Genomic DNA, 1,153,433 nt, shown 5'->3' with positions numbered 1-1,153,433 from the left:
CCAGATGAATGGAAGTCTGTGTTTCTGAGGCCGTGCATACCCTCCATTCCTCCAGCATGAACTCTCTAACAAGTAACAGCAGAAGTGCCTAGGGAAAGAGGCTCTGGGTAACCACAAAACGGATTTTCCATCCACCTGATTATCTTTTTTTTTTTTTTTTTTTTTTTTTTGATTATCCTTTTTTCAGGATTGTTGAGATAGAAGTTTAAGGTGTACAATGTAATGATTTGGTACATTTATATATTGTAAAAAGATTTCTTCAATAGGGTTAGTTAGCATCTCCATTACTTCAAATAATTACCATTTTGCGTGTGTGTGGGGGGGGGGTAAGAAGATATGAGACTTACTCTTTTAAGTAATTTTAAGAATATAAGACAATATTGTTAACTAGAGTTACCATGCTGTACATTAGATCTCCAGAACTTACTCATCTTGTAAGTGGAAATTTGTGCACTTTGACTGACTTACTCCTATTTTTTACTCACCCTCCAGCAACAACCATTCTATTCTTTGATTCTATGAATTCATTTTTAAGAAAATATTCTGCATGTAAGTGATATACAGCCCTTGTCTTTCTCTGACTTATCATTTAGCAAAATGTGCTCACGTTCCATTCATGTTGTCTCAAATGGCAGGACATTCTTCTTTCTCATAACTGAATAACATTCCATCACATATGTATATAGATATCACCTCTTCTTTATCCATTCGACTATTGATGAACCCTTGGGTTGCTTCCACAGCTTGGGTATTTTATGAATAATATTACAAAGAACATGAGAGTGCAGTTACCTCTTCAAGACTCTGATTTCATTCCCTTTGGGTATGTACCCAGAATGGGATTGCTTGATCATATAGTAGATCTATTTTTAATTTTTTGAGGATCCACCATACTGTTTTCCATGGTGGCTTTACCAATCTACATTCTTACCAACAGTGTATAATGGTTCCCTTTCATCCATATCCTTGCCAGCATTTGTTATCTCTCTTTTTTTTTCATAATAGCTATTCTAACAGTTTTGAGATAATATCTCATTGTGGTTTTGATTTGCATTTCCCTGGTGATGATTAATGTTTCCATAATGATAGATTGAATATATATGCATCTTTTTATGTGCCTGTTAGCCAATTGTTTGTCTTCTTTGGGAAAATATCTATTCTGGTCCTCTAATTCATTTTTTAATCAGATTTTTTTTGTTTTTGTTTTTGTTTTTCAGTTAAGTAGTATGAGTTCCATATATATTTTGGATATTAACTCTTTAGCACATAAATGGTTTGTGATTATCTCCCATTCTGTAGTCACCTCATTTTGATGTTTCCTTTGCTGTGGAGAAAGTTTTTGTTTGATGTGGTTACTCTTGTTTATTTTTGCTTTTGTTACTTCTGCTTTTGGTGCCATATCCGAAAAATCATTGCTAAGACCAATGCCAAGGAGGTTTTTCCCATGTGTTTTTTTTCCCCTAGGAATTTAATAGTTTTAGGTCTTATGTTTAAGTCTTCTTCATTTTAAGGTAATTTTGCATTGGGACCCAGTTCTATTCTTCTGTATGAGATTATCCAGTTTTCCCAGCACCATATACTGAAGAGACTATCCTTTCTCTACTGAGTATTCAAGCTCCCTTGTCAAATGTTAGTTGACTGTATATGTAAGAGTTTATTTCTGGGCTCTTGATTCTGTTCCATTGGGTTACTTGTCTATTTTCATGCCAATTTTCATTTGTATAGATTTGTAGTACAGTTTCAAATAAGGAAGTGTGACGCCACCATCTTTGTTACCTTTCTCAGGATTGCTCTGTATACTTGGGGTCTTTTGTGGTTCCATATGAATTTTAAGATTATTTTTCAATTTCCATAAAAAATGTCATTGGATTTTGGTAGGGACTGTACTGAATCTATACGCGATTTTGGGTAGTATGAATGTACTAACAATATCAATTCTTCTTATTCATAAGCATGGAATATTTTTCCATTTATTTGTATCTTAGTCAATTTCTTTCATCAGTGTTTTAGTTTTCAGTGTGTATATCTTTCACTTCGTTTTGACTTCTTGGTTACACTTATTACTAAGTATTTTATTGTTTTTAATGCAATTGTAAATGCAATTACTTTATTTCTTTTTCAGAAATTTTGTGTGAAAACACAACTGATTTCTGTATGTTGGTTTTGAAACCTGCAACTTTACTGGATTTACTAAATAGTTCCAATAGTTTTTTGGTGGAGTCCTCAGAACTTTTTTTTTAATCTATGATATCCTGTCTCTTACAAACAGAGACAATTTTACTTCTTCCATTGTGATTTTTTTTTCTTGCCTAATTATTCTGGCTCAGAATTCCATTACTATGTTAAATAAGAGCAGCGAGAGACTTATTTCTGATCTTAGAGGAGAAGCTTTCAACCTTACCCTACCGAGTAGATTTGCTGTGGACTTACTGTGGATGGCTTTTAGATATGTTCCTATTACACTTAATTTATTGAGAGTTTTACATGAAAGAATGTTGTATGTTGTCAAATGCTTTTTCTGCATTTATTTAGATATAATTTTTATCTTTCATTCTACTAATGTAGAATGTTACATTTATTGACTTGCATATGTTGAACCATCTTTGCACTTCAGGGATAAATCCTACTTGATCATGGTATATGAACCTTTTAATGCTCTGTTGAATTAATTTTGCTTTGTTATCTGGGTAATCTTGGCCTCATAAAATGAATTTTATGATAGTGTTCTCTTCAAGTTTTTGGAAGGGTTTGAAAAGGATTGGCATTAATTCTTTAAATGTTTGGTAGAGTTCACCAGTGAAACTATCTGGTTCTGGCTTTCTGTGTTGGGAGGTTTTTGATTACTAATTCTCTTTATTCATTATTGGTCTGTTCAGATGCTCTATTTCTATTTCTTCATGAGTCTTATTAGGTTTCTAGTAATTATTCTTTATTCTAGGTTATCCATTTTTTGGCATATAGTTGTTCATACGACCTTATTTCTTAGCTTTTATTTCTGTGATATCAGTGTAATGTCTTCTCTTTCACTTCTGATTTTGTTTCAGTCCTCCCCACCCCACCCCACATTTTTTCTTTTGTCCAGCCAAGTGTTTATGAATTTTGTTTACCTTTTCTAGGCTTTGTCTAGCCAAAAGTTCATGAATTTTGTTTATCTTTTCTGGTTTTATTTTGTATTTCTGATCATTTATTTCTGCTGTGATCTTTGTTATTTTCTTCCTTCTGCTAATTTTGGGCTTTGTTTTTATTTTTCTAGTTTCTTGATATGTAAAGTTAGGTTCTCCATTTATAATCTTTCTTGTTAAACTTGTTAAATAGTGTTTTCACTATAAAATTCTCTCTTAGAACTGCTTCTGCTGCATCCTGTAAGTTTTGTCATGTGTTTCTGCTTTGGTTTGTCTGAAGTTATTTATTTCCTTTTTCCACCCCTTTGTTTTGTGCCTTTCTATGGCCTTAAAGCTGAAGTGAGTTTCTTGTTGGCAAGATGTGGTTCGGTCTTATTTTTTTATTCATTGAGTCACTTATGTCTTTTGGCTGAGAAATGTAATCCATTCACAATAATAGTAATTATAAAGTAATTACAAAAATTATAAAGACTTCCTAATGCCACCTCATGGTTTTCTGGATGTTCCTGTAGTTTCTCTGTGCCTTTCTTTTCTTGCTGCCTTCTGTATGCTTTGCTTTTCTTGTCTTTATGTTTTGTGAATCTACTGTAGGTTTTTGCTTTATGGTTACCATGAGGCTTGCATAAAATATCTTACAGCTATAGCAATCTGTTTTATGCCAATAGCAGCTTCATTTTAATTGCATACAAAAACTCTAAAATTTTACTCCCCCTCCTTTTTGTTTCTGGTGTCACAGTTTATCACTTTTTAAATTAACAATGACTCTCCTGGCCACTAAATATAATTATAGATGTATTTTTATTTTTTTAATTATCGATTTAATTTAACTTAATTTTTTAAAGATTTTATTTATTTATTCATGAGAGACAGAGAGAGAGAGAGAGGCAGAGACATAGGCAGAGGGAGAAGCAGGCTCCCTACAGGGAGCCCAATGTGGGACTTGATCCCAGGACCCTGGGATCACAACCTGAGCCAAAGGCAGACAATCAATCACAGCCACCCAGGTGTCCTGAAATTGTTAATTTTAAATCTTCATCAAACTTGATCTCTCCACAGCATTAATACTATCAACCTCTCAATTCATTTGAAAATATTTTTCTCCCTCAACTTCTGTGACACTATTTTTTTCCTATCTCTCCACTCTCCTTTTTCTAAGTCTCATATAGGATAATTCTCCTCCTCCTGGCTCCTTCTCCTGACTCTCAACTGTTAGAGATTCTCTCAGCTTTTTCTACATCCTCTTCTAAATTGCATTTCCATGTTTAGCTTCAACTACCCCCCATATGAAGATGATTCAGATATTTGTGTTTCCACCCAAATCTTTCTTCTATGTTCCATACCACATACTTGACTATCATATTCCATTTATATGTCTTAAAGCCCAACTCACACTCTGCTTCCTCTAAGTCAGCCCTTATCCAGTGTTCCCAATCTCAGTGAACGTTAAGATTATTTTCAACTGTTCTAACTCTCTGAAGAAAGTCCATGGTATTTTGATAGGGATTGCATTAAACGTGTATATTGCCCTGGGTAACATTGACATTTTCACAATATTAATTCTGCCAATCCATGAGCATGGAATATTTTTCCATCTCTTTGTGTCTTCCTCAATTTCTTTCAGAAGTGTTCTATAGTTTTGAGGGTATAGATCCTTTACATCTTTGGTTAGGTTTATTCCTAGGTATCTTATGCTTTTGGGGGCAATTGTAAATGGGATTGACTCCTTAATTTCTCTTTCTTCAGTCTCATTGTTAGTGTATAGAAATGCCACTGACTTCTGGGCATTGATTTTGTATCCTGCCACGCTACCGAATTGCTGTATGAGTTCTAGCAATCTTGGGGTGGAGACTTATTTTAAGATTTGTGTGGAATCAGAAAAGACCCCGAATAGCCAGGGGAATTTTAAAAAAGAAAACCATATCTGGGGGCATCACAATGCCAGATTTCAGGTTGTACTACAAAGCTGTGGTCATCAAGACAGTGTGGTACTGACACAAAAACAGACACATAGATCAATGGAACAGAATAGAGAATCCAGAAGTGGACCCTGAACTTTATGGTCAACTAATATTCGATAAAGGAGGAAAGACTATCCATTGGAAGAAAGACAGTCTCTTCAATAAATGGTGCTGGGAAAATTGGACATCCACATGCAGAAGAATGAAACTAGACCACTCTCTTTCACCAGACACAAAGATAAACTCAAAATGGATGAAAGATCTAAATGTGAGACAAGATTCCATCAAAATCCTAGAGAAGAACACAGGCAACACCCTTTTTGAACTCGGCCATAGTAACTTCTTGCAAGATACATCCACGAAGGCAAAAGAAACAAAAGCAAAAATGAACTATTAGGACTTCATCAAGATAAGAAGCTTTTGCACAACAAAGGATACAGTCAACAAAACTCAAAGACAACCTACAGAATGGGAGAAGATATTTGCAAATGACATATCAGATAAAGGGCTAGTTTCCAAGATCTATAAAGAACTTATTAAACTCAACACCAAAGAAACAAACAATCCAATCATGAAATGGGCAAAAGACATGAATAGAAATCTCACAGAGGAAGACATAGACATGGCCAACATGCATATGAGAAAATGCTCTGCATTACTGGCCATCAGGGAAATACAAATCAAAACCACAATGAGATACCACCTCACACCAGTGAGAATGGGGAAAATTAACAAGGCAGGAAACAACAAATGTTGGAGAGGATGCGGAGAAAAGGGAACCCTCATACACTGTTGGTGGGAATGTGAACTGGTGCAGCCACTCTGGAAAACTGTGTGGAGGTTCCTCAAACAGTTAAAAATATACCTGCCCTACGACCCAGCAATTGCACTGTTGGGGATTTACCCCAAAGATACAAATGCAATGAAACGCCGGGACACCTGCACCCCGATGTTTCTAGCAGCAATGGCCACGATAGCCAAACTGTGGAAGGAGCCTCGGTGTCCAACGAAAGATGAGTGGATAAAGAAGATGTGGTTTATGTATACAATGGAATATTACTCAGCTATTAGAAATGACAAATACCCACCATTTGCTTCAACGTGGATGGAACTGGAGGGTATTATGCTGAGTGAAGTAAGTCAGTCGGAGAAGGACAAACATTATATGTTCTCATTCATTTGGGGAATATAAATAATAGTGAAAGGGAATATAAGGAAAGGGAGAAGAAATGTGTGGGAAATATCAGAAAGGGAGACAGAACGTAAGACTGCTAACTCTGGGAAACGAACTAGGGGTGGTAGAAGGGGAGGAGGGCGGGGGGTGGGAGTGAATGGGTGACAGGCACTGGGGGTTATTCTGTATGTTAGTAAATTGAACACCAATAAAAAAAAAAAAGATTATTTTCAACTGTATAAATGAGAATTCTAAGACTCTTTGTTGACACTTTCCACTCCATCAAACCCTTATATCTACAATCACCCTGATAATTCTCTTTCATATAAATTTCTTAATTTCTTCCATTTCTTCCTTTTTCATTCCTCTTTCTTCCCACTCCCCAAGTCCAAGGTAACATTACCTCTGGTTTGCAGGACTACAATTATGTATTAACTTTTTCTTCCCCTGAGTTTATTTCTAGACACTCCACTCTATTATTCATACTGCAACTAGAGTGACATTTTCAAAATGGAAGACTAATCTTATAGTCCTAATGTTTAAAACACTTCAATAGGTTTTCTTTGTATTTAGCCTGAAAAGTAAAAATTTTAATATACCTATAAGACATTGCAGAGTCCTACCCTCCCCTGTCTTTGGAGATGCATCTTTAACTTATTTCTCTCTACCCTGTTCTCTCACCTTCCATCCCACTGAACTCTAGACACACTGAGCTTCTCTCACTTGCTTGAATGAATGTTCCATACTTTTTCATATGGCATGACCTTGTGAAAAATCCTCACCCTCATACACCCTAATATAATCTAGCCCAGTTAACAGATTGGCAAAAGCCTCAGGAAGGCTTTCACTAATTCCCTGACACTAGATGATCTTAAAGCAACATGTACTTTCATTTGGGTTACTTGTATTTGTTTCATAATTTTATCCAGGTATGTTTTCCCCAGTAGATTGCAATTCTATTAGAGTTAACTATGATGTCTTCTTTATTCACAGCTATGTCCCCAGATCCTGCCTGGCACATTGATTAATACATGATGAAGCTAGATGAACAATAATTTATTGAGTGTTGCTTGTGTGTAGACACCACAGGGGTCATATAAAAATATGTTGGGTATGGCTCTTAACCTCCAAGAATTTGCTTTTTGGTTTAGGAAATAAACATAAATAAAAACGAAAACTAAGTACCACAACTAAATATCACACAAAGTAATTCACATCTAATGCTGTAACATGAGAGGTCACAACACAACTTTAAAATAAAATAATAGGATGCCTTCAACATCCTACTTTTCATGCTTAGATGCACCCACAAAATCTTCTTTTTAAAGAAAACTGACCTAAAGATGGTTTGCCAAAAAAATATAAGAAACAAAATATAAGAAGTAAGATATTTATAGGTAGAATGATCAAGTGATACGTTATAGATGAAAAGAGTCTTGAGCTTGACATTGAAAGATAGGAGGGAGTTAGAAAGCCAAAATGGAAAAGATGGATACTTCTATGGAAAAGAATGGAATGAACATTACTCCAGAGGCAGGCTAGCTTGGGGGGATCAGGATCAATGGTGATGCCCTCCCATTATCCCTTTTAGGGCTCCAACTTTCTGTGGAAATGAAGAAAGACTATAATCCTAGAATGTGGTAAAAGCCAGACTGTGGTAAGATAAGAATTTTAGTAACTGGAAATCCTGAAACAAAGCTTGAGTGTTATATTTCTGTAAGGTACTAGAAGCACCCTTGCTGCATGACTGGAACGTGGGAAGAAAGGTATGAAAATCCAGTGGGCTGGTTTTAAAAACAAATTTTAAACGAGTTGCAAAGTTGTAATCTTATTAGTGTCCTGAATTTTAATGAGGTCTTAGAAATATCAGCACATAAAACAGGATGTGTGTTTATTTCCCTTACTAATAAGAGTTATTTTGTGCCTTCAACATCCTACTTTTCATGCTTAGATGCACCCACAGAATCTTCTTTTAAAGAAAACTGACCTAAAGATGGTTTGCCAACAATCCTTAGAAATTGATCCCTCATTTTGAAAGCTATGTTTTTCTTGAAACATCATCCCTAAAAGAACAAAGTTGCATATTTGGCAATACCAAACACAAACATATTACTTTATCTGTGAAATCATCACTGCAATAGAAGAATTAAGAAATTCACAATCTCTTTTACAGAATTTCCTACATTTGAAATGCTAATGTGAACTGATTTATAGCATTTCTGTGGATGTGTACCAATAACAATATCAAGCTGTGTTACTAGATCTCCAAATCACAATATTATCTAGACTGAAAATGATTCAATATTCAAAAATAGACTTTTGTTTAATATGCTCTTATCAAATTAACACATCACATAGTTTTAAGAGTCAAATGTTTCCACAAGGCTTGTTTTGAAAAAGATCAATTTCCCTGCCACCCCCAGCACCATGCTTGTTTCCTGCTACCAGAGACATTCACTTAATTGCTTAATTTCAGATTTAGGCATTAGCTATTGACTTCCAGCTATGGAAGATGAGAATCTCAGTCTTTCAATCTCCTCCCTCCACCTGGGACCCACCACATTAGAATGTAGGCATATCGTAATTTGTGTAGATTCAATGTTTATTTCAACTATGCAAAGCAATTTAACCCTGATTCATATGATAGATGGTGTCATTTTCTTTTCTGCACAACCTATTGTCTTTCCTGGAGTTAATAATAGTCTTGTTTATGGCTTGCTTAATTTTTAAAATTAAATTATCACTATTTTAAACACAAATGCTCTGTAAATCATTTAATCCCTTTCTATGAAGTAAAACACATTTGGTGTTCTATCCATTTCAGTTTTGGCAATATTTACTCCTATAGCCTTCTGACTTAAAGGTAGAGAATAGCTGTCATTATAGAGTCTTTCTGTGGGATTCTCCTTACTTAGCTCTTCAGTTGAACCCTGTGCTCTCTGGACCCCTTCTTTGTCTCCCTCTTTCTTCTTTATTAATTCACTTTCCTGAATATAACTTGGTAACTTTCTAAGAAAGTATGCTTGATGCAAATATTTTTATTTATTTCATGCTTTAACATAGTTTATTTTCTTCACATTATTTGGTATAGAATCCTTGTATGGAACTTATTTTCCCTAAGAAAATTTTAAAACATTTATCCACTATCTTTGAGATTTCATTGGTGGTGTTGAGAAATCTAATTCATTTTCATTTCTTTTTTTTTTTTTTTAATTTATTTATTTATTTATTTATGATAGTCACAGAGAGAGAGAGAGAGAGAGGCAGAGACATAGGCAGAGGGAGAAGCAGGCTCCATGCACCGGGAGCCTGATGTGGGATTCGATCCTGGATCTCCAGGATCGCGCCCTGGGCCAAAGGCAGGCGCCAAACCGCTGCGCCACCCAGGGATCCCTTCATTTTCATTTCTTATCATTATCATGAAATCTTGTCTCTTGAAAATTGATGAATATTCTTTTTTGTCCCTAAGATCTCATGACAATTGTCATCATAATGCAGATCTCATATTCCTCATTGTTCTTGGTACTCAGCAGAGTGTCTTAATCTGAACATATGTCCTTCAGTTCTGGAAAATATTTTAAAACTATTTCTCTGATAATGTTCTCCCCTGTTTAATTTACCTCTCTTTCTGAACTGGCCCTTTAATTTTCTTATCTTTCCTTTCTTATAGTCATCACATCCCATCCCCCACCCCTCCACCTTTATTTTGAGAGAAGAGTTCCTCAGCTTCATCTTCCAAAGGACTTTTAAAAATTTCTACTACCACATTTTTAATTTCCAAGTAGTATTTTTTATTATCTAAATATTAAACTTCAGCAGTGCTGTGCCCTTATTTCATAAAAGCAATATCTTCTCCTATCTCTCTATGTTTTCTTTTTTTTTTTTTTTTTTTTTTTTTTAATTTTTCTTTCTTTTCTTGCAAAGTCTCAATTTCCTCCAAGGGCTTTTTTCTCCTTTTTATATGATTTTGTCTTAGACTCTAATAGTAGGTTTCCTTCATTACCTGGTGATTCCTGGCTGCCTGTGCATAATGAAAAGTAAACATTTGCCAGCTGATGGGAAGCTCTCTGCCCATGGTAGGGCTTCTTCATTGTTGGGTTCATTATAAGGTGGTCTGGTTGGGCAATTAGGATAGAGGATCCAAATGTCATTATCTTTAGATCTTTTTCTCTTGGGCTAATTAAATTTAATGGAGAAATTTCTTCCAATTTTCTATGTGGAGGGTAAGAGTGTAGCTGCCAGTTTTCTGGGAGTCAAGCAGTACAAAAACCTGGGAGGACTTCAACTTTCCATTTGTAATCTTTCATTTGCTATCTGAACTATCGATACAATATGCTTACTCTCAACCCTATTTATTTGCCACAATCTCTCCATTAAACATCTTCCAGAAAATAAATGTCCCATCTTCTGTCAGGGTGAGGAGGCACAATTGGCCAGCTGAATATAGTGGAAGAATGGATAAAGGAGACTAAATAATTTATATATGAGCTTTCAACCAATCTCCGTTTTAGCACCAGCCTCATACACTCTTCTAAAAGTGACTATCAGAGTCACTTTTTGTGGCTTTCATAGGCTCTGTGGTATAAATAGTTTTGTTTGTTAGTGTTTGTCACTACTGATTTGTGATATAACTTTCTGGCAGATGCCAGAAGTCACTTATCACTCATCCATTTGCTTGCCAGCTTCTAAACGTAAAGGTGTTCTATTTCTTTCTTTTTACTTTTTTTTTTTTTTTTTTTTTTTTTTTTTTTTTTTTTTTCTTTTTACTTTTTTTTGGGTATATGTCTTTTTAGGAACTCCCTTTTCTACCGTATTAGTAGGATTTCAGGGAAGAAGATGTAAATAAGTGTGTCCAATCTGTCATTTCTGGGCCTCTTGATTAGCTATCTCCTCATCTGTATTGATGAGAGTATTAATGAACATTTTTCAGAGCTCTTGCAAGGATTGTATGAAATGGTTATGTGTAGAAGCACCAAGAAATGGGTATGGCATGTTATAACAGACACTCAGGTACTTATGGTCCCTTCCTTTTGAAGCAGTAACCACAATCATCTCCCATCCTATTTTCTCTTTCTGGCCGCCTCATCCATTCTCCTTCTGCTGATAAACATGCTGAAAGTCAGAGGGATTTATATGAGTTATCCAAAGACATGCAAACCATTACTGTCATAGAGATTTAAATATTTCCCTTTCTTGCCTTTTTATTGATACATATCATTCTTTTTCAGTCTGAATCCTCATCTGTAAGGACGTTAGCATTCCTTTTTTAAAACTGGGCTTGTCACTTTCTCTAACAAGTAAATAAACTACAGCCACAAAATATGATTATACAGATGGCCCAAAGTGCCATTTTTATGTCCTATTCAAAAGGAACTATAATTGATCAGCCACGGAAAAAACTAGCTTTGTCATAACTGGCCCTAGATTATCAGCAGTTACCCTAAACAACTCTCAGAATTTACACACTTTTCCACAAACCATTTAGGAATGTAACTATATCTAAAATCATATCCTACAACACGAGGTGTTCAATTCCTGCTCCCATATCATCAGTCTGCATACTGGTGCCAAATAGACTGGGTAAGTCTATTTGAGGAACTTCACAAAATAGATCCTCAGGTCTCATCTTCAGAGAATCCAATTCTGGTTCCTCTTGAAACCTAAATTTTCATTTTAAATGTTTTTGGTTGATTTGAGGTGCACCTAGGTTTAGAAACCACTCTGGCAGAGTACATATTATCTACATAGAGCAGAAATATAGGGATATTTTCCTCATGGATCAATGAAATGTCCAAAGATTTTGAAAGTTTCTAGTATAGCCTTCTGTTTAGATGGATCCAAAAGATTGTTTCAATGAATTTTCTTCTTCATCTTAAAAGTCTGAACATGTTCTCTAACCCTGAATAACTGAGCAGAAGCAGGAGCTGAAGCACTAACGAAGGCACTCATGACCTTTCAGCATTACCATATTCTATAGCAGCTTTTCTGACCAAGATGAACACTGTGTGCTCTCAATACACAGATAAATTTGCTAACAGCCTTTGCTGCCAACACCTAGGAATTATACCTAGAAGGAGTTCTGCTAACTGCTGGAGATAGTCCTCGGACAGAACATGTCGGTTTTTCATGAAAAGTACCATCGACTAAAGATTGCATTTCACCCAACTTTTATACATTTTATTGTTGTAGAAATTACATTTGATAAGGTGTTCATGGGGAAACAAAGAAATCAATGAACACTTCCTCTACAAAAATAAAGAATTTCACTTGAACAAGAAAGTGTAGGTATGGAGGAATCATTATCCTAATGTTTTTTTTTCCTTATGAATTCAACTTTCTTATAAATTCATGTGTATTTAGCATAAAGTCCATATGGTGTATTTATAGATGTTAAGCTCTAAATGAATGCTTCAAATGGAATCACAGAATTTTACTGCCAAGAAGAATTAAAGATTATGCAATCTACCACAAAATCCTCACTTTATTGGCAAATAAACTGAGGCTCAAAAAACCTAAATGTCTTATCTAGAGTCATACATCTAGTGGTTGACATCAGAACCTATCTTCTAATGACTGGAGGAATTTTATGTCCCCCACATCACTGTTCCTAAACTGTGTTCTTAAAAAAAAAAAAAAAAAAAAAAAAAAACACACACAGATGTCCCAAAAGATGTTACTAAGTGTTTGGTGGGGCAAAACGGTATATTAGTTTGAGTAAATATGTTTTGAATTTCCACAAGGGGTAACTATGGACAGGCTTTCCTAAGTGTTTGGCCACATACACTTTTAGCCATAATGACTATTAAAATTTCACAGGGGCTCACAGAATATTTTGGGAAATCCCATTTCTTCTCTTTGGCTAAATTCTGTCAACATTGCTGTGTAATTGTCCTCATGGAGGCTATGGTACTAAATCATCTTAAATTAGTGCATATTTTTTCTTGTTCCTGTTTGAAAAGTCATAGTGAAAACTTCACTAGTGACTAGACAAGATATTGTACTAGAGTTCAAAGATGTAACACTCTGCCCTAAAGAGCTGTAGCAAGACCGAAGTTTTTTGGAAGAATATTTCTGTAGTTTCAAATTCTAAACTGGGTTTTCTGTTGAGGTCTGCAGGGGGCGCTACATTTGTGTATGAGATCAGGAACTGTGTGGTTACATTACGGTAGCCACTTTGGAAATTCTTGACCTTGATCTATACAGACTATAGCTACACTTGCTTTAACTGTGCTATTATTACTTCCATTCCCCCTATTTCTATTTTACCTTTAATGTGCCTTGAGCTCCTCAGATAAAAGGATTATCAGAAGTACAAAGTGTTGTATTATTACTACAAGCATAAAACCTCTTCAGTTCATCAGTGAAGGTTTGGACCATTGACTAAAGTGGTCGACATTTTTTGAAGTATGCTACCAACATATTTCTGAAGACTTATAAAAATGTTGAAGGACACATATAGAAGTATATCCTGTCTTTTGAATGCTCAAATGCTAGTTTCTAGGATTATATGTTTAGTTTCTCTAAAGATACTTTGAATGTAACTTTCCCTCCTTTTCTTCCTGAGAATGGAGAGGAATGATTATGTCTTCTCTCTAACAGTAGTTCGGCACATGGTAAAAGTTGCTTCTTTCACAGACATTGACAATTTCCATCAGGGCTGCCATCAAATTAGATGGCCATTAAGCGAGTTGGAGAGAAAGATCTGAAAGTATTTGCTTACTTCACTCCTTCTCAAATGAATACACATTTTCAAGAACAGGCTAGTTAGCACATTTTAACTGATGAAAATTATCTGAAGAGTGTCTGTCTATGAAGGCCACACAACTCCAAAGAACCACTGGGATCGCGGGGAACGTGCAATAATCATTTTTCAATCTATAAACTCTCACACATAGAATGTCGTATTCACGTTCCTTTCCCAGGTACCACTAAATGCCAATCCCCCACGTAAGAAGGTTTACACACAAGTTTTTCTTCCTTTTTGCTCATTACCATCAGTCCCTCAGCATTGATTACCACCATATTTCTCTCTACTTCTTAGCACATTCATAGTTTACCATTTTACAAGGGGGGTATTGTTATCCCCCTGGTTTTTCTTTTTGAAGCTAAGCTAGTTTTATATTCCAACCCAGGTTGTAAATTTCTTGACGGCAATTACTGTCTTGTGCTTCTTTTGTATATCCAATCATAGCACAGAGAACTTCAATGGAACTCATAAATATACATTGGTTTTGATTTCATTTAAGAACAGAGATAATGGGAAGTTCAAATGATAAACCAAGAGGAGATATTCTCAATCTTTGAAACCAATTACAGAAATTCCAGATTTCTCCTTTTGAGACGGGTTCAGTAACACTGATCCCTAGAATAAGACAGACAAAAAAATGATGCAATGACATGGATGCCAGGTAGGGCCCTTGGATGGGTTAATGCAGGTTAAGGTAGCAGAAGAGTAAGTGATTTACAATACTCGTGTTATATTTTTCTCTGCAGCTCAAGCCTTTTTTACCACCTTGAAAACTTCTCCTACATTCACATTTCATTAGAAAAAGAAAAAAAAAAACCCTTTTGCATTAAAGAAGGAAGAGTGACAAGAAATTTTAGTTAAAACTTTGATCCTGGCTATTTTCCTTAGGGGCTCAGGGAGCAAGCAGCTTCTTATAAACTCACAGGAGCTCTCATAAGCAGGACAGTTTTACGGTGGTCAGGGTGGTCAGAAAACAGAAAAGAAGGTCTTGCTCCTGTGCTTCTACCCAGTGCAGTAAATGGGGTCAAGTGACCCCACTTGAGATTGGGGCTGGAGAAGATAATCGAAGGAGACGTGTGCAAGCATAAAGATAACACTTCAAATAAAATTTAACGTCATGCCATAACAAAATCCAGAGCCAGGAAACCCAGACGTTGTGTCTTGCTCTCTTCCCAGTGTATTTGTGAGCCTGTGTCTTTCACCTCTCTTATCTTTAGCTTCCTCAGCCACACAATAGATAATGGTAGTGATACTTACCTGAGAGCAACGTTGTGAGGTAGGACGAAAGATAGATTTTCATGGTGTAATGAACTCTTTATTGACAGATGGATGAATGGACCGATTATTTTCTCAAATACGGCGAAATAGCCTACGATAGAGAAAAGAAATCGTATGCTCAAAAATGTAGAAAGGAGAATGTTCTCAGGTACGCCATGGCCATGCAATCAGGTGGCATCTAGAACTTCTGCTCAGCAAAGGCTTGTACAGTAGGAACAACAGTTCTGTCCCAGGGACGCAGAACCAGCCTAGATCTTTATTACCTTTATCTTGGCCACCCAGCAACAACCCCCATGGCTCTGCCATAGTGCAAGCCATTATGATCTTAGTATTTATTGAAAAAGAACTTGTAGGCCTTGACAAGTGGAATACCAATAAACAGAAAAATAGAGGGTTAATCCAGGAGATGAATGAAAAAGCAAATCTATTCACCAAACATAGTAGCGGGAAGGTAGAGCCCAGAAACTGGAAATGCATGTAGTATTTATGAATCACAGGTCATAAGCAGTATAGAGATATACGGATTATGGGGAGAGAGGGGGAAAGCCTCAGGACTCAGACAAAGGAAGAAAAGATATTATGCACCCCGTTCCCTACACCAAGACAACATGTGGTAAAGGAAATCATTTTAAATTTAAATTAGGCTCAAATTTCAAAGTGCTCTGCTTGCTTTTTTATGCTGCTAAACGTGGAGACTCAAGATAGAAACTTTTTAAAATTTTATTTTTACTTCTTTAATTTCTTAGGAAATACCTTGACAATCCTTTTTAGTTGTGAAGGACGAAGTTGTCATGGTCAGAAAGCTTATCATTTTTCTGTATAAAAGAGGAACATAAGCTTTTGAGTTGTCTTCCGGAAGCTCCATAAAGAAGTTGAAGGAATCCCAGAGAAACAAAGTGGTAGGAGAAATGGTATCTTAAAACAGGGAAGAGGAGGTCCCAAAGATGGAGGCTGTAAAGTGGGGGGATGGTGTAGTAAACATTCGTTTGTTTTGCATGCTCAACATCCCATCTCTCTTTTATCTGTTAATGTCTCCTACATGGCACAGGATCCTAATGGTGTCCTTTAGAAAGAATCTTCCATTCTCTCCACCTCTTCCTGCCACTGCTGCTACTACTACTACTATCACTAATACTAGTAATAGTACACACACACCACATCGACACCAAACATAATGGCAAGGAAGTGGCCTAAACTGAAATTTGATATATAAACATCATTACACTTAATTCCTGGTAACCTACCTCATACCCAAATGCCTCCAGATGCCTCTCCCTTCCCCACCCCCCCAATTTTTTAAATGGCTGCATGCTTTTTTTTTTTTTTATAAAAAACAACATTCCAATCTAAATTGCAAATGATATCTTACAGTCCTCCTGCAACCAGGAAGTAATCTGAAGGGTGACATATTTTCATCAATGAATATTCTCTTCCCCCAACACTTTTTTCCAACTGTGTTATCACTTATTGATGGTCCTTGGTATGTACATTTTAAAAGATGTCTCTCTGGTTTTATTTTGTGTTCATTTAACATTTATTATTTTCCATGTTCTGTCCAAAAGTCTGAACATAATAGAGCATGTCTAATAGAGTACGCTGATTTTTCTTTAGAAAAACAGCTCTAAAGACTTTTTATGAGTCATCGGAAAGCTCCTTCTCTCAGATCATTTATATTTTTAATTTCAATCTTGTTTAATTCGAGAAAATATCTTGACATTTTGTTAGAAAACATACTGTTTTCCTGGGATATCAAAAAATTAAATTTCAGCTTTATCTGCCAATTGAAGAACCAGGAGAACATGCCCAAATTTCCTTTTATAGGTTCCTAAGATTTGAGGACTCTATTTGCATGAAGCTCTAGTTAAATCTACAGCAGTTCTGAGTACAGAGGGGAATGTAATATGATCAGAGACTTGGGTCCTACATTTTTTGGCACATGCATATCAATCAAAATCAAAACATCTCTACACCCTCAAAAAAAATCAAACAAAAGAAAAATTCCTAATAATTTTAACATTTAGCATAAAAAACCTCACATGGAAAAGGCTATGCATAACTTATCCAATGATGATTAGACTATGAACTGTACATGCTTCAATTCATTATTACTCTCAAAGCTTCATCAAATAAAATTATTTCAATAGAAATCAAATCTTCTCTGCCTGTAACTTATTTTTTCGGACACAATACCTCTATTTTGTCATTTTTAACACCAGTTAAAAAGTGTAACTTTCACAAAGAACATAATTCCTAATATGCCACAGTGCATGAAGTCTGTTAAAATGTTGATCACCTCATGAATTACACATATATTCTTGCAGTGGGTCTCCTTGCCTCTATTCTTTTACGAACCTACTCTCTTCCTAATGAATCTTTTAAAGACACTAGTTTCCACATTTTATACCATTGCAGGAAAACATCCAATAGCTTGTCATTGCTTATAGAATCAAGCTTAAATTTAACATTGGGACAACTTAGTCCTTTTTATCTCACCTCTTCTCTCTAATCTCACTTTTCCTTATTCCTACCAAAATGTCCTAATCCTCACTTAGACAGGACACTTTACCACATGCACAGGCAGATGTACCTAGAAATTAATGAACTTGAAACTTCGGGACTTCTTGCTTCTGCGGGAACCTGAAGGGGCCTGACCTAACTCTGTTTTCATAATTTTACTTATTTTTTTTTTCCCTGAAGAGACCTTCACAAAGAACTTGAACTTCTCCGGACCATATGTTAAACACATTAGTTCCATTGTCTTGTTTGAACAGAGCACCCCTAGATTTTCATGCTTTCCTCTTCCTTCTGCTTTTCACTCTTGACATTTAAATCTCCTCTTCAAGACTCAAATCAATTCTTGTTTCCTAACATGAAACATCTCACAGTTACTAGGACCTTCTGGCACTATTCTTTTATATTTCTCCTTTTTCTCACATTTTAAAATAATGTGTTACCATCTTGCTTTTTGTGTGCTCTTGTAAGCCATCTGAAATGCATTTGGAACATGGATAGTATATGTATATACATATCTACACACATAGATTAATAGTTTTCACAACTCCAACTAGGAATTTTGCCTATACCATGTACTTGGTTATTTTGTACTACAATGCCTTTTTGTTCTCTAGACAAGATAGATAGATAGATGATAGATAGATGATAGATAGATAGATGATAGATATTTTATTCTAGCTCAGGTAGTAGATAAGAATTCTTAAACTAGTGCTAAATAATCCACATGGTATTTGATATGCCATGAATATTCATTTTCTCACAAATTTTTAGTACGTACCAGCTACATGGTAGGTAATATACTTGGCTATAGTTTGATAATGACTACAAATAATGAACAGACATGAATCAGTGTATGAAGTGCTATCATGGGAGAGTCACACCTTTATTGAAAGAGCACTGGACTTCATTTCCTGGTTAAACAGGGATAGAAGGGAGCCACACAATGGGATTACACAGAGAGTATCACGTTGTCCATGTTTTCCATAGGTTTTGTTTTCGTTTTGTTTTTTTTCCATTTTGAACCCCATCCTAGAGGAATTCCTCTTGCGAAATGATTAAGAAATACCTTCCTTCCCTACTCTGAGGACTGTGAACCTGAAGGAAGGAAAGAAGTGGCCTATTGACAGAAGACTGCTACAGAGAAAAGGCAGCCACCAAGCTTTAGATCACAGAGAAGGAGAGCTGTTTTGTCTCAACTTTAACAAGTACAATGGGGAAAAGAGAAGAATTATATTGATTCATTGATTTCATACTTATGCTTGTTTGTTTGGTTTGATTTTTGTTTCTGTGGAGACTGGCCATTTAAAATTTGCTGGTAGTATTTGCTTTCTGATGGTAAAGATACCAATTTAACATTAGAAAAGAATTTTTTTTTTTTTTTAAGAAATCAGTAAGTGGGCCTTTTAAGTCTCAAAAATGTAAGGCAAATATCCATTCATGGTTCTTGGAGAAAAGTGTGGTGGCACTATCATCAGAACATAGATACTGTAGATATAAATATTAACTATTCTGTTTAGAATAGTTTGGCCAGATCCGTACCATTATTAAGGAAAGAATACACATTCCATTCAGAGGATATAACCAAATACCTAGTCAAACCAGGGGTGTGGCACACCTAGATATTTCCAAGTTCTCTCCTTCAGGAAGGAACATTGGCATCTCTTGGCATTGTTCCCACTCTGAAGTTTCATGTGAAGAAATACTTGAAGGAAAGATATACATTTCTGTCAAGTCAAAAATCTATGCTTTAGTTCTGCTAAGACCTGTGCTGGGTCACAGATAAATGGGGTGGGGAGGGGAGGGGAAAGAGACTTCATTTGGGGCTGAAATAGTTAGTTAGTTCAGAGCCTGAACGCAGAATCATGGAGACATTTGGACATTTTCATCAATGAGAGTTAGGTAGGGCTGCTACTTCTGAAAATCTGCTACCTACTAGGTCCACATCTAAAGGCTGGTTTGGGGCCACTGAGCCTAAGAATAACTACTTCTAGGGGGAGTCTAATTTTGGTCTTCACTGTACTTCTGTTGACTCAAATCATTTTTGTTAAGCACAGCATACTGGCTTGAACTATGCTTTCAGATTTTAAAGATGGGGTCTAAACTCACACTTAGACTAAATTTTTATAAAGATTGAAGAACTGTGAAAAGACAATAACAAAATAATGATAATATGAAGTGCTCTGAAATATGTAAATTTCAGAAAAACAATGGCTAATAGAGATGACAGTGACCCCAAGACAAACGTGTAGAACATGTAAAGTATTTCTAAGGGATCCAATAAGAGGGGCTTGGACTTCCTCAACATGTAGGATGAAATCCCCAGACCACAGTTTGACTATTTTTTTTTTAAAGATTTTATTTATTTCTTCATGAGAGACACAGAGAGAGAGAGACAGAGAGAGAAGCAGGCTCCATGCATGGAGCCCAACGTGGGATCCCATCCCAGGTCTCCAAGATCATGCCCTAAGCTGAAGGCAGCGCTAAACCACTGAGCCACCTGGGCTGCCCCATAGTTTGACTATTAATGGCAGATTGACTTGTTTTGGAGTCAGAGGCTATCTGATAGCATATCAATTTTCCAATAATTGACTCATTTATCTTCTTGTTAATAAAAAGGACCAGGATGCCTGGGTGACTTAGTCAGTTTACTCTTGGTTTCAGCTCAGGTCATTGACTCACAGGTCATGAGATCAAGCCCCAGCTTGTGAGATCAAGCCCCAAGTCTGAGTCCAACTCCTTGCTCAGTGGGGAATAGGTTTGAAAGATTCTCTTCCCCAACCCCTCCCCACCTCAATGAAATAAATCTTTAAAAAAGCACACACACACACAAAAAAAAAAAACCCCACAAAAATAAATTAACTAAAAGGATCATAAAGAAAGAAATAAAATGATTTATGCTTATCTTATGTGATGTTTAATCTTATATATCAACTTGGCTGGGCCACAATGCCTAGATATTTAATCAAATGTTATTCTTGATGTTTCTGTGAGACTCTTTCTGGATGAGATTAACATTTAAATCAGTGGACTCTGAGTAAAGCAGATTGCTCTCCATAATGCAGGTGGCTCCTATCCAATCAGTTGAAGGCCTTAATTGAACAAAGATCGACTTCCCCTGAGCAAGAAGGAATTCTGCTAGCAGATTGCTCTTTGGGCTTAAACTGAAATATTGGCTCTTCCCTGGGTCTCCAGGCTGCTGGCTTACCCTGAAGATTTTGGATTTTCCAGCTTCCATAATCACATGCATCAATTCCTTAAAATAAATCTCTATTTATACAGGTCCTATTGATTCCTCTTCTCTGGAGAGCCCTGAATAATATGCCAAAGTTTGAAATTATGGTAGTTGTTAGCCCTGCTGCTAAACATTACTGTTTAATGTAAAATAAAGAATCATATATATTAAAACACCAAATTTAAATATACATTTTTATATAGTATTCTAATGTGATTAGTGCCTATTTGTGTATTTGTATAATATAATTCTTTAAAGTTGTCCATAGACTTTATCAGATTAAGAAAAAAGTTTTCCATGTCACAATAATGGCTAATAACCCCTGGCTTAAAGGCATCAGAAAACCTGAGGGGTCCAGATCTCAGAAAGTAGGATCAGAAGAGTAAGAATAACAAACTGAATCAACTTTCTTCATGATGCATTTGTCAGTTTTTAAACTTCACAGGAAGAACATAAGAAACTAAGGATAGGGCAGCCCGGGTGGCTCGGCGGTTTAGCCCTGCCTTCGGCCCAGGGCCTGATCCTAGAGCCCCAGGATCAAGTCCTATGTTGGGCTCCCTGCATGGAGCCTGATTCTACCTTGGCCTGTGTCTCTCCCTGTCTGTCTCTCTGTTTCTCATGAGCAAATAAATAAAATCTTTAAAAAAAAAAAAAAAACTAAGGATAAATTACCTGAAAAGCTGAGCAGAGCTTCTGACTATCATATGATACCAGAAAAACAAAAATTATTTTTCCTACAAAAGAGAAAGGGCTCTGGTAAGACCCTTAGGATCTCAGAAACTGTGGAGAGCTGTCTTAGGAAAGGAGATGAAGCAGAGGTAGATTGACTGTTACAAAGATTAAAACCCAATTGTCCGTCAGTTCATATTTTGATTGAATTGTACTGATCTACCCTTGCTCTAGATATGCAGAGAATAGGGTATATAGTCCCGGGGGCAGAATGATAGAAAGATAGATGGATGGATGGATGGATGGATGGATGGATGGAGAGATAATCCACAAATGACAGATAGATAAATTTTTTATACGAAACGTCTGTTAAGTTAAAAATGATCAAGCTTCCATACAAAGACCAAAAGGAAAACAAAACAAAAAAGATAGTAGAAAGAAACCCATAGGTGACGCAGAATTTGAGATAATGACATAGAATTTAGAAAAACTGTAATTAACATGTTCAGGAAGATACATGACAAGATGAAGTATTTCAGGATACAAATTATAGAATTGAAAAATACAATATAAAAATGCAAATTCAGTAAATAGGTTTGATAGGATATTAGATATGCAAGGGATGATCATTGAACTTAAAGATACATGAGTAGGAAATATCAAGACTGATGCATAGAGAAAAAGAAAAGATCGAAAATACAGAAAGAAGTTTTTTGAGATATCTGTGAACTGATGAAAAGTTCTAATGTATAATTAAAATATTCAAAAGAGTATCTTGACAAAATGAGGCAGAAGCACTATTTGAAAAAAATAATAACTGAGTTTTATTCAAAATTAAGAAGAAAACATCAAGACACAGAATGCCTATGAACTCTGAGCAGAATACATACAGAAAAAAAAAAAACCATACCTAAGGACACAATTGTAAAACTTTTAAAAACCAAAGACAAAGAAAAAATATTTAAAATAGCCAGAAAAAAACCCACATTTCCTTTAAGAGAGCAATGGTAGAAATGACAGCTAACTTTCCAAAAAAAATGATGGAAGTGAGAAAACGATAGAATACTTGCAAAACTTTGAAAGAAAGTAAGTCCCAATGTAAAATTCTTTACCTTATGAAAATATCCTTCCAAAGTTAAGAGAAAATAAATAGCTTCAGACAATTAAAAAAACACACAGAGATAATTTTCCTTGGCAGCCTCACAGTTATTCTTCAAGCAGAAGAACATGGCATAGACAGAAACAAAGAAAGAAGATAACAAAGAACAATGGGAATGGTAACTATGCTATATATATATATAAAACTTAGATGGCACAAAACAATAATAATGTTCTGTTGGGTTTAACTGTATTTAGAATTAAAATGCATGACAATAATAATATAATAAAAGGCAACAGAAAATGGAGTTAAATTGTATGAAGGTTGCAGCATCATCTAACAGCACTACAAGTATATTTATATTGGATTCTAATGAATTAAAGAAAATGTTATAATGTCTAGGATTACCATATAGGGATAAAAATTTTTTGAAGAATAAAATATCTGGCTTATTTTTCAAGGTAAATAAAGTTAAAAAATGAATATAGAACAGGTGTGAAAAGTAGAAAACAAATAGACCATAGGTAGATATAAGTTTAACTATATCAACATCTACTTTACATATAAATAAGCTACAACTGCTAGAACAAAAAACATAAACAATCAGACAGAATTACAAACAAAAACAAAATAAAATTATGTCCTCTTCACAAAGGCATAACTCAGAAAGTCTAAAAGTAAAAGAATAGAAAATGATACACCATACAACCACAAATGTAATCTAATGCCACTATATTAGTATCTGTCAAGTTTAGATTATAAAGCAAAATCATTATTAGAGTTAAGGAGGGATATTTCACAATGATAAACATGTCTATACACCAGGAACAGTAGGAAACATTTGCACACATATAACAACAAAGATACAGGATCCCTTAATAATTTTCCAATATAAAAGGAAAAGTAGAAAAATCCCAATAATATTGAGAAATTGTAGCACACTTCATTTGAACACTAATAATATTAAAGAAAATTTTAAAGTGTGAATAGATATATCATGTTCATGGATTGGGAAAATGAACAGTTAAAACAGAAGGTAAACTTTCTGAACTTGAGGGGATCCCTGGGTGGCGCAGTGGTTTAGCGCCTGCCTTTGGCCCAGGGAGGGATCCTGGAGACCCGGGATTGAATCCCACGTCGGGCTCCCGGTGCATGGAGACTACTTCTCCCTCTGCCTGTGTCTCTGCCTCTCTCTCTCTCTCTCTCTCTCTGTGTGACTATCATAAATAAATAAAAATTAAAAAAAAAAAACTTTCTCAGCTTGATCAATGGATTCATGTTAATTCTAATAAAAATCTTAGCAGATTTTTTTTTTAATGTGTATTTGTGTGTGTTAGTGGTAGAAGAAGGGAAGAGTCAACACACTGTTTTGAAAATTTATATAGGGGATCAAAAGAGGAAAAACAAACTTAAAGACGAACAGAATTGGAGACAAATTTGAAGAAGATAAAACATACATACCAGATGCCAAGATGTATTCTAAAACAGCAGTAATTAACAAAATGTGGTAAGAATAGACAAACGGGCTGATAGAACACAAGAAAATCCAAAGATTTCATGCCTAGAACTATCATTTGATTTTTTACAAATGTTACAGTGTACTGTGGTTGAGATAGAATAATCTTTTTAATAATACTGGATTGATTAGATCTGCACATGGAAACAAATGACTCAAGCCATGGTTTCTATGTTTAAAAAGAAATTAATACCATATAGATTGTGAAGCTAAAAATTAAAGAGAAAATAAAACTTTTGGAAGAAATGATGAATTTCTTCTTGACCTTGAGAGGTAGGCAAGGGCATAAAAACACTAAGCATAAGGAACAAAAACAACAAAATATTAAATTTAGCCATATTTAAATTAAGACCTTGTTCTTTCATTAAAAGGTACCATAGAGAGATGACAAATATCCACAAAGTATAAGATATTTACATGTTCAGCAAAGTATGCATGTACATCCATCCCTTCCCTGCAATCCTTTAAATCAATATGAGAAATGTAGACATCTTAAGACCATTCGGCAATCGTGTAGAGCTTCACAAAAAAGGGCAAGAAAAATATGAAAGGGTATTCAATAATATACTTAAAAGTTCATACACATACACACAAATTTTGAACAGTATCAACAACAGTAATCATAGAGGATATGCAAATTAAAATTGCAATGAAATATATAAATGTCCACCAGATAGCTAAAACTAAAAAGACAGGTAATACGAGGTGTTGACAGTGACCTGGAGCAACTGTCATATATTGGATGGAGAACTCTCATATTATATTACAATTGGGAGTATAAAAGGGTACAAGCACTTTGAAGAACTGTTGGTAGTACGTCCTATGATGCAACAATGTCTCTCCTGGTTATAGACATAATAGAAATAGATCACCAAAAGGCATGGACAAGAATGTTCATACATTAATGATCATAGTAACAAAAGTATAATGGATAAATAAGCTATCTAGTAATGAGAATGTCCAAACATTGAACAACATGGGTGAATCTTCCAATTACAAAGTTGAGTTAAAGATGCCAGACATGGGACGCCTGGGTGGCTCGGGGGTTGAGCCTTTGGCTCAGGGCCTGATACTGGGGTCCGGGATCGAGTCCCACATTGGACTCCTTCAAGGAAGCCTGCTTCTCCCTATGCCTGTGTTTCTGCCTCTCTCTCTCTCTCTCTCTGTCTTTCATGAATAATAATAAAAAAATCTTTTAAGAGGAAAAAAAATAAAGAAGCCAGGCACAAAATAGTACATATACTATGATTTCATTTATATAAAGTTCTAAGAACACCAGAATTAATATACGGTATTTGAAGTCAGAATACAGGTTACCTTTGAGGATGGGAAGAGTAGCCACGTGTTAGTGGTAAGGAAGGAACATGATCAGGGTAGTGGTTAACACGGGTATGTTCATTTTATAAAAACTCATCCAGCTGTACATGCTTCATCCACTTGTCTATAAGCCTGTTATAGTTAAAAGTTCACAGACATACACAGAAAATTTGAACAGCCTACACATAGTAAATACTCAAGAAATGTTATCAATTATTATTAAGGGCGAACATTTGAGGCACTAATTCCCCATGCTGAAGCTTGTGAAAATTGACAGTGATGGCCTGAGCCAGAGTGACTGCAGAAAGACATGAGAGGCAGTATGCATACTCCCAACAGAAAAAGATGGCAAATGAGTAATGGACTAGAAATACAGAATGTGTCTGGGCAGCATATTTAAATATTGTTCATCTCTTTTCAAGGACCACACAACGTTAGAAGAAGGAAAGAATAATTGAACAAAAATCATTAATGTATTAGAGTTCCAAAAATCTCTCTTTATATGCTAAAGAGAGCTCTGGCCTTTGCACTCTTAGTTTGTTGTCCTCTTTCTTTCCAAAGAGGATTCTTCTCTTGCCAGATGGTTTGCTGGTTTTTTATAATGCAAAATGAGTACAAGGAGAGGAAAACAGAATTTGGGAAATAGCAGATTAAGGAGAGAGGGGGAGTGGAGGGATAATATCCAGATGGCATATGTGTCCTCTGTAATGTGGAGATACAACTTGGAAAGATTTTTTCCTCTTAGAAAAATTAACACTAAAAAAGAGACAAAGTGAAATAAACCAAAGAATTCATCAATAGCTAATTCAAGAAAATTTTTCATGTCCAGAGTTAAATATCCAAAGATGTCTAAATTCAGAAGACTATAAGATAAAACTGCTGAATAAATGTCACATGGTTATAAAAGTAGCAGACACATATCAGACAGTAATCTCTAAATAGACAGCACAGTAGACCCCAGATTTATCAATATAATTTTTCTAGATAGAGCAAAATTATAGAGAGTTGCTGAAGCAGCATCCCTAATAGGATTTTCATCAGTTGGAAGTAACAATTTGAGATTGGGGCCAAAGCATTATAAATAAGCTGTTGTAGAAACGAAATCTTTCTAGGAGCTTCCTCCTTCAATGCTGGGGAAAGGAAGGAGAGAGAGAAGAGGTCTCCTTTGCCTGCATGACCCCATGTAGTGATGGAGCGGGGTACCTTAGATGGATCCAGAATGAATAATCACTTAAGGCTACTGATGTGGTGGTTTCACCTTGACTCCCTCTGTCATTAAGTTACAGGTTTCTAAACCCCTTATTGAAATGGGTGCTCAATCCCTTGGTAAAAAAGCTAATCAGAACCCCATATCCTACTTGCTTCATTCACCTCTATATTCCTTCTTATGAAGCCATGGAAAACTGGAGCAACAGGGCAAGGTGGGGATTACCTCCATTTTTTTTTTCAAGACAAGCAATATTATGATCTCTTTAAGTACTGTTGACCTTCCAGCTATAGATATCCTTTGACCAAAATTGTGCACAGTTTTGATATTCAAAAGTGCTCCCAAGTATCAGAAAATACATAAGAGGTATAGTTTTCCTTTGTTTTTTTTTTTGTTTGTTTTGTTTTTTGTTTGTTTGGTTTTTTATTTCCTCCTCCATGGTAAAGGAAGAACTGAAAAGGACAATGTGGCAAAACGTCTAAGTCTCCAGAATGCTCTCTCAGAACACAGCAACATATTCCACTCCACTGGGATAGGATTAAGGGTTTTGCAGCTCAACAAATAGAGTTGAGGAATGAAACATTAGTCTCCACAACTGTAGCCACTCCCAATATTGAGGAAGTACTCTCTTGAAAAACTTCCCTTTATCTTGAGAGAGGATGAAGTAATCTTTGCTTCTTCCAGAAAAGAAGAAGCTCTAGTATTTTGCCATAAACACTAACCTCCTTAAAAAAGAAAAACAAGGGATCCCTGGGTGGTGCAGCGGTTTGGCGCCTGCCTTTGGCCCAGGGCGCGATTCTGGAGACCCGGGATCGAATCCCACGTCAGGCTCCCGGTGCATGGAGCCTGCTTCTCCCTCTGCCTGTGTCTCTGCCTCTCTCTCTCTCTCTGTGACTATCATAAGTAAATAAATAAAAATTTAAAAAAAAAAAAAAAAAAAAAAAAAAAAAGAAAAACAAAACTCCTCTGTTTTGTTTATATTGGTTGGTTGAACAGTGGCTGTTGAGGGTAGGAATCAGTAGTTTTAAGCCCTCAGAGCATTAGTTTGCCCAATCCACGGTGATTCCTTGAATTTAAGAATTCAGAGTAGTTGAAGTCATTTTCTTGTTTAGTGTGCTGCTGTGATTGTAGGACAAGAAAACCTTCATTCAAAGCCCTGTAGAAGGAATGAATGAATGGTTCTCAACCTGGAAAAATTTTGCCTTCAGTGAACATCCGGCAATCATAAAAGCTATGTTTGATCGCCACAACCTCAAGGGTACTACTGGTATCTAGTGGGAAGAGGTCAGAGCTACCACTAAAGATTATATAAGGCAATGGACGCCCCTCATGGAGTTTTTTTAGCCTAAATATCATTATTGCTGAGGCTGAAAAACTGGGCTAGAACATCCCTCTATATTTATGTCTAAAGTGAAATCTAAACAACAGATGTTTCATGGGAATCTGGTAGTCCTATACATTCCCTATCTGTTGGCCAAGATGATTATTCCTAAAACACAATTAACAGTATTATATGGTTCTAGGGTTGCATGTTTATTGTTCTAAAATTTCTATGTAGTTGATTCCACTGACTTCCTCCAAATGTAACCACTGACTTCCAACATCATCATTTATATCTCCAAATGCAACCTATTTCAGGTCAATAAACATTAATTACTAAAATTCCATTCATCTCTCTTCATAAGAATGGCTTTCCCAATTTTGACAAGTCACCGGAATCTGATGATAATCTCAACAATCAGATGGATAATAGGAAAGGAGAATAATCCAATAACTGTACCCCTTTCACACTCTTCAGAGGTGCCATCAAACCAGCTTAGTTTATTGTTTCACAGAGACAAGTAACTGTAAAACTATGTAACTACCAGGGCAGGTGGAAAAGCAACCTGGAGGTCAAACAAGCAAATTGACATAACACTTTAAAATATGCTGTTTTGTCAGGGTGAATGACAGTTCTGTTATGTGCATAAAATCACAGATTTATCTGAATGCTAAGTTACTTGTCAAGGAGTCATTTTACCTTTTTTTTTTTTTTTTTTTTTTTGCCTTGTGTCATGTAAGATTCCTTGAAGCAACTAAAAAAACAGCCATAATCCATTTGATTTTCTGCCTTCCCATGAGAAAAATTTTGACAGATGATAAATAGCAACTGCTGACAATCATCAATGCGAAGCTATCATGCTTTTACATTAAATACAAAAACAGAGTTGTAAAGTCACAAGGGATAGGACTTTTGACACATAAGAGACAAATATATAATCCTCAGAACTAAATCACTGTTGGGATCTAAGCAAGTGCAACAAAGCACAGCTGCTTTTAGAATCTCACAAAGTCAAACTAAAGCTAACTTTGATATCTGGAACGTAATGCATGTTCCAACCCATGTGCCATGCTCTTATCCAGAAGCTCGAGTTAAACTTGCAAACATCACTGAATGTGTTGCAGAAAGGAAATAGCCATTTTATCATACTGTCTCTTTTAATTAAGGCCAAAAAGGAGACTAGAAAACAAATAAAAATACCATAAAACCTAGTTAATTAGAATAGAAGGGCAATTCTGAGGCAAAGGGGTTTGAGTATCAGGTGTCTGTATCTCATTAAACCTGTACAGTAGCTGTGCATGTATGAACCTTCAAAGAAAAGCAATAAATTGTCCAGATTACTTGTCAATATGAGGAAATCATCTGCAAAGGTTACATCCTTTATAGTCTACGCTGCTCCCTCTTCTGCTGTTGACAAGTAATCAGAGTAGTTCACGGATCATTCTTTCACTTATGGCTTACTTGTGGCCATTTAGTGACATTCACTTCAAGTTATCTAACCAATTTAGCAACCTACAGTACCCTTGGGACCCAATTTCCACCTCAAATTATATATATTTTTGTACTTTGGATTAAATGACTAATTTTAATGAAGAAATTTTATCTAATAGGCTGGGGAATAGCACTTATTTCAAATTTCATGCTATTCCAAATGATCCTGGTAACAAATTAAAAAGTTTTTATAGCATACTGTTTATTTACCTAATTAGTAATACACTGGCCTTTTGGCTTTTATCTAAGCTTGTTTTTCTCTATTTGGCCTAATTTCCCATGGGAGAATAAAGGTGAGGTAGACAGGGTTAGAGAGATCATTTCCTATTCTCCAATCTCCTTCCTTTTTTCTTCCTTCTACTTACACACACACACACACACACACACTCACACACAGATTTGTAGCTCTATATGGATTACAATGCTTAGCAGAGTCTCCATCGCTGAAAATCTGTGAATGGGGCCACAGTTTCAGAAAAGGGTTCCGTGTTTTTTAATGTTTTCTATACCTATGAGATTTTTCTACATTCATTTTACATGTCCACATCTCTAATTGTGTATTTCAATAATCTAATCACAGCTTCCAAAACCAACCACTTTTAAAGGGATAGGTTATACCTATTAAGATCACACATAAATGAAAGGAGCATTTACATGAAAGTTGGCAGAAGTGATGATGATGGTCATGAGAACCGTGATTCCATTATGCACTTTACATATATGGTTTTATTTAATTTTTACAATAAACCCATTGGGGGAGAAAATACTGTCTCAAATAGAATTTAAGGAATTTATTCAGGTTTACATATTTAGGAATTAGCAAAGTTGAAGTATGAATTCTTTTTTTTGGCTTACTTTTGGTCATTGATTCCATTCAGTGCATTTCTCATAGAAAATGCACATTCATTCCATTTCTCACAGAAATGGTGAGTTTAACTACTTTCATGTCTTTTCATATTTTTCACAAAGTTTTACAGTATCTTTCTTCAAAAGAATAAAAGAATGCAAACTTTCAAAGTTACACAGGTCATGGAACACAATTAAATGAAGAATGATGGCTTAAGGAATACTTAAGTTTTAAATTCTTTATATTTCTTTATTTTACCTTTTTACTAAATAATATTTACTGATATTACCTTTACAAGCTTAGCCTTTGATGCAAATATATATGATAAAGAAAAAATATATATATATATTTTTTTTGGTTTTTCACTCCAGCTAATTTTGGGCAATTATGCATGCAAACTTTGGAATCTAAGATGATGAGAACTTCAGTAGATTAGAACTTCAGTGGGTCTTACTAGGTAGTGGGATAAAAACATCAAGAAGCATAAACCTCCATGGTTATTTCAGGTGAATGAAAATGTCTGGGATTAATATTACCTTGAAGTAGACCACAGAATCCTAAGAAAGTTAAAGGCCCTGAAAGCCTAGATAATACACACCTACAAAAAGAAGTACTTATTTGTATTCAAATGTAAATAGAAAAACATACAATGACTTTCACATTAAACCATTAACTTTTAAGCAAAATGAAACATATGGTTTGAATAAATGTCGGCCAAAAGTGATAGCCAATACTGATTATAGTTTTTTTTTCACATTAACATTGAATAGATGCTATAACTAATAAAGTTGCATGCTTTTATGCACGAATTCTCAGAAATAGAACAAGTGAATGAATCCATCCTAGAACACATCTTAGGATCATTTATTTACCAAGTGCCTTACATAGTAGATGAAGTAGATTTTCCTCTTGTTGTAGATCAAAGCAGAAGACCCTTCTGTGAAAGGCATCGGTATTGTCAAAAGTCTTAGTTTTTTATCCTCATTTGACCTTCATTGATTATACTGAGAGGGCCATCAAAGTGAAGACATTTTTTTTTCAAAGTACTCTGTCATAACATCTCTTTCAGCCTGATCTTTATAAACTACATAATATAAAAGCAGGAATACTATGATATCTGGATGATTATCTCAGGGATAGAAGCATGAATAACTCTAAACCATGTCAGCTGCCAGAAATAAATAGCATCCTAGCCTATGTAGGCTGCTCTGAGGAAAACACCTTGGACTGGGCGGCTTCAACAACACACATTATTTCTCACAATTCTGGAGGCCAGGAAATCCAAGACAAAGACGCTGACAGAGTCAGTGTCTACTGAATGCTTGTTAAATGCTGCTTCCTCATAGAAATACAGTCGTCCTTTTGCTGCACCTTCACATGGCAGAAAAGGTAAAGGAGCTCTCTGGGGTCTCTTTAATAAGAGCATTAATCTCATTCATGAGGGCTCCACCCTCCTAAAGGTCCCATCTCCAAATACCATCACAAAATATGAATTTGGGGAGACAATATTCAGTCTGCAGCATATGGCAAGGTAATTAAGAAATTAAGTAATTTCTCCTTTCACAATCCCACTCTTCAGAGGGAACATCCTAATAAGAAATCTAAAATCGGGAAATAATACTTGTATAATTGGGCCATATCAAATAAATGTCCTTATTACCTCTTACCCTAGCTCAGAATTAGGAAAAAGGGGGAAATCCTCTTGCATTGCAAAGAAATGGGAGTGGGCCTCACTTCCTCACAGGGAAAACATTTTAATATACCACAGTTATATTGAGGGCTTCTGCCGTTTTAATTTTATTTGTCTAACAGAATCATATTTAAAATTATAGGAGACAAATCAAATTAGGGCAATTTCTCACCCAGTTATAGAAAGTTTAAAAGACAATTCTCCTATCTATCCAAACTACAATGCAAAATAAATGATGTCCCAGTACTAAAATGTTTCACTAGATTTTATGGTCTTGCAACTCAGGAAAAGTGAACTTGAGACATCAACTCCTAAGTAGAGATCACAACACCTGTTACATCCTATTCCTTCTGTAAGAATATTCCCTGGTGTTTATGAGAGGAGGAAAATGGGGCCAGTTAATTTGACTAGTTCTGAGTACTCATAAGGCTAAGGTCAAAGGTTGAGTCCTAAACAGACCAGTTAACTTCAAACGAAGAAGACATCTGTTCTTCAATCACATATTATGCCTCCAATAATCCTGGCCAGCTGTCTCAGGAACATTTCAATCACAATAGGGATCAGTTGAGACTGTATAGATAGTTTATTGGTTCAGTGCAAATGTATCATCACCACAGGTAAAAGAGATCAAAAGTCAACACCCCGCTGATGATCTGTTAGCAATTTTAATGCACAGAAAAATCTTCACTTATTTTTTAGAAACTAAAATTGGTTCTGTTTACACAATGCCAGAAAAAGCATCTATTCAATGAATGAAAATCAGCTACAATATTTAAACACCGTGTGTGGGACAAACAGTATTCCGGTGTTTTGTATTTTCCAGCTGTCATGATGACAAAGCCTTCCTCTTTGTCTTATACCATTTGTTTTCAGTTGCATTCAACATTTGGATCAAATTGGCATTTGAAAAACCTCGGAAATGTTTATTTATTCCTTTTGCCAAGGAATAAGGCAGGTCATTCACTCTGTGACAGATGGACAACAAAAGAATCAGAGAGTTCAGTGACTCACCCAGAGAGACAGTCTATCAGCAAAAGCATGACCTGGGTCTCTAAAACACAAAATTTGTATTGTGCCTCAAAGGTAAACCATCCGCTATTTAAACACATTTTGAATTTGGGATATTAAATTATCCCTGAAGTCTCATTGTTTAACGTATTTCTGAAGACCTGATAAATAATCATAGTTAGAAGAGAAAAACATTATTATAAACCTAGAATTATTTCCAATACACCTAGTCCTTATTGTCTCTCATAGCGTTATCTGTCATTGTCTTCTCAAAAATATTGAACAAATGATACCAAACAAATCACAAAGGGTTTAAATTTTGTTTTGCTTTCTCATCGCACTGTTTGAAGCTAAGTAAACCAAAGATGAGTTCAAATCTTATTCTCTCTCTCTCTCTAAGAGGGCCAAAAAGTACTGGCAAAACCCTTAATTTCATTCTAAAGTTAATTAGAAACAGAAAGAGAGAATAAGTAATATAGCTCTGTGCTGGAGAAAAGTCTAAGAATATGTATTGACTTCCTAGAAATAAGGGGAAAATTAATTCAGATTATGGAGACTATCTACTAAATCAATTTGCAATTTTTATAAACCATTACTTTTAATTAACACTCCGATAACAATCTGGTAACTCCGGATTGGGAGTTTACCTAAATGTTAGTATTTCTGTATCTGATTTCTGGTTCTCTTCAAATATAAGGTCAATCTCCTTGATCATTTTATTGAGTGTGATGTGATTCTTCTTATCTGCTCCCAATATATTTTTAAGCACCAGCAATGTATTAGACTATTTTGCAGTTTTGATCCATAGATCATTTAACTCAGATTTGGGTAGTTTGTTAAATGCAACCATCTTCAAATAAATCCAGCTAAGTGCTTATGTGGCCTTAGTGCACTAGGTAATTCTAATGCGTATTAGCGCTACCTGCTTTTTATGGCTTTCTGGGCAAGAAGACAAAGAAGGGCATTCAAATTTCAAATGGCAAAGCATTTTAAAAAAAAAAGCATTTCCTCATATCCATGAAATACCATCTTTTGACATAAATGTTTTGGTCAGGTTGTGGAAGAGGTTAAGAGGGTGTCTGGAGAAAGGAGAAACATAATGTAAGTTCAATATTTAGTTACTTTTTTTGAAGTAATATGACTCTGAATTTCCTCATAAACACCATATCTTTGAGGAGGGCAACTAAAATGTCAGCCTCAATGAAAGGAACAATTATTTTTTATTTTTTTATTAAAAGTAACAGTTATTAAAATATAAATTACTAACAATGTATATTACAGCATAAAAATTTAAGCCTCTTGATTTAAAGGTATTCATGTATTTACAATTTATTAAACAAACATTTATTTGGCATTGAGGTTTAAAAAGATTAGTCCTGGGCCAGGAGCATAACAGATGAGAGAAAGGCTGACTCTGTCCGCCAGTGTTAAGAGAAACCTGAGATTAATCCTCATTCTAAAGCTAAATACTCTCCCTTATGCCCAGAATTCATTCTACTCTTTCATTAACCCAAATAGAGGGGACTGACCCACTCCCTTTTCATATATACATCCTTCATTTTCTACATTTCTTTAAAAAAAAAAGATTTTATTTATTTAGAGTATGTGCATGTGTGAGCAGGGGGGACAGGGAGAGGAGAGGGAGAGAGAGAACCTCAAGCAGACTCCACGCTGAGTGTGGAGCCCCATGTGGGGCTTGATCTCATCACCCTGAGACCATGACCTGAGCTGAAACCAAGGGATGTTTAATGAACTGAGCCACTCAGGCGCTCCCGTATATTGCTTTTTATGAATTTTTTTTTCTCTCCTGATTTGCTCTTGGGGCTTCTTCTTTAAAAAAAAAAAAAAAAAAAAAAAAAGGATTTATTTATTTGTTTTAGAGGAGGGGAGAGGCATAAGGCAAGGGAGAGAGAGAATCTCAAGTAGACTCCCTGCTGAGCATGGAGCCCAACTCGGGGTCAATCATGACCTGAGCCAAATCAAGAGTCGGATGCTTAACTGACTGAGCCACCCAGGCAGCCTGCTCTTGGGACTTCTTGTAATCTAAACATTGTAAGACATGAGGCCATGCAATGAAATTTACTCCTGATTCCATATAAGGTGGACCACCTTGTAATGAAAGATGGCACAGCTCTCCAATTCATTTTAGACCAAATTATATTTTCAGTGAGGGCAGGCACCCCTGTACCGCCTATATCCTTGTGTTCCAGAGCCTTGAGTACTATAGGTGCTAAATGAATATTTGTTAAAGATACAAATGGATGAACTCTTACAACTAATGAAGTGACAAGACACAGAACACCGAGATAAAATGTTCGCCCTATTCTATATGGATTGTTATCCTCTTCCAATCTTTCCATTGTCTTCTTCCAAAGCACTTGTTCATGGCTGTTTAGAACCCTTCTCCTGGTTAGACTTATGTAATTGTAATTTATGACTCTATCTTCCTGATTAGGCTGTGATTCCTTGAGGGCAAAGAATGCAGCCTCCTTCCTCTATTTATTCAGCTGGTACCTCGGAGAATGCCTCTCACGGGGTAATGTTCAATAAATATTAGAAGGAATTGTTCTGACTGGTGTGTACATGTATATTACAGTTGGCTGAATTGAGGCCCATGTTTATAAGGAACAAAAGAATATCTAGGCATAATGCTAGGCAGTTTCCACATATTATTTCATTAAACATCAAAACAATTCTCTTAAGTAGGTCTCATTAAACTTGTTTCATGAGAGATTCGGAGAGGTAAAGGAGTTTGACTCAAGTTGAGTTAGCAGTGGCAGAATGAAAATTCAAATACAAGTCTTTCCATCTCCAATGTCAATGCCCCTTCTACTATATTATGCTTCCTCTGCGTTTGCCCTACTGGTGTGTAGCACAAAACTAAACAAAAACTTCATTTTTTAAAAAATACAGAGGTTATATCCAGGGTACTCAGCTTACTGCTAACCAATATTGCAGTGCTAGATTCTTTTGCAAAGCTTTACTAAGGGTTAAATTTATGATTTAATCAATTTTGCATCATTAGTAATGATACTTCAACCACCTTCCTTAACAAGCTTTTCTTTTTCTGTCTGATTGACACCTTTAGTTAGAAAGTGTTTCCTAAAAAAAAAAGAAAAGAAAAAGAAAAGAAAAGAAGAAAAGAAAAGAAAAGAAAAGAAAAGAAAAGAAAAGAAAAGAAAAGAAAAGAAAAGAAAAGAAAAGAAAAGAAGTTTCCTAATTTACATTTTCCCCTTTTCAATTTCAGGTCCTTATCAGGCCAACCTTTCCTTGCTGTCCCTAATAAACCTCTTGGAGTTCACTTCAAAACTCCAAGCCTAGCCTTCTATTTTAAGGCCACATTTGCTAAGCTGGATAATCATTCTTCATGAATAATGTTCTATCCTTTAAATTTTAGGTTCGTTGGATTGCCCTCCATCCTCCATCTGTAATTTCAGTGATGTTCTTTCAAGAAAATAATATGGTGATTGGGAGTGTATCTAGCATACTATTCCATGGTTTCATCTTCACTATGACCTGCCAAAATAACTTGGATTGATTTAGAATCCATGCTGTACTAGTCTTCTTCTCTTTCTTAAATGTTTCTAAACCTAGACTTTGTCACTCTATTTTTACCAAAGTATTTTGTAGTGAGATCTTTAATATATTAATACACTTGCACAATAATTTCCCCCCATCATTTTCTCAAGCCAGAGTCTTTAATTTTCATTCTGGCCTCTATGATTGTTTTCTATCCCTGTACTCATTACTGATATATGGGATCATAACAGTCATTTGGACTCCCATAAACCGATTATACAAAACATGATTATGTTTACTCTGTTCCTCAGGATTTTCTAATTCTTAGCTAAAAATCTGTGTTATAAATAGATTTGGATGTTCTGAAAAAATTCCTTACCTAAGGTCATTTCTATACTGCTAAAAAGATACTTAACACAAGCACTACTAATCTCACTATATATCATGTAGTTTTTAAAATCCGTTTTATTTATGTATAAGTTTGATATGTTTTTTAAATTCTTGATTTTTTAAAAAGTAATCTCTGCATGTAACGTGAGGCTCAAATTTACACCCCCAAGATCAAGAGTGGCCCACTCTATCAACTGAGCCAGCCCAGTGCCGCAAGTTTGATATATATATATATATATTTAAATACAGAGAAGTTTCTTTGAATTTAATCTTTTGTCCCCTATTGTACTTTTGTTTTGAAATTTACTACTCTCAGTTATCTTTTCATTGATCTGCTATGTCTGCACTGTCCCATATAGCCATATGCAGCTTTTAAATTTAAATTGATAAAAATTAAATCCAGTGCTCCATTGTCACATGTACTTACTCTCTGTCATGCTGGACAGTGCAGACTGTAGAGCACTCCCATCATCACAAGAAGTCCTTTTAGACAGCACTGCCCTAGAGAATCTAGAGACCCCAACAGGGACTATCTCTCTCTGAAGGTTCTCTCTTAGTACCCTGGTATTACACGGCAATCCATAAATGTTTATTCAGTTTATTTGTCCTAGAACAATTAGAGTTAGTAAGGTTGGATATTTTAGATACCACCCACTTTAGTCCCACCACTTTAGAGATGATGGTATTCAGCTCAGAGAGGTTAATTTATTTCTTCAAAGGAAACCCCAAACAAGAATACTAGTCTCCTAAATTCAAATCTACACTGCTCTTTCTATGAATTCACACTGAATTCTTTATGAAATCATGAACTTCATGAACCTCATGTTCGTATCAAAAATCACAAGGACACTCAAAGTAAAAAATACGGTAGCAGATTTGAGAAGCAGAATTAAAATCACAGACATTTCTGAGAGGCAGCCATTAGCCTTTAACTACATGGTAGCTACATATCAAACAATATTAAAATTTTTTTGAATGTATGAGCATGTGCATTATTGGTACTGTTTATTGAGAGGTGTATAATTGCAGATAGAGGTAAGGGGGGAACACATGCATTTATTCATTCAGCAAACATTTACTGAGCATCTGCTATGTGATTGGCACTGACTATATAATCATTAGCAGAGCATGTGGCTAGGCAAGAACTAGCAGTTACCAGACTGCAGGAACGGCGGACTTATAACTAAAAATTGCAAAGCAGGATTGTAAATACTGCAGTAGAAGCCAATGTGGAATTATGTAAAAGAATCCCAAACTCATCCATGGAGAAAGTCAGAAAAAAACTTATTGGAAGGATCCTACATTCATCCATTTCTTCAACCAGCAATGAATTAACACAGAGTAAGTATGTTGATATGGTAAGGGTACTGATATGGTAAGAGAGCAAAGAGATGAGCAAGCCAAGACCCTACCCCTCTCTGCATCCTCAAACCAGCCTAAGAGCCCACATTAAGGAATATAGTGTCAGAAAAAGCAAAGTTTCTTGAGGGGTCTACCCGAATGCTAAGATCCACTGTGACCACCATTTATCTGTCACTGACCTAGGCTATCCATCTCTACACTAACCATGTAGTGAGAGTGGCTGATGAAAACAAGTGTGCCAAAGATGCCACTGAATAACCACTCAGCTTTAGAAACAAAGCGTTTGGGACTTCTGATCCAATGGGCAGGACTATTGTTTTAAAAGTTCTTTAGTTTATTCCAAGAAGCAGTAATTCATATGAATGCTGGCAGGATCTTATGATACTTGTAAAACATATGGAATTTGGAAAGTATGTGATGAGCATTATGTGATTATTATATTATTATTCAGTGTACCATTATTTCATGCTTTTTAAAAATGCAGCAGTAATCCATTTAAAGATTTTATAGCAGGGTGATAAGGACAGTGTTCTAAGTTGATTCTGGTATTACTAAATTATACATTACCAAATGTTTGGTAATTGTCAATTACTTAAATCCTGGACTGGGTCTTTCCACTGGTTTTCAAGGTGACTTTTTTTTGTTTCGTTTTAATACCTATAAATCAAGGTAGGAGATTCTGAAATGATATTTGCTGCCTACTTTTGAAAGGTCTTTTGATGATTGGTGGGTTAATATCTATAAGTACACTGCAATAATTGCATATAAAAGAGAAAAAGGACTTCAGAAGAATTAGGCTTTCCTGGGGAGTTTTTTCCCAGGATCTTTTGTGTCTGTGTCTGTCTGTGGGTGTGTGCGTGCGCAAGGCGTATGCATGCACATGAACATACGTGCATGTCTCAAATTCAAGAATATATTAACACCCTTCAGCCCTCTGGTAAGATATTGTCCTCAATGAGTTATCAAAAGTATTCACTAAAAATTATACTATTTGTTACTTCCTTCAGAATTCTAGTGAGTAATGCATTTAAACTAATGCTCTGTCAAATTTAATAGTTGTAATTGCCTAATTATCTGCTCTAGTGTGATGGTAAAGCCTTTTTAACATCTCACTTCCCCCTAAGGAGAATGCATTGCAGTTTCTAGAATACTACCTTCCTCTTCTTTGGGGAATACTCAAGCAAATAATTCATTTTGCTCTCAGCTAAATAAACCTTATCCCCTTCCTCCTCAATAGCTGTTTTTTTGTTTTTGTTTTTGTTTTTTGTTTTAGGTGTATGTGGTTTTTTTTTTTTTTTTTTTTTCATTGTAACTTCGCCTCTCTTCTTAGGTCTCAGCTATACAAAATGTTTTTAAGTGGATTAGCATTCATCTTCATAAAATGTTGTTCCTTTTATGTTCTTTGGCTTTGTCGATTACTTTTATGGTATTCCTTTCTAGTGGGTCATTTTCATCTTTACCTACTTCAATATTACATGTCTAGAAAAATGTCTTTCATTTTCATAATATTTAACACTCTTCTTATCAACTTCTAAAGATTTATGTCACTTCACACAATACAATTAATTACCATACATGACCAGATGACCTTTGCACTGAGATAAATCAATTTTTAAGTGAGTTTATTTTTATTTGTCTGCTTCGATTTTTATACAATTTTAGCTCAGTGAACTCGGTATCTAATTGTAACACACAAAGTAGATTTTCATGATGTTATTTTTCACCTCTGACCTTAAAACTGGGCCTCTGAACTTGATCTTTCACTAGGTAATCCATTTGGAGATCCAATGGAGTATGTGCAGCAATTAGACAAAGATGTGGTAGACAAAAAAGGATGCCATCCTGCACAGAGGAAGAGTGTCTCTTTTAATAAAGGATTCAGGAAATTGCAAAGACATATCCATAAAGCTAGAAATAACAAAGGGTATGTCCAGACAGAGGTAGAGCTTTCCAGGTATTCGGAAGTCCTGCACAGAGGAGTAAGGACTTCTAATAGTAGGTCTGTGTTATGATCAACCGAAAGTCAGTCACTAATGCATGTCCAAAACATACCAGAATGTTAGGTGCTTGACAAGGTATGACCAGCGCCAGAGGCTGGGGGAGCTCACTTAGGCCCAAATTCAGACATATTTGAAATCTTCTGCTGTCATCTAACCTCAATTTTATATATGTATTTTTAAAGGGTCAATTCAGCAAGTAAACTATCTTTTACTTCATAAACAAATATCAACATCAACTCAAACTACTAATTTGGGACAGTATTTGATCATTTAAACAAACACAGGCATACCCAGGAGATGCTGCAGGTCCATTCCAAACCATTGCAATAAAGCAAACATGGCAATAAAACTAGTCAAATGGGTTTATTGGCTTCTCACTTCATATAAAAATGATGTCTATACTATAGTCTATTAAGGGTGCAGTAGCATTACACCTAAAGAAACAACGTATGTACCTTAACTAAAAAATAGTTTATTGATAACAAATGTTAACTACCACCTGAACCTTCAGCATGTAGTAATAATCTTTTACTGGTAAGGGTTCTTACCCTGATGTGGATGGCTGCTGGCTGATGAGGATGGTGGTGGCTGAATGTTCATGTGGCTCTGGAGCATGTGATGCTGTTTGATAGCATTTCACACAGAGTAGAACTCTCAAAATTAGTCAGTCCTCTCAAACCCTGCCACTGCTTTATCAATGAAATTTATGCAATATTATAAATCCTTTGTTGTTGTTTCAACAATCTTCACAGCATCTTTACCAGGAGTAGGTTCCATCTCAAGACGCCACTTTCTTCACTTATCCATAAGAAGCAACTCTTCATTCTTAAGTTTGCAGCCATTCAGTCACATCTTCAGGCTTCACTTCTACTTCTAGTTCTCTTGCTTTTTCCACCATGTCTTGAATGCCTCAAAGTCATCCATGAGGGTTGAAATCATCTTCTTCCAAAGTCCTGTTAATGTTGACGTTTTGACTTCTTCCCATGAATCACTAATGTTCTAATGGTATCTAGAGTGGTGGATCCTTTCCAGAAAGTTTTCCAATTTACTTTGTCCAGATCCTTCAAAGGAACACTGTCTGTGATGGTAATAACCTTATGAAATGTATTTCTTGATCAATAAGACTTGAAAGTCAAAGTTACTCCTTGGTTGCAGAATGTATATTATGACAGCAGGCATGAAAACAACATTAATATCTTTGTCCCCATCCATCAGGGCTGTTGAATGACCAAATGTATTGTCAATGAGCAGTAATATTTTGAAAGAAATCTTTTTCTTCCCCCTCTGATCAGTAGATCTCAACAGCGGGCTTAAAAAATTCAGTGAGCCATGTTATAAACAGATGTTATATCATCTAGCATCTTTGTTGTTTCATTTCTAGAGCACAGAGCAGATTTAACATACTTCTTAAAAGCCCTAAAATTTTCAGAATGGTCAGTGGGAACTGACTCCAGCTTAAAGTCATCAACGGCATCAGCCCATAACAAAAGTCAGCCAGTTCGTTGAAGCTTTAAAGCAAGGCAATGACTTCTCTCTAGCTATGGAAGTCCTAGATGGCATCTTCTCCCAATAGAAGGCTCTTTTGGGGCAGCCCGGGTGGCTCGGTGGTTTAGCGCCGCCTTCAGCCCAGGGCATGATCCTGGAGACCCAGGATCGAGTCTCACATCTCCCTGCATGGAGCCTGCTTCTCCCTCTGCCTGTGTCTCTGCCTCTCTCTCTGTCTCATGAATAAATAAATAAAATCTTTAAAAAAAAAAAAAGAAGGCTGTTTTGTTGATATTGAAAATATGTTGTTTAATGTAGCTATCTTTATTAATTATCTTAGCTAGATCTTCTAGATACTCGCTACAGCCTCTATATCAGTACTTGATGTTTTCACCTTGCACTTCTTTGTTACAGAGAAGGCCTTTTTCCTTAAACCTCATTGAACAAATCTCTCCTAGCTTCAGACTTTTCTCCTGCAGCTTCCTCACCTCTCTCAGCCTTCAGAGAATTGAAGAGAGTTAGGACCTTGCTTGGTTTAAAAAAAAAAAATTGTGGCTGGTTTGATTTTCTATTTAGACCACTAAAACTTCCTCCATATCAGCAATAAGGCCATTTCATTTTCTTATCATCCATTTGTTCACTAGAATATCACTTTTGATTTCCTTTAAGTACTTTTCCTTTGCCTTCACAACTTGATTAAGAGGCCAGGTTTTTGGCCTTTCTCAGCTATTGACATGCTGTCCACACTAAACTTAATCATTTCTAGCTTTAAAAAAAAAAAAAAAAAAAGATTTTATTTATTCATTCATGAGACACAGAGAGAGAGGCAGAGACTTGGGCAGAGGGAAAAGTAGGCTCCTTTCAGGGAGCCCAATGCGGGACTCAATCCAGGACTCCAGAATCACGCCCTGAGCCAAAGGCAGATGCTCAACTGCTGAGCCACCCAGGCATCCCCATTTCTAGCTTTTGATTTAAAGTGAGAGATGTGTTACTCTTCCTTTCATTTGAACAGTTAAGGTTACTATAATAACATGATAGGGTTGTTAACTGGCCTAATTTCAATATTGTTACATCTCAGAGAAAGGAAAGCTGAGAAGAGGGAGAGAGATGGGGGAACAGTTGGTTGGTGGGCCAGTAAGAACACCCATAACATTTATCAATTAAGTCTTTATCATCTTATGTGAGTCTGGTTCATAGCATCCCAAAACAATTATAATATTGACATCAAAGATCACTGATCATAGATATAATAATAATGAAACAGTATAATAATATAGTCTAATATCATATACTATTGTTATAGTACAATAATAATGAAACTTTTGAAATATTATGAAAATTACCAAAATGTGACACAAAGGACACAGAGTGAACATATGCTGTTGCAAAAATAGCACCAATAGATCTGCTCCATGCAGGGTTTCCACAAACCTTCAATCTGTTAAAAAACACAATATCTGTGAAGTACAATAAAGCAAAGCACAATAAAAAAAGGTATATCTGTAAACATTCTTCACTAGCTTTTACTTACTGAATAACTTGCCTCTAGGATTGCCTGTGTGTGTGTGTATGTGTATGTGTGTGATATGTGTGCACACATAATTCAGTTACACTGTTATGCACTCCTGGGCACCAAACAAATGGTCATACTGACAGATACATAGACGTGTCTTTTATCTGCCACACTTAAATGCTCTTCTTAACAACTGCTGCCCTGATTATGGAATGATCTTTTCTGCCAGGATCCCTGGCTCCTTTCAGCAAAGAGCAGTAGAGATCTGGAGGCTAGGATGCACAGGAGATTATTGCATGCAATAATCCTGGAAATAAACAGAATAACACAAGAGAAGAGAATATTTAAATCACTGTAGTAACTGAACAAAGAATTAACTTCTTCCCCAGTGATCATGAGTTCAAGCTGTTATTTTTCAATTCAACCTGCTTCTTCTTCTTCGGCCTAAAATCAGAGGTTTTTAATTCACTTTTCCCATTTCTCCACCCATTGTCAAGCATTATGTCTATATCATCACACTTAACAGTGTAACTGAATTATAGTTTCTTTTTTACTTTATGCTCAAGCACCAGGAGCTAGCTCCAAACTTCCTCATGATTTTTCCTTCAGTGTCACTTGGATCTCAGCACTCTGAGAAGGAAAAGCTAGTCCAATCTTAGTCCTAGCAAACCCCCTAAAATATACACATGGCACTTAAAGTCAAAAGACTCGCAAATGGCACAAGAGAGAAAAATGCACGCTCACAGTTCTCCTTTGGCTTTTGGTTTCCATGAGTCTTTGTATTATTGGTAGTCTTCTATTATTGACACTTTGATTTCTGGGTTCCAATTTCTTAGTGACTTTTTAAAAAAAATGTTGGAATTCAATATCTGTCTGTTGTATCAATCTTGCCTTTTCAAACAAAACAGTATAAAATGACAGAAAATATCACCCAATCAGCATCAAGAACCAGTACAGAATTGAGAAGATATTACCCCCAAAGATCACACAAACTATTTCACTAGGTAAAATCTTTTCCACAATACCGCCTGGTCTCCGCAAGAACCAAGTCCTCGAAGATGCTAACATACCTGGAACAGAGCATGCTTCCACTGATATTCTATATTCATGCCTTTCTGGGAACTCTCAACACCCTTTTAAATATTTCCCAGAAATTTCTGAACTGCCACTAGAGATTTTGTTTTCACTTACAATGATCAAGTAAAGTCAGCTTCTGTGAAAATATCCAAAATGTGAATGAAGACATACATACACTTTGACATTTTTGCATCCCGTGGTAATTGCATAATCATCATGGGAAAACAGCAGATGAAAATCCTTTCTGGAGCAAAGTGTCTCATTAGGACTTCAGGATTCCTACAGATGAAGGGGTCACAATGAACCCAGCACCAAAGACTACCAAAAACACAAGGCAATAAGCCACCTTTAATATAAAACAGTAACAGATTTAGATTCCACCAAGGACATCAGATATTGGAATGGCAAAAATTAAATAAATAAATAAATACATAAATAAATAAATAAATAAATGAAAGATATTGGAATGGCTAAATACAGATAAAGAAATACAGGATGTGATTTTTAAAGACCAAGGGAAAAGAAACTATAAAAATATACAAATTTGGGGAATAAAATATATAATCAAAATTATAAAGTACATTCTACCACAGAGAGAGTTAAAAAAAAAAAAAAAGATGAGGGACCCACTAGGGGAGAATGCCATAAAATACATAACTGACAAGGAACTCATATGTGAAATAGAAAATTAAAGAAAGTGATCTGTGCAGGCAAATGACTTGAGGAAAATAAAAAGGGTTAATATGTGTTTGAAAAGCTACATGACTGCACAAGAAATAAGAGAAATAAAATTCAAAATAATAATAAAAATAGCAAGTGCTGCTCAGAATGGGGAAATAGGAACCTTTTTGGCTGCTGCGTTTGCTATTGGGTTGTAAACTGATGCAGTCATTTTGGAAAACAACCTTGTGGTAGTCAAATTAAGCATGCCTGTATATTAAAACACATTAATTTAACTTCTGCGAATGTGCCCCAAAGACACCCACACGTAGGTGCACAAGCAGACGTGATCATGGATGAAGTTAACAAACTCTTATTTGGAGGGAAGGGTGGGAGTAATACTGTGTGCTTCTGTAGATCTCTCTCTTTCCCTGTCAGCTTCCTACCAACCTTTTCTCTCCTCCCCACTCTCCATCCTCCTTATCTTACTGCCTTCCTTCTCCCTCCGTCTCCCTCTACTCTTCCTCCTCTGTTTACTCTTAAGTTCTCTGCTTTCTGTATATCACACACAACTAAGTCCTGCTGTTGGATTGGCTGTTTAGAACCTCTTAGCATCAGAGTTACTTGTTTTATCTGCCCCCCTCCCTCAAGAGATTGGGAGCTTCTGGAACACAGATTGTTCAACACCATCCTTGTACAGACATTGTTTGAGCATAGTGTCTGGTGCCTACAGTGTACAATGGTCCTTTTTGTAATATGAAATTGTTTTGAATAATGTGGCATATCCACATACATTTATGCATGTGGTTCAAAATATTAGAAAGTAGTAGAAAGCTTGACTGCTGAAAGATTTTACTTTCAAATATACGTTGCTTTGGGTCTAAAGACAGTTAAGGCAACTAGAAGCTCCCCTTAACTTCAGACTATGATTAAATAGTATAAACACTCGATTTCATGAAGCATTAATGTTGAACTTTTTAAATATAAAAAGCCATATCTGTAAACCATTACAAGAACCTTGGCCTCTTTTGCTAACATTTTCCTTTACATTTCAGAAATAAAAATTCACTGTAGCCAGGTGATCAACCTAATATAAAGAGAGCTTTTCTTCTTTCCCACTGACAGCCCAAACAAAGCAACAGTCAAACTTCAGAATATAAGCTATTTAAGTTGGAATATCTTTTGTCTCAAAATTACCCCCAATAAGTGGAAGAAAATCATTTTAAAATTTGATGTATGCTTTGACAATATCTAGTTTCAAGGGAAAATAAATATGGAGAATTTCTAAAAGATGTATGCCTGACTTAAAATAAAAGGTGACATGAAGCCTGTAAAATGAACTGTGGTCCTCATAAGGAAGGCAATATATGAAACCTCCTTAGAATCTGAACTAATAAGGACATTTGAAATGCAGCATTTTCTTACACTGGTTTTCAGTTCTCAATCTCATGGAAAAAAATGTATAAGATTTTATTTTTAACATTTAGTAAACACACACATTTATCTCATCCCAATAAGAGTAAACTTTAAAACACTTTTAAAAATAGAACTCAATATTTTCTTTTTCCAGAAATTAGCATTAGCATTGACTACTCCATCCTTGTTTTTTTGTTTTGTTTTGTTTCATTCTACATGGTGCAGGTAACTAGGATAACCCCTTACATGGTCTGTTCAACTATGAGTCTACAGGACAGAGAGAAAAAAGAGAATAATCGAATTTCAAATTTGGGATACAGACCCCAACAGAACTGAATCCAAAATTTAGCTCCGCAACTTACTGGCTGTGTGACCTTAAACCTCATTTTCCTTATCTGTAACACAAAGACTCTCGCTCCAAATCATTTAGCAAGGGTTAATTGAGAAAAACCATGTGAAATCATTAGCACAATACTTGGCACTTAAGTAGCTATTGATAAATATCACTACCATATTTTTCAGTCTTTCCAACTAAATGAGGAGTAAACTGAGAGCACGGAGCCTCAGTTGTTTATATTTGTTTTCTCAATGCACTAGTAACATAGTTCCTTCGCATAGAGTCGGTAGTCAATAGAAGTTTGGTGAATGATTGTTTTTAAGTTGACAGTCAGATAAATTGTATTCTGTAGCAAATTTATTGAAAACATGATTCAACATTAAGTTATGTTCTAAGGGGAAGAAAAAAGACGGTATCTGGCACATTGCATTGGGATATCGTATGGGCTGTCATACAATCATTTACAGTTTGGGGGGCCTGTGAGAAAGAACCGGTCACGGTGGAGCAAGTGTCTCCGGAAGTACACTCTAATTGCTGAAGGGACTTAAGTTCTTCAGCTTCTCTGAGCCTCAGTTTTCTCACCAGTGTCATGGTGCATATTCCCCAGGTATGAGATTGATTACATGAGATAACACATGTAAAGTGGCCAGTCTAGTACTAGACACGTAATTTGCTCAACACAGGTCAGTAAATCTCCCCACATTCCTACCATCTCTATGTCTATCTTATCATTTTGAAACCAACCCACCTTTACAAAATATAAGAGGCCATCTATAATAGGAAACTGAATGTGTAGGGTAAATTAGGCAGGAAGAAGTCTTAATAGAGTTGAATGAATCTTTCTGGAAGTAATCAGAAAAGGAAGGGATATATGTCAGTGATTCGCATATTTATATTTCCCTCCACAGTGATCCAGATCAGTGTGTCCCACTGTCTATTTGCCAGCTCAATATGGAAAATTCACTGGCACATCAATTACACAAGATCCAAGCCCTAAATCCTCCAAACCTGGTCTTTCCCCAGTGCATCCTATTTTAGTGAATAGGAAGATTCTCAATCCAAAGGTGCCAAGTAGTATTTCAAAGTCATTCTTAACCCCTACTTCTTTTTTTTAGAAAGTTTTTAATTTATTTATTCATGAGACACACACACACACACACACAGAGGCAGAGACACAGGCAGAGGGAGAAGCAGGCTCCATGCAGGGAGCCTGACATGGGACTCAATCCCAGGTCTCCAGGATCAGGCCCCGGGGCTGACAGTGGCACCAAACCACTGAGCCACCCAGGCAGGCTGCCCTTAACCCCTACTTCTGCTTCTCCAGTTATTCCCTCTACCCCCAGCATCTTACATATAACTTGTTGAGTTTTCCTTCTAGATATCTCTTGAATCTGTCTACTTCTCTTCATCTCATTTGCCTTCACCTCTGTCCAAACTATTATCACCTGGAACAATGCAATAGCTTCTTCACTTGGCTATCTATATTCCCTCTTGTCCTTTTCCAGCTTATTCCCCCAAATTGTAGTGACCTCAAACTATGAACAGCAACTAAAACCCACTGTGTGTTACCTTTGCTTAAAATTCTTTGGCCGCACCCACTGACATGATCCATGAACTCGTACATTGCCTATCTGGGCCCTGCCTAACTCCCCAGCAACATCTTCCACCCCATACTGGTGTCCTTCCTCACTCTGCTCTCTATTAACACTCAAGTCTTCCAAGGTACCATACATCTTCTTGCCTCCAGGCCTTGGCACATCTATTCCTACTTGCAAAGGTCTTCTGACTTCTCCCACACCTGGTTAAATCCTACTGAGTCTTCAGAGTTTTCGCTTCATCAACACATTCCGCAGCAAAGCCTCTTCTGACCTGCCAGACTAGATCTGTTCTCTGCTGTTTTCCCAAGTCCCTCTACTTAAACAGCCTTATTACAGTCTATATTTACACATTTATGTGTCATTTGATAAATTTTCCCCTTCCATTTTAAACCCTGAGTTTTTTAAGTCTTTTTGGCTCATTGCTGCATCCTCCTTAGGCTCACCATTGCTGGCAGAGCGCAGATGCCTGATAGCTACCAAGTGAGTTAGTGATGGATGAATCCTAAGCTGAGGCCATCACTACTCTTCATTCATTCATTCCTTCCCCAAACCCCTTTTCCCAGGCCCGTAAAACATGAGTGATTTTTTTTTCTTTTGACTTTTGTCATTCAGAGAAGAAAAAGGAGAACAGAAGATTGGAAAACTGAAGCATATGGTAGACAATGCTACCTTCTATTGACGTGAGACCTATCAGTGCTTATGGCTATAGCTATCAAGGAAGACTGAAGGTAAAGCCAGGAGTATGTTTTGGCCTTTAACAATAGCTTCTCTACTCTATTTTACTGGTACTAGTAACTGGACTGAGAAGTAGGTTGGTACTCAAAGCACAGATAGGTAGCCTAGACTCTATGATACCAGAAAAGAAAAGAAATCAACAAATACAAAACAAACAAACAAAAACCAGACAAGAATCTGCTTCCTATTATTCAGAAGCCAAGGAAGATCCATATGGGCTTTTCTTAAATATTGTGGGGATTTAAGATCAGTCTATAAGGAGCTAAGAAGTCAGTACTGCTGTTTAAAATTGAAATGGCAATGATGTAATAGATTTCATCTCAGGGGCCAGTCCTGAGCTATTATTAAGAGTGGCTTCTTAGAGATCTATGTTGCCAAGGATTCTGACACCACATCTGAGCCAAAGAGCCAAGAGTGCTATGATCAATTAGTGATGTGAGTCTGGCTTTGAATGGGTACTGGTGAAATGCAAGTTAGGTATTAGCATTTACTCTTCAGAAACCAGAAAGTTGATAGGAAGATGGTATGGGGGACTGAATTAGCATTCCGTTCATTTCCATTATAGGATTAAGGAATACATTTCTTTGGAATAGGAGCTCAATATCTGCTCGCTACCCAGGCCAAACATGCTGTCCATCATTCCTGATTACAATTTGGAAAATGGCCTGAGAACGGTAGATATAGAAATGCTAAGTGGTTTCACCCAAGATATTTATGAGAGCTCATGACAGGGTTAGAAGAATTTTTATTCCAGTGCCTTATCTTAATCAATATGGTCTCATTTTAAATTCACAGCCTGTGATGTAAAAATACCTTAACATGTTTAATGAGATCAATTAAATATTTAGCTTGACATTGTCAACAGGAAATGGAACATTTGCATGGAAATAAGCACTGCTACCTTTACTATTCTAAGTAATACACTGCTCTGCAGTTCAATTTTCTGGTCACACTTATGCCACAGTAAATGTCTCTAGAGATAATATCAAGTCTGGCTACCCTTAGGGGAAGGTGAAGAGTGAGTATGCCTAGTTTGCATTATTTATTTTTTCTTATTGTGAAATCCAAGCTCAGAGTTCCTTATCAGTGTTTGTTGAAATATACATTAAAGGGTTTACTGAAATCTATCTACTTCCACCATCAGTTGTCACTGTGACATTAAGTATGTAATGAACGTATATAGATTCTCTGTGTCAACCCAGAAAGCACACATATATTGTTTATAAATACATTTTCTCCCATCTGCTGCTGTTGTCTTACCTCTGCTTTAAAATACATAAGTTGATCAGAGTTGTGTGGGTGGAGTAATATCTGCAATGCCAAACCACCTACAAGTTGTAATATATCACCCCGTGTCTCTGGGGGTCCAACTCACTAATTACTTCTCCAGAAATATATAAGAGGTCACTTGCCTGCTCCCTTTCATCATTACTTACCCACCAATAAGAGTGTTAAAATGGTTGTAAAGATACAAGGAGAAAATGAGTGAGAGGCATTTATAAAACCTAGAAGCCAACCTCATTGGTAAAAGCCCAAAGCACACTCCAGATGTATGTCGTAAATGATGCAGGGAGAGCAATCTGAGAAACAGGATAGTCAGAAAGAAGAGGCCAATAGGGAGAGGGAGGAGGTTTCCACCACCCCGTGAAATTTTATAGGATTAAATTTATATATAGATATATATCTATATATATATATTAGATTTCTTTATAATCATTTGTAAACTTTGCAGCAAGCTATTATTAGCTCTCTGCTATGTTTAAAAATGATTATATAAACAAGTATGATTTGTGTAAACAAAGATCCTACCATTCTTTCAATGTAATATGGTAAGTAGTGTTTCCTGCTTTGAGCTGGACTGGGCGATAAAATTGAAGATGTCCATCCTTGGTTTTCAGTGCCCAGATATCATTCAGACACTGAAGAAGTCCTATTGCCCACTCATGGTTTCAATCCACCTGGAGCTCTTCTAGCATCTCTGCCCCCACAACTGGACAAAGCTCACTACAGAGCCTGAAACTGGCCCTTAACCAACTGGTTCAAATGTGACTTTACTTTATAGGTATATGTGGGTAGGTGTTGGGGGGATAGTGGTAATATCATTGTTCCACTTGGGCAATATGAGAGGAATTCAGATTTATGTCATTTTGAAGAATCAAGATATCAAAATTTAAAAAGGGAATTTCCTTTTTTTTTTTATGCTTAAGAAGTTAATTTGCTCCTGAAAAAAAAAATAATCAGGTCTATTCCTCATTTTAAGTTAGAAAATCAAGGCACATAAATGAAAACTTTTTTTTTTATCTCAGTAAGTCTAAAATGCATATTAAAAAATAATTTCCAGGCCTCAGATCTAGTTGTATAGTCAAATGACAGTACATTTTCCCTGTGAGAACTGTGACATATGTGAGAACTGACACATATCTGATATGTATGCATGTGTAAGCATGATTTCATGTATTTTCAAAAAGCATAATAACATACCTAACCACTCTTTCTGAAGATGAATGAACCAGCCAGAATTTTTTCCTGTCACTTCTAGGACTCTAGATGATATCACCCACTGCCTCAAATCCTTATAGCAACTGTTTTAAGATCTTTAACATCAGATGTATCAGCATTAACCTTGGACTCCCCTTTTAGCATGTTGGGTTTCCTATAATTCTCATTAACCTCATGATCATCAAGATTATACTTATGAATTAAATACCTATTAGGTTCTAGGAGACATGGAAGGCCACAACCTTCTGGTAGCTTAAAATTATCCTAAAACAAATGCAGCAGAGAACATGGAGGAGCCTGATGAACTTTCCAGACTGATTTAATCAATTTTAGATTCAAGATTAGCAAAGGACCACATTAATCTCAATAGACCACTAACTGGCAAATACATGGTTATTACTGCTTTACCTGTTTATGGGTTTTGGTCCAATGGTTTAATCATTCTTCCAAACCAACTTTCTAGTCTAGATAAACAAGATCATACATGAAGGGAAAAAACTGCTGTGAAAAGAAAAAGGAAAGGGTACTTTTAAGATGTTCCAAACTGAAGGACAAATTAATGTAATATTGATCATTTCAAAGGTCTGGATAAACAATAGCGTCAATAATCTTTATTTTTATCATGCTTTACAGTGTTAGCAAAGAACTGTAACAAAAAATTAATCTTTAGAAAGAAGCAAATAAATAGATTTATTTTTAAAGATTTTATTTATTTATTCATGAGAGAGAGAGAGAGAGGCAGAGACAGAGGGAGAGGCAGGCCCCTTGCAGAGTAGGGAGCCCAATGCGTGACTCGATCACAGCACCTGGGATCACAACCTGAGCCAAAGGCAGATCCAACCAACCAAGCCACCCAGGCGCCCCTATAAATGGATTTAAATAAGCTGATCGTATTCATATGACCGAATAATTGGACCTACACATTCTTAGGGGTCCTTTATACAACATCTGAACATGTTTTTATTTTCCAGTCTCACATAAATTTAGAGAGTATTGCTATTTGTACAAGTAGAAATTCATATCTTAATAATAGGCAATTTACATGGTGCTATTGAACTTAGGATCAACTATGAAAAATTATCATTCCATTCAGCCTAACTTTGACAGGGAGTGACTACATTGTCTTATGTCGATGGTAAATTTTCAGTGAGAGAGGAACAAAACCTCAACTTTCTTTGAAAACAAGCTGATGTGAACTTAGAAGAGAAATCTTAATCCTCTAAACACCAGGAGCAAAGAATACTTTGAAAAGTTTTAGGTGGTTTTCATAAAGCAAATTTCCTGTCCTACGCTTTCCCTGCTGAAAACTGACAGAGAAGCCACAAATGGAAAGAAGGTACTCCATTAGTCCGCAGTAATTTCCCTTGTACAAATTAATATGAGGCGGACACGGAAATAGCTCGCAGTTTGCCTTCCTGTGGGGGTGCCCATGTGAGCCTGTGCAGACTCCTTCTATGAGTAATTGGGTGACAAGCTTAGGGGCACTGCAGGCATAGGAAATCAGCTCTAAAGAACAGAGTCCCCCACTCTGATTTCCCACATAGAAAGTCACTTTTCACATGTTTCTCTCTTTGTTTAGTTTAGGGTTGTTTTTTTTTTTTTTTTTCCTTTTTTTTTCTTTTAAACAACACAATCCACAAGCCCTGCCTAAGGGTGTATATTGTAAACCATATGGATCGCTGAGCTTTCAGCCCCTGGCTTTCATAGCTTTCTCATCCAGGATGCTAATATTTCTATGATTCACTAACATGACAAGAACAAGATATGCTGCTTCTGGCATCCTTCCTTTGGGGGGAGAAAAAAAAAATCTGAAAGCTGTACTTTACTAGTAAAAATTGCCAAGAAAATCAATCCATTTGATGACCCCCCAAGGCTGCACTATCATCTCAGAGTTGAAAGTGCATCGCCTGTTCCAGAAAAGGGGTAAAAAGCAAGAGACAAAAGTTCAGTATGTGGGTCATCCCACAATGTTGAGAGGAAGTTCACGGCTCAAGTGGTCAGATAATACTCTCATGCTACTGTGTGGAACAATAACCCACCAGGAGGAGACTCATATCTTTGCCTCCATCTGCTTTCCTGTCTCTGCAAAATTAAAAAAAGGAAAGTATCTATTTACTGATAGACAGTCCCCTGGTAACATTCTTATAATTTCTACATCCTGCTTTGTCATACTATATCTGAAACACTGTGTTCATTTTCTTTAACTTGTTTTTAGAAGTTATCCTTGCCTTTGAAGAATATTCACCCACAGAAAACAAAAATTAGATCTTTTTCTCATAAACCAAAGAAACGAAGTAACTCTCTACTGACCTAGGATTTGTGCTGTTTGATTTCTGCCTCAAGCATCTACCATAAAATATTGAAAATGCTTAGTAGAGGTTTCAGCTCATAGGAAGACCTGAAGCACAATTTTCATTCTGGCACTAAGGCCATTTCCCAGGGAGAGGGGGATGGAATTGTGCAACACGACTTTCTTCACTGAGGCAGTTTTCAGGGACTAATGGGCAGCCCTCTTTGCTCAATTATTTATGCTCTGCATAATAAACCTGCACACAATTATTTGGGGGAGAGAAATATGCCCCCTGCTTAGATGCCCTCAGGTAGGAACTACATCTCTCTATGATGCATTTTATAGGATACTGACAATTGTTAGGGATCTTGCAGGTCAATTTTTCATAGAATGCAAGAACCACTTCCACAACATCTTTGCCAAGTAGTTGTGTAGCGCCTACCCTTTATGTATTAACAAATATTTATGGAACACTAAGTTTAAGTTGTAAGCTAAGCATATGCAAAAAAATTTTTTAAACCCAATACATAAATCTTGCCCTCAAGATTCTCACAGTCTAGAAGAAAAGAGACACATGTAACCAATTATAAGAACTGTGCTAAGAAAGTAGAAGGGAATAATTAATTCTGAGTGGCTCAAAGAAATCATAAAAATGTTAATAATAGGATGAGATCTTAAGAATGAGGAGATTGCAACCAGACGGAGGATGGATAAAAGGACATTCTAAGCAAACAAACCAACAACAACAACAATAACTCCATCTGGAAATGTGAAAATTCTCAGGGTATTAAAGTCATATAGACATAGTTATTTCTTTTCGGGCTGCACTGTCTAATATGGTAGCCACTAATAATGTGGCTATTGAACACTCGGAGTGAATTCAAATTGAAATGTGCTTTAAGGGTAAAATATTCACTAGATTTTTAAAGTATTTTCAAAAGACTGTAAACTGTATTATAAGACATTACTGTATAGCAAGTTACCCAAAACATTTAGTAGTTTAAAACACTAACATGAAGTATCTCACAGTTTTGTGGGTCAGGAATTTGAGAGTGATTCTTCCTTACGAACTCTCATGAGATAACAGATGCCAGTCAAGGCTGCAGGAAGTGAAGGCCTGAGTGAGGCTGGAGGATCCCCTTCCCAGCAGATCATTTGCAACGCTGTTGGCAGACCTCAGTTCCTTGCTAGCTGTTGCTCAGAGACCCCAACTCTTTGCCACACCAACCATCACCATAGACAAGGATCCTCATTTTAGGGCAGCTGGCTTCCCACAGAGTGAGTGATCAACAAAAGCAAATAGGAAGCTGCAGTACCTCTGATGGGGTTTGCGTCAGGCCACCCCGAAATACGCCACTTTGGCATACTGATTATTTTGAATTAAAGTTGCCTAAGTAATAGTCAGTGCAAGGACACTCTGACCCTCCTCTGTCCCCCTGAAAGCAGGAAATAAATTTCCATGTGAAAGGTACCTTCCCAGCACCTGGAGGGGACAAAACTTCATTCTCACCAGAAATAGGGAATTCAGGGCCAAGAAGGCTATATACATAAACCTTGTTATTTCCTCATTAATTTGCTAGACCAACCCCAACTTCATTGTCCTGTCCGTTCTTCACAAATGTATTGTTCTTTGCCTAACTAGGCATAAAAGCTGCCTGCTTTGGTCACTTTTTGAGTTTCATATTTTTTTTGAGCTCCCATACGTATAAAATTAACTTTTTTTCTTCTATTAACATGTCTTATGCCAATTGAATTACTAGAACAGCCAAAAAAACCAAAAAGGAGGAAAAGAAGTTCTCCTTCCCCACACCATTTACGACTTTAGCTTCTGAAGTCGAACACCATCACCTCTGCTCTATTCTATCCAGCAGAAACTATTTGTTAACTCAAGCAAAGAGCAATTTGGCTCTAACTCTTGAAAGGAAATGTGTTGAACACAGTCCATTCTTTGGTTACAAATTATTTATATCCTTCTCACATGCAAAATATGTGCACTCTTTCCCAAGGGTGCCCAAAGTTCATCGTATCACAATACCAGCTTAAATTTAGACTCTTGTCTTCTGGATCATGCGTAGGTAGAGATGGAGCTACATGGGTATAGTTTAAGTGGCTCCCTGAGCACAGTTCCTCTTCACCAGAAGAACTGTGAACCAAAGAGACAAGTTATATGGCCCCCACACTTGAAACATACAATGGTGGGGCAGGCATAATTTCCCTACGACACATTCCTATTTAAACAAAGGAAGAAGCACAAAGATGTCATGAGGCTACAACATTCCTGAAACTGAGCCAGGCATATCCGGGGTGTGTCTTGACTTGGTCCCATTCCTTCCTGGGAGTCATTGTCCATGGTTTTCAGCTCTGTCCTCTAGCCTCTTGGTTCTATCCTCTCACTCATCCTTCCTTTTCCAAGAAAGTAGCCTGTGTTTTCAGCCATGTAGGAGGCTCCCCCTCCCAAACTGTAGAATTCTGGGGGTTGAAAGGTCTCTATTTATTTCATTTTTATATCTGTATCTTTTAGATCAAGCTGGCAGTGAGTGTTTTTTTTTTTGTTTGTTTGTTTGTTTTTGTTTTTTGGCAGTGAGTGTTTCTTTGAATATAATTGTGCTTGGAACTTCGTGTAACTCCTGTGATTCTTATTAGCATTCTTTCCATTAGACAGAAGTCATACTCATGGCACCTTCAAAATGAGTCCTTTTCTAGTGTTTCTCCTGAGATGGCTGAAGGACAAGATCCTCATGTGTTAGAAGCTGTAGAGCTGGAGAAGCTCTGTGGGGTATATCTGGAAGCCTTTGAGAGAGACTGATCTGAACTGAACTACACTACCTTGTGAGGCAAAATCTATGATTTTTCGGAGGTTTTCACAAAGGATTTCACAGTCTCATCCATGACATCATCTTTGAACCATATTTTCTTGACAGTATCCTGGATTGTATCTTCACTCATAAGATATTTCTTAATTTCCACATCATTCACCATCTGACTAGGTTAGGAATTTCCAAAAGCATCAAGTTCTTGTTCTTTCCTGTTTAGGTCATTCCTTTATTTCTCTCCTTCTCATGTTACTCTAAGCAGCAAGAAGAATCCAGTTTGCATCTTTACCACTTTGCATGAAAAGCTCCTTAACTAGATTATTCAATTCATTGGGCACAATTTCTAATTTCCAGGTTACTGGAAGCAACAGTGTTGATAAACTTTCTGACATTACATATAACAAGACTTTCTCATTTTCCTTTAAGCTTTCATTCACAACTCCTCAAAGGATAACGTGTTTTTTTTTTTTTTTAAGATTTTATTTATTTTCTATTCATGAGAGACACAGAGAGAGGCAGAGACATAGGCAGAGGGAAAAGCAGGCTCCTTGCGGGGAGCCTGATCTGATGTGGGACTCGATCCCAGGACCCCAGGATCGGGCCCTGAGCAGAAGGCACACGCTCAACGGCTGAGCCACCCAAGTGCCCCTCCAGAAACTTTTTATATTCTTTTTTGTTTCAAAGATTTTATTTATTTATTCACAAGAGACACAGAAAGAGGCAGAGATATAGGCAGAGGGAGAAGCAGGTTCCCCGCTGAGCAGGAAGCCTGATCTAGGACCCCAGTCTCATGACTTGAGCCAAAGGCAGATGCTCAACCACGGAGCCACAAAGCTGTCCTATAGGATAACATGTTTCTAATAAGATTTTACAAGGCTCTCTGAGCTCCTGGTAACACTGTCCTTAAAGATCTTCCAGATCCTACCCACTGCTTGGTTCCAAAATCACTCCCACATTTTGGGGGTTTTGTTTGTTTGTTTGTTTGCTTTACAACCGGACTCCTCTGGCAAGTACGCAGATCTGCATTAGTTTAAACTTTTGTGTAACAAATGACTGCAAAGTTTTGTATCTATAAACAACAAATATTTATTATCTCACACAGTCTCGGAGGGTCACAAATATGGAAGTGAATTAGCTGTGTTTTCTGATTCAGGGTCTCTTACAAGTTTACAATAAAGCTGTCAGCTGGGGTGGTTGTCATCTGAAGCTTGACTGTGGCTGGACAATCTGCTCCATGATGGATCACTTCTGCGACTATTGGCAGGAGACCTCAGTTCCTCGCTGGTTGTTGGCAAAAAGCTTCAGTTCCTCTCTACATAGGCTCTTCACAGGCCTGCCTAAGTGCCCTCACAGCATGGAGCTGACTTCTCCCAGAATGAATGATGCAAGAGACAGCAAGGCAGAATCCACAAAGCTTTTTATATACCTACCCTGAGAGGTAACATACCATCTGCATACCCTATTGGCCATACCAACCAACCCTGCTACGGTGTGGAAGGGAATTACACAGAGGTAATCTAGAGCCATCGATCTTGGCAGAGATCTGCAAGGGTCATCTTGGAAGCTGGCTAGTATATATACATATGTAATTATTGATTTTTAATATTGACTATCTGATTTGCCTCATTTGTATCCTTTATGTATTGAACAAAATATATTTAAATATAAATATAAAACATTAAAAATGTTATAGACATATAAATACATGTAAATTATATAAATCTAATAGATTATTAAATATCTCTGTCTGTTGATGTTTACTTTTATATTAATGGGGCTACTAAAGAATTCCAAGTTATGTATCTGGCTCATATAGATTTCCATTGGACAGCACTGTCCTAGAGGATACATAAAAGAGAAAATACAATTGGCAACACAAAGCAGAAGACGAATTGAGAAGCATCTTGAATCTTCTCTTAGACCATTTAGATTCTCGTCTTTGAACAGTAAAGAGACCTTGAGATTTTGAGTAGGGAAGTGACTTTATCAATGATATGTTTCAGGGTGATTACATTCAACTGCAGGGTGTTAGATGGATTAGACCAGAGGAGACACTGAAGAGAGATCGAAGACAGTGAGTCACACAAGGCTTGAGGCCAAAAAGAAAAATCAGGGTTGGGAGAATAAAAATTTTTGGAGTTATATCCCTAGGGATTGTAGATGAAGGCTTGCAAAGAATGAGTTCGCTAAAGGCAAGAGTGGTGGATGCTTTAAGAAAATTTTCATTTAGGAAGATAAATGGGTGAAGAGAAGCCAGAGAAGGACAAGGGAGGAACAGACAAGAAGAGTGATAAGAGGATAGAAAATGAACTTTTGCTCTCCCCATCGGGGTTGTAATTGTGAATTCTAGATTTAGTTTTTGGTAGTCTCAGAGGCTCTAGAAGAAGAAAGAAGCATCCTAGAGCGACTGCTACACAGGATAATTTTGTTTTTTTCCTCCACCCAGTCAACATTGCTTTTCAAACAGTACTGCTTTGTTATTCACAGGTGGTAAACTCCTCCAGGTCAAGCAATTGGCAGAGCTCTGATTAAGATATCTTGTCTGTATCTTTTGCCAGCTCCTATCCTCCGTCAGACTTCTGGGAAGGAGACAGTTGTGGATAAGCAGTTTTGGTGTCATCCAGAACTCTGGTCTCAATGTTTATGATGTGCTGCTATAGAAGAGGAAGTGAAAAGAACAGCTGGCTTTATTCAGTTGAGATTGAAAAGGCTTTTAATGAAAAGTTTAAATTACTCTTCCATCTTAAAAAAAATGCTTTGTCAGTAGCCCTACAAATGGTGAACTCAGTAGCATTTTGGATTATGCAAAATATATTTCTTTAAGTTTTAAGAAACATATTTCCAAGTAACTTTCCCCCTTGTGCCAAACCTGTTTTCTGAGTTTTTTTTAAAAATAATTTCCATGATATGTTGAATAAGACACCATTGTCTAAAACATGGCAAGCTTTTGACTAAAGTAATGTTAAAAATATTAATTGTAAAAAAAAATATATTAATTGTATGTGTTGACAATTAAAAAATTAATACTGCAAATAAAGAAACCCAAAAGAGTAGGAAAAAAAAGCAATCACTTACATACATGGAATATTCTAATTATTTTTCCATTTGCTACCACCTAAAATTTAAAGCATTTATGTGCTATGATTAAGGGCTAAGCCTGTAAATAGAATCTGGGGAAAAAAGGAAGTTTCTATTTTAGTGTCATTTTCTCCCTTAGTCTCTCTGGTAATTTGAAAAGTATAGTTGCCAAGAGGATTTTTTTATGCCCACTAGATATTGGAACAAGATCAACAATTCTCATAAGACCTAAACAGTCTTATTCACTGCATTGTTAAGACTTGTTCGGTCGATTCTATCTGATGATGAGTGAATATTTATTTTCCCATCAATGTGACAGGGTTTTTTTTTTTTTGATCAAGTAATTTTTATAGGTTAATTATACCCTGAAAATAAGGAAGCCACAAAAGTGGTTGTCATTACAACCCCAAGAATGATTCAGTGTAAAAAAAATTTTAAATCTATTCTTTATTCTGGATATGTAACTAGATGAAGCGAACATCTGTTAAAGGCATGACACAATGTTCCTTTCCTTACAAATAGTGCCTTGCGCACTGTATTTGGTGAATGGATAAATGAAAGAAAAGAAAAGTGAGGGCACTGGAAAGGAAAGAATCCCCCTACAACTGGAAACAAGAATAGAATTTTTATCTTTCTTTCTTGCTTTCTCTCATGCATTCAACTGATATTTATTAAACAACTACTTTATCCAGGCATGCTTATAGATGCTGGCAAACACACTGCTTAATTACAAAACAGTTTCTTCTCTCAATGTGATTATATACAATCCATCAGGGGAAGCATACATTTATACAACTAACTACAATACAAGGTGATAAGTACTATAATGATAACTTACATCTGTATAGTATTTAATACGTTGCAGATAATTTTTACATGTATTTTTTTCATTTCATTTCATCCTAATACAAACCTGTTTAGTAGGTAAGTTATTATCCCTGACACCACCAATTAATAAAAAAGGAAGCGGAGACAAGGAACGCGCTCAACACCACACATTTTAAAGAGAACAGAAGACATGGACAGAAGTCCAGCGAAATTTCCCCTAAAAAATATAATGGATCGTGCAAGAAAAATGGATTCTGCACTTTCTAAGTGAAAAAGATGATAAGTTTTCATAGAAAAGCTGACGTTAGAACAAATTCTTCATGGACTAATAGCATTTAACTCAGAAGGAAAGAACATTTCAGACAAAGTAAACACCATTAGTTGTGTAGAGCTGTTCCCACAAATGGAAGGCTCTAGGATCAGTAATTCTGGAGTTGTGGGCAATGATGCTGAAAGGTAGATTGCAGCCTCTATGTGGGAGACTTCAGCTGTCATCCTGAGTAGGTTGGCCTTTGTCCCAAAAGGTAAGGAGAGCCACTTAAGAGGCACTTTACAAGTGAAGCAAAAGAGTAAAACAATAGGCTTTTTAAAAGAAAACAACCTGGGTGCCTGTATAGAGAATGGACTGGAAGTAGGGAGAGCAGTTAGTGACAGTACAGTGGACCAATGAAAGAGAAGGAAACACCAAATAGAGCAATGAAAAGGGTAGGGGGAGAAGGATGTGCACAGAATCTAGAAACATCCTGAGATCAAGAAAAGAACCCGGCAAAGCCCTGAGGAATGCCTCTTCCTCTTTAGTGCCAAGAGATCCAGTATTCCGAAAGACGTGAAAGGGGCAATGTGGCCCATTGTGCCACGAATGCCTACGTAAAAGACGTAATGAGAAAAACCCTATAGCCATTGCTTGATGAGTCTGCCAGGCAAAAGGTAAAATCTAAAGATGTAAACAAATATCTCTGAACCTGTATAGAAAATCCACAGCTGAATTTATTTTGTAGAAGGCTCTAGTACCAGCTGCAATTATAACCACGTCCCACAGGCATTTCTGTGTTCTGAACAGGTAGTTAAAGATGGTTTCTTCAGGTCGAAGTGGCATATCTTGCTATCACTTGGCAGCTCTTCCAGTGTGTCCGAGTTCGGAGATTTATCATCCATCCCAGTGTTCTCTGTTACAGACGCAGCCTCTGTGCTCTTCAGCTAACAAAGTGGCAATGAAGGACAAGGTCCCAGGACTGGTCATCTTTCCTCAGGGAGGAAGTTGGCAGCTTCTCAGGCTGTCAAACACTGGTTGGGAGTCATTTCTGCTAAGTAGCACTCTTACCCAAAGGCACGAAAAAATACTTTGGTTTTCCTTAATAATATGGAGCCTTTTCGTAGCACTTTCTAATCATTAATTAGTTAATCTGAACACCATCCCTATGAGATAGGTAAGGATAATTATCCTCATTTTACAGCTGAGAAAACAAACACTAAGAGGTTAAATGACTTTGACAAGGTTATTTAAGGAGCTGGGGAGGCAGAGCCAAAATACAGACAACTTTCAGATCTGGAAAAACAAAATGCTCTTTTCTTTAGCACATAGTAAATACAGTGCTAGTATATTTATGCGATCCATATGATGCAATTGTTTTCCTTTTGATCTAGATGACTTGGGGCCTTAAACCCCGTCTACTGAATCACCACGGTTTAGTGAGAGGCAATAACTAGCAGGGCGATCTATGTTGCTGTTGGCTGCCACCAGTGCTAAACTGGCTGCAAATGCTGGAAGCACATTTAAGAGCATTAAAAAAGAAGTATCATAAGACAGTCACTTCAACACTGAGTTCAAATAAAAGAAAATTATTACTTTTAATAGCCCTAGATGAAGAAATATGGCTCTCAAGAGTTAGAATTCCAATCAAAGCACATATCAAAATACTAGGAACAAATCAGGATTTATTTTAAATTATATGATCTTAAATAATTCTGTCGGTCTACAGCTGCCTGGGTGGCTCAGTTGGTTAAGCATCTGACTCTTGGTCTCAGCTCAGGATCCTGTGCTCAGGATACTGATCTCAGGAACTGTGAAGTCCAGCCCAGGGCCAGCTCTATGCTCTAGTGTGCAGTCTGTGTGGGATTCTCCCTCCCTCTTCCTCTTCCCCTCACCCCATTTGTGCTCTCACTCTTTCTATAAATAAATAAATAAATAAATAAATAAATAAATAAATAAATCTTAAAAAAAAAAAAAATAACATTGCCAGTCTACAATGGAAAGAAATCCATAGAAATGTTATTTTCCAAAATATTTTCCAAAAATTACCAAAGAATTGTTGGATTTGTATATATTTCAATGTAATTGACAGGATAAGGAGTCAGGTTAAGTTTAAATATTTATTTGAGGGGATCCCTGGGTGGCTCAGTGGTTTAGTGCCTGCCTTTGGTCCAGGTCCTGATCCTGGAGTCCCGGGATCGAGTCCCACATTGGGTGCCCCGCATGGAGCCTGCTTCTCCCTCTGCCTATGTCTCTGCCTGCCTCTCTCTCTCTCTCTCTCTCTCTCTCCCTGTGTCTCTCATGAATAAATAATATAAAATATTTAAAAAATAATAATAAATATTTATTTGAAATTTAACAACTATAGATATTTTAAATAAACAAATTGCCAAAATACTGTTTTTTTCATATTAACTATCTATAAAAACTAGTGAAGCTATAAAAAATTAAACTAAAATCGCATGTTCTTCTCATCCATTCTGCTTTTCCTAAAATGCAATGTTGAATTATTTCAGCAGCATTTCTTCACTTATGGCAATTGTCATATGAACTATAGAAATTTAATTCCGTATCAACATTAATAGATATTCATAGGGGGACGTCTGGGTGGCTCAGTGGTTAAGTGTGATCCTGGAGTCCTGGGATCGAGTCCCCACATCAGGCTCCCTGCATGGAGCCTGCTTCTCCCTCTGCCTGTGCCTCTGCCTCTCTCTCTCTCTGTGTGTATCTCTAATGAATGAATAAATAAATAAAATCTTAAAAAAAAAAGATATTCATAGGGCCCTCGCACATTAGCTTCTATAGGACTAATGTTACATAGCATTCACATAGACACCAAGGATGATATAGTGCCCATGAGTAATGAAGAATACAATTATTTGGCTAGTGTAGGTAGCACTTTGATGTTAGATTTTTTTTTTTTTAATAACAGATTCCTCAGTCTAAAACTTACACCTATTCTAGGAACAAGCAATCTCCTGGGAAAGACCTCAGGAATTCACTGGAAATAGAACATCTAAAGCCATTTTATTTATACAGTTTTATGTCCATTCAATTTGTATTGCATGTTTTCTTATTTTAAATTACACACATCTTTTCCATGGAAAGGGAAATTTTAAACCCAAATATAACAAGGAAGGTCTCAATATTCTCTTCAAGAAATAAACTTCCCTGAGTCCAAAGCATTGAAAAGTAACTTAGAATTTTAGTGACCTTTTCACAGAATACAGTAGGGAATATCTACTCTTTTAAATCCAATTATGAGACTTCCTAAACACTTCCTTGAACCTTTGCTCATTTTGGTCAGTTTATCTCTGTTTGCAAATATCCTCTCTTACCTACTCTCCACACACCCCTTACTCCCCAGCCCTCACCCCTGCCCCTGCTCCCTCTTGGTCTACTCCACCATTACTCTTCTCCCGGAACCCTTGAACCACCTCCAGGTCTGTCTACCCCCACCTCACACCTTTTTTATTTGTACATCAGCATTCAACTTTTCTTTAGTTTTCCCACATGAATATTCATCCATCTGCTTAACAAAACATTAAATCATCCTCTTGATCCAATTTCCTTAAATACAATGCAAGAGAAAGAAAATACAAATATTTGCCACTTGGTATTTCTTCACTACAAATGGAAAGAACAAAGGAAAAAGAATATAGGACATATTGAAAAAGAATGGAAAATAGAAGGGAGCAATGTTAACTCTGACACATGTAAAACCAACAAAGGTGAAACAACTGATAAAGGTCCCGTGGACAGAGAAGTTTAAAAGCAGCCTCACAAGTGTGGGGATTTGCCTCTGTGAAATCAAAAAGGGAAAGGAAAATGATCAGATATCATAGCAGCCAACACGCCTCCCCCAGTAGGACATCGCTTTCCCAGCAGGGGGGCTCTCTCCTGGATTAGCCTCTCAGAATCAGTGTTCACAATCAATCTCTATTGAGCAGGGACAATTTCAGTCCACTGAGCGAATCTTTGAAACCCTACTAAAGAAAATCTCTAAAGAGGGACTTACTGCAGCACAGCGACCCTGACAATGCCAAAGAAAGGTCACAGGCCTCCCACAGGATGGTAACCCACCACCAAAGCCTTGGGGCGATTTTTTTCATTTCTTCTGCCCACCACCAAGGGCATCAGATGGGTTTGGTAATGCTAGCGGAAAGATTGATTTCAAAAAATAGACGGACACTGGCAAATCAGGAGTGATAAAGAAAAAGAGAAGGAAGTGCTCCTTAGGTTTTGCAAGAGCTATGTGGCTAATGCGGTGGAAGCAGCAAGATGATACGTTGTCGTCTTCTTCTGCCCATGAGGACAGGGATGAGAGGAGAGCTAGAGGTTGCCTGTGAGCACTGCACTTGAGCGTGCTCAAAGGAAAGTGAACTATCATTGGGAAGGTCTCATGCTAGTCTTTGAAATCAAAGAGAGAAGAGTGGACTGACAGTTGATAATGATGCTACTGACAGATTGGAGCTTATTAATTATGTGGAGGTTTGTTGTTAGGAATCTCCAGTGGAGGGACGCCTGTGTGGCTCAGTGGTTGAGTGTCTGCCTTTGGCTCAGGGCATGATCCCAGGATCTGGGATCGAGTCCTACATCAGGCTCCTTGCATGGAGCCTGCTTCTCCCTCTGCCTGTGTCTCTGCGTCTCTCTCTCTCTCTTTCTCTCATGAATAATTTTTTTAAAAAGGAATCTCCAGTGGGGTTGGGGGAGCCAAGACTGAACTCACTTCTGAAGATATACAAAGGTGTATATTATGACTGCATGAAGACAAAGGTGCAGATAGGAAATACAAACATACAGCAAAAAACCCAGCAGAAACAGAAACCAATTCCTTGAAAAAAGGGATTATATTAAAGATGCTTCCATGAAATTCCCAAACACTAACAGATACTTCAGATTCTAGGGGAAATTTGGATGTGAGTATTTCAAGAATACTGATCTTAACAATAGAGAACAAACTGAGGGTTGTTGGAGGGGAGGCGGGTAGGGGATGGGCTAGATGGGTGATAGGCATTAAGGAGGGAACTTAATTGTGATGTGATGAACACTGGGTGTTAGATGTAAGCGATGAATCACTAAATTCTACTCCTGACATCAGTATTACACTGTAGGTTAACTAACTAGACTTTAAATTAAAAAAAAAAAAATAATATTAAAACTTGCGATCCATACCAAAAGAAAAAATCTAAACAAACAAAATAGTAAGTAAGAGTAGTAAGGAATAGTAGTGAGTAATATCAGTAAGAAAGAGGAAAATAAATAAACACATATAAAAATATGTCTAGAGCCTCTCAAAGTTTAGTGAACATCGGAATCACCCAGAGAATGGGCTTGTTAATGGAGATATCTTGGCTCCTTTCCCCAGGGTTCTGGTTTCAGTGGGTCTGGGACAGGGCCTATGGTTTTGCATTTTGTCATGTCCTAGATGATGCAGCTGCTGCTGGTCTATGGACCACACCCTGAGAAGCACTGGTCTAAAATATGCAACTGTATCATGGACATTTAGGTTTCCTGTAAATTCAGATTTATCGCATGCAATCGGTCACCAGGGACCTTAACTTCAGAGTGGTTTGCTGATATATCTGATATCACTCTCTCAATCTCTATGCACCTCAGTTTCCCTTTATGTGGCATTAAGATAGCTATCCTTAATTTTCTAGCACAGCTTGATAATTAGGTTCATTCTTAATGGTGGGTGAGGTCCCTAATTACGCAATTAACGTTCTAAACCCTTTTGAAATCCTACCATGGAGAGTGCTTTCACACAAGCATCCTTGTTATTATTTTTAAAACCCCTGTAATATTAGCCAAATCTAGCAGAAGCAATTCTGCAATCTATAGCCAATTCACACTTGCCCCCCAGATAGTAATTATAGAAAACTTTTGACTTTAATGTTTGTGAAGGCTGAAGTTTTTGTGGAAATAAGCAGCTTCCAAATGTCAAGCACTCAACAGAGCCCCTTCTTCCAGTAAAGAGGTTGCTGCAGCTGTGTCTAAGGACGGGAGACTTTCTGATATTAGAAAAGGGATTTACTCTGACCAGGCTTGAACTGACCCAGGGGGCAAAGAGTCATTTGTTCAGTTGGCCTTTACTGCAAGAAGAAGAACATTTTGACCATATTTCTGCCAGTCTTTTTATTCTCTAGTCTGACCCTGTTTCTGGACTCTTAGCTAAGGAAAAGCAAGTGGATAAAGTTGTTACTTACTCTTTCCCCATTTTTTCCCTCCAATAAATGCAATGAAATCTTATTATTCCTAGAAAAATATCTTTACCGACTGCATCACAAAGGTTTGAAAGAGATGTCCATGCTAATACAATAATAAAAATACTAAATTAACTAATATTGACAATGAAAATACTAGATCAATTCATCTCTTCTTCCCTCTTTACTTGCCTTGTCTCTCCTTCTTCCTTTGCCTTCTTTTTCCATTTTCCTTTCCTTCTCTTTACTATTCTCTTCTTTCCCTCTTCCTCCTAATAAAGGCACATTACACGATTTGAGTTAAAACTCATCATCATCATCATCATCATCATCATCGTCATCATAAATTGATTCAACATCATTAAGTACAATCATGTGGCATTATCATCATCATTATCTCGGGCGGCTGGAGATGCCGAAGCATGTTCCTCCCTTCCTCTCTTTCTTTCCCACAGCTTCCAACATAAGAGGATCTTTATTCTCACCGTTCACTTTTCTGTTTCTGAATACAAGAGAAAAAGTTATTTTCTCTTTTCTTCTCCTTGTCCCCCAATGGTATATATACTGCCAATGCAATTTCTGTCATTTCTTCTATTTGTTTTACCAGCAATTATTTACAGCTCCTCAACTGAAAATAAATTGGCAAAGAGGGCTGGCTCTGGACAGCATTTTACATTTCACTCAAAGTTGTAAAGATGTGGAAATGACTTCCTGTGAAGTGCCAGTGGACTAGATTGTCCTATTAACTATTTAAGTGAGCATGCAAGATGATTACTTCAAAGCTTCATCTACTGCAATTATGTCTAAGTATGCCTTCCCCGAGAAGATCCTGGATGTGATGTTGATGGGTCATTTCCAAGTTAAAATCATGCCTCTCTTTCCATGCTAAAATAAGATGTCAACCAGTCACAGCTCTCTGAAGGAGAGGGCGTGTGCACACAGTCATCTTATCACAAGGTTACAGCTCAAGTCAAGAGATCTTCTCTTAGATAAATAACTTAGTGTTGCTTCAAACATCATTTTATTTCCTAATTGGTAGTGCATACTTCTTTGCTGGATAAATGGAATGGACTAGGTATGGCATCATCCTTAATTAATTGGTGTGCTAGCTACTTAAGAGGGCATACACCACTTGTGTTATTAAACAGTGTCATGTCAGATTTAATGGATGTCATTATGGGGGTTCCTCAGGGATCAATCCTTGGACCATTGTTATTTATGATCTTTATAAATGAGCTGACAAGGCAGTGTTCTGACTGTAGTGTGCATCTTTATGCTGATGATACAATCCTGGGTGGGAGTGCTCAGTCACTGAGTGAACTCTGAAGCAGCTCTGTTCAGGGACTCCTTAGGTGGAAACTGAATTGTTTTCAACAAGGCAAGGAAATGCTGGGGCATTCTGTGTGGAAATTTTCCAAGACTCTGTGCATACAAAGATAAAAGTTAAATGTTCAAGTATCTCTGTGTTCAGAATGATTTTAGAGAAAGTGCTGTTATTGGCTATTATTGACAAATACATTTACATTTAAATCATCACAAGTAAATTGTATTCAGAGAGAGAGAGAGAGAGAGAGAGCAGAATATTTTGATTCTGAAAATTTAGGTAAGTTTCTGCTATGGGAATAATGGGTAGGCAAGAGACCTAACTGGTTTTAGCGTAGGTCCTTTCTTCCTCCTAAGGTGCTTCCAGACTCCCCAGTCTGCATTAGATAAGCTTCCTACAGATTCTTTTCTTTATCTTAATTTTAAAGATTTATTTATTTATTTGAGAGAGAAAGTGTGGAGGGGCAGAGAGAACCTTAGCAGACTCCGTGCTGAGCGCGGTGCCTGATGTGGGGCTCGATCTCACCACCCTAAGATCATGACCTGAGCTGAAACCAAGAGTGGAAAGTTTAATTGACTGCACCACCCAGGGACCCCAGCTTCCTACAAATCTTATTTGCACTTTGCTCACTTTTCCTCTTTTCACTAGATTTCACCTTTGTGAGGGCAGGACCGTGTCTTTAGTTCTGCAGCCTCAGAGTCTAGTCTGGCATATGGTACACCTTAGATTAAGAAAATGTTTATCAGATGAATATATCAGTCTGTGTTTCATTCAGGAAAAGAGAGAGAGAAAGAGAGACTGAAAGGTATTATGAAGACAAAGGAGTTTATTATAACAAGTGGAACAACATGAATGTGGGGTGTGAAGTTCTAGAACTTGCACCTGCATGTGGAGGACTATAGAAACAGTCACTCAGGACTTTCACCTGAAGCGCTGCAGCAGATGGAGGTGTGGGAGCTCAAAGAGAAGTTTGAGAAGCTGCAAAAATCATGGGACAAACAGGAGCTTCTAAAGGACTCTGAGAAGCCGCCATGTTTGGCCACCTGGACCATGAATGTTGAGCTCCTGGCAGAGACCAAGAAACTACTGCATCTGATAGACACAATCTTCTGAGAATAACTCCTCCTCTCTGCCTTCTCACTGTCACTTTAACTGGGGGCCATACAGAAAAGAGTATTACAGAGTATTATGGGGAGTGTAAGCTGAGGGAAGAAGGGACCATAGTCACAGAGGGAAGAGAGAGGGGAGGAGTGATGCAAAGTAGACAGGTAATAATCTCAAGAGCCAAAGAAAGTTCAAGCATCCCAACACATAAGAATGCTCATTCAGCATTCTTATGCTTATGAATTCTGCTTAATTCATAAGCATTACTCCCAGTAAAAGAAGACTTTGTCTCAGGACACTCTTTGGGTAGAAGTTCAATCAAGACAAGAGAAAAAGAACCTGAGAACTTGTCTGTGTTGTCTTTAAAGTTTGGCTGCGAGATAATAAAAGAAACATGAGGAAAGGAATAAAAAAGAGTAATCTCTGCTAATAAATGTTTCTATTCTGATAGACTAGGAAAATTAACACAGTAAACAGAATGTAGCTTTTTTTATTGAAAATGATTGAGGACACAGGGTCAAACATGATTTACGATTTAATAACTAAGTACCACAAGAATAATGCCAACTTTCTCTCTTCTGGGGGCACCACAGACATCGCTGTCATTGAATCTGCCAAAAATGGTCTTGCCTGTCCTGGCTTGGCAGAGAGTGATTACACTGTCATAAATTCAGAACCATCCCATATGGACTCCCCTTCCAATCACTTCATTAATGTCACACTCTGCCTTCACAGAAACCACAAATAACTGTACTATAAGCAAATGGTGCTTGATTGTTATGGTTAGACACAATATGAGTAAAACTACTGAAATTTTGTATTCAGGCAATGTGCCATCATTCCTCTCTGGTAGTAAAATGGTAAGAACAGATTTGATGCTATGACATCAATAAGACAAAACCCAAGAGGTAAAATAAAAAGGAATGATCTCTTTTCTCCTTTTATTTTTACATGTCCAAATATATTCTTTTTAAAATCTTTTTCTGAAGATTTGTACTAGATATAATTCTGCAGGAGCATTCTCAACAAAGTTCCATAGTGAGAAAAATCAGAAAATTAGCAATATTTTGTACCTAAAGAAGACAGAACTATTTTGCAGGTAGAAATTATGGTCATATGTCCATAGTTAGGGTTCACTTATTTACTTAGTGAATATTTACCAAGAAGTATGTAGTATATATATATATAGCACCATATTAAATCCTATGGGAGATATAAAAATAAATCTAAAATAAGCTCTATCCATGAATACTTGTGTAGTGTGGGTGGGAATATAAACTGGCGCAGCCACTGTCAGAAACAGTGTGGAGGTTCCTCAAAAAAGTCAAAAATAGAACTACCTTATGATCCAGCAATACTGGGAATTTACCCAAAGAACCCAAAAATATTAATTCAAAGGGATACATGCACCCCTATATTTATAGCAGCATTATTTAAATAACCAAGATATAGAAGTGGCCCATGTCCATCGAGTGATGAATGGACAAAGAAGATGGTAAGATTAATACAATGGTATTATTCAGCCATAGAAAGAATGAAATCTTGCAGTGAGAAAGAGAGAGAGAGAGAGAGAGAGAGAAGGAAAACACACAGAGGAGAAGGTCATGTGAAGATGAAGAGGGAGATTGGAGTTATGCACTTATGAGTGAAAAAATGCCTAGAGCCACAGAATTTGAAAGAAGCAAGGCAGGATTCTCTTTTAGAGACTCCAGAGGGAATGCGATTCAGCTAACACCTTGATTTTGGACTTCTGGCCTTCAGGTCTATGAAAGAATGAATTTCTGTTGTTGTAAGCTCCTGGCTTTGGGGTAATTTGTTAGAGAAGCCCTAGGAAACTAATAATAGATGCCAAGTTTTCAATGAACCTTATCTTGATCACCCTTTTAAAAATGTCTCCTCATCTCCCCCACTGCCCCTCGTACTTCTGGTTTTGTTTAACCTGCTCTATTTTTATAGCACATATCACTTTCTAGAATACTGTAAGTTTACTTTTTCCAAAATACATAGTTTATTATCCATTTCTCACTAGAATATAAAATCCACAAAGGCAAGGATTCTTGTATTTTTTTTTCACTAATTTATCTTACTGTCTAAAATAATGCTTGGCACATGTTAGATGCACAAGAAATATTTGGGTTTTTAAAAAAGATTTTATTTATTTATTCATGAGAGAGAGAGAGAGACTGAGGCAGAGACACAGGCAGAGGGAGAAGCAGGCTCCATGCAGGGAGACTGTTGTGGGACTTGATCCTGGGACTCTAGGATCATGCCCTGAGCCAAAGGCAGGCACTTAACTGCTGAGCCACCCAGGGATCCCAAGAAATATTTGTTAATGAGAGCAGTCACAAATGTGAGAAAGCACATGGGACATTTGATGAGCAATGGGTTCCAGAGTCTGGAGTTCACCAATGGATCCTTGCAATACAAATCTGGAAAATCTGCATTACAGGAGATAATGATTTCAAACTTCACTTGTGAACCAGCAGTGCTTGGCTTTGTGTAAGGACATTGTGTGATCAGAGCTATGCCTTGTGACACACACCTGAGGACTCCTTCCTTGTTGAGGAAGTCATCTAATGAAAAACTCCTGGCTTCTCATCGCTCCTTAACTTGTTTTTCCCAAAGGAGGAGATGGAGCTTATTTCATGATGAGTTAGATAAAGGAATAAACTACATTAGCTCAGGCCACACTCGTCCTCTTTCCTTGCTTTTGAGAGGCTTCTTGCAGGATGCACATACTTTGTTCTCCCATGCCATTACTTTTACGAGGGCCACGTTCCTGCACGGAGAGGCCTGCGATGTTCAGTGCTGCTTGTGATACTGTAGCTGACCTAAGAGTGGTAAGAACAGCAATGAAACCTGCAATAATGTCATGTATGCTTTCTACCCATTATACTATCCTCTTGCCAGTAAAGTTATCAACATGGGCAAAGTTCCTTTGTCCTTTGATATCGGAGAATGTGAGGTGAATTTCCCCCAATCCATGATTTTCCTATTATATTTTGACATAGCATACAGAATCAAAAGCCAGCCATAAAAACAAAAGATGTGTTGAGAAGATGGAAATGAAATATCACTTTTAAAATTGAGAATTAAGAATGTTTTGAAAGTGTAGTTAAGGTCATCAAACATGTTGGTCTTCCTGAAAACAAGTCAAAAATGGTTGTTTTTCAAGAGCCTGGATGGAAAATACCTCAGCCCAAGTCTAAGTTGTGTATTTTACTAGCTCTTTTAATCTGGCCATTTTGCACCTCTGGGCCTCAGTTTCTTCACATATAACTTAATGGAAACTTTTTTGCTCATAAGACAGTTCTGAGTATTAAATGACTTGTTTTATGGAAACCTCCATACCTCCATGAGAAGAGACTTCTTATAGAATACCACTCTTGGCTTCTCTCCCACTCTCATCCATACCCAGGAAGGAGGAATAAGTTTAAAGAGAAGCCCCAGTGGGTAGATGCCACGACTGGGAAGGAACCTGATCTAATTAGAAGGTAAAATACTAGCAAATCTATTGTGGCCACACATATATTCAGCTTTCAGCAGTAGCAAAACTTAATTTTTCTTCTATCTTATTGATTTTTCTATTTCTTTTTCATATGGTTCCAAAATTGGGTATAGAAGAGGTACATTATTAATAGCCTCCCTCAAAACTCCAACATCCTCTACAAATGCAAATTAATGCAATTATCATGCAGTATCTTTGAGCATTGCTTGCAAATGAGTACCACGTGTATTTATTTTTGCCTACTTTCTCTGCCAGAAGCACAGAAATATCTTTATCTTAGAGATCAAATCTTCTACAGCAATAGCAAATCAAGAAAGGTCAGAGAAAGAAAGAAACGAGATTACTCAGTAAGTGATGTAGATTTGTTGTGCTTTGTAATTACGCAGTCCTTCACTGTACACTTCCTTAAAAATAAAAGTCTTCCTGTTCATGGTTTTGGGGTGTGTGTGTGTGTGTGTATGTGTGTGTGTGTGTTTATGGTTTTCATCAAAAGAACTGCTCTTTCTTATCTTCAGAAAAGAAATGATCAAAGAGAAGTTTGTTCCTCTATGTTGCCCCTGTTCCCCTCAACTCCTCTCACTCCTCCGTTGAGGTCATTATCCCCACACCCAGAGAAAAGGAAGGAACTGGCCTTTTGTTTTCTTCTTCAGTTTCAAGTGGCTGGAAGACATTGCCTCTTGAGCTTAATCACTAAGTAGCATAATATCCTCCAAGCATGGGTTATATGGTTATTTAAGAGAAAACTGTAGTTGTTTTAATATGGTTATTGTAGCCATACATTTTGTTTTTATGAGTTTTTATATAGCACTATTACTTGTGTGGTAATCTTAAGGATATTGTTATAATTTGTTTTATGTGTTAAGTATTATAGAGGCCTTGCTAGCACTGCTATAGTTAAAGGTCTGCAAGCATCTCATTTGACTCATATTCTCTGACTTAAACCATTTGTTGTTACCAGGGGCTCCATACACAGCTTCTGCTCACTCATTTAAGCCACTGGAAATTTTTGCCTTTTCCTCAAAAGTATATCATCTCCAATCTCCTTCAAACGACGCCAATGAGAAATGGCCCATATTCTACACACTTTTCTACACATGCTAAGCTCTGTGGCCCTCTGTTTAGGCAGACAGAAGTCATCGAAGTGATATTTCACTTCTTTTGATTCCTGCGTGCCAGCAGAGTGTGTTTGTGACCCAATCCTTTTTTATGTCTCCCTAATTTTTTCAGCTGTAACAGTAGTGCTTAGTTTATCTCTTTTATGTTTAAGAAATCACAGATCTCAGATTTTGTCATTATTCATATGCCTTCAACCTACCTTCTCTGTTTTTCCTAATTCACACAAAGAGAAGATGTTCCTCAGAGAAGGCCATTCTGGAGTTGTCATGACATCTTATTTCACTGGCAACACTGTTTCTAGGAAAGCAGTTGCCGTTATTTAAGCAAGAACAGCTACGTCTTATGCTGTGGGTTATAGCACAGGCGATAACATTTGACATTGTACAAGAATCACTGGGGACAACTACTGTATGCTTATAGCTCATTTTGTTTTCTTAGGAATTGCTCTGTGCTCATTAGGTGTGTTTGTTCTGTTCTGAGAGTTTTTTTGGCTTGGGCTACCATACAGAAAGGGACATACTGAACATTTACCCATAGATATACATGAATTACATACAGATGGCATCTAATCACCTCACTGTGTGTTATTTTCGCTTTAAACCTCATCATATCCACAGTTAGGTAACAAAGAGAAGAAATAAAATTACACTGTAAATATCATGGTCACTTAGTCTCAAATGACTAGTCCATTTCTTTAATGACATTAAAAAGGCATCAAGAGAACATCCAGTTTGAGTCAAGATACAGAAAGTCACAAGCTACAAACTTTCCCACCCTAACAATGAGCCAGTTAAACTACAAAATCATAGATTTTTAAAGCCATATGAGAGCTGAAGAAACAAAAATAAACTAAATTCCAGAAAGTGATGAATTTTCTGGAAGAGAACTACGGCTGCTTTCAGCGCTGTTAGAGTAGCAGAGGAGCTGGGAAGGGTAAACCAGCCAAGCTTTTAACAAACTTGTGGTGACCACATGTGAGCTGGTGTGATGGATTAGAATCACTAACACCACAGAGGGAGTCTGCATCTACTTGCCAGCTCTTTCCATGACACATTACCAAACACACAGGTATAATATGCCCATGGCTGGGGCCCAGCAAGAACTCTGAGAGAGAGTTCACACTGTGGTTTGTAGGACCTTCCACTAGAGTAAGTCGATGGCCAGGCTGTGGAGGAGGGCAATGGGAAATCCCTCTGGGTACACTCGGAGCCTTCACTGATTGTAGTCACTGGCTGTGAAAGATTTGAGAAAGAACCGGAGGACTGAAGAAAATAAAATAAAATTCTTCCTAGACACTTGGAGCCTTGGCCCAGTGCAATGCAGAGGTCTCCCAAAGGTTAGTGCAGGAAAGCAGAGTGGAAAAAGTACTACTGAGCTACAGAAAGCCAAGAGTGGAAGTGAAAGGGAAAAAGGACTTAGCAGTGACTAACAAAACAAACAGCTGTGTGTACAGGAGAGAGAAATCACCCACAATTTGGAAAGCTAGCAAAAAGGACTCTGAAGCAAGAAGAAATCTCTGGAGTTCCTTAAACATTTGAGGCTGGTGTTGACGTACAACAACCTAAAGCTGCAACAAAGCCCAAGCCCAGTTCAATTAACTGATTAGATTGATGCCACTGGACACTAGCAGCAGATGACAGAAGGGAAGATGGCTTTTTTCAATCTCTGGTATTCTTTTGACACACACTGTGTGGCATATAATTCAAAGTCTAAGACATGAAGAATCAACAAAATATCACCTACAATTAAGAGAAGATGAAATAGATGTGGACCCAGGATTGGCAAATATATTGGAAATATGAGGCAGGGATTTCAAATCCTAGGTTCTTATATTTAAATATGTTAAAGAACCTTGAGGGAAGTGGACAACATGCATAAACAGCTGTGGAATTTGAGCAAAAGAACACACACATACACACACACACAAGAAAGAACCAAATAGAAATATAAAATGTTATCAGATGAACAATATATTCAGTGGGTTTAACATAAGACTAGAAATAGCAATGGAAAGAATCACTGAACTTGAATACACAGCAGTAGGAATTATTCAAATCAGAATATAAAGGGAAAATATAGGGGAAGCCTGGGTGGCTCAGCAGTTGTGCGCCTGCCTTCGGCTCAGGTCATGATCCTGGAATCCCAGAATCGAGTCCCATGTTGGGCTCCCTGCATGGAGCCTGCTTCTCCCTCTGCCTATGTCTCTGCCTCTCTCTCTGTGTCTCTCATGATTAAGTAAATAAAATATTTTTTGAAAAGGAAAAATATAAATAAAATGCAGAAGTGAGTGTCCAAGATCTGTGAGACATTATAAAAATACAAAATGGTCCAATATATGAAGAATTGGAATCTAAGATGGAAAGGAAAGAGAAAGTGGAGCAGAATATTTGACTGATAAAGAAATGACTGAGAATTTTCCAAAACTGATTAAAGGTATCAACCTAGGATCCAAAAAGCACGTGAACACCAAGCCAGGACAAATTTAAAGAAAACCACAGTTAGTTAGGGACTTTGTCATCAAAATTCTGAAAATCCAAGACAAAGAGAAAGCAAAAACTTTAGTCAAAGATTAAAGATACATTATATACTGAGACACAACAAGAAGAGTGATGGCTGACTTAACATCAGAAACAGTAACACTGGGACAAAGCTAAGCAACACAAGAAAAGAGCAGAAAGAAAAAACATCATAAAATTACACAAACAGCAAAAGAAATCCAGCCACTATGAAGTGAAATTGAAGGTTTTTTTTTTTTTTTTTAATATTTAGAAATATGCTTAGAGAATTCCCAGAACAACTGCCCTACATGGAATGTTAAAGAAGTGCTTCAGGATGAAGGAAATTGATGACAGAAGAAAGACCTGATCATCAGGAAAAACCAAAAGCATTAGGAAGAGTAAATATATGGGCAAATTATAAGACTATTGGCCAGTTCAAGTAAAAGTATTAACAATGGGCACATAAGAAAAATAAATGACAAGAGGGGAAAACAGTGGTAAGGAGAGGAAAAAGGAAAGTATGGATACAAAGTTCTTACCTTGTTTGTGAAATAAGAAAGTACTATTTGAAGGTACTCTGTGATAAGGGAAGGTGAATATTCAAATCTCTAGAGAAATCACTAAAAATAATACATATACAGCAAAAATATATAGAGGAGACAAAAGGAATGCTAAAAAATATAGTTGATTTACTACATAATTGTCAAAATGCATCAACCTGAATCTTTGAGGTCTCTGCATTTTGTTGTTTGTGAATTAGCTCAAAATAATTAATTAATTAAAAAGCTGCATAACAGCTCCTTGAAGAAACACTTAACTGCTTTATACAGGCAGATCCCAAAGTCTTGGACTAGAAAGACAGAAAAGAAGACTGAAGAGGGTGTTGGTTCCTCGCTGCTCTCCTCTTCCCAGCCCCCACCCAGAGAATAGGGCACACTACTTGACATCAACCTTTTACCTCTAGAGACAAAGGATGGAATAAAAATAGTAGAACTACTTTTCTCTGAAACAAAACAGAACAAGTCTAATCAATTAGTGCTGATTGTGAGTGAAGGGACATAAGCTCGACACACAGAAGCAACCTCATTAAATTTTTGCTTAAACTTTTGTACTAATCTACATTTTAAAAGGTAGTTAATTGAAAATAATGGTATTTGGGGTTTTGTTTTCTTTTGTTGTTTTTTTTTTTTTATTTCATGTTAATCCCATCTTAAATATATAGTACCTTGAAGTCAGACACAAAAGCAAGACAAAGCTTGTTAATCACAGGTGGATACCAAGGGAATGGTTTCCTTAGCAATGCTACCCTTATGTATTGAGCCCCTGGTTCAAACTTATGACAGTAGCCACACAGAGACGGCATGCTAAATTGCCTAGATTATTACACGGTGACTACATGGAGGATTTTACTAATTTGTAATGGATGTTTCACACCACAGAGTTCTTTCTTTGAAAGAATTTATCCAGCACTGTTGAGCCATGCATGTCTCATACTACACATATGTAAATACATATATATTTATGCATATATATATTTATGTATAAATGATTAATAACATAACATCTGGCATTTTGAGGAATTGAAATTGTTGGAATGTTCTACATCGTTTTTCAACGATGACAGTAGCAAATCTTCTGACAGAGATTGAAGAAAGAGTAATGATGTAGGTGTTTATTTTGGAAGATATTTTCTAGGGAGAGGGTTTTAAGCAAAGATATATTACTCGAATCCTAGAGCTGAAAGGAATTAGGGGTCATCTGGTTCATCCTCCATGCCCAAACTAGAACTCTCTCTTCTACTTTGACTGATGACCAACCTGTCTCTGCTTGAATTCTTTCAGTGACAGGGAAGTTTCTACTTTGGAAGTCAGCCCAATGGGATTCCTCTCCCGAGAAAAATGAATGTAGAGTTGCAGATACTGACTGTATTTAGTCTGTTCTTGTAAGCTCTGTAGCTGAAAGGTCACACAGAGTCAAATTTGGAGATGCAAATAAAGTTGGGGGAAGGAGAACTGAAATAGCAAAACAGGAGATGAATGAACAGAGAATAGTAAGCAGAGAGAAAGAGAGACAAGAAATCAGGCCATCTTAGCCCATGTCATCCTGTTTACTCATCCAAGTGTTTTCCATTTTTCTGCGCTTGCGTTTATGTATTTCAAAATGTGTGCCATTTGGAGTGACAGCCCTCTAGAAAATATAAAACCGAACAAAACAAACAGTGAGAAGTATCTGAGATAGTGATTATGGTGATACATATTTTCTGATTACTGAACACCAACCTTGGGGGGCTTTTTTTGGCAAGCAGAAAGATATTTGGGTTCTCAGGAGATGGAGCCTCAGCAAAAAGAGCCCAGGGAAAGTAGGAATTGGGACAGTTTGCCAAGACCCCTGCAAGATGGCACCCATTTTTGCCAATATAAAGTATTCCATGTCAAAACAATTATCTCTTAAGCTAAAAGTAACAATTATTCTACTCTTTAAGTGACCAGTGGCTTGAAAAATTTTTTTTTTCTACAAAATCATGAGAAGAGGACCAGTGGGGGCACTTGGATCGCTCAGTTGGTTAAACATCTGCCTTTGGCTCAGGTCGTGATCTCAGGGTCCTGGGATCAAGCCCCATGTGGGGCTCCCTGCTCAGCAGGGAGTCTGCTTCTCTCTCTCCCTCTGCCCTCACCCCTGCCCTGCTCGTGTTCTCGTTCTCAAATAAATCAATAAAATAAAAAAGAAGAAGAAGAAGAAGAAGACCAATGGAGATTGTTAACAATAGGAGTTGGTCAAATATCTTTAGCAGCCTGGTCTTGAACGAGTACAATGAAAACAAACTTGAAAAACATATGGTTCTTACTTTTGATCAAGAAAATGCATTCACTTCCATTATTATAACTTCAGGTAAATTCACTGTTTTATTATGCAAACATTGTGCCTTAGTCTGAAAGGTGACTCCCTCCCCCATCTTCTTCTTCTTCCTTGTTACTCACTCTTGACAGTTTCAGGGTACTTCTTCCTATGGTTTTACTCTCTTTATACACTCACTCCTCTCCATAGTATATATACATCCTCACAATTATAGGCATTTTTTTTTTCAGGTTTCAGCTCTAGGAGAGAAGTTTATCTCAAAAGTTCCCTACTGCTGACTTAGAAATCCAATTCCATCATATCTATGGATAAGAGTGCCTCTGAGTATTATTAAATGATGTGGAATAGATGGATAAGCTTCAGATATTTACCAGAAAATCAAGAGTATAATTCTTTCTCCAAGAAAAGAAACTTAGCAATTACATTTTAAAAAGTTTTGTTAATCCCTATAGAGTGCCAAAAAATAGAGAAGTATAAAAAACGTCTGAAACGTGCTGAATCTACCCCAGGTCTAGCCACATATCAAACCCATTTAGGGAATAGGATTATTTATTGTCTTTCCACATTTAAAAAGAAATTTTTAGAAAGAAAGAAAGAAAGAAGCTGAGCAAACAATTCTGTTCTTAAAGGTTTGAAAAGCCTTTTAATATCCTTTTAATTTAAATAAATGTCTTACTCTACAAAGAACACCATTCTTATGAAATTTCCATGGCACATAAATTGGCACAAACTTTTGATAAAGAATTTAGTAGTATGTGTCAATGTTTAAATGTATAATAACCACCAATATTCTTCCTTGAAATATACCCTGAAATGATAATTGGACAAATGCATACATATATCTATGTATTTACACATATATGTGTGCATGTTTGTAACAATGCTCGCTTAAACAATTTTATAATAGACAATCTGAAAACATCCTAAATATCATTCATAAGGAATATAATACAGTACAGATAGCATATCTAATCAACAGAGTACTGTTCAGCAATTAAAATAAAATAAACATTTTTAAGGCAAAGAAACAGGTTCTTAATAAATTTCCATGTGAGAATAGCAGTTATAGAACAATCTATATAGCATGTAAAATTGTGTGTGTGTACACAAATGCATTCTGTCTGCATAAAGATAGACATAAAAAAAAGAGGCTTATAGAAATATTAAAATTACTCAACTCTCCCTGGAGAGATTGTAGGTGATTTTTAATTTCTTAAAAAAAAATTTATTAACTAATTATGATGGGTATTCATAGTTTTACAGTAGGAAAACACTACAGCATTCTTGTTTTTAAGCAAATATAGACTGTGTCCGGATGCAGTGCAGCAAAACAGGTGGAGTCTTCTGTGTCATGATGAAGAAATTCCACATAACTTATTTTTCATGTGAACAGGCCACACTCTCATAACAATGCTTTTGATGAAATTAATTGTATTAAGTGTGCAACTGTGCTTATTACCCCAAGTGTGTTTTAGCCACTTTCGTACACACAAGTAATATATACCTAGGACACCTGATTTGGTAGAGAATAATCTATACCTGGGTAAAAGATAAAGATATAGGGTCTCTCTGAATTTTTTCACTGAAAATATGTATTAAAGCAAAGGGAGCAGTTTTTTTAGAACTTAAGTTATCATGAATTGAATTTTGAATCATCATTTTGCTAAACTTGCTTTATTTAAGTAAAAATATAACACTTTGGACATTTTTTATTCATCAATTCCATTTTAAAGTGGTTATCTAATAAACTGCATTTTACCATCTTATCAAGTCATTCAAAACTAGATTTGATATTCTGAAAGAAATATTAAGACAGGCTGACAAGCTTATACATTGCACACTGAGTGAGACTATTTGATAGTAGGAGTAAATAGGAAAAGCCAGGATTTGGCTAATGTCATATCAGTAAAATTTGTTATAAGGTATTTGTTATGTGGATATGGAATCCAAAAAGCAAATTAACATAAGGCTTTAATTTTTGCACTACGACTTAGTGGTTTAAAACAACAACCCTTATTTTCTTATAACTGTGTGGGCCAGGAATTCAGGTAGGACTCCCCTGGGCAATTCTTTGCTTCCACATAGTATTAGCATGAGGTTAGCATCAGTTGGTTCCTGGGGAAAAAATATCCAACATGGCTTCTCTACAAGTCCAGTGCCTTGGAATGGATGGAAAACAGAGATACCTACTTCTCTCTGTCTCTGTCTCTTTTTCTCATGTAGTTCTTTATATGTGACCAGCTTAGGCTTTTTAATATATGTCTGAATGTCACGTATGATCCAGCAGATCTGATAGCATATGAAGTGTCTGTGGCAGATAGCAATGAGATACTAAGCCTTTGGCCTTCCTGTAGGTAAATCACAGTTCACAAATATAGGATTTTGGAGAAAAGTTATGCTCTGCACAAACTTATTCTCCTTTAATAAATAGCTTCTGATTTCCTACTGAGATGTAGTAGAAACTCAATACTTGGCCATGGGACACCAAGTTACAGTGCAATGTGAGATCCCCATTATGAACTCAGTGTTGTCTCACCCAACCAGCTATTTGGGCAAGTACCTTAAGTAGAGGTGTTTTATGTAAGATTGAGCTTAAACAAATCTCAAAAGCACAATAAAGTTACATGAATAAATGTCTCAGATTTTCACAGTCCCTACCTACTGCATTGTGTTTTCTCTTTCAACCCAGGGCTATGACTCCAGGAAGAGTTTCCAATAACCAAATGACAAAAGAAGAAAAATTCAGGCCCGGTTTACAGATGGTTCTCCATGATATGCTGACACTACTTTAATGTGGATGACCACAACAATGTAGTCCCACTCAAGGATCTGAAGGAGAGTCATGAAAGAAAATCCACCAGTCAGCAGAACTTTAAGTAGTGTACCTGGGTGTTAATTTTTCTTGCAAGACGTGATGGCAAGAGGTATGAATCTACATTGATTCACATGTAATGGCTGAGAAGTCAGAAATCAGAAAGGGAGACAGAACGTAAAGACTGCTAACTCTGGGAAACGAACTAGGGGTGGTAGAAGGGAAGGAGGGCGGGGGGTGGGAGTGAATGGGTGACGGGCACTGGGTGTTATTCTGTATGTTAGTAAATTGAACACCAATAAAAAAATAAATTAAAAAAAAAAAAAGAAACTGAAAGGAAATACAATTGGAAGATGAGTGGCAAGAAAGCTTTTGATAGGAGGGAACGATATGAGCACAGATTTCTCTGATTGGTCACAGAACATAAAGATATTTATATTCCATGTAAAGGCTTACCAAAAGGCAACCTTAGCAATGGAAAGTCTTAGTATGCAAATAAACACAATAACCTGTTTGAATACCAATCACACACCTTCCCCATTCACCCCTGTTCTTGCCTAATAGGATTGTGAACAAAGCGCCCATGGTGGCAAGGATAGAGGCCACAAATAGGCTCAGAAACACAAATGTCTACTTATCATGGCCAATCTGGCTAAAGCCACTGCCAAGTGTCTATCTGGCCAACGTCAGAGGCCAACACTAAGACTCCATATGGCCACATTCCCCACACGGTAGAGATCCTCAAGCTATTTACCAAGTGTCAGGCAGATTACATTCGACCACTTACTTCCATCATACCATGGACAAAACTTCTTTCTCCCTGGAACGGATACTCTGGATATATTTGCCTTCCCTGCCTGCAGTGTTTCTGCAAAAACCACCACTGTGGACTTACAGAATGCTTCATTCACCATCTGGGTATTCCACCCAGCATTGCTTCTCAACAGGGAACTCATTTTACAGCAAATGAAGTGTGGCAATGGACTCATGTTCATGGATTCACTGGTCTTGCCATGTTTCCCATCACCCGGAGGCAGCTAACCTGACAGAATGATGAACTGGCCACTTGAATAATTAGTTACAGCACCAAATGGATGACAATAGCTTGCAGAGCGAGGGTAATGTTCTCCAGGACATGGTCTACACTCTGCATCAGTAACCAAAGTATGAATTTCCCTCATATCTAAGATCACATGTCTGAGAATCAAAGAATAGAAATGGGAGTAACTTTTTCCACTATTAGTCTTAATTATCCATTAATGAAATGTACACTTCCTATTCTTGCAATTTACAGCTCTGCTTGGTTTGGAAGTCTTAGTTCCCAAGAATGATGTTTCCACCAGGGGACACAACAATGGTTCCATTAAACTGGAAACTGTTAATGAATCAAAAGCAAAAAGGGTGTTATTGTACTGGATTTGGTGATAAGTTCTGACTATTAAACAGGAAATTGAATGGAGCCATGGAGATAGAGTATGTCTGAAAGCAGAACATCTTGGGCATCTGTAAGCATTCCAGTGTCTTATGATAAAAATAAATGTAAAACTTCAATAACAGGTAGGACAATAAGTAAGAGCACTAATGTCAGAGACTATTCAGAAGTGAAGTTTCTGAGTCACCCAATAGGCAAGGAACCATAACCAGTTATGGTGCTTGCCAAGGTCAAAGGAAATATGGAGTGGAAAAGAAAGGTTATAAATACCATGAATGAGGACTTTAATAGTTATGAGTAGTTCCTCTTTGTTTTGAATGAGTATTTTAAAATATATAGTAATTTCTTCTTTTACATTCTTTTGTTTCTTTGTCCATCCCACTTGCATCTATAGTTTACTGCTAATCCTTCTTTTAATGTAAAATACAATTTTTGGTCTTAAGTAATGTTGGACAAGATACCATGATAGTGAATAAGACATTCCAACAATCAATGGATGATGGTGGCAACGGCAGGATTGTGGGCAGCAAAGGCAAATCCATATTCAGAAGTTTTAATTCAAGCTGCCTCAAGTGCTATGCTTTCCATGATGGAAGAAAACTAATTAAACAACTTGCACCAAGCAGGCTAATCCCTCCTGAGATTGGGGCTATGTCGAAGTGTTAGTATTGTTAGCCTTTGATATTGGCCAAAGTTACTCTCTGAACAGGGAGCAGCTTACATTAGCAGTAGTGTGAGAAAGTCTCTGTGTATAGCCCTATGCCAAGTAGATTATAACTTCACTTTAACTAACCTGAGATTACAGAAAATTTTCAGATGTATAGTGAGAGCATTTCAGCCCTGAAAAGAATATGTTCCTTTTTCCACTTTCCTGTCCACTTAAATGATACTGATCTGCAGTCCTCTGAGATATAGATTGATTCAAGTTTTTAATTATTTCATACATATGTTACAGCTGTGATTCTGGCAGATGCAAATAGAATGGCATTCCACTGACAAGCAAATAATTCTTATAAATGAATACCGATTATATGTGCTTTCCAGTTTATCAAACACAATGGGTCATTTTGCCCTATTAAGTATAGTACATGAAATAAACATAAGAGATTATTATAAGTCTCAATAAATTTCACGTCCCTTAGACCACTGCAACAAATTTCCACTCTCGATTCTTCAGCTGACTACTACTAACTCTCTGTGAACCTCAGCAAGTCATTTATGCTTTACAAGTTTTGATTCTCCATCTGTAAAATGGGCTAATTAAATAGACTTTGAGACATTCAGATGAAAGGAATGATGTAAGCACAAAATAATCTACTCATCACTAAGAAGACAAGACTATCATCTCATGAAAGTGAGTGGTACTAGAAAAACTATGGTCAAAGGGGACAGAAACACTTAAGGAGATTCTTATAATCACAAAAAGCTAATTTGACTAACTTATTCATTAAGACAGGTATGTATTTTATTCCATATATTATCTCCTCTGCAAGATAGCGATACTATCTTTGCAATTCTTTAATGATAGTAGTGTCTCAAAAGAGTAATTCACTATGATTTATAGTTCTCATGAGAATTTTAAAGGCATTACTCAATAATTTCTTTTAAATCTTTAAAACACTCCCCACAAAGCAAACATATTTATTTATTTTGTTCCTATATTTTATTATTTTGAGATTAGCTATAGATAAAAATATGCATCTAGTTCTTTTAGGCTGTAATTCTATTTACTTTTTGAATTTATCAAATTGAAGTACGACAGAGATTTTCTACATAAGATTTAAACTCTAGTCTTGCCATTGGTAAATAGGACCAATGAGGCTATAATCTCAAAATCATAGATCCTGAGTGAACTTTATCCAATTTTGATATTACTTTAAGGCATTCTTTGCAAGTAATTTCCAAGTTTTTTTTTTCAAGCTGTACACCAGAATTGGGTTCTGATTTTAGGATTGCTTGGAACAAATTATGAAAATGGTCATATAAATACCTAACTACAATAAAATAATCAAGGCCCTCTGTATAATATTTTCTCAGAAATATATTTAAGTTCTTTTGAGTACTTTTTAAAAAGATTTATTTATTTATTTGAGAGAGAGAGAGAAAGAGAGAAAGGATGGGGGGAGGGGCAAAAGAAGAAGGAGAGAGAATCCAAGCACAGAGCCTATTGACCACAAAGCCTGAAGCAGGGCTCAAGATCACAACCCTGAGACCTGGACCCTGAGATCACGACTGAGCTCAAACCAAGAGTCAGATGCTTAACCCACTGCGTCACACAGGTGCCCCTCTTTTGAGTACTTTTTAAGGCTATCTCTTACTCTGTATCATTTGCCAACTAAAAATAAAATATAAAATATACTGAGAGAGGGAGAGAAAGAAAAAAAAGAAAAAGAAAATGTCTTCAGGGAATGCATAATTTTTTTCTATACTTCTAAACCCCTAAAGCAGTTGATTCATTTGTCCCATCTGCAATAATTTGAACACATTCCAGGAGTTCTAAATTTAAGTAAAATGTTTATGTATAAACACTACATTCTCATTGTCATCAATTTATTTTCTATAGACTTACCACAATAAGGTTTATATGTAATTGACAGTGACATAATTTTCAAACACTTCCAAACTTAGAGCCACAAAGAGGTAGTAACTCAGGGGGAAAAAAACAGATGTGAAAAGTAGGCATCTGCGGGGTTGGTTTTCAGGGGTAGCTCTTTGGCATCCTGCTCCAGTGAAGGGAAGTATCTAATTAATGCAGTCTTCGATTTTTAAAACTAAGTGATTAGATACATAATTGCTCTAAGTCTCTTACCCAAAGTGTAAATTACCAATAAGTTCCCTTTACAACTCCAGAGAAGAACTTGATTCTCAAATGTATATGGGCACAATTTTAAAATGTTATGGATCAATGCACAAAGGAGTAATAAATCAAGCAAAATTTAAAGTGAAATAGATATTTTTATACCTCTCCTGGATATCTTGTGAATATCTGGTATAATTATGCCTCCTATAGATACAACCATGTGGCATGCTGGGCTTCCCTGGCTGTTGTGAAAGAACTTGATACATGACCTTTTCCCTGTGGCTAGGGAGAAAGGTGGAGAATATTCAAAACCACAAAGTTCAGGGATATAGCTAGCTTCAGAATGAACTGAGTGAACAATGACATATGAGTTCAATGTTGTGAAAACCTTCAAAAGTAGGGATTTAAGGACAAAGAAAATTCTTGCTAAGTTATGAGGCAGCCCTGGATGACTGAATTAAAAAAAGATCCAAGAGTTGGCTGGAGATTTATGACCAGGGTCTAACTCCCTGAGAAGGAGAATAGCAAAAGTCTAGTAAATTGCCTGGGAAGGTTTCCCAGGGGACTAGAATGAAAATCAGAAATAGGGCCAGAGCATGGACATATGGAGTGAAAGATGAAGTTTGATGATCACTTTGGTGTTCTGCATAAGTTTTCCTATTCAGTTCTCACAATATTGGGGAGTGGGGGGGAGCAGTAGTAACCTTACAAAGCTGAATATTAGCTACTTATACAGCTAGTAAGAGACAGAGTCTGCACTGGAACCCCAATATTCCTGTCTTCACATCCCATGACCTTGACCTTTATAAACATCTTTAATATATCAATTTTAATTTAATCTTTATATTAATTCTGATAGGCATATATTTTTAATCACCATTTTGCAGATGAGAAAACTGAAATGATGAGATCTGTCCCAAGTTCCATGAGTAGTAAACAGTAAAAAAGACAATCATCCTGAATACTAAAAAGGAAAGTAACAGAATACACAACACATGTTGTTGGGATTAAAGTTCCTAATAAGGTACTGTACTTTATTCTCAGTGATGCAAACATTGGTTAGGGAAGAGACTTCAGACATGAAGCAGATAAAGACTGGCAGGTGTCCATACAAAGACATTTAAAAATTTATCTTAATCCAGAAAAAAAGACTACAACTTATTAAACTGTCTTTACTAGAAGTCAAAAGATTAGCAATTCAAGGTATACAGAGGAGCTGGCAATTCTTGGCAGGAGCTGCCTGTGAGAGTGATCAATATTCCAGGTATGAGGTCTGGGGCTACACCCAATCGAGAGGTTTCTATCAGCCACAGAAATGCCATGGACGAATGGACAGATAGGAGTGGAAGCCAGAAAACAGAGCCAGAAATTGAAAGTCAGGAAGATAGCCAATCCATGAGTGAAACCAGAATTTCTAATCAGAAATGAGGCTAGAGAATATGTGAAAGTTGCCATATGAGAGTGCTCTAAGAGCACTGGACATATAAAATGGCATTTCCCCTCCTGACAGCCTAAAGGTTATGCAATCACTGTGTTCTAAATATTGAGTTATTATGCTATACTTTACAAGGAACTCATACAATTTAACAAATGTATCCTGATTGTATTCTAGCTGCTGCACGAACAGTGAAGAACAAGACAAAGGGCCAGACCTCAGAAGGCTTATTATACTTTGCTATAGAAGACAGATAATAGACAAAATAAGCATATAAAACATTGTTCAGTGGTAGTTAGTGCCAAGAGCAATGCTTGAGAATATTGGGATAGGAATCTTAGAGCCTTAGAGAGAAGAATGTCAAGGAGAATGTCTCTGACGTAGGGACATTTGAGCATAGACAGGAATGAAATGTAAAAAACTAGACCGAGAATATCAATGGGAAGAGAACAAAAGGAAAAAACCCATGAAAAAGAAATAAATTTCATGTTTGAGCAAAAACAGAATGAGCAAAGCAGTAGTAATAGATTATGTAAGGCCATATAGTTAAGGAGGCTGATCTAAGTTTGAGCAAGAAAGTGACAACTTCAATTAACATTTTGAAAAGGTCAACAGTGACAACAGTAACTACCTAGCTCAGTAGCTTAGGTACAAGAAAGAGGATGGCAGCTTGGACAAAGGTAGTTGTACTTGTTCAGTGGAGGTCTTTAGATGCAGTTTATCTGTTGAAGGTAAGGGGAAGAGAACTGGCTCAATTGACACTTGGGTATGAAGGAAAGAGAGGAGTCAAGAACAGCTTTCTAGGTGTTTTAGCCTAAGCAACTGAATAAGTAGAGGTATCACTTATTAAATGGGGAAGGCTGGGAAAGGAGCAGGTGTCAGATGTTGGTAGTGAGAGGCAATGGGAGTGGGTAGGGAGTGGTAAACAAGGCACATCTGATCAAGAACTCAGTATTGGAAGTGTTCAGTTCGAGAGGACCATTAGGCATCCAAGCAGAGATATTAAGTTGCAGCTATAGACACACTTTGGAGCTCAGAGGACAGGTCCAGTCAAAAACTTTACACTAAGAGTCATCAGTGTACACATAGCATTTAAAGCCATGCACTGGAGAAGAACCATTTAGAAAGAAAGCACCCTCACTGGAACAAAACAGAGTCCTGAAAGTTTGGGCTAGATGCCTCATCATGGTCATCTACCTAGAAGAAGAGGGTGCCAGAGTGGAACCAAGATAACTCCAAGTTCACCATCTCATCCTATACTTTCCAAAACCCTGTAATATATCAATGCTGATTTAATAATCTTCATAGCAACCTTGTGCATTGAGTATTTTGTGACCACATATGTGAGAAAATACTTTTCAAAATGATACACAACTAGTAAATTACAAAACACCTACAGGCTCAGAAGATGAACTAGATGCACCCAATTCTGGCTCCCCTCCTCGCTGTGTATGTAACCTTGGGCAAGTTAACAAAACTTTCTATGCTTCAGCTTCTTTATCTGTAGAGATAATAATAGTACCTCCCTTATAGACTGTTGTAATGGTTAAAGTTGAAAGACTTTGAAGAGTTCCCAGCACACGGCGAGAGTTTATAAGGGTACAAGCTAGGATTTTATCAAGGTCAAAGGCAGCATGGTAGAATGGTTAAGAGTGAGTGTTATTATCAGATTGCCTAACAATACACGCTGGCTCTCTATTTATTGATTATTGGACATTATACGAGTTGATGTACCTGAGTGTTAGTTTCTTCATTTACATACTGGGCATCGGGAAACACACACCTCACAGGATCACTGTGATGATCCAATCCATTAATGCACCCTCTAGCATTTAGAATAATGTATAGCACATAATAAATGCTCAATGAATTTTAAGTATGGATATCCACTCTACATCCATTCAAACATCCAGTGTACCCCAACTGCATTCTGGGCATCAGAAAATAAGTATTATGAAAAACATAACTAGCACACTTACAAGAGCTCGAATTTCACAAAACTCACCCTTTGGATACTTTTATGAATCAAATCTATAAATATTTAGAGGCTTACTTGACACTAATCACCATCAGTGCTTTCGTTACAAAGCAATAAACACCAAGAATTTTCATGAGAAGTATTGTGAGTAGGACAGATGCTTTTGTTCATAAATTGGGTGGTGACCTCAATCATTAATAAACAAATCATGGCCAGAGCAGCAAAGAATGTAAAGAGTAATTTGGTAAGGAAGCCAATAAATCTATTCAACACAAATAATCAAAACAAAGAATTTATTCTTAATCCTGCCATGCTAATGGCTTCTGTTAAAATGAAAATGATTAAATCAAATTTGGCTTTAATTTGTTGAGGCTAGATGCAGTTTTCCCCAATGTGATAAATTACTGTGCGAGCAAGTCAAATAACGTGAAATTTACTATGAGCCTGCTGTTGCATGAAAGTAAAATGAAACAAGAAACAATTCAAAAGTTATTTAGCATATAGTTCACTGAATTCAAGAAGGGAAAAGTATTATTAAAACCCCATATACCTTTACTACTGTTGATCTGTTGTTATAGGAAAAACAACAACAACTTTTACAAGGCTGCTATACAGCAAGATCTTCCATGTCATGGCCTACTGTGTGCTTCTTCGGACAAACCATTATCTGTGATCTGAATATCCTTTCAACTCCAAAGATTTCATGGAATCATGGAATGCTTCTGCTCTGAGACATGCCAGAAATGGCTTATTCCAACTTTCTCAATTTATAAACTATGAAAAGGAAGCCCAGAAATGTTTAGTGACCTCCTCAAGTCCCACTTGGGACATAGCCAGAAGTCAGATGCAGTTGCTTTGAGATCTTAGTCCAAACGAGAAAGAAAGACGGAAAAGTAGTGAAGAGAGTAAAGAGACAAGTGTTAGCCTGTAGTTGATTTAATATTCATAAAACATAATTTTCTAAGGTTCTCTTTCTCCAATGAGGAAAGTATTAATTGACTCTTCAACCACATTAACAGCTCTGTCCCAAATTATATTTCTTTATATTTTAAATGCTGTGCTAGGATAGAGTAGCTTGGATTTGCAAACTTTAAATATGGTTTTAAGAGATTATTTCTTTTTTTTTTCAATGAATTTGTCTATTTTTAACCTGTCAAGCTTTCAAAGAAATTGGTGGGCGACATCTGTATTTTCCATCACTGCAAAAAAAAAAAAAAAAGAGTGGAAACATAATTGAAAATTGTAGGATTGTAGGAAAAGAAACTTGAAGCACCTGCGAACAGAACAGAAGGAAAGGCCACAGGGGGTAATGAAGGGTCACAGCAGAAAGAAGGAGAAAGATAATCAGAATGACTCAGAAATTTTCACATGGTATCAAAACAGAATGTGGTAAATTTAATCTGTCATGAGAAAGCTGGCCTACTAGACACTGGCAAAGAGTCATTAAGGAGTCACTCTCCAAAGAAAACTATTTTTATAAGTGGAAATCAATGGGTGCATTCCCCCCCCACCACCACCGTCTGCCACTGAATTTGTGGTTTTGCATTCCACCTGAAGAGGCTGATTAAATCACTGACACTTGGAGCAGACCAGGGACTTGTAATCTTTACACTGTGCTGCGCTAATTGGGCCAGCAACTGTGCAAGGGACAGTGAGGCCTGAACTTCTGTCTTGACAGCACTAAGTGGAGGAGAAAGAGACATATTCAATATCTTAAGCTATTCTGGGGGTGAGCACTGGTTATGTCAGTTTAAGAGAAAAGACAGTATGAGGAGACTTGCCTAAGGTCAGGACTTTAATCGTGAGGAGGAAAGATGATTTGTTCAACCTCGCCATGCCAACCCCTGCTAAGAACACTTTTTTCCTAGCTGCTACTCAAAATATGAACTAGAAAGAATGAGGAAAGGACTAAGGGAGGGGAAAAAAAAAAAAGAGCCCAAAATTGATATCCTAGGTCCATGTTGGCTTAGGCTTGGCTCAAATTCACACACCAGTGATACAGCAGAGGCAAAAATAGAACACGGGTCCTCTCTCTTATTCCAGGACACTTTAGATTATGGCAGAAGCTCTGAGCCTTGCACTAAACATCCAGGCTTATGTCATAAATGGATTTTTCTTGAGCTCATCCAGAAACTCCATATGGGTTAAAATCAGAGTGAGAATTCCACAGACACCAGTTTGTAGGATCGAAGTACTCTTATCAGTGAACAGGCTCACCTGTCAACAGCATATGCACAATTTTCTCCATCCAAAATAGTTCAACTCCCCAGATATTCTCCATTCATCAAGCCTGCCCCAAACTCACTGTCCTTCACATCCATTCTGACAAGTAACATCTTTATATTATTGAATGCTGTGCAATATGGATAATTTTTTTTTCTTTTCCTTTCTTTCTACTATTGTATACAAGAAACAGTAAGTACTGTCTTAGTCACTCAGGCTACTATAACAAATTACCATAGGCCGGGTGGCTCATAAAGAACAGAAGTTTAAAAAAAAAAAAAAAAAAGAACAGAAGTTTATTGCTTACAGTTCTGGAGACCAGTAAATCCGAGATCAAGGCACCAGTGGATGTCTGGTGTCTATTGAAGGTCCGCTTTCTGGTTCATAGATGGCTGTGTTCTCCCTCTGCCCTCACATGATGGAAGGGGAGAGGGAGTGCTCAGGAATATCCTATAAGCGCGCTATTCCCATTTATTAAGGGTACATGACTCAATCACCTTCCAAAAGCCCCACCTCCAAAGTAATATCACATTAGGGATTAGATTTTAATATATGAATTTTTTTTTGCGGGGGGAGAAAGATTCAGTTGACTGTACTGCCTTAAAAGGTTTGGGTTCAACCAAAGCCAGTTTCCATAAGCCAAGAACCAGTATCCAAATTAATTGATGGTGTTTCACTTAAATTTCATTTCTATGAACAAATCTTCAGGTGCTTAGTCTAGATTCAATTGCTTTTTAAATCACTATCAAATTAATTTGGCTTGTAGAAGAGATTTCTGGCAAGATTTAGAGTTTATAGGAAGTAAACCACAGCCTTAAAATTTAAATTTCTGGATGACCCATAACAAGTCAGTCCAGAAATATAGGATTTGCAATGAGCTTATAATAGTCTGCCTCCACATTGTAACACGATAAAGAGGCAGCACATTATTGAGACATCCTTGACCCTGTCCCTTGGGATCCATTTTTCTTGTAAACTAGTCCTTACAGTGTCAGAATCAGTGTCACGACTACACAAAATAAAGGAGCAATTTTGTTTGCAAGGGTTAGCTGCAGATAGCTCAGATGCCTCACTTTCTGACAAATGAGAGGAAGTAATAAAATCTCAAGTTATTGAACTGTGACTTTGAATCAGGGTAGAGCTACCATTAAAATCCAAATTGAGATTTTCAGTAGCACTTTTAATGGATACTCTGTCCAAAGAAGCAGATTCAGGGCCCATCCTCTTTACTTCTCTTCCAGGAGGATTGTACTTAGTTAATAGTGTTAAATAGAATTAACGAGATGGAGAAACAAAAAATCCAATCATGAAATGGGCAGAAGACATGAACAGAAATTTCACCAAAGAAGCCATAGACATGGCCAACAAGCACATGAGAAAATGCTCTGCATCACTGGCCATCAGGGAAATGCAAATCAAACCACAATGAGATACCACCTCACACCAGTGAGAATGGGGAAAATTAACAAGACAGGAAACAACAAATGTTGGAGAGGATGCGGAGAAAGGGGAACCCTCTTGCACTATTGGTGGGAATGTGAACTGGTACAGCCACTCTGGAAAACAGTGTGCAGGTTCCTCGAGAAGTTAAAAATAGAGCTACCCTACGACCCAGTAACTGCACTACTGGGTATTTACTCCAAAGACACAGATGTAGTGAAACACCAGGACACCTGTACCCCAATGTCCATAGCAGCAATGTCCACAGTAGCCAAACTGTGGAAGGAGCCTAAGTGTCCATCGACAGATGAATGGATAAAGAAGCTGTGGTCTACATATGCAATGGAATATTACTCAGCCATCAGAAGAGACGAATACCCACCATCTGCTTCCATGTGGATGGAACTGGAGGGTATTATGCTGAGTGAAGTAAGTCAATCAGAGAAGGACAATCATCATATGATTTTACTCATACAGGGAATATAAGAAATGGTGAAAGGGATTATAAGGGAAAGGAGGGGAAATGAGTGGGGAAAATTAGAGAGGGAGATAAACCATGAGAGACTCCTAACTTTGGGAAACAAAGGGTTGCGGAAGGGGAGGTGGGCAGGGGATTGGGTAACTTGGTGATGGGCACTGAGGAGGGCCCTTGATAGGATAAGCACTGGGTGTTATATGTTGGGAAATCAAACTTAAATAAAAATAAATGTGAAAAAAAGAATTGAGGAGGTGGTCTGGAAGGTAGGAAAGGGGCTGAATATGCAAACGCTGTAAGCATCATCTTTCTAATTTGTAAGTCTGCAACATGCCACTCCTCTCCACTTCAAGTCCTTCAGTGACTCCTGTTGTCCTCCAGGCACATATGAAACTCCTGAGCCCACATTATCATCCCTGTTCCTTCTCCATCTCATCTCTCACCAATTCTTTCCCTCTTATCTGGAGCTATACAGTTCTCAGCCACAGGTGCTCTTTTTACCCTGTACCTTTTCACACTGGCAGGGATCTAGCTGCTTGGCTTTCTCAACTCTATCGAAGCCTCACTTTGGTACCTTCCTCACTGAGCCAGCTAAAATCGCATCTCCCATTCCATTTCAGCCAGTGTTCTAGATGTGCCGTAGGCTCCAACAGTCAGATGCACAAGCAAATGAAGAAGAAAAATAGAAGACAATACTTGACCCTTCAAAAACTGAAGGGTCAATTCCTGTTTCTCAAGAGGACTTACCAACTAAAGGAAACATTCCCTTGAAGGAACCTGCAATTCTAAACACAATTTCACAGAGAAATATCAAACCCTTTAAAGCAAATGTTAGAGCAACTCTACGTCATCATCCATTCATTCTTTCAAATAGGTATTTGTTGGCTCCTTTCAATGTGCTCAAAGAGAGAACTGAAATCAACACATGTATTGGTGACCCAATGTCTGCCAGGGATGATGGGATAAGTTATGTTGCAGTAGCAAAGAATCCCCAAATCTCTGTAACCTAGAACAAGAAAGCTTTATTCCACATTCACGCTAACATTCCACCATGACTGGAGGCTCTGTATCTTTTCACCCTGGGGTTCAGGTTGACAAAACAGAGAAGACTTTGAATATCCCTGTTCATTGTATCAGAGGACAAAAAAGTCTCTTCAGGAGGATCTCAACTCTTAATATGATATATTACTCTTTCACTCAAAGTGATTGGTCAGGACTAGTCACGTGGGGCAATGCAATCACAAGGGAGCCAGGATGTACTCCGAAGGAAAGAGAACCTGTAATGTTTAACAAATATAACCAGTGTCCGCTACAATCTACCCTTCTGGGTCATCAAATGTTTGGTTCATCTTTCTTTCTGCAGAAAAATATGCTCATCTTTACTATATGTGAGAGAACTTCCAAAGTCCAGACAGTCATGGCATCAAGCTCCGGGCTCTACATGGTAGTTTCTACATTGAGATTATATGCAAGAACGTGTATGTCATATCCAGGTTGGCCTTCTCTTTATCTGGAGAACCATACATGAAAAAGGCACATTATCTGCATCTTCCACAATCAATATGAAATGCTGAAACAGAAACAAGATAATTGCAATAAACACTCCTATTCAGAAAAGGGGGAGAGTATGAGACATAACACCAGATATTCACTGAGCCACAGGCCCTACCCTGGAGTAGGGGGATACTTGATCAGGCCAAAATTCTTTCCCCTGGAAAAGGTTCTCTAGTTCAGGGTTCTCCATGGCCTTTAGATCTGATTTTTGTCCATTATAATCTCTGGCCATTTTTAAGTAAGCATTGACAAACAGGCCACACTTGTAGGCCAAACAGCTTCTCTAGTCCTCTTCCTACCTACTTAAAGTAGGAGGCCATAGAGTCATCTTCAGTATCAAGCAGCCATTAAATCTTGTTAATCCAGGTGCTAGTTTCTTATCCATTGGTGTCTTTTTCTTTTTTGCTTAGTAGCTGCATGTGCCAACAGCTGTACCAACAAATCCCTTCGAGACATATCTCGCTGTCTTGACTTAGTTGCACATATCTGCAAGTTGTATGGCTTCAGTGATAGAGCCACTCCCTCTTCACCTTTCCCTAGATGATTTTCCTTTGAACTGAAAAGATTTATTGGGCTCTTCTTAATCCCTTTAGAAGTTTCAACCATAGATATGATAACCATGTCCTTGATTTTATCTTTGTTCCTCGGATGAGTTTTAATCGGTATTTGTAGTGTAAACTGTTCTCAATTTTGGCTTTTACTGTTCGTGGTTTAAAAAAAATTGCCTCTTCTAATTTCTGGATGCTCTCTATATTCCTTCAGTCCTACTTGCAAAATGACCAGTTATTTTCCAAGCTTGTCTCTTTCTCATACTGTCTTGCCACCCAAAACAGTCAATGTATCCTACTAACATTCTAATATCCAATTCTTTCCTTTAAGCTGCAAACAGATTAGGTCTATTATCTTCCTTCCTTTGGTATTCCAAGTAACAACCTATCCAAGTTCCATCACCACAAAATGGATTGCCTTTCTTCCAACCTCTGGCATCAGTTTCCCTGACACCTGCAAACCGCCCCCATGTTAAACCAATCCCACATATTTCAACGTTTCATTTATTTCAGTAGCACTCCACTTGTCATAAACTTCTGGAGTATTCAGCATGTGCTAGGTTAAACTTAGCTCAAAACTACCCCCAAAATCTCAATATCTGAGGACATGAAGATTTTAATTTTCTTCATGGGGAGAAAATCTAGCTTTTCCTCTCTATATTTTGCCATTGCCTTAGTGTAGAAGACATATGATTTTTCCCTTCGGTCATTTCAAAAGTCTTGCTTTCAAGTCTTGAACTCGTAACATCACACATTGCCTAGAGAATGATCTCTGTATGGCACAAATCTGATTATGTTCCCTGAATTTACATCCTTCCGTTCCATCCAATCATATTGAAAATAAAATCATTTTCTTTTCTTTGTTTTTCCAGTAACTTCTTTCATGATCTAATGGTTGACTGACTTTCAAGCTCATCTCTGGCCATTCATCAACATACGCTTATGTCCCAGTCACACAAAAACACTCTGATCATTCTTGCCTCCATCTGGACAGCTTTTCCCCCATTTCCTCCCTTTTGTTAATACCTACACATTTCTTTAAAAGACTCAGCTCAAACAAGGAGAAACCATTCCAAGACTCCCTCTGCAATCTGGGTTAAACTTCCTCCTTCATTAGTATCCTGTGAATAACTTTATCAGAAATTGCATATTGCATCTTATTTTCTGCCTTATTTTTATTCTCTAGAGTGGATTATTAGCCCTTTGAAGTCAGTAAGTGTCTTTCTAATTTGTCTCAATTCCTAGAACAGTGACAGACACATGATAGATGTCTACTATTCATTAACTCATTCAGTCCGTATTTAAGGAGTACCTACTCTGTCACTAGGCACTGTGCTAAACTCAGAAGAGAGAGAATAATTTAAATAACTTTTTCTTTCTTTAGCTCACGAACCCTTCTCACTGAATACAGTCGATGTCATTTTCTGACTGTTCCATGAAACTCTTCTGATCCCTAAAGGCATAGATGGAAACATCATATTATGAAAAGAAAGTCTGATTTAGACAAGGGGGATGGTTGGCTCAAAATTTTATGCTGTCAAAATCTTGACCCTGACCTCTAAACATACCAAAGGGTAGCTTGACTCCATTTCACAGGATTTTATAATATATTTTAGTAAATTTAGTGTTAAGTCACAGGACAGAATTTCAGTTCTCTTTTTTTTCCTCTCTGGCACCATTTGCTTTCATCGATGAAAAATTAATTTATGAAACTTAAAGTTACTTAAGAGGTTGCAAAACCTTACCCACAATGATTATACAGATTTAGTTTTCAAACAACTAGAATAAAGACTGTGAAGTTTTAAGTTTAGTTATTCTGGATATTTCCATTCCCTGAAGATTACTCCCATACCTATTATTATTCAGGTTTCTTACTACTCAAAAATCTACTTAATGAAATATTTTATGCTACTTTCAGGGTTATGCCTTTGTGCTCATAATTTTTAAAAGATATTTATTCCTTTTTGTAATAATTGCTCATAGCCGGGGGGGTGGGGTGGGAGGGTGTTGCTTTGCCATATGCTCACCAAATCACTTCAACTTCAAAGTTCTCTCTCCGCAGAAGTTGTTGTTGTTTTGCTATTGATTTTAATTTGGAACTGTTAAATACTCAAAAAGAAGGGCTTCCAAATGAATAAGAAGGAAACTTTTAAATTTTTTAGGTACGTTAATGGTAATGATGAGAATGGTAGAAAGAAGCATGTGCAGTCAACATGCCCCTAACCCAGGGCCCAACTAGATGGGCCCAAACTTTATTTCTGAAGTCCTTTGGACTGAACATGAGACATATGGAGGCTATATGCCAAGATAGACTGAGAAAAAAAAAATGGAATCAGGTATACATGAGAATAAATTGAGATTCTGGTATATACTAGATCTGCACTCTAACCTCTTACAAACTACTAACCCTTCAGCGGTAATAATCCTTGAAACTGCAGGACTGCCACAGAGATTAGAGATGAAGTAGATGACACACAGTAGACACCTGAAGGGATATTATTTTTTATCATCTTTTAAGACATAAAGAAGATTATTCTCTTTAAACCTTTATAATTTACTCTATCAATTACTTGGGGGCCTTCTTCCCTCTTCTCCCTTTTTCATAGATTAGTATTTCTTTAAAAGACAGACAAAACATTGTAATTATGTCATTTTGCATTCCGACCACAGTTATGAATAATATTATTATAAGAAAAACTCCAATGTGATCAGTAAGGATTAATTTTTAAATAACAAATCAAGGGAATGTTGTAATATGCCAAGCAATTAGGGAACTGGAGTTGAACAGTTAGAGTCCTCATGGTTAGCAACCTGGAATGGAAATGGTGGGGCACTCCTGCCATTCACAGTACCTTAAACTTAAGTATTAGATAATCAAAACATTTTTGGGAATGAGAATCCTACAATAACAGATGGTAGTAACCTGACAGCCTAGTAGAGAAGGCAACTGATCAGTGTATACCTTGACTTGGAATACAAATAGGATACAAGTAAAACTGACGACCTTGCACACACTGCTCTTAATTTAAGCCACAGAAGAGACATTTTTAATGAACAATAAAAAATCCAATAGAGTGAGCTCCTGATTAACTGAAAATGCAAAACAGGAAATATGTAGACAGTATTTTTTAAAAATCAACAACAATAAAACTTGCTATTCGATGTTGAAAAGCAGACACACTCTAAAATAGCATTACAGGGATCCCTGGGTGGCGCAGCGGTTTGGCGCTTGCCTTTGGCCCAGGGCGCGATCCTGGAGACCCAGGATCGAATCCCACATCGGGCTCCCGGTGCATGGAGCCTGCTTCTACCTCTGCCTATGTCTCTGCCTCTCTCTCTCTCTCTCTCTCTATCATAAATAAATAAAAATTTAAAAAAATAAAAAAATAAAAAAAAAATAAAATAGCATTACATATTATCAAACTCTTACACACTCACCTCTCAGACTTGAAACCTAAGGTAGTCATACTATTACTTGCTCAGATTCCATATCTATGTGGGGAAAATAATCTAAGATTATCATTTACAGAATTTAATTTCCATTTATAGCCTTTTTTTTGAGTTTCAGTCTACCAATTCATGGGTTAATGATTTTTTTTTCTTTCTTTAAATTCAATTAGCCGATATATAGTACATCATTAGTTTCAGATGTAGAGTTCAGTAATTCATCCGTTGCATATAACTATAACACCTAGTGCTCATCACATTACGTGCCCTCCTTAATGCCCGTCACCCAGTTACCCCATCCCCCTACCCACCTCCCTTCCAGCGATCCTGTTTGTTTCCTATATTTAAGAGTCTCTCATAGTTGGTCTCCCTCTTCGATTTCTTGCCACTCAGTAGTTTAACCTCTATTTTCTCCATGAAAGGAATTACTGATTTCAAGGTTAGCTGCCACCAATTACCAATAACTGGGGCCTTTAGGACCCTGAAAGCCTTAAAAACCCTAGCCAGAAGACAAGGATATGGTCCCGAGTTGACACTGGGTTCACAGCTTCAGTGGGGTGGTGGTGAGAAGAGTTGGTGGCAGAACTGAGAAAAATGTGAATACAATAAAATGTCCATTTTTGTTCTCCTGGTCTGCAGAGAAAATGTCAGATACCTAACAAAATAATATATCAAGAGGACTTCATTTCACATTCATGAACACTCCAAAGTAAGCTTTATAGGCACTGACTTCTCCAAAGGTGGCTTATGAGTAATCCAAACAGTGGCCAAAGTGCTTGGTCAGCCTTCTCTACAAAGTTCCTAACCTTTAGAACTTCAGAAGTTTAAAATTACAGCATTCCGGTAATGGACATTTTATTATGACATTCCTACACTTAAGATGATCCTGAAAGTGTCATTCTTTTTCAAGATGCCAGACACAATAACTTTTAAACTTCTACATAACTTTTAAATTTCCTGTACTAAAAAACCCCAAGAAGCTCCATGTAAAAATCCACAGATTCTGATGTGCCCTCTTAAGTATAAATCTCCACCTTCCTTTTTATAAAGTTTGCTTATAGATTCACACTTTTGTTCGAGTGACACAGTGCCCCTGGAAAGGTCAGTTTTTTTATTTTCCTCGTTGGCTGGGGGTGGGGGCGAGTTGGGGGTGGGGGAAGGAGACGAGTTGGAAACCTACACCTGCAAATGACAACTAACATACTCAGTTGATGCCACCTTGTAGTCATTCCACTGGTATTTCTCACATATTGAACATCTATGAAGTGTATATTGCCATGTTGGGAAGAGAAACATGCAGGATGACATAACAACATAATCGCCACCTCCTATGAGAATTAGAAACAGACAAAACTAAAATGCAAAGGAGCATATTAAAAATGCCTTATGCATAGCATGAGTAATACTTTGGAGAGAGAAAAGATCATTTCTGCCTAGAGCAAACTGCTTAATATACTCTTAGAATTCTGTGCTCTCTCATATAATTCATGTGTTTTAACAGATTTGCTGTCTCTTCGTGTGGAAAAATCTCCAAACTCTCCCCAATCACTTTTTTTTTTTTTTTTTTTTTTTGGAACCTGGTAGATTTCTGCTTTTCCTTCAGTGTCATGCTTCCAGAGGGCCTGCCCCAGGCTGGATTAGGACATGTGCTACTACAGCTCCTTATGATAATATGTTTTGTAGTATATAGCTATATGTTACATATTATATATTACATCATATAGTATATTTCTATTTTAATAGGGACAAGGTCATTAATTTGTTTCCTCAGCATGCTGCACAAAATCTGGAACATGGTAAGCATTTTTTTTTAGTTTGCAGAATGATTCAGAAACCTATTTTTATTGGGTCTCCAAGAAGGGGTAGGACTTCTCACTGCAAAAGACAGAGGTGGGGCTCTTAGGGAGAGCAATACATGTAAAAACACAAGACAGAGAAATGAAAATTGAAGATAAAATTTCTAAAACAGGGAATAGGTAGCAGGAGTTACAAGTTAAAGATTGCTGAGGAAGATTCCCAAAGACTTTAAATTCAAGAGTGAGATATTTGGCTTCCAGAAGCTTCTTTTCTACTTTTTCTCCCAGGTACACCCACTCTCCTCCATACTTCACTGAATAGTGAAGATACATCACAAGAGTTGATGAAACATCCAAAGAGCTTAATAGGAGCAGAACAGAACAAGGGAAAACTTTTAAGAACAGCCATATTTAGGGAATAAGAAGAGAAAGAAGAATCAATGAAGACAGAAAAGAGGAGGAGTCAGATTTAATTGAACTATGAAACTGCAAAGAAGCACAAGCTGAAGAGTTCTAAGAAGGAAAAATGGCAAATGTACCAAATGGGTGAATGTGAAGAGGCAAATTCGACCTGAGGAAAGGTTACTGAACGTGGTAACTCAGAGATTTATTTATCACTGACTGACAAATGAGACAATTCAGTAGACTAGTCAAAGCACGAGACAGATGAGAAGGGGCTCAGGAAGGGGCAGGGAGAGGAAATCAGGCAGAGATGTAACCCACTGGGAAATTATCTCGTTTTGCCAGCAGAGGGGATTTGAAGGTATACGGTATATATTATGGAGGTAATTTTATGCTGTTCCGGGACCCATGTATATGCTGATGAGCATGTATTTTATGTGTTGTCAGGAGTTTAAAGTTTTGAAGATGGAAAATTCTCACTCTGTTGACAACCTCTCTGTACTTTATCTTTCGTAAGTAAAAATAAGAAAAAGCTCTCATACATTCACTCATTCTACAAACATATCATTAGCCAGGAAAAAGAAATGAGAAAAGAAGGAAAGGAGAGAGAGATACTGGTTTATTTCGTTCATTCTATTTCTTCAAAGAACACGAAACCCAAATGTATTTACAGTTAACCTTTCAGTCTCCCTACTATCTGGAAGAAGGAATGTTGTCTTGGCAAGCATCTGATTCTGGATGTTTTCCAGACAGATTCTCAGTACAAACCCAATGACTGCAATATAATCAGCTTACTACTTGATTTGACATGAAAACCCACAAAATAAAACTACCACTTTGGGGACCCCCTGGTTGACTTGAGTAGGAAGTTTTGAACTGCAAAATAGTGCTTCCAATTCAGCACTCGGACACTCACCTGTGTGAACTGGTTTATTTCCCCGCCAAGCAGCCATATTTATATTCACATTTGCTAGATAATTGCTAGGCAGTTATAATTATAATTATTAATACCAAATTCACTTTGTGTTTGGGGACATTGCTAAGAATCATATGATTTTAGAGTTAGAAAGGACCAGATATGACATATATCCCTACCTCCTTATTAACAGATAAAAATTCAAAGCTCCAGAAACAAACTAGAGCTTACACAGCTAGTGAGTCTCTAAGAAAGGACTAGCATTCATGTTCTGACTTGAGTTTCAGGGCTCTTCCCCAGTCATGCTTTGCACTGTGTGTTGCTAGTCCTTCTTACCACTTGTCTGCATTTCTATCCTCCACTTTGCCATTAGTTATCTTTTTCAACCATAAACACATTACCTATAGGCTTCAGTTTTCTCAGGTGCAAAACGAGTGACCTGAATGAAATATCTATAGTCTGGCTAAGCGAAAGTATGATTCTACGACCATCGTGAAACCCATTGTCTTATTCCTAGATATTTCTGTTCCATGTAACAGAAACCCAATCAAACAAGAAAAATTAAATAGGTAGATTTATTATAGGGACACATAGCTGTCTCACAGATCCCAAAGTAAAGAAATAGGAGAGTTTCACCAGGAACTAGGACCATAAACTCGTACTATCACAAGTTTATAATTGATTTCTTCTGTGTCTCTGAGGGACCACTGCATTCTTTCCCTGCTAGTTTCTGAATATTAGTCTAATTTTTCTTTCCTTTCAAATCTGTACTCACTGCTTCCCCAGGCACAGAATGTAGTTGTCCAGAAGGGCAGCCTTTCCACTCAGTTCAAACACCACCAGAGCCTAACTAGCATCACTGAATCCAAATTCCAAAGGTCTCAACCCAGTGTGGTTGATCCAGCCTGGGTCAGATGTCTACCAGCCTCTATAAGTTGGGGGCCAGTATGCCATGGCCAGAGTTCACTTTATCTTCAGAGAAGGGAAATGTGGCCTAAGCAGGGTCCCTAAAAGAACACTGATATTCGCAACTACTAGAATCAGTTGCTACTTGACTGGAATGAGGATGACAATGATTCTGTGGCTAAATGAAGGATGACATAAGCAGAAAGCCTAGTATGAATGTCTTATTCTCTCAGGGTTTGACTATAATCTACATCAATAACATAAATAAATATTTACCCTACTTAGCTATTTCAGATGGTCTATATCTGAAGGATTCCATATTCAAGTTTCGAAAAAAGCCCACATGGAAAAGAAAAGAAAACTCAAGTTAACAGTTTAGAATGAAAATTAAATGTAGAGCCAGGAAGTAAAGAAGCAACAAAAATCTCTCTAGAGAGAAGAGTGAACCCCTAGCAACAACTAAAGGAATCCCACAAAAGAGAATAGTCTCCAGATACTAGAAGAAGTGTAGCTATTCCTTTGGGAGGGCCTTGGTTTAAAGGGATTAAGGTAAATATTTAGGATAAAAAAAGAATCAACTAGGACAAGACAGCAAGGAATTCAGTGTGATTTCTCTTTGAACAGGAGCTGGTTTGTTATTATAATGAAACAAGCCTCCCGCTGGCACCTTTTCCGTGACTTGTTTCCAATCCTATTGAGATTTCTACCCTTCAAAAGAAAGGATGTGGATTATTAGACTCTTGGCAGGGGGTACAGAAAAGTCTGTGTTGCTCTAGGTCCAACCCAGCAGTGGCGGATTAAGGTGTGATTGAATGGATTGGTAATAGGCCCCATATTCAGAAGAGAACCTCCAGATTTTGTCAGGATCCTCAACAAGGCAGTTTTCCCAGCAGAATTCCCCTTTGTTGCTTCCACGTTTTCTTTATATTCTCTCATTCACCTCCTTGAATTCCACTGGTGAATTTACTGATCTGTCCCCAGGCTATGTTTCTTCAAACACCGTATTTTCAAAAGGTGCTAAGGAGGGGAGAAGGGTATCCATAACTACTTCTGAAGAAAAAAACATTAGGGCATCTTCATATATCATTGTATATCTTGAATTGTTTGAAATAATCTGCTTATATCCATTTGAATCAGGCTATGTGAGAGAATTTTTTAATGGCAATTTAAAGTCTTAAAAAAGGATAACATGTTTCATCTTCTGTTGCTTTACCCTACAGACTTCCCTAATATTATTTTACAAATAGAAGATCAAAATCTTGAATTCTTATATCTTTAGGGGAAAAAATTAGAAACATATCTAAATATTATCTATATTCATGTGTTTTCTCTATATTATCACCTATATTATCTCTACTCATGTATATATGTATCATAATACACATACTACATATACATATACACATCTATAACAGCTATTTTCCTGTGTATACGTATCATATATAACACAGGCTGTCTATTACTAATATCTATGCTGTATCAGAGTTCATATCAGCTTATGCTATATCAAAGACAAAGGCTAATGACCTGAGTGATCATCAAATTCATGGACCATACTTTATTTAACGTTCTTAACTGGATATTGGGCATAAGCAAGATAAAACTTCACATGGAAGCCTTTGAGGACTTCTTTCCCTAACTCTGAAGGCTTTACCTGCCTTTTTTATACCATTATTGACTATTTGTAAATAAAAGTCAGTTTGTTTTTGCATTGACACTTTTCAGCTGGGAATGACACTGAAAAAAGCAAAAGACCTTCCTTTAATACTTTACTCTTAAGAATTCAAGTAGAGACAGAACTCTGGTTTGTCACTTTAATACTCATACCTCCCTCTCATGGATTGACATTAGGCATTTTCAGTATTCACATGTCATGGCTCTCATATAAGTACCGCGCGCGAACCGATTGCAACCCTGGAGCTCCTATGTCATGACTCTCATGTAGAAACAGACCCATTTTCTATTCAGCATGTTTTATCCATGCAAGAATTTTGGAACTCTTACCAAAATATAAATACTTGCAAAACTCTTAAGGTTATTTTCTCTTTATTTTATTTATTTTTAAGATTTTATTTATTTATGTATTTGAGAGAGAGAGAGAGAGAGAGAGCATGTGCATGCAGTTGGAGGGGGTGAGTAGCAGAGGAGGAGGGAGAAGGAGGAGAAAGAATCTCAAGCAGACTCCACACTGAGCACAGAGCCCTAAATGGGGCTCGATCTCACAACCCCAAGATCGTGAACTGAGTTGAAGCCAAGAGTCAGACACTTAACCAACTGAGCCATCCAGGTACCCTTATTTTCTCTAATTTTCGATAAGCAAGGTAAAGAACATATGCTTGGATGAAAAATAGTTTGTTGCCCTTTCTTGGTTTCTGAATTACCAAGACCATTTTTTTGAACTAGCATTACCGAGCCTAACTTAAATCTCTGAATCCTAATTCTAAATGTGTTCTCAATCAAATCTGATTGATCTAACCTGGTCAGATTTCCACCCAGCTCAATAAGCTAGGACCAGGAGGGCAAGGCCAGAATCCTTCTGTCTTCAGAAGATCTAGTTGAAACTTAGCTCTCTAGAGATCCCTCTAATTTGGGATTGGTTTATGTCAGTCTACACTGTGATTGGTTTATGTCAGTCTACACTGTGAAAATTTCTCCCTTCTAACATTAAAAAGAACAAGAAGTTTTAGAGCAGTGATTTCCAAACTATTCCTTGCATCCCACATTCCACGTTGGGGAATGTAGTGGGTTCTCTGTTTCATAAAGAACTACAGAGAAGTAAAATATAAATCAAGTCAATAGCAAAAAAAGCAGAATGAATGAAAGTTTTAAAAGACATGCCTAAAAATAATTCAACTAACATAGGATTACCAAAAAAATGTAGTAACTGAAAGTCATCATCAAATCAAGATGCTCTGAAGATGAAGCATCTTTCCCCAGTACTGCAGGAGTTTCATGTACATCCATAGAATAGGAGCTTTACAGAGTTATCAAGGATTGTGCGGAAGCCAAATCACTTATGGGAACACAGACCTGGAATCTTACTGTTTTAGTAATGTGAAGCTTTTGCTTAAATATATCAAATTCTGTTGCCCTTTAAAAACTCAGTACTTGGGGCACGTAAGTGGCTTAGTCGGTTGTCTATCTTTAGCTCAGGTCATGATCCAAGGGTCCTGGGATCGAGCCCCATATCAGGCTCTCTGCTGGATGGGCAGCCTGCTTCTCCCTTTCCACCACTTGTGCTGTCTCACACTGTCTCAACTAAATAAAGAAAATCTTTTTAAAAATTAAAAAAAAATAAAAACTCAAAACTTTACCAATAAATAGGAATTTTGAATAACAGTGTATAGAATTGCAAGTCATTTGGTAAAAGAACTAAATACATGACTTACTACTTTTATTTTACCATGTAGTTGGGAAGATAACTATGGCCCACCTGGGGTTCAAGGATGGTGTGGAGGAAAATACAGCTCCAGAGACACAGTTCTGTAACTCATTTCATACCTAACAATTGAGAACTAAGTCAGGTCTTAGCTAGATCCTCAAATGATAGGTTTTGTGGGGCCCCATTCTCCAGTCATTGATGAGAAAAAAAGAAAAACAAGAAGTTGGAATTATGAATTTTTGCTGTTCTTCTTTCAAAGTCTTTCCTTTCTCCTCCATTGGCCAAGCATGTCAAGTATAGAAGGGGAAAAATGTTGTGGTTGCTTATTAATTGATTGTCATATAGGTCTACTTATTATATCATGTAAAAGTTTGTAGGGATGACTTTTATATTTAAGTGGGACATGAGATCCAATTTATGTCACTGTGTTTGTTTTTGTTTTGGTTGGCTTTTACATAACGCCATGTATGTCAGGAAGTACCTTTGCTTCAGCCTGAAGTTAGACTACTTTTGAGTTTTTTAGATTTTTGCTGCTGACCAGAGATTTGCACTTCCTACACACTCCATTATATAGTCTTCAGGAAAGCCTCCTGAAATTCAATCAATTATCATAAGTGATACTACTTCCCCAAATTAAGCAGTCAGTGAAGTCTTCCAAAATTCCACCAATACCTAAAATGAGAATGTTCCAGACTAGTGCCATTTTCCTGAAGAAGTTTGATTTTGGTCCCAGCCTTGTCCAAGAATGGGAAAAGATAAAAATCCACTTGGGGGAAAAATTATTCTCAGTAATTGAAAAACAAAAATGTCAATCAGTGATGAACTGCTCTTAAAGAAATGATTTTTCATTGCATAAAACAGGCATTTTACATAGTATTCCATTCAGTGCATCTAACTTCTTATTTTTATATGATACCGTGTGAGGAAATGTTCTTAGGGATCTCGTCAATTGATGATCAATAATAAATGAAGACTAATCTTCAACTCTGGGGTTGTTAAATTAAAATTATGCAATTGAATCAGTAGTAAATTAGAATTATATGTAGAAAATAATTTTTACATATAGTTTTTCATAAAATAATCCAATACTTTTGCTTTAAATAGACCAGATTTTTTGGATAATGCTTAGACCATACTGTTTGAAAAGTTGCCGCAGAACCAGAATTAAATGATTCTGTCTCTTTTAGCTACCATGTATTAAGTGTTTACTATTTGTAAGATACTGCACTTCACAGTTAACATAATATCTAGTTTAATTCTCTCAGTATTTCCTCAAGTAAGTATTATCACCCTCATATTAAAAATGAGAAAATCAATACATAAACAGGTAGGATCACGTTCTTCTATCATATGGAACTCTTGGAATAAAAATCTATACTTGTCTGTCTCTAAAACTGTGTTCTTAACTACAAAGCAGCTTTTCTCAAGAGTAACAAAAGCAAATCCCTTGCGTTTGCCAGAAGAAAAATTAAAAAAAAAAAAAAAAAAACAGTCCTAAAGGCTAAAGACTTATGCTTTAAATTTATGTAGGGAGGAGAAACTACATTTCTTTTCTCTCCCTTAAAGGAGGTTTGGGGGCATGACATGAAACTGACAACCAAAGAAGAAGTAAATATTGATAATATCCCGGGTGGTTGAATGGGCTTCTAATTTTTTATTACTATTCAGGAAGTGTCACTCAAACTAGATTCCTTTATTGCAGCGGTGCTGTGGATCACTGTCATAAATTTTCTGTTTGTACAATTTTCCCTCTCATATTGTCAAGTATCTTGTGGTTTTATTAGTGGCTTGCCTGTAATTAGATTCCAGGTATAGACTCACACTCATCTTTCCAGTCAGGAAATCAGAAAGACTATCACTTGTCTTCTGCTTTTCCCGTGAATTCAGTTTGGGATATAAGATACGTTAGTGGTAATTTCATTTGTGGGTTGCACAATACCCAGTGACAATGGACTCTACTCTCCTGATGTTTCCATAACTTCTCCTCATTTGGGATTTTGTTCCATCTGAACACTCACATTTTTAAGTGATAATACCTCTTATATTTGGGGAACTACACACATTAAAATCAGAAAGAAAAACACATAATAAGGGAAGTTGCCTTATTTGATTCTTCAAAATTCTCAAGTATCTCAATGGATTCCTTATACCTTTTTTAGTAAATGCTGGCATCAGGAGAAGGAATTAATTTTAAATAAAATATCCTTCCCATGAACAAAATCCCTAAAGACCATTTATTGTTTTCTTTTTCTGAAATCCATAGGTTAATGATATTTATTTCTTTTTATTTGTAGTTCCAGCTGAGTATACACTCTAAAGTGAAGTTCTTGGTGAAGCATGCTTACTTTGTCCCTTACACCCAAATGAAATGTTCAAATGATGCGACTCTGGTTTAGATAATTTTTAAAAATCTGTCAGTAAATCTGTGATTGTTACATATAGGAGCACTCTGTTCCCATGGGCTATTGAGCAAAAGAGCAAAGAAGCCTGGATAAACATTTTACTATAAGAAAGGCCAAAAACACTATTATAATCTATCAGATCATGAAATGGCCATTTTTTACCTCTGTAAGGAAACATGGAAGTTCCTTTTTTTCCTATCAGCCCAGAAACTCACAATTCATGACACATATGCACTTCAGAACAAATTAAGGTAAAAAGATGCTCAGATATTAATGGAAATCTCCCATTTTCTTTTGATTAATTAAAAGGGTTTTAGGAGAAAACTAATAATGGTCCACAGGGAAGAAAAGGCCATTAAAGTCATGGAATATATATTAGCAATTATCTTACTTTATTTACAACCTATTTTTCTGCAGAAAACTGGAATGCATGAAATATATAAATTGCATAAAATAATAAATATATGTAAAATTCATGAAGACCTGATAACAGATTATGAACGTAATGATATTATTAAGAATTAAAATAATTCAATATTTTCCACCAGCCAAAATATATGAGATGAGCTTTCAAATAATGTTAAATAAGTAAAGTAGAATTGTAATTGGATGTAGCCCTAATTAGATTCTCTTCATTTTGATCTCCATTTAAACATCTTCTAATTCCCTTTCAGAGCAAAACATAGATTAGAAGTTGGTGTAAGATTATATAATCAACCAGGCAAATTTGGGGGTTTATTACTACATAGAGGTTGGAATATCAAGATAGATTCCTACAAGTAAACAAAGGACCTTTGAACTTAACAAATATTAACAGTGTAATCCTGGTCTAGATTTGTTCTGGCATACTGACTCCTTAACTAAAAAATGGAGTAATCCTAAGAAATCTCTATTTTTCAGTACCGAACTTGGAATTTGGATTACAATATAAGGAAATTCCTGGTGGGAGTCCCAGGGTTCTAGACTAAAGAATTACATTATTGTGCATTTGGACACTGACCTTCACTTTAGCAGACTCAGAGGTCAAGCATATGGTTAAGCCTATGTACATTTTCCTCAAATAAATACTTGTTCTGAAATGAACTGACATGAGTTACTAATTACCAAATATTTATTAAGCAACTTCAGTGCATAGCACACTTTCTTTTTTTTTTTTTAAGATTTTATTTATTTATTCATGAAAGTCAGAGAGAGAGAGAGAGAGGCAGAGACACAAGCAGAGGGAGAAGCAGGCTCCATGCAAGGAGCCCGACATGGGACTCGATCCTGGGTCTCCAGGATCACACCCTGGGCTGAAGGCGGCGCTAAACCGCTGAGCCACCCGGGGTGCCCACATAGCACACTTTCTGATTACAGGAAAAAAAAAAAAAAGATGTGTTTTAAGTTTAATTAAAAAATATAAACTATAAAAGGTAAATAGCATGGGGTGTAGCAGGGACAGCTTAATTTTTGAAGTTTAGATTCCAACCGGCTTATACATTTCTTCACCTCTTTACCCTCTCAGTTTTTTCCTCTATAAAATGGGAGTGAAAAAATATATACCTCATAAGGTTAGTCTGATGACTAAATGAGAGTTTGTTTACCTATCTGGCACATGGTGGGCAGTCAATTGATTATAGCCATTAAATAGATATAAATTACTTAGTAGTATATTAGATGCACTTGATAAAGACTAGATTCCTTTCTCCTAACACCATGCATCATTTTGGTAAGTACCAAAATAACCATTCAGAAAATAAGGATCATAAAAATTCGCTGAGGATTAGGACAGTGACAAAAGCTTCCCAGATAATGTAGGGCTTAAGTAAGAATGTGGGAGAAGATATATCAGGAAAGTAAATGTGTAGAGGAGGGAATTATTTGAATGTTTAAAGAACAGTAAGTGGAAAAAATCAGTCAAACTGGAGGCAAAATTACATAAAATGAAGTGAAGAACAGTAAGACTGAAGAAGGGGCAGTTGGAGAAATATCTAGTTTTTCATGAATATCACATAGAATATGGATGGTATTTTAATCAAGTAGAAAGAATTTAAGGAAAAGTGCTCTCAAGTGCTTTATAATATGACATTCAAAAAGAAAGCTTTTCAGCAATGAATGTTACACGAGTTATATCAAATTGCACTTTGACCATCTGTACCCATTAAGTAAATGGTTGCTGCCATGACAAGCAGACCCCAAATCTCAATGGCTTAGTACAATAAAGTTTATTTTTCATTCACATAAATGATATGTTCCTGGTCAGTGAACAGCCTTCTATATTGTCAATCATGGAGCCAGACTCCTTCTGTATTACAGTTTTGCCCTCCTCTGCATACATAGGGCACTCTCCATTTGGCAAAAGAACAGGGAAAGAGGAGGATTACTATAAAAGGTTTTAATTGGTTAAACCTGGAAGCAGTGTCCATTGTTTTCGTCTAAACTCCATTGGCTAGAATTCAATCACATGGGCCCCATTCAATTGAAAGGGAGGCTGGGAAGAAAGAAAAGTGTTTTATTTTTTAAAAAAACATTGCCATACCAATGTTGTTTCATTCAGGTTGGAACTTATGGCATTTAACTTTTGATAAACATAACATATGAGCAAGAAGAGATGAAAACTGATATCTATAATATTAACCATGGCATCACTCTTATTAAGAATTGACTTATTAGCCTCATAAGAAAACACTATAATTTTCATTATTTTAACAAGTAGCTCTAAATCAAGATGGGTGATAACTTGGGTTCTAAACTATCTAAAATTTAAGAAATATTCTAATTATTTATGTCTCTCTTAATGTCTTGACACAGAGACATTTTTCAATATTTCATTTCAATATTGACAATGAATTTCAGATGTGAATTACTGAAAATATATCTGTTGCTAAATATTACAAGAGTAAATAGCATACAATATCCAGATGTAAAATACTGTAAAATTTTTAAATGCACCTGAAATATAAATTTCTTAATTATACAAAAATACTGCATAAGAAAGGATATCATATAAACTAGCTTATAAAACATATAACAACAGAGAAAATGCATAACAAAATTTCTTTCTACTCATGTAAGTAGCAGATATAGTATGTAATGATGCTGAACTGTGCTCCTCCAAAATTCATAGGTTGAAGATCTAACCCTCAGAACCTCAGAATGTGACAGAATTTGAGATAGTTCCTTGAAAGATTTGATTAAGTTAAAATGAGCCAATCTGGTGTTCCACTAAGAAGTAAAAATTTGGACACATAAACAAGGATCCAGGCACACAAGAGGAAAGACCATGGAAGCTATAGTGCGAAAGTGACCATCTGTCATCCAAGGACAGAGGCCTCAGGGAAAACACCTTGCTGACACCTTGATTTTGGACTTCCAGCCTCCAGAGTTGGGAGAAGGTAAATTCTGTAGTTTAAGCCCCCTGGGGTGTGGTACTTTGTTATGACTGCCCAAGTAGACTAAGACAAATGCTTGTGAGATGACAAGACTGACTTGAAATTGAAGGTCTCAAAGGCAAATATTCACCATAAGGTTTTTACTAAGGGCAATACTTAAGATAGTTCTATAAACAGAAAGTCCAGCAAACAGCTGAATATCTCCAGGGATCTGGAGCACAACAATTCCTTTGTGTATAATCCTGGAAATTGTGGCATATCACCCAAATTATATATTTTGAAAGTTGTTTATAGCCTAATTACTTAGCAGGTAGAAGGCAAATTCTTTTTAAAAAAGTAATAATAGGGAGTTATTAATAACAAAAGATTACATTTACTAGGAAAATAGAAAACATTCATTTGTATTCCCCTAAAAGCATGATCTCAAAATGCATAAACAAAATTTGATATACATAAAAGAAACAACCCAAAAATATAATTCTAAAAGGATATTTTAATACACCTTTCCCACTACATGATAAGTCATGCAGAGAAAAATCAGTGAAAATATAGCAATCTGTGCAACATGAATCACAAATGATATAATTGATGGAACACTGCATCCTACAATGCAGAGCATTTCCAAAATTAACCATATGCAGGGACATAAAGCAAGTTTCACAGATTTCAAAGGACTTAAATTATACATCATTTGTTTTTCTAATACAATGGCATTAAGCTAGAAATCAATAAAAGGTTAACAAAAAAAAAATCCCAAAATGTTTGGAAATTAAGCACTATACTTCTAAATAACTCATGGGTAAAGAATAAATTTCAATAAATATTAGAAGTATTTTTAACTAAATGAAAATCAAAACTAATTTAAACCTTAAATATACATACTGAAACAAGAAAAAAAACAGACTAATAATAAACCATATATGTATCCAACACAAAAACTTAGGAAAAAAGCAGTCACTTAAACCCAAAGATGGTAAAAATAAGAAAACAAAGAGAAAATAATGAAAGTTAAATAGGGGAAAAAGTAAAACCTCAAAAGAAAAAAACTAATAAAGCCAAGTTATATTCTTTAAAGGACAAATAAGAGTAGCAAGATGCTAAAAAAAAAAGAGAGAAATAATAAATAAATAAAAATGATAAATATTAAGAATGAAAAAGAGACATCAATATAGAACTTAAAGAGATTAAACATACAAAAAGAAATAATTATACACAACTTTAACACAACATACATGAAAATTAGCATCAAAAGACAGAAAACATAACTTAGCAAATGATGAAAAAGACCCAGAAATCTGAATGGTCTTACATGTGTTAAAGACATTAAACTTAGAATGAAAAGCTTCACCCTATTAGAGATGAGAACAATGCAAATTAAAACCAAAATTAGTGCTATACACGCCCACCAGAACTGCTAAAGTTAAAAAGACAGAAAATAATAAGTATTCACCTGATACGGAGCTACTGGAACTTCCACTCACTGCTGGGAGTATAAGTTTGTGAAACCACTTAGCCACATGAAAACACGGGGCTCAATCTCACACAAAAGATGGAACAAAAGAAGTGTGACACAAGACAGTTTATACTATGGGGTTTCCTTTATATTATGTTCAAAAATAAGGCAAGACGAATCTATGTCACCTTTGGCATAGAAAAGAAGGGCTACTGGCTAAGAGGGCATATGCAAGCAGCTTCTAGGATTCATGCGATGTTCAATTTATTGATCTGACTGGTGGTAAAAGGAGTACGCTCACTTTTTATCAAGCAAAGTACTTGTGTATGTGTGTACTTCAGTCAAATGTCCATAAAATAATAATATGAGAGATGATCTTTATTTTACATATGTTTAGTTCCGTTATAAAGTTCTCTGGCCCTTTTATTCTAAAACACATGAGTTGTATGACCGGGGGAGAAAGGTCATTGTGAATTAATCTTGAGCAAACGAGGCAGTGAAATATTTACAACAACAACAAAAACAGCATCGTAGACTTTCAGCTGAAGAAAGGTGATATTCCAAGTTTATTCCAGAATCAGAAAAAAAAAATTTTTATTTGTTAGAGAAACAGGACAGAAAAAGAAAAACCCAGGTAAAAATTGAAGATGAGGATACCATAGAAACTCTACAGAGTTTGAGTTCTCTAAAAGACTGGAAGAATAGAACCTGTGAATTTAAAAGAATCAATTGATTCATTGTCACTCGTGCTAATTAACAAGGAGGTGTTAATGTGGCATTTAACACTTAAAGTTTAGCTCCTGAACAGATGAAAATAAACTGGGAAAGACTGGGCCCAAAGGGTAGTAAAAAGGACTCAGCAAACCTGTTCATGCACTGATTTCCAGCACTGCCACTGAGTAGGGAACTTAACCCCCACCATTCTCAGCCCCCAGCTCCTGTCTGATTTGGCTGTCTAGACTGGGGCCAGATCGATGAAGTAAGTCTTGATTAGTCCAAGCTAACAACGATTACTAGTTACAACTTCCTGCAGTAAATATGTATTAAAAAGATTGCATTGCCTAATTTTTACTTACAACAATGCCTCATGTTAAGGTAGCTCTGAAAGAGACAAGAGGATTAGGCATTTATTTTACCCTCTGACTCTGAACACTGGTGCACCCTGATATGCTACGACCAACTTGCTTCATGAGGGGAGATGATGTATTTCTAAGAAGAAAGAATAATGTTATTGTTGAAATGTCACATTAGCGAGCCACTGAGGCATCCCAACATCCTGTATTGCAAGATAATACAGCCAATTGTTTAACTCACTGATTCTCAAAGTATGATTCTCAGGTCAACAGCATTCAGATCACCTGGGAACTTGTCAGAATTGCAAATTCCCAGACGCTACCCCAAACCTACTGAATCAGAATCTCTGGGCAAGCGATCTTGATGGACCCTTCAAGATTGATAATTATTGGCTTAAGTCATTTTGAGTTGGGTTTTCTGTTACTTGTGGCCAAAATTTCCTATTTAATACAACGCACAGTAGTAAGAGAAAAGTACAGGGGGATTATGAGATAAGAAGAGAGAAAGAAAAACTGTGAAGAGCAAAGGTTAAGAAAAAAGTAGGGCAGCCCGGGTGGCTCAGCCGCCTTCAGCCCAGGGTGTGATATTGGAGACCCGGGATGGAGTCCCACATCAGGCTCCCTGCATGGGGCCTGCTTCTCCCTCTGCCTGTGTCTCTACCTCTTTGTCTCGCTCTCTCTCTCTACACTCTGTGTCTCTCATGACAAAAAAAAAGTAGGCCCTGATGAATTTTCTTTTTCTTTTTTTTTCCTGATGAATTTTCTTATATGTAAATTATATCTCACAAACACATATAAGAGGCCAAGACTGAGTTTATTCCTCGAAGTCCATGCTACATACCCCAAGCACCTCTGAGGCTGATAGTAGATTCACCTGCTACAAATACCTCAGGATCTCAGCATCCTCCTTGTTGCATTCTTTATACTCGTGAAGATTCATTACATTTATTGTAATGAATAAAAAGTCAAGGGGTTAAGAAGTCGAGGAACAGTAGTTCAAATCATGCTTCTATCTCCTCTTAGAAATCACTGAAAAACAATGAGTTTAACTGAGGAAACAGAATGGCAAATACTTTTATCTTTCCAAAACTACAGAACATTGTAACCCTAAACCTTAATATCTGCTGAAGAACTGCCAAATGTAGCAAAGAGGGGACAGGTGTAGGAAAACACCAAATGAGGAAGTCTGCAGATCCCGAACAAAGCCAGCGGAGCACAGTTATTCTTAAGTAAAAACTACATCTGAAGAGCAAAAGAAATGGAATGCCCCGGCTAGTGGGGAGATGCCATATGACACCATGATGTATCAGGAACTCCGTAAGGAAACACACAAGCATATTTGGAGAGATGATTGGAGAGACTGGAGGTGAATTGGAGGAGAAAAACTGGGGATTTGGGAGCCTCTTATAACTGTTGATATTTATGGGCTCTGGAGAAGTCATGACTAAAATAAACCCTTCACACATTCATCTTGGGTTTCTTTGTGTACTAAGGTGAATTCCCACCACCTCACAGGACTACAATAATCCCTTTCTCACAAACACTTCCTGCAAAAAGCCAGGCCAGAAAGAATTCATTCAAGCAATCAAACTGAACCAGTATATAATCTTCCCCTTCAAATACTAGAACACAATAAATGAAGGCTAGAAACAACCACCAGGTGAAAACAACAAACAACAATCAACAACAAAAAGGAAAAACAGAGAACAAAAATAATAACAACACCAAACAATTTTTTTTAATTGATAAAATCTCCAAAGACATTAAGGCAAGTCTAGTACATAGGACTTAAGGAAAATATATGATGGGTACAAAGAAAAAGGAGCAGAGAGAGTTCAAGAAAGCAGCTGTACAGGAAAACAACAACAACAAAAAAGATTGTTGGAGCATCACTGATCACAATGCAAAGGAAAACATCATGCTAAACAGACAAAACAGGTCAATGGAGGTCAAGATTGGGGGGGGGAATGTACTATATATTGAAACAATGAGTTTTAAAAGCAATAGCAATGATCAGGATGAAAAAGTATTTGAAAATGTAATTTAAAAATATTTTCTAGAATCATAAGACTAACTTACAGAGCAAAAGGACATGTTTTACTGTCCAGGAAAACACGGATACAGAATGATCAATGCTGAAACACAGACCATAGAGTTGTCAGTCTTCTATAAACAAAAGAGAACAGAAAAGCTCTGTTAGGTCTCAAGTCAAAAATATAAAGTCAACAACAAAGTGAAGATTCAGGCCAGCCTTAGAGACTTCTGTTCAGCATTCTTCAATGAGTTGAGTTTGGCAAATGACTACAATGTTTTCAAGGAAAGAAAATATAACATAAAAACTTTATAATCAGTAAACTGTGGATGGAAACAAAGGCAGAAGATAGGCATTTTTACATGATCAGGTATTCTAACTCCCATGAGTCCTTTAAGGAAACCATTGGAGACAAGGAAAAGATTAATAAAGAAACTACTCAGAAATGATTAGTTAGTACACTGAATTCATTCAACTGCAAGAATAAGATCAAACATTTGATAAATCATGGCTATAAAATCAAAAGAAAATGTCACAAACCACAAAAATAAAGCAAATGTATACACAAAAAAAAATCTGAAGCAAAAGGAAGAAATAAGACAGAGATAATATAAGTATTTTATTTCTTCATCACTAAGCTGGTGATTAAAATATATTTTTAAAAATGGATAAAGATGTAATAGAAATAAGAACCGTGTTTAAATATGTAAAGGTACAGAGTAGACTAAGAAAAAGATGCTGTTTATCTATAATTTTAAAGTGGAAATAAAAAGAAGAGATTTGGGAATTAAAGCAATTTTGTTATTGCACAAAATGGAGATTCAATAGTTACTACTTAAAGACGCAGAGTAGTAAGTGTATTATATAAAATTATGGTATAAATGTAATCACTAAAAGAATTTACAATAGAAGTACAACTTACAATTTGTCAGAAAGAATCTACAAGTAAGACAAAGCCAAGGAGAAAAACTGCCATATAATAATACAAAAATAATCAAAGAAGCCATAATAAGTGAAAGTATAATATAAAGGATTATGAAAGAACTAAGCCCAAACAAATCTGTCAGTTCAACAAATACAGATAGGCAAAGGAATCCTATTAAAAGAAAAAGGAGTCTCCAGTTGAACAAAGCTTATAAAAACACAAACCAAAACAAAGTGTTTCAAGAAGATTGAAAATAACATAATAAGGAAAGACATACAAAGAAAATGCAAAGAAAAATAAGGCAGGACAATCTTAATACTAGACAAGGTTACATTCAGGACAAAAAGAAAAAAGCCAATGTAAATCAGAAAACTGAAAACTATTAAAAATCATAAGAATTGGGGGACTAAGGCTCTTAGATGATCTGTATACAAATGGCATCACAATATATCTGGATAACCAAAGAGAATTAATACTATATGTTAGTATACAAAACCATGTAAAGAGAGATATAAAATAACCAACTGCAGAGAAAAGCCATTATAATAACAGCAGAAAACTTAAATATTTAGGAGTAAGAAATATGGGGGAAAAAAAAGAGAAAACTGGTAAAACTCTCCTGAAGACATAAAAGTAGACCTGATCAAATAGAAAGGATTTCTCATCATTATAATTATTTTTTCAATGTATCTCTCCTGAATGATACAGATTAAAATGATCTTAAAAATACATGGACAATGGGCAGCCCGGGTGGCGCAGCGGTTTAGTGCCACCTTCAGCCCAGGGCATGATCCTGGAGACCCGGGATCGAGTCTCACGTCGGGCTCCCTGCGTGGAGCCTGCTTCTAACCTCTGCCTATGTCTCTGCCTCTCTGTCTCTCTCTCATGAATAAATAAATAAAATCTTAAAAAAAAATACATGGACAATTTTTGGTTTTGGAAGAAGTGATAAGCTGAAATCTATATTAGAAAGACTTCCCACTGTCTGGAGAAAGGGTTGTTGCTGGAGAAACTCAGAAAGAAACCACAAATAAACAAGAAGAAACAAGTCCTTTCTCCATCTTCCTTCTTTTCTCCTGTGATACCCTATGGTAGAACCTAACAGGACAAAAAGTGGCAAGGGTGACACATAGTTTAGAGAGTGCCAGCATCACAGAGAAGGACATGGAGGGGTGTTTCCAGTAAGAGACAAGAGCCAGCACAGTCCACTTCTTTGGTTACTCAATGGCCACACACACATTGCTAAACACACGTGAGATCTTACGTAATGAAGTAACATTTTTAGGTTTTCATGAGCTTGATAAAATGTGTTATATGCACCTATCCTTCATTCAAATATGACTCTTCTCTCTTAAAGGGGTAAACACACAGTCTTCATTATATAGACATACATTTCTGGACGATGTTAATTATTCCCAAATACAATCACAGTCAAACTTGAATATTATGTATCCTAAAGAAAAAAAAATTGAAAATAAACCACCAACAATTCTTATATAAAATAATAAAAGGCACAGGGATTAAGAAAAGATAGATTTTAGGGGTGCCTGGTTGGCTCAGTTGGAAGAGCATGAGACCCTTGATCCCGTGGTCCTGAGTTCAAGCCCCATGTTGGATGTAGAGATTAAAAACAAATCTTTAGAAAAAAAAAAAAAGAAAAGAAAAATAAAGAAAAGAAAAAAATTTTGAGCAATGGAGGCATTTTATCTTTTCAAAAATAAATCAATAAAGATGTAATAAAACCAGTAAAATTAATCACACACAGAAACAAACGGATGCAACTATATCAAATGGACAATATAATTACATAAGAACTAACAGAGTGAATTTAAATATCTCTTGACTTTGGTAGTTCAGCTATATACATCCTGGATATATTTGAACACAAAGACAGCAAAAATAGCTTTATCTTTACTCAGCAGAGGTGTGGTTTGCAGGATTTTATTTAAGTCTTTTATTAATAAGTGAAAGATGATAATGATGATGGAGAAGGATGAGAAGGAGGAGATGAAAGATGGATGATAGATAGATAGATGATAGGTAAATAGAACACCGATGAGTAAACAGATTAATGTTATTTGGGAGCCAGAGTTCTCACTGAGAGAAGAAAGTATGAGGGAAACATAGGAAAAAACTGGAGGTCCCAGTAAGGGTCTTTTTATTTTTTATTTCTTGGCTCTGCTCAAAGAAAAGCCCTTGCAATGGAATCCCACTAACAACGAACAAACTGGCACTGGATCTTGATCTGCAAATGTCATTTTGTTTTCTAAATACCATTTGAAGAAATAACTGATCACAAATAAAGGCTAAGATTTAAAATATCCTTTTATGCCTAAAAGTGCCCCTAGGATTTAAGAGGTTTCCACTGACTAAATTTGGGGAAATTTAACCATTTAAAGATAAAATAATTTTAATAACTTATAACACATCAAATTTTTAAAATCCGTGAATTTTACCCCCTGCCAAAAAAAAAAAAAAAAAAGGGAAGAAAAAAGGAAAGAAGGAAGGACCTTCAGCTAATAAATGGAGAAGGAAAAATGTATAATGCTATTTTGCAAACGCCAGTGTAAAAATAGATTTAGGCAAGATTTTCAGTGGATGTTAAAACCATTAGAGAAGGTTACTGAGAACATAAAATCGAAAGTCTTAACGCTTTGGTGAAACAGAGTTCCTTACAGATTATGTATTAATTATTAAGGATAATAGATATCTCAATAGTGAAGAAGTCTCACCAACACCACCTTAACTAAGTTGTCAATTTAACACTACCAGAAAGAAGCAAAATTACCTTATGTACTTTCTAATGCAATGCACTGAGAAGGGCATAGTATCACATATTTAGTATTATTTCCGAAAATGTTCAATATGAACTTAACTCATGGGGAAAGAGTCACACAAACCCAGATTGTGTGACATCCCGCAAAACAATTTTCCAAACCATTAAAAAACAGGATTAAAAAAGAGGAAAGTGGGGGAGCTGTTGTTGTAAATTAAAGAAGACTTAAGTAGACAAATGCGATCTGTGATCCTTGGTGGATTCTCAGTGAGAAAACACGGCTATCCAAGACATTATTAGGACACCGGGAAAATTCGAATATGGATTGCACGTCAGACAGTTGTATAGTATCAATGCTACATCCCTAGAGAGTGACAATATTAGGGCTATGCACAGAAGGTTCTTATTCTTGGAAAACAAATGCTCATGTATTTCAGGGTGATGCCTCATGATGCCGAAACATTCTGGAAGTTGAGCAATTTGCACATGTATGTGTATATATAAAGACAGACGTGGCAAATAGGTGAATTTATACGCCTGTCCCTTGTACTTTTCTTTCATCTTTGCACAGACAACTCTAAGACTAAATGGCCCTTCGAAATTGCTCCAAGCTGGGCGAAGGTGACCAGGTTTTCATGTCCCTCCACCCACATTATCAGTCATGGGATGGGGGCTGACCTAAAAACGCTTGGCCTGAGCAGGGTCACTCTCCACCTGAGGCGATCCCAAAAGGGCCTTCCTGAAAGCTTTCCGACTGCAGCACTCCCAGCAGCCAGGCTAACAAGAGCCCCTTCTAGGGGCATCTGGGCAGCACATCACAGTGTCCACCACGAATACTTCAAAACACATAAAGGAACTTCAGAAGTTATTGCCAGAGGGGACGTTATTTCCCCAGCCAAAGAAAAACAAATGGGAAAGCAGATCCTCTGCACCGATGTGACTCTTGATAACACTCGGCATTGTCTCCTAGTATTGTTATGCTGCCAAGGCTTTATTTTTGCAGCTATCCATTTAAGCCAACTTGTGTTTAGGTGATTCTAAGGAAAACAACTCTTTTCACCCTGGAATTATGAGCCTGGTTTCGCTGAAAGAATATGGTAATACATAATCTTAACTGAAACATAGTACAGCAATTTTCCTCTGAGAAGGTCAGGGTTAACCTTCAATGCCCTTACTCGCATAAGGAAACATCTTTAACTTGTATCAGCATATTTTCATTAAGTTCACATCGCCCTTCAAGGTGCAAAAGGGCTTTCATCTCTAAGAAGGCAACAACTAATTAGAAATAAAGTTGCAAGAGAGGCACACATGAAGCTGCAAGAATGGCACAGCCATTGCAGGCGAAGCATTCCAAAGGATCTAGAAAACACTTAGAAGTGCAAAATAGAAACCAGAAACTGGGCTCTTTCTCATGAGACATTTCAAAGGTGCAGTGGCCTTTCTGTTACAGTTCTAACATTCATAAAGGAGTGGGGGAGGGGAGCACACACTAATTTAAAGGGCATTTTTTTCTTCTGGTGGTTCAATGGGATAGGGTCTTGGGTCGTTGTGTAGGACATCACAACTGCAAATGTTCTATTCTTCTGTTCCCACACTATAAACCATTATTTCATCTGGAGCTTCCAAGTGTGACATTCAAAATACAACTATCAATTGGTATCTGTAGCCTGATAATTAACTTATCGCTCATTGCCTATTTAGAGCCTGGAGATTATAGCTGATATACAGGAAAACTGCAAGACCGTGGAAAGTACACAAAGATCCACTCCCAGACTATGTGTCCAGCGTTAAACTTTTATTTAGAAGAACAGCATAATGCCTGACACATAATAGGCGTACACTATGTATTCGTTGTATAAATTTTCAAGTCTTCCCAACAGAGAAAACCCTGTCATTTTTTAGGAAGTCCAAAAATAACGTTACTGATTAAAATGCTCTGCATGTTCTGAGCAATTTTAATGGGTGGAATCTCATTAAGAGGACCTTATTTAACTATTGATGTTTTATTCTTCATAAGCTCCATCAAATAAATATTTGCCTACCTTTGTGGATAATACTGCCCATCTCTAACAAAAATACAATTTCTAAAAATCAACAGGCACATTGAGTGTCTACTTCATATCCTGGTCCGGTGAGTGTACGTGGCATTTTTCTGGCCATGTGCCTAATTCAGAAGATGTAGTATCTACAAAGATTATTTTTCTTTTTTTTTCTTTCTTCCCTCCTCCCCCAAGCCCCATGGGGTGGGGGAAGCTTTCTGATTATTTTTCAGCCTGATATCAAATGTACTCAAGTTCGTACTTAGGGGCTGTCAAATTGAATCCATTTTCTCAGTTTACCTTTAAGGGGTTGCTTAAATAAATTGAAAAAATATGCCCCCAAAGGAACAGAAAGGGGGAAAAAGTCAATAGGTTGGAAAATCCCTACATATATGTATCTCGAAACCAGTCACAAAAGCTATTGAAAGGTCTGTATTTGTGAGATAGGTATAGTTTAATAATAGATTTTACAACTACTGAGTTTGACAAAACAGTGCTAGGGCAATTTGAGTCATTACTATTTACTCTTCAAAATATTTGGTACTGCCTTGACAGGATGGAAAAGAGGAGTTGTTTGAAGTTGAGTGTAAAAGTCTGTTTTCTATCAATTAAATCTGCTCCTCCTACCGCCCACCCCCCAACCCCCCCAAATGTTTCTCAGTATGGTACTTGTTCTGGTGCATTTTGATTTGGTTTTGAAATGAGGTTTTTGTAGTTTGTTTTGTTTTGTTTCTCCTTTTTGAGGTATTCATTTTGACTCTCTGTGTCAGGAAACAGAAGTGTTATCTCTAAATGAGAAGCGCATGCAAAGACTCAGCCAATGTTGAATTTCAATGAACTTGGTCGTTCTAATGTCATGAAACTCTGTCAAATGTTAACAGAAATTATAGATAGAATTCTTAAGGAAGCTTTCAAATCACAGTCTTTTCTGTCAGCATTTGATAATAACCTAACATCTATGATCTATCAAGGTACTGAAGTGTGATAGTGAGCCCCTGAGGAAAAATCATGACATTCTTAGGCCAGTATAATAACAATATGCATTTCCAGTTTCAATCACTTCTAAGTTTTCTAAGTGTGTGTGTGTGTGTTTTAATCTACTGCATGGTAAATATGAAAAATAACGGACAATGAAAATAGTCATTCAATATTTGGAAATATTTCTCATCAAAATGATTGTATATTTACTTAACAGTTCGTTCTTTTCACATGTTAAGAAAGAAAAACTAATATGAAAATTTTATAGGCTTTTCTTTAAATGTTCTAGATGGAGGCACAATAAATGCTATTTAATAGCTCAACCACAGCATTGAAATACATATTTTTAAAAGTCTTTTCCATTTTATGTGTCAACATCATTACATTACTTGTCCTTAAAGACAAGTACGTAGTATAGATAATGTTGTTTACCTTAAGTTAATCTGGCTTTTTAAAATGATGCAAAAATCTGTGGGAATCAATAATCAAGTGGTGGTGAATGCCTCAGAACAGTCTGTAGAGTTCAACAGGCTGTAGGTTCAAGTTTTTCTTAACTAAAACCAAGCACATACTTCTTCCCACCTCATGTAATACCTCTTATATTCTTGAATATTCAGGGCTGGAGAAGAAGAGCCATTAAAGAGATTTGGAAGCAAATACATATCTGAGAAAAACCAAGGACTATTGTCATCCCTACCCGACTGGGCCCAATGACAAATGATTCCAGGGCTGCTGATCTTGGTCCAAGCCATCACTTACACCACTGTGAGGGATTATCAGGAATACCCAATAGCTACCTAACAACAGGTGATGAAATTAAAGAGCCGAGTTATAATGAACCGCTCCATTATTAGCTGCAGCAAAAGTGCCATATTTCCAGGCACATTCACGCAGTAGATACGCTGTGTAAGCTCTGAAAGAACAGGGCCTCCTGTAAGTTCTGTTTACTGCGATTCTCTGTATTCACTACTCCTAGAGACAGGAAATAGATGCACAAAGAATGAATGCACCAAGGCTCAAGAAACACAGCAGCTATTTGGGTCTCGTCCTTCCTCATTGTCTCACGGGTTCCCTGAAGCCAACCATACAACCAGAGTAAATACCCCACCCTGTGTGTGTGAGAGAGAAAGAGAGAGAGAGAGAGACACTATTATGAATAGGACACAATAGTGATGAATATCCTAGCCAAGAATATGAAGCAGCATCTCCTGACACTCTAAGACAACAGCTGTCGATGTTATACAACTTGGAGTCAAAACCACAGAATAACGTCATGTTTAGAAAGCCAAACATTTTCCCAAATTTGAATGTATTATAGGAGTCAGTCAAAATTTCAAAACTCCATTAGGGATTCTTCCAATAGGGATTTAGGTGTTAGTCTTTGTATTACTTGGAAGACGTGGAAACTTACTGCAACCAAAATAATGATTAGTTGGGTTTTTAAATTAATATTTTATGTATATATGTATGTATGTATGTTATTTATCTGAGAGAGGAAGAGAGAGAAAGGGAGTGTGAGGAGTGAGAGGAGCAGAGGGAGAGGGAGAAGCAGGCTCTTCACTGAGCATGGAGCCCAAGGCAAGGCTTGATCCCACAACCCTGAAATCATGATCTGAGCTGAAATCAAGAGTCAATCGCTTAACCAACTGAGCCACCCAGAACCCCCATGATTAGTTTTTAAGACTTTGAATACTTTCACAGATTGAAATTTCACAGATTGAAAATAATTTCACAGATTGAAACTTAAAGAGAATAAAAATACTTAGATACAATGAGAATAAATCTTTTCAGTGCCATTTATTTGGTAAATCACAATACAAATACAGTTTGCTATTTTGGGGGGGAAAATTGAGTCAAATTCACAAGTAGGGTATTATTTGAATTATATATCTGCCAATAAGAAGAAAAGAATCATCTTCCTGTTCATACCTTAAATGACAATGCTTCCTACCTTGCTATTTGTATGAGGTATTTTTTGCTGTCTTCACAGTTTACATTAATTAGGTAATTTCTCTCATGCTCTGACTCTTGCCCATATTCCTAAATAACTTCAAACTGTTCTCATCGAAGAACTCTTTTGTGAGAGTCAGGCTTATATGTCTATCTAGACATCTCCATTTGGATGTTCTACGAGCTTTAAACTCTCCATGTCAAAGCTGATCGCATCATCTCCCGCCTAACTCCTATATCCCAGGATTTTTATTGTATTTATCTCATTATCTACTTAGTTACTCCAAATACTACAAAGCCAACACCAACCACTTTCCTTTCCTCTCTCTCTACACAATTTAATCATCAATTCCTATCAATTCTACCTCCTAAAGTTCTCCTTAATCTATCTATTTCTGACTCAGGCCATCATTGTCCCTGGCCTGGCTGGCTGCCATACTCCATTAACCAGTCTCTGCATCCGGTCTCCTCTCTGCCACCAACTGCGCCTTCATTCATCTCTCATCTTGCAGCCAGAATGATCCTTACAGAGGGCAAATCTGATCACTGTAGCCCATCTGACAAAATCCTTCAGTGGTTCCCCAGTGCTCTAAGATTTATTAACTTAGACACACAGTCTGACATTCAAGCATTTTATGATCTTTCCCATTCCTTTACTTCATTGACCAAACTTAAGAGATACTATACTGCTGATACAAGTCCTTCACTCTGTTATGGACGAATTGTGTCCCCCGTACCCCCTCACTCTGCCAAAATTTGAATACTGAAGCCCTAACCCCCAATAGGACTTTAGCAAAATAATTAAGATAAAATAAGGTGTTAAGGGTTGGGTCCTAATCTAATAGGATGGGTGTCCTTTTAAGAAAAGGAGTAGGGGATCCCCGGGTGGCTCAGCAGTTCAGCGTCTGCCTTCAGCTCAGGGCGTGATCCTGGAGTCGTGGGATCGAGTCCCACATTGGGCTCCCAGCATGGAACCTGCTTCTCCCTCTGCCTGTGTCTCTGCCTCTCTCTCTCTCTCCCTCTCTCTCTCTCTCTGTCTCTCATGAATAAATTTAAAAAAAAAGGAGTAGACACTAGGAAGTCTGTGCACATAGAGGTAAGGTCATATGAGGACATATCAAGAAGGTGACCATTTGCAAGCCAAAGACAAAGGCCTCATAGAAACCAACCCTGGAGATGCCTTGATCTTGGAATTCCAGCCTCTAGAATCATGAAAAACTGAATTTCTGCTGTTAAACCACTTACTCTGTGGTATTCTGTTATGGTCACCCTAGCAAACTAATACATCTTTCTTCCATTCTGAGCCTAGAAATATCACTTTCTGCCTTTTCTGCATCCCTTCTGCACTCCCCCCACTCAACAGACTACTTCCTGCTGATCTTTCATGCCTCAGTAGAACAATCTTGACCGCCTCCTCTAGGCAACGCTGAATTAGTTGTTCCTCATAGATTACGGACACTGTAGCTCCTCATTGTTGCATATAAGTGGTCTCAATGTAAAGTTCCTAATTGCAAATCATTTGCAAGCAGGGAATGTATTTTATACAGTCCTTTATTCTCAGGGCCTAGAACAGGTACTCGTCATATTTGTTGAACTAATGAACGAACTGTACCCAGTATGTAGTAGATGTTCAATAATTGATTAAGACAGGTTATGTCAAAACTTTCACAGGTCCCAAATGAAGAGAACGTCAGCTGACTCTAATTAAAGAGCTATGTGTAACTGCAAAACTTCAGTAAATGAACAAGCCGAGGAAGGATCGAGCACTTCAGTCTGATATCCAGACATACGGGTAGCACAGATGCATAAACAACAGCAAAGCACAGATCAGATAACACACTTGGAATAGATTTCGACATAAGTAATTGTTTTACATCAAATAGCTTTGTGCATTTGTACAAGAGTGCAAATTTTATCTCCTTGGTTTCTTTTTCCTCTACATACACCTTTAGGAAAAAAAATGGTTACAAAATAAACCTTTTAAGATTTCATGAGATATTTCATGTTTGGTCCTTCTAATGGTTCTATTAAGTCTCTTCAAAGGGGCACTTTTCTACCAGAGCAAACTTGAAAGAACAGAACATTTATTCCAAAAGCAATTTCCTTCCCCAGTTATTTTCTGTATTCCCCTGGCAGTGTTTTTCGACAGTTTTACCTGAATAAGAGCTTATTTGGTCCCAAACCAGTTTCTCCTGCTGCTTGAACCTATACTCAAGCCTCAGACCTTTGTGTGTGACCCCCGATCTGCTACCATGGAAATGATTACAATCACACAAGTACATATTTTATTGCAAGATGAGTTCAGATATTTATAAAGGAAAAAAAAAAAAACTCTTACAACATGTTTTTTTTTTTTTTAAATTCATGGCATTTCTTTCTTTTAATCCATTCAAAGAAAGTGAATAGATTCCCAAATGGAACTTTTTATATTTACAGGAAAATGTCAAAAACAAAGTGACAACGGTAACGATAAGTACAATACTGATGATAGTGATTCCTAATTATTGTGAGATATTATAAAGTTTGCAATACGATAGTTTATAAGAATCCTAGAAAGAAAGATGGATTAATTTTAATATCCCCATTTTATGGGTAAGAAAACAGGTTCAGAGAAGTTGATTTACTTAAAACTGTTGAGTTTCTCGATGAGAAGAGGCATTGCAGAAATGCCTGGTGCCATTTCCTCTGTTTTGCAAATAAGAGATCTGATGTAGGCGGCTTTCTCAAGATGAAACACCTGGTAAGTGGTGAGCCTCTCCCCTGGTTCCCTGTACAGAGAGCTGTGTAGGCAGCTGGGTTCTTCTGATGCACAGGCTCCACACCAGGAATACAGCCAGTCTTAGGAAAGGTCATTATATTTTGGCCACTATTTGTTGTAAGATTTGAAGCAATCAAGTGGGTCCCAAGTAGCCATAGGTGTCAGTAAAAGAAATCTTCCTGGGAAGTTTAGACAGTGATTAACAGGAACAATCTGTAGAAGAATCTGCAGAAGGTGGAACCCTCAGTCTTCTGGGATGCCTCTCTGGGAGGAGAGCACGTGAACCACAAGTGGGTTCCTCAGTTTCCTCCAGCTTTGCATTTTTACCCTCTCTCTCATCACCGCTCCTACTGGAGATGCCAAAAAAAGGTTGTTGGAAAGGAAAATGAGCTCCTCATTAGAAAATGGTCGTGTGCTCATGGCATCAGAAAGCCTTCTGAATACAATCAAGTTCAGCAAGCATCCAAGGACTACGGAAGTTCCCCCTTATGCAACGTGTGCGCTTTCCTTGCTTTCGGTCCCCTGTGGTCCCCTGTGGTCCCCTGCGGTCAAGAAGCAGGCGATCCTCCTTCTGCCATATGGTCAGAAGGTCAATAGTAGCACCAGGCCTACATCACTCATGTCACTTCATCTCATCACATAGGCATCTTATGATCTCACATCATCAAGAAGAAGAGAGTGAGTACAGTAAGATATTTTGAGAGAGACCACGTTCATTTAACTCATTTTACAGTATTGTCATAGTTGTTTTATTTTATTATTACTACTTGTCAATAATCTCTTACTGTGCCTGATTTATAAGTTAAACTTTATCAGAGGCCAAAAAAAAAAAAAAAAAAAAACTTTATCAGAGGCATGTCTATGTAAGAAAAAACATAGTATGTAGACTGTTCAGTATTACCTGCAGTTTCAGGCATTTCCTGGAAGCCCTGGAACTTATCCCCTGCGGATACTAATAGCCTGGCAGAAATAGCACGATTTTTAAAAATGTTGTAGATACTCTCCACACAAGGAGCTCTACAACAGTTTGCTTCTGTTTAAAACCAAACTCCAAATCTGTTCTTTTTTTTTGGCCCCTGGTTTTCTGTTGTCCCACTCAGACCCTGACCATAACTTTGGAGCTTTTTTCTCATGTTAGGGGTCTACTTCACTCTTAGGCGGAGTTTTCCATCAAAGGCAGCAAAAGCAGCCACTGCAGCCCCTTCCTGGGCCCTCTCGAGGTGCTTAGGTCACTCCGTGAAGTTCACAGATCATTTCCCCTTTCTCACCAACCACATACACCCAAGTAGCTCGGATCTCCTCGGGTAAGGAATGAATTACCATTTTATTGTCTAAACACACACTTCACACATCACTCAGCAGACTCCTCCTGCCCCTAGTTGTGGATTCTATGAAGGAAAAGGAGGCATTTTCCATACGTCTGGCTCTGTGGGAACACTCTCTTATGAGAGGACAACACAGGTGCTCTTCAGTGCAAGCTTCAGATCCTCCACCATGTTTCCCCCAACCAGCCCCCACCTTGGACTCTCCTTCCTCAACTCACCCTTCCTACCTCATCCCATCCCTCCTTTCTCTTTTTAGCCCTTTCAAATAGTGCTCTTGGAGTGCTGTTTGAAGGATGCAGTCCCCAGTGCTCACTCTAAACTACCTGGGGCAGAGAATATTGTTTAGCACATGTTTTCACAGTCAATGGGAGAAAAGTCGTCCTCTACTCCTCATGGACTTTCTTTAGTAATATGCTTCTTGGCACCCCTGGATGTGCGGGGAGACTGACGTTGCCAGAGTATTTCTTTTTTACGGCTTTTGTTGCTTTGACAGCTTTGATTTTATGGCAACTTTAATCATGTGTGTCCTATTCCTTCACCTCTGGCATTTTGCAAATATTCTACTTCTCTATCGCTGCTACCATAACTGCCTTCAACGAATTGTGATTCATCAAACTGTTTCCCCTACGTCCTTCCCCTGCATCCACAGGGGAAACCCCCAAGGGGAATTGCATCAAGCAAACAAGGTGATGCTAAATGCTCATAAATGAGAAAATCTATTAAGTAAAAAGGGGAGGAGAGAGGGAAGAGGAAGGAAGAGAAATTACGTGTGTAAGTTAATGCAGCCCCGAGACACCACCGGCAGTAACTTATACACTGACACTTTAAACAGGCTTTATGAGTCTGTTTACTCTATTCACGACTATTCATGAAAAAGAATGTGCTATCAAGTATAACAACACAATGTACATGTGTTATCTTAAAGATACAGTGAGTCAATAAATCATACCTGAGCTTTAACAATATTATATTTCCCTTTCTTGTATATTCATAGAATAATGGAAGTGGAAATGAAAAAGAGATAGAGATGGGAAAGACCAAATAGGTTATCCATTCAATCTTGCTCTGACAGAGGATCAGTCTAGAGCAATACATCTTAGGTTCTGTCATCTGGAAATTAGTGCCTTCTCTGTGTCATAGCTTTCAACTGCTTTTCTTAGCAGTTTATTTCTGCAATAGCACAATTCTTAGACTCTACTTGTTTTCCCTTAAAGGCAGGAGTTAAATTTGACTTTGCTAATTTTCTCTCCCTCTGTCTCATTCAAATTCCCTGGATCCTGTATAAAAAATTCCTCTGCTGTGTATATTTATGCTATTCTAATATTCCTTGGATTATTCCCTGGTTCTTATTACTCATCCAAGATAAATCCAGTGGCTGGTTATATATAGCAAGTATATATCTCCCTTCGTGCCAACAGCTCTGTGTGATGTTTTCCCCAGAGGGTGAGATTAGGACAATGTCCAGGAGATCTTTGCAGAAGGCAAGGCCTCTCCTCAGCCACCCTGAGTCTAGCACTCTCAAAACTAGGGAGATTTGCCCATGAACTCTTGCAGCTATCTCTCTTCACCCCAGGAACCATTTCTGCCTACTGGACGTCTAAGTTTCTGATGGGTTTGTCTCACTTTGCTTTTAAATCTTACTTAGTTGTAAGCCCTGTTCCTGTTCTAAGACAGTGTGGTCCATTTTTATGATTCTTCTTTTCTTCCAAATATTGGCATTGTCTTCAAATTTCATTAAAATGCTATTTACTCCCCTTTATAGATCATTAAAGATTTTTTCACTGAGAGTGAAGTCAATGCTACAGTTTACTAACTACCTCTTCAAATTGATCAATTCATGCCATTTTACTGCACTGTGATGTTTTGTGTTCAAAGCTAAGCCAGTGTTCAAGTTGTTGGCTTTGAGGCCACTCAAAAAAGGGGGAAAAAAGATATCATGATACAAAATATGTTACAGAAGTCATTATTATTATCAGAATTATGTAACTATATAGTAAATGTTTTAGAGTTTGTATCAGTGATGCAAAAATATATATATAGAGATAGATAGATTGTAAGTGCCAACAGTTTATTCATTTTTACCTCCAGATCTGGCATAAAATAGATATTCAATAAATACACACAGAATTAAATGTGTATTTTTAGATAGTACATTCTATGCTCAGAGCCAAATAATTTTAAGTGTATTAATTTTGCTAGATGAGACTTAGTTTTAATTTCACAAATGTGAAATCAAGGGTTAGTAGATGTCCAGAAACTAGACACACAGGAAGGTAACTTGCCTAAGATCACAACAAAGATTTAGGAAACAGAGAGAGAATTAGAATGCAGGTGTGTCTACCCAACAACAGGCAGGATGTGCAGAATATGAATTGAAAGAAAAGACCAGAGCTGGGGATCAAATGAAGGAGCTGTGGCCATGGTCCACAGTGGTACAGAAGCATGAGATAGTCTGGTACATACTGGGAACATGATATATTAAAGACAGGTATGAAGATGAGCTGTAGTGATTACAGTAGGAGAGATAAATATTCTTTGCTGCTGAAAAGAGTTGAATTGGGCAGCCAGGTGGCTCAGCGGTTTAGCGCCGCCTTCAGCCCAGGGCATGATCCTGGAGACCCGGGATCAAGTCCCACGTCGGGCTCCCTGCATGGAGCCTGTTGCTCCCTCTGCCTGTGTCTCTACCTCCCTCTCTGTCTCTGTGTCTCTCATTAATAAATAAATGTAAAGAAATATTAAAAAAAAGAGTTGAACTTATCTTATTGGGAAATAGAGCCATTAAACACTTTAAGCAAAGACTCTGGGGATCTCTCTGGCTTGTAGCATTGGGAACTGATTTGAAGAGGATAAGGAAAGATAAAGAAACCTGCTAAAAGTTATTATGCAATAGTCAAGGTAAAGAATGAGGAAGCTTTGAGCTAAGACAGGGACACTGATAAGGGAAATAATGAGCAATGCAATTCATTTTTGGAGGGGAGATGAGTGAAAGGAAACTAGCTTACTGCTAAGTATATGGTCATGTCCTCCACTAATACAAATGTAGACCCTAGAAACCCACAGAACAAAACATGTATATATGGGCATGGAGACACTGAAGGGAAAGGGAGGGATGGGCTGGATGAGTTTGTTTGGAGATCCTAAGTCCAATTTAGCACATGTTGAGTTTGATGGATATAGCCAGTCTGGTGGAATACTGATGGTTGGAAGATCAGGGGATTGGACGCAATTGCAAAATATTTAAAACGTTGTGTTCTCAACTGTGAGAATTTTCTAAAATAGGTCTGTCCAGGTCTTATCTTAGATACCACGATTCAGTACTTCCGAGGTGAAGCTTAGGCTAATAAAAACAAATCAGTAATAATGATAAAAACACTGCCCAGCAGTAACAAAAACACAGCTGTAGGACCTCTGCTGGATAGAGCCCCAAAGTCTCTAGAGTATCCCTGTTTCATTGTTTTTATACTAGTAGTAGCAGTAGTAGTAGTGTGTTACAAACTAGGGGTCACAACATCTTGATTGCTCATGAAATCAACAGATTCCAATAAATTTTTAAGTGAAACTTAACAAAAAAAATCAGAACTAATTGCACATAGAAGAATATAATATGTTTTTAATAGCTTTATATATGTTTTATATTTATATATTTGTATAGATACATGTGTAGTGTGTGTGTATGCAAATGCACACATGTACTGGTTTATAATGTAAAATTATTTTTTTCTTTCACAATCAAAAAGGTTTTTTTTCCCCAAGATTTATTCATTTATTTGAGAGAGAGAGCAAGAATGGGGAGGCACAGAGAGAGAGAGAGAGAAACCTTAGTAGACTCCACACTAAGTCGGGAGCCGATGGAGGACTGACCTCACAACTCTGAGATCGTGACCTGAGCTGAAAACCAAGAGTCAGACACTTAAAATACACCCCTCAGGTGCCCCACAACATAATACTTCCTAAATATTAATAGGTATTTCGGGGAGGGGATGATTGCTTCCATTGGTATTCAATAATCATATTAATCAATGCCTATAAGCTAAAGATTTCATGACATTTTTCCTCCACCACCCACTGAAGACAAAATTGTAGACACATACTCCAACCTTATCTTGCTGAGAAAATATTTTTCTTTTATTTTTGTTCAACTCTTGCAAGAAAGAATAACGGTTGCCTACCCATAATTTCCTCATTCTTATTTGCCAAGGAAACCCCAATTTTATCCATGTACCTGTATCTTAGAAAATATATTTCTGTTCTCAGCAGAGCAAATCCTGAACATCCTGACTCTATCAAGTTTATACAATTCTCCTTAACAGTGATTGGTTTACAATGGACATATGACCAATTCTGGCCAATGAACTCTAAAGAGAGGTCTCCTAAGTCTAAGGAGTTCTTCCTAGAAGTTAGTCTAAGGGGAGGGACTTATCAAAAGAAATAAAAAGAGACTGCCATGTAATTCCTCTGGATGTTGAACGAGTCGGATGTGACTACCAGAACTGTGGCACCCATACTGCAACCCTAAGAGCAGCTGGTCTGAGGACCAAGGCAGTTCCCTGAAACTGTGGCAATGGGAAGATGGAAAGAATCTTAATCTCTGATGACACTGCTGAGCTGCGGAACTACTTGGCCTTGAGTCATCCTATATTAAAATTACTTACATGTAAAGTGATAAACTTTCTCTAGAGTTAAGTATTTTGAGATATGTTTCTCGTATTTGCAGCCAAACATATCCTAACCAATAAAAATCCCCATACATGCGTTTGGTCTATAGGGCTAACCTTTGAGATTAAATATCTTAAGTTTCCACTTAAACTGATTTTTGTTTACCACTTTAACAATAATTTAGGAATATTCTAATCCTTTGTTTTTTTTTAATCCAACTAATATAAAATACTATTTTATGCCTATTGTATTTTTTTGCTGAAGTACTATTTTCCAATATTTTTTATATATTCAGAGAATCCAATGTTTTTCTAAGCCATTCAGAAACACACCAGATAAATAATGACATCCAATATATTAAAAATACTCATATGCTAATAATCTCTCCAAACGGTTTAATTTTGAAAATATTTAATTGACTCATTTCATACTTCTTTGACTTAACTACCGTATGTGTAACATGGTATATGTATTAGAAAGGTGCATAGTAACCCAGCCAATAGATATAAGGGAGACATGAATGGCCTCAGGGTTGCACCTGACACCTTCTGAAATTTTATTCAAAACTTCTTATGTGTGTTTATGCATATTTTTCTAAGGTAGACTATCCATTACTTTTATCAGTCTCAAAGGATTAAGAGCTACTGTGTATGAGAAAAGAAATCCTTTCCTTTACTATTTTTCAATCAGATTGACACAAGCCAACAAACATTCATTCAAATAAAGAGTGATTTGAGCTCTGATTTGCCACTTCATAGGAGCATAGCTCATCTACATGGATTATATACAAGGCTACACCACTTTGTGGAGGCTGAAAAATACTAAAAGCATTCAATGCTTCTTCAGAAAGGAAGACATAAATTAGGAATTGGATTTTTAGTTCTGCATCATTTCATCCACAGCAATATAGAGTGGTTTAATTTTCTTTCCAATACTCAATAAAATAAGCATATGAAAAATGTAGAAAAAATCTTTGGAATGGTACAATATGCATAAAGTTATACTGCTAAACTTTGAAAGAATAAGCCTAACACATTTATCATAGTGTCTACCATTCAAGGTTTATCTCTGAAAACTCCATCACACCCATTACTCCATCCACTCTTAGGCTCTAGTTATTAAGAAAGTACTTTTCTCTCTAGAATTTAAACTGCCATTTCTTTGTGCCTTTGAACATACCATCTGTCTTCTAAAATGTCCTCTCCTTGCTCCTTTACTTGATGCCTGGCATACGTCCCATTACTCAATACTTGTTCCAGAATCACCTCCACTGAGAAGAACCTCCTAGGAAGAATATGACACTCTCTCCTCTTTGTTCTCAAGACCCCAGGCACTCATTCAACAAATATTTATCTAATGCTTCTAAACACTGGGAATAGAACAGTGATCAAAACAACACTCTTGCTCTCATGGAGATAATATTCAAGTGGGAGTAGACATATAATAAGCAAATAAGCACATGGCATAGAGAGGAGGTAGTAAGTTCTCTGAAGAAAAAAGAAATCAGGGTAAGAAAGAATGTTGGGGGTAGAAGAGAGCAGTTGCAGATAAGGTGGGGAGAAAAATCCTCCAAGATAGTGGAGCATTTGAGTAAATCTCAGAATTAAATGAGGGAGATAGTGACTGCTCAGGAGAAGAGTATCCAAGGAAGAAAGGGCAGTTAATGCACAGGCTTGAAGGAGAAAGCATACTTGTAAATTTTGAAAAAAAAGAAAGAAGGAACAGAGGGAGTGGAAGAGGGTAAGAGAAATGGGAGATAAGGTCAAGATAGTAGCCGGTTGCCAACTCAGGCTCTTGTAAGCTTTGGCAAGGACTTGAAACTTTTACGTTAGTAAGTTAAAAGCATTGGGAAATTTAGAGCAAGATGTGACCTGACCTTATTTCTATTTCTAAAATCTCACTCTGGCTGCTTTGAGTAGAGCACGTGCTTGTCACTGAGAAAGCAAAGAGACATAGAGGCTACTGTGTTGTCCAGATAGAAACTGGTGGTGGCAGCTTGTCCTGGGATGACTGCAGCGGCAGGAAGTGTAAACTATGAACACTTGCAACTCTTGAGGGAGTCTGTTATAGCAGAGAGAAGAGAAATGGTTAATTCACTGGAGAAGGTAGTAAGTTAAGTGGATAATTATCCCTATGATATACTACAGCACACATTACACCAATGGGGAAGATCCAAGTAAGAGGAAGATGTTGATGATGTAGGGTTGAGAGGAACTAATTGCCATGTCCATAGTAGGTGAGAGAAGGTGGGATCAGGATGCAAAAAAATGAGGTGGCCTTTGTGGACCAGGAACAGATAGTTCAACTACAGTAGTGGACCGGGATGTGGAGTACTTGGGTGCAGGAAGGTGGGGAAATAGATTTTGTGGTAGAATTATACAGACATACAATAGATAGAGAGAAGAGAGGAGAGAGATGTGACAAGAAATTGTCTCAGATGTGCAAGAGGTGGTTGACTGAACAGAGACATATTAGGCTAACTGGGCAGCACCAAGGGAACTTTCGATATTCTGGGTTTTGAGTATAAAGTGAGATCCATTAGCATGAATGCGTGTAAAAACAAATGCAAATAATTCTTGTAATAATGAACCACAGAATAAACCAACAAAGGAAGTGAGAAGCAATGGTAGAAATAAACAATGAAAAGGGTAGGACCAAGGGTTCAAAGGATTATTGAAGCAGACAACTTAAAGGAGCATCCTGGAGAAAGCCATGGTGAGTAAGGAGTGGGACACCTCAAACTGAGGTTTTGGTGGTAACAGTGTTTGATGTGACTGTGGGAGTAGGGAGCTGTGGTGAGGAAGAAGACAAGGTCATAAGAAGTATCTTATTGGGTGTTCTATTCCTCTTAAAAGGAGAAACATACTGTGGAACAGTATGGAAGAGTAGGCAATTCTCAGGATCTTTGGGAAGGTCAAAGAATCATTGGGGCTATCCAACCAGGACAATAGCCAAATTGCAATGACACAATTGCTCACAGGACATAGTCCAACCCCGGTCCAACCATTGGAACCCATAATACACCAGCTCTCAGTTACCCCTCACCAAAAAAACAGGCACTGCACTGTGCTTCCTTCTTCCTGCAATATGTCTCTTAATGAAAATCTTGCTTGGGAACATTTGATAGGAGAAATCTACATCAAATTATTGAGCTCTACTTGTAAAAGAAATTTTGAAATTTAGGTTTCTGGCATCTACCTTGGGGATTGAGATCTCATAAGGGGAGACATTCCCTAAACATAAAAAGGGTACTCAGGAGATGTGGGCAACCAATATTACAACAAACATAAACGGCAAGTATTTACATATTTGCTGTTCCATCCCCAAAACTTTTCTCAGTACATACAATACAAACAAGCATGTGACAATTTTTGTTGAATAAAAAATATAAATGAATGAGGAGTTGCATTTTTACATGGTAAAATTAGTTATTTCTTTGTTTTGACTCCTGGTCTCCACTTTACACTGTGCAAATAATATAAACTAAACTAGGGCATTAGAGCATTACATGGGGGTATCTTAGAGCATTAAAATACTACCTTCAATCTCTGGGACTGTTCTAGCTATTAAGACTCTTTGGGGAGCTGGGTCATTTTGAGCAACAATTCATTTCAACACAACTGTCCTAAGAAGGTGCTAGATCTCTGGTATGGTAATGTCTGAGACTAATAGAACAGCATATTCTTTCATTAAACGGATATTTATTGAACACCTAACTATATAGTTAGATATTCTTCTAGGTATTGAGCACACAGCAATGAACAAAAGAGAAAAATCTCTCCTGACAGCATTTACAATTCTAGAAAAAAAGGGATGCTTTCAATATCACAATTATCTTTAAGTGATTACAAAATTGAAACTTCTTTATGCCAGAAAAGCACAAGAAAAAAAAATTCACGATAGCACTAACGCAACTCTTGTGCTTTTTGATACGTTACTGTAGTTTTTTTCTAAGTATATGTACATAAATATTTATTACAAATATAGAATGTTACCTAAACATACAGTTTTCTATTTTGCTTTATTCACTTGACATTAGCTCGTGAGTACTTTCTTATATCATTATGCCATTTTTAAAACATTTTTAAATGTGTACATATTATTCTGTGATAATAAAAGCACCATAACCAGGCTCCTTTTATTGATCATTTAGTTCCCAATTTTCTATTATTATAAACAATGCTGCAGTGAACATCCTTGCACTTATATATGTGTACATTTATCAGACTGTTTCTTTAGAATAATTTTGCAAATGTAATACTGTTAGGTCAAAGAGTAACCATATTTAAAGACTTAAATATAGACCAACTCCTCTCTTGAAAAAAAAAAAAAAAACTTGTGCCAATTTCATTCTCAGCTGCACTATTCATGACAGTACCTTTTTCCTACACCCTACCAGATTCTACTTTTTTGATTATTAATCAACTTCTGATGATTCAGCCCGTGACTCTCACAGGAGGGAGAAAGGTAGTTGGGCAGCTGTTGCTAAATGATAAGTCAAGAGATTTTTCGATATGTACCATTTAGCCACCAGGATTACCCTGTGCCCAGTGGGATCCTTACCTGTTCCATGCTGATAGGAATGCTTACACAACTTCTGAAGGAAGAAAGGAAAAGAGGAGAGCAAATGTGTCAGTAAACCTCACCTTTATCATTATAACCAATCCAGTTTTTCATTAACAAACAATATTAATTGCATTGAGAAAATATTTAAATAATGTTGGAACCAACGAGGACAATGGTAGCTATACTGATGTTTGTATGCAGTACACAGAGCCATCGAAGGCAAATGGAAATACAGTTGAGATCACATATTATGCATCATTAAATAATATACACTGAACAATCGAGAAAGCATCTTCTAGCTCTTGGAATGCCTGTATCCGATCCTGACATAATCTGCAGACTCCAAAGAAGAGATGAAACCAAATGGATAGTCATTTTTCTTATATGTCTGTTCCACTTCCCAAATTGTATTAGTTACTACTCCTTGATGTTGGTTGATTAAGTTAATGCTTATTGTTCGAGCTTTATGCCAAACTGTTCCTGAGATGCAGCCAATCACCACTTAACACCAGGGATAAGAGGATGTGCCAGTGAGACAACTTTAGAGGTCATTTGCTTCTAATTCAGAATCAATCCCCCTGTTTCAGAAATGTCTGTCACATAAGATCCCATGAGAATCTGGAGAGCCCAGCCAAGTCTGTGCCAACTTGGGAAAACCACTCAGAGTACACAGCCCTGTATTGTTATCGGTGCTGGCAGGATCCCATCTCTCTCTAGACAGCCTAAACCCTTTAATCTTCCTACACTGGGAGAGCTGTTCATGACCGGAACAAAGGTTAGAAAGCCCCTATCCTCATCACAAGTGATACCTCTGCATCTTTATAGATCTGCTGAATCGGCGCCAGTTATGATCTATAGCCAGGCTCCTAGTCCCAATCCCCTTGTTTCCTATTAACAATGCCCTTCTGCCCATTTGAACTCCTACTTAGTGAACAGACCCTGCCTCGTGAGACCAAAGTCTGCTTATGGCTTCCACTCTGGTCTCAGCCTTTCCCATCCATTTCCCAGAGACCACAGTTTCTCCAGCTGTATAAAGGGTTCCCTGCTGGCACACTAACTCTGTCTTTGTCTTAACAGAACTAGATTACATATTCTCCAGAAAATGGGAGTTCAGTCTGAACTTCCTCGGCATTCAGATTGAGCATCTTCTGGGTGAGTTTGGTGATAAATAAATTTCTACAAATTTCCTCCTCTAATTTTCATAACAATACGAAGGAAGAAATTCTTACTAAACAAGGGGGAAAACCAAGACACAGCCAGATTAAGTGATTTATCTAGCTTTTACATAATGGAGCCAAATCTAGGTCTCCTGAATCCACACCAATGGTTTTCCACCTTATGAGATGGAGATGGAACCACTCAAAGCAGGCCTGAACACATTTTGAAACAGAGGTGGTTTTCTCCTCTGCCTCAATTTAGTAATTTTCAGATGAATAAAAATTTCCCAGGGTGCCTGGATGTCTCAGTTGGTTAAGAATCTGACTCTTGATTTCAGCTCAGGTCATGATTTCAGGGTCCAGGGTTAGAGCTCCACATCAGGCTATGCGCTCAGTGAGGAGCTGCCTTGAGGTTCTCTCCCTCTCCCTCTCCCCCTCCTCCCACTTGTGCGCTCTGTCTCTCTCTCTCTCTCTCTCTCAAACAAATAAATGCATCTTTAAAAAAAATTCTTGTGTCCTTTCCAGGTGGGTCCCTCGCCCTCAGCACCAGGCCAAAAGACAGCCTCATGCATCTGACAGGCAGCCACCTCTTGCATATTATCTATAACATCAGATATAAAGCACAATTAGCAAATAAATGCAGATCTGGCCAATGCTTAATAATAAATGGAGGAGTTAATTGACCTCTGCAAAATTTAGAACACACAGAGAAATTATAAAAGTGTAAAAAGTACCTCATTGCCTATCTTATACCCCACAGCAAGATATGTCATCCCAACATGAGTCCCATGCAAAGGTATCCCAATTAGTAAGGGACCTTAGGCATCTCAACATGTAAAATAGCATTCAAAAGGATTGTGATTATATAACATGCCATATTTTCCCTCCCAAAAAAAGAAAAAAAGAAAAATTCTACTTTATAGCTCTTGCTTAATTGCCCTCATAGACTAATCAGGAAAGAGAATGATGTTATCTCCTCTTGCTAACCTTTTGATCTGCTCCCTACCAGGGTTTATTTCATTTCCTCAAAAACCACAAAAAGAATAGAACAAGGTGATCAAGGCTACAGTCATCCCCTTTCCAGTTTTTTTCTGACTTAACATATTTTTTACTGCTAGGCCAAATCATGTAAGATTTTCACTTAATAACTCACAGGGTTATTGCTGCTTATTGTTACAAAATTTCTTAACGAGATGCTCCTTTATTTAGGCTAAATAGTATTTTTCTTAAGTGCATTGCAACAGTTATGTTAACTGATTACAATTAAAATTCTAGTTTGTAAAAAGATGATATGACCTCTATATCAACATAAACAAGAGTCTGAGAGTTGACATAGCTAGTTTACAGTAAAAGACGAGTCAGTTTCTGAGACAGTCCTTATGCCATGCAGAATATTACTGGAAATTCTATTAGGCTTTAAGTAGACACTGTGCTGTGCTATGAATACCAATACTATTAGTTCCCAAGTTTGCACACAAATTGTATAATCACTCAAGACACTGCAGGGGTTACTTAGAAAACAAATGCAACATCATTTATCATATTGATCCTTGTCTATAAACAAAGAACTTGTATGTTTCCTCTCGACAGCATTTTCCTAAATGTCATTCAGTATTAACCAGAGAAACAAAATAATAACATTTTCAAAATCAGGATTAGCATTTAGGTTGTTGCTGGACATTTTAAGATATGAAGGAAGTAGCCTTTAGTCCTTGTTTGGGGGGAATAGAAGAGAAGGAGACTTTACCAATGCTCATGCTTATCTTAGTCTAGAAAATATGCTGTATTATACTTCTTTCCTCTAACATCAGAGAATGGGCACCCGCTTACCTGTTTTTGTCTGACTGAGTAACCTTTTCTATAAGTTTAAAATAAATGAAAAGTGCTCTACCTCTAAAATTATAAAAGTTTTTTTTATACCTTGAGAGTGGACCTTGGTGATTAGTGAATCTACATTGGTAAACTAAGATCCAGAGGCCAAATGTGTCTGTCTGATGCTGCCTTTATGTTACAAAATATATGATTTTCCTAATCTTTCTAACAGCTTAATAAAGAGGCTTTTCAAAAAGAAAAAAACAACAACAATAAGTGATAAACATGGTCAATTACTGTTCACCGACTTATTATGCCTGAATAACACATTAGGTTAAAAATTGTTTTTCTTATCATTGTTGTTTGTTGTACATTTTACTCGATAAAAGAGAGAATGTCTTTTCTGTTATTTGTCCACAATTCTTCACGCCAATATAGCTAACCAAGTGAAATTAGTTGCCTAATTAGAATTGGAAGAGATGGATGTATTTTAAATGGCTCCACAATATATTATGGCATGTGTAAATTTTTCTTCTTCCTCAATTCTACATTTTTGTTTGTAATTAGAACCTGTCAGAGTTCACATCAAGAAGATTTTGGAATTCTCTCATGACCCTTTCACAGCATAGCTCCAGTCCACAATAACCAACGTTAAGTGTTATTCTCCATTTCCAAATTCGGTCAGAACACTGCTTCTTTATCATCTTGAAAACAATGGAACATAAAACAAATTTTGCACCAAGATGGTTCTCTGTTCTTACTTTTCCCTTCAAAGAAAGTGTCTGTCTCTTTTAATTTATACCTTTACCTATACTATGAACATTATTCCTTCCCACTTTTTATCATAATTTAAAACCACACGTGTCTCCCTTGTTTCTTCAGTTAACTTTTTCATATTGGCTGTTGTACTTCCATCTTCAAAAATGTTCAGGTTATTCTTTTTGTTTTGTTTTTAATAACTGTATGTTTGTACCTTTTAATTCCATTCACCTATATCATCTACGACACCCCCCCCCCCCCGCCAAACTCCAGAACTACCAGTTTGTTCTCTGCATTTAGGAGTCTATTTTTTTTGTTTATTTTTTAGATTCCACATATCCGTGAAATAATATGGTATTTGTCTTTGTCTGGCTTATTTCACTAAGTATAATATTCTCTAGGTCCACCTGTGTAGTCACAAATGTCAAGATTTCATTTTCACGCTGAGTAATAGTCCATTGTATATACCACATTTCAATGTTCAATTTGCCAACATACAGTATAGCACACAGTGCTCATCCCATCAAGTGCCCTCCTCAGTGCCTGTCACCCAGTTACCCCATCCCCCCACCCGCCTCCTCTTCTACTACCCTTTGTTCATTTCTTATTTCTGTTCAATACTAGGCATCCTGACTGGTGTGAGATGAGAACTCATCTTGCATTTCCCTAAAATTAGTGATTTTTGAGCATCTCATGTTCTGTTGGTTATCTATATATCTTCTTTGGAAATATGTCTATTCAAGTCCTCTAGCCAGAAATAAATGTACACATATATGGTCAATTAATCTACAACAACAATGGCAAGGATATACAATGGGGAAAAGGCAGTCTCTTCAATAAATAGTGCTGGAAAAAACTGGACAGCTATATGCAAAAGAATGACCCTGGACCACTTCCCTACATCATACACAAAAATAAACTCAAAATGGATTAAGGATCTAACTGAAAAATCTGAAGTCATACAACTCTTAAAAGAAAACATAGGCAGTAAGTTCTTGAATATTGTCCTTAGCAGTAATTTTTGGATCTGTCTTCCTAAGCAAGGGAAACAAAAGCAAAAATAAACAATTGGTACTAAATCAAACTAAGAGGTTTTTACACCAACATCAACAAAACAAAAAGGCAACCTATGAGACGGGAAAAGATATCTGCAAATGATATATCTGATAAGGAGTTAATATCCAAAATATATAAAGAACTATAAAACTTAACACCAAAAAAATAAATAATCCGATTTAAAACTATTGTTTTAAGTAGACTTCTAGCAATTATGTTCCATTAATTTAGCAATAACTTCTTTCTAGCAATTTTAAATGGCATTTTCTGACTGCTCTTGACCTATTCCTCTTTGGAGATTCCTTTTTGCTTTGATTTCAGTGACGATAAACAATCTTAAGTTATTTTCTTACTTTTTCCTCTTTGATTGGCTTTTCAATCTCTTACGTTCCTCATTTGTGTTTCTCAGGACTCTGTCCTTAGTTCTTTATTCTTTAGTCTTCCTTCTGAGTCTTTCAATGATTTTAATCACTATCTTCTATAGAAGCAATCCCTGTGTTATTCATAGAAGGCTAATCCCTAAATTTTTGGATTGCTCATGAAATAATCCCACCCCGATGTTCCTGGTCAGTCACCTCTCTGGACAGCTCTTCCAGACTGTCCCATTCCATCCATAAGGACCTCAGAATTCTTCACTAGATCCTCTGTGAGAAAAAGAGAGGACATAAAGTATTAGCAGGAATTTTGTATTTCTTAATGTTTTTTGTTTTGTTTTTGTTTTGAATACAGCTTGGAAGCTATACCCATCACTTTGAGCCTACATCGTACTGGCCAACACTCAGTGAGACAGATAATCTAAAAGAACAATACATAATATATACAGAATGCATGCATGGTAAGAGGATGCCTAATAGAATCGTAAAGAGCACAGATTACAGAGCCAGTTGACCAGAGTTTAAATTCATCGTTACAATGGAGAAGTCACCTAACCAATCTGGGTGCTAGTTTTCTCACCCATAAAATGAGACTACTGATATTGCCAAGCTCCAAGTGTTGTTATGATCATTAAATAAGCTAATGTTGGGGTGCCTGGATGGCACAGTCAGTTAAGTGTCTGCCTTCAGCTCAGGTCATGATCCCAGGATCCTGGGATCAAGCCCCATGTCGGGCTCCCTGCTCAACAGGGAGCCTGCTTCTCCCTCTCCCCCTTGCTCATGCTCTCTTATTATCGTTGTCACTATCTCTGTCTCTCTCTCTCTCTCTCTAATAAATAAAATCTCTTAAAGAAAGATTGAATAAATAAGTTAATATTTTCTGCAGACCCTAGAACAAGTACCTTGCTCATAGAAAGTCCTGTCTAAGCGCTTGTCGAATAGATAAGTGCTAAGTGAAACAAGAAAGCAGGGAAGATGGAAAGGCATGAAGGTTTAGAATGGTAGATTAGGTGGCCAGGGAATGCCTCACTGGGAAAATAAGATTTGGGCAGAGAATTGATGGAAGTCAGACAGCAAATTGTTTTGAAATCTTTCAGAAGAACATTCTAGGCAGAGAAAACTCCAAGTACAAAAGTATGAAGCAGGAGTTTGCCTAGTATGTTTGAGAAACTCTAAGGAGGTCAGCATATCTAGGGAGAGCATAAGAGGGACAGTCAACAAATCAGAGTGAAATAAGACAGGGAGATAAAGTGCTGGTGGGGGGTTTGGGGCACAGGGGTATTAGGCTTCCTGATTGTCATTTATACAGGTTCATTCTGGCCGTGATACTGAAAATAGTTTGAATTGAGGCAAGAAACGATTTATGAGGCGACTGCAACATAATCAGGTGAAAGATGTTGGTGGCTGTGATCAGACAGGGAGTGGCAAAATGGTCACAAGTGGTAAGATTTGAGATACATTTTTAAATGAGAGTGAATATAGTTTGCTGCCAGATTAGATGTGAGGTGTGAGGAAAAGAGATGAACCGAGGATTATGTAATTTTAGCCTAAGCAACTGGAAAGTGGAATTACAATTAAATTAGATTAGAACTATTACAAGAAGCGTAGGTTGAGGAAGAACATCAGAAATGTGGTTTTCAGTATATTAAGTGTGAGATGCCAATTGTTTCTCTAATTTAAGATGTAAAGTACACAATTGAGTCTTGAGTTAAAAGGGAGAGTCAGACTGAAAATATACACTTGGGAGTTATCAGTGATAGATGGCAATTAGAACCACAAGAATAGATAAGATAATCTAGGAAGTGAGCATAATCTAATGAAATACAGAGAGAACACATCCAAGGATTGATCCCTGGAATGCTCAAAGGTTTACAATGAGCAAGAAACATAAAAGACTGGGAAGTCAGTGAAGTTGAAGGAAAACCAAGGAAATGTGGTGTCCTAGAAGTCAAGTGGAAGAAATCGTTTCAAGAAAAGAGTAAGTGATCATCTTATCAAGTGATCAACTTCGTTAAGTAGGTTGGTTAAAAAGAGGACCAAGAAATATGAGTTAGGGGTGCCTGTGTGGTGTGGTAAGTTGAGCGTCCAACTCCTGGTTCTGGCTGGGGTGCTGATCTCTGTTCCCTGGGATTCAAGCACCAAGTCTGCTTGAGATTTTCTCTCTCTCCCTTTCCCTTTGCCCCTTTACTCATGCTCTCTCTCTCTCTCTTGCTCTCTCAAATAAATAAACGCTTTCAAAAAAAGATTGATGAGTTAGATTTAGTAACTGAAAGGTCTTCAATGAACTTGAAAAGATGAGTTGCAATGAAGTCATAGGAACAAAATCTTGGGATCAAGAGACAAGGGAAAAGGACTTAAACAGAGTGAATATAATTTTTTCCAGGACTTTTATTATAAAAGTAAGGAAAGGAATGAGGTGGTAGATGGAGAGTTATGTGAATAAAAACAAATTAGATTTTTTATGAAAAACAAATTTTATGCTAATGGGAAGAGTCCAGTAGGAAGAAAATAAAGGAAGAGATCAGTAACATTTACTTCCAGTTGAATCACTGAGCCCCTCCCTCTCCTGTGAACTACACTTTTATTGCTGCTCCTACCTATTCATTTACTCAGTCCAATCATCAAAAGCCCAAATCCAAATTATCTTTTTCTCTGGCTTCTCTGTCACCAATTTTATAAGCACCCTCATTTGTTTGCTAACAAATTTGTAAATCACAAGACTCTTTTCCTAGAATGTTACCTCAACCCCTTACTGTTACAAGAGGACTCATTTTCCCAAGATGGCACCTCTTCTCCAGAAACTGACACAAATGCAGGATGCTCATGTTCTCGGCTCACTTTGGTCAAATGGTCAATCTTGATTCATTTATCGGACTCCTCTCTGGCACCCCTTGGACAATCATTTTGACCATATCATTGTTACTGAAAGCTTAAATTCTCTTTTCTTCCCTTTTTGTCTGCCACACAGACTCCAGCACTGATTACACCCACAATAAAGGTTTCTGGTCTCGGTTGAACTTCAGTATTAGTCAGAAATTATTTTACTCATTCTATTCATTAATTTTTATTTCTCCATAGTCTGCAGTGCCTGCTCAAATCTCTTAAGGTACCTATTTTCATGTCTCTCTCTCATTCTAAGATTATTTGGTTCACTCATTTTACCTTTACTGAGGCCCTGCTGCATGTTTAGTTCTGTGCTTGGCACTAGTTATACAAAGGTCCTTGACTTCAAAGATCTCAGAATGTCACAAAAGGACGAGAACAGGGTTAAAAGAACAAATCAAGGGGAAATAATGGAACAGAGAAGACTATACACAGAATCTAAACAAACAAAAACAACCTCTAATATAATTTGGTTCATGTTTTAACAAAGGTATTAAGCAAATTAAGTGAGTACAGAAGAATAAAGAACTCTAAGAGTCGGGAAAAGTCTGACAGAAGAGGTGGTATTTGGTTTAGGAGTTAAAAGATAACCATAAGTTTTACAAGTTCATATGAAGAGATTAGACAGAGGGTAATTTTAAGCAGAGAAAAATTCTAGAGCAAGAAAGTGAGGCATAAAATCATTCCTTTCTCATGAAATAACCACTGACTCCAATGTTCCTGGAGTGTATAGTACAAGCTAAGGATTTTGGACTACTTCTTTAGTAATTTAAGAACCATGAAAGGTTTTTGCAAAGAATGGGTAGAGACATGTATGTGTCTGTTTAAGAAATATTCCTGGGAGTAATGTGGAACACAGACCTAAGAAAGACAGAGACTCAATATAGTTAACTGGAAACTATGGCAATTGTCTAGAAAATAAATGATAAAGGTCTCTAGAACAATGTCACCAGAAAAAAAAAATGGAAAGAGTAGGCTTGGTAAACTTTTATGAAAACAGAATTTAAGAGATTTGCTGATAAATTGGATTTAGCGAACGATGAAAGGAGAGGGGTTAAGCTTGACTTCAATACTTTTAGCTTGGGCGACTGGGTGTATGGCAGGTGCATTAATTACAATAATGAACACAGGGAAGCTTTGAAATACAGGGAATGGGAAAGCGACAAACAGGTTAGGTGTAGGATGCCTTTAAAAGGTCTGGGGGCACATGTCCAGTCAAATTCCGAACTGGAGCTTCTGAGAGATACTGAGGCGGGAGATATTTATTTAGACGTCGTCAGGACATAGATGCAAGTTAAACTTGAAACACTGGACTAAATCCTCTGAGAGAGTGTCAGGTAAGGGGGAAAAAGGGTATCATGAAAAAGATATACAATCTGAAGGCTGTTAGGGTTGTATCCAGAATATGGTCTCTTTACCATCTATACTTGCCACCTATTTCTTCAATCTTATTAAGCAATAAAAACTGACAAGGCTTAGCTCCTAAACTTAAATCTTAAAAAGTACTAGTCCCTAGCTTTTTCTTCCCTCCTAGCTTTCTTCTCTCTCTCTCTCTTTTATTTATTTCCTTTTTAAAAAATTTATTTACATTTTCAAAGAGTATCACATGATTTCTTCAAGTTTCTCTTCCATAACAACTGGCAGAAATGCCCAAGAAGTTGCACATTAGAGAATCCTTTCATCATTTGTTCATAATAACACTGTTTAATTCGACAATTCCACAATGTTAGTACATTACCATGGTTTTTCTAATGGATACAAGTACTTTATTTTCAGAAGTTAGTCCTTGCGTGTGGCGGACATTGCAAGGCTCACATTCAGCCAGTGATCCTTCTAGATTCCAGCATATTTCACACTCCATTGTTGCATTACGTCTTCAGTAGACACCCTGGAGCACTGGGTGTTATTCTGTATGTTGGCAAATTGAACACCAATAAAAAATAAATTTATTATAAAAAAATACACATAAAAAAAGACACCCTGTAACCTGTGCAGCTTTTTTTTTTATTTTTATTTTTTTTACTATCTTCTGGATAAATTCTCCAATGTCAGAAAGCACACAATCACAAAAACAATGCTTTTTTTTTTTTTTCCAAGAAGATGTACAAAGTTTACCCCCTCGAGTACAGTTACACAAGGGCTATACCTGGATATGATATGACTTGATTTCTGCAGCAAATTGTGAATGGACACAAATAGGAAAAATACAAAACCACTGCAGTCTTGAACTGCGATATTTTTAGACTCATTGGAGCACATTCAGATGAGAACCTGTCCTTATTAATGGATTAGAAAGTTAATTGATCTGTATTATGCCTGAAAGTGGCCAGAAAGAATGAAAAATAAGGGTACTCATTCTGTGCCCTCCTCATATATTTAAGCTCTCTCTATGTACTTTTAACTTACACCATCAGCACTTAATATACAGATAACTCATTCTAAAATTGAAAGGGTTATGGGGTTATAATTTTTATAATTTCTCCTTGCTAATGCTTTCTATATTACATTTAAAGCACCCAGTAAAATACCTTCCAAGGATTTCTGCACCTCCCAAACTTTACAGAAATGTCTTGGCCAGTGACTGAAACCCTGGCCTATTTGAGATTGAATATAATAACTACCAAATGAGGTAAGCGTAAAATTATTCTTATGTGTATGCACTCTGAAGAATTCTTAAATTCTTGAATTCTTTACACATTTTAGGAATTAAAAAAAAAATGTCTTTTATGGGATCCCTGGGTGGCTCAGTGGTTTAGCACCGGCCTTTGGCCCAGGGCGTGATCCTGGAGACCCGGGATCGAATCCCACGTCAGGCTCCCTGCATGGAGCCTGCTTCTCCCTCTGCCTGTGTCTCTGCCTCTCTCTGTGTGTCTCTCATGAATAAATAAATAAAATCTTTTAAAAAATTAAAAAATAAAATAAAAAAAATGTCTTTTAAATCTGAAATTAGGTTCTGGGCTCTTACCAATCCTCCATCTAAACAGTCTTTTATCACTAGCAGATTTTGCAATTCATCCCTTCCTCTCTTCTTCTCTCCCCATCACCTGCTCCCAGATCATAAATAAACTGAACCACTCTACTCACAGTACAGTCCGTCTTCAGAGTATCCATTTACCTTGCATCACATACACAGTGGCCCATAACATCTTACTCTTTGTTTCTCCTTCAAGAAATGTTTTTTAAACCCCTAATAGTACTTTCAACCTCTGATCCTCTTCCACTGTTTAATCTTTAAAGGCTTTATGAAAATTCTGTTAAAGTGTTTATAAATCATATCCTATAACTTCTTTTTTTTTCCTGTAAAGTTTTTCAAATCAATCTCTTGGGTTAGTGAAGCAAAATTATTTTAGAGGAAATCTGTTATCCCCTACTTGTGAACGGTAATGCACAGCCACATTTGATAACCAACTTTTTACTTGGAGCACTGTGGTTTTGCAAAGTAGGCATGAGGAATGGGGAGAACCAATGTGGGGCTCATTACTACCTAACAGACTCAAGGGGACTTCTGTACTATTTTCAGCATCAGTGATTTCAATATTATGTGATCTAAAATTCTTTCCTGCCAGGATCCTGTCTTCCCTTCCAGAAGATAGTGTTTCTCCGCCAACACTAAATGACAACATTCCCTTCCTTCACCAACAGCTGCACATCTTTCAGTTCTTGGGCTAGATGTCAGACCTCTAACACGTGCCTCCCACTCTTCCTGCCACTGCATAGTGAATGTGGAGGAGAACGTAATTCTCTTAGTCGTTCATAAAGGCTCAAATGACAAATGAATTTTTCTACCCCTGCTGCTCTCTAAACTTTGGGAAGTATCAAGTGAACCATTAGCCATTTCATGATATTCGACTTGGGTGACCATGCTGGGAAGAGTTGCAATTTAATGCCTTTTTAAATGTATGGTTATGGTTATATCGTATGTAGTCCTATTACATTTTTCTACCATGTTTTCCTTTTATTGTGCCATTAAAAATTTATTTTTTTATTTTCCTTATCACATTATAATAATTGTTACATTACCATTATTGTTTTTTCATTTCTTTTTATAATGGTTGTAAAATTAATAAAATCTTTGACAACGTCTTGGGAGGTCAGGAGGGCCCATGAATTGCCCTCTGCAAGCTTGTCACCGTGCATACCTTGCTCAGGTCCTATTTGGGCACCTCCTACATGTGTAACAGTGGACAATGGGTTATTCAGTTAATTCACTGTTTGTTTCTTTCATTTTGTTTTAAAAGATTTTATTTATTTGAGAGAGAGAGGAAGCATGAGTGGGGAGCAAAGGGAGAGGGTAGGATCCCTGCTGAGTGGGGTACCCAATGCAGGACTTGATCCCAGGACCCTGGGATCATGACCTGAGCCAAAGGCAGACACTTAACCAACTGAATCACCCAGGCACCCCTGTTTGTTTTAATCTGTAAACTGTACATAAAATTTAAATCTAACAGCCAGGTAATGGTATTTAGAAAATGAAACCATTTTTCCTGGCAACCTAAAAAGGCCATTATTTCTAGGAAAAATAAAGAAATATGTGGAAACTAAATATTTCAAAGATATTTAGTGACATCTAAACAGAGTTAAGCCATATAATATAATAGATGGTAATAACATTAACAGTGCAGCTGAAATCTATTTTTTGAATTATAAATTAAGGATCCGAGGAAAGGAGAATTTTTGGTAACAGGAGAGAATGATATTGACTCAAAATAGGAATGGGGGGCGGGGGAAGAAGCCCTGAGACATGGTATTTAAATTTATTTGAGCTTAGTTTCTTTCTAAACGTAAGAGGCACTCCACTGTTTAAAAAGGCCTCAACTAACACGAGTTCTTCTGTTTTTCCACTGCTGTCTTTAAATCGTCCTAAGTGGTTGCATTCTTTGTGGAGAAAACTGTTCACATCTACAGCAAATGCTTAATTATACATAATGCTCATGAGAGCAGAGACCATATTGAACTAACTCACTGCTGCAGCTCTAGAGCCCAGAAGATCAGAGATTCTCAATACATATTTGCTGAATAAATCAATAAATAGGATACATATGCGTGCATAACGTATCACATATATGTTACATTAATTTAATACATAACTGATTAACACAAATATCACATTACATATGTGGTACGCACTTATAAGCCTTTGGACAACCTTTGTGAAATTCTACCTAAGTTTGTTATATTGAGGTTATTAGAGATCATACAAGCAAGGACATACAGTTCTTTGTACACCAGAGTGTCAGACTCTGTTTTAACATTTATCTTTTCCATAGAAAACATATAAATCAAAGAAAAAAAATTTTACTCTATAAAAACAGAAAATACAATAAATTTAGTTTTTGCTTTATAAGGGTACATGTCAATGCATGCCAGATATCTTTCTGATCCAATGCCTAGTGCCCTACTGGCTACAAAATGAGGAACTACCAACACTAATTAGCAAATAAAATACACATCTAATAGGGCTCCTAAAAGATGTGCTGTAGTATAACCCAGTACTTTGAATTTTAGCAGAGCAGCCAAAGATAAAAGAAAATAGCATGTCAGTCTCATAATTGATCATTATGTCACCTACCTTTCCTTATACAAAAACCATGCTTGTAAAATATTTGCTAAAGGCCATTTGATTTTCCTCAGATGTGAACACCAGACCTAATTAAAGAGTACATTTAATTTCTAATAAACCTCCTTTCTTTGTATGTTTTATGTTCTTGAATACATTTCTATTCCGGTGTTGATTTCAGATCTTTGGAAGTTTTAAGTAACAAAAAAAAGTAAAACAATAACAAATTCCATTTACAATTAACTGAAATGACCTATCCTTTAATCTAGTGTTTGGGTTAGTGATATAAATGTATAGTTAAACAAATACACATCAAACATGAAACCTCGCTGTAATTCTATCCTGGAGGTCCGTAACTGAACTATTATATTTAGAAAGTCCATTTACAGTTAGCCACTACTTTCTAAACAAGAGATCTTGAAAGAAAAGCATTTTATATCAAACTCCAAAATATTATTTCATTAGCCAGGTTCCAGTTTATATATTAAGACATGAAAAATGTACTTACAGATTAGACACTTATCCGCACAGGCACCTAATAATGAGACCAGTGAAATCTAGAAACCTGAGTGATCTATATTGAGACATGTATTATTTAAATGTGCTTTGATTTTCTTATAAATTTGAAATTTTCTAGATGTAAGATAGGTGCTTATATTAATATAGAGAAAAAAAAGATCAAGAGTGGTGGAGTCCAAGAGCAGAGGCTGTAAATCCTTCCAAGCATCCTCACTGGAAAGAGATAGCATGTTCAAACTGGGTAATTAGAGAAGAATTTAAAAGGGAGATATTTATAAAGATCTTATAGTAACAGTAAGGAGCTATCCCCTAGGTCTGATGGGAAGTGGAGAGAAGGTATTTGCCCAAAGGAGGAAACAGAACCATGTGGAGAAAACCACCTAATCTGATGCAACCAGTCTGGTGACTCCATAGGAAGGGAACTGAGGAAATAAGCTCCTCATAATCATTTTTCCCTTTGTTGGTCACAACTTCCTCAGAAGCTCCCCTCATGTACTCTAAACTAGTCCCTATTTCCAGAGGGTAAAAGAGACATAACAAAACAAAACAAAACAAACAAGTAAACAAACAAACAAACAAACAAAAAGGTAGACCACACCTGATTGGTAGATGGCAGGTTTAATAAGCAAGGGAACTTATACAATCTGTTTGGCTTAGGCAGCCATAAGAGAATAGATCTTCACACCCACCTACCGAATCTTGAAAGTTTATGTAGAGCCCTTAACTGGATTCAGTCACATACACCCTCCTGGTATTCAATACCACATCATTATCTCCTTGGGGCAGCTTCTGGGAACAGGGAAAGAAAGCAGAATATATGTTCCAAGGACAGAGGAGGGGGTAGGGTGCTTCTGATCACTGGGATCCAGTTTACAGGTCAACTAGTCATCACATGCCCTCAAGGATCTCCAACAGCACCCTTACCTCCCATGGCCAAATTCATACAGAACCCAGAAAACCATCAATGGGGGCCATTGATGCAGCCGATAACTAAAGCAGAGCAGAGTTGAGAAGAAGGCAAATGAATCTAGAGGAGCCAACAAAACATATCAAGCACAAAAGAGAAGCAAAAAGGACATCTGTCACAGGACCAAGGAAGTAGACAAAGGAAATGTAAAATGTCCAAGGAAAAGCAATAGGTTATCAGCTAAATATTTAAGGACAAATGAGAAGGCATCATGCTCTCAGCTGGATGTCACCACAGGGTAGAAGCAAGAAAGCATCTAGAGGAATCCTGAAGAAATTCTAAACAAATAGATGAAGGAGAGGAAATTAACAATTGTACCACAATTACTGTGTACCAAATATTGCATTAGGTAGCTTCAACAATATCTTTTAATTCTCATAACATGCCAGGGAAAAAACTCTGATTATAATCATTTTAAAGATACAGAAACTGTAAACCATAAAGAAATCTGCCCATCTATCCCTGTTGTAAATGTCCCTGAATATTACCACTTAGTTTCCACAAAACAGTTTAACCACCACAGCTAAGGAATTCAAAGTTGCTTTTAAGTTAAGCCTACTCTGGTGATGAATCATGGCCTCAAGATTTTTCTGGCCTAAGAGGAATGGACAAAAACTTGTTGTCTCTTTTCCAGAAACTTCTGCAACTCTTCGTCCACCAGGATCTCTGGAGACAATGAGCATAAGGTTGTGCTGCTCTGTATGCCAAGTCACCTTCTACTGGATCTCTCACTCCTCTCCCTTCAGATGGAGCCAGGGAAAGTCAGTCAGGCATATAGTCTTACATTACTAATGTATGGAATCCATTAGGCAATTCTATTTGGACCTAAAAAAATAATAACTCTGCTTTTCTTCCAACTTAAAATCGGCTGTCGCAATCCCACACTCTTTCAAAGCTATTTCCAGCAAGTTTACATTGTAGCTATGGTAGCATATATGTCTTATCAAATCTCTTTTATCAACAAAACTAATTTTATATTCTTTGGCTCTAGCTCTACAGTTTTCCTTAGAGTTCCCCTGTACAAAACCACACCAAACTCCAGAGATTTAATAACAGTAACAACTAACATTTAGAGTGGGTCATGCCCTGGACTAAGGATCAAGACAGGATGTATCTCATGGAATCTTCCCAATGGATTTATGAGGTAGGTGCTATTGTTAGCCCCATTTCAGAAGTAAGTAACTGAGGCTTAGATTAAGCAGTGTGCCATTATTTCCACAGCAGAAGTGCTTAAAAAATAAGCTTTAAACCCAGGAATTAGGGCTCCACACCTACATGTTTAACTACTGCCCTCTGTTGCTTCTTGGCGTTTGGAACAAAACTCCCTTGCCCACTTCCCTCCCTTTGTCTCCCAAGCAACTGACTGAGAGAGATGAAACTTGGCTTCCACCCCCTTTCTCAGATAGTCACATTTTCTTTTTCCTCTTGATTTATTTATTTAGTACTTTCTCCTCTGGTTATAAACAGCATTTGTTTTTCCCTTTCACTTGGGACAATATTAAAGCATCTTCCAACACACCAAACTTTCTCAGCAATGCGGATTAGGCAATGGACATTATCGGGCCTCAAGTCGTGTCCAAATTTGTCAACATAGCAAAACCATACTTAGTAAAATTGTAAAATCAGACAAATTGTTGATAAGCACTACTTCATGAAGTACTTTATCACTTCTGGGCAGGTAATCGCCAATCAGAGAAATTACGAAGAACAAAATGTACCAGTTCTGATGACTACATTAGTGACATGAAATTAAAACCAAAAATACTTTAGTTCTAGAAGTACTAAGGAGACTGGTTTCAATATGGAAAAAATCAAACCTTCTTCACTAATAATTAAAGAATCCTGTGTGGAATCTGAGACCTAAAGGCAAAATCATTTTATTTGAATTTCTAGTATAATAACGTTTTCAGTATAATAATGTTTGAAATAGTGACTAACCAAACTCAGATGTGAGAAAAGATGGCTTCAGAAATACCAGACAAAAGAAAATGAAAGGTTTTCAGCATTCTCAAGGGGAGACACCAACATTTAATAGCTTCACTTTGGGGTGTACAGTAACATAAAGCTTCTATATGTATATATTTTCTTTACATCCATCATAATATATACTCAGAAGGTTTTTTTCTCTGTGGCACTGATTAGGATTATTGTTTCTGATTTTGCATTTTCATCTCTCTTTTCAAACATAGCATAAGATCATTGCTTTTGCTCATTTCTTATGTTTTACCATACGTAATTAGTATAGGTACTCACAGGACTGTGGGACAGCTGGAGTTACTATGAAGTTGGCGACATAAATTTTGCAGCCAGTCTGACACTGATTTAAAATGCATTTCAGACTGATGAAAGCTGGTGGATTCACAGTCCCCGAGACTGAAGTTCTCTGGTTCTCCACTGAACAAAGAACGCCCGGGGAACTGCAGTGCCCCATAAACTTGCTTTAGCTGTGAGGTGACATTCACCATAAAGAGGCATGTTGGGTAGGTACAGCTGAAAGAACTGGATTATCAGAAAGCCACTCATCACTGAGGTCTGAAAAGAGTAGTTGGATTGCTTCTGTTGTCAGATGAGTCAAATTAGAGCATCTGCATTGTCATTCATTCAACAATAATCTTAGGATTGTTTATTGTTTTTACCCTCAAAAATGCCTAGATTTTTCAAATATGTAAGACTGCTGGAAACTTAAATTTGTTCAGGAAACTTAACTTTATTCAGGACTTTTTACTAACTTGCTGTGCAAAATGAGGCAAGTTACCATGTCTCTGCATGATTTTGTTAATGTTATCTATTAAATAGGGGTTAAACCAGGTGGTGTAGAAGACATCTTCCAACTCTAAAATCCAGACATAGGGTCACAATTTGTCATGAAAGGAAAATCTTACCTAGAATCCCATGGAGATATCATGACAAAGTAGCACATTGTGTTCTGGCTGATTTTTTGGATTGTAAAACATAGTAGACATCTAGAATTAGGAACAAAGACAATCTCATGTGCTTGTCACAATAATTTGCAGAGGTATATCTCAAAAGGGTTTGATTATTTTTGTTCCCATTTTATATGGTGAATGGGCACTTTAGATATTTTCTGTCTTACTTCTCTACAATTTCAATTTGAAAAAAAAAAAAAGGAGAAAAAGAAGACAACTCGCCCTGTCTCTTGGCAAATAGATAAATGTTTTAAGACTGAGGTCTAAGGAACCAATTCAGAAAAAAATAGCTGTTGGAATTTGCTCTAACAAATCTGGTTCTTTATCATTCAGAAATATTCTCATGCTATGGGTCATGCTATTTGCCTCCAAACAGATTTTTCCAGTTACATAGAACTCGTACTGAAACAAAACTGGAGGAAAAAATATAGCTCAGTAGAGTTGTCTCATTACACAACAGATTTAAACCAGATCTAATGGAATGGTAGGGGAATGATAAGCAGGGCAAGAAAAAGCACAGCTAGGGACACAAAAAGCGTGTGCTCTTTTGGATTCTGACCGCAATCAGGGCTTAGGGTTTTGGAGCATTTGGATTCTTTATGTGAGCCATTTTATCTTGATTTTATTCTTTCTCCCACTCTTAATCCCTTCTGCCCTAATTCACCTAATTCTCTCTCTCTCTCTCACACACACACACACGCACACACACACATACACACACACAAACACACACAAACTCCAACATGCAAACATTTAATTCAATCTACCTGTTTATTCCCTATATCCTTATGTTGTACTCAGGTTGCAGGGAACTTCTATCTCCTTGTGTCACTCAAAAGACAATACTAGCTTCTTGTAAGTGTTGTAAAAACTATAGAAGAAAAATTTTACCAGACAGCCATCTATAATCCCCTTAATTTAACCCATCACTTAAAAAAATTCTCTTCTTTAGACACTAAACACATTGAGTAAATAATGCATCTACCTACAAGAGATGTCAGGCTTAACTGCCTGTGTTCCAATAAAAGTCTATTAGATGAAAAAGAAAAGGAAGAGGGAAATAATGGGCAATGAGAAGTGATTATCAAATAGAGAAGGAAGCCATCTTCAGTGCCAAGTCCTTAACGTGTAAAGGAACGTATGCTATGGGTAGCATTATATTCATGCCCGACTCTCTGAGCCAAGAAGGACCAGGAACCAAGTAGCACAGACCTGTTGTCTATTGAACAGGAAGTGTAAAAAGTAGTTTCTCTGTTTCCTTCGGTGTGTGTAGCAGCGTGCTGTGCATGTAACAGGTTACTGCATATCTTCAAATGAAGAAGATACTCTAGGGGTGCCTGAATGGTACAGGTGACCGACTCTTGGTTTCAGCTCAGGTCATGATCTCAGAGTCATGGGATGGAGCCCTGCCTGGGGCTCCGCACCGAGTTCAAAGTCTGCTTAAGATTCTCTCCCTCAGCCCCTTCCCTCCATATTCTATCTCTCAAATAAATAAATAAATGTTAAAAATAGAAGAAGATACCCTAAATTATGACTCTTTCATGTCTAGATGGGCAGCTGCATGGCTAAGAAGCAGCACTGAATAGTGGAAAGAATTATGGACACTCTGTTGTGTCCAAGAAATCCTCCAACTGGTCCTGTCTCAGCTTCTTCAACTGTGAAATGATAATAACAATGCCTTCCTTACCTGCTTCACAGGTTTGCCATGAGGATCAAGTGAAATAAATAATAGCATGTTTGTTTATTGAGCACTTAGATAACAAACATGCAAAAGATTTCACAAGCATTATCCCAATTAGTCATTAAAATAAACCTATGAAATGAGCAATATTGATCCAATTTTGCAGTTGAGAATAGTTGGTCTCAAAAGAATGAAAATTCCAGAGATCTTAAAGGGAAAAGCAGAGAGATTTGATCCCATGGAGTTTAAGTGACATCTTACGAAGGTGATATGAATGAGACTTCATGTATTCATTGAATACCAACAAGGAGAGTGTTCTGTTCTTCTAGCTTCTTTGTTTTCAAAGGATAATGACATTTGGGGATCATAACTGCACTTCTGCTGATAAAAAAAAAAAAATTCCACAGCCAAGTGCTAAATTAATAGGACACCAAATCACCAAAGTTTAAGTAGGAAACTCAATGGAAATTTAGAGGAAGGAAATTTCTCCTTTCATTGGTGAAGCCCCTTTTATTTATTTTTGTTTTGTTTTGTTTTGTCTTCCACTTTCTTTTACCTTCCATTAAAAGGCTAAGGGGAGGTTCTTGCTACTTTTCTTTCTTCTTTGCCCTTGAATGCTGCTAATAATTACCTTCTGCCCGTAATACTGTCCTCTCATTTACCTAAGGATGGAACTTTTTTAAAATTAAAATCTCCAGTAGAAAAGGTGATATTAGGCCATGTAAGGTCCCATCTGCCTTTCAAAATCTGGTTAAGGGCATTTAATTTCTCTTATTCAGGAGAAGATGCAAATAACCCTTTTGACCAAACTGCTATCTAATTAGACCAAGAGCACTAAAAAGTCACTTGCTCTCTACTTGCTCAATGTAGCTCTGAAACAGACAAAGCTGTGTCTGTTCTGGATGTTTTTCCCCCTTAGGTAGATAATTGAAATGCTTCTAGTTTGGCGGCTTAAGCACTAACGTGTCATAGTGATGAGTGTCATAAGATAAATATAGGGATAGCTTCTTACAAATATTTTTTTTCAATCTGGTGTTGCATATGGATGCCTGGAATAAGTAATGTAAACTGGTCTCTTCTAATTTACATTTAAACAGGGGCTTAAGAAGGCTCAGGGAGCACCACTCTGCCTTGAAAAGCTACAGCCTAAAGAGTGACAGGGATTGTCATCTGTATTATAATCATGACCAAGTTCCAAAAAAAAATAAATAAATAAAAAGACCCTTGTTAGGAATGTATCCATCACTACAGGGGATATCCAAGACTGTGGTGCTTGGACAAAATACGAATCACAGACTAATGCCAAACACCCAAATTACCTTTTTAAAAGATGTAACATTAAAGTAGTGATAAGCTGGGTAATTACAGAGAATTTATGTATCTTTTAACATAATCAATGACATAAAACACTGAAATTTGAAATCTGAAGTCCATCTATTTTAAATTTGCTTCTGAATTTGTATGTATCATCAGAAGGGAAATGAGTGTAGAATGGTTAGATCGGTAAGTATAAACTAAACGTTGATTCAATTTTTGTCCATTGTGAACATTACAAAAGAAAGCAAGAATTTCTTCTCATATTAAATAGAATCTAGTTAACTGCAGGGCATTTGCTAAAACTAATATTAATATTATCTTAGTTAACTTTTCCTATATAACAAGTGCTGGGTAAATAAACCCTGTATGAAATCTGGAATGTAATTTATAATGAATTTGTGCTAATGATATTTAATGTGCCTAGTTAAAATGGAAGCTTTATTGAGAATAAATGTTGCTCATTTACTTCAAAGGGAGTTACCAAACATGTGTAATTTGATGGTAATTGAAGAAATAAAACAATGTTAGCTAATATAAGTATGATTTACAAATTTCCTTATGAAAATGCAGTACGTATGTTATATATTTTTCTTAATTGTTTACTAGACAAAAATTTAAGGCTCTTTGGGCACACCAAAAATTCACACCAACAACTATCTGAGAATACACATTTGTGGTAGGCAGAATAATGTCTCCACCCAAAATGTGTACCCCTTAATCCCCAGAACCTGTGAACATGTAATACTGTTACATAGCAAAAGGGACTTTATAGGTATAATTAAGGTTACAGACCTTAAAATTAACATAGGGAGATTATCAGAATCCAGGATTATCCAGGTGTACCCAATCATGAGCCTTCAAAAACAGAAAACTTCATCCAGATGAAGTCAAAGAAATGTAGAAGAATAAACAGAAGGGATGAAGCCACACAGGAAGTCAATGGGAAGCACAAAGGGCCCCACCTACCCACCTGTGCTGGTTTTGAAGCTGAAGGTCATCTGAGCAGCCTCCAGAAACTGCAGAGGGCTCTTAGACAAATGCCGGCAATGAAATGGTGACTGCTTGGAACTGAATTCTAAGAACCCAGATGAGCCTGGAAACAGCAGATTCTCCCCCAGAGCAGCCTGCATAGAAGGCAACCCTACTGTCACCATAGTTTTACCCCACTGACACCATGTTGGCCTTCTAACCTATAAAACTGTGAGATAGGAAATGTGTGTTGTTTTAGGTCAGTCAGTGTGATAATTTGTTAAGGCATCAGTAAGAAACTACTACATACTGCATTTATATACTACAATATAAATACTTATTAGTCAGTGAATGTTAAAAATGATCAATATTCACTTTCACAGTATAGATCTTCATGGTATCAATATGAACTAGAATTTTGAAATTCTAAAATTCTAGAGGATAAATTCTTTAAGAATTGACATCTGAACTCATGAAATAAAACAAATAGATAAGCAATTTTAAAAATCCGCAGCTTTAAAAAAAAATGAAAACAGATGTCTGCATATTCAACTATAACAAGGGAGCTCACAGTATGATTTTTTTCATTATCCTCAATATTGTGTGATCTTGCTCTCCTCTCTTTTGTTTCCTCCAAAGAACTTTATCATTTTAATAAAACTATAGTTTATTATTATAGCTCATCTTTATTCATCAATGATAAGTATTTTTGAGTAAATTCTAAGAAATTTTAAGAAATAATTTGTATCAGTTCATGCGAAAAAGCTCTAGTTTTAATTAACTGGAGGCTCACTCTGAACCAAAGATGTGACTTGGCTGCTATGACTGTAATGCAACCTTATAGAAAATAAAATGTGAAGACCAAATAATTGTAATAACCACTAATTATTAAAAACATAGTATCTAAAAACAAAATAAAATAAAAACAAAAAATGTAAAAGCAGTAGTATCTAATATATGTTATCCAGTAACTTTTAATACTCTACAGTTAGGTATTAATACCCCATTTTACAGTTGGGGACAGAGGTTCAGAGGCATGGATTAACTTGCTCAAGGTCAAACAGCCAGTTCATTGGTATTAGTATTAAAATCTTTCTTGGCATGTCCTTTTTCTTATAACATGGAAAGAACTTCTTGTTCTATTGTATTCTATAAGCATTAGCCCAGCACCTAGTAGGTAATTCTCAGAAACTATATATATATAATATATATATAAATATATAAATATATAGCTATAAATATATAAATATATATTTATAGCTATATATATATATATATAGCTAATGCCATTACAGCCATGATAGTTAAATAGCATGGCTTTTATCCATCTGATAATTTCTGTTAGGATGATAAAACTAAAATATTCTCTCTTTCTAACACACTTGCTATAAATTTGTTCTGCTTTGATCTTCACCTTTGCTTCTATCTGCTTTTTTTTAGCCTTAGTGAAAGCTAAGTTATTAGCAAAAATTTTTTTTATTTTAGAAATTTGCATTGATTATTGATTTTTGTTGGCATACTCTAATTCTTTTTTAAGATTTTAATTTATTGATGAGAAAGCGAGACAACTAGCAAGGAGAGCAGCAGGGGGAGAGGGGCAACAGACTCCCACTGAGCAAGGAACCCAATGTGGGCCTTGATCCCAGGACCCTGGGATCATGACCTGAGTGGAAGGCAGACACTTCATTGACTGAGCCACCCAGGCGCCCTGACATACTCTAACTCTTAAAGAAGAAAGTGTTCTTATACCAAATATCTTTGTTGTTTTATTCAAAATAAAATATGGCATCTACACGTCCAGAAGTTCAAGTTCCAGAAACTTCAATTATTTAATTTCAACTTGCTACATTATTCTGCTGCGCCCCCACAGCAAGCTCCACTCTATTCTTCAAGCTTCCACAGACCAAAAGGATATTCTTCTCTCCCTGAAGAAAACAAAGAGCATGGAGTGAACATCATTTTCCCTCTATCCATCAGCATACTTCCCCCACAGAAGAGAGATTTTTCTCTGCTTGATGAAAGCAAAGGGTCCAATATATTCCTTCCTCTGCTCTCACTTAACAATTTGTTCCTATCTTAGCAGTAAGATTTTTTATCTTATATTTTTTTGTTCGTATGTGCATTTCCTGTCCTTCTAACTCATCTCAGACCTTCCTGGCTAATCCTGATACCTTTTTCTCCTTTACATTCATTTCCAGTTTATGTCCAAGTCCTATCGATTCCACTTTTCACTCTAAAACATGTCCCCACAACTGCCACCACCTGCATCAAAGCTCCTATCACCTAGCTGTGTGGCATAGTAATTGCTTCCTATTACCTAATCATGTCTCTGTCAAGTAACTTCTCTTTTCTACAGACTTGGAGATCCTTCCAGAATGGAAATCAGATAATCTCTCATGCTCTTGGCTACCTCTCAGCCTCTACTTGAGTTACTTTCACCCTCTATGATATACCCTGTAAATATACACTGAACCTTAGTGTATGCTGAACACATCATGCCAAATGCTTTACATGTATCATTTCACTTAGTCCTCACAGACCACTCTGAGGTTGCTATGTAACTTACGCGATCCTCTTAAACATTTCATAAAGTTGATGCAGAACATGGTTAAATAATTTGCTCAAAGAGCCACAGCTAGTTACTGGTAGCTCTTTGTGCAAAACCAAGTAGTTTGGGTCCATAATTTAGCTTCCATTTAGTTTAAAAAATACTTCCTGTTCCTCTTCACTTTCTTTGTGCATCTTCATCCACCCCCACCCCCCAGCCCGCCCCAAGCCACCCTCCTCTCCTTCTTTGCCTGGATGGCCACTTCTGATTCATTGGATCAGCTTAGGCGTTACTGACTCACAGCAGATTTCCCTAACTCCCCAGTCCATCCTGTCATTGGACCATATTCCTTCCTTCCTTGTACTTAGTGTATTATCAGTCACTCACGGTTGTATTTATTCCTTCAGTGTCTATCTCCAGCACTCCACATTTTATCAGCTGATGCCCTTCAAGATACGGGAGACTTGACTGGTTCTCACCATTATGCCCTTAGTGCTTATCACGATCCAGCAAGCAGCCACTCAACAAACATGGAGTAAAAGACTGAAGCAACGCTCCTTCCCACTTTCAACCATATTCTCTCTAATTAACAACCTGATCTCACCACGTGGTATGGTACAAACTGCCAGGACTTTTTGAGCATCACATCTTTTAGCTTTGCCCTCAGAGACAGATTCAATAAAGGTCTTTCTCCTGCTTTAGTTTGAAAATGTCTACGTTGGGACCTAGTCTGGCATGACTTGAATCAGGTCCTATCTCTAGTCTGATTGACTTGGATCAAAGAAGATGTATCACAATGCACTTCTGACTAACTGGACCATTCTGAGAAAGGGGGATATTACACTCTTCTAAGAAGACACTCCCAAATCATGTCCACAACATCTACATATATACGACTAGGTCTCAGAAACTAGTCCAACTGAACTTAATTAAAACAGCGGCAATATAATAACCAATTACTATAAGCAAAGCATGCTGCTAGATGTTTTACCAATGTTATATACCTCATATTGATGATAATCCTGTGAGGGAGGGATCCTTATATGTATTATTATCCTTCACAAATGAGAAATTGACGTTTAGGGAGCTTAACTCATTTACTCAGAATCACATAGCTAAAAATGGCAGAGTGAACTCAAAATTATCTAAATCTAAAGTTTGTTTTGTGTTCTGACCTGCTGAAAATCCGGCCTTGCTAATAGCAAAGCTATTTGAGTATATACAGTGAGCCAAAATTTACTAGATGATTAGGAAAGGATCTACCCAGTAATTATATACCTAGTCTGTAGGACAAAAAAAAATGTATACAAAATATAGCAGGGGTTATCCCTGTCTAATAATAGTGAGGGAGTACATACAAACAAATAAGATTATGAGAACTTGTATTAACCATAGCTATGCACACACAATCATACACAAGCAGGGGCGCCTGGGTGGCTCAGGTGATGGAGCATGCAACTTTTGATCTCATGGTTCTAAGTTCAAGTCCCATGTTGGGTGCGGAGATTACTTAAAAATAAAATCTTAAAAAAAAAAAAAAAAAAAAACCACCAAAACATACACAAGCAAACACATAAAAAGTAAACAAAGAATTTTAGGCTGTTCCAACACAGTGCTTGTTGTGCATGGCCTGCCCTTGAGGTTGAATAGACCCTCTCTCAATATGGCATGAAAGAATAAATACATATATCAATCAGAAAACCATAATTAAATGCACAAATTTTAATTTTCATAGTTGAAAAATTTATTTAATCCCCAAAAGTATTGTATTCTAAATCTACTGAAGATAAATCTTTATAAAAGAAAATACAAATTGAATTTCATATGCTGACACTCTTTATTTTAGGGATTCAAGAATAAAAGATAAAAGAAACTAATTTTCTGTAAATCCTGATGCATTATCAAAATGGTACATTAAATTTTTTATATTAAATTATTTAACTATTTAGCACATTATAAAATTTAAAATGACATTTCTGTTTTAAATGATTACAAGGCGTTGAATCTGAATATAATTTAATAAAAGTATGCAAAACGCATTACCATATGAAGTCAATCTGATCAATTTCATAGTACTACATATTATGATGTAGAATACTATTAAAAATGTATTAACATAGTTCCCTTCAAAGCATTTTTTTCTCTCCTATTGGGCATATGACCGAATGCTTTAATTTATTCTCTAAACATTATCTTGACACTATTGATTTCTGTAAATGTTTTTAGGATTATTTAACTATAAAACATTTCAAGTTTTTAGTTTTATTAAGTATGTGATACACAATTAAACTATATGATTCTGTTAGATATCTTAGCATGTTCCCGTAATTAGACCACAGAAGTATTTATAAATTGTAATTTACTCTAATTCTGAGGTTTTTTTTTTTTTTAATTTTTTATTTATTTATGATAGTCACACAGAGAGAGAGAGAGGCAGAGACACAGGCAGAGGGAGGAGCAGGCTCCATGCACCGGGAGCCCGATGTGGGATTCGATCCCGGGTCTCCAGGATCGCGCCCTGGGCCAAAGGCAGGCGCTAAACCGCTGCGCCACCCAGGGATCCCTAATTCTGAGGTTTTTAACAAATGAGGTGAAAATAAATTTTAAAATCTGAGAAATGTAAAGGAAGTTTCCCCAGCCATGATTACTTCTCCTTTCCCACGAACTGGCCTCCTTTCAGTCTTTGCAGGACATCATGCTCCTGGTTCAGGCCTCTGCCCTTGCCATTCCTGTGTCAGCATGTTCCTCCCAGACACAGCAACATGACTTGCCCTGCACTTCTTTCTGGGCAATACTCAAAGATTACATATTAGAAAGACTTCACTCACCATCCTCTGTAAATAGTACCTCCACCTACCCGCAGATAAGATAGAGGATGCCTGGTTACACTTAAGATTTCAGATAAACCATAACTAATTTTTTAGCATAAATATGTCTCCCCAAAATTCATGGAATATATCTATAGTAAAAATTATACATTGTCTATCTGAGATCCAAATTAAACCAGGTGTCCTATAGTTTTTGGCTAAGTCTGGTAACTCTACCCCATACCTCAATCTCCTTATCCCACTTTATGGCACTTAGCATCATGTAATATATTACATGTTTGCCTTTTTATTATTGTCCATCTTTCCCACCAGATGTAAGCTCCATGTTGGCAGGGATGTTTGGGCGGCTTCCTCCTGTGTCTGGCACGTAGCAGGCATGCAACTAATGCTAATTTTAGAAATCAGTGAATAAGCAACCTAAATCTTACAAATTTACCTCCTAAACATTTGTATCCTAATAACTCCTGCTCTAATCAAGGTCCTGGACCATCATCAGTCTCCCTGCTTTCAGCCCTGCTGTTCTGAGGCCCATTCTCTGTAGAGAGACATATTGATTGTTCTAAAACACAAATCTAACTAAACAACTCCCATGCATAGACTGTTCAACAGAGTCCTATCAACTAGAGAAAAAAAATCCATGCACTTTAGCATGGTGCCGATGGTCTTCTTCATGCTATTCCCACCTCTCTCTCTATCTTATCCGCCACAGCCCTCCAATAGGTTCTTCCATAACCTACCTCTCTTCACACCTCCATGCCATCAATGCACTTAATTCTCCCCATAGTACTTTCTAACCTTTTTTTTTTTTCATCTAATTTTTTTATATCCTTAAGGACTCATTTTAAGTATCATTCTTCTCCAGGAATCCTTCCCTTACATGCTTAGGCTGGACGTGTGTGTGTGTGTGTGTGTGTGTGTGTGTTTCCATAGCTGTCTGTGCTTAATTATGTCACAGTATAATTTGTATTGTATTAAAGCCACTTATATGTTTCTTCAACCAGAATTTAAATACTCAAATAAAAGGACAGTGTGGCATTTATCTTTGATTCATGGCACCCACCATAATGCATTGCACAGTCTTCCACCGGTGTTTGTTAAACTAGATAAATTCAACTAGGTCATTCAAATTAAACAGATACTCAAGTATATCAGATGCAGAATTCTAAACTGAGGTTATTGAAAGATCTATAATGCCCAGGGGCTCTAATAAAAAGAGATATCAGTAGTTTTTCCAAAATAAAAGGAAACACTCTGTGAATAGGCTATATCCAGAGATGGCAAAAGGTCCAGATCAGTGAGGTAATAAAGTCCAGAATGTGGCCATAACCATGGGACTAAACAGAAAAGAGTAGAGTCTCAGAAGGAATTTAATCATGAGCGTATTGTCAAGTGGATTGGCAATGGCAGAAATGCTGAGATCCACAGCAGGAGATGGTATGGAGAGTAAAGGTATTAGACTGGTACTAAAACGATCGGTCTCAGTGCCAGTGACTCCATGAAAAGAGTAGATATTAGCATTTAGGATTGGAAGGTCCATTAATGTTGGGTTTCAAGTAAAGAGAAGCAGAGTGACAGGAGTTGGCTAGTGGTATACTATCTGTCAACTGGACACAAGGGACAGGTTCATCCTATCCATCCGGGCTCAAGAAAACGGCTATGAGCAAACTAGGCTTCTGTGGGATAAATTCAATAAGAGAGTAAGTGAATCGTCTCACAAGAATACATTTTGATTTTTTTAAAGTAAGTCTCATATTGATCAACACAGTACATTTTCTACCCAAATTTCACAGTATTTCTATAATCTCCCATAGAACAAAATCCCTTTTACCTTCTCCAAAGAGAAGGCTGGAGTAAGCCTACCTGCACCAGAGGTTCCTGCCTGGGGTCGGGAGATCTCAGATGCCCAGTCGGAAGATGTGGTACAGAAGGCCCTCCAAGCTCGGCAGGGAGCCCCAGCCTGGAAGTGACTATCCTAACAGCTGCCTTATCTCCCTGCATCCAGGCCAGAACCAGCATAGGACTGAACACATCCCTGGTTGTAATGTCCATCTCCATCTTCCCCCTCTCCCTTTCCACATCAAGGCAAATCAGACTTCTTCTCAGAGACCCACTTTATTCAGTTCTGTACATATGGGGACATCAGCCCAAGCCCAACCCATCTTAGCACGTATCACTCTGTGGAGAATAAAGCACCCTATGTACACACACAAAAAAAAATAATAAAAATAACCAGGATGGAGTCAGGACAGCAAAAAGAAGGAAAATGAATGAGGAGAAGAGAAAGAGAAACCCACAAAAAAGACATTGTAGAAGAAGGAGTTGTTAGCCCTCTTTAGTGCCTAGACAAGCTCTCATCTACAAGGTGGCTCATGGCCCCTATCTTCTCCTATTGGAGAAACCTGAGTGACAAAAAGAAAAGATTCTCTAATGACAGGTTGACAGTTTAGGCCTCTACTCAGTAATTCATAAACCTTTCTTCACAACTTGCAGGGAAGCTTTAGAAATTGCTTGGGATTTCTATGTCCCCAGCTCCCATTCCTATTGAATCTGAATTTCACACGCAGATTTTAGGACTTTGTATTTAGAAATCTCTCAGATTACCATGTCATTAGGTGTGGTCCTTGTTTGGGAATTACTACTCTAGTTTATGTCAGTGCTGGGCTACTGGAAGGTTCTGATGACATGTTCTCCCCAAATCCTAAACCCTCTTCACCTGATGGTCTCCCTAAGACTGATGTCATCTTTTACCAATGTCCTAGGAAACTGTAGTTGCCCGAAGAACTTTTTCAATTCACAGCTACACAAAAACTTGTTTGAAAAAGAAACAACGAGGGATGCCTGGGTCCCTGGCTCAGCTATTGAGCATCTGCCTTCAGCTCAGGGCGTGATCCTAGGATCTGGGATCGAGTCCTACATCGGGCTCCTTCCAGGAAGCCTGCTTTTCCCTCTGCCTGTGTCTCTGCCTCTCTCTCTCTCTCTCTCTGTCTCATAAATAAAAAAAAATAAAATCTTAAAAAAAAAAGAACAACGGAAGTATTCCACTATGACGCACAATTTTCTCTCTTTCTGGTTCTCTCGTTTCTTCTATTAGACTCAATCAGTTAACAAGAATCAATAAAATAAATTCACACAGTATTTCCCCAGTCAGGAACTTCGCTGTTTTTTGCTCTTGTTTTTATTTTTGTTTTAAAAAGGCTCCCTGTACCTCTTACTCCACTTCCCTACACAGCTTTTTCATCCTATTAGAGGCCCAAAAAGTGGGTAATCTATTTCCACAAAAAAAAAAACACCTGAATTAAAATAACTTTCCAGAAAAATATAATCTTCAAAAAGTCTATTAAATAAAGAATGTTCAATAGGAAAAGAAAAATATAGTGTCCCTGAGAAGTCGGAAAATGAGGTCCGTGGACTGCAAGATGGAATCTCCCACCAGATTGCTGTTCAACTTAATTATGGTTTAAGATGTGCACATGTGAAATTAATATTTGGGATCCTGGTGATTTAAAAAATGGCAATTGGCCACCATTTGAATTCAGTCTTGTAATCCATCTTTTCCCATGAAACAACTAAATACAATATGAATCAGTACTCAGATTTCTGGAGACAGAAAGCAGTGGACCCACTTTTCAAAAAGTAATAATGCATATGTAACTTGAATACAAAAGGGGAGATTACATTAATACCAAGGGGGAACTACAAAGGTTCCATCGTTTTAGTCCCAAACCAAGAAGAAATCCCCACTTACTTCCTTAGGTCTATTAGGAATGTCATTACACATAGACCAATGTCACATTTTTACAACATTCTCTGAGCCTGTGCTATATTCACGTATGTCACAGCTTTGGGTGGTGAGAAGTACAGATGAAATTCAGGATGAGGGATCCCTGGGTGGCGCAGCAGTTTGGCGCCTGCATTTGGCCCAGGGCGCGATCCCGGAGACCCGGGATCGAATCCCACGTCGGGCTCCCGGTGCATGGAGCCTGCTTCTCCCTCCGCCTGTGTCTCTGCCTCTCTCTCTTTCTGTGACTATCATAAATAAATAAAAATTAAAAAAAAAAAAAAAAGAAATTCAGGATGAGACCTAGACTAGTTTGATTGAAGTTGCACTGATAATACCCCATATTTGCCAGCCACTCCTCCCCATTCTTGCTAACAGTATGCAGGGACATATGCCCCACAGAAATAAACAAAGTGACTGTCCTTTCCAAGCCTCCATTCTGGCCCAAAGAAGTTCTGAGTCCTGCTTTCTAAGTCTCAGCATCTCTTTTCCACAAATGTCTAAGACAGGACTCCCTTCTCCCATGTCCAACAAATCTCTGCTAGGGAACCAACACATCCTCTTGGGACTTTCTGGCTCCTCTCTATCAGACACTTCTGTGGGGATCATTCAATTTCATCCTCTCCATTCAGCCTTGTGACTCACAGGGAAGAAGCCTGGCATAGTTAGGACTTCAAAGTTGGGATTGACTCCATTACTCTCTCATGGCCGTGTAACCTTGAGTAAGATACTTTATTACACTGGAGGCTTTTTGTTTCTCTGCTTGTTTACCTAGATAAATATAGGTACTTTTTTAAAAAATTTTTTTTATTTTATTTTTTAGGTACATTTTATTTACAGGATTGTAAGTATCAAATGAGATATATATATATATATCCAGAACTGGGACTACCACAGAAGACATAGCTGGTAAATCATTTTCCTGCCACTGCCAAGATCCTAGAACAAAGTCAATGCCAGTGGGGTTGTGTTGTGCTGATGAACCCACCAGGTATTGACAGAGTGCTGATTCAAGCTGCCTCTGCTTCTGTGGCAAGATATGGCCACTTCACCCTCTGAGCCTCATCTCAGATGTATCTCCTTTGCTCATTTCTGTGTTCCTACCACACTGGCTTTCCTTAAGTTGGAACATTCTGAGTTCTCACTTTCTCCAGATTCTTGTGGAGACCTTTCTCTTGGCTATTCCTTGTCTATAGCTCTTGTAGTGTGACTACTCTTTGTCTTCAGGTCTCATTTGAAATATCATTCCTTCAGAGAAGCTTTTACTGACTATCCTTACCTAAAGGAAGTCCTTTGTATTATTTTTATTCCAGCATCTACTCTTTTTTTTCCTAACTCATCACAATTGTAATGACTTTATTTATTTGATTGTATAAAATAATATAGTCTACTTGAAGATCTTTGTATACATCCAGAAAAGTACCCGGTGCATAGCAGATATAAAATAAATATGGTATTTGTTGAATGAATGAATGAACAAATTATTGTCATTTCACAACTGCCTCTTGTTTTGTTTTGTTTTAATTCAATTTATGTAACGTATAACATATTATTAGTTTCAGGGACAACTGCCTCTGTTTTTAAGAAGCTCTTTTGGCTGCATTCCCACTTAGATGAAGTACTGGTAGGCATGGATTCTTTTCTTAGCTTTGAGGAAAGATATTGTGAAAAAATAAAGGAAATAATAATATTGTGAGGGTCTCTTACTAAGTCATAAATATATAATAATTATCTGTGGTAATATTTTCATTAGTCAGAGAACAAGAGGCTCAATATTATAAGAGACATGGTACCTTCACCTCCTTTCGTTTTGGTTACCTCAACTATAAAATTAGGGAAGCAAACAAATGTGCATTGTGCACATTTTGAAGATTAAATAGGTTTATACATATAAAATACCTTAAATGGTACCTGGAACACAATCAGCACTAAAAATGGCATTTCCAGATTTGCTGGTTCAGTCTATAGCAAAGACAATTTCAAGTTAACTGGTTAATTCATCTCACTGAAGCCAGATGTGGGGAAACACAGAATCTATGCTGCACTGATCAACAGGGCCCTGCTGTCATACACAGGATTAAAGAAAAGTCTCTAATTTCTATTTAGTGATAATTAGTATAATTTAATACTTTTATTACCTGACAAGATGAAAATTTTGTTCCACTGAAATCCCTGCAGAGATTATATCCTCAAAAAGTTTTGGAGGAAACTGTATTTTCACCACCAACATGTGCCTATCAAAAAGGGTTTTAAATCCATGCTGACCAAACTGATCAGAGATAACAAAATATTTACAGATATTCTGGTCAAATGGACACCAAAGCTTCCTGGATAAAATCCATGCCAGTTGGATTTATGGTAATACATAAGTCAGCAAGTCCCTGGATTTGTCTGTTATGCTTTCTGCTATGTATTATCACGACCCTCGAAAAAAGATTCATTTCAGTACGACAACTGGTAAGATTTTTATGTGAATCCACTACAAATTCAGAATTTTGAACTGACAATAAACTCGACGTGTCTGTTCATAAAGATAAAAAGTTAAAAAAATGTTAGTGGAAAACTAAAAATAGCAAATGGTCCCATATTTATATCTCAGTAGTCAGAATACAAATAAACATCCTTGGTGAAAACACATCAGTGCTTCCAATTAAGGCAATATAATTGCATGCTTTGAAGTGGAACAATGGAAAAATCTGACAATCCATTGTATTAATATGAGACACAGACTTTAGAGACATATAAAAAATAACATTTAATCTTTGTGAGGCATCTGCTTCTATATACATTTTGCATAACATTTATGCATTGTGTGTAAACACACACATTAGATAGATAAATAGATAGCTGGATAGATAAACATATGTTAAAGAGCTAGATGAAATCTGGTGCAACCTTCTAATTCACTTTAGTAAGCCATTTCGCTGTTACTGCTGCAAGTTCTATTGTCTTCTAGAGTTTCATTATTTTCAAGAGGTGATAGAAAGGCTTTACACATTTATAATCAATTAATTTACTTACCTGGCACGGATCTCAAATGACCGATGTCTGGGTAGAGGACAGAGTCCCAAATAAAGTAGGAAGCAGCGTAAAAGCTGAGAGCAATGCTTTTTCTCTTATGTATGTCTTCTTCCAGTGTTTTATTTCATTTGTAAAGTGGAGTGCAATATACAACCACTGAAGAAAAAAAAAATAACAAGTCTACTAACAATCTTATTTAAACAATTATTTGGAGTATACAATTGTTTTCCATTTCTTCATGAGATTGCATAAAACTATTATTTAGTGATCAGTTTCCAAATATCGCTGTTTCCTTTCTTTGCTCTCTAAAACAACCTAAACAAAACTAAACAGTATGTGCAAATTTCTTTGTTAAGATTCTTGGTCTCTGGTCTGACTCTGCCTACAACAGTATTTGGTTCATTTAAATTTAAGCAAAAACATCTCTTAAATTTCCTCATCAAGAAAGACCTGAACACACAGATAAAGAAAACTAGGAGGGGGATGCATTGAAGGTAACTACTTAGGTGAATAAATTGTTAATATTCCAATACCGACATTTGCAATTTACAGACCTTTATAAAACTCCATTGCAAGATGGGTTATATGCTAATGGTTATATAATGTAAGAAGAAGATTCATTAGAACATTTTGGTCTAGATCTGGAAATGAAGCGGAGAGGAAAGAGGAAGGCAGTCAGTTATGGAAGAGAGTAAGCAATTAATCACAGTTGCCTTGCACTCATCACAAATAGATCAGTTACAATTAGTTACAATTATAATCAGTTACAATTTAATTCCAATTCCGCAACCTGGGCCACAATCACAACGAATTCTTAATCACAACAAATTCTCTTCCCACCTTTTTCTGAGTTTCTTTAAGAAAAACCTTAAGCTCCTTTGTAGTACATAAAATTACTTCTCCATAATATCTGAACCATCTTCCATCAGAATTGAAAGCCCCATAATGTAAACATGCTATAATATTCCATGTTGCAATAATTTTCTATAATGTAAAATGCTATGAGATGAAATTGACTTATACATAATCTACACTGTTTTTGTCATGAAGTAGTCAATGTTGTGGATGTAGATTCTTTAGCAAAATGCACTGCACTGACCTCAGAGATGTCCTGCATCTAATATTTCTGAGTATTTCACAAATGTGTCTTTGAAACTCCTTCTGGTACTCAAGATCTAAGTTTCAATCTGACAGTCCTAAGAATGAAATTGAAATATCCATCACTACAACTGATATGCAAAAGGCATGCTCTCTGTGCATTCCCATGTACACAGTTCCTGCCTTGCCAGGAACGCTTTGGTAACTGGACACTTTTGGGTCTCCCTGTCCCTTTTGTCAACCTGTAACAACACAGGATAAATCCATCAACAGAATTTTGAGACCAGGTTTTAAAAACTGAGTAGGAAACGTAACTGATCAGTAATTAGTAGCCAGCATCCAAAAAAATGAATCAAGAAGTAGCATTACTAAGGAATTAATTTAACTTCTAAAAATATATATATATATAAATAAAAGATTTAGAATTGAGCTATACTTTCTCTGCTCTGATTATACCTCATATATCATACTGAATTTAGATGTCTCTTCAACACAAATTATTTGGCATATATATATTACATATTACATACATATATATGTATATTACATATACATAATACATATATGTATATGTATATGTAATTATATATACGTATATGTATAAGTATACGTATATGTATTATGTATAACCTAGAGGAAAAATCATTGTTTTTTACAAATTTTTAAAAATTGGTCATTCTTTGGTATCACATGTTGCTGAAGATATATTTTAAAGAAGGAATATTTATTTTTTTCTTAAGAAAGAAAGATAAAGGAAGTTAAAGTTTACCAAAAATACAATGTGGGAGGTATGCAAGTAATATAGGAGAAATTATCAATTGTCAAATGACATTATTGTGCCAGGAAAGTTCAACATTTACCATTTTTCCCTTGACTTCCTGTACAACTTTTCAGGGGTTAAAAGCTTTAGGGTTCAGACTCTAACATTGGGAAATCATTCTGCTGGTTCATTTAGGGATCTTTGTAAATTCTGAGAGACATTTGAAGTGTTATGGCAGGTTGAGCGTCAGGTATTTGAAAGCTCTGCACTCCTGGGTGAAGCCATTTCAAATACTAAGATGGAATTATAGTGAGTAAAAAATAATAACACATTAACTTTTAATTCATTGTTGTTTTAGAGTGTGAAGGCCTCTGAGAGCTTTAACAAAAGACCACTAAGAATAACATGCTTGAAATACACTCCAAAGAAGAAGAAAGTAAACAATGAACCTCAAATAGTTCAAGGCAAGGCACACTTACAGCATGCAGGACCAAAAATAAAAGTCTAAAGAGAAACTAAAAAGCTTTGAGACTGGCCTTTAGGATGGTGCATATGAGAAGGGGAAGAATTTCTAGCTAAAGCCTTTCAAGATCCAACAGATTATACTTTTTGATGGCCAATAGTATCATTCTGACCTTGACTGCTGCTGTAGGAAATAGCGGGGCATTCAAATATGGCCATGCATTTGCTCCACGTCAGTCAGGCACTGAGGATAATGATGGCCCAAGAATAGAGGTCCTTTTGCTATATTCTTTGTTCTCTGTGGGAGGAAAATCTGAGAAAGATTTTCTATTATACCCCAAATAGCATTCTTTCTGGCAGTCCGTAATAGTGGGGAAAAGGAAGAGAATTATTAAATGAGGGAAAAAGTTTACCTAAGAAAATATGTACATAAAGAAACTTCAGTTTATCACATGACAATATCATTTAGGAGTCTACTAGGCAATTTATGTGAATGTATTAAATTCTAAAAACATTCAGAGGTGGGAACTGTTATTTCTATTTTGTAGACATGAAAACAAGGATGGTGGAGAGTGGTAAGCCATTTGCCCAAAGACACTCAGTGACTGAGTGGTGGAGGCCAGGTTGCACCAAAGCCTATTGAGTTCAAAGTCCCAGTCTTTAACCAACGTGTATTTCTACCCATTATTAAATCTTAAGAGTTGTGGGATCATCTCGAATAAGTCCTATCATTTCATCTACCCATCTCAGCAAATATTATCCAGAAAATCTTGAATTCCACTGTATGCTATAGGGACACAGCTGACCTCTAGGTGGTTATTAAGAATTTGCCTATGAAGGGCATACTATCAAAGCTGCACCCAGCTCTTCTACCAATTAAGTTACAAAGGACCTGAGTGATAACCTCATTTCACTCAAACAAAAAGATTGTAACTCGACTGCTTAGTGAACAGAACTAAACCGCAGCAATCCATCCAGTATATGAAAAGTTTCACTCTTTAAACCGTAGAAATGACAGAAAAACTCCACAATCGTATGTGAGGAATATCCCACTGATGCAATTTTCAAATGAGGACCACCTTCTTAAAAAGCCAAACTCTTTGCAGAGATTGTTTTAATGCCAGTTATCAAAATAATTAAGGATGCCCGCACCTACAATAATCAAGTAAAGTAGAACATTAAATTTCCACTTATTGGGGCATTATTTCAAGTGTTTACAATGAAATAATTCTGTCCTCAAAATTGATCCACTGATCTAGTAGAGAGCCCTTACCTAAAATCACATTAATAATTTAATTTTCTGCAAAATGAGAAAATACTGTCTTATACAAACACCTCTTTCCATAATAGTATGAAAAGTATGATTTTAAAAATCGAGTCCTAAATATCCTAGCTATAGCTGGATAAGCTTTCAAACCTGAAATGATATGTGAATTCTGAGAAACTCTCAATTTGAACTCAATAAGATTAACCATTCACAATAGAAAGCCATTTCAAATGCAGCATTTGGGAAGGATCATCCATCACAGGACTAGCACATTCTCCATGCTAGACTGAAGCTTGGAACTTAATGGGAAGTTACTGACAGCGTTCGTCTTCACAGCTGCCCCTGAAATTTGTTAACAAGTCAGTTCTTTTGACAGGGAGATACTAGAAAAAAAAATTCGTAATATCCCAATGAACACAATACTAGAAATGAAATTCCCTAAAAATAACTACTCCTTCGATCCTTTGAACTAAGTAAAAAGGCCTTTAAGAGGTCATCAACCAAGTGTGTTTAACAAATCTTAGCCTTATGGTTTTAAGCATCTTTAATATAACTATTTCTAGCCAATAGTAAAAAGAATTCAATGTGTCAAAATTTCCAAATTCTTCTTTTCCAAATTGCAATTCTCACATGGCAGTTCTATCATCAATTATGCCATCAGCAGCCTTTTAAAATGCAGATAGTGTAATAACATTAACCATGTTGACAATTGTCAAAACAATCTTCTATGATAGTACTACTGATCCTTTTTCTTTTTCTTTTTTTTTTTTTTTTTGCAGATGAGTAAACTGAGGTTCTGAGACATAAAAGAACATGCCTAGATTATACTGCTAGGTATTGGCAGAATGACCAAGTCTTTTCCATTTAAGTAAAGACCTATTTTTCCATAGAGATAGAGAATTAGCCTTAGAATTGAAGTGAGAATAAATGAATTTTTCTATTTTAATGCAAATTAACAATAGTACCTTTTAAAGACTTGTAAGTACTAGAGTAAAAGAGTTAAAGCTAAGTTTTCTCACAGGCGTTTTGCATACACACACACATAAACATATACAGAGAAAGAGAGAAAGAATTCTGAGAAACTCTATATTAATATGTATACATTAAGCAAGTCATTGCTCAATAGATGAACAGGTGACTTCCTTTGTAGAAACTCCTAAAGACTGGAATAAATTCTCTGTCAAAATTCTGACCACACTGCCACCATCACCATACTCCTCACCAGCACTTCACCATTCCCTAAATTTCCACCATGAGTCATATTCTTGAGTTGAGGCATCAAAGACTCTTGTTAAAACTACTATGTGAGGCTGGGAGTGTATCACATTTAGTCATTATAAGTCATTAATATCATTCTACAATCCTGTTTAATTAACTATAATCATCTACCAGGTTCTTGAAGAACTAGATTACCCAGAACAAGAACAGGTATGTTTGATACTAGAGGATGGAGGAGGAAAAAGGTAAAGAACTCTCATAGGCTTGTCATTCCTAAAACACACATTTGAATTTATCCTGCTGGGTTCTCCTCAGAGATGAGGAAAATGGCCAGTGAACACATTAATGTGCACAACATTGTAATCAAACAGCTATTTTCACATTCTGCAGTGTATGGAATGGCTTGTCCTCAGCAGAGCCCTGCCTCCCCACAATGACACTAGACTTTTCACTCCTATGGGGTTCTTTCTTATGGTGCCACCCCATACACAATTTTACACAGCCCGTTTTCTGTCTCCTTTACTTCTTTCAAGTTCTATTTTCCATTGCTCTTCTAACAGGGAGCAAATGAAGCAGAAGTGGCAGCTAAAGGTACATTTTTCCTTTATAAACAGTAATTGCATATTTGTGGGTAAACAATCACCTAAATATCAAAGGCAGGTCCAGGACTGGTGCCAGGTGTAATAGCATAGCACATACCAAAACAGCTCCCGGAATCACAAACACCCTATCACAGACTCTTCTCTGAAAACTCCTCCTGACCCACTCTATATTTAAAGAGAGTGTGGAAAAAATAGAGGATAGTGATTTGGAACACACATTATTTTAAAATGCATTTTAATAACAATTTCAAGATTGAAAGGGTTATGTTTATATGGTTTTCTCTAAGTTTGTCCATATATTCTCATTTATCTGCATTCCAATGTCAAGAAATAAAAGATTTACCAACAGTCCTAAAAAATATTTTCCCTAAGAACACTGCTGAGGCCATGAAACCATCCACCATGTTCACCCACATCTGCTCAAGCCATGACAAGTCAAGATTCTACAGGCTTAAAAACTTTTCACTTAAAAAAATGTATAGTTTTGTCCTTTTAAAAAAAAAAAAAGCCTCCTCTCAAATAGTTACAATCTTCTAGAAACCCCATATGAAAAACCTGAGAAGTACTGAGAACCCAAAGAATAGATGAGAAAAGAGCAAGGACAGCTCACAAAAGAGGAAGCACAACTAGAATGAAAACATGGGAAAACTGTTCAAAACTATTTAGGATTTCCATTAATTAAAAAAAAAATCAAGTAAATCAAAGAGAAATCATCTTTAATCAATAACTTATTAAAAAGATAAATTTCTTTCTTTCTTTCTTTCTTTCTTTCTTTCTTTCTTTCTTTCTTTCTTTCTTCTTTCTTTCTTTCTCTATTATTTTTTTTTATTTATGAGACAGAGAGAACACACACAGAGTGAAAGGGAAAGGGAAAGGGGAAAGCGGACTCCCCACTGAGCAGGGAGCCCAATGCAGGGCTTGAACCCAGGACACTGGGATCATGACCTGAGGTGAAGGCGGATGCTTAACCAACTGAGCCACCCAGATGTCCCATTTAGTCAATAACTTTTTAATTACGCAAAATAAAACATAGATGAGAGCACAAATTTCCAAAGGCTATTTTGGTAAATAATTTAATAATATGCGTCAAGACTATGGGAAGTAGGCTTTGAACTCAAAGAAATAAACCTAAACGTGAGAGACTAAAAGCATGTTTATAAAAATTGGTCTATCATTTGTCCTAATATTTGAAACCTAGAAATAATCTAACATCTAACGATAGAGGAAGAGGTATGTAAATGGTGTTGTAGCTACTACATTGTATTATTAGGTAAAAATGAGATGAAAATAGATTGGTGAATGGGGATAACTGTAGAAAGAAGTGAAGTGATAGGTCTGTGAGTTCATGATAGTCTCTTTAAAAACAATGAGAGACATTCTTAACCTACAGTTTTAAAAGAAAGGAAATAGCTTTTGTTGGGAGAAAAAATATATGGAAATACAGCAAAATGTGCATGATGAATAATTTCTGAAAGACTTAACTTTTTAGAGCAGTTTTAGATTTACAGTAAAATTGAGAGAAAAGTACAGAGATTTCTCATCAACTATCAGCCATACAAGTATGGAGGAGGCCACACTTGTATGGCCTCCCCCAATATCAACATCACTCACTGGAATTGCATATTTGTTACCAAAGATGAACCTATATTGACACATCGTAACCACCAAAAGCCCATAGTTGACCTAAGGGTTCACTCTTGGTGTTGTATAGTTAATGGGGTTTAGACAAACGTATAATGACATAGATCCATCACTTCAATACCATGTGGAATATTTTCACTGTCCTAAATATCCTCTATGCTCTATACATTCATCTTTCCTCCCCCTGACTCAATGATCTTCTTGTCTCCATAATTTTGCCTTTTTCAAACTACCATATACTTGAAATCATGTAGAATTTAAAAAAGAAATTAGGATCTATATTGATAATAAAAACCAATCCCCTGTACAAAAACATTACCCTTTGCACAAGACCTCTATAAAGCATGAGGATTCCTCCGTGAAAGTATAGCAGATATTGGTAAAGTAAAACCTCCAGGAAGATAGAGAAGGCTGATATGTTGATAATGATAGTTCAACTCAGAACACGAGAAGAATAATTTGTTAGAGAAATACTACAAGTGAAGAAATGGTTTCTTTTCACAAACAAAACCCTTGGGAAACAAATATCTGCCTTTGGCAATGGAACACCTTGACAGACTGACTCAGAATCAAGACTGGAATGTGGACAAGGAAGAGAGGGGGAGAACAAAGGAGAGGAAGAACCAGAGAGCTATTCAATCACTGAATCCTTCAGAAAAAAAAAAAAAAAAAGAATGCTTCCTATACAAAGTGAAAGAAAGAAAGAAAAGAAAGAAGACAGACAAATGAAGATCTATAAAACGTTTCTGAGAGGACTCTATTTCTAATATGAGAATACTTTGGTTGCTTCTCATCTGAAAGGACGTCTATTGTTTTCCAGCTTTTCAGTATATTTTGGAAAGGAACCATGACCTGAGGTATTGTTGTCTTTGGAGATTAAGAGAAATGCAGTCCTCTGCTATCATTCTTCTGATCCTCCCCAATTATAACCAGTTGCAGGCAGTTATGTGTGGCCTTTGCAGTTTGGTGACTACTAAATAATTGGAGTTGAGATGTCAAATATTTCCCTAATGAGCTCAAGGTCCAAAGTAAACCCTGAACTGCAATCGCAATAGTGAAGCATTGCAATGTGTCTGCTTCTGGATGGGTTGGAGCTGTTATGCCTCCAAAAACATGTGCATGATTGCTTGGGGAAAAATAAAGAAAGAGCAAAAATGAGGATAAAGAAGAAAGGAATCTCTTTCCATAATAAATTAAGAGGATTATCATTTTTAAATTGTTAACTTCTATCACTTAGGTTTAGAAACTCAGCCGTGGTAGGACTGATTTCTGAACACTTCTAATTCTATTCAAATCTAACTAAATGGAGAAAGCTGGAGAAAGAAAGGTTCTTTGGAAAATAAAATGATACCATAAGCCCTCCTCAGAAAGGACTAGCGTATTGGTGGAAGCTTTGCTATTTTTGACAAAGGGGTATCTGGCACCTCGAAGCACAGATAAACACAGGTGTTACTTATGAACACAGCCAAGCCTCATCCCCCAGAGAATGCTCCATGTTGCTGCCTGTTCCCTCAGTTGGAGGTGAAGGTGAAGCAGCATGTGCCATAACCCCCAGCCCGGAGGACTCCACTGCTGCTAACTTCTTTTCTAACCAAGTAGTTAGACCTGCATATTCATGGGAGCTCTTTACTCTAAAATTTAAAGGAATAATATGGTGATGAAGGCCTATCAACATAGAGTCTCACGACTTTGGTTAAAGGTCTTCTCAGAGACTTTCCTGAAGTGGGGGGGAGTCAACATTCTGCTGGTTGACACGGCCTTCAAATCGTTTATGCCATTATAGCAGGAATGCGGGCATTTTCAATTAGCAAGTTGCATTAGAAAATAATTTTACGTAGTCCTTCCTCCTTGTTCGAGCAATCGTTGTAAGCAACCCTTGATATCGTGAACATGGCTATTTGAATTATGTTTTATTAAACACAAGCTTTCCAATCCTTTGAATCAGCATGTTGGCTTGGGAGCAGCAGGCTTTGCCTCACTATTTGGAGTGTGGACACGTTTGTGCTTGTCTCTTTTTATTGCTTTGGGGATTTTCCCAATGTAAATCCTCTTGGAACTCAACTCTCCAGCTCTGTACAGATGTACTGTAACTGACTCTTTGTTTATGATCCTGTATCCAGTTTTTTTCTTTTCTTTCTTTTTTTTTTTTTAATGGGAGTAGACAGATTAGATGCACTTCTAAGGGACCTATTGTGCATTGTGAGCACTCTGCACTTAATTGAAAAAAGAAAAGAAAAAAAAAAAAAAACTCACAACAACCCAGCTGCTTAATTTACGGATATCAGCAAAAGGGCCAACCATTTCGACATGGAAAGTGGAACTCCCATCATTCATAAAGCTGGCAAGAGTAGCTTCTGGATTTCAGATCGAACAAGAATCTCTTTGTTTTCCTCCAATTACTTTTTCAAACAAAACTGAGTGCTTGTGGAAGGTGCTCGTTTTCCTAAGTGAAGTCCTCTATTTTCACCAGTGAACAGGTGCAATGGAGGGAGTGGCTCTTAAGGCATTACAAATTTCCCCAAACTCCACAAGTATGGCTTACACTTAATTTAGATGTTCTATTTTTTAAGGATCAATAAAGTTGAGGCTCCGTGGCCTTAGTCTGGTCTATTCTTTGACATGATTCGTAAAACTACAATTGCAATTGTAATTTTTCAGAATCAGCTAAGCCTGGAAATAAATATACTACTTCTGTAATGTATTACCTCATACAATTTTGACTCATTTCCTTCTGTACTTGGCCCAGAGCCATCAGTATGGGGATTCCTCAGTGCCCTCCAACTAAAAGAGATTATGTATCGAGGAGGGCAAGGGCAAGGTCAATGCCAATAGCTTTCATCTGGGCCTGGCCTTATTTTTCTCCGGGCTCTCTTTCTGACCCTTCCTTTGGCAGAATGCACCCTTTTCCCACCTAACAATAAATGTTTTAGGGGATGGACCAGCGATACAAAAGCGCTCAAAATCATCTCTATCTTGATGTGATACAGTCTTTCCAAAACATTATGAGAATCTGATGGCACTTTCTTATGAAGCTGTCCTCAGAGTCCCAGGACTTTGGAATCTTCTTGAAATAAGACTGTGTGAAATAATAAGTAATTGCTGTTTTAGCAATTAAATTCTCTTGGGTGGGATCCAAAAAGGATTTGCTTTAATTATGAAAGTATTTTCAGAGGCAAATAGTCTTAAAGTGGAGTTTCAATGTATTCTGAACAGATGATCTGTAGCATGAAACAATGTCGGAAGAGTAAGTCATGAGAAGCACCTGTTCAGCAATAACCAAAAGGAGTCAGAAAAGAAAACACATGCACATGGAAATATTGTTCTTAAAAATAAAAATTTCAATGCACGATGATCCATTAAACAGACAAATTCCCCCCTAAATTATTCCACCAGAGCTTCTAAAATTCCCAAATGCAATAGATTTTTGGTTACTAATAACTGAGTTTGGATTCATGCCCACAAATTAAAGATAACATGCTCCCCGTATCCCATTACTAATTCCTTTAACAAGGCTTCCTCTGATAATTTTCACTTCTTAACCCTTTGGTTACTGAAATTCCATGTTAACAGAGTAGCTGCATAGGAGGCGCCTCGATCTTATTTCTCTACAAGTGTTTGGGATGCAGCTGTTTAATGTCCCAAATGTTACTGTAGCGTATTATAGAAAAGAGCCAATTTTGCATAGCCACATGGAGAATTTGTGGAGAGAACAATCTACTTCTGTAATACATAAAGATGTATATAAAATGACAACTTCATTGTATATCCAAAAACCCTCTTGAAGAGGAGATATTTATTTTTTCACTCAGAGAAGCCAGAACCTAAAGTAGAGCCATGAACCAATGGTACAAACTTTAAGTATATTCTATGTATTTGGTTTCTTGAACTGTTTACAGAATGGGCTCCCAGTTGGGATACTCCTATATTTGTAATTAAAAAAAAAAATAAAAATAAATAAACAACTTACCACCGGGCTAGCAATTGTGGGTCTTGTTTTCATTCTGTCACTAGTTAGCTTTAGAAGCTAAGGCAAGATGACAGCTTCTCAGGTGATTTATTCATTTCTTAATGCACAAGATAATAATGATTACTGGCTTACATCCTTCACAGGGTTGGTATAAAGATTAAATGTTGCCATACAAAGAAAGATACTTTAATAAAAGCATCATCCAAATTTATAGGACTGTTACATGTACCAAAAAAAAAAAAATCTGGTTGTTTGACCATCAACCCAAATCTCAAGGTTCATGAGATCTAAACTGGAAACATATACTAGCATATTTGAAATGCAGCCTTTTTTTCTGACCTTAACCAGAAGCTAACAGGCACTGTATGGTGACGGATGGCAGCTACACTTTTGGTGAGCATAGCATAACATATAAACATGTCAAATCACTACATTGTATCCCTGAAACTAATGCACCATTGTGTATCAACAATACTTCAATTAAAAAAAAAAGAAAGAGAGAGAAAAGTTAGTGGGAAGCCTCTTTTGATATAATGTTTATTCCTTCTCTATTCCTTTACCAAAGGCTCACCATTTCTCAATTATTTTGTTAGTTGCCAGTTACAAAATGCTGAGTAAGTCATGTATAAACTTTCCTGCATGAAGCTTGGAGTCTAATGGGGGACTGGATATTAAGCAGATAATCACATTAATAATTAGATCACTGAAATCAGAATGAAGTATTAAGAAAGAAGAGTACATTTTAAGAGTGTAAAACAAGGCCTACACTGTATTTCACAGTTTGGTGAAGTTCTCTAAGGAAATGACCTGAGCTGAGACCCAAAGAGCAAGTAGGAGTTACCCAGATACATGTGCCAAGAAGGACAGCAGTCAGAAAGGAGAACAGATGACAGCCTGACACACAGGCTGATAAGGGGAAGAAAGGAGGTGGGTAACATTAGAAATGCGGGGAGAGGTAAGATCAGGAGTCCTGACATAGGGGGTATGGAATAGATACCCTCATTCCCGAGAGACAGTGTTAAAATCTTTAACACAGAAAGCAATCCAGATTGCAAATATAAATTCATGATTTCTTTTTATCTGAGTACAAAATTAAAAATGCGTTATTTAATATTAGACTGTTTCACCCAGTATCAGCGATGTTTACATCACACTCTCTGGAGCCCAGACTTCTCCAGAGCTGCCTCAGCAGAACTTGAGGTGGGCTAGGTACAGGAAGGAAGGCTGGGAGGAGGGTCACAGGCCAACAGCATCACATCGCTCCTCCCATGAACCACCCTGTCACTGGGCCCGGGCAGGCACACTCTTAGTTTATATAGGCTTCTACAGAACAATCATTGTAAAAAGGACTCTAAAGTCAAGAAAGGCAGGAAGACAAGGGGAGAGAAAGAGAAAGAGTTACCATCTTCTATGGGCAATAAGGTTATTTATATATGGCCTCCATCTACATTTTTTTTCTTCGCCCCCTCCTCCACCGAGGAGCTTGTGTTTTGTTTTCTGAGAGTTTATCACTATTTTCTCTGCTGACTTCTCGTACACGGATCATCATAGTAAATCGTATCATTTGTCTTCAAATGGGGCCTCTCTAGTCCACAAGGCTTTGGGAAATCTGTGATGCTTAAGGAGGCAGGCTTGTGAGTACCCTCTTTATGGAAGCGACAGCCTTCTTTTTCCACTGTGTGACACTAATTTGCCTTTCCTGTGGTGATACTTCCTCAGGCTCTCCTTTCTGAGGTTTTAAAACCTTTTTATTGCAGCTTCCAGGGCTTTGTTCAGGATGGTTGATGGTGTTCTGAGAGCTGAGGAGTGAGGAATAGCAACCGTAGTACACACTGTACACTAGAGAAATCTGGATGCAAAGCTCTGTCTCCAGGCAAGAAACTGTGAGTGCCTGCCCACTAACACAGGAAGTAGGAAGGACACAGCCTTGCCCTCCCCCACCGACTTCATATTCTGTCCCTCAGGTTAGCTGAAAGAAGCCTGATACAAAATGGATGTGGGCTCTGCAAACCTTACAAGGTAATAAAAGAAGGTAAACTAAGGCTTTCAATTCCAGAATCTCCAGAGGGAGGCAGTGTTGCTGATCCATTTGTTATTTTCTATTTACCTTTCTCCTTCCCAGTAGTAAAATGCAACCTTTTGACCTCTCCCTATCCAGTCCAGCAAGCTGGCAATTCTATGCTGAATCATGTGTCCGCGAAGCTGCTAAATGTTACCATGTATTTTGTGGATGAAAGCTTTCAGAATCACTGTTCCTAGTTTTAACTTGTTAAAGGAGGAAAGCATAGACAGAAAGTCATGTGGATGCCTGACTTGGAGAAACTTCCGCATGGAACTTGGAAGCCATTCCAGGATCACCTGGTTCTGACTAAAACAGCCCAAGACAGCTGTAAAGTCCAACCTGCATGCTGTTGTTTTAATACCTCAATAGGCAACAAGGCCTCCTTCACTTAAGTAGAGAGAAGAGTGCTCACCAAATATAGCACATGCTCCCTGACACTTTCCAGCCTCCCTTGAAGGTGTATTAGGGCCACTGACTCCACAGAGCATCAGGCTGAGAGATGAAGAGAAACCATGGTCTGATGCGCTGAGGACTAGTTGTGAGTTCCCCACAACCTCTCTTCTGCTTCCTGAGCAACCAGGAAGCTGGTTGGCACATTGAGAGGCTGCACAGATGAGGCTGCCCTGGTGTTACCACCTGAAGTGGCTTCTTTCCTGTGGTACCCAGGAGGGCTTCACCAAGGCTACTTTACTGTACCAACTAATACAACCCACAAAACTAACTTAAGGCAAATCTTCACTTAAACATCCTGACCCTTCAAGTTATCCATCCACTCACTGACATATTTCTCCAACTTGCCATCCTTGTGTCATGTGATTGACTTCAGTCATTCTTCTGAGACTGCTTGCTCAAGATGACCAGTGAGTGGTCTGAGAATATCAAACCAACAATTTCTTCTTAGTCATCAACCTTTTAACTTCCTGGAACATTTGGCATTCAGCATTAAAAACCACCTTGTTTTTCTTTAAATTCTCAAGTCCCTGGGTTTTGTTTTGTGATTCTATCAATTAACCAACAAGTGTCTGCTCAGAATCTATGTACCCTAAAACCGTCTGTGTCACTTAGTCTCTGTTCCCTCCATACTTTCATGCTGAGTTATCTTAGCTCTATCCAAAGATTCCCTAAGCTTTGGTTTCCTAATCTATAAAACAGGAATGACAATATTCTCCCTTTTAGCTTCTATGAAGATCAATGAGATAGTGTTTATGAAGGAATCTGTGACAAAACATGAACCATGAGAGTTGTGGAGTCAATCTCCTTCACTGGTATTGTTGTGAAGTGACAACTATTCAAATTACTGTCTGCAGTGCCCATCTTTACAGCAATTTCCAGTCTTACTTCTTAATTTCTAAAAGAAATTTCAAATAGAACATTCACACTCACCTCAAATTCTAATAACTGAGTTGACAATTCTCCACTCCACTCCATCACAACCATTCGCACCCCAAAAAGTTTCTATTTTTACCAATGGTACTAACCCACTCATTAAGGCTTGAAACTTGTGATTAAGCTTCATTCATCGAAGTCTCTTGCTGCTTTCTTCATTCCAGTTCTGCTTAGTAAAACAGTAACTGAGCCAGAACACTACAATAGGCAACGTAGCTGTCAAACAGATACAACCCCGGCCTTCAAGTTGGAGAAGTACAGAATGCACTGAATGCACTTGTCAAAAGAAAAAGATGAGCAAAACTTGAAGGTTTAGCAAAGGAGGCTTGTATTTTATTGCAACACAAGGCTGCAGCCAGAGAGATAATGATAAACTCTCGAAAAAGTGGTGAAATTAATGATATGGAGGAGAAATTTTAGTGGGATTAAGGATAAAGGAACTGGAGGGACTAATAGGTTGTTTTGTTGTTACCAATGAGGGAGTTCATGGAGTAGACAAGTCATGGGTACTGACAAAGGCCAGCAGTGGCCATGGGAGAGGACTGTAAAAACGCAAAAGGGTTTTGTTTGGTTTTGTTTTTTAAACAATGAAATTAGCTGTCAGATGTATTATCCACATGGAAGTTGAAGCTGTCCATGGTGGGGTAGAGAGGAGAACTGAGACATGATGCCAACTTCCCCACTAAGAAGAGGCAAACCTCTGCTTGCTGCCAAGAAGCAAACCATGAGAAACTTTGAATAGTAGGAACAAACTGAGGGTTGCTGGAGGGGAGATGGGTGAGGGGATGGGGCAACTGGGTGATGGGTATTAAGGAGGGCATGTGACATGATGAGCATTGGGTGTTATATGCAACTGATGATTCACTGAATTCTACCTCTGAAACTAATAATACAGTGTATGATACCTAAACTGAATTTAAAGAATTAAAAAAATAAAAAAAGAATAAGATGTGGTGACCAGAACACAGCAGAGGATACTCAAGAGACTCATCCAGACCATGAGCCTCAGGGTATTTTGTGTAAATGTGGCTTAACGGGAAAGAGGCAAGGGGAGAGCTAGGAGAATGCCCTCTATAGAAGAGTTCCATATCTTCACTTTTTTGTAATGGAATTTCACCATCCACATAAATACTATGGGGTAGAATTAAAAATTGGTTGGATTTCTAAAGTAACTGAGATACCTCACTCTAAGAGTTTGTCATATTGAAGGAGATTTCAACATAGATTTCAAAGTCACATTAGAGAAACTTCTAGTAAATTTGTGAGCTGTTAAAATTATTTACCTTAAATAAATCTCAAGAGTCTTCTTCATTGCTTCTAACTTACACAGGTCACTAACCAAGACTAACAAAGACCACCTACAAAGAAAGCTAAAAATTTTATTGGCTGCATCTTAGTCGTGTGGATAGCATCCAAAGATTTCTAGTCCCCCAGATTTCATAGGACTGTGAATTTATATAAACCACTAACATTCTGAGGTTAGTGGTGCAAAGAATAAACAGAGAAAGCTGAACGGATAATTCAAGCTGTGTAGCAATTTGGAAAAAGTAGTTCTATCTCAGATTAATAAAATGGAAATTTGCTTCTAGAACTATGTTGCTTCCTGCTACTGCCAAATCTCTTTTGCATTTGTATGATCAAAAACTCATAATCCTATTGAATGCACACAAAATTGGATAATAAAGTTCTCCAAGTGTTATTGTTAGTATCTGCTCACCAATATCAACACAGAGGGAAAGCTGCATGCACAGAGGATGTTATAATACTATAAACTTCTGAATATTTTTAATATTTTATTTTCACTGTTCAAAAGATATGTCCAAATTAAGAATTGAAAAGTCATTTGATCACAGAGAATAGGCATATCTATCACATAAAATAGTAATGTGATTAGCTATTGACTGTATGGGAAAAATAGAATTGTTACAATTTGTATTTTTTGCATCAAGAACTGAAGAAAAGTTTGGCTCCAAAACCAATAGTTGTTCTGAAATGGCTTATTTTTTTTTCTTTTTTTTCCACGATATTATGTTTAGGCTGTGAAGTGAGGTTTTATCATATACTAATACCATAAAAGGAGAATATCGTGCAGGTGGAAGGGAATGTGTTAGAGGGAGGGAAAGAAGGCTGATGGTGATTAAAAGAAATTGATAATACAATATCGATTCTCATTTCCTTTTTCATCCCCAAATTGCCATCAGACAGACCACACAAAAACCCCTAAGACAGCAAAAGTTATGCACATAAACTCTTTCATTGAATCCAAATGCAGCATATTAGAAGAATCTCAAGGGCAAATGTTTCCTTTGGAACATTAAATTGGTACAATACCAAGAGCATTCTTCTATGAACCCTTAAAACAATATGACTCATAGAAATCCTATGAAGTAGGATGTAAGTAGGGAGAGAGAAATCCTCTCTACTTTCAGTTTTATCTGAATTTCAAAATCATTTGACTAGGAGAGTGGGTAAACTTCTCTCTTACAAAGGGAATACAGTACTTTAAAAATGAAATAGCAAGTTTTGTTTCATTCTGTTTTGTTGTGTTTCTGGAGGTATAACAGAAATGGAGAAGTTCCTAGATTTAATTGAATATACCTACTGAACGGAGGCCATGCTGGTATTGAACAGTGCAGGAAGGGGGGAGGGGGAGGTGAGATGTGAGGTGTGGAATGGCATTCTGTAATGCATCCCCTGTTCAACGTTACTGAATAATTTATGTGCCAGTTGCTTGCCACATGTTTATCATATAGATTATGCATATACCTTTTAGACAATGAAGAGAAACAGATATAATTTCTTTTTCATCTCACTCTGGAGATGAAAGAAGATTTGTAATCATTAAAGATATGTAGCTGTGTTCTAAAATAGCTTAGGTGATGCTATGCAGCTTAGAAGCCTGCATGCATGATGCTGGCATCGACGCTATTCTGTGCCACTCTTAATTTAGTGCCTCTAACTATTCATTTTATTCCATCCAAAAGTCACTGCCATTTTGCTTTACTGAAGACACAGTATTCAGCATCCACATCACTTCTTTTCTCTAATTCCAGCAGAGAAAAAGGAAAGTTTCGTGTTTAAGAAAATGTAGCCCACAGAATTAAAGTTTACAAGGATAAAAAGGTGAAAGATTCCCTTAAAAAAATTTTTTTTAAGCATGGAAGTATTCACCATAGATAGAGCAGAAAGGAGAAAACAACTAGACAGTTGGAGAGAGAAAGTAGAAAGGAATAGAGAAAAGCCTAGATTGATATAATATCCTACAGTATTAAATTTTTAATCTCTTACCGGAACAAGCAATTCCTCTCTGTCGGACAGTGTCATCCTAATGCCACCTTCCAATATCCTGATGACTTAGAGTGACCCACAGAGCTTCTCTTGGTTATGTATAGTTTTCTAGAAATCTGGGTCCATGGTAAGAAATCACTACACTAAGTTTTTCTTGTTGTCAAGCAAAGGCTAAGTCATTAATTTCTTGGTATTTTTTTCCTTGCTCACAAATTTATAATCTGTCCTTTTTTCTCTTTTTTCTTTTTAAATATGGCTTCTAACACATGGGCTGGAGAGAGTCATCAATAAAATGTGTTCTTTGAAGAGAGACAATAGTATCTATCAGTTTTATATTAGTTAAGGTGAAAGGAAAGCTCAAATATGAAATAATCTCGACACATTCGAATTCCAAAATTTTCCATGTTTCTCACATAAGAAATTTAGGGGGTCGGGGAAGAGAATATTAAAGATTAACAAGAGATAACTTCAAATAATATTTGAAGGACGATAGTTCTGAAAACTCTTCACCGATATTGAAAAACCTCACTGGTTTAAGAGGGGTTCATTATACAACGGGGGCCGGGGAGCTAATACACAAGGGCCTGGGAGACAGTGATGAAATAATACTGTATATGCTCTAATGCACATGCAAACATTTGGCTGAAGATATGTATGCTTTTCTGACATCAGAGTGTGATATTCCATAGACCTACCATACGGCCCCATTATGCAGAAGGATCCACTAGAGAACTCCTGTTATGAAGCAAAGCTGAGATATCTGCCTCTTTTATGCAGGCAATATTCCATTTTAAAATGTTTTCCAATCTGGCTCAGAATAACCCCCTCTGTGAACCAAATGTGTTCGTTACCAAATATTCTCCATGGTTTTCCTCCAAGGACCGAGACAGCCTCCAGGTGTTAGTAATGACCTAATCATACAAAAGCCAGCATATTTATCTCCTCTTACCCCCAAGAAAATGTGGATATGCTTCCTTCTTAGTCTACTTTGCTTCGACAGCCTTCATACATCTGCTGATTATATATTTGTAAATCTCTCCTTTTATCTCCCCAACAGATGCATGCTGTGATGAGAAATGCCGAAGCACACATTAGAAGCAATGATGGTTATCAGCCTAGCAGAGGCTGATGGGCTTCCTCGGATCTCGCCATGGAACCAACGGAATGCCAGAAAATGATTGGCTGGGGAGCTCTTCCACATTGTCAGGAGCATTGGAAAAAAGGCTGCAAGAGAATGATGAGAAAAAACCGGGAGAATGGCAAATGCTTCACTGAAGCAATCTGTTACGTGCTTCCTTGCAGAGTGGGACGCCTGGCCTGAGATCAGAGGAGAGGCAAGGGGGCTGGGAGGAAGCAAGCTAAGGAAATAGAAGCCGAGGAGAGCAGGACAGAGAGCAAAGATTTACAGCATGTTCTGTAACCGCACTAATATTTTGGGCTTCTCCTGAATTTAATCCAACTTCCATGTTACCGAAAATTTATTATTTCCCTTATGTATTTGTAGAAAACAGACAGAAAATGAGTAAGAAAAATGGAAAGAGACTGGGGGGGGGGGGGGGCGCAGAACAAAGGGAACCGCAAGTTCAATTCCTATTCCTCCTTCTTTTGTCAGACTAAGTAAAACATTTAACATCATCAGCCGATACTGACTGATTCTCATCATTTTGAAAGCGGCTATTCCAACCTTTTAGAGAGGGGCCCGGTCCTTGGGCCAGTTATTGGCCAATGTATGACATGTACTAATAGCACTTCAGGGACAATGGCCTTTCGATGACCATCAGGTACCAGTGCTTCTAAATTGGCCAATTTCGTGTGTCAGGGGGCCAGAAGACATACAATCACATAAGAAAAACACTTTAATCCAGTCATTATAAGGTAGGAGCCAAACAGAGTGGCTGAGGTGTTTATGGGTATAGCTGTAATTTCAGCCTAGGTTCATTCAGTCAAGAAGATTGTTTCCAGTCTACTAGAAAACACTTCCAATAAGCTTGAATTACAACCTCAATATCTTTCTCTTTTTTTTTTTTCCAGGTTAACATGTGAAATAAAGAGCTTTCCTCTGTGTCATAGTTACTTTTACTGCCTCCAAACCAATGAGTATCTTCCCCTCTAGAACAAAAACCATTGTTTCATTTTAATCTCCAATCAGACTGGTAGTAACCAAATTGGTTTTGAATTTTCCCTTTTCATTTACTTTTCTGCAATTGATTACTGGCCTCAAAAAGATGAGAAGATAAATTTCCGCTGCCATCTTCTATGGTAGTTCTCATTCATTAGTTTTTTTTCTCTTCTTCGTTCCCTCACCCTCCAATCTCCTCCTTGCCTATTCCATCAGCCACAGCTCTTAGTGCAAGCTCACATAATTCCTGTTGTGTGTCTTTGCGACATCTAATTTGTTATGATGTATTATGCATGCAAATATAATTGCAGAGGAGGAGTTAAGCAGAATGACAGTTTAAAGAGGCATATTTTTTTGACTCTGTCACTCCCAGAAAACAGCATAAAGAGATCTGGGACAACTAAATGTCGTGATGCAACCATTAGAATGTCAGGATATCAAATTAAACAATAGAACTGTCCTACTGAACCTGCTTCATCTGTCATAGGCAATGAGAGCCCCAAACAGAGAAGAAAGCTATATGAAGTCAAGGCAGTTATTTGTCCTCAAATCTGCCTTTAATTTTTACATGTGAAGAACAAAATGGAACTTGTGCCTTCAGCACAATACTTTTAGTGAGAAATACACAAACCTACTTTGTCACACTATATAATTACTTGTTTTCAGACCACTTAGTTTGTAAAAATTCATATTAGCAAAAAATAACCTGAAGGTTAACTGAACAAATCTTAATGGCACCAACCACAATTTTAAAAATTGAAAGATCTTATGTTGATCCTCTGTCTGAATAAGAAGACTATACTGATACGGGAAATAACTTACTTCTTATAAACCAAGTACCATAGAACACGACATACCCATTCAAAGCTAAGAGGATGTGCTTCTTAAACTACAGCACTAAAAAACGATCTCAAAATTATTAGTTTATTAATATGAACTCTAAAATTTGATCTCAAATAGAAAGATCTTGTATAGAATAGATTTCAGACAATAAATTTTAATTTCAAAAAAAATTCATTGACCTGACATTTACACGGTAAAAAGTGAAAAGGAGCATTCTTGTACTGGCTCTTAATCTGGAGCACCTCCCCATGCAAACCAGACCTTTCCCTTTTTCAGATCCATCATTGCATAGGCTCATTATTTCTAAAGACCTAGACATGTTTGGAAGATATTCACAGAAAGGGTTTTATATATAGGGAGGAAGAATCCATAGTTGTATATTAGCCTCTACACTTGAGTAAGAATTAAGCTAGGAAATGAGCCAGTTGGCAACAAATATATCGCTACACCAGCTAATTCCATGGTCTTAGAAATTAATTCCTATCCAGTCACGATTTAGACATTTATGGGCAGTACGGGATGAAGAAGTTGTGCTCCTTTAACATGGAGCAGAACATGACACTGAGAACAGAAACCTAAGATGAGTAGCAAAGCAGAAACTCAGGCCTAAACTGGGCTTGGCAAAATTCTGAGAGGCTGGGATCCAGCCTGGAGACTGGTTCCTTCCTTTCTTTCTTTCTGTCTTCTTAAAATGTATGTATGTATATGTATATTTTAGGACAAGGCATCAGTCTTATTTTCATTATTAGGCTTGAAACCAGATTGACCCAACATAACAACTTAATATTTGAGAAAATGCAAATCTTGGGGGAAGATCCAGACAAGCCTTGACATTGCACTGCTCTTTATATTCAGTTCCCTGCTTAAACCTAAGACAGCCTCCCCTTATACCATCCTGAACTACAAGATGAATGAATGAATACAAGATGGAAACCAACTCACATAGTAACCTGTACTTTCAACATATTTGCTGCTGTAATAACAATGAAGAGTTCCATTTGTGCTTCTACTTCTTAGAAACTCATTTCAACTCTTTTTTGTTCTTATTTATGGAATAAATGCTATCCAAATACACTGTAATTAAAGGGAGATTGACTTTGCAACTTGAGACAAGTTTCAATAATGTTGGAACGTACTGTGCAGCTCAGATCAGCTTTAAAAAAAGGGCAGTTCAGACAATACATCAGTGCTATGTGACCCTTGTCAGCATATTAAGGGAGTGGTTCAATACCAAACTGCACTGGATTGGAAGGGAGTAGAAGGAGAACAGAGTCTCTTGAATGGCTGGGGTTCTAAAGCAGTGGACATTTCCTTGCATGACGAGAGAGCTGTGCCAGCTAGTCTTCTGGTTATCTAACAATCTGGTTTCTTTCCCTTAAATCCAGGTCAATCTTTGCCCTGAATTAAAGTGGGTCTTACCACCAAAATCTAAATTACAAACACAGCTGCTTAAGCCTTACAGAAAATGGTGGTTCTGGGCAGCAGGATGATTCATCAGAATGCATCCCTGCAAGAAGAGAGCAGCAGGGCAGGGTTATAAAAGTATCTTTATTTCTGAGGTTGCTTTCTCAGTAGCCCTACCAGTCTGGTTCCAACTATGTCCATAGCAGCCCCTCTTAGCCTCTGTGGGCTCCTGCTAGTGAATTACTGCATTACCCTGATGGAAAAAAAGATTACGATCTAATAACATGTCAATGATAGTATCCAAAAATTTCTCCATAATGATGTAAGTCCTGGCCTGTGCCTATCTTCTGGTTTTCCATGCTATCCACTCTAAACTTCAGTAATGGCTGGTTACTACACACTGAATGGACTATGCTATTTAACAGCTTCACAACTTTGTGTATACTGTTTCCTCTATGGAATACCACCAGCCCTTCACTCATTCTTCCTCTTGGCCAAATTGCTTCCTGGATACTTTCTCTGACTCTCCAGTATGACTTAACGAGCCCATTGGTGATTTGCTTGCGGCACATGACTCCATCAAAGCCTCTACCACACTACTCTAAGACTGTTTACTCACCCCTTCTGCACCCAGACAGCTCCCAGGAGTCCCGAGTTCTCTCCATTATATCCAGATTTTCCTAAATTCAAATCATGAGTCTCAGGATTAAGACAGAAGAGAAATAAGAAAAATAGGAACATTTAGAAAGAATTCAGCTACAACTACTTGTGGCCACGGGGAAAAATAAAGGCAAAAGCAGTTTTTAAAAAATCTGTCCTGTAAGCGCACAAAGTGATATTTAAAAGTCAAAATTTTAGGCTACTGCTGGGACTACAGTCTGAGGAGGGACGCAGCAGAGGAAGGTGGCAGGGCTGAGGGAGCAGCAGGCGCACCACTTGCCCACTGCCTGAGTATAGATGAGCCAACAAGACTCACGCTGAGCACTTAAAATATAAAATTTAATTTAATTTAAAATTAAAATCACAATTTTATCAGTGGTGAAGAAACTTGTAGTGAAAGGGAATATAAGGGAAGGGGGAAGAAATGTGTGGGAAATATCAGAAAGGGAGACAGAACGTAAAGACTGCTAACTCTGGGAAACGAACTAGGGGTGGTGGAAGGGGAGGAGGGCGGGGGGTGGGAGTGAATGGGTGACGGGCACTGGGGGTTATTCTGTATGTTAGTAAATTGAACACCAATAAAAAATAAATTAAAAAAAAAAGAAACTTGTAGTTTTTTTAATTTCAAAGTTACAATTTTAAATCACACTGCCTAATGTTACTGTGAAGTCCAAGATATATAATCCTCTATAAATGCATTGATGGCTTCTGATATTTAACACATATTTTAGTTAGAACACTTCTGCCACTGATATCAGCAGGGGAACAAAAGCTCTTTCCTTTAATAAATGGTAGTTGGACATCCATTTGAACAGTGTGAACCACCAGCCACCTTTAAGAATATTCATCACCTGCCTTGTTAGACTTAGATGCCATCCTATGCTGGGAGGCAAACTGGTGAACTCTGTGACTCCTCTAAGTCCTTCTTAGCCCTCTGATTTTAGTTCTTTGATTTTCTATTTATGATCTTCTAGGGCAGAGGAATGGAGTTGATTTATTCACATTAAGTCCATTGATATATTTTGAATAAGGTATAGAGGAGGGTTCTGAGTGACTCCTCACTCATCTGAAGGTCTGTGACCTGTGAACTGCCTCAAGGCTCTCTCTTCAACCTCTCTTTGGGGTATTCTCAACCTTTTTAAGCTCTTTCTTAAGCTCTCCACTCTCTGGATGAAGATTTCATTTTCGGCATTTGTGGAATAAGTCCATCCATTACCAAACATGTGCCTACTTCACTAATTAATAGGTACCTCTGGTAAATAAGCAAATAAAGCAGTAAGGACAGAACTTCATCAAGAATATCTCAATGCTCGTTGAACATCTGTGATCTCAGTGTGTAAAGTACATAGCCCCCAGGTAACACTACCCTCTGAACTGAGTTAGCTCACATTTTTTTCCTAGCCCATCTGTACTTGTCAAGTAAGAGCTTGATTCAAAAACGTGCTGCAAGGAAGGACTTCTCTACATGTTCGAGTAGTCATTTCACATCTCCCACTCTAAACTCCTTAGACTCCCAGCTACCCACACACATTCCTTTCTTATTCCTCAAGGAAACAGCAATTCTTCTATGATTGTAGTAATTTCTCTAGAAAGGCTATTTCTTGCAATTTGAGAAGAGAGCCCTTTTTTCCATCTTCTGGGGTGTGTGCACTTCAGAGCCGGCAGTTACGCCACATGCAAGGTGGAGTGAGTGCCTTGTGGAGGTGGTATCACATCTTCTGAAGCTACCCAGAAAGGGAATATCATGGGTAGCATTTTTAACAATCATCAGTTAGCTGAACAGCAGAACCAAATGGCTATATTCCTTCTGTACTCATGGAGTCAAGTTTGTTTTAGTAAATCCTGTGGAGAAGTAGAGCCACCGAGTTTCTCTAGAAATAACACTCACAAATTGAAATATCACTATTCATGAAAATAATCCTCTTACAAGATGATTTTGTACTCAAGAAAAGTATTTTGTTTTTTTAACTTGTTCCTGAAAACATAATTTGGAATTGTGTAATGGAATTTTGATCAAAAGTGTGAATAAGTTTCCCGCAAGTAACTATGAAGCCTTATATCCACTCTATTTCAATAGTAATTATTTCTCTCAATCACAGTGCTTTAGGATTCTTATTCTTACAGATAATAGAGAAAGCTACTATATGAATATAGTTGTGAGACATCCGTATTGATGAAACTTCTAAAACTTACTTTTTAACTTTTCATAAATACTAATTGAAACCAAAAAAAATACATATTCTTATTCTGTTTTTCTTGTATTCCAAAAAGACAATGGAAAAAAAATAAGTCCAAGAAAGTTAGCATTTATTAAGTATATATTGTGAATCTGGCCCCAGGGTAAATGTACAAAAACAGCTTAAAAAAAAAAAGAGGGGGATCCCCAGGTGGCTCAGCAGTTTAGCGCTTGCCTTTGGCCCAGGGCGCAGTCCTGGAGACCCGGGATCGAGTCCCATGTTGGGCTCCCAGCATGGAGCCTGCTTCTCCCTCTGCCTGTGTCTCTGCCTCCCTCTCTCTCTCTCTCTCTCTCTCTGTCTATCATGAATAAATAAATAAAAATATTTTTTAAAAAAAGAACTGCAGGGAAAGACACTGCTATGTTAGGGTCACCTTTATTCCTTCCAGTATGCTGGTAATGCTGGTAAAAATTAGCAACGTCTATTAGTTAATATGGATGTTATATAGCAAACAAACTGCCAAATTTCATGGCTTAACCGAATGAAATTTAATTCATGACTCACATAACAGTCTAATTCCACCATCCCTGGTGAGCACACAGCTTTCTAAATTTTAATTTACAGACAAAGGTATTTTTATACTACAGCTCTGCCTTCTTCTAGGGTCTTGGAAGGGTCCTCATTCAGCTAGAGGATGGGGAAAGGCAAGAGAAATGACACACAAGAGATGTTTAAGATCAGGTCTGAAAGTTATGCCTATCACCTCTGCTTAGGATTGGGTTCCGTGGCCATATCTAACTGCAAAAGGAGGATAGGCAATGTGCTGTAGCTGTATGCCCAGGAAGACGAGGGAAAGAATTTGGTGAGCATGTAGCCATAAAATGACTTCATGGGAAGAAGAGTAAATCAAAAGGCAGAGCTTTAGACTTTGTGGTACTCGGCAGCGGTGTATGATGTAGGGTAAATTTTTGATAGTTTTGGGCCATAATTTTTGCATAAGTCAAGTTAGGTGTGATATTCTGATCCTGCATCAGGAAAGTATAAGAGCTTATTTATGGAAGCCTAGTGAAGTTGGAAGGAAATTAAAATATAATTGTTGCACACTGGAAAGTGCTACAATAAATCTGTATCAAACATACTTTCTCAACAGCTTTACTGAGATATAATTGACATACAACACACTGCACATATTTAATGGACAAGATTTTCCCACACACACAAAACCACCACAGAAAGATAAAGATATCCTACATCCCTAAAAGTTTTCTCTTGCTACATCCATGCCACATTTCTAGGCAACCACCAATCTATTTTCTGTCAATTTAGTTTGCCTTTTCCAGAATTTTACACAAATAAAAACAAACTTGCTTTTTGACTGACTTTTCATTTATCATAATTGTTTTGGGATTTATCTATATTGTATATATCAATGGTTCATTCCTTTTGATTGTTGAGTATTCCACTGTATGGATATAACACAACTTGCTTAGCCCTTTATCTGTTGGTAGATATTTGGATTATTTCCAGGTTTTTGCTATTCCAAATAAAGTAGCTATGAACATTTGTATACAAATATTTATGGGTATAGGTTTTCATTTTGCTTGAATAAATACCTAGAGGTGGGATGGCTGGATCATATGTTCCTCAGGTTCTTTTTTCTATTTTTTTCTGACTTCTCTGGGTTAACTGATCAACTTTTATGATTCTGTTATATCTCTTCTATTGAATTATGATTTATATGTTTTTAAACCACTTTGGTCATTGCCACATGGTTTTTCAATGTACATTTTCAAACCATCTGAATCGAATGTATCTTCAAAAAATATACCACTTAAGTTGTAATGTTAGGATTTATAAAAATACATCTCCAATCTCTCCCTCATATTCTTTGCAGGATTGTAATATTTTAAAAACATATACACTACAATCAGTATCTTTTGGGATATTAAGCTATAAGAAAAATACAAATTTTAATTTATTCATTTTTCAATATGCCTCATTTCTTCTGATTGATATCATAATACTTCTCCCTGAAAAACCTCCTTAAAAACAAGTAACAAAAAAATTCTATCTCCTTTGAAACGCTATGCAGAGTAGGTCTACTAGAAATGAATTCCTTTCATTTTTGTGTATATGAGAAAGTATTTCTCTACTTGTAGAGGATATCTTTGCTGGGCATAGAAGTCTGGGTTAACAGGCTTTTGTTTTTCTTCTATCCGCATGCTAAAGATGTTATGCATTTGTCTTCTTGCTTCCATGGTTTCTGATGAGAATCTGCTGTAATTATTATCTCATTCCACCATATATAATGCATCTTTTTCCCTCTGGCTCCCTCCAAGATTAGCTTTTGTATTTCATTTACAGTGGCTTAAATAGAAAATTTCTGGGTGTGGTCTTATGATATTTATCCTACTTCATGTTGTCTCATCTTCTTGGACTACTTTGCATGTCTGTCACTAATTTTGGAAAACTTCCAGCATTTACTTCTTCAAATATTTCTAACACCTCACTCTCTCTTCTTCTGGAATTCCAATGATGGCTGTATTAGACCATTTTGTATTGTCCCACAGCTTTTGGATGCTCTATTCTGTTTTACTTTTTATCCCCCTACTCTTCATACTTAGTGTTTCAGTTTGTGTGATCTGCTGCCTTCTCTTCAAGTTCACAGATTCTTTTCTTGGATATGTCAAGTCTACTGATGAACCAATGAAAAATATTCTTCATCTCTATTAGCAAGTTTTCCACTTCTTAGACTTCCATTTGATTTTTCCTACTTTCTATTTATTAATTACCCATCTGATCCTGCTTTGCAATCTAAGTTTTTCATTAGTGCTTTTAACATATTAATATTTATTTTAAGATTTCAAAGAGTTTCAACACCTGTGTAATATTGAGTCTAGTTCTAGTAATTGATTGGTCTCTTCTTTTTGGATGCCTCAGAACTTTTTGTTGAAAGCCAGACATCTTGTGTAGTATACTAGATATTGAGATAAATATTTCTATGCTTGGAAATAACCACTTAAAATTATTATTATTATTATTATTATTATTATTATTATTATTATCATTGCCAATTTGTGAAGGCTTTACGTTAGTCAGTTGGGCTGTGTTTGAGATCTAGTGTTGCTATGACTGATCTCAGTTCACCACAGGCTTCAAATTCCCTGAGTGATATCTGGGGTTTAGGTGGTGGGATGGTTCCCAAGGTAGGTTTTAAAGTGTTTGCTGGGATCCCTGGGTGGCGCAGTGGTTTGGTGCCTGCCTTTGGCCCAGGGCACGATCCTGGAGACCCGGGATCGAATCCCACGTCAGGCTCCTGGTGCATGGAGCCTGCTTCTCCCTCTGCCTATGTCTTTGCCTCTCTCTCTCTCTCTCTCTCTCTCTCTGTGTGACTATCATAAATAAATAAAAAAATTTAAAAAAAATAAATAAATAAAGTGTTTGCTGCCCTCCTTGGTGTTGTGTTTCCCAGTACACCTCTCCCCAGAGAGAATCTGTTCCTTGCAGCTCTCTCAACTATATTCCCGTGTTATTTTTACTCAACACTTAATTTTAGGTGGATACATGGTCTATGAGTCCAGCTGAGATCCTTCATAAACACTCTTGACTCTCTTTCTGCTGTAATGTTGAATCTGGAACTTACTCTGTTCCTCCCCAAAGGTGGTGCTTTATAAGAAATTTCCTTTCCCAAATTGCAGTGGGTTTCCACCAGTGCCCTAAGGCAACACATTTTTGTTGTTCTCCACCACCACTACCCATCCTAAAGGTTAAGGCTTTTGATCAGGGAGAGAAATAGGAAAAGCAGTTCTGGGTAGAGTTTTGGCAGTGGCCGTCCTTCACATTTCTCCAAAGAGAACCATGAGAAAACCTATCTCAGGACTCTATCATCCCTGATAGTGCCTTATGGGGTTAAGGCTTTGCTTGTAAGAGTTAGAATGTTATTAATATCTGAAGCCCCCAGGAGCTTTCCACTCTGATGCCAACCCTCATTCCATCTTTAGCAGTTTGTTAACAATTTTTAGCTATATTCTCTTACCATCTTTTAAGCAGCCAGTGGTGCCTGCCACTGGTAAGCAAAAGCGTGGATCCTATTTCTCTCTGTATTTGTCTCACCACCTCAATAATTACCATTGCAATTCTCTTAAATCCAAGAATCACATTCATTTGCAATCTGCATTTTCCTGTTGCATTTTACATATTCCTATTATTTCCAGGTCTCTCCATCTCCAAGTTGAAATAGAAGCTGACCTGGTTACAAAATTCTTCCTTGGCAGTTATTTTTCTTTCAAAATGATGCTCCACTATCTTCTCACTTGAATTGTTTCCAAAGAAAAGCCTGCTGTCATCCTTATGTTTTTGTTCCTCTGTATATCACATGTTTTTTTCTCTGTTTTTAAGATTTTTGTTTCATCACTCATTTTGAATAAGTAGATTATTTTGTGCCTTAGTATAATTTTCTACTTGGGGTTCACTGAGCATCTTGCATCTGTGGTTTTATAGTTTTCTTCAAATGTGCAAATGTTTGCCATTATTTCTTCAAATATTTTCTGTCCTCCTCTCTTTCAGGACTCTAATTACACATTAGGCTGCCTGAAGTTGTCCCTCAGCTTCCCAATGATCTGGTTTTGTTGTTGTTGTTCTGAGTCTTTTTAATTTCTGTTTCCATTTTTGATAGCTTCTACTGATAGAGCTTAAAGTTCACCAATCATTTATTCTGTAATGTCTAGTCTACCATTAATCCTATCCAGTGTAGTTTTAATTTCAGACATTATAGTTTTCATCTCCAGAAGTTTGATATTGGTCTTTCTCATAACTTCCATATCTCCAAATAACATTTTCTGTTTTCCTTTGGCTTTCTGAATGCATGGAGTACAGTTATAACAATCATTTTAATGTCCTTGTCTGCTCATTCTAACCTCTGCTTCAGAGCTGGGTTGTTTCTCATTGATTATTTTTTCTCCTCATTATGTATTTCATTTTCCTGATTCCTTTCATGACTGGTAATTTGTTGATTATATGCCAGAAATTATAAATCATACCTTGTTAGGAGCTGGATATTTTTATGTTCTTCTAAAATTCTTGAGCTTTGTTCTGGGATCCAGTTAAGTAATTTGGAAACAGTTGGATCCTTTGGGGTCTTGCTCTTAATATTTGTTAGGTTTAAGTCAAACAGTAGCCAATGTCCCATTTCTCCCCCTCTATCAAGGCAAACCACTTCTGAGTGTTTACCCAAGTCTCTGAATTGCATGGCTTTCCAGTCTAGCTAAGAAATACGCAATATCCTTGGCCTAGGGTGAGCTTTGACTACTGTTGCTTTTAATGCTCTCAGCTATAGTTCTCCTCTTGGCCTCCAGTAGTTTTCTCATATGTATTTACTGAGCAGGCCTGTCCTACCTACTCCAGGAGGACCCCCTACAGATATCTACAGTCACTTTTTATTTGGCTGCTTGGTGGCTTTTCATGTGCTTCAGTCTCCCGAGACTCTCAGCTCTTTTCCTCCCAAATTGAGAAATCTGCCAGGCATTGCCTGGGTTTCCCTGTCACACACTGCAGCCTGGAAATCCTCCTACACCAATAAGTTCAGACAATTATAAGACTCACTTCATATGTTACCTGACTCTTAGAAATCATTGCCTTTCATTCTCTAAAGTTCAAGTTCTTGAAAACTATAATACATTTTGTCTCCCTTTTCAGCTATTTTGACTGGGGAGGATAAATTTGATGTCCTGTTACTCCATCTTGATTGAAAACAATAGTCTTGGGCAACCCGGGTGGCTCAGGGGTTTAGTGCTGCCTTCAGCCCAGGGCGTGATCCTGGAGACCCAGGATCGAGTCCCATGTCAGGCTTCTTGCATGGAGCCTGCTTCTCCCTCTGCCTGTGTCTCTGCCTCTCTCTGTGTCTCTCATGAATAAATAAATAAAATCTTAAAAAAAAAAAAAAGAAAACAACAGTCTTCAAACATTTTAATACACAAAGTATGTTGAACTTTTATAGAATACATAACTTCCTCATTAGAAAGAATTGTGGCATAAAGTGCTCCTGGTGAAATAATGACATGGTATAGTTTTAGCATTTACATTAGATAACTGATTTTTTTTTTCTTCTACCCAGTATCTATCCCCCCTTTCCTACGACATTACACCAATATTTCTTTGGAGATTCTTCCTTTCTGACTAGTCCATGTGGTTTATGTGGGGCTCTACTCCTAGTTTAAATAATCGAAAAATAGCATTTCAGTATATTTTACACTTGTGTGTGTGTCACTAATGAGGTTAAGCAAATCTTCATATGCTTAAGAACCGTGTGTATTTCATTTTCAATAAACTGTCAGTTCATAGTCTGGGTCCATTTTTTCTTTTGGATCATTTGTCTTTTTCTTAACAATTTCTATCAGCATTCACTATAGTTGAGAAATTGACCCCTTTGTCTCATATACTGGTTGCATTGACCAATTGTTTGCCCACTGAGTTTTATCTTTGCTTAAGGCATTTTTATTTTTTACTTAGAAGATGATCTTCATTTTCATATAATAACTCTTTTTCTTTTTTGACTTCTATGTTTTCAATCATAGTTAGACCTTTCATACTCCTATGAAGGATTTCCCAATGTCTCATTTTAGTACTTTTATTATTTTTTACCTGACTTGTTACAGATTAGTTTCTAACATTTATTAACAATTTTCCCCAAATATTCCAGTCATGATGGATTGTTTTTGAATTCCTCCAGCAATGACTGGCTCACATCATTTATTATAATTATTTGCTTTCTTAATACTTTTATTTTATAGTGTTTTACGTATGTCATGGTCTCAGGCTAAATTATGAGTTCAGTAACAACACTAATCACAAATTTTCTTCCTTTATGAACACAAAGCCCTAGTATAATGCTAAACACAGAATATAAGCTGCTAAGAAATAGTTCTTGGTCCAAAGTGGAAAGAAAGGTATTGTGTTCTCCATCTTATTAATTCCTCAGCTTTTTTTAAAGTGGTATGTTTCTAATGATTGCACAATTAATATTTTTAGAAAACCTGAGTATATGTATTATAACCAAAGATGTGATTTCTTTGTGCTATAATAATCTGGTGTATCTAATAGCATATATGATAATACATGATATGTATGAAATGATAAATACATAATTTTTATTAATAATATTACTGCTATAATTCAATGGACTTTATATAGTTTAATTTCAACTTCATAATGACTTTCACAATGACTTTTTCTATGACTATATTCTGATTTCTTCAAGGTATAACACGATGTCATTTGATGCCTATGGTTTGAAAATCATTTTCATCTTATTTCCTAAACTCCTGATTTCCTAAATATTGTATATCTTAGACAAGCTAAATAAATTTCCTGAGTCCATTTCCCTACTTATAAAGGAATAATAAGATCTGTGTTCAAAATTCAAGAATAAGAAAGAAAGAAAGAAAGAAAGAAAGAAAGAAAAGAAAGAAAGAAGAAAGAAAGAAAGAAAGAAAGAAGAAAGAAAGAAAGAAAAAAGAAAGAAAGAAAGAAAGAAAAGAAAGAAAGAAAGAAAGAAAGAAAGAAAGAGAAAGAAAGAAAGAAAGAAAGAAAGAAAGAAAGAAAGAAAGAAAGAAAGAAAGAAAGAAAAAACACCTAAAACTAAAATTCCTAGTATAGAGTCTGGCAAATAGTATTTATAAAATGGTATTATCATCATTGTGAATATCTCCATCATTCTTGTTCCCAATTGCTTCTTTTAGTTCTTTTTTAACCTTTTTCACATGTATGATTTCTTTCCTTTTCTATCTTCTCTTCCTTTTCCTATTTTTTCTTTTGTTTTCTCTTTAATATGCTCACTTGCTCCAGTCTTGCTTTAATTCCACTCTTCTACTTTGAGTACACTTCTGCACTTCATCAGATATCTTGAACTACTTGGAAACATGGGCTTTACCTAAATGCTCAGTTTTGGGGTGGCTGTTTTGTGGGGTTTTTTTAAGATTTTATTTATTTATTTGAGAGAGAGTGAGAGATCATGAGTGGGAGAGGGAAGGGCAGAGAGAGAAAAGCAGAAGCCCTGCAGAGCAGGAAGCCTGATATGGGACTCAATCCCAGGATCCAAAGACAGATGTTTAACTGACTGAGCCACCTAGGAGCCCTTAAATACCCAGTTTTAGCTTACTTTTATCTGTATTAGGTAGGCATTACCTAAAAGGTGCTCAAAAAATGTAGACACCCAGCATGAGCACTGAGTTTCCATTCCCAGGTACAAAAGGTACTCCTTCACCATGCGCCCCTTCTCTTCCACATTCCCCTTCTCCCTTTAGCTCCATCACAGATCTGAGCACTGAGAATTGTTCTCAGTGTAGAAAAGCACCAAAAAAGGCACCTCAGGTATGCCATGCCATGACCACTTTACACAGAGCTTTAACTGCCATCTCTGAAACTATCATCCTGAATAATGAATCATAAAAGTAACTACCGTCTTGTGAATGTTTGCTTCTTACTAAGCAATATTCTTAAAGTTTTGTGAGTGTTGTCTCATGGAATTTTTGACAACATATTCAAGTACATATTATGACCTATTTACAAAACCTTAAGAGATGTTAAGTAAGTTACCCAAGGTCACACAGCTGGCAGGTGGCAGGCACAAAAGATGTATGACTCCAAAATCCATGCATTCTGAGCCTCAGGCTCATTCTATACTTTAAAAAAGTAAGTATACTCACCATGTCACTAAACACATTTCCTCTCAAAACAAATACATAGTGAACATGACAGTATAGGGATCCCTGGTTGGCGCAGTGGTTTGGCGCCTGCCTTTGGCCCAGGGCGCGATCCTGGAGACCCGGGATCGAATCCCACGTCGGGCTCCCGGTGCATGGAGCGTGCTTCTCCCTCTGCCTGTTTCTCTGCCTCTCTCTCTCTCTCTCTCTCTCTCTTTCTATGACTATCATAAATAAAATAAAAAAAAAAAGAGAATGACAGTATACTGAAGAATTGGCTTCGAACCTGGAAAATGCCTAAGAAATAGCCAATCAAATGACCTCTGAATCCACAGACAGATATCACAGAACAAGTTAAGAAACAATGCTTCAGTGAAACAAAATTTCCAGGAGGGATTGAAAATGGTCTTTCAATCCACTACAATATTTTACTAAGGGTACAGTATATTTTCCCTTCAATCTTGAAGTGGAGAAAATGTCAGCTTTGCTTTCATATTTCTTTAAGTTCAGGATGGTCAAATATTGAACTTTAGACCCTCTCAACTGATAAGGTTTCAGTATCTCTTGAACTCCTTTTATAGTATGAACAAAATGAATTTCTATTGTCTGTTGTTTGTTCTAAACTCCTGCCTATTTTTTTAACTCTGTTTTTAAATTAGTAATTTTCACTACCTCATGCAATCTTCTAAATTACTTTTTAGAGTGCTGGCTATTAATATTTTAGGTAGCTTTGATGTTTTACTTTATAGTCTTCAATTTTATTTTACATTTCACAGGTTCCTAGTTGCAAATAATCCTACAGGCAATTTTCTCACACTGCAACTATTCCTTGAAAGATATGCTAATGCAGCACGACACTTGCAATACTGGGGGTTAAGTTAATCACCCAAAATGAGTTGTATTACTGTCAGCAGTGTATAAAGACATCCCATAGTGAATTACAAGGAAGGCTAGCTTTAAAGCTGCATTTCAAAAATACCCAAAGCTAGAGATGAACAAAAATAAGCATTTATTTCAAAGTCCATTGAGCTAAAGAATCAAACATTTGTTATTTCTCGTCTCAAAGTTACCCAATATAAATAAAGGGATTCGTATCCTTTTCGAAATTTAATTACCAGGAAAACCTTTACAGATCGCACACTCTGTCTCTGGGCAAGACAAACACTTCAGAGCAGTTTCCGTCTTCATATTTCTCTGCAGAAAAAGGAAGAAATCACTATTTTGCTCTGTTTAGCTGAAGCACATGCCATACCTAAAAACCTAGGGAGCAAATTGCCATCCTCTGTCCCTGAGTGAAAGTGACACTCGTGGCAGGATCACAGTCTAAATAGGACTTTGGCAGAAATCAGGAGACAGTACATTGTACATGTATTCATCTATTTCATTCCACCATCCATCCTTTATTTGTGCTTTGCATATGGACTAAATAGGAGACCTAAGGACCTGCCAATTCTGTGACCCTTTCAAATCTTTGAAATTCAAGTCACTTGCAATACTATTTTGTAACAGTCTCATAACAGTAAAGACACACATCCACTACCCTGACTTCTTGCTTCCACTATTCCTGACTTTGTTCTTGGGAGAGAGTAACAATACCTTGCCCCCATGCCCAGATGCAGAGCCACCCAGCAGCTCCATCCTCTCTGTGCTCTCCTACGTACAAAGCTAAGGGCAGCCATCGCTGCCAGCCCTGATTCTGACTGGCAGCATCATATGCATTGCTAGTGTTTTTCTATATAGGCAGATTAAGGACTTTCAGGAAGCCTTAATCCTTTCTTTCAGAAGGGTACTTCTCAGTAGACTGGCTGCTCAGAGGCCAACTGAGGTAGAGCTCCAGGATGCATTTTAAAACAGCAGCAAGTCTGCACTTACAATGATCTAGATTTCTCCTTTCCGCCTTGCAAAAATATTGAAATAAGATTTAGTTACACTGTTGTGATACGCATTTTTATGAGAGAAGAAATATATTGTGAAAAGCACGTTACTTCCCTTGAAAAGATCAAGTGAGTGGGGAAGGAATAAAGGTTTACCAGGAACATAGTATTTATTTGCCATGCATATTTGATATGAGTTCATTAAATACGCAATAGAAGTGTCAACATAAAGTGCTGTTTAGATCAAGCTATGAAAACAAACTGCCTTGGTATTAACATTGGAATATACTAAGCTGTGGTTAAATATAAACCTATTTACTATACCGTAAAGAAATATTTTATTGACTGTTGTTAAATAACCATCTATTTAGCCTAATTGAATTTACTTATTTTTTTATAAAGACTGATGGACTGAACACTATGACAGTGTGGTTGGCACTTTTACATGTCATCTCTTTGCCATTACATGGATTTTTCTTTTCTCACCCATTGACATTCAATAATTAGCAATTATCACCAGTCCGTGCCTAATTTGAGAGTATTTTCTCAGTCTCACTGGACCATTGCCAAAGCTATATCCAGTGAGGAAGCAAAGAGCAGAAGCATCTCTTTAAGGAACACTTGCTGTAAAACTGAAGTGTGTCTGACTGCACCACAGCGTGAAAATCCACTCACTGGCACAAGTAAGTGTTTCATAAGACAGAGGAGACTCATTTGAGTCTCTTCTGGGATTTGAATTTAAACATAGATATTTTGGATTAAAACGCAGATACCTCAGGCAGAAGTAGAAAGCTGGGTACTCTTCCTGGCACATTGCCTTCCTGACGATCATTAACATAATGCAAAAGTACCAAGATAGGAGACTATTATTATCCTCATGTCTCATGCAATATGCAGGAAAGCTAAACCTGCTGTAATTAATACTGACCCTTTCTCTACTGGTAGCTCTCATACCAATCTTTAGGAAAGAATATCAGAAGAACAAATGCATAGTTAAAATTTTAAAAACCCAGGTTTTGCCTTACAAATGATTTCTGCCACTGTTCTGACTTTGATCCTTTGGGGCAACAGGAATAAAGGCCACGAGTACAGATGTTGCTGTCAGGATATATAATAAACACTTTACAAACATAAGGAAAACATCAAGACTTAGTCAAACTCATTTCTAAGATGTTTGAACCATGTGTCCAAATGCCATTTCTCTGATTAAAGTTAATAATGCAAAAAGGATACTTATCGAATATTCTTAATTTTACTGTTGCATTTTTTTTAGTTGTCTGCTACTTTGTGATTTCTGAAGCATCTATTAATGGGATTGTTGGTGTGAAGTCAGAGATAGTAATTTTTAAATAATTTTTAAATGTAATAGCAGTGCATATCCTTCGTCTCTCCCTACTTGACTTTTTAGTTTAAAGGGTTTGAAAGGATATCCATTTTTCAAGGTTCAAGATTCAAAAGAAAAGGATATGAACTCTAAAGTGAACTTCAATCTTTCACAAATAAATAAATAAAATCTTAAAAAGGGGGGCGGTGAGCCTGGGTGGCTCAGTTGGATGAGTGTGTGCCTTCAGCTCAGGTCATGAACCTGGGGTCCTGGGAGAGAGCCCTGTGTCACGGCCCTCATCGCTGTGAGTCTGCCTCTCTCTCTCCCTCTGCCTCTCTCTCTCTTTCTGTGTGTCTCTTGTGAATAAATAAAATCTTTTATAAATAAATAAACAAACAAAATGAACTTTGAGCTGTACTGATTGAATAGTAGATTCGAATTATATGGTTTCAGTTATCTGTCACTCTTCTTTAATTATTTTCTGCAAATTGCCCACTGCCACCTAGACTAATTCCAGGTAAAAAGTTTCATGTTATAGTTGGACTCTAATAAACATGACAATTAAAGTATCAAGGTTCTCTCTCTAGGGGGAAAAACAGGGTTTTCATGTGACTAGGCAACATACAGTTTTCCCCAGTGATTTCAAGCAAGCCATTTTGTACAAAGTCATTACTTTGTACAAATATTGTCTTAGATAAATGTAGACAAAAAACACTTCATCTACAATTTTTTTTCTCTTCAGGACCATCCACTATTTAAAATCTTAGTGAATAAGTGATACCAATAACCAACTAAATTGGTCCCAAATTAGCCAATTTCTGGTAAATTTTAATTTTTGTTCATATTTTAGTTGAGATAACACTGAATATAGAAATTCATTTCACTAATGAAAAATTGGTACATTTTTGCAGAATTCTCAAATGCACTGTTGTGACTGTTCAATACATCAAGACTGGCAGGTGCCAAGAAAGTGTAAAAATTCACCACAATCTTTTCCAATGCACTCCCATCCCCTTTCCTTTCCCAACATATAGCTCCCTTGTGGGGTTTGACTTCTCCTTTTAACTCTATCACCATTAATTCAGTCAACAAACCTGCAAACCCCAAGTCACCTTTGATGACCCTTCCTCCCTGGCATCCGTTTTGCTGCCTATAGTACTTCTCCTCTTCGATCCACCCTCCCCTTTGCCATAATTGTAATTCTAAAATGAAGTTCATATATAGCTGCAGGGAAATGTAGTATGGTTGAAAAGGAGAGGATAGTAGGGTGATGATAGTACTGGTCACTTTGTTACTTGTATCACTGATGTTGCTCCATCTATTAAGTTCAAAATGAAAATAGGTTTTTGGAATCAAAGTTATGACTTGGGGTGTAACACTTACAATTAGGTATTCTTGGACAAATTACATGACCTTAATAGGCAGTGGTTTCCTCATCAGTGAGATGCTTATAAATTGGACTTCCTCTTATTCAAAACTCAATTTCATGTAATTTCTTGTCAACCAACTCTTTTAAGTGAATAGTTTATATTCAACTTTTCAATAGTTTCATACAATCCATCATATAAAAAATCTAAATTCTATTTCTACCCCCCCTACCAAAACTACTCTTGTCCAAGTCATTCATAAATTCCTTCTTTAAAAGTCACCCATAAATTCTAATCCCAGACTCAATGGACAGATTTCAGCCTACATCTTAGTGAACCTATACTTGGGATTTAGTTCCACTAGCTTCTTAGTGAGTAATCATTCTAGTCCCTTTCCTGGTTCTCCACATCTTTATATCCTTCCTGGATTTCTTTTTTTGCTCGAAGTCTAATCTCTCAGGTTTCCATCTCAACAATTATTTCCCTTTACCTCTGTTTCAGATTTGCATATTAACTTGATTGGGGTGTGTGTATCTGTGTGTGTGTGTGTGTGTGTGTGTGTGTGTGTATCTCCAATAAGTCTCATTCATTCTCCTCTTGGATATTAACATAAAATTTTATTCTCTCTCCAAAACAAAAACCTACTATTCTAACTCACTCTTCATCAAGCACCATGTGCTTAATCACCTAATACTCAGAATTTTTTTCCTGATTATTTCCTGTATATATTACGTGCTTTCTATTCTTATTTTCACTGATCCTGATCAGTCCCTGTTATCCTGGACCAAAGCAATAGCCTCCTAATGCATCTCTCTGGGGCTTTTTCTACTTTGTGCTGTATCTTCCCTACAACAATAAAGTGATAGATTTAAAATCAAGTCTGACAATGTATTCCTCTACTTAAAATTCCCCACTGCTCATGACTTCTTAGTATGGTATGTCCTTATCTACCCACACAACTTCATAGTCCCAAGCTTACTACCATAAACATTGTATTTGTTGTGTTATACACTGTTATACAAACAGCTCATACCACTTCAATCTTTAAGCTTTGTAATTCATCTCTGTCTTTGCTTTGATTGGTGTCTCTCCTTGATATATTCTTCCTACTTTACAACTTCAAGATCCATTCTTCACTAACTCAGCAGAAAGAACTTTTCAATAAATTTCTAACCCAATTTAAAAAGATTTTTTTCTGTATCATTCTTACCATTGACCATAATAAAAGTGAAATTATAATTTTATGTCAATTCCCCCTACTGGATATAACCTACCCAAGGACAGGATCTGTATCTTAATCAATTTTGCACTGTCAGCATCTAGCATAGTATTATACACATAGAGACGATTCTATGAAGGCGCCCAATTTCAGTCTTGGGTAACTGAGTAGACGAGGATGCCATTAACTGAAACAAGTTAAATAAAGGGAGCTACAGGCATATGGAGCTAGGTTATGTATTTGAGACATTAGGGGACAATCAGATGAAAATATCTAGTAGGTAGACAAGTATATGAGTCTGAGGCAGGCATTCAGAAGGGATCTGGGCTGGAGATAAAGGTTGCAAAGTCAGAATTACGTAAGTGGTAGTAGTGCAATAAGGAAATTTGTGAATTGTTTTCTGTTTAAACTTCCATGCTGAAAGCTAATTATTTAGACCTTCTGCTTTAATCAGAGTCACTACTATAGAAAATCATTTTAATTAACTCAAATACTCAAGAATCTGGATGCTTGCAATATCCTTTGGTCTAGATTAAGAAACACAGTTTTGATTTCAAATAGACTGTTATATTATTGTTTTGGAATTCAGAATTACCCACATGAAGCTATTAAATAATCATGACGAAACATATCAATTGAAAGGTTAAATTAAACATTACTGAGTTCCAATAGGTATGACACTAAAGAATAAGTGCTGCTTTGTGGTACAAAAAGGTGGACAATATGCCTGTAATTATAACATACTTATTATGGGTCTAAACCCATGTTATTAGGGGCTATAATAAAATATGAATTCACTTGTATATGGAAAGGTAGTATAAAACTGTCCAGCTAGGTAATAAAAAGATGAAAGGCATAAACTAGATATGCATTTCCTTTTTAGTCCCTAAAACTATGAACAGGATGATGGAAACCTACAATAGACATATAACGGGCAATGAATTATATAATTCATTTATTTTTTAAATATTCATCAAATGTTTGAGTATATGTCATTACTGTTATGTGTACTGAAAGTGGAGGAGTAAAGAATACAGGCAAAAACGCCTATCCTCACTGAACTGATAGTCTGGGGCAGAAGACATGTAGTAAGATAAATAAATAAAATACAAAGGATGCTAGACGGTGATGAGTCATATGAAGTAAGCTGAAGCATCAAAGTGGAATATGGAATGCCAGACAAGGGCAATTAATTTGAAATATGGTGGGCAACAAAGTTACACATTTTAACAACAATCTGAAGAAGGTTCAAGAGTGAGCACTATGAATATTTGAGTTAAGAAAATTCTGGGCAGAAGACAAAACTCTCAGGTAGAAAGATTCCAGGGATATCCAAAGAACAGCAAAAAGACTTTGTGCCAGGAATCAAGAAAACAAGGGGAAAATAGTCAAAGAGGAAATAGGTGCCCCTATCAGGCCAAACACTTAGATCCTTTCAAGAATGTTGACTTTTATGAGCTTTTATTCTGAGTGGGAGCCACTGAAAGGAGTTAAGTAGAGGAGTGCCATAACCTCATCTATTTTTTTTACACTTCTGGGGAGCATCATTATGGCGTATGTGCTAAGAGTACATGGTACAGATAAAGTACTGAAGCAACACTCCAGGAAAGAGACATGGTGGCTGATAATAGGGTGGCAGCAGAAGACATGGTGGGAAGTAGTCAGATTCAGGATATATTTGAAGCTAAACCCATAGCATTTAGTAACAGTCTGAATGTAAACTGTAAGAAAAAAGTGAAGCATTGAGAATGACTATAACATTTTTAGTAAATCAACTGGAATAATGATGTTGCCATTAGCTAAGCTTGAGACTACTAGAGGAGCAGCAGTTTTGGAGAAGATGGTGGGGGGAATCAGTTCTACTTTGGATCTGTTGAGGTTACTTGTTAAATATTCCAACAGAGATGGTGGGTGGGCCGTTAGATAAAGGAGTCTAGAATTTAGGAATGAGGACTAAGCTAGAGATACAAATTTGAGAGTTGTCAATACATAGACAGTGGGAGAAAAATACAGAATATGAAAAAATGATTTGGAAAAGTTAAATAGTAAATGGACTAAGAAAATTTACTATGACTGCCTAGTAACACCAAGGGCCCACTTACCTATTTGATCATAAACTTAGAGTGAGACCAACAGCAAAGTCCAGGTGTAGGTACAAAATCAGCAGAGACTGACTTAACTACGGTTGTACTTATGCCAGCTGTGCCTTATGTTGAGATGGAATTTGGATTGCAAAAGGCTTACTGGGAAATGAAATGAAAGAGGAGGAAGCAAGATTGCAAAGAGGGAGCCGTCTGATACAGACGGATAAACTCCACTAGTGGAATAGGAAGCCCAATGGAGAAGTCCTACATTGGGTGGAAATGGCTAGACCTTGAGACCATCATTTGCTCAGTCATTGGCTAGAGTCACTGGACCACTTCAAGGAGTTCACAGCAGACCCAAAGCTGTTAAAGGCTGGAGACTATCAGCCAACTATATTCCCCACTGTTCGACAATTTCTTTCTCAAAGAAGAATCTGAGCAACACATTTCCTCAAGTCTACCAGACCACTCTTTTCATAACTAGGTGAGAAAGCTGAGAGTGAATGAAAGGAGGTAACTGAATATGAAATTTAAGCTATCTAGGGAAGAAAGTGTGAACATGAGATATGTAGCAGACAGTAAAAACAGGAGAAGCAATGGATGTAGATTCCAGCAGGACTTAAAAGATTATTGGAGTAAAGATACTAGAAGAATCGAGCTGAGAATATAGGAAGTGATGACTACTGTGTAGAGTACATGAATTTAGGATTATGGGAAGGCTTTTGGTAATGAGAAGGTTTAGGATGTGACCTTGGCAGTGAATGAATGGATGCGCTCAGGTGGGAGACAAAATCGCTAAAGGAAGAGGATAAAGAACCGAGAGACCACATTACAGGTTGATAATATCACCTATAAGAATATTAAAATCACTGGAGTGCCTGGGTGGCTCAGTCAGTTAAGCATCCAACTCTTGATTTCGGCTCAGGTCACGATCTCAGGGTTGTGAGATGGAGCCCCACGTCAGGCTCTGTACTGGGCATGGAGCCTGCTTAAGATTCTCTCTCTCCCTCTCCCCTCCCCCTCCTCAAAAAAAAGGGCATTAAAATCATTGAGTCTTAGGATGGCCTTGGATTGAGAAGCGACAAGCCAGGAGCAAAAGTCTTTAAGTAATGAAGAGGTGTGACCCAGAGATTAGTAGGTGACTTCAACAAAGGAAAGGTGACAAAATGATAGATGACATGGGATTCAAAGCTGGGAGGAGAAAAGGAAACAGTCTTAAGGAACAGGGTGGGTACACCTACCATACAGGTATGTAGTAAGTGGAGTGGGAGAAAAATGAACATCCACTTAGAGAGGACTGTGGAAGTAGCAGTGAGAACCCGGTGGCCAGTGAGAGGAAAAAGGTGAAATGAGTGTTCAAAAAGGTACTGACTGTATAGGAGATTCTGGGATAATTACCCATGATTTCCTCAGGGCCCTTGGCAGGATTTCCTGAACTAATACAGGATGGTCGCTATGCCACGTCTTAACACCCATCATATAGAATCCCTCCCTTTAAGGTGGTTTTAATACTTTACTTTTCTGAAAATAGTTGTTTCATTTTGACATATGATATTAAATATAGTTTTCCTATGTGTACAAACACATGTATCTGTGCATATATATAGTTAAATATTATCCCTTGTAATCATTTTCAATAAATTAGCTTAGAATTCTACCAAAGATGTCTTATTCCCTATGCATAATGCATTTGTTTTTCAGACTGAAGCCAATTTGTCAGATTCATTGGTCATCTTAAATTTACAGATGTAGCAACAGATTAGATGAGACTGAATAGAAAAGTTTGAGGGCCAAATCATCCGCAGCTGAGATTTCTATCACAAATTGAAAAGAACTCCGCGTGACAAGAGCTTCAGGTCTGGAACCAATAAGCACTGGCAAAACCAAAGGCCCAGATTCCATACAAGTTCAGCATTTTTCATCCATATCAAACTAAGTTGTTAAAAATATACATACTTTCATACATTTATGAAACTAAGAGATACAATATATATTAAACACATTATATGTCTTATTAAAATTATAATAATCGACTTTAATAGGATTATAATAAAGCACTCCAAATAATTATACAAACAACATACAATCATAACAGTATTTGTATGTAATGTGTCCATTTTTATCAAATGTATTTTATTAAATGTATCATCAAGTTTTTTGAGTCATTCTACACTCTAACAAAAGAAATGACTACACCTAGTTATATTTAATAGGAGGGATTATTATTATACTGTTATTATTTATTTATTTTTTTTACTGTCATTTTTTTAAAAAATAAATTATCTCAATGTAGTATTAAAATAGCTGCCTTAGAAATTATGTGAATTTTTTCTTGGATCTGTCAAGGGAGGTATCCATAAATATTTGTCAAAGCTTGTTTGTTTCCCAGGCTCTCCCATAGTTTTAAGTGCCAATCAGCCCAGTAGGTTGGTGATGAGGAGAGAGGGAGAACTTGCATTACAAAGCATATTCAGGGATCCCTGGGTGGTGCAGTGGTTTAGCGCCTGCCTTTGGCCAAGGGCGCGATCCTGTAAACCCAGGATCAAGTCCCACGTCAGGCTCCCTGTGCATGGAGCCTGCTTCTCCCTCTGCCTGTGTCTCTGCCTCTCTCTCTCTCTCTCTCTCTCTCTGTGACTATCATAAATAAATAAAATAAAATATTTAAAAAAAAGCATATTCAGTTCCCAAAGAATATAAATCCTTGAAAATTGATGCTGACCATATTTCATAGAGTCTACAATGCATATTTTCTGAAATCATGGTGCCTTTTTATAATCAAAATCATCCTAGATTTGATAAAGTTTGTTAAATCATTAAATGAATTTTAATCAATTCAGCTTGGCACAGCAATTCACACTCAAGTCAAATTCTTTCTCCACAGCTTCCAAACAGATCTACAGGCTCTGACAATGGCAGAGTGAGCAACAGAGAGTCCTAACACAAGACTTCTCAGAGTAGCAACCCAAATATGAATATCCTTTATCCAAAGCAGACCCATACTCACAGAATGATACAAGCCAAGTCCAAGTGCCAGAAAGATGAGTTGCAGAGTTACTGCATACAACTAAGTGCTACAAGGTTCCCTTATCACTAGTAAAATCTTAGATAAGGCAATTCACCAATGGACTCAGTGGAGCAGACCACTTTTTAAAATTTAACTAATATTGATTAAATTCTTATTGGTACCAAATATAGTTCTGATCAATTTTACAAATACAACTTCATTTAATTCTAACAACAACACGATGAGGTATGTATTAATATTTGATCTATAGAGTTAGGAACTGAAGCTTTAAGAGGTTAAACAACTTGTCCCAAATTCCCTATACATGGAATAAGTGACTGGTTAGAACTTGAATGAAGCTCACTACACATTCCACTGCTACAGAATCCTCTCCCAATTCTACAAGAAGATTTATTGCAGACCCATGAGCCAAGAGAGTCTCAGAAGTTCCAGCTCACCCACTTCAGAGCATGAAAAGCCAACCATAGAATTTGAAGTTAGAATCTTTTTTTAAAAAATATTTTATTTATTTGAGAGAGAGAGAGAACGTAAGTAGGAGGGAGCAGCAGAGGGAGAGGGAGAGGCAGACTCCCCATTGAGCAGGGAGCCAGATGCAGGGCTTAATCCCAGGACCCCAAGATCATGACCTGAGGCAAAAGCAGATACTTCATCAATTAAGCCATCCAGGCATCCCTGAAGTTAGAGTCTTTAATATATAATATTTTATATATTATATATATATATTATATATTATATATAAAATAAAATTATAATATAATATAATATAATATAATATAATATAATATAATATGATCTCACACAACATGTTCATCTGTATTCCCTCAGAGATCTCTCATGTCCCTTGTAATTCAATTACCTTTGGGCACATTGCAATTTCCCCATTATAGGAAAACACCCATTACATATCAGAAATCAGGATTAACTCTCTATCAGTTTAGAATGACAGTTATAAAATGGTAAATTATCATAGGAAGGTAAAATAATGTGTTCAACAAAGAAATTTCTAGTTTAGGACAGAATCTCCAGGACCTTTTTAGTGATAAACCAGTCTCTTGTTAATGTCTTACAATCAGTGAGTGCTAATTGCATGTAATACACTTTACTCATAATATTTCATTTAATCCTCAGGGCAATGAAACGGATAATGTAATCCTCATTTTTATAGATGACCAAAAAAAGAAAGACATTAAATAATTTGCCTAAGATGAACTGAGCAACATTTCTATATTGGTCTTTCAAACCTCAAAATCCATTTTCTTAAACATTACACTATACTTACTACCTCTTGGCCCGACTGAATTGCCATAATGTAATTTGAAGGTGGGAAGGCAGTAACATTACAAAACCAGGAATTGAGAGTGAAGGAAGTAGGAATCCCTATAATCAGATATTTCCGATTGCTCAAACATTTTCAAATGGCATGTTACATACAGTAAAGACAAGTTATGTGCTAACAGAAATTAGCCGATAAAAGGCAAGAGTGTTGTGGAAAAGAAGAGACATTCAAGTAGGGAAACAAGTTTTAAAACACAGCACAGGCAACTTAATTTTTGAATTCCTTGAGTTTTATAGTGAAGGTTTAAATAAGAGTTACAACATGCAATATTCTGAGGTTTTGAAGAAGAGAATTACTTTCCAAATTCCTTTGGAAGACATGAAAGATTATGGTGAATTAATATTTTTAATGATACTGAACAAATGTCGTTAGAAAATTTAGACTGTAGAAAGGAAACTTCTCAAGACTAAATACTTGGGAAAAATCTCAAAGTCTCCTTTCCTTGATGTGAATGATGAACTTTACATGAAAATATTTTACAGCCAGGGAGACTCTAGGCCAAAATTAGCAGAACATGACAATCCTTTGTAGGTAGTAAGCTCTTACATGTGCGTGTGGGTAAGATAGAGAGGGAGGAAAGAGAATGCTGTGAGGGGGGAATGGCATCTCTATACCGAGATCACCTGCAGACACAAAGGACTGCGAAGGCATCTGTGAGTGTCCAACATTTCCACATAATCTTTAGTAGAAAAATTACTCCTTCAAAAATAAATGAACCTGGAATTTTTTAAAATTCAATTTTGATAGATAATTCAAAATAGCCTGAGATGTTGAAGATCAAATTTTAATGACATAATAATCTCATAATTAGATTAACAACCTAGTAGTTTTGACAATCAAATAAAATAAAAGTACCAGGAGTGGGAAATCAGGTAATATCTAACCAGGACCAGGTTTGTCATCAAGAACTAGTCATGAGTCAACTGTCAGTTGATTTTTTTTTTTTTTTTTTGCCTCCAGTCTCCCTTCACACAATAAAAGTCAACACTTACTTCCAAATCTATTCATCTTATTTATCTGAGTTTTCAATAGCTGAAAAATTTTCTGGAGCAACCCCAAGGTAATGACATAAATGTGGTTCCAGAAAAATCCACATCCACCTAAATAGAAAGGATCTGCGAAAGAACACTTAGAGATTTTTCCCATCAGTTTGCCTTCCCATAACTTGCTCCAGGGATCCCTCCTCCTAGCGGCCCTTCTCTATTTTTCATCCCATGCTGCTGGAATCATTTCATATAATTTGGGGAAATGTTTCTAGCAGTGCTCATGGCACACTGTTGCTGCAGCTTTGAAAGACTGTTTTGATTCCCACTTTTGCCAGGTAGACCCTGGCCCATACAGGGGATATGAAAGTTTATTATAGTTCCAGGTACTATCTCAAATTGTTGGGGAAAAAAATGAAGGTGAAAATAATCAGGTTTTATTCTGAACATACACTGCCAACTCCAATTAAAAACAACAGCTTTATATATGTCTTTTCCAACTTGTGGGAAATTTATTGCTTTCTGGTAACAACCGCCTACCTTCCTCTACAAAATTACAACTTCTAAGTGAGGAGATGGTGAAAACAAGGGGCAGGCTCCGAATGCCTTAATTTAGCTCAACCTGTTTTGTACTGACACACAGAACGGGAGGAGGGCAGCAGCCTGAGAGGCAGTCAGCTAAGCCCCTCACACCGAACTGAAGGGGGAATCCAGCTGAAAGATCTGGAATCTACCTCAGTCCTCCCAGCCTGCATCACTGGGCTTGTTAACCATGCTGTGCCCTTCATTTTTCTTTTCCCAACCCAGAACCAAAAAGAGGGAGAGAAAAGACAGAAGAAAGTTGGACATTATATCTCCAGTAGTTTTTCGAGTCCAGGAATGTAGGAATGGTGCTAAAAGAAAATCCAATCCAGAGTACCTTTAACTACAGAAAAAAAGAAAAAAAATCTTGTCTCCACAGCCTCCCCGCACACCAGACAACATCAGTGTCATTATTTGATGAAGACATCATTCTACCATCCATAAGAGTGCTGGAGGTGACTGGTAATAATTAATATATCTCTTCAATTACAGCCTCTGACAATATTACTGATAGGCATGTCATGGGTAACGTTACATAACAAAAGATATGCTGAAAGTATTTTGTTATACGACTACTCCATCACTTACATTTTCTACATCTGCTACTCTCCTTTCTCCTTGGATTGATGTAACTGCTTCCAGTGGCATTTGCAAAATTCCAGTTATACCTCTAGGACCAAATTTTCATGGAGCAGTGCTATATTCACCTGCAGAAATCCATATTCACCATTTCAAGAGATGGATTTGACTCAAGCAAAAATATCACCTAGCATGGCATGCAGATGTTACGCTTTCTTTAAGTGAGGCCTGGGACTAAGGGAGTCTGAATTATGAATCTGTATTTTTTTATGTGAGAAAGCCAACTCTGTGCTTTTTGAAAATGTAGCTCTCGATGTATATTTGGTTCTCAAGAGGAAACTCAGGCATCATTGTGTATTTCCTAAATTAATCCAATTATAATGATTTCTATATTTAACGATGAGCCACAAATGTTTTTAATCATGTCTTTCTCCCTATGGTACAGCTTACACAATACCACTGCATGCAAGCTAAAGAACAGCACAAAAATATTCCTGTATACTAAAGAATACCTGGCAACTCAAGGAATTCATCCCCAAAGCTCAAATCACTCTCGGAGAGGGCAGAAGCCACAGATTTGAAACTAAGCTAAAGCCTGTCATGCTTGTGTTTTCTTTGGCTTTTTCTATCCAGCCAAACTGGATAATTCCAATAAAAAGTATTCACATTGGGGTTTAAAATTATGCCCTTAAAATTAACAGGATAATTACCCATTTTGTACTTCTCTTTTACCCTAAAGATACAGAGTTTTTGTCTTATGGCTTCCAGGAAGAAATAATAAGAATTTAATAGATTAAAAATAGTATCAAGATTAGGACCTCCCTCCATTGGGTGCCAGCATCAAAAGGCCAGATTGAGCCAAAAACAAAAAACAAACAAAAAAACACAGAACAGGGATCCTTGGGTGGCGCAGTGGTTTGGCACCTGCCTTTGGCCCAGGGCGCGATCCTGGAGACCCGGGACCGAATCCCACGTCGGGCTCCTGGTGCATGGAGCCTGCTTCTCCCTCTGCCTGTGTCTCTGCCTCTCTCTCTCTCTCTCTCTCTCTCTGTGTGTGTGTGTGTGTGACAATCATAAATAAATTAAAATTAAAATTAAATAAAATAAAATCTGGGGTTTCTCAAGGCTTAGGCCTTGCGCCTCTTTAAAAACAAAACAAAACAAAAAAAACATAGAACAAATTGAGGACCAGGGGTCCTACCTTGAAAAAACCAGAAGGCATCTGGTGATTCTTTTTATTTGTGATTTATATATACTTGCAAAAGATTTCAATTAAAAATGAATTTTTAGGGATGTCTGGGTGGCTTAGCTGGTTAAGTGTCTGCTTCTGTCTCAGGTCGTGATCTCTGGGTCCTGGGATCCAGCCCCACATGGGGCTCCCTGTTCAGTGGGGAGTCTGCTTCTCCTTCTGCCCTCTCTCTGCCATCCCCCTGCTTGTGCTCTATCACATACTCTCTCTCTCTCTAATAAATAAATAAAAATCATTTTTTAAAAAAGGAATTTTATCTAGAAGTAGATAGGAACCTGTAGAATTAGTTCAGTGTGTTCAATAGGATGTTTGGCAAGAACCAACCAGAAATTTCAGAATGAGTCAGGGTGGCATCTTAGTCATGTGTGCTCATTTGGAAGGTTTGGCTCTTTAACTTTTGACTATACTCCAAAGGGAAACAGTGAAGGAGTTTGTACTAGTTTCCTGGGGCTGCCATAACAAAGCACCACAAATCAAGTTGGCTTAAAGAACAGAAATGTATTGTCTCTCAGTTGCGGTGTCTGGAAGTCCAAAATCAAGCTTCCAGAAGGGTTGGGTCCATTTGAGGATTGCGAGAAAATCTATTTAATGCCTCCCTGCTAGTTTTTGTCCTATATATTTCTTAGCCTGTAGGTAGTGCATTCCCTACGTCTTCACAGTCTTCCTTCTATAACTGTTTGTGTCAAAACTTCCCCCTTTTATATGAATACCAACCACATTGGATTAGAACCTACACTAATGATCTCATCTTAATTTGATCTTCGGCAAAAACCCTATTCCCAAATAAAGTCATATACAGAAATACTAGGGGTTAAGACTTACATATCTTTTGGGGGAGACATAATTCAACGCATAACAGGGACTAAACTATTTCCAACAATATTAAGGATCTATTCATATAGAAGTATGTTTCCTAGAAAATTATTTTTTCACCATGCAACATCACCTGCCCTTGACTGAGTACTATTATATAGACAGATCAGTGATTCTCCACCAGTTGAGCACTGGGGAGAGTAAGTAAAGATTAAGGAAGACGTGGTGGGAAGCAATAACTAAATATCATGGAAGAAAGACTTATACCCACAGATGAGTATCAGAATCAAAACTAAACATTTTTCTAAAAAAATGTGTTCAATATATGAAATATGAAAAAAATAATTATTTTCTTTTTTTCCTTTTCTTTTCTTTTTTTTCTTAAGAAAGCTCCACACCCAGCATGGAGCCAAATGTGTCTTGAAAAGACCTGAGCAGAGATCAAGAGTCAGACACTTAACCGACTGAGCCACTCAGGTGCCTGAAAAAAATTATTATTTCTAATATTAAAGATAAAAAGTAAGCCTCATTACAGTATTGTTGGCTGGTGGGCATAAGTGAAAGATATTTATTTCTAGTCCTTCCTTGTCCATGCTCCTCCTATAGGAGTATCAAAGTATGGTTGGGCAGTGGGAATTTTGGAGAGTTGCATGCCATTAATTTCCTGTCACCATTCCCTAAAAACAGTAGCCTCTCTGTCTTGATTTAAGTCCTCTGGTTGTCTACCAGTTCTCATGGCACCCTTGCACACCATCACAGAAGCCCTGTGACATGCTGGAAATATTCACATCTGAAGTGTCTTGTGGATTGGGAATTGGTGATCTATAGCCTGAAAACCAAATCCTGCCTACAATTTAATTTTATAAATAAAGTCTTATTGAAACACAGCAACACCCATCCATTTATGCATCGTCTATGACAGTTTTTGTGCCACTACAGCATAGTTGAGTAGTTAAAACTAAAACCATGTAGCTCACAAAGCCTAAAGAATGTATTATCCAAGTTTTAACAAGGAAAGTTTGTTAATCCCTGTTCTAAATGTTTGCAAACTTTAGCTATGCCCAAGGAAGTTATGTTACTACACACACACAAAACAAAACAAAACAAAACAAAACAAAACAAAACAACCTCACAGCCATGTTCCTGGACTCCTTAATAACATGTAGATACTTCCATGATACTCCTCCTTGAATTTCCTCTCCAAAGAAAGGACAATAAAATACAAAGGATAATTCTTTCGTTTACCTTGGTCTTACTTTTCCATTAACTAATGAGCACAGGAAGGGGTAAATCTTCTACTTCTTTATTATAACCTATTCCTTTATTTGCTCCAGACACAGTAAAGAAGAAAAAAAAAAAAAACATAACCTCTACACTCTAGTAATGCATGTCTGGATCTTGTAAATAAGAGCTAAAGGAAATTTGAAAATGCTCTTCTTTTTTGTGATTATCTGGATATCACTATTATTGCCTTGTACTCACAACAGCCAGCCAGCCTTGAGATTCAAAGCACATCAATGACCTTATGGGTTCCAGGAAGGAACCAATCTCTCTCATTCCCTAAAGCAATAATCTTCACCTCTCAGCCTTAGGAATGGAATGCTAAAAGGAAACATGATTTATACTGACAAATGCATTGGTTTAATATCACAGAAGTATTATCACAGTTACATCAATGTGCATGATGATGCTTTACTGCTCCACTGGTCCTTTAAAAGTGATCCCAGATTACAGTGCAGGCACACCTCTTAAACTCTAGTATCAAAGTATAAGCATATACTTGAATCTAACTGTACAGGAAAAAAGAAACTGCAGCATCCTCCTACATCAGTATAGCCTTCATTCTGGGTATTATCTCACTTTGGCTCAACTCTAAACCCAAACTTGGCAAACCTATTTCAAAAATTATCCTTTAAACCCCTTTACAATTGGTGGTGGGGGGGGTGGTCAGGCAAATGTTTTGTCAATCAGCCCTCCCCTCCACATATATCTCAATAAAAATGAGACTATTCCTGCTGCTCTAAAACTCAACGGAGGTAAATAGGGCATTGTGTCGTATTTGTAATATAAATCTTCAGCTAGAGAACAAATTTGCATAAACCCTTCCTTAAAAGCTGGAAGGCCAGTCAATCTACCAAGTGGGAGAAAATATTTGCAAAACATATACCTAATAAGGGGTTATATCCAAAACATATGAACAATTCAAACAATGGCAAAAATTAAAAGATAATCCAATTTAAAAATGGGCAGAGGATCTGAATAGACATTTTTCTAAAGAAGACATACAGATGGCTAACAGGTACATGAAAAGATTATCAATATCACTAATCATCAAGGTACTGCAAATCAAAGCCACAGTAAAATATCACCTCACACCTATTAGAATGGCTATTATCAAAAAGACAAGAAAGACGAGTGTTAGCAAGGCTATAGAGAAAAGGAAACCCTTGTGCACTGTTGGTGGAAATGTAAATTGGTGCAGCTACTATGAAAAACAATATATATATATATATATGAATATATCTATCTATCTATCTATCTATCTATCTATCTATCTATCTATCTATCTATTCATCCATTAAAGAAAGGAAATCTTGCTACCTGTGACAACATGGACAGACCTTAAAAGCATTAAACTCAATGAAGTGTCAGACTGAGAAAGACAAATACTATATGATTCCACTTATATGTATACTCTAAAACAAACAAACAGAACAACCAAACTCATAGATGCAGAGAGCAGATTGGTAGCTGTCTGAGGCAGGGTTGGGGAGTGGCAAAGGGGTGAAGGGGTCAAGAGATAACAAACTTCCAGTTATAGAATAAATAAGTCCTGGGGATGTAATGTTCAGTAAAGGCACTAGAGCTAAGAATAATTTATTATATATTTGAAAGTTGCTACGAGGGTAAAAGTTCTAAACACACAAAACAATTTAACTATATGTGTAAAATACAAGTTAACTAGACTTATTGCTATCATTTCACAATATATAAATATCAAATCATTATGCCCAAAACTGTTATATGTCAATTACACTCGATTTTATTTTATTTTTTTTTAAGATTTTATTTATTTCAGTGGGGAGGGGGAGAGGCAGAGGGAAAGGGAGAAAGAAACCCACAAAGACTCCGTACTGAGTGCAGAGCCCCACATGGGGCTCGATCCCATGACCCCAAGAACAGACTCCAGCCAAAACTAAGAGTCAGATGCTTAACTGACTGTGCCAACCAGGTACCCCTATATCTCAATTTTTAAAAAGAAAAAAGTTGGGGAGCCAGGAGAGCTAGAAATATGTGTGTTTTTGTTTATATTTGTATATAACACCAGACAAAATAATGATAGCTCCTACTTACTGGCTGCCAGGAATGGTTCTCTACACCCATATATTATTTCATTTATGCCTATTTTATGAAGAGATTATTAAGTCTACTTAATAAAAAAGGAAACTGAAGGTGACTCACTTAATGAGTTGCCCGTATCACAGAGTAAATGAGAAATAGACCCAGGATTGAGCCCAAATCTATTGGATTCTAAAGAATAATCCAAGGAAATGCTTCCCACATTGAGTCCTTACAAGCTATTGACACTTTGACAAGATGTGATAAAACAAACGCTTTAGGGAAAGGAACTCAGAAAGGGTCAAATGATGAAGGAGAGTGAAGGGAAGGCACTTCTGAGTGGAACATAGATGGGGAGCAGATGGCTTAGAACATTCCTGGGGAAATACAGGGGCACAAGGGAATATCTTCATGGGAAACTGAATACCTCAGAGTAGGTCTGGCTTAAGAATTTCTTTTCTTATTACTTTTCCAAGTTATCCATTTCACGCACAACAATTTGCTAAGATTATTAGACAATAATGGCCTAACACAGATCAATGATCCTATTCAGCAAATGGAATTCCACTCCCCAACTGCTGTCTTTCTACTATGCATCCAAATAGACCAGCAGTATACTGATTAATGTTTATCAAGCAACTCTCCACTAAAAGGAAAAAAAAAAACACACAAAAGCATGATTTGTAGTATTTGCCATTCTCTACATTGTAAGTATTATCTACTGTGACCACTATTCGGCCACCAACATGTCAACTCGATGTAGAATTGGGGGGAAAATACCCATGGTAGGCGCTTGGGAGATGGCATGAGCCAGCTCGACCATACCACTGACCCAAATGGTATCCTTCTATCTCTAAAGAATTTTCTTCCAACCACTTTAGCCCACATTTTCTTCTTTTTCAAAATCTTATGGCTTTAAAGTCAATGGCACATTGCTTGAAAGTCTTTATTTTATGGCCATATTATATTCCATGTTGTACTACAGTTAACTTCTGACTACAGCCAGCCTTAGGAAAAGGAACATCTGATTTATCTTTCCATTCTAAGTGTCCCTTTACAGATAGTTTTATCTATTTGAGCCTGATATGAAAAATGGTTAGCTTTCTTTTAGAGTTAGTTGTCAAACTTCTTAAAGGATAGAGAAAATACCTGATATTTCTTATTTCTCATAGAATACCTAGGAATGTGCCGGTGGTTAATTAATACTTGTTGATTGTTGATTAATACTTGTTGATTGATTTTTCTAGATCATCTTCAGACCTTTGAAACTACTACAAACTACAATCTGCAACTACTGCATGTGTACTTTGGAAACTTGCAAAGCTTGCAAATAATATAGTTTTATTTGGTTTTGTTATTTCCTTCTGCCCCCACACAAAAAAAGCTCAGACTTTAAAAAGTCAAGGTTCTGAGCAACTCACTCTGAACGAAATATAACCAGTAGTCTGCCTTTATATTGAAGTCTGCTCACTGCTTAGTTCCAAACATCTCTAGGAAGTCTGCTCCACAAAGCATCTATAGGAAAAGAAGAATCTACAGATTCAGGTTGGATCCTCCTTGTTCTAGAAATGAAACTCTAGGGTCATAGTTTTCAAAAATTTAATAGCAGTTTTATTTTTATTTTTCCTAAAGAAAGATAGTCTCCATATAATCAGAGATATTTTCTGGTTTGTTCGCCCTTAAATCTCCAGAACCCAGAATATGTAATAGTTGTTCAATGAATATAAATGAAAGGCAAGCACAGTAACAAAAGTGAAAAGAAAGAGAAAAGCGAAATGAAACAAAATGAAATATTGGGCAGACACTCCAGTATAAAAAATATACAAATGATGTTCCAGTATGAATTTATTTTATAAGTTTGAATTCATAATATTTACTCAGGAAGACAATCGATAAGAAAATAAGATTACTGGACTGTACATGAAACCTTGAAACCAGGCACCACAACTGATGGTTGTAATCTGATTTCAGCCTGAGTATCCAATTTATTTCTGCATTTGTTTTGGTTGCATGGGCTACAGAAAATCCTGATTTACACAGATGCCGAGTAAATTATTTTAACATCACTCTTAGTAACCTCAGAAGTCTTCAATTAAACACATACATAATCTTGAAAGAATAGTACAAAATTTGTGTTTGCAAAGTGAGTAAATAATATCTCAGAATTACATTTGATGGTTTTTTCAACAAGTTTAAAATTCTATTGATGTAAATATATGTGCATATACATTATACACATATCTTGAAATATTTTGAGATAGTCAATAATGTCATTGAAGAATTTCATACATTTCCATGCCCACCTCTATCACATATTTACTCATTTACTCAGTTTTATAAGAATCAAATTTACCTTGTTTTTTTTTTTTTAATTTACCTTGTTTTTATACTGAATCCAAATTTTGTTTCAATTTTATTGCTAACTTTATAGGTAGTTGTAAATGAGATTAACATGGCAGGCTAGCATTGTCATATTGAGTTTCTTCAGCTTATTAAAAATGTCAACAAAAAAATGTCAACAAGAGACACAAGCAAGCAAAACCATGTTTTAAGAGACGCTTTGTTAATGGTGCTATTACCAGGAAGGAAAAAAAAAAAAGATTTCTTGTCTCACTTGAAAGATTTCTTTTTTTAATTTTTTTTTTTTTTTTTTTTTTTTTTTTTTTTTTTTTTTTTTTATGATAGTCACACAGAGAGAAAGAGAGGCAGAGACACAGGCAGAGGGAGAAGCAGGCTCCATGCACCGGGAGCCCGACGTGGGATTAGATCCCGGGTCTCCAGGATCGCGCCCTCGGCCAAAGGCAGGCGCTAAACCGCTGCGCCACCCAGGGATCCCTCACTTGAAAGATTTGTATCAGCACTTGGCTTTGGTAGAAGTAACTTCAATTGAAAAGGGAATTTTGGAACTCCTTACACACACACACACACACACACACACACACTGCTAAAAAATCTGCATTTACAGAAACTACACCTTTAAAATTTGGCAGTTTTTATAAAAAAAATGAAAGACTGTTTTGAAAGACGCTTATTAAGCTGCTTCATAGCAAGTGATTGTCTACTCAATATACCACAATTATTTGAACTCATTTTGGCAACTGCTCCTATATTACAAATCCTAAAGTTTTTCCAACCATTACTTTCTCAATACTAATTGCAACACCAATCCATTTTTGACAACTTACTTGATGGAATATTTTTTAAGTTAAAATAAAACTTAAACATGTTCCCTGTTGTAAGTGCTTCAAGGATTTTACTCAGTAATGTATATTCTTTGTGTTTACTTGTTTGGTCCTATCTTACCAACAAATTGGTGTAATACATAGTATTCATACCTTGAATTGAATTATAATGGTTTCACATAATTCACTTTTTGAAATAAACATTCTTCAGGAGCAGCTTCTTAGTATCCTTTCCACACAGTATTTTAAAGGAATGGCAGTAAGTGTATACGCATTGCTTGCTCATTTACCATGACTGTAGCAAAATCAATAGCATAGGGTTGAATGAGTATTTTCCTGATATCTTGTGCTTTCCTCTTACTTACATGATAATTTCAAATGGTGCTATACGTTTTTTTATTGACAGATTTACATTTTTAAGTGTACTTTTTCACGAACATTAAGTGGTGTTTCAAGTTGTACTAAAAGATGCTGGGAGGCTTATTTTTTATAGTCAATCTTTTATTTCAGAACTTCAAAACATGTCAGAATTCTCAGAACAAAGAACTCTGCAAATTTTAATTTCACAACACAATGAGGACTTTGTGTAGAGACAGTGTATTTGGGGCTGGTATAACTTGACTTGCGTCATCTGATCCTTATAATCTTCACAGTGTTAGCCATGAAATTCTATTTTCTTTGAAACTTCCTGTTTTTAATTAGTAATCGATTTCTAGTCTGAACACCAATTATTCCACCTCAAATTTAATAATTACACTTATGTGCCTATTTAATTTAGGCAAGTAACATCTGACACTTTGTTAGTAAAGTATGGTCATGATGCAGTGTGTAGAGTTCACCTGTTATTGCACAATTGTCTAATAAGCCATGATAAGAGCTTGAGTGAGCAGATGTGCCTGAGCTTTGCCTGGCATTTACTGGAGCACCATACACATGTGCTGAACTACTGAACTCATTGGTATCATTTTACATGAACAGACATGTACAGGCTTGAATTCAAGGAAAGACCAGAGAAAAGCTCCCTCCTTCCTACTATATTACACATTTGTAGGAAGGTCAAATATATGTATAAATAAGCAAAAGGAATCGGAGTTTAAAATCTGCATGAAAACAAGTTAAACTCTGCGTACATGGTATGCTCGATAGTCTCTAAAGTGCTAAAAATGGGCAAATACATTGTAGAGTCAAATGGGCAAATGGGCAAATGGGCAACTCTACATTGTAGAGTTGGTTTTGCTTCGGTTCTGGTAACAGTTTTTTTAAAATAATGAAATACAACTTTTAGTTGAATTAAACGTGAAAGTCTACAGAAGCATCTAATAGAAACCTGAGGCTTCACAGGAAGCAGTTTGAAATTACATCTAGATCCCAAAGTGCCTACGCAACATAAGACATAGTCAAACTGTTTGGCTTGTCTCTTTCTAAGTAAGTCACCTGCTGAGAATAGGAGGAAGGAGAATGGGGGGGCAGTTATGAAAAGGAAGTAAGAAGGGAGAGAAGTAAAGATGTGGAGGGTAGAGGGGAGTAGGAGGCAAAGGATAAAAGGAGGGAGGGAGGGAGGGAGAGAGACAAGGAAAAGGGAATGGAAGGGAAGGAGGAAAGAGGGAAAGAAGGGAAGGAATGGGTCTTGAGCTGGTGCTATGTGACTGGTCATGTTCACATTCTCCTTAGTTTCCACCTCCACTGATTCTGAAGCCTCCTTCTCTTACTATCCACCTCCCACTAGCCCCGCTCTCTGTCAAAGTCTCTACATCCTGAGCTCCTCTTGCAGGAGCAGACCTAATTTTATTTTGCTTCACTTCATTGTGCTTTGGTTTTTTTTGTGCTTTGCAGATACTGTGTTATTTACAAATTGAAGGTTTATAGCAACCATGCATCTAGCAAGTCTATCGACAACGTTTCCCCAACACATATGCTTGCTTTGTCTCTGTGTCACATTCTGGTAATTCTCAGACTATTTCAAACTTTTTCATTATTATTATATTTGCTATGCTGATCTATGATCAGTGATCTTTGGTGTTACCACTGTAATTGCTTTGGGGCACCACAATCGCACCATATGAGACAGCAAACTTAATTGATAAATCTTGTGTGTGCTCTGACTATTCCACTGACCAGCTGTTCCCCTATTTTTCTCCCTCTCCTTGGGCCTTCTATTCCCTGAGACACAATATTGAAATTAGGACAATTAATAACTCAACAATGGCTCTTAATGTTTAAGTGAAAGGAGGAGTCACATGTCCTCACTTTAAATCAAAAGCTAGAAATGATTATTAAGTTTAGTGAGGAAGGCATGTCTAAAGCCAAAGTAGGCTGAAAGCTAGGCCTCTTGCACCAGTTAGTCAAGTTATAAATGCAAAGAAAAAGTTCTCGAAGGAAATTAAAAGTGCTACTCCAAAGAACACACAAATGATAAAGCAAAACAGCCTTACTGTTGATATGAAGAAAGTTTTAGTGATCTAGACAGATCAAACCAGCCACAGAATCCCCTTAAGCCAGAGCCTAATTCAGAGCAAGGCCCTAACTCGAACTCTCTTCAGTCCTATGGAGCCTAAGAGAGGTGAGGAAGATGCAGGAGAAAAGTTGGAAGCTAGCAGAGGTTGGTTCGTGGGGTTTAAGGAAAGAAGCCTTCTCCATACCGTAGAAGTGCAAGGTGAAGCAGCAAGTGCCGACAGAGAAGCAGCAGCAAGCTATCCAGTAGATCTAGCTAAGATCATTAATGAAGGTGGCTACACCAAACAACAGATTTTCAACGTAAACAAAATAGCTTTATACTGAAAGAAGACTGACCTCATGACCAGGGAGAAGTCAATGCTGGCTCAAAGCTTTACAGGACAAGTCGACTCTCTTGTTAGGGTAAGGCCCTAAGTTGAAGCCTATGCTCATTTACCATTCTGGAAATCCTAGAACCCTTTAGGAACTATGCTAAATCTACTCTGCCTGTGCTCGAGAAATGGAGCAACAGGGCCTGGATGACAGCACACGTGTTTATACCATGTCTTACTGAATATTTTAAGCCCCACTATTGAGAAAGAACTGCTTCTCTGAAAAAAAAGATTGCTTTCAAAATATTGCTGCTCATTGGCAATGAACTTAGTCATCCAAGAGCTCTGACAGAGATATACCACATGATCAACGTTGCTTTCATGCCTGCTAACACAACTTCCGTGCTGCAGCCCATGGATCAAAGACTCATTTTTACTTTGAAGTCTTATTATTTAGGAAATATATTTCTTTTTTTTAAAAAAGACTTTATTTATTCATCAGAGACACTGAGAGAGAGAGGCAGAGACATAGAGGGAGAAGCAGGCTCCATACAGGAAGCCCGATCTTGGACTCGATCCCAGGCCTTCCGGATCACGCCCTGAGCCAAAGGCAGACACTCAACCACTGAGCCACCCAGGCGTCCCAAGAAATACATTTCTTAAGGCTATAGCTGCCATAGATAGTGATTCTTCTATGAATATGGTCAAAGTCAACCCTTCTAGGAAGGATTTCCTATTCTAGATGGCATTAAGAATGTTTGGGATTCAGAGGAAGAGGTCAAAATATCAACATTTATAGGACTTTGGAAGAAGATGACTTCAACCCTGAGGAATGACTTGGGCGAGTTTGAGACTTCACTGGAGGCAGTAACTCCAGTTATGGTAGAAGGAGAAAGAGAACAAGTGGAGCCTGAAGATGTGACTGAACACTGGCAATCTCATGATAATATTTTCATGAATGAGGAGTTGCTTCTTATGAATGAGCAAAGAAAGTGTTATCTTGAGATAGAATTAACTCCTGGTGAAGATGCTGTGAAGATATTGAAATGACAACAGAGGATTTAGAATATCACATAAACTTAGTTGATATAGCAGCGGCAGGATTTGAGAAGACTGACTCCAATTTGGAAAGACGTTCTGCTGCGGATAAAATGTTATCAAACAGCATCACATGCTAGAGAAAAAAAAGAATGTTGATGAAAGGAATAGTCGACTGACATGACAAACGACACTTGTCTTATTTTAAGAAACTGTCACAGTCAGCCCGACCCTCAGCCACCACCACCCTCATCAGTTAGCAGTCATCAACGCTGAGGCGAGACCCACCCCCACAAAAAGATCATAACTCCCTAAAGCCTCAGATGATGATTGGTATTTTTAAGTAATAAAGTACTCTTCGGTTAAGGTTAGTACATTGTTGTTCTAGACATAGTGCTATTGCACACTTAAAAAACTATAGTGTAAATTAAACTTTTCTATGCACTAGGAAACCAAAATACTCATTTGACTTACTTGATTGTGATATTCGCTTTATTGCAGTGATCTGGAACTAAACCTGCAATATTTTGGAGGTATACATGTAATTTTACTTCCCAGGACTCTCATCCCCTTCATGAGGTATGGTGTGTGTTTACCTCCAGAAGACTCAACAGAAGAAGACATGATGCTATATTCTTTGTTGGACTGGTAAGGGCCTAATAATTTTTATGAAGTGGCAATTAACCATGCCAATAATTAACATGACATTTTGGGTTTCCTGAATCTATGATCATAGGAAACATTCATTATACCAATGCTTCTTTTTATAAATTTTTTAAAAAATTTTTTATTGGAGTTCGATTTGCCAACATATAACACCCAGTGCTCATCCCATCAAGTGCCCCCCTCAGTGCCCATCACCCAGTCACCCCATCCCCCCCCCCACCTCCCCTTCCACCACCCCTAGTTCGTTTCCCAGAGTTAGGAGTCTCTCATGGTCTGTCACCTTCATTGATATTTCCCACTCATTTTCTCTCCTTTCCCCTTTATTCCCTTTCACTATTTTTTATATAGCCCCAACGAATGAGACCATATAATGTTTGTCCTTCTCCGATTGACTTACTTCCCTCAGCATAATACCCCCCAGTTCCATCCACATTGAAGCAAATGGTGGGTATTTGTCATTTCTAATGGCTGAGGAATATTCCAGTGTATACATAGACCACAGCTTCTTTTTCCATTCATCTGTCGATGGACACCGAGGCTCCTTCCACAGTTTGGCTATTGTGGACATTGCTGCTATAAACATTGGGGTGCAGGTGTCCTGCCGTTTCACTGCATCTGCATCTTTGGGGTAAATCCCCAGCAGTGCAATTGCTGGGTCATAGGGCAGATCTATTTTTAACTCTTTGAGGGACCTCCACACAGTTTTCCAGAGTGGCTGCACCAGTTCATATTCCCACCAGCAGTGCAAGAAGGTTCCCCTTTCTCCGCATCCTCTCCAACATTTGTTGTTTCCTGTCTCAACAAAGGCTTCTTGAGCACCTATTGTGTGGGATGAGTGTTAAAAAAGATTCTAACGACATTTATCAGCCACTTACCATGTGCCAGGCGCTGTGCTAGGTGTATTCCATACATAATCTTTTCATGTTTCACACCACTATATAATCTTCTTTTCTCATATGGGAAAATTTTGGCTTAAAAACATTAATAGCCTATAAAGTCAAACAGTCGGTAACAAGATAGGGAAAGAATTCAAACTATATCTCTGTGATACAAAATCTATGTTAAGAACTGAAACTCCATCACTCTTCCTTCAAACCTGCATAATCTTTAGCTTACTGTATCTCTGACCAATTAATTGCTCAGGAGTTAAATTTTCCATCTGACTTGGTGCATTGTTGCAGGCTATAATTTATTTTAAAAGATGTTTTTCTACATCGTCATTTTAACTTTATATTTTACCTGCCCAATGCAGCAGAAAGGACATAAAGACATTAGCTTTTTAAAAAGATTGACAGATTCCCAACTGTATTCTTAAAACCCAGGATTTTTAAATCCTGTAATTGTAACAATGGTCTGAGATCAATAGGAAACTTTTTATCTGCATCTTCGCTTCACCAGAAAAAAAATTCTGAACTTTCTTCAACTTTTAGGATTCAAGTAAAACTTCTGCCAAGCAATAACTGGGAGAGCAAAGGAACTGTCGATTAGCTAGGTGTCTATCTCTTAGTGGGGAATGCGCGTGCGTACACAGGGATGTAGCTGTCAGCATGTGCGTGCACACAACCATGCACTTGTACACACACTCTGCACTCGGTTTCTCACTCCCTCACTCAGCTTCCTCTACCACAAGATCCTTCCCTCCTGCTTTTTAATTCAGGGAAAGCTTTCTAAATGATGTCCCCACAGTACAACACTGCCAAGGTTAACCAATAGATGCTATTACTCCCCATTATTTTCACAAAGCCAGCAGTCACTGACACTGAGTCTCTTTTTCCTTCTCAAACATCCCTTACACAATTATTTGTAAGCATTTTCCATAGTACTTCCTGTAAGGTAGAGATTGAGCTCCTGAAAATGATCAGCAGATAGTCAGTCCTTAGAGCTGTGGTTATTAACTGTGTCTCTCACTTTTGTTCAAACCATAGTAGGATAATATTTTCAAAGCGGGAGAAGGTTTTGTCCAACACTCTTATCTTACAGATGAAGAAGCTATGGCTCATTATAGCCTAGAGAGGTAAAATGCCAGGAATAGTCAAGATCGCACAAGTGAAGCTGCTGGAATTAGAATCCGGTACTGCAGGCAGAGCTAACATATTCAGCAGTCCACTCCTCCACTCCTCCACATGGGGGTAGTGCCTGTGGCATACCACCCACAAACACTGAAATGCCATCTTTACTACTAATACGCAGGTCTACAGCCTGACTCTTTAGCATTAGCTCTTTTATCAGACAACCAACTGGCAGCTACTTGAGCAAATGAATTCTGTGTCTCATTTTGTAAAATGATTTTATCCTTCCTTTATTATTCTATGATGGATATTCTTGCACATTCATATTACTCTGGCATGATACACTCATGCTGTTTTGTGAAAAAAAATCCATATTTTAGAATAGACTATTATTGTACAATCTTGATATAACCAGTGTCACCTCATATAATGAATGAGTTAATAAAGTGCACAAAATGATTGCTTCTTTTCCCCGTTTTCTGTATATCATAGTTGAGGCTGCTACAAATACATATAGTACAATAATTATTATTGTATTCTATTGTCAAAATGTATCGAAGGTTTATCAACTACTGATGAGCAAATCTCAATGGGGTTGGAGTTGCAAACTCTTTAGACAAAAAAAAAAAATCTCAGTACAGTAGACTTCTCATAAAATCCTTAGGGTTCCTTAGTCTCCACTGAGAGAAGAATTCTGTAATAACATTTTTCTTTCTATTTCTGGCATATACGATTAAGATCATTGCCTAGACTGAGTTATTAGCTTAAACTCTATTCTCTCCAAATCCTCATTGTTAAAATTTGTGTTTCAGTCAACAATCTTAACACTGCTTTGTAGTCTTTATTCTTTCAGGAGAAAACTATTTTTGATACACAGGCTGGTATTTTTCTGTCATATATCTTAGCTTTTTGGGGCCTAAGTTTCACACCTGGAACAAAATTTTTCCTTCCATCTTTTAATATTTGTTTCTCAAATCAAATGAAGGGTGATTTATGTAATTTTTCACTGACCATTAATCCACATTCAAATAGAAACATTTTCTTAACTAATTAGCATATACACAGCAGGAATGGGAAATCACCTTCTTAAGAGTTGAATCCATGTAAGCCTAGATTTATCTAGCTCCTGGGTCAAATATCAAACAGTAATGTTGCCATGTATGCCTAATGTTGTAAAAGTGCAACATCATAATACATTCCTAATAAGAAAATCATAAAATATCATAAACTGGATATGTTGCCCAACTATTTTCTCTCATCTTTGGTATTCATTCTTTCTTGGTCCTTCTCAGTCTCTTTTCGGTGCTCCTTCCCATTCCTTAACAAATATTTATAGTCCAGACACCATGGCAAGCACTAGAAATACAAGGGTAAATAAGTTAAAGTGCATTTCCCCACTTCCGTCATTTCTCAATATGCCATTCCTTGATGTCATTTCTCTCTCTCCCATACACACACACACACGAGTCTCTCATACACACATAAACACACACAATTCTCTCAAACTCAGCTGAGGGTCTGTTCTCTAAAAAGGTAACTGCCATAATTGCCTCAAGGGAACTCAGCCACACACCCTGGGAATTCAGCACATTCCCTGCTAACTCAATCTGAAGAGATACTTTGTGGTCTGGCTGTAATTCCTGGTTAATACTCTGCCTGTGAAGTCCCCTCAAGCACACAGGACTTTAATTCTTGCCTTGCCAAGCCATCTAGATAAATTCACCCTCCAGCACTACTTTCAGCATCCCTCAAAGGAATGGCATGGAAAATTATGTGCTGTTCCACTCTTCTCTCCATGGGAGGGAAATTTTGAGGTAGTCAAGCCCTATCTTTGCCCACACAAATTCTGAGTCTTCTATTGTTCTCACATGCCTCAGTGTCTTCCCAGAATTCCAAACAAGACCTCTCTGCTTTTGATTTTTCTCTTAGCCCTGTTGAGGTTTCTACCTTAATGTTATCTTCCCATCTATGGTGTCCCAGGTCTCTGAAGGACCTAAGCATGTTGCATCTCCAGTCTCATTCCCACAGAAAATCTCTCCCTTGCTCAAGGCTCTAACTTTCAGCCTTAGAAACTCTCCATTCTCATAGCAGTGAGAACTCCTTTTATACCACATCTTGAATTGTAGGCATCTAAAGCTTAAAATAAATCCTATGCTCAGATTTGCTCCAATCTGGACTCATTACTCTATAGAGAGGCCTCCTGTTCAGCTGGGCTTTCACTTCATGATTCTCCTGTATAAGATTTCTCTTATGATTTTTTAAAAATTTTTCTACCATTGTGCTGAAACACTTTTAGTATATTTCTTAGAGAATTTGTTTCTGAGAATTTTGCAGGTTTGAAAACTTTTTTGTTCCAACTCTCACATCTGTTAGTTTCTTTCTTTTTATATAGGAAGAAAATTCTTTTCCTTCCATACATCTCAAAGAATTGCTCCATCATCTTCTAGCTTAAAGTGTTGCCAATGAGAAATCAAATAATATTCTCCTTTATCCTTTATGTTACTTATTGTTTTTGTCTCTCTGTGTGAGTTTCTAAGTTCTTTTCTTTATCTCTCCATGTGTTAAAGGCTGTAGTTGCTCTTTAATTAAATACAGTCTTCTGTTTTCCTTTAGTAGTAGGAGCTCTAAGATTTAATGAGGCACAGGGGTCCCCAAACTACAAACTGTCATTCCCAGCTTCCCTTTGTAGACGAGATGACCATGTGTATAACTTTGGACCAATCGGATGTGAGCAAAAATTATATACAGCTTCTAGAGTGGGCCCTGAAAAAAAGGGAGGGAAATGGCCTTACTTTCTCGTTCTCTTTTTCCTGATAGCTGTAAAGAGATGTAATGGTGAGAGCTAAGGTAGCCATCCAACCAACCGAGGAAGCCACATTTTAAGAATGGCAAGAGAAAAGATAAAAGGAACTTGGGTTCTCAATACCATGAAGCAGCCACGCTGCTTATGTTTGGACTAATATTTGAGAGAGACAAACAAATTTCCATCTTATTTCAGCCACTATTATTTTGGCCTTTGCAGCAACAGACAACACTGTATGCTAAGTAATATCTTTTTCCTCATAAATTTATTCATGGTCATTGTTATGAGCACTTGGTAGTCTCTCTGAACATGCAGACCTTTCTTTAACAATAGCATAGTCTATTTTTGTATAATTTCTTTGATAATTTCTCTGCCCCCCCCCCCCATTTTCTGTTTCTCTCTCTCTGACTAGTTGTTAGATCTCCATAATTGGTCTTACTATTTTCTTAGTTATTTCCATCCCCTCCTTGTTTCCCATCTCTTATCTTTTTGTTCTAATTGCAGGGAGATGTACTCAACTTTACAGACTACTGAATTCTTTTTTTAAATGTTGTATATCTAAAGCCTCCTTCCTTTTATTGCTTCTTTATTTTTAGAATCCTGTTTAGCTTCATAGATAGAATATCTTTGGTTCTTAGACTCTTACGGCAGAGTTTTTTTTTTTTTTTAATGTATTTTCTGCTTCCTTTATGATTTTGCTCCTAAGAGTTCCATTTTACAGATTATTTTGGTTTTTCCTCTTTCATGTCAGAGACTTTCCTCTATTAGCTGTTAACCTTACCTATTTATATGTTTAAGAGTAAGATATTTAAAACACTCATGGGAAATTCTATGTGTTAGGGCAGGCCATGTTAAGTGTTGAACCTTGAGTGACAAGCTAAACTTTTTGTGGGAGATTCCACCAATGTCAAAATTTAAACATTATTTTTTATTCTTTTACAGCCATTCTGCTTTTTCAGAGTAAAGTTCTCCAGACTTTTACCTGGAGATAGGAGGTGGAGGGGGTGTCCTTCTAACTCTCTGCATTCTAGAAGATGAGAGAATGAGAGATGCACAAAGAGAGAGAAAGGAGAAACAGAAAGGAAGCACTTGTACAAGGACAAGCACATTAGAGCACAGTGATAAACTGGCTACCCTACCTTTTAATATGCAGTTAATCTTTCATCCTATTTTCATCACTTAACCTGCCCCTACCCCTAACTGGGTCTGGAGTACCTAAAATCAGACACCTTCTAATCCAATTTCAAAAGAAGTTGAACCTCTAGTCATGAGTAAAAGTTAGAATTAGCCTGGGGGGGTGGGGTGGGGGGCTGTGGAAAGTAAGAATCAGGGTCACTGAGGAGGGTCATGCTGGGAAGATGACCCAGGAAGCCTAACTGTTCCATATGCAGACCCTTTGTATTCATTGCCATGCCTCTTTCATGTCTCTCAAAGTAGCTGGTGCCTCCTTTCTGGAGTTCTGCAGAGCAAATTTAATCCCCTTTCTGCAGTATCCTCTGCTGCATCTTGCCTAAATCAGCTTCAGCCCTCAATCTTCTATCTTCCCGAAAATTCATTGCCTACTGTTGCCTTCTCTTCTGTTTCTTTTTTTCATGTGTTTGTGTGCTTTATTTATTTATTTATTTATTTTAAATAATTACTTTATTGTTCAAGCTTCTGAGTTAGAACTTAGAGAAATGTGTACTTAATGATCCAGATGACCTGGCACACACTTATCTTTGAGCATCACATGTTGTATCTATGATATATTTGCAAATGGCAAATTCACCTTATTGTGATAATTGCTCCCTAGCATCAAATATAGTCCTTTACCATGCGTCAATACAGAATTAAAATATATAAATAGGTGATTCGGGTCTTTTTTTTTTTTCTTTTCATTTTAGCTGATCTTTCTAGAAAGTACAAATTCTATTTATAGAACAAGCTATAGCTGTTTACCTAAAAAGAAAACAGGCTCTTTTTTCCTCCATCAAAACAAATTTCACATATATGACTTCGCAAATTTACTTACAAGTGAAGATAATGTTGGCCAAAGAATCACACTAAGATTGGTCCTAAACAACTTATTTCCCTAGAAAACTTCCTGTTAAATTAGCTCTGTTTCTCTAGATCAAGCCCCTTGGGTAATGAGAGAATGTCCTTGGTAGCTACTCTTTTAAAGGATCTCTAAGATGTAAATGAATCCACTGGAGCCTCCAGAACAAGGCACGCCTGGTCTTTCAGTTAAACTGTGGTCCTGAACCTCAAGTTACTACTCAAAGAAGTTAATAAAAACGTATCTGCCTCTCTGGAATGCCGGCTACAATGAAAATCTCATATGGTCTTCCAAAGGACAGATCTTGTCTTTGCTGAGTGTCATAACAGGAAATTTACATTCTCTGCTGAGCAGAAATTAGTCCTAGAAAATGACACCATGGGTTTAACAGTTACACAATGTTGGAAAGCCGCTGACATTTAATTTCTGTTGGTGTTCAAGCCCTACAAACTTTGTATCATAAGCCACTGAAAGCTTCTCCCTCATTTTATACATTGCCATAATTCAGAAAAATCTGCCTTTGGGTCTTTTCTGAAGCGTTCTGTTGTTTTTGTTTGTTTGGTTGGCTTGGTTCAGTTGTTTTTTTTTTTAATCTTCTTTCAAACAACATGCTGTAGGTTTCCATATGCTTACTCACTGGCTATTATTTTACCTATCATTCTTTTCTTAATTATTCAATTATATTTATTTTAGTTGTACATATCCTGAATCCCATTCCAGGTCACACACTCAGCTGGTTTTCATCAGAATGTGGAGTTATGTAAGTTTGCCTGTCCCAATCCTTTCCGTTCCAGAAATCACGACTTTCTCCGCTCCTCTTTTCTAACCTTCCTCCCTCAAATTGCCTTCTGACTTCCTTAGAGTTCAGTCAGCTTTTCATTCCAGTTGGAAAAATTTCAGGATTATTACTCAGATACTTGGTTGAAAGTTTCACTCCTGAGAAAGAGATTTTTCCCCCCTCTCTACATTGTGACAGGAAATAGAACACTGAGCCTGTCCAAGGCAGGAACAACACTGGAACTAGGCCCAGGGCCACAATCGTTATGTCACTTCTGATGAAGCTCAGCCTACCATAATTTAGGCACTTCTGTAGCACACACAGATTCCAGAGTCTACCCTAGACCTGAAAATCATTTATGGTCTACTCAGTTTGCCCTGATGATGTCAATGCCCTAGTCTTCGAATCTTCAAAAATAGCTCTAGATGACAAAAACGCACCATTGCATGTCTGCAAACCCCAGGCATGTTAGATTTCAAATATGTAAGTCAAATATGACAAGTTCTCCAGGTTGGCCAATGAGACTAACGAGGTAAAAAAGCAGACAAAGAGATTAAGCACAAGGGGAGATAGGGTTTTTTTGTTTTGTTTTGTTTTTTTAGCTCATTAAAGTCCCATGCCGCTATCCTGTTACCAAATTATGAACAGGTTATCAAACATGGCAAGATGCATCTTAAAGCTCTCACACTCTAGATTCAGGTGTGTCTGAATTTGTTACCCAACTGTGCCTCTGAGGAACTGTGTAACATGAAATGAGTTATTTAATGTCTCTAAATAGCCATCTCTCATCTGCAAGTCCCAGTAATAATAGCTACTTGGAAGCTGATTTTGAGAGTCACTGAAAAAAAAAATGCATTAATGACAAAATATGCAAAGCAGATAGCCCAATGCAACATCAATACCAATAGGTACTTATGACATTAACATCATAAACACAGCATCATCGTCTCCTTTGATTTTGGGAGGTTGCCAAAAATCATTCTACGTGTCAGTGAAAACAAAACAAAACAAAATGGCCAAAGTCAGGCCTTAGAAGAGAGAATATTGTATGCTGACACTGACTTATCACTTTATTTGTATCACTACAACCATATTTATTCTTTAAAATGTTGCATAATAATTATGAAGATATGGAGCAGAAGCCAAACATGTCTGATTTTATTAGAAAGAAATATAGCAGCTTTTATAGGAGTTAGAGACTACTAATTCTGTCACCTGCCAGAATTAAAATTCTCCCTCCTTCACATTTAACCCTGGCAATGGTAAAGATACACCAATCAAAACAATATTGGGCAGCCCGGGTGGCTGGGCGGTTTAGCGCCATCTTCAGCCCAGGGTGTGATCCTGGAGACCCGGGATCAAGTCCCACGTCAGGCTCCCTGCATGGAGCCTGCTTCTCCCTCTGCCTGTGTCTCTGTCTCTCTCTCTCTCTCTGTGCCTCTCATAAATAAATAAATAAAATCTTTAAAAAAAAAACTTGACAGTATCTTAATTTCAGAGATAAATGTTAATCAGTATATCCTCACTCAAATCAGGTTCTTCATTCTTCACTGACTATCCCATATTCTATTTAATGTGTCAACTTTTTAGATAGGGAGGATTTCTGATGCTGTGGATATATATATATATATTTTTTATATATAATAAAGATTTCATATTATTAAACATATAATTCAAATATCAGTTTCAGAAAATGTAATGAGTCTGGCTAATCTGTTTTTCAGCCTTCTTTAGGACAGAAAAAGTGGTTCTTACTCATAATGTGTGTAAAAATATCCTGGCATGCTTGTTAAAAATATGTTTTCTGGCCTGACCCCAGAAATTTTGATTCGATATATCTGGGATAGGGCCAGAAAAGGGCATTTTAATAGATGTCCCAGGTGATCCCCATGGGGGTACGTCTCAAAGCTCACTTGGAGAAACACAGGACTAAGGGAACAATTGATAATATTGTGCTTCCATTTCATATCAAGCCCTCAATAACATTATAAAAATGATTGCAGATTCCTTAAAATATCACATCTTCTCCCTACATACTCTTTTACAGCTGAGGAAATTGTGCCAACCCATGCACAAATATGCCTTTCTATTTTTCTCCATTTTAATAGCAAGCTTGCTCAATCTTACTCTAATATTCTAGAAAATAAAACTCCTAAGAACACTGAGGCTAGAGACGAGATAAATCAAGGTATGTCCTGTTTTGTCTTTTACACAAGTCTTTATTTTTCGAAGGGATATACTCTGGAGTTATTTGAATACTGAGTTCTCAGACACATTAGTGTGTATTCACTTAATACTACTTGCTATAGAGTCTACTGGGACAGACATAATTAAAGTTAGAGTGGCAAGGCCACAACCAATTAAATATCAGTCAGAAATGAAAATAAAGCAGCTCAAAAATTAGAATGTAAATTCAATGTAAATATATTCATTCATTCTTTGTATTAGCTACTATTTATTAAGCACCCACTATATGCCAAGAGATCACGTTTCAATTTATTTTAAAAAGACATCTATTGTATAAAGCAAAATATATCCACATGGGATAACAGAGTGACATTTACAGGCTCTTTGGGGTATATTTAAATGTATGTCTGATCTTCAAGAGCAGGTCTTTGAACACAAAGAAAAGCAATGGTGCTGAATTAAAATAATCACAAAAATTATCACTAAAACCTCCACAAAATCTGCCCATCAATTTTTTCCAACCTTCCATATTCTTATTTTTAACTTCCAAAGCATGTAGCCCATAGCATTAGTTGCTGTTACTTATTTTGAAGCTGACTAAATTCAGTGTTATAGTAAGTCTATATAAAGGGACAGGCTACGTGTCCTTGACATTCTTCAACATTCCTCACCAACACTCAAACAAACAGGATTTACCTTTAAAACAAAATTAACAGTATTTTTTAAAACACTGCTGAGATATCTGGAGAGGAAGAATTTTTGAAATTGTATTGTTTAATGGCTGTCTGCACAGACTATTACTGCATAATGTATGACCCTGGGCAAGTCATACAACTACTCTGACCTACAATGTCTTCATGTGTTAAACAAGGAAAATAACATCTCATTCCAAGATTAGTGTGTAAGAATTCACAGAGGTAATGTATGTAAAATAGCCAAGTATAGAATCTGGCAAGAATAAGTGATCAATAATTAGAAGTTGGATGATCAGAAAATGAGGCTGATGCAGCTGAATTCGTCTCTATTAGTTTCCTGTTTGTGCATTTTATCTTTTCTACTAGATTGTAAATTATCTGAGAGCAGGAATGATATCAGCTTTTTTTTTATCTCTAGTAATCTGGTACAGTATTAAGTAAATAATATCTACTGTATGAATTCATATTCATGTAATTGAATTCATATCAATTGACAGGAGTGTAATTGTTTTTTCTCTTACTAAAAGTGTGAGCCATATCTTACCGAAGAACACAACTTGAAGTGTCTCAAGCTTTGGAACAAATACCTCCTGAAGAAAGCTAAGCACTACAATGATGGCAATAATAGCAAATTGCATTGTGGTGCTCTCTATGAGCCAAATGCCGTTAAAAGCACTTTGCATGTATTAACTCATGTAATCCTTTCAACAATCATACAAGGAAAGTAGCATCATTATCCCTGTTTAATGAGTGAGGACCTGGGAATGTGCAATGTGAGAGGCTAAGTGACTTCTCAAGGTCACACAACTAGTAGTGACAGAAGCAGGACATGAAAACCAGAGTGCTGGGTGCCAAGTCTGTGCACTTAACTGCTATTCTGTACTTCGACTATGGTAGAGTAAGAAAAAGAAAAGAAAAGAAAAAAAGCTGGGGGAGGAGAAAGATTTTTGGTCTGAGGTACAGGAAAAGACAGCTTTAAATCTAATAAAATGGAATGTTGACCCTTACGTTCATCACTTCCTTTTCAAATCTCAGGATAGCAAAATGATTGTGAGCGTGTTCACTTCCTCCCTGAGGAACAGGTCCGTGCAGAAAGGTACCTTAATTAATACTCATCATGCAGTTCAGGCAAAGAGACACATATATATATCACTACGGAAGAAAGCATTCTGGTGCATTTGGAACCACTTGAAAATCAGTGATGCCAAATTTAACAGCAAGTTCCAAACTTAGTGAGCTTGGAGTTCCCTTGCCTCTAGCGACATACACGTTCTAGTCTGCCATAGAGTTTGGGGGCGGGAGCTCTTAGTTTATTATTGGTTATTGTTTTATCTTTCTTTCCCTGCAGTTTTTATAGACGTAGGACCAGAACTCCTCTCAAATGTCAATATATTTCCAACTTTGCAAAATCTTCAAAAGATGTGGAAAGAGAATGCTCACTATTTACTTAATGGTGATCTCAATACCAGTTTTAGCAGGGGTCGGGAAACTTTCTGTATAAAGGGTCAGATAGAAAATAGTTTAGGCTTTGTTTGCCAGAGTCTCTGCTAGAGCTACTCAAGTCTGCTTTTGAAGTGTCAAAGCTGCCATAGACAATGCATAGGTGAATCGGTGAGACTATATTCCAATAAAACTTGAACTTAGGCAGCAGATGAAATCTGGATCCCAGGCAATAGACCTCAGGCTATAAACCTTGGATCCCAAACCGTAGCCTGGAATCCTGGGTTTATAGCAGTCCATAATCTTACAGGACTAATTGTTTATGCATCATTACAATTTGCTTTATGTCACTTTATCCCAACATAAATTATTTTATTTAGTTCTCCCAGCAACTCTTAGAGGTAAAAGAAAAGGCGGTTTGGGCAGATCAAGTGCACAAGAGTTAAACATATTGTAAGTTATGGAGAAGTTACAAAGCAAAAAATCAAACCCAAGTGGTTTGTTTATAAGCCACTTTTGTTCTGCGTCTCACTCTGCTTGATGTACAAGGCCAAAGCTCTTCTGGAAACTTAAAAAAAAAAATTCAAATATTTTTCCATTTAAATGGGTTGTAATCAGAGATAACTCATTTCAGTAACAGTAACTTTAAGAGAATGAACGACTGAATTATTGGCCAAAATGCTTAGGATACAGAGCACTGAGCTGGCCTTTAACATTATGTCATACGAATAGAAAAGGTGGCTGGAGAATACATGCCAGTCTGATACTTCAAAACAGTAAGGATATAATTAATAGCGAGGCTAGGGGCAAGGTCCAATTCTGTCAGTTTTATATTTAATTAATCTGTGTCTTAGCATTAGGAAATTAAATCCCAACTACTATGTTTATAAGACAATTCTCTTATGACATTCTGACTTTTTAAGCTGCAGTGTCATATACTGCTAATCTCAAGGTTATGATGTATGTTTTGTTTGTTGTGGTAAAGTGTATTTATTCATTATACAGTTGATAGATGATACTAAGTTTTGTTTATTCATAGACTTTAGACTATTTAATCATCTGACTATGACAATGAAGAAAAATGCCTTTCCCCTTGCATCGTTGCGCAAATAAAAATTATAATTGTAACAAAATCTTTTTTAAAACAATACAGAACCTTGTCATTTTCTCATACTCTCCCTATTTTCTCTTATTCCAATATTTGATCTCTACTGAGAATATCCAGAGTTGGTCACCTTTGAAAAATATATCTGCTCTAAAAATCTAGACTTGCAAAAAAATTTTTTTAAATGGTGGGTGGAATGCAACAATATCCTGGAAACTTCACTTAAATACCTGTGTATGGAGAGGATAATATCCCCTAGGGGGTAAAGTTTTGTTTTATTTGTTTTTTATCTAAAAACTCTATAAAGGGAAATGTTGCAGTTTCATATCCAATAGTAATTAGAAACCATGGTTTGAGTTTTCTACTTGGAACATCATACAACACTTCCAGAATAGTGAATTAACCACAGTTTTATTATTCTTAAAAAAAAAAAAAACTATTAGAAAATGTTCTATCAACTTGATGAAAAGGGAAATGCATAATAGGTCATTAAGCAGAAAAAGGAATAAAAGGAAATGGGTTGTTTTTAATTAACACAGTGGTGCTATGCAGAGTGGTCATCATTAGAAAGGATAGAAATGGTGTCATACTTGGTGTGAGAGCTTCATAATTTGGATCCAAATTAGCATAGGGACAAGATGGAGAGAAGACAAATATTGCTCTTACGTGGGCAGAAATTCTATATCCCAGCAAGTTGCTGATGCTGTACCATTAGACTTCAACCGTCCTAAATTGAATCTCTGGTGATAACTACACTCTAAAAGGTAACTCCTACCCAACCAAAACTTAAAAATAACTACAGGGTACCTGAGTGGCTTAGTCGGTTGAGTGTCCGGCTCTTGATTTCAGCTCAAGTCATGATCTCAGGGTCCTGAGATGAGCCCCCCATTGGGCTCCATGCTCAGTGGGAAGTCAGCTTCCCGTTTCCCTCTCCCTCTGCCCCTCTCCCCATTCATGCTCTCTTGCTAGCTCGCTCTCTTTCTCTCTCTCTAAAATAAGTAAATATACCTTTTAAAAATATAACTCCAAGTGTATTTATTAGTCAGGGTACTCCAGAAAAATGAAATCAATAGGATGTGCATATGTGTGAATGTGTGCATGTGTATAAAAATATACGTGGAAATTACATACTGGCTCACTTGATTATGAAAGCTGGCAAGCGCCAAGTCTACAGCGTGTGCCAGTAGCCTAGAGACCCAGGAAAGCCAGTGGTGCAGTTCCAGTCCAAAGCTAGGCACAGACCTAGGAGAGCCCATGTTCAGATCCAGTCTCAAGGGCTATCTGCTGAAGAATTTTCTTTTGCTCAGGGTGGCCAGTCCCTTGTTCTATTCAGGCTTTTAACTGGTTGAATGACTGCCGTCCACATTATGGAGGGCAATTGGCTTCCTACAAAGTTCACTGATTCAAATGTTAATCTGATCCAAAAACACCCTCCAAGTTGACACATAAAATTAACTGCCACACCAAGGATACCAAACTTGAGGGCAGGAATGCAGTAGATACAGAATTAGTCGCAGATCCCAGAGATAAAATGTACTAGCTGTCTGACCTTAGGCAAGGCATCCAGTCTCCCTGAAACCCAGTTTCCTCATTAGTGCCTACTTCAGAGAATGGCTGTGAAAGTTAAATGAGAAAATAAGGATAAATGCACTCAAACAGTTCTGAGCTACCAATAGGGCTTTTTAAATATAATTTAAAATTACTATTATTAGAATTACTGAAGGAATCCTGACTCACTACGCATTAAGTAAATAAAGCATATTCGTACTGAGACTGATCAGCTTTACATTTAAATACACTGCCCAGGCCTTGGAGGGAGGAAGGAACATGGGACTAGGAGGGAAAAGTAGTAATATGTTCTTTTTCTAGATAGATGTACTATGAATTCGCACATCCAGAGACGGTATAATAGCTCACCGGGAATACTGAACTCCTCTACACACCATCCTAACAAACTTGAAGGAAGTCAAGAGGAGGGCAAGCCGAATGCCTGTGAGGACAGACGGTTACTGCATGAGAACAATTTCAAAGCCATCAGTCTAGAAAAGTGAAGGCTTCGCTGGGAAACACAACCAAAGTTTACAAAATCAAAGAAACCATAGGGGCACCTGTCTGGGTACCTTAGTCAGTTGAGTGTCCGATTCTTGATTTCAGCTCAGGTCATGATCTTGGGGTCCTAGGACTGAGCCTTGATTTGGGCTCTGCACTCAGTGGGGAGTCTGCTTGACAGTCTCTGCTTCTGCCCCTCTCCCCACATGCGTGCACTTTGTCTCTGTGCCTCTCTCTCTAAAATAAATAAATAAATTTTTAAAAATCAAGAAAACTATAGATAAAGGCAAACAAGTCTACATCTAGAAGCTCTCCAAGGATCATATAAGAACGATTCATTATCTATATCCTTCATATCCAACACGTCAGCAATTCTTGTTGGCCCATGGCCTTTACGGTATTCTCAGAACCCGGCCACTTTTCACCACCTCCACGGTTGACATTCTTGTCTAAGCCTGGTTCTCTCTCACCTGAGTTATTTCAGTAGCCTAATTCATCATTCTACTGCCAATCTTGCCTCCTTACAGAATTTTCTCAACGTCGCAAATGAACTGTTTAAAACAAGTCTTTTCTTAAAACTATCAAATGATTTCCCATCTCAAAGCAAAGCCAAAGTCCTTTAAGTGGCCACCTCGAAGCTGCCTAGTCAGGCCCCCAGGTACCTTCCACTTCCTCTACTGCATGCAGCCTCCTTACTTTTCCTGGAAAATACCAGGCCTGCTTCTTCACCAGGCCCTTGGCACCTCCTCTTCCCTCAACCTGGAACATTCTTCCCCCAGATGCTATATGACTTACTCCTCACTTTCTCTGGGGCTTTACTCAAAGGCCACCTTTTCAATGAGGCCTTATCTGACCACCCAGTTTAGACCCATCATTTCTTTCTCCCCATACCCCAAATGCCAGCTTCTCTGCTTTCCTTGCCCCTTGCCCCATAGCTCACTTATCTCCACTTAATGTTTTTATCATGATGATCTTTCCTTTGAAATATAAGTCCAAGGAGGGAAGAGATTTTTATCTGGTCGCCTCAGTGCCTGGCATAATGAACTCGATACAGAGCAGGTGCTTCATAAATATTTGTTAAATAGATTAATGAATAGTTTCTGGTAATGGTATGGAGCTCTGGAAGAAAAAAATATATACACAAACAACAACAGTGCTCATGAATTCTTGGATGATTAATCCTCAGAGGGTTTTATTTGGCCATCAAGCTTCCTGTCACGCAAAGCCACCATGGCCTCCAGGAAATACTACTTCATGCCATTCCAAGATACAACATACAAAGCTGAACAGGCCGCCTCATTGATTCAGTACAGCAAGTTCTGTGTTCTACTCCGACATCTAATATTACCAGCGTTATTCATACTACTGCTTCTGCCCCATTTTTATCTACATTTTGAAAGGTGGCATTTAAAATGCTAGGTCCTTTTACATCTATTCTCCTCCCTCTCCAAAAAGTAATCATGGGATAAGCACTCGATGGCATGAAAACAAGCACCGTGGTAAATGTTCAAATGGCAAGGGGGAATGCCAGGAGGTTTCAGATTTCCCGCATCACGCCTATTTTTTGCATAGGAAGAAAAGAGTTTCATAATCCAAATCCATTCCTTTTTGAATGCCTGCTGCCTGTGTAAATACTGCTTAGATAAATGACTCCTTGTCCAATGTATTTGTTTCCCCCACAGTTGTTAACAGTTCTCAGAGCAGTTGCTGCTGCCATCAGTACTAGGGGCTCTCGCAACACTTAACCAGAGTCCTCACACCCTACTTTTGTCTCCCATCCAGATGGCCTTCATTACAGAGAGAAATTTTGCCAACAGGTGCCTCTTGTGCCTGGAAATGCCATCTGAAATCCAAGGAAGAGATAATCTTCTGTGTGTGTTAGTGGTGTGTGTGGGTTTAATCGTATGCCTGGTTTGAGAAGCCTATACCCTGTTGACATACTTCTTGACACTCCATAGGTTTGCTTCTTGCTCTTAGAAAAATCTATCCGAGTCACAGGAAATGCAATCTCCTAATCTTAATTTCACTCTTGTAGGGCTAGATGCCACTTGAGGCAATAAACTCCTTCCTGAGTCCACACAAACCAGGTATCCCTACAGTAGAGTTGAAATGGAAAGAACAGGTTACAATAGAAGCTCTTGAATATTCACTAGCTTCTCTAACCAAGTTCATTCCTTCACAGACATCGTCTAATTTGGCAAGCAAAACCTTCCATTTCAAGATTAGTATCTCCCTTCTCTTTCTGGAGTTGGGTTTTCATTAGTGCCATAGGATGGGGTTAGTTGGTCACACCCTGAATCCAACTCCTAATTCTGTAGCTGAAGGACACTGCTTTCACCACGGGCTAAACAACTGTTTTGCTGTGGACAAAAACACACTGACACTCAGCTCATCGATCTTGGGAGAAATTACTGAGATGATAGGGGAATGTGGTCCTGACAAGAAATGATTTTAGGGCTTCAAAGGATGCAAAATTCTTTCTGTGGCACACATTAGCGATAATCAGGGAGCGTTGCTATGGTTCAGTAGAAGTCAGTACTGAACTTCACAGAACTCTTTCAACCTTTCCTCTCTCACTGTGTAAATGTGAAAGTAACAATAAATCTTGTTGACAATTACTTCCACGTCTATTGGCAGGAAGTCAGCAGCAGTTTGAAGAGTATTGTGAGCAATATGTGCAGTGGAGCCAACACCCATTAACTATCTCCCTAGTTTCTCCTGTGACTTATAGAACATGTTATTTTTCCCCAGTGAGCAACGCTTCCAAATGTTGAATTAGTAATATTAGCACCAAATACCACTAATTTGTCAGCTAAGCTGTGTTTTTCCATAGCGCTTGCAGTGGGGTCCGATTACCCCTTTGCAACACAGCTGAGCAAAGACGAAAATCTGAAGACATTTTATTTATATAATTTTGCCAGGCTTTACAAAAACACATTAAAACAGTCACAGAGGTGATTCAGTTACAGCTCAAAATACTCACCCGACTACAAACAGAATTCTGACATTTCAACCTAAGCCTCTGATAAAGGTGGCATTTTGGCAGGACAACGACTATTTTTGAATTTCACAAACTGTTTTTAATTCTTCACGTCACTTTTGAATGTATAAATATTATGTTCATTCTGGATGGAGAAATAAGTTCTTTCAAATAAGTTCTTTCAAGCTGTCTCAAAGTTTTATGAAGAACTAGGGGCGGATAGCCGAGTGGGTAAAGGAAGGAGGAAGGTTATCTCGAAAACCCCACAAGTGTTTCCATCTGACACCCCTGCCCAGCACAGGAGGCCAAGGCAGGATGCATGTTCCCAGCTGCGGTGTCAGCTGCTCCGTGGAAGGGGTGGAATGTGCACTAGCCTGCTCATTTCTAAGAGCACAGATGCTGCCAAAGTTTCAAATTCTAAAGAGTTTTCAGCGCCAATTTGGAGTCTGCATGGGTCATCAGAAACTGTTACTCTGAACTTCGTTTAATCAAAATACCCCACCTTAGTTAGGTAATAGCTCTCCCCTGTTTATCTCTGAAAGCTGAAAGGCATACAATTCCCTAACACCCTCACACACATCAGCCAAGGGAGTAAGCCCAGGGGGACAGACTGAGGGGCTAGAGGAGGACCCAGCAATGCAGACTGTCCAGGGACTCGATGAGTCCTCAAAACACCTACAGTGTCTTTCTCACATGATTTTCCAAGGACAACACAATGTGTGGGAAAGATTCATTACCTTAGAGTAATGAGTTTGAAGTTTTTTTATTTAAGCCTTTTGTCTCCCTATACTATTGAAAAACACCTAAAATTAACATGATTGTATAACTTATTGTCCAAATTGGAACACTTTCGAGAGTGCTAACAGGTGCTATTCTGTATCCCAAGAGGATGGGTGTAAACCAAAGCCACCAGGGAAAACTGGAATTTGTGGTCCCCCTACACACCCAAATAAATGCTTAGGTCTTTGGGGAGGGGAAATATACTTCTTGGATGGTTGGGGATGGGAGGGAAGCTGAATTTTCTGCTCTTTGGGAGAGGACTGAGAAAAGGAAGTAGAGTGATCCAAATTTCTCCACACCCACAAGCACTCCTTCTCATCCAGAGTTTAGCACATTATTGGGCTCGTAGTCGTATCCAATACATATCTGTTCAGTCCCAAGGTTTGCAGATATTAAAATTTACCCATCTGGTGTATACAATCTCATGAGGGTACCTGCTGCTTTGGACTCCCCAAATCCATTTTCTGGTCATGGAGCACAGCTACTCTGCAGCTTTGGGAACAGATTTGAAATCTGCAGATTTGAGAAATAGGAAGAGAAAAATGCTACGAATACAGGCTTTGGGTCAATATCACACATCCTTACTCTCTACATGACTTTGGCAAGTGACTTAACCTCTGTGAGTTTTCAGTTTACACTTCTGTAAAGCAGTAATAGTACAGCAACCTTTCAGGGTTCTTAGAAAAATTAAATAACTATGTGCACTTAATTGTTTAGCACAGGAGCGAGTACTTGGAACTCAGTCAGTAAACAACAGTGGTTGCTAATAATAATGTCATTCGCATTGTAAGTGTCGAGATGAGTGGCCTGAAGTCTATGCCGTTGCCCTGGATTTCTGCTAGCAGTCTCGGTGTTTCAGTCATACTGTGGTTCACTGTACACAAACTGCAGCTTCAACGTGCAAGACAGTAGTTTCCAAAACAAAGGGCTGCCTTGGTAGAGACCTATTTGCTCTTTTGCTTACTCTTTTACTGTTAAATACAGGTTAACTGATCAACCATAAGGACTAGTCAGTTTCTTAAAACTTACTTAATAGATTCAAGCCTTGGCAGCAGCCTTCCCCAACTTTTCAAAGTTCCGACATGCATGTAGATATTTGCACGGTCCCCTACTAGCATTTTCCTTTGTACAATATTTCTTTGTCTAATTCCTTAGGAAGTAGCCCCAGAGAGTTTCGGGATGATCCATCAGGCTGCGTGTGGAGGGGGTGGGGAAAGGCCCTGTAGGGGTTCTCCATTCAGAAGGGGGAGGGGAGTGAGCAACTATGAAAAATCTAATACAATTTTGCATGGTATGAGGTTTCCACTGGCTGCTCAGTTCTTTCCCAGATGCTGGAAAGCCAGAGAACCAATAGATCTTCTTTCAGCTGACAGTTCTTCGCACCTTGTAATGCCCTCAGCAAAACTGTTTATAAGTGGTGACAACATCTACAGACAGTTTATTCGTTGTTCTCGCACTTTCCCTTGGAAAAAAAAAAAAAAAAGTGGTATGTCCAAACATAAATTTGAAATAGTAGTTCTTTCTTACTTGAGTCAAGTCCCGAGTGATGAAAATTCAAAACAGCAAGGGAAAGTGCATTAATATTAAGGCCCTGGGACAACTGTCCCCAGACCTGAGGGTGGCTTACTTTTTGCATGAAGGCAAACAATGTAGCCCTCTTTTTTGTCACATTTCATCAGCGAAATGCATATAATAACATCAATTCATTTGACTTTTATTAATTAATCTTTTTAAAGAGGTAAAGATAAATGTTTTCGAAACAAATACATCAAAAAGAACAGCAGCAGGATATTCCTTTCCCAGTCGGCTGCAAACTAAACCTTTAGTTTACTAGCATCTTATAATCCTGGATGATTCTGAAGAAGCAGAGAGTTTTTCAAGGAAAGAATATCATAGGACCCCTACGGGGAGGTCAGATAGATGCCTCTCACACTGACGTCCCAAGTTGAGTTTCTACAGGGAAGCAATTTGTGTCTTGGGGTGTCATGCCTGTTACAGAATAGACATGGGAACAGCTGAGCTCTGACCCAGGCACTTAAGCACCCACAGACCTAAGACTGCACTAGTCTGACAGGGTGGTGAGTTAGAAGGTAGGGCCAGGCCGTAGGTCCTCCTTCAGAGTTGGCCGTCAATTACATATTCAATTGATAACAGTCATCCAACTATCTGAATAATTAAATATGATTTTTCTGTACGTGGATGTTCTACTGTAATCTCTGTTTTCAAAGATAATCCTTCATAAAAAGAAATTCTTTTTTATTTGTGAACAATTTTGGCAATATATCTAGAAACAGGAGAAGTATTATACTGAAATATTAACTGCCTCTTTTATTCACACGACTAGCATATGCATTTTTTTTTTCCAGCCACTAGGCTAGAGCATCCAGATGCAAATTTAAATGAGACATAGGAAGTGTGATCAAGGAAGAAACACTTTAGCTGAAGAGCCAGACATGTAAGAAACAATCCTAACACAGTGTAATAACTACTGCAAAAGACCAGCACAGGGTGCTATGGTAGTATCGAATAAGACATGGCACATTTCATCTGAAAGGAAAATTATGTCCTCGCCTTTAAAGGTAAGTCAGAGCTTCTAGAAGCAGGAAAGAGTAACTACAGGCCTGAAAAATTAAATGTGGTAATAATATTATCCAATATTTTTAACCCCCAACTGTGTTTCAAGTAATAAAACTTTACAGATGTCTCAATTGATCCTCAAAATAATCCAATGATGTAGATATGTTTATGTTATAGGTAAGGAAGCTAAGGTACAGAGAAGTAAACAACTTGACCAAGATCACACAGATATAAGGTGGTGGAGCACTCAGGAATGCTCAAAAAATCATAATATATTTATGAACTGACCAGGAGTCTGATATAATTTAATACATTATGCATGAGATTAAACAGCAGAGGAAGAAAGTGTCAATCACCTAAGAGAGTGGGGAAGTAAGTATATTAGAAATATGTCATAACATTATAATATGGTATTATTTTTTTTAAGATTTTATTTATTTATTCATGAGAGACACAGAGAGAGGCAAAGACACAGGCAGAGGGAGAAGCAGGCTCCATGCAGGGAGCCTGACATGGAACTCGATCCTGGGACTCGATCCTGGGTCTCCAGAATCACACCCTGGGCTGAAGGCAGGTGCTAAACCGCTGAGTCACCCAGGGACCCCAATTATGGTATTATTTACCAGTAGCACTAAAATCCCACTTGAAGTTCTTATGAATCTGAAGTGAAACTATTCTATGTGATGCTGCGTTTGCCTCTAATCTCATTTAGCTCCATGGTTCTGGGCATAAAGTAGGCAAAGGTTGTGTAGAATCAAAGTTGTGGTTTTTCTCCAGTGAATACAATAAAACAAGAGCAGAGCAGGGGGTTGAGGAGCCTGGTGTTAGAAAGATCAACTCTGTGCATACTGAAATCATCATAAATGAAGTCATGAAGTTGGAGGTAATACTGGAGAGAGTGGCAGTGAACTAGGAGTGAAAAGCATCGTGCTAAGGGGGGGATCACCCAGAGGGAGCACGGCGGATCAGGAGCACACAATCTACCTGGAAGCCAGTGGGGTAAAGGCATTGGGGAGGTAAGAGAGCTCCCACTTGAGAGGGATGTAAGGAAAGCCGTCCTTAGAACAAAACCAGATTTCCATGCAAACGAAACTGTGAAGGGAACATTGAGAGATAAAGTTGGGAGCACAGAATCATTTCCCTAACATTGGATTAGAATCACACTGGAAGCGCCAGGAGTTTGCAGAAAGGATGTGAGATACAGGTGAGCTTGTGGGGAGGAGAGTATGGTGGAAAAGGCATGACCTGCACCCTGGGGGCTCTTGAGGTGCTGACATAATCAGGAAAAAATATAATGGGTTCAAGGCAAACAGTGGTGGAGAAGCTGTGATGGGAAAGGTAGGTTTCTGGGGCCTCCTTCTCTAACCATGAAGACGGAAGGAGAAGGCTGTGGGGGAGAGGGCTCTCTCAGACTCAGGAAAATTTAAATTTACTACAGTATTCCAACCCTGTTTTCACTGAGCTTATAATAAAAGAGGAAATCCATCTGAATTGGAAGGCAGAGCAACCCTTTAAGTTCGCTAAGTCCAGAAGAATAACATGAAAAAGATGCCTGCTACTCAAAGCTGAATGTAGCGGGAGCCAAAATCCCCACATGAAGGGCTCACATCCTGCGGCTGACATCCTGCATCCTCTGCTCTTTATGTTACTTTTAAAGTAGGGACCCCTCCTTATCCTGGATTCTTTGACCACTTCCCTCGCCTTAAAAAAAAAAGTCAAGATTGTTACAAAATTATTTATTCCATTTGCGCTCTTTTTTTTTTTTCCATTTGCTTTTGTTTTAAATTATCCAAGAGTCAGAGGTTACTCCAACAGTGAGCTAGGAGGACGGAACAGGAAGGATTAATGACGCTTCCTCTAAAGACCAACACATCAGATTCTCATCAGAAAGACAATGGTCTTGGATATTATTAGGCAAGGGGAGAAATGTTAACATGAAGAAAATAAAAAGAAATAATCCAGAAGAAAACAAAAGGTCAAAGAATCGTCCTATCCTTTTTAATGCTTGGGGCCTCTGTTGAGCAGGGAAACATTGAAATAGACATTAGTGTCATCTCTTGCCTCTGCTTGTCCCATTTTGGCTGCTTTATCTCCACCTATAACTTAGAAAGAGCAATTATAAACAAATGGGGCCCAGCATGAGCACCTCGCTGCCAGCCTCTCAGGGTCAACTGTCTCCTCCCCAGTTCCTGCACCAGCAGAGTGATGCATGGCCCCTGGATGTCAGCACGAGGAGGAACCGAGGAGGCAAGCGGCCTGTGATTTAAACTCATGCCTGCCTTTGTCCGCTCCGCCTGGAATTGCATCAGGAAGGGAGCCTGGACAAAGCTTTGCTCCTTTAGAATACAGGAATGGATGCGGGATATATGATGAGCATACAGAGTAATTTAAGGGGAAAAAAGCGATGGAAATCATTTCCCATTATAATCCCCGCGAATTGCCTTACATCTCTAATATAGATCGCCTGGGAAATAATTTAAAAGCATTTAAAAATATCTTCCATTTTCTATTATGAGCCTTTGGATTTCCACAGTTTGAAAGAGGGAAGAGACTGTAGCTTAGAAAACTAATTACAAAACATAAAAATGCTCAAGTCTAATGGAACATATCAGATTGGAGGAAGATTCCAGCAATGGCAGGCAGTATTACAAATGTAGCCCGAATGAAAGAGTCACATCTGAAGCAGAGACAGCAGTCCTACCTAAATGTCTTGTTCTCAACATCTTTGTTTTACATTTTCTTTGTTCCTGTTGGCTTACTAATTAGCTGTGATTTTTTTTTTTTTAATGCCCCTTACAGTAGGTTAATTTTGTCTAACTCACCAGCAGGGGTTTTTGTAATACATAATTCACAGAGCAATGTCAATGATTAAAATTCTTTCATTAACACAGCACCTTAAAGATAATAAATATGAAGCATTTAGCTTCCAATCTATGGGTGCAGAAACCTAATTCTACATGGAACGAAAATGCATGCTCACATAACTTGGCACTGGAGAACAAAATGAAATCTGTTTTAGGGTATTGTAAACACAAAGTCAAACAAATCAAAGAGCACTTATTTTGAGAACAATAATGTAACGGGGGGGTTTCATAGAAGGAATTCAAATAATGTACTTGAAGAATAGAAAACATGCAGTCAGAAGTGCTCTTTTCTGGCATCTCTGTGGGTAATGCTATGCCACTGCAAGTGCTCAGCTAAAGAGAGGGTCAAAATGGCTTGGGCTGAAAGTTGTCACTGGTGTGGTGCAAGTTGCTTCGGTCTCCATGTGTCATTACTCTTCACTCTTCCCAAGATTTTTAACAGGTCTGACTCATCAGGATACAAGAAGAGCAATGCAATAATTAGACATGGGGCACCAGATTTCATTTTGAAAAGTTTTAATAACTCTTAGAACATCTGTTCCTCTGAACTCTATCACTTCCTTTCCACCTACACCCAAATGATTCTTATATTTCATTTGCTACGCGCAAGCTCTATTTGCTTCCATGTGTTCATCCTGATACAAAAAGGATAATAATTGCAGATGCCTTGGCAACAGCAGCCAAGAAAACAGAGAATCTGATCACTAAATGTGATTTTGCTTAGAGTCTTTCCCCCTGATGTATTATTTTTTTTCTCTTTCTCTTCTCCAAAGATGAATCAGATTCTTTTTTGCTGGTTATGAGGAAAGGGGAAGCGGGGGGGTGTAGATATTTTTTTTTTTCGGTAGTAATAACAAGTAGCACGTCTCCAACTCAAAACATTTTCCTGCATTAAATATATCAATTGAGAGTAACTCTACGCGGAAACAGCTTTAAGTTCAAAGACATGAAAGCAGAATTAAAAAAACCACAAAATTGTCACCCAGTCCAAAGGTTATGGCTCAAATTTAACAGGTGGCCCTGACATAATGCATTTTCTACTCTCAGCTATGGTTCTAATAGGTTTGTCTCTGGAACCAAAGTGCAGCATCAGACTAAGCCCTCAAATGGCATTTTGCACTAGAGACATGGAACCAGGTGAGAGAAGATGGTTCTCCAACATGTCATCCATTCAAGTAAACGGCCTGTCCACTTCAAGAGGGAGGTCAGCACCAGGCCATGCAGAGGGAATGTTCATGGCTTGTCCCTGCTCTGTAATTTGCCTGTGGCGAATTTCCTAATTTCTATTTTTAGTGTTTGGTTGCTCCCATCGCTCTCATAAGCACAAATAATTGCTCCCATTTTTTAAAAGAAAGAAAGCAGCAAATAGCCCTTTAGTAAGGAGAGCCACTAATTTTAGCTACTAAAATTAATATTGAATACCACTAAGAGAAATTTGCTACTGATGAACACATTAACAGGAAAGTTATAACAAATGGTTCTATTTAAAAAATGATGGTGAGGCAAAGTTAGTTCTTTTAGCCCAGGCAGAGTTTTAAAACTAGAAGTGTTTTAATTTCACACATATAAACCAAAAAGAATTGATTTTTTTTCCTTGTTTCCACTTATGGATTAAAGTCTGGGTAGCTTGCCAAGCTTGGTCAACCGATTACTGTTAACGATAACAGATGAGGTGGGTGCCGAGGGACTGGTGCCCATAACTATTGGGCAATAGATACATATGATTCAAATAAATCAAGAATTTTATATGGATAGATTGAATCATAACTTGAGCATCTGAATTCATAGTTCTTCAATGCCATATAAAAGATGATGGTAAAAGGCTAAGAGTAAAGACTTTATGTCAAATCGATCTCCTTCCTCCTCCTGAAAAGATTGAGAATTTTCTTCTTCCTAGAGCAGCCATGGCCATGTCTAACCAGATTGGTCTTTTTTTTTTTTCTTTTTAAGATTTTATTTATTCACTCGTGAGAGACACACACACATACAGAGAGAGAGAGAGAGAGAGAGAGGGGCAGGGACACAGGCAGAGGGAGAAGCAGGCTCCATGCAGGGAGCCCGACGTGGGACTTGATTCCGGGTCTCCAGGACCAGGCCCCGGGCTGAAGGCGGTGCTAAACTGCTGAGCCACCTGGGCTGCCCCCCAGATTGGTCTTAATGTCAAAAACTAGGGTGACTATTTGTTAATCAAATACTCACACCTCTGTGTCTGTGCAGTCCACTTCTTTTACCACAGACAACTATATTAACAAGCTTGACCTTGGCTTTGGAAGTTGGGGGTGAGGGAGGAGGCTGTACAGGACTTGCAGGTCATATCCTTTCACCTTCACACCAGCCTTTCATCCTAGATATTTGTTGAGTTGCTACTATGATCAAGGAGCTCATGGTAAGGACTTTGGACTTTGTTTTGAAATGGGAAGGATTTTTTTTTTAATTCGAATATAGTTAACAAACAGTGCTATACTAATTTCAGGTATATAATACAGTGATTCAACAATTCTATACATTACTCATCATGATATTTTTTTGGTTTGTCTTCTGTTATTGTTGTTGTTAGTTTGTTTTGTTTCTTAAATTCCACAAGTGACTGAAGTAATATGATATAGAACTTTTCCTGCCTGACTTATTTCACTTAGCATTATACATTTTAGATCCGTTCATCTTGTTGCAAATGGCAAGGTTTCATTCTTTTTTATGACTAAGTAATATTCCACTGTGTGTATTTATATATGTATACACCGTATCTTCATTATCTGCTCACCAATCAATGGACACTTGGCTGCTTCCATAATTTGGCTATTGTAAATAATGTTGCAAAAAAACATAGGTACACATATATCTTTTTGAACTAGTGGGAATGGGAATGGTTTTAAATTAAAGAGTGACATGATCTGGCTTTATTTATTTATTTAAGATTTTAATTATTTATTCATGGGAGACACAGAGAGAGAGAGAGACAGAGACACAGGTAGAGGGAGAAGCAGCCTCCACGCAGGAAGCCCGATGTGGGACTCGATCCCAAGTCTCCAAGACCAGGCCCTGGGCCAAAGGCTGCACTAAACCACTGAGCCACCTGGGCTGCCCATGATCTGGCTTTAAAAGAACATTCCAGATGCTGTGTTGATAAGAATCTTTGCTGAGGCAAAAAGAACTAAAGAAGACCAGCTAGAAGACTCATGCAGTAGTCCAGGAGAAAGATGATAATGACGGCATGGGCTGGATGGAAAAGGATATAGATTATGGAAAGTAGTCAGATTTGGATATATTATGAAAGTAGAATCAACAGAATTTGCTGATATAAAGATAGGGCTGAGACAGAGTCAAGTTCAGTTGAACATAAACTATTTTGAGAGGGTGTGTGTATGTGTGTGTGTCTAACTGATCTCCAGCATTTATAATAGAGAATACAAATATAATGGTCCCTCCATAATTGTGTGTTGAAAAACCATGGTGCCTCCATCTCCAAAGTTTTGAACAGAGAAACTAGATGAATGAAGTTACTATTTACTGAAGGTCCCCAAGAACAACTACAAAGTCACGTTGTTTTGTTTGTTAGTGGAAGAATGTAAATCTATAATTCAGTTCTGGACATGTTAAATTTGAAATGCTGACAAGATATTCAACTGGAAAGATCAAGCTGGTATTATATGTCAGGAATGCAGGGAAAAATTAGAATAAATTAGGCTATTTTAGAAATTAGATGGTATTTAAAGCTACAGGGAAGATGAAATCACATAGGTTGTAAACACCATAGAGAACAGAAGTTTAAAGAATGGACCCTAGGTCACTTGAGTATATATGGGTCAGGAAAATGAAGATAAGCACAGAATGAGCAGCCAATGAAATGGAAGGGGAACCAAAAGTGAGTGGTATCTTTGATTCAAAGAAAAAAATGTATTCTGGAAACAGTGGTTACATAGGAGCACCCTGTTGGCAGGCTCCCCGATGAGCAGAAAGCCCAGTGAGGGGCTGGATCCCAGGATCCTGGAATAATGACCTGAGCCAAAGGCAGATGTTTAACCAACTGAGGCACCCAGACACCCCAAGGGAGATTAATTTAGACCCCTGAGAATGTATTTAAATAAATTTATATACATCTAAAAAATTTTGATGCATAAATCATTAGAAATATATGAAGATTTAGGCAATGTACCTATCAGAATACTATTATTTAGAATAACAAAATGAATAACTGAATATTATTTGGAATAACAAAATGAATAACTGATGGTCAAACTATAATAGTTAAGTAAATATTAGCTTACCCATGCATTAAGCTTATCCGTGTAATAAGATTACATTAATGTAATAAGATTACATTAATCCATGTAATGGATTAATATGCAGCCATTAAAAATGTTTAGTGGGAGGGATATCTGGATGGCTCAGCGGTTGAGCGCCTGCCTTCAGCCCAGGGCGTGATCCTGGAGACCCGAGATCAAGTCCCACATCAGGCTCCCTGCATGGAGCCTGCTTCTCCCTCTCCCTATGTCTCTGCCTGTCTCTCTCTGTATCTCTCATGAATAAATAAATAAAATTTTTTAAATAAATAAATAAATAAATAAATAAATAAATAAATATTTAGCGGGAAAAAATATTTAGTGAAAAATGACATATTAAGTATCTAATAGCATGAGTTGATATTATATAATCTATCAAATGATATAATATGTGAATAAAGGGATCCCTGGGTGGCGCAGCGGTTTGGCGCCTGCCTTTGGCCCAGGGCGCGATCCTGGAGACCCGGGATCGAATCCCACATCGGGCTCCCGGTGCATGGAGCCTGCTTCTCCCTCTGCCTGTGTCTCTGCCTCTCTCTCTCTCACTGTGTGCCTATCATAAATAAATTTAAAAAAATTAAAAAAAAAATATGTGAATAAAAAGCAGGAATTAGAATTCTATGTAAAATAACTTGAATTATTTAAAATATGTACCTGAGTTCGATGAATATGTGCATAGATGCATGTGTCTGTGTGTTTGTTTGTTTGTTTATGGGAGGAAGAGATTGAGGCAACATGCCAAAATGTTAACAGATTACCTCTATATGATTACTCTCTTCCCTTTAGTATTCTCTCTTCTTCATACTATATTGTGTATCTCCATTTTCCTCAAATCTGAATATTTTGCTTTTAAAACGTAAATGACATACCCTTTAAATTTTAATAAACAGTAGTTATTATATATACATATATGGCATATATATATAAAAAATTCAGTAATTTTTAGAATGTATTTAATTGTCTGATATAAGCCAGAGACATCTATAAATGAAATCAACTGTAGTCAGAACTACGTCACCCATCAAGTCTGTTTTTGTATCAACTATCAAAGGATGATGAGGTAGGATATTTATTAGGGGCCATGTCCACATTCCTTGCTGTGCATTCTTAATCACTATCTTTACTTTTAGGGCCTACACCAATATATTGAATTCCAAAATGTTCATCCATTTTCACTCTTCCAAGTGGACAAATCAGATTCACTTCATTGTTAATAAAAGTGATTTTGCAAAAAATAAATCATGAAACTGCCTAGAAAAAGAAATAACTAAAAATAATCCATTCAGAAACTGAAGACAAATTTTCTGGCAAAATATCTTACATAATTGATCCAGTGATACTAACAAATAATGCTGTATTATCAGCTGATTCCAGATTCAAATTAAAGAGAGACCTTATAACTTTAGTTTCACAGTGAAACCTGGTGCCCTAAATTCTCCAAATTTATAACTATTCTAAAAGAACTCACAGAGTATTTTCCTTGTAACAAAGGCTACTACTATAAAATATTAATGGAATCAATTTTAAGCAAATGCATAGCTAGTTTTTTTTCTTTTAGTTTTGTGACTTAATTAGTCTAAAAATGAGGCTGAAAAACAGTAAGAATATTGTTGTTCCCAGATTATTTTATTACACTTAGAACTATATTTTAAGTGTTCTGTTAGATGCTTTTATTTTAAACTTCAGCTACATTTGAATAGAAGAAAGATATAATTAATTAGAATAAATGAATGAGTAGATAGATTAATGCATTTTAAAAACCACTATTATTTTCTACTGAATTCAGATTCAATAGCGTGTATTAATCATTTAGCCTCTGTGTTAGATTTCACATGTACATAATTTTCTAAATAAAAGTAATACCTATTTTCTTACATTCTCAATAACACAAAACCTCTCTGTATAAATGACCAAATGAAAACCAAGTATTTTACCTAAGCTTTTTATCTTGATCTATTTAGAAGAGTTTATTCTAATGTAAATAAAAATGCTTGTGGTTATTGAAAAGTATAATATAAAAATAACTGTATAAACCAGAAATAAACCAGATGTCCTTAACATGTCATCAACTCTATGAATTCACCTGCTTTTCTTGAGACATATGCAGAAATATAATCCATTAAATAATTATTTCACTATTATTTTTTGACTCAACAATTTAGAGAACCATAACAGTAATCATTTGTACTATTATTTAAAATATAAGCCAAAGACTAATTATTTCTAAATATATTTTTGCCATTACAAAATTAAATTCTTGCTATTTTTGATCAGGAAACATCCAAGAATGACAGAAAATATTAAGAAATGAAGTCACACATATATCATCCCCCAAATATAACAGTTCTAACATGCAGGTATATTACTTTCTGTTTTATTAATGCATATACTATTTTCAAATTTTAGAACTGGACTCTCCTAGTGATGAAATTAGGCTTTTTTTGTTCCCCCAGTGAAACACTGTAAATAATTCCAGAACTTTAAGTATCCAGATAGGAGGTATTTTTAATGGCAGCTTAGTATTACATCAAATGGATTGCCATAATCTGTTTAAGCCATCCCATGTTGAACATGTGGATCATTTCTAATTTTCTCCATTATGAGCAAAACTACAAATAACATTCTTTTAGATAAATATTTGTACAATATCATGATTATATCCTTTGGCTACATTTTCAGACTTGGTTTATTACTGAGCTTCACAATACTTCTGAAACTATAAAAATGCATAGAAACTTGAAGTAATCTGTTCTTTCTCTCAAAAATAGATTCTTCTTATTCCTCACTTTTTTTTTTTTTGTAAAGGGACCTAACATTGTGCAGGTGCTAATCCTAGGTGATTTTATAATCCTCACAATAATCCTGTTTGATAGATCTTATCATCTCCATCTTCTAGAAAAGGCAAGTGAGACTTCAAAAGGTTAAGTAACTTTGCCTAAAGTCACATTGTTGGTAACAAACAAAACTAGAATTTAAACTTCAGTCTGAATCCAAAGACCTCTTAATTTGAGCAGGTCACAAGCTTCTGTGGGTGGGGAATGGCTTGTCCTGTATTACACTTCAGTTCCTTTACAGAATACCAAAAACCTAATCTAAGAGACAGCAGAAGGTGAAAACCAGATCATAAAATAGATGGTTTTCAAAACAACTACTTGGAGGAGTGGGATTTTGTTGTTTGTTCATAATCAGATTGCCATGTCATTGGCTTGTTTTGTGATTTCTTTCTTTTCTTTGAAGTGCTTATGGTGGTTTCCTCTTTTTTTTTTTTTTTTTTTTAAACTATGCCCCTCTGGGGCCTTTAAAAGGAGCCTACTAGTCCAAACAGTTCAGAGCTTTCACTGTCCGTACTGTCTGGCCAGACCGAATGTCTCAACATCACACTCAAGACAACCCTGGCATTATGATTAGCCACACTTCCTTTTGAGCACAATCCTTCTGGAATTTAAATCTTCCCCACCTGACGGTGCATGATTCCAATAGTGTGGAACAAAGCTCTTACACATCACAACAAAGGTAAAATCTGACAAGAGAAAATTAATGGTTCTCACTCTCTGATTCCTTCCGATAGGTTTTCCTATAGCCATGACATCAGACAGGGAGAGCTAAAGATCCTATGATCACTCCTATATCATCCTAAGCAAAAAGGTTCTTCCTTTCCAAACCAGTGAGAATTCAATTTAATTTTAAATTAAAAATAAAAAGATAAGTACTCTATAGTTATTTTCCATCTGTTACAATTAATCAATCATAATTCTGTTTGTCAAATACAAGTTTTTATACAATCAAGCTGAAAAGTATGTTATCAAATTCTGAGAAGCATTTAACTAAAATTAAATTTTCTTTTGCACATTCCACCTCTCATCTCTAAGGCTCTTCTTATTTGCATGGTTTTTTGCTTCTTTTGTTTAACAAATATATTTTTTTCAGGACCTTTATTCAAATTGTCCATTTTTCCTAGGTCCTAAATCTTCTCACCACACATACCTGAAACCCTCTTTCTTTCTAAATTTGTCTTTCCTTCTACAAAAACTTTACTGAGCATCTACTATAGCCCAGGTGCCACTTTAGCCCCTCAAAACATTATTGCCCTAGAAAATTCTCTGAGTAACTGGAATTTATGAGATCTTTCTCCCTTAATAGCAATTCTGATAGGCACAATTCATGTCTCAAATTTCACTTTGCAAGCAATGTGTAAACAATTGTATATTACACAGGTAGTTGGTTCAATTTATTTTTTGAGTTGGTGCTGACACTTGTCTGTATATCTTCTAATCAGCTGATGCACATGCCACTCACATTAAGCTTTTAGAGGCTTAGGGATCTGTTTATATTTAACTTAGATGTGCATAAACCAGCAAGCGTTACTATCAGTCCAGATGGATATTGAGTTATTTCAATAATTATAATATTCCTTAAGTTCTTAATATATAAATGATTGTATTTTAGTGCACCACCAGCCAAATATTCTCCTGAACACCAGTCATACTATTCAAGCATCGTCTAGGGACCAAAATTATACTCAAAGTAGCTACCTTTTTCTGACATGGACAGTAGATTTATTCATATGTTTAACCACATAGCTTTCACACTGGTCTTCAGCCAGGCTATGACAAAGTGAGGAGATCCTTGCCAGTTCCTTTCTGGCAGATTCAAGTGATTTGAAGGAATCTTTGGCCTAAGAGGTTGATCAATAATGCCAAAATCACCTAGAGAATTGAGAACATATGGACAACTTCCTGGGCTTCCAAACATTGATTAACTGTATTTGTTGACTGAATACATTTAATTATTACAAGCATATTTTAAAATTGTCCCAATGTGATAATTTTCTTTATTGGCATGTAAAACTTTGGCACATACAGTTTTCTTTATTGGCACATACAGTCGTTAAGCGTACCATACTCGACACTGGGTGATAAGATTTCTAAGTTCCCAGGGAGGGTCTCTAAAGAATAAACTATTTTACTAAAATGCAAGGCAATATGATTCACCATCGGCAGAGATATGAGATATCTGTGCTTTTCGCTGATGAGTTCCCTCTTTTTTGGGTAGGGAGAAGGGACCTGGAGGTCCTCAGGGGTCAAAAGCAGATAATCCAAATAGGAAAATCATCATATATAGTATGGCCAAAAAAACAATAGGACAATTCGGTCTTTAATCAAGTGGTCATTCATCATATACATATATATATGGATAAGATATACATAAGGACTTATAAAAATCTGAAAGAAACCATTACTTTAGGTTTAAAAAGATGATGGTGATTTATCTTCTGACCAAGTGATGGTTCTTACGGGTTCCATTTGGAGTATATTTTTCTTATCAACTCTCTGTGGGTGAGGAATTGTATTAGCCATAATACATATAGCAACACTGATAGAGGAACCATCCTTCAACAGCAGTTCCATCTCTCAATCTAGTGGCCCAGTCCCACCTGGGTGTTCGCCTGGTGGCTGCTAAATAGTTGCTATAACCCCTGTGCGGCAGGGTTCCTGATACGATTGGCCAAGGTTTTGAGTGATGACACTGAGGACCTCATAGTGAAGTGGTCCTTTACAGTGAGAACATCAAAGTCAAGCACACTCCTGAGCCCTGTAGTTCCTCTGAGATAAAAATGCTGTTTCTACTTCAGACTGTCAAAAGATGATCATGGATAGGGAAAAAGGCCTAAAGAAATTAACTGGTAATTGTAACATGGATTATTTGTTTCTTCCCTCGTAGGCAATCACTAGGATAAACAGACACAAGACTGAAATGAAATGTCATCGAAAGAGTTGTATCTTTTTTCAAACATACTTTATCTCTGCTGTTAAAACTGCATACTTGTTTTAAGCAAGCATTTTAAACTTCCTTTTAACTTTTATGGATTTGTTTCAAAGTCATTCATCACCAAAAGTTATATATATTAAAAACCTCACAAATAAAGTTGACAAGGAGAAGACAAATTGGGAAAAAAATCTGTAAACAACATGCTAATAGTCATAATACCATAGACAGTTTACATTTATGAGTGCTTTCTGGGCAATAGGCACTGTTCTTAGTGGTTTACAGGTACTATTTCATAACAAATCCAAGCAGTAGTTCAATTTCAATGATCACTGAAGGGAAAAGTGGATAAGCAACTTGCCAGTAGTCACAGTTAACAAGTGTTGCTGTAACGAACACGAGAATAGTGCATAAACAGTGCCGGTACATGAACTCAGGAAGTTTGAATCCAGAGTCTGCTGTCTTGTCCTCTCCATACCCTAAAATCAGTGTTACAAATCAATCAGAGTAAAAAATGAACTTCTCTTCAGGGATTAAAAAGAGGCCAAGCCTATGAACTAATGATTTTAGAAGGAATACAAATAGCAGCCAGCTCACCCCACCCCACCCCACCCCAAAAATCTCATCAGTAATGGCAATATGCAAATTCCCATCATACGCACATTTCTATACTGCAAATGGATTGCCGGTTTGCCCAGACATGGGTCTGCCCAGAACCTTTGGGTGATTGGCTTTAATAGCAAGCATCCCTGTCCACTTTCCTTAGTATGCCACACAGATATAATATCCTACATGTTCTATGACTTGAAAAAGTTGGACAGTTCTGATAAATGTCTTTGATTTTCAACCAATGAAATAATTGTCTACAGGGTACTTAGCAGAGTGCTGGGCACATCATAACCACTCAAAACTAACATCATCTGCTCTATGCTGAATGATATATATGCCACCTAGTAGTCCATTAGCAGTTGTGAGAAGCATTTTATCCCCATTTTCCCTCCTGCCAAATATAGCTGGCATATGGTAACCCACTACTCACTAGAGGATGTTTAATCAAATTGGTGCAAGGTAAGCCTTATTAAATATGTGGAACAAGTAGTCTAACCGCGGATCTATCCCAGCAGAACTCTGAGTTGGATGGGCACTTGCTCCTTTTACTGACTTCTAGGTCACGGTGAAGGTAAAACCCTCTCATCTCATCCTCTACAAAGTAAAAATGTGTATCATGCAACAAAAGTACAGAAGCTAATTACTGTATCTTGTAGTTCGGAATGCACCCAGACGCACATCCCATGGTAAAAGCCTTACAAGTGTTACACAGTATGCCATTTTAAGAATAGACACATTTGTATGATCTACTGGATAGCCTGCTTTGAGACTTGATCCTTGATCATCCCCCTGCTCCCTCCCTGGAAGGAAGAAGGGAAATGATGGACAGTAACAAGGGGAAAGAAAAAGAGACATTAAGTCATATCCAAAAGAAACAAATATAAAATGATTTGACAGTAACAATTTGTGAGTCAACAGGGAAGCTTTGTACAGTGAAGTGCAGTGAATCAAAATGATCAAATGATTTTATTAGTTTCGTTTTATTAGTCAGATCTATTACTTTTTTTTTTATGATCAGCGAAAAACAAAATAATTATAATCAGTTTATCAAGGCAGACCCTGGTGGAGAGTATAGTCGATTCCCTGATTCCACTCTAGCCAAGCTCCAACCACTGCCCCTGGACTAAGAATACTTAGCCTCCTAATTCATTCACTCCACACAGGGAGGGCACTGGATGCAGCAAACAAAGGTTTCTCCACAAAACGACTTCACAACATCAAAAGAAAAATAAAGTGTGAGCTATTGTATTTAAAAAGCATTGGAGATGGACACTGTTCAAAGCTGAGGAGGAAAAAAAAATCATAATTTATCTTCAAGCCCCAGACTGTAAATATACTGCCAGCACTCGCAGCAGAAGCCTTTCTCACACCACTGCCCTCTTTCCCAAGCCCATGAACCTCACCTGGAGTAATCACATTCTCAGTGGGAGAGAGGGGATTCAGTTACCGTGATAGCTAATTCTTGGACCTCCCCGAAGCAAAGACGAGCAGTCATTATAAGCCATTCCAAATTATAGATGGGCACTCTGTGATGTAGACTGTTGTAGACAGGGCTGAGACAATTACCAAATGAAAGAAATATTATTATTTTAAGAAATCTAACATTTTAATACAATGTGAAAAATGATGAGGGAATAATAAATGGAGTACATAAAAAGAGCTAATAATAAAAAAGAGCTTGGTGAGAAATCCCGCTGTAATATTTGCATTTACCCTGAAACTAATGCCATGCCATTTCTGAATGCAAATAATTCACGAGAGGAAGCAAAATGAGGATGTTAATAATCATTTTTCCCTTAATGAGAAGCTGTTCTTTGACTGAAAGGTGCTTTAAGATGGACTACGTGAGGCTTAACAAAAGAGTTCCTTTTTGGGGGGAATGCATAAATGAAGGCAGTCGAGTTTCATTCTGGGATTTAAAGGCAGCAGCATTAACATTATCATCACAAACATTATTTCTACATTTTTAAATAATAAAAATTCACCTTGTCAATTTAAAAATTCCCCCTTGTACTGATTTTAGCTCAAAGTGATATTTCTCATAGGGTTTCCAGGTATTAAAAGCATCTTCCAGTATTACTTTTCACCATGTCAAACCTCTGCTACTTTTAATAATAATAACTGATGTTAACTGATTGCTTAGTATTGGCCAGGTCCTGTCCGGTGAGTTTGACAAGGGTCGCCCTCATCTTAGAGCTAATGAAACTCCCAGAGACAGGGGTGAAACTTATCCAAGGACACCAACGAGTAAGCAGAATTTATTTAAACTCAGGAGACCCAACTGCCCTTTCCACCTTGGTGGCCACCATCCCTTTTGATATTATGAACAGAACCAAGTGGCCTCAGTAACAAGCCAGGAAGACTGATGTGCAATGACACCTGCACACGATGTAAAGCCTAGCGATGCTCTTCTCTTCAAACTGAGCTTACAGTCTGTCTTCTTTCCCTTCCTTCCTTCAAGTAGGCTGCCAAGTAAGGGGGGGGGGGAATACCAAAGTTTTAAAAAATCAGCCCCCATTATATACCTGTGTCTCCACATCCACCTCAGTGTGATTTATCCCAAGGTTCAGTGGCCTGTCTACGAGTGTCATTTCAATAGAAGAAATTTATTTTACTGAAATGCTTCCATTCCAACAGCAAACCATTTCAACATGTTTTCCTGCTGACTGCATTGCTACTGAGTCAGTGTGCTACAGTGGTTAATAATATGAGTTTTACCATCTATCAGGACACAATTCTCCATGGGTCTTTCACATTTCTGCATGTCTTTTGAGCAATGGTACTGACTTTGTTCTGAACTACCTTTTCAAGCATGATTAAACAGCAAACATACTTGGAAGACTGAGATAGCATTTCGCTCCCGAGTAAAAGGTAGCCATACTTACTGCCTACTATAAAAGATCAGTTTCCTCGGCTCAGGGGTCCTGTCCTATAACGCAGTTCACCACTGTGCCAGTAATACCTGGCCCTCTTCTCACCAGTCTGTGGGGACTGGAGCTCAAGGAAATGCTGACACTACGAGCACTATTATTAATATGAATAATACAGTCCTGTGTGTCTGATCCAAGAGTATTAAGTCTTCTGCCAGCATCCATGAAACAAGGCTAACTTGTTCAGCTTGTAAGGAAGTTAATACCTGAGATACTTCATAGTTCTTGACAAGACCCATACTAGAATCCTAGTTCTTTTGTTTATGAATTATGTGATGCTAAGAACATAATTCAAAACTCTCTAAGCATCAATATACCCCACTGTCAAGTGGGGCCAGCCTTGAGTTTAATGCTACATGGTGTAATATACACTATCTTATATAGCATATAACACATGCATTACCATAATGCCAGGCACAAAGTATGTGTTCAAAAAACAACCAACTATGGCTCTATTATAATGAAGGAATCATTAGGAAGGAAGAACCCAATTCTAGCCCATATTCTATAAGGCCTCAGAAATCACTCAACTTATCCAAGACTTGATTTTATTCTCTGTAAAATGAGACAGCTAGACAAGTCTGATCCTAAGGTTCCTGATAGCTTTAAATTCTGAAATTTATTTCAGCTTCTCTTCACCTTTCCTTCTCTTGTCTTAAAGTAGTTTCTCTCATCAAATCTGACGAGAAAAAAAAAAAAATCTGACTAGAGGTAACAGATCCAGCACAGAGCCTGACTGGGGAGCTAGAACCAAGCCTCAGCTCCAATCCAAAGGAGAAAAGTCTGGCTGCTGCAGGAGAAGGAGTTGCTTTGCTAAGGCCAGCTGACGATGAATCTAGTATTGGTGTTACTTTATAAGCCAAACGAGTCTTTCTAATTTTAGCCATTTCTGTTCTCTCTAACACACCCAGCTGGCTTTCCTGTTGCAGCTAAAACAAGGGCAGAGACCATGAAGATGTAAAAGAGGTCTTGGATATCAGAAATAATAAGCAGAATCAATAATTGGACCTGTTGCCTAATTTGATATGGCATGTGAGCAAAATGATGAGAAGATCTAGCTTTTATAACCAGCTCCATACACAACAAACTGTGTAACCCAAATTAATTGACTCTGGCTGGGTCTCAGTTCTCTCACTGATACTGTGACGACACTGGATCAGACTATTCCTGAGGTCTCTTCTGACTTTATAATTCTATGATTAACTCCTGTCACTAACACCTTTACCTCCCTGAATAATTTACCTGAAGAAATGACTACATTTATCTTAGCTCAACTGCAGGCAGAGGGATCAAATTAAGTGGCAGGAAGTTTCTTGTACATAGACAGGAATGTGTAAGCAGAGAACTGTAACTGTCATCTTGATCTAGAATCTATGTTAAGCCCAATGTAAAGTCCAGCCAGAGATATGTCAGGTCTGGGTGATAACTGACAAGTCTATATGCATCTGAGTACTCCACTCTTGACATGCCTTTCCATATTGAGTGGCTTTTCCAATAGCAGTGATGCCCTTGCTCATTTCCACTCACAAATACCTACATTCTTGGACCCAAGATGCATACTCATGAAACAATTCACAGGCCTAGGGCAAACATATAAAATGGTATCAGAGAACACAAAGTAGACCAGTCAATGATTAAGCCCTAACAATTATCTTATTAGAAATAATCTCTGACCGACCAATGTCAGGAAAATATACCACTCTGTAATAACCACAATGGGAAAACAAACTAGGTTTTTTTAACACTTACCAAGATAGATACTTTTTAATATCTCTGCCATGCCTAAACTGATTTCTTCTGGGCCATATCATTTTTGTCTTTGTACCTACCCTTGTTATTCACTGTAGAATGCTTTGGAATTTAGCATACTTGGTTTTAAATTCTGACATTGCCATTTGCTAACTGTGTGACTCTGGAAAAGTTACTTAACCTCTCAAAGTTGTAGTTATTTCACCTGTGCAATTAATGTAATGATATCTACCACACAAAGGGGTTGTTAGAATTTATTGAGACAACTTAAAAAGTTGTAAGGTACGTTGTCTGACCTATAATGAGATTTAATATATCGCAGTCTTTACTATAACAGATCATCAATAAATACTTATTGGATAATAGTTACAGTTTCTTGATTGCTTGTGTATCAGGCCCTAAGGTGTTATTTCACACAAAACTATATAAAGTAGGTACCATTACAGGCCTCATTTGAAAGATAAAGACCCGAGAACAGAGAGGTGAAGTGAAATGCTTCTGTAGGTCCAAGAGTCAGTGAACAGCAGAGTTAGAATTTAAACTCAGGTATTCTAGCTCCATGGCCCAAACTCCTAATAACACAGAATATTACCTCCAAATGAATGAATGATTTGATTTCAAATAGAGCTAGGCAGCCAGGAGAGATTAAGAGATGATTTATTATATACTTTAATCTTAAGTCCCCATATCTTTATCTAGAACTAGAACTACATTTATTAAATTTCTATTACCAGTTTTCAAAATCCTGAAGAGTAAGCCAGGGAAGAGAAGGCTATTCCACTAATTAGCATACAAGTATTTCTATATATTTGTGACCTCCAGTGTCCAGAGACAGGGGGAAAACAGAAAATTCACTAAATCTCCTATAGTTTATATTTCAATTTCACAGAAACATAGTTAAATATCATGCAAATAAGGTTTTTCTCTGTACAGGTACTAGTTGAAATGTTTCCTGGTCTATAGAAAAGAATGAAAGGTAAAATTCTAACCTACAGATAGAACTAAAATACAGCTTTCTTATGAATAACCATTATCAAGTATACTGAAGAAAATCTTTTCAGTAAAAAAGACAACATATTTTTAATAGAGTTTGAAGACTTCATTTGCAAACAATTCTTTGTAGTAAATCTTTGGCCCTCTTCCTATATTTTAAAGCTTTTTCCTTTGTTTTTCTTTGAAGATAAAGTGGGTTATAAATCTCCATATTATAACAAAAGCATTCTGGTATTATTCCTCTACTAGAAAAATCTTTTCATGCTTTAGGTTAAATAATAAAACTACAATTCAAGATGCGATGCCATTTATCATTCCAATACACACACACATACACACACACACACACACACACACACACACACACATACATACAAAGAGTGAGTTTACTGTTCTGTTTTATGGAAGAGAACCTAAAACAAGGAGAAGAAAAGTCTTTGTCCAAGACTGGAAAAGAAATAAACACAATAAGATGGACCTGGCTATTCAATGTCTCATCCAAGTCTGCAGAAGAAACATATCTAAAAAATGCAGAACGATTCAAATAGAAGGGCAGCTTCTTTATTACTTGCATGACAGACTGAGACAGATGTTCCTATTAGCAGGTGACCCCACCCCCTCTCTGCCACACAGTAATTCATAGACGCAGTCCCTCATCAACCTGTGGCTCAACCATCCCTTAGTACCTCTCACGGTCTGCTTGCATCTGGAAGAAAGGAAAACAGTGAAGATGAGCATACACTTCCTTAAAAGGCCTAGAAATGGCACGCGTAACATCCATTCCATTCATATTCCATTGACTGGAACTCAAACATATTGCTACATATCAGATCAAAAGAGTTAGGGAAATATAGTCTAGCACAGGAAAAATAATTAAATATTTGATAAATAGATAATGGTCTTTCCCACACTTTGTATACCCTATTCCATGTCACTCCAGAGTTGAAAGAATTCAGATGCACAGACTGTCTAAGGAGTCTTCCATTACACCTTTTTTAACATTATAGAATATTCCAAGCAATATTTTAGTCATGTACAATGATACAGGATAGGATAACTATAATCAAAATGCATTTTCTCTTTGTTCTACACTAATAAAAACTCTTATTTTGGACAATCTTTGCCAGGGTTCTCTTTTTGTTTCACCAGAGTAATAATACTTAAGAATCATGAAATTAGAAATGTTCTTTGAAAATTATCCGATCCATTGCTCTACATTCAGGAAGGTCAATACCTACACCACTCTATTTTACTGGAAATACTTTTTCAAAGAAGTGCAAAGGAGATTCCAGGAAGTCCTTGTATGCCCAAGAACCCAAGAAATTCTTTCTTGTTGCTAATTTAAATTTGTTATCCTATAGCTTAAGCCCAGTTCCTTTTAGATTTTTCTTAGACATAAAAAACAGATGTTCTTTTATCCTTAGTGTATTACACATTCCCACATTTCTACATTTAGCCTTGTCCCTAGCAATCTGAATAATCCCAGAACCTTTCCCCACAGGTCTCATGCCCAAGTCCTTTAATTGTATTTATGACTCTCCTTAGAAATCTCTCCAACTTTCTCATGTTCCCTTCAAGTTGTCATGGTCCAGAATGAGGTCTTTGTAATTTAGCCAATTTGTATAAATACCTGCTCTATGAGAATACAGCATAAATAGAGAGAAAATGAACCTAACTCCCAAGAAAATGATATTCTATCAACAATAAAATAAAATCTCATCACTATATTTTGTCTTTTTCTTGCCAGTTGCTGCTTTCACATTTGTCATCCCCCTTACGCAGAAGTCTTGGCTCACAAGCCCCGTTTCCAGTTACAGAACTGGCAAAGCCTCATACTCCCTTCTCAACACACCCTTATCTCAGAAAAGTCAACACTTTCCCCCATAAATGTTGGGAATCTTTCACATTTTCACAACCAAGACACTTAAAATATTTCACATTCAAATAGCCCCTTTACAGTTTGCAAAATGCTCTAACACAGATGTTCTCATTAACTCTTCAGAATAACCATGTGAGGTAAATTATACATCTTCACTTGAAGGCCAAGGGACCCAGAACTAGGGGTTAAGTGGTTTGCCTAAGATAGCTTAGGAGTAGGTGGCAGTTGTACATCACTAACTCTGAGCACTTAAGTCCAACTCTGGTGCTTTTACAGACCATACTGGGGGAGAATTTTCTTTTTTGCTTTTAGATCTACTACCTAAGAATCTTAACAGAAGTAAATAATTCTGTTTTTTTTTAATTTTTTAAGTAAATAATTCTTAAAAGTAAAAAGATGTTACATGAGTTTTATCATTAAAAATATGTCTTATTATTAAAGGAGAGAATTGAAATATAACATCACTGTCTTAAGATTGATTTTTTTTTATTGGTGTTCAATTTACTAACATACAGAATAACCCCCAGTGCCCGTCACCCTTAAGATTGATTTTTAAACAATGATTTCATAAAATATTGGTCTTGACCTTGGTTCAATAAAAGTGTGACTGTATATATTCTTGGCAGGGGGATATTGTGTTTGGTACATAGTAGATGCTTGGTAAATGTGCATCTAAGCAAAACATCATTATTAATTATTCTTATGTAATTATTTGTGGAGTTTCCAAAACTTAGTCACACTGCTCACTTACTCATGAAAGGAAAATCCCATTCAGGCAAATATCCATCACCCTTGATAAAGATAGCAAACTTTCAACACACAGATTTTTTTTTTCAGTCAAGATATTTAAGAGTTTTTTGCATCTTTTTAGAAAAACTTGTTAAGAAGAAATTAAAGTGCATTTTATGAGACTTTGAAAACACAATATTTAATTCAAACTTCCAGGGTACAACAAATTAATCTCATAAACAGATATAGCTATATAGAAAATCAAGTTTATTAATTTGGAACTTTTCAGGTATTTTTTTTTTACAATCTTCCAATAATACCATTATTATCCATTAATCTCCTACCCAAATGAGAGTAGTAGTAATTAAATTACAACAAACCTTGCTTCTCCCATATTTGTATAAGTTCTATTGGCTGTTTATTTGAGTTAGGAGGCACACACATTTTCAAAAACTCTCTCCTTATTATCCACTTGATTTGCTAAAATTCTTCTTTTGGGGAAGTTTCTGATATCAAGTAATTTATCAATACATACTTCCTTTTTATTTAAGGAATAAATAAAAGATTTGCAACTATGGAACTTCTTTTCTAGGGTTATACAACACTTTAAATCTTTAACAGCTAATAGATTTCAATTTTCTCCAGTATACTCTGGGGCAATGCATGTTTTAATTATGTTCATATGATTTATCTTGTGATTTTTGCTAGAAAATAAGTTTACAAATATTGTATATTTGGAATTCTTTTCTAAATCTAATTGTATGGCAAACTTATTAGCCTATGAGAGACATTTAATTTTGCAGTTAATTTCACATTCTTATTCTGAATTGTTCTGTATATTTAGTTTTTGTCCTAATTAAAAGTAACTTGGGGATGGCTCAATCAGTTAAGCATTGGTTAAGCCTCTGACTCTTGATTTTGGCTCAGTTCATGATCTCAGGGTTGTGAGACTGAGCCCTGCAGCGGGCTCTGTACTGGGCAAGGAGCCACTTTGGAGTCTCTTTCTCCCTCTCCCGGTCCCCTGCTACCCCTAAAATTGAGCCCACCCACACCAGCATACTCTCTCTCTAAAAAAAAAATAATAACTTCGAAGTAATATCATGAGAAGATGAGTATAAATTTAGAACTTTTTTATTACTTCATACAAAGAAGAAACTTACAAACCATATTTTTGCTAATATGCTATTATCACATTACGGCTTCCTCTGGCACTTATTTAATTTTAACAATAGTTTTAAAAATTGAAATAAGGTGTTTATATCTATGAAATGTTAATGTTATTTATTTCATGCTAAAATGTATGTTTTGTCCTAAAGATATAGGTTTTAAAACAAGTTGAAAATTTGATTGCAATATTTTATATTAGAGTTAAGGAATGGGATAAATCACTATAAGTTTTTCAATGAAAAGAGGAATATCCCTTGAATTTCACAAATTCATTTCAGGTCCTAACACCCTTAAACTGAACTCTCCAAGGTAGGTTAATATTTGTAAACAGTCTGTCACTGAGTGAGGAACTTAGCTTTGAGGGAATAACTTGAGCAACAGAAATAGCTACCTAGATGTATAATATAATTTCATACTTACACAGTTTACTACATGGAAATCACCTTCCTCTTTCACTTTGATTGCTCTGTCCTTGGATACTTACCATTTAATTTGGGGTTACTCATGCTGTGGAAGTTAGAGTAGACAACACATAAGAATAATGCTGAAACCATGCTTCTGCAATCATGGAGTTATGGATCATGAAGATATGATGTGAAATTCCAATTACGTTGCATTTGTTTATAGGGCTACCATCATAACTTATATAGAGTGGTTGGGGATATTCACTAGTTATGTATTTTTATCAAGTAGAAGTATTAGTATCTGAAAATTAAGTCAGTCTATATCACATTTACTAACTAAGCAACATCATTTCAAGTTCTGACATTTTAATAATTAACCTTTATGGAAGCTATAATTTCGGAGCCAAAATCATGGTGGAAAACAGTTACAGATGCAGTTACAGCTGCTTTTCTGTAAATCAATGTTTAGCATGACCCACTGTTGAAGGAGGAAAAAAAACAGCGGGAAGAAATGCCTGTAAATTAATAGATTTATTCAAAGAATTTTTTTTAAGCTTTTATTTATCTGAGAGACAAAGAGAGCAAGAAAGAGTTGGGGGGCTGGGGGAACAAGGGTAGAAGGATAGGGAGAAGCAGACTCCCCGCCAAGCAGGGAGCCAGATGTGGAGTTGATGACCTGAGCCAAAGGCACTCAACCAACTGAGCTACCCAGGTGTCCTCAAAGAACTTTTTTTAATCTTTGCATTTCTATCTTAAATTAGAAATTGGAGAAAGATGAAGATGAAAAATAAGAAACGTACAAAGTAGGAAGAGAAATACCAGAGTGTTGGCAGACACTTTCTTTCCAGAATAAAAAAAAACAACATGGGCTTAGCCACAGAAATGTATAGCAAGGGTGTAAATAAATAACTAATAATGATGGACAGAACAACACCACAGGTGATGTGGCAATTGTAATTAACTTTACTGTCATATAAGTGACAGATAATAGAGACCCTTCACCACCTTTTACAGAAAAAAAAGCCTGTGTATAATTTAGTAAATACATATTTTTATAGAGGAGATGTACCATGTGTTAATTAGGAGATAGTTTCAAGAATTTACTGCAGCAGAGAAAAAAGAAGCATCCAGAGAGGTAAACAGAGTAAAAAGAGAAAAGGTCAGGAATGGGAATTTGGCTAATTAAAAGGAGAAGGCAGATATGTGGGTGGAAGATAATAAGATGAAATGGGAAAATATTTTTCACAGAAGACATCCAGATATGTTATCTGTAAAGCATGCACCTTAGCTAGTAAGCAGGTTAAATACATAGTCCTCCTCCAGTTTTTGTTTTAGATTCATAACTTTCCACTTCTGATCAAATAATGAATGACTCCATATGCTAATAAATACTACAATAGGACTCTAAGACCAATGGTGTGTCTAGCAAAACTGAATTTCCTATGGAGGGTGCCAACTAATTAGAAGGCAAAAGGCAGGGTCTGGATGAGGGGTTTATCACCCTGTAGAATCACTGATGTCCTTAGGACTCGAAGCCTGATTCCTTAGATAAAAATCTACTCTGGATTCACAGGCTAATGAGTTGACAAGGAAGCAGAGAAACTAGGTATGAAAATAAGTTTGTCTTCCAGACAAAAGAGGAGGAGGATAGTGAGAAAATCAGTATCAAATCTTCAATCCTAAAATTAAAATTGTTGCTTTAGATGTTTTTCTACTTTTTAAACTTTTTGTTTATTTATTTTTTTTCCTTTTTCTTCTTTTGATAAAAAACTGGAAACTTAAAGCACAAAGGTTTCATCAGACCAGCAAGCAGACTCATGGCCTAAATAAGTCTCTGAAAATTGTCCAGATTCCCATTCTTCTTTAACACTAGAAGAGGCCAGGCTGGGGCAGGCATTTCATGGAAGTCTCAGATCTTTGCACGTTACTTACATTGTGTGAGAATAGAGCCTTGGCCAGATAAAGGTTTCTCATTAATTTATAATGGTGATCATGTTTTCCATTCAGCATGCAAGAGGTACACAGATGGGCCCTATGTTTCTTGATTTCCGCTCTACAAGACATCAAGTGCAATGCTTTACACTGGATTCCTGGTGGGAGAGGTAGAAAGGAGATTTTTCATGCCCCTTATAGAAGCTGGAGGATAATAACTCAGAAGAGTCACTTACAGAGTTTAGGGAACATTGGTGGCTGCCTCATTGTTCCTTTCACAGCAGGCTAGAGGGCAAAAGTTTATCAGAAGGGAAGAAAAAAACTGACGGTGAAATGGAACTGAAAAGAAATTCAAATATGCTTAAATAAATTTTCTCTTGGGCTTTAATTCTATTCTTTGATTTACATTCTTCTAAAAAAATTAAGTGATGTTTTAAAAATGGCAGTCTTTTTGTATCCTTCATTTAATCACAAACCTTTGACTTGGGGCATTGTTAATAACATTGAATATTAGGCTTAGATTGTTAGCTTAATAGTAAGTGGAAAGGATGGCTTTGTAATTGTATGATTTTTCTCACTCAAGCCTTTTCTTTTAATAAGTCGGTTTAAAAATTCAAGAGACAGTCTAATATTAGGGTACTTACTAGAGGAACTACTCATCCAAGAAAGAAGCATAGCCAGTGCAAATCATTTAAAATTTAGAAATTAATGAGTTCTACTAACTGAGTTTATCCTTGAAAATTACTAAAATGCTACTACCTAAAATGTGTATTAATTAGACACACAATATCTTAGGTTTCTTAAATATTGCAAGCCAGTTTTTAAATAACATTTGAAAATAAATCCAATAAAATTCAATCACTAACTCTTTATAGAACCTTCAACCCTCTACCAAATAAATTTTAAACTAGGTTGTTTATAATATAAAATAACTGTGCTGATGTGTTACATTCAACTTAGCACAATATTACTAATAAGGGTTATTTATATAACTGGCCTAAACTCATGAATATTTTCTAGTCTGAGGTGCTCTCTATTCAAATCCATTTCATGAGTAATGAAGGTTAAGAAATAGTCACATAATAGTGTGAATAGGGATATTCAGTGGTTTGTGTACAATGCAGTAGAAACGCTGGCATCAGAAAACCAAGTCCAACTGAGCAAATTTATGTCTACGCAGCTTTTCTCTTAATAAAAAAAAATCTATATTTATAGTAGCACCATTTCTGTAGCAAAGATTATTAGTTATCTATCAATATCCAGTCTCTCCTTTTTGACAATAGAACTAAACTAACCTTGGCAATGGTCCTCTCAGCAATTGATGATATACTCAGTTAGAATGGCCATTTTGCCTACTTTCTAAGTTTTCAGATGAGAGCAGAAATGACATATATATGCCAATTTGAGGTTTCTCACTGAAAAAAGATTGTACATGTACTCCCTGGCACTTGGTTCTCTCTGGTTGGGAAGTGATATCAACTGGAGAGGCCATGATGGACCCAAAGAAAGCAGTTATGGGGCAAAGTTAGCAGCGTCTTCCTACCAGCTTTGGAACACAAAAGTCTGGATTGTTTTAAGAGAAATAGACAGTTCTAACATTTTAAACCACTACTTTGGACCTTCTTTGTTAGAGAATTTTAGCCTATACCCAATTTAACACTTCCTACTAAAGAGGGGAAAACATAGTAGGTGTGGTGATAGAAAACACTTATTAACAAATGAGAAACTGCAGATGGCTGAAACTACAAAACATGTCATGACAAATTAAACTGTAGCTAATATGTGTGTACTTCACCAAAAAAAAAAAAAATGGGAAAATGAACATATATTATTTTAATGTCTTTACAAAATCTTTTTTGAAGGTAATTCCAATTACCTCTGGTATTGTTTTTGACTACTAAAAAACAGCCTCTATCTTCTATTTACCTGTTCATATCAACAGTTCTTGATACTAGTATAAGAATTAATCAACTAGAAAACAAAAAGCAGACTTCTTTACCTCTGTTGTATCTGAGCCCCACACCAATTACAATAGTGAAACATACCGTATCTTAGTTTAGAAGGTTTCAGACCAAGCTCAGTAGGTTTCCTTGATGTATGTGAAAGTTTTGAAAATTTTAAAAAATACAACATACTATCAAAATGTAAAGGGTTATTATTATTACTATCACTATTATTATCCTGAGTTGTTTTTACATTTTTTTCCAAATTGTGATAGCTATTGACCTAAAGTTTGAGAGCTAAGATAGAGGGGAAAAGAGAGATACATAAAAAAGAAAATCACTAAAATTCATGGAATAATTATAACTCAAGGAAGTGTGCACTTAGAATTAGGTATTAAATGCTTTATCCTCAAGATGACTCATAGTTATTATACACAAATATGAATCATTTTTAAGGGTATATAAATGAAAGCAAGCAGGAACACAAAACCCTGAAATAAGAATTGCTAAATTTGATATTAAGCAATGCATGTATTTTATCAATACTGGTTCACATTCTTATAGGGAGATTTGATTTTAAAAGTTGTATAGCTTATCACTTTATAATCATGATTGATAGTAAATTATCTAAGTATAATTTATAGTTAAAGAGAGAACTAAAATATGCATGTGGTCATTTATCTTGGTTCTTTCAAAATCAAAAGCAAGATGGGGACACCTGGGTGGCTCAGCAATTGAGTGCCTGCCTTTGGCTCAGGGCATGATCCCAGAGTCTCGGAATCAAGTCCCACATCAGGCTTCCCGCATGGAGCCTGCTTCTCGCTCTGCCTATGTCTGCCTCTCTCTCTGTGTGTCTCTCATGAATAAATAAAATCTTTAAAAAAAAAATCAAAAGCAAGATGAACTATGTAGTAGTGTCTCTTTTTTATTTGTTCTCTTTAGAGTAAATGTTGGTAGATTTTTATAAAGGGTCAGATAGTCAATATTTTACTGTCAGTTATAGCAAAACCAGCCATAGGTGACATAGAAATGAATGAACATGTGTATATTCTAATAAAACTGTTCATAAGCACTAAAATTTTCATTTCCTACAATTTTCACATATCATGAAATATTACTTCTCTTTTGATTCTTTTCTAAACATCTAGAAACATAAAAGCAATTTTAAATTCACAAGCTTCACAAAACAGGCAACAAGCCAGATTTTTGCCTGTAGGCCATAGTTTGCCAAACCCTGATATAAAAAGATCACAAAATCAAATGAATATATATAGATACATTGACCTATGTAGGATGAATTTTAAATCTCTGCCTTATTTAAGTCAGTTAAAAGAGTTACAAGAGGTAATTGAAATTCATTCATTCAACAAATATTAGTGAGATCATACTGGGAACCACTCACATAATACAAATAAAGCAAGCCTCTGCCTCGTGGGAATTATGGTCCAGTTTGTGAAACTGACATGAATAAATAACTCATGCTAATAAATTAATAAAGCCCATCAACTACAATACCTAGTTTAATTTAAAAATTACATAAAAGTGTGGTTTTCAGCAAAGTTTATTTCATTTAATTATAAATTGAAATTTTTAAATTTTCAATCAAAATGTTCTAATGATATGGAGAAGCTGAGCAAATTGACTAAAATTTCAGACTAGTAGCTCAAAGTAAAGATGGAGCTAGAACTAGCAGATGGTAAGATGTGATTTCTCTGTATTTTAATATCTTGACCTTATTTTGATTAAGTTTTTAAAAGTCTCATATTGTATCCCATGGATCCTGAAGATTACCTCTATTAAGACACAAAGACCCCCTCCAAAAAAAGAAAGACATGATACAACCCCTCTACATCTTCTCAAACCAGACTAGTTTTCTCCAAATTAGAACTTGACAAATTACTTAGCAACCATTAAATATTTTACACATGCAAAGCACTAACTGATACAGAAAAATACTATTTGGGGATATTTTATTATATTCACTAAATACTGTAATAATTGCTTAATATATATTCTCAAATTTAATTCTCACACAGCTCTAGGAAAGAGATAATATTCTCATGATTTCAAACATGAGATATTAAGTGTCAGAGATAAAGGTGTGAATCCAGATCTTTCTAATGCCCAAACATGTGCTCTGTACCATTGGCTATACTGCCCTCCAGGTGCTTACCACAGGTAAATATAGAATAAATAATAAAAGATATAAAGCTTCATGAGAGCATAAAGCTAATATGAATTAATTAATAATATTAATAGTATGTGTCATTTGTTTGAGCAATTATGCTATGTCAAACACTTTTTAAAGAATTTCTACAAATTATAAGATTTAATCTCTACTAAATCTTTTTGAGGCAAACATTATTATTGTCCCCACCTTATATATAAGGAAATTAAGGAACATGAAAACAAAGTAACTTATCAAATATCAAACAGCTGTTAGGTAATGGATCTAGGATTTAAATCCAAGAAATCTCTTTCCAGGGCTTACACATTTCTGCCAACAACCACGCAGGTAATAACTCTACACATCTCTTGGAAATATCATTCATTGATCACAAAGAACTTTGTATAATGTGGCAAAGATACTGGATGTTATCTATAGATATTGGTGACCATGGAAGTGCTCTGTGTTTTAGAACGAATGAATATGTTTTGGAATGATTACTCTAAAGACAGGGTACCAGGAGTTTAAGTTATCAATTCACAGTCTTACCCCAAAAAATAAAAATAAATACTAAAAATCTGAACTACGGCAGCAGAAGTAAGAAAAGAATGGGTCTCAACTTCATTAATCCAGACAGGAAAGTTGAAAAGGGTGTACAGAATTGGGTGTATAGATCTGGATGGAAAAAATGATTGAGGTCTGCAAGTTGTAAAGAGAGTCTGAGGTTCTGCGGCACTCCAGAAAGAGACGGTTAGTAGAAAGTTGGACATGTGGCTCAGGGTAAAAATCTGAAGAGATTAACATGGTTACCAAAAAACAGGTAGTAGTATCATGGGTTTTGGTAAATAATCCAAGAATGCAAAGAAGAGAAAGACAAGATTTGCAGATAGAACTATGTAGAACAGTTACAGTTATGCAGTAAGTGAAGGAAGAGTTTTCCTTGAAAAGGAATAATAGGAATGGTCATAGAGATATAAAGAAAATAGAAAAAAATGATGACATGGAAGAGTCAAAGGCTGGCTTCCCAGAAAGCAAGTACATCAGACTGGATATACTCAAGCACTGGCCAACTTAGAAATAATTTGAGATTCCAAGTAAGAGGAAAGAAGATTTGTTGTGAAGTAAACTAAACAATTACAGCCTGGGTCAAAACATCAGTGCATCCCTTAATTATGTCTGGAAGACACCAACAAGTAGTTATTGAGTATCCACAATCCTCTCATCATTGTATCTGGTATTAGGGATATGACAGTAAACAAATTTGCAGTCTACTAGGAGAAATGGTTGGAAACAGGCATGAATAACACAGTATAAGTAATACAGCAAGAGTAAACATGAGGGTTTATTAGTGGGGCCCACTTGGGGGACATACAACTTAGTCTGGTAAGGTAGAGGCCACGTGAAACAATGCATTCTGGATGGTAGGGATAATTTCTAAACCAAAAAATACATTCCAGTTTGCTACATGTGGAAAACTAACCAATGTCCCACCAAATATGTCCATATTGTATTCACAAGAACTTGTATGTTACCTTACATGGCAAAAGAGATTTAGCAAAATGATTAAGTTAAGCATTTTAGGATGAGAAGACTATCCTTTATTATCCAGGTAAGCCAAATATAGTCACAAACATCATTATAAGAGAGAGACTGAGGGGGCGGGGAGGAGGGGAGTAAGAGAAAAAGTAGATGTGATGACAGTAGCAAAGTCCAAAATCCAAAAAAGACTTGAAAATGCTATGCTGCTGGCGTGAAGATGAAAAAAGAGGCCCAAGCCAAGGAGTGCAAGCAAACTACAATCTGGAAAAGGCATGAGAATAGATTCTTCACTAGAGTGTCCGGAAGGAACACCGCTCTGATGACACCTTGGTTTTAGCTCAGTGAAATACATTTCAAATTTCTGACATCCAGAACTTAATAAATTTGTGTTGTTCGCCACTAAATTTGTGGTAATTTATTACAGCAACAATAGCAAATAAAGAGACAACAGGGAGAATTAATTCTCACCAGAGTAAACAATATTTGCCAAAGAACAGAGATGGAAGAGTTAGAATTTACTATTCTAAGCCACAGTTCTAAATTTGGTTATGATATCATGATATTCCCAATCATGTATACCAATGCTACTGAGATACTCTTGGAAGCATTTTACATTTTACAATCTATATCCTCCTATAGGAATTGTCCAAACGTGGTCATCTATAAGTGTTGTGCACAGACTAAACAGTTTAGCAACATTAGGAATAAACTGAATTATCCATGTAATCCACACCCACCACACCCACTACTCTTACCACTTTGTGATCACAACATTCTCTATATTTGAAGTGACCCACTGAAAACCTTCTATTTATACCATATTCTCTGCTCTGAGAAACCATGTATTTATTACATGATTGAAGAAAACTGAAACAAACAGGAGGCCCAATGCTTATCAGCTTAATTGACATAAACATAATCTGCAATCACTACTTTTTATTGATCTAAATTAACTCTTACACTTAGGAGGGGAAAAATTACACTATTTTACTGAATACACTGTCCATGTTCACTTCCTTTTTGTAAATGATTACTTCTACCTAAAGAAAGATACATTATTAACTTAGACTTTCCAACTGTGAAAAAAATGCTAGATGTAAAAAAAAAAAAAATGCTAGATGTACATTTAATTTTTCCAGAGCAGCTAATTTATACAGCTGGCTTTCTAATATTTTCTAAGTGCAGTAGTGTGGAGAAAAATCATGCAGTTATATAACTGTTCAACATACACTGTGTTCGAGTTAAGTTTAAAATTGTTCAAAAGAATGGAAAAAAATACTTTAAAAATGAGGTCACACATCAAAATAATTCATACTGGGATCATGTTGAAATAGTAGAAGCAAGGTGCACATTATATTAAGTTAATAACTCTTACAATATCTACACTATGGAGAAAAGAGAGAATTGACAGTCCTCTCAAGCAGTAAAGAGAATTTAGAGATAAACAACCATGAAGAAAATTCATGTATTTCAGCATTTCTCAAAGTGTACTTTGCAGATCACTAAGCTCATACATAGTCCACAAGGAAAAGACAAGAGTCAAATAATTTTGGAAAATACTAGTATAATATTTCCTTCTAAAAGGGTCAAAAGGCACATCAGTACATTAATCAGGAGAAATCCTGCAGTAAGGAAAAATTTAATTTGCTCAACTAAGTGTTTCCTTAACTATCTGACCTTTGACTAATCCCACCCATGAAAATTCCCTTTAACACTTGTCATATGGAAATATTTAGGGAAACCTTTCACTATAGCAAGGCTCAGCAAACTTTTTTGTAAAGGGACAAACAGGAATTCCTTTAGGCTTTGCAGTCCAAGTGGTCTCTGTAGCAACTACTAATTCTACCTTTGCAGCATGCAAATAACTATAATTGATATGTAAATAAAGGGGTGTGACTGTGATCCAATAAACTTTCTTTCCACTAACACAACAGACCAGATTTCCTCAATGGGCCATAGTTTGCCAACCCTTGAAATAGAAGCATGATCATTCTCCCAAGAACAGAAGCAGAAAATACACCATCATTATCCATTAGGGTTTGTCTTCAGGGAGCAATGAGGAGTTTCCTTAAACTTTGCTGTGACCTGAAAAGATGTATGCTAGCAGTGACGGTCTAGTTTTATCAACTGTGCTAAGTAAAGGAAAGATACCCCAAGTGCTAAGATACTACAGCCTTCAGCTCAAAATAAGATGCCTTCAGTTTAGTAGATGACTGGGATAATTGTACCAATTTCAAACAGCTACATGCTTCTAAGCAAATGGAAATAATTAAGCTGGACATACACCTCAAAAACAGAATTAACTATATTTACTAAATGTGCTAGGAAATTGAAAAGATAATACTTGTGTACTTAGTTTTATTTTGGTTAGTAATTATGTAAATTCCAAAGTTATATTTTCATAAATTGATACATTATTCTAGGTAAGTAAGTAAAAATAAAGGATAAATAGAAATTATCTCTTTACATATACCTAGTGATATCTATCTCACCAAAGTTAGGAAGGCAATGCTATCATGTCATGGAAATAACCTCAGGTGACTAGGACAACAAATAGTGACGTAAAATGGAATATTTTCCCCCATTACAGTTCCTTCATTGCTCTCATCTTGTTGTTTAGAAGTTCATATAACTTATCAAATTAGTAAAAGCGTTAGCAAGTATTAGAGTTCTAGCTCCCAGCGCTGGTTTTGATCATTTAGCTCATTTCTTCAATTCTCTGGAGGTTCAAAAGACCTTTGGCAATTCCATTAAATGATGTGTTATTTTCCTCAGTAAATGTCATTTCCCTAATCTAGTAATTAATAAAAAACAAAGAACAGTTTTCTCAGTGAATGTTGCTTGCTTTCTTTTTTGCTATATTTCTACCATTTGCCATTTCTTACCCCAAAAAATTAAAAAGTAAAAAATGAGGTTATTATTATTAATGACTAACATTTAATGAGGTTGTTTGATCTTTGGTTAAACAAGTTTGCAGATTTCCATTACCATACCTACAAAGATCAGCCCAACTCTTTTAATGAATATGGATGTCTTCTTATAATGACAAAGCCCTTGATTCTCTGGCTGCTGAATTACTAGGCAATGATCACAAGAAAATATGTGATACACACTAAACAGAAGTCCTTAATTTTTCACAGAAATCTAACTTCTAATAAAGGATTTAGGTCAATAGTCTGCATTGTATGATCATAATTGCATCAATATAGAACTTAATAAACAGAAGAGTTTCTAATTATTCAGAGTTTAGACATAAATGCTAATGGCTAAGTGCATATGGAATTGATTTTTAACTTCTAATTTCCACAGTATTGGAAATTTTTTCAATTGGTTGTCCATACCAGCAGATTATTTGACTTGGCATCCAAAGCCATTCCTTATATGGCCAAAATGTACCATTCTGTGGCCAATCACTCCATTTATCCGCTCCATCCTTACCATCACTGCCATGAAGCCATTTCATGGGATGCTACAAACATACCAAATTACTGATTGCTACTTAAATATACCATCCTGGCTCATGCATCTTTAACACTGCACATGCTTTCCCATTTACTTAAAATGACCTGCTCTACCTCACTGTTAATGGACACCCATAAAGACTCTGCCCAAATATTACTCCTTTTATTCGTTCATTAATTCGAAAGTATACTGACCACCATATGTCAATTCCTCTTTAGGCACTGGAGAGATAATGGTGAACAAGTTAGTTCCCACTCTCTGGGAGCTTTACCTCTAGAAAAAGAATGACATAAACAAATGTAAAAATAAACAAGATAATTACAAATCTTCCTCGACTTACAATGGGGGTCACATCTCAATAAACCCACTGTAAGTCAAAATTACCTTACACTGAAAATGCATTTAATAAAGTAACCTACTGACCATCCTAGCTCAGTCTAGCCTACCTTAAAAACATGCTCAGGATACTTACCTTAGCCTACAATTGCGCAAATCAGCTTAACACAAAGCCTATTTTGTAAAAAAGTGTTTAATATCTCATGCAATTTGAATACTGAATACTCTATTGAAAGTAAAAAACAACAGGATGGTTGTATGGGTAAAGAATGGTTGTCTGTGTATCAGCTGTTTACTCTCAAGACTGAGAGACTGATGGTGAGTTAAGTATCATGGCCACCAACCAGCATCACAAGAGAAGACCATACACTTACTGCTTAGCCCAAGAAAATATCAACATTCACAATTCAATGTACAGTTTCTACTGAATGGGTATTGCTTTCATACCATCATTAAATTGAAAAGTTGGAAGTTGCACCATCATAAATTGGGAATGATCTGTTATAAACTGAAAATGGCCCTGAAGTAAATGGGGTGATGTGAGAGAGAATAAAGTGTGGGGAAGTGTGACTTCAGATACAAGGGGAGGGAAGGACTCTTGGTAGAAGTGACATTCCAACTGGAACCTGAAGAGGAGTAGGGACCAGGTATATGAATCCCTGGGACTAGAAGCATCGTGGCCTGCTCAGGAATTAAAAGGAGGCCAGTGAGTGGAGCAGAAAACCTTGCGCTGAGCTTTCAGTCCTAAACTTCTGCATCCCATCATCCTGAAGTCAGTATATCAGTAGCCTCTCTCATAACAGCACATGATGTCAGGATGCACTGCTAAAAAATTGTCTGCCTATAACTCAATTTGAGCTCTTGAGGGCAAATTACCAAATATAGATAAATAACATATATATACACACACATATATGTAATAAAATATATACATTCGCATATACATTACACATATTTTATACACATATACATACTTTATATATATTAAACATATATAATATGTAACATATATATATTACACACCTTTATAAACCCACCACTTATTAGGGACAAGTAGTATTTTGTGTTCAATAAATTATTTGTTCACTATTAATGTCTGTACCTATATTCTTGATTCTAACCCCTTCTGATGCCTTCAAGGACTCACTTCATTGTTTTCCACATTTATCTACACTTCATCTGCGTAAGTAACTCAATGCAAAAATAACTTTAAATCTTTCCAGTTAAAACAAAACAACCTCCCTCAGCTCCACCTCCCCTCTAGCCAGGACTTCTCCAGTTTACTTTATGAAGATTCCTTGAGAAAGGTATTTATTCATTGTTTCTACTTCCGAATTTCCTCTATACTCCCTCATTTCACTGCTGTTTAGCTTTACTTTTTGGATTTTTAGTTCTTCAGCACCGCCAAAGCTGGTTCTTATGTATCTGAACTACAGGATCAAACTGTGTGGATATGAATATTTGTTCTGTTTTACCATGTGGGACCAGTGACTCAACCTCTTCGTGTTTTAGCAGCCTCATCTGTAACATGGGGATAATAGCATATAACCCATAGGTATGCTGTGAGGATTGAATGAGCTACCACATGTACAATACTTGGAAAGTGAGTACAGTTCTTGTCTTACCCTTCACATTCACAGTAGAATCATGCTGACATCACGCTTGACTCTTCTGTACCTCTTCTTAGTCTTGAAATTATTTCCTCCTATAGTTTTCGTATCACCACTGTCTCTTCATTTCCCTTCTCCCTTTCTGTCCATTATTCTCAATTCTATGAATCCTTTTCTTCCCATTTCTCCTAAATGTCAGCATCTACCAGAGCTCTTTCCATTTTTACTCTTCATTCAAACCCATCAGTTTGTCACCCCTTAAATCCTAATGAACTCCAAACCCCTATCCCTAGCCCAGCTCTTTTTTCTAAGTTTTAGACTTATACATGACTCCTTTTAGATTGTCCCCCATCTAGCTTTCAGAAAGATCCTCAAACTCAATACCTCCATCTGTGCAATCAGCTTTACAATTCCTCTGGGGGCCCCATGCTGCAGGGAAAGGCAGGTACCCTATTCTATCCCAGGCACCCAATTCAGAAACTAAATTAGATTCCTAGACTCTGCTCTTCCTCTCCTCTTCTTCCTCTGAACCAGTCTTTCTCCACCTTCCAGATCTCGCCAGAATGTCTCCTCCCTAGTCTATATCCACTGTAGCAACTGAGACCAGGCTTCCACCATCTAACCCTCTTCCCAGATCTCCATGCCTTCAGGCTCACAGACTTTCAATCTATCTGTACACAGCAGCCAACAAGATCTTTTTAAAACGCAAATCCGATCATGCCATTGCCCTGCTTAAACCCCCACAATGACTCCCCAAAGCTTTCACGATACAGTTCAAACTCGTCAGTTTAGTTTGAGGCCCTCTGCCTGAGCCAGATCAGTGCCCTTAACAGCTCCCTCCTCACCAATTCAGGAGCCTGCAAGTGCCCTATAAAAATCTGCTGCAGCTATGTTCCGGCTGCTCAGGAAATTCTTCCAAGCTCCATATCACACCCAGGTCGCAGCTCTGAGCCTTTGCTCTCATGTCAAGTCCCTGTTTTCCTTCCGTTTCTGCCTCCAACCTGAACGTTGCCTGGCTGCCTCCTTAGATGTCAGATCTACTGACTCTCAATTTCTCACTCTCTCCAAAGTCTCTCCAAAGATTAAAGTCTGTTTAATCACCCCTCATGCTCTGCTGCACACTGCGGCCCATGGGCAAGGGACATTCCAGCCTCAATTCCTGATCCAGGCTCTCCTGATGCTGTCCCCAGCCTCACCCAGCATCCAATGTCTACCTGCCTGCAAGAGGATCCTGGAAATGTCTCCATAAACTCATCAATCCTTGTGCCTCATCCACAGGAACACTTGTGTTCCCCAGTTTGCGCTTTTTCATACCTTTGTCCCTTTACACAAGCTGTTCCCTTTACCTGGAATATGCTAATATCCTCCCACCACTCATGCATACCACATTGCCTAACATATATATGCACCAGCTTACTCTCGCCAGCACTTAAAAGATTCAACTCCCTGAAGCCTTTGGTGACACCTACTATAGTCTTAACTAGGAACCACTCTTCTGTCCTCTAAATTCTTTTATATAAATCTAACCTAGTGCCCTCTATTAAAAAGCCCTTTTATTTCCTTTTCTCCATTATTAGACGGTCAACTTCTTGAGGTCAGATTCGTATCTCAGTGCCCAGTAAAGTCCTGAATTAATCTTGAGTACCTACTAAATAATTGTTCAGTGAATGAATGAATGAATTTCATAGTCCTGGAATAAGCTGAATAAATGTCATTTTGAAACATTTTTTGGATGTAAGAGATATTTCACAGTGATTTGTCAACAATTTCAAGTGTGTTTTAATATTAATACCTTTAAACTAGATGTATTCAAAATATCTCCATGTTACATGACATGCTTCTCTTTTCGATTTTTAGACTCATAATGGATTGATTCCTTTCAAAATGAAATCAATACCCATCAATTTTCTTCTCTAGAAGGCCTCTGTGATGGCAGGGAGTCTCAGCAGAGACTGTCCATGTGCAGAGTTATATAGTGCAGTTGATGTGCATAGATTCCCACCAGGGAATAAAATAAGATACCCTCATTCTTTTTCATTGTGTATTTGCAAGGCTTTAGGAAAGAACATTTGCATTGCACCTTTCTGAGCAACTTAGCTCCTGTAGCGTTTTTAATTGCACCATTTATACCTGACACTATTATCTTTATGACTAAACGTAATATGACTGAACATAGTTACTGGATATATTATTAAAACTGGTAAAGACAAATATGTGGAATACAGAATATTGATATTATATTACCTCATATAATACGTCATAGTTCCAAGCCCTAACACTCACACACACAAATCTTTAACTATATTTAAATAGTATGTGAGACATAATGTTAAGCATAACCAACACTTACCGAGTACTCACTATGAGCCAAGAACTGCTCTGAGAATTTTATATACATTTTAATATTTAGATCTTACAACAACCCTAAGAAACAGGTAGTATTATTACCCCCCTTTTCCAGTTGAGGAAATGGAGACAAAAAAAGATAAATAGCCTGAGGTCATATAGCAAGTGATAAAGTCAGAACAGAAATCCGGGCAGTCTGATTTGAGAACTCTGCTTTTAATCTCTTTGCTATCTTGTCTTTGTACCTATTCTAGTATAAAACAAAGATTTGCATGGCTTTACCAAGAAAGGTGTTTAAAATAAAGAGAAAACAGATGAATATGCTTTCCTTCCCATAAATTGAATTATATGCATGCAATGAAATTCAGTATGATTCGTGTATATGTACTTTCAATCATAACTACCAATCTCTTTTCTCCCCTACAACCAAGAGTGCTTAACCTTACACTTCTGATACACAGCAGAGACCCTGGTATATAAAAGGTGCCAAAAAAGTGTTAATGGTAACATTTATGAATACATACCAACGAAGACAGAATTTGATCAATAAAATGTAAAGCTACAGATTTAACAGTATAATAAATACTTTAAGTATTCCACTGAATCCTCAATAATTATATGGGGTAGAAATATCAAATCCATTTTACCAATATTTTCCTGTGGATTACAGAAATGAAATAACTTACCTGAAGTCGCATAGCTGGCAAGTGATAAAGTCAGGTTTCAAACCCAGATGTGCGTTACTACCAATCTCAGTGCTGTTGTAGTTTTAAGCACCTTTAACTTACAATTTTAGTACTAAAAGAGACCAAATATTGAGTCAGATTTGCCACAATCCTGCCTAGCCAGCGAAGTTATTAGTCCTTCTTCATCTCTAGCTGCAAAATTATAAAATATCAACACTGCCAATTACACAGGTATTATTTATATGGGGCAAACAAATTTATGAACATTGCTATGTCCAAATATTTTTTACTCCCATTTTATTTGTTTTTCATTGCTAATGGATACACCTACAAAGGACAGTATGTTGAACTTTAACATTATTCTGGAAGAAGGAATTGAGGGTTAATCAAGCTTCCAGGTGACCCCTGCAGAGCCTCATATTTCTGTTTTCATATGAGCAATGCTGCCAATGAGGTCAATGGAACAGGTGAGTCTAGGAGAATTCTAGAGAAGATCCAAAAAATGGATAATCTAATATATTGCTCAAAGTACACATTAAAAAATGAGAACATATCTTGAAAAACCTTCTAAAGCATTTACTTCTGAAGCTAGCATAAAACCAAAAACACATTTAATGGAAAGTAATGAAGAATAAAATAGAAGTCTCATACTATGCAAAGGTAAGACTAGAAAGAGTAGAAAATTACCTATCATTTAATAAGGCACATCATCAGAGCAGGCATTCAGTAAATACAGAATGAATGAATGAGGTTCACATTTGCTTCTATAATATAGGTGACACCTCACTAAAGGTAATTTTTGTGACATACATTATCAAAATTATTATAAATAACTATAAAATCTGGCCAAATCCTAAAATTTTTAATTAATGTTTAAAAAGTAACAATTCCAATATCTTAAAATAATTTTCACCCACTTCAGTTTATCTGATTAGTGTCTCTCTAGCTAGGTGAATAATTGACAGATTTGAAAGTAGTTCTTTTATTTTCCATTAATTACAGAATTTATATCATATTGTGTTATTCATTAGCAAAGGGTATTTTGCAGAATATTCTGAACATGTTGAGGCATTAAAATGAGAGGTGTTACTGGACCAGATGGACTTCACAGATACACTCAGAGCATTCCATCCTAGAGCAACAGAATACACATTCATTTCGAGTGCATGGGGGACATTCTCCAGAATAGATCACATACTGGGTTACAAATCAGGTCTCAACCAGTACCAAAAGATCAAGATCATTCCCCTATTTTCAGACCACAGTGCTTTGAAACTAAAATTTAATATCAGAGGAAATTTAGAAAGAACTCAAATACATGGAGGCTAAAGAGCATCCTACTAAAGAATGAATGGGTCAACCAGGAAATTAAAGAATTTTAAAAATTCATGGAAATAAATGAAAATGAAAACACAACTGTTCAAAACCTTTGAGATGCAGCAAAGGCGGTCCTAAGAGAGAACTATATAATAATATAAGCTTTTCTCAAGAAACAAGAAAGGTCTCAAATACACAACATAACCTTATACCTACAGGAACTGGAGAAAGAACAGTAAATAAAGCTTAAATCCAGCAGGAGAAGAGAATTAATAAAGATTAGAAATTAATGAAATAGAAACCAAAAGAACAGTAGAACCAGTCAACAAAACTAGGAGCTGGTTTTTTAAAAGAATTAGTAAGATCAGTTACCACTGGCCAGGTTTATCAAAAGAGAGAGAGAGAGAGAGAACCCAAATGAATAAAATCATGAATGAAAGAGGAGAGATCACAACCAACAAGGAAGAAATCCAAGTATAAGAACATATTACGAGGGGCACTTGGGTGGCTCAGTTGGTTAGACATCTGCCTTCGGCTCAGGTCATGATCCCACGGTCCAGGGATGAAGCCCCACATCAGAGTGCCTGCTTGGCAGGAGTCTGCTTCTCCCTTTCCCTCTGCCTGCCACTCCTGCTGCTTGTGCTTGCTCTCTCTCTCTTTCTCTCTGTCAAATAAATAAATAAAATCTTTAAAAAAAGAACATATTATGAGCAATTATATGCCAACAAACTAGGCAATCTGGAAGAAATAGATGCATTCCTAGAGACGTATAAAATACCAAAACTGAAAAAGGAAGAAATAGAGAACCTGAACAGACCCATAACCAGCAAGGAAATTGAAGAAGTAATCAAAAATCTTCCAACAAACAAGAGTCCAGGGCCGGATGGCTTCCCAGGGGAATTCTATCAAACATTTAAAGAAGAATTAATACCTATTCTTCTGAAGCTGTTTCAAAAAATAGAAATGGAAAGAAAACTTATAAACTCTTTCTATGAGGCCAGCATTACCTTGATCCCCAAACCAGATGAAGATCCCACCCAAAAGGAAAATTACAGACCAATGTCCCTGATGAAAATGGATGCAAAAATTCTCACCAAGATACTAGCCAATAGGATCCAACAGTACATTAAAAAGATTATTCACCACAACCAAGTGGGATTTATTCCTTGGCTCCAAGTGTGGTTCCACATCCACAAATCAATCACTGTGATACACTACATTAATAAAAGAAAGGACAAGAACCATATGATCCTCTCAACAGATGCAGAAAAACCATCTGACAAAGTACAGCATCTTTTCTTGATTAAAACTCTTCACAGTGTAGGGATAGAGGGAATATACCTCAATATCATGAAAGCCATATACAAAAAGCCCACAGTGAATATCATTCTCAATGGGGAAAAACTGAAGAGCTTTTTTCCTAAGGGCAGGAGCACAGCAGTGATGTCCACTATTACCACTGTTGTTCAACCTAGTACTAGCAGGCCTATGCTCAACAAAAAGACACCAAAAAGAAATAAAAGGCATCCAAATCAACAAAGAAGAAGTCAAACTTTGCAGATGACATGATACTCTATGTAGAAAACCCAGAAGACTCCACCCAAAAAATTGCTAGAACTCATACAGCAAAGTGGCAGGATATAAAATCAATGCACAGAAATCAGTTTTATTTCTATCCACTAATAAGACCTAAGAAAGAGAAATTAAGAAGTTGATCCCATTTACAGTTGCACCAAAAACCATAAGGTATCTAGGAATAAACCTAACCAAAGAGGCAAAGGATCTGTACTCTGAAAACTATAGAACACTCATAAAAGAAATTGAGGAAGATACAAAGAAATGGAAAAACATTCCTTGCTCATGTATTGGAAGAATAAATATTGTTAAAATGCCTAGGCAATCTACAGTAATCTAGACATCCAATGCAATCCCTATCAAAATACCATCAACTTTTTTCACAGAGCTGGAACAAATAATCCTAAAATTTGTATGGAATCAGAAAAGGCTCTACACAGCCAAAGGAATTTTGAAAAAGAAAACCAAAACTGGTGCGCCACAATCTCAGACATCAAACTCTATTACAAAATTGTAATCCTCATGACAGTATGGTACTGGCACAAAAAGAGACACACATATCAGCAGAATAGAATAGAGAATCCAGAAATGGACCCTCAATTCTATGGTCAACTAATCTTCAACAAAGCAGGAAAGAATATCCAATGGAAAAAAAGGCAGTCTCTTCAACAAGTGGCGTTGGGAAAATTGGAAAGCCACATGCAAAAGGAAACTGGACTATTTCTTTACACCATGCACAAAAACAGACTCAAAATGGATGAAAGACCTAAATGTGAGACAGGAATCCATCAAAATCCCAGAGGAGAACACAGGCAGCAACTGCTATGACTTCAGCCACAGCAACTGCTTGCTAGATAAGTCTCCAATGGCAAGGGAAACAAAGGCAAAAATGAACTACTGGGACTTTATCAAGATAAAAAGTTTCTGCACAGCAAAGGAAACAGTCGACAAAACCAAAAGACAAACAACAAAATGGAAGAAGATATTTACAAATGCCTTATCAGATAAAAGGCGAGTATCCAATAAAGAACTTTTCAAACTCAAGACCCAAAAAACAAATAATCCTGCCAATAATCATTGGCAGAAGACATCAACAGATATTTCTCCAAAGAAGACATACAAAAAGCCAACAGACATATGAAAAAATGTTCCACATCACTTGGCATCAGGGAATTACAAATCAAAACCACAATGAGATACCACCTCACACCAGTCAGAATGGATAAAATTAACAAGCAGGGAAATGACAGATGTTGGTGAGGATTGGGGAGAAAGGGGAATGCTTTTACATTGTTGGTGGGAATGCAATTTGGTACAGCCACTCTGGAAAACAGTATGGAGTATCCTCAAAAAGTTGAAAATAGAGCTACCTTATGATCCAGCAATTGCACTACTAGGGATTTACTCCAAAGATACAAATGTAGTGATCCAAAGGGGCACCTGCACCTCAATGTTTATAGCAGCAACGTCCACAATAGCAAAACTATGGAAAGAACCCAGATGTCCATTGACAGATGAATGGATAAAGAAGATGTAGCGTATATATATATTTTTTAATTTACAAAGATGCCAATTATCTTTATTAATAATCATTTCTCTTACCAATTTTATAACTACATTTTTGCTACCTGATATTTACATCATAAAATATTTAGTACCCTTTTTACATAGTTACTAGGTAATATTCTAGAGTTCTTTCAAGAAAAGTGAATTATATACCAATGGTACAGAAATGATGGTATTAGTCAATTATTCACATACATTTTAGTTGTTCAAAGAAAAGTTTTCAAAACTAAGTGATGACTTAAGACATAGATTAGTGATAATTCAGTAATAATCTGAAACATCACAAATTTAATTGTCTTGCCTCCTTTAAAATAATTTATTATAGTTTTTTACCTTTTGTCTCTCTGTAAGGTAAGTATATGGCCCAATTGTTTTCTCCCCAGAAAAGGAATATGGGATGTTATTTATTTACCAAAGATCTAGTCTGTCTTTATCAGGCTCCTCTTTTAAGGCATATACATATATATATAATGAAATACTACTCAGCCATCAAAAAAAGGAAAGAAAGAAATCTTGCTATTTACAATGACGTGGATGAAACTAGAGAATACTGTGTGAAGTGAAGTAAGTCAATCAGAGAAAGAAATTATCTTATGATCTCACTCATATCAAAACAAAACAGAGGAACAAAACAGAGGATCATGGATAGAGGAAAAAATAAAACAAGATGAAATCTGAGAGGGCAACAAACCATGAGAGACTTTATCATAAGAAATAAACTGAAGATTGCTGGAGGGGAAGGGGGGGATGGGATAACTGAATGATTGACATTAAGGAGAGCACCTGATGGAATGAGCACTGAATATTATTACAAAATTGATCAATCACTGACCTCTACCTCTGAAACTAATATTATGTTAATTTAAATTTTTAAAAATCCATTAAAAATAAATAAATAATGAGAGGTATTTTCTACTGCTGTTTAGGATTTTATCATCATCTTAGTATTGATAGTAAGGAGGAAAAAAGTGTTGCTAGTCAAATGCCCTTTCTGTATATTCCCAGTAGTCTTTCATACAGATTAATATTGATACAAGTTAACGTCCTAATTCTAAAAATTTTAATTAAAACAGCTTTGCCTGTTTCCAGATCAAAATGTATCTCCCTGAATCATTTTTCAGATACTCATATAATATCCATCCTAAATAGAAATCCTAGTTTATTCTGGTTCTAATTTAATCTTCCAAAATTTCCTGTTTACTTGGGTCTTTTGGAAGAGTTCCAAGTTTGTCTCCAGTCTCTGAAAAAAGATGAAATCACATTTACTGTTCTTCTGACTCTCATGTTTGTGCTCAAAGATAGATCTAGTCTCTCTGACAATTTTAATAAAGAAAAATTACCAAATTCATTTTAGCACTTGCTAAAGTGGGGTTTATTCACAGCTAATATAACCTTATTCCCATTCTTTTATTAAACAATAAAATCCTTACTAACATATAGATTATTGCTTTCCCAGGTATAGCCATAAAAAGCTTTATACAACCCCAAGCATTTTGAAGTAACCTAAAAGTTAAACTCCTTTAAGAGCTGAAGAAACTAAAGCCTGGAATAATTAGGTGCTCCTTTAAGGTCACATGGCGAATTAGTGGCCAATCTGAAGCTGGAAATCCAGTCCAGTACCAGTTCTGATCTCTTCTTACTCCTGTGATTGCCTGTAAAACTTCTCAGATTATTGAACTGCTGATTTGATCCTCAAAGTTTTTATGGAATGTTGAAATGTCAACTATTTGTCTCATTCTTTCCATTGTTGTGCACTGATATTATCTTGATCTTTCTCAAAAGAGAAATAAGAATAAATAAACATCAAAAATCATTACGTGCCATAAATATGGAGAAAAGCACAAACTGTATATCTTGAGAAAATTTGTAGCAAATAGATGATAGGGTGATAAGCACTATAGAAGTAGTTGACAGACCCAGAGATTGATAGATAGAAAATTTGCCCACTATTACATTTTCAATACATAACACTTAACTCCTCAAAGGTTTTTGTGTACATAAACAAAGAACCCTCAGCTTAAGGGCATCTATGAATTTTTAGTAGTCTGGGCAAATATTTCAATTCAAAAAAACAACATGTCAAGTATTGTCCTACAAAGATGTAAAATACATCTTGCTCAATTGCTTGAGAAAAGATGTTTCACACAAGAAAAAATAAAGTTATTACAATGATTTGCTTATGTCCCATATTTTTTCTGATTATTAGTTTATAAAGGTATACAAGCATCTGCAAAAGACTGAGAAATAAATATGTACCTGGCCCAATGCAACAGCTATGTTTCATAAAATTCATGAATGAATCAATTTTTTGTAAATCATAATCTTATTTTAAAATGCATTGTAAGTATTCTATTTAAGGGGACTCTGCAGTAACTCTTACAAAGAATAATTCAAAACAATTACCCTATTTTATCTATGAAACTGCCAAAGAGAGGAGCCTACTAGATGTCTGAGGCAAGTCCTCAGAGTCTGCCAGCAATATGATAGAGTGAGCATTCTAAGGGATTTAGTCCCTACTTGGAAGGTCTGGGCCAGTTCTCAGTCCCAGCCACAATCCATAATCAACAGGACAGCTTATAAAAATATAACAGGTCCCAGGCCCCATCCCAAACTAATTAAGTCAACATCTCTGGGCATCAGTATTGACAATACTAAGAAGAGCAGTTCCACTAGAGTACAGCTACCAAAACTTGAAAGAAGTAGGTCCAGTAGAAAATAGGAAAAGGAGAATTCGAGAATTCGAGACAAAATACAAGCAACTCTTTCAAGGAGGTTTAGTCTAAAGGGAAGAATCACTGGAAGTAGATTCATAGACAAAAGAAGGCTTTATCTGGTTACTGTTTGGTGTCATTTGCCTTTTAAGATGGGAACTACTATAACACATCTGTGTGTTGGTGGGTATGATCCAAGAGAAAAGAAGTTTTGGGCATCAGAGAAAGAAGGGGCAGTTTCTGGTGCACGGGCCTGCAACAAGCAAGAGGGAATGGGGTACAAAGCAGAAGGGGAAGAGGTAAATTTATACTGGAGCAGGACAGTTCATCCCTAGCAGCTGAGGAAGGACAGACTACATGGCCACGAATGCAGGAAAAGGCAGCAGTCAGGCGGAAGAAGCTCACAGAAGTTTCATCTGGTATCTTTCATTTTCTCAGTAAAAAAGAAATAAGGTCATCAAGTAAGAGTGAAAAATGCAGACGGGAGGCTGCAGATCTGTAGACGGGGCAGATGTAAAATAATAACGCAACTGGATGGATGACATGCCTAGAGAAACGTCACCACGTTGGTCTGTTGTAGCAGGAAATCAATGCCATTCAAAAATGAAACGCATTCTTCTCACACGTGTTGATCTCAGTGAGTCCCTACTGGGTCCTAATAACCACCACTTCCTCTCATAAAAGTGTGAAACCACCTTCCTCTAGTTCATTCCAATCCTGCCAGAGGATCAATGAAGCTGGTCGCTCTCTAGTTTGCAAAATATTTCTTCCGTTTTTCCAAACTCTGAGTCATATTTGCTTATCCCCAGTTTGCCGAATCCTTGTCTCCAGACTTCTTTAACCATAAAATCACTGGAAATTGCTCAGCAATCTCATTTTTGAGCACTCTCAACATCACTCAGAAGAACTGCATTGAATCAGGACATGTGAACTCATTTAAAAATACTAGGATCTTCCCTCTCCACCTGCAACATGACTCAGGGCAGTGAGAGAAGCTTCACCTGATCTCACCGAGTTCCATTCTATTTTATCAGTCTGATCTGTTACACACCCAGCAAGTTCCGCACACCAAATTTGCTCGTTTGTGAACTCTTAAACTATGTAACAGTCTACATGCGCTTATAAGTACTTCCAAAGATTAATTTGGATGAACTTTCTTTTATCAAATGAATGAAAGACCTCAGGTGACTTTTGAACTTCTGGAAACTAAGCATTTAAGAGACTAACTATCACTTATGCTCAGAAGAAATAAAATTGCATTATTCTTTTGTCTAATCGTAGTGTCTCCTTAATTAAGGCTTCTTTTTTTCAGCTCTGGATTTACCTTATTAAACTTTCAAAAATGTCTCTCATTCCCAGTCTCTTTCTCCTTCCAATTTATCGGAATATTGCTGTCAGGCCAACTTGCACTTAGTATCATTTTGTTGATCTCATGATGAGATGAGAAATACCTAGCATTTGCTTCCCCCACAGACCTTGGTTCAAGTCCTCCTGTGAGTTATGAGTTGGTTGCTTCATCTCTTTGGAGTATAATTATCCTTATTAATAAAGTGGTAATAACAAGGTAATTACATGAAGTATAAAATAGGCTGTTTTCCAGTGTTTAGAATATACTAAATGTTCAATAAATACATGTTCTGTTCCTTTCTTTTTCTCTTCTATTCACAAATGGTCCCATTTTTCCAGTAAGAAGTCTAAAGTAACATTTTTTTTAATTGGTAAATGCAAACAATGATCTCTATCATTTCCTTTCTTGACTATTTTCCACATTCTACTCAGTTCAGAGTACTTGTTCATACCGCACTCTAATATATTTTTAGTTATTTTGTATATTAATGTATCATTAGTTCCCAGATAAAGAGAGAAAAAATGTTACAGATACAAAGATACAGAAATTAATAGGGTAGGTATAGGTGTGTGTCTGTTTAGATACAGATACGAATACAGTTTTACATATATGATTTTTGTATCTGTATGATTCTTTTTACATATATACACAATTATGCAAAGAAACAAAGTCTGTTCCTGTTAAGACAGGTAAGACTTTAAGCCCTCACTTGGGACTTACGATTATATTTCTATATAATTGTTTTTTTTTTCTTAAGGCTTAAGTTCTCTAAGCCTCCATTGCTTTGTAAAATAACTTTCTCGCTGCAGAGTTGTTGTATTTAAGACACCGTTTATAAAATCCTGACACATAGTAGGTTCCCAGTGAGTTGTCACTTGTATTATTACTTTTACAAGCTTTATTTTTTCTGTAGTGCCAGACATTTTTAATACAACAAATAAATGCCAACAGAGTTAGATATTGCTATGATTTTATCTTGTTAATAGTAATGAGTAAATAGGCAGAGTTGAAAACAATTTGAAATTTTAAAAAGGATTTAAATTTAAATTTAAAAGGAAATTTTTAAAGGATTTTAAAATTTTCAAATTTTAAAGGATGCCATCTTTTGAGTGAGTCTTAAAACATCTGTGGTATGACTACAAAAAGATTACTCAATGGATTCGATTTTTTTAAACTCACACATCAAATGAAATAGCTATATGATATCATATGGCTGAAGTAGTCCAGTTGCAGACATGTGCAATTTTTTGCTGTAGTGTTCCAGCATATACATGAGTAATAAAGGTAGGGGCTCTTCTACAAATAATGACCAGCTTCTAGGACCTACTTCTTTTTTTTTTTTTTTCTTTTTAGGACCTACTTCTTTATTTCATACTTTCTCTCCTTCCTTCCCTCTTTCTCTCTCTCTCTTTCTCAATTTTGGTATTTTGCTCTCTTTTGCTCACTCTCTCTTCCCTTATATACCTCTGATTTTATATATGTTCACTATATATTCACTATTGCTCTCTGGATAATCAAACTTACTTTGAGAGACTTTACTATTGACTTTTCTGTATTTTCTCCATTTTTCTACATACCATACAGAGGAGAATCTAATGAAAATTGAACAATTTCTTGTTACTCTATCTTCTACTTTTCCTTTTCATCAATAATATTTTTTGCTAAAACAAACAAATAGTAGAAATAGATCTAGTCATGTCACTGAAGCTCACTGCAAAGGAATTTCAAAACCAGGAAAACAAAACAGATATTATTCACTTGACAGTAAGAGAGACTATAAGAGTCAAAAGTTGCACTAGATCTAGAAGAATTACCTCTAAATTGATTCCTGAAAGTAATTCAATCTCCTAGTCTTTTTACATGTTGGCAAGTTAATGGAAAGAAATAGGCTTATTTATTTATTTGAGTGATATTCAACCCAGTAACATTTCAGTAAGTGAGCAAAAGAAACTAAGGAAGAAAATTCTAGTGTGCCTTAAAGATGTAGTTAAATTTTGAAAAATGTCGGGTTTTTGTTCCTCTTCAGAGGAATGTTTATGTTCTCAAAATGATGAATGATTGTTTTTACATGTACCTCATTTGATTTGCATATCATAATATTTTGGATCAATAAATATCCTTAACCTGCAGTTGTCAGAAGCCAGGAAAACATGGTTGTCATTCATGGTATTTTTTTTAATTCAAAAATGGTTGTGATTTTTTTCTTTAATGCAATTAAAAAAGCAACTTCATGTAACACACATAAAAAATTCCAGTCTTTGTACAATGGATACATCCTTGAAAGCACAATTTTTACCTCTCTGACCTTAGGAACAATATTTGACCTCAATATGTCTTAATTTTCTCATCAACAAAAGAGAATAATATTAACATCCACCTTGCAGATTATTGTAAGATTTAAAACATGTATTTTATGAAAAGCACCTGGTAAGTACTCCTATGAGAATGGACCATTAGTGCAGGACCAAGACTCCTCAGTAGTGTGAATTACTTGCTTTTCTGTGTGTGTGTATACATAAGTATTCTCAAAACAAATATTTCTAGGAATTTTTTAAACTATTTAAGAGCTATGAAAGGATAATAATAGATTTGCCTTTGATTAAAAAGGTATCATTTGGGGGATCCCTGGGTGGCTCAGCAGTTTGGCGCCTGCCTTCAGCCCAGGGCATGATCCTGGAGTCCCGGGATCGAGTCTCACATCAGGCTCCCTGCGTGGAGCCTGCTTCTCCTTCTGCCTGTGTCTCTGCCTCTCTCTCTCTCTCTCTCTCTCTCTCTGTGTGTGTGTCTCTCATGAATAAATAAATAAATAAAATAAATAAATAGATACATTTTTTTAAAAGATATCATTTGGCTAAGTCATGAAAATTTTGATGAAGCACTGACATATAGGAAGAAATGGCAACTCCTAAAATAACAAATACGTGTTTGGTACATCCAAGTGCTTCATATGCATTGCACCATCAATGCAATGCACCCCTCAGGGGATTAAAAGATTTTTTAATTAAAAGTCTTAAGTTTATATAGATTATGAAATCTCGCTAGTGATTACCATATCTGAATCCTAAGGACTGAGCTCTTGACCACTATGCTCTCAACATCTGCTTGGGGTAGGTATAATTAACTGCAAAGAAATATCTCAGGTTGGTGCAGTAAAAGGAAAGCTCCTCTTCTATAAACCTCTAAAGAGAACACTGTAATTTACATCCATTTCCAGGATTTTTCTGTTTATTCTTACAACTAATCATAAGTCCATTCCCACACATCTCTTTAACCAAAATTTTCTGCCAAGAACTATGCATTCAGCCCTATGGGACCTCTGAACTAAAGATATCACATACCAAAATAAATATTTGATAATGAAAATTGGGTAGGGAGTATAAATTTCAAATTTAATCATTAACATAAAACCATTTCTCAAAATTTCAAATGCCCCACTACAGAGAGGTAAAATTCTACAAATTAAGCTATCACAAAATATACTATTAAAATATAGTTGAGTTCAAAGGCTACTCCAAACTCCAGAGCCTGTGAAACAAATAGAGATATAACAGCTTAATAAGATCAGCACGCCCACTATAAAAATAAATTTTCTTTTTAGTAAAATCACAAAGTTACAAACTTAGCTCTATAGAATTAAAGGTAAAGAAGTTTGAAAGAAATAAGCTGTGGGGACTTGGTTGCATTAAAATGTACGCAGGTAAAGTGGTATACCTGCGAGAGAAGTGAAGCTTTTTATTTTGAACAACTCTAAACTTACAAACCATACACATTTAAGTGACATCCAGATAATATTTGATCCTGTCTACTTGAGCGTGCAAATGAGTAAATTGTGTATATAATGGATGATTAGGTGAGCACAACTGGAGTCTGTGAGTGCAATCCAAATTTACATGCTTAATCATCACACTTGTATTTCACTGAGAATCATTTACACACATATAAATTGTACAGTTTTCATGCCTATGTATTTTTACACCTGTGGTTTCTATTCCTCGTACAGATCAATAATCCCCTTGTATAGATTTCCTTTGAAGTTAATCTCATTTTCTGTATTATTATATGTTATATAAAACCCTTGTCTGTTGGACTATGCATTTATTGTTTGTCCATTTCTTTGGTTATATCTATGTGCTCTGCTTCAGATCTGGGAGCACTGTAGAATAAGGAAGGAGACAGGTTTTCTATCTTTCAAAAGTACCTTAAACTTTTAAACATCTAGAACATTCAAAATTTAAAATTCAAAAAGAAGGTAAAGTATGATATATGTTTTTATGCTATAATTCTCAGTTCAACACAGCTAATCCTTAAATTCACATCTCCATTTCCATTTGGGAGGTGTCCCATAGGCATCATCTAACATCAGGTTTAGAGAAGAGAAAACTGAGGTTCCATAAGGCTATGTGTTTTCAAAAGCCACTGCTCTCCCACAACTTTCTTTCCCATAGGAAAGAAAAGGATAATATATCTTGTTTATTCACACAAAAGATTTACCAAAGATTTCAGCTCAGCCCTTTGCAAGCTTCAACTTGATTTCCTTTGTCTTTGGCTGGACATTTCTATCTAGATGCCTCTCTTGCACTCAACAAAATGTTTCTCTTTCTTCCTAAATCTATTAGTCAATTCCTAAAACTACATACCATTCCTGAGTCACTCAGAAATGCTTCTTCCTTTTGACAGTGTCAGCTGATCATCAACAAGTCCCTTTAATTTCTCATTTAATTTGTCACTCTTTATGTATTATTACTTCCCACCCATATCTGGCCCTTTGAACATCATACCAGATTTACTACAAAAATATCCCACTAGTCTTGTTGCTTCACATCCTCTCTTCTGCAATCCAGCACACCACACCACCTGACTCATTCAAAACTCTACCTTCATTATGTATTTGCATCTGTCTCCTGCTTAATATATATTTTTAAAAATTGAGCATAAGAAATAACACGCATCAAGGGTCTAATATGGTACCAGGTGCTGTGCTGTGTTACATCAGTTACCTCATATGAGCTTTACAATAATCAAAGGGGGGGGGGTGTATTCTGGTAAACTCTATTTTACAGATGGAGAAATTTAAGTTTTCAGACATTGATTAATTTGCCCAAGGTCACATCTTTAGTATATCTAGTATTGACACTCAAGAAATGCAATTCTAGAGTTCAAACCATTAGCTGGTGCCCTAAACATACGAGGGAATGTTTCCTGTGAACCTCAGGTGACAGAAGAGAAAAACTATTTGGAAGTGGCAGGGTACGAGGGGAGGGAAACATGAAAGGCATGTTCAATTCTCCAGAGTTTATATTTCCAAAAGAAGTAACTCAGAGAGTCAGGAGCTGCTTTCTTTAAATGTTGTCTTTTCCCTCTGTGTTTCTTTTCATCTAAATAGCCAATGTCCCCAGTACCTGGAAGAGCAGAAGTAAGATAATGGATTTCCAAAGGAAGAGCAATTTGGACTGCGAAGGATTTAACAAATGTTATAACTAATAAATGGAACGACCACAGCATAAAAAGAAAAACAAACCAGTTTGTTGTTTCTTTTTCTTTCTCCAAATATTTATGAAAATTCCAGTTAGTTAACATATGTATAATGTTAGTTTCAAAATTTAGTGATTCATAGTTTGTTTTCTCTTCTGTGAAGAGACACTCAAATGGAACAATAGAAACTTCTAATGGCCTTCCTTCTTCAATTTTTTCGTATACTACTTTTGGTGATCAGTCAAGGAAGGGAAACAATTACTTTTAATTATGGACAGAAGGATGGATTTAAAAATTGCATTTCAAAATTGTATTTGGAGATATAATTTATGTCAAACCCAAAGCCCATCACACAGACTAAAAGGCATTGGGCAATCCCAAAGGAAAAGTAAAAACAGTGTTATGGACATTTTAATTTTGTACTATATATATATTTGATACCAGTCAAGAATTTTGATACCTTTTCATATAGAATGTGTGACACCAGAATCCTGAAAGTATCCCTCCATCCTCTCCATAGTTCATTCACTAGGACACTGGGAGTCTGGTGATTACCGGAGTTCTGGAACTCCCCATAAAAATTCTGTCTCTGTTTGTTAGGCTTCCATGGTTTTAAGTATCAGAAACCCATTCTGGTTAAATTAGAAGGAGAATTTACTGGACCAGTCTTAAAGAACTCAAAAGGGCAAAGAGACTTTGAGTCCAAGCTTGGAGTCAGCCTAGCATTCAGTCAGTAACCATCCAGCTTTGGGCATGGAGGCTGCAGGACACCTTGATAGTCTCTTCAGGGTACTACACAGGAATGAACTCCAACTGTCTTTAACATCTTTGTAACACTCAGTTCTAGATTCAGAGTACTCCCTCAAAAAAAGGAAAAATATATATAGGCTAAGGAAGTTCAGAGACCCTTATTCACAGTCCCTGCAGACTGGAGAGAGGTCATTCTTCGGAAAGAAATCAGGGCACTCAGTGATCAGAAAGAGGAATAGTTGGGGGACAGCAAAAGAAAAAGAGAAAAGATGGTGAGGTGATATAAAAAAATTATTATAGAATTTAGCAATTTATTAGCAATTTATTTAAGAAGTCTATTCTTTTGAGGGTGCATGGGTGGCTCAGTCAGATAGAGGGCCAATTCTTGATTTCTACTCAGGTCATGATCTGAGGGTGGTGGGATCAAGCCCCGCCTGGAGCTCCATGATCAGCAGAAGTCTGCTTCTCTCCTTCTCCCTCTCGGTTTGCCCTCCCCCCTGCTCCCACACTCTCACGCTCTCTCACTTTCTCTCATTCTCTCTCTCTCAAATAAATAAGTAATTCTTTTTAAAAAAGTTTATTCCTTTTGAAAAGAATTTAGGATTATTTTCTTTGGAAAGAAGAAATCCATGATATCTATTCATAAATTTTTCAAGTATGCATAGAATTGTACAGAGGCTGACCAGTTGTCCCCCATATCTCACAGGAGCTGAACTTTGTTCAGCTAAATGAACCCTGGTTCAGTTTAAGCTAAAATGTAAGGAAGATCAGTTGTTCATTAGGCAAAATTCCATTACAAGAAAGGGGATAAAACTATAGATAGGGGGTAAACTTAATCTTTAACTCATCACATTTTTATTTTGAATATGCAAAATCCAAGATCTTAAAGGTACATTGGGGATTATTTAAGACAAACTCTTCATTTTATATATTAGGAAACAGAGATCCAGAGAATTGAAGTGATTTGCCCAAGGTCACCAATGCTCAGTATCAAAGCCAAATCTACCTCTTAGATTTTCTAATTCATAGGAACATACACTCTTCCCCACCTTTTTTTTTTTTAACCTCAAGTGTCCTGGTTGATTTACACACTCACTAGTTAATTTCTTGAACTTCCCTTTGATTCTATAATTTTACCATTTGGGATAACTTCATTTTCCCAACATGTAATTTTTAAACTGCAGTGTTTCATCAAATCAAGTTGTCATTGTTTGTAAGATGCACCACCGGGAAATCAAACAAAATGGTGGCAAACTAGGACACGATGCTGTATTAGGTAAACCCTATTACCTAGGGTTTTTATTTCATACTTTGTAAAGGACCTCTTTCAGACTCATTTACATATGGATTTTTATCATGCATTATTCTTGTTCATAGGTTAAAATAAAAATATAAGCAAAATGTATTTTAATAGTAGCTTAAAAACTTCTGCACATGTAGAATCCAACTTTCCTAAGCTACATTTCATCTCAGAGCCATAGATACTGTTACATGACATCACCCTCTGTGCTATCAAGAGCACTGGTGATACGGCATTTCTTAAAATTGTCCCCAGCCTCTTCTTTCAAGATGCTGACTCCCATTCTGCACTCATATTCCTTCCTCAAATAGTCCTGATGGTTTTTGACTGAAATGTCAAGAGGCACTGTCCAGCTGTGCCACAGAGAATAACAATTAAGCTCACACAAGCGCACAAAATGACACCTTCCTTACAACTGCCACTTGATCAACAGCAACTGTAAAACCCCATTAAGCATAACACACATCCCAATTTAAACTATGTTAAAATGTGAAAAAGAATTTGGATTAGAATCAAATATAGTAATTTTTTTTCCAATTTTACCTCTTAAAAATGTAAAATAAAAATAGCTTTCGTTTCATTATAACATTTACTAAGCCCCAGGGCACCTGAGTGGCTCAGTTGGTTAAGCACCCGACTCTTGATTTCCATTCAGGTCACAATCTCAGGACTGTGAGATCAAATCCTGCATCAGACTCACACTGGGCTAGGAGCCTGCTTAAGACTCTTTCTCTGCCCTCTCCCTCCCCCCCCCCAAAAAAAAAAACTTACTAAGCCTTTATGTACAACTACATATTGGCAAATGATGTATTATTATGAAATAGAGTAAGAATCCTCTGGTTTCTCTAGCTGATATTCACAGGGAGAGTAGACAGGTATTTCTACTATTCTTAATCCCCACACTGTGCCACAAGAGATGTTGTTACACATACACCAGATTCCAATTAATTAAGTAAAATAATGGATTTTCAATTGTCTGAAAAATCTGGATTTTTTGAAGATTAAATAAATCTCTACTTCATTTTTTTTTTACTCTAAATCTTCTTTTATGGGGTAATATTAAGAAATCAGCACTTTCAGGGCACCTGAAAGGCTCAGTTGGTTAAGCCGCTGCCTTCAGCTCAGGTCATGATCTTGATTGGGGTCCTGGGTGGAGCCCCACATCTGGTCCCTACTCAGTGGGAGTCTGCTTCTCCCTCTCCCTCTGTCCCTACTCTCTGCTCTCTCAAGCTCTCTCTCTCAAATAAATAAATAAAATCTTTAAAAAAAAAAAGCAGAAATTAGCATTTTCTGGGAGAATAAACTTAAAATTATTTGACACACACACAAAAACCACAATGATAAGAATAGTTCCACTAGCTTCCTAAGAAGACCACAGCATTGTTGTTCAAAGTGTGGTCCAGGGAGCAGCAGCAGTAGCAGCATCACATGGGAGCTTATTAGAAATGCAGACCCCAACTCACCCCAAACCTACAGAACCAGAATTTTCATTTTACCAAGATCCTCAGGGAAACACATGCACATTAAAGTTTGAGAAGCACCAGCCTAAAAGATGGTCTGTTCCATTAAAGCTGAATACACATTTCCCAGAAACTTGGGTTGCTCTATTTTATTGCCACAGCTGACATAAGTAGCCATTAGGCTCCAAGGCATTTCCAGTCTGACTGCTAGTTCCTAGCAGAGTTTCGATCATCAGAGGTGAAAAAGGAAAGAAAAGGAAGGAAGGGTTGGGGAAGGACATAAATCTCTACCAAGGTGATTACATCTTTAGGTAGTGAAACAGTAAGAGGTAAAGAGGCTAAGAACTGGGGGGGGGGGGGGGCTCTCTTAGCTCAATCATCCATTCTATTCTACCAATATTGTTTAGTATTTTCTACATGCCTCACATTGAAATCTTTCTACCTATCAAAAGTACACTCATCTTCTCACACTTTCCCTTGCTCTCCTCATGAAGTCTGGTGTTTGATTGTTGAAACCAAGGATTCTTTAACAGGGGTTCAGGAATCACCTTCAAGGAGCCTATAAATCTAAGATGATATGTTAAAAAACCAGAGTATGGGCATATGTTGATTTTCTAGGGAAAAATTCCATGCTTTTATCAGAATTTCAAAAGGGATATGATCAATTTTCAAGAGCCATCAGCACTCTAAGTAAGTCAGTCTTGTCCACCATCTATTTTAAAGTCATTGATACAAACTTCTCAGTTGCAAAAATCATCCTATCCCATTTGGGAATGTGGATCTTTATGAGGTAACTAATACCTCAACACTGGTTCTGTACTGTCACATATCTTTTCCCAAAAAGGAACAAAACCAAAAAGACCTGGACATAGGAAAAGATCATCTCACTTCATTATAAGAGGACTTCAGTTAAGTACATGATTGTTCTGGCATCTCATCGCATTGTGCCATCCTCCTTTCCCTTTATTCTCTACATTTATCATCTTTTATTCTTAAATAAAACATTGTTGCTATTCCTCCCTCAGTGTTAGCTCCTCTCTGATCTTTCCAAAGGGTATCATAGATGTTACAAGCTATATTGTTCTACAGTTTGTCCTTCCCACTTTATCTCTGTCTATTTCAAAATCTCATTCAAAGAAGTCAAAGAAAGGTCAGGATTGGCCTTGGCTGGCTATTGTAATGTACACCATCCCCTCACCCTTAGCCCAGGGGCCCACAAAAGGAGTAGTATCCTTTAATGCTTTTGAAATCATCAAGAAAAATGGGGGAAAAAAAAACACTTCCAATCCTATCCTTATAACCAGAAGCCCATTGATCAGTGTAGGTAAAGGGATAGCACATTAAGGGGGAAATGGCATTTACAAAGTATGATTTGATCCATACAGCTGAGTGATCACGGCAAGTTCAAATCCCATCTGAGCTAGGGAATAAATCTATACTATTGTCAGCACTGAAATATCTCATTCATGAAGCACAGGTAAGAAATCACCTCTAGTTGCCATTAATTATCAAACATATTTGAGTTAAGTAAGTACTTCACCTATGCAGTGATTCATGTATAAAGTCGTACAATTGAAAGAACAATGTAGCCACAGAAATTCAGTACCATCTGATATCTAACATCAAGGCCTGAACTCTAGGTTTTCCTACTAAGTGGCTAAGAAATCTGGTCTCAAAAACAAAAACAAAAACAAAAACAAAACAAAACAAAACAAAAAACACCAAAAGTTATGCACCTATTAGAATGGGTAAAATCTAGAACCCCGACAACACCAAATGCTGGTGAGGACCTAGAGCAGCAGGAACTCTCATTTATTGCTGGTGGAGATGCAAAATGGTACAGCCATTTGGTAAGAGAGTTCAGTGGTTTCTTAAAAAAACGAATCTTACTCTTAACAATCTAGCAATCATTCTCCTGAGTATTTACCCAAAGAAGTTTAAAATTTATGTACACACACACAGAACCTGCACATGTATGTTTCCAGCAGCTTTATTCCTAATTGCCAAAACTTGGAAGCAAACAAAATGTCCTTCAGATGGGTAATGAATAAATGTAGTTCATCCAAACAATAGAACATAATCAATACTAAAAAAGAAATGAGCTCACAAGCCATAAAAAGACATAGAGGGGGCAGCCTAGGGGGCTCAGCAGTTTAGCACCGCCTTCAGCCCAGGGTGTGATCCTGGAGACCCAGAATGGAGTCCCGCATCAGGATCCCCGCATGGAGACTGTTTCTCCCTCTGCCTGTGAATCTGCCTCTCTCTCTCACTCTGTCTCTCACCTGTCGAAAACCTTAAAAAAAAAAAAAAAAAAAAAAAGACATAGAGGAAACTTACATGCATGCATATTATTATATAAAAAAAAGACATTCTGAGAAGGATACATACTAAATGATTCTAACTATATGACATTCTTAAAAAGGCAAAACTATGTAGACAATAAAAGGTCAGTGGTGTCCGGAACTAAGTGGGAGGGTGGCAGAGCAGAGGCTTTTCAGGGATGTGAAAATACTCTGTATGGTGTTATAATGAGGTATATATGTCCTTATACATTTGCCCAAACCCATAGAATGTACAAGAGTGAACCCTAAGGTAAACTGTGGACTTGGATGATTATGTCAATGCAGGCTCTGTTGGTAAAAAAAAAACAAAAACAAAAACAAAAAAAAAACCTTCTAGTGAGGATGTAGATAATGGTGGTAGGTATGCATGTGTGGGGCAGGAGGTATACCGGAGATTACTGTACTCTTCTTTCAATTTTATTGTAAATCTCAAACCGTTCTAAAAAAACTTATTTTTAAAGAATTGAATGAGCTTCTCTCAAAAGAAAGTTTGCAGTAGAGGTTAAAATCTTGAACTCTGGAATCAGAGAGACTTGAGTTAAAAAAAAAAAAAAGATTTATTTATTTATTCACGAGAGACACAGAGAGAGAGGCAGAGACACAGGCAGAGGGAGAAGCAGGGTCCATGCAGGGAGCCCAACGGGGGACTCGATCCCAGGTCTCCAGGATCATACACTGGGCTAAAGGTGGTGCTAAACCACTGAGCCACCCAGGATGCCTGAGCCTTGAGTTTTAATTCAAACTCTAACACTCACTCTCTCCTGACCTTGATCAACTTATCTACTCCAAGCCTCAGTTTTTTTATCTGTGAAGTGGGGATAATAATTGTTCTGACCTTAAGAGCTAAATAAAATATAGGATATAATTTAATAAAATGGTCAGAATTCTAAGAGTATATTTCAGTTTCCAATTACTGAAAAATGATTTCACATACTCTGAGAACTATTCTCTCTACTTATGTTACTGTGAATATCAACTGAAATAACATCAAATTACTTCAAAAACTATAAATTACTGTATACATATGAAGAGTCATAGTACTTTGCTCTTACTTTTAAACAATCCCCTTAAGATGTTTTTATTCTCAATATAAGACTGAGAAATGTAAATTCAAAATAAAAACAAAAACCCAATTCCAGCAAAATTTGGTTGTACAAAGGAAATTTGAGAGAATGTTTCTAAAAACCAATTTCTAAAAATAAGGACAAATACTAGGAAAAAGACCGAAAAATTAGAATGACTAGTTCAGTTAAATTATGTTGACCAAAAATACTATTAACTGAGATGGACCTTGTTTTCTATCTTCAATAGTATTAAGATGAATCATGTCATTTTTATTAGGCATAGATTTTAATCAGAGCTGCTAAGTCAGAGGTAAAATGGTGCCAAAACAAATGGACTTCATCTCAATTCTGGGAAACCTGAAATGATTAAAAATGAAGGAAAATAGAGCTGAGGGAATGTCACAGCTCATCATTTTTATCCTCTTTTTCCTAAAAATTGAGTTTCTTTCTCCCATACTTCTTGTACTTATTGTTCATTTTTTCTTTCCTCTTCAGGCATTTTGGTAATACACACATATACACAAAGATCTGATTGTTTAGAAAACAGCAAATCAAACAAAATACTTGTACGAAGTTGCCGATGTCAATAAACCCCTATGCTGCCGAATTTGGAAATGTATTACAGTTGCTTAACGTATCTCTTTCATGACTGAAATTTTAAAAAGCAATTCATTAAAAACAAAATTTTATTAAGGCAGTTAGGAATACTTTCTTTGTTTCATGCAACTTCATATCTTGAAAGTCCTGTTGATAAAGCGTGAAAAGAGGAGAATTGGTAAAAGTAAGTCATACTAAAATATTTTTTTAAAACCACTAAGGTACGACTTCACAAAAATGATGTTGACCTGCCAGTTATTCCTTCTTTTCTCTGTGGGTCTGCCTCCATTTTGCATGGGAGATATACATATTGGCATGTATTGAAATAGTCTGAATCAAATTATCATCTAGTTGAGATGGGGATGTAGCAAGGGGATGTCTCCATGACTCAAAATTCCACAGAGAGGAACCGCAGTGTCAAACTTGTGATATGGTGTCAAGATGAAATATGCTTTGAATTTTATTAATAGTAGGGAGCATATTTCACTGCTCATTCAAGTGTCATGCTAGAACTAGGTGAGTGTTGCCAATATAAGTGGATGGAAATCAACACTTTTTTGACACTCCTGCTACCAAGTGCCTATAAAATGTTTATACCTATAATTGTGTCAAATTATGCTAATTGAGTACTGAAAAGACACTATAAGTTGAAGTATTCAAAAAGTATATTTCTCAGAATCTCATGGGGCTCTTCAAGTTAGGCACTTGGGGAACCTTTTTTCCGTCTACCAAGTACCGTCAAAGTACAAAGTCTTTAAAGTGTCATCTTGGTCTTAATTTAATTTTTAATAGTAAGTACCAGGAAAGCAAATTCATTTAAATTCTTGATCATATATGCATTAGATATTAAGAGTTTTATCTTCAACAGTTTGGTTTTTTTTTTCAGCCCTATTATACTAATATTACTTAGGGATATTTATTTTATACAAAGTCTGTGTTTATTATAAATGATACTTCAAGCACAGCTCAGGGGTGTTTAACAACCTCAGCCACTAGTAGATGTTAACAATAAATCAGGTGTGATTGTGAATTGGGAAGAAAATTAAATAAGATATTGGCTCCTAGGAGAGATTCTTTTTTTTTTTTTTTTCTAACTCCTTCTCTCAGGTCAAAATAAATAGAGATTTTTCTGTATGTCATTAAAGAAGAATACAACTTCAATGACTTCTCAATTTTACGTGAAAATATTCTACTTTCAGGAATATAGATAACAATCCTTGAGTTCCCAAATTCTGACCATATTCTATTAAAATCATTTTTCCACTTTTCTGTTAAACTGTATTTAATCCTTTGTGTCAATGTGCTGAGGAAGATAGTAAAGATATATCTGAACTTTGCCTTAAACTTCTTTAATCTTTTTTTAAGCTCTCATTCATGTAACACAGCTTCAGCAATCTGATTTCAATACCCTATCTCCCAGGGGAAAAATGCTAAGATTTCCAAGTTCAGAGACCAGTGTGAAACTGGTTCTCCTCAACTAAAAGGTATTTAATTCTAACTGCAGATTCTCTATAGTGCCTCCTGGAGGCCTTTCAAGTCTTTTGAATTCCAATGATAGTAAAGAGGTCTTTTGTACTGGCTAAAGGGGTCCTAGAGCTGAGGGGATTGGTAATGGCATATGGCACAGGTGGTCACAGAGAATTTTTATCTGGCGTGGAAAACATCAACCCTCTTACAAGGCAGCATATGCCGCCAAGAACACATTTACCCAAAACCTTTGTTCCCTTTGCTGGCTACAAGTACAACGTAGCAGCCAATATAAAATGCTGCTGTAATTCCAAGGCCCTTAATGATGTGGGATTCAGCTATGGAGGAAACCAACTGATAGTGCATGTTATGTCACATTCCCTTCACTTTTCTACAACACAAATGGAAGAATAAATCGCTCCAGAAAATGTTTGTTTGCAGGCCTGAGAGTCTATTCCTAGCTCTTGTCTCTTCTCATCCAATTCTAAGAGCACTCTTTAGTGTGAAGTAGTTCTGAACTATTTTGCCTGTAAACAAGAAACCCCTCTGTTTTTGACCATTCTTCACTGTTTCCATTCAATGTCCCTTATCTCAGTTAAAATAAAAGTCACTTTATCCCATGCCTCTTTGGTATACTTTTAATATTTGTGCATGAGAAATTATGTATTCCAATAGCAGTGATAGTTCCATGCCTACGGAGATCCGCTGGCAGATGGAGAGCAAGTCAGTGCTCTCTAGGCCTGAACTGACAATTAAAACCTCTAGCCCAGATTGGTGGTGATTACTGTCCACCAGTTATCCAAAGGCTTTATGACCCAGCTGATAGTGACAGTCCATGCTATGGCAACAAAACCAAATCACAGTGCATACTTGATAAAAGCCTTTCATTTATATGAACAGCTTTAGCAATTAGTTTCTTGGTAACAGAGAGAGCAAGAGATTGCATTCTACTAGTGTCATATGACAAAAATGGTGGAATTATTTTTTTTAAACCTTAGCTCTCCAGAGCAAATATAAAAATTATCATTATAATGCATAACATGGTGAATTGCAGTACTGATGCAGCCTGCTAGAAGCTAAGTTAAAAGAATAACATGCTATATTAGAAAAACCATAATCAGTACCCTTAATATTCTAACCTTTCCTGGAAAGATTCTAGACAGTGGAAGAAACCATGGGATTTTTATTCCTACAAATACCACAGCTAGAAGATAGTCTTTATAGGGAAGAAACAACTATCTTAGCCAAACTAGATCTTTCAGCACTATGAATCTTTTGCCTTTTGGAATCTGTAGTCTCTTCCAAAAAAGGATTTTTGTTGTTCACTGCACCTCAAGTCACTGGCAGTTTTAAATGATCAACTTATTTAATAGGCATTTTGAGACTTTCTTATCTTTCTCAGATTGTAAAGACCAGGCAGCAAAACGGAAAGCAAAACATAACTGAAATAATTGTAGTTATTTCAGCAGATGGAAAATTTGGACTGCTAACTCAACTTTCTAGAGTATTAATCTCTACAACAATCCAGAAAATACAGAAATGATTAATTTTTTTTTCTCAAATTCATCCACCTTTAGCCACTGGGAACTCCTGTGTGTCCCAACATCTTTTTTGTTTGTTTGTTTTCTGTTTTGTTTTGTTGCTTTTAGCATTTCCGTGCTTTCTGGTATGGCTGCAGAGATTAAATCCTGCATCAGAGCCCTGGAAACAAAGTAGAGATAAAACCTCTATAGCCTGGATTACTGAGTGACTACAATAGGCAGAGCTCACTGTTGCCCTGCACTGGGAGAGAAATAAACTTTGATATATTTAGCCAATGAGAATTTGATATTGTTTGTTACTACAGCATAACTTGAGCATCCCAGCAGATCCACATCCTAGCAGATACACATATCTATATGCTAGCAGATACACATGATCTATTATGTAACAACACAGCAACTCTCCAAAAGTCACAGCAGAAAGTTAATTCCTTACGAGATGTGTATTCATCACAATGTATTTATAATATGGGAATAAATCAAGCATTTTAGGCAGATTTAGAGTAGAAATAAGATTGAGTCTTTTAGATAGATTGGCTTAGCCAATTTAGAACTTTTAAAGCTTTTTAGTGATTGTATCACATTGTAACTATGGAGATTTATCTTTGGTTATGAATATGAAAACTGTTCCTATTGTAGTTCATACAAGATTTTTCAGGTAGACTAGGGTTAAAATCACTGTGTCTGGAGATAATTTGGGAGCTTGCTCTCTTTTCAAACCACTCTTAAAATTGTTCTTTTTCCCTTAATGAGAAAGGACAAGTAAAGTGGTGAATATTTTTTAAGGGAAAATAAATGTTTCGCAAAAAAAGAAAAATCTTGAAAACATATCCAGCAATAAAGCATCCGGAAGATTTATTTTTTATAATGTAATTTTAAGAGGAAAAACAATCTTTTATGATCCTTATAAACAGGTTAGTTAGATATTCCTTCCACACTGATGTACATTAAAAAACATAAAAATTGTTGTAGAGAAATAGACTAATGATCCTCTTTAGGAGGTATAAAACCACCATAATGCACTTGATAGTGCAGTACTCTGGGGTATCAAGAAAGGATAATTTCTTCATTTCCCCCTCTCAGAGCTCAGTTATGCAGGAAGCATTAGGATTTTAAAACTTCAGGGCCCTTATCCGGACGCCAGTGACGGCCATATGTTTCTACCTTCAATGACGTCCTCTGGCACCATGTTTCAAAATCAAAATGTGTTTTATTTAAAATACATTTGCCAATTCAGAGGCATTAACACACTTAGCTTTCTTTACTAAGCACACAGACATCACCGGGCCTGGGGAGTTTAATAATTGTCATGAGAACAGCACTGTCTTAAAAATAGAATACGGGGTCCACCATATTCCTTTCTAAAAGGCCATTCTTAAACACTTAATTGTGTATTAAATAGTCTATCTTAAAGAACAAACCAAAAGGTAATTCAGCAAAAGACAGGTTTTCCTCAAAAGTATATTTTAAAAATATTTTATATTGTGTGTATATATGTATGTGTGTATATATAACATTCTATATGAATATTACTGTTTAGTTCAATAAACTTGACTTCACGAGTCTTGCAAAGTATTTTGCCTGCCTCTAGAACAGTAGATTCATTACCTAATATTTATTTCAAATAGTGGTAGAGGGACTCCTGGGTGGCTCAGCGGCTGAGCGTCTGCCTTCAGCCCAGGGCGTGATCTTGGAGACCCGGGATCAAGTCCCACATCAGGCTCCCTGAAGGGAGCCTGCTTCTTCCTCTGCCTGTGTCTCTGCCTCTCTCTCTCTCTGTCTGTGTCTTTCATGAATAAATAAAGAAAATCTTTAAAAACAAAAGGAATACTTTCTCTTTAAAAAAAAAAATAGTGGTAGAAACAGAAAATGCTTGCTTATCCCACATAACAGTTTCATTGTATCATCATGGCTGACACTGCATAAGGACTGGAGATGGAAGACAAAATTTTCCCAAAAGAAGGGAGACTTTCAATGGGGGCTAGATACAAATAAATAAATAAATAAATAATGTCTTATAAAGATATGACTTTTTACCACAGCTGCACAGAACCATACAGAATACAAATAAAATTTTTTGATAGGATCATAAAAAGAAGTTAATTGTGTTTGGGTATTAGGATTATAGGAATATAGGATTTAATGCTCTAAAATAATCACTAATAAAATACTCTAAGGCAAAAGATAAGTTGATCAGCCAGGTTCAATGAACTAAAATGTTGGAAATGTAGCCAGAATATTCAAAAGCTTAAGCATTTCCAAATAAAATTTATTTTCCTGGCACCTTAAACTCTTTAAAATAACCGAAATGTATTTTTTCCCACCAAAATCCATTTAAAATCAAATGTGTAACGCCCAGAAATCCTACTGAGCTCATCTCTTCTTTTGAAAACTATCAGGTGTACCTTAAATAGTTGGGGTCTTGATGCTATGGTTGGTTTATAAACTGCAACAACACATTTCCCCTTTTTATTTACAGGAAGAACATTTTCCACAATGACTCACTGATGTTTCTCCCTCTAATCATCATTTCTGCAGCATTTAGGTACAGGATCCATGGCGCCCTCTCCTCAGATGTCAACAGAATGACAATGAGCCAGTAGCATGAGCTGAAGGAGTCACAGGCAGAGGCATATACAAGAGGACTTCCAGGCATCAGAGAAAGCTACCATACAAATGTGGCTTATCAAAAATACAGGACTACCCTGAGAAGGAATTATAAACTAGGGAATATCATGCCTATAGATGCCAGATACTCCGCCTCTGGGATTTTAATAAAGTAGACCAAAATATCTCTGTTAGTCCTTGAGATCAATGTAGAATAAGGAAGCAAATATCTTGCCATTCATTGTCCCTTTAATGGTTAATGTTACCTGGACCCTAGCAAACATTCTAATGTTTAAAGGGGGGGAAAAAAAGGAGCTCCCTGGACAATGTCCTAGAATGGAGGTCATAACTGGCAAAAGATAATGTTTTTAAACATTTTAAAATAAACTTTAGACGTTGTAATGATTAATTCTATGTGTCAACTTGACTAGGCAATGAGCGTCCAGATATCTGGTCAAACATGTGTGTCTGTCTCTGGTGTTTTGAATGAGATTAATTAACATCTGGATCAACCAACTGGCCCTCAGAATGTGTGTGGGCCTTGTTCAATCAGTTGAAGGCCTGAATAGAACAAAAAGGCGATCCTCCCCTGAGTAACAAAATTCTCCCTGCCTAATGGCCTCTAAACTAGAACCCTGGCTTTTTTGACTTTGCACTCAAACTGAAACATCAGCATTTCCTCCGTCTGAAGTCTACCACCCGCTGGACGGGAAATACAACCTCCACTATCATGGTTCTCAGGCCTTTGGACACAGACTGAAACTATATAATTGGCTTTCCTGGATCTCCAGCTTGCCAACTCACCCTGCAGATCTTAGAACTTGTCAGCCTCCATAATCACATGAGCCAGTTCCTTACAATAAATCTCTTTCTTTTTCTTTCTCTGTGTGTGTGTGTGTGTATGTATGCATATAAACAAAACTAATAAGATATAACTAATAAGATTTATTTTTCTGGAGAAATCTGATTAATACAGTCACCTTTGCATAGGAGAAGGGTTTGGCTCTCTTAATTTTAGAGCTCTGTTGAACAGTGTCTCCATGTATAGTGAACATAATCTTGTTTGACTGAGTTGGCTAGTCAATTTAGAAAAACATAATCATTGGGGATTCCTGGGTGGCTCAGTGGTTTAGCGCCTGTCTTTGGCCCAGGGTGTGATCTTGGAGTTCCAGGATCAAGTTCCACATCAGGCTCCCTGCATGGAGCCTGCTTCTCCCTCTGCCTGTGTCTCTGCCTTTCTCTCTGTGTCTCTCACGAATAAATAAATAAAATCTTAAAAAAAAAAAAAGAAAAACATAATCATCAACCACTTTATTTTGTTGAATGGAGTAGCCAGTTTAAAGATCAAACAAATTGTACATGTGCATGTGAAAAGCAAAGGGATTAATCTAAATTATGCATAAACAATGTCTCAACTTCAATATAAAAAAAGGTCACTTTTCAAAAGTTTCATTTAAGAAGGTCTAAAGATTAAACACGCACAGACACTGGGGAATAAGCTGCAGTTGGGAAAATTGCAAGAGAACTTTGTAGTCCTAGTTTTTGGAAATTGAGACAATTTCCAATAGTTAGAGTACATGTCAGAAATATTATGCCCTGAGTAAAGGGACCACGAATGAAAGGCAGTCTTTAGATATCTAAAGCTCCCTATACAGTTGATCTGCAAAATATCAGAGGCAGGAATGATCCAATACATAATCTGTTAGCTGCTTTCAGAAGGATCTTTGTTCAGTGGTGGGATAGTTTTCACCAATTGCTGGCCCCTGAGGATGTCAATAGTGCCAGGTAGACATTGAAGACATAGCCCAACAAAAACAGGAAAAGCTGAGAGAGGAAGTCATGATGCTTCAGTGCTCTAAGCCAAAAGGAAGAAAATTTTGCTCATCCTGATAAATATAACTTTAGTTGCAATAACTGCATGATCCTATGGTTATAACCTCCTTTGCAAGCTTTTCTGAGTTTCCATAACAACTTGATGCAAATTTTTAATGTGGTTGTAACTTTCACTAAATTTAAGAGCTCTCAGAATTTTTTTTCTTCCTGTGGCCTAACAATAATCAATTGCAATAACATTAATTTCACAATTAACCTCCTTTAGTAATTCAGTTCCAGATCTAGATCAGCTCCAAGGTGACCTATGTAATTTGATAAGGAAAACATGACTGTTGAAGACTTACAACCCCTGAGAGGGAAGTTCAGTGTTTCTATTTCTCTTATATGCATCTTGTCACTTAAAATATTAACAAAGGGGGATCCCTGGGTGGCTCAGCAGTTTGTCACCTGCCTTTGGCCCAGGGCGTGATCTTGGAGTCCCGGGATCAAGTCCCACATCGGGGTCCCTGCATGGAGCCTGCTTCTCCCTCTGCCTGTGTCTCTGCCTCTCTCTCTGTGTCTCTCATGAATAAATAAATAAAATCTTTAAAAAGTATATTAACAAAGTTTTTTTATTTTTATTTTCTCAATTTATAGTTTGTTTGATATATCCATGGCTATCTTTACTTTTTGGTTCTGATTTGGCATTCCAAGGCTTCAAAGGTTTAATAGAAAAGCAGATAATAGAAATAGATGATGGATAATAGAAAAGCAGAAAGGGAACTGAGCTAGAGGGAAACTTTGCCATCCTATTTGTTGTCTTTGCTCTAAATATTAGATCAAAATTTTTTAAAGTGAGGAGTAATCAAGGATGAAGATCAATTACATAAGCCTTCCACATCTGAAAAATAGAATAAAACCCATCATATACCCATTATATATATATGTATATATGTATGTATATATTTATAGCATGTAAAATACGAAGCACAAGCACTTAGCATGTTACAAGCCCTCAAAAAAACAGTAGAAAGAGGACACTGTCCCCTACTACTGTTTTGATTACTCATATTGTTAGTCTCCTACTAACAATGTTAGTCTCACTCAGTCCCCCAGTAAATGTGTAAGACTTCCACATTCCATTTTCTGGAACCTGTGAATATGTTATGCTACAAGGTTAAAGTTGCAGACCCAAACAAGGTCATGGACCATATTGGTTTACAATCCCCAACCTCTTGGTATAATACAGTGGGAGAAATAGACATGTACCAAAAAAAACAAACAAACAAACCACAAATTCATGAAATAAAAGTGATTTCAGGAATATAGCTCAAATCACTCCAAATTTCACTAAACTGCCTGGCCCAGAAATGAATGCCAATATTTGCCACTGACCAGGTTCACAGATTCCTTGCCTCCAAGTACAAGCCACAAGCTTATATTGTTCCCATCCTCTGTGATTACAGTTCTTCTTGTAAGGCCACAGCACCAAGGATGATTTTACATCAATTAGTTGAGCTTCTTCAATATTACCTGAATTGCAAAATGCAGATTGTGAAAAAAAAAAAAGTTAGGATTACTTAAACACAAAACTTAGAGAGAAGGAAAACTTCCTTTTTTCCTCCTTGAAATACACATACAAACACAAACCTCCTGGCAAACTGTTTAAAATTTTGAATACTGAAATTACTATATCAGGAAAAATAGTGACTTTACAGTAGAGAAACCAAGGATATAATACCTTAACCAAGTGTTCGTGATCAATATCACCAATAACAAGACTAAGCCACACGATATACCCTGCATATGACACACGTCATGTCTGTAGTATTTTGCACAAAATGTATAGCCTTAATCTAATGTTGGAAAAACCAAATTCAAAGTGGACAAATCAAATTCAAAAGACATTCGAAAAAAAAAAGACATTCAACAAAATATTGTACAGTACTCTAAACAATGTCAAGGTCGTGAAAGACTAGGAAAGACTGAAGATCTGTCACAGACTCAAGTAAACTAAGAGGAAATCGTAACTAAATGCAATGTTAAGTACCCTGGATTGGATCCTGGAACAGGAAAAAAAGAAAAAAAACAAACACTAAAGGAAAAACAGATGACACTTGAACAATTCTGAATTTGAAAAAAAAAAATTAAATAAACTGTAATTCATTTAGTAGCATGACAGCAGTTTTAACAACTGTGCCATAGATAAGTATGTTTTAATATTAGGGGAGGTAAAGGGTATATGTGAACTTTCTGTAAGGTTTTTGCAAATACGTGTAAGTCTGAAATTGTTTCAAAATAAATGATTAAAAATAAAAAATAATCTCTCATATTAGGAATTAGGCACTCCCAGGTAGACTCAGTGCAAAGCAGTTCTCACTTACAGTGCCAAATTCATGTTTGAGCACCTCAAAAGCTGCTCTCCAAAGTGGCCAATTAAGGACAAGTGGGAAGCTGAGTCACAAGACTGGCAAAATGTTTTGATGGAGTGGACCCGGGAAAGCTGGGAACTGAATTGTGAGACAGGCCTGCTAATTTCACTCAGACCACCTGCCTGGTTCGGATACAAGCCAGTGACCTAAACATGATGGGCCATTACCAGCCCTCTGCTGGCATTCTGAAATGACTACATAGGAGACAAATTTGGGAACAATGAGATTTGCAAATGGCATGAGAACAATAGAGGAGTAATGACTTTTCATGAGCATTCTGAAGCACCTCACACACACACACATACATAAAGTCACCAGGAGCTATGCTGCATGAATTAGCAGGAACTATTCACCCAAAATGAAACTTTTCACCAATAAGTTGTGACATGCAATGCAATGAATTATCAAAAAGAAAAATCTCTAAATGGAACTTTTCATCACATTTCTTGAGGCAACAGAATAAAAATTTTTAATACAATTATTTCTTAGTTTGCTCCTTTTCTGTCAAGCATGCAACTGCTTTTCCTTTCTTCTGAAGCAGTTCATATTATGATGAGTGAAAGGAGAGAAATAAAAAGAGCTATGATCATGTCAACCACAACTGAACAAATACATTTATTAAAAAGAACTCCCACCAGAAATCTTAGAAGCCTCACAAAGTCTTTCTTTTTCATACACTGACTCTATTATGAACTGAAACGTCCCTTTCTTTTATTTTAAATTATTGTCATCGTCCCCTGAGCATGTACCAACCAGTGATTTATGCTGTGTCAGATGATAATACACTAGTAAATTTGGTGTTTTAATGGCTGTAATAGCTCTAATAAAGAAATTAAATCAGATGTCATATGCAGAATGTACATTTTTTGCCGCTAACAATAAACTGAATTATAGCAGGCTAAATACTATAAAGGAACACATGTATCCATTTGCAATTGAAAGCCTGTGTTGAAACTACTCTAAGATAAGCAGAAGAGGCTCTGGAGAAGGCAGATGAGCAAGGAAGGTACTGGGGTTTTTTTTTGAAGAACATGGTCAATTTTCCCAATTCTTTCAACTCCATCCTTTATGATTCACTCTAAATTTTATCCTGAAGAGCATCATGCTGTACCCTTTCCCTCCTCTTTCGGCCCAACCGAAATCCTAGAACCCAGGCCCGTAATTTTAATATGCATATAATTTCACACAGTTGATGAATATAACACACCACGAGTAAACAGCAGGGAGGGGCTAAATGGAAAACCCATTTGTTAGTTTTCCCTCTTGGAGGTTGTTATTTTTTAAATTACTGATATTGGACACTGTAGGAGTGCCCTCTTTCATACACACTGAAGCACTCCACTGGCCCCAGGAGTCACTAAGACTAGTGGATTTTAATAGTTATAGATCTTAAATGGAGGGTTAGAAATTGTTTCTTTTCATTACAATTACAACAAGGAATTAACCCCAAGGGTATCCACTTAATTTCATAATATATAGACTGGAACGCTAATGTGGCTCTTCTACAGTGTAATAAAGAGGCAACTGGCCCTTCTCTCCCCGGGGTGGGTTTCTATAAAATGTATCACCAAAAAAATGTAAAACGAAGAAGATCTGAAGTTAACAAGCTCCCTAATGACACCAGCTCCAGTGCCCGGCATGAGTGGGCCCTCACAGGCATTGAGTGCTGCTTTCTTTTTTTTTTTTTCAGTGGGAGCTCAGTCCCAGCCCTTTTCTTTGATTCGCTTCACTGACACAAGGAAAATGGAAAATGAGAGAAGGAAGGATAATTTACAATTAAGCACGGGAAGTCACAAGGACGGAGGAGAGACTTGGAGCAGACCCTGAATCACCAGGTTTGGGAGATGGGACCCGCAGTGCAAGCTGGCCAATTGCAATTAAGCTCATTTAACTCTTTGCACTCTGTGGTGACCTTGGCTCCATTTTATGGGAACTCCTTCCCTCTTTGCTGGAACCTTAAGCAACACCAAGGGTTAGGATTTTCCATCTTCAGGCTCCAAGTGTCTGAAGCCACTTCCTGGCAGAGATTTGAAATCTTGGATCCCTGCTGATTAGCTCTCCCGGTTGAAGGCATTTTTATTTCCCAAAGCTTTTTTATGATGTTTGACTGTCTCTCTGGGACGAATGAGAGGAAGGACAAAAATAGAGCTTTAAACAGAAGTGGGACAGGGACAGTGGGAGAGGCAAATGGCAGTTTGATAAAAGCACAACCTGGAAAGAAGAATATTCTTCTTTTATATTATGCATTTCCAACATGTATTGTAACATTTGGCCCACTACAGGCTTCCAGCCAGCCGTAGCCTGAGACTTCACTTCTTCCTTTCCCACTGAAAGTGTCGGCTCTGTAGAAATCTGCAAATTTGCCAGTCAACTGGGGAAAAACTGATGATCCAGAGAGAAGAAATTACACATCACTCATTTGTTCACATCTATCATGCAGATCACATTTCCAGAGACAGATAAGATTGTATAGGAAAGCCACAAAAGAACTCTGGCTTCAATGAAAAGCACCCCTTTACAAATCAAAATTCCCAGCTTCCCTCCTGAGATATAGGAAGCAGCGGGTTGAAGCAGATGTCAAGAGGCTGCCAGGAGAGCACCAGAGATGAAAAGTCACTAAAGAGGACTGAGGGAGATATTTATCACAAGAGAAAGTTGAGAGTTCTCGTTGCTGGCTCAGAGCTCCAGGAACCATTTCCAAGAGAATTCAGTATTGTTTGCACACCCACGAGACACAGAAAAAAGGGAGAGGAAGGCACACTGCCCCCAGAAAACAAACCTAATGAGGATTCCACCAGAAAGCCAATGAGACAGGGTACATGATTTAGCAGCTGGTGATGCTCAGCTTAGCCAAGTGGCCAAAACTCTGTAAATATAAACCACAGACCCAGTAGCAAGGATGACAGCAGTGATGCATATGCTGGTCAATGATCTGTAAACTTTTCTATCCCCACATTTCCTCATTCTCCATTTCATCCCCTTAAAACCGCATGTCCCCATAACCTAAGCATCCTGAATATATCAATTGTTGACTTATGAGAAGTTGTGTATATCTCAAAATAGCTACTTAAGTGTTTTTCCCCAGTGACTTTAATTGTGTTTGTTCTGGGCTCATAAACTTGGGGAACTTGAAGCATTTAAAAAACACACACAAGTATGGTAACCAAATGTTTTGGTTTTTCTAAACTCAGTGCACTCTAATTGGTTTTTTCCCTTTAAAAATTATAATTAAAAGAAGCGAGCTCACCTATGTAGAAATTTCTCATTTCTTTATTTACCTTAAATCTTTTCATGCAGGAAACTGTTAATGTTCTTTGTTTTGTTTTGTGTTAAATAGGAATCGGATAGAAAACAATTCTCTAATTAGAATTACACGGGATGTAAAAAAAAAAAAAAAAAAAAAAAAAAAAAAAAAAAAAAAAAAAAAAGAATTACACGGGATGTATGCCTTACAAGTTTGATTTTCTGAATTTCCCCCTGACATTTTCAAATTGAATATCATATTCAGTATCAATCTAACCAATATAAAGCAATTTAATTTTTATAATGAACCAAGAGAATATCTGAATTTGGCATATTAGACAGTTTTTGTCTCTGCTGAATTATTTTAGGAGATGTTTTAGTTAAACTGACTTACAATAGCAAATTTCATACCCTTCAAGTAACATAAGGGTATTGCCTCCTGATACATTATCATTATATAGGGCTAAAACTTATTCATATCAAATTACACTTGGTAAAGTGTCTGAATTGCCTACTATTTCTGCTTATAATGGTACATGCTTTATAGGTCTTACGAGATGGTAAGCTTTTCAATATCACATACATCACAGTATTTGATTGTTCAGCATCTACAACAATGTTAGTGATTATTTGCATCCAACAAATACTTAAAACAGTATAAATGATATAAATGCTTACACTATAATATAAATAGGATAAACATATCTATTTATCATATACTGCCTCCATCAAATGACACAAGCTATTTCAAAAATGGAATATAAATACACCAAAAACAACAAACCATTTGTTCTTTTCTAGATTCCCAAGATCATACTGGTAGATGGTCAGAGGAGAACAAAAATCTTATCTCTGACAGCTATACTGCATGAAAAATTAGAAACATTCCCCTAATTCTTTAACTCTGGCCCTGGTAGTCTCTTGAAATTTTGCCCAACATGACCAGTGACCTTGGTATACAGTGGTCCAAAACTGCATGCTTTAGTTTCTATCACAAAACTATGTCTTCTTCCATGTTTCCCCTTTTGGTCAAAAGGATAAATCATTTTCTAAGGCTACAGGGATTTTTTTGGACATGTTACACTGAAATATTATTAGGCTTGTGTTTGGACATATCAGGCAACCACCTGGATATAAGAGTTTGGGGCTCCAGCCTGGAGAGATACATTAGGGAGTCACCAACATAGAGATAGAATTTAAATCTGGAAAATTATCTAAATGGTAAATACAGGGGATCCCTGCGTGGCTCAGTAGGTTAGCACCTGCCTTCAGCCCGGGACATGATCCTGGAGTCCCGGGATCGAGTCCCACATCAGGCTCCCTGTGTGAAGCCTGCTTCTCCCTCTGCCTCTCTGTCTCTCATGAATAAATAAATAAAATCTTTAAAATAATAAATAAATAAATGGTAAATAGAGATGGAGAAGAAGAAAAATGTGAGAACTGAGCTACAGAGAACTCCAAAAGCTAGAACAGAAAAGAGGAAGCTCTCAAAGGCTGTGGAAAGGACCGGGTAGGGTGGGGGGCAGATACATGGCTAGTGTAGTATCCTGTATTTCAAGTGAAGCAGGTGTTTCTAGAGGGAGAGCAATGGACTCTGTCAACCACTACTGATAGGTCAGGTTTAGATAATCACAGGCCTTATCAACATTGTGATTATCAGTGAACCAGGTAAGAGTGGCTTCAATGAGTGCTGAGGATGAAAACATTATTGGAGTGGCTCCAAAGACGAAGATGAAAGATTTTAAGACAACTCCAGTAAAAGGGAGTGGATAATTGAGGTAGTAACTGGTGAGGGATGCAGAGTCAGAGCATTTAAGATAGAAAAAAAAAACTACAATTTGCCTATGTATCAACGGGAATGAACCATGAGAAAGTGAAAATTTGGTTTTGCAGTAGATCAAAGAAATGATTGCTATCTGATTCCCTTGAGCAATAAAGAGAAGATGGAATCCAGTTGACAAGTGAGGCTGACAAGCAGGGGTGCACACCCACAGCACTAGGGAGGAGGGCAGAGTTCATGAGGTGGATAGATGTGGTGGTGGCAGCACATGAACATATCTCACCTGATGGTTTATGTTTTCTTATCACTTAGGTCTCAGAGCAGCTGCCACCACTCAAAGAACCTTCCTTGACCACTGAATTTAAGGAGTTCTCCCTTTCATAGGGTCCCATACAAACCTATTTTACTATCTTTACAGAACTTACAGCTTTTTTTGAAATTGGTGTGTAATTTGCTTTCTTGATAATGTATACATTTCCCAACTAAGAGCATAGACCTTACTACTCTTTACTGCTCAATTCCTATAACTGAAAAGCAAAAGAATACAAATAGAAGCTTAATATATAATAGTTGAATGAATAAATCAATGAGAGCTTCAGAAATAAGCACTCCCTAGAGTCCAAATCATTTCAAATGTGGTATTACCAGTTTCAAGTATGTTTTCTAGATTGACTCATATAGGGAGCAAAGTCTGTGGATAGCTGTGCCTGCATTACTTGCTCTATTGAAAATGTACACTCCTGAGTTTTGCAATAGTGAATTCGGTCACTCATAGACACGTTACAGGCTATATACTAGAAACATTATAGAAGAAAAGCAGGTATCTCCAACACAAATGGTTCCAGTAGTCTTGCTGAAGCACTGCCCTTGGCATAGAAAGGAGGATGCAGAGAAGGAAAAGATAAGTCAGGAAAAAAAAAAAAAAAAAAAAAGGAAAAGCCCAGGAACTCAAAACCATTAAACAGGAGAAAATTATCCTTAAATGTTTGTCTAGCACTTGATATTTGCTTTCCATAATTTTTATTAGTACTGCATGAAATCACTCCAGAGGTCAGTTAGGATGGTTGGACTCATTTTTACAGAGCTGTAAACTGAGACTCTAAGGGCTTAAGTGCTCTGCTCAAAGGAAGTTATCTGCAGCTGCTGAAAAAGAACTCACAAAGATGCTCCCTGCTTTTTTCTTAGCCCACCTAAGCCTACTATACCTCTAAAAGCCACAGAATGAATGGTAGGATGATCATTAACTGCAACAGGTGACCATGATAGATATTTTTTCTGATACTAATTTTACTTATCAGGGCTGACTTGCATTGACCTGAGTAGAGAATATTTATGAACAAGAAATTGTTCATCTGTGAATACCAAGTCCAAATTCCACGAAGAGTGTTCGTACTTTGGCTGAGCTATGCCAAAAAAGCAATTAGACATTACCCAGTGCTCCTGGGTTTGACCTGTTATTTCTACCAGGTAAGCAGAGGGAATCCACGAAGTTATCTATGGCTAGGTACCTTGGAAATTTTCACAGGCTATTTTTCAAGGTTAACTGCTATTGCTGGTCACCTGTAACAAATAGAAAAAGAAGAGGGAGAGAAATGAGGGAACTGAGAAATAGGGACACAGATAGGAAGGAAGGAAGGAAGGGAGGGAGGGAGGAAAGAGGAAGAGAGAGAAAGAAAACTTAGTAGAACATAAGGAAGTTTTTTAAGAGAAAAAAGAAAAATATAAGGTGACCTAAGAGTTTACCCTTTTGCTTTAGTTTTCTAATTTTTAGAAGTAGAAGAGGCTTTGTTTTGAGAAGTTGATCATTTTTCTTCCAGAACTGTGTTCCCAAATGAGAAATAACATTCCATTCTCCTCTACGTCTCCGACAAAGGAGAACTTCACACCCTCGTTCCAAACCACATATTAGAATAATAATATTCTGCCTGAAGTGGAGAATGACTCCCACAGTCCGCCTCCTTGTTCACCACACAAAGACTTTCGCAAAAATATAGTACAAAGCGATATTGTTTGATTATGTTCCCCCCAAATGAGGTAAGTGTCATTTAGTTAAGGGGAAACTGGAAGATCAATTTACAAAACCCATAAATGTGTAAGGATAATGGAAATTTGTTCGCTCTTTTGTAGCTTCTTCCTCCCTCCCTCCCTCCCTCCCTCCCTCTCTCCCTTCTGTGATGTTTACTGCCATTCTTGGACTATGTAAAACAATCAGATTGTGGTCTGGTCACTAATAAATGTCATCTTCAAATGGACATAGAGAAGAAGGCAGACACTGTTGAGAAAACATTGTTTGGGGGCTTGATCTCCTCTGTTGCCCTGATTACCTTACCTGCTTTCCTCAACCTTAAAATCTGCTTCATTTCCTACTTCTGGGATTCTATCCTAAGACATCATCCAATTTTTTTAGGAAAAGGTTGTGGATAAAGCTACACCCACTAAGCAAATTAAAAAATAATACTAATAATAAAACTCCCAAATTTGAAGTGTTAAATAAATTCTAATTTATTTTGTTCAAAATAATATGAAGGCATTTGAATATAGTGACAAAAAATTCAGTACATATGGGAAATCTTTGGATATTCAACGTTAAATGAAAAAAAAAAAACAGGACGCAAAATTGCATCTATATGATTAAAGTATATAGAAAGTGGAAAGAGAAAACAGAATTAAATGTTAAAAGGTAAGTTAAGATTATTCTCTTCTGTTTTCTCTATATTCCAAATTTTCTATGAAGTTAAAATAAATTTTAAGCAGATTTTTTAGTTTAAAAGAGATATGTGATATAAAAGGGTGCACACTTATTCCAATTGTTCCTTTTTCTTTTTAGGTATTTCTTGGAATAGATGTTTGTGGGCAAAAAAACATCTTTGGATTAAGCCAAGTTTCTGTTCTCTGAGCCAGTTGATAAGGGCAGGGATTTAGAAGGAGAAAGAGTTATATAATCAGAATTTTATTAAAACTGTCTGGGATTTTATAGATCATCTGTTTGAAAGCCCCCATTTTATAATAGAGAAACCAAGAAGGGAAAAGTTAGAAAATATAAGGGGCAGACATGTGGGTGGATCCAATAGACACGGTGTGGGTATAATGAAATTTTTGTAGTAGTCATTATTTCAGAGAGCTCTGAATATGCCTAACATTAGGTCTAAGTAGTAGACTACTGCTGTCCAACTCACTCTCCCTGGCCCCACTCTTTCCTAGCCACCTCCAGTTCTTTGCATCAAAAAAGTCTATTTCTCTGGAGAGTCTACAGAACAATATTTACAAAACCCAGAGATGGTAGTGAAGATAGTCATGAGAACTGCCTAAGTACTAGAAACAATGTATGATGCTGTGGGACCCCCTCTGTGCTGGGGCTCCCATTCCCAGATTCTGGATGTGAGGGCTGCTGACTGGCCACTCTGAGTCCCTTTCTGTGAATCATCCTTGGGCAAAGCCACCTCATTTAAGTGATACCCCTCCTGGGCTGGCAGTCTGCACCCAAAGACTGGTTCCGTGGGGGTATGAAAACCCAGGCCTCGTGCCAGGATCTGGGACAGCCGTGAGGGTCATTTCATTTCAGAGCTGCCCATAGGATCAGCCAGGGCTCTGCTGCAAAGACATTATGCTCAAATTCTCCCTGTACCCATCCTGCTATCCTTGCTCCCCAGTAAACCTCCTACACAAGTAAATCTCTGTCTCCAAAGTCTGTTTTCCAGGTCACCCTGGAAATGGCATCCTAAGGAATGACTCTGTACCATCACATGAGAAGCCCATTATAAATCTTAGAGTTCATTTTGACTGAAACTGTGTTATTTTCAACTTATTATTGAAGTTGAAACAAAAACAAGCGTCTGGTTTTAGAATTATACACCCTCCCACTCTTCCCAGCAGCAAAATTAGGTAGAGCTGAACGACTGTCTATTGAATTTTATCAATTTAGGCAACTAATCTTGCTTGAATACTGTTACCCTTAAGAAGCCTTTACACTATTTTTTTCTTTATTTCTACTTTATTCTCTGTTGAAGTTATAAGCACACATGATAGGAATATTAATCTGTGGGTAATCTTTATCTTTCCTACTCAAAGTGTGGTCACTGTACCAGCAGCATGGGAATCACCTGCATTGTTAGAAATGCAGAGTCTCAGATGCCATCTCAGACCTACGAACTCAGAACCTGCGGCTGATCAAGATTCTCAGATGCACATTAAAGACCAACAAACACTAAAATGCTCCACTGTTGTCAAACAACCTGCTAATTCAGACTAAGCATTATCTTAGGGAAGACACGCACTGAACTTGGAAGAATTCAGTAGGAGTCCCAATTGTGCTTCCATCTTATGGAGCATCTTAGGCAAGTAAGTCTTCATTTCCTGAGCATCTATCTGCTCACCCTTCAAAGTTCTTAGAACAATTTGTGCCTTAGAGGATTTTTATGAGAATTTACACTTGATTTTATTCAAACAAATTTTTACTGTGCATCTGTAAGGAGCCAGGCATTGTTTTAAAGTCTCCAGTGCTATGAAGAATAAGACAGGTTCAAGTCCTGCCACAAACATGCATTGAGCACGGACCATGCACCATGGTGCTAGAATTGTAGCAATAAAATAGACTCTTTTGGAGCCAACAGCTGAAAATCGGACAAATACTGAATGAATTATCATGAAAAAACTGTCAGTATGACAAAAGAGAAATATAGGTGCTATGAGAGCATATAGTAAGGGAATTAACATTGGCTGAGGAGGGCCCTTCACACAGGCCTGATGGGAAAGGTGCACAGGATGGGGCTAAGTTGGGTGAGACTAAGGAAGCATCTCCTGGAAGAAACGTTATTCACTGAGACTTACAAAATAAATAGGATTAATTCTCATTAATTTTGGAGGTTAGAGTAACACAAACAGGGAGAAGAGCATGAACTAATTTAGGGCTTTACAAAAGAAAAGTGAACATAATCAACAACACATTTTTGAAGATCTCTTTGAATTACAGAGATAGATTAGATTGACAGTACAGACTGTAAATAAAGTCTCTTGCCCCTCATTCCCTCTGCAGCCCGACCAGCCCTGGTGCTTCCCCATGTGGCCCTGCAATGTGTGCACCTGCTCCACGTGGGAACTGTAAGTTACAAGCAATCTTTTCAATAGCAGATCCTGATCTCCTGGCCCCACCATAGGTGAATAAAAATGAAACCTACATTTTAAAACAGTTACTTCATTTAGCTTTTATAACACTCCTATTGGATGCAGTTCATTTTCCCCATTTTTTGAGATGACAAAGGGGGAACGCATCAATCTCAGAGCCCTCTACTTTGCTAAAGCCAATTTAATGCAGTGGGTAGAACATATATTTCTAGTAAAACAGACTGCCTAGGATCCAAATCCCACCCAGGATGAGCTTGGCAGTAAGCAATGAGCAATCTCAAGAATCTCAGTCGCTCTATACGTAAAAGTTTATTACCCATTCTCACTAACATCTGCAAGTCTAGATACTCTTCAGGGAAGTTCACTTCCCAAGTTCTATTTTGTGACTCCCATCATCTCACTGCATGGCTTTCAGGATCTCCAAGACAGGCAAAGAGAGGGCAGAAAAGATTCACAACTATCATGACTATCATAGCCTGGAGATGACACATGTCACATCTATACATAGGCCACTGATCAGAACTCATCATGTAAACTAATTACAAGGAGGCTGTAAAATAGAGCTAAGGACATAGATATTTGATATTACTTTCTGTGACCCACAACTTCTACCACTTTGAAGCTTTTCAACCATGGGCAATATCCTTACCTTCCATCAGCAGATTACAATGTCCCAAGTTCAATCGCTGTTGTATTAAAAAAATCAGTTGTAAATCATCCCTTCCATTTTAAACACATGGACATAATCGGAGCTAAATACGTCATTCCCTTTATAGTGACTCAAGAGTTCCAATATATTTTCTTGAGTTCAATGTCCTCTTTATTTACTTATACTTAGAATATAAATTACTAAAATTAGAATCTACATTGTTTTCATGACCACTTTCAACTTTGTGTTTTGCCTTCCTCTATGCCATTACTTGGAATGTGTTCAGTTTTAAATATATATAATATATATTTAATATATGTAATATATATTATAAGATTATAATATTATATAACATATTATATATATTATAAGAACAGAATCACACAGAAAATAGTCCCAATATTCTAAAAGGTCTAAAGAAAGCTGGAATTTTTTTAGGATGCCACAGAAATTAAATCAATCTATTATTTTCTTTTTTCAACTATTTTATTTCTCTATCAGCTGCTTCTTTTTACTCCATTATGAGTGTCTTTCCCTGTGTTCTAAGAACCCCCATACAAATGATCTAATTGTTCCAATTAATCATTTTCAAACTGTAGCACCTCTTTGGAACTAAGTCCCAAATGGGGTCCTTTGTAGATCACAACTCAGTCTGCACGTGGCTGCCTTGGTCAAGCACGTTATCCTAGTACAGCCTGCCACAACCAGACTTGTTGAAGGTCTTATAACACTTGGTGCTCCTAACTCACCTCTGGCAGCTTAGCTCAGAAGATAGTTTGGGTAAAGGACAATCTCATCGTTTCATAGATTCCTCTCCAAAATAATATTGTGAATTCTTTTCCATGAAGAAAGCCACATTATTTTCAGTTTACTCTTGGCTTAGTATTCTAGAGAGTAGGAAAATATTGAACCATAGGGTTAGCCACCCATGGCAGAGCTAACAGATGGGTTTTTCAAGACAAAGAAAAATATGTGGAAAACACATCTTCTAGCCATTCTATCTCTGTCACGCGTAGAATTTTTTTTCATAGAATTTTTCTAAGACACCTACAACCTTATACAGATTTGCAGTATCTGTTGTAGTATTGGATTTTCTTAATTTACATTTTGAATTATTATAGAAATGGTACTGTTACCATGACAAAAATGCAAAACTGAGTTATCTTCTCAAACATATAGGTCACCCAGTGAGCACAACAGAAAACTATGATAATTGTGAATTTAAGCAAGAAGAGAAAACAGATCAATTTCGAGCAAAGGGCACGACTAATCTATAAGTAACCTTTAAACCATGGAGCATTATGTAAAATATTAAACGATTTTTTAAAGGGTAAAAAGAAATTGAAACAAAAACTAAAATTTATCTCATAAATTCAGTTTTTCATAAACATAAGAGATACATTAAAGAAGAAAATCTATCAGTTAATTGGTAAACGTATTTACCTTGGTCACTTCATTGCAGTGATAGGTATGACGGGAAGGGATACTGGAAGCAACCTCAGTCCATCACTGGGAATATGGATGAATCAACGTGCTGAATGTACAATATGGAGTGGCAATTAGAAACAAGATATGAGGTTTTGTCAAAGCAACATGGACAGGTCCCCCCCCCAAAAAAAAAGGAATAAAGAAAAACGTAATGAGAGATACATCATCTGATATTATTTACATAAATTACAAATATGTATATACAAAACAATAAAACACAACCTGAAACAAAAAGATGCACTAGAAAATAGTTCTCTATGCTAGTGGAACTAACACCTCTCAACAAAATATCCAAATAGTACAAAAATTTGCTAAGTCCCATTCAGGCTACTCTATGTGCCATCCTCAGTGGCCCAGAATTGTAGGAGCTAAAACGCCCAAAATAAGGTTTTGGAAGCCCTTCCATTCTGGCTGCCTGTGCTCTAAAGGAAATGGGTGGGGTAGACATAAAAGGGAACAAAGTTGAAACAAATAAGAACAACTCTCTGCACCAAGCAGATACTAGTTTGTCTGCTAAGAACAAAAGAGTATAATTAGCATCTGGCATTGGTTGGGGGACGGGGTGTGGAGAGAAAGGTAGCCCTCCCTGGCCATGACAACATGCTTAGCCAGACTGTATAGACTGTATATTCTTAGCTTATGTGGGGTTTTGTTTTGTTTATTATCTGACCGTCAGCAGGTTCTTTGGAATTCACACCCAAACACCTAGGAAAAGTATTACGGTTAAGAATCAAGCCTTAGCAGCCATTCAGTTAGTTGCTTAAACCTCAGCACAAATCAATCGAAAAGCAATAGACTCAAAACTACATAGAGATGTGGATTAATCATCGACAGCACATCCATCACTCGGTTAGGTTTGGGATTCTGCAAGCCACAAATATCATGTTCCAACAAGTAGGATGTGACACGTAGGCAGGAAAATAAAAGGCAGTTGTGGTACTGAGTATTACAGGTTATCAGAAGTCAGGTCCCAAAGCTTCACACAATTGAAAATGATTAGTGATACTCCCTGTGATAAAGTTTCAGGCCACTAGATGCTGGTAAGCCTAGTAAAGGCAACTTTTCTATAATAGCTAAGGGAAAGTTAGAAGGACCTAAGTAATAGAAAACAGCCAAGACCGATTTGGAAGCTTCCAATCACATAACAAAGCACATTCTTTTTTCAGGGCATTGTGGCCAGGTGGGGGATTGGCTTATGAAAGCAGTCTCTACATGACATGATTTATGGAGAGAACCACAAACTTGCTGACACAATTCCATACAATGGCATGCTGGACAAGTTATATGGCTTTCCAAAGGAGATGCATACAGGATGAGAAACAGAAACAAGATTTTATGATTTAAAAAACAAATCATAGCCTTCCTGCAGTCACATGTCCAACATTTAATCTCTAAATTATTACAACCAGAGGAACCAACATTTCCATTCCTGCAGAATGAGTGACACATGGTTTAATGTTCCTCTCCCCTCCTGGGAATGTACTTTCCCCAAGAGCCCAATGAAAGGAGGCTTGTCTGGTCATATCTCTGGAAAGGGATCATTGACTATGCCAGCTTTGATGTTTATTACCTTCCTACAGTGAAGCTAGAAAAATTATGAAAAAAAAATTTAGAAGCAAAACAAAGACTGTATCTCAATATATTCTCATAGAACTAGTTCTGTTTTGGCAACACTCTTTCTTCTCCTAAGGCCAGGGGTGATATTCAACACATGAAACAGTCAATGTGGCACCCACACAGGCCAATCCAACCACATAAAAATCAACTATACTGATGCTGGTGCCTACTGGCATAGCACGGCCTAGAGCCCTGCTGAGGTAACCCTCAAATACTATAGACCGGTTTTCTACTTTGAACTGGGATAAATCCAGAGAGCTTGTTTAGTTTTCCAGAATCAACTCAAAAATCTGGTGAAGGTCCCTGGGGTCCTTTATTGCAGGGATTCCCAAGCCCCTGATGACCATTTGTTGTCCCAGTCAGACTCAACATGCACAAAAGCAGAACAGTCCCACAAAATGACAGGCTACCCCTGGATTTATCCAGAAAGAAAGATATTCACTCCACTTCGCACTCTGATAAGGAAAAAAGAAGGAAAATCCAAGTGCTCATCCCCACTCTGAGCCCCTCTCCCCTGATAGGTACATTCTGGGGCAGGGGCAGGCACCCCAACTCCGCAGTTCCACTTTCCTGTGTTCCCCTACTACTTCTTTCTCCCCTAAAAGGATCCTTCTAAGAAAGCTTGGGCTCTTCCCAGACTACTGGTGGTATAGGAGCCCACAGCCACTTTTTGGGCAAGAGGAAACTCACAAGAGGGACCACAGAATAGGGCTAATGCCCCTATCTCATCCAAGACATTCCAACTCTTAAAGAACAAACAAGCCAAACTTGACATTGATCCTACTAGTACTATTTTTTAATGTAGTATTTTCCACTCCTTTTTAAAATTATAATTAGCACACAGTGTTATATTCGTTGCAAGTATAATGATTCAACAATTCAACATTATCCAGTGTTCATCCAGGTAAGTATACTCTTGATCTCCTTCATCTATTTGACCCTTCCCCCAACCTACCTCCACTCTTGGCAACCACTAGTTTGTTCTCCATATTTATAAATCCATTTTTTGTTTTTCTTTTTTTGTTTTGCTTCTTATATTCCACATATAAGTGAAATCATATGGTATTTGACTTTCTCTGGTTGACTTATTTCACTTAGGATTATACCCTCTAGGTCCACCCATGTTGTTCCATACAAATTTTAGTATTATTTGTTTCACTTCTATAAAAATTGTTGTTGGTATTTTGATAGTGATTGCATTAAATCTGCAGACTGTTTTGGATAGTACAGACGTATTAACAATATTACTTCTTCCAATCCATGAGCATGGAACATCTTTCCATTTGTTTGTGTCATGTTCAGTTTCTTTCATCAGTGTTTTATAGTATTTGAAGTACAAGTCTTTTACCTCCTTGGTTAAGTTTACTCATAAGTATTTTATTACTTTTGGTGCAATTGTAAATGAGATTGTTTTCTTAATTTCTTTTACTGATGCTTCATTATTTGTGTGTAAAAATGCAACAAATTTCTATATAATAACTTTGTATCCTGAGACTTCAGTAAATTAATTTATTCAGTTCTAGTAGTCTTTTGGTGGAGTCTTTAGAATTTTCTACATACACTATTATGTCATCCTCAAGGAGTGAAAGTTTTACTTCTTCCTTAACAATTTGGATGCTTTTTTTTTTTTTTTTCTTGTCTGATTGCTATGGCTAGGTCTTCCAGTACTAATGTTGAAAAAAAAATGATGAGAGTAGACATCCTTGCCTTGTAACTGATCTTAGAGGAAAAGCTCTCAGGTTTTCACCATTGAGCATGATATTAGCTGTGAGGATTTTATATATGGCCTTTTATTATGTTGAGGTTATATTCCCTCTACATTTTCATTGAGAGTTTTTATTGTGAATAGATGTTATACTTTGTAAAATTATTTTTTGCATTTATTGAGATGATCATGATTTTTATTATTTTTCTTGTTAATGTAACATATTATGTGGACTGATTGGTGAATACTGAACCACCTTTGCAATACTGGAATAAATTCCACTTGATTGTAATGAATTTTTAAATGTATTGTTGGATTCAGTTTACTAATATTTTGTTGAGGATTTCTGCATCTATGTTCATCAGAGATACTGACCTTTACCTGTTGTGTCTTTATCTGGTTTTGTTAACAGGGTAATGCTGGTCTCACAGAATGAATTTGAGAGTTTTCTTTCCTCTTCTACTTTTTAGAATAGTTTGAGAAGAATAGGTATTAACTCTTCTTTGAGTGCTTTGCAGAATTCACTTCTGATTCCATCTGGTCCTAGACTTTTGTTTTGGTGACTTTTTTATTACTGATCCAATTTCATTACTAGTAATCAGTCTGTTCAAATTTTCTATTTCTTCCTGATTCAATTTTCGAAGGTTATATGTTTCTAGGAATTTATCCATTTCTTCTAGGTTGTCCATTTGGGGGCATATAATTTTTCTTAATATTCTCTTATAAACCTTCATATTTTTATGGTGTTGGTTGTTCTTTCTCCTTCATTTCTGATTTTATTTATTTGAATCTTCACTCCTTATTTCTTAATGAATCTGGCTAAAGGTTTATCAATTTTGTTTAACTTTTCAAATAACCAGCTCCTGGTTTCATTGACCTGCTTCATTGTTGTTTTGGTCTCTAGTTATTTCTGCTCTAATATTTATTACTTCCTTCTGCTGGCTTTGGGCTTTATTATTTTTCTAGTCTCTTCAGGTATAAGGTTAGGTTGTTTGAGATTTGTCTTGTTTCTTGAGGTAGGCCTGTATTGCTATTATATTCCCTCTTAGAACAGCTTTTGCTGCATCCCAAAGATTTTGGATGATTTTCATTTTCACTTGTCTCTATGTATTTTTTTTTATTTCCACCTTGATTTCTTGTTTGACCTAATCATTCATTTTTTTTAAAGATTTTATTTATTCATGATAGTGAGAGAGAGAGAGGGAGAGAGAGAGAGAGGCAGAGACACAGGCAGAGGGAGAAGCAGGCTCCATGCAGGGAGTCCGACGTGGGACTCGATCCCGGGACCCAGGGATCACGCCCTGGGCCAAAGGCAGGCACCAAACTGCTAAGCCACCCAGGGATCCCCAACCTATTCAATCTTTAGTAAGATGTTATTCAGCCCCCATATATTTGCATTCTTTCCATATTTTTTGTGATTGGTTTCTAGTTTCATATCACCATAGTTGGAAAAGATGCATGATATGATTTCAATCTTTAATTTATTAGGGCTTGTTTTGTGGCCTATTCCAAAGAATGTTCCATGTGTACTTCAAAAGAATGAGTATTCTGTTTTTGGATGGAATTTTCTGACTATATCTATTAGGCTAATCTGATCCAATGTATCCTAATAGTACTTATTATTTCAAAGACGTACAGATGCAGTCCTTTCCACACTGCTGGGGAGAACTCTTGTTATTTGTTGGAACACTCAAACAATGTTTTGAGTATACACACTCATGAAATCATATGTACTTACAGGAGAAAGTTGTACTGTCACTGTTCACTAATACAGATTTTACAGTGTAACCCTACTTATAGAGGGTTACATCCCAGTAATCCCATATAACTTGAAAATATCTTAAGTCAAAAGTAAATTTAATAAACCTAACATCATAGCTTAGCCTAACGTACCTCAAATGTGCACAGAACATTGTTATTAGCCTACAGTTGGGCAAAATCATCTAACACAAAGCCTAGTTTATAATAAAATATCAAATACCTCATGTAACTTATGTAATAATTATTAAAAACAAAAAACGGAAGGGTTGCAAAAAACAAAACAGGTATGAATACATGTTTCTGGTTGTTTATCCTCATGATCTCATGGCTGACTGGAGCTGTGACTCATCACCACTGCCCAGCATTATGAGACAGTATCATACTGTGTATCCTACCCCAGGAAAGGATTACAATTCAAAATTTGAAGTATAGTTTCTATTGAATGCATATAACCCTTGCAGCATCACAAAGTTAAGAAATCATTATTTAAACCACAGTTAAGTTGGGGACCATCTGTCATATTTTCTAAACATTTCTATATGAGGACACTCATATACGTTTAGAGAACTACATATATAGTAGCTGAGAACACAGGCTAGAGCCAGACTTCTATCCTGGCTGGTCCACTTAGTGGCTATGGAATCTTGAGTCAACTTCTTAACCTCTTCAGGTTTCAGTCTCCTCATCAATAAAATGAGAATAGGAAGTCTAACATCATAAGATCCTTGGGAAAATTAAACAATTTCAATACAAAAGGTGCTTAGAGTGATACATATAGTAGGCATTCTGTAATTAATAAATGGGATATATTTTCACAGCACAGACAAAACGGTCAGTTGATTCTGATAAGCCAAAGCAAGAATCGTCAGACTTTCTAGAATCCTACAGATTGTTTTTTGTAAAGATGTTCACAATTTACCTGACTGGTTTGTCATCATGGACTTATGGATTTATTCAACAGATACTTCTTGAGAGATAACTATATGCCAGACCCTGTGCCAGTAGCTGAGAATATTAAAAGGAATGAGGTGTGGTCCTTGCCACCATAAAGTTTACAATCAAGTGGTGGAGATAGACATATTCACATAATACAACACAAAGAGTGGTTTTAGATGGGGCACAAGAAAGGAATTAACCCACATCAAGGAGCCAAAATGATATATGTACCCAAACACCTCTGAATAGTGGCACTGGGCGGTCAAAACTTATATATGATACAAAACTAGACTCATCATACCTATGAGGCTTGATTTCCACTGACGAGAGAAGCAAAACCTAGATCCTATTTCAAAGTAATTTACACCTTTCTTCTTTAAGTTTAATCTCTTCTGGGTAGTCAAATTCCAGGTTTTCCCCCAACATCATTCTCCTGTCCCTAAGGGACTTATTAATTGTCCTGACATTAGACAAAGACTATCTGGCTCTTGCTTAGTGTCTGAGAACCAACCACATCCATCAACTGCACCAAACTCTGTGATGCCGGTATCTGTGGTCTGATTCCTTAGCATAGAGGTGACAGCTTTCGGGTAGCTTGGTTTCTCTGCCAGTAGCCTCAATCTCTCACCTCAACACTCATATACAAAACCGACATTCTGAGATTTAGCTACATGCATCCACATGCGGCCCTTGCTTTGGACTACCCAATCCATAATTTCCAGCTTAAGGTGTGGCCGCTTCCTAGCAGACAGGCTATTTTCTAATTCTTAAACAGTGTCCTTTGCTTCAAATTTTAAGAACTTTCCTGAATCTGAAGGACAACTTGAGAATGGGCCAACTCAGGCCTGGTTGGTTATCTTACACACACATAACACCATAATTTCTGTTCTACCAAGGATGTTCCTCTTAATCATCTCCATTCAGAATTTGAGGCAAGATGTGAGAACCAAGTTCCCTTTAATCATTGATGTTAAAGTCAGGTGAGGTCTCTAGCCCACCCAGGACCACAAACCAGACCCAATTCAGGACTCAGGATTCTTGCTTTCTTCTTACTCTTTCTCTCCAGGTTCCTCCCAACCAGTTTTGTTTTGTTTCCTTCCAATGTATTGGAAAATGAACTTTGTGCTCCACTCTGCATATTCTGTGTTCTGTGGCTTATAGTAAATTGTTCTTCCTTCAGTCCTGTAACTTCTTAATATTTTAAAGGAATAGTTAATATTTAAAGCAAAGCTTCTGGTTTCTCTTTCAATGAATCTAGGTATTACAAGTGAATGCCTTGGCTTTTCACAACTGTTGTCTCTGAAATTAGCTTCAAGAGCGTGTTTTGGAATTCAAAAACTGAACATTGTCTCCTTTGTTCTTAGCTGGGTCCTGCCCTCCCCCTGAAGCAATGGATATCATGACTCAGTGGGCAGAACTATAAAGCCAATGAACTAAAGGAAATTAAAAATACAGAAGAGAGAGTTTCAAAACCATGCCTTCTTTGCCCCAAAATTTTAAAAAGAAAATTAATTCCAAAAGATCGGGTAACAAAATAGCATTGAGTACTTCTGTTCTCCAATACACCTTTGCAATCCTGTGGCCTAGAGCATATCATAGGAATATAAAGCGTTCTCAAAACGCAAAAGCGTTCTCAAACAGGTGAAGCTGTAACATCACCCTGATTCCAGGGTGGGTGAACATTCCAACTGCAGCAAAAAGAAGGCTTTGCCACTCCCTGCAATAAGCAAGGTTGTTCTGGAGGTGAGGGGAAGGACAATGGGGGAGGTTGATATAAATCACAGAAACTGTGGATTTAAAAAAAAAAAATTCCTGTGTGACTGTCCATGAGCTGATCACTCAAAATTACCTAGCTATAGTTTCCACTAACAACCTTAGACTTTAGGAACCATTGTTCTAGCTCTCTACAATTAGCTAAATGTGTTCCTGCCTTTTTTTTTTTTTTTTTTTTTTTACTTTCTCTACGAAGTAGTTACTGGAACCAAATTTCCATTTGAAGAATCCAAGGCCCTCTGACTTTCTTAAAGCCAAATAGTGCTAGTGATAGAAAACAAGTTCAGACCTCCACACTCCACATTGAAGGGACTATTTACACTCTTTATCCTTATAAATGCTGCTCCCTAATTCTCTTCTTTTCTTAAAATCATTCCCCATTTTTATCCCATGGCTTATAATTATTTGCTTATGCTGTTTATTCTTCCCAAATATCGACAGACTGCAATTATCACTAATTCATGCAAGTTCCTTCCCACACAGTGTATTGCATGGCCTGCTCATCCTGAATGTCAAGTCATCAGCCATTTCATCTGTATGATTCATCTGTCCCCTGAAATCACCTCTAATTTTGAGGAAGCTTGCAGTCTTTACAGAACTCACATGAGTTCTTTTAGTTACTGTTCATTCCCTAAAGAAGATACTCTTTTATCACTTTCCAACTCCCACTCAAAGTATCTAATGTCTCAAATCTTCCACTGCCCAGGTCATTCCCCCTAAGACTCTCCTTTCCCAGGAATGCCCTATGTGTAAGTCAGATCTCACCACCCATCATCTTAGCAAAATGTAGCACCAGCTATTTTAATTTAGCAAATTAAAAGTAACAGCTCTATAATAATTAACTTCCACTGCATTGTAACCCCAAAATTTAATGGTTTTAAAAAACCATTTATTTAGCTGACAATTCTGCAGGTCAGCAGTCTGGGCTGTGCATAGCTGCACAGTTCTGGTCTTGGCCGGACTCAATCAATGCATCTGTACTCAGCTGCCAGGTCAGCTGGGAACCAGTTGGTCTAGGATGACCTCAGCTGGAATGGCTGCCTGGACTTGTTCACAAAGCAAGAGAGCAGAGAGAAGATATAGGCTTGGAACTGATACACCATCATTTTTGTCACATTCTATTAGCCAAAGCAAATTCTAAAACCAGACAAGATCCAAGGATTGTGTAAAGAGACTCTTGATATGAGATGCTGCAAAAATGCAATGAGGTGATTTTTTTTTAAGCAAACTACCAAAATATCTGTGGCAAAAATTGGTCCAACCACAAACTTTATTAAGTTTGACTACATGACCTACTCTGCTAGGCACCCTTATGTGAATATGTATTTAACTATTTCCTAACCAACGTATTTACTTGGCAAAAGGAAATGATCTAACTAAAAGGAGTTTAACTCCATTAAGTTTGCCCGACATTACTAAGGTATCTAATGCTAGGCACTGTGCTAGTCATGAAAATATATAGGCAAATAAGAATATTGTTACCATTAAGAAGCTTGCAGTCTAGCAGAGGAAACAACTAGACAAATACATGCAATTATAGATACTTGGGGTTACAAAGAAAGGGTATATGACTCAGAAAATTTCCTGTAGGAGGTTATAGAATGTCAGGCATCAGAGAAACCTAAAAGGTTTAGAAGTGCTGCATTCTATGTGTATGGACACATAACTGTGAATCCATAGCTCCCAGCTTTGTGAGATGGTCAAGACAGTACTTCACGGACAAACTTGGGTCACCATGAATAGCATATCTGATACCAGAGACTTTCAACAAGGTAGCACTGAACAGATTTAGCTCACCAGTCCCCCACTTAAGGATCCTAGGTAAACCTTAGTTTTTGTTCTCTACCAAAAATATCAGCATTGCTTGTTTTCTGTCTCCCCAGCACTCCTCACTATTCAATCTATGTTCAACATCCATGTTCCTCTATATTTAGCATTTACAATCCTAAAATCTAGTTCATCCTCAATACTGAGATGTGGTTTCCATGTCAGTTGCCTCGGGTAGTTTTCATCCTATTTTTTAAGTCCAATACCAGTCATACATTAATCTATACAATAATTATTTATCAAGGACCAGCTATGGCCTAGAACTACTACATGATGGTAAAAAATATAATTATAGCCTCTATCCTCATGACTCTCATAATCTGTAGAGAGAGACTGATATTAAAACAGTAACTGCACAAGTGATTTTCAATTACGTTTATATGTCCTGTAAAAAAAATATTAAAAGGTACAGGAACAAAACATGAAAGATCTTAATTAGTCACCTGACAGATGAGCAGAAATTGACCCCAAAAGAGAACTGCAGGGACCCAGAGGACACAGAGCCTGTGTTCTAGACTAACGACACAGTGTGAAGGAGCTGAGTGTGAAGGAGGCTGGTGTATTGGAGGAGCAAAAAGCTAGCCAATGTGACTGGATGTGAATAATGAGAAGAATCATAGGCAATGGGGCTGGAAGGGCAGAAGACAGCCAATCCACCCAAATGGATTCACCACTCTGCATAAAGATATTTTTCTCCAAGACCACACGAAACTTAGGATGCATGTGACTTCAGCATTAATGCAATCTTACAATTTTCTATTTCATTTACGGTTTATCAAAGAGTATCTTAATTTCTCAATCCACAAATTTAGCTATAATTCCGACTAATCCCAGTGCCTTGAATATTTCCTCAAGATATGGTTAACTTTAATCCAACCAGTCAGAAAAACTAAGCAGATATAAAATGTTTTACAGGATCATAGCAATTGAAAACATCTCCCAGGGCATATAATAAAGGGTGGTGGAAGAACCAGAGCTAGAATCTGGTTCACTCTGCTTTCTCTCTGAGGATGTTAAAGCTAAAAATTATGCCCTACCACCTTACCCCTAGAATCTAAGGAAGAGAGGTTACCACAGGGCATTCTAGGAATCCCTCCAATCCTCTTGTCTATTTTACTATCCAAAACCTTTCTTTATCTCTAATATTCTCTTTTAAGTTCTTTTAAAATTAGAATTTGGAGTAAATGTGCTTTATATGAAAACAGTTGGCTGTTTCTGTGTGTAAATGTGGTTGAAAATGAAAGCTATAAAAACAAAAGTAGAAAACCTTGAAACCTCAAACTCTGTGCATCCACTGGTCAAAAGTTTCTGTGGTTGTATGTTGGAAGATGGCAGGGAGTTGCTAGCAGAAAACAAATCTGGAAGAGGGATTATACTATTTCTTACTTCTCTAAGGCTCACTTATTTGATCAGACTGAGATTCCGCTCCCCTTTAATTCCCCATATACTACCTCGCTGAAGAGAATTAATGTGCAATCATGATTCTTTGTCCCCCTCCCCTAACTGGCAGCACAGCCACCCTATTCTGGACTCATGGCCATTGGTGGGTTTTCCTACCCTACCACAACTTAACCCATTACTTAATTCAGCATTTTCTTGGCATTAACTTAGCATGTAATTCTTTAGTCTACATCGTTTAATTCACCTGAGTTCAAAGAAAACCTGTGCAAACTCTGAGGTCAAAAGTTTGTGGACCACTGTTTTTCCCAGGAGGTCACTTTACTTGGGAGTATGATGCCATTTTCTAACCATTTTCAGAGCTGAAAACATAATCTTGAATTAAAACACTTTGCATTTTAGGAGCTCAGTTCCTATGCTGGGTTCTGTTATTTTAAAGCTGGCTAAAAATTTCCTGGAGGTGACTGAGTTTTCTCATTCCCCGGGGAAGCTGCTGTGAATGACTTTCCACAATGCCTTTTCTGAGAGTCGCCAAGTTCACTTTTTGCAACCTGAGTGTTATACGCTTAAATATATGCCAGGGGCATTCAAATTGAAGGAACCAATGAAAATTCTAAATGGAAAGCTTTTAAATGAATATAGAAACAGAGAGCTTAACTTAAGGAGGTAATAAAGTAAAAACAAAGCTTAGGGTTCCAATCTCACCCTAAGCAGTGGGACCTTAAGCAAGCTGCTCTGGATTCCCATTCTATCTCAGGGATTTCATGGCATTCTTTCAGAGATGAAATGAATTAACACGTGTAATTCATTTCTTGCCTTTGGCTTTCCTGATGTCTAACTAGCCAGCATGATAAGACAGGGAGTAACTCATGTTCTGTTTTTTTTTTCTTTTTTTTTAAATGAACTAATGGAGATTCATTGATTTATGCAGTCAATTATAAGAGTGGGCAACAGCCAAATAGGCAAGTTACTTGAAGGAAAAAAAAAAAAATCCTCAGGTCACTGAAGCAGCAATTAGCAAGTATTGTGGGGAGAAGAGGAAAAAGGAGGAAAAAGGCCTGATGAGGCAAATTGCCTTTAATTATCCTTAAACATTTTCTCGTCTTCTTTTGATGCCATAAGACCCCCTGCAGTTCCAAAATAAAATAAGCCTGAGTTTTGTTTTGCTCTTTTAAATAGGAACATAATAGCCACTGTGGAAACATGTTCTTAATCAAAGGTATTAAACTCCTGGCTGCTCTCCTTCATTTGAAATTGCCTGGGTTCATTATTATCAAGGGGAAGAGAAGTCTAGTCACCATTTCGCTCCCTTCTTAGTAAATTAAAATATTAATTACAAAATACGTTATTTTTATCTTATATCTTAAGCTATTAGTTACTATGGCTGGATTAAAAAAAAAAAAAAAAAAAAAGAGGATTCATTTTGTGCCGAAGTAATTTCCCTAACAAAGCATTCATACTTACTTTCTAGTTCCTGGACTTCAAATCGGTACATGAAATGCTGCATTTTTGAGAGCCATCTGAATAAATTCGATAGCAACTTCATTTATTTTCTGTCTCAGAGATAAGTGTGCAATTACAGTTGCTGTGTCCATGTGCTCATGGCATGTGCCCACTCAGACAAGGCCACTGGCTGCAGCCAATGCCCGGCAGAGCTGAGAGGAAAGAAAGAGTATTTCCTTTTCATTTCCACCACACAATGCAGTAATCGATCTTATGCCCGTAGACACAAATGCTCAATCTCTAGGAAAGAGGCAAATAAAGCCACAGAATAGACATTAGAGCTAACTAAAACCCTCATTGTCTGCCTCTTCAAAGACTCAAATTACCAGCAAGGTACTGAGGTGACAGTAGAAAGTCTTAAGAAAACATAAGCCAAGGACCAGCATGCCCACTAAGCTTATGCAGATGACCTGGTCCTGTGGTGTCTCAAGTCATCACAGAATAAACCAAAGCTGCTCTCTCTTTTACCGGTGAAAGTTGCATGCAGTAATCATGCATGTGGAGTGTATTTGGCGAGGGTCTAAAAGCCACCCACCCCCTTGCAAAATATTCCCTCCTTTCCCTACTACCTGCATGGTACCTGAAATTAGATAATTTTTCCCTCTTACACTTGGAAGGATATTCAGTTTAAGAGGTCACTATTTAATTTCGGAAACAGCTAGAGAGATAAGACTTTATAGCCAATACCATTTATTAAGTGCCACTATGCACTAAGTACTTTACATATATTATTTTCCTGAATCGTTACAATAATCTTATGATGTAGACATTTTTTATAGCACCTTGTTATGTGTGAAAACTGAGGCTTAGAAAGATTAAGTAACTTGAACAATTGGCAAGTGGTACAGTGAAGATCTAAATCCAGGTGTCTACATGTAAAGCCCTTGCTCTTGCTATGTCTGTTGGCTTCTATCTGATAGAAGATACATGTTGGGGTATAAGGAACAGAGGGCTGGGGCTTTGGGAAACAGAAGAGAGGATGGAAAAAGTGGAAAAGGGACACTGGCGAGAAGAGAATCAGCTCTAGACATGCCCTCAGAAGGGAGAAGCCCTCTTTGCCAGACCGTCAGATGGAAGCATTAATGCTTGCCTGCTCAGTCCTCCCACTAAACATCATCCAAACCAACCTTCTTTTCAGACCTTTTGTGCGTATGTCTCACTGAATTGCCCAAAACCCACAGTCCCTGTTAATGAGTGAAGCAGTTGTAATTCTTTCACATGCACTCTTCTGTGTCCTTGGTAGATTTCTGACATACGCCCCTTCCTCTCTGAAAGGGTCAGGCTCACTGGTCTCCACACATCAAAGCCACTGGGAGGCAGGAGAGTGTAGGGTAGTGGGGCTCTTCTGCCCATCTGTGTGCACCTTAGGCAAGTTACTTAAGCCTCTGTGCCTCAGATTGCTCTTCTGAAAAACCGGATCGATAATCATGCCTCCTTCACGGAACTGCAGTGGCTAGCAGGTAGAAAATGTTGAATGGATGCTAGCGTATGCTGGTAGACAGTAATAAACCATCAATTGATTTAACTAAGTAGGATAGCATTCCTCAAAGGCATACTGTAAAACAATTTCTGAGCCAAGGAAGTTTGGATTCCTTGGCCACCTGACCCGCTCTTACAAACAAATGCACAATGTACCTTAGAATATAAAAAGAGTTCCCCAAACTGCAATCAAGAAACCTATTGTGACATATTTAACATGTTCGTTCCATGAAGCACACCTGAGGGATTAGTGTTCCAAAGAATTCGCCATAGGAATTATGAATGGGGACAAAGAAATGTAAACACGAGTGCATTTAACTGTACCAGTTCTCTTGTATCTGTCACATATTCATACTTCAAAACCAAAACTTCTTTTTGTATTAAAAACTCAGCTCACCAGTTAGGAGACTGGTCTTGAACAAACTACTCATCTCAAGTCTCTCTACATACATGAGTCTGTCTTATTGAAGGTAGGGAATCAGCTTTAATCATCGTTGAATTTCCAACATGTATTTCAGAGCCCAAAACTCTGGCCTCAGAATGCTTGTAAAAGGAAAGATTGAAGTCTTGATTGGGAACTAGATGGAACAAAATGGTTCATCTACTATCACCAAGTTGATTCAATCCCACAGACCTTTGCAGAGCCAATGCAAATTCTTCTGCCAGCAAACACTGAAACTGCATTAGGAGTGCAAGAGGTTGACAGGCAGATATTGCCTCTGAAAGATAAAGGGGGAGGAAGCAGGCGGGGGCAGAGTCTCAGACTGCACTGCAAACCTGACACTCAGCCAACCTAACCTAATGGGAAACCTCAGAGCAAACACTGCGTTTATGCGTGTCCTGCAAACAGCAGAAGTGGGCAAGCCCTGGGGCCCCCACCATGCTCAGTCAGTGGCTGAGAAGAGCTCTCGTTTGAGAAGAGCTTGGCCTTGGCTCAAACGCTGCAGTGGAGGCAGATCCCTAAACCACTGCAAGAGCAAATCACCAGCTAACTACTCCTCATGGCTGTGGGGGAAGTTCTTTCTTGAGGTTAGATCCGGCAGTGCACCTCTAGGCTACCACAATGACTCTCTTCCACGTCTGTAACTTAAATCCAGAGATAAACAAGGCTAAAACTTTACACTAGACTATAGTGTGATAAGAAAATTAACCAATTCATTAAATTAATCTAAGAAAGCCGTATGCCAATAGTTTAGGGAAAGACAGATGGGGTGATTGGCTAACAATGCCTGTCATAGACACAGGAGGAGACGATAATTATGCAAAGAACATGTATTTGCCATCCCTGGATTACCCCTTCCCTCTGCCAACTCAAATCTCCCTCAAGGTTCAGGTGAAGTTTCACATTTGCCATAATTTTCTTGACTCTATAAAGGCCTCTCCATAAGGTCTCTCCTTTCATAACCAGTTACAACATTTATTACTGTCTCATAATTTGTCACAGAATTTCTATTTCCTGTATTATCCTACAATTGTTCCTATTACAGCTAAACCCAATAAACCAACCATGAACAATTTGATAGTAGGTATAATGTCCCTTGCTTTCTTACTTTTCCCTTTTTGAAAAGTCTCACATCCCTTAACACACTGTAGAGAAAATAGCAGTTGGCCAGTGCCTACATTTAGATGTATGGGTCAAATGACTAGACTCATAGTTCTAGAGATGGGCAACCTTGTTGTAGAAATTCAAGGGCACTATTTATTTCCTTCAAAATGCTCCAAAGGAAAGGAGTGAGCATCATTCCCTGTTGGGATGTATCTGCATACATACTTGTGCCTTTTTGTTGCACGTATTCCTTTTGCTGCTCCTAGGAGCCACTGGCAGCTTACAGGAGGTCTAAGGAGAGAAACCGGAGGCTTTAGGAACATTTCTATACTCTCTATCTGTTCCATCCCACTACCCTCTGAAATGTCTAGCTTGAATTTTCTAATTTAACATAAATTTCCCCACAAGCACAATTTCAAACGTCCTGGCCACCAGCACCCCTTCCAACAACGGTTCCACCACTGAGCCTCCCAACAGAAACTGTGGAGCTGCTTCTGCTACTTCCCCCTGAAATTCATACAGATAATAAAGCGTGGTCTCTACTTCTATTTTCATGGTCAAAATCCTCCAGGGACTGGTGAAGTCAACTCTGCTTCCCTTACTTCCCACTTCTGCTATTTTGATTCCCATCCAGCCTCTCTTCAAAGATCAACTTTCCAAAGATCAACTTGTTACAGAAAGAAACAAAACAGATCGAGGGAAAAAAAGAAAGGTTGGGATGAAACTTTTTTTTTTTTTTCTATGAAACAGTTTGCCTTCTTACACATTTGGCTTTATTTACTAGAGGTGGGGGAAGAAAGACATTTGCTTCTAAACTCACTGAAGTAGACTCTACTCATTCAAATTAGCTTATCTTTTTAAATTTTAGATAACACTGCCAGTTTGCCAGCTCATACTGTTCAGAACATTTAAAGTAAATAAAAGCTTTCAAGAAAATCTCTTTAAACCCTAACCTAAAAAATTAGTTCTCATCACATCCCATATGTTTACATGGTCACAACTGCCATCCCAATTTTAAAGCTCACTTAAAAGGGCGTCAGAAGGTAAGTGATTTGCTGGAGGTCACAGTGAATCCAGGGTGAGTCAGGAATAGAAGCCAGCTGTTTGGACTAGCCACCCCATGCTCTAATCACTTCAACAACATTCATTCCCACACACCCCATTATTACAGAGACACTTGTCCCAGAGCCCTGTCCAATTCATCTTCTATAACACAGGCTATGGAAATTCTCAAACCACCCATCCCTATCACTTCTCAAATTTGATTCTGACTCATTGTAAAGTCTCCTTCAGTTATAGTCACTGGGTCATATTCAGATCAAATCTCTTTAGTAAATTGGCAGGCTGTTTTCTTATTTAATACAAAATATCACCATAAGTGCTAAATATTTTGCCAACTCACAAGTGTAGAAATTTCTTCTCACTTTCATGTATCACGTTGGTGTGAATTCAGTGAGTGCTCCCTATGTGCCAGGCACTGTACTAACTATTAAGGATACAAAATAGAGTCCTCAGCTTCCACAAGTTGACCATTTATTGTAGAAGACAAACAATTAAGCAGACAATACATTAAATTAAGTCCCATCATAGAGGATATATCAACAACCTTAAGTTCAAAGAAAAGAAAAAAAAAAAAAAAAAAAAAACAAAGAAAAGATATTTAACCTCAACTTGCAGGATCACAGAGATTCCTTGGAAGCTAAGTTCTCGGAGGAGATACCAGCCAGGTATTACAGGTTAAATTGCGTCCCTCTAAGAAAGATATGTTGGAGTGCTAATTCCTAATACCTCAGAATTTGACCTTATAGAGTCTTTATACAGATAATCAGGTTAAAAGTAGGTCATTAGGTTGGACCTTTATCCAGCGTGGCTGGGGAAATTTGGACACAGAGACAGACGGGCACACAGGGAAGATGACATGAAGACACTGAGAGGGAAAACCATGGGAAGGTGGAGGCACAGAGCGATGTACCAACAAACTACAAGAAGCTAGAAAGACACAAAGAATTCCCCTACAGGTTTCAGAGGGAGCAGGGCCCTGCCAACACCTTGACTTCAGACTTCTAGCCTTCAAAACTGTGAAAAAAAAAAGTTCTATTGTCTTAGGCCACACAATCTGCAGTACTTGGTTACAGCAGCCCTATGGAACTAAGATGCCAGGATGAAAAACCAAAAACCAAACAACAACAACAACAACAAAGGAGCATTCAGGTAACGAAAATCAAAGGGGCAAATGCCTTAATACAAAACATTCCCCATGTCTGGTATGAGTTCAGAATGGTGCAAAGCCGAATGCAGGAAAGGGGATGCTGGGAGCTGAGGCACAACAGGGAGTCAGAGCCCAGCCCTTGAGTACTGGGTGTACATATTTAGTTTGCCCTTTGCGATCGTGGAACCTATGGAATCCCCAGGGTTCTTACCATGGAGAGAAAATTCTCTGGATATTGTATGTTCTGTACGTCTGCTGATATGCTTTAAACACTGCATTTCCTCTGCAGTCAGCAGCTTGAAGCATCAAAGCTTCTGTTTCAGCACTGCATCAAAACTCAGGAAGCTTTAAAGTTCATCCAAACACCACACTTCTGCTGAAAGAAGACATCGGGGCTCTAGAGACAAGCAATGAACTGTCTCAAGGATCCCTCTGAAAATAAATATCCAATAAGTGGACCTTTATTTACATCCTGTAATGTCCTTTCCTGTTCCAGGTCTCCTCCAGTCAGAGATATAAGAAGCTACGTCAATTCCATCCGAGGGAAGGCAGTCACCCAAAACGGGCCCCAACAAAAGAGCAGCAAAACCCTGACGCTCAGGCCACTAAGAGCCCTTTGCCTTTGCTTTATAGAGACATCTGAGGCCATCACTCTGGACCATGCGAACACGTTCACTTGGAAATGGACAAAAATTAGCAGCTTCAATTCCTCTTTGAAATATCCCTACACTAAAAAAAAAGGTATTTTTGGCAGACTTCCCATAAAGTCCAGCTTAATGCATTTCCTGCCAGACATCTGAATGGAGAAAAGCTCATATGACCCACCAAACTGAGGAATTCTGGTCAGTGAAGCAAGGCTTCCCTTAGCTCAAGAGAACTGAGAAAGGGGATTAGAAACGAGGAGATGTCCTTCAGGAAGATGTGTGAAGAGTCAAGGACTTTCTTTTTTACCTGTGATGTAGGTAGATGTCACCTTAATGAGAGGAGCTGCCTTGTGGAAACGCAACAGAAAAAGCATGCCAATAATGAATCAAACACCTGTAATACTTGGTTTTACAACTTGATCACCAGGTCTGTGTTTAGAATGAGTGTCACATGTGCCTCATTTCAACCGCTCTCTGCAAACTGAACTCCCACGTAAGAGGTTTGAGGGCTACAGAGAAGACTGAGTTTTCCTCCTCCTTCCACACACACACACATCGGGTTTGAATTTTGATGATTTTTAGTTATAGTTGATTTTGTTTCCTTTGTTTTCCCTGCCCTGAAGCTAAGGGAATTAAATGTGGGCTTACTGCTAGGTGCAGCATCCAGTGTACAACATCCAAACAGCAGTGGATTTTATTTTAATATTACAGGAAATTTTTACTCATAGTAATCTGCATTCACCTTTCCTAATATCTCTGGATAGAGTTTTCCCTTCATCCCTCTCTTGAGTCTTTGTCCACAGTTTAGTGAAGAGCTTACCCCACTTTATTGTAACTTAGGGCTGTATCTCTCCCTTTATAACAACTGCATCTTAATCATCCTTGAAGCCCCAGCTGCCAAGACAGAGTATGTGCACCATTAATTCTTCCCAAATTAATGAATAACATACATCTTGGACAACCACGATATTGCAGAGCCAAATTTGCCATTTCAGCTAATCATGGCTTGTCCTGAGAGTTGTACCAATACTCTTGTACGTGACTGCTGAAAACACAAGGTGGCACACGTATGGCCCCTCAGAAGAACGCTCGCCTGTTGCCTAATCTCAAGTTTTCCCACCTTTGATTCTCCTTTCTCATATTCCTTAGAAAGCAGAAGGAAAGGTAAGTAGGTAAACAGCTTAGAAGATGTTATGCTAAAACAAGGGAGCTGCAACCATATAGTATTTTCTATTATATAGATGTTTATATACACAGTTTAATACTGCATTTTTTTTAAAAAAGATTTTTATTTGACAGAACGAGTATAAACAGGGAGAGTGGCAGGAGAGAGAGAGGGAGAAGCAGGCTCCCTGCTCAAATGGGGCTGGATCTCAGGACCCTGGTATCATGACCTGAGCTGAAGGCAGATGCTTAATGGACTGAGCCACCCAGGCACCTCTATACTGCATTTATATAAACTACGCATGCTAAACATAATTTCGACTCTTTATTTAAATGTTTTCTTTGCAAAATGCAATAAACTTCTTTGTAATCAGAACAGCCTGGTTTATAATAGTTTGTCTTAGAAATACAAAGCATAAAAAAAAAAAAAAGAAATACAAAGCATTTAACTGGGTTTCCCATCTACCCTCTTCACACCCTCATCATCTCAGGAGATGAGAGGCAAGGCATTGCCCTCATTTGCCTGAGGGGAAAAGAGAGGGGAGTCAGTCAGTGACTGAGTTTAAAAAAGCAGTGCTCTGGAACCACTCTGGAGTAAATATAGCGGATTTCAGCACAGGCTGGTCCATCTTGGCTTTCATTCAAAATGGGTTTTGTTAGGGAAGCAGAGTAATAACCTCTATTAATGAAGAAGTTATGCTCAAACAGCACACTTTATTGTCAGAAACTTTATTAGCAGAGCTCAAAATATATGAGGCATTAGGGAGACTCTGGTATGTCAGGAAAGGAGCCAATTTTGGCTGATCATATCATCAACACTAACTGAAATAATATCACATGTTCTAGAAAATAAAATTATGATTCAAAGACTTTATGGCAAAAGGAGAACAAAATTTGGGTTTGAGGAAGTCTTAAAACAGAAAAGTTATCATATAGGCTTCCAGTTATTGGCAGAACATGTATAGCTAAAATATACATGTCCCAATATCCTCATCTCAAAACTTTCAGGCTCTGTGCAAAATGTAGATCTAAGTCACCCAGAAACAACTAGAACTAAGCTTTCTCATTTTTCATATAAAACTTAGCAGTCATCCAAGGGGAGATATCATGAGGCAGTTTTTTGTAAGTCCAACTACTCTAGAGAGAGAGTGGGAGACACTGAAAAGAGAAAATAGGTCTGGAGATCAGACAAGCCAGAGTGAGAATCTTACTGTGCAAACTTGGCTAAATTACCTCACCTACTGGAGCGTTAGTCCTCCTCATCAATAAAATAAAGGTAATAGTATTTAATTTACCAGGTGATTTGAAAATTTGAGAATATGTAGGTAAAGCATTTAGCATGTAACCAGCGAATACCAAGTGTTCAATAAGAGGGACCTATTATTATACCTAAAATACCGAATTACATTTACCATCAGCACACACTTGTGGAAAATGAGATTCAATAGCATTCATGTCCAGAAGCAATTTTGTCCCCTATTAAAAGAATTTTAATGTCAGCAAATGAGAGGGAGAAAATATTCTTTTTATATAACAGAAAAGGATATGTAAAAGATAAATGATTGAAAGATTAAAATTACATCAAAATGTAATCAATCATCACCATGTATAAAATGTCTACACTAGATTCTTTCCAATTTTTATTTTACTGAGGAAGAAAAAGATAATAAAAGCAGAGAAACAGAAGAAGGGGAAAAAAAGGAAGAACAACCTAAAGAAGAAAAGGAATCAGAAAGAAGAGAATGGGGGTGCTCAAAGTGAGTTTAAACAAAGATATATTTAGAAGAATAAAAATGGAAGGCAACAATTATTTACAACAGTATGAAGAAAATATTCCCATTTTTAAATTATCCTGATTGAAACAATTAAGATGCTAGATAAAATATAAAATAATATTGTTTTAATGTATTATTAAGCAGGCATAATATTAAAAAAATCCACAAAAGTACAAAGAAAGTAACAGGATCCTGGAATAAAGTTGGTTTTTGCCCAAGAGTTCTTCATTTTTGACAGACACAGTGTGAACAGCAGACAGGAAATAAAATTGGAAGGGGTTCAAGGTGAGTGATCTAGTACAAGATGCCTGCATTGAATGGAATCCCAAAGGTCTCTATCTTCAAGTAAGAGTAAACTTGAAATGAAATAATGCTGTATAACAGTGGTTAAGATAGAGACTTTCTTGCCATGACCCTGGTTCTGTATGGAGAAAATAGATTTCTCCTTACCATTTGTAAATACAACTGTCCCACACAGAGATTAGTGATCCAAATTTATGTTTACCTACATGATCATATAATATTAAAGTGGGTAATTTAATATGAAGTAATTCAGAGTTGCTAGTGTCAACAAATGACTGCTGAATCAAATATAAATCCTCTCTAACAGAATTAAAATTCAACCTGGTCTTTGGAAAATAGCACTAAATACATAAGAAAAATATGCCACCCACAGTAAAAATTAAAACAAAAAAATCAAATCATAAAACATACCTGAAAAGAAGACACAGAAGATACCTGAAAGAGAATCGGAAGAAATAGAAAAAGTAGTAAGATAGAGGCCCACAAGGACTTCAGAAATTGGCAGTTATACACAGCATAGAAAATGAATAACACTGATCTGTTTAAATTTTTTTAAACACAGAAAAACATGAAAATGAATCAGTGGATGAGTGATTAAAAAGAATGACTGAACATATTTGAAAAAGAATCAAAACAGAACTTTTATACATTAAAAACACAATTACTTAGGTTAAAGGAACCAATGGATGCATTGCACAAAAGAATAGATAGCACTGCAGAGAGAATTAGTGAACTGGAGTTAAATTCTTTTTCTTTTTTAAAGATTTCATTTATTTATTTGACAGAGAGAAAGAGAGCAAGCAAAAGCAGGGTGAGCAGCAGAGGGAGAGGGAGAAGCAGGCTCCCCACCTGACAGGGAGCCCAATGTGGGGCTTGATCCCAGGGTACTGGGATCATGATCTGAGCCGAAGATGGACACTTAACCGATTGAGCCACCCAGGTGGCCCTGAAGATAAATTCCTTAAAAACTATCTCTAGATCTCTAGATATCTAAAATAGATATATAATCTATTTATATAATAGATAATATATAAATATCTAGAGATCTAGAGATAGTTTTTTAGGAATCTAGAGAAACAAAGAAATAGGAAATATGGATATAGATTCACAGAAATAAAAATGAGACAATATAATCAAAGTTCCAGCTGTAATTAATAGAGAAAATAGGAAAGAAACAATATTCAAAGACATAATGGCTGAAAATTTTTCAGAATTAATGAAACAAACACTAACAGTTAGATACAAGAAACCTAAAAAAAAAAAAAAATCCCATACAGAAAATTATAAGGACATCACATCTAGATAAATCAGACTGAAACTGTAGGGTACAAAATGAAAGAGGAACCCAAATGCAACCAGAGAAAAATGACAGCCAATCTACAAACAAGGCAATTAAGCTGACTTCTCCATATCACTAACAGAATCTAGAGACAGTAAAATAATATCTTTGATGTTTTGAGAGAAAATAACTTTCAACATAGAGTTTTATCTATGTTGAAACATGGAAGCAATCTTTCAAGAACTGGGGAGGAGGGGAGAAATAGACATTCTTAGAAAAACAAAAACTGACATTTTTACCACAAAAAGACCTTTGCTAAGGGAACCTATACAGGATCTTTAAACAGAAGGAAATTATCCAAGAAGTAGGAAGAAATGCTGAGTTGGACATTTCTTGTGTGCCTCCTCAAATTTTCTTGGTCAAACCTTTTATTTCAACCAGAGGAGCACCAGCCAATTGTATGCAAACTTTAATCAACTTCACCCACTTGTAGCCTGACAACACTGCACCTTTCACTTCCTGCCCTGGGAATTCTTACACTCGCTTAACCCAGGATTAGCAAGTAATTAATGCCTCAAAGGATAAATGGGACTTTTGACCAATGAGGACTAGGAACCAATGAATAATGCCCCTACTTCTTCCCCAAAATGGACAATCTGAGACTTGTTCAGTAACGTTCATCAGGGCCTTAAAAGACGGCATACCCGGTTACCTCTAATAGCGGTTAATTCAACATCCCATCTTTATACTGTCTCTCCCTCCTTCCCTATTTCATTTTACTCCCAGATAAACTACTTGCTTGTAAACTTTTGTCTCAGAATCTTCTTTCTGGGGAATCTACTATCTTAAAAAGGAAAAAAAAAATGACAATGACTAATTTGCTGAATGTGGAAGCATCAAGAAACAAGCCAAGTAGAAAATACTTCAAATAAAGGCAATGTTAAAATGGGAAGGAGTTTTTAAGAGTAAACTCCTTCTAAAATCCTTTTATTGCTTGAACAATGGATAAAAGATTAAATAATTTGGACTTAATTAAATATGCATTTTAAAATAGCTACAAAACCACTAAGGAAATAAATATAAACTGTACAATTTCTAAAGAAGGAAGAAAAGAGAAATATTTTGGGTGTGGGGATGTTGAACAGGGAAGGCAAAGCTGGCCAGAAGCTTATTCAGAATAAAAACAACAAGATTAAGGCAAAAAAGGAGCAGGAAAAAAGTAATGGAGAGACACACGTCACTATGCATTTATCCAAACTCATGCAATCTACAACAGCAACAGTGAATCATAACGTAACCCATGGACTTTGGGAGATTATGATGTGTCAATATAAGTTCATTGAATATAATAAATGTACCACTCTGGTGGAGGATGCTGATAATAGGAGAAGCTATGCATGTGTGGAGACAAGGTGTATAATGGGAAATCTTTGTAACTTTCCCTGAATTTTTCCATCAACCTAAAACTGCTCTTTAAATAAATAAATAAATAAATAAATAAATAAATAAATAAATAAAGTCTTAATTAAAAAAGGGAACAGGAAAAAAAGGGACAAATGGAAAACACAAAATAAAAAATAGAAATAATTCAAATATACTGATATACTGATGTAAACTTCCTAAGCTTTCCAAATAAAATAAAAATGTTATCATGCAGATTAAAAGAAAATTCAAATATATGCAATTTATAAGAGACACCCCTAAAGCATAATGAAAGAAAACAGAAAGTAAACAGTTAATAGGAGAATTAGGAAAACCAAGTCTGGAATAAGCTAAATAATATGCTCTAGTCACAGGTTCCTAGTGCTTTTTTTCTTTTTCTTTTTTTTTTTTTTTTCTGATCCCTGCATCAGTTGTTTTTCCATGATGCCATGCCAGTTACTGAGGATAGGGCCACTATTTTATTCATCTGTATGTATCTACCACCCAGCATAGCAACAAAGCAGTATCTGCTGATTTCATGAAATCAAAATTGTACTAGTCTGCAATCCATCAGAAACATGGTAAGCCTTATCAAAAAGAGCAACAATGTTTCATTTAATTTATGAAGATTGATTTGTTCTGATATTTCTAACATAATAAATGAGCTTTATTTCTCCCTAGAGGATAAAATCAAGACATAACTCAACTTAGGAAATGTCTACATGTGTGGTCATTTATAAGGTGACAGGCATGACCATAAAAGATGGCATTCATTTATTCTACATATATTTATTCACCTAATCTGTGCCAGGTACTGGGTAGGCATTTGAATACAATGATAAATAAGACAGACACAATCCTTGCCATTTTGGAGTTTGCAGACTAGTTGTATAGCAAAGCGCTAAACTAAAGTAATTTAAATTCAGATTAAACAGTTTAAATTTTATTGCTTTTAGAATATGTTACATTTAGAAAATTCCTTGACTGCAAAGAAAAATTTCAGCTAGTTTTAATGTATTAATTTATAATATTGGGCACATCATACAATCAGATCATATGCTGCTCTGAAATGCAGGTTTCTTATCTCAAATTTTGAAAATTAGCCCCATCCTCTCATTGTGACAATTACCTGAAATGATGTGCCAGGCGCAGTGATGTTCAATAAATGCCAATTCTCTTTCGAACCAAATCATTACTACCATGCCCAAATTTAATATATACCATATCCCATTTGTAAATATTAACCATTATGGAGCCTAGGAATCACGTTTCAGAAAAAGGGAGACATCTAGATGCAGCAAGACTGTTATTTATTAGAAACAGGTTTACTGAGGTCTAAATGGGAAGATAATGTATGTATATTTATTCATTCTTTATATCTATTACATAGATGGTGCTCTAGCCACTATGATTTGAGTAGTCTACTGGCATTTACTTGTAATAATGATCCTATTATATTCTACATAGTTAATACATAGAGTTTAAGGTATTGCCTTCCACCCTTGAAAAAGCATATGATCTAATGAAAACTTAAAAAACAATGTTTTGACCATTATTTCCAGGCTCATTCTTTATCCAAGCAGATGGAGAAATGTATTATTAGATATGCTGCATAAAGCTAAAGACTTTGAAATTAAGAGACCTGGTTGCCACAGGATATGACTACACCTAATGGACTATTAAAAAATGATTAATATATGTCCCGGTGGGCCAGCAAATAGAAGGGCCATGATGGTGCATAAAAATGAAGAATTTGACTTATCGTGGCAACAAAAAGTGCTAGTCCAAGTTGCGAAGCACTGACTGTGGGAAGAAGCTAAAAGCTTTCACTGGCTTTATTAGCTTCTAAAAAAAGAAAAAAAAAATCCTAAAGGAGAAAAAAAAAGGGCAGAGTTTACTAGAATGAGCTCTGCGCTTGGTCTTGCCGCAGTGGCTCAATCTTTCAATGTTAAGTGCTATTTTGCCTCTGATTCACCACGTCAGTGTGCTATAAGTCAATTGCATGAGAGGAGCATTAAACAGTGCCTTTGGGAAAAATACTAAACTCCTTAGGATGTTGGGATGAAAGATGCTTTGTAATTGCAAGAATTTATTATTAATTCGTTTTGTTCAGACTCTTGTTCTCCAATATTTTCCATTGTGGAGGCGAAGTTCAAGGTGCCAACACAGGAAGATCCTGAACTCACTTGCTCCCACCGATCATGCTGAGTCTGGAGCTACATGTGGCACGATTTTCTCTTTAAAAACCTAAATGGGCAGCTGGGCAGCTGGGCAGCCTGGGGTGGCTCAGCGGTTGGGCGCCTGCCTTTGGCCCAGGGCGTGACCCCGGAGACCTGGAATCCAGTCCCACGTTGGGCTCCCTGCATGGAGCCTGCTTCTCCCTCTGCCTGTGTCTCTGCCGCTCTCTCTCTCTTCTCTCTGTGTCTCTCATGAATAAAATATTGAAAAAAAAAAAAAAAAAAAAACACCCTAAATGCTGGGGTGCCTGGGTGGGTGGCTCAGTAGGTTAAGCTTCGGACTCTTGCATGTGGCTCCGGTCATGACCTCAGGGCTGTGAGACTGCCCAGGCGATTCCAGGCTCAGGAAGGAACCTGCTCTCCCTCCCCTCCCCTCCCCCCTACTCACACTGGCTCTCTCAAATCAATCAATCAATCAATCAATCAATCAATCTTGAAAAACGACGAACTGCTGGCTGGGTGATGAGTACACACCGGGCCTATGAGGAGCAGGTAGGCGAGGCCGGAGCAGACTCACCACCAACCCCACCCCCGGCGCAGTGACCCCCACAGGGAGGAAATTCAAGACCCAGAGCTCATCCCCGAGGACCAAAAGGGTTGCACCCCACAGCGAGTACCCCCACATGTAGGCCATGCGCTTGAGAGACAAGCTCCCCTCCCCCCAATATCTAACCTTGCAGGCCTTGGCCTCGAGTCCCTGGCCCCACAACACCAACAGCGCAGCCATCTGAGGGACGAGTCGCCCGCCCCAGGGTCCAACTCCGAGGCTGCTGATGACACCCGCACCTGAAGCGGAGGAGGCTCACCTGCGTACATCCCAGCGGGGGCCTGAGGGCCAGGCCTCCACCCCAGCACTTCCGGGAGGCGGCTGGCTGGGGGTCTCCCCGCACCGAGCTTGGCGGGCGCCATCTTGGGGCTCCTGCGCCTGCTCAGTAGCGCCGTCTCACCGGAAGGAGACTCCGCAGCACCTGCCGCGCGGGGGCCGACGGCCCTTGACCGCTGGCTCCCGAGGCCCCGGGGAGCTCGTGCTCCCTTGTAAGGACCCTGGAATGATCGGCGTCACCCAGGAAGGAACCCGTCCGCCTGTGTGGTGCGCCCACTCCTGTGACTGCAGCCAGAGGACGCCTCCCCGTGGCCCGGCCATCGTGGCCTGCGGGGCTTATGCCCCTGCGTCTCACAGGATGGCCGCCAGCGGAGAGAGGGGTGTTAAACAGCTGCCAGCCGCAGGGCGCAGCCAGGGGCACGGGAGCCGGGCGCCTGATCCTCCGGGGAAGGAGCCCTATTAACCCGTTGTCGTGGCGGTGGCCTGAGGGGCAGGCTTCTTACTCAGCACCCCAGGCCCCGTCCTCCGCTCGCCCCGTGCCCCCAGAGCCAGCGCCTCCTGGAAGGCAGCTCTACCTGAGGTCGATGGCTTGGTGGCTGAAGGGGCTCACATCGCTCGGTCCCCTGGACCGTGGCAATCAGAGGGCTGGTTGATGGCCGGCTGCCACCCCCAGGGCACTGTGCAGACAGCGACTGAGGCACATCCCACAGTCTTCGTGTGAAAGAGGCCACTTGGCTTGTCCTGGAGCTTCCCGCTGAGAAGCAGCCTTCAGGTCTCACATACATGTCGTGGCCCACGGAGCTGCTTCAGTGGGCCCCATCTCGATGCTCTCCTCTGCCCCGCTGCAGCTCACCAGCATCTCCCAGGAAGGAGCTTCTGCACTCGTCTGGAGTCCGGATTGTTGCAGTTGATGCCGAGGGAAACCTCAAGATCACCTGGCTCCGGTGGCCAGTATCCGTAGACTTGAAGCCCCTCGGGACTACAGATGCAGATATATATCTGTAGCTTCTTGAAAGTTGCTCCCTGAGTGCCTGTCTTCCAGTCAACCTGAATCCAGGTGTCGAAGTCCGTTCCCTTTGGGACACTGACGGGTATTGGCACATCCTCAACTACCGGAAGCTATTAAAAATATAATAGGCTGCTTGGACAAGCACAGAGGTTTGAGAAACCAAGAGCTGGGATGGGGCTGAACAAAGGTTTATCTCCCGCAAGAGCCCATTCATTCAAGACTAGGAGAGGTAGTGGTTTCATCTACTCTATTCAAACCAATATAGAGAGTCAAGCAAAATGAAGAGACAGAGAAATATGTTCCAAATTAAGGAGCAAGATAAAACTAAAAAAAAAACAAAAACAAAAACTTAATGAAGTGGTGACAAACAGTTTACCCGATAAAGAGTTCTAAATAATGGTCATAAAGATGCTCACTGAACTCAGAAGAATGTATAAACACAACGAGAACTTCGAGGTGGGAAATATAAGAAAGTACCAAATAGGAGTCACAGAGTGAAGAATACAACATGGAAACAGCCTAAGTGTCCATCCAAAGGTGGGCACCTAAAGAAATTGTATGATAGATAAAGATATATAGATATCTCGCAATCTCACACACACAATGGAATATTATTCAACCATAAAAAATGACATCTTACCATTTGCAGCAACATGCATGGACCTCAAAGGCATTATGCTAAGTGAAATAACTCTAAGACAAATATTATTCTATCTCTCTTATATGTGCAATCTAAAAAAACAATTTCATGGATACAGAAAACAAACTGGTAGTTGAAAGACAGGGGTGGGAGCAGGGGTTGAGGGAGGAGAGTGAATTGGGATATTTTTAGTTTAAATAAATTGAATAAAATTCTTTTAATAAAAAGAAAAAGAAAAAAAAAATCCCATCTTCAATGAACAGTATAAAGCCCCATCTCTGCCTTCCAGAACACAAACTAAAGATGCTTGAAATATTATAAAGCTTTGTGTCTTTACTATTCTGTATTCAGGACCACATGTGAATAGATTATGTCTTTCTTCTCAGCAGCTAAAAGATGAGCCATTAAATCTCTCGGATAGTTTGGATGCCTTAGTTGTTGAATAAAACATTTTTAAAATTCAGAGTCTTTTTTATTGTTACTTTTAAAACATTCCCTCTTTAGCTTCATTTTGATATTACTGATTATTTCTTATTATTATTATTACATTCTAAATACTGTCAGTCAAATAATAAACATTTTCAGATGCTACACATGAAAGAATAAGTTGTGGAGGTGACAAGCAAATTGATCATGGCATTTGTAAAATTAAAAACATAATAGCCAAATATCTTCTTTGAAATAAATGGCTAAAGACGGTTAAGTACATTAATTTTTAACTCATCATTTTAGGAATGGGAAGGCCAATCAAAGCTCTTTCAAGCATTAATGATAAGTCCCTAAATCCAAAACTTTATTCTACTACAAAAATATTCCACATAATAATGAGAAAAAGATCCCCAAAGTGAGGGGATAGGATAGGAGCAGAGGTTTCTTGAAAAGACCAAAATGCCAAATTTATAGATGCTCCCTTCTTCTGATGTTGGTTATTTCAATGTCTGTCCCACAAACACAAATTCACACATTTTTGTATACGCAGGGGAAAGAGGACTATACTTTGTGCTTATTATGTCCTAGACACTTGATATACACATCTTATTTAATCCTTAGAAGAACTTTAGGAAGCAGGTATTATTAGCCCCATTTCACAAATGTTTATAATGAAACTCAGAAACATAAAGTAATTTGCCCAAAGTCCCATAGCTAATAAGAGATAAAGTTAGATTTTCACACACAGATCTGACTATGACCAAGCCTAAACTCTTTCCATTATTTTCATCCATCCATTTATTTGGTTGAACACCTACTATGTTCCTGGTCATATACCGGAATGTAAATATTTCTAAGATAACACTCTGTGCCTTGGAGAATCAAAAGCTCTCCCCTGGGAAATCTATAGGAGGCAGAAGTATCTATGCTACCAGGCAAGAAGTAGAGAGGAGGCTGGTCAGAACAGATGTTAGGAAAAGGCAAAACCAAAACCAAGTCTTCAAACGTGACTAGGTGTGGCCCAACAGGCCAAGAAGAGAAGGCTCTAGAGACAGAGAAGCCTGGACAAAGGCAAATTAGCCTAAAATCTTAAATATAGGAGAAATTTCTAGAATACAGCCTTCAAAGAGCTGTGGGATTCAGGTACCATTTTTTAGAAGGTAACTTGAGAAAATTTTCAAATGCCTTTCCCACAGAAAGTAGCCTATTCATAATATAGTGAAATGTGTATGAGAAAAAGAAAAAAAAAATCAATCCTCCAATAAAATCAGTCTGAGAATAAAGTTAAAAAGCATTGCCGATATGGAGAGCATGGAGCAGGATTTACCTTCTCATAGTGAAAAGGAGTCTACTGACTGTGCTCACAGTCTGCACCCCTGGTTATAACACCAGTGTACCCTGAGATTTGAGCGAGGGCTGGGTTGGTTTTGGGGGTGTCACTTGGAATTTATAAACACATACTAGAACCAGGGAATATCCATAAGGACAGTATATAGTGTAGCAGCTCCTGTTTCTGGACTCTAACCTACTTCCTCGAAAGTGCAAAAGAGTAATTCCATTGCAGTGTAACACTAGCTACTCTGTGACTGCTCTAGAGCCAGCTTGTCTCTTGTTGTACTAGGACACAGATTGTCCTGGGTAGCCTGAGGGACTACCTCTTGGTCTTTTGGCTAACCTATGCATTGACAGGTGATGGAAGATGGAAGGAAGGAAGGAAGGAAGGAAGGAAGGAAGGAAGGAAGGAAGGAAGGAAGGAGGGAGGGAGGGAGGGAGGGAGGGAGGGAGGGAGGGAAGGAAGGAAGGAAGGAAGGAAGGCAGGCAGGCAAGCACCCCAATTAGGATGCTCCAAAGGTAACCCTAGATTGGAGGAAACAGTGGGCAGGTCAATTCAAGTTGGCGCCAAGCTCCATGGGATCCTCTACCAGAAGCAGCTGCAGCACCCTCTTCAAACCTCAGGGCCTCAACATCTGATGAGATTCCCAGGGGCCTGACTGAGTGAACCAGGCACTAGACTGATTTCACATTAAGCTTCAGCTTCTGGGTTTTTAGGTAAACCACTGTGCAATGTGCTTTGTTTTGGTCGGGGGAGCGGGGAGAAGGTGGGGGCGGGGGGCGGTGGTGCAGAGTGAGTCTCTTGTTAAATTCCCATCGTCTTTTAAACTCCTGCTAAGAAGATAAATCCAAACATGAACAACGGTGAGCCACAGACTGACATAATAAATTGCCCCAAAAATGTATTCCTAATCATATGATAACCAAAAATGGGAATAGGGCCACCAATTACATTAAATTCGTGCTACCTTGGCAAGGATTGTTAAATGAACTTTGAAAGCAACGATTAGACCCTTGGTAGCTTACCAGGAAGATTTTTCCACTCTCGTCTCTGTCCCCACGTCTCTTCCCTTGCCCTTCTCTGCCTTGGTCTCCCTGTCTGCCCCTCTGCCTCTCTGTCTTCCATCACTCTGCCTTCCCCGGACTCTTATTCTCTCTCGATGTGCGTTCAATTTCTTGAAAATTCTGCCACAATCCTCTAAAATGTTTTAGGTTTAGATCAGTGGAATAACAGTTTCATTTGATAGAAAAGTGCCTGTGGGTTCCTGACCAAAGTAGGACACACACACTCTCAGAATTAAACTATTTCTAGCAATAAAACGAAGCTCAAACATAATTTCCTTTTATGGCTCTCTAAATACTGAGGGAATAAACAATCTACTGCGATAAATTTTTGTGTCAAAAGATAAAGATGTTGATCAACCAGTCATAGAGCCTTTCCCATTGCTTTCAAGCAATATTTCTTTAGGCCAAGTGTGTTCTTTTACTTTCTTTGGAAAGGTGGAGGCCAGCACACTGCCAAGTGTAGATATTGTTTCCCACACATGGGAAAGAACTTCCCTGAGCTGCATACATGCCAGACCAACAAAATTGATTAAAAAAAAAACATTCTTAAGGGGCGCTGGGTGGCTCAGGTGGTTAAGCGTCTGGTTCTGGCTCAGGTCATGACCTTTGGGGGTCCAGGGATCGAGCCCCACGTCTGCTCCTGGCTCAGCGGGGAGTCTGCTTCTCCCTCTGCCTCTCCCCCTGCTCATGCTCTCTCTCTCTCTCTCTCTCTCTCTCTCCTTGTATCTCTCTCTGTCTCAAATGAATAAATAAAATCTTTTTTAAAAATGTCTTAAACATGCCTCCTACACTTTATGAACGATCCCATTATACACCTAATTCTGTACTTTCTTAAAAACAGATTTGTAATGAGGTATTTCATGCCCCTTAAATAACTTAAAATCTCAAAGATGCAGTTTTCACCAAAGCCTTGGCACACACACTGGTATGTGCTCTGCTTCTTTTACATATTTAGTCACAGGGATATTTCAGTATTTTGATATTTTCTGCATTGGCTTGAAAGAGCTATTTATTATCATGGAGTCATCTCACCAGTAAATATTTATAGGCAGTTTTATTTCTAGTTTAGGGTTTGAGCATTTTATCTAAAAAAGGTACTGTTGATTTGCTATTTTAGTTTTTGATAGAGAGCGTGTTTATGGCATGGCTGTGGGAGGTTTTTTTTTCTTTAATAATTTACAAAATTACCTGCAGTAAAATCTTCACCTGTTCTTTGTTTTCTTAGCACCACAAAATTGGAATTACATATAAAATCTTTCCTCCAGGAGATTTATGTCTACCACGGAAAGAAAATCTCCACTTAAATTTTTATGAAACATCGAAATTACAGTCAGCTTTAGCAAAACAATACAAAGGAGCCTTTTGTTGGGCAAGGAGTACTTCCAACATTTGAGGACATCATTCTTTATCTCCCGTTTAATTTTTATTTTCCTGTGGCAGCTTCTTTTGGTTTCATTGATTCCCCTGTTTGTAAATGCAGTGTGCTAATTTGTCTTTCATTACAGAAAGTTCCAAGTGCCAACCACAGAGGCTAACCCCAGCCAGAGGACAGGCCTCCAGACTGGTTGTGCTTTTCACAGTTTAATTTGAGGTTGTTACATGAAAAGACTGATGGCTGGCTGTTTCTCTCTTTCCCCCAAATATGATCACCCCATCCTTGAAGAGGGCAACGGTCCGCACCTGGCAACCCCAATTTTGCTGCACATGGAAGCAAAGAAAACCAAAGGCTGTCCTTCACTTGATTTGGACTTAAGTCTTTCTTTATTGAATTATGTGTTTTAATAAAGGGTTTATATAACATCCACAGAGCAGTTATCAATTAATTACCCATGGAAATTTAAGGGATGTAACACGGTGGTAGTTATTATACCCAGGGCATTAGACATATGTTACATAAAAGATGCAGTCACCTTGAAATTATATTGGCAAGGCTGCCGTTTTCCTATAGAATATTATACATTCTAATGTGAAAATTGAGTTAAAAACCTATTAGGAGATGGGAATGGCATGTTCCAAATGGTTTAAGACAGGCTTATCCACATTTCCAGTAAGCTCAGCAGAAATTTAGGAAAGTATGCCCACTGTTTGAGAAATTTCTTGAGTTCTTAGGGCATTCTTGCCTTCTGTGGATTGGGGTTTTGTATTTCAGAGAGCGAATGGGCAGCTCATGTAGAACCTTGGATCCATCTGAGTCAACCCATGGATTCGTCGAGAGTCACCCACTTAGGTGGGGGGAGATTATGTGTGTCCCTCCAGGTGCAGGCCTACAGCTGAGAGTTTTCTGCCTATGCACAGGCTCCTGAATGCAGGTGCCAAAAAGGACAGGGTAGAAAGAATAATGGAGAAGATAGATGGATGGTGACAGCGACCCAGGTAATAACTAACAAAAGAGAGAAAAGAGATCTTCCAGGTCCCAGAACAATGGTGGCAACTGCCAGGCAATAGCAGGGTCATTGCGGGAGGGAGGCAGAGAGGAGCCTACCAGGACCTCAAGTCAGTGACGAGGCTGCCAACAGGGTTAGAAGGGTTATTCCACCCATATATGCCCTGAGAACTGCCCAAATTCTCAGTCTCTAAATGATTTTCCGCGGCTGGAATGAAAGCTTATCTGACTTTGGAGGGGCATAAGGTGGTGGTGTTTGTTGTTTGTGTGTCTTTTTTTAATCTATCAGGAATAAAAATTACTTTCCTTCCTAGCTGAAGAAGTTGCATTAGCTATTTTTGAAGCTATCATCTAAAATATCAGAAAATCAAAGTCATTACTTTGGGGCATTGTACTACATTGATTTTTAGAAAAATTACCTCCATAGCTATAGTTTATTTAAAAAATACCAGAAACCAGTGAAATGTTTACATTTAGCTATTCATTAAACAAATTTGAACAAAACCTAAGTCAAAGCTTCACACTAACACATTGCTACTATAAAAATAGAAGGAATTCATTCATGCATCCAGCGTTCAGTTTTGATTGAGTTCATCCCTGGAGAGTCACTCTGAGGAAAACGTAAAGGACACAGCCTCTGAGCTCAAGAGTAAAGGAAGAGGCAGCAACGGGAACATATAGCTGTCCCTTGAACAATTAGAGGGTCAGAGGTGCCAACCCTCACACAGTCGAAAATCTTTGTGAAACTTTTGACTCCCCCCATATTTAACTACTAATAGCCTACTGTCGACCAGAAGCCTTACCAATGACATCAGCTGTCCCTGAACACGCATTTTGTATGTGTATCATGTGCAGTATTCCTTCAATAAAGTAAGCTCAATGGGAACCCTGGGTGGCGTAGCGGTTTAGCACCTGCCTTTGGCCCAGGGCGCGATCCTGGAGACCCAGGATCGAGTCCTCCGTCGGGCTCCCGGTGCATGGAGCCTGCTTCTCCCTCTGCCTATGTCTCTGCCTTTCTCTCTCTCTCTCTGTGTGACTATCATAAATAAATTAAATAAATACATAAATACATAAATAAATAAATAAATAAGGTAAGCTCAAGAAAAAAAATGTTACTAAGAAAATCATAAGAGAAAATACATTTACCGTACTGTACTGTATGTATTGAAAAAAAAAAATCCATGTTGAAGTGGACCCATGCGGTTCATGTGTTGTTCAAGGGTCAAGTGTAATCACACCCCGCGTGGATAAGTGACCTGCCTGGGTACCACAGGAAGGGATGTGGACACCAAGACGGATGAGTGCCTCATTCTACAAGCAAAAACTGGGCAAGGAAAGCAGAGGCACAGCTGAGCCTTGATGGATTGACAGTTCAAAAGATGGAAGATGGGGGAAATGATTCTCCAGGAAGAAGACCCACGATGTACAGAGTAAGTTCCCCTGGGTCCACTCTCCTTTCCTACGATCGTGATTATAGAAGGCGTCTGCAGTGACAGTTGGGTTGCCCTCCTCTGGTTCATGTAACTGAGCAGGACTAGGACACTGAGAAGGCCCAGACTTTTTCTGGGAGCCAAGATTTTCCCTGAAAAACCAACTGACTCTAACTTGAGAGTGAATGTGAAAGGCACTGAGGAACCAGAAATGCCACAGATTTCATGCAAAAAAAAAAAAAAAAAAAAACCCTTTTCATCCAAGGCCTGACTTGCCCTGTTAGAATTTTGGTCACTCACTGACATCAGCAATAGCTTAAAGGAAAATTAACCAGGTGCTTATGATGAGCCTTAAGTGAACCACAAATGACTTACTAAATGCAAAAGATCGTCACACCTGAGAATAAAATAAATCTGCTGAACGAGAGTGTTCGGAAGGTAAATACACAGCATTTTAATTACACACTCAGATTAGCTGTCAAGTGACAATAATCTTGAATACTCAGTGTCATTGTCACATTCGTTCTACCCTTCGAGCCCTAAAACAAAGTCATGGGAGCTAGGAAGATGACACTATCATTGTCATTTTACAGCACAGAAACTTTTGATGATTTACCCAAAGCAACCTGGATTATCAATTGCAAAATTGCCAAGGTATCCATCCGTATTCCTAAACCTACCATTTGAGCCTCCAGTGGTACAATCATAATTGAAAAATTTTAACAATCTTCTCCAAATTCAAAATTTTAAATATCATATTAAACTAAGGAGTGCAGTTTTTTTCATACTAAGTGAGAAATGAAGATTATCCGCTAATTTAATCTACTTCTCCTCTTCTGCATATAGGGTTTGAGCGTTACTTGCCATAGCATGGACTGACCTGAAATTGACAATACATCCTGGGTTTTTTTAAAAAAGGTTTTATTTTTATTTATTCATGAGAGACACAGAGAGAGAGAGAGGCAGAGACACAGGCAGAGGGAGAAGCAGGCTCCCTGCAGGGAGCCCGTCGTGGGACTCGATCCTGGGTCTCCAGGATCACGCCCTGGGCTGCTGGCGGCGCTAAACTGCTGAGCCACCAGGTCTGCCCCAACATGGCACTGTTCTGAGGCTGCCCTGGGAGGAAGCTGGTAAACCCTTAGCCATGACACTTAACAAAGATTTAGAAGATGGAGAGAAATTACTGCTTATGTTAAAATGGAAAAAATAATTAATTGGCACACGAAATTAGAAGTCAGAAAAGAAGCATTGCTCCAGTAGATAATGAATTTGAATAATTCGGGCTACCAAAATAACCCAAATATTCCTGGCAGCATTAATTATCCAGATTCATGTTTTACTTTGAGTTTATTGAATAATTGTCAAAATCATACTTATTTTTGATTCATATATTTATGGTTGATACTAATTGTGAATGTTAAAGCTTCATTTTTAACAAGTTTAAGCATTACTTCCAGTTCCAAGGTTGGAAAGTAAATGTATTACCAATATGTAAATAAGCCTTGGTCCTTTATTCCACACTTAAAAAGGGTGTTTAAGAAGGAAATTCAAAGCTACTAATGATTCTCTTTCAGTTCTTTTAAAATGTTATAAAACTAACATCTTGTGTAGTGCTAACTAAACAATAGATTTATTCATCTTGTCTTACTGTTTTGGCTTTTCTTTACCGATAGCGCATTGTATTCTTTGTGCTGTTTATAATGACTATAATCTAAGGGGTTGCTAGGGCTGAAAGGGTAACTGCCGCCAGAAATCCGTGAGAGCGAGTTCATTAATACATTTTATAGTATAAGAGGAATAGATTTTTAAAGATCCATTGTATTCATGAATTTATATGGTCACCGTATTAGTAAGGTCAAATCCTAATCATGTATATGGTCCAGATGGTCTGCCTTGTTTTAGGGCTGCCATAAAAAATGAGTCCCAACTTAGTGGCTTAAAGCAACAGAAATTTATTTTCTCACAGTTCCAGGGGGCAGAAGTCTGAAATCAAGCCATCCCTTGGGCCATACCCCCTTCAAAATCTCTAGAGGAGAATCCTTCCTTGCCTCTGGGGGGCTCTGGGCATCCCTTGGCTTGTTGCGAGGTCACTCCAATGGTTACGCCTGTCTTCCCAGGGCCTTCATCTCTATGCATCTCTCCTCTGTGAGGATACTTGTCATTGGACTTGTCACTCTGACAGATCATCCAGGATAGTCTCATCTTGAGATCTTTAACTTAATTATTTGGGGTCTGCAAAGACCCCTTTTCCAAATAAGAAAAGAATGTGAATTCACAGGTTGCAGGGGTTAGAACAGAGGCTTATCTTTGTGGAGGAGGGGGCACCAGTCAACCTGCTACAATCACCTGCCAAAGATTCCTACTCATGCACTCATCCCCATTAAAGGGTAAGTCTGTGCTGTTGCTGCAGGGACAGGCACCAGAACCCTGACTCACCGGTGCCATTGCAAAGTCCCAATCACAGTGACCACGTGACTGGGGAAAAAAGAGCTCTGAGAAGTGCACCCTTTAATTTGTGTTTCTCACAGCCTTGTTGAAGAAAACCCAGCATCAGACTGCTGATGTCCTGGGGCACCAATTACTCCAGGTTTCTTCTTTTGGCACAAATTTAACCTGGCAGTTTGCAAGTACATGTGTCTCTTGTTATGGGATCCTCCAGGAGAACCTACTGAAATCATGTCCCCTCTCTCTTGTTCCTCCCATCTGTCTTGAAGACATCTTTTTCCTATTAGGTTGGCTCAAGAGGTTTTTTTTTTTTTTTCCTTTTTATTATTAAATTTTTTTTCATAAGTCTGGGCTTCACTCAGACATCAGGAAGCCCCCACTGTTCTAGAACATTTTTCCCATGTTGACAAGTCCTTTAAAAGTGCTGTCATTTCTTCTTCAAAGAAAAAAAAAATTCACATTGAAAAAAAATCTGCAGCATTTGTTCAAACTGAAAGATTTTTCATGAGCCCCAAACAGGCAAAATAAAGGGTATTCAACATTTCGCACTCGTGCAGTTTGCCACTGAATGATTCTACTGCATTTCATTTCATGTCTCAGGACACTACCAAGAAGGCCTTCATCTGTAATGATTGATATGTAAGCTGGAGAGCAGGTAAGATAGTCCTCTCTGCCCACATCACAGCTACCAAAGATTTTATTTTTGGGACGCCTGGGTGGCTCAGCGGTTGAGCGCCGCCTTCAGCCCAGGGCATGATCCTGGAGTCTGGGGATCGAGTCCCGTGTCGGGCTCCCTGCATGGGCCTGCGTCTCCCTCTGCCTGTGTCTGTTCCTCTCTCTCTCTGTGTGTGTCTCTTATGAGTAAATAAAAATAAATAAATAAATAAATAAATAAATAAATAGAAAGAAAGAAAGAAAGAAAGAAAGAAAGAAAGAAAGAAAGAAAGAAAAAGAAGTTTATTTTTATTTCTTTCCTACTGAGCCCTTAGCCAATCCTAGCCAAGGTGGGCTCCCCAACTCAAAAATTAATCTTTCTGCTACAAACCAAGTTGCAGTATTTCTGAGACAGGTACAATATCACTCACGTGCATCATTGTTCCAAACCCTGTAGGCACAGCATCTGTCTCATCCCCAGGTCAACACAGGCTTAGTAATTTCAGAAGAAATTTTAGACAGAGCCCCTGCATAATAAATAATTTGGCTGGACTTAGTCCCTGGTTCCTGAAAGGTAACCTCTAAATTTTGGAATTTTCTGTGTGCTAGGAGTATGATTCACCGTGGGCCTGACCACGCTTGAGTTGATGCCAATGAAATGATTCACAGTCAACCCTTAGACAGTCTGTGCTAACAAGATGTCTCAGAATGGGGGCTGGCCGTGTTAGAAAGACTTCCCATAAGAATAGAGGACTGAGGCTTTGAGCCATGTGATATTAGCCGAACTGCTGAAGACAGGAAGGCTACTGGGGATTAAGGTCAACCACATAGCCAGTGATTCAATCAGCTGTGCCTGTATAACAAGGTTCCAGCAGAAACTCTGGACCCTGAAGCTTGGGTGAGCTTCACTGATTAGCAATATCCTGCTATTGTCACATATCCATGTGCCAGAGGGATAATGCATCCTGACTGTATGGGGAGAAGCCACAGAAGCTTCACATCTGGGACCTTTTTCAGATCTCCCCCTGCACATCTCTCACTTTAGCTGGTTCTAATTAGTATCTGTCTGTTGTAATAAAGATATAAAGGTGTAGGCATAAGTATAATGCTTCTTTGAGTTCTATGTAAGTTATTCTAGCGAATTATCAAAACTGAGGGGTGAGTATGAAACCCTGACCTGTAGTTAGTTGGTCAGAAGTGATAATGGCCTGTGGACACCAAGCTTATGACTGAAGTGAGGGCAGTCTTGTAGAGGATGATGCCCTTAAGCTATGAAGTTCGGCCCAAGTCCAAGTAGTTGGTGTCAGAAATCATTGCAGCCCCCAATTCACTACCTACTAGGTATTCCATATAGTGTATTAGTTTCCTATTACTGCTGGTCATAGTCGCCACAAACTAAATGACTAAAACTAATACAATGATGAACTTACAGTTTTGGAACTTAGAAGTCTGAAATGAGTTGTCGAGTGCTACATTCCTTCTGGAGGCTCTGGGGTAGAATGTGTTTTCTTGTCTGTTCCAGTTTCCAGAGGAGGCCTGTACTCCTTGGCTCATAATATCATCGTATCTCCTTCATCCCCTCGTGTCGGTTTGCAAACTGACTCCCATACATGGATGGAAGGCAAGGACAGATGGAAGAAAGAGGCGGACCGGTCCAGATTGGTGGGTGGCAGGATTAATAAACAGGGAACTTAACGAGGCCCATCTTGGGTGACTATAAGACCGGTAGATGTCTGCACCCACCCGCCATAATCTTCAAAGTTGAAATAGAGGCCTTGACTGGGTTCAGTCACGTATATGGTCCAGATGATGTCAACAATACATCACTATCTAAGGGCTGTGTCCTTGGGGTGGCTTCTAACACAGGGAAGGCAAGCAGAAGGCACATTCCAAAAACAGGAGAAGGGGTGAGTGCCCGGGTCCAGCTCACAGGTCCAACTCCACTTCTATTGTCACATGGTCTTCTCTGTGGCCCATCTGCCTCCCTCTCAAAAGGGTCCGCACAATTGCATTCGGCCTATCTGCAGTCCAGGATAACTGCCAACTCAAGATTCTTCCTTTAATCACATCTGCAAAGTCTCTCTTGAATGTAAGTTAACATATTTGCGGGTTCCAGGGCACGGGCATATTTAAGGAGCCATTAGTCTGCCTACCATATACGGCTTTTGCCAATGGAAGAGGACTCCAAAGAAGTCGCCCTCCCTAGGTTTTTGTTCAAAGCCAAAACCATACTTCGAAATCATTTCAAAAGGCACAAGCATATTTTGCTAAATGTAATTGGTTTCTGTCTACATAGGCCTTTCTTGTTAAAATTTAATTATTACTACCCTTAGGGTTGTCTTTACTTTTCTTTTTATTTCCTCTTACATACCTATTATTATTAACCCAGATCCCTTACACTGGAAGTTTATATCTGAGAACAGAGAATAGGATTCTAAATTCTATTGCTAGAGTTCATTATAATCCTTCTTAAAATGGCTTCTGATCCTAACGCCCTCATTTTTCTCAATAGCAATATAGCAGAATAGTAATTGCGGGTAAGACAATGAGCAGAGGAATTAATTGTGTTTGAGTTACAAGTTTGGCTCCCCCAATTCACAGGTTGTATGTTCTCGGAGCAGCTACTAAATCTCTCCGAAGTTGAGTTTCTTCATCTGCATAGTGGCAATAATGGTTTTGTTGTAACCACATTAATTAAATCGCTGTGAGAATGAGAGATCTGGTGCAGTGTCGGGCACACAGTGGGTCAAAAATAAAATTCCCTTCTTTCCTTCACCTTCACCAACCATCGCAGACCTGAAGTGAGGCCTACCTGCTCTTAAAAGAAGCAATTCCTGAGAGATCGGGACTCTGGGTGCCCACCCTAAGCCATTATTCTACACACACACATTGATGAGCCAGGTTCCCAATATCAGTGCTTTTTAAACCATGCAGGTGTGTGCTACCTGGCCGTGGGGTGGGGGTGGGGGGATGCAATAGGAGAGGACGAGATCTTCCAACTTCATCTCATTCTCCTCTGCAGCCAGCGTGACCCCCGCCAGGTTACCTGAAATCTCCATAAGAGAACAGTGTCTGCTCTGTCTGTCTGTCTCTCCAGCACCTGCCAGAATGTAGGACACACAGACCTCACTCCACAAATATTTACTGAACTAACTGAGAAAATGAACACATGCCTTGTTCCTTCTTGGTTTTTTCCATCTGATTCTGCTCTGCCCTCTAGTCCCCACTGTTATTTTTCATCCTGACCTATAGTCATCATTTAAGGACCAGCCCAACTACTACCCAGGCCTCACTCTCTTGCTAGGTTTTTCTGACCACTTCCCAGAGCCAGGCCTCACCTGCTTCTAAATGCCTCTGACATTCCCACTCTCTGGGACTTCTATCATGCACTGTGCTCTCTGTAACCTTTTCACCTCTATTAAATAGCATTTGAAAGTCCCTCAAGGACAGTTTGTCCTATACTTCTTAGTAGTACGGTGTCATTCATTTTATTGCACTTTGTTGTACTTCACAAATACTGAGGGTTTTTTTTGCGTGTGTGTGTGTTTTGTTTTGTTTTGCTTTGTTTTGTTTTTACAAATGGAAGGTTTGTGACAACTCTGCATTGAGCAAGTCTGTCAGCACCATTTTCCCAACAGCATTGGCTCACTTCATGTTTCTGTGTCACATTTTGTGGATTCCTGCAATATTTCAAACTTTTTCATTAGTATTTTATTTGTTATGGGCATCAGTGATTACAGCTCACTGAAGCTCAGATGATAATTAGCATTTTTTAGCAATATTTTTTCCTTAAGGTATCTACATTATGTTTTAGACATAATGTTATAGAACCCTTAAAAGACTACAGTTAGTGTAAACTAACTGTATATGCCCTGGGAAGCCAAAAAAAACTACTTGATCTGCTTTATTGAGATGCTGGCTTAATTATGATGGTCTGAAACTGAACCCACAGTGTGCCTGTATATAACCTGAGCACATAGTAGGCATTTGATAAATGCTTCTGGACTTGGCCTTCCCTTGCTTCAGGTAACACATATAGCCGGAGAACCTCAAGAAACATCACCATGGCTGTGGTTATATTCACAACTAGTCCATTTGGACTGAATTGTCAACATTGTTTAATTAAATTGCCTTTTCTTTAACAACATGCCTGATTGACATACTGAATCGACGACACAAAATCCAATTGCATTCACATTTGCAGTTTGCAACCTTTAGGTGAAACACAGTAGGGGGCCACCAAAAATGTTGCTGGCCTACTAATGGCATTCCCAGGTTGCATTTTGTAGAATTTTTGCCTCAAGTTTTGGGATTTCTCATTGTTTCTTTCATAAAGGATCACTCCAAGGTGTATGTAGGGGCTGGATGGTTATAGCAAATGGCAAACTGTGTTAATGGGAGTCGGGGAGGAACTTAATTATTCTCCCAATTTCCAAAGGCAATGATGTATCACATTAATACTTTTCCTTTGCTTTTCCTGCACGCTAGTAGCTGAAAGTGAAATGATGTCCCAGTCCCCAGTGTGTTTGCAAAGGTGTCATAAATTATACTTCTGCACCTTTTCAATGTAAGAGCCGTTTCCTCCTGATGCTCCTTGTCTGCACAGACCACAGACAGGATGGCACAGGCTACAAAAATAGTGAAGACAGTGTGATATTGCAAATTTATTTTAGGATTTTTTTTTTTTTTTTTTGGTAATTTGGGGATTTTCTCTGAATGATTTCCATTCCACAGGGCTGATGACTCTTAGTAACCAAATATTCCTAGGGTGTGATTTTTTTTTTTTTATTAGCCTAGTCAATCAATTTTAGTAGTATCCTTGAAATCTCTGAAATTCTGAAAATAACACACCTACGGTTTTACGATTCTGTGATCAGTCACCTCGCCACTTCATGATGAAGACCATAAATCGCTGGGGTGGCTCCTAATGGTGAGTGACGAGGGCCATGCCTCAGCATCACTCACTCCCCCGTGCAGATGGGGAACCAATGGAACTGATGATTCTCACTGTCTGAGCCGATGCAACCAAGTTCTTAGGATATTAGCCTACGTGTCTTCTAGCAAAACCAGCTCTGAGTGTAGCTTGTACAACTGTCAAGGGGAATCCTCTAGTTCGCAACGCTCTGAGAAGGACCAGATACAATTGCTAAGGCAGTAGAAATTTGTGGAAATAAAATTTCCCCTTGAATTCAAAATATTCTTAGAGTCTATAATGTTGAGAATCAAAATCCAGTTAGCACAGAATAACTTTATATGGAAAAAAGACCAAAGAGAAGGAAAAAGGAAAGAGGGAGAGACTATATGGAAGAAGGAGAAAGGAAGAGTGAGTGAGAATGGAAACTGATTTTGAGATGTTTAAATAAAGTGAATTCTGGTCATTCAGATTGCACATCAATGTCTTTTCTTCTTGCTTATCTCAGCTTATTCTCTTGTATGACGATATACGTCTTATAAGCAAACAGTTACATTTCTGAAAAAATTACTTAGAAATGTCTACAGTGGGGGATCCCCGGGTGGCTCAGCTGTTTAGCGCCTGCCTTTGGCCCAGGGTGCAATCCGGAGTCCCGGGATCGAGTCCCGCGTCGGGCTCCCGGTGCATGGAGCCTGCTTCTCCCTCTGCCTGTGTCTCTGCCTCTCTCTCCTCTCTCTATGACTATCATGAATAAATAATAAAAAAATAAAAATAAAAATAAATGTCTACAGTGCCAAAAAAAAATACATTTCATGAAAAAAATTATTTAGAACTGTCCACAGTCCACAGAGAAATATCTCATCACCCATTTTTGCCAGATATCCAAGATTTCCACTTACTTACTTGCACAAAATAACACATCAATTTCTTTATCCGTTTTTTCATGAAAGAGTGGTTGGAAAAGAAATATGAATTTTACACTTGCACACTATTTATTTTGACCTCTCTAGACACTTCAGCTTTATATATCAGATGTAAATTGATGGCTCAACTTTTGTTTATTCTAAGTAAATTTTTAAAAGATTTATTTATTTATTGGAGAGAGCAAGAGAGCAAGAGAGTGCAAGCGTGGGGCAGAGGAAGAGAGAGAAAGAGACTCTCATGCAGACGCCTCACTGAGCACGGAGCCTGAGGCTGCTGGATCCCCTGACCCTGAAATCACAACCTGAGCTGAAACCAAGAGTTGGACACTCAACCGACTGTGCCACTCAGGTGCCCCGAAGGCCCAACTTTTCTTAAGTTATAAAAAGAATAGAAGAATTCTTTCTCTTTTTTTTTAAGGAGCATTTAGCTCTTCATAGCTACCAAAAATCCAGGTATCAAGTGCCAGATTGAAATGCTAGAGTAACAGTTATGTTTGGGCTTTTGTTGCTGTTGTTGTTGCTTGTCAGCTACTTCTGTTCTCAATTAAATTACTAGAAAAAAAGTATGGTGATTTAAGAAAATAGTCTCAAAGAAAGAGAACTGGACATATTGGTAATGAGAAACTGGGCTCCTATTCTTGGATCTCTCAAGTATGACTGGTCTTGGGAAGTAACTGAATGCCTCTGTTGCCTTTCTTGCCCCACCCCCTGCTCTCCAGTTAGACAGGAATGAGAGCTACCCTTCCTTCTGTTCAGAGATCTAATAAAAGAACAATAAGTAAGAAATACGCAAAATCCTATGTATACTTAGCAAGCTATATCACTACCAGACTGTTTGGGGGGAAGGGCCTCCAGTTACCAGTTAATCTGTGACAGACCCTATGCTAAGCATTTTGTATGCACTGTATCTTTTATTTTTTTTTATTTTTATTTTTTGCACTGTATCTTTTAATCCTTAAATAAGCTACAGTATTATTGTCTTGTTAAAGTCATAAAACTCTAACCAATTCAGTTTATGCAGCCCCCAAGGTGTGCTCATTCGCCATGCTATCTAGCCGGAGAGACCAAAGCAAAGGCAGAGAGCTATTGCACCACCATGGAATGTTCTCGGCTGTCTGCTGTGGCGGCGTTCCCAGTCCCACACGCTGTGCTCATCACCGCAGCCTCATCTGTTGCCCCTGGACTTCCGCGTCACCCCTGAGCCATGAGGTGCTGTCCCACCCTTGCATACACAAACCAGAAAGGTCAGGGAGCTCACGTCCCATGGGGCAAACGTTGACCAATGTGAGATACGGATGAAAGGATACAGTTTCCTCTCCGTCTGTCTATCCTCCATGCTATTTGGAGGCCAAGTAGCTTCATTCAGCTTCTCTGAAGACTTTGAGAAACCAGTTTCTCACAAAGCCATGGCCAGCTCTGTAACTTACCTCCTGAATACCTGTCCTCCTTTCCTGGCCTTGTCTTCCTTCCACCTCGCTTCGACTTCCCTGGCGTTTCCACTTCGTAAACTACTAGCACTGAAGCTTTCACTTCAGGTTTTGTCTGATAGAAAACCCATCCTACAAGAGAAAGCCATCCAGGACAGACCTGACGGGGAATCACAGACTCACAAACAAAAGATCTCTTTGGTAGAGCACCACACAAGGTAAACCATACAGCAAGAAAAATTTCTTTCCCATCACCATTTATCTGACACAAATAATAACGCAATCCTCTCCATACAGCATCATGTTAAAGAATAAGAAACATGGCAAACAAACTCATAAAAAGGCCAATATCTCTCTCTTGGTTAGAATGGGCTCTGCTTATGTTACAGTAACAAACCATTCCCAAATCTCAGACACTGAAAACGGATTTTTCTCCTTCAGCCAGTTCTCCACAGCAGCCGATCGTCCATGTAATGACGAAAAGATCCAGGCTGCTTCAATCCTGTGGCTCAGCATCTCAACCCATTGCCTCTACTGTAGACAATGAAAGAGAGAGAGTTGAAAAACTCATGCAACTGTTCATCGCCTCCACTCAGAAGAACACATGTGACTCTTGGCCATATGTCTTCCCCCAATTGTAAGAAGCTGGGAAGAGTACTTTTCAGTGGTCCTCGGAGGAGACTTCATGCTGAAAAACACTGGTGTTGTCGACTATAACCCAATAGAATCTACTTAGTAGGTAGCTACTGCTTGTCAACGTTTTATGTTAAAAGAAATGTGTTTACCAGAGACATAATAAATCAAAATTTGAAATATATATCAGAGTTCACTGATGCTACTTAATTCAGTAATCTGTCACAGGAGTCAGATTACTCAATGCCCATTGTTATTCAACACTCAAAGTCACTTGGGAGAGTCACTTTGACCTCACAGGCCTTGGTTTTTATTTTATTTTATTTTTTACTTTATTTAATTATTTGACAGAGAGACAGAGAGCGAGCACAAGTAGGCAGAGGGGTAAATAGGAGGAGAGGGAGAAGCAGACTCCCCCCCTGAGCAGGGAGCCCATGGTGGGGCTCGATCCCAGGACCCTAGGATCATGACCAGAGCCCAAGGAACAAGCTCAACCGACTGAGCCACCCAGGAGCCCTGGGCCTTGGCTTCTTCATCTGCAAGCAGGACACTCAAGTAGCGTCCCTTCCGGAGCTTCCACGTCATCAGTTTTGCCCCAGTCGGCCCTGGGCACTTGGGGTGCACCACCAAGAGACAGCCCAAGGCTGTGTGCTCGGTCCTGTACTGCCCTGCACTGCCGTGTCGCAGTCAGTCCTACGGCCACCCCCCCACCCCACTCCTCCCAGGATTTGAACTGGTGGGCACCGTTCATCCCGATTTCAGAAACCAGGACGCTGGGGTCGCCCCTGCTTGCGTTTCTTGCCGCGCTCCAATAAGTGATTGAACGCCACGGAAAAAAGTTAGTGCATGACTCCTAACACGGAACATGGTGCACTAAATTTTGTCATTTTCCCCACTGTTTTATTATCCTTACCTGTTGAGAGAAAAGTGATTAAGCCGTGAGTGTTAGCTTTACTTGCAGAGTTAGAAGAAGCAGTGCGTGCTACTGGAACGGCTCCTGCTCCGTGATTAGCTAATGGGGCGGAGGGCAGAGGGCAGGAGAAGGACCAGCAAGAGGTGCCTGGACCAGATCTCGGGAGCAACTAACGCATTCCCATTGGGGTGACAAGGCAGGCTTGGTGGCTGGGGCTCCCTGAAGACATGTATGATTTTCATCTTCTTTTTCCTTTTCCTTGTCCTCAGTCTCTGACCTCAAGGTTCAAGCCCTGCATCATGAAGCGCAAACATACGCAGCCAGGATGTGGCCATTCTGCCCACAGCCTTTGTCTGATTCCTCCTTATGGGTGTCACAAGATGGTATCCAGCCCCCCAGCACCTATTAATAGTGCATTGGGTCCCATCGGGCTCCACCCCAGCACCTATTAATAGTGCATTGGGTCCCATCGGGCCCCGCCTCTGCTCTTCCAGGTGAGCTAACTAAAACCGACTCCTGTTGTCTACATGCCTCCATTTCAGACCACACTATATGAATGTAGTTAAACAGAATTATCCACCCTGGGTGATGTTAGTGCCAAAGCAAGCCTCTTCTAAATAAGTATTAGGTTATGTTTTGAGTTCAGCACCTGTGGTTTTTGAGGAGTGGGCAAGTAGCACGTTAGAAGAAAGGAGAGATTCAGTATCATGCACTCGGTCTTGACGGGCTGCGGGGGGCAACGGGGGGTGGGAAGGGAAATGAAAGAGATCTTTGAAGACTGTGAGGGAAGGCATTTGGCAAACCCAAGAAGGGGAAACACTGTAGACACAGGAAAGCATGAAGGTATGCAATTAGAAGAAAATTGAGGTGTCTCCAGAATGAAGGAGGGCAGACACTGGATGAAGGGTGGAAAATTGAATTGAGTGGTAAGGAGATTAGTATGGGAGGAGAGAGAAGAATGGGTAAAAGATGCCAAGAACAACCAGAACGAGTAGAAGAAGGCGCAAGGGAGTCTCACTGCTCGCTCACACTCCGATATACACGGGGCTATTTCCTTGCATGTACAATTGGAGGTACAGCTTCTCAAATTTCTTCTCCTCCTCTACTTTCTTGGAGTTATGAGCGTCTAAATCCTGTGACTGCTGTTTCATTGTCTGAACTTTTGATTAGACTCAGAAGAGTTGCCAAAAACGTCCTCGAGTTCAGAACCATTTTCCGTGAAGCTCTGGGAGGAAAGGTCAGTTTACCTGCTTGACCCATTCGTTCGAGAAACATTTACTGAAATAATCTATTCCCCTAACTGCCTTGAGTTGATTTAAACCTCTTTTGTTATTTAGTCATAAATTCAAAAATATCCTTGGCTTCATTCCTCATGTATTAAGAGACCTGGATGTTGGCAGGATGTTTAAAATCTGAATAAACAAATTAAAAACTTATGAAAGTCAATGACCTGGATAATTAACACGTTTCAGAAATTATGGTCAACTGTGTGTAGATCCTACTCTCGAAACACAATCCTACCTTTGCTATGAAATAAAAAGAAAATGTCCTCGACTTTCCTGTCCCTCTCATGACACACAATTAGCACTCAAGTTCTTTATATCCTTCCTTCATAGTGTCTCGAACTAAGAAGACCTCCTTCCCATGCTCGTGCTCCTCTTTTCTACCTAATATCAAAGCCACTTCAATACTTCCAGACTACACTTCCCCCCTGGCACATATTCACCAGGGGACTAAGAACTACACACAATGCTATAAACACATCCGCAGTTGGTCATTCCTGTCCTCAGAAGCTCACCAAGGCCTGCCTTGAAGAGAACACAAGGCTTCTATCGCGCTATCCTCAACCTCCCATAACCTACCCTCAGGCTGTTCTCTGACCCCATTGTCCTCCACGGCCTTTCCCATCTCCACATTTCTCTTAACCCTTCTGTACTTAAGTTTCCTCATCATAGAAAGGGACAATAAGGGGCACCTGGTGGCCCAGTCGGTTGAGCAACCGACTTATGATCTTGGCTCAGGTCATGATCTCAGGGTCATGAGTTCGAGCCCCACGTCTGGCTCAGCCCCGGGCACGGAGCCTGCTTGAGATGCTCCCTCTCCCTCTGCCCCTCCCTCCACCACACTCGCATGCGCTCTCTCTCTTTCTCTGTCTCTCTATCAAATGAAGAAATCTTAAAAAAAAAAAAAAAAAAGGAAGGGACAACAATACTACCTTTCCTTCAGAAAGTTATTGAAGGATTCAGTAAGGGCCTGGCACCTAGTAATCATTCTCCGTATTAATATAATTATTTGTAGCACTAATGTAAATCCAGCTTTGATTATATGAATATATATATATTTCCTAATTCTCAAATGGGTGTTCCTTAGTGTGCCAAGTCTTATTTGCTGAGGCGACTCCCACGATCAGACTCTGAGTGAGGTGTTTTCACGTGGTTCACGTGGTTACTGTACTTAATCCGCTTTCGGTGGACCCTGAGAGAATACCGAATTTTCACAGAACCACCGGGTTCCTTCGGTGGAGAGAATAACCTGTTCTGTTTGCTCGATATTGTAGCAAATCAAGTACCAAGTGTAAGTGGAATCTATAAAGGTAGAGCAATGGTTCAGCCTGAAGCATGACAGCTGGTTTTATTGAGCACTGAGATCTATTTAAAACACTCTTTTTTCCAAAGCTATGTTGCATAAAGTCTGGATTTGGAACCACAACTCCAGAGTGGTCCTTGAGAAGGTTTTTAGTAGGGTTTCCAGCCAAACAGAAGTACCTGAGATAGAAGAAAATCTCTTCTGTTTTAAAATATCATCGGGAAATATTTTCTGACCATCTTTCATAACCTACTGAGAAATTGGTGTCTCAGAATATCCAAAATGTTCAACTACAGTATAAGCTATCCTGTGGATACTATTTCCTGTTTTTCTGTCTTATATAGAAATGAATCCAGTTATTATCCTTTGATATAATAATAATTCTACTTTGATTGTTTTAAGCAATTCTTTTCTTAAATTTAATAAATGCTGGGTTTTTTTGTTTTGTTTTGTTTTTGAGTCTGCTGTGTAGGTGTTAACAGACCTAATCATCTCTGTGCTTCCTCATTGAGCTTGTTCAAAAATTTCCTACACAAATTTGTAAAGGTCAAAGTACTGTGGTTTCACTGTTGGCAAATTTAATAAGAACAGTAATTCGAGTTCTTCAGCTAGACACTTTGCTATGATGTCAAACTGCTTATTTCACTAATTGACGAATACTCCAAGGTAAAAAACTTATATCTGTTTGATATGAGTAAACTTGAATGCATTTTAATGTTTTTAGTAAGTATTGATTTTTGTATTTGTTTTCTTATTTCTGTGTTTCATGTGATCTAATCTTTTTTGTATAGTTCTTTCCTTGATGATAAAAAGCTTTCTATATATAAGCCTCTTTATGTACATTTTTTAACTTCAAAAGTTCCAATTTTTATATTTAAGTCTTTAAGGCTCCCGATTTTGTTTGTTTGTTTGTTTTTGCATGTCACCTCAGGTAGGACTCTGTCCATTTTTTTTCCTCCAAAAGTAAAATATTTCCTACAGTAAAATATTCCTTTTTTATACTTTAAGGTCTCACGTAGACCAAGGGCCTCCCATAGGAAAAACTACTTTTGATTAGTCTCTGGGTCTATTTTATACCCATTGTAGATAGGTTAAAGAAATGTTTAAATAACTTCTATTTTATAATAAACAGGAGATTAAACATGGGAAAATAGCCCAGGTAAGTTTTTAAATTATGACAAAATATCTGTGACATCAAATTTACCATTTTAACCATTTTTAAGTATAAGTTTAGTGCCATTAGGTAGATTCACATTGTTCTGCAACCATCATCACCGTTCATCTCCAGAACTTTTTTGAACAACCAGAACTGACACAACTTTTCAGGCTGATCTCTTCTTTCCCTTTTGCTATATACTATTTTATCACGGTGCCATTTCGTTTTTCTCACTTGCTCAATAGGGTGTGTGGTTGACGCTGGTCCCAGGCATTCGCCCTCCAGGGGGCAATATCTTGAGATCTTCAGCTAGTGGGCAGGTTGACCCAAATCCCAATGCCTATGTATTCTTGGGGAAAGAGCTCTCCTAGACGGAGGCAGGACCAGGCAGTCCCACACCCTGTGTTGTCTCTGCTCCTCAGGGCTCACGACAGCAAAGGTCTCTAGGAGGTACCAGTGTCACGGTTCTTCTGACTCTGGCCACAGAAAGGTGCATGGTACTAACGCTGCCGGGCAATATGCTTAAATAATGAAGAAATTAATCAATCGGTGGACTTTGAGTAAAAGCGGATTGTGGGTGGGCTTCCTCCTCCAGCTGAGGGCCTGAACAGGACAAAGGATTGGCCTGCTCTGAACAAGAGGGACGTCGGCAGCCTGTGGTGAGGGCCTGGGGACTTACCCGCTGCATGGCTCACCTCCACTCGCCCAGTGGATTGCCAGCCTCCCGCCAGCGTGAACCAATTCCTTGAAGCAAATCCCCTTCTTCATGCATTTGCACATCCATTGGTTCTGTTCGTCTGGAGAACTTTGTCTAAATACAACAAATACCAAAACCTTAATTTTACTTGGGAAAGTTCCTTCCCTACTAGGCCTGTCTGTTAAGGGCAAAGTTTATCCTGGTTTTCTGATGATCAAACTCAATTCTCTGATGAAACAGCCTTTCTTAAGCTTTAATGGGTGATAAAAATCCTCAAGGATATCCTACTTCATTCCAAACACCTCCTTTCACCTCATGAAAGTAAATTTTCCTCGCAAAACTCTGTTACACCGGGGCCCAGGAACATTTAAACCGCATCAGCTTGTTACCGTTAAATATTCATATTTGCACTGCCAAGCAATATTGCATTTTAATACCAATTGCATTTTTAGGAAGGAAAGAGCTTGAACTTGCTGAATCAGATCGTATTCTCGACACTTCCAAACTCCTGTCAAACTCCTCTCAAGTCTCCCCTTCCTTTAGCTCACGTTGCCACTTTCCCGCACTCATTGGCACTGTTTGTACATTAGTCGATGTACGTCAAGACAACGATAATTAAATTTCACTTGAAGATCAGAGACAACGTGACTAAATTTAAACTTCCATCTTTCTGAAACAGGTCGCTTTCTTGCATTTCACAGAGGGGGGGGGAACTCGAAGATTAGGAAAGGAGTATAATTATCTTGTTCAAGATACTAGATCTTTCGAGAAACAATACAGTATTATCTTGGGTGGAAGGAGGGTAATCAGAAATTCAAAGCAGGCGTTTCTCGTAGTTATTTTACGTGTTCAGGAAGTTAAGCGCCCTTCCCTCGTGCAGAGACAGTTATTTGCAACAGCAGCAAAGGTGGACAAGCGGCAGGGAGTCGCCGCCGCCTTAGCAGCCGAGGGACCATCGCCCCATTCTCGGGGAGCACCCGGGGCAAACGCTGATTAGAATTACAAGCTGGGGGATCCCCGGGTGGCGCAGCGGTTTGGCGCCTGCCTTTGGCCCAGGGCGCGATCCTGGAGACCCGGGATCGAATCCCACGTCAGGCTCCCGGTACATGGAGCCTGCTTCTCCCTCTGCCTGTGTCTCTGCCTCTCTCTCTCTCTCTCTCTCATGAATGAATGAATGAATAAATAAATAAATAAATAAATAAATAAATAAATAAATAAATCTTTAAAAAAAGAATTATAAGCTGGAGAGAACACGCATTGCCCAGAAGCCGTCCCCAAGCGGTGATTCCGGGGAGGACTTCCACCTGATCCGCGAGCGTACAGAAGCGCCCAGAAGCGTGATGCACGAATGTCTTGAATAGGGTCCTAGTGGCTCTGCGGGCCCAGCGGGGTTGGGGGAGGGGTGGGGGGCGAGCCGGGGGCGCCCTCCTCGCCCAGCACCGCCGGCTCCGGGCCCGGGAAGCGCCGCTGCGGACCTGGGGGTCCTGCTGGGGCCCCGGAGCCCCCGCCGCGCCCACCGCCCGGCCACCCGGCCTCGCAGGCCCCGGACCTGCTCTGGCTTAGGGCGCTGCCCCGCCCTAGTCCAGCCCGGGGCACACCCTAATCGGAAAGCGGCCCAGGATAGCCCCGCTCAAATGGATACTGTAGGTAAAATGTAATTCAATCGCCGCCTGCGTGTGGACCCGCGTGACTGTGCAACTTTCTGCGTATCCCAGGGCCCCTGGCCCTATAAAGCAGCTACGCCTCTTGGTCTCGGGGTCCAAGTCCCTGCTCCGCTGCGTGGGGCGCACTTGGACCCAAGCCCGAGCTGGTAAATCGACCCTCGTGTGCTTGCATCGGTGTCGGCTCCTCCGTGGTTTCTCGGATTCGCGGTCTTGGGCACAACGCTGGGCTCCCCCCGCCGCGGGCGAGGAACTCGGGAGGGACGGAGGAGCAGGCGGGGGACTGAGCAAGTGCTCCCGGGCCCCCTTCCCGGCTCCTGACCGGCGCCCCGCAGCTGCTGGTGCGGGGGAGCCGGGGGGACGCGGAGCACCTGCCTCGTGGGCTTCCGAGCCTCCCGGGGCGCAGGGGGGTTAGGGTTAGGGATAGGGTAGGGGTTGGGTAGGGTTAGGGATTAGAGTTAGGGTTAGGGTAGGGTTTAGGGGTAGGGTAAGTGTAGGGTTAGGGTAGGGGTTAGGGTTAGGGTAACTGTTAGGGTTAGGGGTTAGGGTTAAGGGTAGGGGTTAGGGTTAGATGTTAAGGTTGGGGTTAGTGGTTAGGGTTAGGGGTAAAGGTTAGGTTTAGTGTTAGTGGTTGGGGTAAGGGTTAGGGTTATGGTTTGGGAATAGGGGTCAGGGTTAGGGGTCAGGGTCAGGGTCAGGGGTAGGATTAGAAGGCACTTTGGGAAGGGCAGCCGCGTCCCCTGAGCCCTCACCTGGCCGCGGCCCAGCCTGTGCCTCTCCCCATCCTCCACCTCCTCCGGATCCTAAACAAGCGCAGCTCTCCCGCCCGGAGTCCGGCCCGGCACTGGTGCGGGTGATGCGGGGGGGTGGGGGGGGCTCCGCCTCGAGCTCAGAGAGAGCCTCTTCTCGGCGGGTCGGTTCTCCCCCGGCTGCCCCCGCCCCGCCCCCCTGCGTCCTGCCCGCGGGGCACGGGAGCAGCTGCCCACCCGGCTCACGGGCTGTTACGAAAAATACGCGACTTTTAAAGGTTTCATTTCCTCCTGGAGCCCCGGAGAGCGAGGCGGAGCCACAGGCGGCGAGAGCAGCCCCCCGCCCCCCCTCCGCGGGCCTCCACCCGCCCCGCGCCCCGGCAGGTGCCCCCCCCCGCGTCCCCGCAAGCACGCGGGCGTTCACGTGTGCCGGGAGCGGGGTCACAGCGCCCTGGGGGGCCGCACCCGAGCCTTCGCCCCGAGGACCCCCCCCGCGGCCGCGGGGCCCGCGATGCTCCCCGGTGGGCGGCGCTGCTCGGCCTCGTGGGCTGGAGGTCACGGGAGTCCAGGGCGGTGATGCTGCTGCTCAGGCCGCGGCTGCGCAGGGGGTCGGCTCGGCGGGGCCAAAGCGCTGCTCGGCCCCTTGCAGGTCAGGCTCCCGGGGCAGAGGCTGGAAGCCCCTCGTCAGGCTCTGCTGGGGGGTGGGGGGGGGAGTCGGCTTGAGAGGCTCGCTCTCTCCCTCTGCTCTTAACCCCCCCCAATCAATCAATCAATCAATCAATAAAATACATAAATCTTTTTTTAAAAAAACAACGTAGTTATTTAACCTACCCAAGTTTTATCATTTTTATTTTTTTATATATATTATATTCTTTTTTAAATTTTTTAATTTTTATTTATTTATGATAGTCACAGAGAGAGAGAAAGAGAGAGAGGCAGAGACACAGGAGGAGGGAGAAGCAGGCTCCATGCACCGGGAGCCCGACGTGGGATTCGATCCCGGGTCTCCAGGATCGCGCCCTGGGCCAAAGGCAGGCGCCAAACCGCTGCGCCACCCAGGGGTCCCCCTTATCATTTTAATACTAGCTGCTCTGAGGCTACATAATGAATTTCCAGTGGAGTCCTCAGGGGAGCAGTATACAGCTAGGAAAACCAAAGAAGGACAACTTGCCCACACTGATGGGTCGCACAAGCCGGTATTGAAGAAAAGCAACCGTAGCAGCATTTGACATCTTGTCACATTCCGCTTTACATAGTTCAAGAGCGGCGAGGTTGAACCGTGGTGCGAGGAGTCAGGCAGCGTTACCCCTGGGGGTAGAATGACCTGGAGAGGACACCTGCCAAGCGTTGGAGCTCTGTAATCTGGTTCCCATTCTGGGTGCTACGTTAGCTCGCTCATTTCGGGAAAACATAGTGAGAGCTGCTCTGATAATCTGTATGCTGAGTAATAATAATAATGTCATACTTCCTTGTACGGTTGTGAAAATCAAATGAAGTAATGTAAATAAGAGACAGAGTGATCTCACTAAACACCAATTCCCTTCCTGTCTTCCAACCTGGGCATAACAACAGACATCATCCAGCACCCCAAGGGGCATTCAAGATTTTTGGTCACCACACTCCGTCAGATATATTATATTGCTCCAGTCACACAGAACTCCCTTCAATCATCGCATGCTTTTTCACACCTGTTTGCTTTTCACACAATTTTCCATCTACCTAGAGTGTTCCTTCTCTATTTTGTTCGCTTAGCAGGCTCCTACGCAGCCTTCAAAACCCAGCTCCAACACCATCACCTCAGTGAAGCCTTTATTAGGATTCCTTTCAGTCAATCACTCTCTCCTTTGTGCTCTCACAATAATTAAGCTTTTATCTTATTATGTTGTAATTATCCTTTTAAATGTGTTTTGGTTTCAAGCCATGTAAGTTGTATCATGACAAGGTCCCTAGGAACCTAGGTTCTTGGGTTCTCCAGTGACTAGATTTTTAATCTTCAGCAAGTTGCTTCACCTTGCCTAAGCTTCAGTTTCCTCACTTACAAACATGAGGGTAATCATATAGGAATGCCACAAAAATTAGAATTTTTAAATGAAATAATATTCGTGAAGGGCTTAAAGACGGAACTCGGGCAACAGTAGGGAATCAGTGTTAATTATTACCATTATTAATTCAAGGGCAGAGACATCCTTCAATGCTGTGTTCCACCGCCTACTTTTATACATAAAACACATAGTAGACAGTCAACATCATCAGAGAAAGAGGAGCTCAACAAAGCAAGGGACTTGTCGACTGCTTTGTAGGCAAGAACAAGAATGCAAAAGGAAGGAGAAGAGAAAGTAGAGAAGTGGAAAGCTGAGTGACACACTTCTCTGCATAAGATAAATATTTTTTTAATTAGCCAAATTAATATTCCAGAAGGAGACGGAGAGACCTGCTCCCCCTTGCTCTCATCAACCCAGATCACTGCAGAAAGCTGAGTATTCCCTGGAGTCACCCATCCCTCGTAGGCGGGAGCCGGTGCATTGTTAGCAAAGTGTTACTGATATATCCTAGCCACATGGCTTGAGGCAGATAATGACAATCCAGTTGAAGTCCTGATGACTGATTATTTTCATAAAACTTAAAGTCAGGAGATGTTTATGCTACTCACAATATCTTCCTAAGAAAAAAAGCTGCTATCTATGGAGCGCCTATCACGTGCCAGATGCTGCGCTAAGGCACTTTACATACATTACTTCTAATCCGCACAGCAACCCTTGGCAAGGTAGGCTGATTCCAATTTTACGGAGGAGGAAACAATTTGAGAGAGGTTAAGCAATTTGCCCAAGAGAGAGCAAAGTTAAACCTATGTCTGTGTGAATCTAAAGTTTCCATAGCCATTATACCTCTGCCTCATTAAATTATTTATATGAATATCTTATCATATACAATAAACACTAAAATTGGGATAAATACATAAGAATTACAAGGAGGAGTTACATGCTGGAGACTCTTTTTCAAAGCTGCCACCTTCGTGGCCGTAACTCGGGCTGACTATTGAAAAAGAAAGTCAACAAAAAAGAAATTAAAGAGAAACAAAGGGATTGCTTTTTTTTTTTTTTAAGAATGTGAAGGGCCGAAAAGAAAATTAGAAGGAAATTAAAAAGTAAAATGAAAAAGAAATTTAAAAGAAGCAATTTATTTCCAATGAAGATGAAAGATTCAATACTACAAAACAATAGAGACTATATGAGATTTTTAGAAACGTATATGAAGCTAGAGGACACTAAGTAGGCAGTCCACATGATAAAATGCATACTCTGGTAAGAAAAAGGGCTGAAATCCAAGAAATGAAAAGATGACATAAAAGTAGATACGATGAAGAACTCAAGTGGTTTTTCCTAAGAAAATGACCACACCACCACCACCACCTGCCGTAGTTGGATTACGCTTCCAACCAACTCTTCATTTTTCAAAGGAAAAGAATAGGTCTCTGGCCAAATGTTGAAGACAGTGCTTGATTATGAACTTGAAAAGCTCTAAATACCGAAATACACACACACACACACACACACACACATCCACACACTCTACCTTACACATCATTTAGATTTAAAACAATATTATTAAAGCAGTTAAGGGGAATCAAATATTTTGATTTTTCATTGTTATTACAACTTGATTGTGGAGAAGAAAAGGCATGTTTTTTCATTTTGTGGTTGTTGACTGAATAACCCAGTATTATTTTATTGGTCAGGTGAGGAGTAGAATTCGACATCCTCACTCAAGATCTTTTTTTAAAAAAAAAAAAAGGATTTCATTTATTTATTCATGAGAAACACACGGAGAGAGGCAGAGACACAGGCAGAGAAGAAGCAGGGTCCATGCAAGGAGCAGGACGCAGGACTCAATCTCGGGACCCCAGGATCACGCTCTGGGGGGAGGGCAGGTGCTAAACCACTGAGCTACCCAGGCGTCTCCTCACTCAAAAGCTTTTGCTTCTTTTTCCTATCATAACTTCCTCATGATGACCTTTTATTTCCAAGGGAAATGGTAAATTAGTAACCAGTAAACTTTACATTAGACTACCATCCGGCTAATGGGCTGCCCACTTCTGTTAAAATCTGATGTCAATAGATGGTTTTTTTAAATCAAGGGTATCTTCTTCTGAACACTTTGACTTAACCGACTACTTCATTTGCCTTTACAGCCCTGTCAACTCAAAACCAACCAACCAACCAACCGATGAGCCAACCCTCTGTGACTACCGTCAGACAAAGAGTCCATCAAGTATAAAGAATATTCTTGGAAGTCCAAGTGAAGCCAGAGGGGACATATGTTGGCTAAATGCTCAAACTCTGTAGCCAAACAAACATCATGCCACCGTAGGTCCGGCCACTCACCAGCTGTGAGGCCTTAAGCAAATTATGTATCTTCTTTTGCCAAAGTGGAAAATGAGTACCCTTCTCAGAGGACTGTTGAGAGGATGGAGTGCAATAAAGCACATAACATTTAGCACAGAGCCTGGCACATATGAAGCATCTATTAAATGGTAGGTGCTAGCACGTTTATTGTTGTCATATGTAAAGTTAGTAAACGAGACATCATTTAGTCTATCTTTTAAAAATTATGCAGCAATTCTGGTTTTGTAGCTCCTTTATTATACCATTAAAAGAATTTACTGTGTGTTCGTGCTATGTTTTGGTTTAAAAGCCATTTATTAGGATTGATATTTCAGCAGAAAAACATAAATGAATCTTTCATCTAATCAATATCTCTGATACCTATCATTATTATTCCTGGGTATTCTATATAGTAGCTGTCAGCCTTTCTAAAAGAATAGCAAAAGATCGGTCATTTTATGCCTAATAAAATCAAACAGCAAGGCCCTGTTGCTGTGACTGCCAAAATGCTTTTTAAAAAGCTTAGTTCTGACATATGACTTAAGAATGCTTATGAAAAACAGTCGTAAAACTATTCCAACCTTGATCATTCCTCACTGGTCTCCTATGCTCAGGCAACTCTGGGCTTGCTTACGACTAACTATGCCTCTTAAATATTTCTAAGGGATTTTGGTCGTAGAGCTTCAATAAGCAAATCATAGGAGACAGGTGTCAAAGATTCACAGGACAGTATTTTTTTTTTTTTTTTCCATAGCAGGTGAAGATTTGGGTCAGCTCAGTTATCTGTGCTGGGTTATCTGTTTTGTTTATTTCATACAGTGATCTCTAATGTTAAATGTTAATATTTAATATTTAGCATCTCACAATGTATTAATTCCGAAAAATTTTGCCAGTTAAAACAAGAGGCTTTAAAAAATCAGACCGACCTCTGAAGACTTCTTTCTCAGAAACTGCACACTGAGTAAACAGTAAAGCCATCAGGAAAAGGACAAAGATTCCAGAAAACCTTATTGAGAGATGAGGGGTGATCTGTCAATATTTGAAAAATGTTTATAGTAGATTTAACGAGCCTCATTATATGGTGCACCTACAGCTTAGTACACGTTGGCTAAGCATGTGATCTGCTCAACAGTCAGGTTTTTTGTTTGGTGCAATGTGTTTCTAACGTAGCTAACAATGTGTTTCTATGATCATTTGGAGAAAGAGTGAAGGAACAGAAACTCATTTCATACCATTCAAATGATAACTAGGACTGCCATGAAACAATCCGCAAGCCCACGACTACAGTTTAGGGACTCCTCAAAATCAACTTGATGTTCACTAGCAGGAAACAGGAGATACGGCATTTTCATCAAAAAAACCCCACACTAATTTGATTACCATGTGAAGCAACCTTCATCTGCATTCAACATGTCAGTAACTCTTCATGCGAATGTGTGAGATTACATGCAACAGTGCCAGGGGAAGAGAAATATGTGGAACAGAGGATCGTGGGGACACTTGGTACCAACTTTTACTTGCAAAACACTGCAGGGATTATCCTGTCTTTAAGGAAAATTTCAGTATAACCAAATATGAAGAGCTGTTTTCCTCCCAGAAAGCCAACTGGTATGCATTCATTCAAGTTTTTTTACTTAGGTGAAAACTGCAATAAAAATGTACTGAGTTAAAATTCTTCACCACTCTATCCCATGATAGCATCTTGAAGGTCAGTTTTAAGTCTGAAGTTCCAAGCTGAATTGATGGAAACATACATTTTCTCCTTTCTCATTTAAATAAATGAAGCAAGCCTCCTGAATACACACACCCCTTTAACAAGTGCACATGAAGTCCTCTTTTAAATTTGTTAGTGAATTTGTGCACAATGCTTCTTTGTGGAGAGAGGCTAGTGGCGGTGATTTTGTCAAATAATTGTAGCTGTTGTTTTACTGCTTTAAGTATCGTATGTAACTACCTCCAATGAATGTGAAATGTATTTGAATTGACAACTATTCAAGTAGTTTATAGATTTGTATAGATTCTCTTCCTTATACCTAAATGATTTTAAAAGCCCAGAAGACGAATAGGCTATAGGTGTGTGTGTGTGTGTATGTGTGTGTGCGCGCGTGTGTGTAAAATAACACCACCAAGCCTATATTTTAAAATAAAATAGAAGTCAATCAAGCTGCATCTAAAATAAATGGAAAAAAAATCCTTATTAGTAGACCGGTTGTATCTGTCCCTGGGAATAGACACAGTAATGTGAGTAAAAGTTTACAGTTGTGCCTATCACAAAAGGAAACAATCGAGGATGTGGAAATTCTATATCCAGATGAGGTCCGAGAAGTCCCAAAGAAACCATTGGGGCTAATAAACAGAATAATGTGTCAGTCAATAGATTAATAATTTGAAACATAAGACATTAATTTGCACTAGGGGACATCCTGAATGGAATTTAAGGCAACATTTATATACTTTTAAAAAGAAATCCGTGTTATAGATGATCCCTCTTTTGGTGACAAGGATGAAAGAGCTTCCAAACGGTGTTCTCCACCATAGACTCAGAACAAATCATGTTTTCTAAAGAGACAGTAGCCATTTGGGTACTAGGTGCTTATGTACCTGTTCATATCGAACCAGTTTTACAAACTGCTTCAAGGGAAAAAAGTATCACTAACAATAATCAGTGCTACTTTTTTGGTTTGTTTGGTTAATTCATTCCTGCACCAGCCTGACCCTAGATAGTTTGTACACTGGGAGGTACATAGCACACACCACTGTATAGTTTGATAGGAAAAAAGTTTAGCTAAATAGGAAATTAAAGTGTTTTATTATATAATGCCCCCCAATTAAAGTTCTGTAAATTCCTGAAGAATTTTAGCCAATGAAATAAAAATACCCTTCAGATTATTAAATCTGTTTGAATATTAATAGAATTTCTTATAGCCAATCTCCAGCTTAAATATTAACTATAGATGAATACACCCCTCTGTTGTTACCCTATTATTAAATATTGGTACTTTTATTATATAGTGTCTGCCTTACTGTATCTGTATTTAGGTAGATCAATAGATACTTAATTTTTCTCACTATTCTTTTTTAAATCCAATAGGCATGACAAAGTGTGTCCACATAAAAAAATGAAGCTATTTCTTGGTGGAAGCACTTGAGCATCACTACCCTTTAGAAGATTTTGGTATAAATGCTTATGACGTAGACAGGAAAAACCTATTTGTTGAGATTCAATATGATTTTTGAACCTTTCCATGATCACAAATATTGTCATTGGCAGCTTCCTATAGGAATAGTCACAATCTTCAAATTGTAAACGTTTGTTTTAGGAATTTCTTCTCAATTCTGCTGACAACTCAAGTTTTTTAATGATGCCCAAATTTGATTGCAGAATTTCCAACCCTTCTTTTTTTTTAAAATCTTTGTTTGAGTTCTGATGCAACAAGCAAATGTACTTTCAGTATATTTCTCTATCGAATAAGTTTCTTGCCAGATTCTGTGTGTGGGTAATGGGCAATTCGAACACACGTATATTCTCGGCAGCACACGGAACCATCAGGCAACTTAACCATATTCTTTCTCACACCCGTGGGTCATTATTACGAAGGGACCTACACGTGCCATGGGGAGGGGTGGAAAGGACCAGTGTGTTAAAGCCAACTACGGATCATACATAAGAGTGCACGCTAACTACTTGAAAAAATTCACATTTATTTACTGTCAAACCGTGTTAAACTTTACACTGGATATTAGTGATGGGCTCATTATTAACAGGTTTACACAAAGGGATGAAAAGAAAAGCAGAATTTTGCGGAAACAATTTACATTTCATTAGAACTTTATCATAAAATAAATTAATTACTAAATATAGGCAGAAGGAATATGGAAGAGTAATATTTATGTTTTATTTTATTTTTTAAAAAAGAATAGGCACCTTTTGTTCACTAGAAAGTTTGTGAGAAGTGCCCAGTGCCCTCATTGCCCTCTGTTCAAGAATAAACAGAGGGATAACACACACTCTTTTCTAGATTTCACCACATTTTGTGCAAGGCATGGCATAACTGGCTTCGAAGAGTTTTTTTTTTTTTTTTCCTCATTTATGATAAAACGCGTTCTTTTGGCAATAAGAAATTTAAATGTAAGAATAAAGACTAACTGGTCAAAGCAGAACACTGTGTACAGTGGAAAATAAGTGAAAATGGGTAGAACTTACCATGACAAAGTGTAAGAAAAAACATTTCATAACATATGTGCAACCAAGAGCTTTTCACAATATTTCCTTCAAACTCTTTAAAATTATTTTAATGACAATTATATTTCAGTTGGACACAAATGTATTTATTTTACCCTAGCAATAGAACAAAATATAATTTCTTTAGCCATTTTTCATGAGAATAGTTCATTGTACAGTTGAGGAAACATATGAAATAAGGCCTGTGGCTTGATTGCTAGTGGTTAAACATGTTTTCAATCTTTGCCTCAATGTAAAAGATTTGCAGTGAACTGCAAACTGACGCAGAATAGCTCTCCTGCTTTTCCAAGTCTTGTCAGGAACAGTAAGGTACAGTAAATTTGTCCCACAGGATTTGAAAGCCCACGTCTTGTATATAATACAATGCAGGCCTACAAAAATGGTGCAGCCGTATTTACAGATGGAGTCCACAGACTGCTGCAAGTACAATGGCTGGGGAAGTCTTGGTCTCACTTGCTTCACAATTTCTCTAGACAGCAGCAGAATCTTAAAATACCTGGTTGGCATCTCTTTTCTCTGTAACAAATAATCATTTTAGTATACTCTGTGTATATACAAAGTTTTTGTACGTTCTATAAAAATTCACAGAACTTCAAGGTTCAGTCACCTCTGTACACCGGGGGGAACCACAGGTCAACAGAGCCACCTGGTCAGGGCCAACGGGGTCTTGGCCCGCACCTGCCACGCGTGGGGCCCGCGGCGCGATTAAAGACTCGTGACCAGCTGCATCTGTCCTTCCCTAACGTCTCCCTCGGGAATGCACCCTTCTTTGTTGATGGGGATGATGTAGCCGTCACTATTGCCCCGGCTGATCTGGTAACACATCTGAAGCTGACGGCCGGCTCCCAGGTTCGGCATGCTTTTGTAGTAAATGTCCTCGTTCTCGCTCCGCCTGGAGGGGGACAGGTCCTCCTCCAGGTCGGGGCTGCTCTCCTGGTAGGGAGAGTCTCTAAGGTTGGGCATGCTCGTGTAGAGGGAGTCTCTGTTGGGGGACTGCAGGTGGTCCTCGGCCTCGGCGGTCAGCTGGGACACGTAGCTGTCGGTTCCCTCGGGCTTCCCCTTCTTCGGGGGCTGGTACAGAAGGGAGTGAGTCCGCTGAGGGATGAGCGGGGCCTCGAGCTCCTTGGGATGGAGCTCCAGCCCCGGGTTGTCGCCGTGCATTAGAGAGGAGGCGTCCGCCACGATGGCATCGTCCTCGCTGCTGCTACCTCCGATCACAGGTTTGACTGGCAGCGTGAGCTCCAGGTTGGGAGTCTTGCCGCCGCCCCGCAGGTTGTTGTGCACTAACTCTGAAATGATCATTTTCTCGAAAGCCGTATCATTCAGACTTAGTCCACAGTCCACGACTTGCACGCTGTCGTTGTAGTCCCCCTTGCGCAGCGAGTAGCTGTTGTTAAAATTACCATTTAGCGGTAGAGTATCCATGGCACTTGTATCCCTGGCATTGTTCAGTGAATGTCCTGCAACGGAAAAGGGAGGGGGGGGTCCGTTATTGCCTCGGTTCCTTCCTCAAGGATCTTTTACTTCTTTTTTGTACAAAACTTTTTAATGTCGTTCAGGACAAAGTTGTATTTGAAAGCTAACACTTGAGAAGTGCCAGGCTTTCCCGCATTCCCAACTGTAAACAGTTGCAACCCCTTAGATAATAGGAAACAGTGTGAAAAAATACTATTTTCCAGGGAGGGAAGGTGGCATACGGAATATTACTTGTATCAATTTCGAGGAGACGGTAGTTATGAATTGATTTTTGGTCAAATCTCTGACACTCTTACAAAGAAGACTTCACTCCATGCCCTTGCATAGTTAATGCAAAGCAATTCGTTAGTGACATTTACATTTTAAAGTACGAGACTATGGTCTATAAAAATAAAATTAACAGAATTTGTCCTAAACAACACTAAATTAAAAAGGAGTAAGTCACATACAAAAATCGAAGGCAAATGTACAACATAAACCCACGTAACTGGCAAGCAACTTTTTAAACAACATTCTAACATTTCCTTTTTCTGGAGATGAGGTAAAAAAAAGAATGAAAAAAAATGGACAGATACAAAGAATTCATGTTAAACAAAGACAGCCATCTCTCATACTGACGGGACCAAGGGCCCACAAGCACCATCCAACAACACGATAGACAGCAGGTGGAATGACTCACTTTGGACAACTCACATCATGTCTGTCTGCTCAGGCTATCTGGCCTAAGAGTAGCTGATATATAAAAGAAAGTAAAATGATTTATTGTAACATGATGAAGAATTTCTAAGCTTCTCAGCAACTTAGTCAGAGCAAGGGTTCAACAAATTAGATTACCAGCAATAGCAGCCTTTTACTTTTTTGTTTAATATTTATTATTTCGAATTTTTTTTTCTTTTGGTTCTAATGCTCTCTCTAATAGCAACGGCCCCAGGCTCCTAATGGTCAAAGTTTGCCTGCAGCCCTGCAGTCTGCATCAGTCACAGTGACAGCACCGAATGAACCAGCAGAGTCTACTGTACGAGACTGGCCCACAGACACCATGGGCATGGAGGTCAAACGCAGAAATGTTAGAGATTTCTTAAGTATGGGTCACAGAAATTAAACCAATAATAGATATTAACTATGGAATGGGAAAAGGGTGTCAGCCTTGGCTAATATATTTTTATCTCTAAAGGAATGAAAGATTGGATAAGTCTGCTGAAGATATGAAAAGAGGTTTAGAAGGAAAAAAAATATGGTAACATGCTCTCTTTGAATCAGAGTTGAATTTTCTACAGACACATAAACATGTAAACTAAGACATCACAGTGCTTCTCAGGCAAATGAAAATAAAAAGTTTTAGAGAAAATTAAATGGTCTGCACCATGGAAAGTTAGGTTATTCATTCTCAAAATCCTAGAGAAAAAAAAATCACTTGTTTACAGATAGGTCTGGAAAAAAAACAAGAATGAAATGATGTTACTGAATGAGACTGGCCACTGTGAGGCTGCTGCATTGTATGCAAGGCTTGGAGGAGTCGAGGAAAAATTTCATTCTTGGAAAAAATAGGAAATTTCCCTTTTTAGTGCTGACTCCACTCTTAAAGCTGCAGATTATCCTAGAAAACTCGATTTCATGACCAATAAATACGTAGGAATTGTTCAATAAATTCTCATTAGCAGAAAATGAGAAAGTGTGTGTGGGGAGGTGTATCTGATGGTGGCTCGTGGTATTTTCAGAACTCTGATCCATCTCCTTACGTTTGAAAAACTGACAATTTTTTTTTATCGTGCTCCACATATAACAAAATGAAGTCACAACAGTATTTGTACGGCTTCCTTTAGCTTGACATAATTCTCAATCATTCTAAATTCACGGATGTGCCACCATCTTTCATTAGAAATCATTAGGTGTTTTTAAGTTACGGGTGACACATAGATCACTTGCTAGCTAGCATTTGTTTCCTCTATCGAGGTTTCATCTTGCCATTTTTCGTTCTTTTTAATCACTGCTTAATAAATACAAAAAAATTATACTGGATAATCCAAAAGGCGTTTTCTATGATATACTGCAGATTTAAGCACATCTTTGACTGGTTTTGAAGAGGCAACTTTTTCTGCCCAAGTTCAGGTAATTCACTTGAAGACTTTCCACAGCCTGTAGCAAGATTACTGTGGGAATGCAGAAATGATAAGTCAATTATTAAGCATTCTGGTTGACAGCACCTCAGGCTTTAAAGAGCAAATTATTTCAGCATTGCATATACTTAAGCATGGACAGCATTTGCTACAGACCTCTATTACTGACAAAAGGCAGTACAGATAGATGTACTGTTTGAATTTGGTAACAGTTTAGTTGGAAATTGTGAACCACTTGCCCGCTGAGTCTACTTCATGACTGCTAGTTATGTTTTAATTGTGCCGGTTAAAAATCATGCTGAAAAAATTTACATTTGATAGGCAAAGTTAAGTTTGACTCCCATACTTGTCTCTCTGTAGGTTGCTAGAGGAAAGCATAAGGAAAGTAAGAAAAACAAGAGAATGAAAAGAGAAACCGCAGTTACGTTAAAAAAGAATTTTAAGAAGAAAAAAAAAAACGGAAACGAAGTTCTTTGTTTAATTTAGTGGCAAATATCAACCACAAATAAATATTACATGCTAGCGATAATTATGTGATAGCTTTTATCGAAATCTTGAAAATTCTGTTAATATTAAATGCTTTTTTTTTTTTAAATAAGCTATTAGAAAACATAGTAATACAGGATGGGTTAGTGACAATCTCTCCCCCTCCCCCAATAAAAAACTAAAGGTATAAACTGACTAATATTAACTTTACTCTCAAAGTTATTTTTTTTTTAAGAAAAAAACCCAAAAAACAATACTACCATAAAGCTGCACTATACTATAGTTTGGTTACATTGATAATGCTGGATGTAGTTTTCTCTACCTAGGCATCCAAATTATCTTTATTAAATAGCTAATTCATTCCAGAAGCAAATTCTGTCCGCAAGCTTTAGAGTAAACTGAACAGTATATTACATAGATAGGATACCTCTAAGTGATATAAATCTTGAAGATGGGCTCTCGGACCATGTGATGTCAGTCCTGTAATAATATATTAAGATTTATGCCACCTGTGTTAAAAACATGGATAATTATTGGTAAATACTATCATGACTGAATTTTTACTATAATATAGTGCAGTTTTAGAAGCCTGGCATGGGCAATACCATAATTCTTTAAATTGAGAAATTAAAGATATAATAATAAGTATATGGCAACTTGAGTATTCTAGAAAAAGGGCAAAGATCAGAGCTGTTTAGCAGCAAAGAAAGGTAGTTTTATTCGTAAGTATAAGCACACCTGGTGAGTTAAATACAGGAGCTGAAGGGGCATTACATACAACTGTTTCAGCGAGCAATGTGTTATAGGGGTTGTTAGTGCCGTGGGGTCGAAGAAGAGGGTTTGTTAGTAGGTAATTGCCAGTCATTCCTAAAGCAAAGAAACAGAAAAAAATACATCAGTTCTCTTATTTTTTGTGTTACAGTTGCAGTAAAGTACTTTTTGTATTCATCAAGGGTAGTGGACAGGTTGGCAACGGATAATCTGCTGAAATTTTCTGACTGTATTTGAACTACTAATTTGAAGGAGAAAGGGGAGAGGGAAGTTAAATTTCAGTAATTCACAGGTGCTTTCTAAGTCCCCCAAGTAAACACCTGCTGAGGATGACATTTACTAATTTATACAAAATCACTTTTAAACAAAAATGGCAATTAAATGCACAGAGATCAACATTATGTTTCAAGATGTTACTGCTTAATATTAAAAACCTAACCACTGAGGCCCAGAAGAGGGAATCTCAAACTTTCAGAATTTACAGGTGTGGGATTATCCCTCATGAAAACATCTGTGTTAATACCAACTTTGATACAAGCAGGAGGAAAAACAACTTTCACAAACAAGTAAAAAGTATGACACACTGCACAAAGCTTCTCTTAGTAAATGCAAGAGCACACATGCCGAGGGGGAAGAAAGAGACTGTGTGTATAATGAATTATTAGACCATTCACAAACTCCATATAGTAAAGAATTTTCATTCTGTAATCTTATTGCCAGGTTTCAAAAATGAATCACTGAATAATTCATTTCCTTTTTGATAGTCATCTTAACAGAATTAGGTAAAACATCAGAGCAATGGAATAAACACACATTTCACTCATTCTAATTGACAAATTACAAACCTTTCAATACTTATCAAACATATGTTTTGCATAGCTAATGTAATTTGACTAAAAATATTTTAAAATTCAAGTTGGCTTTGATGCCATACATACTCCTTTCTTCATTTTAAACCAGAATCTCATCAGAACAATGTCAACAGTGAAAAATGTCTTTAATATTTGTGATAAAATATAACATGTTCTATTATATTACAAATCAGTACATCAAAACAAATTACCTGGATAAATTGCCTTTTTTAAGGATATGTGTGTGTGTGTGTGTGTGTATATATATATATATATGTACACACACAATAACATGATTCAAATTCAAATTTACTAAGCTTGCACTGAGGATTGTGTGTGTATATGTGCACTTGTGTACTTTATCCTACATTATTTTATTTGCCAGCTTATTTTAGGTTGAAAATTACATTGATTATATAAGTTTAAAGTTATAAACATATTAAAAATAGTAATTCAAATAGAAAAAACTGCTCTGTAGATTCTCAAGTATTTATTTGCTTATGAAGATTTACTGTAAGTGTTTTTGACACTTTTTTTTACCTTCTGGAAGAAGTGCAAAAAATAATTTTACGAATAAGAATTATCAACACAGAACTGGCACTGTTTAATGTGAATAGCAGTTATTCTATTCTAACTATATCAATATTTTAAAGAGAAAACTTTCATAAATGTCTCAGAAAAGAGAAGTTTGTGTTCACTAAAGGAAAACAGTTTAATCTACGGCAAAGTATGTTTTTAGTAATTACTTTATCCAGCCTTGTTCTGTTAATGTGGAGTTTGAAATTCTACTTTTGCATTACATTACTGAATAAGACGAATGTACTTTCATGAAGTATAAAAGTTGACTCAACAGGTTTAAGAGCTTGTGAGATACACCCATTTGGGAGGGAAAAAAAATCAGTATTTTCTCTAGAATTATTGTAAATTGGCAAAAGGTACAAAATTTATATTGTAAACTCAGATTTTCCTAGTAACTGACCTTGATTAAGTGTTGAAGTGCTATTGATGTCACCTGAGATAAAAGAAGATTCAGACTGTTTTCTCACAGTGTCATTCCACATCCTTCTTATACGACTCTATTAATATAAAATAGCAAGACATGTTATGTTAGTTTCCCCAAGCTCGCCTTATTAAAGACACATAAAGATCTACCCTAAACAATCTGTGTAGGAGTATCTGGCGACCTTTAAAAAAGAAATGTGTGTTGATTCTGGTCTAAAACTAAGGAAATCTAGAACTAAAGGATATTTAATCTTCCACTACTAATAATTTTTTAATGGCCTTTTTAAAAAGTGGAGATGACTGATTATTCAACAAATGTTTACTGAGTGCCCACTATGAGTACTGCGCTATATAACTTTGGGATATCCAAACAATGATCATATATGCTTCTTAAAGAAGTATACGTCTCAAAAATGATCTTCACACCCAAGGAAACACCTTGAATAAATACTTAAGAAATTAAAGCCAAAATACTAAAAAAGCAAGTATTTGCCATCTAGATCATTATAATGAGGAGACAATTAGTGCATCTGAACAGAACATGTCTCGGTAGGCTTTCTATAAAGAAGGTTAATTAAAGATGCTGTCAAATTCTTTGTTACCTGTGTGCCAGAGGAATACCGAGCACTAGTTCTGGTGGTTGATGCCTTCACTGAACTGTGGGGGCTCTCGGTTGGGAGGCCGCCGCAGCAATAGGAGTGTCTGAAGCACTTGCCGTATTCTTTTCGTACCTGCATTGAATAACCACGAGACCGAGAGATTAACACAAACATACTGGCTTCTCTCTCGCTCTAATTAAATGAGCAGTGGAGGAGACAACTGAGAAGAAGTTCCATTAACACATTTTTGTGGGAGCAAATAAGTTGAATTTCTAAAATCAAGTTCAATTGAAACTACTGAAATAGTAATCAGAAAAATATCTCTGTCTACTGGACCAGCTAGTGAGGATCTTCAAAATGTGATGTAAAATGTAGAAAGGCTTTATGCCCTATTATTATACAAATGTTATTAATATATGCATAATAATGCTTTAAAGCCTTATTCTATCCATATACTTAGCAACCCCAATTTTATATTTCATACTAAGCCAATAGGACAAAAAATTAGTACTTTCCTTGCTTAATTACATTTAACCACTCATAATTCAGTCATTTAAATTTTATACGCTTCATGTCCTCTTCGGTAGGTCAATACATAAACTTCTTTTACTGGATTGCATAGTTTTGCGGGTAACCTCTTTATAATGACAGGACTACTTTGGCACACGAATAGAGAAAAAAAAAGTACTTTGATACATATGCTATTAATTAGGATGGAATGTTTTCTTCATTTTCTGATGTGTCTAGCTTTAACATTTAATGTAGAGCGTCTAAGATGCCTATTCACTTCATTAGCACACAAGGGAACTATTTATGCAATTTCCATTCACATTAATGAGTTACCCATGTAATTTCCCTTTTCCCCTGAAGCTTGGATATACGAATAGATAGGAAAAGCTGTTAGGCCTAAAAGAAAGTATAAACTTTAAAAAGTGAAGTCCAAACAACTGCTATAGAATAGGGCCCCACCTAGAAAGGTAGTGCAGAATTGGGAGGAGTGGGGAAGAGGGCTGGATTCTGGGCAGCTCTACTGGCATATGAACAAGTTCTGCTCTGGCTTAGAGCCAGACTGAAATTAGAACAGACAAGGAGGAGAAGTTGCATGTAAGAAATTACTTTCTAGGAGGTTGCCAGGAACACTCAAAGACTTTTCCCCCCTCACAGTCCCATGATCAGTATCTGCCTGCAGGGACCATGACTTTGACACTTACTCCTTGAAAAATTACAGAATTACTAGACGACCTTATAAATCCAAGTGCACTTGCATTTTCATCCTCTTAGCCTTATTTATCTACACCTATTAGAACAAATAAGAAATGGGCTTGAACTTCCAAAGCATTTTCTTTGCCTAAATATGCTCACTCAAGCAGTAGTAAGCGTGATTTTAACTCAATCATTTATATCATATTCTTAACATTCATCCTGGCAGTACCCAACAGGACATATCCAAGACATGTTTAAAAGGAAGTCCAACACAATGCGTAAAAACATAACTACTGTAAATTCAAAAAGCACAGCAAAATCTCTTTGTTCGATTAATACACCTACCTCCATGAGGAAGTAATTTATGATTTATGTCAAACACATTTGGAAGAAATTATGATATGTGATCCCATACATGCATACAAAATGCTCATTTATGTAAGAAATAGTAAAAAACCAAAGTAATTAAAGGTTATACCTGTGTAATGTTTAGAAAATTAAAGTTCAGTGTTATTAAATAACAAATGATACCTCACAAAAAAAATTTCTTGTACATTTAATGGCTATTAACTGCTCTGAAATGCTGTATGACTAAGACAATGGCAATCAAAATGGTATTTTATCCAAATAATACCCTCCAATGTTGATTTTGCCTAATGCCTATATTGCTGTGAATGTACATTATCTGTCAGTATTGCACATTCCACTGTCATTATCTCAAAATTATAGCTTACTCAACAACTGATGGAAGTAACAACACTATCATCTTGTCAGGACTGAAAACATAATAGTTTTCACTTTCAAAATTCTATTTCTCTGTTCAATTTAGTGACCAACTAGTAATAACAGAATAAAAAGACTATATTAGATATGCAGAGAGAGAAAGGATGATACCTAGTTAAAAAGCGGCTAAGCTATTCTCTTAGGCTTACATCTTCTTGCAAGTTTTTCATCCTTAACTTTAATTTTTGAATCATTTTTGCTGACTCCACTTAACATAAAATCAGGACAAAATAATAAGATGTGAGGCATTAAATTACTGGGTTTTAGATCTTTCGCAACTACTCAAAAGGTAACATTAATATTAATTTTGTGTGTGTCTGGTGCTTTTAAAATCAAGGTCATTTATCCTGATGTTCGATTTCGTTTTGGGCCACTGCATTCCCTTCATCGAGCAAAGAACGAGATTATTTAACCTTTTCTTTATCTTGTATACCCTTTGCACAAAGCATGTTTATAGACCCTACTAGCAAAGAAGAAATCTCAACATAAGTGTCTAGCTTATAACATCCCCAAAGTGAGATCCAAAAAAGATGATTAATATTGACTTATTTTACATGTGAAGCCTGAATTTCCAGACATGCGTGACAATTAATTTATGACTAAAAGTGATTCTATTTAGTATTATGCCAGTTGTAAAAGTGTAAAAAATCTTCTCTATTTCATCTATGATTTTCAAACCAAAGCAAAGAACAGGCAACTGGAGCCTCTAAGGGTCTTCACTTACTTTCTTTTGGAGGGCACAGTGAAAGATGAAAATGAACACTCCCTGGAAAGCATTAAAGATGGTGAAGAGATATGCCATCACAATAGTCTCCTCATTAATAAAAAGCAACCCAAATGACCAGGTTAGGCCAAGAAGACACAGAAGAGCAAAAGCGCCAAGTACCCAAGACCTGAAAAAATAAAGTGAATTTTATTAACAAGTTCAATGAGAGAACAACATATATCATCACACTTAAATATTAACATATCAGTAGTAGCAGTTGACTTTCTCTATGTTCACATTCAAATTCAACAGCATTTTGGCTTTAACCTTTCATCGATTAAAGAAAGAACAATAGCATTTAGTACTGCAGCCTCCAGTGAAAACAGCAACAGCAGGTATGATCTTTTCTTATTCCAGCACTAACAAGGTATTGAAACTATATTAAAATACAAGATGAAGAACATCCCCCATGACTTTATTGTCTTTTATGTGCTTTTTTAGTAAAAGAAATCAAGGAGTCCTTAATTAGTTTACTCCTATCTTTTTATTCCTGTGGTGTGCTCATGACACTGAATAATGTGACACATACAGAAAGGTTAAATGGCAGATAATCACTTAATACCTAAACTGCAGAGTCTAATAAACTAATCTTAGGTGAACCTAAGGTTTGTTAACTAAAGCATGAAGAAGCCTCGCTGAAATGGGACAAAAATATGAGAACAACTTCAAAATAAAATAATTTTGGGAGAGATTTCATCATGAATAGCTTAAGGAGAAAAGAACTATAGAAAATAGGACGGAATGGAAAGGATTTAAAGTCAGTGCATTCCATGTCTAACTAATGATCTTACTTGATAAATGGCTTATTATCTTCATAGCTAGAAAGCATTATAAGCAGAAAAGAGAAACAAAATTATTAGACAGAATCAAAATAGAAAGTAATAAGAAAGCATTTATATATTTTATAAATTAGTCAAAATTAAGAAAGTCAAAATGCAGAGGCAAGCAATTAAAAAATAAAGGCATATTATAGTTTAAAAATACCACAGCAAATTAGATATTCCAAAATAATTATAAAAATTAAGGGCAATTCATGATATTGACGGATTCGTAAAAAATATAAATCATGCCATCATAAGTTTGTTAATGTAGGGTCTATCTTACCCAGGCAAGTCCGTATTATAGTAGCCATCACAAACACGGTAATTACTGGTGTGGATGAGAAGACAGAAAGAGGAAAAGGAAGAAAAGAGAGAGATGCTAAAGATTAGCTCTCTCTCTTACCATGCAACATGCAATGAAGCTGGCACTGACCTATCTAAAACATCTAATTTTTTTTTAATTACCCTTACTATAGATCTGCCATTTTTTACATTAAAAATATTTTTTCACAATCTCATTATAACCAACTTGAATAATACCTCCTCAAATTTTTAAATTAACTCATATCTAGAAGATAACTCTGAAAATGCTTCCACAAATGACTTAATTCATCAACAGCTATCAATTTTTTTAATTAGATAGCCTTTTCCATTGGTAGGATTTTGTAGTTTTTATTCAATATTGAAAAAAAGTAAACATTTTTTTTAATTATCATGAAAACAACGGATAATCTCCAAGTTAACAACAGTAATCGAGTAAATTATCTTAGGAAAACAGGATTAGAAGTAGAAACTGCTCAGCATCCTTAAATCAGAAAAGTCATTTAACAAAACAAACTTAATATAATCATATCAGCCATGCAAACAGCAACATCATTTTGAACTGCATTTTAAATTCAAATGAAATTGCTACAGGGATATGGAATTTCCACAAAGCCACTGAAACAATTTCTTGGCTCTAGGTCAAGACAGAAATCATTATCTAATTTTTGACCGATGTTTGTGACACGGTTAACAGTGAGACTCAACCTTGATCAGTAAAACTTCATTCTGAATAATTTCTACAGTTGATAGACGGCATTCATGTATTCTCTGTGGAGAATATCTTTCACTTAGTTTGTCGAGCACTAAAATAAAAAAACTAAATACTTACTTAATGTTTTCCAACCTGCTAGAATCTGGTTTCAAAGTGTTTGAGTGCTTCACCATTTTGCATAATGTGATCACCAGGAAGATAATATTTAGCTGTTATAACAAATAAAGAATTAGATCACTATTACCACAGAGTTAAAAATGAAGACGTTTTGCAAATATACTTAACGAGTTAATGCAGTTAAATACCAATGACAAGAGTATATGGTAGACACTCACTGGCTCAATTTTACACAGCAAATGATCAAGTTGAGTCTAAATAAAAAATACTCTGGCCATGTATGATGGATTTTTTAAATAGATCATTTGACATGAAATTGCAACCTCATTAAATCAGCATCATGTGGTGATGATTAAATAAATTAGAAAACCTAAATTAGTTTCTTTAGCTAGAGGTACTCCAGGGCCTAAAAGGCATCTAAGGAAACACTGAAGTAAATTCCTTAAAAGGGGCATTTACATCCTTAAAAGGAGCTTTACAAGAATTGCTGGGTTTGGGATCCTAAGATTTAGCTGAGAGTCTAGCTGTTGATTTTGACGGAGTAGAGGAAGATAATAACATTTGCCCAATCTATTTGTAAGGCAGTGGCGAGGATCTAATGAAATAAAATATATGAAAAATAGTGAAAAATATGAAAAATATTTATTAGTTCTATAAAGACAAACTTTTTTCTAAAATTTTTTATTTATTTATGATAGTCACACAGAGAGAGGCAGAGACACAGGCAGAGGGAGAAGCAGGCTCCATGCACCGGGAGCCCGACGTGGGACTCGATCCCAGGTCTCCAGGATGGCGCCCTGGGCCAAAGGCAGGCGCCAAACCGATGCGCTATCCAGGGATCCCTAAAGACAAACTTTTAAAATATGCATATATTGGCTACTAACTGGTTAAAAGTCATCAGTTCTTTCTTCCTTATGCCTCTTTATTATATGGACGTAGGTAAATTCTGAAGAAAGGCTGTTTTCAGGCCCTCTAAACACTGATCTGTGCAAAGAATCCAGGTGCAAACAAAAGCAAACTGGGGGAGATGGAATCTGTCATGGAGGGAAGACTCGAGAGGTCAACATGAGTGAACTCAGAAGAAAGGACATGTTTTGGCTGAAGAGAGAGATATTTGTAATTTGCATTGGCTTCTACAGAAACCTGGCAGACCGCTGGACAATGGGAAGGCAGTTCCATTTTTATGCTCTAAAAACAGAACTAAGTTTGATCACTCCTGGATTTGACATTTTATTTGCTTCAGTTTATTACATATTTTAAAAAGACAAAGCAAAGTTCTATTTTGTGAGCTTTACTTGCTGGAAGAGTACAAGCCTAAATGGTGTATTCAGAAAAGGACAAATAAGGACAAAAGCAATTCCTTGGTGTTAAAACACTCAGCGTAATTTCGTTATAATACGATGATCATTTTTACGGAGTCACAATACCATCTGATAAAATGATGATGTTATTCTACTCATTCATCACTACTTCTGATTTTATAATTAGAAAAAATTATATAGAGCAATAAATAAACTTTCCAACCAAGTCCTTCCTAATGATGAGTTTAGGAACAGAGTGAAGGCTTTAATCTAAGCTGTTTATCACTCATTTTGTCAACTGTGCCTTATTATTTCTCTTAGATGTAGAATTTCCTCTTAAGGGATAAAATGAGGTTAATGGGCATAATTTGCAAGTGTTGGCAGATAGCGTTCATCGTTTCATGTTAATTACTTAACATTAACAAAAGAAGGACAAAAGAAGCTCTCTGTTAAAAAAAAACTACTTAAAAATTAACTTATTGTCTAGAGAAAAAGCAAACAGATTTATAGAAACATTTTTCTAGCTTTATATTGCAATGACTATTCCACTTGGTTACGGAATAAATAAATATTGATATTGTCACGGGCACTACAATAAAATGCAAGTCATTTAATACATATTTATTTACCTTACTGCTCCACACAAGAATCTGCTTATTGTATTGTGGATAAGATACAATAACTACCTTTGAGAAATTAGGGAGATCCTTCTGATAGTACAGTAAATATCTTGATTTAATACTAAAGAATGATGGTACAGTCTATCTCTAATTTTTTTAAAGGCAAAATCAACAGTGTTTTTATTTTATGCAACAGTAAGTCTTAACAAGTCAAATTAGAGAATGGTTACAAATAAGAATTCTAAATATCCTAAAACAAAACAAAACTGAAATAAACAAACAAACTGATGCAACTCTTAGGAAAGAAAAGGTGCTTTGTAGACTCAAAGTTAAAATCCTTTAAATGTCTCGACCCTTCTTGTTGAATGTCCTAATATAACCATTTACTTCTTTCATTCCATTACTCTGGACCTAGGGTTGATTTCTGCCCCCCCTTCCTTTTCTTACACAATTTCCTAAAGCATATAGGGCCACAATTTGGTTTATCACTTTCTAAGCATATTAATTATCCCCTCAGGAATTAAATAATAGTAGGGGTAGTAGTACACTCCATGAAGGAGAAAGTTATCCATTATAATATATAAAGTACAAGAAAAGAATGTGGGAAAAATGTGAATATATAAAGTATCATGAAAATGAGGTGAAAATGTGAAATCTTGAGGATGTATATATCCCAACCTATTTTTTTCTTTTTTATTTCCAACTTATTTTTTCAATGAAGACGACCAGGTTAAAATCTGGTATTTTAGAACTAGCACATTTCCCAATAAAACTGCAATGAAAATGAAATCTACTCATTGAAGATTAAAGTTTAAATATGATACAAAGCGATTTCTTTTTGTTTTTTTTTAAGACTGAGGACTAACCAAGTTGAACGTGACATAGAAAACATATTTAATCCTTAAAAAACAGACTGTGAGATATATCCTCTCTTCTCACCCTACTGAGATTTTTAAACATTATATAGCTTCTTTCTAGTTACAAATACGGTACATTCACAATGAAAACAAGTTCAGAAAATTATGGGAAAAACAACAATAATCAATAATCCTATGTCCTGAGGTAATAGGAAGCACTTGGACAGTCATTTTACATTCTGAGATGCTAAGTACCTAGCCAAAGATTACTTAGCTACTATAATGTCAGTGTTGAGATTAAATATACTGTGTGCTGGCTCCATAGCCCAGCATCTTCACAAATAAAATTAACCAGTTTACTCTGGGTGAGAAAATTAAGAGTCTTAGTAAAACAACGACATATATATATATATATATATATATATATATATATATATATATGAATGATTCTACTCTATATAGAATAAGCTATTTTAGAAATCATTCAGAGATGATGAGTTGAAGATAAATAATAAATTAATTAATGCATAAAATACAGCCTTAAAGAAATCCTGATCATTAAAGGTGTGCTCTTCAAATGATTTCTATCTGATCGACTTGCTAGAATAACTAATTCCGTTTCTTTGCAAAATACTACCATCCCATAATCAGCAAATGGCTAAAATGTCCACACACTCCTACTCCCAGTAGATAAACAGTATGTTTGACAGTGAGTTCGGTTTTCTCAAACTTGTTTGTGTTCTACTCACATACCTAAACATCACACAAGCTCATAATTGAGTCCAAAAAAAGGGCTGTCGTTTCTAACATACGTAGAATTGAAAGTTTCAAAAGGATGTTTTAAAAGTGAGTCTCTTTAAAAACAATTAAAAATACTAGAAAAATAATCATAAAACCACAGAAGGGTTTTTGCACTCAGACTGTTTCACAAAATGTCTGTGATTTTTTCCAATTTCAAAAAACTAAATGGAATAATTATAGCCAGTAGACTAATATTTAGGTTGCCAAGAAATGTATAGTTAACTCCAACACTAATTTGGATTTTGAAATAGGACTTGAAAATATAAAAATAATGAAGCAATGGTATTTTCAATAAGACAAAATACCATCATTTCAAGACAAAGTAATTATGGAAAAAGGCACACAGAATAGTGTGAGCCATACCATAAAATGTCAAAAAAAAAAAAAAAAAAAAGCTAAACGTAAGATACTTTTCCACAATTCCACATTAAAAATTTCACTAATATGTTTATTAGTCTTATTAAAGAAATGAAAAAGATACTCATGTCATTTAGGTATTGAACATTTGGAATATAGCATCACCAATATGTATGAAAGTGAAATGTTTTTTGGAATTAAATAGAACAAATCCTGAAGTGTAAATATTTTTTAAATGAAATTTTAGAGTTCGATTTTTTCTCCAGTACTAAAGAAATGTAAATATATTTATTTTCATAGACAGAATATTGTTGTCTGTGATCTTTTTCAGGAGGTGATCTGCTCCTCATAAGAGTCATGATTTTGTAGAGTAAAATACTTTTTTTCCCCTTTCTCTTCTCCTTTGCCATGCTCTTAAAATGTAACTAAGGGAACCAGAACAAGAAATTAAAGAGCAAGTAGAAATATCTCTGATTAAATCTATTATCCAAAATAGTCACTTACAGGCCAAAAAAAAAAAAAAAAATTTAGTTTCAAATGAAGTACTGACTGTAAATCTGAATTCTTCCTTCTTTGCATTTTCCCCATGACATAAATGGCTCTTTCCAGCCATAAACTCCTGTGCTTTTTTTTTTTCTTTCTGATTACAGTAAGTGATGTCTTTTTCCTCACTTTTATTTCTTCCCAATTTATTTTCCTGCCTTTGGTATGCATTAAAAAAAAAAAAACAGTCAAAATAAAATAAAATTCAACCGTCAAAGGAATTTCCCCTATTTCTTACTGGAAAGCTGGCCAAAGGTCAGGAGAGAAGAATGTCTCTACTGCCCAAGTGCTGCTCCTCTCCTCTGAAATTCCAGTGCAGCCACTTTCTACTTTTTTTTTTCTTTCGAACAAAATTCTACTAAGCTTAAACATAGTACATATATTGGGATATGTTGAAAGATACCATGCATCAGTGAGGAAGGAGAAAGACAGAGTTACAGCTTTGTATACAAAGATTTGTCTAAACCTGGTAAGTAAAGAAAAAAAAAAAAGATAAACCTGGCAAGTGCATGTCATCACTGAATCTCTCACACAGAAGTCACCAGGAAGCAGAGTAACAGGACTGCGCTGTATACTGTTGGCCAACCCACCAGCTAAATGCCCACCCTGATGACTAATTCTAGAGATGAGGCAACTCATTCAGGAATTAATCAGATTTTAACTCTGCTCTCTTTGTGCATGTGTGTGTGTGCACGCAGGTAAATAGGTAGACAGCTAACTCTTGCTAGAATTCTAGGTGAAAGAGAGAGCAAATTCAGAAGAAACAGATTTTCCTATTCAGCTAAACAGAGTTAACTGCCAACTGGGGCAATTCCTTCTAATGACAAATAATACTCTTTTACCTACCTCAAAATAATAGTTTCATAAGTTCTTATATAAATAATCTGCCAGTAGAATTTGCTGATAGAATTTGCTACTTAATGATATGGCATAGCTAATTGTCACCCCTACTGGTGACACGAAGACACAAAGGAGTTTAAAAAAAGAAGAAGGTACCACCGATTACAGGAGCGCACAGTTTGTTTTACAGTCATCAACCTGCTCAATTGAATCACATCCGTCTGAGCTTAGCAGCTTAAAATTCACTCCACAACTCGCAGTGCTGACATGGATATGATAAGACAGAAAAAGAGAAACACCACTCTGAAGTAACCTAACTGAACTGCACATGTTCTGACCCTTTTTGTCCTCCCTGGAGCTTTTGCTACCTGGCAAATGCAACTCTAAAACTGCACTTGTATCTCTAGATCTTTGCTGTTAGCCAAGCAGAAACCTATTTCTCCGTGGGACTAGCAGCCAGAGAGGTGTTCTCTGAAGAAGACTTCTAAATGAGTGTGTGAGCTGAACTCTTACTGAACTGAATTAATTATTAACGATGCAGATGGAGCTGTCCAAATGATAAGAACAGCTCCTGACGTGTCATGATCCAAGCTTTCATTAAACCATTTCAGGCATACTAATGGTTTCCCACTGCTCATTACTTACAAGCACTTTTCTCATAGATATAATAACTCTAGTGCCTGTAGGCAAGACGGTCTATAGAAATACAGAAGCAAGAGGTTTTATCTTCCATAGCATGCTATTTTTCTTCATAGGACGTTATTAAAAACATACACTTAATACTACTAAGTTAAATGGCTTCAATTCACGAACGGTGGAAAAGCAAAACTACCCTTTCCAGGAGTTTTAAGAAGTAATTTTTGTTCTAAGAGTACTCCTTAAAAGGGTATATACAATATAATTTATGTTATTAAGATTTGTGTTTGAATGGACTTTTAAATATCCTTTCTCGTCAGTAGGATGTATGTGGTATTAATATATATATTCAAAAATATGCTATACAATCATATCTCAGTTTAGGTTATGCAAGAGGTTTTGCACCTCTATATCACTCTTTGTCTCTCTGTGTTGGGAGAATTAGAGGCAAAGCAGTTGCAGAATTACTCCTAGGATCTGTACTGTCAAAACAGCTTCCTGCTGTTTTTGTTTTTTGTTTTTTAAAAGTTGGGAATGTTTTTCCACAAAGCCCTTCACATTTTAACCTACATGATTTGGTACAGGATAACAACGATGACAAAACTAATAAATAATAGTAGGCTCAGACTGTAAATGGGCAATATAATAAAAATGTTTTTCACCTCCTTTCCTACTAGAAGCCGAGTATATGTGAATATTAAAGTCTTTCGACCAAGTGAAAAACTTTTTAATACTCTATCTAAAATACTTTCTATCTAAAAAGAAATACTTAGTATTTCTTTTTAGATAGAAATAAACAAAACCATAATACAACATAAGTTAACACATGATACTTGAACAGACCAAATATCTCTTAAATGGTCTTTACAATTTTTAAAGTTATCAATATATTTAGCTAAGGGCTCAGGGGGGAAAAAAAGAAAAGCCTGTGTCTTTAAAGACTATACCACTTCAAATCAGCTCTTTACTATTTAGTTTGAGAATGGCTTAGGCTATGTTAACCTAAATAAACCAAGAACAAAAACTAGGGCACAATCATTTGGATCGAGTAATTCTGATGAGAATTCAGCTTTTCTGGGAACACCTGAGAATATTTTACTGGCTTGATTCATACAGGTGTTTACCTCAAATTTTCATTTTGCTTTGTGTAAGTGTATAAAATAATTCATTTTAAGTAAGGATGATAGTACATACATTTGAAGTAGTTTTAAGTTTCTTTAAACTAAAATTTTCTCAATTTTATGAAACACTAGCTTACTACAGAAATATCCTAATAAGCTCATGTATATCCGTTAAAGAAAAAATCCTTAAAACATGTATTTAAAAGATATAGGCAATATTTAAATTTGTTTACATTTCCTTTTCAATCTTATAATAGTCAATAGCATCTATCTGTAACAGCATAATGCTAAAACTCAGTGAAAAGTTTTAAATATCAAATTCCAAATAGCTTAGCTACATCCTTTAATTCAATTATATTTCAAATATTTGACTAATTGTAATGTGAGCAGTAAAACAAAACAAAACAAAAATAACTACACACACCTTAATGTCACTATATTTGACTTACATCAAATTATTTTTAAAAAATTGAAGACCAGTATTTTTATTTGTTTGTTTTTTTAGATTTTATTTATTTATTCATGAGAGACAGAGAGAGAGGCAGAGACACAGGCAGAGGGAGAAGGCAGGCTCCCTGCAGGAACCTGATGCGAGACTCAATCCCTGGACCCGGGATCACACCCTGAGCCAAAGGCAGATGCTCAACCACTAAGCTACCCATACATCTCTTTATTTGGCATTTTAAAGTCTTAGAAAAGTAATTTTATTTCTAATGAGTTTAAAATTGATTTAATACTCATTTATTAATCTATGGTTAAAAAATTTTTTGTACCCTAAAAAGAATTTAGAGTATGGATATTTACTTAAAAGAACTAAATTACTATGTGGAAATTAATATAATAAATATTAAGTTAATGTTCTTTCAATTCCATAAAATTCATTTAATTTATAAATGCTGTATAGCTTGGTATAGGGCTAATATTACAGATTTTGGAGACAGAGCTTCCTGAACTAATAAAACTCTTAGCAAAAAACTCCACTACTCAAAAACAAAATACACTACACATTTCAGTTATTCCTTTTCTAATTATTAAACTAGGCCCAAATCATGCAATCTTAACATGGCTTATATAGATTTTAGATTATGACAGGACATTGTAGCAAAGTAAATTATATAAGAAAAAGTACTTTTTAAAGGAAAGAGGTTTTTTGAAATAGTACTAATCAGCCCATATATAAACTCTCAATAACGGTATGTCATTTAAGATATGCTACATAATTTTATCCTGTAGGCCAGATATGTTTATAAATCCTTGAATGCAAAGATAAATTAACAATAAAATAAATTATCTCGGTTTCAGTAGCACTGTGAAAGCAATAAGCTAAAAATGAAGGGAAAATACAGTCTGCTCACCAGAATAATGAAGGTAACTGGTCCAATGAAACTCCAAATAAAATAGTTATCAACATGAAGCCAGCAACTATTATGAGAAGAAAAAGAGTATGTATTAAGTAGATCCAGTGGATCCTCCACATTACAAAAAATATAGAACTTAAAACTAACAAACAAAATTGTCTTTAGATTTGCCTTTGAAATTTTCATTGTCATGAAAATTTACTCACCATAAATCATTCATTTGTCAGAATTTTAATAACTCTGAGTTGTCTCTCATGTAAAAGAGTAGTAATTTACTTACTTCAACTTACTGTTTTCCATTTCAGGTTTTAAATTTAGTAAAGGCATACATTATTATGCTCATACGGGGAAAACAATAAATCCACTGCACCCCAATCCCTGATTCTTAAGACCTCTGACTTTACCAAGAAAAACCTGAAACTCAATATTCCAAACTGTCTCGTCACTTTAAAGTTCTGATCTTCAAAACTTGCCTTTCAGATCTCTATCTGAGCTTAGTGTTTAACCCTATGGAACATAACAGACAAACCAAACGTTCTGCTGTTATGCTTGTTTCAAAACAGTACAGCATAAATATAATACCTCAACTCGGAATGGATGAATATGAGATAAAAAAATCAAAGCATAGCACTCCTATAGAATTAGAGTAAATGATGCATAAACTTATTAAGACAGATTTTACTTAGTGGTTCATTTTTCATAGAACACTAAATCCCTACTGAATTTCTTTTATTTGTCTTTCATCATCATCATAGTCAAAAAGCTTTCTTTAGTCCAAGGAATCTTTCTATAACTAATTTTATCAAAGGCAAATATAAACAGAATTGGGAGGCAAATTCACGTCTCTAGCAAATAAAATCCTTAGAAACATGACTATGTCTACCTTTTGTCATTTTCCATAAATATCTATATTTTTTATAAATGAAAGACAGTGACTTATTTTAATCCTTTCAAACTGCCTGAGAAAATATTATCAAAGTAGAACATATGAGATGGAATGTGCTACAATTCAGAATGAGAGTTAGCTAGAGGGTCGGCTGCACAAAGAGAGCTAATGAAGCATTAGGTTAAAACCGAGTAGTTAAACCTGTCAGATGCTTTAAGTTCAGAAGAATTTTTACTTAATATCTTTCTAAGGCCAAAAAGTTATTTACTTTTTCAATTTGTTTCAGGTCAATCTTTTGTGTTAAAAAGAAAGTCCATAATTTAGAATCTGCCTCGCCAGAGTACAAATCCTCTGAACCCAGAGAATTACAAAAGACTTGATTGTAATTTGTGCACGGCATGCCCATTCTCTTACCAATAAAGCTTTCAGATGCTATTTTAGTCTGTCAGGGACCCTCACTGACAGCTAACAGGCTTTAAAAAATTATTCACTTGAAAAACACTCAGGTCGCTTGCAATTACTTACGCTTTTTCTGTTCCATAGCTCTTATAGTCAATAGCAGCCGAAACTCCAACCACTGTGGCAGGAAACAAGTAACCAGCAACATAATAATATTTCTTCCTTGAATATTCACTTTCAAAAACTTCAACCAACATCAGATAGAGCTGTACACCTTCTAGACACATCCAAGCAAAAGCAGCCAAAAAGAAAAAGTGTAGAAGTCCTGCAAATATTGGACAAGCAATCTATAAAGGAAAAGAACAAAAAAACACAAAAAAGAACATATTAACACAAACAGACCACCTCAAAATGATACAATATTCACTGACAGTGCTCACTGATTGTCTTTAAAATACATTAGAGTAAATTACTGTTTCTTAAAAAAAAATTTTTAATAGCTGGAAATGAGTTCTAAACATTGCCAAATTTGAAGAGTTTAATGTGTACAGAGTATAATGGCAGGTGTGCTAGAAATTTCATCACTGTAAGACATAATTACTTTTAGTGAAATTAAGTGTAAATAAGAAAGCATATATTAATTTCTCTTCTAGAATTATCCACAGTTGAATCTGAATATTCTACTTAGATTATTGGCACCATACATCTTTAGAGCAATTGTTTCCAAATATATTATTTCTATTTTTTCAATAACAGAATTTAAAAATTCATTTTAATGATGAATACCCTGGCTCTAATTCCTGACTTTCTTTTCCTGTCATAGGTGGAACATTCCTAAATTCATTCTGATGCAGATGAACATAGGGTAGAGCATTAACTACTTATTAAGTACTGTTTCTGACACTGAGGCCTCATGATGATGAACAAATGCTCAGAAGATGAAGAAATGATCACTGGTCAGAACGACTATGTAAGCAAAATGAAAATGATAAAAATAGGATCTTTTCATTTTTGTATCCCCAGGACTCTTCTACTCAAATGACATGTCTTAATAACCACCCAGAAAAATGCAAATGGGTCTTGATATGAGAAATGAATTAACTCACAGTAATAATACCTACTGATTGCGCTTTTAATTTATTACAAATTATCCTCCAATATTGCCACTGTCAACTATATTAAGTTACAAGGTCAAATACCAATATTGGCATCAAGTGTGGATTCACACCTGTTATAATAATTTTCAGAGATCCAAGGGCAATAAGCTGAAGGGGTGCTTACCATGTATTTCGTCTTGTCAATGCCTATTAGGAAAATGAATTCTGCAATGAAAAGGTTGATACAAAGGTTCTTGTGAATAGTATTGCGGTCACTCTGCAGACCACGGAAGAAGCAGAAGGTGAAGATGCATATAGCCAGGCAAACAAGGGAAATGACAATTCCCACCCAGGTGATGACTGTAAGGAGTAATTCGTGAACTCCATCTTTGTACTGAAAATAAAAATAATATGGGGAACATTAGTATTCCTGCATCAACTAAAGGTAAGATAGCTTTCATATATGGTAGCTCATCTTTTAATACGAAACTCTGTGAATATTCTGACGTGTTCAAGCAGGGCCCAAAACTAAAAAGAAAATTTGATGATGTAACAGGATTCAATATTATCTTATTAACTTTTATATCCAAAGAATGACCCTGAAAGTGGAAGATTTTACCTAGAAAATAATGCAACTGTCCAATTATTTTAAAAATAATGGCTGAAATAATTACCTACATAAACACAAATATTTATATAATAAAATAAAGGATACTCGTTTTGATTAAAAATAAGTGGCATCTTAATGACTTTCCTGGCTAACAAAAAAAAATTTAAGTTTTCATTTTCTCCTTGAGTTTTAACATTTATTTACATACTAAGAGTCAAATACACAATAGATCTGAGAGTTTTCATGCTATATTTCTTAAAATATTTTTTATCTTCTGGCTATCATTTTCTTAACCACAGAAAGGAATATGAAGAAACATTCTAGAAGCTATCCTCACCTTTCAAAATATGCAGTTTTAGTAGTGTGCAAAGTTGTTAAGAAAACTTAAAACAAAAGCTGTAAAACAAGATTCAAACATTCAAGATGGGGAGGATGGGTTAAACCTTAGAGCCTCATTCTCTTTTGTAGGACCTATTGCTATTCATTTTTAAAATCCCCTGACTGCCTCTGCCAAACACCTGCCAGGAGAAAAACTTAGAATGAGTCTGTAAAGCACATGATTTTGAGAAGTAACAATAAATATAGTATCAAGACTTCCTAAAATATATGGACAGTGTAGAAACAATTAGAAATCCACACTACTTTGTTTTCTTTTTAATTCCGAGAAGCACCCAAAGAAGGGACTATTATACAAGCTGTTTTGAATCTCTGAGGTTTTTCTCTGCTACTAATTAGAAGTGCAAATACTTACTGCAATTTCCCTGTGGGCCATGAGAATTGCAAAATTGGTTAGGTGGCTGCATGCACACGTTGTACGAGTTTTATTAGTGTCAACCAGCTTGCAGCCCTGGGTAGACCAATATCCCATCATAGTTCTTTCTGAGTAGTTCCAGAAGGAGCAGTTTGCATTGAAATAATTGTCAGGCTGGGAAATAAAATGACAAGATAAAATTAGGATTTTACACTCTAAGATGGCAATAGCAATTGTTTAATATGTGTAAAAGGTAATTTAGATTAAACTTTGCATGTTTCGGACTATAAAGTTTTTCATCAGCAAAATTGTAGACTATGTTATACAAGGCAGATATCTAACTTAAAAGGGGTTTTATAGTCCGAAACACTCTAAAGTGTACTCTAAATTACCAAAGACCCATTTTACACAATTACAATTTCCATCTTATGATTTTACATACCGATGGTACACTGGAATCATTTTTTTTTTCTTTTCTGACAAAATTAGACCCATGAATTTGTTGAGAAAATTCTATGAGGACCAAGTTTTTAAAAATCAATCTGGGGCCCATTTTTACTCTAAGTGACATGTTAGTGATGTCAAGATTTTTAAGAGAGTGAACCAACTGCAATAGGTATAAGAGAATGGCTGCACAAATTTATTTTTCTTTGCCAATTCTGGAGATCCACTCGGCTATCTGGGCACTTTTTCACTCTGCTTATAACAGAAACCAAAATTCTGCAGACAATCTTCCAACACAGTGTATGATTTAACTACCAACTTCATTCTAAGGCACGGCAGATGAACCACATCTCTTTAAGCCTACATTTTTAAAAACCCAATGCTTGATAACAATTGCGTCACATACGATCAGTAAAATCAAAAAGAACAAAAACAAAAACAAAAAGGTCTGCCACACTTTTAAAAAAGGCAGAGTCCTAACAGTTAATACTTGGCTATCCTGCTGTTAAGGTAAGAGTTAATTTTCATTCCAAAACAAATTACAGTCATTTACATTTTCCTGTTGATTACTGAATTAGCTTTCATTAAGAATACACTTAAGTTCTAATAATCACTGAACCAGGCTCATTTAATTTTATGTTCACAGACTTAAATAAACTTATGTCTCTGACCTAGTCCAACATTTGAAATTCAAATGTAAAGGTCTTTTCTTTTCTCTCTGCCATCTCCTCATTCCCTCTCTCCCCATCCTCAGCATGCCAGGTTTTGCTTTCCTTCCTCGCTGGTTTTATAACCTTCCACTACTTCATTAGCATATATAACTTACATCAATGTGTGGCAGGGTAAAAAGCACAGGATCTGTCAAGTATACTCGGCTGGATTCTTTATTGATTGAAACTGAAATGACGTGGGAATTCACTGCAATGGTGCTATTCCGACCAATAAAGTCAGCACCCAGTTTTATGGTTGCATTTTCTGTACTAAGAAACTGTCCCAAACTCCGGTAAATGATGAACACCAACTTTGCAAGCCCTAGGAAGGTAAAAATAATCATATGCCTTTACAGGAAATATGCTTAAGAATAAACAAGGTACATTCAAATAAGAATAAAAGGGAAAAAAATCCTTGTGGACTCTTTATTTAGATTAAGTTTCTTGGGAAAGAGTAAAACGTTATTTTAAATCTGCTTTTAAATGAGAGGCAGTATTGTTATATTAGGAGTCAAATATTCAGCATTTTAGGATTAATAGATTTAAATGAAACAAAAAAACCTGTCTATATTTTAAAAGACTCTGCTCCATCTTACCGTTCCTGCTGTTCTGTTTGACAGTATTTGCAGAGAGTTGGATTGAACTGCCAGCTCCTTTGATGCCCAGAGGAAATTTAAAGTCTTGGACCTGTCCTTCTGTACTGAGTACTGCAACTTCCAGAACTGGATGAGACAAAGAATAAGAGGGAGGAAAAAAGGGCATTCTTTAAACTACAAAGAGGCAAATAATAATTGCATGAAAACCACTGCCTTTTTCTACTCTACAAATTTGACTGTTTCTTTCAACAAAATCATGAACAAACTAAATTACTCTGGGAGGTCTTAAACCTTGACTACTCTAAAATAGTTTCATATAATAATCTTAACATTTTTTCATAGTTTTGTATCTTTTGTAATCAACTAATTCCACAGTTTAACCCTATGAATATGAAGACAGCACGAATTGAAAACACATAACTTTCAAAGTTTCATTTATATCATTAAAATACACAAACATATTCAAATGTTTTTTTTGGCTTTTTACATTAAATAACTTTTCAATGAATATTCCTTGACAATGGCAAAATGAAATATGAAGTATAAATTTGAATCCCTCGATTGCATGTATGTATTTCTTTCTTTGTATATGATACATTTTAATTGATACTGAGACTGCATAGCAGTCTGTTACAATACTTGGTTTTATCTGATTTCTAAATATGGTGAGACTGGTGTAGCATGTTTATGAAAAAATGTCTGGCATTATTTAAAACTTCCCATTAATTCTCACTAATAACTATTAATATTTATATATTTCAGTAGGACAAAATAGGCCCTGTGTGCCAAATCTGGCCTGCCATCTCGTTTTGTAAATAAACTTTTAAAATACATCCATGAAAGGCTCCTAGGCCTATTGTCTATGGCTGCTTGGGTGCTACACAATGTCAGTTAAGTATCTGCAACCTAGACCACGTGATCTAGTTGCCTAGAATATATAATATTTGGGCCTTTATAGTAAAAGTTTACTAACCACTGTAATTTACTCCAAAGTTCAAAAATTCACGGAAAGGGAAACAAGTTGACACATAACACTAAGGACATTTACCTAATCAACAAGACCAATGTTGCTAAACTTTGTTTCAAATATATATATATATATATTATATATATATATACATATATATAATATATATAATATATGTAATAGTCATAAACATGTCTATTGTAATTCCAATAAAGTTGTATTACTTTCCATCAATATTCATCTAATTTTAAAAAAGAATGGAAAAGTATTATTGTTTCTACCAAAGTCAATTATTTTATACTAGTAATCAGAATATGTCATTTTATTGTTGAAATGAGAGGAATTACATACAAAACTCATTAGTTTCATATAATTAGAATTTTTAAAAGTAACAAATACTTTTTTTAAAGTAACAAATACTTTTAAAATAATTCAATAAATACAGTCTGTACATTTTTCTCTGAATTTCACTCTACTGGTGTATATTCTTGTATAGCTATTTCTATACCTAGACAAATATATGTATATATGTTTGTACATATACAGGGATATGATGAATTCACCCACCCTCTTTTTACAAATATGGGCTTATATCAATCACTACAGTAACTTTTGGATAATAATTTATTCTTTTTAATCTTTCACAAATTTGTTCTGTAAAGTACAAATAGATTTAGTTGTAAATATGGAATAACATCGGAAGATTTTAAAAGCTATTGGACCACACATCAAGCATCTGAAATACAGGTTTATAATAAGTTATATAAATCTTAGAGTTCTATAAGCTGCAGAAGCTGGTTAAAACATTTATTTTATTGGTCTTTGCTTAGGAAGGATTAAGCAGGTGGCTAAGGTGATCTCCTCTCTTCGTATCAGATTCCATGCATGTGGGTGGAGGAAAAGTGGAGGAAGAAGAGAGAAAAATATAACTTAATGTATGTCTCACTCTTTTTACACTGAAAGAGACTCTCAATTATTAAATTTTCATCCCCCCTCCCCCAATTATTAATTTTTGTTAAAGCAAGACAGAAGACAGGGTGAAAGACTGAAATCTTTTGAGTTTTCATGAAAAGTTTCAAATACAGGCATACATGTACAAACAGGTAATTTCTTTTTAAAGATTTTGTTTATTTGAGAGAGAGAGAAAGAGCATTAGGCCGGTAAGGGCAGAAGGAGAGGGAGAAGCAGACTCCCTACTGAGCAGGGAGCCCCATGCAGGGCTGGATCCCAGGACCCTGAGATCATGACCTGAGCCAAATGCAGACGCTTAACTACTTAACTGACTGAGCCATCCATGTGCCCCCAAAGAGTTAATTTCATTCAACAAATATTTACTTATCAAATGTTAACTTCATTCAACATATATGTTTAAAAATCACGTCCATAGCCAAAAAATTAATAATCTGAATTTTAAAAGAATCGTTAATACAGACCTTTGTAGAGAATCATCAATTTAATCTTAATAAATTTATAACAACAAATGAATAAACTTAAAAACAGACAAAAAGAAAAACTTCCCCAAAACAAAACAAAACAAAAAACTGACTAATATAAATTAAAGCCTTAATAGTTTATGACCATTAAAGAAAATAAGCTGGGATGCCTGGCTGGCTCAGTGATTGAGCATCTGCCTTTGGCTCCAGGTGTGACTCAGGGTCCTGGGATCGAGTCCCGCATAGGGTTCCCCAGAGGCAGCCTGCTTCCTCCCTCTGCCTATGTCTCTACCTCTCTCTGTGTCTCTCTCATGTATAAATAAAATCTTAAAAGAAAAAAAAAGCCAATAGCCAAATATATACTGAATCTTGAAAAAAACTGCTCTAGAATAGAGTGCTTTTCAACTCATTTCATAAGACTTGTATAAACTTGATGCATAAAACAGCACAAGGGAAGAAATGACAGGGTATTCTTTTATTAAGAGGATAAAAATATTTAATAAATTATATACACTTTAAGTATAATATCTTGAAAAAAGTGAGTGTAACTCAAAAGGGCATTAGAAAATATACTAATGTAATTTACCAAATTAAGAAATAAAGACAAAACATTGTTAACCAAAAGAATTCAACAAATTCCAATACCCATTCAATTAAAAAAAATACTTTACAAAATAATAAAATAAAAGAAAGAATCCTTGCCCAGGTAAAGGTTTTGTAATCAGATAAGTTTATCTATCTAAACCTACAGGCAAACAACGGTGAAAAACTCAAGAAGCATTCTTTTTAAGGTCAGGATGATTCCTATTAGGGATTTTATTTATTAGAATTGTATTAAAAGACCTAGCTAATGCAGTAATTCAAGAAAAAAGGTGTAGAGGTGCCTGAGTGGCTCAGTTGGTTAAGTGTCTGCCTTTGGCTCAGGTCATAATCTCAGGGTCCTGGAATGGAGCCTCACATCTGGCTCGCTGCTCAGTGGGGAGTCTGCTTCTCCATTTGTCCCTCCCCCCACTCATGCTCTCTCGTTCACTCTCTTTCTCAAATACACAAAATCTTTAAAGAAAAAAAAAGAAAGAGAAAAGGTGTAAAGACAAGAAAAAAAGCAAATTGTTATCATTCACAGAAGATATAATTAACTACATAGTAATTTTGAGAGCGATTCTATACATGATTTGAAGTAAGAGAATTTAGCAAGGGTGCAATCAGCAAAATCAACTGTGATCCTCGACACTGAGCAACAATTAGAATATGTAATTTTAAAAAAGATACTATTTACAATAAAAACAAATATTGCAAGTTATCTAAAAATGAGCCTGATTTTTAAAAGTACGAGATATTAATGGGGAAATACAGAATTTTATTAGAAGGCCTCACAACAAATGGAGAATTATACAAGATCTTATTTGGGAGACTTCAACAGGCAAATAAATCTGTGACACTTCTTTCAAAATCGATCTATAAACTCAGCCTAAATCTTCTTTTTAAATAGATTTTATTTTTTCAAAATTTTATTTAAATTCCAGTTTATTAACATACAGTGTAATATTGGTTTCAGGAGTGATTCATCACTTACATACAACATCCAGTGCTCATCACAAGTGCCCTCTGTAATACCCATCATCCAGTTAATCCATCCTCCACCCACTGCTCCTCCAGCAACCCTCCAGTTTGTTCTCCATAGTCTTATGGTTTGCTTCCCTCTCTTCTGTCTAATTCTAATAAAAACTCCAACAAGACGTTTTTGGGGGGAAAAGGATTTTTTGAGTTTGTGGAACTTGGCAACTGAGTTTTAAATTCAGATGGAAAAGACATGCCAAAACCAGGCAATTCCTCCAGGAGGAGAAATGAAAGAAATCATCAGATATTAATACTATTAAAACAAAACAAAAGAAGCAATGGATAACACACTTCTAACATGTACAGAAACATAAAGATATCATTACAAAGCACCGGGGAAAGGAATGAATTATGAACTAAAAGTACTGAAACAATATATTATCTATATTATCAAAACAACAACAACAACAACCCCAGAACACAAAAACCAAACTAGTTTCTTCCTTCATAACCATAAACGAAAATCATTTCCAGATAAACTAAAACATAATTGTAAAAAGGCAAAGTTTTATCATTTCTAAAGTTACAGGATAACTGCAAAGTAGAGCAAATTTTCTTAAGGACAGCAAAAAGGAAAGTATTTCTTAATCAAGATACCAAAAGCAACTACCCTAAGAGAATAGACTGATAAATTTGACTTCATTATTCTGTAAAACAAAAGATACCATAAACAAAGTAAAAAAGAGAAGGCATAAAAAGAAAAAATGTTTTCAAACTATATAGCCTACAAAGAGCATCCAAATGCATTAACTACAGAGAAATAGATGCATCGGTAAAAGTGAAGAACAAATTCACAAGAGAGAAATCTAAAATACCCAATAAAGACATGAAGTAATATGAGAACTGCAAATTAAAACAATAATGTGATCAATTCAAACCCACTAGAATGGTAACATTTATGTCAATAACAAAGTGTTATTTAGCAAAAAGATTGATGAGGAGAGAATAATGGTGTTAACAGCTGAGAATATAAGTTGGTAAACAATATTAGAAAACAACTTGGCAGTATTTAATAAAGTTGGAGAATGGGCACGCTCAATCACTCAAAAATTCTATTTCTCGGTGTGTGTGTCCATGTATGCCTAGACAGGCACAAGGACATACCAAAACATCCACTGTTTCCTTATTATTGGCAAAAAAGCATAAACCACTAAAATACCTATCATTGTGATGGTATCTTAGCTCAATGTCATCACATCAATAATTATGATGTATCTTAGCTCGAATAATTGAATAAACTAGCGATGCACATATTAACATGCATAAATATGAAAAACATAATGGCAAGAGACAATTATACAGCTACACTGATAGTGTGAAATCATTAATGTTAAGGGCTCCTGGTGGCTCAGTCAGTTAAGCATCTGTCTTCAGCTCAGGTCATGACCCTAGGGTTTTGGGGTTGGGTCCTGCATCCTCAGCAGGGGGCCTGCTTCTCCCTCCCCCTCTGCCCCTACCCCCTGCTTATGCTTGCTCTGTCTCTCAAATAAATGAATAAAATCTTAAAAATAAAAAAAATCATTAATGTTAAAAACACAAAAAGTAACTGTTAAATATACGTACTTATAGAGCAAAATTAGAATAAAAAAAGCTCACTAACGCTAGCAAACAAATTATGGATGATGGTTACGTCCTTCTTGATCTGATCAAGAAGGAGGGGATCCAGAGGTGTTACGCATTATCAGTAATTATTTATTTTTCCCAAATGTGAAGCAAATATGGTACAATACTAAGAAGTGGTTCAGCTGGGTGACTGGAATACAGGTATTTATGATATTCTCTGTACCTACATATTCTGTATGCTTGAAATAATATATGCTTTGTTCAACAGATTTCCTGACTCTAAACACACTTCATTCATAGGAAAGCCTCGCTCACAACCAATGCTGCAGATAGGATTTTAATATATTTTTCTGTCCTTGTATTTTTCAAACTCATTACCGACTAGTGGTTGCAATGAGAGGAAAGGGGAAGAAAAGATAACATATAGGAAAAACTATGATCCCGGGTACAAACAATATGGAGTGAATTAAAGATGACAGTTTGCACAGCCAAAGCCAAGCCTCAATGGTGACGCAGCTTGAAGCAGTATAAACCTTTGCTGTTGTGAGCTTCTGTGACTTTGGAGGTTCTGTTACCACAATATATTTAAGCCTAAATTGACAATCATTTTGGCTGCTAAGCCCACTAGGAAAATAAATGATAGGGAATATTATAATGGATGGATTAGGCTGATAATACCTAAACCACCTAATCAATCATAAGATCACAAAGAAAGACAATCTAACATGTGCCTCTTTTATAGGATGCAATAGAAAGTTCTTGGGAGAAAACAAAACAAACACACTTAAACCTGACCTGATCAAGCCTCTAGATCCAATTACAGTATATATCAATCATGTAAAATGATATAGCGGGGGAAATAAAAAGCCAAATCCAGAAATCCAGAATGTGGGAAATTCCACAGTACAAACCATCTGCTCAATTTCTTCAAAAAAAAAAAAAAAAAAAAAGGAAAAAGTTTTTTAAAAAGATAGAAATGACTCAAGCAATGTATCAAATGTACCACATGGACTTCTTTGTATCCTGATCAAAACAAATTAACAAAGCTTAACAAATTTACAAAAATGAAATAACTGTAAACATACTTTTGTTATCTTTTCAATCTATTTTAGTTAATTTTTAAAAGTGTGAAAATGACATGTGTTTTTTTTAAAAGCATGGAATGCATATTAAAGTATCTACAGTAATAATATGATGCTAAAATTGCTTAAAAATACAATGGTGAGGGCAGCCCGGGTGGCTCAGCGGTTTAGTGCTGCCTTCAGCCCAAGGCATGATCCTGGAGACCCGGAATCGAGTCCCACGTCCAGCTCCCTGCATGGAGCCTGCTTCTTCCTCTGCTTGTGTCTCTGCCTCTGTGTGTGTGTGTGTGTGTGTGTGTGTGTGTGTGTGTGTGTCTCATGAATAAATAAATAAAATCTCAAAAAAAAAACCAATGGTGAGTGAAATAGGAGTAACTAGATGTTGAAGGTGAGTAATCTTTTATCAACATGAAAAACTTCCACTCCTTTTAAGATATCATTAAGAAAAAAAAAATAAAGGGGATCCTTGGGTGGCTCAGCAGTTTAGCGCCTGCCTTTGGCCCAGGGCGTGATCCTAGAGCATGGGATCGAGTTCCGCATCGGGCTCCCGGGATGGAGCCTGCTTCTCCCTCCTCCTGTGTCTGCCTCTCTCTCTGTGTGTGTGTGTGTCTATCATAAATAAACAAATAAATAAATAAATAAATAAATAAATAAATAAATCTATCTTTAAAAAAATAAAAATAAAGAAAAGACACACTGAGGAAAAGGATTCACAGTACATTTATCCAGCAAAAGACTTTTATAAGGAATATACTAAGAATCTTCATAACTCATTATTATAAAAAGAAAACAGCCCAATTAAAAATGGGCAAAATATATGGACACTTCTCAAAAAGAAACATGAATGGCCCATAAGCCTATAAGAGTTGACACGTTATCAGCAAGAAACAACTTAGTGATTATACAAATGCAAAATAGAACCAAAATGAGATGCCACTACAAACCACTCAAATGGCTGAAATTAAAAGGACTGACAATCCTAGATATTAGTTGAGGATGTGCAGTAACTGGAGGTTTCACAGCAGTTTCCTAACTGTAATAATACAGCCACTTGGGAAAATGACAGCTTTACAAATAATAGTGAAAGGGGAGCCTTGGTAGGTCAGCCAGTTAAGTGTCTGCCTTTGGCTCAAGGTTATTATCCTTGGGTCCTGGTATCAAGCCCCATGTCGGGCTCCCTACTCAGTAGGGTGTCTGCTTCTGTCTCTCCCTCTGCCTGCTGCTCCCCCTGCTTGTGCTCTCTCTCTCTCCCTCTCTGTCAAATAAATAAAATCTTTTAAAAAAACAAGTAACAGTGAAAAAGTGGGGACGATGTAAATGCCTAATGAAAATACAAACAGTGGTGTTTCCTTATAATGGAATACTACTCAGCAACAAAAAGGATTAAACTACAGATGCTCCCACCAACACAGATGAATCTCAGGAACATGCAAGATCAAAAAGAGCACACAGTGTATGATGCCATTCAACTAAAGGTCCAGAAAAGGCAAGACTAAATTACTATAACAGAGAACAGATCGGTGGACAGCTGGGGGCTACGAGAAGATCTACTGCAAGAGAATAAAGGGCCCTTCTGAGGTAACAGAATGATGATCATGCTCTTGGTGTATGCGTTTGTCAAAACTCATCAACTGTACACTTAAATAGCTCAATGTATTGTATATAAATTATATCTTCAAGTTAACTTAAAAAGGCTATAATCGGGGGTTCATGGGTGGGGTTCATTTGGTTAAGCATCTGCCTTCGGCTCAGGTCATGATCCCCAGAGTCCTAGGAATGAGCCCCACATTTGGCTCCCTGCTCAGTGGGGAGTCTGCTCCTCCCTCTCCTGCTCCCCTTGCTTGTGCTCTCTCTGTCAAATAAATAAATAAATAAACAAACAAACAAACAAATAAATAAATAAATAAATAAAACACTGAGGTGTAAATCAAATTGTCTTAATAACCTAAGATATTGTGGCCATGCCCTGAATTTAGGTAAGAGCTTCAGGAAAGTGAGGATATAAAGGAATAATAGGCTATTTTAGTCCTCGTGTCAAAAAAAAAAAAAAGCTACAAGTCCTAGGTTAAAAGGTAAATTCTTTCCTCATCCTAAATCGTGGATTATATTTGCCACAAAATTCTTTGTATTTCAGAAACAAACAAACAAAAAGGGCATAACTATGCTAGAAAATGTAAAATACCTTTCATACTGATTATTCTTGGGTAATCTACATGCATATGGTAAGGTAAAGACATTATTTTTGAGAAGATAGTAAAATGTATACTATATTCTGTAAGAATCTTTACCCACAATATTCTTTAATTTTTTAAAATTTTTAAAGATTTTTTTTTTTTTTTTTTTTAGTTTTTTAAGTAATCTCTACACTCAACATGGAGCTCAAACTCACAATCCTGAGATCAAAAGTAACAACAAGCTCTTTAGAGCTTGTTAGATCACCTAGCCAGGCGCTCCATCTTCTTTTAGTGAAAATTTAAAAAGTATATAGCATGAAGATTAATCGTTTAGAATTCTGAAAAACAGGTATTAGAAAAAATATATTCCTGGACATTTACATTTTCAGACTGTCTCAAACTGGCAAAGAAATATCTCAGATAGCTAATAATAGTGTGTCCTGTATATGTGAAGCTGTCATATAGCATGTCACCCTGGCCCATCAAATATTCTTGCACACTTTAAGAGGGTATAGGAGGGAGATATTAGGTGTGTCTTTTTTAATAGCCATTGGAAGATCTTAAACAAATGTAGGTCATAACATGCCACTTCAGATAATTGGCACGGTCTTAAGATGATTAAGTTTACACTCTTATTCTTACAGGTACACTGCTGGGAAAATTTAAGAAGAATTGTTCAAAGCACAATCCTAGGAATTTTGTGAGAGTAACTAACAAATAAATTAACTAAAAATAATGAAAGCTTTATACAGAATCAGGGAGCTTTATTCATTTTTGCCTTACTACCAAAGCTCTGATAGAGCATCATTTTCCCTATGACCTGAATCCCAGATCATGGCCAGCCAAATTACATAACTTGACTTCATTTAATTTGGAGTTATTTTGTTATTTATCATCCCCAAAGCTCACAGTACATAAAAACATGATTTTAATAATACTTTATTTCTTCCTAAAAATTCAGTCATTTAAAATAAACTTACAAGTTTTTAAATTTATAAACTTAAAAGTTTTCAATTCAGTTATAAACTGATTCTACTATACACCTTTCTTTTGTGCATTTTAAAATACAAAGTCCCATGATTTAAGCAGGCATAATTAGGCAATTAGATATGGCATCCCACAGAGCAACATCTCATTCAGTATCTGTTGCACCAACGCAGGATTTTGGTGAAAGAGTTGTCTGTGTTCCCTTCTGGCTTTTATCTATTTTTTTTAAACATTAATGCTTGGGAAACTTTTTTACTTTACTAAGACATACTACAAATCTCATCTGAGTTCAACTTCTCTGAATAACCAACAATTCTAAATCAGTCAAGCCTAAATGAATATAATTTTACTGTACTTACTGTATTTTTTCAAATATCATCAAAAGTGAATTATAACTTCTCATGGCCAGCATTTAAATTCTAAATTGTGCTTCAAAACTATCTGCAGCTATTTTGCAATCTATGAAGCATGTATAGTCTGCACTATAGGAGATGTAGTTTGCTGACCACATTTTCACCTGAAAGCAGTTGTGTTGAGTATAAACATTTGGCTCAAATTCTGTGTGCCTAAAATATTTGACTGGGAGAACACATTCCAGAAAGTAATTTAAATTCATTAGGAACATATTATATAAAATGGAAAAGCATTTGCCACAGTTCCATAGCAAGCACTTTCATTACTTACGCAATCCATATTCTGGCATTTAAGCACTCTAAGCCTCTTTTCTTTAATGATTTTTCAGTTGGAAAAAAAAAAAAAACTTACATAAAACCAACTTTTAAAAGATATAGACAGATTCGGCTTTCGCATTAATTTTATGAAGTGTGATCAATAATAATTTGACAAAAGAGAAGTTGGCTCTGGGAAATAACAGATTCAGAAGGGAAGCTTCATTCTCTTAAACACGTATCTTCTAAATCATAATTAAACCTGACAATATGTTCACTTACCAATATTTTCTGTAGGCATTGAGACCCTGGTTGGTTCTACAAGATTGTCAGCCAGGACAAAAGCTCCTTCTTCCAATGTATCAAGCAACATTGTTGCTGTATGCGCCTGTTCAGAAGAATTCATGTGTTTCCATGATTCCAGAGCTTCAGGCCTCAGAAGATTGTCCACTGTGTCCACAATTGCCTGCATCCATTAGAAAACTACCATTAGTTTTGACTGCTTCTAGTACCAAGGTGATTTTCAATCACTGACTAGTAACAATTGTAATATTTATCTGTCATGATAAATGATACTCTTACTTCAAGTTGGAAGAACACCTGAACAATATATATCTGGCCAACTTGAAACATATCCTACCATTTCAAAATAAAACTAAAGATTAGTAGACTGCTATTTGATTATAAAGGGTATTAAATGTGAAGAGATGACTTGTTTATACTTATCTAACAATATCTCCTTTGCAAAGAGAAGTACAACCAATGTCAGCTCTTAACATGGATGCACGGTCACTCCTACTTATAACCTCAGGATTTAAATGTTCTAGATAGAAAACACTGATGTCTCTGGAATAGGCTGATATTTATGCTTTAAAGTTAAACCATACTGTTTTATGGAACCTGAACTAGAATAATAACTAAAATTGTGCCTTATAACATTGCCTGCTTATACCACTGGGAATAAGCCAAGATGATTTCAAAGTTTATATATTATCTGTGAATATTTCGCTCTTCCAATTCCCTGTCCAGCTAGAAAACACTTGAGAGTATATCTTAGTTCTTAAACAATGATTTATTTGTAAAAGAATCAAGAGATCAAAACATTGAAACCTACACTAACAATTTAATGAAAATTTTTAATGAAATAATTTAAGTAGAATAAAATCTTCACAAACGTCCAAGTTGTGCATGTTCATATTTGTAGGCTTAGTTTATTACGAGGCAAAGTAACATTAAATTAAAAAATATAACCTAGTCAGTTAAGCAATTGAAAGCAGGCTTTTGTACTGATACTTACAATATCTATTCACTGACTACGGCTTGGACAGATGAAGTCACTAAGTTTATTTACTCTATCCCATTTACCTAGTCATAATATGTCATTAAGACCATGTATAAATTGTTTTGATCTATTGGTAATCACTGAGGGAAAAGAACATACATTGTGCAAAGAACAACAACAAAAATTGCTAGTGTGAGGTATGATATTGAAATAAGCAGGGGGAAAAGTTGTTTGAAGCTACTGTCAGAGTAAGATTAATTAGCTTAATCCATCTTAATATCCTCGTTCTGTCTGCCTTGTGAGCCACCACGACCTTCCTGGCAGGTGGAAGATACTTCCAAGTGGCGTTAAAGGCTTTTTTCCCTCTCTAATGGGAGATAGAATAGTCAAAATGCTCACAGTGATACTGCTGCAGCCATTAACTAGAGTGGAACAGAAATTGGTCTGCTGAGGCCAGATTCATTAGTCACCAAGAAATACAGACTGGAGCCTCTAATCTAAGTTACAAATGAATCCTCTGTCACAAAGTGGGAAGTCGCTTCATTTGCATAGTGTAAGTCAGCTTCTGATTTGTAATTTAAGGAGTTTTATTAGTCTTATCTGAGCAGAGAGGCTCATTTGAGAGATACTGAAAATGACACTGGTCAGAAATTAAGGTCATGCTGAAACTTACAACATATACACATAATTCTCTGATGACATGCTTTTTATTAATTTGAAACACTCCTTATTTATTACCATTTGTACTTTTCTAGTGGAATCAAAAACGATCATTAGCCTAATCATATGCCTTAAGTAGTCTCTCCCTGCCAAAGGAAAAAAGCTATTCTTTTCCCATTGAGATATATGTCCTGGGCAACATACCAATTATTACATTTCACACATTCACTAATACCTTAAAGGTGAAATGAAAATTTCAATATGACAAATTCTATATACTTCAGCAGTTATTTCTTTGCCCCCATTAAACAGGCTAAAAAGGACATTCAGAATATTACTACCTAAAAACAGACTTTCCCACCATCTATTCTTGTAAAGTTCTCAGGTCCAACAATGTCTATTAAGAACTAGTGACTTGCCGTTCTTTTTTATTTCTAGATCTTGCCAAGCAAAACTGGGAGTCATGGGTTTTGAGTAACCTCTCTTCTACAAAACTATCAGCTTCTTTTGTTTTGTTGTCATATGTATCTGTGTTAGTTCTTTAACGTTTGATTTACTAAGGATACAGTCCCCAGATGAGGACAATTAGAAAAAAAAAAAACTACCCTCCCAAAAGAAACGTCTAAAATTCACACAATAAAACGAAACACAATCCAGTATTATTATTTTGATCTATCACACAGAACTAGCATGACATAGTTCCACTGTCGGCCTCAGCATGTTTCCTATTACTTGGATATACCAGGGAGAAAAACTGGCTAGAGTGAGCAAGGATTCTGAGCCAAACAGTGGCTTTCTGTTTCTATTAGCCTGATAAAAACCAACATAGCACATATACTGATAACACTGTCACATTATTTATAATTCATTTCTAGTAACCCATCCCCATATCAACTTGATTCTAGAAATGACTCCTAAAATTTTCAAGACAAAGCCTATTTTATTTAAGAGTACACCACAGAGATAAGAAAGCAGTGACTTTTTCATGCACATACATTATGACTATACAGTCTTTGATATGATAAACTGCCAAGAATATATCATAGCTGTTTTACTCAAGTTGTTTTTAATCCACAGAGATGACAACAGGAAACAAAGAGACTATATGATTACTTTCCAATTCAGAGGATATTTCATTAAAATTCTTGTAATGTTTGGATGAATGAAAAAACAGCAAAAATTATAAAGGTAAATTATTTGCTTATTCTGAGAGTAATATACCTGAGAAGAGCCAACATTTGTACAGCTGATATGGGGCACATTACATAATTATCAAAGACTGAAATACATTGGATCATGCAGCAAGATGATAAAGCGTGGCAGGTAGCTGAAGAAGGGAGAAAGCAGGGTGACAGCACAGGAGAGATACCTTAAGGTAAGCCCTGCATGTCTTCTCTCGTTTTTGGAGCTTTTTAGTAAAAGAAAAGAAAATCAGAGGTTAGATTTTATCTGTTGAAAATGAGGAAAAAAGAAATCCTCAAAACTTAGGCTGGTGTTCCTGATCTCAGTTTATTATGCATGGTAGTCCTCTGGAATTTTTTTTTTTTTTTTGAGTTTACAGGGACTGCCAAAACTGCATCTTTATTAAGTTCATAGCTGCATTTTCTTAAGTGTACTAATCCAAAGTATCACAATAAAACCAGAGACAAAATATGTGGTTAAAAGAGACAAAAATGTCTGCTTTTTTAACCTCAGAACACCGTATTAGCCAGAGATTTTTGCTTAATATGAATCTCATATGCTTATTTAAAGTATGGTTAAAATAACTACCAAATTTTGGTCATATTAGGAAAAATTAATAGCATAAATACACTATCCTCCTAGAGAGGGAAACTTGACCTTCTCCAAAAATCTGCAATTGAAAACAGTATTACAGTGGCTAACATTTTTCTATGCGTCACAATTTTAGTACAACCGTAAGAGTTGCATGTATTAGTGTACAGAGTATGAGATGCATAACACATAATCCCACCAAGTGCAGTTAATGCATTCTTAAGTGGGAGAACTGACCACAGTCAGGCAATGATTGCCACCAACTAAAATCTCCCTTACAGATTTCAACTTTTTTTTTTCCCCTTATGTTGTTCGTTTCTCAGCTATAATTCTTCCTTAGGAAATTAACCAAATTAGAAATTCTGTTCCTAAGAATATGTCAAGGGGGCCAGAGGTTTGGCAGTCCAATGCCAGAGGAATCTTGAGCTGCCATACAAAATGTCTGATTAAATAACAGGAAATTCCTACCTACCTTGTTATAACTCCGTCCAGCGGAATCCTTTTCACTAGGTTTCAGTTCCTGCAGCTGTGCATCAAGAATGTCCACCAACTGCTCCATCAATCTCACTGAAGAACTCACATCCCCAGCAAACACCGGCCCTTTGGTATGTTTAGCCAGTTCATTGGCAAGACTAGCAGCGTTTTCTCCACTTCTGATCTGAAATGACAATTTATATTATCTCAGTATGATTCCTTGCTCTGTTTGTGGCTTTTTGTTCTTTACTTGAGTATCTTTGTTGTGGTGAGAGAAATATTTGCAAATATGTCAAAATCTGCAACAAATTGAGAACAATAACTTTCTCTTCATTTCAGATGATTAAAGGTTCTTAGATCCTCAACATACAAAAGAAATTCTTCACCAGACATTTAAGAGAAATGAAAGAAAAAAGAAGTAAACGAGAAATCCTTTTTAAAGTTTTTCAGATAGCTTTCTCATTTCACTGTCACCATTTTAAATTGCTGTTTAAAAATCTTATTTATTTATTCCAATGATCCAGAAATTTAAATCAGGATGTAATCAGTATGATACTGGGAGTTATTATCTACTGCTTGCTTGCATTTCAGAAAGGTAGATGAGGAAGGAGAAACTAAAATGTCATTGCATCGCATTGTAATATTAAAGTTATTAATGCCTTTTAGAGTAGTTTTTACTTATTCTATCATAATCATCTGTGATATAAACATCTGCTTGCATTCTGCGGATTCAGTTGCAAACTTAATGATATTTGATTTATTAGGCCGGTGGACTATTTGTCTTACAAACATCAAAAGAAAAGAACAAACTAAATATGAATGAAATTAAGCAAGTATCTACTCATTAAAAAGCTTAACATAGAAAACAGCATGCCCCAAAACATATGTAACTTAAATAAACAGTTTACAGACAAAACTATGCATAGCTTTTTATTTTTATACTGAACAAAGAGCATTGAAGCTGGTTTTAACATACAAAGCTAAATTATTTATGTTAGACGTTAAAGCCCTTAATCACCAATGTGTATCATATTAAAAGGTTCCAACCAACCTTCTGAGCCAGCTGATTTACCCAGTGTGAGGTACAGTTGCTAAGATCGGGGCCCTTAGGGTTCCATGTTCCAGTAGAAACCATGCAGAGATAGGAGGCAGTTCCTACAACAGATGTAGAAAACAACAGTGAAATTGAAACCATTTTTCTGCATGCATTCGGGAAATCAGCTACAATGATACTACACTGCACGTTAAATTTTGAATAAACGCTAATGGAAGTGGTTGACAATAACTGACAAAAAAGTAGGGTATAATGCAGATTATAAACAGTAAATATAAAGTCGAAATATCAGACATTTACAGCAAACAAACAAAAAGCCCTTGATTTTCTTGGGACTCATCCAAAATGATACTTGTAATGAGAAAGGCAGCTGTAAGGAAGCCTTGCTGGAGTCTATGGGCAAAAAACGTCAGGCTTGACCTAGGTCTTTAATAGAGAGAGGTAGTAATTCACGGCCTGATCTTAAATAACGTTCTCAGTTCATGAGCCTTTAGGTTGCCTCCAAATGCTGCATTACCAAAGTTAACAAAAACAGTAACAAAATCAGCTATCGTAAATGGCTCTCTTTCCTCAAGATCACTTCAGTGTAATTCAGAACTTACTCATAGTAAATTTAAAAATATACGTTTGGCATTTTACAAGAACTACCTCTGGTTCCCTTGGGACATGGTCGTTCAACCATCATTCCCCTTTGTGTCTGAGGCCACTTTATCCCCCTCGCGTCTAATGCTTCGCAGAATCTCTCTGGCAGGGGAAAAATATTTGTTACAGGAGGAATTTTGGTTGTAGAAACTGCTGGAGGTGGTTTTGTCCCTTTGCTTCCTTCCTGTGATCCAGCTACAGTTGTGCTCATAGGGCCTTTCTGTGAAGTACTGCTTGTGGTTGATACTGTGGTTTTGAACAGCTCAGCTGAAGAAGTTATTGTCACAGCTGTGGTAGGCACTATGGAAAAAAGATGAGTGTATTAATCTCAAACACACAGTTGCACTCACATACAGGCACACGCGTGAATGTGTATATGCACACACACAACACAAAGCCCCTCCCCCATCAACTACCCCAAAAACCTAGCAACATGAGAATTAGTGAAAACACCAGTAGGTTGCAGAACGAACACATCCCTTTATTTATCCTAGTTTATTCATATTGTTGGCTAAGGAATGGTAGTTTAGGCTTTACTATAGATTTTTCGGTGTGACTCTAATTGTGTTAAGTCTACTCAGTGAAATATTTGAGAACACATTTTAAGTATTTTTCACCATTTATCATCCAACAGAAACTGAGGGGCAATTTTAAATGAAGTTTCAGTGTCTACACCAAGTATATGTTACTACGAAACAATACAGAAACAATTTTTTACATAAATTCATACCCTATAAATAATCAAATTTGAAGCATCAATAAAAATCTGACAATTATATATAATTAGGACAATAGAAAATTTAAAGTCACCCACTCTACATCTTGCAGGAAAATAAATACTGTGACATCTTTGCACCCAGCAGCCATTCTTGCTTGAGAGATTTTTGAGCATGCCTGATTAGATCCAAACAGAAGATAAACTTGGCATGCTTGTGCTGTGTTAGTAAGGAAACATCTGAAGCTTCTTCGTCAGGCTTCAATTGCTTATAATGCAATCTCTTATCAAGATAACAGGTTAGATCAAATCATGCCTAATTTGAAACCAACCCTACCTATTGCATGGACGCTTAACAGAGGGTGTAAAAGGAACTACAATTACACATTTTAAAGTAGAAATTTAAAAATAAATTATTCTGTAAGTCAATCGGAGAAGAACAAACATCATATGGTCTCATTCATTTGGGGAATATAAAAAATAGTGAAAGGGATTATAGGGGAAAGGAGAGAAAATGAGTGGGAAATATCAGACAGAGTGACAAACCATGAGAAACTCCTAATTCTGGGAAATGAACAAGGAGTAGTGGAAGAGGAGGTGGGCAGGGGATGGGGTGACTGGGTGACGGGCACTGAGGGGGGCACTTGACGGGATGAGCACTGGGTGTTGTTATGCTATATGTTGGCAAATCGAACTCCAATTTAAAAAAATACAAAAAAAATTATTCTAAAAGGTTAGTTTTGATTTCCATCATTACCTTCAAACTGTTAAATCTACTAGGTTAAAAAAATAATGGAGCTTAAAGTTTCCTTCATTAATTGTAATTAGTTTAAACAACTAAAATTCTGTTGGTAAAATAATGCTATCATTTGAAATCTACTAGGTGATCACACTGAAGTTTTATCAACACTTATAGTTTACTGGCTCTTGAAACCTTATATATATATATATGATGCTTTATATTTAAACTAACGTAGTACAGCAAATTAAAAATAACTTTTTAAAATAATCTTATAAAAACATTAACTTATTTTATGCTATCTCTATAATGTAAGAAACAAAGTAGAACATTAAAACTTAGAAAGCAAGTTCCTATTATCAGTAATATGTTTATTATTTTAAGCTCTGGTCCATAAATAGTTGTTTATATCATGTCACTATTAACAGAATATCCTATCACAAAAAGTAGCATGCACTTGTTTCCAGTTCTTTAGTAATGAGAAACTTCTTGCTGTCAATAAATGCATACTACACACTTTCTACACTTTTTTCCCTTCTATCTCAAGAGGAACTTCTTAATCATGTGTCTTATTTCCAGGGCATAATTTATTGACCATATGAGAGATGCCGTGTACATTAGTCAAACATCATGCCTAGCCAGCTGCTGCAGAAACCTATTCAAACCTGTCTATCTTTTTCTGTAAAGCACTTGCCTGACATCTTGTTAAACCTCTGTAATTTTCTTTTGATTACAATGCAGCCAGGCTTTCAGTACTTTCTCAATTAACATTTGTCAAAAGCATCACAATCTTTTACAGAAGTGTCAGATGACTGCCTCTGAATCAAATCTTAAAGAGTAGTGGCGAATCAGAGCAAAAACGGAAAGTACAGAGCAAAATGGTTTAGTACCACACCATCTTATGTATCTCTTGACACTACACTAATTAGTACATATTTAGTCACTGAAATATGTCTTAACAATACTACCACTAGTGATTCGTTAGCTACACGTCAGGAAAGATTCATATAACTGAGTCAAGGTAGGTAACAAAATGACATCTAGGAAATGGATAAAATTTCTTGCAACATGCTATAGCCTCTTTGCATGCATTTTTGATAATAAATTTCATACATTTTCACCTTTCATTCAATAAAAGTTTAAAGGGAATCAAATCAATACATTCTTCAAACATAAAACAATGAAATATTGGGATATCATGAAAAACATGAAAATGAACTAATAAGTGGCAAAATTAAACCCTCTTCAAAGACAATCAGAATTTCCAGAGTTTTGCAAAACTTCAGCTAGTTAAGTAACTTTACAGAAAGCAATTTTTTTCTAACGATGAAGCCATAAATGCTGAGGTTGTTTCTAAAAATTAACATTTCTTCCATAAGTGAAGACAGGTCCCAACAGGGCATCTGATAATGATAAAAGCCTACACTTATTCAGCATTTATGTACCAGATGCTATGCTAATCACCATTCATGGATCATCGGATCATCTTATTTAATCCTTACCACAACCCCGTGAAGTCGGCACTATGATTAGCTTCCTTTTACAGATGACAAAATTGAGCCATGGAGAAGGTTAGGCAATTTGTTTAAGGTCACCTGGCCATACTCTTAAATGTTACGATCTTACTTTTCTAGGTAAAAGATTTTCATAGACTCTGGAAAATATGGCATCCCACAAAGCAATATGCCCTTATTTTGGAGCATTTAACTGATACTTTTCTTTGTAAACCTCTAAAACAAGAAAAGATGTGGGAAGATAACAAAATGCTAGAGCAACAGATGATAACAAGTTTCATAATGTAACTTATGTGGCAAAAGATTCAAAACTCAAGAATACCCTATAAATGGTATTAGAAAACATGGTAACTCACAACTGAATTATATCTCAAATCTAAACCTTATATTACAAAGTTTTGTTCCAGAGTTCAGTGTCCTATCAAGCATCCATATTAAATGACTTAGCATTCGGTCAACCTTTGTCATTTGAGTATAGAGACCCAGAAATAGTACTAATAAAATACTAATAAACATATTTAAGAACCTCCCTTGAAAATTTCAACAAATATAAACAGAATGCTTCAATCTAATATGGTGCTGTGTACTAACAACCGTATCCATTTATGCAAAAGGTAGTACTTCCCTCATCCAGGTCCAAGAACTCATTGTTCACTAATGAACTCTAATTACAATGAGTCTGTAGCCTGGAAAAGCAAAATGTAATAAATTTACCTTTATTCAAAGTCTAAAAATAATCTTTTTTCAGCGTTACGAGTAGAAAGATGTTTCAAGGAATACGTATTCTATGCTAAACACATCCTAAGTAAAAGACCTAACCAGTTCTCTTTATAAATATTTTTCCTTATATTATTAAAGTGTCATAATTCATAATTACTCTAAGACAAATATTCAGGAACTGTCAAAACTCAAGACACAATATTTTTTCAATAATATTTGGGGGGGCACCTGAGTGGCTCAGTCTGTTAAACGGCTGCCTTCGGCTAAGGTCATGACCTCAGGGTCCCGCGATTGGGCCCCAGAGGTCATCTCTCTGCTCAGGGGGTGGGGGTTCTGCTTCTCCCTCTCCTTCTGCCCCTGCCCCCTGCTTGTGTACTCTGTCCCTCTCTCAAATAAATAAATATTTTTAAAAAATAATATTTAGGACATCAAATTTGCAGACAAAGTAAATATAAAGCAATTCAGATTAAGAAACAGAAAGAGTTAAAAGAGGACTGAAAGGGTTTCTCCTAAGCTCACTTTATTTTTTTTAAAGATTTCATTTATTTATTTATTTTATTTATTCATGAGAGATACAGAGAGAGGCAGAGACACAGGCAGAGGGAGGAGCAGGCTCCCTATGGGGAGCCCGATGCGGAACTTGATCCCAGGACCCTGGGATCACGACCTGAGCCAAAAGCAGATGCTCAATATCTTTTTTCTCATAAGGCAATTTGGGATGTTTCCTATAACTCAACTGTTTTGTTTTGTTTTCTCTAAAAGCTAGTACCACCCTTCTCCTTTATCCTATAGGTTTGTCAAAGGCAAACCTCAGGAATTGACAAAATTTGACATTTTAATATTGATCCTTGTGTTGATCCTTTTTGTAACCCGTGTTATTCTCACAGCTGTTACATTTATTTTGGGTGGCAATAAATCTCTCTCCCTCCATTAGGAAAAAGAGAAATAAAATACTTTAAAAAATGCAAATTCATATCAGACAACACTAAAGTATTGTGAGAATAAATTGAGTACAGATTCAATTCAACAAAGAATCATGGCCCCATCTACTTGTCACAAAGTACTTTGTGAATACAAGATGAGTAATAATGTCATTTTCCATGTGTGGTTTATATTCTAAGCAAATAATTTGATCCATTTCAGATGAAAAAGTCTTTGATAATGTAGATATTTTTGGAAAGAGCAGTTATCAGCTTTGAAAATGGGAAACTCATGCATATTTGGTAGTTGTGTTCTTGCAACTGTGTTTTGTTATCCAATATAGTTAGCCATCCCTAAATATTCCCAGAAAAGTAAAAATTCAAATTGGCCCCTTATTAAGCCCTTAGTGATAAAAAAGTTTTATATTACCTAAAATTTCCCTTGCTGTTTTTTGAGCTATATAATGTCTTTTAACTCTCTTGTAATTTATCTTTATCTGCTTTTAGAGATCCTGTCTCATCCAAGATACGTGCTGATATCTATACGCATGTAGTTGAGGTCTCGCAAAACTATGCTGGCCCATCAATTTAGGTCAAATCAATAAGCCACTGTCAGCTTTTCAGAAGTGAGACCCACAAAACTGATAGGACAGAGCAATCAGAGAATTCAGGTTTTCAGCCGTCATAAAACAATGACTGACTGGTTTGGCTGTAATTTAGTCTTAAATACCAGATTTACTACCACGTACGTTACTAAGGTATACATTGTGCTATAAAATTATGATTCCTTTTGTTTTTCACTGTGGACTGTTTCATGGTGTATTAGGTTCCCATACTTTTCCTCACTTATAAACCCAAGCCTTTTCCTTCCTAACAGGGCAAGTATATAATTTCTTAGCCCCAATCATGGTTTTCAAATACATCTTTTTATTTTTCTTTGAATTTTTAGCCTTATGGGATCTCTACATGGTTCAGTTGCTTCATTTCTCTAAATGAGCTCTGTTTTTCCTTTCACCTTCTCCCTCTCTAAAGAGAGCATAGGGACACCGGCTGGCTCAGTGGTTGAGCATCTGCCTTTGGCTCAGGTCGTGATCCTGGGGTCCTGGGATCAAGTCTCCCATCAGCTTCCGTGTGGGGAATCTGCTGTAGAGTGTATGTATTGCTTTAACAGAAAAAGATACTAACTTCTTTTTCACCTTGTTGAAGACACTGATTTAATCACTCCAAAGGACTTTCTGGTTCCTAAAATTCTGAAGTAACTCAATAATCAGAAATTCCAATTAACTCAGTAAACTGAAATATTCAGATCTTTAAAACACAAATATTACTGTTCAAATAGAAAAGACTTATAATTAGTTGAAGCTCTATAACAATATATGAATAGGTTACTTTTATCATGAGTATGAGGTCATTTTGTTGTAATGAAATATTCATGTAATTTACCCTCAAAAATTGTTTCCCACAGAACTGAATTCACTTGACCAACTAAAACATATTTCCAAAGATTTTACATTACTTTCTAAAGTAATGATCCTCCATAAAGATACCTAAAGAGAACACAAATCAAAAATGTTAGCTGATCCATCTTCATAAATCATCACTTGGGATCATTTAATGCTTAGTCTATGCGTGACAGTTAAAGTCACAGAAATACTTACTTTAAAACCATCACTAATTTATCAGGAAATAAAAATGTGTAATTTTACCAGGAAGATGTTGGATGACTCCCTCTCCTACCCAGAGAGCAGATCCCCAAACTTCAGAACACTTATGCCTGACATTGTACATCAAGCCTAGCGATTCTCCTGGGACTTCCGAACACACATTTCCCTTAACCACTGGCGCCAAGAAGTTAAAAGGTCTGCATATAGATTGTAATCAATTCAGAAGTCAGGTAGGGGGAAAAAAAAGAAAAAGCTAACAAGTTTGTAGCTAGTATTACATTTTTAGCAATGAAGAACCAAACTGACCAATGATGCTACGATTATTTGAAGTCAACATTTAAATGAAAAAATTCAGAGAAGGCAAATAGGCCAAAGTAAGGCTAAAATGTACACACTATGTGACAGCATAAGTACCGTAACATTATCCTTGGAGCTTCAACTCTGAAAAGGGGAAAGAACACTGACAGGGAAAAACCTCCAAGTCTTTTAAAAGTAAGTTATTCAAAAAGACATAAGCATTAGCAAGCAAACATTCTTACCTTGGGCAGGATCAGGTGGACCAAACTCCAGAGAATATCGTAAAATGAAGTTATTGTTCCACACGTAGAGTTGGTTATCTCTAGGATTGTAATCCACCGCAGCAATATACTGGTATTGGTTGGGGAAGGGAACATCTACATACTCTCCTCGGTTTAATCGGGTATTGTAAATGTAATCAATTGCATTCTTGCCTGTTTCACTCTCATTGTCTTGATACACTGACCTGACCACATAGAGGACTCCGCAGATCATAAAAGCATTTGAGGCAGCACGTTTGTCATACACAGTCTCCCATGTTGCTTCAAATCGAAGAGTATATGGATTTAGTTGGCTAATAACGATCATTCCATTGTTCTGTTCAGTGGCGTAAATGACCCATAAGCCATTTTCATCAACTGCTAGGTCAATATCAGTTTTCCCTCCCCATCTATAAGGTGAGGTATCATGATAGTTGGCATAGTTAATTATGGCCTCTCCACTCTTAATTCTAGTCCTCAAGTCAAATTTCACAATGTTTCTTGTTCTCTCTTTGTTAAAGAAGACAGCACCATCATACACCACAAATCCAGTACCATCTACTCGATTTGGAAGTTTGTATGTTGTTGTTTGGCGACTATTTTGGAAATCTTCTAAAGAAGCATATTCTATTAAAGTATCAGTACGGTAGGGGGTCCAGGGCATGAAATAAATTTTATCTGCAGCCTGAAGAGGGTCCTTGCACCAAGCACCTGCCTTTTGTTCAGCTTCATATATACATGGTGAATCCACAATTGCTTTCAAGGTCCCAGGGCACACAAAAACTAACAGTCACAGAGAAAAGACAACAATTAAGCCAAGTTAAAAAATTAAACAGGCAAATACAAGTTTTAATGATTTAAATCCAAAGAGAAAAAAAATGTGATTTATTAACATTCGATTTTACCAAAATTTAATGCAAGTATTACCCTTCTTTCCGCTAGTTACAATACTCAATGTACCAGCATAGAAAGTGGCTGGGGTTTATTTTCAAAAATACAAACCTAAGTTTAAGGTCATTTATAACTGAGGTGACAATGTGTATCTTTGCTATGTGTTTTTAATCTTAGGCTTTGGTAATTTATACTTTAAAACTGTGAGCTTTGTGCATAACAGTGTACGAAGGACTTTATTTTAGTCTCAACTCTGTACCTCCCCCCCTCCCCCCGCCCGGCCCACTTATAAACTCTCAAAAGCAAAACACCAAAATAAAGGAAATAAAACGAAAACCCAATGTGAAGGCTTATTTAGAACTTCTATAGAAGTTAGACTGAAAATAAAGGTGCTTCGATTGAAGAAACATAAATACTCAGAAAATGTAACTAGGAACAGAGAAAAGTAAATACAAGGAAAGCAGTGATGAAACGACCAGGAGACCCTGTAACCATGGCATGCTATGGAGAGGGTTCTGGAAGCCAGGCAAGATGACACTTTAATAATAAAATATCCAAAGGTGTCAGAAAAAGAGAGAAAGGGTGAAAAAGAAACACAGAAAGGAGCAGCTCCCCCTCGCCGACTTCAGAATTTTTACCCCATCACCAGATTTAGCAGTCATATAATTTCATTGTAAACAGTTGACTTCTTTATGAGGTGCATTTATGAGATCCTGCTGATTATTTTAATGTCAGGAGTGTTGCGGGGGAGGGAAGGGAGGAGGTAACATCCATAAGGCACATAACAGGGAGCTGGGGTTCAGACTGTATACGTTATTTACCTTTTTGCTCCACTTCTATTTTAAGCATCGGAAGAAAAACAGAAAAAGTGCAAGGAAAAAAGAAAAAAGATTAAAATAAATTGACTATTAGTCTAAGACTGAATTCGTAATAGATGCTAAATATAGGAAGAATAAGAGCTGTACTACTTTGGATAAAGAGAAACACACAACAGGAAAACCTAGCAGGAGAAAGATTCTAAAGTTACATAAAAGAACATGGATCAATCATTTTAGTAGATTAAGGAGGCAATACAAATATGTTGGCATGTTGCTTCACTTAGCGTACCTGAATAAATAATGAAACTCTTCACTAATGCATGGTATATATATTCTTGCCTTTCCAAAGTCACTCAGCATTTTTATCAAGTTTTACTTTATATATGTATGCTACAGACACAAATGCATGCATAAGTGTATCAACCCCATCTACCTTATTATATGAACTCAATATTAAATTGACTTAAATCAGGTAAGTATAACAACAGGAAAAAATAAAAATGACAACTCAATTTTGGAGCTTAGGTCAAATTTAATGTATATTAATATGGTTATATTGTAACATTTTCCCAAAGATATTTATGTAAGAAGAAATCTATAATTATGCATCTTAGTACTTTTCGATTTTTAAAAATTATTTTCAATTTCCAGAAAAATCCATCTTAATCATAAGAAAAAAATGCCTCCTTTGCAGGAAAATATATAAATCTCCTCTGCTACCCCAAGAGGGATTTTGAATGATGGGGTAACATAGTGCCTTTCTTCCTCATTAAGAATTAGTAAATTTACTTATTTAGGTTTATATATACATTATAAAACTATTATTAAATTCCCTCTATTACGTATCTTAAACTTGTACTATTAAGTCTATTTTTTAAAAAAAAGTAAGCAAAATACATACAAGGAAAAAGCAAGCACAGTAGGCAAGGAGAAAAAGGAAGAAAGAATTATGGTTAGCTTATTATGACATCGTCAACTATCATCAATTTACACAGAAAGCAAGCTGGCATGCAATGACAATCATACCAAGCATTCAAAGCAAATACCTTGACCCCACAGACCCCATAAAAGGTAAATGCTTTCATAAAACAAACCTGATTAGTACAGTTATATGAGAAAAAAAATCCTCCCTCCAAGAAGTCTAAAGAAATGGATTATATAGTTAGGAAGGGTGCTATATAAGATTCTTGCTGGTAAATAGAATTCTAATAATTACAAACCATAAAACACTATTTTAGATTATATGTAGGCTTTGAAGTATGTTGCCTGAATTTCATAAAGTGACCAGATTAATGTATGTGATTCTCCCTCTTTCCTTATTAAAATGCATTAGGGTGTGCTAATCCTCTATCTCCAAACTGATTACTCAGATACTGTAGTTGCACATTTCATTAAGATGTCTTAGCTTGATTAATTTTTAAAAATTACAATAATTCATCAAGATTAAATAATGACCTCCCGAAATACCTCAGGGAGAAATATCGTACAAATATTTTTGCCCTAGGAATAGCATATAACCTTCTGCATTAAGCCACCACCTCCCCATCCAACTTCATCTATTTAAGCACTTTCAGGAAACATACTTTTTCCCTATAATGTGTAATTCTGACTATATCCAGTAAAACTAAGAAGTTCAGTGTTACTGATATGAAACAGTTCTTTTTTATAAACCAGTAGTCCTGAAACTACTTCCTCAATGGAGAACAATATTATACCTGCTTAGAATCAATAACGGAAGGGCGTGGTGGGAAAATGAGGATAAGAGAAATTATTAGTGTTGTGACTTCTCAGACTGTATTTATATACAGCTGTATTCTTATTTTCAGGAAAGGATGATTTCACTGAGCTGAGTAAATCAATTAAATGTAAAGGATGGGAATAATACATTTTAAAATATGTTACATATTTAAAATAGAACTTAAAATTAAGTTCAATAAAGAATGCGTAAAATATGTTTTCTATTGATTGAAAATGGCCAAGCTTTATAAATACACTAAAATGACAGTGAATTTGCTTAGCAAAATATTAAATAGAGAAGCCTTTGTGATTTAACTAATTACTTATACTAATAATAGAAATTATATATAACTTATAGTTCTGATGAAAACAGAAGTAACACCCAAATGTAAAAATAAAAACTAATTAAACAAAACCTTTGATGACTGATAAATCACATAAGATATGGATATTGAAAACAAAAGTCCTTACATTATGATTTGTTATGAAAACCCAAAGGACAGAGATCTGTCAAACCAGCCAAAACTCCATCAACCCCGAAGAATATAAAAATACAATAAAATTAATGAAATTAGCATTCTTCATCACATGCCAAATGTATATTGCAACTTGTCTTAAAAGATTGTGTAAATTAATTCATAATAATACATTTACTATTCTATAGACCAAACATAAATACACGACCCACTAACATCAGTGGAGGACCACATGGATATGCAAGACATGAAACTGACCCAAAGACACTTAAGCCTACATACTCTGTATCTGAAGTGACACACTATTTCATTTTGAATAATCTTACATTTATTCATTAAAGATACTTAATCAAAAGTTATAGTTATTTTTCTCGTCAAATAAAACTTATAGCTAAAATTCTGGTATAATTTGGATAATTTCATGATAATTTGAAAAAGAGGGCACAAATGTCAAAACCAAATCTTGTCTGTAGGGTACAAAATTCTAATAATTATTTTCCTTTATCCTAGAAGATCTTTACAGCCTCTTTTAAACACACATACATTCAATTAATTACTAACACTCTGTTAATGATAAAGGATAACCCCAGGATACATGCATTTTTGACACAGGCATTATCTGAGTAGGTATAAATATCACATGTAATATTACACGTGCCTGTCTATAAACATAAAAAGTAAAGCAAACAATGACATTTCTTTTTTTTTTTTTAATTTTTTATTTATTTATGATAGTCACACAGAGAGAGAGAGAGAGAGAGAGAGGCAGAGACACAGGCAGAGGGAGAAGCAGGCTCCATGCACCGGGAGCCTGACGTGGGATTCGATCCTGGGTCTCCAGGATCGCGCCCTGGGCCAAAGGCAGGCGCCAAACCGCTGCGCCACCCAGGGATCCCAACAATGACATTTCTAATAAATTCTGTTTAGTGACTTTAATATAAAATTTTCAAAAATCATGGGAAATTTCTTGAGGAAATTTAAATAGTTTCAGATCTGTAAATTCCTAGGGAATCTGCTTTGGATAGAATCTGGCATAAAGCCAGGCAGTAAAAGACATAATAAATGCAATTTTTGCCAACTACGTAAAGTTTAAAAGGGGTATGCAAATGATTCAAAGTACAAAAACACTATTAAAACAAGGAGAATGGGAAAGTTACAGGCTTAAAATGAAAGTATAAGGGATGGGTATAATAGAAACATAAAGAAACAAAAGGAGTGGAAAATGAGGAAAAGAGATAAGGAAATATACAATCCTACCTAGATTCAAACAATTTAAAAAGGTCCTTTTGCATTAAATTTTAATATTAGTGAAAATCATGCAATATATAGTGTGTCACTACTGTACAGTATATAGGAATCATAATTCTACACTTTAGCATGGAGTAATTTGAAAAAAAAAAAAAAAAGCCAGACTTATTTCTGCCTCGTGCAAACATCTAGAAAGGTAACAGCAAATTAATTACTATTTTTTTTTTTTTTTTTTTTAAGGACAAAAACCAAAAAGAACAAATACTTCTCTGAGTATAGCTATTTGCAAGTTTAGTGCACAATATACAATACTTCTGGAGAACTGAAAAAGTAAAATTTTGAAAGTTAGATGTTCCAGAAGATATCCACATTTTCCTTTCTAAGACAGAGCAAGAAATAACTCAAGAGTCTGAAAATAATATTTGCTTAATACTGTTCTTGGTCTATAGACTAGGTTACAGGAACTGGCTCCAGAAAGACAATTCTTGGCAGCTCTGACTGATTCCATTGTTTGGGAATGGATGCTGTATTCCTTTTCTAATTTGAGGACAGAAACCATGATAAATTCAAATGTAAGCGACTTTACGGAACAAAATTTTGGTTAGCTCAAAAGAATGCAACGTTCCTCTAGTGGCACAGGAGAATGATTATGTAAGCCACCAACACTACACACAAGAGAAATAATATAAAGATCAGTGCACTCAGTAGGCTTCCAATCCTACAAATGGTATAGAAAATACTGAAAACAAAAAGCATCCATTTCACAGTAACACAGGAACACAGAGCAGGGATGAAAAGAAAAGATAATCTGTGTTTGGCCTTTAACTGATACCCACAAAAAGCCAATTTATCAAAACTGTGGGCAGAGAAGAGAGAGACCGCACCTTCACAGGATGTATAAGAATGTATTACTACCATATTGGACATACTATATCTATCAATTCAGCCCCTTGGGTTTTAGAAATATTGATGGTTGGGACATATAAATCTATCAGAACTAGTCTAGCTTTCAGGGTTCTGGAAAAGGCAATTTCATTATTTAGTTTAAATCCTTTTTTTTTTTTTTTTTTTTTGAGGAGGGAAGTGTACAAAACTTTCTTAAATCATTAAAATCGCTGCTAAAGAACTTTCAATTCAGATGCTCATGAATCAAGTTTACAGGACACATCTTTTTTTCCAACTTAAAAAGTAAAGAAGACAAGAACACTATTAAACAAACTAGCTTACAAAAATGACCTAATATACTGAAATTTTTGGTTGTCTAAAATGCTTTTTTCTACTGAAAGTGCCGAATACAATTTAGCAGTATGAATTCTGAGATTAGGAGGGAAAATACACAGAATCAGAGCATTAGCTAAAGACTACTGATGAAAACTCCATCTGAATTTTAAATATCCCTCTACAGGGTCTAATGGATGTTGTCAAGTTAAAAACAGAAGTACATGCAAGACTTTGTTACATCTATTTTATTTACTGTAAGATTTCAACACTGAATCTGGTAAAGAAATGCTCCTGTAAGGACAAGGAAATAAAAAAAGGAAAGCACTTGCCTCAGTTACTACAATGGTAGCTTTTACCAGGCACTAAGGTTACCACAACAGCAGGTAGCCATTCAAGTAGCTCACGATTAAAACCGAAGTCAATTCCTTCTTTAGAAAACTGTGAGCCAAACCAATTTGTCAGCAACTGGTATTGGGCAAAAGTACAGATTTCTATCTGCCCTACTGAATAGCTAATTCAAGTTTGTTTTCTGGAATAACGCTAGTCTTAAAAGCCAAACACTTAAGAACACAGACAGACACTTGGCCAGCATCACACTATGGCTTCCTTCCACACTTCATGAAGCTAATTGGAGGCCCGAGTCTGTTAGTGCTCTGCATGCATAATGGTTTTGTAGGCCATAAACATATGCTTCTTTCACATGTGTAGTCTTTCAGCATCAACGAGGAATGCTGGAGAAAGTCAAAATCACAAACTTCATACTTACTGTAAGGGACACATTCATATTGGACTTCAAGATATTTGTATGTTCCAGGGCATGGATCAGGAAATACATCTGACCCAGTAACTACTATACACTGTGTTCGATTGTTGCACCTAGAAAACAAAACAAATCAAACTGGTATAACATAACCGTTTATTTGTTTTCAATAAAGAAATTTAATACAGAACTGATTCATATTTTCTTTAAGCAACTAAGTATTGTAAAACAAAAATTTCGACATAATAGGTTGCTCCACATTATTGGGCAAATAATGAGCTATAAAAATCCTATTTTATGTTGCAATGCTTCTGTATCATGGGCCACACTACTTTTTAATTCAAAGTAAAAAGAAAATAACAATTCTCTATTATTCTACTATACATTTAATTGTAATTTTTAGCATATTCAACATGTACTATAAAAGTATACCTGCCACGTTAAGAATTAAAAATAACAATTAAAAATGATACCATGAGCAAAAACAATCATAAACTGAATGGCTTAGAAGTTCTGAGAACATATTATAACAAGGAGGGAGCCAGGTTTTTTAAGTTTAGTTGTTAAATCCAGTTTTGAGTTAAGTTTTGTATGACGGGGACTTTCTACAGTCTTCTGTACCAGATTCGAAGCTAATAGATCACACCTTCCATGCTCTGGCTTGATAAATGATAGAACACATTTAAAGCAGTTAGCACAGTGCCTGGCCCATACCGTGTCTCAGACTGTTGTTACTCTTGTTATGTTCACCGATCACAATGTGTTTATACCAAATAGGACATGACAAAAATCTAGATTCTTCTAAATTAATACTCTCTGAAATAAAATGTTAAAAGAAAGGCACTAACATGATGCTTAGAATGTCCTTATTTATTACTATTGCAAGTATTTTCTCATTTTTCTGTTGTCACTTATTCATCAGGATTATTAGGATTAAGGTAGAATTTCAGGCAATTGATATTTATTTCAGTTCTATGAATTTTTCAAAATGATCTTTTCATAAGCTTTATAAAGGCAAGAACCACTTCCCTTTATAATTTGCCTTGATTACATTCAACAGAACGTAATGTTTGCAGGGTTTTATTATATTTTCTGATAGTATATAAATTAAGAAGGCAAAGCAAGCAGAACAAGGGCATTATAATAAAATTTATTTAACAATTTGAATACCAGGTATTCTATAGGGCATAAAATAACTGGACTATAAAATGGCAGATAAAGAATGAAAAACCAGCTCATTCTTTTCTTTTTTAGCACGACGAGTAACTAAAGGACAGAGGAAGGAGACCTGCATTAGAGAGCGTAGGTATGTTAAGTCATGCACGTTGGAGCCATTTCAACTCAAACCAGGTGGATTCATTTTTAAAGAGCAGCAAGACCTGAAAACTTCCACAGGGTCAGACAGGTAACTTTATAGGCCCAGGTAAATGTAATAAACCTCAAACAAAAGTCTTAAATATTACATCAACTATAATATTGCTTGTACAGATATTAAGCTAATGATAACTTTTATCACAATTTATCTAGAATACTATATGCCATATATTTAAAAAATACCATACAAAATAATTTTCAAAAGTATGAACAATGAATGTGGTGCAGTGTCACATTCTTATGCAAAATCATATTTTACTCTCATTATCTGTATTTTTCTTGAGCTAGTTCAATCATTTGAAGAAATCTGCCAATGGTTCTCCACTTAGTGTAAATGAATTATTTTAATGTGAGTGACAGAACCAATTCTTTATCTTAAAATTTTAAATAGCAGATGAATTTAAAGTTTGTCAATAAATCAGTATCAAGTATTTCAACTGTTTCATTTTCTTCTTTCTTAAATTTTACAATAAGAGAGTTTGCCAAAAACAAAAAAACAAAAAAAAATAAATTAAAAAAAAAAAAAAAAGAGAGAGAGAGTTTGCCATTTTGTTAGAGTTTCTTGATCTCCCAGGAATCCTAAACCACTGCCTGGTCCTTACCAAAAAATAAAGTGCTTTTATTTCCTGCCTTATGTTCATTTATACCTGCAAGGATCTTCCCATTATCTCACACCCACACCTTCAGAAACAAACAAATCTAAACTCCTTTTAGTCAGACATATATACTCCCTTGGTGTACATTTTATAGCCACTTGACAAAACCCTGTCATGTTTCTGGGAAAACATGACAAGAGTAAGGGGGTGGTGCTCAAGGTTGAAATGGACCAAGACTGTGAAGGATTCTGGACCAAAGTTAAGGAGGATGTAGCTCAAAGGATTTGGGAATTTCTATAATTAAAAAAAAAAACAAAGAATATACTGAGGCACCTGGGTGACATAGTCAGTTAAGCCTCTGACTCTTGGTTTTCGCTCAGGTTGAGATTTCAGGGTCATGAAATGGTGCCCCACGTCGGGCTCCTCATTCAGTGTGGAATCTGCTTAATAATCTCTCTCTCCCCCTCTACCTCTGCCCTCCCCCCAACCCATGCATGCATTCTCTCTCTCTCTAAAATCAATCAATAAACCTTTTTAAAAATAAAGAAAAAATATATTGACAATTATCCATCTTCCCCAGATGATAAGATAAATAAATATGACTGCTATATGGGATCAAAAATATCTTTTGTTTTATGCTTTTCAATGTTACAGAATATTTGCAAGAAGTATACAAGGGATAAATATTTCTTCTTCCATTACATTTTGTTTAAAAGAGACTGACACCATAAAATGAAAAGTAATTGCTCATATTTACTTTTTCTGCACTTTTTTTGCACTAGTCATCTGACCACAACTACAAGTTCAAATTAATGTTAAAAGCAATTACCATAATTTATATCAACCATATAATTTTATTTCTTTTAATAATCACATTGCACAAAATAAGAGAAAAAAGTGTTATAGGGCTATATTCTTAAGTAAAATGGAGGCAAGGAGACTTAACAGAATTTCTTAAAATAAAATTATATAGATTTCTAGAATTCATAGCTTCTCAAGATGTTGAAAATGTTCATTTTTATGAATTGGAAATACTAGAAACTAATCTTGAGAAAAACTGGTATTTGGGGGCTAAAACAGGAAAGGGTCAGCAAGAAGAGGAATGCAACTGTGAGAAGTAGAAGACTGTCAGATTTTCACACTGTTACCTTGCTTCATGGGAAAGAATATCTAAGCTTTAGGAGGACCAAATGATAAAAATAAAATACAATTATGTACATTCATTTATGAATGAAGTGGGAGCCTTATGTTTTCAAATTCAGTAAGTGTGGGAACACTCGGGGAAAAAAATACCAAATGTGAGCTGTTATGACTGACAAAAATCTGAAAATACCTTAATCAGGATACTGTTAGTAAAACTGTAAACTGCTATTGAAGATAGGGAAAGAGAAAGCAATTAGCTACAGAAGCAAAGTAAATTCTCACCAACTGCTCTGCTTCAAGTTTTCATTCTAATGAGAATGAAAAGGTACCATTAAACCAAGAAAAGAAAGGAATTTAGTTGCTCATATTCTTAGTCCTGGACATAGTTCCTGGAATGATTTTCCCCCACTTCCCCCAGAGACAAAGATTTATCAGTAAAGGTATAGCTTCTATTAACAACTGTACGTTTTGGTAATATTATGTGGATTCATTGTTAAAAATCTACAATTTTCTTAAATGTTAAGCATAAAAATTAAGTACGAATGAGACAAAACAGAAGAATAAGATTTTAAAAAAATAGGTGGGTTTTATCTAATTACTTAATTAATTAATTTAGAGAGGGAGTGGGGGAAAGGGCAGAGGTAGAGGAATCTCCAGGACCCACTGCAGACCCGGATACGTATCAAGACCACGGCCAAAATCAAGAGTCAGATGCTTAGCCCGCTAGACATCCAGGTGCCCCTGGTGTCTATTCTAATAAATAGAAATAAAATAGATTTCTATTTATTTTTATTTTTTAAAAGAGTTTATTTATTTATTTATTTATTCATTCATTCATTCATTCACTCACTCACTCACTCATTCATTTAAGAGAGAGAGAACATTCATTTAATTAAGGTAGAGAGAGCATGAGCAGAAGGGAGGGGCAGAGGAGAGGAAGCAGAAGAGAGAAGCAGATTCCCTATTGAGCAGGAAGCCCAGAGCAAGGCTTGATCCCAGGACCCTGAGATCATGATCTGAGAAGAAAGCAGACACATAACCAACTGTGACATCTTTAGATCGATTTTTAATAGCAACTCGAAGGGAACACAATTACTGTCACAAAAAAAAATGAATACTAAATATATTCTAAACACTTCAAACTTTAAAAAACTAATCTTACTTTATTTTATATTTGTAAAGACGCACAGATGAATCAGGATAGTCAAAGCACTGATTCTCAAAATATGGTCCTCAGAACCAGTAGCACCAGCATCAGTTGGGAAGTTGTTAGAAATGCATGCTCAGGTCCCATCCCAAATCAACCGACTTAGGAATTTTGGAGGCAAATAACCAACCAGCAATCTGCATATGATTCTGATGTATGAGAACCACAAGGTTAAAAGAAAACATGTTTAGATATTTTAGTAAAGAATAAGTATATATGGAAACACATACTTTTTGCTCTATAACCCTTAATAAAATACAAATGAAACAAAATCATTACGCCATTGGTACAATTTATGCACCAAGCTAATAGAACTTACAATGTTAACATGTCTTCTTCTCTAATTCTAATTTTAATCACAAGAATCAAGAGTTTTAGTTGCTCTAATTTTCAGCCGACTAGTTATTTATAAATTCCTAACATGAAGGGTATAAATAAGTACAGTTTCTAAGCACATGTATACATTGCATGTATGCCATTTTTAACAACAGAAGGAAAATATAATCTTTTCCTAAATTTTGGCTAGCTAATGAAAATTTCTAACACTAAATAAATCTGGGAATAATAATTTTTGACAATCTATAAAATGCACCATGTCTTCTAGGAGGATGTCATTAAAAACAATAACAAAAAAGATTCACTGTAATCACTGCCAACTTTTCTATATTCGACCTTCGACTTCTTTCTTAAAATAAATTTTAATAAAGTGGCTCATCTACAGGAAGAAAATATATCATTTTTAGAACTCAAGGGCATAAAGGTAGCTCTTGCAAATAAGGTCTAAGCAACAGAGGGTATAATATATGATTTAACACCACCTGGTAAATAAATGTAGAAATATCTAATAAGCATTCAGTCTCAAATTCCAAGCATTTAATCATTTTTTAAATATTTAAATGTATTTCCCAAGTTGGCATATATAGACAAAAGGCTAATTATTTCATATCACTCTGTCAAAACCACTATCAAAAATATCATCGATGTATTAGTTCTATACATTATTTTAGTTTGCAATTTTCTGATTATCATTTTAAAATATTTTTTCTTCTAATTCCCTAACTAATCTAAAATACACAGAGTACAACATTCATCCTGAGAGTTCCACATATTAACTAAAATAAATCCAATAATAAATGCTTGGTAACATTATCAAATTCAAACACCAGAAGAAAAGTATTATTTCTGACATTAATATTCATAAAACTTGCATTTTAATCATAAGCCCCATCATCTACAATGAAGAAAATCCTAAATCCTACTTTACAGGTCATAAAGCTGCTTTAAATGGAGCAAAAAAGCCTGAATTTAAAAAATTAGTTTAAAATTCATTCCTGCAAGTCTTTCTACTCTAAATGGAAAAAAAATTCTATTTAGGAATGAAGCCAAATGCACATCTCAAAAGCTGAAGAAAGCAAAATTGCATAATTTTGGAGATTAATGCCTATTAGTTTACTTCCTATGCATAAGGGAATGTCAATATATTTGGCAGCGAAATTTAGAATATAATGTTTAAAGTCCGTGATATTGTCTAGGTTTGTGCATAATATGTAAAAGAAAAATGCTTTACAAAATAATGAATCTCTTAACCATCGCAATTAGCATATGGTAAAACTTAAAAGTATTAAAATTGTGTATTTCATCTTCCAGATGTAATCTATATTGCCAGGTTTCAATACCAATTTTTAAGGCATCCACAATCATTTTTGAAATTAGGTTAAATGTTGCCAACAAAAATGTGTAATTGATGAAAAGGCATTTTATAAATGTGTATTATCATTAATTTACATACGTATATGGAAATTACCTTAGAAATTGTCTTGCACAAATCAGCAGTACTTTGAAGAAACATTATCTTTTATTTTGGGGACAGTATTGATTCATCACAAGTGAAATGTTAATAATGCAAACAAACTATTGATATGTTGCTTTTTCTTAATCTTTTAAAACTAAATGAAAGAAGGCTCAATGCACACATTACTTATAATCTGAGAACAAACTGTATAAAAATCAACAACATAGCACATCATTTGACTCTGTTCAGAAGCAAAATCATTGGGGAAGATTAGTGTTTAAAAGCAGAGGCTTTAGGATCTGAAAAAGCTGAGATTTTAGTTCCAGTTTGCTTCCTTAACTCTGCGCCCATAGCAATGTATTAAACCTTACATCCTTCCATAGAAGTTTGTCTTTAAGGTTAGATCGGATAATGCAGGCAAACTCTTTGCACAATGCCTCAACAAATATGAATTACCAAAAACATCAATAACTATAAGAACTCCCTTATATAAGATGGACACAGATTTGCAAACTTTAAAGGGGCAAAACACATTTTATTGTTCCAGGGTAGTTCCCTTACTGTGCGTATGACTTCCTGCGTACAGCTTTAAAAATAGGCTAACTATTCATGTAAATTTGTTTCCTTTCCAACCCTAATCTTGAATTGTACAATGCCCAACAAATTGCTTTTACTCTTCTTTTGATTATCTTATGCTCATTATTACACTTTACCAAGTGCAAAGTATGGAGATGAGATTCCATGTGTAATCTATTGTGAGAGGTGTTTTAATCAATAGTCTTGTTCTGCTGATTAAGCAGGGGCTTCTGTTTTGGCAAGATAACATTAGTTTCTCCAGTCATGCTCCAAAAACCATTGGGAATCTTCAGCAGATCATTAGATATGCTACAATAAAGCTTTGGTACATTCTCTTTTCTTCCTTAAATTACTTCTTCACTGTCCCATCATTCCCTGTCTCGATGGCACTGCATTATTATTGCATCTCCCCTGAAACTTGCACTAGAGCTATGTCTCCAGGCCATAGGATGCCATTTTCAATTGAAGCTTCTGCTTGAAAATATAAATTAAGAAAATTTCATTATCTCCTGCCAGGGGCCATTATTCACCACAGTTCTAAGGAAGATTAAAAATGCAAAATCTACCGACTTGAACAAATACTCCAGCATTCAACAGAAAAGCTCAGTATATCATGACAGAAACTAAAAATTAATGTTTGCTGAAATTTGGAGTCACCCTCTAGAATTAGTACAATTCTTTATTGAGCCTGTAGGTTCAGTGAAGATTGCTTCAACAGTATCAGTCTCTTTATGGCATCTGTTATTTTAAAAATTCAATTATAAAATATGAGCAATAATATGTCTGTTTTCTTTCCTGCCTAATCTTCTACCTTAGTTAAAACTGCTTTTTGGAGACAAGATAAATGCTCTCAAGGTACCAGGTATCATGTAATGACACACCTTTCCACAGTGCCATATGTAAACAGAACATTGAGGACAGTACCCTGGAAGAGTTGAAACCACATCCACATGGGAGATTATTTCTTCTAAATGGACACAATGTCTACAGTGGAATTACTGGAACTGAATCCATTCTCTCATTAATAAATAGAAATGATATTCATTCCCTTGTCTCAATTATTAAAAACAAAAAACAAACCTATTATATGTCTACACATAAATTTTATTGTACTTTAGTACACACGTATTTAAAAAAATTAGAAATGTTACTACAAAGGGTAAAACATAAGAAGAAACAAAAGAAAAAAACAGTTTTTACATTTTTACTGGAGGTGACTGTATGCCTGACACATAACAGAAATTTAGTAATTGTTTTTGAATGAATGAAATAATGATGAATGGTTAGCCTGGCTATTTCTGTTTATAAATAAACACAGGTAGTAGAAAATAAATACCAGACATCCAATTCTGCTTCAATCAGCTGTACCTGATTCTCAGAGAATTCTGTCAATTTGGACATAATTTTGTATCATGAAAGCCAATGATACAGCACTTAGGAGACAGACTATTTAAAGGCAGAGGAAAAAAAGTACCCTTTAAACTTCCAGATCATTGCATACACTGACCGTTCCAAATGACCAAGAAACGAAGGAATAGTACTCTAGGCACTAGAACCCTTGACCTTGAGTCCAAATTTAGAATAAATTTTTACAAACACAGCAGATGACCTTAGAATATGAATAGCTCTAATGTGAATAGGTTTACTCAAGAAAAGCAATTCAAATAAACTGAGTGTAGAAAAAGAAGTTATCTTCCAAGATAAAAGTTGACAATCATTCTCACAAATCGAAAAGGGAAACTGAATTATTGCATCAAAAGTCTTATTTTTTATTGTACAATACTCATTTAGCATCTGAACTTCTATTCTGTAGAGCTAAGAAAAGTGGGTCCCGTTTTCTTTAAATATTTATTAATGATGATTTGTGAGCCTAACTAATTGCTAGGTAAACATAACATTAGGAAGCTAAATGGTGTGTAATTATTATGGAAAAAGAAGAGGTATTCTATAGTAATGTTCCCATTTGTCACATAACTATGTTCTCATAATTTATTTAATAATTTGTGTATTCTAGAAGATTTCAATCCATCACAAAGTATTTAATTCTTTAGGCATGTTAAGATATTATACTCAAAACGTTACAGAATATGTGTTGAAGTATTTTGAAATCAGTGACATAAAGCTGAATTATAGAAATAAAGTTATTAGAATCTCTAGGAAAATATGCTTGAATATTGGTACATGGCATGGATACACAATTTGGAAAAAATAACAATTCCTATTTCATTCAGTTTCCTATATGCTGGTGTTTTTAAAATTTTTAAAGACAATCCTGATACCAAAAAAAAAAAAAATGCAACTGTGATTAAATACTTGCAGATGTATTTGAAAGAAAAAGACAATTTATTAAACAATCATAAGTAAAAATATAAAAATTTCCTTCTGTACTATCAATATATAAACGTAAACTTATTTGACTGAAAAAGTGTACACTATGTAACAGAAATAGAAAGCCAAAATAAATATCAGGTAACCTACGGCAAGTCAACAAAAGCTTTCACAGTAAAATCCCGTGTAAGCCCACATTCAAAATACTGTCATTCCATTTTTCGGCATGAGAAAAACAGGAATAACAAAAAAGTGATACCTTCCATAATCATTTTGTGTCTGAATAAAATACTATGTTAGGAATTATAACCTGACAGTTTCATACTTTAATATTTGCAGTTAAATTCGCATCTTAGAAACTTAATAATCCCCCCAAATTCCACATTAATTACTAAAATAAGCATTAGAAATGGCAATGCTGATTTGCTAAAAACAACATACTATGTTTTAGAAACCTTTGAAATTCCTTGCAGTTTTTACTGGACCTTGGGGTCAGTTTAATGCAAATTAGGCTTGACTCACTCAGAGCCTTATTAATCCAGTGCAAAATCTCTTGTTTGCAGAAATGCACATTCAACATAAATGTGCTTGCTTTTATTAGCAAAATAAGAAGTATTTATTTACAAAGCATGCCACTGAGACTAAGTTTCATTCACAGGGTCATCAGGTCTAACTACTTAATGAAAGGAATAAGATAATTTAAGTGGGGATTAAAACTATAAAATTTTGAAATACTTAAAAAATATCTCCTCTATATCCGAATTTTCAAGACCTCTGCTTTTAATAATTCAAAAAATTATTATGACCTGTATCAATTAAGAACAATTATTTATAAAAATGTTAACCTACTACAGTTTGCACTTGCAGAAACTATCACATTTTTAACAAGGGAAATGGGAAATCGCTATGGGATGCCCCAGTTAGATTAAATTAGCAAGAAACTTGTTACCAGACCATATAAAAGACACAGCGTAATAAGACATGACCTTGCAGAGCCTTGGAGCCAATCTGTGATGTTTTTCCTTCCTATAACCCTTGCTAATTATCTGCAAAGTTGCAGACCCTTTTGTCGTGGGTTATTTTTCTTCAAATTGTGAGGGGATTTTTGGTTTCTAAATATTTAATTAGTCTTGTTATGATATGAGAATTGTTGTACATGCCAAGCATTTCGATTTTCATACTCTATTCCTTCTAATTATCCTCAGATTTAGATTGGTCATCCCAAATCTTTTTCTTTTGTAATTATTTACTTCTTAGAGATCATTCGGTGAAGAAATATTTCCACCCTTATGGCTCTTCTTTTTCACAAATGGCTTTTCTGGTCCGTTAATTACCCGCTCAGAGGATTAGAGTTTGAAATAATGCAAAAGAACCTGCAACTAAAAGGAGTTTTAGAGGACAACACTGAGTAAACTAGATTTTTGTCACTGCAATTTTAAATTCCCCTAAAAGATTACTCCCTTGGTTCAGTTATGATTTTGAAAAACAAGTAAATTATGTCATAAATGTATTTTTCTGCCTCCCCAAATATTTGATGGGGCATCATTTGGTCAGTATTATAAATCTCTGCATACGAAACAAACAAGTATAGTCTAATTGACAGCTAATATAATTTCTGCTTTTACAGACCTCACTTTGATAACAGCACAGCAACAAATGTTCACAGAACTCCTATACAAATCAAAGTGCAAGCAAACAAAATCGTAAGACTTGATAGAAAGGCTTTAAAAAAATTTCTATCTACTCAAAACTTAAGACTAAATACAACTTTTTGCTGACGTATTTAACTGACTCAGGAGAAATTCTCATTTTTTATTAAAATGACTATATTCTGTAAGTGCCTGGATTTTTTTTTCTTTCATCTCTAGTCAAAAAAGCACTGTTTTTCTTTAGCTGAAGTGAATTCTTTTGACATAGAATCTCTTACATCTTTCATTACTATTTTCTCATTAAACATTTTCACCTAAATAAACTTTTCTTATATAGCTTTTAAGTAATTTATTTTCCTCATGTAACTTATGAAATATTTTGGTAGTAAAATAAGCAATTTAGTTCATAAACAAACATATAGGAATGCCTTGTGTAAAAAGGGATGCAAAAGTATGAATGAGCAGTGTCTTAATAATATGAGTTGAATTAATAATGTTGGAACAGGAAAATATGCAGAGTTAATATTTCCACAAAGGGTCAAGAAAGTGAAAAGCACTCTCATTCCAAAAACTAAGTGCCACATAATTATTCTGAAAGTTATGAATATGTTTCTGTTAATTATCTAGTTTTAATTTTGCACCCCATAAAAATTGTTGTCTGTGTTTTCCTTAAGCTGTAAGATTTCCCATCTAGAAAATGCATCAGAACAGAATTCTTACAGAAATTACTATCTATATTTCTTGAACTTTTTCTTTCTTAAGAGAAAGACCATCTGAAGGAACTTAAGTGTCTGAGGTAGAACATTTTTAGAGCTGAGGACAGTAGGCTACAGTTTGCTGAACTGTTTTCCATCTTACAGTGATGCCCTCCATGCAACTCACTGTCGTGTACTTAGGTGTGAGGGAGGCACACGCATCAGCTAAGGAGGAGGTATAGAGAAAGACAACACATAAACTACGCCGGCCAAATAGTATTATATTCATCCTTGATTAATGGAACCTGAAGTGATCTTTGTCTCCTTTCCCTACAGCAGGAATTGTCTATATAACTAATTTGGCAATTAATCATATTCTGCTTTGTGGCTCATCTCTTGTATATTTTGCATCTTAATTTTTATTTAACTCAGCAAGTATGTTCCATGTTTAGAATTAACTAGGTAACTCCTTATGTTTTTGTTTACATTCTTTTCCAAATATCCCTAAGAGTGCCGGGCACTTATTTCTATCAGGTCTCATTCAATGCCTTTAGTTGTTTCTAGAGCCTAGTCTTACCTCTCCAGTTAGATGTTGTTAAGCTTCTTTTAAATCCATCAGAATGCCTAGTTTTATTTATGGCAAAAAGTACTCACTCAATAAATACTTTCTAAATCAGAATTCTCATTCTTCTATTATTCCATTAAGTGTTTTTTTTTAAAATAAGGGATGATTCAAAATGTCTTGTTGATACATACCAGTTGTCATTTCTTTAATAACAACTGTGGAAATTTTGTATACATGCTTACCTAACTGTTCTGTAAGACAAGAGACGAAAAACAATAAAGATAAAAAGCTGGAACCATAGACTCTTGGGATACTCTTAGCAGTAGAGCAGGTGTTGAAGGCTAAAAACAATCCTTAATACCTATAATCTGAATATAAATAATCAAATTCATTAGAGACTCTTTATAAAGAGGTGGATACTGTGTGGTTCATACACTCTCAAAATTAATGGAGTCTCACCTGACTGATAAATAATATGGCAAATTTCACTGGCTTACTTATGATAAATCAGAAGTAATCTTTAATCATGACAAAATATTCATAATCTAATCCTTTTATCAAATTGACTATCACTGCAGGAGTCTCATGTGTTTGCACAATTAAAAACCCCATGTTAGCTGTATATAATAAGGCATTACATTTGATGCAAATCCTTTTCTATTGAAATAAGTGCCAAGCTGACAGCAGGAAGTAGCTGATAAGAAAGCAACAAGGCATTGCTCATGGCATTCTCGATAACTGTACACCTACTCATAAGCATTCGGTCTTCAGCATATTAACTCAAAGTGCTCTTTTTTTAAAAAAAAGTACAGATCACGGGAAGTGTCCTCTTGCTGCATCTCAGTCTCAAAGGCGAGAAATTATCTAAAAATAGACAGGTGACAGATTGATAAATAGATAGACAAACAGGAAGGAAAACAGAGAGGGAGGAGGGAGGGCAGGAGAGAGGAAATGAAAATTTTGTATCCACCTGTGATTCTAGCACTAGAAACAGCAATGTAAGACATACGCTGTTTTATTCTAGGTGTAGAATTATCTGTAATTTTAAAAGCAGAGTAATATTCTAAATATACCACATCCAAACAATATCTATGCAGAAGAAAATGAACAAATGGATATGAAGTTATGTATTACAGTTCTCTGCTATAAAAAGGGTGAACTCATTGTTTCAGAATTAATTTATAGCACCTAAAGCTCTAGTGTTATTTTCCATATTCACATTATAGGGCTAAAAATAATTTTTAAAATTTATTTTATGGAGCTATTCCATAATTTTGAGAAATAGAAAGAACGCAATTTTTGAAAGATCCTTTCTTCCTTAGCCTAAGTACAAGAAAAGAATTTATAGTGCCCAAAAGGAAGAAGAAAGCTGATGAGAGGCTTCATGGTATAGAAAGTTTGAAAGGGTGAGGTCAGAAGTTGAATCACTCCCCTAACAGACCTACTCAGCATTCCCTCAACATTATAGTACATCTTCCCAGGACATTGCTCATCACTTTCCCTTCTCCATCAGTTTTTAAAAGTTTATTGTGCTGAGAGACTTGGTACCATACTTATTTCTGTACATATCTCATCTCTTTTTTTTTTTTTCACATCTCATCTTCTTCACCAAACTGTATCTTTGAGGGGCTCATGCCTTTTTAAGAATCTGTGGAAACATGCAGTGCACAAGGCTGTGCCTTATTCTACAATTAACTACATAAATATCAGTCTGTAGACTTGCAAAGACCTATTCTTGCCAGTTGGTTCATAAATACCTTTACAGTGTTTGGCACATTCGCTTGTACATCATATAGCTGAGTAATTATTTAGGAGCATAAATCAATAAATGAAAGATAAAATCTAATTTTCATAAGTCAAGCATAGTTCTATACCCACATGACAAAAACCAAATCAAAACTTAGCTTATTTATATGGTTTGTGTAAGTTTTTTTAAAAAAAAACTACAATGAAGGTAGAGGCTTCCATTCCATGTTATATTCCTAGCCCGAATTAGCTTCATATCAGTAACTTGTCTGAAAGGCTCAGTTCATCGTGACCTATAAAATGTTAGACTCAAGAGCTTTTAATACCACTAACACCATGTACAGGCTTGGGAGTACAGGGCTGTGTGCTATGAAGCAGCAACATTACTCCTCTGAAAGCTGACATGCAGTCTTAGGCCACAGATATAAACAGGGTAAGCATATTAAATAATGAATGACTAGGAAAACATCTCTTATCACTGCAGATTAAAGAATTAAAGACAATGTATACCTTATTACATTATACATATTAAGATCTATGAAGCTGTTTTAAATTTTTTACAGATCTTATAAAAGTTATAAATAAATGTAATATTATCTTAATTTAATAAACTACATTTGAGGTTCCATTATTTATTTATTTTTAAAGATTTATTTATTTATTCATGAAAGACAGAGAGAGAGAGGCAAAGACACAGGCAGAGGGAGAAGCAGGCTCCCTGTGGGGAGCCCGATGCGGGACTCGATCCCAGGATCCCGGGATCATGACCTGAGCCAAAGACAGACACTCAACCACTGAGCCACCCTGGTGTCCCTATGTTGCATAAGTTATAAAAGCTAGAGTGTTAGAATTATTTTTATTTGCACAAAAGTATTCTAATCCTTAAAGCACTACATTCACAGCACATAATATTACATATTTTATGTTAGGAATCACAGTCAATTTATTAAGTGTATTTGATATATCATTATTAAGAAAAAGAAACAGTAGAAGAGCTTGCTACTGTTCTCATCTTTGACCCTTCAACTTTTCCATTTCAACAACCTCATTAATGTCAAAATGCCATGAGAATGTCGGCCTGCTTTTAAATCTCTACAGCCTGGGCAGAGCAAAATCTTTTGGATTCAATCAGGAGTGCTTTCTTTTCCTATTCAGCTAAACAGCATAATAGCACCACAAAGGTCAGAATATTACCTTTATTAAAGGAAAAGGATCACATGACAAAGATAAAATGCCATCTGTAGACCTGAGTTGGGCAACTGGGGGGAAGGGTGGAGGGCGGTTTTAGTTTTTAATTGCCAGAGTCCTACAATGTATGTAACCAGTACCACGGACAGGACTTGTTTTATATTTATTATTAGGACCTTTCTTAGGTTAGGTAACATGGGAAGCAGAGTCTGAGGCAGGTATTTCTGGGAGGCTTACAGAGCTCTCGGAACTATCAGGGAAGCAGAATTGGGGAGAAGTTTAATGTGGTTGCAACAAAGGCTCTGCAAATTCCTCAGAGAGGGAGCTCTGGAGTTGGGAGGGCCCTTCAGAGCTGTCCCAAAATGAAGCAAAGGATGAGGAGGCCAAGCCTTTGTACTGTGGCATTCAGTGAGGGCTGCCACTGGGGAGAAGGTTTAAGATCCTGTCAGCCCATGGCAGTCCTGGGCCGGGACTCACTGGGAGCCCATCAGCAGGCAACTCCTCTGGCGGCTGGGGAAAAGAGTGCCTGGTCCTGAATGGGGACTCTGAGGGCAAACCACCACATCCACTACCACACTGTAATTGTAAAGAGTTTAATGAACTGTTTTCAAAAACAGTTCTTTTAATGATACTACTCATTCTCACAGATTTTATTGTATTTCATCTTCGTGTACACACGGACATGTCAATCCTGTTTACTAAGCGATATTCAATGGGTTTCCTATAGAGCAATGAACCTTAACAGGCAGCTTTTAATTGGCCCACATAGGCAACCACATTACTATTAATTCCACAGCTACCGCATAAAATAAAACCATTGCTTCTCAAACTCTAGAGCAATTAGACCTCTCGGCTATTTGGCTAACTCTGCTTCATGATACCCAATGCAGTTAATTATATTTTTTGATGTTAATAGTCTCTGTCAGTCTCAAGCATAACTTCTCTTTGATGAATATTTAAATTATATTTGAATAAAAAATAATCTTGGTTACATTTCATATTCAGTAATCATCACAGCTTAATAAAGGTCTACTCGTCAAGGGTTGAAATAAATGGCAATGCACATATAAAGGTCCCAAATCAACTTATCAGATAATGTATTTGTAATGACCATTATTTATCTTTCTGTCTAACATACCTGTTTATATACATTTTCAAATAGCATATTCTCATTCACCTAACAACCCACAAATAGATTTCAAAAGTTACTTACAAACATTCTTTTAAATTATATATGCAGAAATCCATGAATTAACAATGAGAACATCTTAGGACTGGGTCATAATTTAATGTATGGAAAAAATACCAAATATGACATATCCTAGAAAAACTGGAGTCCTTTCTCTTGCTTCTTCTTGCTGCATTGTTTTGGCTACTTCCAAGAATAATAATGGGGGGAAAAAGGTTTGATTTTCTAACACATTTTTTGATTATGAATTTTATAGAAACCCACAAGTGATTACTAAAGAGAAGTAACTTAAAAATACTATTTTTTTCTTCATATAAAGGATGTAACAGGCCTGTGGGGTTAGGGTGAAGGAAACTTGCAAAAATGGGGAACAGAGTGAATGGGAGAAAAGTGTAAAAGCAAAACCCATTAGTACAATTCCTTAAAAATTTGTTTAAACCTCATTCAGTTCAAAAACTCCCTTAGTTTAGCCTACATCATAATAGAAAGGTTTTAAACAAAGCATTTATTTAACTAAACTGTGAAAATGGGTTTTTTATCTTAAATCTTTAATGAATAAATGAATGTTTTGTTATCTTATCTACTTAATTAGTGCCCCTTAATAAACTGGTTTGTTAAATTTTTAATTTTTTCACATTCTCATCCCAAATTCTAAATCCTTAGACTATAATGGAGACCCAATGAAATAAAATTAAAAAGATACAACTGAAATGTCTTGAAATGTATACATCAATCTATGAATGTCGAGCAGAACACAGCCAATTTTTCAAAATCGTAACATTATAAACAAAAATGGTAGGGACAGATTCAAGTTCTGAGAGGTCTAAAGCTTATAAATTTTAGGGGTATCACTTTAGGAAAAAAAAGTAGAAAACTAGGTACCAAAGTGAATGATTATTTAGGAAAAAAAAAGAAATTACAACAAACAACACATTTTTAAAAGCCAACAAATATCACAAGCAACAAAATCCAAAAAAAAAACTGGAAAGATATTTTAATAAATTAATTACCGGCATTACTTTATGATATTTTCCTTACTAATTTTTTCATCACAAATCCTCATTGTCTCATATATATAATGATTTCACAGTGTCACTTTCCGTAATTTTGGTTATCCTCTAGAACAGCTGCTCAAAATTTGTTGTTTATTTATTCCTGATAGTTGGGATACATAAAGTGTATGCCTACAATGTCACACAGGTGCTCATGTTTGTTGAACTGCTACAGCCTATGCCCCCAAAATACAGGTATTCTGATAAATTCTATTTTATATGATACTCATTAAAAGAGGGGATCAGTATGTTGTTTTTAATAATAAGTACTGCACCTGATATGTTGTCTATGTACTCCCCCAAGAATATACAGAACTTCTTGTTTTGATTAGTTATATCTGAGAACCAAATCCTCTACTTACTATTTAACACATTTAATGACTAAAAAGATTCCACAGACTAGCTTCTGGCTCCATACATTTCAAACATTATTTCTCCTCCACTTGCCACATACTTCAGGTGCCATAGGACACATTCAAATTGTAATATGACATCTGGCCTTGCACATTTATGTCACAATCAGTAAAGCAATATAATGAATAATAGGAGTAATTCTAGACACCATTTCTTCACCAGAATAGCCAGCAATAACTAAACTGTACACGAGTGTCTGCAAAACCACATAAAAATACCCCACTAAATCCAAACTGAATTTATTGCCAACTGAACCTCTACTTAACAGAATCCCAGTAGCTCTTGGCTACTCCTAAGTGACTATAAGTGAGGGGAACTGTAACAGAGAAGAAGTCAGAGAATGAAATCAAAATCTTAAAAGATTGTGTTTAAATATCATACTTCAGCAAACTTTACAAAAACAGATGACCCTTTGAGCACACTGCTAGGGGCCCTAACAATGCCTTATAAGAGCCTGTGCAAGTGAACGGCTCTGACATTTAAGATTCATTAGCGTCATGGTAAATCCAATTTTAGAAACAGAGTAATATTTTCACAAATTAAAGGTGAGTTCTGTAACAGTGACAGGTCTCTGGACTGAAAAATATGAACAGAAAGACCACTGCTGGGTGCTTGGGTGGCGTCCGGCTCTTGGTTTCGGCTCATGGTCAAGATCCTGGGGTCCTGAGGTCAAGCCCCAAGGCAGACTCCGCACTCAGTGTGGAGTCTGAGATTCTTTCTGCCCCTTTTCCTGCCTTCTCTCTCTAAAATAAATAAATCTTAAAAAAAAAAAAAAAAAGAGAGAGACCACTGCTATCATCTCAAGGCAACTCATACAGAGTGACTATCATTTCAGACACACTCTTTAAGGCCATGGCGAGTGTGTTGAGGTGAATTCTAAAACCATGTCTGTGTTGGCTGTACATGACACATGAAATATTAGGAGAACGGCGACAATGTATTAGTTAAACAATATACTTGACTGATTTATGTGAAATAAGTATCAAGACTACAGAATTGTTCGCTTCTTTTTATTTCTTCAAAACCTGATTTTTCCTAGAAACATCAGAGATATTAGGTCCAAACCTGTGAAATAGCAAGCAATAAAACCTGTAACTAAATTGCTATACAGTATTTCAAGAAAATACACACCAAAGTAAAAAGAATAGTTCTTTAAAACCTGTAAGCAGATAAATACATAATGCTATCAGAAACCTAATTATCCACAATAATTTTCTTTAGGCAATGTACAAAATAGTGTATTGATACTGGTGTTTTTTTGTTACTGCTGCTATTGCTAGTATGGTCTCGGTACAATTTCATTATATGATATACAGAAAAATTAGCAAGGCCATAATATATGGCAACTTACTCTTTTAAAATAATTCAATATCAAATATTTTTCTCTCTTCATTTGATAAAATTAGCCAACAGAATATATTAAACATTTTACTGATTCGCAATTGCTACTTGCTTTTGAGTGACAAAGCAGAGCTGCTCAAATACTAGTAAGAAAATAAAGTAAGGATGTGGAATAAAACAATGACTAAGGATTTTTTCCTCTACCAAATAACATATAGGATTTTTTTAAACATTTTTTTAAAGATTTTATTTTTATTTATTTATTTATTTATTTATTCATGAGAGACAGAGAGAGAGAGTGAGAGAGAGTGAGAGAGAGAGAGAGGAAGAGGGAGAAGCAGGCTCCACGCAGGAAACCTGACGTGGGACTTGATCTCCAGGATTAGGCCCTGGGCTGAAGGCAGCGCTAAACCGCTGAGCCACGGGGGCTGCCCCATATAGGACTTTTTACTCACTTAAAGATCTTAAGAAGATAAAAAGGATACTTAGAACGGAAGATTCTCATCTTCACTCAAAATTATGTTTTATTATCATTTATTACATAATAAAATATATAATAAATAGTATATTTTAGACAGTGAAATTATTTCAAAGCTTTAATGAATATATGTCCTAATTTCCTGGTAATAAACATGCTGATAAGAAGTTGCACTACATCAAAAACAACAACAACAACAAAACCCCTCTAAAATGTGAAGTTACAATTCATAATTTATTTTTTTATAATGGTAGAAAATATGTTATTACATTTCAAAAGCATTTGCTTAGGAGTTTTTGGTGGACAGTGGGGAGAGAAAGACAAATCAAAAGAAAAATAGTGAATATGTCTTATTTGAAAATCTAGAAAATTTCATTTCTATTCTCTATAACTGATTAAGCATCTACTTTTATTTGCTTAAGCTATAACATTTTTTTTTAAAAAAGATGCTTGTAAAACATACTTATATATGACACTAGTAGTATGTCACCAGAGGCAGCTATAAACACTAAATAGAAATCACACTTAGGTACAAAACAAAGTACTCAATTGGGTATTTGAAACTAGTCTTATGTAAGCAGATACAGTGTGCTTTCATTTAGTTACTTAACATTGATTATGTAGTACATTTAGGGAATATAACACTGAGTTGGACTTGGATTCTGTCAATTAACATAATTAATGTTTAAATTGACTTGTAAATAGAGACCAGTATTTTACTGTGATGAAGTAAGGAATGTTCGGAGTAAATACTGCCGGGTATATGACATTATATGTACTATTGAAATACCTCTGTAATCTCATCTGAATCATTTTTCAAATGAGAAAGCTGGAGTAAATAATACCTAAGACTATGAAAAGCATTATGAACAGATTATTTACACCAATATTGAAATTTGTATGTCATATCAATATTCAGGTTTGCTTTTATTTCTTCACCTCTCCACCTTGGTTTCAAAAATAAAGACTATTTCTAAAAGTAAAAACTGAAGCAAAATCTCCAGAGTTAAAATGAGATATGCCTTTCCTTCTGAAAATCAACTTCCTTTTCTTTTACCTGACCAGTATCCAAAAATCAAACTCAAACATTTAAGCTTTATTATTATTTTATTATTTATTATTATTTAAGATATTATTCAAACCTCTTTTTTTTAAAGATTTTATTTCTTTGAAAGAGAGAGAGAAGGAGGGGGGCACACAGAGAGAAGTAGACTCCCCAGTAAGTAGAGCCCGATGTGGGGCTCGATCCCAGGACCCTGAGATCATGACCTGAGCCGAAGGCAGACAGCTAACCGAATGAATCATCAAGGAACCCCTTATTCAAACCTCTTAATTTACTGAATAATCTTTAGGAAATACTGAAGATCAGTAATGTTTTGTCCTGAGGAAAAATGGCCCTGGCTTCCTTGACAAAAGGCATAATATAAAAGGTTAAAAACCCACATATTAAACAAAAGGACCAGAGAAAACTGGCAATTCATACTTATTCTCTCAGTCCTCATTATCCAGTAGGATTGTTTTACTAATTTTTATTTTAAAAGGAGAAACAAAGGACCCTGTAGGCCAGAATCTTTGATGTGACATTGTTTCTTTCTTCTGCATTTGATAAGCGGGGTCGTAAGGGATATTTAGATTATTTGTCTTCTAAGCCATTTTACAATTTATTAGTCTTTCTTGCACAGTAAATGTGAATGTTTAATATGTTTCATGTTTATTACCGCCAACAGTCTCCCCTTCCTATAATGAATGCTTTGGTTTAAATGCCCATCAGTAAGTGACATGCAAAGTATGTGTCCAATTAGATATACCAATTAGAGCTTTAATGGTTATTTATTACTATACTAAGGATCAAGAGTCTATACTAGTGACCTCCCAATCCTTGGCCAAAGAGAAATGCTTGTAATTTCAGTTAGTTGTCTTAAAGCAATTCGGCCAAGAGTAAGAGAATTAGTGGAAATCCGTCACCTAACAGAAAATAAGCTACGTATACTGCATGAAGATGATGAGTTAAGTAGCATCTGAGTTATTTATTTTTCCCCAGATACATTTAATCTTAATGGACAAATGGCTGATAAATCTGACACCACAGATAGATAAAAGCACTTCGGATAAACAGCATATAGGTAAGAATGTAGTTGTTCAGAAACAGCAGGCTTCAATCCTATGAGAATGAACAGGTTCAGTGAATAAATATACAAAGCAAGAGAAAAGTATCCCTGACCAGCAAGTATTTATAATGGTGCAAGAAAATACACAAATTCCCAAAATATTATAGATATCAAATTAGATGAAAAGACAGATTTGGCTTATTTTTTCCTTCCAAAAAGTTCCATTAGTAAGAAAGGGATGTATCTTAAAAAGGTTTTAAATGTATTGTTACCTATAAAGAGAGATCAGGAAACAGAAAAATAATTAAACTCATTTAGCTCTGACTTGGATACAAAGCTTCTTTATGAAGACTGAATGATCAATAAAAAAGTTGAGAGGGTTGTGTGTCAAGGAGAATATACCCACACTGAAATCTATAATCATGAAGTCTCCCAGAGAGAATACCTGCAGAACCGTGACTGCATTCTAATGGATTATCTTGGTTAAATTTTGAGAAGCTTCCAATATTCATCAGTTCTTATAGAAAGGTTTTGCATATAATATGTGTATTAGAGTCACTCTTTTAAATACTTTACACACACTTAATAGCTTATCAGTATATGTGAAAATACCAGAAATGTACTTTTAGAACCTAGATAACAGAATAATTAATACTAGCTGTTAATTATCGTAATAATAAACTTTTATGTCACTAAAAAATTAATGAGATTCTAGGTATAGACGAAGTTTCAGCCTCTATAGCATATAATTCAACCTTTCTAAAGGTTCACAGAGTGAAAAGAGGGGTATCATGTTGTCACGCCTTCCCAAGGATATTTTTAAAATAAGTGAGGAGGATATACATGCTGCAGTGTGGACATGATATACTGACTGCAATGATAGTGGATTCCCTGATGTAATGAAAGGGAACTAGAACATGATGAATCCCAAGTTCCCCAGCAGTTCTAACAATGCTATTCAATAACTCTCTTAAAATAGAAACAATCGCCTATGTTCCTACCACCCCCCTACCCCCACAGAGGGTCCCTAGTTATGTGCCTTGACTGATAACAAGAATGGGAAGCAGTAAGGCAGAGGGAAAGATCCTTATGCTTATTTCAGCCTAAGGCATTGTCTTAGTGCATGGTCCTTTCCGTGGAGCCTTACGTCTAGCCACACGCTGGCAATATGCACTAAATTTTCGAGACTCACTCTGCACCTACTGTAATGCAACCAGTCATGAAACAGAAAAAGTAATGCACATACATACACAATAACACATTTCTTTAAATCCTCATACACAAAAGAAACTCACTACTTGAGTTACTATTGGATTGGCATGTTATGTAAAATGTAATTATGCTTAGAGATAATAGATTGGGATACTGATGGGTTTAGAAAAGGGAAATTCACGGATAGAAAAGTTACTGAATGGTATATAGGATGGGAATAGATGAATCTGGTTCCTACATATTTGAGCTTACTTCCATCATCTCAACCAACGTGGAAAAGATTTAGGCTCTGAAATAAGCTTTATCACCTACTTATTTGGCTTAATTTCATGAAAATGTACCCAAGTTCTAGAAGCAAATTTTTTCCCTTTAAGACAAAAGTCTCTGAATTATACCCCTACTTTATAAATCTAGGTCATCTATTTATTCATTGTTGGCTCTGTGATTAGGGAAATACCTAATTCTTCTGGTCTAGGCAAGACTGAATGCCATTTTCTTGATTTCTATTCTGAAACTCTATCATGAAAATCTTACATGTTCTTTTATTTGGGCTATCTAAATGGAATAAAAAGTATTTATTATCAGTGAGAAAAAAACTGTACATCTTTTATACATTATTATTATTATTATTATTATTATTATTATAATACTATTATTAACTTCACTACTGGCATTATGAGACATTATCTTCTTGTGCCCGTTCTGGTTTTCTTTCTTTTTTTTTTTTTTTAAGATTTTATTTATTTATTCATGAAAGACACAGAGAGAAAGGCAGAGACCTAGGGACAGGAAGAAGCAGGATCCCTGTGGGGAGCCTGATGCGGGACTTGATCCCAGCATCCTGGGATCACGACCTGAGCCAAAGGCAGACACTCAACCACTGAGCCACCGAGGTGCCCTGTTCTGGTTTTCTTTATGGCAACTATACCTCTGTCCCTTATATGCAGGTGTACTCTATAGAGTTTTTGCATCCTTAAACTATATAACTTCTGTGAATAAAATCTATTCACCAGCAACTGTCAACTTGTGTTTATGTACGTTCTTTCACTACTCTTGTGAGTGCCAAATCCATATAAACAACTGCTTGCTGAACTATTTATTTATATGCATGCTTGTTCCCAAACAAACTTAAAGAAACTTAAATGGGTAGTATAACAATAAAAAATATACTGAACTTTATTTAATAAGAAACATAACATAGTTAGTTATGCTATGAGGTTCTAGCAAGTTGCTGTGTACATGTGGGCCAAAATTTTGGCCAGAAGTTTTAAAAGAACCAGACTAGCTCTCCATGTCTAGGGCAGCCTTTAATGTCTGTGGGCAACTTCAAAACAAAAACAGTCTATTTTTTAATCAATTACACAAAATATACCTTTCTTGCCATAAGAAAAAACTGAGGTATGTATTCTTTCTATATTCTTTAGGGGAATACATATTACTTTCAGAACCTCTTTGTATTGACAGAAGTATGCTGATGCATATCTGATAGTAGGAGTTAACTCTGTAGCCCATCCACTGTAAAACCTCACCTACCCATGCACATTAACCTAACATTAAATATTGAAAAAGAGTACATATTTACCTTCAGATCTCTAAATCAAAGTGCTAAAAACTTAAGGGCATATTAAAAAGCATCGTTTAAGGCAGCAAACTACCTTGATCAGAATGGGCAGGCTCTCAGAGTAAAAACACTAACAAAGGGAGAGTCATAAATGACGCTGGAAGACGATTTCAGATACAATTTAGCACTTTAAGAAACTAGATTGTACCTGAGTGCTGCAAAAACCCAAAATTGTTAGCAAAATTCTAATTTCCTTATTCATCAAATACTTCAGAGAGTAGTACGTTTTTTATTGTTTGTGTTGCTTTGATAAAATCAAAGTGCTGAAACTGTTGCACAATTTTTTAGGGTACCTCACTATAATTACCTCCGAAGAGTGCTAAAAACATTTCTAATGGTGATTATTTTATAAAGTATTAAAATACATAGCATTTTAGATAAGAATTTCATTTCTCACTTTTTCGGATGAGCCATTTGTTGTACTCATAAGACAAGTGTACTATCAGTTCCTAATAGAGTCTTTGTTTCACACTTTTAAATGAACAGGAAATAGAAATTGGAGATAAATAACAATTACTAACACTTTTGCCACCACCACAGTCAAAATTACAAGTTTATTTAGTTACTTGGCTCTCAACTGCTGGGGTAATGAAAGTAAGGGAGAGAGTGTAAAAGCCTTGAGATACAAACATATTTTAATTTTAATGGTATTAAGTGTGCGTTTTTCTCCATCATTATATTTTAGAAATTTAATAGAAAACCTCAAGTGCTTTTTTTGAGCTTTCTAGAGAGAAATATTTTCTCTTAAAGCAAAAAGTGTCTCTTTTCTACATTATCAAATGTCATACTTTCTAACAATTATAAATAGAAAATTTGCTAATATTATTAGGAATATGATAAAAATAACTTTGTAAATTCTAAAAGAGTATTTTTCAATTAAAACAAAAAAAACAGGGATATACTTAAAAAATGGGGTGCCTGTGTGGCTCAGTTGGTGAAGCGTGAGACACTTGTTCTGGGGTCATGAGTTCAAGTCCCACAAAGAGCTTACTTAAAAAAACCAGGGCACTCCGTCATTATTCAGTAATAATTCACCTGCAAAAATACTGTCTGCATATTTTCTTACAGTAATTTGAAACTATGTACCAGTCAAATATGGAAGACTTCCTTAAAGGGTTATATTCCGACATATGTAGAATGAAGTACTTACAGGCTACCATTATGAAACTCATTTTTAAGTCCTCTTAACATTGTCTTCCTGTTACTAGTGTTCTTGTTTAAATTGTCATTGTGCTGATTAAGTAATTATAAGCCACAAGTATAATACAACAATTTAAAAATGGGGGTACTACAGCTAGTTCTGGAATTAACCCCTTATTTGCACTAATACATCATAAATTGTGGAGATTTTGATAACAAGGGTACAGTGAACAACTGTATGCTTCCACAGAACTTAAATATCCCCCAAACTCTAGTTCCTTTTAAAGTATTATCAAAAACGCAGTTCTGCTTTTATAACATAATGAGACAATGAAAAAAAATTTATCCTATACCTTTCCTATACTGTGTAATTATATTTAATAAGTACAAATATGATTAAGAGTTTTTGTTAGATATCGAACTATGTATTTAAATCTATAAATCCACAAATGTTAAGTTACCTACCATGTAGGTAGGCCAACTCAAGGCCTCAAGGCCAACTTTTTCAGACCCTCTCTCTGTACCAACTCCTCTGATTTTTTTCTTGCCAATTTTGTAAGAACAGGTAATGGCACATAATAATTCTTTACTTCTCACTTCTCTCTGGCCTACTTTTAGATGCTCATCTAATATCGCTACAATGGAACAGTTCAACATCTAAGGAATAGATAAATAATCAATTATTAGTGGCTGCTTTTATTGTCTCCCTAGCACGAGCAGTTCCCCAGTTTTTAAATACTATGGGAAAACTGTCCTATTACAATGTACTGGAGCACAGAATCCACTTTTCCCAAGAAGGTAAGTTATTTTACAGTTTATTTCATAGGCCAGATTCCAAATGCTACACAATCCATAATGAACTTCTGTTTTAAATTTTAAAAACCTTTCTCAAGTGCCATTTATGCACATGAGATTTTTGCCTTAGCTTTTTAATAATGACACTTTAAAAACCAAAATTAAAACATTTTTTAAAAAGCTTATATTTAAAGTAATCCCTATACCCAATGTGGGGCTCAAACTCACAATCCTGAGACTGAATTGCATGCTCTATTAACTGAGCCAGCCAGGTGCCCCCAAAATAAAAACATTTTGATGGAAAGCTTTTAAAAGTATTATATATGTTCTCTGGTTTCTTAAAAAAAAATCTTGGCCAGTATTAACACTAAAGAAAAACTTTGTAATGTGCTACTTAGAATATGGGTAACACATATTGTCTGTGAAATCAGGGATTTTACAGTAATTTGTACCCATATTCTTATGGCATGGATATTTTGAAAATAGTTTTTCCATTTTTTTCTTCATTGCCTCTTAATTACCTTTTGATGGTTTCATTCTGCCTACACTAAACAGATCTCAGTCTAGAAAATTTGCCATTCTACTTTAAGGTACATTAATAAATACACCAGAAAGCTAGATAGAATATTGTGTCCAGAGCGGGGGAAAAGAGGCAAGAGAAGAGGGTGAAGGCTTTGAATAGATAGATGAAGTTTTCCTTAGTACACAAAATACAAAAGCAGTAATGTATAATAACTCTGTGATACTTAAATGTTCCTTCAGAGAGTCTCTATGTTCCAAATAACTCCGACTGCTGGAATATCATTGTACTAGCTTGACCATAACTAACTATGATTTTAATATCTTATATATAAGAAAATTTTAATTAAGATGCCAAATGTAGCAAAATTGAGGGGAAAAAAAGAGGTCAGAAGTTAGGTGCTCTGTAGTAAGGCAGAGGAAAAGCAATACCTTTCCCTCAGCAGTTTTTTGGTATTTTATCTATATGTAGGAAGGAAATTATCCCATTAAGAGATATCATTTACATATTTAAATTTTATAACACACTTTACAACACATATTTTTTTTAGAAAACAATTTTTTAAGATTCATTTATTTGAGAGAGAAAGACAGAGGAGGGGCAGAGGGAGAGAGAGAGAATCTCGAGTAGACTCTTTGCTGAGTGCCAAGTCAGATGCTCGCCTTGATCTCACAACCCTGAGATCATAAGCTGAGCTACTGAACCAAGTGTCCGATCCCAACTGACTGAACCATGCAGGTGCCCCTCCTACACCATCATTTTAAAAACAATTTTAAAAACCAATGAGGTGTCTATATATGTATATAGACAGAGAGAAAGAGAGAGAACACATATGTTTTTGTAACTTGAATTTGCTATTTTTACTTTGTTTTTTTTAAAAGCTAAGGCTTAAGAGAATGAGAAGATAAACCACAGACTGGTAGCAAATATTTGCAAAAGCCCGTAAGAACTGTTACTGATTACAAAATAGGCAAAAGATGACCAGACACCTCACCAATGAAGACATACAGATGGCAAGTAAGCATATTAAAAATATTCGATAGGTCACTGGGGAATCAAAACTACGACATATCACTACCTACCCATCGGAATGGCAAAACTACTTACGATATAACAATGGTGGATGCGTGCTATCATGTATTTTGAAAACCAAAGGAATACACACCACCAAGAATAAACCCTCATGTAAACTATGGACTCTGGGTGATAATGAGGTGTCAATATAGATTCATTATAGCAAATGAACCACTGTGATGCAGGATGTCGATAACTAGGGAGGCTGTGCCTGTGAAGCAATGGGAGTATGGTAACTCTGTACTTCCTCTGCTCATTTTTGATGTAAAAAATATCAATAAAAACAATTAAGGAGCAGGGTACCCCAGTGGCTCAGTCAGTTAAGCATCTGACTCTTGATTTTGGCTCAGGTCATGATGTCAGGGTTGTGAGACTGAGTCAGCCCCTAAGTCAGCCCTGTGCGTGTGTGTGTGTGTGTGTGTGTGTGTGTATATGTGTATGTGTGTGTGTCTCTCTCCCCCTGTGCTCAGTGGGGAAGTCTGCTTGAGGATACTTTCTTTCTCTCTTCTGCCCCTCCTCCCTCTCTAAAATAAATAAATATTTTTTAAAAAATTAAGGACCAGTTATTGCCAAAGACCCAGAAAGTTAAACATTTTTGATATAAAAATATTCCAAATTTCTGCAGACTTAAAAATATACGATTACATTTCAAATATTATTCTTATTCTGTATTTTATGGTTCATAAAAATGAAATGATAGGTATTGCACAGTCCTTCTGATATGTCAAACTATATAAAATGATATAGAGATTTAAATGTTGAAAGCTTAAAAGTAGAAATCAACATTAGTAAGTAAAACCCTCATTCGGTTTAATAAATGGGCTGAGATGTGGACTTCATTCACCTACTTTGGAATTATTACATTAATTTTACCCATTTGGAAGTAGTAGCTGAAATGGGATATTAACACATAAGTATTTACCTTTGAGTCATAATTTTGAAGGCATCTGGGAGGTAGCAGTCTGTATTCTCCATCTGAAATGGGTCAGCGTCACAAATCTTGTCATCTGTCCGACCATAATTAGCGCTCTCAATCATGATGACATCACTGCCTGGACATCGCAGGTCTATAGAATAACCTTCACAGGATAATTCTCGTCTAACTAACCCGAATGGTAAAGCTGCTCTGCTGAAACCTTAAAAATGAAAAAAAGAAAAAGAAAATTAAAATGAACACATTTATGAAATACTTCAATAAGGCATTTTCAAGTAATATGATTCATGTTTATATTTAAGAGATGTCACAAAAAGTATTTAAGTTATCCATTCCTGCATTTATTAAACAATTTGTTAACTGTTTACTATACTTCAATAAGTTTAGTTTTTTTAATATATGTCTTTAGCTGGACTATTCACCTATATAATACAACCTAAAATTACTCAAAATATTTTCTGTATATAATCTACTCACAATCAGAAACTAAGTGGCTCTTTCTAAGTAAATCCAAAGAAAAATCACCAATTTAATCAACAGATTTATAAATAATGACAAGCTTTACAAATACAGAATGTAACAACTAATCAAGAAACAATCTTCATTTAGGCAGTGGGATAAAAGCTGATATACACGGACTGTACTTTCTCATTTAATGTATGTATGTTCGTTGTTGTTTAGTAGCATTATCTAAAACATTCTTTTGTCTTTCCCCAACCAAAAACTAAGTCACTATCCAATAACATACTTCGGACACAACAATTTATGTCAATTTATAGGTACTTTATTTAAAACTGGCATAAATGGAAACATGCAGCAGTTGAGCATTCAAAGGAGCCAAAACTGGGCAGCCTGGGTGGCTCAGCGGTTTAGTGCCGCCTTCGGTCTAGGGCATGATCCTGGAGACCCGGGATCGAGTCCCGCGTCGGGGTCCCTGCATGGAGCCTGCTTCTACCTGTCTCTGCCTCTCTCTCTCTGTATCTCTCATGAATAAATAAATAAAAAAAATCTTAAAAAAAACAAAAAACAAAGGAGCCAAAACTGCTCCAATCCAATCCAATAAGCTGAAACAACCCAGAAGGGCAAAATTTGTCTTAGATTCACTTTTGTCATCTACAGAACAGAGATGAAATACCCATGATGCTACTTCTCCTACCAGTGTGACTCTAAAATAAGATCATGCACATAACGGTGCTCAATTAAAAGTGCTACATGAATTTAAGTGTGGTGTATTAGAAACAGTGTAGGAAACTTCTGTTCATGAGTGCTGAAAAAGATTACCAGACGGAATCAACCACGGGACCCATGAAGTAGTAACACAGCCACAGGACAAAGGGTAAAGACAGAGAAAGACAAGAACCGCCAAGAACTACTGTGTGAGTGAAGTCCATCTTCACTCTGTTGGTATTCCACCCATGGCTTAGCTACCACTGTCAAAAACTTCTCCAATTTCTTCTGGCTCAGTTTCTTATTTCAATTTTCTAACCTATCACCATCTCAAACATTCCTGTTATAAAAGATTAGCAGTAATTTCTGTGTTTTTTCTCAACTCTATTCTTTTAATCATTCTGCATCATATAAATTATTCTTTATATCCCTTTTTATAGGAAAAAACCTGGCACTCAGAAGTAAACAGTTCCAAGTTATAAACTTTGAGTTGAAAAACTGGGTTACATCCAGGTCAGTCCAATCCCAAAACCTGTTTTGTTTAACTTTATTGTGCAATGCCTATCACTAATTCAATGAAACAGAGTCACCTGGTAAAAATAACATGCACCTTCTTCCTAACAGGCAAATAATCCTCCAGAGAGAGGTGACTGGGTTACTTTAAAAGGACTTAAAAATCACCAATTCTCAGACTTGGCTGAGCTCTCAGTTCTACTGAGAAAATTAAAGGTGTAATTGGAATGAAGAAAGCAGAAAAGGACACAACTTGGGAACACAGAAATCTTCAGAGGATTATGGCCTACCCTCAGCTTGGAAAGTTTTCACTAAGGTTTATTATGGTTTTATGAGATTAATAAAGTATATATAGAGATGCACTATCAGTGAAGAAGGAATACAGAAATGGAGCTAGACGAGACTATGGGGTGCCTTAGTTGATTAGGTGTCTGACTTTGACTCAGATCATGATCTCAGGCCCTGGGAGTGAGCCCTACACTTCAGGCTCCTTGCTCAGCAACGAGTCTACTTGTCCCTCTCCCTCTGCCTTTCCCCCTGCTTATGCTCCTGTGTGCATTCTCTCTCAAATGTGTAAATAAAATCTAGAAAGAAAGAAAGAAAGAAAGAAAGAAAGAAAGCAAGCAAGCTAGACAAATGTCGAAACAGCCAGTAAACAGGCCAATCTTTCAAAAAGTTTGTGAAAGTTCATAAATAAACTTTTACACATTTATTATTGCTTTCTTCTGTTTCCTGATACTGCTGTATTGTACTGACTTTACAGATAATTTTAAAAAAACTAGTATTCTTATATTTGTTTTGATAGAAAATATACTTTACACCTTCACTTACTTCAGTGGCATAAACTGTGTGAAACTGAAACAAGCAACATAACATTTTGAAACACAGAGTATTTTAGAGGCAGAGATCCTTTTAATGATAAATCTTTAACAAATGAGAATAAATCATATTATTAGAAAATACTATGAATGTTAGAACACATTATTAGAAGACTGGCTTGAAGCCATAATTCACAACTTTCACTACTTGTCAAAAATATAGGATAGATTATGAAGCACAGTGGTTTTTAAAGTAAGCCCTTAATTTTTGTTGTTGTTGATAGTTTTTAGGATTATAGTTATGCTTCTAAGTTAATTTTCCTCTGCATTTGGAAGATATTTAAGAAGCTGCATTGCTGAGTATCCTGCTGTCTTGGTAAATCAGAGATAGGATTTTTAATCCTTAGCCATAGTCATCCAAACAGGTAAAGTAAGAAAAAAGAAAAGGAAAAGGAGACAAAATGATCAGCATTCTTTAATAATTTAGATTTCTAATGTAGAATCTTCTGGAGAAGAGAGATCATGGTACTTACGCTTTCAACGCACAGAACTCAGTGAGTATTACTTAATAGTGAGTATTACTTTATTAAATGTTACAATGTCTATTGTCTTGAATTATAAGTGTTCTCCTTTATAAATCCTTGCTCTCTCCCCACTGTTTCCATTGAACTTTATACATCTTCACTAAAGTGCTTATTATTACCACATGGCACTATGCATATTTATCTTCAATTTATATCTTCCCTGCTAAACTATGGCGATTGAGTTCTTCATTATAATTCCAATGCCTAGGTGGGTACATGATACATAATTCCAACAAGTCCAAGTATTGACAAACCAAAACTAAATTGGACTAGTGTTCGTTAAAACCATAAAAAATTGCAATTTTTTCCCTCTATAAAACCTATTTCCTTTGGTAATGGAAATAAGAACAGCAAGGATTAAAATTAGATAAACCACTCATAATCAATGAAAATGACATGCCATACTAAAAAAAAAAAAAAGAAAAAATATTTAAATTCTGCCAATTTATTATCTTCTAGGTACTGCTGGGGTTTCATTACTGTTTCTCAATGAGACAGATGAGTAGCATGTTTATGAACTTTCATTTATTTAAACACTGTGTTTCCAATCAGAAATACAAAAATTCAAATGGGAACACAGAAAAGTTATTATAATAGCCAACATTTACACATCAATTAAGATGTTCTGGCACTGTGCTAAATGCTTTATATGGAACACTTTTTTTTTTATGCTAAGCAACATCATCATCAACAACAAAAAACAATGCAGTAGGTTACTCAACTATAATGCACACAGGGTTCTCAGACTCCTTAAGCCCATGCTCTTATTAATGGCCACAAACAGAAAAGTATTGTGTGACTTCCCAAGCCACCTTATTGACAAGAACTTTATAAATTTTCACGCAACGTGAAACCCACCAATGAATATAAATTTGACACAATTATGAGAAAGGTTCACAAAACATAGAGATAATAATGAAAATTATAGTTGTGGAAATGTAGTGCTGTGTGCCAAAAATATAAAGAGGCACAATCTACACTGTTCAAATATGTACACATGGAAAAGACTACGGAATACTCAAGTATGTGTGTCTGGGTCACCCTTGTGAACTTGGCTAAGTCATTTTACTTTTCTGGGTTTTAATTTCTTTTTCTGAAGAATTAAATTTATTTCGAAGTTGTAGCAAATTCCCTCAATCTGTTATTCTAAATAGGCAAGCTTTTTTATCAGGTGACACATGCTATTCTAACATTTTTCTAAGTGATGGTCAAGTAACAAATTCCTTGTTCTATTTCTTTAAAATATAAACATACACGAGAAGGCTAACATGGATGTGTTATGGCACAACTATGTAGATTACCCAGTACCGTCAAGGTAATTCTTGAAAGCACATGTGTTGAACTAGGCAGGCAGGATTCACACAAATCATAAGCAGACATCTTCTTGTATTAACTATTTTAATCAAAGACAGTAAAAGGGATAAAATAAATAGGGTCAATCAACGGGATCACAAGAAAAATTTACATATTTTTTTTTAGAAAAATGTAAACTGCTGTGACTTCTTTGGCCACTTCACACTATTTCCCTAAAAGCTTCCAGGAGTTTGGGTTCAACTTCTTCCACCCACAGTGGTACCTCGGAGGAAGTCTGGAAAAGTCTTAAATAAAACTGCTGCAACTGATATTAATTTTTAAAATTCGGGACGCCTGGATGGCTCAGTGGTAGAGTGTCTGCCTTTGGCTCAGGGTGTGATCCCGGGGGGATGGAGTCCTGCATCGGGCTACCTGCAGGGAGTCTGCTTCTCTCTGTGTGTCTTTCATGAATAAATAAATTAAATCTTAAAAAAAATTTCATTTTCACTAAGAAAATGTGATTAAAAAAAAACAGAACAAATCTTATTCCTAAATATTTATTTACTCCTTTATTTGTATCATGTTAATGACTTACTATATTGAATCACAGAAATAAATCACCATAGGTATGGCCACTATTTCTTAACCATATTTTCTTCCTTTGTATATAATGTAATTCTTAACTGCTTAAAATGTAATTTTAGGACTTTTTTTTTTTTAAGTCACTTGTCAGGACTATATAATTGATTCCCAATCATGATTTTGCATCAGAGTCATCTGGTGTTTTTAAAAAGATCTTCAAGCCCTAATCCAGACCTACTGAATCACAGTCTCTGGGTTAAGATAAAGCTGGGTATCTGTGTTTGGGGAGAAAAATGTTAATTTATTTGCAACACACTGATATAATAACTAATATGTGCCAAGAATTTCTCCAAGGCCTTTTAAAAATAGTTTTTATTTCTCTATTGAGATTACATATTAAGTCACTGCCATCATATTCCCTCTTAATTCTCTAATATAGTTGTAGTTTTACTTTAATCTTTGAGTATATTCATAATAGCCACTCTGAAATTTTTTATCTGCTAAATCTAACATCTGTGTCCACACATCAGACACAGTTTCTACTGAATGCTTTTTTTCTCCGGAGCATGGGTCAATTTCCTTGTTTCTCTGTATATCTTATAAATTTTTAGTTGTTGGAAACTAGACATTCTAAATAATATTCTGTTAGCAATTGCAGATCCAGATTTCCTTCCCCCAGAGAACTGCTGCTACTGTAATATTTTCTTTTTGGTATCTTGACTGGATTTAATCTATAGGATCCATAGTCTGCGACTGCCATCTCTGTTCACTATTGTTATTTTAATTCTTATTTTTATTTTCTAGCCTGTCTTCCTAGAGATCACTCCTATCTCCAGATAGCTTAGTGATCAGCCAGTGATTGGGCAGAGACCTGACATAAACACCATGAACCCATAACAGTGTCTCCACCCTCCTGCTGATTGATCTGAGTGTTAGGGACACTGTTCGAAGTTCAGGCAGTTTCCAAGCCAGCCTTGGTTGTTTACTTTCTGCCAAGTCCTCTCATGTCTTTTTGGCATGTGTGTGTAGCTTCCCACTTAGTCAAGAATGTATAGAGAACTTTGGCTCTTTTCGTTTCAAAGATTTTTTGGTTTTGTTTCAGACTAGTCCTCCAGTCTCCCCAACAGGGACCACAACCTCAGGCTAGCAGAGCTGTGAGTCTTTCCCATCTGTTTTCCACAGTGTTTACTACTTTCATTGGCAACACTGCTGGGCACGGGTTTCCATCCTCCACCCCAAATCAAGCCAACTCTCTCTGGCAGCAGTCACTGACTTTCAAGGCCAGCCTTGCCCTAATGAAGCCTACCACAAAGACTTAGTTAAGGAGTGGAGGGTAGGAGCAGCCCCAGGGTAGAAGGCTTTGAACTTCCACTGTTCATACTAGAAGTTCTACAGCTTTTCAAAAATAAACGCTTCCCAATTTCTTATTTGGTTTTGGGTAATTTCCAGAGCCCTAAATGATAGTGGTTCACAATTCTGTTCAGTTTTATAATTGCTCTGGGAGAGGATATGCCACCCTCTTCACCCCATCATCTCCAGAAGTTCCTCTAAGGACTTTATGAATACTTACCGACTAACATGCTCCAAACAACCATATTAGGTAGGTGGTATTAGTATTATCACCATTTTACAGAGGAAGAAATTGAGGCACAGAAAAATTTATTTTTTCCACCATCATACCATCCCCTAAGAATGAAATCAAGACTTGAGACACATTAATGCAGCTCCCAGGTTCATAGCCTTAAATTTTACTTTAATACCTCTTCAAATGATAATGACAATTAGCAGGTTTGCAGACCCCTATTGCAGGGGACATAGTAAAGTGTCCTGGGTGCTTCCCAGTCTTAGGGGAAGAAAAGCAAGAAAGGAAATAGTGTGTTTGATTGTCAAGCTTTCAATGAAACTGTCCAATCAACATAATCAACATAAGGAAATTCCCAAATTAAAGCCGATTAATCACACTACTACTAAGACATGTATTCCAAGTTGTATTTTCAACCTATTTCTATTTCAACAAAGAAAAAAAGAAAAGGCATCCCAACAAACAAAGTGTAATCCAATCCATCTTGCAGCCCTGACAATCGAAGAAAAAACTTGTGGGAGGCCCTGCGAGCAAAAAAATCAATATTGCAGCTTTGTGCTGTGCAAATGTGAATACCGCCAAATAGCGGTGCTTAGAGTAAAATGAACTGTTTTGCTCCATTTTCTCCACTCTGAACAAATGATTTTGAAAAGACAGGTTTTTTCCCCCCCAAGCTATAAAATGTCAAGCAATAACTCTCTGTGCTTTAGGCTAGTGATTGGAATAAATACCTCACAGCAACAGGTGCAGTGACTTAGCGCTGGAACCATTCACACTCAGAGGACAACTTCTAATAAACAGATGCATTGCTTTGAGATGGGAATTTGTAAGACCAGAATTGGAATTGTCATCATATGAGCAGTTTTGCAAGAATATATGCTACTCTGGCAACAGACAGTGTACTCTGCCATAAGCTTATACTTCTGATAAACTTTAGGCATTTGATTAGGAAACTTTGCTTTGCTTTTCTTTCTTTTTTTTTTTTTAAACTTTGCTTTTCTAACATTGTCTCCATTCAGTCTGCTCTTTACATACAATTCTGTAAAATCATACATTCCTATAAAAGTCCTAATAAGCTATAATATAAAAACATCAACTTTTCCGGTACTGTTTTTCTTAATTACTCTGAACTAAACCCTGTCATGGACGCTACTGCTCACGCTGCCCGGGGTCCCAGTAAGCACCATGCCTTCTGATTATCAGGAACCTCTATGGAACCAAGGCTGTGACTTCAAGCTCCACTGAAATATTAATGCAAGCCCCAGTCTACCACGAGTGCTGGCATATTGAAATCTCATTTATTTCTGTTTATATATGTTAATGAGATTTTTTTCCTAAAACGGAAATGAGAAAAATACTTAATGAGGAAGGGACATGATTTCAACCAGGCTGGACTACAGCTTACAAGCTTCTGGAAAACTTTGTTTCCATTTTGTTTTAGCTTGGATGAACATAAAACATTAAAACAAAACTAAAAGATAATTTATTTCACGAATAGTTCAACATTTTCATTTCTCTCTGAATGTTCATGAGGCCATCGGAACAAAATTTTAAAAATCAAGGATATATAAAAAAAACTTTCTTGGTAGGAGTACCTGGCTGGCTTAGTAAGTAGAGCATGTGGCTCTTGATTTTGGGGTCCTAGGTTCAAGCTTGATATTGGGTGGAGAGTTTACTTTAAAAATAGAGAGATACAATTTAAAAATTCTTTGTATATGAAAAGGCAGTGTGTTAAAAATTCATTTCACGTGAGTTTACAGATTGCCACTCTATTGATTTAGTTATTCTATTAGTCCATCAATCAACTCCTAAAACATCCAATATTTTTACATTCAACCCAGTTTCTTTTTTTTCTTTTTAAAAATATTTTAATTATTTAATCATGAGAGACACAGAGAGAGAGAGAGAGAGAGAGCGGGGGGGGGGGGGGTGGCAAAGACACAGGCAGAGGGAGAAGCAGGCTCCATGCAGGGAGCCTGACGTGGGACTCGATCCCGGGTCTCCAGGATCACGTCCTGGGCCAAAGGCAGGCGCTAAACCGCTGAGCCACCCAGGCTGCCCAAAGTTTAATTCTTTTAACCTATCAGTCTTATGTGAGGAACCTAAAACTATGCCATGCAGAGTAAAAAAAACCTTCCACCTTTGAACTTGTTTTCATGCCAAGAGAAATGAAAATACAGCAATGTAGTGTCATTTTCTAGCATAAGCACCTTGGCCTTAAAACACGTAGCAATTTTTGTAAAAGTAAACTTGGTTAGCATGAAACACAACTCAAATCTTTACAGAAAAATAAAGTTCTTGTAAAAGAAAGTCCAGCTCCCTGCTCAGCAGGAGGTCTGCTTCTCTCTCCCTCTGTCTGCCCCTCCCTCTGCTCCTTTTCTTTCTTCCTCTCTCAAATAAATAAAATCTTAAAAAGAAGAATATTTATAGTTTTCTTATTTATATTCAATTTATATACAAAACACTATGATTTACATTGGAATACACAAGAAAACCCTAACAAATAAATGTGGGGTGAAAATAATTAAATCCTATAATTATACAAACAACAGAAGGGAAAAGAAATCTTTATCTTTGGGACTTGCTAAGAGTAACAAAATTCTGGGCATTTTGAACACTCAAGGCACTTTCTAGTGCCACCAATAGTGCTATTAGGTTCAATTATTAGCACTTGTGAAAAGCCTCTGGATATTTTAAGGAGAAAGTAAGCATTATGAGTCATTCAAAACATTTTGGGATTAAATTCCTTATTTGAAAGAAACTGATCTCCCCCACTTAAAAATTTGTGAATTCTCTTCCACTGATTATCAATTCACAAGTGCCACTAAAATACAGCAATTTAAGTTAAACAATACTATCAGTTTAATATTGAGCTCTCAAAGAAAATTCCTGGTAAGCATGTCTAGTAATATTTATGCCACATGAAGAAATGCTTTTAATAGTTTCTAACAAAAGCTAGAACTTTTTTAAAGTTCAGGAATACAGGATACAAAAAAAAAAAGAAAGAAAAGAAAAGAAAAAAAAAAGAAATACAGGATCCTTTCATTCTGATCAACTTCTTAAAGAAATCAGTGAATTTTGTAGTAAGCCTCAATATTACCATGACTGCTCAGTGCCTATGTCTGGACAATTCTCTCTGTATAGAATATTCAACTCATTTTTCTCGTAGGCAACAATTATGCTCCAAAATCCTATTGAGCCTTCCCCAACAATGGGGAAGAGAATCGCAGCTCAGGTTTTGGGTTATCTATTGTCTTTCTTCTAATAAGTAAATATTTACTGCACACCTACTATGTGCATAGCACTCTTCTACACTCTGAGATATAACCGTGAACAAACATGACAATGATCCCTGTGGGTGGGTAATTTATATGGGGCATGAGTTGAGGTAAGGTATCACATCTATCTAGTTCCTTAGTATAATGCCAAAAAACGGACAGTTTATAGAGGGCATGAAATAAAGACATATTAAATAAATGGATGTATGAATGAACTAAGTGAATGAACAATTATAAGCTCCTCTGTCAGAGGAGACAACATGCTTCTAATGGTCTCTTTACTTAATATTCTTCTCCTACTGAACTCTGAGCTACTCAACAGGAAAAAGTGAATCCTATTTACTTTTGTTTTTTTTTTTCCTTTTTTTTCCTATTTACTTTTGTATCCTTGGTTTCCATCGCAATGCATAACACAAAATTGGCATTCAATTTTTACTTAATTTTATTTTGTGCTGTATTTTATACTTTAATTCCTTGTACAAAAGGATGTCAAATATATAAAACAAAGATGTTCTTAAAAGAGAAAAAACAACACACACCAGAATTATATCTTTTTATATATGTTAAAATGTTTTAAAAATCCAGATAACAGGAAATAAAAAATATAAATGTAATGAAGATGACATCATCACCTGAGTCCCCAAATCAGTGGGCCTAAACTATGAAATGCACCCTTAAATGACTGCCCATCTGCTGGAGTTCACAATCATCCAGCAATTCATGTAAAAACATTACAAAAATCAGAATAACAACTTTATCCCTCTCTTTTCTCTACCCCAATAAACAGGAAACATTCTTGGGACGCCTACGTGGCTCAGTGATTGAATATCTGCCTTTGGCTCAGGGTGTGATCCCAGGGTCCTGGGATCAAGTCCTGCCCTGGGCTCCCTGCATGGAACCTGCTTCTCCCTCTGCCTATGTCTTTGCCTCTCTCTGTGTGTCTCTCATGAATAAGTAAGTAAAATATTAAAAAAAAAAACACTTTTACATTTATTACTTTTTATAACTAGTTAAAATCAGTTTAACATTAAGAAGTTACTATCAGAGGGATGCCTAGGTGACTCAGCAGTTGAGCGTCTGCCTTTGGCCCAGGGTATGATCCTGGTTCTGGGATCGAGTCCCACATCGGGCTCCTCATGGGGAGCCTGCTTCTCCCTTTGCCTGTGTGTCTGCCTCTGTCTGTGTCTCTCACAAATAAATAAATAAAATCTTTAAAAAAAAGAGAAGTTACTATCAGAAATGCAATTTCTCAAGTTATTCATGTTGTATTTACAATTAAAAGTCTTAAATACTTCCGTAAAATTTATTCACTGACAACAAAAAACCCAGACATACAATCACAGAGTAAGTAACAAAACAAAAATTCCATCATCTCAGGTACAACAATTTATTTCTACTTCCACATTGATTAATATAATTTTCTAACAATTTTCTTTCTTTTATTTCTCTTCTGTTATAAATTTCATTAGCAACTCCCACCCCTCCTGGCCTCAAGAGTGTTTTATTTATTTATGAGAGGCACAGAGAGAGAGAGAGAGAGAGAGGCAGAGACACAGGCAGAGGGAGAAGCAGGCCCCATGCAGGGAGACTGACGTGGGACTCAATCCTGGGTCTCCAGGATCAAGCCCTGGGCGGAGGACAGGTGCTAAACTGCTGAGCCACCCAGGTGTCCCCAAGAGTGTTTGTTCTTAAAAGCAGTTAAACAAGAAGCAAAAATGCAAAACTGTGGATTGTTCTCTCATGGAGTGACTTACCCCAAGCCATACTATCTAAAAGATTCTATTCCTTTTCTGTCATTGTACTAGTCTGACAAATAATACCACGTAGGGGTGGAGCCCTCATTTAAAGACCTACCTCCCGGAATAGGTCTCCCAGATCAAAAGAGTCAAAATTTGGATTCTGAGTCTTTTTGTTAATAAACAACCAATATTTTTAAGTGCCCCCTCCCCCAAAAAAAACTCCACAAGAATCTATTAGCCATAACTTCGTTCTTTAAAAGGTACATTTAGAGGATCCCTGGGTGGCTCAGCGGTTTAGCGCCGCCTTCAGTCCAGGGCGCGATCCTGGAGACCCGGGATCGAGTCCCACATCGGGCTCCCTGCATGGAGCCTGCTTCTCCCTCTGCCTGTATCTCTGCCTCTCTGCCTCTCTCTCTCTCTCTCTCTGTTTCTCATGAATAAATAAATAAAATCTTTAAAAAAATAAATAAAAGGTACATTTAAGTAGAATCAAAGAGGGACAACTATGTAAATGAATATTAGATTTCCATGTCAATTACCTTTATTTGACAACAATAAATTTTATAAAGTTGTAAAGAAGTTACCTGTGTAACAACTGGCTTCCTCATTAAAGGTATCTATAAGGGGGCCAAATTAATACTAATTCTAAAACTTATTTGAGTTAACTACATTGAAACTGCACTGAAACCACCCACTCATTTCTCTCAATCCGGAACAGCAATGCAAAGGTAATCACATTCAACCACAGCTGACTCAAACCAGCATCCTAGAAGGAAAAGGCATTATATCTCCATATACATTCCCATGAAGTATTTATTTCTCACTTCAGGTAGGAAAGATTAACGCAGCCTGAAACCAGTCTCAACTGTCATCTTGACTTTTCACAAACTGTCACCCACACTAACACTTCGATCATTTAAAAAGTGTCAGCCATTTAACCTTTTTCCCACTGAAGAAGGGAGAAATTTCATGTCTTTCCTCTACATGCTGTAAAAGGTACTCTTCTTTCCCTAAAATCTCAAAGGATTTCTGAAAGTTAGAGCTTTTCTTTTTTCTTTCTTTTTTTTTTTTAACTGAACACAATAATACTATGGGAAGATGATAGAAAAGCTTTTCTGTTAAGAGTGAGAAAGCCTCTTCCAATAAGGTTCTAGGGGGAAAAAATGCCTACTACTGTACCTTCCCACCTCAAAAAAGCTACTCCTGACACCAAAGTTGATTTTTAAAATTTCCTACCTTCTTTTTTTAATAGTGCTTAAAATATGATTCTAAATTATGCCACATACATGAGGGTTGTTTTAAGAAAGAGTTTATGTATTTATTTTACAGACACAGAGTGAACACACAAATACGGGAAGAACAGAGGGAGAGAGACAAGCAGACTCCGCCCAATCCTGGGCTTGATCCCACCATCCCTACATCATGACCTGAGCCAAAATCAACAGTCAGATGCTTAATCAACTAAGCCACACAGGTATCTCTAGATTGATTTTTTTTTTTTAACTCAAACTTGGGACTATCACTACTAATGTAAGATTTCCTTTATTATAACTGAAGTTATTTTTATCTCCTAAACAATTTGTAAAGAGAAATATCTAAAAGATATATGGAGCTTATGGAAATAACTGGTAATACAATATGTAAGAAACAAAATGACTCCAGTGAGCACCGTACTAGTATGCTATCACTCTTCTCAATGAACATTGCTGGATAAATTAAAAACTGCGAAGTGACAGAATAAGTGAAACTAAATGCAGTAGTGAGCCCATTTTGTGAACTTCACTCAAAATGCAAACTCAGAATAATCAAAACCACCACTAAATGAAAATAGCCATTTCTAACGTTGTCTCTTACTAACATCTTTGGCAGTCTCACCCAAACGCATGTGTTGTCCATTCATTCATAGGTTATGTATCTGTATCTCTAGCACATTCAAATTCCTCCATTAGACTATTTTGGAATAAGCCAAAGAAACTGACAACTCTCAGGTTGGAGCTAATTCCACTACTTCTACCAATTACAGAAAGCCCACACAGTAGTAAAAATTCTCCCCGGAGAAAGGAGATGACTTATAGAAGTACTCACTCCTCTATTAACCGTGTACTAGGAGTTAAAATAGAAAGAATTTCCCAAAATGCTATGAAGGCTGTCAAATAATTCCTTAAATGACAATATCACTGAGTTCATGGTTGGTTTCAGTGTCATTATTTTTGTGTTGAGCTGTTGAGATTTGTTCAATTTTTAATGAAAGATGAGGTTTTAAAGAACACACAAATTATTCTCAAATGCATGTCACCAGAACGAACATTCAGGGAGGGAGACAAAGAGGGGAGAGGGAGAGACAGAGAGATAAGTTTAACCTGACATTGTAAAGTTATAAAATGTTGCCTGAAAAAAGGAATACCACTATTTTTCTGCAGAGTTAAAATTATATCCTTTCTCATATTTAACTGCCAAACTAAACATCAAGGGAACTAAGAAACAGCATGGTAGCACATCCAAAAGCACAGGCCCTGCCCCGACATATACAGCCCATTGTTGTCTTTCATACTTGCTCCCTACAGGTACCAACCGTGCAGAGACAACAGAGCAGTTCCTACTTCTGGACTCAGACATTCTAACAAATTACAAGGAATTGTAGGAAAAAGGCTCTAAGGAACCCTGTTTGAACCAGTGCTGCTATGCCCTGGTGTACTACTCTAATGCCCCTTCCCTGGTACTTAAAATGTTTATTTCCCTTGGGGCCACCTGGGAGGCTCAGCCTGTTAAGAGCATCTGACTTGAGAGCATCTGACTTCTGCTCAGGTCATGATCTCAGGGTCCTGAGATGGAGCCCTCTGGCAGGCTCCACGCTTGGTGGGGAGTCTGCTTTTCCCTCTCCCTCTGCCCTTCCCCCCATTTGTGTTCTGTCTCCCTTTCTCAAATAAATAAAATCTAAAACAAACAAAAAAACCCGTTTATTTCTCAATACAAACCTCAAATACTTATCATTTCACCCTTATGAAGCTGAAATTTTACCAGATTAAAAAAACTCCCTTACTATATTCAAGGCAAAAAAAAGAAAAATAGAAGAAAAGCCTGATAAGAATCTCAAAAACAAGCAGTGCTTATCAGAAAATGAGAGTAAGTTTAGGAGAATCTGATTTATAATGACAATAGGAATGCTTTAGAAAATTACATCTCCCAAGATAAACTGTCTAAACAAATAATCAAAGATTAAATACTTTATATAAGTGGTGCTTACAAATCCGGAGTATTAATTTCAAAGTCGGTAAGGAAAAAGAAAGGAAAACAAAATAAATGTAAGTAGAAAACAAACATATACAATGCTCAACTGGTAAGAACAAAAAAAAAAAAAAAAAGGGCAAAAAATTAAAATTTGGTCAAATTTTCCCCTGTAAATTCCCAAAGATTTATTGGAGTATTATAAAACAAACAAACAGCTTTATGTATTTCTAAGGCTTTACAAACTGGTCCTCTCTTTTTTAAAAAATATTCTAAGGAACCCCAAAATTTGCCAAAGATTTGTATATTCCTAATACTGAATAATTTGAGACAAACTAAAGGAAGTGGAAAAACCCTTTTAGGCACAGCAGTGACCATCATGGTAGCCAACTGGGAGCTAAGGAAAACTGGTCACCAATCCTTGAGATACCAAGCAGCAGAACTCAGGTTAAAGTCAACAAGTGAAGAAAAAAACACTCAGCCTGGGAAAATAACAGAAATCTTCTTCTTCTTTAAGGGAATAATCCGAAAATATACCATATCTCACCCTGAGAACTGAAGTGCTTCCTTGACCTTCCTGGTTCTGACTTACCAGACCAAGCATACCAGATGTCTTAAGTGGACATGAGAGATCCTGGTGGTTTTTCCAAAGACTACATATATCCATATACCCCTACTCCCTACATCACAATTTCCTCACTGCATCTGAGATACATTTTTCTTGGATAATCTATGCCAAAGCACATTTATTCAATAAGAAATATTTTGCTTATGAAGAAGCCGACCTCCTATAGGCTGTATGGGTTTTTCCTACTCCCCACCTCTCCTAAACTCATACTTTCTTCTTGCGTTTGTTCCAAATTTCCTGCAACTCAATCCAGACTTCCTCCAAGCACAAACCTGGGTGGCCACTTTGCTATTGTTTATGTTAACCCTCATATGCTGAAAGGTGGATGAGTAATCTATCTTTATGGAATTAACTATTCATGTAAAAGAAAGAAGCAGATGGTACTTGTGACATCAAGGTGCCATGCAGAAAATTCTAGTAACTTAAATATTGCATATAACATGTTAAAATGTACAAAGTTGGGACGCCTGGGTGGCTCAGCGGTTGAGCATCTGCCTTTGGCTCAGGATGTGATCCCGGAGTCCCAGGATCGAGTCTCACATCGGAACTCCCTGCATGGAGCCCTCTTCTCCCTCTGCCTGTGTCTCTGCCTCTCTCTCTCTCCCTCTCTGTGTCTCTCATGAATAAATAAAATCTTTAAAAAATAAACAAACAAACCAAAACCCATCAGAACTCAAGAGAAGGCACATCTGATTCAGAGACAAGATACTAAGTCTCACAGTTAAACAAATTATGTTCACAAGACTCCCAAAATCACACTAATAAATGGTAGGTTTTTCAAAGAGAATGTATTGCCAAAAGAACAAGAGCATTCAAGGTGGGGTCGCTGGGCATTTCAGTGACCCACTGCGCCACTCTGTCCACTGAATCTTACTGAAAAGGCAGAGTAATGTCAGCACAACCATATTGCTCAGGATTCACCAAGAAAGCAGACAAAGAACCAACTGTGCCCTTTAGTGTGATGCTCTCTCCACCCACCCTGGTGATGTGGACTCTTGACTACCAGTTTCTGCTTTGCAAAGAAACAGTCTGCAAGCTTCTTAACCACAGTAACTTGTAGGAAGAGTATCCACTTCTATCCCACAGGCTAATATGCTTGTTTCCCGTGTGCTTTCAGACCTAGTTTTTGGTTGCACATTTATCTTGAAAGTCATAGTTTCCTGGGACAAGACGGCTTATTTCTAGGAACTTCTTAACCATATGCTATTTTTCAGAAGTACATTGTCCAGCACAGTCTGTCTAGATGTGAACCTAGGCTCCTCCTCTGTTTGCTAGCTGAGTGGTGGTGTTTAGATGGAAAAGTCTGTATGTACTTCGGTTCCACCATCTGTAAAACTGAGATAATAACAGCTCTTATGCCTCATAGGGTTTTGTGAGGACTACACGTAAAGTGTTCAAAAACTGCATGGCAACTCTTAAGTGCTCAGTTTTGCCAACACACTTTTCTTAAAAAGTGATTCATGATACCTAGTCATAGATTCTGGGTAGGTTCCTCCTCCAATAAACTAAGGAAATAACATAACTGGTAAATTATAAACCAGATATAATTGAATAACTCATTATATGTAGATAATTTGCAGATTATGAAATCATAATTATAGGTAATTAGAAATAAGCTAGTCCATGTAGTTCCCAATACTTTCTTTGAAGGCACAAAGTTCACGTGCCAATTGTTTCTGTGTGTGTGTGCAGGTGTGCAATGGCACGTGTGTGCAAGTGCACCTGGTAGACAGGTCAGGAAAAAGGACCCTGACCTGTAAGGACTTACATACATATTCTAGACACAGTGTACATTATCTCAATTATCACAATAGTCTTGGCTGCATCCACAGAACACACTGCCTGTATAGTGAATTTTTACTCATTCCTTTTTAACCTAAAGACAGGAAAAACCTCCTCTGACCATATAACTATGCTATCCCACTTCAACTCCTGAACTGGATCATAATCTGACAAAGCATCCATGGACATTCTTTGCACCTATCACATGGCTTCAAGTTTATCTATTTATGTGTTTCTCCTTTAAGATTAAAATTTCCTTGAAGGCAGGAATACTTACTCCTATTTTTTGTCCCAAGCACCTAGCAGAGTGCCTGGTTATAGTAAACACTTAATATAGACGTGATACTATTTTTATAGCTCAGAAAAATGGAGGCACTGGGGTGTTGATCCAAGGTCAGATTACAGCAAAGGAAATCTGACATCTGGCTTCAATGCTCCTCTCACTATACACCATGATACCTTTTCAAGTTCAACTATCAATAGTTACTTTTTGAGATCCCAAGCCACTTTACTTCAACACCCTTTTTTAGCCTATTTTACCACGGGCATCACTGCAATCCTAAGGAGTCTCTCAAAACCTTTCCCAGACTTTTAAATTAAATCCATCAAACAAACATTAAAGGGACACACTGACACTTTTTATTTTTTAAAGATTTTCTATAGGTAATATTAAACCTGTTTTATTAACTGTATATTTGAATATATAATTAATTCTCTCACCTAGTAATACTTTCGTGTATTATACAAGTAGAATGTTTATTCAGAACCTGACAGGCAAAATCTCAAAGTCATCCAAACATTAGTAACAAACATTATAATGATGAAAACTTCATTACACATAACATTACATTTTTTTTCCTGAGCATTCAGATGTCAGCATTTCTTATTACCCAAACCAAATGATCAAAGAGTATAAAATCTCTGCAGGATTCAAAGGAAATAGACTAAAAGGTTCTTCATATCTTGGTTTATTGCCTTGGTCACCTTTGCTTTCATATTGTCTAGCACAAAGTCGGTTTGTCAAATAAATTAATCATCCTACTAAAATTCCATTTCATTATTTCTGAGGAAATATGCTTGCCCACACATTACTTTGTCAAAAGTATATACTGAAAGTCTACAGAGATATGCCCTCTGTGGATATGAAGAAGAAAAAGATTTCATCTAGGAAGCCCAGGTAAGTTTCCCTAAGCCATACAGATCTTTAAGAGGAACCCAATGGAAAGTACTTTCTGGAGCTGGAACATTTATGCTTATATTTTTGTGTAGGCACTGTCATCTTGCCTGAGCCTCTACATCTCAATCCCCCTTTCACCTAACAATTTTACCTAAACAAAAATAACCAGATGGCACCCACTATTTCTATTTCTCAACAGTCCTATGACTCAACTTCTAGACTCAATATGTTAAATGTTATATGGTCTACAAAAATAGGAGATACTGTGGTGTCAAAAGTCTAGTGTCAGTAACCGCTACAGCAGAAATCATAGAACTACCTTTAATAAGCAACTCTACTATTTTCTCAAGTATAATTAGGAATTTTTTATGACATTTTCTCAGTGTCCATCATGCTGTAATTTGCACTCAAATTCACATGCTTTCTGACTTAAAGATGTAAAGGGAAGTCTGCATGAAGGTATATGCAGTTTCTGTTCTGTTCACAATCATAATTACAGCACCCATAAGGTGGATACTTAATAAATCCATATTAACATGCCAACAGTAACCATCATATATCCAAAAGTTATTAGATCAAATTTTAAATTTTAATCCCTTGAGACAGTTCTATTTTTAATCTTTAAACTTAATTCTCTATTTATTCCCCTACCTGTATTGCATATTTCAGTTATGTTAGCCCAGTTACTCACCACTGAAACATTTACTGAGTGGTCACCATATATATACAAGTACATGTATGCGTACGTAGACGTATATCATAAATGCAAGACACAATATACTGAAACGAATTTTGTAGTTTTTAGTTTTAAGCAGCTCAGTCTTAAAACTATGAAGCAAGAGCACATCCCACATGGAGAGAAAGGTGAAAACTGTCTTGACAAAAGGAACGTCAAGGAAGGTTCCTCAGGAAAAGCAATGTTTTGAAAACCCCAGTATCAACAATATACAAACTCCAACAGGTAAGGATCTGACCATAAATGTAATGAGAGAAGTTTATTTTTTAACCCATTAATGACACTAACTAAATTTTTCTCATACTTTTTGTTTAATCAACAAAGGTGGTCCTTTCATTCAAGATTTCATGTTTGGGTATTTTGCAAAGGTATAGAAAATTGCTCCAGTATTTCCAAAATACTAAAATAAAACTCAGTGTGACGGGAAACTCAATAAAATTCAATTAGCATGTTCCATAAAGACTGTAAAATTAATCAATTTTATTGTTCATCAAGAAAGGAGTTTCTCACAGTCTCAACCCCCACCCTCATCAATTCATGAATGGCCCTTCTGAAATTCTTCCATAACTCATCATTCCCATACTTTGATTCCTTCTCTACTTCGTTCGGTTCAACCACCACTCTGCTACCTTTTTCTTTTTAAAAGCAGATCTAATTCTAGCAGGCTTAATAGGTTTGGCAGCTCTCCCTGGTCTTCACAATAAACTTCACATGCCTAAGTATGGCATGCAATACCTCTTGACTTTCAAGCCACATCCAAAGTGTCCTGACTCATCTCTCTCAATTCTCTACCTAAAATGAATCTAATCATGCTCATCTTTCAAGGATATATTCTAATGTCATGAGGTATTTTCTGAGCCTGACAATCAGAACTAATCACTTGTTCTCTACGCTCTCATAGCTTTCATACAGGCCTAAATTATCACACTTAGAGATTAGGAATAATTACAATTTATATAGGTTTTACTCTTTCAGAATATCAACTCCTGTATCTTTCTTATGTATCTTTTTATTCTTAAAGGTATCTGCCTATGATAAATTCTGTTTTTTAAAAATTGCTATCTCAGAAAAACCTGAACAATTAGAATTTCATTTGCGGATGCTGGAACTGGGACAGACTTTTGGAATCACTTAGCCCAATATTTAGATAGATAGATAGATAGATAGATAGATAGATAGATAGGTGATAGATAGAATCAAGACATATTTATGTTCACATACAATTAATACAAATTTTAAGAAAAATATTCTTCATATATAATGTATTCTATTTACTATTCTTTTACGTAAGTGCTGATCATACCCACTAAATACTGTATTCACAAATTGTTAATCGATGGCAATCTCTAACCTGAAAAGCACTGACCTAGCCTAAATCCTTGAGATTAAGAAGTGGAACTCAGGATATCGTGTGAATTCTCTGAGGTTTCTGAACTAGTTAACGTTAGACACTATATTCTAAGACACTGGTCATACGAGGAAACTGTTGTACACGTTCTCAGTATGCATGCTTGTGTATTCATTCTATCGACTGGTTCAGTGTGAAATCTGAGGCCTCCAATGAATACTCAAAGCTCTACTCTGACAAAGTAATGATTCTCCTCATCATATTTTCTAAGTTATCAATTTACCTATAACAATCCCTATTAAATATACAACATTATATACTCAGAATGTCTATCTTTGGCTAATTACACTAGAGGGCACTTTTCAAACTCTCTAGACTTTAGGACTAAGTGCATCCTTCTGAGAAAGTATGTCACATTCCTGGAATTTCAGAGCTATGGTCTTTTAATCCATTACCAGTTTTCTATCAAGGGATTACGGTCTTGTTTTTCTTACATTAATTATATATAGAATCCTCAGGCAGAAATTCTGACAGAAAGAATGTAAACGAGCTAAGCAGATGCTATTTTAATTAAAAAGAGTACATGCAAATATTTCATTTTTGTATAGGAATTCAATGAAGGTTTAAAATTATTTTTATTTGGCAGGTTTAATTGTTTAAATAAAAACCACATTAAAAAGCTTATCACATTTGATTATTAATAATGCAGAATAAGTAGTCAACTAAAAGCTTCATCTGCAAAGATAACAAATATCTAAGGAATATTTGGGAGGGGAGAACACAGGAAATAAAAAATTATCTATGGTTAATTTATTCTAAGAAGCTGAGCTTTTGCTTTTTGATGAAAAATCATCTGATTACTACCAAATTTAAAGACTATAAATTGGACAATGTAAAATGTGTATAGTTATGACTGTAACTGCAAAGATGTAAGGTGTGTCATTTACATCTAAAATGATACGCTGAAATACAAATCCTGTAAAACTATTTAAAACTGCTTTTAAGAAAAAAAGATAAAGTTCACTTGTTGCTACCATGCTGCTCTGAATATTTCCAGGGAGGTCATTACTAAGTTATTAGTGAGTGTTGATTAACATCACCTAATACAAGATCCATTTAACTTCACTTAGTGACCTGCCTAGATTTCCAAAAAGCTACAGGCTAAACCTAATTTGTCGCTGTTTTACAGTAACAAAATTCCATCAATTTGGAATTGTCTCAATGTACATTTTAACAATAGCAACAGGATATTCAAATTTGGAAAAGACAGAATTTATGGAAATCCCAATGCTTAATTAAATCACAGGACGAGGTTTTGAAGTAGTAAATAATAAATCACAATGAATCCTCAATCTGGTTGTCAAGGAAACTACTTTGCCTCTGCCATAATTGCTGTGATCCCCATCTTGCCCTTTTTGACACCAAGCCTTATCAGGCATTCTGGTCAGAGACTGAGAAAGTAGCTTTTCTATTCCTTTCAGGCAATCATGTAACATGCATTGAGCTTGACTGAACAGGGCCATGCGACCATACAAACGCTGAATTCAAGGCCTTTCCTTTTCTATCTAGAGACAGTAATTAACTAGTGAGCAGCACAGTATATTCCTCTCAAGGTTTAGATAAGAAATGGGACCAAGGCTCCTTGGCAGGTCTTAGCAGCTGTGTTTACAGGAAGTTTTCACTAATTTACTAATTAATTACCAGAAGATCTATTTATGAACCAGTAATCATGAACTAATATCTTAAAGTTAAATATCACTTTTTTGATTCCTCTGAAAATAAAGATCAGATAATAGGTCCAAAAGAGAGAGATATACATAAAATAAACACAAATACACCAAAACAGTACATTTAATGTTGGCAAACCAAATATTTTAAGTAAGACAGTAAAAGAAGTGCCAAATAGGTATTATTAGCTTGTTAACGGTTTATTTAACTTCTATTTTTTTTTTTAATTTTTATTTATTTATGATAGTCACAGAGAGAGAGAGAGGCAGAGACACAGGCAGAGGGAGAAGCAGGCTCCATGCACCGGGAGCCTGACGTGGGATTCGATCCCGGGTCTCCAGGATCGCGCCCTGGGCCAAAGGCAGGCGCTAAACCGCTGCGCCACCCAGGGATCCCCTAACTTCTCTTTTTTATATGGGTCATTTGTCAAATAATAATTATTTTGCAATAAAACCCTGAAATAAACTGGCAGTTTTATGTCTCTAATTTCATACATCCCTTCCTCTGTTTTCTATTATTTTTATTTCCTTAAAAATATTTGTTTTCTAATACAATTCTATTTGTTTCCAAACTTTGAGGTTTGCTCTATCATTTCAACCACTCAAGAGTATAAAAGCAGTATTACCATTCTATCAGTCTACCCTGAAAATCAAAATTATCTTCTTTATCAGGAGGACAGCTGCCATGATTCAGTGTGTCCTCAATCCTTTCTGTCTTATTTACTTATTTAACTCAATATGTTGGGCGCCTGGGTGGCTCAGTCAGTTAAGCGTCTGTCTTCGGCTCAGGTCATGATCCCAGGATGCTGGGATGGAGCCTGGCATCCGGCTCCCTGCTCGGCGGGAGCCTGCTTCTCCCTCTGCCTCTGCCTCTCTCTCGCTCCCCCTGCCTGTGCTCTCTTTCTGTCAAATAAATAAATAAATAAATAAATAAATAAATAAATAAATCTTTAAAACACAAACTCAATATGTTTCTCTAGAGTTGATCACCTACCTAGCAATAAAGATAATGACACTGACTACATCATAAGTCTTAAGAGTTTTCTGAGTATTAGGTGAAAGAATGAATGCATATTGTTTAATTCTGCTCAATGCACGTTTAGGCAGAGAGCATTCAATAAATTTTTGAATTTTACTTATTTTCAAAGTGTCCTTGAAAACAGGAGAAGCAGGAGGGTATTTACATTTCTTCAAAACTCTACCAAAGCAATTGTCAAAGCGTAGTTAAGCATGGGACTAGAGGTGAAAAGAACATGTTCCCAAACAGTTCTATTGGCTCTACCATGTTAGTTCAACGTTACTCTGAATATTGGTATCTGATTTTCTTGGTGCAACTGATTAAAAAAAAAAAATCAAAGCACTTTTTGTAGTACTTTAGTACTCAGGTAGTGTGAGAATGTTACACATGATTCTTATTCTCTGCCTAAGTTCTCGGATATAAAATACACCATCCTGAAAATAAACTGCTTAACTTCTCAGACTAAAGCCACCTACCCTATGAAATCCTTTGTCCCACTGAAACACACCATACCTTAACTGGGGAAGTTAATTATGTGTTTTGGTTTCACAAGCAAACTGCTGTTGCCAGCTGCATTCTAAATAAGAGTAAATAGAGACAGTTTGAGCTGTCAACAAAAGACATAATTAAGTAGAAAAAAACGCTGTCAATAAAACATGGCTACAACATTTACAACTTTGAAAACAAAAAAAGCCAATCAGATTTGGAATAAACCATATATCAATACATCTTAACCATGAAGTAGTTGGGTCAAATAAGAATAATCTAGAAGGAAAAACTCACAGAGATAAATCTGTGGGGAAATAATGTTTTATGCAAAAGAAAGTGAAAAGAGATTTTTAAATTTTTTCTTTTTTTTTTTTTTTAGCTGTCTTCAACTAGGATTCCACAAGAGAATAAACCTCTATATAAAATAATTCAGTGTCTTTTCTCCTAATTCTGCTATTCTAGATGCACTGGAGAGAAGTCGATTCATTACATAGAATGGATGTTTTACGTCTTAATTATCTACCAGAATTACCTGAAAGGGGTAAAAAGAGCATCTCCCTTAAAAACTATGAGAACAGACTCTGTGTTTTTAAGTTTAAAAGATGCTATGGTTACAAAAGGCATTTAATCTCTCTTTCAGGGGTCTCTTCTAACCATAAAGTTAGTTTATATGTTTACAATGTTCTAATTTTCAAACTGCTTTCATATTTACTATGTCATTACCACTATAAAAAACTTCAGGTATTTGAACATGCTTTTGCAGGAAGCATGAATTTTTATTGAATAAAAAGTTTTTATTGTATTTTTTTAGATACGATTAACTTCACTCTGATGAATACCAAAAGGGCCAAGAAAATATGTAGGACATTTTAATTATTGGTAGTATATTTGGCAAAATCAAAATCCTTCAAAAAAAAATCCTTCAATACATTTGTTAAAAAGCAATCTCTTAGCTATATAATACAAACTAGTAAGCTCTGCAAACTACAAGGATTACTGGGGAAAAAACCACCTCCACCTATTTAGCATTGACCAAAGTTTTGGATGTTTGATCACCTTTCTCATTTCTAGTTAGAATCATTTATCTATCTTCACATTTTTCCGGATACCTAAATCAGAAAACAAATTGCACAAATTCTGTATAACCTCAAGGCTTCTAGGGTACATCCATCTATGTAGGCATATCAGAGAAGCAGGGAGGTCAGCTGAAATGGCAGACTCAAGAAAAAAGGGGTAGATCTCTAAAAAATTTTCATTCTTAATGAAAGAAACTGTGAATCAATCAAATATCCACTGATTATTACTTAGGTGCTTTAGTACAGTCTGATGCTGATTTAGGGCAAGATGAAGAAAGACATTGTCTTTGCCTTGAATAATTTGGGGGCACAAAGGAAGAGATCTATACAATTAAAACAGTAATATATATATATATTTTTTAATTCAATTATGCAGTACAGACTGTACAGCGTAAAAATTAGGAGTAAAGAAAGATTAATGAGAACTAGTATAGTGAAATAAGATGTTATGAAGGAAGGGAACTCTCATTTTAGCCTTGAAGGATGAGCAGAGAGACAATACAGAAAGGATGATGACCAAGAGTAAGAAAAATCTTAAAGGTAGGTTTCTTGGTTGATTGGTTTCTTTATTTTCTTCTCTGTATCTGTCTCTCTTATGTACTGTTTGTAACATGAAAATAGGTAAAGTGATTTGACAGGAATAATGTAAACATTAAATCTATATTAACATTTAAAATACAGAGGAATTAATACTTTACCAAAAAAAGTTTTATTACTCATTATTTTGAGTGTGATATCCATCCATGCCCATACTGTTTCATAACAATGTATGGTTTCACACTTAACATGAACCTATTTAGTCCCATAATAAATAATCTGCATACACTGGTATTTCAAAAAAATACATGAAGTGAAGCTGGGGGACTAGAGGAGTCATAGTATCACAATGTTACAGGCTGAAAGATGCTATAGGTTAAATTCAGGATTTGAGGGATGTCTGGGTGGCTCAGCAGTTGAGCGTTGCCTTGGGCTCAGGGTGTGATCCTGGGGTCCTCGGATGGAGTCCCACAGAGTCCCACATCAGGCTCCCTGCAGGGAGCCTGTTTCTCCATCTGCCTAGGTCTCTGTGTCTCTCATGAGTAAATAAATAAAATCTTAAAAAAAAAAATTCAGAATTTGAAGAGGTAAGACTACAAGATCTTAAAATTGCTTTCTACAAAAAACTCTGAGTGCTAAAAGAACTTAAGGCTGACAAGCTTCCATCTGTAAAAATCAGAGGAGGTTGTTTCATGCTTTTTCTCAGAGACAGGAAATATCCAAGTACTTGAGAAATAACTCCCCTGACAGTATCTGAGGTTTAAGTAATATGAGAGAAAGCATCTAACAAGGGGACCCACAATATGTTCAAATGATCACTCTGAAAAGGAAAAAAAAAAAATCAGAGAATCTCCTTAGACATAGTGAGGTACCTTGAAGTATTATTATCTTCAGCGTTCGGATGAGGAACCAAATCTCAGCATGATTAAAGGGCTGTTTTTGTTCACAGTACTAGAAATTAGAACTGGAAATCCAGTTGTTTTATACTTTAGCTGCCATACTCTTGATTATTTTACCACAAGTATGAAAAGTAGTCACTAAAAGAACTCCCTTACATTTCATTACAGATATAACTGTCTCACTCGGGCAAATTCATTTTAAATATTTTATTTTGGCTGAGTAAATCATCATCAACCAAACAGTTATAAAGCTTTAAATAAAATGCCTTAAGAGGAATGGCTGGGTGGCTCAGCAGTTGAGTGCCTGCCTTTGGCTCAGGGTGTGACCCCTGAGTCCTGGGATCAAGTCCCACATCAGGCTCCCTGTAAAGAGCCTGCTTCTCCCTCTGCCTATGTCTCTGCTTCTCTCTCTGTGTCTCTCATGAATGAATGAATGAATGAATAAATAAATAAATAAGCAAACAAACAAACAAACAAAATCGTTTTTAAAAATGCCTTAGGAACTGTCTAATCTGGGGTGCCTGGATGGCTTGGTCAGTTAAGCATCTGCCTTCACCTGAGATCATGATCCCAAGGTCCTGGGATTGAGTTCTGCATTGGGGTCTCTGCTCAGCAGAGAGAGACTCCTTCTCCCTCTACTCCTCCCCTCCTGCTTGTGATCTCAATCTCTCTCGATAAATAAATAAAAATTTAAACGAGAGAAAAAAAAAAAAAGAACTGTCTAATCCAATTGGGCAATGTTCCAGATAAGGAAATAGTAGCCCAGAAATAATACATCTCTGCCCAAGGATAAGTTTGGTGGCAAATTAGTGGCAAGGGAAGGTCAAAACAAATGATTTACTTTCAGCTATGATGATTCTGGTTTTTCAAACATTAGTCATAAGTACTTTGAGATTTTTCCCAAGTCTGTTCAATGATAGCTCTATGGTTTAAGAATAGTTCCATTTCTCCAGATATTTCCTAATCACACTGACTGTGAATCTACTTATCCATAAAGTGCATTTTTAATCCCACAGTACTACAGATTCCCACAGTCTGGTCCTACATTGGAAATAATAATCTCAAGGCTAATCAGAGGCACTGATCACTCCTTGAAGGGGATCCAGGTATGGGTAAAAGGAAGAAACAGAGAAATTACTTTTTTTTTTTTTTTTTTTAATGATAGTCACAGAGAGAGAGAGAGAGAGAGAGAGGCAGAGACACAGGCAGAGGGAGAAGCAGGGTCCATGCACCGGGAGCCCGATGTGGGACTCGATCCTGGGTCTCCAGGATCGGGCCTTGGGCCAAAGGCAGGCGCCAAACCACTGCGCCACCCAGGGATCCCAGAGAAATTACTTTCATACTTAATTTCATTGTTAGGTTAACAAATTTGTTTTAATTAAATGGTTTTAGGGGAAGTATCTTCTTTCAGAATGTATATTTATTTATATTTTAAAATTCCTAACTTTTCATATGAATCAGTTACAGTATATAACACGTTATCTTTTCAAGAAAATACATCCTAGTGTGTTCAAGAACTATAAACCATATAGGCCTATATTTATTTCAAGTTTCCCATAATGCCATTTACTCATTTTTTTTAGCCTTTTATAGGACATTGAGCTAGTTCATAATTACAAAATAGTTGGAAAGAATAACCTGTTAATTTAAGAGACACATTACAATATCTCTCTTTGGTATTACAATATTTTAATTTCTTTTCTGAAGACATACTCGTTGAAAAGATACCATCTGCTAGTGTGTGAGCACTATTCAGCAAAGTAATGAATAAATGTCCTCTTCTGCTGTGAGAAGGGGACCACTAAATGAAATACAGAAAAAGAAGTATGGCTAACAGACTGCTTTGGTGCCATGTAAAAAGCATTTTCCATTAATTATTTAGTTTCCAGACAAAAGAATAACTATTAAATGCATGCTTTAATTAAAAGTATAAATAAATCTTCTAAAATTTATTTTTTATTCTAAGTCAAGATTAACAAAACAACTAAAAAAAATCAAACTTCCTCTCTTTCTTCTCATGCGATAACTTAACCGTCTATTCATAGACAGGTTATGTCCCCAACATAAATATCTGCCAAACATTTATTTATTTATTTTTTCCTGCCAAACATTTAGATTTAAAAACATACACATAATAACTTAAATTTCTTTTTTTTTTTTTTAAGATTTATTTATTTATGATAGACATAGAAAGAGAGAGAGGCAGAGACACAGGAGGAGGGAGAAGCAGGCTCCATGCCAGGAGCCTGACGTGGGACTCGATCCCGGGACTCCAGGATCGCGCCCTGGGCCAAAGGCAGGTGCTAAACCGCTGAGCCACCCAGGGATCCCCCATAACTTAAATTTCATATGCTGCTACACTTTCATATATTTTGAAACATTTCCAAAAATGTGTCATCAGTATTCAATGAGTGAGATAAATACTTATTTATAAATAATTGTAAGATTGTCAAATCAATTAATAACTAGATTTCTGATCTCTATTCTAATAATTTCTATGTATACGTAATGTGGGGCCTGTACAAGTTTGTAAGATGTGTACCTAATGAGAAACTGCATCATATCAGGTTATGTTACGGAAGAAGAGCAAAGCAGGCCACCATATAGTCTTCTTGTCCCTAAGGGATGGGCTTTTTTTTTTTTTTTTTTTTAAGATTTTATTTATTCATGAGAGACACACACACACACAGAGGCAGAGACATAGGCAGAAGCAGGCTCATAGGGAGCCTGATGCATAACTCGATCCCAGGACCCCGGGGATCATTATCTGAGCCAAAGGCATCCGGATGCTCAACCACTGGGCCACCCAGGTGCCCGATGGGCTTTGAACATAAGAGATTTACTCATTTGGAAAACTATGGATCCCCTGAATCTTTAGGGAAGCTTACCAGAGAAGAACAGACCTTCCCCCATATTGCAGTACAATTTTAGGACCAGGAACTGTAAATGCTTATTCATTAAAACTACATAATATTCTAATATAGAACAAATGGAAAATTATAGATTTTTATAAATACTCCCATGTAGTTTGTTTTTTAAATCTGTAAACATGATTTACAGAGATTTTTCTTTCTTTCAAACATAATTAAAGCCTTTGTCAAGCCTGACTCGTGATTAACGCCTGGTAAACATTTCAAATGATTTTGATTGCTATTAAGCAGCTAAGCCGCACTCAATAACTTCTGAGGGCAAGGTATTCCTATGGCTATCTGTTTAAGCAAGTAGCAAAATTTCCTTTAAGAGTTTTCTATCTTAAACCTCTTTCCCAAAAATACCAAGTTTTTTTTTAACAAAATGTCGGAGTGCTTTATAAATATTAATTCCTTTAATCCTAACAGTGCTATCATAATCAATCCTCATGTAAAGATAAGTAAAACCAGACACAGAGAGGTTGAGTAAGCAGCCCAAGGTCATATACAGGAGAGCATTTCTGTTTAAGACTGAACAGGCTGAGATTCACACTCAAATATTCGGGCCCCACACTTTGCTCTTAAGCACTGGGTCATGCCACCTTAGTCATGTCAATTACTGCAATAAATTCTGATGTACAGAGATAAAGGCAAACACTTTTTAGTTTGAAAGTCAATCCTGAGAATCTACTTTATGTCACCTTAAAAATGAGAGTATCTATCACTACAAAATGTTGTTTCCTCACTGGCACTCAAAACAAACAGCTATGTTAAAAAAGGGGGTGATCAGGGACACAGGAATAGGAATTAAGACTCAATACTGTAGATTGAGGGGTTCAGCAGGAGCGGTTAAGATGAGCACCCAGAGAATTATGTTTCAGAAAAGGAATCAATTCTACTTTCAGTTGTACTCCCTAAGAGACTGAGCGTGATGATAGATAACCTGCACCAGTCCATTGTTTAGAAACTACGGCTGAGAATTTTTGAAGCTGAGCTTCTATCAGTAGATTTGGCTGGGTATAAACCAAAGGCAGAGAATAACAATGAAAGTCAAGAATTTTTACGTATATTTTTTTCTCTCCATCTGAGGGTTTGAGTCATTTTGAATCTGCCACTAACTTACTATGCTATCCTAAACAAACATCAAGTTATAACATATCCAAGTAAAAAAATGAAGAGGTTTGATTAAATTATCTCCAAAGTCCTTTTTAAATTCTATAGTCTTTATCTTTGTCATTCAAGCTAAATAAGCATTTATTGATAGTCCGGTAACTCTACTTGTTATTACATGAAAAGCTCTGTTAAGTGTAAATCAAGGATTTCTCTCGTGGTCCAAAAATGGTCTCACAGAATCAATGGGAAAAAAGTCATTCTGTAGCACATCTGAGTAAGTGCAAAAGATCACATGTTGTCCGTTTTAGTATTATTAAGAGCTTTAACAAGAAAATCATGGAGTACAATATAACAAAGGTATATAGCCTTAGCAAATGTTGGGGTTCTTAAATATCATTTCAAGGTAAAAGACCAAGTTAGGAGTATATGAGAAAAGAGACCTGTATCTGCTTTAAAAAATACTTTCTTTAGGATCATATTCAAAACATATGAGAAAACTGACTGGAATTCCTTTATTGGCCGGACATTAAAAACTTCTTATATTTTTGAATGTAAAATCATATAAAGTCATATGCAAAAAACATTTTGATAGTTTAGCTTTAAATATTTAAAAAATTAGCTCAAATATGCTAACTTTTAGAAAATGTCAACTTTTAAAACTACCTACACCTTTCAGTGAAAGACAAAAAAAATGTGAAAATTTTCAAGGTCTAGATTCTTATTCAAATGAAAAGATTTATTTCACAAGCCCTTGATATACAGTATTCTCCTTTATGCACTTTAAAAAGTTGAACTACTATCACAAATGCATAATTGATTTATGGGGGAAAAGTTCAAGTGAAGGACATATTACTTACTAACTGTGCATTAAAGAGGCAGGGTGGAAGAAAATGTTCCTCTCTGGAACATTTTAAAAGCAGTATTTAAAAAATGCAAATGCTGGATACAGGCAAAGCTCTCCATTTCACATCGGCACATAAGTCACAATAAATCCAAAGTCTCCTTCCGAAAACAGTAACAAAAAAGGACAGTATATATCAGGACCCAAATAAAAGGCAAATCTTTTTCCATGTGAACATGGTAAGAAGGGTACTGCACTCATCTACTCTTTTTAAAGAAAAAGATTTAACTGTTGTTCCAAATGTATAAAAATACATCAAGAATCTAATCACAACATGGCACAGTATTAAAGAGATTCAAATATATCATAGTTCAAATCCTAAGTAACAAGAAACAATGCAATTAAGTCTATGTAATGTCATGTATTCATCATGTTTCTGTCACTCAAAAGCATTGTACAAGTGCTTTAATAAACTTTTCTCCATAATTCTGTTTTTTAAACGATAAAAATGGATCTTTATTTTCTTAACCATTTTCACCCCATTCCCTTATGAATAACTACTCAAGCCAGTGAGTTTTTCAACCAAACAGTAAAAGATAAGTATTATTAGGAAAGTGGGCTGGCAGTTGGACAGTTGTTCACTCTGCCTGTCATATCCCTTTAATGCAACTCTGATTTGCCTTTGTTCTGACAGTAGCAAACAGCTGCTTGTAAATGAGCCACTGTCCCTGGGCTGCCTCCCATTATTCCCCACTTTTGTTTGACAAGGTCACTTGCTACAGGGATTTTGTGAAGAAAGGATGTGCAACCTATAGAATTAAGAGTCTAGAACATAACCAAGCCAGGTATTTTTCTTTTGGTAACATGAACAAATCAAGATTACAAAAAAAGTTTTTTGCTCATTGAGCAAGTCAAACGTTTTTCCTTTAATACTGATTTCAAAAACCTAACGCTGTATCACAAAAGCAAATGACTTTTCCATAAATCCTCTTTCCTTTAAATTTATAGGACAGTTGTATAAAACACAGACATAATCACAAAATAATATTTACAAGCACAAATTAATAAATACTAAGACGTGGCTCCTCTGCTGTTTTACAATGAGAGTTCAGATCTGGAAAACAGCAACTGGAGAAACATTTTTGGAAAACTTGAGGATATAATCCTATAGGTTCTTTCATTTTAAATTCCAATAAAAATTTCATTTATGACTAATTGCATTAAGGGTAAAAAGGCAGGGACCTCCAGGATCAAACATCTCACAATTTCATTCCATGTTGCTACCTTCAATGAACTTTACACAATATGTAAGTTAATCTAGACTGAAACTTGTTATTAAAATGTTTAATCAATATTCCACCAATGTTCCAAAAGGTATAATTGACACTATAAAGCAAGGCTCACCTTTAATTTTCACCTTGACCTATGATCTTCAGAAGGACTTAAAGCTATATTAGGACAATCTCATACAATTAAGTTGTTTCCAAAGAGAGGCATGCAGAAAGAGTGGAACGGCAGGTTTTTGATGCCATGGATGAACATAAAGAGGGCATGTTGGAGCAGTCCCTCATCCAAAATGAATCATGGCTTTGTGGTTTTGAAAGTTTATGAGTGGGAAAAGATCTAGGAAACTCTTTATGTATTCTTAGGATAAAACTGCCAAAATGTCACACAGAAACCTGGAGATAAAGAATTATTCACAAATACAATTTCTCACTATTCCATCTTTTTACCTACATCTAAAATTAGACAGTGTTGCACATTTTTCTTATCTTAATATACAACCATCAGAAGAAATGTGAACCTAGAGTAAGCTTTATCAATAGATAACTAAAACAAACCTGAAAATTTTTTCAGCAACACCAGCGCTTTGGATGTATTCACTGGTAAGAATTAGGTATTTCCATATTGGGAAGAAAATTAATAATTATGTAATTATCTCAACAAGTTCCCTTATTCTCTACTTAAACATTACAGTACTAGTCATAGGATAGACTATCCACATTTTCAAATAATTTCTAGCCTCCTGCTATTTAACATACTTCGCAAATTTTGCCAATCTTGTCTCATGTGGAAGGTGTCTGAAATCTAAAAATATTTTTACTATCTTAGCTAGGCTGACTTTGTATACCTTGTAAAGTCTCCTCCATTTTCTCTCATTCTTAGCCATTACTCTGATCTATGGTATTCAAATAAAATGGGTTTTCCTACATTTCAGTCAGGATATCAAAGTACCTTCATAAGTACCATATTTAAAGTCATATTAAAGAGTATTATAACTGAATTATATTTGATTATCCAGTGTTAATAAGTATTCACATAAAAAAATTAAAAGAAGCTAATGGTAATCCCTTATAACAGCCTTCACTTTTGCACAAAGATTTGAACACTCTAGTAGTTCACTATTAAGAGCATAGGACAGAAGATTTTCAGCTTCATTTATATTCAGAGGCAGGCAAATCACCAAAACTCATTTACATCCCTCCATTTTCCTTACAGCATGTTAACAGCAGGTGGTCTACCCATACCATCTTTGAAATAGGTGGCTTAAAATGCCTTTACATTTCAGTCAAGACCCTGAATTAAAAATAAACTTGAGCTTTAACTTCATCATTTTCTCTACAAGATGCAGTAATACAGAATAAACATAGTACTTAGTTTGTTCTGATTTTAATCTACATTCCACATTCTGGTTTCATACCATATAACTGCTCATTTTAATACTTCACGTTCTCCAAAGAGTTAAGCATTTAACCTAACAGGGCTGACAAAATGATCTAGTAATAAATTACAAGTGTTTCTAATAGTCCTATTTTATTGTGTTTATTTTTGCATCCCATAGGCTTTCCAGAATTCCTTTATACTGATGAACCTTAAAAAAAACATTTTTAGGGGCACCTGGGTGGCTCAGATCAGTTAAGCACGTGACTTAGGCTCAGGTCCTCAGGTCTTGATCTCAAGTTCCCTGTTCAGTGGGCAGTCTTGTCCCTCTCCTCTGCCCCTACCCCCGTTCGTGAGTGCTCTCTCCTTCACTCTCTCAAATAAATTAACAAAATTAAAAAAAAAAAGATAAAAAACACCATCACAATAGGAAAATCATTATATTGACTATGTACTACCCCCTAAGATATCCAGAATATATCTACAGATATTTATAAAAATGTCTTAGTGTCATCTATTAGCAATAATCTTTCAGAAATAAAAGTACAAAATAACATAATTTCTAAAAACATGCCTCCTTCTATGTAATTCTGACAGGAGTATTAGAAGAGCCAGAACAAAAGACAAAAGTTAATCAGCACCAGTGCTTAACAGGGTGAATAAATATGTCTTTGTGAGAATATGTCAATACAAAGAGGTTACGGAGAACATTCAAATAATCTGCATTATAGCCGCCTTCAAAATAAAAATATGGAAGACTTAAACCACATAACAGTAAAAACTGATAAAAATCCTTTGAGGTAGGCCAAGTGATTGTACTACTTGCCATTTTTCAGGCTAGTCAAGACTTCTAAGGAACTCTGTCTCCTTATCCATGAAAACTTACAACTCAAAAGGTTATGGCCTGACTTTTAAGTTTTTCATTACTACTGTGACCCGGTGCATTTCCTTGAGAATACAAAATAGGTAGGGAACAAACCAATCTACATCCTCATCTTTTAAAAAAAGATGCTAAATTTAATTTCTAAACAATTTTAATCTCTCTGGCTATCAGTGTCTAGTGACAAATACTTAAAATGAATGAGAAATGAAGTAAGATTAAAACACTGACTCAAAAAGTAGTTTTTTTCATTTTCCACCAATAACAGTCATTTACAATTATACTTTTCAGAACCAGACAATAAAAATACTGTCCCCAAAAGAGGAAAATAGATTATCAATTACTAATGCTTTAACTAGGAAAATAAGTTTAACTAGGTAAAATGGAAGAAATTGTTTTTAAAAATAGTTTTATAAAAATAAGTAACAACCAATATAAGTGTATACAAATATTCATGAGTAGCAAAACGGAAAATCTGGAAAAAAAAAAGTATACCTTTGGTTGTTTTAACTATGCTAACATGTAAATGAATAAAGTACAAAGAGAAACCATTTTTGACAATACAACACTGATAAAAACCAGACCCTTGATCGCTTCATAATAATCTGTCTGCAAATAAAGGCAAAAAATGTTTTCACCAGGATTAACAATTCTGGCAATTTAAAATGCAGGTTATATTCCTATATCTTGAAAATACTTTCACAGCCCAATTAAATTATCATTATGGGTACTTTCCAAAATATGAAGCCATTATTTGAAATTGACAAAGAGAAAAGTCCACATATCTTCCTTGGTTTTACTTGAAAACTGATTCTTGCAATTAGGAATGTTACCTTATGAAGTCTTATTTTGTGTTAACATAGATCAAAATGTCACAAGAAAAAATAAACAGTATTTACCTCTTATTGGAACATTTCAAGTACAAATGGGAAGAACACTGGTTAATTCCTTGCTTTTAGATTGAGTAGATGTACTATAGAAGATCTAAGGAATCTGATTATCCAATTTAGATAATTAGAAGTTAAAGTTTTTGTACAAGTCATAAGCTTCAACAAATGTTAGGTTATCAAAAAATGTATTTTTAATAAATTAACCACATTTTATTCTCCTTTTATAAAAACTCTCATGAATATGTATAAAAAGTTTTATGTGCAGATACACAATATGTATGAAATTAACTCTGAATAATTGTCTGGCACAAACCAAGTCTTTAGCTCTCATAATGAGTGTTACTAATTTTTTGTTGTTGCTGCATACAGGGAAATGTGCATCTCCTACTTGTTCAATTTTGACATGGTGTAACATTACAGTTTTCAAGATATGTATCCGTAGTATTTGCCAATGTAGATCAAATAACTAACAAGTTGTCATAAGAAGATATGGACAATAAATAAATAAATAAATAAATAAATAAATAAATAAGAAAAAATTCAAAATTAAACCTGACCTCATGAAGACTCAATTTAAATCTCCCGTAAAGAAAAAAAGCTAAGATGTCCCTAAATAAACAGAATGTATGAGCTGAACATTATTGTATCTTATCCAATTTTAAGAAGTCATAATTATATTTTACACTTCATCAACATTTAATAAGTCAATGATTTTCAAGGGTTTTGATAATCCATTTGACTCACATTCACCCTTCCTCTCTACATAACAGGGAGAAATTATACTTCTTTATAAACTGTTAAGAGAATAGTTGAAGTATTCAACCTATACCTATATGTTAGTAACTTTCTAATTACAATTTTTTTTTTGTATGCTCAAGTACATTTACCATGGCTGGAAGCCATTATACATAGTGATCTAATGCTAATAACAAGACTGGCCTATTTTTCTACCCCTACAGTCTTTAAAAACAGTGGAAAACACACTTTGAAGATGAAAATGGAAGAAAAAAGAGACCTAGAGAAAAACACAAGAATTGGATTTGTACCTGTACCTGGACAACAATGTGGTCCTCTTCTATTTCAGTCGAAAACACCCACGTTCATCCAGGTTGCACAAGCCAGAAACCCAAGAGTTAACCTGACACCAGCTTTCCCAGTTCAAACTCCGACTAGGTTTAATGTTTTATTTATCTTTCTAACATATTTCTTTTTCTTTGTCTCTACTTTTAGCAAGAAAGTCCATTTATTGATCTTTGATTCCAGAGTTCTTATAACATCTTTTCAAATCTCCCTGCTTGTGTTTTAGTTCCACCCTCCCTATTCACAATCCTTTCTCCTCACAGCAACCATGACCTTTCTAAACACAATCTGATCAGGCCAAGCTCCTGGTTACTACCAGCTCTTTGCATAAAGATAAAAATCCTGAACATAGGCCACAAGGTCCGACTTAGTTTGAACATATGATCTCGGAGCTCACACACTACATTGCACTTCAATTAGTAAAACGTACCAAGCACTTTTCAATTCTCCACAGAAGAATAACATGACTCTCCAAACTTGGCCAAATATTCCCACCTTCATTCCAACTCTTCTTTTTTATTTATTAAAGGATGACAGGAAAGGAATTGGCTAACACAAAGATAGGATTCCCAGCCACAAGGAGACAAAATTAGAGCAAATAATAGGTACCCACTTCTTCCCCAATAGATGTAAAATAAACACACACATTCATGTTGTAGTAGGTACTAATAATAAAGAAATAGGTTAGGAGTTAGGGTGTTGTATGTCTGGAGGTTATGGGAGAAGAGAATGTTTTAACAGCACAGGTAGCCTCTCTGAGATAAGAACACTTAAATTTTAATCTAAAAAAGATAAAAGTAGTAATTGTGAGTAGGGGAGAGAAAAATTATTCTGGGCAAAGAAACTACAGATATAAAGGCATTCGGATGTTTACAGGAACTAAAATAAGACTAATGAGCCTGAAGATAAGGGAGCCTATCCAAGAGTGGCTCCATGGAAAGCTGGAGAGAAAATTATAAGTTAGATCACTTAGGGGTTTACACCAATTGAGGACACCAAAGACTTTTTAATAGGAAAAGAAAGTGACCCAAATTATATTTTATAGAGCTCATTTTTGCTAACCTGTGGAGAATAAATGGAGAAAGAGCAGGGGGAGGGGGTGGGGGTGGGGAACGGGACTCAGATGAAAGCGACCACTACACCAAGAAAACATCATGGTAGAACCTACCCCATTTGTAATTTAGTTATTGCATGTCTCCCCCACATTTTAACTAAGTGTAAGTTAAACCTTGTCTGGTTTTTCTTCAACAATATCATCAATGTCTGGGACACGGCAAGTGGCAAAGAAGGATATAACCAATGAAACCCTTAAAAGTGAAAAAGAAAAAGCCAGTAAAATTTTTCTATCTATCCAAAGTAGATATAATATTTTGTGTCTGTGTGAAGCTTTGTATTTACCTAGGAGTTGTTGCCCAGCTTTTATCAGATTCTCGAGGGGGTCTACAAACTCCAACATTTTAAGAACCACTGAAGCCTATATCTCACCAAAAATCTAGAAGGGGGAGTTGTCATAGGACATAAAGAGAGAGAGAACAGACCATGAATAGAATCTAAGTTCTTCACAGATGCATAAATTAATCCCTGATACTCAAATGAAGTGCAAATATCAAACGAATTAAAATTTTAAAAAACATTACTTATTCTGGACTCTGCAATTAAATATTTAGTTTTCCTTTATAATTGTATTTCATTTAGGTACTTCATTTATTAGCAATTCCAAGTAAGGAAAAGCAGTGCATGATCATACTTTTCTTTAATGCTTGTGGATAAGCATTAATCTGTAGATAATCAGATATTGTTTTACACAGTTATTTAACCAGTTACTTTCAAGTATAAAATTAAATACAAAACTCACTCATCAGCCTCAATTTTGTTTTCTCTCTTGTATATCAGTAGAGCTACCTCCTACTCTCTGACTTTCAGGGCACAAGCCCATGTGCGTATAGCAAAGGAAGTCAGAACACCCCAGGGAAGCAGTTTGGTTTGTTTTTATAGACACCCAAAACAGCACTCCCTTCTTCCCATGGGGCTTAGCAACAAAGCTACCTTGTCCACTAGTTTCACAAAACACAATCATATCCAAGCTATGTTTTGTTATTTTTGGAAAGTAGACGTCTCAAAACATTTGAGATTGCAGTAATCACCAAATACTAATCATAATAGTAGCTTATTGCCAAAATCAAGTAAGATGTATAAGAATTGAGATATGAAAATACTATAACTTTTAAAGCAGAATCAATTGGCCAAGATTACTAGAAATATTTTACAAGCTTAGTCTATCTCTCATATATCCTAACGAATTAGACTAGAAAGGAATCACTCCTACTTAAATTTACTTAAGAAAACTACTTAAGTTAGTGTTTTGTCACCATACTTTAAAAAGAAATCATTATCCTATGTAACACAGATCTCAAATTCTTTCGTCTAGAAATATAATACAGTTCTTAAATAACTTCGTATAATTGATTTGTAACCAAAAATAACATGTTATGTTCTAGCAATGAAAGCATTTGCTTGCCACTCATAATTCTGTATTTTGAACTCACCCTTGGTTAATGTTTGTTAAGACGTGTGTAAGATTCTGATGCTAAGTACAACGTCTTGAGAGTACCTATTTCATGCAGAAACTGAAATCACATAAACCCCAAGTAGCAGTGAAAGAATACTTCTTTGTTATGTAGGGTATACAATCAAGTTAATTACTCAATAATTAAAATATGTTTGCAGAAGTGCATCTTGTGTGGAAAATGAATGCAAGATTACAAAATGTCTTACAACAGTATAGTTTCAATAAGAACTTCCAATATTTTCATGGAAATTTACACGTAACTTTTTCCTTAAGATAATTTCTGACTACCATAGTAACAACTAGAAACTAACACTGAAGTGCAGTTTTTAAAACTTTTTGAGGAAATAGTACTTCTTTACCTGCACATATATAAAAGGGAACCAGATATATAAAAAGTTGTACTTATTTACTGAACCAATAGCTACTAAATATGCTAACATGTGCCAAACACGGTTATGTGAAATAAACTTGAGGAAACAAAAGGGAAGATGACAGATCCCTGTCCTCATAGAGCTTATAAAAGGAGAGGCATACAAATAAAAGTATTTACAGATACTGGAACTGTTCAAGAAGAAAATAAATAGGATGATGTAACTTGGGAGGTGCTTTCCATAAGAGAGTTATGAAAAGCATCTCTGGGGGTTGACATTAATTAGAGCCAAGACCTAAAGGATGAGGAAAAATCAGTGATGTGACAAGCCGAGGAATGAGTTCCAGGCACAAGAAAAAGTCTGGCATGTTCCAGAAACAGAAGGAAGGCAAGTGTATGAAGTGTTAACATTTCTTTCCTATCCCTCTAAGTTCAGGATGCCTTAACAGTAAGAACATGGACTCTGGAGCAAAGTCTGGAGCTGAATCACAGCTGTACTAACTTAGAAAAAAAAAAATTATGTGATCTTGGACCATAAATTACCAAAATACTTATACCTTTTTTTCCTGATTCACAGTATAGAAAATAAGATCCATATTTTATAACCAGTAGCATAAAAAAATCTTCCACTAACAAAAGAAGCCCAATAAGCTGTTTCTTCCTTCTTCCAAAAGTATTATCACTTTATCTTTCTGAACTTTAAACAAGTACCAATTGTTTTTTTTTTAAATTTCAGAATCTATATAGAACATTTTAAATAAAAATATTCCAAACAAAATTTTCAATACCCCTTAAAATAGTTTTCATGGAAAGTTATGAGGTAGACCTTTATCCTTCCCTTTAGGGTGAGGAACTGCCTCTCTGGGAGTTCTGTTCTCAGTACTGTCTGTGGGGCATACAACAAAGGTTACTTACAAAGGCCACTTCACTTCCCTGGGTATTTCTTAGAAGAAATGAACTACTGGCTCAAAACCAATAGATAAAACTACTAATCCCACATTTGAGGAAATATAAGAAACTAGGAAGAATTAGAGAGTACTTCCTGGAATGGGTAGCTCCTAATCTACAGTGCTGAGAGGAAAGTGATCTCTTCATATTGGAAGGAAGGAAGGAAACTTGAATAAATTATAATCACTAAAGTAGATACGATGTGAACGTTCCATAACCCCAAATAAAAGTGATAAAAAATAGCTGCAATGTAGTGAAGCTGCTAAAATGCTTCCAGTTTTAATGCTTCACATTTATCTTTGTATCAGTAAAAGTCTAATTAGGGAATCAGATATGGCTGGCTCACCAACTCACAATGTATTTTAGCTAAGAGGTCAGAACTCAAAGATGGCACAGAAGTAACTGGAAAAAAAAAAAAAAATGCTGGCCAGTGCTCTACAACTGGTTTTGTCTACCAATTAAATTAAGTTAAATTTTGGAAAAACAAAATAAGGTCACAGTTTTAGAAATAGATCTAGGAAGCTGAAGACAACGGAGCATTTTAGCTAAATTATCCTCTATTTAAAATAGTTAAGCCTGTTTTTTAAAGTGAATAGTATATAGAGAAAAAAGATAAAGGTACTAACACATATGAAGAATCTGCCACCTGCAAAGTGGTATATGGGAACATTCAAAAGTTTTAGAGATAAAGTAAAATGGAAAATCAAATCCCAGGAGACAAGAAAATCTAATTTCCTACTTCACTGTAAGTATGTTTATACAGACTGAAACTAAAAAAAAATGCAAATGAGGCTGTCAAACTAAATAGAAACCATGTAATAATCAGGTAAATATATATAGAAACATACATAATTTTAATCTTAATAAGCCACTTGCCACTTCATTCTCTTCTGCAATATGGTACATATGTCAATGACTGTTATCTGGAGAAAAAAAAAGAAAAAGATTTCCTCTATGTATTGTCTCAATATTTTCTGAATCAGAAGGTCCTCGCTAAATATGTGCACATTTGCCAAGTGATATGCTGCCTTCAGACACATCACTTGGCAATTAATTTTGCATACAACAAAATCTTCATGCTTGATAGTTGCATGACTATCTTACTGTAAGAAGGATATATGGAATTAAGCCATGAAATAAATGTGAGGACTTATTATTTTGGAATGTTTGTGACTGTTGCCGTATCGTTGTTGACCTAAGTTGCACTAAGTATGTTGACCCATACTTAGACTACATAAATGCATACTGAAGTATAAAATTAAAAGACCCAAAATGCTGAAAATGTAACTGTTTTCACAGTTTTAGTGATGTATAATGAAGAAAAATTTAATTCCAGAATTTTTAGCTCTTCCTCCACAATAGATTGCTACTTATACCAGAAAATTACAATTGCTTTCTAGCATTTTTTTCTATAAATATCTAAAGCAGTTTAAAAACTAAATGTTTGCTGCTATCCAGATAAATTTAATTCCCTGTACTAAGGAACTACAAAGTCTGGAGGTGATTTAATACTTGTGACACATAATTCAGTAAGTTTGGGTCAAATGTATTAATTTCTATCTTCTTGGACATCATTATTTATTTTATATACAATGCATACAATTCTACTTCCAAATCTTTTTGTGTGAGAAAACATGCTCCTTCATTCTATAGCAGGCTCTCAATATAATGACACCAGATTTCTTTGGTTTCCCCATTAACTGGCCCTAATATAAACAATTAAATCTCACTTTACACTAAATCAAAAGTAAATAATAGCAAGAGACTGAGATACCCCCACCCCAGCCAATCTGCTATCTTTTCATCTGCTCACTACAATCCATTCTTAGCAACTTAAAGACTATCACAGGAGAGAGAGAGAGCCACTGTGGTTTAGGGCAAAATGCCACATTCTTCAAAGGGGTGGGGGTGGAGGCGGGAGTGGAGGGAAAAGATTGTCAAACATGGTTTTAGGGATGATTTTTTCAGTTTCTAGGAGAAGATTCTTTCGGAGACTATCATTTAAAACCCCAGGCTCAAGGGTATTATGCTGAGTGAAGTAAGTCAGTCGGAGAAGGACAAACATTATATGTTCTCATTCATTTGGGGAATATAAGTAATAGTGAAAGGGAATATAAGGGAAGGGAGAAGAAATGTGTGGGAAATATCAGAAAGGGAGACAGAACGTAAAGACTGCTAACTCTGGGAAACGAACTAGGGTGGTAGAAGGGGAGGAGGGCGGGGGGTGGGAGTGAATGGGTGACAGGCACTGGGGGTTATTCTGTATGTTGGTAAATTGAACACCAATAAAAAATAAATTTAAAAAAAGGAAAGAAATTAAATAAATAAATAAATAAATAAATAAATAAATAAAACAAAACAAAACCCCAGGCTCATTAGGCACAAAGCAATACTTAGAAGGCAACAAGAAAATACTACAACAGAGCAACCCTGAGTCATATCCAATAGGTCCTGTGGTTTAAGTACTTCAAAAGCTTGCAATACAATGTGAAGACCAACATGAGCTGTCCATCCTCAATTCAAATGAACATTCAGGGCCTAAAGCCATAAGGGAAACAACCTTCCTTTATAGAGCAAAGATCAATAATAGCCTGGGAATCCTACAAACCAATTTCTAATTCTTGTTCCGACATCAGCTATCTCCAACTGTGGATCACAAACAAATACGTAAATTAACTGCACTGTTAAACTCCCATAAAATGGGGGCCCCTTGCCTTTGTAAAATCTATACAGAATATTGTCTGTGAGAAAGTATAAATGATGCTAAAAATCATATTCCCAGCCTTGCAATGTTTGCTTATTTTTCTTTGTGACCGAGTACTTACAAACCAACATAGTTTTTATGTTAATTGATTCCACATAAATTTTTTCCCACCAGAACGTCTAATCTTTTCTTTTTCTTCTTTTTCTTTTTTTGCAATAGTGTGAATAGAGAAGGGATCATTCATTTACTCGTTCCTCTAACAAATATTTAATATCTTCTCTAGGTCGTACTCTTCTGGTTGCACTGGAGACATTAGTAGATGTGAAAAGTGCTAGGTCCACTTGCTGGTCAAAGAATAAAGTGCTATGAAAAATTAATATCCTTTCTTTGGAGTTTGTAAAAAAGCGAATCCAGTCCAAAAGAAGGCTTACTCATATATAGTCATCCATTAATTCATTTAGTCATTCATTCACTGAATATTTATTAGTTTAAAAAGTATTTGTTGTGCCTTGCCCTTTCCTGAGGGCTAGGAATCACACTGGCAAAAGACATGATATGATTCCTGCTCTCCTGAAGCTAGAAAAAAGCTAAGTTGGGGCACCTGGGTGACTCAGTGGTTGAGCATCTGCCTTTGGCTCAGGTCATGATCTCGGGGTCATGGGATCGGGTCCCACATCAGGTTCCCTGCAAGGAGCCTGCATCTCCCTCTGCCTGTGTCTCTGCCTCTCTCTGTATCTTTTATGAATAAATAAATAATATCTTAAAAAAAAAAAGCTAAGTAAAACTAGCTCTGAAGCAAGATCTATTTATTACATGAAAAGACTAGTTACCTAGTTACTGTCAGAGAGGAAGGAATAGTTAAGTCCAGAGGAAGATTTAAAAAAAAAAAAAAAAAAAAAAAAAAAGTTGATAGGAACTACTAGGTGGCTAAAGTTAAGAAAATTTGTGACAAACTAAAGGGAAGCAAGTTGCTAAAGGTGTTGGCTCTTTATGGGTCAGTTGTTTTTTGAGTGCGTTTATCAACAGGGATAATGCAAAAACATGGTTATCTATCCTAAAAAAGTATCTACTTTTCAAAATTTAAGTTTTCTTTCATCCATCTTAGCCTCCTTTTTAAAAAATTCCTTAATAATATGTTATGATGAGTACACATTATTAATTTTCTCTTAATTTACAAACCTTGCTAGTTTTAACTTTGTCAAGTGCAATAAAATTCCAGGATAAATATAGGATCTCTTTGTTCGCAAACTGCCTTCTGCTGTACTCTACAATGACACAACTGTATATAAACAGACTGATGTAAGAAAAAAACACTAAGTCTAAATTCTTTTAGGACAAAATATCACATGATAGAAAATGTTCAAGGTCTAAATCAAACACATTCATGGGTTTATTGATAAAGAGTGATAGCATATGTTAGAAGGCATTTTTGAAGTGATACTGATAAGTATATAATATATAATACATAAACCGATGAAATTCCTATTTCTCTGGTTAAAAGCGCATATACCAACACCTTTAAACCAACATGTGGAACTTGTCATGACATTCTAACATCTCTTATCAAGTGGTAGATAGGTTTCTTAACTGATTTAATATTATGAAAACATTAAAAAATCTTTGCAAAATTAACTATGATAAGATACTTTATCATCCTATTAAAATGTCAGTGAAATGTGCACATGTTCTAAAATTAATGAGGATATGTAGTGAAAATGAGTTAAGCAACTGGAAAATAACTGTATGCTTAAGAACAATCACCTAGCACACAGTAAAAGCAGTAATATACAAAAAAAAAAAAATCAGAAACATCAATGAATAAAAAGCAAGCACATTTTTAACGTTAGAAACAAATATACTGCTCCAGTGAAATTAGCTTTATTTCAAAGTTTAGAGTCAGCATAGATAATGGCCTCTTCCCAATTTAATTTAACTTTTGGTATTAGGAAATTTGGACCAAAGAAATTACCCACACCCTTAGACAAAGAACCAAAATTTTAGATACTAGAAAATTCTCCCCAAAGCACTTCTTTGTGTCATGTTAATTTGTGGGACTATTTTCCAGCTAACTCAGAGACCTAAAACTGAAACTATACAATATTAAAAATTTACTAGAGATAGTATGCATTTAATCTATTAATGTACACTAAAATAGTCTAAAGTAAGAGCATCTTATTTTGTTTTTTTAAAATATAGAATACTAAGTGTTTTCTTAATTAATAAAATGCACTGAGAGGTATTCCAACAAAACATCAGTTTGTTGGTATCAGAATTTCAAGTCCTATTTTTCTTTTTTCTAATTTTTATGATGTCTATATTTGCTTCGAATTCAATAAAATCATTAAAATACTTTATTATATATTTTTCGAAAGCCTCACACAATATGACAATCCAAATGATCAAAAAAAAACCCAAAAACACACATAAATGAGCATTTATCAAATAATATTTCAAATAATATTTAAATTAATTTTTGGTCATTTTTACTTAAGAGAATTTCAAATCATATAGAGGTTGAAGAATGAAACATTTAAAAAATACTATACAACAGAAGTAAAATACTGTTGAATCGACACAAATGATTTAAACAACACAATTTCTTTCATAAAACTTAAAGAACATTTATAAACAATCATATCAGAATTAAAAGTGGCAAATGTTTTACAATCATGTGATGCTCAAATTATTAAAATATTGTAAAACACAATCACTATAATTTCTTTCCTGTCTTAAACTGTGTCAGTTATTTACAACTTGTATTGGTAGTATCTTCTCGATTGTTCTCAGTTATTACTAATATGAATGTTCATAGTTACTTAAATTCTGCACAATTAACTTCAGAGAGGTACACAGCAAAACTACTCAATCAACATTTTCCAACGTTAGAAAAACAAATGACAATACACGTTATATGACTATAAAGTCCATGGCATGGCATGGTAAAATAAGAACTCCATAGCAAGCTGAAAATAAGTCATATCAAATAGAAAGTAAGCAGTCTAAATAACAAACAGCACACTTACTCTCTATTACTTGGGGAGAGGGGGAATGTTAAATGTATGTACAGTTCATTTCATGTGTTTTTTAAGTTATATAAATGATTTTTCTTCAAGTCTTAGTCCATTTGCTATCATTTTTAATGGGGGCTAAGCTTTAACTGGCCCTTATCTAAGTAATCATCCCAAATTCTTATTTTTTTTTTTAAGAATTTATTCATTTACTCATGAGAGACACAGAGAGAGAAGCAGAGATATAAGCAGAGAGAGAAGCAGGCTCCCTCAGGGACTCAATCTCAGCTCAACCACTCAAGCTCAACCACTGAGCCACCCAAATGTCCCCAATTCTTATACTTTAAGAAATAAAATGCTAACTCAAATACTGACCCTGTTCAAGCTGGATCTCTAAAGAGGTGAGAACATGTCATGCTTCAAAAAACAGCAAAGATTAGGAAAATACCGTATTAAGTCTCATCTCTAAATAGTTTCATAATACATTTGTTCCTGCCTTAAGAGAAAGTTTATGGGAATTGGTAAAATGATGTTCATTCTTCTCAGTTACAGTTCTTCACACCACCAACCACAAAAAAAACCTGCACAAAGAACTCAATAAATGTATCATTTCCTGAGTGAAAGAACAAATGACTAATAATAAATGGAATCAAGAAGTAGTAGTAGTACTACTTGCTCAATGGCATTGGTTCTATGTACTAAACGTCATTAGGTCTGGCTTTCTCCCTTCTAACATGCCATGCATAGACTTTCAAATTTTCTACATGTAGCCTCATTTAAACCAAACTGCTTGAACCTAGGAAAAGAAGTTTCAATGGCTACAACTAACTGCTTATATCTCAGACAGTTAAGAGTATTATAATATTTAACTTTCATCCTCCCTGATCCAGTCTCATCCCCATAAGTCCAAATGTAGTCAATCTTTATCTTTACATTTCCTTATTTCCCTAGTGCAAACTACCCGCTAATTTTAATTTCCCATTTGAGATCAAATGTTTTACCATTCCCATACACGTTCACGGGCCACTTCTGAAAATATCCATATGATAGTAACGATTTAAATGACAGCTGTGAGAGTGAATATTAATTGCTACATAAGCACAAAAATAATTCTTTTAAGAGGTGTATAAATGGTTATATCAATGGTATATAGCCAATAATATTTTCTTTTAAGTCACATAATGCGTTCTAAAAATTGCATTCATTTATTCAATTACGTATTTAGATACTCTTATATACCAAGAACTCACAAATTTAAAATAAAAAAATAGCGGTACATTCAAATCACAATATGATCTTCCAATTGTGTATTTATTGATTGGGAACAGAATCATCTCTGTATAGAAGCTGTCAATGGATGGTGAATTTGAAAGAACTGCCATCAGAAGGAACCATCTGTGGGCTGATAGAGGTTTTTCTACTGATGTGTCAACACAATGCCAAAATATGTAGTCAACGTCGTTAAAAAATAAAGCTAAGTAAGATGTTTGGCACCAGAGACCATATGTTGAATGCCTACATCTTCCACTTTCTCAACCTATGCCTGGAGTCCAACAGATCCGGTGTGAGTGTGAATAGTGTATGTACATTAATCAACCTTTTAGAAGTCATTTCCTTTTTATATATATGCATTGCTTAAAATACAAATGGCTAAATCATAGGGACCATATTCTATGCATCTAGGAACATTCCAAAACTGAAAATTAAACTGTATTTTCATTATTATACAAATTAAAAATAATCAAGACTGTTAAGTCAGACAGTCCCGGTGGACAAATGAATCTCATTTTTGCATTTATTATTCATCTAATGCTGCCTAAGTCACCTATCTTTGAGTAAGTTTCCTTAGGTACAAAACTGAGAAAATAATACAAACCTCAGAGAGCTATTGAGAACATTATCCAGGACAATGAAGAGAAAAAAATCTAGAACAGTCTTTGATACCTAGTAGGATCCAAGGGCAGCCATTGATTTTAGATTTAACTTAAAAGCAAAAAATTAGAGAAATTAAAAACTAGTTGTTTTTATACCTACAAAAAATGTTTTCCAAACTTTACCCATATTTATTATTTAATTATTAAGGCAAGTTTCATATTAGATGCTTATTACAAATCATGAAATATTAAGGCCTTAATAATATATTTTTAATTCTGTATGTATGCTCCACTTACACATTTGTCTAAGCCTGAGCTTACCATTATTGAGTTTTTAATGGTACCAATTGATGGAGGAAAAATGTTAGGGTTCAAAGCTGATGGCCAAGAAAGAATTCTTGAGACGTCCTTGGTGCAAAAGGTGGTTTTATTTAAATACAGAGACAGGACCTTTGGGCAGAAAGGGCTGCACTGGGGTCATGAAGAGTGGTCCATTATATACTTTCAAGCTGGGAGGGGATATAAGCCTCCCTGGTATTTTAAGAACAGGTTTCCCGGATCCTGAGGAGGCTAGCTATTGTTGGAAAAGGTCATTTATTATTGTTTAGTGAACTCTCAGTCATGAGACCCTTCAGATGTGTATTGGTGGGTCATATGCTTGGAGGATGATTGCCAACATGTATCCTGGAGGGGTAGAGATAAAGGAAGTTTCTAAAGGAATTTTTATATGTTAAAGTAGATTTACAGGATCCTGGGGGTCAGCCCTTTTGGCCCTTAGCAAGTATTAACATCGAGGCAACTGAGTTCCTAGAGAAATGTCACTCTGTCTGTTTCAAGGACTTATCAATGAGCTGTAAGTAGTAAGGAAATTTAATAATTTTCCTTCTGCCTTTGTGCCCCACAGCAGCAACTTCATTACACTGACCATACAAATTACCCATCAAATCCACTTCTCCCTTCTCCTTTTTTATTTCTCATTTTAGTGAATTCATGATCCAACATTCACCACTTACTATATCTAAATATTAATTGCCATTTTTACCAGCACTCAGTTCATTTGAACTAAAAATGCTCTGCTTATAAGCACTGCTGAGAAGACAAAGCCAATCTGACTATGAGATCCTACCAGCAAACCAGACACAGTTGATTGAATAAGACTTGGTTCCTGAATGCAAGGGCAGGCGGTCTGTGATCCCAATAGAAATGTTACGATGTGACTTCACACAAGAAGGAGTGAGGCCCATGAATTTCTCTTTCTCAAGAATCTCAATTAGGGAAACTGAGGTAATTCCAGAATTAAAAGAAAGAGCTAAAGCTGTCAATGGTGGAACAAGGCTAGGTGGAGTACACTGAAGTCATCCTAAGATAAAACTGTGAGGGAGGAGAAACCATGGTAAGGCAAAGGGGAAAAAGATAAGAAAAAGACAGGGTAGACAGGAAGAAAAGCCAGCTGGTATCCTGGTATCTGGGAGAAGAACAAGTGGATGCAAAGAGAACCCATGGCAAGTAAACAGAGTTCTAAAAACTTGCTGCTCCTGATCCTGGATGGGTGCTGGAAGACCAGTTTCCTTGGATCTTTCAGCCTCCAAAGGGCAAACCAGGCAGTATGACCACAACTGAATCCCTAGGAAAGTCCAGCTTATTTTATTCTCACACACCATTAGTTTCACTTCCTCACCACCGATAAACCTAAATAAATAACCCTATCCCTCATCGATGATTTACCAAATCTCATCATTTATTCTACCTCTGAAATCTCAACAATTCACTCCTTTTTATCTAATTTACTGCAATTTTTTTTTCCCCACTCTCTCATTCTTTCTCACCTAGATTACCATAAAAGTCTTAAGGGAAGGGGTATAAACGGGCAGACAGCAGGATGATGCCTTCTCACAGGTAGATTTCATTTGCCACTCACCTTATCGGAATTTGTGTTTTGTTTTTTAAAGATTTTATTTATTTATTCATGGAAGACACACACACAGAGAGAGAGAGAGAGAGAGAGAGAGAGAGAGAGGCAGAGACACAGGCAGAGGGAGAAGCAAGCTCCATGCAGGGAACCCAGGTCTCCAGGATCAGGCCCTGGGCTGAAAGCAGCACCAGGGCCACCTGGGCTGCCCAGAATTTTTGTTTTGAATGAATTACCAATGTTTCAAACTGTGCAGATACATCATTCAAAATCAATTTCTGGGGTGCCCGGCTGACTCAGTCAGAAGAGTTGAGACCCCTGATCTTGGGTCATGTGTTTAAGCCCCACAATGGGTGTGTGGAGATTACTTCAAAATAATATCTTAAAAGAATCCATTTCTGACTCCTGGTGAAAAAAATAAATCGAATCAACTGAGAAGATACTCACATTGACAAAAATATTTTAAAAAAATGACAAAATTGGGATCCCTGGGTGGCACAGCGGTTTGGCGCCTGCCTTTGGCCCAGGGCGCGATCCTGGAGACCCGGGATCGAATCCCATATCAGGCTCCCGGTGCATGGAGCCTGCTTCTCCCTCTGCCTGTGTCTCTGCCTCTCTCTCTCTCTGTGACTATCATAAATAAATTAAAAAAAAAAAAAAAAAAAAAACGCTTTCCTTTAAAAAAAAAAAATGACAAAATAATCACCTGGAGCTGAGTAGCAGCTGTCTTTTTTAAACAAGCATGCATTTTTCCAGTTTTGTTTCATTCTTTATACTCTGCCTGCTTCACTTTTCTATGTTAATTGCCTGGCCCCACAGGATCTGTTCCGACATTCCCTCTCTAAGCTTTCAATAGTCAACCCCATCCAACCCAAATAAATGCTTCCAGAATAAAACTCTATAATCACCTTTGAAATTATGCAGTAATTATCCTGTCACCTACAAGATAAAACCCTAAACTCTTTCATATGACCTATCCTATATTCTCCATCCAGTGCTATCTTTGGCCACCACCCCCTCCTTACACACGCATTTGACTACCTACAATTCCCCACACTTTTTAGTGGCAATGTTTTTGCACACGCTAGTCCCTCTCCTGGAATGCCTCATTTTTCTTCAGCTGCCCAGTTGTTACTCATTCAGGTATCTCTGCTAGAAACTTTCAGCCATGTGTGCCACCTATGCACCTTTCTCTGGTTCCCTCGTAAGTGATGTAACATAACACACTTACTGCTAAGTTCATTAAAGGCAAAAACCATGCCTCCCATACAGCACAGGCCTAGCACTAGGCAAGTGTTCAATAATTACTTATGAATAAATGATTTTTTAAACGTATCATTTCTAAGCACCAACAGTTCTAAAAAGTAGGCATTTTTCCAATTCTATAACAAATATGAAAATGCAGACTCAAGTTAAATAATTTGCACAAGTCACATAGCTGGTAAGTAAGAGTCAGAATCTGAACTGATGGACTTTACACCAAAACTTGCTGTCCTTGAATATATACCCTTTCCTACTCCCATGGGAAACTCTGGTATAAATGTAATTTCACTACAGGGTATGTCAGTGAAAGGAAACAGAGACCAAGTCAATACAAAAGACAATAATGTCTAATCCTAAATCAAAGCTGACAGGATAAATCCTGTGAAATGTTCAGTAGTATCACTGAATTGTGACTGGCTGTCAAAATGCCATGACAACTTTCACAGTCCTAGGCAAACTAGAGGAAACTTCATAAAATCTTCATACTTTGAGCACTTAGCGCTTCATTATCTTACCATAATGGAAAAATGATTAGAAAAAGCGAAACTGAAAGAGCAATCTACAATGGAGAAGAAAATTCAATGCCCACAGTATAGGCAAAAAGACAGACCACAAACTTTTTAAGAAAAATGTTTATGACAGTCAAGAAAACACAATTAAAAGGACTAATTAAAGGATAGTTTTGTGATTCTGGTTGTTAAATCTCAAAAAAGTAACACTATCATAAATGCTTCAAGCACAAATTAATTTCAGCAATACTTAGCAACAACTTGTGATATAAATTCATAAAGTATAAAAAATTCTAAATTTTTTATATAAATTTATTTTTTATTGGTGTTCAATTTGCCAACATATAGAATAACACCCAGTGCAGTACTATACTGCCCAAAAATTTCTTTTAAAAACGATAGAAAAACCCCACAATTATAACATACAGTAGTAAAGTATGATCATAAAGCTTGAAAAAACAAAAAATCACCTTTACTATTCCTTTACTAATATTTAATTTGCCTTCATTTTTTTACAATCTTTTTTACAATCTTTGAAAATTTCACTGCTTATCCGCATAGGCCGCATTATCATTAAGTTTTTTCTTTTTAAGAGACCCCCAAATAAAGCCTAATTAAATGTTTTAGCATTCTTAAAAACACCAACCCCCACTTTTTTGCCCTCACAGTATCTCAAGACCAACAAAATACTGACAACTATTGTTTTCAGTACATTAGAGAGTAAAACCCTTGAAAGCAATAATCTTTTTTACACAGATGGATATAGATGTTTTCAGTGTTCTGTACAGCATCTTCATGCCACATAAGCACCTGCAGTCTTGTATTGTCCTGCTAGGCATTCCTAAAAACACCTGGGCAAGCTGTTTACTAAAAAAACTAGACATTGGAAAAGATGAGGGATAATTAGCAAATAGAACTATTCCTGGCACTCTCTCGACATTAGTGCAGAACGGAGCTCCAAGCCGGCACCTGGTGAAGGAACTGCTAGATGTGATAATTCCAATTTACACATTCAGCACAACATTCTGTCTGCCTGTCAATTTGAAACAGTTTCCTATTCAGTGATAACAGATACCCCAAAAGAATGCAGTGTCGAAATGCTGACATGAATTTTTTATGCATCAACTAGACCCTCTCTCCTCTGGACCAGCTGCATCTGCCTTCTTCACTCTTGGAATGGACTGATGACAGTTGGGTACTTTTTTCAAGTACACCAACAACAAAAAATTGAAATTTAAGAGTAAAATTAAAAGTATCAGATCTTCATGCAATCCTTAAGCACAGTCAAGAAAATAATTTAATGAAGTTGTAAAAAATTCACTGTGTAAGTGTATCTTAATTTATATAGTACAGTACTCCTTGCCTGGCAAAATCATGAAAGTACATATTCCTACTAAATGTAGAACATACTAATATGTTTTTTCTAAATTGAGATCAAGAGAACAGAAGCAAGCAAGAATGAAAGACAAGACACACAGAGAGAGCATGGTAAATCAAATATTTATTTGCAAATGCTAAATAAAAAATAAATAAAGAAAAACCTGAACCTAGATCCATGCAGTTTATTTTCTAGATACTTACATATAATCATAGTTTGAAAAACATCTATGTAAAGATAATTAAGCCAAGTGTTATATTCAGGAAATTATAAATTTTAGACTATTTTCTTATTCCCTTTTTAGATGGAAAATATATCAACTATACTTATAAAGTACTACTATTTGGTTTTTGTCTCCCACATGTATACCAGATAATATTCAAAAATATATCTCCCCATAATAAAGTATACCTTCTTATTCCAGGTCATCACTTGGAGGATTATTCATTTGTTCTAATAACACAGCCACTGCTCAAGCATTTCTGGAACTCTCTCTTATATCTGCCATATGAAATGGCAACACATTCTTTTCAATTGTTTTCAGTGATGCCAAATGTTCATTTTAAGAATGAACTGATTCACTAAAATATATATCATCCAGAAATGAAGTTAATAAAATAATGCTTTGATCTGAGAGACAGCATCATTGTTATAAAATAAGAAGTGGTAATGAACTATTAGATGTGAGGCTCATCAACTAGCACTCCAGAAACCTCAGATCAGTGGTGAGCATGTCAATGAAAACTTAAGTTCTCTGAGCAAACCTTCTAATTACAAAGTATTTAAGGTTAGAATATGTAAAAGTCCAGAATAAAGTATTTTTTAACTCACCAATCTAAGTGAAATACTTTCTTCTGCAAAAGTAATGAATATAAAAAATACTTCCCCTAGTTTCACTGTGCATTTACCTACTAGAGAATGTCATTTTCCAACATTAGAGAGACAGAAATAGGTGTAGACAGAAACAGACTGCATGTTAAATCAGACAATGATTTGCAAATGCTATTTAAATGAAGAGAATAAGAAATTTTGGTAATGTACAACAGTGATGACTATAGCTAACACTGCTATATGATACACAAGGAAGTTGATAAGAGAGTAAATCCTAAGAATTCTCATCACAATAATTTTTTCCCTTTTTTCTTTTTACTTTCTGTCCTTTTTACTGTATCTATATATAAAGATAGATGTTAGCTGAACCTACTGTGCTAATCATTTCACAATATACAGAAATCAAATCACCAAGCTGTACACCTTAAACTTATAGGTAATATATGTCAACTATTTTTCAATAAAACTAAAAAAAATTTAAAAAGAAATTGAATGCCGGTATACATGTGTACACATATATAAGATAAAAACATACATACACATACATATATAATTAAAAGGCATTTTATGAACCTTTCCCCAGCAAAGCCATCACTTCTAATATTATAAGCTGTAAACACTTTAATAATAATGTCATTAAGAACATAGTAACCAAAACAGTAATAATTTTCAAATGTGATGTGTAAGTCTATGTAAAATGTCATTATAATTAAACACTATTATCTATCTTAAAAATAAAATTCCCTCCGACTAGAGCTAAGCTAAAATTAAGGAATTTTCTAATTACTAAAGAAATTCACAAGCCTCGATCACAAGATTTTCCTAAATGACTACATTACTCATCATTTTAAGCTGATGCCTTCATAATTACTTATCCTCCAAAAGCATTTTTCTCAAACTATAGAAAGCAAATGGCAGTATCAGCTGAGTTCATCATTAGATTTCAAGAAAGCAGCTCTATTAGGGAACAGAAATCAACATTAGCTAGCTTAGATGTAGGTTATTACCATCCAGATAATTTAAAGAACTATCAAAATCATGTAAAAACTGAAGCTGCAGTCAGCAACTAGGGTTTGCTACCATTAAGTCTGAAAGTATATTTAAACTCAGCTGTTAATCCCAAAGACAGCATTCCTGCAAGCTACGTACTATGCATACAGCTACATTTGCTTTTCATATTCACAAACTCATCACATTGTTTTTGGGGATAGTGAAACTGCTATACCATTAAAGAAGTATATATGTAAACCATTGCTTTCGTACTAACACTCCTTAAATGCATTTCCCAACTATCTGAAATATTTTTCTAAGCACTACAGAACTATGAAAAAATATAGAAATAAGTGAAACATTTCCTCTGACCTCAAGGAATTCACTAAAACATATAAAACAGGTGTAAGAGGTGACCAATTTTTTTTTAAAAGCCTTAGGTGAACAGAGAAAACTAAAGCACCTACAAACTGTTCTGTGGATTATGGTAGCTACTAGCCACTCGTGGCTACTTAAAGTAATTAATGTAAAATAATATAAAAATGTACATGTTCAGTCACATTCGCCATGGTTCAAGCGCTCAATAACCACTTGTAGCTAGTGACTGACTCTATTAGACTGCTGCTATGTAAATTCAAAGGATTCCTATTTTTACGAGAAAAAGTATCCTAAAAGGTGCAAGTTTTTGAAACGTATCCTAATAAACAAATGGGAACTGAACAGGTGGAAGGGTGGATTTCTTGGCATTGTTTTTAAGGGACACTTAGTAACATAGCTTGGCTGGAGCAATGAGAGGAAAATCTCACTTTGAAATCAAAGTTCAAGTCCCTGAGCTTTATGCTATGCCTTTTAGATCTGGTTTTACTCAGTGAAAAACTCCTCACAGAATCGACATGATTAAAGGAAATAATGCGTCAATAAGTAAAGACTTACTGGTGAAGTGGTAAAAAGGGTCAGGAGAGAGGAAGAGAATGGATAAAGAGGACTATAAGGGTGCTAAGAAAGAACAGGACTGCTGGCTTTTAACTTCATTGACTGTATTAAACTAATCTTAAACAGCTATAAGGCTCTACTGAAATGTTACAGTTAAGTCTCAGAATGGTCTGTTCATGCCAGGAAGTGGTTTTTGGGTTTTTGTTTTTTTTTTTCCTGAATACTTTGCTCTAACACACGGATTAGTAAGGAACCAAAGTGGTATCCAACACAAACAGCCATGAAGAAAGTTTACTTTGGTAAAAGTGTGCAAAATGATGGTGGAATCTTGTAGTGCAGAGAAAAAGTATTCGGGAAGGGTGAGTTAAATACTGAGTCGTCTACTGACTGCAGCACAGTGGCACACTGTCCACCATACCGTGTGTCCTTGTGCTTAGTGGCACATAGCATTTCCAACTGTCAGTGATTCCTGATCTGTGTTCCATTGAAAAGCATTCCTAAACACAGAAGTGCTAGTCATCCAAATTATTTATTTATATGTCTCTTCTAAAGCTATGTATTTGAAGCTGTCAAAAACTGTACACCAAGAATTACAAAGCAAACAGACATTACAAAGGTTTCCACTGTGACAAATTTCTTTCATGTTTTACTACTTTACTAAAACACGTGATCTTAAGACATATTTATATATTTATCAGTATCACCATGAAGTCAATCTTCCCAAAAGACCAAAATATCACTTAAAATTAAACTCAATCTTTTTTTTTTTTTTTTTTTTTTTTTTTTTTAAGCAAAATTACTAGAAACATTTGTTTGGACCTTGTCAGAAGGGTTTCAATTTTACATCATTACGTTTTAACTTGCCTAATCAGTTGAACAAAAGTACTTTATGTAAAATGATTCTTTTAGTTGCCTTAGCTACAAATCCCTGCAGGATACTATAATTGAAATCTACTCACGTAAGTTAGGAATAATTAGGGCCCCAAATTAAGCCAAACACAAAGTTAATTCAAACAGTCAGCTGCTGTCATTTAAATGGTTACGGAGTTTTATTGTTGCTTAACATTTCTGAATGCTTTTAAATGTACTTTGTTCTTCTAGTCTATATTTAATATTTTAGTACAAATAGAAATGGGATCAAGAAGCAAAGATTCACTAGCGTTTAGGTTGCAGTAACACCTAAACCCAGTCTTTCTCACTAAAGGTTTTCCACGAGATTTTCGCTATCAGTCAATTAACAACACGGCTGAAAGAATGGAGTGACAGCTCTCAAAGGCAAGCTTTCTGGTAAATAAAGAGGGATCACAGAATGTACCCTGAGTGCCATTAATGCAGGAAAGTAAGAGCTTTTGAAAGCTAACAAGGATAGTCTCTATTTGCCTAAACTCTAAAACAAAGCAAAGGATTAAATGGGCTTCCTGTTGTAAGCAAACAAAAGAGAAAAGATAACGTCTAAACCCCATACCTGAAGGAGGGGCTCCAAAGGCATGCCTTCAACTATTTTAATGGTGACTGCTAATCAGTGTGAACTGATAAACTAAATATAGTAAAAGTTAAAATCACTGTGGCCTTATTTCAGTTTTTCAGTGTGGAGGCAGTAAATCATTCTTAGCAATGGTTTGTACTTTCAAAAAGAAACTGTGATTTTTGAAACAATACAGGCCTGTGACTGTATAATTTCTCAAGATCATCAGAAAGTGGCAGTTAGCAAGTTTTAATACTGCTTTTAATCTGCAATGGTAATGTTAAAAAAAAACTAAATTTATGATTTTTTTCAGTTACAGCCATTAAGTTAAACAACGCTAAGCAATATATCTATTTTATTTTATTTTTTAAAAAAAGATTTTATTTATTTATTCATGAGAGACACACAGAGAGGCAGAGTCATAGGCAGAGGGAGAAGCAAGCAGGCTCCCTGCAGGGAGCCTGAGGCAGGAGATCCCAGGGCCCCCGGATCAGGACCTGAGCTAAAAAGGCAGATGCTCCACTTCTGAGCCACCCAGGTGCCCCCAGCAATATATCTTAAATTATATCTTAAATATCCTTGAGTGAAAGCCTCATGAGATAGGAAAATATACCAGTGATCTGAAGCTATATATGAAGTTCTTCGGAAAGAAAAACGGACTGGCAGTTAAGTAGAGCTTGGCAGAGGGATGGTCTCTGCAGACCTTTTTTAGTTTCTTCATCAATAAATTGAAAATTTCTGTAATAACTAATCTCCAGTTGCGATACTAAGTCTATAATTTTTCAATCCTACCAAAAAATAAAAACAAAAATATTTTGACCTCTAAGATATCTACATAAAACTTTGTTGAAAATTTGCTCTTCAGTTACTTTTCAGCTGGCCTTAAAAAGCTGAAGAATCTAATAAACTTCATGAAGAAATAAATGTAATTTGTGATTTGTATTATCATAAATCTAAAGTAAATCACATCAGTAATCTATCTTTATCTCTGACAGGAAAAGTAAAAGGAGATTAGGTCCACCACTAAAAATAAATAAAATCTTTCATTATGTATAATACTGCAAAGTAGAAAAATCATTAAATAACCTTAAGCAGATAAAGTATCTTTAAGCTGTTTTTGATAACCAGTTTACATTCCAGTATTCCTACCCTCTACTCTCTTATGGGGCTAACATATCAGGATATTAATGCTGAAGTGAAAATGACAACAATTCTTATTTTTTTTTAATTTCATGGACTTTGAAAAATTAGTAAAATATTAACTTTTCCCAAATAGGTTAAGAAAATACACAGTTTTGCATTACATGATGTTATAGTGTTACTTTAAGTAGTAAACACATTTGTAGTAAAATGCTATTACAAATAATGTTTCCACATAACACAATGAAAGTAGGACACACCAATGGGGAATAGAAGGAAATATTAGGGAGAAAGGGTCAGGCTGCATTGTTACTCTGGGATCTTTCAAAACAAATCATCAGATAAAAGGTCAAAAGAAAGCATATAGAATTGGATTAGGAGTGTAATAAAATATAAAAATGTTCAGTAAAGTTTCAAGATAGCTTAGTTCCTTTTTTAAATATAAATTACAAAACTGAAAGCGATGTTTTTTTTCTGTATTTCAACTATGCTGTTAAGGTTAGAAACAAACTTTGATTTGCATTGGTAGAAATCACCGTCGTGTAAAATTTGATCTTCTAGACTAAACATTTTAAGAACCAAAACTCCTTGATACAGATGTCCTCTCACAGACCAGCAACCTCAGCATCACCTGGGAGCTTATTAGAAATGCAGACTCTGGAGGCCCATCCTGGATTACTGAGTCGGAATATACATTTTAACAAGATCCCCAAGTGATTTATGCGTGCATTAAATTTTGAGGGACATTGTTCTAGATAAACAAGCAGATTGAAAGCATCCAGCATGTCTTCCTTAGGTTTCTCTTTCTCCTGTACACATCTCTTCCTGACTCTTCCTCTCCCTGGATCATAATACATATTGTCTTTTCCTAGATGAGCCTCCCTGTCCCTTGCGCTGGATCCCATTTCTGCCTGGAAACAAATTCAGGTATCCAACCCAGCTACTAAAAAAAGGAAATTATAAAAAGTACTTTCCTTAAACAATAAAATATGCTGCAATGTATTAATATACCTGTCTCCTTCACTCACCAACTTTTGAATTTCTGCCACCATCACCTCCCCACAGCATTGCCATGTAAAAGTGGTTCTCTTAAAATCCAAGACAGCTCTCTCACCCACCCCCAGCAACAACTCCAGCCATCCTTTCTATTCCGTTCGACTGTTATGAAGTCCCTGACTCTTACAAACACATTATATTGCTTCTAATCAAAACTTGATTATTAGATATATCTACCACCTGGTTTAGATTTTCATACTACAAAAAAAAAAAAATGAAGAATCAAGAAAGGGAGAAAGAACAAATGATTAACACAAACATGCAAAGAGATAGGTACAAAATAGAAGAAGCATTCTATAAATAATCGGCAAAATAAATGAGAATTTTTTATTTAATCTCTTTTAGATTAAACCCTTATGCCAAACAAAGCTCCATCTCTGAATCCCTTTATTTTTTCTAGAAAATTTCTTGCATTTCTTGATACTCCAAAATTTCTAAAATGCAACCTCTATTTTTTTTTTAAGATTTTATTTATTTATTCAGGAGAGACACAGAGAGACAGAGACAGAGAGAGAGAGGCAGAGACACAGGTAGAGGGAGAAGCAAGCTCCATGCAGGAAGCCTGATGTGGGACCCTGGGATCATGACCTGAGCCAATAGCAGATGCTCAACTGCTGAGCCACCCGGGAAGCCCACAACCTCTATTTTTACTATGAGGTATTTTAATTAATGCTGTTATGCTTTTTACTCATTCTTCTCTCACAAAAAAATTATCTCTAAAAAATGAAGTTTATCAAACAGACTAGATACAAAAAAAAATTCATTTAAGCAGAGAAAAGCACTATTACTGGAACCAGAACAGTGACAGTGACATTTCATTCATAACTCACTCTGTATAGAAATACATTGTGCTTTTTCTTTCTTTTTTTTCCTTTTGTTCATTGTCCTTTTTTTCATATGGATATGTCCCAATTTTATTTACCTTGTTAGTTAAAATCTGATTCACACTAAACAACTTAAATATTATTCACTTAATTTTAAAATAATTGACTGAGAGCGCTCACCTAATAACAAAATCAATTCCTAACAGATTAAAAATTTAAATTTAAGAGCTACAAGAAATATAAATGAATTTATATTTAAAATTTATATTTGAAATTTTCATTGAAAAATTAAGCAGAATAAAATGAATTATAAAGCAAACAAATGTTTTTCACAAAAAATGACAAAAGGATATTATCAAAGAGTCTAAAAATAAGAAAAGCAATAACAACATAAACAGAAAAGTTGACAAAGGTATTGAAAAAAATTCACATCAAAATTACTAGCCAATACATAAATCCATGAAAACTATTTTTTCTCACAATTAGCCCCAAATTATAAATTTAATTTTCAGATACCCTTTTTTCCTCATAGCAATGGGTCAATTCTTCTAAAAATTTAAAATCAATGCTGGTAAATATGTAAGACTGATACTTTCACACACTGGTAATCAAAACAGTGGTATATCATTCATAAAAACCAGTATGGAAGATGTCCACATGCCTGATATAATAATCAGAATTCTAGAATTCCAGTCTCAGGAAATAAGCAGATATTAAGGAAGAGATTTACACAGATATTTATTTTACTTATACTTGAAAGAAATTAAGTTCCCTTGGCCAATGAGTACAGACAGGGAATTAAATCATTTTTGACATATATATGGTAAGTTACCATGCAGGTGTTAAAATCCATTATCTAAATATATAATGACATGGTAATACAAGTTATGATAATATATGAAAAAATCAGAATATAAAAGTATATGGAGGGGATCCCTGGGTGGCTCAGCGGTTTGGTACCTGCCTTCGTCCCAGGGCATGATCCTGGAGTCCCGGGATCGAGTCCCATATCAGGCTTCCTTCATGGAGCCTGCTTCTCCCTCTGCCTGTGTCTCTGCCTCTCTCTGTGGGTCTCTCATGAATAAATAAATAAAATCTTAAAAAAAAAAAGTATATGGAAATAAAGAAGCTAATTTTGTTTCACACATCATAATTTTGTTTTCTCCATAATATCAAGTATGTTGGTGGGTCGCTTCGTGGTTCAGTTGGTTAAGTGTCTATCTGGGATCAGGTCTTGATTCCAGATCAAGCCCCACATTGGACTCCCTGCTCAGCGGAACCTGCTTCTCCCTCTCCCTTTGCCCCTTCCCAGCTCATTTGTTTGCTCTTGCTTTTGCTCACGTATGCATGTGTTCACTCTCAAATAAATAAATAAATAAAAATATTAAAGAAAAAAAATCAAGTATGTTGGGAAAAAAAAAGAAATGTTCCATGGTTATATCAAGATCCTACAATTATGAACAATTTTAAACGCTTACCTCAACTTCTTAATTTTTTTATCTTTTCTTATGACAACGTACTACATTCAAAATCAGAAGAGGGGAAAAGGTACTTTTAAGGAAAAAAAACACACAAAAACAAAGCCCTCCAAGCAAGAATAATGGCAGACATAAAAGTCAAACTCAGTGGAGTCCCATGCTGATAAGGAGGGATTATAAATGTTGTTTTTGCTTCCTGAAGCTCGGATATGGAATTCCCTTCTCAGCCTTACATTTTAGCCAAGAGATCCCAGGGCTGAGGCTAGGTATTCTCCTGGAATCACTTCTGTCAAGTTGACAAAAGGAGTTCAAGAATAGGGTTGAAAGATGTCATGAGATATTCACTAATCCACATTGATGTCTAATACATGTAGACCGCACGGCTGTCATATGTCATTCTCTGTCATGCAGGAGGTGAAAAGAAAATAAAGAGTACCATAGGGTACCAAGCATATGTTTCAGTAAAACACTCCCTTAGTAATGTGGCAGATAAATCGGTTCTTGGAGACATACCAATTCTACATTAATAGTCAGAAGTGCTCAATCACTTGTATTATCGTATTCTCTAATATCACAACCTAAGTATATGACATATAAAAAAGTGAAAAGGTGTATTAATTCACAAAATGAAGCAAAAGATTCATCAAAACTGAAATTACTCAGTAAGGAGTAATTAACACAATTGCTGTTTGACAAAATTAAGATGTTTTACATGCTTCCTATGCTTTTAATTAAGCTACCTTTAATAATATTGTTCTTTCAAAAATATAACAATAACTGTGACAAGTGCCTAATATGGATATAAAATCTATACTTCATGTATTTCTCTTATATGGACAAGTTTATAACCTCTTTACTTTTAGCAAAGTATTATTTCATAACAACAGATTTATCTATTTAGCATTTGATGCAGTCTTTTCTGTCAGAAAACGGAGGCTTGTAAAAATTGAACAGCCAGCAATACAATGTTATTGAGGTCTGCTCGGTGGCTGTTGTGTGTGACACACTGATTTATAGCACTTTTCCACCAGCAACAGACCCACCTGTGAATCAACACAGACTATGGATAAACAAACCTTTTCTAACACTGGAAAAGAACAAAAGAGCATGAAATAGGGTAGAGAGTAGGATGAAAAGTGGGAAGAAAGTTGCAACAATCAAGCCCTGGAATCTAATCTTCAACATATGAAATACAGCATATTTTGACACTGAGTATTGGTACATAAGATGATAAATGTATGTTCTAAACCAATTTTTTTAAAGATGCCAGTGTCTCCTAGTAAGTTTAGTCTTATTTTTTTCAATTTTGAGTCATATTCTGAACAAATAAACCTTGTTCCTGAATCCTGGTAGTAATACGGTAATGCATTTGGTTTTTACAAGATAAGAAATAACATTATATAATTTGTAAATGGCATTAATATTTATATTTTAAAAACTGAATTACATCACTACCTATGCAGAGGAAAGCTGCTGCAATCAAATTACATTACTCTCATATAATACAATAAAGTGTCCTAAGAGCAATATAGTTGGGTACTTTCTCAAGGAGTCAAATCACATTGATCTACACTAAACATATAAATAAAATCATTATTTAAAAAAATGCAGTTTTAAACCAACGTTAATTTACATAATTTGTGAATTTAAAAAATAAGGTTACATTTGCTATTCAGCCAACACAGATATGCTGCACAATTCCTATTAATTTAATGAGAGTAGTGACTCCCATTAAGTTTAATAGGAGTCATATGGCCAAATCTCCACATACCTTGCTGAAAATTTACTTCCTAGCTTTCAACTAATCAGAAATATACTGAAATGAACAAAAGTAGTCAATTTTGCTAGACTGGGAAATCTGAAGTCCCTACAGTAAGTCAGTTCAGCATTTTCATAGCAATGGCCATGTAGTTATTCCCAACAAGAAAAAGAACACGGTTATCACAATGAAGAGACAAATTGAAGCAAGGGTTTAGGAGCTCTGAAAATGTAGCATTTACTCTTAAACAGAATATATGTCCTGTTTTTTTACAGTCTGGAGCCAATTTTTCCTTTTTTTTTTAAAATTTTTTCTCCTTCTCAATATACTGTCATGAAAGGAGAGGGGAAATCCCTTTTTAGAGCCTTAAATTATGCCCAAGAAGCCTGATTGGAGGAATAAAAAGCCACATGAAGAGACACAGATAGTAATTCCTCCTGTAGTAATTCCTTGTAATCAACTGGTTATAACTACTTCCGGATCCTAGTGAATTATTTAATTTCTTTTCAAAAACACTTTCAAAAAAGTTACTTCATATCCAATATGCATGCATCCCTACACCTCACCTCAACCACCTACTGTGATGCTGAGGGACATCATCCCCCAAATTTGTCAGAAATGCAATGCTTTGGCGGCACCCCAGACCTTCTCTAGGTGATTCTGATGCTCTTAAGAACCCCTACAATACTTTATTCCACACCATGGTGTTTTTCTGTTGATTTTTTTCCTTCACCACCATGCTCACCCACTGCTTTTACGTACTTATTCAACTTATACTGAATCACCATCACTTGCAGCTGGAAGCCTTTTCCTGACATACATCCAACCCCCCCTCTACTCTTCATCTCATCTCTTCTGTGAATATCATCCATAATGGCACTAACTAACCTATTACTACAACTGTTTATTATCCTCTCTCTATTAAGACTATGACTCTCTTCAAAGATTTCTGGTATTTATGTGATGGATTTAAAATGAGTACTTATAATTATAAGCCAGGCATCATTCTAGGCACTTGGACACACTGATGAAATAAACAAAAAACGAGTGTTGCCCCTGTGATGCTGACAATAGTGTATATGGAAATAAAATTTTATACATTTTCTAATATGTGCATATAAATAAAAGAATGAATGAATACAGGTCTGAATTATTTTAATCCTTAAGTTTAACCTTGGATAAAAAGCTACTACTCCTTCCAAATTATGATCAGTCTGAAGGAAATAGCCAAATATTATTTTTCTATAGCCAAACATTATTTTTTAGTAAGATATCATTAATACAAAAGTCATTGTAAAATATGCTTAGACAATTTAAGAGTACATTTAAAATCAGTAAGAGACTATTTCTACAACAGCATTCTTAAATTTTCTTGATACATGTACAATAGGTAAAACTGTATCTTGCATTATCTGGCATTTATACAGGTATAACATTCTTTTTGAAATAAGGATAAATAACAATGTAATTTGAGCAGATTAAAATTTTCACTAATGAAATCTAATTAAATACTCACTGCATAAAATATTCAACCTGAAATCCATCTTAAAACCGACTTTGCTGAAGAACTGCTATTATTTGTAACTTGTCACTCGAGCAAGCCTTCACATGTCTGACTTATGCTTGCCAGGGCTCCATTATATAGCATAATTTAATTCTCTAGGACACAAAAATTCAATTTACTTTCCTACTTACTGATACATGATTCCACAGTGGTTACTCTGCTTATAAAAATTGGCCAAAAGAATCAAAGCACGCCAGTTTCTCAACAAAACTGATTTCTGAAGGGCTTGAGATTAGTTCTCTAGGAATAAAATCAATTCTAAGAAAAACTTACAAAACATTTTGAAAGTCTGATCTTTCATAATCATTTTTTATTTGGAAATTCTAAACAATTTTCAAAAATACACAAGGGAGAACAGACTCTAAGAATAAACAAAACATTGTTCCTATTTTGCAAAAACAAGTAAATTTAACGGGTGATACTTGATTCTTAAACACTACTTCACAGAGAGACAGAGACAGAGATAAGCTAATTCTAACAATTAAACCTTATATAATTAGATTTTACTGTTGTAAAATTTAAAAATAATCTTCAGTAGTTTGTTCTAAAGAACTATGTACACAAAACATGACATATTTAGAATATTTACCTGAACATTAAAACAAGTCCTTGCAAATGTGGAAATTTACCTCTCATCTGATGTAAAAATAAATCCAAAAGTTATGTTTGGCCTTTAAAATAATATACGAAAGTGAAACACTATTGTAAAGAGGAAAAATAAAAGCTCTGAAGAAGGCAAGTCCATCGCTAAATATAATACACAGGCTTGTTTTGTTTTTGTTTTGATCTTAATTAGCTGATACTACTTAAAATCCACGTCTGGCTTCTACTGAAAAGTCAGAAGACCAGCAAAACCAGGCTAAAAACTGGAATGGCAACCATGGGTCCTCTGGCAAGCATTCTCCTGTCTACTGTAGGCCTCCACTGGCCTATTGCACTGAAGTTATTACTTCGCCTGCTCGACCCCAGTAGGTACTTACAGTTTCTCCCCCTGCACATGACTGGGAGCTCCTCAAGAGCAGGAACTGTGCCTAGTGCATTTCAGAATCCTAAGCACCTGGCTCAGTGTAGTCACTCAGTAAATGAGAAAGGAAGAAACCACTAGGAAACTTCATCTGAGTTGTATCTGCAAGAATCCAAAAACTAACACAAAAAGTGCTCATCTCTGTAAGATTTGAAAAGGTAACCATCATGTAAGGGCTCTGAAGAAACTTAATAGCTGAATGGTTCAATTTATAACTTCTTTCCTGTGTTCTCATACCTCACTTTGATTGGTTTTCTCTCTAGGTGATCACAGAACATTATCTGCTTTCTGGCAATAAAGGACTATCATGTCATGTAAAACTTTTCTAAGACAAAACCATGTGGTGCTGGATCAGTATTCTAACAGTGTGCATTAACACTGTCTACTCTTACAGCTGGCTGTGTGAATTCCTTCCAGGTTCTTTTTACCCGTAGGAGGGAACTGCTTCAAAAGCAACACCCCCCGGCCTGATGCGCCAAAAATGAAATTTCTCTTAACAGCAGATATGAATCCTGACCTGATAGGTGACACTAGAAATAAAACTGCAGTATCTCATGAAAAAGTCTCTGTTTGCTAGCCCCCCTGCTGAGTTAAGCTTCTGTGCCAGCAAAGTGGTCTCTATCTTGATTGGAAAATTTTTCATTATGTGGACTAATGAGCCATTGGTCCACACCTGGAATCTTTCTTGAATGTATAAAAACATTCAAACATAACAGCAGGAATTCAGTTAGTTTTCCCTCCCAAAAAAACAGATGCAAAATTATAGACTATACACAAGATTTTCATAACAATTCAAGCCACGGATTCATATTCTTAAACTCAGTTTCTGCTTGTTGTTTATCATTATGGTACTATTCATTCAGACATATTACATTTTAACTGTTAGATCTGATGTATCTTTCAATTCTGATGCAAAGAGTAGTATCTTCTAAAAAACAGAATATTAACCCATTTGTAACTTTGAAATTTAAATCCAAGTGAACATTATTTACTTTCTGAATACAGAATTTCTTATTTTAAAATATTTTCAAATATGTTATCTATTTGAATTATATTATTAAGTTGTGTCAATATATTGAAAGTAGGGAACAGGGAAGGCAAGAAGAAAATGATGAAATATAATTCTGGAACAGCAATTCAGATAAAATTGTTTCAGCAAAATTAAAATATTAACACTGAAGCATATTACAAAGATGCTGAAATAATAAGCTTCTATTAGTTGACAGCACACCTCTTTGTCTCCACCTGTCATTTTATTAATAGGTATAAATGGGATCACTTAAAAGTACATAGAAAACCAGTTTTAAAATTCCAAAATATTTTCTTCAAGAATATTTAATTGGGACAAATAAAATCCATGCATTTCTCAGAGACTTTTGTATTCTTCACAGATTTTACAAGATTAATATAGTTTCACACTGAATACATAACTACCACTATCAAATAGCTATAAAATTAACATATCTTAGCTCCATATTAACTTCTGACCTGCTCTATAAAAAGCACCTGAAAGGGTGTTATTTTCACATGGAAATAATATGTAAGACTAAAGAAATAACTGATATCAAGAAATCTATACAGTAATTAATAAACGATGGTTCCGATTATTTCAGTAAGCCTCAAAAGTGCAGGTAGTTCTTTAAAATCAGACCCATCTTCAAAAAGATATATATAACATTCAAAAGGGAGAACTACAAAAAATATATTTTCCGGAAGGTAAGAAAAAATTTTATTTAGGAGCTTCAGAACTAAATTATGCCTCCACTTAAGAAGTAAACAAACTAAAACATTGACACAAAATACTTACAATTTAACTGGAATAAATTTGGTCAATAAGTGTAAAATAAACACGAAAGCAAAGCTTTCATTTACTTCTCTCAGGATTATTAATGATAATATTTTACAAATTTATATGAAACATAAATTCAGATTTCTAGCACTTTCTTCCATACCATAGCTGTGTGTAATGAAAATAAATTCAACCACCAAAGAAAGAATTTGACATTTGGGAAATCTTTTTAACAGCTACTTTTTGAAATAATAAAACTCATTCTAGCCACTTCAAAAATAGAGTAGATTGCACAGTTTAAATTAAGTTCACTCAGATTTAAAAAAATAAAATTTAAATTGCATCTTACCTTCTGTATTCGGTAAGAAGCTGATTATAATGACAAACCACAGACTTCGCATTCTGCAACCAGAAGACACCATTATTGATCCCTTTAAATATTTTCTTTGTATTCCTTAATGAATCTAGTTATAAATGCCCAGCTTCATCGAACCCAGCAGTCTGCATCATTGATCCTCATATCTGAAAAACAAACAAATCCATCATTTACTCTTATGGTCCTGTTACGTCACACACACAAAAAGCAAAAATAATAACAACAAGTCTTTCCCTTCTGGCCTCCATCTATTTCATAAGTATAAAAAAATAAATGCTATATGTTTTGATTCTATATCCAATACAGGAGCTTTTCCTACATACTGGATACCTGGGCCTTACAAGAACATAAAGAAAACGATCAAAGCTCAAAAACCATTTATAGATAACCATGACATACAAATTCACAGAATAGTTATATAAATCCCTGATGATTTTTTTCTTTGAAAAGCTTAGGAAGTCATTCTAGAACAATACATCTGTCTCTCTTAGCCACATACCAATCTTTTTTATCAAATTACTAGCTTCAGTATATAATGCCTCTAATAACGTTTTATAAACACATTTTTTTTTGTTTCTAGTGATGGTAACAGCAATATTATCTAATATTTTATCCTGTTGTCTTCAAGGACAGATGAGTGATATAATTAAGCAGTTTTATTTTCTATTAAGGATGTACAATTTTTAACACTTGGATGTGCATTAATTTATATAACAATGGCATTCCAAAAGCACCACATTCCTAAACACTACATATTAATTTGCTATAGTTATTCATAGAGGAAGCAGTTTAATGAAGGTTCTCTTTACTATTTCATTTTAAAGATTTAGATTTTCATAGATTTGGAGTTTTTTTTAATGGCAAAGTATAACGTAGTAAGATTAAACCTATACCCTTGAGTAGGCTGGTCTACCTACTAGACTCAAATAAAAATCCAAAGACCATAATGATTTTACCTCCAAGCCTGTAACACTATTTTTCTAAAAAACTAGGAGAGGAATAAGAATATAAAACCTGGAACCAAGTTTAAGTCTGTCTGGCCCTCAAGAATTCAGTTTTTCAATGAGAGAGGATAAAAAAACTTTAGGAGCATGACTTAATCAGAATTTCTCAGTTCCCAGGACCACATGAGACCACGTTATTTGCTAGGTTTTACTTAAGTGTTTCACTTCTTTCTAGGGTAACATGAGGAATCAGAGTAAATACTAGCCTTACAATACACATAAAATGCAGACAGTTCTCAAATACATCCAGGCTCCTGGTCTAGCCTTAAGGGCAGAAAAATTACAGAATTTTCCTTTAAAGGGCTATCTTAACAGTTTCTTCATATTAACTTCTTGTAATTTTCTTCTAAGTAATACTCTTACTAATAAGTTCTCTCAATCTACCCTTAATCTGCTGCAGACAAAGTTTTTTAAAGTGGAGGAGGGAGGAAAGTTTTATCTGTATTCTGAGGTTGTACCCATGAAAAAGAACTCTTACAGAATTGAGATGCTGTCACGAAAGCACAAAGAAAATTTAAAAACCAATGTTTTCCTAGATAACCCGAGATCTTTCACATTTTCTGAGCTACTCTGCATTTGCTACATGCTTCATGTATGATTCTATTAGCAGTTAGAATAATATATAGAATAATATAGTTATTCTATCATCAGTTCACTATGATTCAATGGAAAAGCATTCAGATTCTAACTGGTTCAGAATTCTTACCACCCTACAAAGCTACTATCTTGCTTTACTGACAACCACACCAAAAAAATGTGAAATATTAATCTGAACGTATTACCTAGTGTTTATTTTTTTATTCTTCATTTTTTTATGTTTTTATTATTATTTTTTATTCTTCACTTTCTTAAAGATTTGACTTATTTGAGAGAGAGAGAGATACTGTGAGCAAGCACTAGTAAGAAAGCGAGCAGGGGCAGAGGGGCAGAAGGAGAGGGAGAAGCAGGCTCCCCTCCCCATTGAGCAGGGAGCCTAACTCAGGGCTCGCTCACAGGACCCCGAGATCATGACCTGAGCTGAAGGCAGATGCTTAACCGACTGAGCCACCCAGGTTCCTTCATTTCTGGTGTTTAAATATAAAAATCCATAAAATCACAGATGAAACTAACAAGGTATTTCCATAATAAGCAGTTTGTTTTACCATGCCTCTAGTTTCAGAGAGAAAACTGCTTCCATATAGGTCTCTCCATGACCCAGAATAGCAGCTCTCTTTGAATCTACTGAAGATGGGGCACCTGAGTGGCTCAGTGGTTGGGTGTCTGCCTTTGGCTCAGGTCGTGATCCCAGGGTCCTGCGATGGGTCCCACGTCGGGCTCCCTGCATGGATCCTGCTTCTCCTGCCTATGTCTCTGCCTCTCTCTGTGTCCCTCATGAATAAATAAATATTTTTTAAAACCCAACCCATTTAAGACATTTAGGTATTATGATGAAGGGGGTCAGAAATGGTATTATCCAGTTCTAAGAACACTTCATCTTAAAAACATTTTTTTATAAAGATTTTATTTATTTGACAGAAAGAGAGAGCACAAGCAGGGGGGAGCGGCAGGCGAAGGGAGAGGGAGAAGCAGACTCTCTGGCTGAGTGGGGAGCCCAAAGTGGGCTCAATCCCAGGACCCTGGGATCATGATCGGAATCAAAGGCAGACACTTAAGTGACTGAGCCACCCAGATGTCCCTCTAATAAGAACACCTGAGATGATTCTATGCCCGAAGAAATAAGACAAAAACAAAGGGAGGATCAAACTTCCTCTCCTGGATGCCGAAATATATAAAAAAGAATGATATAACAAAAATTAATCTTATGGGGAAAGACGGCACACAACCCTGTAGAATTGGCTCTATTCTTTTTTACACTAAACTCCCAAAAACTATTCAAAAGACAAATGCAAGAGTACAGCTGCAATTTACAACCGCTGTGGCGAAGTACCTGCCTTAAATCTGCAAGCTCTTTTATATAAAGCATAAAGAGAAGTCAGATAATTTCATGACCTGTCACACTGGAAAGGCTAATCAAGGAAAAACTTCTTATATCCTCCATATTGTTCAATGATCTGGTGAAGCAATTAGAATAATTTTAATGTGTGAATGAGACGCATTAATTAGTACACATAAAATTAAGTCAGCCTCTGGAATGCTCCTGATTTGAGCAAAGAATTCTCACTGTCCAAATTCTGCTTGTAATGAGTATTTTCATTTCAATGGCATGCATCAGGCTGCCTGCCCACATACACAACTCTTGAACACATTTCCACTTTCTTAAAGCGGTCCAAGATCAATCTGTCTTCGGTCATCTGCTTTTGAAAGAGTCCTTGTTTGTGGGAAGAAAGGGAAGGAAGAAATCAGACTGATGACTGCCTTGTAGGAAACAGCTGCCAAGATAGGAAAACCTCTGTTAGTAAGGGGAAAATGAGGAGGAAACCACACAACCAAGACCTCTTTTGTGGTCTTTGGCCAGGACAGATATTTCATGAACAGATTTTAACTATAAAATTTAAGCGTATTTGTCAAGATTTTAACGTGAAACGCAATTTTAAGGTTTGAGAATGGGAAACTCGATTTTAAAATTACACTGTAGTCAATTATGAGACTTAGTATGGATGATTGTTTCCAACAAACAGAAACAGGTTCTGTAAATGTAATAAAAATCATGGCTTTCTTTATGCAAATAAAACTTACGTCCATCTGTTCAATAAGTAAAAAGAATATCAAATTTATTTTTCTCACTCTACAATCTATGTCCAATCATCTTCACATTGAAGAAAATTATTTATAAAAATTCAAGCTTTCAATGCAATCTTGAAAACTAAGTCAAAAGGTATCATTGCTGTGGTCCAAATTAAAAACAACCTTCCATTAAAAAAAAAAAAAAGTCAATGAAAACTGAAATACCTAACAAACCACAATCAGTTAAAGATAGAGTGAATAAATAATCAAACATGGCAAAATTAATCTTAGGAACACATTGCTCCTAAACAAAGTGCAGCCAAAGGACACTCACAGGCATAAATGTAGCTAGCTAACAGACTCCTCCTTCACTCTTTAACCACCTGAAAATGAAGCTCAGTCAAAGCTTCTCATAATGCATAACAAAAACAAGGAACAAAATCAGAAAAAAAGCTATTAAGTTTCCTTTCAACAAACAGAAAAGCTTAAGTAATTAATTCCTATTAATAACCAGTTTGTCTTTAGATTTTAGAAAACCTCCTTCCATGAACTTCAGTAAGGAACTCTGACTATAAAGGCACAGTGCACAGATCAAACTCCTCTTCATGCTAAGTAACGATTCATTTCTTAATAAAATCAGAAAACAGCATTTCTACTTAAGCTATAAATGACTGTGGTTTTTAAAGATACAATGCACTTCTTACGTACAACCTTGTCCTTATCCTTCAAATAAGATTCAAACCTAAGTAACGATTCATTTCTTAATAAAATCCGAAAACAGCATTTCTACTTAAACTATAAATGTGGTTTTTAAAGATCCAATGCACTTCTTATGTACAACCTTGTTCTTATCCTTCAAATAAGAAGATTCAAACCATTTTATCCTCATCTTATTTCTATCAAACCTATGTCATGATTTTTTTTTTAGGTCTGCATATCCTACTACTCTGCCATGCAAAAAGTCAACTGATGCATCATTACTACTAAGCCTTCCAAAGCTGAACAACGACTTCCAGAAATATGCCTCCGCACTGTTTATATTCTAACACTCCTCAATGTTTTATACACTTAAAATGTACAGTTAGGCATAATCTTTCAAACAGTACCCTGCTTATATTTATTAGCTGCATGAAACATCCCATGCTTTAAACTGTCAGCAAAATTAGGAAAACACTACTAATCAGTTCTCACATTCAGGTACTTATCTTACATTACCAGAAAATCATATTTAACCTTGTATGCGACGTGCCTGCTCAGCAAAAAGAGGAAAAAAATAAAACCTGTTTGTAAGTATCAACGAAAGAGGTAGACTAGACCATGCTTCAAATTAATAAGATAATTTAAAGTTTTCTAAAACTGGTTAACTAAGGTTATCTATTCAGAGTGAAACCAACATAAAGATTCATATCCAAAGCTTTCTCTTTGATTTCTACTTATGGACACTGAGGTAGGAAGACCACTGATGATAAACCCACAACAACTAAAAGCAGGAGGACAGGGGAAAGAAAAGCACCATCCAAGTACGAGACCTACCAAAGTCACCCACCCTTGTTATTATGCACTGACGCCGTTTAAAATGCAACGTTAGTGCTTCATTCTACGCACTAAATGCATGTCGGTGCTAAATGAAAGCCAAAGGAAGCTACATATACAAAATCAGTCCTTCTAATCTTATTTGCCCTATGAAATGATAATAATTACGAAGAGGAACTTACTAGCAAAAGAGAGCTGCTCTTCTAAGATTTTGCTGAAACAAACAAAACAACATCAAACCCAGAGAACTCCATATGCTCCCGTGCAAAGGCTTAGAAAATGAAAAATAAATTACAGTTTCATTTTGATTTAAACCTCATTCGGGGTGTTTGCTTTCCAGAAATATCCTATGTGCGGCCCTGACAGGCTAGAAGTCCCCCTTCTTGTTAACATCGGAGAAAACACTGACACTCTGGGGAGTTTTCTTTCAGTAAGTTGTCTAAGTAAACCCTTGCTATCGCTAATCAGGGAGCTTATTTTAGCTCCAGACATTCAACGTTCTTTTGTGTTTATTTTCTCTCCTTTCACGAAGAGAGTTTGGGGCTGGGAATGCTGATAGAGATTCTAGATTCTAACACCACGTGGCCAACCGCTGGTGACATCCTCTTTCTCGGTTTCATTTCTGCGACACTGGTTTCCAGTCCGAGTACTTGAATTAAACCATTTCTCCCAAAGTCCCCTTAACATCCGTTGCTGGTCTTACCCTTTACTGAAACTTCTGCACTGTGAGGGAATAAATCCTTCTAGGAGAGCTCTTAGAGCAGGAAGGAGAAGACTTCAGGAATGCTCCTAGCAAATGGCATCAGCAAGCTGCTGCAACATCTACCAGGCATGCTGAGCACGCAAAAGAGGCTTGGAGCTGTGGACACAGGAGGCACAGGCAGGGCACTCTGCCATTCTCGTCATTAAAATCCTTCCAGTTGAAATAATAAAAACAAATTGCTGTCATTTTCAAACCAATGTTGGGGACATTTTACGACTGAACATAAACTTGCAAATTAAGTCTCAAAAGGAAAAAAAAAAAACCAACAACAACAAAAGTAGTTACAGACCCCGTTCAAAAGATTACCTTACATATCATAAAAAGTTGATGGCTTCCTCAACTTTTCTAGAAAAAAAAAATCACAAATTCTGTTGATTTAAAATATTTTGTATTTATTGCTGCATTATAATCCACCTACAATATAAGAAGTTAGTTCTTTTTCCCACTGTAGAAAGGGAAAGCTATTTTTAAATGGCAGTCCTCCCCAACTTTAAGACATTCTATTTCCTCTTAACTTTCTAATAGTATAAAATTCTTACGCAATTTTTTTTTAGTTAAATACAAATTAGGGGTACCACAGCCAAAAATTATTTCCTGAGTGCCTACTATGTATTAGACATACATCATTAATTCAGGAGGTCAATATTAGAAAGGTCAGAAATCTGAGGCTCAGAGAGGAAAAGTAACCGGATTGAAGTTATTCAGCTAGCAAGTGGCAGAGCTTGAATTCTAATCAAGGCTAATTACAAAGCCATTCTTTCTGCTAGTCACTACATTATTCATTCAACAAATATTTACTGAGCGTCTATTGTGTGGTGGGTACTGAGGAACAAGAGACAAAACTCCTTACGTTCCCTTGGGAGGTTATATTCCAGGCTAAATATAACCCTTCCTAATAGAAAGCTGTAATTGCCTGATACATAATTAGGTCTAAATAGTTAATTTATAGGACTTCAAGAAATCCTCACAACTTGAAGACTTATATATAATAATTATTTCCATTTTGCCTTAAAATGAGACTATATAACCTGTTCAAGGACAGTTAAGTAAATACCAATGCTGGGATATAAACCCATGTTCTAAACTGCTATTGCCACTAATAAAGTAGTTCAGGTAAACTTACTTTATGTTTTATTAGCTTTCCCTTTATAATAAAAAATGGAAGTAAAACAAAGGCATTTTGGGATTGTGAAAATGACAAAATACCAAAAGAATAATGACTTGATTTTCAAAATGTTTACATTAGTAAAACTAACATCCCTTAGGTAATGATAGCTAAATGTTAACTTTTATTATTTTCAGTCAAGCTATCTTAATTTCATTCATTTACAGGGCTATTTAAATTAACAAATTATTCTAAACTAATCAATCTTATCAGCCAAAATACCTGAGAAGTTGCTTACAAGTCAAACAATAAACTTAAGTATTTCCTCCAATTATAATTAACAATGAATCTTAACAGTCCTGGAAAGAATGTTTTGGCATTAACATCTATAATATTATGGACTAATCATTCATTGTTCAGGCAAAGAGAAAAGAAAAAAATCCAATGTTGCTCATGAGATTCAGTCTTACGTTTGGCTCACTGCACTAGATCCTCTGTTCATAAATCATTGTTACTAGTCATTCTCTGAATCAATATTCAGATTCCCTCTTGGTCTATATATACAACCACTAAATGAAATAATAATGATCCAGGATCTGTTGTAGATTAGATCATCAATATCACCATCAGAGGTTTCTTAGAGATAATTAGGTAATCTGAGTAAAATAGGTCAAACGATCTTAAAAATAAATATGAAAAATTACTATGAATACACAGTAAGAAGCTGAAGAAAATTTTGTGAAGTAAAGCACATTGCCTTTTGTAATCAATAAATGATACAACTCATTTGCAAGCTATGTCAATATATATAGTATCATCTACACTTACAATTTTCACCTCCACTATAAAGTAGATAATATTAACACTATAATTGCAAGGACAGCAGTTTAGGTCAATGAGTATCTAGTGATTACATTCTAGATATTTTTGATAGTAAGTACTGAAAGGAGTGTTATTTGTTTAATTATTTTTACCTTATAGATTATTAATTGATCTTAGGTTGAAAAGGAATTATAATACAGATTAAGATATGGTTGCCACCTTCAAAAAGTTAATAATTTTCTAAGGAGAATTAGAAATAGAAGAAAATGACTAAGACCCAAAATATGCATTAATTAATAATTGCTACACTCCCAAAAAACTCTACGGTACTTAATGTATTTCATACCAAAATAATGAGAGAGAAGAGACACAAAAGCAGTTTCTCGACTGTGTTTTTCTTGAGATACATATTTAGATCAACCAACATCATCTGGATAGAAAGAGTCCCTAAAATGAGATCAGGGGAACACCCTGGAATCCTGTCTTAACCGATCACTGCGAAGGTTGGTACAATTCACAAACATCAAGTCCTCAAGTTTACCCACTATATATGAGTGTAGAATAGACAGTAAGTCTACTATTCCATTATCTTCCCACTTCAATTATACACTTACGGTCCTGATTCCATCTTCAGTAATCTTAAAGAAGATTTTTAGGGGGTACCACAATATGTTTCACTACGGGCTTGTCCCTTCTCAAAATAACTCTCAGCGATTGTTCTAATAATTCACGTTAAAATTTCACCTAAAGGAGTTCAGAAAAACATTTTTTTAAACCTACTTATACATGATCACACTGGCAGCCATAGTAATAACCTGAGATTTACTCAGCTCACATATTTCACGCTCTGAGTTCATGAGAAAACTACACATGATCAAAAAGCAAGATGACATCAGGCTCTTCAGAAAAAGCAAGTTCCTGTAACTTAGCCAGGGTTGCTTTCCATCAAACCCTATGGTATAAATCTGTGTCTACAAGCAGAACTCACGATAATAGCATTTTATTGAGTTATAAAAAAAATATATTTTATGGACGCCTGGATGGCTCAGCAGTTGAACGTCTGCCTTCGGCTCAGGGCCTGATCCTGGAGTCCTGGGATGGAGTCCCACATCAGGCTCTCCTTCTGCCTGTGTCTCTGCCTTTCTCTCTCTGTATCTCTCATGAGAAAATAAAATCTTTTTAAAAATGTATTTTAATTATTTCTGAAAATTAATTTATCATTAAAAATAAAGTTGTACTTTAAGTGTTAAGAACAGAACAGACTCTTAATTCTGTTGTTAGATTCTGTGTAGTTGGTACAGCTGACTGCCCTAAAAAACATTAGGACTTAGACTTGGAAAGGCAAGAAAAATAATCATGGACAAACTATCAAGAAATAGAAATGGGCTGAGTTATTCTGAATGGTTGTTAAATATGAAAAAAATTAAAATGAAAACCTTTGTTCATTAAAAAAACGTTTTAGGTTCTATATGTTAGTGCTTCTCAACTACTCAATCATGGAGGGGGTGGAGGTATGTGGCTTTTAAGAAAGGGATTTAACTTTTAAATATAATTTTACAGCCTCTATTAAAATTGCAAATAATATTAAAGTGGTAATAAAAGAATGATGTTTAATAAAAAATATAGGTTATAAAAAGCTGAGAAAAACGAACTAGAAGCTTGAATTACTTGCCAAGACTCTCTTATTTAGTAAAAGACTAATGTATTTTGTAATACTTCAACAATTTTTAAAAACCTTCGATGCAGAAAACTTTTGAGGAAAACGTATCCCTTGTTACTAGGCCATATATCATACATAAAGAAAAGCAAAAAGCCGTACTTAATAACTACCACTGATGATAACGAGTAAGTCTCCAAATCCCGTAAGCTAAAAATTATCAGTAGTATTCCATTATGTTTGGGAAGATTAGAAGGAAGGGATTGTGTAGACTGATATCACAGAGCAGGGATCAGAAAACTTTTTCTATAAATGACCAAACGGTAAATATTTTAGGCTTTAAGGAACCCTCTAGTCTCTCCCATCATAGTCTGAAACCCGCCACCGACAAGGCATAATAATGAATGAGCATGGCTGTGTGCCAATAAACTTTACTACAAAAAAACAGGCAGCCAGCTAGCTACAGTTTGCCAACCCCAGCTATAGATGAACTGGCACAGGATGAAGATAACTAAATGCAGTTCAGTCAAGTAATAAAATGACCAATAACTATCAATGTCTGCCAAAATAATCAAACTAATTTTAGTCTGTTATTTTAAGAAATTAATTTAAATGTTAATGTAAAGGTAAATTAACCACGCTGGAATAAGAGAGATAAAGCAATATTATACTGACCAAAACAAATTAGCGTTTCACCGTGTGTGTGTGTGTGTGTGCATGTGTGTGTGTGTGTGTGTGCATGTGTGTGTGTGTGTGTGTAACAAAGCCATGGCGTCTGGGGAGAAACTCCAGAAAAGAAAATAAAGGACATTACCACAGTAACCTATCTTGCTACTCTGTTTGGCAGGAGAGAATGTAAAACCAATCAAAACAGTAAGTAATGGAAGACTGAAAAGTAATGAGGTTTGGACAAGACCCCTGAGGTATTTGACCATTAGCATGATGGTTTCAAATAGCTGTTGGTAGAAGTGGCTTCAAACTCCTGAAATTTCTGTCACCATTGCTACTCACCCATATGAAATACTGGATATATCCCAGTTCCACACTGTATTCAACAGGAAACTGCTAAATTCTAATTTGCTGAATTTCTGCTAGAAAGCTAAAACTTCTACCAACCTTATTCCAAAAAATTATGAAGTCACAATAAACGTACACACTTCTTTTGGAACACGAGTATTTCTACAGCTTTCCAATTCCCTGTATCCAGATTCTCTCCAATCAAAATATTGTGAATGTTACTAATACAGTAAATATTTATTTTCTGCAATCTAATCTTTCCTAAAATTGAATAGTCATGCAATAGAACATATCATAAGAATAACATTTCCAAGCTACAATTAATAGGTATCACATTAAAATACATGAAGGCTAAACTTTTCTATCAATATTATATATAAGACAAAAGAGTGGAGAAGGTTACAAATTTTTATTAAGAGCTTTATATTATGGTAGTAATAATCTAGGTGTTTTACTGGAAGTGAAGTGGATTACTGTAAATGAAATTTTAAAATGTCCTTTCCATTTTACAGATAACACAAAATGACTTTTTTTCATGTCTCTAGCGATAAGGATAAATTTGCCACACATTTAAATGGTGCCTTCACCCTTCCCACTCTGGCTCATGAATTAATAATTCAGTGACATTAATACAAGAAGATAAATGATAAAAAGGTTAAGGCGCATGGGCCAACCATACACACATACTTCTTTTAGCACAGTTAATACTTCTCTGCCAATTACAGCTAAAACTTTTTAACAGTTTTCAATAGCATTTTTACAATCTAACTAGCAGCTTATACACACACAATTTCACACAATTCAGGCTTAATAAATCTCCTGCTGGTACCAAACAATCATTCCAGGGGATTAAAGTGCAACATCTGTTAACATTAATAATGTTTTATATAGTCCTATGTATTAAAGAAGCCTCTACTCCATTATTAGTCTAAAAAAACCTTCTAGACCAATATACCGATTTAGCATGAATTACACATATATCCTTCAATTGGTGACTTACAACAACAAAGAAACACATTAGCATGAAATGGCAAAAGAAAAAAAAAAACTGCATTCCCTGTGAAGTAACAGATTTTTCTGAACCAAATTTAACCAAATGTATTTGAGTGTGCATGCACCGATAAATACACACAAATGGAATTAGCGCAGTCTCTAACAGTTTCTAAAACCAAAAATCCTCGGTAGCATAACTCATTGTAAATTTCAATAAACCAATGCTCTGTAAATATAAAACGTACTTCAACGTAAGGTGGCACACACTCACTCACAGTTGATTTGATGCTCTCTGAAATGTCTTAATCCACTCTCACTGTTTTCTTTCCCAGGGCCCAAACACCTTCTCTCTAAACACGTACAAAAACCTCAGAGGTGATTCCTTGCCCTCCATCAAGCGTTGTTAGCCTCCATTGGACTAATCTTCCCAATTTCAGTCTACAACATAAAAATGTGTAAAACTGGAAACAATCCCAGAGATCACTTCATCCATAAGGGAAAGAAAACGCTTGGGGTTGTGACTTGACAAAGGCAGATCGCAGGACTGCTGATTTTTAAATTTTCCATAAGTACATATATTATCTGGCTGTAATTCAATTATCACAACAAATCTAGTATCTATCTCTATTTTAACAATAGGGAAATTACAACTGGGGGCCAAAGGAGGAGTGATAAATGGAAAGTTTAATAAAAAGTGGCAAAAAGCAAAACTAGGAACAGAACCCAAGTATATCTAATTTCAAAAATACTTAATCTAAATGCTCTGCTTCTGTTAAATTTATTTGCTCAATAATTCTGAATAGGCTTTTCGAACTGATTTTTAGCAAAATACCCATATACAAAGCATTACTCTCCTTTCCACCTAAGGAAATGTATACAGATTTGCTACATTTAAAAACCATCTAAACCATAAAGCCAACCTGACCACCTCAAAGTGAAAAAAACCTCTCCTTCCACAAATTCCTATAGTCTATCATTTGTATAGTAGGTGATCTAAGGGTAATCTTAGGACTCTAATTAGGCTTTTAAACTATTTTAAAAATCTCTTTTGTCCAAATTTCTCATATTTATCTTTCTTCAATGTAAGTCTCTTCAAACCAAATGAAATAGTTTCCAATATACATACTATGTTCAAGACACTGAGACTAGTACTGCAGGCAATATAATGATGCAGAAGATAAGGAAATGAGACAAAGGCACAAATAACTACAAATTATTTTAATGCAATTAAGTAAGTCCTTGCAGACCATAGCTTTCACCCATTGCTTTGATCGAGTCCGATAAGTAGCATAATATCCTGGTGATTAATACAGTAAATATACAATAAATTAAACAGGTTTCTGGAAATTATCATTTTTAATGGATTTTCCTTTTTAGCTAACATCTAAGCTTGAGAATGGCCATCATTCATTTATTTCCCGTTCTTTCTCGCTCTTTAAAAATTAGCAAGATTCAATTGTTGAACCACTGGAAGCTAACCCTCACCTCTGTACCTTTCCTGGCATACTTACGATGTTCCTTCTGCCTGGAATCCCCTCTGCCACTTGTTCCTTGGCCAACTACTATGGCTTTCCAATACTCAGTTTAGACCTATCACTGGACTATCTGACTCCCTCCTTCCCCTAAACCCTAACCACACACACCAAAAGAGCACTGCCATTTGTGTCCATAGTACAATGTGCTTTATCAGAAAGTATCCAAAGTATCATTTCAAATTATTGTGAGCTACCTGAAAACAGAACCCATGGCTTTCACATCTATAATCTCTAGGCAGCCTTGCATAATGCTTGGCAAACAGCACATAACAAATGTTTTTGACAGAAAGAATGGAAAATAGGAAAGAAAAGAGAAAGTTGTCAATGAATAAACCGAACTATACATGCAAAGTAAAGACCATGAATGGCAGAAAGGATAAAGAAAAGTAAATGGAACCAGAAATTAATGTGTGAAAGAAACATATTTTAAAAGTAGAAACAAATGTAAGATCTCCTAGAACAGGGATTTTCAAGGATTTTTCTTCCTACACAAGACTATTTTTAACTAAATGTTTAATTAAATATTGATAATGTCTATTTAAAAGACAAAATAAAAGTGTTTTTCAGAAAGCTTAATTTACTATTATTTGGCATAAAAGATCTTATCATTTTTATCACTTATAGAAACCAAATAAAATAGAGCCTCCTCTTTATAAAAGTGAAGCAGGAAGGTCACAATTAATGGGGGAACTAAACCTACAGCTGAGCTCTAACCAAAACCAAACTCCAATAAAATAGTCCCTTGATGGAAGTTTTTCTTTAAAATACTTGAAAATCAATCAATCAATCAATCAATCAATAATAAAAACAATAAAAATAAAAAAATAAAATAAAATAAAATACTTGAAAATCTGGGGTACCTGTGTGGTGCAGTCGGTTCGGTTAAGTGTCCGACTCTTGGTTTCAGCTCAGGTCATGATCTCAGGGTCCTGAGACGGAGCCCTGCGTCTGGCTCTGTGCTCAGCGCAGAGTCTACTTAAGACTCTCTCTCCTCCTCCCCCTGCCCCTCCCCATAACCTACCCCCACCCCTCGCTCTCTTTCTCTAATCTTTAAATAAAATAGAATACTGGAAAATTTAATAGAATGTATTAAAGCTATTTATAATTTTAAATATTTTAAATAATTTAAAACTATTTCAAATATCATAATAAATTGTATGAAATTATGTTAAAAATGCCTGATAAATCTGCTTTCGTATAATAATAAAACTGGGTAAGTTAAAAAAATTGACATTTATTTTCAAAGTACACTAAAAATACAAGAACATTTTTTTCTTGCAAAACGCTTTGACAAGGTAGGCTTCCACATTTACCCATTTGTCCACCAATATTTGGGATTTGGAGAAAATACTATTTCCATCAGTAAAGGTTCCCTTTTTTTTTTGTTTTCTGGTAAAAGTTCTCTTAAAAGTGGAAGTTTTTAAATAGAATACAACACAAGGGTACAACACACTTTTGTCACCATTCTGAACAAAGAACAGAAAAATTAAAATCCACACCTCGTTTCTCCTCCAGAATTATGAGACTGACATGAGCACTCCAATTCAATGTCAATTTGAGGGCTTACACCTCACCTCTAAGTGAAAAGACAAGTAAATTTCACCATGGGAATTACATTTCAGCCTTACTATGCAATTAAGGTATCTGATGTTGCTTTAATAAGGCATGCAGCATTGTAGATTTTTTTGGTATTTATGTAATTTGCTGAGGCTGTTGAAAAACCACAGCGATTCCAAATCCTAACTTTCCACCCTTCCTCAGACCAGCATTTGCAATTTAATCGACTTTAATATACGAGTCAAGCACTGATAATGAATCTAAGCCGCCTGTTTGCAGAAAGATATCTGAATATTAAATATGAAATTTAGCAGGTTTTAATAATTAGACTCTGTAAATTGTATAATATATATGTCTGTCCTAATTTGGGAAGATGCACTTCTCACATAATACTCATCAGACTAAAATACAAGAAATTCTTCTGGCATTTCACTAAATTAAAATCTTGAAACCCTACAGCTACAATGTGCAAATTTAGATTTTATTAATACTTTAAATCAAACCATAGTTATTATTCAGTTTCATATAATGCAATTTATACCAGTCTTCTGCTGAGGCACAATGAGATTTTAATCAGAATCTAGTGTTAGTCACTAGAAGACATTTTGGAAGGTAAACAACCACCACTCCCACCCCCCTCAAGAAAACTATCAGCTCACAGTTAAAAAATAAAAAATAACCCACCCGTGATCTCCACTGAGGAAAGGAATTCTGGAGGAATGGCTCCTTACATACCAGAAAATGTTTCCAAAGCTAAGACTTAGGCTACCCTTGGGACGCCTGGGTGGCTCAGCGGTTGAGCGTCTGCCTTTAGCTCAGGGTGTGATCCCAGGGTCCCGGGATCAAGTCCCACATCGGGCTCCCTGCATGGAGCCTGCTTCTCCCTCTGCCTCTCTCTCTGTGTCTCTCATGAATAAATAAAATCTTTAAAAATATAGGGTACCCATACTAAAACCTTATATGAGATATTAAATGCTATTTTTTTCATAGTTTGCTAAATGCCTAGATGGTTACAACATGGATTTTTTAAAAGTATTTTGTCACAGTTTTACTCTATATATTTTACCTATGACCGTTAAAATGCCTTTTTAGATATTTCTATTATTTTTATGGCTTAGTTTGCCAACGAAAAAGCCAAAATTTGCACTACAGTATCCACACCCACATTTAGTTCACCTCCCTTTATTTCATGTTGATTACCTTATGCAACTCTATCTTCATCACAACTGATCAATCAGCAGAAAAAAGAAGTCAGCCTTCATACCAGGACACAGTTCTGACAAGTAGCCTCTACTGACTTCTCTTCCCTGTTAATATGTGGGAGGATCTTACTCTTTGTGATGATTTGGAGGCAGAGATTTTGAAACTGTGATTGTAGGTCAGAGAGAAGAACTACAAAAAAGAATCCTACTTGCATGTTTTCATATGGTAAATTCAACCAGATAGCAGATTATAGTAAAATGAGGAAAATTATTGGTCTTTTTTTTTTACTTAATCACACAGTAAAAGTGGAAGCAGATGTTTTCAGGTGGATGGGTAGACATCAACATTTCTTGGTTTCAGTATCAGAACATCAATTTTGATAAAGGCAATCAGGTCAATCACTGATTTATCACCTAAAGAAGATAGCGTCACAAATAGAAAACCCTGAGCAGAACTTAAAAAAGGAGGAAGAGAAAAATCTCCCAACAAAAATTAGGAAAAAAATAAAGCAAATCCAGAGTGAAAATGGATGCCAAACAGGACCCACTTAAATATGTGACTAAGTTAATCGACATCAATAATGATGATAATACTAAGCATTTACTGAGAGCATCCCATGTATGAACCTCTATTAAACTGAAAACTGCATCGCACAATTTTTCTCCATTTTATGGAAGTTAAGAATACTTTCAGATTACCATTGAAAAATCAGTATTAACTCATATTATTACCATTACTATTCTTATATCCATGAGAGGAATCTGAAATTGGTTAGAGTCTGGTCCAATTTTTTGTGATCTTTATTACCTTAACTGACAACTATTCAAGAAAATAGATCGAGAACCTGCTGTGAGCTAAAAACTGATGATAGCTGCTGACAGGTGCTTCTGGTTGTTGGGTCAACCCATATAATTAACTAGCTATAAAACCTAAAAGTTATTGCTAGGTCTAAAGAATTGGAAAGCTATCGAGGAAATAATTTCATTATTCTTAATAATAATAAGATGTAGCTAGGAAATTTCCTAGGTACCGACAGAAAAGAATATGTAAGTTCATTGTAACAAAAAAAAAGCCACAATAAATTGTAATGAATTACCAAAATAATACCTTTGAGGGCATAGAAACTCCTAAGCTTTCCAAAAAGGGACAAGGCTTGTATCTAAGGAAACCTAAGAATATCATATTAGTTTGTGAAAGAGCTGTTAAGAATGTTAATAAACTGGTCCTCAACAAAGAGAATATCTCAATAGATCTAAATCATGACAAAAGTATTTTTTCACAAAATAAAAGATTTCTAACTAGATTTTAATAGCTCAATTTTAGAAGTCTTGATTACCTTAGAAGAAACTTCACACGAAATACAAATAAACAAACCAGAAACCTAAACCTTATAGCCTCAAATCCACATAATAAAAATTTTCACTTTAATCAGCACATCATCAAAGATGAATATCATTTAAAACATTTATAAGTATATACTCAAGAATATCTTTAAAAACATCTGTAAAGGAAGCAAAATTATTATTTTTTTGACAAATATCACATTAAAAATATGCGTATCAATTTGAAGCAATTTTTCTGGACTGCTGGTATTTAGGCATGATGCATGTACCTTGAAAGATGGGCAGAAAAATAGGCTCATCCCTTCTCTTTGCTTTCAAGCAAGCTAATGGCAGGAATGAATGAAGTCTTGAACCTATGCCTGCTTCCTAGCTCTCACTCCACCTGTACTCATTCAATTACCAAATTATATCCCATCATTACAAAAGTTTTCCCATCTGTCTAGAGCCATTGCCTCACACCTGGACTGTCATCCACACCTTCTAACTAGGTTCTATTTCCTCCATTATTTCCCCGTTCTAGTTCATTACTTACACAATCTTGAGAGTTAGCAATTAAAACTACAACACGTTCTCAATCAAAAGTATAAACAGCTCTTTAGGGCCCAACTGGAAAGTCTAATTTTAGCGGAGTAGGCTCTTTATAATCATGTCCCACACATCTCATTTTCATCTCCTTCCATTTTCTGAGCGACTCCTATCTTCCATATATTCATTCTCCTGAAGATACCTTCTCTCTTCCTTCGTTTCCCAGTACCTTTACCCCTGACCTGTCCGCCTTTCAAAAAGCCTGCATCTGCTGGTATCATCCTTGCCCTCAGGTCTACTTAAATGGAGTCTCGTTTTTTCCCACACTCCTCATTCTGAATTCATCCCACCTACCTATATTCCACACCCTTTCCTCTACACTCCACTCTAGCATGTCACTATAGTACGCCTTATATTACAATTATTTGTGGAAATATCTGTCTCTCTCATGGGATTATAAGTACCTCTTAGAGAGAGAGCAGTCCTTACACAGCAGTTTTCTAGACAAGGCCTTAATAAATGGCTGTTGATCCAAAATGAATAAAATTAAAGCTCAGAAGCTAGTGGATAACTAGATGAAATGCACTTATAGATGAAACTGTTTTTGTAAAGGATAAAACGATCAATATTGTAAAACACAGACTTTAAGACCAATTCAAGAAAATGTGTATTTTTTGGTCTGGCAATTTTGGAAAACTCGGTACTAGAAGTTCTCACATATTTAAAACCACATGCGCTGCCATAATAACCTCTGTGGCATTGCAAGAAACCAAAAAAAACATCTTGAAAGTGAAATCCAAAGCATTATAAATACTGTGAATTAAAGTAAATCCAAGTTCTCACCTATCATTTATGCAACATTGTCAAGAATGATCGCTCTGAAATACAGAAGCATAATGTACTCGAAGAGAATGTACCCACATAGGAAATATCAGATTTTTCAAAAGATAATTTGAGTTTGACTTATTTTAATTGGGCTCTCAAGAGAATTCTTTTATATAGTAAGAAACCTCTACTACTGTGCATCTTAATACAATTTAATTTATCAAAAGTAAAAGTGAGAAGTAGGACAGTGGCACTAATTTAATCGCTTAGGCCTGGTAATACCCTCTGGCCTTGAGAAAACTATAAATTGCACAACATAGAAGGGTGACAGGGCTGCCAAAAATTAAGATTTACTTCATCAAATTTACCTTTATGATCTTAGCTGTAGCCTATAAATGTCCCTATAAATGAAAAGTTGGCTGAAGGAGTTTTAATTAGACTAATACAGTCTTGAATACAATTCCAAAGATGGAAAATCTGCCTTTCACTTAAACAACTAAATATACCAAATGCACCATATTCTGAAAGATAAAAATAAAATAAAAGAGCAATTTTCAATTTTTCAAAATTTGCAATATTTACATATATTAAACCAAAAACTGTGCTATTCTAGATTTATTATTCAATTCTTGATCTGTTGGGTAAAATGAATAAAACTCAAAGTCCACATAAAGGAAGCTCACTACTAAAAATAGGAAGCTTTTACTTTGAAATGAATTGTTGTGAAAATATTTTCCAATCTGTTCACAAGTCTTGTAATAAAAAGAATGGACTCAAATCCTACCTTTAAAACGGTTTCTTTTTTTTTCTTCTTTTTTTTAAAGCTGTTTCTATACCACCGTGACAGGTGATTTCAAAACATTTTAACCTGGATATTAAACACTTCAATGTCAACAATTTTTGATTATATGTTAAAATGATGTAAAATATTAAAGCTTTAATGAGTACTCAGCATGAAAAAGTCAATTTAATACGTAAAGAATTAATTTTCAAATAGATAAGCGGACCTTTAGAAATTCTGAATGGTATAGTTGTGATTCTGTCCAAAAGTTAACCTTTATAAGCAATGTTAGTGAAAATTACAACTATTTAGCCAAAATTACATATTGTTTCCTGGAATCTTTCCAAATATTTTTAATTTAACTTTCCAACTACTTGAACCATTCATATGTGTTATATATAGCTTCTTACCTAAATATTTACCTTATGCACGATTGCCTAGACATTTCACGTTTAAATTTATTTATGCAATAAATATACTACCAAGAAATTAAAATAGTAAAATTACAAGGTAATCTAACTCTTAGGTTCTAACAAAGGGTAGGAAGAGAAAATTAATAGATATTTAGGTCTTAATGCAATAATTTTTAAGTTTAGAGAAGAGATGGAGCCTTAACTTCAGCCAAAAATGGGATCAAGACAATGCTGAATCCTTGCCCAAGAACATAAACATATGTTTGCCTTACCATATTTTGGATGAAGCAAATACAAATAAAAAAAACTAGGATGGCAGGCCAATCAAATGCATCAATTGTACTAGGTAATTGCCTTTTTTATACACAAACTATTTTTTCTTTTAAAATCATTTTAATCATAACACGAGTTACAGAATGATAAATTATATACATTCTTCAAACTATCATTTAAGATGCTTCAATAAAAATTTTCTGTATTTTGAGAAAAAAGAACACAAAGTTTTTATTTTGTAGATTGAAAAAAATATGCAAGTATAAAAAAATCACTTCTATATCTTAATGAATGATGGATTATCAGATCAAACATGAAAAGAACATTTTACAAGAGTTAAATAATGCCAAACATGCAAGTATGGAAAACATCCTTTTTTAATTACGGAAGGCTCGATATATATTAAGTTATATGGAGACAATCTGAAGACCACCACCACAAAAACCTTACACACTGATACTAATCATTAAATTTATTACTTTGTTCTTTATCTGAGGTCAAACAGCATGTTATTTGGGAAGTCAAATGAAAAAAAAAGTGACTTAATTTATTTTAAAAAAGAGAAATAAGGTCCTCAGTCATCAATTCAGAAATGAACAATATCAAATCATTAAAAAAGAAAACATTCTATCAGAGAAAATATGAAAAATATTATAAAGCAATATACAAAGCACTAAAGAAGTGTTCTTAAGTACAAAAACATCTGAGAATATCAATTGTATTAATACATAGGAGTGGCTGATTTATTCTTCATAAAAAGACAAAATCAATTTTAATAAAGTAAGCTGACAAACTGAGCCTCTATTTTAGTTTATTTCAACTAAACGTTAACACTATGATGATTTAATTGCAACTTTGTGGGTTATATTCTTGATTTTCCCAGATTTAACAGGCAATATAGAGAATGGGGCTATTAGTGTATGTAATTGATAATATTCTTGATATTCTTCAAATACTTAAGCAATGGCTTACTAAAGGATACTCAATTTAGTATTGTTCTACAGAGTTCTTACTCTGATTTTTTTAAGAACACTCTTAAGCTATTAAAAATCAATTCTAAATATTTTTTAAAAGCCAACTGTGGAAAATGTGAATTCTTAGATACCTAAGTGACTGAATAATAAATGCTTTTAAAAATATCTTTTCTCAAAAAAAAAAAAATATCTTTTTTCATGTAATGAAACAAATTAGAGGCTTCAGCCTGAAATGTCAGAGGAACTTATGCACTTAACATATCAGTAACACAATACAAGCAAATTAGTAAAAAAACAAAACAAATGGGAGGTGTGGGAAGGTGACTATGTTATTAAAATAGGTAAAGTATAAAAGTTGTTTGACCATGAAGTTCATTGTTAATTCTATGTCACCATAACTTGACAAAACATTTTATAAGCACTTAATCAACCCAAAATTCCTATAAAGAGGACAAAGATAAAAAAGTGCTTTTAGAGTGTATTCTTAAATACCTTAACATATTGCAGCCGTTATCGGAATTCCATGTAGCAAAGATCTAAAACAAAGATTTTCTTGAATGTAATTCAAATAATTTCAAAGGTCCAGGTACTTATTTTTGCATCTGCCAACAGCTATTACGGGCCAGTAATTACTACTAAGAGATAACAAAGCATCCCTTATGATGCTCTGACAAGTAATAAAATACTGGGCTAAGCTATTTCCTTGAACCTAAATTTTTATTTCAGGCCTCTGATATGAGTAATAGCAACTACTTTCTGCTTTGATTGGTATTTGGTCAAAACAAAAATGCCTTTCAAATCAATATTCTGATTTAAAGAGCACTGAATATAAACTAATTTTTAAAGAACATTACATAAAAATGCAATGAGTAAATGGCTTTTCTTTTCCTTCTTCATTATAAATCTCAAAAAAGGCTATTTAAATTTTAAAATCATATTTTAGATTAAAGTATGAAAACCATACTTTAATATGATACAAGATTATCCACAAATAGAAAGCATCAATTTTTTTATTTTGAATTTCAGTTATTTCCTTAGGTGTTGTTTATTTTTATATAAAGGTAATACAATCATATTTAATTTATCGGAGAAAAAAATGTGATATCTTATAATTTATTCTTTTTAAAAATGAACAGAAATTTGATATTCTAAGATTTTAACACTTTCACACTCTTCATTGCAGCTTTGAATTAGCAATATCCTGTGAATGCCATAAAATATTACATAAAGTGTACATAATAAGTAGGCTTTTAAACCCTTGTTAGATTTCAATTTGATGAAATCTAGGTCTTTGAAAAATATAAAAGCAAAAAGAAACTAGTATCGTTTATCTATTGTTATAATTAAAATGAAGGCAGTAGTTTTTAAATTTTAAATTTAGTTTTTAAATTCTGGTAATAAAGCAATATAAAATGTTTTGTTTCCAACAGTTATTAAAACATGCAGATTTAATCCCAGGCTCTTCATATAAGGTATACATAAATTTTGAATAAATATTTTTTAGAGTATTTTACATGTTTTGTTAACTTCCATTTAAAATGTTAACCTGTTAAAATATTCGACTCTTGGTTCAAAGAGAATAAAACATAGCAAGTTTTTTAACAGAAACCTCCATTTTTATAAAATGTATAATATAAAAGATTTCAAATCTGTATTCCTAACACCTACTACCTTTATCTCGAGAATTGTTTCTCATATCACAGTCTACTCATAATATAGTTTGTTTTTTAAAAGAGCCAATCTGCTCAAACAGATGCTGAAGCAATTTAATGTATACACATTTACTCAACATATATACAAATAAGCAGAGGATATTATATCAGAATTAATATTTTTATTATTCATTCAATAACATTTGATACAAATGTCTTTGATAACTCACAAAGAATGTCAGAGTTATTTTAAACTGAAAAGCACTGCCAATTACCTTCTTTGTCACAAACATCCCCAACCTAATACCAGTAACACTTTTACGATAATAACTTAATTAACTTGTCAATAAAACATTTTCTTTGCAATGGATTCAAATTTCACTACTTTAAAAACCACTCAGTAGTCTACCTTTCAATATAAGGCAAAACAAGTAGAACTTACCCTAGCTGTGCCTTTCCAATAACCTCACAGAAGTTATGCACTCTCTGACAGTTACTGTTCTTCACGTTCCAATTTTCCTGGAATGAATTCTCTAGTAACCCTTACCTCTCTGTGAAGGAGGTGTGTTATTTGAGGGAAAAGGGTACTGAACTGTAATCTCAGATCCCATTTTCTGATGCCGATCATATTTAGCACTAACAATAAGAAATCTTTTTATCATGTTATTTAAGACAATGAAGTTGGCAGTACAGGATGCCTATCAATAATTCTACGGAAAAAGGAGCCTTTGAATACTTTTGTAAAAACATACCATCATAATCCTATTGAAGTGTAATTGCTGTTGCTAATATTCTTACCCTGGTATGAAAATGCTCTGCATAAATGTAGCATAGACTTGTTAAGATAATACATGACCATGCTGAGAGGTTAATACTTATATAAAAGCCCATGCCAGTACCATAAATCTCTTTATTAGACAACAGTTTCCTTACTTAAAGGGTCATTCTGTGTAACAGTAACAATCTGACTTTTCACATTAGTAAAGCTTAGCTAATGAAATAATAAGTCTACGGCAATGAATTCCATTAAGAAACAAAGCCTCTTAAAATACAAAATAAATATTTTTGTCATATCATTTCTTGGTAAACTAAAGAAATAAACTATTACATCTCTTTTCAAGGATGCATAAAAGGATAGCCTTTTTTCTTCCAACAAGCAAATTCCGAAATAACATTTTTATACTAAAATGTAAAAATACAAATAAAAAAGTTTGTTTTTAGTATAATTTAAGATAATCTCTTATTCTTAAATTTCCTGACAGTTAGGCACAGGAGGTGAAAAATTTTGCTCACTGAAAAGACTCAATTGCTCCTAAAGGGTTTTAACCCTTATTACCAAAACACCTGGTCGCAAAACTCTCAAGTATTTCTGAGTATCCGGCTTATAATTTCTTAGAAATTAGCTGACACAGTGTCCGTAAATATAATTCCGTTTTTTAATTAAGTACTACCTATCTTGCCTGCATTCATTTTTTTTTCCAAGTTACTCATCAATTTTCTAAACCATTTAATATTAGATCTTTACTGATGGTTTCCCTGTTTTTAAGTGTCACTGCACTAATCGGTCCGTTATTAATCCAAAGTGATCATTTGTGTTTTAGAAAAGAGGATATGCAACTCATCTAATTTGACCTATTAATTAAATGTAGAGGAATGTAATTTACTACTTATTGTTCAGTCATCACTTTATAACATTTTACATAATCTGAAAAATTTTTTTAAAAATCCGATCTCTCTTTTAACAATTATTAGATATTTAAACAAGACACAGTTCTACTGTCATCCAGAGCTTTGGCCAATCATAAAAATAGTTAGCATCTCAAAATGAATCTGATTCATTATCTTCAGTACCTTTCAAGTAATTTTTACTAATTAAGGAAAGGTAATAAGCACGTCTGTAATCTGTGAATATAGGAAATGATAAATACTTGGGCATTTAGTATATTAAATTTCACTATAACGTGGCTAATCCCAAATGCTTTATTTTCCTTAGAACAATTTTTCTCAAACAAAAATTAAAAATGTTTAAAAAACATAATTTTCAAAGAAGCAATATCAATTGATACTGCCTTGATTATTTTATCTCATATACAAGCTCCCTCTGCAGGTAATAACAAGGGTTAGCAAAAATATCTGAAACATGTAGACAGTTGCCTGGTAAAGATGCAGGTCACCATTGTATAAAAATACTATTATCTAGCGTCTCCTCCTTACCAATTATCTGATTAAAATAACTGCTTCTGAAAATTTGTGGTTCAACATGATTATTCTTGTCCTTCAGCCTGGGTAAGAATGCAGCTTGAACAGGCAAGATATACAAACTTTTCAAAGTCACCCAAGAGCCACTCTTACAAAGTGTATTTCAAGGAAAAGAAAACATTACCTTGCTTACACAGCACCAGCCTGAAATGATAGACCACCCCAAACAAAGCTGTTCAACCCGTTTATCTGATGCATCTTCTGATCCCAAAGTAAACAACTGAAGGTGGTATTTTAGGATTGACTTACGGTGAAGGATAAAAGATAAATTTTAAATAAATGCAGAAACCACTACATTTTCTCCTTATTTAGAATAATTCTGAAACTTAAACCTGGAAGTATATATTTCTGAACAATAAATTTACTTTCATTCATTCAATATGAAAAGAAAAACTGACTTGATTTGCAAAATGCTCTTTACGCCTCCATCATATCTTTTTCAGAATCTGTTTCAGATTTCTGTTTGCACACTCTCCTCTTCATCATATTCCTTTATCCGAGTATACAGATATAAGGTACATCTCTGACAAAGGAGCAGGGGCAAAAAAGGCAAAGTTAAGAATGGTTTCATAGTCTTGGGGGCAATGTCTTACCGAAAATTATTACCGGACAGTTTGAGGTCACCCTGATTTTTCCCTTCAAACACGTATGCGCTACCTTATAACACATAAGCGGTGACTACAAATTTGAGGCATTCAATTTGACTTATCCATAAATGAAGTGACAGGCTTATAAAGTGGATTTTTTTAAACTAAGATCCTTATTAAATATTAAACATATGTAAATTAAGAGATATGCTCACTTTCATGCTAAACATACAAAAATATCAGTTAAATTTCTTTTCTACTTAAACAAAGAAAATAAGGTTAAGGGGAAAGGCATCTTGTAATAAGCCACGTTTGTAGAGAGTTTTCCACTTAAGGGAAAAATAAATTTTTTTTTCACTTATATTTTTAAATAGGCTATAGATGTAAGTTTAAAACCAATGATAATAAAAAAAGTGACTTCCATCAGAGCTAAGGGAATCAAGCATTTGCAGCAGAAAAAAAACAAAGGTGGGGGGAGACATCTCTATTACTTATCTATAGACCTATCCAAAAGGAGCAATTAATATCCAAATACTCTCTTTCTAATGACATTCACGGAAGTTTGAAAGGACAAAAACAGTTAAATGTCCTTAGTAAAAGTGAAATGTCAGGCTATCAAAATTTTGGTATAGCTTTTATTTGTTGATGGATCTGAAGTAAAAGGAAATGCTTCAGAATTATGTCCATCTTTTTTAAAATGAAAAACAAGATAAATTGTATCAATTCTTCATTTAATACATTAAGCCTTTGTCAAATTCTATAAAAATATTCACAATCACTGGAATACAAGTGTATAAGCTTACAATGTCACCAAAATGAATGTTTTCCTAAACTCTCCTGGACATTAACCACAGGAAGACCAGGAATTTTAAGAATTAAAACACACCATAAGCATCTCAGATTAAGAACACAAGGATGAGTGGAGAAAATATTGTATAAAAAACTGTGTTCTGTAAGTTCTAATCAATACCCACAGTAATAACCAGTAAAAAAAAAAGGTAGGCTTTTAAGACAGAATAAAATTTCTGTAAGGAAAGTACCCATAGAATAAAGAAATGAGAATTCCAAATAGAAATACTTTGTTTCAAAGTAAAGACACAGGGAAAATCATTTTTGACATCATGTTTTAATGTAAATTGTAGTTGGGAACTGATTAAGTAAATTTAACCTACATGAAACAGAAATATATCAACTGAAGGCCAGTTCTAAAATCTTGTAATGATTCCCTCATTATATGGAAAACTGCAGTCACAGTATTCTATTTTAAGAATAAATGATTAAAATTAGAACTTACTTTATAAACAAAATAGAACTCTCTTTTGCTTTCTTTATAGACACTCCTTACTGTTCTCCACGAAAGAAAGCATTAGTAAGGTCACCTAGCCCACCGCAGCAGCCAACAACCATATATGACAATATTGGGGTTAGATTATTTCATCATCTAAAACCAGGGCAATATCTGTTTGAGGTACAGGCTGATCTAAAAATACCTACAAAATGATGCAAAGCATGAGAGCTACAAGCACATTTCATGATTCAAAGGTAGTAGTAAGTACCTTTGAGAACAAAACACAGATTAAGTCATATCTTTCTGAAAATCAGTTTAAAAACAGGTATTTTCATCATATTTATTTTACATTTATACTTACATTTGCTGTAATTTTTAGCCAATAACTGTCATGAATATGGATATATACAAGGAAACAATGTAAGTTCCATGCTTATATATGTACACGTGTATAGAGGAGTTATTTGATCAAGAAAGGAGTTAAAGAGTATTATCTAATAATTGAAAAAGCAAAATTTTTCCTTTTGAGGAACTTCTCATGCATTTTTCACTTCTACAATGGCAAAAGATTTTATTATTCATCTAGAAAAAGATACAGGGTTGTATCCGGTTTTGTCCTAGCAAAATAGTAAGCCTCTGAACTAGTCTAATTCTAAAGTTAACCATCTTTTCAACTTCTTATATCTCTCATGACCAAGAACTAACAGTTCGCTTTTACCTTTTTTTCTATCAGATTTATTAAAAATCAAAACAAAAAATCCATACATTTTTGAAGTCACTTAATACATCTTAAACAGAATTAAGATTTGGTTATTATTTTAATATCTTAACTTCTGTTTAATCTGTCAGCTTTTTAATATTTCTATTTTTATAAAAATATTGAATCTATCCTTATAAAAGCCTCCCAAAGTTTTTTTCTTCTTTTTTTAGCTTTAAGTAGGCTTCTTTTAAGGCAACTAATTTCAATACTGATATTCAGAGATTAAGGTGTAATCCCTGTGTGTGAATTTTAATGTTTATAACGTACTCCTTACAGATTGGAAAAAATCAATGACAAGACCAACAGGGGCCTTTTTTGCTCAGCATAGGTTTTCTTGTCAGGTAGTGATTAATGCTGTGCTCTGTAGAGGGAGACATTACATCCGGGCTAAAACAGACCTAAATTTTACCCTCAGGCAGAAATCTGATTTAAACATCTCTATTTAAAGTGACATTTGTCCTCCCTTTTCAACTGGTTTCCCCAGAAATTCCAGGAAGTTGACTTCATGACCTAAAAACAGCCGGGTGGCTGTGAGCAGCAGTTGTGCCTCTTCTTGCACTTCGGTAAATCTGGGTGCCAGAATGAATCAAGGTGGTAATAAAACAGGTGCCCAGCTATCCGCTATGATGAATCCCATGCCACCTTACTGCTACAAGAATTTAAGACTTAAAATTCCTTATCATTCTAGAGTCAGTAGTAAAAATTCCTAAAATGTGTTTTCTGTTGCTGATAATAACCTAGCTACCCATACTGATGGGTTAGATTTCTTTTGATGCCTAAAATTACATCTGATATTTCACTACACTCCTCTGAAATATCAGCTGATAACAAATTCTAGAAATCCAGAAACGCAACGACAAAAAGCAAAATCTCTAAATCAAGTAAGAATATGCAAGTGGAAACAGTTGCTTGTACCTAGTGGAATACTTTCCATAAAAACAAAAACGGAAAACAAAAAGAAAAAGTTCCCATAACAAAGGTCACGAAGTAAACAAGATATATGCATATTAAAACAGAGGCCAATATCCTTACACTGTGAAACATGGTAGCTTTTGATATTATTAAGCAATTTAGACATTGCTGGCAAGTTCCTACTAACCAAGGTAATCTAATTTCTGTTGCTTTTCAACGTAAATTGATTTTTTTTTCTTTTAGCCGTTCTGGTAATTGAACAAATTTATACAACTGTGATGGGATTTTACTTACCACCACACAATGCATAAAATTCTCTATGAAGACAAACTATATTACTTCATAAAACTGCATTTTTGTTGTAATTAAACAAATTGTATTTAAACTTGCTCTCTGCTTCAAAGCAATCAATAGTATTTTGCTGTAAGCTGCACTTTACTTGCAGGTGTTCAGCGCTAGTTCCTTCACTCAATCTACCTTTTTTTAAGACAGTTTTTATTGGCAATATATGGGAGGTTATTTTTCCCAAGAAATAATTTTTTTAAATTCATTACACAAAAATTTAGAAAGTATTTGCAAATTATTGCCTACAGTTAGTCCATCAGCTAAATGATGTAAAAAGATTTTTAAGTCTTTTGGTTGATTAAGACCTAGTATGACACAGAGGTCCCCGTAAAAAAAATGCCTACTTACATCAAAAGAGCAGTAAAGAGATTTTCATTGTTTATAACATACACATAACAAAACCTATAAAGTCAAAATGCCACATTGATGTCCTGAATAAAATTTAGGAATTACAGACCTCCAGTTATATAGTTTCTCCTCTAAAAGTTATTCACACGTAGGTCAAGAAAAATGTCATCATTTTAGGATTCTAATTCCCTAATTCCAATCATTAGCTATCTCTATGTTAAACAACCCATTTCTTAAGCATTTTTCTGAAAGCATCAAAAAAAAAAAAAAAATCACTACTTGACCAATCTTGAGTAGCAAAAAGATTCCAGAGAACAGTCTCAATTTTTCTGATAACATCAAGTCTAATTACAGTAATCGGGGTGATTAAATACTTTTCAACCTTTCAACCTTCAATCAAGAATTATTTGAAGAGATGAATATTTAGGTGGGGCTATAGACTAATTAGTGTTATGTAAGAGAGAAGTTAAAGCTATGATTTTAATCTATCTTTAAAATAGAAATGTTTTAATCTTTCTTGAAAATAGTTCCAAAGCAGTTATCTATTTACGTAACATGAACTAATATTTAAACAAATTACCTTAGGAACTGATATGACCAAAAAACATAAACAGGAATTCAAGGCCTTTTCAGGTCTAAGAGCTAAAGTTGCTATTTTTAACACTTGATCAAAACCATCAATTTGCCAAATTTTTTATGTATTTTTGCAAATAACTTTATGAACCTTTCTTCATAATCATGTACTTTATTTCTAAAATTTACCAGTTTGAAAAGAATTCCACTTTAATTTTACATGTATATTTTCCACAGAAAAGCAGACAGATGTCAAATGTCTACCTCTCCTTCAAAAGTCAAAATCAGATACGGTGAACATGGAAGAGGCAAAGTGTATAGTCTTTGAGGAGCCTCTTTGTAAAAACAGCAATTCTGAAATCTTTAATCACTGAATTCTTCCAATTTCGAAAACTGTATTTCATTCTTAATCTAAATACAGTTAATCTGTGCTCCTAAATATCAGCAATTGGGCTAGTAGTATGGATTCTTAATAAAATGAGAACAGATTTCTCTCAGGTAGGTATATAGTGTGTGCAGCCCATACCTAAATTGTAATGCTCTCTTCATCCCATACTACATCTGTCAATAAACTAAGTGTGATTTCAGTATTTATTCACAAAAGTTAGGTCAAATAAATATTTTGATAGAAAAGACAGCAATAACATTTTATTACTAAGGTGTACAGATTTCCAGTTACCTCTTGACCTTCCCAACTTCTCAATCTTAGCTCACATATTCCTGTATTACTTAAGACATTAAAATATTGTTTTAGATTTTTTAATAAAACACAGAAAGCTTCAATAATGATCAAATAAAGACCTAACCTTAAGTAAACCTCAATTTTAAAGCTCTCCTCTTGCTTATTTTAAGAATGGAAACGCCCAGAAGCTTGGTGTTAACGTTTCTGCTGATTGTGAAAATTGCAGCAATAAAAACTCCAACTGCTTGTCTTAAATTAAGACTTGTACTACTACTCCATGTGAGATCTGTGTATTTAATATTAGTTTTTATAACATGTGGAAGTTTTGTTGTCTGCTTTGATGTTAGTCCATTAATAACGCGGAGTCAGATGCCTGAAAAAATCATATTTATTTGAAATTCTCAAGTCCAAACCAGAAGTAATTGGTTTGTTCTACCCCATATGACTTAGTATTCTGATTTCTACCAACTACCTGCTCCCAGAGCTATCTGCATTTCTAAATTCATTTTCTGTTGCCAACACATAGTAACCCACAATGATTGAAAATGGCAGCTGAAGTGCTTCTACAACACATTAATTTTTCTCTAAGTAGTCCAATTTTGTCATTGAAATGTTGAAAAATCTTTTCACTGCATTTTACACCTTCAGAGATTTGCTGAATTCAGGATCACCATCACATAAAATGAAGAGCAATGTTTTCAAGACAATTTTTAGATTATCACTAATAGCTCTAAAGGATAATGTTTTCTTTATAGCACTCCGCATTCAAAGCAGACTAGTTAACAGCAACTTAAGTGCAATAATAGCAATTACATCAATGTGGACATTTTTACCTCAAAAGTACTTCTTAGACAACTGAAGGGACCAGATACATAAACTATCATAAAATGATTTCAGGAGAATGATATACAATTTGAATGCCACTAAAAAAAAAAAAAAAAAAAAATCTCTTAATCTGAATAAAGTATCTTATTAAACTAAAAACTAAAAATGTTAGGCAACTGATGTAATGATAACTTTCCCTCCAAAAGTGTTGGTTACAGTTAATTTTCAGTATTAGAATAAAAACAAGCAGTTCCGAACTTTAATTAAAGAAAAAAAAATCCTTCTCCAATGAGAGAGTATAAATTCATGTTGAAAATCAACTAACCATCCAAGGTAAAACTATAGAAAATATGGGCTTCAAAACCTTTTCTGAGGTTCATTTTTATCGTAAAACTACGCTTTAGGAACTCTTAAGCTAAATAAATAAAACCAACACTTCCCTAGAAGTTGATGAACAAAGTTCTCCCTTGACCCATCTGCTTGCCATAAAAATGACCCAAATGACCCAAGTACTTGTCCTTGTTTCTTCACTCATGGATATTGATTTAAGAAATTCAAAGAACGTATCTCTCTGCAAATGTAAAAAAAAAAAAAAAGAAAAAAGAAAGATTAACAAATATGCTATAAATCTGAGGAAAAATAAACCAACTGTAAGGTGAATTCTCCAGATTACAGCGTTTGATAAAATAGAAAACTTTTGAGACAAAACAGTAAATATGCAAAAAGAATCACTACTAACTAGAATGCACAAATAACCTATCACCTAGAACTCTTTCAAATTTACACTTGCACAAGTTGCATTAACAAGTTCATGCTGAGTTTTTAATATTCAAACCCTCCATTGATTTTCCCCTTTAATTTAGCAAGTGTATTAAAAAATAAGTTTCCTCGGTGCAAGAATGAGTATCTCTTCATCACAAGATTTCTATTGTTTTATAGACTAATTAAAAGGCTTTCTTTCCCATTTTACTCATATAACAAAGTGTAGGCCCTAGAAAAGTATTAAGTTAGAAGGAAAAGCTTTCTCACTCTCTTCCACTGAAGGGACCCCAAAAGACAGGCAACAGTGACTATCATAAAATAAAAGGTCACCCTTTTTCTAGGAACAAACCATTTATCAATAGAAAATAATTGTCTTGCCATTTGCAAGGGGCTCCACAGCAATAGACAATGTTTTTCGCTCACATAATTACAAAACAGTGAAAGTTCAGGAACACAGCCTGAATCCACCTCCCCATTTTTACCCTTTACAATTCTCATTGCCCTTTGGGCCTCTGCTTGGAAGCAAATGGGAGACAGGCTGAAGTTTTCTCAATTGAGCTGAAGCTAAGAAACCTTTGATATGCTAATAGTCCCCTTCAAACGGTAAGAATTCACACTTGCATTAATTCAAACAATTTGTGCAGAATGATGTGAAATGGCACCTCTTTTAGAGGCAAGCAACAAAAGGAGAGATTCGGAATGTCTGAAGGAACTAAACAACAGAACATTTGTTCTGCAGTCTTCTCTCTATCATGCATAAATTTCCTGGAGGGTGGAGGGAGGGACAACAAAAAGTTCCACAGCACACCTGAACAGAAGTAGACTTTTCACACGTAGGGTTTTGCAAAGGTTATAAACCTACTAAATCGAGTGACAAAGTTACCTCTTACTTAGGTCAAGAGTCAGAACAACTCGGAATGCTGCTAAAGACGCTTACACAAACCACCCTAGGTTTTGGGCGGTGGATTCCTATGGCACCCTCCCCTTAGTGCCCATCTTTTAAGGTCGGCCCAAGATCAAACTCGATTTACAAAGAGACATCCCAACAGGCAATTATTTACCCAAGGGATGTGACTTTTCTTCCTTGTGCAACTCGAGTTGAGCAAAGAGCAAACTCGGTGGGGCCCGTTCCAGACACAAACAGTGACAGGGAAATGAATGAACCCACAGCGTCCGTTAAGTGTAAGCCTCTGGACGGGGGGGGGGGGGGGGGGGGGAGGGAAGGGGACGTCCTGTAAGGGCTGCAGCAGAAAATGCAAGCCTGGGGCGGGGGCGGGGAGCGGCGGGGAGCGGCGGGGCCTCGGGGCCTCGGGACCCGGCCTTTGTAACGGGAACCATATGGCCGGTGGCTGCGGCTCCGCGCTCCCAGGCTGCTTGGAGGAGCTGCTAAGCAGCCTGACACCTTTCAAGAAACAGGAGGAAAACATTTCCTCGGTCTGAATCCGAGACAACACCGTGTTTGCATCAGGAAGAGCGGAATGAGAGAGCCCGGGAAGGGGGGAAGAGAGGAGAAGGGGGGGAGAGGGGGAGGAGGAGGAGGAGGAGGAGTCCGTAGAAGACCAGCGAAGAATACGGACCGCACGACCTGTCCCTCCAACGATGCTTTAAGAGGATGGAAGGAACCGAGCATCAAAAAATAAAATAAATTAAAAAAAAAATAAAAAAACATACGTTCCTTAGCCTCCGGGTCAGCGACACTTTGTGCACAAAGTACAGCCTGCAGCGCTCTCCCCCAGCCCAAGCCCCGTGGTCGGACGCAAGCAGCAAACTTTCCGGATCCCAAGCGAGGAGCCCTGCAGGCGCGCAGCCCCACGGCTCGGTCCCCGCCGGAGGGTCGGGGCGCCCCAGCCAATCACGGAGCCCACGCTCGGCGGGCCCGGGGGGTGGGGATGGGGTGGGGATGGGGGGGATGGGGGCGCCCCTCTCCCCGCGCCCCTCCCACGCCTTCTCCCGCCGCCCCCCCCCACGCACCCCCCCGGTGCATCCGCGCCCGGCACCCCCAACCTACAAACCGGGCTCCCCGAGGTCCCCAGCCCCGCAGCCGCCCCAGGAGCCCACGGCCGGGAACTTCTCCCGCAGGCCCAGCGCGGCCCGCTGCTGCCCTCTCACTGCGGGTCCGGGAGAGTCTCTGCGCCCCCCCGCCCCGCGGGGCCCCCCTAATCGTTGCCAGCCCCCGCGCCGGCCTGGCCACATCTGGCTGCGCTTTGCTGTCATCCTCGCCTCTCCGCACCACCTCCCCACCGACGGGAGAAAACAAGGGCCCGCGACAACTCGCCCCAGCCGCCCCCCTGGAGCTGGCGCCCGGCCTCCCCGCTCCACTTACAGCCCGGGACAGGTCTGCGGCCGGGGCGAGGGGGCGCGGGGGCGCGGGGCGCGGGCTCCGCACCCCGAGCCCCCCTCCCGGGACGGGCTGCAAAAAGGGCGAGCGGCCCCCTCCGACCCAAGCTTCCCGGAAACCCCCCAAGGCAGAGCCCACGGTCAGTCCCCCGCGCCCCTGCACGCAGCCTGCGGAAGGCGAGGCCGGCCGGCCGGACGGACGGGGCCGGAGTCTCGGCGGGAGGCGCGCGGGGCCCGAGGCGCACCCGCACCGAGCTCCCCCGCACCCCCAGCGGCCAGCCCGGGCGGGAGGCGCGGCGCAAACAGGTCCCCGGGGCCCGGCACGGAGGCGGCCAGGTTCGCTCCCGCGGCTCTTACCTCGGTCTGCGAGCGCGCCCCGGGGGCGGGCCGAGCGCGCGGGGGCCGCGCGGGGCGAGGAGCGCGGGGCAGCGGCGACCCCGGCCGGGGAGGGCCGAGGCCGGCCGCGCGGTGCGCACGGGAGGCAGCGCCGCGGCTCGCCGGCCGGACACGGCGCGTCCTCCTGCTCGGCCGCCGCCGCCGCCGCCGCCTCCTGCAGCCAAGCAGCCAGCGCCGGGCGGCTCCGGGGGCTTAGGTCAGCATCGTCCCGCCGTCTCCCGCACGCCGCTGGCGCCGGGCTCTTGGACACGCGCGCGCAGCCCCGGACCGCACGCGCCCCGAGAGAAAAGCAAAAAAAAAAAAAAAAAAAAAATTGGAATCAGAGTGCAAGGGGTGGCGGAGGTTTAAAAAAAAAAAAAAGAAGAAGAAGCAGCAGCAGCAGCAGCCCGGCAGAGGCGCGCGGACTTGGGGAGTCCCCTCGGAGCGGCCGCCGCGGGCGGGGCGGGCAGAGGCCGGCGGCGCGAGGCCAACCCCGTCCGGCCGGCGGAGCGGCTCAGCCCGCGGTCCGCGCCGACCCTGCGGCCTCGGGGCGCGCGGCGGCGGCGGCGGCGGCGGCCGGTCCTCGCATGTCGGGGCTCCGGGCCGGGGAGGCAGGGCGTGCACGGAAGAGCCACGCCACGCACGGCCGCGGACGGAGCGGCCCCCCACGGCCCCGCGGAATCCTCGGGTAAGCTCCCGCTCGCGCGCCGGCACCTCTGCGAGTGTGTGTGTGCGAGCCCGAGCCCGAGAGGGAGAGGAGAGGAGACGCGAGGAGGAGAGGGAGCCGGGGCAGCGCGAAGTCCTGACACGGACTCTCGGCGAGGGCTGAACTGGAGTCACCTCCAGCCGCCGCCGCCGCCGCCGCCGCCTCCCCACATCCCCACCCCCGCCGCCCCCGCCCCGACTCCGACTCATCCTACAAACATATTCGCGTGCACCGCGGCGAAGGACACATCTCCTTCTCCCTCCCGGTTTTTTGTTTTTTTTTTTTTTTTTTTTTTGCTCCGGCAAAGTCAGAAAGAAAGACTCTCCAGGCAGCGAAGTCCAAACCGTGGAGCGGATCCTCCACACGGTCCTGGGCGCCCCAGGGCCACTGGCCGCGGCACCCGAGCGGCGGCGGCGGCGGCGGCGGCGGCACTTACGGGCTCCCGCGTCCGAGCAGCCGAGCAGCCGAGCAGCCGCCCGAGGTCGGGGCGGCTGCAGGGCGGTCCGGGCGGCGGCGGCGGCGGCGGCGGGGGGCGCGCTCGGCCCCGGAACGCGCCCCGGAGGCGGCCTGCGGCGGCGGGCGCCCCTCCCCTCCCCCTCCCCCTCCGCCCCCCCGCGACCCCTCCCCGCGGCCCCGGCCCCCCGCGCCCCGCTGCACTCACTGCGCGCCCGCTGCTCCGCGCGCTCTCCGTCCTGTCCACGCACACACGCACTTTAAAGAACATTGATTTTATCTCTGGAACGGGGTGAGGGGTGCCGGGGACCGCGCGGCCGAGCGCGGGGCCCGGGCCTCCGAGGCGGGGCGCACGGGGTGGGGGCGCCCTCCCCGCTCCCTCCGCGCCCCCTCCGCGCCCCGGGACCGGCGCCCGCGCTGCGTCCGGGACCCTCCCGGTCTCCAGGTTTTCTCTTTTCTCCGCGCCGCGAGCCCGGGGACTCGAAACTTTGGGTGCGCGCAGCCCTCCCTTTGTGTGCGGCCCGGGCGGCGAGCGGGGGGCCCGGGGGGCAGCCGGGGGCGCTCGGGCCCCGCGCCCGGGATGCCCGACCCTGCCCGCGCGCTCGGTCCCCGCAGTCACGGTTTAAAAAAAAAAAGAAAAAGAAAAAAGAAAAAATTGCGGCGACTCTGGCTTTGTAGTTCCAGGGACCTCGCCAAACTTTGACTTTATCGACTCCTGTTTCGCAAGAGCGTTTTTGCTTGTTTTTTGATTAAACCCAGCAGGGTGAGCAGGGGAAGGGAAGGAGACTACGAGGCTCTCGGCTCGCGAGCGCGTTCGTCGAGCTGTTAGGTCGGTTTCCCTCGTTTCCTTGCACTGAAGGTGCTTTTGCTCTGGTCCGGTGGCCGCGCTTCCTGGCCGCCTCCCCGCGGGTCGTGTCCGCGCCGGGGTGGACCCGAGCCGGGGGGAGCAGACGGCACGGGGCACGTCCCGCTGGAAACCTGTTTTAAAGCCAGCTTCGGTGCCCTCTGCATACGAGGAAAATCCAAAGTGCAGATATGCATGTATGCATATCTGTCTGTCTATATGCAAAATATAAGCTGCAAGTCACTAACTTTTTAGATGTGTTTCTCAATCACTGATGCTACTCCTGAAGGCAGCCCTCAATTAAAGAATCGTGGATGCATTGGTATTCAGGGAAAACCGATGCATCAAGATTTAAAACCTCCAGAAAATGAGATGAAACTTGAGCCTCTCTGCTTCCAGAAACTATGTACTCTTTGTTGCTGCGGGTATGTTGTAGTCCTCATACTTCAGAATTCATTTCAGACAACAGTGTTATTAAAATGTCAGCAGCAGATTGTTCAAAAGACTTGAAGACTCTAAATACCTATCAGGATTTTGTCACAAAGCCAGATATTTGTGATAATATAATACCCATAATACATAATAATGTAATACCAAGCTATTGGTCAAGTTTGTTCTCAACTTGTAGAAAGATCATATGTGAAGAGTACCCATGTGCAAATAACGGAAACGTACCCCCCCCCATTTTTTTTTTTTTGGTCATTTTACTTCTCAAAACGAGAATCCTTGATGAGCAAATTTCTGTCTACGTAAGGTATTGCTGTTTTAATATTCTCGTCATTCCAAAAGATAAGAGGAGCCACTCAGAGCATTTCTGCTTTAAACTACATAAACACTCCCATTTGGAATTTCTTAGATAACATAATTCAAATATTATCGATGTGGGACACAAGCTAGTCTGGGGGAAAAAAAAACTCTCACGCAGAGTTGGTGTGCAACCTTACTGTGTATCTAAAGTTTTTAAATATGTCAAAATTTCACATACAACAGATCTACCTGGAAAAATTAAATCAGGCTACGTTAGTTGAAAAGAAGCAACATTATAGTACTCTCAGATCTCAGAGGTCATTTATATCACAGTCTCTTCTGGAATTAAAAATTGTTTCATTCAAGATTATAAGCCAAAATATGTCAAGCTAATAATAATCTACATTTATCGTAGATTTTAGCCCTTTCTTTTGTTCATCTTTGAAGGTTTCTCACTCATCTGGGGCAAGAAGCCCCAGTGAGTGCATAGATCAGTCTAATCCTATTTTCTTTTGGGAGGCAAAACCTGGGCTGAAGTTTTTATTTAGTGAGCTTAGTAAGTAATCAATAGAAATTTTTGACTGAATTAAGCAGGCCATATGTTGGCTCATTTACTTATTTATTTAACTCTCTCAGAAAGAATCTCTGGAAGAACCCACTGCCTACATTTCATAGGTCTGACATTCTTTGATGCTCAGGACCTAAGTGAGTCACTCTCCATGTTCCTGAAAAGACCATATCACAAAAAAAGGAGGATGCATGGAGGGGGGGATGAAGTTGTCAGAGGTGGGTTAAAACTATAGGGAGTGGAAAATGCGTCAAACAAGTTTTTAATTTTAATTCAATAGGATGTGTATTTTATAGAATTCAAAGGGTTCAACACGTTTCTCCTAAGAATATAATAAGCTTGCTGTGTTTTTAAAATTACAGCCAAATGTATTCCTTCTCTAGGATGTTTTTAACATTAAATTTTTAATTCTTCCCTTGCACTTTACCCATAATAGTATCCACAAAGAAGAATTGAAAAAGAGCTTTTAATTGCATCGATATATTCAAGATTAAGCTGTTAGCCGCAAACCTGCCATTACAAAGGAACCCTTAAATGACACACACACATCCAGAAAACATAATTTGCCTGACACTTCATGACAATTCAAAACATAATTTATAACAATACAGGTGTTATGGTAGGGAAAAAAATGAAATGAGAAGCTTAATAATGTCTGCAGATGTTAGCAAGTTAAGGGGAATTGGAGTATATTATGCATTCCCTAAAATCCAATCAATTTAACTACTCAATCTGTATTATTATTTAAGTAATGGCAAAATTATTGACTTATTCATAATACTTGCTAATTGTTTTTAAAAATAAATTCTGCAAAGGACAAAGGAAACACCCATTTCCATTTGTTTTATGTTAAATCAACATCTAACCACTCATGGTGATTTCATTCAAAGAAAACAGAAGGAACTCGTTAGCTTATGTGGTTAGAGAGATTGATGGGCTTCAAACATTTTAACCATATATGTTTTTTTTTCCAACTGTAGAAACTCATGTTTTTAATTTAAGCAACTTTAAGAAACTAAAGATTATTTTATTCTATGGGTTCACATATTTCTGATACAGGAAATTATGCTAATTTTTGAAGCTATTACCATCCACGCACCTTTGTTTAAAGGAGAGTGATGAGGTACTTGTCAAAATACAAGTATGAGTAACAATAGTTTGGGTCCCAAATTAAAGAATCTGATGAAGTAGGAAAGTGGGCATTAAAATATCATGAGCAATACAAACTAGTAGAACACAGCAAGTGACTTCTTCACTGCCTCATTCTGGCAAACTTGGATATACATGGAGGTGGGCTGGGGTGGAGTGGGGAGATTGGGGACTTGATACTGGGCCAAAAATCCTACGTTTGAGCTATGCAGCTCTAGAGAACTATTCATGAGAGTAGGCCGTATTCACGGCCTATCATAGGCAAAAGCATATGATAAGAGAAATGCGAGTTCTAAGGTAAAACAAACAAGTAAACAAATAACAGGTGAAACTGATCTGGTCTCTAACACAGGAGCAGAAATAAAATCAGCTAGATCTCACCCTGAAGTTAACCAGTTCCCATTGCTTCATCATTACTCTTCAGTGATGCTTAGTGCTGAAACTAGCTTTCCCTACTCTAGAAAAGAACTAGTTGAAAGCCCCTGAGCAGATCAAAGCAATGTGTGAATACTAAACTTAACTAGAACTGGTTGAAAGTTGTTAGCTTTGTTTTTTTCATTTTAGCGTAGCCATGCATGTAGGCTGAAAAGAAATCAAAACTCACTTTCCATGAGAACGGAAACATATGAAAGCATTTGGCAACGCCAATAAGTTTAACTATACTCCCAGTGCTCTTCAGGCTGAGTAAATCTTTACCCAGGAAAGCCAAACTCTATCCAAAACGTACGTAGAGATGCAGTCTCCTACAGTAATGACATTTAAACTACAGTATACATGTGATTATGGTGACCTGCGCCTAATGATACTACTTAGAAGTATATAATCACATGTATTACTATATACCTGTCATTTTATAATTAATACTTTTAAAAAATAAATCTGCCAATACAACTGGTAGCATGACTCTGTGCAGAGTGTTTATATGTATAACCATATATAAATAACCATATATAAAATGTTATAAAAATGTTAAACCATTGCCATTATGATACTCAAAGGTAAGCATATTAAAAAAGACGTCCTACGTAATTGTTGTTCTACTGACTCTTACACAACTCTTAGTCTTTCTTTCCCATAGATTGTTCCCATAACTCTTGTTAATCTCTGCACTTGGAGGATTTTCTGTAAGTGGGTCTTTTTTTTTTTTTTTTTTTTTTGTAACTGGGTCTTATAGATCTTCTTCTATCAATGTTTCTGTCTAACCATGAAGTATAACTGTAATAACACTAATTTTATACAAAGGTGTCTAACTTCTTATAATAATTAATTTGTTCATCGTACTCACAACCAAATATTCTATTAAAGTCCGTAGTTTAAAATAGATCTCCCCATCCCTTTTTAATATATGCAGAAAACCTCTATCAACAACAGAGATGAAATTTCTTTGATTTTTTAAAAATATTGAGGTTAAACTAAAAATAACCTAAATCACAACTCTTTGTTTTAACTATAAAACATTTAAATGGGCAATTCTTGGTAAAGCAAACATGCATAGCTTGGGTGGAACAAAAGCAAGGCAGCGGTTAATAGTAGAGGCGACTCCACTCTCTTGGATCTAAACCCTCAAAGATAACCAAATAGCAATTTCACAGAAGTAAAAATTGAAGTTTTTGTGTCTCTGAGAATGACTTTGATTATTCATGTCATAGTTCATTGTAGCACAGCAAACTTGCAAAAGGCTTTTAAGAGTCAGAAAACAAACTCAAAAATGCCTCTTGCATCTTAGAAAGTGAGTCAAAGATACAATTATATAACACTGCAAATAGTTTCATATTAGATAACATTATAATTCTCTTAATGATAAGCATAATATAATAATAATTGTACTATGATATCAGTATTTTTTCAACTAAAAATTATTTTGTTGTAGTTGTTTGAAAATATTTTATAGTGTAAAATTGTATAACATAAGATGTTTGACTTTAACTTTAGTTGATCCTTCTGATCGTATAAACTATCTCTTTCCAACATTTTTCATTATTTTGTTCTCTAATATGATAGATATTTTTTAACTCTGGTTACCTGCCTTATTTTTTTAAAGATTTTATTTATTTGTTTGTTTGTTTGTTTGTTCATAAGAGACACACAGAGAGAGGCAGAGACACAGGCAGAGGGAGAAGCATGCTCCATGCAGGGAGCCCGATGTGGGACTAGATCCCAGGGCTCCAGGATCACACCCTGAGCCAAAGGCAGACGCTCTCCACTGAGCCACCCAGGTGTCCCGCTGCCTTATTATTTAAAGGCCTTTCTTTGTTGTGTATATTTCAGTAACCAGAAATTTGTCTGAGCATGTGGAAAATAGAATGGTAATTTGCAAAGATTTTCCTTCTAAGCCTAGCTCTCATCATAGTTTCTTGATAAGATAATAGAATGTTGCCATCTCTATTTTCAAGAAGAATTTAAATCTTTATAATTAAGTTACAACCTATTGCAGCTCATTACGGTGCATTCTTAAGGTCACTATGAAATCAATCACTTAGGACCTAGACCAAACAATGATGTAATAGGCATATGTTTTTTGATAAGTAAAAGTACATTAGAAGAGAATTCGTTTTTTTTAAAATAAGCATCCGAATTTAGAATCATGCTAAAATGTCATTTATATCTCAAAGGAATACTGAAATGATTTGGAAATGATAAGGTTTTGTGGAGCTGTATTCAATGAAAACAATTTTGTTTTAGGTTAAAAAATAAAAACACATAACCTCTCCAGCTATTCTAACATTAAAAAAGAAGTTGCTGGAACTATCACCTGAACAATATATTCTTCGAATGGTTCTGTTCCAGTGTTGGAGTTGTGTTGCACTGAACCATCCACCCTCTTATCCAACTGTCCTGGTTACCAAAATCACATATCTACAAATAACTCTGTTAGTGCATTAAAAGAGTGCCCCCCTTCATTATGGGAAAGTAATTTATGACACCAATTTAATTAGAACTATGTCCTTACTACCTGAATTAATGACCCAAATTCAAACCACATATATTTCATTGTTCAGACAATGTGGAATACACTACAAGAAAAACTAATTTCCTGTTTATTATCTAATGATAATTGAAACACAATAATTCATTATGATACTGGAATACTGCTATATATGAAGTAGCATGTCTCAAAGACATAGATCATGGAAATAACATGAAAAAAATACTTAAAACTTGTTCAAATAAATTTAGAGAAAAGTTGAATAAGAGTGCCGCTATAAAATGTGAATGTTTGAAATAGTCAAGAATATAAACTATTTTTAAATAATATGGATTCCCCAGAAGACAATCATTTATCATTCAAAACAAACAAAAAAAAAAACTATGGGTAATCAAATAAGGAATCTGAAAAATAATAAAAACAATGAATTTTGACAATTCATATAATTACTCAATATTTACTCTCTCTCCAATGCCCTATTGCAAAGGGATTTAAGATATGATATATATAAATCAAGATAGTTTATGCAGGTGTAGATTTGAGATGATAATGCTAGCCTATTTGCTTATAATGAATATTTCTATATAAGGAGGAAATCATGTGATATCAAAAATAGATACAGATTGAATATTTAGAAAACTACCTTTAACTACTTCGGTAAGTTTATAGCTTATCAAAATTTGGAGGTAAAATATTACACCTTATAACTAAGGGAAGTCTATCGTTGCCTCAATTTTCCAGTTAATGAAAGAAGTGTTTAAATACTCTATAGTTAGATTATTAACTTCTACAAAACTGAAACAGATGTGTGTCTTAGTATGCCATTAAATTTATGATTTACATAGAACCCTTACATAGAGCTGAGCAGAGGCCAATGATTCTAATTTGCTCTAGATTTACAATAACCTGATCTGGGTTTTGTAAGTATTGAAACACTTTAAACAAAATTAGAAAGCAGTTGTGCTTTATGTGATTAAAGATGCAATTCTCTTTGGAGTAATGAGAAAAGTTAGAACATGTTTCTTTCTTTATGGATGTTTCTATTATAAACATGAGTGCTATACATTATATATTTTTGTTCCTATGATTTCCTTGTTTTTAATTATAAAATAAACCAATTGAATTTCATTGGAGTCTCAAATTGAAACTATGCCAAAATTTAGCTGAAGAATGTGTACTGAGCTTCATAAAAAATCCTTAAAATTTTTTCCCAGGGTCTTAAGATCTTGTTATACAAATACAAGTTCACCGTAATTTTCTAGAGCAAAGCATCTTTCTGATTAAGACCTGTGCAGCAAAAGGGCATAAGTGCTAAATACATTATAAGCCCTAGAAAATGACATACATAAAATTGTTCGGGATTAATGATTCATGTAAATTACATATAGAAAAACATCTATTCTATCTCATTACGCAGATTATAACATTTACAGCACTATTATTTAAACCTTCTACTTTGCTTGGTGAATTATAAACAATCAGCTCCTAAAAATCAAATCTATAAAACACTTGATTTTAAACACTGTGAATACTGTTTCCTTAAACGTCAGTCAGAAATGTTGATATCAATATCATTGTAAGCATCTGTGTATATATTTATGTATATAGAAAATAAGTACATGCAAAAGTATTAATTCATTAAAAGTTTATCTCTCATAAAACCTTTATTAGCCCTTGAAGTCTTTGCCACTTCATATAAAATGATTTATCTTTTGAATAACAAGGTTCCATTAATCTGTTTGACAAAGGAATTTTTAAATCATGTAAATAATTTATTTGAATGAATTATTTAAATTCTGTAAAATATATATGCACATGTATATGTATATATCTGTGTCTATATATTTGTGTTCTGGCACAATATCACAGAAGAAATATGAAATAGAATTCAGAATACATTGTCCTTGACACCACCAGTGTGACTTGGTGTTGCTGCTGACGTGTTCTTTGATCACCCACTGTTTGCATAGGACCCCTGTTAGAGGGCCATTTGTGCTACATTTGGCACAACAGGGTGGTTTCATGTCAGAGAAATGTGCACGTTATTTTTTTACTCATTTTTAATTTTGCATTTTTACTGAGATTGCAGGCTGACATATTTTTCAAAATGTAAGGATAATAAAGGCAATTATTCAACACTCGTAGAAAACTTGTTTTCCTCAATTCAGTGCTCTAGGTGCTAGTGGAAAGTGGTAAACATACTCCTTCCCCAGAGAAATAAATCATGTGTGGAAACAAAAGGCAGATATACATGGAAAATAAATAAGAATATACACAAAAATTTATAAGCAAATACACAAAACTAATTAGGACATAAAGATTTATGTAATACGCTTAATATGCATGGCACTCAGGAATTTTAACTATATACTATTTATTCACAATCTCCTACTTCACAGAATTTTCTCTCAAATAGATCTTATTGTTCTTTTTTCCCCGAAGATGCATTTTTACTTATAAAAATAATGAAAATGATGGAATATTTTCCTAGGTTTGATAAGGTTATAGAATAAATTTATGAAAGGTTCTCCCCAATTTTATTTTTAAACATACAAGGAAATAAGCTTTCACCTAAGTATCTCCTACACAGAACAAAATAGGAGATATATATATATATGTATATGTTTGTTTTTACTTTCTAGTCATCCTTCTTTTGGAAACTCCATCCAGTTTTTCCTTTGTAATGCTGGACCCCTCTCCATTCTGTTAGGTTTTGGTGGGTTCATTCAGGTTTTATTTCAGTTTTGTGACTTATCCTTTCAACAAATTCCTTTTAGTTTTATTTACCAGAGAGGTCCTAATATTATGCACATTAAAATCTCAATCTATGTTTGTGGCAGTTAGTAAAATCTGAAACTTCTACTTTCTCCAGTCCTTTTCTCCTTTACCTGACAATCCATAAACCCAGCTATAACATTATACGGTTTTGTACCCATTATCCACAATACTCGAATCTTAGTAACGAGGTATGAAAAGTCCCCAGGGGACTGATACAACTGTTGAAGGTTCTTGTTATACCAATGTACCATCATGAACTCTTGGGGAGACAATAGTCTTTCAAAAATTCATCACATGCCTAAAACTCCTATCTGGAACTTCCTTTCTGGAAGCACCTCTCTCCCTGCTTACATTCTTATATTGAGAAGTGTAGATAGCCCCCCAAACTACCTCCAAGCATATATATAGGAAGTAATAGTATACTGTTCAGAATGGCATAAACCAATCAGATGAAGTATTTTTTTAAAGATTTTATTTATTCATAAGAGACAGAGAGAGAGGCAGAGACATAAGCAGAGGGAGAAGCAGGCTCCATGCAGGGAACCTGATGTAGGACTTGATCCCGCGACTCCAGGATCACACCCTGGGCCAAAGGCAGGTGCTAAACCGCTAAGCTACCCAGGGATCCCAGATGAAGTAATTTTTAAAAACACTTTACCTACCCTCAGACTTTTGAAGAACAGTGGCCCCTTTAGTGTCTAGCAAAAGACCTGAGCTATAGTCTATTGTTTATAGACTATACGAGTGAGAATCCCATAATCATGAATACTACTATAATATTTAGTTCAATAATAAGGCTACTTCTTATTCAAATATTTGTAGCATTGCTTTGCTGATATGGATATTACAAGTCAAATAACCTAGAAATCTTATACAAATATACTTATCACAAGTGTACATATAAACACACATACATAAATTTACTTAACACATTTGTTTAGTCCATTTATTGAATTATTTTTATAGACCATATGTAAATATTTTACTGTCTTTACAAGTCGGTGACAATGAAAATTTGAGTGTTTTCCTAAAAATTAATTTAATAACAATATTTGTGTGTGAGTGTGCTTTTAAGAGAAGAGAATCACAAATGCAGATAAATTGTTCAGAGAGTAGAGAGCACTATTACCTTCGTGTGTGTGTGTGTGTGTGTGTGTGTGTGTGTGTGTATGCCGGAGAGGTGGGAAATAGCCCAAGGAAGGCAGGAGATTAATGTGTTTGAGCTTTTGAATTCAAAACAGTTGAAAAGTTGGCTATCTGTTCTATATTACCTAGAACAAGCTTTCTCCCTTCTACTTTTCTATCCCAACAACTTATATAACGTAACGATATATTTAGGAAACTTCAGAAATTAGAATCAGTGGGACTTACATGAAGCATTTCAAAGGTTATATTTTGTACCCTGGCACTTTGGTTTTATTCAAACGCAAAACATTTGATATTTTATGCATTATGGTACAAGTATCATACTTCCATCTTAGCTCATTTATGATTCACTAAGCACTCAAAGACTGGAACCCTACATCAAAGAGCCAAAAAACATTTTAACCAATTTTTTTTCCTGCCAAATAACTAGCAAGTTTTATTAATATTATCTTAAGGAGTAAATTAATCAAAATTTCCAAGGAAGATCTTCTCATTTTCTGCCGACACTTTAAATTCTGTTTCTTTTTCTGTATATTCCTGTTTTAAAAAAAAATCTTTTCAAAATATATTAGTATAGTACTTTGCTATCTAAGAAAATCATAGTGAGTATTATTTTATCTTTCTTTGATGACATGCAATTTTTGAGTATTGAAGAACCATAAAAAATGAACATTGATTATCATAGCTCTTATTACACATTATTGTACTTATTGATTTACTCCTCTCACACGAGACAGTAAGCTCCTTAAAATCTCACTAAACTCTCTATGCCAGCTCTTAGCACAGCATACAAAAGAGGTCATGAACTGCTGGCCTGTATAAAATCTAGGCAACAAAAATTTATTGGCTCCAAAGATCTTGGGTCACATAGTATTTTCTTTGTTTTTAAACAGTTATTTGTCAAGTTTTAAAAATTAGGAAGTTTCTAGCAAAACATGGGTTTCCAGCTTCTGAAAAAAAAAAAAAAAGGAAATGTCCAACAACATTGAGTGGATGTTACTTCATAGCAACATCCAGCAGGAGAGGCCTTCTCTTTTAATGAAAACATGTACCACATTCTCCACCATTCCCTATGACCTTCTCAAAATCAAGTCAAAGCATCTTGTGCCATGAATCACCTTATCAGTGATAATGTTTTGTGTTCTACTTTAATGGTGTCATTAAATGAAAGTGAGATATATTTCACTCATATTTTTGGTTTTGTTTTGTTTTTTAATTCATTAATTTAAGTAATCTCTACACTCAACATTGGCTGGAACCCATGAATCCAATATCAAGAGCCACGTGCTCCTCCAACTGAGCCAGGCGGGCACCCCTTCCCCATATCTTAGTAAAATGAGAAATAGAAAGATAGATCTAGAGAGCTATATGTTTAGCCTCACTGTCTTTCACTTACTTTTTCTTTCCTATTCTTAGGAACGTTTTCATTTTTGAGCTCCAGTGGTCAAAAACTTACATGTGAATGCGTGAATTATATTGTTAATATATGTTGAAGATATGAAGAAATGTATAGTAGTAATAGTGCTTTACTGTGTTCAAAGGAAGTGCAGGGGATCCCTGGGTGGCTCAGCGGTTTAGCTCCTGCCTTCGGCCCAGGGTGTGATCCTGGAGTCCCTGGATCGAGTCCCTGGATCGAGTCCCACGTCGGGCTCCCTGCAGGGAGCCTGCTTCTCCCTCTGCCTCTGTCTGTGTGTCTCTCATGAATAAATAAATAAAATCTTAAAAAAAAAAAGGAAGTACATATACACCACCTCATTTGTTCACTTACTAAATAACTCAATTTTGAAGTTATAATGCCACACCCCCCATTCTCACTGATTAACTCAATCCTCTCTCTACTTATATTTATATTCAGCAGTATTCTCTTTTTCTCCTCAGTTGGCAACACTTTCTAGCACTCTTTCCCTGGTGTTTACTCTTGCATATTCTTTTCTTTCGGAGAGGTGTTCAGTTTCCCTCTACATGGCGAGGTAACTTGACAGTAACAAATGATGATTTTTATTATTTTTGTATTACCTAATATCCCATAAGTGTAGTTCACCAAGGGAGGACACATGAAAGGAATCCGTCTTTTTCAACCAAACAAACAAATGGAAGCAAATACACAGGGCTTTTTTAAGTGTTAATACACAGGGCTTAAAAGAACAGTTAAAACAATTAAGACACGCTAATACAGCAGAAACAGCTAAACACAAAATGTTTTAAGGCAAACAAGCTAAGCCCCCCAAAAATAGTAGAAGCAATTGATATTCTCAGATATGTTCAAAAATATTCTTTGTTAAGGGTGTACTTTTCAGTGTATGTGCTGCTGAAGTGAGCACAAGGGTGTACTTTTCAAAGGAGAGTATTTACCAAGAATTAAGATTATCTACTGAACCTGAGTCATGAACATTTTTTTTACTATCCCAAGTTTGTTATGTTTCTTATTTATGAGTATTATTAGAACTATTATCATAATTCTTAATTTTATTTTATATTTTGTATTTTTTTTTAAAGACAGTGCCATCCTTTTTATTTTTTTTAAAGAGGGAGAAGCAGGCTCCATGCAGGGAGCCCGATGAGGGACTCGATCCCGGGTCCCCAGGACCACACCCTGGGCTGAAGGCAGCACTAAACCCCTGAATCACCCAGGCTGCCCTGTATTTTGTATTTTCATATACAAATTTTTTATTATGATTACAGGTCAAAACATTTTCCTATATGAATATAACTCAATTTTATAGTATGTCAACTGGAAAATATGATCATAATGAATTAACTCCACAAAGTGAGAATCACCTGTATTAAATATACTAGTTTTTTAAAAGTCCTGTAAATTATTGTTTGCATAATATCCTTTGTATCAGTAAAAATTCCTAATACACACTTTCTGAAAAGAGCCTTCTGTGCACATTGTAGTTGTCTTACTGAAATACTGCTGTCCTTATTTAAGTTTCATAAAATTTTAGGGACAACTGAAAGGCTCAGTAGATCAAGTGCCGGGCTTTTAATTTCGTCTCAGTTAGTGATCTCAGGATCCTGAGATGGAGTCCAGCTCCCCACTCAGCAGGAAGTCTGCTAAAATATTCTCTCTGCCCACTCTCAAATAAATAAATCTTAAGAAAAATTTAATAGGAAAATTATATATGTCAATTGTTGAGACAGACACCATTGAAAATAAAATCTCAAATTTCCCATGCAACCTGGAAACTGATATTGGCATGTATAATTGAATCCTCTTCATATTAGGAATTTTCAATTTTTTTTTTCACTAAGCAAAGCTCTTCTATAATAAGAAAAGTAAAATTACTTCTAATAATCATAGTATTTATTTTTCAACAATTTTGTCTTCTATCCCGTTTTCACTTTTCTTGCCAAATTATAAGATAAAAGATATATTCTACTCATCAAATTGGATAATTAATTTGGCCAATTAACTTAATCTGTGTCCATACTGAAAAGTATGAGACATTTTTATTATTATTTTTGATTCTTAACAGAACACATACATTAGGAAGTCGAATTTCTTTTCTTAATGCTTAATAAGCATCTCATGAGGTTGTACCTAGCTGAAATCACTTATATTCACTTTTTACTTAAAATTCTGCAATTTGGTACAGTCAAGAATTTGGTAAATGCCATTTTAAATCTCTTTGCTCTGCAAAAGTTTTTGAAACACCACTTTCATTTGAAATTGAAGTATTCGACATATCCTCTCAAAAAAGCTACAGAAGTTACTTTTTAAAAATAAAAACTATATTGCAGATTAACCTTTTCTTCTACCTTATCTTGGAAAAGATCTGTAAAGGGCCTCATAAAGTATAAATTCCCTTAACTTTGATTAATGAATTGTTTAGAAAAGCAACACAAGCTAAAAGCTTAGAATTTGGATGAGACCACCAGTAGTCTCTGCTTCACCATGGTCAGGCTTCCATAACTTGCTCAAGTTATGAAGGCTCGTATTTATTTATTTATTTATTTATTTATTTATTATTTATTTAAAAGATTTTATTTGTTTGAGAGAAAAAGTGAGAGAGCACAAGTGTGGCGGGATTGGGGGGAAGAGGTGGAGGGGGAGAGAGAAGCAGACTCCCCACTGAGCAGGGAGGGAGCCCATGTGGGCGCTCGACCCCAGGACCCTGATATCATGACCTAAACCAAAAACTTAACCAACTGAGCCACCTAGGTGCCCCGAGGCTCATCTTTCAATTAACGGTTTCTTTATTTCCTTGTTTCTAAAGTGGGAATCATAATTATCTATATTTTATAGTGTTGTCCTGAGGGTTATATGAATTAATACAAGTAGTATTTAGCACATAGTAAGTCAGTCCTCAAATATTTGCTATTATTTTGGTACATTAATAATATAAAACAGTTGACAATCTTCAAAAATGCTGCCACATAAATGCCTAAGCTGTAGAAGGTAATATGAAACAATTTTGAGCATTCTTACATATTGGGTTATATTATAGCAAAAGATTTCAGAAGTATGTTTTGAAATACATAGCTTTATACTGACTAAATGAAAAAAAATTTTTATCACATATATGCCAGTATTGTTGCTGGTAGTTTTAATTGTTTTAAATTAACAATTTGAAGAACCCACTCACTCTTAGTTATGTTCACAGCTTTTGATTTTCATTCCTTTTAATTCAAAAGTGCTTTGTTTCAGGGCACCTGGGTTAGTGAGTTGAGTGACCGAGTCTTGATTTCAGCTCAGGTCATGATCTTAGGGTCATGAGATCGAGCCCCACATCTGCCTCTGCACTGGCCGTGGATCCTGTTTAAGATTCTCTCTCTCTCCCTCTGCCCCTGCCCACTGCTCATGTGCATGTGCACTCTCCCTCTCCCTCTCTCTCTCTCTCAAAAAAAGTGTTTAGTTTTCTTGTAAATTTGTACCATTAGAAGAGTATCTGGTTAAGCTTTGTATACTCTGAAATAGCTAAACACAATTAATGACAGCTATCTATTAGACACCCTATCTTTTATTTATTAAGTTATAATCCTTCATATTCCAAAAAGAATTTAAGGATACTTACAAATAAGTAGAAATACAAGTAATAAGAATAACTAAGAATGACAAGGCAAAGAGAAAGTAAAGATTGAAAAGTACAAGGCAGGAAAATCAGTACAGGCAATATGTACGCTTATATGCACGCCAGCTTCAGATTTGCCTTTAGTCTAAGAGCTACACAAAGAGAAAGCTTGTTTTAAGATTCCCAATGCCCATCAAATTCATGACCTGCTGAGGAGACCCGCGAGAACCATGACTAACAGGTGATACTGGTCAATTGCTTATCTTCCCATCCCATCTCTACTTCAGGTCCCTCCCTCCATCCTGTCTTCTCCACTACTGAAGTTGATAGACCACTTTTCCCTCTGCTGCCAAGATGTTCTTCTTTCTTTCCTCTGTTGTTCCAACAACAAAACCTCCCCAAGGGCCAATTCAACATTTTTTAAAGCTAAGTTACTTAGAGAATCTTATACATACTTTCACAGAGGTTCATCCTGGCAGTTTCTTTTCTTTTAATAGAATATTTCTGCAGTGATTTAGGTCTTCTTTAATTTTTCTTTCTGAGGTATTTCACAGTTTTCAGTATCCAGGTCTTGCACATATTTTGTTAAATTTATCTGTTAGTACTTCCCATCTATTGATGCTTCTGTAGATAATTTATTTTTACATTTTCAATTTCAGTTGCTTATTGTTAGTATGTGTAAGTAAAATTAATGCTTTTTATTGAGATATAATACACATAGAATAAAATTCACCCTTTTAAAGAATGTAGTTCAGTGGTTTTAGACATTCAGAAAGCTGTGCAATCATCATCACTATCTAATTTTGTAACATCTTCAGCACCCCAAAAAGGAACCATTCCCATTAGCAGTCATTCCCCATTTCCCCTCCTCCAGCCCCTGGCTACCACTAATATTTCTATCTCTATGGATTTGCTTATAGAATTAATTTTTATGGACCTACCCTACATCATGAGACCTTGTTAAACTAATTATTTCTAGAGCTTTTTTTTATAGATTCCTCCGGATTTTCGACATATATATGTTCATGTTGTCTGAAAGACTAAATATGCAAATAGACAATAGGCAAACCAAATATGACAGTAGAACTCTGACCCACAACCTCTTTAGCAAGCAACCCAGAACGGTCAGAACTAGATTAGCAGCTGCCAGCTTCCCTATTCTTTGATCCTGCTTCTAACAACTCAAGATAACCAGAAAAAGACAAATGTATTTCCTGAACCATTGCACAAGACTCTGACTTCTAGTTAACCCACCTCTAGCTTCTCCATGCCAACAGCCTCCAATCAGTGCTTATTTGAAGCTCTCCCTTTTTTTCATTATAGAGCATCCCCACCCTCTGCCTGACTTTGAGTCTGACAAATACAAGTGTTAGTGACTGATTCTCTGGTATAGCAAACTCTGAATAAATAGTCATTCTGGAAGATTCTTAATAGGAAGGCCTCAAAAGGGCAACCTGGATGGCTCAGTGGTTTAGCACCGCCTGCAGCCCAGGGCGTGATCCTGGAGACCGGGATCAGGTCCCATGTCAGGCTCCTTGCATGAAGCCTGCTTCTCTGCTTGTGTCTCTGTCTCTGTCTCTGTCTCTCTCTTTCTCTCTCTGTCTGTCTCTCATGAATAAATAAGTAAAATCTTAAAAAAAAAAAAAAAGGAAGGCTTCAAAATCTCTGGAAGAACTTTGGGTACTAGGGAGAAAGACCCAGGTGATTTTGGGGGAGTGTTCCCCATTTCCACTGCCCATCCCTGGGAAACATTGCCTTAAAGCAACTGACTAAAGTTAATGGATTAACCCTTCCTTGTAGGGAAATGATAAACTCAGAGGAGAGAGATAATTGCTCCACTGAGTATAACTGATGTAGTACTAGTTAGCAGCTGGGTTCTAACTCAGGGAATAACTCAAGTTCATTACAATGAACTTTTTAAAAGTATATCCATTTTACCGTAGAGCACAGAATGGTGTTCTGGTATTGGTATGAAAAGAAGTGATCTCCATTAATATATCATACTCATAAAATAATAAGCTTGACTTGTCTGGTTATTTGAGGATATGTCTTCTTGGAGGTGCTATTTTGCTTTTACTGGATTTTGTTCAAAAAGAAGGTGTGAAGCAGCGTAGAGGATTCACGTTAATCAAACACCATCTCTTTGTGTCAGATATCATGAGGACATTTTAATGTTATTTTATTTTAAGGCTGGCACTCAGTTGGCAAGCATTAGCAAGGCTTGCTGGTAGTTTATGACCAGCATCTGTTCTGATCTATTAGTGCCCAAGCTCGACCATTTACACATTGCTAAATATTTTAGTGTTACCCTTACTTTATTTAATCTTCAAAATAAACCTCCAGAGAGACAGGAACACTGGAAGCTGGAAGCAGAGATACTATTCAGGGACCACTGACCCTGACTTGGCCTGCTCTTCCCCATCCTGTCCAGAGGGGGTTTTCTTGCTTGTGTTAGTTTGGTTCTAGAAGTGGGAGAACCCAATATTGGTAAGTATTTTCTTACATGGAAGTGCCCAGGGTATAAATTCTTCTAGAATAGTAACTTTGAGTTTTAAAAATTGTGTTTTTCAACCCTGGCAGTAGTGTCTCTGGCAGCTGTGTGGCCCATAGGGAACCAGAGGAAGAGAAGAGCAAAGCCAAGGTATACTGTGTCTGCATGCACCTGCTTCTGATACAAATGGCCACCTGGATCCACGTGGAACCCACTCTAGTCTTCTTGGCTAAATATGGGAAAATGGCAGGTGTGCATATGATACCTTCCTGCCCATCTCTAACCAATCTGAAATGCTGTAAATTCTATGATAAGTGAGGAAATTGTGACAAAAGAAAGTTTCTTTGTCTAAGGTGCCTGATAGTAAAATAAGTCTTAGATGTGTCTTGGAGACTCTAAAGCCTACACATCTTGTTTCAACTTTCTTTTAGCTGAAAAACATTTTTCTCTAAAAACAATCTTACATAGCAACCCAGTCTGTTAATAAGAAACAATTAATGTGTGCTCTGATAGAGCAAGATGAAGGCCAAGAGTTCACTCTCCGCTACACCCTCTCTACTTCGAACAGGACCCGAAGTACCTTCGTGAAACTTAACATAGTGCTCTTAAGAGTCAGGTTGGAAAAACATTGACTTCCAAAATGCTGCTGCCCTCAGACCTACTCTTATTCACCTTGGTAAATAATTTATTCAACAAACATACTGTGTAGCTATCGAGTGCCAGACTCTAGGAATACAAAGATAAATAAATACTGTCTACCGTCAAGAAGCTGGTAGTCTGAGGGAGGAGAAAAATACAGGAAAAATAAATTAACAAACAAACAAACAAAAGTAACCACGGATATGGAGTCTTTCCATATCAGTTCTTAAAGCTTTAAGAGATAGGAATGTTTAGCTCTTTAGCAGATGAGAAAACTAAAATCAGAGAAGTTAAGATCATGTATTGTCATGCATCCCCTGAGTGACAGAGTAAGGATTATCATCCTGGTCCCAGGGATGCCAAAACCCAGACTCCTTTTTTCTGTAGGATGCAGACAGCAATTTGTTGTAAATCTTTACCTAAGTAAGCCCATTTCACCACAGATTTAAATTTAAAATGCAAATCTCTGAAACAAGAAGGGGGAAAAAAGCCCACAGAAACCAATGGATTAAATCATTAAAATCATTATCATAATAATACCACTTTACACAGCCACTGTCTTTATACACCTCTTAGCTCCTTCCCTCTCACAACAACTCTGTGAGGTAGGAAGGGCAGGCATTATTTGGCTTTCACTGAGGGGAACTGAGTCTCTGGGCTATTCGTGGAGGGTAACCTGGTGAGGTGAAATTTACTGGCCTGAGGGAAAAACACCTTATATTGCAATCACCATCTCTAACTAGCTGTGAGACTGTGGACAAGTCAACTAACCCTATTGGCGACAGTTTGCTCCTCAGTAAATCCAGATCTTTGGTCCTTCAGTTAAGGGCCTTTCAATTCTGACATCTGCAAGACTGTATATGGCTTGGTCCTGAATAGAATCTATTTTCTATTCCAAAGCTTTCTATGATTTCATGCTGCTTGTTAATATTAAGCTGTAGGGAAACTTCCTGGTTTCCTAGGCATAGAATTTGGTCATGTAACAATTTAATTTCTAATCTAATTTATTTTTAATTATAATTAGACCAAGCTAATTGAAAAATAGGTGAATAGTCCTTACCGGTTAGAAACGGTGAACCCACATGAAAATTCAAGAACCTGTGGGTGGGGGAACACTGGAGAAAAATCTAGATGAATATAAATAAGAGACACAGTGAAGTGATAGCATAATGTGACTGCGCTACAGACTTCCTGTACAGAAGGATGTTTTCCTAGTGCAGACCACAAAATTATCAGGGCAGCAACATATCTTGGCGTTAGGGATTTCACTCTCAAAGTATCTGCAAAAACTTTCATTCCTCAGAAAGCAAAACACTGACAATTCCTTGACCGACCTTGCTGATAATTTCATTTCCCAGACGGCAGAGTAAGCAATAAGGAGAACTCCTACTCTGAACCCAATTCTGACAGAAACCAGTACATAAGATGGAAATGATGGGAACCTTGGGGAAAAGCAACCAGGCACTCTCAGAGTTTGATTTAAGCACTGTTCTGCCTATGCAAACACAAATGATTCTAATGAACAAGAAAATGGGGAGGAAACTAAAAAAAAAAAAAAAAAAAAAAAAACAGCGTGCAGCGCAGGGCCCAACGGACAGGCTCTGACTTTAAAACAGCATGTGCAAAAGATGGTGAAAGGGGGCACATAATCAAGCCCAAATATAGGAAAGTAGCATTGACCTATGAAAATAACATCAGCAAGACTAAAACACAAAAAAGAGCTGGGGTTTGGGCACCTGGGTGGCTCAGTGGCTGAGCGTCTGCCTTTGGCTCAGGTCATGATCTGGTCGTGGGATCGAGTCCCACATCAGGCTGCCCGCAGGGAGCCTACTTCTCCCTCTGCCTGTGTCTCTGCCTCTCTCTGTGTGTTTCTCATGAATAAAAAATAAAAGAAAAAGAAACAAATATGCTATTTAAAAAAAAAAAAAGATCTGGGGCTTGTGAAAGATGCCAAAGGGAAGAAAAATGATTTCCTTAGCATGAAATGAGGAAGAAGATCAATACAGGAATAGGCCCCTTTTTTTAAGTTGAAGACAACATTTATTCATGAAAAAGGAAAGCATCTTTATTCCATTATGTTTCTTCCCTGTTGATTCATTCATATCTCTGCTCACATGCCATCTCTTCAGAGAGGACCCTGATCACCCTTTATAAAATAATTCTTTCTGGCATCCTCTGATTCTTACATTTTTCATTCTTCCAATAATTGACTACCATTACTTTGCATACTTAGGTGTTTTTCTTCTCCTGCACTAGAATGTAAACTCTATGAGCACAAGGACTTTTGATCTGTTCAGTATAGTATCTTGAGTACCTTATATGTATCGGGTACTACTCAATAAATATTTGTTGAATGAATGAAATCAAGACCATTAGACATTGGCCAAAAGTTGAAAGACAAAATAGCTGAAGTGATTCTAATATAAATAACATTTATTGAGGACGCAGTAGGTGTCATACACCTATGTACTTATTTGCATTTTTTTTCATTTAATCATCCTAGTTATAAATCATGTGTTGTGATCAGATTGAATAATTTGTCCCAGATCATACAACTAGAGAAGTGTAGAGCTAGGATGTGGGCCAAGAGTTAAGTCCATGGTTTGAGCACTTCATCTCTATGCTCTACTAGGAGAATCTGACTGGTCGAGGTGCCAATATGTTTCTGGGCCTTTGAGTTAATTACCAGAGACCTTGTAAGTGAAGTTATGGAGTATTTAGCTGGTTACCTTTGAGAAAGAGAATGAAAGGGGTAAGAGAAGAACACTTTATGTTTAAAAAAATGGCAGAGTCTGCAAACTTCAAATCCATGATACTAATGTTCCTTGGGAGAGAATAGCCTAGGTTATATTTATAAAAGACAATTACAAATCACAATCACAAAAGACAATTTTTTGTGAGCATTTTTTAAACGGGCATTAGGAGAAAGTGTAAATTCAACAACAATAAGCTATTCGGCCCAATCTTATATATTCTTTTCTATAAAATTGATAAACCAGTATATTAGGGCAATAGAAATAGACATCTGGATTCTAGCAAGTCATTTAATAAGGTTTTCTTTATATCCTTGTGGACCAGATAGAGAAATATAGTTTTAGGAATAGTACTATTATGTCTTTTCATAACCGGCTGAATGATTGCACCCAATGGCAATTTCAAGGAATCTGTGTCAGCCTGGAGGAAGGTTTTTCAAGTGGTCTACCACAAGTCTTGGCCTTGGCTTTGTCTGATGTAAACTTATTTATCAGTGACTGAGATAAGCTATGAGAAGGCATACTTTTCAAAAATTGGTTACATGAGCTAGGAAAAGTGAGTAGTAGATACATTAGATTACACGATCGGGATCGGAAAGTTCTTAACAACTAAAAAATGGGCAGAATCTGACAATATATAATTTGGTTGGAATAATTGTGAGATCCTGCCTTGGGACAAAGCATCAACTGCCTAAATTCAATTTGAGGGATATGAGATTTACTAACAATATTAAGAGGGAAAAAAGAAGAGCTTTACTTGGCAGTGAATCAATGGTATAATATGGTTACAGAAGAAGTACAAGGAGGAGAACCTAGAGGAAGAGGAGGAGGAGAGAAAGAAAAAGAAGATGAAGAAGAAATAATTTAGACTGCATTAATAAATTTAGGGCGTGCATAGAATAATGGAGGATATAATCTGACTGTATTTCAAGCTCTTCAGATTACCAAGATCAGATCTGTGAGCAACATTTTATGGAAGATACAAATGGAAAAGTTACAAAACTTTCAGTATTTAGCAGCTTGCCTGGTAAGGGGACTTAAAACCATCTCACCTGAGGAAAGGTTAAAGGAATTGAGGAACTTTTAGCCTGAAAAGCTATTACATTTGATAGCTTTATTAGAAGAGTATGAACATAATCATTTTAATCATTATTCAGCATTTACTATTTGTTAGATACTGTGCTAAACATTTTATGTTAATTAATGCTAGCCACAACCTCAAGAAGGAGGTTCTAGTTATGGATTAGAACATTGAGACTGAGATGGGGCACCTGGGTGGCTCAGTCAGTCAGGTGTCTGCCTTCAGCTCAGATGATCTCAGGGTCCTGGGATTGAGCCCCATGTCATTGGCCTCCCTCTCTCCCTCTGCCTCTCTGCCCTGCTTATACATGCACTCTGCCTCTCAAATAAATAAATACAATTCTTAAAAAAAAAAAAAAAAAGTTGAGACAGATTAAGTAACATGTCCGAGGTAATAAAAGCTAGCAAGATAATGCTTGACCTTGAACCCAGGTCTGTCTTTCTCCAGTGCCTACCCATTTATCCTCTATGGCAGATTTCCCCCACTAGATGGAAACTCCATTATGTATTTTGCGTGTGTGTGTGTTTACATATGTGATGATAAAATTATGTAAAATGAAAGAGAATCAAAACTATTTATAGTAAAAAGCCTGGAAATAGAACATCAAATATTTTAAATGTGGGTGTTTGGGTACTGGAAATATGGCTAGTTCCTCTGTTATCCACTTCTTTTAATTTCCAATTTTCTTTACTAAGCTTATCCTAATTTCATAAAAGTCTCACCTATATTTTTTGAATTAAAGACATTATTATGTAGAGTGGGATTATTCTGAATGTTCCAAAATGCTAAATTAAGATGCTGCAAGGTATAATGAGGCATAATTCAGTTTAAAAACAGAACCACTTGTAGTCAGACTTTTTCAAAGATGCAGTATCTTGGTTGAACAAATAGTGATCTTTCTGTTTCTGGAGAGGCTAACTCAAGTCTAGAAACACTACAATTTTATTGTTCGGTGTGGTTAAGATTATAATCTGAAGAATCAACCATGTTAGTTAGAAATATGAGCCAGGAAAACATAAGTCAAGGATTAGGTAGTGGTTAATATGTTACTTCATACTGAGGCCTTTCAGTCTGCTTAAGAAGACCTACTTTATAGGCACTTGTAATAAAATATTTGTGTAATGAATACATGAATGTATACATTTAGAACAGGAAAAGTAGACCATGGGTAATATTTAGTTTTGGTACCAGCCATTTTACAAAGTGTGCACAGATAGCAAAGACTGTACTGAAAGAGGGCATGTTCATTTGTTGACTCAAGTTCTAAAGTACTCCTGGCTATTGACATCTGAGTACAGAATAAGTGGTTCCTCCAGGAAGTGTCATTTGGGCATGACCTCTACTCAGACACTCTCCCTCTCTGCTTCCATTCCAGGCTCTTGTAAGCATACCTTTTTTAAAACGAAAAAAAACAGGACTTCTATTAACTAAACTGCAAGTTCCACAAAATCAGGAATCAGGATCTGTTTTGACATTTTATATTATATAATGCTTGATATCATAGGCACAATTATTGAATTAATAGTTTGGCAGGTATATTCAGGAAGGGTTTTTTTTTTCTTCTGTTATCTAAATATGGTTGGAAAAAGTGCTTTTGATTTCAAGTGTAGGCTACTGCAGAGTTTACTTCTAAATATTGCCATTTTTTAAAAAGATTTATTTATTTATTTATTCATGAGAGACAGAGACAGAGAGAGAGAGAAGCAGAAACACAGGCAGAGGGAGAAGCAGTCTCCATGCAGGGAACCTGACATGGGACTCGATCCCGGGACTCTAGGATCACGCCCTGGGTGGAAGGCAGGTGCTAAACCGCTGAGCCACCCAGGGATCCCTAAGTATTGCCATTTTTAATTATCTTTCTTTTTAAAGTTATGTTTCCTGTTATGGGTAGAAACAAAGACCCCACTGATTCAGCCTTAAAACTGTTTTGTTTTTTTTTTAATATTTAAATTAAGGTAAGAAAAGCACTATAATTTTTCTTTTCTTTTTTTTAAATTTTTTAAAATTTTTTCTTTTCAGGGTAAAAAGTTGTCAATTTTTGCCAAATGATAACTGCATAAATCAAGTTTAAAATATGGAGGGCAGAACTAGAGTTTGAGATCCTACTTTCTTTTCGAAGGTAAACTCTAAACCCACATTCACTTGTGGTCCTACCACACAATTTGTATTACTATGAATAGGGCCAGGCCACAGAAGAACTACAAGTGAAGTAAATGTTTCTGGCAGTTCTTTCATGTAGTTGGAGGCAGTAGTGAAGGGAAATTCCTAGTGCTGAAACCTACTTCTCAGTTTTATAGTGAACAAACTAGATAGGCTCATTTATTTTTACTATTCTGCATATGAAAGTATCTTTATGACTTTTTTGGTAGCTTCTCAGGAGACAGACATATTGTAACCTATAATGGATATTTATCTTTAACAAGGAAATTTCTGAAATTGCACTGTTAATGTAAAAGAATCACCAGTTTACTTCAAAAAGGTGTAATTAGATTTATTACTCAAGAAACATTGTGATCATAGAAGGCATAATAAGATATATTTTCAAAAGGCTGAGGTCAGAAGTTTTGGGGAAGCTGTCATACAATCATTAATAAAAAGATGGGGAAATAAATGTAACAGATTATATTATTCATAAAATCAACTTAGGAACATATTAAAAGTTACTATTTCCTAGCCCACATGCCCATAGACTCTGAATCAGTAGAAATTGTCTGGGGCCTGAAAATCTATAATTAAAAGAACGCCACCCAAAATTCTGATGCACAGCCAGGTTCAGGAACCATGGGCTTTATACTAGGGATAAGACGAGACAACAGAGCAGAGCTTGTTCTCAATAAGTGGGTTTGCTAGCATGACTATGAATGTTTAAATTAGAATGATGAGAAGCTGATGGCTGCTGGAATATTTTAAGTAAGAAAAACAAAGCCTAAACTAAGGTAATAACAGTGGGAACAGAGAGTAGAGCAGGCATTTTTGCAACACATTTTATGAGTAATTGGACAGACAGGGTCATTTCTTCTGAGAACTCTCTTCCTGGCTCGTAGATGGTGGTCTTCTCCCTGGGTCTTCACACGGTCTTCCTCTGTGTCTGTATCCTAATCTCTTCTTAGAAAGACACCATCATATTGGATTAGAGCTCACCCATATAACCTCTTTAAAGGTTCTATCTGCAAATATAGCTATATTCTGAGGTTCTGGAATTTTGAAAAAATTTTAAAGTAATCTCTATTCCCAACATGGAGTTTGAACTCATGACCCCAAGATCAAGAGTCTCATGCTCCACTGACTAAGTGAGGCAGACATCTCTGGAGTTTGGAATTTTAATACATGAATTTGGGCTGGGGGGCGGGGCACAATTCAGCCCATACACCTAATTAGGAAAGGAATTAAAATGGACCAACCAGGTTCTTAACAAAAGCATCAAATGCTTAATAAATGTTACCTTCTTCCCTTAAATTTCAGTCCCTTTCTCTTGAGGCCATGTAAAATCCAAAATAGAAAACTGGAAAATAATACACCCGAGAAGGGCTTCATGATGGAATCCTTCTAGATATCAGAAGTTTTAATTATCAAAATAACAGGGATCCTAAAGGAATAATCTTAGGTAATCCTTCTAACTTTGACCTGCCTCGAGAATAAATCAGAGGGAAGAAGTACATTCTAGTTAATGCAGGGCTTCAAAAGAACTCACCCAGGACTCTTCCCAATTCTCTTACCTTGTGGTAGAAAAGGTATTAAAAGTATTATTCATCTATTGCCTTCTATGACTATCAGCATGCAGTGAAACCATCTCAGAATTTAATTTTCTTTATATAAGTGTAGTTATCAGGATCGTTTTGGTTGCAAGTTACAGAAATAACTCAAATAAGCTTTAGCAAAGCAATTTACTGGTTCATGGATCCCTAGAAAGTTTAGTAACAGGAATTAAGGCTCAAAATCAGCCTTCCTTGGGATCCATAAACCCATTTATTCTCCCTTTGCCTACAAATCGGCTCCATAATTCCAGTTTAAAAAATTACAAGGACAGATTATGATTGGCTCAGCTTTGGCCACGTGGGCACCATATGACCAATCAGGAGTCCAAGGCCAAGTGATAATACAATTCCTTTCTAGAAATTTTCAAACCACAAATATAAAAATATTTGAGTCCTTGAGAGTTTGAGTAAAAATAACATTCTACACATATAAAGGGTATTCTAAGAACTTAAAATATACTTATCATTTTGAGTATTTAGCTATGTCCACAAAAAAAGTTTAAAAAACAGAGTTTTTAAAATAGCTGTCAGTATGTTTTGGTATTTTTAGTCCAATACAGTATTTACCATCTTACCGGTTTGTTTAGGCTGAACAGAAAAATACTTATTCTTATTTCTACTCTTTTTTTGTTTCCCAAAGTTCTTATAGCTTGATAAATAAATGTGGTCAAATTCAATTTCAGTATAACCAGGTTTAGTTTGCAAGTTGAACTTGAGTATATTATTAATTTATAACATTATAGAAAGGAAAGTTTTGTGTTATTCAGGAGGAAATTAAATGCTAAAAAAAATATTTACTTTTTTAGGGATCCCTGGGTGGCGCAGCGGTTTGGTGCCTGCCTTTGGCCCAGGGCGCGATCCTGGAGACCCAGGATCGAATCCCACATCGGGCTCCCGGTACATGGAGCCTGCTTCTCCCTCTGCCTATGTCTCTGCCTCTCTCTCTCTCTCTGTGACTATCATAATATATATATATATATATATATATATATATATATATATATATATTTTTTTTTTTTAAAGATTGTTTTTATTTATTTGAGAGAATGAATTAGAGAGAGCACACAAGCCGAGGGAAGGGCAAAGGGAGAAGGGAAGGGAGGAGCAGACTCCCCACTGAACAGACAGCCTGATGTTGGCATAATCCCAGGACCCTGGGATCCTTGACCTGAACTGAAGGAAGATGCTTAACTGACTGAGGTGCCCCCAAAAACTTATTTTTGAATTTAGTTTTATGGGCAACAATGAGTGAGAATAAAAAGACAGAAAAGAATGAAAATGGTAATTCCAATATTTGAAGCGTTTGTGGGTCTGATTTTGCTTTTCATCCTTTTTCACTTGATTCTTGATCATTTATTTGCTCCCCACCCCACTTTTTTTTAATAGTGTGCCTGTGATTTCTGACTGTGGGCTTATACTAATATCTGTTAAAATTCTTGGAATGATGGAATAAGGATGGGCTCTCTAGAGTGGATTTTCTTTTGATTTAACTGAGCCCAGAAGGCACAACTAGGGACCAGTTTAAATTCTTATCTTGGAATCTTTAGACCACTGAGATTATGTGAATTTTTGCTAGAAAAAAAGTAAAGCTAGTTTATGACTGTGAATTTCAGAGATTTTTTTTTCTCTTTAGTTATACATTTAAGACTTACAAATATTTCTTGCAGTCCTCTGTGGGATGGATTTATTTGTAGACCAGGTTAATGATGAGGATATATCCACTTTGGATTCTAGCACTAAGCTTTGGGCTTTGTCACTTTTTTAGTACCAGCAAGAATATGAAAATAAATTTCTTACTCACTCCATTCAGTAATGTCCTTAAGGTAAGTGATACTTCAGTGTTCAACAACCATTTGTGAGAAAAATCATTTGTCCTCTACATTAATGTAGAAAAACATGATAAAATTTCATATCCATCAAAGATGAAAAAAATCCAAAAAGAAAAAAAATTTAAAAAGGAAAATTTCTTAACTTGATAGAGGGTATCTACAAAACCCCTACAACCTAATGGTGAATTTTCATAGCATTTTCTTTTTCTTCTTTTTTTTTTAAAGATTTATTTATTTATTCATGGGAGACACAGAGGGAGAGAGAGAGGCAGAGCCACAGGCAGTGGGAGAAGCAGGCTCCTAACAGCGAACCCGAAGTGGGACTTGATCCTGGATCCTGGGATCACGCCCTGAGCCGAAGGCAGATGCTCAACCGCTGAGCCACCCAGGGGTCCCTCATTTTCTTTTGAGAGTCAGGAAAAAACAAAGTTGTCTACTATCACCATTTCTGTACAATACTGGACTAGAAGTCTATTTGGTGGAATACACAAAAATGAAATGGTGTAAGAACTGGAATAAATAAAACTGAAATTACTCACAGAAGAAGTCATTGTTTTCATAGGAAATATAAGAGAAAATACAGATAAATTATGAAAATTAATAAGAGAGTTCAGAAAGTTTGCTGGATAAAATAAAAATACAAAAATTACTTTTGTTTCCATGTGCCAGAAACAAACATTAGAAATCTCACTTTAAAAATGAAATCATTAAAAAAAAATGAAATCATTAAAAATAAATAATTAAAAATATTTTATAAAATAGCATTTAGAGATCTATCAAACATGGTAGAAATAAAATCTTTTTTTTAGAGATAAAATCTTTTTGAAAAATATATAAAATATTAGATATATATATATAAATTACATAAAATCTAAGACTTCTATAGAAGAGAAAAGGGCCTTAGAAACCAAGATAACTCTTGAGGAAGAACAAATAGAGATTTTTAAGTTAGCAGTGTAATATTAGTAAGGATAGACAAATTGGAAGAATAAAACAGAGCTAAAAATGGGATCATAAAATATACAGAAACTTGATTCATGAAAAGATTAGCTTTGAAGGTCATGTGGGAAAGTATGAACTATTCAGTACACAATGTACTTTCTATTTTTAAAAAATTGTTTCTACCTCACACCATACACAAAAATTTCAAATGGATTAAAAGCTTAAATATAAAAAGCAAAATGTTAAAATACTTGAAGATCAAGGGAAAAATTTCTTATATAAGAAATATTAAGATTAGGCAAAAAAGGTAACTTTGTTAAGTTTAACTGCATTAAGATTCAGAGATCTGTTTATAAAAGGGCACATTAATGAAGTGAAAAGATGGGGAGCGTCCAACCACTTCTGGCTTGATGCCGCTCTGTTTGAATCAATATTTAGTCAAATACACTCTAAAATAGAGGAAAATGCAGTCCATAAACTAGAAAAAGATATTTATTAAATAAAAAATAATGGATTAGTAAAGAAACTGCCTATAATTCAATTAAAAAAATTTTTTTTAAGATTTTATTTTTAAGTAATCTCTACACCCAAGGTGGGGCCTAAGATCAGGAGTCACATGTGCTACTGATGGAGCCAGCCAGGCATCCCTATGATTCAATTTTTAAAAGTTGGTAAGGAGAATCAGTACTTCATAGAACAGGAAACCGTAATTGTTGTTTGTTTTTTGTTTTTTATATTTAAAGGCTTTATTTATTTATTTATTTATTTATTTATTTATTTATTTATTTATTTATTTATGAGAAAGAGACAGCACAGCCAGGGGAAGGGGGCAAGTAGGGGCAGAGGGAGAGGGAGAAGCAGGCCCTCCGCTGAGCAAGGAGTCCAATGCAGGGCTCGATCCCAGGACCCTGAGATCATGACCTGAGCCAAAGGCAGATGCTTAACCGACAGAGCCACCCAGGTGCCCCAAAAACCCTGATTGTTAATAGAATGAGAAAAGATACACAATCTCATTAGTACTCAAAATTTGAAAATTGAAACTGAGGAATTTAGTCCAGATAATTCTTTGTTGTTGGACCATTTTGTGTCTTGTAGAGTGTTCAGAACATCCCTGGCCCTCATCTATAAGAAACCAGTAGAATCCCCCAAGTTATAATAACCAAAAATTGCGAGATATTGCCTGGGGACAAAATCACTCTAGGTTAAGAACAACTTGCCCTAGAGAAATTTTTTTTTATTTTATTTGTTTATTCATAAGAGTCACACAGAGAGGCAGAGAGAAAGAGGCAGAGACAGGAGAAGCAGGCTCCATGCAAAGAGCCTGATGTGGGACTCAATCCTGGCGCTCCGGGATCACATCCTGAGCTGCAGGCAGACACTTCAACCACTGAGCCACCCAGGCATCCCGCCCTAGAGAAATTTTTGTACGGATCCATTTATACATGCTCAAGAATGTTCATAGCAGCACCATATAAAGAGTAAAAAACAAAAGCAAAAAACTAGAAGCAACCCAAATACCCATCAGTGTTAAAGACAAATTACATCATACAATGGAATACCATATAACAGTGTAAACTAATGAACTGTAGTTTCGTGCTGCAAATCTTTGAAACTGAAGAACTTAAAGTTGAGTGGAAAAGATAAATACATATATTTTCATTTACATATCATTGCAAAACATGTCAACCAAACAGTAACAATATGTTTGGGGGTCCAAATACATGAAATAAAATTACAAGGAAAATAATAAAAGTTAGGGAGAATTTAGGATAATGTTTAGCTCTGGTTGAAGGAGAAGATAAAAGAATTGTAGAAGGGCACAAAGAGAACTTGCTTGAAAAGTCGCAAGGGACACAGGTATTCATGATATATTTCTTATATAGGTACTGGAAATTTTATTTTTTAGTCACTAAATATTTAAAATTTTTAAAAGGAAGCAAGTATTTTCATCTTATAAACTGTGAAAAGCAATGCAATAATACATCAGAAATGTCTATTTATTTAATAATTTTGATTTGTATGTTTGAACTGTCATGGTAATCATTTCTTAAGCCAATTTATGATATTGCTTAGGAAAGTTCTGAGTTTAAAACAAAATGGATTAACCACCCATCAAGAAAGACATCCTGTCTTTAAAGACAATGGCTATTAACAGATAGCATATTTAACTAACTCCTCTAAAAGCAGAGCTTTATTATTACTGTTATTTCGAAACAGAATAATCTAGTGGCAGTAATCAATGCATAGAGTGAACTCCCTTTTATAAAAAGCCCATCAACTGTTTTTTGCTAATTAAGATGAATATTATTCCTGTGAAATGAACCAAAAAGTTATATGAAACCGGAAATCCCAAAAGAGATCTATAATCTGCAATAATAATTGCATGCAATTTTAATTGAAGGAAAAGGAGAGAACTGTTTTTAATCTTTGCTTTTTTCAGTAACTTAAAACTAATCAACCTGTTGGCCAATTAACAATTCTTTACTATTACTACATCTGACCTAAAAATTGACATTTGATATATTGGAAATTGTTGTGGAATTTTAAAAGATAAATGGCAAAGTAACTATTGGCTATAGTTAACTCTAATATGGAATTTTTGTCATTAATGAAATAAAGTAAATTTTTATTAATGTTCTCAGAAAGAAAATATATTTTATTATTCATTGAAGACTAGATGCTGTGACTATTCACAGAAATATGCATTCAATCTTTGTTCATTAAGTCAGAATTGGGAATGAGAGGAAAGATCTATTTTGTTGAAGTACAGATTAATTACACTGAGAAATTTGCTTTATTTAAATAGTTGGCATTTATCTCTAATCTACTAGAAAAACTTATAATGTTGAAGATTCATTCTAGTTTAAAGTTAGTTTGATTAGATACATGTCAAACAAAATATGTACTTACACTTCAGTTCATGTAATAATTCAGAAAATTAGTGGCTTAAGTTTGCACAGTTTAAACTCAGAAAGAAACAATTGGAAAGAGCAGATGTTTTAGTTATCCAATCATTTCTTACATTAACCGGATTTAGGTTATGGATGGAAAGTTTTGTTTTTTTCTAAAATGTCATATGGTATGTCAGTTGTACTAATGATAGAGTAGATGCAAAAAAGAGAATATGAATTAAAAATTTTGATTTCCCAATATATCAGATTAGCATCTTGGCAGAAATAAACCTATGCAAAATATACATTTCCATATACAGATAGGTATGAATTTGGCTTCCCATTCTCTAGAAAAGACTGATGCTAGATTTTTCCCTCACATTATTTACAGTGCTATTTAAAGCTAAGTGAGAAATTCCAGGTTAAGTTTTTAGGCACATTTAAAATATATGCAAAGAATATCATCAAAATACACAATATAGAATCTCTCATTTACACAATATAATTTGGATGAGACTCAATATAAGTGAATTTTGCAAATGAGTGAAAGTTACCCTTTTAATCATTAAAACCTTTTTCATTCTAATCACTCCAAATCTCACAATATTATGCTTTGTATAGTAAGTTTAAGGATACATCATTGTGTTATAAAACTGTAGGGCTAGAAAGGAATTCAGGTTTTATATATAAAAAAAAAATCTACCGGTATAACTCTCTGATTTAAGAGATCAGGAATTTGAAACCCAAAGTTTATTATATATCTTCTCAAAATCAAACAGCTAGTTTTTGGTCTCTCAGCTCTTACAGCTGGTAAGTAGGTGCCAAGAGACTCTAACTTTTCAACTCATTTCTCTTGCCCCTGGAAGTTTTTATAGTATCGTTTCTAGCTTGTGAGCTAGACAATGAGAACAAATTGTTTTAATTTTACGTAAACTCAGAGCACGTGGGATGGAAGTGAGAATTTGGGAAGCATTAACATGAACAGGATTAAGATACCTGCTAGAGCACTTTTTTTCTTTCCTAAATTTCTTCTTTCCTAAATTTGTCATAAGACAAATTGGCTTATGTCCAGATAAAGTTGCTGGATATTTGACATATAATTGCAATTTATATTTTTATGCTAAGTTTTCACCCTATAATAAATCACTCTTGAGAAGAAATTTTTAATCTCAAAATATCCCATTTGTTCTGCTATTATGTTTACTATTAATACATGATTTATTAACTTTATTTAGGTTAAAAAAACTCTTGTGCTAACATATCCTTATAATTGCCTAGTTGTTTATTTTGCTTTCTTTTAATCTTGGACCTTAAAATAATTCTGCACATTAAACATGCAGAGATGACTATTAGTTGTAGATGAGTAAAGTACACAGATTTTAGATCAAGTTTTTTGTTATTATTGAGTAGTTTGTGATTTACTGATTTAAAGTGTGAGTTATTGTAAAAAGTTTAGCTTTATGTTTTAGCCTTTTCCTAGCTAGACCTTCTCTCTTTTCAAAAAAAATTCTGTTTATTTATCTATAAAAAATTTTATTTCTAAGTAATCTCTACACCTGATGTGGGGCTCACATATACAACCGTGAAATCCAGAGTCACATGCTCTACCAACTGAGCCAGCCAGGTGCCCCTAGACTTCTTCTGAAAAAGTTCATAAAATATCAAATTCTTATATACTGAACACCAATGTGAATCTGCAGATTTTAAAATTTCAGTTTTAAAATGTTTATTTTTTCACACACATATGCCTGAATTCTAGGAGTACTTTTTTATTGGAGTAAAATTAAAGTGACAGCTCTACCCTCATTTAAAATCCTTCCTTGTCTTTTTTTAAATACAATTAATCTTCAATTTATATTTTTGGTACCTTCTGAGATTAGATGGAAGGGTTTTTTTGCTTTTGTTTTTGCTTTTTAAAAATTGTATGAGATCATTTTGATTCTGCAATTGGCACAAGAGGTATTTCCTCTGTTAAATATATATACATATTTCATTAATAATAAATACATTGTTTTGCGTAGCCTTTTCAAATAATGCTTTCATTCTGATTATAAAAATAATACACATCTATTATAGGAAATTCAGGAAATGAAAATGGAGTGAAGACTATTAAACCACCCACATTCCCACTGTTTTGTGCACCTTTTGTGAGACTTTTCCCGAGCCTACAGTATGCTCTCAATTCCCTCCTGGATACACACGCATATGTATACACAACATTTAATGTACGTATTCTGTGCCCTGCTTTTTCACTTAATAGAACTTTTTGATGTTTGGTTTATCTCAAAGAGATTTTTTTTTTTTTTTTTACAGTGAGAAATTCCTTCTTTTTATAGCAAATACCCAAGACCACTGGAGGAAAAAAAAAAAAACATAGGAGATAGTAATAACTTGCTGGGAAATATCATTTTATGTTGACCTTTCCCATTCAATAAAATTAATTTTTATTGTTATTTGAATTGTAAAGAGGTTTTGATTAAGATTAAAACTAAATATTACCTTTTTGCATCATAAAAACAAAGGCAAGAAAACTATGTGTTTAAACAAAATCATATAGTAGCTAGCTTGCCTAGAAGTTATGATATATGCTCTTAAAAAACAAACATTTTTAAATTCACAGATGCTGCAAAGCCCTGGTCAAACATAAATTACAATCAGTTTTTATGTAACAGTAAAAATTCCAAAGGACTCTGACTCACCCACTCTCAATATGTATCACAGATACGCTTTTTCTTTATGCTCATAGAATATAAACCACATTTATTTCTATATCTGTGTATATTTTAAACTAAATTACCCCAGAAAACAAAATATTGACTACACTGTGTTCAAATGAAATACAACAAAGAAAACAGAAACTTTATATTCCCTCCGAAGAGCCTATAGCATATATGGTCAGAATTTTGGAATGCTTATAGAATTTGAATGCAGCATCCATTTATTTCAAAAGTATAAGCCACCTTATAATTATTAAATCATTCAATATATTTAGCAAATGCCACTCTGCTTTTATTATAACAATTCACTTTTTCTTGTTTGTGTTGAATACTATCATATATAGAAAAAGCTCTTTACTTACCATTCTGGGAAAGATGAAATTTATCATTATGCCATAAATACCCTGGAAAGCAAAGAAAATATTATTATTTATTATACCTCCATCCACAGGGGTTCTAACTGCCAAATGTAATGCATCAGCAGCAAAACAAAAATGAAGTAAATCTACTGCAGAAAACACAAATCAGTGTTCTAAGAATTATTGAACATGTATTACATGCCTTTGGATAGAGCTACTTTAAGATTAAGCAATTGTGATAAGTAGTTTCAAAGTCAGAAATAAAACGTTTTATTTTCCCCATATAAATATTTTAGGATTAAGAGAATATTTTCAATGAACGGTTTTTTCTTCTACCCTTTCACTCCGTGGAATCTTTCATTGATACACATGGAATAGCTACCTAAACTCTTTAAGGGAAAACTGAAGGTCATTCTACTTTCTTGAAGTCACATTAATGACCATTTGAAAAAAAATGTGAGTTAGTTTCCTGTTTGGAATCTTGAACCGGAAATCTGATGTAGGAACTGAGAACCAAAATCAGGAGTCCAAGCTCCTACTTTTTCACACTAAATAAATGATAATAAAGCATTATTTATATTCTTATTTTTTTGTTGATTAAAAACAAGGTTCTAATTGCATCACATAAGAAATAAAACAAAATTATATATTAAAAAGCCATTTGCTCCTGAATTTATTGTGCTTTTTAAAAATTTTCAATACTTTCACATTTAATAATTAGTACAAAATAAACTTTCTAATGTCAATAGTTCTAATATAAAGAAACATGTCAGGATGTAAGAAAATCTGCTTTTCTCATATCCTGATAATATTATTACATATTGGCCATTTTCTATTCCTATATTTATTTATATTTTTAATTTCATAAACTTAATTTGGAGAAAAACATAAGGAGTTCATCTCCCTCAACCCCTCTACCAAAACTAGATGATAGCTAAGGAAATTTAAGTAGATAATATACTCAGAAAAGAGTTTTTATTTGAATTTTAGGATTCAGGATTATTTTTGAATGAAGTAATTTTGAATAAAAATTATCATGTGTCAATGTAATCTAATCATTATTTCTGAAAAAGCTAATGTTTCTATAAATGAGAACTAGCTAAAATTTCAAATGACAAATATATATTTTTAAGTAAGCTCTATACCCACCATGGGGCTTGAACTCATGACCCCAATATCAGGAGTTGCATGCTCTACCAACTGAGCCAGCCAGGTGCCCCTCAAAGGACAAATATTGATGTTCACAGAATTTACTGACTTTTTTCTGGAGAGTAAAATGAAGATTTGAACTGTGTCCTACTTAGATTTTGACATCAAAGATAACATATTTTTTAGACATTTTTATTCTCAGAGAAACATTTGGGTAGAAAATATGGAAAAAATTATGTGGTGATCCACGAATTCTGCCTATGAGTGTAGTTTCTTATAAGAACACTGTTTTCCTACTTAATTAGAAGTATTAATAATTTATTTTGAGATTTGTATTTATTGATTTTTAATGAAATATTTTAATGTAAAGAATTCTTTAACTTAGAAATACTTTACTGTATGTGGTGCTTATTCCCAAAGAATTATTGATAAAATTTTTGATATTATAATTCATATTTATAATTTCCAAACTGCTACAAAAAAAAAAAAAAGCAAAGTATTTTTAAGCACCAGTTCCTGAAGAGGGCAGCACGTTCTAGATATTATTGAATTCTAAGCTCAAATATGACAGCTTTGGCTTTAGTACACTTTTTTTAAGAACTTGAGGGGAAAAAAATGGATATTTTTTTATAGATGTCTGCTCCCATGATACAATAAACTAGCAGAAATTCTAGGCAGCTGTAGACCAAGGTCAAAACTGTATTTGATTATTAAAAAAGAGAACATTCAAATTAGACACCTAAAGCAATGTATTTAGAAAGGGAACAACAAAATACTAGTAAGGAGACTTTCCATGAGGAATGTGTTTTATCTTAATACTGTAGATAACTTTTCCTATTGGCAGCGCATTGACTGTCAAAACTACTAAAGGGGTTAGATTTAATTATCTCACTTCTTGCACATTTCATCTCAATTGCTATGGCAACATTCAGTTGCCTCAGCAGCAATGCACACTTTAATCAGATATTTCCTCCTTATTTCTCTATGAGCCAAAACTGTATAGTCAAATTTACAACCAAGTCCTGATGAATCTGATAACACTTCCTACAATTTAATGGGCAACTTGCCTCCACCCACACATATAAATATTTTCAGAGAGGCTTGTAACTATTGAACAAGTATAAGACTTGATAAGAATATACATTTGGACTTCCCTATTTCACTGATTTTTTTCTCTCTTTCTCCCACTATTCCTATATTAGAAGTTTTGGACCAATTTGAAAATCACTCCAGCGAGTCACTACCATGGGCCATCTAACCTCAATAGGAGAGCCAATGAGTAAGGGAAACAACCTCTCTCATTCAAATGCCAACCCTCCTCAAGAAGCCTATTGGATTATTTGCATTTTGTCTGAATATACTTGGAATTGGCACATCAAAGAGCCTCTTTCTATTTCTTGAAAGCAGGTAAGAGAAGGAAGAAAAATAACTGAAGACAAAGCAAAACCTGATGATATAGGAGGAAAATGGTAAAGTATCAGACTTAAACAGAGGGCTAAGCATGAAGAAAATTTAGTCAAGCTTCAGGAATAGTAATTTTAATGAGAAGAAAAAGGATGATGCATTAAATTGTTGATGTCACGGGTGAATATTAACCATCTGCATTGTTGGACAGGTCATCATTTTGGATTTTGCAAAAGACTAGAGAAACTGTTGTGGGCATACAAGGAATACTCAAACTGTCTTCAAGTCTGATTTAAAGGATTAGCCTATTATATTTTCATAAATGCTTGGAATTTTTCAAATAATAGCTATATCTTAATTTGATATTATATAATAAATTTTTTAGAAACTGTAATTAAAAAGCAAAGTGATCTAAGGTCTTCCTAACAATTTTAGTGGCTGCTAAAATTTGTATTTAGATAGCAAACATTTTATCCTGAAGTTGTGATAGTTCTCTGGTGAGAAATTTAATACCAGTAGCTAACAGTAATATTTCAGCATGACTTTTCAATCACCACTTAGTAATGTATAGTAAAATTTTCATTAATGAAAGCAACCAGAAAGATGCTTTCTGTAGCTGGGTCTACCAGTCTGATATTTTAATAGCAATTTCTAGATTGTATCTTACGTGTTATAGACCTCTAAATATGGCATTCAGTCAATACTGAACCAAACATAAAAAAAAAAAGATTACTTAAGGTACAGGTTGTACATATTTTTAACTTTAATTGAGCTGATTATTAACAGACTACTGTTCAAAATGTGGTTATTGAAAATATAGCTGTTCATTAATGATGAAGTTTGGATGCCATATAACCTTAAGAGTAGCTGAAGGAATAGTAGTTTTTGTTTTTTGTTTTTTGCTTTTGTTTTAAAGATTTTATTTATTCATCCATGAGAGACACAGAGAGGGGGGGGTGGGGAGAGGCAGAGACACAGGCAGAGGGAGAAGCAGGCTCCATGCAGGGAGCCCGATGCAGGGCTCCATCCCAGGACCCCAAGATCATGCCCCGAGCCAAAGGCAGACTCTCAACCACTGAGCCACCCAGGCGCCCCAGGAACAGTAGTTTAATTAAAAAGAGAAACCTGCAGAGGAAGAGAAGCATGGAACCTATCTTCAAATATTTGAAGGGCTTCTTATAAAAGAGGCAGTATCTTAAAAAAGCAAGACAAATGGTAGAAATTTTAGAGAAGTGGATTCTAGCTCTATATAAAGAAAATTTTAAAACAATTAAAATTTCTCAAATCATGGCTCAAGCTACGAAGCAGTCAGTTCCTTGTCTAGACATATTTCATAAACTGCATACGGACTCTTTATTTCCTGTTGCTTGAATTCTGGGACAATATTGTAGAAAATGTGGTAGAACCACTCCACAGATTTAGGTGTGGGGGTTCAGAGGCGTCACTTCTTAATGAATTTTTCAAGTATCAGTGCTTCATGTCAGGATGGAAAGCTAGCAATGATCTGCAAAGAGCATAGTCAGCAGCAAGTTTGCAAATCCTACTCTGGAGAAATGGTCTAAATGAGAAAAACAAACAGTTCTTAGTGAAGAGTTATCTAAAACCTCCAAAGAGACATGTAAATCGGTCCTAATTGGCACTCTTTCAAGAACCTCAATAGATGCCAGGGAGTGACTAGGGGTGAAGAATGAGTTTCCTTTTCAGTCTTGACTTGGCTCTTCTACCTCGAGCTGGGGTGCTGCCAGACAATGTGTATGCCGCTGACTACGTTAGACTGGTTCTCTAGATGAAAGGATTATTTTGGCACTATCCTCAAACTCTATATTCACTTAAGAAATAATAATTGCTCAATTAAGGGTCCAGAGCTTTTTTTCCTGCACCTAGAGAAATTAAAACTTGAGAAAATTGCACACGATATGAGAATGTTCATCTTCACCACGATTGCTGAATAAGATAAGGGAAAGTTGTAACTAATTTGAAGATGATAAATACATGGAAATTGCTGTTTCTTGAATCAAAGCAATGGGCACGCTTTGTGATCAGATCCTATAAAGTTCTAGTTTATGTTAATTGGAAATAAACTCTTTTTACTTGGTTGGATTTTTGAGACTTCCTGGTGTGATCCTGCTCTCAAATCATATTGAGGGGAACAAGAGGCTCACAAAAGGTCTTGCATTCTATCTAACCCGAACGTACTCTAGCGCTGTTGCTTGGAACATGAGATCTTTTGAGGAATGACGGTCTACCAGAAGCATCTGTTTCTATCCAAAGAGCTGGTGGCTAGTTTTGCAACTGTAAGGAAAGCTAACTTTAATTCTTACGCTCAAAGAATATGGGATGTTACATACTCTCTCCTGCTCCTCCGGGCTTCTTCAAATCAAGCCTTTATATTAACTTATGTTGTTTAAAATTCTATCTGGTGAGGTTTTGCTGGCAAATGGTCTTGAAGCTTGTTTCCTAACTGCTCATCCCCAAAAGCTTTTACTAGCCAATTCCATTTGGTTGGCTATACTCCAAAACAGTCTCTGGTGAACGAAAACATTATCTACAGAGAAACAGAAACTTCCATGGCACCCTGGAGGAACTTTTTGATCCAAAAGACACTACTAGTAAACCAAAGTGTCATTGCAAATTCATGAACATTTCCTTATGTCATGAAAAGCAGTAGGAGGAAAGGGCTGCGTTTGTGCAATGGCTCTTCCATGTGTGTAAACCTAGTCCTCAACTTGAGATCAAAGACTGTCTTCAATCAACAAGTATTTATTTAGTGCATACCATGTCTGAAGCTTAAAGAGTCAGAGAAGGACAAATAGGAGCTATTTTAAAATTGTACTATTTGTTGAATGAATAAAGAAAGACCTATTGCTGTCCTATAAAAAACCTTAATCAGCTATGAGATTCTAAAGTTAACACGAAACAAAGCACAGTATCTCTGTCTTGTCTCTATCAGTTAAAATGTTTAATCTATTTTATGCCACAGAAGGTTTTAATATATTTCAACAGCCAATTACTCCCCTCATTTAAGTAGTTTTAACAATAGTAAAAAAGCACAGCTCTACATCTGCCCATTTGTACTTCTTGTCTATGGAGCATAAGGTATCTCTACTAAACCATTACTGTTCTGATTGTGAGCTTAATGAAGGCAGGGAAAGTCTGTTTTTGTTTGCTTTCTGGCCAGTGCAACAGTGCCTGGTAAATGATAATAAGCATTCAGAAAATGATTATTCAATAAATAATAAATAAATAATAAATAAGAAGAATGAAATGGTATTGACCTAAATGCAAGATTGTTCAGGAAGGTTAGTGTGGCTTGGAATGGTGTTAGTTTGATGGAAGCTATGGGATTTTTCCATGGGTCCTTCAGAAATAGATAAAATTTAGATGGGGGGGGAGGGAGGAAATAAGGTATTTCTAGTGGTGTTAAGATTATAAGCAAAGGGATTGTTTGGATGCAGAGATATTAATGAAAGGATTTCATTCTTCTTGATGGAACTGTGCATTGGGTTATGGGTTAGTGATTTTGGTTGGTTCAGATTAATGGATATTGTACAGTGGTGTTTCTCAACCTTTAATTTGCATTCTTGGGGACTTTTTTAAACTGCAGACTCTAATTTAGTAGGTCTGGATTGAGGTGTGACATTATCTAACAAGTCCCAGGTGATGTTGGTGCTAGTGCTCTACTCTGAATTGTGAGACTGTGGAGGATCCTTAAAGCTAGACACAGTCATTTGGGCTTGATACAGCAGGTATTTGTAGACTACTCTATGTTCTCCAGTAGTTATAGTATGATTAAAACTGCGTTTAAGAAGATTAGTGTGTCAATCTTATGAAAAGTATGCTAAAGAAAAGAGAATGTGGATATAGGAAAACCAGCTGGGAGGCTGTCTTACACTTTATCTGCATATTTCACAGATTTGGTTTTCAATTACCTGTTGATTGATTAGTTTGTGTGGACATGGTCAATTCAAAACTACTTTCTCAGTGGAATAACTGCGCCCACTGACTTTTTTGAAAACAAGTCAAGTTTGGGTAAAACACATGGGGAATTCATGAATGCTCTTCCCTTCCTCTCCATCTGGAAAAACTGCATTCCTTATTAAAAATAGTTGAAATGTTAGCTCCTCTGTTCTTATCATACTATAAAATTGTAATTATGCCCTCACATTGTATGTCTCAGACTCTGATCTTATTATATCATAAAGGTAATAATAATAATAATTAGCAATAGTAGTACAACTAGTGTTTTTTGAGTGCTTATTAGTAGTGCCAGGCAAATTGCTAAGTTTTATAATTAAATCCTTATAACAATGCTGTGAGGAATACTGCTATTATCATCCCCATTTCTACAGTTGGAAAAAAAAGAGTACTTGCATGTCTTGATATGGCGTTAGCTACATGCCAATAAATATATTTATTCAGAGAATGATTAGTCAAGACGTGTTTTAAGAAATCACGGATTTCTTTTTTTTTTTATTTCTAAAATTTATTTGAGAGAAAGAGAAAGCAAATGAGGAAGCATAAGCAGGGGTGGGGAGAGGGAAGGAGAAGCAGACTACCCACTGAGCAGGGAGCCTGATGTGGGACTTGATCCCAGGACCTCAGAACCATGACCTGAGCCAAAGGCAGACACTTAACTGACTAAGCCACCCAGGTGTCTCAAAATCACTGATTTCTTAATGTAGCTTCTATTTTTGCTTGCTATCTTTGTTTTGATCCTTGGTCTCAAATAATTATAACAGATAGGAATCTGTGAGTGTTTCCTATGTCCTAGGTACTACTTTATGCAATTTACATGTGTTGTCTCACTCAATGCTCATAATAACCCTATGATGTAGATGTAATTATTACTCTTGTTTTACATATGAAGAAAGTGAGGCACAAAGAGATTAAATAATTTGTCTAAGTTTCCGTATATAGAGCAGAAATGTAGTCTGAACCCACTACACTGTGTTACTACTGATCTTGGTCTAACTTGTCTTTAGTAACATGGAATTTTGAGTGTTTTCTTAAGTGAACACTGTAAATTTCTTCAAGTCATAATATTTGTGAAAAGTTAATTTTCTCACAAGAAAGAGTCCATGAAATGGAAGAGGTCATATTGTTATATTTTTGCTTCCATTAGTATATCACAAGCCTGACCAAGAGGAACTCCTCAAGATTGGCAGACATTTAGACATGGGAAATTTTTTTTTTCAGTGAAAGGGTAGCAAATCTCAGATAACCTGTGGTCCCTATACTCCTCACCTCTCCAGTCATACTCTAAATCCCTCATGCCTGCAATTTAATTCCACAAAAGAATAATAAGTATTCTCCAAATAGGGAAAGGAATATTCAAAAGATAATCTCCTTTAAACTTTTTTTTTTTTTTTGGCTTTAGGGAAAGCTTGTGAGGTGAATAATGATAATCTTTCAGATATTTTAAATGCCAGATAGGATAAAAATTATTACTTGATTGACTATCTAAACTAGCATTCAGATACAAGTAGAATATCATATTCCACGTGAGCTTAATATTCTGAATTTTAATATTTAAATTTCAAATGGAAAAATTGATATTACAATGTCATAACTTCTGAAAATACACACTTGCATATTTTGTTATAAATAAAATTATCTGATTTTCCCAAGTACATCAATGTATTTTCGAGTATATCCTTTTTTAATTTTTTTTTTTTTGTAATTTGAGAGAGAACATGAGCAAGGGGAGAGACAGGGGGAGAGGGCGAGGGAGAGGCAGACTTTCCCGCTAAGCAGGGAGCTGCGGTCCATCCCAGGACCCGGGACCATGACCTGAGCCCAAGGCAGATGCTTAACAGACTGAGCCACCCAGGTGCCCCAAGCATATCCATTTTTGAGAACACATTCAACTTACACTTCATAAATTTACTTGCTCTTCTAAATTTGGCTGTGTCTGTTGCACACGCAGACATTGATAACATTGAATAGATACAGTGATATCTGTAGCTCTATCTTAGGTTTCTCCTCATCCATGACCTGAATGGCCATTTCCTGCTGGAAATTTATTCAAATCCATGCAGGGAGAGAACACTGCAATCTATTATTTGCCACACTAGTTAGAAGTAGTTGTATTATAGTAATGTAAGTAAATACAAAAATGCTATCTATCCGCATATTATTTCTAAGTTTTCTGCCCCAAGGAAGTATCATACTTTTCTGTTTACATAATATTCATTTATGTTTTAATACCTATCTTAGAGATTTGGATCCTTCCTACTGAAGTACATAAAAAGATGTTTAACATTTAAACAAAAGAAAACAGAAAGCCATAACTACAACCATTAGTACCAAACATTTGAGAAGTCTTTTTTTTTTTTTTTTTTTGAGAAGTCTTAATCATTTTCACTGGAACCCCCATAAAGCATAATTGTTTTTTTAAATTATTTTTCCTTCTTTATTTTTATTTTTTTCCTTCTTTATTTTTAAATGGAGGGTCCTGCATTCTATACTTCAGATTGTATTATACAAATCATGAAATATAAATGACCTTTCTATAAGCTGAATACTGTTTTAGGATTATGACAACATTTAATGGAAGATATTGAATTTGAATTTTTTAAAAGTTATTTTCTTTTTTTAAGTTATTTTCTTACTTTGAAACAATTTCAAATCACAAAAATGTTGCGACTGCAGTACAAATAACATTGTTCCTGAATGATCTGAGAGTAATGACAACCCATTACTCCTGAATACTTGAACACATTTTCCCCAAAAACAAGGACATTTTTCTTTATAAATGAAATACAGCCACCAAAATCAGAAAATTGATACACCATTATCATATGATCCTCAGACTACATTTAAGTTTTGCTGCTTGTTTCAAAATACTCTTGATAGCCAAAGTATCCAGTCTAGAATCAAGCACTGTGTTTCATTATTATTCCTCTTTAGTCTCTTTTAATCTAGATTTCTTCAATTTTCCCATTATTTCCATGGATTTTTAAAAAAATACAATTAGTTATTTTGCAAAATGCTCCTCAGTTTAGGTTTGTCTACTGCTTTCTTATTACTGAATTTAAACTATCTGTGTTTGCAGAATTGTTAAAGTGATGTGTTCATCTTAGAGTATCCTATCATTTGGTACATTACAGCGATAACTGTTAGTATTAACTCATTTTTAAGGTGATCAATGCAAAAATAATTTTTGTAAGTATATTGTGGAGAAGTACATTAACTTCCTTTTTTTAAAGATTTTATTTATTTATTCATGAGAGACACAGAGAGAAAGAGAGAGGCAGAGACACAGGCAGAGGGAGAAGCAGGCTCCATGCAGGGAGCTCGACATGGGACTCGATCCCGGGACCCCAGGATCACGCCCTGGGCTGAAGGCAGACGCTAAAGCGTTGAATAACTTTCAACTTACTTACTTATGTCAATATGAACTCATGGATATCCATTTTATCCATTAGGTTGTAATCTGCTGTTACTATTATTCTTATCCACTTTGTTCTTCAAATAGTCTCATATATAGGCAGTGTGATCCTTTTTAATCTAACTTCTTTCTTTGACATTTCCCTGGCATTGTTTTGAATATTTTCATATTTATGTCACAATAAGATAGGCTCTTTTTCCTGCCCCAGCTCTACAAACAGCTCTTCTCCAAGCAGTCCTGGTTTCTTTTATTCAGAAATGTTATTTAGAAACCAAGATTTGGGAGGTAGGTGTGCCTGTTGCTTTGGGTGTGTGATTGTTCTCAGGATCTGGAATTAAGGAAATATATGTAGGAAAAATTCATCTATCATCTATTTTTACACACACATATATATATTAACATATATCTATATCCATACACTAGGAGTTCACATTGATATGTCAGTTTTTAAACCAATACCACAGGATCCAACAGTTTCTCTCTTTTTATATTTGTAACTACTTCTTCAATAATAAAATCCCTAACTCCCAATTATCCTTAATATATTTATTTACTTGATCAACTTCTTTATGTATATCCAATGTCCTATTGCTGCTAAACATCCCAGTCCTCCTCCCCTACCCCCACATGCTCTTCTCATCCTTCTTTTTTGTTTTTTTTAATTTTATTTATTTATTCATGAGAGACACAGAGAGAGAGAGGCAGAGACACAGAGGGAGAAGCAGGCTCCGGGAGCCCAATGTGGGACTCGATCCCGGGACCCTGGGATCATGCACTGGGTGGAAGGCAGGCGCTAAACCACTGAGGCACCCAGGTGTCCCTCTTCTTATCCTTGTTGAGCTCCAACATTGCTCTTCAGGCTACTGAGGCTCTCCCCTCCTACACTCTCTATGGATGCTAACCTTACTTGTCCTCCTCTAATGAGTTTAGGACTAAATTGTTTAGGAAAGAGAAGGGAAGATGGAAAGGAAGATGAAAAGGAAGAGAATGAGAATTTTCAGTAGTTTTAAATTATTTATATGCTGTGTAGATTCTAATGCTATTGCATATTACATATTTAATTGAAAACTCTTCTTATTGAGAAACTAAAAACAAGATAACAAGTCTACTTTAACTAGATTTTACATATTTGACAAATATTTATTGAGTACCTACTCTGTGCCAATATAAATAATTTTTAGTAAAAACCCAATTAACTGAAGTTCTCAATTAATCAATATATTTTACTTACTTACTTTTCAGGGAAATTGGCCAATTAAAAGAAATCACATCCAAATTGAGGATTTATTCCAAACAAGGTCAGTCATAAAGTCAGTATGGATTTTACTATAAGTCCCATGAAATATATTATACTATATAAAAGTGATATTCAGAATTATGACCCTGAAAAGGAATATGAAACTCAATCACAATCTAAATAATGTTAGAAATATTTTCAGCAAATGTTTTATTCTGTTAATCATAAAACCATATTCCCCATACAACCAATTTCTAGTTTATTTATTCATTCTACAAATATGTAGGAAGCATCTATATGTGTCAGGCACTGTTTAAGAAAATAAAAATCTATTGAAATTCTTGTTCTGATGGAGTTTAGCATGTAGTGAGTGAAAAAAAGACAAACAGGCAATATGTGCTATTCCAGGTTATTATAAATTCAACGAAAAAAAGATAAAGCTAGGGGAGCTGCCTTAGCAGATGGTTAGTTTAGGTTTTCCTTGCCATCAGTTTGTCATTTATCCAATGAGATTCTTTCTCAACATGAGAAATATATTGTTCTCATATTTGCTGGTTTTCTTTAGTATGTTTGGGTCAAATTTATCGTGAACTCTTAGTTGTATATCTAAATCACTTTGCACACTGGACAGATATCAATCAAGATAGTAAATAGGGGAAGGTAAAAGGTCAAGAGAGTTATTTGGGGGAAGCAGTTTGAGTGGGTTTTTAAAAAAGGAAACTTTCTTATACTGCTTCTGTTTTCTAAGTGAGTGAAGATATCTTCATAATGTTAAAAAGCTTATTTTTGTTAAAAAATATTTTCACAGTAGCTATTCACTATTTGAATTATACTTCAAATAGTATGCTGATAGAGCTTATGTATCCTTGAACAAGAATGAATGGAAAATGAAGTGAAAATGAAGTGATTGAGGTAGACAAAAATCTGAAAATCTTTCTATTGTTCATTATCGTAATTTCCAGATATGTATATTTTACTAACTCCCACAAATGGTGACTCTATTTTAACTCCCACAAACAGTGACTCTACTTTAATAATTTGAGTAGTGGGGAGGCCTGGGTGGCTCAGCGGTTGAGCATCTACCTTCGGCTCAGGTCGTGATCCCGGGGTTCCAGATGGATCGCGCATCCGGTTCCCCACAGGGAGCCTGCTTCTCCCTCTGCCTGTGTCTCTGCCTCTCTGTGTCTGTCATGAATAAATAAATAAAATCTTAAATGATAATAATAATAATTGAAATTGTGGATATGGCCCAAAAGCCATCTATTATTGTCAAGCAAAATTTGGTATTTTATTCCTAAGCTCAACAATATCTGTCCACTCCTATGTTTGTGTTATAAGTTTAAAGAATTGATAATATCAGTTTAACAGAAAGAAAAATTAAAAAATGAAAGTGGTTACATTCTAGGATAGATTAGTAAATAGAAGTCAGTAGCACCTATATGTAAAAGAAACAGCACTGGACAGGAATTTTGAAACTTGATTTGAACTCTTCCTAGTTCTTGTTGGGTAACTTTGGGCAAATAACCCCTACTTTCTATATTTCTTTTTTTTTTTTTAAGATTTTATTTATTTATTCTTGAGAGACACAGAGAGAGAGGCAGAGACACAGGCAGAGGGAGAAGGAGAAGCAGGCTCCATGCAGGGAGCCCGACGTGGGACTCAAACCCAGGACCCCGGGATCACGACCTGAGCCGAAGGCAGACGTTCAACCACTGAGGCACCCAGGCATCCCCAACCCCTACTTTTTTATCTCCAATCTTCTCTTTGGAAAAACAAAGATGATGTTAGTGTCTAAAGTCACCATTTAGAAACAAGATCCTAGAGTTAAAACAAACAAACCAACCCGATAAAAGAAAAATACCAGCCTTATGTGTTTTGACACACACACTTTCTTCCACTACACACACACATACTACTAAAAGAAAAACTATTTTTCAGTCAAATAAGAGAATATGTTGAATATTCAATTATTAAAATTCCTATTCACTAAGATTAGTGTTCTGTTAGTTTCAATCCTTTCAAAAATTATAATAATCCTCTCAAATGATTATATTTGAGAAAAAAAAAGGATGGGAGAAATAGTTACATGATATTTCTCTTTTGATCTTTATTTTTTTGATAGGATTCACAAAAGATGTCTACATTTTAATCATTTAGACTTTCCATATATGCAAAAATACATTTTATGAAAAAAATCCTGATACATTATATATTGTTTCTCAAATAAATAATAATGTACAAGGTTGAATTAGTTTACTTATTCTCAGAGATAAGAGGATCCAAAATAACTTTTATACTATTTAAATTATAGGAAAAAATCAGTAATAAGTTTTATTAACTATAATAATACCTTGACTTTTATGTAACACATTTATTCATGGTAAAGAATACTTTACAAAATATGCATGTGATTTTTCTAGTTCATTTTCTTTTTAATTAAAAAGAATGTATTTATTTATTCACGAGAGACGGAGAGAGAGAGAGAGGCAGAGACACAGGCAGAGGGAGAAGCAGGCTCCATGCAGGGAGCCCGACGTGGGACTCGATCCGGGGACCCCAGGATCACAACCTGGGCTGAAGGCGGCGCTAAACTGCTGAGCCACTTTGGCTGCCCTCTAGTTCATTTTCAAATGTATTTTATAGTTTCAAAAATGTATTTCTTGGGATCCCTGGGTGGCGCAGCGGTTTGGCGCCTGCCTTTGGCCCAGGGTGCGATCCTGGAGACCCGGGATCGAATCCCACGTCGGGCTCCCGGTGCATGGAGCCTGCTTCTCCCTCTGCCTGTGTCTCTGCCTCTCTCTCTCTCTCACTGTGTGCCTATCATAAATAAATAAAAATTAAAAAAAATGTTTAAAATATTAAAAAAAAAAACAAAAATGTATTTCTTATACTCATTTTGCCTCCGTAACATTTAGCATCCGATAACTTTTCGATTTTAATGAATTATTCCTTTTTAATGTACCAGTTTAGTATATATATTATATACACATATATGCAAAGGCACAATGTTCACTAGTAAGGACCTTACAGTCAGTATTTAATTTTATTTATTTGTATTTTTTTATGTGGAATGCTTCAGAATTTACATGACATCCTTTGTGCAGGGGCCATGATAGTCTTTTCTGTATCATTCCAGTTTTTAGTATATGTGCTGCCACAGTGCACACTATGGTATTTTAGAAATCAAAACCAAAACAAAAAACTTTCCATAAAATAATCAGAATATGCAAAAACTACCACTGATATTATTTACTTTTATTTATTCTTGTGCATTATAATATTCTATAATAAGTTCCATTTTATTTTATTTATTTTTTTAACCAAGCAGTACCTGAATCCACTAAAAGATTTCCTCTGACATACTGACATGCTTTTATACCCCTATCTAAATTGATGAGCATCGGAATACTCATGTTTTTTGGCCTTAAGCCATTTTATAAGGTAAACAAAGTCACACGAGTATTTGTTAAAACCTCAACTACTAAACCAGCGAACTATCCAGTGGATGGCAAATTTGAATGGGAAGGAAAAGCAGCTCAGAGACCTTATTAGCTGGCTGGTACAATATACATAAAATGAGCAGCCTAGAAACACAGGATAGTGGTATTTATGTTGCAGTGATATTTGTTGTAAAGCTACATTCCCCCCTTAAAAATCCATAAATACTATTTATGTTTTTTTCACATAAATTTATATTCAAAGGTAGAACCCAATTATCTGTCAGAAGGATATTTTAAGAATGAATTGAAATCATATTTATAAAATTAACACTGTGTCCTAAGAGCTCAGCTCTGTTTTAAGTGCATTCATCTTCACAACAACACTGCACATATTAGGTTGAGCCATATGAAATTGCCATTTCTGTGGGTGAAAAACAGTTGCATATCAGCAAAATTCTATTTCGACCTCATTCTATTGTTTCAGGTTACAAAGGTAGAAACTGAGGACAGTGGTTAAGTAATCTGCCCAAGGAGAATCATTGTTTTTCTCATCTTACAATTGAGAAAGCTGATGTTTAAGGAAGAACAAGCAACTTTTCCAAGGATATGCAGCTACCTGCCTCTCAGGGAGTTAGATCAAGAGAGATTAGATCTGCTTATGTACTTTGTAAATTTCATATTGCTAAAAATGTTCAACTATTTGTGCTGTTCATATAAAATCTTCTCTTCCTGCTGTCATACCGGGTCTTTCATTCTCCCATAACCAAGGATTACCAGGAAATGATGCCTTTAGTTATCAAGATAAAAAGGCTATCTTATTTACTATCTTCTGAGATGTTCCCCCTCCAAAGTGGCAGGGTGACTGCAATCATCCATCCATGCCCTTTCTGTTATCAACTCAGTGCTAAATGATTAAGGTGCTAAAGTACTTCGGTTTGTTCTAAATTATTTTCCATGATGTCCTTGGGACAAATGAGGTGCAAGAGCTATTGGAGATAACATAAAAACGTTCATGAAACATCATCATTTCTCAAGTAGCACACAAAATAAACTTCAAACATAATTTCACGTGATTTAATTTGAGCTGGAACCAGGGACATTATAGAAAGTATATAAGCAGCAGAAAAAAAACAAAAAACAAAAAAACACAAAAAAACCTAAGTAGGGACATCTGACTCTTCTCTCTCTCTCTCTCTCTCTCTCTCACTCCCCCACTCTATTTCTGTCAATGCCCCTGTAATAAGTTAGGCACTTGGAGACATTATCTTTGAGCAGCATTTGGTGAACTGCACTAAGGGTAGGAGAGGCTGTCTTTAGCCCTGGCATGGAGATCTTTCTTAGCAACACGTACTGGGTGTGCTACTCCAATGAAGTACTTAAATACCATTAGTGGTTTCCTTGTAAAATTGAAGCTGCAACAGTTACAGTTTATCTCAATGGTTTGCCTGGACACAGAGGGTGTAGTAGTCACCAGCGCCTGCCAGTCAGCCTGCATGTGAAACCAGACTCAACCTGTATTTGAAATCTCTGCCACTTAACTGCCTATGTGACTTTGGGCAAGCTTCTGCATATCTCTGTACCTCAGTTTCTCATAGGAAACATATTAGTTCCCACCTATATAATTTAGAAGTATTTTAAATGGGATAATGCTCATAGTGTTTAGAACATTGCCAAACATGCTCAGCATTTAAATAGGTATTGATTTCTCATGAAATTTTGAGCATATCTTAATTTAACATTTAGAAACATAAGTGCTTTCATGTGTTCAGAGAATACTTAACCATCCATCAGGAATTTAGGTTAATTTCCCTAAGAAATGATTCATCACACTCCTTGCATTTAATCTTATTCTCACTTTATTTTCTAGATTTATCTTTAATATATCTTTCCCCACTTCCCAACATTTACATACCATCTTGGTTTTCCGAGAACAAACACACTTCATCACCAGTTATTTCTATCCTTGTCCTTTCCTTTGCTTCAATGTTGTAACACATTTCATCATTTCTTCTTATCATTTACTGATGATAACTGCTGTATTACTAAAATAGACATCAGTTGCAATTACAGAGTAGCTACACAGGGTGCTATTCCAAGCACAGAGAAATTTTTTCCTTGAAATTGAAGCTGATGTACTTGAGGCACATTAAAAACAAATTAAGATCCACTCACTACTACCAATATGGGTTACCACAACAAAAAATTGCATGTGGATATTATACACAGTAACAGAGAACTCATAGGAGAAAAAAAGTAGAACATGAGTTATAAATCACAGTAAGTTAATAGAAGACTGTTAGCTCTGATTTTCCTTTTTTTCTTGTAGAACCTTTTAATTACTGCATTTCTAATGCACTTACATTTGCCAGTAGTTCTCTTTTTTATTCTTCTAATAATAGTTCCTAAGGTACATCCTATAAATTACACCTTTCCTTTTCCTCTCCCTCTTCTCTTTAAACAATTCTGAGAGAGAGAGAAAAAAGAGCAAACTGTAATTTTAAGTAACTCCTTTGGATTAGTTCATGTGCTCCTTAAAAAAAAAAAAAAAAAAAAAAAAAATCTCCAACTGTCATTAGCACTGTGCTTTCCTGTCCCCATTCTTATACATGCCAATTTATAAGCCGCAGCATTGCTGCTGGCCTGCCGTTTTTCTATTAAGGCACCAACTCTAGACAAACAAGCCCTCTCCATTCACTCCCTACATTCTTTACTTTTTTAACTTGTTCTAATTCCAGGTTTCCTCTAAGGACCCTCAATTTCAAAACCCTTCATTAGGCTGACCAAAAGTACTTCTGTTTCCTTTTACACTATAAAAGGCTAGCTTTCTCCCCAATCTCATTTGTTCAGTTTTGTCTCTTAACCGCCTTACCTCTTACATCACTCTTTGCAAGGACAGTGCCGTTTTTTTTTTTAATTCTTTAATCCTTGTCCCTCTATTTGAGATGCCTCTGGAACTCTCACCTCCAGATTAAGGAGAAGAAATAAGTGTTACCACTGAACTTGCCAAACAAGTTAAGGGATGACTATCGTTCCTGCATTTGATAAAATGGCAACATATCATAATTTAGAAATCCTGGGAAAAGCAATTACTTGGGACAGAGAAAAATTTATGGCAAGAATGACTCTGGCAAATAATTAGGTATAAGAAGAATAGAAATTATTTTTTTTCCACGCAAAGATAGAGACATTCATTCACATAATAAATACCCCCGATCCTCTACTACACCAGAGTCTGGAATGATAATAATGATTCTAACAGTAAAATATCTTCTTGCTGGCATAAGTTATTTTTTGTTGCACTCTTTGCTTCAATTCTTCACTCTTCACATGTTGCCGTTCAAAGTCAAAAGGTACACATAAGACTTCGAACACTTGCTTTTAGGTATTCAATTCAATGTCATTTCCCTTAAACACTTCAACCGAAATAGTTTAAATTATGATAATAAAGTGATGAATTTGAAAAGTAAAATGTTTTTATCTCTCCCTTCCCTTTTCCTGCTTTTTTCTACCAGTAGAAGAAAAGTCCAAGAGTGTGACAATTTGAAGTAAAGCCACAAATTGGATAACAAATGTTTAGTGAGTGAAGTTGTTTATGGCCCCCAAGGAAATTATACTTAAGAAAATTTTGTTTCATGTGTTTTTACAGATTTGGTTACCTTTCTAGGGACGCCTGGGTGGCTCAGCGGTTGGGCATCTGCCTTTGGCTCAGGGTGTGATCCTGGGGTCTGGGATGGAGTCCCACATCAGGCTCCCCAGAGGGAGCCTGCTTCTCCCTCTGCCTGTGTCTCTGCCTCTCTCTCTGTGTCTCTCATGAATAAATAAATAAGATCTTTTAAAAAAATAAAATAAATAAAAATAAAATAAATAAAATAAAAAATAAACAAATAAGATCTTTTTAAAAATAAAATAAATAAAAATAAAATAAAATAAGATCTTTTTAAAAAATAGAGCCTTTCTATGTTCAACAAAGTAGGTAGGGAACATATTTTTCCCAGTTGAAAGGAGAAAAAAGTTGCATGTCAACTATATTTCAATAAAAAATAAAAATAAAAAATGTTCTTCACAGAATAAAAAAAGAGAAAAATAAACAAGTGGCATAGCTAGTAGAAAAAAGCAAGATTGAGGCTAAAACACAGGTTTTCCAAATCCTGGTTCGATTTTTTTCATCATAACACATCCCTCTTCCTTTTAAAAATACAATGCTAATGTAAACCAGCAGTCTTTTGTCATATGAATAGTAAAATATATACCACATTCACAGTTAGCTTATGTTTTATATATTTCATAGATATTAAGATATTTGAAAACAAGTTTTTATCAAAATCCTTGGTAAAGTTTGCACTTTCCTTTTATGTGTTCAATTTTTTGATAAAATTTTAATATATATATTTTATATACAGTAGGAAAAATGCCTGTATACTTTGATTTCAAAGTGAAGTGAATTTTGAAATTCTGAGGCATGACTCTGACATCAAAGATATTCAAATAATCATCTCACTGATAACATTAACTTGATTGAATATTGCAGTCTTCTTGGTTAGACATATTTAAAAGTTGTTTTCTGTTGCTTTGCTTAGAAAAGTGCAGCTTCTAAGGAGAATTCAGGCAGGAGCACTAGTGTGTTAGCTTTCAGAGAAAAAAATGGACACATTTGTGTAGAATTCACGTGCACCTTTAAATTTTAAGTGCAAAACATCCCACGTCTTGTGAAAAGTAAAGGTAATTCTCAATGAAATTTAACTGAATGTATGTAATTATCATGTTCTGAGTATGATCATTATTTTGCTAAAGTTGCTCTAAGGATATGGATCTTAGAACTCAAAGACTACAATCTCCCTGAACAAAGTTTCAGTATCTTAGTAGTTAGAACTCAAAATGATAAAATATACTGCCCAAAAGGTCTGTTTTCTAAAAGTAAGATGACTCTAAATTCAAAGGAAAGCATAAAATTATTTTTTGTATGCTTTTCTTTTCCTTATAATATACTTTTCTTTATCACTGGTTCCTCTTTTCCCATTTCCTGTATCTATTTTGGCCTCACTCTTCGACTTCATTTCACTGTAATTTTCTTTACCCTTATTCTATAACCTGTCACTTCTCTTAGAATTCCCTTGTCTCATCTTCACCTGAGATTAGCCTCTAGCCTATAATACACAAAAGGGGGGTGAGACCATTCCGTGTACTGAAAACATAACACTCCAGCTTATAATATATTTTTTTTCCATTTGAAGCCTTTCTTTCTGTGGTAATAGAAACCTTTAACCATGTCTTTCTCCATTCTGTTCTATAATCCATCACTTCGCTTTTCCACACTCAACTTGGAGGTTTTGACCCTCCTTCTCTATTACTCTCTTTGAGATCTGAACCTCTTTCATCCCTTTTGCTATATTGCATGCCTGTCTCCTCTCAAAAGCTCCCTACTTCTGTTCATGGCAGCTGATCCTCTAGATATCTCATCCAGGGAGGGGATGTAGAGGAGAAAGCCCACCAAGTGGTTTCACTTTCAAATACTAAATGTGAACGTTGGCTGGAGTGCCAAGTGGCAAGTCTGTGATAGTACAAACAGTAAGCACTATGGGGGCTCAACACTTTTGAATTATTTCCCTGTGTATATCTGGACTCCATATCTGTGTCTGAATAATCATGTGCTTGTCTCAAGTTTGTTAAGATTATTCAGTGTAGTCATTCAGACCAAAAGGCTGAAGCTGTAACAGAAATACTGCCAAGCCAAAGAGTTTGACTTAGGTTCAAAATAACAAAAAGTAATTAAAATATATTAAGCTATATTGTGTGAATGACAACTATTCAGAGCTCAAAAATAAGACGTCACTTCAGATATGGCTATTAAAAAGACTAGAAATCATATTCAAGGATGCCAGAAACTCACTGTGCTTTGTTGTGATTCAAATAATTCTTTTAAAGTGGATATGCATCCAATAGCGCCGTGTACTCGGTAACATTCGATAAACCCTTGTTTAAATGGATAGAAACTGCATAATAAGAATTTTGTCAGACAACTATTTGGAAGAAAAACTCATGAGCCACACTCTTCTTTAAAGTGACTTAACCCCACGAGTTTCCCTGTTGAGAAACACTGGTAGTGTCCTGGAGATTTGCTTGGCAGGCAGGATAGATGAATCTAAGCTTGATATTTATAGGGCCTCTGCTGAGGTGAGTATCTCCCACTTCACTTACCTGCTTCATTTGTCAATCAGTATTTATTGTTCATCATGAACAATTTAGGTTCTTTTTCTCACAGGGCTGGGCTGGGATAGAAATAAATTAGTTTATATTATATCCTAATATAAACAGTTAACAAGGCCTTCCCCTGGCTCCTCAGTGCTTCAGGCCAGGACATTTTCTGGAGTGAGTTTATGGTTTTGTGTCTAAGGTAGAGGAAATAGGTTGATGGACTTTACCAAAGCACTAATCATCTATTGAGCACTACCTCTATCCAGCACTTTTGAAGATGTTTACATAAATAATCTCATTTTCAGGCTCCCAACACATCAATCCCCTTTTCACAGATGGGGAAACTGAGGCACTAAGCAGTTGAAGGTTATACAGCAAGTGGTTGAGCCAGGGATGCAACCCAGCAATCTGACTTGAGAGACTGCCCTTTTAACAAGTAAGGCTGTCCTAGGGTAACTGAGTTAATGAATTCGACTCCCATTGTGTGAAGTTGTGGTTTTGTTTTGTTTTCTGTCTGCCAGGCTCACTTCACTGGATTGAATTATGCTGAATAGATTGCTTTGTCTACAGTGGCCAGCACAAAAGGTTTTGTTGTTGTTTTGTTTTTTGTTTTTGGGTGAAACTCCTACTCTTGGCCTGATTATTCCAAAAGCAAAATACCAGCATTATCAGGAGGACAGTAGGTCACTGTCCCTGGGCAGCAGGTATAGAGAAGCCAGGGGAAGGAGGGACAGAAGAAGCCCAAGTCCTGCTGGCAACAGCCCTATAACCAGATTAATTGTGAAGATAGAATCTAGAGAAATGATCACTTTGGTCACCAGGTTAAGGGTTCTAGCCAAAGAACACAGAGTTCAGGGCCTAAGGTAAGGCTAAGAGAGCACAAGGGAAATGAGGTCAAAAACACAGGTGTTAGAATACCAGACTACATCAGGAAAACAGGAGTAGAAAAATTATACCACAGCTCAGGCTCGCCATGTAGGATGGGGAAAGGTCAAACTGCCGGATAACAGAACAAACAGTGCACTACACTTGGGGTCCCTTCTGCATCTGTAGCTACCATAAGAACCCCTTTGAGCCTAGCCTATCTACTTTTTCTGTAAGGTCCTGATGGTGAACACCAGGAGCATAATCTCTCACTTTTAGTTCTAGGTTCCTAAACTGGTGGAGCTATATCTAGGAATGTGTAAAAAGGTTTCATTTTCCACTCTGCTTTTTCATTGACCTCCTTGTGTTGGGCTATCTCTTCTGAGGGAGAATCAGACAGACTGAAGAGCTTCTTCAGCAGTTGCTGACTATCATACTAGAATCTACTATAGGAGAATAAGAGCTAGCTCAGAGAATCCGTCATTCTTCTAGTCATAAGAATTAGAACCTTGGATAAGAGAGATATTGTTTGGTATATTGTTTATAAGTTAGCTGGGCATTCAATCTTGACCTAAATCCAGAGCCTGCTACATTGTATGGCACCCTAAAGACATACTTAGGCAACACTGATTCATTTCTGCATTGCAGGATACCCAGTTTGTTTATTTATGACATTATTATTTATTTAAATTTAGTTCTGAGGCCACCATGATCTGTCTTACCAGGTAGTTTCAAATTCTGAATTCTAACCGGGTTTCAGTTTGTTCTCAAGTCTTTAGTTATATTCAGTGAATCAACAGTTTCATAATTTCAAGAATAATATTTTATGGGGTAAACATATTTGGGGTTGTAGAATTTGGACATCTTCTAGTTTCACAACTATAAATACAAACAGATACACATTGTTTTAATTTTAAAGGCCAGACCTGAAAGGTTCCACTTGCCAGGATGACACTAGAAGCTTCCTGGCCAGTATCCTGCTTATTGTTTAAGTCAGCTTCTCTTCGTGTAGTCAGATCATGCTGACAGTATCATAGGCTCTCGAAGAAATGGAAAAGAAGTGTATTCTATGAACTCAAAGTATGTAAATACGTGAAAATATCTGAGCCCACGGAAATATTTCCTCCTTCGTGTTTCAGACGTATAAATTAGAAAAACTGGGCTCTGTCAACATGACAGAAGTTGTCATTTTGGAACCCTGGTGAGAGATTGGGACTTCTCCAAGCTATCAGTGGAGAAGAACAAAATCCTATAAATGGATGGGGCAAGAATGCTCACATAAAACTCCAGCTGCTATCTCAATCTTCATTCCTCATAAACTTGTCCTCAGTGACCACTTCTACTCTGTTCATGATATGCAGAGTCCAGAACGCTGAAGAGACAAATAGGAATCAGACTGAGGTTACTGAGCACAGAGATCTGGGTATAAGAGAAAACCAAGATTGCAAACTGAATATGGCCTCTTAGACCCACGTCAAGGAAGACATTCCTTCCCGACAATGAACTGTAGATGATATTGAGTTCAGCAGAGACTTGAGGGAGGAAATAGAGCATAGGAACGCCAACTGATATAGCCTGGTTAGAAGAGAAGGTGACCTCATTCCTCTGCTTTAGTTTTGGGATGATGCTGGGCGAGGCATTCCCTACAATATTCCCTACCAGTATCAATTCCCAATGATATCTCTTCTACCTGCCTCTTGCTCTTCTCTACAATTGCCTCCATGGGTCACTGCCTAAACTCAATAAATTGAGCTCTTTCAGCACAAAAATCTTTAATTCATTATAACCCCAAGATGTCAGTTTGATGCAACACAGTGAATGACTGCAAAACTGAGTCAAACATATATGTCAGTTTGAATTCTGGCTTTGACATTTACTATCTGGGTCTCCCTGGGAAGACCTCAGTATCTCCATGGTAAAATGGGTAAAATAGTACCAATCTCACATAGATGACTAGAGGATTTAAGGGATAATATATACATAGTATAGGGCCTTGCACATGGAAGTTATCAGTATATCATAGTTTTGTTTATTATTTCCCTATACCAATATCTGTATTCATTTGCTGTGGCTGCTGCAACATATTATCACAAGCTGAGTGGCTTTAAACAACAGGAATTTATTCCTTCACAATTCTGGAGGTAAAACATCCAAAATTAAGCTGTCAGTATGCTTGGTTTCTCCTGGAGACTCTGAGGGAGAATCCTTTCCATGTTTCTCTCCTAGTTTCTATGGCTGCGAGAAATCTTTGGTATCCACTGACTTGTAGACATATAACTCCAATCTCTGCCTCTGTTTTCATGTGGCCTTCCTTTCCATGTCTCTGTGTGTCTTCTCCTTTTCTGTTACTTATAAAGACATACGTCATTGGATTTTGGGCCCACCCGAATTCAGGATGATCTCATTCAGAGATCTCTACCTTAATTGCATCTGCAAAGATCCTTATTCCAAATAAGATCACACTGAGAGGTTCCAAGTGAACATATCTGTTGAAGGAACATTGTTCATTCCACCACAAAACATGTAATTAGCTGGATTGTATCCCTCCAAGTTCGTATGTTGAAGCCCTGACCCCCAATACCTCAGAATGTGACCGCACTTGGTAGACAGGGCCCATAAAGAGGTAATCCAACTTAAAATGAGGCCATTACTGTGAGCCCTAATCTAGTCTGACTTGTGTTTTTATAACAAGAGGAAATTTGGACACAAAGAGAGATACCAGGAATGCACATGCACAGAGGGAAGCATACTCTGTGTGAGATGCAGTAGAAAGGGGCCATTTGTTTAGCCAAGGAAAAGGCCTCACCTTGAGCTTGTATTTAGAGCCTCTAGAGCTGTGAGAAAATAAATTTCTGTTGTTTAAGCCACTTAGTCTGTGGTATTTTGTTATGGCCACCTTCACAGACTAATACAATACATAAAACTAATGAGTGGCTTGCTTTCTTTGGTTTCTTTAAGGGTCTAGCAGTTTACACATGGAATCTGATTTTTTTGTTGTTGTTTTTCGCTTTTGTTTTTCACTGTTTTAAGTACAGTCTTTATTTTTTATTTTTTTTATATTAACATACACTGTATTACTACTTGCAGACGTAGAATTTAGTGATTCATCATTGGAGCCTGACTTCTTGCAGTATGCTCATAAACCCCTTGTTTGCAGTAACCTCACAATGTGATGGAAGCTCTCTTCCCTTCTGCTTAGATACTGCTTAAAACAGTAGGTAGTGCCACTTTCCCCAGATTCTGTTGGATGTTACAGCTGGACTGAATGAAATACAGTGAATATAGTCCAGGACCTGACAACTAAAATTCTATGGTATCTCAGACCATGATAATGCATAGTATGGTTATTGTGAAATATAGAAGGTGTAGAGGATTCAGATTAAAGAGGACCATTATAAGCTCGTTTTCTTGTGATCTACCTTTTCCTTTTGCAAGTTAAATTAAAAAAAAATCTGGTTAATTGACAGTTTTGGTTATTAAAGTAAAATAAAAATCCTAAGATGTATATGTGATATTTTATCCCATTTCAACTTAAGAGCCATTTCACTCGTATTTTAAGTTACCTATTCTACTGTTTTCCATTAGCAAATTCTAAAAATAGCCTTCATGAGCATGAAATTTTGCATCTTTTAATTTATGGGCTTGAAAAAACCCTAAACTCCTAAGTGTTATCTTTTTTAACTAGCTTATGATTAGCACAGCTGTTATTTCAGTTCATTGTTTCATTGCTTTTGTAAAGCACTTTGGGATTTTTACGAAGGTGCTAAGCTTATAGTGTATTTTTAATCACCAATTCAGTTATCATTATCTTTGTCATTAAAAACAGCACATCTGTAAGCCTATGCTGGCACTCAAATAATATACATAAGCAATTAACAGTAAATATTAATAATGATATCGTCAGCCTCTAAAACAGAAAGCCAGAATGATATTTAAAGAAGCATATATAGTTCTTTCAAACTTTTCTCTGACAAGTATGATTTCAGATGTATTTATTGTTGAGATATTTATCTGATAGATATTTATCTGATAAGATATTACTTATGAGGGACATACCTAGAGGTTTTTAGGACAATACATCAACCAGTACTCTGGGGGTGGATCTCACATTGTTCTCTCTCAACAATAGTTGGCAGCAGGTAACATTCCTTTCCTCTGTGTCTATTCTGACCTGCTCCAAGGTCAAGACAATGAATATGTGATCCACCACTCAGTTACCTCCGAAAATTCATGGATTTCTTACAGTTACTTTAATCTATATGTTCCTTCACCGTATTAACATCAATAAATAGGTTACTAAGAAGATCAAGGGATACAAGGCTATAGATACTCTAATCTCTATGGCTAATGTGAGTGTTGGAATGATACTGGAAGCATCATGATTCAAGTGCTTTGAACAGACTTCTTGGTCTAGACTGTAAGTTCTCCAGAAGTGGTTCTCCCTCTGTCATTGTTTCCCAAGTGCTTAGCACAGTGCCAGGCACCCAGGAGGTGATCAATAAATACTTTGTAATGGGTAAATTAGTGAATGAGGAAACTGCAAAATGTATCACCACTCTTCATTAGGAAAAATATTATTAGTTGCTTAGTCAACAGTGATAAATGGTACTGAACTCCATCTGGTGAAATTAAAACAAAAAACAAAAACCACATAGGCCACTTTGCCTCAGGCTCAAGCAAAGCATTATCAAGATGTAGACAGAGGAGCAAACATAGGCACACATCTGTGAAATAAGGAAGTAACAGCAATTACACATATCTCACAACCCATCAAACAGTTCAGACAGAATATATAAACATGGTATCTACAATGTTACCTCCCCACACCCCTCCCCACCTCCAAAAAATAGGACATTTGAAATCTTAGGAAGCCTCTAGAGGAAATGCAAAATCAAATGGAATATACTGTGAAAAGTTCTTGGAGGAAATAAATTTTCAATCCAATTTTGAAGAAAGTGTGAGCTCTCATTTGGTAAGAAGTACAAAATTGATAGATTAGGAAGCCACTGTAGGAACTTGAAAAGCTTAATGGAATTAAGGGATAGCATAATGTGAACAAATTTTTTTAATGAACTCATACAACATAGAAACAGGAAAACTTGATAGAGTATATGGAGATATGTTCTAAGAATATATTAAGCATAATACAATGGCCCATTTCTGTAAATAATATCCTTGGGCCCTAGCAGGAGAGAGGCTGGCTCAGATAATGGCTTCCTGAAGTCAAATTGTTGTACTTGCCTACACAAGCCTAGTTAATAATCTTTCAAAATCTAACCACCTGTGAGTGAGACATTGAGGAAGTAGTAATAAATAAACTATTTTACTGCACCTTAGGGAAACACACTCATAATTTTACCCTACCTGAATCATGGGAGAGTAATTGTGATACCTTAGACATGGTTTTCTATAAAATCACAGGCTTTGGCTATATACATTAGGTGAAGTAGAGAATCAAATCAATCAATAATGTTGAGTAAAGAATAAAACTACAAAACAAAACTTCTCCTTCAATTACTGAATCATTAAGATAAGTGAGTTTTATAAAGAGTACATTTTCTAGATCAGTGGCTCTCATTTTGTTTAAAACAAAATAAGCACTATCTATTGACTGAATAAATAGCATGTTTCACACTTCTTTTGGAATAAGTGTTATGATACTTAGAAAATCAAGGTTTCATTTACAAATATTTCTGACTTCAAATATAGCACCGAGTACTACCCCTGTAGTTGTGGGAGCAGTTCTCAGAGAAGAGGGGTTGGTTAAGGCAGTGCAAAATGTCTTGAAAGGTATTTTTACAATGTGCCTGGTTTGGGCCATTGTATGCTTTTTAAAATAAAACTAAAAGTGGAATTCTTCAACAGTGTTTTCTGGTATAATACATTCTTCTAACTGGAAAAGGTTAGGGACCATCGAGCTAGACAATTGCTTGGATCTGTGCTGACAGTTGTGACTTTCTAGGATCACAGGATTAAAGAGCATCTCAGCAGATTTGACATCTTTGGCTGTCTTTGTGATTGATGCTCATCACAGTGGCCAGAACCATGATGAGACTAACCCCATCAGTCATTAAGGAAGGCTGTCATTTCATGCATATTGCCATGATTTGAAGACATATCTAAATAGTGGAAGCATTGAAACTGCAACACGGCCAATCCCTTAAATTTAGCTATTTATCACTTATTACAGGATCTAGAGTCAATGACCAGGGTGATGTATATTAATAATGAAGATGGCTTGATTTAAATAGTTTATTGTCCATAGGTGTAACTTAAGTGTAATTTGTTTCCTTTTTCCTCAAAATAACCATGGTTAAGACTGGGAATATTAACTGTCAGAAATTACTTAACTAAGAAAATGATTTAATTTATCCCATAACAGATTTAAATTACATCAGAATTGAATGGGGGGGAAGCATAAAAATTGTGAAATGCAAAGAAAATGAAAATGTGGAAGAAATACATCATTAAGTCATTAGTTCAGATAAATCATTTTGCTTAGTATAGAGAGCATAGTTAATAATGGATTATCTCCAAAAATGCTTGAAATGTGGCATTGCAAAAGGTAGTTCTGTTCATTTTTTTAAAAAAAAAGTTTTGCAAAGTCAGATAATTTTGAGAAAAATAGTACTGCAGAAGGTACCAAAATTGCTAGACACAGCATCTCAGTTAAAAATAACTACAAATAGAAAGCTATCCTTGGCATAACAAGAAATAAACTAAAAAAAGAAAGTTTTGTTTCTAGGGAATCAAAGATCTCTAGCAGGGGCAAATGGCAAAAATACTTAAGTTGAAAAAGAAATAAATGTAAAGAGTTTAACCATTGAATTAAAATTAGATTGAAAACAAAACAAACCCAATTATCATAAATGATCTTTAAAATGGTGAAGGTTAGAAGATATTTTAAAATTATGTATTCAAGTTAGATTAGTGAATTTTTATACAATAGGGGCCACCGTCTACCTACATTTATAATCCCAGCATCTAATAAGTGAAAGCACATATGACATATGCCTTTTGAGATGTTTACCAGTCCTAACCCTCTTCTTTGAAAACCCGTCCCATTTCTTTTGTGGATGCTAGGTCCCATATTTTAACTAAGTGATCCTTCCTTGTCATCATAGCAGATAGGACTGAGGACAGAGTGAAAGAGATCTGCCCTAAGATAAGTAGATCTGATTCTCTCTCTCTAGAAAATTTGGAACATAGTTAATTAAGGTCTGGAATAGGAAAGGAGTGGGAAGCCAGTGCAGGGCTGTGTTTGGGCACGTGCTGAAGTAGAGAAAGTCACAGGAGAGAAAGGGAGAAAGAGAAAAGAGCAAAAGCAAGAGGGAGAGGTGCTCACAGGAGAAAAGCAGATGCTCATTGAGAGACGGCCCCATGAAACTTTCTTGTTCTATATGGTTATAGTTTCACATGAGGTTTGATTGGAATCCCCAACCTAGGTTTCTGCGAGTTTTCCCTACAGTTTCCATAATGAACTTCAATTTGCCTGAGCATTAGGCTATGGGTTAAATTTAGGGCATGGAGAAAAGGTAAGGCTCTACAGAAGATAGGGAGAGGGCTAAATATGAAAGTCATCACGTTTCTGTTCTTTTAAGTTATTCTATTTGGTAATTTATTAAAAAAATACCTGCCTTTATAGCCTCTTTATATGTTAACATGTAATAATGAAATAAGTAGATTTAGTAACTTCTCCAGATAATATGGATTTCTTAGTAGACTGGAATATGATTTCTGAACACATAATCCTCCTATTAGATTTTGTATAGTCAAAACTTTAAGATTCTGAGACAGTTACCCAAAATTACACTGCAAGTTCCTACCCTACATAATGTGTTTTTGCCTAAGTAAGCATCATTTGACATAATTAGTACTTCCGGTAGAAATACAGAAGTTAGAACAAAAACTATAATAAGATGCCATCTTTTGTCTACAAAACTGAAAACAAACAAACAAACAGACAACCTAGAGTTGATGAGAGTTTAGGGAAATGAGCCATCCCATTCTTGGGTGTTTGAATTATAATAACAAATATACTAATACTCATTTATTCAACTAAGATTTATTGACTATATTCTCGATGTCAGACACTGTTCTAGGCAGTGAAATTCAGCAGTGAACAAAACAGACAAAAATCTGCCTGCATGGAACTTATATTTTTCAAAAAGTTAAAAACTGTACATATCCTTTTAACCTAAAAGTGGTAGCTTTTAGATATATGTACATGTATTTTTTCACACAATGGGATGCTAGGTTGCCATTGAACACATGTTTTTAAGGAATTTGATACTAGGCTAAGTATTAGGTTACAAAAGAGTAACTACATTAGGTTCTCATCCTTATGAAAAATAGTTTAAATAGCTTAAATAGTGAGAGAAGTACTCAAATACACATACTTCTTTAAATCTAAGAAAATATATTTGAAAACAGTAATGGTAGTTGTTCTGTATGATGAGATTATAGGTCATTTTAATTTTGCTCATATTATGTCTCTGTTTAATTTTGCTTGTATTAAATTTTCTATAATAAACCTGTATTAATTTGATCTATTTTGCCTCAAATATAAGATGCATGATGTTTTACATTTTCATAATTTAAAGTTGAGAATTATGAGCTTAATGTGGACAGGAAAATTTTGAATTATATTGGAATTATGTTGGAAAGTATGTTGAAAATTAGTTGAATCAACGAATGTGTTAGTGTCAGAAAGAAAATGTCCATACTTTAGGCAAAGTAGCATATGGTAGTACAATTGTCACTGTGCATGTTTGACATTAATGATGCCTATAAGCTGGTTAATACTTTTGTCACTCCAGTTGAGCTATTTGTCTCTAAAATGCCACATGAATTTTAACTTGTTTGGATCCATATATATTGTTTAAAATGTCCTCTGAAAAGATGAGCACGGTGTACCTAAAAGACAATTTAATTAAAGGTAGTGGATCCCTAACAAAAGCTTTTCATTCAAGCCCAAACAGCTCTTGTCCAAAGTTCCCATTGTATGCATTTTAAGTAAGGAAAACAAGAACAACAGAAAATAGAAAAACTGTAACTAACATGATGCAAGCCTTATAATATGAAATTAAACTGCCAGTCTAAAAGATATGAATAAAAAGTTCAAGTTTTAGGGTACATTATAGTGAACATTGTTGTTTATACCATTTGGAGGCTGTATTTCCCACTCTGGAAAATAGGACCTGCTCTCTACAAAAACTTTTCCTTTGAGGAACCCCTTCTCAGCTCATGTAATCCACGTAGGTGTGGCCCACACACCAAACTCTAGAGCTGTGCTATTCAATGCAATAGTGGCTATTATTTTAAATCTAAATTGCTTAACATAAAATTTAAAATTTTGTTCCTCAGTTGTATCAGGCACATTTCAAGTAAGCAATAGCCCTACATGACAAGTGGCTACCGTGTTGGACAGGGTAAATTATAGACATTTCCATCATCACAGGAAGTTCTTTTGAATCATGTTGTGGAATTAGGTAACTCAGGAAATCCCAGGTGACTGGCCATAGTGATGAATTCAGAGGACACATGACCCAATCAGGTTAGTGAGAGCCAGGACCAGGACTTTTGTAAGGATTGAAAGGGAGAAGTTCTCATGGCTCTATTGGAATAAAAAAGGATATGAAATTGGAGCTAGTGCAGTTTCCACGAGGGACAACCCTGCTGAGTACAGAAACTGCATGGAAGAGAGAAATGAGGTCATGATGATGGTTTTTTTGGGTCTATGAACTGGCAGTGTCTGAAGACTATTTACAGATTTTTGTTACACAAGCCAATACTTTTCCTTTTTGCTCAAGATCATTGGGGGTGGGGGTGGGGTATTTGGTTGTTTAGATATATAACTGAAGGAGTATTGACTTCAGATATATGATAGAAGGTGAATTAACCAAAAAGCACCCCGGTTGTCTCTTTGGTGCCACCATCAAGGCTCAAAAGTGACTCCAAGGATATAAAAAAGATTTTGAATCAAACTTTGTAATTCAAATACAAGAGAGATATGCAATTATATAGATATATGTATGCTGCTACCATTTAGCAAACAGAACTCTTGTATGTAAATTTCATGTCATTTATTTTCTGAAAAACTTACCAAATCAGTGAGAGTAGATGATTATGATTGAGAGCTTCTTAGAATCCATGACTATGATATATATTTATGTTAATATAGAAAACTTTGGGAGGATAATAATTTTTCCCCCATATTCATTAGCTCATACATTCTCCAGATTTGCTTTACTGACACATAGGTGTTTATGATCTTTTGTATCCGGCTGGAAGTGGCTTGTGTTTCATTTTGGTGTAGCCTGCTTCTATCCAATAACTGGATATATAGTCTTTTCTTATTTAGTCATAGTTCTTATATGATGTATAGAAATAAATTTGTGTAATTTATTGCTAACATTTTTGTGTGCCATATTTAATTTTATATTTCTTTTCTCTTACTTCTCTCCCCTAATTGATACCTACTATCACTGGCTTCGTAGGTCGGAAAAAGTAGTTAAAATGAATTGTAAAGAATAGGTGAAGAAAATGTAAAGAGCCAGCTTGTTATAATTAAATAAAGAATGTTTAAGGGGCACCTGGGTGGTTTGGTAGGTACACAGGCATCTGCCTTCTGCTCAGGTCATGATCCCACACCTGATTGAGTCCCCAGAGTAGGGCTCCCTACTCAGTGGGAGTCTGCTTCTCCCTCTATTCCTCCCCACCCCCACCCTTGCTCATGCTCTCTCTCTCTTTCTCTCAAATAAATAAATAAAATCTTAAAAAAATAATGCTTTAATTTCAGTGCAGGCATTTTCAAGTATTTTGTTTGTTTGTTTGATCTTTTAAAAATCTGTAACATAGCTAGGAGAATCACCCTGCCCTAAGTCGACTTGAGCTCTCCACGTTTGCTCTGATGGCCTTAGCAGCAGTTTGTTTGCATATGCTTCCATTCCATTTTCATAATGAAATATAGTTAACAAAGATGAAAATGCCAAGGAAATAGATGTGTTTCTAAAAATGGCAGGGGACTGGGTGGGGTAACTGGACATGTTTCTTAAGAATTACAAAATCACATTTTCTCTCATTTCATATCCCTTAGATAGACTAACCAGTTAGAAGATAGCCCATTTTCAGAAAAGCTCCCTCAGGATTCAATGGGAAATGTTCAAAAAAAAAAAAAAAAAAAACACTCAGAGTCAACATGCTGACAGTGATCAGGAAAAAAAGAACAAACTTCACAATCTCCACGAGCATTTGGGCTGTGTACAAAGAACCATCACATCCCAGACTTAGGGAATGATATATGATGCACCTGGAAAAGTGCATTCAGTTTGGATAAACTCAATTCCAGAAATATGTAGAAGACTGGAGAGAGTTAAGATGGAAAAAAAAAAATGATGAAGTGACTAGGGAGGCGAGGTGGGGAGGGGGCTTGGGAGGAAAGATTAAAGCAACTGACTAAGTAACTTTTAAGATCTGACATGATAAGAGCCAACAAATATTTTAAAATAGCAAATACTATTGAGACAGAGACATTATTTGGAATGGCAAAAGACCACAGGAAAATAAGCAATACTGAGAAGTCCAAAATTCTGGCTGTGTATAGGGGAGAATGAAAAACAAACACAAATAGTAGCTTTTGAAATATTCACTCAAGGAGACCATAGGAAGTTTTAACTCATGGCAAATTTACTACCAACTACAGAGAAAGCCATGGATGTTAGAAGATGATTGTAAGGAATGGGTGGTGGGTAATATGACTGGAGATGTTCTTTCCTACTTAGTTTTTCTACAAATCTGTTATAATATGTAAGTTCAAATTTATATTGAACAAGAGTATGTTCCTTGCCATGCAGCGAGGCTTAAACCAAACTTTTAAAGAACCCATTATTACACAGTTTGCCCTGGGATCTCTAACTAACATAGGGGAAAAAATGGTTTTTAATCTGCAGTTTTCCAAAAACAATTCAATTAAAAATAATAAAAAATCTGAAATGCTGCCCACAAGGGTTAATAACTACAGAGGTGTCCAACAGATATTCAATCACAAAAATTTAAATGCTCTTTTCATTAAGCCTCTTGTGTCTTTTTCCATAGCTAAACCAAGATAATTGTTTTGGGGCTAATTTCTGAGGCTATTTAATAACACCTCCTGCTAGACTTCTTATGTAAACTCAGCAAGAGGAAGCATCCAGAGTAATAGAAAAATAGTTGTGCTCATTTTACAGCTCAAATTCATACTTTTCTTTATAAAAGAGATCCTGCTGTTTGAGTTTGGCAACTGCCTTGCCAACTGCATTGGGGAAGATTGGATTAGGAGGCAAAGCTGACTATGCAGTAAAGTCCCCACTCTCTAGCAGGATTTTTATGTAAATTCCATTACAGTTCATACTTCTGCAGATAATGAAATGGATACAAAACACTTCAAGGTTTCTAAGTCAGCAAAATAATGAACAGGATAGCCTGTAAACTGCTTTAATACATTTTTGACATTTGGTCACTCATAAAAATTGGCTTTATATTTCTTCTTTCATATAGGTTTTCTTTTTTAATGCTACATTCTAACAGCTCATAGCTCTACAGGTTATTGCTAATGTGTGAACATGAACTACAAAGAGTTCATCGTATTTTAAATTTCAGCAAGTGGCAAATTTTTGCATTATGTTTCCTTAAGAAAATATGGGCATTTTTTTTCTCCAAAATGTCATTCCTTTAGATTGAAAAAAAAAAAAAAAAAAGGTACACATACCTTATAGACTAATGGCAGCGCCAGAGGGATATGCTTTTGTAATTAACTAACCACAAAATTAAAATTATGTAGATTGATCTATAATTATTCTTTTATATAATTTGTGATGACATGTATGGGTAAAACTGTGTTTTCAAAAGACTAGCCCCTAGAGACAATATGTTTTCAGATTTCCAAATGGAACTTTTTAAGCAAGAGTCAATGACTATAACAGAAACAGTCAAGAAAAATATTATGTAGCACAATGTATAAAATGTATTCTTTACCTTCTGCTATTGTCATTTTAGTTCTATATACTGTCTGTACTTGAAGGTGAAATTCCCATTAGTGTCAATGGAGAATCCAGGCATGGGGTAAAGGAAACTCAAGACTTTGGCAACAATGACACAATTTTCCAAGGGAAGCTAGAATGTGAACAAAGTACCTATTTCAAGTATAAACTATTCTGGTGATACATTATCCCATTAGTGTAGCTGAACTTTTCAGGAAAGTATACTCATCTTTATTCTGGGATGACTAACACACATGCAATATTCCCTTTGGTATATTCAACAATCTCAGTCAAAATAGGAAGCCTATTGACATTTCACCTCATTGCCAAATCAAACAAGATTAGTCACATGAACTGAGTCTCACTGATAGATGATTTTTGATGGTGGAATGTCAAAATGTGATGCATGACCTTTGGCGTATGGTTAGCCTTTTGGGAACCATGCCGTGCCTTTCGCCCAGCTTCCAGTTCTTGTGGACTTATGCAGAGAATCATATATGACTGGCTCATGATTTACATTTTAAGATGCTTCATTCCCATGGAGCTCTCAAATGTACTCAAGTGTTCTGGAAGTTCCAGGACTATGCACTGGGAAAACCTGATGACTTAGAGAAGCAGCCAGATGAAAAAATAGAGACAATGTGACCAACCAAAGCTAAACAAAGGCAAAAGGCCCACAAGCGCTAATAACAATACTGCTTGCATTATTAGGCATATACTGATTGCTTTACATGCATTATCCCATATATGCCTTGCCACAGTCCTATAAAGTAGGTCTATTATTGTCCCTATTCTACAGATGAGAAGGTTGAGGATCAAAACCATATAGCACTCTATATTTCTGAAGGCTAAATGCTATGTAGTGGAGTTGGATGTTAAGCATTCTTAACCAATTTAAATACTGTCTTTCCTTTCAGTCCTCCCCAACACAATCACCACCACCACCACCACCACCACCACCACCAAGAAAGTAATTTGCCCTCTATACATACTTTTTGGGATATACATTGTTTTTTGTGGCTTTATTCTTTTATCTTGTTTTTGATGGTTTTTAATGTGGTTTAATTTAGGTCTTAGATTATGATTTTGTTGTTGGTGGTGGTCGTCTGAAGCTCTTTTATGACCCTGGCCAATTATAATTGGTTCTGCTCTTATTTCCTTGTAAGAGTTTTTCTTTAAAATTGCTGATCATATATGGAAGAGAAAAATCGAGATTCCTCTGTTTGTTGTTGGTCTATATGATTCTGACAGTAACAAAATATAATATCTGGGAATATAATTATATTTTTAATGACAATAAAAATAGCCAATGGATGTGTGTACACTCCTTTTGGGCCCTGTGCTAGATGCTTTGGGTATAGAAATTAATTCAGCACTCATAACACTGGGGAGTAGGTATTATTGTTATCATGTTACAAATAACCAAATGGAGTTTAAACAATCTAAAAATTTATTTAAGATTATAAAAGTCTATAGCAGAACTGACCCAACACAGATCTTTCTGCCTCCATGAACCTTGCACTTTCCTTTATCACATTGCCTGCCATTTCCAGGAATATTAACTCTTCCAAGCTACTTTCTTTTAGGATAGAAATAAACTTTTAAGATTTGACAAACTCTGTTAGAGACAAAGAGTGAAGATCATAGCATAAGATACAATAGTATAAATGCCTTTCTTTCTTCCCTTCGTATCACTTGCATCTTCCTTCTGTCTACTTTTGCCCCATTTTTATGTAACATGATATTCTATATTTCAGTACGTTGAGCAATTGTGATACTGTGGGGTTTTGGATGTTTGACAGTGTTTGTCATAAGTGAAGGGAAGAAACAAACCATCCCTAACTCTGGAATTGCCGAGCTCAATGGTGTCTGTGGGAACAGGATGCCTTGCCTACCTTGATCTAGTTGGCCTCAAAACCAAAGCTCTTAATTATAATACCAGGTTCTACTAATGTGTACAGTGGACCTAAGAACTCTGCTTCCTTTGACTTCTGTTCCTCATTATGTTGTGTGCCCTTGGTCTCATGAAGAAACAATGAAAGAGAAAGCAGGGGGGATAAGAGATATTTCCCACAGCACTTGGCAATTTGACATGTATGCAGATCTGTATTTATCTCTGTCTCATCCTTTTGAAGGTAAGCTTGTGGGGAGTACCATGCATGTCAAGTTGCATTAAGTACTCAGCACACTCTTACTCAATGCTTAACATAATAATTCTCGTATTCATTCAAGAGAAAAGCCTTCTTTTCTTATGTCCAGCCAACTGAAAAGATTCATAAGGATGATTTAAAAAGATTGAAAGGCTACTCTAAGCACAAAAATTTACAAGACACACACACACACACACACACACACACGCAGAGCAAAATCTCACAGTGGTAAAATATACTATTTGAGTTGTTGCTCTTTCTCTTGTTTAGATCTAATGTCTACATAAAATGTTTGTTCAAAGCTGGTACATATTGTATCACTCAAGAATATATGTATGTCTCTTCAGAATTAAAAAAAGAAAAAAGAAAAACCCATCTGTTTGTGAACAAATCTGTACTTTCGAGTGGCCTGTTTGGTTGAAAATTTACAGTGCTCATTTCACAAAAAAAAAAAAAAAAAAGGTTTTACTAAATTAACTTCTTCTAGAAAATAAATCTGGATATGATCAGGAACGGCCAAAGCAAGAAGCAGTAAAATCCAAAAATAATATGATAAACAGCTTTAGTCACTTAACTTTATGTAAATCTACTGGGAGGGAAAAAAATGAGAGCAGAAAAAAAGAGACTGAACAAAGCAGGTTAAAAACAAGGAGGAGCGAACTCTTGCATCAAAGAAAAAGAAACAAAAGAAATTATAAGCTATTCTTCTTTTACTGGAAAGAAATTAAGACTTGCAACTATGATACATTGGAGTAGAAGCAACTATAAAAACAAAAAAGAACATGCCCAAACCTGTATTTGGATCAAGGTGGAGCAGCTACCAGCTACAATTATATAAAACCATCTCAAGTTATTGTTACAGGATTATTTCTGAAATAGGAAAATACTCAAGTATGCAACATACTTCCCAGAATTTTCTCCCCTCAATCAGTAAGTTCTAACATTTTGGAACACAGCAAGTGCCACATTCATTAACTTCTAATACTGAATTAGAGTTTTCTAATTCTTCTTTATCCCCTTTAGAGTTATGCCTCACTTCTGTTTCATTGTGTATAAAAATGTATCAAAAAATTATGCATATTTTTTACTCTACTGCCATTTTTTAAATTGCTAGGTAAAAATAATAAAAAATAATATAATAATTTAAAAAATAAAAATAAATAAATAAATTGCTAGCTAAGAATCATTTCTAGATATCAAACATACACAAAAGTATTTCCCCTAAGTTATAGAAATTTGCTTAAGGTAAAGTGATTAGTAAATATTTTAAAACAGAGAATATCCAAATGCACTTATTTTTAAGAAGTTTGATACCATATAGCCCCTATGTTTGCCTAATAATAAGGTAACCATTTATCCATAATCTGGGTAATCCCAATTTACGTCTCTTGCTTTGGCACAATTTTTAATAGCATCCCTTTTACTCTCAGAGGCACTCAAGTTTCAATAAAAATTATATAGTTACCTACCCCTACCTAATATCAAGGCAGCATGGCATGAAAAGATCTGAGGCTTTTGAGACAAGCCCATGGGGGTCTGTGCATATTTCCATCATTTACTTACTGTGTATTCTCGGGCAATTACTTATCTACTCTGAGACCAATTTTGTCATCAACGGCATATGGATAATAATAGCTCATAGACTTGTTGGGATAACATGAATGCGATTGTATTATGTCTGGGTACATACACAGATGGGGATAATAAGATCACCTTATAAGATTGTTGTGCAGTTAACTTAAGATGATGAATTTATGCATAGTGCTTGGCACATGGTAGATAGACAAAAATATGGTCTTTGTCACACTCATTCTCCTTATCATCCATCGTTATCATCTGCCATTAGCGGCTGTTTGTAAATATTAGAGCTAATTGTTTCTCTCCTTCTAATGTCATCTTTTCTAGTACTCATGTCACATCTGTGGAAGATGGATAGAAATTTGCCTTGTACCCATAACAACCAGGAATTATGAGCACTTTCCTAGCACTTTAGACTGAGACAGTGTTGAACACTACCTGGGCGGCGTTTGGTTTAGTTTCTGGGGAAACATATTGGTTTGTTTTGATATAAGAAGGAGTGTCTCAAGGTGCATCTCAAAAATTCCCTCAAGGAATATGAACTCTGACTTATGGACAATCAAGGAAAATGCCTAATTCTCCCCTTCTGAGAGAAAATTTCTTAGAAGCCTCCAACTGATTCTTAATAATTCAAGTGGTTTCCATTTTATTTCATAACATACTGCTTTTGTTTTGAATTTTAAAATGTTTTCAACATTTGCCACCAAGGCAAATTTGTGCTCCAGTGAGATGGGTCATGTGTGCTCCTGAGCCTTGTCTTCCTCCCGATACACTTTAGCCTGCTTCCAGACTATCTCTACCCCAGTTTGAGGAAGAATGGAGACCCCCTAGTTGGATATGGCTGGCTCAGAAGCCAGTGCTGCATTTTATGTACTTCGTGGCCTTTGGCTTACTACTGAATTTCTCTGAACCTCAGTCTCTTGGTTCTAGGAATGGGGATACTATAAGTACCTATCAAATTGATAATTAAATGTGATCATGTCTGTGAACCCACTAGCTCATATAATAGGAATTCAATCCATGTCAGTTATTTTTCATTCTTTTTCGTGTTAGTTAAAATGGCTAATAAACACTGGGTGTTATGCTGCATATTGGCAAATTGAATTTAATTAATTTTTTTTAAAAAGAAAAAGAAATAAAAGAAATAAAATGGTTAATGATACCTAACCAGGTCACATTGATGAGGACCAGTTTGAATTTATTTCTGGTGGGACCCAGCGCCCAAAAGCACATAAAAGAGATGACATCTGGCTTAACACATAAAAATGTCTGTGCAACACAACACGGAGCCTCGTGCAGCTATCCAGGTTCTCTCTTCCAAATTCCCATAGTAACTCTGCTTTGAGTGGTAATAGCTTATTAATGACCTTACTAGACTAGGCATGCATGTTTTTTGGAATCCAGTTGCCATATAGGAACCATATGGTTGAGATCTCTTTAGACTTTACAGAGAGCAAGGGTAAAATGAAAACAGAAATAATGTCATGAAGCACAGCATTCAATCAGCCAAAGACACTATCCTTTACCCGGCTGAGTCCTAGTTGTCCTTCAGGATCCCAGTTGACACAATTTCTTTGGGGAACTGTTCCTTAAAGACCCTGGGCTTTCTTCTATCACTGTAGTTATTACAAACCACAGAAAATTAATGTTCATTTACCTGTCTACTCCCTTAACTTTTCAATCTCTAGAGTAACAGTTCTCAAAGTGAAATCAGCAGACTCCTTAAGGTCCCTGAGACCCTTTTAAAGGAGAGTTGCAAAGGCAAATCTATTTTCAAAATAATACTAAGACGTTACTTGTCTTTTTCATTCTAATGACATATGTAATGATGATGGAAAAACATTGGTGTATGAGACTGCTAACACTGTGGATTATAGCAAATGGCACCAAACTAGTTTGTGTACAATTTGTACATCAAATTGTAGTATTGTAGTCATGATATTAATCACCTAACACTTGCAATAACACAGAAGCAAAATAACACTAAACAACGAACAAAAATCCATACCAATTTCAATTAAGAAGACTTTTAAAAAACAATGAAAATTAATATTCATTTTTAAAGCCCAAATTCCTGAATACACATCTTTAATATCCTGTATGCCAAAATAGGATGTATATCAAAAGCACTCCCACCGTAAATGAAGGATGATGATTGTCAAGCACTTGTGAGATAAACGTTTGGGTTGCAAGCTGAAATAGCTTCTTTTTCTATGGAATACCATTTTTACTTAAAAAGCAACTGGCAGACAAACAATGGTTATGCAGAACCAGGTACCTCACAGATATTTTTCAAACGATAAATTGAAACAAGCAAGTCAATTCAAGGACTTATTGCCACTTATCGGCACTTATTGCCAATGATAAAATTCAAACTTTCATGCAAAAATTATAATAAAAAATTATAATCTTAAGAACAATTTGTATCTGCCACTGTGAACTTGAGAACTTCCCACTACTTAAAGACTTTTCTGATAAGCTGGGCGGTGATATTAGCAGTGGCGATTAAAAAAATAAGTTTTATGACATATGTCGACTTTTGGGAAATCTGCATAATCTGGTACAGTATTTTCTTTTTTTTTTTGGTACAGTATTTTCCATCACGTTATGAAATCATGCAAGTAATGCATGGATAAAAGATCTATTCAAAATATGAGATAAACCAGGGGCGCCTGGCTAGTTCAGTTGGTAGAGCATGTGACTTGATCATGTGGTTGAGTTTGGGCCCCATGTTAGGCATAGAGATTTAAAAAATGTAAGATAAACCAATGTGTTTTAATGTGGCAGATTCTAAAATGCTCTTTGATACGGTTTCAGATTCCACCTTTTAACTAACCTTTAAAGAACTATTATTTGTTGAAGTTTAGTTTAGTACCAAAGAATATCACATTTATCTGAAAAGGCTATTAAAATAATTCTGCCTCATTTCAACTATTATCTGTTGTAAGGCTGATTTTTTTCATATACTTCAAACAAAATAATACATTCTAATGGGTTGATACGCAAGTAGATGTGAGAATTTAGCTGTCCTCTTTTAACACAGCTATTAAAGATTTTGCAAAAAAAAGTGTAAATGATGTCAATTTTTGGTCTACATTTTAAAAAATATTTTATTTATTTATTTGACACACAGAGAGTGCACACAAGCAGGGGGAGCAGCACGGGAGAGGGAGAAGCAGGGTATCCTCCTGGGTAGGGAGCCCAATGCAAAGCTTTGTCCTAGGACCCTGGGATCGTGATCTGAACTGAAGGCAGATATTTAACTGACTGAGCCACCCAGGTGCTCCCAGACTACATTTTTGTTTTAAAAAATATAGTTATTTTTCATAAAAATGTGGGTTTTTTTTTTTTTTTTTTTTTTAGAAAAAGGTTTATTTATTTTAGAGAGAGAGAGGGAGAAGGAGAGAGCACCCAAGCAGGGGGAAGGGGCAAAGGGGGAGAGAGAATCTCAAGCAGACTCTCCACTGAGCAGGGAGCCCAAGGTGGGGCTTGATCTCATGATCCTGAGATCATGACCTGAGCCAAAACCAAGAGTTGGTCACTCAACTGACTGAGCTACCCAGGCATCCGAAAAATGTGTTTTTATGCTAGTATGCAATGAGTTTTTACTATTTTTAATTGAATAAATAAATATTATTTTTTTTGATATTCGAATGTGAAAAGTATCAAGAGCTATAATCCAAAAAAAAAAAAAAGAGTTTTTGGGATCCTCAATCATTTTTGAGGATGGAAATGGGTGCTTAAGCCAAAAAATGTAAGAATCATTGTTTTAGAGGGCAATGCCATTCATCTTTCTTTCCCAAATGCCTATTATTCACAAGGTGCTTTACACATGTTTATTAATGGATGGATGGTTGATAAAGTAACTGAATATTGTAAATAATGCCAGAAAAATCTCACTATCATGGAAAATATCTTGATATGCAATATGTAAGTAATCAATTAACATGCAATTTATTATTATTTATCTACCATTGTTTCTTGCCTCATAATGCCTATCTTCAAAACTGAGATAAGGAGAAGGACTCTTTGGTTATAACTTATCATTCAATTAAATCACTCAAGAAATATCTACTGGGAAAAATACTATTTGCGTGGTGTAGGTTGGATATTGGTGGTGATGAGAGGGACAATGAAATAATTTTTTTTTCTTAAAGTTCATTATTTGACAGCCAAGTCAAAGAATTGGCTTGTTTATATATTTTACAATAAACATGTTTGGGATAAAATAGTTTTAACACCTTTTGAAGATTTTAACAAGTTTTGGTTGACTGTTTTTTATATTGCTTTATCACTGTGCTTTAAGGAATATTTAGTACCCACCTCTTTTCCAGTTTCCTGTCATAAAAGCTTGAATGCTTGTTAGAGCCAGACTGCTATGGGGGGAGATTTTTGATGGGCAGAAAAACAGAAACCTGAGGGGACAGAGTGGGTGGGGACACAGAGTCTCAACTAGATTAATTTACAGACTAACGTATCACATGAATCAAATCAGAACTTTTTAAAAAATTCTATACTATATGGTTTTTTTTCTTTTTGTATTACTCCTTTGCCCCCTTTAAGACAAAGTCAACCCTATATTCACCAAAAAAAAAAAAAAAAAAAAAGAAAGAAAAAAAGAAAAGGGAGGAGGAAGAGGAGGAGAAAAGGGAAAGAATAAGTAAATATATGTGGGGATGGTTGTGTTAATTAACTCAATGGGAGAAATCCTTTCACTACACAGATATCCAGTCATCACATTGTCCACTTTGAATGGCTTACAATTTTGTTGGTCAATTATACCTTAATAAAGCTGAAAAAAAAAAAACCCCAAATTCTACTCTTTCAAAAGAGAGAATATCTTATTGATAACTGTATGAATGAGAAAAAGTAGAAACAGTTTGGAATACACAGTACATATTTTTAGTCCCTCCGAATGAAGGAGATAATAAATCTTCTCTTGCCAGGAAAGGAATGCCTTTCAGCTGTGCTGATGTAGTTAATATACTATATCCAAGATCTAAAGCTCTGTAATTATTTCTTATATGCTATTTTATCCATTGTGAGATGCGTTTCTCCCCCTTGTTTTAACATTTCTGAAATTGGGATAAGGCTATTTAGTGAATGATACATCATAGTTTAATTGGCATAGTTTTAAATTTTCTTTGTATAATATAAAATATTGATGCATCTTACTATTGATAGCATTTTAAATTTAATGAAATATAATAACTCAGAAAACTAAATAAGACTTGATTCCACAGTCATATGGCGACACAATAATCAGGATAGTGGTCCTTACTGCCTTGAATTGGTTCTGTTTCCCTTTCTGGTCTCATTGGAAAATACCACTGTTTTCTCATCTAATGAGCAAATAAGCTGATTTGCTTCAAGGCATGGTAAGCAAATTTGAATGACACTATTTGATTCCTGAGAACTTCCCAGTTTGGTAAAAAGTTTGCTCAAGCCTGAAGGGAAAAAAAAAATTCCAGATGTTTAGCTAATGTATAAATAAGAGGTGATCACAAGAACAGACATTTCTCTATAAAGAGTGTATCCTATTTTTTATGCTTCAAAATATTAAACATATCTTCAGCTTACAAGTGATTATATATATTTTTATTTTTTATTATTTTTGAATATTTTCTATTTATATTTTTTATTATTTTTGAAGATTTTATTTATTTATTCATGAGAGACACACACACAGAGAGAGAGAGAGAGGCAGAGACACAGGCAGAGGGAGAAGCAGGCTCCATGCAGGGAGCCCGATGCGAGACTTGATCCCAGGACTCCAGGATCACGCCCTGGGCCAAAGGCAGGCGCTAAACCGCTGAGCCACCCAGGGATCTCTGATTATACATATATATATTTGAATGCAAACAACAGCATATATAACTTTTCTTCGCATTACCCTTCTCTTCTGAGGTGCCAAGGAAAATAAATGTGCGCAAAAGCATTTATGCCCGTGTCACTATCTGTACATTGGTTAAACAATCAAAAGTACTTCTGCAGATGCACGTATGAAAATTAAGAGCAGTCCCACTTCCTCAGTCAAGACAGTCATGCTGTCCTGGCCACACATACGCATAATGGAAACAAAATTGCTTTAAATAATCAAAGTACACAAAGGCACATTTTTCTGAGTGATTGGAAATAACCCTGACAAATGCTCACATTTGGTAAATTATGAGCTAGCCAAGGTACGTTTGCATAAATATAATGAAAAACATTTTTTAAAAATTTAGTAAGCATATAAAGCAAGGCATTCTCCTGGTAATGAATTTCTTTGACAGATAAACCAACAACCATGCAGGGCAAGTTTATGAAGGAGCCTCCCTGAGTGCTTGACAGTGTGTGTGTGTGTGTGTGTGTGTGTGTGTGTGTGTGAGCGTGTGCGAATGCCCATGCATATGTCTGTATACATATACATATATAGACAAAGAAAAATCCTGTAGAATTATGTGAGACAGAATTCTTGCAACTAAAAATAAATATAGAAAAAGCCTAGACATATCACACAGCTATTTGTATTTTGAAAAGAACACAAATGATGTGCAATGGAACACTGTGATAATATGGCATACAAATAACTCGGGTTTCCCATACATAACCCTTTGGTAACAGATTACCTAAGTAAACACATAATTATATTCCCTTCCAACAGTCTAGATACCACACCTCAGCCGCACACTTAAACAGGCGTCAGTATAGAGTTGAGAGGTTTTGTGGGTGTTTCATAAAAAAAATTGTTCAAATAGGGCAGGAAATAATTTTCTACTCCCAGGTAAAAATAATTTTCTATTCCTATGGCACTGTTTGTTATCTGATTGCTTCGTGTACGTCTGAGCACTGAACACACAGCAGGTGGATATGGCAAAACAAAAGCCAAGGAAAGATGAACATTCACTTAGGATTTCTAGATTAGCCTATTTCTTAAATGAAATATATTAAGGTAGGGAGACTGACCAACGAGTTTGCTACTTGGATAGCCAGACTCTTCTGGGAATTCTGTAGCCTTTAGAAATTGCCAGTAACTGAAGAACACACCTTTAAATGAAATGAGTGTTATCAAGATCTTTTCAAATGGTCTTGCCACATAAGACAACCACAGGCATCTATAAAGGTAAAAACTGTGCTCAAAAAGATAAAATAAGCCAAGGACAGTGGGTGGAGTAGAGATGACTTTCTGGATGGGAGAGGGTGGTGGTGGGGGATTCTTTTAATTCCTAAGCCTGAATTGTAGGAAGAGCCTGATTGTCTTTTACAGCCTTACTCATCTTTGAACATCATCAACTTTTCCCTATTAACTGCCACCCTAACTGCCACCCACCTTCACCTGACAACAGGAAGTAAGAGCCTGAGAGAAACCAGAATTACAACAGGCCTCTGGTTGGGTAAAATGGTGCAGCAGAGACCAAGGTAAACTGGTGTCACTTGCCTCCCTCACTCTTTGAGGTAGTTCTTATCCTTATCTCTTCTCTCCTTTTAAGAGCAAACTCCTAGAAAGCTTAATGCTTTGCTTTACTTTCAACATTCAAATACACTGAAGATATCTGGTAAGAATTTATCACCTAGCGATATGATTTCTCCTCCCAGAATTTCAGTGAAACTTGTCTCCTGTTGGTCATCAATGACTAACTCATTGTGACATCCAGTGTTCTCATACTTCATCTTCCTTGTCTGTGTATCCTCCTTTTCACCTGACAAGTCCTTTCTTTTTTTTTTTTTAAGATTTTATTTATTTATTCATGAGAGATACACAGAGAGAGGCAAAGATACAGGCAAAGAGAAGCAGGCTCCTCGCAGGGAGCCCGACGTGGGACTTGATTCCAGGACCAGGATCACGCTCTGAGCCAAAGGCAGATGCTCAACCGCTGAGCCACCCAGGCGTTCCTGACAGGTCCTTTCTTTTGGAAACTCTCCACCCTCCCTCTCTATGGACATTCCCAGTTTTCTTCCTTTTCTCCTCTTCTTTCCTTCCTTCCTCCCTCCCTTCCTCCTGTCTCTCTCTCTCTTTCTTTCGATGGGGAGAGGGGCAGAGAAGGAAGGAGAGAGAGAATCTAAGCAGGCTCCAAACCCAGCACGGATCCTGACACAGGACTAGATCTCACAACCCCTGAGATCATGACCTGAGCTGAAATCAAGAGTCAGATGCTTAACCAACTGAGCCACCTAGGTGGTCCTCCCAGTTTTCTTTCTAATTGTGTGAATGAAGCTTTTGTCTCCTTCCTCTTCATACGTTCATATATGTGATCGAAAAGTTCCTCAGCCCCTTTTTTGTCTGTTCTCTCTCTTTCCTAACGATCTTGTCTACTAGTTGGGCCTTGACTGCAGGTAACCGCCATAGCTCTGTCGTCTCCTCAGAATGCTGGGTACAGGTGTCCACCTGTACATTTCTTTACAAAGATAGGCTCTGGCACTTCGAAATTACATCCCAGTTGAATTTAGTATCTTTCTTCTCACATTTCCATCTCCTCCTCATGTTTCCTATTTTTTTAAAAAAAATGCCATCACCAATGTTTGAAATCTCAAAGTGTGACCACTTTCCTGTTCATTTCCACAATAATTTGTAAAATCCTGTCAATACTTCCTCTGAGGTATTTATATCTTTTCTATCCCTTCTATAGACTATCCCAATAGCCTCATAAATGCTCGTTAGACTCTTCTGCATCCAAACCACTTTGTATCTTGCTGCCAGAAAAATCTCTTTAAAACAGTTTTTTCATGTTAATATACATTTCCTTATCTAAATGCATTTGCTTCAGTCATTTGCTTTGCTAATATTTTTCTTTTCCTACAGAAGAAATAAATATCTCTCTTGTTGGTGCCTTTAGATCATTAAATGTTCTAGTCTAACAGATATGTCTTCTCACTTGATAGCTCCATAAGTAAAGGGCCTGATATGTCTACTTCAAACCTCCAGTATACACTGACTGACATAAAGTAGACCCTCGAGAAATCTTTGATTTGGGGGTTGGGTTTAGTATCATTCCTTTGTTTAAAAACCTCAGCATTCCCTATTTGTTACATCCCACAAACTTTTACCTGTTCAGGAGGACCCTTAGATTTGGGATCTGGAATAGCTTGGCAAGAGGATAGCAGAAGGCAGGGGAAGAGGCCCAAACAAAAAGGAAATTGAGAGAAGCCCAGCAAGTGGCAGGCTGGAAGCATTCTGAGACAACGTTTACATTGTTCTTTTGCCTACTTGGAGACCCAGACATCCACATACCACAACCACCAATCTCTCCAGGAATCTCAGAATGTTCAGTGCCCCTGTTATACCACACCCAGGCCTGTCACTCCCAGGGGATGCCCTGTGTCCATTGGCAGCCACTCAATGACTGATGTGCTATGCTCCTGTCTTCTGGCAGGAAAACTGGAATAGCCAGCTAAGTCTAAGAATGCACCTGTCCTGAAATGCTAATGGTAATTCCAGACATGTCAAGCAGAGAGTTAGACTTTTGGGGCCTTCTCTCTGCCAAGCAATACAGAGGTACCATATTAAACCATCTTTCAGAAGATGCTGCCCTGCTTTTGGTGCCTAACCCAGGGGGTGTGAGCCAACCGGAATCTGGGTTATGATGAAAGAAAGTAGTATGATTAAGGGAGACTTGGGCAGTCCCTTACAGCTTTCTCCTTTATTTTATTTTATTTTATTTTATTTTATTTTATTTTATTTTATTTTATTTTATTTATTTTTTAAGATTTTATTTATTCATGAGAGACACACACACAGAGAGAGAGAGAGGCAGAGACACAGGCAGAGGGAGAAGCAGGCTCATGCAGGGAGCCCGATGTGGGACTCGATCCCTGGTCTCCAGGATCAGGCCCTGGGCTGAAGGGAAGCGCTAAACCGCTGCGCCACTGGGGCTGCCCAGCTTTCTCCTTTAAATACATGGACTGTCACCAGCAAGAATGCAGGGGAGCAGGGGGAAAGGGAAGCACCGGAGAGATGGTAGGTTTTCTCCCAAAGACCAAAGACGAAGCTCTTTTGTGCATTAATTGTCTCTTCTAAAAAAAAAAAAAATTGTCTCTTGTACTTCATGTGCAGATGTCTTCCCCTCAGTCCCTCTCTCACTGTGGAAAACAAGAGTGCTACACTGTGAACAACTACTTAAGTGTACTGATCTGGGAGAATGCAGAGTTATGGATTGTTAGGTAATTACAAGTCCAGTCCCATTACTCACTTTACCTTGGGGCGAGTGAAGCTTTTACAATGACCCGTTTCCATTTCTCCATTGTCCCTCATCTCTTCGCCTAATTTCATTGTCAATTATTTTACTGTACTTTTTTTTTTTTCTTCAATAAGAAAGTCAAGTCATTGTTATCTCCCTGTCAGGTCCATCCTTCCCTACACCTTCCCAGGGGATGATCTCACCAACGTCTTCACCAGGATCAGCGGCATCTGGCACATAGTCTTGCAAATTCCCCCACCTTCACCTCAGATTTTTTTCTGTTTTTCTCAGATCTTTTCCTTGTTTTCTTGGAGTAAGATTTTTTTTTTTCTTTTTTAAACAGATCTCTATAGCTAGCATAATAAGCTGAACTTTCCCCGGTTCCTGCCCCATTAAGGACGCATTTCCTCTTGTACTCCAAATTGTTCCTGCTCAGGGTACTTGGAATTCATAGTCAGCCCTTGAAAACAGCTATTTTCAAATTACCATGTACACATCATGGAGATACCCTTGAATTCTCTGAAGGATTTTCTCCTTCCTTCCTTCCTTGCATATTTTTTATATGTAGTATGAAAGGGTTATGACCCCCCTGAAAGTGAAGCGGGAGCCTCAGTGGTGTGTATGAATGTTTTCACTGTCACGTTTTTTCCTTATGCATATACATATCTCATATCTGTAGGAAGTCATGGGCAGTAGGATATTTGGACAGATTTTTTAAGAAGGAAGGAAGGAAGGGTTGTATCAGTGAACACTCTAGTTGCAATCCCAGCATGTCATATACCAAGCTGACTGAGAAGACAAGTAGACGACGGCTTACTTTTGGTCAGTCCAAATGGTGTGAAGTGTCCTATATCCATCCATGGGATGTGTCCAACTTTCCTCCTTGAGAAATGACTATTCTTCGAGGTATAGGCTTTCAGAAAAGGATATTGACAGCCTTCCTCTTCAGTCTATTCTTCTATAGATGGACTTTGGGGCTTGCCTGATAGACTGTTTGACAGATCCTTCACAGTGTCCATTCAGCCCTGGGGGCAGAGGCAGCTCCCTTTATCTTACACAATAGGGTCAAAGAAAAATCAGTGAGGGAGTTAGTCTCCCAGAAAGGCCATGAGAACTCTCTTTAGGGAAGGCCGTAGATTCAAGTTTCAGTAATGTGGGCTTCTCCAAGGTTATAACTCCTAAGAGCCTGTATTTCCCAGGGAAACTGAGTTAGGTTCCTTTGTACAACTCCTGAGAAGGGAGATGGCAAATGCAGGGACCGTGTCTATTTTCTTTCGCAACGTCCGACAGAAAGAGGTGCCCCATAAATACTTGTAAGAATTGAAATGCATGAAATGTAGCCAAGGAAATAGGTATAGGTGGCACTCATATTAGGACCAGGTTTTAGGGACTTTGGCAAATTCCTTCTATTCTTATACTATCTTCTGAAGAAAATATCACATTTTCCTGGGGTTGGGATTTAAGATTTTTCCCTGAGGCATTTTCCGGAATTCGGTTGAAATTGATCTCTGTTAAGAGATTCAGTGGTCAGATTGGAAAATCTCACTTCAGAACATTTTAGGGTGAGATTTTCCTAAAGAAAGCAGTCCTTCTCCTAAAGCCTCTAGCTCTAGCCGAAGCTGGCCCCAATATACTAGATTTGGTAGACAAGTAGACAGTTCAACTGTGACCATTGTTTTATTCCCCCTGGGACTTAGTTATAAATTTGCCTCTTTTGAATATAGTTTCACCAATTATGAAAAATGACCTCTTTGGATAATTACATACATGTCAAATAGAAATATCCTATAACCGGTACAAATGATACTGCCCTCAAATAGTTATAAATCGGCGTTTTAGCAGTGTTTGGTGTACCCTCAACAGTTTTTTCAAAAACCCAAAACATTTTATTTTAATCAAGAAGAAAACAAGGTATGTCACAGATGAAAATGACACACATATTTTTGTGCTTATTATTTAAAGAAAGGAGAAACATCTGAAATCTGTTTGCTAACTACAGTATAATACAAATTAGCCTGCAGGCACCGTGTGTGCTGTACCCTGTCTGCTTGCCAGCCCTGCTTAGTCCCAACGTATTAATGAGCAAGTGCAAGTATTTGAACAATCAGCATTTCCGCATTTGCATGCAAACTCTCATGCTGTGTAATTATACACAGAGCTGGCACTCAAATTAATTAAAGCTGATTTCTCTGTGACTGCAAACTGGTCATATCCTCAGCTTTGCCTTCCTATGAAGTCATCACTCTACATTCAACGTGACACTTCTGTCCCTGGCATTCTTAGTAATGCTAATGTTCGACAATTGTGAATCCGGCAATATTTTAGATTGCAGCTGACAATGGCTGGGTGTTCTTGTGCTTTGCCTCTCCTCCCTATTTTTCTCCCTTCTGGTGTAAAGATAAAGAACAGCTTTTGAACGCTTGCTTTGTAATTATCTCAAATAATAATGCAAACAAATTACATATATTGTTTCAGTTGGTTCCCTCCCTCTTTTATGACTCCACCCACTTGATTAGTGCTTACAAACAATTCATCAAACTTAAAAAAATCTATTTGTTTGATAGTAGCAAACAATTAGTTTTGATGGCTTTTGTCTTAATTTTGAAAAGGCTTTAACAAATGGTGTTTTATTTTAATAGATAAGGATCTCATAATTCAGGATCAGAAAGATTAGGAGAGAAAGAAGCAGGAATGACTGCTAGATTTGATTAAGACTTTTTGAAGCCTCATCAAACACAGCAGTATTGCAATGGAGACTATTATTTGCCAAAGAGATCCATAAATGTTAACTTCTAGGGCAGAGGATTTCCTCAGCCCTTCCATAATAAAGCCATCACCCTTTGGTTTCTCGGTTCCTCTGAAGGAACTGTTTCTGTGACAATTCCTTTGAAAAGGCATCCTTAGAGCAATTAAGATATCATTACGCTTCTCTTTTCATAAATTTAGATCCCTGAATACAGGTGGCTACTAAAAAACACTGTCATGTAGGGCCCGGGAGATGAGCTGCTTTGACACATTCCTCTGAAATCATTCCTTAACACTCAACTACGGCTCACCACCGTCCTCATTTCTCCAGATCCATTAGCCAGAAGCTGCACAGATAGCTGTTGCAGGGGCTGGATGTCTCTTTTTAGAGCAGCACCAAACAGTTCTAGCCTTCAAGTTCAAGACCCTGAAATATACTGCCAAGAAGATTGCCCCAGCAATCTCCATTTGAAAGGAAAGATCAAGCAGGGAGTCCCTTTATAATCGATCCCTAGTGATCAAACCAAGAGATATAACAGCCCTTACCTTATCAGTAGTACTTCTGGGTCCGCATAGAACATCAGTTAGCAAGCTCCCTTCAAATTCCAGTTGGCATACAAGGGAGAAGGGACTATTGGGTTTTTCCCGGAGAGGCTTCTGGGGAGATCACAGTCACTATTATTGTGATCTGAAGCCTGCCCTTCTGTCTTGTCATGAATTTCCTACGCAGACAGGTGTCATATTGGCATGAATTTTGTTGCCAAGTGCAGTTTAAGAGGTGGGCGTGGCTGTGATCATGTAGCCAGTTCCACCTGTCTCTAAACCCTCATAACCTCCATGCTTTCAAAATTTCGCTCAGGTACCCAGTGACTTCATGAGTTACCCACGCACCGGGGCCGGCTAACAGAGGTGTGGGAACAGTATCGAGTTAAGCAGCACCGTCATTGTAGTGCACAATGCTCATCGCTACTGGCAAATACCTATTTGCTGAATCAGGATTGGGCTGCACTGAGCAGGACTAGGCAGTTCTACTGCTTTCTGTTTCCTTCCCTGTTTGTTTTTAGAAACCATCTCTTCCAATTAACCAGTTAGCAAAAATAGATTCTTTTTGATGTTCGTTCCCTAAAAATACAGCTTTTAGGAGCGTAGTGAATTACTACATCTTAACCTTTTTTTTTTTTAAAGCCAGCACTTGCAAAACAAAAGGCAAAGAAAATTGGAGTTCCCCAAACAATTAAAATGAACATGACTGCATATGTTGTAACTTTCTGCTCTTCAACTTTCTGATAGCAAATCAAATACATCTGTTAGTTATGATTCTTTTACTTCTTATGGGAGAAGGATGATAGGAGGAATGTTCTGTAAACTTCTTAAGAAAAGGGGATCTTTTACACCTTGAGGAATAGTAGACAGCTGGTACTCAAGTTGTTTTTCTTTTTTTTAATTAATCGTGTTATTTTAAAAATTTATTGACTACATGTCTCCTTATGGATGTAGGTATAAATGGAATTCAGGTTTGCAAGTCGCATGATAAGATTTTAGAAACATTATATGTTTTATTAATAATTGTACGTATAACATCATCACGACAAAATCTAGACAACATAGAGCTCAATAGATATAAATGGCATGTCTTTGGCTTACAATTTCTACGCATTTTATCAATGTACTCTGGAAGTGGTGAACTGTTAATTTTTTCACACTCCTTAATTCCTCAGTGACACTTAAATCAAGCAAAATTTTCTTCTCTTTTGGGAGGAGGGAACTGATCTAAACTCAAATATGAAAGTTAATATCCCACCCAAAGCAAAAATTTCTTATTTATTTATTTATTTATTTATTTTTATTTTTTATTTTTTAAAAATTTCTTATTTAATATTGCCTTTTCTTCAACTTGCCCACCAACTAGCACAAAACTGACATGTACGTAATGATATTTAATAGATTTTTGCTAAGTAAATAGAGGTACATTTATAACTGCGTATGTGGACACTGTAAATGATACAAAACAACTAACCTGCAGACTCTTGAGTCTCCTTATACTGGGCTTATGCAAGGTCTGCATATAAACGTGAATGGTAATCATTCTCTAAATAAATTGAAATTAAATAACTTTGAAGAGACTACATTACTAAGTCTTAGATGATCCATTCTGATTTTAGATAGAGATCTTCCTTATTTTTGACCAATATCTTCCTGAACTGTCTATTCTTCGGTATGATTTTTTTCTGAAGCCTCATGAAGCTTTGAGGATAAATTTAATCCCTATTCCACATGAAAGTTATTCAACTATTTGAAAAATGGCTATCATTTTTCCCTAAGTCTACTCTTTTTTCAGTCTGAACATTCCTTTAATCATTCTAATATGAGATGGCTTTTAAGGTTTCTCACCATATTGGATAGATTCCAGTTTGTCCATGTCTCTTCTAAATGTGGCATCAGAACTGAATGCATTACTTGAGACATGGTCTAATTATGCAAAGTATGTGGATACTGATGCCTGCCTTTTTCTGCACTCTATTTCTAATAATTTAGAATTTTATGAAGGCAGGAAATGCATTCTGAGAAGGGGTTGGCATCATTATCATATTCTTAGTTCTTGAACATTTACAAAACTAAAATGTTTAAACATTTTTCATGCCAAATTCTTTCTAATCCAGTCTCTTGCAACGTTTTCTTGTTGTAGTTGAAGTTTTGGATGGAAATAGAGGACTTTACATCCATCCATACTAGAGCTCATTTTTGGTACTCGCCATTGTTCTAATTTTTTATGGCATTTTTTTTTGAAGATTTTATTTATTTATTCATGAGAGACACAGAGAGAGGCAGAGACACAGGCAGAGGGAGAAGCAGGCTCAACGCAGGGAGGCCGATGCAGGACTGGATCCCGGGTCTCCAGGGTCACGCCCTGGGCCGAAGGCAGCGCTGAACCATTGAGCCATCCAGAGATCCCTTGTGGCATTTATGAATCCTGATTTTGCTACCCAATCTCTTAGTTACTTATTTTATTTTGTGTCTTTCTTGGAAACACATTTGCATGGCTACTATGGGTCAGGCACTATGTCAAGCAGTGATGATACCAAAAGCAAGGAGACATGCTCACAGCATAGCAAGGACACTGCCAATATAATTATTATGCCTGCCATGTTTTCTTTCAAATCACTGGCAAAAACAAACAAACAAAAAAAACAAAACACAATTCTCAGAGATCTCTCTTCAGATTGACAACAATCACCCTTAGCTAATGGAAACTAAATTTAACACCTATCATTTTTATTGAAAACATATGTAAGGATAGGTAAAAAGCACTTCATGTACATTATATCATTTAAGAAGCACAACATCTTTATAACATAATTTTAATCCCTCATGACAATTGAGGTAATTAATGTTCCAGAAGTTTATGCAGGGACGCCCGGGTGGCTCAGCAGTTAAAGTGTCTGCCTTTGGCCCAGGGTGTGATCCAGGGTGTGATCCAGGGCGTGATCCTGGGGTCCTGGGATTGAATGCATGGAGCCTGCTTCTCCCTCCGCCTGTCTCTGCCCACCCCCCCACCCCCCGTCTCTCATGAATAAATAAATAACATTTAAAAAAATCTAAAAACAAAAAAGAAGCTTATGCAACTTGCACAAATTTACACAGCTGATAAATTGCAGGGCCTCTGCTTGAACTGCCAAGGCTCTGTGACTCTGAAATTCATTCTTCATCTCCCTTAAAGAAGTAATTCAGCCATTTTTGGAAACTTTCTAGTATAATATAAATTAGTCTAACTTACCTTCTAGGAATGTATGAGCATTGTGATAACAAGATTTGCCAAAATTCAGTTATACTTTTATTTTTTTGAGAGTAAAAGTAAATTACTTTACCTGGAGCTACTTTGTTCCTAGTGAACCCATACTGATTCTTAATAGTCACTGACATGGCCTCAAAATGTTCACTTTTACTTCAATAGTTTTGTCTAAAGTTTGTTAGAGACTGATGTCAAACTCATTGGTTTGATGTTCACAGAATCTTTTGTTTCTAATGAAATCAGATCAGCATAGACTCATCTTCAGTTTTCTTGATTCTTTCCCATTTTCCATGATACCTCAGAAATAATTGGCAGAGGTTCCATGAACACATCTGAAGTTCTTTCTTTCCTGAAGACACCAGAACATATGTAATTATCTGCTTCACCTGCTTTATTCTTGTAAAGTGAGTTATTGAAAGTAAAAACTGAATTGTTCTGCACCATGCTTCACATGTAGAACACAGTTTTAAATATCTGTTGGAAAAAAATCGACATAGCAGAGAGGGAAAAAAGTCCTACAATCTTGTCTTATAAGTAAGAAAAAAGACCCCTATTTTTTTTCCTCCTTGGGTGGAGCAACACTTACATCACACATGAATGGTTCTTTTGTTAAGGAAAAAAAAAATCTAGATAAATCTGGATGAGATATTCAAGTTGAGAAAGTCAAGGTCCTTCTGGGCATAGTTTGATGGGCAACACGAGATTAAGGGAGGGCTAAATTTTTCTAGAATTTGTCAGTCTGAGAAATGAGACTTGGACATGGAAAGAAGGGAAGAGATATGAAAGTGTAGTAGTGTGAGGTGCTGCCCAAGAACATGGCAGAGGAATACAGGCGGGGAGGAATTCTGAAGCTGCTTACACACAAATCTCAAGACCTAGCTAGCCCAAGAGGTGATGTGGGAGCGATAATATGGGACTGAGTCTTTTACTTCAAGACAGTGGATGATCCCAATTTTGTAAAATGAGAAATATCCCTGAAAGAGGAAGGAGCTTCTATGTCATAACATTTATTATTCTAGTTTGAGTGGATAGTAGAAAATAATAAAGCCCTTATCTTCTTATAATGTTCTACTGATATAATTTTTCCCTAATTGTGCTTTTATTACACTGCATTTTAAGAACTGCATTAATTCCTTCATAGAATAGTATATGTTTTTATTATATAGAAAAGGCTAAAATTATTTCTGGTAGGTAAGCCTAGAGAAAGGAAAATATGTTATCAAGAGAATGCAGAGTCCTCCAATATGAAAGACTCCTTAAAATGTTATTTTACTCTATCTAGACTAAAGCATCAGTTTAATATGAATTTCATAGAAATAACCACAGAATTGTCAGGAAATAAAAGGCTTTTTAAGACCACTTTTCCCTTAGAAGAACATTGTGTGTACGCATATACTATTCTTCTCAATATTCCTAAAATATTCTTAATAAAATAAATATATTTAATAATGAAACTAATTCTGATGGGGAATATAAAATAATTATGTATTATATTATTAAAAGATATATATATACATGTGTGGATATGTAACAAAAAAGAATCACGATTTTTAATCAGTTTAAAAATTTGTTGCTGAGAATGTTTCTCTTTGGTAATATGCAATATTGGAAGCATCAGCACAGTAGTATTATGCTAATGCATTACAGCTGGAAGATGAACCTTGCTGAAAAATTCAAGAAACTGAATACTGAACAGTTAGTTGCAGAACGGCAATTATGAGACCTGGTCTGGTTTCATTATCTAAGATGAGTGAGAATAAAATGCAAAACTGAAACATAAATGATGCAAAGCATATTAGGTATTAGATTTCTTTTTTGTTTTAATTATCTAGGTTTTCATTAATGGGTGCTTTGAAATATATGATCTTTTCTTTGATGCTGGCTATTTCAGCGCAACGTATTATATGGGCTTATACGTTGTATCATAGTAACTCTATAGTTAACTTTTTTACTACAATGTGCCAGGTATTGTGCTAATCATTTTACATACATTATCTCTTTTATTGCCATAGTTTATGAAGTAGATAATATTATCTCCTTTTAAAAGGGGGAGCAGCTGAAGCACAGAGATGTTAAGCAACTTGTCTAAGGTCACACTGGTAGCAAATAATTGAGCCAGGCCCAGAAGTCAGGGAGAATGTGAAGACTGTATCCTGCGTATTTATTTTGCATCTACTGTGTGCTTTCTTTGTGTGCCTGCTATGTTCTTAAGTGTTTTCCATATGCTCTATACCCTCATGAAAGAAAACGCCATCTTTCTAGGTTATTTTGTAATACCAGCCAGTCCTTAATATCCTATTCAAAGTGAGTGCAAAGCACACCTTATCTGTTAAGGCTAGCTCAAGGGTCAACTTGTTTATGGATTTTGTTGATTTCATTGAACAGAGCTGTATCCCCCATACCCTGATCAGATGCCTGTATACACCCAAAATATCCACGGCTCTTATTTATTTACATATCTGCTTATCTGCAGGGCCTACCTCGGTGTTGAAACGCAATGGCTGTTAACAAACATTTGTGTAATGAATCAATAACTGGGGCTAGCCCTTATCTTTTCTGCATCATTTTTCGACACATAATTTTCCCTGCCAGGCACCAATTTGTCTCCTGCTGGGGCAAAGCAGAGTACTGCCTTCTCTACGCTTTGAATTAATGTTTTCCCTGTTTACTAAACGAAAGTGGTAAGAAAACATGAGTTTCTCTGCCCAACCAAGCAGTATTGTTGATAAATATTTTTAAAAATACTGACTCAACAAGCTTTGTGTTGGACTACCCCAAAGAGAAGTTGCCTAAAGTTTGACCACAGTGCCTGTCACAGATGCGGCTCAATTATCATTCTTCCCAAAAGTCTTTATTAGTAAGTAAACTGATCCACAGTTTAAACAGAGAAGGAAGCTGTAATGTTTTCACCCCGACATAGACCTGGAAAGAAGAGAAAGTCAAATGCAGACTAGTGCATTGGCATTATACTACTCCTTGCTTTTTTTATCCACTCATCTGACATTTATTGAATAAATGAGAGCCTGAGTAAATGATGACATGAAGAGAGGTGGGAAGCCGTGGGTGGGCTCTGAGATAGCTGCAGAGAGCAGGAGAACTTGGAGTGGAGCACCAGAATAAAGTTTAGTTAAAAGAGGGGAGAGTGGCTGGGGTGCCTGGGTGGCTCAGTTGATTAAGTATCTGACTCTTGATTTCAGCTCAGGTCATGATCTCAAGGTGGTGAGATCGAGACCCATATCCAACTCCATGCTTACTGAGGAGCTTTAGATTCTCTCTCTCTCTCCCTCTGCCCTCCACCCCCTCCACTCTCTCTCTCTCTAAAAATCAATCAATCTTTTAAAAAAGAGAGGGGAGGGAAGTGGCAAGCAGGCAGTATGAAAAACATAAAGAAGAGCACCAACCACATGGGAACATAGGGGCACATGTGCCCTTGGGTATCTGTTAGAAGTTCAGTGGAGCAGAGTTCTTGGAGTAGAGAAGAATGTGTTAGCCACATGGTCCAGCGTGAACATTTTATGATTAAAAAATGCAGCAATAGACCTGTACTGGTAGCAATAGACCTACCTCTGTCATGACTTCAAGACATGGTCTTATAAAAGTCTTTTTACACTATTGGTGCAAAAAGCAAATACCTAAAAAGGCCCAGTAAGTAAAGATTAGTGAGTAAGGAGACTACGTACGAATAAGGCAACAGGAAGCAGTGTGCTGCGCTGCCATGGGGCATATGGGCCTACTACCCAGCGGTAGTAGAACTTTCAACTATTCTAGGTAAGTCAGCTATCCAAGATTTTATGTAAAACCTCCCATTTTTAAAGTATGGGCAACTTGTTTAATGTTTTATTAAATATTATACTGGCAGAAATAATGCCTATTACCATTCTATAACACTGATGTAAATTTTCTATTCTATGAAATGAGTTGACAATACTTGCTCTATATTTCTCCAAAGAATATTAGAAAGATCAAATCACCTTGTAGATAAATACTTAGAAAATTATAAGGTGCTATAGCAATTAAAATATCACTTATTATTAATGCCACAAATTCTCATTTTTTAAACATGCCACTTTGTATCTCACTTTACTCCTCCTCATCTTTATTTTTATCTAATGGTAATCCAAAATAGGAGCACGGCACACCACAGCCTGACCCCGAAGGAATGGATCTAGCTCTGCTGACTGCTGGGTGGAGATCAGTTGGCACATGTGTTAGCCCAACTGATTTGAGTTAGTTGGGTATCAGCTCTTCCTTCGGGCAGTAGGGTAGGTATAAACACTTCTAAAATATGTCATCTAATTTGATTACACTCTCATATATATATGAAAGCCATTTTGTCTAACCTACATAACTTTGGATAATCAAAAGTCTAAAAAAGAAAACTAAGAGTAGACGTTACCCAAACATATTGGTATGAGCTATCAAAATATTCTCTATTTTTAAATTATTATTTCTTTTCTACAAAGTAGAGATTCTTATGTACTTACAGAGTTTTTGGCCAAAGTTTCATTTATCCTTATCCAATTTGTAGGCTAAAAAAAACAAAACAAACAACAAAACAAAACAAAACAAAACAAAAAAGCAAGCAGAGCTGATACCAATAAATGCTAAAGACGGGTCCTAGAACTAAAGATAACACTTTGATGTTGGCAGGGCTCCCCACGTGAAGTCGCATATTCTTTCTTTTACTTTAAGTCTTTAAACAGGATTTATCTCATTTGTCTAAGATGATTTGAGTGTGGTCCTGCCAAACAGTGACCTCTCCAATTTTCTGTGCACGGCCTTGTGCTGCTTGAGGGGTCTGTACAATTTTCATAGAATATATTCAGATTCTCTGTGGCATGTGTGCTCTTTTAAGAAACCAAAAATCTCATAAGCATCCCATAAATTTTACCCTGCTGCTGATTGGAACTTCTTCAGAAGCAGCACCAGAACAAGCAGGTCTTCTTTAAGTGTTTCTATAAAGACTTTATTTCAGCAGCTGTGGTAGAGGCTTCCACTGCAGGCGGCACAATAAGGTTTAGATTAAAAACGGGAAATAACCCTCTTGAAGTCGAATTCTGAATGTACCTACCAGCAAGAGTGAAATGAATCACATGTTTCCTGTAGGTGACATTTTACTCTATGACTTAAGGAATCTCAGCAGGAAAAGTGTAGGTTTGCCTAGAGAGGAGTGTAGGAAAAATTTACAAAGAAATGAAAAACCTAGAAATGAGGAAGGCAGCTTGCCAATTCTATGATTTTTAACTAGGAATGTTCAAAAACTGAGCCCTCTGTATAGATAACCGAAACAACCTTTTATAGTTTTGGGAAATAGGGCTGCAACTCCATTTCATCCTCTCCAAGATAGCCCTGGATTTCATGATGAATAGAAGTTGGGTACTGAATTTTATATTCTGAATGAGGCTAAAAGCAAACTGAATATTGAGAACGTCAAATCTGTGGCATCTACTCTTGGTAGTCTGGGTCATCACAAGAGAGAACTGGAAGTACATGTCGGCTTCACATCAACCTGTTTCCCTACTCCTGTGAATAAGTTGGAGTCAAAGAAAAGTTGGGCACTGAGTGAGAAGAGCCTCAGGTGTTGGAGACTGGAAGAAGCAGGGACCAAGTCTGAGTTTCAGGTATCCACGAGAGATAGATCTCATCCAAAGATAGGGTCTTATCGAGAACATGGAAGGGCCTCTGTGTGTGAAATCTCCAGTAGCACTATCCTCAGGAGAGTTGCAAAATCGCAATCTGATGGAACTTTAGGCAATCTGTAAGATCAAATCAGTCAAAAATAGCTACTTGGACTAAATCTCAAGCAAAACTGGTTCCTCCTTGCCTTCTGGTGACCTTTCCTCCCATTCCACTCATGGGAGCCACTTCTGAAGGTCCATTCCTCCATCCTGTCACCCACACGGCCCCCTCTCCTGCCAAGTCTGCAGGTCCGTGGAATGGGACGGCAGACCAGACAGGTTTGGGTGTGGTATGGTTCTTCTCAAAGGGTCACAGTCATTTGTTTTTAACCTTTGCATTTATGTCTCTAAAGGAGGATGTACATGTTTTGCAGATCTGAAGCCTCATATGTTTTCCCCTTTTACAAACAGATCGGTCGGTTGAGGTTCTTTTCATAGTTGTTTTTGCCACAGGTCTGGGAACCTAAAGAGGGAGATGGTTGGATACTTCTGAAATCTAGAGGCACCTTAAATATAATAGGCATGTAACAAATACATGTTGAATAAAGGAACACATCTAAAGATTTAATAGCCTCGTAGATGCTCATTCAGCATAGTTACAGGTTAAAGATAAGGGAAGAATGATGATATCCCAGGGAAAGGAACCAGGATGACTTATAATGTGAGCTTAGTTCTAATTCAGACTGAGATTCATTATATGAGGAAGGCTGACAAGTCCTATATTTTTAGTGAAAATCATTAGTCCAAGTAAGCTACTGTATTTCCTTTATACTAAATACGCATTTATATTCAGTTGAAAGCATTCTGTATTAGGCATTAGGTCTTAAGAATTGGGGGGTCATAAAATCTTTTCGGGAATCCAAGGAAAGCCATGGACTCTCCCCCGAGACAAAAATGTACATTCAAAAAAATCTATTACAGAAAAAAAGACGACAAGAAACTTTGTTCACAAGTACCCTGAAGCTCATTCATGGACAAATCTGTATCCCAGGTTAAGAATTTTTAGAAAGGCAAAGCCCTTGAACAATGACCTTCGGGGTCCAGAAGAGGGCTTTCAAGAAAAAAAAACAACCAAACCAAAAAAAAAAAAAAAAAAAAGGTTTATTTTTTAAGGTTTAGAACAATAGACTCCTATACAACATAATCACAAATTCCATCCATTCCAAGAGACTGAATTGAAAGAAACAAATGTGCACACGGAGCTGCCCCCTCTCTGTGGAGGTAATGGAATTTTCATGCACACCCCACAGGGCAGAAGAATTCAGAGGCGCTTGTTTAAGCCAGAAGACCAGGAGACGCAGCAGTACTGGGGCCATTCCACACGGTCACCGTGTCACCTCCACAGAGACACACACAGTAGGCTCACTGTGCTCAAACACGGTAGACAAAGCGAAGGTATGAGGTCAGTGCCCTGGAAGTCTATCGTAAGCTTAAGATACTTCCCAACCAAATTAAAAGAGAAATTGCTGTCATTAATCACTCTCTGAATCCTTCAAATGTTTCTTCCTTGGACCTAAAATTTAAGCTGATTACCAGTCATTCCCCGAGATGCAAAGGCGGGTGGAGGGGGAGGGATCTTGCAAGAAAACAATCTGCATCTCAGTTGTCCTTTCTGACCCCTCATCTCCCCTCTTCCCAGCAACTGCTTCCTTCCCCTAATAGTTTCCTCCTTGCAATGGCAGAAGAAAAACACACACACACACACAAAACTGAACTTTCTAACTGAGCCAACTTCAAATTGCCGAACTAGAATCTGGAAGGTTGCTTTCTGAAATGCTTTTGTAGCCAAACAGATGTATTTCTAAATTTTACTTCACCTCATTCACTGGCTTGTCCTCCACTATATTTAGGATTCAATGCTCATTTTCTTATCATTTTCCATTTCACTGCTTTTGTTTCACATGTGAGTAACTATAGGTCAAATGTACTCCAGACTGTTCTGTTAAAGACATGTTAAAATCAAATAGAGACTGTATGATTAACGACATGAATCATCTGTTTTTTAAAAACAGGAAAGTAAACAAGTGCTTGGTGAAGCCCCACCTGCTCTGCTGCTGTTGTGTGCTGTGCCTATCATGAGGAAAACAATTCCCCCTTCTCAAGGCTGAACTAAAATTAGGCTCCACCTGCAAGATGTTAATGAAAACTTACACAGCTGCATTCCAGAAACAAGTTACCCAGATTGCTTTTGGAAAGCTCTGTGTAAAAGCAAACTTGTTAGCTCTTTGCCTAATTCCCAAAATGTAGTATTAATTTTAATGGCAATTATTAGCACAATAACCAACTGATAAGTAATCTCAAAATAGATCCAATATTATCAAATAGGAAATATACTGTAATTTTATCACACATCCTGCTGGGTTTAACCCCTTCCTCACAAATGCATACTTCCTGTCTCTTTTTTGGCACTTGCGTTCAAACGGAAGACATGAGAAAAAGTGAAGTCACTGGAATGGTCTGCAAATAGTTCCAGTTTACACGGGGCTCCCCTTATCCACATGCTGCTTAATGGGAAGAAGAATGGGAAGCACATGCTTTCTTTGCCCTTGATTCCTTTTGCAGATTCTCAAGCTTTTTTTTTTTTTTTTTTTTTTTTTTTTGAAGAGAAACTTCAAGTCGAAAGCAAATCACATCAGACTCACAGTCACCCTTTTCTTGCAGATTTAAAATACAGTGGCAGGTCATACATTCTCATCACGGAAAGTGTTCTCCCCATTCCATTTCCAGGTCAAGTCTTCATGACTCCATTCCGTAGACCAAAGAACTCAGTTTTGATCCCCATTACTTTTCCAGATCATACTAGAGTGCTTATCCTCCGAGCGGGAGGTACATTACAGTTTAATTATTTACTAAAGTGTGCATGTCAAAAATTAAAGAAGCTGTTATTCGGGGAGGGACGATCTCTGCCTTTTAAAAATCCCAGCCTTGAAAAAAAGAATTCCTCTTCATTTCCTTTACTTGCAATTTAGTCTTATCAAAGGATCAGGAAATGCCTGCAGTTGTTCTGATTTGATCTATGTTCCTGATGCTGCATGTGTCATATAGCTCCTTAATATTTCCACAATTATACCTTTATAAAGGCTCCTTGGAACACTTTAAAAAAAATTGTTTCGAACTCAAATAGGCCCAATTAGACCTCGAGCAGCAAATTCAGTTTCTGTTAGAGATTAAATAATGAAGAAAATAGCAATGCTAACAAGCAGGAGGCTGCCTTTCATTACCCTATCTGATTTCATTAGCCTAATTCACGCTTATTAATTATTGGTCGGATGAGATCATCAATGTAAGTATGCCAGCCTCATGATGGTTGCATTTGGGGGATAGCCGGTCTTTTTCAGGACTTCTGTGTGGCCCTTGGATGATGACTTCCATTTCATTTCCTTTTTTTTAATTCTTTTCTTTTCTTTTCTTTTTTTCTTTTTCTTTTTTATCGGAATTCAGTATGCCAACATATAGCATAACACCCAGGGCTTCCCATTTCATTTTCATTTCAGGTTGCTGCCCAAGTCAATCAATGCATCTGAACTGCCTAGGAAAGCAACACGGCCGGAGTAAACATTTTGTTTACCACACAGCCCTGCCTGCCACTGTCAACAAAGGAATATAAAAGGAGATTTAAGTTTTCGTTCCTAGATAGTGAACCCCTGTGTGTTTCTACAATGCAGGTCATTACAGACGCGGCTGCCCCCTGAGATGGAGCAGTTCAGGCGAGGATGTAACACGGGGCTGCGGGCCGCAGCGTGGCTGTGGACTGGGCCCCTTAGAGAACTTGCATTCGCTGTAGGAGCCCAAGGGAACAGTGCATCAAGGCAGCTGCACTGCCCTAGTTCATGGTGTAACTTTACACTATTTTCCCTTTAAGTCGCTACTAATCCCTTGGGTTTACATGTTTTTGGGGCTGCATCAGAGAAAAGCAGTGTGAAATTGCCTGAAAGCCTCCTTATAAATAAGACTTACGATATAGACCAGCTCTGTTGATGAAAAGACTGAGAGAAATGCCCTTGAGGGCCCCAAGAGCCATTTTACAAGGTTCCCACTGTGATTTTTTTTTTTTTTTTCCTTTTGGTCTCTATCTGACTGCTAAGGAGAAATTACTAACTGGATTAAAAATCTCACTGGCCCTAAATTCACTTAGAAACGAAGACTCGCATTCACATAAATCCTGTCTCCCTATTTACCAACCAGTACTGCCTGTTTAAACTTGATCTTGTCAAAAAAAATAAAATAAAATAAACTTGATCTTGTCTTTCTAAAAGAGATCTCACTTCTTTTGACAAAGAGAAGAAGGAGAAAGCAAACAGAGCAGGAAATTGGGATGTCGGAGATGAGAACACTAGCCGCAGGTGCCAGGGGCCCTGGATCTGCTTCCTAAAGGATGTGCAAGGCACCAGGGTGAGCCATTTACATGTTTCATCATCTTAGGTCAAGTCTTTGAAGAATTATTGTTCCATTTTAAAGACGAGGGAACTGAGGCCAGGAAATGACAAACCCCTTCATTTAGCATGGGAGTGTCTTACTTCAAAATACTCATGCCTCTGGTCTTACTGCCAGTCAGAGAATCTAGAGGAAGAGTCCCTCCTGGCCGAGAGGACACGGAGGGACAACAGAGAAACCTCTTCCCTCATTGTTCCCTTGGGTTCTTCAGTATCACTGGTGGATCTCTCCTGTTCACTCTTATGCTTCTGGAAATTGGTCTGACTTCCTACCCTATTCCTTTTTATGAAAACACCAGCTCCTCTTACTCCTCCCATTTCCTAACACTCCGTCCTGTCCACCCCACCCTGCCGCCCTTTGGTTTTCCTACTCTCTAAATCCTCCTACAAACAGCCATTTGGAAACAATTTCGAGGTCCACCTACTTTCCTGTGCATCTGTCTTTTGTAATTTAGAGGTTAGGGACTGTGTGTTTTCCACTTGTCATGTTTATGCCTCATACTCTGTGGGTACCTAATAAATGCTGAATAATAGCAGCTTTAAGACAGTGCAGAACCGGAAACACAGGTTCTTATGTTTTAGTATTTCATCACCAGCAAGGAACATTTACTCACTGTCAGCACTGCACTAGGCACTACATGAGGTTAATTAATGAAGCTGGGCTCCTCCAGTTGTACAGCAAGACATTTTACTTTTCTCTCTTATTTTCTTGACAAACAAAAAGAAAGAAGGAAAGAAAGAAAGAAAGAAAGAAAGAAAGAAAGAAAGAAAGAGAAAGAAAGAGAAGAAAAGAAAAGAAAAAAAAGAGAAGGAAGGATTGCCATAGAATCTTCTCATTAAAATCCACAGCATCCTAAAAGATAGAGATACTTTTTTTCTTTTTTAAAGACTATCCTTTATGGCAGTATTGGTTTATGGTAATTGCATGGAAATACTAATTTTGGGAAGAATTAAGTTTCTAGCTTAAATGACTCAGAACCTCACCCAACAGAACAAATTTATACAATATTAAAAAGTATAGAAACTCCCTTTGGGCAAGAGGCAATTCTAGAAGGCTCATGAATTCAATGGCACCAAGAGTGCCTACCCTAGAAAGAGGCTGCCAAGCACATTTGTTAGCTCTCTTGTTGGTGAGAATGGCTTCTCCGAATCTCAGCACAAGGCGAGCGTTGTTTCCCCCCCAACCATCGAAGCCTGGGTTTTCAGTCCAAATGCATGGTAACCACTGGTCCCTGGAACTTCAGATTCTATCCCTGCTGCAGCATGGCTGACCGTTCTCCAGGAAAACAGATTCCACTGGGGCTGAGCTGCTGCCACCAGCTTGAAAACTCCCCGCTGCTGATCACATCCTTCAGCACTTCAGTACCCCAAACCTCAAGGCACGCTAGGGCTCGCCACCCGAATACTCAGCTGCTGGTGAGTGTGATCACGCACTGGCAACCCCCTCGCTATTTTGCAACCTGGGTGAATTTGAGGGTCACTGTTCAGACCAACTGACATCAGGGCAGAGGTAGTTTTTGTAGACAGGGCAACGAAGGTGCAAAGTGTGCTGAATTGAGAACTCTTTGAGACTCGGTAATGAAGCCATATATAAACATCAGTTTGCTGTTGCATGCATGTCTTGCTTCCCTTGGTGCCTGCATGCACAAATCTAAAATTTGCGTTTTCTAAGAATGACAAAAATACTTCTGGGTTCATGCTGTGTCTAAATAAGCAGAATAAATTGAGATATTTATAGGTGAAATAGTTTACGGGCAGCCCGGGTGGCTCAGTGGTTTAGCCCCACCTTTGACCCAGGGCCTGATTCTGGAGACCAGGGATCGAGTCCCACGTCGGGCTCCCTGCATGGAGCCTGCTTCTCCCTCTGCCTGTGTCTCTACCCCTCTCTCTCTCTCTCTCTCTCTCTGCCTGTCTCTCATGAATAAATAAATAAAATCTTTAAAAAAAAAAGGTGAGACAGTTTAGGCCGAAGATTCATTTGCTTGTAATACCAATATAATTGACTCAAAAGTTGTTTTTGTTTTGTTTTGTTGTGGTGGTTGTTTTTTAGATTTCCCTAAGTAAAGATCTCAATCCCATTTCTTTTGGTGCCCTGTGTGGACAGAGGCTACAAATATACAGTAAAAAAAAAAAAAAATGGCATTTGCAAATTTGGAACATTAATTCCATGAGCAGACCTATTATAACATCATTAATTGTTTTATCGTTGTTCCCAATCATTAATTTGGTAACTATTTATCAAATATTACCTACCGCATTCTTGGCTCTATGCTATACAGTGGAGCTCATAGTCTAGTGTAGAGACAGACATGTAAACAGGCAGTTAATAAAATATGGTGTGGTATAATGGCAATAAGTCCTACAGGAATGATAAATTCTTCCTATGTGCTCTGAGAGGGTGACACGTGGGAGATGACATTTCAGCTGTGTCTTAAAGATAAATAGTTGTCCACTGTCAGAGGGTGGGAAAAACATCATAGGCAAAGGGAACAGCAAGTGCAAAGATACGAGTTGATGGAAAATTAGTAGTGTGTTTATTACATAGAGTATATAATAAGTAGAAGATGATGTTGAACTACCTAATCAGAAATGCCTTTTTAAAAAATAACTCTAGGGAAATTAAATTCTGTTCTATGGGCATCAGGAAGTCATGAAGAGTTTAAAGCAGAAAGTAATGTAATTATATTTATTCTGCTAGAAAGAATTCTGCATAGAGAATGGGTTGGCAGTAGTTGAGTCTGTAAGGATGAATTAGATGGTCATCATTTTAGTCAAGGCATAAGGCAACGAGGGTGTTTACTTGGGAAATGTAAGAGAAGATGAAAAAGATGTAATCTAGAGATAGGAAGTAGAAATGAAGGCCTTGAGAGCTAATACAACTAATACAATATGTGGGAGAGAAGAGTTAACTCAAACAGTTGTCTAGACTGTGGTACTCTTATAATTATAAGATTATTATTATTGTAATTATATTAACATTTTCTTGTCTTCCAAACATTTTAGGAACTCTAATGAGTTATTTCCATGTGTTAGTTTATTCAAATCTCACAATAACAATGTGACATAAATAATAGGGAGTTTTATCAGTATTTTATATGGAACTGAGGATGGGTGAGACAGTTGCCTAGTGTCCCAACCAGAACACAATGGAGTCAGGGTTGGAATCCGAGTCCCCTAAGAGCCAGTGTGTTCTCCACACATTTCTGTAATCCTATAGGTAACATTAATGAGATTTCCCTGTTAAAACCTGATCAGTTTTGAATCAAAGTAAATCACAGAGTTGACTATGAGTGTTGTGACAAATTTAAGACTTTCATTTTGAGTGAAATCATTTCTGTTTTCTAAAACTGGATTATTTTATTTTATTTTTTTAATTTTTAAAAATTTGAGATTTTTTTTCCCCTGCTAAACAACAGCATAACAGAAAATAAAACCTAAACTCTTATTAATGGTTTGTAGTAAAGAAAAAAATTTGACGGCTCTTTGCTAAGGAAAACATTTCGTCATAAAGGGTTCTGCTATAAAGATGATGCCTAATACATGGGTAGAATAATAGGTTTTCAAATAGCTAATCACTTGATTTGAACTCACTGGAGATTTGACTTTCAGTATTTCAACATTACTGATTCAAAATACTTAGGAAAATATGTTATCAAATAAGTGTATTTCTTTAGTTAGCTGAACAAAAGTTTCTTTTTTTCCTAACAAGCACAGTGGACTTTTATTTATTACATAATGGGTTATTAGATGGGAAAAAATAAGCTGTGTTTTTCATGCTGAGGCCACTTAATTTTCCTCAATCACTTCCATTTCTCAGGTTATCTCATTCTTAATGCGGTGGGTGCTGTATTTCCCAGTATCTTCTTTTGCTTTTGTGGTGATGGGGGAGGTATTCGTTTGCATGAGCTAGTTGCACCTGGCCTGAAATCTGTGAAAGAGAATAGGATGAAAAAAAAAATGACATGGCCTCCAGCACTTTCTTCTTCCTTTCTTTTTTATTTTATTTTATTTATTTTATTTTTCATATGAAACATTTTCCTGCAAGGATCTTCTATATACAGTTGGAGGATGCTTTTGATATGTATATCAAGCAAAATGGTAAATACATAGCCCTCTCTTTTCAAACATTCCCTTATTCTACAATGTGCCTGTAGTGTCACTTTCTTTGATTTCCATGAGGCTTGCCCTTGGGTTTGTATTGTAACTTGGTATCTTTCCATTGTCCCTTACCACAGAAAATTCCTTTTAAGAAACTACATTCAGAATGTAATCCATCAAGCTTTAGCTCCTCTTTCTCCTTCCTTCTGGAAGATTTAGTGACTAAGTCTTTGCTTTGATTTTCTTTCTCTGACTTTGAGGGTTCTCACTTTCTCTTCTAATTGCTACAATGTGGTGTCCCCTTTTGCTTGGGAGTAAACAAAAACAGAAACACTCAATGAAGAGACAAACAGACTCAGGAGCTCACGTGCCTGACTAGCTGATGGATGGCAAAGCCTGGCCCTCAGGAACAAGATCTTCCCACCACACCACGCAACCTTGATTTCAGGATGGGCTCTCTGCCAGGCACAGTGATAAATGCTTTACATGCATTAAAATCTTCCAATCAACCTACATAGGCCTTGGTATTATCTCCAATGTTTCAGATTAGGGAACTGAACCTAGAGGAGATGAAATATCTTTCTCAAGTTTATTGAACTAGTAAGTGATAGACCTGGTCAGTAAACCCAAGTTTTTCTCATTTCAGTGCCTGAATTTAAATAACTAATTTATGTATTTTTTTCCATCGGAAAGTCTCTTCATGCCGCTGTAAAGGAGATCTCTGAATCGGAGGAGTAGATTATCATTATACCATTGCTGGAGTTCTAATACTTCAGTGAGTATATTTTCTCTGATGCCTGTGGACTTGTTAACAAATTTCTAAAAATAGGGAAAATGGAAAAGTTGCCAAGGTCACCCATTAAAAGAAAAATGAAAGCAGAAAAGAAAATATATAAACCTATATATTTTATTGCAATAAATGAAAGTTAAAACTTGAGTCAGGGGTTAAGCAATAATGTTGGTTCTGATGCTCTTTTGGCCTGTCTTATTTAGTGTCCTGTAATAATAAAAGGTATACAGAAATGATTGTTGGATGTGTTTCTTGTTTTGGGGTTTTTTTTTTTTTTTTTGAAGATTTTAATTTATTCATGAGAGACACAGAGAAAGAGGCAGAGACACAGACGGAGAAGCAGACTCCCTCAGGGGAGCCTGATACAGGACTCAATGCTGGGAGTCCAGGATCAGCCAAAGGCAGATGCTCAACCACTGAGCCACCCAGGTGTCTCCCTTTGGATGTATTTTTTATTTATGTGTTGAGTAGTACACTATTTTTGCAAACTACAAATAGTATTTTGAATGCTAATGGAGGTATCTTAATGTATCAGCTATCCTGTGAGCTAAATATTGAGTATACAGGATTCTATTTTCAAGACAAGAGAGGTAAATGCTCCATGAATTTTTAAAAATAAGAAAAACACCATTAAAATGTTTAAAATTTCCATATTAAAGAAATTCATTAGACACAAACATATTTTAAAATGTAATTTTCTTTTATCCAAATTGTATTCAGGGATGCCTGGGTGGCTCAGCAGTTGAGCGGTTTGGCTCAGGGCCTGATCCTGGAGTCCCAGGATCAAGTCCCACGTAGGGCTCCCTGCATGGAGCCTGCTTCTCCCTCTGCCTGTGTCTCTGCCTCTCTCTTTCCCTGTGTCTCTCATGAATAAATAAATAAGATCTATAAAAAAATTGCATTCAATGTTAAATTTTGAAATATTGCCAGGGCTCTAATACTTTATAATAATCATTTACCATTGGTTATTTCTTAAAAAGTCAATATGATGATTCAGTGATCTAAATGAATTCATTCACAATGCACTCATCCATAGTCATTGACAATTGGAAAGATTCAATCCAAGCATTATACACTATACCTTTATTATGAGAAAGCACTGGGTTATGCTCTGTTGAAAAATAACAAGAAAAAATACATTTAAATAAATGTATTATATTTAAATTTAAAGCAATTAAATATGTTAAATAAGAAATAAGTAAGAAATAACGATTTCTGTTCTCCAGGAGCTCACCTTTTAGTACCGAATATATCTAGTTGCACTCCACAAAGATTATATAAAGGACTTATTATTAGAGGTGCATAAGTTCTGCAGTCAGAATACAAAAGAGTGAGAGAGTAATTCTGACTAGAGGAATACAGATCTCCTGGAGGAGAAGGGATTTTACTGGTCTGCAAAAATGGATAGGATTTTGAGAGGTAAGTGTGATTCTGAAGACAAAAAATGGGTACTTAAAGATCAGGTAGCATTCCTCCGCTTAAGCATGTTTTTGTCTCATTGAAAAACAAAACAGATACATTTCTTGAAAAAGATAGGTATTTGTGTCCTGAAATGAAATTTTAAATGGTGGCTATCTTTTGTTTAAATGCCAGAAAGAAGATGGGTTTTTTTTTTTTTTCTTTCTCATTATGTGAAATAAATAAGGGTAAAAGCTGGAAAATTATAAAAGTCACTTGATTAAATGAGGCAAGCAAATAAATGCTTTCTAAAGGTCTCAACTCAGTGTGCTCTTTCCCTGAGGCTAGTTGGAACTAATCCACAGTCACAATTGCTCCATCATATGGGTGGCCAGTCAATGTGGTGCCAGTAATAAAATGTGTAATCAACTTTCACATGTTTTTAGACATTCCCAAATCACTTTGATCATGACTAACAAGAAAACTGCCATTTCAGTTAATAATCTATAAATTCTCAGGGGGAGGTTGAGTCCACTACCCAGCGGAATATTTCCCATTTTATTTTAAAAATGGAGACTAACACAATCTAGAAATATATTTATCCTTAAAACGTTAGTCAATTTTCCATTATGTAATCTTCGTTAATGTTAACTTTTTAAATTGCCATTTCTCACAAGTCCAGGGATCTTGATCATTGAGATTAAGTTGTTTTATAAAACATATGTACTTTAGATTGCACTTCATCTGAGTAAAACGAAAAGTATCAACTTTAATGACAGCTTCAAACCTGCTTTTAGCAGTGCAACCTGTGGCATCATTGTCCTTCTTCATGTAATTGAATTTTGCTCAATCCAAGGAAATATAGTTATTATGGAAAAGAAGATACCAGAGTAAAGTCTCTCTAACCCAAGTGCTTTTTTAGCTGTGAAGACGTTCTTAAATATATATCCGTTCCATGCCACAGGTCCCGTCAACATGAGTAGTTAGAAGTGTACCAAGAGCAGCATCCATCCAAGAAAGCAACATATAAGAGCTTGTTGAGAGCAGAGAATGATTTAGAGAGGGAAATTTCAGAGAAGTCAGCTGTTTAAATCTAATCAAAATTTCTTTTCTACACCAAGAGACATTTAGTCTTCCATTGACTCTAATATGTATCTCAGAAATCTGAAAGGTTTTAGAAAGCTGCTACAGCAACACTTGAGAGCCCAGTTCAAAGATAAGACATGGTGTCATCACAGATATCAGATAAATATGGAGGAGGAATAGGTATGAGAGGCTGTTGACTGGGACATCATGGGAGACAAGAATCTTAAGAATGATAAATCTAAAAGCTGTGTCTTTTAAACTCATGCTACCGTGTGATTTTTCTTTTTATACTCACTATTAAAACTTGCCTCCCAAAGTAACAAGATGTTCATATACGAACACACCCATACACAACTGAAACCACTAATATTCTCCTAGGCCTTGCTACTTAAAGCGTGGGCTACAGACAGATATGGCCTGGGAGCTTGTTAGAAATGCAAAATTTGGAGCCCCACCCCCAGATTTACCGACTCAGAATCTGCATTTTTACAAGATGTCTGGATTATGGTCCTGCACATTAAGTTTGAGAAGCACAGACTTAAAAGCGAGTTTCAGAAGTTGCACAGCCCTCTCATCCTTAAAACCTATGCATCTTCTATTTCAAACCACCATGGATTTCCCCATTATTTAAGGCAGTACAGTTTAGTGAATGGTTAGTAGCATGTGTTTTCCCTGTCCAAATGGCCTGAAGCCCACTTCCAGGGCCAATTTGGGCCTCCTCACTGGGTCAGTCCTCCTAAGGGTGTGGCTGTCTGGGGTGAGGGCAGGGGAGAGGTGGAGGCTGGACATATGCTTGGCAGGCCCCTTGCCCTGAATAGATCAGGGGCGGGAAGCGGGTAGGGCTGGTCCCAAGTTCAGTCCTCCATTTATATCTTGTTCAGGCCTTGCATAGGTTTGGGAGGATGGTAATTATTCAAAATCAATCTGTGGCTGTAAGTTGATGATTTTATGAGATAAAGAGTCTAGTCTTTAGAAAAAATTGCTTGCAATTCCTTCCATCCCTCCTTCTACGGCCCTGGTTGGCAGGATAACAGGTGCTAGTCCTGATGCCATGTCCTTCCTTCTCATCTATTTTCTCTGCTTCCATTCACACTATTGCTAGTGTGGCACCGCTGAGAGCGACGTTTCCTTAGAGACTCACATGTACACTCGGGCTTCCAGGCTCTGTGCCAAAGGAGTCTGACAGTGACACAGAGGACAGTACTTTCCTAGATATACAGGCACAGCTCCCACTGCCATCGGTGGGAGTTCTACAATCAGACTGAGAGCAGAGTACAGTTTAGAATTGGAGATTTGTCCTCAAGGTAAAGCAGCGTAAGTGGCTGGTTCCAGAAGAGCCATACTCTACAATTAAATAACAAATGCATTGAGAATTTAGGGAAGAATTCCCACTAAATTTTAGAAAAAGCAAGTGACAGTAAGTTGAAATACAGCGAGTCATCAAAGGAATTTTTAAGATTCCTTGAAAGAAATTATGTAGTAAGCTAACGGTTTACTAAGAGGTCTTTATAATTAGCCATTTGACCTAGTTAGAAGATTCTGGAAATGAAAATTTTCTACATGCTTTCCTTATATGCTCTTGTCTTCATCGGGCACCCTTAATTCCAGCCCTCCTCCAGGTCTCAGCTGAAATGGGAAGCCTTCCTAGATTAGCTTAGGTGCCCTCTTGTAAGTGTGCTTAGAGCATCCTGCATTTCTTCTTCAGAGCGCTTCTTCAGTCTAATTAAATGTTTGGGCAATCGTGTGTTTTCCATTTGCCTCTCCAAGTAGACTGTAAGCTTCCTGAAGACAAAAGCTATGTCTTTATAATTATGTGCCTGAAACACACTGGCCACGCAACGTAGACTTGTTCAGTAAATTTACATTTTGTAGCCTGAATGTACACTCCAAAAACTCGTCTAATAGAACACATCCACCAAAAGTTACAGGAACCTGCTGGACCCTCATCCAGACCTACTTACTGTTTAGACACAATTCAGGGGATCGTATCTGTCTTCCTAAACTACGACACCCCCAAGTAGCAAACTAGAGAGAAAAAGGGAGGAGAACAAAGAGGGAGTGAAAAAAGCCAACTCGATTGACAGTTTCACAGAGTGAGAGGACAGACGCTACAGATAAAAGAACTAAAAAAACCATAACAATAACAACAACAACAACAACGAGAATAAAACAGTGTGGAGCCATTATCAGGGACAAGATATTGCAGAGGGGACCTTTGTAAAATTTCAGAATCTCACGATTACTGTTGATAATTAAACGGCTCCTTTAGAAAATACAGGAAAAACTGTATTCCATCTATGTTCTTTAAGAAGGCATGGAAGTGAATATTTTGGAAAACTCTTTAGAAATAAGTGATCTAAAAGCAAGTTTGTAGCATAATAAAAATAAGAGTAGCCATTATAATGCATTTTAAAGTTTATAGAGCCCTTTTCTGTATTTTATCTCACCTGGTTTTCATAAAAAATAGAGGGGGTTAACTGCAATTGTCAGAAAGATTGGCTTGTGTGGAACATCATATTCTGGGGTGAAGCTGATAAATTAGGTGCTACTGCAATTTTCTCATCGAATATTATTAATATTTTATTATTATTATTATTTAAATATTTTATTTGAGAGAGAGAGAGAGAGAACGAAGGAGGGGAGCAGAGGGCAAGGGAAAGAGACAGATAGATTCCTCCCTGAGCGTGGAACCCTCAGTGCGGGGCTTGAGGAGGGGCTCTATCCTAGGACTGCAAGGTCATGACCTGAGCTGAAACCAAGAGTCAACCGATTGAGCCACTGAGGCGCCCCTTCTCACTGAATATTATAAGGAGTATTTAGATGTTGATTTTTAAAAAAGAATTGTTGAGATTTCATTATGATTTCAAAAAGTTTTAAAATCCAACTTTTTTTTCCCCCAATAATGATTTACTGAGAGTTAGACAGTATATTTAAATTAAGTTACCTAAATCTTACAACGGAGGTGCATAAATAATATAGAATAGATCTTATACATATGCAATAGATGCAAATTTTATTATTTATAATATCTTAAAAGTAGATGTGTCCTGGACATTAACTTATAATTTTACATTAATTATGCCCCTGTATGTTGGCAATGCTCTTTATAGAATGCTGAATTTTACAAAAACTAAACACACTCCCATACAACCTCAAAATCACATTTACTTTAAAGTATGCTAGGAATGCAAAAGCATATTTTAAATTTCCACATGTTGGGGATCCCTGGGTGGCTTAGCGGTTTAGCGCCTGCCCTTGGCCCAGGGCGTGATCCTGGAGACCCGGGATCGAGTCCCACATCGGGCTCCCTGCATGGAGCCTGCTTCTCCCTCTGCCTGTGTCTCTGCCTCTCTCTCTCTCTCTCTCTGTGTCTTTCATGAATAAATAAATAAATAAAATCTTTAAAAAAATAAATTTCCAAATGTTGTTAGTATCCAGAATTGCATTTAATTTTTTTTTTCTTGAAATAAAGAATAATGGCAACTGCATAAAAGGTACAAAGTATGTCAGAGATGATAAGGAGAACTTGTTGACAGACAATAGACAGTCTCAGGAAAGTTGTTTCATCAATAGCAGCTGTTACATTGCAATATAAAACTGTCTTTATATAAAATGTTCACTTTATGGTTCCTTCTACAGGAGATCAAAAATTAAATATATACAGGAACATAATTAGAGAATTAATGGCCAGAGACCATGCACAAAGGGAGAGATTTCCAGGAAAAAAATGTGTTATAAGCAGTTTTTTAATGACTATGCTTTAAAAACAAACCTGAATTATAACAACAATTGTTCTCTTGTTGTGTGAGAAAGGTCACATTAAATAATTCCTCTCTGATTTTATCCACCCAACAGCATCCACCCAAGCAGGGACAGGTTTTGCCTCTTTGATTTGCTAGTGCAGTGATTATAACACAACCCTTTCTTTTTATAGTTATACAGGTAATCAAGGGCAAAGAATATCCAATCACTTCTTTGTAATGTTATAAAGACCCTTGTAGGAATCTTTGCATTCTGATTTCAGTGTGTGCACTGTTAAATAGATAGAGCTGCTTTCTCGCTCTTTCCTTTTGGTTTTCAGACTTCTCTTTCCAGATCTCACCTAGTCAACATTTTGTTTTGTTGTCAAGGATACAGCATATACATTCTAAAAGCAGAGACTTGCTTTTTGCCACAATTAGAGGAGCATCCAAATCCAATCCCTAGCATTAGGTCTGTCCAGTAAGATACTGTAGGGTGGTTGACCATAAGGCCAATAGTTAAGTCACAATTTTTATGGCTCAGTCTGAACCAAGAATGAGATTCCAGGCCTCTGGGATTAAGCATGGTGAAGCTTTCCATGAGCTTCCAAACCTTCTCTTTGGTAACGAATAGTGAACTGCTTGAACTCCAACTGGGTTGTCATATGTTTTATTCATGGACCATCATAGGAGCCGCCAAACAGATTATCATGTTTACATCAGGCCTCCTTGGAGAGGGAAATTCTTTAATAGTTGAACTAGCAGGGTCAGTCAGTACAGAGATGCCTGCGGGCGACCAAATAATAAATAAATAAAGAAAATAAGAGAAGAAGAAATGAAATCAAACATTGAGAGTTTAATGATGTCCTTCAGCAGTCACCAATCGATATGTTTTTATCTCTTGCTGAAAAGGTTATATTAAGGTTCCATCATTTTAGTAGTTTTGTTTATTTACTTATTTACTTATTTATTTACTTATTACAGAAGTGCAGAGATGCAGGGGGCATGGAAAAGTGCAGAGTCCACAGAAACCACTTCATTCAGTTGACAAACCTTTACCATGTCTATTTATGGTATTGCTTTTTTTTAATTTTTTTTTTTTTAAAGCAATTCGGCCTTTTTCAGTAAGCTGAGTGCCACATGGAGTTGTCCTGTTGTTTCTGCTGGAGGTAAATGTACTTTAGCAGATGTTGTGACATGCAGTAACATTTCCTTTTCTTGAGAGTCTAATTTCAAAATTGATTTAAAAAGGCACGTGACATTTTGGCAGGGCAATCGCTTTCCTAGGTTGTGCTTGCTTCTTTGTCTGTTTAGGGATTTTCTACAGCCTTCCCTTACTTAGCCTGACCATTCAGTTTTCGGCAGGAAACTTTTCTGATAAGAAAGGAACCCATGAGCTAACAGATGAGATCATTATTCACAGGAATTCTTTCCTTTTAGTTCGGCTGACTTCATGATGTGTCATAAGAAGGGGTTACATTGAGCACTCAAAATATCACAGGGTATCCTGGAGGTTATTGTTGTAAACTAGACCCTCCACAGGTTCATAAGGCAATTACGTGGTGTCCTAGAAATGGAAGGTACCTTCAATATCTCCGTGTAGAGGAATACTTGCATTGTTGTTAATATTGGGGGTTTCTGGATATGATATCTCATTCAGAGGTTTGGGATTTATAATATCCAGAGGTTATACAGAAATAATATGATATTTGTGTAACATATTTCTTAAAGAAATATCAACCTCCATTTCGTAGACTGAGACTAATAAGGATGGAAGACCTGATATTAACTCTGGCTACTTATTTTGGTGACAAACATAATTGTGTGAAATATGACATTTTAAAATTGGAGTTGGGGGTAATTCCTTCATGAGAATTTATTGCCTACACTGCTGCTTACAAAACGAAGCGCCTCTCGGCTTCATTATTAATTTACTTAAAGAGAATGATTAAAAAGGATCAAATGTTTTATCATTTGTATAGAAAGCACATGAGATATAATTTAAAGGAAAATGCTATTTATATACTAAGATACTTCCTCTGTGATTGCCAGATACTTAGGGTTTTTCTGTAATAAACTTTCGCATGTCACTACCTGGCATGGTTTCATGAACTATGTTTACGTGGCTAACTCTACTAATTCTTAATCAGTTTACCCATCTATCTCTGAAGATTTATTTTACAACTTCACACAAAGTTCATTATGAATCACTTTCTTCTCTATGTCATCACTGTGCCTTGGTCAACTCTTTCTTATTGTCTGAGCCACACAGTATTTATTTTAATTATTTATTGACATTCCTCCCCTCTCGAACTATGATATACTTAGGGGAGGGCCATTGTCAGATTCATTTTTTATTGTATTCTTACATCAACTTCAGTACCTGGTACAACATAGTGACTCAATAAATACATATGAAATAAATGAATGTGGCTTGAACATCACATACATCAAATCCATTTCAGACTTAAGTTCTACTCAGATAAATATCATAAATGAATTAAATGAGCTTAAGCAAAGACAAAATATTTACAGACACCTTAGGACTGTAAAGGGACAGAGAATAAAATGATAATGCAATACTATTTTTCATGGACTGGGATGAAAGTAGTTTCTTTTTTTTTATCAAGATTTTATTTATTTATTTATTTATTTATTTATTTATTTATTTATTTATTTATTTATGAGAGAGGGAGAGAGTGTGAGTGAGGAGGGTGGGCAGAGGAGCAGAGGGAGACAGATAAGCAGATTCTGTGCTGAGCGCAGAGTGTTGAGCCTGACACAGGGCATGATCACAGGACCCCAAGATCATGACCTGAGCAGAAATCAAGAGTCAGCTGTCTGACTGAGCCATCTGGGTGCCCCAATAAAAGTAGTTTCTTAATTGTCTCAATTATTTGTGCCCTTAGAAAGCTTGACAGAATTTGGAGGCTTAGTATATGTTCTTTTTCAATCATTCTCTAGTAAGCAAGGCAATCATTGAGAAATGTCTTGAATCTATGCCTGGCTAGGGAAACTCTGGAGAACTGAAAGAATTTGATTCACAAAAAGGCTTGGTACCATTCATGGAATGTATATTCTAATCACTACATGCTTTTTTTTTTTTTTTTTTTTTTCTTTTCTTTTCTTTTTAAGCACTGCTTATTTCAGAAGGAAGCACATCAACATTACTATAGTGAAACCAGAGGGGAATTACAGGTTTTTCTGCTTGAAGATTTTTTTTACTGCTTTTAGGAGAGGAATGCACATATACATGCAGATCTTAACATACCCTCGAATTATGAAAATGTAAGAAAATATTTTTATTTTAAATCCAGGATATAGTTTACCTTACTGTATTATATATATTAGAAATCTGAAGTATCTTTTAGGGTGTGAAGAATCCTTTCATTTGTTCACTTGATAAATATTTCTCTGAGTATTAGTTATAAGGCATTATGCTGGGTGTTGGAAAATATAAAGATTTCCTAGATATGGATAATTTAGAAATACAAAAAAATACAATGGTAAGTAAAAAGAAAAAAGCTTATTTAGATACAGTATTTTCCTGCGACATTGATATATTTTTTAATCTCTAGCCATGCTTTAGGGCAGCAGGGTATATAATTTACCAATGATCCTTTTAGCTTTGTGAACATATGATTACCTAAGTCCTAAGATGGACATCCTTCCTTCTCCCTTCAAACATCAAGACCATATTAATATTTAAGTATTTTATTTCCAACTTTAACTATCAACTTTATTTGCCACACTTGAAAAAAAAATCCATGAATCACATCCAGGAAGTACTACAAGAATAAGGAGCCAATTCTGAAAGAACGTAATCTCTTCCCTTATCATACTCCAAACTTGACTTTAACATTTAATATGGTTAGCAAATGTCTGCACCCTACAAATGGAACATTTAACAGCAAGACCAAATGGCCAAATGCTCACCACCTGCCCACGCCCTCTTACAATCAATCAGGGCTCACTTAACAAAGCAATTAAAAATTAATTAAAAGAATTAGACCAGTGTACTATTTACCAAATGACTTCAAGGTAATTTTGCCACCAATACTTGAAGAACATTTGAGCAGCTGCATTGCTTCTTTTTTCTCCTGTACTCTATCACAATTAGGTAATACTTATCTGGCAGATATTCAAAATCATATACAGATTGTAAGAAGATATGTAGTGGAGAGTAAAAATGGGTTAGGGAGGCACAATCCTATCGTTTTCAACCCATTTAACCAGAATATGGTGAAAAAAACTAGGATTATCATATAATTTATTACTGAAATATGGTGAAAACTAGGATTATCATATAATTTATTACTGAAATAATATAATTTATCACTTGCTTCTCAAGTGAAAGGGGGTGCTATTTTTAATTATGACAATTGGTGTAAATTGGGATTATCCCAGGCAAACTAGGATGTATGATCAGCCTATAAATAATTAACCATAACTAGACAATTTAAAATTGATTAAGACAGATCGGTAAAGTTGATTGTATACAGTCTGCATAAGGTAAGGCTTTCTTTTTTTTTTTTTCACTTTGGTAAGGCTTTTAAAGTTTGGACCACATAATTGATTAGATTGCCTTTGAAAATCATGTCTTTGACTCAAAACATGTTGCTCCTTTGTGTCTTTTCTGGTTTAAGTGGCATGTACTTACATACTTTTTTTTTTCAAAGACTAGTTCAGAATTCTTCAATTTCATTCTTATAAAGGTTTTTGTTGTCTAAAACTCTTACAGTAATACAATTTCCTGGGCAACCAAAAACTCGTAATGATCAGTAAGCAAGATGTAGGAAACTTGAAGCCAAATGGAGAGACCATTAGACTGAGTCAAGGAACCTGGAATATTGTTCTGCCTCTAAAAACAGCACCAAGTAGGACCAACCTTCACTCTGCCTTTAATTTTCTCATTGCTCCAAAGATAATAGCCGGACTTGGTCATTTCTGAGCGAGGGCTTATGGAAATACTTGAAAAACACCTGAAAGGTTTAAGTTTAAATATCTTACTTTCAAGAGCTTTGTAACGATAAAGAAGGCAAAAGAGGAGAAGTAAAGAGTCTTAGAACACAGAATTAAGTGTCGTGTTTAAAATAGTACAGAGAAATATATTTAAGTAAAATAGAAGCAAAGTGGGTCTTTCTGACTGGAAAACTTTCAGCACTTGATTTGCTAACAATTTCAGAAAGCCTTCCTAGAATCCTGTAACTTCTCCCCGAATTCCCGTATAGCACTTGATTGTTATTGTTTATTTATGTTCCCAACTAGACTGTATGTTTTGCAAGACCCAGCTGTGCTTTACCTGTCATTAAATTACAGTGTCTGACCCGAAGTGGATACTCAATAAATATTTTTTTTTACCAAATATATTCATGTTGACAAACTTAGAAAGGTAGAATAAGACATCTCTATTTGAATATTAATATTCTCTGTTAGGTTTCTACCAGGTTCTCTTTTCTTTTGAATTTTATGTTCAACTTTTTTCAAAGATCTCCTTTCCACTAAAGCTGGAAAAGGAAGCTTATAAAACTACTAAAAGTTCTATAAATTTTCACCGTAGGGTACCTCTCCACTGCAACACAGGAAGAGCTGGTTTGGAAATTGGATGTGAATATGGCTCTGTGCAAATCATCCATTTGCTTTTGGAGGTGTTAGCTCAGTTGGTGAGAGGACAGCACTAATAAGGGTAAGGGTGCAGGTTTTATTAGCTTTACACAGAGAGAAACTGCCCCAGAGTCACAGATTGTACCTCCAAGCTCAGTGAGTTCTCTTGGGTCACAGAGAGAGTGCAGATTACTCAGTACAACCTATTAACAGTTTGGAAAACAAGCAGCGGATGGCAGATCTAATACACAAAAGATAGCACTTTCTTACTTTGCAGAGGGCTAAAAAAAAAAAAATGAACCCATCAAACAAGTGTCAATTTAAGAAGTGTTTTTTGTCATATGTCCCCTTTAAAACCACAGTTCCATACTTAGCGACAGAAACTTTAAATCCCAATTCTGAGAATACATCCAATTCATTACTGGACTCTGCTTGGTAGGAAGAAAATATGGCCATGTGATATTGATAATAGACTGTCAAAATAGCAAAAATCAATCTGAAAATCATTTGTAGTGATCACATTAGGCATTTGTGGGGTGATAGATTCTGAAAATATTTGTGTATTGAAATAATCGTTTTCTTTGCAAAAATGTGCTTTCCCACACACAAAAGCAGATTTTCATTGTATGTGAAATTCCATTTTTTTCTAATAAACATTGATTCATGGCTCACTTCCTAAATTAATGCCAGAAAACAAAAGTAATTTAGAAATATTTTTGATACATTCTGTTAAATTCATTTACAGTAACTTTTTTTTAATTTTTAAGATTTGTTTATCTATTTGAGAGAGAGAGTGTGTGGAAGTGGGCCAGTGTCAGCAGGGGAGGGAGCAGAAGTAGAAGGACAGAAGCTCTCCGCCCTGAAGGGAGAGCCTGATGTGGGCCTGATCCCGCTACCCTGAGATCATGATCTGAGTTGGGTGCTTAACCAACTGAGCCACCCAGGTGCCCCAATTATAGGAACTTCTATTAAAATGTGGTAAACCAGTTGGACGTTCTAAAAGAAAATGTGATGAAGAAGCTAAAGATGACATGGAATGGCCATCTGGTAGTCATTCAGCAATAAGAAATTATACTTATTAAGAGCTCTTCCATACATGGGAATGTTCTAGAGTCATGGATGTTGCTCATCCTGTGATCAATCCATTTCTACTTTTATTTTTTGTTAAGATTTCATTATTTCATTATTTATTTATTTATGAGAGAGAGAGAGAGAGAGAGAGAGAGAGAAAGAGCATGAATGGAAGCAAGGTAGGGGGCAGGGAGGAGTAGAGGGAGAGGGACAAGCAGACTGTGCTGACCAGGGAGCTTAATCCCAAGACTCTGAGTCATGACCTAAGCTCAAATCGAGAGTTGGATGCCCAGCTGATTGAGCCACCTGCGCACCCCAGTTGATCCTTATTTATTTATTTATGTATTTATGTATTTATTTATTTATTATTTACTTACTTATTTAGATTATTTATTTTTTGTGTGTTTTGTTTTGTTTTTTAGAGTTGACATGTATTTTTTTATCTTTTTTCAAGATTTTTAAAGCATTTTTTTAAATTTAAATTCAATTCGCCAACATACAGTATAACACCCAGTGCTCATTCCATCAAGTGCTCCTAGTGCCTGTCACCCAGTCACCCCATCCCCCCTCTGCAATGGATCCATTTTTAAAATGAACGTGTTCTCTGGGAAGTTTGGTAAAAGGAACTTATTATTTTAACTGGGTTCTCAGGACAGCCTGGGTGGCTCAGCGGTTTAGCGCCGCCTTCAGCCCAGGGGTGATCCTGGAGTCCCGGGATCGAGTCCCACGTCGGGCTCCCTGCATGGAGCCTGCTTCTCCCTCTGCCTGTGTCTCTGCCTCTCTCTCTCTCTCTGTGTCTCTCATGAGTAAATAAATAAAATCTTTAAAAAAAAAAAACAAAACACTGGCTTCTCAGGTGGAGAATCTGGATTTTAGGAGTGGAAAACTAAGACAGGAAAGAAACTATAGTAAACTCTTTTGCAGAGTAGTTCCCTTCTGGTTCAAGGTTTACTTCTTTCATTCCCATTGCATGCCAATTTTGTCACAGGTGCAACAAATACTCAGCACTGTCTTCTCAAAATTGTAATTAATAAGCATTCAATAAAGCAAATTTCATATTAGAAGCAAGCATTTATAAGGACGGCACATGATGTAATGAGCACTGGGTGTTATATAAGACTGACAAATCACTGAACTCTACCTCTCAAACTGATAATACATTATTGGTTATTAATTGAATTTAAATAAATAAGCATTTAAAAGTAGACAATGTTTAATGTAATATTGTATATTAACTACATTAAAAAAACTCAGCCAATGCTTATGTATACAAATAAATAATGATATGGCTAAACATTAATTAATGTGCTATAATATGTTTTAAAACTATATGAGCCTATCCAGAACCTTCTTCCAGGTACGGATAGGCCTGTTGTCTTGCCATTCTTTCTATTTTTATGCTTTATAAGTAACTTACCCATCCTCACAACAGTGAAATAAGGACACGCGTGCACTAAGGTCACATACACACACACACATACACACACATGCAGACACACACACATTCCTCACAATTGACTGTTCCTCCTGGCAAGAGAATTGAGATTTGGATACCTAGGGGCTTAGTAGGAAGAGAGCAGAACTTTTCTTAGGATATTTTAACCATGAGGGACTTCCTTTAGCTGACCAGATTCACCAGACCTCAAGCTGTGTCATAAAACAGAACTTGCTAAATCACTGGTTCATACTGGAATCTGGAATTGCTGCCTCTCCCTCGTAGACACTGCGTGGCTCTCTGAGCATGAAAAATTACATAGGATACATGATAGAAGGTCTTGCAATGCTGCTCTTTAGTCCCTGTTGGTGAAGAAGATTCAGAGACTAAAATACCTAGTGTTTTCCCCTAAAATGTTATGGTAGATAGTATCGTGAAATAACATTTGCCAATTTTGGTTGGAAGCCAGACATCTGGCGCACAGAATCAACTCCTAGAAACAGTATGCAGAGGTATGGGTATGCCTGTTGCGAAGGGGAGATTCAGGAACCTCAAATACCTTGTCAAGATCACAGAGCTAGCTGGAGATAGGAATTTGAATCTTGGTCCATCCAAATTCAGAATCTGAGCCAGACAGATTCTGGTTTGAGATCTCCTCTATCACTCACTAGCTGTGTGAACCGGGACACATTTCTTAACTTCGGTGAGGCTAGTCCCCATTTATATATATATTTTTTAAATGGAGAGGAGGCCTATATTGCTGGACTATCCAGAAGTTAAATATTTGAGACAGGCTATGCCAAAGTGCTGAGCACGGTGTCTTGCCTCTGTGGACCTGCCCTGAATGAGCAGTCTGTCAAGGCTCTGAGCTACTTGCTGCTGGAGACACACTATCCATGAGACTCTCCTCCCACAAAGTGTTGGAGATGTAGTGGGAGAGAGAAGACAATAACTTATTACTGGAGGTGTGTAGACATTTACCCCAATATATGAAACAGATAAAAAGGGGGCACTCTGTGTGAAAGGCTGTGGGTGTGTGTAAGGTCACACACGTCCGCCCACTCAGGCGTTCCCAGCTGTCTTTGGCTGTCCTGGACCATCCTCCTTCTGAACCTTCTCTGAACCCTGGGTCTCTGAAAACAGTCATTAGGCAAGATGATCTCTGGGGGACTTTCAAACACAAAATCCAGGTTTCTATTGTAGCTACACAAATATCTGTACTACGAGGCATGGATGTGACAACAACCAAAGCATATAGGTCCATTCAGACAGAGATTGGGATCACACACTTGCTTGTTTCATGGAAAAGGGCAGAAGAGGGTCAATGATGGTATCAGAATGGGCAGGATTTTAAGAGGCTGAGATCACCGTTGACGAGGAAGGAGAGGAATGAAATGCATTTTAGTAGAAACCTATCAGGAGGAAGGCAAAACATGAAAAAAAAGGGAAGGAAAAAGTACGAAGCATCTTTGAGACGTGGGAGTAAGCTGACTCGACTGGTGCTGTGACTGCAGATGGGCAGGAAGGAGGAGAGATGGGTCTGGAAACGGAAGGTGGTGAAACATTGTGTTAAGACATGTGTCTTGGAGCCACACAGGTGTAGGTTTGAGTTCCTGTTCTGACAATGAGTGGTTGTGTGAGCAGGAGCAATGGACCCAGCCTCTAGGAGCCTGTGTCCTCTTCCGGAGATAGTAATAATAACAATAAAGGTGACAGTAAATAGACATTTACTAAATAGACTACTAATAGACAGACATTCATTGAGCACTCACTCTGTGCTAGGCATGGGTCTAAGCACTTTAAAGGTGGTTAAGGACAGTGAGTCTTCACAACAATCCTCCGAGGTAGATGCAATCATTGCCACATTTTGCAGGTGAGGAGACTGAGGCAGGAGAGGTTAACGAACTTGTCTAGCAAGTCATTTGTCACTCAGTTGATAAGACAAGGATTGGAATCTGGGTATTCCGGTTCTGGAATCCCCCTCAGGATTAGAGGTTCAGCCATCTACCTCATACAGTATGGCAAGAAGTAAATGAGATAATACCTGTAATAGGGCCAGTGACGAGGTCAGGACATGCTTCCCCCAAACTGAATATATTAAGACAAAGGAGCTTGAGAAAATGGCAGAAGCAGGAAGGCCAGAGTCCCCTTTCTATCCCCTTTTCTCTTACAGGTCATAAAACACTCCCATGAGAGGGGCCCTCTCTTTGCCCAGAGGGAAGGTGCATCCTTATCTCATAAGACAAAGAAGTGCCCAGATGAACCTTGCAATTAGGCCTTGCGAAGTTTCCCTCGGTTTATTACGCTTACTTTATTCTCCTTACGCTATCATATTTGTACGTGACTGCCAATTACTCATCAAACCTAGCAGAACTGCACTCAGGTCTGTTTCTCTGGCTCTTTATTTCCTTATGAAGGTTCCCACGTCGTGTAGAATTCATATTAAATAAATGATGCACTTTCTCCTGTGAATCTGTTTCTGTCAGTTTTAATTTTCAGACCCAGCAAGAGACCCTAAGAGGATTGAGAAGAATTCTTCTTCCCCTACGCTAGGGAAGTGTCGGGCACAGAGTAAGGGGTCAACTGAATAAACCTTAGCATAGAGAAGGAGAGAGAGAATTTGAAGCCAAGGCATATGAAGGCTCTTGAATACCAAACTTAGGGATTGCTTTGACAGTCCCCAGTCAGCAATTTTTAATTATATAAGGAGTTGTAACAGGCTTGTGATGTGATCAGAAACATGTTTCAGAAAAATGAATCTTTTAGGATATATTAGCTTCAAACAAGAGAGAATGAGTGTAGACCAGTTAGACATTTATTGCAATAGTCTTTAAGTGCCCCCCTGCCCCCCGCAAAAGGGTGGCAACAGTGGAGAAGGAAGGGGGAAACTTAGATGTAAAAGCTATTGCAGCCACTGAGGTAAGTGCAGCCAACAAAAGATGACTCGAGGTTTCCAGACTGGGTGACAGGAAGCATGCATGATGTCATCAACAGAAACCAAGATCAGAGGGAGAAACTGGACCTTGAGGGAGAAAAATGATTGCTTTTTTTTCACAGATTGAGTTTGAGGTGATGAAAATCATTTAAGTGGAGATACACAGAGGGCAATCAGCTTTGGAGGAACTCAGCTCCATATGACAAACATACAACAGTATCTAAACTTTTTTTTCTTAGGACATCCTTTTTGATGAAATATCTTAGCGCATACTTGCTTTGTACATATATAATATATATATATAAAATATATATATATATGTATACACATATATGTATATATATGTATTACACACATGTAATTTATATATATTCATTGATAAATTCTTTGCACATACTATTGTACATTATAAAAGATGCATGTTGAAAATAATAGATAGAAATTCCAATTTTTTCCTGTGCCCCAGTGGATGTTTTTAAGTACTGTCTGATAGGCATGTTCCTCATTTTAGAGACCACTACAATATCTTAGTCCCCTTTCCAGTGTTGGAAAGGAACCTGAATGCATTTGCACTGAGCAAAATGAACAAATGGACAAAACTATTCCTTCTATGAATGAAAATCTCCCTTTTCAGAGTCTCTCAGTGTATACCGAAGAAAGAAGACTAAAGAACTCATTGTCCTATAAAACTCTCACTTGTGTGCACAGAGGTGTGTCAATAAGGACGTTTAATGCAGCATCGTTGATAAAAGTAAAAATAACCTAAAGGTCTAAGAGGAAGACGAAGGTAATACAAATTATGATGCATCATTTTATGGAATAAAGAATGAAGGTAAACCAACATGTATTGAGGAGGTAAGATTCTGCAAGACATTAAGCAAAAAAAATAAGTTGTAAGAAAGACAAAAAGACAGTGGCTTCTTTTTTTTTTTTAGGCTCCACTTTTTTTTTTTTTATGCCCAACTCAGAGCCTGAACACACGACCCTGAAATCAAGACCTGAGCCAAGACCAAGAGTTGGATGCCCAACTGACTGAGCCACCCAGGTGCCCCAAGAAAAACCATGTCTTGAAGAAGAATAACCCATAACCTATAAAGAATTCAGAATATGAGTAATACATAAGTTTATATATATATTATTTATTTATTGTATTTTTTTAAAAGATTTTATTTATTCATGAGAGACACACAGAAAGAGAGAGAGAGGCAGAGACACAGGCAGAGGGAGAAGCAGGCCTCATGCAGGGAGCCCAACGTGGGACTCGATCCCGGGACTCCAGGATCAGGCCCTGGGCTGAAGGCGGCGCTAAACCGCTGAGCCACCCAGGCTGTCCTGAGAGCTCTCTAGATTGAGAGAGAGAAGCAGAGACATAGGGAGAAGCAGGCTCCATGCAGGGAGCCCCACATGGGACTTATTCCCAGGACACCAGGACCAAGCCCTGAACCAAAGGCAGCCACTCAACCACTGAGCCACTCAGGCATCCATATATAACTTATTTTTTTTAATTTTTAAAAAATTTTTATTTATTTATGATAGTCACACACAGAGAGAGAGAGGCAGAGACACAGGCAGAGGGAGAAGCAGGCTCCATGCACCGGGAGCGCGACGTGGGATTCGATCCCGGGTCTCCAGGATTGTGCCCTGGGCCAAAGGCAGGTGCTAAACCGCTGCGCCACCCAGGGATCCCCATATATAACTTATTATTATTTATTATTATTTTTGGCATGACATTGAATCTGAATAAGCCTCTTGATCAACTACCAATTTATAGAAATTACAGAGAACACAGGAATATATTGGATAACACCAGGAATGCAATCAATAAAACTCAAATTGGATGGAGGGGAATCTGTTTAGGACCAGCAATTAAATTATTTACTTTAGTCAACAAATTACAATAATATAGTGACAGAGAGCTGGAAGGGAACTATGAGAGAACTACTAAAAAATTCAAAAATGTCAAAACTTAAATAATATAGTATTTAAGGAACCATTTGAGTGATAAAGTTCTCCTTCCATGTTGCTTGTTGTCTTTGCAGTAACGTGTTCATGTTTGTGTGGTATTTGCGTAATATAATATAACATTAAAAGATAAAAAAATAAAATATAATACTATGGGGTGCTTTGGCAGAACGGAAGTTCTAGATGTATGTTAGAGTGAGAATCCCACTTATTAACAAAGCTGAAGATGGATTTATATTTATAAGGACATTGTGTTCAGAGTCGCAAAATTACATATCTTTAGTTAGGAAACCATAGAAATGTAGTTTATTGCAAAACCACTGGAATTAGTTGGATTGTAAGTTTGTTTTCTCTCATAATCCAAGCATTCTTACTTTTTTCCTATTGGATTCCCAAGTAGCACAGATAGTTTATTATTTATTTATTTATTTATTTATTTATTTATTTATTTATTTATAATAAATTTATTTTTTATTGGTGTTCAATTTGCCAACATACAGAATAACACCCAGTGCTCATCCCGTCAAGTGCCCCCCTCAATGCCTGTCACCCATTCACCTCCACCCCCTGCCCTCCTCCCCTTCCACCACCCCTAGTTCATTTCCCAGAGTTATGAGTCTTTATGTTTATTATTATTATTATTATTATTATTATTATTATTTATTATTATTTGGTATCTCTGAACCTTGGGTCTAGATCCTAAGATAGTATGACAAAATGGGCATTAGCTGTGGACAGGAAAGTTACTATTGAGGTGAAAATCTCCTGGTTGATGACAGGAACATTCTGTTATTTGAACTAATGCCAAAATATCACCAACCGATACCTGATACAATGAGCCTTTGGTTCTAAAGGATGATTGAGTTCGAGAGTGGTGGAACTTAACCGTGAATGAGGAAATCGGTATTGTTTCGAAATTCTTTATTCTCCATACTTGCTTCAGGTCTTTTAAGTCACATCCTTATTTGGTTGCTTCGCGAAGGTTCACAGAAAATATTTCTTACTAAAACACCATTATAAATAAGTGTCATTGTTTTATTAAGCTGATTGACTAGAGGAGTATTTGATTTGGGAGTAAGAATTTGTTAATCTGTTAGCAAGGCTCCATCCCGATCCACTTTTACAAACTGTTTTCAACATATTCTTGGTTTGATATTTATATGCTAACAGAGATGGTAGGAATTGTGTGCACTTGGATTTTTTTTTTTTTTTTCTAATTCTGGTAACTAGTAGAGAACTCTAAACTGAAATGAAGAAAGAAAAAAACCCAGTGTGCATCTTTCCTTTTCCACGACCAACAATTTCTAAGCTATTTTGCAAATATAGGACAGCTGCTTTATTGAGCTAAAAAAACACTACAAAATGTAATGATAGCACTTTGGACTCTATTCTGATCTCCCTTAAACTCCACACAGCTTGGATTTTTCTGTAATTTTAATGAAAATGTGGCATGGCACATCTCTCTCATTTAAATTATGCACTGTCAGTATTTTCCTTCTTTGCAACTGAAGCACTTCTTGGGAAACATGCCAGGTACAAGAAGGGAGGGTGAAAGCCTAAAATAGCAAATGGAGGTGGGGGTGGGGAAAGAACTGGACTAAACAAACACACTCCCCACACAGCCATGTTTTTAAAGACTTGCAAATCACTGGGAAATGGGGTACAGAAGTTCAAGTAGGATTAAGGTGGCTTTAGCAAACCTAAATGGGACTAAACACAGGTCAAAGTAGGGCTACAAGTCAAACCTTGAAAACCCTGTTGATTTTCTAAAATCTAATGCAAGATCTCATTCATTTTAATGTGATATCAGAGTCCATCTTATCACTACTTAGCGACGTAGAGCTTGATAATAACATGGAAAAGTTGGTAGTTTCCTTATGTCAGTGACAGTTTCTCAATGAAGAAAACCTCCCTTCACCTGTCATGCCCATCTTCTGTTTTCCAAGCAAGAATCAATCAACCCTTTATTTAACCAGTATTTGTTGAGAGCCTGAATGAAGAACAAGACAGAGAGGGTCTCAACATACTATCATCTATGTTCCAAGTCCATCTTTCGTAGAATTCACATAAACATAAAAATAATTCCTTTGGGGAGAGGTAATTTAAAAAAAAAAAAGACTAGGAGTACCTGGGTGGCTCAGTGGGTTGAACTTCTGCCTCTGGCTCAGGTTATGATCCTAGGATCCTGGGATGGAGACTGGGTCCTGCTCAGCAGGGAGTCTGCTTCTCCATCCCCCTGCTCTTTTGTGCTCTCCCTCTCTTCCTCTTAGATAAATAAAATCTTTTTAAAAAGATAGGCACCCTATTTATGTCAGTGAGAATTTGGTACCATTTTGTAAATCACTTTTCACATGTAATTCACATGGTAGCCCATCATAAGTATTGTTCTCAGCCTGTTTTAGAGATTAGGAAGGAGTTTTAGAAAAGTTAAAGAAATTGGTAATTATCATTGCTTAGTGGCAGAGCTATAACTAAAATTTGGGTCTTCTGACTGGGAGTTAGTGTTTTTCTCACTATGGTGCAGTGACTGAGAACAAGGGCTCTGCGATCTGGAGGGTTTGGGTTCGACTCAGCTCTCCTTCTTGTCACGACCGTGGGCATGTTTCTTAATGGTTCTAAGCCTGTGTTTTCTCTAAAATGGAGATCATGATGGACTAATCCATCAGAGGGTTGTGGGAAAGAATAAATAAAGATTTATGCTTACTACAAAGTCCAGACTCAGAAAGGGTTAACTAGGATAGATTAATCCATCCTTCCAGCAGGATCAGAAATACCTGGTTAACTTTCTTACAGAACTCTTTAAAAACAAAGAAAGTTCAGGTGAGTGGAATAAAAAAAAAAAAAAAAAAAAAGAGAGAGAGAGAGAGAGAAATGTTCTATGTTTCTCTTCTAGGGAAGAGAAATGGATATTCACCATTAGTATATCTTACTGGTCAGACCTAGTGTTCAAGGAAATCTAGGACCTCAGCACAAAAATACCTTTTTCACCTTTTGAGAGATTCCTTTTGGATAAGTCAACAGGTATTTTAAAATGCAGACCTTTAAGGATAAGAGGAGCAAACGGATAGTGTTTCTCAGTGATTACTCTGTTATAAATTATTTCAGTCAAATAATATTTTATTTGAGATCTCTTGCACAGCAAGAAGAAGAAAGAGGGTTTTGGTGCACTTTGGGTAGGGTAGATCGAGAAGAGATAGAGATGGATAGAAGGTGAAACGCTTCTGGCCAGGATGATGGAAGCCTGAGGGCCCCAGGTGCTTGGGTGATAAGAGGCAGGGCATTCCAAAAGAGGGAAGAAAAATCTGGAAAATGTGGGAGAGCTCAAAATAAGCTTCTTTTGTTTTGCAATTGAGTTTGGGATTGCTAACTGCTTGGTGTCAATAAAAGTAATCTCTTGTCTTGCCTTTGGCCATCCCTGGCTTGGCGCTGATGCCTGAGCTGGGATACATGCTCAGAGTAAACCCTCCAGTTCGACACAACACTGGGGCTCCAAGTGTCCAAGGGATTGTGCAGGCAGGCACTTGTCCAGTAGGATGAATCAGAATCCCTGGGAGTGCAGAGTTTATTTTCTCCTTGAAATCTGCTTGCATTCATTATTTAAATTATACCTTTACATATCTTCTCTGAAATATGTCAAGCTGGGAAGCTCAGGAGTTACCTCCTCCCCATTACTACTAAAAGCTTTGGTTAGAATGGAACTGGAGGGTTACAGAAATGTCACTGTGGAACATGTATCCTAAGAGAGGTGCCAAACCCCAGCTAACCCATCCTTCAAGTAGGATCAGAAATTAGGTTCTCCTCAGAGCCGATTAACTCTTCATTCTTCTCTTCCTGTCTACCGCAGCCCTTCCTCATGACATTATGTTTTAGCAGCAATTAACTATGGCATCTGTGCGTGATCTCGTGCCCAATCTTTTGGGAGAAGGAAGATGTGTTTTTTCTTTGTTTTGTCTCAGTACTCAGAAAGGATTTATCAAGTGTTAGGCTCCAACATCAGTGGTACGAAGCTGCAGCCGAGAGGGAGGTGGGTAGCCAAAAGCAGCACACTGGGTCAGAAATCCCTAACTCGAGCCCAGAGTTATGGGTTTGAATCCCAGCTGTGTCTCCTATCTGACTTCAGCTTCCATCTGATCTATGAAATGAAGGAGTCAGATTTGGTTGTTCTGTGGTTCCAATCCTCTGAGTTGGTGTGATCCAGTCATCCTTGCTATCAAGGTGGTTTTTAGTTTAGCTTTGAATTAGCAGCCACAGCCCCTTGATTCTGATCTCACTGCTGGTTCTGGGATAATAACAAGTATTTTCTCTGAAATCCTTCTCTTTCAGCCTCTATTTAGAAGCAGAAATCCCCGAATGCTAGTTTATTGACTGCTCTTATCATCCCCCACGTTTGGTTTGCTTTGCATTTTGCCACCCAGTGACCCACATCTAAATAGGTGGAGGTTCCATGACAAGAAAAAAGGCAGAAAGTGAAGTCATAGCTGCAATTTCACCCCAAAGCAGGGCTGTGCTTCTGCAAGGACTAAGATTTATTGGTTTCAACACACGAAGATGTAAAATGTGCTGTTATCGCATCTCCCCCAGAATGTGTACTGGCACCAGGCTGGGGAGATTGCGTGGAATTAACAACTTCTTCGTTGCTCTGTCAGGCCTCCCATCCATTTTATGGGTCCAAATTCCAGTATCTTACCTACCGATAGATGCCGTTTGGTCGGGAGCGAACCTTGAGACTTAAGCATTATGATGGTATCACTATGACTAATATTATAACTTAGATACTTGCATATGTAAATAAAGTGAAATCTCATGGCATTCAGAGTTCTGCATTGAAACACAATGTAAGCTGTCTTTTATGTATTCCCTTAAAATACAGTTATTCAACCTACTAGGTGTGAGACACTGTAAAATGATGAAGCAGATTATGTGCTGGGTATAATCTAGATTTTAGACTCAGAAAGATTTTATACAAATTTTGTTATTGGTGCTAAGTTACCTTAAATATGATATTCAATTTCTCTGAGCTTTCATCTTCTTTTGGAACAATGGTATTTATCTCACAAGATCTTTGTGAATGTAAATGCGAGTCTCAGGCATGTGGAGGTATTCAAAAATATTGTTTGATTTTTTTTTATTTACTTAATAATTACAGCCCCCATTTTACAGGTGATAAAAATACCTTCACAGATTGCATAGCATTTTAATCTCTTACCAATTTGGGAGGCTGATAGGCTAATCTTCATTTAAGAGAAAATTTGAGGTCCAGAGTGATTGAAGTCAGACATTTCTTCAAACTGAATCCTAGACCCAAAGGCAGTCCTCAGAAGGCCGCATATTTGCTAACAAAAAATTAGGAAGATTAGCTGATAGGCTCATCTTCATTTAAGAGAAAATTTGAGCTGACACGTTGTGTTTCGGCGACAGACAGACAGGCAGACAGAAAAGAGAAAATTTGAGGTCCAGAGTGATTGAAGTCAGACATTTCTTCAAACTGAAACCTAGACCCAAAGGCAGTCCTCAGAAGGCCGCATATTTGCTAACAAAAAATTAAGAAGAGCTTTATTTATTTCTATTTATTTTTAATGTATTTATTTATTTAAATATTTTATTTTTAAGCAGTCTTTGTGCCCAAAGTGGGGCTTGAACGCACAACCCTGAGAGTTGCATGCTCTACTGTCTGAGCCAGCCAGGCACTCTCCGGAAGAACTTTATTAACCCAAAAATGGACCTGCTGAGTAGTCGAAATGTTTATCTCCATGTATAGAATTGGAAAAAATATTTCTGATCTGTAAATATACAACCACACCTCAATGAGGTTCCTGTTAATATAAATGAATTTTGTTGCAGAATTCCAGTATCTTCTCTTCCCTCAATAGCCATACCATATTGCCTTTCAGAAGAGAGTTTAGTGCATTTGCTACTTAGAAAATTCTCTAACATTGAGCTGATCTGAATAACAATCAGCATAAACAAGTGCTTTCTAACCAGAATATCATGATTTTCCACACATCAATAAGTCATTCCTAGTGGATCTTGTCTAAGACCTTTCTTTCTTTTTTTTTTAATTTTTATTTATTTATGATAGTCACACACACAGAGAGAGAGAGAGGCAGAGACACAGGCAGAGGGAGAAGCAGGCTCCATGCACCGGGAGCCCGACGTGGGATTTGATCCCGGGTCTCCAGGATCGCGCCCTGGGCCAAAGGCAGGCACTAAACCGCTGTCCCACCTAGGGATCCCATTGTCTAAGACCTTTAGTAGTGTGATTTCTGAAACCATGAAAGCCTCCTCGTCCAAGAAATAATTCTCCTCTTATATAATCTTAAAACTTGCTCTACTCTTTTATTCTGCAATTAGATATGAAGCTGGAAATGCAAATATCTGTAAGAATAGTAGCTAATTGACTTAACATTTGTATGAGGGCAAGTGATACCAGATTCTTTTCTGAGGAAAGATTTACTAGAAGGGCAGTGACCAAACCTCTGAAGGGAGGTTGGGAGGGATAAACCAGAAACTATCATGGGAAAGTCTAGTACAGAAAAGAATGATTGAAATCAGGGATGAGATATTACCTCTTAGTTTGACTTAAGTTGTTTGAGAACATCAAATATTGACTAGGGCGTGGGTTTCTCTCAGACCCTGCTCGCGAGAAGAACAAATCGGTTCAGTGATGTTGGAGGGTAAATTGGCAATATATTAAAAATAAATTCCATCTTAATATCTAACCAAAGGAACACCATACATACAACCAAAGACACACATGCTAGGCTGTCCAATGCATCATTCTTTATTATAGGAAAAGAGAAAAGGAACTATCTAACTGTCCAGCAAAGGGTGAATAATTTCACAGGATAGAATACAATCATATTATGACATACTAGGTAGTAGTTGTAGAGAACAAAGACAATCAATATATGCTGATATGGAAAGATAGTTAATACATATTGTGAAGTGTAAAAAATGACACCTCTTCCCTAAACCCTACATATAATTATATATATCAGTATGTATATGGAAACGCACAGAAATATACTGGAAGACATACTTAAAATGGATAATAGTGATGGCCTCTAGATCTAAGATTGTGGAGTAGTATTTGAAGATTTTAGAACTGTGATGTTGGAATTTTCTATTGGAATGTACTCATATATTAAAAAAATACTAAAAAAAAGAAAGAATGCACTGTACATGTATTAACACCTAATTGATAGGCACTGTGAAAAATCAAAAGTGAATCGCTGAATGTGAGAGCTACAGGGAGCTCAAGGTTTTAAGCTCAAGCCACTCCTTTCTTCTTAAGTATGAAGAATTTGTGGAAGGTCACATTGCTTTTTAGTGCTACGAATGGACTGATATCTTGGATCTCTTGACTTTGATTCTAGTACCTCTTCTACAATTTGGGGTTCACTAGTAGGATGCCAGTGTATCTTGCTAAAATTCCCTGCTATGCAAATGCAAGATTCTATTACTGTTATAGATATGGGGTGAGAGGTTAGGGCAGGGGCAACTTTTGAGAAAGGCTGGCTTCAAGGACAAAATGCTGACAACCTGATTCACATACTTTGAGACTGGTTAGGAGAGTCTATTCTTTACCTTCCTTTTAAATTTTCATCTGTAAGAGCAGGAACTACTGAGAAGTGTGGGAGATTAAGGCAAAAGAATGGCTCTTAGATGTCTTCTTTATGGCTTTGCCACTTTAATGATACCAGCTAAAGCTCTGATAGCAATAAAATGAAAATGGCTTTGCAAAGAAAATTTATTAAATTTTGTTTGATTAAACAACTAAAAGACACTCAATTGTAACATAGTGAAAAGTGCATTCCAGAAAAGGAAATCTGGGTTATATCCCAGTTTGCCCCTTAAAAGCTGTGTGAAAAATCTGAATATGGTATGGGGAGAATGATATTTTCTTATCCAGGTTGCTGGTAAAAATAAATATGATAAAATGTTTGACAATAGCTGCCACATTGATAAAAGTACACAATAAATTCATGTTGAATTGAACTCTATTATGCCATTCCTCAGTACTTTTGTTTGAGAACTTCTGCAAATTAAAAACAAAAGAGGAAGGTGAGCTACAGAGGGGATAACAGAGAAGATGTAGCATACTTTGGAGAACTGAGACAAAGAATTATAGCATTTTGGAACTTGCAGAAGTTTAGATACATTTTTTAGTGATTCCAACAGCCTCCTTTTACAAATAAGGAAATGGGGTGTCTGAGAGGTTAAGTGACTTGCCTAAAATCACTCAGTTGGAAACAGGGAGGTCTCCACAGTTTCACTTAAGTTGCTTTATTTTTCAGAAAGTTTAGTGATGGGTTTTTTTTTGAAAGTAAGAATGTTGCCATTCTTTTTGCTACCCTAAAGGATGCCAGAAAATAACTGTAAAACAGTGTATAAATGGCTGCTCACCGAGTGAGAGGACCGTATGGCTTACCCCGACAATGTGCTATCAGCTCCTCTATTTGTTAGGCCATCAGGTTGACCAACAAGGATATGAGTGGAAGAATAAAAGTTAGAGACTTGGAAATGGGAGCTGGGCTGATTCAGTGATGTCACTTAGCTTATCCTACCATCAGAAAACTGGTCTTCACATTTTGTTTAAAAAATATTTCCCAATTAGTTTTTCTCAATAGGGTTGCCAGATGTTCAGTAACTGGAATTACACAGTCCTGTATTTTAGCTGTCTGTCTGGTAAAATGGAGAGAGAGAGAGAGAGAGAGAATGTGAAGTTTTAAAAAATTATTTAGCCTTTTTAAAAATTTGCGTTAAAGACATGAGTATGATAATAACTTTGGTATGTAGACAAATGTGGCACCTTTCACACGGTGCTTCTTAGGCCAACAAATGACATTCACTAGTGTTGATGAAGAAGAATGTCCTCTACCATTCAAGGTCCTTCTAGCTGGGCTAAGAATCAAACTCACATGAGAGAGACTAACAGGAGAAAATCAAGTTGAATAGCTTACATGGGGCAGCCCTAGTGGCTCAACGGTTTAGCGCTGCCTTCAGCCCAGGGCGTGATCCTGGAGACCCCGGATGGAGTCCCATGTCAGGCTCCCTGCATGAAGCCTGCTTCTCCCTCTGCTTGTGTGTGTCTCTCTCTCTCTCTGTGTGTCTCTCATGAATAAATAAAATCTTTAAAAAAATAACAATAATAGCTTACATGCTGGGAATCCCTACAGACATGGAAATTCCAAAGACATTGAGGCAACATGATGTTTATATGAGCTAAGGAGAGGAGTAGAGATTTGAGGATACAAAGGGGAAGAAAGACCCCTACCTAGCAGGAAGATGAAAGGAGATGTTTAGAAGACAAAGGTTGGCCCTTTATGCAGATTAGTTTATTAAATAAAGAAAAATTTCTGTTAATAGCTCTCTTCTTGGTATAAGTAGATGGCTGAGGGGGAGGTAAAGAACTCTTCCTGAATCTGCTAGGTTTTGATTGTTTTAACTCAAAATAATATTCATGCTAAAGTCACCCATTTTGGGGTGGCCTGCCCTTGTCCTCTATACTAGTTACACTACTGTATGTTACTTTTAAGTTTATATTTCCGTAATTACTTTAGAAATCTTCATGATTTCACTCTTAAATGCTTCCATAGGGGGAAAAAATTCAATTTTCAATGTGCTGAACCATGTGTGGACTGATTGTATAAAATAAATTCAAACTGAAATTTTGAGTTTTCTTTAAAATTCCATGAAATTGTTGAAAATAATTATTTTAGGAAGAATATAGCATAAGCAAATATTTTACAAACAGCAAATAAAAAATACCAGCTGAAAGAAGCAATAGTTTTAATATACTAAATTTTCATTCACCACCTCCCTTTTGCCAAGTTCCTTATTTTTGAGGAGGACATCTGGAAATCCTATTCTTTAGCTTCAGTAGAAGCTCCTTCCAGCTCTTTTTCATCTGTGCTAGGTAGAAAAAAGAGCCCTTGGAATCAGACCAACATGGTTTCAAATTCTTTCCCCACTACTTACTAGCTGGGTCAAATTATTTTACTTCTCAATTTTCTCTTCAGAAATTGAAAATTATAATTCTTACCTTGAAGGGTTTTGGTGTGTGTTTTTTTTTTTCCCAAGGATTAAAGGAAAGAGAAATAGTCACTCATTTACCTTATAGGTATATAAATTCCTATGAAAAGTATTTAGCATGGTACCTGACTAGAAATAGGCTCAGGATTTAAAAAACCATCCTCATCCTCTTCCTCTTCCTCATCCCCTTCCTCAAAGGAGGTTTAAAAAACCTCCTTTCCCAACCTGATGTCACAAACTCTAAAAAGGATTTCAGGGTCAAGTAAGTTTGGGTGAAGGCCATATACTTGGTCCCTCTCCTCGGTATAAGAAAATGCACATTAGTATATTAAAGGTTCTAAGGAGGCTTAATGTGGTGTTTTCTGATCTTCTTTGAGCACAGATTTTCTTTAATCTCTAGAGAACATAAGTTAATGGTTCTAGGGAACTCAGTTTGGGGAAACTGGGCCAGAAAATGGGGAAGTATGGGTAATGGCTTTAAGGCTCCTGAGAACAGGGGAAAAGCTTAGGCAAAAAAAAATTAGGGATAGCTTGTGTAACCGTCCATTCCCATTAGAGTTTCCTCCCTTTTTCCAATTAGAATATGGGTCCCTTAGAGGGAGGCTTTCAGACTTTCCCATCTAAGTACCCCTAAAGCAAGGGACATTGAACACTCATTTTATCATGAAAGCCCATGAGAACCTCCCATGTTACTTCTTAAGATATCTGTTTGTTTAAATATAAAAATAAAAATTTTAATTATTGAAAAGTGAATGATTGAATGCTTTCCTACACACATAGGTACATGTACTTTTTTTCTGATCTAATTTATATTCCTGGAAGATGTGTTGTATTTCATGCTTATTGGATATAGAAACACAGACTTTCTATACAATATCGAACAGACATGGGAGGAGTATACGTACCCCAGGGTGAGAAGGAAGGCCTTAAGTCAGTCTATTAGACTACTTTCTCTATTCTGGGTACCGTTTTCAGGGCTGAGCAAGGAGGCAGAAAGAGTTCGTGCCTTTAAGGAATTCTTACAGCCTTGTTGTGTCATGGATGTATGGGGAGGTTTGTGTGCTCTGCATGAGGAAGGGAGATGTGAGATGGGCAAGGAAACACATGAAATGATCAATAAGATAACTGTTATCACTGATTAACGTTATGAAGAAGATATGACTGTGATGGAATAACTGGTGGAAGCTATTGGAGCCAGTCAGGGAGGCTCTTTGAGGATGAAGCATTCAGGTTGAAGCCTACTGATAAGAAGGATGCCATACGCAAAGAGCTTTTTTTTTTTTTTTTTTTTTTTTTAAGATTTTACTTATTTATTCATGAGAGACACAGAGAGAGAGAGAGAAGAGAGAGAGAGAGAGAAGCAGAGACACAGGCAGAGGGAGAAGCAGGCTCCAAGCAGGAAGCCCGATGTGGGACTTGATGCCGGGACTCCAGGATCACACCCTGGGCCAAAGGCAGGTGCTAAACCACTAAGCCACTCAGGCATCCTGAGCAAAGAGCTTTCTAGGTTGAAGTAGGACATCTTGTAAAAGCCCAAGGGTGGGAAGTGGCTTGACGTGTGTTTTAGCTTGGGTTTCTCACCAGGGACCCTGAGATAAGGATAGGGTACAAGTAGTTTATTTGGGAGGTCACCCCAGGAAGCATGAGAGAGAAAATTGAGAAGTGAGCAAGGAGAGAAGGAGAGGGAAAAACCAATAGAGGCTATGTTAGTAGAGGTTCACTGCTATGGATAATGGGGGCTTATTTCCTCTGGGGTGGAGCCCTTTAGAAAAATCATTTGGAACTCACCCCACAGTCATCCTAACCAGAGGACTGGGAGGCTGGACCATGTACCTGCCTTCTCCCATTTCCCACTGGCTGAATATTAACCTCAAGATGTTCACTCTCTTGCACATTCAGGTTATACCTGTGGCAGTCAAGCAAACTCCTGAAGAACTGAAGAAAGTCTTCAGGCAAATAAAAGAGAAACATGGGTGCTAAAGACAGGAAACTGTCAGTATGCTGAAAACTCTTGAGGTGCAGGAAGGATAAGGCAGGGCATCAACAGTGTCTGTCTTCCACTGAGCGTAAGTCAAGGCTAACTTGGTTGTAGCCTAGTAGGGAGAATGCAAAGGGACAGGAGACCGGAGAGATAGGCAGAAGCCAGATGATGTATAACTTTGCTTATTTTAAGTCCATTTGCAAAGGGGCAGCTATTGGAGGATTTGAAGTGGGAAAATGATCTGATAATATCAAGCTTTAGAGAGATAGCTGTGGGGTTTTTGTGGAAGATGGACTGTGAGGAGGCAAGACAAGGGGCAGGAAGAAGGATTAGGAAGCCATTGCGGTAGTCCAGGCAAGTATCATCATCGATTGGGTTCAGTGGTAGACTATTAGTCTTCATTTTACCCAATCTACAAACAGTATTTGACATAATCGATCACTTCCTTTTGAAACACTTTCTTGCCTCAGCTTGCAGAACGCCATTTTCTCTGGATACTCCCACCACCTTTTTGGGACTCTTCCCCAGTCTCCTTTCTTGGAGTGCTTCAGGACTCCGTTCTGCGATGTTTTCTTTATCTTTACACACTCTCTGGGTGATCTCTCAGGCAGTTTTAAGCTTTAAATACCACCGGCACCCATAAATCTTTCAAATGTTTATCTCCAGACCAGACTCTCTCTTGAACTCCAGAGTCATTTATGTCACTATCAGCTTTGTTGCCATTTGGGGGTCTGATTGACCCCTCAAACCTGTCAAACACTGAACCTTTGATTCCCTTCACCCCTGCAAGTGGTAGTGGGGGTTAAGGTTGCAGCAGTAGAGGTGGTGAAAGTGGTTGGCTCACGAAACGTTTTGGAGATACAGCCCACAAGTCTTAATGACGGATTAGATGTGAGCACCAAGAGGAATCTAAGATAGCAACTTATTTTTGACTTGAGCAACTGGTTATGCAATAGTGCTATTTACTGAAATGGAAAGGAGTAGATTTGTCAGAGAAAAATCAATAGTTCTGTTTTGACTATTAATTTGAGATGCCTGTTAGTTATCCAAATGGGATGTGTGAGGTACTGGAGTACTCCATCTAAAATAGAGGTTCCCTCCTTCATATTTGTACTTAAAAAGCCAAATAGCTAAATGAGGGGACCCCTAGGTGGCTCAGTTGATTGAGCACCTGACTCTTGAGTTCAGCTCACGTCATGATCTCAGGGTTGTGAGATCAAGCCCCACATCAGGCTCTGCACTCAGTAGGGAGTCTGCTTAAGATTCTCTCCTTCTCCCTCAGCCCCTCCTGAATGCCCCCTCAAGTGAATACAAGAATCTTAAAAAAAAGAATCTAAATGAGGATTTTACAAAAATTTTAAATAAAGGCTCTCTGCTTCTCTCTGTATATTGGGATTATAGAATCGAAGAATAGTTGTCTAACCCATTAAACAATTGGGAAAGAGTAAAGATGATATGGGCTGATAAACACTCCCATTCAGTATATCCTAAAATGTTCCTAGGCAAGTTAGCCACCAAAAACATTAGAGTATACTTATCAAGAGATTCTAACATAAAAAATTTATGATAGCTAAGTCAGTCCATTTTATTTATTTATTTATTTATTTATTTATTTATTTATTTATTATTTATTTATTTATTTATTTTAAGTTTGTTTGTTTATGTAATCTCTACACCCAACATGGGACTCGAAGTCAGAGATCAAGAGTCATAGGCTCCCTCGACTGAGCCAGCCAGGTGCCCCAAGTCAGTCCTTTTTATTTTTATTTTTATTTTTTTAAAGATTTTATTTATTTATTCATGATAGACACACAGAGAGAGAGAGAGAGAGAGAGAGGCAGAGAGAAGCAGGCTCCATGCCAGGAGCCCGATGTGGGACTCGATCCCGGTACTCCAGGACCACGCCCTGGGCCAAAGGCAGGCGCCAAACTGCTGAGCCTCCCAGGGATCCCCATCAGTCCTTTTTAAATCCTCTGCTCAAATACCTCCAAAGACTTCTCATTTTACTCACATAAAAGTCCTTACTATATCTGATCTGATTGTCTCTAACCTTGGTCCCTGCCCATCTATACTCTCTTTCTTGCACAACCTCCTTCTTGCACTCAGGTACACCTGCAGTGGTCTCCTAACTCTGCCTTAAACATGCCAAGTTGCTCACTCAGAGCCTTTGCCCATGTGGCTTCGCTCTGCCTGTGTTCTTCCTCCCAGAGATGTGTGTGGGTTTTCCCCTAGCCTCATTCTGATCTTGCTCAAATATTTCCACTGCAGGAGATGGTCCTTGGATCATCCTTCGTGAAATATCAGACTCTGTCATTGTTTTTCCATTTACTCTGTTTATTCTTCATAATTTTTATCACCACTTGAGCCTAGTTTATGTATTATTTGCTTGTTTTCTGTCTTTCTTATTAGCATGTGTGCATCAGTAGGCCAGGGACTTCACTTGGTCTGTTTTGTTTAATGCCGTATTCCCAGATCCTAGAAAATTGCCTGACACAAGAAGGGTACTTGGTAAGGATTTAATTGAATAAATAAATGAACAAATGATTCTTTATTAAGTTTATATCATCAAATATTTTTCGTTTTTTTTCTTTTTTTAAAAGATTTTATGTATTTATTTGAGAGAGAGAGCACAAGCAGGGGGAGCTGCAGAGAGAGGGAAAAGCAGAATCCTGGCTAAGTGGGGCCTAACAGGAGCCAAAGGCAGATGCTTAACCAACTGAGCCACCCAGGTGCCCCTCAGCAAATATTTCTTATGTGCCTATGGAATGTTATAGAAAGCCATATAAAAATATTTAATGGGTAGGAGAAATCTGCTGTGATAGGAAATCTCATAGCCTAGATTCAAAGATCTAGGCAGGCAGATCCACAATGAGGTTTCACCCTATACCAATAAAGTCAGGATATCTAGGGATGGGACCCAGGTCCAGTGAGTAATTTCAAGGTGCAGACAAATTTGAGAATCAGTATACTGGATGTTTGAAGAGCAACACCTTCAAAGTGTGGTCCCCAGATATTGGCAGTTCTGGCATTACCTTAAACTTGTTAGAAATGCAGAATTGAAGGCTTCATCCCTCTTTACCTGAATAAGAATCTGCACTTTAACAAGAAGCAAACATTGAAATTTGAGAAGCGCTAAGATAGACCACAAGGTCAGAAGTAGGCAGGAGATAAAGTCACTGTAATCCTCAATTCCCTGAGGTGAATTAGAGGACCATAAATCCACTATATTCACGATGCTCTCTGATTTAGGTCAGAGTTAGATCCAGAGCCTAGGAGTGGGGGCTGGGGGTAGGGGTCATTTGGATGGAGGACAAATGGTTTTAGCTCTAGAAGAGGGCAGTTAAAAGAGCAGGGATTCAGGCAAAGTTTAAATCCAGCATGAGACAACTGGTGGGACATGGCATTGGAAATGTACGTTTGGTTCCAGACTGTAAAAGAACCACAGATAGTGATTGTGTTGGAGCTGGTGAATAACAGGATTCAATCTATATTTTGGGCTCAGACTGACTAGGTTGAAATTCTTGATGCGCTCCTGAGAAAAAAACAATAATGAGATAAGGATAGTATAAGAATGAGAATAAGCAGTAATTTTTTCACTATTTCTCAATATTACTGTGTGTCCACAAGTCTCAGAATTAGGTTGTGTAGCTTATTATTTTAGTCATCCACATATTAAAAACATCACCTAAAATTAGGAGAACATGTAGAAGCCAACTGTAGATTAGAAATTGTTTTGCTTGGTTAGCTTTGTTAAGATGGTGCTAAATTCTTTTCTTCAGAAATAGAACTTTTTATTTCCATGTCAATAAGCATAGTTGACATTTTTTTTTGCCACTTCATATGACTGTTCTTACAATTGCAAACTTTAAAGTTGTAACACACTTTTACATATTTTAAGAAAGTATTGATATATTCAGAAATTCCTCTAGGCTGCTAATCAAGCTTAATATATACCTTCGCATTCATATCACCTCATTCTAAATGCATGTGCTAGTTTCACTGTGAAGGGTGAGGAAAATGCAGGAAAACTAAAGAGTGAGAGAAATGTGAGGATTATCCCAGGAATCTGATTTGTGATGTAAATGGCCCCTTTTCCTATTATAAAGTATTCTTTCATATGTAGTCTACATTTTCAAAAATTACAATTGGGCACTGATCTACTAGACTATAATCTTGATGAGTTGGGGTCAGATTCAAGAGCTTAACATCCTTCTTGGCATGGAGTAGGTGCTCAGTAAGTATGTGTTGAATAAATGAATGGATAATTATCAGCTTTTTGTCTGAGAGCAGTCTGGCTTATCACGGCCTCCTTCTCTGGAGGGGGGTTGTCCTTGGCTAATGGGAGCTGCCTCTCCTAGAGAAAACTGGGAGGCTAGATTTTTGAAACCATAGTTTCGCCCTATTTTTTCTCCACTTCCTTGTCCTGCTCATCCTCCTCCTTCATAAGTGTCTCCTAAAAACACTCTCCATATATCACTTGCCCAGGATCTGATGTCTCAGACTCTGCTTCTGGGAAATCTGATCTAAGAGACTGTTTGCATTACTATCATGTATTATATGTATGTGTGTATATGCATGTATATGTATGTGTGTGTATAACACAAACATTTTTCCGAAATTTTATCCTGCTCTAGATTAAGAAGAACATTTTTTACACTTTTAATCCGGTATAAAAGATTAAGAAAAATCTATATACCTATACACACATATTCATTCATTTAGCAACAAATGTTTATCTATTGCCTATTATGTGCCAAGCCCCGTTCTCTGTTCTATTTGATGAGGAAATAGCAGTAAATATGGAGTTTACATTTATAACACAAAACTTTACCATGTGTTATGGAGGCTGATATACTGTATTCCATTCTCATATTTTCTTTTATAATCTATTGTATTCTCTTCCTTTTAAAAAAAATGCTGTTCATGACCCACTAAATTGATTTAACAATGTGCTTGAGACTTGTAACCATCAGTTTGAAAATATTACCTTAGATAGTGTCAAGCCTGATTTTATAAGACTTAAGAATGTTCTTGTTAATACCATCAGGCATTTAATATGATATAATATTTAATATGAAGGAAAAATATATAACTGACATATGCACAGTATTATTATCGTCTTCCTTGAAGGCTTATGTGATTCAACCTTTATTTTTATTAGTATTTCTTTTCAAAATACCCTTTTCATCTTCTTCAACTAGAAGTCAATAAATGGAGCTTTTGCTCTATGTCTAAACTGTCAAGGTCTCTAAGAGAAAATGTGCTTTAAAGCAGTAGGAGTTAATGGTCACTCTTGCACTATAAATTCTATTGGCAGATACTCTACTGGCTAGTAGATATAAGGATGACTTTCTCCTTGAAAACTCTAATGAGACCTGGGAATAATATACAATCTGTGATTCAGGTACCATCCTCCAAATGTAAAAGCTTTTAAACAATCTTAAAACCTTATCTAAAATAAATCACATTATTTCCTGTTATTTCTTTGAGAAGTAAAGATATCTAATATAGGCCATAAATATTTGTGAAGTAAAAGAACTTTGGTTTTTGAGCCTAAAAAAATCATTTTCTTCTTGAGAAGAGGTTATGACATGTGTTTGCACTTGATTGAGAAATGAGGAAGTGTTGTGTCTTCTACGAATAATTCTTCCTGGAGAGGGACTTAAAAAGGCCAAGGCTGAAGCAATGGTGAATGGTGGAAAGAAAGCATTCTCCTAAACATGACCTGGGTTTAAATACTAATTCTACCAAAGAAGTGTGTGGCATAGAGCTTGCTTATGAATTTCAGTTTCCTTCTCTATGAAATGGGGTAATAATCCAAACTTCACAGAGTTGTTGTGAGAAAAATCTATGATAACATATTGAATGTCTGGCCATTATCACCCAGTGGACACTCAGTAAATGTTAATTTATACCAATCAAGATTCATCAAGGGAGGGTACTTAGCTGGAATGGTAAGAGAAGTCATAACAACCACAGGGAAATTCTCTGATTGTTTAAATTACCCACTGAGACTTACATATCCAAACAGTGGCTCTGCGATGCCACACGGAGAGCCCAGTGATCATGTTCTCACTCCAAACATCTTCAAGACTCTACTTTGGGAATTTCCCTCAGAAGAAATCTTACTTTATAGTCACATTTTATTATTGATATTATTCAGTATTTACCCAGCTGTACCTTTCTTATCAGACTTAGAACTCAATTATTTTATGTGGTTCTAAAAGTCCAATTCGACCTTAAATAGGTTAAGTTCTTTAAAGAAAAACTTGTGATGCAGGACCTGAAGGCAACATGGAGAATGGAACTCTAAAAAATACTGTGATTCTCTGCAACCGATGTGATTGCTAGACGGTCAGCTTGGCCTGCCAAGAAGGAAGGAAGATATACACGACTGATGGTGATCCTCATCTACTAGCCAAGGACAGTTCCCAGCTGCTCAGGATCGTATCCCAGCTGCAGGCCACAGCCAGGCTCTGAAATCTTGTGGTTTACTCAGGCCAAGAGCTTAGAGCTTGAGGCTTGGGAGCTTGTATAAATCTAGAGCTTTAGGGGACCTCTCAAGGCTCCATGCTCAGAATTTGTCTTAGCTAAGAGATGGCTGGCCTTATAGTTCTTATCCAGTTCAAGCCCTTTGTCTCACTGTTTGAAATTTGCCCTTGCCTTTCAGATTCTGCTTTTACTCAGTGAGACTGTTCCATGATGAGCACAGGAAAAGTCGTTTAACCTTTTTGAGCCTCAGATTCCTTATGGAAAGTGGAAGTAATAGTAGCACATTCCAGTAGGGTTGTTGTGAGATTACATAAGATAATAAAAATACAGTGGTTAAAGGGGCACCTGGCACATAGTAAATTCTTAATATATTATAGTTATTATTACTGTTAAACATAGCAACCCAGTCTACCTCTGTGCCCAGCTCAATGCCTAGGAAACCTAGCTCAATTAGAGGCATATTTATCAAAAAGGAGATCCTTGACAACTATTAACTGGGTAAGGAACCTTTTATAGAGTGTTCATATTGTGGGAGAAGAAAAAGCCATTAAGCACCACGCTGGCTGGATAAATTGGATATATACATTCAAGTATTTTTTTTATGGTCATGTGTCTTTATAGTCACATTTGCTATGGAAAGATGGATTCAGTTTTCATGACTTCTGAACCCATTACTCATTTCTAGAATAATAATAACAGTAATAAGAATAATAGCTAACATTTACTGATAATTACGAAGGGTGCTACGAAACCCCTCTGAGTAGTATGTATATCTGGGTTGGCATCACTGTAATGAATAAAACATCAAAGTAAAAAGAGCAGAGCCATCCCTTCCCCCATCTTTAACTCGGCTCTCCCTGCCTCACCACCCACCATGCCCTTCACCATTCCAGGGCTCATGAGTGTGTAAGGCATCATTAAACTGTGTAACTGCCAATTTTCTCTTCCTACTGATAAAGTATAGATACAAATGCTTTCATTTCCATACCAGCAAATATTTATTAAATGCCTTCTCGGAGGCCCTGGTCAAAGAACTGAAGGAAAATGTTCCTTCTTGGACCATCTAGTCCAGAGGCCTTGGAATGTCTCATAGGTCCACTCCTCTGGCCAGTTCATTATATTATCAGGAAGAATCTTTCAACCAAATTTTCTAGGAATCAGTTTTTACACGTTTTAAATGATGATAACACTTGTCCTACTTTATAGCTTTTATGAAAGTGTAGCCGGTCCCTGAGTCAACAGTTCACTGATCGGTGGCAGCACTCCTACCTTGCTTGGTCTTTGGTGTTGTTTGTTGGCCCTTGGTATTTACTAGTCAAGGAGTGGAAAAGACTGGAGTACTTCCAGGGAAGTACCACTAGAAAACTATGTTAGAAAGCCATCCATCGCTGATGGGGCTTTGTGGCAGGATGTTTAAGCCACTGTGTTTTGGGTCTCAAGTTCCTGCAGCCTAACCCAATTTCCAGTCATTCGGGGTGGGGGAGCTGTGTCATTTGGGATTGTTATTGTGTCATAGTGGAAAAAAATATAGCTGAGATTGCTGCAGGCTAGTTACTCTTCAAAGGCAAATGAAAGAATGAAAATTCTTCTCTGACAGCTTTTTAAACAAGGAACTTTTAACTATATATAGTCCACAATTTAGCTCCCGCGAGGCATGCCATTATTTTTATGTGTAATTTACTCTCAAGGTGGTTCTGCCAATAGGAAGTTATGGTTGCTGGTGGCCTGTGTGTTTTAATACAAATTGTTTGACATTGGTTGTTGTTGTTTTTCAACTTTTAGGTAACAGCACCCCAAAGAATGCAGCTATAGAAAGAAAGGGTAAAATTTTAATACTTTATTGAAGCACATCGGAAATGTCTCTTTTGAGGGGGTAAGACAGCCTAGGAATTGATTTTTTCTGAAGAACAAAATGAGGCCCAACTCTCACGACATAGATTTGGCAGCTCTGTAGTTTCTTTCCATAAGGAAAATACCACTGATAGCTGCTCCAGTCTTTAAAGACTGGAGAAAACTGACAGCTTTGCAGAAATGATAGAGTATCTAACATAACTATTCTTTATTCATTAACCCTAAGAAGGGGAACCTTTGAAATAACCAGGAAGAAAAATACCTATTTTCCTGATCACCCAACATATCAATTATTTCTCTTTTGTTGAGTGTCAAATATTCTGTAACCAAAATCTATTTTTACAAATAGGGGCAAGGTAATTTAGAGGAGAGAGAGAGGGGGAGGAGGGAAAAAAATGAGGAAGGAAGAGAGGGAGGGCGGGAGACTGTGATGCGTCTTCCACCAGTATTTCTAGGCTCTTGATATTGTCATTAGTTTTTCTCCTGATAAGCATTTTGCCTCATTCACACAATATATTACACTGAAGAATCTTTTTCATTTAACTCTCCCGTGTCTCGGTTTCTTTATCCTTTAAATGATGATAATGCTTGTTCTGTTTCATAGTGAAGGTGTTAGGATTAATAGTATATTATAGATAAAAATGTTTTGAACTCCCCAGAAAGACACAATACAAAGTATTGCTATTGTCATCATTATCACCAAACATACTCTGCACTCCCTCTTGTTGCTTCGTAGCTTCCCAGTGTCTAGCTGAAGTCGTAGCTTAATGATGGATGTAAAATAACAGAGCTCCAAAAGAACTCAAAGATTATTGAATTCAGCTTTTTTTGTTTGTTTGTTTGTTTTTAAATAAAGAATTGGCCAGTGGGACTTAGAGACATTAAATGACTTTTTGGAGTTACTAGACTTCCCTGCTCAGTTTCCTCACCTGTAAGTGATTTTCAAGACGAGGCTGTCAATTCTCCTATCTGTGTGCTTCTTTTCTTAGTGGCTTGAACTATTTAAACTTGAACTATAATCTCTATTCTAAAGTTTCTGAAATTGGCACCACTATCTCTGACAAGTGTTCTCCAATGTCATACTTCTATTTGTTTTCACACCTTAACAGTTAGATAGCCATATTCGTTTCTAGAGCTCCCATAGTAAATATCACAAACTGCATGGCTTAAAATAACAGAAATCTGTTCTCTCGTGGCTCTGTAGGTAGAAGTCTGAACTCAAGGTGTCGGTAGGACAGCATTCCCTCTGAAGTGTCTGGGAAAGAACTTTTCCTTGCCTCATCCTAGCTTCTGATTATTGCTGGCAATCCTTGGTATTCCCTGGCTTGCAGCTTGTATTACTCCAGTCTTTGGGTCTGACATCACATGACCTACTTCCCTGTTATATCCATGTTTCCAAATCTCCCTCTCCTTAGAAAGGCACTTACTTGTCATTGGATTTGAGGCCCACTCCAATCCGGTATGACCTTACCTTACCTTGACTGCATTTGCAAAGACCGTATGTCAAAGTAACATCATTTGCACAGGTATCTGAGGTTAGGACCTCAACATAGCTTTTGGGGAGACACAATTCAACCCACAACAATAACTTCCTCTTACATCATACTAAGATGGCCAAAAGGAACTTCATCACAGTCTTTTGAAATTGTCTTCATTTCTGTGAATGGTAGCACTAATCTTTAAGTGCTTGAGAATAAGAGACACATGATTATAATGCTTCTACCACACTTATGCTCTAGATTCACGTTGTCACGAGGTTCCATTGTTTGTTCTTTTGAAACAGTCATCAGTTTCAGCTACAAGCTTGATAGAAATAAGAATTTGGCCCCACCCAGACCTGATTCTGATTCCTTTTTTTTTTTTTTCCTGATTCTGATTCTAAATTATAATCTGCATTTTAATTAGATCACCAGGTGAGATGCTTTCAAGTTTGAGAAACTTAAAGTGGTTCAGGACAAAATTGATCCTCACTTAATATTTTCCCAATACCTCACTTGTTGGAAAATTTTATTTACTTTTTAAGATTGGTTTTTAATTTTAATTTTTTTGGAGTAATCTCTATACCCAAAGTGGGGCTCAAACTCAACAGCCCATGGTCAAGAGTCACATGCTTTTCTGACTGAAACAGCCAGGTGTCCCTGGAAAAATTTAAAGTCCCTTCCAATTTTACTTTTATCTAGAGTGGCTAAATAAAATCAAATATGTAAAATGGAGTACTGTATACAAAACTTTATAAAACTAACAATGATGATAAAGATTGTTAAATGACTTGGAAAACATGCACGGTATATTGTTAATTTTAAAAATCTGGCTCTAAAGGATACATGGTACCAATTTTGAGTATAGATGTATATAAAAGGACTGGCAAATATTGGACAATATCAACAGTGGACATTTTTCATGCTGTTGTCTTAGATGACTCCTCTCCTGTTATTATTTACTTCTTGCAATGAACACATATTTGTTCTGTATTAAGGAAAAAGAAGTTACCAAGAATCCTATCTAAATGTGTGTTTCTCTACTTTTTAAGGTTTATTTGCGTATTGGGAATGGGATGAATTTAAAATGGTAATTGAAGAGGAAGAGGCTTTTGACTTATGACAGAACTACTCATTATTTTTTTTAAAGTAAGTTATATATCCAATTTACATATTTTTTTCGAATGAATTAAAAGTTTAATTCTGAACCATTTTTATAACCGCATTTTCTCTTGAAGCATCGTATCACAGCAGGTTACAACAACTTTGGGATAAAAGGCAAATGGTAAACTGTCCAAAACAAGGTTCCAAATAACACCTCTTACTGATTTAGCCTACCCATACATATCCCAAATAAAGTTTTTGATCAAAGACATGAAATAGATCCACCTGCTTATTTTAAGCATATTAAAAAGGAATCTAATTGGACCATTTCTATTTGTCTATTTTATACAAAAAGGCTACACAATGTTACACTTTATTCAGATTACAATTAGAGTGATTATGAATTAGTGTTCTACACCATTACTCAATTCTTAAAAATTAGAAATTGCTGTAGCAGTATTCACTATAACGTAACACTACGAGAGACTTAAAGTCCCACCCAACGTGGGACTCCAACTCATGACCTCAAGATCAAGAGTTGCACACTCTACCAACTGAACCAGCCATGCACCCCAGAATTACTCATTCTTGCAAGTCACCAAAGGAAAAATCTAAGTGTATGGTGTACTACCACTAGCTGCAGAGGAGAAAGTGAGGGAGTCAAGTGGTCTTTGATTCAGATACCAATGTGATTTTGTCCTTTCATGTGTTTAGGCTAAAGTCAGATTTATTTATGTTAATTTCCCATTGCTGCATAACAAATCACCATAAACTCCGAGGCTTAAAACAGTACAGACATCTCCTATCTCACAGTCTGTAGGTTATCTGTAGATTAAGAGTCCAGACACCGTTTATTGGGGTTCTCAGGGCCTCACTAGGCTTTAATTTGGGTGTTGGCTAGGCTGCATTCTCATCTGGAGGCTCAGTTAAAGGAGAATCTAATTCCAGGTTCATTTAGGTTGTTGGAAAAATTCATTTCCTTGCAGCTATATGACTGAGGACCCTGGCTTCTCACTAGCTGTCAGCTGGGTGCCCTCAGGCCTTAGGTGCCACCTGCAGTTCTCTGCCACACGGTTCTCTCCATAGGGAGCACACACTTGGCTGTTTGCTTCTTTAAGGCTTATAGAAAAATCCCTTTTTCCAATCTGCTAAGACAGAATGTTAGACAGGAGTGACATGTCATCAAGTTTACATATTTTAATAGCTAGAAGGAAGGCAGAGTCCTGCCCACACTCAAGCACCGAGAGATCATAGCTCCAGAGCATGAGATCAGGGGACCATCCTGGAATCCTGCCTACAGCACAAACAAGGCACATGGAGAAGTCTCTAAGAAACAATGAGAACGAGCAGGAAGGATGGACTTCGCCCCAAAGCTAGTCCCTTCCATCCTCAGGTGTTTTCAGATCGGAAACACCTAGGTAGACAGAAAAAGCTCTCTCCAGGGCGTAGGAAAAAAAGACACACAATATCCTTCTACACATCTTGGGAGATTCTGACATAAAAGTCTGGGCTACAACCTTGGTCTTTCCATTTTCTCAAAGTTCCATAGTTAGTCCTGGTGAGCTTCTCCATGCCTCCTACCATATGGAAGGCCTTTCCCTTTCCATTTACGTATTTAGAGCTTCTTAGTGTCCCACTCTGCTTCCATGTTCCTGTGAAACCTTTTCTGATCACTGCATGCTAATGTCTCCCTACCCTGAATTTACATATTTGAATATTTACTCTTCAGTACACCACACAGGTTAGTAGTTTGCAAGTTCTCTTTCACATCTTTCGGATTTTTCTCCTCAACTAAATAAAGTATTCCTTCTTGGAGGACCGAGTTCTGGAGTTACGATAAACAAGATTTCGGAGTGTATCACAAGTATATAATCCAGTTTAAGTGGCTGAACTCAGAAAATAGGGATGGAGCACAGGTACTTCATTTCCATGGTGGTGCTTAACTTGAATTCAGAAGACTATTGTTTCTGAGGAGAATATAACAGTGGGTTATAGTGGAGTGAACTGTAGGTATTCGTGTGTAATGAGTTAATTTGGGGACCATATTTGTATGTTTCTTATACTACATTTTACATAATTTTTTTCTTTAAATTGAATCTTACTTGACCTTTCACCTAAACAATAGTATCCCTGAAGCCACGTGCTTCATATGCTACTTACACATTTTACATTTTGCAACTTCACAGGAAAGTGCTTAATATTGACATAAAGTATGACCCATGTACCAGCTACGGTTATTTCCTGTACCACCAGGAGTGCTTCTATAATTTGTGGGAAATTACTTGCATGGTGCAGAACATTTCTTTTCTCAGAATCTGGGTCTATCACTTGTAGACCTTAGCCCTCTGAGCCGTAAAATATAGGATAAGGACAATAATAGTAACAATTAGTGTTTATTCTTAAGCACTATGTGCCTGGTAAAGCTCTTAAGTATTTTATACATGGTCATTTATTAAATCCGTCAAACAGTCCTGTGTTATTATCCGCCTTGTTTTTTTCAGACCAGGAAATGAAGGCACAGAGAAGTTAGGTAACTCACTCAAGGTCACACACCTGGTTAGCAAGGATCAGGGATTTGAACCCAGACAGTCTGACTCTGGAGGGTGTTCCCTTAGCCACTTGATGCACTGCTTCCCTGGTTTAATCTGATATTAAGAAGATTACATGCAAAGCAAAATACCACACACACACACACACACACACACACACACACACACACACCTACCTCACCCAGCACCAGACCTAGTTGATAGAAAGAATTCAGTACAATTTAGTGATCTTTGTAGAAGATATATTGGTACATTTTGTTTCATCCTTATGTAGGGATCACAAGATGTGTTACATCAATTTTTAAGCCTCAGACCGGTTAAGTCTGTTGCCTTCTCATGGAGGCAACTAAAACAACTTCAGACAACTTTCCAGTGGGGTTAGAGAGCAGAAGTGCATCTGATTTGAGGAATTTTACATTGATCCCTGACACCACAAAGGTGGCTTAAATTGACCTTCCAGAAAGTTTGCAGGTCATGAAGACCAATTAGTTGCTATGGTGTCAATAAGTGCAAATTGCTTTAGATTGTTGGTGAATAGGGAAATCTCCACTGGGTCAGTGCCCAGGGCAATGAGGTACTAAAGGCACTGCAGGTGGTTTGAAGGCAGACATTAAAAAAAAGAAAAAAGTCCACAACTGTGCTGGGCTTCGGCAGCGGTCCACTCATAAATGGTGATATGCTCCGGCTTCTTCAGCTCCTATGAGCAGATCGAGATGCTGATCTCAGCCTATCCATCCCTGTGTGGCCTAGATTAATTTTATTTCAGGGATTATATTTTCTTTAGACATGGTGCAGCAATTCAGATTATACAGAATTGTTTATTTTCTGGAACTTTTGATTTTCAGTAAAACATCAAGATATGACTAATTAATGATCCTTCCCTCCAAACAGTTTTCATTTTAAAGGACTTCATTTCAAGTTAACGGAAAAGAAAATATATAAATAAATGTCTGAGTTGAAATGTGGAAACCAAATGTTCAGCCGTTAAAAAAAAAAAAAAAAAAAACTAATTCAGAACCCAACCCAGAATGCCATCATGTTACAGTAACAGTTTAAAAAAAAAAAAAATACTTCTCCAAATTAATGATGCAGATACTGTCACAATAAACAGAGTTAACTGGGATAATTAAAAGTATTTTTATTCAGTTAATAAGATAAAGTGTCACAGTTGAGAATGATTACCCTGAACTTCTGCAGTCCGAGTACAGCAGAACACCTTGTCTTTGTAAAAAAACATAACTATATCCAACAATTGCAACATGTTTTATTCATATGGTGTTTATGTCTGGATATGTCCAAGCTATTTGCTAGGTGAACAGTCACACTTGATAGATCCAGGAGGGAATTTCTTGGTACAATGAACAAAAAGAGCTATTTTGTTCTTGTGCTCCAACCTCAGACCAAGGGGAAAAAAAAAAAAAAACTGTCATAAATATATGGTCACCTTTCTGCCTTTAAAACTGTGCTGGTGCCTGGGGAAGGATTCTCAGAATGTAAAAAAAACTTGGTGACATTACATGGGAAACTTTCTGTTCTTCCTCTTGTAATAGTCAATCTTGTTTAGACAGCCTCTGAGCGGACTGGGAACAGTGTATTATGAGTGATGGCAAGGGATTTGGGGGCAAGGGATCCACAAAACTATTCTATGGTGACTGAGAACTGATTTTTCTGCGAAAACTTTACTATTTAAGCTTTGTTTTTGGATGCTTTGATATAGTCAAATGTCAATGTCAAGTGCCATAATCCAAACTACTTATGATAAAAATAAATCACTTACTATACCTACTTAAAGCTCTTTTTTTTTTTTTCCTACTTAAAGCTCTTTTACTCTCTCTACCTTTCCTATGCTGCAAAGACAAAGATATGGTCTTTATAATTGGAAGAGAAAACAAGCAACATGGCCTTTAACCATAAAGCTTTTTGTTATGTAGCTGTAAAAATTCAGCAATTGAAAGTAAAGGAGGGCTACAACAGAGGGGAAGGTCCATAACCAACTAAGGTTATGCTCTGGGGTGTTGCTCCTTCCTCACTTCAAGGGTAATATTAGGTCACCATCAGAAATAAGAGTGGGTGGAATTTTTTTGTTGTTCATTTTAGTTGCAATGACCCTGGCAAAGGGCTACTTACTGAAGTGTGTTTGTTTGTGGAGGTAACTCCACAGGGAATATTTTAGATTATGTTACAGGAATGGGGCTTGCAATGAAAAACACCATTTAAAGAAACATTGACATAGCATCTGCGCTCTGCTCCCTTTCTGGTACAACTAAAGAAGCCAAGTTTGTTCTCGAAAAGGAAATAGTTCTTTTTGTAGATTGTGCACCCCATATCGATGATAAAATCGTAAATTCATGGTTGTTCACATCCCAGGTGGAGCTTAAGTATTCAAAAGCAAAACAGGAAAAATAAATAAATAAGTAAAAACTAAAAAACAAACAAACAAACAAAAAACAAAAACAAAACAGGAAGTGAAAGACTAAGATTATTACTGACAGCCAGTAAAGAAAACTGCTCTGGGGGTCATTTGGGACATTTGCAAAGGGTAACCTAAGTGGAGGATGCCTGTGAGTGGTATCGCCGGCTGTCTTGCCAACAGTCCTGTAGACCGCTATTCAACGATGTTGCCCATGGCAGTAAGTGTTTGAGCCCTTTGGAAGGTAGAATGGGGTACCAATGCGTAGGCATCCTCGGAAAGTAAAAGGGCTCACAGTGCTGAAGACTCCCTTCACCTTAGGGAGTGAACAACTATGAAAGCACAAATCCTCTGAAAAACTCTTCTACCCTCACTGAGCTGAGTGTGAAGGGACAGGACCTGAAAAGAGAAAATGAGCCCAAACAGGTAACCACAGACCAAAAATAGCCAGACTTTGCAAACTTCCAAATATAGTAGATGAACTCAGATGATGGGACCTGCCTCTTGTTTTGGGCAATGAGGAAACTTCCCTATGTCCTATGCTTGTTGTCTGTTGGAAGGGTGGGGGTGGGGGGGTAGGGAGGGGAAGCATTATACCTTATTCCTCCTTTCTGAGCTTCATTAAAATTCAGTTACAAAAGTTTCTGTTAGGAAGTCTCTAGGAGTTGTCTACAGTGTGGCTTCCTCTTATATTTGATGATTGGAGGTAGGCTCTGTGCTGGTTGTGATGCCCAGCCTCCAGACACTTCTAGGGATGGCTCTGTGGGTGACGATGGCACCAGTGAGCAAGGTTGACTCTGTTTCAGGTCATGGCTTTGGTTGGAATTGGGAAATTATTAGGTATAGGCGTAGTGGAGTGAAGGGTTGGCATATGCACCCTGAAGCCGTCTGCTCTGAAACTTCCAACTTCATTAGGTGAAAGCATGTCTAAAATAGAGTCACTCTCTGAGATGCCATTTTCGTTATGGAGAAAAAAATTAAAACACCCAAAAATATAAGCTCTGGATTGCTTCCCCCTAGTCATTCCTCCCAACTAGATTTAGCCTCTTAAAGTTAGACACCAACTATTCTTCATTTTTCAATCTTGATTTCTCAAAAAAAAATTTTTGTGCTCCTTAGAGGGCATGCTAGACCTAACACTTAGACTGGGTCCAAAAAATATTTGTTGAAGGGATAAATGGGAAGGGCAAATCTAGCAGTCAAGATCATAATAGCCTGCAATATTCTGTGTTTGTGTTTACTGCTTACCGATATCTGTTTTTAGAATTGCCTCTTACAAGGGGGATAGCCTCTTCTCTTTTCTTACATCATTTCTTGTGCCATTCCGGTATGCCTACAAACCCCGGCTTTGACTTCCTAAAGAACTGGAATCTAGGAGTAGAACTGGAGGTGGAGGTGAGAGATGGAGAGACAGTAGTGACTGGAATGCTTAAGAAGATGTCTGTGACTTACTCATGCATTTCCTAATTTACATTAAAAAAAAAAAATCTCTGGGCCGCTGGGGGGAGACCTGACTTCTCTGCAAAGGAGAGGATTTTGATGCCATAAAATCTGGCTTGGAAAGCTCATGTCACCAAAACACGCACACATACACACTCCTCAATCACTATGCTATGGAATGAAGATATTGATTAGGGTCTATCCGTTAAGACATTTTGTATTGAAGACCACGTGGAGCAAGAACCCACTGATTTACATTAAGTGACATCTCTTTTGGACTCCATTTATGTCCTCTTGTTTGAAATTAAATCAAGATAGCCCAACCGCATAGGACCAAGCTAAAGAACCCTGGTCTTGCCTAGTGAAAGAGAAAACATCTATCTTGTTCATAGATATGGACTAGGGTGTACTAAGCAAGTTTCAAGGAGTTTAGAAGTATTATGTCAATAACAATCAGCATATTGAACTAGGTGGAAGTGTTCAGGGAGGGAAGTGCCAGAGGCAGTGATGGGTCTGGTTTTATTTAGCGCATTTAATAATGATCTGGAAGAGGGAGAAAACACATTAAAATCACAGATTATACTAAATTGACAGGTGGTGTAAACACAAATGAGGGCAAACAAAAGGATATAAAGAATTTAGAACAGAAATGAGATTCCGTCAGAAAAAAAAATGCGCTTTCACATCTGTGCAAAGTATCTTAAATCAGCAATGGAAATTGTTTTAAAAGTCATTTAGCTCAGAAAATGTTCATAGGCATTGCTCACATTTATAAGTGCTAACCCCTCCCCACTCTCCTAGCTATTTTTGTTTCGCAGGATTATATTGTTTATTTTTATCATTTAAAATACAAATCTGATCATGTCATTCCTCTGATTAAAATCTTTGAAAGGCTCCGGATTTGCTACAGGATGGAATCCAAGCTCCTTAGGCCTGGAGGAAACCCTTCCTTCACTATTTTTGTCCACCTTTCCGGCCTCCTTCACTTGCCTCTCTGCTCTGCACTCCTTATTGCACCCAGGCTGAATTATTTGTAGCTCCCTGATTGCATCCCACCTTATTACTAACTGCACCATCTGCTCAGTGCTCCACTCCTTCCTCTTTTCTGGGTTATCTCCATATGACCTTCAGGATTTAGTGTTGGCCCCTCCTCTCTCACAGGCTTTGTGCACAGAAGCCATCCCCACCCCAAGTTTGGTTCGGTTCCTTGGCACCGCCATCACACACGTTGCCCGCTTCAAACATAACAAGTTGACAGTAATGGTGGCTGTGTTGATTGAGCACTAGATTATGTTCCCAACTCTAGGATACGTATTCTCATGCATTGTCTTGGTAATCATCACAGCAGTCTTAGGAGGCAAATATAATGACCTCAGTTCCCTACATAAGGAAATTACACATTTGATTAAGTAACTTGCCCAACATCGCACAGCCAGGAAGTGGCAAAGCTGGGATTCAAACTGCTTCCAGAGTCCGTACTTCAAAAAATTATACTATTATAATGATTTGTTTCCTTGGAGTGCCTGGGTGGCTCACTAGGTTAAGTGTCCAACTCTTTTTAAATTTTTTTTTTAAGATTTTTATTTATTTATTCATGAGAGACACAGAGACAGAGAGAGGCAGAGACACAGGCAGAGGGAGAAGCAGGCCCCATGCAGGGAGCCTGATGTGGGACTCGATCCTGGGTCTCCAGGATCATACCCTGGGTTGAAGATGGCGCTAAACTGCTGAGCCACCTGGGCTGCCCAAGCGTCCAAGTCTTGATTTTAGCTCAGGTCATGATCTGAGGGTCATGAGATTGCCCCCCTGTGTCAGTCTCTGTGCTCAGTGGGGAGTCTGCATGAGTATTCTTTCCCTCTCCCTCTGCCCCTCCCCCCCGTTCTCTCTCTCAAATAAATAAATGTTTCCTTGTCTGTCTCCCCTACTTGTGTAAACTTCTTGAGGCCACAGACCATGTCATGATCACCTAGCCTCTACAGTACCTGATACTACTAATAATAACGTGGGCAAGATAATTAATATTTAATGACTGCTGATTGGGTGCTAAGGAATTTGCATGTATTTTTGTGCTCATTGTGCACAACCATTGCAGAGTGAGTAAAATCATTTTTAGCTTATATTGGAGAACTCGAGGCTTAGAGGGTTGGGAAAGATTTTTTAAGATTATATAGATGTGGGACACCTGGGTGGCTCAGCGGTTGAGCATCTGCCTATGGCTCAGGGCCTGATACTGGATTCCCTGGATCAAGTCCCACATGGGGCTCCTTGCATGGAGCCTGCTTCTCCCTCTGCCTGTGTCTCTGCCTTTCTTTCTGTGTCTCTCATGAATAAATAAATAAAATCTTAAAAAAAAAAAAAGATTACACATAGATGTCTCTAAAGCCCCTACTCCTTTTGATCTACAATTTTGCACTTTTATCTGACAGAAAATAGGCATGAACTATCTCTAGGATTGTCCAACAATTGCCAATGAACCCCAAAGCATGAGAGAGACCTAGTATATGCATACATAGGCAGATTCTCTAACTTTCATTAGGCCTGTTGATCTATTTTACTTGAACCCATTCTGATTCACTTTCAGCTTTAATCTCATGGGTACCTGCTTATTTTTTGTGGTTAAATGAAACATAGAGATTCATGTACCAAAGAGAATTGGTTCTTACTATTGCTACCTCTCAAGGTTTTTTATTCGGAAGGATCAGCAAGACCCAGGCCCTGCATAGTGCCCATGAGATGCGGTGGAAGGCATGTTGGTCTAGATTGGAAAAGAATCCAACCATGTTGTTGGGTCAGTTGCTTCTCTTCATTTCAGTTTTCTTATCTATAAACTGGCTTCCCAAGTGGTAGATTGTGGGCCAGCCATATCACCATTGCCAGGGGAGTATTTGATATATATATATATATTTTTTAAGATAGATTTATTTATTTATTTATTTATTTATTTATTTATTTATTGTAGACACAGAGACAGAGAGAGAGGCAGAGACACAGGAGGAGGGAGAAGCAGGCTCCATGCCGGAAGCCCGACGTGGGACTCGATTCCGGGACCCCAGGATCATGCCCTGGGCCAAAGGCAGGCACTAAGCTGCTGAGCCACCCAGGAATCCCCAGTATTTGATATATATTGATTCCTGGGTTCCAGCCGCAGATTCAGATTCTGTAGGTTTAGGGCAAGCATTTTTGAAAGCTTCTCAGGTGATTTTGCTGCAGTGAAATTTTGTGTACCACTGAAATGATTTTAGCTAAGAGATAATGTCATTTATTATCCAGGCTCACCTCTTGGAGGCTCAGGCGAATGTATTTTTGTAAAAATTGGTAATTTATACATGGCAAGGCTTGTAAACTGAGGGCTTTCGATGTAGTCGGCTCCATGAGTGAGTTTCATATTGATTACATTCACGAAGGAGGCTTGTGCTATTTGGAATGTTCCTTTTTATAATAATAAAAGTGATGGCAAATATTATGTAGAAGTCTTACTAAGTTTAAAATTTTGTCACATACGTTATTTTATTCAGTGTTCACTTCATAGCTTGTTTCCTTTTTACAAATGAGAGAACTGAGGCTTCCAGGCTTGTCCAAAGTTAGAGTGTGAATCAGGAGCATTGCCAGAATTTGATCTTGTATCTCTTGAATCCCAAGGCCACGACGTATTCAGTTCCTCAATAACTGCCTCGTGGCCTATGACTGTCACAGTAGGACTTCTAGTCTTTATATGAAAAGGAACTACATTTCATTTTCACAAAGCTTTTAGATTTTTTAGATAAGAAGGATAGGATTTTTGATTGCAAGCCTGCTGAAAGGAATGGATAACATAATACTGCTGAAGGCTTTAGCATGCCTCTAGCAATTTCCACAAACCTTAAAAAAATTTGCTAGGCTTAGCGGAAGAAACTGGTTTGAAAACCACTGGTTTAGAAGTTGTGGCCCTACAGGCAGATCCTGATCTACATGTTGAGGATCTCATTCTCTAATATTGATTCTGCTTCCCTTGCTCCCCAAAAGACTATTTCTCCCTCCGCCCTCCCTATTTCAACAAATGGAGCCATGAGCCAGTTGAACAGTCCAAACTAGGGTTCTTATTCATTTTACCCTCACTCTGCTTCCCAATTCCTATTAATCATGAAGCCCATTTGGGCTCTAGGCCCAAATACACCCTACATTTTCCCATTTTTCTCCACATTCCCCTCTTAATTCCTCTTCAAATCAGACCCCCACAATCTTTTTCATAAACTGCAAGAGCTGCCTACTGGGGTCTCTCAGATTTTTTCTCTTGCTCCCCTGCAGTCCATTCCCCTCACTTAGACAAGAGACCTCTTTTAAAATGTAAATCCTATGTCATTCCCCTACTTAAAACTGCAGTGAATTCCCAGTACATTTGGAACAAAATCCAGACTCCTTAACATGTGGCCTTCAGCCATCTAGTTTCTCCTGGCCCTTCTGACCTCTTGTCCCCTCATTCCAAACAGCATCTCACCATGCTAATCACACCGGGCTTGTGTCAGCTCTGAACATATCGAGCTTACTTTGGTCGTTAGCTAACACTGTTCAGAAAGGCCACACTGCAGAGGAGGCTACTACCAGCATGTCACTATTTTTACGCTAAGGGTTTTTGCTAATTAGCGGAGTAAAGGTAAGAAATAGATTTTTATTGGTGAAATTAGTGGCTTGTTAATTAACATGTTGAGTGCTAGAGATGGAGTCTCACTGGTAAAATTAAAGGTGGATGTGTCAAAAACGTTTTGGTTGTATCCCCCAATCTGGCATGAACAAGGCATAGGGAACTAGAAAAACACTTTCTACTTGGAACTGGAACGCAGAACTTGATCTTGAATTCTTCTATGTCTAGCTGTTGGTTCGGAAGACTTGATTGCTTTCATGGAAGATGGTGATGGCGATACCCGAAAGGACAGAGAGGTGGCACCCCATCAAGCAACAGAACTGGTTTCATGAACTGTGTGAAGCCTGTTTGCTAACACATTTTATTTAATAAAGTCCTTAGTGTGTGGTAGGATTTAGTATGACTCTTGCTTTCATTTGTAAACTAATAGCAAAGTCGTCGAAGGAGTAGCTCACCCTTAACCTATCTCAAAGCTTAGGATGGTAATTGCTATCTATTAGAAAAGAACCCAAGACTTGTGCATCCCAGATGGGCTTTGGCTTGGCTTATAAGAATTAGTAGATGAAACTCACGTGCATGTTCGTTTACTTGTTTAGTATTTCCTCTGCTGCAACTCTGACTCCAGTGTAAGTCTCCCAAGAGCAGAAGTCTTAGGTGATTTCTTCCCAGAGCCTTGACCAGAACCCGGGACCTAGGAGGCACTATTTCAGTCACTCAATGACTATTTTAGATTTCCAAAATTAGAAGAAAAAGGAAGGGAGAAGGAAAGGTAAAAAGAGGAGTGCCTGGGTGGCTCAGTTGGTTAAGCATCGGACTCTTGATTTCGGCTCAGGTCATGATCTCAGGGTCCTGAGACTGACTCCTGAGTTGGGCTCTGTGCTGCACATGAAGCCTTCTTGGGATTCTCTCTCTCCCCTTCCCAGTACTCTGCCCCTTCCCAGTACTGCTTCTCCCCACTTGCTCACACCCTCTTTTTCTCTTTCTCTCTCTCTTAAAAAAGAAACAAAAAAGAGGCAATAGAAGACAGAAATAGGGGTAAGGAAAACTGGGAAGAGGAATGAAGAATAGACATATGGAGAGGACAAGAGTCCTTAGTCTTAAATAGGCAATAGAGAAAAGTAGTAGAGCTAGGATCCCAATGTGTGTTTCTTGGAATACTGGCCCTGTGAGATGCTATGAGGAAAAGCATATTGAGTAATTAAATAAGGTTGATAAGGACTACATAAACCTCTCTCTCAAATAAGCATGACTCACATGAATATATATATATATATATTTTTTTTTTCACATGAGCATGTTAAAGGCTGCGAGAGGCATTTTAGGGAACACACACACACAGACACAGGCCTACACGCACACAGCAAAACATCATGTTAACTTTGTTTTACCCAGTATTCCCAAACTCATTCGAACATGGGGCTTTTTTTTTTCTCTGTGACATTTATTAACAAACTCTGAAAAAGGCTTTAGAAAAACATAAAGGTTGTGGATAGGAAACAGGTAAAGAAAATACCAGTGCTTTCATTATCTTGTGAAGCTAGTTCTGGGGCAAAGGTCTAACCTTCCCTTCCCATGCACCTCATGCATGGAGAGCATCTGCAACTGGGTTCTGAGGCAGCCAGGAAAACAACTCTCGGTCTACCTCTGCCTTCTGACCCACCCTTCACCCAGAGAAAGGAAGATGGGCTGAATGGCTGAGCCTTCCTGAAGCAGGAATACGGAGAGATAACTAGGAGCAATCATGCACTGAAAATCGGATATGAACGTGCTACCCAGTGTAGCAGAAAAAATGAACCCATGAGAGTTGCCAGTACAGTGAAACCCACTTACTACATCCTTTTAAAGATCAACCTAATGCTCACACATGCTCAATGCTTCCTTTTCCTGGCCCTAGGAGAAATATTATGAAGGTGTTTCACTTTAGTAGGGTTCATGAGTTTATGGCCTTGAGAATGCCCTTGAGAATAAACTCTAGGGATTGAGAGAGAAGAAAAGAAAAGCTACTTCTAATGGATTTTTGTCTCTATCTCTTTTCCATAACATTGCAACTAAAACATTTGAATTAAATTTTCTAAACTCAGTAAGCACCGAAAAGAGATGACTGTTTTCCTTCTCTTATTATCTTCAGTTAACTACAAATCAAATCATGTCAGAGAACTAAGCAAATATATTTTGGGAGAGATTCCTAAAATATAAATACTCCAAAATGCATATGACTACCCCTTAAATGTTTGAATAACACCAGGGACATATGAATGTGTGCAAAGGCAAGAGAATAAGAAAGAGAATGTGTTCTTGCTTAGCCCCCAAACTTCATATGTGCTTTTCTTTCCACTTGGAGCTCTTTGGTCTCATTTTTGTCTCACTAATTACCATTCATCCTTCAATTTGCGGTTCTGATGATATTTACTTTGACAAGTCTTTCCTGCTCCAGCCACCTCATCTGGAAGAACCTGGTCAGGTGTCTGCATTGTAACTTCCTTTACCACATTTGGTTGTATATTTAATTGCCCATTTACCACTAGATTATAAACTCCAAAATGTCAGGGACCATGTGTATCTCATTCATTGGTTAGTCCCCAGAGCTAATGCATTGTCTGGCAGAAAGTAGATGCTTAATAAATTGGTTGGCCCTATAGTTTAGGTTTAACTAGAATATAACCTACATTTTGATATCCAAAATGGCATTTGGGGAAACTCACATCTGCATAAATATTAATTCCATGTTCATATATATATATATATATATATATATATATATATATATATATTAGCCGTCAGAGAAAGATATATTCCTGGGATTGGCTCCAGGGTAATTTAACCAGAATTCAAAGAAAAGCTTAGTTTAAGAATTATGGAAATTAGAAACTAAAACCTTAAGAGATGAAGTTTTTGAAGTAATCTTGAGTTTTGCAAGTTTAGAAATGGATTCACTTCATGAAAGCATTGCTTTTGGTTATAAAGTCTAAGTTAGATGATCGAGAGGCATTTCATTGTTCAAGATGTTTGCTTCATTGAAATGCTGTGTGGTTTTCTAGTCATATGACTGTCGAGGTCATATACTTATGTGAAAGCTACAGAATGAATAAAAAATAGATGAAAGATTTAGGTTACACACACACAAGTTCTTTTTCTTGAGACAGTCATTTGCACCTCTGCAAATGTTTGCAAAGTGTTTGCATGGCTATGTTAGGGTGTATAGACAGGGATGAAAAGAAGGAGAAAATGGAGAAGAAATAAAGAAAAGTAAAATAAAGAGATAGGCAGAGAGGGATCCCTGGGTGGCGCAGCGGTTTGGCGCCTGCCTTTGGCCCAGGGCGCGATCCTGGAGACCCGGGATCGAATCCCACGTCGGGCTCCCGGTGCATGGAGCCTGCTTCTCCCTCCTCCTGTGTCTCTGCCTCTCTCTCTCTCTGTGACTATCATAAATAAAAAAAAAAAAAAATAAAAAAAATAAAAAAAAAAAAAAGAGATAGGCAGAGAGAGCAAAAACTTGGGTTCATAGCCAAAATCTTGGATTCTGGGTATAAATAAATTAACCAAATGAAAGCAAACCGATATTTGATTGACATAAACTAATCTGAAGCCCCTGTGTGTGTGTGTGTGTGTGTGTGTGTGTGTGATTATGTTTGCAGGAGTCATTTCTTGGTAGTCTGCTGTGTTTGTTGGCCCATACACATGTTGCATCAGAGGTCTGTAACCTTTGATAAAATTCTTCTCTAAACAAATAAATACTAAAGCAATATGCCGATGACCAAAATTTGGTCACACCTTGCAGAAAGATCAAGTGCAATGAAATAGTTTGGAATTTTTACCAGTAAAAATACTGGTTGCTATGTGGCATATAAAGCTTTACCGGGCAATCAAGAGTACACATACAGAATGGTTTCAAAGTAGTGAAAACCCAAAAACAAAATCAAGCATATACAGAGTGGGAAATCTGAAAGAAAGAGTACACTCATATAGAATATGACGATGCTGGAGCAGGAGAGAAAGAACACAAACTATATTGTGGGGGAGAATACAGTTTTTAACACTCAAGTCTCAGAATGCTCAGTGTAAGTTCAGTACAAACTATCTCCTCTTTATTCTATAAAAAGCCGCTTGAGCATTTGGAGAGGTACAAAGAAGGAACAGAAAGATAGAGGAGCTCACGATGAGCTATAAATCTTGATGCTTAAATTGAGTGGGGGGAGTTGAGACAGTACAGTGCAGTCAGTACTTGTTAAAAAAAAGTGACAAATGGTGTTTCCATTTGCGAAAGTCATTTACAATTGGCCATTAATAAAAGGGTTGGGATAGGGGAGCCTCTTGTAGAAGTTTTAAAATTTCAGTCATCAGATTTAGCCTATTTCATTTAATTCCATTTAACAGCTTAGAGTTGATTTTATTCAAATATGTATAAGGTCTCAAATGGAAAACATTTTGGTAATTTGCATGGCTATTTTCAAGACTGCAAAATCTAATCGTCACAGACAATAGAACCAGACTGTCGGCAATGGAAATAAGGGACGAAAATGACTGATGTAAATCAGCCCTTGAGAAGTTAGGTTTCTCCCAAGATAACCCAAATCAGTGCAATGTCCTTGCTCACAAAGTTGATGTTCACAGAAGTAGCTGATGACATTCCCAGAGAAACTGCAAGTCCTGCCTGGGGCCATGGTCTACTCGCGGCGCAGTCTCCCTGTGGTGCTGTCTTCTACTATGAGGAAATAAACCTTTTCATCTTGATGAAGAAGGGTCTCGACATGTTTTATTAGTTGGGGCTTAGTTTAAACTCCTTTTTCTTTAAGTGTCTTTGGGGTGACTGTTAGATTCCTTGCTCTCTTGATATCCTGGAGAACCACTGGGTGCTATAATTATTATAATTGTGGGCCATAACTGTCTTGTTTTGGGGCCATCTGCTCTTCTCACTTGAATAATCTAGTTTGTCATTGGGCACACATAAATCACAGACAGGATGGTTTTCTCTCTTCCTGACTTGACAAACACCAAGCACATTTAGAATTCAGCCTTGTAATTAAAGCAGAGCCCAATCTCCACAGGCAGGGCTGATACAAAAGGATGTGCAGCCTGGGGAAGGGCTCTTTGTGTTGACCTTGGATGGCAGACATTATAGCATCTGAGGGAATTGCTGGCCCGATGCTGTCCTCATCGGTGACCCTAAATCACATCCCCAGATGATGTGATTAGTAGGACACCGGGCGCTAAATATGGAGTGAAAGGACCTCCGATTGGTCTTTGGGGTGTGTAGGTGTGTGTGTGTGTGTGTGTGTGTGTGTAATGATATGAGCATTACAACACATTTATTTGTTACAGGAGGAACCAATTGGTGATAAGAATAAAAACAATAAGGCTTTCTCAAAGTAGGAGTGTGTTTGTATACCTGCCCTCTGTATTGTGGTTTATAACAGAGGTACCTTTTCATTGTATCCTCACTCCCACTCTTTCCCCATCAAAGAACCTAGAGTGCTCTAATGCCAACCACACATGGTTCAGATTAATCTTAATGGGCTGTGTTCTTTGTGGGAAGATGTTGCTGTTTTGACCCCCTCAATATCGAAAGAAATGAGTTGATTAGTTACCTGGCCCCTCACAGAGGGTCCCTTCAGGAGAGGGACCAACTGTCTTGATTTATCCAAGACTGTCCCCGTTTTATCAATGAGAAATTTTCATCCCCAAACCCCACAGTTTTGGGCTTGATTGCTTCTCATTTGTTAGCACTTGCTATGAAAACTCAACGGTGTGAGATGGTTGCTTGCAGATGGCACTGTTGCCTGTTGCTCTGACAATTTGCTTTGACCTTACCTATTTATTTGATTCTCCGGAATGCAATTTATGATTAGCTTTGTCCTATATTCTAATCTGAGGGTTTTCAGGCTGTACCCACTGCACTGCAGGAGTCTATGGAGAGACCTGCCCATAGGAAGTCAAGGACCGAGAGCTCCAGATTGCCTCTCACCATTTCAACCAAAGTAGCTCCTCCACATTCTGTGTAGGATATTGGGTTCTATATAAGACTGACCAGCAAAAAGATGTTTCTTAGGGGTGCCGAGCTGGCTCAGTTGATTCAGCAGGCAACTCTTGCTCTAGGGGTTATAAGTTTGAGCCCCATGTTGGGTATAGAGATTACTTAAAAGTAAAATCTTGAAAAAAAATTTTTAAGAATCACAGCCCTAATGAAGTTGCTAAATTTATTTAGACTTTAATAAATAAGCCCGACTGCCTTAAAAAAAGGGAAGGAATAGGACTAGCCTTTGATAGAAGAGCCTTTGCTTTCCCTCTTCTTTTTTGGGCATAAACAGTGTTGCACTAGTAGTCAAATGTTGGCAGTTGTAAAATATTTTCTCTGATTGTCCTCTCTTCCTGAGCATCTTTCCCTTTCTCTTTGATAGCACAAGTTATCATGTAATACTCCACATGTTGGCATTTTCAGAATGTCACGGGTTGACTGAGGGATAAATACAAGGAAACAATTTTAAAAGCTTGCAGTTTCAAAGTTTTTCTTAGTATGTCAGAAATGTACAGTATCCTGTGGGTCAGTCTAGGTAGCAGCATAGAGACCTGGTATTATTATAGGTTGATTTAGTTATGAAAGGGATTTATTGCTTAGATAATGCATCTATATTTTCTGGAAAACAAGTAAACATGTTGTAATGCATGTATCATTACACACACACACACACACACACACACACTCACACTCACGCAGCCCATCTTTGGAGAGAAACAAACCTTGAGCTAAACCCTATAAGGAAGCAGGACAAAGTGCTGAGGTCAAAGAATAAATAGCCAACCAAGACTGGTGAGAATTTCTTGGGGCTGTGGTATGAGAGAAAGGCCTAAATTCAGATTAGGTTCGGGTTCGGAGAGAGAAACTAAATATTTCAGGTCAAAGGAAAGAAAGATATTTTAATGAAAATGTAAAGACATGAGAATAGCCATTAGGAGCACAAAAGAATGAGAGAGACCTAGGTCTAAATCATTGATTCTGTTTGCTTTTTCCATTCATTCATTAACTTCCAACCATCACGTGGTGTTGATACCTTCATAATATTGTAACACCAGCCTTCTGCACTTTACCACCAAGGCTTCCTGTGCTGTCTCATCTGCTGGTTTCTTCCTGCGTTGGTCACTTCATTTTTAATCTCTCAAAACTACATATTGAGAGATGTTGATTTGAAATATGAAAAGATGTAGGCCTTTATTTATTTGGCATAGCTTCTAGATTAAATTTAGAATTTGGGTTCAGAGCTCTGATGATGCTCTCAGCCTCTTTATTCCTGTCACCCACACACTTTCTTTACTCTCACATTATCTCTTGAACTGTTTCTTCTTCCTTTTTCTCTCCTTCTGCTTCTTTTGTCACTCTGTGTGTATGTTCACTGAATGGTTGCATGGCTCTTTCCCTCCAGACAGAAAACATAGGCAGGACAGTGAGGAATAATGTCTGAACTAAGGGAGGGTCACTATTGTCACACATCTGAGGGAATCTGTGAAGGACATTATTAACCGGGAAGAGATTGGCCACATTCCCAGATGAATCTAGAAAATTTCAGTGGCTTTCCTGGTGTTGTATTCTGTTAGTTTTAAATTTTTCTCTTTTATCTATTTTTTTTTTCTTACAAACCCAAGGAGTAGTCCTGGGCAGAAATAAAATGGCCTTTGTTAGGTTATGTTTCCACAAGGACATGGGGGAAAAGGGTTGTATGCGAATGTGTTAATATGATTCTAAGTGCTTTCAAACCATTCTGTTTAATTCTCTTTGTGGCATGTAATTCCTGAGGGACGTGCACCAAATTGATAAGCTCAGTGCTAAAGTGAACTGTCTCATTTAGTCCCCAGGAGCCTCTGACTGAAGTGTCAAAATACAATTGTGCACCAGCAGCACTGCTGTCCTGGAGAAGAAACACTTCAGCACACTATTGACATCACAAGCAAATTAAAAGACTCACCAAAGTTAATATTCTCACATTATAACAACATCTCCCATAAATTATTAAAGCCCACACAATTTATTACCCATGTTAGAAAAAAAAAAAAAAAGCAAGTTGAATCATGAGCCACACTACTTAATGATTTATTTTTTTGGTCTTCAATGTGTTGAGGTTTATAAATCACCCTGCTCAACTCTACACTGCACCAAGGAGAAAGCAGTTGCAGTCATGCCCTTCCCTCACCAGTGATCACCTATGCACAGGGTGGAAGCATAGTCATTATTTTAGCATTTATCATCAGCCTCTGTGTTTCAGACTGGCTGTTCCTTTTCATTACTATAATGCTTAAGCCTGGCATTGAATGGATATGATTTAAGGCTTCAGATGATAGATCTAAGCCTTTTCAGAAATAAATATTAACCTCATTATTTAGGCAGGGAGGCCAACCAACCTGCTGTATTCTATCTCAAGGCTTCCAAGTAAATCAAGATTTACCTAGAAATCTTGCGCTCTTAAGTCTGGTCCACTAGCTTCACCACTAGTCTATCTTGATTATATCTTATGTTTTTAAATAGATAAATATATTTTATTTCGCTCTGAGTGCTGCGTTTTATCTCTCGCTTTGCCATTGACTTGGGCAAGTCATGGAAGTTCTCAGAGACCTGCTTCCTAATCTATTCAATGAGTATATTAGGTTAAATAACCTCTAATTTCCCTTTCATATTTAAAGTTCTGACAGTCAGAGTGTGTAACTGTAAATTGGGCAGTGACTTCCCTTGCCGTTAGAGTTCCTGAGAGCCCTGTGAATATTTGCCTGAGGCATCTCTATGCCTTTGCCCTAAATTAGCTCTAAGAGGCCTGGGGTCTCTGCTGGGCCTGTCTGTCCCTACTTGTCTGTGCTGGCCATAGAGCAGGAGAAAGATTTCAAGAAGAAATGAACTATACTTGAAAAGAATAAGAAGTTAGAGATGGGTTAGAACTGCTGCTGAGATTCTTCTAGAAATGTTGGGCAAATGTTGTCAAAATTTAAAAAACTCCTCCAAGGTTAGTTTATCGTTCCAGACCTTTGGTGACCATTTGATCTGACTTCTTTGCTTGTTGCACATGAGCCCTTAATGATGAGCCTCTAGTCTTGTGTATTCCTAACCCAGGCTGGTGTTCCCTGGTGTGCAAGCACTGATCTCTGCTGCAGAAACAGCACATCAGATTTTGAAAATAGTGTCACGTTAGATCACTGTCCTGAAGTTAGCAGTAAAATAAATACTTGAGCGTAAACTAAAAAGGCATGTAAATACAAGTTGTTCTAATAGTTTCTCTTGTAAAGGCAATTTGATACACATACTTCTTAGGAATTAAAATAATAGACATCAATAATGCATGGGACGACACATTTAATTTGCTTTGCAGAAGTAAACAAACATGTCTGCATTTTTTATGTGGCATCTCGAAACTTAGGAAACGAAGTATGAACCTCTAAAATGCGCTATTTTAGATTATGTATGGTAAGCTTGCATCAGTATCCCAGTCTCTGATGTCACCTGCGTGGAATTTGGCTTTTCTTCTACTTAAATAGATAAATTTGGGGCCATCACTTAAGCTTAATGATTTCGTTTTCTCATCTGAAAAATAGAGACAGTAATCCTTGGTTCCTTTATAGGGCTGATATACCACTAAAAAGACATCATATATTTGGGAAAGTTCTTTTTCAAAGAATACATCTGTACAGAAGGAAAAATTATAGTTTTGATTTTAATTGATATGAATAATGATGAAACCCAATGGAATTCTCCATTTCTAATCCAAGTAGAAAGGCGTTATCCTGCTCATCTACCACGAACACCTTTCTCAGGTAGCATTTCCACATTCCTTTGCTTACTTGAAAAGGTTGTGGGATGGGTGGGATGAAGGAGGGGTCTTCAGTTTTACTTTTCTTGTCCCAGAAACTTTACCATGTTGCAGAAAGCTTTGAAAATACAGTGGCCAAGGCTGATAGTTTTGCCACTTGTTTGTTGATTAAGTTCAGCAAGCATTTACTGGGTTCCAACTATGCGCTAGGCCTTTATTCACACAGACAGATGAGTGTACTAATAATTTACTACACGTAGGAGCACAATTTTCCTGTGTAGGTATCTATCCCCCAAATGTTTGAGTGTTGGGATATGATAAGGATGGGGTATTTATACTTGGGAAAGTTAAGTTCGGGCACCGGTTGCCTAAGATCTTCATACAGACATTCGACTTCTTGTAGAAGTTGTAGGATAATGCCCCGTTGCAGAACAAAGGCTGCAGCAGGCTTTGCTAAAATGTAAGGTCCACTCTGCTGATTAGATAGAATCATTGAACCTTATGCTACCCGATACATACAATGGAATCCATAAGCACCCTCCTAAGAGGGGAGGCATTTAGATGAGGTCTTTAAGACTTAGGTATTGTGTACCATGAATGAACATGAAAGGCTGGTTGGCATAAATAGCCATTCATTCTGTCAACAACATTAATTGAAAACTCAGGGGTGCATAAAGCCCCATTCTGGTTTATTGAGTAAGCCACAAGAATACCTTCACATCTGTATGCAAATATTTCACAACTGTGAAAACCCACTACTACTGGTGAGTGAGTGCTACTGATGTGAAGAGGCTGTCAAGTGGTGGCATATCCATGTTGGCTGTGACCTGTCTACATGATGTTTGCCTAACGCTTGTGTGTCATCATTTTCTGCAATATACGTGTCCTTTAAATGTATTATGGCACTTGTAAATACTCAAATTGGTTCCAGTGTCCTTGGCAAAATGCCTCAATTGGACTGAACATCTTGGCAATGTATTTTGGCAGGATATTAGTATGTTTGCTGTGTAAAGGATCATGCATTGATATTGATATTTGCATTCTGTAAAAGCTGTAGATTTTGCATAATTTTATCCTATGTACTGGGTAGATAATTTTCAGTTACTGTGAGACCTTTTCCCAGAGCGTTTTTCCATGTTTTAGTATATTTTCTCTTCTCTCTCCTAACCTACACTTTTAAGCACAGGGACTGCCATCTATTTTACGGTATCAGGGAATCTATCTGGTTCTTTCCTGGCCTTGCCTACACTGACTGAGTGGCTTTGGATTGATTAATCCCACCCTTGCTGACCCCGGTCAGCCGACTTGGTCCTGCCCTACCCGTGTTCACTCAGCATCCACCTATGCACCTGAACACTGCTTGCTGTGAACACCTGTGACTCTGAGGACTTTTTTTTTTTTTTTTTTTTTCCTCTCTGAGAATAAGCTCAGTTTACGAATAAAGCAAGCCGGAAATGCCCTAGAATTGTTTTCTCCAGAGGCCAATTTCAACCAAAGATGGATGGGGAGTTGGTAGATAAATATGCCAGCCTCTTTGCCCCTTGGCTGGGCTGATAATACTAAGTTGTGGTCTATACCATCCTTCAGGGGTCCCCAGCAGGACTAAGCTCCAGTTACCAAGTTGGAACTGCCTTGAAAATGCACTTTTTATTGGCTTTCTTCCATCCCCTGTCTCCTTCCTCACTCCCTGTCAGTGTTTCCTGGGGTCAGCTCCCAAATAAATTGCAATGATCCCCCCACCTCCCACCCCGAGGTCCCTTTTCCATGGCTTCAGTTGCCTGTGGTCGAGGTGTTGTCAGGAGGTCAGTAGTAGCCTAATGCTCCGTCACAATGCTGACGTCATTCACTTCACTTCCTCTGATCACAGAGGTGTTTTATCTCCTATCTTCACAGGAAGGAGGGGGAGTACAATACGGTATTCTGAGAGGGAGAGACCACATTCACGTGTCACATACATGACACTATCTTATTATGATGGTTCTAGTGTTAGTGTCATTGTCGTTCATCTCCCGCTGTGCCAAATTTACAAGTTGAACTTTATCATAGGTACGGAATACAGGAAGAAACAGTCTACAGAGGGTTTGGTACTGCAGGATTTCAGGCATCCGCTGGGCTTCTCGGAAAGTATCCTCCCCAGATAAGGGGGGATTACTGGGCCTGCCCTTGAATCCTTGTGTTAAGCTTCTGGAAGAACCCAGTCAAAGTATTTAAGTTTCTCACACGTACAATGAAAACAGTAGTACCTACCCTCCCTATCCATGCAGTTATCAATGAGGATCAAATGGATGAAATATACACACGTGCTTTGAAAATTGTGCAACATTAAATAAGTTCATACATTTTAATCATTATTATTGCTATTGTGTTTTTTTTCGAACTTTAATTCAGGTGTGTAAAATATTTGCAAATATAATTCTTGAGCTGGGAGCTAGAGAGAAAAATATCTGAAAATAATAATGTAAGATAGAAAGTTATTGACAAAGGGTAGAGAATTAGCACCACAAGGTGAAGAGAACTTTTCAACTACTACTGTAACACCACCCAACACCCACATAACCCTCTCCCCCAAATGACAGATGTCAAAGACAAAGGATTAAAAAAAGAGACAACTGGTTTTCCCTATTGTCACTTTCTTTTCTAGAGAAGAATATCTTTCCATCTTTTCTTTGTTTGGAAGGCGCCTTTTCATTATGTTCTACATTCACAGGGCAGGGGCTGTATTTAAATCTTTATTTTGTAGAGTGCTTTTAAAAGTTAATCATGTTATTCAAACATTCAGAAAGCTTAAAGAGAAAAATCTTACTGACCCAAACCAGCCAGTGCGGAGACAGACAGAGGGACGAGTTTAAGGAGCTGCAGTTTTACATAGTCGTGGCCGCTTATCAACCAAGAGGCAAATTGACCACTGAGGCAGAGAATTCAATCTTGTGTGTTACCTCCCAAATAAAATGTGTGGGAAATTTTTCAGGGGAAAAAAAAAATCGTCAAGCCAGAGGTTTTCATCGCTTGATACACTTTAACCACCTTTCTCAGAAGCCTGTCTGGAAAAAAAGTAAAATCTGTGCATTCTGGAAGCAGAATGGGAGAGAAGATAGATAAAGAACCGTGGTTGGTAATATGTTTAACAGCCTAAAGAGATATGAAAGCAAATGCCAAAGCAATACATCCATATTACAGCTTCGTGTAATTATATCTTGCCCACTAAATGGGTTTTATTAACTGAATGAAGAGCTGAACGCTTCACTTTTTGTCACACCGTAACTTTCTTCGATATTAATCGACTGTGCCCAAGTTTATTCCCGAACCGAAGACACCACGGTGCTAGTTTACTTTTAGCATGTGGTTGACTGCCACGTTGAAATAACGATCTTTTGTAATTGTTAATGATTTTAGTGAAATTTAGTACATTCATAGTCGCAGGGATGCTGTTGCGCAGAATGAGGTCTGTCATTAGAGTCACAATTTAGTTCCCATCAAAACATTCCCGAGATGTTAAAATAGGGACAGTGCTTACAATCTGGTGGCTCCTTCAGTGTTTCCCCTCCTGCTTTTCCTGGGAGGTTACACTGAAGCATTTTCCTCCCTATTTGTTCCCAGGAAGGCTTTGGCTAATCTTCAATTCATACATTGACTGCCTTTTATTCTTTTAAGGGATCCTTGCCTCTTAAAAAGTTCTTCTTGCATTTCCCAATTTTAAACCACATTCGGGCAGCCACTTTGTCCCCCCTGCTCCTCTAATACTTAGCTGATGCTGCTAGCACCGCACTTGTCATACCGCATTATAGATAGTTGCCGCAGTGGCTGTCGCCTGCATTCGACTATGAATTCCCTGAAGGCAGTAACCACCGTTTCATTTTTGCATTGTTAGCACCTGTCACAGTCCCTGGCATTTAGTCGGTGCTCAATAAGTGTTTGGTGATTGAAGCAAATAGACACAATGCAGTGTGTTGATGTTTAACGCGTTTGTTGGCTCACATGACACCAGTTGTTCCTTATTATGTTATACATAAATCCTTATTAAAAGAATGAGTTTTTAAACCAGAAAGGCATAATCACGTTTAAGTTGAAATCATTTAGTTCTTCAGTTTAATTAGCTTTCAAAGGCTGTTTGCTGTCCAATGGCTTATTGATTTGAAATATTTTCTTTCTGAAGAGCAGGATTTCAAAAGATTTCTGATTTTTTAAGACAGATTTTTGCATTGCCAAGGAAACAGTGAGAACTGTAATAGGTTGAGACCAATCCTTCACCTGATAAGTTAGGGAATTCCTACTCCATTAGGATTTGTTCAACTCAAGCCACTGATTTTAAATAGGAGAAGGAATTGAATACATGTTTTTAAAAATCCCAACTGTTGAAAAAAGTTCTGTAATATAATCTAAAATAAATATACCAACTTAACTCTTCCTTATAAAAAGGATACTGGTTGGTTTAAAAACCATCTGCAGAATAAATATTTATGGAGCAGAATGACAACTTGACTTATCCAAAGCATTGGCATACATTTTCTTAGTTAATGTTTGATGAAGCACTTCCACTTACAATTCTTCGGTGAACTAAAAGAAGAGTTTCATTAACTATTTTTGAAAGATAATGAGGCCATGATCCCTTTCCAGATGTTTCACTCGTCAAATAATTGTGATCTTTCTTCCAAATCTCCCTGATTGCTTGGTTCCTATTTTCTTGTTTATTGAGCAGTGACTTATGAAGATGAAGAGAGATGTGATTTATAAGGATGAAGAGAAGTACAAACGCTAGACAGACGATGAGGATCAGAAAATTAAGGCATAGTTTTACCTTACCAAAATTGGAGACTCTTGAAGTTTTATTACTGAGAGATAATTATCTCAGATGTGGATAAAGAAAAAAAAATTTCCTTGGTTTTGACTTAGAAGCATAGGTGCACTCCAACTCTTTCTCTACAGGAGGGACTCAAGAATATGGCTCTTTGCAGAATTTCCCTTGGAGTTTAGAAAGGAGACTAGGGGGGTTTTGCTTGAGAGCAGACTAATCTAATTCTATTTTCTAGCATTCTGAAGTGCAGGACTAAGGAATAGGACCGATAACACACAGTGCAATTAAGGGTATACTGAAAAAGTTACTTAAAAGTAGCAGTAGGTAAGTTGGCGGTCACGATAAATGTAACGGCAACAAAAGTAAAGATAAGGTGAACATTTACTAAGTGTGTACTACATACCAAGTACTGTCGTAAACACCCTATGTATTAATTCATTTTTTCCCCTACAGCGATCATATGTACTAGAGAATGACATTAGCACCATTGTACAGATGGGAAATCGAGACACAGAAATTTTTAGGTAACATGCTCACGTTCACACAGCTAGTATGGGATGGAGTGAGGGAGAAACTGAAGCAGCTTGTCTCCATGGTGATTGCTCTTATACCTTGTGATAGTGAACACCAGATGATAGAAGAACTTTGAGCTATTTGCTTTGCATCTGGGTACTGCCCATGTTTTCCTTAATTTCTCTCCAAACTGTCATTTTGATTCTATCGACTTTGACTATGTTAGGAGTAATATGACAGAAGGCCAAGGAAAGTGATAATCAGCACCATAAAATATATAACAAAAACTAACAGAAATGATTTTGCATCCTTTTAAGCATTGTTAATAGTCTTTGTATTTTAACCACCCCATTTCCATCCTTTAGAAATTAATGAAAAGTGTTTCCAAGCTGTTAAGAAGAGTTTAATTGGGGTGAAGGTTGCAACCCAGGGGAGGAATAGAGAAATACCCATTCTCCAGCTGCTGTGAGGGGTGGTTACTAAAAGCTCACAGCTGCCTTTATCTTCTGAGAAGGGAAGCAGCCTTGCTTGGAATATTCCCCCAGGGGGGAAGCCAGCAGCCATGATTAACTGATGTATATGGAATATAAAAGGTGGATTGAAGGGTGGATTGAAGTCTGGTGCTCCAGGGCTTCCTGTAGGACAAGGCTCTCACAATTTTCAGGTGAGCACATATCCTTGCTTAGCTTCTTCCTTTCCTTGCCTCTGGCTCCTCCCATCAACTTCTCCTATGAGCACTGCCCCAATAAATCACTTTTGCAAGAATCTTTTTCTTAGATTCTGCTTTGAGAGAACCCAAACCAAAATGGATTGTACTAGAAATGGTCCCAGGCGGTAGAGTCTAAGATGGGATCCTGGAGGTGGATGGCAGGGAGTCATTCTCATTGCCAATCTAGCAGTGTGATTAAGATCAGAGGTCAGCAAACTATGATCTCTGGGCTAAATCCAGCTCGCTGCTTTTTGTAAATAAAGTTTTATTGGAACATTAAAACATTCATTAGTATCATATCATTAGTGTATATATTGTCACATAAGAGCTGAGAATTTGAGACAGACTCCAAATGGCCTGCAAAACCTAAAATATTCATTATCACTTCCTTTTTAGAAACATTTTGCTGACTCCAGGCTAAAATTTTCATTCATGGTGGTAAGTTGGATTGAGATACAGGTAGAAGGGGATGCTGTAGCTAGTTTAATGTCTGGCCTTGAGAGGCATAAGGAAATTGGAACTATGAGGACTGTGGATTTGTGTAACTGTTAGTCTCATTGATGCATTGAGGAGAGAAAGGGACACGCTCTATTAGTTACTACTGCTATGTAACAGATTATTACAAATTTAGCAGCTTAAAACAACACACACTTATTATTTCCCTGTGTCTGTGGGTCAGGAGTTGAGGGATGGCTTACTGGGTCCTCTGCTATAGGGTCTTTTGGAAGGCTGCAATCAACGTGTCATTTTGGGCACAGTCTCACCTGAAGGCTTGACTGGGAAAGCATCCAATCACAAGCTCCTGTGATTACTGACAGAATTTAGTTTCTTCTGAACTGTTGGCTGATGGCCCTCCTTAGTTCCTGGTTACATGAGTCTCTCTCATATGTCAGATTAATTTATCAAAGCCAGCAAGAGAGGGATTCTGCTAGCAAGAAGGAAGTGACAATCTGATGTAGCCTAATCATGGAAGTGACATCCCATCACCTTTGCCATATTCTCTTGGCTTAAGGCAAGTCTCAAAGGCCAAGCTCATACTCAAGGGGGTAGATTAAACAATGCTGTAAATGCTAGGAGGCAGGGTTCATTGGGAGCCATCTAAGAGTCTATCTGCCACATAGGCTCAGATCTATTATTCAGACTTTAAAGCAAACTGTGGGAGTCAGAAAGTTTCATTAGAAGCATTTAAAGAGACGCTCGTCTCTTGTAGCTAGAGGGCAGACACATTTGAAGATCAAGCTCACATCATAATTGTAAAAGTGGCAAAACTTAAAAAAAAAAAAAAAAAAAAAAGCTTAATTCTCTGCCTTGGCAAGTCTCTTAGGCCAAAGTCAGAAGTCAGAGACCAAAGTCAGAAAGAAAAAGGAGTAAGATCTTGAAATTTGGGATAAGGATATTTGGGCAGTTGAGAACCCTAATTCTGTACATTCTCCTGAGCACTGTGGTTGGCAGCAGTGGCTAGTAAGCCCCTGCTCTCTTGGTGGAAAGATTTGAAGATTATAAAGAAGTCTCAGGTGAGGCAGTTTCCTTACAAGACAATCTTCAGGATCTGTCTGTACTTTCCATCACAGGAGTCAGACTGATAATTTGGGCTGTTATCTCTGCATGTCTTGGCTAGGAAAGTAATGGCCTGCTGAGGGAGGAGATGAACTCCATACTAAGGGGGTACCGGGTGTTGCCTGGGGGTGGGCCCTGAGGGATCTGGATCAAGGTGGGCAGAGTACAAAGCAAGAAGGACTGTTCGCTGATATGGGGTTACTCTGTCATGACACCGAGTTAACACCCTGGCAAGGCCCTGGATGATGTGTCTAATATAAGACTGGGATAGCTCTTGGTTGCTGGGAAAAAGTGACGGTTCACATGAAATGAATTAGAGATCCCAGTGCTCTAGTAATAGATTGTGGGAGAAGGGAAAAACAGATAGGAAATAGACATGAAAAATGGGTCCATTAAATAAGACTGAAAAATCCATAGTTGACTATGTTCCTCAGGAGGGCTTGCAGAACAGTCTGTTTATTAACATGGTGAGAAATCTGTTGATGAAGGGGATTCCAACACCGAAAACCTTAGTTCTTTTTAGGCCAGGGATAGTTGGAGATTCTGTTACAGGACTGGAGTCCACTGAATAGCAATGGTGATGGTAGGTTCCAGATTACCAGAGATTACAGGCCAACACTGAATTGTCAGAGGCAAAGTGGGTGCAATCACCACAAAGGGAAGCAAGGCTGGGATGACTGTCCTGTGGGTGGGAGCGGAAGCTGTTCCAAAGTATGTATGGAAATGGTTACCGTGTGTGAGGGCAAGTGGGATGGGCAGCCAGCCATGCAAATTATATTATTTATTATATTATTTATTATATATTATCAAAAGAGATTTTTAAAGAAATAGATGGGCAAAAGGCTGAGGTCAGGCAACTGAATGAAAGTCTTAATCTCTTGCTCTGTCTTTAGACCCAAGCCAGTGTTAAGACCCAGGGTCCACTAACTGAAGGGAATTCTGGGTCCCATGTGGAAAGAACTGCAACTTTATGGCAAATATAACTCTCTAGTCCTTCCTCCAAAGGATGACAGCTCTTCACTCAGGAACCCGTACGCTAGGGGAGAAGGGATACCCATACCTCTCTGTGACTGTTAGCTACAGGGCACGAGCTGATGCTCACAGCACCGCATGGGTCCCTGTTAAAGTGGGGATACATAAATGTTGAAAAGTAAATAGAGTCCTGGTCCAGATTCATTTTGTGGTGGGTCTACTTGGTCCACATGCTCACCCGGAGTCATTTACCCAGTCCCTGAAGGTATGATTGAATGTATCCATTAGGAGTTGGTAGGATCGTACCCTTGTTTTCTTGATTGGCGATTACATTAGCAAAAGCCATGTGGAAGTCCTTGAAGCTATCTTCTCTGCCAAGTTAGTAAATCGAAATCAACAATCACATCCTGAGGGAAATTGCACAGATTAGTACCATTCTCATAGATTTAAAGAACGCAGGGGTGAGGATCCCCATCATTCCTCCATGTATTCAGCATTCTAGATGCTACACAAGCTAGATGGATCATGGCAGATGACAGTGGAATGCTGCCAAGTTAACCAAGTTGTAGTTTCCATCGCAGCTGCCATGCAGCATGTGACATATGCACTAGGGCAGAGTAACTGGATATAAGGTATTATTGTTCTGGCAAATATGTTATTTTCAGGAGCCATCAGGAAGGAGGATCAGAAGCAGTTTGCATTCATATGGATGAACAACAGCAGCCGTGGTCTTGTCTTAGCGTTATGTTAATTCTCTGGCTTAGTCAAAATATAGTCTGAAGCGATTGGAACCGTCTGGAAATTCTGCAGAACATCATGTGTGTGCACTATATGGGTAACATCGTGGTAACTGGACCAAGGAACTCACCTTATGGCAAAGGAAGTACGGCAGGCAGAGGACATATGAGCATAAGGGTCACTGGCCCTATTCTACTCTGGTGCAACTAAGACTTAGAGAGGATATCCTGTGAGGATGGGAACCATCTTTCAGGGTACGGCATACACTTTATTTTTATTTTTTAAGATTTTATTTATTTACTTGAGAGAGATAGGGAGAGAGCATGAATGCATGAATGAGGGGAGGGGCAGAGGGAGAGGGATAGGGGCTGTGCAGGGACCTATTCCCCCCCGCGACAGATGTGGGGCTCAATTTCAGGACCTGAGCCAAAGTCAGATGCTTAACTGATTGAGCCACGCAGGCACCTCTGTATACACTTTAAGCCAGTAGCTATCTATGATCTGGTGCTCCGTCTCCAACAGCTACGGTACATGAATCCAGGAATTAAAGGGTAGACATAAAATGGACCCAACTCACTGTAACTTCCAAGGAGCCATCTCTGCAAAGTTAGGTTTTGTGAGCCTAGAGGTCCTAGGTCCTAATAGAAGGAAACTTCCACCAGGGGATATAGCAAGAGTCTCAGTAAACATAAAGCTATTGCCAGATTACTTTGGGCTCCTTGTGCCAGCAGACTAGTTGGCACCACAAAAAAGTTACTATATTGGCAGAGAAACTGACCTGATTATCATGAGGAGGCGGCAGAGATGCCACAGATCAGAGGCAAGGAGCAGTGTGTTTGTCACTCAAGTGATCTGTTGGGACATATTTTCCCCGAACCTTATTTAACTGTGGTGGGCAAGTACAGAAACCACAGCCTGATTAGGGGACGATAACCTGGTGCTCAGACCCCTTAGAGTTGGTACTTTGGTTGACCTTTCCAGGCAATCTCCCTAGACCTGCAGAAGTACCAGCCCATAAGAAAGAGCATCTAGAGGGGTGATGGAGGAGGGAGATAATGACCATGTCACGGCCTTGGAACAAACCACAGCAGGGGAAGCTGTAGATTGTTCTCCTTCTTCTCCTCTTACACGTTAGCCCGGAAAATGTGGCTAACCAGAATCCTGAAGCATCCAGGCCTGCAAGGAGCAAACTTGAATGAGAAGCAAAGTGGGTCTGAGCAGCGTAAGGGCTGGACTACAGGGGTGGTTGTTGGCGTCCTTCCCATCCACCAGCGGCCGTGTTTGGCTGCTAATAGCTCAGGGCCATACTCTTCACAAAGGTTTGCCCTCAGCCGAACAGTGCCAACCAGCTGAGAATTACCCTTCCTGGGAATGAGAGGCGTTAACCCCGTGGTACAATTTATGTGCCAGGGACCCCCAGGGGACCAGGCTACGCTAGCACTAGTTTTCAGCAGAGACCACATCCTTCTTGGCTAAGTGCTTTTACCTATTTTGCTTCTCCTGCTCCCCTTCTGAGAGCACGCCCTTAATAAATCATTTTCAGAAGCATTCCTATCTCCAGCCCTATTTCTAGGAATTCTGACTTGAGATACCATCTTCTACTATGAACTATGCTGGAACGATCTTTTCTTTACCCATATTGTTCTGACCCCGGCTTGATAGTACACACATGAAAAGTTGTATTGATTGAGGTTGCCAACGAAAAAAAATTACCTCCTAAAATCTCTCCTTAATTTATTAACATACCGAAGGCTCTCACTCATTTTCAATTCTTGAGTTTACTCTAACTGATGACCATTATTCTGTTCTTGTTACTCTCAGAGACTTCTTAAATACTGATGTCAACTGTCTTTTAAAATACAATTCTGATCCTGTCACTCCCCTGATTAAACATTTTAAACATTTAGTGACTTTGCACTATTTCCTGGATGAAGTCTTGACTCTTTAGCATGACGTACAAGGCTTTGTTTTATTGGGCTGCAATTTTGAACTAAATTGTAAGTAGACTCTCCCTCCTACAATAGGGCCATGTGCTACAGTCAGACTGAATGACTTATTCCCTGAATAGAGAGTGCTCTGGTTTGAATCTGTGCTCTTCCTTCTGCCTGGGATGACTCCTCTTTCCTCTTCTGCTTGTGAATACCTGCTTATACTTTAAGATGCAGATTATTTATCAACTTTTTTGTGAAGCTGTTACTGACCAGCTCTGGTTAATGCTCTTATAGCACTAAGTACTCACCTGTGTTATAATGCTTGTCCTATTTTCGTGATTGTTAATTAACATGTCGTTCTCCCCTATATAAATTAAAATTCTTTAAGGATCATTTGATTTGTTTCAGTATCTGTAATAATGATCACGTTGCTTAGCGTAGTACTCTCTCTCTATAGATATAGACATAGATATAGATATACACATATTTATGAAGAACTTGGCTGGTTCTTAGATAGCCCCTCAAACTGATAGGCTGATCAGTTCTATTCTAGTTTTTGCCTTCGATTATTTTCCTCTTGTTGGAGATTTGGAAACTGAAGAGTCTTTGGACAACTGTCTGTTCATTCAAACCATTGTTCCCTGTGATTTGTAACAGACAGGGCTAAGAAATACACTTCCAAGGGGCTAGAGCAAGCCTGAAATTTAGCTCGGTGACATAAAGGCAATCCTATATTTGATCTCTCCTTGAAGGTGGTAGCAAGCAAAGAATTGAGAGAAAACTGCTTTACCCATGTAACCCCCCACTACCTCATAACTTCTTTACATTGTAGTCACTCTGGAGGCCAGTTGGTTTGGCTAGGTTTCTGATTCATCTAGATTTCCATTTAAGCAGAAAATGGTCCTTTTTAAGTTTTCCGATTTTTCTTAAAAGAACCATTATTTCTTTATATTTTTGAGGGGCTGGGTTGTGGATCTAGCCCTAGGAAGTTTAAATAAATAGGCTTAAGAAAATCCCCAGTTTATTATTAGAAATTGCATTAGTGATCTTGAAATAAACCAGAAGGTAAATGTGATAATAAAAGACTCTGCATTATAGGAAACTCAATGGTTAATGTGGCATAAAACCTGGTTATAAGAATCTGACCTGATAATATTCATTCTTTTCCTGCAGCCACATTTCTCAGCCTTGGCTCCTCCAGCTCCCTCTGACTTCAAAAGAAGCTCTGAATGAAGAGGGAGGGCACACAATAGAAGAATTGGCCTGATTATCCCCTTCTGTTTGGAAATGGGTAAAGATTATAGATATGTTTTCTTCTTTCTGTGCTTTGGACTATGTAATGTCAATTACCTCAAGCAAAACCCCCTATCCAGGCTAATGCACAGATTTGGATTATACCAAAATTGCATGAAATTGGAAACAAGATATTAATAATAATCCGTAATAGTGTGACATAATGGAATACATGTTTACTTTCATTGGCTTTAGCTGGTATAATAAAAAAAGTAAATTAGTTTAGAGATTTAAATTTTATATTTGTTGTACCCTGACCTTTTTTGCTCTTCTCTCACCACTTTATATTATGAATGAGGTAATTAAAGAGTCTACATCTCTTTTGTTCCATTATGGCACATTTTTGCCCCTTTAAATGTGTTTGTGTGTTTGTGAATGTGTGTGTGTACATTGATTATTTTAACCAACGTTTGAAAATGAAGTTGTAGTGCTAAAGGTTAAATGAGGGAATTAGCCTGACCTGGTAATTAAAAGACCATGTATGAAGTATTAACCAGAAACCACTGAAGGACTTTTCATTCTCAACCCAAAATGAAAAGGCAAGCATAATAATCCCTTATCACCTGTGAAAATGATGTCAGGAAATGTTTTCTCAGAGTCAGCTACTGGTCAAGACTTACATCAAGTTAAACAAAATAATGAAGGATCAGGATTCTGGAAGGGCCAAAAGTTCGAACAGAAGACCTTTAGCCTTTCTGCCTGCAGTGCATAACAATACTTCCTGTTTGTTTGATGGGCGCTCACCATTCCCTGAAAACAAAAGCATTTATAACTTTCATGTTAGGAACTAAGTACTCTGGTCCCATTCTTCCTGTTTAGCATGACTCTCCACTGAAGGGAATCAATATAATTCTAACTACTAAGTAAAAACAACAACAACAACAAAATCCCCTAATGGACCAATCAACTTACAGCTGCGTCTTATTAGGCTTCCAAAATATTTGAGATCGTCCAAACTACAAATTATGAATGAATTTCTTCAAGGTTGGTTTACTGTTTAGATGTCTTTAATAAAGACTCCATTTCCTTATACAAGTCTAGATAGACCACACGGTTCTGTATCAACCAATCAAACCTCATAGCAATAGCAACAGTTAGATTTGATCTGAAAACGCTTCAGTTTGAGCTATTTCTGCTCACGAATAGAGAAGATTGCAGGTAAGTAACGTGAGGTAATTTCCATTACTAAAACAGTTTAGAAATACATAAGAGATTTTTTTAATGAACTGCATGATTTAGTAAGCCCCAAGCTTTAATGGTTTGTCATTTTTAAGGCAGTTTTTAGGCTTGATTTACCAATGCCCCCAAAAAACAGAGCAAGAAATTTGAATGCAAGCCTTCAGCCAGGTAAGTCTGTAGTTTATAAGTGGCAATGAATGACATTTCCTCAGGAAAATCTTGGAAATTACCAGTGTTGCACATTTTATTAATCTGTGTTTAACCTGAAGCCTAGAACTAGTGCCCCTTTCTTCCTGTCTTCAGAATTTCTATTACCAACTGCACTATGTTGAAGTTTATATGACAGGCCATTTCAACACTTTTGTTTAGTTAAATGGAAGTGCATCACTTTTAAAGAAAAGCCCTATTGCCAAAAAATATAAACAGCCTGAACTTTGATTAATATAAATATTTAAAATCCAGAACATTCTGTTACATCTTGCGAAAGCAATTCTGATATAGCTGATGGGAATGAAAAAGTGCTTTCATGCTTTAGACGAATCCAACAAAATACAGCTGCAGAACAAAATTTTAAGTAAATATGAATTGTTTGTCTTTTCACAGGGCTTTGGTGTTTACCTAAGTGGAGTTATTTTAGAACACTTTATGTTTTATTAGTAAAAACGAAACTTTTTTTTTACACTTTTAGTTCTGAAGTATTTTATTTAAATTTGAAAGTCCTCTAATTAAAAACACCATTAACATTATTCCTCCTGCCCAGTTTAGCCTTTTGCTAATAAGCCACTGGACAAGAGATGTGTGAAATGAATAGATGAAGAAAAACGTTGACAGCAAAAGCAAGGTCTGGGGGGGGTGAAGGTAGTTTATTAGGCCCCGTTTGTCACGAATGGCCCTGCTGCACATATAAAAGCAAATCTCTCTACCTTAGAAGATTAATTCTGAAGGAGGCACTCTTGGGTCAAAGTATACATAAGCGTGTGCCTAATCTCAGAGAAATCAGGCTATTTTCTCACAGCAATTAAGCAGAGGTCTGGGGTTTCACCCACAGTGTATTTAAACACAGGATACAATTAAACCCCAAAGTATTAATATCTTTGCTCTGCAAAATTGCTCAGGAAATAGATTTTGCTCTCTTTCAAATGAAAAGCAAGGCAAATTAAGAGAATAACTTGATTCTTAGCTAAGTTGCTTGAAACAAGAGTGTCGTATTTTCTTCTAATTGCAAATGTCTTCTGTACATAAAGACAGTTCCTACTCTACAACAGGGTTAGAGGTATAAACTTTCTAGTTCCTTTAGAACTAAATGACGAACCTTAGAAGTTTGCATGAAAATGTATTGTTTGAAATTGTCATTAAATTTCTTATTTAGCATATGTTAAAAATCAACTTCTTGCAAAACTCTAAGAACTCACTGTCTACCACCAACAAAATGTCACAACTAGGAAGCTTTGCAACCTATGTAAAGAGTGAAAAAGTAAATGTAAATCTTAAGCAATCAAGTGTTCAGAGGGATTGCTTTCTGGAGAGGTTTTTCTTGAAGTTTTTTTTATTCATATACTCGTCTCAAGGCAAGAGCTTATCTTCTAGAGAAAATTATTGCCAGTTTAAAACATTGCTTCGAAAATGCTAAATATAAAAACAACAAAATAACTTTTATTTCTTGTGCACCGGTTCCCTGAAGGCAAAGATTTTAATAGTACAAAAGCTATATTAAATAAACCACCACCTTTGTTCAGCTCTTGGAAAAAACAAAACACAAACCCTTCTGGTATTAAACAAATTTTATCCATATTATAATTACTGTTACTTCTCTTTTGTCCACATGTGAGATTAATATTCCATTTTATTGCCAAACCAAATTCTCTTTGTCTTTTCTGAGGAAGAGTAGGGGAGGGAAGTTGCTCTTGGAATAGGAAAGGATAGAAATAGTTTTTCATTTATATAGCTGACACAATAGTTATTTCATTTATATAAGAGTTTCTAGCAAGATAGTTATTGGTATATGGTACAGTGAGAAATCTTATAATTCAAGACTTATAGGCATGTTCTTAGAAATTAATAAAACTGAAAGAATGAAGCAAAATAGAATGAATCTGATGTGGAGTGGGGAGTGTATGTGTGTGTATGTGTGTGTGTGTACTAATATATATATATATATATATTTTTCTAACATATTTTCCCACCCACTACTCCTTTGTTGCTTTTAAGAGGAGAGATGAGGATTTAAGGTAAAGCACAGAAAGCAAGGCAACGTCCCCTTGAAACCACATGATAAACAGGTTAGGTACTTTTTTGATGTGTGCTGGGCTATGTGGGAAGGCATGCAATCTGAATTTTACGAAGGATTGTTTTAATAGGACCAATGACTTTAATAGTACTTCTTGCTGACATCACTGGCAAATTGGTCTACTCTGTAACCTTTAAAAGTGCAGCATATCCTAAAATGAGTTACTTATTAAACAAATGTTCCTTTTTTTTTTTTTTTAGTGCAACTGACCTTTAAATGATTATTTCTCAGCACTTGCAACAAAGAGAATCTCACCTATCACCTTTACACTTTTGATGCTACAGTGAGTAGATCCACAACCTTTTCACAACACTTACCGTGCCACACAACATGGAATTACAAACGCTAATGAGCACCTTTCCTTTTAAGGAGAAAGTCCTATTACTTTATTAAATTGTTGCAGTACAGAGAAGCCATGGGAAAGTATAACAATAAATCATTATTTTTGGGTCAATCTGCATCCATTTTGGAAAATATAATTCCAAATCACCCAAGAGTAATTTTCTGTGAATAACAGTTTTTACTGAAGTTTTCTTCCTTTGGCTTCCAAGGGATGGGTGTGTGTGGGTAGGGAGGGGATAGGTGATTTAAACAGTTGTATTTGACTAAAAAACATTGTCTTTAGGTTTTGGCACTTATACATACAATATTTGCAAGCAATTTGGACTAAGCTTACAGACAACTAGCACAGCACCTCTTTCACTAACTAGAAGGAAGAGCCTTGAAGTTTCAGAAGTATTATGGAGGGATATATTTACGTGTGTGTTAAGAGATTTTAAGATTATGGCTTCCTGAGAAACAGGCACCTTTGTAAAGATGTAATGTAATGTAATCAAGTCATGGTTCTCTTTAATCAAATAGTGATGGTAATTATAAACTTTATTCTTGAGGAATCAAATCAAATCTAGCACATATTTGGAAGAGTTACTGTTTTCTGGGATCTCTTTAATAATGTAAGGAAATCCATGTAACTCCCAAGTCCCAATGGTTTTTCCTTGAGCAGGTAACCTATTTATATTTTAGTAGAACTACTGAATCTGTTAAAGGTTTCATTAGCCTAAATATTTTCCCTTTTAAAGAAAAGCAATATTTCAATTTTGAAAAATTCTGAGAAAAAGTGTCTTGATCTGAAGGATTCAAACCCTGGAATAGGCTAGTCTGTTCATACTTTACGTACATTTTACCTGAACAGTGAGGTGTAGGGACTTGCTTATGTTCCAAATAAGCTTTTTTTTTTTTCTTGCAAAGCTGACCTTGTTTATAAAATACTGTTTTAAAAAGATGTTGGGGTCTTATGACCTTTATATCTCAATCCTCCACAGCATAAAAAGGCATTTTCATGTGAGTATTCTTTCTCCCTCCCCTTTTCCCACATTTCTTACAAAGTAAGCGTGTTGGCATGAATGAAAGAAATCTGAGACATTTTCCCTAAATAATGAAAAATAACTGTTCTTGAAGTAACATGCACTTACGGTTTGCTTTTCGACTCTGACTTGGTAGTATTTTGTACAGCATGAGGGGCAGCCACAAGCCTTCATCAGAGAAATCAAACTTAATGTCCTTTGGAAACATTGGGCTCTGAAAAGAAAAAAAAATAGCAGAAATATGACTTATTTGGCTCCCCCTAGTTTAATTTACAAAAAGGCAAATCAGTTATGTTATTGGCATGTAATCACAAAGAAAAATACACAGACTTAAGACTAAACCGACTCATTGTCAAGACTTCCAGGGTTTTATTCATTAATTATGGTGGCTGCCAACAAACAACAGAGGAAAATCAACAATGCTGGATAAAATAATCATCAAGGGCTTCTATGTCTGTAAACTATTTAAATTCTTGAAATTGAATATTTATGGTGAGTGATGCTTCTTTAATGTATACCATATTGCCATCGGTTCTCAGCTCTGACGGCGTTCAGAAAGACCCCGGTGCACCCGTCCTTCTTTCACACCCACCTTTCACTTGGGTTCATTCGGGTCCCCTCTGCCAGCGCCATTCCCCGAGACCCCTGGACACCCAGAGTCACTTGTTGTTTTTGCAGTGTCTGCTCATTTTGTGATACCCCCCCCCCCCATCTGCAACAATAGCAGGGTTCAAGATCCTCTCGGCCTGTTCCCCAGCAGCCCCCCGTGTGAAACGGTGGTGAAGTTTATTTTGCACCCATCAGTACAATGCAAACCAGAGTGGGCTTACCTCCTTGGGGTTAGTGAACCCACGTTGTCTGTGAGCACAGACAGCACTTGGCCCCAGATGTGACTGGTTAACTGTACAAGCAAGGAGGATAAATCCACATAACAATACTTCATTCACCAAGGAAATCTGCAGTGGATTACAGCTTCTCTATGGTTAAGTCTGGTCTTAATTTACTGCTTTTATTCAGTTTTCAACCACAAACGAGCCCCTTATGAGGCATTCACTATGCAGAATTGACAACTCTTTTTATCTACTTGAAAAATATTTTTGGATAATAATTTATGGTTACAAAATATGTTAAGCAGTTTCTATAGTTATATTATATTCTTTCAATGCTTAATGATGCAGTATCCCCTGTAAAAATGGAATGCCAGGAAATCTGGTAATTTTACATACAGTATTTATAACAACAGAGCAATTTGGCCATATAGAAACACAAATTTTAAAAAACCCTGCATATTTCATAGGAAGTCTTTTAAAGACATTTTTTAAGCTCTTAAATTGTATCTCAGGAGAAAATCAGGGTTCAGAACAGTGTCTAAAGGCTCTCTATATATGGGTGAAAAAATAATTTTGGCAAGCACTGTATTTTATTTATGGATTATTATGTTTAAAATAGCATATTTTGAACACCCTTCAGAGGAAAAAAAAAGCTGCAGCTCTCTCTGAGGACACAAGGGAGAGTTCATATGCTATTTATATTTTATACATGAAACCAAAATGTGTGGGTAGGTTTGTACTTTTTCGCCATCAAACGTATTCTCTTAATTTATATTCTGAATTAATGCCATCTTTTTAAGAAATCCATCTGAAGGTGCTCATTATTATTGGGCACAGAGTCGTTTTTCAAGGACTGATTGCCAGTAACTGGAACTACTCTGGAAACCCCAAAGAGGCTGAAAAACATCTTATCCCTTTAATAAGTGGCAAGTGCCAGTAACAGAGTTTGTCATTTTTGACGCACATCATCTGCTGTTGCCAGCCAGTGACCCTGTAACTGAAAAGGGGACCTATGTAAGTAGATAAGAAGGAATGTATTTTATAAATGGAGACGGTGGACACAATGTGGTTGATGTTCTTTGGGATGTTAGAGTTCCTTTTCCATTGCTTTAGATGAATTCAAACCGCGGGTACACAAAGCTTTATAACTTTCCTTTTGGCAGAATTTGAGCACTTTCAGACTCATTGATACTAAGGGATTCTTCCCATTGCAGAATGAACTCCCTGTAGATAAACAAAGGAAAACATTCAACTGAGGTACTTGCCGTGTTTTCCTCATTAGTGGCTACACTGTCTTGAGCAGGGAATGAGAGCTTGGGGAAAAGCATCCTTGGCATTAACAAGAAAGGACATTGCTTTTACAAGGAAGAACACTTTACGGTTCTCTAAAGCATCTCTCCTCAAGTGCCATATGTAAATCATATTAAAACACACACACACACACACACACACACACACATACATACAACCACCCAAATTGTGTGTGTGCTGGGGGTGGGGGGGAAGGGACATAAATGTGCAATAGAAAAATAATGAACTGTATCACTTTGGTTAGTTAAGCAATTATTGCTTCTTTATAGACCCAAATGCAGTTTGGTTTTCATCATAAAAACAGGTGGGGCTTGCTTGTATTTATTTGTTGGTGGTGGTTTGTAATTTTGCTTGAAAGGATCCTTTAAGCTATCATTCCTGTCATTTTAGAACGTGGCAGTTCTGCCTTTAATCTGGTAGCTAGGTTTCATTACCTTCCTAGATGTTCTAATGAAGGTGTAAAAGAAAAGGTTAGAAAGATGATAAATTAGACAAAAGCAGCATCGGATTCAAATGCCACTTACTGGGATTCCAAAAATCACGTATTAGAATGGTTTCAGGAACAATATTACAGCTTCCCTCTGTTGTTTATCTCCACCATATTAACATATAGATAAGAACAACTTCAGTAACAGGATATAGAGCTTTGGATTTATGACAGCAACAATGAACTAGCCTCATTAATCCGGGCAAAAATAGTTTCTGATCACCACCCATGGGTCAATGAGCACAAGATTCTGAGGAAGGCTTGGCGCATTCTCCGCAAACCACTTAGTACGCAGACCCAGAAAGTTCCTGCACCATTTACATTGCACCCTGAGTACCCGGATGCTGGTCTCCTTTGTCCTTCCTCTTCCTGCCAAGCACTGTATGTGAAGTTAGAGTGGGAGGGTCATTTAACAATGAATTTCCCCATTGTATAACCATTACAAAGCTATCCAGGCTAAATAACTTGTTGTTTTTTAAGTCACTGTGCAATTTCAAGGTTTTAATGGTCCTTAAAATATAATACCCTGTGTCATTTATTTCCTGAAGTGAAAGCTAGTGCCAGCCTTTGGAATTCATGTAAAACAAGTGGTTCAAAATAGTTTGAAGAGAGAATGAAAACTTGATAAGCAATTAATCTACCCTGAATGCTTTCCTAATGGTTTGTGCCTTTTCTTGCTGGTTCTTTAAAAAATCCAGATGTATTCAAAAGAAAATCAAATAGGCTATACATCTAGATTTTTCTATAGTGCGTTTGTTAGAGTGAAACCCACACACAGTGAGGCAGGAAAGATTGAACATTTAAAATAATTTAAAAATAAAAGTGTTTCTGGTTGAACAGTGGCAACTTGGATTTTTTCCCCTGGAAAATTTTTTGCCTGGAGCTATGGGTGGGAGAAGGGAAAGGTTTGAAATGGGAGACTACATACATGAGCACAAAGAAGGGGCTCATTTCCTAACAGGATAATCCTGCAGATGACACCCAGTGTGTCTTGGTGACACCAAGAAAAGAACTTGTCCTGGTCTGACTGCTAATTTGGAGAGGCCAAATTGGGCTTAAGAGTTAAGGCCGACCAGAGACATTGAGACTTGAGACTCAGCTTCAAAATAGAGTTGAGTCTGGTTGATGTGTCTGCCAGCCAGTGTATCTATCAGCCAAGGAGCATGGTGAATATAGAGAAGACCTGTCAGTAAAGTCCTAACGTCTGAGATTCTGTATGGGCAGAGGAGACCCTTGTTGGAGGTTCATGTGCAGCAGATAGATTGAAGACCCAGGAATCCAAAAGTAGAAGGGAATGCATCTCCGTGGTTAGTGGGGCCGAGACAGTAAGAATCGGGCACAGATTCAAGCAGGGTGTCAATAGTTGAGGGCTATAGATGACAAGATGGTGACTTTTCCAACTCCATAGAGGATATGTGTTTCTCCCTTGGAAGAGTGGAACAGGGCAAAAATGGCAAACGCAAAGATGGAGAAATCCATGAAAGGCTGAAGAGCTACCTGAGCAAAATTAACAGGGGAGAGTAACAAAGTCAAAGAGCTTACTTTTGAGTAAATGCTAGAAGAGTCTCAGGAGCTTCTGTAAGCTGGGACATTTCCAAAGATACCCATGTGGGAAAATGATAACCATGGCAAGTATGGGATCCCACAAGTGTGGGACTGATGTGTATGTGTGGGACTGATACTGAGACCACGCCTCCCTATTTCCTAGTGAGGAAGAAGTGGAGGTTGAAGAACTTTATCATATCATACTTATTGCATAAGTATGGTGATTGCACACCGGGACATACAGCCCTATACCTAAACTAATTGCTTGTTAAAACATATATAGGCTTCATCTCAACTTTGAGTTAATCAAGAAGAACACTGGTTACCAAAGTCCCAGGACACAGAACGCTTTTCAGGCACCAGGTAGAAACACTTGAAATGTGAGTGTGCGGCACTAAGCATTCCATCATATTTTTGGCACCTAGCAAAGATCGGCCTCGATGGAATCTGCCGCACATTCTGTAACCCGGATGAATACTGCATGCCTGTCATCTGAATGGGGTTAGTCTCTGATTGGAGTATTGCCAAGTAACCCAATTTTAGAATAGCACAAATTTTAATTATATGTTTCATTTAACTGACACCTGTCCTTGGAGGCTGTCATTAAAATCTAACAAGCTATGATGTGGGAACTATTATTATCTATGATTTATAGAGAGGCAAAAATAAATAAGGAGAGAAAAAAGGAAAGGCTGAGGGGTTTAGAGGAGCGATAGAATTTAAAGACTAGAAATTCCACTGGTTAAAAAAAAAAGCATCATATAAAAAAAAAGCATCATATCAACTACCTAAAAAATTCATAGGAAACGAAAATCTAAATCATTGAATTTCTTGTGTTTGAGGTACGATTTTATTAAATATCCCCTCATCCATCCTTTCATTTTGTGGGCATAGTACATTACTCCTTCCCTGGGTAAACTAGGGAAAAAAAGTTTATTTTAAAGTAAAATGGTCGAAACTGAGCATGCATCAGTTTTAAAAATAAGTTCTTCCAATTGCTGGATCCCCTACTATTTGTCTTGTACCTTTAGTCTGCTCAAGAGGAAAAATGTGGTGAGGAAAGGGGTGGGCTATAGCTGAAACAAGATGTGTTGATGATCATAGAATTTGGATAGTGGGTACATGAGGGTTTGTTATACTATTCTATTTACTGTAGTGTAAATTTGGAATTTTCCATAATAAAAATTTAAGAGATATTCAATTTGGAGAGGCATTTAGATACTTGTGCACATATATTTGGGAAAATTAATTCAGTGTATACTGCAAAATTTGACTACAAACAGGAGAACAGAACATCTTATATTAATTATATTATATTACTATACTTACGTTAATGATCCCACTGTAACTATACTATTCTCCTAAAAATGGAAAACCAAAAAATCTGTATATATTTTTCTGCTCTCTGCATTCACAACCAGTCTTTTTATAACAGCCCTAGGTTTCTAGACTGAATGCCAAATTTGCTTCCCGTTTAGATCAAATTTAGCTTTAACTAAAATAATTAGCCCTTGGTCCTAATTCTAATGGAAATGTAAGACTCTTAATATTCAGTAATAGTAGCACCATTAGATACTGCGGCTAACAGTGATTTATATGAAATAATTAGCCGACCGTTTCTGTTGTAGATACATGCAGAATTTGTCCTAAACCAAAGGCAAAACAATAATAAAAACTACTGCCTTTTAACCTTTCCATGAATTAAAATAAAAAAATGTGTACTGGAATTGCACATTAATAAGGCCTGTTAAGCTTGGAAGACTATTTTACATTCATCTGTAGTTCATCAGACAGGTTCACGACCTCAATGGAATTGCTCTAGCTCCTGCAATTCTTAAACCGGCATGGGAGAAGACACGAAATATTATTTTATGATTAGAAAATTCTACCAGAATTGACAGGAACAAGGAAACACACTCCAATATTGAGTATATGCTCTGGAATTAGCACACATAAAATGAAGATATTGAGTGGATTGACTTTTAGTCCTCTAGGTACCCGAGAAAGAAGCAGCTAAGAAGAGCTAAATATAATGCCAGAGTTTTAGTCTTAATGTGGGAAATGTAAGGGGTCAGCCTCCACTGTGTGTCTGGAGGTACACATAAGAGGGGACCGCAGCCTCCTGTCACAATTTTCTGAGTTATAGGATCATCGCGAAAATATATGATGTTTCTCATTAAAAATGTTTTTCCGTCCCTAAGCAGTATCTGCTTGGAAGTAACCTAGTGTTCATCCATCCTGCCTTTTCCCGGATTCCCTGTGGAACGGACGGCATCGTGTGAAAGACATTTCACACAATGCTGTATTGCTGCTAGCAGAGGTCCCACTAACGCAGGGAAGCCAGTCCAGTTGCATCTCCATCACTCAGCCTGAGAAAATTTCATCCACTGAGCTGATTCATGCTACTTCTTTGGATCTGCTACTGGCAGCACAATAAGGGATGAATGAAATAAGCACTCAGCAGCTGAATGCCCTTAAAGACCACTTGGGAACTTTATTTGGTGCCAAATAAAGTGACCTGCCAGTGTCAGCTGCGGGAAGCATATTGTACTGGGCTCTGCAGTCTGTCCCAGTAGCCTATTCATTTCTGAGGAAATTTTCAGGTATTGAATTTTAATCCATGATGCCCAATTATAATTTGGGACCCTTTTACATTACAGGCTGGGCTGCACCCCATTTGGCAATTAAGTCAGGACTGCCTAATACATGATTTTAATTTCCGGAAAGCAGGTGCTTCCTTTGGTCAGTTACCAATCTCTGATTTTCCTTCATTCTTTAGCTTAAACCATTTTCATTTTCATACCCCCCCATCCCCCTTCTATAAGTATTCGCTGCATGTTAGATGATTTTCCTGCTTAAGCCTGTAGGGATTCCCATAGGCATCTTTTAAAAGTGCTTATAACTTCTTCAAAAATTCATTTTGTAGGTATCCATTTGATCTCCATTTTACAATAACTTATTATATTGCTTTTGAAAGTAATCTGAATAAAAGTTTGTTTACATTATCTAACACTTGCAGTTATGAAGCCAGACTCCCCAGAAATATTGTCTGCGTTAGCTTTCTTGTTTCCTCTTCTTACCAATTCAATTAAAGACTTCTCTAACAATTCAAAAATGATTTTTATTTGAGTTATCTTCACAACTCTGTGTCTTCTCCAAACAGTGCTCTATTGTTCAAAATAAATGTTTGCCAGAGCGCTTTAAAATACGAACAACTCAAATACCTGGTGCCAGATTCGGAGGCAAATGTTGTACAAGTCAAATCCTATCTTAAAAGAAGTTCCCGAATGGTTTCAGAAGATGTGATATATAGACACAATGGAATATTACTCAGCCATCAGAAAGGATGAATACCCACCATTTACATTGACATGGATGGAACTGGAGGGTGTTATGCTGAGTGAATTAAGTCATTTGGAGAAAGTCGATTATCATAGGATTTCACTCATATGTGGAATATAAGAAATAGTGAAAGGAACTATAAGGGAAAGGAGGGAAGCTGAGTGGGAAAAATTAGAGAGAAAGACAAACCATGAGGGACTCCTAACTCTGGGAAACAAAGGGCTGCAGAAGGAGAGAGGGTGGAGGGATGGCATACCTGGGTGACGGGCACTGAGGAGGGCACTTGTGGGAATGAGCACTGAGTGTTATATGTTGGCGAATCGAATTTCAAAAAAATTTAAAAATATTACACACTCACAAAACAAATAGAACTGAAAAAGAAAAAAAAATTTAAAAAGAAGATCCCTTCCACACATACACTGAAACAGCACAGTCTTATCTTCCAGAAGTACTTTATGCAGGATTGAGCCAGTACCAAGAGAGCCATAGAGAGGAGACTGGGAAACCAGATGTCAGTTTGTGCCGATAACGACGGCGTCTTTATCCCTTCCATTGCTATGAACGAGCTGCCTACTTCGCTTTTTCCATTCCCACATATGAAATATAAAATACTGTTGAAGTATTTTTGCTGTGATGGCCATTGTAGGGTGGAATTTAAACCTTTGGTGGCCATAGAGGGACCTGTCATTCCTAAGAGAAATGAGTAAAAGGAAGAAGCAAAGCGAAACAAAATAAAATAGACAAATAATCCAAAACAACAGAGTAGGAAAAGAAAGAAAAGAGAAGAGGTTAAGAAGAAGTGAGAAGAAGTTGGAGGAAGGTAAAGAAAAGGGGTGCTTAAGTTGGGACACAGCTGAGTGCTACCGTCAATTGGCTTAATCTGCTCCTCCTTTGGCTCATCCTCTGCAGGCTGAGGTCACCAATGCCTCTGTTACCTAGCTGGACTCCACTGAAAACTATTTTATAATTAGCTGAGGATTGGCAAAATTGATAGTCTTTAACAGGACCGTGGCAAATGTTTCTTTTAAAGAGAGCAAAGCAACCAAATTCTGGATTTGAAAGATGCCAAATCAGAGAACTTTGCATAAAGGCTGTTACCTAACAAAAGGATTTGTTTCATATTTCACTGAAAGAATTCGCTTTCCTATAATAGAATAAATATGATTTGATTAAAGCATGTGAAATTGTATGTGGTAGTGTTTCTCAGGCTATATTCTAAGAAATATTAACATCCTGCTAGACATTTAATGCTTCCTTAAAAAAGCATGCTCCCATTGAATACATTCTAAGAGACTAAACCATATTTGCCCTCTGAGTCATTCACAAGGCTTTATCGTTTGATAGGCACTGAGAAGTCCCGCACAACCTGTTTATGTTAAATCCAGCATTTTGAAAAAAAAAAAAAAAAAAAGGCTAGGAAACTGTTTTCTCCTTAAATCACTGTTAATAATTTGCATTTTCTGGAACACGGTTATAAAGCACTGTATTCCAATATTAGTGTTTATTATTTCCTTGTTGTTGCTTCTGTTTTGAAGAGTAAAAATAGCTGGACTACATAGTTGGTATTGGCTTTGGGACCAGAATATTAAAGTTTAATACATCTGTTTAATGTGCAATTCATGAAGATGGATATGACCCTTATGCCTTATGTCATTGTTTGTGTTTACCACGCCTGTTTGCTTTCTGTATTCAGCCTCTAAGTGCATTAGGCCAAGATCCACGCATTGTTTTCCGTTGAATCTCTGAGAACTTGTATGGTGCTTGGTACAGTGAAAGCACTCAATGAGCATTTGTTTGAATGAATAAATGAACGCTGTGGTAGACATCTTTTTAAGTTATAGATATAACCACATTAGAGTGTAATTTTGCCCTCAAAGTAAAAATAACAGAAGTAAAAGTGAGAATGACTAAATTGAACTAGTCCTTAATAGCTTTGTCAGAGGCCAGTAAATTCCTCACCAATTACTCTATTGTCTGATGCTTCATTGCTCCTGTTAGCTGGTCTGTTTGAAGTCAATGTTCATTCTATTCTGTAATTTTCCAATTTGTTTTTAAGTCTTTATATCTTCAATTATCTTTCAATAGTCATTTCTTACCTGCCCTTTACTTTTTGTTGAATGACTTCTTAAAAGCAAAATAATAGTGAACTTCATATATCATAATATGCTCTGAGAAATTTACTGAAGAGACAAGAAAAGGCAGTGAAGGCCTGGGGGTGAGGAGTGTGCAGTATAGGAGAGGTAAAAGAGGGAAGATGTTTAATTCATTCAACAAATATTTACTGAGTGCCTGTTCTATGCGGGGCACAGTGTAGAGTCTAGACAATTCAAGGTCAGACAAAAATATGAAATATTCATCAGACAGGTATCAACAGAATTAAGAATTTTTAAAATTTCATCCCCCATCCCAGTCAGTTTATACTCTAGAATGACTTGATATTTTGAGAGTGATGATTTCATGTGTAAATTGTTTGTCTTATCCATTTTGCTCTGTTTTTACAGCAGTTCACCTTTTCTATCTTGACAATGCTGCCAACTTTCCTGAAATCATACAATATTTTATGGGCCAGGACATAAACCACTTAATATGAGTCTGTCACATAAAATTTAAAGTAAATTTAGTTACCTTAAATCAAAGTAGTAACTGTTCAAAAGTCCACTTAAAGGATGGGTTTGACCAATGGTTGGTAAACTATAGCCTGTGGGCCAAATCGGTCCTATTACATATTTTTGTAAGTAAAGTTTTATTGGGACACAGCTACACTCATTCACTTACATTTTGTCTATGATGACTGCTTTCATGCTCCAGCAGCAAAGTTGAGTAGTTGCAACAGGGACTGTGTGGCCTGCAAAGCTGAAAATATTTACTACCTGGCCCTTTATAGAATAGCATAGATAACCCTTGGTAGTCTGAGTAAGAGCAAAATGATGGCTCACTAAAAAAATACATTTAACATCTCCCTTTGAATATAATTTTGTTCCTATATTTGAGTGTGATGAGGATACTATTCTGGAAATTCTTATCCAATAAAAATAATATCCTCCTCATTAAAGATCTAAATCAGTAGCATTTGGAATTCCATTTCACTGCTGTTGTTTTGTTCAGCGTTATGTATAGATGTGAAAAACTGGAATGTCTAAATTTTATGTCTAAGTGTTTCTATTCTATGCTGGGAATATAGGGCTCGTCTCTGGGGGTAGTATACTTTAGTACATTTTTGTAGGCAGGCTCCAAGGTGATCTATTTCCTGATATCCACTTTCCTGTGTAGTCCCATCCTACACAGAATAGGGCTGACTTGTGTAATCAATAGGACATTGTGGAAATTATGGAGTGTGACTTCTGTGTCTAGGTCATAAAAGGCATTGTGATTTCTGTCTTGTTCTGAAAGAACCAGCTATTACGCCTAGAGGACACTCAAGCAGCTCCCTGGAAATGTCCATGTGACAAGGAAGTGAACCACCTGCCAACAGCTGATGGGGAAACTAAGGCACTCCATGAACATCCAGTGAGTGAGCCATCTTAAAAGCATACCTTCAAGTCCGAGTTGAGCCTTTGATGATGGCAGCTTCTGTGGACATCTCCACCACAACCTCCTAAGAGACCTGGAGCTGGAACCATTTAAGTCACTCCTGAATTCCTGACCCCCAGAACTATGAGATAATAAATGTTTACTCTTTTGAAGCCACTAATTTTGGGGTAATTCATTATGCAGCAACAGATGACTAACGTGGTGGGGGTGCCTGGGTGGCTCACTTGGATAAGCGTTCCACTCTTGATTTTGGCTCAGGTCATGATCTCAAGGTCATGATTTCAAGCCCCACTTGGGGCTCTGTACTCAGCAGGGAGTCTGCTTGAGATTCTCTCACTCTTTCCCTCTCCCTTGGCCCCTCACTCTTGCTTGTGCACGTGTGCATATTCAAGTGTGCACTCTCTCCCTCTCTCTAAAATAAATAAATCTTTTTTTTTTTTTTTTAAAGATGACTAACATGGTGTATGCGAATGTGGACTCTGAAATCACACAACTTGTGTTTGAACCCTGGATCTACCACTTGCTAGATGCATGACCTTGGGCAGATTATTAATTCTATTACTTAGCTTTCTCATCTAGAAAAATAGGGGTATAATTACCTCTATGTCATAGAATTGTTGTGAAGAATTCAATGAGGTAATGAGTGAAAAGACTTCCTAGGAGGTAGTAATTGTTGCATAAATGTTAGCAATTATTTGCTTTTAATTAGCATTAGAATGGACTCCAAGTATCCACCTAAGAATTCTTTCAAACTTTTTTTTTTTTTTTGACAGCGAAGTGAATTCATAGTGGAATTTTAGTGGACTTTTATCCTCCATCCTAGAGTTTATACAACTTAGAACACATCAACTAGATATGGGAGGTCAGGAAAGCAAGTATATTAAAAAAAAGACTATTGTCATTATATTGGAAGACAAGATATATATTAATTTTGCATGATATATGTTAGTTTTATATTACGTATAAAAGCAATAGAGGATGAAGAACAGTTTGGTACCTGAGAAAACAGGTAAAATTATAGAGCCTGACCCCAGCCACAAATTTTAAAAAACACAACGACAAATGTAATTTTTGGTCTAATTTGCTAAAGCCTAAACCACACATCGTGTTTTTTTTGGTGAAAATAAAAGATAAATAGCAAAATAATACGGTGCTTTGCAGGTTGTTTGAGTTATCTAACCCCTCTTTAATCCAAGGGATTATTGAACAAAACCGATGTTCATTCAAAAACACTTATGAAATCTGTTGTGGATTACCAATATCATCAGTTAAACCTGTTTCAAATTTATTGCTTTCATTCAGGTTAAATAATAAAAGGGTCCATTTGTCCCACCACATGTATATACACGAATTTAGCTTTCATCATTCCCTACAAGTTTAATCCAGTGATTTATGTTTTTTAACGCATATTCAAGGAATCTGTTGAAGAAACTCATCCAGACAGACAGAAGAGCTAGGTGGGATTAATAGGGTGTATTCAGGATTTAAAGCTGGTTGATTCAGTTCAGAGTAAGTTAAAAAGAGAAAAAGAATAGAACACTGTAACCCTCCTTGAGGTTCTAATCATCTTAATGACTTTAGTAAAAAAGAACAGGCTAAGGTCAAGAAAGTTCAGAGACAATGAACCCTGTTTCTAGAAATACATTACACGAAGAAAAGCCATTGCTTCAGCTGTTCTTTTTTTAGCAGTGAAAAACACCGCTATAGTTTTCTTAGATAAAATTTGCCTTCTATTTAAGTCATCATACTAATGGTTAAATTTGAGGTTTCAGAATTCTTGATTTTCTTTGTGAAACCATTATATTTCACTTAACACCACAATCAGCAGTGAAGACTAGGGAAAAATTGGGCACACTAACTTTTTATTTATTTCTTTATGTTTTATAGCAAGGCAATGTATTACTTTGAGATCCTCAGATAGCAACTGCTCAGATACAAAAAAAAAATATTCTGACTTATCCTATTATTGATGACTTTGAACATTTAGAAACATTCAGTTTAAGGCCTACAAGAACAAAATATTGGAATATGAGGAGGAAAAATCCACCCCCCCCCCCCACCTCCAGTAGAGTAAAGCCCATTCCACTCTCTCGGGCATTTTGTTTCAGTGACATTCTAATCTTTATACACATTAAGAACTTTCTTTGGTAATATTGTTTCATTAGTGTAAAATGCATTTTAACAAATATGCTCTTTCCCATTAACTGCTTTCCAAACACAGAGGACAAATGGAGACTTTGTAAGCATATTTTAATGCTTCATTGAACCCGATATGTATTTCCAAGTCTCATTTTGTTATAACTTTCATAGTTTAATGGAACACCTTGGGCCATGAAGTATTTTGTGTTCATTAACTTTTAAAAAGGGAGAGATATGCTATCTAATTATCAGCATTTGGGCCAGAATATCAAGTGCACTTCATATTTTTCTGATTCTACCCATGATATAGACCATACCTAGGGACATGGCAAATGAGAAGTAGAATTCAGGGCTGTCCAACTGAACTTGGTGCAATGGTGGAGATGTGCTATACCTGTGCTGTCCCAAACTGCAGCTACTACGTGTGGCTATTGCATACTTTAAGTGTGGTTGGTACAAGGGAGGTACTAGATTTTTAATTTTACTTATACTAATTTGTTTACATTTAAATAACCACACGTTGCTAGTGGCTACCACGTGGAACAGTACAGGGCTAGATCATTTATGACCAGCTTTTCAAAAAGAACAGCCATTTCCACAACAATTGTTTATCCTAATTCATAGCTCTGGCCACTCTTATTCCTACATAAATAATGTCTAAAAGGATCAACCTTTGTGTTATTTTTATTATTTTCTATTTTAACTTTTGGGGGGTTGTTTCTAAATACTATAGATTTAAATTTGCTAGAGAATATCTGTTCTTCGCAGTATTTTGCATCTACAGATTTATTTAACTGCTTTCTACAAAAAGTTGAGCTGTTCAGATAAAATAAATTTGTTTCAAATTTATCATTTATTAATATAACTGTATTTCTGTCTTGTTCAATACCATGATTAGTTTAAAATTTCTTCAAACAAGTCACAAGAATTATCTTCAGAATAAATAAAATGCTATTAGATATGAAAAAGTAAAATATTTATTTCAGCTTTGTCTCAGGCAAAATATGCCTGGAAATACCTAATATCATATGATTTAAATATGCTTACATGATGACTTGAGTTCAAGTAAATTTGTGGAATGAAAGAAAAGAACAAATACAAAATTTGCAACAGACTCCTGCATTTTTATAATTGGCTGGCGTTTGACTCCTTATGTTAATATACATTTTATCCTTTTACTCTAGTTGTGAAATTCTTAAATCATCGTTTTATCTTTTGTTTTTGGTTTCTGCAATGTCTTTACAAGATATGTAATAATCTTTACAAGATTGTGAGCAAGTCACTTAATTTAAGGTCTTTTGTTTGATTCCAGTTAAATGGGTAATGCCACTATTATCTGCTGGGAAGTTATTTTAAAACTATGTGATTGACCAAAGCCAGTTAGGAATAACATGTTTGTGGGAATAGGAATACTTTTTAAGTTTGTTGAAATACCCTGAAATTTCCTTCCTCTCTATATGCAAAATCTTTTTTTGTTTGTTTGTTTGTTTGAATTCTTATATGCAACCAAATCCACAGAGTATGCAGTATTTCGGTACTCTAAATTCCTTATTTTTCTTTCTCAATTTTTGTTCTCTGCAGATAAGCCCTGTCCATGTACCCCATAAAGAGCTGCGGTATCTTGACTATTCCAGCCCCAAATCTATTCTACACTGTCAATCACATCACCTCCCAAGGTACTTCACTGCACACAAATCAAGTTTGAGTCAAGTCTACTTCTAATCAATAGATCCTTATAGATTGTTTTAGTATACCTAAATCACTTCCCAGAAAATATCTCGCCATCTCATTTCTAATGGGAAAACATTAGATGAGATTTCAATCTGGGCCACTATAGAAGAAAGGCTAATGTACTCTTCTGGTCCATCAGGGGCCTAAGCTCCATGTAGTTCTTACATGAAATGGGAAAATGTTTTCTCTCAAGTCAAAGACACACACACAATGGGAACATTTTAACGGGGACCAGTGTAGAACTAAAGAAAATGGCTGAAGGAAGTGCACGCTGCCAGATTGTTTCGACACTGTAGAAAGTTTATACGTTGCCTTGAAATCTCTGCAGTGTGGTCCGGCAAGCAAGTTTTAAAAACACAAGTAGGGGATCCCTGGGTGGCTCAGAGTTAAGCGCCTGCCTTTGGCCCAGGGCGTGATCCTGGAGACCCCGGATCAAGTCCCACATCAGGCTCCCTGCATGGGGCCTGCTTCTCCCTCTGCCTGTGTCTCTGCCTCTCTCTCTCTCTGTCTCTCATTAATAAATAAATTTTAAAAAATCTTTAAAAAATAAAAAAAATCAAAAAATCAAAATCAAAATCAAAACACAAGTGCCTCTGAAGCAAAAAATGCCTGGAAATCATTTTTTTTTTCTCTTTACTGTATCAACAGCAAATGTGGCTACTAATGGTACTTTGAATACAGTAAAAACACAGTCCATTTATTATCCATATTCCAAAGATATTTATTGCTCTAATAAGACAGTTAAATAGTATGCTAAGCAGCTGTTCTTAACAATCTGTCCTGTTCTGTAGCCAAGGGGAGTACCGACAAAATTTGTATTTATATGTTGTACTTTCCAGTTAAGAAAATCATCTCATATAGATCATCTTACTTAATCTTCGTAGGAGCACTGTGGGAGTTAGTATGTCCTTGACCACAGTCTGGAAACTGAGGCTCTGATAGGTAAATGAGTTGCCTGTGGCATATTACATACAGCTGGCATATTAGAGATGTATCTTTAAACACGGACAGAAGGTTCCAGAAGCTGCCCTCTTCTCATTGTAATATATGAAGAAATGGTGACTTATATTTACCATTTTATTTTTCTGATATTTTAAATGAATATTTAGTTCTGGGGGGAATAAAAGAATTTTGGTCTATGTGACTCCTAGGCAGCCAGCCCTACACTGTTTCTCAGACTATGCTGGAGGCTGGTATGCTGCAATCGGCATAATGTTAAACTCTGTGTGATTTAGGATGGAAGCTACTGAAGGACATTCACTTCAGGAGTTTTGCTACAGTTAGATGTAGACCAGAGTCAACTGAGACTTTAGTCTTCCGTATCCTCCGAGAACACTTTCTTGACTATGATTGGCCACTTCTAAGATGGCCCCAAGTGATGCCCTCCTCCTAGTGTTTATGCAAAATCCCTTCCCCTGGAGTATGAGGGGGGACTTAGTGACTTGCTTCTTATGAATAAAATATGGGAAATGGGATGGTGTATCACTTCTGGGGTGAGTTTACAAAAAGACTGACTTCTGTTTTACTGGCCCTCTGTTGCTTTTCTGCTTGCTCATCCTGATGGAAGCCAGCTGCCATTCTCCAGGTTGCCCTATGGGAGGCTTATGTGGAGAGGAACTGGAGGAAGCTCCAGTCAATGGCTGCTGAGACACTGAGGCCACTAGTTCAACAACACATGAGGAACTGAATCTTGTCACCAACCATCTGAGTGAGCCTCTAATCTATCCTTGAGGTGACTGCAGCCCTGGTGATCACTCTGATTGTTGTCTTGTTGAGGATCTGATCCAGAGGATCCAGGTAAGCTGTGCCCCAATTTCTGACCCACAGAGACTATGAGATAAGGTATTTGTTGCCTCAAACTTCTAGGTTTTGGAAGTAATTGGTTGGTTACATAGAAATATGTAACAGATATATTGACTAAGAGAATTCGTTTCCCACTGTGGACACGATGCCCATTCCACTGTCCAGAATTAATTTTGGAAACGGATTTGATGTCAGTAACTGTGAAAACCACACAGTGGATAAAATCATTGCTTTGGGATTAGAAACATCTGGGCTGTGTCTGGATTTGCCATTTACTACCCTAAGACACCGGAGAAGTTGTGTAATATCTCTGATCCTCCCTCTCCTCATTTGTAAACCTGTCTATACTATCTACTTCATAGGTACTTTTTAAAGCAAGATCATGAAAACAAAACAAAAATGTTTAGCATCTAGTAGGAACCCAGAAAGTATTAGCTATTTGATAATAATTATTCCTTAATTTGAATTTAAATATATTAGCTACATCTACCCATTTGGTTTTACATTCTTAGCATTCTTATTCCTGTTGCAAGGATCAATCAATAGCATTTTGTAAATACCAATGAACAAACTATAAGCCATTCCTTTGGATAGGAGGAACCTATGTAATCAAAAAACTCCCACTAAAAATGTAAATAATAGTGTACTAAACACCAGGAGGATGCCAAGGAAGTACAATAAAAACATTCTAAGATATTTTGCAAGGCCCAAAATAATGTAAGTGCATGATAATAACTGGCATGTAATGTCTTAAAATAGAAGCCAAGCTACAATGATTTTCATTAGATGCTTCTCAAATCCTATGGGTGACATGAACCCATTTCCTCTGTCACATTTCTGAAGAGATAATTGCAGGAAATACTGTAAACAGCTTAACATTCACAGGTCATATTGAGAAATGTTTATAGATATTGACAGCTAAATACAACATATCACAGCATCCTGCACAATGTGGCATTTACCTAACAATGAACTTCCACAAATCAAAGTCAAAAAGTCAAGCTTTGCTTTGGTAAAAAGAGATATAGAAATATTTGTTGAATGGATGAATGAATGAATGAATGAATAATGAATGAAATGCTTCCTAGAATTATAGGTTTGTTTGAAATATTATAGAAATGATAGAAATAATATTAATGAAAAATTTTATTTTTCTTTCATAATATTAAATTTTAAGGCATTAACCACTTGGATTTAGAAATTAAACAAAAATTAACTCAGGACAAGAAAAATAATTCTTTCAACAATCTACTAGACAGACAGTAAATATAAAAAAAAAATCTCCTAAGATTCACAGAATTATTGTATCAAATATTTTTTAAAAACTGCAAAACTTGGGACACCCTGCTAGTTCCATGGATGCAATGTGCAGCTCTCGATTTTGGGATTGTGAGTTTGAGCCCCACATTGGGTGTAGATATTAAAAGTAAAATCAAGTCCGCCCCGGTGGCTCAGTGGTTTAGTGCTGCCTTCAGCCCCGGGGTGTGATCCTGGAGACTCAGGGTCGAGTCCCACGTCAGGCTCCCTGCATGGAGCCTGCTTCTCCCTCTGCCTGTGTCTCTGCTTCTCTCTCTCTTTCTCTCTGTGTCTCTCATGAATAAATAAAATCTTAAAAAAATAATAAAAAAATAAAAATAAAAAAATAAAAATAAAATCAAACAAACAAAAAAAGGGGGCACCTGGGTGGCACAGTCAGTTAAGCATCTGGCTCTTGGTTTTGGCTCAGGTTGTGATCTCAGGGCTGTGAGATCGAGCTCCAACTTGAGTTCTGTACTTAGAAGTCTGATTAGGATTCTCTTTCCCTCTACCCTCTGCCCCTCCTGCTCATGCTCTCTCTCTCTAAAATAGATAAATAAATCTTTAAAAAACAAACAAAAACTGAACAACTCATATAGTTCACAAAAAATTAAAAACGAAATTTGCTAAACTCTTAGATAGAAATGTCTACTAGGAAATAGAGCAAATTAACAAAGTCTCTATATAAATTATATTTCCTACCTGACAGTGTGTAATTTAATATTTGGGGTTAAGTGGAAGCAAATAAAATGTACTTACATTTATTGAGCATGAGAAAAAATTAAGTGTAGATATAGAGAAATGTTTGCTTTAGGAAAAAAGAATTAACTTCTCAATCTTCGTTTGTTAGTTATTTAGTGCACTAAACATACAAAGTCTGGGTGTAATTGTTACCTAGTCTTTTAATGAAAATATGTGTGAGTGGAGTGGATATATATATACATACTTGAGAATATATATGCAGAACAAAGTTATTGGTATTTCTAATTGAATTACTTTTCTTACCTCCCTAAGCGCCTCATGAATTTTAAATTACTGTATATTTTATCTAAATACCCCCTCCGAAAGGTTCCCCAATCTCCTCACATTTGTCCTATGTATTCATTATTTATTAAATTGTACCTTTTTTCACAACCAGAATTACATATTGATAATTGTGAATGTTGATTACTTTCCTTGGAAAGCCATTTATGTACTTATTCTTGTACCTGGTAAACAACAAATATATATATATATATTAATATTTTATTTTTATTTATTCATGAGAGACACAGAATGAGAGAAGCAGAGATATAGGCAGAGGGAGAAGCAGGTTCCCCGCAGAGAGCCCGTTGTGGGACTCAATCCCAGGACCCCAGGATCACGACCTGAGCTGAAGGCAGACGCTCAACCTCTGAGCCACCCAGGCGTCCCAAAGACTATATATTTTTAAAGCTATTTTAGCTTCTCCAAGAAAGATTTGAATCAGGAGTGTTTTTATATGAGTGATGCAAACTTTTGTATTTTGTGATTTTCCCAGAAAAGCATGAAGTTTGGCTGAACATAACAAAACAAAGCAAAATCTTGCTTTTCTAAGCTCTGTATGGTCTTTGACCATATTAAAACTAGGCCAGGATACAGAATGTTAACTGTTTCGTGGGAATCCTCAGACCAAAGTAACATTGGTGCAAAGTGAAAATTCTTACTGGATTTAAACAGAAAGAAAAAATGGCAAGAAGGGAAAGGATTTTTTTAAAAAATGAGAAATTTTGCAATTCATGTTTGTTTAGCACTTCTTATGGGTCAGGTACTGTGCCAGTTCCCTGGATTATATCAGTGAATAAAATCAGCAAAAATCTCCACCCTCCTTGGGCTTACATTCTCATGGGGGGAGGGGCACTTGGGTGAAGGGAGAGAGACAGTAAATAACAAACATAACAAATAAGCTATATAATATGTTAAAAAGTGATATGTGCTAAAGATAAAAGAAAAGTAGAGCCAGGGAATGGAAAATGTGTATGGAGGCAGGGTGAGGGTAGGGTTATCTAGGAAGCTGAAAAAGTGACATTTGAGCAAAGACTTGAAGGAAGAAGGAAATGATCCCAACAAATCTTTGAAGAAAATGCATCTAAAGCAGAGAGAATCACTTCAGTGAAAGCCCTAAGGCAAGATTGTGTGTGATACACTCAAGGGACAGCAAGAAGATGAATGTGGCTGGAACAGAGGCAGGAAAGATGGGGAGAAGGGAAATGGGTTGGTGGGTAATGTGTCTAGGGGACGGGGTGGTGGTACAGCGCATCAAGAGACCTGTGGGCCATTGTGAAGACTGACTGACTCCTGATTGATCAAATTTCTTGTGCTTGCCTCTTTTTCCTCTGCCTTTTCCTCCTTCACCAAGGTCAACTTTGGTGCCTGGCATTTTTTCTTTTTTAAGATTTTATTTATTTATTCATGAGAGACACACAGAGAAAGGCAGAGACATAGGCAGAGGGAGAAGCAGCCTCCCCACAGGGTCCCTGAAGGGAACCCGATGCGGGACTCGATCCCAGGACCCTGGGATCACGACCCGAGCCAAAGGCAGAAGCTTAACCACTGAGCCACCCAGGCATCCCCTGCCCAGCATTTATTTACCGAATGCTTGTCTTGATTTGAACAATAATAGGATTCTAAAGTTTCAGGAGTGTGTTTCCACAATTTTCTTCTTCTCATCATTTCTATTCAATCCAAAAATATGTATTGGGTTCCTAATGTGTGCAAAAGTATGTGTCAGGCACATTTACAAAATAGAAGCTGTCGTCTACAGCCTCTTGACAGAATCTGGTCCTGCAGACCACTATCAAGCACGACACAATACTCAGCGTTTTATTTATTAATTTTTTAAAGATTATTTATTTATTTATTCATGAGAGATAGAGAGAGAGAGAGAGAGAGGCACAGAGGGAGAAGCAGGCTCCATGCAGGGAGCCCGACGTGGGACTCGATCCCAGGACTCCAGGATCATGCCCTGGGCTGAAGGCGGGCACTAAATCGCCGAGCCACCCGGGAATGCCTACTCAGCGTTTTAGATGTGTTAACTCACTCAGGCCTCCCAGCAACCTATAAAACGGATGCTGTTATTTTTTCCCTTTTAAAGGTGAGAAAAACGAAGCATGGGACGATTAAATAACTTATCCAAGATATGTAGACAGCGAGCTACAGAACTAAAACTTGAACTCGGGTGTTTTTTGACTCCACAGTTTGGGTTCTTGACTGTTCACAATGCAGCCTTCTATTGCATGATCCTTCACAATACTCAGACTCTTTGAGATGTTTTCTTTATCCACTTGTTCATTCACCAAGTATTTATGACCATTCTCCTGTCTTCTCAGTGCTGTGCGGCACCGTGGAGACAGGGCCGCCGCAGGCCTCTATGGTATCTTCGTGTGAATTAGAAAAATGTGTCTGTTTCTGAAGGCAGGAATAGACTTTACTTTCTTCTGGTGGAAAGTTCCTGTAATATTCTGATCTTTGAAGAGCAAGACATCTGACTGCCATTGTTGGAAAATGGTCATAATAAATGCACAGATTTGTTGGCAGGTGCAAACGTAGAATATATATGAAAGTCAAAATAGTAAAGGTATTTATGATGTAAATAGCATCCCTTAGATGTGATGCCCTTGTGAAGTGCACAACATGAAGTGCTGTACATGACTCCGCGATACGAGCCACATAAAAGAAAACATTGCTCCCCAGACATGAAAAATACAACACTCATAGTAGGTCAGAAAACTCATTTATTTTCTGTGAGACCTTTTGGGGCTTTCTTGATAGACTCTTTCAAAAACTTCCAAATGAACGTAAATAACTCAGCAATGTTGAAAATTAATATTTGAATGGTAATAAGACACCAAGGTTTTAGGGAGCATATTCTTGCCATTCTTTTAGGATCATCTCTTATTTTTATCGATTCTATTCAGTTAACAAAAACAAAAACAAAACAAACATGTGTTGAATTCTGACCAAATATAAAATTGCACGGTAGGCATATTTCTAAAAATATGGACCGTAGCCTGTTGGGCATAGACCATGTACTGTGAGGCGCTAGAGCGCTATTGAACTATACAAGATGCCAACTTTTTATAGTATTTATATCCATCACAACTGACATTAGTCAGTTACCTACTTAGAAGAGGATTTTCTCTCATCAAGATCAGAGCATGCCTGTGCCATTACTTTTATATTAATTAGCACTTATCCTCAAAAGATTTTAAGGTATGACTGGTTATTAATTGCATCTTCACAAATAATAAAAAAGGAGGTTTGGGGAGGCTAATAGTAGGGCTGGGTTCAGTCAGGAGTTTCTGACTCCAAAGCCCACCATGCCAGGCTGCCTCCCAGCACATGGTGGGAGGATGACCTACTCCCGAGCCCCTTGAAGGTTGATAGAAAAATCAGAGACGATGGTTACGGAAGAGAGCACGCAGCCAGAAAGATGGACTCGTGACCCTACCTGTGCCAGATTCCAGCCTGCTTACGTCTACCCAGACCAGGCACAGCTCCCATTGTCTAGCAGCCAATTCGAATGACTAAACTCTGAACTATAATTTCAGATATACGCAAAATGGTTCCAGAATTTGCTTCAGGGGTCATTAGATCCCCTTCCTTCTCCATGTATACTGCTTCTAAGCTTAGACACTGCGCTTCTGAAAGGGTAATTTGAAGATATCAGGGGGTATGAAATAAGAACAACAAACACATATTGAAAGTTAACCGGGTGCCAGATACTACCGTGAGCGCTTTGTTCTAGTCTCATTTAAGAAGTGAGAATCAGGATTTTGGTTTTTTGGTTTTTTGGTTTTTTTCCTGAGAACAAATATTAAGAGCTTAGACTCAACTTGGAAATATATCTGGGGCTGAAAGTTTAGGTAAAGGAATGAGTATAAATGAATTTTTGTACCTCAAAGCCTCCCATGTAGCAACGTGGCCCTGACGGCATTGTCAACAACCCAGCGGATGAGACATTTCAGCCACTTAGGAAAGTTGTTATAGCTTCATATAATTCCTTCATTCAAATGGCCATTTATTTATTTATTATTTTTACTTATTCCTGTAGTCTCTAAATGACTAGTTTGAGAAAGAAACTCTTGGGGATATCATCACAAAGAAAGTAAGACTTTCTCGAAGCTGATAAAAATCATTTTTACAATTTTTTTTATTAGTATCTTTTCTTCTTAAAAAACAAAATCTGTGTCTACGCTCTGTTTCCCCTACCCTATCGTAAGCCCCTCAAGAACGGGAGCTAGGTTTTTCTACCTCTTTGAGATTTTTAGTGTTTACCCTTCCACTTGGCTCACGGAAGAGACTTCATTCATTTACTAACTGATGATTTTTCGAGCACCTACTGTACGTCAGGCAGTGGACTTGGGTGAGGGAGTACGATGGCAAACTGGGTGTAGTTCTTACAAAATTGTCACTGTTGGAGAGAAGCCAGATAATAAATAGGCAATTTCATGAGGTACAAATACAGTTTAGGGCGATACAGGGGTACTCACCGGAATAGGGGGATACTGAACTCAATCTAAGCTGGCCAGGAAGAACTTTCCAGAGAAGGTGACAAATATTCTGAGGTCATAAAGAGAGTGGTAGTTAAGAGGGGAAGGGGCAGGACAGGTGACGTTTACCACAGGAGCCAAGGCCTTGAACCCACCAGCAAGGGTTCTTGCTGGAACTCGCAGTATCTCATCATGGTCAGATGGTGAGATCTCGCCTGAGGAGAGTGGGGTGGCAAGCAGGAGACAGCTCACAAAAGGAACTCCACCAATGTTTGTTTCTGATGCTCCTGGGGCTGTTGGTAGGTGACATGATTACAGCTGGAATCCCTATAGGTGTGCCTAAAAAGCAGGTGTCTACACAGGCCAGTCATCATGACAAACACCAAGTGCCTCTCACCGAGGACAAAACAAAAGGCGTTCTCATTACCAGCTGAGTCAGAGCGCGGGGCAAAACGGGTCAAGAACCCAGGTGTTCTCTTTCCTAACCGGATGCTATCATTGTTGGCGTATTAGGAGAAAGGTGGAATCTGCTCAGGTGGATGAATAGTTTCAGATTCTCCAGCCTTGTTTGGCTACATCATCTCTGTGACCTTTAGAGAAACCGGATCCTGAATCTCAGAAACTACCCATCCATACATGAGCAAAATCGCTTTTGTTCTATTTGCATTTTTGCAAATGAAGCACCATCCGAGGGTATCTATCCCATCGCGGGGAGCTTTTGCTTCTCTCAACCTTTCCTGGCTCCGAAAGCGTTTCTCCCATCTGAGCTAGGTACTGAACTTTGAAGAAGAGTCCACTGTAATAACAGTAAAGTTTAATGATGCATAACTTTGAGAGACTGACAAATTTCCAGCCAAAGTATTGATTCTTACAGAATTTATGAAGCACATGCTGTATTCTGTGTCATTATGGTCCATTTTTGGCTGAAAGAATCATGTAAAATAGATTTTTAAATGAGTGGTAATAGCCAGACATAAAGAAGGTATTGATGTGTGTCATGAAGGGTGAAATAGCATGCCAGATTAAAGCATATAACAAATCAAAAACAACAGTACCCTCCACTCCTACAAATATAAATTTGCTTTTCCTTTTAATCACCCCTTCTATGTACCACTTTGCACATTTGCAATTTCCTTTCTTACACAACTCTTCCGAAGAGCGTTAAGAATGTGTAGAATTTTTGCATAGTTGCCCACGTTGCTTTGGGGGATACTGAAAGTTCAGAAACATGGTTGCTTAAATTTGGCAAAGTAATTGCTCTTCCATGTAAATACTGCCCTTTGTAAATAATGCTAAAAGCTTATACTCTAATCTTTATTGCTTGCCTATAAATGGAATATTTAGTGGATCAATATTTAGATACCTGTATCAATTCAACGATTTTAAAGTGATACCGGAAGATTCTTATCTGTTTTTCAGAAGCATAAAAGTGGATTTTCCTTTATAACTTCCAGCTAAGCTCTTCCTTGTGCTCGAAAGAGCTCATGGATGACACCCCTACCTCCAACTTGTTTTGAAAAAGTATCAGATTTGTTCCTGTGGTCCTCCGCTGCCTGTTTGTGCCCTGCTCATCTTAACGCCTGTTATGAATTAGTTTCTCAAGAAACAATTGAAATGTAAGTCTTCTGGGATCCCTGGGTGGCGCAGCGGTTTGGCGCCTGCCTTTGGCCCAGGGCGCGATCCTGGAGACCCAGGATCGAATCCCACATCAGGCTCCCGGTGCATGGAGCCTGCTTCTCCCTCTGCCTGTGTCTCTGCCTCTCTCTTTCTCTCTCTGTGACTATCATAAATAAATAAAAATTAAAAAAAAAAATTTGAAATGTAAGTCTTCTTCTCCTCCAGTCTGCATTTTGTTTTGACACACTGGGGGACAAGTGGCTTTCAAAAAGAGTAATTTAAACTTTGATTTTACGCTTCACTTTGGAATACATGTTTATTAAACGCGTATCTCACCGACAGAGTAATCAATACCGATTGTGTAGTACATTAGGAGGAAACCATGTCTGAGATTATTAGAAAAATTAAATGCTTTTAGTTTTGCTTACTTGAGCAATATGGGAAAATTAACAGTTTAAACCCTTTCAGGTATCTTGACCAGACTTAGCCTGAGTCAGAACTCACACTACTGTGGCTGAGCTTTCTGTCTTGTTTTTTTTTTTTTTTCCCTCCCCTCCCCTGCCCTTCTCTCCCCTCCTTTCCCCTGGCCTTCTCTTTTCCTTTCTTTCTCTTAGCAAAGCTGCATTTACCCTATCTAGTTAGCAGTCACCTCGAGAACATCGAATAACTGAAATCCTAATGTTAAAGACTAACATTGATACACAAATATCCGCATTGGGATGGGACCACAGAAAGAAAATTGACAGAGTGGCTCTGGTTTTCTCTGAAAAGGATTTCCATCACATTCCAGAAACCTTGTCAGAGTCAGAAAGAGAGGTCTCGCAGGTCTGACCGTACTGGGGACCAGTGGATCCCAGTCACAGATCTATCTGCCCCCCCACAGCCAGAAGCCCCATGAGAATAAACTAAATCCTTTTTTTGGAAACAGCTGCTTTTCAACAATTCAGGAGTTTATCAGCCTAATAAAAAAGTAACTTGGCAGGAAGAAAAAGGCTGAACGTCTCAATAGGCTCTTCTCGGGCCCTAGTGGAGCCTGAAGAACACTTCAAGGTCTTAGTCAACATGAACAGAGGAGCTGGGATGAGCACCCTCATCCATACGGCAAACAAGCTCCCTAGAGACCCAGAGAGAGGTCAGTCTTTACATAAACATTTTTCCCAGGCCTCAGGCAAGTAAATTCAAATAAAATCAACCAAGTCCCGGATGGAGGGTTAGAACAAAGGCTCAGGGACCAGGAAAGGGAGACCCTCGCCTCAGGACCACATCCCACCAGCAGCGCCCATGTACAAACTGCATTTAACATAAGGTGTTGCAGTTCACGGTGTCTACGTTCATAGCTTTTTCCAGGTGGAATTTTTTTTTTTTTTTTAAGAACAATTTCTAGTTTAGCGGATGGATGCGCTAGAAGAAATAAAATTTTAGAAAGCTATAAATTTTGGAAGCAATTCTTAAAAATGTAGCCGCACTCAAGGACACTTGAAATGCAGAAGTTGTTATTCATCTTTGGATCTTAATTTCCTCTTTTTTTTACCCCCAAATCCCAGTGTTTGTTAGACACTCTAGGCAGACTATAGACATACAATGTGTCCATAAGTGTACATAATTGTAGCATTTGGTTGTGACAAACTAGTTTTACTAAAATGGAAGATTTAATAGATGAAATGAGGAACTATGTCAATGTAATAGCATATTAGATTTTGCAAATGAGCTATTCCTAAGGCAACAAGAATTGCTTTGCTTTTATATTTCCACAATCGTTCGTTCATTTGACAACTAACATTCAGAATCCATCTTTGATCTTGGAGGACTCATACTAATCAAAGTACAATAAATCCTTATACTTAGGAACATAAAATGATACCATCAGAGTCCTTGGCCTGTAGGATACGCAGACCCACCCAAGCAAGACCTGATGTCCCGGCTAGCTTTATAGAGGCGTGGGAGGCGGTCAAACTTGTCTCCAGGCCTTTCAGCGTTGCTCTCTGCCACATTTCCCAGCCAGGGTCAGGGATCCCAAGATTCTAATGACCAATCATGGAGGATTTGTTATGTGCCATACATTTACACTGGTTGTTACTGGGCCTTACATCAGCTTGCAGGATCAGTATTTTATTTCCATTTCACAGATACGAAAATGAGGCCCATTAAGTCCAACTATTTCCAAGGGGCAGAGCTGGATTTCAACCCCACGTCTGACTTCAAAGCCCCTCCTTAAGCTCATGACATCATTATGTCTCATCCTGAGACCTGAGACTTCCAGGCGGGGTTCACGCCCAAACTTGTTCTTCTTGTTTTGGCTCCTGATTCTCTTTGGCTTTGGGACTTTGGGGCTTTGGAATATAGACAGTTTTTTTTTTTTTTTTTTTTTGGTGGGGGAGTGGGAACCAGAAGGGGGGAGGGGATGGGAAGTGGGAGAAGGGAGATTGAGAAATGGAAGGCATACATGGTTCTACTTCTATCAACTTATTACTAGAATTCTATTTAGTTTCTGACGGGGACCTTTGGAAATGATACCTTTACCCAGAGGACTTGTTACAGGATAAATTTAAAGCAGCATAGCATATTGTTGATCACGCAGACAACATGACTGCCAATTCAGCGTACTGTTAAGATTAGCCATTTGTGTTGGCTCGATGATGTTGTGAAAACTCCTGTTAGCTTCTTGGAACTACAAAACATGTGATGAGAAATCTTCCTTATTTTGCTTTGTGACTATCTGCCATTTGATTTTCACTCTAAAACATAAACTGACATCTCTCGGGTCTGTAACAGAATTCTCCCATTGTGAGTAAGTCCCCCAAAACACACTTGGTTGGCAGAGCAGCCCAATGATCTGTGAAAAATCACCAGGAATCAATATTGCCATTAAAGACTCCTTTGTGAAATTTACTGGGTGACTTTGGGCAAGCCACTTAACCTCCCTACACCTTCAAATATAAAATGGTCATTATGAGGATCAAGCAAGATAATTTCTACATGAAAGGGCTTTACAAATTGTTAAGTATTATACAAACGTTAAGGGCCTTTCTGGGCATCAGTCTTAATCTGATTCATTCCTTCCTGAGAAGCAATCTGGCAATAGAAAGGCCTTGACTTGAGTCTTCCATCTGTGATATCCTTTTGACCCTACTCTTTAAGGGAAGAACCAAGACTCCTAGAATTCTCTCTGTAATTTACCACAGCTCTGCCAATAATCATATGTCATGAGCACTGAACATTTTCTCCTTGGATTTCCTAATCCTGATTAAATGGTAAATCCTGAAGTTATTAGGTAGCAAAGGCTCATTTATCAAATCCTTAGAAAGAAACTTCTCTTCTTGGAATTTTTTTCCATCTCCTCTCACTTAGCAGTTTATCTTTTATAATCACGGATTGCTGTCTAGGCAGTCTACTTGAGATAGGAGGCAGGGAGTAATAGACCCATATGAGGAATGATAAATGAAGATCTCTCTCTGTTCCTTTCTTCTCATTTGCCTCCTTACATTTGGGGTAACAGGTACCTCTCATGCCCATTCATGATTCTTTTTCTAAAAGTACCTTAGTGCCCCCTGCAGGTTATATGAGTTTCTCCTCTCACAATCTTGTTTATACTTCGTTTTTTTTTTTTTTTTTCTTTCTTTCTTTCTTTTTTTTTTCTTTTTTAACCCTCTCCTGAAACAGACTAGTACTAGGTTTTTCTCAATGGTGCTAGAATCCACGAGGATTGTTATTTACAGTATGCTCTCAAGTGCTCAGAAAAATGATTCAGCAGTGGGGTGATTTCGATCTCATGTGCAATTTGAGTGTCATAACGGATCCTACTTGGCCTAAGATGGGTTGCCATGAGACTGTCGACTATGGGCGACATTCACAGGTGGGAATCTGAAGACTAAAAGGCCAACTAACTCTGCAGGGCTTCCAAAACTAGCTTGGCAATGGTTGCAGGGCTAGAACTCAGGTCTTCCAGGGTTTATTCAAGTACGCTTTTCTTTATTGTGTTTTGAATAGTTTCTTTTCCCTGTTTTCAAAAGTATCTGTGTTGTCCTCCAGTTGTATATCTCAAAAACAGAACCCTAAGAGCTATAATGTCATCCATTGGCTTCCGTAGATAACCGATGGATTAGGGCTTTCAGCATGCCGAAAGGATCTGCTTGGTTAATACTAATCCAATTTGTAACCACATCCTGGTGCTATTGCAAATGTCTCGGAGGTCAAAGGTATAATTTAGTGAGAACTAGAAAACTGCAATAAACATGGGGGAAGGCTTATTTCTTGATTTACTTGAAAGTAGCCTAAAGCAAAGTACTCCAGCACACAACCTCGTAATGATCCTTCTGCTGAAAAGCAGAAGTCTATTGACTTTTTTTAGGTTTTATGATCTTGAAAATCTTGAATATTTTCTGAACCTCCTGCTTCCTGAAATATCACTCATTCATCCTCCAATTATTCATTGGCATCCTCAATCCTGTGTGTTTATTTTGCTTATTCTTAGTGCAGAATGGCCATCGATTTGGATTATTTGTCATCTAAGAATACGGAGCTCAGGAAAGCCTTTCTCTTTTGAAACTATTTTGAGATTTTTGAATATAATATCGAAGGAACGAATGCTACATTTTGAGTTTTGATCTAAATCCTTGGAAGAAAAATTAAAATTCTGGGATAGAATAATTAAGTCCTGTGGATCAAAATGAAAATATCTAGATATAAGTTCTGAGGGCCAAATTAAGGAAGACTTTGTGAAACTGGTAAATGTTTAAACCACAAATCTATGTTTGTTCAGCTCCTGGATTTCCTCTTACTAAGTAGTTTTAAAGCTACTTAACGACATTTAATTGACATTTTACTCACTATTTTACTTGTGTTAAGTCTTTCATACTCAAGCTTTCCCAATTACAACATGTACACACAAAAAAAATTACCTTAGCCTGTTTCTAAATGGCTAGCCAGTTTGATGTAATTTCTATTAGAATTCGGTAATATTGATACTGCAGGTGCTGGAGCAGCATTTTTCAACTGTCAATTCTAACTCCTTAGTAGGTTGTAAAATCGATTTAGTTGCTTGTACGCAGCATTAAAAAGAAGAGAAGGAAAGAAAGCGAGAAAGAAAGAAAAAGAGCCAGAGAAATAGAATTGCATGGAATAGAGTATTAAAGTGGAGGTTACATGCTATTATGTGAAATTCTGCTTTGGTTAGGTGCTTGTTTGGACTGTGACATAAACTGTGTTTCTTGAGTCGTAGTCAAACTGAGAAGCAGTATTTCCAGACCTCGCTGGATAAGGGCAAGCGCTCCTTACCAGCTGTGTGTGTCATTCTGTGCCTTGGTTTTCTTCTCTGAAAATACATGTAATAAGACTGACAGATCAGGGTTGTTATAAGAATTAACTAGAAAATAAAATAATGTTGGTGCACAGTATCTGACATAGTGAAAAACAAATATTGTTGCTATTTTAGTAGGGTTTATATTTGAAATCATATTTGAATCATTTGTAATAATAAAGTGCTTAGACTTCTCTCATATCAAGATCCCTTGCAAACTTCTACCTACCAAGCACATAGCCCCAGGAAAGAAGCTGGACTCTCCCGAGTTAGAACAAAGAAGCCATTGATTGGTTTTAGATTTCATAAAATGACTCTTCTGAAACAACAGTCATGAACTTTGGGTTATAAGAAAGAAAAGGATTTTCTAAATTGCTTAGTCTCGTCTTTAACATATTGAGAAGCTGGCCAGACAAACAATAGTAGAGAGTCCTAACCGAGAGGGGGACGGCTAAGTTAGGAAGAAGATGGGGACGTGGCCGGCTTCTCAGGTACCATGGGATTCTAGGTAGAAGGTGGCAGAGAGGTAGGAAAGCATGGCTTGGGCTTCTCTTTTCAAAAATTCTTGGAGGGAGGGTTCAGTGGGAGAGGAGGAGTATAGAGATGTTCTAGAAAGGTTGAGGGGAATGATGAGTTGAAAGTGGCTGCTGTCCTCCAAGAGGCAACTGGAAGCTATTGCCCTACGGGCTTCTGCTTCAACATGAGAGTTATTACATCAAATTAAATTCAGTGGCTTAACATGGTTTTGTACAGAAAGGTCTAAGTTTAAGCCTCTTAGAGTCTCCTTCAGCTCCTGGATGGTGTGAAGCTATCCAGAAGTTCTTGAGCATTCTGTGGAATGAACTAGAAGGATCTGACTGTAAAGCAGTTGAAGGACTTGCCTGGCAACTTTGCCAAAGGAGGTTGCCCAAGGGGAATGAAGCCATCCAGCACACACCAGCGTCCAACTGGGAGTCACAGTTCTGTGTCAGGGATTCATATTGTCAGTGAAAGTGGAGACGGGGCTCAGTCTCCAAGAGAAAATGGTGCCCTAAAGGACTGTCAGAGTTTAAGTGAACAAAATATGACCAATTATTGCAAAGAGCGGTTTTTAGCAGTGGGTGCATCAGAATGTACAGGGTATGGACAAGTCACTCCTGCGGTATTACCAGCTGTGGGAGTAGGCCAAACCAGGAGAACTGAGAGGATACCTCATGCAACTCCCAGACTCCTCCTCCCCTAAGATTACCTGTATGTCAGTCACCTTACAGATATCTAGGTAGAAAGGGCAAAACTCTGACAAGTGTTTCCCTGACTCATCCAAGCAGAAACTGGGTTACGTAAAGAGATGGGTTGAATTACCAAGGAAGACTGAATTGAAAATTTAACTAAAATAACTTTTCTAAACTACCTGGTGGGTGTAGGATTGTGAGGAAAACCCAGTCATTTAGAAAGAAGTAAAGAATCCTGGTTTCTTTGCACATTTGAGCACAATGAAAATACATTTCTGATTTATCATTATTATTGTGTTATATCATTATAGCTATGAGAAATGACTTTTTCTAAGTCTTTATTTGCTCCAGTCTCTGTGTCATGGAGTATTTTGAGTAATAGCTATTTTGCTACAAATTAACGACTGATTTAGATGTCTCTACCCCAAACTGCAAGTATAGAACAAATTCCTAACATATATTAAGTAAGGAAAGAAGAGGGAAGCCAGTCTCTGGGTTTCCATATAAAATGCTACCCAGTCCCAGTGTAATCCACAGTGCTGGACAGGAAACTAATGGGGAAAAAAATTTAAGTTTACAGAGGACTTTTCTGCTTTGATAGTCAATTGAAACTCAGCTATAATTTTTGTGTCTTAACCTTTTGAATTTAGTCTTTTCCCCACAGCTGTAAGGGAAGGATGGTGGTGGAGGTGGAGGGGATATAAATTGTTAAAATGAAACAGGAAGAGACAGTAAAAAGGACCTTCTGTGTTCAGGGCACTGATCTGTCCAGAGTTATTCCTCCTCCCTACAACAGGTAGGATCAATGGCTGTCCAGGAGTGTTGACAAGCAGGGAGAGCAGAGGGATCGCTGACACCCAAGGCCGATAGACCATCATGCAGGTCAGCACCAGGTCAGCATGTGTCCTTGCCTTTCATAATGTAGGAGGCAAGATGATATAGTGGAAAAAAATGGAGGTTATTGATAACGTGCGGGTGGGACCTCTCACTCCCGTTATATAAAAGGGGCTGTAGTGCTTAATATCACCGTCTCCCAGCTGTGTGAACTTAGACAAATTGTGGAACCTTCCTAACTTCAGTCTCCTATAAAATGGGGAAAACAACTGGAGCTTCTCATGAAGCTACTGGAATTTAAAGGTGACAATTCACGTAAAGCATACATCTCACCATCTGGAACTGAGAATGGGTTCATCAGCCAGTGTTACCTGTTTAGCCTTTGGGGCAGCTTTAGGCTTGAACCTACCTGACTACCTACACGAAATTCCATAACATACTTAAGTTTTTTGAACAAAATTCCCCTCATTTGTAAAGTGGGACTAACTCACGTTATATAAGTGTATTTAGAGATGATGATAAGAAATACATGTCAAGCTCATCACTTTTCTCCCTTCTTCCCTTGACCCACATCTTCCAGTCAGCATGGATAAGAAATCCAGAAGACCTCAGAAGAGATGCCAAGGGATGACTTTGAGCTCGTGTCTTTGCTGCGTATCTAGACTCTCTTGGAGAACTAGCAGGTCTGGGATGGGAGTAGGTGGCAGATGTGAAAGTGATGGGAAGAGCATCACAAGAAGGGAAACCAAGAGTTAGTGCAGAATTAGAAATGAGAATCATGCTGACCTCCAGGCCATTTGATACATCACTGTCAGACATATCTTCCTAAAAATTCTGATGTTTCTAAAAATTCTCCAGCTAGTGGCTCTCAATTGCTTCCCACAGAAAGTCTAATTGCTTCAAAGACCATCTAGGCTAAGGTTCCAGCCTCCTCTTCAGGATTATTGCCAGCTGCCCCCCTCCATGTGCCTTTCCTAGTAGGGAAGGAGGGAAGGAAATTAACGAGGAAGTTATTATTGAAATGGAGTTGGAAAGGCTTTGCGATTTGGCAAAAATTAATTTCAGGTAGAGGAAGGGGAGTGATAAAATTAGAGAAAAAAAAGAGTCATGAATGACATTAAGCTGTTTCTTTCTTACCAGGTATTAAATTAACTCTGGCAGGCATGAACTCAGAACAATGCGAATGTCCCTTGATTTATATTTCCTAGATTCTAAGACATAACTGACTGTAACATACATCGTAAATTCTATAACAGGAAAAAAAAAAACATCACTTATACGACACATCTTGATTTTAAAAACATATGAAAATATTCTTTTCTTCCCTCCATTCAACAAATATTTACTGAGAACCTAATATTTGCTAATCCCTATTCTAGTAACTAAAAGTAAAATAAAAGTAAAAATTCCTGTCTAATGGAAGGAGCCAAAAGATAAACATAATACATTACTTACTTAGGCATGATGATAACTATAATAGGTAAAAGGTAAAGCAAGGATAAGAGGAATCAGGATTCCTAAGTGCGTAAGGACGGACGTTGGTATTTTAAATAGATGAGTGAGAATTGGTCCCACAGAGAGGGTAGCATTTCAGCAAATGACTGGAAGGAAGTGAGAGAGTAAACCCAGGGGTCCTCAAGGAGAGACCCTTTTTTTTTTTTTTTTTTTTTTTTTAAGGAGAGACCCTTCTAAGCAGAGAGGATAACCAGCACAAATACATACCATATATGGTAACATATATGTTCCAGGGTTCTATAGTCACATGAATTATGGAAAGATAGTCCTACCTAGTATATCGCCTTTCTTGGAGGTCAAAATAAGCATTAGCACATTATTCAGGCATAGTGAAACAAAATCAAATTTTTTTTTTTAACTTGATTTAACCCACTACATATCTCAAACTTGTTAGGTAACGTAAACGGTTGTGATAGACATTTACCAAGATCTCCAAGGACACCAGTTTTCTGTGACAGAGATGTTGAGTGAGAAAAATAGGATTTCTATAACTGGTATTATTTTCTGAGAAATACCTACGATAACATCCAAATAATCCGTTGATATGAATATCTTTCATATTTCTTTTTGAGCTTTGGAGTATTACCATGTGGTTATTAAGTAGGCATTCAATAGCAATAATGCCGTGATTCCACTTATTGAATTGATAATCAAAATAATAGGGCCACTATATTCTTGGATTTTATACCTCTTCCAGGAGTGGAAATGTTTTACAAGTGTTATTGACCCTACTATTCTGAAAATGTCTTGCAAATTAGGACCTAAATGTTTAAATTATATCCTTGCCCTTGCTCAGGTTTGAAAAGTTGGTTCTAGATGAGAACACCTCCTTATTCACTGCTGAAGCAACACATGCTGGCTGTAACCATGCCTCGCCTAACAGCAAAAGAATGTTCCGAAGCATGCCCGGCTAATTGAAACTACAGGGGGCATTTAAGTAGGCAAAGTGTTATTACTCAGTTTCAAATGTTTCCAGGATATCAGAATTACCATTCCCTACTCCTGCAAAAGGCACTCTGGGAATGGTAATGGTCACAAGCGTGAGACCTCTGGCTTCTTTTTATGTCTCTTATTCCAGTTATTCCTGACAGACTCAGAGGGCCATCCGCAAGAACTAGGATTACCGTGAGGAATGCAAAAGTCTGGTAGTTTCCCAGGCCGTTGGCGTGAGGCTATCATGAGAACTTCTCCAATGTTGGGAAGTTTTGGAAAATCGGCCTCGCAGATCAATTGAAGCAGCAAAGGTGTAGTCCTTTTCCATCTAGGCCCTTTGAGTCTGAGGCAAGTTACACAGCGTATTTCAAGATATTGCTTTGAAAGATGTTCCTCATCTGGCTCACCGACGATTTTAAATGAGATCATTTGCTACATTTGATCCTCTTTGCTTATTTCAATTTAATGAGTTTTTAAAAAAAAATAATTTCTAGAAAGCAAATAGCTTAAGTTAGCCATCAGTCTCCTATTTAGGCAGAAGTGTTTGCAAAAAGTGGATCTTGCGAAGAAGCCAGAATTCAGGATCTGTGTAGGCAGGTGTGAGTGAGAGCTTGGAATATACCGGTGAAGTCTAAATTGAATGTTCTTTTAATCTTTCCACCACCCGCTGGAAGCTGGGGCCTACTCCATGTCCAAGACTTGGCCTAAATGAGGGAAGAGATGTTATGGAGCAAAATAGCCTACTTGGACATTGCTCACATTCTGGTTACTGGCACAGGGAAGTCAGGCTATATATTATAAGCAATAGCAATGGTTTAACACAAAAACGTTGTCTTCAGATTTCTACATATTTTCCCCTCTAACCTTAAGAAATAACCTTTTAGGGCACCTGGGTGGCTCAGTGGTTGAATGTCTGCCTTTGGCTCAGGGCTTGATCCCAGGGTCCTGGGGTCGAGTCCTGCATCAGGCTCCTTGCAGGGAGCCTGCTTCTCCCTCTGCCTGTGTCTCTGCCTCTGTCTCTCTGTCTCTCATGAATAAATAAATAAAATCTTGAAGAAAAAAAAAAAAGAAAGAACCTTTTATAAAGTATCAGGGGGAGGGCCCCTGGGTGACTCAGTGGTTGAACGTCTGCCTTTGGCTCAGGTCGTGATCCCGGGGTCCTGGGATCGAGTCCCACAGTGGGTTCCCTGCAGGGAGCCTGCTTCTGCCTCTGCCTATGACTCTGCCTCTCTCTGTGTGTCTTTCATGAATAAATAAATAAAATCTTTAAAACAAAGTATCAAGGGGAAGCTCTATGGTATTATTACTATTATAGTTTTTTATATGTTAATTTCCCCCCTAATAAATTATAAGTTCTCAGGACTGAAAAGTGATGATTCACATAATTCCCTGTTTGAACCCCTTCAATGCCTTAACTTTTCCTTGAAAGTAAACTGGAATATATCCACATTTCTTACTGGGGCCTATCAGTAATGACCTGGTCCCTACTTATTTTTCCATTTCGGGGTCCTTTTCCCTCTCCTTCTCCCTAGTTAGTCTCCAGCTCGCTGGTCTTTCTTTCCACAGCCCTGCTGGCTCCTCCCGGGTCTTATGACCTTAGCACAGGTCGTTCTCTCTGCCTGGAATGCTCTCCTTATCCCCACAATATGCATACCCAGCTCATTCCCATCGAAAGGTCTCTGTTTGGTCTTTTGTGATTGTCCTAGGTAAAGCTGGTCACCTCTGTTAGTCTCTTGTTTAAACATTTAAACCTTTCTTTCATTGCACTTACTATTATTTTCTGTCTATTTATCTGTATAAGGGAAGAGATTATGCCAATCTTGCTCACCATTATATCTCCAGTGTGTAATTCAGGCATGAGTCTGGCATATCATAAGTGTTCAATACATACTTGTTTAAAGGAAATATGACAAAGACAGAGTAAATATTTTTCATTAAATTCTGGTTACTCCCAGAAATAAGCCCACACATATATGGTCAATGAATTTACAACAAGGGAGATAGAATACACAATAGGGGAAGTATAGTCTCTTCAATAAATGGTGCTGAGAAAACTGGACAGCAACATGCAAAAGAATGAGACTAGGCCTTATCTTATACCCTAAAGAAAAATGGACTCTCAGTACAGATTAAGGACTTGAGTGTAAGTTCTGAAACCATGAAACTCTTAGAAGAAAACATAAGTGATAAGCTCCTTGACATAGGTCTCTGCAATGATTTTTGAATTTGATACCAAAAGCAAAAACAACGAAAGCAGAAATAAATAAGTGGGACTGCCTTCAACTGACAAGCTTCTGCACAGATAAGGAAACTATCCACACAATGAAAAACCAGCCTATTGAATGGGAGAAAATCTTTGCTAAACATGAATCTAATAAAGGTTAACACCTGAAATATATAAAGAACTAATAAACTCAAAAGCAAAAAAAATTAAAAAACCATGCAATCCGATTTACAAATGGACAGATCTGAATAGATGTTTTCCCAGACAAGACTTACAGATGGCTAACAGGTACATGAAAATATATTTAATATCATTAATCATCAGGGAAATGCAAATCAAAACCACAGTGATGGGTGGCCTGGGTGGCTCAGCAGTTTAGCGCTGCCTGCAGCCCAGGGCCTCATCCTGGAGACCTGGGATTGAGTCCCGCGTCGGGCTCCCTGCATGGAGCCTGCTTCTCCCTCTGCCTGCGTCTCCGCCTCTTCCCCTCTCTCTGAATAAATAAATAAAATAAATAAAATCTTTAAAAAAAAACCCACAGTGATATATCACCTCATACCTGTTAGAATGGTTATTATCAAAAAAAGATGAGAAATATGAGTGTTGATGAGGATGTGGAGAAAAGGGAACCCTCTTGCACTATTGGTGGGAATGTAAATTGGTGCAGCCACTAGAGAAAACAGTATGGAGTTTCCTCAAAAAAATTAAAAATTGGGCTATCATAAATAATCTAGCAATTCCACTTCTGGGTATTTATCCAAAGAAAATGAAAACACTAATGCCAAAAGATACGTGCACCCCCATGTTCTTTGGAGCATTATTTATACAATAGTCAAGATATAGAAACCACCTAAATGTCTACTGGTGGATGAATGGATAAAGAAGATATGATATACACACGCGATGGAATATTACTCAGCCATAAAAAAGAATGCAATCTTGCCATTTGTGACAATGTGGATGGGCCACAAGGGTATTATGCTAAGTGAAGTAAGTCAGAGAAAGACAAATGCTGTATATGCTCTCTCTTATATGTAGATTCTAAAAAAAAGAATACCTGTGGGGGAATGGGCAAAATGGGCATTGACAGGAAGTGGGAGATACAGGCTTCTGGTTACAAAATGAATAAGTTACTGAGATGAAAATTACAGCACGGGGAACACAGTCAATAATATGATAATAGCATGTATGGCGACAGATGGTAGCTACAGTGTGGTGAGCACAGCATAAAGTATGAGCTTGTGGAATCACTGTGTTGTACACACGAAACTAATGTAACACTGTGTGCCAGGGATACTTCAATAAAACAACAACAAAACAAGCCAATAGATAGTTAGAATGGATTCATAGCTGTCAGAGGCAAGGTGAGAGGTGGGGAAAATAGATAAAGGAGGTAAAAAAAAAAAAAAAGATTGTTTGCTCACTTTGTGCTGTGTGAATTAAGAAGATCCAAGAGTAAGAGCAGGAAATTGAACAGGAGATTAATGCAGTAATACAGAAAAGGGACAGTGGCCACTCTAAACTAGGATCATAGTTGAGGAGAGAAGTCATTGAGTTTGGGAACAGGTTTTAAAAAACAAAAACAGCCTCCTATTGGAGGTAAATGGCAACAATATGGTACAAAGCCATGATGACATTAAAGTATATTTAGCACCTGCTCCAACCCTGACCAAACAAAACGGACTTGGGCAGCAGCCATTAAAAAAACCCAAAACTTCGAGTTTCCTAACTTACTTAGTAAAACTGGCATGACTTTTGAAAAATACAAAAATAATAACCTACAATGAATGGGCTGGAAAATTTTTAGGGAAAAAAAAAAGTTTTAAAACTGTGTCTTAGTCATAAGATGTCCTAAGCATTATAGTATACTCTAGATTTTGGAAATTTGAAATAACCTACTCAACTCCCCTTTTCTCACTTTGCAGATAGAGAAACAGAATCACACAAATGAAATGATCTGCCTGGGGTCTCTAAAGCTGATTAGCAGCGCAGCCAGAATTAGAATCGTCTACTTTGGAGGTCATTTCACCATGCCACCTGTCTGGTAGAGGAATGTCTGCTGGGTGCTTAAAGTCATCAACAATCCACAAGTTTAGAATCTCAAAAATAAAGATACTAAATTTTGGAAAAAGCAAAACTCTGTGTGGCTTTGGGGATTTGCCTCTGAAGGGAAGGATTATGCCTTTTTCCTTTATCTTCTCCCTTTTCACTGTTGGAATACAGACGTAATGGCTAGAGCTAGAGCAGCCATGTTGGATCCATGAAATGAAAATCACGTAAGTTGAGAATGGCAGAGCAATCCTGGATCCCTAAATTATCAGTCCACCTTATCAGTCCTGGAATGCCTGGGAACATTTTTACATGAGAAAGAAATAAACATCTGTCCAGTTTAGGGTTCCTTTATATAAGAGATTTCACAATTACATGATTTGGTACCCATAAGTGACATGCTGTCCTAAAAAAAGAGTCTTGATTGTGCAGCATTGGGTGAGGGGGGCAATGATAATAATGGTTAGAAATCTGATGATCCTTCACTAGACCATTGCAAAATATTTGGTAAAATTGTTATCTGTGATATGTTGGAAGTTAGACCAGGTGCCCACAGAGCTTGTAGTTTTAGAGCTGTGTTTATGAGTTGGGCTGTCCCTTGGAGACATTTTGGAAGTTCGTGGAGCTTTTTTGGTTGTTACAATAAATAGAGGAGGGAATTCTGTGGTCAGGACCAGGGATGGCAAATGACCTGCAATATAGAGAAAAGTCACACACGATAAGAACTGGCCTACATCCCTCATGACATCATGATTTTTTTCAGAAATGCAAAGACGCTGTAAATTGAGGGAGGCTTTTGTGTTATCTTACTCCAAACTTTACTAAGAATGGTACACCATTTCAGGAAACCACTCACTGTAGTGCTGCCTCAACACAACTCAACATCCTGGCGTGAGGCTGCATTTGTGGTTATTGTACAACACAGAGATTCTGCGTTAGGTGCAGGCATCTCACTACTTCATAATGTCATGTAGGGTGGTTGTGCCTGAACATCTGCTATGAATCATCTCAGAAGTTATGTGTGAACACTTCAGATTATGCCCTCCAAAGAAAGCATGCATTCCTCTGCCCTTTTCTCTTTTCCTGCTGGCTGAAGGCAAACATGATAGCTGGAGCTGGAGCAACCATTGGGTCAGGAGACAGAAGTCACGGTTGGGGATGACAGAGCAATTAGAGAGAGCCTGTGTCACTGAGGCCGCACAGCTGCTATCTGCTGCCCATCTAAACCGTTCTATGAGAGAGAACAAACTTTTTTATTGTTTGAGCTTCTGTGTTTTGGTCTTTTGGTTGTTGTAACAGCTTAAGTAGATTTTTATCTAATATAGACAGGAAGAGCAAAATAGAAGTGAAATGTAGCACAAGTCACAGAATTTCCTGTCAAGTATCCAATCCTAGAAACATTTTCGATGGTAAATTTAAAAGCCAGCATAAGTATAATATGAACAACTTGAAAAAGATGTTTAATTAATGAATTTATCTTTTTCTTTCAGTGTAACCAAGAACACAGAACTGGCATAAAAATTTTGAGAATAGGTAAAATAACAGGTTCATTCTTATAAGGATAAAATAATTTTAATTAGGGACAGTGTTCCTATGAGTTATAATTCATAATTTGGAAAGGTGCAGACATGTGTGTTTTGGCATAAGCATGATGCTTTTATTCTATTTTGTACATATGTAAATACGTAAATAAGCATCCAGAATCCCCAGATATATACAATACCATGCCGAGTTTCCAAATGTATACAATAGATAAATCTCACAATTTTTTTTATTTTTTATTTTTTATTTTTTACAAATTTAAAAACAGTAATTTGAAAACAGACTAAAAGGAGGTTAAGGGACTTGGAAAATTTTTTATGTATTTACCAAGTATTTTTTTTACAAATATTTTGTATTTAAAGTGAACGGTGATTTTTTTTTTAGATAATCATCCTTAATCCTCATAGTATTGGGCCTACTGGGAAGCTTTATCTTTTCACATAATGCCAGTTTCATAATTATGTTGTGATTTAAGGACCAAATATGTTTTTGCAGTGCCTAGCTCAGTGACTTGCATTCAGTGGGCACTCACTAAATGTTTGGCCCCAAGAATGTTTAATGATTATATTCCTGAATGATGTATAGTTGTACTGGCTCCCCGTTTATCATTATACTGAATATAGAAGAGACCAATTAAAATATCCCAACAAAAGAACCCAAAGAATTCTATTTTTAAGTTTGATCTTGTCCATTAAAAAAAAAAAAAAAAAAAAGGACACTTGGGTGGCTCGATGGTTGGGCTTCAGCCTTTGGCTCAGGGCATGATCCCTGAGTTCCAGGATCGAGTCCCGCCTCCAGCCCCCTGCATGGAGCCTGCTTCTCCCTCTGCCTGTGTCTCTGCTTCTCTGTGTCTCTCATGAATAAAATAAATACAATCTTTTAAAAAAATTTAAAAAGCAACCCCCCAAAAATGCACACACACAACAGCCAAAGGAAACCAAGAAAGAAAGGAAAAAAAAAACAAAACTGGAATCTTGATCATCAAGTGAGTTTCGAAGAAAGCAAATTCCGAAGATAGAGATGAGGAGTCGTGGTTGCTGATTCCCCATTTCAGTGCTTTGTTTTAGCTGACCACACTTCCTCCCTCCGTGGAGAAAATCGATGCACAATGAAATTATCTGTACTCATCTCTAGTAAATAAATAGCAGAAATCTTTCTTGTTTCAAGACATCAATGTGAAACAATTGTTCACATGAAGGATTTGGCTTGTTTTTCTCAACAGCCCTTTCAATTTCCCACTTCCCCAATTAAAACCAAAGTAAAACATTTTCATAAAGTGAGCAAACAGCAGCCCCAGAGATGAACTACACAACTGAAACATTACTTAGGGGAAATTTCACTCAAATATCTGCTTGACGTATATTATGCGGAAACGACAAGTGTTTGCATGTTCACGCAGACTCGTACTGCAAAAGAAAGAGTTTGGAAGGAATTAAAAACGTAAGGTAGATGAGCAGTGACGACAGCAACTATCAGGAGGATGCCCGTAGTTAGCAGCCGAACGTACCACCCTTAGATTGCACATCGGAGACCCCTGGGCTTACATCTGCGCACACGTCAAATCTGTGCAAGTTATGACTCTATTTACAATGTCTGTATGTACAGTTAAGGAATTTAACAAATTATCTCTGAAAGTACACTTAGAATGCGGCTGATGATGTTGTTATATGTGTAGAATGTTAGGCTTTTTCTGGGTGTTTTACACCCTGCCTCTCCAATTTGTCCTTAGATTTCCAACCTACGTTGCAGGAACTGTATCTAATTCAGTGTGCTTTGCACCAGCGGCATACTACTTGCACTAAATAACTGTTTATCATCGTGGAGTGCCTTAAAGTAAACACAGCACAATTTCAGCTGCCAAAACCCTGCTATGCATTTATATGTTGCTTTTAAAAACACATAACCCGGAGTAAATCACTTAAACATGGCCTGCTGTCCCATTTTCGGTCTGCGGTCTGTTTCTACTTTTTCTTCTTCTTCCAATGTTATGTATATTTGCACAGCATCTCCAACTTTATGTCTAGATCAGGCCATTTTTTTTACGACAAGTTCAGTTCTTTGAAAAGATAAGTTTTTGGTCTCTGATAAAACTTTAGCATTCGGAGACAAGGCTGAAAGGAAAAAAAAAAAAAAAGGAAATGAAAGGACAGGACAGGATGGGACCCGTGCACTCTTACACTCACACACATGTGCACTGAAGAAGGGTGTATCATTACAGAGCAACATGCCAAAGGTAGAGGCATTTAGCCAAGGAATGGTTAATAACAGATCTTTAATTTGAAAAAGATTGGAAAACCAAAGTGATTTTTTAAATGTTTTAAAATCACTCTCACATCTTCCTTTGTTGCTTCTTTTCACTTCTTTCAAAGAAACTTGACAGCTCTGGGAAAACAAAACCCTTCAACAATTGTCGAAGCTAAGAGTCCCAGTCCTCAGAAAAAAAAAAAAAAAAAAGAAAAGCTCTTTCTACACTGGATACACTTAGAGCAGACCTGAACGCAAGTACTAAGCAGCAGCTCGGTAACGGCGATTTCGAATCACTAAAATTCATCCAGAGATGCCCAAAAGCTTAGAACCAGCAAGCCCTGATTGTGGGTTAAGAGAGAAAACGGAGAAAGAGAGAGAAAGCTTCTCAAATGTATGCTCTTGTTATTAAAATTTTAAGAAAAAAATCACAGCTTTCACCCAATATCTGAAATAATGAAGAATCTTTAAGAATAACTTGCATTTGATCCTCTAACCTTTGAAAAAGCTTTAAAGACTGGCAGCCTTTTTCTGTTCTTACCAGACATTGAATATTCTCAGGCATAAACTATGTGAAGTACCCCTAAGATAGGACATGACTGTTAGAATCCTAGATTTATAGAAGTAAGGTCAGTGGGGTGTAGCCAGAAACTCATGAGTTTGAGAATCAGAAAACCTTGCTAGGTATCTGCCTCAAACACTAATTCAGTCTAACTTGAACAAGCTATTTAAGCTCTAAGCGTTTAAAGAGTATTTATTTATTTATTTATTTATTTAAATTTATTTTTTATCGAAAGATCGAGCACAAGCAGGAGAGGGAAGAAGGGCAGAGGGAAAGGGAGAAGGAGACTCCCCACTGAGCAGGGAGCCTGACACGGGGCTCCATCCCAGGACCCTGGGATCATGACCTGACCCGAAGGCAGAGGCTTGACCAACTGAGCCACCCAGGTGCCCCCAACCTCATTTCTCTTCTCTGAAAAATGGGAATTGTATTATTTGTCTTGTTTGAGCTCAAAGTTGTCATGTGGATCAATGAGGTCATATACGTGAATGTGCTATGGTGCTGGTGAAGATCTGCAGATAAAACCTAATAGCCCCCCCCCAAAAAAAAACCTAATAGCCCCTAACACAGTTCTCATCAGCAGATAAGGTAAACGAAGCCCTCTGTGCTTACGTGACCCCCACAGTTTAATGCATGATGGGACCGGAATTAGAACTTTGGGTTTACCAAAGTCTGTAAAAGGAGATTTTTCTCAAATTTTCATGGTGAGGCTTTGCCTGAAAAGCCCACCATATGAACGTGTCCCATGTGTTCCTCTTCTTTTTGAAATTCATGAGTCGACCTCTTACACTAGGAAGGAGTCAAGACCTACAGACTGAATAAAGACATTCTGCTTCCTGACTCTGAAGTGCCTAAAACAATGATTCCCAATTGATCTTCTTTAGATGTCGAGGAGGAAGTCAGGTGGGAGGAGGGATCGGATTTGGAGTTATTTCTGTAAGAAAGTACACCAATTTTGGTAATAGAACATGTTATATGGGTTACACACATTAGTATTGCTATGCTTCCAATGTGTGTAGCTGCTATTAAGATTACTCAGATAAAATTCATCTGAAGGCATTGTGGAATTCAGAGTGGCTTTTGGTATTTTGTATATATATTTTTAAAATTTTTTTTTAATTTTTTTTTATTTATGATAGTCACAGAGAGAGAGAGAGAGGCAGAGACACAGGCAGAGGGAGAAGCAGGCTCCATGCACTGGGAGCCTGATGTGGGATTCGATCCCGGGTCTCCAGGATCACGCCCTGGGCCAAAGGCAGGCGCCAAACCGCTGCGCCACCCAGGGATCCCTATATTTTTTAAATTTAGATTAAAGTACATGCAACTACTGGAAAAAAGGACAACTCAGACTTTTAAAAAATTGGGAAATTTTGTCCAATCCATTTCTTCCTATGTTGGAATGATATAATGACTAGATATTTGTTGGGAAACAAATTCAGGGGAACATATTTAAGGGCAAAAGTATGTGGGAGTACCTTTCATCAAAAAAAAAAAAAAAGCGTGTGATGGGGCACTTGGGTGGCTCAGTCGGTTAAGCATCCGACTCTGGGTTTAAGCTCAGGTCACGATGTCATGGGTCCTGAGATCGAGCCCCATGCCAGGCTCCGTGCTAGGCGGGGTGTCTGTTTGAAGATTCTCTCTCTCTCTGCACCTCTCCCCCTCATGCGTGCTCATGCTCCTTCTTTCTCTCTCTCTTTCAAATAAATAAATCTATTAAAAAAGCATATGAGTCGTCCACATTTCTTTAAAACATAATTATGCAAATAATTCTGACCATTCTTCAGTTGGTCATTATTGTGGTACAAATTATACTCTTTTATTCATTGATTTCACTTGCCTTTTTTGGGGGGTTTCCAGGAGGTAAGAATGACCACTAAGTTATTTTGTGAATTTAGTTTTTGTTCAGTCTGAAAAATTCCTTGGAATAACTTGGTGAGAGGGTAAAATCTGCAGGCCAAAGTATGATTCATAAAAGTCTAGTGCTTAAGCTTAGTCTTAAACTCAATGGATGTGGAGATTGCAAAAATTTAAGAGAAGGAAATGCGCATTCTGAATTTGGTACACAACTCGTGCAAATCAACATATCCAGAAATTCTCCTAGCAGCACTTGAAATGTAAAGGAAAAGTTATGGTAATCTTATTTAATGGGCTTCGAAGGATTTATAACAAAATGTCAATTATGTATAAAATTTTAAATGGGAAATGGGAAAAATGAGGATAAGAATCACTGGACTAATTAGTAATAATAATAGAGCTGCAATTTATTGCGCTCTTATGCACATTTAAGCTTTGTAATAATCCTGAAGGGTAGTTGTTAGTATTCCCATTTGCAGATGAGGAAATCAGAAATAGTGGACAGAAGCCATGAAGCTCATAAACGGCATAACTGGAATTCAAACTCAGTTCTAACTCAACTCGAGAGCGTTACCTTCCATTATCTGGGATGATGAAATGGCTACAGAGATGTTCAAATAGTTTCTTACGCCAGCCAAACCCAATATGTGGCTGTGGTTTAAAAATGGGTCCAGGTGTTGTGGGATCTGAAGCCTATAAAAATTTAAGCAACAACGAAAAATTAGATATAGGGGCTCATGCAAGTGAAGGGGCCTTGACCTTCCTGATAAATCCATCATGGAGTTAGTTGGTTTCAGGAATTCACCCAACACCTAACCCAGGCCCTTCATTCTAGTTAGGATTCTCATTCTAACCTTAAATCAACAATACCATTAGGCATTTGTGCTGGGCCTTAGGGCGGTGGTCCTCAAATAATAATAATGATAATAATCATTAGTATCATTAATGATCATTAATAATCATCATTATTATTTTCTTTTTTCTGCTTTAACTTATAAGAAGATATATATATAACAAAGTCCCTTCCATAACAGTGGTCCACTGAGACATGGATTCCTGGCAGTAAATGTCGTTGCTCTGAAGTGAGACTCACAGCATCAGGGTACGAGAATGGTTTTTTTCTTAAAACCAGTACCATGTATTATGTATTCAACACCCGAACGATTTATTGCCTGTCCACTACGTATTAAGCATGCTGTTGGTTCTAGATTACAACACAGAACCCCAGAGATAAACTTACCCTAAAGAAACTTCTAATTCTTGAGATTTCTGTTGGTTACATCACCTCCTCTCAAATACACAGGTTTAAAACCTTAGTGCCACCCATGAGTTTTTCTCTCCTTCTCCACGTATCTCGCCTATTGTGTTGATTTTTCCCTGTGAAATGTCTTCCGATTTAATGATAATTCTCCTTTTCTGCAGCACAAGTCCATATCTCTCCAAGCTCTGATGATCAGACTTCTTTCAGTGTCCTTCTTATTTCAGCAAATATTTATTGCATACCAGGTAAGCATCAGATAGAGCGGTAGGTACTTAGGCTTCTACACTCTGTTCCTTTTCCTCTCTGATCCATTCCGGAGACTGAAAATACACTCTCCCCTGGTCATGCAGAGCCTCTAGAGGTTTTGTCCCAGTGTAACCAGACTGAATGCAATGAGGCTGTGTGATGAAGAAGATCACAGGGTGTTCTTGAGTTGGTGCCATCCAGAGAAAGGAGAAGCTTGAACTGATCGAAATAAGGTGCGTGCCTGGATGGACTGCATCCTGGGCCACACTCATGGGAAGGAAAAGCTGAAGCCCAGGAAATGGGAGAGGAAGGCCGTTCACCCTGAACTCCTGGGCCTGCCTCTACTGGAAAGATGACTGGTGATCATTGAGCATTTATTAGTTGACTGATTCCAGTGTGTACTGAGCCACAGCTCTGTTGAGAACAACTCTGCAGCCATCGGGTGGCCCCAATTCACACCTTCCGCTGTCTCCCCTTCATTACTCACCCTCACACAATAGTCAGGCCAGTCTTCCCATTCTTATTCCCTTCTGTGTAGTTTAGTTGCGTATGCAACTTCTCTTGCAAACCCTGTCTCTCTCCTTCCTGCCCCGAAACAAAATTCGTGATTCAGGTGTTCCTCAATCACAGCCAGTCTTTTGTCATCTATTAGCCACATCTATACATGGTAGGATTGAGAGCTTTGGGATCACACTGATGGGATTTTATTCCTGATTCTTATTATCTTCTGGCTTTGTTACATTGGGCAAGTTAACCTACCACTCTAAGACCACTCTAAGTTTATATATATATATATATATTTTTTTTTTTCTCCTTAGGTAATCTCTATACCCAACATGGGGCTCAAACTCACAACCCTGAGATCAAGAGTCTTACGCTCTACCAACTGAGCGTGCCAGGTGTCCCCTGTTTAAGCATTTTAAAGATAAAACGTAGGACATAAAGTTGTCGTGAGGATTAAATAAGACAGTCTAATGTAGCAAGTCCATACTATGTGCTCAATGCACACTGCTTTTAATATTCATCTTTATCAGTGCCTTGAGGACATCCATGTCATGGCCTTTTACTTCCTTTATATTTCCCATAGCACCTCCTGCAGGCTGGACACTGAGTAAGCTTCCAATAAATATTCCGTTGTGCCCAATATATGTTGGATGGTTCATCGTAACAAATAATGCAGTTCTCCCTCCTCAGAAGAGCACCACCGGGCCCGTCTGGAACGTGCTGACTATTCTTGCTATGGTCCATTATTAGCACCAACTTCATCCTGTCTTCCTGGCCCCTCATCCTTATGCTTCATGTTACAAGTCACTAAATGTTCTGGATTCTTACTTTAGCATCTCTCCCAAATCTCTTCCTCCCTTGTCTTTCCCACTGCCCTTCACCTCCACACCAGCTGTTTTGCAGCTCCCACCTCCCCTTGTGGGCCGGCGGCTCCAACTTCCTTCCTGGATTCCGTACCCCACCCCAGCCTGGGCCCCCACAGCTGCCAGGTTAACTCCCTAAAACAGCATTTTTCATCCTGTCTTTCCCCCACTGCTCATTAACTTACCCTGTAAAGCCCACACTCCTCCACTTGGTTTTTAACGTTCTTCATAAATCTCTTTTCACCTTTCCTAGCAACGTTTACATTTAGCTCTATGTACTTTTAGTCTAGAGATTTTTTTTTTTAAAGATTTTATTTATTCATGAGAGACACACACAGAGAGAGGCAGAGACACAGGCAGAGGGAGAAGCGCTCCCTGCAGGGAGCCCAATCCCAGGACCCTGGGATCATGACTTGAGCCAAAGGCAGATGCTCAAGCACTGAGCCACCCAGGTGCCCCTAGTCTGGAAATCTTACTCATTGTCCTCATAACATGCTTTCCTCACTTTTTCTCCAAAGCTGCTTCTATTTTCTCCATTTATAACATCCAATCCTAGTCTCTTCATCAATACAGATCTTGCCCATCCTTCAAGATGGGGTAAAAATTCTATTTTATCCATAGATTTTCTTTCTACATCAACCAATAATGAGGGCTGATGGCTCGGATCCTGAGACAGTGGTTTGAGTGCTCACTACATGCCAGGCACTGTGCCCAGGGCTTGGGCGGCCAATACAACAAGGTTCTGTTTCTACGCTAGTGAATCTCAGTTGTCCCCTTTCTAAGGCTGTGGTGCTCACTGCGTCACTAGTCTTGATACAAAACGCACATTGCCTATCGTATCCCACTAGCACCACTTTGAGATGAGGAAGGTGAGGTTTAGGGAGGCCTTATGACTCAGGGTCCTACTGATAAATGATCTCCTTTGTCTTTGAATGTTCCTAAAGGGCAGATCCCCGTTAGCATAGTTTTTGGTGATGCTAACAGTAGCTGACAGGTTAAATGCTCAATTTGAATTTCTTGAATAAAAACATTTTGATTTTTTATATATGGATTTTTGGTTTTGCTTTGGCAACGTTTGCAGCTAGAAGTGATTGAGAGATCATTGGCTTTTGATTTTTCATACCCTCAAAACATATCCTTTAACCCGATAGCCAGAGAAATGTCGCAGTCAAAGGTGTCTCAAAAACAGTCAATACAACTCTTTCAAATAAAGGTAAAATTGCGCATTAAGCCGCATAAATAGGTGGATTTGTATTAGCTTTGCCTTCAGGCAAACTTATTCCAGAATTTTAATAACAAACATATAGGGAAAAAAGTGTGATTTAGTTTTTATTTCCCAAATATGGGGAGTTTGTACATTTGAAATAGACTTCCCTTTGGGCAGTGTTGATGCAGGTAATGGCAAGGCAGGCATATTTCCATCAGCAGGAGCTCTTTTTGAAGCAGGAAAAACATAAACACCCCCCAAAACAAAATCTTCTCCCTCTTGAACATATATTCACTTCAGAGAAAAACCTCAGTAGAAGGGAGTTCTAATTGGGGCTTATAAAAGTTTAACACAGAATGATGTTAAACATTACATTTCTTTTTTTTTTTTTTTTTACACATTTAAAGTGATTTGCCTTTGAAGATGCATATGACATTTTGCTTTCTCTTTCATCACATTTATTTTAAAAAGGTTAATTTTATTTTAGGGCCATATATCTATTTACCAGTAGTTTGCTACTAATCAAGCTGTTACATCTAGATAAATTTGTTGTACAAATTCCATGTGAAGAGGGGCATTCTTGTAAGGAAAATATCTACAAAACATAAAGTGCAAAATAGCTGACCAGGGCTTTTATTATCATAACTTGTATCATTTCTGGACCACTGTCACTAGACATTAATTCCCACAGGGTCAAAAGTTATTCTGCATGCCTATGTGTTGCAAAGTTGCTTTCAATTATTAATAAAACAAGCAAATATTAAATGAGATGCACTATATGATACAAGGAAACAAAATAAGCTTGCAAATCTGCTTAATTTTCTCTCTTTAGCTTTTATAGACTTGTTTAAAAATGAACCATAGAAAATTCTCTGTACATTTTAACTGGGAAAGTACAACGAATGGTATCTCCACTCTCTCCTTCTTCTCAATGAGTGCCACTGGTTGTGCATCAAGGTGAGGATATGTCTTTAATTATTAGCACTCCATGCTTGTCTTACCTTATCAGCTTCATTATCAAGTAACTATCAACCTCATTATTAGGAAAAAATGTCAAGTAATTTGAAAGCCTCAAATAAAATCATGGCGAGAGTTAGAGCATTTGAATCCAAGCTGTGCTGGGAAGTGTCTAACCCCTGGCTCTTCCCATCCCTGGTGCTATTAATACCTTGATTTTTAGTGTTTGCTGACTTCCTTGGGGCAAATGCTTCCATCAGCACCAATTGCAAGCTACCAACACAATGCCATTGACACAGAGTTGAGAAGACCTTTTATAAATTATGTCAGAAAGCATACTTAGGATGTCCATTTGGACATTTTGCCGTGAGTGGAATATTAGGTTCTTTCTGGGTGCTTTTTAAACCCTGCTTTCTAACTGGTATGTAGATTTCAAGCTTACCTATTTGAAGGGAGCTGCCTCCCACACACCACTGAGCCATTCTCCCGCTAATTAGAAAATATGTGCTTGAAACCAGTCACACTGGGATACGGGGTACAACTGTTAGTCACAAGCTAAGATGTTTAAGGTTATCCTATTTCCATTTATTTTTTGAATATTAATACCCTCAAAAGATTCCAATTCAAAAGATACAAAAGTTGTAAGGAGTCTATCACCCCTGTATCCTAGCCACGAAGTTTTTTCCCCTGGAGATGAACAATGTTGTCAGTTTTAAATCTGTGTTGTGTATCTACACAAAAATATTTTATGCAAACGTATATAGCCCATCCCCTCATTTTTTAAAACATAAATGGTAACACGCTATACACACCGTTTTTTCACCTTTTGTTGTTATTGTTAATACATATTGACAAATGTTTTACATTTATATACGAAGAGCTTCCTTATTCTTTTTAACACAGCATAAATATTAAATTGCATGGTTGTCCCATTATATTTCTGAACTGTCTCCTGTTGACGTGGATCTATTTAGGTTATTTCCTATTTTTTGCTTTTACAAGGGCATGAAATTCCTATTAAGGCATTTTACATGTGTGGTTTTGCACATGTATATATATAGTCTTAAATACGTTCTCAAATTAATTCCTAGAACTGTGATTTCAGTTTCAGTATTACCAAATTTTGGATCTTTGTAGATGTTATAATAGAAAAAAAAACTCAAGATGACTGTGATTTTTATTTCCCAGATTATGAGTAATATTGACCATCTTTCTTTTTATTTAAGAGTGCTCACTTTTCTGTGAAGTTTCTGTACATTTCCTTTATCTTGCATTACGGGACTATTTTTAAATCTTTCCCCCCCCCCACCCATTTTTTTTAATGTATATAGAGAGAACACCGAGGGGTAGGGGGAAGCGGCAGAGAGCGAGGAAGAGAGAGAATCCTAAACTGGGTGTGGAGCCTGACACGGGGCTGGATCTCACGACCCTGAGGTCATGACCTGAGCTGAAGTCAAGAGTTGGACACTTAACCAACTGAGTGACCCATGCGCCCCTTAAACCTTGATATATGGTGGGGATAATTTATGTACCCAAATTATATTTTTTATATGACAATGCCGCTTTTTCAATAGCCTTTGTTAACTAATCACTCTTTTCTCCACTGGTCTGATATGCCATTTTTACATATTAAATTCTTCTATGCTTTTCTATCTTTCTGGACTTTTTAAACCATGTTCATGTATTTGTGTATGTACACATGTGCATGCCAATATCACTCTGTTTTAGTTTTTAAAGCATTAGAAGACATTTTAATAACTGGAAGATGTAGTCCTCCCTCATGATTTTTCTTTATAAGGCTTTACATGTGGGGTACTTGGATGTCTCAGTTGGTAGAGTCATGAGTTTGTGAGTTCAAGCTCCATGTTGGGTATAAAACTTGCTTACATACATATGTAAATATAAAAAAAGAGACTTTTCATGACTCTATTTGATTGTGCATTTTTTCCATATGAACTCTGGCATCTGCTTATCTTGTTTCAAAGATTCGTGGATTGATATTTTATATAGGATCCATATTTATAGGTAAACCTAAGATAATGGACATCTTCATGATGTGTGTCTTATTATCCAAGAACATTGCATTGTATGCTTCTCTATCTATTCAAGTCATTTATGTTCTTCTGTAGCTTTTAAAGTATCATTATACAATGTTTGCTCATTTTTTGGGTTAATTTTTTTCCCAGATATTTTAGGGTTTTTTTTTTTTTCTGTTGCTATTGAGAAGCCAAACTTTGACTGTATTACAATTTTTAGTTTTTGAATGACATAGTTGGTAAGTCGAAAAGTAGGACATCTTCCCCAGAACATATTCAGAGATGAAATCTCTATTGAGCTTTCAAATGTAAATAAATGACTAGAAATGAGCCATCAACTTCTCGTTGGATAAGAGATTTCTATGCTCAGTTTATCAGATTGGAAAATGGATACAAAGCACACCCGAATTAGCTGTATCATTCTTACAATTTACAAGGTAAAATTCTATCTTATCATAATTACATGTTACCTCCTTGGTTTAATCATTTTCAATGTTAAGTTTTTGTGCCTTCCTTCCACTTATGTAACCTTGCGTGTGCACTAACTGAATGGAGAGGACGATCTCTTGAGCTGGCCTGTTATATTCATTGTGCTCCTCCAATGAAATTCCTTTCTTCTCCTATTCCGGCATACTTCTTAGTCACAATGAACCAGCAATTTTTTTCTAACCTTTTCCCAAGTTTCTTAGTCCTTACCATTCCACCAATTCTTAGCGTTGATTTTAGTAAATCAGCACATAGTCTATATTAAAAAAGGATGTATCTCATTTAGATGCCGATGACAATGTCTTCTCAACACCGCACACGGCAGACAGAGGTGAACACACACAGGGGAAGGACTACTAAATCACACAGTGTATTTTGTATACTCAGCCAAAAGAAAAGAAGAATTTAATTCCTCACATCATCTTTTCCTGTGTCTCGGTAGCCTGACACCTTCCTCAATCACCTAACTAATGTGCGGAAAGAATGAAAACTCTTTGAGAAATCGGTGACCCAGAAAGTTACAAACCAAAAATTATGAAGCATCAAATGACATGCTATTTATCATTTTTCTTCTTCATAAAATTCACCACTTATACACTCTGCTTAGTGGCTATATATAAAAATGTTCTCTGGGCGGTTCATATGATTTTAATATGGTGTATATACGTACGTGTAAGATCTTTTTATTATAAAATTATTACTTGCTTATTAAAGAAGCCTTAAAAATAGAGAAGTGTAGGAACAAATCCCTGATTCATTCATGTTCCTAAATTCAAACACAATCTCTCCAATATTTTGAAAGCATAATTTTACCCATATATAGTCTATATAAAACTTTATCCTGCATAGCATATTAAAGGCATTTTCCTTTTTATAGTACATTTGAATGGTAAAATCTTTTAAAAATAAAGTATATAAAATAACAGACTTCTCCCATCATTATATAGTCTAATTAGCTACAAGAGACAGTAGGATATAGCAGTATGTGCATGGTTTGGGAGTCAGACAGATGTGGGTTCATCAGCCATATGCGTCTTCCTCTATATGTTCTTCGCTTTATCCCTACTGATTGAATTGCTGATTTTTAGCTGAGTATATGACCTCCCTGGATGAAGATGACACGCTCTTGCCTTCTTACAGGGAGCAGTTCTATCCAATATTACATGAGTGAAATGGTTTATGAAACTTCATAGCTTTATTTTAAAAATGAGGGAACATGCTCTTCCTTGCCCCTTCCTCCTTTCTGCTGGCTGGAACACATGTATGAAGGCCGGAGCTCAAGCAACCATCTTGATCCCAGTGGCAAAAGCACACTCCTGGGATGGAGCAAAGCTAAAAGTTTGGGTCTCTGAGGATTTTGTGAAATGTCATATTTACCCCAGACTGCCTGCCATCCTGAGCTTTTCTAATAGAGATTTTTATACATGTTTAAGTCACAGTTAAGTTGGACAAATTCTAAGTCACTCACAAGTTTATTGATTTTAACTTATACAATTCTTTCAGTGTCAAATCATAGGAAAACAGTAGTTTTCCATAAAACCCATCCATAGGATGGGTATTGTTTCCATAAAAACAAAAGAAAACTAAACCAACAAAAAATTCTCAAAGGCAGGAAATACCAGCATGGTTTGGCAGCTCACTGAGATTGGCAGGAACCTAGATTATTTTTCTTGTTTACTTTGTCATTCTCTTCTTTTTTCTCTAATCCCTTCATGATCCCCAAATGGCTGTTTCAGGCTCTAGCATTATCTACGTACATAAAAAATGTATAAAGCAAGAAGTAGGAAGCTATTTTCAAGAAATCCCCAGCAAGATTGTTCTTAAATCTCATTACCAGAATTATATCAGATGCCCATCCCTAGGCTTACTACTTGCAAAGGAGGGTGGGACTACTCTAATCAGTTTAGACTAGTCTAGATTCATCTCTTGGGGCTGTTTGCCTTTCTTCTCAAACAAAGTCAGAGCTCCATTAGCAATAAAGAAGCAGAATAACTGAAGGCTAAGTCATTAGCTTCAGCTGTCACACTTGTCATATGACTGTAACTTTGTGGTATTATCTGTGCAATGGGGTGTCAATGATGCCCAACTCTTAGGAAAATCAAAAAAGATGCTACTTGAAAGGAGCTAGTAGAGTACATTGCTCATACTGGATGCTTAATATATGGTAGTTATCAGGATTATTATTATTTCCTTGAGTTGATGTATCTGATCCAATGCCAAGGATATTTAGGGTTAGCTTTTGCCTTTTTGGCTATTTTTTTTTTCTTAGAATTCTTTTTTTTTAAATTGAAGTTCGATTTGCCACATATAGTATAACACCCAGTGCTCATCCATCAAGTGCCCTCCTCAGTGCCCATCTATTCTATATAACTCTAAAATTGGCATCCTTTATACAGCTTTTTTCCCCTCTTCTCTCTGTTTAGGATTCTTTTCTTGGGTGTACTCCTAGAAGTATAATTACTAGGTCATTAAATATTAGTGGAATAAATTTTGGCACTTCTGGGATACCACAAAAGTTATATAGAAATCAGGAAGTCGAAACACTCCTTATACCTTCCTTGGCAAGTACACTGGGCTACACATAAAGGGAGACTCAGCTTTGGGGAACCATTAATACATTCAAACAGAAGTAAACTTGAGACATGTTCATTTTATCATTGTTCCAACTGCAGCCCCCCTTTTTTTCCAAAGAGAAATCAGTGTGGCATAATGGAAAGTTCATTAAACTTGTCTTCAAATTTCTGGGTTAAAATTTTTGCCTTGTCACTCTCTGTGAGCTTGGGCATGAGCAAGATCTCTGTGATTCCATTCATTTCCTTGTAAAATGGGGATAATAGAAATAGCCTAGCTACACTGCAGTGAATAAACACATAAGGCAACACTTTGGAAATTGTAAAGGAATCTAGATATAGAGATGATTATTAGTATCTCTGGGAAAGGGCAGAGATTTAAAAAAAAAAAGAATGCCTTCAACTCAATAAAGCAAATACTTCTGCATTCCAGACATAGTTCTCAGGACTTCAATTCTATTACCTCATTTAATCCTCACAGTACCTTGAGAAGATAAATATACCATTATTATGATCATTTCGATGAAGAAATTGAGGTGCAAAGATGTTAAATACCCTTTTCCCACAGTTGCTATAGATTTGAACCCAAGCAGCTTGATTACAGAAAGCCGAGGCTGAGTCACAATGCTACACTGTTTCTGGTGTTTTTTTAAAAAATGCTAAGATGAATGCCTCTTTCCTAATGCCTGCACATCAAATCAGGGGACTTTGACCCAAGTAACAGCCTGAGTAGCCCACACTTCCCCTCCCCCTGGCTAGAGGGGTCTGAGTGCAGCCACATGAACGTGAAGCAGGAGCTGAGAGGGCACCTGACTGCAGTTTGGGCTCCTTTTCTTTTCTGTGTGTGTGTGTGATCACACATATTCACAAGTGCTGAGGACTGACGAAAAAAGAGCCATCCATCTATCCCTAGGACCAGTTGTGGAGAAGGTGGCATTTGCCTTCTCCCTCTGGGTCTTCACGTCTCCCTCCTGCTCTTCGTTTTCTCTTACCTGTTCCACGTCTGCCTGGCTTGTGCCTGTTGCTTAGAATTAAGCTTTCTATCCTTCTAGCTAAAAACCCAGTTTCAACTAGTTTCCTCTTTAAAGGGGTCTAATCAATGAACTTATGGACTACCTCAGGTATTAATAACGGAAATGAAGCATTGTGCTAATTGTGTCTTTCCAGTGGTAAATGCATTTGAACATATAGGGGTGATGGTTTAATTTGCAGATGTTAAAATTTAGAGCATTAACAGAAACTGGTGGGTGAGGGAGGAATATTGGGTGGAATTTGCAATACCCTTCAACTCATGCAACTGAGCCTACTCTAGCTCAGACAGGAAGCAAGTAAAAGAGAGAGAGAAATGGTAAAAAAGAAAAAGGAAAAGAAATAAAAGAAAAAAAGGAGAGGGCCGTGGGAGGGGAAGAGACATCTCTGGCAGTCCGAGGATTACTTCGGTTTTCTTTAGGAAAGCAAATGCCAGCTCTCCCAGCCTCCCTGGCAGTGAGGAGCGGCAATGGCCGATGAAATATTCACAGTCTGCTCTGGATTTCTCATGTGGGTGCTTCACCTCCCTCCTGGTCACTTCTTTCTTCTTCTTTTCAGAAATGAGGACATGGGATTAAAGCAGCAGCAGCAGCAGCCATATGTTGATGGCTGAGGGAAAAGGCTAAATTAATCCCAAACAGCTTGGTTCTGACATCCTTAAGCCACTAATCAACACCAACAAGGCCTACCTCCGAGTGTGGGATTATGTGGGAAAGAATAAGTCCCTTATTTATTTAAGTTACTCTTTTTCTATTACTTGTAGCAGAACACAATTCTTGATCAATATGACCTCTGGCTGAAATGGGCTAAAGGCATTTAAAATGGCCTTCGATGACTACCTTGCACCTTCCCTGTCTAAATATATCTAAAGGATCTACTATTGATTAAGCACTCACTGCACACAAGGTGTTTTGCTAGCACCACTGACTCCTCGCGTGATGGCATGACGATGGTATTATTAGCTTCTGACAGAGGCTGCTGAAGCTCAGACAGCTTGAACCATTTGCTTAAAGTCACACTGTGTAAACACTGGGTCTTTTTCTGAAGGGTATATATATATTTCCACTTAGCTCTCCTGTCCTCTCTCCTAGGCAGGGATAGAGCGATTGCATTCCCTGATCACTTCCTTCCTATTCACTCCACAGTCATGTCACAGAGGATTATGGCCCCGCATGGAAGCTGGTCAATGCTGGACTTACAAAAATTTTTATGGGGGCACCTGGGTGGCTCAATCGGTTAAGTGTCTGACTTTGGCTCAGGTCACACTCAGGTCATGATTCAGGGCCCAGGGATTGAGCCCCTCATTGGGTTTCCCACTGAGCGGGGTGTCTGCTTCTCCCTCTGCCTCTCCCTCTGCCCCTTCCCACCTGGTGCTCTGTCTCTCTGTCTCTCTCTCTCTCTCAAATAAATAACATCTTAAAATTTTTTTTTTAAAAAGAATTTTTATGAACACTAAAAACATTCCTTACAATTAACTATTATTTTATACCATCAGGGTTCACTACAAAATGGTCTGTAATCATGGAAAAAACATGGGGCTCATGTGTAGGCTTAAAATAGACCCTAAAGGTCAGGCGATACTTTGAAGGAATGATAATGGTCTTGAGAAAGATAAAGGAAAGTAATAATACAGGAAGATGAAGGAAGAAATGAGTGTTGGGATAACACCATGTTAGCCACTTTAGACGTTCATGGCCACCCACCACATGCTACCTTCCCAACCTCTGGCCATCTTGCAAAGGTGGGTGATTGGTCCTGACAAGGATCAGATGAAGTCATGGAGATGGATCCCTACATCCACTGTCATTTTGAAAGAAAAAAAAATATGTAAAGCGCATGCTACTTTTGTAAACATGCTTCATGAGCCTTAACATTTTGAATAATCATTTCAGTTCTGGACATTTATCCTAAGGAAATAATTATTGACATGGGCAAAGATTTTAAGCAAAGATGGTATTTGTCGTGCTATTTATGTGACCAGTAACTAATATATTGGAACAGCCTGAAAACTAATATTTTGAATCATGAAATTTGGATGATTATGTTTGAATAGTTGCACAATTAAATGATTCATACCAACAGTGGAATATCACAGAGACATTTAAAATAGAGCACAATCTTCTATTACTCTGTCCTGTCAGTGAATTATGTAGTACGCGCTATACAATAATTATTTCCGTAAAAAATACGATGCATGCACGTTTATGTATAGAAAATACAATAGAAGGACATGTATATGGCAAGTGTAAATGAAGAGAGGTCTCTGGAATTTTTTTATTTTCTTCTGGTTGCACACATTTTATTTTTCTACGCTGAAAAACTACTTTTCTCCATATCAGTTTTGTTCTAGGAGAGGACACACTGGAAGTAAAAATAGTGAAAAAACTATGAAAGATGGTGCCCATGCAGATCACACAACGAACAAAGTGCATGGCCCACTCTCTATAGACACTGCCATAAACAAATGCCAGGAGAGGTGATTTATTTTCTGCTAACAGAAAACATTTTTTTTTTTTTTTTCCTGAGGTGCTTCGCTCCTTAGAAACATGATGCCTCTTTCCAAACGTATTCTGGGTGGAAGGCACCATTGTCATGTTGGAAGCAGAGGCAGAACCACATTATTAGCCATGAATCAAGGGAAGCAATCATTTTAGGAGCCCTTAAAATAGCACCAACATCCACCAATGCAGATTCTTTTATTCGACCTTCCCTAAGACACTAATGCTGCAGTTTAAATTATTTATTTTCACTCTTGCCTGTCCTCCTCCCATTGTTCTCTGTCTGGTGATGGGGAGGGACACCATTGACCAGAAAATCTAGCATCTCCTGCATACTGGCAGGAGATGAAGAGCTCGAGTGCCAGTCAGAGACTGAGGGGGGATTGTTTGAAGGATGGAAGAAAATTAGGTAGAGGATGTGACTGCACATATCGTTTGCCTTCCATTACGGATAATATACTGTTAATATTTAAATCAGAAAGGAATACCAGAATAAAAAAATATATTTGACCTTGTTTCTTTTCCTTGTCCCACTTTCCTTTCACCGGGTCAATATTGAAAGTATATCTATAAACTGCATAAGGCCAGGGATCGGCATATCTGTAAGTACCCAACGCTGTAGCCATGGCAAGACAAAAGCTATATTAAATTTTATGCCCAATGCTGAGTTTTAAAAGTTTGCTGTCTTCCACCCAAATTTAATATTTTGAGGTTTTGGTACATACAAGCTTGACAAATCAACTTTCTGTTCTTGAGTTAAAGGCAAATAAAAAGCTTTCAGAAAACTTCATGAACATCAAATGTCAATTGCAACACAAGATTTTGATACAACTCTAAGTAAATCTGAAACATATGGATTGAATTTTCCTTGCAATATTCTAGTGTTTGGAAGGAAAATCTGTGCAAAAATGTGTTGTGGGTTTTCTGAAACCCCCAAAGTTGAAAAAACATTTTGATTTATTTAGACTTAGAAATGGGATAAGCATTTTGCACCCCAGGAAACTTAATTAGGTACCAAATTCAGTTTAGCACTGCATGGCACAGGGGCCTGAATGAGTGAACCCCCTTTTGGAGTTATAGCAAATGGTTTTAGTACATTTGAAGTACGGAATCTAATCAGTGGAGGAGCCAAGCGGTTTCTTTCTGGGGCTCTAACTACCCCATACAATCTCCATCAGCTTCCCCTCAAGTCACCTCCAATAAACATACAGTAAATAAACAATAAACAAGCAAAATATGCAAACCCAAACAACCCTACCACGTAAGTAAAAACTTCAAGGTTGTTACACAAACTAAACTGCCAGACAAGTTTCCCTATCCTACAGAAATTCTTGTGTCTCCACCAAGTACAGAGAAACACTGACGACCACCCTGATTTTGCTTTGTTATTTTGGAGCTTATCTCAGACCTGAAGCCTTTCGCTTGATTTAACTGCATTGCTTTCCAACCCTCAGTAAAGTTCCATCGAGGGACATGTGTCACAGTAGTTCACACCATTCTACTGGGTCGGCGCACAAAAAATCACAGCAAGAAGTGGGCTGACATGACCTTTACAGGGTGGTAGCACTGCCATGCCCCACTCCACCCTTATCAGACTGTGGTTGTCCTTCAAATACACTGATTTGCAGTTGCATTTTAGAAATCTCCTTTTTTGGGGGCCCCTGGGTGGCTCAGTGGTTGAGCGTCTGCCTTTGACTCAGGCCGTGATCCCAGAGTCCTGGGATAAAGTCCCATGTGGAGCTCCCCATGGGGTGCCTGCCTCTCCCTCTGCCTATGTCTCTGCCTCTCTCTCTCTGTGTCCCTCATGAATAAAAACAAACAAAAAAACCAAACAAACAAAAAAATCTCCTTTTTCAGGTTAGAAATCGTCTCCAAATTAGAGATTCAGTAAATGGAATTGGTTTAAGACTTCCTTTGGCTTGGCTTGCTAAAAATGTAAAATCGTTACATAAACACAAACACAAAAACAAAAACATCTAAGCTTTTGATTCAGGAAGTTTTTGGATCACGTTTTGGTAACTATCTGTAGAAACTGGAAGAAGTACCTTAAATTCTGAAGCTCATTTTCCTCCTTTGTAAATATGGGCATACCAGTGCCTCCCTCCGGCACTGTTTCAAGAATAAGAAATAGAACACACAGTTTACCTGGCAGTGTTTTGCACATAGTAGAAGCTCAAATAGCATTACTTCTTTCTTCTCATTTCTTTGAATATTCTGATAACCATATTGCCCAGTATTTTGGTTCAAATCATCAAATAAATGATCAAGAACAACACCTATTGTCTGTTACAAAGTTGTCTGTTTTTTGCTTCCCAGGAACACAGAGATCTTACAAGCATCCACTCCAGGATCATGACCAGTTGTATATGTTTGCCCTTAACAAATTGAAAAACTGTTGAGGAGTAATTAGAAAATGAAATACCCCTCTCTCCTCTCTCTCTTTAAAACCAGAAAGCATTAAAAAGAGAAAACAATAGAAAAATCTTAAGGATGGGAGATATTTTAATTTTTCACATAAAAATATGCATTTTTTTTCCAAGACCATAATTACATTTCAAATTTTAAGATTCATGAGTTGTTTTTTTCCTCTCCTATCAGGTATCAAACACTGGCTTGAGAGATATTTGCTGTTACCAGGCATTGGGGACTAGGTAAAAAAAAATTAGCCAAGAGAAAGCAATGATTCTGATTAAGTAAATTCCATTGAACTCTTTCTAGTAAGCATTATTCAGGTCATGAATGCTAATTTGTCCTGCAGGGGGCTGTGGGTAATTACCCAGAAAAACTATCAGCTTTATTGAGTCGCTACAAAACAGTATCACTGAATGGTACATTGTAAAGGCAGACAACCTTGATGTGTACTCACAGAAGTGGGTATTTTTTTCCCCCTGTTGGGAAGATTTTATAGGCAAGATAGAAATGATCATAAATGGCATTTTGCTTAGAAAAATAAAGCCACGTCAGCGTCACTTCCTGTTCGATAGTCAAAGAAAATTCCTGACATGCATAGACATGTATCTGAGAAGTGCCACCAAAATACCCAAACAATTTTAGCTTTGTGCATATTTAAAATTGTGTAGAATCAGAACCATCCTAAAAAAATGAAGCAAATATGGCACATTGGCCGCATTCCAGCAACTACACAGAACTGCTGACATTACTAAAATCTAGATAATTTAGTCCCATATGGGAATCCATACCACAATTATGTTGTCCCTGCTCCGACACAGCCCTGATTTTGCACTTCTTTACGCGTGGCTTTTTATAATCTTAATTCCCTTCACCAATAAAGCAATTTGCATTCACATAGTCTTCCTGGCTAAGACAGAAAGAAGAAGAAATCTGTTACATGACCTTGGTCTCTTTACAGTTGATTACAAGGAAACAAACTCTTCAAGTAACCCATTCTTTCATCTTTTTTAAATTGATGTGAAACATCACACTACAAACTGTTGGAGACTACCCACAGCAGGCTGGAGACTCACATATTAAAACGTAGGAGGCTCCCGTGTTTAAAATTACTCGGTCTGCTCATTTAGCACGAGGAGGTAAAATCCATACTAAGTTCAGACAGACGTACGTCATGGGCAAACATCTACATGTTAAAGAGATAGCATTCCTCTACGAAAAGACTGGAAGAAGCTATTCCAAAATGTTGAGATTTAAAAAGTTATTTTTACAACTCTCCATCCTTTATTGAAATAATTTGAAAAATGTGCTGGCTTGATTCACTAAGGCCTATCCTGACACTTTGTAAATTTAACAAAAAGTAATCATTTCCAGAACATTGTTTTCTCTATAATTTGGCCCAAATAGTGTCAGAGTTAAGTAGTCACATGGAATAGGTTTTTCTTTTTTACCTCACCTTGCCCGTCTTAAAACAGCACAGAAGAAACACGCAGAAAGTATAATCATACTGAACAATTAAACTTTGATGAAAAAAGTGAGATTACTAATTTAAAAAACAAATCCCTTTCTGCTACACAAAGCAAAGCAAAGGGGCGGGTTGCCTATACTTATTAACAGCAATGCTTTTAGAAGACTGAAAGATTAAGTGCCTAGTCATCGGTTATTTTTTTTAAATATTCATTTGAGAGAAAGAGAGAGAGAGAGAGACAACAAGAGCATGAACAGGAGCGAGGGGCAGAGGCAAAGGGAGAAGCAGACTCCACCCCTGAGCAGGGAGCCCGACCTGGGGCTCAATCCCAAAACCCCAGGACCATGACCTGAGCTGAAGGCAGATGCTTAACCAACTGAGCCACCCACGTGCCCCTCAGTCGTCTGTGTATTGGCAAATCTGTGGACTTCTTTCGTTGTGCCCTTAGTAGATGACATCTCTCAAGGTAGCATTTTGATTGCCAATGATGGTTTATTTTGGAAGGATTCTATTCCACAGTGAACCTGGCCGAGTGACAGTTGTATCTGGCTGCAGCTACCTGAGACATTTCATGTTATTTTAGATTTATTCTTATTTTTATTTTTTTGTTATTTTAGATTTAATAGAATGTTTACTTTGAAGGATAGGGATCTATTTTATTTATTATTTGTTTTTTTGCCCAAGATCAGGAAATATCTGCATACAGTCTTTGTTTACCACTCATAGTAAGCACTAAGATATGGTTGAGATGCGAAGCTTTGATTGTGTTCTGAGTTAATATGATTAAGCTTGCAGGGCATGCTCTTCATTTACTTTCTTGTGAAAACTTGTGAAAACTTGTACGTACTCACATATCAAACCCAGAAAGCCATTTTTTCCTTGTCAAATAGTTTTTTAAAAGGAGCCTGCAAAAGGCACTGACTATGAAAAAAGACAACCCAATAATGGAGAGTTCAAACTGTTCATGTGTACTAATAATGAAATCCACTGAAGTATTTTTCATTCTTTCTACACCTTGACAGTGACAAAAAGGAGCCAACATAACTTTTCCCCCCCAGCGGATTAAAAGCAGCTCTCGGTTTTCACTGTAACTATAACCTATGTCTAGTAATGGCCTTTCAGTAGAATTAAAGAAAAAAAATCAATATTATCACCAATGCATATCTTCTCTGGCTCTAGCCTTGAGAATATAAAATCGTTTTTTATCATGGCTCATTTTAAGGGAAAATGAGTACCATATGTATTTCATATATAGTATTAAAGAGTTTGAATGAGTGTGTTTGTCAGGTTAACACTTCTGGGTTTAATAAGGAATTTTGTTTTTCAGCCTTCTTTTCATTGCTCACCTAGGACCTAATCTACCATCCATACCCTAAAAAATTCCCTCCAGTCCGCAAAATCGGGCCTCATGGGTACTTGTCGAATCTGCTTTCAACTCAAAGACAGGCACCTGAGAAATATGATTATATTCAGCTTTCACATCATCGTCATCACACCTCACACAGCTAGCTCTCTAAGGGTTATTAACACGAATGCCAGTTCAGTCTAATTTAGTTCAATTAGCAGAATAACTCCTTTAATTTCCAAGGAGGCATCGGGACACCTTAATCAGTGGGTAGGACTGGCCTGCTTACTACCACCGCTCAGTTAACTTTTGCTCCTAACAGTGTGGTGCTTGGTGCGTGAACAGAAACTGAATATATAACAAAGCTCCACAAACTTTCTTTCCTGGACTTAAGCGTATGCAAAGAACGACTTGGGGTCTTCCTTCCTTGTCACCCTGGAATTCCCTCTGTCGGGCAGACTTGCAAGGATTAAGCAAGCCGTCCCAGGCATGTATTTCGCTAAATCCTTGCATACCATTCAGAGTGGCTGCTGCCTGAACAAGTTCCTCCTGTTTGCACACAAGAAATGGCTGGTGCAAACAATTCAATAGAGAGCCTGCCTGGCACAGCCAGTCAGGGTGTCAGTTCAGCTTCGTGCCAGTTGTTAATCCATTTGCTTTACATAAAAGATGGAAAATAGGGCTTTGTTACTTGAACTGGTTCTTCGGGCTCTGTGTAAAGGAGTCTTTTTTTTCATTCACGTTGTTAGTTTTTTTTTGTTTGTTTTTTTTGTGTTTTTGTTTGTTTGTTTGTTTGTTTTAACAGTTTCTATCATCATAATGCCCCTTGTTAGGAATCTGGTAATATGATTTCTATCACAATGCAGGCAGGCACCAGGTTTACAGTAAATTCACACGAACTGTCTGTCAAAATGCCGTCTATCCCACTTGGGTTACAAAGCACGTATGTGAATAGGGCAGAGGGTCAATGCAGTGTAGGATGGCAGATAGAGTGGTAAAGAATGGGCCGGGAAGCAGCTTTTTGTTTGTTACTAATACAGGCGGCACCTTTTTTTTTGCCATGTCACTGATGTATTTTTTTCTAAGCAATTTCCCACCAAAGGAAGACAATACACCTTGAGCGGAACGAGGTCTATGTTGTCCCCAAGAGAAGCAAAGGCCACTAGACCTTAAGATGCAGTTAATGGGGTGTCAGAATTACTAGCAGGCTTGTTGGCTTTGTGTGTTCTTGTGCATTGATCTCCGATTCATTTTGGCAGTTGCGGGACTCCATTACCCTAGATTTTAATCATTCTGAGAGACAGGGATTTGATACACAAGGAATGAGGCAGTGGTTGAAAGAAAGGAGGAAGCAAAGGGTGACTTTAATCAAAATGTGATTTTAGCATGAGGAGAGGGAAAGAGGAGCTATGATATTGCATACATTAAGAGGTGGAAGAATCATTCCGTTAGCGGATCAAAAATTTCTTGAATTGAGCCTCCAGAAAAGGGACACATGGGCGGGGAGCCCTTTGGGCTTAGTTGTTCAAACTAAGTCCCGAAGCGATCTTCAAACTAATATTTAATATATATTCTTGGTGGATAGTTCACCTTCTAAAGGTTATGTCAGAGGCAGATCTGGAAAATAAACGCAGGAACAGAGTCTGTAACATTTCTTGTGAGGTGTCCATCCACTCATCTGTGGTCCCCACGTTGGGCTGGATAAAGTTGGCAGGGCCGGCTTCCTGGGTATCGACCTGGACACACAGCCTCAGGATTTCATGCTCTGCTGTCACAGTCTGGAAATTCCTATTTTTTTAAAAATAATTATGGACGATGCTTTATTAAGAACAGTATAATCGGATGGATATAATATGGCATCAGCCAGTGAATGTCTTGTATTGAGAAAACTCAATTCTTCTCCCTTTCTTTAATCCAAATTTGATGCTATTAACCAATTCCATTATTTAAATTGACTACTAAGATGGGTATCAATGTGATTTATCAGAACGTATTACCCATTAATTAGGCTTTCTTTTTAGACTCTTTCTGTAAAGATCATCTCCCCTCCACTTTTCCTGAGAAAGAGTTGACATAGGACATTGTGTAAGTTTAAGATGCACAATGTGATGATCTCATATGTGTATATTTTGGAATGATTACCACAACAAAGTTAGTTAACACATCCATCGCCTCACATAATTGAACTTTATTTGTGTGTGGTAAGGACATTGAAGACCTACCCTTTTAGCAACTTTCAACTACATAATAGACTATTCTTAACTGTAGTCACCACGCTCATTCATCTTCTTTTTTTTAAGATTTTATTTATTTATTCATGAGAGACACAGACAGAGAGAGAGAGGCAGAGACATAGGCAGAGGGAGAAGTAGGCTCCATGCAGGGAGCCCGATGTGGGATTCGATCCCAGGACTCCAGGATCACGCCCTGAGCCGAAGGCAGACATTTAACTGCTGAGCCACTCAGGCATTCCTCATTCATCTTCTAAGTGGAAGTTTATACCTTTGTCCAAAATCCTCCCATTTTCTCCATATCCCCCAGCCCATTCAGCCCATTTTATTTTTTGTTTCTATGGGCTTGGCCTTTTTTTTTTTTTTTTTTTTTTAGAGTCCACATACAAGTGAGATCATGTATTATTTGTTATTTCACTTAGCATCATGCCTTCAAGGTCCATCCATGTTGTTGCAAATGGCAGGATTGTCTTCTTTTTTATGGCTGAGTAATATTCCAATATGGATTCCATATATATCTAGGATGTCTTCTGTCATATAGACATATATCACATTTTCTTTTTTCATGGTCATTTAGGTTGTTTCCATGTCTTGGCTTTTATGAATAATGCTGCAATGGACATAGGGATACAGATTTTTTTTGAGGTAGTGATTTCATTTTCTTCAGATATATACCCAGAAGTAGAATTTCTAGATCATATGGCAACACTATTTTTCATTTTTTGAGGAGCCTCCATACTGTTTTATATAATATATGTCCAAATTTAGATTCCTACAGACAGTGCACAAGGGTTCCCTTATCTCTTTGTGAACACTTGTTATCATTGTTTTTTTGATAATTGCCAAGAATTCTAGCAGATGCAAGGTGATATCTTATTGTGGTTTCGATTTACCTTCCCCTAACCATTAATGATGTTGAACATCTTTTCATGTACTGTTGGCATTTGTGTGTCTTCTTTGGAAAAATGTCTAGTCAGGTTTCCTATCCATCTTTTACTCAGATGATGATGATGATGATGATTGAGTTGTGTGAGTTCCTTATATATTTTGGATATCAAACTCTTATTGATAAACGGTTTACAAATATTTTCTCCCATGGCCTCTTCATTCTGTGAATTGTTTTTCTTTGCTGTGCAGAAACTTTTTAGTCAGATGTATGAAACTCTTAATTGAATCTTTGAGCTTGTGTTGTATGACGTGAAGTCTGATTGTATGATGGAGCATGGACAAAAACAGAGGAGATACATGTGGTACATGTGTCTATTGTTCCTTATCTCCTATGCACATAGCATTTGTGGTGCCCCAATGGGCACAGCATCCCAGTGGACAAATAATGCGTGGGAATTCAGTGAATTTCAAAGTGAGCATGAGGTAAGTGGGTTACATCTGTTACTGGGGCGGTGGTGACAATGATGATGGAGAAAGGAACTAAAATATAGGGCAACACATAGCTTTTTTCCTGTTCAACCCTTCCTACATTTCAGTAAGATAGAAAGTGACTATAGAATGTTCATGCATCAAGAAGTGAAATGAAAACAATGGAGTTAGTTTTGTGTAGTTCTTTCACTATTCTGGTAAGAATAAAATACATATACATATCTAAGTCACAAAATAGAAATTGTGTGATTTCAGTGTTTCCGTGTGACTTAAATGCTCTTGTATTTGCATTTAAAATGGGCATTGCACAATATAAATTGAATGGTAAAATCCATGCTAATTTAAAATTTGCTTAGAATGGCATGAAATAGCAAATAAACACCAACGTAAGTCATGAGAATGAGGCTATGGAGGGAAGGAAGAGAAATCTGTGCATTTTAGAACTTTTAATACCATTTCCCCCTGCTTTTTGGGGGAAACCTGCATTTTAATTTTGCACAGAACCCTACAAACTATGTAGCTGGCTCTGAAACTAGGAAATATTTCAACCAGGGAAATGGAAAATGGGATATGTCCCCAAGTACCATAAGGTAAAATTTCCAGCTTTCTAAATTATTTTATCTTTGAAGGAGTCATTCAATCTTGATCACAACAATAGTAAACAGAACCCCTTCTTTTGGTCTCAGGAATCAACTCAGGCAGCAAACATGTCAGTGTCCTGTCATTGTTCCACTCAACACAGCTCAGCAACTTGAGAGCTACCTTTCTGGTTATGACAAGTAATGTATGACCAGTTGCTCCTATGTGCTACCTCCTTCCTGAGGAGCAAGATGAATGGCCATCGTACAATGTGAAATGGAGAACTTGAAAGAAACACACTTCCAGAACATGCAATCAACCGAGAAGAGCGTCACTCATCAGAAGCCAAGGAACAAACAATTTGTAAATTAGTAAATGAACAATGCCCTACAAGCCCCAAATAGTTAATTTACCACTAGAAGATAAGCCATTTGCCCATCCACATTGGTAAAATCAATCCCTGAATAGAATTGCTTAATGCTAGTGTGTCAACATAGAACTTCCCTGTCAATATTAAGCCTGCTTCTGTTGAAGAGAAAGTGCAGAGGGGCTCCCTCTCAAAGGGAATGTTAGTTCTCATATTCCCCTAGTCTTGCCATTGGTCCCACAGCAACTGATCAAATCAGCACATCTCACCTGTGCCTCCTTCATCTTAACCTTGACCACTTTCTCTAAACAAGCAAGCAATCCTTTTCCCCTTGCTATTTGAAAATTGTTTTCAATTGCACTTAACCCTTTCTGACACATCATGTACGGTACTTGATTTGTTCATTGTTAGTTTTCTCCTAATAAGATAGTTGGCCAAAGCAAAATCTTCATTTTTTGTTCACTGTTGTATCCCCAGAACCTAGAAAACTGCCGGGCTGGAGTAGGCCCTCTATGAACTAGGAAATATTTCTTTTCTTTCTTTTTTTTTTTTCTAAAGATTTTATTTATTTTTTCATGAGAGACACACAGAGAGAAGCAGAGACATAGGCAGAGGGAGAAGCAGGCTTCCTGTGGGGACCCTGATGTGGGGCTCGATCCCAGGACCCTGGGATTGCAACCTGAGCCAAAGGCAAATGCTCAAAAGTCACCAAAGCACCCAAGAAAAAATTTCTACCAGGGAAATGGAACAGGGGATGTGTCCCAAAGTACCATAAGATAAACTTCCCAGCTTTATAAATTATTTTATCTTGATGAATAGGGGGGCAGGGGGAAAAGAAGGAATGGTTGAAGTTCAAACAAGTTTGGGAAACACTGGATTAAACAAGACACAACTATCTTCTTTATTGCAGGACTTAACAGGCCTTTGATAGCTCAATGTTCATTGTCAATCTCCAACAGAGGTAATGTACAAGTCAATTGGACCCCGGGATTCTTTTCTCCTCCCTTAGAGCGAGTATTCTATGGAACACAGTTTGGGAAATGTCATCCTATGTGGTAATTTATTGACCTCACAGAATTTTAAATGAACATTTTACCAGAGTAAATCTACCTCTTCCCTTCAAGTTCTTAATATTTTATGAGACAATCTTTCTTGGGCTGATTAGAAAGGGGCTGCCATTGGGGTCCTGCTCTTTCCAGACTCATCATATTCTTGCATTTCACATTAAAGGAGTTTATTTTTAAACTGCATTTGATACAAATGCCATGGTCTTGGTTACTCTGCCCTACTGTTCTCTGCATTTCCTATAATTCTACATGTTCATCAGTCTGCATCTCTCAGAATAGGAACAGAAATTCCTCCAGGCAGAAGGAAAGGACCCCTATCCACCTGCAATGATCTTTAGCACAATATTTAGGTCCATCTTGTGTGTAATGTGGTGCTTTCTAAATGATTTTAATGAAAATGGTATAATGATATTGATCCCCTAGTAAAGAACAAAAGCTGAGATAGATGTAAGAAAATAAAAACAAAATAAAATAAGAAGTCAGGGTTTCTCAATTCCAGGCTTCAGGAGCCCGCTGTTGTGATTGATGGTAAGGTTGAAACAGAGACACACTCTGTACCTAGATGAGGGAACCAAAATATAAACATGATAAGGCATACAGTCCACTGTCAAAAGAGAGTGTGAACAATTACTAAAGCCGGATGGCAAGTTATGGCAGCCAGTATCACTTGCATGGCACCCTCAACACGCACTCTCCGCTGACAGCTAACCCAGACAGTCAGTAAAAATCATGTAGAGAAATATCGCAGGATGGTATAGCAATAGGTTATTAGGAAGTCCTTGTAGACAAATCATCAGATGTCTTTGGTAAAACCCATAATAACTTACTCATGATTTATGGGCTAAAATGCTACATTTGTGTAAAGAAGTGAACAGAATAAATTTTATAAATATAAATACTTTCATACTGGCATTTCTCAAATCTATCTTTAAACAGTTAACATTTGCAGCAGCAGTAGCTTTGCCCCAGAGACTAATCTTGCGGGTGCTAATGAGTACCCTAGTCCCCAGGGAAAAGGGTATGAATCCAGTACATAGGAGTTTTTGATCTAGCTAGAACATGTCACCATCAATGTAATATCCACAACTTGGAGGTTTTACTATAATTGAAGTTAATACATTTATATTAGTTCCCTTCTGATAGAGTTAAATTATTTGTTCTGGATATCAACTAGTTTTGAGGGGTAAGGGTTCTTTCTTTTTTAAAAGAAATGTACTTTTTTATTGTGGTAAGATATATGTAACATAAAATTTACCACTCTAGCCATTTTTAAGTGTACTGTTCAGTGATATTAAGTACATTTATTGCTTTGTCAGGTGTCACCACCAACCATCTCCAGAACTTTTTTCATCAACCCAAACTGAAACTCTGTACTCATTAAACCGAATTCCTTGTTCACCTGTCCTCCCAGCCCCTTGCAACCACGATTCTACTTTCTGTTTTTATGAGTTGATTATTCTAGTTACCTTATATATACCTGGGCTCCTACAATATCTGTCCTTTGGTGTCTGGCTTATTTCACTTTGTATAAAGTCTTCAAGATTTATCCATGTTGTGCCTTGCATCAGAATTTTATTCTTTTTGAAGGTTGAATAGTACTCCATGTTATGTATATACTACATTTTATCCATATCTCTGTAGGTGGACATTTGAATTGTTTCCATCTTTTGGTTATTGTGAATAATGCTACTCTGAGCATTGGTGCACAAATATCTATTCAAGTTTCTGCTTTCAATTCTCTTGGGTATATACTGAGAAGTGGAATTGCTAGATCATGGGTAATTCTATGTTTAGTTTCTTGAGGACCGCCATACTGTTTATGCAGTGGCCACGCCATTTTCTGTTCCCAATGGCAATGTACGGGGGTTCACTTTCTCCACATCTTTGCTACCACTTGTTTTCTGTTGTTATTTGATAAGAGCCATTTTAGTGGAAAAACTTGCTTTGCCTTTATGTTTCATAAATATTTTTCTTCATTTTGTATAAAACCCTGGTGGTAGGAATTAAAGTTACTGATAATGAGTTGAATTTTTTTTTCAGTCCAAGAAAATATTATTCCTTCTTTCTTACCAGATCTATCAGTTTCTTTCAAGATAGAATGGCAATACTCTATGTGTCTATAACCGGTATTATGGCTATGTGTGTGTATACATATATATAATTTATATATAGTAGATATATATTTTATTTTTTTTAATATTTTATTTATTTATTCACGAGAAACACACAAAGAGAGAGAGAGGCAGAGACACAGGAAGAGGGAGAAGCAGGCTGCATGCAGGGAGCCTGATGTGGGACTCAATCCTGGGTCTCCAGGATCACGCCCTGGGCCGAAGGCGGCGCTAAACCGCTGAGCCACCAGGGCTGCCCTAGATATATAATTTATTACTATGATGTGATTTGTTTTTGGTATGTTACCAAAACTTACTGGTATAAGAAAAAATTAAAGTGAATATAAGATTACTATTAGAATTACAGAAAGGGTAGTCCAAATACTTTCTTTTGACACTCGATTTTGTGTGTATTTGTAGAAGTGGTGGGTTTTTGTTTTGGGGCTCGCTAGTGATGCAATCAGAATATCTCTTTTTAACTTTTTGCATTCAGGTCAACATTATGCTGCCTCACCCGAGCTTCATAAATACAGATGCTTTCTGCCTGCGAGGTTCTCACAAGGGCATAGATTCTAGGCTCCAATGATGAAACATTACCTTTGTTAGAACCAACACCAGCAAGACGCTCCTATTAAATAAGACAAACAGGTAGCCTGACGTTTTGTGATAATTTTAACAATCGGGTTCAAGTCCATTCCCTCTTCTAAATTAAGTGCAAGGAGATTCATCATCCTGGCCAATAAGTCCACGGCAGGTTGTGCGGACCTCACCACCTAGGCGCCTGCGATCATGGGTGTGAATCATAGCATTTATGCTGCCTAAGGCACTGGCTTATGAAAGCACAGCCTAGACCCAGCTGATGAAGCTGCAGCATAAAACAACACTTCAGTAGTCAGGAGCATGACAGCCCACAATGGTTTATTGGACCAAAGAGTATAACATTGTAATTTACTTCTCTAATACATGTCATGTTCTCTCTTATTGTTTCCCCTTATGGAGTGAAATATGTAGGTAAGAGATTGCTGTACAAGCTTCATGTGTTATGCCCCTCCAAAATTAGAGAGTAACAAACTGTCTTTATTATCCTGTGCCTTTGGTAAGCTGCCACAAATCACAGAAACCACTGCAGGTGAGCATCTAGTGGTTTAAAAAGTCAAGGCAAACTAAAAGACTTCATGTCTCTGCCTGAAGCTATTTTTGAACTACAGTACAGCTAGACACAATTATTATACTTCCTGGCCCTTCCTTTTTATTGTACGTTCCTAACCATTTTTTTTTTCTTTCTTATTGACAGGAAACCAGGATTTATGAAGTCTGGCTGGATGCAAATATTTAAAGACTTAATTTTTTTTTTCCCCGCTCCCCAAACATAACAATATAAGCTGCATGGTGTTTTGGTGAGTTTATTTTTCTTTTTTAAACTGGAATTCGTGGCTGTTCTCCAGCTGAAAACGGCAGTAGTCACAGATAATTTAAAGAGAATAGCTTGCTTGTTTGTCAAGCAAACATGTGTAATCTGATGAAATTATTAATGTCATAGTGTTAACTCTCTTCTCATAAATACAGTTAACAGTGCTGACACTGCAATTATACTCGAATGTTCCGGCTCTTTGCTCATTCGCTCAATCTGTCAGTCCAGTATGGGGGAGACAAATTGTGGTGGGCACTTGACAATGCACAAAAGAGATATAAAGCTCTTCTGATTAAACCTTGATGAAAGATTAAACGGTTCTGAATGCTTGCCAGATTCTTGTGATATGACATTTCTAACCAGTGGTAATAAAGTTCTATTTAACAGAGGTTTTTGAAAAAAGATGATAGAGATGACATACATACATACATACATACATACATACATACATCTCAAATGTACCCATGCATATGTTAGATAGAGTAAGAAACAGCACAGTCACCTCCTACTTGGATTAAAATTTTAGAAACAAGATAATATCAGTTCTGATATTGGACTGATTTTTACAGCCTGTTTTTTTTTTTTTTTTTCCTAACGGAAATGAAACTACACATACTTGAACATTCCCGGTATTATCGTCTTCTGTTGTCTTCAGTCTCACAATGTAATAGCTGTTCACAATACCCCCTTCAAGTTGAGGGGTCCCCTACTTTATTCTGTAAAATTCCGAATCAAATTTTTACCATACTTATTCCTTCAGGAGTCAAGAATGAGAAAAGATTTAGTGGATGCCCTTTTTATTGTTAAACTTTGTTCACATCCTTTCATTCTTGGCTTTGGATCAAGTGAAAATGGACCAGTTCATAATAATGGTTAACAATTCTCTAGCACTTATTTGTCCCTGTAGCGTTCTAGCACTTTATATACTTTAAATCGTGTAATCTTTATATGACGTAGCCACTAGTATTTTCCTCTTTTGCAGATGAGGAGACTGAGGCACAGAAAAGTTCAGCAATTTGCTTAAAGCCACACAGCTAATAAGTAGAGCTGGAAATTGAAGACAGGTCTCTTACAACATAAACTTGTCATCAACCTGTGATTGATTCATAAAATTCATAAGATAATTATAGTGTATATTGTAGAAGCCTATAGCACCATGGATCGATAATTATCAGTGTTCATGCTAAGAAGGGTACTAAGTCAAAAAGTTTCTTTGAGCAAAAAACAAAAGAGAAAGCTCTTGCATTTCAATACCCTGGCGCCTGGAGCAAATGCATCCACTAAAGGTGAAAGAAATGGGGAACCCAGACAGGTTGGACCTGGCTGCCTAGACCTTACTGTTGACTTACTTGGAGCAGATAAATTGAAATAATAAAGAAAACTGGCAGTTTTCCACACAGTGTTATTACTAAAACCTTGTTGCAGATTCAGAAGGAACCTATGCAAGTCATTCCTGGCTGTTTTGTTCTCTATTTGTTACAGAAATCTCAGAGCTGTGCTTTCTCTTTGCCACCATGCGCAACGCACTGCAAAACTTGTGCGAGAAAAGATCATTTCAGGAGGATGGAGAGGGTTTTAAAAATAGTTAATAGAAGGAAAAAAAAAAAAACTTTGTGTCAGGTAGAAAGGCAAGGACAGAGCAAATTCGCCAAAGGAACAAAAAAATCGTTTTCTTTTTTAATTGTGCTAAACAGTTGTTTCCCTCTCTGAAAGTTCATTATATTTATTTGTCATCAGGGTAATTGAGCTACACTTGTTGCTAAGTCTGTTGCTTGCCTTCTGATGAACGGATTCATTAAGTTCATTTCTAATCTCTGTCTTCTAAATTCAATAAGCACTATAAAATTTCTTTCCTTGTATGGGAATTCTAAGGTCTTTTTTTTTTCCTCAACAGCTTGAATTCCTGTATTCTGATTAAGATAGATGAAGTATTTGCATTCTATCCATATTCATAATCCTCTTTCAGAGTCAACCTAAAATACCACATTTGTTGCCCAGGCAGACACAGGCAATGTGTTACGATTGCTCTGTAGCTTTTTGTTTAGATGGATAAGGACCTTTCCCTCTTCAAATTCAACAGAAGAGGTGGTCACTAGGTGAATTCAGGCTGTTAAGAAACCAGAACAATCCTGGTGTCTTTTGTGTGTGACAGAAACTGTAATTAATGATTTCCCCCCTTTTTTGCTAAAGAAAAAAAGAGAGAGATGTGGAGTTGACAGACATTTTATTAATAGTTTCTGCCAACTTGCCATGCATAAAAGGTTTTATTGGTTGCAATGCCAGTGTAAGGAAAGTTCTTTTTGATGAAATGTTCAAGATGGCTGTTTTATGGATGAAAAATGAAGGCAATCTGTCTACTGCCATTGAAAGTTTGGGTTTCAATAATAAAATTAAAACTATTGTGACATTTCCTATTGTGTTATTTAACCATCTGCCTCCTACTGGTCCAATCAATGATAACATTACCTAAGTCCTCTCTAGTTAACAAGAAGACCTGCCAATATGGTGTCTCGTGGTTAATTTACGAGGAGATTTATTATTGATTAGGGCGTTTATGTATTTGGTGACCGCTGTTCTTTCTATAAAGGGGAAATACTTCAGTCTCGTGTTTGAGGGTTAAATATTCAGCTTGACAAACGATGGATGTTTGTATCCCTTCAGTAACTAGAAATCAAGGGACCGTACAAGAAAGCAACAAGGGGTGTATAGCAATGACAAGCTCTCATCGGGTGTGTAATATAGGACTCTAAGTAAGCACCTATTGTTTTCTTGCTTGGCATTTAATTAAAAGCACATCTTCCAAGAGGGTTTTCTCTAAACATGGGCACATTAATCCATAGTTACCTGAACTTTCAGTTTCAAAATTCTCCTTTCAAAATTGTTTCATGCAAGTTTTTATTTAGAGTAGGCGTGTTCTTTCAATGATTTCCTGCTCATCAATCAAGGGGGGGGGTAAGGAAGCACATTTTACCACATGGATTCACGATAAAGCAATGAAGGTGCTTCACCGTAGCCTGTTTAATCCTCCATTACACAGGGGTGAGAAGAAAAGGGATATTCGATATTTTAATAAGTCTTTGGACTTTGCTGCAGCCCAAATGGAATTTAATCAAGAAACATGAAGGGTAAGGTACGAAAACACTCTAATCAGTGCATTGACCAACTTGCAGATATACTTGCTTTATTTTGTTTACCACCATTATCATTATTAATTTCAACAACCCTCAGTGTTTGCCCCTACCTTTCACAAACTTCAATTTTGAAAGTCTTAAAGAAGCTCACGTTTTGGAAGAAGGCAGGCAGCTGGAAATGTGCTCTCTGCACATTGATCTCCAAGCAGTCATTCCTTTTCTCTGGGAATTTTTATGTAAGCTCCCTTATTGGGAATATGCTAATGACATCCACCATGATTACTGATTTTCTTTGAATCGTTATTCCTCTGTGGGCAAAGCAATCAGAAAGGGAGAACAGGAGATTTCCTTCTTGCTTGTGTGCCTTCTTCAACCATCTGCTCTCTCCTGATTCATTTGAATACGATCTGCAGTTTTTAGATCCTTTGCTCTGACATTCTGAGGCATTTGAAAGCTTAAAAGGAGTTAATAGTTATCTATCTATGTCACAAATGTGGTTCTCTGATGCGTTCTAAGTGCAAACCTGCCTACCCGGGGTTTCCATGGACAGATTAATTTTGTTAAGTAAAAAATGGTAATGTAGGTTAGCAGCTTCACGATATGGAATGAGTCGTTCTGAACATTTTTGTTATTAATGGTCTTCAGCAGACGCGTTGGGGAAAAAGAAGGTAACTTTAATACTTTGTATTAAAACAAAGTAAGCCAGGAAAAGAATTGTTGATTCTAAATTTGTCAAAGTGAAGAAAAAGTAAAACTGGAGAACTGGAGAGAGAGAAAGAGCGAGAGCGAGAAAGCAAGAGAGCAAATGAGGAAAAAAAAAAAAAAGAAGTCATGAGGTACACTTCTTAGGGAAACATGTGTAGGTATTCAGACAAGAATTCCAGATTCAGAATGAAGACTTCTGGGTGCCAGCCTGTACCCCGCCACCAAAGCATGATTTACTCTCTCTTAGGAAAGTTACTTAATTTCTCGGAGTTTCTGTTTCCTCTGCGGTGACATGAAATGAATGTCCTATTCCTCTGCGGTGACATGAAATGCAAGTCATAGGTGATATTTAAGGTTTTCTCCACCAGTAAAATTGTGTGACCATATTATTTATTCCCATGAAACACATCGCAGAGGATGGGAAAGTTACTTTATGGATTTGGTTTGCGCATGGGCATTTGATCTTGCCCAGGGAAAAGCCATTTCAAAATAAATCACCCACCTTCAGAAGAAGGGCTCAGAGCCTTCTGATTACACTTTTAAAAATGATGAGCATGGACAAAATTTTAAAAATGGGACACCGTCTCTCGCTTCGGTTTATACGGAAAGGATAAATTGCTAAGGATGTTGCTGATTGATAGAAGCAAGTCTTCCAGTTCAGTGAGTGAAAATCAGCAAGATTTTGACACCCCTGGCAAAACAGAGCTAAGTTAATATGCAGAATTGCCATTTAGGCAAGAGGGTTTGCAAAACTTGATGCCATTAGGTCAGGGAACGTTGTCAAAACATGAAGGAGACATGAGTTTGGGAATGTTGACACTCTTCGGGTATTCAGCTCATTTAAAAGTGAAGAGAGCTATTAATGTAAAATTGTTTCAGAAGGCGCCTCACTCATCCTTCTCACCCAATAATTCCTCTTATTCTTTGCACATCAAGAATGAGATGAAGAACAGCCCAGCTGCCTCCACCTTTCACACAGTTCTGAGATTTTCGAGCAAGTAGATAGCATCTAGTGACCCTAACTTCTGATGAGACTGCTGGCTTGTGCTCTGAACGACCACTGACCACTCCCTCCACCCTATAAATGTAATTCTTCTTGATTCTGTGTTTTCTCTGGCAACTGTTCCTGATTTGTGTCCTGATTTCTGTTGGATAGTTCTGGCTTGTTACAAACTGAGTGGCAAAGCCAAGACTTAAATAGAAATTACTTCACTGATGTGTTTCAGCTGACCAGAGACAAACTCACGCCCAAAATAACATCCACTCCCTTCCTTCCACATATCCCAACAAAGGGAAGAAACATACAGCCACTGTCTTCTTTTTTGATGTATTATACAAATAGAACACTTTGGAGAAACAGGACTAAAAATAGGAGAGCACAAGCATATCTTAATATTTCATGAGGTAAAATTTCAAAGGCCTGAAATTAAAGATAGGCAGGTAGCCAGTGATATATGGAGAGAAATATTTATTGCAACCATAGGCCTATGTTTGACGGACAGCAAATATTCTCTCGCTAGGAGTTTAGCTTTTGGTTACTCTAATGTACTGGCTTATAATTGTGACATGCAGGGCAACGTGATATAGCAGCTGCTTAGCTATCAAGCTATTGCATCTACTTTTTAGGATTTTGTTTGTTTGCTTGTTCCTGAAATATAGTTTCGTAGATCTCCTGGAGGTGGAATGGCTTTGCCTCTTGTAATGGTGAGAGCATGTAACATTTAGATGTTGGTATTTCTGACTAAGTACTAGGGTTATATATTGAGAGATATATTGTTTAAAAAGAATTTTTATTCCTTTTTTGCAGTTTTGTTTATCACTTACATCTATTTTATATTTCTTTGTAGATTAAAAAATACGCATTATATACTCAATGTCAGAAGAGATCATAATCCAAATAAACCATTTTATACAACTCACATACTCTTCTATTGGGCAACCCCCCCTCCCTAAAATGACCTTCCTGTTCTGTTTCTGGATGAGGAAGAAATCCAGAAAGGAAGTGTATTCATCAGTTCCTACCTCAGCAAATTTCGGATCTACGTCAGTAGCGCACTCCGCACACTGCACTCAGCACATCAGAACAGTATCTGGATGGTAATATTAAATGTCTTGCTGTTTAAAACATCTTTCTGAACTTAGATTATTGAACATTATATCCAATTTTGAGGACGATTTTATTCACATGAAATCAGTTTTTCCAAGTTTAGAAATGAAGCTTTCTTAGTTTGAATATCGCACAGTGATGATTTTCAATGATTAGAAACACATTCATACTATGGCACGTCTGGGCCCAAGAATCCCTCATTTACAGCCCATTTTTCTCTAGCAACAATCTAAGTATTTCTAGGTTGTATTACATTTCTCATTCCCATGTGCTCTCGGTCAATAGACCATCATTATCAGAATAAAGTTCTTTACATTTAACTGAATTTTAAACTTATGAAAGATACACAAATCTACTTGAAAATTGATATGAAAAAGTGAATAGAATTTAAAGTGTTCTTCGCTTCTTTGGTCATTTTACAAAGACATCTAGGTAAAAATGTCTTTTATGTATGTATGTCCACATTTACCTCTTTCTTTCTTTCTTTCTTTCTTTCTTTCTTTCTTTCTTTCTTTCTTTCTTCTTTCTTTCTTTCCTTCTTTCTTTCTCTTTTCTTTCTTTTTTTTTTTTTAAATTAGTTCAAACCACCTAGGCAAAGTCATGAGAGTTTTCAACCTATTAGGTAAAGATAATCACAAATTAGATGGAAAAGATGGAAAGACTATCATTGGAGATTGGTGGTTTTATTTCCTCCTGGAAACAAGCAAAACACATGTACTCTTTACTGAACTATTTCACAAAAAGTGAATAAACATAATACCATGTGTAGCAAAAGACCAGCAATTTCTAAGTATTTGTGAGGGAAATGTACTTTAGGCTGACATTTGTGTACATTTTTTTTCTGTATCTCCTACAGCCTGTCCATTTTTCAAGTAAATGTTTATTCAGATAGCCTCTACTTCAAACTCTGGAGTGTAACCTTGAATGATCATAGGAGTTGACAGTGTTATTGAATATATAACTTTAGCTTCTTCGTACTTTAGCAATATTCTGCATTTTCTAATATCTTTAAATGGACTTATATTGATAGAACTTCAGATGTCATTAGGCCTCTTTTATTTTCATTTATTTATTTATTTGGCTTTAAATTGATACAACCATTAGCCCACCTCGATACTTCTATCTGGTAGCCTTATCACTTCCTGCCTCCTTTCTGAAGTTCTTTTTTTTTTTTTTTTTTTAAGATTCTTTATTTTAGAGAGAGAGAGAGAGAGCACATGAGAACACTTGGGGGCAAGGGGCAGAAAGAGAGGAAGAGAGTAACTTGAGCAGCCCCCTCCAGGGGCTTGATCTCATGAGCCTGAGATCAGGACCTGAGCTAAAACCAAGAGTCAGAAGCTTAACCAACTGTGCCCTTCTGGCACTCCTCCTTTCTAAAGTCTTAAGACACTATTTTTTTTTTTTTTTAGATACACTTATTTATTTGAGAGATACAGAGAGAGAGAGAGAGAGAGAGAGAGGAAGCATGTACGTGTGGGGGTGGGAGCAAAGCGAGATAGGGAGAGAGAGATCCAATCAGACTCTAGGCTGAGCACGGAGCCCCACACAGGGCTCCATCTCACCACTCTGAGATCATAACCTGAGCCCAAACCAAGATTAACCAACTGAGCCACCCAGATGCCCCAAAAGTCTTAAGATACTTTCCAACAAGTGTACATTTTGATGAAGTTGCATTTCCCCTGTTGGAGCAATAATCACGAACTAGAATTAAAAATTAAATGAGAATTAGAAATGAAATTAGAAATTTATCATTTGTAAATCTGCCATACATGAGGTAGGTTTTCTAACTCATAAATACCAAGCATGAGAAATGTATCTCTGTGTTGTTCAAATGAACAAAAGGCGTTAAGGAAGATTTCTGTAACTCCAGAAATGAGAGGTGAATTCAGAGTTGTATACGGTACTCGGGGAGAAAAAAATAAATAATGATACATAACTTGATATGCACTTTAAATAATTTTTGACACTATACACTTTATTGAAATCTTATCAATTTGAAGTAGATATTCTGCATTGATCTATAAATAATTGGATTTAGCTTTTAAAAGTTCAGAACATGTATGCTTTTTTCATCCAAATAGTTAATACTTATTACAAAGATGTTCATGCTTCATAATTCTCTTCCGGATTGCCTTCAGCGGCAATTTATGAACCATCCAAAAAGATCAGTTTTTTTTCAACCAATGAGCAAGTGCTAAAGTTGAAATAAAACGATGGCAGTAGCTTCCTGATGGTTCCTGACCTTGAGAAGCTTGTGGTCCAGAGGGAAGATCAGCCTTATAAAAGATGACGTCAATAAAAGTACAGTGAAGGCTCTAGCCTTCACAAGGATGTGCACACGTGGGTTTCGGTCACATGTGCGTTTGGTTTGTCTTCTCATCTGATTCACTGGACAGGGGTACAAATAACTCTTGCCTGTTTTCAAAAGCAAACCCCTCTCCAAAATTACCATCTCCTCCTGTTGAGGATGTTCGAGGGAAAGATTTAGACACGTTTTCCTAAGAAAGCTAGCACAGTGGCTTAAATGTAGAAGACGATCGAAGCTGTACATGTGCAAGAAGCACGAGGAGGGTGTTGTCCAGAGAGCAGAGGTGCTGGCTCAGTAGATGTCTAATCTCATGTGGAGGTTAACTCTGAGTCTTTACTTTTACGTGCTGATGGTCTTTGATCTTCAGTCGTTCACTTGATTCATCATTTATACATGATTCATTGATAGGTGAATCAGGCTGGACTGCTAATCAATGTTTACTTGAGTGGATCTGATTCTCTGTTCCCAAATGTTTTTTTTTTTTTTTTTTTCTTTTTCCCAAAGGTTTGTTTATTCACCATGGAGGCAGGGGCAGTGTTCCTCAGCAACCTTCTAATGCAGAAAGGTCACAAGACTCTTTGGTGCTTATTGATACCTGTGTGTACTCTAAAGCAATGCTGCCTAAGGAATTATCATTTCCCTAGGAGACTTGCGTTTGTTGCTCTTGAGGCATCCTAGAAATATCTTTTTTAAAAATAAAATATTGCATTTAAAGCAAGGCACGGAAATACCATTTAGATCATATAAAGGAACATTTTGATGTTCCTGTTTTTATTCTGCTTCAATTTCAAATACACTTCAAAGTATACCACTTTAATATGTGACAGAAAAATTTTATCATAAACAGATTTCTGAAATTACTTAAAATTTTAAAACAGGAGCAATATGGAGACTCCAGGCTTTTTATTTGAGTTAATTATGCCTTTTCATGCAACCTCTTCTTATAGACCTTTATATTTTCCCCTCTAAATTCTTCTGATCTTGAAAATCCCCTGATGATTTTTATTTTTTCCCTAGTTTCTAATTACTGTACACCACTAAGGTAGGTAACTTTATTTTCATTCTTCAAGCATATTTTCCCATTTTAATTCCTTGCTTTTTTTCTTTAGACTCAATTTCTGAGTCTAAGCTGAACTAATACTAGTCTATTGAATATTATAGTTTGTCATATCACTCAAGGCATATTGTAAATTTATTGTTCTATGAAGCTTTCTATATTTCTTTTGACTTTGTCCTCTAAATCCAGTTTCAGGCATAATTACTAAAACAAAACAAAACTAGATTTTTCAGACAATTATGGGTATAACCTGTCATTTGTTTACACAAACTTCACTCAAATTTCTGTAATAGAAAGGGTAGCTGAGCTATACAAACTCTAGTTTTAAGGAAGAACAAGTAAATGCTATTTGGGTATTTCAAAATTGTTTTCTTAATATAGCACAGGGAAGATGGAAAATCACTGCAACAGAACACATTTTCTCTTCTAAGATGGCTATTTTTTTTTTCCTTTTTAAGAGGCTTTGTGCCAAGCTGTCCTGTTTGTGAAGTAGAGAACGAAAATGCTACCTACACTGTGGACAAGATAACCTACTATACAGCGTTCATAACGGAAATAGAGCTCAACCACATCATAGTTAAGGAAGAAAACTAAACGTGGCTCTTCCTGCTACCGATTTTATCCAGCAGTAAAGAGAAATCCCTGCAAGTGTTGTTTACACAGTACGAAATCTTTACAAAGTCATAGTGGAACAAGCCTGCTATCTGACCCAGGCTTTAGGGCTCCTTAAACACCTGTGGGTTTATGGAGTTCAGATGTCTACTAGGGCATATCTGGAAGTTCATTCAGAAACCTGGAGCCCAAATAAAATGATCTGTTGACATGGGCAAGCTGTTTTGTTCCTCTGTAGTCCAATCAGTCTTTGGAACCAGAAAAGAGATTACGATTTAAGAATGTGCTCTTTAAAAAAAATGCTCTTTTAAAAAATCAGATTTAACAAGGGAATGTAGATATATTTCTTTATTTTGTTGTGTGATTTTGATCAATTAATCCTTAAATTTATTTTTAAATTTAAATTTATAAAAACCAGATCATAAGAGGATTTACTCCCCCACATTACGCATGTATAAGTAGCCCCTGGCAGGTATACACAAACATCTGGTGAGGGGACCTGGCCCTTTTATATAGAAGACCCACACAATTTAAAACATGAAAACCTATACCCTTTAGAAACTTATACTCCTTAAAAATGATCAAATATAGCCACAAAGTTGTCTTAATTAACTCCATCACAATTGCTTTCTTTTAGGGATTTGATTTGGTCTTTTGAAAATCAGAGACACCATGATTTAGAGAACTTCAATCTTATTCTAAAGAGTTTCAAATGAACTTATCTTATAATTGTTGAACATGTGTCTTTCCATATGTCTTTAAAACATTTCATGAAAGGAAATATGCTTGAAAATACCTTGTTTAAACTCAAATTTCAAGTCACATCCAATGTAAAAAATAACCTGGTCAACATCTCTCTTATTTTTATACTCTAATCATTCTGTGCCTGACAGTATGTGTGGAAATGTGGGTAAGACCACTATGCCTGGTTTCTTGATTCTGTTTACACATTGCCCAAACTTATTTTTTTCCTTCTGGAAAAGAATATGTACTCCTATGTAGCTTTGGGTTTTATTTAAGGTTATCAGTGAAAAAATGAATTACTCTGAAATAAAAAAAATAAAAAAAAAGAATTACTCTGTAATAGAAATAGCTATTTATCAGATAATGATTGGCTCATATATATACTATTCTGCGCCCCCACTCCTTCGCCTTTTAAATTCGCCCCAGGAATATTCTGTTATTTGTCAATGTACTTCTATGTTTCTAAATGCACAAAGATGCTTGAGCATTCATCTCGGCTGCTCTTTACTCCTCCTGACTGATTCATCTATCCTATCTTATTAGGATGTAACTATGAATCTTTTTAAAACAGGTTAAATAACATTCAATATCCAAGGCACTGATTACTTTTAACTTGAACTTAAAGGTCTAAAGAATGTTCCATGGGAGGCTGCATAAAACAGACATAGTTTTAGGAACAATTCTATGAGATTCCCACTAGATTTGAGTTCAGGTTTCATGAACATGGAGAGTTGTTTTATCCGTGAGTCCAGGTCCTGAGGATGATAGTTTGTTTCCCTCTGTGGTGTCACGTGGTAGTCAACTTTCTACAGTAAGTTTAGAGACAAGAGAAATAAGAAAAATAAACCCACAAACTTGGGTAAATTCTTGGGAGCAGGAGAAGTCAAGGAGGAGACGGTGACAAATTTCAGTAAAAATAGAGTGATATATCAAGTCTCTATGTGCTTAATAGAAAAGGTAAGGATGTGTATAAGATAGGTGTAAGACTTAAAATGATAATTCATAAGAAGGAATTATTTATGTCACATCTAGAAAGAGAACACTAGCTACTATCTGATGGTTCATAAATACGAAGTAAAGATGTATTCAGGCTGTGAAAAATCTTAACAGTTTTTTATAATTGCTACTATTCTACTAGCACTGAGAGTGATGGAAATAGGAGTTAAGAGTAAAGGAACTGAAAGTAATGTAACATTGTATGTCAGCTATACTTTAATAATAATTATTTTTAAAAGTAAAAGAAAAGTAGTGAACTCTTACAGTATGAAATGGAAGTTTTAGGTATTATGGCTTCATCTTCAGAATTACACAGACCAAATGAGGCATAAATGGCTATTTTGCCTCACTTTATAACAATTTATATGTACAAGCTCAAGACAAGAAAAAAATAGTGATTATGTATATTTTAATTTAAATGTTTTTCTCTAATAAATCTGTATTAGCTGGTAGTAAAAAGAAGAATATATATTTTTAAGGAGTTACTGAAATGAATCCCCCATCAGCACTTTCCCAAGGGAAAAAAAGGCAGAAATATGCAATGCTTTGTTCAAACTTTTTTTTTTTTTTTTGGCCACCAACTATATTCTCTTTTTTATGTCAGAAATAACTAGTATCTGTTTCTCCTGAAACCCAAATAATTGATTAATGCACTCATTACACTGCTAAAATATCAAACAGTTTGATATTTTAAAATAATGTAAGCCGTACGTGGGTTGGATTTGTTTTTTTCTTTCCAAGGTAACATTCAACCTTGTATAGATATAGTCTTTGTAGGCTGGAAGGATTTGTAAGGACAGGTAGAAGACAGAAAGCTACAGAAAACAGAAGTCATGAACCCAGTGTGTCTGGAAACATCAATGGGACACAGAGACGTGGAAGGTCCTAAGGATTCACTGGTAATAGGCTTGGAAAGATGGGAAGTGGATATGGGTGAGAGGAAGGGAAGAGACAGCGAGAAGGGCTAAATATTTAGGATGGAGGGTGGAGTTAAGGAGGAGGAAAACAAGGAATCTACATAGGTGTAGCTATGAAGTTGCTAGATGTGATCTGCCTTTTTCAAAGTGTTTTCTGACCCTCTTCGAAAACCAGTCCATACTGTAAATGGGGCCAAAAGTGGGTTAGGGAACATTGTAACCTCATTTCACCTTATTTAGCTATGTGCCAGAGATCTCAGCAGGTAGTTCAATTAACTCCCACTAGTTAAATGAGAAGAAAATGAGGTTACCCAGATTAACAAAACACAACCCTTGGTTCTTCTCCAAATCCGGGGGAAGGAAGGCTCCTGGCTGACCGAGCTGGTTCAGCCCTGGGCAAGTGCCCATTTGCCTAGGGGCTTCTGAGCTAAGGGCCACCATGTTCCCTGCAACCTCACCAGTGACAGTAGAGACAACCTCAAAGGCTGACTAAAGCATTCAAAGTGATGCTGGCTATTGCATTCTTTCAATTTCTTTCTCTCTCTTTATGGAATTAATGCATAACCTCTATGGGGATAATATGTCTCGTGGGATTTTACATCTCAGAGAATTTGAATAAGAAAGTTGTGATTCCTAAAGCTTGAATTTTGTGAAATTATTTCCCTAGTGACAGTTTATTGGGTTTTCTATTTTAGAAATCTCAATTTTGGGCAGCCCGGGTGGCTCAGCAGTTGAGCGCCGCCTTCAGCCCAGGGCCTGATTCTGAAGACCCAGGATCGAGTCTCACCTCGGGCTCCCTGCATGGAGTCCGCTTCTCCCTCCTCCTGTGTCTCTGCCTCTCTCTCTCTCTCTCTCTCTGTGTCTCTCATGAATAAATAAAATCTTTAAAAAAAAGGAAAATAAATCTCAATATTTATTATTTTCACAAATTATTTTCCAATACCTGCAGTTATTTTTTAAATGTTCAAAATAGGGCTCCTGGGTGACTCAGTCTCTTTGGTTCAGGTCATGATCCTGGAGTCCTAGTATTGAGCTCCATGTCAGGCTCCCTGCTCAGCAGGGAGTAGGCTTCTCCCTTTGCCCCTCACCCCTCTCATGCTTTTTCCCTCGCTTGCTTGCTCTCTCTCTCTCAAATAAATAAAATCTTGAAAAAAAAATTGTCACCAGACACTGATAGAAATAACTGGAAAATACTTAATGAACACATATATTTAGTGTTATCTGAAGTTCACATTAAATATCTTTAATTTGTATCTATTTTCAACTTTAATGAGTAGTTCTATTGACAGTGACTGATTTTAACAAGCAAAGAAATGACATAAATGCTGAAATACACAAAAGTTCTAATCTGGGAATACAAAAGTTCAGAGTATCTCTTCATTACTGTAATGTATATGTTGACAGAGTCACTATTCTTAAAAAGTAATAGTTAATTTATTTTAAGGCAATATATCACATGGTTGGATGTGGGCATTATCATCAGACTGGTGTAAATTCTTGCACTGGATAGCTTTGTCTCTGTGCCTCAGTTTCCTCATCTGCAAAATGGGTTTAATAAAGACTATACATCAGATAATTTTGTTGTGAGGATAAAATAAGTTTACAAAAAACACAGTGATTACATAATAAATGTTGGCTCTTGCTACTAGTCTATCATTATTAATTATGTAAAGTTTTAAAAACTGTGTACTTCCTTTTATCAATGTTTATCTGTACCTTCTGCTCTTAAAAATATTTCTCATCTGTTTTATAAAGTGGTAGGGTAGCCTTACACTATATGTTCTAAAATAAAACTTCTATTTGAAATAAGACTTCTATTTCACCCTGCTTCAGAATGAATTATCAAGTTGAACATCATACAGTTCTTAGCTGAACAACTGAGACAATTTCGGTTTCACCTAGTGATATTAGGTCGGGCATCTCGATTTCTGGTATAAAGAGAAATGAAGTTAACTAATGATTAGCGAATTAAAAATTTACCCTATTACCTTATTTAATCTTTATAATAGTCATGCGAGTGCAATATTGGAGAAGTTCAATTACTAGGCCAAAGTTACATGGTTGATCATGTCTGAGGCCCTTATGAATGGGCAAGGGCTCCTAGTGGCCTTTTGGTGGTGATTGACTAGGCAAGAGACTCTGGATGAAGGTAAGCAAGTCAGCCTAGAGCTGCTTAGTGGGTTTCAGCCTATAGAACAGGCAGTGGGCTTGGATCTGCAAACTCTGTCATTAGCTAGGTGACCCTAGTCCTCAACTTAGCTTGTCTGAATTTCAGTTTCCATACCCATGATATGCAGAATTGTCATGAGAATTAAATTAGATAGTGTCCAGAAGATACCATGCATACAATTTAAGGTGTCATTATGACATATAGGGATAATTTTATTTATTTATTTATTTACTTACTTACTTATGATTGTATTTATTTATCAGAGAGAGAGAGGCAGAGACATAGGCAGAGGGAGAAGCAGGCTCCCTGCAGGGAGCTCAGTGCAGGACTTGATCCCTGGACCCCTGGACCCTGAGATCACGACTTGAGCCAAAGGCAGACGCTTCAACCACTGAGCCACCCAGGTGCCCCTATAATGATAATTTTAAAACGGTGATTGTGAAGTTGAGAGAATAAAGATATTTGGTAAGTGGCTTCAAATATTACACAAATACAAGGTAATGTTAATTTGAACTATTTCATTCGTTACTGCCAAAGTTTAGTTACCTGATGCCTAAAGACCACATAAAGAAGTTTACGAAAAAAATCAAAGAAAAGACAAATATTTTTACCAACAACTCCAGTCTTGGGGGCCAAAGCCAAGAGATACATACAGACTGATTATAAAATAGATTAAAATGTTATTTATGTGATAAAGTTCAAGCACGATACACATCAAGATAATTTATAAGAAATGAGTTAAATACTGATGGTGCAATAACTGTTTAGAAAAATAGAAGACATAAAGTTGGTACATGTTCACTGTGCAGTCTTAGATATTAGCACCTGTGTTATTGAGGAAGGACTGCAGTAAAATGGAATGCATCTAGTGAGCCTTCCATTTTTCCCCATTGAACAAGAAAAAAAAAAAAAAAACAAACTCAAATAAATGCATGCAGATGCCAGCATTTCTCTCATGTCTTGCACTGATCAACAAGCACCACCAAAAATGCTAAAAGCAATCAGCACAAACTTTGAAGCACAGAGAAACAGTGATGGCCGTGTGGAGACTTCCTTGGGGTGCATATCATGAAGGAGAATCTGAACACTGCTACTATTAATAAGACTACAAATTGTAGCCGATCAAACCAGAAGGAGCCTTGAATGTATTTGCTGGGAATTGCTTAAGGCTTAAACACCAGGGACTTGAAACAAACTGTTCTTATCACCTTTTTCCAAACAGAGATTTAAATTTACAATGAAAGTGCCAGCACCAGCTGCACTTGACGAAAGCACCACATGTCTCCATAAGCCCCAAGAAAATGGAATGGAGCCCGGTTCAAGCTGGAGGTGTCGTAGTGCTCTAGCCAGCTGGGTGACACCAAGCTGAAAGTGATGAGGTGCTAATTAAAGGGGATGAAGAGTCTTATTGTAGGCACCTGCCAGTGGCCTTCGCAGAATCAGCTAGAGCCCTGGGCATATTGCTGGGCCTGCCCAGCCACGGGAACCACGCGTGAATTCCGGCGTTTCTCATCTACTACGTCACCTTTCAGATTTTCCCCACTTTGGATTTAGTTGGAGACGATGACCCCTCTTGCCCCTCACCCCTGTTTACCAGTTCTCCTGAGTGATAATTATCACCTGATGCAAAGTGTTGAACATAGACTCTTGCTGAAAGCAGACATTAAAACAATAAAGACTAGATAAAGTCTTTCTTAGAAAGCAAAAATAAATGAAAACCCAGACTACACAAAATGCAGATGTACTGCACCTATGGAGGAAACAAAAAAAAAGCAAAAATCATACCCAACCACACAAGAAATGGTCTCTTCACTTTCACAACACGGTGTTGCAATCACCCCGTTCACCCCTCTTCCTGGTCCAACCACACAACACGATGCTGGAGCCAGAACTCCATTATGGGGATGGAACGTTTAGAAATATTTGCAGAGGCCATGGAATCTGCTTTTCAAAAACACAGAGAATGACATGACCTAAAGCAACGGAATCACTGAAATAAGAAAAAAAAAAAAAACACTTTTTTCCTATTTAAAATTATAACTTTACCAAAATGTTCATGACCTGAGACTGTTTAGTACATAGTACATTGATTATCCACTATGCACTATATTTATTAAATGTTCATGTGCATCTGTTTAGTTTTTCATGGGACTAGTAAGCAGACTATTGAATCTATTATCCAAATGAGGCAGTGCCAGGAAACATTATTTTTTTGTGAATGTTAACAGTTTGGGTGATCTAAGTTTCTTCTCTATCCAAAATACTTTTTTTTTTTCAATAGTTCTAGTCCTAAGTCCAGATCTATTACTTTGCCTAGAAACATTTTTCTTTGTGTTGTAATGCCACTGTTAAAGAAATTCTTTGATAAATTGGTGGAAATCTGTATTCACATAATTTCTATTCATTGTTTCAGTTCTGCCCTCCATAGAAACAGAATGAACCCACGTTTCCTCCTACATGTTTCCTTCGGGATCACACAAAAATGTTATTGTCTCTCAAGATAGAAATTGTCAGTAGGAATTCTGACACTGCAACTTAACAGGCTAGTGTTTTCTCGGGCAGGTTCCTTACCCAGTTATTGCCTCCATTTCCTCATCTGTAAAATGTTATCATAATCCATCTCATAAGGTTGTTGTGCCTATTATATAGTGTGTCACAAGTAAACACTAGCCAAAGGCATGGTGGGTGCAGAGTATCAGTTCAAGAGTAGGTCGCCAGGAATGGTCAACCAATCTAAAGAACAAAAGGAAAAGCAGGTCTGTGAACACAGAAGACGTATTTTATTTTGGACAAGTTGAACTGAAGTATGTGTCGGACTACGATGGAAGTTTCTTGTGGGCAGCTAGAACACAAGGTCAACACTCAGGTGGTCTCGACTAGGCAGGTAGGCCTGAGTATTGGTCATACAAAATTATAGTTTAATTCATGGTTGTATGAACATTTCTGAGGTCAAACATTTGGAATGGGGACATAGAATACTCAGAGTCGGAACAGGAGGGGCCAGGTGAGGAGCTTGAGAAAGTTATAGGGTGACTATAGGAAAGCATATGGTCTCCTACATCAAAGTAACATGATTGTTACCTGAAAGACAGTGTAATGAAGACGTTTAATGATGCACCGCAAACCAGACATTCAGCAATTCTTTAAGTAGGAACTTTGTGAGATTCCAGGGGACTGAAATGGAATCCATTGTAAGGCATTAAGAAGTCATAGAAGAAGAAAAATGGAAGATGACTGTGAGTATTATTCTTTCACTAAATGTGTCTAGTTAGAGAAGGAGAAGGATCTTGGCATGACAAGAGGGAGCAAAGGTGGAGGTTTTCACTTAGAGAGAAGAAAGGCCATTGTTTTCCATCGAAAATACAATTCATCTTTTTCTCCTCTTCATGACCACTGGAAGAATAGTGGCCTTAAACCTAGATTTGTAGCACTTTTTGTATTCTCCAAAATTCATTCTTTCTTTCTTTCTTTCTTTCTTTCTTTCTTTCTTTCTTTCTTTCTTTCTTTCTTTCTTTCTTTTTCATTTGGGTGGCCCACAAATCATGTCTTCAAGCTCAAGCTATTAAGGTATAATAATGAAGACCTCAAATAGCTTCAAGCTATTAAGGTATAATAATGAAGACCTCAAAGATGTGAACTAGTCTGAAAGAGCCAAACAATCTCATTCTCATCTTTTCTTCCTCTTCCCCTCCTCCTTCTTTTTGGTTTATATTCTTTCCAAACCATAGACTTGTTTTAAATTTAAATGCTTAGTGGGAAGAGTTTTCTTTTCTCAGTGGAAAAAAAAAATAAATTTGGAACTAGTTCTCCAATGTTGACATAGTTAGGATTCTCTGACATTGATGGTGAGTCTGGAAATACATGGCTTTTGTGACCCTACTGCCCCTTCCTGCACTGTGATCAAGACTCTCTTCCCTACATAGGTTGTAATAGTCTTAAAATTTTTCAAAACAAGCTGCTCCGGAAAAGCCACTATTAATCCCAGTTGATGCATCTGTTGACAACGATTTGATATCCCTACGCTTGGTTCCTTTTGTATCCATTTGATCTACTTGCCCCAATCTTTATCTCTTACCACTTTCCTTGTCTTTTGTACTTTTCTGCCCACCTCTTCTCAAAGATTATCCATCCTCTCTAGCATGACAGTTCCCTGTTGTTTCTCTCCTTAACAATGAAATCATTTCCAAAGTTATTAAAGACTATAACATTCTTTTTCCACCATCCATGAAATGATGGCAATTAGACTAAAACTGGCCAAATTTTTATTTCAGGAAATAGAAAAATAGAGTCCTAATTCCCTTCCATAAACTATTCTAAAATATGCATAAATGCTTTTAAAATCTTTTGAGGAAGATCTCATCTATATAGTTTAAAGGCTAGTTGTTACCTTTGAACAAAGATGTCAGGCAATGAAGAAAGAGAAAGAGAAGTCAGGACATGGACCGAAGTCATGGAAACTGTGATGGTCAACCTGTGCCGAGGGAGGGACTGATGATGCACACATATTTTTAGCTAAGTTCACATACCCAAGTAAAATAATCATCGCCATCTTAGACATACTTTGAAATATAATAGCCATGAATATGACATGAGTATATATTTATGCTCACAAGTATCTTTGTCAAAACTGTTCAGGCACAAACTTTTTCAAACTCAAAGTTTAAAATTTTATCATACCCTTATTGACTTTGAAGTACAAAACCTGATGTCAGTGAGTTCTAGAAAACTAAAGAAAGAGAGCACTAACGTCTTAGAAACCTAAGAACCCAGCAGGCTGACTCTGATTGGTATCAGGCCTTGGGTCCTCAGGGCAGCAATCATATGCACCTAACAAGGTGTTTTGTTAGAGAAGGTTAGGAACTGTGCAGGTGGCAGCATATATCTTTGTCAAAGTGACAATCTTTCTCACTGTTACTCAAATCTACATAAAATAATGATGAAAAGTGTTCATCATACTCAAAACTCAATCTCAAATAAAATGACCAGTAATTGAAAAAACAAAGGTAATTGGCCATGAATCATGAATGATGGAAGAAATTTCACTAAGGATCTTACTGACTGAAAGAAGTTCAATAACTCTAAAACACTGGAAATATTTTAAGCCCCACACTCCTTAATGTGAGACTGTTGGTAAGGAAAATTTAAAAGTTCTTGATAGTAGAGCATCGTGCAGTGATTTGACTATACTCTATAATTTCTAAAATGGACTGCATTTTCGGAACTGACCAGCAATCCCTCCCCGTATTCACCAGGCACTTCATGCTCATTAAATGACATAGGTATTGCTTTTCTTAACACAAGTGTCAAGTTTATTGAATGTGCTAGACTCTCTAGGTACCAAAGGAAGCATTTTCTCTCCAATTACTGCCTTTAATCATATTATGTCAGATTCACTTATTCATCCCTTCAACCAATATTTATGTCACACCTACTACGTGATCAAATACTATTTTAGGCCCCTTGGCTTATGCAAGTGAAAATGAAACAAAACAGATGAAACAACCCTGCCTTCTTGGAACTTAAATTCTAATGGGAGGGACAGACAAGAAATGTAATAGGTCTTTTTCTGCTTCTGCACTCAGACATATTCCATAGATTTTTCGGTCTTTTATACATATTAGTCAGGTCACTTTCAGCTATGAGAAGGTACGGTTCGGTGCAAGCCAAAAGGTTCTTTTCACATCCAGTTCAAAGCTCCTTTCTCTTCCCCAACTCAAGCCTGCCCATACTAGGACCTTCATTAGGGACAGGGTAACTGTCCCTAGTCTCTTCCTTCCACCTCCTTGCTTTCCCTTTTCCTCCCACCATGAATTCAGCTTCTGACTTCCTCCAAATAGAAGAAGCCCTGGTGGTTTTTCTAAAAGCCTTCTTCCATCTTCCCCTTCATGTACCAGAGGAGAGAGTTGTCTAAGAGTTTCTACAACCCTAGAGTGAGTTGTTGGTCTCTTCAGATTGACATTTTGATCTGAACAAATGGTTCTTTTTTGAAGTTCTTTGCTTGACTCTAAGTGGGGAGAAAACACAGCCCTTGCTCAATGGAAGGAAGATGCCACAGTGCTAGTCCTGACAGGTCTAAATTTTTTCCTTTACAAAGCATTTTTCACCTTCTAATTAGCCTTATAATATTAAGGTGGAGGTGGGTGATGGTATGAAGGTCATAGAACCATTTTTGCTCTCTGTTAGCAAGGCCTTCCAGAATGGTGTACTGCATTGTGTCCAGTGGAAATACAATGCAAGCCACATAGGTAATTTTAAATCTTCTGGTAACTACATTTGAAAAGTCAAAAGGAGGGCACCTGGGTGGCTCAGTGGTTAAGCATTTGCCTTTGGCTCAGGACGTGATCCCCGGGGTCCTGGAGTCGAGTCCCCCAGCAGGCTCCCTGTCCCTCTGCCCATGTCCCTGCCTCTCTCTGTGTGTCTCTCATGAATAAATAAATAAAATCTTAAAATAAAATTAAAAGTCAAAAGAAAGAAGTGAAATTACTTTTGCGAATACATTTTATTTATTCACATAAATCCAAAATTGTATTTCAATGCATAATTAATACAAAATATTAATGAGATAGTCCCTATTCTTTTTTTCCATACCACATTTTGGAACCCTGGCATGTATTTTACACTTAGAGCACATCTCAGTTCAACTAGCCACATTCCAAGTGCTCTATAGGCTCATGTACCTAGTACCTACCATGTCAGACAACAAAGGGTTAGTCCTTCCCTTGAAAGTGGAGTACCACTTTTTATTCTTGCCTTTTGGACCTCAGTCAAAACTCTGTGGCAATTAGATAAGCCAATTCAAAATTCTGAACCTCCGCAAATCCTTCTTGACCATGTGACTAATAAGTACATGATAAAATGCTCCACATCACTTGCCATCAGGGAATTACAAATCAAAACCACAATGAGATACCACCTCATGCCAGTGAGAATGGCTAAAATTAAAAAGACAGGAAAAAACAAATATTGGAGAGGATGTGGAGAAAGGGGAACCCTCCTGTATTGTTGGTGGTAATGCAAACTGGTACAGCCACTCTGGAAACAGTATGGAGGTTCCTCAAGAAGTTAGAAATAGAGCTCCCCTATGACACTACTGGGTATTTACCACACAGATACGGATGTAGTGAAACGACCCATAACCTGCACCCTGATGTTCATAGCAGCAATGTCCACAATAGCTAAACTGTGGAAGGAGCCACGATGTCCTTCGACAGATGAATGAATGAAGAAGATATGGTCTATATATGCAATGGAATATTACTCAGCCACCAGAAGAGATGAATACCCACAATTTGCTTCAACATGGATGGAACTGAAGGGTATTATGCTGAGTGAAGTAAGTCAATCGGAGAAGGACAATCATCATATGGTTTCACTCATATGTGGAATATAAGAAATAGTGAAAGGGATTATAAGAGAAAGGAGAGGAAGGGAGTGGGAAAAATTAGAGAGGGAGACAAACCATGAGAGGCTCCTAACTCTGGGAAACAGTGTTGCGGAAGGGGAGGTGGGCAAGGGGATGGCGTAACTTGGTGATGGGCATTGAGGAGGGCACTTGATGGGATGAGCACTGGGTGTTATACTATATGTTGGCAAACTGAATTTAAATAAAAAAAATTCAACCAAATAAACAACAACCGCCCCCCCCCCCCAAAAATCCTTTTTGCCTACCACTCCATTCCCTCTGGCACTCCTGCGCACTTTCCACATCAACATTTCTCCTCCTCCACTCTTCCTGTGTCTGCTTTGCTTACAGTGATCTGTTACATAATGAGTACCGGGCTCCTAATTGTAAAGAGAATTTTCATAAAATGGTTGGGAAATTAATGAGTGGGTCTCAGATGGATCCTCTTGACCTCAGTTTCCTTCCTTCCTCCCTATTGCTTTTACCCTCTCTTTCTTCCTAAAGTATTTAATATGTTAAATTATAATCTTATGTAAAATATTGCCAGCTTGTGGTGTGGATGGGGAAAGGTGGGCAATGAAAAATAGAAGGTTCTCAATATTGTCTTCAAATTTCATTTCCTGTCCTAAAATGTTATTACAGTATAATTTTGTTTAGGGTTGGGGGTTAGCAATGTAGGATACTACCAGGATATATAACAAGAGATATTGAGACTAAAGACTAAACTAAAAATTTATCTTCGGTTAGTAGATTTTTCCAAATATTTTTGTTAGCTTTTATTTTTTTTTTCCTAAAATGAGCAGGTAGGTTATATGATACATCTTGTGAGAAAAAAAAAAAAAAAAGGAAAGTTGGGACTGGGGAGCAGGAAATACATCTAATAATTTTCCCAGATAAAGATAATATGGTTCTTTTTCTTCTTTATTTTTCTGATTTTTATTTTTTGCTTGTTTTGAGGTCTTTCTCTAATTTACATACAAGTCATGACATTCTGATGTCAAAGGAAAGGGGATTTGAATTACATTTCTCTACATCAGTAAGAGGCTTCAAAAAATAATAGTTATTTAGTATGTTCAGGGAAAAGTTATTGAGTGTAATTTGAGGGTTAAAGATTGAAGAGTAAATACTCAAGCTTTCCAAAGCTGAGTTTTGACAGGAATGTAAATGATCTTTAGCCAAATTGTTAGTAAAATAGCCAATATCCTGAAGGAAATGATTGTAGAGATACCTTAGATTATTTCTTCTCTCAGAATTACTATTGTAACAATGGAAAGTTAAGATGCTACCTTTAAAATGAAATATAAAAGGTAAGTGTTATCCAGTTATGAAAAATAAAGACCTCATTGTGTTTCTGCAAGTAAAGTACCTGGAGAAAATCCAATTAGGGCAATTATACTCCGCCTATGTACATTTTTCTTAGCAATTTTAATTTGATTCAGGCTTAAACTCTATTCGGCAACTATTTACAGCTGGATGAGGTGAAGCATTTCATTTGTCGGTGGAGTGAATTCCATAAACGTGACAGTGAAATGTTCTGAAACCCTTCAATACTAACATATCTTGCAAAAGAAATGCATTACTTAATCATTAAATAGGATACTAATGAGTCTTCATTAAACTTCCCAGATAAACATTGTATTGACATCTAGTGGCTATAGAGGCTGATAACAGATATAGTATATTGAGAGCACATGGAGTATTATACGTTTTCCACTTAAAATTTTAAGTGAAAAATGGGCAAGGTATACATAATACGGAGTAATGCTGACGTATTGGTAAGAAAGTATAACATTTCTTTGTGTTGATATGTTAAGTCAGGATCTGGGATGGTCTGAAAAGGAATCATATCACAGCTGCTCAAGAAATATAGGAAAAACACCTAGATACTTGGTAATAGGTAGACGGTAACAGGGTCAACATTACAGAGTTCCTCCTATGGCCCAGCCCTGCAATGCGTTTAGCAGATCTTCTCTCACTTAGACCTGGAAAAAAATCCCCGAAATGAGATACGATTTACACCTCTGTGTTACCAGTGAGGAGACAGACCATGAGCAGTGAGACTGTTGGCTGAAGCTGACACCACTAGCACAACTGCAGTCAGGATTCGAAACAAATCTATCCACTTCCCAAGTCCCAACTCAGAGAAACCACTCTTCTGTCTATTAATACCCAAACTCCACACGCTAATGACTTCCTTTAAAATTAACAAATTAAAACTAATCATATTAATCACTTTAATTTACTTAAAAAAAAAAACTTCGCTCTGTGATTTTGTGACAACCAAATCTCGCTTATTGATTCTTGAGCGATTATTATTCTTGTGTTGTAACTTTGAGCTTGTTTCTGCATCCGGGGTTGACGTTCATAATCGTGTGATGCGTGTGCTTTGAATAACTTCGAAACGCGGTGCATCCAGAAAGAAGAGAGTGTTCTCTTCACTGATAGAAATTCTTTGATGTAAAAAAATAAAAATAAAAATAAATAAATAAATAAATAAATAAATAAATAAATTTGTTTCTTTTCCTATGAAAGAAGACTTATTTGAAAAGCTATCATAGAAAAGTGTCAGGGCAAGAAGTAAATTTACAGGAGGGAGTTGAGAAAACCTGGGGTGGTGGTGACCTGCTAAATGAGAATATAGAACTTGAAAGAGGGTAATGGAGACAAGTAAGGGAAGAGGGAGTGAGGAAGAAGCTGAGTGTAGAATCTGATGAGACAGGAACTGGTGGGTGGGAGCAGTGGGGGACAGGAGCAGGGATAGTGATGGATTTTTATAAAGCTCAGCTCCTGTAGGAAACAGGCCCTGACGTGGATGGCAGAAGGGCATCCCTTCCTTTTCCAAGTTTTTTAAATAAATGTACAATTTGCATAATCCGACAAAGAAGAGAATGCAGGCCTAGGTGTATATACATATATTTTTAAGGTTCCAAATTTATTTCTTCAATCATGCCATATTTTAATGGGTACACCGTGCTTTTACTTGGCATCGTTTAGGAGTTGGTTTTGAAACAATTCAGTATTACACCAGCTGGGCTGATTACTGTTCATTCCATTCCTTTGGGGGGTGACTCTGCCAACAGGGGACAGGTTCCTTCCCACTCCAATTTGTGTTGCTGTATGTGCCCACACAGCAACGCAGAAAGTGGCTTTCCTAGCGAACAGATCATTACCATATTTGTCATGGAAATCAGGTGTCCGGTTCTGGTGGCCCTGCCTGGCCATTGTTTGCTGAGGGCTTTGAAGTCAGTGAGGACTTGCAGCAATTTGGGGCCACGGGAAACATCCTGAAGCTGAAGATGGAACAGTGAGCCTACAGCTGCTGGTTTGCTACAGCTTCGTGCCAAATCCCCTGGCCCAGGCATAGATGTGTAGACTCTCAGTTCTATGGATCCCTGCCTGGCCCTTTGGGTGATCCTGGCTCAGTGACAGCTGTGTGAATCTGGATGAGATGAGGTGAGGAAAGCAAGAACAGGGACGAGGAACACATGCTTTTTCTAAGGCTTACAGCAATTCTAGGGAATCCGGAGAGGCTCTTGGTCCCCTGCATGGTGCAACAGTCCTCTGCATGCATCCATTTGGTAAACGAGCATTTAAGAAGCATTGCTATCAATTCCCAAGGCAGCCTCTCCTCCAGATCTGTGATTCTGAGGTTAGCTTGGAACCAAAGGAGGCTCTGGGAAAGAGACTAGGGAGACAAATTGGATAGGATGTGTTTAAGGAACACACTGGCGAGGTGTTCATAATGAGCCAGGGAAATCACAAGTCTGACAGGTAGCATTTTGTACAGGAAAACAATGAGCATTTGGAGACGAGACAGGTGGAAAATTAGAGTCTGAAACAGAGAAGTCCACTCTAATGAGATAAAAAAAATCACTAAGAGTCTTAACTTAGTTCTTGGGTGAAGATTGAAGAAAGGAGTAGAGCCTGCCTGTGGGTTTTCGGATAACGAGAAAGGAATCCGTAACACTGAAAAGGAACTTTTTCATGCTTAACCTGGCAATGAGATACCAGAGATAGCTGAAGATAGGAAATTGGATAAGAACTGAAAACTCAGAGGGATAACAGTTGATCTGTAGTAGTTTAGGGGATGAAAGAGTTTAAAAGGGAAAATAAGAAAGAAGTTGAGAGCAGATGAGAGGCTGTGAGCGAGTTTGCCAGAAGCACTGAGGACGGTGATGCGATCCTTCTCAGAAGACAGCACATCAAGGAGCTGTGTGCCTGAAATCACTGCAAGATGGAGAAGCATTTTTTTTTAAGTATGTAGAAGAGAGGACATGGGGGTCTCTTCAGACCAAATTAGAGAAAACTGAGGTAGAGAGCCTTGACAGCTGCCTAAATTTGGGGGGGGGTGAGTGTGGGGAGGGGTAGGAACCACACCTCTACGTGTCTCTGGGTGTCTTTAAAGATCTGCAGGTGATTCCAATTTGCAACAAAGTGTGAAAACCACTTATGCAGAGAGCATGCCTTGAACTTTTGGAGGGAAATTGAAGAGCAGATGGTGAGGGAATTGGTTAAAAAAGAGTGACCAAAAATCACCTCGTGATAAGGAAGTGTGCATTCCTAACAACCCACACCCGTCCCAACACTAGCCACGCACTGGATGGATCCTGCTTGTTTCCCTTGCCCTCTCATGGCTACTGAGTCTCCCTGACAGTTTATTTTTGTTGTCGTGATGCCTTGGATTTGCTCTTACTATCTCAGTATATTAACATACTGAGCACACAAATTACAGAACTTTGTGTGTCAATTGAAAAATGAAAAATGCTAGGTTGATGAAAACTTGGCATAAATTAGTCACAACATATTCAAAAAATGCAGCTTGAATGCTGAGCGGCACACAGGATATGCATAAAAATCTGATGCGGTGATTATTTCGTGCACAGGGTATTGGATTTATGCTATCGTCCTTTAAATATTAACAGCTTAGGAGGTATTGGAAATGCTTCTATCCAAATTTGTGAGGGGGCTCCAAGTCACACAGTTTGCTCTGACTTGGCTTTGCTTTTTTAAAAACACAGTTTGTGTGCATTTTTGCCACCAGAAGCCAACTCTCACTAAAACATCCTGAAAAATGATGGTGTGCATCTTATTTTTCTTCTTTGATTAGACTTGTTTAATTCTGTATTATCTGCCTTTGCTTTGATGCCAAACAAGATTAAATTTTCAAGTATAGTATGCTAAATTTATAATGTGAATTTAAAACAAAATTACTTATAAGAAACCAACATCAGCACCTAGGGACAAGGCTGAGCTATTAGCATAATTTACACCGGGAAAGATGTCCTACCCTAATTATTTGTGGCCAATTATCAATTACTGGTCAATGCTAGAATCATTCACCGTAATTATTTCCCTAAGGAATCTTCCCTGGATATAATGGAGAGCTTCATCACATTTCTTTTCCTAGCAAAACAATGTTTATTTAATTTTTTTTTTCTACAAGATTTTTCATCGGCGAGAAAACCAGATCTAAACCTTTGCTACTGAGGATTTCTCCAAGATTTTAGATAGTTGGGCCTTAAATATCCAAAGCAGATAGCTAATTGTAAAAATTGTAAAAATTGGCCAACATTAGAAATTTCTAGAAGAATGCCTAAAATATTGCTATTTCATCTTCTTATTAAATTTGATGAATTTCAATTCCGAAATTCTTTTTTGAAATTGAAAAGATTGATTTCTACTCCCTAAGTTAACATTTGAAACATTAATTCCTTTCCTTGCATACAGTTTTTTTTTTCCTATTAAAATCAATCGCAAAGCCTGCAAACACTAACCTTACATTTGAATTCCTAATGACTCCTCCTATTGTCTCATTTCTGTTTGAACCTGTCAATCAATGGTGAAAAGTGCTAATCACTCCCAGAAACCCCAATCTTGCTCACAAAAGTACCAGTCACTGAAAAATAATACCGATTGGTCATGGATGGGCAGGAAATCTCACTAGGGATCTAACCGCACAATGGAGTTTATTAAGTCCATTTTGCTTAAATCCAGCTCTCCCTGCATGCAAGGGTTTGGAACTTTAATTCCAAAGTCAGCTAAAACCAGCTAAGGTAACTTATATTCATTACCCTAGCTCTGACTGAAGCGCTGTGAAATCTCTTGGTTAGTGCTTTTGGCTCTCGATAATAGCAGAAGCATTTATTGTTACTTTTTTCTTGTTCATCCCTTCTTTTTTAAGAGGGGAAAGATTCTTAGTTGGAGGCTGGTTTGTTTTAAATTCTTAACTGGCCCATGTTCTTATTCAGCTGCTTATGATTTTCACATTTGGTTCTTTGGAGTGACTAAACATCCACAAGAGAGCTCTTTCCCCTTAATTCCCCCCATGCAGCAGTGCTCTCTCACAGCCACAGCCACAGTTGGGATGTGTACGTACAGCGTGGGCCGTACTGTAGCCTCGGGTCACAGAAAGGGATGAAGGTCTAGGGTCCACATTATGCAGAAAACCAACTTTCTTTAAGCTTTTTTTTTTTTTTTTTTTTGTAACTGCAGCTTCTTTGCTTCCTGCGAGGTGGCAGCTGCAGGGGGCTGGCGTTGAAGGAAGAAGAGGAAGACGGTACCATCATTAAAGAATAAACAGTAATTACCTTGTAGAAATCTCTAGAGTGATTGATTACCTCTCCGGCTTATAAGAATAGGCCTGGGAATATACAATAATTGATTTCTATTACTTATGTGTGTTTTCCTTTTAACTTTCCGAAGAAGCAATGTAGTTTAATTGACTTTAATTCCAGATTACGTATTTTTATGACTTCTTCTGGAGTTGGCCAGGAATGAGGGGAGTTGCTGGTGCCCTGAGCCAGGTTACCCCCGACCCGGGGGGGGGGGGAGATACAGTGTGTGTGGGAGCACGTGTGTGCGAGGTCGCATGCCCCATGTCATCACATGTCTTGCACATATCTTGTCCTTGGGTGGCTTTTGTCTTTTCCTGTAGGTGTTTGTTTAGGTTTAGATGGCTTCAGAGGAATCCCAGGGTCTATCAAAACGTGAGGGTGAGATGTGGTAGCAGGATCTGACACAGGTGCAATGGGAACGAAAGCTCTTCAAGGCAAGCCTGTCCTATGTCGTGGGACAATCCCTTGAGCAGGGTCGGGATGGGCACCCTCCGACGTGAAATCGCGCCATCGCTGTTGTGATGCCATGGGTCTAGTCATGTTCCTGTGAAATTGCAGGGAACTGAATATATTTAACCCATACCTCCGACTTATCCTTTGACATTGTGAAGATCAGATATGTTTTAAAATAACTGTATGCCTTTTGCTGGCTGGGAAGTTGAGGCATAGATTGCTACACAATGCATCTAGAAGAAAAGGAATCCAATTAAACCAGACCTTGCATTTGACAACACTGACGGAGGTTTGGGCCAGATAAAATTTTGCCATTAGACTAAGTAGAGAGGACGGTATTCTCCGAAGCATCGTGGCTCCTGACTTCCTGGCAAATTAAATTACTTCTGGCTCTTCTCTGACAATTCACACATTATTTTTTTTTTGTACACTACGTATTCACATGTATACATATATACACATACTATTTATATATGCTATACAGAGAGTACCTTTCACAACAAGTCATAAATATCAGTTTTCTCCCCCTTTTGAAAACAGTTATCCCCTTTACATATTTTTGTTTCCATGGTTTGGCCCTGTGTCTGGCATATTTTAGGTGAGCAAAAAATGTGTGTTGTGAGTCTATGACTGATTCCTGAAGGATTGATTATATCATTTGAGCAGATGCTGAGATGTCCATCTCTTCTTTGTTTTGGACAAAAGTGATTAGGATAATATTTATTCTTTGGCACTACAAACAAAGCACTGTTACAAAACAACAGAAGATAGCAGAGGTAAGCAATGCATGCAACACTTCTCTAATTTCAGAGATGCAAAAGAGCTGCAGATGTTGATATAGGACGGAAAACTCCATGTGGGGACCTAAAGAAGTTGTTTCAGTTCTTAACGTTATTGTGAACTATGTATGATTCCATTGATGAAAAAATCTACTGGATTAGTGAGAATCATGGGAGTAGTTAGCATCTGCAGCTTAAAAGACTTAGGATTTTTCTGAATGACTTTTTCTGAATATTTCCCTCCTTCAAACATGGAGCAAAATTAATTCTTTAAGTGGAACAGACACACAAAATAGGAGTTAATTTCTGTTATCTTACTTATCCAGCGCCTTGTAGGAATACAAGCACGTGCCAAATATCCAGACTACTAATTCTGATATCTACTTTACACATTCCCCTAAAAATAGTATGGAAGCATTTTTCCAATTCGAACGTAAAGATTCCAGCTCAGTAAATTCTCAATGAGTTGAGGGCACCGAGTGGCTGTCAGTTGAAAGAATTATGGCTTTTATGTTGTGTAAAATATTGGCAACTCTAGGAAGTCAGATGGTAGAATTTGAAGCTGCCACCTTAACAGCGAACGATCTCACACACAATACAGTGGATCTAAACAATGCAGCCAGAATATGGGGCCGCAGACATCCGGGTATCACTTGGACAAAGCCACCAATAGCATGAGTGACACTTGATGGTGGAACAGTGGGCAACTGGTACTTAGTGGTCTTGCGCTTTGTCAAGTATTCCTTTTTCTTTTCTTTTCTTTTCTCTCCCTGGTGGCTGTTTGTTATTCTCAGAAGACTACAGACTTCCCTTCCCCTGGACCTTTTTGAACTCTGCTGTCTTTGAACATCATGGATATTGCAAAGGAAACTATTTACTAGGCAGTAATTATATGCCACCCCTCGTGTAAAGGTAAATGATAATGAGGTATGTGCGAAGAATAGGCAGCCCTGTCAAAGGGAAAAAGAGCGGCTTTTAAAACTTGGAGCCATACAAAATGCCTTATAGACTTGTTCTGGAGTAACTGTATCAATTAACCACGCTAAAAGCTCTAACTCGGATGGGCACTGCACACAGCATGTCTACTAGTGTTTTATTATCGAGTCCATTATGATGAGTTCTTGTCCTAGACAAAGGGAGAACAGAAAAAGAATTCAGGCTGACAAATTAGACTTGAAATCAGTTTCATTTACATAACGACTGGAAGTTCATTAATAACAGAGTTTTAATTATTCATGCTCTTGTTTCACTAGATACAGCAGTTTTCCCCCTGCTGTGCGGGATGTCTGGATTAGCTAAAATGAACCTTAGCAAACTGATAGGCTGCCCAGATACTCGGATGCTTTTCTATTTTCACACCACTCGAGATGGGGGGGAGAGGGGGGGAGGGAGTGTGTGTGTGCAGATTGGGGCTGGGTAAAGAGGGGAGGTAGGGGGAAGAGGAAGGCACTGAAGAGCCAGGAAAGAAAGCTGGCTCGCACGGTTGTGGAAGAGAAGGAGAAGGAAAGATGCAACTGTTGTATAAATTTGAGCTTGATGGGAGCTTCCACCTGAGATGACAATACTTGGCAATATTAACTATTTCTAGATTTCCTGATGGGGCATGTGACTAATAGGATTGTGTGGATGCTTGTGAGTGTGCACACACAGGCGCAATTCTTTTCCTTTGGATACAGGAACGATAATAGGGTTTATTTGGGATTGCTTGCATTTAGGGAAGGGAGGAAGGAAGGGAGGGAGGAAGGAAGGAAGGAAGGAAGGAAGGAAGGAAGGAAGGAAGGAAGAAAAAGAAAGGAAAGAAAGAAGAAACTTCCCCCCCCCAATTCCACATCATCTGGACAAATCTGAGAAACAGGTTTAAAGTGGGCTTCAATACAAATTTCTTGAATGAGAGCAGCAGTGATATTTTCATTCCTGCTAGTAATAAATAAAGACACTAAGGATACTTCCCCACAAAGAACTTCAACTGTTTTCACACACATCGGTCTCCTGCTACAGTCTCAGCACCAACCTCCTGAAGTAGTTCAGGGCTGATTGGGCAGGGGATTATTGCATGTCTGGTTCATTTGCTGTCTGTATATTTTACGGGCTAATTTAGGTAAGTATCTCACAAAAAGAGAATCCATGACAAATAAAAACAAGACTCGGTGGTTCCCAGCACCCTTAGAGCTCAGTGAGGTGGGGAAAGAGGCTGGAGGAGAGAACCTCTCCTCATTTTGAAATCACACACCAGCTGCCGGCTTGGGTTGCCAGCGCTGCCTTTGGAACAGCTTTGTAGTCGAAGTTCTTAGTTTGGGGAGCCTTCATTTACAACAAACAAATATCTTGGAGAAAAAAAAAATAGTAAGGAGACATGACAAGCGCGAACCGAGTAGCAAGAGCTTTGTCTGTGTTCTCCTGCTTGACTTAACCTTCACAAAAATTATTATATCCATTTTCCCGAGGACAAAATTAAGCCTCAGAGAGACCAAGAGTGCAGCTAGTGAAGGAAGGGGCAAGAAATCCATCTATGTGTGTCTGACACCAACACTCCCCCTGCTACATGGGCATCCCCAAGGCAGTGGTTACTAATAATTTTGTACAAAGTTGATACAATTTGTTCTGTTTTTCTATGTTAATTTTCTTTGCCCTCCCACCGCTTGATGATTTTCTAGAAAATAAATAGAACAGTCTAGTTTGTTTTTGTTTTTTTTTTTTTGAGACTCTAGATAGCTTTCTTAGATCTTGACTAACTGGAAAAGTCATAAAAATCAAATATTTGAGTACAGGAGCAAGGTGCTAATAAGAACAAGGCCTATTTCCAGCAACAGAACAATTGAGTAAGAGTTAGACGGACTGCTCTACTTGATAACTTTAAGTCAGATGCCACATTTGTAGCTCACTAGGAAAAAATTAATCACCAGAAGCTGCCACCCCTCATTCCTTGAAGTTTGCTTCTAAGTGGGCATTTTGTCCACATACAGTGAGGAGCGATCATGGACTAATAGAGCTAACTTTTTCTTTCTTTCTCCTCTCTCCTTTCCTTTCTCCTTTCTTCCCTCCCTTTCTTCATTCCTTTCTATGTCTCCTCCTCCTCCTCCTCCTCCTTCTTGTATAGGGCTCTCCAGCTATTCATTTATGCTTTAAAGAATTCACACTTACTGGCTAGTTTTAACTTTTGTTTATCCCTTTTCCTGGGCAAGTCCACTCCCTAACCCTGTGTTGGCCTGTTTCATAAAGCTATCTCTATATCAAAGATTTTGAATGATTAATTACTGCTTCAGAGTGATCAGAGGCTCTCAAAACATTTACAATATTTTACCTTTTTATCTCCCCGAAGTACACATAGAGACTTTAAGCTACAAAGAGGTTACATGGCACGCCCATGGGAAAAAATGGGCAAATGTTTTGGAAAGATAAAACAAGATCCTTCGCTAGAGAGCTACCCCAAGCGACACACTAGATTTTGGAGTAAAATGCAGTAAGGGGACAGTTAGCAATATGCAGGCATCACAATCTGTGCAGGTGGCTGGGACATTATTGACTCCAGGGACATCCAAGATGGCACTTTCACAAAAGTTGCCTTAGCAATGTGAAATGAGGCTAAGGACACTCTTCCAAATTTTTGACTGTAAGAATTTTTGCTGTAAGAATCTGCTGCTTTTGAAAAAGATAATGAAAACAAACATCTCAAAAAGCTAAAGCAACTAATTTTCCAAAGAAGCCTTAGCTGCACCATGGGTGGCGTGTGTGTTCGGCTTTAAACACATATTTCTTTCGATTTTCTGGGCTCTTTGACTCCTTTAGGAACTTAGAAATATTGCCAAAGGACAAAGACAACAATGGAAGGTTGTGTGGGAAGAGGAGGAGATGGGGGAGACATCTGGATTGCGTTTGATTTGGCAGCTCTCTCCCTGCCCGGTTAGGTGGCCGCTGCCCTGGGCAAGCGGGAGGGGGCTGCCTGTGTTCATATTTGATTTCCAGGTGCAAGTATTCACTCATCTAAATCCTGACCATATGCTGGCAGACATCTGCGGAAGTACTGCTGTTTCCTTTCGAACTGGATGGAACACGTACACCTGACTGAGGCTTGCAAGATAGATGGGCCTGAAGCAGCGAAAACTCCAGCAATTTTGCAGGGAAGACTTAGGCCATGGAAATGCATGGTGTAGCTTGTGTCCTGATGTGTCCTTTGCCTGGTTGGAGTGGCATTCAGAGGCAAGTTCAGAGGAGACAGAAAGTTCCTAGCTCCATTTCTGACCATTTGGTTCATCATTGATAAAGTGACAAGGGTGATGACTCTTCAAGCCCCTAAGGCATATCCAACCCATGATGGGGGACATGTTAAAGACATGGGATGGGTATCCTGCTGCCTAAGAGGTAATTAGGTGAGAACAGTAGGTTCTAGAGGTCCACCGTGCAACACTGTGCCTATGGTTGACCATGCTGTTTGGTACACTCAAAAATATGTTGAGAGGCAAGATCTCATGTTAAATGTTCTTACTATAAAAAAAGATGAAACAAAATGAGACACGACCATTTACTAATCATCGGCGAAGTGCAACTTTGCAGGACGTTGCTATTTGACAAACGGAACAGAAAGTGGAATTATGATTGATTTTGGGCACTTGGACAACATTTATCGGATATGTATCGGATTCTCAGTTTTCCCATCTGCAAAATGAAGATGGTAATATTTCTCATATTGGATCTTTGTTAGAATTCCGGCTAGTGTAAGTAAAAGCATAATAGTTGCTTAAAAGGTGGCAGTTATTGTAACTCTGTGACTAAAAGTTAGGAAGCCAGTTTTGTCCATTGGGCATTCAATTTATAATTTGAAGTTACATAAATTCCACAGTGGCAAATTGAAAGGCATGTGTGATATGCTTTCAAGCCGGGGTCAATGATGATCGCAAAGGTGGCTCCCATTGTGAAATGATACAGGGCCTCCGTTTGGAGAGCGAAACAAGTACTGAGCTGTGATCAGAAGAAGAAAGCCCTTAGAAGGGAACACTTTGAAAGTGTCAAAACTTCTTTATTTCACCTCTGAGCCATTTTATATACAAGCTCAATATATATATATTTTTAATTCACTTGGCTGGAAATCTCTGTTCACTCTGTTTTGTAGGGGCTTTGGGGGGTATTTTTAATAATTATTACAAAGAAATTTAATAAGAAGGAAAAATTATAAATATATTTTTGTCAGTGGTATTTTACTATATTCCAGACTTTTGATTATTGGTCAAGAATAAAATACTGACAATCGTAAGGAATAGATAACATTATTTTAAAAATGGAAAGAAAAACTTTCAGAAAGAGCTGGTTAGTATTGAATGTCTTTTTTTTCTAGTGTATTAAAAGTAGAGACCTATGTTTTTCTTTTGTAATATTTTGATGTTTTTAAAAATAGAGAGTGGAAAATTACTGTTCATGTTCCATATTAACTTACTATTAAGCAAAAACATTTTTTTTTTTTTGTATTGAAGACTACGGAGACCTTGAATTTTTGTTACACTGAAGGAAAGAAAAAAAAAAAAAAAGCTAAAGGTTAAGGAAAAAAGAAATTACCCTTACTGCATTTGCAGCATTCCGGTTTGGTAAAATTCTTATTCCCTTTCATGCATTAATCCTTTCTTATGACAGATGGCAAATGAATTCAGCACCATACTGGGGGATTCCTTGGATTGTTATTTAAAATATCCAAAAGCAAGGGGCTCCTGGGTGGCCCAGCGGGTTAAGCATCTGATTCTTGATATCGGCTCAGGTTATGATCTCAGGGTCGTGAGATCGAGCCCCATGTCAGGCTCCATGGTCAGTGGGGAGTCTGCTTGAGGGTTCTCTTTCCCTCTCCCCCTGTGCACATGCCTGCTTTCTCTTTCTCTCTCTCTCTCTCAATAAATCTTTAAAAAATAAAATAAAATAAAACATCCAAAGGATAAATACAATGTGAATCAAACGTACAATTCTGCACACTGGGTGTCAATTCAAGTAATACAGTACTAAGGGCAAGAGGAAGGGGGGAAGGGAGAAGAAACAGGGAAGTGAAGTGGAGGAAGAAAGGATAGCAAAGATGGAAAGTGGAGGAAGGGAGCAAAAGGGAAGAAAATAAAAGGCAAAGGAAAGAGGCAGCAAATGGGAGGTATTCTTTGGGGAAACTAAAATCAGGAACTATTTTGCAGGAGGGCACCCTGAAAGGCAGACACACAACAATGAAATGAACACATTTGCGACAAATCCCCTGGAAAATGTTTTACTTTCCCAGGTGGAAAGTTGTTGCCTGTTTGGGAAAGAGGGTCCGGCGAGAGCGCACATTGAGTTTCATCAATGAATGAGTCTTCCTGGACCAGGGGCATGACTACAGTCTGTGAGGCAAATATCTATGCCACAGGAATAATGACTTGTGTAGAAAAATAATTCGTACCATACATTTCCTACCCTAGCTAAAACCACCTAAAATCCACACTTATATTGCAAATGTAACACTTTGAAGATAATCTCAGCCATAAGTTCTATCAGTGCATCCATACTGACATCAATTGCCTAGACTCTTACATATTTATCCTTTTGTTTATGAGATTTTTACACCTCATTCTGATAGTGAGAAACTTTGAAATTTGTGACCGTAATTTCTGGTGATTTAAAAGCTATTTGAATTCAAGGCTCATCGTGACCTTTGTGAAGTCTCAAGATGGCCTCCATCCTTGATTTGCCCCTTTTTCTTCCCAGACTTTCTAAAGCCTTGATTCTAATTTCAAATGTCTTAAACATTCCAAATTCCCTTCAGCGTTTGATGCTCCTTCTATGATGCTGAAATAACATATATATTTAGTTCTTTGTTCTAAACTTGGCCAAAAAAGGAAGAATATCTGTGAGTTTTTAAATTGATCTCTCTTTTCTACTTGCTTTTTAAAGGACTTCTCCAACTCCCACACAAGGGGGAAAACAACAACATGTGGCTTCTTTCATCGTTTTCCGGTAGGTAATGTGCCTTTGGGGTGCCTGAATGTTGTGTCTCACGCTCAGCATTGTATGCACTGCTGTATTTTATTCTCACGAGAAAGAAACTTTTAACCATGTCACCCCCCTTTTCTTTTTTCAGGGAGGCAGCAAGTGTCACACAGCACAGTGTTGGAGGTGGAATAGAATTCTTGGGGACGCCTGGGTGACTCAGCGGTTGAGCATCTGTCTTTGGCTCAGGTCGTGATCCCAGGGTCCTGGATTCTAGTCCCACATCAGACTCCCTGCAAGGAGCCTGCTTCTCCCTCTGCCTGTGTCTCTGCCTCTCCCTCTGTATCTCTCACAAATAAATAAATAAAATCTTAAAAAAAAAAAAGAATTCAAGTGTGGCCGATTCCAAAGCCACATCCTTATATCTCCTGCCTTCTAGTTGGTGATTTGCTTCCACCTTCCACCTAGAGTCTTCTGAAGGTGCAGCTCTCCAGAGCAGCTACTAGGCTATACTCATCCGTGCTTTGTGTAGGGACTGGCACAGAGTAGGCTCATGAAAATGTTTGGCAAGAACACAGTACATCCAGTTCCAGCTTTATGATCGAGCTACTCTCAAGCTTTGCAGAGAGATCCTGGGACTTCAGGTTGTTTTCCCTAAAGCAGATCTGCGTGCTCTACACATGGGGTTCGAGAAGGAAGTTAGAGGATGGTATCCCTGGTCATCTCCTGGGTCTCCGGACTTGCAGGCCCCAAGCAGCCATCCTAAATTTCTTGTTTAAAGTCATTTATAAGAACAGGATGTTCACTCGAGGTTTCTGCAGAGGAAGCCCTTCTGCTGTTAAATTGGGAAATTCTCCAAACCCAGAGGGGGCATGTGCTTTAGAATAACGGGGACTTTTCTTTCACAAAAACAGACCAGCAAACTGGGCTCTGTGGAGCCAAAGGTGCCAGAAAGGGAAAGCAAGAAGCGTTCCACGGAGGAAGGCCCCCGATGGCGGGATGGCTCTTAATTTCTGAGTGTTTGTGAAGTGGCATTTTCACGTTCGTAGCCCATTTGTTGCCAAGGTCTGGGCTGCCCTCGCCAGGTGTTTTTCAACCAAGCACTGAACCGCCCCTCGTCGACTCCAAAAGGAAAACCTTCAGGTAGGTTGAATGCCGAAGATTAAGACTGCATTAAGATTAAGTCTGAAATGTTCTGCTACCAATTAGCCCTCTAGTATTTCTGTAAGCCTTGAATTTTTGATGCGATCAATGACACCGGTGGAGCCATCTTCTATGGAGTGGTTATTAAAGATATAAAAATCAATACAAAGATGATACTTGGAAATCTATATCACAAGATAATGAATCACCATGAGAGCCGACTAAGAAGACTGTCAGCAAACCAAACAGAAGGTTTGTGCATAACAAAGTATCTCATGCCAGGAGAATTTAAGCTAAATTTTGCATGAGACAGAAGTCTTCAGGCTACACTTATGATACATTTGCATGACAAGGTTTTAATAAGATGAAAACACAAGCCAGACCAGGCAAAGGGCTTCAAGTAGCATTTGGGAAAAAAAAAAAAAAAAAGAGTGGGGATTGAGATGTTTGCCACTGAGCCAATAATGGCATGATTTAACTTTAACTAATGATAAAATAGCATTAAAACTTTCTCTGTCAGTAATCCTCATTCAATTTCTTTTAAACGAAACATTATTTGCCTGCATTTTAAGTCCACAAGTACTGATTGTTATTGGAGCTGTGTATTGGAGCTTCACAGAATAGTCCAAATTTAATTTGAACTGGGGATTGATTTCGTTTCCTTCAAAGGAAGGATTTTTTTTCCTTCCAAAATTGAGCTGGTGCATGACTTTGCAAGTTCATTTTGGTTTTCTCCTTGACACAATTGTAAGTGACAGGAGAACATTTATGTGTTTTGTCCTTAAGGGACATCACGACGTTGCTAATGAAGCCACAAATGACTGGAAGCTATGCTTTGGCTTTAGAGATACGGATTCCCTATGATCTCGTGTCATCGCTGACAGGAAAAGCACAAATAAGCAAGGCTGCCCTGTCTCCAGTACACTAAACCACTGTATATTTAATAGATAGAGAGTTTTAGACTTGAGATTTTCCAATTTACAACTACATAAATAAACTTTTATAGACAGGGATTAGGTGAGGGTGTGTTTTTGTGTCTGTTGGGTGGAGCAAAAGTCATAAATGTTTCTATTTCCTTCTCTCTCCAGGCATACCTGGGAGTCCCCCATTAGCACCTGTCAGTGGCGACCATTACGGAAAGACCAGAGCATCAAGTCCTTAATAGCAGAGCCTGGATCTCCATTAACCAGTAAACTTCCTGATTTACCCAGAGAAGTCTTGGCTTCTCTTGGAATTTTTTCATCCACTGCTCACCCTAGTGCCAACACCATTTCCAGAAAGTGAAACAATGATCTGTCTACGATATTGCACATTGTGCATGGTTTTCTCTGTGTTTTCACTACACTTTTTAAAGATTGCCTTGATCACTCAGGGTGGATGTCCCAGTGATTTTTTTTTCCTCTCCCAACGTCTCATGCAACAATAAGAGAGCCAGATACACCTCGTGTAGTCTTAACAAGTCTTTGCCATTTTGACTTAATTTGTTTTCCTCCCTTTTACCCCCTGAGGGTCCCACAGCAAATGAACCATTCAGTAGCATAAAATAAGGGGAATTAGTTTAGATTTTAATAAAACACAGACCTCTTGGAGGCAGTATCTGCCCGGATGCGGAACGTGTGAGGATTAAAATATTGTGGTGTCTTGACTGTCCTGAAAACTCAGGATTGTCCTCTTGAACCCCCCCACGGCCTGGGGGAAACCTCAATTCTCAGCCTCAACCATGGTGCTCATACTTCAACTCCTTTATCTGTACCTGTAAAATCTGCTTTACAAAGGCATGAATATACTTAGCTGTTTCTCAATTAGAGACTCAGGATTTAAGTTAGGTAATCCCTTGTATCTCTTTTAGGTGGTGTGAGCAGGGGAGGAAAGGTGTGAGAAATGTTATTCTCACAGGCAAGAGGCTTCTAGCAACATTTTAGGAGGTATATTTTTGGGGAATAAAGTGTTTTTGCAAGCTATGAAAACAGTGGGCCTTTATAACCTTGGTCCTGTTAGCTTGGGGATGGGTTTTGAGGTCTCGGAGGGTATTATTCATTTGTTTACAAATAGCTGATGATGGTATGCTATGTGCTTGTTGCTAAGGATACACCTTATATGGGGGGAGTTGTGGGGAAGGTATTCAGTGAGACTGCAACGCTGTTTCTCCTATGAGGTCACATTTTAATGCTTTTCAGGGAAATGTTGATTAGTGTCTTCACAAGTTTGGTTGGCAAACAAATCCAAACTGGGTGTCTAAACCTGGGCAGAATAATCAAACGTTATTTTTGATAGGGGGAAGAAATAAGATGCTTAGCAATTACATAAGGGCAAAGTCTTTCTTAATTGTCTAAACGATAAAAACTTGAACCAAAAAATTGGGCAGGTAAGTCACATGGGAAAAGTTAAGTTTTCGGATAATGTCTGTTCACCAGATAAAAACTGATGAATCACTCCTGATAAATAGGAACTGAGGGGAATAAAAAGGCTAGCTATCTGAACAAGAGAATTTCATCTTCCATGCAGTTAAGATGGGCCTACAGGCAGGAGATAAAACCCACAGAGGGCATTTACGACATTAGATGAACACAAAATAGTTTTCTTAGATCTTTTATTTACAAATCAAGAAGATTGAGATATTCTTTTGTAACACTATGCCTTATATAATCGAATATTAATATATTTTTCTAGCGTCCGTGCAGTAAGACAGACTAGTTCCAACTAACAGTAAATTAACATATAATGGAAGCAAAGAAAATTGCCCAGGAGTTTCACTTAACACCTTATCTTGGTAAACAAGCCCAGAATTAGGACTACTTCTAGACCTCTATGAATTAATGCTTCAGTAGGCCTCTTAATGGTCAAACCTCTGCCTGGTTACTTGGCTTTTATGAATCCAGGTAACTGGATGAATCCAAATCTTAGAGGGTCTAATTTTAGGAGAAACAAAACAGGATAAAAATATACTAAGGCAGGGAGAATTAAAGTTAAAACATAACCAAATGTGTTGAAAAAATTGAAAAGAAATATAACAAAATGTTAACAATGTTTTTCTTGGGGTGTTGGCATCAACAATGGCTTTTATTTTCTTCCTTGTACGTTTTGATGTTTATAAATTTTCAACAATAGCACTTCTAGTCTACCCAGAAAAAAAACAGATCAATGAAAAATACAATCTAATGGTTGAAATTATCGTTATATGCAAAATGAATACATTTTACCACTGGTAATGCCTTTGGCTATAGAGGAAAGATGATTTCCATAGAAGGATTACAATGTTTTATATCTAATTAGTTGGGAAAGCTTTAGGCAAAATCAGAGCTACACATCCTGGAAGCTGAATACAGTGAAGACTTAAGAGACGCGAGGAAGAAAAGGTAAGATCAATGGAAGATCTTCCAGACAGCAAGAACAGCCAGTTAGACAGTGGGTAAGAACATGAAGAATGTGAAAACAAGACAAAGTGAGCTTTATGTGAAAGTGAATAATAAATGAGAGGAGATTAGGAAGTAAAATGGCCTTGAATCTGAAAGTAAAGAGCCACGACAGATTTTGTATTTTGAATGTCAAAATTAAGGAACTCCATTGGGAAATAAGTCTATGGAATGAGCAAAATCAACCTCCCCGAGTCAGATTGATTTCTACTTTGGGGGAGGGGGCTCGAAGTCATTAGCATTGGGTCTGTTTTATTAACACCATAGCTTTCCCTTTACTTCCAAGAAAAAGCACATATGATGCTTTTACTCTTCATAATTCACTTGCTTAGTCAAATACTCATTGATTTTTCTGAATCTGTAGCCCATCTGCTTGCAAAACATTCATTGACTTCATGGGACTAAATAATAAGTATTGGTTGATGTTAATGTACATACATGCAATAAAACTGTCAACTTAGTCATCTTCCTGGTATACCTGAGTATATAAGAAAAGCATCATTAGACAGTGAGGCAGCGCTGTCTGAGAGGTAGTATGCATAATGGAAAGAGCATGCCCTTTGACCTCCGATAGACATAGGTTCAGGTCTTGCTCTGCTACTTGCTCCTTGTTAAATTTGATCGAATTAAACTTTTGAGCCTCATTTCTTTATTTAAATTTAAGCCAGGGACAATACCTTCTTCCTATATATAAATTTGTGAGAATTAAATGAGATATATATACATGAGTTAAAGCATAGGACAGAATGCCCCCGCCCCCCCCCCCCCCCCCCCCCCGCCCCGTGCAACAGACTCTCAATCTGTGATAGCTATGATTATCACTGCTATCAGCATACTCAGTTTACCGTCACAACACAACGCAACTTAAGAGTTTCAGGAGCAGCATCTAATGTTAATTTTCTTTGTGTGAGTCAAGTTTGGATTTTAAATATAAATGACCTCATTTTTCCCTTAGATGGCCAATGGTTAACTCCTAGAACTAATTCAGGAATTCATCTTCCATAGTCTCAAATCTTTCTCTATCAATGTCAATGATATTAGCTTTCTCTTTCTCAACTGGTTCATTCTGGGGCTGATCAGAAACCCAAAGAGAGCAGCTGATGGGCCAGTAGGGACAGCTGAGGAGACTGAGTCCTCAGGGAGAGAGAATGTTTATGCTTGAAGAGCTTCTGAGACCCTGGGTTTCTCTTTTGGATAGATGGTGTTACTTGGTAAGCTTTATACACCCAAGCCCGATATTTGGGTCTTAAAGACTGGAACTCAATTGCAATAATTGTAGTTCTTCCTTAAGGGAATGCATTCTCTCTACCCATGATGGAATCTTCACTGTTGCAATGTGAGGGGCAAGCTTCATATTCCAAGTAAGCTTGGGATTTTGGTGGAATGCCTATTCTCAATTTCGCTGGCCCTGGAAGAGTGAAGGACTTGTTTGCTGGGATTTTGCTGGCTTTCACAGGGAATTATTTATCCCCCTTCATCTAACTAGTCCTTTGCTTTGTTTTTAGTGGCCAAATAACTCATTATATAGACCTTTGATAATATAGATAGAAGACCACTGGTATTTGGCCCTGAAGAGATCTATGTATCCAAGCTCTTTTCGTTATTAAAATCCCCATTTGGATCCTAACCTCTTCCAACTTAACTCCTACAGAATTTGTAATTTGTAATACTGAGATGAGCGCATACATATATTTTTTGTGATGATAGTATTTATTTTGTATATGTTGATTTTACTTTTATAGATAAACTGCAGAAAGCAGGCACTGCACTATATACTCTTTTTTATACTCTTTGGTCTGGAGTAGTTGTGGAGATATTAGAGACCCCCCAAAATAAAGAACTTTTAAAAAAAGGTTTCTAAACCTCTAGTCAGTACGACTAAAGTAATACATTTAGCTTGTACTATTTTTGTGATTTTCAAGTCTCTAGTGACCATGAACAGCATTCATTTTAAAGTAACCCTTTCATTCTTGAAATGATGGAATCCGTGCTCCAGGGGAAGAGGCAGATAGGTTGAAGAAAAGCCTGACAGCAGAATGTGGATTTGATGCCTGTTAGAATTCACTAAACACTCTTGTTGCTTGAAAATTTTCCTTAAAAAATGTCTTCATGTTTGAAACTTTTTTTAAAAAAGATTTTATTTATGAGAGAGAGAGAGAGAGATAGGCAGAGGGAGAAGCAGGCTCCATGCAGGGAGCCCGATGTGGGACTCGATCCCAGGACTCCAGGATCACGCCCTGGGCCGAAGCAGGCGCTAAACCACTGAGCCACCAAGGGATCCCTATGTTTGAAACTTTTATTTCTTCAAATTTTATATCAAAAATTGTAATTAGATCGCTGCTAATCATTCAAGATCACTCAGAAAATTCAGTTGCAGGTTTGGGACTAGAACTCAAAAATGCTATCCCAGCCATGTATTTTTCACAATGACACTTACCTGAAATACTGGTTATAGGGAATAGACATTATCCATTCATGTTTCTTACATTACCATAGCAATCAAAGTTTATTTATAGCATAAAAACCCCAGAAAAATTCTGCTGGAATATTTTAACATAAAACAATTTAAAATTTCTGAAGTATTACACTAAAGCATTGTCTTAATAGCGAATATTATACCTTCCACCATAACTATCACTTGCCTTTCAGTATCATAGTGGTGTGATCTTTTTCAAGATTATACTAAGACAATAATATTTGCACGATATTATTCAAGATTACATTAAAATAATACTATTTATGTGGTTATTATTCAAGACTATATTAAGATCTTCTATATTTACTGGATATATTTTGAAAATGGGAAAGTAAAAGAAATATTCGTATCAACCTCTGAGTAAAAGCCCTGACGGGGAATGGTATCTATTATCTATATAAGAAATTTTCCTTCCAATACATAACCTATTATTAATTACCTATTCTTTAAAGGATGTATCGTTATTTCTACTTTGCCAAATATTGCCCATTTTAATGATTTTAACACTAAGTATCACTGTGAACTAAATATTATAATAGTATGGTTAATTAAAAAAAGATTCCAACTTCAGTTTAGGTCTTCTTATTCAAATTAATAGTCTTTCAATGGCTAAGCAGACTTGTTTAAACTTGTTTAAAACTTACAATTACCATTTTCTGCATTTGGTTATTAAAATCAAAATATAGCCATAATCACTGATGACATCTGTAAGAAATCTATAAATTACATAAAACAAACCATATCCCTATGTGTGTTAAAAAATCAATTTCACATATTTGTATTTTGAAAGTTATCTTAGAAATAGGATAGTGATCAATTCCATTTTAGAGATGAGAAAACGAGGTCAGGATGCAGTTGCTGACCTAGAATTGAACCTAGGTGCTCCAAGTTATTTATTTGCCTTTCTGCGTTCTGTTCCTTCAGTCCAGCAACAGGGGGATGGCGGATTTTAGAAATACGGTTTTGCTAATGGAAGAGAGAGAAATCCAATGACTTGTTCTGACCAACTAGCATGATGGTTATGTTTATTAGAAGAGAAGGTTGGATACTAGTGGAAACAGACTACTGGCACATCTACTGGAGAGATGAAGTCATTAGCCATATATAGGCTCATTAAGCCCTAATGGTGATCGTAATCATCCGTTTGTGATTTGGAAGAACCGTGCCTCCATCCCTTTGAAAGGCTTTTTGTTTTGTAGATCCCTTTTTATTCTGCTTCCTGAAACTCTATGCCAATTGATGTTTGCATGTTTCTGAAACGGCTACGAGTCTTCTAATTGATTCTCCCTCTACACTGTGCTGCTGCTCTGGCAGGCACCCCGCTTTCAGGTCACTTTACACGTCATACCACCTAGGGCGAGCCAGAGACCCATTCAAAGGGCAATGGGATGCCAATTATTTCCCTTCCTGGCATTTACATGAAAGGTATAATCTATCTCCTTTAGGAGAAAGGCTGCTAAGAGGAGTTTGCTTCCCTTAATAATTCCCACAACCGCCAAGTTTCTAGACTAGAGGAAAATTAAGAAGCTGAAACAAAGGGAGGAAGTAGAAGAAAAGCCCTTCAGGTCATCAGTAAATTTAGTGTATACTAGGTACTAGGCAATATTTCTCAATGCTTTGCACCTACTCATTTGTTTACACTATGCCACAGCCCGTGGAAGTGAGTGCTGTTATTTCTCTCACCTTTGTAGATGAGAAAATTGAAGCCCACACTGTCATGGGTAGTAAATGGCAGAGCCACAGTTTGAATTGAGGTTGGCTCTGAAGCCTAGTCTTTTCCCCATTTCGCTACAGGAGATATGAAAGATCCTGTATATACCTTAATGTAGATTTGAGACCTTCTAGAAATAAACAATTATTTAACAAGCAGGAAAGCAAACGATGACTATGATTTAGAGAAACAAAAATACAAGGCCATCCTTTATAAATTCCTTGACCACATACTTCTGCATCTGACAGTGTCTGTGGTAGAGGTAGCCTCAACGGGATATTTTGTACCTCTTCTTACTTCTACCGAAGGAACGCATCCCAATAATTTTGGACTTCGGGTATGAAAACCCTGACTCTCATCGCTTTCCTCTCGACTATGTGATTTGTGATGTCCTGGCAAGTCCCAGGGCAGGAGCCTCCTAAGATCGTGAGAAGACTTTTATAAAAAGTCGAGGTAGGTAGCCAGCCTTAAGCAACGTACAGTGCATAACCTGACCGTGCAGAGAGCCAACCCACAAATGCAGTTTATTGTTCCCACAGCACTACCCAATCTCCAAAAGATGAATGAAAAACAACATATTTATACAATGCTGGAATTCATACTGTAATTGAATCTCTGACATCATATTTTGAAATTAATCATTTACCTTATGAATCTATGTAGGCTCCATGCTCTTCAGAACTAATTGTGTGGTTCAGAGTGACGTGCTTGAGACCTAGAGGGAAGACAAACAAACCCACGGTTCAAATTCAGCATGAAAAAACTATCAGTAGGATTGAAGAGACATTCTTACTGGATGTGAAATATTGCTTTGAGTCAGATGCAAATTACAAAGGCATTTACTAGTTTGGAGTTTCGGAGAAGATGGAATTTAGATGCCCTGGGCTATCTGTGTTGGTGTCCCTGTGCTTTAAGAATCAGCTCAGACAAAAACACCAACGGGTCTAAAATGTTCCTGGAACAGAGCAGTGTAACTGAACCCAGGAGGGAGAGGCAGGCTGGCCCCCACCTGGGGGCACGGGTTAATAAAAAGATCAATTGCACTCTTCTCTTGTTAGTCATCAGACAGCCCATTGATGCCACCTGCTTGCTTTAAATGTGAAAGTACGGGCCAGCCATTGGAAAGCTGCCACCATCACTTGGGAACCCCCTTTCTTTCCGCTCTAGTGATAGGAGGGAAAAGGCCAGAGTCAGGCCCTTAGAAGCTGAGCATCTGTTCATTCGGTAAGCACAGATGTGAGTGGGGGAAAACCAGAAAGCAAGTCTTTACCCGGAGAAGGGACGGTGCTTGGTCTCCTCTTCAATGATTATACCACAATATGAGGAGGTCATAAAGTTAATAACAGTGTGAATGCAAGAAACATTTCGAATGTAAGAAATAAAATGGCTCAGTAAATTTTCTTCTTTCTTGAGATTACCATATCCCTCGGATCTGACATGGCCATGTGTTAGAAACACACAGATTACACAGGCTTTGTATTGGCGTTAATAGTCCTTGGGAACCTTGGCCTGTTTTTCACTTGTGAATTATTCTTTTCCAAAAGCATAAGGAAAGCTTTGCCTGGCTTTAGTGTCAGTTGACAATGATTACAATTTCAAAAGAAACATTACACATGTCCTAAAACAAAGAAAGCGCCTGCTCACCGTGGGCAGATGGAGAAGAAACTTTATTTTTTTATATCAGGCATAGGATCTTTTCCTGCAGAACCAGCATCTACCTCACTGAGCCTCTGCAAACAGCAGCTGTAAATGGGCCTCCTGTTTGCTCACCCTGACACTACACCTAGCAGACAGCACATGCCTGATGGGAAGACTCCAGACCGTCTCACCTTTGTAGCAGATGAGTATTCATTTCTCTTTTAATAACATGAGGAGGTTTAATTTACCGTGTATATATTTGATGGAAGGCATATTGATTATTTATCGATTACTATTATTTCAGCAGTATTTATCTTACTACCAATACTAGCTTCCTCTCTCTCTCTGCTGAACATTCCTATTCCGGTCAAAAACACTTTGCAAGTAGTGAAATGCTAACTTAGAGAGACAGTGAGATGTAGCAGTTAGCTCTAGTTTCTCAAAGCACTGAGATGGTAACTCCAACTCCTGGCCTGTTAAATACTGCTCTCTCTCACGCTCACTTTTTAGACTCTAAAAGTCAAGGTACTATATGTAGGTTCTGAATACTTAAAATTCATTCTGAATTAAGCAGTGTGTAAATGGATGGATTTCCTATCAAGTGAGTCATACCTGCAAGAGAAAAGTGCTACATCTAGCCTAGAATAGACATAGTTTAATCAAGAGAACAGATCAAGAAATGACTGCCTATTAAAAAAGTATTATTTAGTGAATTTTCAAACAACAGATTTCCAAGATGGGCTAATCATTTATGCAAAAATTTTGAAGATCTGGGTTGCTCAGTGGTTTAGTGCTTGCCTTCAGCTCAGGGAGTGATCCTGGAGACCTGGGATCGAGTCCCACATCGGGCTCCCTGCATGGAGCCTGCTTCTCCCTCTGCCTGTGTCTCTGCTTCCCTCTCTCTGTGTCTCTCATGAATAAATAAATAAAATCTTAAAAGAAAATTTTTGGAGGCTAGATGAGGTATTAGCTGTTTCCTGAATGTAAAGAGACTAATAAATATCACTCATATCCTTGATGAAATATGTTGTGAAGAATATGGGTCTCTCAAGCATTTATATGTATAAATTATTAGTAAGAGAGTAAGTTTTTGGGGACCAGTGATTTTTTGTTTTTCAACAAACTCTAAGTTTGATGTGAAACGGAGCAGAATTTATTAAAAAAAAAAGTGTTTTATGAATACAAGGGCTTTGATCAGATTGCTGAGTGAGGCTGCAAAGCTTGACTTTAAAATGGTTGATGAAAAAAGGACTTGCATCCTTCTTAATATGATCTTGCATCAAAATGATAGTCCTTGAATGAAGTTCAACCAAGTCTAACACTGAATTTTTCTCCCCAGCCCCATGTTTTATGATGAGAATCCAACATACCTACAAGGGTTCTATGATGAGTAACAAAGGGAAGTTTGCTAGGCAGGCTCATCTCCAGGCTTCAGACCCTCCTTGGTTAAGCCCACTTACCACTTGGTTAAGCCCACTTGGACCATGGTTGAAAAAGCTAAAGGAATAAAGTAGCACTTGAGGTTTTTTCTTGACAATTTCTTCATCTCATGGTTAGCTAATAGACACAAAATTGACATAGAAATAATGGACATTTGATTACGTAATTTTGTAAAAGAGGGATATTTTCATCTGGAATAAAGAAGCTCATTTTAGGGACGCCTGGCTAGCCTAGATGGTGGAGAATGTAACTCTTGATCTCAGGATTGTAAGTTTAAGCCCCATTTGGGTGTAAACATTACTTAAAAAATAAAATCTCTTAAAAAAAAAGAAGCTCATTTTGTAGGATGAATTAATATTGGCTATCGGACTACGCTAACTTGAAGAGATCAAAGGTAACTGAGTAATTATTGATAACTGTAGTAATGAGTACAGCTTTTGAACGGACACCCAGACTTCTGTGGGTTTTTTTAAAATTAAAACAGCATTTATATTTGAAAATGCAGGGTTCAAAACATTTTCAGTGTTTTCTTGACAGTTTAGGCACATGGTTTAAAGTTTCAATGCACACCAAATTGGGTAATTTAGGATGTTACAGAAGTAGAATTAATTAAATACATATATATATATATATATGTCTTTTACATGTAGCACATACGCATTAACTTTGTGAGCAAACCTAATGAAGGCAGTATTAACCAAGTGTAGTCAAATGCACTAAATAAGTAATTTTTGCTAAAGTTTGGGAATGCCTTATATGTCAGAATGGGACTTGCTAGTCACTCTTGAATACGACCTTTATTATAGTTGTTGAATAAAACCTTCTCTTTTGAAAAGAATGACTCTCTGTGTAAATTTGTTCAAATTTTGAAGTCAATTTCTTTGGGAAAATTTCCAATTTGAAAACAATAGCATCTAAAGAACTCAGACGTTGGAGTCAGTCTTATCCCTGTTGTAGTGGTGGTATTAATATTTTTAAAAATGCAACCTTTTAACAAACAAAATGACTTTAACAATCAATTTAGAATCAGTAGTCCTTAAACTATACTTCAGGGGAAGATCTATGAGATTCAAGAAAAAGTAAATCCCAACTAACACGAAAGCAACATTTTAATCATCAAGATGCAAATGAGGAAACTATAATTGTGAAAATAAAATGAGAAGAGGGTACATAATTCCATATGAAAAAAAGCTCAAGAATGAAAAGAAGCCAGTTTGGAGAAAAAGTGCATCCAATGATAGCTCATGTAGAGAAAAAAGGCAAAAGGAAATGAATTTAAGTAAACTAGAGGAAATTTCTCATCTCATCTTATATTGTCTTTTACGTCTAAATAAGACAAAACTATCTTGAGAAGTTTTGAGGAAACTCTGCAGCCTTCCTATTTTATTATTGTACATCCTTTTTTCATGGCTCCTGCTGGAACTATGCTGATATACTCTTAAAACTCTTACCTTACTTTGCCTTCTGTTTCGGAAGCAAGTGTAATCATTAGGAAAGATTAGCTCTGCTACTTTCTCTGTTGTCCTGCATGATGTAGGCTGAGGAGGCTTTTGAGGTCACCACTAATATTATCATTTCCCTCATTAAAACAACAGCAACGACTCTGAATATTCTGAGTGGAAGGGAGCTTTCAGAGAGGCAAGCCTGGCCTCTTAACTGGAGCCTCATATTCCAGGATGGGGACATTAGACAGAAGGCAATCAATTGGGAAGGGCTGAGGATGTTTGAGCAAGGGAGTGAATTAACCAGAAATCCAATTTAAGCAGATGAAGTGTGTGTACCATAGATCAGAGTGAGGACAGAAAACAGATCTATTCAATAATTAACCCAACAAATACTTTGAGCAGTGTTTAACATTTGCTAGTACTCTTTTCATGATGATATTCTATATTAATAATATAGTATGTTGATACTATAATGATACTTAATAATAGTAGTACTAAGTTTATTTTTTTATTTTTTATTTTCAGTAGTACTAAGTTTAATAATGAATTGTTCTTTTTGGTACTATTAGATACTGAGGACAACCAGTTGGTCAAGGTCTCCGCTTTCACAGACAGAAGACAGACATAAAATATCACACAGTTGAGAGAGAATGAGTGAAGGAGGAGAGAAACATGTGTTTTAAGAGTGTCTAATTCTAGAAGAATGCTCTTGTTATGTTAAGCTGAGTCTAAAGCTGTGAAGATTGGATAGTAGGCTATTGTTATAGTCCAGACAAGAAAGAGATTAATGAGAACCCAGCCTAGGTGGGAGCAGTGGGAATTAAAAGGAAGAAAAAGATGCAAGAGGTATTTCAGAGACAATCAATAGAAATTGGCAAGTGCTGAGATGTGCAGTACAGGAGAGGGAAGAGGCATAGATGAATTAGAAACTTGGGGCCTCACTGAAGAAAGCAGGCTGCTGTTAACAGAAATACAGATGTCACAAGACCAAACTAGTGTGATGGGGTAATGATGGATTTGGGTGTGGTACCTTGTGTTTTCTGTGTCAAAAAACATCTCATGGAGGTGACAATAAGTAGCTGAGAAACGAGCACAAGAGAGTCGGGTGTCATTCTGATGGGCAGTTAAAGCTGTGCAGGTCGTCTATAATCCTCAAAGGTAATGAAAGATCGTCTATAAACCTCCATAGACGTGGGTGTTCTGGGAAATGATGTAATGAGGGGAAGGGAGAGAGGTAAGGCAAGTAGGAATAGCACCAGACAGTTACATACTCATTCCTGTGTGATGGACACGCACTCTACAGGGGTCAGTTCCCTTCATTTTCACCACGACCCCTAGACAGCAGATTTTGCTATTAATCCTACTTCACAAATTAGGAAATGGAACTACAGAGAGGTTGCTGAGGCCACACAGCTCATACGGGATAGCGTCTCAGAGCCTCTGTCCTTAACACTATTCTGCCTAACGCCTCTTAGGTGGAACACATGATTATGAAAAGCGGGTTGCTCTTTGCCAAAACAGATATCCTACGGATTAAATTTAAGTGGGAGGTTAGCAAAGCATGGGGCTGAGCTTGAGAGGTAAAGCAACATGCATGAGAAACACGGGCACAGAGGGGGCTTTTTTATTAAGCAAATGACAACATGCAGAAGAGGTTTTTTTTTTTTTTAATTAATTAATTTGAGAAAGAGAGCAAGCAAGAACACAAGTGGTGGGGAGGGGCAGAGGGAGAGGGAAGCTCAGCAGGGAGCCTTGACCTGGGGCTTCAACCCAGGACCCTGAGATCCTGACCTGAGCCAAAGGCAGACACCTAACCCACTGAGCCACCCAGGCACCTTGCAAAACAGTTTTGTCAACACTTTTAACAAGTGCTATGAGGACACGTGTAAGATTCTAGGAAAGACTGTATGAGGGGGTCCTAACCTGCTGTGTGGGAGGTTCAGGGCCTTTGCAATCAGGGAAGGCGACCTTAAGAATCTGCCGTTTCAACTAAGACCCAAATCTGGGAGTGGAAAAGAAGGACATTCCAGATGTGAGGGCCCTTCAGTGGGAGGAGCTAACCGGATTCAAGGGGTAAAGAAATCTGGGGCAAAGACAAGGGAGAGGAGGCCCCTAAGGCTTCTGGACTTTATCCTAAGAGTAGTGGAAAGGTACTGAAGGGGATTAAGCAGGAGAGTGACAAATTAAGGCACAGAGAGTTTAAGGAAATTGCTGGAGATCATACAGCTGCTAATTGAGCCCCAAGGAAACCCAGATCATCCCAGCTCCAAGGTTCCTCCCTCTCACAAAACGATATTACTGTCCAGAGCAGGGCGGCAAAATGTTTAATAACCAGCTCTCCAGGGAAAAGGGAATGATTTGCAGCATTTTTTTGATATTAGTGGTGTAATTGCTATCGTGGATTTTAAGCTACTCACGTGTCCCAAGTTACTGATGCAGAATTGGGAAGAGATGCTCCCTATCATACCAGGACATGGCATTTTTAACATTCAAATGCGAAGGGCAGAAACACCCTCAAAAACATAGAAAACAGTTCAATAATACAATAATTAGGACGTGGCGAGCTCTATGTATTTGTTGACTTTGTTTTTACCAGGTTATTTAAATCAAAACTTATACAATTGATTTTTAATAGTGACTCTCTGGGGAAACAGACAGCCTGCCAAATTCCTGAAAACTTATTAATAGGATCTCCTGAGCAGGTACAAGCTGGCACCACCTCAAAGAATTATGTCTTGGGTACAGATTTTTATTTTCTTGCTTCCTTTTTGGGAGATGGTTCCTGGACTCTTAGATAAAATATGACTCATGTCTTTGTACTTATCTCATTGTGTGGATCGTGGAGAATATTCAATGAGAAGAAGATGGGTTTCCCCTCCAAAAAAAAAAAAAAAAGAGTAGGAAAGGGGAATTTGGGAGAGCCGGGGCTAAGCATTGTCCTCCGTGGGGACACCAGGTGTCTGATAGCCAACCTTTCTGGCTCACTTTTCACCTTTGCTTTCAAACAGTCAGGAGAGCCAGCTCCTGGTTTCAAACACAAATTTATAACTGTTGCACTGAAGCTAAACTTATATTCTCTGTATCCATTATCATTCCGTCCTATTATTGTCATGCAACCTCCTCTTTAGGAAAATCACTGGACCCTAAAATAAAATGTTCAGAAAACATGCAAATGAAAATGGCTTAAACTCTCAGACTTTGGCAGTGTTACTTGAGTTGCTGTGGCCTCAGAAGGGACAATCATAATATTTTTCTGGCTGTCTTGTCTTGATTTATAATTCGAAATCTCCATAAATGATAATAGAGAGGGCAATTATCAAAGAAATGGAAAGGGCAATTATCATTAAATTGAAAACACATCACACATCCAACAGGATGAATGACTGAGCTAAAAACAGATTTTGTGGATCTTGCAACTGTTCCAAAAGAACTTAATGGAGGCAACTTCATCTCCCCACCTCCTCCAATTAACCAGATGACTTTGGATATATTTTCTCTTTTTTTTTTTTTTTTCCCTTGGATGATACCGCAAGGCCTGTTAAACTAATCTGCCTGAATACTGACACTACTTAGGAGATGTAAATTTATGAGACTAAACCAGTTGCTGTTTGCCTAGTGTGAAAAAAAGCTTTCCTTTTTTTTTTTTTTGTAAAAACAGTAGAGAAAAATTAGTTCCCTTGTTTGTACATTTGTGATTCCAGGAGACTGTAGACGCCCGTCTCATCTGCCCTTAACCCTTGCAATGAATCTTTTTAAGTGAGGCAACATGGTGTTTTTGTTCATGAGGTTAAATAATAGACTAGACGTTGAAACTCCCCTAAAGGGCTTTTGTCTTGGTTGGATAAATTGAGCAAATTATAATCCAACCTATAGGTATCAGTGATCCTTACTATAAAAATGGAAGCTAGAGGTGAATGTTTAGGGATGCCTTTTGTGGAGAATTCTTACTATTTGGATTTACCATTTTAAAGAGCAGAATTAGGGAGGTTCTCTGGAAAGCGTAAAACATGGAAGGGGGAACAAAAACAAAACAAAAATTCCTTTTGTCAGCACATCTGGATAGTAAAAATAGTGGTGGCATGAACGTCAATATCTGCCCATCTGAAGCCTTATATAAATCTGATCCTATCAGATCTTGACAGGGAATATGAAGGGCTCCCCTTTTCATATTAAGGTCTAGCATGCTTATCTTTGTAATATACAGATCACGAAGAAACTAAACATGGAATGATGCAAATGTTCAGATGAACTTAATTTATATTCATTTCATCCGGGTTTCTTCTTCCCCCATATTGGTTCTTGACAGAACCATTGGTCCTTGACCTGCCATTGGCTAATGCTTAACCAAGATTAGATTTGTTTACTTGAGAACAAAGAACCATAGGATGATACCAGCCCATGCGGCTACACTCTCTGTTACAGAGCTCAGACACTGTGGTAATAGTTGAAAAAGAAAATCTAGTCCGAAAGAAAGATGGAAAGAAAATTGATATTTACTAATCACCTATTATTTCTCATAGGTGATTTCTAAATTTTCTAAAAATTACATGTAATTTTTAATGTTGCCGCTATCCGGTATCGAACCTGTTGGCGAGTCCTGTATTTGTATATCCTCCCTGCCCAAGCAAAAGCAAATCAGTTAAATTTTACTATGCTATCCTGTGACTTTTGCAAGTACCTTCCCCTTCATGTTGGAGGACCACGCTGTGCTAGCTATGTGCATGCTCTGGTGTTTTGTCGCTTGGAGAGCGGAATACATGCTGTACTGTCTGGCTGCCAGCAATATGCAACATCAGTGCTGAATATTTTCCTTTCAAAGACATATGATTCTCTATTAAGTCATTTTTTTTCCTAGCTTCTATCTTCCACATATTCTAGAACAGTTTTTCAATGTGAGAAATATTTGAGAGTTTTCCCAAAACAATAAAACAGAAAAAATTTTTGTCCAATTTACTCACTATGAATTTATATGAATATGTGCATGTATCCATAAATTGCTCATCTTGAATTGATTTGTGTGTGTGTGTGTGTGTGTGTGTCAAGGAAAGAAAATTGTTACATTTATCAGTTTATCTTGGTCAGTAAATTTGTTTTTAAATACTAAGTACACTAAAATCCAAGGAGGAGGAGTATCCTTTACAAAATTCCCCAAAGTTCGGAGTGCTTTGAATTTTTTTGAGCTCTCAACCATATGTTGAGTAAGTAAATGACTCTTGGACATCCTCACGAAGGGGCAGCGGTGGAGGGAATTCCCCTTGAATTCTAGGAAATGTTCTTTGCACATGATGTTTATTTCCTTTGATGTCACAATTTTTCTTGAATCATGTAAATATTTATTTTAAACATGGTTGTTAAGGCTTATTCAATAGTCTGTTTCAATTCCTGTGTCAAAAACTGGGTGAAGCAGAAAGGTCAGTTTGTGGACCGATATGTTCTCAGATTAAATATTGAATTAGTAAAAAATGAACCTAATATTATTTTAATATTTTAAAATGTGTTTGGAACAGAAGGGGAGTTTCTGAAAAATAAAAAAATTGAAAAGCTAGCTCGTCTAAAATAAAGCACATTATGAGTCATATTGATAGTTTCTTCATCATCGATATTTTTGAAAATTGGTACATGTTTATCAATTGTGTCCAGTATTTGGGTTGAAACCCTTTGTCAACTGTATTTCCTTCTCACAGGAACCCCGTGAGGTAAGCCTCACTGCCCGATTTTACACATTTTACAACTCAGAGAAGTTTAGAAAATCTTTTCATGTCAGTAAGCAAGCAAACAGCAATGCAGGGACTTAAACCCGGACCTGTCAGATTCTAAGCCCTGTGAGTGGCACATGGCAGTTCTCAACGTGTGCCAATTGTCAGCCCTTCTGGAGGCAGAGTAGGACTTGTTCACCTCTCTGTGCTTCTTAAGACAGTTATAGTTAAAAGCTGCTCCAGGTAACAGATGATATCCTAATTTCTAAAACACTTAAATAAATCAGAATGTCAATTCTCTCTGATTCCTTCTGATCATAATCTTCCCCCAACCCCAATCACACTTTCGGAAAAATCACATTTTTCTGGGCCCGGAAAAAAAAAAATGAAGTCGCTGTGATTGTAAAGTTTATATTTGGATAGGAGAGAGAAAATAAACACATACATATATGTATATGGACATAATTGTTAAGTCAGTTCAAATAGCAGTAAATGGAAAGAAGACAAATAAAATGGGGTCAAGACTAGAACCTAATAGTGACTGACTTTTACTGAAAAAAATATCACAAGTGTCAGACACTTGGTTAGGTATGTTACATAGATTAATTATTTAATTCTTACAAGACTCTCTGCGGTAGATATTGTACCTCTGGTGGATTGAAGATGGCAGGAAATTATTAACCAGTCCTGAAATTGAGAGGTAGGGTTTAACTTCTCTCCCTTGGAGTCCCTTGGTGACTTGCTTGATGAATAAAATGAGGCAGAAGAGACAATAGACTAGGTCTGGACTTCGGCTTTGTACCTTTGGAGCCTTGGGCTGCCACGTAAGAATCAGACTAAGGTTTCCATGTTGTGAGAAAGCCCAAGCCACATGAAGAGGTCAGGTGTAAAGTGAGCCTCAGGTGGGCTGTCAGCCAACAAGGATTAATGACGCATGTGGGATGGCCAGCCCCCTCAAGCCTACTATTCACTTGGTATCTGACCTCACCAGAATGACAAACCCCAATGAGAACCACCCAAGGGAGTGTAGTCATTCACAGAAAAGTGAAAGATGATAATAGATCGTTGGTTTAAACCAACTGGGTTTAAACCAAGTTTTGGGGATGTTTTGTTATGCAGCGATGAATAATTGGAACGATGATTATGATTTTTTTTTTCCTATAAAAGAGAAAACCAAGAGAATGAAAGGCTGAGTAATTTGGTTGTCAAATGGTAGAATTGGGATTCAAATCCAGTCGGGCTGACCCCCAAGCACCATTTTACATTCTATCCTGTAAGCCTCCTCCCTAGAGTGAAATCAGCATCGTCAGCGTGTCCCTGACTAACGTTGGCAGTTACCATCTAGTTTACATTTCATTTTCTCCCTTGAATCACAACGGTTAAAACTCAGGGCACACTGCCATGGGAATATGATTGCTCAGCTGGGGTACTTTTGCAAAGAGACCTTGCGGTGTCCTTGACCCGGAAGTATTATGTGGTCCAAGACCTTTTGTGGATTGGAATCTTAAGCAAAATAAGGAGAATATGGAGGAGATTGACCTGTGCTAATCTATAATCCTTTCATTGTGTCGTGAAATTACGGGAATGATTCAAGTGAAATAGGAAATTGCACGGCATTTTGATTAAAGAAAAGGAGCATGAAGTAATTTTGTTAAAATAAAAGGCAAATAATTGTCACCAAATCAGATTTCTTGGCATACAAATATGTTACATCCCTTGTCTAATACACAGGACTGATATTCGGATGGGAAAGGAGTAACCGGATGTCTGTAGCATGATAGCATTCACCGGCAAGAGGCTGAGCCAGATGTTCCTTCCTCAACAAGGAAGGACAGATAAAAGTACAAGGCTTCCAAGCAAGCCCACAGTGCATATTTCCCAAAGACGTTTTTCCTCAGAGTATTTAATTTAGTTTAGCTGTTTCCATTCTGAAGACTTTTGTATACACAACAATAGAACAGCTCACGATAGCTCAGAGGAAAGAACTTTTATAGAGATGCTGCACATTTTACCCCCCTCAAGCCTTGCAGGGGAAACTCCTGGTACTCTTGGAACTTTCCTGTCAGACTCTTAAGACAATCCAGTGCCTTTTCCAAGCAGGAAATATGATGTTCCAAAGACAACTTGACCTCCTGTTTGAAAATGGTGGTGGTGGAGGGGGGCGCGGGGGTGGCGGTGGGGGGTGGGTGGGTGAGTTGGGGAGACAAAAAGGGGCATAGCCTGAGTATACTTAATTCATAGACCCACTCACAAATACAAACAAGTTAATTTTGTTAAGAACGCAAGATAACATTTCACTTAAGACAAAATCCCAATCATTTATTCTCCTCTGGAGTACTTCTTATGCATCCTTGAGTTTTTAAAAGTTCAAGTGTTGCATAAAAAATCAACATAATTACAGAAAGCAGTCCTTAAACAAGAATATCCTGTTTTGTTTCCTGCATACTCACTGGGGTGGCTCATCTGAATCCTTGACAACATCCAACTCCGAGAAGAAAACATCAAGACTGCTTGCTGATCTTGGTTTTTACATAGAGCTCCTCAGCAGTAGGGCTATTGGCCCCACCGTGTAAGCCGACAATCGCCCTATTGTTTACTCTCCAGTCAGAAAAGCGATGCTGCTTTTCTTCACCGTGTATGGTCTCTATAATCCTAACAGTCATGTTCACTCAGCAGTAAGCCCCAATATATGTTTCCCAGAGGAGTTTCAGATACATGAGATAGATTAGCATCTCTGTGGCTTGATGCAATCTGTGACAGACTCGACAGTAATAAACATTTTCAAGTGTGGTCAGTGCGAGATTCTTTGCTGAAGAACAATTTTGTTCCTGAGGTAGGGGGGAAAAGAAACTTAGCAATGACTTTTTGGGTAAGGAACTACATTGGCTCCGGGATAATACAACGCCCTGAACCTCTTGCCCTCTCGGCATTTCATTCTGTGCAGAGGGAGGAAAAAAGCCCAATTGTGTGCTGATGAATCAGAAAACTTCATGAACATTCAAGAAATACACACGCCACTACAAATTAAGCATGAGCAGGGCAAGGTATTCATCCTTTCTGTCAGATTCTGTGGGAAGTACGCCTTATTAGCATGGAGGCCCGAAGTAGTAGCGTGTAGGCCATGTTCACTTATCCTACAGAAGAAGAACAGGCCGTCTCAGCTCAGGACAAATAAATAGCCTGGATCCTTCCACCCCCCCGCCCCCTCTCCCCCCCATTTCAATCCTACACTTGAAAATCACCAGATGAAACCCTACATCCATCTCAGCTTCCAGTTTGTCTTGGGGTTTACAAGGGAACTCGGTTTTGCATTTTAAATCAGTTCCATCATAACCCTGAAAGTGATCACAGGGCTGCTAATTCTCTGTCTCCTGTTTCCACCACACCCCCCCCCCACCTCCCCTTTCGAAGCTTTGAATTTGAATGGGACCCGAAGATTCTCTGGGGGTCACGTTTGTGGCCCTTGAGGAGCGGCCTCTCTGCTGCTTTCAGCTGATTTCCTGGCATGTTTCGCGGGGATTTGTGGTGAGTGGCAGCTCTGGAATCACTTTTCATTCTGTCAGGTTGTGGTTAGGCTTAGTGGGGTTTCTTTGTTATACTGGCCACTACTAGTCAATTCCCTTGAACATATCTGGTTTTCTCTTTCCCCCTTGAAGAAAAAAGAAAAAAGAAAAACCAAAAAAGAAAAAAGAAAAAAACAAAAGAAAAAAGAAAAAAGAAAAAAAAAAAAAAAAAAAAAAGCAGGTCCAGACTCTCCACCTTACCCCCAAAACACAAACACAAAACAAACATGCATATCCTCTGGAAGTCCTGGGGGGAGATAGAGAAGGAGAGGTCCAGATGTTCTCAACATCCCAATTTAATTTTGATGTCAGACTATAAAAGATCTTGGGAGGGCCCCATTTCCCGTACCTGTTCTGCTGACACGCTGTTTTATTAAAGAATCAGGGATAAATTTTACTACCGCATTTTTATGTTAAAAACAAAACAAAACAAAACAAAACAAAACAAAAAACCTAACACAAAATGCGAATTTTGGAAGCCCCGTGTTTTCTTCTTCTTTCAGAACAAACCTGGAAAATAGGAAGTTAAATCTGAATGTTGGTAAAATATAACAAAAACACTAAGAAGCCCGTCAGGATCCAGTTTTCCATGGGCACCGTGGGGCGGTGTGGGGGTGTGTGTGGGGGTCTGGGCGGGAGGGATTTGGCACTTTAAGTGCATGTCGTTTTAAGCCAGAGCTTAACAGAGTTTTGTATTTCATGAATTAGTTTTGGGGGAAGGAAAGGAAAAGAGAACAACGTAAGGTTGCCAACATTTTCTATTGCCAAGTTAGGCTGGTTAAAAAAAAAAAAAAAAAAAAAACACAACAAAAAACAACAACTAACATTGAAACCTTACATCATTTCTTTAAAGAAAGGCCACGTTAACATCAGCGGGGGGTGGGGGGGCGGGAGGAAGGAGGAAAGCCGTCATCTTCAAATACAAGCCAGCCTTCACTAGAATGAAGAGTTGGCAACTTTTACACCAACATGCCACAAAGGCCTCCAGAAACAGCCAGTTCCTGAAACACGCCAAGCCCCTTCCCACCTTCTTGCCTGTGCACCCGCCATTCCTCTGACTGGAAGTCTATTCCCTGGACATTGGCAGAGCTCTCCACTCAAATGGAACCACAAGAGGCAGGGCTTCTCTAACCACACTGTTGAAAGCCCCACTCCCCAGACCTCATGCCGGCAAACCCTCCTCCCCGCTTCCAGGCCTCTCCATCCCGGGCCTCTCCACCCCGGGCCTCTCCATCCTGGGCCTCTCCATTCCAGGCCTCTCCATCCTGGGCCTCTCCATTCCAGGACTCTCCATCCCGGGCCTCTCCATCTCAGGCCTCTCCATCCAGGGCCTCTCCATCTCAGGCCTCTCCACCTCAGGCCTCTCCATCCCGGGCCTCTCCATCCTGGGCCTCTCCATTCCAGGCCTCTCCATCCTGGGCCTCTCCATTCCAGGCCTCTCCATCCTGGGCCTCTCCATTCCAGGCCTCTCCATCCTGGGCCTCTCCATTCCAGGCCTCTCCATCCTGGGCCTCTCCATTCCAGGACTCTCCATCCCGGGCCTCTCCATCCCGGGCCTCTCCATCTCGGGCCTCTCCATCCCGGGCCTCTCCATCCCGGGCCTCTCCATCCCAGGCCTCTCCATCCCAGGCATCTCCATCTCCGGCCTCTCCATCTCAGTCTTCTCCACCCCGGGCCTCTCCACCCTGGGCCTCTCCGTCCCAGGCCTCTGCATTTTCCTTACTTGGCTTCAATCTTTGTCAAGTATTTGTTACTACCCGGGGCTGCATTTTGTTTGCTCATGATCCGACTCCCCCATTGACAGTATAAAATACACCGGGTCAGAGGCTTCAGATCATTGTGTTCACCTCTTTTTCTCCACTCCCCGGCCTGGCACCTGTGAGGCACGAGGTACTTACTCGTTCCAGCTACAGGTGTGTCTGAACGTATGGTCCGTATTTTCCTTATGTTTGAAAAGAACGACTGCGCTGCCTGCGCCTGTTGGTGTGCGGAAACGATTGTTTTAAGAAGGGGATTGACGTGGCCTTTAGGCATAGATCAGGGCACACCTGAAGGAAGCACACATCTGACTCACCCAGACTTCACTGCAGCTGGTCTTGCCTAGCAGGAGTGAAGCTGTGCTTCGTAGGACCGGCAGCAAGCTGAGGCGAGGCTAACCTGGGGTCCCACTACTGACTTAGGGACAAGAAATATTCTTTACGCAGACTTAGGCTGTATTAACAGCCTCTCCCTCCCTCCCCAAATCACTGAATTATGTAGTTCAGGCATGGCTCCTTAGCACCTCTTGGATAACGAATGCATTTAAAAAAAAAAAAAAAAAACAAGAAGATGTTTATTAACAACAAGAGAACATGAGAGTGCAAGTATCTCCTGGATTAAAAAAAAAAAAAAAAAGGAACAGTAGCATCCACGTGATAGCATGTTTAGCTATTACCTCTCACAATTAATTCACCATGAGTAGGGGAACTCTGAAGTAGGGTTCACAGTCAGGCCATACTGCCAAGAACACTGGGGCATCCTAGAAAAAGTTGCCTTTGCAATGGGTTGTGGAGAGTTCACAAATGTAGGTAGTAGGTGTCAAAAGTGCATTTTCCAAGTGTTTGTGCCGTCCGGGATCCTCGGTAGGTGACTCTGGGATCCTGGGTAGGTGACTCTGATTTCTTTTCTTGAAAAATATCACTTCTGGGCACATGGGGCTTGTTTTTCCCCTAAAAAATGGAGAACGAGGGCAGCCTGGGTAGCTCAGCAGATTAGTGCCCACTTCAGTCCAGGGCATGATCCTGGAGTCCTGGGATCGAGTCCCACCTTGGAGTCCCTGCATGGAGCCTGCTTCTCCCTCTGCCTGTGTCTCTGCCTCTCTCTCTCTGTGTGTCTCTCATGAATAAAAAAATAAAATCTTAAAAAAAAAAAAAAAAGGAGAATGAGCCCAGATGCACCTAATGCAAGTTCCGCACAGATTTTTCTTTTTAATTAGGGTACGATATCTGCTGTTGGGGCCACAGTTCTGAGTAGCAGTAACAGGTAGTAACATGATGGTACCCAAATACATGAGATCTGGCAATTGGTGAAGAAAGTGAGTTTAGGGCATGTACATGAGTGTGTGTGCACACGTTTGTGTTGTGCATATATGTGAGAGGGTTAACGTATTTTGGTTATTATCATAATGATGATGTGGTAAATGGAAAGTGTAAAAGGGTTGATTTTTTGGAGTTCCTTTCTCTCTCTCTCTCTCTCTCTGTCTCTCTGTCTTTCTGTGTCTCTTTCTTTTATGCTACAGCGTGGAATGGAGCAGGGGATTTAGAAAGCCTCTGCTGATTAATCCATCATCTTCTGACAACTGAATTCCCAGAAACAGAGTACCAGACTTTCGCACAAAGTGTCATTTTGACTGGAATCTTTCAAGTTCAAGGCTACCAAGTCCTCAGAGGAAGACTGCCCCATAGCGGGGCCTCAAATAGAGGTAGCTTCTAGTGTCGTTATCCATTAAGAAGCCAAGGATTGCAGGGTCTGGCCAGCCAATTCCATGTCTCCAGACCTCCCCAACTGCCGTGTCAAAGAATGTTTGGGGAGAAGCAAAGACTGATGACAGCTGGACACTTACACTGAAGGGTAAGAATAAAAACATTACATGGTTTTTAAGGAAAAATCAGAGAAATGAGGTTTGGGGCCATCACCTCACCAATGAACTTATTTTAGGATTGTATATCTCAAAGATTAAAAGTAAAACCGAAGCTTAATTTCACAGAAATTCGAAATAAAAAAGGTCCATTTACGTTTCAGAACTGCCCCGGCACAATGACAGAGGCAGTTATTTTTGGTAAAAGTGGATTGTGGACCGAGTAGCTGGTGAGAATGCTCTTAAGTATTCACGTAGGACAAAAACCTTCCTGGCACTAATAAGTCTCAATTGGTTTTTCAGCTGCACTGTGGTTTATTGTGCGCTTTAAATCACCTCGAAGACTGCACTACATACCATTGTGTCTGTTAGAAAATCATTATGGGGCAATTAGAAGCAATGCTGTTTCGCAGATGAACATGGAATCTTCCTCTGAGTCTGACTGCTACGCACTTCCTCCGTGCCTCTTGTGATTATCTACATTTGTGATGGTCAAGGGATACAGCTGTCGGGAAAGCACGCAACAGGTGGCAGTTGTGGGGTTGACGCCTCATCCATTCTTGGGTGCTCCCTGCCACCCGAGCTCGGGATTTCCGTAAGTGCTGGGGTGCAACTGACTCCTTTTAAGCAACGTGTGTTTGGAATGGTCAGTGACAAAATTCATCTTCCTCCAAAAAATGAGAAGAAATCGAGGAGTCCTTGCGAAGTCAAATGTGCACTATCATACTGAAATGGGTCGACCTTGGAAACTTCGTAAGCAGGACAGATAAGAGCAAGCAACTACAGAGAGAGCCCGAAACATTGGGTAGCGAGATACCACTTTCCTTTCCGGAGGACGGTGAGGCGAGATCAATCGGTTCTTTCATTTTTTGTAAAGCTCTTTCAAGATTGGTCTTATGTTTTTTTAAGAAAGAGCGATTTAACCTTGGCGTCAGTAATGACATGACTTGTTGAATGACTTAATCTCTGATGAAATTAGTCTAAGTGGTTTAAGAATTAATTAAGTGGTTTCTTTTTTGCATTTCAGGTAGCATTTTACCATGCAATACGTAAAGCTTCGCTCTTTGCTATTTTTACAGCACATATATACGTGTAGAACATTATTATGGGGACAGGAAAAGAAGAGGAAGTTGATTGACAAAGATGCGAAACACTGCACTGAACGATTCTCGTGCTTGTGCTAGGTTATTCAGGAGCCAGAATCTGAGTTACGGATTCTGTTATAAATTATGACCGGGATGCCTGGGTGGCTCAGCGGTTGAGTGTCTGCCTTTGGCTAAGGACAGGATCCCGGAGTCCCAGGATCGAGACTCACATTGGGCTCCTTGCTTGGAGCCTACTTCTCCCTTTGCCTTTGTCTCTGCCTCTCTCTCTCTCTGTCTCATGAACAAATAAAAAATAATAATAATAAATAAATAAATTATGACCGACCCATGCTTCTTCCTCTCAGGTACACAAACTTCCAGGTTCTAGGGCCTCATTTCTGTTCAGTGGGCAATCCGGGTTGCCTGGATGTATTTATTTTAACACAATGACAAGACAGTATCGAGTAAGAGGCCTACGTTCTGCTCCTGTGCTCTAGACAATGTCCTAGGCATGCCTGCCTGGGCCTCGATCCATGCTACTAAATAATATTCGACTATCTTTAGTTTGACCTGAATGTGGGTGTAGGCCAAAAAAGTCTTAAAAGCAGCTAACATGAGGATAACCATGTCCCACGGGGTTAAGCTTAATTTCGTCAAAATTGTTGTCTTTTCTTTTTTGTGTTAGCAAGATCATGTCCAGCAGTTCATGGAGATTTATATTTCTTCTAAAACATGACACTGCGACATTAGTGACATTTTCTGTTTGTCTATTTATGTCCCCAAAGAGGTAACCACATGCCATATACGTTTTCTGTTAATATATTTGCAAGTCGGTCTCGCTGGTTGGTCTTTGAAAGATTTCCAGTGGATAAAACATGTGGAATGAGAAGCTATAAAAAGGAGTTTTTGGTGAATGTGAAGCAGAGCAGGGAATGAACAGAAGCTGTAGGAAACATGGTACACTGCATAGTAAAGTTTTGAAACACATTATATGTGTTTTGGAACAAAACCAATCATTTCACTTATTCTAAGAGGTTAATATGTGCCCGGTATTATGATAAGCACTTATTCCATTTTATTGTCTTATTCTCACAAATATGTGAGATTGGTATTATTATTATTGCCACTGTACTAATGAGAAAATGGTGGTGAATGGCTGACAAATATTTTCCTAGGGCCCCATGGTAAGATGATCTTCCAAGGCCTCAGAATTTGCTACTGAGAGTATAATTGTTTCTTCACTAAACAATTCACTAAAATAATACGTTGTGCATATAAGCTATTCCATGATATTCTTAGTGGATGTACACGCCATTTACTAGAGCAATGAAAAAAATAGATGTGTTTTATAATGAAATACACCTTTGTAACTTTTAAAATAATACAATGCCTATAAAAAATAAGTTTGATGGACATAAAAATGCGTGTTCTTTTATAATTATTATTATTATCTTTAAAAAATGTGTGCTCTTTTAAACTTTCAGGTATTTTTAAAAATAAGTAGAGTGTGAGTGGACAATTTTCTCTGCTCAGAATTTCATCTGTTCTATAACGGATACAAAGATAATTTTATGACATCTTTTAATAGAACTGAAAGAAAATTCTTCCTTTCATCTGTTGAGTGAAATGCGTCTTTAAGTATCACTACTGAGAACATTTTAGAGACCCTCTTTCTACCACCGGTGGAAAGTAATACGTTTCCAGCAGAGACAAGTGTGGGAATGACATGACAGGATACATTTTCAAAATAAGCATATCATAAAAATGATTGGTAGACTGCATATTCAGGGGAGGTGAAAAGAATATGTCGTTGAGATGCTCTGTGGTTACCTCCAGAATCTTGCCATGACGCTGGCATCTAGCATGACACCGTAATGACAGCTCCAACACTCGTGTGGATAAGACGAATCCACGGTGGAGCAAAGCACCATGAAAGCACATGCAGCATAAAAATAAAGAAGGGCCACTGTCTTCTGACCCTGCTTGCAGTCGTGAGCGAACTACCATAAAGCTGAGCCATGCAGCGAGCGCGGAATATTACAGCTATAATTGCCCTTTGCGATTATCCTGCTGCCTAATTCAAGCAGGGGAGAGGGGTCTAATTTTTGTAACAGTCCTGAAGCCTTACTTTATGGTATTTCTTATTGTACAGTTTTAATTTTGAATAAGTAGGAGCTCTATCTCTAGTTATGATGTTCACATCCCCGTAAGTAAAGGGAGGATCAATAGTAAAAGGAAACCAGCAAATTGTAGGCTTTGCAGTAAATCTAAGGTATTAGGTGGACATAATTTAAACAGTTGTTTTCCTTTTCTTGAAGAATAAACACATACTAGGAGGGAAAAAAAATGAGGCTCTAAAGGGATTATGCATTCCTAAATATTTTATAGCTGTGTTAAATGCAATGCTGTGCCATGGTTCCACAGCTGACTATTTGCTGATGATGATCGTGGACTCGTCAACCGAAAACTCAAAAGATGCTATTTGAGGTTTTTCGTGTGGTTTCAGCCTTGGCCCTTCTGTCAGGGTTTCGTTGCATGATTGTAAAAGAGCAACTCTTTGCGTGTGAGAAGACGAATGCTGGTGATTTAGGCAGGGAACACACCACCGTGCTTTTACTGAGCTGATATTTAATGATTTACCATTTAATGTAGTTCATCTTTCATAACCCTGAGTTCAAACAGAAGCAGCTGCTATTAGGGATGCAATAATACTGAACTTCCCACCCGCGACCTGGGAGAGCTTCTTTTGCAGCTTTAGCTCCTGGACCCAGCTGGCCTTTCCACCCAGCACGACAACTGAAGGAGAGAAATAGTTTGCTTCCCGTCAATGGAGTCCTGGACAGAATGTATAATTATGCCGGATAAAGATTCCCAAAACAAAACTCCTTGTGTTAACATCACGGCAGTGTTGGAGGACAGAACCCTGCGCTTTATCTCCTAAAGCAGAAGAACGCTGAGAAAACACATGGAAACTCGTGCTGAGTTGAAATCAATTACTAAGGGTGGAGGTGTCCCCTGTTGCAAACCTGGAAGGTGAACGACTCATTTTCTTATCATTTTGACCTGCTTTTATTAGTGTGGGGAATGTTTGGTAAAGTATTTGAAAAGGCTTCTTTCCTCTGATTTTAGAAGGTATCTAGATAAATATAGAGATCCAGATATTCAGATGAGCGGATGGATTGTCGAGAGATGACGGAGAGACAAAATACTTCACAACAACAAAAAGGCTTTCACAAAAACTGAAGTATAAGAGACATCTAATGAGATTGAAGTCTTTTGGAGGAAGGATGATATCTAATATGCTGCTGAGAATTATAGCATTAATGTTTTCAAATAGAGTGCTTAAATACATTTTTCCTATCCAAAGCATTATCTAACTTAATCATCTGTTTTCACTTTGGCATCATTGGTAAGTGATTAACAAGCAGATTATAGGCTTGGTTGCCTCTCTCCCCGCCCCCCCTTTCTTTCGTTTTGCTTTCCTTGTCTGTGCATAATCCAAATATCTGTAAATTAGGATTTACAACAACAACAGCAACAACAACCACAAAAGGATCATGAACTTTCATCACAATTACAGGCCTACTGGCCAACAACCGTTGCGTAGTCATGACTTTATATCTCCTTCCACAACTGCTTAGGGTGGATGGAAAATGTTTTTTTTTTTCCAAGAACATATTCCTAGAAGACAATGAAGGCAGGTAGACCCTTCACCATGAGATGCTTTCACTGTGAGAAATGTACGTTAGCGGTGTCATCTCTGGTGGGGTTAGATGTACTGAAACTGCCGGATGGGTTCTCTCTACCTCTTGGCCGCATTTTTCAACCAGAAAGTGAGAGTCAGGCATCTCCTCAAGGGATCTTTGAAGATTTTTTTTTTTTTAAAGCTGTGCCCATGGTTCAAAAAACATTTTAATTTACCTCTATGCATCATTTGAAAATACTGTCCTAGAGAGATTCCTACATTTCCCAAAAGTTTGATGCTGCTAAATATTTTGGATTCGTCATTCAGCGAGCATTTAATAATTGGCATAGCATTTATAATCATGCGATTATGACATTTAACAAGATAAAGAAGACTTTCTGTATGAGGTTGCTGAAAGGAAACAGTCAAAAAAATGTAAATGTGCTCTACCTTACGTTTAATCATTGTAAAGTTGTTGAGAGAAGGTTTCTTTGTCCCCTTTTAAGGCAAAATCCCACTGCCTGGGCTGCTACTGGTCCCCAGTGCACAGGATTCCTGATTCTCAGCCTCACCATGATTTGTGGAGAGAATATTTCAATTGTTTATTTATTTGTAGCTTCCAACAGAACCCCGTGTGGGGAAGTGGATACGTTAGTGTAGGGAATTGGGCCAAAGGTATGATTTCTTTTAAAAAGGAATGATCAAAGTCTACATTCTATTTTAACTTGGAACTGTTTAGGTAAGTTGCCACAAATTGGAAAACAGGTATAAATGTATCAACTTCAACAAGTTAGAAAGTTTGATTTGGAATCCTATCCAAATTCATTTTTTCGGCTTGAATACAGACAGGTATTTTATGAGATTTTTATTTCCCTATTTGCTCAATTCCAAGATTTATAGGAGTTCTAATTGGAACCATGGCAGAAATGCCACCACAAAAACAGTGGGGGGTTTTCTCCACAAAATTTTATTGTAATTGTTTCCAGGCCCAAGGGCATATTATCATGTGGAAATATATATTTTAAAACAGCGTTTCAAATTTATTTAGTCTTTTAAATTTTCAAAATAAAAATCCATTTTTTTGTTTGTTTTTAGAGGGCAAGATGTTATGGTTCATTTTATTTTGATTAGCCCTACCTAACATATTTGTTGGCTAACTAGGTGTTGGACACTATGTTTTCGCAAATAGCTAGAACAGATTTTAATCTCTAGTGAGTTGGATTATTCAGGTGAATGTGCATAGAGCACTTAAAGAAACTGAACATTTCAAAATTGTCTATTCCTATGAGCTGTTTCCAAGTGAGCCTCTTAAAAACAAGTTTTTTTTTTTTTTTTAAATAAGGGAAGAAAAAATGAGTAAACATGGTATTGTAATGCAAAGAAAGTGTCTAAATGGTGCCATGTTTGACGGGAAGTGGCCGTTGGGGCTGATAGCAACTGAAATCTCCTAATGCGGCTTGGGGATTATTGATTTATCTAAAAAAAAAAAAGTTGCAAGAAGGAAAAACAGAAAAACAGACTCTGTTTTTTTTTTTTTTTTTTTTTTTTTTTTAGAAAAACAGACTCTTAACTACAAAGAACAAACGGCTGCTGGTTACCAGAGGGGGTGGGTGGGTGGGGATATGCATCAAAAAGGTGAAGGGGATTAAGGCTGCACTGATTGTGATGAGTACTGAATGATGTACAGAATTGTTGAATCACTATTTTGTACACCTGAAGCTAATATAACACTGTGTGTTAATTAAACTAGAATTAAAAAAAATAAAAAGGCACCAGATCACACAATGACAACATACAAATTAGAAGAGGTTAGAAATATATCAGATTTTCTTAACGAAATGACCTATCAACGTTAGTAGCAAGAAAACCATGTCTGGAACCCAAATTATGAAATAATAAGCCAACGTATTTAAGGAAAAGTGGTAGACACTAATTCAAGAAGTAGGGGCTGGTCACAGATTTTCTATCTACTCTGACCTTCAATACTGTCATTCTGCTCACAACCCATGACATGATGCATATCACCAAAGGACCTGTAGAGAAAAATAATCCATTCAAAGGGTTTGAAGTAAGGCATCATTGACGTAAGAAGGAAAATAGATCTTACTTCTCTTATTGTCTCCAAAGGAACTAGGAAAAATTCATATCAGGACCCAATGGAATATTTTAAGGGAAAATTACAAAAGAAAGCCTTAAAGGAAAGTACCTAGGGATGCCTGGGTGGCTCAGTGGTTGAGCATCTGCCTTTGGCTCAGGTCATGATCCCAGGGTCCTGGGATGGAGCCCTGCATTGGGCTCCCCACAGGGAGCCTGTTTCTCCCTCTGCCTATGTCTCTGCCTCTCTTTGTGCGTCTCTCATGAATAAACAAATAAAATCTTTAAAAAAATAATGAAAAGTACCTCGTGGAAACTTCTGAAAATTATTTTGTAAAATGATAGTCAAGGTTAACGACCAAAAAAATATCCATGATTCCCCTCATAATGAATTATCAATTTAGAATTGAATGATGGCAATTAGAGTATTTTTCTTATGAAAATGTGAGTTTTTAAAAGAATTATATTTAATACTCCTCATTAATCCCTATTCTTTTTAGAGGGACAAAAAAATACTACAGTAATCCTCATGGGCCACAACAGATTCTCCTGTAATTATAAAACACATTTCAGGAGCATTTAAATTGTGTTTTATAGGGAAAGTAGGAGGATGTAAGAGAAGATACATGTTGTATCTAGAATAAAGTAAGGCATAGAAAGAAAAAAAATTTCTTTAATTCTTAAAACAGTGAATCTTAATGCATGTTCTAAAGACCACTTGCCTGAGAATTACCTGGGACACTTGAGAGAAATGCCACAGATTTCTGGGCTCTATGCCAAATCTACTGAGCCTGATTCCAGGGGAATGAAATTCAGAACCTGTCTTACTACATACATAGTCACAGATGGTTCCTAGGTACAGAAAACTTTCCAAATCACTCTCATAAAAGCCCGTCTTTAGCCTGTATGATCACTTAGGATCACTGGCCAAATTGAAGTAAACCAGTGGGATTAGGTGAACTCTGAAACAAGTGGAATAAGAGAAATGGAACATTTTCTGTCTCATCCTGGAATTTTGGTTGGTTATCTTGCTCATGGTAGACGCTCATGGTAGACGCTTGCTCATCTTGCACATGGTAGACGTTCAACCAATATGTGTGAAATGAATGGACAAATGCAATTTTATCCATGAATACAAAATAAATGTTAGAAAAACAATTAGACATGTTTAAAGGAGACTATTTTATCTACTATAGGTATATAATAATATTTGGAATTCCGAAGACAGATAATTTAAATCACAGAGGATGTAATAAGTGAGGAATGAGGAGACAAGCTAGATATAATCAGAAACTCTTTAGAAAGTTCCTGTTAACATAGAGATAGAGATGTTGAAATTGCTAGCTACTATTTTTTTTTTTTTTTTTTGAACTCTTAGTATTCTTAAGCGGGAAGATTGTTTAGGATAGCACAGTGCAGTTGCTACATTTAGGGAAAACTTTATTACACTTAAAAAAAAAATCAAGAACATGAATGTTCTTACCCTTACATGGTTGCTGCAAGTAAGATTGCTTCCATTTCAGCAACAAGAAAAATGAGAAATTCACTTTTACATGTTTACTCATTTACTTATTTAGCAAACACTTACTCATTGGCTACTGACCATTCTGTGCATAGTTAAATATGTTCCCTGGCGATGAAAGGCTCGTAGCTCAAAATATTGAGAGGAATGACTAAATCACATAAGAGGGATAAGGGTAAATATGGATCTATAAACAAGTGCCGTATTTTGTGGATCATTAGAGGTGGATCGGGGGCTACTCTTTTCTTTTTTAAACCTCTGCGACGAGTCTGCTTGGAGACCCCATACTTTAGTAGGTAAATACTTACTTGAAGGTGAAAATCAAGAACTAGCTACAGAAACACTGTCTCTGTTGGTATTTCTGGGCTCGCCCCGAAGGAAACATTCCCCGTTTTATCACAGATGGTTACCCATTGAAGTCGGATGCTCTGATTTGGGTCATAATCATTGGGAGTATTTGTGAGCAAAAGACATCAGCATGTACATCTAATTCTGTCTTTGTTGGAGTGAGCCGTCATTGGCTTAATGCACACGAACTCAAGTGTTTACAGACGATCATTAAGAGTTGCAGTGATATTTCCCCTTCCTCTTACCGTATCTTTCCTGGGGATGTGGCCTTCCCCACTATTGTTACACTGGGTGTGTCTACATCCTGCTTCTTTTGTAATACCTGCTTAACCTCTTTGATGGTTGTGTCTACTTAATGAGTGGACCGTCCCCTAACTGCTGAGACCACTATTGCATAATTTTAACAAAGAGATTATATAAACACACACACTGGTGTCTCTTAATTAAGAATGTGACGGTTAGATGAAGGTATTTGGCAATAATTGAGATCAGTAAGTCATTAAAAATTCTTCGCTGATACTACTAATTTGTTTGTAATAGCCTCATAATTGCAGCATATTAAACAAAGACGAATGTGGGCTGGCCTACACGTAAAAAAGTATCAGTCTTGTCTTTTCTGGCCTGCACACTGATAATTCCTACTTCTGGAACAGTTGAAATGAGGCCTGAGGAGAGAAAGCTATATCGCATGCCTTTGGCTGGCAACCTCCTAACATTCAGGGCCTTTTCTGAAGGGTGGTCTTCCTTTACACAATGTTTGTTGTCACTTGGTTACATTGTGTAGTCTAGGAGAAATCCCAGAGATGCAGGTGCCTTATGAATACCCAGATGGGAAATGGAAGATGATCAGACTTCCTCCTAGACTCTATGAGTCAAAGGAATGACAAAAGATTTTCCTTTGAAACGTGGGGAGAGGGCAACTGAATTTAAAATGTCTTGTACACAAATGACGATAATGCCTTGCATGAGCCTCTTTCTTAAAGACGCGAAACCTGTTTTCTAGAGCTTTTCCCATCACCAAAATACAGCCAGAGTCTGTGATTAGACTCAGCAGCTGTTTAACAGTGCCAGAAACACTTAGGAACTTCCACAATGTTTCCTTCAAGCCAAATAATATCCGCCAAAGAGCACACTTCGGATGCATTCACCACGGACTCAGAGGGAAGAGTGCCACCTATTGAACCAGGGCCTCAGTATTCACAGCACCTGATGGGTCCTTCCCAGGCTCCCTTCCACTGACCCACTGGCACATCCTGTTTCCCTCAGAGAGCTGGATATAATAATGCTCTGAGGTGGTCTGAAGTTCACGTGTAAGTGTGCTCATATCATGCTCTATAATTTGAGGAAAACACATGAATTTTAATCAGTTTTTAAAACAACCAGGCCTCTCTTCTCATTTACTAGAATGGAAAAAATTCACTTTTATTACCTTAAAGATGCCAAACAGTGCCATTTTATTACTGTGGGAAGCTGGAAGTCATTTCCGAACTCTTTTGGCAAGGGTGCTATGTAGAGCATCCAATTCAGTTCTTTAAGTGTCTTCTGAGAACCACCACACAAACTGTGATTTACTGTCTTCAGGAGTTAAAGGGACTCTTTCTACCCTAAAACTGAAGAAAGAAAGGTGAAGTGTGTTTAAGAAGCATCCCATGAGACTTGCAAGAATATGAGTCAGCACAGAGCAGGCCAGACATAAAGAATGTTTTGATAACCCACAAACATTTTCCAACTTGTAATTTTTAATCTGGTTTAAAAGATTAGGTTGGTAGCCTTCAGAAATTGTGAGGATTTTTGAATATGAATCCATCAGTCTTCAGGCCACTTGGACAAACTTCTTAACATTTAGTGGCTCTGTTTTCTTGCTGTTTGCTTCCCACACAGGTTTTGGTACACATCTACTGCGAATGTATAATGTCATAGTTTAAAAAATATATAAAATATAGAAATAAATATAAAAGTATAAATATATGAAATATATTTATATATACACATATAAAAATATATAAATCTATATACACACAGACACCCCCCTCCCATACACACACACACATTCCCATACTGTGGCAATGCCTAAATTTTATAAACAGATATTTGGCTAAAACAAGAATTAAATGCATATTTTGCATGTTTTCTAATTTACATAACCAGAAGATGGCAAGACTCCAGTTATGCCTCTTGCCACTCAGTAGCAACCAACAACGATTTGAATTCATGCATTCTTTTGTTGACTCAAATCTTTAATAGCTTAATATTATATAAGCTGGAGACTGCTATTGCTCTTAATTAATATAAACTCCCACACATGTATATTTTGCCCCCAAAGTTATTTTATTTGGAGATTTTGACTGGCTAGTTTGTGTAGTCATAAACACTAGGCCATTGAGGGCAAAAACACTGAGAGAGAAACAAGATATTTAAATCACCAGTCAGAAAATACATCGCATTGTAGTGCCTGACAAAGGGTAGGCTCTCTATCAATATCTGAAGAAATAATTGAAGGGATAAATTATACCACCGTGGAAAATAATTAGTCTATCAGATAAAAAATGAAAAGCTGTTTGATAGTGTAAAAGGAAATCCAGTAAACTCTTTCTTGACTAAAATCAGGGAACTATTGACTTCATGTAAAAGGCCAATCTTTACTTGCCTTTATATTTTTAAGCTTTGACTAGTCATTGTTCGATGCAGGTCTCAAAGCAGTGGATAATATTTCTCTGGTTATAAATAAACTCAAATCTTTCATGGAGAAATTTCTCTCTGGTAATTGTATTCTAAACGGAGACTTTTATTCATAAATGGTATCAAAACGGCATCCCCATTCTGCATTTTTTGGGGGTGAAATTAATGTTTTCTTACAATATTGTGGTTGTTAATGAAAATAATATTGTTTTGTCCTTGCTCTGACAGGTAGGTGAATATAATCTGCCATTTAGAATGGCATAATATTAAAATATTGAAATATGATGTGGTTTATTCCTTGTTAGGACCAGGATGATATATCAGTTCTGAAGTGGAAGAGTCACACTTGACAGCTGGTTTAGGATTTCATGCTATTTTCATTGCTAAAATCTAGTAGGGGTAACAGAGGCCAAATCTTCAAGTAGCACCTGCCAGGCAAACAGTGGAGGGAAGTAGGGGGCTGGAGCTAGGGAGCCAGAGAGTGCGATGGATGCATCTCTTCTGTCCAAAGGCATCCAGGATGTCTGACTTCAGGGAGTGAAATCCTGCTCAAAAGCTTTGACATGCATCTAACAAACAAGTAGAGAAAATATCCAACATCAAATTTACCACTAAATCGCTGAATCATAATTAATAACTACTAAAAGGAAACACTAGAAAAAGAACGGTATTTAAAGATAAGGTAGGAATCTGGTTTTTTAAAAAAAGACATTATGTCCAAGAAGCTTGATCGTCCAAAGTTTGCACATACGTTGGACTGATTCATGTATTTCCTATATGTATATGTCAGTTATTCTTTTGATATTTCCACTTATGCATCCATCTCTCATACATTTGTACCACAAAGTATTTACACATCATTTTATTTTTTCATTCATTCATCAACCCAATCTGCCTTGGGGACCTTCTAAATAACAAGCACTATTACTAGTGAATGAAAGATGTAAAAGGCGGAGTTCCTTCCCTCAAGATGCTTAGAGTCCAGCTGGAGAAAAAGTGCAGTGTGACAGATGCTATTATGACACTACTCTGAGGAGAGGGGCCTGTAAATCACACTGATGGGTCGGGGAAGCTGATGTTAAAGCTGGATTTAATTTAATTTAATTAATTAATTTATTTATTTTAAAAGATTTTGTTTATTTATTTGAGAGAGAGAGAGAGAGAGAGGAGAGAATGAGCAGGGCGGGGAGGGCCAGAGGAAGAGGGAGGAGCAGACTCTCTGCTCATCAGGGAGCCTGACATGGGGCTCGATCCAGGACCCCGGGATCATGACCTGAGCTGAAGGCAGACACTTAGCCAACTGAGCCACCCAGGCGCCCCAAAGCTGGATTTTAAAAGATAAGTAAAGAGAATGAGGTAGATAGTGAAGAAGAAAGTTAATTGTAGACAAAAGCCATGCATATATAAACTGTGTTTTTAATAATTGGTATTCATCTATACTTTCAACATAATCATTTAACAAAACTCCCCTCCTTTACCTGCAATGGGATATAATGATTCAATTAACAATGACCCGAGGAGGCAATAGCCCCGGTGTTCATTTACACTGTCTCTGGAACCAGACATCCTCGGTCTAAATCCTGGCTCTTCTCCTTTCTAGCTGATGGCCTGGGGGAAGTTACTCAACATCTCTTTGACTCAGTTGCTCTGTCTTCAAATTGGGAATAATAATAATATCATATCCCTTATGGTGAATATTAATTTATACAAGAAAAAAAAAACCCATATCTGCCATCAAATAATCTCTCAGTATATGTTAGGATAATCTTTTGCTTCGTTAAAATCATCCTATTGATAATAATAGTGCTGATAATGACAATAGTATCTTAAAAAATCTTTTGAAGTTACGTCTGGGAGCTCTCACAAGCTTTCGCATGCTGAGATTTACTACATTCAGCAGTCCAAAGAGATTTTACCTTTTTTTTTTTTTTTTTTTTTTTTTTTTTTTAGAAAAAACTTGCAACTGCTTGCAGCAAGATGGAGAAAGCACTGGAGCTTCATTTGGATGCCACGAGTTCAAATTTTGTCTCTACTATCTTCTAGGGTTGGGGACAAGTTGCTTAATGCTCATGCCTCATCTTCTCATCATACGAGGAGATGCTGAAGACACTAATATCTCCCTCAGGGGGCGTCCGGGAGGACTAAATGGGAGAACATGTGTAAGTGTGGCTAGCATCACCCAAAGATTTCTTTCATCCTCCTCAAATCCCTTTAAAATGCTTAGCAAATACATAACAGCTCATCTAAGGATTGTGAAAAATATCTCTCCCAAAATACTTTCTATAGTTTGAGAGATCACATATAAATATTCTCATCTGCATTCACTAACTCTGGAAAACACTCTTGAATGTTATTGCTGACTTTGATAGGCCGCCTTTGCAGCTTTGCCAGAACTTGCTCTGGTTGCAGCTATTCATAGAATGCCCTTGGATAATGTGATAGGTTGAATTCGAATTACTCCTCCAATCATTTTGGAGGCAGTAATAATGGCAACTAAAATGGTCATCTAGAGAATGAACTGAGCATGGACATCTTCTAATAAAATCTCTCTCTCTCTCTCTCTCTCTCCTTTGTCCTTAGAATAACCCAAAAACAGATAACGTAGTGCTATTTGAGTAAATAAGCATGAAACATGCTAATAGAAAATGACTTTCCTGTAGACAGAGCATATGTGCTTTAAAAGACCACTGATCTCAGGTGGAATACAAATACAAAATAGCTTTTTTCCCCCCTCCAAACCCAAACCATAGAAAAGCAGATACTGCACTAGATTTCTCCAGGAATTATTTTTAGTTGCCAATATTGTTTGGAGGCCGAGAACCCACCCTACCCAAGCAGTATCTACAGACCAGCTTTAAATAAATTCAGCATATCATCATGTTGCTAATACTATTAAAATCTTTGGTCTCTCAAACATCTATTCTGCTTTTCTCCCCACATCCCTATTACTTAATACTGTCACATCTAAGGCCAGGGCTCCTTAGTCTGCCTGAAGGAATACAGAAGTACCAGGCTGGCATAGCTTCTATTTTATTAAAAATTTTTTTTTTCGCCTGCAACCTGATTTCTTCTGGGTCTGACCTAATTCCTTTGATGCCTGGGGCTTGGAGGCCTGTGCTAATCTGCATCAGGGATATGTGGAGAAAAACGAGACAATTGAAAGAAAAGTAAGGGAAGAAAAGAATGGCACCTGGGCAAGAGGGCTCTTCAAAATCAAAATAAGCATTTTGAAAGCAGGATGTTTCTGTTCTACCCCAGACCCTTTAAAGACGAACCTACGTTTAATGCGTAGCCTCAAATACCCGTTTGTCCCTTCTTTCGGATTCTTTAGAACATGTTATGACCAGGACAAAACAGGCAATGAGAGAGTGCTAATTGTTAGCATTGTACAACAAACTCTGATGGAAGAAAAAAATACCTGTTTGTGAAAAAGAAGTCATGTTCTAGAAGTCATAGTGAGACAAAGTGCTCGTGCTGACTTTGATGCAGAGCTTTGTTACTAAGCTTGAGAACGTGCTGATATTGAGAGCTCTTTAGACCTGTCCACTAACTTATTGCTCCTCTGGGTCTGTTCCCAGTTTCTCCTTCCCTCTGGGAAGCAGTTCTTCTTACAACTCAAGTACGCATTCGACATCTTGTAGTCATTAATATACCAAAAGCAGGGGGTAAAGGGGCAGATTTTCAATGTTTCTCTGCTCACTTGATTTTGGATTACTACGAGTCTTGGAGAAGGGGGAAGGTGAAATGTATCCTTGCTTGGTAACAAATCACAATTTCTTTTCCCTTTGAGATGCTAAGAAGTTGTGATTTTGTTTGCATGGATTTGCCAAAAAAAAATTGTGTGTGTGTGGAGGGTGTGTCCATTTGTGATTTGATTAGTTACCGTTCACAAAGCCATTAGTACACCTGCTCCCGTCAAAAGAGATGCACTTTATCTAAAGCAGAAAAATGATCAGTAACAGTAATTGTTTTCAGTACAGTAGCATGCCTCTGCTCAGGAATATTTTCACTTCACAGATGTTTAAAGTCACTTGGCACTCAGCCTTCAAACTTGTTATGCATTTGGCATCCAAATTCATGTCTCATAGCCATGTGACTATCTAACGTGCCATAGATAGAAACAATCCTCTAAATTTCAGAGCTATACCCTTGGCCTCCCCTGGCTGCCTAACCTATGCAGCTTCTGTGTTTCAGGATGTCTTTGCAGATTCAAAATTCTTATTTTGGTGTATAGTTTAAAACCATTTATTCACCAGAGATTTAGAGTGGCTAATCAATGCAAATCTGTATAGTTTTTGTGTTCCTCTCCAGGGTGATGGGTGTCTTCTGTATAGTCTCCTTTTGTGTCTCAGTAGTGGATACACCCAGTGGGCAGAATGACCCCACCCTGATGCTTAGGAGGAAAGAAAAAGAAAAGGAGTTTGGAATGCAGATAACTCACAACCTGGAAAACATAGCCATAGTCGATGATGAACAGAATATTTGAGTATTAGGAATGATCACTTGCGTGTGTGTGTGTGTGTGTGTGTGTGTGTTTGTGTGTGCATTACTGCTATATTTTAACATAAGCCACGGAATCTGCATTTTCACACTGATGGAAAAATGTTTTACAGTTAAATCTGAACACGGTTCCTAACTGAGCTGGAAATGCCATTTCAAAAACAGTGTTTGCCATATTGTTTCCTATTTGATTCAAGAACTAGAAAGTCCTATAGTGATATAAGATATTGCTACTTCAATTCTTGGTCCCTTTTCCACAGAAACTAATGAACATCTGAGAGCCGAAAAGCCGGCTATAATTTAGGACCCCAAACCATGCAATCTAGTTTTTCTGTGGCACAGCTATCTAAGACAATCTCATATTTAGTAGTTTATATTCTCTAATTCTGAAATATATTGTAGTTTGAACGTTGGACAGATAAAAGATTAATTTGTCTTGGTAAAATTGCACACCCTTGGGGGTGGTTGTATTTTATGCACAGGTGAACAAGAATTTTTTAGCAGCAAATCTACGGAGCTGACATTTTTAATGCTCTCTACTTTTTTTGAAAGCACACGTCTAAGCATATGAACAGCCAATTCCCAATTTTAAATTGCTTGTTCAACTCACCTTTTGGTCTAATGTCGTAATTTATGCGAGTAATAAACCAACATCAGGTGTAAACTTCGTGTGTATATGCATGCGTATGCTTCCCTCAGACACAAAATTTTTATTGCAAGTAAAGGGGATGATCTAGTTCTACTTTAATTAATACATACGACCCATTTCATAAAGGACGCTACCTATTGTGCCGAGATAAGAAAACATTAAAGCAGTGAGCGTTGTCATCACATAGTGCATCTCGGAGAGATTGCCTGTTCTCTTGCTATCTTTTTGCAAAAACGAAGAATTATGATGAATAGCAATTTTACAAGGTTTCTCATGACCAACGTGTGATGTTGAATTCCTCAAGCAAGCTATACTGAATGCTTATTGTAATCATTGGAGCAATTATAAACACAATAGATGTATGCTGCCCCAGATGAGATCCGAACTCCTGATAAAAGGAAAACCGGGCCTCTTCCTTTTTCCTGTGCGTGTCTTATGTAACTGCCTCATTGTCATTAACTAATAGATAAAAAAAGCAAAGAGGTGATTCTGTAATCCAATATACAGTGAAATAGAAACCAAACTGCTTGCATTTCTACTCGCTATGCTAACCCTTTTCTCAGATAATCTTGGCAGCTTTGCTTTTCTCTAATTTTGCTAACATCTCACAGATATAAAAGTGCACACCCCCAACCCTCTGGTTCCTTCCCCTCCCTTCTTTTCCCCTTCCCGCTGTTTCATTACATTTTCTTATGTGCATACCATCAAGTCCTCTTGGACACATAATAAGATTTGTGCCAGACTATGTTTCTTGGCTTTAATGGTTAGTTAGCTTTCCAGAATACACATGCTGCTTTATACATGCTTTTATTACTGACATCATGAGAATGCATCTCTCCTATGTTTACAATTGGGTGTTCACCCTTAAATAAAAGCAATGAGATCAGGTTGTTTAAGAGAATCTTTGAAAAGCAGAATAAAAACAGCTGTTATCTGCTTGAACCATTTCATTTTCTTTCATGATCTGAATGATAATGATGTGTAGCAGTGGGCAGTCTCCAGCTCTCATTATACACCGCACATCAGAGCCTCTTTCAGGTTGGAATTGGGTCTCTGTCCCGGAGTTCCAACAGGATCGTTTCAACCTCACTTCTAACAGGTGTTGGTGTTTGCGGGAGGGGGTGACGGGAGGATAAAACACCTTTGCTTGTTCCCCACTGACCTCTGGATTCAGGAGGCTGGTTTTCATTGGCAACGTGGGTTTGAAAGTCAAGCCAGGTCCTTGCTGAAATCTCCCTCACCAGGAACAGATTACAAATATTTCCACATGTCAAACAAATGAACAATAGGGTGGTCCTTATTAATCAAAGCTCTCCTAAACCAAGTACAGATGGTAGCAATGAACTTCTCTTCCATGAAGATTTCTGGAAACGGGAGGAAATATATCTCACAGAAACGCACATTTCTTCCCATAACACCAGACAAGGAATAAGGAGCTTAAACCAAATGTAACCAAAACCCAAACACGACAAAACAATAACGAATAAATACAATTTTCAAAATCCCAGTGTTCTCGATGATCCAAACCGGAAGGTTGATTGAGCTTATTTCCATTCAACACGCCCTCATCACAAGCTGTTTCTGAAGATTCTGCGGCATTTGCCTAGAGACTGACAAGCTTAAATTGGTTTTAACCTCTGGAGTCCCCTTTCATATCGCAGATGTTGCTGATTGGGGCTCAGAGTTCTGCTTTCCCCAAAGTCAGTGATTTTCAGGCTCTGGTGGCATCTACCATGGAGAGCATAACTCCTCTTAGACAACAATGTCGTTTGTTATTTTTAATTAACAGAAAAATATCGATAGGAATAGTTGAAATTGCATTGTAGTCACAACTTGAGTGTGAGGAGAGCCAGAGAAACAATTCTATTTAAAGAACAGCCCAGACACTGGACCCATGGTGGTGCCTCTCTGACCGGAGCCATATTAGTGTGGCCTCTTGGGTAGCGGAAAACTGGGTTGGGGAGTCTCCTGGGAACAAAGACTCCTGGGGACTCTCTGCATGACCAGGTGTTACTACTTAGGAAGAGTATATTTCAGAGGTTTTAGCAAAATCGGTTCCACTTCTCTACTCAAGACTGGTGCTATTATGATCCTGCGCAGTCCTTCAAGGTGAGGGATCACAAGATGCTAAGATGTCACTCGGTTCACGCCTTATCTCAAAACAGTGTTAAACCCAAATTGTATTTGAAAGGTGAAAATTCTATCGTGAAACCCTTAACACAGAGTTCTGTGATTTCCACTGATAAAAAAAAAAAAAAAATTCCATGATGTAAGAACTACCAGAGGCCATTTCTCTCACTAGCCTAAATCTTTTATACTGCCACTAAGAGTGTACTTCCTCTTGGTCTGTTCTCAAAGAGAGCAATATTCAAAATTGTTTAATGCATGGGTAAAGATTTTTTAAAGTCTCATCTCAAACTTTTTCAACATAATTACAATAGAGATGGAACATTTTTCTACTAATAGATTAAATATGTGTCTGAAACCTCAGATTAATTATAATCTTTTTCAAGAGGACTAAAATTTTATAACTTTTCATGAGGAGATAACATTTTATTGGATTTTAAAAGGAAATGAAATAAAAGTATTATATAGAAAAACAATTCCCTTACATGCCATAATCATGATTCCACAATGACTTTCTTTTTTTTTTTTTTTTTTGCCCAACTGATTTTTAACATGTTGGAAACTTGCAAAAAGCCTTATGAAAATAGTCTCTATTATCATTTTGAGCATGTGATATATTTTGTTTAAGGTATGAAATAGTATATTCCAAATTGTTCCCTGAGTATGTGGAAGTAGACTTAAACCCAGGTTTTGTCCTATCCAGAATGGATCATCCAATTCCAAGTTCACATCGAATCATTGGCAGATACCAAAGGGAGACTTCATTCTTCTAATTTTCTTGTGGTGTGGTGTAAGTGATAATATCTCAATGAAGTTTAAGTTTGAACATGCTCCGAGCCATCACCTCCCCCTGACCCCAACCTCCCCGACTGAGCATTCCTCAGAAAATACTTGTAACTCTTTTCGGCTTGTTACTGAACCATCATAAATTTCAGTGAAATCTGTGTATTCTGTGGCATAAATTAACCTAATGATTTCTATGCTCAGAATACAATGGGTGATTGGAACAGGTACCTTTCTCAACATATTGAGGAATGCCTGAAAAGTCACCATAGAATGTCAAGGGGGGCTTTTAGAATGTTTGCAAAATAAGCCGTGTTTTCATCCAATTCAGCTATTATATACTTCCAAAGGTATTTTATAATACTCTTGGCTTGCTTATTTGTCTATTATAATTAAAAATAAGAAGAGGTCATGCATCTGTCCACTAGAAGGAATTAATGAAAGTGTGCATAAAAGAGAGAAGAGAGAAAGAGAAAGAGAACGATAATTTTGGTGCAAGTGTAAGGGGGAGAGGTGGAGAAAAAAGAAAAAGGAAGAGGAAGTCTAATTCTGCATCTAGAACATAGTAGTAGTCTGGGGAAAGTTGGAAGGACTACTTATCAGAACGCGGATACATAGCTAGCCAGGTGAAGGGAACAGTAATTCACATTTTCTCTGTCTATACATTTTTTTCATTCACTGAATGAAAGTGCTTTATGCATATTCAGAGCCTCTGTGTGAAGTGGTGGAGAGTGAAGGTCTGGGTTTGATTGTGAGCCTTGCCTTTTACTAGTTGTATCACCTTGGCTAGGTCACAGGTAAAATGTGCTAAAATGTGCAAATAGAACCTTCTTTATTGGTATGTTATGAGGATTCATTGAATGAATACTGAGAAAGTTCTTGAAACTCTGTCGGAGACATGGTAACCACTATACAAATGTTTATTAAAACATATTTCATTCTAAAAAAAACATATTTCATTCTCACAAAAACTCTCTTTGATTAAAAAACAGCAAATAGTTTTCATTTTAAAGCACAAACAACTGAGGTCCCTCAAATTGATGTAATTTGCCTGAAAACTAGTAGGTGATGGAGAAGGGGGTTGGTATTCTTTAAGGTTAATTCCAGAAGCTTCGCTGTGCTGAAAGGTGAGCTAAGAGGGCATGAGGTCAATCCATGAACTTTTAACTACCAAATAAGATACTGTAATCAGATCTTCTGATAAAAACCAAGGACACTGACTTTATCTTTGACATTTTAGGAAGAAGTGATGGATAATGACCAAAATATAGAAATACATAAACTGCAAATATGTATGTAAATTTGTGTTTCCCTTTCCTAGTAACTTTTTTTTTTTAATATTTTATTTATTCATGAGAGACACACACACAGAGGCAGAGACACGGGCAGAGGGAGAAGCAGGCTCCATGCAGGGAGTCCGACGTGGGACTAGATCCCTGGTCTCCAGGATCACGCCCTGGGCTGAAGGCGGCGCTAAACCCCTGGGCCACGGGTACTGCCCTCCTAGTAACTATTTTTAAGCCAATTTTCTTTTCTAAGAGAACATGCATGTTGAATTCCTTGACAGTATCACTACTTTTGATATGGGAACTGGAGGTATTATCATTCAAGAAAAGTGTCATGCAAATTCCAGTAGATACTTCATTTTTTATTGTTACTATTCTGGAATTAATTGCTTGTTACCAAGGTCATCTCATCAAGAACATCTTTCCAGATTCTTCTGAGTAGATTATTATCTGTTGGTTAGATTGTCTCTCAACTATGTGAACCTTTCTATTGTACACAAGTCACCACTTTTATCACTCATTTAAAAAAAAATGATTGAAAGATGAATGTCTTCACTCCATGGATCCCTCCAGGAATGTAAAAATCACTTCCGGTTTGCTCATTCTTTTATCTCTGGTATCTAGAATAATATCCAGCATATCCAGCATGGGGTGGGATAACTGCTCTGTTAAACCTTTGCCGACTGAATAAGCAAACATCACTGGCCTCCGACAAGGCTGTTGTGGGCGTGGTAGTGAGTAGTTCAGCTAACGACTGGTTGCCTATCAGTGACTTGGTGGAAGTTTTAAGTAGTAAATATGGATAGTTTTAAGTAAATATTGATTGTTTTAAGTAGTAAATATGGAAAGACAATACTCAGAAAAGTGACAAAAATCGAGAAAACAAGATCTGCTTAAAAGGAAAAACTATGAGTTATTTTGTTTCAGAGGAGGATAAGAAATTTAAAAGGGAATCTTTAAATTTTTCACAGTATTTTTTGCACTTTCGAGTTGAGTCCCTTTCTGTAATCTTATTAAAACCAGCTGGCTGTGGTTAGAACCTGCAGGTTAGAACACTGTATACCAGAAGGGGTGATGGCAGCAGTAATATCACCTTTATATGGTGGATTCTCTTGCTACGTATCAAGGAATCATCACTCAGTGACCCCTGGGTGCAGGAGCTCGTATGTGATTAATCAAGGAAGCACTTTCTTTGTTGAACTCGGGAGAGAAGTCTCTGTACCCAGCAGGTGAAATAACAGACTGGGGAGCCTGGCAGGCAGAGTGGCATATTCCCTCCTGACCTCAATTTCCCAAAGACACTGTGTAGTCTGTTTGTGGATGACATACTCAATGGGAAAAGCATCAGGCTAAGAAAACAGCGAGAATCCTATCATAACCTTATGGTATAGGGAGATAGTTATCTCCTCATTTAGTCAAGACAAGAGGCCAGATTTCACTGGTGGTTGAGAATGAAGAAAGACAGACTAATTTGGTTACGAAGAAACCATGCCATCTATTAAGTCTTCTGTTGCCAATTCATATCCATTCAGTTTACTACCTTGGAATTGTAAAAAAAAAAAAAAAAAAAAAAAAAAAAAATATATATATATATATATATATATATATATATATATATTTACATCTGCTTTTAATTCTTTTGAGAGAAAGCCTGGTTATCATATTATTTCTTCTGTATGGTTGAACGAGTGATTATCTTTAAGGAGAGGATGTTTCTAGGGATTTAAGCATAATGTATATTTGTACTTACTTTATATTAAATTTAAAAGTTAAAATGGGACGTAATTATGTGGGTTTTATTCCCCTAAATAGGCAATGCACGAATGCACAGTGGGTTCAAGCAGGTTGCTGAAAAGGATGCCACTTAATTACTTCATGGACGATGAAGACGTTTCCTGAGGTTGATTAAAGCCTTTTTTTCCTCTAGAAAATCAAGTTTTTAAAAACACTCTCAAAATGAGCAGGACAACAGTAGAGCAGGAAAGGTGTTCAATTATTAATTGGTTCACTGATACATATCTACTTCATGAAGCAGATCCCTATCTGTTATCCTCACGCATCCATTGGGTACAGCCCTCTTCAATATTAAACTTTGGCCGGGTGATTGTGTAAGGATTTTACATGATGGAAGTGGGTTGTAGATAGCCTTCCTACCTCTTTAATCACATAGGCCTCTCATCGGGTTTCTTCCTCACTGCTAAATGAAGACAGACGATAACCCTCAAGTAATTAAAAAGGGAGAAGCAATGTGTAGACTCTTCTTTTCTCACCGGAAGTTAGGCTGGAATAGCTTTCACTTAGAGAGCAACAGGAAGAGGAACTGGGTAATCATCAAGGGCCTCACCTACCAAATAATTGGTGCTCACTTTATAAATATTCTTGAATTTCAAGAGAATACCTTTTAGGAAATGCTACGTATGCATAATGACTTTTCTGGGGAATGGAATTTTGTGTTTTCTCTGAAGTTTCTGCATACCCAGGTTGTAATCACTGATCTCCCCACCTCAAAATGATACAGACACCTGGGAATATTTATATACTGCTTGCCGAGAATTTCTGATTTGTTAAAAATGTAATTGCTAATAAAATTTTTACCACACAATTTATCTCTTCTGTAATGAGAGGCTAGGGAACTAGTTACATATATATTTTTTCTTCCACTTTTCCTTTGTAATGTTAGATCTCGGTTGGAGAGAAAAGGGCTAACAGCTGGAACTTATAACTATTTGGAAACATCAACAATGTTGAAATTTACACTCCCATGTGCAGATGCTATCAGACAATCAAAAAAATGTGTACAAACAATGGAAGAGGAAAGCAATTTTATCGAAGCGTGATTTGGTTGGACGGGGCACAAAAAGTTACACTTGTCCATTTTTAGAAAAAACCTGGTGAATCAATAAGATGAGATAGATTATATTAGGGTGACATTTTGCAAAAGATTTTCTAACTCGGAGATAGGTATGGTCTCTACCATATGACTGACTTTATGAAACATAAAGTTTTACCCTCACCACATTATATAAGCAAGAGAGGCTGAACTAATAAAAAGAAACTGTGCCAGTTGGCTCTCTTTCCCACTGGATTTCAAGATTGTAGTCAAACACGTTTCTTCCTAATACTATTGGGCATGGTCTCTTAATAATATGCTTCCAGCAGAGAGGTTGGGCCAAGTCTTCCATTGCTAATTTATATCCTGCTTATCTAAGAGAGATTGGTTAATCCAAGTATGGTATTTTGGGATGTGGGATTAGGCTAATACTACTCTAATATAGATAATTTTTTTTCCTTCCTTGGGGCTTTATCTGTCAAGCTAGCTTCTTTGTTAGCATTAGCTTGCTCTTCCGGCATAATTTAGTAGAAATTGGTAAAAAATAGATGAGACTTTAGTATCTATCAAGACCCTTAGGCAACAAAGTAACACGGGAGGTAGGTATAAAACTTAAATACCTCAAATATATTCAAAACTTTCCTCCTACAATAAACTTTATTTTTATTCATTGCATCCAGGCAGGAAGTGTCTCCTTAAGCTGAGGATTTGATGCTTTTTTGGTATGCGGATGGGCTGGGGTGAAGGGTGAGAAGTATGCATTTGGTGCTTGTGCAAATGATTTAGAAATATCAATGCCCTCCAGATTTGAAAACAACCTTTAATTGTGAAGGTGTGGTATAGTGGTTGAAAGTATGCGCAATGGAATTAGACAGACCTGGGTTCAAATCGTGACTCTGCAGTTTGCTTTGTTATATGACTTCATGAGTTATCTTTTTCCTTGTCTCATGCTTCTCATGAGTAAATTAGAGAAAATGATTGCACAGGAAATCAAATAAGATGATAGAGTGCTTAGTGCAGTTCTTAAAGCACTATCACAGTGGTAAGGATTTAATAAATGGTTGCTATTATTATTATTATTATTATTATTATTATTATTATTTTAGGTATATTCCAAAGCCTCATTGACCACAGTAAAATACTTGCTTCTAGAAAAGACACTACACAGCATTCGCTGTGGCACAGGTTTGGATAGAGGGTGAAGTTTAAGTGGCTAAATTGTCAAGCATTGGTCTGAATTTAGCATAGACAGACTTCGGCGAGGATAAACATCTGCTGCATTTGAAGGGCACTTAAAGATAAATAAAGGAGCAGAGGACCCGCTAGAGAGGTGAGAGTAGATGGATAGATCCCTTTCTTATTTTGGAAGAAAAACTATGCGAGCCACAGACAGGAAATGATTGCAAAGTACATGAAACCCGAAGCTCGTTTGCCAAATTCTGTTGTTTTTGTTGTTTTCTTCTACAGAGAACATTGAACAGCTACTGAAAATGCCTGAAGAGCGACTGCAGACATGGGTAGAGACAGCAGCAGCTCTAGTTCATCATTTTCAGCATTCATATTAAAATAGCAAAATCACAGGGCAGCTCTTCTCCTACAACTCTTGCTGCCTTGTACGGCGATGGATGTTAACACGCCCGTCTCTGCCACAAGTGCTACAAACACAGGACCCTATCTTACTCGTGTATCACCAAGTCTGAGCACAGAATACATGCTCAAAAAACAAGTTTGCTGCATCAATGAATCAATGCCGGTCGGACCCAGACAAGGACATTCATCGATCTCATTTGTTAACAAACTTGATCGCCTGTTGGACTTCAAAACAGCATATGGTAAACTAAACCTCAAGACGGATCTCTAACCCAGCAGTCACCAGATGATTTTAGCAGGAGGATTTCCTTTAAGTGTCCAAAATTTTCCTGCATATTTGTACTTGAACCATCTCTTGATTGAGAGGACGCATGACGCAGCATCCAAAGCAGCTCTTGCCTCTCTTGGAAACTGGTAGCATGAGGGGTGTTCGTGGCAGCATGTTTGTAAGAGCAAAACAACCTGAGACAGGTTCTAAAAATGTTATGAATGTCCATCCATAGTGGACTGGTTAAATAAATCATGCTACACTCTCGTAATGAAATACTTCACAGTACTCAACAAGACGATGGTAGATCAATATCTACTGATATAGAAAAATGGCCAAAGTATATTAAGAGAGGACATCAAATTGCAGCCTGGAACGTACAGTATAATTTCCTTTGCGAATGGAAAACTGCAGGAGTCTGTGGAAGTTTTTCCTCAAAACTTCAAATGAATCATTTGTAGCATGAATCATTTGTAACTGAAAACTCAGAATGGCATATTTATATATGCATTATCTCTTTATCATGTCTATATGTTTTATAATAAATTATAGGCTTATATGTTATATATCTATAGTATTTACATATTTTATATAGATATATAGATTCCCCCCCTTTTGCTTTAGACCTATATGTTCCAGTGGCTGGGTGTTTTGTACGTGCCTTTACGCGGAAATCCTTTGAGATAATTCTGCAACCCCTCCGCCCCCTTAGTTGCTTTCATCACCAGAACGAAAACCAGTCTTACACAATTCTTGTAACTCTTTTACCTTTTTCAACAACAACAACAAAATCAATAAACAAACAAACCAGCGGGTTTTCAAATGTTTGCTAGCTGCACCATATTCTTTGTTCGTGCTCAGAAAATATTATAGGAAAGCCCAATATTGGAAAGGATGACGGGGAATGCTTGTGTTGGTTTCAGAGGGAAGCTTCAGAACCCCCCTCTTCCCTTGATGCGGGTCGGCCCCAAGTGAGAGTGAGGGGCATGTGTGTGGAAGACGGAATCTGCACAACACTTCATGTTCCAGGAGCTCAGTGTGAAAACCACCACCTCAATCTCCACTATCAGATCGTCTGATTGACTTGAGGTCAAACTGCAGAGTTGAGATTAGAATTCAGATTAGCAGATGTGAAATTTTATACACACAGCTCCCCCACTCCCCGGATTTATATTAGCTCCATATTGCAGGAAGTGCAGAAACCCTTCTTCGCTCACCTTCGCATTCACTTTCTTTGACCATCTCCATGTAGTGCCAAGCCGAGGGCCTTGCATTTATAGATAATCCCAAACCATGCAGTTAACTACTGGTTGAGTTACACTGACCAAGTTAGATGACTTTTCCAAGGTCATTATTCAGAAGGTAAATGACACATGGGCTCCATCCTGAAACCCCATTCCCCATCTAGTCCTCTTACTGTTATATCCGAAATCGTACTTTGCCTATATCATCTGTTACAAGGCGTTTAATTTAATTTTAACTTCTGTAAAATCTGAAATTCCTTTCTAAATTATTGTTGGTTTTCCAAGTTCCTTTGGATTTAAGACAAACAGTAAGCTTTCATACAATATCCCCTCCTCTGCATCCCTCCTCTGCATTAATATCTATGCCAGCTCATTGTACATTTTCTTCACAGTTCTTATTATAACTCAGAATCATTTCATCTTTTTGCATCCTTCCTGGTACAGTTCTCTGACTTGAATGTATTCCCTATTAGGAAAATACCTTGCCTTATTATTTATAGGGCTTCTCTTTTTCATAATGTCTATATCGCTGAATGTTGAATGGTTCAATAAAGGTTACATTATTCAGAGAAATTTTCTTGCTGAAAACAAAATCTGTATTAAAAGGTTTTCTGAAAAGCATCTAAGAGGTAACAAGATGGTAAAGTCTACAGGACAAAACTGAAGAAAAAGTGGGGATATAGCAAAGTGAGTAGAGCATGGAGTGCTTAAGCTGCCCATGTCCCAAGGGTATTTTTATATTTTGTCAAATGGGACCTATATTTTGGCAGACTCTTTGAGGGTCTCCAAGTAAGGGAGCGCGAAAGGACATTCTACTTATGTTGAGCTGAGGCCCTAAAGGGTCCCAATCCTCAGAGGACAAGGAAACCTGCAGTAACAATGTCTCTGCCTTTCCATCTCTTGCTCCTAGAGGATTGCAGTGAGGATGGATTTGGCACGTCACTGAGTATGCAAGAAAAGGAAAGGGAAAAATACCGTGTTCTAGGGAACTTGTGAATATTTTTAAAGATTTGTGGCCTACACTATGCCCTGTTTTGATGGTCCGGGGATCTCCAGTCGACGAATCTTTGATTTGAGATGGTTCCAAACAATTAGTGCTTCTAGATGTCTGGCAGAAATCAACCTTTTTTGTTTGCTTGTTTGTTTGTTTTCTGGAGGAAGGCACCTCCACACTAGACCTCAAGGAGTCCCCACGACTCAACACACCAGGAAGGAAGGCTCTCAGAGAATGCCAGGAGCAGTGTCAGTTGGGAGGAACAGGTCTACAGATTTCAGACGTTGGGATTATCAATCAGAGAGACTCAAACAGTTGCCACAATTGAGGAAGGAGAAGGCAAGTCTGAGAAGAGCAGCAGGGAATAGGAACTCTAAAAAGTGGCATAAAGGATCAGAAAAGAGGCTCACCCCAGATTTTTTAAGAAAAGAAAAGTTCAAAAACCAAGACTAAAATCCAATGGAAAAATGTAACAAGACATAACACTCCAATGATGTAGATTAAGAAAAGTATTCAACCAAAGGCACCGAGAAATAAAAAAAGGTGGAAAATGGAGAGGAAAAGTAAAGATGTATGGCATTGGCTGAAGGATTCAAAGATATGTTAGATGCCCAGAGGGGAGCTGAGAGGATGAGACCTGCATTATTTGGACAGAAAAGGACCTGAGAATTTTTTCTCAGTTGAAGAAAGATACTAATGCACAGGCTAGAAACAGGCAGGATATAGAAAATTCCCAGGCAAGATAAATAGAAAGAAAGCCATACTACCTACATCATAGTGAAACTGCAGACTGCAAGAACACAGTGCCTAGAATATAGCAGTTAGTGAACAGTACCTTTCGATAAATGAACCAATTTGTCGTTAGGACCGAGGGCTTTCAGGTTAGACTCCCTTTTCAGTCATGACATGAGCCAAGTTACTTTATTTCTCCAAGGTTAGGTTCCTCTTCTATCAGTTAAAGAGGATAATAACAGTATTGGCTTCGTATGATGGTAGAAGGAAGTACTTAGAGCAAATGAAATAGGGCCTTACTTGGAAAACGACATAATAAATGTAAACTACCTTTGTTGTTATAATGTTAAAAATAAAAAGACTATTTGCCTGATGAGGCATTTATGTATGAACTACTTCTTAATTTAATTTTGTAAAAGTTCAGCTTTACAGTAGACACATTTTGGTAAAATCTACTTTGTGATTTTGAACTATTTTAGAAAAATATTGGTGAACAAAACATCCTATAAGTTTGGGCACAGACTCAAAAGAGTAATAATGATAATAATAAATATTAGTATATTGTTTTAGAAGCTCAAAATGCATGAACATACATCATTCCATGACCAACTTCACTAAACATGATGAGCTTCCGGAGAATTGGTAACTTCCTTGGAATATTAGATCACAAATGATACTACCTGAAATTAATTTTGAAAATAATGGTCGCCTGCTCTTGAAGTTAGGACTATATTACAATCAATTAAAAAAGGCCACGACTGTCTAGTATTGTGACATACTGCCTAAACACTCCTCAAGGTAATGGCAAAACATTGGTTTTAGCTGTCCTCATGCAGTGTAGACAGATAATTGATAGACAACAGAGTAGAAAAAGGCATTATGAGGACAGAGCATAATTTAACAGAGCATAATTTGAAAGTGTACTTCCACTCATGAGAGAGGTAGCAAAACTATATTCTATAATGACCATTGATTCAATACCTATTTTTTTTTTTGTTTAAAGATTTTATTTATTTATTCATGAGAGACAGAGAGAGAGAGAGAGAGAGAGAGAGAGAGAGAAAGGCAGAGGGAGAAGCAGGCTCCATGCAGGGAGCCTGCCGTGGGATTCGATCCCGGCTCTCCAGGATCACACCCTGGGCTGAAGGCCCACTGAGCCACCCAGGGTTCCCCTCAATACCTATTTATTTAGCACCAATTGCTTGTACCGAATTGGTAAGGATCTTTCAAACTTAGTAAATGCACATCACATCACTTCTTTTAATGTATTTTTATTAGCCCGTATGTATTCTTTTGTAAGGTATGACCACCAAAAATACGGGGTACCGGCAGGCAGACAATGTTTGCTTCTAGGCTGTTGCAGAGAAAATCATGGTTACATTCATTTGCTCTTGACTGGGCATCTGCTATCATGTGATTGCCAAATAGGAGAGGAGAGAGAAATACCTTGAAGATACTTTGGTGCATGATTCAAAAATAAAACGTGAGGGAAGGCATTATGGAGGCTAGCAAACAAAACCAGTTCAATTACCACCTTACCGCACACCAAGGACTGCTGGTCACCTTTAAACCAAGGCCAAATCAACTAAACTAAATGAAATGGTTTCCTGCTTACCAGGTTTATTCTATTAGGTCCTTTATAAAAGAGCCTGTGTCTGTTTTATTTCATTTAGATAGAAGAATAGTCAGACATGTCATTAGATTACCTTTGAATTTGACCTTGTACTTGTCATTTTTTATGGTAAAGAATAGAACTTTTTTCAGGAAAAAGAAATAAAATTCTTTCAAGTTAGAGACATGGAAACCTAATAGATTGTGCTATTTAAACAGAAAACAAATTAAGATTGCACTGGAGCCTTTTTTTTTTTTTTTTTTTGTAATTAGCCACAAGTTCCTAAAGGACATTAGACAATTATAGAAACATACTGAGCTATGTGGTCTCAGACTTCAAGTTAACACTTATTTTCCTGGTTTCTGAAGACCTTTCATTTTCTTTAGCAGTCATTTTGGGGATCATTCTCTTTAGCTTCTGAACAAATCTTTTTATTTACTTTGTGGAAATTCTAGATTAGGCAAGAAGAATTATCTCTTTAGTTTTCTTCCAGGGAATCATCTTGATATAAATATTGCAGATCCTCTTTAGTTTTAATTTTAGTTATTAATTACACGAAGCCCATATTTCATTACCAACACATTGCTAACTTCCTTTCCAGTTTTCCTAAATGATCACCTTTGCTTTCTCTAATTCTAGGGCAAGCATTTCAGTTTCACTGAGTAATAGCAAAGGACTTTTTCCTTGCCACTGTCTCCAAAACAATGTTTAATAGCCTTATGTATCAGAGAATATTTCTATATGTCTCACCTAAATCACTCCTGTGTTTATTCTTTTTCATTGATATGACACTTCATCTGCCTTTCCCCTTGGATTTAATTTACTTGACATCAACCAGTTATTGTGAATAGATCAAATTTTCATAAATTTTCACATTTCACAAACGTAGTCATATGACATCTTTCTAGCTCTCATCTCAGGCAGCCTTTGGAACATATTTCAACTTGGGGAAATAAAGCCAGTTTAAAAATTGTATTTTCATGCCAGGCTTATATTCACATGGCTTTATGATTTTCCAGTACTCACCCAAGCCCCCAAAGCTGTATCTCACTAAAGAAAAATAGTGGGTTTTAAATAAATTTATAGGACCATCACTTTTATATGGCCATATAATAAAAGAATATGTGGAAATAGTATTGATAAAATTTAAGTATTCTCTTCAGGTATGGTAGAAGAACAAAGGAATGGAATACTCTGTCCCCTTTTTATATATTTATCAAAGACTACCTGACTACAGGCAGCGTATGTAGGACTGACCATGACTTGATATCTTGTTGGACAACCATGGAGCTTATGGCAGCAATTGGGTTATGGTGTTTAGAGTAGATAGGAGGAAGATAAACTCATTTTTCCATAAGCATTAATAATCAGTAAAGAAGATAATATATGTCTGAAAACTACCTTTAAAACCTCCTGCACTTCAAGTGTGGATAAAATTGATAATGTGGCTGTTTCTTGCCCTAATCTATTACCAGGTATATTATGAAGTAGCCCTTTTAAGCCACATTTTCAAATATATTAGTCGTCATTGGTACATTGTCACTTACAGTGTTCTAAGAGTTCAGAAGGTGTAGGGATGGAATTATGTGCCTTTCCGATTCATATGTCAATGCCCTAACCTTAAATGTAACTGAATTTGGAGATAGGGCCTTTAAGGAGGTAATTAAGTTGAAATAAGGTCATATGGGTAAGACCTTACTCCAATAAGACTAATGCCCTTATAAGAAGAAGAGAGGACACCAGAGATCTTGCTTTTCCCACCACACGGAGGGCACCGTGAGGAGGTGACCATCTGCAAGCCAGGAAAAGTCTTACTAGAAATGAACCCCATTGGTACCTTGACCTTGGAATTCAATTCCACCTTCCAGAACTGTGAGAAAATGAATGTCTGTTGTTTAAGCCACCTCGTCTGTGGTATTTCGTTATGACAGCCCCAGCAGAACAGCACAGAAGGCATTCAAATGTTTCAGATCACGTACCAGTAAAACTTCAAAAACACATAATGTATAGAATTATAGTGACAGTGGCAGAAATCGTACCTCCTGATTTCACATCTGTTAGAAACTTGTCATTTTTATACAACTCAAAAAGAGAAATGAATGTTTCATTACTTAAAGATTAATTTAAAATGCTAAACTAATTAAACAATAGGAAGAGGCACAAACTAAAAGATTCCTTCTCTACCTCCTCAGAACTGCCCACCCTCCCTAGCCAGGTCACCAGTTTTAAGAGTTTCTTAAGAAAGATATTCTGGTGTTTTCTGCTCATTCACACACACATACATACACCCTTTTTTTTTCTGTGCAAATGAAATTGTACTATACTTCAACAACCTATTTTTTTTTCAACAACCTATTTTTTATCACTTTTCAAAACCTATTCCCCAACATATAGTACACATAGATCTTTTTCATTTTTAAAGACTCCATAAATGCCATGGCATGAGTGTACCCTAATTTCTCTAGCCAGTTCCCAACTGATAGGAATTTAGGTTGTTTCTAGTTGTTTTCTATGATAAACAAAGCCATGTATATTGTCGCCTATACCTTTGCACATTTACATGAGAAGTCTCATGGAAAAAAAGTCCTGGAAGCACAATTACCGAAGGCGTTTGCATATTTTTTGTTGATTTTTAGTTTTGCTAGGCATCATTAACTTTCCCTTTAAAAATGTTGTGCCCAAATTGAACACCAATAAAAAATAAATTTATTATTTAAAAAAAAAATGTTGTGCCCACATTGCTTTCCCACAACAGTCCACATTCTGCTTTCCTAAGCCCTGACCAAGATTGAGTAATACAAGAGCCTTTAGATTTTTATAAAATATATCTTTTGCATTTCTTCAATTATCAGAGAAGTGGTACCACTTTGACAAACTCTGGTCTGGAGGACTTTTATTGTTTTAAATACACATTCAAGTTGCTTTTTAAAAAGCAAAAAATCTAGCCAGTGCCATGCGATTGAAAACAGTTCATTTTTATCTTGGGCATGCTGGGTCACCAGGTACACAATATGACGAACAAGTGGTTAGCTCACAATAGCCACTCCTATTGTGTGTTAGTCCTTAATGGGCATTCAGGTTGTTAGTATTTTCAACTCAAATAGCAGTAATAGTCTCAATAATAGTGGGATAACAAAAAATCCTGTATGTTGAATCTGGGTGATTTTAAAATTTTAATCCGGCAGGGGAGAACAAAACCCACATTGTAACAATGACTGTTGATGTGATTTGGACTGAGAGTGAATAGTGAACTGCAGAATAACTCCCCTGGGAAAATACTATGGAATGATGACTATGTCATGTATGTCATGGTGTACCGAGACTCACTTAGAGCCTTAAAGCACAGAAGGGCACAGTTACGCCAGTGCTTGGAAAGAATATCTATAAAATTCTTTTATGTCAAAAATTAGTGAAGCAGAGGAACAAATATCTAGGGAGAAAAATCTAAACCACTCTTGGACAAAAGAATCATGACCAATGAGGGGCATGACCTTCCTCAGCACAAATCAGGCCAGACAAGCTTAATTGTTTTGTTTTTTTTTATAGGATTACCAAATTGGTGGATAAAGGAAGGCAAGTGGGGTTATAAGAGCAGGACTTTAGGGAAATGTTTGATACAACAATTATTATTTGTTTAAATTCTTAGGTTATAAGTCCACCATGGGAGTGTTGTGAAAAATAATTTACCACAGCCATGTGAGGTTTAATCTCAGGAGGCGAAGCATGATTCAGGATTATAAAATCTATTCATAGAGAATAGCAAATTGATACATTAAAAGGAAATGATATGTTTTTATGAAAAGGTGCTGAAAAGGACACTGAAAACGTCCACAGACTTTATTCATGAAAACAGGAAAAGGAATGAGAGACTCTCCTTGAACATGATAGTCACTGTTTTAAACCAACCGTCAGTATTTATGTAATGGTTAAACCTAGAAATAAGATAAGAATCCCCCTTACCATCATTAATTTTTATTACTATTTGGGGATTTCTGATTAACCAGTGTAACATGAAACCAAATATGGGGTATAAATATTGGACAGTTATAATCCCCAAAGAATTCTATGAAATCACTTAAAATATAATTGGGTTTAATATAAAGCTAGAAATATGATTAAAGGAAGAACTCATAATCAAAACATCAATAGAAGATTTCAGCAACCTGGGATAATCTTAAAAAGAAATCTCTAAGTCACATATACAGAAAACTACAAATATAGCTATAATCTCTCTAAGTAAAATATATAATAAAAATTAAAAACTTTATTGAAATCTTTAAGTATAAAAAAACATGATTCTGGAAGAGACTATTGAACCTCGTTTATTTATATGTGTAATATAATTCCCACATTTATTTATGTTTTATGTAAATAAAATAAAATAGGAACCCTTGGGGAAATTTAAAACATTTTTTTTCTAACATAACATTCATTTAGAAAGAATAAACAGGCAAGACTATCAAGGTAAATTGGAAACAAGCACCACTTCCACTACAAAACACATTATAAACTTATAATAAGTAAATTTATGGTTTTGGTATAAAAATAGCTGAATGGAAAAGAATAAATAGGCAAAAAAATTTTTTTTGGTAAAAATGCCATGTATAATAAAATCATTGTAGATCCGTAAGATGGGGAGGAGAAGGCTTAATCAAAAGTGGTCGAAGGTAAGTAGCAACTCAGAAAAAAACATGTATTTTCTTACCTCACATTTTATTCCCATATAAGTTCCAGATAGATAAAACATGAGAGTGAAAAAAATCAAACCATTGTTAAAGTAGAAAAAAATTGAATAAAATAAACAATTAGATTTTTGGATAGAAGACTGAATTCATAAATGATTAAAAAGTAAACATAAAGAAAAATGCTAATAAATTTAGTTTTATAAGTATAAAAAAGTCCTTGTTTCATAAAGAATACCTCGGTCTATATTTGACAAAGGGTTAATAACTTTGCAATAAAAAAAAAAACATACAAATTCATAAGTACCAGGCACAGGACAGGAACAGACAATTCACCAAAGAGGAAATACAACTAGTAAACAAACATATGGGAAAATGTTCACCTCATTAGTAGTCAAAGAAATGCAAATTCGACTTAGATTGGTAAAATGAAAAGTCAGTTTTTGTAACTTAGGCTTCTGCAAAAAAGAAGGAGAGTAGAAGTAGTTTGAGTCCTGGGATTTCTGTGTGTTGAGGACAGTGTGAGTCATGAACTAGCAGGGCAAAACCATGTCATAGGACCCGCTGTGTCCTGCAGCTCTCTCCCTGCAGGTGTCGGGGGCCCACGGGGCTGAGTGGTGAGGGCAAAGAGGAGGGAACCTTGGACGGAAGAGAAATTGGTAAGCATGCTATTATTTCCTTAAGTCAAGTTGAAGTAAGAATTTTAATAAACAGCTAAGATTGATATTAACAAATATGAAGTATGACACTATCTTTCCACGATCGCATCAGCGAAAAACTAAAAAAAAAAAAAAAAAAAATTCATTGATAGGAAGGGTGGTATGAACCTGAAATTTTGCTACTTACGACATCATTTGGAATATCGTATTAGTAGACACTAATAATCAGTTAAAGATGGCTAAAAGATTAGGAATTATTACTCTCAAACATTAGAATGCATGTTTTTCCAGTTCTGTATTCTGGGCATTGCAGGAAGCGCTTCACATGGATTCTCTAATTTAGTTCTCACAATGAGTTATGTATTGCTACTGTCATTGCTATTACTTCATTTTTACATTTTAGTAGAGATTGGGTCTTGGGAAGGTTAAAAGACTTGTAAAGATTACATTGCTAATAGACAACAGGGCTGCAGTTTGAACCTGGACATTCTGATGACAAAATCTACTCTTAATCACCACAATATACGTAATATGGAAAGACCATGTTATGATGGCGTATGCACCGTATTATGACCCTAAAAAATTCCTCCAGATCCCAAATGAAATGCATAAAAATGTTGAGAGATGTGGTATTAAGGTGGCGGGATAGATAATATACCTTTTTTTTTTTTTTTTCTCATTTTGAAGTTTTTTTTTTTTTTTTAAATTAAGGCCTAACACTTCAAGGTACTTTAAAAATGAAGAACGACTGTCAGGCAATTTAAAACATTCACACATACTACGCCATTACTAATGTGTCACGCCAACAGGAAGCCTAACAACCAACCTGCACTCAGGCTGCTGGTGAGTGTAACGTGCGTGGTCCCTTCAGGAATCTCAGAGGTAGTGTAAACCTTGATGACTCTGAGGGTTTTCCCACCTAAAGCGCTTCTGGGACAATATCTCTCCTGCTGTCTTAGGATGAGGTTTACCCAACAACATCCAGCTTATACCTGAATATGATTTTACCAAAGTGGGTTCTACCTTAAGATTTCACTAATTTTGGAGATGCCTGAGTGACTCAGTGGTTGAGTGTCTGTCTTCAGCCCAGGGTGTGATCCCAGGACCCTGGGATCAAGTCCTATTAGTGCTACCTGCAGGGAGCCTGCTTCTCCCTCTGCCTGTGTCTCTACCTCTCTCACTGGGCCTCTCATGAATAAATAAATAAAATAACAAAAAAAAATTTTCTAATTTTAATATTGGCCATAAGTAAGCATGAGGAATGTGATAACGATGATGCTAGCACCATTTACCAAGCATTTGTTAAATGCCAGGCAACGTACTGAATACTTTTCTTGGATCTTTTTTTGGTGCATTCAATTCACTAAGTAACTTCACAATAGTACCTTTGTTTCATATATTTGTGGACGACTGATTTTTTTTTTTTTTTTCCTGAAAACCTATTTCTCCCTTTGCTCCAGTTTGGTTGTTTCTGATAGATATAAAAAGTCATGTGCTTACTTTCTTGACCAAGCCCTGTGCTATTACTATTGGCAACTCCAGCACCACCACGCTACACCTCCAATAATCACAGCCCATGTCTGGTCTGATTGGGTCTCAATGAAGAGGTCAGCCAGGGTCTGGGGTGCTCGTCCTCTCTCAACATGCATTGGTAGAGTGGACCTCATGCTAAATCACAAAACATAGGGGGTGCAGGTAATTGATAAGAGATAGAAAGGGGAGAGAATAAGGAAAGGAGATCAGAAACGTAGAGAGGGAAGGGAGGAAGGAAGAAGGGAATAAAATCAGAAGGAAGTGGTGAGACTTTTATTAACCAGGTTGTAACATACAGTTGTGTGAAGTCAGTATAGGCCTCATCAACCCAGTCAGGCACTTTGAGAACATTTCGGTGTTTGCGCTGCTTCCATAAAGCAGGCTGGAAAAATTCCCAGATTATCAAGCCACTAGGCAGTGTTTTCTTGGTTGGCAGTCTTCTGCTGTTCCCTCTACAGAGCTGGAAAAGTGTGAAGAGTAAAAGTTATCCCACAGGCAGCTGGGTAGATGCCTAATGGTTCTCTGGAATAGGTGAGCAATAAACTAGTATGTCCAGCTTTGGACTTCACAGTTTTGAGCTGAACAAAATGGATTTTTTTGGGAAAACATTGTAAATTGACTTGTAAAGAAAGGTGAAAGATGTCTATATTACTCAGCCTAGTAAAAGGAAGAGGGAGCAAGGCCAGTGCCAGGAGTGGCAAGGGGCCAATCCACCAGGGGGTGGAAGCTGGTATTTACTGCTATCTTGGTAATGATATTGTTATTTTAGTATTCAAAAAATGAATTCATTTATTTTTTTGAACATGATAAGCATAGGACCCAATATAGGTCTCTTTGTTCTAATTAACAGAATGTCAAAGGATGTATTCTTGGTTTTAAAAATAGCATCAAGGATAGCATTTTGAAAAAAAAAGATCATTAAGTCCAAATGATGAAGCAGAGCTGAATTTCTCCCTGAGGCCACCACTCCATTATAGCATGAATTTAGTGCAAGTCTCCCCAGAAGGGGGTCCAGAAATCCCATTAACTAAGGGACTACTGTTAAACATAGTCAAGGAGTCATCCAAGGCAGATTGCTGAGTAAATAATGGGAAATCGTTCTGTGCACCCATATCCTTGCAGGATTCCACGTTGACATTCCCTAATCCTAGAACCAGGAGACGCACCTAAAGATGGTCATGTTTCCAGCATGTTTGTAAGCAGTAACATGGTCTTTCCATTTGTACAAATGTTTCGGACAACACAACGTTCAACTGACACCTGTTGCTATAGTTAGGCCATTCATAGCTTCTTCTTTTTTTTTTTTTTCATAGCTTCTTAATACATATCCTCTCCTTGCTTATCCCCATATATTATGATAGATATCAGTTCTCGCTGCTGTTTGTTACCTTTCAAGCTCCTTCATCATCTTGTCCTGCTTGCTTGTCCAGCTTTACTTTCTTGCTTTTCAACAGTGAAATCTGAATCAGTTATCTTTTAGCAAACACCTCCTCATGTTTTCATTTTGAGGTTTAATGGTACCCCCTATATGAAGACTCCCTTGGTTCCCTGAGCCAGACTGAAGGGGTCAGCGTGGTTGCCATGGCACTTTGTAAAAGTTCACTTGTAAACACAGGTATCAAACTGAACCTGCTCACAGGTACTCACATCTCATTTGACTACGAGCCTCCTGAAGATGGAGACAATATTTTGGTATCTTTGTGGGCTAGGTGGCTAGCATGTTGTCTGAAGAAAAAGGCCATGAGACCTGGCCTCCGGGGAAGTTCTAAAAGCAGACAGAACGTGATCGGTGCTGGGCATGGGGTTCTTGCCATCTCTGCTCTCAACTGAGGGCTGACTGTCAAAAGTAGTATTCTCTATTCAGGAAGTGGAAGACAAAGAATGGGTCTCCATGTCGTCAGTAATCTCTTATCTTACCCACCTGCATGGGGACCAGTGAAATGGGTGCCAAGTAGGCAGGAAATGCCTGAAATAGCTGTGACTGTGCTGACATTCCCAGTAAATACCAGGATTCTAAATGGATGGGGTAGCCAGTGTGGACAGCAGAGTGGGTATGTGAGCTAGAGTGGGCAAGTGTTACCATGGCTGGGCCCTGCACATGCTTGAATTACATGCCAGGATCCCCACAATGGCTAGTGGATTAGCTGGCAGGTATGCCCTACTTGCTTCATTAGTCTCCTAGCAAGGCAATTTTGCATTTTATGGAATTCAACTATTTTAACAAAGTTTTTATTTTAATTCCAGTTAGTTAACTTACAGTCTTCTATTAGCTGCACATATAAGATACAGCGATTCAACTCTTCCATCCATCACTTAGTGCTCATCATAACAAGCACATTCCTTGATCCCCATCACCTATTTCACGCATTCCCCAACCTGTCTCCCCTCTGGGAACCACTGGTTTGTTCTCTATAGTTAAGAGTCTGTCTTAGTTTCTCTCTCTCTCTCTTATTTTTTCCCTTTGCTTGTTTGTTTTGTTTCTTGTGACTTGTGACATGTGACTGGTTCCACATAATACTTATCTTTCTCCCGACTGATTTCACACAGCATTATACTTTCTAGCCCCATCCATGTTGGAATTTAGTGTTTTCATCCCCCTCACTGTGTTATGTGGGGCTTTGCTCTGTGTTTTAATAAGTGTTTTTGAATCAATAACTGGGTAAAAGGATAGGATCAAGTACTCTGATTAGTCTGATTAATATCAGTACCTTAAAGAATGTACCTATTATCCTACTCTTTCTGATATCACTGTCTCTCTCTCTCTCTCTCTCTCTCTGTAATATATTATAGATGTCTAAGTAGACGTCTTATTATTATCTTATTATTATTAAGATCTTAATATTTGTGACTGTGTATTTTACATGTATATTCACATATATTTAAATAACATATTGTTGGCTCCTGTCGAACATGTTGCTGATTACCAGCCTTTCTCATACATGGTACATTGAATCTAAGGTTTATGTTATTAATCTTTGGACCACTATATCTTCAGACTATCAGATTTTTTAAGTGTAATCTTTGCTTTAGTTTATTACCTCAGATTGCCCGAATACTGCCAGATTCACATTCTGTCTCCTAAGTTGCTGATTTTCCCTCCGACTTTGGATCATCTGCAATCTGGTGGCTTATCCACCTGTCACTGATCAAACTCTTGATGAAGTCGAGCATTTGGGTTAAGGAATGAGGTACCACATCTATGCTGCACCACTAGAAATCATCTAGGCTGACATGGATTATATTCATCTAGGTCTTAATTCATCTACATAATTTTTTTGGATGTCTTACTTACTTTTCTGTGTTGTCCTTGAGAAGTGAGGCCTTTTAATGGTCCCATATACCTGATGGCTGGTGTACATCCCTGATGTACCCTGTAAATCACATTGCTAAGGATAAGAATGCTCCCAGTCAGCCTCTGGTATGGATGAACTCACAGCACTCTTTTGATTGTGGTTTCCCTTTCTACATTTTCACAACCCATCCCTTTGGTAACATGGTTTGAATCTTGCCAAGGGCTTATGTGGAGCTCATTTGTCTCTCATTGCGGAAACTGAAGATTGAAATGTTGTTCAATATTTCCAGTTGTAGGTTTTCAGCTTACACTAGGGTCCTGCCCTCACACTCATCCTACTTCGTGTTTTTCGAAGGCCAACATTTCGAATGAGATCTTTCCAGGTACAGAAAATGAACTCAGGTACATTTATTCAGCTATTTATTTAATGTTTTCAACATTGATTAAGCTCTCTCTGGAAGGCTCTGTACAGAAGTAAGACTTGGTTACGATCATTTACACAGTTACCAGGTATTGGATAGGACAGAGGTTCTCAAAGCATGATCCCCAAATTAGTAGCATCAGCATCATATGGAAATTGTTAGGTATGTTTTGGAGCCATAGGCCAGGTATCCTGAATCAGAAACTCTTGGAAGCTATGTTTTAAGAAACTCTGTCTCCTTGTGCAATTAGGGTGATAGACATTAAACTTTAGAACTACCAGGATAAGACATATGTGTAACGGAAGAGAGTGATAATCTGCTCATATTGTCAATGTGCTTCTGGAGGATAGAGGAGTCCCTAACCAAAGTGAAATGGCTGTGCGTGCGCATTGTAAATCTGTGGGTTTTCACCAACATACAGGTGGACAGTTATACTTTGGTTTCAAGTGTTTCCTTATGGGAAGAAAACATCTCTCCAACTGTTTGTTGAGAGAGATGTACGTTATTTTAACAGGGGGTAAAATTTTATTATTAAATCATTGAAAAATTAGTCACCTCAAAAACATTTTTTGGAATGAGATGGATTAACTGCCCACCATGATTTTATCTTAGAGGGACATGGTTCCTGAGCTTTATGATGCACGATTGCTCTTTCAATAATTCACAAAGACTTTTGTCGACTTTTTTATTTCTAAACAGAGTTGGACTTCATGCATCTATATTCTCAGATGTGTCATTAATTGAAGTTTTGCCAGAGTAGTTTCTAGGTGTCTTTTGTAACTGATTGACGCATGGTGTATAAAGTCTTACTGACATCGCAGATTCAAGGAAGACCTACCTTTTCACGTGAACAATGGACAGGTTGTTTGTTTCACACTGGTGTATGCTATCTAAGATCTCTATGCCTCGGCTCACTACTGGGGGAGACAGAGACTGCAGTGTTCTGGACTTCCTATGCTGGCTCTTCTCACATGACTGCCCTTCAGCTGTACCTACAACAGACCTCCACGTCAGCACTTGTTCCTTTGTTCTTTGTTTATCCGTTTACATAGCTGCCACCTCCACTGCAGTTTGGACATCTGGGTTTTCTGTCCATTTCTGTGCCCAGTAATTAATGCCATGCTTGGGATGTGGATGGTGGATGATGAAGTACATGATTTTTCTTGTTCAAAATCATGGCATGCTTTCTAAAAAATAGCTTCTATATTTCCCAGTAAATAATTGCAGTAGAAAATGACAGAGAGATTTAAGTCTATACCTTTATGCTGTATTTCAGGTTACTTCTTGCATATGATAGAACATTTCATTTATAAAGAACACAAGTGATTAATTATGGAATGCATATCCTATGCTGTGCTGTTTTACAAGTCTTATTTATCTTACTTTATGTTCAAAACAGGCAAATATTTATAAGCGAGAGTATTAGTAGAAGTATTTAATAATTTTAGTGGAAACATTAGTTTTGGAAGTCCAGGTTTAATTCCACAAAGCTCGTCCTTTTTATTTATACTTTTCCTGCATCTTTATCCTATTCTCCATCTTTTAATGGTCTTTCTCCAGCTCTAGTTAATTTTTTTGCCTTATGTTATTTCAACCTAACTTGGTATGTGAAAGTAGACTTTGAGAAATAACTGCCCCAATTTGTGCAGAGCACTAAAGTTTTATCCCTAGGGCTTTGGTCCAAACAGGCAGAAAAGGGAGCAGTGGTTGCTTCTATTGCCTTGATTCATTTAATGGTTCTGTGCATGGTGGAGACCCTAAAGAGGTTGCTTTCCACTTAAGGCCAATATTAATGAGCTACAGAAAATGAGAACTTCTTCCACTTTTTAGTAACATCTGCCTCACTTGAGTACACATGGCCTAAATAGATAGATTTTTAAAAGCGTTTTATTAGCATACTGAAAATTCCCATTAAACGCTAGACTAGAGAACTCACTAAGTCACACACTATATTGAAAACTGTCCTTCATGAGACTTCAAAGGGTAGACCTAATACATTTTTTCTCATCTCTAATATCAATGATTCTATTATACTTAGTGTAACTTAATTCTTTTGGTATTTCCAAATGAAAATTTATTACATGAAGTGAAGTTTTTTAAAAGCACAGGGGGTAAAATCATATTTAATGAGGGATGAGATGACTTTAAGTGCTACGGTGTATTTCTAAAAAGATTGGAATCATTCAAAATTTCTGAAGTACTCTGCCCAAAGCAATCTGATGGTAAGATAAGTTTTAACTGTCTTCAGAGCTTAATATCTGAAAACTATTTTTTTTTTGGCAAGGGAGAGTTTTCCGAGAATGAAACACACTAGTATCTTTAGGATGTCTATATTTAGTTGTACAAATAATTTGGTGACTATAATAATTTCCATATAGAAACAATAGCAATTATTTCAGTTTCTTTGGTACACAATATGGTTTTAATAAATCCTCTTTAGAATTTCGTTTCAGATAAAACAGACAAAAACATTACCTCAGATAAAATTGGGATTATTTTTTGTTAACAACAAGCATTGTGCTATTTTATGAAAGGACGAAAAAAAAATCCTCCCCCCCCCCGCCCCCGGAATTATTTAATAGTTTGGGATTTTATAAAGTTTTATATCTTTTCTTCACAATTCTGGGTCAACGCCAGCGTTCAATTTCTCCTATACCAGTTGTATTCCATAAAAAAAAAAAGGTAAAAATCAATTAAAGTCATATATTCTGGAAGAGCATCTAAATGTATGGAAACATTATTAAGTTAAAGCCTTTTTTTGTTTTTTCTGGCAGTTCTCCTCCAAATTGTGTCCAAACCACTTTGTTTCACTGTAGAATAAAGGAAGCTGTGTGTTTTCTTTTCTTGGCAGGTGAAGGTAGAACTAATACAGAGAGGAACTCCTTTGGTAGTGTATGGCGCGACGGAAATTGGCTAACTGATGACATCACCCGGTAAGGAAGAAACTCTCAAGGCTATTCTACTGGCTTTGGAAATCAGTACAAGCTGCTGGGAGGTACGAGGTACCAAAAAGCTTAGTGATAATGAAAAATAAATAAATAAAAAATACCTAATCCCAATGCCAACGTAGTCTAGCGCCTCCCAAAAGATTGGAAGTGCTTCATGAAGATTAATCCTCAAGCTCAGTGCTGCCTCGTTTTATGTAACATATTTTTCTGCCATGGTTTTCCCGAGAACAGGGTGTTTTTTGTTTTGTTTTGTTTCTCATGTCCATAGGAACTATGCATTGATTTAGTCTAGCTTTCCCTTGCTCATGGAAAAAAACGAACAAAAAGTATACATGGCCTTTCAATGAGCCAATCACATCAGAATAAGGTCATCCATTCAGCTGAAGCGAGATTGCTTTTAGAAACAGAACAACAGCCTTGTAGAGGGAGGCGTGCATTTTGCCAGAAGTAGACTGTATCTGAATACTTCATGCTAAATCCTTTAACCCTAAATAAACACAAAACAACCCTGGAAATGTTGCCTTGTGCCAAGTGGCTACTAGTCTCAATTACTGTGTGTGTGTGTGTGTGTGTGTGTGTATACACACCTATTTATATACACATATATATGTAAATATAGCTATATGTCTGTGCATGTATGTACATAAGCACACACATTCTTTATTTTATCTCTGATATATCTAGTTTGTTTGAAGAATAAACATACGTTTACATCAGTATATATCAGCTGTCTTTTGTTAAAAATGCATGCTAGAGGGCCCCTGGGTGGCAGAGTTGGTAAAGCATCCTACTGTTGGTTTCAGCTCAGGTCATGATCTCAGGGTTGCGAGATGGAGCCCCTCATCAGGCCCTGTGCTCCGTGGGGAGTCTGCTTGGGATTCTCTCTACCCCTCTCCTCCCTCTCAATCTCTCTCTCAAATGAATAAACCTTTTTTTTTTTTTAAAGCATGCAGTTAAACATATTGTAGCATTTGATTGAAGGGAAAAATATATTTTAAAAAATCTACTTAGCAAAACATAAACTATACCTAAGCTATCAGTACATGAACTAGTATGTTTGTACTGCTGCTGATTATAAATATTTAAGGGTTTTCTTTTGGTGAATCTTTAGAGAATATTGTTTTAAGGGGAAACAATAGGCCAAACTGCAAATATTTTAATGATAATTTTAGTCTTGTGGACAAATATTGTATTTATTGAATCCCTGAATATATATTTGTACATTCTATCTTTCTGTCCCCATTTCTCTTGTTCTATGTTGTCTTTTGTTATCTTGTTATCTCTCTGCCTTTGTCTGACACACACATGTATATGCCCCTACAAACATTAATTTAATATAAACATTAATATAATATATATGTGAGATATAATAATGAAAACATATAGAGGATTCAGATTTGGGGGATGGAGGAAGAAATTGCCTTGTAGGATTTTTTGTATTAACAGAGAAGATTTTGCATGGGAGTTATGCCTGAAAAGAGGTAGAATAATAAGTAATAAGAATTAGCTCCCCATGTGGACGAGCATGCAGAGGTCAGTGAACACATTTTATGCATCAGCAAAGTACATTCAATGGGATGGAGGGACAGAAAACAATAGAGTATGGGAAAGTGGGGCATAAAGGTAGTGGGACTGACTGCTAGCAGTTCACAACTGCAGGAATGTAAATTTTGAAGAAGCGACATTAAAGACAGATGTTGAAATCATTAGGGATCAAATGGTAAGGGTCTTTGTACACCACTGTTACACATTTTTGGCTTTATCTTAAACGAGACTTGTTAAAATATTTCAAACATTGGGTTGACATATCCAGATGAACCTTTAGATTCATCACTCAGGAAGATGTGTGGTGAGTAGAGGCCTCTGGAACAAGAACAAAGAAGGAGGCTTTAACTAAGGTGGCCAAAGGAGGTAGAGTTAGCTGACGTTTTTGAGAGACGTTAAGGACAAGATTGCTAAGACTTGGTAAATAATTAGATAAGGGGAAAGGAAAAACAAATTAAAAAAAATTGTTGCGGGGAGCCCGGTTGGCTCAGTGGTTTAACACTGCCTTCAGCCCAGGGCCTGATCCTGGAGACCTGAGATCAAGTCCCGCATCAGGCTCCCTGCATGGAGCCTGCTTCTCCCTCTGCCTGTGTCTCTGCCTCTCTCTCTTTCTGTGTCTCTCATAAATAAATAAATAAATAAATAAATAAATAAATAATCTTTAAAAAAATTGTTGCCTTATTACAAGTTTGTTCAAGTATTGGGAAATTTGTGACGCCAAGATAAGAGACACATGAGGATGAAACAGGTCTGGTAGCAGTCGCTAGACATTTTTAAAAAGTTAATTAATTTTTTAATTAATGTTTTAATTTGAGGATAGTTGACACACACTGTTTCATTCGTTTCAGGTGCACAACTTAGCGATTTGACAAGTTTATACATTATGCTGCATTCACCACTAGCTCTAGTATGGCTACCATTTGTCCCGCTACGTCCCTGTTACAGTATCACTGCCTATATTCCTTATGTTGTGCCTTTTATTCCTGTGACTTATTCATTTCATAGCTGGATGCCCATATCTCCCTTTCCCCTTTACTTAGTTTGTCCAGCCCTCCACACTCCCTTTGGGGAGCCATGAGTTTGTCCTTTGTATTTGTAGCTCTGATTCTGCTTTTTGTTTGTTTATTCACTTTTTTAGATTCAACGAATGAGTGGAATAATATGATATTTGTCTATCTAAGCCTGCCTTATTTTGTTTGGCATAATACCTTCCAGGTCCATCCATGTTGTCTCAAATAGCATGATCTAATCCTTTTTTATAGCCCTGTAATATTCCATTGTGCTTGTATACCACATTTTCCTTATCCGTTTGTCTATTGGCAGTTTGAATTTGTGTAGCTATAAGATAATCAGTTAGCTGGCTGGGTCTAGAACTCAGGAGAAGTTAATGGCAAGAGAATCTATAAATTATAAGCATTCAGAGAATGAGTAAGATCATCTCAGGAAAAAAGTAGCATAAAAAGAGAATAAAACTTCTGATAAATCACTGGAGGTAAAACCCTTAAGGACAGATAGGAGAAGAGGAAGGATAGAAATGGTCAAAGGAGTAGAAGAATGAAGAGAGTCGTATGTCCCAGAACTCAATGGATGAGAGGCTTTCAAGAGTCAGACTTGAAAAGAAGTAACTAAAATTCATTAGAGTCTAAAAAGATATATAAGGATAAGCTTTAAATAGTGAAGCATTTCATATTCTTTTATCTCAAAGAGATGTTAGTTGAATTTACCTCCAACTGTGAAATTCAAGTTGGTACAAAATAGTTCTGTGCTACATCAGAGGCCAGAAAGTTTAAGAGATTGACAAAGAAAGATCTTCTTGGTATATATTAAATGTGGTATGTATAAATGTGATCCTGGGCCAGTGAAAAGCATAAAGACAGCAATACTGAAGCAAGAAAACTTAGGTAGGAAACCTAGAATCTATATAAAATAAGTTCTACATTTAATTTTTACAATCCTTTGTTTTACTACCTCTGGCAACTGAGGTTTTGTAGGATTTCTGGCATGTTCCTATAAATATCTGTGCCTTGAACCTACTTCTTTAAATAAATGTGATTAAAAAAAAACCCACATCATGCCAAATTGGATTTACTATTTCTCTTTCTGGAACCGTATGTATTCTATCCACACAAGTTCCCTAGTAGAGAGTTCATGAAGATAATGGAGATGCATAACTTTCCTTTTACCTACGTGACTTATCTTAAACAGCAATGTAGCAACCAGTTCACTTGTTATTCAAAAGGAGGAAAACAGGGCATTTATGATGACTGAAAGAGCCATGCTAAAGATTTTTGTATTTTCAGAGGAGTGCATGAGAATTCTTGTTGAGAACCAACATACAATCCTGCATGTCTCCATTATACAGCAGAAGAGAAGGAAATTCACTGGAGCAGCAGAGAATAAATAGAAAGAAACTGCAGTTCTTTAAGAATCTGTGGGGGAGTTGTGCCCTCCACTAATAGTGTCCATATATGTTAATAGACGCATTTGGTCTTTTAAACACATTTTTGAAGCTATTTTACCCCTTTTGCCAATGAAGAAACCAGACTGTGGGAAAATCAGGTAATGTGTTGAAAATCAGATGGCAAGTCAGTGATAGAGATATCATTTAAAAGCAAATTACCCAATGTCAGTGGTATGGCTTAAAATCCAACAGATTTCAAATAGGGTTGAATAAGTGCAAAAACTGAATCAGGGCAAAAAGACATAGATGTCATTGAAATCATGCTTGCGGATATTGTGGTCATCAAATGAAGATTCTCTGGTATTGTCCCAACCAATAATTCAATGCCATAAAGAGATGTCTTTTATGTCACAAAGCTGGAGGGTCTCACTTCTTTTGATTCAAGAAGGAAGAAAGCACTGGATTTTCTTTAGTCTTGATAGAAATAAATATCATAGAAGTGGGGTTAGCCATAAGATAAACAAGGAGGGTGGCTTATATAACCATTGTTTATTTCCAAGTTGAAGGCGAGTGGGAGATACTGTCTATGAATAGAAAGAAGTGCAAATGATTGATCAGTATTGATACATTACTTCCCTTATATTTGGAGAACTTTTTACCTCATGTCTCCTTTCTATGCCACAAGTCTTTACTTTGGTCTCCACCTTAGTTCAGAGTGATTTACTGTCTAAACCACTTCACCTTCTAATTCATGATTTGCTGCCTTGTTTCTGGCTTAACTCTGACCACATGCAAATAGACTTTTTGTTAAAATTCATACCCCTCTTAGGTAGATGTCCCAATAGAAGCCCAGTAAGTCCTGGTCCAATATACCTCCACCCAAGCTCCAGCCTCAGGTGGATCAGTAGTCAGATAGGATGGAGAAGCAAATAAAATCAAATAAACAATTCATTATTACTATCCAAGTGTTAGACAAGTCCCAGATTCAAAATATTCATATCAATACCTTATTGCTCCTGACATGAAGTACTGAATACCAGAGTACTGTTAGGATTTTGCAGTTTTTACAAATTGTTTCACTCATCTTCCCTCCACCCCCCATTGTAATGCAGATAATAAAAGGATTTTAACTTTTTAAGTGCTCAATGATTTCATTATATTTCATGTTAAAAATGGTTAGGTCTAGATTACAGAGCTAAACATCCATATCTGCCAATCTAATTGTCCCAAACTTTGGTCCATCATGTTAAAAATGATTTTCAACTTCTTTCATAGCTTTATTTTTCTCTCTTTACTCATGGAGTGAATACATAAGTCAAATCTTTGGTTGCAAAGATTTGGGTCTTCATGAAGAGCTGCACTTGGGATATGGAGATAGATCAAAATATAATTGATGGGTTTCCACTCCAGTGTAAAGAAAAGAAAGGATGGGACACCTGGGTGGCTCAGTGGTTGAGTGTCTGCCTTCAGCTCAGGTCATGGTCCCAGGGTTCTGGGGTCGAGTCCCACGTCAGGCTCCCTGCAGGGATCCCTTTTCTCCCTCTGCCTATGTCTCTGCCTCTTTCTCTGTGTCTCTCATGAATAAATAAATAAAATCTGAAAGAGAAAGAAGAAAGAAAGAAAGAAAGAAAGAAAGAAAGAAAGAAAGAAAGAAAGAAAGAAAGAAAGAAAAAGAAAAAAGCCAAGCATGATCCTGGACAAAAACAAAACCAGAAAAACAATAAACAGAACATTTCAGGGCTCATCTTTTCTTTGTTCTATTAAAAAAGTCACCCTCCCCCCACTATGTTTTTCTTTCTGTCTGGCTTTCTGTTGGTTTTCAGAGTGGTGGGAGACAAGGGACAGAGTGAAAGGAAAGAGAGAGCTGGAATAATAGATTATTAAAACAAAAACATGGCAGAGACAAGCACTGAGCAATGAGTTAAGTCCTCTACAGATACTGAATGTAAAAATGATTCACCCTCCAAAGAAACAGAGGTCTTTCAACAACATTAAATGTTCTTAGAAAAGCCATTTGCAACATAGTTTAATTGAAGGAAATTTAATTGTTCATTGTATATTAGAAATAGGAATGAATTAATAGAGTGGACTTTCAGAAGTAGGGGAGGAAAATACTTACTTTCAGAAGCAGGGGAGGAAAATACCATGGTATGTTTCCATAGGTTCCTATTGTTAGCCTGTTGTTTCCTCTGTATAATATACGGAGGTATTAATTTATATCCCAATTTCCTATTTCAGAAAATTTCTTAACCTGGCAAGTAAGAAAGCTACCTATCTGAATTGGGGGGAAAAATACAACTCTCTTACAACATCGCTGCTACACAGAGATGACATTTAAGTGACTTGATTGATTAGTAGTACACTGGATGACTTTTGTTATTTATTTGACCAAATGAACCAATTGTTTATGCCTAGGGTTAACATAGTTTTAAGCTCCCTGGTGACCACTCCTAGGTAAGAATTTTACCCAGTTGGTAGTCCTGTAGTCCCTCAGAGGAAGGGTAATTCTGTACAAGAGCACATTTTTTTTTTAAATTGTCAAACTTTATGGAAAATTTGTTATGTATAGACATCTCCAGAGAAAAAATTATTCAGTTGGATTACCATAGGATTGACTCATTAATAGCCTAATTTGAATAATGACTAGGTTACCCTTTAACATGCTTGACTGTAGCAAGATTATTAAAATATCACGGAGAGCTTCGTTTTCCAAGATTAAATCAAAGTTTCCTATTCTTGATCTTACAGTTGTCAGGAATACTACACACTATTAAATTTTTTATTCTAATTGCAATGTATTTTTTTCTTGTCAGTAATCACATCCAAATACTTAGATGACAGGCTATCCATTTCGCTTAATAAACTTAATAAACTACCAGTATATAAAAACATATAGCAAGTGTTTAAATGCCGATAAATGAGAGAAGAATCCAATGTGGTGAATGCAATAAAGCATATGTATCTTTGGAATAATGTAAAAAGAAAAGAGCCAGAAAGTCCTGTAGGTTGATAACACCGAAACATAACAGGGTTACAATGATGAAAAAGCAGGAAACAGCCTGCATAAGGAAGATGTTAGGATAGGTTAAGGAAATTAGATATATCTACTCAATGGAATATCACTTGATCATTTGAGAAGAGGTTTTAGACCTGAGAAAGGCTTTATATCCAAACAGATTTTAAGGAGATGTAACAAAATATTAGCCACATGTGATCATTTGATGATCAAAGCATGGGCAGTCATCTGCCCCTTCAAAAAAATTGGAACGAAAAATAGGCAGCTGAAGCTATGAGTGCAGATAATTTTTTTATCTGTACTGATCACTGCTCTATTCCTTCAAAAAGGGAAAAACATATTTTTTTAAATTAGCTTTTGCTGAAAACTTTAAGACTTTATTTATTGAGAGAGAGAGAGAGAGGGAGAGAGAGCATTAGCGGGTGTGAGGGGTAGAGGGAGAGGGACAAATAGGCCTCTCCCCCCCAGCAGGGAGCCTATATGGGGCTTGATCCCAGGACCCTGAGATCAGGACCTAAGTTGAAGGTAGATGCTTAACTGACTGAGCCACTCAAACGCCCCTGCTGAAAACTTTTTACATATGAATTTGGACACTCTTATTTTCTTCTCTTGTGGAGAAATCAGCATAACATTAGAAGGACAATGTAATCCATATAATGACTAAAGTTTGGTTGTATTTCCAAATCTAAGGTTTTTGTTAGTCAAAAAAATTAAAAAGGCAGCTGCAAAGGTTAAAAGATTCAATTTTGAACATAATGAAAAGAATTCTTTGGGAGAAACAGGGGTTTACCTAGCTCTTAGTTTTGAAAAATCTTCTCATGTGATACTTCATAGAGAGCAGGGACACAGAGTGATATAAATGAAAAAAAAATCATGCTAAAAAAATTTCCCTATATTAAATGTCGAGGTGAGATTCTTAGTGTTTTACTATAGGACGGCTTAACGAAAGCCTAGGACACCATACCAAAGTTTCTGGGAGAAAGCAATCCTATAGAGGGCCCAAAATTATCATTTAATGTTTAGCTTCTTGGGATACCATTAAGCCCGACACAGTATCTATTAAAGCTTGAAGGAAGAATAGACTCTATATCCTTTATTAAACATAGACCAGGAAAACCAAAGTCTTTCCAGGAATGGAGGGCAGAATTAACAGGGAATTTATTTTTGAAAAAAAAAAATTGCGAATTCTACTAGAGGGGAATTATTGAGGGGATGCAGGAAGACTTTCTAAAGACAGGTATGGTTCTTAATGGGATTATGTCTGAACAGGTTTTCTTTGAGGGCAGATTTCTTAAGTCTTAATTGCTGTGTGCTTATTCCAATGCTTGCATATAATACACAGTTAATGAGTGTTTGTTGTGTCAAAAAAAATCAGGGAAAAGTGTTTAAACCACTGAAATTTCTGAAGGAAGTTTCTATTTTATTCTTGGGTACCTGAAGTGGAAAAATGAGGCTGACAGGGCCAATTCCCCTTTTTTTTCTCACAAGAAAGTAGAAATTAATATTGATATATTTATTCAGCAAACATACAGTGAGTGCCTCTAATGTACCCGTCTCCTTTGTGATACAATGATTTATCCCAGAGTCCCTCTCCTTAGGAAGCGCTTACCCAGGGACTTATTCAAGGCTGTAGACCACCCTGTGGAGAAGTCCTAAGCAAGAACTCTAATATGATTTGTCAAATTTAAAGTGCTGAAAGTTAAGCTGTAAGAACAGACAGTGCCATCTTCTCTTAGCAAGAATGTAGCCCAAACCAAAATCGGGGTAAGTGTGAGTATTATGGAGAGGCTGCTTTTGTAAAAAGCACATTAGAATATCTCAAATGGCATTATAATACTTGCTTTCAGCGGCCTCCAAAATGGCAGCTTTGAGACTTGGAAATCAATGGAGTTCCACTCAGAGGGACTAATCACACTGTGTGAACGTAGCCCAGTGTATTATCTACTGAATTATGCCCAACAGAATAAACATGTGTTTGAATTGTCATTGTGGTTTGTTGTCTCTCTTTCCTTTTTTTAAAAATAAAACTAAGGAGAAGATAAGATAATGCAACGAACACTGCTCAACAGTGCAAAATTAGGTTCTTCTTTTTTTCTTTTTTTTCCTGTTTCTCTTGTCATATGCATTCCTGTTTTAGCCACAGATTTACTACTCAGTTTTTTAAAATGTAGATGTTAGATAAGTAGACTTTTTCCCCAGGGTGCCCTGAAATGTTTTTGGAATGCTTTGGGAGAAATATGTCCCCCCTTATATTATATCTTGACTGAAGAGTGATAATGAAAGATAAGGGATGCCAACTTGTTTTTACTGGACACTAACTGTATTTTCTCTTTCCCTTCATTTGCTCATTCTTTTGTCATTTGTTCCTTCTTTCTTTTCTTTATCCCTTCCTTAAATAAGTATTTATAAATCACCTTTTCAGGTACTGGAAATATAGACATGAAAAATATAGGTACGATTCCTGTTCTCATAAGATTTATATTTTACTTGGAATAGAGAAAATAAGTACATTTATAAAAAGGTTGTTAAAAACATAGAAAATCAAACTGTATACAATCATAGGGAATGATTTGGATGAGCAAAATACTATGTCATATTTGTTGTTGGGAAAAATGTCTTTGATGAACTAATACTAGAACTGACAAATGAATGACCCAGTTTGATTTGTTCAAGCAATAGTAAAATGCTCCATGCTCACATGGAGAACCAGGCAAAGAGTAGATCATAGAGAGTCCTGGAGGCCTCATTGAATGTCTAGATTTTATTCCAGTGGGAGGTAACTGGAGAGTTTCAAGTTAGGGGTGATCATCCGGTGTGGCATGTGGAGAAGGATTGTTATTTACAGTAGTAGGGAGGGAAGGCTGTGAAGATAGATCCTGGGTAAATTTTGGACCTAGAGCCCAAAGGACTTGCTCTTGGATTGGATGGGAGGAAGAGAAGAATTTAGACTAACTCATAAGGTTTTGGCTAGAGAAAGTAGATGATTGCTTCTCTTTGAGTGTGGAAGCCAGAAGAGAAACAGGTTGGGAGTAAAGGGGTTGGTGAGGGCACATAAAAAGTTCTGCTTATGGGTATGTTAAGGTTGAGATGCTGAATAGATATTTAGGTCAAGATGACAAGGATGTGGAGAGACATACAAGCTTGGGGCTCTGGGTCAAGATCAAGGCTGAAAATAGAAACTTTATCATAAGTTTGTGAGACTAGTCATGACCCTTCTTCTTGTCTACCACTTAAGGAGGTGGCAACTCCTCAGCTTGTCCCTTGTATGATCAATGGCGGAGGATTGGAGAAAATATTAAGAATGCAGCCTAAAACCTCATAACCAAACAAAGCAGTCAATACTTTCCAGTGCCCATGACTTGATGAATGCCATGCCGTTAATGTTTTGCTTTAGCTACTCACAGAGCAGAAATCACTTATGAATTCCCCAAGGAGTTCCAATCACATCTGCTGGGAAGTTACACCCGGATCTCTGTAGACAACTGTAATCTAGTGGGGAAAGAATGGGCAGAGCAATCATGTGTCTTCAGAAATTTTCAAACCAGATCCATGAAGAAATTTAGAATTTAGACTAAAAGAACTAGCTTGCTAAATCACCCTTTCTCCCACATACATACGGACTTATAAAGTTATATCTCAATGAACCAAGAATCTTGTTTTTGAGTTGGTCCATATAGTAATCTGTATGAAGCGATGGCTTGTGGAGCTTCTTTTTGAAAGGGTAACAAGAAATGTATTTTATTTTTTAAAGAACCATTAGTTTTTCCAGAATGGAGAACACAAAATGAATGAATGGGTGAATGAATGAATGAATGAATGAAATGTAACATATAAATGGCTACTACTAAATTTGAGATTTAAATAAAAACTGAGTTTCTTTTTCTTTGAAATACATAGGTAACCAAAGATGGGCTGAATCTATATACTCTAAGCTTTATGTGGACAGGAGCCATTTTTATCTTGTTTATTGCTCTCTATATAGTCAACCTTGTAGCTTACTGCTTCACAATGGTAGGTGCTCAATAAATATATCAGGCCCAAAGTAATCAAGTACAAATATTAAGCTAATAGAGTCGTTTTGAAAGCCTGCATATTAATTGTTCATAGTTAAGAAAATGTCTATGCTTAAGAGTCACCTGGCCTCAAAATAAAAAAGAAAAACAACAATAACAAAAAACAACAACAAACAAGAAAACAAGAAACAAAGGTTGGTGAGGATGTGGAAAAAAAGGAACCTTCTTGCACTGCTTGTGGGAATGCAAACTGGTGCAGCCACTGTGGAAACAGTATGCAGCTTCCTCAAAAAGTTAAGAGTAGAAGTACCCTACAACCCAGGAATTGCACTACTGGGTATTTACCCCCCAATACAAAAACACTAAATCAAAGGGATAGCTGCATTTATAGCAGCATTATTTACAATAGCCATATTATGGAAACAGCCCATGTGTCTACCATAGATGAATGGATAAAGATGTGGGACGGAATAGCATTCAACCATAAAAATAATGAAATCTTGCCATTTGCAACCACATGGATGGAACTAGAGGGTTTTATGCTAAGTGAAATAAGTCAGTCAGAGAAAGACAAATATCATATAATTTCACTCATATGTGGAATTTAAGAATTGAAAAAAATGAGCAAAGGAAAGCAGAGAGAGAGAGAGAGAGCAAGAAACAGACTCTTCACTAACTGAACAAACTGACGGTTACTAGAGGGGAGGTGGATGGGTGAAATAGGTGATGGGGATTAAGGAGTGAGCTTGTGATGAGCACTGAATAATTTAAGAATTGTTGATCCGCCACCATGTATACCTGAAACTAACATAACACTGAGAGTTAACTATACTGGAATTAAACAAAATAAAAAATTATCTAATCTCCATTTCTGTATGCCATGCCCCCACAGCTCAGCACACCCTCTCCCCTGCCACTACACAGTTTGGGGTTTTATTTTTATTTTTGGGGGAGAGCTAAAGGCCCTTCCCCATGAAGGCTTTTACATATGCTGTTTCCCTTTTTTCTGAATTTTTTTCTCTCTTCCCACTTCTCTACCCTCTTCTTTTAATTAATGTCTGCCAATTGTTTAGATTTCAGCTCCAGCATCATTTCTTCAGTGGACTTCCCTTGATCTTACTGAGTAGATCTTTCTTCTATCACTCAATAATGCTCCTGTAGAGCAGTTATTCGAATTTCCAGTTACACATTTGTGTAATTGTTGAATTGATATCTTAATTTTCCATTTTAATTTAAACAGGTCTGTTTTGTTCACCATTATATCTAGGGGAGGACAGCAGTAAGCATTTAATATAAATAAAATACCTTCAAGATTTCCAAAGTGACAAGAATTGTCACTAAATGTTCCTAAACATTTTTTTCCTAAAATGCAGGAAAGAACAGGCTGTTTTATTCAGGCTGATGTTTAACTCTACCAATAGAAATTAATAAAAGTCTCCATGAGATTTTCACCAGAAAGAAAATTTCATATAAACTGTATCTTTGAAGAAATTAAAGAACACAAAAGCAGCATTTCCATATATCTGTTTTTAAATTGGATTATCCAAAGATTCAAACTGAATTTAATACAGTAAAAATCTAGGACACCATCAGCTTCCAGAAAATCTAGATTCAGTGCCTGTACTTTACCCTGAACACAGAGGGCATGCAATGGCATCTTCGACTTAGTCATCAAGGCACATTCATTTCAAGAGAGGTGAGGTCACTTTTCTCCCACTGCGCCTTATTCACATGATGTGGGAAAAATATTCTCATACCTGCTTATGAAAAATGTGTCTTTCCCCACATTGCCTTGGAAACTCAGGCTCTGTCACATAGTTTTAAAGGTGTAAAATTTATCCCGTTTCCATAAATTAGCTTTTGTGATTATTTTTTTTAAATTATGTTGAAAAGGGAATTAGAGGTCTAATTTCCATACTTGAGGGCTTCATTCTTCTAAGTAAAAATGGCTAATTAATAAGTGCCTTTTAGTTTAATATGTATAATAACTTATAGGAAAATGATTGTTACTCTGCATTTGCTAATTTACTTTATTATTACCCCATATTTTTATAACATTTTAATGTTTATCAAGCACTTTCACTTCTTTGATTTTCACAAGAGCATTCTAAGCTATGCAGAGATTAATATCCTCATTTTGTAAATGAATGAATTAGGGCTTAAGGAGTTTAAATAACTTCCGAGGCATAATAGTTTAGCAAAAAGGGTATGCACATGGGAGTCAGGAGAGCTGGAATTTGTATACGGATTTTATTAGTTACTGGCTGTACGACCTTAGGCAACTTACTTATAAACTCCCTCTCACTCCCCACTCCTGCCAAGCTTCATTTATTTCACCTGTAAAATCGTAGTGTTATTCATCTCCTATTATTGTTGTACAGAACAAATAACAAGACAGGTCTGAATTAAAAATATATATATATTTAAATGGTGCTAAGAGTTTTTTTTTTTTTTTAACCAAGTCTAGTATTTTTTTCCATGACGTCATGCTACATAACCATAAATACAAGAGTAAAAAATGTTCGAATTACATCCTAACAAATATACTGGAGGCTTTGCAAGAAACAGCTAGTCCAAGAGTAAAGAAGAATGCCTTTGGTAGATCCAGGAGAGTGCTCCACTGAGTGTAAAGGAGCCTAGAATTAAAGCTCACAGGGTTGGTGGGCGGGAAGGTGCCGTATTTTCAGATGTAGGATGTTTGCCACCTGAGAACAGAAGAGAGAAGGAATCTGGAAGCCTAATCACAAATGTTAGACTTTGCTAGTCTATGAATACAAAGCACAAGACAAACAATAAGGTAAAACCAGAACAAGGCCCACAGACCCAGTGTTCTTCCTTCTGGCTGAAGGGGAAGGCCAACAGGGAAAGGCAAGTCTTGCTATGTTTACACTTTTCCAGAAGGTCTTTGGATGTGAGTAGCTATTACGTGGGCCTCTCCTGGACAGATGAGCTTTGAATACCTAGCAGCTGAGATGAAAGGAGATCTACGATGCTGAAAGGGGTTCAAAAAGAAAACTTTCCTCATGCTCCCTTGAAGACAGACTCAAGCATCCCACCCAGATGTTTCTGCGGCTTCTGTCAGGAGAGACTCTAGTACGCGTCGGTCGGTCTATAACGCTGAGAAAATAACCAAAGATTCCTTCACAGAGAATTGGATGTGACCCTCTCACTTCTTTCACCTTAATCTTTGGTGCTTTCTAATGTTTTCAGTTCCCCCTTCAACAAAAATTAATTTTAAACTTAGGAAATGTATTCGAGGCTATACAGTAAGCAGAAGAAAACGAAGTTGAATCCATGCCTGGCAAAAATCCCATATTGTTTTCATTTATCCACACCTTTCTTTCTTTCTTTCTTTCTTTCTTTCTTTCTTTCTTTCTTTCTTTCTTTCTTTCTTTCTTTCTTTCTTTCTCTCTTTCTTTCTTTCTTTCTTTCTCTCTTTCTTTCTCTCTTTCTTTCTTCTTTAATGTGATCTGGGAATCTTTTTTTTTCTTTCTTTCTTTTTTCTTTTTAAAAGTTTATTTATTTATTTATTCATGAGAGACACAGAGAGAGAGAGAGAGGCAGAGACACAGGCAGAGAGAGAAGCAGGCTCCATGCAGGGAGCCCGATGTGGGACTCGATCCCAGGACTCCAGGATCACGCCCTGGGCTGAAGGCAGGCGCTAAACTGCTGAGCCACCCAGGGATCCCCTTTTTTTCACCTCTAAAAGGAGATAGCATTTTGCAAGGGACAACCTAACCTTAGTGAAATTTTAGGTTGAATTTAGCATGCTTCATTTTTTTAACATTCCTGTTGGAGATGACACCATTTCCCTTAGTTCATTTTAAATCTAATCAGGGAAGGCCATTGCATAAATATTAGGGGTAGGAGAGAGGCAAGAGTTTGAGAATTGTCCTGGAGTGCCTCTAGTCCTACCCACTGGTAAACTGTCACCCAATAGACTAATTTTGTACCAGTCCGTAAGCATTTGATGAAGACTCCTGAAGCAAACAATGTTCGTATCCTACCCAAGATAGCATATTACCAGGAGAGAAAAAATGTGTCATGGTGGCAATAAAAACACATGTTCCTCATTCCGTACAAGATGAGGCTCTTAGGCAGTTGTCAGTGTTATCTGTATAAATGCAGAGCAATGGTCTACTCTAGGGGTTACGAAGACAGTGACAAGGTCAGGCCAAGAGGGAGTAGGTCACCGTTCATTGGGTAATGGCAGCTACAAAGCAGCCCTTATTGCTCACAGAACACCTGCAAGAATTCAGAAGCTGCGTGTGAGAGCAGGCAAAGCTTCGGGCCCAGTGAGCCTGCTTCTAATCACCTCTCTTTTCCCACGAAAGATTCTGCATGCTGCTGTCTGCAGAGCACTTTCTGGGGCTGCAGTGCTTTCTTTCCCAGATGCCAGCTGATGTTATGTTCCCTTTATGGACAGCTACAGCCTTCCCTTCCATCGTAAGCAGCCAGGCACCTGAGGTACTTGGTAATTTGCTTTTTTTTTTTTTTTTTTTTCCGCCATACATCCAAACAAGTTTATAGATTAAGAGAACGCACACATACATATATTTGAAACCAAAAATTGTATGCCAAGTCTCAACTAAATATAACTTGAAATGCATAAGACATGAAAACTGCAAAGTGGGATTTATTAAGGCATAGCAAAAGGTTGTCTGCTGTTACAGTAAGTAGCAAAGAACATTACAGAGGGTAGCTGTGAATGTCTGGCACATTTTTTTTCCCTATACGGTAGCTTTTGCTAAAATCCGTATTTCACATCTTTAGAATCTTTCTGGAAGAGATGAAGGGAATATAGTGATATTTGTGACACAACCATGGGTTACGTGCTATTTAATATTCTGATTTTAACTGGTTAAATCAATCAACAGACCATTATTAATACCTATCTAGTAAGAGGCATGGGGCTAGTTGACCTGAAGAATACAGAAGTACATAAATTTCCTTGCAAAGCTTGCAGCCTGCTTTTGAAGCAAGATAGAAGTATTTGGAAATACTGTATTTGGAATTGATTACACTAAGAGGAGACAGAATAAACTCTAGGTAAGCAGCACAGGCAAATGTGTGAGTACAGGAGGAGGAGGCCTGGGTTGGAGGAGGCTGATATGAGGGCCTTATGATATAAACGTGAGACTAGTGCTATGCTGGCTTCCAGGAAGGTTAGTGGGAAGGCATTCTAGAAGGGGCCAAGAAGATGAGAGGAAGGACACCAGTTAACCTCGACTCTTATTCTTTCCTTCCTTCAATGTTTATTGAGGACCTACTCCGTTTCTGGTAGTGTATTAGGTGCAAGGAAGCACAATGTTCTACAAGATCTATGTCTTGGCATTTGAAGTATGAATTTACAGAGGTAGTTAAGTGTATAATTAGGGGTGTAGGCTCTGGGGGAAGAAGTGGAATCGTGGCTTCATCATTAGCTAGTTAAGTGACCCTGTGCAGGTTCCCAATTCTCTCTAATATTTGTTTCCTCTATCAGTGAGATAAGACTGGCAACTGTAGTTTTGTTTTAGGGCTATTCGTGAAGATTAAGTGAAATAATGCACGCAAAGTACTCACACAGTGCCTGGCTTATGGTAATTGCCCGATGGGTTCAAATCTGGTCTGTGGACTCCAAAGTCCCTCCTTCTCCATCATGTTATCTCCCACCTTCCATCTTTCTTTGGTGCTATGTCTCCCCCTTTTCAACCCTACAACTATTCCTATACTCCTCAGATTACTCATTTTATACTCATGCCTTAAATGCTACATGGGCTCATGTTTGGTCCTCTTCTCTCACTCCACATATTTTATTCTGGGACACACGCTTCCTTTCACAATGGTTTTTACTGCTCTCAGTTCACTGGTGATTACCGACTGCTCCTCTGTAACTTCATCCAAAGCTTCTCTTGTGAGCGCCAGAACCACAGCATCCTTGACATGTTCACACTGTCATCCCAAAGTCACTTAAAGTGCAGCACATTCATCCTTTTCTCCCTCTTGAGATCTCTGATTATTTGAAACCATTGTTGCCCAAATGAGCCTTCAGACACCAACGCTGATGTCAACCTAGACTTTTGCCTTTTCCTCATCTTTCCACCTCCAATCAATCATCATGTCCTGCTAAATCTTTTTTTACATATTTCTTTTCAAATTCACTTCCTTTTCTCTAGTTCTTGCTGCTCCACTTATTACAGCTCTTATCATTCCAGAAATCATCATTTGTAGGTATGATGTGGAGCCCAAGGATCTGCATCTTTCTAACTCAAGTGTGTTCAGTGGCCTGGTCATCAGAACCTCTAACTATGGCCCCTCACCTTCCAAACTTGGTCCTCATCAGACTCTCCTTGTTTTGGATATCAAATTTGGTCCTGACATTCATCTGCTCAAAAGTCTTCAAAGTTTCCCTAATATTTATAGAATAAAAGGACCCATTTAAACTCCCCATCATGCCAACAAGGCTCATGATGCTCTCTCATCCTTCCCTGGCCATCTAGTCTCAAGTATTACTATTGGCAGTATAGTACCCAACCATCAGGTTCTTGTGATGGTTAATTCACAGACACACACACACTCACACACACACACACAATACTGTCCACTAAATAGCAAGCAATCATTACACGTTGGCTATCAATTATCAATATTTCTTCCGACCATCCTTAGAGCCCCCAGCACTCAATTTAAGTTTCACCACAACTATCTCCAAATATACTAAAAACATTTGTTTGTTTTCCTATCCCACTCCCTAACCTGATATGTTCACCTGACTAAATCCTTCTATTCCTATTAAAGACTAATTTAAATATCATCTCATTTTTGAAGCCTTTCTTGACTTAACCAGTCAAATGCAAACACTCTTGCCCTTCACTTCCATTGCTGCTGCTTTAATTCTCCTAAATTGCTTGGATGTATTTCTCCTTTCTACCTGGACAGTGTCTAGGTGACTAAAAGAAATGGCTGTGAGCTAGACCGGTGCATAAGATTCACCAAAGGAGCTTTAAAAACAACACCATTTTCTCACTTGGCACGTCTTTGGGAGGAAGAGCATACAACAGTAACACACAACAGTATTTAACCATCGCTGGCTTTAAGAATTTAAGTATTACTATGAAGCCCAACAGAATTTTTCAAGTTTTCCAGGATTATCTTGTTTGGCCAACCCCAACCAGGGGTTCTAGTATCTCCCAGAACCTCCTGAACTAGCACACTGCCTGACCTGCAAGCTGAACTATTCTTTATGGTATTTAGGCTGTTCAAAGTCAAGTATTACAAGCATGTTGTGCAAAGTTGTATTTCAACTACATCAGGGGAGAAGAGAAATAGAGTACTACTTGCATGTATTTTGCTAGATGTTGCGTCATTCCGGTGGACAGGTTGGAGGTAAATACACTACCAGGAGATCCCAGAAAATGAAACTCAGGTGAGGTCCATCAGAATGTTCCTTGGTGTATTGAGACTTTGGCCATCAGGATTTTGGGGTGGTACAAATTCTGCTCCATCTCCAGCAACTTCACATCGCATCCAGGCATTCACAACGTGGCATCCAGGCTCAAGAGTTCAGTTAAGAAATGGCAGTTGGTGAGAGTGAACCGGGGCAAGCCAGAACCCAATGCACATGCATGCACTTAGTGCTTTGCTGTGACTCTTTTGTCTACGCAACCTATTGAGGCTGTGCCTTTGAGGTTAGAAGCAGCACAAGCCTTTGGAAAATACGTGTGTATGCCTGTATGACATCTCTGCTGCCATTCTCTGGCTTTTGTGTTTTGGCTACCTGCCACTGAAATGAATGGCTTTCAAATTGCTTCAAAAGTGAAATGGCACTTTTGTATAATTTCACAACAAGGGAGCCACTCTTAATCTTTTTAAACTGACTTAGACACTTGTCAGTTATTTGAAGGGGTTTATAACTTTGTCACCTATGTAGTCATTCAGGTTCTTAAAAAGCAAGTACAGTCGATAAGAGGAACACTTTTTTTTTTGGCAGAAAATGTAAGCACTAAAAACATTATTTGACTTGAACTTGAATCTGAGCATTCAGCACCTTTCCTCCGGGATTCAGAGCTCCTTCCACCAACCTGAAGGTTTTACACGCTGGATAAAGGGCATCAAAGACTTTTCCACAATTAATCTCAACTCATTTTTTTCTTTGTGTGTTTGTCAAATACCTTGTCCATTCAGTAGGATTTCCTCATTGGGCTTAATATCACCAGATTGCTACTTATCATTGGCCTTTAAAATTTCATTTTTATTTCTCATCTTTATCATAATACATAAAAATAATTCTGGAGTTGGGTGGGCTTATTTTTGTCATAGAATGGGCAACATATCCCTCCATATTATCATATTTTTAAATAAAAAACATTGATGGCTCTGGTGTAGAGAAATGAAAAGCTTAAAGTTTTTAGTTTCTGTGTACTTTGGAAGGTACCAGCAGTTTTAGAAACACTTTTAGTGCAACAGGAAAGAAAAGAGAGGGTAAAAAGAAAAAAATCTCAAATAAATAAAAAACATCTGGTCTGACAACTTGTATAAGTTCCAGACTCTTGCAACTTCAAACTGCCAAGCCTTAAACCTCTGAAAGTCGAGATTTGTAATGGAAATGCTAAGTGACCCTTAAAAGGCTTAAAGGGACACTGTCAAATAATTTAGGGTCAAATTTTGACCAAGCTTTAAATTGTCATAATCTGGTAGGAAATATGTCCCAGATTGTAAATATTTTTATTTCTGTAATTTTGCATTTAATCATAAAAATCAATGAAAACATAAGAGACATTGTTATTTAGAACCATCCTTTTGAGTCATAAGTCAATACAAATGAGCAAATTTTCTTCCACGTCCAGAGATATGCTGATAGAAAATCCATGCTATTGCTAGAAAATCAACACGTAGTCGTATTGTATAATGCTCCACCACAATCAAGAGATACATACGTGTACAAATGCTTATGTGTAAAATACCTAAAATTTTAAAATTGCAACACGAAGCGGAAAAATTGTCAGACATCCCAATCCTGGTTTATTGTCATTAAACTTTGCTACTGAAGCATGGTACTTAGGTAGAGAGACTATGTTCCTGTGCTTTCTTTGTCTTTCCATGCAATCTGGACCCCAAAATTCTGTTAATGAAGTCCAAACTGTCTTACGGTTATGAAAGAAATCCTATAGTCAAGTGTTTGCAACTGCTGTCTTCAATATTTGATGTTGTTACATTGGCTTCTTTACCGATTATTCTTTAGATTCACATGTTGGCATTTCTTTTTAAATTGCCTCCAAAGTAATTTTCGGTAGTTTTTACTGAAATCCTTGAAGATCCAGTTTAATCTTGGCTTACAAGAAAAAAATGCCTTATAAATATTCCCTTGAATCGATGTCAAACATCTTCAGACGCTGTTTCATGCAAATTTCTGATAGCAATAAGCACATGTATTTTTGTCAGAACATTCTTAGGTAAGGTAAACAGTGCCTCATTTAATACAGCACATCCTACGAGAAAGTAGTGAGTGGCAAAATCATACCTAAGCACTAACATTATCAAAGAGGGTTACCTGCCACGGAGTATTTTTTTCTTCCTTAGAAATTAATTCCTAAAAAGACAATCAACTTTTCAACCGAGGTAAATCTCAACACGAGAGGAATGAAAGAAAGGTGCATAATAAATTGTAAGGTTGCCAAAATATTTCATGGAACACTCAAATGATATTTGCAATAATCATTTTAAGTTTGATATGGATAGGAAGGTTCAGGGGAACGAAATGAGCACGAGAATAGAAGATTATAAAGTACTATCCTGGCTAGTGATTGAGCATCTATGAGTGTTTGCAAAAAGTATATATTTCTTTTGTTCGATTCCCCCCTCCACCTCCTAACAGAACATCAGAAACTGGTCACTCCCAGAGGCAAGGCACAGAAATAGATAAATGTGTGGTCTTATCTGATATGGTGCATTGGCTGTTCCTATAGTTTTCTTGAATCTGCTTCCAGTCAAGCATGGACATGCTGAGGAGAGAATGCTTGGATTTACTGAATGAATGAAAGTTGGTGTGTGTGTGTGTGTAGCTTTTTATTTGTTTTTTTTTTTAATTTATTTTTATATTTTTTAAAGATTTTATTTATTTATTCATGAGAGACACAGAGAGAGAGAGAGAGAGGCAGAGACACATGCAGAGGGAGAAGCAGGCTCCCTGTGGGGAGCCTGATGCGGGACTTGATCCCAGCTCCCCAGGATCACACCTTGAGCTGAAGGCAGATGCTCAACCACTGAGCCACGCAGGTGCCCCCTAATGCAGCTTTTTAAAGCATGTCCCTCTATACCATCTCTTTCTTTACATTCTTGGAGAAGTTGCAAAGAGGAGAGAGAGAGAGGCAGAGAGAGAGAGAGAGAGAGAGAGAGAAAGAGCAAGAGAGACACAGGGAGAGAGAATGTGAGAGATGCGAAGCTTTTAAAGAGTTTAAAATTCAGAGCACTAATATCATCCCTACTCTTCTGTCATTCTTGTCATCACTTAGTTCCTGGCTTTTCTTCTCAGGTTAGCTGTGTGCTAAGATTCTCTGGCAACCAGGTTAAAAAGAAATGAAAACAAACAAGGAAGTTTACACCACAAGACATGAATAGAAAGATCAGCCTGTGACTGAACACCATATAAACAGAGAAATTCCCTGATAGGAACAACCACCCATCGTGGCCTTTGTCCAGCAGCATCTGGTTATAAGCAGACACCTCTTTAGTGGCTCTGGAGTGAGGCCCATGGAGGGGCCTGGTGCCAAGCTCCCCACCATGGTTAATGGCTTTGCTTGCATTGATTTAAGCCTAACCCTAGCTATTGGGAGGCAGTTTTGCTTGGGTGCCATGATTCTTTCTAAAACAATCAATAGTTACGAATATACGCTCATAAAACTTTTTCAGTGAAGGAAAAAAAATATATGGTTTAAAATGTAATCAAAAATCAGTGTGACCGTTTGAATCTCTCTGAGTATTAGTGCATATTACTTCCATTGGTGCAACAAAAGGTCATGCAGTTATGTATTGCCTTTAAAAATCAGTGAATGCATAATAGTTTTTGCTACTCCGAACAAGAATCATTAAACAAATTCATAAATCAATGAAGCATACAGATGCATTACTTTAATTATCATTTCTGCTCAGATGGTTGGTTTATATAATGTAATTGTTTACTGTTTCCCAGTAATACACTGGAAAGGCTTGGTTGGGCCACTTCGTATTTCATACTGTCCTCATTTAAAAACTTTTTTATTTTTTAATGACAGCAAGAAAGCCTAGTCTTCGAAAGCTATTCACTGTGAACTCTCTTTGTTGTGGCTGTTTTTGTTGTTACTCTGGAGCTTTCTTTTCTTTTTTGACATTTCTAAAATCTGGCTCTCAAACTCAAGAATTTGCATCTCGCTTCGTGCTTCTTGTAGCCAGGCACAGGGAAATCATCCCAAGGTTTTGTTTTGTTTTCTTTTCTTTTTTTAGGGTTTTATTTATTTATCCATGAGAGACACACACAGAGAGGCAGAGACACTGGCAGAGGGAGAAGCAGGCTCCCTGTGGGGACCCTGATGCAGGAACTCCATCCCAGGACCCTGGGATCACGCCCTGAGCTGAAGGTAGATTCTCAACCACTGAGTCACCCAGGTGCCCCAAATCATCCCACGTTTTTAATAAAGTTGTCTTTGCTATAGACCTAATGTACTAATTGAACCTGTTACGGTCAGAGAAGTGGAGCAGATGTTAAGGAGCAGCAGCTTTTTAAGAAGTTAGGATCTGGGGATCCCTGGGTGGCACAACGGTTTGGCGCCTGCCTTTGGTCCAGGGCGCGATCCTGGAGACCCGGGATCGAATCCCACATCGGGCTCCCGGTGCATGGAGCCTGCTTCTCCCTCTGCCTATGTCTCTGCCTCTCTCTCTCTCTCTCTCTCTCTCTCTCTGTGACTATCATAAATAAATAAAAATTAAAAAAAAAAGAAGTTAGGATCTGCATAGCACGGAGAAACTTTGCAGTCCCAGAGGATGTTTCTGTCAGGATCCTGCTTTATAGCACTAAGAGTAGCTGCATTAAGTCAGTGATGAGTGTGTTTGGTAGTGGTGGTGGTGGGGATGGGGTATGAGCATGTCTTTTAGAATCTTGGCTGCAGAGGAAGGTAAAATCTGTTAGACTTGAAGGCTATCATCCTTTTTGGTGCTCTTCTCTGCTCTCCAGGCCCGTGGGGTGGCAGTATCACCTCCACGGCTCTGCAGGGTGGCCTGATCCCTTAGGTTCTGTGGTTGGCATCACAGCACAAATGACCTCTGAATGCTTCGGTGTTGTTTTTACTTTGTCTTGAAAAATAGGATATTTTGCAACCAAATAACTCTGTGATCCGGTCCTAGAGAATCTCAGAGGTTCAACTGCCTCCCTGCCTTCCGTCCTGCTTTCTCAGTTCCCTTTATTTCCGACTTGCAGTGTCTCTCTTGGTATAATCGCTACACCTGGCTTCTGCTCAGGTTGGCTAAGAGTCATGATTTGCACTCATGATCTCTGTACCTGATGGTTGTGCAGCCACACAGTGGCTTCAGCACTAAGTGGGAAAATGAGAACAAATGAGAAAGGTGAGAAAATTGAGAACAGAGCTGTCTTGGCTTTTTATAGTATGGATGGGTTCAAAATTCTCAATTTTCCGAGTCTCCCTAGTTATGCTTCCTTTTGCCTAACAGCCCCTGCTTCAGCTTATCTTTTTCTTCTTGCATTTGACTATAAGCAGTAAGGAGAATTTAGGCCTCATTGTCGATACTTTACCTAGAAATCTCTTAAATATTGCCCTTCACCACTCTCATGTTCTACCTCCCCTGAAACACTAGAACACGATTCAGTTGGGTCCTCTGACATTCTATAATAAGGATCACTCCTCCAATAGCCAATCATCCAGTTTCCAATCACCTGTTCCTCATTTCCATCTGAAACCTTACTGGAGTGGCCATTAAGGAGCCTATTTCTACCAACATTCTGTTTCTGATTATGTCCACATTCTCCAGGACTATGGAAGCTGTTCCTCTGGCTCTCTTCTTTTCCTTTTGAGCCTTCACCTCACCGTTAACATCCATTTTCCTACCAACAGTCCCTTTGTAGACATCTCAGCTTTTTCAGGCATGCACCTCAAAACTCTTCCAGCCTCTCCCCTACCCCCCAATCCCGTTCTAAAGCTACTTCCACTTTTTAAGGTATGTTATAACAAAACCCCACTTCTCAATAACATCTTTGTCTCCTCAGGCTACCATAACAGAATTCTACAGATTAGGTGGCTTAAACAACAGAAATTTCTGGCCAATTTGGTTTGTGGTGAGACCTCTCTTGTTCACAGATGCTGTGTGCTCAGGTAGCAGGAAGAGAGAGGAGAGAGAGAGGAGGAAGGAGACAGGGAGAAGTTTCTTTCTCCTATTATCAGCTACATTTCTTCTAATTGGATTAAAGATCCTTATGACCTCATTTTACCTTAATTACTCTGTAGACTGTATCTCCAGATACAGTCATAATGGGGAGTGGAGCTTCAACATATGAATTTTAGGGGGACAAAATTTGGTCCACAGCAGTCTCTGATGCTGTTGTCATAGAATCTGGAATGTGGAATATGTAGAAGTTGAACAAAGATCATATCCCTGAAGTAAAGATGGTTTGCCAAATTGTTCCTTCTTCTTATGACATTATGATGCCACAAATGTGGAATAGGTGTTTACATTAGTCAAAAGGATTAGAACAACTGCACAAATGTGACTGTGACCTATTTCTGCATAAATATGATGGATAACTTTCATTTTGCAGATATTTTGCAAGCCTGAGTAAGAAGTGTTATATTCCCAGGGGAGTATCCCCCACTCCATCCCCCTTTTACCTCTTCCCTCCATCCCCGCCCTCCCCCCCTCCCCCCACCAAATACCTGTCACATTTCTCAGCATGCAATTTAGCTTTGGGTTAGCAGACAATACTTTTATAAACTTGCTGCAGAAACTGTTATGGAAAAGCAAAGTATTACTGTTGCTGTATTATATCTTGTCACAGAAAATCAAATGTGAAACAATAGAGGCTAGAACTATAAAAAATTATTTATTCATAAAATTCAGAATCCAAGAGCAGATCCAACAAAAGCTCAAATCCTTTGAAATGGTACTTAGGTAAGTGAATAGAATATATAATGAATATTCCAAACTTCATAATCTCAATTGAGTATCTAGATTTTTAGTAACAAATGTTAGAATATGATTTAAAAATTCTTTAAGCATTAAATTTTACATCATATTAGTTTCTTCCTTTCTATCTTCCTTTCTGCCTTTCCCCCTCTTTCTCATTTTTTTTTTTTATCAAGTAATTCTAAATCTAGGACAGTTATGGCTAATAGGCCAAAAGCAGCTCACCTAAATTTCCAGGTGCTGTACAGATTCTCTGACATTAATATTTATAAAAAGAAAATTGTTCTATATATGTATTTTGCACTGGGGCATTAATAGATAATTTACTTATCATTTCTCTTTCTGATATTTAGCAAAATATTAGTCTTCTCCTTACTTCTGGAAAGGGGTTATGTGTGGATAGGAATAGATGGGATAATGTAGTAGGACGCATGGCTTTCAAACTTTTGGGCCAGAGTGTGGTTCTTTAAAAACTATTATGCATTGATGGAATCTGGCTGCTATTCTTGAGATTAAATGTATCACCTTGGCTAAGAGAGAGAGAGAGAGAGAGAGAGAGAGATTATCTTGGGTGGGGCCTGGGCTAAGTGACAGACTTAGTGTTTGGGCTGCTATAGCAAAAATACCATATACTGGGTGACTCATAAACAAAAGAAATTTATATCTCACAGTTCTGGCAGCCAAGACGTCTGATATCAAAGCCCAGGGAGATTTGGAGTCTGGTTCAGAGCCGGCCATCACCTCACTATAACCTCACATGACAAAAGTGGCCAGGAACCTCTTTTTTTATAAGGCTTCAGACTTTTTATAAATCTCCACCCTCATGACCTAAGCGCCTCCTGCCTTCACACTCATATCGTGGGTTAAGTCTTCAACATCTGAAGGGAAGGGTGGTAGTGGAACATAGACATCCAATCCATCAATAACAGTGGCTTACATCTAAACCATTTTTTGAGAATAGCCCTAGATTTAGAGTTGTTTCAAAAGAGAAGTTGCCCATGTGAGTTCTAAGGCTAGGTCATGAAAAGGGTATAGCTTCCATCCGGCTCTTCCTCTCCTGCTTCACTCACTCTGGTGGAAGCCAGATACCATGTTGAGCAGCCCTGTGGAGAGGCTACATGGAAACGAACCAGGGCCTCATGTTAACAACCAGCATTAGGTTCCCAGATTAGTGAGTGAGACACATTGGAAGTTCAATCAGCTCAATGGTATACTGGTAAATGTTTTCCTGTTCTCTGAAAAAGAATGCGTGTATCTTCATTTCAGTACATGCTTGTACCCACAGTAGTTTATCATAAGCAATTTATAGTATAAACTTTGCCAATAGTAATAAAATATATAATAGTCTGTATTATAAATTCCTTATTCCTACACTTCAGCGTGATCAGTCCTACGTCTTGCAAATTTTATTATCAGTTTTTGTAATCTATCCCCAAAGAGAGCCACAATATATATCAGATATATTGATGAGTAATCAATTCAGCAAAGAAATCACTTACTAATGAATGAGTGTAGTTTTGAAATGAATGCTGGTTGATATTTTTGTTTACATTAATGACTAAAACAAAAGCAGAAAAATAAACACATAAGCTGGAACTTTACTTGTTCATCAATAGAATGAACAACTCTGCTGAATTAGAAAATAGTTTTTGAATACTGGAAAAATATTTCCTCAATTTTTTTGGTATGTGATTGACAATGTGATAGCTATGGATACAACATGCTTTTAAACATAGTCTACATTATTAACATTTTTCTGCACCACTTTCCTAAGTCTGGGCAATTAACAAAACAATAAATCAAGTCCCACTTTATAAGGTTTGTCCCTTTCTGTTGTATAAACACTCACACTATGGCCAATTTAAACCAACCTGTTTATGTCATAAAATGTGGACTTAGGAGGAGATGCACAGTAGCACAAAGCTCTATAGTATTTTCATCATATAGATAGAAAAGAATTAAATAACCTCAAAAGTGTTGATTGTAGTAAAACAGTAAAATTATTAGAAGGTGATTAGTTTTGATTATTTTTTACCTTTGATTTGGTAGAATCTATTTCTATGTTTTGATGAGCACTGGGTGTTGATATAAGTGATGAATTATTGAATTCTATTCCAAAGACAATATCACTCTGTATGTTAACTAACAAAATTAGAAAAAAAAAGTTTAAGACAATCCTTGAAAAATAATTTAATTATGAATTTTAATTTAACAACTATACAATTTAACATAGCTTCCATAACCTTCATATAACTTTAATGTAATTTAATTTTTAATACTGGCTATTTAATGTTTAGCTTGTGAAATTTCAGAAAATTTTAGAGCCCTCTTTTTTTTTTTTTCCAATTTTGATTTGTTTTGATTAATGGTTACCAAATTTTAGGCTTATAAAAAAGAGTTCTGCAAAAGGAATGTTTACGTGATGGTTTGTACATTCACTTGTACAATACTATTCAGCATAAACGTAATATACCACAAAAGTATATAATCTTTTGTTATACATTTCCTTTGTTGCTATTTTTAAAGATTTTATTTAAATTCAATTTGCCAACATATAGTGTAATACCCAGTGAAGAGCCCCTCTTTTGTAAGCCTTGTGAGCCCACTCCCCCTCACCACTGCCACTGTCCAGTCAGGGCTTTGGATGAGTAATATCCTATTATCAGACAGCTTGACAGCAACTCTATGAGGGAGCCTGAATCAGAATCATCTAGCTAAGCCACTCCCAGATTCCTGACCCATAAACCCGGTGAGGGATGAAAATGTTTATTATTGTTATAAGCCACTATGTCTTAAGACAATTTATCATGCGACAATAGGTAGCTAATACACATAGAAGCCTTATATTAGCCATAAACTCTCAGTAAAACATAAAAAAAAAATCTTATTTTCCTAAGAATAAAAGAACAAATCTTATCAAGATAAGATAAAAACGAGGTGCCTGGGTAGCATAGTCCATTCAGTGCCAGACTCTTGGTTTCAGCTCAGGTAGCGATTAAGGAGGAGCCCCACCTTGGGCTCTGCGCTCAATCTCTCTCCTCTCCCTCTGCCCTTCCCCCATTGCTCTCTCTCTCCCTAAAAAATAAATAAGTAAAACTTAAAAAAAAAAAAAAAGATAAGATAAAAAATAGAGCATAATTAATTTTGCATTTATTTTGGGAAAATTCAACACAAAAGAAAAAACATGATCTTTTTTTAATGAGAAAATGATTACAAAAACATCATCTAGCTGTTTGATATGAGTACTGAGTGTTAAGGGAAAGAAAATCACTAATTACGTGATCTGCACAGTGAATTTGGATGCTCCAAAAATAATTGTTTCACGTAGAAAATTGCTTTATGATTTTTGAGAACTTAAAAGCTGAATTTGCTGATTTTTATTTTGACTTGTTCCAATTTTCATTATTTGATTCAGACACAATATTCTTTTCATTTAAAATATTCTACCGATCACAAATTCATGGGAAACATTTGTTATATAATTAACATGGGACAAAAATTAACAATCCAAAATACTTATTGAGGTTATAAGAGAAAATACATAACATAGCCCACAAATAAGCATGGAAGTTAGTAGTTAAGGTCGCCTAAGTGAACATTGAACAACAGCATCCTTTTGTGAACAGCATCTCTTTGAATATTTAGGTTTCTCAATATGGCAAAAAGTGTTTTCCCCTCTTTTTCTTTCTCCTTTCCTACAACCTTCCTCATCTTAGGTATGCAAAATTGGGTCAATTATAAATCACCCAATTTCTAACTCTTGACTCACCCTCATCATTAATCCATGCACATCCTTCATTTATATATTTATTTTTTAACTTTTCTTTGTAATGTAATGACCCCTGGTCAATTTGTCACTAAACCCTGAAACTAAACTATTGTCAACAATTCACACTTTTTTTTTTTTTTTTTTTTTTTTTGCGTGTCTTACTTCCCTAAGTTGTCATATAATTATTTTCTATCTGAGGCATTATGGGATGAATGTTTGTGTCCTCCCTGAGTTCCTATGGTGAAGCTCTTAACCCTCAGGGTGAAGTTCTTAGAAGGTGAGGTGTCTGAGAGGTAATTAGGTGTAGAAGTGGTCATGAGGGTGGAGCTGCCATGATGGCATCAGTGACCTTATAGAGAGAAGAAAGAGCTATCAGAGCTTATATGAAGATAGAGTGAGAAGGTAGTCATATGCAAGCCAGGAAGAGTACCCTTGCCAAGAACAAAATTTTCCAGCACCTTTTCATCTTGGACATCCTAGCTTCCAGGACTATCAAAGATAAATGTCTGCTGCTTAAGCCACCCAGTGTATACTATACCATTTTATTGTAGCAGCCTGAGCTAAGACATGAAGAAACTCTACTTCTGAATTTTGTTAATTTTTTACTGGATTTAAAAAAAATAATATAGACTTATAACTATAACAAATAACTTCTTGTTAGAAGAAGACTGTTGTACAATAATAATTAAATGTAGTTATTATTGTCTTTACGTATATCTCAATTTTTTTTTTTTATTTTAGGAAAAAAAAGTACTTGCATTTTACTGGCTTGTTACTTGTTAGCACTTCTAGAAAAACAGAATGCAAACTGGAAAACATTGATGTTGTGATAAAGAGTCAGACTTTGCAAATAGAAAGAGTTAAGGTCAAATTTAAATTGCAAAACTTACTAGCTGTATGTCAGGGAGCAAGTTGGCTAACATTATGGACCTTGATTTTTTTCATCCTTAGGGTGGGGGACAATAACTGACTCCATTAGGCTGTTATAAAGGCAAAATAAGATACTAAATGCATACTTAACACATGCATTAAGAATTCAATCAGGAAAATAAAGTTTCTTAATGGAAAATTAAAATTTATTAGATTACTTCATTTCTTTTTTTTTTTTTTTTAAAAGCCCGGCTGAGGGAGTTGACTCAAATATATTTGAATTCTACTGATATCTATCTAAAATTATATCCAAATAGCCAGATGGAAACTTTCCAGCTATCGTTTGTTGTAAAATGGTGAATTGACCCATGAATCATAGTGAAGGCATAGCTTGAGATCAGTTAGTAGAATAGCCAAATTCAGACAAGGCTAATCAGTGTCTTTCAAAATCACATAAAATAAACAGAAAATTGTTGAAAGCCATGTGATAAATTAGAATACCAATCTAATTTGGCTTGGTCAATCCCAGAAAGATGGAGTTCTCAATATTTGTTGTAATTCCTATAGACTCTTAACATAGGATCTATAACATATGGACATGTAAGTGATTTTTTTTTTTTTTTTAGTGGATTAACTTGGGCATTTATAATGAGAATTTTGTTAGGGGGAAAATCTGCCGGAAATTTTGGCTGTCATTAAAATTGCCCATTCTTAAGTGCTTATGCTTGGTATATAATGATTCCAGCCCCATAGTGGGGTGTAAAATGATATTTGCTTCTCAAGGTCTATGTCCAAGAAATCTTACTGTCACTAATTCAGAAAGTCCTATTCCACTCTCAGAGAGGGTGGACGACACAGTTTGAGTAGAACACATTTGTCTAACCAACATTAACCATTCTTCATCTCCTATTTTTTCTCTTAGGAAGTAACTAGTTTTCATGCAACTCACGCTTTCCTTTCTATGGGAAAATGTAAAAACTTAAAAGTTGAACGCACTTTGTTTTTGTTTAAAATTTGACCCAAATAGATGCAATTACTAACATTTACAATAGTAATTGGTACTAATTCTCCATTAGTTTTGATGAATTTTAGCAGATAGTTACATAATGGATACATAAATATATATAACTCCCAGGGAGCTCTACAGACATATTTTTATGGAAATATAGAATCACCTAGCAATGTGATCACATGAAAGCAACATAAGTATCACTTCCATTAAAATGCATAAGAACCAGAGTAAAATAAATAGTAAACTGTTACTTCAAACCCGAGAAGAACCTACTTTTCTAAGGAGAATATAAATGCTCAGTTGGTAGAGAAAGCTGACGTTTGAAGTAAAAGACGCTTAAGTGTTTAAATGCCAGGCAATGAAATAAAAGTGTAAAAATAGGCCTACGGAAGAAACAAATCACGGTTTTCTAAAAGCCAAATCCCCCAGCTGATAAATCATTTTTGTTCTGTCTGCCCTGTGTGAATAGGCCAAAGAGATGACATGTCTTTTAAATAAATCTAGGCGCCTCTCTCATTTAAACTATCTTTGCTGCTATATTTATTCCAGGAACTAAAATAGTCCCATGACCTTTCAAAAAAACATTTTTACTCTTAAAAGAATCAATTTGAGTTTCCTGTTAAATCTAACATTTTAATTTTGTTTCTTCTACGGGCATAGGATTGAGCACAATTTTTAAGCTAGGCTGGATAATTTGGGAATGTCTTAAAACATGCATTTTACCTCAGCTCCATGTTATTTCGGGGATACGTTATCCAGAAATTATTATCCCTTCCATCAGTTGTTGCAACCACCCATTACCTTAAAAATGTAAACAAGTTTCAAATAGATGCTTAGGACTACATTAAAAATAAAATTACGCAGAATAGTAAAAATACACGCTTGTTGACAAGGTGAAGAATGAGCTTGTTTGGGAGAAGGCCTCGCTTTGAAGACCTTTAGGATTTCATTGTAAAGACCTTTGCTCCTTAAAAACATCCCATGAAAGAATGGTGGGTGATTTGAACTTATCAGGCATCAACCTAAATAAGGTTTGTTCTAGAATGAAGTTCGGTATAGACCATCTCACACTGGGGCACACATTTCCTTTCCTTTTTACCTAGGGTATGCCTCTACATTCTAAAACACCACTGAGAAAACCACTTTCTTATCTGGTGTGCCACAGACTTGTACCATCGATTTAATTTGGTCTTCACATTTTTATTGTCGTGGAAATACTGCCAAACTGTGTCTCTTTTTTTTTTTTCTTTTAATTTTAATCATAAATGAGTGTCAGAGATGGTTTTGGCCATAGATAATGTGTGAATGCTTCTTAGAATGAGTAATTTCCTTTGACACTGCAATTTAATTCCCTTCCTATTCAGCCAGGACCATGGAAAGTCCAATCAGATGACCCTGTACCCTAGAAGAGAGAAAAGATTGCTTCTGTACCAGAAGCACTCATGTGGACTCGTGACCTGGGGCAAGCAGAAGTTGGGCAAAAGGATTCTGACTCTTCAAAAAGCAGAGGCTTGGATAGTAGTGATAAGGTTAATGTATCCTCTTATTGTTAATTATATATTGAAAAAGCCTGAAAAAGACTGAATAAAAAAATCAATCTTCTTACATTAAATCTATATTTTGAAATAAGAGTTAATAGCATATTATTTGTTTATGACAGCATCTTCAAAGTACTTTCATTATAAAAAGACAGAACACTAACACATAACTTTCCAATAAAAGAGTCCTCTTGTAAAGATGATGTTATTCAAAGTATATTCTTCGATTTCTCATTTATTCATTTACTAAATGATTTTTTTTTTAAAGATGTTATTTATTCACGAGAGACATAGGGAGAGAGGCAGAGATACAGGTAGATGGAGAAGCAAGCTCTATGCAGGGAGCCCGATGCAGGACTCGATCCCAGGACCCCAGGATCATGCCCTGGGCCAAAGGCAGATGCTCAACCACTGAACCACCCAGGGATCCCACTAAATGATATTTTTGAGCACACTTTGACGCAACACTTCTTTCAGGCACTGGGTCCTGAAATGAATAAGTTCCTTTCGATAATCTCCTTGGGGGAAGAGATCAAGGTAAACTTATAATTGTAACAGGATGCAGATCATGAGTCCTGCTATCTCGGAAACATGGATACAAAATACAGAGAGAAGAGCACGGGATCCCAACAAAGCTCAAGGTTAAGCTGAATGTGGAAGAAACACTTGGAGTTTGCAAGTCAAGAAAGGAAAGAAAGGCATCCCAGGACAAGTGCTGGGGGGTGTCAGGACCGTATTGGGAATTAGGGAATCACAAGTGGGTCGGTGGGAGCTACAGCCATAGCAGTGAGTCTCACCTCGAGTAAGGAGACCTTATAAGAACTGAAGCCCTGGGAAATACCATGAAATCAGTATCAGGTGAAGGACTAAAGGAAAAAAGGAGGGAATGAGGAAGAATCAGAAAAACTTAACTTAGCCACATTTATTTGTTATGCACCGTGGTAGGAATTGGGGATACAAAATCAAGCAAGTCTTGACTCTGACTCTCAGGGTGCTTTCAATAAAGTGAGAAACACAATAGAGCAAGTATTAGGATTATAATTGTGTGCGTGTGTAGAGCATATACAGGAATAATGTGCTTAAGGCGCATGGAATCAGACAAGTTGAATCCAGATTTTTTTCAGTTATCATTAATTGATTCATTATAGTCTTAGGTAAATTCCTTATTTATTGATGTCCTTCAGTATTCTTTCTGTGAAATGGAGTGCCTGCCCTACAGTGATGTTGCAAAGATGGAACAAAATAATCCATGCAAAGGCATTAGTGCCTGGCACATATTTATTCTCAGGAAATATAAGTTATTACACACACACATACACAAGGTATTATAGGAACATAGGCTACGTCTAAATTAGAATAAAGATGAGAGAGAGAGAGAGAGAGTAAATTATGAGTTGAGTTTTATAGGATGAGTAAGTTAGTGCCACAAAGAAGATGGAGAGAATATCCAGGCATTAAAATAGCATAATGAGATGAAAGAGTAAGGAAAGAGGGAGACTCTCAAAACAAAAGTAAGAAGAGGGCATTTTGAGCCCCAGAGATCAGGAGCAGAGTTCAATGAGAGGCTTTACCACGTTTGTTAGAAGCTTGACTCTGGAGTCAGACTCGCTGGGTTCAATTTCCAGCTCTGCTGTTTGGAGGCTGTCTGAATTTAGTCAAGTGACATAATTGCTCAGTGGCTCAATTTCCTCATCTACAAAAGAGAGATACTGATATTTCCTACGGGGGTGAGAGGGTAAGGAAGTTTACAGAACATTGTCTGCATTGTGCATGCTGAATGGCTTGGAATTGTTAACTATTGTTTTTAAATTCTCAGGTTTATGGTGGAGTTAGCCCAAAGTAACATCTGGGATTGTGTGCTCTGAGCATCTTTTTCCTTTTCTTATTTAAGTCATTTAATTTCTATCACTGTGAACTCAAAGTTAGCCACCAGGTAGCATTAACCTACTACTATCAGTTCATATCTTTAGGCTTAGTCTAGACTAGATGCCAAAAAATGTTTGTTGACTGTATACTAAGAAGAGTGTTCATTGTGGTAAGTCAACATTCCTTCAGGGTAGACAATTTCTTTTTCTTTCTTTCTTTTTTTTTTTTTTTTCAGGGCAGACAATTTCTTATCAGAAAACTAAATATCTTCCCTACTTAGAGAAGGCTACTGGAAAAAAATAGGAGTTGAAGTTTGAGAGTCATATTTTCACGGACTTAAGATCTCTGGCCCTATTTTGACCACCATTTGCAAATTATCCAACTGAAGACTTGAGCAGGATCACAGAATTATAATGCACATAGTGGAACCTCCAATGACTGGGAATGACCATTTGACAAAGTCCATGTCCTAAGAATTACTTTGAACAAAAGAATAACCCCAGTATATAAGATGTATGCTAACTGCTGTTAGCAATTTGTCTGTTTTCAACCAAACCTGATAGACCAATAGCAACCTCAAAAGAAAATAGATCTGGATAATGGGGTAACTTGCTGGTGACCTTGAAAGAAGATGGTATATTAGCAGCCATAGAAGCACAAGGATGGCTCAGTCTCCTCTAATTTAAAGCAAATGGTATTTCTCTGAGAGATCTCATAATGCTAGAATGACACAGGATCCCGAAGGATCAGACCATCAAGATACCTCAAATGAAGAGATCATCTCCCCACTCCTGAGGATCATGGTATGTACAGAAGAACCTTGTTCATTGACAGCCATAGATACGTTGGCCCAGCTACACTCCATATTAACAACCCTCAGGGACCTGGGCAATGAGCACAGGGAAATTACCAAGGCAATGAACACGTATTCCCAACTCAGATGGAACACCAAGGAGATGGATACAATTAACTGGCTCGGTGAAGATTTACAGTCTCACCTGGTCATGTGTCTGGTTAATATTTGAAACTAGAAAATGATTTCTACTGAACTTTAAGACTGAAATAAATGGGGAGGTTGCAATAACTTACTGGGTAACTCTTCCTTTTTCCAGTCCTTGGTTAGTATCAGAGTCACATGCCTATTTTTATCGGTATATTTATAAAAAGCAGCATTATTACAGCTTGCACAAACAATTTTCAGAAATCCGGTTCTGAATGTTACAGCCAAGAAAGGGAGGTGAAACAGGTCTGGAAGCGGCAGATTGGCATAGTAGAGGAGAAACTCTGACAAGTCTGCTGAACCTTAATCAGAGAGGAAAGGAATGATAAAGTGAAGGTCATCACAATGGGACTCTGATAGTAATCGCTCTTGTCTCACAAACAGCCACACTTAAAGCAGCCTTGCACTTAAAACAGGGACTTGCAGCAGAGAAGGAAGTGTTAGGAAATTTTGAGATCTAGACTCCAAATAATTGTACTATTTACCAAACTAAAATTTTTCCACCTAAACATTGTTAAGAATTGCTGGACTCCCTGAGTGGGAAAGGTGGTGTCTGTTTTAACATTGCAGCCCCTGGGTTTGGTTCAGGAGTGTAGCTATTAGTAGAATTCAATAAATGTAGAGTGGAGGATGGAAGGAAGGAGTTTCAAAATCAGTGAAAACTGAGACAGATCCCTGGGGAAAAAAAAAATGCATGCATTATAGTCCTTCTTCCAAAATTGATTTTGGATGATCAATATTAGGGGAAGATAGAGACAAGAGGAGGGTGTGAGGGGCAGTTGGGATCATGCATGTAAAAAATTCCATTTGATCCTGTATTTGCTCATCTGCTCCATGGAAGGGACCTGAAGTTCTGTACACACACATTTTATTTCTTACACTAAATTGTAAATTACACTAAATTGTGTGTTTTTGTAGGCAGGGATCACAGTGTTTGGTTTGGGGGGGAGGGATTGGTTATATGGACTCCATTCTGGTATTATGTGAGTGTGTAATCAATTAATGAATGAAAGCAGGTTGGTGTACTGGGAAGACATTGGACTTAATCAGAAATTGTGGGTTCAGGATCCAGCTCTGGCTATGTGTTATTAAATTACTTTCACACTCTGAGCTTTGCAATTCCAGCTGCAAAATGAAATAATGATATTCGACAGGTTTTTTTTTTTTTTCCTTTCTTTTCTTTTCTTTTCTTTTTTTTTTTTTTTGATAAGGATTGGGTGAAATGATTCACCCCATCACACTGTTTTTTAAATAGAGAATCTCATGCAAGCATTTTTTAAAAATGTGTCTCTGTCTTGTTATCACTACAGTTATTAGGTTTTGGATCCAAACCTATTTGGCGTCCTCTTTTGGCTCTTCCTTGTCTCAGTCCTTGACATACCCCACTTCCTTTAATTGCCACCTTTGACATTTTTCTTTTGCTTTTCCCAGGACACTCTTCCTTGTCCCTCAGCTTCCACAGTCCTCCTCATGACCCTCCTGTGAGAATGCTAACTGTCTGCCTCTGACTGGCAACTAATCCCTCTAAGGTGTTGACTGATAATCAATGTGTGATAATGACTTCAGGCAGAGGTGAACAACCATTTTTTACAAGTGCCAATTCTGTGTTAATGGGCCATATTAAAAAAAAAAAAAGTATAGTAAAAGTCATCTGAAATCCTACTACCCCTTGATGGCTCTTTTTAAATGTTAGCAAACTACTTTCTTTATTTTTTGTTTGTTTTATTAATACCTTGGGGGAAAATCTATTCATGTAACTTATCAGTATATTGGCCAGGAAATCATAACTAAAATTGGCGTTTCTTCTAAGTCATTGAAATGGTAATATCTGGATAGACTTGGGGAGGTTGCGACAAGTAAGTCACTTTCTAACCTTTGATCCTAAAATCAGCAGTGTTTAAAAGGAATGAAACTGGTATGGTAGAAAGACTGGCTCATGAGTCAAAATAATAGTCAATTATAGCTAACACTTTCGAGAATTTATCGTATGTAAAAAAAAAAAAAAAAAACAATCCTGTAACATGTACTTTACATGCACTGTCTAATTAATGTTCATGAGATTCCTAAAATCTAGGTATTGTTCTTAGAGATGAAGAAATCAAGACACAGGGAGGATGAGCCGGGCCTCACAGCCAGCAAGTAGCAGAACCAGATCGAAGCCTAGGCTGGCTCTCCAGAGCCGGTGCTATTAACCGTATGCTATTCTGAGATATTGGGAAAGGTTCCCTATTTGCTGCTTCTTTAATCCTGTCATGACAGCTCGATCTGGAGGCTGGGATTGCAAGCAAACCTATATCCAGGCAAAATTGGATGGGGGTTACTAATAATGTATTATGTATTCTTCTCTTGACTAGAATCTAGTAGAGGGATTTATGTTTTCATATTCTGCTGTATAAACAGAGATAGTGAAATCATTTTGTAGTTTGGTTAAATTACCATACACATTTTACTGAATTTATTTCGGTAAAAAATATCTCAGAAGAAAAAGAAAACTGGAGATCACCGCCACTCCCGCCACTACCATGATGGCATCACAATTGCATGATGACAGTAAGAATTATAATGATATATTACTATTATTGTTGAGGGCTTATTGTAATTATTGAGGTGCTGAGTTAGGCCCTCCGTATTCACTATGTCATTCAACACTCACAAGATTTGTGAGGAGTAGGTTATTATGACTTCCATTCTACTGAGGAAAAGTGAAGCTCACAGACAGGGTCTCACAAATAGAAAAGGATGGAGCACAGATTTGAAACCAAATGTGCTCAAATGTGGCTTTGGCTACATTGTCACACTGGTTTTTCCACCTGCCATTCCCCGTTGAACAGGTCTTGCTCTACACAACTCTCTGACCTCATCTGGTCCCACATGTCCTCCCTTGATCACTGAGCACCAGACACGTGGGTCTTCTTTCTGTTCTTCAAGTGCTCTTTCTGTTGCTGCTCCTCTGAATGGGATGTTCTTTCCTGAGATCTTCCGGTGTCTGCTCCTCCTTGTCACTGAGATCTCAGCTCAGGGTCACCTCTTCAGAGAGGCCTTCCTGATTACCCGAGTGAGGCCTCTCACTCCTAGTCACTCTTCCTCACATTACCCCAGAAAAACTCTCCTCTTAGGACCAACTATCCAACTGGCTTTTTTGTTGTTGTTGTTGTTGTTTTGTTTCCCTGTTTACTGAATGTCTCTGCTATTTAGAATGTTCGTAAGGGCAAAATAATGGTGACTGTCCCGTAATGTCACAGTAAGCATTTATTGCATGAATGAAGGGATGATGGATGAATGTGTTCTGGAAGCCCATGTCTTTTCCAGATCTGTCTGCCTGCATTTTTGACCGTATGACTGGCCAACCTACCTCACACCATAGTGATTTTTCCAAGCCATTGTGGTTAAGGGAGATGTGAAGGGCGGCATTTAGCCACCTTCTGTATGTGATTTTTGAAGGAAGTAGACACCTAAGTGTCTCATGATCATAGGTATATGAGCTCATAGGTATATTAATGCTCATAGGTATATTAAGTTTCCATATTGAGAGAGGTGCTGAGCTAGGTGCTGTCAAAAGTAGAAAATTTAACTAACATTTATTTGGTACCAAATGTATGCGAAACCTAGATTATGTTTTCATCTACTTAAAGAAAAAAGGTTATATTCCACACATCCCTTATGCTCTGCTCTAGGAAATGTCAAACAAGTCAAAGAGATAATCATTTTTATGGAAATTGAAGAAAATATGTCATCATGGGAAAGGTAGGAAGCTGTGTAGTATTAAGGATTATGGAGTCAAGGCTACATGGAGTCAAAGACCAGATATGCTATAGAAGACCCTATGAGGAAAGTCTCCTGTGATCTGCAATTCACAGACAGGGAAAGTGAGGCTTAGTGAAATGAAGTAACGTGCTCCATTAGGTAGGTTGATAAACTGAGACAAGGACAGAGGCTGATTCCAGAGCTGTGTATCTAGTCATTCTGCTCTAATTTTGAAATGCCTAAAGATGCCATTCGAATTGAAAATATTGAAAAACTTCTATCCAAACTTATATTACTCTATTGGAGCTCTGGGACATAACTTAAAACAGGAAATCTTCCTGATAAGAGTTCAGAGTCAAAATGCACCAAGGGTATGGACTATGGCAGGACGTTCTCCTGTCTCTCACTTTTCGTTAAGATTGAAAATGACACGTTTTTGCATGGGAGGGGGCTGACATGGGGAACACTTAGCTCTGGAAGACTAGGAAGGTAAGAGAGGTGCCTGGGGTAAAGGCAGCTAAAAGGCTCAATCCTCTGGTTTGATGCTGGCTTAGGATCTGAGAATGAAGTAGACAAGGGCTCCTTGGTATTTCTCCACTTTTTCAGCCTACCTTTTCTACGTAAGAGAGTAGATTCATGACAGGAGCCTCAGTTGGTAATAAAAACTGTGCGTTTAGGTTATTTCTCTTTGAGTCCTCCATGTAGCTGATAGATATTAAGCAAAACCTTAGCATAATAAATGCCACTAAATAATTTATTCCAATGTCCTCCTTTTACAACATCATAATCAATGTCTTTAAGGTCTAGAGAGGTTTCTTGACTTGCCCAAAACTATACAACTGGATGATGGTGGAGTTCATTTCAGAAACTAGTTTCTAAATTCTCAGTTCAAAAAAAAAAAAAATCTCAGTTCACTGTTCTTTCTAGTGTTGGACTGTAAGGTCACTTCATTGTGAAATATCACAATCTCATGATGGTTCATTTTTTCTCTGAGGAAAAAGAAACCAAAACAAAACCAGAGACAAGCATACAGTTTTATAGAATGAAACAACATAAACAAGAACTTCTGAACTCAATGTTTTCAAATTTCATATATAAGTCTACCTCCCTCCCTCTTTTTTTTTAATTTAATTTTTTTTTTTTTTTAAATTTTAAAGCAGGCTCTATGCCTCAGGCTGGAACCCAATATAAGGCTTATCAGGACCCTGAGATCAAGGCCTCAGCTAATATCAAGAGTCAGATGCTTAAATGACTATGCTACCCAGGTGCCCCCCCCTTTTTTGTTCTTCTCTCTCTTTTTAAAGCAAATCTTCTTGCTTTGATGTTTTACTAGAGGAAATAAGGCAAAAGGCACTTATGTTATGGGTTTTTGGTTCAGTTGCATACGATTATTACTATGCACTTAAATATGTAATTCCTCAGAGGAGTCCAACATTTTGGGGCCATTTCCAAGCTTGTATAAGTTTCAAAGACCATGTAACCATTCAGGTAATGGCAAACAAAAACATTTACCTGGGATTAGATTTTATATTCATGAGGAAGTTTGAGTTTAATGTTTTTTAAGCTTTTAGAATATAAATACCACTAAATCTGATGAATATAAATCAATTTGGCCCCATGAGACATTTATGCAACTTGAATGGCATATGAAAGACTATGAAAACTCTGTAAAGATTCTTATGCCCCCTTCCCCCAATCTCTGCAAAAATCTTTCCCTTACTGATCACATATACTGGTATTTAAATGGGAGACTCCAGAATTTAGGGCAAAAAGTATGCTATCTATCAGGAAAAATAAGGGAAGCTGTGAGAGGAATTTTTCTAGAACCTTGAATGTGTATATTTATTTTGACTTCTCCCATGAAAGTTCTGAATATAAAATCTACATTGTGATTTTGCACTTAAATGAAAGGTGTGGAGTTGGCCAGTTTTTTTTTTTTTTTTTTTTTTTTAATTTCTGGACAACTGCTATCATGACATCTAGAGTAGTAAGCACCCTTGTGAATTGCCGAATCTATTTGTCACATTGATATATCCAGCGCAACGTGGGCCCATGTAAAGTATGCGTGCATGTGGGTATAATATGGATTTCACTGGTATGTAGGTCAACAGCTACAACTTATCTGACATAGTGACTTAACTAATTTTGTTTGTGTGTGTATTTTATAAAATTAACTGGCCCATTTAATTTATATTCCAATCTCATGTCCAATCATTTAGTGAATTTACCTTGGTTAAAATGCTGTCACATAATCTTTAGGGAAGTGATATTAGGTTTTTCATCATAATGCATACTAAGCACTCACAGTTTCAACTTTTTTTTATATTTAGTAAATGTCAATAAATCTATGGCATGTAAAAGGGCACTGCTAACATGGCAGCTATTTGATTTCTATACTTTGTCAAATATATGTACCTCTTAATTCAATAATCCTTAAAGGCAATGCTCATTGTGGTTTCCCATTCATGATACCTGACCTTTCCTTAATGTCAAACATTATTTTCCACCAGCAAGGGAATAAAGTATATTATTTATATAAAGCTAATAATTATTTGGGGAAAATAAATATAACAAAGAGGCAATAATCGTGAAAAAGATGAGCACTATTCACTGCTCTATTATGCCTGTGACTCGATATATATATTATTGTCTGTATTTGTATTTGCCTGGCTACTGTGGTCCTGATATAAAGAAAAAGTAACACACCCACAAAGGGTCCAAATTTACCTAGTCATTATTTCAGAGCCAAACTAGTAACATGAATTAATTCCCAAACTGCCCATTTTACTTGCAGATGTAAAAGTCTCTCTGTAACTTACTTATTGTCATTAGCGTTCTTGCATGTATCTGATTATTCAGGGCAGTTCCATACTACTTGTTTTTTTAAAAAAAGGAACGAAATAAGAAGTGAGTATTGGGAAGTTAAGAGATCAAAATTTCAAAAATCTCTCCCCTTTCAATTGATGTTTTGGTTTGATGTAGATGTGAGGTAAAATACTCATTACCATCAAATATTTATTGAAAGCATACAATTTACCAGCCACTGTGCCAGGCACCATGGGACATGCAAATAAGTGTAAGACACGGTTCCAGCATTTATGAAATATAGGATTCAGTCATGTATGTACCTATCAACCAAATTAATCTATGTTGTTAAACTTTAAAATGTTACAATAGCAGTTATTAACATATGTTCTTAATTCCTTAAGAACATCCTTTGAGCAACCCTTACAGGTTTTCTCAGATGCACATAGCAAGCAATAATAAATGCAGACCTTACACACTTTTTTTCACTGCTACATGGTGCAGATGTCAGCCTCCGAAGGTGTGAAACCATTCTTTCCAGGACACAATTAGAATATATTTGTTGTTGACTGATACATCTGTTGGCAGCAGGTAGTGGTGATCATCAGGTATGCTATGTGTTAACGGCTTTTGTGTACTTAAATGATAATGGCATGGCGTAAGAGGAAAGATCCATTAATTTGACTGAATTTCAAAGATATCCCAGTTTAAAATAATATTTGACCTAAGGATATCCAAACTCTCCAGATAATTAGCCCCTCCAGTGTTTTTTGTCTCTGATCAAATAAGGTATCTTAGATATTTTTGGATTAAATTTAGATAAATTAGAGTTGCGTTCTTTGTGTGTTCCTTCAGCGATGGAATATTCTCCATGGAAGTGTGCAGACATGCTAACATAAAAATGTGTGCCCTCTCTCTTTTTTTAATCGTCCATATTCTACAGATGACATAGACCAGGCTGTGTATCACATGTACTTCATTCAGTGGCATGTGACAGCTTTAAAAATCTGTTTGAATTAATCCCTATTGGGTCAGTACTTGAGATTATCTTCTGACCCTATTTTTCTGTAAAACATCAGCATATTTCAGATATTTTTGGTCATCCTCATCATAATGATGAGATGCTAAACATGGTCAGGAAAATCCATATTTTAATAGTCTTTAATCTTGTGATGCTCTAGTTTATTAGCTGATGGCAAATATCGGCTGGAAACTAAAAGGCTTCTTGGATGACCAAAAACATTGCCATTTATTTGTGAGCAATTTAATCAAAAAGATTTTTTTTTAAAATTTTTACCTTAGCTCAAAATAAAAACCAATCATCAGAAATGTGAAAAGCAGAAGAAGGACATCTACACTAGCAGGGTTGTCAGAGGATAATCTGCAAAGACCATAATTTCTAGAGCAATATAATAATGTGTAGGTAAGTATAATATTTTAGGTGAAACAATAAAAACATGTGTAATGTAAAACCAATGATTTTTCTCTCTGATTCTTTTAAGCTGTGAAAATAAAAGTTGCTTAGACTGCAGATGCCTATCCCCTCAAAATTTCAGAGGTGAAATATAAATTAACATCTAAAAGGTAGTTAATCAAACATGGGTTTGATTAATCAAATTATTTTAAAATTGTAGCTTATATTTGGAGTTTTTACCTCTAAAATATAATGCTGTTCGAGCAAGCAGGTGAAGCTAAAGGATCTTAGCTAGCAGAATCTCCATCTGCTTTTGGAAAAATATTTTGCATTAGATTCAGGGTTATAGGTCCCCAAATAAGCCACCTTGAAAGCATATTTAAAGGAGCAAATTTCAAGACTGTATGGCAGAAAGTATTATCTGCTCACCTTATACATACCCCCTTTCTCTTCTTAAGTAAGAGAATCCCTATATTGTTGAGAACCACAGACTGTATGTCTACAAAACTATCTTTCAGCCTCTTTTCAAAATAGGGATGGATAATGAGATATGAATAGTCTTTGGGTATGTGGTGCTGGTGGTGTTCTGAGACGAATGTAATAGGATGATCTAGCAGGCCATTTTCCCCTTGACCTCTCTGGTGTTTGGAAAAAGAATGTAATGGCTAGAGCATTAGTGTTATCTTGCAAACAGGAGAGAAACTTAAAGAATGAAAGCCAGCATGCAGGTAGCAGAACAGAAAGACAGCAGGACCATGGGTGACTCGTAACTACGGAACCACCATACTGCTCATGGACAGACTAACTCCAGACTCCTTTTGCATGAAAAAAATACATATATCAGATGGTTTCAGCCACTATTCATTTGGTTTTACATTAGAAGCAACTAGACCCAATCCTAATATAGATTGATAAAGCCTCTATAGATCATATAAAATGTCATTTACTAGCAAATAAGGAAGGAAGTAAAAACCTTATTTAAATAGTCCAGGTAAAGGGCAGACTATAAAATGATAATTAAGTACATCTGTACCCTTTGATGTTTCGAGTCAATGCAGAGTCAAATAGCAATTTCCTTTTTTTCTCTGTGTGAGAAGAAGGGAACAGTGGCTAGAGATGGCTTATTATTGAATTGGGTAGATGTAGATGTTGAAATCGAAGTGATCTTTAGCCCTGGGTAGTTAGTCACGTTCCAGGATTGAAATATTGTTCTCTCCGTGTTATCTGAGTAGAAAGATATGATGTTTACCTTGGCTAATTACTAAATTATATTTCTATGGTAGGCCTAACAAATACAGTTTCAATATTACAAATTCACCTTATAGTGAATTTTCCAAGTCAGTATACAAATTTATTACACAAAAACAGTAATTCAAGAAACTAGACATTATGAGGGTAGAGACAGAAAAAAGGAAACATTAAGTAAGCTTTCAATCTAGTACTAAGGATTAATTTAAATTTTATTTTTATTTTTACTTTTTTTATTTTTTTTTTTAGGGATGAGAAGTTGGCCTGACTTTTGTGTTCACAAACATCTGAGATTTAAGATTAAATCAGGTCTCATTTTCAAGGGGCAACAAAATTTGATGTTGCCTTTATGCCTTAGCGGTAGAATTCTTCCGGCATCCATGAAGATCTTAACATTTGACTTTCTCAGAAGTCTTCCTTTCAATGAAAAATATAAATTCACTCTTCTTTGGATTAAGATTATAGCCACCTAACATGAAGCCATTGAGTGTGTGGTCAGCAGGGAGTCTTCCCTTTGAGGTTTACTGAGAAGAAATACTGGTGCCAACTCTCTTTTGAAAAAGAAGGGGTTTGAAAGCTGTGATATCCTATAAATGCTCTTTACTTTCAATGAAAGATAGTAAGCTTGTTCTCTGGGACACAACTTTATAAAAGCCTTTTTGTTTTTTGTAGAGCGTGTAGATGTTTCGAAAAAGTGATTTTAGCCACCATGGTGCAGGGTCAACTGGGGGCCGTCAGACTACTTCCCTGGGTTATTCAAATCTAACACGGAGCAAGATAATAGCTCAAGAAGCAACTAATGAGCCTTGTCCACAGCACTGAGATCGTGTATCGGGATGACCCATACATTTTAAACAGTCTTTGTATTGATTCACAACTCTTTCAAAGTTTAAAATCGGGCTACGTTGTATACAAGAGCCAAGTCATAGAACAATGATCGTTTAACATACAGAGGGCATGACATTTGATTATATCTAAGCTTCTTCAAATGCCAAGAAGAATCTGGAGAAAGATATTTGATATTGACTTTTAAAAGGTCCACATAGATAAAATTAATAAATCTTATTAAAGTTTATTTTAGAGATATTGATTTTAAAGTAGAAATGCACCCACAAAAAAAGTCCCATGATAAAGGCTAATGTGTAAATTCCTTTAAAACCCGTAGTTACTGTAATTATATGGAGCATTTTACAAGCAACCAGGGACTTCTTTGGATAGATGACTGAAATTTAATCAGTTTCTGGCACAGGCTGCCTTTCTTTCCCACCTCAAATTTCTAAAGCACCATTTCTAGGGCAGACCTGCTCAGATAGTGAACCTTTATTATCACATTTGATCTGTCTTTGAGCACTTTCCAAAAGAAAGGCTTCCACAGATCTCCTAGAAGATAAAGCAACGGGATGATTTTTCTCAATAGCACATGTTCTTCCTCCCGCCCCATTCCAATTCAGCTCTGCAGTCTGGATTTTATAATCACGTGGAGCATTATGTATGAAATGCATAAAACATCAATGTGCTAATGTCGCCACCCGAGACTATCAGATGAAGAAATAGGCGAATATCCTTTTGTACTCCTGGACATAAGTGTTTGCCCTGAGCCTCCTTTAAAAAAAAAAAAAAAAAAAAAAAAAAAAAAGCTTATTTCATTTCTAAACATTTTGGGTTTTATTTCTATTAAGTGGCCTAGTCCTGTCAGTCTGCTGAAGGGAAATCTAAGTTTGATACAGTTTTTTAGGCAAGAAGGAATTGAAAGAATAATCACAAATGATAAATGTGAAAATTAAGCCTCCTCTAGAGTTTATGTTTTACAACTATGAGATCACTCGGTTTATCTCCCAGATGATTTAAACATATCTGATTATTTCTGATGGTTCAAGATGTAATGGTCTGAAAGCCTAAGTAGAATTTTTAGACTTACCTTTATTAAAACCCAAGGATCTGAAGCTATAACTGTCTGGATTGATTACTGTATTTCTGCTGTGGAGAAAAATAACAGCCCTGAGTCACTGCTTGTTGTTCACATCTTCATTAATGTGCTTAATATATTTCTGTCCTTAGAACAAATTAATGGTCTTTTTTTTTTAACTTCTTTTATATTGTAGTTCACTTAAACTTAGATTCTTTGAACATAGCTGGATTGCAGTGTGACATCTGAGTTCTAGAGATCAATTGATAGTTGTTAAAGATCATGAAGAATGGCCCATTAAAACAGTTAGTATATGACAAATAACAACGTTTGTGTTTAGTGTGGAAATTTATCAACTAGACAGAGCACTTATTCCTGAGAACCGAACGAAAGTCTACTTGAACCAACTTATTAATCAGTCAGTGCCCTAGTCTTAACAGACTGTCTTATTAAAGAGCTCTAGATATATTAAAATTGAACTCTAATGTGATAGGTACTATCCCTGAACCACAATCACAAAGCACACAATTATTACTGAAGGCTAGAGTCTATGAAAAAGAAAAATAAGCCTTTTTTTTCCCCCCCGAGGACGGGGATGTTTTGCCTCAAATCTCTGGCTCTGAATAGGTATAGTGTCTATCAAGGGATGCTGGCTATGTGGCCGATTCTTTCTCTCACTCTCCACTTAACACAGGATCACACACCAAGTTATTATGACAAACTTAGTGACATCGTGATCTCTCCACTTACGTGTGTTTATACAGACCACACTGCAGAATGGTCTTAAATTTGCAAAGCTTTTTCAGGGGGAAAAAAAATGAAGCAGTACCAATGGAAAAAAGAAAAGATTGTTCAGGCTGGCGAGTGGCATTAATTCTCAATGAGATGCCCCAGTCCTAGAAGAAATCATCATAGCTTCTCCTTCCCTGGGGAGTCGGTGAGGGTAGCCGCCCTCAAGAGCTGTGAGTCATGGGGTTGAGTACTCATGACAGCTGGGTTGGATATCATCTCCAATGCCAATGCCAATCAGAAGGTATTGATTGTGTGGGAGTGCTAGGTGGAAAACGATGCTTGAGGCTAAGTTTAAGTACAGCAAGAAAGCAAGCTATAACAAATTAGTGGCATTTGCATGAGGAGAATTTAGGGTCGTAACAGAAGTCTCCAATTCTAACATTTGCAGTCCACTTCCGGCGTGCTACTGACCTTGGCTTACCCAAGGGGGAAAGTGCACACACTTCAGTAAACAGCCAATAGCTGCTCAATGCAATCAATAACCCTTCTGGTAGAAAAGTGCCAGGTACATGGCCAGTAGCAATCAGCAATTAAATGGTTTACTGAACACCTGCAGTGACCTAAGTGGGGATCTTTTTTGTTTTCTTCTCAAGGTTTATTTCATTCATTTATTTATTTTTAAAGATTGTCTTTATTTATTTATTTCAGAGTAAGGGTGGGGGGTAGGAGGAGAGGGGGAGGGAGAGAGAGAATCTCAAGCAGACTCTGCACTGAGCAAGGATCCCTACGTGGGGCTCAGTCTCCCGACCCTAAGATTAAGACCTGAGCTGAAACCAAGAGTTGGAGGCTTAGCTGAGTGAGCCCCAGAGTGCCCTTCTTCTCAAGGTTTTAATATAGGATTCCCGGATTGAACACAATAGTACTGAAAGAAACCCAAGTCCCTTCCTATAGATTTTGGCCTCTGTCAGTATACCTCCTGTGAAGGGAAACTTCTCCCCTTCCAAGCTAGTCTTCTTTTTTTTTGGGGGGGGGGAGAGTTTAGTTTTTAAAAATCATTCTTTTAAAAAAAATAAATAAAAATCATTCTTTTATGGACTGAGTTGAAACTGACATTCTGGTTAATTTGACTTTGTAGTTGTGGATCTGTTTTTTTGAAGAAGACAAAACAATTCTGCTCTCTCTTCTCCCTCACAATTCACCAGATATTCACCCAAATAATATGAAAAGTTTCCAGCTTTTGTTGTTGTTGTTGTTTTAAGATATTTATTTATTTATGTATTTGAAGGCATGCTGGGGGAGGGTGGGCAGCAGGAGGAGATGGAGAGAGAACCTCAACCAGACTCCCCACTGAGTATGGAGCCCCACGAGGGCTCAATCTCATGATTGTGAGATCATGACCTGAGCTTAAATCAAGAGTCAGATGCTTTACTGACTGAGCCAGGAGCCCCTGTTGTTTTTTAAACAACTGATCCTGCTTCTCAAACTTATTGTGACCAAGCCAAGGCATCTGAATTTCTGCTTTAAAGTTTCTTCACGGGTTCCCTGGGTGGCTCAGTGGTTTAGTGCCTGCCTTCGGTCCAGGGCATGATCCTGGAGATCCGGGATCGAGTCCCACATCGGGCTCCCTGCATGGAGCCTGCTTCTCTTTTGCCTGTGTCTCTGCCTCTCTCTCTCTCTCTGTATCTCTCATGAATAAATAAATAAAAATATTTAAAATTTAAAAAAAGTTTCACTTCTCAGTGTTTAATACACACACACACACACACACATATACACATATATATATCTCAATCAGAAAATAAGGGTCTTGCTCAGAACTATGTTTTGTTCTCTGCACCCACATTCACTCCATCATCACATTTACTTGATATTACCTCCAAAATGTGTTTGAATCTCTCTGTTATTCAATCTTCTTTTCCAGTGTAGGTCAAATGAGCTCTATCTCTTGCCTCTTCTACCGCAATAGCCTCTGAAGTAGATCCTTCACCACCTTTAGCCCCTTTCCAATACATTATCCACACAAAGCCAGAGTGATCTTTGCGAAAGGCAAATCTCTTTACCTTCCTCTGCACTTAAATTCCGCCTCAGCTACCCCTGGCACTTAGAATAGAAGACTTAATGTGTCTCCAAAGGGCTACAACAATCTGGCCCCTCTTTCTTCTCACACCATTTTTCCTAATTCATTAATATGTTCTAATCACCCTCTCTTCTTTCCATTCCTCAATTTTGCTAAGCTCTTTTCCTCCTTAGGGGCTCTGATTATGAGATTTTGCATAGCCATTATCATTGCTTGGAAGGAAGCCTGCCCTCCCGCCTCCCCTACCTTTATTTATTTGATTTAAATGTCATTTCTTCAGAGAGCCTTCTTTGACATTATGCTCCATCCCAATTAGATCAGTTTATTTATTTTTCATTGTAGCTTTTCCTTTCCTTTCTTATCACTATTTGTTATCTGATGTTCATTTGTGTGATTATTTAAAGTCTTGTCACCTCTTCTTGACTTTAAAGTCCATTAACTAAGGGATAAAAGATCAGTTTCTTTTTTTTAGTTTCTCAGTTTACCTCACACTCAAGCACAGTGTTTGTAACAGGGTGTCAATAAATATTTGTTGAAAGATCTGTATCAATTATTTTTTATATTTCCCTTAGTCTTCTCTTTTCTAGGCCAAACATCTTGGTTCCTTTACTGTTTCTCATATGACAGTTTTTAAACTCCCTTCCAACTTTGACACATTTTTTGACACATTGTGTTTTCCAGTTTATTATTTTAAATATGGAGGACTAATTGCAGTCTGTTAGATGTGATCTAATAATTAGAGAATTTAATGGGACTATTCTTTCCAATGTCTTTCTTACAATGTCTATTAATTTAGCCTAAGGTGGTGGTACGCTTTTCAGCAGCTGGATCTCACCATTGGTGCATAGTAAGCTTATGATGAACTAAAATCGATAAATCTTTTTCTCCCTAACTGAGGTTCCTACCCAGAGAGCTTCACTTTAAATTGTGCATTTAATGTTTTTAACTGATGTTTAGAATTATCTTTTATCTTGCACTGCTATCTGTATTGCCTTTTTGTCACATGGGGTACTGACTATCCTTTCAGGTTGGTCTCATGTCTAATCTGGATAAGCATATTTTCTTTTTTCACCTTCAATACAGCAAAGGCCAGGGCCAAAGATAAAGCTCTGTGTTTTAGCCCTTCCTTATTCCCAGGTAGGGGTCAAAGATCCCACTATTTGATCTACTATATATGTTAGCTTATATAAACAAAATATTTATATAAATACAATAAATTATATATAATTTATGTATATAAAATTATGTAATGTGTATCATGGACATATGTAATATAATTTGTATTATTTTAATAAGCTCACTTTAAGTTTTTAAAAAATTTTAGCATTTACTTTTTAAAATACATTGCTAAAAGGGTAGTAGTTCATTCAAATATATAGTCAAAAGCATTTTATTTCTTTAAGTTTTGAAATAAGTGTTATGTCTTGATTATTTTAAAATTAATTAAAAACAAAAAGTTAGAATTGTTAGTCTAATCATAACTGCATCCTGTGAAGAAGCTCAGCTATATATGCGGAGATTAAGAGAATAATTCCAAGAAAAATTTGACTTAGAAGACAAAATGGTACATGGGTCTTATTTTCCTCTTTAATTATTACCTTATTCCATGAAATAAAATGAATGAATGCAATAAAAACTCGTGATCATTGGACTCATGATTATCTTAGCCTCTATAGAATCATTCCCTAGAAATATTCATTATTCCAGTTCCATTCAAAAGCATTTGTTGAGCTCCACCTTTATGATCAGCTTTCTAGAAATGCTAACCTCAGATACTTTGGCCGGCAGGGATCAGAAAAGGAGAAATAGATGAAATTTTTCTGGTTTGACAAGAAACTTACATATTTCACAGCCTCTTTCAACTATGGTGCACCTCATTAAAAAAAAAAAAATCTGATTTTGTATTTACAATCATGTTGTTCTGGTGAGCCATGTCAAGACATAGAGATGTGGAACAAAATGCCATTGGGTTTATTAAAGAAGTGTAAGTCTGAAACTTGCTCTTAAAAAATCTTAGAAGCAACTTGTAAACAACATATTAAAATTGGTGGAGGATACACTGAATGTTCTGTGCAACACAATGATGGAAGTAGGAGAAAGCAGACAGTATCAGAGAATGAATGTTGTTGGATATTATGACTGCAGTAAGAAGAAAACATTAAGAGTATTTCTTTTGTAATTTTTTCTAATATAAATCAAATTTTAAATTATAGGAGTGTTATTGGGTATATTTCTCAGGTTATAAAAGAAACTCTGGATTTGTAGTACTCTACCTCTACTATTATTACCGGTAGAGTTACTTCCTGTAACTACTACTATGTTAGTAATAGACATCACTTACTGCATTAACTTATTGTGTCCAGGGACACATACAAATTTTTTTTTCATATCACTTATCTATATAACTACATGAGCTATTAGTAGATGTCAGTATTGTTCCCATTTTGCAGATGAACATGAGGTTTAGGGAGTTCAACAACTTGCTTAAGGTCTTAAGCTTCTACATGGCAGAGCCAGAAATGGAGCATAAATCTTTCTGGATTTGAAGCTGTGCTCTTAATCTTTAAGCGCTGTGGAATTAAGTTTTTTATTTATCCAAATTAGCTGCTTATGCTGACATTTATTAATCAGAGACTTGTCCGATTTTTATTTCACTCTTTCTCTTTGTGAGATAATAAAAGTACACGGGATCGCCAAATGCAGAGTTATCAATATTACTTTTGAAAGACATAACAATTGATGTAAAGGGAATTCTGGGTTTTCACTGATTAATAATAATCAATAACTTAACCAGTCACTTAATATTCAATTGTAGACATGTATCTTTATAATTTGATACTGTTATTAACCATATTCACAGCCCCAAACCCAGAGATGAAGAAAAGATAAAACATTAGAGAGAACAGTGATTTAAAAGCATCCATATTCTTTAGAGGTAGACTGTGCTCTTCCCTATTTTATTGCAAGTATAATATTTGGCATATTAAATACAAATAGTTATTAGAGCTTGAAATGTGAATGTAGAAGTACTAATGTGAATATAGAAATATGCTTCATTTATATATGTGTATATATGTGATAGTAGACGCCTTCATTAAAATGTATATTATCTTATCAACACAACTTGTGCATATTGAAAAAATATGCACATACATGCAATTATGCCTTGTTTTAAAACATGACCAGCTATATAGATATAAGTAGATATGCATGCAGGACCCCCTACTTACAAATGGTTGTGTTTCAAATATTTTTTAAAACAGTAATGCTTTTAAGCCAGCAACTACAATTTATATTATTAATCCATAATACCTGAAGTAGTATCTTAAGTGCTCTTTAAGCTAAACCCAAACACCCTGTGCAGTATTGTTTCTACAGATAAGCTTGATTTCATTCTACAAGTCGTAATAGGACAGTTACGTGTCACAAACAATGCTAGAGACTAGCAATAAAAAGTACAATTTTCAGGAAATGTATGGCCTAGAATGGGATACAGAAAAGCAGATTAATCAAGTGTAGAGGGATAGAGTGGTGTGATCACACAAAGGTATATTCAGATGACAAACCAGAAGAGCTTTTCAGAATGCAGTGATGACTGCCCTGAGGGTTCTGAGGGATGAAGAGAAGTTAGCTAGATGCAGGTCAAGATGATGAAGAGTTGGGCTATGGGAAAAGAGATGTTACAGAGTTGAGATACATACTAAAGAAACATCCCTCTTTCTTACAAGAGAGGGTTTTTCATCCACAGGGCTATTGACATTTCGGGCAGGATAATCCTTTGATGTGGAAGGCTGTCCTGTGTATTTAGCAGCATGCCTGACCTCTGCCGGCTAGATGTTAGTAGTACTAACAGCCACCCCTCCCCACCAACACAAACAAAAAATGTCTCCAGATAGCACCAAATGTCCCCTGGGAAGGAAATCACCCCTCACTGAGAACTCCTTCTGTAAGCAAAAAGAGAAATAGCTATCTTTGTGCACTCGATTAACTTGCTAATTCCACATTGACAAAAAAAAAAAAAAAAAAAGGCAAATGGTATTTGCATTCTCCCAATTTGCTGTCTAGAGGCCCTATACTGGGGAGGGTGAGAGATAGTTATGTGGTTTTGTTACTGACTATTCAACAACCTGGACCCAGTATTTACAATTTGGTGATTAACTATTTCCAGGTATGAGTGTAGGTATATACATACACACGCACTACAGAGACATAAATCAGGACATTTCTGAATTGGCCATGATATTTAATGACTATCTAGCTTTCATTCTAATATCTTATCAGAAAAAAAAACAGCAACAACAACAACACAACTTCACAAACTTACCAGAATACATTATATGTCTTCTGGCAGAAATAAGAATTGAATCAACCTTATAAATACCATGATACTGTATGAATTACAAGAGTCTCCTTAAAGGGGGAACATCTGTGTAGTGAAGTTTGATTACACTCCTCTTTAAAGAAAGAACAAGCCATGAAAATGATAAAATATGATTGGCTTAAAACACAATATATCCAACTTTAATCATTTTCTAAATCCAAAGATATTTTTAGATGAAAGCAAAGGAGGTCATTTCCAAATCATTTTGTGAAACTTAAGCCTACCCAGAGGAAAGGTAATTTTGTTTGATCCTGAACATCAAGTGAATTTGTTCACCAAACCATTTATTCCAAAAGGTAATTAAAATAATGTAAAATTGATCCAATATATGTTTAACAAAATTAACTAATTATAATCTGCTTAAGCCATTTAACCTTTATAGTTCCTATAAAAATGTTTGATTTTCTCTGGAAAAATAAACAATGTGCCCTAAAAAGGTGGTGCCTTCTTGTCTTTCTTTTCCTTTCCCTTTCTTTCTTTCTTTCTTTCTTTCTTTCTTTCTTTCTTTCTTTCTTTCTTTCTTTCTTTCTTTTCTTTCTTTCTTTCATCTGTAAGGTGTCAATATAGCAAACAAAGCAGACAAACAATCCAAGGGGGCAGAAATAAGATTTTCCCTTAAGTCAAGAGCACATGCAAAAAGGAAACAAAATATTTTAAGATGAGCAAGTCAGACTCTTTCCTTTTTGGTAGTAAGTTCTGTGACACTAAGCCTTGATGTTAACACTGGAGTGCTTACGTCAAACTTCCAAATATATATATATATGAAAAGTCTACCAATTTTTCTTCTTCAGGTGTGCAGATCGATTTATGGACCAAAGAAATACAGACCACAACTTAACATTTCTTTATTTTTAACTGCTTTCCATTTATTCAAGTCATTGTCAAACTACCTTTAAAAAAGTTCAGCCAAATTGACAAAGTCTGATTGTCTGCCACTGACTACACTCATTTTATACATCTCCATTCTAATCACAGACAGAAACACCGAGTAGATGTCAAGATTTGGAAGGGTTTATAAGGGCTCTTAAGTGTCTGTGAGAGGTATAAAGTAGTTATGTAAGAGAAGAAATGTGCTGTGACAGCTCCATCTTTTAAAAAGAGTGGAAGAACTAGGAACCACCTCAGGGAGAAAATGGTAGAAGTAACCATAGGTCCTCAGGGACTTCCTAATCCACATCTGTCTATTATTAATTCATTATAGCTTACTACTTTATTTTGGAGATAAAATTGTCATTTATGTCACTCCTAAAACCAAGTGACACTATAAAAGACACCTAATATTAAGAGTAGTAACAGAAGTAACTGTCACTGCTACAGAGAGACAAACAAGTTAGACATTGGGGAAAAAAAAAAAATCTGTGAATATTTTTGATCACGGTGAAGCAAGTCACCCATTATCCTGAGGTTAATTTGTTGACTCATGATTTCCACTTATCCAACGATATTGAATCACATGAACAAACCTCTACATCTAATCAGATTTTTTTTATTGAATTGTGACCTTTAATCCACCTTCTTCTTGATTATGAATGACAGTGACCTTTATCTAATTTAAAGCAGACACTCTGATGCAAAAATATGCAAACTACACATGTAAATTCTGAATCAAACTGAAGATGTGCATAATCTACTGGGGAGAAATTATTTCAGAAGACATTTATATTAAGGCCGGATGAAGTATTTGAGAGTAAGTGAATTAGTCAGCATGCGAACGATTGGTCAGGAGAGTTGCAAAGACCAAATGCTGTTTATATTTTCTCAGCTTCTATTTGGAAAACTAAAATGTCAATATACATATCAATTTTTATTATTCTACTCAGCATTTTATGGCATTCAGGAAATGATCACAATGTAATAAAGTCAGACAAAATTATTTTTCAGAGGGGTTGCACACTGTGCCTGAATATTCAATCTATTTTCATTTCAGTTCATTCTCTGCTGCACAAAAGCCTGGTGAAATTCAGTCATGGCATGTGTGGCATATCACCTTCCTATACTGTTTTATCTCATTAAAGGAAAGCTTTGTGCCCGATAGCAGCTGGCAGTTAGTAGTAGTGTTCCTAGGATATATTTAGAAACTACTACCTCAAGGAAAAAAAGTTACAAGAATCAAAGGAGCACGTTTGCATCGAGCATCGGATCGACCCCCTATACCAGACCGACCTTCCTTGATTCTCCTTCTTTGCACGGGCTCTTTCCTTTTTCTGGGGATTAATACAAATGGTTCTGAGCTGCCATTACTCAGGGCAAAGCCTGCCCTGGGTGCAAATGGAAATGCAGGCTAATCCTATAACCCACTCTCCCCTCTCTCGAACTTGTCAACTTTGTTTTCTACACGTACAAAAATGCCAAAATGTAAGCATATCACACATGCCTCAAACACATGATCCACACGTCTGTATTTTATTACCTAGGTCCACTTGTATATGGGCTGATATACGATAAAGATTTTGCCACAGCAGGAGGCCATTGACAGCATTTTGCTGTCAGACCCCACCAAACTGTACCTGGAACGAGAATGTACTTTCCCGATTAACACCAGGGGGTTGTCAGATTGCTATATCTCAAATAAACAGATTTACCCTGACAGATAATCAGCATTTTGCACTGCCTAATACATGTTTATCTTCCACTATTGACATAATTACACTAAAAGTGCACTTAATATAATCTTTCATAGGAAATTAAACAGGTTTTAATGATATACTTATAATGGATTGGGGACAGAGTTGAGGGAGAGAAATATCGATACTAGATGTTTTGGGAGAACACATACATGAAGCAATGACGAGGGGATCAATGAACATCGGGAAAAATCAATGACAGTCTGTGTTTAAGGAATTCATTTACATAGTTTCCAAAGAAATCAGAAAAATCCTACAAAGCTCTGAAATACCCTCCTGATTCACTCGTGTTCTGATGCTTCTTGTTGTCTGATGTGGGTCCCATGCTCATCTGGCACACAGAAAAAGCTAAAAACAAGAATCCTCTTCGGAGGGATTTTATATTTGACGGGTTCATAGTCAATCCTTCCAAAAGTTCTCACTCTGGCTTCTGAGCGTGGGTACTGGAAACTCACGGTGGCCTGCACAGAACCTGCTCAGAAGGAATTCAGCAAACTGTGCAGCTGAATGCCCATTACCCACGTGCCCGGGAACACTGACAGGCAGGCCGTTTAAAAAGCTGTGAAAATTAACACATGTTGGTCATTAGGCATCAGGCCTTAAGGATATTAAGTCAGGACCTGAGCCGCAGAGGTAGGTGAAAATATTAATTCCAATCAAAATTACAAATATAACCCCCAGCATACGAAGCATCTTTCTTCAAGCATTTGCTATTCATGGCTATGCTTGGCCTCACTGCCACACGAGAAGACCTAAAAATTTAAAGTTTCACTATTTTCAGATACTAGTTTAGTAACAGGATCAGTACCTTGCTGTCCCTCGAATCTCTCTCTCTCTCTTTTTTTTAATTTTTTTTTTAGCTACAAATTAAAATTAAGCTATTAAACACCAAAATACTTATGTCTAGGCGAGGGTTCCAGGGTAATATAAATTTGATTTTGGACAGAGAATGAAATGAATGTGGGGAAGTGCTGTCAAACGTCTTTCCCAAGCTCAGCATTGTTTGGGGGCATAGAGCAGAAATTCTTTAATTTTTTTTTTTTTTTACTGTAAAACTGGGAAGTGCAAATTCTTACTCCTAGTTCACAGATGAGGAAGCTGTAGCTCCGAGAAATGAAAGACTAGGGCCAAAAGCTGGGATTCCAACCCAGGTGTGTCCGTCTGAAGCTGGCGCTCTTTCTGTTTCATTAACGCATCCTCTGTAAGAGCTCATGTGATTTTAAATACCTTTGATTTTTGTTTTCCAAGAAGGATGTTGATTTAAACCATGGTCCCCTATCTCTTTCATTGATTAGAAATCTGCATCCACAGTCACCTGCAGGCTGCTCTGTCCCTCTCCGAAGCCACCAGAATCCTCCAGCCAGTATGCAGTGGCTTTTCATTTGCGAACCGGAAGGATCTCACAGATAATCTTTACCAGCTCCACGGCTAAGAGTGGAAAAATGAAACAACTGGGTGCTGAGACCCCCAAATGCCAGCTGCATGTGGTCAGGGCCTTCACAACGAAGCTTCTGAGGAACTGGGAGATTTTTGTTTCCCTGGGTTCTGGGACCCAAAAGGGGAAAGATGGGGAACACTGCTATTGCCCCAGGCTGGTGAACCCCACACTGCTTCTCCTGTTCCATTTCTTCCAGCACTGGTTCCTGCAACCTATGTCTTACCCCACAAGCATCCCAGCCTTTTTCCAGGAGCACACTGGGGGACAGTCACACCTTTGAAGCTGCCCACCCCTCCGATGGGCTCCATCTCCACCCTGCTTAGGTGTCGATGTCTGCCCGAGTGAGACCCAACTTGCCAAGTTCCTTTTAGAATTTGATTTATGGTTGTAAGCTCCCTGTGTGGGGAGCTTCTTGGATGGGCTATTTATAGTTTGCTTTAAAAGCCACCTTATATCCTCCTCCCTTTCATCCTTACTTAGGACCCCAACCCCGCTTCGTATATCAATTCCCAGGGAGCCAAAGCTTCGGGCCAAAGAATAGTTTCTCTTTGAGATTAATTACTACTCCTATTCCACTTACAGTGTATGGAGATTTAATGATAGGAGTTAAAAAGCTGTAAACTGTGGTTCATAAGAAATGCCAAGGTCTGAGTTCTTTAAAATCTTCTAAACCCTTCCCTCCTCATCCCTCGAGACGTGTCTCTCTTCCCCACTCCCCCACCATCCTCTGCCTTATTTCCCTTTATCTTTTTCATTCTCCTCCTTCTCTCACCTTCTACTTTGTTCTCTTATCAGTTGCCTGTACTCTTAAGTGCCAACTGAGCAGGCAGATCTATATGTATATAAAACATCTACATGTGATATATATGACACATATGTGCTCTATACTGATGTATATAATTCTATCTATTGGAATAATCTCTTTTCCTGTTGCTATTTTTTAAAATTGAGCAATTGTAAACTTACCTATGCTATCAGAGCACGGACCCCGTGTCTGGAATCTAGCTAGGTCTTGAGAAGTGTTTTGAATGGATAGATGTTCCTCACTTTGCCCTTGAAACAAATTTTAAAATATCCCTACGACCTAAGCTTAACTGGATTTTGAAAAAAATTCAATCAATCATTCAAATATTAATCAAGACTGATCTCTGGCCTTCACACTGAGCTGAGTTCTGTGTAGGATGCAGAATAAGTATGATTTTTACCCTTATGTAGTTTACAAGCTGTTTGGGATACAAGACTATGACCCATAAGACAACCAGGGAAATAGGAGAAAGGGACACAGTCTGGCTTCTGTAATGGAAACTGTAGGTGCTCTGAACAGACAGGGAAGAGGTCTCAGTGGCTGTGGGAAGGGCACTTCATTAATATTTCTGGGAGGATTGATAGGAAAATAACATCTATAACAAGAGCTGGAAACAAACTGACTCTCCAATCCTGGCGTAAGGCTTTTTTCAAGTGTTGGCTTTGTTTTCCAACTTTAGATCTTATTAGCCAGTGAAGTTTTGTTTTTTGAGCTCGGACATGTTGATAACTGTCTGGTCGGTGCCAAGACATTTGAGAATTAATTTATCCGAATTTTTTTTTTTTTTTTTTGCACATCTCACAAGCTTTCCACAGTGAGAAAAAAAATCTTTTGATTTTACTTTTTTTTTTTTTTTAAATTTTTATTTATTTATGATAGTCACAGAGAGAGAGAGAGGCAGAGACACAGGCAGAGGGAGAAGCAGGCTCCATGCACCGGGAGCCTGACGTGGGATTCGATCCCGGGTCTCCAGGATCGTGCCCTGGGCCAAAGGCAGGCGCCAAACCACTGCGCCACCCAGGGATCCCTGATTTTACTTTTAATTTCAGGAAATTGACATCTTTTTAGATAGGAAATCCAATCATACAGCCAAAGAATTTAGCAACAAGGGACACAGTCTTCAAATGGTTTTAGGTCAGTTTTAACTTCTCTGACTGTTTATATCAACACACAGCTCATAACCACCATACCCTGTTCTCCTCCCGCCCCCTCTTTTTCTTTCAAAGTAGGAATATCAACCAAGTAATGGAGAAATCAAATCTGAAAGGAATGTCTCACAGGCCAAGGAACTCACTCAGCAAGAGATGATGGAAGGGTAAGCTCAAATTTAAATTAATTCCCAACCTTTCCTGTACCAATGGTCGATGTCTAACTTAGCTAATCCGGGCAACACTGATATATTAAAATAACTTTAAAGATAGGTTCTCAGGCTTTCTGCCTGCCAGCAGATAGGGGTTCTGGATATATAGGGCAGCCCATCTGCCTGATACTTCAAACAAGATCTAAAAAGAATGCTGGTATCACTGAAAGGCATCAAAATTGTTTTTCATTCCTTACTCGAGAAATGTGTAGCTTGCTCAATTGCTACTGACCCCATGTTCCCCACATTTCTGCTTCTTGATTATGTGTTGTGCTGGTCAGATTTTTGTTTACATTACATACTGGATATTCAGAGGTCAAATGAACACAGTCTCTGAATCAGATTCCTATGAGTTACATGTATAATAGTTCATCTTCCCACATTGCGTAGAAAAACACTGAGAGGCAGTTCAAGCTATCCCAAATAAACAGACAGAAGTAAAGCCACAGATGCTTCCCTGTATGGACCCGTCCTTGCTCTTTTCTCCTTGAGGAGATAACACCTTCCAACATAAGGACGGATAACAATTTCAGTGTTTCAGAGGCCGACCATTTAAAGATGTATTTTCACTCCATTTGTTTTCTTTACCTGCTTTTCTAATATGTGGGTGTATTTCAACCGGGGGAAATGTTCGTTCAGATGCACCCAGCAGAAAGAAAGGCAAGGAAAAGGGCTTCCTTTTCACTCCCCAGGAGATTCTGAAGGGTGATAAGACAAGACAGAAGAACACATATTTTTTTCTGATGGCGACAGTTGTTGGCATGAAAATTTTAATTGTGACCAGGACGTCAATGGAGTTGCAAGGCGAGGTAGTTAGATAAAGCCTCAGGTTAATTTCCATCATTACCAAACACTTTACACCACTGAAAAATTCCAAACGTATAAAGAGATGTCAATCTTGTTCTTTAGACAGGAAAAAAATAAAATAAAATAAAAAATAAAGGTGTGTGTGTGGGGGGGGGGGGGGCGCATGCTTCAAAAGCTATCAGTAGACAAGTCAGTCGATTACAGATCTGATTTAGTTCTTAACTCCTTGAGGTAAAAGACAAATGTTCTGTAATGTTCTTGGCACACATTAAATGGAACAACTTAAAACAACAAACCTCTGCTCTAATGGTTGTACAGATAGAAGTAAAGGGCTCTGGTGAGAGTTGAAACATGGGAATCAGATATTGGAATGAAGACTACACATGGGTAAATAGAAAGGTTTTAGCTGTTGGTGGGGGGCATCCTTATTGTAATCGGTTATCGGAGCTGATTAGCCGGGGAGGCATTGCTGTGTGATATTTTGGAGCCAATATCAGAATAAATGGGTTCAAATCCAATTCTATCACAACTGTGTGGCCTTGGCTAAATCGCTCCCTATATACCTCACTGTGTTGATCTGTGATATGAAGATGATGGTCCCAAGGACCTCACCACGTCGCATGGATTAAATTAATACACACAAAGCAATTAGTATCTGCTGAGTGTCCACTTAATTTGATGGTCAACCCGCACGCAGCAGTGTTTCAGGATTTAGACAGTACGTGTGGCAAGACACGGTCCTTCTTGAGGAATCCTGAGTGGCTGCAGATGATACAGGCATTGAATGTCTGCTGATGAAGCACATCATTTTCCCTCAAGCAGGGATGCAAGTTTCTCTGGCACCACTGAGCACTCCCGAAGTTGCAGAGAACTTATTAACACCCTCCATAGCATCCCTTTAAGATGATAATTTATCTTTTTAACTGCACTCAGTAAAACCAGCAGAAAAGAGCCAGGTGGGAATAACAACATGGTATTATATACAGCTACAAGTTTTACCAGTTGTATAGATTCTGCTGCAAGGCACACTAAAATGGAATAAAATGCAACTTATCTTGAACAGTTGCTGGAATGAGTTACTAGGAGAATGGCAAGTTTACAGACGAAGCAAAAGAAACCCATGGGAGTGAAAGGCTGTGACCTTTTTATTTAGGATGCACAGTAAAACCTAATTTAAGGCATACAAGTTATTAGGTCTTTGGAGAGTTTCCTAGGAGGTTTACAAACAAATGTGAAAGTCTATAAAATATGTGATTCTGAAATAGCTGTGAAATGATGGGTTGAGATTCCGTGGGGGAATGCCATCATACCTATCACATGCTGGCAATCTGGTTGAAAAGAGAATGCCTAGTTGTTCGCATTTTCTCTCTTCCCCAAAGCTCTCCCTGGCCACTTCTTATATCTCTGCTCAGCTTGACTGCTGACAGAGTGTTGCATGGCGTTCCTTTGTTCTGAAGGGGCATCCTTTGGTTTCACACTAGTCTCAAGTTCACACAACCAGGCAATCTCACACACCTTTCCATCTGTTCAGGTTTTCTTGCGTCGGGTGCTCCCTTCAAACTCATTTTAAATATGAAACAATCGCCCTCTACCTTTAGTGACGATTCCATTTCTTTCCCTGTAATACTGAAGATGTGAATGGAATCCTCCAGTGACAGTGTCTGGGAAGAAGATATTTCTGGGCAACTCCATGATTCGAACAGATACATTCAATTAGACCTCCCTGGAGAAGCCTCAGTTTACTTGACCACTCGGTATTTCAAAGAGTTTTAAAGAAATTCTAATTACTGCATAAAAAATAAGTCAAATTCTTCTTCTCTCCCCGCGTAAGGCTTTTATTACCCACTGCTATAAAACATATATCCTTTTTTTTTTCCGTTGCTATCCTAGCAGAGTAGCCTGCATACCAATAGGATCACTAAAATGCCACGAAGCAGAACATATTCATCTGTTAAATTCTATGTACAGTAACCTAACAAATGCCAGAGACAGAAAGATTGCCCTCTGCACAGTAATACTTGTGTAGATGTCTTCTTTATGCTAACAATGACAGGGCTTCATGCCTTGTACTGTACTCAAAAATCAGAGTGCATTTTTTTTTTTCAGTAGAAGAGTCTGTATCAAAAAGAAAAAGAACTGCACATTTTTGGCACTGAGATATTTTATGTGGATAATAAATTCTTTCCCTTGAACTCCACTAACTACAAGTATCTACCTGGAAGATGAAATCTAAGATTTATGTCATCAGAACTATTCAGTATACCAGAGGATCATTTTTTTCTTCTTTTCAGGACTGTCAACTTTGTTTACTGTTTGTGTTCAATTCTCTACTATAACAAGAGATTAAACAGTCTTGTCATAGCTACATGTCAAGCCTTCTTAGAAAAATAAGGTAATACATGTAGAATTATATTAATAGGGGGTGCTTTCAAAGACATACTACATTTATTGAAAACTAAATTGCAACTGGAATGTTATAATTATATTTGTACTAATCAAAAAGAGATTTTTGAGTTTAGAATTTTATGGCATTTAGTAGGTCTTAAAATTGAAATGACTAAGGAATGATTAAAATATTATTACAAGTAACTTCAAGGAAACACATACGAAGTCACGTCAGCCCAGAAACTGACTTCATAAATCAGCATGTATATCGTCAAATCTGTTAGCCTCTTACGTGCATGTTTCATCTAAACGTAACCATTTGGCTATTGAAATCAGCCTTAAAAAAAAATGACACCCAACAATGTTAATGCAAGCATAAGCTTTTCTGTTAGCCTTGCAACATTCAACTTTTTTATAATCTAATTTCAATCTCAAAACAATAAATAAGCGCATGTACAATCACAGTAACTGAATCCTGACTAATTATAATACTTCTGCATAGCTTAGTAACAATTTGTAAATCGTGAAGAATAAATCTATTTGACAGGCCTGTTAGCAATAAGGCCTTCAGCTTCTTGCTTTGCAGCAGAATGAAGTAAAATCTATCCTTTTCTTGCTGTTGTTAGAAACACTTCGACAGTTAGTTCTTTTTCACAGAAAACGCTGCAGGTAGGTGCCGAGGTTAAAAAAAAAAAAAAAAAAAAAAAAAAAAAAAAAGCAAAAATTACCACGATCGAATTTTACACTCGACTACCTGCTCGGCCAGGATGCAGAAGTTAAAACATACTGAGAGATTATTGTTATTCTTATTCTTTTTTACTAGGGAAAACTTGATGGAGGATTGCACCTCTAGATTAGAGAGTGGACGCTACAGCCTTCCTGACATTGGAAAAACTGAAGCTGGCTGCAGGGAAAATCAACATCACAATACCCGACACTTAAACAATTGTACCTCTTTCGGTTAAGTAACAAAAGCGTGAGGCACCTGGAATCCCAGCGCTTGTGCCTGATGCCAGCGACAATATTACAGCATTCAAGTGACATTGGATAATGAGCGACAGTGGAGGCATTACACACGTCTTTAGAAGAATCAGACTTCCTACCTTGAAAAGACAGATGGAGGTAAGTTCCTTTATAAAAAAAAAAAAAAAAAAGAGAGAGAGAAAGAAAGAAAAAAAAAAAAAAAGTTGCAAGCAAAGCCAGGCAGCAGCTGCAGTAAATTGAGTCCTTTCAGTCACTGTGTACACATTGCAGTTCTGCAATAAGGGGAAAAATATAATGGGAGGAGCGGCTGTGAACGAGTGACCTCCCCAAAGCTGAGTCCTCTCTGTGAACCAAGCATGGAAAAGCCACTGCTTCTGATTTGCATGGATTATCTCCCCTTGAACAGATACGGAGCAGATACATTTAAATTGAGCTGGCACGATGGCAAGAAGATGGAAGAGTGAATGAATGAGGGGCAGCGCAGGAGGAGAGGGAGAGGGAGAGGAGGGAGAGGGAGAGGGAGAGGGAGAGGGGGCTGCGCGGCTCCTGCACAGCCCGGCCTCCGAAGAGCTACAGCTCCCTCTTCATGTCACAGTTGTAAGATAAGCACCGTTGTCATTAAGAACCGCTTAATCACAGGGAAAAATGCACCCGGGCTGGCTGATGCTCTGGCTGCCCCGATTTTTAGGTGGACGTGTCCCAAGGCTTTCTGTTTGGCCATCAGGATTTTAGGGGTTGGTGGGTGGTGGGGGGGTTGGAGGGGCAATCTGGAAATCTCCTATGAGCAGGAGTTTTGAATGAGATCAGGGCTTTGAGTTGATGGGCGGACGGTGTGTGTCAGGGAAGGAACGTGGACAGTTTGTTCAGTAGAGGATTTATCTTGAAAGAGAGTGAGATCCCTGCGAACTTCCAAAGAGGAGGTGGTATGTCCCGCAGTGCAGAAAGAAAACAGCTATCTGAGTATTTATTAGTGAGGAATTCCCCGAAAGGACCCAAATGTACAACTGAAAGGGAATTGTGTTGTTGTTCTTGTTGTTTTTAATCTCCTTAGATTGTTAATTGGGTTTCTACCCCCCCCCCCCACAACACAACCCCCTTCGTGTTGTCTTTTGCTGGCATTTCAGAATAGAAGAAATCCTTCTTTCTGTACAATACAGATGTGTCTTTAAACGCACGAGGATTATGTGCTTTTCCATTTGCATCATCAGAGCTTTGTACATCCTTATTCTCATCTTAAAAATGAGAAAGAGGGAGTGGAATAGGATTGTGACTCTTGCCAACGGTCACTCAGTAAGTCCGTGGCAGATCTCAGAAGGCAAGAATAACCCTCATTTAGCAAGTTAACGTGAAGCCTGCCTTCTCTTTGTGTAAAGGTGTCTGCAGATGCCCAAACAGGCAGGCAATTAGGTCAATTCAAAGGAAAAATCAGTCAAACCAGCTGGTTGACTGAATTGATCATAGCCTTGGGGAAGCCATTATTAACTTGGTGTGAACCAAATGACATTGGTTAAATATATTTCAACAAATGACATTAAAACTCTCCACATACACATGTGTGGGGTATTTGCAGAGAGTAGGAGAGAGACCAGTCAGATTTTTTGCTGCTGTTGGGAACCCAAATGCTGTCAGGAAAGAGCAAGGATTTAAACATACTATACTTACAGGAACTCTGCCTTGATGGACAGAAGTGATACTTCCAAAGAAATCTCAAGGAAAATGCCAACACACAGTTTCACGAGATTTAGTGAAGATCTGGAATTTCTGAAGGGTGAAGATTTAGAGACTACAACAGTGTTTAGGAAACAATTGCTTGAAAGTAAAAGGGTGAAGACAACAGTTATTTTATGTCTCTGACATCCAATGGCCTGATTGCTCTCTGAGTGGATGGGTGAGTTCTCAGGTTCCTGATATCAATTTGGGCACAGCTTGCACACAGATTGGCGTTGGAATGTTATTGAGGTCTTAATCTTACTTTTCAGATTGTAAACTGGAGTCAGGGACCATATAATAGCCTTTAAAATACCTCCCCTCAAATTTTGGAAGTGTCCTGTACATATTTTAGATATTTCAAAAATATTTGTATCAAAGATATCAGAAATAATGACAAAGCACCTATATTCTCTAATACCAGTTGTTTAGAATAAAAATCGGATTCGTAAATTGTAATATCCTCTGTGCCTTCATGAAATAAAAGGAAATAATTATCACATAAATGTCTTGCGTATATGGGATTATAATAACAGTGGAGTCGTGTTCCATTGTATGGGGGTACCTTCCAGAGAGTGTGTTTAGGATTTGAGTCACAACTTTCTAGGCACGAATGCTGACTCAGACAATTGTCAACTTTGTGTCCATGGGCGAGTTACTTGTGTGTAAAGTGGAGATAAAAAATACCTTTTATTGGGGTGTCTGGGTGGCTCAGTCCGTTAAGTGTCTGCCTTCAGCTCAGGTCATGATCCTGAGGTTCTGGAATTGAGCCCCCTGGCAGGGAATCTGCTCTTTCCTTTGCCCCTCCCCCTTCTTGTGTTTTCTCTCTCTCTCTCTATCTCAAATAAATAAATAAAATCTTTTTTAAAAAATGCCTTTTATTCTATGGTTTCTGTAAGGCATAAAAGAAAGGGCTGAGGATAGCACCTGGGTACATACCTAATCGGTGTAAGCTATTGTTCAATTATTTTAAATCTGTTTCCATTGCACTTGGTTGTCTCTCTCTGAATTGGGAGGTGTTACTACAGTGTCTATTGGCTGTAGAAGAAGGAAAAAAAGATGACTTCTTTGTCTGTTCCTGGCTCTTTCTCGCCATTGTATGAAGAAGGCTCCTTCCTGGTCCCTGACAACCAGAAGGACCGGTGCCTCTACCTTTTTATAAAAGACAGAAATAGAAGTACTATTCTCAGGAGAGCTAGAGAGTGTTGTAGCAAGCAGATCCAACCTTCTGCACAGGAATAGGAAATGGCTTGTGTGGTACAAAGTGAAGGGCATCCAGAAGCTCCTGGTCCAGAAATATCTTCCCATCTGTCCTCTCCTATTTCCTGAAATGCCACCATTAGACGTTTATTTCTATGTTTTACTGGCTTCCCATTCTCTTTTTCAATTGCACACACTACTGGCAGCACTAACACATTAACAAGTTTACACTTAGAGCAACACATGAATTCATAGTTATTTTAATTATTCTATCAGAGAGACTTTCTTCTAGTAACTAGCTGAAGACCAGCAATGCCAAGGAAAAGCCAGATTTCAGCGAAGGTGGAGAGAAAGCTCATCTGTATATGCCAGACAGTGTGTGGGGGTGAGATCCTACCAAGGGTGCTGCTCTACCTGCGCTTGGGTGCACCCGGATCTGCCAGTACGTGAGAGAGCCTGCAGCGGGCACTCGGAGAGTGACGTGCAGGTGCCCGCCCCTGGTGCACTGGGGCAAGGGACACGGGCTCCTTCATCCATTCATCCATGCGCCACACACCCATCGAGCGTTTTGTTGGCAAGGGCCACAGGCTGCCTACCTCAAAATAGATGGTCCTTGCTCTCATTTTTATTGGAGATGATGGGAGCAAGCGTGGAAACAGACTGATTCTAATGTTGGACATCTGTCCAAAGAAAAGGGTGGAGAGGGAAGAAGGCAAGGCAAAGCACATTTGCAGTAATGAAGAAGGCCTTTACAAATGAGGCGATGCTTGATGTGACTCTTGAAGGTAGAGTGGGCGCTGTTGGACCAGCAAGGGGAGCTGGCCAAGCTGCGGGTGTGCGCCAGGTGGAGCGAACCCGGGTCCAGAGGCAGGGCAGCCTGAGAGAGACAACCAGCTGGGGAGAAGTCAATTGATTTTTCAGAGCACAGGATAGAAGGATGAGTGGGAAATGTGGAGAGATGTGACTGCAGCGGGAGAAAGAACTGAAGAGCAGGTCACAGGAAGGAGACACAGGGCGCAAGCACGACAGATCCTTTGTCCCTCTGGGCCTCAGCCTTGGACCCTTGTCCCTCCTCTGTCTCCTCATGCCTTGTGCATGCATTCATCCAGGCTCCCCAGCCCTGAGGACACACACACAGGACAACGTTTAAATGACAAGGAGTGCTATCCCTGGTGAGGCAGGGAGGATGTGTTGCCAATTAGATTAGAGATTTAAGTCTTTAGGGAATTGAAATATTCCAAAATCGTTTGTGAGGGTCTGCTACCCCGTTCCGTAACCTAAAGTGCTGAATGGCATTTTCATCTATGAATTAAAATTAATTGTGTTTGGAGACTTTGGGATGTAGCAAATCAGGGTGGGAATCACTGCTGGAGCCCTGGAACTCATTTAGCATATAAAAAAAAAATACAGCACTTTGAAATCCTTAGTGAGACAGATTACCAGCATTAATGCCATTAATACTAATGATGGTTAATAATTGGAAAATCATATTTATAAAAACAGTAACGATAACGGAGTCAAACCAGATAGCAAACCTCCCAACTCTAATATAAAAGGCCATTTCATAAGCTTCCTGTTCTCTTCTGTTGCTTGAATCTTAGTTATTTTGACACATTTATCCAGAAAATATCGAAGTTTCTATACTTAACCCAAGAATGACAAATTGCTTCTTGTAAATATTACACTTACAGTAAAATTCACTGTAAGATAAATGATTACACAGATATTGGACCCAGTAGTGGGAAATATATTTGAATTCTAATAAGGACTGGTTCAAGTTTAAAAACAATTAATAACTGTCAATTTCCCATAAACACAATGACAAGCAAAACCTCCAAAAAGGGCACGCAAACCACAAATGATTAAGAAATTATACTGATTAACAGAATGACTGAATACATTAGGATTCTTTTAAATTATCTTTCGATTGCAGTCTTCCCGCCGGCTGCCACCCACCCAACAGAGGTGACAAGAGTTCTGGTTAGTCCAGCATTCAGCCCTTTTCCCAATATTTTTAAACTATGTCCAGTTCTGTGGCAGCCAAGGTGTGTCTCTTGGATCTCCTTCCGAGGAAAACCTTGGGGTTCTGCTATGAGGGGTGAAGGGAGCCACCAGCCATTAGCACTGCCACCATCCCCCCTCCTCACGCAACCCTTAGACAATGACTAAATGTAATGGGGCTCTTAAGCCTGTTTGGGTTGCCCAGTGCAGGACTCCTTGGAGGCTTTCCCTGCCCAACCCTGCCTCCCCCGGCATGTGACTTCTGCAGGCTTGAGTCTCTCCTAGAACACTGAGACCCCCTAACTCTCCCAGTGTCCAGTGCCCAGCAGATGCAAGTTCCTAACAGTCAACAATCTAGTCACTTGATGTAGTACCAACTTTTCTTCCTTTTCTCTTATTCCTATTTCTCCTTCCCCTCCATTTCCAAAGACCTGGACTCTTACTCTTCATTTATCGATAGGACTCCTAGAAAGCTCCTCACTGTGTCTTTACTTCCCTGAATGTTTTGGGTCTTGGGAAAAAGTAGATTCTTCGGAAAGCTAAAGGTTCTCCAGGAGCTGCTCTCACTGAATGGCTTCTCACGTTGCTGCTGTGTTTCCACACCTCGGAGGTACTGAGTCCAAAACACAAGCACTACCAAACACAGAACTGAACAGTCCAATAGGCTTATTAGGCTAACTGCAGCAGACAGACAATCAGCACAAACAACATGTTGATGTATGTAGATCAATAAGGCTCTGGAAGACGTTCAGGTTCAGTGCTGAAAGAAGTTCGCCTTAAGGAGGGTTTGAAAGATGTAAGAGTCTAAAAGGAGTTAGCGTAAAGGAGGTAGGTAGATTAGGGGAGGAGAAACTCTCCTTTTCTCCTCTAGGTTCTTCGTGTGGTCGAATAATTCAGTTGATCCAAGACAGATTAACCAAATTTAATTTCCTACATACAGGAACCTTATAAAAATGTGAGTCCCAAAGGCAGTCCGGCAATTGAGGCGCATATAACATCCTGAGCTAAAGAAAGGAGTAGGGGATTGGGGCTACAAAGAGAAGGAAGGCCGTTACAGAAAGGCAGAGGAGGTGTTTGGAAGGTAAAAGTTGCTCTGTTATGAAGATACAAGATGTTTAGTAGATAAAAAAATAAAAACTTGTCTCTGTTGATGGCTATCTTCCCGGTACAGGCCCCTTTCCAATGTAAATTTAGGCAGTTGATAGAGAAGTAAAGAGCTTTTCCTGGGTTTGATTGCCTTTCACTCAAAATAATCCTCACTCCAAGGTTACATTTTGGGGTGACCAAACCTGCTCTCCTTCAATAGTGTAATTTCTTCACGGTGCATAGAGTAACAGAGAAAAATGGATGGGCCTTTGGGAATGAAGTCATTAGTGAAAATAATTGAGCACTGAGGTTTTAAATTCAGTTCTTATCTCTATCACCAAGGCACTTATATGTTTCCACTGCAAAAAGGGTAACAACTTGCCTCTATATTCCATTTATGAAACACTTGGAGTTTCCCAGACAACAGCACTGTTTAACAATAAAGGCATATCACCTTTGATGAATCCTTTGCATTAGGTTCTAAGATGAACATCAGTGAAGAACAAAAAAATCCTTTCGAAAAACTTTTGTTTCTACAAGGCCTTTCAAAGGAGACCTGTGTGACTCATGCAAAGAAGAGATTTACCTGAACTCTAAACCTGAAAGAAAAATGGGTCTGTATGACACCCGCTACAACTCAAGTAAGTGTATTGTTAACTTGCATATGTGAATACAACTATTCCAGAAACAATCTAAAACAAATCATTGTTCTAGGTTAATGTAAAGCTAATGAGTATCTAATTCCTTTAAAGAGTTGTTTTGAATATGTATCATATTTTTTTAAAAGATTTTATTTATTTATTCATGAGAGACACAGAGAGAGAGAGAGAGAGAGGCAGAGACACAGGCAGAGGGAGAAGCAGGCTCATCCCAGGGAGCCCGATGTGGAACTCGATCCCAGGTCTCCAGGATCACACCCTGGGCTGAAGGCAGACACTCAACTACTGAGCCACTTAGGCATCCCAAATATATATCATGTTTAAACAAAATTTATAAATAATGCTTGTTTTGGCCATTTCTTGTGAATGCCCACATTAGTTCAGATTTTTGATTTGAAGCAATAATTTACCCTACCTGTAAGTGCAGGTTGCAGATATTGGGTATGTGAAGACTCTGATGCAGATTCAAGAGAATGGAGACTGATCAAGTGATCCTGAGGGATCCCTGGGTGGCGCAGCGGTTTGGCGCCTGCCTTTGGCCCAGGGCGCGATCCTGGAGACCCGGGATCGAATCCCACGTCGGGCTCCCGGTGCATGGAGCCTGCTTCTCCCTCTGCCTATGTCTCTGCCTCTCTCTCTCTTTCTCTCTCTCTGTGTAACTATCATAAATAAATAAAAAAAAATTTATAAAAAAAGTGATCCTGAGAAGTGCAGACTGACTTGCATTTTAGTTTATCTATCAACTGATTCTCTCACTCATCCTTTCACTCCTTCATTTCTTTAAAAAATATGTGTTCAGCACCTATTGCTTTAGGATACAGCAGGAAACAGGAGAGCCTTGTGTCCCTGCTTATGGGGTAGTTAGTAGGGAAGAGAGACACAACAATAAGCAATTGTATTAAGTGATGCTGTAGATTGCAAAAATCACAGCAATACTTAGTAACTTCTCCTATAGGTAGGGGAGGTCTGTTTCCTCATCCTTGGATGCTGGACTGGTTTTGGGACTTGCTTTGACTAATACTGGAGGAGAAATTGTGCCAGTTCTGAATGTAGTTGCAGCTTTCACTCTCACACTCTTGGAACCCTTGGACTGCTTTGTCCAGCCTGTGGAGGATGAGAGACCACATAGAGAGAGACCCCAGTCATCACAGCCATCTCACCTGAGGCTATTATGAGTCAGCCAGTCCCTGCTGACCCATAAGGTAACTGTGGCTGCATGAGCAAGTCCAGACAAGACCAGTAGTCCATGGCCTAGACCAGAAGCACAGTCAAGATAAGGCGGTGGTCAAGCTGTAAAACTGTGAGCTAACTACATGTTTTTGTTTGTGTCAAGTCACTAACTTCTGGTAGTTTGAAAAAGCAAACTAAAACAAATTACTAAAGAGTTATAATAGGGATAAACGTAGGGTGCAGAGCATAGAGACATGTTGATCTAAACTACTGAAGTCAGAGAAGGCCGCCAGAGGAAAATAAAGTCCATCCTGAGACCTGATAGACGAGGACTAACAGCTAGCACATGACCATGACCCCCAAATATAAAAAGCTTTATAGAAAAGGAGACAGTTCTACCATGTATATCAAAAGTAACTCATAGGGGCACCTAGGTGACTCAGTGGTTGAGCGTCTGCCTTCAGCTCGGGTCGTGATCCCAGGGTCCTGGGATCGAGTCCCATGTTGGATTCCCTGCGGGGAGCCTGCCTCTCCCTCTACCTATGACTCTGCCTATGCCTATGCCTCTGCCTCTCTCTCTGTGTCTCTCGTGAGTAAATAAATAAAAATCTTTAAAAAAAAGTGACTCACAAATATTTAGATCCAAGACCTTGGATTCACCCTTGACTCTATCTTTTATTTTACATTTCACCTAAAGTCTTTTGTAATTCTGTCATCTGTACTTTTAAAATCTGATCAGAATCCAACCACTTCTCACCTGTTCAGGTACAGGTTACACACTCACTTGAATTGTCACTTTGTGGCCTATGGTCTATCGGATTCTACTGTGCAGTTGTCCTGCCTCCCTATGGTCCATTGTCCCCACAGGAACTAGAATGAACCCGCTAAAACACCAGTCAGATCTTGCCACTCTCTACTCAGAACTCCACGTAACAGATTGAAAGTGGACCCACAAAGGATATGTTCACATGCTAACCTCCAGAACCTGTGAATGTGATTTTATTTATATCTTTGTAGATATAATAAGGCAGGTGCCTTTTTCAAGTCCTTTAATTAACTGTCCCTTCTATCTAGCATGTCCTTCTCTGAGATACCTTGTCCGCATGGCTCAAGATTTTTATGAAATGTCTTTTATGTGGTGATTGTAGAGTGATCACTCCATCAAAATGCCATTTGCTGCCCAACATTCCCACTCTCAGCTCAGTCCTGTCTTCCTTTGCTGACTTCCTTCTCTCTACAGCATTGCCATTTGTTTGTTAAGTATCTTCCCAAGTAGAATCCGAGCTCCATAAGAGAGAAATCTGTGAACTTTTCTCATTGCTTTTTGCCTGAGATGGCCAGTAAATAATTGTTCAATTTAATAAATGATACAATGAGTTGAGGAAAGTATATGGGAAATCTAGGAACTCCCTACTTCTGCTCCCAGGGAACCTTCCAGATCTCTCCAGAATTCCTATTAGCTGTCGACTAGCAGTCATACTGCTAATTCTCTGGAGTAGAAGAGTAGATTCTCTAATTTTACAGGACAATGACACTGTTCTGTTATGGCAAGAAGATCATATACAATTTGTACTTTGAAACCCCTTGGTTTTCACTTGTCACTTTGTATTTGACTTCATACCAGGCTCCAGAACTCCCAGTGAAATAGTAATGAGGGAATAGCAGCAGCGCCAGCAACAGGTAATGCAAGTTAAAATTTAGAGGCTTAAAGAAGGTTTGAAGGGAATAGGATCAAACGGTGGATACGCATGTAAAGCGGCCTTGGGATGAGGGACAGAGAACATGTGTCCTTTGCTGATTTTCTTTGGTGGGATTTCAAAGAATTTAGGGCATATTCCTGCAAAATGGCAACTTCTAAGCATCAATTACATATTTACTTGGTGGTATAAGCACATAAAGAGTTTGCACTAATCCTACCAGTTCATGCTTCCTACATAGGGGACTATGCACCTAAATGTCAACATTTAATGCAACTTGCCAATTTATGTATATAAAGTCAGTATTCCTTTCTCCAAAATGTATAGGACAATATAAATAAAGTGTCACAAGACATCTTTTGCACTATCCTCAGTCACCAGAGGAGGAAAAATGGATAAAACAGAAGGTTCCAGAAGTTTCCGTTACCATATCTATGTAATCCGGCTTTAGTAATTTTGTTTTCTTTATGTAGCTCCAGAGATGTTTGCATAGCAACAAAAACTGAGACAATACTGCTATCCTTTGAAAAGCAATGGGAGAGCTGAAATGAAAATATAAGCAATCAGCAGGAACATAAATGAGAGACTGTATTCCAGAAGTGGAATTAGTTCAACTAAACCAATGTCTAACATAGTCAAGGAGTTAAACAATGTTGTGGTATTTTAATTAAGGTTGGAGTTTGGGTTTGATTCAGATAAAAATCCTCAACTGCTTATCCCTGGCATACCAGAACTGCCCAAACATCTTGGTCTGCAAAATTAGGCTGGGAATAGCGCCCAAATAGGATTTCTGAAAAGATTTTTGGGATTTTCTTCTTTGACTAAGGCTTGAAATTCTGCAAAGATTGCAAGAATAGTCTTTTTTCCTTTTTGGCTAGAAGCTGGGAATGAAATAACACAAGAAAAATGTTTATGTGTACTTGCAATGAAAAGTTACCTATATTGCTTATATATTTAAAAACTGTTTGAATGGAAGTTTTATTTGTTTTTCATTTTGCTCAAGACATGAAAATAGAGAAGCAAACTTAACTATCTGCCTCATTTTGATGATAGAATAAATGGGTATCTATTTAAGTAAAAATTCCAGGAAATCTAGAAATTGGTCATAGATAGGTTTATAAGAAATCCAGTGATCAATGGGAGTTAAAAAACACATTACAGCATTTGCAAATGCCCTAAAATATTGCTTTCTTAGCTTTGCAGTGGAAAGGGGTGGATAGGGGCGCCTGAGTGGTTCAGTTGGGTAAGCGTTGGCCATGATCATGGTCATGATCATGTGGTCCTGGGATTGAGCCCCACATCAGGCTCCCTGCTGATCTGCCTACTTGTGCACTCTCTCTCTGTGTCAAATAAATAAATAAAATCTTAAAAAAAAAAAGAAAAGAAAAAAAGAAAGGGGGTGGATAAAATGTTATCTCTTCTACTTTTCTTTGGGCCTAGTAAAAAGTGGTAGGGAAGGGAAGTTTTAGACATCTAAGTAAAATAGCTTGGAAGTATATGAAAATTAGTTACGTAAGTTCAAAGGAAAAATGATGGAAAAAGAGAAAGATATTTCATTCATTCAACAAAAGTCCATTGAGCACTTTGATGTTGAGGATACAGTGGATAAAAGAGACCCCATGGAGGTTGCAGTGTAATGGTATAATAGGGGAGGCAACCATTAAAGGAGCAATGAACAGCCATCTGTCTTCCTTTCTGCCTATCTATCTACCTACCTATCTATCTATCATGCATCATTATCATCTATCTGATTACAGGCTGCAATATGTTTCATGAAGTATATAAACTAGGTGCTACAGTATCAAAAAGTGGAGGACTCTTGGCTGCTATAGTGGATGTCCTGGAGAAAGGCATACATTCAAGTGGGAAACCCCAGGAGGAGATCTTTGTCATAGTAAACATGTAGCATGAATGTGGACTTGGATGATAGTAATGGAAATAAAGTAGGAAGGACAGATCCAAAATACAACCTGGAAGTAGAAAAATTAAAGGATGTGGTGAAGGGGGATAAGGAGAAAGGAAGACCTCAAAATGGCTTCTAAGGCCGTGGGTAGATGGTCATGTCACTCACTGTCAGGGATAGCAAAGATTAAGGGAAGAAATAGATTAGAAAGAAATCAAGAAGTCTGAATACGTTGTGTTTGCAAAATCCGTGATACATCCAAGTAGAGAAGTAAATAATAGAGGCTGTTGGATTATGAATCAGATGCTCAGAGGAGAGGCCTGGTCTAGGGGTATCAATGAGGTAAGGTAATTATGATCAAGTATCTCCTCTGCTTACACACTCTCAGTGGGTTCCCATTGCTATAGCATATAGTTCAATGTCTTTAGGATGTTATTGAAGCCAGTCTACTATCTTACCTTTACAACCTTATAGGATTTGTGATACATGAAATTATTTTTTTCCTGGATGCTAGTATGCGTTAGAGATGTGAAATGACAAGTGAAAAGTGAAGTGCTCAATTCTGCATGTGATCTTCCCTCAGCAAGGTAGTGTCCTCTGTGTATTCACAGTTTATTTTTACCTCAGTAATAACACTTAATAGACTACATCACCATTTATCTATTTATAGTTCCGTCTATGTTACTAGAACATGCATTCATCAAGGAATGAATAGTTTTTATTAATCTTCTTATACCCAAGGCCTAATATCCAGAGCCCAGAGTGCTTGACACAGAGTACATGCTTAATAAATCTAACTGGTAATTCATATTAAAAAGAGCAAATAAAAATGAAATTTGCTTGGAGAATGTTATAGATTCTAGGAGCTCAATTCTAGAGTGTTGTTGAACCAGTGTTAGGAATCCCATGAAGATAAATATTTTGATATTCTGTCAAATGTTAAATTGGGGTGTCTTGTAGGTCCTGTGCAGAGTAGTGAGAGTTCTGAATTCACTGACAGGCTTGTTACCCAAGAAGGAAGCTGAACGGAAGCAATATTGTAATAAAAAGAAACCTGAAGTTCTTTCCTACCCCCGACCCCCACAAAATAACTCTTACACCTGTTATTACCAGAAGAAAGGGGTACTGTTTTCTTTCTATATCTAAACATATGTAGTCTGCTTCTTGGATATTTCTTTCCCTTTTCAAATCTCTATTGAAAGTGAATTTTCAACTGCTGTTTCTCTAACAGTATGTTTGGGAAGGAATATATTTTATGAGGTACTATGGCTGACCTCCTCATTCCCTAAGGATGACCCTGACCTTGTCTAGGTGTGGGTCCTGTCCCAACTCTTCAAGATAAATTTAAAAGATCCTTCGAACCAATCTAGTCTCTAGTTGGCAACAAGCTCAAGATCTCCAGTAAGTCTAGTTTTTAGACCTAAATTATTCTGAATGCCACAACAAGTCCCAGAAGACGTGGAAGTTTTAGAACTATTTTACAATTCAGAATGTGAACATGGCAATGTCTGAGGAAAACTGGTGCATCGGAAGAAAAAAATGACACATAAAGGGTAGCAGCTTGAGCTTGTGTTTTAAGAATAGTTTCCTATTATGTCGTAGAAGGCAGAAACTGTAAGAGCCTGTAATAAGGGTCACAAATTCAAATGCCATTGGGGTCCTGATAGGTAAAGTGAATGATTGGACAGAAAATCAATGAGGAGACATTGACCTTAAATGACATATGGACTAGATACACTTAATAGATATATACAGAGAATTCTATCCAAAAGCAGCAGGATACACATTCTTCTCAAGTGCACATGATAGATTACACGTTAGGACACAGAACAAGTCTCAGTAAATTTAAGAAGATTGAAATCACAGGAAACATCTTCTCCAATCACAATAGTATAAAATCAGAAATCAATTACACAAAGACAACCAGAAAAATCACGAATATGTGGAGACTAAACAACATGCTACTGAATAACCAATGATACAATGAAGACATCAAAAGGGAACTAAAAAATTAAAAAACAAACTTAGAGACAAATGAAAATGAGACACAGCAAAAGCAGTTCTATGGGACACAGCAAAAGCAGTTCTATGAGAGAAGCTCGTAGTGACAAAGGCTTACCCCAAGAAATGAAAAAACTCAAATAAATAATCTGACTTTACACCTAAAGGAACTAGAAAAAGATGAGCAAAACCCAAAGTTAGTAGAAGGAAGGAAATAAAGATTAGAATGGAAATAAATGCAATAGAGACTAAATAAAAGTAAAAATCAACAAAACAGTAGAAAAGATAAATAAAACTAAAAGCTGGTTCTTTAGCTCTAGCTCTTAGTTTCCTTTAGCTAGACTTACCAAGAAAAAGAGAAAAATCTCAAATAAATACAATTGGAAATGCAAGAGTAGTTACAACTGATACCATAGAAATATTAAAATCATAACAGATTACTATGAACAATTGTATGTCAACAACATAGAAGAAATGGATAAATTTCTAGAAACATACAATCTTTCAAGGCTGAGTCATGAAGAAATAGAAAACCTGAACAGGACAATTATGAGTAAGGAAATTAATCAAATACCCTCAACAAACAAAAGTACAGAAGTAAGTGGCTTCATCGGTAAATTTTATCTAACATTCAAAGAAGATTTAGTAGCTAGCCTTCTCAAACTTCTACAGAAAATTGAAGATGAGGAAATTCTTCCAAGCTCATTTTACAAGGCCAGTATTGCTCTGATGCCAAGATCAGATAAGGATACCACAAAAAGAAAATTATAGGCCAATATCCCTAATGAACATAGATATAAAAATCATCAACAAAATATTAGTAAATAAAATTCAGCAATATGTTAAAAGGATCATACATTGTGAACAAGTGGAATTTATTTTAGAGATGCAAAGATGGTTTAACATCACAAATCAATCAACATGACTTACCACATTAATAAAATAAATCATATAATCATCTCAATAGATGCAGAAAATGCATTTGACAAAATTCAACATCAGTTCATAATAAAAACTATCAAAAATGAGTATAGAGGGAATCTACCTCAACATAATAAAAACCATACATGACAAAACTACACTAACATCATACTGCATGGTAAAAACCTGAAAGCTTTCCTTTTTAAGATTAGGAACAAGACAAAGATGCTCAGTCTTACCACTTTTATTCACCATAGTATTGAAAAGTCCTAGCTGCAACAATTATGCAAGACAAAGAAATAGAAGACATTCAAATTGGAAAGGAAGAAATATTCACAGTTAATATTGGTTATGTATAGAAAACCTGGCAGACTTTACCAAAAAGCTGTTAGAAGTAATAAATGAGTTCAGTAAAGTTAAATTAATATACAGAATTAATATGCAGAAATTGTTTGCATTTCTATACCCTAGTAACAAATTATCAGAAAGAAAAGTTAAGAAAGCAATCCCACTTACAATTGCATCAAAAAGAGTAAGATAGGGATCCCTGGGTGGCGCAGCGGTTTGGCGCCTGCCTTTGGCCCAGGGCGCGATCCTGGAGACCCGGGATCGAATCCCACATCAGGCTCCTGGTGCATGGAGCCTGCTTCTCCCTCTGCCTGTGTCTCTGCGCACCCCTCTCTCTGTGACTATCATAAATAAATAAAAATTTAAAAAAAAAAAAAGAGTAAGATATCTAAGAATGAATTTAACCAAGGAGGTGAACGACATGTACACTACATGTGCACATGACATGAAAACTACAATGCATTGATGCAAAAAATTAAAGAATGAACAGACATTCTATGCTCACGAATTGGAAGAATTAAATTATTAAAATGTCAGTACTACCCAAAGCTATCTACAGATTCAACTCCTACCAAAATTCCAATGGCATTTTTCACAGAACTAGAAGAAATAATTATAAAATTTCTATAGAACCACAAGAGATCCCAGTTGCCAAAGCAATCTCGAGAAAGAAGAACAGGTTGCAGTTACTACACCCCCTGCTTTCAAACTATACAGCTAAGCTATAGTAACCAAAATAGTATGGTATTATCATAAAACAGACATGTAGATCAATAGAATAGAATGGAAATCTCAGAAATAAACCCACATGTATGCTCAATTAATTTGTGACCAAAAAAGCCAGGAATATACAGTCAAGAAAAGAACAGTTCCTTCAATAAATGGTGTGGACACCACATGCAAAAGAATGAAACTGGACCACTATCTTACACCATATGTAAAAATTAACTCAAAATGGACTTAAAGACTTGAATGTGAGATCTGTAACCATAAAATTCCTAGAAGAATACATGGAAGCAAGCTCCTTGACATCAGTCTTGGCATTGGACTTTTGGATCTAACTCCAAAAGCAAAGGTTACAAAAATAAAAATAAATGGGTGGGATTACATTAAACTAGAGATCTTCTGCATAGCAGAGGAAACCATAAAGAAAATGAAAAGGCAACCTATTCAATGGGAGAAAATATTTGCAAATCATACATCTGCTAAGGAGTTCATATCCAGAATATGTAAAGAACTCAAAAAATTCAATATTAGAGAAACCAGTGTGATTAAAAAATGGGCAGAGTTGCTAAGCCATTTTTGCAAAGAAGGCCTACAGATCGCCAGCAGGCGCATAATAAGATGTTCAATAGCAAGCAATCATCGGGCAAATGCAAATCACAACCACAGTGAGATACCACCTCACCTGTTAGGATGGCTATTATCAAAAAAGACAAGAAATAATAAATATTGGAGGGGATGTGGAGAAAGGGAACCCTCATACACTGCTGGTGAGATTATTAATTGGCATTGTCACCAAGGAAAAGAGTATGGAGGTTTCTCAAAAACTGAAAAACAGAACTACCAGTTGATTCCTCAATTCCACTGTTAGGTACTTATCCTAAAAAAAATGAAAATATTAGTTCAAGAAGCTATATGCACCCTATGTTAATTGAAGCATTATTTACAGCAGCCAAGATATGCAAACAACCTGAGTGTAGTTGATGAATAAATGGGTAAGGAAGAGGTGATGTAATACACAATGGAATGCTACTCTGCCATATAAAAGAAGAAAATCTTGCCATTTGTGACGACACAGGGGGTGAAATAAGTCAGACAGAGAAAGACAAACACCATATGATTTCACTTATATGTGAAATATAAAAAACTAAACAAAATAAAACTCAGATACAGAGAACAGATAGGTAGTTTTCAGAGAGGAAGGGCGGGTTAGTGAAATGAGTTAAGGGGATCAATTGTATAGTGTTGGGCGGTAACTAGATTTATCGTGGTGATCACTTTTGTAGTATATACAAATATTGAATAATTATGTTATACACCTGAAGCTAATATAATATACACCAATTTGACCTCCATAAAATAAAAAAAGAAGGTACAGTGAATGAGTGGAGCAGGCTCCTGTTAGACAGTTGAGCGAGCATAGTACACCACAGCCAAGTGGATGGTGCATGCCCTCCCGAGCTCACAACACACAGTGATTAAAAAACTCAAACGTGAGACAGTAAGCCTTAAAAATGTGCATCACATCATGCTGACTCCTCTGCTTAGAACTCTCCTATTATCCTCCCCCCTTTTCCCAAGTAGAATACAAAATGCTTCCATTACCTGTGAGATACTGCTTGTCTTACCACCCTCTACAGTTTCCAGGCATTGCTGCCCCTCGGCCCCTCACCTGTACTTGACCACAACCAGCAAGCCTTTGTTTTATCCTCCAGCTGGAATGATCTTCCCTTAAACTGAAAACAGAGTCCCTCAGTTTGGCAGTTCTGTATTTAAATGGAGCCTTGTGATAGATGCTATCTCCAGTTTCATGATAGCATGATGCCTCCATCACTGTCTAGCCCTTTTATTATGTCTTATCTCTGTAATATTTATCACAAGAAGATATTTTACTATTCCTGAAAACATTTGATGTGAACATGGAATATTACTTCAATAGACTCTTTTCTTAAATATATATGTGTGCACGTGTGTATTTCTGTGTGTATATGTATGCATGTGTACATATATGTATGTGTGTAAATATGTACAAATATATTGTAAATATATATTTAAGTGTATATTTTTGTATTTACCTTGGCTTAATCCTGATCAGACACTTCAATGTATGTGTATAATGAAGCAGCTGAATTTTGTTAGGTTTTAAGTAGCATGTGAGTTTATTATTCTCAATTTCTCTTTCAATATACTTGCTGTTTTCTCCTGCCCCAATACGAACTTTCCAGTGTAGCAAAAGCCCTACAACTCAAAGAAATGCAAAATGAACCATGAATCCTCAAAGATACGCTATAGAAATGGGTAGAATTATGTAAAATATAAATGTGTGTATGATTTTTACATTTTTTAGTTATACAAATGCAACATATACATTTAATAGTCATTTGATGTGGAGGAAAATCGATGGCAATATCTGCTAATATATTTGAAATTCCATTATAGTGAGGACATTACTCTAAGGGAAAAATACAGTGGAATGAGTTTAAGAAAATTGGGACAAGATTATCTGCAAATCTTCTCAACAATTTGTCTATAATGACACAGAATTTGTGAACAATATCAAAGAGAATAAAGGAGTCTTTACATTTTTGCAATAAATAACCTTTTCTTTCCTCCCCCCTGTGAAACAAAGAGAAACAATTTTAGGGGAATGATGGTGAGTGAAGCATTATAAAAGTAATGGAAAATGCTAAGGAACTATTTCTGTGTCTCATTATACATCTTAAATTGCTATTCCAGTATCCTACACTTGCTTAAACAGTTAACTACTGCCAAACATAGCAGTAGTCGACTCTCTGGAAGAGACAGTGATTGTACTGTCTGCTTGTGGAACATGGAGCACCCAAATGCTGACGGGCTCCCAGACAGTATGGAGGCCTCGCCCAGACTGAGCCATGCGGCTGTGTTGGAGCCCTTGCAGAATCTTGCTTTTGAACAGTTGAAACTTGAATTAACCCAACCTGGCAATGACGTTAAGACTCCCATCCTCAAAGTGTAGGATAATAAAATCTAGGGAACTGAAATGCACAAATAGTGTAAGCCATAAAATAGTACAAAATTTTTGTTCTCCTTTGAATGTCGCTCCTACATAAGAAGGCAGGTTTCTTTAGAAATTTCGGGCTGTCTGCCATTATCCAGGCATTCTTCTTTTCTAGGCTTTGAGAAAAGAATATTGAGTATAAATCCCCCAATGCCTCATCCTTAGAGTAACAGTTTAACTAATTGCTAAAAAGTGAAGAAAGGGACCAGCTCTGCTATCTCCAAGTTGGGGTTTTATTTCCAAGATTGAAACATTATGACAGGCTGGGGCCATTAGTGACCTTTTCATTTGGAACAGATTTAATATATCAGAATACAAAAGGGATTCTAGAGGGAAGAAGAAGCACATGTATATTCAAATCATGTAGATTATTAATAATAAATAAACATTTTCTGACTTGGTTGGGAAATTGAAAAGTAGGAAATTGTTGGAAAAAAATCCAGATTTCACCTTTACTCACAGTCACTACTTGGTTATCTTTTATTCAGGAAAATACAAATACTGAAGTCAAATCTTTGAAATCAAAGTGAATTACCAAATATTGAAATGAGTATCTGAAGAAATGAGGACAAATATGACCTTTGCTTTAATTATCTCAATTAGCTCTACCCAAAGTATTGTGTACTGTGCATGTATCTAGAGACACAGTGGGGAGCCATGGGAACCTGAGGATGGAGATCAATATCCTCTAGGAATATTCAGACCTAGAGGAACTGCAGCTCAGAAGCCAAAAAAAAAAAAAAAAAAAAAAAAAAACCAAAAAACAAAAAACCACTATCTCCAGGCTACATAGTAAGATTATTTCTGCTTCTGTTTTCTCTCTTTCTCTATTAACCCTTCCTGCCAAGATTCTCACTTCTATAGCTAAACAGTTAAGAGGTCTGTCTTTATTTTACATCCGTATGATGGGGGGATTTAGCTAATCTCTCCAAATTTCAGAATTTTTATTGGTTACTTAGGGTTATAAATAGCATCTATCAACAGGTTTAATAGTGATGTGAGGTTCAGGTTAGAGAATGGATGATAAGCATTCAACATAATGCCTGGCATTGAATAAGTATTCAACATTAGTTAGCCATTGTTACTCTTCCTTTTCTGCCACTAATGCTTGGCCTATAACAGTTTACCCAACCTTTGAAGTTATGCAGCACAGTTAACTAACTCAGTGTCTTAGGTGCTCCATTCCCAATTCCCAAAAGAGGATTTGGTTGGCTTGGACCACAAGTCGCTACCATGCTTATGAACTGCCTGCCTTTTCGTGGTCTGTCCCTAGTGGAATCAGCTGCACCAGGGGGACATAGAAAACATGGAATCAAGTGTATTATCATGCCTATAGCAGGAGTTATTCATAAGGAAGTAGTCATTAAGATGCATGTGTAGGTCTAGAGGCATGAGAAAAGTTCCTAGTCAGCTATGAGTCCCCATTTTGCTGGTAAAACATAAATCTAGTCTCACTATCCGCTTATCATGTAGATAGTTTAGATCTCCAAATCTGATTTAAGAATTTTCTAAATTTTCAGGTTTCCACTATTGACCAAAGTATATTAGATGATTTTCATCTCTTCCCTTCCCTCTGATGACATGAGATAGAGTCTGCGTCTAAACATGAGAAATAACTGGTTGCCTATGTGGCTGAATTGGTCAGTATTGTTTGTCACAGCGGGTCCTCACAATCAATCCAGAAGTGCCACGGTCCTGCCGCAATCAGGATTGATTATTATGAAAGCCAGCTGTGGCTCATCTATTTCACTGCAGATGGCCACAGCCTTTGATTCCATTGAGAAAAGTAATTTGTCACCAAAAACTCAAATGCCGCCTTCACAGTATTTTATTTTCAAAGACATAGGGAGGATAAATGACCATATGGACCTGAATGTGGATTTGTCAGACCTATGACTGAGAGTCTTGTCTGTGTTGCAAGTGATGAAATGAAGGGCTGTTGGTTCCTAACTCTAAAGTTCCTTTGCATAAACAAATTTCAGTGAGTTCAACCGGACATAATTTTTGGTTCTTTGCCTTGCACAGACATGACACGTCTGGGTTCACAGCCTAAAAAAAATCTATGTAACTCCCTACGAGAAGACAAATGTATCACTCTAGTTGTAGTAATATAATATATTAATATAGGAAGCTTCTAACAAATGGCTTTATTATTGTACTTATTGCTTCCCAATTTTGATAAGCATTTAAGTTTCCATGCAAAATTACTTTATTCATTTCAGTAATAAAGAAAGAAATAGATGAAATAGAAGTTTGATTTGAAAGTCTCTGTTTTGCTCAAGATAAGCTGGTAAAAAGACATTTGTGGGAGTTACTAAGGACCAATTTTCAAAAGCTCACTGCTAATTTGAACCCAATCAAAAGAACACACATATATGCACCCATTTTTCAGTATCAGTCAGGAAATATGAATAATTGAAGTGCTTTTGTGCTCTAAATTTTCATTAAGTATAACTCAAATGTTGGTGCCAGGACTCAGTCTTGTGTCGGGTTTACTTCAGCAAAATAAATTAGAGAAAAAATAGACCAGATAAAGCCTTCTATTGGAAAATCCACACAAACTGAATTAGAAAAAAAAAAAGTTTAGGAAACGTAATGGATTTCTCAGATTCCTGGAAATGTATTCTTTTATTATTTTTAAGGGTATATTATTTTGATCATTCAAAAAGCTGATTTTCACTACCTAAATGAAATCAGATTGCTATCCAGTGTAATGAACTCCCCAAAGAATGGAAAGACACGTTTCCAGGGAAGAAATCAGGAAGCCTTGCTTAATAAATTGCCGCTAAAACTTGAAAAAAAAAAAAACACAAAAGAAAATAAATGGCTGTAGATCTTTGTGAAACAGATCAAGTACATTTTCAGCATGTTATTTGATAATTTATAAAGCATATGTAAGTCACAAGTCATGATGCTGGGTAAAATATGTATGTTATGTTATTGTACTCATTCTAGATTTGCATTGAAAAGAACATATTATCAGCATGAATTTTAAGGATAAACTAAAATGTAAGCCTTTAGGATAGCTTGAGGAATTTATGTGGTTAGGCAACCTTGGATTCTGAATCTTCTATAACAATGTCCAGTCATCAGATATCTAGAGGTTGGCTTTATTGTTTTGTCCTTCACCTACTAAGAAAAAAAAAGAAGTGGTGATGTTTATCAGAAACTCTTATAGAGGATGGAAGAGCAGCAAAGATCAATAGGTTAATACTTATAAACCACAATTCAGGTGACAAAAAGTCTGCAGATGCGTAAAATAAACACTATGCTAATGATAGATTATTGATCATAAAAAATTACTTTGCTCCAGGGTCAGATCATTCATTCGTTCTGTAGGTTGTATGTATGTTAGTCTCAGATAGATATTAAATAATAGTTATAACAATCATTAATAACCTCAAACTGATGCGGAGACCAGAGGTCTCAATATTCTTTCTACAGGTTTTTTTTTTTTTTTTCTTACCAAAGTTTTAAACCTGAGACATGAATAAATTAAAACATTTCACACTCTGTCAGATAAAGCAAAACATATACTAAGATGGCATAATAAACTCTGCTGTTCTGGCTTTTTGCCTAGGAATCTTACAAATAAAATCATATTGAAAATAATTTACATTTTGTGTGGTTTTTAACTTTTTCAGGAAATTTCCTATTTTTATATATTTATGAGAACCAACTGAAGTATGTAGAAACATAGTACAGTCAGGAAGGAATTACTATTCTTCATTCCGGTTAATGGTATTTGCACTTTTCTAGGAATTCAGATTCCTAACTTCAGTCTAATCTCTATTTTTTCTCTTTGCTTACTACCTTCAGTCATTTGTTAGTCCTGTATATTCCTAGACCATAATATCTCTTACACCTATTTCTTTTTATTCCCATTGCCACCTGACTTAGATGTCTTATCTTTTCATTTGCATCAGTGTCATAATCTTCAAATTGGCCTTTCCATCACTGGTTTTACTCTTCTTAATTCATTCTTCACTCTGAAGATCTACTTTGCTACTGTCTCTACTCAAAACCATCCATGATTCTCTACTGCACCTATGCTAAATACAAATTCAGTATTCTGATTTCCTTTCTCTGTTCCAGATTCTGGTTAACTACATGAACTTTAGAATTGGCTTAAATTGAGTTTAAATCTTGGTTCTAACTCTTGCTCTTTGTATAACCTGGCAAATATTAAAATCTTTAAGCCCATCATAGGGTTCGTGTAAGGTATAAATGATGTAATTAATTGACTAATTAATTAGACAAATATTTATCCAACGTTATGTGCCAGGCATTGTTCTAAGTCTAGTAATAAAGCAGTGAACAAGAGTTTCTAGGAAAATGGACAATCATCAAAAAGTACATACACACAACTTTCCTAAAAACAAATTTTTATTTTGGCATGGTTTTAGATTTATAGAAAAATTATGAAGAAAGTACAGAGAGCTCTCTCATACAGTTTTCCTTATTATTGACATCTTACACTGATATGTTATTAACCTTAAGTCCATAGTTTAAGCAGATTTCCTTAGTTTTTACTTAATGTCCCAGAGTACCATCCAAGATACTGCATGACATTTAGTGATCATGTCCTCTTAGGATCCTCTTGGCTGGGACATTTTTTCAGAGGATTCTTGTTTCTGGTGACCTTGGCAGTTACTTTAATGTTGTTTGGGACAACTAATAGGAAAAGAAATAGGCTAGGTAAAATGGTTTGAGAGTAAAGGGGGTTGTTATTTCAGATAGCATGGCTAGGTAAGCCAACTTTTAAGATGACCATTGAACAGAAACTAGACTGTATCAAAAGATTAGGTTATAGAACTGTCTACAGAAAGAAATGTGTAGACTCAGAAAATGCCAATGTAGACACCCTGAAGTGTGAGGCCTTGGTGGGATGAAAAAGTAGCAAAGAAACTAGTCTAAATGGAATTCAGCAGGCAAAAGAGAAAAAGTGATAGTTACTGAATTTGGTGTGGCAGCCATGGGGATCATGTAGAAAGGGTCTCGGATTTAGTCTGGGTGAAATGGAAATACCTTGGAGCATTCTGAGCAAGGACCCACATAACTTGTTACATATGTTTTTAAAAGAGCAAAAGTCTATGAATAATTTCTCATCATATTCCAATCACAATATTTTTTGATTACTAGTCTTGTACCATAATGACAGCTCACCTGGATTACTATTTCTCCAATCATATGCCAAGCTCCCCAGTTTCTGACCTTTGCTGAACATGTTTCTTTCTTTCTTTCTTTTTTTTTTTTTTTAAGATTTTATTTATTTAATCATGAGAGACACACACACACACAGAGAGAGAGAGAGAGGCAGAGGCATAGACAGAGGGAGAGGGAGAAGCAGGCTCCACGCAGAGAGCTTGATGAAGGACTCGATCCCAGGTCTCCAGGATCATGCCCTGGGCTGAAGGCGGTGCTAAACTGCTAAGCCACCCGGGCTGCCCACATGTTTCTGTCTTATCTCTCTTTCAGAATCCTGTCTAATCTCAAGATCTATCTCAAATATCACCACTTCTGGAAAACTCCTTCCAATCCTCCCCTCTAGGAAATGTTCTTTCTCATGTGTAATACCCTGGGAAACATACTTGTGTAGAAATATTATAGGACTTAAAATTGGACAAACTCTTGTTTGAATCCAGGCTTGATCTACAAAATATTACGTTACTCTGTGTTTGAATTCTTTACACAGAAGATAATGATATTTAATTGTCTCATAAAGTTGTGTCACCAACTAGATGCAAAGACCTGACCTTTACTGCCCACTTGCTTGCGCTCACTCACCTTTGTCCTACATTTTTCCTTGAGCTCTTCTTTCCAGCTTATATCTTTTCTTTTCTCCCCAAATTTATTTATTTTAGAGGAAGAGGACAAGGACGAGGAGAGGAGAGGAGAGGAGAGGAGAGGAGAGGAGAGGAGAGGAGAGGAGAGAGAGAATCTCAAGCAGACTCCCCAATGAGCAAGGAACGCCATGTGGGGGGTTTGATCCCACAACCCTGGGATCATGACCTGAGCCAAAAACAAAGTTAGATGCTTAACTGACTGTGCCACCCACGCATCCCTGCAGGTTATATCTTAGCTCACGTAAATGGAAAGAGGAAACTGGCCTTTCAGCAACAGTGACTGACAAGACCTCCAGCTGGCCCAGACCACTCAGGCTAGTTTAACTTCTGACTCGCACCTGTCCAGATGGACTATGGAGCGATCTCTAGAAAGACAAATGAACACTTGTACTTCGCTATAACACTAACATCTCCACCCAAGGAGAGCACAAGCCTCCCTCATATAGTATAAAGTATATGTATAGGCATGTTTCTTTAAAGAGCATGTGTGATATGACCTTGTGTTTGCCTCTACCTCTGATGGCAAGTCTTCCCTACTTAAATATTTATTCTAACCCTAGATAAAAGGAACTCATCCACCCTGTATTCCAGGAGTCACAGCTTTGTAAGCCATTCCCCATGAACTCCTAATTTGCTGCAAATGAAGCTTTCTTTGTATGACAACTCACCCTGGTGCAGTTTCTAACTCACCAAGAAGCAAACTCATGTTGGTTTGGCTACAGTTGCCTTTTGAGATAATGCATTAGAAGTTTAATAAACTCATTATCCAGAGCAAATTCCTTAAAATTCCATTATGACACTTACCAGATCCCTTTTGATGATAGCTATTAAAATTTTTATATAGTTAAATTTCATCTAGTGTTCACCATTTCTAACCACTTTACCAACGCCAAGGGTGAGGACAGGAGGTAAAAACAATATTATCATAGAGTCCTCACACCCAAAGGAACTTTTTCTTGAGTGGAAGACCAGACATGTACACATATATTGCAAGGGAGTGAATGGAAGGAGGAGACATGTGAAGAAATTGGGTTGAAAGTAGAAGGAGTCAACCTTAAGATTAAAAAAATAAGCCACTGATATTAGGTTCTGTGCAACAATTGAATGCATCCTAGAATCACATTCTCTTCCCTGCACAGTTTCTTGATTGCAGTAGGTGCTTGACGAATGTTAGTTGAAATGGATTCTTAATTATGTAGAGGAGAACAGAGGCATGCCTAGCATGTCCAAGTTCACATTGCCACCTTGAAGAGTTAGGGCTAGAAGAGAGCTTTACTGATGCTCTTAGCCTGTGCTTTATATTCACAGTCATCTGGGCAAAAGGGTAAGGGGTTCAACTCCCTTACCTGCAGTCACAAATCTACTTGGGTTTCTTGAGCAGCAACTTAATCAGACCTGTGGACCCTAAGACTTTCCTCATAAAGCAATCACATAAGAAAGAAAGATTACATTTGCTTATGAGAAAACTCAGACAAGATCTGAAAATAGTTTGACCTGGAGAAGTAGGCCAGTTATTTTCCTAAATCTCAATATACAATGAGACATTATAATTGATATTTGGTAATGACCTGGCTTTACGACAATTGCAAATACACCTCCCTCCCCCAATTTCTGGCCTAACTGCCAAGAACATCAACCAATTAGTCAGCAGGCCGTCATTGAGTGTACTAGCACCCTGCTAATACTAGGTGCTTCATTCTAAAGCATTTTAATTATTTAAAATAACCATTTAGATTATGAAGGTGCTTTTAACTTCCCCAAATAAGGTATCCACAAAAAGCGGTTCATAAACTAGCAGTAAATGCCTTGATGTCCTTTTCTGAGCCTGGCTTGTCACTTTCAGAGCTACTCAAAGGGGTGATGTTACCACCTACCAGGTGCTTTTGTGGTTTTTAAGTGTGTTCCTTACAATAGCTCTGAGGTAGCTTTTTCTATTAATTTTAGTTTTATAAATGAGGAAAGTGAGCCCAACTGAGTTTTCAAAAACAGCATATTTTACAAATGGTCTACAGAGGAGTTGAACCTAGATATTCTGATACTAAAGTCCATCCTCTACAACAATAAGTTAAGAAATACTAAAAATAATACAAAAATGCAATCCTCTCTTGGTGGAGGGATGTGGTCAAGTAGCATATAAGACAAAGTCTGGCTTCAACAGTACTATTTCCCCTCTTGCATTCCTGATTCATAACAAAGTGTCCCTTTATCTTATCTGTAACTTCAGAGGTTCAAGGTCCTCACGCTTTCCAGATGACCAACCTCTCTGGCGTCTTTTGCTCAGCTCTGCCCTGCAATCAATGCCTAAAATACTTTGATCTTTTCATTTTCTCATTAAAACAGCTTCTTGGTGCTGCTGATCCTGGCATGGTCTTGGGAGGAAGGAAAGCTCAAGAACCAATTCAATAATGACCGTTAATTTCCATTCTTTACCAAGTGACTTTCATCCTGAAGGGAATTTTCTTTACTCATTAATTCATTCAACCTTTCACTTACTCAATAACTATTTATTTGGCAACTAGTTATGCACTAGGAACCATGCTAATTTCTGTAGATAAAATGGTGAACAAAGGATACATAGATATTGCCTCATGTTTTTTTTTTTTTTTCTTACCAGCAACTACTTCTGTGACAAATTAAGTGTAATTGTAATTAATGCAATGATCGACATGTACAAGATGCTATGAACGCTGATAACCTTTCTGAGGCTGGGAAATTCTTGAAGAAATGATTTGTAAGCTGAGATCTGAAGATGAATAGAAGTTTACAAGATGAAACAAATATTGATTAAACAATGAGAAAGTACAGAAATAGACTTCGTAAAGAACTCAAGATAAATCAGACTCAAATTGTGCACCCAAGGAATTTTAAATATAAAAGGTTAGATTAGATTTATCTAGAAATATAGAAGATAGAAAATGTCATGAGAAATATATAGCAAAGTTCAGTGAGAGTTCAGAAGAATAATAAGGATATTTCCACCTTAGAAGAACAGGATGGGATTTGATAGAGCCTTTCAGAGATGGTGGAGTGAATGCTGGGCTGTACCATCCAAATCTCTCATGATCCAGATTTTCATCCCCTGAGATTCTGTGAGTGAGCTAACAGCTCATGGCCATGTCCCTCTCCAATAATTGCTTTTGACTGAAAGAACATATCATTCTCAAGTTTATATCACCTCCCATGGTTGAGGGAGCCTTCAGCCAGGGACTAATTAATGTAGTATTACGAAGAGCTGGCCCTTTAGCCTGGATTGAGATAACCTCTAAAAGTCATCTCAGTTTCATAGCTTCTAAGGGGATCAGCTGAAGCCATGTTGCAATTAGATCATATTTCCACTTGCCCTTTCTGCCCAGTTCTACTTCCTTTTCTCCTTTATAAGTATTCTCAAAAACATTGCCCAATAAACTTCTACACACAAATCTTAGAATCTCGGTGTCTACTTCCTGAAGAACCCAACGAGTCAGAATTGGGAGTGGTACTAGAAAATAGATGACTAAATGGAATTTTGGAGCTGGACAGACAAGCTATCTGTGAGGATTCCATCACTGGTAGTGATTGGAATATGGATAGCTCTTGACATGCTATAGCAGGGCAGTTATTAATACTTTCAACAAATGAACAGTGAATTGGATTTGGGATGGGATATTGAGGCAAAGGAATGCACTAGTGGGTGCAATATTTCAGGTGTTTTGGAGGTTTGAGGAAAACTGTAAATATAAGTGCTGTGACATTGGATGGCTGTCGCCTGGGGGGAATCTATATATTAGAATAAGCCAATGGAAGGCTGAGAGTAATCTACAGTTACAAGGTAATTGTTAAAGTTGAATTCTCCATATTCGCAAACTTGCTATGTCAAGGTGAGAAATGGTTAAGAATATCTAAGTTTCTATTCTAAAATTCTTGAATCCTTATGTTCTCTGAATTCCCTGGGACTTATAGAAGTGGTTCCACTGCTCCCAGTTAAAGGTTTCTGCTTAAAGCTAATGCAGAAATTTCTACTTTCCAAGACAGCATATGTACCTTCTGGATCTAACCCTACCTTCCCTCCTGGCCACCAGGCCAATAAATAAGGTCTAATCACAATAATAAATCCAGTAGATAAGTGCTGAGCCTACTAATTGGCAAAAATAACTATTTCCTGATAACAAAGGGCATGGAAAGATCTCAAAATATTAGCCACTTTGGAAGCAAGATGTAATGCAAGTAAGGTTGTAGTTGTAACTAGGATTGGGGAGATGTTGATTTGCTGAGACAAATGGAAATGATTAACAGATAATGTAATTTCTAGGTAAATGAGCAGACATCAAGGGTACTGTCTTTTTATGCAATTAAAAAAAAAGAATTGAGAACCAGTAGGGCAAGGGCAGCTGCCATAAATAAGTCATATCCTTGCTCTATTTCTATAAGTCTGTTTTCAGATCTGGAATCATCAATGACTAAAGAAGTCACAGGAAGAAAGATCCTGAAATACTACAGCAAGTAAATGTAATAAGTAATACCCAAGTTCATTAACTAAAGCACCAATGCCATTCTACATTTTGAGGACTGATGGATACAAGGTCTCGGTTGATCTTGATCTTGATATCCAGGGTAACTGTTACAGTCGAGTTTATGAGGTCCAAGAAGAGACATACTTGGTAGTGGGCAATACTCTCACATTGATTCCTCTACTTTATGGAATAAGAGCTATCACAGGGAAGGCCAAGGAGAAGCTTCTGAAACTGTTCCCTCAAAACCCTAGCCAAGACAGTTGATCAAAACCAGTAATGCATCCTGGAAAGAATGACAGATATTTGTACCAGTATTAAAGACTTCAAGGATATGGGGATGGCAGTCTTCATAATACCCTCCATTTAATTCAGCAGTCTAGTTTCTATGGAAACAGATGGAGCCTAGAGGATGACAATCAGGTTTCTGCAGATTCAACCAAATAGTAACACCATTTGAAACTGTTAGGTCAAATGTGCTGTTTTTGATAGAAAGATTAACATGGCCTTAGTCACATGGTCTATTGCCACTGACTTGGACCATGTACTCTTTTCAATATCCATCAGGAAAGAGGATCAGAAGCAAGGTGAATTCTCATAAGGTGGATAAGAGTAATTTATTTACTGCCTTGCTCTATATCTTGTGCTTTCTATCAGAATATAATCAGAAGGGATCTAGATTTACATATGCCACTACTATATTGACAATACATCCTAATCAGATCAATTGAGCATAATATGGCAAGTACATTGAAGGCCTTAGTAAGTATGTGAAGAACTCTGAAGGACTGGAGATAAATCCAACACAGGGTCAAGGTGCTAACTCATTAGTGAAGTTTTTCGGGGACCAGTGTATGCCATGACATCTTTTCTAAAATAAAGACAAATGATTGTATCTCATATTCCTGCCACTAGAAGTAAATATGGTATCTGGTAGGCTTCTGGAGTTTCTGGAGGCAGCATATTCACATTTAAGAATATCCAACCTACTTACTGAGTGACATGGAAGGCTGCCACCTTTAAGGAATATGTCTGCGCAATCCAAGCTACATTCAAGCAGCCTTGCCACTTGGTCTATACAAACAATCTGGCCCATCCTCTGGTATTATAGGTATCTGTGGTAGGTCAAAATCCAAAAGAGAATCACAATATAGACAGGCAGTTGTCTGGTGCCCGTCATGCCATCCACAGCTATACACTATTCAAATAAAAACTCCCTATGAGCTACTGAATTCTGGTAGATGTGGAGAATCTGACTAGGAAATATCAGATGTTCAGAGGTCCAGAGATGACCATCGTGAGCTGAGTTCTGGTAGGTCCACTGAGTCATAAGTTTGGGCAGGCCAAGTCACAGACCATCATAAGATGGAAGTGATTCATCTGGGATGAGGAGTGATTTGACCCATGGGGATACAAGTAAGAGGCTTAAACATGTTTCCTAGGAGCCCATAGGATGCATCTATCACAGTTGCATCAGCACCTTTTCCCTACCTTACACCTCTGTCCACAAAAAGGGGTATCCATTCTGACCAGGCGATGGAAGAGGAAAAAAGCTCACTGTGATTGACTTGGAATGTGAGTACAAGCACACTAGAGCTCCACTCAGGGTTGCTCCCAAGAGAGTGTGTTAAGGGAAATTCTCTCATGAAGCCCAACTTTGGTCAGTATACCTAGTTAAGCACCTTATATGGAAGGGAAGCGGCCCTGGCTAAGTATACATATGGGCTTATGGATAGTGTCAAATGGCTTAGCTCATTGGTTATGTGGCTTGAGAAGAGAAAGAAATGAGTATTCAGAAGGAGGTCGAGTATGTGACTAGACTTTTGTGAACGGGCACAGAGTGTGGCAATCCTTGAAGCACAGGTTAGTTTCTGCCAGGGGCCACCCACTATGGAAAAGTCACTAAATACCTTAGTAGACTGCACCAGTCAGCCAGTTGATACCAATCAGCCTTTTGTTGCCAACCACCCAAGAGCTGCCAAATGCCTTCTGAACAAAGTAGCCATGGTGGAATGGGGAGCACGCTAATATACGTGTACCTACTTACCTAGGCTGATCTAACTACTGTTGCTACTTAGAGTCTAATGCATTGATAACAGAAACCAATGATGAATCCCAGATACGATACCATTTCTTGAGAGGATCAACCACCAACTTGATGTCAGGCTGGTTTCACAGGACTCCTTTTACTCTGGAAGAAGCTGTGACTTATAGGATGAAAATTATGATATTTTCCAAGTATGACTTTCTATTTCCAGCTTGCAGAAGCTCAACCAGCATCACTACCTGAGAGTTATTTGATCCATGAACATAGAATCCTGCCTGACATTTTCTTGGATCAAAGAAGTTTCTTTAAAGCAATGGAGGTATGACAGTGGGCACATGATCATAGGATACACTGGTCCTGTCACATACTGCACCACTCAGTTGTTGCTGGCTCAACAGTTTCTTGAAGGTACAACAGAGGTGCCAAGTTGCTGATAATAACTGGTGTGACTAAGAGCACCCCATGAAATGTAATCTTCAATTAAATAAATGATCATGATGGGGTGCTCTAGCTCCAATATGTGAAATGCGTAAGTCTGGGAAACAAGAAGTGGAAATATAAGTGGTCTTACTCCCCATTTTTTCACAGGGACCTCTTTGGGGAGTTTCTGATGCCCACATCTGTAACTTAAGGACCTGCATGTCTAGAAATGCTAGTTCTTCAAGGGGGAGCACTTGTCCCAGGGGAGATTTAATGAATTCCATTAATCTTTTATGTGATGGCTCCTGCCTAGTCACATCAGATTTTTTTTTCTCCCAAGAGAACTATGGGTAAGGAGAGCAATAATGTTGAAATGTTAATCGATCCTTATAATCGGGAGAAAGTAGCACTGCTATGACACAATGTGAGCAAGGAATAACAGAGCAGTCACCCAGGAATTCCACTGGGGCATTTCTTGGAACTCCCCTACATAAGTTAACGGTAAAAGGAAAAGGTCTGATCTGCCATGGTCTGAGAAATTGATGACCAGAGACCAGACTCTTCAGGGATGAGGATCTAGTTCACCCTACACGTAACCTACTAAAACCAGCAGATGTGTTGGACTAGAGGTTGGGGAATCTATGGCAGATATCTGGAGGAAAGGCCATGGATATTAGATGTAGTCTTGGGCTCTACTTTGTCCCACTAACCTTCCTCTCCTGAGTTGCCCCGGGGTAAAGAGACCAACCAGAATTCTAGAGTTTTTCATAGGTGAGGTGAACTTGCTCTATGAAGAAAGTAATTCTGAGTGGCACAAGGAAGTGGTGACCTGTGGTGGGTGTGTGGTCTTATGCGGGTCTGCTTTTAGGATCTACCTGATTGGTGGCTGTTGATTGTTTACGCCTAACTGTATCCCACTGCCTTCCTCTCAGCCAAAGAGGCTGCCTTGCTAAAGTCTATGCCCTATTTCCAGGGCAACTTGCATCCAATGAATGATCAATACAGAAGAACAAATGCCTGCCTGGCTCTTCTATCTAGTTTGGGGATATGCCTGAAAGGCATCCCCAGATTCTTAGTTCTCTGTAAGATTTGCTGAGTCCTCTGTTGCAAAATTATCTGACTGGAACTTCAACCTCTACCTGAACAGTCCTATTTCCCTTGCTCTTTCATAGGTACCATTCCAGAGAGCACTCTCCAATTAAAGCCCTATCTATGCATTTCAGAATCTCAGCCTGTTTTTTAGAGAATCTGTCCTATGACCCTTGGGTGGGAGGAGAGAATATTTCCTTTTAAGGAAACAGCTTGTCTAGATTCACAGAGGTGGGAAAGTGATAGGTATGAAACACTTATTAATCTACTGTTAGGGTTTAGATGTTTTGGGGAACAAGCTTGGGGAGAGAGATTGAAGCCAGATCATAAAAGACTTTGAATGCCAGGATGATGGCCTTGAATACCTAATTTAATTGGCATTCGGGAACATTCATGGCCTTTAGAGCAAGCAACTAAACTGATCTAAACTTTGCTGTGGGAATATTGCATGGTATGTAAATTGCATCAGAGTCAAAGAAGGGTTCGTATCAGAGAACCATTAAAGGGATTAACTTTGGTTTCCTGAGGGAGAAATCGTTGTTTTTGGCCATGGTTAGTGACAGAGGAAATGGGGAGGAGAGTTCCCAGGCAAGAGTGTAGAGGTAAACGGGGCTAGGGGTTTGATTTGATGTGAGAAGAAGTAGGAACTGGCCAAATGTGATATTTCTGGGAGTTTGAGAAAGATGTTTTGGGGCCTTAGAAGTCTTTAGAAGGACCAGGAGGTGCCAGTTCACTGGGTTTCCTTGGAGATAATATTCTAGAAATTTCAGAGGGCATGGGGAAGCTTTTTGTTCAGCTGTTCCCTACTCAAATCCTCCCAGCTGATTATAGAAATGTTTCCTAATCTCTGTGCCCATTTTCTCCCTAGGTTTAGCCTGCTCCATTCATTTTATGTCTTTGTTCTTTTGGGGATTAGCCGGGACAGACTGTGAACAGGCCGATAGCTGCTTCTCTCTACCACGAACCAGGGCACTGTTGTATAGGCCCCTTTTAAGAGCTAAGTTTTTAATGACCCCAAGCTTTGAGTTAATTATTCTTATTATAGTATTACTTAAACACACTTAAACATAAAAATAGGGATAAACCCTGTGTGCTTATCGGTTTTATATAACTATGTATAAGAAAAACCATTTTATAAGTTCAAGTCAATAAAAACTACAAAACTAATAAAATTTAAATGAAGACCATTAATTTAATGGACAGATGAAGTTGTTTTGTGGGACTTAAATGGCTGCTCACAACCTCAGTGACGATCAGGCTCTTCTGAGTTTGGAATGCCAGTACTATCTTATCACTTATTATGACTTAGTTTGCTCACTGTTTTCTATATTCAAACCACAGGAAAATCTTCACGAGGATTTCAAGTGAAATCAGTTTGCCTTTTCTGAGCAGCGACCCTATGATGTACATTTCGCATTAGCCTTAGACAATTAAAGGGAGGCACTTTGACCCAGGACATCCTGAATTCAGAAGTGTATTTGGGAGACAAAAGCGAGTTACAGTATTTGGTTATAGAGTTTTCATATAGATGATTCACAATACAATTACTGAGAAAATTTTTAGATTACCATACTAAAACATCCATCTAAACTTTTAGGAGCTCAGGGATCCAGCAGATTTTTTTTTTTTTTTTTTAAATTAATCATCTCGGTTCACTGCTGGTCTGTGAACTGCTACAATGATATTAAGTTCTTTATTTGTTCTTTTGGAGTAATGCCAAGTAGTTTCATAGAATTTCATCTTTATGTACAATTAAAGCCTATTTACCAGTAAAATACTATGTAATTTATTCAGGGTGACCATAGTTTAGTATTTACAAGCCAAAATTTGTATAATCTTAGATTTGCTGAATTTCTTTCTTTATTAAGTGGTCTGGTTGCCACGTATAGCCTGGCGATTCTGAGAAGCTTCTAAAGATGAGTAGCCTTCCATCTTCCTCAATGGCCTTTCATCTTCCCCAACTTCCATCTTCCTCAACCTCAGTGAAGGCTGTTTTATGTTGGTGATGATTTTCCATTACTATTCTTGGCTTCAGGTTTAGTCTCATCATGATATATCCTTGTTGTGTATTTATTTAATCATACTCTATAATGGTAGCAAAGCATAATTTTACCACTAATTTTCTGTCCTCTAATCTTATAATAACTTGTCTCTAAGGTATGTACTCTGAATCACATATGAATCATCTACATTATCTAATCCTAACCTCCTCCCCCCAATTTAATTCTACAGTGAGTGATATTTCACCACCATCATGGAGTAATATTTTCAATGGAAAATAAGAACAGGAAAATTAAGTGAGTTTCAGGGCTGTTTGCCTTGTTGAAATGAGTGCAGGTCAAAACAGTTTGAGAGCTACTATTCTAATTAGCAGGACACCTCAAACTAGGTTATTTGTCTTTGTCTCTGTCTTTCCTCTAGGAAAGTCACAGTTAGTAAAGTATTCTTTGTATTATCTTTGTGTAAACTTAGTTTTGATGATTTGCTGCCTAAAATCCATGGTGACCAGGCTTGGGTGGCTCAGTCGGTTAATCATCTGATTCTTGGGATCCCTGGGTGGCACAGCAGTTTGGCGCCTGCCTTTGGCCCAGGGCGCGATCCTGGAGACCCGGGATCGAATCCCACATCGGGCTCCTGGTGCATGGAGCCTGCTTCTCCCTCTGCCTATGTCTCCGCCTCTCTCTCTCTCTCTCTGTGTGACTATCATAAATAAATAAAAAAAAAAAAAAAAAAAAAAACTTTAAAAAATCATCTGATTCTTGACTTTGGTTCAGGTCGTGATCTCAGGGTCCTGAGATGGAGCCCCTGCATCAGACTCTGTGCTCAGTGGGGAATCTGCTTGAGATTCTCTCTCTCCCTCTGCCCCTCTCCCACCTCTCTCTCTTTCCCTACAATGAGTAAATCAATTTAAAAAAAAAATCCTTGATGACTGGATCATAATTTAACTAAGGAAGAATATGAAATGGATCCTTAGTGTAATTCTAGCCCTAATAGGTCAGATTTGGTATAAAACTAGTACATGCTGGATCAAATCCAGATGGGTTTATGACCAAATGAACCAGAAGGATCTTGTTATAACACTTTTACATCGAACATGGTCCCATAGAATGGATTTCAAGGATAGCATAGTGAGAATGTAGTGCAAATGAAAAAGGCATGGGTAGCTCTTTTGATAGATGAGAAATGTAGGTAGAACAGGGGATAGAAGAAATGTCTTGGGGAACACAGATGAGGATGATATAGGGAATCTGAGTCTGGAGTTATTTTAAGCATTGGCCTTGGGGTATGAAAGGCAAAGGAAACAAAAAGCAAAGTCTATGAAATTTACTTGAATGTCAGACAAGTGCCTGGCTGAAAACATTTGAAACTGTTATACTCAAATCAGTTCAATATGTTCAGTATTATTATTATTTTTATAACTAATTTATTTATTTTAATACTGTTGAGCACTGTATTAAGCCACACTTCTCAGAATTTTTTCTGGCACCTTTTTACAATAGAGTCCCCCACATTTTCTGCTCTGGGTTATTTAAAGCATTCAATTGTCTACTAATTTCCCTGGGTATCTTAAGTACCAAAATATGAATTTAAGACAATAAGGGAAAGGTCTACATTTTTATTAAATGAAAGTTGCTGAGGGTTATGAGGAGCCCACTAGAACTTTGTTATATTGTATTTTATTTCATTTCTTCATTACTTTTCTTTATTGTTTACATACAATTAAAGATCTTACCCAGGAGATAAAAGACTTTGATAAGTCCAAATCAATGGCAGTACTTTTGGAGGAAACCTTGGTGGTTAGTTGGTGATGGCAGGATTTGTAGAAGCTCTGGAATTTAAAAGATGATTTTTATCGCTTAGCTCTTTCTACAGAATGAAACATGATGTGGACACCGGCAATTCCAACACTCTTCCTTGAACACACAGGAATTATCCAGGTAGTCTATCTATACAAACCTATTTCTGAGTCTAAATTCTCTTGAAGACACAACTGATGGGTTTCTCTTTCTCTGGTTACTTTTTTTCTGGTTAAATCTACATGTGCATAAAAATCACAAAGTGAATAGCTGGAGTTACATTAAAATAGTTTTTTGATTCTATAGTGTCTTAACCAAACCTCTACTTCTTGATTTTTACCTCTGTCTAATAATATATATCTTAAATAATGATTTCTTACACTCATAATGAAAGGGTAGTTATTTAGGCAAAAGCTTTCTGATAAATTCAGTGAATGAAATGCATACTCTGCTTTAATCGTTGCATTTTTTCAAAGATGCATGGTAACAGCCATGTCTAGAATATTGAAATTCCAGAAAACTAGGACAAGTGAACGTGCAGATTTGGGTCTGAGAACTGGAGGCATTCTAGTTTCAGTACAGTTCTGTCCTCTCCAAGTTTGTATAATCCCCACATCCTTCTTCATCCATGCAAAACTGTTCCCACACACTTTTTGCCTCCTGAGCCCTTTCTGTTTATGCCCCGTCAACCATCTCTTCCATTTCTTGCCAACTATGTCCTCCTATTGGTCTCTTTTTCCAAAGGAGACATTTTTTGGTTTCTTTCGGTAGCTGCATAGATTGAAGGAAAGGAGAGAGTTCTGAACAAGAATATACTTATACATTTTCCCTTAAAAATTAGAAAACTTTTAATCTCTCCCAGACTTAAATTTCTTCATGTCATATATAGTAATAAAGTCATATACAACTGCATTATCTTTGTGTGTGTAAACAACTTCCTGGAACTCACCCAGGTCTTAAAAAAGTACTTGTCTACATAATGCCCAAACATCCTGCTGAAAAATTCAAGTCAAAGCATTCAGTTGTTTGGTTGACAAGACACCATACTTTTGAGTATTTGTTTAATCAGAAGAAATCGAATGACTGTTTCTTAATATCTGGATGAATGGGTATTGTTTAAATAATGATACAGATATCTATTTTTTTTTGCCAGCTATTCTGGTTTCAGTAGTCACAGCTTTGCTATTAGCACCTAGAGTGTAATTTATTCACTGTGACCACATTGCTGATATTTTTATATAATCAGACTGATTCTAAGAAATAAAAAATGTTAGTTGCTGTTGATCACACAGATTTATGTTTTTCGCACAGATTTATTTTTATTCTAAATGTCACACAATCAATAAATCTTTACATATATATTTATATAAGTACTTATATATGTTTATATATTGATAGAGATATTCATAAAACTCAGTTTTAACACATAAAACATTATTTTATTTTATCATGCAGTAATATATAAAAATAGTAGCTGCAAAATTCATTTTTTAATTTTCTTATAAAATGCAAAATAAAGCATTTAGACAGGAAGGAGAGGACAAAAGAAACATTTAATTAGTCTTATATCGGTGTGAAGATAAGTATTCTTTATAAAGAAAAGTTACTGTTTATTGCATCATTGGAATCAACACACTATTTTTGATAAATTAATATTTATTATTTGTTTAATCAATTTTCAAATTTCCTTTTTTCTACTTCCTTTTTTTTTTTTTTTTCCTTTTTTCTACTTCCTAAGTATTTACATGGTCCCTTAACTTGAGTAGACTTTTACACAAATTTGTCTGGAAATATTTCCACATTGCATTGTGGATTTTGTTTTTTATTTGGATTTCTTTTGATACTGTTTCTAAAATTTTCTGAACCTTGAGTCTACAATACATATATACACATACATATATATACATTTTATGGAATAAAACCAATTCTTTAAGCTATTAACTAGATTTTTCTGTTATAATAAGGAATTTCTTATTCACAACAAATTAAGTAATTAATTTTTTCCTCTTTAAGCTAATTTAATAAGTGTTTATTAAGTACCCATTTTATATTTGAAATGATATGCATATGCTGGTTAGGTTAATCACAAGTCTCAATGCAGTCAAAGCAGATATATTGATTTAAAAATACAGAAATGGCATTTATGCTTTTTGTTTTTGTGATCTGGGTATATTTCTCCATTCAACCTTATGCCTATGCTTTCAGAAATAAACTTTTTATGCAAGTATCTTATCAGCTGAAAATTTAGAATTTAAAAATATTTACTAGTTAATAGCTTTTGTCCAGACAACTCAAACATCTTAAGTTTGTGATTTAGTTAAATAATTTGGAAATTTATATTACCTCCTTTTAAAAATTCCTCTTTCGTTTCTCCATTTCCCATATTATGTGCATAATACAATATTTGATAGTCACTTTATTAATTTATACTAAATTGTTATAATGACTTCCATGTGGTTTTATATTGTTTATTTCTTTACAGAATCAGCAAAATTTATTATTAGAAATACAATTTCTGTATTGTGTATAGTTTCTGCCATAAAGTTGGCTGTAACTGCGACAAGTCTTTGAAAGTAGAGGAAAAAATATGGAATCCGGAGTAGCAAGGATTGATTCACTGAACATTTATTCAAGGGCTAAATTTAGCTTTCTCTTTGGTACTGAATGTCAAAATACTTATAGATAATATATGTACATACCCACATGAGCAAACATGTATACATTCATATATAAGTACTTAAAAATTTTGGTCATTTTAATTGTTTAAACAGTAACAAAAGCAAAATGGAAAAACATCTCCCTAAAATTATATAGAAATAAATTCTTCAAGTAATATTTTTACAAGAACAAAATAATAATAAAAAACTGGGGATCTCTGGGTGGCTCAGCAGTTTAGCACCTGCCTTCAGCCCAGGGCCTGATCCTGGAGTCCCGGGATCAAATCCCACATCAGGTTCTTTGCATGAAGCCTGCTTCTCCCTCTGCCCGCGTCTCTGCCTCTCTCTCTGTGTGTCTCTCATGAATAAATAAATAAATAAAATCTTAAAAAAAATTACTGTGGCCAATAGTATTGGAAAGTGTCCTCTTTCTGTAGCAAAATTAATAAGATACACATTTCTTAATAAATAAACAAGGAGACAAAGAGTATAAAATATCTACCCCAAGCAAATGGCTTAAGTGAGCACATATTGATTAAAAAAAGATGAAGTGAAGTTTTCACACAAAAATATCACTATTACTGATAAAGTAGAACATTTTATGACCTTCCATCTTTAGGACTTCAGGCAGCAGGAGTCTGAACTTGGCTTCCCACTGTCAGTGTTAAAGAGATTAGTGATGTAATTGTCATTGAATCCAATGTCCTTCTAAAAAAAGACCTGAATTTGAAATGCAAATCAGAATTTATTGAATCTTTTATGACATGGTGGAAGAATTAAAGAACTTGGTTTATGATGAAAAGACAAGATTGACAACTAGATAAGAGCTATGTTTTTAGCAAAGTAACAAAACAAAAAATGAAATCAGATTTTTGGTGGTTCATTTTAACATGCAAACAGATTTTTTAGTAATGTGAGGACATTAAAACACTTAAAAGATCATCTTCTAGGCATCTGATCTTTGAAACAACTACCTTCCCTTCATCCAAGCCACTTAGTGGGCTCAAATGAAATCCATGTAAAAATCTTAAATAGTTGCAACCCCCGATGGTGATCACAAGAATTGGGTGTATATAAACACTATGCCCAATAGTCGTAACCCTGAACTGCATCAATAATAGTGGACATATCTGTTTTGGCTTCAGGGAATTGAAGGAGCCTGAGAGACATATCCAAGAATCTCTATTTATATTCTGTAATGCAACATAAGATATATAAGCTGTTTTAGAATTTTTGCATTACAGAGGAAAACTGTATAATCTTGGACTTTGTTGGACTCAATCCAAAGGATTTTAGTGTGTAAGACTGTGTTTTGTAGTCCAAAGGCAGATATGGAGTTGCCGTTAAAGGAACATGAGTTATTGTTTTTAAACAAAAACAAAACAAGCTAGATCTCCGTTGATACAATGTGGTTCTCTAACATGACCAGGATGAATAAGTGATGTCAGAAATGGTGGCTACTTAGCTCTTTGGATTCTATGCAGCATTAATTGAGATGTGGTTTTGTAGAGCATGTATTACATGACAAATTAAGGCACAAGAACCATAGCAAGTGTTCCCTTCTTAAAGTAACTTGTACTTTTTTTGTGAATTTAAGAAATGTTTAGAGAATAATATATACCTTGAGTCGTGATCTGGGCGAGAGGGTCAATATGAGTTCCTAGAAGAGAGAGATCACTTTGGACTAGTGCTTAGCTGAGGCATGAAAAAAACATTTAATTTACAGCATCAAGATAGGGAGAGGAGATCATGTCAGGCAAGGAATATAACATGTTAAAAGCACAAAGCTTGAAGAACAATATTAGGTTGAGCGATAAAATTAATAATGACAGTAACAAACATTTACTGATAACTTGTGGGAGTCTGTCCTAAACACTTTCATCTATTACCTCATTTCATGATCAAGCTTTTTTTTTTTTTTTTTTTAAATAAATGAATAAAGAAGATACACGGAGAGGTATGTGACTTTCCCTAGGGAGGAGCTGAGATCAGGATGTAGGTAATCTCAGAGTCAGTTTAATCGGTTGAAATGACCAGATATAAAACTTGTTTATTGTGGGAAAGAATCAACTTCCTGCTGACCTGGTATAGACATCTCGGTTTTGTTAACTAACGTCAGACATGACATATTTTATTTTAAAATCAGATTATTGCATTGTCTGTTTTCAATAGCAGGAAACCCCAATTCCAAGATTTGTGAAAATAAGTTACTGGTCACATAGTTAAATGTGAGCAGTAAGTACATAGCAAAAGTAATTTTAATTTGTAGTAGCTTTTATTATGTGGTAACTTTTAGTTTGTCTATTTACTGAGTTTCTTTACTGCCCCAAAGAAAATTGAGTTGTTCAACTCAGAAAACAACAACAAAAACAAAAACAACTCCTGAAAGATAAACCTTGAAATGACATGTTGTTCAATTAGAAAAAAAAAGGAAAAAAAATCTCAATTTCTGGACAGTCTAAATGTGGAAAAACCATTAGACACTAAAACTTGAGGCAAACTTACAAATTCTCTTCCTAAATTAAAATAGAAATTAATATTGCAAAGTCATTACACTATAGAGCTGGATATAAATGTAATTAATTAATGTTAGAAATATCATACAATTTAATAGAATTATTTTGCTAATAGATTTTCAATTGAGACTCCTGACTATAAAATAAGTCATTTTGATGTACTTTTCTGGAGAATCCTAATAGACACAGTTAATATACATTATTTATGCTCAGCAGTGTTTTTTATTATACACATGTGCCCAGAGGCTTAGGCAATGGGCAAAGATTTTTTTTAAATAAATTGAAAGAATAAATAAATTAAATAAAATTAAAGCCACATGTTACATTTTTGGAAGGGGAGAGCCACATTCATGTGACTGTTGGCTACCCCATATGTTAACCTTGAGTCGGCTTTCAGGTAATCTTGTGATTAAAGGCCTAGTCCCTAAATAGTCTAGGGCCAGTCTCTAGTGACATGCAGAGAAAGCAGTGGATGGAGAGTCAGGTTCAGCCCATCCTCAAGAACCTTGAACATAATCCATGAAGTCTTTGATAGAGCTGTGAGCATCTTGGTGATTTAAAGGGACCCATTCTTCTAACTAGGTAACTTTGAAGAGGTAGCTGTTCAGTACAGAGATCATCAGACATGGACTTATTTGAGCTTCATCACAATCCAATACCTGAAAAAATTATGGACCGATTAGAATTCTCATCTTTTCCAAGAGAATGTCTGGAAAAAGGATCGGGAGAAACAATGCACTTCTTTCTCTACCTTTCTCTTCATTAAAACTAAGCAAAAAAGGAGAAAGAAGATGTCTGGAATGCAATGTGGAGATTGTGTTTTTTTTTTTTTAATCTGCTAGTAGGGATTTACTTCTAATCATTCCTTGACTATATGATTATGTATTATGACAATGTCATAATACCAACTTTTTGATGGAATGTCAGAAACATTTTATAAGTCTGTGGTTCCCTGAGAACTCAAATGCTTTTATAACTCCATAAAGTTACTATAATAGGCTTTATGATTTCTTTTAAATGACTGTCAGAGGGACCTGCCATTATCTTGACACTTGTATTTGAGAAACTTCTGCTTGAGCTCTTACACACCTTCATGGCAACACTCAATGTCTAGGCTCTTTTGTGGCTTCCCCTTTCTGCTTCTCATTATGTCTAACCAGCAGAATGTTTTGTCTGTTTTGATCAGCAAGGTTAGAAGTGAGCGGAATTCTGAACCAATTTTTTTTTTTTGCACTGTTTTTCAGTTCTGTTTAAGAAATATTTACTGAAGCTCTGGACCCATAAAAATGAAGTGGATTTTGAGCTTTTATTGATGTACTGGAAGAGGAAGTATTGCCCATTGTTACTATACCCAAAACATTTCAGGAGTACAAGCAGAGAAATATGTCTTTATCATCAGAATTTAATATGAAATCATGTTCTTCTTCTGTCATACGGAAAATTTGTCATAGATTTTATCTGCAATAAAAGCTATGTCAATGGTGCCACGTAATACATTTGTAAAGGTTAGAGATATTTTAACCCTCATCTGTGACCAGAATAATAATAGTAAGTAGCCCACTGAAACGCCAATGGCAGATTGTTAAAAGTGTAAAAATTGTCTGCACGTATGAATGCAAAACAGCATAGGAATCCACATATTGCAGTGTGTGGGGGGGTCATTTCAAATGGTGTCCTTGAAACGATAAATTTATTACATACATAAAAAAATATGTGATTACTAATTCTATCAATCTTATGTCCTTGTCACAGATTTGTGTTTTTAAAGTCCAGAGAGATTATGCTGTTGTATTGGTTCAAACTCTCACAAAGGCCTGTGAAAATATAACAGTCACATTACTTTAATGACTTACTTTTTGAAATGTATCTTGTAACAAACTCTGCATAATGAACAGCATATTCTCAGAAATACAGGTTTTCCATACCTGGCTTTCCATTTCCAAAATTTATGTAATTGCCTATTTTTAACTTCTGCTAATTAGGAAAACAAATACAGGAGTAAATATTTGTACCTGGATCAACTATTCCTTGGAAAATTAAAGTTTCTGACATTTATTTCTATGAAATTGTAATATCTCTTTCTTTCTATTAATATTTCCTAGTGTGACTTCCAGAAAGAATTTAACTTTCTCCTTTAACCACACATTCTATTTTTATATTAAAAACTGAATTTCAGATATTACAACTTCTTTATCAGCAGCTGAACAATTGCTAAGCAGCCACAGGACATATATTTAAGTCCCTATGCCCGAAATTGAGTTACAGGATGACTACAATTCAGAACCAGCTAGAAAAATAAAATGCATTTTTAGATTTTGTTTTTCATTGAATGTACACGGGAAAGAAATAAAAGTTTTACTTAGGAAAATCCAGGTAAAATTCTCCTCCTCCTCCTGCTTCTGCTGCTGCTGCTGCTGCTTGAACAGCCCAGACAGTAGATTTATCTAAGCAAATGAATTCCTTTCTTAAGGCTCACACTGACTTCTGGTCATTTTATTCTGAGGTGCAGAATGTATTTTGAATACAAGATGATTTAATTTAGTTGGTTTAATCCACAGCTTCAACTTTTGCCTTTTCTTTTAAAACAAGTTCCATAAAAGCATCCACAGAAGCCTTGTTTTGATTACCCTTTATCCCTCAGCCTTAGATCAGTATCGGCTTTTCCCCCTTGCTCACAATCCATTAGAGAAAATACTGTAGATTTCTACAGCATGACCAAAACTCACATTATGTTTGCAATTTTCCGTAAGATTTGTATAGTATAAAGTAAAAATGTTTGCTTTAAGAGACATCTGCTATAAATAAAATGACAGTGTAAATTTTCAAGAGAGCTGCACAATTGCTGTAAAGGTTCAAAACATGAGCCTTCTAGAGTGGGTTCCAGCACTTAGCAATTTTCCAGAGGGTCAACAGTGTTCACCTCGATGTTCCTGAACCCCCACCCAACTCCTAGTTCTCCCAGTCTCCCTCCCAGCTCCCAAAATTGCAATGAAATTAGCCTGTAATGCTTTCAACGCCCTTGCAGATCAGCTTTCATTCTCAGAGAAACATGGGAATGGCATTAAAATGTGCTTCCCACTCTTACAAAATATTTCCTCAAAATGCCTTAAAAACTCAAGCCAGTTACTTCAGATTCTGATAGTATCTTTATTGAATAGAATCAGCCAGCTTAAAAGGGTCAGCCATTCTGGTCAGTGACACATATTGTTTAAGAAGTTTCCAGAACTACTCATTAAAGCTGTGCCTCAGGAGAAATTTGTTAGGGAGAACAGAGACAAGCTGGCATTTCTTTTTTCCAAATTTTCCTGTTAGTCTTCAAAAACAAAGAACAGAGTTCTCATAGTATGCTTTTTTTTTTTTTTTTTTTTTTTTGAACAACAGAATCTTTTATGTTACCTAACGTGAAGATCTCCATAGCGTCTTTGGTCAGAAACTGAGTTGAGAAATCATTGAGTAAGAATGACAATCAGGAGTCAAAAATACACTGTCGTTCAGAGGAAGACAGAGCCACTTTCCTGAACACGATTGTTGAGGAATATATTTAAAGCACATTTTTAAACTCCTTGATGATGTTGTTTATATATTTTAGTATAGATGGTGAAATCAGAGCATCAAACAGGACTCTAAAATTCAAAATATCAAATTCTATAGAATGACAAATATGTTATATTCAGGCTTTGACCTTAATAAGGGCTCCAGGGCTTGATGGAGACATGTGTAAATTAAGGCTCACTATTTTTCCGATAAAAAGAATGAAGGTAGCAAATCGTGTGAAAATCTCATTTATTTACTGCATATCTAGTATGAAAATAATTTTTTGGTATTTATAGGAACATATTTTAAATTGTTTTTTCATTATGTTACCCCAAAGGCAAAATTATTTTATAGGAAAATTGATTTGCTATCACATAAAACAAAGATAAGCATTTAAAAGGTCCAAACTAGTCAAATGATGGAAATTTTGCTCACAAACATTCCCGAATGTGTTACTGTAGTTTTGTCAGTGCACTTGTGTGTGCATGCATGTGTGTATTTTCAAAGCTTTCCATATTTATTGTTCTCAAAAATTACTTTTTGTAGCACTGGGGGAAATGTTAGGCTGCCACTTTCTCAGACAGCAAGTGCCTAATGCACACAGAAATTACATAAATTGTTATGACTATCAAAACCAATTGCCAAATTTTTTTTACAAAATACTTCCCCCTCTTATAAATGGTTTAATTTTCCCCTATCTCTTTGAGTCCTTTATCTTCTCCAATGTCCTACCCTGCAATATGTGTGAAATTTTATCAAAAGCTTTCTGATATTACCATAAATTACTGTGTAAGCAGAGCTATTGCTTATCTGTCAAGGGGGCTTTTTTCTCTTTCTTTAGCAATTTTCTCCATTTCTATATGTGTGAAAGGTTTTCCTTGCTATTTCTTACCAAGGACTGCACCTTAAAGGCTTTGACTTTTACTAAGGGGATACAGTAGAAAGTTGTTCGTGAAATAACCTCATGACACCACAAAGGGGCAAGAAAATCATTTTATTTCAAATGTTCTTTCTTTAACAAGTATTTAGGGAGAATAATTTCTATATGGCAGGACATATTCCTATGTTAGATATAGAAGAGGTATTTCTTTATATTTAATGTGTTCCTCTAACTCTTTAGTTCATTTGGTTGTGTGTTTTACATGCAATGACTATTTGCTATTTTTCCCAATTATTTATTTTTAAATCTCTTACAATATATTTCATTAGTGCAACATGGTAAATGTTAATCTTTTGATAGGAATTATTTTATGGGCCCTATTGTACCTGGTTAGTCATAATTTTTGACAACTATGCAATTATCTTTTCTATTGTGAGCTTTCTTTAAAAATATTCAAGGTTAATTGGATGGATATTATACTTTGGAAAGAAGTTATGATGATATCCTATTATAAACTGTGTAATCTGGGAAGAGGCTGAATATCAGGGTTGTTTTATTACTGCCACAGGCAGAGATGGAGTGAAATTTCTATTTTGGGCAGTGCAGGGAAAAGGTCACTTTGAAGATCCAGACTTTGAGAATGATTGTCATGATAACAGAATATCTAGAAACTGCTTTAAAGAAGAATAACATAAAGCCCTCAGTGATGTGCCTGGGGGGCTCATCAGCCAACTGGAATTCTGTTTCACACTCAATGACTCGTCCTGCCATATTTTTAATTTTACATAAATGTCACCTCAGGTATATTTAAAAGTCTTTTACGAAAATTAGATAACCCATTGTTCCCTCCATAGCACACACATGTTCGGCCCACAGGAGAATTAAAAACCAAAATAGAAAAGATGTGTCTCTCAATCTGTTTGTATTGAGATCTATGCAGTAATGTAGAAAATGTTCATATTTATCATCAAGGTTATGTATGTCAACAGCGATCAAATTGTTTTCAAAGGCAACACCAGAGATAATAAGCAATGACAACAAACTATCAGGCTTCCTTCTTGAATGGCAATTTTCTTCTCAGCACAGCTACTATGTACAGATGCCGTCACTCCGACCACAACAGGACATCTCTGCACATGTATTGTGAAAGTGATGGGAAAAACACTGCAGCCTCCATGTCTTATTAGAGCTTTTCTTTTATTGCTATATTTCTCTTGTATATTTACGCCTTTGGTGAGGGTGAAATCGAGACTGCTGTTTCTGGAGATGATCCATCCTGAGTTCCACCCATACAGCCTCCAAGAGCTGGCCATAGGAGCTTGGACAAGGGCAAGGATATTTCCCCATTTTCAAAATAGAGACAACAATAGAAGTATATCAAAGGGACTTTGTGAGGATTAAACAAAGTTAATCTCTTTGTCTATTATCGAATTAGTAATTAAATGCATTTCTTTTTTCAGAGAGAGAGAGATAGTGTGAGGGGGAAGGGAGGGTCAGAGGGAGAGGGAGGGAGAGAGAGAGAGAGAGAGAGAGAGAGAGAATCTGGAGAAGATGCCCCTCTGAGCGCAGAGTCCCATCTCAGGACAATTTGTAAATTGTGTGGTCAGAGAAGGTGTCAAGAAGCTGGCATTTGAGCAAAAGACCTGAAGGAAGAAAGTAAGCAGTCATATAAATATCTAGAGGGGGGTTGTTCCAGGGAAAGAGAAGGCAAAGTACCAGGCCCAGGGGAAGGAGCATGCTGTGGAGGTTTAAGGAGCTGCACAGAAGTCAGCATGAGCAAAGAGGAGATGATGATATCAGGGAAGTCCTGGGGGCTGCCCTATGTAGGATCTAGTAGGACATGCTAAGGACTTTTCATATTACTCTAAGAGAGGTGGAAAATCATCAAGGCAGTAAGGTTTTTAGCAGGAGAGTGATATGATATGACATTCCTTAAAGCATCATTGGGCAGCTATACTGAAAATAGGTTGTAGGGGTCAAGGACAGTGACAGATCGATCAGGTAGTGAAGCTCTTGCACTAAATCCACACAAGAGGTAGCGGTGCTGGCCTCAGGTTTGAAGGGAGTGATTATAAAGTGCTGGTAACGTTCCCTGTCATATGGTATTATAGTTAGTATTATCTTCCTTCTTATTTCTTCACCGATATAAATATATAAAATGCCTGTATTTCCTACATGATGTTTCCAATTATTATGACATATTCTGATGTTAATCATTCAACTATTTTTCAGTGAAATTGTTTAGAACAATGGTTAGGGATCTTTAAAAAATCCAAACTCTTTTACTTTGAAAAGTTGAAAAGGTTCCTATTAGATTAGACTTGGATATTTCCATGATATGTCTCCTAAATATTTTTTTCTCTCTTGGAATATATTTAGCTCATTTAAAATATAATTCAGCTCCAATCTGCAATCCTTCTATCTAAGAAGTCAAAGTGTCATATGAAATAAAGGCAGAGGCTTGTTAAAAGTATTGGGGCTCCTAAACAGTGTTTTTTCTTCTCCAGGAGCAGCAAAATTAGGGGAAGGAGTGCAGTTACAATAGTTGTCATTCAGAATTATGAATGAGGGTCTTTGGTTGGAGGTTCAAATTTCTGAAGAGTGGGACTGAGTGGTGAGATTCTGAGGAGATAGCTTTTTTTTTTTTTTTTTTTAAATAAAAGATTAAATCAGGAAAACTAAATGCCCAGCTAGCTGTGGATGAGAGAAACTGAAATCAGCCATCCTGTCTTCCCAGTTTCATGCTAGATTGCAACAAGATCACTGGGTCTCAGGGAGTCTAGGAAAGCATCATGTGCACTACAAATAAGTAAGAATTTTAGAGAAACTCTCTGGTAATTTGCTACCTGAATATGGCATTAGGCAGTTGTCTAAATCAATCCCAACAATGACCTAAGTGTAGATGTAGATATAGACATTAATTCACTTAAGAAATATTTGCTGAACATGTTCTCTATACAAGAAACTCTTTTAGGAACCAGGGATACAGAGATAAAATGAAAAGTCCCTTCCTCATAGAACTCACATTGTAGTGAGGGAGACAGCTGATAAACATTTAAGGAATTGAATACATGATATAATATTATGTAGTGACAAGAGCTGGACAGAAAAACATGAAGTGGTGTAAAGGTGGAGAGTGACAGAGAGTGCATTTTGGACAGGCTGCTTAGGAAAGAGATGAGATCTCTGAGGAGGGACATAAGAGTGAGACATGAATGTAGCAAATCTGCAAGCCATAGTCTTGGGGAAAGCATTCCAGGCAGAGAAAAGTCAAAGTGTAAGGCCTCTAAGGTGAGGACATTTCTGGTTTCTTCTAGGAATAGAAAGGAGGCCATGTGACTCTCTACCATGAGGATATGAGGAGCACAAGGGTAGGGTATGAGGCTGATGGGAAAGGATGTGGGTTTCCATGTTATGGGCAGTCATGGGTGGTTGAGACCATTGAAGTGTTATGATCTGATTTTCACTTTGGAAGGATCATTCTGTGGGGCAGGAAGAGAAAGGAAGCACAGATAGAAATAGGAGGTGCAATCAGGCAGCTATTGCAGGCACCCAGGGGAGACCAGGGCTTGGATAACTTGGTCATGAATAAATCTGAGATACATCTATAGGTAGAAGTGACAATATTCAATCATGTGAGAGAAAAAAAAAAAAAGAAAGAGAGGTTTGGTGCATGTAATAGCTATGTGAATGGTGTTATTTCACCAATTGAGGAATGCAAATTTGGGAGAGTGCAGCTGGAGTGCAAGGGAAAGTTTTTTAAAAGAAGAAATGTTATCTTCTCGTGTTCTCCATAAAGTCCACAACACTTCTGAGACATAAAAAAGCAATTTCTATTGTTTAAAAAAAAAAAAAAGTATCACTTGAGATAAAATGGAGGTGGGCCATTTAACTTACTCCCTTGAGATAAGCATAAATATGGTCTATCACAATGGTTTTCAAAGAATGTTCTGTGGCCCGTTGGTGGGCTTTACGGGACTTCCCACATAGCCTCAAACTGACTGAAATGAACAGGAGGTCCTTCTCAACATTAATGAAAAATCAGGCCTTATTCCATAGACCCATCTTATCTTTACTTGTAACTAAGAGGTTTTTGTTTCGTTTTACTAGTAATCAATGATAGTGACATTTGGCATTTATATACCAAAAATACCAAGTTGCTAGAGCATCCTGAAGGCTAATTTAGTCTTATACTCAGAAGTGTTGACAATGCTTGACAATAATCCCTCAGTTTAAGGGAAAGATAATTTGTTAGAGGTGAACCAGAAATGTCTAGAGTTGGCAAGGATTTCAAAATTTGCAAAAGAATGAAGGAGTCCATGCCAACAATTATTAATGTGCAACATACTCCTGCTCTTATGAGGACATTCACATATTGGGGAAAATGTCATTCTTTGAAGGTGAAAATTGGATAGGATAGTTAGTTAGAGAGTTAGTATCCTACTTAAATCAGTTTAAAAGGTACTCAAGGTGTTACAGAATTTCAGTGAGAAAGAGGATTCAGGGTTTTGTGTTTGGGAGAAACGATTATATCAGGAACCAGGGTGTGGAGTTGTGAGGCTAGCTGTGAATGCAATTCAAAAATTATAAGCTGGAAGTTGTGGATGAAACCTAGCCCAGGGACAAAGGGGTTAGGCTCTGATGGTAAACTTGAAGACATTTAGCCACTGGTGTAAAAAAGCCATTTTCTTCCTTTAGGCTTTTTGCTTTGCATAAGAAAACATGAAAGATTTAAGAAAGTTTGTTCCCGGAGCTGTAATAAATGTAGTCACGTGTGACAAATGAATCCCCACAAGACCTAAAATGGTTGGTTTCTTGATGCTCCCCTGAGCCTGTCTTACCTGGGGAAGGTGTCAAAAATAGCCTGCATCTTGACTATGTTGTTCATATGAGGCAGGAAAGGGCATTGCAAGAGCCTGGTGGTACATTTCTGAACTTTTCCCTGAGTCCTGATCTCCCTGATTCCTAGCCTAGGGGTGCAGTAAGTCCAGAAGGACACTGGGAGGATAATAAGGAAACAATTGAGTTCATATAATAGTTTTTTTTTTTTTCTGCTTTAACCATAGTTCACTTCCTATGACTTTTTCATGCAAAGTACTTTCATTACTCTTCATAGTTATGTTTTTGTATACCCCTTGTTTCCTGTGATTTCTCTCTTGAAGAGACAGCCTAACAATCTAAAAGTATTTGACTTATCTAGGGGCAGCTACCTTAAAATTAAACTTTTAATGAGGGCAAAATATTACCCCTCAATTCATGAGATCATAAAATCTTGAAAATGTGAAGGATCTCATGACAATGAAATCTCTGATTGAAAGAATGGGGGAATGGCACCATTTTTATTACCACTGGGAATCCTGGTATATCACTACAGAAAGAGAAGTGTAGGGCTCGGGGAAGGCCATCCCAAAATATACACTATGGTGTATTGATTATTTTGAATTGAAGCTATTTGAGAAACAACCAGTGCAAGGAGACTCCAAGCCTCTCCTGTCACCCTGAAACCAGGAAACAAATCTCCAATATGAAAAATTCCATATCTGGGCTACATCCTTATTACCAGAGATAATTAAAGTCAAGAAAGGTGTAGAAATAGCACTGGGTATTACATGTAAGTGATGGATCACTAAATTCCACTCCTGAAAACAATATTACACTATATGTTAATGGACTAGAATTTAATGAATTTGAAAAAGAAAAAAAATAAATTTTACATAATGGATTGTTTGGGGAAAAATAAAAATTTAATTGAGCTTTATAAAAGAAAGAAAAAGAAGAAACATACTGTTACCTTTTTGACTCATCTACCACTTTTGCCCAAATTCTGCTTACAATTCCTTATTGATTAAAACTCCCAAATATCTGTTTTCCTTATCCTGTAAATTCCTTACAAATTTATTGTCTTTTTGTCTAAAATGTATAAAAGCTGCCTGACTCGATCATTTTCTTGGGTCTCAATCTCTTTATGGGGTCTCTGTATGCAGGCAGTTGAACTTTGTTGTTATTTCCCTGTTGATCTGTCTCATGTAAATTTAATTCTTTGCTTAGTGGGAAGACCTTGAAAGGTAGAGGAAGCATAACAAAAAGAATCCTGTGACGTCTAATTTTTTGGAGTATTTATAGATTAAGACTTTGTGAATTATTAAAATCAGACCAGTTTTGAACCACTTAAATTAACAAAATTGCATCTAAGCCAAAGTGCAGTTAAGACACCCTTCAGAGCTAGAATGGTTGCACTTAAATTCCTGCTGTCATTCACTAGCTGCGAGGTCTTCCACAAGACATGGAGACACTCCATGTCTCAGGTTCCTCATCAGGAAAATGAAGACCATAATGGAATCAACCAAAAAGGGTAGATGACATAAATCAATATATAGAAAACACTTAGTAAAGTGTCCAATGTCTCAAATTGGTAAATACTATAAAAGCTCTAGTTTTGTTAAAATTTGCTGGTTCTTTGAGACTAGATCTTATGTTCTACTAGGTCGGTTATCACCTGAAAATTACTAAATTGCCTCTCTTTTAGGTGACTTCTGGAAAATAGGAAGATAATAGGACCTAAAATTGTAGGCTTAGTATGATGGTCCTGTGTGTGTGTGTGCGTGTGTGTGTGTGTGTGTTAAATCCAAATAGGTGTTTGTCGCTATTTTCATCATTGTTATTTTGCTGCAATCTCAAAGCATGCTACTTAGGTTTTTTCTTTTTTCTTTTTGGGATATAAAGAGTGACTATTTTAATTCTTCCATACGATTTTAAGGAATTCATGTGGTTGTTTACTCTGGAAAGCATGCAATTCTGTTTACCAAAACATATGGATGTTTACTATAAATGCTTCATTCCTAAGTTCTGCTTCCACATGTGCATATCAGGTATAATGATAATATTTAACCGTGGTAAAGTATTGCATGCTATATAAATGTGTATAATGTGCTTCGCAGGATCATTTTCATCCTCATGTTAATTATTTGAGCAAAATGTAAATATTTAATTGAATGTAAAAATTGATCCTATACATATTTATTTGCTCTATCTATTCTCAGTGTAAATTCAGTATGATTACTAGGAGCATAATTTCAACTGACTTCTATGAAGAAAATTTCACCTGAAGTAACAGCCTGCAGCCCTTATTATGGAAAGCCCCCAAAAGGAGCTTGCAGAATCTTGGGAGGATTTCTTAAATCTTATAAAAAAAAAAAAAAAAGAAAAAAGAAAGTGAGAAAGTAAGAGAAGATTTCTCCTTAAAAAGAAATCTGAAAATATAGCATTAGAAACTGGAGTTCTTAATCTGTTGACATATCAAACTCTTACTCTTCCATTGTTCATTTTATATTATTATGTGTCTCATTTCTACAGTACTTAAAAATTGCTGTATATTAGTAAGTACCAAAAACAGATGAATATTGAGATGTAAATTTTTGTACTTTAAAAGTAGTTACCCCAAAATTATGTCTTTAAAGTGATCCCACACCTACAAGGGACAACATGAATGCACTAAGAGAAGTTAGAATACAATATGGTGTGGTTTACCACTGGAAGACACAAGCAAGTTTACTTAATTTTATTTCTATCAAAATGAATCTTGAGAACTACTGATTACATGTGTCCCCTTTTCAATGTATTGTTTAGAGTCTAGAGTAAAGGACAGAGGTACTGATGAAAAATAAATGGACCGAGACGGGTTTTGTGAATCCCAGATCTTGCTGTTAGTATGTTCATAAACAATATGTGAATGTTACAGTCCAACAATTTTTTGCCCTCTTTAGAATACTGTAAGCCAAAATACTTTACATAAAATGAATGGGCTTTTTTTTTTTTCTTGCCTTGTTTTTCTGCTTTGTTACCTTCAAGTTATACTGTGTTTTTGATATTACAACAACTTAGAGTTTGCACCACTAAATGTGACTCTATAAAGGGCCTCTGATACTGTACTTTCTTTTATTTATGTTTTTAAAATATAAAAACAATCTACCCTTGAGGATAAACAAAAACTCAGAATTGCACAATTTCAACTCATTTGCAATGTGGCTTGTTCAACATTACATATAGTACTCATATCACTCATAAAACAGAATATTTCCAATTCTTGCACTACTTCTAGATTCTCAAAATTTTTAAGACTTGCAATTCATGACATTTTAAGAAAATATGTAGCCTTACAGGCCATCTAACTGACTCTGGGATTTTCACATAATGAAAAAAATTCTGGACAAAGACAAGTGAACAAAATGCTTTGAGGAGTCACTTACTCTCATTGCTTTTGTCTTTTTGAAGAACGCCTTGTCAAAATTTGCCTACCTTTGAAAATGATTAGGAATGATTCTATAATATTATTTATAAACTTTCTTATAATAATAATTTTTATTAGTAATTTTCACCAAGAAAGGTTAATTCTTTTCAAATCTTTATTCTTTTATCCTATTTTGGACCTCCTTCAGTAGTTGTGGTTAGTTCTCCATCCAACATTTGTAGGATATAGATGGATGCACCTTCACAGATACACACACATTCACTCACCCATTCATAGACAAACAAAGCAAACTGAGAAACATGACAACAGTAATGTGAGTTACTGTATATTTGGAAAATGAAAGATAAAGGAAACTAGAGATCCTAGAAATTACTAGGAAACTAGAAATGTCTGAAAGATAAAGGAAACTAGAAACTAGAACTACTCACACAGCTGTGGAAGATCTTTCCATAGTTTCCAGGGATTCTACTATCCATCCATATTCAGCAAAAGGTGAGAATAATCATTTCATTAAATCTTCTCAAAATCCAAAATATTCTGTTTCTCACATGGGAACCTTAATAGTACTGACTGTCTCTTTTTTGAGAACTCAGAACATGAGTTCTACTTGTGGTGCTACCTAATTTGCTGTGCAGCTTTAGGCAAGCCACTTAACCTCTTTGAATGATACTGTTTCTTTATATGAAAATTTCCATAAAAACATTAGTCTCTGTCTGTTCATCTGGTTGCTGTGAAGAGCCCAATATGAAGATTACATCAGCCATAAATATATATGTTTGTATATACATGTTTATATATATGTTTATGTATACATAGAACTATGTTCTATGAGCAGTACTTAGCTAGACACATAGTATTAGATCCAAATAATTGTCATTCCTACGGATACTCTGTGGCTCTTCAGCTTTTATAGACATCTAATTCTATTTTATTTATTTATTCTACAAACCTTGGTTTAATATCCCCATTCTGAGCAACGAGCATTATCCGGGGTGTTTGTAATCAAGGGCTCTAAAGTGTGGCTGTATAAGCGATGCTAGCTTTGGGTGCCTAATGCCGGGAGGCATGAGATCCAGGCTCCTCTCTGCTCCTTAGGAAGTAAGTCCTAGAGATGCAGAGAAAGGGGAACCCTCTTACACTGTTGGGGGGGAATGTAAACTGGTGCAGCCACTCTGGAAAACAGTATGGAGGTCTCTCAAAAAGTTAAAAGTAGAGCTATCCTACGATCCAGCAATTGCACTACTAGACATTTATCCAAAGGATACAAAAATACTAATTCAAGGGGATGCATGCATCCCGATGTTTATAGAAGCATTATAAACAATACCTCAATTATGGAAAGAGCCCAAACGTCCAGTGACTGATGAACAGATAAAGAAGTTGTGTATATATCATCTCTTCAGTCCGAATAGCACCATCATTCTTGGCCCTCTGAGAAATGTCAGATTCCTCAAGACATATTTTAGATAATTTTCCTCTCGGTCCTCACCATTTCTCAGACTATAATATAGGAACTGTGCCTGGTCATATTGTTCTAACACCTTCACAAATTCCACCACATATTAGAACTGCACCAGGGACAAAACCCTATCAATAAGACAGAGTGTAGTGCCCACAGAAGATGGTCTAACATGTTGTTCATCTTTATGTGGACACTGCCCTTAAGCTCTTGGGGTCAAAAGATTGCACACATTTCATAAACTTTTTCATCCCCATTATTACAGTTTCACTGTACACTATTTGGGTTGAAATTCTCTGCTATTTCTGCAAACATCAACATAATTAGTGCTCTGAAAGCATGCTATTGATATGGTTTGGAAAGTTTTAAATCTTGGATTGTGCACAGAGAAAAGTTAAAAATTTAAATATAAATGTCCAATTAATCCACAAAGCAATCTTTAAATATTCTCATATATTCTGTCCTCAAAAATCCTCATTTTCCATTCAGGCAAAATCATGTCATAATCCAAGAATACAGAATTATTAAAGCATATAAATTCTAAAACTTGTGGCTTGTTCCTGGAAATAATTACATTGATTGAGGCACTGTGATTTGAAGTAGAATGTTTTTGTGAGTTGCTGCAGGAGAAAACTCTTAGGCTTCATAAATCTAAATTGAGTGATTGAGAAAAAAAAAAAGAAAAGGTCTATAAAGCTATGAATACCTATTCTAGTAAAGGATGCAAAAATTTCAATAAAGAAATAATTGGTAATCTTGAATTCAGTGACAGAAAATTATAAATCTGTCTCTTTTATGAAGTCTCTTGTGTGAAATATGGATGAGTTGAGGTTATAAAAAAACATGTTTACCAGCAGGAGCCTAAATCAACAGCTTTGAACATGATAGTTCAGAAAGTAGCAGGGAGCCACGATTCCTGACATGGGCCACACTGACGTTTTTTAATTTTTTTACTTTCCCACTGTATCCATCTCCTCTCCTGCCCTGCCTTTCTCTACCTTTGTCCTTGGTTAAAATAAACCATCATAGCATTAAATCTGTCTCCCACGGTTAATTACTGCAGTGATGTGTGAAAGCATTTAGTTGCAGCACCTTCTCAATGGGTTTTAAAGACACAGTTTAATATTAGTTTGTATGGTGGTTGCTGTACATCTTCAAACCATAAAGACCATGTCAAGTGCTCCAAGGAATAATGAAATATTAATTTCGAGACAAAAAAATTAAGTGGCTTAAAGAAGAAGCTGTTGTGTATCCCATGAGTGGCTTTTAAGACATTGATATCTATGCTTTGAACATATCTATTCTTAGCCATTCAAACCACATGTAATGAGCCCTAAGTAACTGTCTGCCTTCAATTTTGTAGCACACAGATTGAAACCACCAATCCCTTCTGTCAGAGCACAGCTATGAAGAAAAGGCTCCCCTTTTCTTACCTACAGTCCTGTATTTTTGACAACATTATCCGATGTAGAAGACCTGTTACTGTCTTGTGTACACTGGAGAGAAAAAAAAGGTACATTTAATCCTTAAAGAAATAGTAACATCCAAGTACTTTGTGGTAAGTATACATATGGATTTAGTAATGCTTTTCCATACTTATTTCATTAAATACTTTATTTGTGAAAAGAAAACCCCAAAGCCAAATGGAAACCTTTCCCTCAGTCATTCATGCAACGAATGGTCATAGAGCATCTATTGTGTGTTAGAGTTGATATACAAATGATCTTGTTTATCCAAAATTTAAGAAATGATCAAGATACAAATGGAAATAAGTTGTTATCATAAGAAATAACTTAAATACAGCTAGCACTTGATAGATATTGAGCAGTAAGAAATTAGTTTCAGGAAGTAAAAAAAAAATAACTCACTGTTGGCTTTGAAATTGAGAGCTCCATCAGACGTGTTATTATATTTTGATGATGGCATCAGCTTTCCTATTTCGCTGCTGATTTTCCTGCAAAGTAGGAGTATCATGAATGCTTCATTGGCTCCTAAATACCAATATTTGTAAATGGCTTGTGGGACTACGGTAAGATGGGAAGGTGTATAGAGGGTGATCACAATAAGGACGAGCTGAAGCTTTAAGGACAATTCTTGAAGATGTTGGTGGGAAAGCTGAGTAGATACATAAACCAGCAAGCACTTATAAAAGCCTTAAAGCAACAAGATAAGAGGATGGTGGAGAAACACCATTTAAAGAGTAAAAGCTTAAAGGAATCTCTTTTCTCATCAATAATTGTATAAAATATACATGGCCCACATGGATTATATGCACACATTATGTTGAGGGACATGATGTCATGAGAACATCTTTTCTGTTAATGTTCCCAGAACTCTTTGATAGAATCAATACTCATCGTCTTAATTCACTAAAATATACATCTGTCTCCAATATAATGAAAGCTTATGGAACCCACATTTTTAAGGCTTTTCTATTTAATATTCAAGACCTAAATGAACAAACAGGATAGATACTCTGTGGATTCATTAGCAAGTGCCAGCAACACACCGTATTTAATGGTCAGAATTGGTCTCCGAACTGGAATTGCTATTAGAAAGATCCACCATTTGACTTTACAGACAAAGCATGTTTATAATCTTATGACAGTTTGAAAACACCTGGGCTATCCATGAATGTATTACTTCTAAGTATCATCTCTTTCAGATGGTCCAATCCACTCTTAAGTCTCTGCTTTTTTTTGGTTGTTGTTGCTCTCACATACTGAGACGTGTTTGGCTTAAAATTAGATTATTTATTCCTAAGATGATATGACAGCTTCATTTTAATTTCTCTGTCAAGCTTCCATTTTATTTTATTAAAGATTTTATTTATTTATTCATAAAGAGGGAGGCAGAGACACAGGCAGAGGGAGAAGCGGGCTCCATGCAGGGAGTCCGATGTGGGACTCGATCCCAGGTCTCCAGGATCATGCCCTGAGCTGAAGGCAGGCGTTAAACCACTGAGCCACCCAGTGATCCCCTCAAACTTCCATTTTAATACTCTCACTAGGAAGCAGATTGAGAAAGCAGGGTTGAACGTTGAATGATTACATCTGGACTTTTGTCCACCCACAGGTAGAAGCAATTGCCAATAGCAGAAAGAGGAGAAGGCTCCCCAGTGGCTGTATTGCATCCACAGTCCTCATCTCTAGTCAGGCATTTGTCAGTTTCCATCTAAAAACCACCTAGTGTTTTCAGTGACACCTTTTTCAGGTTGTTACTTTTAGCATCCTCTCTGTATCATGCACTGAACACAGTATATCCTCCGTAACTCATTTATTGTCACGAATTTAGCTCAAGGTGTATTGTCTCTTGGAAGAATGTACCTCAGCAAGGTCAAACTGAACTAAAAGTGGGACTTTTCTTTTTTCTTTTTGCTTTACTTTCTCTTTTCTTCCTTTTTTTCTTTTTAAACCCAGAGTGTCAATGGATTCAATACCCAAGAGTTGTCTCTTCTCACTAACAAATAGAAAAATAAATTGCAAGAAATGTACCACTCTTGCATTCAATGTTGATAGTGGGGGAGGCTGCAAAGTGGGTGGGGGTAGGAGGTTATGGGAACTCTGTATACTTTCTGCTCAGTTCTCTTGTTAACCTAAAACTACTTTAAAAAAAATAAAATCTATCTAAAAAGGTGGAGGGTGAAAGTAATACTCCATTTATATAAACAGAGATGCCACATTTGCATTTTAGAAGAGGAGAGATTTGGTTTTGTGAGTCAAGTTGGTTTTATATTTGCCATCATTGATTCTGTAGGGTGCACTTATTAGTGAATTTAAAAGTCTTGTGTCAGGAGTCCCACATCGGGCTCCCTGTGTGGAGCCTGCTTCTTCCTCTGCCCTCTCTCTCTCTCATGAATAAATAAACAAAATCTTAAAAAAAAAAAAAAAGAATTGGAAAAGTCTTGTGCCAACTTTTTTCATTGTTGTTGACCAATGGCAGATTTCTCTGAGGTTGTAATCACCGTGCAGAAAATTATAAGAACGTTATATGTTATTTTTCAGCCTGAACAGCTGAACAAATGACTTCAATGGGCAAGATTTTGAATCATAAAGATGGCAATGTAGAAATATAAAATTCTGGCTTCTGATCTTTCTTTTGTGTATATGTTATAATATGGAAGAGAAATGGCTTGAAAAGTGTATGAGGAAGGAGAGCACTGTAATAAGTGAGAGATGAACCTCACTGAAAAACAAAAACCCATTGAAGACTATTGGTTTTCTCCTTCTCATGTGTTCATTGATCTATCCCTGTGTTTTACTCAGCATTTTGTTAATGAATACATAATTTTTTGAGGGGGCATATCATGATCTAGACGACACCAAATCTAAACCAGAAATGCTATTTGGTGTTAGAGCCTTAGATGGTGTATATATGTTGCATGCAACCACTCAGGATTTAGAAACCAGAGAACAGAATTCATAGTGTAAGATTTGGTGTTCAATGAGAGACTCCTAACTCTGGGAAACGAACAAGGGGTGGTGGAAAGGGAGGTGGGTGGGGGTTGGGGTGACTGGGTGACGGGCACTGAGGGGGGCACTTGATGGGATGAGCACTGGGTGTTATGCTATATGTTGGCAAATTGAACTCCAATAAAAAGAAATAAAAAAAAAAAGACTTGGTGTTCAGAATGTCGAACAAAGAATTTGACACTGTTCATTGCTTCACAAACAGAATTTTCAGAATCCCTGGCAGCTAAAGGCTGGTACTCTGAATAGAATGATATGTTTGGATCTGAGAGAAGAAATTCGACAGCACTGACACTGTCTTGATGTTATAGAGTCCTACGTGGCAAATGGATTTCTTTCCCCCCAAAAAAGTTTTATTTGATTTCCCAAACTATAGACTCCTTTTAAATCTACTTAAAATTTGCAGATTCGTTTGTTTTTTGTATCAGGTTTCTTTGTAGGCTAAGGGGATTCAATCTCTCAGACTGTAGGTCGGCATAAGCTATATGCGAGGGATTCCTAAGTGCCAGAGGGTACTAACTCGCCTCTTGTGTAGTCCCAGATTCACAGAGAAAATTAGATTCTCTCATACTAGAGCAAAGGTAGTAGCCCTACACCACTGAAGTGTCAGGCAGTTTCTCTCTTCTCCCTGGCTCCTTTTCAACTAGGTTAGCAGTAAAAGTGGTGTCTGTGAAGAAAGAACAAAATGACAGCAAATTCAGACTGCACTGGAATATTCACTAGATGGTAGGAGCCACCCGATTTCCTTCATGTTTACAATTATAGAGGAACGTAAGAAATAATTCCCACTCTATAAAAAATAGTCTTCTGTAGATTTAAAACCAGCTTCCCAGTCACTGAAGAAGAGAACAAAAGCATGGGATGTTTATACACACACAAACTAGAACAGATGACCCTCGTCAAAGATAGCACATGAAACCACAGAGAAACAGAAGAAGGGATAAAGTGGGAATCAATACGTAACAGAGCAAAAAGAAAAGTTTGAATTTAAATCTAAGCTGCTAAATACTGGTTGAGCAGGTTCATTGTTCTCTTGAAAAAGAAATCGCTACTTCAGCATCAAGAAAGCCCCTTTAGGCTTTGACTATTTTCACACTACCCAATTAAACTGTACCATTGCATACTAATGAAGGTAAACATGAAGGCGGGGTAAGGGGAGGCCAAGAAGGGGGGAATGGGGGTTGAGAGGGAGACGGGGGGGGGGGGGGGGGGGGGGGGCGGTCCAGAAGAGAGGAGGACCAAGCCTCTAGGTTTCTAACTACTTTTTTTTTTCTTTTTCGAAGAGCTTAGACTTTCAAGTTTCTGAAAAGCAGAGTTCTCAAAACACTAAAGAATTCATTGGTTTGTGTTGTTTGTGCTAATTTTATTTCAGCAGAATCGGTGGGCCTTGTAGAAATCTCCAGTGGTCCCTTAAACAGGAGCTAAGGGAGCAGGCTGGAGGCAAAGAGGGGGAAAAACAACAGCAAATACAAACCCAAATCAAAACAAACATGCTAACTTTAGTCCATCCAGGTGAGTGTGTCTGAAGGATCCCAACTCCTCTACAACCCCAGTCAGGTCCTCACTGCAGCTGCTTTTCTCAACTGCCTGTGGCATTAACTTTTAAAACTTGAACAGTTCCAGTTGGATGCCAAGCATACCTGAGATCACTTATGATGGGCACGATTAGCCATGCTCGTTAGCCATAGTAACCGTGGGGTCTTTACCACAATGAGAAATGGAACTTTAAAAAGTTACTCTGATTTACTACTATACAAATTCTCACAACGTCGTAATAAAGAGGCTACATGATGAAACCTGACAGGATGTTAAGCTTCCTGCACAAGTGTGGACAGCTGAAGAGGCAAGAAATAATACAGTTGTCACCGGGCTGTTTCACCTCAACACGGAGCAAACAAAAAGAGCGTTGTTAATCAGTTCAACTCTTCGGCTGGGTAATCCTAAACCAGTAATTGATAAATGGGAAAACCATACGGCCTCAACTCTGTGATTCATAAAACACATGAATATTCATACCATCTCCTTTGGTCAAGAGGCATTCTACATGCTACTAGGCAGGCTGTGAAAGAGGAATACAAATAGTTTCTTGCTCAGCAGTAAAATACTGCTTCCCTTTTAAGGCCAATTTTCTCCTATTAAAAGTGAAGTTTAGCAATACACAGAGGACAGTAAACACAGTAAATGTAGGTAAATGACAAATGGTTCTGCGGGAAGTGCTGTATTTTAACTTTTTCATACAGCTACATTTGGAAAAAATATTAAATCCGTAAGGAAAATGGAATACTTAACACTACCAGAGAAAGCAGCAATGCTACACTTTCATCCTGGAAATACTTGGTCTCTGTGTTATAAGAATCAGTTATTTTTCAATAAACTCTTAACGTCGGAATTTCTGATATGCTGGAGACAAATAGTTTAGCTTATGGATGGAATTAAAATAATTTCCAGCATAACGTTGATTTGAAATACTTTGAAGCTCATTCTTAATAAAATCAGCTTAAGAAGTACTTACAAGTAAAGTTTGTGGTATTTGTACTGATTAATTTTACCTTTAGGAAAGGTATCGAAAGTCTAGTGAAATAAACTCAACATACATATCAACATACATTGAGATACAAAGGCATATAAATTAAAATGCTATAAATACAAGTACACTTGAAGCACATCTGTAGTTAGAGAACCTATGGGAAATCATTTATACAACATGAAGAATTTGTTCACAGTTTTATCTTTTATAGAAATTGATTTTCACATGTGACTTTTCCTTAACTCAGAGCACCTGTTGCTATAGCTCATGTATGCTATATAAAAATCATCTATTATCCCAGACCTCAAAGATAAAAGTAAATGAGGAACCAAAAAGAAATGAAGAGTAGTATATTTAGCTATGCACAAATATCAAAACGGTGAATCTAAGGATATTTTATATTATTTAGAATACTAGCTAATGGCTGACTAAACATGGCCATCCACAAAATAAGGATTAATAAAATAAGATATGCCCATCTGATGGAATTACAGGCAGCATTATTAAAAGTCATACCCTCAAGAATAATGATATGTGCAAATTCTCAGGTTTTATATTTATTTTAGAAATGGGTTAAAAATATAAAACAAATATATACATATACATATACACACACATACACACAGACATAACTAATCTGCATGTTTCGGAAGACTTTTCAATTCCCAGACTCTTCCCTGTAGTTTTATTCAAATACATTAATTCTCATAACCACTCTATTCAAGTCCCTTTCTCTGAATTTCTGTTTGAGAGTTTGACTTAAAAATGTCTTTTCTTTCATTATGCTAGTTTTGTCTCTCCAACTAAATCATATGCAATTTGAAGTAGGGAAATATATATGTAATATGTCTATTTATATATGTAGGTGTGTAATATAGACATGTAACATACAAATATGTGTGTATATAATGTATACAGGTAATAAACATATATATGTATGTAATTTCCAACAAGGTACTGCATATAACAGACTGTCAACATACTATAGTTGTGGTTGTTCTTTGACTTTTCTATTACTGGGGTCCTAATGAAATTTAAAAAGTAATTCCTCTAGCACAACACATGGGAAGAAAGAACCTCCCCAACATGAGTGACATTTTTCTTTTCACTCTCCATCAAAAAGGAAACAGAATTTTAAAGCAGTTCAGTGATCCATTTTCTGTTTTACTGATAACTTTTTCTACCAATTTTATTTTACATATAAAATAGAAATAACCTTTCCTAATAGATAACACAAGCTTTTGCACAAAATATAAAAATTCAGAGGAAATGAAAGTCTCTTGTTAATTCCTACTCTTCAGAGCAATAACTACCATTAGTAGTTTGATGTGTAATTTTAGATTGTATTTAATTGTATCTAAAGCTTCCCCCACCCAACATTTCATCACGAAAATTTAAAAACGTACAGAAAAGTTGAAAGTATTGCACAGTAAACATCCAGATACCTGCTACTTAGATTCTGCAATAGAATTGTAATGTATTATATCTTAAGCTTTTTGTGTGTAAAAAACATTGTGCATCTTATTTCTTAATCATTAACTGGCTTTTATTTTACAGATATGAAAACTATGTAGTGAAAAGGAATCCTCCCATAAGAAGAAAAGTGTCATTTGTATTTTTTCCTGGTTCTCTGAGGACGTCAGCCTTGGAGCGACACATAATGAAAGCTTGACAGAAAGGGAAATGCATATCCTGTCTACTTAATGAAACCCCCAACCCAAACCAAAGAAACAGAAAATTTTATATGCGCTCTTAAATAAAATAGGTGTTAGTGGATTGCTTTACCAAGTGCTTGTGTTTCCATAAATGTTGCCAACATCTACTGCTGTCTTCTAGGGGCAGCCCTATAAGGATCATTTGTAAGAGCTGCAATACCTCTAATTCTATCGGGGCCAGAGAACAGCTACAATGTCCTACAATTGCTTATTTATGCATTTGCTGTCTTGGGCTGTCTACAAGCTCCATAACAAATCTTTAAACAAACTTGAGGACAAACCTCCTAGAATGGAGACTTAATAACTTTTAATTTAGCCAATGGTAGATAGTTAAAGTGGGCAGAGAAATGACAGATTTTTTAAAAGTCTTTGTGTTTTTAGCACAATGTAGTGTGTTAAACCTACAGCAGTCATTTCCTTTGTTTTCTTATCTACAAAATGTGACTAATACAATTCCTCTCACAATCGTATTTTCAGATCAAAATGAGATAACATTTAAAACCTGTAATTTCGTGACTGCCATATAATAAATAATCAACACCTATTAGTATTGGCTTCCTAGGGCTGTTCTCGTTTCTCAGAAAGTGACAATTTTGGCATAATTATACTGTATTACTAAAAAACTACTAACCATATGGGTGATACATACATATATAAATGTATACTAAAATTATTTCATCAAAATATATAGGTATTCCTTCCAGTTGAACTATAAATATTACAAGAGCTCTAAACTATGTTTACAAGTAGAGTATCTATTAGGATTCAGTGTCAAACATTTCTGTCGCACTTGAGGAGGAGAGAGAGGGAGACTTACATATAAACATATTATCCCTTCATTCAGCACGGAAAATGATTCAAATTCTATCTGCTAAGGCATTATGTGTGGCAGGTTCATAAATAGGGTAAGATGCCACAGACGTGAGAATTTACCACATATCAAGGGAGCTGCATTCACCTTTCAGAGTTAGCAGAACCTAGTAAATTTAGAACAAGATCTTTGGAAGAAATTCCATATATTATATCCCATATAATTTATGTTAACATAGAATATATTAATTATATATATAAATTTTATGTATCATATATATGATATATATGATATATATATATATACACATAAATAATAGGCTTACTTACAACTATGAGTTTTAGTCCTAATTGACATTTTGGTCCAATATCTTATCAGTGAATCATACCACTTTTTCCCTTTTACCAATCACTCTCAATGACTGTCTTAAATTAATAGCAATAAAATATAAAATATTTAAGAGGCAACTTTAAATGCTTTTTTTTTTTTTTTTGGTTTTAATCCCTTAATTTTTGCTAAGTTTGAAATTTGCTTATTCTTTCTGACTTAATCGGTTTAGGGGTGGACATGGCCCCCTGGAGTTTAAGAAAATTACAAGGGCTCTCCCAGCAATGCTTATGAACCCATTGAGACTACGCTTAACTTTTAGTGATGAGGATTTAAATAAGTTTGGAAGGAGATTTAGGTACATAACTGAGAGAAAGCTCTAATACTGAACTTTCAGACATTCACTTAGTAAAATTATAACAGACATTATTAACTGACATTTAATGTGAATAGCTCTGGGCGGATCCAGACTCAACCTATTTTTGTCCGTCAACACTTTGCTGACAGATTTAATGGACACCTTTGTAAATTATTTTAACTGGTATTAACAATACCAGATCCTTAAGCCCCCTCAAACCTTATCCCACAGATTGACTCCTACTGGATTAACTGCATTCAGCAGACAAGAGCTGCCAAAGCATTAGCATTTCTTTACATTTCAGTTTTGGCTTTATGCTAAGATGTCAATGTTTACTTTAAAACTAAATCCAGTCTCCAAAAAATATTTATGCTTTATGTGCCAATAACATTGTCTCACACTATGGCACAGGTAATTATAACTGATGGAAATCGGCAGTGATAAACGTGCTTTATAATCATCTCAGAGACGCTAGCAGTATACGGAACACATGCTTTTTCAATCCATTATTAAAAACATCTGATACATCTGTGAGAACTGGAGTTTCTCTTTTTCTCCTCTCCAGTGTTCTGAATACTGGGAACAGTTACAACTACAACATTTTAAGAGGCTTGTTTTTTTTTTTCCTTCACACACACACACACACAAAACCATGAAAGAAGCTTTTACAGGAAGTAACAAATACTCCTAAATGACATTTCATTAAAAATGTGTTCCCTTGGAAAGCGGACAGAACTAAAAGCCATGCTTTTACTTGGCAGAGAAAGTAGTACAGCAGGCAATGTGTGAAGCTAAGGAGCATCAAAATCTACTTTGCCATGGATGTGAGCAGCATTCTGACCTAGAAAATAAAAAGGCAAAGGAATTTTACATGTGCTTTGATAGCTTTTAAAGTAAAATTTCAGTAGAATTCTCATTTCAGGAAAAGAACAAACAGAAAACGCAGACAATTGTATAAGTTATGTTAGTACAAAGCCACCAGATATATTCTTGGTGTTTTTTTTTTTTTTTTTAATTTTACACTTTGACCATAGAAGCTAAGGTTTTGTTTTTATGTTTTAAAGAAAAAATAATTCGGTGATGCACCTACACTACATATGACAATTCTCAACTCTAGAAAGATCAATGTTATTATGTCAGTCTTTTCCTTGTATTTTCTTCTTCTCCTTTTTCCATATTGGATTTTGTTAACACTCCGAAATGTTAACTGTTTCTGTGATTAATTGGGAAATTAGAAGAAGAACTTTAAAGTTGTAAGCACAGTGGCCAAAATAATCAATACTTTAGGCCATTCTTGCTTAAGACATCTGCTTTTGGCTATTCTTACCCGAAGGACAAATGATTAATCGGAGTCGTTTCCTTGTCTTCTAGATAGAAGCGTGAGCAAGTCATCCTTTCCCTGGCCCCCTCCTAAATCCTAAAAAGGAAGATTAAAATTGTCATTGAAAAATCTTCTGTCTGTGACAAGCTTTAACGTACTTAGTAAACGAGTTTGCAAAGCAGAGTTAAAACTCTACTGGGAATGGCATTGCCAAGTTGTTTTTCAAGGTTACTTTCTCTTCATTAAAAACTTTGTAAAATAATAATGAAGAAGAAACGGCTTCCCATTAAGGAAAGAATAAGATTACTCGTCGGCTTTACTGTTCCCCTACTCGAACTTTCTCTTGGTTTGAAGGTAATGCCAGCTCATGTTCTGTAAGAATTCTTTGCCTCACATTCACAGTAAACAGAAAAGAGCCATAATTACGCCACATTTGATCCATATCAAAGCAACTGATCCATGTATCGATTTACATAAAGTAAAGCACATAAAACATTTTTGCTTTTCACCCTTACTTCACCACTTTCTAAGGAAAGTTTCCTTTTTGCATACTTCATTTGAATACAAAACCGTCCCGTTGAAATTTGTGATGTTAAACAAACCATACCAGTCATTCAACTTTTTAATTAAGGATTCAGTGTTCCATCCCTTTTCAGACATTAAAATTCAGGTGCAGTCATTAATCTTTCTAAACGAATTCACCTGTGGCTAATACTGATGTATTTTCTATGAGGCTTGTCATGGGCTGCATGCTGCATGCATAACCACTCTACAGTTAATTACACAAGGGATTATCGTTAGTGTCATAAAGATAAAGCCTTGCTAGCAGCATTATAGAGAAGGTCTTTTTCTTTCTCCCTCCTCCCCCCTTTTTGGAGCAATGCCCTATTTCATTTTGTTAACATCCACAGAAGTATTTAAGAATAATACGTTGTGTTTACCTCCGTGGCAAACTGAAGACGTAAGTCAGGAAATCAGAAGGTAGGCATGAAGTGTTACCTGTTTTAGAAAGTTTTACTATCACAAACTATTTTGCAAGATTTCGCCCGAACCCAAAAGAACTGAAAATGAAATGTACCTGTCAGTTTCTGGCTCCTTGATTATGAAGTAGATTTTTGTTTCCCCTGAATTTGTGGATTGAATGATAGTTTATATGCCTGCATGTATTAAAATCAAAAGGAAAAGATTTGTTGGCTTTACTAAAAGTCCCCTTGAGATATGTAATGAATAAAAGTCACTGAAAAGTTTTTTATTTAAGTAGTTTTTATAGGCTAGGTTAACAACAATTTAAAAAAATAATACAAAACAGAAACAAAAGATAAACAAAAACCAGTACAGCAAATTAAATGTACGTGGCTTCAACAACATAGACCATGCATATATAACAAGTCTATAAAAAAAAATAACAAGTCTATACACTTATACTTTGGTAGAAATAAAACCAGGATGATTCTTTTTTTTTTTTTTTGTAGGCACATAGCAAAATTTAAGTATATATTACAGTTGTAATTAGTAATTTGCTTTGAACTTGTTATCCATATAGTATAGTTGTACATCCCCAGAAAATAGAGAAAAATATGTAGATATAAAATATGAGTGGGATTAAATGAAAATACAGGAAATGTATCAGCTTCAGTTTAAGACAATTTAAAATTAGCCTAATCAAAAAAAAAAATTAGCTTAATCAACAAGAAATCACAGTTAAGGAGCTTGAAATGCAAACCAACACATTAAAATAGGGGGGAAATAAGAAAAAGAAACTTCAAAAATACTAAGTTGTAATCAAATGAATAAAAAATGAATTTTTTTCCAACTCATTTAATGCATATTAAGCAGATTTTACTTTTAACAAAATATGAAAAAATAATCTTTATGGTATCTTTTTATTACACCTTTGTATTTAGATATAAGAACTGATTATTCCTGTCAGAAATGTAGGCATTTCCAAAAGATAGGTAATTGTCTGAATATTTTTTTCTAGTTTCACCGATGGCCAGCAGCAAGTAGGTGTAGCCACATTGTTTCTCCAGTTTTGGACAATGAAATGAAACCTTTATTTTTTAACCACCTGGGAGATGATCAATTTGACATTTATTTTTCACCAAATAAATAGATCCTTTCATATTGAGTAGACACAGACCAATTGCTAAAATTAAAAGGATTACCTGAGAAGTTTGAAGTGCATTAATTGCCACAAAGTTTCTAATTTCTCCAAATTAAAAATGTAAAGTGAAACATGTGACCATCTTTGTTGTTCCAGGCGATACCTTCCCACCTGAAAACTATGATTATACTTTGCTCTTTTGGGTTGTTTTTGTTTTAGTTCTAAAGACATGTTTCTATAAAAAAAAAAAAAAAGTAACTCATTAGATTTATGTGTCTCATTTGATTTAAACTGATTATAACAGTAATGGAGTAATGCTGTTGGTAGACACTGAACCTGTCAGTAGACAATCTTTTTCTAACACTACTCCCTTTGTCTTCAATGATCCAAATTGGCACCAAATTTGTCATAGGCCAGATATGTCTCATCCAAGAGTTTGGTCACTAAGGTGCTTCAGTGCAGCTCTCTCTCTGCCATGCGGACATAATTGTGAACAAACAGGCCCCAGGATGTGATTGTGGTTCCTTGTTCTTTTGATTAGGTGCATGGTGATAACTTAACTGGATCCTTTTCTATGCATTCCTTATGTTTCCTAATGTTTTACATTCGTGTATCCTGAAGAATATCTGGTGTTTTCAGTTTTAGTGCATAAAATGCTAACAAAATTAATAGTACAAGCACCTATGAACCTTGTTAAGAAGGAACTAAATTATTCTTGCCCGCTCAACTTTTTAAAAAGCTTTCAAACTTAAAAATGATAGAAAATGCTTTTAAAAAGATTTCCACCCAAGTTATAGAAGTATGTTCCTAAAGCTCTGATATGACTTTTAAATTCACTCCTAGCCTGGTAGGTTTATGCCATTGGAATACCTCATACCAGTTGATTTTATCAAGTTTCTCAGAAATGTTTTTCTTAAAGCAATCCTTGTAAAAGAGAAGGTTTTACTTTTTATCCTCAAACTTTAGTATAAAAGTTATTAATCTCTTGATGAACCTTAAATTTGAACTAATCCGTTTACCTGGAAAATAGAGTGTATGAAGGTAAATGTATTTGGATAGAGAAATTTTCAAATTTGTGGTATTTACTGTTTTCTTCTCCCTCCTAGATATAACATTGATTGTAACCATACTTTTATTAAAACACTAGTTTTCTTTTTGCTTTAATTTAAATGATTTAAAGGCATATAAACTTTAGAATACCTTGCCTTATTTTGAAACTTGTTTTGGATTTTTAATACTTCTTACCCCACCCTGCCTGTTTAAAACTGTATTCTTGTGATCCTTTATATGCACCTTCTTCCCCTCTCTCAAAACTGTTAAGAGTGTAACAATATACTGACACATAAGCAATTTGGAATATAAAGCTGACAAATCTTTCATTTTTAATGTATTTTTAAAATTTTTAATGTATTTATATAAGATTTATTGTAGCTCAAACTGTAAATAATATTCAGGGATGCATATGTAGGCTTCTAAAATTCTTGAGTATAGTAGAGTTAATAATTGGATTAATCAGGCTTAAATATGTATTTAATCTCTTTGTGATATGATATTTGGAGTTTAAAAGGTTGTGTTATGTGTTAAATGCGATTAGTAAGTTTTATGTGTAGTAAATATATCTTGGCAATTTGTAAAACTACATTTGTGTTCTCTGTCAGTTGGACAGATAATTCGGGAAAATACCTAGATCTATGGACAGTTAACATATTTTCTTGATAAACATCTAGGTCAGTAAATGTCATACTGATCTGTAATCCTACAAACCATCATAAAGCTTTGATTAATTTCTCATGATAAGAGAGCCAACTTGACTCTCTTGTGATTTGTTTGGCAATGTTGAAGATACCTATGTATGTCTGTATGAAATATCTATATTATGGCAAAGTTAACATTTTAAAAATTATTAGGTTGCAATATTTGTTCAGTTTTGATTTGCTGCTATTGCCTACAGGTTAATCATAAAGGCTGGATATGTGTATATATATTATATATGTATATATAGCATATATATGTATATATATGGCATAGATGTGTAGAGATGTGTTGTAGAATTTTGGAACAAAGAAAAAATATAATGAGGCAAAGTCAGTGTAAATAATATGTAAGGATATTCCTATAAATTCTGTTTTCAAAATTTTTAGAAAGTAAAATTGATTCAAGATATTTTCCTTTTTTAGTGGAAATATCTCTTACTGCTCAAGTGTTTTTGATCGAATGAGTAATAGGTAACTTAACAGTCTGCTAGAAGATAAAATTTGTATATGTACAGTTTTCCACTTAAACTGCCCCTTAATACCTTAACTAAAGAAGTGGAAAAGCCTAAGCCTCTCACTTAAAAAAAAAAGAAAAAAAAAACCTTCCTTGGGCTACAATCAATAATTAAAATACCAAGTATAAATTTCAGGAAGTTGTTCCAAAGCAATATCTTAAAATGATTTTCAGGCTGTGACCTCTCTTTTCTTCCTCCCTCCCTCCCTCCCTCCCTCCCTCCCTCCCTCCCTTCCTTTTTTATTCCAGATCCTAGCTAAATCTCTACTTTTTTTTTCTTTTTTTTAATAATAAATTTATTTTTTATTGGTGTTCAATTTGCCAACATACAGAATAACACCCAGTGCTCATCCCGTCAAGTGCCCCCCTCAGTGCCCATCACCCATTCACCCCCACCCCTCCTCCTCTTCCACCACCCCTAGTTCGTTTCCCAGAGTTAGGAGTCTTTATGTTCTGTCTCCCTTTCTGATATTTCCTACCCATTTCTTCTCCCTTCCCTTCTATTTAAATCTCTACTTTGAATTGGCTGCCAATTATCAAATTCAAAGACATTTAATATGAAATCAAACTCACACTGTGAAAACAATGTCCTGAAAGACAGAGAGGAGGTTCAGCATTGTGAGCTGAGATCCCCATTGACCTCACAGCATTTGCCTTTAATCATCAGGTTTCTTTCCAGCTTTGGCATATTACGCATATTCCTCATCTTCCAATTCAGGATCTTGAATTTCCTCGTTTACCAATCTCTCTCCTCCAACTGAAAACATACTTCCTGGCCTAACCTTTGTACCGATAAGAAGAAAAAGAACGTTCCATCTACCTTTCACACTGGTTACACATAGTAGACATATGCTACACCCCTAATGGTCCCATCCCATGACTTCGGTTTTATTGCAGACAGCTTGCAAACCTACTGACAGGATACAGTATAAACACACCAGGCTTTATGGAGTTACTCGATGCACTCGCAAGGTTAATGTAGCATCTGTGATGCAAATCTGTGACCATTCTAATAGCTCTATGGGTAGACCGATGCCATTTCTCAGACCCGCTCTTGAGTTCCATTAAGCAGTTTCCCAGTCACCATTAACTTCAAGTATCATTTACGCAGTAAATATATGAATCTATGGAAAGGAATACCAGAAGTGCAACCCATTTACACACCACAGGACACTGGTGAGTCACAGAAGCGCCAACCGCATTTAGCATAGCCCGACTGACAGCACATTGCGCAGCGTCACTTTGCATTTCTGGACACATGTTCCATTTCTGCTCATGAGTAAGCTGGTCACTGGGCTGATACATTTGCTATGAAAGGCTTCATTTTTCTCATTTAGGAGTTCAGCAACATGTCTTGCAGAGGATATTTGCAAGATGTCATATTCTCACAAGCATGGGATAGACTGGAGCTGGGAGCAAATTTCACCCAGGACAAGCTTGCTTTCTTTTTTTCTTCTTTTTCTTTTTCTTTCTTTCTTTCTTCTTCTTCTTTTTTTTAATCTGAGAGCACTGGGGCCGAGAGCCCAGCAGGATTCATCCAGCCCACAAAAGCTCTTCCATCCTGCACACGGTGTGTGCTTAGCCGAACCCCCCCACCCCCCACATCTTGCTTTCTTACCAAATGCCATTTTCTAGCTGCTCACTTCATATTTGTCGCTTGTATACAACGTGTAACGTCCAAAGAAAGCATGATCAGCTTGGGCATCACTAATCTCATTACTGTAATAGCTCTGAAAACATGCAACAAAAAGTCACTGGTAAGCCCCTGCACATACACATGCCATGCTCAGCATGCCCCTCATTGAAACGTGCAATTCGCCGGCTGCTCAGAAAGGCCGCAGTCAGCAGTGCCAATTTGACTCCTCACTCCCTGCTGCAAATGAAGAATAACTCCTCAGCCTGAAATGAAAGGAGTGCTGACAGGCCTCTCTACCTTAAAGGGCTGTCAAGTACAAGGGTGCAAGTGTAAAACCCACTAACCTTTCCAATCTGATTGAATATTTTTCTCTTTCTGGAGAAGGGAGCAAGGGACCTCTGTCCGTCCATTTGAAGTTCTCTTATTGTCATTTATTCTCCCTTTCGTGAGATTATGACTCCTTAGGCTTCAATTTGAGGTCTACCGAGACCCAGATTACATCATTACTGTTATGTGGTATGTTACACACTAATCATAACCATTACCACTTACAAGTCTGCAGCTTCATTCAATTAGCTGCCTGACATGGATTCTCCAGTTAATTCGTGGTGAAGGTCAGCAGTGGTCAGAGTGGCAGGTGCATTCTGCTACCTTTTTGAATGCCAATTATCAGTCTTGGATAATTAGAGTGACTCGTAGACAAGTTAATCAGAGAGATCAAAACCCAAGATTAGAGGCTTATGGAACTGTCCAATACTATTAAAAGTCATATAGTGGAGTCCGTGTATTTAAATGACCATTTATCCCTTAATTTATTTACAATTAGAATCTGCATCTTTAGGCTTCTCTCCTTTATTCTTATTACAAAAGAAAATGTTCATATCATGGACATAGGGGTATACATGGTGTTTTTGTGTATATAGTTGACTTCAATGAATAAGAAATAATAAATATTTTAAGCTTTCAAAACTGTTAATAACAATTTCAAATACTTTCTGTATAAAGTTTGGGAGCTAAATCACATTTAGAGTTTAAGGCTCGCCTCTCCTTCTAAAGCTGTTTTTCTTGAAAAGTTAGAATCTTTATTTCTGATAATTAGAATTATATATCATAGGAAACTCCTTTGTGCTGTGGTTATCAAAAAGCTTAGAGCTTATTATGGTATTCATTGAAAGTATTTATATTAGCTGCATCCTTAGCATATTACTCACTTTCCTGACTCACGGACTTCAACTCTTTTAGATATCTTTTAGGTAAAAGATATATGTATAGATATATATGTAGATGGTCTGATACATAATACTATATATTAAATAATATTATACATTTAATATTTATGTGTATTTTTGAGACCACTTACCTCCTGTCTCAAATGCATATGTTTGTATTGAGTACACATAGACATATATACATACACATGTATAAGCATATATATACTAAAATCGTTCTAAGGGGATAAATGATATAAACCAGTCACTAATTAAAAGCTGATAAGTCACTATAAATTGTTTTGAATATAATATCTAAACAATAGTGCTGTTATTAATATAGTATTAGCAATATATTTTCTAGGTTCTTCTTATTGAGATTATAAGGCTCTGAATCCACATAGTGTCTGGAAAACATGCCCATGCCAGACACAGGGTTGGGGAGGCAATAGGCACAAGTAGTAAATTGACTTGGTCCCACTCCCCACTGAAGTCAGACTTGAAGGGTAATAGAGCCAATATACAGTCAATTCAAGTATAGTGATAAAAACCATGGAATGAAGAACAGCAGAATAATAATTATCTACTTGACAGTCACATGGGAGTTCATTACACCATTCTTTCTATTTTGATATTTTTGGCGGAAACTAAATCCATCTTTTAAAGGTCAGTGTCCTTTTTGTGGTGAAAATTCCTTATCAGCTTAGATGCAGTGTGGCCGAGTGAGCCAAGTGAAGGCACACACAAGGAATGAGTGGGGTGGGGTACGTCTGTACTATCTCATGCACAGAAGACCATATTCTCAACCACTGGAAGTGAGGAGGCACACAGAATTTTCTAGGCAATGAGCAGAATATCGTTCAAGATGAAGTCATGAGAAATGAGCCTAAAAAGGAAAGCAAAAGTCAAGTTATTAAGGGTTTCCAAATGATGTTATTAGTTAGATTTTATTCTGAAAATAATTTGTCCTGTCTAGAATCAAAGTTTCTAAAGCACTTTATAAATAGTCCTATATTTTAATAATAATGTTACATTTTCAAGGAGTTAAATAAATACCTTGGGGATATATATATATTTTTTGTATGTGAACAATAGAGGCTTTGAAAACATGATGCAGGAACACAACAAATTTAATTTAGTAGAAAGAGTCCTCGTACAACATAACAAGAGCCATGTCTCAGAAAGGTTTATTGAAGTGCGGAGGTGGCCCGAATGCTGACTGGGACAGCCAGTTTGTCCCATGTGTGAAGGACCATGTCAATGGTGTGCAAGCGTCTGTTCTGGAACAGTCTTCTGTAAAGACAACTGTAGCCAGAGACCATCAACTGCTCTCTAGGTTTTATTTGCTTGAGTTTATACTAAACATAGAGTAAAATAATCCTGAAAAAACAAGATAAAAGGAATGATGCATGTATCTCTCTCTCTATATATATGTATTTAGAATGTTATTAAATAACAGTTTGTGGAGTCCTTCAACTTTTCAGAATTTTATTTGTTGTTTCTGTCAGTCATTGCCGCATTTTATTGATTCTTACATTTCCCTTTATTCTACAATCTCAAATACTTAAAATGGCTAATCTAAACAATGGTAATGAAAATCCAATGGCATCTGTTAAAAGTACTAACTTTTCAATTGTAACTTGATAGCCTCATTCCCAAAAGTTATGAAAAGTATCCAGACCTCCTTAAAGTAAATTTGCATGCAACCCTTTTTTCCTCTAAGACTTTTACTGTCTGTAGCACAGAATACTTCAGAAAATAACATCACAACTTGTAGAAGGTAATTATATACCTGGGAGATATTGATTTTTAAATTTGTTGAGAAGGTAAGAGAAAAATAAAAGACAAATCTAATGTCTGGATTAAGTCAAAGTCTCAACATGAAAAGTTTGTAATCAGTTCTGACTTTCCTGTCTTTCACAATAAAAAAATAACATCCTATTCAATAATGGGACAGAGACAAGTATAGATGTTTAGGTTCATAAATACCAGATGATTGTAGCAATGTGACTCTAAAAGGATCACCCTGCTTTAGTTTTTCCTCTGAAAATTAATGCTCTTTATTTACATTGATTAGGTATCTCCTTCACTGGAAAATATAAATCACCCATCAAATATCTAGGAAAATATGTCACTGCAGTAGTTTGGTGGCTTACTTAAATTGCTAGAGAACTTCTTGCATTTTACCTCCCTTGGAAGAAGTAGCATTCAATTTAATAATCATAACATCCTGCTGATTATCATTATGTTCAATTTTGAATGTATTGTGTTATTCTATGAAATATTTAAAAGTTCAATAAAGTGTCAAATATGCGAACATTTAAAACATGAAATATCATATGAATAAACTATGTTCTAAGACACTCTGAGAAAGAACATAAATACTGTTATCTTTGAGAAATAGTATTAAGAAAGGAGATTTTAGGGACGTCTGGGTGGCTCCGCTGTTGGGTGCCTGCCTCCGGCTTAGGTAGTGATCCTGGGATCCGGGATCGAGTCCCACATTGGGCTCCCTGCATGGAGCCTGCTTCTCCCTCTGCCGGTGTCTCTGCCTCTCTCTCTGGGTCTCTCATGAATAAATAAATAAACATTTTTTTAAAAGGAGATTTTAAAGAAAACCGGTGAGTTCTGTCTACAAAAGGAAGATCCATTAACTCATTAATTAGCATCATATTTTTGTGAAGCAATTTGTGAACATGTAATTAGAAATTTATGAGTGAAAAAAAAAAAAAAAAAGAAATTTATGAGTGGAATTTGAGATCCATCCAAATATGAGATGCCCAAAATACGGAGTTTTATTATGTAGAAACGATTATAATTTAAGTTACATGAAGAGAACATGTTTGCCAATAATAAAGGGAAAAAAAAGATGAATAGAGTTTGCCATACAAACAGAATTCTAGTTAAATGTATTAATTTTTCCCTACTCAAAGCACCAGCCCCTTTTTAAAAATTTTACCAGTAGTACATAATATCTGGATTAAGTCAAAGACTTAACATGAAACCTAGATAATTACTCTTGGCTTTCATGTCTTTGGAAATAAAAAAAGAATGTCCTATTCAGCAATGGCACAGGTACAAGTACAGTTATTTAGTTTACAAATGTCCAACAGTTGAGGAAATTTGGCTCTAAAGGATCATATTGATTCTAAATATATACTGATTTTTATTATGGCACTAAAGGAGAGTTTATGGAGGAGTAGAATTGACTTTGGCGTTTCTTGAGAAAATATTATACACATTAAGGTAATAGTAACGTTTCAAGATTTAAGAAAGAGGAAAATATATATGTAATAGAATATACTAGAATTATGATTTCACCTTTCATGGATAGTGATTTGCTTGGGAATTACTCTTCCATGCCTTTCATGGGGAAGTAGTTTGGTTTACACTTTAGCTGCAAGGGGTATGAACTTGAAATGTTAGCACTGCTTCTAATTGATTTATTAATTATTTTAGAAGTTTTTAAACGAGAAGCTTATTAAGAAATATTAGTTGCTTGCTTCACTTCTAATATGTCACCTTTTCATTTTCAAACCACATTTAAGTTTACATTAGAATCAAAAGTGACATTCTACCTGCAGATTTTTCTATGTATCCAGGTTCCAATGAAATTAATATTCACATAAAATATATATTCAATACATACATACTATTTATTTACTATATGCTGAGGCACACTTCTAGGTGCTAGGATACAAGGATAAATATTTATTCTTGATGGAGATTATTTTATATCACATCTGACAAGTAACAGATAAAAATTTAACTTTTTAATTTTACTTTATTTATTAACGAGGCAAAAATGCATACAGTGCTTCGAAGTAAAAAGCAAAACTTTCACTTGTGATATAAGTGATCTTTGGAATTTACTAGCGAAGATCATTACATTAAGAAGTGAGAGGGGAAATGAAAGGAGCTGCCACAACTCCAGATGATAGGTCTTAGCTGGACAAACTCAAGTTAATTTTGCAAACTAAAACAGTGACGTAAGAGTTATCCAAAGTAATCCCATAAGGGATTTTCATTGTTATGGGTAAAATCTCTTTTCCCGCCAAACTAAAGATAACAGAAAATGCGTTTTGACTGGTTTTTTAGAATATTTTTAAAATCAGCAAACTTTGAGCCTTGGAGGTAACAAATATTGTCAGTAAAGGTGCCAAATGGCCAATTGTTTATTGTGACTTAGAAGATTGCAAGTGATAAAATCCACTGATTTATGACCATTGTATATGGCGCTCTTTGAGATATGATACATACATGTCAAATACATATGAGAAAAGTAACAAAGCAACTCACAATTAAACAAAATATGCCATTCATTTTATGCTATATGCATTTATTTTAGAGTTAAATATATAAGTCAAACTATATAGTGATCATATATTGATACAAAATATTTATATATTGAGGTAAACATTTGTAAAAAATAGTATGTATTATGTAAGATGAAATGTTAGGGTGTGTGTGTGTGTGTGTGTGTGTGTGTGTGTGTAAAAATAGCAACATACTTTCCAGAAATATAACTTAAATGCTTTTACAAATTGCTTCCCACTGTATGCCAAATAACTAATTTACACAAGTAGTCCAGAATAATGAATATGTTTCACATGATTCTTCAAATTTTATTTAATAACGTTAAATACAAAACTTGTTCAATATAGATACACATGCAGAAAGTTCTAATATTTTTGAGCTACTTAGAGCATAATGTCTTCTATCATAATCTCTCCTTTTTCACTTCTAAAGAACAGTTTCAATGTTGTAATATGTATTTGCTTTCAATTACATTTTATAAATATATGTAAACCTGACATTGTGGCCAGACTGCATGGCAAAAAGCAAATAGCATGCATTACAGAGAAATCCTTCAATTTACTTTATAACAGTTTAGTGCTTTTGCTTAGTAATAGTTTTGGTTTTCAAATAATTTGAGCAGAAGGCCAAGAACATTGAATGAGAAATATAATTTTTATTTATTTAAATCACAAGAGATTACCTTTCACAGAGGAAGGCAATGTCCAATCAAGGGGCTTGGTATAGGCTCTTAGTTCTAACAAGGACTAGTTCTTCTTCAGTGACTTCTCTCTGCCCCCGCCCCCCTTTGTTTTTTCTCATTTGTAAAGTGGGAGGGTTATAACCTCCTCCAAAGGACACAAAGAAAAAAAATAATCCACAGCAAACGCTGGTAGAAACAATTGGTAAATACTAGCATTGTTAGTTGGTGTTACCCATTTTCAGCATATGTACATGTTTTTTATCATGATCATTTCATATGCATGATTTTATTCTTATTTTGGTAATATTTTGAACAAAGACATGAGGATGAACAATAAATGTTCAGTTTCTCTGAAAATGATTATCTTACTTTTTGGTACAAGTTGCCAAATTTGAATAGTACTGAAGATTGAAAACATGATAAAACCCAGTGAACACGCAAAGTATACTAGATAGACCAAGACATATTAGAAGGACAGGCAGCAAGTTTATTTTTCTCTTAACTGTGCCCTATGAACTGAAAGGGTACAACAAAGTAATTTTTTAATCTCTAAAAAGAATTATTTTATTCAATTTTTATGTCCTACCAAAATTATTTAATTAACATTAAATTAAATTATTAAACATTTAATTTACATTTGGGAAATAAAAGCAGAACATGCCATTATAATTAAAAAACATATATTAAGCAATTCTCTGTTCTTGGTATATTACTATGTGTTTTTCATCGCAAAATTAAACTATTGGTCCTTATCATTAAAAGCATGGAAGCCCAGAGCAATACTGATCATACGAATATTTAAAGGACTTGGAAACAACTGAAAAAATAAGAACTAATACCAGTCAAACAAAGTTCTTATTTGAAGTACACATTGGTGGGATTAGACCTTATTTACTTTGAGAACTGTGATTGCATTACCTGCAGAATTGGGTGGGTGGGTATTATTGTACGCTTTGTATACTAGCAGGGTTCAAAAGTTCACCACCCTCTTTTTACCCGGGGTTAGGTCTGTCTGTTCGAATTTTCCTTCAACCTCCCTCTTCCCTTACCCTGCACACTGGCGTGCACCTGAGGGCACGTGCATGTGCACGCACACACACACACACCCCTTATAGTTTCTTACTTAACTTGTTACGTGTAATCTGTAACCTTTTCTTCACCAATCTCCCTAGATCTGCTCTTGGGTTTTACCTCTGACACATAGAGTTGCTGTGACCCTCAGTTATCTCCCAGTTAGCTCCATGATCCTTAACTGTATTCATTAATTCATCATAACTCATAAAAATTTTTGCTAATGATATGATCAATACGTAGGTAAAATATTTGTTAAGCCAATTTTATGAGATTCACATCTTTGCTTTAAAACACTTCTATGAATCCAATGAACCTATACCTTCTTATAAAAAATGTTCAGATATAGAGAATTCCTATATAGTACCCCAAATGTGAGGTTGTCAAAAACTGTATCTGACAAATACCTGTTATGAAATGCCTCCACCAATGCCTTAAATATCTTCTGTTTCCCTATTTCTCAGAACTCTCTTGGCTCATCCTTTCTATGCTCTCTTTGTCTTGTTATCTCATGACACAACAAAGCCCCTCCTGCCTGGAAACTCTTTCCCTTTGGATCTGCCAAATCAAGGCCTTCTGCAAATTCCCTCTTCATGCCTGCTTTTCTGAAGTTTGCAATATGCACTCCTCAGTAGGACAATAATAGGCACCCCAGAAATAGACTGATAAATAATAAATGGAAAGACAGAGAGATGGTAAAAGCTGTTGACTCTTTCCTTCCATAGTTAAAAAAAAAAAAAAGGAAAGAAAAGAAAAATGAGCAGGAAATATAAATAGGGAATTGAACCAAAATTGGCCAACCTTTAAACATTGAGTCTTTTCTTAAAATTCATTAATGCACATATCATAAATAGCCAAGAAATATTTTTTACTATAAGGAATAAATATATAAGACCAACACTATTAAATGGATTAAGTTTCAACTACTAAGTATAAATAGTGACTTAAAAAGCTATTAGTATTAAAAGTAACTGAGGGAACCCCAGGTGGCTCAGCGGTCTAGCACCTCCTTCAGTCTAGGGCCTGATCCTGGAGATCGGATCAAGTCCCGCGTCAGTTCCCCTCCATGGAGCCTGCTTCTCCCCCCCGCCCCCTCTCTTTCTCTCTCTGTCTCTCATGAATAAATAAATAAAATCTCTTTAAAAAAAAAAAAAGGTAAATGAATTGGATGCCAGTATTTACCACTTGTGAAGATCAATGCCTCCAGAGATAAAAATTGCTAATACTTATGTGGTGTTAACTATGTCCTAGGTAAACTAACATATTCTACATAGATTAATTCATTTAATTCATACAAAAAAAAAATCCCCCAAACTTGAGGAAGATACCATTACTGAAGTTCAAAGAAGTTAGAGACTTTTACAATAAAGAACTTGACTAAATAAACTCAGTTTAGAGGCAGAAGAGTCCAGGTATGGATGCTGATCATTTGAGGCCTCTAGAACCAATGCTCCCAGCCTCTATGCCCAAAGACCTAATTAGCAACAACAACAAAAGTTGTCATGAACAGCAAGACCTATTTTACAAAAAGACAACATAACTTCTGATTTGAAGGGCATTGTTTTTGTTAGAATATAATTATCCAAATAGAATGTTGTGTTAAATTGTCTCTGGATCACATTTTTTCCATGTCCAGGAGAGATTTTGTTTTTGTTTAGTTTTTTTTTTTTTTAGTTTTTTTTTTTTTTTTTTTTTTTTTTTTTTTTTTTAGATTTTTATTTATTTGAGGGAGAGAGCATGAGCAAGAGGAGGTGCAAAGGGAGAGGGAGAAGCAGACTCCTTGGTGAGCTGGGAGCTGGACATGGTGCTGATCCCAGGAGGCTGGATCTGAGGACCCTGGGATCTTGACCTGAGCTGAAGGCAGATGCTTAACTAACCGAGCCACCCAGGCATCCCTGTCGAGGAGAGGTTTTAATATATGATATTTCCTTGCTGGCATGCCAACAATTTACAAAATAAATATATTTTGTATGGTCTGTTAAGAGACATTTCAGCAGAGCATTTTGTCTAATGTATGTCCAATAACATTTATTTCATTTCTGAAAAAGAAAGCAAAGGCTTACATATTTTACTAAGAAATACTTTTTTAAAAAATTGCACATAATTCCAATATATTTGCCTATTCATATGTGCATTTGAGAGATGTTTCCTTCTAGACTGTCAATTTAAAAGAAGCAAGCATTTTTATATTCAGCTTCATATATTCCTCCAGTACATTATATTCTTATACTATGTATATATGATATAATAATTTTGTGATTTCAGTGTTTTAAAATATTATGTATATATAAAATAATAATTTTGTGATATCAGTGTTTTAAAATATAGATATATTTGCATTTGTATTAGCTCAATGAGAATATTTTTCCTTCATATGTATGTGATTGGGACAATATTAAGTAATGCTTTTATTCTGCTAAAAGGACTTATTTAGAAAATCACCTTTTGATAGAATATAGTCTCAATTTTTTTTTATTCTTAAAATGTCAGATTGTGTTTTGCAAATTGATTTTTTTTATAATTGTATTATTTTATTTTCCTATATCACTAGGAAAAAGTCATTCTTAACAAATAGAATTAAGATTGAAATTGCATACACATATATATTACATATAAGATCTTGATATTATAAATTTAGACTAAAACAAATGTCAATAGATACTGCCTATTAAAATTGAACTTTGTTGAGTTTAAATTTCTCGTCCGGGTAGAAGGAAATTGGGAAGCTGAAAATGCTATGTTCTAAAAGAGAATGTTGGAAATTTTTCCTGAGGAAAAAAGAAATTTTCATTTATGTGATATGCACAGAACCTATTAGTGCTACTGTCAAGACTTAAGAATATTTTAATTAGCTTAAGGTACTAGAAAAGGAAGAACAAACTAAGCCCAAAGTTACCAAAAGGAAGGAAATAATTAGATCAGAGCAGAAATAAATAGGAAGCCAGAACAACAAAAAAGATCAATGAAACCTCAAGTTGTGTTTTTGAAAAGAAAAACAGAATTGAAATTTTTAGGTAGAGTAAGAAAAAAGAGCTATGATACAAGTGAATGAAATTATAAACAGAAGAAGGATATTATGATCGATACCTCAAAAACCAAAGAATCACAACAGACTACTATGAAGAATTATATGCCAACAAAATAGTAACTTAAGAAATGGATAAATTTCTAGAAATACATAGCTTATGAAGACTGAATAATGCAATAATAGATAATCTGAATGTCCAATACTTAGCAAGGAGATTGAATCAGTAATTCAAAATCTCCCAACATGTAAAAGCCCAGGATCAGATGGCGTCACAGGTGAATTCTACCAAAGGTTTTTTTTTTCTACCAAAGATTTAAAGAAGAATTAATACATATGCTTCTCAAATTTTTCCAAAAATATCTCAAAGGATGGAATACTTCCAAAGAGCATTATCCTGTTACCAAAACTAGACAAGGATATTATGGGAAAAGGAAATTATAAGCCGATACCCCTGAGGAACATAAACGCAAAAAAAAAAAAAAAAAAAAAAAAACCACAAAGTACTTGCAAATCAAATTCAAGAGCATATTAAAACAGTCATATACCATAATCAAGGGGATGCAAGGATAATTCAACATCTACATATAAAAAATTGTCATACACCATATTAACAGAATGAAGAACAAAAATCATACAATCATTTCAATCAATGCAGAACAAGCATTTGGCCGATTTCAGAACTCTTTCATGATAAAAAAAAAACTATCAATAAATTAGGTGTAGGAGAAATGTTCCTCAACATAGTAAAGGCCATATTTGACAGATCCACAGCTAACATTACACGCAATGCAAATGTAAAGACTTTCCTCTAAGATCAGGAACAAGATAAAGATGCCCACTCTTGCCATTTCTATTCAACGTTTGAAGTCTTAGCCAGAGATGTTTTGTTTTTAAGATTTATTTATTTATTTAGAAAAAGAGAGGAAGGGAGGGGCAGAGGGAGAAGGAGAGTGAGCATCTCAAGCAGACTCCCCACTGAGCATGGAGCCCAATGCAGAACTTAATCTCATGACCCTTTGATTGTGACCTGTGGCAAAATGAACAGTCAGGTGCTTAACTGACTGAGCACCCAGGTTTAGGCAGAATTTAGTGCTCCGCCCCCCGCAAAAAAGAAAAAGAAATAAAGACATCTGAATTGAAAAAAAAATAGAAGTAAAATTATGTCTTGGCAGATGACATGATTTTATATAGAGAAAACCCTAAAAAACAATCCCCCCAAACATTGTTAGAGCTAATAAATGAATTCAGTAAAGTTGCGCCTACAAAATCAACATGCAGAATTCAGTTGCATTTCTATATACTAATAATTATATCAAAGATAAATTAAGAAAGAAATCTCATTTGTAATAATATTGAAAAAACCGTATACTTATGAATAAATTTAACCAAGATGGTGAAAGACCTATATGCTGAAAACTAAATGATACTGAGGAAAGATGTTGAAGAAGACACAAATAAATGGAAAGATATTCCATGTTCTTGGAAGATTTAATATTGTGAAACTGTCCATATTATCAAAGGAACCCATCTGTATCAAAATTCCAATGACACTTTTCATGGACAGGAAAAAAACTATCCTAATGTTTGTATGAAACCGCAAAAAATCCTGAATAGCCAAAACAATCCTGAGAAAGAAGAACAACACTGGAGGCATCATGCTGTCTAATTTCAAGTTATATTACAAAGCTTTAGCAGTCCAAACAGTATGGGACTGGCATAAAGACAGACCTATCAACCAGTGGAACAGAATAGAGAACCCAGACATAAACTCATACATATACCAAGGGCATCAAGAACACACAATAGAGAAGAGTAGTCTCTTTAATAACTGGCGTTGGGAAGATGGGATATCCATGTGCAAAAGAAACTGGACGCCTATTGTACAGCACTCAAATAAATGAACTTGAAATGGATCAAATACTTAAATGTAAGGTCTGAAACTTTACAACTCTTCAAAAAATAATGTGGTTCTTGACATTGGTCTGAGCAATGATTTCTTGGATACGACATTGAAAGCAGAGATAATGAAAGGTAATAAAATAGTAGAAGGAGATGAACCAAAAGAGTTACTGCATATCAAAGAAAATAATAAATTGAAAACCTACAGAATGAAAGAAAAACATTTGCAAACTGTATAACTGAGAAGGGGTTAATATCCTAAATACATAATGAACTCATCTATAAAATAAAATAATCCAATTAAATAATGGGCAAGGGACCCAGAAAGATGTTTTGCTAAAGAAGACATATCAGTGGCCAATAGGTACATGAAAATGTGCACAATGTTATTAAAAATCAGGGAAAAGAAAATCAAAACCACAATAAGATTTTACTTCACACCTGTTAGAATACCAATAATAATAATAATAATAATAATAATAATAATAATAATAAAAGACAATAGATAAATGCTGGCAAGGATGAGAAAAGGGAACACTTATATGCTGTTGGTGGGAATGTAAATTGGTACAGCCATTGTGGAAAGCAATATGGAGGTTCCTCAAAAGGCTAAAAATTGAGGAGCACCTGGGTAGCTCAGTTGGCTAAGCATCTGACTCTTGGTTTTTGCATGGGTCATGAACTCAGGGCTGTGGGATTGAGCCCTGAAAGCAGGAAGTTTGCTTGAGATTCTCTCTCTTTCCCTCTGCCCTTTCCCCACCGGCACTTGCTGTCTCTCTTTCTCAAATTACATGGATAAATCTTTAAAAAATAAAAATTGAACCACCATATTAGCCAGGAATATCCAGGAATATACCCCTCCCGGGTATATATCCAAAGAAATCAAAATCAGTATTTTGAAGGATACCTACACATCCATGCTTGTTGCAGCATTATTCACAAGGCAAGAAGATATGGAAACAAAATCCATCAGCAGATGAATGAGAAAGAAAATGCGTTCTACATATATATACACAATGGGATATTATTCAGCCATTGAAAAAGAGAGAAATCCTACTTTTTTTAACATGAAGGAAGCTAGAGGGCATTATGCTAAGTGAAATAAGCCAGACAAAGACAAATACTGTATGATATAACTCATCTGTGAAGTCTTAAAAAAAAAAAAAAAGCTGATTTCATAGAAACAGGGAGTAGAATGGTGGTTTAAGAAGGATGAGGGAAGAGGGAAATGGGGTCATAAAGAGTACATATTTTCTGTTATATGATGAATAAGTTCTGAGGATGTAATATATAGCTTGGTGACAATAGGTTGTAATGTAGTACTATATTCTTGAAAGTTGCCAAAAGTAGATCTTAAGTATTCTCATCACACACACACAAGTTAACTAAGTGAGGTGATGTATTAATTATCTTGCTCTTGGTAATCATTTACATATATATATATATATGAATATACACATGTGTATATATAATCATCACATATATATTTTATATATATAAAATCATCACATAGTACACTTTAAATTATGTAATTATATTTGTCAGTTATTCCTCGATAAAGTTCAAAACCAACATTAATACTAACTCTGAAAACCTGATTTGGGGAAGAAAGGAGGAACAGTTTACTGCTTTCTGTTTTCAAAGTGTTCAATTAGTAATCCAGCTCCCCTTCCTGACACATGCATGCATACCTGAAAACATACTCCAAATGAAACTCCGAAGACAATTGTGTATCTTCAAATAACTTAAAATTTAACCAAAACCACAAGCAACTAGGATCCTCTCACAAAGGTTACCTGTCATGCTTGATATGCAAGAAATGCCACGCTTGTCAAATTCTACTGGAAATACCCGATGAAGGTTCCCAATCTCTAAAGTCTCTTTTGGAGTCCTTAACCAAAGCCGAATTTCAGATATGAAGAATATGAGTCTCCAAAGGATGTGCCCTGCTGACTTCTTTCCCTGTTAACAGTCTTAAATCATCTTTGAACAGAAACCCTTTATAGTTTATCATAGCCTGGCAGCCCAAAGATACAGGTAACTTTTATTTGTGGTCATTCAGGTGGGGCACGTCAAGTCATTGATACATATCTATTTCTGTAATGTAGTTTTGAAAGAAAAGATTACCTGTTTTCTTATTTGTTCTCAATGTAAATGTATCCCCTCCTCTGCTTTCTCCCCAGCCACTTTCTCCCACCTCCAAGAGAAATTTCATACACCCTGAAATACACCACACATACACATGCGCACACACACACGCACACAAAATGAAACAGCAAAACAACCCAGGAAGCTGAAAGCTAACCATTAAAAAACAAAAACAAAATAAAACAACAACAACAAAAACCAAATGCAAATTGAAGAAGAGCTTCCAAATGTTTTAATTTTCTTCCTACATCGCATGACATCTATCACCAAATTGTGTTGTCTGTGTTGTAAAGAATTGTTAGTGTTAGCCTGATAGTCAATGTAATACGCGGTCACTATGACTTCTACAGGAGCACCAGGACGCAGCTAAGCGCTTCTACTCTGTAGTCAGGCAAGGCAGATTTCATATGTTGTTTGATGAATACCTCCACGGTGTACATAATTCGGTCAGTTGCTTATTTCCTAGTTATTTCAAGCTTCAAACTAGACTAAACCAAGAAAATATTTCAGTCGCTCGCACTCACTTGCTTGAAAACAGGAAAGAATCCAGAGGAAAAGGGCAATCTTACAAATTTGGTGACCAACCAAGTCTCAGACAGATACACAACCGCTGGAGATAATAGGAAAGCACACCATTTTATTCTTATTGGGAAGATACTTGACATTCATTTCAAGAGGACTAAAATTCAATGAAAAGAATTTTTTGAAGTCTGGGAGAATTGCCCAAAAATTTAAAATTTTCCATTAGTCAACGGTATTTAACTACTCGCTCTTTTAAACAACAAATTAAAATTTATTTTCTATCCATTAGGAGAAAATAAACTAGGTAGCCAAACAACAACAACAAAAATTTTCCCGCTGTGAAACAAGAAGGATAGAGAAAATAAGAATTATGTTTCCAATGTAATGAAAAAGGAGATATCTGACATAAATTTAATAAAACAAAACTCTGAATCTAAAAATGTAGAAGATTTTGCTCATCATTTTCTTTATTTTAATTACACATAAAAGTCAACAACAATGGAATATTCTAGAATATTCTTTTTGGCAAGAATTAAAAGGAGTATTTTTAATGGAGCAGAGTTTCCATATTTGAAGTGGATAAAACTAAATATTGTTTCTTATTTTAGTTGAAATCATTATAAAATAGATTCATTGCCTCTTTCGAAACTAAGCAATCATCTGTACTGTAACCTAAAAATAACGAGTTTGAAATTAAATTTTATGCTGCTGTTCATATTATATCCTCAAATGTATTTTTTTAAAACACACTTTATCAGAACAGCAAAATATAGAATTTAAATGAACAAAGTATTAAGATTTAAAAAATTATATATACATAAGTGGACCATAGTTCAAAGCCTCTTGTAGCTTTTTGTGAATTTAGGCAAATTAAACTCTGAATTTCAGCTTCTTCATCTTTAAGATAGATGTATCCATCTCCCAGGACACTTGTAGTGATTAAATGAGATTCTTTTTATGTACATGGTCTAATTTGGTACCTGAGACCCCATATAAATAATAGCAGTAGTAGTCTACAAGCAGTAAAGAACAGAAATTTAGACGGATAATTCAGACTTTAATGCAGACTTTCCAGCTGCAGAAGAAAAGAAGAAATATGTAAAACAGTTTGATTCCTCCTCTTCCATCCTGTCCCCTCCTCTTCTTTTTCACCACCTTGTGCCCTTCCCTCATCCTCCTTCCCCTCCTGCTCCCCATTTCCTCATCACCCCCTACCTTCCTCTCCTTTATCTTCCTCCTTTGCCTCCTCCTTTTCTTTTCAAATGCTTAATCTCATCAAGTATACTGCTAAGTGCATTCATTTTATCTAATTTAAACCTCAGGGCAACTCTATGAAATAGTTATTATTATACCAATTTTGGTTCTATAAAAAGTACACTAAAAATGGAATGTGAGGGGCCAGACCCTCTTGTTTAGTTAAGAGGAGATTTGCATTTTTTTTCTTTTAAAAATGTTCAGCCCCTGTAAAACAGCCTTCATTCTCGGTAAAAAGCATATCTATTTCCTCTAGATTTGTCCTTTTTAAATTGCTTAACCATCATTTGACTCATATTTTTTTCTGACGATAAAGCGATATTTAATTGCTGGAAGAAATTAGGAAGCATAGGAAAGCAAAATGAGCTAAAATCATGACAACAAACAGGCATAATTTAATGTGTATTAACTCTCTTTGACTCTGCAGGTGAAGATGTGGGCTAAGAAGAAAATGAGCAGTTTACCTTCAGTAAAGAAGTATCAGCATTGTCCACTTACTGTATATGTGTCTTTAACTCCTATTCATATTTAATTATTTTGTTTAATGCATTGTTTATAGGAGTACCTGAATCCTGCTGTTCACTGATGTAGTCACTGAGCAAAGAACAGTGAACAACATAACGTGGTTTCTCCATTCAAAGAGTGTACAGTCTACTTGCAACTGCTGAATTAAAAAAAAAAATTCAAGGTAAGTTTTCTTGGTGGACTTATTCTAAATACATTTCATTAGGACATAAGATATTGAGAAAAGTATTCAAAAAATATTGTGCATTGAATTTCTGTCTGTGTTGAGTTATGAGAGGTGTTTAAGATGGGAGAGTGTGGGGGCACCTGGCTGGTTCAATCAGTGAAGCATCCAGCTCTTGATCTTGGGGTTGTGGGTTTGAAACCCATGTTGCATGCAGAGATTGCTTAAAAATAAAATATTAGGGAAAAAAATGGAAGAATGTGGTGCTACCATGTGCTACTAGAGGTCAAAAATTTTTTTGAAGAGAAAATATGGGAAACAGGTCATACTCATCACAAATAATAATCTAATATGACAGATCAAAATAATTAACCAATAATTCCATATTTACAAGGCCTTGCCAAGATTAATTCACCATTTCCAAGATTTTTACATTTTTTACTTCTATTTGATCTTTCATTATACATGTGTTTTATTATATATGCGCTTGTGTGTAATGAATCTCAATTTTTTTTTTTTTGATGTGGGTAGGGTAGAAATTACATATATTTAAAACCATATAAGGTCTTTTGATTCATTTTCCATAAATTACACACAAATCTGATTCATTGCTATTATTGAAAGAATGCTCTATAATTTCCTTCCTTAAGCTGATTTAAATGATTTCTTAATATTTGATTAAAAAGTAAGAAATAAACAATATGTTAATATGGTGATTTTTACATAGGTAAAGGTCGTAAAGCAATTTTGAAGATAGTCTGACTTTAAATTTGGAACAGTTTAAAATTTTCCATTTAATGCCCACATTTGTAAATAAAGGAAGAAATAGAATTAACCTAAGTATATAGTTTATGAGTATATTGATTACTAAGGCACATATTTTGGTTCTGAATTACATATTTGCCTGTTCTGACACTATAAAAGGACTTCTTGCAACCATTCTCATCATCTTCTGTTTTGTGGTAACAAAATAGTATCTCTCACCTGAAAGTTTCAAGCTCTTGTCATTAGTAATGAGACTGCACTCATTAGTAAATACATAAACATGGAACTATTTCTCCATTTCTACCTTATGTCCAGTCACATCAAAATTTAAATTAGGCTTTTTGGGACTATGCAACGGCCTATCTGAGGAGCATGAGGAGCACATTACAGTCCACTTCTCCCATTTGTAATCTTAGCATTGTTAGTGCTAACAAGACATCCAGGGTCTTTGAACATTCTGAACAATGCACCCTGAAGCCTCAGTAAGTCAGCAAAGTCTCAAAGGTTGTACCATGTAAAAGTCAAGTAATTAAACACTGATTACTTACTGTTTAAAAAAAAAAAAAGACGGCTGGGGAAAGTTGGTTTCAGAAGGTTTAATTTTACACAGAAGATCTCAGTAAAAATTAAGCTTTTAACTATATTCTGGTTGACTTGATTTGAAAGAAAAGGATAAGGAAAAAGATTATAAAAGCTATTCAGTACTGTTTTTCTGCAGCAGAGTTCTGAAGGTGACAGCCACTGGTAATTCATTCAGTCATCTTTTCCCAAAACATTTAGATTCCCCTTCAAAATTTGGCTACAACTCTTTGGTTTCATTATTCATTCAAAATACAAAAGCTCCTCCCTTCTGCACTATTGGCTCCAGTTGAAACATTTTAGCTCCGTCAATACAGAATTTCTAATAAAGTTTGCAAACATAGTGAAGTCCTTTTTGCCTGATTCTGTTTTATTTTCCATACATGCAAAATAAAGGGGGGGTGGGGGAGAAAGCAAGAAAGTGAAAGCAAGAAAGCAAGGAAGAAAGAAAGAAGGAAAGGATGGAGGAGACTGAAAGGATAATCAGGATAATTAGAATTCAATATATATTTATGAGTTTTTCCTTCTATTCAACCCCTACTCTCCAATTTATCACAATGGCTAGTATGAAAAAAACTGCTATGGATGATTCAGGTGCTAAAATTATTTTTCTTTCTGAAAGTCATCACAGTGTTTATGCCTTTCACTTACACTCTACATGTTATAGGAGGGCGTGTCTTTCCATTACACGTATGAGATGTAAGATTATCTAATAGAAATAGTCATAGTACTTGTTAAAACTTATTTAATTTTTTTAGAAATATCACCAACTATATATTTTGAGACTATACAAGGTTATTTATTTTCTTAAGACTATACAAGGTTATTTATTTTCTTATTGATCTAGAATTACCTGTGCCAAATTTATCAAATAGTTTCTTATTCAATTGTTCCTAAAAAAGAATATCTATTTGTATTGACAGTGAGAATTAGTTCAGATTATGAATGCCCAGTGGAACACAACATAAATCAATGAGCCTATTCATACCATAGGTTAAATACTATTGCAGAAACTTTTTGTTGCAAAGACTGAGAAACAAAGGACAGTTTCAGATCACGTATATATTACTTAACAATTAAATGTCTTTGAAGATGCTATTGGTAAAATCTGTTGTAGATGGGGGAAAAAAGATCCTTAAATAGCTAATATTAAAATGTGAAGCTAATATTAAAATGTGAAGCATGTTCCTCTTGGGTACCTTCCTTGACGGTGCTGCTTTTTTTTTTGGTTAGTTTTATTTTGCGTATGAGAAATGTTGAAAATGGTGGTAGAGTCAAAGATGATTTTCATAGATCCTGGCAGCCAATAGAATTTTTTATAATAAGGATAAAATCATAAATATGTCATTGTAAAACATATTTTTAAATGCTGGAATTCCTAATGACAAGAATATTGTAAGTACTGGTTAATGTAGGGGTGCCTGGTCTCAACAGTTGGTTGAGCCTGCGACTCCTGGTTTGGCTTTGGTCGTGATCTCTGGGTTGTGAGATCGAGTCCCACATTGGGCTCTCCTCAGCGTGGAGTCTACTTGAGATTCTCTCTCCCTCTTCCTCTGCCCCTCCCACTTGTGCTTTCTCTCTCTCTCTCAAATAAAAAAAATAAATAAATCTTTAAGTACTGATTAATGTAATCATAAACATAAATTCAAAGTCCACCCAATATTTCCATTTTCTTCTCTTATGGTAAACTTTTTTAATTTTGGCAAAAACAAGCAAATAAACCCCCCCCAAACCCCAAACTACCACTGTTCAGCAATGAACTGCCACCTCGAAGACAAGCAGTTTTCCAGGAGCACTTGTATAGAAAAAAAGTAAATATATAGTGAGAAGAAAAAATTGTTCTTTGTAAGGAAAAAAGATATCATAAGGGAGTATTAAAACGGTTTTCAAAAAGTACCAGTGGGAACCATGCTCTGTACCAATAGCCCTTTAATTCAGATTCTTTTCTTTGAAGCATTTGCATCTAACTTCTGAACATTTCTAGAGACTGTAGTTTTTAGCATTGTCATGGGTGATAGAATCAAAAGGAAAGTAAGCTGTTGCTTTTGTGATATACAAAAGGAGAAGAGTGAACATTAATGTCCCTTATGAAGAAACACAACTTTTGGGTTTCATCAAGATAGACAACATTGTTGTAGATGAATTCATATTAGAGGAAATTGTACTAAAATCCTTTTGTTTGAGTGGCCCTTCAGAAAAACGTGGACAAGCCATGTGGATGGTATCTTTGCCACTTACCTGGCAGAAAGAATGGAACACAAACTAGGAGTCAGAAATATTTCTTTTTTTTTTTTTTTTGCCACGAGGTGTGTTTTATTTTCATTAATCATACAATCATTTGTTATAGGATCCCAGTCTTATCTTCATTGTGACAGCATCTCATTTTACTCATTAAAAATAGCAATCCCCCCATTTTAATATAGTTCAAAGGGACTGTGTCAAAATGAGCATATTCCTTGAGGTATGTCCTTTTTCTGCTTTTGCTCCATCTATGAAATCACAAAATCTCTTAATTATTTTATTCTTGAAGTTAGTATTAACTAATGCAATAATCCATAAGAGGCATGTGTGTTTCAGAGGAACTTTTTCAATGTAAATGCCAGTAATAATGGTGTTGTGGTTACTAAAATTTCTTTTAGAAAGCAAGCTCGCTAATCATTTCAGACATGGAAACTTAGAGATTCAACAAAAGCCAGAAAAACTCACATGCAAGTAACTTTGTTTTGATAAATCACAAGTACATTTTGGCAGGTCTGTTTCTTTGAATTCATAAAACTACGTAGCACATAGGGGAAACACATTCATTGACTTGAGATCCATGAATACTTTTATCACCAAAATCTATACGAGAGCCAATTCATATCTAATGACAACGCTAATCTTTTCAATTGGAAATCTTTACTCTTAAGTTTTTTTTTTCTTTAATATCTAGCAAGTAACACATTTTTTTTTTTTTAAGTAACACATTCTTTATAAATTTTAATACAAGAGTGTTCGAGTTACTCTGTAATCTGAGAATTTGGGGAGCAAAATTAAATTTCTTAAAACGTCTTTCCTATAGAGACACAACAATATCAAACCCATAATGATACTGACTGTGTGTGCCATACTGAATCAAAGAAAAAATATTTTGGCTGAAAGAAAGTCTGGGAAGTAGCGACTGATTTATTTTTTCTCCCGTGTCAAGAATTTCAAATCGCTAGTACTGGTAGTGTAGCTAGGAAATAGCAAGGCCAGCATTAGACTTTCTGTTATGGTTCTTAGGGGTTCCACCTCAGACATGAAGTTTCCATCTAAAGCTGGAAAAACAGGGTAAGAGAGTAGGGGATAAGAGGCAACCAAAAGTCATCAGCAGGAAAGCCCATGTTTTCTCAGCTATATCCTAGCAGATGTCCACCAGCCTGTGGAGGTGGCTGGGGATGGAAGGGTTTGGTTGTGATTGGCTCCTTCAGCCTCTAAAGGAAAGGCAAACAAGGGAGGAAAAGTTGGCAAGGTGTCGGGTTAGCTTCATATGTGGTTTCCTTGATTTTATTCTCTCTTCTTTAGAAAAAACTTATAGCAAAACACTCTCAAATTGACAAATGGAATATTTAAAAAAAAAATCACACATCTCATATCATAATGGAGTAATTATCATTTTGTCTATATCACTCTAGGTTTCTATATTCACATTAAAAAAATCTGGTTCTGATCATATTATGCTACAATGTAATAGTCTCCTCTTTCTTTACAACGTATCCTAAGACTTTTCAATATTTCTAAATAATATTTTTAACCAGTTTTTTTAATCGTTATCAGGTAGGTAGATCTACCCCTGTTTTCCTTGTCACCCTATATATGCCAATCCATGATATCTTTACATGTCTTCATTTTCAGGTTGCTATCGTTAAAATTTCTTTTTTAATTTGAAGCATATTAGTGGCTTGCTGAGGAGTGTCTTCTAGATGGAAGGGAGCAAATAGGACACAAAGCCGGGGAGGTATGGTTAAACTGATGCAGGCTTTCACCTCAGTTCAATACTGGGAAGAATTTCTGAAAAAATTTAAAAAAAATAAGAGTTGTAAACATTATATTATCATGGAGGGAGAAGTGTCATCTTTACAGAATGTTCTCTAGAAGAGTCATATTGGATGATTTAATTTCCGTTTGGCATAAAGTTGGAAGAATAAACCGGATAGCTTCCCAGAGTTCCTTGAAAGCCTGTAGATCTACGGTCATGTTTCATTTTCTTTATGACTCTTGTTCTTAAGTTATGAGTACCTTCTAGAGAATGTGACTCCCTTATATCGAAGGGTCCTAAGAAGTTGCTAATATTATGATTTAATGCAGATTTTATGTTAAAATAATTGTTTTTTGATAATTCCTTTTGAGTTTAAATTATGAAAGAAAATAAACTATTATCTGTGTCTAAGCTTAAAGCATTCATGAAAGGAGGCATAATAAAAAAATTATTAAAGAATACATCTTGAAATTAAACATAGTTCTTCCAAAATTACACACCAAAGGATTTCACTAACTTGAGAGTTACAAAAGAGAAGTCATGAATAGAATGTAACAACTTGATAGTATTTGAAATAATTCCTACTTTAAATAATAGGCCAGATGAAGCCGTCAAATGGCATTGTATGCTACCCAGTGGGAAGGTTTTCTATAATTCAGCTCTAAGATTAGATATAAATGGAACTATTACCATGGTAACTATTTTTGAGGCTAATAAAAGTGTAACAAATATGGACTAAAAAAAAAAAAAAAAAAAAAAAAAAAACCTCCCAAACCCCACCCAAACAGTAAATTTTCCCGATTTAGTAAAAAAGTCATTGAAAAAAAGGTTTCTCAGACATATAGGCTCCTTTGTTGTGTAGAGAACACTTGTTTTCAGCTAGTTTCTTCTTTTTTGTGAAATGTAAGGCTTCCCTTCAGGGTAAGAGTGAGATTTATCCTGCTGCATAAAGGGAGGAAAGGCGTTAGCGAAAGTGAAATCTGTGGAATGCACACACTTCTAAAATATAGTTTTCTTCTTTACCTAAGCATAAATCATAGTTTATAAGCAGGTTCTATTATTCTCTCCTTTCTTTTAAAGCAGACAAGGCTATAATGCAGTATTGGTAATTTATAACTGCCCAAGAAAAAAAAAATCTCCTGTAGTTTTTTTTTTTTCTGCAAGTTTCTCTGAAAATTGTCATATATATATATATATATATATATATATAACTTTTGTATTTATATGTGTTTGTATATATATGTATATACATATTACTTTTGGAGGAAAGATACGTTTTATTTTTGATGCCATTTAAGAATTAGTGTTAATTTTCAAATATAGCTGTAGGAGTATAGATGAGGATTTGCCAAGGAAGGGAACCACATATTGTTTTCCACAGTGACTGCACCAATTTATATTCCCACCAACTGTGCACAAGGGTTTCCTTTTCGTCCACATCCTCACCAACACTTGTTATTTCTTGTGTTTTCGATTTTAACCATTCTGACAGGTGTGAAGTGATATCTCATTGTGGTTTGACTTGTATTTCCCTGATGATGAGTGATGTTGAACATTGTTTCATATGTCTGTTGGCCATCTGTATATCTTCTTTGGAAATATATCCATTCAGGTCCTCCGCCCATTTTTTAATTTAATTTTTTTTGATGTTGAGTTGAGCAAATATATATTTTGGATATTAATCCCTTATCTAAATCATTTGCAAATATTTCCTTCCATTCTGTAGATTGGCTTTTTGTGCTACTGATAGGACTTTTTACTGTGCAGAAGCTTTTTACTTTTGTGTAGTCTCAATAGTGTATTTTTGGTTTTGTTCACTTGTCCGAGGAGAAATATCTAGAAAATTGTTGCTAAGGCCAATGTCCAAGACATTACTACCTATGTCTTCTTCTAAGAGTTTTATGGTTTCAAGTCTCAACATTTAGGTCTTTAACCCATTTTAAGTTTCTTTTCATGTATTGTATAAGGAAGTGGATCAGTTTTATTCTTTTGCGTGCAGCTGTCCAGATTCCCCAACACCATTTATTGTAGAAACTGTCTTCTTCCCTATTATGTATTCGTGCCTTCTTTATAGATTAATTGACTATAAAAGTGTGGGTTTATTTCTGGGATCTCCACTCTGTTCAATTGATCTGTAATCAAAATGGTATGGTACTGGAACAAACACAGATACATAGATCAATGGGAAATTCTTGTTATTGTCACCTCTTAGAAATTCCTCATAACTTATACTATCTTCACAGTAATTTTGAAATCAAAAGCATATGATAGGATCAATATTTTTATTGTTATTTAGATGTTCAAACAAAATCAGAACTGCTGATTTAAATTTTACAGAGTTTTGTCGGGTTAAAATAATAACAATTATTTCTGTGCATTTACCATGGCAAGGCACTAGCTTAGCTATTTAATATTCAGTACTTCTAGCAATCAAATGAGTCAGTTATTTTTATTAACTCTCTTCCACATTTACGAAAACTAAAGCTTAAATAAATAAGGTGACTTGTTTAAGCACAGAGCCAACCTTGATCTATTTATTTACTCATACATTAGCTACCCTATGCTTTGCTTACCCCTCTGCACTGCCTCATAATCAGAATAGTTAAGCAATTTTATTTATGACATGCATAATAGCTAAAAATGTTTTTGACTACAATTAGGAATTTTTTTTATTTGGGGTAGACTGGATGAATACAGATGCAGACTTGATATCCTTATGTATTAGATTTTCTTACTCAGAGGTCTGACAATTCTCCTCCCACTGGGCACACAAACCACCATTTCTTTTATGCAGTAGGAGCCTAAGAGTTACTCCTTGCCCTGCCTCCACCCCAGCCACCAGCCAATGAGGTAAACTGAGGAGTGGCGATGGGGTGGAGGAGAGGACAACTTCCATACATTCTAATTATTCTGATTAGAAAGATTACAGATTTGAAAATAGGTCAAATATCTACTCCCTTTCTACTACGAGAACCAAGTTCACTAATTTTAAATAGTCACATAGGCCAAAACAGATTACATTTTCCAATAGCCTTTGAAATTAGATGTGGGCTTGTGTCTGAGCTCTGTCACAGATTCATGATGTGTGTAACGTATGCCACTTCTGGGTCTTGCCGTTAGAGAGAAAGAGTGTGCACTTATACCCCTACACGCCTGCCCCCACCCCATCTTTTTCTCTCCTGCTTGCTAGAATATAGTTATGAGCCATTTTGTAAAATGTAGACCAGAGGTTAGAGGTGGTTGAGAAATAAATCAACAAAGGGCCTATGATCCTGACCCTGTGGTATCAACATCATAGACCTGATCTCCTTTCACTTTGCAGTTACATGGAAGAGAAATAAACCTCTATCTTAGAAATTACTTAATTAGGATCTCCTACATAAAGCCACCCTCCTACCTCACTTGCTCAAGCACATAGCTCTAACAATCCTTTTCTTTTTCCTATGTGATCAAGTTTTCAATTCTCTCCTGGAATTTCCCCATCATTATACAAACATACTGTTCATCCCACTACCTTAAAAAATATATCTTTTCATGAACCTCCTTCGTCTTCCAACTGTCACTTCTCTCCTGTCCTTTATAGATAAACTCCTTTTTATCTCTACTGCATGTTTCCAAGCCTGTCAGGATACTCCTATCAATCCAACAAAATTGCTCTTATCAAGGTTGCCAGTGACTGCCATATTGCTAAATCCAAGAGTCAACTTACATTTCTGCTTGAGGACGTTTGCTTTTAATTTTTCTTGTTGCTTTGAACAGTTCTCCTCCGGATATCATTAGAGTTTACCTCTTACTCCCTTCAGTGTTTTCTCCAATGTCACCTTCCCTGTGATACTTTCCTTAACGGCCTTAAAGTCCTCAATCAACTACAAACTTTGTCCCACTTTACTGACTTATTTTTCTCTACAGCACTTGCTACCATCTATTGCATATTGTCCATTTTTATTTTCTATATTACTTAGCCCAATCCACAGCAACAAGATAAGCTCCACTAAGGCAAGCATTCTTTTTTTTTTTTTTTTTTTTAAGGCAAGCATTCTATCTGTCATGTTCACTGTTGCTTCCCTAAGCCTAGAACACTGCCTGTCATGTGGTAGATATTGAACAACTTAATCAACGAACAGATACTTATTGAGAATTTATTAGGTGATTCACCATGCTAGGTAGTGTGATGATAAAGTGAACAAGATAGATGAGGTCTCCTCTTAAAAATCCCTATGATCTATTTCATTCAACTTCTATCCTACATGAAAAATGCTACTGGAGGTGTATAATGGAAACATGCAGAAGAAATGTGGAATCTGAAATTGGGGCATCAAGGAGGGCAGTGATATAAACCAATGAAGAAAGTGATATCAATCCTAGAAACCAGTGGAAGTGGAAGTCATCCCTGAGAAATGAAGGGCAGGCGAAGGGTGGAGGGTGGCAAGAAGGATATAAATCTAGGCAAAAGGAATGGGTTCAAGTGAGAATACTGCGTTTCTAGAAGTTCAGGACCCACTGGAACACAGGATATGGTAGAAGTGATCAGAGGGGAGATGGCATTCTATAATAATTAAGATCAGGGCTCAGAAGACCAACAGCTTGAATTTGAAGCTTCACTGTGCCACTTACCCATTATTATGTGGAAGAAAGTTATTTGATCTCTCTGTTTCAGTTCACTTTTCTGTGAAAGGGAAAATGGTATCTCCCATGGTGTTCTGAGTATCAAATGAGTATTTGAATGTAAAGAAGATAACATAGAGTCTGATAAACAACAAGTCCTCAGTAAATGCTACTTGCTATTGTGGTTGTTCAACTTGTAAAATAATCAGGGAAGAGATCATTATGGTTCTTGAAAGTCATGTCCGGGAACTAGATAACCCATCCAATCCCAACAACCTGTGAGACATTATGTATTGCTAGCCCAACCATTTTGTGATTTTATCATTCTTATTACAAAGAAATTCTTTTCCTGTTTCCCAGAATCATTTCCGTGATCTTGAATAGAAGATTGATAAACTGGCTTCGTGTTAGACCAAGGAGAAGTGGGGATGGGCTGGAGGCACAGAATTGTGCATGATCTTAATTAAAGTTCTTGCTGAAAGCACAATTCATTTTATCTACAGAGATATATTTGAGGAGTGTGCTTGTGATAAAACAGACAACAAAACTTAACAAATCGCAGGCAATGGAAACAAATAATGAATATAATCATAAATCAGCATATTTTGTTGTATCTAAACTAGGATTTTATTGAAATATATGTAGTTTTAAATAGTCACCTGAGGTTTGTTAAAATTAAATTCTGGGAGAATGTTACAATGTTTCTTCCCCACATCCCCACCTAGTAACCTTTACCTGTTTCAGGAAAAAGACGAAATCCAAGTTTCAGTGTATTTGGGAGCCTAGATCATTGGCATAATTAACTTAATTCTCTAGTAAAAGAAAGCTATCTTGAAAGGATTCTTTGATTGACATGTGTCAACATTTTTTTGAAAAGAGATAGTATAATTATTGACTCTACTATATCATACATCATCCGGGTCTTAAGGGCCCAAGTCCCAGAGATGTAAGATACCTACTGCAAACTGTTTTTTTCTGGTCACTTAGAAGGCTATCCTCACTGACTATTAATTAAATGTCTGTGCAACTAACCAGCGGTAAAACTGAACATCTATTTCTAAGATGGGTGAGAAGGGTTATTTTTAAGCTTCGTTAAATCCTTTGTACTTTCTCTTGTTCACTTGTTGTATTGTCTGCTTTTGGCACAAAAGTGTCAACAGGTGTAACAAAGTTTAAATGGATGCATGATGCCAACTGCTTCTCTAAGTCTGGCATGAGAAAGGGCCTCCTGTAAGAAGAGCTGCCTCCTGAAGCATTTTGTTAGCTGTCATTGGCTGGAACTCATGTCATAGTACAAAAGGCCAGCCAACTTATGAGTAGGCAACCTGCCATCTAAACAGATGGGCATTGGTTTTGCAGCCAAGAGGCCAAGTATATACAGTGAATGTAGGTATCAAGGCTTCATTTCCAACTGAGATTGCTGAGAAGTCTGTTTGTCCTGATATCATATAGGCTGTTATATGAGGGGTTTGTTTGATCAGTTTTTTTTTTTTTAAGGCACAAGTGACATTAAATACCTATTACAATAAACACTTCAATACCTTTAATACCTTTAATTTGATTGATTATTAAAACTTATTAAGAAAAGCAGAAAATAAACTGAGATAGAAAGAATTTTTAAAAGAAATTTAAGTCTATAAAATTGAGTTATGTACTGATATGCTATATTTTCATGTGATGAAGCTAAAACTCATGATGACTTATTTTTTTAAAGATTTTATTTATTTACTCATGAGAAATGAGAGAGAGAGGCAGAGACACAGGCAGAGGGAGAAGCAGGCTCCATGGAGCCTGATGTGGGACTTGATCCTGGGGCTCTGGGATCACGCCCTGAGCCAAAGGCAGATGCTCAACCGCTGAGCCACCCAGGCGTCCCTCATGATGACTTTATATTGCCCTTTAGACAGTAAGCATTCTGAGGGCAGGAAAAATTTTCAGAGAATGTTTGTGATAAAACATACAGCAATACTCAATAAGTTATAGGCAACGGAATCAGTACAAATAATGCATATTAGTGTCTAAGTAAAAACTCTATGAGGGGAGGGGCCTTGGAAGTCCTACTGTTGCTACTTTTCTCAGTGCTTAATAAATGCTTGAGGAATGAAAGTATAGTAATAGAATTCTTTGGTCACTATGCAAGATGTGTTTTTCATGTTTCAAATAAATTCAATATAATACGTAAAACATCAGAAGAGTGTACTTGATTAAATCTCTGATGATTCAGAGGGTACTTAAATAAAACCTCACAGTCTAAATGTGTGGATACTTGAAAAAAAATAAACGTGTGTGGATATCTGAATGAAATCTGTGCTGACTTAAATTGTGCATTTGGAAATTTGGTCAATGTCAAAGATTGACCTCATGTTAATTTTCAATATATGCCAATGGATAAATACAGAAATAATTATATCCACAGGCTGGTGCATAGATTTCCTAGCTCTGTCCCCTAAAATATACTCAAAACAGTGACACCTACTAGCAATAAGCACATCTAACGCTCAGATCTTGGCTTCTAACTACCATTATCCCATAAAAGGAGGCAGGGTTTCTAGGAGAAATGACTGATTCTAGGGCTGGGCCAAAAATAAAAAAGGAGCCTGGAGCAGTAAGAAAATGCTTAAGGAAAAAACGTTTGTTTTTTTTTTTTTTTAATGGAATCATTTCAAAAAGAACATTAAAGTCAACTTAATGGATACAGTAAAGGCCAAATCTGCAACATTTTGAGCAATAAAATAAATAATAATCATATTGGATTATAAGGCAAGAATAAATTTAAATACTCATGGATCCATATTGATATAAATGATTAATAAATAAAAAATGCTGAAGAAGGGTTAGATTTTCCTCACAGAATTCCAAGTAATAAATGTACAAGGAGTGAGGGAAATAGAAAATCACAATTAGAATACAGCAGTAATAATTGCAACAGGCAAACCTACTGAGGAATACCCAGAGTGGGTAAAACATTAGGAGAAACAGGATGTGTGCATAGCCTCAAAGTATCTCTTTGCAAATATTTATCAACTGCTGAGAATTGTGTGATATTTCTTTCTCCAGGGGCAGGGGGAGGTGGTATTTTGTTCCCCATCCCTTGAGTATGGACTAAACTTAGTAATTTCTTCCAAAGAATTGAATTTGGTCATTCAATTCTGGTACCATAATTTGGTGATTGTGGGTTTTTTTTTTGTTTGCTTTTTTTTTTTTTTTTTTTTTAAGTAAACTCTACTCCCAACGTGGGATTTAAAGTCATGACCCCGAGATCAGGAGTCGCATGCTCTTCTAGGCACCCTGCAAAGGATAGAATTTGGGAAGATAAAAATGGAAAAATCAGGGAGACACCCCCTTAACCAAGCAACAAAGGCTAACATCACCAGCAGGAAGTCATGTTGATATTATACATCCTGACACGGTGTGATGTGAAGGGAACACCCTACCTCTGTGATGTTCTCCTCTAAATCTGTAAGTTCAGTTTGATCATCAGACAAACCCAAATAGGGCATTCTAGAAAACACCTGACCAGCATCTATACGAGTGTCAAGTAGTGAAGCACAGCAAAGGACTGAGAATTCTCACAGATTTGGAGTGCCACAGCAGACCTAAATACAGCTTGGCATACGAGATTGGGTCCGTGAAGAATTTCAGGCCACTAGTGGAAAACCTGGTGAAGTCTGAATCAAGTTTCTGGCTGTGGCAAGACTCTCATATTATTGTTAATTTCTTACCTTTGAAAAATGTTCCATGGTTAGGTCAGGTGCTAACATTAGAGGAAGTTGGGTAAAAGGTAGACAGGGACTTTGTTCTTTACTATCTGTACAGCCTTTCTGTAAATAGAAGTTTATCTTTTAACTAAAAGTTGAAAAAATATGCTAAAAGTATCTAGGGACGCCTGGGTGGCTCAGTGATTGAGCATCTGCCTTCAGCCCAGGGCGTGATCCCCAAGTCCCAGGATCGAGTCCTACATCAGGCTTTCCACTGGGAGCCTGCTTCTCCCTCTGCCTGTGTCTCTGCCTCTCTCTTTCTGTGTCTCTCATGAATAAATAAATAAAATCTTTTAAAAAATAAAAAGTATATCTATTTACTCACTTATTGTTTGACTTAGATTTAGAAACAGAGAGTAGAAAGCAAGTACAATTCTGTTTATATAATTTGTTGTTTGGAAACAAAAATCTCTGTACAACTGTTCTAAGTATTACAAAATAGACTGAAAGTGCCTTGCTAAAAACTTTTTTATTGAATTTAGGTATTTATTGGAAGACATTATAATTAGGATTATCATATTCAGGCCAAGCTATAATAATAGGAATATGGCTACTATTTTTTTCATTCTTCAAGAATAATCAAATTTGCAGACTTCAATTTTGCCCACAAATTGTTACAGATGATCACGTAAGGGTCACTGTTTACTTCTCGGTATGTAAATCACACGAAAATCTGAAATGGATATCAAAAACTAATTTAATTTTGAACAGTTCCTCCAAAATTAACCACAAACATACCTACTTTACAGCTAATGAAAGCTGCCTACCTTTTTTTCTTTTTCAAGAGAATGGTAAAATTCTAAAATTCTTTCCACATCCCAGCTTTGAGCCTACCTGAATAGGACATCTGAGGAATAATGCATGGCTACAGAGCACTTGACTCACAAACCTCTGAGTAAAAAAAAAAAACAAAAAACAAAAACAACACTCCAGGACACTTGAGTTCCTTATATTTTTTGGAAATGAAAAGTTATATTGAGTTTCCTGAATAGTGTGAGTTTGGCAATGATCACATAAAAAAAGGTCTGGGTGTGGTTTTAATTTAAGTTCCTCTATTTCCTAGCATCTTGAAAATTATAGGAAATGCCAAACAAATTTCCCAGATTCAAATTGCATTTAGAAAGAGCAAAAACATGAAAATATTTGCTGTAAGTTTTTTAAACCAAGATTTCTCCATTTCACTACATTTCATCAGATTGGAAATTTGGGGCAAGTGGGAGATTCAATGTACATGTTTGAATTCTGGGAAATGTGTTGATTGAGGGAAAAAGATCTAAAAGAAGGAAATTTCAGTGGTCGGAACTCAAACTTCTTAGCCTGGTATTCGAGATCTTTCTTGTCTGACCCAAGTTTATTTTCAAAGTCATTTAGGTCAGGAAGTATCTGGTTGCAGGAAAAGTAGGACTATTCAAACTAGGCCAGACAAATAATGGGTTTCTTTGGAAGGTGAATTAATTTTAACAACAGAGGGACCCACATATGAGAAATATAAGCAGGAAAATGATGATTTAATAATAATTGCCATTGCTTACCATGTGCCTGGTTCTATTCTAAAAACTTTCTGTATATTATCTCATTTAACTCTCACAACAACCCAAAGTTGATTCATCTTACTTCACCCTACTATACAGCAAAGTTTAATAACTTTCCCAATATCGACACACTCCTTGGAGGAATAGCTGGGAGTGACTCCTGGCGGTCTAGTCCCAGTTACCCTGCATTCAGACATTCTACTCTGTATTTCTCCCTATATTTGGCTCCAATCCCCTGCCTCACACTCTTCATTCATGTGCCTTCCGCTTTTGTATAATAACTATAGTTTGCATGTGCCTTGGGTTTGCTGCAGCACTTACTCTGCTCCCACGAAATTGCTGTTTTGCTTTTTAAAGCTAAATGACTTAATTTAACAATTTTTTTTCAATTTCACAATTTGCAAGTTTCTGGAACAGATAATCTCATTCATCCATCCAGGTTAGATACCTGACACATCCAGCCTGTGTCAGGGATCTAACCCTGATCTAATCAGGTGAGGAACTGAGAGGGGAAGAGTGAGAGAGAGAAGGAGGGAGAAAGGCAGATTTGGGTCACCTTATGCAAACATGCTAGACTTAATCCATTTTGATTCTAGATTCTTTGAAAGGGGTGCAAGAATTTAGATACAATCTTCCTCCATCTACCTTCCTATCCTGACTTTTAAACCCTATTCTTCAAATCTTTTACAGTAGTCAGTCGGACACATTCATTAGTCTCTGAAGCCATAAAGCATTCCTACATTGGGGCTTTTGCTCACTGTATTTTTCTGGCTTGAAATTCAATCTGTCCTATGATTCAACCCCTCTGATTATTACCAGTACTTCAAGGCCCAAACCAGGTAGCACATCCTACCTCTGAACCCCCACAAACCTTGTCTTATGCTTGGAGCTCTTTCAGATTCTCTTTTGCTTATTTATTATTTATTGTTAATTAATTAATTAATTAATTTATTATTTATTTCTCCCCAGCTACACCAATTAATCAAAGCCATAAGTTTCTTGAGATCACGACCTATGTTTTTAAATTTGTATTCCAACCACAACTGTAGAAATGTTGTACATTGATCAGTGTACCTATTGATGGAAGGAAGGAAGGAGGGAAGGATCTACAAGCACAATTAGAACAGAAAGTGGAGGCTGTCGGATTGAGGGGAATATGAAAATATTTAAAAGTTGAGCTTTCATTTCATTTTACCTCATTTTTATAATCCTTTAGAAAAATTATAATAGAATTTAAATTCTTGATGAATGATTTTTCCCTCTACCCTTTTACTCTCATCCAGTTCCAGGTAGATGTTGGCTGTTGGTTGATATTTAGTGTCTGACTAACTTGGAATAAGTTATGTTAAGCTCTTTTAAATGTCCCAATACCAACTATAAACCTAGTAAATTTTTATTTTAATTTGAGATTATAATATAAAACATGAAATACATTAGTTATACATTTTAAATTTGAATTACGTTGTAATCTATGCCTCTCTTAGGCCAAATCTGAAAAATTACTAACCATTAAAATATCATATTTGCTTTGTTATTTCCATTTGAAATACTTCATATTTCACTGGGTTAGGATATATATGAATTAATCATCAAAAAACCCATTTCAAACAGTTTGAACCTGTTTCCCCTCACTCAATTTCTGGAAATTGTTTTCTGATGATGGATGTTGCCCTTCCAATCTGAGCACTGGTAAAGACTAGAGACGCAGAGCTGTAGACGCTAGGGCAGTATGTGACCCTAGGGTCTAGGGGTTGGGTCTAACCTAAATAGTCACTTAGGTTTAGTTAGTAGGTTATATCTGAACTAGCCCTGGAGATTTTAGGCAAAATATGATTTTCCAGGGTTACAGCCATCCTGTTACTCAGCAAAGCTGAGGGCCTGTTTTGTGTCATCATTCTAGGTTTGGCCCAGAACAAAATTGTCATGTACATGGTGCTTGACATTACTCATCTTTCCACTCAGATCTCTAGTGCCACGTCCTGATGGGCCTCGCGCAACACACAGCGCCTCTCCTTGACCTCCTCGCCTTTGGAAGTGTGCTGGTCATCCTTCTGGTTAGGCAACCTGTATATCTTTTCACAAGAAAATTTAATGATGTAATACCCCTCCTTGGAAGGTTTTTCAGACTTTAAGCACCTCCATTCAAAGGAAGAAGTATATTTTACATTGTGACCTAATAAGAACACGTGTGTATGTCAGATGAACGTTTTAAGCAATGGTTCTTACACTGAAAGCTGCAACAAAAATCACAGTTAGTTCTGAACATGGTTTTATTAATACTGAAGTGCAAGTTTATATTTGATGTCATTTCCTTAAACTACCAGTTCAGAGCCTACTAAACTTACCTCAAGACCTACTAAAGGGTCACAGACAGGAATGACTTTATCGCAGGGTGCTCCTGGCCTGAAAGTGGCTGCTAGGCACGCTGCAAGTTCTACAAAGTGGGGGCCTGCTGTTCTGTAACATTCACCCACATTTCCCCCGGACTTCTGCCTTGTTGGAAGTTTGGACAAAAGTGAAAGGGCCAGCTGTGAGAAGCATATATCCTCAAGGAGCACTTTAATTATCTTTTTATCATTTAGACTCCACAGAATTCTTGGGGCAGGCTTCATTGAGCAATTAAACACCGAGACATTCACCTGTGTGCCCAAATTTGGAAAAATGATACATATGCAATTTTGCCTCCAGATACAGTTCCAGTCTCCCCCTTCCTCCAGTCACAGGAGGAGTCTGCTTATTCAGTGGTTCCCACAATGTTTTCAAGTTTAAAAAGTCATCATACACAAAAGTTATTTTTTTCCATGCTCACGAGGGTCGTCGTATAACATATAAAGTGATCAGACTCCTTAATAAGAAATGAATATAGAAATTAGATCATCAGACTGCAGAAGGTTAAAATGAACTCCAAGAACTTAAAGTAATACAGCTGAGGGATGTGGGCAACTTCGTGTCCATGTGTGGGAGCCTGTGGTAATAGTTGTTGCAAAGGACACGTGTCTCGTTTTTTGAATCCGGTAATTCTTAAAACAATTGTTTTGGCCTCATACTTGCGTACCACTATGAATAGCTTCTAACCTAATGACCTGAGAATTACCTTGGACTTGGTGAAAAATATTTCTGCAGTTTACTTAGAAAGTTTAAGTAGCTACACTCCTAGTTTAGGGGAATTTTCTTTTCTTTTTTTTTTTTTTTTTTTTTTTTTTGAGGAATATCTGCTAAAAGCCAGGGTATAAAATAGGGAGCCAGCCAAGTTAGTTTATACTGTACGATCAGGATCTTTCGATTTTAAATCCCCTGAACCAATAAGCCAGATGTAGCCAAGCAATGAACAACATTTATTACTCTGCTGTGGGCACTTTCTGTTGTCATCTTCTATCTTTTAAATTTCTAGGCTTTTTGATTTCTTGTTATTGGATATTGTGCATATGGTCACTTCTGCTTAAGGCCGTGTAAGTGAGAAACCGTTAGGCCAACAGATACTATACTTGTCTTTTCCATTGCATAGTAGCTTTCCTTAAGGAGAGGGATTAAATCCTCTACTTCCTTCACAGTGTTCTGTTCAGAGACATGCTCCAGTCTCCATAAATGCTGTTTATATGCTGACCAGCTGCTTGTAAGTGGAATATTTTATAGATTCTTCCTAGAGTAAGGGTTCAAAAAGGTTAAAGCTAATGAACTTTCCTGTAAAACCATTCTAATGAGCCCAAACTTGAATTCTAATTCAAGTCAGATACTCAGGAGTAAAGGCATTATGCAAGCCAACTAGTCAAAGTTACTCTACTTCGATATCAAATATTTGAGTTCAGTGGTTATATCTAGTTGATAAGCATATGTATAGGAAACTTAGATCAGATGATATATTGCATCTAGGAACAGATTTAAAATTAGTTTCAAATTGGCAGAAGGGGGATCGCTGGGTGGCGCAGCAGTTTGGCGCCTGCCTTTGGCCCAGGGCATGATCCTGGAGACCCAGGATCGAATCCCACATCAGGCTTCTGGTGCATGGAGCCTGCTTCTCCCTCTGCCTATGTCTCTGCCTGTCTCTCTTTCTCTGATGACTGTCATAAATAAATAAAAAAAAAATTATTAAAAAAAAATTGGCAGAAGGTGTCACATAGAAATTTCCATGTTCTGATCAGGCTGAGTGCTATGCTAGGGACACATTTTAACATTTTAGTAGTCATCTTCTATGTCGTAGGACCTAAGCTCAATTTCTTATTACTGAGGGAACAAAAATAAAATGCCCCTAATCTCTCTCTCTCTCTTTCAATCGGTGTGTGTGTGTGTGTGTATGTGTACCATATTTTGCTTTTGAGGAATATAAAAATTGTTAAATAAAAAAACTAGGCTTATTCTTTGGCATCCTCTTAATAACTACACTAAAATCTCCTTTTTTCTCCTTCTTTTGGTGATTAGGTAACTCTACAATAGATATGCTAAATTTAAAATGAAAAAAGAAAAAAAAGAATAGAAAGAAAAAGGGAAGTATGCTATTTCTTTTACCTGAAAATGAAATCATTATGCTAGAAATGTCCCATATTCCTCTGTACCCCATCCTCCCAGAACCTTTCCTCATGGACAATTGTGTCCTATGGGCCCGGGCTGGAGAAATGGGGAGAGAACCCAGTCAATAGTTTATAAGGCCAAAGGAGAACATCTCAAAGAAAAAGGCTTGGCTTCTCTTTATGTGAGTTCTTGGGGGAAAGTGCCTCTCATTCTTTCAGCCAAGAGTGAGGAAACAATTGTTCCATTTATTTGACGAAACAATGAAAAATTTAAATATGAAAAATTGAATTAGAACAATAGAATAAGAATAATGCTGATTTTTGTTATGTTGGTTTTATCTACTAATGAATTCAAGCTTGGAAATTATTCTTTTTACCTACTTCTTCCTTTGTAGCTGCTCTATGTCAGTAAGCTCTGCTGTTTTCCCTTCAAAATGAACATCTATACCTTTCTTTCCATCTCTTTTGCCACTATCCCTCCTAGGCTAAGCCATTGCTAGTCCTCATTGGGAATATAGCCTAATAATATGTCTTTCTACTTCTACTCTTGCCCACTTTTAATTCATCACTAGCATAACAGCTGGTGTAGTCTTTGAAGAACCGCCCATCAGATGGTGCCACATTTTTGTTTCTCTTGATTTGGAAACAAGCAAACGAAAACCCCCACATGTCTCCATGATCTCCAAACTCATCTCACTCCACCTAACCTTTCCCTCCTGCCACACCCATGATTTTCAGTTCCTTGAACTCACCAAGTCTTTTGTCCTTTCAGGGCTGGAACTATTGCCTGCATTTCTTTCCTCCTCTCCCAATTCTTCGTTTAACTCAGTCCTTATTTTTCCGATCTCAGCTCAATTTCCCCTTCCCAGAGAAATCTGCCTAGATCACCCAGTCTCAAGTGGGTCATCCTTATCATTCTCTCCCACTGAATTTTATTCTTTTCTTCCTTCCACTTTGTAGAATTTGCAGTTCCCCATGTTTGTTTGTTTGTTTGCATGCCTTCTCAAACCGTGAACTCCAAGAGGACAAAGATCTTGTCCCAGCACTGTATCCAACACAGAATTTAAAGCTCAGTGGGTCCCTACACAATATCTGTTGAATTAATTCACTAATTAGTTGTTATATTAATAAACAACTTAATTGAATCATTTAGTCATATTAATAAATGATAGCATATGATCCAGATACAAATTTTTAAGTCTCTTCACTTAAGGAATTAAAATGGGACCATAAGCACTTTTATGGGATAAATTGGATCATCTCTCCTTCCCAATGTGGCCTTACTTGTTAACCCTAAAATGATTTTTTATCTTTTGAATCCCAGTGCTCTGTTTTGCCTGGGCTGCAATGGTCAGCAGTCTCCACTTGATCATAAATGCAGAGAGGTATTTTAAACTTCTTTGAGAAGGAAATCTCTCTCTGAAGAGAATCTAAAGAGAAAACAACCCATCCATCAGTGAAAAAGATGAGCAAGTGACCTCCAGCATAAAAATATCAAAGGTCATTTTTTTTTTAGCCTGAGCAGCCCAGAACCTACCGGTTCTCAATATTCTATCCTCACATCAGACCTGGCCAGAGCCTGATAGAAGCAAGTGCTTGGTCAACCTCTTCACGTCCTGTCCTGTCAGTGTTACCTAGGATACGAGATTCAACTGCCTTCAGAACAACCAAATGATTCCTGAACCATCTTTCCAATCCATGTAACTGCAATCACTTAATGGCCAACTGGCAAATTGAGTTCCGTCTCTGGTTCTTGGAACAATCTTCTTCTCAGGGAAAGAAAATTTATGTTCTTTAGTCCAGTGGCACAGGGGAGTTTGGCAAACTTTCCTAGCCTAATGGCAAAGGCAGTTTGTTGCTAGTCAACTTTTAATATTGGGTCTGCTTTCTAGATTCTGCCTTGTAACCTCTGACCAAATCTTCTGCATCCAGATCCATTCTACAGAGGTTTAGGAATTGCTTTCTTCCTTGGAAGCTTCTCTGGAAAAAAAAAAAATATTTCCTCTACTACGGGCTCTTTTACTGACACAGTATATTTCAGAGCTTGGGCTCTGGGGCCAGTCCTATCTGAGCATGAATACCTAGGTCATAAATACAGTGGGGTTTTTTGCACAGATTACATAATCTCTCTAAATCTTAATTTTCTCAGCTACATGAAGATGAAAAGGACAGCAGTTTTCTCACACGGTATTATGGAAATTAATTGTGATTAGGCATGTAATGTACTTAGGACTGCTTTCAAAGTAGTGAAAGTTCTATCACTAGAAACTACCAAGCAGTGACTAGTGGTTCACATTGATATCATCCTTAGAGTGCAAAAGCAAAAAAGAAGCAGCAGCAGCAGCCATCCTTGAGTCAGGAGGCAGAACTCTTGATTTTCCATCTTCCTGAACGTATTTTTCCCTGTTGTTTTCTATGCCAGTTGAGGGGGTTATCATCTCCCAGATTGCTTAGGAGCTGTCCTTGATTCCTCTCTCTCCCTCATTCCTTACCTATAATCCATCAGCAGATACTTGGGGCTCAATCTCAAAGCATTTCCTAAAATGCACTGCTTCTCCTGATTTTCACTCTTAACCACTCAAGTTCAAGTTACTATCTGGATGATTGTGATAGCTTTCTGATCTTCCCTCTAGCCTCACTTCTCTAAGATGCCCTTCCCACATAGCAATGAAGGAGTATTTTAAATGTATAAGCCCCACCATAGAACTCCTTTGCTTAAAACCATACATGAGCTTTTGATTTTACAAACAAATGCAATCATTTTGCCCCGGTCTTCAAGATCTTCCTGGTCTGGCTTTCAACTAACTCTTTGGCTTCACTTCTTCCATGTCTTGCACTTGCTTGATTTTCTTACTGTCTCTCTTTTCCTCACATGCCAAGTTTGTTATTACTTCTAAGTCATTGCACTGGTGATTCCTAATGTCTGAAACACACTTTGCTTAGGCCTTTGCCTGACTAACTCAGGTGCATTATTCAGATGTCACCCTCAATACTATCTCTTCAGGATTGCCTTCCCTACTGTCCTTTCTTGAATAGGACTCCCCCACAACCCAGTCCTACCCTGTCCCACCCTGCCCCACTCCAGTCATCTGTTTTCTCCACATCAATCCTTACTGTCTGAACTTATTTTATATTCTATTTCTTCTCATCATTTGCTCCCAAATGTGCCCTCTATAATCTCAAGAATCCCTCTTCCCAATTGGATCTCCAATCTGTAGAACAATGGAGGCACAGTGCAGATCTTTAATAAATACTTGATATGTCTTACCCACTGCCAATGAATGAGATTTATGAGTTTGCACTTCTTTGTTCTGCTAATTGGTATTAGAAACACTGCGTGTGTGTTGGGGCGGGGGGGGGGTAGGGGGAGCATAAAAAGAAGTGTTTATTTTACAAAATATTCTTGCTACAGTTTCGAAAATCAGAACCACAAAAAAATGACAGGTCCTATAGACCTGACCTTTTTAAAGTGCACCTATAGCTGAAAAGGCATACTTCATTTTGTTTTCACCACATCTGCGTACTTAAAACAGTAGTAGGCAGTAAGAGCTGCACTACAAAAACAAAAAAACAAGAATAGTCCTTTGACATCTATATCTTTGACTATTTTTAGAAATGTTGACCTCTGTTTCTTTCTTTAGTGAACAAATACTTAAAGAGGATTTCATAATTAAAAAAATAAAAACAAATGCTAGTAGTAAGTGCAATCATGGATTTTCTTCTAATCTCCATTCTCTTTAAGATTTACATTTCAAATTAATTATGTGTTCAATGAAGGAAGATTATTTGGTTATCACAGTTTAGGTACATCTCCCACCCTTAATACCCGAGGAAAGGAAGTAGTTCACATAATCGTTCTATGTCACTATAATTAAATATTTTGGTATTCAGCATAGAGAAGGAAGATATCTGTCAGTAGAGGAACTGTAAATAATAGTATATTGTAAAGCCTCACATCAAGATATGTTGTTCCCAAGGTTCTGAAACATTCCATTTTGAATAGCTATAGAGCAGGAACATTACCAATCACAAATAAGAACTAAAGACTGCATACAAATATGACACTTAACTTTCATAAATATAAAAGTTTAGGTTTGGTAGGCAAAATAGAGCTTAGAATTGATATTGACTAATGAACTCAGGTAATGTGGACGTTGCAGTTTGTCTGGGAACATTTGATTTCTTCAAAAGCAAAATTTTCAAATATCTTTGCCTATGTTTCTGCCTCTGTGTCCGGAAAAAAATGACAATACTTAGATAATTTAAAAAACTTATTATCTTTTTAGAAGATAGTATATTTCACACACCTTTATACCTTGAAATAACAAAGCAAGGATATATGAAAAGATTTAGAGAACAAAATTTAAACAAAAAGAGAAAAAAATGGAAATGGATGATGGACTAATTTATTTACTCTTTTTTTTTTTTTTAAGATTCCACATGTATGTGATGCACTTATTTGCTCTGCTAATTGGTACTAGAAACACTGTGTGTGTGTGGGGGGGGCGGGATGTATTTGTCTTTATCTGGCTTACTGCACTTAGCATAATGCCATCCAGTTTAATTCATACTGTCTCAAATGGAAGGACTTCCACAACTTTATTTGTCAATTATACCTCAATAAAGCTGATGAAAAGTCTTATAATAAATGGACTTTATATTGATTGTAAGGAAAAGGCTTTTAGTTAATACATGGAGCATATGTGTGGAACTCTTTTTATACATATCTGTAAGTGTGTGGATTTTTGCCCAAAAATCAGAACACAAACCTAGAGGAATGGTTTTCATGGTACAGCAACACAAAAGTTGGAAGTACAAATTATCAACATGCTCACTTTTCAATTGTATGACTGTAAGTCAGAGAAATGGTGAACTTGACATAGATAAAATACTTAATATCCTTTACACTCTGGGCATATGCTGATTGTGCAAGCTGCCTATAATATCCTTAATGATTTCCACATGCCATATCCCCAGCCTTGTGTAGAAAGCTTATGGGACAGTTTTCTAGATAGTGAGTTGTAGCATCGATGAGATAGATGAGTGATTCCTGAAAGCTGCTCTGTGATTGAATGGAGACTGGGTAAGGAAGGATGTCTCAGAAGGCTAAGGTAGCTTTCAAGTAGCATTGTGAAGATTGATGAAGATAACCAATATATGTTAAATAATCAAGTTATTCAAATGTGACAATAAAAACATACTTGTTGAGAAAACACTCGGTCTGCAATCTGGATGTTAAAAAGAAGCACACTCAAACTGAGACCATTTTAGGTCTCTATACTGAATGTCATGGGAGTTTGAACAATCAAGCTTATTCATCTACTCTAAAAAATTCCCTTAAGTCCTGACAAAAGGAATATATATTAAGCATAATGTAAGTATTAAGTATGTATATACATATATATATATGTATATACATACATACACACATACTTTTATAGATTTTACATATGTATATAAAGTTTGGGCGACTTTTGAAATTTAGTTCTAATTTAATATAATATTTTAGAAGATTAAAAGTGACCCCTGTATAAAAGGGTTAGAGGTAAATTCATTGCCCTGTGTATAATACGACTTGGATAGTACGGGGGAAATCAGAAAGATCTGAAATCTGTATCAAGCAATTCTATGAGGTCTTTGAGGTCCAAATCATATTTTGGATCCATTTAGCAGATGATCACACAGTTTTATATACTTCCTTACAAATAAATTCATTCTATTCAACAACTTTTAAGTTTCTTGAGGCAAAGACTGAGTCTTCACAATTGTAGCCCTAGCGTGAGTATAGTAGTGGCACGTAACAGGAGCTCAATGAAGGCTTTGCTGTTGAACGATGGAGTTTATATTTCAGGCTCAAGGAGAATGTATTTACTCTCTTTGTATATCTTTAAATCCCTCATACTTGGAAGACTTTAGCTGATATCTTTATGTTGATCGCAGTCATTAGCAATTAGTATATTGCTAATAAAGAATAACATGGCTGATTCTCTAAGTAGTAGGTTCTAAAAGAGGATGCACCATGTGGCTTGAACACACAGTAATTTTCTCTATAACCTTGGACAATTCATTTAGCCTCTCTACGACACAGATTTCCCATCTGTGAAATGAGAATACTACTACCTATCTCCAGCCTACTTCACAGGAATAGTATGTCCATACCTGAGATAATGGCTGTACATCACTTGGAGCTCACTAGAGAAAAGCACTGTTTAATTACAATTGTTATTATTACCTGCACAGAGTTAATGATGATGTGGAGGAGAGGAGATGTCATCCAAGTTATGTATAAGTGCATCTAGAATAGAGGCAAGAAAAGAAGGAAAAAGAACATCACTCAAATTCCTACCAACTGAATTATTTTTCCTTTGGATTACCCCAAATTAGAATATTTTCCTCTTAAGAGGCAAAAAGAAAATGGGAAAATAAAAAGGCGAGAATAATAATAAATAGGGCTTTTTTGGTGATTTTTATCAGGATAGGGATAAAAAAAATTTAAAAACGAAAAAATTAGCAAGAGAGAAAAGTTTTAATAAGGTTTCTAGTTCACTTTTTAGAGACAAGTGCCTCTTGGTTATATGTTTGTGGCTTATCCCCTTTCTGTACTATCTAGGTTAAATCTGCACCCCTGGGCAGACTTTTCCCTTGTCTGCATGTTTCTGGGTCAAGTCCCTCTTTCTGTGACCTCTCCCTGAGGCAGTTTTTATGTCAAGGAATGCAAACCAATTTTAATATTAGCCTAAGGTAAACATAATTAGAAGGGTAAATTCTCTGCCAAAAGGGGGGAAATCATGCAATGCATTTCAAGCTCAGATGTAATTTTTATAAAAATTGCTTCCCCAAAATATCCTGCCAAAGGAGCCCAGGGTTAGATATCATCCATAAATTATTACTATTTGTCCAATAAGGAGACTATCTTTGAAAATAATTTTTATTATGTCTCTAAACCTGAATTTTCTTGCAAAATATTCAGTAAATTCCCTCGAACTTACCAACAAATTGCAACACCATAAGTATGTGGAGCTCCATAAATATTTAATATCTATAAAATGCATTCAGTTAATTACAAATAAGAAAATAAAGGGAATGTAGAGAAAAGGGTAAATAGGGAAAATAATTACCATTTAACAGTTGGGTAAGTTAATGAATAGGAATGGAAAAGCGGGTATTGAGAAACAGAAGTGGATTTCCTGTTTCATCATTTATATTCCCCCTGCAAACTGAGGAAAGTCTGAGTAAATCACTGGAGGATGAAAGGTAGGACAGGGTAGGCAAGGAATAAAACAAGCCCAAGATCAGTTCAGGAAAAAAAGAGAGAGAGAGAAAGCGGGAGAGAGAGAGAGAGAGAGGAAGGGGCTGGCAGGAAAAAAAAAAAAAAGTACATAAGTAATGAACACAAATTTTATTTAACTTTTTAAAAAGCCTGATATATATATATATATATATATATATATATATATATATATATTTTTTTTTTTTTTTTTTTTAGTCCTATAAAACTTTCAGGTCATTGTGATTTTCATGGCTATTTCCTACTTTTGGTTTGTTCTGTTCTGTTTCTATCTTCTAGTATTTTCTAGTCAAGCTAGTTTCTATGTGCAGTATTCCTCTGCAATTCATACACTTGTATATGAATTTTGTAGTCTCGAAACTTACATATAGGAATGAGGATTGATTTTCTAGTTAGCAAAGGAAGGATCACCAACCCAGATGGCAGTTGGCTTCTTAAAAAGAGCGTGCCAAACCGAGGTAATTCAACTCATGACTCCCAGGATGAAGAGTCCTCTTTTGCCCAAGGCCCTTCTGTGCCAGAGGATGCTGGCTTCGTAGGCCAGAAGATGGGAATTCCAACACAGCCCCAGAGTTGGTAAATTCCACACACATCTTAAAGCATTTCCATCTCATGTTTTCTCCTGTCTCTGTTGCTCTCTTGTAAGTAGCTTTTAAACATAAACCCCACTCATGCCACTGGTAACCTCAAAATATTTATAGGACAGCTCTGAGCCTTCCTTCAAACTTGAAGAACTTTTCTCTCATTTCTCCCACTGAGTCAGTGCCAAAGAGCTTTCTTTTTTTTTTTTCTTTTTTTTTTTTCAAAGAGCTTTCTAAAGCAACCTGAGAAGAAAGTCAATCCTGAGGAACAGTTGTGTTTTACTTTCAGAGTTCACGATCCATTTGTTTTCTGAGACATACAAACTTGGGCGGTTTAGAAGGAATTTGGCCTAGTGTCTTTTTATTTGTTCGTTTGTTTGCGTATTTATGCTTGAGTATAGTTGACACACGGGGTGACCTTAGTTTCAGGTTACAATGGGGTGATTTGACAAGCTTTACGCATTAGGCTATTTTCACCAGAAACAGTGGAACCACCACGTGTCTGGATGCATCACTATTGCGGAATCATTGACTTTATGCCTTATGCTGTGACTTATTCCCAAGATTTACTCATTCCACAGCCTTGGCCCTTTTTATTCAATTGCTTTCCTTTAAAAAAAAAAAAAAAAATCTACCTGTTGATGAGAGTAGTTCAGGTGTTTCAGTGACTTGTAGTTGAGGAGCTGAGATCTCCTGTATCTAGTGGCTCCCCCCTTGGGCAGAAGCACAGCAGCATTACAGGACTGGATCTCATCTCTGGGGGCAGAGAGTAAATTGCATAAGCAATTTCTGGGGGGGAACAAATGCTCTCCACAGCAAAAGTCTAAAAACAGCAACTTAAAAATAGGCCAACTTTCCTGCGTGAGAATTCAGTACTGGACCCCTTGACCTTAGTCCTCTTTTATAAATGGAGCTGCGATTCTAATGGAGGCTTTATGGATATTAGGCATGGAAAGGAAACCAACCTACACAGTGAATTGGGGGAAGAAGTTGCATATTTCTGTGATCTTTGAAGACGAGAGAAGTTTGTCAACAGGCTGATCTTGCCCCTCTATGATTATTAATGGCTTTCCAGCTTTCAGAGCCTGGCAGTATATTGTTCCCAACATTTCATATCATTCTGTCTCTGTTTATATCTCCCTGGTAGACACACACTCCACTCTAAATGAGAAGCTCTTCCTAAGAGACAGCTGCAAAGGGTTCTATTTATGCACACAAGACTTGAAATAAGACATATCCTAACCTTTAATTATGAATTACTACCTAAGTTTCAAGGAGTGTGAAAGAGGGCGGAAAAGCAATGAGAAAATCAAGAACAATTTTTTTAAGATGACAAAACCTTGAAGTTGATTTAACAGGGTTTCTTTGACTTTAAAAGTCATATGCTGAAAACTCTTGTAAAAAAAAAAAAAAAAAAAAAGAAAAGAAATTGCCCAGGTCACACTGTCAAGGATAAACAATCATTCTCAAGTCCTTTGTTTCAGGCCACAGTGAAACTTAATCCCTGAGGTGTTTGGGTCTGTCCATGCATGCATGTGGATCTTGCCATTCCTCTAGTTCTGGTGCTTGCTTTCAAACACAGAGCTCCTGACTGCAAGGCATTTGATTTCTGGTAATTAATCAGCTCATCATACCCGCTGTGTTTCTCCCCCAGGCCCAGCTCAAGTGAGTGATCCAAATCTGGCTTCAGGAAAAAAAGAAAGCATTTATGCTCTGAGTGCACAGAATGAAACTGATAAACAGTTCTTGGTAAAACATGGGATTCAGATGGCATTATTTTTCTTCTTAAGCCATAAGTCGTCCTAAAAAAATACACATAGCAAAAAACAAAACAAAACAAAACAAAAAAACAAACAAACAAAAAAAACCAAAAACCAAAACTAAACTAAACTAAACTAAAACAAAGCCAAACAAAAATATATCGAATGCCCTTTAAGCAGAAAGCAGTTTGTCCTAAGAAAGCAAGTTATCAAGATTTGTTGGGGTTTGTGTCTGGCGCCACAGCCTTTTAACACATTTGCCTAGAATGTTAATGTTCATCTTTTAAACACCTTTTTGTTTGAATCTTTGTAAACAGTACTTTATCCTAGAATTTCTTGTCTGGCTTGTCTCCATAATAACCCAGTGACTACTAATTTTATCAGTTGTTGTGAACAATCCGAACCTGTATTAGTAATTCCTCGTGCCTAGAGACTTGGCAATTTTCATTCTTTTCAATTACTTACTCATCTGCCTCAAGAGCCAATTGTAAAGTAAGGTTTTATTATTAGAACTGAGAATACCCTTGTATGTTTGTCTTGCAGGTAATTTTGAACTCTTTTGTTTCTATAAATAATGTAGCCCTCTAATGGGTTCCCTTTTCTTGCCAATTATTCTGCTCAAAACGGAGATTAATCAATCAATCAGCTGTCAAAAGCACTTCCGAATTGGCTGTCTTTGATTTATAGAAGCTACCCATGAACATTAAGCAGTGGGAAACATGGTGTATCAAAATTATAATAAACTTTAATGATTTTGAAGGCAACATGAATTTCAAATAATGCCAACCCACATAATCTTCTCCACGGCTGATACTATCACTCATAGCTATGAGGAACCGATCTTATCTTAAGGAACTATTTCTTCTACATATCTGACATTTAGTCCTTCTACAATGATAGGTTTCATCAGAGGTTCTCAAGATTTTGTTTCCTAGGAGACACTTGGCAATCCTGGAGACACTTATGATTGTCCCAACTGGGGAAGAGAGATCCCACTGCCATCTAAGACGTAGAGGTCAAGAATGCTTCTAAACATTCTACAATGCACAGGATAAATACCACCCCCTCACCTGACCTTCCCCAAAACAAAGAATTATGAGTTCTAAAATGTCAATAGAGCCGAGATTAGGAAAATGTGGGTGACATACATAAATGTTTATTTATTTATTTATTGTTTAAAAATAAACAGAGGGATGAAGATAGTCTATATGTCATAAATATGCAACTTAAGCACATTTCAAAAACTGAATGTGAGATCAACAAGATCTATGAGATCAAGTAAAACAAGAGGATCAGCACATCAGAAGCCACTTCATGCTTCCTTCCACCCCAAGCCAAGCATGATCACTGTCCTGATTTCTAAGAGCATGTACAAAAATAAAAAAAAATAAAAAAAAATAAGAGCATCTACATGATCAGAGTAGGTTACATATATATGTTGCATAAACTGTATAGATACATTTCTATCTTTCTGTTTGAATCCCAAGGGCCACCAGATCCTACAAATTAGAGATAGGACTTATTCGGACCGGGGGAAAATCAGAGAACCCTGAGTTTATGATGAATTTTTTGAGGGTTGCTAGTTATTGTCACTGAAGCATTGAAAGAGAAGGCAGTTCCTTCTAGTGCATATCTGTTTACACACCTTCCCCTACTTCATTTCCTACCTTGTTAGCATGATGGGGAAAGGGAGTCCCAGATTCATAAAACAAAGCAGACAAGCACCGGTCAATAAAATAAAATGAAGGAGTCTTCTCCGAGATTTTGTTTGTTTTACTTCAAATTAACTCCCATGCAAAGGGAGAGCCCTTGAAGCCACAAGTAAATGATGCAGACGCTCAGCCAAATGGGAAAAAACGCCTTATATGTCATGTCTTGGGCCCTTCTGCTGTTTCCAATTTTTCTTGCTTCTTAGTTCTAAGCATACCATCCACGTAAGTGAAATAAACCACATTGGGCAAGAGCTTAAGTTAAATATCAAAATCACTGCATGCTGACCGTGAAAACTCACTCATGCTGAACATTTGTGGGTTATCAGGATCAAAGAAGACTTCGATATTTATCAAAAAATGTAGCCCACCGTGGTTTAGCCTTCATTAACTTGGTATGTATTTGAAGAATTCAATAGAGTTAATGCAGGCCAAGCCTGCACTGAAACGTTTTCAACTTAGGAAAACGCTTATCCTCTTGAAAAGATAGGTATCAGTTTTTAAATATTGAGAAAGGAAAGAATAACAGAAGGTTCACACATGCTCCAGTTGTCTGAAGGCAATGAGCTCTCCGCAGGACGGAATAATGCTTTGTACATGAAGAGACACAAGAGCAAATTTGACTTTTATATAATGCTTCTAATACTGATTTGAAGTACTATGGGAAATCAAACTGAGTCCAGACAACACAACTTTTCTGGTTCAGATCCAAAATTATTTTAAATGAGGACAAGCCCAGTTGCAAAAGCATGGGCTGCTACAGACATCAGAATAAGCAGAGACTCCTCCAACAAATTTTACTTACAAATCTATCCCCTGTAGAGAAGTCTGGGTGATGGGCTGGGTGGTCTCTCCTGAATCAGAGACAAAGATAAGTTTACTTTAGAAAAGAAGACATTCCTCGTTTATGGTATCATTGTCTTGCTGCATACAAAGTGGTTAGACAGTCCATTATGTTATTCAAAAATTTCAGTATTATGATCCCTGGTTGTGTTTATCGCCACTTACCATTTCAATGTATTTCTAACTCAGAAGCAGGGATATTTCATTAATTGTATCTGTTGGGGAATAGTGCTGTTGTGGGGGGAGGGGGTGGGGGAGGTTGGGGCAGAGTTCAAAAAGAAAAAAAATAAACAGATTATTTAAAATGCTGAAGAGATTATTCGACATGATTTCTTGGTATAAGGGAAATGCTCTGAATCAGAGAAGGATCGACAAGATACAGAGGGAGAAAATCACAAATTTAAATCAGGAATCTAAAAACCTGGGCAAATATTTAGCATAGCACTTATTATTACATAATTTTAAATATGCCATCTTACTTAACATGGAGATAAAACATAAGAAACATTTTTTTTCTAGGTGGTATGCTTAGGAAAAAATCATTTCCTTAAACTTTTTTTTTTTTAATTTTTATTTATTTACGATAGTCACAGAGAGAGAGAGAGAGAGAGAGAGAGAGGCAGAGACATAGGCAGAGGGAGAAGCAGGCTCCATGCACCAGGGAGCCCGACGTGGGATTCGATTCGGGTCTCCAGGATCGCGCCCTGGGCCAAAGGCAGGCGCCAAACCGCTGCACCACCCAGGGATCCCCCCAAAAAATCATTTCCTGTAATCACTTTGCTTCTTTTATTAAATGTCCATTAATTGTACAACAAAAATAGAGATTTGCCATTTTTCCCTTAGGTGGAGTTATAATTCAGTGCTTCATTACTTTCAAGGCCAGTTTCTTTTCTCCACCTCCAAGAAACACTGTTCTGATAATAGAGTTGCCCGAGCATAATAAGTATACAAAGCAATAATTATTCCAAAATATCCCTTAATTTCTGTAACTAGAGAATCAATGTCATACAAGTTGCCCCTCTGTTTTTTCTGTTAGTGTAAGGCATTCCTTGCAAACTAAGGTATAAATAGCTGCAAACATTAACAGGTATCCATTGGTGAGAAAGTTTCACATTCATCTTAAAATGATGTTTTTCTAAGTGTGGCCTGGGGATTACCTGCTTCGAATTTGTTGGAGAGCAGAGGATGTTTGGTATAACGTAGATCCATGGTCCCTACTATAATTCCATTAAATCAGAAGGCCCGAGAGATGTGCCTACCAAAATGCATTTGAATTCACATGTGGGTAATTTTTAGGTAAAGTTTGAGACTCACTGCTCTAGAAAAATGTGGATATGCTTAAATCATCCTCAAAACTATAATTTCTCCAAGGAAATGAGAAGTATTTTTAAAAAATCTGTTTGGCAACCATTCAATGACAAACAAATAGCTTTGGTGGAAAATATCTGATGTGAAATCATTTCGGAAATACATTTGTGCTCTTTTTTTTTATATTGTTAAAGTTTTATCTCAACATGGAGGAGATATCTAGATTTAAAAAAACAAAACATTGTATCCATATAGCTAATCTGACATATTTATATAGTTAAGATAACCACGAAGTAGGGACTATTATTATTCATTTTATAATCGAGGAAATTGAGGCTCAGAGATACTGTGACTTAGTCAAGGTCTCTCAGAGAGTAAATTGTGGAGGCGAAGCTGTCATTTACAGCAGACAATTTAAGGCTGCTTTGCACAGTGTCTCATGCATTTTTCCTTTAAATATTATATAACATTAAATCTGATTTTTACCTTAGTTAATGCCAAAGCTGAAAAGAAAAGATTCTAGGTAACCTTTTATTCCAAACTCAGCTATGTTACCACTGTCTGTTTGGCAAGGGCACTGGAACTTGAATTTATTTTTTAGTCTGGGACCCCATGGAAGGTAACAGACCCAAGATGACATTCCTGGTTCCCCACCTAACAGAGGTCACCCCCTACTGGAGGTGGAGACCCCAGTAGGTTTTGCTTAGACACTGAAGACTTGAGTGTGAGTCTGAGTCTGTGCAGAGTATTGAGGAAGCTCCACTGGGCAGCCCAAATTGCACACTTGTAGCCCACCAAGGTCAACATCCCAACAATGAGACAGAGGGCATTGCCAATCAGTACTAGTCAAAAATGCCAGCAACACTCTTGCCTGATACACAACAAGATGCTTGCCTTCTTTTCCTCATCTATCTTCTCTAACCCAACATAAAAATGGAGGTAGAAAGGAGATATGTCTGCTTCTGTTTGCTCTTGTTCCATGTACCCGGATGCTCAGTCTCTGTTGGGAGAAGAGCACTAGGAAGCAGATAGATACATGACTGAAGTTTAAATCAATGTGAAAAAAAAATAAAATAAACCAATGTGAACCAAGTTTTAATTCTCAAAAGCATCTTGAGATTTCAAGGATCCCCCACCCTCTTTAAGGGTTGGGGTATGAAAATTCAATTCGGTGTAAGAGTAGCAGTGATTGAGGAAAAATCGTATTTATGCTATCTCCCTCAGTTAGGACTTCTCAATAGCTGTGTAAACTACATATTTCAAGTAGAATTTCTTTTTTTTTCTTTTTTTTAAATTTTTATTTATTTATGATAGTCACACACAGAGAGAGGCAGAGACATAGGCAGAGGGAGAAGCAGGCTCCATGCACCGGGAGCCTGATGTGGGATTCGATCCCGGGTCTCCAGGATCGCGCCCTGGGCCAAAGGCAGGCGCCAAACCGCTGCGCCACCCAGGGATCCCCTAGAATTTCTTTTTTTAAAAAAAGATTTTACTTATTTATTCATGAGAGGCACAGGGATAGAGAGGCAGAGAGGAGGGAGAAGGAGAAGCACACCCCCTGTGGGGAACCTGATGCAGGACTCGATCTCAGGATGCCAGGATCATGCCCTGAGCTGAAGGCAGATGCTCAACCACTAAGCCACCCAGATGTCCTTTTCAAGTGGAATTTCTTGATCATAATACCCAAACTTGTACTTACTAAGAGTTCATAGTAAATATAGTTAGGTCCTGTAAGAAATTCCAGAAATTTCCTAAGGGCTAGAATATAGAGAAGAGAGCTCAAGTATATATTAAGGCATATTCAGGAACATACAGTGGCATTAAGAATCTGAAGATCTGCTTTGGACTTAAAATTGGAACAAATATAATATTTATGGACTTAAAAAATAGATAATTTTGATTCTAGTCATCCATTATATACACATGGGCTTGCTAATGATTATTTACATCAGGAGATGAGTCCTGGAGCCAAAGCCTCTCTATCACAGACTTGCTTACTTTAGTCCCCAATAAACTTTTTTTCTTTTAATTTGAGTATAGTTGACACGTAATGTTACATTAGTTACAGGCATCCAGCATAGTAATTCAACTTCTCTATACCTTATTCTATGCTCACCAAAGTGTGGCTACCATCTGTCACCCTTGAACACCATTGCAATACCATTGACTATGCTGAAACTTTTATTCTCATGGCTTATTCAGTCCATGACTAGAAGCTTATATCTCCCACTCCCCTTTACCCATTCTTTTCCTCCCCCAAATTCCCTCCTTTCTGACAACCATCTATTTGTTCTCTGTACTTATACGTCCGATTGTGCTTTTTATTTGTTTAATCATTTGCTTTGCTTTTCAGATTCAATATATAAGTGGCACAATATGGTATTTGTCTTTCTTTGACTTCTTTTACTTAGCATAATACATTCCAAGTCCATCCATGTTGTCACAAATGGCAAGATCTCATCCTTTTTATAGCTGAGTAATATTCCATTTTAAATTATATATATCCACATCTTTATCTATTCATCCCTCACTGGACACTTGAATTGCTTCCGTATCTTGACTATTGTAAATAATGCAATAAACACAGGGGTGTGCATATATTTTTGAATTAGTTTTAGTTTTTGAGGAGTAAATATCTAGTATTGAATTATTGGCTGATATGGCATTTTTATTTTTACTTTTTTTGAGGAAACTCCATACTGTTTTCTACAATGACTGTACCAGCAATAAACTGTTAATATCAAGCCAAGGGGTCAGGAATATAATCCTTTTTTTGCATTGTGCAACTAGTAATCTTTACCTACTGGAAAGGTTGATGTAGAACTGACCTCATAGAAGAGAAACCAGGTGCCAATAGCTTTATTAATAACCAGAAGTGAGGGCACCACAGCTTTAGAACCATCCATCATGAGTGCATCTGACATACTCCTCTGTACTTTGAATACTCCTGCTTGGCTTTCCAAAAGCTTTCTCCAAAAGCATAGCATTGGTACTGTAAGAACATGAAGATGGGTATACAAGTCTTGGTGCCACATGAAATGGAAAGCATGAGTTGTCCAGTGAATCATTCAGCTTGTGATGGGAACATAGCACAGCTTATCTGCGTATTAATGCTGTCGCTTAATTCAGATGCTAGTGAGAAAGTTCATAACATTTATGCTGGTAGCTGACTCAAGTTTTAATACACTAGGGGGAAAAAAGGAGGGACTACCCTATAACCCTATGAAGTGTGCGAAGAATAGGAATGCTTGATATGGAGCCCGTGAAAGAGCCTCGAATTTATATTGCCATAAGTACTTCATGCACACGTATGGCTAAACTGCAGCTTACCTATTATTCACAGCATACAGCACAGCTCTGGCATGAAGAAGCAGCAGGCTACCTATCTTTATTGAAAATGACACATTGGAATGTATCTGCAGTTGTTTGAATTGGGAGAGTGAGCCAAATTATTTTACCAGAAATCCTCTCTTTGGGACAGAATGTTTGCACATGTATATTGTTACAGCACTCAGGGATTGATAGAACACTTCACTATTGTTGGGGACCTGTCTCATCATTCAAGGAATGTGTCTGGCCAGCCATCCGGGACATCTCTTCACTTTATGGAAGACTTATTCCGAAAGGAAACAACAGATCTGAGTGAGATCTTGTTTATTCACTTCACTTCTCGCTATCCTGGTATTTTCTTTGGTGGCGGTGGTGGTGGTGGGGTGGTATTTTTCATTTAAGAAGTCAGTAGACACAATTGTTTACTGATAAGCCCAGATGGAAGCAAGCTTTTGACCTGGTGATCTACAGCATGTTATTGAGGTGTGAATGCAGGAGATAGAACACAAGCGAGTAAAGTACCACCAAGAGATTCAGAATAGAAAAAAAAAAAAAAAAAAGATTCAGAATTGTCTGTTAGTAAGAGAGAAAAAATATACTAATGGAGTTCTGAGGAGAGAATATCATATATATACTGTGAAATTGTTAAATATTAGGGCACAGTTTGAAAGCAACTACATAGTGATGTATCGCTATTAATGTATTTGCTAAACTTGGCAAAAATTAGGGATAACATTTATAGACACCTTGGTGTGGTATATCTTTCTGAACATTTTCAGAGGCAAGATACAGAATTTTGCTTCATTATCAAATTCATTTGGTGCATTGCCTTATTTAGAAACCTTTCCTCTACCAAGGGATTTACTATCCTAGATTTCCATGGGCAAATTCATTTAAAAGCAGTTACTGAACATAATCATAGAAGGTCAAACCAGTTAATCATCCAGCCAGTCTGTGATTTGGCCTGTGATGCTCACCAAGGTAGATTTTGAGGCTTTTGGACATGCTTGGCATAACAGCACTTTCAAAAAAGGATCACGGGCATTTCTCATTTGCTTAAAATACCCAAAATGTACTTAAAACAGTTTTGAACCCATTTATACATGAACTCTATCTTTTAGAGGTAATGATATTTTAAATGTTGGGGAACTTCAAGACAATTCTAAGCACAGCCACAGAGTCCATGTCACACTGGGCTCTTCTTTTCTTTCTTGCAAGCTGGCAAGATTCAGCCAGTTTTCTTCCTTTTGATTAGCCTCTGTCCCTCACTCTATCTTTTGGGGTTTTGTTATCCACCAAGAAGGAAGGCAGAGGCCTGTGAAGTCAGGCCAGTTTGACCCTTTATTTACCTAACTTTGACAGAATCACACAGACTTCTTTTGTTCTAAGAATTTTCCTGCTAATTCCTCCGGGAAAAATACTGAAGAGATAAAAATAACAAATGTGGGAAAGTGATGAAGGTTACAGACATTTACAAAGTTCTTACAGTTTTATTCCCTTGGTGACAGTTCTTGACTCTCTTCTGAAGACAGGACTTGAAAACTTCCCTTTGAATTTTGTCCTGTGATTTTATATCTAAGAGCACGGATAATCCAATGTCACCTCCCCCCTGACCCATCCGTGGAGTAGGTGATGCGCAATCTTTTCTCCATGAGGCTCCTTGCTCACCATGGGGAAGGCTGGAGGCAGATGTGGATTTTCACATTTCCCCCCATTAAACTGGTCTCGATTCACACGGAGTTACACCTTTCAGACACTTTCTCACAATACGTTACATATGACTGTCAAAAGTCTGGATTCTTTACCCACTCCAAATAAAGCACGTTGCTTCTCTTTCAACCCTCTTCATGTGTTTCCTTGTTCTAGAGTTTCACATTTCAGTCATAGCCCCACACATTCTTAATTGTTTTTTGTCTCTTCTTTTATATAACTACATTTACCTTAAGCTTCTCTCCTTTTTTTTTTTTTTTTTTTTTTTTTTTTTTTTTAGCTTCCCTCTTCTTAGAGACTTTCTTGCAGTGTGGTATCTAGGAACACAAATGATTCCATTTTAGTACGAGGTCAGATTCCTCCACTTAGCAAACATGTATTTATTAGCTAATGAGTGCCAGGGACTCTTGTAGTGTTGAAGATACAGCTGTGAACACAGCAAAAAAACATCGCCCTCATGAAGATTACATTTTAGCGGGTGTAGACAGACACTAAACAAAGAAGTTAGGCACATAGTATGTTAAATGGTGGTAAGTGCTTTAGAGAATATAAAGCAGGGAAAGGGTAGAAATTGCTGACTTGTAGGGGAGTGTCAATAATTTTGGGCAAAGTCACAGGGAAAATCTTATAGAAAAGACACATTTGAGTATTAACCTTAAAAAGGTTAGGAAGAGTGCCATGTGGCTATCTAGAGGAACAAAACCTGAGCATTAGCAATCCAGCTGTCTACTACATAGAAGAAAGAACCAACGCAAAAGCCCAGAGGTGGGAACATGCCTGGCATATTTGAGGAAGAGCAAGAGGTTTACTGAGGGTGGTGTAGAGCAAATGAGGGGCAGGAGGACAGCTGAATAAATCAGAAGAATCAGAGATAATACTTCTCTCCACTATGGTTACTGTTTTTTCTAACGTGCCCAGTGTTTTTTGTAGGACATTTTGACAATAGCAGATATAGTACAGTGTCTTTAAAGATATTCTTCAAAGACATGAGTCCAGAGGTTTATTACTCAGCCTTTGGTTATCAGAAGTGCTATTTCAGGTTGAAATGTTCCAATAAGTTATAAGCATGCTTAGACATTTGTCCAAGTCTTGCATTTCATCTTGGCAATCACACCAGAAAACATAACATAATAAAAAAAACCAAAAAAATATTGGCAAACTAGGTAATTAATGGATCTTTTGTGGCTAAATAGCTGAAGACCAGTGAGATCCAGGGAGCTTAAAATATTTTCCAGGAACACCTGGGACTGAAAGCAACCCATTTTGTTAGTGCATTCTTGTGGTTATCAAAGATAAGAGTCACTTTAGGAACTTATAGCAATCAGAAATCTGTTATTTATAAGAAAATAAAATCAAATTCACCTGGCTAAAATAATAAAAGGGAATTTATTGGTTCACACATAACTGAAAGGAATAGAGGATGCAAGTTTCAGAGGTGGCTTAATAACAGAAATTTAATGATAGCATCAAGGATTGCTTTTGTTGTGATTTTTTTCCCATCTGAACACTCTGCCATCTATGGACTTGGTTTCATCCTCATGTTAGCTGGCGTCAAGATGGAAATTTGCCTGTGGGGAGCTCAGAGGATTTTGTATTCACATGATGCCACCTAGCAAGAGAGAACCAATGTCTTTGTCCCAGAATTCTCAGCAAACTCTCGAAGTTCAATGTGATTGATAGGGTTAATTCATCCACTAATCTCCAAATAGATTATTTTCACCAGAGGGATGCTGTCTGATGGAAGCCAGGAAATGAATCCAGATTCTCTTAAAGCTCATAAGCTAAGAGTAGGGAGTCGGACATGGTTTCCTCAAACTAAATTGAGGGAATCTTGACCCAAGAGAGAAGAGTATGACAGGAAGTGAGAAATGAAAATACAATATTTCAGAGTGATACAATACAAATACAGAGAGATACCATACAAATAAATTGTCTCTTTATTTTCAGGGCTTTGTACTGTCTGGGATAGGATAGGTGCTCATGTTGATCAACTTAATAAATGTTTACTGAATGAATAAACATTCCTGATTAAGACTCTAAAGGGAGAAGGCACAATTATCTTTGCCTTTGTATATTTTGTAGAAAACTGTTTTCTAATGTCCATGTCGAAACCTGTATATCTCAGCTATATTATTTCTAAGAAATGATTTTACTTCTGATTTTACCTTAAAACTCTCAATAGAATGATTTGGAGGATAAAATATGAATCTGATTTGAAATAGGATTAAGGTACTCTGAAAGGAAAGAATTTCACATCCAGAGACATACAGTAAAGTTCAGGTAAATGTTCTTTGCATCTTAAAAAAAAAATAGAAAAACTTTTCTTTGCCTTTTCCTTGAAGTCATAAGTCAAGTTTCACTTTCAAGTACACTGCTCTCTTTTGCAAATTTCTCAGCTCATCGGGGAACCAGAGGGCATTTTGAAGTTATATCTTTGCACATTGTTAGATAGCTTAAATACATTACTTCATTTAATTCTCACGAAAACCTCACCAGGCAATATAGGATAGAGGTTAAGAATCCAGATATTGGACTCGGACTGCCTGGGATCAAATCCTGGTTCCTTCACTTGCTAGCTTTGTGACCTTGGGTCTATTTGATCTTCAAGGGCTCAATTTTGTCATCTTTAAATAGGGATATAATGTTTACTTCCTAAGTTTGTTATAAGGAATAACTGAGTTAGAATACTCAAAGTACTAAAGAGCATGCCTGGAACGTGGTAAGCATTCGATAAATATTCCCTATTCCAATAACGCTGCTGCTGCTCCTTCTTTCCCTAAGTGGGAAGCTGGGACTCTGGAAATCTCAGGAACACTTTCACAAGCCCAAAGTTGTAATGTCATAAAGCCAGACTCAATTACCGGTGTGTTTGACTTTGATTCCACAGCTTTTTGTGTTTTGTGTTTTACACACTGACCCCTCCAACACTTGTATTTTTACTGACATGTGCATACAACTTTCTTAATATTAAATTGTCATCTCAGTGAAATTTAGACTTTGAGTATTCCTCATAATACCACAGGGTTCTCACACAAGCTTTGCCACCCTGTGGGAGCTCAATATATACTGCTAATGTGTTCAGAGATGTCCTGTAGGGAATCCTCACTCCAGGTTGGCAATAGAAAAGACATCAGCACTAGAAGGCATCCTTGGAAAGGCACATCCTCACCTAGGAGGATGGGGCACATTAGCCCTCTTCATTAGCTTTCGCTCATAAATATCATGCCACAAAATGATTTATCACATCAATTGCTTGTTAAGCAAATTGGAAGGGCTTAGAGAATCAGATTAAATTAAATTAAATAATAAAGAATTAAATAATAAAAGGAAATTTATTGGTTCACATATAACTGAAAAAACCTGGAGGACTCAAGCTTCATGGGTGGCTTAATATAGCAATTGCACGATAGCATCAAGAATTGGTTTTGTTGTGATTTTTTTCCCCATCTGTATATGTAACAGGGCCAGACTAGAAAAGGTATATCATTCTATGTGATATTCAGCAGGCCTGGTTAAAGATGGTTCAGAAATAAGGGACACTTTTCCTATAGGACATCAAAACTTATGCAGAGACTTCAAGCTTCCTCTTACATATGAGGCTTGTTACTCTTCTATTGTATGTTCAGCATAAAGTCATAGGGAAAAATGATCTGTTTCAGCATGCAATGGCTGAAAAAAAAAACTCCAAAAATTATCAAAATTAATGTAGGTGGGATTTTAACTACTTAAACATTTTCTTTTCTCTGTATTTTCTTTTGTAATGAAGATATTAGTTTATATTAAAATGAGTTTATGTGTAAGAAATATGTCAATATTGAACTTTCTGCCCAACTTAAAGGGCTAGAATAATTTTGAAAAAGTCGAACTTAAAAATACGTGTTATGGTAACCTATGTTGAGTTAATGAAGGTTTCTGAGGTGTTACATTGGCATGAAACTGCATGAACAAAGATGTTATACACCAAGTAAAAACAATTCTCAAGAACTGTCAGATGCATATTTAATAAGGAGACAGAACACACACACACACACACACACACACACCATAAGCATCAAACATATCACAAACAAAAAAATAAAATTTCAATGAACTCAAATTTCTGGGCAAAGAAAACTAATTATATCAATACATTGTGCCTATTATACAGAAAGAATTTCAGGTCAAATCCAGTCATCTAACTGATAAAATGTAACATATTAAAAGCATTATTATACTTTCAATCTTAAGAGTGTTTTTTTTAAACCAGAAGAAAATGTTATTCTGTATAAGTGTGCCAGTGTGTGTGTATGTGTGTGTACACTGTTATGTGATTATACAAAGCGTATTTAACAAACTGCTTTGTGGTAACAAGACTGAGAGCTAATTACATTTCAAAGAATACATTTGATCTCTCAGTCCAAGTATTTTCAGTCTCCCATATTTAGAAGGAAATTTAAAGATGAAGACATGTCAAAAGATGCTCCTTGTGTGTGCAATTGTCAGAGGATTCCTGCAATTTAGTAGGATCTAGAACATTTTGCAGTAAATGATCCAAAAGGAGAAAGCCAGATTAGTCTGATCTCTCACTGTGCTAAGCCTGATCAAATTAAGCTGCATAACTAACCCAAAATAGCTAGCAAGGGAGATGGGCAACAGGGTAAAAAGTCAGAAAAGAGTAAAGAATTTCCACAAGAAAAAAAATATGACCTTTTGTCTTTGGAAGTAGGGCACTTGCCAAAAAGGAAACTGCTTTTGAGTAGAATCTAATTCAGAGCATTGAGCTTCATGAAATCCCTTTGTCAGCACATTAGCACTTTATCTATTTTGTCTATAAACAAAGAGAGAATAGAACATTTTAATGCTTTTCCAACACTATTCCAATATGTAAGAATTATTTTC

General features: G+C 37.0%; 1 protein-coding gene, 7 long non-coding RNA genes and 1 other non-coding gene across 59 annotated transcripts; 3 read left to right on the top strand and 6 right to left on the bottom strand.

Moving 5' to 3' along the window:
• Positions 1 to 67,428: 67,428 nt before the first annotated feature.
• Positions 67,429 to 366,739, bottom strand: LOC144318330 (uncharacterized). 13 transcript variants are annotated; one of them, XR_013384193.1, is made up of 8 exons: positions 310,012 to 310,094; positions 249,906 to 250,071; positions 221,691 to 221,809; positions 173,656 to 173,811; positions 163,230 to 163,405; positions 161,482 to 161,635; positions 157,469 to 157,549; positions 149,296 to 149,451 (listed from the first exon to the last, which is right to left on the bottom strand). It is a non-coding gene; the product is annotated as an uncharacterized LOC144318330 (long non-coding RNA). The 13 variants fall into 13 exon arrangements; XR_013384189.1 differs by lacking the exons at positions 249,906 to 250,071; positions 310,012 to 310,094 and adding exons at positions 339,160 to 339,250; positions 366,589 to 366,739 and having other exon boundaries at positions 149,298 to 149,451; XR_013384194.1 differs by lacking the exons at positions 249,906 to 250,071; positions 310,012 to 310,094 and adding exons at positions 339,160 to 339,250; positions 351,686 to 351,861 and having other exon boundaries at positions 149,298 to 149,451.
• Positions 366,740 to 385,542: 18,803 nt separating this feature from the next.
• Positions 385,543 to 393,904, bottom strand: LOC144318020 (uncharacterized). The gene is made up of 3 exons (XR_013383885.1): positions 393,653 to 393,904; positions 391,222 to 391,353; positions 385,543 to 385,788 (listed from the first exon to the last, which is right to left on the bottom strand). It is a non-coding gene; the product is annotated as an uncharacterized LOC144318020 (long non-coding RNA).
• A 7,809-nt stretch (positions 393,905 to 401,713) lies between these two features.
• On the bottom strand, positions 401,714 to 1,020,945 carry ADGRL2 (adhesion G protein-coupled receptor L2). 35 transcript variants are annotated; one of them, XM_077905192.1, is made up of 29 exons: positions 1,020,616 to 1,020,944; positions 923,211 to 923,391; positions 896,296 to 896,364; positions 776,665 to 776,770; positions 626,140 to 626,181; positions 555,629 to 555,801; positions 487,311 to 487,524; positions 458,592 to 458,701; positions 451,417 to 452,217; positions 444,612 to 444,905; positions 443,961 to 444,064; positions 442,908 to 443,093; positions 442,032 to 442,070; positions 439,003 to 439,186; positions 428,230 to 428,355; positions 427,750 to 427,955; positions 426,480 to 426,653; positions 425,303 to 425,512; positions 424,148 to 424,368; positions 422,734 to 422,800; positions 414,303 to 414,394; positions 413,433 to 413,477; positions 412,287 to 412,455; positions 409,580 to 409,708; positions 408,955 to 409,051; positions 407,092 to 407,220; positions 406,180 to 406,231; positions 404,430 to 404,482; positions 403,648 to 403,734 (listed from the first exon to the last, which is right to left on the bottom strand). In XM_077905192.1, the coding sequence occupies exons 6-28, from the start codon at positions 555,699 to 555,701 to the stop codon at positions 404,473 to 404,475; spliced, it is 3,732 nt and encodes a 1,243-aa protein (XP_077761318.1). In that variant the 5' UTR covers positions 555,702 to 555,801; positions 626,140 to 626,181; positions 776,665 to 776,770; positions 896,296 to 896,364; positions 923,211 to 923,391; positions 1,020,616 to 1,020,944; the 3' UTR covers positions 403,648 to 403,734; positions 404,430 to 404,472. The 35 variants fall into 35 exon arrangements, with proteins under 35 accessions (XP_077761302.1, XP_077761288.1, XP_077761309.1 ...); XM_077905176.1 differs by lacking the exon at positions 404,430 to 404,482 and having other exon boundaries at positions 401,714 to 403,734; positions 406,214 to 406,231; positions 444,612 to 444,707; positions 1,020,616 to 1,020,943; XM_077905162.1 differs by lacking the exon at positions 404,430 to 404,482 and having other exon boundaries at positions 401,714 to 403,734; positions 406,214 to 406,231; positions 1,020,616 to 1,020,942.
• Positions 640,376 to 640,481, bottom strand: LOC144319815 (U6 spliceosomal RNA). Its single transcript, XR_013385526.1, has one exon. It is a non-coding gene; the product is annotated as a U6 spliceosomal RNA (small nuclear RNA).
• LOC144318328 (uncharacterized) lies at positions 771,603 to 815,806 on the top strand. 2 transcript variants are annotated; one of them, XR_013384179.1, is made up of 5 exons: positions 771,603 to 771,724; positions 775,393 to 775,475; positions 791,323 to 791,417; positions 793,040 to 793,269; positions 815,637 to 815,806. It is a non-coding gene; the product is annotated as an uncharacterized LOC144318328 (long non-coding RNA). The 2 variants fall into 2 exon arrangements; XR_013384180.1 differs by lacking the exon at positions 771,603 to 771,724 and adding an exon at positions 772,703 to 772,884.
• Positions 981,482 to 994,993, bottom strand: LOC144318019 (uncharacterized). The gene is made up of 4 exons (XR_013383884.1): positions 994,643 to 994,993; positions 986,391 to 986,480; positions 983,767 to 983,873; positions 981,482 to 981,552 (listed from the first exon to the last, which is right to left on the bottom strand). It is a non-coding gene; the product is annotated as an uncharacterized LOC144318019 (long non-coding RNA).
• On the top strand, positions 1,019,914 to 1,022,599 carry LOC144318329 (uncharacterized). The gene is made up of 3 exons (XR_013384181.1): positions 1,019,914 to 1,020,181; positions 1,020,336 to 1,020,634; positions 1,022,161 to 1,022,599. It is a non-coding gene; the product is annotated as an uncharacterized LOC144318329 (long non-coding RNA).
• A 5,739-nt stretch (positions 1,022,600 to 1,028,338) lies between these two features.
• Positions 1,028,339 to 1,084,993, top strand: LOC144318017 (uncharacterized). Of its 4 annotated transcripts, XR_013383881.1 has the most exons (6): positions 1,028,346 to 1,028,449; positions 1,029,944 to 1,029,999; positions 1,056,700 to 1,056,776; positions 1,077,293 to 1,077,442; positions 1,081,771 to 1,081,910; positions 1,084,483 to 1,084,993. It is a non-coding gene; the product is annotated as an uncharacterized LOC144318017 (long non-coding RNA). The 4 variants fall into 4 exon arrangements; XR_013383882.1 differs by lacking the exon at positions 1,029,944 to 1,029,999 and having other exon boundaries at positions 1,028,339 to 1,028,449; positions 1,056,712 to 1,056,776; XR_013383879.1 differs by lacking the exon at positions 1,029,944 to 1,029,999 and having other exon boundaries at positions 1,028,381 to 1,028,449; positions 1,084,483 to 1,084,992.
• Positions 1,062,051 to 1,082,102, bottom strand: LOC144318018 (uncharacterized). The gene is made up of 4 exons (XR_013383883.1): positions 1,082,039 to 1,082,102; positions 1,077,798 to 1,077,883; positions 1,077,363 to 1,077,425; positions 1,062,051 to 1,062,467 (listed from the first exon to the last, which is right to left on the bottom strand). It is a non-coding gene; the product is annotated as an uncharacterized LOC144318018 (long non-coding RNA).
• Positions 1,084,994 to 1,153,433: the final 68,440 nt, after the last annotated feature.

This window comes from Canis aureus, chromosome 8 (genome assembly GCF_053574225.1).
Source record: "Canis aureus isolate CA01 chromosome 8, VMU_Caureus_v.1.0, whole genome shotgun sequence".
NCBI classification, from domain to species: Eukaryota; Metazoa; Chordata; class Mammalia; order Carnivora; family Canidae; genus Canis; species Canis aureus.
This window is presented reverse-complemented; position numbering and strand designations above follow the sequence as displayed.

Coding starts and splice junctions, on each gene's coding strand:
- ADGRL2 (XM_077905162.1), bottom strand. CDS start 555,701: ATGGTGTCTTCTGGTTGCAGAATGCGAAGTCTGTGGTTTGTCATTATA. Junction 458,702..487,310: donor TTCAAAATTATGACTCAAAG/GTAAATACTTAT, acceptor TTTGTTTTCTAG/GTGCAACAATCGAACACAGT. Junction 413,478..414,302: donor AGCAGGTTGGAAAACATTAA/GTAAGTATTTAG, acceptor CATCCACACCAG/TAATTACCGTGTTTGTGATG.